General features: G+C 47.5%; 29 protein-coding genes, 2 long non-coding RNA genes, 6 other non-coding genes and 3 pseudogenes across 215 annotated transcripts in view; 18 read left to right on the top strand and 22 right to left on the bottom strand.

Annotated features, from left to right (window-relative positions):
• Positions 1-5800: 5800 nt before the first annotated feature.
• TLR9 (toll like receptor 9) lies at positions 5801-9232 on the bottom strand. Its single transcript, XM_078351071.1, has one exon. It carries the CDS (start codon positions 8978-8980, stop codon positions 5933-5935), a length of 3048 nt encoding a protein of 1015 aa, XP_078207197.1. The 5' UTR covers positions 8981-9232; the 3' UTR covers positions 5801-5932.
• A 4166-nt stretch (positions 9233-13398) lies between these two features.
• Positions 13399-23642, bottom strand: TWF2 (twinfilin actin binding protein 2). The gene is given in 9 exon segments (NM_001433506.1): positions 13399-13990; positions 14450-14571; positions 14706-14856; positions 15639-15764; positions 15897-16001; positions 16217-16312; positions 16721-16899; positions 19183-19260; positions 23416-23642. Coding segments are annotated over 9 exon segments (1050 nt in total). The 5' UTR covers positions 23441-23642; the 3' UTR covers positions 13399-13822.
• A 28-nt stretch (positions 23643-23670) lies between these two features.
• Positions 23671-30688, top strand: LOC144579538 (uncharacterized). The gene is made up of 3 exons (XR_013527349.1): positions 23671-23773; positions 30372-30468; positions 30555-30688. It is a non-coding gene; the product is annotated as an uncharacterized LOC144579538 (long non-coding RNA).
• A 477-nt stretch (positions 30689-31165) lies between these two features.
• On the top strand, positions 31166-35937 carry PPM1M (protein phosphatase, Mg2+/Mn2+ dependent 1M). 14 transcript variants are annotated; one of them, XR_004734607.3, is made up of 11 exons: positions 31166-31426; positions 32071-32188; positions 32350-32604; positions 33034-33146; positions 33522-33606; positions 33704-33822; positions 34009-34072; positions 34324-34431; positions 34543-34691; positions 35004-35218; positions 35317-35937. XR_004734607.3 is itself a non-coding variant. In XM_078351075.1 (11 exons), the coding sequence occupies exons 1-10, from the start codon at positions 31203-31205 to the stop codon at positions 35171-35173; spliced, it is 1359 nt and encodes a 452-aa protein (XP_078207201.1). In that variant the 5' UTR covers positions 31166-31202; the 3' UTR covers positions 35174-35218; positions 35317-35937. The 14 variants fall into 14 exon arrangements, 12 of the variants coding, with proteins under 12 accessions (XP_078207201.1, XP_008980022.1, XP_008980023.1 ...); XR_614125.5 differs by having other exon boundaries at positions 35004-35186; XM_078351075.1 differs by having other exon boundaries at positions 32045-32141; positions 35029-35218.
• A 3813-nt stretch (positions 35938-39750) lies between these two features.
• WDR82 (WD repeat domain 82) lies at positions 39751-71994 on the bottom strand. 2 transcript variants are annotated; one of them, XM_035275724.3, is made up of 9 exons: positions 71779-71994; positions 55812-55909; positions 52151-52217; positions 46904-47003; positions 45262-45378; positions 44561-44716; positions 44044-44113; positions 43290-43432; positions 39751-42601 (listed from the first exon to the last, which is right to left on the bottom strand). In XM_035275724.3, the coding sequence occupies exons 1-9, from the start codon at positions 71928-71930 to the stop codon at positions 42572-42574; spliced, it is 933 nt and encodes a 310-aa protein (XP_035131615.3). In that variant the 5' UTR covers positions 71931-71994; the 3' UTR covers positions 39751-42571. The 2 variants fall into 2 exon arrangements, with proteins under 2 accessions (XP_035131615.3, XP_002758459.1); XM_002758413.7 differs by lacking the exon at positions 71779-71994 and adding an exon at positions 62210-62660.
• Positions 71018-77856, top strand: GLYCTK (glycerate kinase). Of its 4 annotated transcripts, none has more exons than XM_078351072.1 (6): positions 71018-71179; positions 73491-73623; positions 74700-75115; positions 75350-75501; positions 76122-76297; positions 76636-77856. In XM_078351072.1, the coding sequence occupies exons 3-6, from the start codon at positions 74739-74741 to the stop codon at positions 77500-77502; spliced, it is 1572 nt and encodes a 523-aa protein (XP_078207198.1). In that variant the 5' UTR covers positions 71018-71179; positions 73491-73623; positions 74700-74738; the 3' UTR covers positions 77503-77856. The 4 variants fall into 4 exon arrangements, with proteins under 4 accessions (XP_078207198.1, XP_002758460.1, XP_035131614.1 ...); XM_002758414.6 differs by lacking the exon at positions 71018-71179 and adding an exon at positions 71783-71833; XM_035275723.3 differs by lacking the exons at positions 71018-71179; positions 73491-73623 and adding an exon at positions 71783-71833.
• A 24295-nt stretch (positions 77857-102151) lies between these two features.
• DNAH1 (dynein axonemal heavy chain 1) lies at positions 102152-186195 on the top strand. Of its 4 annotated transcripts, none has more exons than XM_054245708.2 (79): positions 102152-102215; positions 105522-105618; positions 106269-106635; positions 107658-107730; positions 109959-110133; positions 110606-110762; positions 111715-111847; positions 114989-115150; positions 116026-116278; positions 131884-132041; positions 132890-133101; positions 133826-134124; positions 135237-135387; positions 136203-136396; positions 136489-136714; positions 137266-137385; positions 137765-137847; positions 138711-138852; positions 139341-139511; positions 139891-140089; positions 140169-140422; positions 141607-141819; positions 143313-143477; positions 144299-144420; positions 144583-144688; positions 145247-145426; positions 145862-146002; positions 146507-146670; positions 146894-147007; positions 147759-147947; positions 148254-148359; positions 148987-149100; positions 149584-149733; positions 151194-151280; positions 151387-151573; positions 152986-153077; positions 153271-153425; positions 155574-155751; positions 157088-157282; positions 157373-157492; positions 157721-157879; positions 157962-158069; positions 159177-159317; positions 159460-159620; positions 160014-160171; positions 160479-160652; positions 161344-161382; positions 164498-164676; positions 165780-166010; positions 167501-167697; positions 168175-168310; positions 169245-169453; positions 169728-169899; positions 170624-170815; positions 171172-171282; positions 171999-172184; positions 172498-172689; positions 174276-174443; positions 174533-174724; positions 174912-175043; positions 175563-175688; positions 176739-176858; positions 176983-177132; positions 177247-177407; positions 178226-178451; positions 178578-178773; positions 179079-179230; positions 180510-180706; positions 180957-181105; positions 181365-181519; positions 181600-181731; positions 182468-182638; positions 182719-182898; positions 182969-183145; positions 183766-183936; positions 184089-184219; positions 184555-184906; positions 185264-185498; positions 186028-186195. In XM_054245708.2, the coding sequence occupies exons 3-79, from the start codon at positions 106303-106305 to the stop codon at positions 186147-186149; spliced, it is 12813 nt and encodes a 4270-aa protein (XP_054101683.2). In that variant the 5' UTR covers positions 102152-102215; positions 105522-105618; positions 106269-106302; the 3' UTR covers positions 186150-186195. The 4 variants fall into 4 exon arrangements, 3 of the variants coding, with proteins under 3 accessions (XP_054101683.2, XP_054101684.2, XP_054101685.2); XM_054245709.2 differs by having other exon boundaries at positions 139341-139496; XM_054245710.2 differs by lacking the exon at positions 175563-175688.
• Positions 186196-186719: 524 nt separating this feature from the next.
• BAP1 (BRCA1 associated deubiquitinase 1) lies at positions 186720-195685 on the bottom strand. Of its 8 annotated transcripts, none has more exons than XM_054245714.2 (17): positions 195634-195685; positions 195356-195385; positions 195193-195247; positions 194124-194256; positions 193603-193722; positions 193046-193107; positions 192821-192963; positions 192476-192554; positions 191907-192030; positions 191420-191567; positions 190791-190975; positions 190140-190273; positions 189103-189581; positions 188871-188986; positions 188466-188558; positions 188289-188361; positions 186720-188118 (listed from the first exon to the last, which is right to left on the bottom strand). In XM_054245714.2, the coding sequence occupies exons 1-17, from the start codon at positions 195674-195676 to the stop codon at positions 187985-187987; spliced, it is 2151 nt and encodes a 716-aa protein (XP_054101689.2). In that variant the 5' UTR covers positions 195677-195685; the 3' UTR covers positions 186720-187984. The 8 variants fall into 8 exon arrangements, with proteins under 8 accessions (XP_054101689.2, XP_054101687.2, XP_054101688.2 ...); XM_054245712.2 differs by having other exon boundaries at positions 188466-188627; XM_054245713.2 differs by having other exon boundaries at positions 188826-188986.
• Positions 195686-196632: 947 nt separating this feature from the next.
• On the top strand, positions 196633-211174 carry PHF7 (PHD finger protein 7). The gene is given in 12 exon segments (XM_078351080.1): positions 196633-196748; positions 198928-199039; positions 200104-200156; positions 200584-200675; positions 206574-206675; positions 207052-207176; positions 207643-207802; positions 209176-209282; positions 209742-209858; positions 210280-210404; positions 210616-210640; positions 210642-211174. Coding segments are annotated over 11 exon segments (1143 nt in total). The 5' UTR covers positions 196633-196748; positions 198928-198998; the 3' UTR covers positions 210838-211174.
• Positions 211175-222508: 11334 nt separating this feature from the next.
• On the bottom strand, positions 222509-233000 carry SEMA3G (semaphorin 3G). Of its 3 annotated transcripts, none has more exons than XM_002758417.6 (16): positions 232810-233000; positions 231086-231246; positions 230898-230960; positions 230525-230644; positions 230162-230252; positions 229919-230035; positions 229614-229759; positions 229283-229397; positions 229103-229172; positions 228714-228858; positions 228220-228451; positions 228035-228126; positions 227306-227347; positions 226085-226313; positions 225629-225768; positions 222509-223630 (listed from the first exon to the last, which is right to left on the bottom strand). In XM_002758417.6, the coding sequence occupies exons 1-16, from the start codon at positions 232922-232924 to the stop codon at positions 223160-223162; spliced, it is 2349 nt and encodes a 782-aa protein (XP_002758463.3). In that variant the 5' UTR covers positions 232925-233000; the 3' UTR covers positions 222509-223159. The 3 variants fall into 3 exon arrangements, with proteins under 3 accessions (XP_002758463.3, XP_078207245.1, XP_035131622.1); XM_078351119.1 differs by having other exon boundaries at positions 231086-231904; XM_035275731.3 differs by lacking the exon at positions 230898-230960.
• Positions 233001-239620: 6620 nt separating this feature from the next.
• Positions 239621-242611, bottom strand: TNNC1 (troponin C1, slow skeletal and cardiac type). Its single transcript, XM_002758418.6, has 6 exons — positions 242562-242611; positions 241012-241042; positions 240619-240765; positions 240263-240377; positions 239910-240046; positions 239621-239827 (listed from the first exon to the last, which is right to left on the bottom strand). Exons 1-6 carry the CDS (start codon positions 242583-242585, stop codon positions 239796-239798), a joined length of 486 nt encoding a protein of 161 aa, XP_002758464.1. The 5' UTR covers positions 242586-242611; the 3' UTR covers positions 239621-239795.
• A 1553-nt stretch (positions 242612-244164) lies between these two features.
• On the top strand, positions 244165-281622 carry NISCH (nischarin). 5 transcript variants are annotated; one of them, XR_614126.5, is made up of 21 exons: positions 244165-244269; positions 246493-246576; positions 247324-247506; positions 260480-260528; positions 261426-261589; positions 261919-262014; positions 263385-263480; positions 265338-265490; positions 266462-266530; positions 266991-267176; positions 267342-267470; positions 268590-268703; positions 269026-269137; positions 273247-273371; positions 274471-274520; positions 275854-277263; positions 277941-278283; positions 278626-278782; positions 279264-279412; positions 279933-280094; positions 280454-281622. XR_614126.5 is itself a non-coding variant. In XM_002758419.7 (21 exons), the coding sequence occupies exons 1-21, from the start codon at positions 244177-244179 to the stop codon at positions 281062-281064; spliced, it is 4515 nt and encodes a 1504-aa protein (XP_002758465.3). In that variant the 5' UTR covers positions 244165-244176; the 3' UTR covers positions 281065-281622. The 5 variants fall into 5 exon arrangements, 3 of the variants coding, with proteins under 3 accessions (XP_002758465.3, XP_008980032.3, XP_035131624.2); XM_002758419.7 differs by having other exon boundaries at positions 279284-279412; XR_013527352.1 differs by lacking the exon at positions 244165-244269 and adding an exon at positions 244541-245988.
• Positions 281623-284182: 2560 nt separating this feature from the next.
• STAB1 (stabilin 1) lies at positions 284183-313774 on the top strand. Of its 21 annotated transcripts, none has more exons than XM_078351088.1 (69): positions 284183-284345; positions 287286-287440; positions 290149-290285; positions 290607-290722; positions 290932-291017; positions 291085-291154; positions 291868-291963; positions 292235-292345; positions 292578-292774; positions 293007-293137; positions 293280-293407; positions 293700-293788; positions 293989-294126; positions 294253-294393; positions 294570-294632; positions 294919-295032; positions 295131-295184; positions 295406-295486; positions 295921-296079; positions 296949-297011; positions 297265-297360; positions 297605-297691; positions 298552-298663; positions 299108-299294; positions 299406-299499; positions 299612-299770; positions 301072-301167; positions 301770-301865; positions 302028-302075; positions 302189-302319; positions 302487-302598; positions 303026-303103; positions 303193-303291; positions 303425-303523; positions 303673-303804; positions 304005-304133; positions 304291-304347; positions 304714-304797; positions 305327-305522; positions 305638-305733; positions 305822-305867; positions 305969-306045; positions 306259-306384; positions 306593-306666; positions 306816-306890; positions 307139-307261; positions 307571-307618; positions 307793-307870; positions 307986-308132; positions 308473-308634; positions 308735-308794; positions 309194-309370; positions 309452-309538; positions 309647-309796; positions 309889-309945; positions 310058-310262; positions 310615-310764; positions 310851-310955; positions 311099-311206; positions 311292-311485; positions 311577-311721; positions 311801-311934; positions 312022-312187; positions 312270-312379; positions 312480-312599; positions 312685-313011; positions 313125-313271; positions 313355-313471; positions 313550-313774. In XM_078351088.1, the coding sequence occupies exons 3-69, from the start codon at positions 290230-290232 to the stop codon at positions 313604-313606; spliced, it is 7653 nt and encodes a 2550-aa protein (XP_078207214.1). In that variant the 5' UTR covers positions 284183-284345; positions 287286-287440; positions 290149-290229; the 3' UTR covers positions 313607-313774. The 21 variants fall into 21 exon arrangements, with proteins under 21 accessions (XP_078207214.1, XP_078207209.1, XP_078207210.1 ...); XM_078351083.1 differs by lacking the exon at positions 287286-287440 and having other exon boundaries at positions 312685-312834; positions 312907-313011; XM_078351084.1 differs by lacking the exon at positions 287286-287440 and having other exon boundaries at positions 308476-308634; positions 312685-312834; positions 312907-313011.
• Positions 313637-322743, bottom strand: NT5DC2 (5'-nucleotidase domain containing 2). Of its 7 annotated transcripts, XM_008981789.5 has the most exons (15): positions 322450-322743; positions 322055-322181; positions 318296-318480; positions 318010-318084; positions 317819-317874; positions 317626-317719; positions 317369-317497; positions 317199-317259; positions 317015-317117; positions 316802-316903; positions 316506-316587; positions 314456-314542; positions 314222-314362; positions 314076-314140; positions 313637-313991 (listed from the first exon to the last, which is right to left on the bottom strand). In XM_008981789.5, the coding sequence occupies exons 5-15, from the start codon at positions 317863-317865 to the stop codon at positions 313730-313732; spliced, it is 1173 nt and encodes a 390-aa protein (XP_008980037.4). In that variant the 5' UTR covers positions 317866-317874; positions 318010-318084; positions 318296-318480; positions 322055-322181; positions 322450-322743; the 3' UTR covers positions 313637-313729. The 7 variants fall into 7 exon arrangements, with proteins under 7 accessions (XP_008980037.4, XP_078207258.1, XP_035131636.1 ...); XM_078351132.1 differs by lacking the exon at positions 322055-322181 and having other exon boundaries at positions 313637-313871; XM_035275745.3 differs by lacking the exon at positions 322055-322181.
• Positions 322744-325228: 2485 nt separating this feature from the next.
• Positions 325229-329497, top strand: UQCC5 (ubiquinol-cytochrome c reductase complex assembly factor 5). The gene is made up of 2 exons (XM_008981790.2): positions 325229-325829; positions 329395-329497. The coding sequence occupies exons 1-2, from the start codon at positions 325244-325246 to the stop codon at positions 329454-329456; spliced, it is 648 nt and encodes a 215-aa protein (XP_008980038.1). The 5' UTR covers positions 325229-325243; the 3' UTR covers positions 329457-329497.
• A 4852-nt stretch (positions 329498-334349) lies between these two features.
• Positions 334350-487945, bottom strand: PBRM1 (polybromo 1). 50 transcript variants are annotated; one of them, XM_035275756.3, is made up of 34 exons: positions 487781-487945; positions 484253-484394; positions 483886-484002; positions 481902-482051; positions 480607-480704; positions 468688-468835; positions 459937-460080; positions 456054-456170; positions 444788-444856; positions 441091-441189; positions 436974-437059; positions 435805-435900; positions 434317-434408; positions 427964-428177; positions 421355-421496; positions 419609-419706; positions 417202-417246; positions 410898-411174; positions 409279-409384; positions 402054-402696; positions 398328-398539; positions 375168-375353; positions 373787-373944; positions 372862-373125; positions 364543-364688; positions 361722-361879; positions 353294-353477; positions 352216-352426; positions 351016-351217; positions 347489-347653; positions 343979-344134; positions 339690-339760; positions 339364-339580; positions 334350-337187 (listed from the first exon to the last, which is right to left on the bottom strand). In XM_035275756.3, exons 3-34 carry the CDS (start codon positions 483922-483924, stop codon positions 337015-337017), a joined length of 5166 nt encoding a protein of 1721 aa, XP_035131647.1. In that variant the 5' UTR covers positions 483925-484002; positions 484253-484394; positions 487781-487945; the 3' UTR covers positions 334350-337014. The 50 variants fall into 50 exon arrangements, with proteins under 50 accessions (XP_035131647.1, XP_035131644.1, XP_035131642.1 ...); XM_035275753.3 differs by having other exon boundaries at positions 481902-482054; XM_035275751.3 differs by having other exon boundaries at positions 483877-484002.
• On the bottom strand, positions 341089-341192 carry LOC118148142 (U6 spliceosomal RNA). Its single transcript, XR_004734931.1, has one exon. It is a non-coding gene; the product is annotated as a U6 spliceosomal RNA (small nuclear RNA).
• Positions 487946-488063: 118 nt separating the features above from the next.
• GNL3 (G protein nucleolar 3) lies at positions 488064-496703 on the top strand. Its single transcript, XM_002758420.6, has 15 exons — positions 488064-488137; positions 488788-488846; positions 489267-489404; positions 489518-489631; positions 490125-490208; positions 491072-491204; positions 492568-492680; positions 492923-493049; positions 493500-493587; positions 494802-494976; positions 495102-495244; positions 495323-495459; positions 495549-495703; positions 495940-496006; positions 496103-496703. The coding sequence occupies exons 1-15, from the start codon at positions 488125-488127 to the stop codon at positions 496183-496185; spliced, it is 1629 nt and encodes a 542-aa protein (XP_002758466.3). The 5' UTR covers positions 488064-488124; the 3' UTR covers positions 496186-496703.
• Positions 491246-491322, top strand: LOC118148190 (small nucleolar RNA SNORD19). The gene has a single exon (XR_004734967.1). It is a non-coding gene; the product is annotated as a small nucleolar RNA SNORD19 (small nucleolar RNA).
• On the top strand, positions 492722-492805 carry LOC118148200 (small nucleolar RNA SNORD19B). Its single transcript, XR_004734976.1, has one exon. It is a non-coding gene; the product is annotated as a small nucleolar RNA SNORD19B (small nucleolar RNA).
• On the top strand, positions 494669-494745 carry LOC118148192 (small nucleolar RNA SNORD69). Its single transcript, XR_004734969.1, has one exon. It is a non-coding gene; the product is annotated as a small nucleolar RNA SNORD69 (small nucleolar RNA).
• On the bottom strand, positions 496693-506557 carry GLT8D1 (glycosyltransferase 8 domain containing 1). Of its 5 annotated transcripts, XM_078351138.1 has the most exons (12): positions 505942-506202; positions 505539-505670; positions 505234-505449; positions 503169-503220; positions 502988-503086; positions 500484-500697; positions 498629-498746; positions 498340-498424; positions 498075-498187; positions 497609-497775; positions 497383-497495; positions 496693-497232 (listed from the first exon to the last, which is right to left on the bottom strand). In XM_078351138.1, exons 4-12 carry the CDS (start codon positions 503182-503184, stop codon positions 497042-497044), a joined length of 1116 nt encoding a protein of 371 aa, XP_078207264.1. In that variant the 5' UTR covers positions 503185-503220; positions 505234-505449; positions 505539-505670; positions 505942-506202; the 3' UTR covers positions 496693-497041. The 5 variants fall into 5 exon arrangements, with proteins under 5 accessions (XP_078207264.1, XP_017820438.1, XP_008980042.1 ...); XM_017964949.4 differs by lacking the exon at positions 505539-505670 and having other exon boundaries at positions 505234-505445; XM_008981794.4 differs by lacking the exon at positions 505539-505670.
• Positions 506335-508924, top strand: SPCS1 (signal peptidase complex subunit 1). The gene is given in 4 exon segments (XM_008981791.5): positions 506335-506774; positions 507132-507191; positions 507283-507369; positions 508444-508924. Coding segments are annotated over 4 exon segments (582 nt in total). The 5' UTR covers positions 506335-506465; the 3' UTR covers positions 508570-508924.
• A 1711-nt stretch (positions 508925-510635) lies between these two features.
• NEK4 (NIMA related kinase 4) lies at positions 510636-581070 on the bottom strand. Of its 27 annotated transcripts, none has more exons than XR_013527358.1 (16): positions 580790-581070; positions 571358-571624; positions 569564-569761; positions 569274-569381; positions 566870-567024; positions 564489-564630; positions 557837-558238; positions 553023-553172; positions 552397-552546; positions 550331-550397; positions 549488-549597; positions 545715-545803; positions 544759-544880; positions 542677-542882; positions 541177-541310; positions 510636-512957 (listed from the first exon to the last, which is right to left on the bottom strand). XR_013527358.1 is itself a non-coding variant. In XM_002807590.6 (15 exons), the coding sequence occupies exons 1-15, from the start codon at positions 580880-580882 to the stop codon at positions 512865-512867; spliced, it is 2364 nt and encodes a 787-aa protein (XP_002807636.2). In that variant the 5' UTR covers positions 580883-581070; the 3' UTR covers positions 510636-512864. The 27 variants fall into 27 exon arrangements, 20 of the variants coding, with proteins under 20 accessions (XP_002807636.2, XP_008980046.1, XP_008980047.1 ...); XR_013527356.1 differs by having other exon boundaries at positions 553002-553172; XR_013527355.1 differs by having other exon boundaries at positions 549461-549597; positions 553002-553172.
• LOC103788245 (nucleophosmin pseudogene) lies at positions 510925-511917 on the bottom strand (annotated as a pseudogene).
• On the top strand, positions 514540-535873 carry LOC144579452 (uncharacterized; annotated as a pseudogene).
• Positions 581071-588394: 7324 nt separating the features above from the next.
• On the top strand, positions 588395-602774 carry ITIH1 (inter-alpha-trypsin inhibitor heavy chain 1). Of its 2 annotated transcripts, XM_035275796.3 has the most exons (22): positions 588395-588528; positions 588794-588814; positions 589143-589309; positions 589746-589850; positions 590235-590397; positions 591052-591165; positions 592766-592891; positions 592977-593093; positions 593791-593959; positions 594047-594172; positions 595092-595273; positions 595821-596006; positions 597036-597175; positions 597671-597825; positions 597913-597927; positions 598317-598337; positions 598751-598816; positions 598977-599090; positions 600373-600574; positions 601468-601640; positions 602225-602336; positions 602489-602774. In XM_035275796.3, exons 1-22 carry the CDS (start codon positions 588412-588414, stop codon positions 602616-602618), a joined length of 2721 nt encoding a protein of 906 aa, XP_035131687.1. In that variant the 5' UTR covers positions 588395-588411; the 3' UTR covers positions 602619-602774. The 2 variants fall into 2 exon arrangements, 1 of the variants encoding a protein (XP_035131687.1); XR_004734620.3 differs by lacking the exon at positions 601468-601640.
• A 1911-nt stretch (positions 602775-604685) lies between these two features.
• ITIH3 (inter-alpha-trypsin inhibitor heavy chain 3) lies at positions 604686-618715 on the top strand. Of its 2 annotated transcripts, XM_035275799.3 has the most exons (21): positions 604686-604786; positions 605451-605471; positions 606326-606492; positions 606584-606688; positions 606944-607106; positions 607633-607746; positions 608766-608891; positions 609170-609286; positions 609565-609733; positions 610622-610747; positions 611048-611229; positions 612342-612527; positions 612675-612814; positions 613852-614006; positions 615739-615771; positions 616023-616058; positions 616213-616326; positions 616822-617026; positions 617650-617822; positions 618025-618136; positions 618470-618715. In XM_035275799.3, the coding sequence occupies exons 1-21, from the start codon at positions 604694-604696 to the stop codon at positions 618597-618599; spliced, it is 2667 nt and encodes an 888-aa protein (XP_035131690.2). In that variant the 5' UTR covers positions 604686-604693; the 3' UTR covers positions 618600-618715. The 2 variants fall into 2 exon arrangements, with proteins under 2 accessions (XP_035131690.2, XP_054101710.1); XM_054245735.2 differs by lacking the exon at positions 605451-605471.
• Positions 618716-623140: 4425 nt separating this feature from the next.
• ITIH4 (inter-alpha-trypsin inhibitor heavy chain 4) lies at positions 623141-640480 on the bottom strand. 6 transcript variants are annotated; one of them, XM_078351141.1, is made up of 23 exons: positions 640361-640480; positions 639004-639161; positions 636998-637102; positions 636694-636856; positions 636445-636555; positions 635790-635918; positions 634759-634875; positions 634328-634496; positions 634122-634247; positions 633764-633945; positions 633499-633684; positions 631168-631307; positions 630816-630970; positions 630424-630450; positions 630067-630126; positions 629514-629639; positions 628605-628667; positions 628426-628452; positions 628221-628337; positions 627094-627268; positions 624072-624226; positions 623840-623936; positions 623141-623348 (listed from the first exon to the last, which is right to left on the bottom strand). In XM_078351141.1, exons 1-23 carry the CDS (start codon positions 640448-640450, stop codon positions 623279-623281), a joined length of 2748 nt encoding a protein of 915 aa, XP_078207267.1. In that variant the 5' UTR covers positions 640451-640480; the 3' UTR covers positions 623141-623278. The 6 variants fall into 6 exon arrangements, with proteins under 6 accessions (XP_078207267.1, XP_035131693.3, XP_035131692.3 ...); XM_035275802.3 differs by having other exon boundaries at positions 640358-640480; XM_035275801.3 differs by having other exon boundaries at positions 630052-630126; positions 640358-640480.
• A 2324-nt stretch (positions 640481-642804) lies between these two features.
• Positions 642805-644670, bottom strand: MUSTN1 (musculoskeletal, embryonic nuclear protein 1). Of its 2 annotated transcripts, none has more exons than XM_035275819.2 (3): positions 644591-644670; positions 643299-643431; positions 642805-643112 (listed from the first exon to the last, which is right to left on the bottom strand). In XM_035275819.2, exons 1-3 carry the CDS (start codon positions 644597-644599, stop codon positions 643006-643008), a joined length of 249 nt encoding a protein of 82 aa, XP_035131710.1. In that variant the 5' UTR covers positions 644600-644670; the 3' UTR covers positions 642805-643005. The 2 variants fall into 2 exon arrangements, with proteins under 2 accessions (XP_035131710.1, XP_078207277.1); XM_078351151.1 differs by having other exon boundaries at positions 644393-644670.
• A 1659-nt stretch (positions 644671-646329) lies between these two features.
• Positions 646330-709486, bottom strand: STIMATE (STIM activating enhancer). 5 transcript variants are annotated; one of them, XR_004734621.3, is made up of 9 exons: positions 709170-709486; positions 665483-665531; positions 662362-662457; positions 659852-659973; positions 654728-654840; positions 653616-653693; positions 652729-652878; positions 652032-652239; positions 646330-650229 (listed from the first exon to the last, which is right to left on the bottom strand). XR_004734621.3 is itself a non-coding variant. In XM_035275817.3 (8 exons), exons 1-8 carry the CDS (start codon positions 709327-709329, stop codon positions 650116-650118), a joined length of 882 nt encoding a protein of 293 aa, XP_035131708.3. In that variant the 5' UTR covers positions 709330-709486; the 3' UTR covers positions 646330-650115. The 5 variants fall into 5 exon arrangements, 2 of the variants coding, with proteins under 2 accessions (XP_035131708.3, XP_035131709.3); XR_008476738.2 differs by having other exon boundaries at positions 652021-652239; XR_013527360.1 differs by lacking the exon at positions 653616-653693.
• A 1331-nt stretch (positions 709487-710817) lies between these two features.
• Positions 710818-860319, bottom strand: SFMBT1 (Scm like with four mbt domains 1). Of its 15 annotated transcripts, XM_035275805.3 has the most exons (25): positions 858713-859077; positions 847294-847361; positions 844562-844880; positions 834446-834477; positions 815241-815402; positions 778619-778769; positions 769247-769341; positions 756294-756534; positions 747256-747344; positions 744544-744790; positions 743145-743239; positions 742537-742638; positions 740739-740889; positions 738690-738772; positions 734382-734508; positions 733435-733548; positions 731106-731148; positions 728819-728883; positions 725647-725786; positions 724699-724808; positions 723471-723646; positions 719337-719515; positions 718843-719088; positions 718005-718133; positions 710818-717186 (listed from the first exon to the last, which is right to left on the bottom strand). In XM_035275805.3, the coding sequence occupies exons 6-25, from the start codon at positions 778644-778646 to the stop codon at positions 717046-717048; spliced, it is 2601 nt and encodes an 866-aa protein (XP_035131696.1). In that variant the 5' UTR covers positions 778647-778769; positions 815241-815402; positions 834446-834477; positions 844562-844880; positions 847294-847361; positions 858713-859077; the 3' UTR covers positions 710818-717045. The 15 variants fall into 15 exon arrangements, with proteins under 15 accessions (XP_035131696.1, XP_078207275.1, XP_078207272.1 ...); XM_078351149.1 differs by lacking the exons at positions 815241-815402; positions 834446-834477; positions 844562-844880; positions 847294-847361; positions 858713-859077 and adding exons at positions 770101-770195; positions 774261-774307; positions 859588-859847; XM_078351146.1 differs by lacking the exons at positions 844562-844880; positions 847294-847361; positions 858713-859077 and adding an exon at positions 859588-859758 and having other exon boundaries at positions 815241-815306.
• A 25689-nt stretch (positions 860320-886008) lies between these two features.
• RFT1 (RFT1 glycolipid translocator homolog) lies at positions 886009-939886 on the bottom strand. 7 transcript variants are annotated; one of them, XM_035275820.3, is made up of 13 exons: positions 939778-939886; positions 935170-935255; positions 933002-933118; positions 931646-931835; positions 930988-931089; positions 928876-929013; positions 921163-921241; positions 916371-916421; positions 915246-915376; positions 913533-913677; positions 908386-908491; positions 901365-901614; positions 886009-888899 (listed from the first exon to the last, which is right to left on the bottom strand). In XM_035275820.3, the coding sequence occupies exons 1-13, from the start codon at positions 939838-939840 to the stop codon at positions 888822-888824; spliced, it is 1536 nt and encodes a 511-aa protein (XP_035131711.1). In that variant the 5' UTR covers positions 939841-939886; the 3' UTR covers positions 886009-888821. The 7 variants fall into 7 exon arrangements, with proteins under 7 accessions (XP_035131711.1, XP_078207279.1, XP_002758288.3 ...); XM_002758242.6 differs by lacking the exon at positions 886009-888899 and adding an exon at positions 900403-901043; XM_078351153.1 differs by lacking the exon at positions 916371-916421.
• LOC128929732 (uncharacterized) lies at positions 898286-900894 on the bottom strand (annotated as a pseudogene). The gene is made up of 2 exons (XR_008476739.2): positions 899153-900894; positions 898286-899020 (listed from the first exon to the last, which is right to left on the bottom strand). The product of XR_008476739.2 is annotated as an uncharacterized LOC128929732 (transcript).
• Positions 939887-946470: 6584 nt separating the features above from the next.
• LOC103788246 (uncharacterized) lies at positions 946471-956112 on the top strand. 3 transcript variants are annotated; one of them, XR_004734413.2, is made up of 4 exons: positions 946471-946617; positions 953673-953862; positions 954196-954261; positions 955411-956112. It is a non-coding gene; the product is annotated as an uncharacterized LOC103788246 (long non-coding RNA). The 3 variants fall into 3 exon arrangements; XR_614129.4 differs by lacking the exon at positions 946471-946617 and adding an exon at positions 949790-949902; XR_004734414.3 differs by lacking the exon at positions 946471-946617 and adding an exon at positions 952206-952534.
• Positions 956113-971491: 15379 nt separating this feature from the next.
• PRKCD (protein kinase C delta) lies at positions 971492-1003004 on the top strand. 5 transcript variants are annotated; one of them, XM_078351156.1, is made up of 19 exons: positions 971492-971611; positions 975578-975689; positions 988898-989031; positions 990086-990285; positions 991677-991737; positions 991914-992076; positions 992168-992199; positions 993563-993648; positions 993892-994021; positions 994943-995043; positions 995669-995765; positions 995993-996093; positions 996229-996402; positions 996653-996744; positions 997382-997444; positions 998755-998893; positions 999085-999273; positions 999901-1000029; positions 1002397-1003004. In XM_078351156.1, the coding sequence occupies exons 3-19, from the start codon at positions 988917-988919 to the stop codon at positions 1002553-1002555; spliced, it is 2031 nt and encodes a 676-aa protein (XP_078207282.1). In that variant the 5' UTR covers positions 971492-971611; positions 975578-975689; positions 988898-988916; the 3' UTR covers positions 1002556-1003004. The 5 variants fall into 5 exon arrangements, with proteins under 5 accessions (XP_078207282.1, XP_008980060.1, XP_002758472.1 ...); XM_008981812.4 differs by lacking the exon at positions 971492-971611 and adding an exon at positions 971787-972007; XM_078351157.1 differs by lacking the exon at positions 971492-971611 and adding an exon at positions 972775-973026.
• Positions 1003005-1028853: 25849 nt separating this feature from the next.
• TKT (transketolase) lies at positions 1028854-1057608 on the bottom strand. Its single transcript, XM_035275823.3, has 14 exons — positions 1057422-1057608; positions 1045711-1045828; positions 1044729-1044842; positions 1043693-1043790; positions 1038299-1038490; positions 1036170-1036288; positions 1034529-1034722; positions 1033620-1033784; positions 1032428-1032584; positions 1032162-1032292; positions 1031433-1031516; positions 1031210-1031303; positions 1029959-1030081; positions 1028854-1029137 (listed from the first exon to the last, which is right to left on the bottom strand). Exons 1-14 carry the CDS (start codon positions 1057526-1057528, stop codon positions 1028962-1028964), a joined length of 1872 nt encoding a protein of 623 aa, XP_035131714.1. The 5' UTR covers positions 1057529-1057608; the 3' UTR covers positions 1028854-1028961.
• Positions 1044455-1044593, bottom strand: LOC118148262 (U4 spliceosomal RNA). The gene has a single exon (XR_004735017.1). It is a non-coding gene; the product is annotated as a U4 spliceosomal RNA (small nuclear RNA).
• A 31285-nt stretch (positions 1057609-1088893) lies between the features above and the next one.
• DCP1A (decapping mRNA 1A) overlaps positions 1088894-1137312 on the bottom strand; it is a 50464-nt gene continuing 2045 nt past the window's right edge. For both annotated transcript variants that reach the window (XM_002758430.7, XM_054245742.2), the window contains exons 2-10: positions 1135898-1135938; positions 1133492-1133619; positions 1115074-1115140; positions 1109113-1109251; positions 1106728-1106841; positions 1097280-1098035; positions 1095597-1095662; positions 1093400-1093618; positions 1088894-1093005 (exon numbers count right to left, since the gene is read on the bottom strand). In XM_002758430.7, the coding sequence (XP_002758476.3) occupies positions 1092925-1093005; positions 1093400-1093618; positions 1095597-1095662; positions 1097280-1098035; positions 1106728-1106841; positions 1109113-1109251; positions 1115074-1115140; positions 1133492-1133619; positions 1135898-1135938 (1611 nt within the window). In that variant the 3' untranslated portion in view covers positions 1088894-1092924. The remainder of the gene's footprint in view (positions 1093006-1093399; positions 1093619-1095596; positions 1095663-1097279; positions 1098036-1106727; positions 1106842-1109112; positions 1109252-1115073; positions 1115141-1133491; positions 1133620-1135897; positions 1135939-1137312) is intronic.
• On the bottom strand, positions 1128479-1128547 carry LOC118148179 (small nucleolar RNA SNORD38). The gene has a single exon (XR_004734956.1). It is a non-coding gene; the product is annotated as a small nucleolar RNA SNORD38 (small nucleolar RNA).

A 1137312-nucleotide genomic window follows, 5' to 3' on the forward strand; every position in this document is an offset into this window, starting at 1 on the left:
TCATCTGGCCAGGCACCCAGACCTCCTAGGTGGAAAGCAACCCTTTCCCTCACATGCACACTACTAGCAAATCCTGTAAGTTCCACCTCTGAAGTGCATGTCAGGCCAGTCATGTCTCATCCCCTCCACTGCCATCATCCTTGTCATGCCACCATATGGCATCTACCCAACTCACCCCAACAGCAGCCTGAAAGATCTTTCCAAAATAAAATCAGATGGCCAGGCGCGGTGGTTCACGCCTATAATCCCAGCACTTTGGGAGGCCAACGCAGGCAGATCACAAGGTCAGGAGTTCAAGACCAGTCTGGCCAATATGGTGAAACCCTGTCTCTATTAAAAATATGAAAATTAGCCAGGCAATCCCAGCTACTCAGCAGGCTGAGGCGGGAATCATTTGAACCTGGGAGGCAGAGGTTGCAGTGAGCTGAGATCGTGCCACTACCCTCCAGCCTGGACAACAGTGAGACTCTGTGTCAAAAATAAATAAATAAAATCAGATTATGTACCTACCCTGAAGAAAACGTTCCTGGGTCTTCCAGTCACACTCAGATTAAATTCTAAATTCAGGCTGGGCATGGTGGCTGATGCCTGTAGTCCTAGCACTTTGGGAGGCTGAGGCAGGAGAATTGTTTGAGCCCAAGAGTTTGGGAGAGCAGCCCGGGCAACAATGGGAAATCCTGTCTCTGCAAACAATTTAAAAATTAGCCAGGTGTGGTGGCATACACCTGTAGTCCCAGCTGCTCAGGAGGCTAACACAGGGGGATCGCTTGAGCCCAGGTAGTTGAGGCTGCAGTGAGCTGAGACTGCACCTCTGCACTCCAGCCTGGGTGACAGAGCGAGACCCTGACCCAAAAACTGTAGGCCAGGCAAGGTGGCTCATGCCTATAATCCCAACACTTTGGGAGGACAAAGCAGGTGGATCACTTGAGGTCAGGAGTTCGAGAACAACCTGGCCAACATGGTGAAACCCTGTCTCTACTAAAAATGTAAAAAAGTAGCCAGGTGTGGTGGCGTGCACCTGTAATCCCAGCTACTTGGGAGGCTGAGGCAGGAGAATTGCTTGAACCTGGGAGGTGGAGGTTGTAGTGAGCCGAGATCACACCACTGCACTCCAGCCTGGGTGACAGAGTGAGACCTTCTCAAAACAAAACAAAACAAAAAAAACTAAATTCCTCACACAGGCTGACAAAGTTAGGATCGAGGTCCCATCCAGTTCTCCAGCCCCATCTTCCTCCTTTGTTCACTGTGGGCCTCAAATACCCAGGTTCTTTGCAAATTCCAGGCCCTGGTGTGAGTCATGCTTTCTCTGCCAGAGTGCTTCTCCCCTGGATCATGATGTGGCTGCTTCTCTTCACTCAGGACAAGGGTCCCCAGGGAGACTGTCGCTAAGCATGCAGCTAAGGCAGACAGTCTTGCGGTCTCACTATGGCTTGGCCTCTGCCACGATGCCCTTCAGAGCTCTGGTCACCACCCACAATGACTTTTCCCCTGCTGACCATTTGCCCTGTTGTAATATCATCTCCCCGAGGACAGGTGCCCTGTCTTCTTACTTCCGTATCCTCAAAGTCCAACAAAGTACCTGATACATAGTGGGTGCTAAACAAATGTGTACTAGATGAATGAAAAAGAAACACAATGGCAACAGGTCAAGTTCACTAGAAAGACTGGGAGAACTGAAGCAAAACCAAGCAGCTGGAGGTGAGCAGAGTCCTTTGACCTTGCTCCCTTCTCGTAGCTCTAGAAACAGCAGCTGAGTTTTCTTCTCTCTGGACAGAGTTGGGCTGGCATCCCTTCCCAGGAAGCTGGCAATGGGCCTGGGGCACATACCCTTAGAGCTCAGCTGAGTCACAGTCCCATCAGATAAAACCATACATCTAGGCAGGCTACAGGGCTTGATGGAAACCACATCACCCCAGCCATGATTTGGTTCCTTCATGCTCAGGAAACGAGCCTCACTCAGCGTTCCCGGCTCTGCTGCCTCACAGGAGCTCTCAGGGCTTTCCACTGTCCTTCACATTCCCACGCCCAGGACCCCCTTTACCTCCTTCAAATGGGATTGTTTTCCTCCAGCTGTGGTAACGTTGCTGCCCAAATGCTTAGGAAGACCCACTCTTCCTTCGTAAGACCCACAACCAGCAGAAGCAAGGTCCTCAGGCGCATGTGCCCCTCCCTGCTTCTTGGTGTTGTGAGAACAAAGAACTGGGTGATCTGTGGGAAGCAGGTGGGATTCGTGAACTGCTTAAAAATGGAAGTTTGAGCTGGGCACCGTGGCTCACACCTGTAATCCCAGCACTTTGGGAGGTCAAGGCAGGTGGATCACTTGAGGTCAGGAGCTCAAGACCAGCCTGGCCAATATGATGAAACCCCGTCTACTAAAAATACAACAAATTAGCCAGGTATGGTGGTGCACGCTTGTAATCCCAGCTACTTGGGAGGCCGAGGCAGGAGAATCGCTTGAACCCAGGAAGCAGAGGTTGCAGTGAGCCAAGATTGCACCACTGCACTCCAGCCTGCGCAACAGAGCAAGACTCTGTCTAAAAAAAAAAAAAAAAGGAAGTTTGGCTTTTATAAGCAACTCTAGTGTGAAATTAAAGTTCTCTAAGGGTATTTAGAAGCCAAGGGCATTAAATAAGGTGTCCTAGAGGGAAAAGGGCAAACTGTATTTGAAATCTTAGTGAACAGACATTCCTCTCCTTGAAGTTTTCCTCCTATCAGGTTGCCTGAGTCTTTGGCCCGCTCCTCTACTTCCGTGTGTTGGGGAGCACTACTGCAGTGGTGTGATCTTGGCTCACTGCAACCTCTGCCTCCCAGGTTCAAGCTATTCTGCCTCAGCCTCCCAAGTAGCTGGGATTACAAGCATGCACCACCACGAGCACTTTCTGCTCCCCAACACAAGGGGGCGACACCAGGTCCATGGACTTTCCCTGGTCCTGCTCCCAGAGAGAGCTGCTGCCCCAGCTTCATGTGCCTCTGATGCAACTGCCTCTAAACCTTGTCAGTGCCCTGGGAGGGGTTCCTGGCCCAGGAGGATCATATTCTGGATGGAGAGAAACACAGAAGCCACATCAGTTGAGGGTCCTGCATGTAAATCCCATCACGTAATAACTGAGGCCCGGCTCTGTGTTTCAGACCTCTACCCTTATTATATGAATCCTCCAACGTTCTGCAGAGTAGCACGGCTCATTCCCATTTATAGAACAAGCAAGCAGAGGTTCTGGAAGGGGAGGTCACCTGCCTGAGACAACCCAAATGGCAGAACTGGCAGGCAGGCCCAGGCAATCTGGCCTAAGTCCTGTCTCTTTCCTGGCCTATTGATGGGCGAGGATGGCTGCCGTGTGGAGGAGAGGGCCTGGAGCCACCCCTAGCATCCTTCCTGACTACAGTGCAGTGGGAGCTGCCTCCCATCCAGCCCCACCCTGGCACCGCTCCAACAACTTCCTGCAAGACCTGAGAGAGTGGAGCTCAGCCTCTCTGATCCCATAGACCACACAGAGCCAAGTGCCACAGACCCCCAGACTCACTTGAGCCGAACCCAACAGCCCTCCACCGTGCTTCCTCTCCAAATACTCTCCTGCTTCTCCAGCCCCAAAAGCATCAGGACTGTGAGCATGGGTGGGGGGTGGGGAGATGGAAGGTCCACTGGGAACTGCCAGGGGGCAGGCCTGGAAATCCCAAGAGAGGCGGATTTACCTCCCACATGCAAAATATGGTTCCCTGGACGGGACTCAGTTTCCAGCTTCCTGTTCCTGCCCCTGATTGTGGCCAGAATAGTCTCAGAGCCACTCAGAAGGGGAATCCCCTAGACTCCAGCCTGCTGGAAAGGACTATTATGTTCTTTTCTCTGCAGGTAGCCAAGAAAGAACAGGTTGGGTCAGAGCACACACAGGGCACAGGGCTTCCGACTGGTAGGTCAGAGACCCTCCTTCTTTCCGATGAGCAGATATCAGGGAACTCCAGCCCACCATAGGAGCCCCCGTACCCAAGTCAGAAAGAGGATGCAGCCTATTCTTCCCTCACAGCTATGCCCTGGGGAGTGAGGCAAAAGCAATCCCCCAAGGGCTGCCCTTGATCAGCTGACCAAGATAGCTATCTGCTGCCAGCTCCTGCCCTCCCCTCCAGAGGCCCTGAGTGGCCGAGCAGATCTCAAGCTGGCCTGGGCAGGCCACACTGGGCCCCAGCCCAGAAATATGCAGGCTCCGACCTGTCAGCCTGCATATTTCTCCCCTACTCCTCAAAGGGTAGGTTTGGCTGTGGTGACATTCTACATTGTCAGTTGCCAGCCTGGGAGAGGGCCCCTCGGGGGCTCCAGGCCTGACACTCCTCATGGCTCCACAGAGTGTGGAGGAGATCCAGCTGTGGACAGACCCTGACCTCTCCACACACTGGTCATCAAGGGCTCGCAGCTCTATCCTGAAATCGACATTATCAAATACAGCGGCCAGGCACGGTGGCTCGCACCTGTAATCCCAGGATTTTGGGAGGCCGAGGCAAGAGGATTGCTTGAGCCCAGGTTTAAGATCAGCCTGGGCAACATGGTGAAATTCTGTCTCTACTAAAAATATAAAAATTAGCTGGGTGTGGTGACACATCCTGTAGACCCAGCTACGTGGGAGGCTGAGGTGAAGCACTTGAGCCTGGAAGGTTGAGCCTGCAGTGAGCTGTGATCCCACCATTAAATTGCACCCCAGCCTGGGCAACAGAGTAAAACCCTAGCAAAAAAAAAAAAAAAAAAAAAAAAAGAGGCCAGGCTTGCTGGCTCACACCTATAATCCCAGCATTTTGTGGGGCTGAGGAGGGAGGATCACTTGCATCCAGGAGTTTGAGATCAGCCTGGGCAACATAGTGAGACCCTGTTTCTACAGAATAAAAATAAAGTTAGCTGTGTATGGTGGTGCACCCCTGTGGTCCTAGCTACTCAGGAGGCTGAGGTGGGAGGATTGCTTGACCCCAGGAGGTCAAGGCTGCAGTGTTCATGCCACTGCGCTCCATCCTGGGTGACAGAGTGAGACCTTGTCTCAGAAAGAAAAAAGACAAAGACAAAGAAAAAGAAAGTAAGAAAGAAAGAAAGAGAGAGAAAGAGGAAAGAAAGAAAAAGAGGGAGGGAGGGAGTGAAGGAGGGAAGGAAGGAAGCAAGTGGCTTGCCTAGGTGTCTCTTTAATATCAGAACAGAGAGACCCAGCATGCACCTGGAAAGAGAAAAGGAGTGGATTCTCCTACAGTCTTCTGTGCGTCCCAGCTCCCTGCTGCAGGGATGCACCCACAGGCCTTCCTCTCCCCAGCCTGAACCAGCCTTCTCCACTTGGCACAGGCATGGCCACTAAAGGGCATAATCACCCCTCCGCCCTCACCGCAATTCATTCTCCCCTTCTGCTTTGAAATAAGCAGTCCCCAGAGCTGCTACCGCTCAAGACTTTGCTGAGGACCAGAAGTGAACTACCTGCAGCTTCTCTGCCTTCAAGGTATTCCAGACCAGTGGGTGAGGGAGACAGACACCTGAGACCCATACACAACAAAGTGGTGCTGGGCCAAGTCCAGCAGGAGCTGCCCGGCTCTGCATCAGAAAGGTAGGGCAGGACACTCTGGGAGGAGCTAAACGGGGCCCTGCTCTCTGGGAAGGACCAAGACTACATCCAGTGACCATCATCAGACTCCCCAGAGAGCTAAGCTTAACAGCTTCCTCCCCTGCAGACCTCTGTCCTGTCTTTACAGCAATTTTCCCTAAGCTGCTTCGTGGAGACCTGGAGAATTCTCCCTTCCCTTCTCCCACCCATGCTTCCAGTAAGTTCAGGGTTAGCCATCTGGCCTTCAGCAGCATTTATTGAGTGTCTGCTCTGTGTCAGCTGTAGGGTGAGGGAGGCAAGCAGAAGAGGAGCAAGGCAGGCAGAGGTGCAGTGAGCATGGAGGCGGTGCCGTGAGGGACTCTGACTCAGGGTTATTCGGTCGTGGGTCCCTGGCAGAAGTTTCGGTTATAGAAGTGGTGGTTGTCCCTGGTCAGGGCTATACCCAGCTGAGCCCAGAAGCTGCGCTGACCGCTGGGCTGGTTGGGCCACAGGAGGACACTCTGGCGGCAGAGGCGCTGGCGCAGCCGCACGTAGCGGGAGCGGTGGGCTTCGGGACTCAGGATCACCAGCACCACAACATCTTTGCGGTCCTCCAGCAGGCGCTGCTGGGCCAACAAGAAGCTGGCGCGCAAGAGGCCACTCACCCGATCTGTGTGGGCCAGCACAAACAGCGTCTTGCGGCTGCCATAGACCGAGGCCCACAGGTTCTCAAAGAGGGTCTTGCCAGGTAGCCAGTCACGCTCTTCCAGGCACAGGCGGAGTGCCCAGCGCCCACGGCGCTCCTCCAGCTGCCTCCGAAGCTCATTGTACACCCAGTCTGCCACGGCGCTCTGCGCCTTGTCAAAGACCACGAAGGCATCGTAGGGCAGGGCATCCTCACCTCGTCCACCTCGCCGCCCCCACCGGGGAAGCCAGGCCAGGCCCAGGTAGAAGCAGTACCAGAGGTCCCAGCCACAGAGTTGATGCAGCAGGGGCACCCCCAGGCCCAGAGCCACAGCCAGCAGCGAGAGGCTGAAACAGTCCCGGGAGAGGGCTTCATCCAGGCAGAGGCGCAGGTCCTGTGCGAAGATGCTTTGGCCCTGGAGCTGGGCGGGACTGCCACACCTCACCCGGCTGGGCAGGCCAGGCACGGCAGCCTGCACCTCCAGCAGGAAGTCCACAAAGGCCGCCCCGCAGGCGCAGTGCAGAGGGTTGGTGCTCACATCTAGTATTTTCAGGGCACCCACCAGGGGCCCAAACCAGGAGGGGTCCACTGTCTTGAGGGCATTGGCGCTGAGGTTGAGCTCTCGAAGCTTCTTGGCATTAGAAAAGAAGCCCGGGGCCACAAAGCTGATGCTGTTGCTGCTGACGTCCAGCTTCCGGAGCCGGGTCATGGCAGGCAGGCTGCCATTGGTCAGGGCCTTCAGCTGGTTTCCTGCCAGGTCGAGGGCTTCCAATTTGCTCAGGAGGGCAAGGCTCTTCCACTTAAAGAAGGCCAGCTTATTGTCACGGAGACGCAGCACCTGCAGGGTCTTGGGGAGGTTGCCCAGGGTACGGGGCAGGAGGGTGTGCAGGCTATTCTGGGACAAGTCCAGCCAGATCAAGCCGCTCAGTCCTTGGAAGAAGTGCAGATAGAGGTCTCCCTCGGCCCACATCCGGCCCAGCGCATTGCCACTGAAGTCCAGGGCCCGCAGCGAGGTGCTGCAGAGCTGCGAGGACACTCGGCTGTGGATGTTGTTGTGGGCCAGGCTGAGGTACCGCAGGGTGCGCAGGTGGGCCACGAAGCTGAAGTTGTGACCCACGCCCTGCATGCCAAAGGGCTGGCTGTTGTAGCTGAGGTCCAAGGCCTCCAATCGCGGTAGCTCTGTGAACGAGTGCTCGTGGTACAGGTCCAGCTTATTGTGGGACAAGTCCAGCACGCGCAGATCAGTCAATGGCAGGAACTGCGAGCCATTGACCGCCTGAGTGATGCAGTTGTGGCTCAGGCGCAGGCACTGCAAGTGCGAGAGCCGGGCAAACATCTCCGGTCGCACGGTCACCAGGTTGTTCCGCGACAGATCCAAGGTGAAGTTGAGGGTGCCGCAGTTGGCCATGAAGTCTTCAGAGCTGGGAGTGTCCACTGGGGCTGGAGCAAGGTCCCCAGGCTGCAGCCAGACCTTCTCCCCACCGTCCGCCTCTCCTGTGGTGGCCGCCAGCTCTGAAGCTCCACTGATGCGGTTGTCCGACAGGTCTACATGGCGCAGGCCGGGGAAGGACCCGAAGATGTCGAGCTGGGCTTGGTTGATGAAGTTCATTTGCAGATGCAGAGTCTGGAGCCTGGACAGGCGGGCCAGCGGCCGGAGCGTGGTCTCATCCAGCGAGCGGAAGAAGATGCCGTGCATGTCCAGCTCCTCCAGTGAGAACAGGCTCCCGAAGGAGGGGGCCAGAGACAGGTGGGCAAAGGACACCCTCTTTTGGTAATTGAAGGACAGGTTGAGCTTGCGCAGCTGTGTCAGGCCCTGGAAGGCCTTGGTTTTGGTGATGCATTCGTAGAGGAAGTTCTCACTCAGGTCCAGCACTCGGAGGTTTCCCAGCCCGTGGAACCAACTGGCATTCAGCCAGGAGAGAGAACTGTCCTTCAACACCAGGCCTTCAAGACGGCTCAGGTGGCTGAAGGTATTGGGGTGTAGCTGGGGGAAGTGACGAGGGCACTCCAGGCAGGGGTTGGGAGCGTGGTCGCAGCGCCGGCAATTCCCACCCACATCGAGACCACGCAGGGCCGTCAGATTGGCCAGGTCCCCAGGCGCCAGTTTGATAATGTGGTTGTAGGACAACAGCAGATACTCCAGGCTGGAAGGCAGGTTGCGGGGCACCACGGTGAGGTTGTTGTACTTGAGTGACAGGTGGGTGAGGTTGCCCAGGCCAAGGAGGGCACCCGGGGCCACTTCCAGTGCCTCCCTGCAGGGGTTCTTGTAGTAACAGTTGCCATCCATGAATAGGAAGCGCAGGGCATGAAGGCCAGCCAGGCTAGCAGAGTCTAGCACCAGGATGTTGGTGCGGCTGAGGGTCAGGGATACGAGGGATTTGGGCAGTGCAGGCACAGCCGTGATGCTATTGTAGCTCAGGTTTAGCTCCTCTAGGGTGGGCACAGCCAAGAAGGTGTTGGGCTCAATGGTCATGTGGCAGGGGAAGTGCATGGGGCTGAGGCCAACTGGCGGGCAGTTCCACTTGAGGTCGAGACGCCGCAGGCTGGGCAGATGGGCAAAGTCAGAATCATGGAGGTGGTGGATGCGGTTGGAGGACAAGGAAAGGCTGGTGACATTGCCCCGGGGTGCTGCCACAGAGAAGTGGGGCACCGACTTCAGGAACAGCCAGTTGCAGTTCACCAGGCCATGGGGCTGAAGCTCACAGGGTAGGAAGGCAGGCAAGGTACCCAGGGCCAGGGTCATGGCCAGCACCATGGCCTGCACCAGGATAGACAGCGGGTGCAGGGTGCTGCGGCAGAAACCCTGTGGGGGTGGGAGGGCTGTGTGAGTGGCTGGTCCCCAGCCCCACCTCCACCCACTTCACTTCATGGGTATCTTCCAGCATCTTCCAGTCCCTCTCTCCAAGCTCTCACTCAGAAGTTCTTCCCTGTTTGCCAAGCCCCCTTCCCATCCTCCATGGCTTGTGGGGAACCTGAACTCAGTCTCAGATCCAGCCATGGACTCAGAATTAGGCCTTGGAACCAGGACTGAGACTTGGAATCCAGACTCATGATCTGGAGCTTTCACTGTAACCAATGCCTAGCTATCCAGCAGGGTCAGGCAAGGTGGCCCACAGCCCCCCTGGACTCTCCCGACTTTCTCTTCCTGCTCTTGAGTAAGGTGGCATCTGGCTCTCTCCCCTCCAGCTGCCCTGAAATCCACTCTCTGCTCTCCACCAGCCTCCCCTCAACCCCTTCCTTTCCCTTTGGCGGAAACCCAGGCATGGATAAGAGTCTCCCACGATGGTCCAGGATCCCAGGGTCCCTGACCAGGGTGGGTACTGCACAGCTCCATTACTCTCTGCCCGCCTCTCCCAGCCCGAGAACCCTTGCCCTATGAGTCAGAACAGATGGGGGGAGGGGTGGCCAGCAAAGCACCAGGCAGAGCCCAGCCCCAAGCTGCAGGCCCAGTGAGACCCAAGCCCAGGCTCCAGCCGCAGCTTTGTCACTGCCTCAGCCTCCCTGTGCCCTCTCCGGGTTTGGGTCTCTGCTCAGAAGAGGGCTTCAGTGGCCGGGCACAGTGGCTCATGCCTGTAATCCCAGAACTCTGGGAGGCCGAGGTAGGCAGATCACCTGAGGTCAGGAGTTTGAGATTAGCCTAGCCAACATAGTGAAAAACCGTCTCTACTAAAAAATACAAAGAATTAGCCAGGCGTGGTGGTGGTGGGTGCCTATAATCCCAGCTAGTCGAGAGGCTGAGGCAGGAGAATTGCATGAATGCAGGGGGCAGAGGTTGAGGTGAGCTGAGATTGTGCCATTGCACTCCAGCCTGGGCAACAAAAGCAAAATTCTGTCGAAGAAGAAGAAAGAAGAAAGAAGAAAGAAGAAGAAGAAGAGGAAGAAGAAGGAGGAGGAGGAGGAGGAAGAAGAAGAAGAAGAGAAGAAGAGGAAGAAGAAGAAGAAGAGGAGGAGGAGGAAGGAGGAGGAGGAGCAGGAGAAGAAGAAGGCTTCAGCTCTGCTGTGTTTGGGGTTCAGTGAGTGTCCCAAGGGCCATGTGGGTGACAACCCGTTACTGTTGCTTGCAGCTGCCAAGCCCACCTCTCTCCCAACACCTCCCCAGGATGTCCCTTCTCCAGGGGACTAAGAGCTGTTGTCCTACCATGCTGGGGATCAGGGACTTCTCCAGGGGGTGGCGGGCAGACTGGACAGCAGCCGCAGGGAAGGATGCTTCACATTCAAGGTCCCTTCCCACAGAGGCAGCAGTGGCTCAGAGAATAGAGGAAGTGAGACTTTTACCCCAGCCAAGTAGCTCCCCCTCCACTCACCCTGCCCGTGGTGAGGAGGACAGGGTCCCATGAGTCAAAGGCCATTTGCATAGTCAAATGGCAGACAGCCCCTTTACCTCTTCCTCTTTCCACTCCCCCCTCAGACAGCCTACATCCCATGAGGGCTGCGCACCTGTCCTCCACCAAGCCCAGGGTGAAGCTAAGGCCCGAGCCCAGGCAGAGAGCAAGGAGAGATGGGAATTCGGGTAGCAGCAGTGGCGGGTACACCTGTGCTGGGCCCTCCCCATTCTCAGAGGACTCTCACCCTCAGGCCTTGGCTCCCACACCACAGCTGGTGCCCTCAGGACAGTGGCTCCCGACTTGTCCTTCCCTGCTCTTGTGGGCGCCACTTCGAGTTTTGCCGAGCCTCATTCGCAGAGGGCTGGGGTGTAGCTTGAGCAGGAGGCTGGGGTGCACCTGCCTTCACCACAGCCTTGCAACCTCTTCCGGAAACAAGACCTCCTCCGCATTCCCAGAGCCCCTGGGGTCCCATCAGAGCACACACCACGTCACTCCAGACGGGGCTCCTAGAGGCCAGGTATGCACTGGCCCAGTGGGGCTCCCAGCTGGTCCTCCCCAGCAGTTCTTCTTATAGTCTTTCTGACCTAGGTGACAGGACTCAGATTCCTCGGGCCCAAAGCCTCAGGTGACCCCAGGCCCCTCAGCAAGTCCTGCTGGCTCCACCATGCTGAAGGATGTGCCCACAGCCCGCCACCCCCATGTCGACCAGCCCCCATCCTCTCTCCCACACCCACGCAGGTGCTACTGCCTTTCTGGCTGTCCTGCCCTGCTCTCCACCCGCAGCTGGTCATCTTCAAACCCTGGAGGGACCTGTTCAAACATAAGTCACACGGGGTCCTTCCTCTGCTCAGACCCCTCCCCGGCCGCCTCAGGCGTCAAAGCCACAGTCCACGGATGGCCGAAAAGGCCCTGTGGGACCTGCATCTGCTGGCACACTGGCCTGCTTTCAGTTGACTGAGTAGCCCCCATGCACTGTCCTGCCTCGGGGCCTTGGGATGTGCTGCCCTCTCTGCCTGGAAGCTCTCCCAAGCCTCACATGGCCCCTCCTTCGCCTCCACTGTGTCTCTGCTTCCATGTCACCCTCTCAACAGGACCATCCAGTCCTCTTACAAATCTCCCACTCCAGGTCTAGCACCCTGAGCTCCTTTGCCCGCTCTGTTTCTCTTGCCCTAACATTTTCTGTTAGCACACCGGATCATTGATCTTTCATAGTTCATTGTATATTGTCTTATTCCCCTGCTGGAATGTCAGCCTCTTGAGGGAAGTGATCTTTTATCTGCATCCCTAGGACCCAGTATGGTGCCCAACACATAGTAGGTGCTTGACATCTGCTGAATTATGAGTACCCAGCACTCAGCTCTGGGCAGCACAGAGAGGGTGTTTCTGAGTGAAGCCTGAATAAACAAATGGGGTTGATGCTGGGATGAGGCAGGGCTGTACATCTGCCAGCCGGCTCCCCCAGGCCCACTCTGGCTGGGTGTCAGGACAGGCAGGCTCCAAGGCAGGGGTGATGGCATCGTCTTCCTGCCCACCTGGGAGCCAGTGTTTAGGCTGGGCAAGGACAGCCCCTCCCCTGGGTCCTAGCTAGGGTCTGGGCTATCCTCTCTACAATTCTAGGGGCTTGAGCAAGGGCTCAGAAAGGTACCGGAGATAGAATGCTGCCCTAAGCTAGGAGGGAGGGCAGTGCCCACTCAGCAGCTGGGCTGCAGGCATCGCCCCACGCTTCCGCCCCTGCCTGCCTGGGGTGGCAGGCGCCTGCATTCATTCCCTCCATCCACCTTTCTGACTGTCCTGCCCTGCAGGCACACACCGAAATTTTGGCTCCTGTGGAACCCCAAGCGTGAGACTTTCCCAGAGTCCCTTGGACCAGGGACCCAGATTCCCATACCCAGCAGTGGTCCTGCCTCCCTTGGAGGGAGAAAACCAGAGAGGCCAGTAGGCTGACAGTGGGGTCTGCACACACACGTACAGACCCATGCACATGGACACACTCAGCCTAGAGACACCGATACCAACGTCCACAGAAACAGCTGTCCTGGCCTCAGCCCAGGGAGGCTGGGACCTTCGGGGAAGAGCCCTTATGCCATGCAGGAGGCTGCAAAAACCCCCTCTCAGAGATCCTTGCCCTAATTCCCCAAACCTGCCAACACATGACCCTAACACCCCACATGGAGTGTGGCCAAAAGGACCTCAACAATGTGATTAAGTTCCCCACCTTGAGGTGGGAAGGTAGTGGGGGTGGGGAGGGTGAATGCAATCACAAAGTCCTTTATGAAATGGAGACAGAGGGAGATTCAACTCCAAAAGGCCATGGGAGCCCAGAGGCCAAGGTCAGCAGAATCACAGATGTCACCTCTGGCTTTGAAGGTGGATGAAGCGGCCCCAAGCCAAGGAATACAGGCAGCTTCTGGAAGCCAGAAAAGGCCAGGAGACAGGTTCTCCCAAGGGGCTCAGACAGAGCCTGCCCTGCTAACACCTCCACTTTGGAAGTGAGATCCATCTCAGTCTTCCAGCTTCCAGAACTGAAAGAGGATACACTTGGGTTTCTTCTAAGCCACTAAGTTGGTGGTAATTTGTTACGGCAGCCACAGCAAATGAACATACCCAGGTCCCCCATGTCACGAGGGAGGCGCGCCTGCCTCTCAAGAGAGCTCCTGTTGACTGGGAGACTGGAGCAAGGCTGCACCCCTCCCCCCACAGACACAGCCTCTCCCATACAGCTGGAGGCAGAGCCGTGCTCCACCTCGAAGGCCGGCAGTCCCCTCTCTCCCGTTGGGAGAGGACAGTTATATGCATAGGGCTGCCCAACTCCCAGGGCCAGAGGCAGTCTCAGGGCCAAGTGCAAGTCTTGATTTAAAAATATTTTATTCTTTAGAAAATACAGCATTCATCCATCCCAAACTGCAGTGACCCCTGCCCAGCCCTGGCTGACCCCACCTTTTATGGCCAAAGGCTTCTGGGCTGTGCTGGGACCCTAGTCTCAGCTCCCTGGGAGGCCAGGTTCATGACAGGCCCCTGATCCAGCCCCCTTGAGCCAGCCAGGCAGAGTTCCCGGACACCCTGGGCACACAGATGAGACGCAGGGACAGCAACAGGGAAGGGTCACAAAACACCAGCCCAGTGGCCCTCAGAAACTGCAAGTGTGTTCAGCTGCCAGCCTTCCTGCCCTCCTGGAAGCACTTTCCTGGGGCCCAGGAAGGAGGATGGTGGCAGGGAGCAGAAGGCGGGCAGCCCCACAGTCCACACGCGGTGGCTGGCCCAGCTCCAGCCCCCTAGCTGTCATCCCCATTCTCCCCGGGGCCTCGAATGAGGCGCTTGTGGCCCCGCTTGCCCCCTGGGCCCTTGGGCTTGGCGAAGGCCTGCTTGAAGGCATGTTGCTTGGGGTGCACCTCGTCGTAGAGGAACTCTGCCGTCAGCTCTGCCCCATCGCCAATCTCAATCTGCATGGGGCAAGGCAGTGGTCACCCCAATGGTAGGGGCTCTGACACATACCACCCCTAGTAGCTCCCACTCCTGGGGTATCCCCTGATCTCACATCGTAGCCCTGGGGTCTCCTGGGGTCTCCCCTTGAAACCCCACCTGGAATGCCACCCTCAGGAACACAACAGCTTAGGGCCTGCTGCCCTGCATGCCTCGGACTCTGCTTGCTGGGGTCACCTCCTCCCTGTCTCCAGGTCCAGGGAAAGGACATGACATAGTAGCCACGACTTGGGCATTTCTGAGCCACCAATCAGCTGGGCAGTCTTGGGCAATACATGTCACCCCTTGGGGCTCAGGTTCCCTGTGATCAACATGGCAGCAACGATTCCTGCTCTGCCATCATCTCAGGACCCCAACGCCCTGCATGGAGATCAGGGTGACAGGGCCCAGGGAGACGAGGCCCTGGGGAAGACGCCTACTTTCTTGGCGATCTCCAGATGGAAGTCCTGCTCCACGGAGTCGAGGAGGCGGCTCTTACAGCTGGAGTAGAGCATGCGCTCCTTGATGCTGCACTTGTACCCCGGCATGGAGTAGATGAACACTGCAGAGGACAGGAGGTGAGCTGGGGAGGCCTGGGAAACCTGCTGACCTTCATGCCCAGAGCAGGCCCGCCCCACCACAGACCAGCCCTGCCCACCCAGCCACAGGCTTGGCGGCCCTGCCATGGCCACTTACCCACAGACTCGAGGGGGTCACCCTCATGGGTGTGCTTGTAGAGGAAGAAGTGGTAGCGGGCAGCATCTCGGGGCACCCGGGAGGGCAGCTGGGCCACATCCGTGGGCTCTGTGTGCACCAGCCCAATGGTCTCCCGCTCCAAGTCCAGCTTCTGACAGGGGCCAAGGGGAGACGGGAGAGCACCAGGTTGGGGTGGGCCCAGGCCCCTTTCCCTAAGAAGTCTCAAATAGGGTTAGCTGGTGGGCAGGAGCCTGACATGACCTCCCTCTCCCAAGACTCCCCTGCAATGGCCATCCCTCTATGGGGGTCCCCTCTGAAGAGGACAGTCCTGGGCCCAGCCCCAACTCTGCCCCTTTGAAGGCTGTACTGGAGAAGGAACTCCCACCAAGGGTAGAAATGGCATGGGACAGAATGGTGTGGAGGGTCTCGACCTCCAGGAGACACTGCCGCTGGGCCAGCCCGTCCTCGAGGCCAGGCCTCTGGAGGAAGCACGTTGGAAGGGAGGAGCTGTTTTGCTTGAAAGGGGCAGCCAGAATGGCCAGAACAGAAGGACCCTGCCTAGGGCTGCTCAGGAGACTGCAGAAGGAATCTGGAACAGAAAGGGGCTTGGGGCTGAGGGGTCAGTGTGACCCCAGGGGTATGTGTGGAAGGCAGAATGGGGCAGTGTGCTCACAGGTATACCTGCGTATGGGCAGGGCCTGGGGGAAAAGGGACCAGAGCACATCTATGTGCACACAGTGGCTACAGCTGGGACGGAATAGGGAGGGATCAGGGAGGGGTGAGGCGGACTGTGTGTTCCCTCAAGCATATGGACGAGCTGAAGGGGACAGGCTGCAGGCTGGTGGGGCAGGGACTCCATGCACATCTGCGCATGTGCATGAGCAGGAGTAGGGGTGGCAGCAGCGTATGCCAGGGTAGGGAGCAGGCACCCACCAGCTGGATGTAGTTGACTGTCTTCTGCTTGAGCTGCTGGAGTGCCCGCTGGGCCTGGGGCTGCAGGGGGAAGGCGAGGCCCTGCAGGGTCTGGTGCTTGCTTTCCACGCTGATCTCTGTCTTCACCTATGGGCAAGGGAATGGTGAGGGAGCCCCTCACCAGCTCAAAGCACGTTGTGGCTCCCAGGCAGCACAGGCTGCCAGTGGGCCTGATATGACCCTGAGGGCTCAAGGCTGGGACCTCTGCTCCCCACCCACCTCGTTGATGCGAATCTGCTGAAGCTCTCTCTCGGCCGAGGTTAGCGGGGCAGGTGCTGCACAGGATGACAGGTGTTTCTGGTACCCAGCAAAAGAGAGGTCATCCTGGGGGGGGTGGGGGTGAATGCTGAGCCATAAATGGGTACCTGCAGGGGGCGGCTGGAGGCAGCCCACCAAGTACGCCAGCTTGCAGCCCTTGGACTCCCCAAGCGCCCCCATCTTCCTCCTAAGGCTGGCATTGTCTTGCTCTCTGACCCTGCACAGTGACCTGTCTCTGTGGGCCCGGGACTGTGTCCCAGTCAGTCCTGACTTAAAGTTACCTTCACGGTCCCAAAGAGCTCATCCTTGATGTGGCCACCTCCAAACTCCTTTTTCACCGTGGCCCGTGTGGCCGCATACAGCATCTTCAGCCGCACCTGAAGGGCAAGGGCCAACTGTGAGAGGCCTCTGGGCAGGGCTGCCTCTCCCGGAACAGGCAGGCACCTCTGGAGGGAGCCGGTAGGCTCACTGAAGCCGCACACCCAGCAGAAAGCCAGGCCGGGGCGAAGGAGCAGCAGGAGGCTCCCACCAGCAGGGGGAGCCCTTGCCCAGGCCAACCACAGCCTCCAGGAGCCAGCCAGGCTGGTGCCCCAAGGGCGTGAGGTTCCCAGGCTTCGGGCACAGGGCCTTGTCCCTCTCTCAGACTCCCTGGGGTAAGGCCTGATGACTCTTCACCCGTCCTCCAGGGGCAGGCCTGGGTCCTCTCCCAGATCCCCCAGGGCAAGGCCTTGCTGTCCCGCTCAGCCCCAGCTCCCCTCCTCATTGCCCGCTGGCCCAGGACTCACGGGGGAGTTATCAGGTGACCACGAGAGGAAGAGCCATTCAAAGCCCTGAGCATTCTGAGAGTCGAGGCGGTAGAGCAGGTAGCAGGGCTGCTGGGCGTCCAGCAGTGGCAGCACAGCCCTGTCATAGTCCTGGTCCCAGCGGCCCACTGGCTCCTGCGAGGCACCCAGCACGAGCTGCTCTGAGGGCAGAGGCCGGGTGAGCAGCCAGCTCCCAGGTCCCACCGAGCCTCCCGCTGCAGACCTCCAGCCTCGCCATGGCTGCCCAGCTGGCTCAGAGACACCAGCCACCCTTCACCTTCCCTGGAGCCCCCAGGTTCCAGACGTGGGAGGCTGTGTGGCTGAATGAGTGAGCAAGGGAGAGCACAAAGCTGCCAGCTGGGGGCCACCCTCCTGCACATCCCCACGGCGTGCACACCTGCACACACACCCTCGCACAAATCACCAACACAAACAGCCACACAAAGACAGGCAGCCATCAGCCCCTCACGGACTCCCTTGAACCCCACTCCCACTGCACAGCTGCTCAGCCCACAGTCCCCATGAAACTGATTCCTGCTCCCCTTTCCCCTGGGGCTCCAGCAGATGAACTGCAGCAGACCCCCCTCAGGACAAATGTGCTGAGGGGCAGGTCACAGCCCCAGGCCACAGGGACCTTCAGGAACAAAAGCCTCTGGGAAGGAGGGGCAGGAGCTCCTACCAGACCCTGCACAAACGGACATCCTGTGGCCAGCTGCCAGCTGCGGTCCCCTCAAAAACATCACAGATCCAAAGCAGCCACCATCAAAGTGCCTAAGCCTGACAGGACAGGCCTGCCAGCTCCGTGGCTGAATGGAGCATCCAGCTGCACTTGCCAGCTGGGATCTCACCTGGAAATCAGATACCAGCCTGGGTGTCCACAGGTCCAGACTGGAGCAAGAACTGAGGCAAAGGGGTGATCAGATGGCTGGGGGTCCTGGCACCAGCCCACTGGGCCCTCCTGATGGGGGCAGGGGCCCCAGTGCCTAGACACCCCAACAGGCCAGGCCCTCTGAGGCCTCAGTTTCCTCACCTGACCACCCAGAACTCAGACAGGATCAGTCACAGTGACTTCGAGTAGTCATGGTCTGTGTCGGTCCCCACAGCACTGGCAACATTTGTTGCTAACATTTTCTTTTTTTTTTTTGCTAACATTTTCAGACTGGGAAATTTTACGTAAGAAGTAGAATTCTCAGCTTCTCTAGAAAAACCAGGCCCTCTGGCCACATTGAGGCCACCTCAGTTGGAGACAGACAGTGGCTGCCCACTGAACGCCTGGACCCTCCTGGGCACTCCTAGGAATCCCAACCATTGTCATGCAGAACTGAGATAAAAGTCAACCCAGCGATTCCTCCTGCTTCAAATCTGCAGGGACATCTTGTCTGGGAGGCGACAGGGAGAGCCAAGGACTGGGGTCAATGAGCGCAACTGCCTCTTTAGGGGTGGGGTGGCTGTGGTCTGCCCACATGATGAGGTGGCCGTCACTCACATCCTTCCACAGTGACCCCTGCCCAGTCTCTGAGGGCAGCTTTTTGAGACCCTGGGCAAAGCACAGCTTGGAATGGCAGACCCTGCTTTGAGCCAACTCAGTGTATGAAAAGTCAGCCAAGCACCAGGCCCATTTGGGCAGCCATCCAACGTGCCCACTGCTGAATGGCTCTGAGAAGAGCTGGGAGGACTTCTGGGGGGCCTGACCCACCCCAGTCCCAAAGTCTGTACCCCTCACCCAAAGGAACAGTCCCTTGGCATGGAGGAAAGGGGAAAAAGTCCTCTGTCCTCTACCTCTGACCTCCCAATCCTCCTCAGTTTAATCCTCTGCCTCCCCAAACCCTCCCCACTTCAGGCCTCAGCTCAAGTCCCAGCACCCTCAACACTGCCCCCTATACAACTCCCAGGTCCTCAGGGGCCAGGCCAAGGCCCAGCCAAGCCTAGAACCCTCCCACCCTGCTCTCAGATGAGCCAGATACTCGTCCCTTCACCCCATCATGGGGGCACTTCTGAGAGAAGGGTGCAGGATCTCCTTAGATGTCTCCACCGCGAGCAGCTGAGCCAAGCCAGGCCACAGACAGATAGGGGCCGGTGGCACCAGCCACATAGAGCAGTGCCTGGATTCACTTATCCCCTGCCCCTCTGCCCAGCCCAGCTCAGCATCCTGATCAGGCCCATCTGAATACCCAGGCAGTCTCTGGGAGGTGGCAGGACCCCAGGACAGGGCTCTGTTTGCTGACCCCAGCTTCAGCTTCCTGCTCTGCATAACGGGTGACAATCACACCCACCTCTGATGCTCCCCTATGAGGCTCTCCTTTGTCAGGATGGCCTAACACCTGTTTCCAGAGGGGAAGATTTAGGCCCCTGGCAGGCCAGGGGCCAACATCCACCATCCCCCACCCATAGAGGCAGCTGAGTCCAGCCCCAAGCCTATTCCCTGGCCTGTGGTGGGCACTCACCGTCCTCAATGACAACCTTGATGAGCCGCACAGAGCCAGCCCGTGCCTTGGCAAAGAATTCCTTCAGCTCTTCCGTGGCTATAAGAACAAGAAACATGGTGGGGGATGAGTGGGCAGAGTGGACAGAGACGAATATGGAGCCTGCTCTGTCCCGCAGGGTCTGGTGGCTGAGCTGGGAACCAGGTTAAATACGGCCCCCCATGTGACTGGGAACCTGAGACAGCCACTGAACGCAAGCTCCCAAATTTAGCCAGCAGAGATGGCAGGCAAGTGGCTGGCCGGCTGGGGTAGGTCTGGTGACAGGGCGGGGTGGGCAAGGAGGGGACAGCCCACCCGAAGACGGGGTAGGCTCTGGCATAAGCCAGGCCAGCCACAGTGAATAGCCTCCATCTGCCCCCTGCCTCCAGGACGGCCGAGCTGTGAGCTGGCCTGGGACACACTCAGCACAGTCATATACACAAAGGAACATACAGACAAATGCCCCCACTGTGCCATGACCACTATGTATACACACACACACACACACACATAGCTCAATCCAGCATGTGCAAATGTAACAGATAACACACATGTGTGACAGAGAAGCAGAAATGCAAACACCAGCCAGACATGTTGGCTCACGCCCCTGTAATCCCAGCACTTTGGGAGGCGGAGGCAGGTGGATCACCTGGTGTCAGGAGTTCGAGACCAGCCTGGCCAACATGGTGAAACCCCATCTCTACTAAAAATACAAAAAATTTGCCAGGTGTGGTGGCACACACCTGTAATTCCAGCTATTTGGGAAGCTGAGGCAGGAGAACTGCTTGAATCCAGGAGGTGGAGGTTGCAGTGAGCAGAGATTGTACCACTGCACTTCAGCCTGGGCAACAGAGCGGGACTCTCTCTCAGAAAAACAAACAAACAAAAAAAGGAATGCAAACGCCCTCATACATTAATACACACTCAGCTGCTCAAACGCAAATGGACACACACGTTTAGATATGCAAACACACACAGAGATACAGTCCCCAGCTTGCTAACACGCACACAGGCAGGCAAGTGCAGAGCTTGGCTGAGATGTGTGTGCAGGCAAGAGGATGTATCAAAGTGTACACAGAAGCACATGGACACAATGACACCTGTGTGCACAGCCCCAGCCCTCCAGCCAGACTGTCTAACCCTGAGGCCCCAGGAGCCCCAGCCAGCCCAGGCACAGCACTGTGGGGGACAACACACCCTTAACCCTCAGGCAGTAGGGACAGATTCCAGGAGGAGAAGTGGCCCTGAAACTTCCTAAGAGACTCCATCTTGGTCCTTGGGCTATAATGAAAGGTGAGAGCCAGTGAGTGACTAAGAACCCCAGGCAAGAGGTGAGGACCATGGTGAGAGCGCAGAGCCATAAGTGGTGGATCTCCTAGTGGATGGGGAAACCACAGTCCACGTGGGGAAGGACCCTGCTTGGGTCCCTGGGTGAGCAGGGCTAGGCCAGCGTGACCTTGAGGCTGCCCAGGGGTCAGGGGAATTCTGTCAGGAACACAGCTGGAGGCCTGAGGTCAGAGAATATTTATAGGGCCAGGACTGGGCAACTCAGGGATGGGGTGGGGGGGCCTTTAGGAAAACAAACTCTGGTCATGTCCTCAGGTGCCCCCCTTTGCAGAGTGACTGTGAATCTGAGACCTCAGGCTACACACCACCCTCCAAGGCCACTGAGTGGGCTGGGGCCCAACTGAGTTCAGCAGACCCTTCTCAGAGAAGCGTGTCATGGAACTGTAGCAGGTGGACACCATCCCACTGGGCCAGGACATAACTTTCCATAGGCAGATCCCAAGCAGGTACCTGAGGCCCCAAGCCTGGCCTCTGGGGCTCCACCTTTCCTTCAGCTGTGTGACCCCTGACCTCTCTGAACTTCAGTGTATAAAACTGAGATAATGGCCTGGTTCCTGCCTGTAATCCCAGCACTGTGGGAGGCCCAGGCAGGTGAATCACAAGGTCAGGAGATTGAGACCATCCTGGCCAACGTGGTGAAACCCCATCTCTACCAAAAATGCAAAAATTATCTGGTGGTGGTGAGCGCCTGTAGTCCCAGCTACTCGGGAGGCTGAGGCAGGAGAATCGCTTGAACCAGGAGGCAGAAGTTGCAGTAAGCCAAGTGCAGTGCCACTGCACTCCAGCCTGGGAGATAGAACAAGACTCCATCTCAAAAACAAGACATAATAGCCCCAAACTTTGCAGGGCTGTGGTGAGGGATAAATGGGAGAAAGGGCTTGATGATGGCAGCCTTTATTAATGACAATTCATCTTTTATTATGATAATAACAGCAAGCATGGCTGTGCTGAGCTGCCCCTTCTACCTGCCCAGACTTTCCCAGAAGAGAGGCCAAGAAGCTCCCCCAAGGGACAGACCAACAGACCCCTTCTAGTATTACCAGGGCAAACTGACACCCCAGCAGAGGAAGGCACATCCCTGCCCACCCCAGCCTCTACACCTGCCCAGCCGCCATCAATAATCCAGAGGCCAGGCCTGGGACACTTAAGCCTCTATTATCAATGATTCATGAACACCCTTCCTCCGGCTCCAGTGAGCCTCAGGTTACAGGCCCCTTCCCTGCCCTGCTCTGAGGTCAGCAGATCCACACCTACGGTCAGGACAGGGTTGGCACTTGGTCCTCCAGGGTGATCTCACCTGCCAACTCCCCTGCCCAGAAATGAGAAGGACTGGGCAGCTCACAGGCGGAAGGAGGGCTGGGGGCAGCCCAGTCCCCAGTGACCCCCTCGGTGGGCCTGTCTTCCTGTGGGAAATGAGGGAGTGCGGCAGCAGGGAGGGGGTGTGGGGTGGTTAACTTCCTGGGATCTCCTCCACTCGGGTTGGAGGCTAGGAGGCAGCAGCTATGACCAGACAAAGGGGAAGGAAGAAGCCGGCCAGGAGGCCTTTCCCTCCTGTGGGGCTGAGTCATGAAGCCCGCCTGCCAGCTCCTCCTGGAGAAAGGCTGGCCCATCTGGGAGGCCTGGCCCTGACCCAGGCCCCTGCCTTCGCCGGCCAGGGAAATCTCAGGGCAGTCCAGCCACCAAGTGGCCACAACCGCACCAGGATTCAGGCGGTCAGGCAGGTCGATGGTGGCAGCCCCAGGCAGGGGATCCTAGTGTGGTGGGAGGGGTGGCTGATGGCCAAACCCGCCAGGCTGTCTGGGCAAACAGCCTGGGCCTTCCCCACAGGCCAGGCAGCCCTCCCAGGCCAGTGACAGATGAGGACACTGAGGCCCAGGTAGAGTTAGAGCACCTGGCTCCTGGCCATTGCTTCTCTCACAACCAGTCCAAGAAGGAAATTGGGACCCCTGGGGGAGGAGGGGTATGATGCTAGGGGATGGTGAAGCTTCCTAGGAGTTGGGCGTGGGTGGGAGCCGGCCTGGATTATTTAGGGCCAGGACTGTCCCCTATAAACCCCATATCTGGACCTCTTCCCTGTCTGCAGCTTGGAGCTGGGATCTTCCAACTGGACTGAAGCATACTCAGAAGGTCACAGTGGAACATGGGAGGGAGGTCAGAGGTCAAGGTCAGATAGGTAACTTTCTCCATCCCACTTAGAAGGCTCTGTCCCTGGTTTTCCCTAGCCTGGGGAGAGTGTGAGTGTCCTGGGAGGAGCAGAGGTCAGGGCCCCCTCCTTACACACATACACAAGCCCATTCAAGTCATACAGACACATCCAGTACATGTATCCTTGGCAACAAATGCACACTGAGCTGCGCTCCAACTGTGCACACACACACCCACACACGTGCACACTGCATGAAACACTGATGTCTAAAGAGGGTCCTATGGGACCTACAGTGTGCATTCAAACAGCCAGTAGTGCCAGTGCATGAGTGACCCTAGATGTGCACAACCAAGTCACATCCAGAGGTGCACACGCAGGACGGTACACAGGAGACGTGTGCACATGCGTGTACACCCACTCCCGGAAAGGAGCAAAAATATACAGATGGGCACACACACGCAGGCACATTCACCCCCAGATAGGCACAGAAATTTCCACCCCAGCTGTGTACGTACATGTACACCCACTCCCAGCTATGCACAGCACGTCCGTACTCCCCCACGATGTGCCCACCCCAGGCGACCCGCGGCTGCAAAAGAGAACAGGAAGCTTCTCCTGGCTGGTGCGGGGTGGAGGGAGGGGCTGAGAGCCGGGGAGGGGGCGCTTCCGAGAGCCGAGACCCAGGCCCCCTGCCCGCCCACCCGCCTGCCATCCGCCCTCACCATGGATGCCCGTCTGGTGCGCCATGGCTCGGCGCTTCGCTCAGTCCACCCCGTCGGCGCCCTCCGCTTGGCCCTGGCTCGGCTCCGCTCGCTTGGACCAGAAGAGGAGAAGGATGTGGTGGAGGCTATAGAACCTCGCGCAGCTTCCCGGGCGGTGCCGCAGGACCCGCCCCCAGCGGCGCCCCGCCCCCGACAGGCGCGGCCTGGAGGCGGGGACTCGGGGCCGCGCATGCGCGCAGCGTGTGCCTCGGTCCGGGTGGTTTCAAGGCTAGTTGATCCGCCGTGCGCACAGCAGCGCGTTCCTCTGAAGCAGGAGATGGGCCTGCGTGTGACCGAGCGTGCGTGGGAGGACGCGCATGTGTGTCAGTGCTCCCTGATCACGGTGGTCTGTGGGTGGGGCGGATGATGCGCGCGCGCGCCCGATCTTTGCGCCCCAAGCCAGGTGGGTTTCCGAATAGGAGGCGGTCCCAGCGTACCCGGGTTTGCACCCAGGAAGGGGTCTGCTTGTGGATGGGTGCGCGCGCGTGCGTGTGCCATGCTTCCCCAGAGCCCGTTTCTTGAGCGCCTCCCCTGAGGCCCTTGGCGCCTCGGGGTAGTCATGGCAGCTAGGCTTTGCCCTCACGGTGAGAGCCCAGATCCGCCTTCTAGCAAGCACCCACTAGATGTGTATGGTGGTGAGATCCCGTCGAGAGAATTTGAGGGGCTGCCAGGAGAAGGCAAAGTTTGGAAACCTAGAGGGAAGAATGGAACAGCCCAGCAGAGTGGAGGGAAAAGTTTCCTTTTTTTTCCTTTTTTTTTTGCGACGGAGTTTTGCTCTTGTTGCCCAGGCTGGAGTGCAATGGCACAATCTCAGCTCACCGCAGCTTCCGCCTCCCAGGTTCAAGCGATTCTCCTGCCTCAGCCTCCGGAGTAACCGGGATTACAGGCGTGTGCCACGATGCTCAGCTAATTTTGTGTTTTTAGTAGAGATCGAGTTTCTCCATGTTGGTCAGTCTGGTCTGGACCTCCCGACCTCAGGTGATCTACCCGACTCAGCCTCCCAAAGTGCTGGGATTACAGGCGTGAGCCACTAGTCCTAGCCAGAAGTTTTCTGAGAAGAGGGCACTGCATGTGCAAGGGCCCAGAGGGTTGAAAGGGGCCAGAGCCTGATGAGTCTGAGAATTTCCCATGTCCTAATGGCCTTCCGTGTCTATATCCAACAGCCTTGCCTTAATGGTACCAGTACCTGCCTGCTGCTACCAACCAGTCAACATATGGCATCTTCCAGGCCACTGTGATGAGTCAAGGATGAGCATCTGACTCTGGTTGGTCCAATCAGCTAGTCCAATCAGTTGGTCCAATCAGCTGGTTGGTGGGAAGACTGGAAAGGAGGCCACCTTTTTGGGCTGGGGTTGCTAGGCCAGGGTTGCTGAGACATGATGATGAAGTATGTGGCCTACCTGGCATCTGGCCCCAGCTTCAGCTCTATTTACTGTTTTGCTACCCACCCTTACTAGCCTGCATTGAGGCCACCTTTGTGCCCTCCCCTGAGTTTCTCATCCCTGGAGAGCCCAGCATACAGAGAATTGAAGGGTTTTCTCATTCATCTTCCTGTGCTCACCCTGAGGACTGGGCCTGTGTCATCTGCTAACCACTGTCCCCCCCCAGCACTCACAATGGAAAATGGAATGCTGTGCAGCCCTGCAGCTTGCCTTCTAGAACAGTTCACAGGCAAGGCCTCCCACGCTGAGCCCTGCCAAAGCCAAACGGTGCCAGCAACACAGAGCTACTGGTTATATCAGCTCAGACTAAGCCACATCCACAGGAGCAGCTGGTGATTCCACAGAACCACGAGAGCCTTGACCTCCTAGAAACAGGAATTAACCAAGAATAATGAAAAATAAGGTCATGTGCCCTGTAGAAATATCCCTCACTGGATGAACTGTGACAAAGCAGGGTACAGCGTGTTCTCCCTGGCTGACCCTCTCCATGGGCCATTCTCTGCTTTTATCCCTACCTGGCACATACCTTTACATATTTGCTTACTGTCTTCCCTCCGCCAGTAGTTAGGTGTCTGCCCTTGCTGTATTCCCCAGTGCCTAAATCAGTACCCAACATTGTCGGGTGGCTAATAATTGCAAAATAAGCAAATGTAGGCTGAGCACAGTGGCTCATGCCTGTAATCCCAGCACTTTGGGAAGCCAAGGTGGGGGATCATTTAAGGTCAGGAGTTCCAAGACCAGCCTGGCCAACGTGACAAAAACCTGTCTTTACTAAAAATACAAAAATTAGCTGGGCGTGGTGGTATGCGCCTGTAATACCAGCTACCCAGGAGGCTGAGGCAGGAGAGGAGAATTGCTGGAACCCAAGAGGCAGAGGCTGCAATGAGCTGAGATTGTAGTACTGCACTCCAGCCTGGGTGACAGAGCAAGACTCCATCTCAAAAAAAAATTAATAAGCAAATGTATGAATGAACCATTAGAGGCTTTGTATTGTATACTTACTACCTACTGGGCACATTTATTTAATCCTCATGACAGCCCCTGGAGTAGGTGTTACTGTTTCCATCTTAGCAATAAAGACTCTGAGGTTTGGAGAGGTGAAGTGATTTGATCAAGGTCACATGATAGTGAGTGTGCCCAAGAATCATAGTTTTCTTTATTTGAGAGTTGGGGGCCAGGTGCAGTGGCTCATGCCTATAATCCCAACACTTTGGGAGGCCAGGGTGGATGGATCTCTTGAGCCTAGAAGTTTGAGACCAGCCTGGGCAACAACATGGTGAGACTCTATCTCTACAAAAAAAAATATTTTTAAATTAGTCAGGCATGGTGATACACACCTGGAGTACCAGCTTCTCGGGAGGCTGAGGCAGGAGGACTGCTTGAGGCCAGGAATGCAGGACCAGCCTAGTCAACAAGGCAAGACCCCATCTCTACATATACATATCTATAGATAGATATGTGTTAGCCAGGCACAGTCACACGTCTGTAGTCCCAGCTACTTGGGACAGTAAGGCAGGAGGATCATCTGAGCCCCAGAGTTCAGGGCTGCAATGAGCCGTGATCAGAGCCGTGATCACACCACTGCATTCCAGTTTGGGTGACAGAGTGAGACCCTCTCTAAAAACAATTTTTTTTTTTTTTGAGATGGAGTTTCGCTCTTGTTACCCAGGCTGGAGTGCAATGGCGCGATCTTGACTCACCGCAAACTCCACCTCTTGGGTTCAGGCAATTCTCCTGCCTCAGCCTCCTGAGTAGCTGGGATTACAGGCACACGCCACCATGTCCAGCTAAATTTTTGTATTTTTAGTAGAGACGGGGTTTCACCATGTTGACCAGGATGGTCTCGATCTCTTGACCTCATGATCCACCGGCCTCAGCCTGCCAAAGTGCTGGGATTACAGGCTTGAGCCACCACGCCTGGCCTAAAAAAATGTAAAAATACTGAAGAAACAAAGGGTGTTGTAGAATCTTGGAGTGGAGGAAACTTCTGTGTCACCAAACACAGAAACCGTAAAAGAAAACCTTTCACTTCCTAAATTAGGCTATAGAAAAGAGAGAAAATCTTAACCCCAATAAGAGATGGAGGCAAGCGCTTCAATCAGTCGAAATTTATTGATCCAGAGGTCGAGCATGCCCAGGAAAGCAACACAAATCACAGAAATGTCTGTGGCCTGTGCTCTCCCAAGAAGTTTTCAGGAGGCTCAATATTTGTACAGGGGAGAAGGCAGTGAGGCAAATGGTTATGTTTTTGTGAGACTGTTAATTAGTGTCCCGTAAATCTAGGGTATATGGAAGATAGGGTGAACACTTGAAGAACAGGGAGTAAAGGAAGAGCCAATTTTGCAGAGGCCTCAGGGTAGATGGAGGAATAACTGTTCTGCACCTGGGCCGATAAACTTATAACTGACATTGTCACTGTGAGATTTAACAGACTTTGGTTTTAGGAGGTAGGGTTAGGTTCCAGACCTAAAGTTCCAATTCACATGTCCTTGTTTTATGGGAGGATATACTTCCTGAAAGGTTTAGGGGCTGGCAAAGGATTTACTGATGAGCAATTTGTGAAGGCAGTCACCTGGAGATGCATGAGGCTTTTTGCATTTTTCTGGGGATCTGGCTAATGCAGAATGTTTTGACACAAGGTTGCAAGGTAACAGGTATCCATTTGGGAAAAGAATGACGGTGTTGGAGACATTAGTTTTACAGCTTAGAATGAGGTGTTGCCAGAATTAAAAAAAAAAAGGCCAGTACGATGGCTCATGGCTCACACCTGTAATCACAGCACTTTGGGAGGCTGAGGTGGGTGGATCACCTGAGGTCAGGAGTTCAAGACCAGCCTGACCAATATGTTGAAATCCCGTGTCTACTAAAAATACAAAAATTAGCCGGGTGTGGTGGCGGGCACCTGTAATCCCAGCTACTTGGGAGGCTGAGGCAGGAGAATCGCTTGAACCCAGGAGGTGCAGGTTGCAGTGAGCAGAGATCAGGCCACTGCATTCCAACCCGGGGAATAGAGCAAGGCTCCATCTTAAAAAAAAAAAAAAAAGGAATGCCAGTGTTGTGTGATTTAGTCTCCAAGTTTAACTCTCCCTTAATTATTATCATTATTATTTATTTTATTTTTGAGACAGTGTCTTGCTCTGTTGCCAGGCTGGAGTGCAGTGGCGCAATCTTGGCTCACTGCAACCTCTGCCTCCCAGGCTCCAGCCATTCACCTGTCTTAGCCTCTTGAGTAATTGGGACTACAGGTGCTGGCTACCACTCCCAGCTAATTTTTTGTATTTTTAGTAGAGACAGGGTTTCACCATATTGGCCAGGATGGTCTCAATCTCTTGACCTCATGATCCACCTGTCTTGGGCTCCTAAAGTGCAGGGATTACCAGCGTGCACCACCACGCCTGGCCAACTCTCCTTTTAGCATAACAAATTTGGGGGTCCTGAAATTTTTGTTTTTCTTTTTTTTTTGAGACGGAGCTTTGCTCTTGTTACCCAGGCTAGAGTGCAATGGCATGATCCTGGCTCACCGCAACCTCTGACTCCTGGGTTCAGGCAATTCTCCTGCCTCAGCCTCCCGAGTAGCTAGGATTACAGGCATGTGCCACCATGCCCCGCTCATTTTTTGTATTTTTTAGTAGAGACGGGGTTTCACCATGTTGACCAGGATGGTCTTGATCTCTTGACCTCGTGATCCACCCGCCTCGGCCTCCCAAAGTGCTGGGATTACAGGCTTGAGCCACCGAGCCCGGCAATTTTTGTTTTTCTTTATAAAAAGATCAATAATCCATTTGCATTAAAAATAAAGTCTGTATGGAAAAAGCCACCATCACAGCCAAAACACAAATAACAAACTGTAACTTGTTACAAACAGCATACCTTGTAACTCACTTCAAAATAAAGAGCTGATTTCTCTAATATATAAAGAGCCCTCATAAGTCAATAAAAAAAAGGCCAATGGTCCAGTAGAAAGTAGGGCAAAGGATACAAATAGACCATTCACAGAAAAAGACAGATAAATTACATCTCTCAGTAAAGTACCGCCCAGTCATCCTTTCTTGGAAAGTTGTTGGAGGATGCACTTTGGCAAAATGAGGGAGTAAACCAAGAGACATAGGCTTAAGATCCAGGCACAACTGAGGTACTCAGGATCCCTGGAAGCCAGAAGAGCCTGGTGACACTGAAGGAACACTCAGACCACCTTGGAACAGAGAGGATGGGATTGCCATGGGGCTCCACATGGCTCTGAAAAAAGAAAATGGCTAAGCTGGGCAACAGACTGCCTATGATATCTGGTTGCCTAGAGCTTCTTTGAAAATACTTTAGGACAAGACTTTCCCTCACCCAGAGGTGGGTTGGGGAATAGAGTGTGTGCGCTTTGTTTCTTCCAATTTTAAAATTTTAAATCCTCCGAGGCATTGACTGGTGAGGGTGAGGAAGTGGCCCCACAGACTGAATTGGGCCTGCCCCACCCTGGCACATTTCTGTTCTGTCCCAGTGACAGTTCTCAGCTCAGAGGTCCTTTGGGAAACTTCTCTAATGTCACCCCATCCCCTTGCCAGCTGGATGAAGCAGCATCCACCAGAACTGCTACCCTCACTGCAGGGGGCTTGGTGGGCATAGGCGTGGCTTGTCTCCATTAACACTGTGCTCCCGTGCCCAGTGTGGGCCCAGCACACACTGTGAGTTCAGTCAGTAAGCCCCCAGGCTGCTCTGGAACTGAGTCATTGGAGGGAGGGGGTGTGGGGCACACCTCCCTACCCTAAGAATCTTCCTTCTTGGGCCGGAGGAACTCCCACTGGGACAGGGCTAGCTGCTGGGAGGAAGTGGGGCCTACTGAGCATCTCCCTGGGCTAGGGAGTGGAGGTGAAGGTGGACTCTCATGTAGCTCATATGGGGGCACTAGGCTGTGGAATGGCTCATGCCTGTAATCAGAGGTTGTAATCAGTTGGCAAGCCCTGGCTTCCTGAAGGAGGAAAGAGGAAGAGAAGTGCCCTGGGGGCTAGGATTGAGTCAGCTGCATTGTCATAATGGAAATAGCACAGCCCTGGGTGTCCAAGACTTCCCCTCTGGGCCTCAGAATCCTCCATGTGAAGTAACACTCTTTTTTTCTTTTGAAACTGAGTCTCGCTGTATTACCCAGGCTGGGGTGCAGTGGGTTGATCTCGGCTCACTGCAACCTCTACCTCCTGGGTTCAAGCAATTCTTGTGCCTCAGCCTCCCAAGTAGCTAGGATTACAGGTGCACACTACTACTCCAGGCTACTTTTTGTATTTTCAGTAGAGATGGGTTTTCACCATGTTGGCCAGACTGGTCTCAAACTCCTGACCTCAGGTGAGCTGCCTGCCTCAGCCTCACAAAGTGCTGGAATTACAGGTGTGAGCCATGGTTCCCAGCCAAAGTAACACTCTTGCACGGGGAGTTGGACTTAAGTGACAGATAGGTGAGGACAAATGGGTGAAGAAACGCTCTGTTAACTCGTAGATGTGAAGGGGACATTGCTGCTGACCCCCGGTGACAGCTAGCCAATGACTGAGAGACCGCAAGATGGTTCTTCGTCTTTCACTTCCCTCCGTCCCAGGTCTGAACTCGGACCAGCTGGAGCTTTTGGGGGACTACGGATTCCCCTTTATACACACACAGATTTCTCTTGTCTGTGACTCACAGTCCAGTGAGGATCCTGCTGTCTATTCCGCGAGGACATCTTGATTGCAGGGACAGCCACTTGGAAGAGTGTCCTCGAGGGTGGTAGCAGCTTCTCAGGATGAGGAAAGCCAGGGTGACCACTAAGCCCGTCTGGGGTGGAGGGTGGCAGGCCGGGGTGGAGAGGGTTGGAGGCGGCCTGAAGACCCTGTGCTCAGAGACAGTTACTCAAGGTGCGCGTCTGACACCTCCCACCACATCCTGTCTCCATCTTCCCCTTCGTCAGGTCCTCGCCCAGCAGAAGGAGGCCCGAGACTGGCCCGCGGGCGGTGGGGGACTTTTCCTCTCAACCGCCGGTGACCCACGCGTGGGTGAACTGTGGGACGCCGGGCAGGCGACTTCGCCTCTCCAGGCCTCGGTTTTCCTGCCTGTCAAATGGGGCTGATGCCGGCGTGGAATTTCTCGAGCGGTCGCGAGGGTTAAGGGCGGACCCCCGGCTGAGCAAGCCAGCCACGCACGCGCTCCTGGGCGGAGGTCGGGGCTGGGGGACGTTGCCTCCCGCCCGCGCGCCCCCAGCCCCGCCCCGGCCCCGCCCCCGGCCCGCTTCCTCCTCCCGCTGGTGGCCCAGCCCTTGCGTCCCGCGCTCCGCGGGCAGCCCCCTGCCACCGCGCCATGTCCGCCGGCTGGTTCCGGCGCCGCTTCCTGCCTGGGGAGCCGCTCCCCGCGCCGCGGCCGCCAGGGCCGCGTGCCAGCCCAGTCCCCTATCAGCGGCCCCGCTTCCTGCGCGGCTCCGGCTCCAGCTCCGGCGCGGCAGACGCTTCGCGCCGCCCAGACTCCCGGCCCGTGCGCAGCCCCGCGCGAGGACGCGCGCTGCCATGGAACGCAGGCTACGCCGAGTGAGTGACCCTCCCGACCCTTGGCCCGGCCCGGTCCGGACCCCGGCCTGAGCCTGCCTCGGGTCCAGTGCCAGCCTAGAAAGTGGGAGGAGCTGAGTGAGTGACAGCCCCACCACCTGTGGACAGCCCCTTCTTATCCTCATCTCTGAACCCTGACCACTTCCCCAACATCCCGACCCAGCGTTTCCCTTGGGATTCCGACCTACCCCTCAGAGATGACAGGAGATCAGGAAGGACCTGCAGCTCAGGGGCTTTCAAGATGAGGCCCGGAGACTCGGTAGAGTTCCAGCATGTGGGGCTTTGGCGATACCTCCACCATCTCACCCTGGGTATGACCTGTACTGCATGGGACAGGGCTTTGGGCTGTGATAGGGCAGGGAACAGGAAGGGCAGCCCACCCTTACCTTCTAGCCCTGGGTCAGCAGTTAGGATCCAGAGTAGTTGGGCTCTGACTTTCACCCTAAATCATGGAGCCACTGAAGTTAGGAAGCTTACATCGTGGTTGTCTAAGTGCGTGTTAGGGACAGCATTGGGGAGCTGTTGCCCCAGAGGGAGGGGTCCTCTCCCCGTGCTGGCTCGGGTCCCTGTGCCCATAGGGACATAGGTGTGTCCCTGGAGGGCCGCTGACGATTTCTCGGCCTCAGGATTATCAATGCAGAGAAATCTGAATTCAATGAGGATCAAGCCGCCTGTGGGAAGCTGTGCATCCGGAGATGTGAGTTTGGGGCTGAAGAAGAGTGGCTGACCCTGTGTCCAGAGGAAGTGAGTGTAGTCTGAGTTCTTGGCCTGAATCCCTCCTACAGTCTGGGGCCAGGACATGCAAGCCGAGGTTCTTGCCCTGCTGCCCCATGTCCTAGTTCTGGTTGGGTCAGGGGACAACTGGGGAAGTTGTCAGAGCCTGACACTGAGCCCTTCCTGTGCAGTTCCTGACGGGCCATTACTGGGCACTGTTTGATGGGCACGGAGGTCCTGCAGCAGCCATCTTGGCTGCCAACACCCTGCACTCCTGCTTGCGCCGGCAGCTGGAGGCTGTTGTAGAGGGCTTGGTAGCCACTCGGCCCCCCATGCACCTCAGTGGCCGCTGCATCTGCCCCAGTGACCCCCAGTTTGTGGAGGAAAAGGGTATCAAGGCAGAAGACTTGGTGATCGGGGCATTGGAGAGTGCCTTTCAGGAATGTGTGAGTGTGTGGCTTTTGGCTGGGGAAGAAGTGGAGATTTTGCTCCTAGGGATCTCAGGGAATGGCATCTCTGTATATCACGGTCATCACAGTATACAGAGATTGGAAGGATGAGATTGGGTTGGTTGGGTTGTTACTAACAGCCATCACTCTCAGCATAACCCCTCTTTTATCCAGCATCTAATATGTGCTGGGTGCTTTTACCTGCATCATCTCATTGAATACCCTGTTGGTCCTTGGTGCAGGGGCTGGTTTCTCTTCCTATTTTGAGTAGCACTTCCCTTGTCTAGATCTTCTGGCTGCAGGGATCATGGCTGGACTTTGGGCTGGGACTGTCAGGCCTCCTGGTAAAAGTGAACTATAGGGTAGGGTGGGGATTGAGAGACAAAGTAGTATGGCAGCAGCTAAGGTGGCCTCGGTTTGCCCCAGGATGAGGTGATCGGGCGGGAGCTGGAGGCCTCAGGCCAGGTGGGCGGCTGCACAGCCCTGGTGGCTGTGTCCCTGCAGGGAAAGCTGTACGTGGCCAATGCTGGGGATAGCAGGTGAGTGAGTCACCCCTTGGAGGGTGGGCAAGGGTGGGGTGGGGAGGGCACAAGCAGCAATGGGGATAATGAATGGTGGCTGGAAGTGGAGGGATAGTAGGAAGGATTGGCTGGCTGAACTGAGTATGTACTTGGCATGTGTGGAGTGTGAGGGTGGACAGTGGCTGCTGGGGAGGGCAGTGACCTCAAGTGCCCCACTAAAGAGCTAAGCTTCTACCCTTGCAGGTTTTAGGCAGTCATGGAGGACTTTAAGGGATCATCATGGGCAGAGCTGGGTCTGGAGGTGTTTGGAGGAGGGACTGGTAGGAGACTGGACATTGGTGAGGGTAGAGGCCCCCTCCTAGACCTCTCCCTTCTCTCTTCAACCCCATCCAGGGCCATCTTGGTGCGGAGAGATGAGATACGGCCACTGAGCTCTGAGTTCACCCCAGAGACCGAGCGGCAGCGGATCCAGCAGCTGGTAGGTGCCCTTGGCAGCACGGAGGCTGTGAAGCCCCAACTACTGGGTCCAGGGCCACTAGAGGGAGTGTGACCTGAGCACAGCCTCCCCACCCCAGGCCTTTGTCTACCCTGAGCTTCTGGCTGGCGAGTTCACCCGACTGGAGTTCCCTCGGCGGCTGAAGGGGGATGACTTGGGACAGAAGGTTTTGTTCAGGGATCACCACATGAGGGGCTGGTGAGTGGGGATGAGGGACAGGTGGGAAGGGAGAGCCCTGGGATCTGGGCCCAGCTGTATGGCCTGGGGCAGCCCTCTCCACCTTGGCAGGGTGGGCACCATGAGGGTATGATAGCTGGGCCCTAAGTTGGGGAAAGATGAGATGGGGCACAGGGCTTGGGTTGATGCTGGCTCTGCTCCTGGTAGGAGCTACAAACGTGTGGACAAATCAGATCTCAAGTACCCACTGATCCACGGACAGGGTAGGCAGGTCAGTGCCTGGCTCCCCCCAAGAATCCCTCTTCATTATCCCCTACAGAGGTGGGAGCTCCTTTGCCTCTTGCTGGTAGCTGTGGCTGGTGCCTGGGGTTTGCTCTGAGACCAGGAATTTTTTCTCTTGGTCCAAGGCTTCCAAAGGTGGCCACAGTCCACCTCTCCCTGTATGCTCTGCAGTGCTAGGACCTGGTACTTGTGCCTTTGCTGGAGCTGTTTGCCGTCACCTCACACCTCACTTTCCCTCAGGCTCGGTTACTAGGAACACTGGCTGTCTCCCGGGGCTTGGGAGACCATCAGCTCAGAGTCCTGGACACAAACATCCAGCTCAAGCCTTTCTTGCTCTCTGTCCCACAGGTGAGGGGGCAATGCTGTCCAACCCAGCTTCCATCTGCCCAGAAAAGGCAGACAGTGAGGCCGGTGGGAGGAGGGAATGGAGCATGCAGCATCCTCAGGCTTAACTTGTAGGTGACTGTGCTGGATGTGGACCAGCTGGAGCTACAGGAGGATGATGTGGTTGTCATGGCAACTGATGGACTCTGGGATGTCCTGTCCAATGAGCAGGTGGCATGGCTGGTGCGGAGCTTCCTCCCTGGGAACCAAGAGGACCCATACAGGTACTGTAACTGCTGGGGACCTGCCTGGGTTGGTGCCAGCAGCAAACCCAAGTAGTTATGGCTGAGAAGACAGCACTGACAATGAGCTGGCAGCTGGCCAGGATCAGGGCTGTCTCAAGCTTCTTGGGGGAGGAGGGGAGACTGTGGGTTCCAAAAATCCCTGAATCTAGACCCCTGTGGTCCAGCCCGTGGCCTGCCCAGGCTTGCTGTTTCCTTGCTTCACAGTCGAACTGCATTGCTTGGGTCCCCAGTGTCCAACCTTATGCAGTGAGTTCTAAGGGCTGGCCTTGCCCCTTTGCCCTGCCCCTGAAGTCTATCTGCAGGATGGTCTTCACAGGTTCTTGAAGCTGGCCCAGATGCTGATACACAGCACACAGGGGAAGGACGACAGTCTCACAGGGGAAGGGCAGGTGTCCTACGATGATGTCTCTGTGTTCGTGATTCCATTGCACAGTCAGGGCCAAGACAGCAGTGGCTGCTGAGGATTCAGACACCGTATCCCAGAACAGTGTCTGGGTATGGTCTGGGTATCCTTCCAGTGTGACCAAGAGCAAATCCTGCCTACCCTATTCCCAGCTACAGCCAAGTGCTCTCGGTGTTCACCTTGACACACATCCATCTCAAGAGGAACATTTATACCAAGGAATCAGAGCTGGAAGGGTGTGGTGAGCCCAGCCCACCAGGTCCTGACTTTGCAGTAATAACCTTTCTGGCAGAATGACTTTACAACTTAACCAGGAAACCCAAGAGCTCCTCAGATAGGCTCTTCAACAGCCCAAAGTATCATTCTCAGATAGGGGCACCCAGGGTAAGGGTATTAGCCAAAGATCCCAGGATGGGCAGCTAGCCCATGTTTAAATACAGGTCTCCAATGCATGGATGTCACGGCATGTGTTCTACAACCCCCAGAGTCCATGCAAGGTGCCTTGTAGAAACCTTTGGTCAGCCTCATTTCTGCTAAAACAGCCATCTTCAAGACAGCCCCTGAAGAGACCAACTCAGGTCCTGCCCTGCTATCCTTTGCTGAAGATGAGGAACAGGCTCTTGGGCTAAGGTTCAGGGTAGAGCACAAGGGACCAGAGAAGCTCCTGGAGTTGGCTGGGTGAGAGGGCTCTCCATTTGCTGCTTGTAGTAGCCTGCCTGCTAACTGGTTTCTTCTCCCTAGTTGCAGCCCTGCCCTGGTCTGATGCCCCAACTCTGCCTTTGTTGTTCCCTCCCACCTCCCTATTAAATGTTGTGTACAGAAGAGCCCTTGTGAATTGTGAATTGTTGTTCAGCTTGGATTAAGGATACCTTTTGCTGTTTCTTGTCATCTTCCAGTGTATTAGTTTTAGCTCCACCTTGCAAGCCTGCATATAATCAGGACTGTTTTCTTTGCAGTTTCTCTAGTTCTCAGCTTGGGTGAACACCAGTGAGAGACTTTTTGCCCAGGAAACAGAAATTCTCTACCACCCTTTTGAGATGGAGTCTCACTCTGTCACCCAGGCTGGAGAGCAGTGGCACGGTCTCGGTTCACTGCAACCTCCACCTCTCGCGTTCAAGCCATTCTCTTGCCTCAGCTTCCCAAGTAGCTGGAATTGCAGGCACCTGCTGTCACGCCCAGCTAATTTTTTAATTTTTAGTAGAGATGGAGTTTCACCGTATTGGCCAGGCTGGTCTTGAATGCCCGACTTCAAGTGATCCACCTGCTTCAGCCTCCTAAAGTGTTGGGGTTACAGGTGTGAGCCACTGCACCAGCTTTTTTTCTTTTTTGAGACAGGGTCTCACTCTGTCATACAGGCTGGATGGAGTGCAGTGGTGTGACCACAGCTCACTGCAGCTTTGACCTCCTGGGCTCAAGTGATCCTCCCACCTCAGCCTTTCAAGTAGCTGAGACCATAGGTATGCACCACCACACCCTGCTAACTTTATTTTTTTTGATACGGAGTCTCGCTCTGTCACCAGGCTGCAGTCTAGCAGTGCAATCTTGGCTCACTGCAACCTCTGACTCCCTGGTTCAAGTGATTCTCCTGCCTCAACCTCCCAAGAAGCTGGGATTACAGGCATGTGCCACCACACCCAGCTAATTTTTGTATTTTTAGTAGAGACAGGGTTTAACTATGTTGGCCAGGATGGTCTCGATCTCTTGACCTTATGATCTGCCCACCTCAGCCTCCCAAAATGCTGGGATTACAGGTGTGAGCCACCGTGCCTAGCTGCTATTTGTTTTTTGTCTATGTTGCCCATAGACTGGCTCAAACTCCTGGATGCAAGTGATGCTCCCACCTCAGCCTCTCTGGGAATACAGGCATGAGCCACTGTGCCCAGCCTCTGCTACTTGTAGGCTCTGGGCTTGAGATACTGGAAGGGTGGTCTTTCACTTAAAAAAAAAATGTAAGGCCAGGCGTGGTAACTCACACCTGTAATGCCAGCACTTTGAGAGGCCAAGGTGGACCGATCATGAGGTCAGGAGTTTGAGACCAGCCTGGCTAATATGATGAAACCCCGTCTCTACTAAAAATACAAAAATTAGCTGGGCATGATGGCATGCACCTGTAGTCCCAGCTACTCAAGACACTGAGGCAGAAGAATTGCTTGAACCCAGGAGGCAGAGGTTGCAGTGAGTTAAGATGTTGACACTGTACTCCAGCCTGGATGACAGAGCAAGACTCAGTCTCTTTTTTTAATTTTTTCTTTCATTTTTCACACTCCAACATAAGTTGTCATGCTAGTAGACTCAGTCTCAAAAAAAAAAAAAAGGTAATGAGACAGGATCTCACTATTTTGCCCAGGCTAGTCTCAAAACTGTTGAGTTCAAGTAGTCCTCCCAGCCTGTAGCTGGAATTACAGATGTGCAATGTGACTTTTTTACTTACTTTTGAATGCAAATTTCTATAAAGCTAGAATTAGCTGGATAAAAGTTAGGGCCCTAGGGCTTACTGTTTAATAAGCAGCTTAGTTTTTCATCTTCTCCAAAAAAAACTGCTATTATCTTTGCCGGGCACAGTGGCTCATGCCTGTAATCCCAGGACTTAGGGAGGCTGAAGCAGGCGGATTGCTTGAGCTCACGTTTGAGACCATCCTGAACATGGTAAAACCCCATCTCTACCAAAAATACAAAAAATTAGCTAGGCATGGTGATATATGCCTGGTCTCAGCTACGTGGGAGGCTGAGGTGAGAGGATCACCTGAACCCAGGAGGTAGAGGTTGCAGTGAGCGAAGATGTGCCACTGCACTCCAGCCTGGGCAACACAGTGAGACTCCATCTCCAAAAAAAAAAGAACTGCGCTGTCAACTAGAACATACCAAGGCTCAGGTGCTCAGGAAGTATCTGTTAAATTATACGGCAAACCACCTTTGTGACCTCAGCTTTACATGAGCCTTCCCTGATTTACTCCTACTTTATAATTGAGGTGAATTACCACCTTACCAGGCAACTGATAGCCCAAAATCGTAGCCAAGAATAACATCTAACAGGTCACAGAGCCAATGGTAAAACCTATATAATTAACTTATCAGAGGCTCTCAGAACCCACCCCCTTGGCCGTTTTTTTTTTTTTTTTTTTTTGAGACGGAGTTTCGCTCTTGTTTCCCAGGCTGGAATGCAGTGGTGCAATCTCAGGTCACTGCAAACTCCACCTCCCAGGTTCAAGCAATTCTTCTGCTTCAGCTTCCTGAATAGCTGGGATTACAGGCACACACCACTATGCCCAGTATTTTTAGTAGAGATGGGGTTTCACCATGCTGATCTCCAACTCCTGACCTCAGGGGATCCACCGCTTCAGCCTTGCAAAGTGCTGGGACTACAGGTGCGAGCCACCACACCTGGCCTCAGAGCCCCTTTCCTACCCATTAACTCACTGTAAATTTCATTTCCTGCACATTCTCCAGGGAAGATTGGAAAAACTGCATCAGACATTTCCCATTGACCAGTAAGCAGAGATCGTGCCACTGCACTCCAGCCTGTCCACAGGTGGGCCCTGACCAACTAATTGACCCTTGAAGCTCTGGTAGTCTTGCCAGGAGCTTGCAAGCTCGTGTGTTGTCCTACCAGCCTGTAGGAGTGCCACTTCCTCTTTCCTCACCCCTACTACCTCACCACCCTGCCTAGGTGCAAAAAAAAAAGTGCGGGCAGCATCCTGTGCCTACTTCTCTTACCCACATCAACTGCTGAGCCAACTTGCCCCCACAGCCTGCTTGCCTGGCTTCCCACCTGGCCTGCTGTTGTTCCTCACATCACAAGGCTGAAGTCTGGGGAGTGGGTGGTCTCTTGGTTGCAAGCAGGCCAGAGACATAAGGGACCGCTGCAAGGGCAGCCATGCTCACCTAACTTGTTGACGTCTCCCAGCAGAGCTGAACACGGCAGCAGTCCTCCCACCAGGCCAGGAGGGGTCTCTTCCTACTTACGTAGTCTGTGTCAGAAGAGCCTATGCATGGCCTTTCACACACAAACTAGGATGTTTCCTCTGCCACTATTGCAGAGTCCTATGAGCAATGTGACAATGCTCACACCTCGGCAAGCCCGAGGTTTTCTTCTCTGGTTCAGAGAGGGCAAGGCAAGAGCAGGAAGCAGGTTCTACAGCTCTGAGGATGCTGAACTAGAGCAGCAGCCTCCAGGCAATGGGTTACCGAAACAATTGCCTTCTGTCAGACTGGGTGCTGGGGTCTCCGAGACTCCAGTATCCTTGACCTCCAGAAGCCAGGGCCTAGCAGGACAAAACTCATTCCAATTAGAGTTTGTCAATCTGGTCAAGGGTTTAGGTAACAGTGGGAAAAGCAAGGCACATACCCGAGGTATGTGCCACGTAGTCTCTGATGAGCCACTCATTTCTGGCCCTATGGCTGTGCATTACAGCCTGGGGTTGAAGGTTGGTTCTAGGGGTTCCTCCCACCAGCCCACAAGTCTTAGTTACCAAGGAGCAGTTAGAGGCAGTCTCGGGGAGCCCAGCAATCGGTTCATCCAGCTTTACAAGTGTGAGCCAGGAGAACTAACAGGAGACAACCCAAGCCTCCCTCGAGCTCTGGGAACCAGGCAAACAATGCTACCGAAACTCAATGGAAGAGGCTGTAACCATAAAATTCTGTTTAAGACTGTAACATGGAAAAAATGTTTATATGTTAAGTACAAAAGGGACATAAAATTGTATATACAGAAGGACGGCTATGTAAACACACCAAAAATCTATGCACAGATATGTCTAGGGGAACATTTAACACCAAAAGATTAACAGTGGTAGCATTTGGGTGGCAAACTGATTCTTTGTAAAATTCCCCAATTTTCCTTAGTAAGCAGTAATTACAATTGCAACAGGAAATAATTTGTTTTAAAAAGTACCCCTCTGGTTGAGCAGTGCAGTGTCGCTGTCAAATAAACACCAGTGGCTTTGGCCCTGACTCCCAAAAAGGTGGCAAACACTGCTGCCCTACTCCCCACCCACCCTCAAGAGAGCTTGAGCACCTCTGGCTCTGCTGAGAGCATCTGTGCAGTCCCAGCCCTCAGCATCTCTTCTCTTATCCTGCCTTATCCCCCCACCCCCCGACATCATCTCCACTCACTTCTAGCTATCTTTTCCCTTTCCTTAACTCAGGAGCTTTGCAACCACAGGGCCCAAAGGTAGAGGCCATGAGATGGCATGTTTTCAAAGAATATGGTGCCTCAGTTTTAGACATGCAGGAACTCAAAATACAATCATTCTCCTGCTGCTGGATAAGTCATGCTTGGTGGCTGCTCTGGTTGCAGATATGTTAAGTTACGTACCTTTCCTGTTAACCCATGGTTCCAAGCACTCTCCTAACAATTATTCCTATCATGAATTTTCTACCCTGAAAAGCCAGGGGTGGGCAATCACAATTAATATCACTTGGTTTCTAAAAGTCCTTCCTCTCTGGGAAAGCAGAGCTATACACAGTAGGTGGCATCCTGCAGATTCTAGTCTACATCTGGGAAAGGTGTATGCCTCTTGCACTTTGTTTGAGAAACAAATCAAAAAGTAATTGCTTAAAAAAAAGTGCTAGCAATTCACAGCCTATTCCTGCCACTGAACAGAAATTGTGATGCCTTATTTACTCCCTAGCAGCTATGTATTCTTGAGCAAGTCATAACCCTATTGTGCCTCAGTTTCTGGATCTGCAAGGAATGTTGCCTGCATAACTGTTTAGGAACTTAGTAAAATGATTTACCACTTTCTCTGCTCTAAGAAGGCCATGAGCCAGCTGCAGCTCATCTCACTCAGCCTGGGCCTGACTAGAGCTCCTTCCTCTTCCAAGAGAAAACAAGGAAAAGCAGCAAGAAAACAGACATATCAGGTAAATAAGAGTGATCTATCATTGGCAATGAGGCCTCAAATAAACTGAAAATGCTTGGGCTTAAGCACGCTATCCCACAAATGCCACAAGCCAGACAGAGAAGCCATGCAAGAGTGACTATCACTCACTCACACACACACACACACACACACACACACACACAGGCACAGACAGAGTACTACCAAGCAAAAAGGGGGCTAATACTGCAAGAGAACCCCAAAGTGCGGCTTGAGGAACACAGGGAGTCATCTCAAGACCCTCATTAGCTGCCATGGAAACAGCAAACACTATAAGCTTTGCTTCACTCAGTCTTCCAAAATGAAAACATTAATAGGGAAGACTCACGAACACTTGTGGCAAACACTATTAGCAAGGATGCAGTGTGTCTCCTGGGCTGCAAGACTCCATCTGCTTCAGCTGAACCCTCAGAAGCTACAGATGAGAGAGATATATGCATACGCGCACACACATATATGCATATCTGTATGCACACAGATGTATTTAAATGAAGGTGCATACACTGTGCTAAAATACAACAGCAACCAAAGGTCATATATAAAAAGGCTAAATATGACATATAACACAGGCCTAGAACCAGCTCTTGGTTGGGAGCTGGGGAAAGGGGTGGTATCATCTGAAGACTATGTACATAATTTGTGGTGGGCAGGGAAGGCATCAGTGGAAACCACCCAGACTCATTTCACAATACTGGCCCACAGGAAAGTGTGATGTATCTCATATACAAAAATAGACTCCCACCTTGCTTTTGTACAAACCAAGCTTGGTAGGTACCCAGGAGGACCGTGGGTTTGTCTTGATGACAGGGCCCTGCACCAGACTGCTGCTAAACCTTCCAGCCCTAGGAACTCACCTGCTACCCTCCCCCTTCCCTCCCTTTCAGGCCCTTGGGGACCACCTTTTCCCACGCAACACCTACTGCCTGAGAGGCCTGCCCGACCACCTAGCCTCACACAACTAACTGCAGTGACTAACTGGATAGCTTCCTGCAAGCAAGGTTCTTCTGTATCTGTCTTTCTCTGACCCCAAGATCTATGAAAACATTTCTGTAAATGTTTGGCACCTAAGAAACATGATGGTTGTGGATAATGCCACAAGTACACAGGGAGACCCAGTAACAAGACATGCAGGGTGAGGGCAAGGGGCACTGAGCTGCCCGAGCATTTCAAAACCAGAACTGTGGCTTCCCATGCAGTTGGGGGGTAGGAGAAGGGATGTGCAGAACTGATGACTTCGCTGGCTCCTCAGCAGCATGTACATTCAAATTGAAGGTGTCTTGAGAGCCCCACTATACCCAAATCGTGAGTCTGGTCACTCCTCTAGCAGAGCCTGGTGCAGTGACAGCTAACAAAGCTGAGTTCCAATTGAGTCTGTTGCACCAACAGTCCTTTTGAAGACGATCAGCAAAGTAATTATTTCCTTTTGAGCAGATGTACAGCACATTGATGGGAAGGCCATGTGAAAGGATGTTCTCCAGCCCAGTCAAATGATCCAATCCCACTACTATCTCAGTCCCCTCTGAGTTTCTTCCTGCTGGCCGCCCTCACTGTACAGAAATAGCCGAGCAGCCTCAGGGTCAGTCATCAATGGTGGGCAACCAGAAGGCCTAGAAGAAGAACATAAATCAACTTTAAAAAAAAGCCAGGCATCTCCTCACTACCAAGGGTTCTTCACATCCCACCCCACAGCAAAAATGTGCCCAATCCCAATGGCTCTGGTGGCCCTCCCTCCTGACCAACAACTCTGATAATGTCTCATCACCGAATGCCCAGGCAGGTTTAGGAGATCACAGGGAAAACTGGAGCTGAGACTCACTGATCCTTTGTTCTGTTAGTTATTATCTAGGAAGATACAAGGGCCTGCAGTTAATTCTAAGTGTGAGTTATGACCAACTATAGAAAGTTCTGGGAATTTGGCGTAAACCAAGAGGAATGGAAAACTCAAAGCACAAAAGGCTGATTCAGAGTATTTTAAGGAGCAAAAAAGTTGCCAAGTGTAGCCCAGGTAGTCTGGACCTAAAATTAGGGTCCAGAGCAAAAATTGGCCTATGATCTCCTTGGAGCTCAAAGGTGATTCCAGATCACCTCTAGGAAGAAGAAAAATGAAAGACAAGACCAGCCCAGCCAGAGATCAAATAATAGGAGGTCAAACAGGGAAACCACCAGTTGAGAAACATGAACTTGGATGGCTGTAACGTACCGACGTAGAACACAGCTTGCTGTGCTCGTTGAGGCACCCACTACCCCAACTGGAAAGAGTCCCTGGATGGCAGACGCCTCTTACTGTTCACATACCATGTTGGAACACGCGCTGGCAAAAGTCATGAACTTGGGGTTGAATTGCAAACAGGTAATTGGGCCTGTGTGTTTACCATCCAACACAGCTACTTTTATACCACTCTCTCCATTCCAGACATGGATCTTGCCATCCTCTGAACCTAAAGAGAATATTGAAGGAAAATGTAACAGTTCAAGGCACAATACAAAGACAACTGGAAATGAGACATGGATTGAGGTCTGAGGACAGGCCAAACTTTAGGACCCATTCCTGAGGCAAAACTGAGAGGGAGGAGAGGCAGTGAAGGGAGGACACTTTGAAAATTGATCTTGACTCTGGCTATTTGTTCACAGGCATGTCACTTCCCCTTTAACTTCAGTTTTCTCATCTAAAAAAGGAGCTGAATACCATTACTCTACCAACAGGCACCCACTAAGATGACTGAATGTAGGGTTGCACCAGGACATTAGTATTACTAATAAGGTAGTGCTAACAGAGTTTAACTCAAATGTTGGTCCAGAGAAGACCAACATCAATGTCTTTTAACTGCCCTGACTTTGGAGTTCTGTACAGAGAACATCTGCCAGTTCTCTGTACAGAACTCCAAAGTCAGGGCAGTTAAAAGACATTATGTCCTTGGCATAATGTGCTATACAGAAATCTGAGAACATCTATCAGAAAATAATAATGTCTCAATTAGTTAATAATTTAAACAAAGAAATGCATATAGTACCAGAGAAATAACCCCCACAGGGGATAAAGGAAACTCACCAATCATAATAAACTGAGAGTCTGGAGTAAATGAAGCCTCCAGTGTGACAGCTTTGCTGTTGGCATAACCCTTAAACAAAACAGAGCAGTTCTTTTGTTGTTACAGGGCCATCAATAAAAACAGCTGCCTACAAATACTGACTCAGCACATGCATCACATTCCTTTCTGTGAAACCCTTTCCTTGTCATGTACTAAGCACCAAGCTTCCAAATGTGGTTGTCATCCTTTACAATCCACTCCCACCCTCAACTCTGTATTCAGGTGTACTCAAGGGGGCAAGAAAACTTTACTGTTAGGAAATTATTTTATATCTAAATACCAAACTTGGGTCCCCTGGTGAGAAATGAACGTCTACAGAATCCAAGGGAAGTAAGTTCATGATCAGGAAGAAAATGCAAGTGCATGCCTCCAACAGTAAGTCAAGAGTAACTACTGGTCTCTACCAACCAGCTAACATAATTCGTAGCACAGGAATATGAGCAAGAAAACAGCCATGCTCGAAGGCTGTCAGCTCACCCCAAACGTGTGCATCACCACTCCTTTGAATGCATCAATGAGACGAATGAAGCTGCCATTGGTAGAAATGAGGATGAGCTTGCCATCATTGCTGAATTTAAGTCCTGTCCACTCACAAGTTCGATCATACTGCATCTTAAAGGTGGCAAATGGCCCCTGCAAAAGATAAAAAATAGTAGCCCCAGGCCCAAGGCATATTAATTATTTCTTCTGCCCAAGCCAACTCCCATCCTATTCCTTTAGATTCCTGTTTGACTAAGGAAAGCAGAGAATGAGCTACTTCTCTGACACTCTCTAACATCTACCATATTTTTTCTTTCATAGAAAAGGCTCTTACAGGGCCAGGTGCGGTGGCTTATGCCTGTAATCCCAGCACTTTGGGAGGCTGAGGTGGGTGGATCACATGAGCTGAGGAGTTAGAGACCAGCCTGACCAACATGGTGAAACCTCATCTCTGCTAAATATAAAAATTAGCCAGGCGTGGTGGCACATGCCTGTAATCCCAGCTACTTGGGAGGCTGGGGCAGGAGAATCACTTGAACCCGGGAGATGGAGGTTGCAGTGAGCTGAGATCACACCACTGCACTCCAGCCTGGGCAACAAGAGCAAAACTCTGCCTAAAAAAGAAAAGGCTCTTACATGTCTACCTCACCCTTAAAACTTCCATAATATTAAGATAGCTCAAAGATTCAAAGATTTACCTTATCAAAAGAACGAAGGTCATAAAGTTTGACCATTTCAGAGTTGACACCTGCAGCGAAAATTAACCCTTCTGGATCAAAAGAACAAACTGGTTTCCCCTGCAGATGCATGAGGCCCTAAGAGAAAAGAAGTAAGAAACACACTAAAACACAGATACCACAACCATACCTAGAACAAATCGAAGACTGCTAATTTAATGGGGGGAAAAAAAGGAATCCAGAACCTTACCACTATATAATTTACTTTTCCCAATGAAAACTAAGAAAGGCATACGAACACATATCAGCCTACCTACAGAATAGAAAAAGCAAACATAGAGCTAAAATGAAACTTTTATAAAACAAGTCTCCAGACAACAATTTCTGAACACCCCTATCTACACAACATTACAGACACAGAGTTCAAATAAAAATAAATCCCTTGAAGCCAAAAGTTCTAGGAACACTTTTGAAAACATTAAGCCAGCTGGGCATGGTACTGGCTCACGCCTGTAACCACAGCACATTGCATGTGTTTGTCGGGGCGGGAGGGGGTGGGGGGGTGAGGCAGGCAGATCACCTGAGGTTGGGAGTTCGAGATCAGTCTGACCAACATGGTGAACCCCGTCACTACTAAAAATACAAAATTAGCTGGGCCTGGTGGCACATGCCTGTAATCCCAGCTACTTGGGAGGGTGAGGCAGGAGAATTGCTTGAACCCGGGAGGCAGAGGTTGCAGTGAGCTGAGATCAAGCCACTGCCAGGCCAAGGAGAGTGAAACTCTGTCTCAAAAAAAAAAACAACAACAACAACAAAAAAAAACAAAATCGGCTGGGCACAGTGGCTCACACCTGGAATCTCACGTTTTGGGAGGCCGAGGTGGACAGATCATAAGGTCAAGAGATCAAGACCATCCTGGCCAACATGGTGAAACCCCATCTCCACTAAAAATACGAAAATTGGCTGGGCGCAGTGGCTCAAGCCTGTAATCCCAGCACTTTGGGAGGGAGGGGCGGGTGGATCATAAGGTCAAGAGATTGAGACCAGCCTGGTCAACATAGTGAAACCCTGTTTCTACTAAAAAAAAAAAAAAAAAAAAAAAAAAAAAAAAAAAAAATTAGCTGGGCATGGTGGCGCGTACCTGTAATCCCAGCTACTCAAGAGGCTGAGGCAGGAGAATTGCCTGAACCCAGAGGCGGAGGTTGCCGTGAGCCGAGATCGCGCCATTGCTCTCCAGCCTGGGTAACAAGAGTGAAACTCCATCTCAAAAAAAAAAAAAAAAAAAATTAGCTGAGCGTGGTGGTGCGCACCAAGTAGTCCCAGCTACTTGGGAGGCTGAGGCAGGAGAATCACTTAAACCCGGAGGTTGCAGTGAACCAAGGCTGCGCCACTGCACTCCAGCCAGGCAACAGATTAAGACTCCGTCTCAAAAAAACAAATAAACAAAAAAGCCCATTAAGCCACAGAGTACAATGCAATCTGCACTACATTAGAATATTTGCTTAGCAGCTACCAACCAGGAAAACAGATTTTCTCCAGAGTTTAAAAAGACCCTGGGATTCCAGAATGAAACCATTGTTTTCTCCCTTTTTTGAGAGGTAGAGTTCATTATAGTGCCTACCACAGAAAATGCTCAAAAAGTATAACGGTGAGGTACCATTACCTGGCAGTTAGGAGACCGGAGATCCCAGAGTCGAATGGTCTTATCAAGAGACCCAGAAATGAAAGTGTCATCCACAGGTGACATGGACAAGGCCACCACCCTGCAATACATTGAGATAAATAGGAGGTGACACAAAATATTAGCAAAAATTGGATGTGAATTCTAAACCACTCTGCCTACCTATATATACATAACCTGGTCTCCCAAAATTGCCATTTTAAGAAACACACTAAAACACACATACCACAACCATATCTGGAATAATCAAAGAAAACTAGTATAATAAAAAAAAAACAACCCAACAATTTAATGCTACAAAATAAAAATATATGATTTCAATGCAAATCAAAACCACAACGAGCTACTACTCCACACCCTCTAGTACAGCTATAATAAGAGAGATAACACGTGTTGGTAAGGATGTAGAGAAATTGGAACCCTCATACATTGCTAATGGAAATGTAAAAATGGTACAGTTGCTCTGGAAAAGTTTTTCCAAAAAAACAGATTTACCATATGACCCAGAAATTCCACTCCTAGGTATTTACCCAAGATAACTGAAAATATATATCCACATAAAAATATACACATATGTTCACAGCTGCATTATTAGTAATAGCCAGAAAGTAGAAATAACCCAAATGTCAACTAATGGATGGACAAATTGTGCTATATCTATACACTGGATTTGGCAATAAAAAGGAATAAAGTACTGCTTCACGTGACAACATGGATGAACCTTGGGAACACCACACTAAATAATTAAAAGAAGCCAAGCACAAGAGATCAGATATTAACTGATCCATTTACATAAAATGTCTAGAATAGGCAAATTTACAGAGACAGAAGTAGATCAGTGGTTGCCAGGGGCTGGGGGAGTGATTACTAACGGGTATAGGATTTCTCTTTGGTGTGATAAAAATGTTCTGAAGTTAGACAATGGCAATAGTTGTCCAACTTTGCAAATACAGTAAAAACCACTAAATTGTACATTTTTAAAGGAACCATTTACAGTATGTAAACTATATCTCACTTAAAAAAACACAAAAGCAAGATTCCTTATCAAATGTTTGAGGACTACACAGACGTTCTCAAACCTGAGGGGCATCAGCATCACCTGAAGGGTGGGTTGAAACAGATTGCTAGGATCTACTCCCAGAGCCTCTACTCCAATAGGTCTGAGTTGGGGTCTGTGAATCTGAGTTTCTAACAAGCCCCCAAGTGATGGGTGAGGCTACTGTTTTAGGTACCTCGCCTAGAGAACCAGAAGCCTATGCTAACAGCAACTGTATTCCTGATATGGTCCCCTTTTGTAGATATACCATCAAGAGGCACTCAACTTAAAAACATTTTCTTCCAATATAACTCAACTAACATCTGTACCAACTCCCCAACTTAAAATTTTAAAAAATATTGTTAAAAGCTAAAATTTCCTGGGAATGCTGAGAAGGTAATAAAACATAACAAGCAGGCCAGGCATGGTGGCTCATGCCTATAATCCCAGCACTTTGGGAGGCTGAGGCAGGTGAATCACCTGAGGTCAGGAGTTTTGAGACCAGCCTGGCCAACATGGTGAAATTCTGTTTCTACTAAAAATACAAAAATTAGCCAGGCCTGGTGGCATGCACCTGTAATTCCAGTTACTCAAGAGGTTGGGGTGGGAGAACTGCTTGAACCCAGGAGGCAGAGGCTGCAGTGAGCCGAGATCACACCACTGCACTCCAACCTGGGCAACAGAGCAAGAAACCACTTCAAAAAAACAAAGACCAGAATGAGCAGAACACATGTGGACATGTAATTTTATGGCATTCAGCCCAAGAGCTCAGAGGAGATACAAGACTCTATGCTAAGAAGCACAAGGAACACATGAACAATGAGCAGAACACACACAAGGATGCTGACTAAAAGGAAGCTTAACTGTCCAGTCCACACAACTCCAAGAGAACCAGAGAAGTCTTCTGGAAGATACAACATCTGAGGTGGAAAGGATTTCAAAGGGAGACAGACACCTTTCTGAATGGTGCCAGACAGGAAGGCATAAGGCCCATGTTCAAGAAGTAGCCCAGAGTTCACCTTAATGGGAATTGTAGGAGAAAATGCTGGGAAAATGGGTCAGAGTCAGAAGGGGCAGAACCTGACTATAAGGGGAAGGAGCAAGGAAAATGTAGAGAACCATGAAAGGATGTTGTGAAGCAATGTAAGAGACAGGATGATTAATCAGGAGCTAACAATAATTTACCTCACAGGGCATGAGCCAGGGCAGAAGCAAAGCAGAGAACACAGAAGAAAGTGATATATGAGGTTAAACCTAGGTAGAACTAAATAGTTTAACAACTCACTGGATATGATGACAAGGAAAGAAAAGTGAACTGACAACAGATGCTTTGAGCCAGAATTGGAAGAGACAGAGATGAAGAAATATGAGGAAGCTGGTCCAAAGAAAATAACGATGACGTACAGAGTATTGGACCTGTAAGGTAGGGGCACAGAAGAGACAGCTACACAGATGTATATAAAACATGTAGGTGGGGCTGAGAGCGGTGGCTCACGCCTGTAATTCCAGCACTTTGGGAGGCCAAGATGGGTAGATCATGAGGTAAGGAGATTGAGACCAGCCTGGTCAACATGGTGAAATCCCGTCTCTACTAAAAAGAACAATACAAAAATAAGCTTGGCACCGTGGCAGGCGCCTGTAATGCCAGCTACTCGGGAGGCTGAGGCAGGAGAATAGCTGAATCAGGGAGTTGGAGGTTGCAGTGAGCAGAGATCGCACCACTACACTCCAGTCTGGTGACAGAGAGAGGCTCTGGTCTCAAAAAACAAAAACAAAAACAAATAAAAACAAACAAACAAACAAACATGTAAGTGGGGCCAGGCACGGTGGCTCACGCCTGAAATCACAGCACTTCGACGGAGCTAAGGCAGGCAAATCACTTAAGGTCAGAAGTTCAACACCAGCTTACAAACATGGTGAAACCCTGTTTCTACAAAAACACAAGAATTCCAGGGCATGATGGTGTGCGCCCGTAATCCCAGCTACTCAGGAGGCTGAGGCAGAAGAATCACTTAAACCCAGAAGGCAGAGGTTATAGTGAGTCAAGATGGCGCCACTGCAAGCCAGCCTGGGTGATAGAGCGAGACTCCATCTCAAACAAACAAACAAACAAACAAACCTGCAGGTGGAAGGTGGTCTGAAATTCAAAACAGACATGAGCTAAAAATACTGATTTGGGAAGCCACCTGAATGGAGGTGAATGAATAAAATCAGAGATGGACATAGAAAATCACAAGAGTGGATAGTCTTTGTTTATTTTAGAGTCAAAATAGAGGCCGAGAATTACAAGAATGGAACTAAAATGGGAAAAGTCACCTGCCACAGGAAAGTAAGTTTACTGAGAGGTTAAGCATCAAGAAAAGCTTAAACAGTGGGTTTTAACTAGAGGCAGCAGGGAACGAAGGAAAAATGTTTGGATAAAGCCTCATAGATGACTCTGGGACTAGTGTAAAAATGATTTCAATAGTGAACATGTGTGAAGAGGTGGAGATGAGAATGTGCAGATTATTCTTTCAAGTTTGGCAGTGAAAAGGAGTGAGTTATAAGGTCAATAAGTAGATTTAAGATAAGAAAGACCAAGTAAATTTTTAGGAGCAAGGAAAAGGCCAATTAAGGAGATGGAAGCAAATAGAAAGAGGAATGTTTGTTTTGTCAAAGAAAGGCCACTGCTTTCTCAAGGAAAGGATTCCAAGGAAGAATGGAATTTAGGTGGAAGGGATAGATGTTTAAAAAGAACTGTTATTTTTGGAGACAGGGTGGATACTGTGGCACAATCATGGCTCACTGCAGCCTTGACCTCCCAGGCTCAAGCGATCCTCTCACCTGAGCCTCCCACTGGCTGCCACCGTATTTCAGCAACACAAATGGCCTGCCTGGTTTTTTTTTTTTTGAGACAGGGTCTCACTCAGTCACTCAGGCTAGAGTGCAGTGGCGCCACCTTGGCTCACTACAGCCTCTGTCATCCAGGTTCAAGCGATTCTTGTGCCTGAGCCTCCCGAGTAACAGAAATTACAGCTGCAAACCACCACTCCCGACTAATTTTTGTATTTTTTCTAGAGACGAAGTTTCACCATGTTGCCCAGGCTGGTTTCCAACTTCTGGTCTCAAGCAGTCTGTCCACCTTGGCCTTCCAAAGAGCTGGGATTACGGGTGTTAGCCACCACACCTGGCCTGGAAGTGCAACTTCTAACAGGAGGCTCTCATACCGTCTCCTGTCAGGGCTCCATACTATTCAAAACCATCCTGGGTTAGCATACATTTGCAAATAGATGCAGGATAAAATCCCCCAAATGATTAAAATATTATTCACGGGAAAATATGTTTAACATTCCAACAAAAGTTGAAAAATTAGAGAAAAAAGTAACGGGCATTGGGGTGAAGAACAGAGAGAAGCAACCTGCATTACAATATAGAAAAAGGAAATAAACTTCTTGATTTTAAAAAAAGGACTTTTCTTTTGCATCCTCATTAAGATCTTCAAATGGAACATTTTTATGTAGGAGCTTGCTGATATGGGCGCCATATATATTGGAAGGCCTCATAAACACAAATAGTCCTTTATTAAGGGATATCTGAGATTTGGTATTCCTAAATGTCAAATCGAATTTTTATTATATAGGTTTTCACTGAATATCTTTAATCCACATTATTTTTTCTAGTTTTATATATATAACTAGAATATGTATATATTTATATAACTAGAATATATATTCTGTTGTCCAGGCTGGAGTGCAGTGGCATGATCTCGGCTCACTACAACTTCCGCTTCCCAGGTTCAAGCAATTCTCTTGCCTCAGCCTGCTGAGTAGCTGGGATTACAGGCACCCGCCACCAGGACCAGCTAATTTTTGTCTTTTTAGTAAAGATGGGGGTTTCGTCATGTTGTCCCAGCTGGTTTCAAACTCCTGACCTCAAGTGATCCACCGGTCTCAGCCTCCCAAAGTGCTGAGATTACAGGTGTGAGCCACCATGCCAGGCCTAGTTATATTTTAACTGAGTCATCTCTGAACACCTAACCATGCACCTCTAAAACCTCAGTAAATCAAGAGCTGACTATTTAGAAGAAGATGAAGAATGCCAAACAGTAGTGAGGAAGTAGCTTCAATTAACTAATAAGATCTCTCTAGCTTTCTATTCTCTGGGTAACCTAAGGGATAAAAGAACTATCTGCTTCTATAATATGTGGGTCTTACCTTTTGCTATGTCCAGGAAAGTATCTGATGTATTTGTTGTCATGCAAGGACAAGTAACGAATAGTATCTGTAAAAAGACAAAAAAGGTATGATGATATTGTACTATTTAAAAGAAATTTACTTTGCATTTTCACTTTGAAAAGACAAGATCAAAGTATCCATTGTATCCTATATCCCAAGCAAGGCATGAATAAATAATGGTGAATAATTCTACTTTGCAGCTGAAGGGTGGGCATGTAGATTTCACCTAACTCAAAAGCAGAGTTCTTAAGTTGACGGCATAGAAAACAATGTCTGAAATCACCTTTTATTACCAATTTGGCTTCTTCATAATTACAATGCAACTTGCCCTGCAAATATACCCTGGCAAAAAAAAGAAAAAAAAAAAACACAAAAAAGCACACACAATAATTTTAGATATTGGTCTAGTGTCCAGAGAATGGCAAACCTTAAAGAAAAAATATGTGGCTGCTGAGTGAACAGGCTCAAAGAGGTGAGCAGCCAAGGCAATTAAACTGAAGATCAGGTTGAACCCTGGCAGCAGTTTTTGTCTAGAGTTCTCCAGCAGTGTGTTGACCCAACCCCAACATATTTGAATTCTTTAACTGGATACACAAATTACAATGAAAATAAACAAAAGAAAGTTAAAGCCGGGCACAGTGGCTGATGCCTGTAACCTAGCACTTTGGGAAACCGAGGTGGGTGGATCACCTGAGGTCAGGAGTTCAAGACCAGCCTGGCCAACATGGTGAAACCCCATCTTTAAAAAGAAAAAAAAAAAAAAAAGAAGAAGAAAGTTAGAGAAGTGATATCGAGGTTTGGGTTAAGATCTTAAGACGTTAAAAAAATCAAGTTCTTATACCAATGAGTAATAACAGTGATATTTTGACAATATTAGTGAAAGGAACAATCAGAGATTTGTGCTTGGGGAAAGTAAGACAAACACTCTTAAAAAACCAAATGATTCTATCTGAAAGAATAACAAACAAAAAAGATGGTGGCGGTAAAGAAATGAAGTGCCATGAAGAACAGAACTGCAAAATAGAAAAGTATTATCCCCTTAAAAAGACTAGGAGTAAGGAAAAATTGCTGAGAAACAGCTAGGAGAAAATGGTGCCAAAATGCAGAAAGAAAAGCATGGAAAGAACATCCTGAAGGCAAATAGAACACAGGAATAAAGGCGTTGAAAGCATCAAGTCATCTCAGGGGTTCGCAGGGGTGCGTTCTAGTAAGAAGGCGTTTAATTTGGGAGGGGGAATGGGGAAAGGGATAGTTGTATGTTCCATAACTTGAACACTACCCAATTTTCCTTGAAAATACCTTCAAACTTCTTGAATGGTAACTACAAAGTATTTCTGGTTATTCTACTGCTAACAATGACTCACCTGCCCTAAGAAGAAAAAGACTTCCTCCCCATTACCTGGTTTCCCAGAGATGAGCAGGGCGACGCCATCCTCTCAGCCCCATTTGGCAGCTGGCGCACTGTTCCTGGCAAGGCAGTGGCCTGTACAGTTATCTCCTGTACCGGGTGGTATCATAGACCCTCAAACTGTACAAACTACTACCTCAGCCTGGAATCAGGCAAAAGGAAACGGAGCGCTGGAGGAACTCTTCAGGATGCACTTGAGACAGGAAAAGGAACATCCTCACAGCAGAGGCCTGGCAGCAAAGCTACAAGTGCCACACATTTGCCTCATCTTGTACCACATTTGGAGAATCCTCATTTAATCACACAGAAAAACAGCCCAACAGAAGAAATAAACCAGTCATTCAGATGATCACATAGACATGTTTCCTCAGGATCCTAAGGTTTTACATTCTTGTCCAAATCATCAACTACACTCTTCCTTAGAAAACCACTTCTGAAACAGAGGCATGAAAAGTAAAAATGATATACTTACTAAAACTCAAGTACAGGCAGAAAAGTCTCATTTAAAAAAAAAAGAGAAAAAGAGAAAAGGACTTCCGCTCATTCTGCTCTGAATAGGCACAGCCAAATAGCAGTGTAAGCTATCCTTGTGGAATGACATTACAAAAATCTCTTTTATTTTTGTTCTTGTTTTTTTGAGACGGAGCCTTGCTCTGTCACCTAGGCTGTAGTGCAGTGGTGTGATCACAGCTCACTATACCCTAGACCTCCAGACCTCAAGCAATCTTCCCATTCTCAGTCTTCCAAGTGGCTGGCACTACAGGCAAGTGCCATCACACCTGGCTAATTTTTGTATTTTTTGTAGAGATGGAGTTTTGCCACATTGCCCAGGCTAATCTCAAACTTCTGGGCTTGACTGATCCATTCTCCTTGGCCTCCCAAAGTGCTGGGATTACAGGCATGAGCCACTATGCCTGGCCTAAAAAAATAAATCTTACTGCAAAATGTGAAATGATCATCAGTAAACCAGTGAGCTAAGTTAAAAAAAAAAATCCTGGCTGGGTGTGGTGGCTCACATTTGTAATCCCAACACTTTGGGAGGCAGAGGCGGGCAGATCATGATGTCAGGACATCAAGACCATCCTGGCTAACACAGTGAAACCCCATCTCTACTAAAAATTCAAACAAGTACCCGGGCGTGGTGGCACATGACTGTAGTCCCAGCTACTCAGGAGGGTGAAGCAGGAGAATCGCTTGAACCCGGGAGGTGGAGGTTGCAGTGAGCCGAGATCGCACCACTGCACTCCAGCCTCGGTGACAGAGCAAGATTCCGTCTCAGAAAAACAAAATAAAAAAATAAACAAAAAATAATAATTAAAAAGAATACTAACATGAAAATAACTGTTACAGTTCAGTTACCAAGATAATCTGTTAAAAAAAAAAAAAAAGAGAAATCCAGGTAAAAAAGAGAGATCCTTTATATTACAAAAGAAACTCACACATTCAATTTCTAAAAATAACTACTCTTTAGATAAAAAAAATGTCCCTGGAATCAGAGATGAGTAAGGTTGGGAAAACACCAGAAACTGTTCTAACTTCCCTTAAACTATCATAGTTCAAGCATTTGTGAAACATTTCTCAAATCTGTATCATTCTGAAAGAAAAAGTCCTGTTACTTATCACTTACTGGTCGTTGCTCCCATACAGAACCACAGAGTCTCACTCTATTGCCCAGGCAGGAGTTCAGTGGTGCAATCTTGGCTCACCACAACCTCCGCCTCCTAGGTTCAAGCGATTCTCCTGCCTCAGCCTCCCGAGTAGCTGGGATTACAGGCGCACACCACTGCACCCGGCTGATTTTTGTATTTTTAGTAGAGACAGGGTTTCATCATATTGGCCAGGTTGGTCTTAAACTCCCGACCTCAAGTGATCCACCCGCCTAAGCCTCCCAAAGCGCTGGGATTACAGGCGCAAGCCAAGCCCAGCTTTAAAAGTGTTCTTTGAAGTTTCAGGAAGTACAAATCATAAATACAATTAGTTGCCTCCTTTTTCCACTCCCCACTCTAAACTATAGACTTTCACACTCAGTCCCAAGTCCTTCAAAAGTGCGAATGGCTTGCTTCCAGCATTCCTTCAGTCAAAACAATGTAATTAGCATTACTAAGATTATATGAAAAGATTTAAACTAAAGTAACTATAGTCAAAGCAGAAGTAATCACAAAGATTACATGAACTATTTATTTTAACTAAGGAAACTATGACCTTAACTTCCTACAAAGAAGGCTTGCTTACCGTCTATTTTGTTAGAGCTGTAAACAACTGTGTTTGCCGCATGAGTATATCTGATGAGGTCCACACCATATTTCTTACTGTACAGGGTTCTCTTTGGTCTGATAAGGAAATAGAGACAGAAAATCATGAAAATTCTCCATCATCAAAATCTGAGATCTCCATATAAAGAGAAGAACTTGAATGATGTGGCAAAGGTGAGGATTTCTGGTAAGTTCTAACACTGGAAAGAAAAAATTTCTTCCACAAGGGAAAAAACAACACTCAAGCAACAGCCATCTGAAGAAGCCTTTTACTTTAGAACACCTAATAGCAAGGTTAGGTATGAAGTACAAGTAAATCTGGGGATTCAATTCAGTCTTTACTACAGTGTTCAAAAGTAAGCTTTGAGAAAAAATACAGTCATGTGCCATGTAATGACATTTTGATCAACAGTCAGCACATGGTATAATGGTCTTCTAAGATTATAATGGAGCTGCCCTATATAACAAATGTAACATTTAAAAAATCTCTTATGCTCTATTTTTACTGTATCTTTTCTATGTTTAGATACACAAACAGTTAACAGTATATTACAAGGCCGGGCACTGTAATCCCAGCACTTTGGGAGGCCAAGCCAGGCAGATCACCTGTAGCAGGAGAATTGCTTGAACCCAGGAGGCAGAGGTTGCAGTGAACTGAGATCACACCACTGCAATACAGCCTCAGTGACAGTCAGACCCTGCCTCAAAAAAAAAAAAAAAAAAAAATCACACATTTCCAAGTTAGAGGTCACCAATCTCCATTTGTTGAAACTCCTTAAATGTTTCCCTCTACAGAACCTGGAAGAGCAAGGCTAAAACTGATCTCAGCAGAACCTGTAACCAAAAACTTTAATGCATACTGCTTAAGTCAGAAAAATTCGAGGCCAGGTACAGTGGCTCACACCTGTAATCCCAGCACTTTGGGAGGCCAAGATGGGTGGATGACCTGAGGTGAGGAGTTCAAGACCAGCCTGGCCATCATGGTGAAACCCCATCTGTACTAAAAATACAAACATTAGCTGGGCGTGGTAGCACGTGCCTGTAGTCTCAGCTACTTGGGAGGTTGAGGCACAAGAAGCACCTGAACCTGGGAGGCGGAGGCTGCAGTGAGCTGAGATCACGCTGCTGCACTCCAGCATGGGTGACAGAACGAGACTCTGCCTCAAAAAAGAAAAAGAAAAATTTGAGACCTAAATATCTATGTAAATCTAGATTCAAATGCTAAAACAACTCTCCAATATGCACCAATTGAGAAAACAGGAAAGCCTTTAACATAATGTCCTATATTTAGGTCTTTAGAAGGATTTCATAAATCCTGTACCAATGTTTACCGAGAGTTCCAATTTATGAAAAGGAAAGTTGACCCTCTCAATGTAAAATCCTCTCAATCTAGATGCTAAACAATCACATGACTCAAGCAGTCGTTAAGTCAACTGTTTGCACTTTCAATTTTTGTTAAAGTGAGGCCAAGGGCTTCCCTATATGAAACCCATTTCCAAAAGATTTCTCACTACAAATGCACTGGATTTTCCACATTCTTACCTTTACTGTTATAATACTTCACTACTAAAAAGATCAGCAAAGGCTACTGTGCCAAGTCCACTCTCTGGGGTTGTGATGTGGGGTTACTTTGTGGTAACTAGTGAGGGAGGCTGAGTGTGTGGCTGTATACTTACTCTCTAGATAGTTGACTTTGCTTCTACCAGTGGAAGAAGTTTATACCAGTTACTTCATCCCATCTACAGTCGTAAAGACAGAACCTGGTCAGGCTCAGTGGCTCACACATGTAATCTCAGCACTTTCGGAGGCTGAGGTGGCTGGATCACCTGAGGTCAGGAGTTTGAGACCAGCCTGGCCGACATGGTGAAATCCCGTCTCTACTAAAAATAAAAAAAATTAGCCAAGTGTGATGGTGGGCACCTGTAATTCCAGTTACTTGGGAAGCCGAGGTAGGAGAATTGCTTGAATCTGGGAGGTGGAGGTTGAAGTGAGCCGAGATAGCACCATTGCACTTCGGACTGGGCAAAATGAGCATCTCAAAGAAAAAAAAAAAAAAGAACATGAAGAGCAAACTCTAACCTGATGAGTTAAAAGGGAATAGTGTAAGGAAAATTTCTGGTTCCAGTTAGATCCGGCCTCTTTGTATCAAATTTATCAAAAATACTAATATGAGATTTTTTTTTTCTAATAACAGAAATCTATTACCTCATTTCATTTCCTAATTTTATTTTTATCTTTTTGACACAGACTCACTCTGTTCCCCTGGCTGGAATGCAGTGGCCCAATCTTGGCTCACTGCAACCTCCGCCTCCTCAGTTCAAGCAATTCTCCTCCTGAATAGCTGCAATTTCAGGTGCCCGCCACCACGCTCAGCTAATTTTTGTAGAGCCAGAGTTTCACCACATTGGTCAAGCTGGTTTTGAACTCCTGACCAAGGTGATCCACCCACCATGGCCTCCCAAACTGCTGGGATTACAGGCGTGAACCACCTCATCCGGCCTCATTTCCTAACTGAAAGCAAGATTATATTGTACTGCATCCATTTGCCGTTCTTACAAAGTACATGCACAACATTTTTCAAATATTTTGGTAAACTTCCTTCCTCAAACTATAGTTCTGGTGATCAAGCATCAACAAGGAAAATAATACTAAGTTTTCACTTTGAGTAATCTGCTTCACCTACCACAAACAACATCCTTTATATTCTTCCAAGCTGAAATATCACTCAATGTGTGAACTCCATTATGAAGAAAATTTAAATGACCAGTAAACTAGAAAATACTAAGAAAACAAAATCTTGCTTTAGCCATTTTCAAACTCCCAAATTCTAACATTAACATCCTCTAATAAAGATACTATGCTGGCCAGGTGGGGTGGCTCACACCTGTAATCCCAGCACTTTGGGAGGCCAAGGAGGGCTGATCACTGAGGTCGGTAGTTCGAAATTAGCCTGACCAACATGGAGAAACCCCGTCTCTACTAAAAATACGAAATTAGCCGGACATAGTGGCGCATGCCTGTAATCCCAGCCACTCAGGAGGCGGAGGCAGGAGAATTGTTTGAACCAGGGAGGTGGAGGTTGCAGTGACCTGAGATCACACCATTGCACCCCAGCCTGGGCAATAAGAGCAAAACTCCGTCTCAAAAAAAAAAAAAGATACAATACTATGCTTTCTAAGGAAATACTTATTTTCTTCTGAGGTTGGTTTGACCTATACTAGTGACAAAATTTTTCATCACATTACTGCCTAGAATGGAAGCTAAAGAGGCTGTCTAATATCCAGAGAAGTGATTTGACCAACATCACATACTTAGTCACAGGCAAAACTAGAACCTACTTCACTCCTGACCACCAGGCCACTCCTTCACCACAGACCATGATGAAACAAGGTCACAATTAACTGACCAGAGAAAACTCTAAAGAGCCTGACCTGTAGTACTGTATCAATACTAAATTTCCTAATTTGGACAATTGTGCTCTGGTTATATAAGAATGTCTTTGTGCTTAGAAAATCCATGTTGAGCTGGGTGCAGTGGCTCATGCCTGTAATCCCAGCACTTTCAGAGGCAGAGGCAGGCGGATCATGAGGTCAGGAGTTCGAGACCAACCTGACCAACATGGTGAAACCCTCTCTCTATACTAAAAACACAAAAATTAGCTGGGTGTGCTATAATCCCAGCTACTCAGGAGGCTGAGGCAGAAGAATTGCTTGAACCTGGGAGGTGGAGGTTGCAGTGAGCCAAGATTGTGCCACTGCACTCCAGCCTGGGTGACAGAGTGAGACTCCGTCTCAGGAAAAAATAAAAAGGAAAGAAAATCCATGTCGAAGTGTTTAGGGATAAAGGGGTTTGATATTTCCAACTCTAAGGGTTGGGGGCCAGGAGCGGTGGCTCACGCCTGTAATCCCAGCACTTTGGGAGGCCGAGGGGGGTGGATCACGAGGTCAAGAGATCGAGACCATCCTGGTCAACATGGTGAAACCCCGTCTCTACTAAAAATACAAAAAATTAGCTGGGCACGGTGGCGCATGCCTGTAATCGCAGCTACTCAGGAGGCAGGAGAATTGCCTGAACCCAGGAGTCGGAGGTTGTGGTGAGCCGAGATTGCGCCATTGCACTCCAACCTGGGTAAAAAGAGCAAACCTCCGTCTCAAAAAAAAAAAAAAAAAAAAAAGGGTTGGGGGGAGGCACACAGTATATATAAATATTTACATGCAGTAATGAAGCAAATGCAGAAAATGTAACCAGTTATTGAATCATATGGCAGTTCTCTGAAACACTTGCAAATTTCTATGTTTGTAATTACATAAAAATGCTACATGAGTGAATAAACTGCCTGATGTCACAAAATTGGCATTTTACTCTTAACAAGACAGGACTTGGCCAGGTACAGTGGCTCATGCCTGTAATCCCAGCACTTTGGAAGGCTGAGGAGGGTGGATCACCTGAGGTCAGGAGTTCAAGACCAGCCTGGCCAATGAGGTGAAACCCATCTCTACTAAAAACACAAAAATTAGCAGGCCATGGTGGCGGACACCTGTAATCCCAGCTATTCAGGAGGCTGAGGCAGGAGAATCGCTTGAATCCAGTAGGCGATAGTTTCAGTAAGCCAAGATCATGCCACTGCACTCCAGCCTGGGCGACAGAGGGAGACTGTCTCAAAAAAAAACCAGACCAGACTCATGTCAAGGTTATACTTCCCAAAGAGAAATTATGCCAAATTTGGGGACAAACTGCAAAGAAATGCTATCACAACCTTCATTTTCTTTAAATGAGGATATATGATCTCCATCCTCATATTCTGGGAAGAGGTCCTAATCTGTGCATAAGCACTAAACGTTTCATGCAAGCCAGCTTCAAATTACTACTCCAGGACTCCACAACTCCAGCTACTACCATACCTTTAAATGTTACTTCCTCTTCTAAACTGATTCAAGTGACCAGACCAGGACAGAAATCTATCTACTAAATGAGTAACACTGACTCAAACTATTTGCCCAGCTAACAATTCCCTCCTCAAGACCACCCTGCCACATACTGCAAGCAGATCCAGAGCCAGTTACATAACACTTTTTCACAGCCCCAGTGGGAAAAAACTGGGGGTGGGGGGGGGATACCACTATAGCTCAGTCCAAACTAGTGTTACCTCAGATAATCAAATTCACAAATGAAAAGACACGTTCCAAAAGACACCAGGGGGGGAAAAAAAAAAAAAGCAAAAGAAACAGCTGGAGAAGGTAGAAAAAAACCCAAGATCTCAAAAAAACAAGATGTGTTACTAAGTAACAAAATCAAGTCTGACAAAACCAGGGGCCACCGATTTAAACCAAACATCAGCAAGCCTTCATGGGGAAGGGGGCTGAGGGTAAAACGAATTTAATCTAAGCTAGTTTTGGCTCCAAGGAGCTGCAAGTCCACAGGCGTGCGGTGAGGGGGCTGCCAGGGACCCCCCAGGGAAAAAGGCAAAGTGCCGTGCTTAGGTTTTGTGAAAAGATGCAGGTGTGGTGGGTCTCCAGATGACTTGCGGCAACATAGAAATGTCATGGTCAGAATTGGAATTCAAAGTGGACCAACATATTTAATAATAATTTTTAAAAAAGGATGAAAGGAAACCCAAAAATGTTCTACGATGCTTGCTTTGTTTTAACGGAAGCTCACATTCAGGTCAGGATGGGACGACCAAGTTTGTTTGTATGTGGCAAAAAGGAAGTTTTAGATGCTGCTGAGAAGTTCACTTAAGAACGTGGGCACCGATTCTGACGGAGTAAGAGAGAGCCTAGGAACAGGAAGAAAATGCAAGGGGGCTCAAAGAGGCACAACAAATAAATCCTGACAGCTAAGAACTGCAACCCACGCGGCCTGACGGCAGAAAGGTCGCAAGAAGCTGAGGGGCAGGGGATGGGCGGAGTGCCAGGGAGGAATCGAGGTCACAGCGGAGAGGGCAGAAGAGAGAGCTGCCGAAGGAGTCAGGAGAGCCGCCCCTGCAGTCCTGCGACGAGGACGGAGACGACCAGCACCTTAGAGAACCTGAGGAGCTGAAAACGCTACCTGCTGGGCCCGGGGTGGGCAGACCGGGCGTTTAAAGGTCAAGGTCAAGGTGGGGCTTGGCAAGCGATGCATAGCGCTTTAAGGAGACCTTAGACATACAAATAATAATGCCATTATTATGACTATCACAATTTTTTTTTTTTTTTTCAGAAGAAAAAATAAAAGGTCTCCTGGACGGCTGCGGGGTGAAGGTGGCCCTGGCAGGAACGCGTGCAAAATAGACCGGGGACTGAAGTCGAGACGGAGGGCGGGCAGAGGGACCAGTGCTGGGCCACCGGAGGGAGGGAGGGAGGGACTGAGACCCGGGCCCAGGGCCTCCGCCTCACTCACTTGCCCTCCTGGCAGTCATAGAGCACGATGGAGTCGTCGTCGCTGCTCGAGATGACCGTCTCGCCGTTGGGGCTGAAATCGAAGCAGTTAATCTTGTCCGAGTTTTCGCGGAACACCTTAGCGACGCGGAAGCTCCGCAGCACGCTGTCGGTCAGCTTCATGGCGGCGGCAGGGGAAGGCAGCGGCGGCGCAGGGCCGGGGCGGGGCCCGGCGGCGAGCGGGCGGGCTGCCGAGGGGCCAACCAGGCGGGGCCGGCGCCGCGCCGGCGGCTAGCGGGAAGTCGGCCGACAGTTGGGCCGCCTCCTCCCCTTCCTCCTGCTTGGACAACAGTCTTCTGCCTGGACTGTGGAGCCTCGCCGATCTTTGGTCCTCACAGCCACCTCAGGGGCAACTAGCGCGTAGCCGGCTCATTGTGTCCGCCATCTTGGGGCGACAGGCAGAAGCGGAGGGCGAGGAGCTTTAGCCGCGGCGCACGTCGGGAAAGGGGGCGGGGCGGGAACAGCCGCGCGAGGCGGGGAGGCGGGGCGGTGACGTCAGCGCTGCCGCTGTCGAGTGTAGTGGCTCGGCGGGCTGCTGGGAGGGAAGGGTCGGGACGTGCAGGGCCTTCCCCAGGGTGTCGGAAGGTGGCGAGTGCCTGGGAGCCGGGGGCCCTTGCGCGGGCTTGCAACATCCCCCTACGAAGGCTCGGGTGTCCCCTACAGGCGCCCCAACCGCAAGCCGCGCGGAAGGGGTGCTTTGGGGTCGGGAACGCGGCTGGAAGCCGGTTTTGGGGGTGAATCAGGTGAACCGCTCGCAGGCGGTCTTGACCGCTACTCCACCGCAGCGCCCGCTTAGACAGCTTCGACCTCTTTACTATTTTATTGGGCTGTGATATACAATAGAGTGCACAATTTTTTTTTTTCAATGAGACGGAGTCTCGCTCTGTCGCCTAGGCTGGAGTGTATTGGTCTTATCTCCGCTCACTGCAACCTCTGCCTCCGGGGTTCAAGCAATTCTCTGACCTCAGCCTCCCGAGTAGCTGGGACTACAGGCGTGTGCCACCATGCCCAGCTAATTTTTTTTTATTTTTAGTAGAGATGGGGTTTCACCATGTCAGTCAGACTGGTCTCGAACTCCTGACCTCAGGTAATCCAACAGCCTCAGCCTCCCAAAGTGCTGGGATTACAGGCATGAACCACTGCTCCCGGCTTCATAACTTTTCTTTTTGAGAAGGAGTCTCACTCTGTCCCCCAGGTGAGTGCAGTGGCAAGATCTCAGTTCACTGCAACCTCCACCTCCCAGGTACAAACGATTCTCCTGCCTCAGCCTCCTGAGTAGCTGGGACTACAGGCTCTCACCACTACACCCAGCTAATTTTTGTATTTTTAGTAGAGATGGGGTTTTGTCATATTGGCCAGGCTGGTCTCGAACTCCCGACCTAAGGTGATCTGCCAGCCTGGGCCTCCCAAAGTGCTGGAATTATAGGCATGAGCCACTGTTCCCAGCCAGAGGATACAGTTTTAAATTCGAATTTCTTCTTCTCTTCATATATATGCATATAAACCTTATAGATGCAACCCTCGCCCCTTTTAGTGTTAAATCTTACACATTTTTCCATGTTAGTAAACCGGATTGTTGTTGGTGTTCTTGTTTTTTGATATGGAGTCTCACTCTTGTCACCCAGACTGGAGTGCCATGGCATGATCTCAGCTCACTGCAACCTCTGTGCTATAGCTGGAACCTGAGCAACACCATTTTAGAAAAGACAAAGCTGTTTTTCAAAAATAAGTTGTAACGGCTGCCCCATTCTCCTCACAATGACTGCTAACCTTGGCTTCTGTAAATAAAACTGCTTACCTTTTCTTTCTTTTTTTTTTTTTTGAGATGGAGTTTCGCTCTTGTTACCCAGGCTGGAGTGCAATGACGCAATCTCGGCTCACTGCAACCTCCGCCTCCTGGGTTCAGGCAATTCTCCTGCCTCAGCCTCCTGAGTAGCTGGTTACAGGCACGCGCCACCATGCCCAGCTAATGTTGACCAGGATGGTCTCCATTACCTGCTTACCTTTTCTTATCACTGACAGCCAGAATTGCTGGCCTTTGCTTACCGGTAATGACCAGAATAAGCAGCCCAAGTTAATTCCATCCTGGCTCCTGTGACTTGTAATAGGTAACTAAGATCTGTGGATTCCACCACTGCCCAGACGATGTGTAAACCCTAGCCCTTGGAATGTCCAGAGACCTGCACCCTCCTCTCTGCCAGGGAGGTGATTTACGGAATCCCCTGGCCTTCAGAATGTCTGAATCCCTTCACCCCCACCCCGCCCCACACGCTCACCCCGGAGGTGGTTTATGGGCATAAAAGGGTCTTGTCACCCTCCTTTTGGGGCCACGGATTGGAGAGATGTGAGTCCTCTGTGGTCGCTGGCAATAAAGACCCTGCAATTTGGCATACTTTTGTCTTGGTGCTAATTTTATACTCAATCCAAATACTTCACCTCCACCACTCTAGGTTCAAGTGAGTCTCCTGCCTCAGCTCCCTGAGTAGCTAGGATTACAGGTGCTTGCCACCACGCCCAGCTTATTTTTGTATTTTTAGTAGAGATGGAGGTTTCACCATGTTGGCCAGGCTGGTCTCTGACTCCTGACCTCAGATGATCCGCCCATTGTTGTTCTTTACTGAGGTAGACTTTTAAGTACAGTTAAAAAAAAAAGCCTGTTTAGGCCAGGCAAGGTGGCTCATGCTGGTAAACCCACCACTTTGGGAGGCCGAGGAGGAATGATCACTTGAGCTCAAGGAGTTTGAGACCAGCCTGGTCAACATGATGAAACTCCATTTCTACTAAAATACAACAAATTAGCTGGGCATGTTGGTGTCGCTGAGGCATGAGAAATCAGAAAGGCAGGCTGGGCATGGTGGCTCCCAGCACTTTGGGAGGCAGAGGGGGGCGGATCACGAGGTCAGGAGATTGAGATCATCCTGGCCAACATAAAACCCTGTCTCTATTAAAAATACAAAAATTAGCCAGGTGTGGTGGCGCGTGCCACTTGAACCCGGGAGGTGGAGGTTGCAATAAGCAGAGATCATGCCACTGTACTCCAGCCTGGGCGACAGAGCTGACTCTGCCTCCAAAAAAAAATCAGCCTTTTTAGTGGCTACTTTTATGTTCTGAAACCCATTTACATTCATGCAGTCATCACCACATTCAAGATATATTAGAGTTGCACTATCCTGTTTGTAGTCAACAGGATTATTTTGAAGGTTCTATCATGGAAGTGATTCTTTGCCTTAAAAGAAAGTTAATCTCCCCGGGCGCAGTGGCTCACTCATGTAATCCCAGTACTTTGGGAGGCCAAGGAGGGCGGATAACCTGAGGTCACGAGTTTGAGACTAGCCTGACCAACATGGTGAAACCCCGTCTCTACTAAAAATAAAAAAATTAGCTGGGCGTGGTGGCACATGCCTGCAATCCCAGCTACTCAGGAGGCTGAGGCAGAATTGCTTAAACCCGGGAGCCAGAGGTTGCAGTGAGCCAAGATCGCACCACTATACTCCAGCCTGGGCGACAGTGAGACTCCATCTCAAAAAGAAAAAAAAAAAGTTGAAAGAGGTCTGGAACCATGCCCACTTCAGATACTACGGAAGTTTAATTACTTCTAATTTCCTAAAATAAGGAATTTTGCCTCTGGATGGCCTGTTGGATGGTCACCAGGTGGTCTTTGCTCCCTTCTAGATTCCTCAGATAAGGGCCAGGCACTGTGGCTCACGCCTATAATCCCAGCATTCTCGGAGGCCAAGGCAGATGAATCACTTGAGGTCCGGAGTTTGAGACCAGCCTGGGCAACATGGTGAAACCCCATCTACACCAGAAAATACACAAATTAGCCAGGCATGGTGGTGTGTGCCTATAGTGCCAGCTACTCGGGAAGCTGAGGCAGGAGAATTGCTTGAACCAGGAGGCAGAGGTTGCAGTAAGCCGAGCTCACGCTCCAGCCTGGGTGACAGAATGAAACTCTGTCTCCAAAATAAATAAATAAAAATAAAAATAAAAAAATAAATATTATAAGGATGAAGTAAGCCATTTTTATTTAGAGAGAATATAAGTTGTTAGGTATGTTGCTCAAGTAAAGAGACCATCAGGGAGGCTTTGTGTGGGCAATGAGGCCATTTTATTTTGTGCTTGGGTGCAAGTGGGACAAGTTCAATAAAGGAGTTAGGCAAAGGGGGTAGGAAAGGGGACTAGTTATACAGGTTGGGGCAAATGGTCAGTTAAAGGTAGTAATCTATTTTAGAGAGAGGGAGGGTGTCACAGGATGCATGGTCACAAGGGTAGGGGTTATCCATTACAAACAGGCATGATCATAAGGGTGGGGGTTATTGGCTGCAAGAAGAGAGGGGGATGCAGTGAATTACATAGTTATGGGGGAGGGGTCTTGAGAAACCCAATGTCCAGGGGGAAATTTTGCAAGGCTGAGAAGGAACAATGGTTGCAGGTTGCAGCGGGAAAGCAATTAGTTGAGGCAGGAACAAGTTGTTTCATTTCTCTTTGTGACCATCTGGTTATTTTAGACTTTCTGGCTCCTGGGGACTATCCAGAGGTATACATGTGGGTCGCCAAGACTATAATGGCCAGACTTGGACTTGGAGGCCTGACATAGTATGCATGGAAAATCTTGTGAGATGCACATGCAATTCCTAGAAATAATAAATTTAGTTACCAATGTATGTCCACTTTTACTGGAATTCCTCAGAGAGGTCCTGAGACTCCAGGACCAGAGGGCCTGGATAAAAGGCAGACATGTTTCCCTGGCAGCAGGACCAACTACCCAATTTGTGGGGCCCCTTGTTAAAAAATTGCTAAGAATCTCAAGATGGCAACAACAGAATATTAAACCAAGTGCAGGGTCCTTCTGACTGCATGGATTGCACACCCATGAATCTGGCTCAACCCAGGACTAGGACATCCACAACACTGAGCCTCTCTACAAGCACTGGAAACATATGACGATGAAGACTCTTCAGAGGCTGAGAGTTCTGAGAGGTCAAGTAACTTTCTCAGGGTCACTTAGCCTGTAAGCAGTAGAGTCTGGATTCATACTCCGCTTCTGCACTGGAAAGCCTGTGTTCTCTTTCCAGGGCTAAGGACAAGCAACCATTCACATCTAACAAAGACCACTGTTAGGAAACAATGCCTGCTTAGTCTGGAAGGAAAGGATGGAAATCTTCCCAGATAAGCCTTGACTGCTCAGAACCAGGAGGAACTGCCTAGAGTCTCAGGGCCAAGGCCCCGGCCTCTAAAACTACAGCACTGTTTCCAAAGGCTTAAAAACCTTCCCAAACAATCCAACATCCACAGCTTTAGTGGCCCCTCATTAGTGACTTGCCTAGTCATAGCTGAACTGCTTCCTGTTGCTTTGTTATACTCTCCCCAACCCCTCCTTCCAAGAAAAATAGCTTTAAGGTATTTTGTTTTTTTTATTGAGACGAAGTTTCACTGTTGCCCAGGCTAGAGTGCAATGGTGAGATCTCAGCTCACTGCAACCTCCAACCCTGGGTTCAAGCAATTCTCCCACCTCAGCCTCCTGAGTAGCTGGGATTACAGGTGCACACCACCATGCCTGGCTAGACTGGCTAATTTTTTTTTTTAGTAAAGAGGTTTCGTCAGGTTGGCCAGGTCAATCTCGAACTCCTGACCTCAAGTGATTTGCCTGCCTCCAGCTCCCACCTTTAAGGTGTTTTAGAGCCCTTACATAGGAAACAACTCCACTCCACCCTGCCTCCAACACAGCTGACCCTCCCTCCCATGAAGCAACCCCGAAAGCCCAGATTGGGCCCAGTGGCTCACGCCTGTAAGTCCCAGCACTTCTGGAGACCAGGGCAGAACTGCTTGAGCCCAGGAGTCTGAGACCAGCTTGGGCAACAAACCAAGACTGTTTCTACAAAAAATTAGCCAGGCATGGTGGTGTGCACCTGTATTCCCAGCTACTGAGGTAGGAGGACTGCTAACACCAAGGAGATTGAGGCTATCGTGAGCTGTAATTACCACTGTCCTCCAGCCTGGGTGACAGTGCAAGACTTTGTCTCTAAAAAAGAAAAATTAAATTAAAATTAAAAGCACTTCTTTTTTCTCTTTTCTTTCATTTTTCTTTTTTAGAGACGGGGTTTCAACATGTTGGTCAGGCTGGTCTTGAACTCCTGACCTCAGGTGATCCACCCACCTCAGCCTCCTGAAGTGCTGGGATTACAGGTGTGAGCCACCACGCCCGGCAAAAGTACCACTTCTTTTTATTTTTATTTTTAGCAGAGATGGGGTTTCACCCTGTTGGCCAGTCTGGTCTTGAACTCCTGACCTTGTGATCCGCCCACCTTGGCCTCCCAAAGTGCTGCGATTACAGGCTAGAGTCCCCTCGCCCGGCCAAAAGTACCACTTTTTACTTCTCCCAGCAGCTACAGCATTGGCCCACACAGAAGGCACTCAGGAAATGTCTTGAATGATGTCTGAGGAAGGAATAAATACATGGATGGGTGAAGACAGCTGACTATAACCAAGGAAAATCCATACAATTTTCAGTAGTTACAACCTCCTCCACATTAAAGAGGGCAGTTCCACCTGGGGATGCCGTTGCTTTGATGATGTGGTGGGAAATCATTTGGGAGAAGGAACACAAAGTCTCATATTTTAAAAGGAAAAATCCAGGGAGGATGGGTGTGGTGGCTCACGCCTGTAATCCCAGTACTTGGGGAGACAGAGGCAGGCAGATAGCTTGAGCTCAGAAGTTTGAGACCAGCCTGGGTAACATGGCAAAACCACATCTCTACAAAAAATACAAAAAATTAGCCAGGCATGGTTGTTCACGCCTGTGGTCCCAGCTACTTTGGAAACTGAGGTGGGAGGATCACTTGAGCCTAGGAGGTGGAGGTTGCAGTGACCTCCAAGATTGCGCCACTACACTCCAACCTGGGTGGCAGAATGATATCCTGTCGAGACAGAGAGAGAGAGAGAGAGACCCTGTCGAGACAGAGACAGAGAGAGAGAGAGAGAGAGAGAGAGAGAGAGAGAGAGAGAGAGAACACCAGTGAGAGAGTTGGAAGTGGGGGCCGGAGGAGGGGAAAAGTTCATGACAAGAGCACGGCATAGTTTAGAGAACTATGGAGAGATGTAGCAACTGCCAAAGGGAGCAGGTAGGGAGTGTGAAAAGAAAAGGAAATTTCAGGACATGCTAAATTAATAATGTGAAGGAGAAAAGTTAAGCCCTGGAAACTGAGCAGGCATAGCCTTTTCTTTCTTTTCTTCTCTGATGCATGACTGTTGCTTCCTGACCTTTGGGTTGAAATGTTATACATTAACCAGACTCCCTATTCTTCATTCAAACTTAGACTAGATGATGTGGGAGATAGAGACCTTTGTGATTGTTACCTCTTTACAATAGAATGTTAAGCAACATCTTTCAAGTATAATCAATAGTAGCCAGTCAAATCTTGTATTTATGTTAGCCTTTTTTGGAAAATGTTGTAATTTCAGCACCTTATTTTTGCCTATATAAACAATCTTCAGCTTTCCCCACACTGGGGAGCACTAATTGTCTGTTTACCCAAATGGCTGCTCTCACACTTTATGCTTTAATAAATTCTTTTAACTGGATCTCAAACCTTTTGATGATTTTTAGGTTGATGATAGAAATGTGTTTTTGGGCCAAGTGCAGTGGCTCATGCCAGCAATCCCAGTACTTTGGGAGGCTGAGGCAGGTGGGATCATTTGAGGTCAGGAGTTTGAGACCAGCCTGACCAACATGGTGAAACCCTGTCTGTACTAAAAATACAAAAATTAGCTGGGCATGGGCTGGCTGCAGTGGCTCACCCCTGTAATCCCAGCACTTTGGGAAACCGAGGAGGGTGGATCACCTGAGGTCAGTAATTTGAGACTAGCCTGGCCAACATGGCGAAACCCCATCTCTACTAAAAATTAGCCAGACATGGTGGCATGTGCCTGTAATCCCAGCTACTAGGGGGGCTGAGGCAGGAGGATCGCTTGAATCTGGGAGGTGGAGGTTGCAGTGAGCCGAGATCACGCCACTGCACTCCAGCCTGGGCAACAGAGCAAGACTCTGTCTCAAAAAAAAAAAATTAGCTGGGCATGGTGGCAGGCACTTTTAGTCCCAGCTATTCTGGAGCCTGAGGCATAAGAATCACTTGAACTTGGGAGGTGGAGGTTGCAGTGAGAGAGAGAGGAGAGAGAGAGAGAGAGAGGGAGAGAGAGACAGAGAGAGAGAGAGAGAGAGAGAGAGAGAGAGAGACAGAGAGAGAGAAAAGAAAGAAAGAAGTGTGTTTTTGTATTGTTGCTTTTTTTTTTTGAGACAGGGGCCCAGGCTGTGGCACAATCAAGGTTCACTGCAGCCTCTACCTCCCAGGCTCAGGTGATCTTCCCACCTCAGCCTCCCTAGTAGATGGGACTACAGGAGCATGCCACCACACCTGGCTAATTTTTTTTTTTTTCGTAGAGATAAGAGTTTCGCCATGTTGCCAGGCTGGTCTCGGACTCCTAGGTTCAAATGATCCACCCACCTTGGCCTCCCAAGTGTTGGGATTATAGACTTGAAACACTGCACCCTGCCGAGAAACGTTTTAATAAAATTGTTAGAAAATCAAGTGTGTGATTTGTGACGCAACTCTCCCTTCTACCTCCCTAAGAAAACATCAGTAAAAAACAGTGAACTGTTCTGTGGTTTTGGAGCCTGATCAGGACTCGTCTAATGAATATGGGAAGGCATCAAGCCAGCTCAGGGTGGGCCCAGGAAGAGAGCAGGGACAGCGAGGAAGGACCAGAGTCATTCGCGTTTACATGCAGCTTTTATGCTTGAGGATCACGGAACAGAACTCTTGCTAAGCCAGAGCTGTATTTGGTGGCCCATGGTGAGAGAGGGAAGAACACTAGTAAGTTGTGGAATTAAAGCCATGAAGAGAAGCGGGAATGACTTAATTTGGCTCCAGAAGCGGTGAGTCGTGGGGAAGTAGTGACTCTCAGTTCGTTTGCTCAGCCCAGTGCCTGACACCTAACAGCAGCTCAGAGTGCATCTGCTGACTGATCACACAGAATAAAGGAAGGGAGAGGCCGGGCGCGGTGGCTCAAATCTATAATCTCAGCACTTTGGGAGGCTGAGGTGGGTAGATCGCTTGAGTTTTGGCGTTCGAGATCAGCCTGGCCAACAAGGCGAAAGCCCGTCTCTACTAAAATACACAAAAATTAGCCGGTCGTAGGGGCGCAGCCTATTCGGGAGGCTGAGGCATGAGAATCGCTTGAACACAGGAGGCGGAGGTTGCAGTAAGCCGAGACCGCGCCACTGCACTCCAGCCTGGGCGACAGTGTGAGATCCCGTCTAAAAAAACACAAACTGCAATCGGTGAGGCGGGGATCATTATGCCTAATGGAGAGATGAAGACAGTGAGGCCTGAAGGTGACTCCTTCCAGGTCTATTGGTGGCCAGAGAGGAGCCAATACCCTAAATGCTCCTTTCCCAGACACCGGCTTCAGCAAGAGCTCGCACCCGCCAGCCCCACTCCACCCACCCACACTTCCGGCTTCCGCTCCGCGTACCCGCGAGTACTTCCGGCTTCCAGCGCCGGGCGCTGCGGCCCGGAGCTGTTGGGTGGTAAGTCTGCGCCGCGAGGGCTCACAGGGCCTTTAGAATCAATCCCGGGGCTGGGCGACGACAGCTCCCGGTGGCAGCAGGCCCTTCTTTCTCGCATCACCAGGCATTACGGGACAGCCAATTCCCTCGCGAAGGCCCGACCTAGGGATGACGTCATTTCCGTCCCTTGCTGGTTGGGTGAACCGGAAATGGCGCCAGCCCCCTTTCGTGATAGGGTGGAGTCAAAGCCGGTAGTATTGTTATTTCCTTGTTTTGCTCTGGAACCGCCTGGAGTTTTGGAGAGACCATGTCTTCGATGGAATTGTAGAACTTTGCAAATGAAAATGCATAGCGGCCAGTTAATTTGTTTTTTAATTTTGAGACAGTTACCCAGGCTGGAGTGCAGTGGCGCAATCTCGGCTCATTGCAACCTCCCTGCATTCTAGTGCTTCAGCCTCCCGAGCAGTTGGAATTACAGGCTCCCACCACCACACCCGGCTAATTTTTGTGTTTTTAGTAGAGACGGGGTTTCACCGTGTTGGTCAGGCTGGTCTCAAACTCTAAATTTGAGTTAAGATAAACGACGAACAATTGTCATTAAGTCCTAAACATTGTGTGCGACATATTTTTTTTTAAATTACTTGTTGGCTGGGCGCGGTGGTTCACGCCTGTAATCCCAGCACTTTGGGAGGCCGAGGCGTGTGGATCACGAGGTCAGGAGTTCAAGACCAACCTGACCAAGATGGTGAAACCCCATATCTTAAAAAAAAAAAAAAATTTATGTCTTTAAAAATAAAAAAAAAATTGTTTACCGGGAGGCAGAGGTTGCAGTGAGCTGAAATCGCACCATCATGCTCCAGCCTGGTCAACAGAGGGAGACTCCCTCTCAAAAAAAATTGTTTATCTGAAATTCAGATTTAACCAGACGTCCTGTATTTTCTCTGGCAGCCTTAGCATTGAGCGTTCCCTGCCTTGTGCTCATATCCAGTGGCAAGGCTGGGATCTTCCAGGCTCTTGTCCATCTGGGAAATAGATACAAAACTATAAGGACCTTAGTTGCTAGGATGCTTTTTTTTTTGAGACGAAGTTTCGCTGTTGTTACCCAGACTGGAGTGCAATGGCACGATCTCGGCTCACTGCAGCCTCTGCCTTCTGGGTTCAAGCAATTCTGCCTCAGCCTCTCGAGTAGCTGGGACTACAGGTGCACACCACCACGCCCAGCTAATTTTTTGTATTTTTAGTAGAGACAGGGTTTCATCATGTTGACCAGGATGGTCTCGATCTCTTGACCTCATGATCCACCCGCCTTGGCCTCCCAAAGTGCTGGGATTACAGGCTTGAGCCACCGCGCCCGGCCCACTAGGATGCTTTTAGCTCCAAGCCTAATGGGCAAGCCCCATGGGTCCCCCTGGCAAAAACTGTACCCATTTTCAGAATCCCCATGACCATGCCCTCTGTGTTCCCTTTCACAACAGAAGTCCGGCACAGCTGTCTTCTCCTGTGGGAGAGCTGAGAACTAGGCAGGCAGAATGGCCAGAGTCTAGAAGTAACCACCTTCTTTGGGTGTGGGGTAAACTGGTGTTTGAGATCGTCTCTGTTACAGTGGACAGTATCAGAGAACCTGAGGGTGTCAAGGGGAAAGCTTAGTGTTAATCTCACCTCATGTCCCATTTTGCAGATGAGACCCAATGAGAGCAATGGAGGTGTCCCAGCCACTCAGCAAACGTGTAGTAGAGCTGAAACCTCAATTCCCAGCATCCTTACCCTGCTCAATCCTTACTTGCTGATGAAGTCAGCTTGCAGCATTTATGGTAGGCATTTATTAAAGTAGGTGCAATAGTACATCTGTGGTAGAGATGGGCTCTTTGGGTCTTTGTTGTCCCTACACCTCTCTGCAGATTCCTGACCTTCAGTCCAAGGCTTCTTTAGCTTTTACTCTGCCCAGTGGGGAAAATGGCTTTTTGGGCTCAGCTTTGGGAGCTTGGCCTTTGCCTACTTCAGCCCCTGGGCTCTCACCACTGTGGGTGGTGTGGCTTAGGACTTGTTTTTGTTGTCTTGGAACCAGAAGGGGTGTTCATGGCAGAGTTGGGTCTGGCCAGCTATGTGGGTAGAAGGGCATCCTTCTCTGTCCTGCAATTGGGCTCATGGCACATGGCCTCACATGGTGCCTGGGCACTTTCCTAAGGTTCCACCATGAGCCAGACTGTTCCAATTCCTGATTTAAACCTAAATTTCTTGCTAAACTGGTCCTGAATACTGGGATTCCTCAGATTGCATGCCCTGAGGATGTTCTGTGGGCTTGATCTGATAAACCTTTAGCCTCCTGTAGCCTCTGACTTCCTAGGCTCCTAATCCCAGTCTCATGAGATAATGAAATAGAATAGGCTGGAGGTCAGTGGGCTCAGGGTCAGTTGGTGGGACAATCAACAGCCTCCTGGCAGCAGAGGTGGTAAAGAGGCAAGGAAGGAGTGCCAGAAAGGGGTGTTGCCCCTGGGTAAGAGCTCGGAAATGCAGGGGGTGGAAAAGGGGTGGGATGGGATCCCACTGGTAGAAATTACTCCCTCTGTCAATGATTAACTCCCAGCCAAAGGGATGGCCTAGGAGGAGGGCCCAGCTAAGAGGAACTTTGGACTTGAGTCAGGGTATCCAGAAAGCCAGCGTGTGGTCTGCAGAAGAGAAGGACGTGGCTGAGTGGCAGGGCTGGTCTCCAAGGACTGGAGTGAGATCCTGCCGCTGTGAGCTTCAAGAAATCTCCTGGGGCTATCAGATGGCTCCTTCTTGTAGCAGCAGCTGTGGGGTCCACTGGCCCTGAGCCCTGAGAGGGGTAGCTGTGGGGGACCTCCTGTCCTTTCCTTGCAAGGGCCTCAGTTGTGCTTTTTCCCTCTAGGCAGCCATGGGTCCCAGGCAGTGCTGAGAGCAGTGGGGCATGGCTGCAGCCCTGCAGGTTCTGCCCCGCTTGGCCCGAGCCCCCTTACATCCATTCCTGTGGGGGGGCCCAGTGGCCCGGCTGGCCAGCAGCATGGCCTTGGCAGAGCAGGCGCAGCAACTATTTGAGAGTGCTGTGGGTGCAGTGCTGCCGGGCCCCATGCTGCACCGGACACTGTCCTTGGACCCTGGTGGCAGACAGCTGAAGGTGCGGGACCGGAGCTTTCAGCTGAAGCAAAACCTCTACCTGGTGGGCTTTGGCAAGGCTGTGCTGGGCATGGCAGCTGCAGCTGAGGAACTACTGGGTCAGCATCTCGTGCAGGGCGTGATCAGCATTCCCAAGGGGATCCGTGCTGCCATGGAGCGAGCTGGCAAGCGGTAAGGAGCTATGGGGGGCTGCCTCCCACTGTCTGTCTGGAGGGAAACCTGGGCCCAGACCCAGGCTGGATCACGGCCTCCCCTCCCCACCCTCTTCCCTTTTCTCCTGGGTCTGGCCTGGCTCCAGGATGAGCCATGCCCCATGCCCCCCAATCTTTATCTGTACAATTGAAAGATCAGGTGGGAGGAAAGAAGCCCACCCCGTCTCTTGCGCTCTGACCTCTCCCTTCCCAGGGAAATGCTACTGAAGCCACATAGCCGTGTCCAAGTATTTGAGGGTGCAGAGGACAACCTCCCGGACCGTGATGCGCTGAGAGCTGCGTTGGCCATCCGGCAGCTGGCCGAGGGACTCACAGCTGATGACCTGCTGCTCGTACTTATCTCAGGTGTGGTACCCAAGACAGTTGGTGGGGAGTGCACCAAATATCAGGTCTTTGAGAGATCAGGTCTGAGCCCCCAGGGTTACAGGGTGAAGTTAGGAGCAAGGGAGGCAGTGAGGAGCCTGGATGGTGACTCCTGGGTTGCCTTGGGCCAGTCATCTGGCCTCCCCTGAGCTGTGGAGTCCTCCCCCTGAGCTGACCTTTTAGGTGACAGTGAGAGGGTGCATGGGGAGCACCTAATTCAGGACCTGGCACATCCGTAGTCCTTGGAAAATGTCACTGCTGTTGCTGCTGTCTGTACTAATGTCACCTGGGGGCTAGGCCCTCAGACCTCATGGAGTCCTCTCCTTGATCTTCCATTGTGTCCCCTCTGCCCTGCCTCCTGTTCCAGTCTCTTCAGGAATAGTTAGTTCTTCCAGTGTCTACTGAGACCTGGGGAACCCCAAGTCAGCGGACAACCTCAGGTGGCCAGGATGTGGTGACTGTGCACATATTGCATGTCCACACGGGGGCACCCTAACCCCATCTTTCCAGCCCCCCTTCCCTAATGTGGGCTTGTCACCACAGCTTGCCTGGTTCCCTGAGTTGGGATAGCCCCTCTGCCTCATCCCTCATTGTCTCTGCAGGTGGGGGGTCAGCCTTGCTGCCTGCCCCCATCCCACCTGTCACACTGGAGGAGAAACAGACACTCACCAAACTTCTGGCGGCCCGTGGAGCCACCATCCAGGAGTTGAACACCATTCGGAAGACCCTGTCCCAGCTCAAGGGGGGGGGGCTGGCTCAAGCCGCCTACCCTGCCCAGGTTTGAATCACTTCTTCCCCGGGTAGCCCTGGGTTGGTAGAGCCAGGTCCACATGTGACAGGGACGTGAAAGCTTAGAACAGCATACAAATTGGTGGGGCCATGGTGTAAAAGACGATGGGGCTGGCTGGGTGACATCATGGGAGGGGTGCCAGAGATGGGGAGGAGGAGCCTACATAACCAGGTATTCTACAAGCTCACGTGAGAGGGGTTAACCATGGGTAAGGAAATGCACTGAGTTGGGGGAGGGTGTGTGGATATCCAAGGGGCAATTTATCCTTATGGGGTCTAGGGATAGGAGGAAATAGGCCTGATCCTTGCCTGGTGGCCCTTCCCCAGGTCGTGAGCCTCATCCTGTCCGATGTGGTGGGGGACCCTGTGGAGGTGATCGCCAGTGGCCCCACTGTGGCTAGTTCCCACAGTGTGCAAGATTGCCTGCATATCCTCAACCGCTATGGCCTCCGTGCAGCCCTGCCACGTTCCGTGAAGACTGTGCTGTCTCGGGCCGACTCTGACCCCCATGGGCCACACACCTGTGGCCATGTCCTGAATGTGATCATTGGCTCTAATGTGCTGGCACTGGCTGAGGCCCAGCAGCAGGCCGAGGCACTGGGCTACCAGGCTGTGGTGCTTAGTGCAGCCATGCAGGGTGATGTGAAAAGTGTGGCCCAGTTCTACGGGCTGCTGGCCCATGTGGCTAGAACCCGCCTCACCCCATTCATGGCTGGGGATTCTGTAGAGGAAGATGCACAGCTCCATGAGTTGGCAGCTGAGCTTCAGATCCCAGACCTGCAGCTGGAGGAGGCTCTGGAGAGCATGGCTCGGGGAAGGGGCCCAGTCTGCCTGCTGGCGGGTGGCGAGCCCACAGTGCAGCTACAGGGCTCAGGCAAGGGTGGCCGGAACCAGGAGCTGGCCCTGCGTGTTGGAGCGGAGTTCAGAAGGTGGCCACTGGGGCCTATAGATGTGCTGTTTCTGAGTGGTGGCACCGATGGGCAGGATGGGCCCACAGAGGCTGCTGGGGCCTGGGTCACACCTGAGCTTGCCAGCGAGGCTGCAGCTGAGGGCCTAGACATGGCCACCTTCCTAGCCCACAATGACTCACATACCTTCTTCTGCCGTCTCCAGGGCGGGGTGCACCTGCTGCACACAGGGATGACAGGTACCAATGTCATGGACACCCACCTCTTGTTCCTGAGGCCTTGGTGATGGCATAGGTCACATTTTGGGAGTTCAGAGGAGGCATCCAAGGGCAAGGTCAGATGGCAGACCAAGGTTGCTCCTCAGGGCCTCACTAGGCTTTAGGGCCCCTCCTTGGCCTTGGCTGCTTGGTTGGCTGTCACCTCTCACTCAGGGCCTCTGCTCTATGTCCATTCCCCTCCAGCCAGAGGCTCCCCTCTACCCCTACTTTCTGGATGGCAGCAGGTACCCCTGAGGATGAGGAGAAGGCCCTCACCCAGTTCACTGTTTCCATGCTTCTCTCTAGGCAGCCTCTCTGTTAAGCCCCTCACCCTGTTTTTTTCTGTGAAGCGAAAATGTCTGAAAATAAATAGGACTATGCCATGGGTTCTCAGTGTGCCTTCCCTCAGAGTGAGGCCTCATGGAGGAGCTGCTGGGAGGGGAGCGTAGTGTGGCTGCAGCCGCAGTCCCAGGGCCTAGCAGAACTCTTACACCCCTCTGCTGGGCTGGGAATATACAGGACTTGCCTCACATCACAGGAGCCTGTGCCTATCTCTCTGGAGCATATGAGGGTTGAGCCTGGCTCCTGACAGCTTTGATGTGTGTGAGCAGAGACCCCGGGGAGGACAGGCCTAAGGACTGCAGTCTGGGGTGACTGGTCACCCACCCAACCATGACTCTGTAGTGGCACCATTACCATGGCCTCTCCGGCCTCAGCCTGGCCTCGTTGGATGGACGTCCCTTCTGTCTTTGGACAGCCCTTAGCTACAGACTTTACTTCTGGTTGAGCCGAAGTTTGTCCCGCCACCCAGTGCTGATTCCTTGTGACAGCCCTTGTCCTAGGCTGAACATCCCCGGTTCCTTCAGCCACTCCTCTGGGGACCAAGTCCAGACTCTGATGTCAGTCAGCCCTTTAGTGGGGGGTCTCAGCGCTGGAATGGTGGGTCCAGGTAGTGACGAGGTCCAGCGGCCCACACCCTTTCCCGTGACCACTGGCGGGTGAAGAGGTGAGTGGGAGTAGAGGAACGGCTGCCTTGGCCTGGCCAGCAGCCTGGGTTGAGAGGCACCCTTGCTTAGTGTCAGAGCCCTCTGCTGGGTGTCCCCGCCGTGCGCCACGGCTCCAATCCCTATATGAGTTAGCAGTAGAATCACATAGGAATAAAAAGCCATAGAGAACAGCGAGGCCTGGGGCTGCTCTTGCAGGCCTTTCTTCCACCCTAGCCCTCCCCTTGTCTCTCAACTCTTTCCCCTGGAAGAGTTTCCCTTCCCCACCTGGGCTCTGGACAGCCTAGCTTGCAGATGGTTCATGACCTGGGGACCTGGCTCACGCAGGGCAGGCTGAGGATTGGGAGGGAGGTGAACATGGTAAGCGGGCTCTGGGGAGCAGGGAGGTTTAGGGAAAAGGGGAGTTTGCACCCTACTGGGATGCATGGGCACTGCTTCCTTTCCTTCTATGCTGGCGTGGAGTTCCTGCTGACCAGGGTCACAGTCTTGGGTTACGGTGATCCTCACGTGATCCTGTAACCTGGTGCTCCTCTGGCAGCCTCTGCACGTAGCCTGTTTCTGCCTCGGTCCTTGCTTTTGGGAGCATGAGTATTGGCACTGCATACAAAGTTCCAGGCAAAAGCAGGATAAGAAAGCTGGGGCAGGGGCTGAGGGCCTGGCGGCCATGTCCCGTGTGTGTGTGTGTGGTGTGTAGCGTGTGTATAGCATGTGTGTGTGGTGTGTGTGTGTGGGGTGTGTGTGCTATGTGGCATGTATGTGTGGCATGTGTGTTGTGTGTGTGTGGTGTGGCATGTGTGTGGTGTATGTCGCATGTGTGTGGTGTGTGGTGTGGCGTGTGTGTGGTGTATGTCGCATGTGTGTGGCGTGTGTGTGGTGTGTGGTGGCATGTGTGGTGTGTGTATGTAGTGTGTGTGTGGTGTGTGTGTGTGGCATGTGGTGTGTGTGTGGCATGTGTGGTGTGTGTGTGGTGTGGGTGTATGTGGTTGTGTGGTATGTGTGGTGTATGTGTATGTGGTGTGTGTGTGTGTGGCATGTGTGTGTGTGGTGTGTGTGTGGTGTGTGTGTGTATGTGTGGTGTGTGTGTATGTGGCGTGTGTGTGTTTATGTGTGGTGTGCGTGTGTGGTGTGTGTATGTGGTGTGTCTGTGGTGTGTGTGTGTGGGTGGGTAGTGGGTATGTGAGCACACAGACGTTGGTGCTGGTGTACCGAGAGTGGGAATGCATCTGTGAGTGTACATATAGATACTTAGTACAGGGCACATGGCTCTCTACATGCCTGCTGAGGGCTTTGGGTATTGATGGACTCTTGCAGGCATTTCACCCTGCTCCACAGTGACCCCTTCCCTCTACTTCTGTTTATAGGGGTGGGAGGCCAGGGCCTTGATTGGACCCAATAGGGCCAAATAGTTTGCGAGCCTAACCGGTTAGATTTGCTCACTGGCTACCCCAGAGATGATAAAAGATGTATTTGGCAACAGTCTAGATGATGAAATGAGATAAACTCTGCACAGTGAGTGTTTCGATAGGACTCATTATTTTCTCCATAGATGTCAATTTTGGATCGTTAAAGTGCCCCTTCCTTGCTCTTGGCTTCTGTCTCTTCTGGCTGCCGCCTCCCTTATACTTACCTCATCTTCATTCTCTAAAGCTTCCCCTGGCCCAGCTGGAGGATTTACCATGGAGGGTGTCTGGCCCTGCTGGCTGCAGCAGCCCTCACAGACCCGTCCATTCTCTGCACTTGGCATGAGCAGAGAGCACTGGGGCAGTGGGCCTGGGCAGCCCTGAAGTGTCAGCTAATCCCAACCGTTTTGACTATAATAATTGGAGATACAGAGAGCAAAGGTGACTTATTTGGGACTGCACGGCAAGTTGGCCACCGAACCAGGATAAGAATCTAATTGAAACCTGCTTGACTATCCTCTGCCACTCTCTGGGGCTCAGAGACCCTGGGGCCAAGCAAGGGCTCAGCCAGAGCCAGGGGATCTACTTCTGCCTCCCCATTACCCCTCAAGGGCTTGAGATGGCGACATACCATGCTTGGCCTCTCTAGGGATCCATATAGCAGATTTGTTAGATTCTTCTTGGCTCAGAGGGACAGCTCCATTGTGTGTGTGATTTGGCAGAAAACCATGTGCAGTTGAGTGGTGGGCTTCTACATAAAGGTGTGTCTGCATCTTTTGCACACTGCGTGTGTGTGCACGTGTGCGCACATGGATACATGTATAGGCATGTGTATGTATAGTGCAGCCCACAACTGTGAGCTGTGCTCTGCCCCATCCCAGGGTGAAGACACACAGGTGTAGTTAGAGTGTAGGGGATACAGGGAGCAAGGTGGGCAAGGAAGCCCAAAAGACTGACAGAGGCTAGTGTGCCTGGTCAAGAGAGTTGACTTCACGTTGATGGCAATGGCAAACCTCATAAAGATTTTGGCAAGGAATAATATCATGAAGCTGTTTTGGGACTTTGATGCTGAGTGCCTCCTTACTACAGAGGGTGAAAGATGAGGGCATGCAAGGAGATGGAAGGGATTGCAGGTAGGAGAGGTGAATTACCAAGCTCTCCTACCTCTGCTGTGCAGCCTCAGCTCCAAAGCCTTTAGCCAGCCCAGGGAACCCTTTAATGCCTGCCTTGGAACCAAGGCTGAAAGCCCTGGCTCAGATACTCCTGGGAGTCACTGAGCCCCTCTGTCTCTGGGAATGCCATCAGGGCCTTGAGGATGGGGGGGGCAGAGGCTGGACAGCTAGTGGACACTTTGGTGGGCATAGGGACCCCACTCATGTAGGATCTCATGAGGGTGGCAGTTAAGTGGCTTGAAAGGAGCACTGGAGTAGGAGTCAGGTGGTAAGTCCTTGTCCTGGCCTTCCCACCTTCCTTTCTCCAGGGCTGTTTTCTCATCAGTTTAATGGGAGCAGCATCCTTGCCCTATTGCCTCTTTAGGGAGGTATCAGTGGCAGGTGGATCTGTGCGGAAAAACTCTGTGCAAGTGGGGACCTCAGGGAGGAGAGAAAGAAGGGAGAGGTATTGGCCTCTTCCAAGGAGAATCTCAGAAGCTCTTGGCTCAGGGAGGCCCTCTTCCTTCATGGCAGGACCAGAGTTAGAGCCAGTAGGAGCTTGGTGCTCACTGGCTGAGGCTGAGTGAGTGACCTGCTGGCCTCTGGCACTAGACAGGCACCAGCAGGGAATGGTATTTGAGTCTTTAATGGCCAGTAGGGTATACAGTGCCCTGGGAGGTCACAGAGCTGATGGATGATTAGCTGGAGTCAGAGTGAGCTGAGCTGCCTGGAAGAGAGCCCCATGTCTCTGGAAAATGGGGAGGGCAACCTGCCTCCCTCTGGGTCCTGGTCATGTACCAGGGACATGATGAGGCCCAGGCTGCAGTGAGGGAGGACTGGTTTGACCCCAGGCCAGAATCCCTAGCTAGGTGGGAGGATTGGGATATACTAGGGGAGGAGGCAGAGGGGGTGTGCAAGGGTGGGGACACACACACCCTGGGTGATGGGGAAGCCAATGACCTAGGCAGGCTGCTGTGTGAGTGATAGGAGCATGGGGCTGTCATGAGCTGTGCCCAGGCTGGGAGGGCTTTCTCTCCAAGGCTGTGGGCCAGACCTCTCCCCAGTAACTACTAGGGCCAGATCTGAGGCTTTGCTCTCCACTTCCCCTGACTCCGGCTGGTTTGCAGTGGCTGGAGGAGGGTGGGCTGGGAGTTGACACTTCACTTGCCACCAGCTCATGTCCACGGCTCTGATTCCACCTCTCTAGACATGTTGCTCCCACCCCGGGGGTTGAGGGGAGCAGGGGTTACAGCAGGTGTAGCTGCTGCCTTGCTCAGATGAGGAGGTTCTGGCCAAGGGAAGAGGGCAAGACAGTTGGGTCCTGGAAACAAGTGCCGCATCTGCCCAGTCGTATGGGGCCACTGCCCTTAGCAGCTCTGTCTCATGGGACAACTACTCATTATGCTGTGGTCCACCACTGCCTCCTTGGGGAGTCAGGGAGCTGTAGGACCTGGCTCTGCCCCATCCAGACAGCCAGAGGCTGGACCCCAAAAATGCATTTCATTGAGAAGGTCTTCCCTGGTCCCCCACACATCTGGCCTGGCCTTTCCTTTCCTTTTCCTCCACTAGCAGCCAGCAGAACTGCTGCCCACCTCCCTGGGAAGGTGTGAGCCATATACCTGTCCTCATCTCCAGCCCTGCCCCTCTATCCCCAGCACCAGCTGAGAAGGGGGCGGGGCCCCTGGCTCTTGGCTTCTGCCCCTTCAGTTCATTCCCACTCACCTGCACAGCTTTAGAGTCTCAAGATCTCCTTGTGGCCCTCACTTGTCTGCAAAAATCACACTTGTAGCCTCACTGGAGCCAGGCCTCTGTCTCCACCTGCTCCCAGCCCCATCTACAGAGCCCCCATTCCTCCCTGTACAGCCCAGTTCCAGGAAGCTGACTACGGGAATATCTAGGCTCTGGCTTGAAACCCTGCTGCTTGCAACTCTGGGCAAAGCTCTTCTGGGGATGCTGTCTGGAAGGAGCTGGTCAAAGACCCCTAGGGGAGGGAGAAGTGCCTGTCCTTGCCATGTGGCTCTGTGGGTCTGGGCATCAGTAGCTTGGAGTAAAACCTGTGAGCCTGTGGCAGGGGGAAGGTCTCTCCTGTTCAGACTCTCCACCTGGGCAGTGGGAGCAGCCCCAGCACATTCCAGCCAGCTGCCAGCACCCCCACTAACACAGGCACTTGTGAGGGTCACAGCCCCCCGGATGGTGCCGCTGCTGCCACCCAGCAACCCCATAGCCGCAGCCCGGTCAGAGGCAGGGTCAGAGCCCTGGACTCCAGGACTGGGCATACACTCAAGCCTTCAGGGGCGGGCTATTCCAGGCAGCCCAGCCCCCGCCCACCCTGTCTGGTCCCCCTGAGGGTCTCTCCCAGCCCAGGGCCACCCACAGAAGCCAGGCAGCTGGGCAGGAACAGAGCCTGCCAGCTCCCGCCCAGCCTTGTCCCTCGCGGCTAACTGGCCACCCCTCTGCCCCCCACTCCTGCTGACCCCCCGGGGCACCTGAGGCTGGCACTTCACTGCTGCTCCTACTGCCCGGGGCAGAGAAGCTTGCTTCCCATTCTCCCCACCTGCCTGCCCCCCAGGGCTCCAGCCCCCTGTGCCTGTGTCCCCAGATCCCCAAGGCTCACCTCAGTGGCGCTGTCTCCTCACCAGAGGCACTGCAGTGTGGGAACTGTCCCGAGGAGCCGGTTCTCAGCTGAAACAAAGAGGTGGGGGAGAAAGGGGGGGCAGCGGGAGAGGGAGAGGGTGAGTGAGCGGGCGAAGGAGTGGAGGCTGGAGGGGGAAGAGAGAAGGGAGAGGATGAGAGAGAAGAGGAGAGGGGAGGGGAGAACAACAAGCCCGCTGCCCGCCCGCCCGCTGAGAGATAAAGCCTGACACCCAGGGACTGAAGGGCCAGCAGAGGAGAGGAGAGGAAATGGGGAGGGGGCGGAGGAGGTGAGGGCCAGACTGAGAGCGAGAGCAGGGAGACTGCTAGTGGGCGGGAGAGCAGGGACTGGGTGAGGAGATGGTGGGCAAGTGAGGGGTGTGGGCAGGAGAGGGAGTAGGATGAGAGGCAGGTTGCAGGGGGCCGGTGGCTGATGGCTGTGCTGGGCGGAAGGGCCCCACAGTCCCATGCCAGGCTCTGGACTCAGGGGAGACCAACAGGACTTGAATGGCAGAAGGCCATGCAGAGAGGGGGAGCTGCCAGCCGTGGGGTAAGGGGCTGGGCTGGTGGGCTGGCTGGGAGGACTGCGACCAGTGGCAAGTCAACAAAGACATGAGAACCACGGTGTCTGAATGGAGGAATCAGCTTCTGCTGACCCCTGGGTGCCCCAACCCTGAGCATCCCAGCCAGAGCCTCCTGGAGTGGGGGTGGGGGGTGCTGATCCACTCTGGGGCAGTCCAGGCTCTCAAGTGTTGGCCTGAGGTGGTGGGGAGAAGAGATGGGCTGTGAGGCCAGGCAGGGGTCCCAGTCATTCCCTGAGAGCTAAGAACACTCAGGACACACACCATGACTGACTGCACATCAGGATGCTGGTGTCACTGTCTTTTGGGGGAGGGGATGGTTAATGGGGCCTATCCCTTGACTGAGAACTGGGTAGGGGAAGCCCCCTCTTAGGGAGAGTGTGTGCCCCACCCCCCCACCCCTGCCCGGGTATTGAAGGGGAGGGGGCAGGATCCTGAGCACAGGGAGGAAGGGGAAGAGGGCTGAAAGAGGTAGGGAAGCCCCGGGAGAGAGAGGGGGTGTGGGAAGGAGGCTGCAAGGGGTGGGCCTGGAGCTGCAGGACCACCGAACCAGAGGCTCCCACTCCACACCCCACAATTCTCAGGCTGCCTAAAGCTGAGCTAATGAAGGATGAAATAATGAGCCACTTCCCTCCTGCTGCCCTCCTGCTGCCAAGCGCTGCTGCTGTGACAAGCAAGGGCACTGCCTGGGGAAGTCAGCTTGGGGAGTCTGTGTGAGTGTTCGCTGGGAGGGAGGGCAGGGTGGCCTTGACCAGGGCTGGCTCATCCTGCTCTTATCCCAGGCACAGCATCCGGGCCGGTTCAGCCTCCTCTCACAATCAAAGGCACAGAAGTTCTGGCCACCCTCCCACACCTTCTGAGCAAGGGAAGTTCCCCTTCTTATCTGAGATTCCTCTTGGAGATTCCAGAGCACATTCTTTGGATAGGAGGAGGAGGAGCGGGAGCAAGGGCTTGCCTAAAGCTGTGACAGGAAGACTCCCAGAGAGTCAGCTCCTCAGTGCCACCCTCCATAGAAGGGTCAGAGATGTGTGTCCCTAACTCTGCCTCACCAAGCCCTATTACCTCCTCAGGGAAGCCCTCCTGGGCCCACCCAGCAGGACTACAGTGACCTGCCTGCCACTGGTCCAGCTGTCTCCTCCTATAGCCTGGAGCTCAGAGAAAGGAAAGGTCCTTCCTTCCTTCTTTCCTTCCTTCTTTCCTTCCTTCTTTCCTTCCTTCCTTCCTTCCTTCCTTCCTTCCTTCCTTCCTTCCTTCCTTCCTTCCTTTCCTTTCCTTTCCTTTCCTTTCTTCCTTCTTTCCTTATTCTTCCTTTATTTACTTTTTATTTATGATTTCAAACTTACAGAAAAGTTGCCAGAATAGGAATAGTACCATAGACACCATGTGCTCTTTAGGGGATAGTTCAGCTACTGTGAATATTGTGCTCCATTTGCTCTGTGTGTGTGTGTGTGTGTGTGTGTGTGTGTGTGTGTGTGTGTGTGTAGACATACATATTTTCTTTTCTTACTCATTTGTGTAAGTTGCAGACATTTGAAAGGATTGCTTCCTATCTGTCTCTGTCTCTGGAGCCAGCCCACGGGAGCCCAGACAACCTTATGTGGAATGAATGAAGGCCTGAGACAGGCAGGAAATGAGCAGATGTCACCTACTGGGAGCTTGAGACCTGGGGACCAGCCAAGGCCACCCTGGGAGTTGGGCCAGTCCAGGGCTTGGGTTGGGGCAGGGGGCTGTGCTGGGCCTGGGGTCCTGGGAAGCAAGTGAGCAAGCGGGGAGGGAGCCATTGCCCACCAAAGTGAGCAGGTGGTGTTTGCCGGGTGTGGAGCTGCAGCATATGTTTGTGGAGATGGCACAGGCAGGCAGGCAGGCAGGGTGGAGCTGGGAGAGCGGGATGGCCGTGCTGCAGCACCTGGCACATTTGGGAGAATGTGCGCTGTTGGGCCCTAAGTGATGTGAGAGGCTCCAGCCCCTGCCTTTGGGACCCTCCCTATAACACTGGGAAGGACAGGGCCAGAATGGAGTTCTCCCTGACCAGCTGGTCTGTGCTGATCATCCGGAAGGGGCATGATGGGGCTCCAGCCTTGCCGGTCCCTGACACAGGGCTGCATTCTTTCTGCACCCCCAGTACTCCCAAGTAGGTTGGAATCCCATCTGGATATCCTCCTTCAGATGGCTATTCTCATTCCTCCCAACTCCCACCCAAAGGTCGTGGTTAAGAAGTTTGGTATTTAGGCCAGGCTTGGTGGCTCATGCCTGTAGTTCTAGCACTTTGGGAGGCTGAGGCCGGTGGATTGCTTGAGCTTAGGCATTCAGGACAAGCCTGGGAAACATGGTGAGTCCCCTGTCTTTACAAAAAATACAAAAAATCGATGGGTATGGTGGTGCACACCTGTAGTCCCAGCTACTCAGGAAGCTGAGGTGGGAGGATCACCAGAGCCCAGGAGAGTGAGAGTGAGGCTGCAGTGAGCTGTGATTGTGCCACTGCATTCCAGCCTGGGCAACAGAGTAAGACTGTCTCAAAAAAAAAGAAAAAAAAGTTTGTATGATTTAGAAATCACATCTTAGAGATGACCTGAGTTCTAGTGCACTGATATTCTCCCTCCCTTGTAAGTGAAGTCCCCCTCCCCCAGAAAGCCCTCCAGACCTCCTCAGAGCATCCCACCTCACATGCCTTCCTGGGAATGCCAGCCCTGTGTGTCATTTTTGCTAGTTTACATGGGTGCCATCCTCAAGAACCGGGGCTTTGCTCAGTTCTCGCCATTCTTTCTCCTGCTGCCCCAGGCCAGGCACATAACTGGCATCCATAGATGACTGAACACTGGGCTCCTCTGGTGCCCCTGTGCCCCGTATGTCTGAAAGGCTATAGGCCCTGGGCTGGCAGAGGGAAAGAACAGCAAGGGGGCCCACATCAAAAGAAGAAAGGGCTTATTCAAGACCACCAGCCTGTCAGGGTCAGGTAAGGCCTTTGACCTAGGTCTCTGACCACTTAATCCAAATCCTTCTGCGTCCTCCCCTGCAGCACTGGCACACCTGTCTAGGGCTATGGTCAGGGGCCCTTGCTGAAGCCCACTGGGCGACCCCAGGGAGGGGTCACCCTACCTTCCTCTGTTACCTTCAGCCCACCCAAGTGAAGCCCAGGGGATACCATGCCCATCCCCCTGAAGAGATTTCAGCCAATTAGCACATACAGTATTTACTTAATTAGGGTAATGACATAATTAGTGTAACTTGGGCTCCATCACATGGCTTCAACATGCAATTAGGAGCTGTCAGCGGGAGGCGACATTGTGAGAGTGCTCATTCAATTTTGGTTCCAGCATGGAGGCCTCGCAGCTGCCTCTGCTCAGAGGGAGGGAGATGGGTGGGTAGTGGCGGCTGCTGTGTGTGTGAGGTGACTGCAGGCAGCCATAGCCTAGGAGGGAAGAGTAAGTGGGGACAGAAAGGCAGTTTCCTGGGCTGATGGAGTCCCTGACTGAGCCTACTCACATCACTGACAGACATTGCCACCCTTGACCCCAGCCCCAGGGCAAGGCAGGGGCAGACAGTGGCTGGGCTGGGGTGGCTTCGACTGGGGGGCTGAGCACTGCAGACTCCTCTGCCCCCAAGTTCTCTGCCTGAAATGCCTTCATTAGCAGGCTGTCTTGTCTCTTTAGGGCTTTGCTGTTCGTAAGAGCCGCCATCTCATGCCAACTAGCCAGTTGACCATTCTCGGTGGCCCCAGGAGGCCCCAGACTGGCAGGACTGGGATGATCCCTGTTGTCCTCATTGGATTAGTGGGGAAAGTGGGGCTCAGGGCACAGAAGATGGTAGAGCTGGTCACTGGCAGTGCCAACCCCAAGAGGGAGCCTGTTATGGCTGGAGACTCCCCAAGCCTGAGTATATACCCCCTGACCCCCAAGGCCTCTTTCCCTAGGAAGGAGTGGGGCTGCCTTTGCAGTCGCTAAGGTGCTCCCCAGGCTCCTGGCTCCCTTAGCCTCCCCTCCACCTTAGTCAAGGCTAGGAGGCAGGGGGCTGACTCTGTCCACAGCCTTCCCCTCTGTGAACCTCAACAGCTTTCTTGGGTTGGGGGAGTTGTGGGGAAGAAGGGAAGAAAGAAAGATGGGAGTCAGTGCCACCATTGTGCAGATAGGGAAACTGAGGCTGCAGGGCCTTCAAGGAGGTTAGAAGCTGATATCAGCCCCCAGTGACCCTACTTCTTGACCAGCAGGATGACCTGGGCTGACCCTCTTCCTCAGGTGTCAGTTTCTTCTTGTCAAAGGAGATAGTTTATGCTCCATAGTCTCAGACATCCTGGGACTGTCCCGAGCCCCCTGGGAGGTGGGACCCAAGGGACTTGGGTCCCATCCCTCTTCCCTCCTTCCAAATTATGTCCTCATAGCCGTCCCTTCCCTTTGTGTCCTTCCCTTTGTGTCCTGCCCTTCTGAACTGGAGAATCTCTGCCTCCCATCTGGAAGGCCTGGGCTCTGGGCGTAATCCCAGACCTTCCCACTCAGTGGCACCCCATCTTACCAACAGTAGTCCCAGCTGGCTGGACCCTGCTTTCATCTGAGCCCCTCCCACCCTGGATCTAGAGCCATGCGGTCAGGGCAGGACAGACTTGTGGACGCTCAGTGTGAGGGGAGTCACTGATCTGCAGGGACCAAAGCCAGGGTTTGGGACTTAGTGCTGTCCTTAACTGGGTCTTGCTGCCTTAGTTTATCCACCTAAGAGGCAGAGACATCACTGTCATTTAGCAGGATGTAGGTGGAGCCCAAGAGATGGAAGCATGAAGCACCTTGTAAACCTAGCATTAGTGACTTCACCTGAATTGCTGTTGAGGTGGGAGCAGGGAGTTGTGGGGTTTTAAACACCAGACTAGCCTCTAAGAAGGCTGTGGTTCCAGTTCCAGCACTGCAGGCTGAGCACGGGGGTCCAAGTGAGATCACAGGGCCCAGGAAATGGGTTCCCTCCTCTGCAACCAGGGACCTTCATCTGCTTCATTTATGCAATGGGGCTAACCCAGAAAGGGCAGGGCACAGGTGGGGTGGGTGTGCAGGAGGCTGCTGGACAGCTCTGGTCACAGGCAATAGTCACAACAAGACTAAAACCCCTTCCCACTGTCCTATTTCTATGAAGGCTGGGGCATAATCTGTGAGCTGGCATGGTAAGGATCCACTGGCAGAAGCCGGGGCTGCCAGGAGGAGAGAGGAGCCCACTCTCACCTCTCAGAGGAGGCGGGGGCTGTGGTCAGAGGGTCACAAGGTCCTGAGCACCCAGACATCTGGCCTGGTGCCCCTGGACTTTTCAGCCTGAGGAAAGAGACCCTTTCAAGCCAAAGAGGTGAGGACCAGCACAGGAGGGGAGGCTGAGGCCAAGGAACAAATGGCATAGCCATAGTCACGTGAAGGGAATGCTTGCTGGCGGGAGGATCCTGAATTGTCTGTGTTAGATCTGGGCCTCCTGGGGCTGGGGAGAGCTGGAGGCAGCCTCTCCTCACTTGGGCTAGCTGCCTAGGCTCATACTCAGGCCCTGGCCACATTCTCAGCACTAAGATGGGACCCACAGCTGGGGGACTCCGTCTACCTACCTACCCTCCTTCCTTCGTCAAGTGTTTGCTAAGTGCTGACTCTAGGCCAGCCACCTTGGGATTGGCTACTGTGGCAGGAATGGGGATCAATGAGCAGACAGAGATGAGGGCCAGCACCTCCACAGGCTCATGTCCTCAGGGTCCAGACAGACAGGCCCAGGAACTTCTCTCCAAAGAGTAGGCAGAGATAAGTGCCAGGAAGAGCCAAGGTTAAGGACCAAGTCGAGCTCACCTGTTCAAACAGGTGGAGGTCCCCACCCACTCCCTCACTGATCAGAAGCCTTGGGGCAGGCCAGAGTTTCCATTGGCAAAGGTTAGGAAACGGGCATTCCAGGTGGTTGGATCTTGTGAGCAGAGGCTGGGGTCCAGGACGTCGGATTCAAGGATACTATGCTCTGGCCTGAGGTATTTGGGTGGGCTCTGGGCAGCTCAAGGAAGGGGCTGGGGACTCCAAAAGTGGAGGCATTCCTTTGACATCCATTTAAGCAGAAAGTCCCTACAGTGTGCCAGGCATACGGTGTTCTAGGCTGGGAATTCATTAGGGGTCAAAACAGACGAAGTTCAAGGGAGATAGAAACAGCATTTTCAGATGCTAACAGGTGCCATGCAGAAGATTCTAGCAGGGCCATCTAGTAGGTGATGTAACAGGGCTAGGGCCTAGGAGGAGACTTTAGAGTATGGGGCTAGAGAAGACCACAGTGACATTTAAGCCAAGATCTGAGAGATCCAAAGGTCAGAAGGAAGAGATTCCAGGCAGAAGGAGCAGCCAGTGTAAAGGCCCTAAGGCCTGGGACGTCCTGAAGGGCGGCCCACATCAGTGGGGTGAGGAGAAGGGAAAGGAGGTGGATGGGACCAGCGAGGCAGGTGGGGCTCTGTAGGTTGGGCTAATAAAGTCCATAGGGACTTTACACTAAGTGTGATGGGAAGTCATTGGATTTTGAACTAGGAAGTGATTTTTTTTTCTTAAGTCACTCTGATAGTTTCATGGAGACCAGGTTGTAGAGGCTCTATGAAGACCAAGGCAGACACTGTCAAGATGGGAAAGGATGGTGGCCAGGTTTGGGTGCTTGCCGGGAGGTGGTGGGAAGTTGGCATGGGGATATTATTTGGAGGCAGGGCCAAGAAGACTCTAGGAAGGGTTGGCTGTGGGGTGTGAGAGAGGGTTTTCCAGGTCAGTTGTTCAATTTCTGGCTTAAGCACATGAGCACATGGCATGGCCATTTTCAGAAGAGGGGGATGCTGGGAAAAGCAGACCAAGGAGAGGGAAATTGAGGGTTCTGTGTTGTCTCTGTTAGGACTGGGACTCCTGGGGCTGGAGGTGCCAAGGAAACAGTTGTCAGATTTAAGCCTGGAATTCCAGAGAGGGGGCTGCCCCTGAGAGAGATTGATCCATCTTTAGCATAGAGATGTATTGCACCTATCCAAGGGACAGGGTACCCCTCCAGTCCCAGGAACCCAGAGATTCAAATGAGCCATTGATCTGGAGGCCCTAGCGGGATCAAGGCAGGGGCCAGTAGGAAAGGACTCTGCTCTTGAAGCCTCCCCCATATCTGTCTAGTGAACCAAGACCACCTCACCCCACCCCAAAGCTAAAGAAGTTAATGATGCAAACTTGGCCTTAGGGATCCAAGGCCCAACTGGGGGTGGAAGGCGCTGCCATAGGGACCCCGGAGGCCAGCTATCCAAGTGCTCCTCTGCCTATCCTAGCCTGGCCTGGTGTGAAAGAGGCTAGACTGCACCCTGACAGGACCCCATCATGGCTTAAAGTGCTCCTTCAGAGGACCTGGGAGCCATTCACATCCATTGCCACCATTTAGCTGTGTGTCCTCAGGCAAGCCCTTCACCTCTCTGTGCCTTCCCATTAGAGGCAGTTGGAGGAGTAATTCTGATCCCCTGTCCTCCCCTGTCAGAGGTCTGTGAAGGCAAAAGCCAGACAGATCATGCCTGTTCCACCCCCAGCTGAGCAAAGTGTGGCTTCAGCCCCAGCTCAGACAGGGCAGTCAGAATGATGGGGCTGGAGCTGGGGGGGTTGCTGTTCTTGCAGCGTGGCCTCTGCCTCACCCCTACTCCTGGGACTCTCAGCTCTTTGGGGCCCACTCCAGGCAGAAAGGCATCACCTCCTGAGTGTCCCTTCTTCAGGGAGAGGAGATGGTTGCCACTGCCACCACCAAAGCCATCCTCTGGGTCTTGTGCTCCTCCATGCCAAGCACATTAGGGGATAATTAAGTAAAAATAGACATTCCGACCAGTGTAGCTCATTAAGGCCTAATTAAGTTAATTAGTTCCAGGTGTGGATGGCGAGGCTCTAGTGAGGCAGCGGCTGTTGTTTGCTGTAATTGCATTTTCGCAGCAGCAGTGATGGTGACAGTAATGGTGTGGCAGAGGCAGTGGCTTTCTCCAAGGCCTGGAAACCCGCCAGGAAGTTCAGGAGGCTGTCGCTGAGCTGGGAGGGGTATGAGGAAGCCAGGGGCCACCCACAGAGAGTGGTGGCTGGAGGTTCAAGGTCTCCCAGCCCCAGAGGTGCCCTGCTCAGTCTCTGCATGGGGGAAGGGATGTGTGTGTGTGTGTGTGTGTGTGTGTGTGTGTGTGTGTGTGTGTGTATACAAAGCCACAAAGAGGCATCTTCCCCCCAGGCTGGCTGAGTAAGGGAAGTGCACTGTGCCTGGTCTTTTGGCCTCAGACCCAATTCCCTCACATCCCATCACAGTCCCCAGGAAAGACTTTAAAGTGGCTTTGGTAAAAGGGAATTTGTGGGCCAGAGGGAGTGGGCGAGACTTCTAGGAATCCACTTTACTCACTCCCTCTATTTGGCTTGAATCCCCAATTTCTGTCCCTTCTGGCAGGTGCATGGATCTTAGAGCTGCCCCCTCTTTGTGATTCAGGGCAGAAGTAGGGCCTCCACAAGTCTGGGCCTCCAAAGAAGACCTATTGGCCGAGTTAGTTTCCTGCCTAGACATCTCCCTCTATCCACTTTCTATCATGGCTTCAGACTCCACTGTTCTCGGTGACCTGCCTGTGTGGGACAGCCCTCCCAGCCTCAGTCACACTCTCATTCATACATTCATGCATGCATGTATTCAGCTGTCCTTCACTGACCATCTCCTCTGTGCCAGGCAGCAGGGCCAGGGGCTGGGGATATAGGCTGGGCAAGACAGGTTGGACTCTGCCCTGTGGCACCTTTGGTCTCTCCACGGAGCCAGACACGTTAATGACTCTGGCCACACAATTTTGCCATGACTGTGGGCACCTAGGGGTGTTTAACCCAGTCCTGGGAGGAGAGATGTCCAAGCTGCAGCAAATGTGATGCAGGTGACGGGGGACAGGGTGTGGCTCAGGAACTGAAAGGGCTTCCCTATGGCTGGAGGACAACATGAGGGCACTGAGTGGGGCCAGATCAGGGAGGACTGTGGGGCCATGGCGGGATCTACACAGGGCTGTTGGGTAGAAAAGGAACTGGCGCTGGTGACTGGGAGGCCAAGGAGGAGGTAGCCAGGGCTGCATCTGTGGATCGAGAGAGGAAGTGGGTAGATTTGAGGGCTATTTAGGAGGAGAGGGAATGGGGCTTGCTGCACTGGTTGGGTGTAAGGGATGGGGTAGGAGGAGGCTGTTAGCCTTGCAGAGAGGGGCTTTGGGAATGGGGTTGGGCTCTGAGACGTCCCCACAGGTTGGGACAAGGATGAGACAAGGGAAGTGCCTGGAGTGAAAAATTGTGGGAATTTGCTACTCCTGGAGATGGGACAATGGGGCATAGTTCTCAGCAGGGTATGCCCCTGGGTCCTTCAACCCCTTCCTGGAAGGTGCTGTCTTCTCTGTGCCTTCCAGTGCTGGGGGTGGGGCCAGGATTGATACCTTACAGTCTCATTTGCTCTGGATAGTTACTCTCTTTCCATTCAGGTGCCCGAATGACAGGTAAGGTGCCCATTCAGCTTCCCCTGGCATGCCTCCCATGACAGGGAGCTCCTGTCTCCAGGCAGCCCAGTCCTTTGGCTGGGACCATTATAAAAATGCTGTATCCTGAGCCCAAATCTGTCTTGAACTGTCTTCTTCCAACAGTTGACTCAGCCCTGCCTCCTGCCCTCCCCTACTACCCAGGCAGGTCTGCCAATCCCCTTCCCCTGCCAGCTCACCTCTCAGAGTCTCAGTGTCCCCACCTGCAAAAGGGGAAACAGTAGTAGCCACTACCTTCTACGATTGGTGTGAGGATTAAATGACAAGATGTGTATAAACCTCATGGCACATGCTAACTTTTCTATTTTATTTTTCAAATACAGGGTCTATGTTGCCCAGGCTGGAGTGTAGTGGTGTGGTCATGGTTCCCTGCAGCCTTGACCTCCTGGACTCAAGCAATCCTCTTACCTCAGCCTCCCAAATAGCTGGAACTACAGGCACATGCATGTCACCATGTCCAGCTAATTTTTTTTTTTTTTTTTTTTTTTGAGACAGAGTCTTGCTCTGTTGCCAGGCTGGAGTGCAGTGGCACAATCCTGACTCACTGCAACTTCTGTTTTGGGGTTTCAAGCAATTCTCCTGCCTCAGCCTCTCGAGTAGCTGGGACTACAGGAATGCACCACCATACCCAGCTAATATTTTTTGTATTTTTAGTAGAGACAGGGTTTCACCATGTTGGCCAGGATGGTCTTGATCTCTTGACCTCGTGATCCACCTGCCTTGGCCTCCCAAGGTGCTGGGATTACAGGTGTGAGCCACTGTGCCTGGCCTAATTTTTAAATTTTTTTGTAGAGATGGGGATCTTGCCATGTTGCCCAGGCTGGCCTCAAACTCCTTGGCTTCCCAAAGTTCTGGATTGCAGGCGTAAGCCACCATACCTGGCCACATGCTAATTTCTAAGTAACTGATTCCTAACCCATAATAAGAATTAATAGCTGCTGAGGAGGACACTGTGCTCCTTCTGGCTGGGGCTGCCCAGTGGTGCAGCCATAGCCCAGGCTCCAGCATCCATCTGTTGGCCTCAGGTAGCTGACCCTGCCACCACCCCACTCACATCCGGTGTAGATGCAGAGCTAACCACAAAGAATGTCCATGGGGAAGAAGTGACATTTTCTTGGGATGGCAAAGCCACAATGACATGCGGGGTATACCCTACTGGTATTGAATCAATTATCTGCTCAGCCCCAGTCCCTCCCCTCTGGTCTCCCTGCTCCTCAAGTCTCTCATTTAGGGGCACCAGTAGATCTGTCATGCCTGTGAAGCAGCCCTAGTGCTGGGAGTCCCCCTGAGCCTGAGGGCCCCACTGAGCCCCAGATCCCTTGGAGGGCAGCAGACCCTTTAGAAACACATCGTTGTCTGGGATGCCCAGACTTTTCCCACAAGGCTGCAGGATGTTGAGCCTGGGGCAAGGGGCTTGCAGGAACCTCTGGCTTCCCTCAAAGATCAGAAGAGCCGCCCAAGAAAGGACAAAGCCATCCCACTGACTCTTCCTGTGCGGTCCCTTCCTGGAGCTTCTGTCTGCAGCAGCGAAACTGGCTTCTGCAGCGCTCTCTGCTTCTGCTTCTGCTTCTGCTTTTGCTTCTGTTTCCCTGTTGAAAATTGGTACTTGTCTCAAGGGGGAGTTCTTTAGATTTAAAGGACAGCAGTGATCATCCTCCCCAAGCCCTGGTGACCGGGGACCACCAGGTTCCTGTCACAGGGTAGAGGGCACCACAGGGGAAGGCAACCACAGGGGCAAAGGAATGCCTAGAGCATGGCAGGGCAGCCATTCGGGCAATGCTGCATCATGTGGGTGGGCAGGGGCAATGGGTGGGAGTGGGGCGTGTGGTGTTTGTGGGATTGGCAGTGAGCTGGCACTGTGCAGAGCAGGCCTTACCTCCTCCTCACCCCAGCTGAGGGAGGGCTGACTATTTCTACACATCCCCTTGTTTTTCACACCCGGGACTTGGAGTCCCGAGGGACTTTCCAAAAGGCACACAGCTGGTGGTGCCTGAGGGAGGATGATGGAGGCGGGGCTGCTCATACCCCTGCTGAGTCCCACTGGCAAGGCTCTCCCTATGGGGGCACCAGGGGAGAAACAACTGTGTGGCTCAACTTGCTATTTGGTTTGGGGGCCTGATACCTTGAGGCCCTGGGCCTCCAGGAGGTCTGGCGCTGCCACTGGCTCACCGTGGATGTGATCGGGACCAGGGCCCAGCATTACTTTGTACCTCACTTTCCTCAGTTGCACAGAGGAGTTAAATTCTGGGTTGGCTCATGCTTTTTTGCCTCCCAGAGCCACAGCACACCCAGGGAGAGGGGTCATCTGCAGTTGCAGTCACAGATGGGAAAATGAGGCCCAGAGATGGGACAGGTCACTCTGGGGCCAGCAGACTCAGTTCTGAACACGTGGCCAGCAGCCAGGAGAGGAGGCTGCAGGGGAAACTCCAGCAAAGCCCAGCCTTTTTGCATCTCCAGTTTTCTGTAACCTGCCCTCCAGCCTCCTTTGCCTGGGTTCATGACTCAACCCCAGCTGAGTGTATCCTGACTGCAAGACTCCCTTCCCTCCACCCACCAATTATGGCTGGTCACAAAAGCTGGATGGTGACCAGACAAAGGGACAGGGATGAAAATGCTGGTTGTTATGGCAACTTGGTGGGGTTGCTGGGACCCAGGGGAGGGGCCTGGCTGTGTGCCTGAGCCCATGCATCAGGGCGACCTCTGAGCATCAGCCAGGGCAGCCTGATGGCCCACAGGGACCCCCTCCTGCTCTGGGCCCATCAAAGCTGGGCATACAATGGCAACCTCAGCCCCTTCATGGGCAGCACCTGCTCCCTGGGCCTCCCCCAGTGGCCCCATTATCCTGCACCTGCTGACCCCCCCACCTGCTTCCCAGTCCAAGCACCCTCCCCAAGTCAGGCCCTGCCCATCCTCAGGCCCAGCTGCCTTCTCTGAGGGCCAGCCAAGAGGGTTGAGGAACCAGGAGGCGTAGCAGGGAGGGCCCTGGGCAGGGACTGAGGGTCCAGCTGCCTGGCCAGCAGCGTGTGTGCCTGCAACAAGGCTCTGCTCCAGGACCTCAGTCTCCTCACCTGAAAACTGGGAGCAGCCAATCCTGCTTTCAGGGCCTTGAGGGACCAGTTTCTCTCTGTTTGGAGGGAGAGCTGAAGCCAGGTTGGGAAGAGAACAGAGAGGGGGGTATCTTGGGTTATATTCTCAGTGCCCCCTCTGTTGGACCAGGTGGAGGAGACCTGAACCCTCCTGCACATGTCAGAGTCACTGCTTAGGGCTGGAGATGACATTTTCCAAAGGCCTCCAAGGGTACCTAGGAAGTGGACAGGGGACCCAGTAGTGCCAGGCTTTTTTTTTTTTTGAGATGCAGTCTCTCTCTGTTACCCAAGCTAGAGTGCAGTGGCACAATTTTGGCTCATTGCAGCCTCTGCCTCCTGGGTTCAGGCAGTTCTCCTGCCTCAGCCTCCCGAGTGGCTGGGACCAGAAGCATGCGCCACCACACCTGGCTAATTTTTGTATTTTTTAGTATAGATAGGGTTTCACCATGTTGCCCAGGCTGGTCTCAAGCTCCAGACTTCAAATGATCCACCCAAAGTGCTGGGATTACAGGCATGAGCCACCACACCCATCCAGTGCCAGGCTCTTGAATGGCCTATCAGACGTACTGGGGAAAGAGAAAGACGGTGGGGTGGGGACTCTCCAGGAGGAGAGTGCTCCAGAGGGGGCAGCATGGAGGATGGCTGGGGGTCCCTGGTGGTGGACAGTCCAGTTCTTCCATAAACAGGGAAACTGAGACCCTAGCAACTATCAGTGTCTGGCCAAAAGCCAGGCCTGCCTGCAGGCTACCTGATGCCTCACCTCAGGATTGTGGAGTGGAGGAGGGAGAAGGGGTGAGAGAAGTGCGAGGCCAGAGCAGATGCCCCCCTCCTCCTGTAAAGGGAAGTGGGATTCCCATGGCAACGGGTCTTTGTCTCGTGGTCTTTTCCTTGCGGCTCCCTACCTCCTGCAGGACAGCCCAAGGTTCCCATCCCACTCTGCTGACTTTGGGTGAGACCCCTCCCTTCTTGCCACCTCAGTTTGCAGACCTAGAGTGTGACAGCAGATTGCCAAGGAAGTTGTCAGCTCTAACTGACACCCCAGCTGTATGAACGTCCCCAGGCCAAAGCAGGCAGGCCACTTGCTAGGGGTGGTGAGGACCTCTTTGGGAGTGAGGGATTCCATCTCTTTGGTACAAACCCTTCCTTACTGAGATGCTGGGAGTTTCTTACACACTCCCTCCTGGAGGTCTGGCAAGGGCAGTGCTTTTGCCAGGAATGGAAGTATTTGGAGCAGGGAAAGTCCTGGTGTCCCTCACACCACTCTGTGCCGATGACCCCAGAGTGACACTGGGCAAGGTTTCTGTTCCTCACTGTGCCGAGGAAAAACAGGCCTAGCAAAGGAAGAGACTTGCCCAGAAGAACCCAGCCCTCCTGCCCCATCCAGAGCCCTTTCTAGGGGTGGGTGAAAGGTCAGGCTGGCAGTCTGGTCCCCAGAGTGGCCAGCCTTGGGGGACGGGTGGATGGGTGGGCCCAGTTAAGCCTCAGCAAACCCAGGCTCCCTGGAAGGTAGGAGTGGGGGCACTTGGTGGGTCACAGGGCCAAGATGATGAAGTCATCCACTCTGCCAAGATATTACTCAGCTGACACTCACCAAGCTCCTTGGGGCCAAGGGAAAATCAGAGGTGCTCAGAGCCTAATTATAATAAGCAGTTTCCTGTGCAGCTCCTGGGCCCTCCTTGGAAATGTCCTGTGGAAGATGGCTCTGTCTCAGAGCCTGCCACCTGGTGCTTTGGTCCAGGAAGGTGAGGGCCAGCAGGCATCCCTCCTGGGGCTGCTGCTTCTGGAGTGCAGAGCCTCAGCATCCTGGACCCTCAGATGGAGGTCAGAGAAAAGTAGGCTGGGGGAGAGGAGGTGAGGATGGGATCATGTGGGGTCAAGTGCAGCTGGGCTGGTGTCAACAGCCACTATTTTTGGGGTGGTAGCCCCAAGTGGGTTGCTGTATCTTCCAGTCATTTCTATGGGTCTTTCCTGGACTGATGCATGGGCAGGCTGCTGAGAAAAGCCATGCCTCTGCCCCAGAACTCCCTGGTCCCACCCATCAAGCCCACCCTCCAGTTGGGAGAAACAGCAGTGACCAGCAGATGGTAGAGAGTGAGTGGTTCTGTGAGCTGGGCTTCCTGAGAGTGGGCCCTTTCAGCTGCAGCCTGTCCATTGGTCCAGGAGCCACAGTCCCTGTGATGTTACCAGCCCATGGCTCAAGCCCACCCTCCCACTGAGGGACTCAGCAGTGACCATTGTAAGGTCATCTGCCCAGTGGTACTGACCATGGTCCTCTAGGGCCCTGAGGAGAGTGTGTGTTTTGTTGCCAATGCACTCAGGGAGAGTTTCCTGAGGAGTAGCCCAAGATAGGATGGAAGATTATAGAGAAACAAAGAGGGAGGAGGCTCCGGCAGGGATGCTGCACAGGAGTAAAGGTGGCCATGGGATTGGGTGGGGGCTGTGAAGGATGAAGACTGTCCGTTCATGGGCCAGTGGTCTCTAATCCTCCAGCCCCCAAGAAACTCTGTTCTACTCCTTCTTCCTTGAGCTTTGGGCTTTCAAGGTCTTGTCTGTCAAGGTGATCATGTGGATCAAAGGAGAATTAATTTGTCTTCATTTTTATTCATCAAAGAAATGATTATGCTGGTCAGAACTGCTGAGGCCAGCTGAGCAATGGGAGGGAGGCTTATGTCAGGGAGGCCTGGGAGGTGGTGAATCCTAGACCTCACCCAGTCCCATCTCTGACCCCCCGCCCCCATGCCTGCAATTCACTTTCTCTTGGCATAGCTCAGGGCCTCAGGCCTAGAAAATCGGAGGAAGATCTTGGGAGCCCAAGAGGCAGGCTGGGGGCAGGTGGGGAGCGGGTAGCTCAGCCACTCAGTCTGGATGCCTGTCACCTTCCTTTCTGGCTGGCCGGCCACATGAAGGGCCCATTCTGCCACCTATTCACAAGGAGCTTTCATCTCTGCAGCCAGTGAAGCATTGCTCCTGTCTCAGCCAGCAAGGAGGCACAAGGTGAGGGTGTGCAGACCTACCATACCCTCAGACCCCATGCTAGAAAGCCATGGCCCTGGGCCAGGGCATTCCAAACAGCCCATCTGCCCAAATCCCCAGCTTTCAGGCCACCAGAGTCCTCAGCAAGGGGGCTCTGAGCAAGAGATGGGCAGTGACTCCCCAACTCTTGTAGAAACCCAGTCCTCCCATTTCAACAACAGTAAGGCTGACCTCTCTTCCAGTTTATTCAGAGCAAAAGACAGCCCTCCCATCACAAGAGGGGCAGGAGCCTAGTGGGTCATGGCTCAGCCCCTTGCCCCTTTCCCAGGGAGCAAGGTAAGTATGATACCCTACAGGACAGGGCAAGAAGACCAAAGCCTGAACCTTGCCCAGCCAGGGAGAAACCAGAGCATTAGAGGGTGACTCCTGAGACACAGGAGAATAGGGACTGACTCATGGTTTCCTGCCAGGGAGGAGGGAGGCAGTCATATCCACAGCCTACCCTTGAAGAGGGGCGAGGTGGAGCTGGCAGGGCTGCTGGTAAAAGCAGAATCCCCTGGCCCCCACCCCTCAAGTCCATGCTCCAGTTGGGAGAAACAGCGGTGACCATCACATGGTAGGCAGTGAGTTAGTTCTATGAGCTGGGCCTCCTGAGAGGGGACCGTTTCAGCTGTGGCCTGTCCATCTGTCCAGCAGCCACAGCCCCTGTGATGTCACTAACCCACGGTGTTGCTTGGCAACTTTCCAGGATTAGCATTCTGCCCCTCTCATCCCTGACGTCCCACCATGGGCTGATGTTGCCGTGGCAACCCGGATGGATGCTGCAGCTTTTTGGACAGCTGTACCCAGTGTGGGAAGTGCCAGGCAAAAGCAGGGAAGCAGGTGCCTCTCTACAGGCCAAGAGGGGTACCCAGCCTGTACCCAGACCCATGGAGCAGCCAGACTACCCTGAACAGGGCTATAGGGTCCCTGTCCATTCTAAGAGCTGTGGACACCTTGCCTCCAGTTCACCTTACACTCCTTCCTTCCTTCTGCAGTGATCACAGTACCTGCTGTGTGAATGCCAACAAGAAAAATAAAACCATGGTTTGGGTTCAAGAAAGGTTGCACCAGCATGAGGTCTTGAAGGATGAGTAGGAGTCCTCCCAGGTGCAGGAGTTGATGGAGAGAGAAGTTCTGGACAGAGGAAGCAGAAGCCTGTACGAGGGCTCAAGCAGCGTCTCCAGGCACAGCTTACACCCTGCCTCTGGGTTCCTCGTGGCCTGGCCTCTCCATCTTTTCCATGCAATACAATTTATAGTGTGGGTGGGGTCCAGTTCAGTTCTGGACACTTAGTGCCCAGCAAAGGCCTAGCACCAAGCCAGCACTACTAAAACGCCAAGTAAAATTTGACAGCAGGGCCTACGACCTCCCCCAACACTAACCGTCTCATCAAGTCTGTTTCCCCATCTATGAAATGGGGGCCAGTTTTGAGAAGGCTCTGGGCAGGGCTTCTCAGGTTCAAGTGGAGTGATCTTTTTCTTTTGGTTTGTAAACCACTTTTCCCTTACAGAAAACTTGGAAGACTAGTAGAGTGGACATCTGCGACCTTCAGATTCCCTCATTATTAGATTGCACCACTTTTGCTTTATCTCCTCTTTCTCTTTATCTAGTTATACTCACCTGTATATACTTTTGCTGAACCATTTGAAAGGAAATTGTAGTGGACATTCTGCCATGTTTTCCTGAAATACTTCAGGCCATATCAACTAAGGACAATCTGATACAACTGCAGTAGCATTATCACATCTAAGAAAATTAACAATTCAGTATTCAGAATAAGACAGGAAAATCAAAACCTGAACCCATGCCAGGTCCTGGGAGCAGATGACGGGCATTAGACCAGTGCCTGAGGCACTGGCCTCAGTGGAATCGCTGGGCAATGGCGCCAAGCCCCAGCAGGACCAGAACCCACTCTTTCCGCAGTGCCCTGACCAGCTGTCCCGCAGCTGTGGCTTAAATGCCAACTTCCAATTCGTAAATTTCCCCAATTATTCCAGCCCCAAATTAATTACATATGTATATATATTTAAATCAGGATTTAATCAAAGTTCTCACACTGCATCTGGCTGTTTCGTCGCTTACTCTGCAAGGGCACAGGAGGGAAGATGGATGGGTAGTGGAGCCTAGAAGAGTGGCACTCCCTGGCCGGCCCTAATCCCGGCGATAGGGGCCTGTGCTGGAACACCCAAGGCCCAGCTTCCTGGGCGGAAGTAACCGAGACCAGGAGGTGGGGGTAGGCATGGGTTCGCGGACGGAAGCTCCCGCCCTGCGGTGCCGATGGCCCCGCCCCTTTAGCAACGGTTCAGCGTCCCTCCCTAGAGACGGGCTGAAGCGTCCCCGTCCCCGCACTGCTCGTGGAGCCGGTAGGTCGGTGAGAGGGAGGGGTCGTGGGGCCTGTGCGGGCAGCGGGACCTCGAAAAGGCGCCGAGGACTAGTGGCCGGGGTGGGGGAATCTCGTAGGAGTCTGGTTGCTGGACCGAACGTTGGCCAGTGGGAAAGAAGTGAGATGCACTTTATTTTATTTATTTGTTATTTTTGAGTGTCGCTCTGTCGCCCAGGCTGGAGTGCAGTGGGGTGATCTCCACTCACTGCAACCTCTGCCTCCCGGGTTCAGGCGATTCTCCTCCCTCAGCCTCCCGAGTAGCTGGGACTAGGCATTCGCCACCATGCCGGCAAATTTTTGTATTTTTGTAGGGACGGGGTTTCACCATATTGGCCAGGCCGGTCTTGAACTCCTAACCTCAAATGATCCGCCTGCCTCGGCCTCCCAGAGTGCTGGGATTACAGGCATGAGCCCGGCCGGGAGGTGCACTTTAAACAGCCTTGCAGTTAAGTCCTGTCCTTACCAGACCAGTTTTTGGGCCCCATCGCCGTGCTGAGCCTGTGAAAGTCCCATCAGCTACCCAGTCCCTCTCCAGATCTCTGCCAGAGTTGTTACAGAGGTCACCTTCATTCCTTCTTCCACTTCGCCCATCCATTAGGTCATTTGTTCACACAATCGTTCAGCAAGTACTTTCTAGGCACCAGCTTTGTGCCAAGCCCATGCTAGTCCCATGCTAGGTGCTAGGTGCCAAGTTCCCAGAGATCAATGTTACTTGAAAATGCCTGCCCAACTGAGAGGAAAGACATGTGCACATATAATACAGGCAGCCGTACACTGGAGGGGACAGATAAAGTCATGGGGGGTGGTTTGCATCAGGTGAATGCTTCAAAATGGTGGAGAGAACCCCAAGCCTGGGGGAGCACTAACCATTCATGGTATTGTTTGCCTGGTAGCCTCAAGGGCAGAGACTTCCAAAATCCCCTGAAGCCACAGATCCATTTGTCTGCTTATGAAGAACGCTGGGGCGTGAAATGGATAAAGGTGCAGGGTCCTGTTGAATCAGGGGTGGGTGGCATAGAAGCCCTCCTGCTTAGGTGCCCCCCTTTGCAAAATCGCAGCACCCAGTTGGAGAACCACTGTGTGGTGCTAGAACATGGACCTTTGGGTCAGCCAGAAGTGGAGACCTCAGTTACCATTCTGGTTCTGCCAGTGTTTGGTTATGTGACCTTTGCAAGTTTCTTTACTTTCCTGGGCCCTAGTTCCCTGTTGTAAATTGGCAATAATAGTAGTACCTGGTTCGAGGATGGAATGCCCCTATTCATCTGTGTCTATTCAGCCAAGTGCTTGGTGACTGATTGAGTCAAGTGGGGTTGAATGACGGTGAATCCAACCAGAAGCTTCCTCTGGCTCAAGCCAATAGGGCTCCCAGGTAATCTGAGTGGGGAGAAAGAACTTGGGTTCACTGTGAGCATTGTTTTCCTGCCTCTGAGAAATGAGAATACTATCAGTTCCCACCTCAGTAGTTTAAATGAGTTGATGCATAAAATAAGTCTAAGCCCCCAGTAACATTCACCATTCCCAACACTGTGCCCACCAGTGCCACCTCTGCAATCTCACTAGCCAGTTACCTTCAACACATAGAAAGAACCTCCCAGAATGACCAGAGGCAGAGGCCTTGCTGGGAACCATGTCCTCTCCCCGCTGCTGGTCACACACGTTTCCAGACAGAGTCTGCTGTCACCCATGGGGCCATGGCAGGAGGCAGACTGGGTCTTTCTGTCTTTCCTAGCTGCTGCATATACTGCTAATGCACCAGTGCCGAGAATGGGGGCAGAGCTGGAAGGGAGCCACTGTGAAGGGCTGGGATGGGGGGAACAGCGTTCTGAGATTGCAGCTCACTCTCACACCCTCCTCGGGACACACCTCGGTGCATTCCCCCTCTGCCAGCTTGTGTGGAGGGAAACAGTTTATTGGGGCAGCAACCAGTCCATTGTGGACTCCTTTTGCCCCCAGCAACCCTGCAGTTTCTTAGATATTTGCACATCTGTTATCTGAAGATCCTTACAACTCCTTGTAATGCACCAGTAAAGCAAATCAAGCATGCTCAGGCCCATCTGAGAGCTGAGGAAATCATGGAATGCAATGCTCTCCTGTGGAGCTGGGGACCCTGTCCTCTCCAAGCCCTGCTTTCTTGGGTGATTTTGTTCAAAGATGAAACATCTATGGGTTTGCAGCCTGATGTGGCTGAGCCCCAAGGGGTCCTCTGTTCTTTAGGGTGCTTCAAGAAGGGCTGGTGACTGTTAGACAGGTGGGCCAGACTCGGCTTTGTCTTCAGCGCCTGCCCTGGGAGGCAGCTGGCCACCAGAGACTGGATTCAGGGAGTGGGGTTCCGCTGGGGGAAGCCTGGCAGGCCCGACTGGCTGGAGGCAGTTCAGCCTTTGGGCTGAGTGTCTGGAGCTTCCTGCCAGAGCCCCATCTGCCCTTCTGCATCCCTCAAGCGGCTTGCCAACTCGCCACCCTTTTCTTAGAAATGGCTCAGCTGCTGCGTGTGCTTCAGCACTGCTGGTAGTTTTGCTCTCGACAGCCCTGGCCATCCACCACACTCCTCAGGTCAGTGCAGGCCAGAGCCCCCTCCCGCAATCCATCAGGAGGCCTACACCAGCACAAAACACCCAGCGAAAAGAGGGCCCTGTTCTTCACGTTCTTTGTCTCAGTATGCTGAAGGGATGGGAAAACGGGATGGGGCCAGGAAAGGGGGGCTTGCTTGCGCTAGGCCTCTATTTCCTTTTGTTAAGATGCTCTTTCTTTTTTCTTTCTTTTTTTTTTTTTTAGATGGAATCTTGCTCTGTTGCCTAGGCTGGAATGCAGTGGCACAGTCTCGGCTCTCTGCAACCTCTGCCTCCTGGGTTCAAGTGATTCTCCTGCCTCAGCCTCTCAAGTAGCTGGTATTACAGGCATATGCCACCACACCCAGCTAATTTTGTATTTTTAGTAGAGTTGGGGTTTCACCATGTTGGTCAGGCTGGTCTCAAACTCCTGACCTCTGGTGATCCACCCCCCTCGGTCTCCCAAAGTGCTGGGATTACAGGCGTGAGCCACCACCTCAGCCTCTTTTTTTTTTTTTTTAAGTGAAATTTTTATTGAGATAATTGTAGACTTCCTTTTTGATTTTTGCACTAGCATTATGTGCAAACCTTTTCTTCACCATCCCCTTGTCCAATTCATTGTCATGTTCTCCTACCCAAGGATTCTTCGTGGTGATAAATTTTGAGGTAGCTAAAGGCAACAGTGCCTTTTCAAGGGCTTGCTCCTCCCACAATAAAAGCTATAAACTCTTGTCCTCCAGGTGGTGGATGTGCATGTGCCCCGGTGGCATCTGCTACTCCCTTTGCAAAGACAGGAGGGTGAACGTTTTCTGAGCTGATCTGATCCCGAGAGCCACGGTGGGCGAATGCGATTTTGTTGCTGGTAGAGGGATCTGTGGGCCAATGGAGGGTCAGGATTGGGGTCCTGCTGGAGAGGCCATTTAGTCTTTTGGCTCCTGGGGTATGGGGGGAGGTAGAGTGGGCACACACAGGGGAGGCAGGGCATGGCCCAGCACTCACAGGTGCTAGGGAGGCTCATGCCCCACACTGGGAAAAGGCAGGGAAGTCTAGCTGGGCTGGGCTGAAGGTGCCGGGGCTGCTCTGGCTGAAAGTCATTTTAGGAAAATTTATTGGGCAAGTAAGCTCAGGGCCTCCCTCTCCATCTCCCCATACTGAGAAGCCAGGCCTTGCTCTATAAGATGGGGGAGAGGGGTGGACAAGTGCAGTCGCATGCATGGGTTGGGAATGTCTGCAGGGCTTCCCCTCACTCAGCCCGGAACCGTGGGTGGGCTCTTTTCTCACATGCAGTGTCCAGGGTAGGCCCCATCATCTCCTGGTGCACCGGGTGCCTGTCCAGATTAGGAGGAGACCACCCCCTCCTCCTTGCTCTTCTGTTACCCATGGGTCATGGGGTGGGACTTGTGGCGGGCAACAGTGTAGGCATCCGTGTGTCTTGGGGCTGAGACAGAGGCTGGCAAAAGCTGACTGACTCTGGGATCTTCTCCTAGGAGCTTTGGCTGGGACATCTCCCTGAGAAGCAGCATGGAGCAGCCTAATGGAAAAAGCTGTAGCCCAGGAAGGACCCCTCTGGGCCCAGAGTGCAGCAGTGCTCCTGTGGTCCAAGCAGGGACTCACAGGGGCCTAGAGTATAACCCAGGGAGGATTCTTCCAGGAACAGAATATGGGTTGGGGAATCCTCCAGACCTTGACCCCAAGCTCCCACCTTTACCCCTGCCCCCGGCCCCACCCACACTCTCAGACTTGGGGCAGCCATGGAAGTCACCCTTGACAGGCACTGATAAGAAGAACCCGCTGATGAAGCAGCGTGGGTTCTACTCCGACATCCTCAGCCCTGGAACCTTGGATCAACTTGGGGTGAGTATGGCAGCTGTCCCCTACCAAGCCTCAACCCTTCCTCTGGGCTTCATTCACCCATCCTTTCATCCTTCTCCCCATCAGTCAGTCCATCTGTTCATTTAGCTGTCTATCAATCTATCCATCAGTCTGTCTATCCATCTACCCCCATTCCTCCCATCCAACCTTCCATCCTTTTTTGTCATCATCCATCTATCCATTCATTTGACAACTCACTACTGAGCTCCTGCTGTGCACCAGGCCCTCTATGGAGCCCCAGAGATGCGGCAGGGATGAGATGCCCATGTCCCTATTGTCATTGTCATGGGCAGTGGCTGTGGTAGGGAAGACCGCCTCCCTTGGCTCTGGTTGGAGAGAGTCCATGGATGAGGTGGCATATTGCTGAGATCTAAGAGACAGATATGTAAAAGCGGAGTCTGGGAGCATGTTCCTGGCAGGGGAGACAACAGGTACAAATAGCTGGAGTCCCTGAGAGAGGGCATGGCTGTGTGAAGAAGGAGGCTAGAATTAGAGGAAAGAGATCGAGGGAGGAGGCTGGGGGCAGGGGAAAGAAGGGAGGGAATGATGAGGAGAGAATTCAGAGTCCTGTAGGTCCCAGGTAGCCTTATGCTTTAGGCCAGGGAAGGGCTAAGAAAGACATGGTGAGGACCCACTGATAAGCATTACCTCTGCAATGCCAGTGGCCTTGGGAGAGGAGGTCCGTACAGAGATACCTGCTGGCCTTGCAGTACCTGCTTCATGGCTCAGCCCTGGGATGCACTGCTGAGTGTTCTAAGAGCAAGGAAGAGAGCTGGGCTGGACCAGAATGGGGAGGAGCCAGGATGTCCTGGGTAGCCACAGCTTGTTGCCCACTCTGGTCTTTGAATGGAGAATTGTGTGTACCGCCTGGTTCTGCCCTCTTCTGTGCTCCTAGAGTGCTCCCTGGTGGGCCTCAAGGGAGGCACCTGGCCTTGGGGTCCCTCCTGGGTCCTGCCTGTCCCTAGGATGTTGACGCACACTCAGGGCTCCATGTTTGTTTTCAGGAGGTGTGCCGTGGCCCCCGAATGGGCCAGAGTCTCCTGCGGCAGGCTGACCTCGACAAGTTCACCCCAAAAGGTCAGTACTCAGGAGGGCTGTGTGAGTGGGTCCCGGTGGGTATTTAGAAGCAGGCCTTTGGCCTCAGGGAGACAGCCTTTTCCTGGCTGAGGGCCCCAGCTTCCTCAACTGTGGAGTGGGGATAGTAAGAAACAGGGTGCTTCACAAGTGCCCACTCACAGTGAGCGCTCAGTCAGCCACAGCTGCCGAGTCATTACTCTCAGTGGAGCCATGACCTTGACACTGTGCCGGGCAGGAATGGGCTGCTAGGGTCAGGGCCACAGCTTGCTTTCCCTGGCTGAGGTCAGAAGGGCATATGTGTGTATTTTCTGCCTCCTCTGGAATGTGGTCCCTGAGGAGGCCCGGACTGTCTGAGTTGCTCCCTGCTGGGGCTGCAGAACCTGGAATAGGGCCTGGCTCAGATGGATGCCCAGGAGATCCCTGCTGCAGGAGGAAAGGGGGCCTCTCCTCTCAGGCTCATGGAGAGTCTCAGAGCACAGCAGGGGTGGCAAGGACTGGGACATCTGCAGGGTGTGGGGCCTTCCCCAGTGGCAGAGGGGAGAACAGGGGCTCTGGGAGAAGCCCTGAGTGGTGGTGAAGCCTCCCACCTGGCTGGGTTTGCCCCCTCCCCTGGCAGACAGGATATCCCCTTGGATCAGGCCCAGATGTCCTGTGGCTCCCCCTGTCCACCCCTCCTCCCCACCCCCAGGGAAGACCTGGTTCCTTGCTGCAACTGTCCAGGCCAGTCCTCTTGGAGCCCACGGCCTTAGAAAACAGCACAAGCATGTGCATTTGTGCACTTATCTGAGCGTGTGCACTATTGTTTACAAGTCTCACAAGTATCTGTGATCCAGAAAATGGTTACCAACTGCAGATCAGCACTGGGGGTATTGGGAATGGTGCTCCTGCCACACTTGGCAGGGTGGCTAGGGGGGTGATCTGCAGATGGCAGCTCTGCCCACATGAGAAAAAGCAGCCCCCAGCAGCACAGAGTAGTGTCAGTCAGGGCCCTCGGCAGCCAGTAGCCTACCCTGGCCCTCAGATGCAGCAGGGTCTGGAGGCCAGGCTTGGGTCTCTTCGCCCTGGCTCCTTCTTGGCCACTGAGTGGGTCCTGGGGGTGGAGTGGTGTCACGCAGCCTCAAGAGCTTGTGATTAGGGCTCTGAAAACTGCCTTCTTGGCAGCCCGGAGATCTGGGTGTTTTTGATGCAAAGAGGGGTGTCCCTTGACTACCTGGCAGCCTGGTGAGAGCAGACTCCAGATGATGGTGGAGGCTCCACTGAGTCTTGGACACCACCCAGGCCCCACCTCTGGAGCCCTCTGTAGGACCCAGATGCCACTCCCAGGGTAGGCCCTCCTGCAGCATGACCACCTGTTGGTCCCAGCGAGGTGGTAAGGCCTAAGGAAGGGGTCACCAGGGTTTCCCAGGGCCCCTGAGACTCTGGACCCTACTTCTACCCAGAAAATAGAGGGGACCTTCAGGAGGCTGCCCAGAGCCCATCCAGGCCCTGGGAAATGTGGCTATCCCCTCCTGAAGCAAATGCCCACACCCCTCTGCCCACCTCTGTGGTTTCGCTTTGCCTGGGACTTTCTTCTCCATTGACCATCTGGTGTTGAGGCAAACTGGGATGAATGGTCACCCTATCAATGGGTCTCTCCCCACCAACTCCCCTTCCCCCAGGTGTGGAATGGAAGCCTCTGTCTACCCTGCTCATCTAAGTAGGGGCAGCCATTTTGTGACATGAGGGTTCTGCAGGGCCAGAGTGGTAGAGCTACCCACTCCCAGAGTATCCAGGATGCCTCAAGCTGGCAATGGCCCCAGGGAATGAATATCAGACTCCAATATGCTGAGGGGGCCTCTGCAGTAGGGGTGGGAGGAGCCCATCCCATTTCTTCTTCCTATCCAATGGTAACCCTCACCCTTGGTGAACCCAGCACCTGGTTTAAGCAATGGCCCCTGGTGCTGGAGTAATGGGTGCTATGGAAAGGAGTGGTCAAGCATGCTTGCTCTCAACAGGGAGAGCAGGGCCAGGACAGACCTTCTGGAAGCTGCTGTCCCTCCAGGCTCATACCCCCAGGGCACCTGGTGCCCTGCCTATCTTCCCCCACCCACTGCCCAGCCACAGACAGGCCCTGAGCTTCCCACACTCCAAAGCATACTGCCTGGATGATGATTTGTTTTATGGGCTGGAGGCCAGTCGTTGGGTGCTGGCCCGAGCCCCGAAGCCCCTGTCTCTGCTTCTGCCTGCAGTTGGAACCTTCCAGGTTCCTGAGGACTTCCAGGAGCGCATAGAGCAGCAGTGCATTGGGTCCACCACCAGGCTGCTGGCCCAGACTGACTTCCCGCCTCAGGCCTATGAGCCCAAGGTGCAGGTGCCTTTCCAGGTGCTGCCAGGCCAGCGTCCCCGCAAGATTGAGATCGAGAGGTACGGCTGGGTGGGCTGTGGGGAGACTGTCCGGGAGGCGGCACCCGCCTGTCTTAGGGGTTGAGGAACTGCAGATCACCAGGTGACATTGCTCATGGCAGAGTCTGTGCACAAGTGCCTAGATTAAAATATTCTAGCCCTTACCTGGAGTTAGTATCAGGAAAAAAAAGAAAAAAGTTATTCTAGCCCTTTGGTCTCTTAATAGGAACAATTTACATATTATGGAATTGGGGAAGGTGGCATTGAGGTCAACGAATGGGACAGCAGGGCAGGACAGAAGGATAGTTGGAGCCCAGGACACCAGCCCTGGCCGCTGCATCACTTCCTGATGAGTCCCAGAGGGGTGGAGGGCTCTAGAAGGGTCTCTCAGCCACACCCCTACCCCCACAAGCCCATGGGCCCTTGTGGATACACGTGGAGCCACCTCACATGAGCCAAGCCCTTCTGAGGTCCCCTCCCTGCCCTTGACCAGGAGGAAACAGCAGTATCTGAGCCTGGACATTGAGCAGTTGCTGTCCAGCCAGGGCATCGACTCCAACAAGCTCATGCCCAGACACCCGGACCTCCAGCACCACCAAACCATCGAGCAGGGCAATGACCCACTCTTCCCCATCTACCTCCCACTGAAGGTGAGCCGGGCTTCCGTAGATGGTTGATGGACAGGGTTGCAGAGGTACAGGACCCCAGCAGAAGCCCCGGAGTCAGATCTGAAAGGGCATTCTCATGCCAGTCACCAGCACTCTCTTGTCAAACAGGGCAGGTCAATAATAGGAACCCATCCCAGCTACTTTGAGCATCCTAGATGGGGCAGGAGGGGCCCCCAGCCCCCCTGGAATGCTGAGTCTTTGCTTCTTCCCTGGGAGCCTGAGCAGCCTGTATACCTGGCCTTAGCTTCCATGCCTCCCATAGGCAACCTAGATGCAGCCCAGCTGGACTGTGGAGTAGTCCTCCCTGACCTGGGCCCACCTTGGGGTAGGGAGCTCCTTCTGGGCTCACTGAAATGGGAAGAGCAGGGATGGAGGTAGAAATTAGTGCCGTCTCCTTTGGGTATAAATGGGGAAACTGAATCCAGGGAGGAGAAAGAGGGAGTGTGGCCTGGCTCTGGCTTTCACCCACCTCCCCTCCCTTCCTCTCTATGGCCCTGAGTGTCTCTTGCCTGGTGATCCCTGTGAGAAGGTAAATCTGACTGTAGCCAAAGGCTGTCTCCTGACAGCCCTGAATCTTATCATTTCCAAGTTGGGGTGGGGTCCCCAGGAAAACCCAAGGGCCACCTCTTCCCTTGGGCCTGAGCTAGGTGGCCCTGGGCAGTGGGAGAAAGAACCCCCCGCCTGTTCTGGGTTCCTGGACACCTCTCTGCCTGAGCCTCAGCTGGCTTGGCTAGACAGGGATCCAGGGTTTCACCCAACCAGATGCTGTGTACCCCTGGGGCAGCAGTGGGGAGGGTCTGCCCCCAGCTCTAGCCTGCAGCTCTCTCACCTGGGGAAGGGGCTACTTAAGCAACCCATCCTTTGGGACACCCAGCCCCACTGGGACCCCACTAGAGGAGCCGCTTCCTCCCACTGTTGGCCTGCTTTCTTCCAGGTATTTGACAATGAGGAGTTTGACTGCCGGACTCCCAGAGAGTGGATCAACATGGGCTTGGAGCCAGGGTCTCTGGACAGGAAACCTGTTCCAGGAAAAGCCCTCCTGCCCACTGATGACTTCCTGGGACATGGTGAGCAGGGCCAGTCTGGAGTGGGGACACCATCTAATTCTAGTAGCAGCTCTGCCACGGACTCCTGGGCTCCCCTGGGACCTGGCAGCCATGGGAGGTGAGGGGTCTTTCAAAACCTCTCCACTGGGAGACGGGCCTAAGAGCTGGCTTCACAGAGCAGGAAATGCAGGGAGAGCTTCGCCGGGAGAGCTGGAAAAGGGACAGCTGGATGGTGTCTAGTGTTTTGAAAAAATCTTGATTTATTGGTAATAAAATATGTACATGCTCATTGGGCATGTTGAAACGTGCACGAAGGGCACAGTTCCACTCTCCATCCCTCCACCCAGAAGCCCCATTATTGCAGCTCTGACTGTGGCCTCTCAGCTTTCATTTCTGTGTGCACAACACACACTTCTCACAAACACACATCCCCATCGTCACACACATTCACAAGCACACTGTCACACATTGTCACACCCCCAACAGCTGCACCCATCTACATATTCTCACCACATGGAAGCACACGTGCCTACTGTCACCCATCCACAAGTACTCTCCCACCTCACCCATGCCCACGTAATGCCACACAGGTTTGCCTTGTCTTGGCCTTGTCTGTATCTGCCCAGGGAGTGCCCCTGGCTGCTTGTTTGGTCTCAGGCTGCCCCAGTGGCCATGGAGGCTCTCCCATTTCCTGCTTTGGGAAGCAGTACCAGGTGGGCATCTACAGCTGCCATGTTGGCCTGCACAGCTGGGTCTCAGTGCAGCATCCCAGAAAGGTCTGGGTCATCATTTGGGAAGTTGGAGGTGGCTGTTCCTCTGCGCAGAGCTGGAGGCTGCTCTGCTCCCCACCTGGTGGGTGGGCCAGATGCTGTGAGTTGGGGGTGGGCCCAGTGGGCCAGCTGCAGGTGGGAGGCAGGATTGTGAGAGCCACGACTGGTTTTAAGACTGTACAGTGAGTCCATTGAGCAGGCTGTAAATTTATGTTTCATTTTAAAAACACCTTAATGCTGGAATCAATTTCTCTGAACTAGACAAGAAGCCCAGAAAGTTCCCTTTACTTTGGACTTAATTACAAAAATAATTTAACTCAATTGTTCCCAGATCTCCAATTCCTGGTGATAAAACCAGAAGGTTTGGGGCTGCATTAACCTTAAATGCACCACGTTCCAGGCCCCCCCAGATGCTCTGCTTGTACCCCCTCCCATGGCCCTGGTCTAGGGTGGTGGCACAGGCAGGAGGAGGGGTGAGCAGGGAGCGGCTCTGCCAGGGACCTCTTGTTTTCTGCGGGGGGCTTCCAGTGACATCTTTTCATCTGAGCTGAGCCGAGACATGGCCAGCATTTTCAGAAAAGGAACCTACTAGGAAAGGAAGGGAAGAGCAAACCAGAGAAGCAAAATAGGTGAGCTGCAGGCCTCCTTTACTTATCCGTTATTCAGCTAGTTGCGTCAACAGGTAGGGAGCATTTCCTGGGAATTCCAGCCCTTCCTTCCTCAACCCAGTCTGTAGAACTCATTTAAAAAAAAAAACAAAAACTTTTTTTTTTTGAGACACAGTCTTGCTCTTTCACCCAGGCTGGAGTGTGCAGTGGCAACCTCGGCTCACTGCAACCTCCACCTCCCAGGTTTAAACAACTCTCATGCCTCAGCCTCCAGAAGAGCTGGGACTGCAGGTGTAAACCACACCACTACTCCCGGCTAATTTTTTTTGTATTTTAGTAGAGATAGAGTTTCACCATGTTGCCCAAGGTGGTCTCGAACTCCTGAGCTCAGGCAATCCACCCATCTCTGCCTCCCAAAGTGCTGGGATTACAGATGTGAGCTACTGCACCTGGCCTCAGTTTGTTTTTAAGCCACTATATATTGTGGCTGCTCTGCTGGGCATCATGTGTGTGCATCTTTCTTCTGCAAAAGTTTATCAAACATCTGCGATGTGCCAGTTTCCATTCTAGGCCCAGGGACACAGCTGTGACCAAGATAGGACAAAGTGGCTTCTGCCCTTAGGGAGCTGACACTAGTGTGAGCAAGTCAGCCACAAACCAGAAGCTGATACGTAAACAGTGTGACTTTCAGCACTGTGAGGGACAGGACGGGTTAACAAGTCAGAGAGTGCCTGGGACAGAGGTGCCATTTTAGGCGCAGAGGCTTCTCCTTGGTGAAGGGAACAACAAGCAGTGAGGCGACCTGAGTGGAGAGTGTTCCAGGCCAAGGGCACAGCCAGGGCAGAGGCTCTGCCGCCGAGAGAGGCCCAAAGTCACAGGAATGGCCGGGCGTGAGGGCTCACGCCTGTAATCCCAGCACTTTGGGAGCCTGAGGTGGGTGGGTCACAAGGTCGGGAGTTCAAGACCAGCCTGGCCAATATGGTGAAACCCTGACTCTACTTAAAATACAAAAATTAGCTGAGTGTGGCATGCGCCTGTAATCCCAGCTACTCTGGAGGCTGAGGCAGGAGAATTGCTTGAACTGGAACCTGGGAGGCAGAGGCTGCAGTGAGCCAAGATCCCGCCATTGCACTCCAGCCTGAGCTACAGAGCGAGACTTCATCTCAAAAAAAGAAAGAAAGAAAGAAAAAAAAAGTCACAAGAATAGCCAGATCTCCAGTGTGGCTGCAGAGATATGCATGAGGGGCAGTGGGGGGTGAGCTGAAATGGGCTTTCAGCCCAGGGAACTGGTGGGAGGCCCATCCTGACCGAAGAGCAGCTCCTGCTCTGCCGTGCCCTGTTGTCAGATGCGGGGTCCAGGGACTGAGCAGCCAGGGGCAGCCTATGGGGAGGGCTTCACCCTGGCCTTGGTCACTTTCAAGGGGTTCCAGCTCATCCATGACCTTTACAGCTGGGTTCTCCCGTTAGCTTGGGGCTTTCGTGCCTCCTCTCCCAGCCTCCCATTGACCTGTGGGTCTCTCTGTCCTGGTGGAGGTTGTGCTGAGCACCAGGGCAGAGAACCCTGGTCTTTCTGGCTCCTCCTGCAGCCTGAGGTTCCTCAGAGGCTAGCTTGGCTGGGAGGAAGCAGGGCCCTGGCTCTGCTGGAGCAGAAGGGGGCATCCCGGCGGGAGAGACACCAGTCTGGTGACCTCCAAGACTCATTCTCAGCACTGCTGCCTGCACTCAGAGGCCCCTACCTGCTCCCATGGCAGGGGGCACTGGTGGGGTTATCCCTCTTGTTTCAGAGGACCCCAAGAATCCGAAGCTAACGTACAAATGGTGCGAGGTAGGCGTCCTGGACTATGACGAGGAGAAAAAGCTATACCTGGTACACAAGACAGACAAGAAAGGCCTGGTGCGAGATGAGATGGGAAGGCCCATCTTGAATGCAGGGGTCACCCCTGAAGGTACGAGCTACTGCCGCTGCCCCAGGCAGACCCCCAGCTCAGTCCTGGCTGGCCCATGACTGAGGCCAACCCTGCCCAGGGCACTGCCAGACCAGGTCTGGATTCTACTTTGCTCTGTTTGCCCAACACCCTGACCAGTAAGGACCAGAGGACTCATCACTCAGAGACCCCAGAAAGGGCAAGTGGCTATTATATGGCATGTAAGCTCTGAGCCCAAGTCCCATGAATTAGCAATGCCTGCCCTGGGTGTGGCATCAAGGGATGGGCCCTTGAACAGCCATGCATGTATAACTCCTTGTTTAAATTCTTCCTCCCCTCCCCCCTCCTTCCTAACCCTCTTCCCCCTCCCATCCCCTCCCCTCCTCTCTTTTCTTTTTGAGGTGAAGTCTCGCTCTGTCACCCAGGCTGGAGTGCAGTGGTACAATCTCAGCTCACTACAACCTCTACCTCCCAGATTCAAGTGATTCTCGTGCCTCAGTCTTCCAAGTAGCTGGATCACAGGCTCCTGCCACCATGCCCAGCTAATTTTTTGCATTTTTAGTAGAGACAGGGTTTTACCATGGTGAACAGGTTGGTCTCAAACTCCTAGCCTCAAATGATCCACCTACCTAGGCCTCCCAAAGTGCTCGGATTACAGGTGTGAGCCACCACGCTTGGCCTTGTCTAAGCACTTTCACATCCACCCATGACACCCTGTGAGATGGGCCAGGCAGGGAATGTCATCATGCCCATTTCACAGATGCAACTGGGAGTCCGAAGAGGGAAACAACTTGTTGAGGGCCACTGGGCATCAGCAGCACAGCCAGCTCGAACCTAGTGCTTCAGCTCAGAAAGCCTGACTGCGAGTCCCCTTCTCCCTCCCACCCGGTCCCCAGGAAGGCCACCCCTTCAGGTCTGTCAGTACTGGGTGCCACGGATCCAGCTTCTCTTCTGCGCTGAGGACCCTTGCGTGTTCACGCAACGTGTGGTCCAGGCCAACGCCCTACGCAAGAACACGGAGGCACTGCTGCTCTACAACCTGTATGTGGACTGCATGCCCTCTGACGGCCGGTGCGTCATCAGTGAGCAGAGCCTGAGCAAGATCAAGCAGTGGGCCCTGAGCACACCCAGGATGCACAAAGGCCCCTCGTGAGTTCCTGCTCAGCCTTTCCCATGCCTGGGCATTTCCTCCTCCAGGGAGCCTTCCATGGGTGGTTGGTGCTCCTTCAGGGTGGAGCTCCCTCAGGGCTCATCTGTCTGAGACTGTCCTGCCTATTGCCCTGTGGATTTTTTGGGGACCCAAACAATTTTTTGTTCATCTCTAGATCCCTCATTATCCATATGAACTTGTGGATTCTTATTTTATTCAAAGGGTTACAACTGAGTACTTTAAAAAATGTTTGATGCTCAATTGTCCCAGATTTGGCCAGTAGGAGACTTTTCAAGCTAATTCCTGTGTCCTTTTACCATGTTCCCATCATTCTTCAAAACCATTGGATGATTTGTTAGCAAGGTGACCTTAAGATAACTTTACTTTCTGGCACAGCAAGAATTTCCAGGCTCATTATGTACTTTCCCAGGTCCAGTCCTGAAACCAGATGTTTCTCCAAGGAAGTTCCTTTTGTTTATTATTTTAGTTTATTTTTTGAGATGGGTTCTCACTCTGTCACCCATGCTGGAGTTCCTGGAGCACAGTGGCACCATCCTGGCTCGCTGTAGCCTCAGTTTCCTGGGCTCAAGCAATCCTCCCACCTCATCCTCCTCATCTGGCTAATTTTGTTTATTTTTTGTAGAGACAGATCTCCCTATGTTGCCCAGTCTAGTCTTGAATGCCTGCACTTAAGTAATTCTCCTACCTTGGCTTCCCAAAGTGTTGGAATTATAGGTGTGAGCCACTATGCCCAGCTGAAAGTTCCTTTTAGTTGAGGAATGATATTTAGAAGCCAAGATCTGGGCATTAGATGTGCTCATTGCTACTGAGATTTCATTGCTTCAAGACTCCCACAGCAGACAGATCTGGGAAATATATATACAGATAATCCCCAATTTATGATGGTTTGACTTACCATTTTTTCTTTCTCTTCTTTTTTTTTTTTTTGAGATGAAATCTTACTCTGTCACCCAAGCTGGAGTGCAGTGGTGTGATCTCAGCTCATTGCAACCTCCACCTCCTGGGTTCAAGTGATTTTCCTACATCAGCCTCCCAAGTAGCTGGGACTATAGGCATGTGTTACCATGCCTGGCTAATTTCTTATATTTTTAGTAGAGACGGGATTTCACCGTGTTATCCAGGATGGTCTCAATCTCCTGACCTCATGACCTGCCCACCTGGGCTTCCAAAGTGCTATGCTGGTCTGAGCCACACATTACAGGTGTGAGCCACCATGCTGGTCTTTTTTTTTTTTTTTTTTTTTTTGAAACAGAGTTTCACTCTTGTCGCCCAGGCTAGAGTACAGTGGCTTGATGGCTCACTGCAACCTCCGCCTCCTGGGTTCAAGAGATTCTCTTGCCTCAGCCGCCTGGGTAGCTAGGATTACAGGTGCCCGCCACCATGCCCAGCCAATTTTTGTATTTTTAGTAGAGATGGGATTTCACCATTTGGCCAAGTTGAGCTCAAACTCCTGATCTCAGGTGATCCTCCCACCTCAGCCTCCCAAAGTGCTGGGATTACAGGCATGAGCCACTGTGCCCGACCGACTTACCATTTTCCAACTTTATGATGGTGCAAAAATGATATGCATTCAGCAGAAAATGTACTTCAAGCACCCATACAGCCAATTTTTTATTCATTTTCAGTACAATATTTAATACATTCCAAGAAATGTTAAACACTTTATTATAAAATAGCTTTGGTTACATAATTTTGCTCATCTGTAGGCTAATGTAAGTGTTCTGAGCACATTTAGGTAGGGTAGGCTAAACCATGGTGTTCAGTAGCTTAGGTGTATCAAGTGCTTTTTAAACTTACGACAGGTTTAGTTGGAATGTAGCCCCACTGTAAGTAGAGAACCATCTGTATATTTATAATCACGCATTGCTTAATGATTCGGACACGTTCTGAGAAATTCATCATCATTAGGTGATTTCATCATTGTGCAAACACCATAGTGTGTACTGACACAGACCTAGATGATATAGCCGGCTGCACAGCCAGGATATATGGTACTGCCTAGTGCTCCCAGGCTATAAACCTATGCAGTGCATGATTACTGAATACTGCAGGCAACTGTAACACAATGGCAAGTATTTGCGTATCTAAACATAGAAAAGGTACAATAAAAATACAGTATACAAGATAAAACATGGTACATCTATGTAGAGCACTCACCGTGAGTGGAGCTCGCAGGGCTGGAAGTTGCTCTGGTTGAGTGAGTGGTGAGTGAATGTGAAGACCTAGGATATTACTGTGTACTTTATAAACACTGTATATACTTAAGCTACACTAAGTTTATTTAAAAATTTTCTTTCTTCAATAATAAGTTAACCCAACATGCCTTAGGGCCAGGCATGATGGCTTATGCCTGTAATCCCAGCACTTTGGGCCACATTCAACACTAGCCTGGCCAATAGCCTGGCTTATGCCTGTAATCCCAGCACTATCGGCCACATTCAACACTAGCCTGGCCAACATGCCTAAACACTGTTTGTACTTAAAAAAATACAAAACTTAGCTGGGCACGGCGGCACACAGCTGTAATATCAGCTACTTGGGAGGCTGAGGCACTAGAATCGCTTGAATCTAGGAGGCAGAGGTTTCAGTGAGCTGAGATTGTGCCACTGCACTCCAGCATGGGTGACAGAGTGAGACTATCTTAAAAAAATGTACATATATAATAAATAAATAAAACTTTAGCTTACTTCAACTTTTCTGTTTTATAAACCTTTTTTTTTTTTTGAGATAGAGTCTCACTCTGTCACCAGGCTGTAGTGCAGTAGCACAATCTGGGCTCACTGCAGCCTCTGCCTCCCAGGTTCAAGCAATTTTCCTGTCTCAGCCTCCCAAGTAGCTGGGACTACAGGTGCACGCCACCACACTCAGCTAATTTTTGTATTTTTAGTAGAGACAGAGTTTCATCATGTTGGCCAGGATGGTCTTGATCTCTTGGCCTCATGATCTGCCCCCCTTGGCCTCCCAAAGTACTGGGATTACAGGTGTGAGCCACCGCGCCTGGCCTTAATTTTTCAAGAAACTTTTTGACTCTTTTATAATAACATAAAATTTTTTTTGTAAAGGTTGGATGCAGTGGCTCATGCCTGTAATCCCAGCACTTTGGGAGGCTTAAGTGGGTGGATAACTTGAGGTCAGGAGTTCAAGACCAGCCTGGCCAACGTAATGAAATCTTGTCTCTACTAAAAATAGAAAACTTAGCCGGGCATGATGGCATGTCTCTGTAATCCCAGCTACCCGGGAGGCTGAGGCAAGAGAATCTTTTGAACTGGGGGAGGTTGCAGTGAGCCAAGATGGTGCCTCTGCACTCCAGCCTGGGTGACAGGTGAGACTCTGTCTCAAAATCTATCTATCTATATATTTTTTTCTTAGATTTTTATTCTATAAGCTTTTTATTAAAAAATTGATTTTTTTTATTTTTAAACATTTTTTGTTAAAAACAAAGACACAAGAACACACATTAGCTTAGGCCTGCACAGGGTCTGGGTCATCAATATCACTGTCTCCCAGCTCTACATCTTGTCCCAATGTCTTCAGAGACAATAACATGCATGGAGCTGTCATCTTCTATGACTATGGGATACTTCCTGAAGGACCTGCTTGAGGCTGTTTCATAGTTAACTTAAAAAAAAAAATAGAAGGAGTACACTCTAAAATAACAATTAAAAAGTATAGTATAGGGTAGTAAATAAGCCAGGAACATAGTCATTTATTACCATTATCACGTATTGTGTTCTGTACATAACCATACGTGCTATGCTTTTATATGACTGGCTGCAGTAGGTTTGTTTACACCAGCATAACCATAAACACATGAGTAATGTGCTGCGTTATATGACATTACGATGGCCATGATGTCACTAAGAAATGGGAATTTTTTGACTCCATTATAATCTTATGGGACCACCATCATATATGCAATCTGTAACCAAAATGTCATTATTTAGCATATGACTGTACGTATACGACTCAAAATAGCTATCACTCAAAAAGCTATACACAGAGATCTGTCACTTTCCACCTCCCCATCCTGTCCACGTTCCCCATCTTTCCCACTGTGTTCCTACCACATGCCCACAGGTAAGCAATATCAATAGTTTCTGATTTATCCTTTCTGTGTTTTTTATTGCACAAATGAGCAGAAACATGTATATTTAAGACATATATATATTTTCTTATACTCTTTCCTTTCTTACGTGAAGGGTAGCATGCTAAGATATTCTTTTGCACATTGAATTGTCTTGGCATCCTTGTTAAAAATCATTTGACTGGCCGGGCGCAGTGGCTCACACCTGTAATTTTAACACTTTGGGAGGCCAAGGGGGTGGATCACCTAAGGTCAGGAGTTCGAGACCAGCCTGGCCAACATCATGTAACCCCATCTCTACCAAAAATACAAAAATTAGCTGGGCATGGTGGCACATGCCTGTAGCCCCAACTACTCAGGAGGCTGAGGCACGAGAATCGTTTGAACCCAGGAGGCAGAGGTTGCAGTGACCCAAGATCGCACCACTCACTCCAGCCTAGGTGACAGAGCGAGATTCCATCTCAAAGAAAGAAAGAAATTGGTCAATTTTAATCTTTCTACTTCTAATGGAGTCATTTTCATATGCACTGTTTCTCTAGAAAATTATCCATCTTATATCTGTTTTGAAATATATTTGCATATAATTCTGTAAAGTTGTTTTTCATTTTCAATTTTATTCTGGTTTAATATTTATTGCTCCTCATTACTCTTATTTTGTAAAGTCATGCTCTTTTCCTGTTTCTTTCTGGTTTTGGTTTATTAAGTTACTTAGTAGCTTGTATGTTTTTTTTTTTTTGTTGTTGTTGTTGTTGTTTTTGAGACAGAGTTTAGCTCTTGTTTCCCAGGCTAGAGTGCAATGGCACAATCTTGGCTCAGTGCAACCTCCGCCTTCTGGGTTCAAATGATTCTCCTGCCTCAGCCTTCTAAGTAGCTGGGATTACAGGCACCACACCTGGCTCATTTTTTATATTTTTAGTAGAGATGGGGTTTCACCACATTGGCCAGGCTGCTCTTGACCTCCTGACTTCAGGTGATCCACCTGCCTTGGCCCCTCAAAGTGCTGAAATTTCAGGTGTGAGCCACTTTGCCCGGCCTGGTGTGTTAATTTAAAAAAGAGGATTTAGGCTTATTAATGTGATAAATCTCCCTTATGAATTTCTACTTTTATCTTTATTTCCTTCCTTGTGCCATCTTTTGGCTTATCTGTTATGTTGTATAGTTTGTGTGTTGGGTGTGTGTGTATGTGCTTGCATGTATTAGGAATTTATTTCATTTTTAGTGACAAATGTGCTTGAGGCTATGAACTTTCTTCTGATAATTGCTTTAAAAGTAGTCCACAGATTCTGATACCTAGTATTTCACTTTCTTTTTCTCTTGAGATGGAGTTTTGCTCTATTGCCCAGGCTGGAGTGCAGTGGTGCAATCTCGACTCACTGCAACCTCCTCCTCCTGTGTTAAGCGATTTCTGCCTCAGCCTCCGGAGTAGCTGGGACTACAGGTGCATGCCACCACACCCGGCTCATTTTTGTATTTTTAGTAGAGACAGGGTTTCACCATGTTAGCCAGGTTGGTTTCAAACTCCTGACCTCAGGTGATTCACCTGCCTTGGCCTCCCAAAGTGCTGAGATTACAGTTGTGAGCCACTGTACCTGGCCCTTTTGCCCATTTCTCAAATGGGATTATTCATTTTTTCCTTGTTCAATTGTTTAAGTTCCTTATAGATTCTGGATATTAGACTTTTGTCAGATGTGTAGTTTCTGAATATTTTCTCCAATTCTGCAGGTTGTCTGTTTTCTCTGTTGATAGTTTCTTTTGCTGTGCAAAAGCTCTTTAATTAGGTCCCACTCTTCAATTTTTGTTTTTGTTGCAATTGCTTTTGAGGACTTAGTCATAAATTCTTTCCCAAGGCCAATGTGCCGAATGCTGATTCCTAGGTTTTCTTCTAGGATTCTTAGAGTTTGAAGTCTGGCATTTAAATCTTTAATCCTGGCCAGACTAGATGGCTGACATCTGCAATCCCAGCACTTTGGGAGGTTGAAGCAGGTGGATGGTTTGAACTCAGGAGTTCAAGATCAGCCTGGGCAACATGGTAAAACCCCATCTTTACAAAAAGTGTATATATATATGGTGCCGCCACACACACACAAACAAAAATTAGCCAGGCATGGTGGGGGTGCACCTGTAGTCCTAGCTGTTTGGGAGGCTGAGGTGGGAGGATCACTTGAACCTAGGAGGCAGTGGTTGCAGTGAGCCAAGTGGTGCCACTGCACTCCAACCCGGGTGACAGAGCAAGACACTGTCTCAGGAAAAAAAAACAAATCTTTAATTCATCTTCAGTTAATTTTTACTTATGGTGAAAGGTACAGGTCAGTTTCAACCTTTTGCATATGGCTAGCGAGCCATCCCAGCACTATTTATTGAATAGGAAGTCCTTTCCCCATTGCGTATTTTTGTCGACTGTGTTGAAGATCAGATGGCTTTATTTCTGGGCTCTCTATTCTGTTACATTGACCTTATGTGTCTGTTTTTGAACCAGTAACATGGTGTTTTGGTCACTATAGCCTTGTAGTATAGTTTGAAGATAAGGTGAAGCCTCCAGCTTTGTTCTTTTTGCTTAGGTTTGCTTTGGCTATTCAGGGTCTTTTTAGGTTTCGCATAAATTTTAGACTAATTTTTTCCTAGTTCTGTGAAAAATGACTTGGTAGTTTGATAGGAATTGTGTTGAATCTGTAGATTGCTTTAGACAGTATGGCCATATTAACAATATTGGTTCTTCTAGTCCATTAGCATGGAGTGTTTTTCCATTTGTTTATGTCATCTCTGAGTTCTTTTAGCAGTGTTTTGTAGTTCTTCTAGAGATCTTTCACCTCCTTGGTTAAATGTATCCCTAGATATTTTTTTGTGGCAATCATAAATGAAATTGTATTCTTAATTTGGCTCTCAGCTTGTATGGAAATGCTCCTGATTCTTGTACATTGATTTTGTTTCCTGAAACTTTACTGAAGTTGTTTATCAGTTCCAGGAGCCTTTTGGTGGAGTTCTAATGCTCTTTGATCTGCATTTTACTTTGCTTGATAAGAACTTTGCAACCTGACATCTTATTGTTTCATTTGTCCAACAAATCCCTCTATTTTGAGCCTTTCTGAACTAATTCGTTTTATATCAGTTTCTTTTTTTTTTTTTTTTTGAGACGGAGTTTCGCTCTTGTTACCCAGGCTGGAGTGCAATGGTGCGATCTCGGCTCACCGCAACCTCCGCCTCCTGGGTTCAGGCAATTCTCCTGCCTCAGCCTCCTGAGTAGCTGGGATTACAGGCATGCGCCACCATGCCCAGCTAATTTTTTGTATTTTTAGTAGAGACGGGGTTTCACCATGTTGACCAGGATGGTCTCGATCTCTTGACCTCGTGATCCACCCGCCTCAGCCTCCCAAAGTGCTGGGATTACAGGTGTGAGCCACCACGCCCAGCCTATATCAGTTTTTTACTTTCAGCATATAGTTTGGGTTTTATTTGTGAGCCAACTTCTTGGCTCACAATAATAGGTGAGTTAAGCCCATTCACATTTATTGGTATGGCTAATAGGTTTGACCTCAACTCACTCATATTACTTCGTGTTATAATCATTATGTGTATTGTAATACAATGCTGTGTTTCTTTCTCTACATGGTATGTTTTCTTAGTTCTTTCATTTTAAAAATTTCTTTTGGCATTTAGGAAGGTTTATACCTTTGTTTTACTGGTTTCTTTTAGAGTCTCCATCATCCCCTGCTTCCCTACTTAACCCTTTAATATCTGGCCTGTTTTATTTTTGTTGTCTGTTTTGTTTTGAGACAGGGTCTTGCTCTATCACCCATGCTAGAGTGCAGTAGCACAATCATAGCTCACTTCAGCCTTGACCTTCTGGGCTCAAGCTATCCTCACACCTCAGCCTCCCAAGTAGCGGAGACCACAGATGTGATTAATATTTGTATTTTTTTTTTTATAGAGACAGGGTCTCCTGCTTTTGCCCAGGCTGGTCTCAAACTCTTGGGCTCAAGCAATCTGCTCACCTCAACCTCCCAAAGTGCTGGGATTATAGGAGTGAGTCACCATGCTCAGCTCTATTTATTTATTTATTTTTTGAGATGAAGTCTTGCTCTGTCACCCAGGCTGGAGTGCAATGGTGGCGATCTCTGCTCACTGCAACCTCTGTTCAAGCAATTCTCCTGCCTCAGCCTCCCAAGTAGCTGGGATTGCAAGCGCCCACCATCACTCCTGGCTAATTTTTTTTTTTTTGCCAAGATAGTCAAATAGAAGCAGCAGCGATCCAAGGCTTCCATCAAAAAAACCCATAATCATGTGAATCCTTCACTGGCAACCAAGGTATCCAGGTTCTCTCATCGATATTAACTAGAAGGCTGGCCTAACCCAAGGAGAAAAGGAAGAACAGTGTGTTGCAGCGGCCCACTTGAGAGCAACATAGGGGAAGGAACTCCCTTCCCCAGCCAAGGGAGGCAGTGAGTGAGCTGAGTGACTGGGCTACCCTACCGGGGAGACTGCTTTTTCCACGGAACTGTGAAATCCTTGGATCAGAAGACCCTACTCACAAACCCATGCCACTGGGGCCTAGTGTTGCAACCCCAGAATGCACAGGGAAAGGAACCCTCTTTCCCCAGCCAAGGGAGTCAGTTACATTTTTTTTTTTTTTTAATTCGAACTTTTTGGAAAGAACCTTCAAACTAGTAAACAGACCTTTGTTTTTTCTATTTGAATGCACCTCCAAGAAATATCACAGTCAGGATATTTTTGGAAACACAGAAAACAGCAACATTTTCCTAAAAATAGCTTCCATAGTCATGTGAGTACTCAACATAGAGTAATAGGCATGGATAGAGCCAGGTTTTGTGGAGCCTGAAGCTCATATAATTTCAGGAGATGCCTTTTTTTTTTAAAGAAAAAGAAAGAAAGAAAGAAAGACAGAAAAGAATGAAGGAGAGGAAGAAAGAGGAAGAGAAAGAGGGAGAGAGAACGGGAGTGTTGCTTTATTGCCCAGGCTAGAATGCAGTCTAAAAATGGGTACTGAAAACCTCTTTTATGCCAATAATTGTGCTTAATAATGGAGACAGGAAAAAATGAGGGAAGAAAATAACAAACAAGTAGTCAACCAATATTTCATTTAAACCTGTGAGTAGGTGTGATGTGGTACTGATAAGAGTGTATAGTTTGTGTATTTAAAGTGAAGAGTTCTATAAATGTTTATTAAGTTTACTTGTTCTGGATCTGAGTTCAAGTCCTGATTATCCTTGTTAATTTTCTGTCTCGTTGATCTATCTAATATTGATGTTGAAGTCTCCCACTATTATTGTGTGGGCGTCTGTCTCTTTATAAGTCTTATGTATCTGGGTGCTTCTGTATTGGGTGAGTATATATTTAGCATCGTTAGCTCTTCTTGTTGCATTGATCCTTTTATTGTTATGTAATGACCTTCTTTGCCTCTTTTTGATCTTTGTTGCTTTAAAATCTATTTTATCAGAGGCGAGAATTGCAACTCCTGCTTTTTATTTATTTATTTATTTTTGCTCTCCATTTGGTTGGTAAATCTTTCTCCATCCCTTTGTTTTGAGTCTTTGTGTATCCTTGCATGTGAAATGGGTCTGGATGCAGCATACCCATGGGTTTTGGCTGTGTCTTTTGATTGTGGGATTTAGTCTATTTAAATTTAGGATTAATAATAATATATGTGAGTTTATTACTGCCATTTGATGTTAGCTGGCTGTTTTGCCCATTAGTTAATGTAAATTCTTCATTATGTTGATGCTCTTTACTTTTTGGTATATTTTTGGAAAGGCTAATACTGGTTGTTCCTTTCTATGTGTAATGCTTCTTTCAGAAGCTCTTGTAAAGCAGGCCTGGTGGTGATGAAATTTCTGAGTACTTGCTTGTTCACAAAAGATTTTATTTTTCCTTCTCTTGTGAAGCTTAGTTTGGCTGGATATGAAATTCTGGGTTGAAAGTTCTTTTCTTTAAGGATGTTGAATATTGGCCCCCACTCTCTTCTGGTTTATAGGGTTTCTGCTGAGAGATCTGCTGTAAGTCTGATAGGCTTCCCTTTGTGGATAACCTGACCTTTCTCTCTGGCTGCCCTTAGTATTTTCTCCTTCATTTCAACCCTGGTGAATCTAACGATTATGTGCCTTGGGGTTGCTCTTCTTGAGGAATATCTCTGTGGTGTTCTCTGCATTACCTGGAGTTGAATATTGTCCTGTGTTGCTAGGTTGGGAAAGTTTTCCTGTATAATATCCTGAAAAGTATTTTCCAGCTTGGATTCATTCTCTTTGTCGCATTTAGGTACACCTATCAAACATAGATTAGGTCTTTTCACATAGTCCCATATTTCTCGGAGACTTTGCTCATTCCTTTTTATCCTTTTTTCTCTAATCTTGTCTTCTCGTTTTATTTCATGAAGTTGGTCTTTGAACTCTGTTATCCTTTCTTCTGCTTGATCAATTTGGCTGTTAAAACTTGTGCATACTTCGTGAAGTTCTTGTGTTTTTCAGCTCCATTAATTCACTTATATTCCTCTCTAAATTGTCTATTCTCATTAGCATTTCATCAAATCTTTTTTCAAAGTTCTTAGTTTCTTTGCATTGGGTTAGAACGAGTTCTTTTAACTCCCAGAAGTTTCTTATTATCCACCTTCTGAAGCCTACTTCTGTTAATGAAACACACTCGTTCTCCATCAGGGCTTGTTCCGTTGCTGATGAGGAACTGTGATCCCCTGTAGAGGGAGAGGCTGGTTTCTTCCCTTTGTTATAAATTTATCCATCTATCATCTTTGTAATTACCAACTTTCTAATTAGGTTTCTGAGTGGATGTCCAATTTGTTGATTCCCAGCACCGGAATCTGAGCAACCCACTGCACCGGCTAAAACAGCGGTGTTAAGAATTGATGGTGCTTTTCTGCCTGGGAATCTCCAGTCTGGCTTCCTTCTTGAGTCTGTCCTTCAATCACCTGAAAAACAGTGGCTTATGTCTGTAATCCTAGTACTTTGGGAGGCCGAGGCAGGCAGATCATGAGGTCAAGAGTTCAAGACCAGCCTGATCAACATGGTGAAACCCCGTCCCTACTAAAAATACAAAAATTAGCCAGTCATGGTCGTGGGCACCTGTAATCCCAGCTACTCAGGAGGCTGAGGCAGGACAATCACTTGAACCTGGGAGGTAGAGGTTGCAGTGAGCCAAGATTGTGCCACTGCACTCCAGACTGAGTGACAGAGGCAGACTCCATCTCAATAAAAAACAGAAATTTCCCTTGAATTATAGTTTTGAATCTTGGTCCTGTTCCATTCCTTTGTTTTTCTTCATCAAGGATTCCATTATATATTTATATCTCCATATTTTTTATATATTGCTGCTTCTTTGCCTATCTTCTAATTCAACCACTTTCTGGCCCTTTTTAGTTATTTCTTTTTAATTTTATTTATTTATTTTATTTATTTTTAGTCAGAATCTGTCTCTGTCACCAGGCTGGAGTGCAGTGGTAGAATCTCATCTCACTGCAACCTCTGCCTCCCGGGTTCAAGCAATTCTCCTGCTTCAGCCTCCTGAGTAGCTGGGATTACAGGTGCGCACTATCATGCCCAGCAAAGTTTTGTATTTTTAGTAGAGACGGGGTTTCACCGTGTTGGTCAGGCTGGTCCCAATCTCTTGACCTTGTGATCTGCCCTCCTCCGCCTCCCAAAGTGCTGGGATTACAGGCGTGAGCCACTGCACCTGGCAATTTTATTTATTTTTTAAAAATTGTGTTTTCTTTCATTTACCTGCTTTATTTTATCTCGTTTTTATTCTCTTGGTTATATCCTGCCTTTCTTCAATTTACTTCATTATGCTTTGATTTGACTATTTTCTCTTGGGCACCTTGTAATTTCACCTTCCTCCCTGGGATAATTTTATTTTCTATTTTTTCCTTGAGCTTGATTAAATCTCTTTTCTTACTGTTATTTGTCTATTTCTGTGTTTTCTTTCTGAATTTCTGATTCAGGGTGGTTTTTCAGATGAGCAAACACTTGTTTTAGGCTATTTAGCTGAAGTGCTATGCTACAGTTCTCTTCTGCTTGGTCCTTGTTTATTTTTTTAGAGCTGATGGGAATTTTATCAGTTAAGATGCCCTCGTCTTCTCAAGCGTCCAAACAAAGCTAAACAATGCTTTCTTTTGCTTATAGAAAAAAAATGTAGTCGGCGTTCACCTATTCATTTCAGGATTTGGAGTGATTTGCAAGCTTTCTAGTTCAAGGGCGCCCTCTTCTGTCTGTATTGCACACTAGTTTTTGTTTTTTAAATTGTGTGTGTGTGTGTGTGTGTGTGTGCGTGCGTGCACGCGCGCATGTGCTGGGGAGAGGGAAGAGGGATGTGGGTCCTCCAAGGTTTTTGTTCTCTTACCTTGCAGAACTTAAGATTTCACTTTTGCTTCTTTTCCCTTCCCCTCCAGTCTGCAACGGACTCCTTTCCTTTTACCTCCTGTCCTTTAAGTCATGCCTTTCAAAGAATACTGCCTTGAATTGCATGCCCTTAAGTCCCTTCCTTGTAGTAAGTGCTCTGATTTGCCAGGACACTTTTTCAGTATTTTTACAGCCAGAGTTACTTTCTCTTTTTTTGAGATGCAGTCTCACTCTTCCATCCAGGCTGGAGTGCCATGGCGCAATCACAGCTAACTATAGCCTCAAACTCTTGGGCTCAAAGAATCCTACCTCAGCCTCCCTGGTAGCTGGGACTACAGGCCTATGCCACACATCCGCTCATTTTTGTATTTTTTGTAGAGATGGGGTCTCATTCTGTTGTCTGGGCTGGTCTCAAACTCCTGGGCTCACATGATCCACGCACATTGGCCTCCCAAAGTGCTAGGATGAAAGGCGTGAGGCACTGCACCTGTCCTGGGTTACTTTCTCTTTCTGGTAGGATTTTATGTATGTATTTATTTATTTATTATGTATATTTTTGAGATGAACTCATGTTCTGTGATCCAGTCTGGAGTGCAGTGGTGTGATCTCGGCTCACTGCAAACTCTGCCCTCTGGGTTCAAATGATTCTCCTGCATCAGTCTCCCGAGTAGCTGGGACTACAGGCACTCACCATCACGCCTGGCTAATTTTTGTACTTTTAGTAGAGACAGGGTTTCACCATGTTGTCCAGGCTGGTCTTGAACTCCTGACCTAAGGTGATCTACCCGCCTTGGCCTCTCAAAGTTTTGAGATTACAGGTGTGAGCCACCCCACCCAGCCTCAGGTAGGATTTTAGATCTGTCTTAGGGCTACCACTATTTCCCTCTTCAGTTTTCCTTAGCCTGCCCTTGTTCTCTGTGAAAACTTGCAACAAGAGTGTGAGAGAGAGCTCACTGGAGATTAATGTTTATTTTTTAATTTAAAGACAATTGAAATTTAGACAGTCTTCTTATTCTAGTTGTGCTAAAGGTGTGGGTTTTGGTAGTGTTAGTTTTTCCTTCCCTCCCTCCCTCCCTTCCTTCCTTTCTTCCTTCCAAGGATATATTGGGAGATTTGAATCAATGTAGCCACCTTACCTTCACTGTCCAGAATTCTGTTTCTTGAATTTTATTCAATTTATAATGTTTCTGGGTTTAAGTATCAAAGATGCTGGTCTCGGGTTGGCTTAGACAGCAGGGAAGTGTGTTACTGTACCTGCAGCAGGAAAAGCACTGCAGCATGTCCCTGGGTTGGTGCCTCAGGGCTCTGCCTCCAGCGTATGCTGGCTTCATCTTCAGGCAAGAGGGCAGCGGCAGTTTCATGAGCACAGTAAGGGTTGTCTTAGGATGGGTTCCCTAGAAGCAGACCCTGATTTGGGGATTCTTGTGCAAGCGATTGACGAAATCCTCTCAGAAGAAATCTATAAGGAAGGAGGATATAATAGAAGAAGCTGCTGGTGAAATATGATTTTAGAAGTCTAGCCTCAGCCTGATCCTGTGGGAAACTCTGGAGCAAGAATGGCACCACCGAATTTGTCCTGGAGGGAGCCAGAATAAGAGGGCTTGACTTTTTTTTTTTTTTTTTTAAGACCAGGTCTTACTCTGTCCGCCAGGCTAGAGTGCAGTGGAACAATCTTAGCTGACTGCAGAGGGCTTGAATTTTGTATCTCTGCATAAGTGGTTGATCATAACTGGGACGTGTTCCCCTTCCTAAACCAACTGCAGTCGGGGCAAGCTCCACATGATTGGCTTGAACTAGCTGAGATGTACCCCTGGAGCTGGGGCTGTGTCATCTTCCCCTGAATCTAGTGAGGAAGTACTGAATTCTGGAACAAAATTGAGGAAGAAGGGAGGGAGTGGATTTCAGGCCAGCAAGCAGCCATGTCTGGAAGTACCCATCTTGTGCCAGGCACTGGGGACATAGCAGTGAACACTTCCAACAAAGAGCCTGGGAACTCAGCCTGGCCAGGAAGACAGACAATGAGAAATCTGGGTGATTCAGCATTCCGATAAGTGCTGGGAAGACCAAGCGAGAGAAGGGAATAGAGATGTCTCAGAAGGGCTTCTTTCTGTTAGGTGGTCAGGGAAAGCCTCCCCGACAGAGGTGATAACATTTGAGCTGAGGTCTAAAACATAAGGGAAGAAGAAGGTTCTGGCAGAGGGAACAGAAGTGCACAGGCTGGGGTAGGGACAAGTTTGCAGTACTTGAGGAGCAGGACAGGGTTACTGTGTCTAGGATGCAGAGAGAGATGTGGGGAGGCTGGACCACATGCAGGCTGGAGCAGAGATGCAGCCATGGGCCGACAGTCTCTGCTCACCATGGGTGGTGCTGAGCAGAGAAGTGGCTTGATCATTTACATGTTTAAAATATATCTTTCCCCCTTGCCAAGTAGAGAATGGGTTGTAAGGGGGCAAGCGTGGAAGTAGGGAGATCAGTGAAGAGACTCATGCCATAATCGGGCCAGAGACCATGATCGTGGCTTGAACCAGAATAGCAGCTGAGCAGCAGGGGAGAAAGAGATAGATTTGAGGCTTCCTCAGAGGTGGAGCCAACGAGACCTGCTAATGGACTAAATGCAAGTTCACACCAGGTCTGGCGATTTCCAATCTCAGAGCCCAGTTCCAGGGTGAAGTGCAGGGGTCCTCCACCCTCGGGTCCAGTCGTGGTGTTGCGCAGCCTGAGCTCTCAGCACCTTCCAGGCACTGCCACGATTGCTCGGTGAAAGCAAAGGAGCTCGATGGCAGGCATCTTCCACTGAGTCATGGGCAGCGGGCGGGGGCGCTGCAGGGGAGGTGCAGGCAGTGAGTGGGCAGCTCTCTGAGGCTTCCAGGCCCAGGACTTCCTGCACCCCATCCCACTGCTCTGGGGCCTGCCTTGGCTCGCAGAGCCTGGCAACAGAAAATGGGGACAAGGGGCATGAAAGAAGCAGGGGAGGAGCACTTGGAGGTTATTGGCTCAGGTCCGAGTGGGGATGTGGCCATGAATCCAGAGGGGAAGCCCTAAGTGCGTGTCCCCAGGTCCATGCCAGAGCAGAGCCTGGTCCCGGCTGGGATTTACAGGGTGTGGAGCCCCTGACGCCCCCGTCTCCTGTCTCCATGGTCAGGGTTCTAGAGCACCTCGGCAGTCTCGCCAGAGAAGTGAGCCTGGACTATGAGCGCAGCATGAACAAGATCAACTTTGACCACATTGTCTCTTCCAAGCCTGAGACCTTCTCCTATGTGACCCTCCCCAAGAAGGAGGAGGAGCAGGTGCCTGAGCAAGGTGAGGGTCACTGGACCAAGACGGGCCCCATAGCCGTCCACCTGGCCAGAGCCCCTTTTCAACCCTCCCCTCCAGGATTGCCTGCTCTGCCACTGTGGGCATCATCAGCCCAACACTCCCTGCACCTCCCCTGTCTCCAGCACTTGTCCCACTTATCCCAGCTGCCTGGAGGGTTCTGGACCAGGGGAAGGGGAAGAAGGCTCTTTTTGAACATATTAGTGGGAATTGCACAGAAGTAGCAAGGTGAACGTGTACTAGGAAACAATGGTTCCACAGTAGATGGAAGGGGCTCTGCTGCTCTGACCTAGAGGACAGTCCTTCTTCCTCCAGCAGCAAGAGGAAACTGAGTCTCAGAGCAGGATCCCGGGGCCTGAGAATGCTCCTTGCTTTGAGCTCCCCTGCCAGCCTTCCTAGACTCAGCTTCCTGTGTGTCATGTACTCAGGATGCAGGCTGGGGTGTGGACAGTGGGCATTCCAAGAGGTCCTGGTACCCACATCTTCCTTCCTCAGTGCTCCAGGGCAGGCTAAGGACAGACCTTGAGCTTGTGTGCAGCACAGGTAGGGGTGGATGAGGAGGGGGTCCACGGTTCTCATCTACTTCTCAGAGGAGTCTATGACTAAGGGGTCCTAGAAGGAATTCCTTTATCCATCTCAGAGTGTGCACCTCACTAAAGAGCTGCAGCGCTACTCTGGCAAACTATGGGAAAAGTGGGGCTCTGAGAACACTAGTCCCTCTTCCGAGGAGAAGGCAGGATTCACGGCCCTCCATCAAGCACCTGTGGATGTGTCCTGTGTCCTGGTGTGGCAAGGCAGGGTCTGATCCTGGCCCTTGGCCACTACCCCTGCAGGGCTGGTGAGTGTCCCCAAGTACCCCTTCCGGGAACAGAAGGAGGACTTCACCTTTGTGTCCCTGCTCACACGGCCAGAGGTCATCACGGCCCTCAGCAAGGTGAGGGCCCAGTGCAACAGTGTGACCACCATGTCCCTGTTCCACTCAAACCTCTCCAAGTACAGCCGCCTGGAGGAGTTTGAGCAGATCCAGTCACAGACCTTCTCCCAGGTTTGTGGGCATCAAGGGCACAGAGGGGCAAATACAGGGTAGACCCTCAGAGCTGGCAGGCACAGGTCAGGGCTGCAGTGAAAGGCCCGGGTCAACAGGCCACATGGTGAGGCTGTGAGCTCCTGCTTTTCTCAAAACCTGTCCTCAGCCTCTTCCTAGACCTTATTGGAGGCTGGGGTGGGGACTAAGGGTGACAGCTCATCTTGGAGACAAAGGGAAAACCAGGCCGGGCTCTGTCTCCAGTCCCTTTCCATCCCAACTCTGTTTGTCTCTGAAGCATACCCCTTGTCTTAGAAGGGGAGCAGGAACCTCAGGCACCCCCGTGTTGACCTGCAAATTGGGGTATGATGGGGGTGAGGCCTCATTCTCAGTGTCTTTCCCTCTCAGTCTGTTTTTGTCTTGTTCTCTGTCTCTCTGCTTCTCTCTCGTCTCATTCTCTGGGTCTCTGTCTCTCATGGCTGGAGGGAAAGTCCTGCTTCGGCTGCCCCATCTTCCCTCTCTCCTTTCTTCCCTCCTTCCCCTGACCCCAGCATCCCTGAGCCCCCACGGTCACGTGAGTGAGGCTGTTGGCTGGCAGGGCTTGGCAGTAGTTGGGGTAGGGGACATCCCTCCACAGTCGGATGAGCCCTGAGCCTCAAGTGCCCTGGTGCTTTGAGTCCCTGAGTTCGGCTATAGGTGGCGGGTCCCCAGGGTGGCCATGTGATGATGCCTGCGGCCACTCCAGGTGCAGATGTTCCTCAAGGACAGCTGGGTCAACTCGCTGAAGGTGGCCATGCGCAGCAGCCTGCGCGACATGAGCAAGGGCTGGTACAACCTCTATGAGACGAACTGGGAGGTGTACCTGATGTCCAAGCTGCGCAAGCTGATGGAGCTGGTGAAGTACATGCTGCAGGACACGCTGCGCTTCCTGGTGCAGGACTCACTCGCCAGCTTCTCACAGTTCATCAGCGATGCCTGCTACAGCGTGCTCAACTGCACCGACGACATGGTCTGGGGTGACGACTTAATTAACAGCCCCTACAGGTGGGGCCCGGCTGGGCAGAGGCACCTGTTGATACTGGAGCTGTTCCTTGCTAGGCCCCAGTGGTTGGGATGGAGCAGGGTGGAGGATGAGGGCCAGGGTGTCCATCCGTGCCAGGTCCCAGGCAGTAGGGAGAGCTGAGCTCCCTGCAGGCTGCTGGGCAGTGTCCCGCCAGCCCTGACTTGCATTGCTTCCGCTGACTTGCATGGCTTCCGGTGACCTTCACTCACTCAGTCATTGAGTTACGCAGTGGAGAAATATTCTTTGAGCACTTGCCATGAACCAGGCACGGTCCTAAGGGAACAAGAGAGGCCCAGTCCCTGGTCTCATAGGGGAGACAGGTAGCAAACAGATAAATAAATACGCATAGTCATTGCCGGTTTGGTCAGGGGCCATGATAGACACTGGGGGTGGGCCTTTGCCAGGGGGTCAGGGAGGAGATGACATCTGTGCCAAGACCTGAGACATAAGAAACCAGTTGTGATGGGATGCGAGGTGGAGGGAGGTACAGGCGGAGAGAGCAGCATGGGCAGAGACACAGGGGAGGACAGGCCTGGCGCTGCTCGCTCGGCTCGAGGTCATCGGGCAGTCGAGGAAGGAAAGGCTGGCCAGTGTGGTTGGAGTCGGGGAGGGCAGGGAGAGCTGCTCGGAATGGAGTGGGAGAGGTTGCAGGGACTAGGCCAGATCTCATGGGGCCCCTGAAGTCTCAGCTGGGGGCTGGATTCATTCTAAGTACAGTCAGAAGCCATCAGAGGGCCCCAGCTGAGCTCCAGTCTTGGCTCTTGTTGCGTAGCAGAGATCGAAAGCCAAGGAAGATGGGCTCCCAGGGAGAGTGTGGGGGACACAACGCCCAGGCCCTAACAACCTCAACACAGGGGTGGGGGGCCTCCCTCTCTTGTGGTGTTTGTGGAACTCGGAGCATGTCAGGAGCTGAGGAGTCTGTTTGGTCGGCCTGGGTCTTCCTCTCTGGCAAGTTGGAGGTGTTTGGGAGGAAGGAGAAGTCAAGGACTATGTATGGAAGATCCGAGAGCCATACCGCTGAGGAAGGGCAGAGGGCCACCCCTGCACAGGCCTCCTAGGCCTCTGCCCACAGTCAGCCTGTCATTGCCTGCAGGCCCCGGAAGAATCCCCTGTTCATCGTGGACCTGGTGCTGGACAGCTCTGGGGTGCACTACAGCACCCCACTGGAGCAGTTCGAGGCATCTCTGCTGAACCTCTTTGACAAGGGCATCCTGGCCACCCACACCGTGCCTCAGCTGGAGAAGGTACACGCTGCAGACTGAGCAGGCCCTAGGCCCTGGCTGCTGATGGCTCCCTGTGCCTCAGGGTGCTGCTGCAGTTCAGCTGTATCACAGGCCTCCTGTCAGGCAGGCAGCACATTCAGCCCTGAAACTCTCAAGTATCTCATTTAATCCTCATCACAGGCTGCACTGTGAACTATTATTAACACCCGCATTCTGTAGGTGAGACTTGGAGAAGTATGATAGCCTAAGACTGCACAGCTGCTAAGTGTCAGAACTGTGATCTGAACCCTGGGCTTGTTGGACCTCTGCTGCCACGGCCAGATCTGAGGCAGACCCCACGTTCTTGATCCCACCCAGCTCCTGCCCTCTCTCTTCATCTCTGGAGGGGGTCACGGGCCAGCTTCCAATACAGAACCTCTGTCCAAAACCCCCACTAGTCACTGTCACTGCACACACACCCAGCTGCACACAGCCCACTTCCAGGCCCAAGAGCCCAGTAGCCCTAGCCCTTCTTGTCTCCCCTGCTGGTCAGTCACTGCCTTCATGACCCAGTTGTCTTTTCTGTGCCTTTCCTTGGCCCTGGGCTGAGTCAGGCCCAGGCAGGGGAAGATGCTGCTCGTTGGTGGGCCTCACAGGGCCTTCTGACCTTGTAAAGAGACAGCACAGCAAAACCCCCTCCCCCTGCACCACAACTCTCTGCGGCCACCGTGCCATCCACAGGCTTCAGGCCACATCCAGCCCCTACTTGCCCTGCTCGGGAGGAATCTCTGTCTCCAGCCCCTCTGCTTCACCACCTGGCTCATCCAGCACTGCCCCTCCCATTTCTTCCCTTGCAGCTGGTGATGGAGGACATCTTCATCAGCGGTGACCCCCTGCTGGAGTCGGTGGGCCTTCATGAGCCACTGGTGGAGGAGCTACGGGCCACCATCGCCAGCGCCATGGCCAAGGCCATGATCCCACTGCAGGTCTATGCTAAAGAGTACCGAAAGTACCTGGAGCTGAGCAACAACGACATTGCCAGTTTCCTCAAGTGCGTACATGTGCCCCTGCACATCGGCGGGTGACTCCCTGCCCACCCTGCTCACTGTCCTCTGCCCCCTCCCATGTGCTTGCTGTCCTCAGAGCCTACCAGACACAGGGCCTGTCGGCCCAGGACGTGCGGGAGGTGGTGCTCACCCACCTGTGGGAGAAGGAGATCCTGGACAGTTCACTGCCCAGCAGCATCATCATCGGGCCTTTCTACATCAACACCGACAGTGTCAAGCAGAGCCTGTCCAAGAAGCGCAAGGCCCTGGCCACTTCCATGCTGGACATCCTTGCCAAGAACCTGCACAAGGAGGTGGACAGCGTAAGTGACCACCCGCCCCACCTCAGTGACCACAGGAGCACACACACGCCCTCACATACACCGCAAGATGTCCCCAGGCAGGGTTTGGGGTGTCTGCAGAGCCCAGGCGCCAAGGGAAGGAGCTGGAAACCCTGTCCCATCCCTGCCTGTCTGCAGGGAGCTGTCCCATATGGGAGGTCCCAGGAAACAGGCGTTTCTACCTCCTTCCCCAGACTTGTAGAGGCCTGGGAAGCCTCACAAAGGACACCCTTGACGGATTTGTTTCATGGAGCTAGGGAGTATGAGCACAGGCCTCAGAAGCCCTGCATGTATTGGTGGGGCCGAAGGAGGCTGGGAGGTTGAGGTGTGCCAGGTCACACCATTGGCCTACTAACAGTCCTCAGCAACCCAGGGAGCCCACCAGGAGCACCCCTCTTGGAAAGCGCCATAGGGTCTTGGGGTGGGGGGGACAGTTCCCTGTCAGGAGATGCTGGAGACCAAAGAGAAGGAGTAGGCTGGGAAAGGCAAGGGAGCAGCACGCCGCCCTCCCCAGCACCTCCTCCTGTTGCCAGATCTGCGAGGAGTTCCGCAGCATCAGCCGCAAGATCTACGAGAAGCCCAACAGCATTGAGGAGCTGGCTGAGCTGCGAGAGTGGATGAAGAGCATCCCGGAAAGGCTGGTGGGCCTGGAGGTGAGATGGGGGCCAGGAGCCACAGAGCCGGTGTTAGAGTCTGAAGGCTGGGGCAGGCAGGGGCTGGGAGGTCAGGACCCAGGAGGCTGAGGGGGAGGTAGCTGGACAGAGCACAGATGGGGTTTGGGGGCTGTGAGCCAGGGCTTCAGAGCTCTGCTGTCTGGGGGTCGGGGACCGGAAGCTGGACATGTGGCTGCCATGGCTCTTGGAGTCCTGAGCCTGATGCTGCCCTTGCACCCTGGGCCTCCCCGCTGGCCCAGGCCTTTCCACTCTGAAGAGAGCAGCCCCTCTCTAGTTCCCGTCTCTTTGGGGAGCCAGGTCCCAATTACCCACCCTGTTCCCTGGCACACATGCAGTTCTCATTACCACCTGTCTGCAGGAGCGGATTGTGAAGGTCATGGATGACTACCAGGTCATGGATGAATTCCTCTACAATCTCAGCTCAGATGACTTCAATGACAAGTGAGTGGGAGCTGGGCCCCCATGCCAGGTGCGGGGTGGAGTGTGAGGGGAGCTGCTGAGCTGCAGAGGCTCCCAAATGCCCCACCTGCCATAGCCTGTGCAGTCTCCCCAGAAATGCCCCACGGAGATTCCAGAGGCCAGGGCTCCACACATGGGCCAGGACCAGGCAGAGCTAGGTGGCCAGTGGAGCGGAAGGAATTTGTTTGGGCCTCTTGGCCTCAGGTGCTTCCCAACCTTGTCTCAGTAGCCAGAGACACCACACCCAGCACTGCCTCACAGATGTTGGGGGTAGTCAGGACCATCAGGGTCCTGCCCAGGAGCCTGGAGACACTGGCAGACAGGGCACCTGGGTGCTCAGGGGAACTCCCCCAGGGTCAGCATCCATAGGTCAGCTTCAGGGGAAAGCCCCACATTCCACAGATCCCCTGTGTCAGCTGGGAAAAGGGAGTAGGTCTGAGATGAAGGCAGCTGTCCTGAGGGCCCTGGCTAGAGACTGGCTTTGCCTCCTCCGTGGAAAGGCCCCTCTGGCCTCTGAGGCTTAAGAGTGGAACTCAACCCCACTCCTCTCACTTCCCCTTGGTCCTGGTTACTGTACTGGACATGTTGAGTCTTCATCTCACTGGATATAGACTGCAGCTCTCAGGGGGCAGGGCAGCCTCCCTGATAGTGGCGGTAGCTGCCTCCCAACTCACCTGCACTTCCCAGCTGTCCGGCCCCAACTGGCCTCCACAGCTGCCTGGATTTCCCCTGTTCCCCCTTCTCTCTGGCTGCCTGGGTGCCTGGTGGGATGCCCCTGCCTGGCCTTGCCACCCCACCACTTCAGCTCCGATACTTCTCCCAATCTCCACCCCCATCCCGGCCAGATGGATTGCCAGCAACTGGCCTTCTAAGATCCTCGGGCAGATAGAGATGGTGCAGCAGCAGCATGTGGAGGATGAGGAGAAGTTCCGCAAAATCCAGATCATGGATCAGAACAACTTCCAGGAGAAGCTGGAAGGGCTACAGGTGGGGCACAGCTGCAGGCTTGGTGCTGGACACACCCTCCATCCCACCACACGCACACACAGTTCTCCAGGGCTTGGTCTCACTTCTTGCATTCAGGAGGTGTTGAGTCAACATGTGATGGGCGAGCAGATGGATGAATGAATAAATGGCTGAAAGAATGAACCTAAAGGCCAAAGAGATGCCTGGGCAGCAAGCTCCAGAAAGATTCAGAGTAGTAAAGACCCCAGCTCTTCTGTTGTGACCATGGTGGCCCAGTGGACAGTGGGCCCAGCATCAGGGCACTGGGTCTCCCTTGGCCCTGCTGTGTTACCACAGGGCAGTCAGCCTCTCTGTGATGGGTTAGGAATCTACTCACTCCAGGAGAACAGCCTCCTTACACTGGGAGGAGTGGATGTCCTGGGACCTTTGGTTCCCTGGGGTTTGCATGAGAAGGTGTGGACACAAATGAGGCTGCAGGGGCACCTGACCCACTGCTCCTTGGCCTGCAGCTGGTGGTAGCTGGCTTCTCCATCCACGTGGAGATTGCACGAGCACATGAGATTGCCAACGAGGTGCGGCGCGTGAAGAAGCAACTGAAGGACTGCCAGCAGCAGGCTGTGCTTTACAACAACCGCGAGCGCATCTTCGGCCTGCCCATCACCAACGTAGGCCTCCCTCAGGTGCCCTGTCCCTAAGCCCCCAGGCTCAAGGAAGCAGCTCGTGTAGATGCAGCTGCCAGGTGGCAGGGCTCTGGCATTTGGGGGCAGGGTAGAGCAAGCTGCAGAGTGGAGACAGCCCAACCCTGGCCCTCAGGTTGAGGAGGCCCCTGGGACCAGGCAGAGGGCCTGAGGGTCAGCCCAGGTCTGGTGCAACAGCTCAGAGCCCAGCTCTCGGGTGGGAAGAGAAGAAGGGAGACCAGCCCCAGGTCTGTGGGGGCAGGGGCAGGGACAGCAGCCAGGAACAAAGGAGAGGGAGAGGACCTGGCCCAGAAGGGGCAGCGTGGAGAGAGACTGGGGAACACCCTAAGTCAGCCCCAATCCTGCCCTCCTGTCCCCGCAGTACGACAAGCTCTCCAGGATGGTGAAGGAGTTCCAACCCTACCTGGACCTCTGGACCACAGCCTCTGACTGGCTGCGCTGGTCAGAGAGCTGGATGAATGACCCTCTGTCCGCCATCGACGCTGAGCAGCTAGAGAAGAACGTGATTGAGGCCTTCAAGACCATTCACAAGTGCGTGAAGCAGTTCAAGGACATGCCAGGTAGGGAGCCACGCCAGTGGGTCCCCTCTTTGCCTGCCTCCACCGGCTGCCTCTCATGCCCTTCTGTCCTACCCTGCAGCCTGCCAGGAAGTGGCCTTGGACATCCGGGCCCGCATCGAGGAGTTCAAACCATACATCCCGCTGATCCAAGGATTGCGTAACCCTGGCATGCGTAACCGGCACTGGGAGGTGCTGTCCAACCAGATCAACATCAACGTCAGGCCCAAGGCCAACCTGACCTTCGCTCGCTGCCTTGAGATGAACCTGCAGGACCATATTGAGAGCATCAGCAAGGTGGCCGAGGTGGCTGGCAAGGAGTACGCCATCGAGCAGGTGGGCAGCCACCAGCAGGCCCACCTACCCCACCCAGGCCCTGCCAGACAGCCTGGCCTCCTGCTCTGACAGCCACAGCCACTTGGGAGGATGACAATAATAAGCCCCATGCCTGGGGTCATGAGGCCCAGGGGTTGAGATGCATTCTATTAAGTGAGTTAATAATACACATAAAGTTATTGACAGTGTCCACCATTGCTATTCTTCAGTTACTCCTTTCAAGAGCCTCAGGAAGGAGCTGATAACATTATCCTCAATTTAACAGATGAGTCAGGCTGGGAGCAGTCACATGCCTGTAATCCCAGTACTTTGGGAGGCTGAGGAGCAAGGATCGCTTGAGCCCAGGAGTTCGAGACAAGCCTGGGCAACATAGGGAGACCCCCGTCTCTACAAAAAATTAAAATATCAGCTAGGCATGGTGGCACATGCCTATAGTCCCAGCTACTTGGGAGGCTGAGGCTGCAGTGAGTGGTGATTATGCCACTGCACTCCAGCCAGGGAGACAGAGTGAGATCCTGTCTCAAAACAAAACAAAACAAAACAAAACAAACAAAAAAAACAGATAATCAATTAAGACTCAGAAAAGTTCAGCAGCTGCCCAGGGTGACACGGTAAATGCCAGAGGTGAGACCAGTGTCCACACTCCTCCTCACCTTAGCTGCCTCCCAACACGGGTACAACCACATGTAGCACATGTGTAAGAGTGAATTGGGCCAGGCGTGGTGGCTCACACCTGTAATCTCGGCACTTTGGGAGGCTGAGGCCAGTGGATCACCTGAGATCAGGAGTTCAAGACCAGCCTGTCTCTACTGAAAATACAAAAAATAGTCGGGCGTGGTGGCATATGCCTGTAGTCCCATTTACTTGGGAGGCTAAGGCAGGAGAATTGCTTGAACCCAAGAGGCAGAGGTTACAGTGAAACAAGATTGCGCTATTGCACTATATCCAGTCTGGGTGATAAAATGAGACTCTATTTCAGAAAAAAAAAAAAAAGAGTGCACTGGCCCTGAATTCAGACAAGGGCTCGCATAGGACTTGTTGACAGGCAAGCTGAGAGCATCTGCCAGAGGGGCCATGTGAAGGTCATGGCCAGGTACTGTCTGCTGCTTCCCTGGCCAGGGCTAGTCAGATAGCAGCAGGACCAGTGCCTCCTGGGACTCAGCCTGGCTTGTCCCCCACCCCAGGCACTGGACAAGATGGAGAAGGAGTGGTCAACCATCCTGTTCAACGTCCTGCCCTACAAGGAGACCGACACCTACATCCTGAAGAGTCCAGATGAGGCCTCGCAGCTGCTGGACGACCACATCGTCATGACCCAGAGCATGTCCTTTTCACCCTACAAGAAGCCCTTTGAGCAGCGCATCAACTCCTGGGAGAACAAACTGAAGCTGACCCAGGTCAGCCCTCCCCCCAGTCCTTCCTTCATCACTCCCCCACCCAGAGAGCCCCGGCCCATGGCTGTCACTGATGGTCTCTGGGTAGGGTTCAAAGCGTCACAGCACCTTGCCCCCATTCACACAGCCCCTGGCTTTCTGGCAGGCCCCTCCTCACTGCATTCAGAGGCAACTAGGATGGGCTCTCCAGACATGAAGTTCAGCTACTGGACCAGGTAGTTAAGGATGTGGAAGGGCAGCATTTGGTCCCAAAATGTGGCCAAGGAAGGGACTGAGAACTGCCAGCTGGTCTCCCTAGGGCTGCCTGAGCTTGGGACAATCAGTACCTCCAGTACTGACACTTTCTGGGCTGGATGCCACAAGGCCCCAAAGCACCTCAGTGCCCTTTCCCAGACTGTCCTGAGCTTCCATTCCCATCTCATTCAGAGCTACCTTGGTTGAAGAGACTGGGCCACACTCAGGGCCTACACTTGTCTCGGGCTCTCAAGGCCAGAGACAAGGGCTGCCCACAGAGCCCTGGAGGGCAGTCTTGGGGCCAGCCTGCAGGTGTGACTGTGTATCCCCTTCCCCGGGCCTCCCTGGGAGCTGTTCAGAGACCTCCAGTGAAGGCCAGAAGCAGGTGAAGGGGACTCATCAGTGTGCCTGGACTACCTAGAGCCCCCTGAGCTGGTCAGCATTGTCCCAGCTCTTCCTCTCTCACGCTGGCCACTCGACCTGGAGTTCTATGCCCACCTTCCATCTCCTCCAAGGTCCAGCACCAAGCAGCCTCACCGATTCTCCCTCACCCTCCTTCAAGGGGTTCCCACTGAGACCATTGGTCAGTGCCTCTTACAGAGTCCACCACACATGCTGGGTCCATGATTCAGGGGCAGAAGTAGCCCCTTAGTGGGATGTGGGCCCCTCAAGGGAAGGGACCAGGCCCCGTTCCCCCATTTCCCCTGGTGCCCACCAGGGCTTGGCATAGTCCTGACACTGCTGTCTGTGGTCCCTATCCCACGAGGAAGAAGTGGATGAGTGTGTGAGTTTGTGCTGACGGGAGAAGACCAGAGATAAATCCTGAATGGGAAATAGGGAGGCAGAAGCAGGAAATGACTTATTCTGAAGATGTCTCACTCTTGGACTGATGTTTCAGAGAGTATTTTGGGACTCTCACACTCAAGACCCATTGAACCTCAGAGAATCCCGGGGTCATGGACCCAGAAGCCCTTCCAGGAAGGAGGCTGGGTTTGCTGGGTTTGTTTCCCAGGCACTGAGTCTTTCCTGTCGCTGCAGGCTTTGCTCTCCCAAAGGGAGAGGGCAGGCATCCCTGTATCCTTTTTGTCCCCTGGGGTATCACAGATGACAGCACCTTCTAGAAATCTCCCTATAGAGACTGGGTTTGGTGTCCAGTGCTCTGCCCAGCATGCTGGTAGGGTGAAATGTCTCAGTCATGGGGACAAACCCCAGCTTGGACCCCAACACTCTGTATCACACCCCGCCGCCCCTCCCCTCCCCAGGAGGTGCTGGAGGAGTGGCTGAACTGCCAGCGGTCCTGGCTCTACCTGGAGCCCATCTTCAGCTCTGAGGACATCAACCGGCAGCTGCCTGTGGAAAGCAAGCGCTACCAGACCATGGAGCGGATCTGGAAGAAGATCATGAAGCATGCCTACGAGAACCGAGAGGTGAGCTCAACGGGGTGAGAGGGGCAGCTGGGGCCCCCAAGGGCCCTGGTCACATTGCTGGTAGCCTCCTAGTCTATCTAGTCTATTCCCTCCCTACACAGAAAAGACTGGTGGACAAGCCTGAGCATTTGGTCTTGACCCACGTCCTCCAGAGTGGGCTCCCCAGCCTCAGAGATACTCCTTAGAGGCACAGTCACTGAGAGTTTTTCTCCTGGAGATCCACAGCCCACATTATCTTTTTTTTTTGAAATGGAGTTTTGCTCTTATTGCCCAGGCTGGAGTGCAGCCAGGCACTCCACTGCAACCTCCACTTCCCAGGTTCAAGCGATTCCCCTGCCTCAGCCTCCCAAGTAGCTGGGATTATGGGAGTGCGCCATCATGCCCAGCAAATTTTTTTTTGTATTTAGTAGAGACAGGGTTTCACCGTGTTGGTCAGGCTGGTCTTGAACTCCTGACCTCAGGTGATCTACTTGCCTTGGCCTTCCAATGTGCTGGGATTACAGGAGTGAGCCACTGCGCCTGGCCCACGTTAGCATTTTAGAGGCCCTGACAAGTCCTGCAGCAAAGCAAACTCCTTAGCTTAAGGAGTTTAACTCTAATTTGTTTGACCATGGAATTTGTTTAACTCTAATTTGTTTGACCATAGAATTTTTTTTCTGTGGGACTGATGGACGCAGCTGCTGGCTCGGGAGAATTTTTCTGCATCTTCCTTCCCAGGCTCGGCTAAGGGGCTCTGGCTGGTGTGGGTGCTCTGGGCTGAGCCTGCCTTGCTGCCTGGTCCATGCTCATCGCCCATTTCTGTGCATGGTCTGGCCCTGCAGGTGATCAATGTGTGTTCAGATGTGAGGATGCTGGACAGCCTGCGGGACTGCAACAAGATACTGGACCTGGTGCAGAAGGGCCTCAGCGAGTACCTGGAGACTAAGCGGAGTGCCTTCCCCAGGTGGGCACCACCTGGCCCATGGCTGCTCTGCCAGTATCTGCCCATGAGGCTGAGGCACCCAGGGCCCTGCTCAGGCTAGGGTGTGGGGATGTCAGTAGTGCTGGGCAGCTGGGGCCCAGGGAGCCTGCGTGACCCGCTTCCTCACCCCTGTTCCCCTGGCAGATTCTACTTCCTATCAGATGATGAACTCCTAGAGATCTTGTCGCAGACAAAGGACCCCACGGCTGTCCAGCCACACCTGCGCAAGTGCTTCGAGAACATCGCCCGGGTGGGTAGCTGGGCCCCGGGCTCAGAGCTGGGAGCATGGGGCATCTTCCCAGGGAGAATGTCTCTCCTTTTGTGACAAGCACTTTTATCAGGAAATTAGGTGGCAAATGACATTCCTAGTCTTTGGAGACACACCCGGGGCCTGTGAGAGGAAGGTCAATTGCAGAATCCCCGCCACAGGGCTGGGGGCCCTGGATTTCCAACTCACCAGGGCTCCCTGTTCCCCCGGCACACTGCGAAACCCATGAGGCCAGAGGCCTGTGACCCACCTTGTCCTCCCTCATCTACGCAGGAGGCTGGAGACATGCAGGGCAATCAGTCTCCTTCCCCAAGGCCTGTGTCTTGCTGGGCCTGGGCTGGAGCCAGGCCACGCTGAGGAGAAGGCAGGCCATGCAGCCTGGGAAGGCCCAGCCAACAGAGACTCTCAGGGGGCAGGAAGGCAGGGCTCTCTTCCTGAGATGGTGGGCCCTGGACAGGCGGGCTCAGTGCTGGGGCTGTGGTGGGCAAGGCATCTGGGACACCAGGGGTGACCCCACTCATGCTCTCCCGCTGCTTGCAGCTGCTGTTCCAGGAGGACCTGGAGATCACGCACATGTACTCGGCGGAGGGAGAGGAGGTGCAGTTGTCTTTCTCCGTCTACCCCTCCAGCAACGTGGAGGACTGGCTGTGGGAGGTGGAGCGCAGCATGAAGGCCAGTGTGCGCAACATCATTGAGAGGGCCATCAAGGCCTACCCCACGGTGAGCCACCCGCAGCCCATGCAGCCTCTGCCCCTGCGCACCCTGTGCCCTCTCAGTGCCCCTCATGCTCCAGCTGGCCTCATCCTCAGGCTGCAGCCATGAGATCCCTGGAGGCTCTCCTATCCTTGGGACGACTGTTCCATTCCCAGCACTCACTGGGTGCCAGGCTCCAGGCTGTGCCCTCTCTTGCAGTTCTTCTCTCAGCCCCATGACCGGCAGGTGGGCTCTAGGTGAAGCCCTGGCCTGCAGAGTTAGTTCAGAGATATCTCTGCCACGCGGAGAAGCCCAGAGTATAAGGATTTCACTGCCCTGGAGGGACTGGTGGCATCAATAACTGGGACCAAGTCTGAAAGGCAGACAGCATTCAAAGGAAGAAGAGAGAATGGGATCAGGGCTGCGGCTGCCCAGGTCAGCCTGCCCATGTTGTCTTCCTAGATGCTCAGGACCCAGTGGGTTCTGAACTGGCCTGGCCAGGTGACCATCGCTGGGTGCCAGACCTACTGGACCATGGAGGTGGCAGAGGCTCTGGAGGCTGGCGACCTCAGAAGCCGGCTGTTCCCCCAGCTCTGCCAGCAGGTTGGAGTCAAGAGGACCCCTGTCTGTCCCCCTTCACCTGCTACATCACACAGGAGGGCCCAGTCCCTCCAGGAGCTTTCTCCTATATTGAGCCTGGAAGAGGCCTGGGGTTGGGTCTAAAGAGGTCAGACACCCCTGAAGTGTCTCACAACCAGCCACCAGCAGGAGGGGTGGGCCTGAGGCGATGTCCTGTCCTTGAGGGTCAGTGAGGGAGCCATGCGCCTGGTCCCTCCTGCACGGTGCTGCAGGCACCCCTTGCTCCGGCTCGTCAGGCTCTCCCACCTGACCTTGAGGGCTCAGGCACCACATGCTGCAGGGAGGCAGATGCCAGGCGTATGCCTCCATTCCATTTCCTTCCCGGTCCCCACTCCCCTCCTATCCTGGACCATCAGAGCCCCCCAAGATAGAGGGACTGTTTGTGGCAAAAGCCCACCCTCTGTGAAAAGGGAGGGTGAGCCTCCTTGTGGCACCCTGATTTTTTGACAGTGTCCCCCACTCCTGCAGCTCAGTGACCTGGTGGCCCTGGTGCGGGGGAAGCTGTCCCGCATACAGCGGGCAGTGTTGTCAGCGCTAATCGTCATTGAGGTCCACGCCAAGGATGTGGTGAGCAAGCTGATCCAGGAGAACGTGGTCAGCGTGAATGACTTTGAGTGGATCTCACAGCTGAGGTGAGGGCATGGGGGGTGCCCCCAGGGCCAGAGCAGCTGCCAGGAGGGGCCAGGGGAAAAGAGGAAAGTCAGCAATAAGCTGGCCCTGTCCTCGAGGCTCTGGGAGAGGCTGGGCATGGGTGCCCTGATGCCCTCATTCCCAAAAAAAACCTTTCCTTGACTATATGCCCTGCCCAGTGGCCCATGGCCCCATGACTAGGCCCCCGACTCCCTGCACCACCAGGTACTACTGGACGAATAATGACTTATACATCCGTGCTGTGAATGCCGAGTTCATCTATGGCTATGAGTACCTGGGCAACAGTGGGAGGCTGGTGATCACGCCCCTCACGGACAGGTGAGGGTCCCCCTCTTGCTCCTTCCCACAATGAGACCCTCCCTCCAGTTCTCTCTGGCCCAGGAGTCCAGGGACCATGGCTACTCTGGGGTGATTTAGTCTATCAGAGCAGTGCAGGGCTGGGACCAAGGACTTTGGGCTTAGACTTCAGTTCTGCCCGTCACTGGTGGAGTGACCCTGAGCAGGTGACTTGATCCCTCTGTGCCTGAATTTCCTCTGAGGCCTCCTCAGGATGGTAATGAGAATTTCATGAGCTGATATACGTAAAGCTCTTAGCATATGTGTGGCACTCAGTAAGCATCTAATGGGTATGTGAGTTCCTGGTTTTATCCGTCAGTTCCTCCTTTAATGTGCCAGAGGAACTGAGCTTGACAGACATCGTGAGTGAGTCCTTTTCTAACAGTCCTCTCTTAGCTCAGTCAGTCGTTTCATCTTGCCGCCCATATCTAGCACCAGCTGGATTTTCAAGCTGTGTTTTGAGTGAGGGAAGTGAAGTGTGGCCACAGGTCGGCCATCCCTGTGTGTCCATGGGCAAAGCTGGGCCTGGCAGTGAAATGGGACAGGGAACGCACTGGATAGTGTCCATAGGCTCCAGTCCTGACCCTGGCACCAGGGCTGGGCGCGCCCAGGGCCCCCGAAATGGGATGGGGCGAGAGGTGCCCGTCCACAGGACCCTAGAGGAGAAGGATCTCCCCAGGTCTGGATGTCCAGGCTGTGTATGGCCCGAGGCCACCTTCTGTGTCTCCTGCAGGTGCTACCTGACGCTGACTGGGGCCCTGCACCTCAAGTTTGGGGGTGCCCCAGCTGGCCCAGCTGGCACAGGCAAAACTGAGACCACCAAAGACCTGGGCAAGGCCTTGGCCATACATACTGTTGTGTTCAACTGCTCTGACCAGCTTGACTTCATGGCCATGGGCAAGTTCTTCAAGGGCCTGGCCAGGTGAGGCTGGGCGTGAGGTTGGCACAGGATGGGGTAGGATGGCCAAGCTCTCCTTGGGGAGGGCTAGGTGAGAGCACTGCTTGAGAGGGGCCTGGTAGGCTGGTGGAGGGGACAGAGTGGGTAATAGGCGTTGGGGCTTGGTCCTGGGGGTATTGGGGTGTGGAGTGGCGGTGGGTGGAAGACTGAGCTGATGGAGATCGCTCCTAAGAGCTTCCTCCCAAGTGGAGTCGGAGCAGGCCCTCGGAGGGAGGTGCCAGGTTGGGCTCTGAGCGCATTGGCCCCACCCAACATTCTGGCCTCACTCAGTGCCGGGGCCTGGGCCTGCTTCGACGAGTTCAATCGCATCGACATTGAGGTGCTGTCTGTGGTGGCGCAGCAGATCACCACCATCCAGAAGGCGCAGCAGCAGCGGGTGAGCCCGGGGCGCCGCCCTACTCCCTTGGACCTGCCACGCTTGCACCACCATACTGCTCCCTGTTGCAGGCTGAGAAGCTAGCCTCTGGGGTCTGCCCTGGGTCCAGCCTCCCTTGTCTAGGAGGCACACACCCCAGTCTGTGGGCAGCTCCCAGACCAAACGGTGGGGGATGAAATTTGGGGCTTTCCTTGAAGGTCACTACATCCTGACCTTCATGGAAAGCCCCAGGCATTGGTCCTCTTTCTAGCTATGTGCAGGGCCGCCAGGGAGCTTGTTCTGGGGACAAGAGCTGAGAGGCTGGCAGTTGCCCCCTAGTCAGGCTGAGCTTGCCTGGGGCTGGGGAGATTCTATGTCAGGAACTGGGGGTGGAGCGAGTGGGAAGCAGGAGATATGTGGAGAACTCCAAGGGCCCAAAGCCAGGAGCTGGGCGGCCATGAGTAGCCACTGGGGCCTGAAGTTTTGGCCAGATCCTGAGAGAGGGTCCAACCCATAATCAGGGGTCCAGGCCTGGCCAACCAGCTATAGCCAGGACAGAGGCATCAACAGGAGGCAAGGGGCCCACACAGAGGAGGGGACAGGGCTGGGCACCCTAGTCCCAGGTGAGTCAGCCCCTCCCCACTGCAGGTGGAACGCTTCATGTTTGAGGGTGTGGAGATCCCACTGGTGCCATCCTGTGCCGTGTTTATCACCATGAACCCAGGCTACGCTGGCCGCACGGAGCTGCCTGACAATCTGAAGGCAAGTGCAGGCTCAGAGTGGCCCAGGAAGCACCGGAACTCTGGCCTGAGTTGGAGATGCCAAGTCACTTATGCAAGGACATAACCTCTTGGACTCCAGGGACTGTGATTCCCTATGGCAGTCCCCTGGCTATGGAGGAGAGGCCTCAGCTTGTGCATGGGAGAAGTCAGGCTGTCAGGCTGCCTACGGATGTGGTGTGGAGGGGGATTCTTATGAGACCTGCTAGGCCTGGGCCTTCAGGAGAAACAGGAAAACAGGAGCCAAGAAGGGAATCTCCTGGGAGTCGTGTGGGGGCAGGTTTGGATCAACACAAAGAATGCACTCTAATGGCAGAGATGCCAGCCTTGGGGGAGTGGAAGCCTCAACCATGGCAGGCCTGGTGCTGTAGGAAGTCCCAGGACACTGGGGAGGAGGGCCAGGTGAAGCAGGGGTACTCTGGGGGCAAGCTCTGTCTGCTGTTCACATATGCACCGTGTGCCCCAGGCACTCTTCAGACCCGTGGCCATGATGGTTCCGGACTACGCCATGATCGCTGAGATCTCCCTCTATTCCTTTGGCTTTAATGAAGCCAATGTGCTGGCGAAGAAGATCACAACCACCTTCAAGCTGTCCTCTGAGCAGCTCAGCTCCCAGGTGTGGTCCTGCCCTGATGGGATTCCAGGGTCTGAGAACGTCTGCCTGCTCCCAGCCTCCAGGGCACCTGCTGAGGGCTGGGCTCTGTCCCCAGTGCTTTACAGGCGTTACCTTGTGGGCTCCTCCCAGCAACCCTTGGAGATAGGAGTTACATGCCATTTGTCAGCTAAGGACACTGAGGTCCTAGGTAGCTAAGGGTCTGGCCAGGCTCACACAGTACACAGCAGAGCTGGAACAGACACCCATGTGGCTAGTTCAGGTGCAAGGACCTTGATCATTAGGGCACCAGGAGCCAAGAACCCTAGGCTGGGGAGCAAGTGCACTTGGGCCTCGTGGGGACCAGAGCAGGACAGCCAGGCCCTCCAGACCTCCTAGTACCACAGTCCTTCCACTCAGCATTCTGAGCCCAGATTCCAAGGGCAGTTGCGGTGGCCCAGGCACCAGTGCTGGTGGACGAGCTTTGCTGTTCAGCTTGGTTCCCAGGCGACCCCCACTTTGCAGCAGCAGAGATGAGTCTCACCTCTGGGCTGACATGCTAGCAACTTAGTTTCTCTTTCATCATGATTTCAGAAAAAAATCCCTGGTGTCATCCTAACGGGCCTTCTCTGGGTCACCTGCTCATCCATGAACACTAATCACTGTGGCCAGGTGTAATCAGTCATACCTTTGGCCAGATTCAGTCCACCAAAATCTATGAGCTGGAAGAGATGCAGTGGGTCACCAGTGAAAGCAGCGGCAGTTCATCACAGTGCACTCCTGGGTGCCAGCACTCCCACACACCCTTCTTTCCAAAATGCTCCCCACCCCCCCATCAGGGCAACTATTCAACATTGTTTTGGAAATGCACTCAGCCCTTCCTAAGTAGAAATGACCCAGAGCCTGTTCGTGCAGCTCCAAGTCCAAGATTTCTGGAACATATGCTAGCCTGTGGATTGGGTCAAGATGGAGCCCTCTTGGTTGAGCACCAGGGGACAGAATGATTAATTTAACTATTTCCAACTCACTTGCTGTGTAACAAAGAGACTGGGGGGGAGAAACTATGGTGGTGTGGCCAAAAAGATGGGTCTGGAGAGAGGTTATGGGAGAATGTTAGGAAGCTCAAGGGCCATTGAGGCCAAGCTGATTGTTGCACAGACGGGAAACTCCTTCATTCACTTTTCCAACACAACTAGAGTGCCTTCCTGCCCTTGGCCATGTGCTGGGACCATGACCAAAGGATGCAGGATGGGAATGGGGTAAAGGAGAGGGCTATCGGGACAGTAAAGCAGAGGGTGCCCCAGGAGCCCAAAAGAGGTGCACTGCCCAGGCTGGGCATGTACGTGGTCCCCAAGAGTCTGTAAGGGAGGTGCTGTGAGCTGGTGATGAGACTTGGCCAGCTGCTAGGTGGGAGGCAGAGTGTTCCAGGCAGCAGCCCCAGAGAGGGACAGTGCTCACCCATGCCTCCTTCCGTACGGCAACAGGATCACTATGACTTTGGGATGAGAGCCGTGAAAACTGTGATCTCGGCTGCTGGGAACCTCAAGCGAGAAAACCCCAGCATGAATGAGGTGAGCTCCACCCAGCAGGGCTCCGGGAGGGCTCCTGGGCAGCTGGAGGGCAGCTGGAGGGCAGCTGGCCCACCTGCCCTGAAGGCTCAGCCGGCATCTGCTGCAGGAGCTGATCTGCATCCGGGCCATCCGTGATGTGAACGTGCCTAAGTTCCTGCAGGAGGACCTCAAGCTCTTCTCTGGGATTGTGTCTGACCTGTTTCCCACCATCAAGGAGGAGGACACGGACTATGGCATCCTGGACAAGGCCATCCGAGAGGCCTGCAGGGAGAGCAGCCTCAAGGATGTGGAGGGTGAGCCACAGGTCCCGGGCGTTTGCAGAGGGGCTGGCCCTGGCCACCTTGGAGTCCAGGTCAGGGAGATAGAGACAGGACAGTCCAGCCCCAGGGCCCTCACACCTGGCCAAGCAGGGTGCAGGCCCAGACTCTCAGCCAAGCAATTCAGGGGCAGGGTGGGTGTCCAGCTGGGTCTCCATCAGAATCCACCTGGTCGTGGGGAACCAGGCAGTCCCCTTCCCGAGCCCTCCTTCCCACATGGGCTGAGAGCCCCGGGCTCTTGTTGGGCCTTGCTTCATCAGGCCCTGGCCCTTGGTGGGGTGTGACTGGAGCTTCAAGGCCATGTTCCTCACACCCCAGCCCACCTCACCACAGCCTCCGCTCCCCTCTTCCAGGGGCCTCTTGGCTCCATCCCACTAGCAGGACTTGCCTGTGTTCCTTGTCAAGTGACAAGGGCCCTTCCTTCACAGACTTGTTGCAAAGGCCACCATGTGCCTGGGAGGGCTGTGGGGGACACTGCCCTCAAATAGACTCCCTCTCACCCCGAACCCTTGCCCCTGGCAGTAGGATGAGGGTCTCAGTTCATTCCCAGCTGGGCCACCCCCTCCAGCTGGTCCTTTGGTGGGGCTGTGGGAGGAGCTCCTCCAGGAAGCCATGCCCCGTCACCCTGGCCACACAGGGCCCTCCTCTGAGCCCTGGGCAGTTGACCTGCTCCTGCTCAGCCCTACAAGGCCTCTTCCTGGCGCCTTGCATTGGGCTTCAATTCCATGTGCGGCTTGAATGCTTCCTTCTCTGGTCACCTCCACACCCCAGGCCCCAGCAGGCTTGTTGAATGAAGCCTCAAACTCTTACCCTCACAGCCTTAGGTCAGCTTCGCCGGCCCTGGCTAACTGGCCCCTGTCCCTTTGGCAGGGACCCCCGGACCTGCAGGGCCATAGCCACCACCACCCTTCTTGGGCCAAAGTGAGGCACTTATCCCCTACCCCTGTGGGCCTGGCCCCTGCCTGCTGGCAGCTGTCTCTATAGCTCCCAACTGACCCTAGGATCTTGTTCCTTGGAGTTTGCCCATAGGAGCCAGCATGCACTTGGGGTGGTGCTCTCAGCAGGCTGGGGCTGAAACTGGGGCCTGTGACAACCGGCACTGAGCAAGCTGGTGGTGGCTGGCCACCTGACCAACGGCTGTGAAGGAATGGTGGTCACAGTGGAGATAATGGCTGGCGTGTACAGAGTTTCTACTCTGTGCCAAGTTCTGTGCTTCGGGCTTCACCTGCCCCTGCCTATGATGTAGGTGCTACCACTGTCCTCATTTTATAGATGAGGAAATTGAGGCTCAGGAAGTGTGGTGACTCACTCAAGGTCACACAAGCTAATGGTGTGACCAAGACTCAAACCCATGCTCTGACCCTTGGGCCCCCTGCCATGTCCCCCAGGCTTCCTGACCAAGTGCATCCAGCTCTATGAGACCACAGTGGTGCGGCACGGCGTCATGCTCGTCGGCCCCACAGGCTCCGGCAAGAGTACTGTAAGCAGAGCCAAGCTCGGCAGCCAGTGCCCAGACAATGGGCCTGTGGGGGGTGTGGCTTCAACAGCGGTTGGACACCATTTGTGCCCCTCAGCCTGTGTAGTACCCCTCCCCCTCCCCGTGGTCCCCAGCCCACTCCAGCCCTACTCTCCAGGAGCGCAAAGGCTCACTCTCAGGCAGTCCATCTCCCCAGTGTTACAGAGTCCTGGCAGCTGCCATGACGTCACTGAAAGGGCAGCCATCCATCAGTGGTGGTGTCTACGAGGCTGTCAATTACTATGTTCTCAACCCCAAGTCCATTACGATGGGTCAGCTGTACGGGGAGTTTGACCTGCTCACCCACGAGTGGTGAGTGACCCCCCAGCCCCACCAGTGATACCCAACTCCCAAAACAGAGGTCTGTGGGCCACAGACACCCCTCCCTTCATTAGCCCAGTGGAAGGCTGGGTTCTGCAGCCCCACGCCTGGGATTCTTTTTTCCATTCTACTTCCTCACTGAGTGATCCTCTTCATCCCCCAGGCCATGGTTCCCTCTCTGCAAAGTGGGAACAATAATGGCACCATGATTATGGCAAGGCGAGAATGACTTAATGTGCTGGGTGTCTGAGAAGTATCTGGTGGTCATCATGACCTGAGAGAAGCTGGTGGGCCCTCTCCGGGCCCCTGCTCCCAGGCCAGGGTGTGCAGTTTAGGGGAAGTGCGCTGAGATGTGAGAAGGGCAGATGGAAGGAGACCGCTGAAACATCAGCGCCTGAGGGGCTTTTCTCTAAGGCTAGTCTGTTTCTCCAGAGAAGAGTCTCCAGTTCTCTGCTAGGGGTCTCTCTGCTTGGCTCCAGTGTTCTGGGAACCCTGTAGGGGATGGTCACTGGGGAGGGACAGCCTCCCACCTTCCACAATGTGGACCTGTACTGCTTCCCCCATTTCTGATGCAGATTCTCCCCCATATCCACTCCAGTCTCTTATGTAGGTAGGTGGGGGGCCTGGGGGTCAGATCAGAAAAATGTCCCCTATTAAAGAAAAATATATATATTCAGTGATTCTTTGTTGGAAATAGATGCTTGGTGCCACAAAGAAAAATCAGCACTGAGACAAAGGATCTTTCAGCAACACAGTTTTTACTTCCTGGGCTGCAGGAAGGGTGTTCTCACTGGCCATCGTGCCACAAGAGTACAATGAACAAAGGAAAACAAAAAAATATATTCCTAACGCATTTGGGGTTACCCTTACTGCTGTGTCTGATCTCCATTGGCTGGAATCAGACCTCACAATCTAAACTAAAACTCGATTGGCTAATAACTGAAAACTTTTTTAAACAGGCAAAAGCAATGGACAGCTGGGACATGCCTGTGAGCACGTCCAGCACAGATATCTTGGTTAAAATACAAGGACATAGAATGTACTATGTGCCTGTAAGCAAGGCATGTCTAACAGCTGCATAGGATAGGGCTTAACAAAGTTATCAGCACACTTATTCTTTAATAAGAAAGGAAACTTTAAAAAGGAACTTTTTTACTTCTCACATTCTTTTTGAAGCATGCCAAGGAAGAACGTATTCAAGAGCATGACAGGCACAGGGACCATTGCACTGGGGCCTTGTAGTTGTGGGGAAAGATTGGTCTCTGAGTACAGCATGGGCAAGTGGGAATCTCTAGCCAAGGGGCAGGGTGAGCGTCAGTAGGTGGAAAACCCAGAGGAAACATCAGGGATGCTGAGGGGGTGGGATTCCAGCTAAACCAGCCTAACAGGATTCCAACTGAAGACAGGCCTCTGGGTAACCAGACAAGTCCCCTGGGGGTTTGCAGGGAGGAGCCTCAAAAGTGATCAGATATCAAGGATTCTGGCCAAACTGACTTCGAAGGGTTCTTTGTGGAAAGTGGATTTTACAAGTAAGTATGCCTGTGGGCCTAGGAGAAGGCTCGGGAGCCTAAGGCTGGGCCCAGCAGAGCATCTTTTTCAGCCCTACTGGCCCCTTACCTGGTGGCATGTGCTACCTCCGAGGTCTGAGGTCTGAGCGCCCCTCCCCCCAGGTCCCCCCCCACCCCTGGTTCTGCTGAGGCAGGATCTGGCCACTTCTCATCATGCTGCCTTCTCTGCCCTACCTACCATTTACCTTCCTCCATTCTGTCCACTGTCTCCCAGAGCTGCGCTGCCTCCATCTCTGCTGTGGCCTCCTCCCCTGCTCCCTTTTTCCTGTTGGGATTTCACCTTTAATGGGTCTTCAGCAGGGATTCAGCAGGGCAGGGACATAAGCACATGTTTTCGTTACACCTTGTGACATCAAACAGTCACATTTTTCCTATTATAATTTTTATTTTTATTATATTTTTTTGGTCTGGTCTCTGAGTACCACTATTACAATTTTTAAAAGAGCAAAGATATTGTAGGGAAATGTAAAACAGAGCTGGCCCACCCGGTGGCCAGGCTTCCCTGGGAGCCAGCTGTGTGGGAAGCACTGCCTCCCTGGTGTCTCCTGCCCTCTCCTCCCTGGCGCTGCAGGACAGATGGGATTTTCTCCTCGCTCATCCGGGCGGGGGCCATCGCCTCCGACACGAACAAGAAGTGGTACATGTTCGATGGGCCAGTGGATGCTGTCTGGATTGAGAACATGAACACAGTGCTGGATGACAACAAGAAGCTGTGCCTCAGCTCCGGGGAGATCATCAAGCTCACAGAGGTGTGCCCACCTGTCCGCCTGCCCACTCTCCTCCAAGGCTGGGTGGGCCTGGAGGCTGGACCACGCTGGCCAGGCTCTGCCTCCTCATCCCTGTCTCTCAGGGCCATGAGTGCGTCTCAGGCTGTCACCATGACTCAGCAGGAGCTTAGGCTCGGCTTCTAGTGCCCCTCCCTGGCCTGAGCTCCCGCACCTCAGGATGTCCCGCACTGTTGCTCAGAGCACCCTTTACACAGATCTTCTTTCTTCTTTCCTTCCTTCCTTCCTTCCTTCCTTCCTTCCTTCCTTCCTTCCTTCCTTCCTTCCTTCCTTCCTTCCTTCCTTCCCCCCCTCTCTCTCTCTCTCTCTCTCTCTCTCCTCTCTCTCTCTTTCTTTCTTTCTTTCCTTCTTTCGACAGAGTCGTGTTTTGGCACCAGGCGCCAGGCTGGAGTGCAGTGGCGCAATCTCTGCTCACTGCAACCTCTGACTCCCGAGTTCAAGCGATTCTCCTGCCTCAGCCTCCTGAGTAGCAAGGACTGCAAGCACACACTACCATGCCCAGCTAATTTTTGTATTTTTAGTAGAGACGGGGTTTCACCATGATGGCCAGGATGGTCTCAATCTCTTGACCTTATGATCCGCATGCCTCAGCCTCCCAAAGTGCTGGGATTATAGGCGTGAGCTACCACCCAGCCCAGAACTTCTTTTTGTTGTGCTCTGAGCCCATGAGGATGACCGCCCCACTGCTCCCTGGCTGACGGTGCCTTTTGCCTCCCAGACCCACTTTCAGCCATGTCACCCCATTGGGTCAGGTGTGCACCTGGCCCTGGTAGTGTGCACCTGGCCCTGGTAGTATGCCCGGGGTCTGGGGGATGGGTGGTATAGACCACCATGGGGACCTGCCTGGTGTGTGAGGGGTAGTTGTCAGAGAAAGAGGGCTGTGCAAGAGCAGCTCACGGGTCTACACTGAGTCCAGCTCTTGAATCCTTCTAAGAGCAAATAACTGGCAGCCAGTGTGGACCTGTGTCCAGGTGCACGGGGTGGGGGTTCTGGAGCAAAATACACAGTTTCCATTAGATGTCCCCAGGCCTCCAGAGACCCCAAAATGCCCTGACCCCAGTCTGGCCAGTGAAGCCCAGGAATCTCCTGACCTGGGGTCTTCCTCAGGGCTCCAGGGAGAGCCACATTATCAGCTGAGGATCCAGCGGTTCCTGCATCCCACCCAGCACTGCCACTGCCCCACAGCCTGCCCACACCTCCCACTTGCAGGACGTGCAGCCCCTCCCCACAGCCCTGCAGCCCTTTCTCCAGGCCTGGGGACTGGCAGCCAGCCCACTCATGCCGTTCATCTTGGCACCAGGCAATGAGCATGATGTTCGAGGTGCAAGACCTGGCAGTGGCCTCGCCAGCCACGGTCTCCCGCTGTGGTATGGTGTACCTGGAGCCCGGCATCCTGGGACTCATGCCCTTCGTCGAGTGCTGGCTGAGAAAGCTGCCCCCCTTGCTGAAGCCCTACGAGGAGCATTTCCAGGTCCTCTTTGTCAGCTTCCTGGAGGTTAGCGAGGCCATGGGTATGCCTGACTCCGGCGGGGCAGCAGAGCACTGTGGCCGCCAGCCATGAGAACTGGGTGCCTGCTCCCTGCAGGAATCCATCTCCTTCGTTCGGTCCTCAGTGAAGGAGGTGATCAAATCGACCGATGGCAACCTGACCATGAGCCTCCTGAAGCTGCTGGACTGCTTCTTCAAGCCCTTGCTGCCTAGAGAGGTATAGCCCTGAGAGTGAGGCTGGATGCACCTGGTCCCTCTACGCCCACCATTCTCCTTGCTCTCCGGGGCCTGGAAGAGAGACTCAGATTGGTGTAACATGGGTCACCAGACCACCTGCCCAATTGGCTGTAGAGAAACAAAGCTGTGTGGCAGAGGTCAAGACATGCCCCAGCCCCACTTCCTCAGGCGTTGATACTGTTCCTGATACTGTTCCCTCTATCCCCAGGGCCTCAAGAAAATACCCTCTGAAAAGCTGACTCGAATCATAGAGTTGATCGAGCCCTGGTTCATCTTCTCCCTGATCTGGAGCGTGGGTGCTACTGGGGACAGCAATGGCCGTGCCAGCTTCAGCCACTGGCTAAGGTTCAAGATGCAGAATGAACAGGTGAGAGCCTGCAGCCCCCCGGGAGTGGTAGCCTCAGTCCTACTGGGTCTCACAGCCTGATTCTCCTCCTCGTTCCCGGCAGCTGACTCTGCTCTTCCCAGAAGAGGGGCTGGTGTTCGATTACAGGCTGGAGGATGCGGGCATCAGCGGCACCAACGACGATGAGGATGAAGAGGAGGAGTTCAAGCAGGTGGCCACAGGCCCATTCCAGAGACTGCACAGGGAGGGACCACTGGGTGGCAGCTGTTCCCGCAATGAATTATGGCCAGAGGGAGCAGTCATGTTGATGGCCACCAGGTGTCAGGCGGGGTTATATGCATCATCTCATGAATTCTCATGGCCTTGCAGAGTGGTTATCACTGTGCTTGTTTTCCAGATGTGGCAGAGCTGTACTTGAACCTGGGCTGAGGGGAGACCTCTTCCCAGCCATACACACTGCCTCTTTCACATTGATGCTGAGCCCAGGGATTGGCCACTCCAGTTCCACTTAAAAGCCCCATTTTCCCAGAGCCTTGGCTCCATAGGGTTGGGGGTCAAGCTCTTGATGCCTGCTTCAGTGTCTTCATCCCCACTATCAGCTAGCAAGTGCTCCAGGAGCCCCCCTTCATCCCAAGGTCAAGACCTCAGCCCAGGAGGACAGAGGTGGAAAGGCATCTGCAGAGACCTGTCCATTACTGTGCAGGATCCTGCTGGCGGGGGGGTCCCAGGGCACATTTGCATCTAATGGTTAGGACTGTGCCCCGTGGGATGTGTTGGTTTGGCCACAGTGGGCCCCCATCCGGGGACGTCTGCAAGCTGGGTCAGGGCTGGCTGTGAATGGAGGGATTTCTGCAGGCAGGGATGGTGTTGTACCCAGCAGCCTCTTGGCTTCCAGCTGACACCAGCACCCATGGTTCTGGCCCCCACGTTTCTTGTGTAGCCTGAAACGAAACAGCAAACACCTTTGCATTCTGGGTTGTTCAATTCCCAGAGCATCTCCTTTCTGCAGAGACTCAGGGCCTGGCAGTCCTTAGGGAGCTCCCAACCTGGGCAGCTGCATTCAGGGAGACCGTTTCTATCCAGCTGTGTTCAGAGTCCCTTATTCTTGGCCTGTGCCCTGCTTTCTGTGTCCCCCTCCTCATGCAGAAAGCAGGGCACAGGACTTTCCATTTCCGCCGGAAGCAGCCCTGCACCTGGACCCTCTTGCCAAAGCCCAGCAGTACAGCTCCTAGCCCTGCCACACTTGGCCATAGGACCGCAGCCAGGAGAGGGGCAGGGAGGGGTTCCAGGCCCACCACTGAGCCACCTATGATTCCAGGTTGCCTGGGTGAAATGGATGGACTCCTCAGAACCATTCACCATGGTACCAGACACCAGCTACTGCAACATCATTGTGCCTACCGTGGACACCGTGCAGATGTCCTACATGCTGGACATGCTGCTCACCAATAAGAAGCCTGTGAGCTCCCCCAGGCCCTGCCTCTGCCCTCCCCAAGGCCCATGTGTGTGGGGTGGCCAGCCTCCCATACTGACTCGGGGGCAGCTCCTCCTGTGCACCCGGCCTACTGCGCGATCCTTCTGTGCCCTCCCCACTCTGCCAGGTACTGTGCATTGGGCCGACAGGCACGGGGAAGACGCTCACCATCTCCAACAAGCTCCTCAAGAACCTGGCGCTGGAGTATGTCAGTCACTTTCTCACCTTCTCAGCCCGCACTTCAGCCAACCAGACCCAGGACCTCATCGACAGCAAGCTGGACAAGAGGCAGGGCACCCCCGCCCTCCTTCTCAGTCCCGCATCCCCTAGCCTTGCCCACCCAGCTGCTGTCTCTCCTCTCTACCAAATTATTTGAGCTGGTCAGCGGGTGGCTGGTCTCCCTGGCTGGGCCCTCGGGCAGGGCCCCGGGTCTATCTGTGAGAAGCCTGTTGTCTGTCTGCCTGGGAGGCAAGATTCACTTTGAGGGAGCTCAGACTCAGGTCAGCCAGTCCCAACTGTCCCAGGACACTCAGAACAAGTCGGAGGGTGAGTCAAGACATCTAGCAATTAGGAGGAGGCTAAAATTTAGCAAGGGCTTCCCAGAGGCAGAGTTGCCACACCATTGCTCCTGGGTTCTCAGAGTGCCTGTGGGTGCTGGGCTCACACAGCCCCTCCCCTCAGGCGGAAGGGTGTGTTTGGGCCACCTCTGGGGTGCAACTTTATCTTCTTCATCGATGACCTGAACATGCCAGCCCTGGAGACATACGGCGCACAGCCACCTATTGAGCTGTTGCGTCAGTGGATGGACCACGGCGGCTGGTACGACCGCAAGGTCATCGGTGAGTGTGGCCGGCCTGGCTCATAGGGCAAGGGCTGGGCGTGCTGTGCAGGGACACAGGACGTATAACGCTGAAGACCTACAGTACTTTAAGGCACCCACAAACATGTTTTAATTTCTCTTAAAATTAAAGGGGAGGAGGATGAACTTTTAGGACAAAGAAAAATTTTCATGTGTAATACTGATGTTTTGTCTTTATTCCAATACTGCTGTAAAGTATAATTTTGAATTTTTATATGGAGAAGGGGCCATGAGGTCATCATGCAGCCCTGGCCAGCGCCCTTCCTGACTTCCTGTCCCTACTCCAGGTGCCTTCAAGAACCTAGTGGACATCAACTTTGTCTGCGCCATGGGCCCCCCAGGTGGAGGGAGGAACAACGTTACCCCTCGGCTGACGCGTCACTTCAACTACCTGTCTTTCACCGAGATGGATGAGGTCAGCAAGAAACGCATCTTCTCCACCATCCTGGGCAACTGGATGGGTGAGTGTTGGTGTGGGTGGCACGGACAAATGCAGAAGCCCAGACCAGGGAGGCCACACCAAGGACAGTTAGTGGCCACCAGAAAGTCAACCTCTGGCAGCTCATGAATCTCTCTGAGCCTGTTTCTTCATCTGTGCCTACCATTCCAAGTCATGAGGTTTAAGTGTGATATTGCATGTAGTGCAGCTAACATGAAGCCTGGCACATGGTGATTGCCGGATGTATGATACACATATATGCACTCATCCACATACGAACATACATATACATTAGTACTTGACCAGATACTCTGGTGGAGGTATGTTGCTTTTAGAAATCAGGAAAAGCCACAAGATAGGATGGACAGAGTGTCTCTGATCCTTTACGGGGCTTGGGGAAAAGCTTATCCCAAGATACTATTTCTCCCACCATCCTGCCTCCCTCCCTATGCACACTGTAACTTTTGAACTCTGCTTGGCACGTGCCAGATGGTGGGTGATGGAGCTCAGGCCTCCCACCCTCTGGCCTGGCCTGCCCTGCCTCCAGGGGCTTAGGCAGGACCTACCTGCATGTCCAGCTTGGAAGTGGGGGCACGCTGCTCTGAGGAGGGGTTGGGGAGTGGCAATTGGTTGCTTTGGGAACTTCCCAGGCCAGGATGAGCAGCAAGAGGTCCGCCTAACCCCAAGCCTGTGTCCCTCCCTCCACCCTCTAGCTGGACTCCTTGGAGAAAAAAGCTACCGGGAGCCTGTGCGTAAGTGTGGGCCTGGGCAGGAAGGGGCATTGGTTCCAGTGTGAGCTCTGGGCTCTAGTTGGGTGTGTTGAGACTGGGACCAGGCGCCATGGTGAAACATCCTCAGGTTCATGCAGGGACCTTGGGCCACTGGGTGGTAGAGTGGAGGCTGACACAGGCACTGGCTGCCCCATAGGCACATTCAGCCATTCTTATAGTCAGCTGGCCCTTCCATGCCTGCGTTAATGTCTAGCTGATGATAGGTGCAAATTAAATGCAAAATGAATGCACGAATAAGGGACTCCAGCAAACTCCCACCCTGTGTGAAGAACAGCACTCGAAGGAGCAGGTGTGCGCAGGAAAGCCAGGAGAGGTTTGTGTGGGGCAGGCATCGTGGTAAATGTGCCCGTTGATGAGGCAGGGCAGCTGACCACTTCAGTTCCTGTCCTTGCCCAGGCTCGCCTCCTCCCCCTGCCCTCACCTGAAAGAGGCCTTCGGGAAACAACTCCCTTTTGAGTCCACACCCACCTGCTTACCTGCATCCAGCCCTTGGGGCCCTGCCTTCCCTCCTGTGGTTCCTCCCTGCCGACACCAGCACTCCCTTCTCCATTTGGCCTTCCACAAACAGGCCCCATTCTCCATCTTAACCACCAAATGCAAAACAGCCTCTCTGGGCCCCCTTCCCACCTGCCCCGGGCCATCGCTCTGCCTCTTTGCTCACCTTGATAGCACACCTCCAAAGTGTTATCTCTTCCCGCTGTACCCGCGCTTACCTCCTACTTTCCTATGAATGCCCCTTCAACCCCTGAGAGTGCTCTTGTCACCAGCAGTCCCGTGTGGCCAGATCAGTGCTCAGCCCTTTTCCTCACCTTCCCGGGCATCCGTCGTGCTGGCCGGCAGGTGACCCCTTCCTGCAGCAGGCTTCTCTCAGGCCTGCCTGGTCCCTGGTCTTCCATTCTCGGATGGACTGGGGCTTGGTCTCCAGCCTCTTCTCCCTCCAACCACACTGTCTTCAGACAGTCCCATCCGCCTCTGATGGGGAAAAACTGTCTTTGTGCTGGCAACTCCCAAGTCCACATCCTGAGCCCAGCCCTGTCCCTGGACGCCTGACTCCACATCCCCCCTGGGCTGTCCACAGGCCGTGTCCACAACACTGATGGAGGTGTTGTGCTATCAAGGTGAGCAGAGAGGCAGAGCGATGGCCTGGGGCAGGTGGGAAGGGGGCCCAGAGACACCTGACTCCACACCCTCCCCGGGCTGTCTACAGGCCGTCATGTCCCCTGGACACCCGACTCCACACATCTTCTGGGCTGTCCACAGGCCGTTGTGTCCCTGGATGCCTGACCCCACACCTCCCCTGGGCTGTCCACAGGCCATCGTGTCCCCTGGACGCCTGACCCCACACCTCCCCTGGGCTGTCCACAGGCCATCGTGTCCCCTGGACGCCTGACCCCACACCTCCCCTGGGCTGTCCACAGGCCATCGGGTCCCCTGGACGCCTGACCCCACACCTCCCCTGGGTTGTCCACAGGCCGTTGTGTCCCTTGGACACCTCAACCCACACCTCCCCTGGGCTGTCCACAGGCCGTCGTGTCCCTTGGACGCCTCAACCCACACCTCCCCTGGGCTGTCCACAGGCCGTCGTGTCCCTTGGACGCCTCAACCCACACCTCCCCTGGACTGTCCACAGGCCGTCTCAGGCTGAGCCTGACCCCACACCTCCCCTGGGCTGTCCACAGGCCATCTCAGGCTGAGCCTGACCAGATCCAGCTCCTGAGTGCCCCGCAGTCCTCATCTCAGGTGCTGGCAGCACCATCCTTCCAGGTGTTCCCAGCAAGACAGAGCCCTGGTGCCATCCTGCGTCCCCCTTCCCTCACCCACAGCTCACTTGTCAGGAGGTCCTGAGAACCCATCCCAATCTGCCACTGCTCACCACCCCATTCTCGCCCACCTGGCCAGTGCTACAGCCCTGCCATGGGCTCCAGGCGGCTGCCTTCACCTGCCTGAGGTCTGTCCTCTGCTTGCAACCGCAGGGACCCATGAAAACATCCCACCAGGCCACAGTCTTCCTCTCTCACCCATCTCATTCAGGCAAGAGCCCGGGTCCTGACAGTGGCAGGCAAAGCCATCATCAGCACCCCCACAGCCCTCTGATCTCACCGCCTCCCGCTCACTGCCTCCTTGCTGGTCCTTAACACGATGGGCCTGCCCCCACCTCTGGGCCTTTGCCCTGCTGTCCCCTCTTCCTGGAACAATTTTTCTCCAGTTATGTACGAGCTTGCATCTGACTTCCCTGCTTGACTGGCCCCTTCCTCCGTGAAGCCTCCCCAAGCATTCCTATAAAATCGCCCCCAAGCCCAACTCTGGCCCTCCCTGGCCCCTGTCCTGCTGCAGAGCTGTCCGTAGCCATTGCCGCCTGTTGGCTGCCTTCATTAATAGCTCATTGTCACCCTTCCCAACAAGAATGTCTGCTTGTTGAGGGTGAGGAGTATGTCTGTTTGGGTCACTTTGTGCTCGGTGGCTGTGTCAGCAAAGCAAGCCCTCTCCTGCCCTTTCTTTCCATTTTTTCCACTTCACCAAGTTTGCACTGACAGAATTTGGGTTCCCAGCGCTGAATTGGATAGTTTTCAAAGAACAGGCCAGTAGATGTGTGAGTGGTGAAAATGCAGGCTGGGGGTAGCCAGCCCCAAAGTGGGTGGTGAGCCCTCAAGGTTGGTAAGCCCTCCAGGCCTCCCCTGCTTAGGCATCCTGAAGCCTGTGTGGACCATGAAACCCTCTCCACATGTGGCTCAGAGGTGGAATGTTCAAGTCTGGGCACAGCCTCCACAGGACAAGGCAGTAATGGCCCCGCCCAGCACTGACCCCACGAGCGCCCCAATTCCATGATGAGTCCCAGTGCTCCAACAGGCCATGTCAGCATAAAGATATAAGGGGGTGCAGATCGGGAGATTCTTCATCTCCCCCAAGCTGGGGGCATCTGAGAGGGGGCCAAAGGGTACATAGAATCCAAGCCTGCAGGCTGGGGTAGGGGCTTGGTGGGGGGCACAGCACAGCAAACGCAAGGAGGTCAGGACCTGCAGAGGCCGCAGAGGGAGCTCCTGGCTGTGTGACCCAGGCCACTCTCCTATTCCCCCAGCCGGGGCCCCCCACATTGCCCACCTCACGGAGCCCCTCGTGGAAGCCACCATCATGGTGTATGCCACCATCACCTCCCAGCTGCTGCCCACTCCAGTCAAGTCCCACTACACCTTCAACCTAAGGGACCTCTCCAAGGTCTTCCAAGGCATGCTCATGGCTGACCCAGCCAAAGTCGAGGTGAGGACCAGGCAGGCACCCTCCCCAGTGCCCACACTGTCTCGCCATCCTCCCCAGCCCCATGGAGTTCAGGCTTTCCTGCCCAAACAGGTCCAGAGTGGGGTCTCCTGGCACATGGGGGTGCCAGGCCTTCCAGAGCTCAGCCTTGGCACAGCTGAGCCCAGTCTTGTGGGTTAAACCCATGTCAGGAGTGCTGAGTGAGATGGGGGTCGCACGCGGGAGCCAAGGCAAGGTGAGGGAGAAGGGAGGCTTCCGGTGGGCCTGTACGTGAGAACATGTGAGGCACAGGGAGCAGGGTGCCCTCTGGGAACCCAAAACACTCAGGTGGAAGGAGGAGGAAGTGTAGCAGGGAGCCAGGTGTCAGGGGCACTGGTAGAGGTGGGACCAGGTGCTAGGCTCAGTGGGCGGATGAGCATGTAGCTTACATTTATCCTGAGGGTATAATGGGGAGCTGTGGAGGTGGGCGGGAGAGACCTGCACTTTGGAATGGGACTGAGCAGCCAGTGTGCGTGGGGCCCAGGGCTGAAGAGATGGGGTAAGCCGGACAGAAGCTGGCCCTCGCCTTATAGCCACCCTTGTAGCCAACCAAGTCTACAGAAAAGACTGGGGGTTTCCACAGGGCAGTCCTACCCCCAGGAAGATACAGGGAAGCCGGGACAGAGGTGGCAGCAGAGATGGAGAGAGGGGCCAGGTTCCGAGGAGGTTTGTGGGTCATGTCAGTGTGGCCTGCTGAGTGGTTAGATTTGAGGTGTTGGGAAGGTGTTAAGAGCATCAAGCATCCCTCCCAGGCTTGGGGTGAGGGGAGCCACAGGGGGCTAAAAGGTGGAAGTGATGACTTTGAGATGCTTGCGACCAGCTAGCAGAGCCAGATGCCCAGAGGGCACTTGGCCAGCTAGACTTGGAGCTGGGAATGAGGAGGCCCAGGTGGCACTGTGCCATCCACCCCATCCTCAGCTGGCCAGCAGTTGCACCTGCCAGCAGCCCCCACACATGGTGGCTGGGCTATGGTGGAGAGCCAGGCCCACCCTCCCATGCCTGCTGCTTTGCGAGATGGCTGAGGGCCCGGGGGCCAAGGACAGGCACTGATGCTGGGGCTACTGCAGGACAAAGTGCAGCTGCTGCGACTGTGGTATCACGAGGACTGCCGCGTGTTCCGCGACAGACTGGTAAATGAGGAGGACCGCAGATGGTTCGACCAGCTCCTCAAGCGCTGCATGGAGCAGTGGGAGGTGACCTTCAACCAGGTCTGCCCCTTCCAGCCCATCCTTTATGGGGACTTCATGTCACCAGGCTCCGATGTCAAGTCCTACGAACTCATCACCAGTGAGAGTAAGGTGAGGGGCCCAGGTAGGCGCCCTACCCCTGGTGAGTTCCTCTTTGATCTGCCCCCTGGAGCCCAGGCCCCTGCATTCACCACTAACACACCACCACGCTACACCTGGAGGGCCAGGACTCGGGGTAAGAAGGCCAGCGCCAGGAGACTCCTGGCATACTCATGCTGTCTCTGGGTACCAGTCTGTGGTCCAGCTGAGACGGGCTCTAGACACAGGGGCAATCATCCCTCCACAGGGGGTGGAGGGAGGGGCCTGGGGCCACGGGTCTCAGTCAGGGCCCCAGGGAGGCAGGGAAGAGGCCTGACTTGGTGGCCTGAGAGCTGCATGGCTGAAGCAGGGCTCCTGACAGTTTCTCTCCACACGCATCCTCTCCTAGTTACAAGAGCTCCCACCAGGGGCCCAGGGCCAGCATAGCAGGTGAGCCCCAAAAGGAGCAGGCAGGGCTCTGACCCAACTCTCAGGCCTCCATGTGTCCCTGGGCCAGGCCTCATGCAGGGGGACCTGGTTTCTTAAGGCCCAGTGTTCCCCCCATGCACAGGAGGAGCAGGGTATGCCATGGCGGGCAAACTCCCCATCAGGGAAGGAGGTACACGACATTCTGATTAGCCGAGCCCAGGGCTGGAGGTGCCCCAAAAGTGGCAGCAAGCAGGTTCCCACAAGGGACTGCCCTAAGCCATGACTAGAGTGGACTGGTTGAGATTCCAAAGAAAGAAGCACTACACGCCAGGGTAATCAGTCCTGAGTGTTATTAGGGGAACTCATACAGGGGAGCGCAGATATGTTCTCATAGCTCAGTATGTCTGTGATGAGGGGGGTCATATGAGTTCTGACGTTCACATGCAGGCTGAAGGAATTTGGGTGGGCTAAGGGCTAGCTTCTACGTGTCATCTAACAACATGATTGATCCCTCAGTGTGTGTGTGTGTGTGTGTGTGTGTGTGTGTGTGTGTATGTATGTATGTGACTGGGTCTTGCTCTGTCACCCAAGCTGGAGGGCAGTGACATGAACTTGACTCACTGCAGCTTTCACCTCATTCGCTCTATCAATCATCCCACCTCAGCCTCCCTAGTAGCTTGGACACCACAGGCACATGCCACCATGCCCAGCTAATTTTTATTTTTATTTTTTTGGTAGAGCCAGAGTTTCGCCATGTAGCCCAGGCTGGTCTTGAACTCTTGTGCTCCAGTGATCCTCATACCTTGGCTTCCCACAGTGCTGGGATTACAGGATTACTCGAAAGAGCCACTGCTCTAGGCCAATCCCTCAGTGTTTTGAGCAACATGCTAAGCAAGTTTATCAGTGTCTGGGAATGTTCAGCTTGGGTTCAAGCCTACAGGGGAAACATGCAGCTGGCTGGGTCACAGAGCAGTCAAGGCACCCTGTGCTTCTCGGTCAGGACAGAAAAGAAAGCGTTAGGGTCAGGGAGGAGGAGCCAGGAGACCCTACAGTAAGAGAGACCTCACCTTCCCCACCCCTGCCTTGGTGCTCAGATGATGCAGGTGATCGAGGAGTACATGGAGGACTACAACCAGATCAACACAGCCAAGCTGAAGCTAGTCCTCTTCATGGATGCCATGAGCCACATCTGCCGCATCAGCCGCACCCTGCGCCAGGCGCTGGGCAATGCACTCCTGTTGGGCGTGGGTGGCAGCGGCCGCAGCTCCCTCACACGCCTCGCCTCGCACATGTGAGGACCTCTGGGGCATGCTGGGCAGTGGGCAGCTGGGGCTGGCTGGTCAATTAGACCCATTCTTTTGCACAGTGGTAGAGGCTAAGGGCAAGCCTGAAGCAGGCCTGGGCAGCCCACAAGCTTCTGGAAAGACTGGTAGCAAGACCTGGGCTCCAAGGAGAGGCAGCAGCAGTGCCCTGAAGTACTGTGGGGAGGGAAGTGTAGTGCAAGCATCTCAGAGGGATTACTAGGGGAAGGGGACAGGGCTGCTCTCAGAACCAGAGGTGGGAGGATGGAAGGTAAGTGTGTTAGGACTGAAGGAAAAGCTTGGGCAAAGGTCTGGAGGCAAAAGAACAGGTTCAGGACCTACAGCGTCTGCAGGTCTGCCCAGGTGGGAGCAGGACTCCAGGTGATTAGGATAGTGTGTCTACCTGCCACCCTTCAGTGCCTGGCCCCAAGCCCCTGGCATGCTTCAACCCAAACTTCTGTCTCTAGGGCCGAATATGAGTGCTTCCAGATTGAACTATCCAAGAACTATGGCATGTCTGAATGGCGAGAGGATGTCAAGAAGGTCCTGCTCAAGGCAGGCCTGCAGAACCTACCCATCACCTTCCTGTTCTCAGACACCCAGGTACCACCACTACAGCAGAGGGCAGGGCTCCAGGGGGACTGGACACAGCCCCATCTGAGCGTAGCACCCCGGAAGGTGGTCAGTCCTTCATGCCCAGCTCACTCTCAGTCAGGGCAGATCTCAGAGGGACCACCAGGATGGGCCACAGATGGGCAGGTTGAGAGCACAAAGCCAAACCCAACCTCTCAGAGCAAAGGTGGAGCGCAGATTGTCACTCATTCCCCAAGGGTAAAGAAAGCCCTGGTAGCATAGCACCCCACTCATTGGCCAATGGTATCCCACCTCAAGGACCACAGGACTTGTCCCCAAAGTGCTGGGGATCCATGGCTTCCCTGCTCCCTCTGGGGCTCCCTAGGCATGAGGCTTCTCCCTAGACCTCTGAGAGATTGTCTGGGGTCACAAGACAGAGCAGGCTTCAACCTAGCTGGTGGTCCAGGCTGAAGCCCCTGAATATGCCCCACTCTGGACCAAAGGCCCCTCTGCTCCCAGCCCTATCCCAACCCCAGAGCTCCCTTCAGGACAGTCACTGTGTGAGGCAGGAAAGGAAGGATGCCCTCTAACACAAGCCAGGCTCAGGCTGGATGAGATGGGCAAGGACCTCTCTCTGCCCATGGCCATGGTTTCCTCCTGTGAGTAAACTGAGGCATGGAGAGGGGTGAAGAGGAAGATGCCAAATCCCCTACTGAGGACCCAGGGCCCTGCCACAGCCCAGTGGTTTTCAGAGCTTCTGCATGGGGGCGAGTACCCACTGGGTGCAAGTCCTAGACTATGGCTACAGGCTAGTCTCTGATGAGGTCACTTGTGCGAGCCCTGATTTCTCTGAGCCATAGTGGCACAGTCTGTCAAATGGAGCTGTTGTGAAGGTCCAGTGAGACTGTGGTCACAGAGTCCAACATGCAGGGGCTTAACTCCCCAACCCTTCACCCCTCCCCAGATCAAGAACGAATCCTTCCTGGAGGACATCAACAACATCCTGAATTCTGGTGACATTCCCAACCTCTATAATGCAGACGAACAGGACCAGATCGTCAGTGCCATGCGGCCCTATATCCAGGAGCAGGGCCTGCAGCCCACCAAGGCCAACCTCATGGCTGCCTACACCGGGCGCGTGCGCAGCAACATCCACATGGTGCTGTGCATGAGGTACAGGCAGCGGTTGCCGAGTTATGCCGGGGCAGCAGAGGCGGGTGTGTGCAGGGGCTGGCCCCAGGGACACTGTATGCCTGCGCACTGGGGCCTGAGATGAGGAGACGCGGCCTGGGCCTGGCCATCATGCCATCGGGACCAGGCTGCTGTGCTGCTGTGCTGCTGTGTCCTGGCTGTCATGTCACAGGGCTGTGTAAAAGGCCCTGGATCCTGGGCTCCTGGGGGCACTAGTCAGTGTCTCTGGACCTCATTTGGATTCCCGGCTTCCCAGCCCTATTGGAGAGGTCTTCCGAGCTCGTCTGAGGCAGTTTCCCTCCCTGGTCAACTGCTGTACCATCGACTGGTTTAACGAGTGGCCGGCAGAGGCCCTGAAGTCTGTGGCCACCATGTTCCTCAATGAGATCCCAGAACTGGAATCCTCCAACGAAGAAATCCAAGGACTGGTGGGTGTCTTGGTGAAGCTCAAGTCCTTGGGGAGAACAGTCTGGTTTGGTGCATGGGCTGAGGGTCACCAAGGTCTGGGTAAGAGTCCCAGGCTCATCACCAAGGGTAAGCTTTTGGTCAGGCAGTGTTGCCTGTCTAAGCCTCAGTTTCCTCATCTGTAAATGGGCAGTGCCATAGGTCATCACAGTGACTAGGGTGCTGGGCACACAGCTACACGGGTACTGTTTCCCTTATTCCCTGGGGGCCTCATGACACTTTCTTCCAAGAACTCCAGAGACCACAAGTGGGAGTGTAGATTTGCCTGCTCCAACCCGAGACAGCGACAGTCCCAACATTTCCCTACCCAGCTGTGCTGAGGCCTTGGGCTCTCTCTCCCCCTAGATCTAGCCTCTGAGGCAGAACCACCTAAGGCCTCTCAGGGAGAGGCAGGGCATGGGGCTGTGACAAGAGCACTGGGCCAGGAGCTGGGAGAGAGCTGGGTCCAAGTTCAAAGCCAGCCCTGAACTTGAACTAATCTCTGGACTTCCCTGGGCCTGGGGTGTTTCACCTGCCCAAAAGATGACCTCGACCTGGAGGTCATGAGGCTCAAAGAATGAGTTTGCGAGACATAGAGGTTCCTGCTGTGGCCCCCTCCTTGGCCCAGGCTGCAGTGGCTGTGGGTACCCAGTCCCTGTCTTTGCTGGGGCCTCCATCAGGCCGGAACCTGTGGTCTCCCTCCCCCAGATCCAGGTCTGTGTGTACATCCACCAGTCGGTGTCCAAGAAGTGCACTGAGTACCTGGCAGAGCTGGCCCGTCACAACTATGTGACCCCCAAAAGCTACTTGGAGCTGCTTCATATTTTCTCCATCCTCATTGGGCAGAAGAAACTGGAGCTGAAAACTGCCAAGAACCGCATGAAGAGTGGCCTCGACAAGGTGGGTCCCAAGCAAGACCCTGTGGACAAGGCCAGCTGCCTGCGGGCTGGCCACTCAGCCCTGATGCCAGGTGACACCGCGCTCAGCCTTTCAAATCGCAGCCCACAATGTTGAAGTGGGTGGCTTCCCCCCTTGTCAAAAGAATAAAAGTTTCCAGTCAAGAGCCAGACTAAAGCAGGGCACCTCACAGATTCTTGGGGGACTGACACCCTTCCTCTGGGGTCGGCTGGGCAACCTGGGGGCCACAGAAGCTGCTGGCTACAGCCTCTCTCTCATGAATGCGGGTGGCCCAGCAGGCCCGGTGCTCTCTCTGTGCCCTGCCACACCTGTTTTCCTCTCTGTGCCCCAATCCCCAGCTGCTGCGTACTTCTGAGGACATAGCCAAGATGCAGGAGGAGCTGGAAATTATGCACCCCCTGCTGGAGGAGGCTGCCAAGGACACCATGCTCACCATGGAGCAGATCAAGGTTGGGGTACTCCCAGGCCCCTCCCAGATGCCTGACTCTGTCTGAGGAAGCTCGGCACCCCCACACAGGCGCAGGCGTGTTAGCTGCCTGGCCACTGCAAGTTGTCTGGCCTCTGCGTGCCCCAGTTTCCTCAGTCAGTAGCCATCTGTTTAGTCATGGAATGTCTGCCCAGGAGCTCTTCTACCCCAGGCACTGCACTGGGCAGGGGGTCAGCGAGAAGCAAGGCAGAGGAATCCAAACGATGCCAATAACCACAGCCCAGATTCTGCCCAGCACAGGGCCCCACATTGAAGGGCCCGATCCCCACGGCAGACTTTGCAGTTTATATATTCCTTGTGACAGCTTTCTGGCAGGAATAGTCAAGTGTCCTGCTTTGCAAAGTCAGTGCACTGCAGAATTTCCCAGCAGATAGAAAGAAGCTGGAGGAAAGGCAGGAGGAGGGTCTTTGTCTTGCATGAAGGTGCCTGTGGGCTTAGGGGGCCCTGCCTGTGGGGCATTTATATTCAAACTTGTAAGTCCCCAAGCCACATGCCAGGCCCATGGTGAGCACTCAGGAAGTGGAAGGGGCTTCTGGTATTCCCAGACCTCTCTGGCCTGTCACAGCTAGGGGGGCCTTTGGAGGACAGGGCACCCAAACACTCATTTCATTCCATCTGGGGAGACTGAGATTCAGAAGAGAAAAGGGAGAAGGACACGTCTGTGTCTCCCATCCCTAGGTGGATACGGCCATCGCCGAGGAGACTCGGAATTCAGTGCAGGCAGAGGAGATCAAAGCCAACGAGAAGGCCAAGAAGGCACAAGCTATTGCTGATGACGCCCAGAAGGACCTGGATGAGGCATTGCCAGCCCTTGATACGGCATTGGCCAGCCTGCGCAACCTCAACAAGAATGATTTGACCGAGGTGAGCAGCAGGGCATCTCCTGGCATTCTCTCCCATATGCCTGTCCTCAGGCCCTCCCTCTGCACATCCTCTGGGACCCAGCTGCCTGCTCCACCCTCCTCGCTCCAGTCCCCAGGGCCTAGGTAGGAGCACAGGTACCTGGGTGGGGGAGCAGGAGGAACTGAGGGCTGAGGCCAACCTCTGTGGATCTCTGAATGTGCCTGCGTTCTGTGATAGTAGGGACTTGGTTGGTAGGATCAACCTTTCTGGCAGGTCCCTGCCAAGGGGTGCCCACTGAGTATGGGTCTTCCCCACATGGTGGCTGGTCCTGCAGGTACGTGCCATGCAGCGGCCACCCCCGGGCGTGAAGCTGGTCATAGAAGCTGTGTGCATCATGAGAGGCATCAAGCCCAAGAAAGTGCCTGGAGAGAAGCTGGGCACCAAGGTGGACGACTACTGGGAGCCCGGCAAGGGGCTGCTGCAGGACCTGGGCCGCTTCCTCGAGAGCCTCTTCAAGTTTGACAAGGTGAGCATGCCACACCCTGGCCAGGCGAGTGAGGACAGAGCCTGCCAGCAGGACAGTGAAGCTGGAGAGGAATCTGCCCCCAACAACAGCATCTGCATGTGCAGTGCTCTCTGTCCCATCTCTCTCTGTCCATCTCCCCACCACCGTCACCACACAGGCCCCAAGGGCCACACAGATGGCTGGAACCAGAGCCTGGCCCCAAGGCATTCTCAGTCTGGTAGGTGACAGATCCACCCACAGAAGGGTATTGAGGAAATTGGGACCTGGACAGGCTCCTGTGCCCCATAGGATGTCATCCATGGTCATTCCAAGGCTCCACAGCCTGGAGATTGTCTTTCATGCCCTCTCATCCCAGCAACCCCCAGGCCTTGGCCAAGACCTTCGCCATCTGCCCAGTCATCCCCTCTCTCCCTCAGCCTCAGCACTTGGGGCTCAGCTATCCAGTCTCTGGGTTTCTCTGTCCATCTGGGGCCATCAGTATTCTTGGGCATGTGCTCTCTCAGGGGCTGTGCCATGGCTAAGTAGCCTGGAGCTCATAGCCCCTTTGGGGCTATGAAATTTGCTAGGGGACAGCTGCCTGTCCCACACAGGCCACCATCCACTGTGTGTCAGTATCAGGCCCTGGGCACATCCCACACCCATTTCAGCAGCATCTGGACCCCTTATGGGCTACCCCATCCCTCCTTCTGTCCCATCAGACAGGAAACTAGAGGCCCCACTGGCCCAATTAAGTCCCTCTGAGAGAAGCGCCCAAGCCACAAGTGCTCAAGCCAGTGCTTAGGCTCCCCTGGGCCCAAGCTCTGACCTTTGGGAACTCATGAGCAATGCAAAATACCTGGGCCTATTATGAACTACAGGGCTGGACTCTCTCTGGGTGGGACAAGAGCCCCAGGACATAGGGTAGGCTCTTGAGGTTGAACATGAGCCTAGTTGGGCATCAGAACCACTTACTCATGTCAATACCTGCTGATGGTCTTGTTTTCAGAAAGTAGCCCCTTGCCTTTAAATGAGCTTTTTTTTTTTTTGACAGTGTCTTGCTCTGTCCCCCAGACTGGAGTACAGTAGTGGGATCTCAGCTCACTGCAACCTCCACTTGCGGGGTTCAGATGATTCTCCTGCCTCAGCCTCTCAAGTAGTTGGGACTACAGGCGCACGCCACCACGCCCAGCTAATTCTTTATATTTTGAGTAGAGACAGGGTTTCACTGTGTTAGCCAGGATGGTCTCCATCTCCTGACCTCGTGATCCACCCACCTTGGCCTCCCAAAGTGCTGGGATTACAGGTGTGAGCCTCAGTGCCCGGCCTCAAATGAGCTTTTAAGTGGAGCCTCTGTATTATGAAATCTTGAGGCTGCCACAGTGTCCCAAGACCTCCCTAATCATATTATCTAAAATCCTAGGGACCAAAGTTTCCTTTTTGGCCAGGCTTTCTGGGCTATGTTGTTCCTTCAGGAGAAAGAATCTATACTGAAGCCAGCACAGGGCATAAAAGCCAGGGTGTCCCTCAGCAGGCCCCACTTCCTGGCAGAGCCCTTCCCCTGTCACCCTTGAGAAGCAGCCTCTTGAGGCCCAGGCTTCCCACCTCAGGACAACATCGGGGATGCGGTGATCAAAGCCATCCAGCCATATATTGATAATGAAGAGTTCCAGCCAGCCGCCATTGCCAAGGTATCCAAAGCCTGCACCTCCATCTGCCAGTGGGTGCGTGCCATGCACAAGTACCACTTTGTGGCCAAAGCCGTGGAACCCAAGCGGGTGAGGACTGAGTGGAGTTAGTGGGGGTGGGGGCGGGCTCCCCTCCCAGGGGTACTCGGCGAGCTAGCCCTGTGTTGTCCATCCTGCAGCAAGCCCTGCGGGAAGCCCAGGAAGACCTGGAGGTGACGCAGCAGATCCTAGATGAGGCGAAGCAGCGCCTTTGTGAGGTGGAGGATGGCATCGCCACAATGCAGGCCAAGTACCGGGAATGCATCGCCAAGAAGGAGGAGTTGGAGCTGAAGTGTGAGCAGTGTGGGCAGCGGCTGGGCCGCGCTGGCAAGGTTCGAACCCTCCTCCCACAAGGGCTTCGGCTGTGTCCGGCCCAGACCGGGGCCAGAAGGGCCCAGGGTGTGTGTGTGGGGGGGGGCCAGGGTGGCTGTCCACACCCCCTCCCTGGCAATGGGCAGGGCCAGCCCCAGGCTCCCAGCCCAGCCTCCCAGAGCCCATCCCACGTGGCTGCCCCTCCAGCTCATAAATGGGCTGTCGGATGAGAAGGTGCGCTGGCAGGAGACAGTGGAGAACCTGCAGTACATGCTCAACAACATCTCCGGTGATGTCCTGGTAGCCGCTGGCTTTGTGGCCTACCTGGGCCCCTTCACGGTAAGGAGTCCCCACCTCTGTCTCTAAACAGCCTCACCTTCCCAAAGAGGCCCTTCCTCCTTGAGGCCTCGCCTCCATGACAGGCAGCCTACGGGAGACTCTTCCCTCACTCAGCCATTCAACAAGCACTTCTCAGGCACCTTCTCTGAGCCAGGCGCTGTAGACCTGGGGATACAGCCGTGTACAAAATAGCCAGAAAATCCACCTAATGGGAACATAGAAGAGCTCACATTTCTGCACTTGCTGCATGCCAGGCACCATTCTAAACACGCCATCTGTGTCCCATTTAATCCTCTTAGCCGCCATTATAGGCGGGCATCGATAGCATTGCCTGTTTCACAGATGAAGGCTGAGGTTTGCAGAGGCCAAGGAAATCACCCAAAGTAGGATTAGAATGCAGGTGTCTGGCTCTGTGTCTGACTCAGATCTCTGCAGCTGCCCAGCGCTGTGGTGTAGTGGGAGTTGGGAGGTCTCTGTGAGTGTCATGGTGGGGTAGTCCTGAGTCTGGCATCTCCCCAGGGCCAGTACCGTACCATGCTCTACGACAGCTGGGTCAAGCAGCTCAAGAGCCACAATGTCCCGCACACCTCCGAGCCCACGCTAATCGGGACGCTGGGAAACCCTGTGAAGATCCGCTCGTGGCAGGTGCCCACCCCAGGGGCAGGAGTGCCCAGGCGGGGTCTATGGCATGGTCCAGGCAGGGCCAAGAGCCTTCTGCTTCCCTCCTACCCTGCTTTCTGGGGCCTGGCTCGGAGCTGCCTCTGCTGAGCCCTGCTGGGCCCAGCAAGCGGGTCGTGGGTAGGAGAGGAAGAGAAAGCTGGGCTGAGTGTGGCACAGATGCTAGCTAAATGTGGGGAGGGGGTTAGGGGTACTTTCAAGAGCGTGGGGTGGAGGTTGAGAAGCCGTGTCCAGAGTGAGGGTTTAGAAGGGTTGTCTGGCCAGCTGCAATAGCTCACGCCTGTAATCCCAGCACTTTGAGAGGCCTTAACGGGTGGATTGCTTGAGCCCAGAAGTTCAGCACTAGCCTGGGCAACTTAGCAAAACCCCATCTCTACTAAAAATTAAAAAATTAGCCAGGCATGGTGGTGCGTGCCTGTAGTCCCAGCTACTTGGGAGGCAGAGGTGGGAGGATCACCTGAACACAGGAAGTAGAGGCTACAGTGAGCCAAAATCGTGCCACTGCCAAAAAAAGAAAAGTAAGGTTTTCTAAAGGAAGAATCTGAGCGAGACTCCAAAGGGCAAGGAGAGTTGATAAAGAGAGAATGAAGAGGCTGTAGGCAGAGGCCAGGTGTGGGCAGAGGCCAGGAGGATCAGTAAGGTGTGGGCTCCATGAAGACGGTCTCACCAAGTGAGCACTCGGTAGGCAAGAGGACAGAAAGGTGAAAGAGGACCTTTCTTTGTTCATCTGGCAACCCCAGGTGTAACAGTGGGCAGGGCCAGCCTCCCATCAGTGTCCTTGCGCATGTGCTATCTCAGGGGCTGTGCCATGGTAAGGTAGCCAGCTCAGAAGCAGGGAGAGGCAGGAGTCCTGGGGGTGAGGCCTTGCCCACATTGTCACCTGCCCCCAGCCTCCAAGGGGATGCAGTAAGGAGAGGAAAATCCACAGCCAAAGCACAAGGCCAGGAGAGGCTGATGCCCCCAGTGACCCTCCTTGCAAGAAAGCCCTGACCCAGTCTAGTACCTGGGTCTCCACAGATTGCTGGCCTCCCCAACGACACACTGTCAGTGGAGAATGGGGTCATCAACCAGTTCTCCCAGCGCTGGACTCACTTCATTGACCCTCAGAGCCAGGCCAACAAATGGATCAAGAACATGGTGAGCCCACCCACCAGGCACCACCACCCCACCCCAGCCAGGCATAGCAAGGGTAGTGGTGAGCAGCAGAGCCTCAGGCTGGCTCTCAGTCCCTACAGTCCTCCCTTTCCCCATTCCCTTGCAGGAGAAGGACAGTGGGCTGGATGTGTTCAAGCTGAGTGACCGCGACTTCCTGCGCAGCATGGAGAACGCCATCCGCTTCGGCAAGCCATGTCTGCTGGAGAACGTGGGCGAGGAGCTGGATCCGGCCCTGGAGCCCGTGCTGCTCAAGCAGGTGGGTCTGCAGTGGTGACGGCAGGGTGGCTGTGGGCCTGGACAGGGCAGTCCCCTTCCCCTGCCCCACTGGTGATGCTCAGGCCACAGCACCCACTGGTCCCACCTGCCACAGACATATAAGCAGCAGGGGAACATGGTGCTGAAGCTGGGGGACACGGTGATCCCCTACCATGAGGACTTCAGAATGTATATCACCACCAAGCTGCCCAACCCACACTACACGCCCGAGATCTCCACCAAACTCACCCTCATCAACTTCACCCTGTCACCCAGGTAAGCCCCCTCCCCTGGGGACCCCCACACATCAGCTCTGTGTCTGCCTGCCAAGCTGCCCCTCTCCCAGCCCCAGGCTGGGACTCAGTGGGGCTTTTTCCCACTCAAAGACTTTGCCAGTTTCCCCCCGAGGCACTCACATTCCAAGTCTTTCTAGCCCCTCTAGCAGCCCCTCCTACCTGCCACTGTTTCAACCTAAGAGCCTTCATCCCACCTCATCCAGATCCCTAGTCAGGGGCCCCAGCCTCCGTGTCTAGTACTAGCCTCACCTCCTCCAGGGACCCCTTCTCTCCTGCTGAGCCCTTGCTGGGCCCTGTGCCCTCATCCTCAGAGCTGCCCCAGAGCCCTGAGGTGGGCACACTCAACCCAAGTGTCCTGCTTCCTATCCTTGCTGTCACAAGTCCAGGCACTGGTTTTCACTGGCCATCCATAAACAGTCCACAGCCCGCGGGCCTGCTTTGTGCTAAGGCCTCCATTTCAGTGGTCGGTGTGAACTTCTCCACAAAGCAGGGGGTGAAAGCACCCTGAAGGCCTGTCTCTGTGTATCACCCACAGCACCCTCCTGCCAAGGAGGTATTGTCAGCCCCTTCTAGGATTCCAGGCTGCCACCCAAGGGCTCACTGAGAACTAGTGTCTTTGAAGGCAGGCTCTGCACTAGCCCTGCAGCCTGAGATGGAGGCTAGGCCTTCTAGGCCAACATGGCAAGGATGCTGGGCTCTTGGAGCCGCAGAAGCACAGGTGGATAGGTGAGCAAGTTCACGGCTGGTCCTCCGGGGTCCAGCGGGTATTACAGACTTGTTGTCCCCTGCCCCCGGCAGTGGCCTAGAGGACCAGCTACTGGGCCAGGTAGTGGCAGAGGAGCGACCCGACCTGGAGGAGGCCAAGAACCAGCTGATTATCAGTAATGCCAAGATGCGCCAGGAGCTGAAGGACATTGAGGACCAGATCCTGTACCGGCTTAGTTCCTCTGAGGGCAACCCTGTAGATGACGTGGAACTCATCAAGGTGCTGGAAGCCTCTAAGATGAAGGCCGCTGAGATCCAGGTCAGCACTGCCTGCCCACCCACCTGCCCTGGGCCTGCCCCAGGCCTGCCCCCACCTCTCCCTGCCTGCCCCCCAAGTCCCATGCCTTCTGCTCTTTGACCCCTCCCCCACCCACGGCACCCACAGGCCAAGGTCAGGATTGCAGAGCAGACGGAGAAGGACATTGACCTGACCCGCATGGAGTACATACCCGTGGCCGTCCGTACCCAGATCCTCTTCTTCTGTGTGTCTGACCTGGCCAACGTGGACCCCATGTACCAGTACTCCCTGGAGTGGTTTCTCAACATCTTCCTCTCAGGCATTGTCAACTCAGAGAGAGCAGGTAGCGCTGGGATGCCAGGCTCCTACCCTGCACAGAGATGACCCATACGGACACAATTCCACTGTGGGGCACACACAAACTCAACTGTGTTCACTGGCATGCCCTCTCCTATTAGACTCACAATACATAAGAATGCACACAGCACTCCCAACCCTCCTCCCAGCCCCTTCACTGGGAACACCAAGTGCCCCAAAGGGAGACCCAGGCTGCCCCTAGGCTGCTTGGGAGACTGGCTAGGCTAGGCTGGACCCCGGGGCTCTTCCTTCCTCTCACCTCTCCGCACGCCATCACTTCTCCACCCACAGACAACCTGAAGAAGCGCATCTCCAATATCAACTGCTACCTGACCTACAGCCTCTACAGCAACGTCTGTCGCAGCCTTTTTGAGAAGCATAAGCTGATGTTTGCCTTCCTGCTGTGTGTTCGCATCATGATGAACGAGGGCAAAATCAACCAGGTGCTGGCAGAGACGCCCAGGACAGACGTCCTGAGGGGTGGCCCTGTGCCGGGCCTGAGAACAGGGCGGAAGGAAAGAGAAGGCCAGGCACGAGGGCACCGCAAGAGCAAAGGGGCAGAGGAAACAATTTCTTGATTAAAAACAGCTAGGGCTGGGCACGGTGGCTCCCACCTGTAATCCCAGCACTTTGGGAGGCTGAGGCGAGCAGATCACGAGGTCAGGAGATCGAGACCATCCTGGCCAACATGGTGAAACCCCATCTCTACTAAAAATACAAAAAAAATTAGTTGGGCATGGTGGCACCAGTGACTGTAGTCCCAGCTACTTGGGAGACTGAGGCAGGAAAATTGCTTAAACCCAGGAGCTGGAGATCGCAGTGAGCCGAGATCGTGCCACTGCGCTACAGCCTGGGCAACAGTGCAAGACTCCATCTCAAAAAAAAAAAAAAAAATCCAGGGCCAGGCACAGTGACTCACACCTGTCATCCCTGCACTTTGGGAGACCAAGGCAGGTGGATCACTTGAGGCCAGGAGTTCAAGACCACCCTGGTCTCTACTAAAAATACAAAAATTAGCTGGGTGTGGTGGTGCATGCCTATAATCCCAGCTACTCAGGAGGCTGAGGCAGGAAAATCACTTGAACCCAGAAGGTGGAGGTTGCAGTGAGTGAGATGGCACCATTGCACTCCAGTCTGAAAGACAGAGCGAGACTCTGTCTCAAAATAAATAAATAAAAACAGGCAGAAGACCCTCAGTTAATTGTGGTCCAACCAATAGCTCGAGGCCCAAGAAGGCCAATGCTGTGAGCACAGACCTTCTCAGTCCTTGAGTGTGCTGGTGAGCATGAAGACTGTCCCCAGGGACAGACTGCCCTGAGCCTCCCATACCTGCTTGGCCAGGAGCTCACACTCTCAGGTAGCCCCACGCAGTTTGTGGTGCAGTGGAAAGCCCTGCTGAGACAGTGAGAGTGACAGCCACCACTGCCAGAGCCCTAGCCAGTGCCTGGCACAGGGCTCTGGCCTGGGAAGCAGTCAGCCTTCTGATTCTTCCTACTCTCAGATGAGGCAGACGCCTAGAGAAGTCAAATCTCTTGCCCTAAGGTCACACAGCCAGGAAAGGCAGGGTGGGAACACTAACCCAGCCCTGTTCAACTACCACCCCCAAGGGAGACTCAGTTTCTCCAGGTGAGGGGAGTAGGAGAGGCACTACTGGGTGGGGGTGCCCAGAGAAGGAGGAGCTGGCCAGGCCCTGGGCACCAGCCTCCTCCTGTCTCCTGGCAGGGTGAGTGGCGCTACCTCCTGTCCGGGGGCTCCATCCAGACTGTGACTGAGAATCCAGCAGCCGACTGGCTGTCAGACCGGGCCTGGCGAGACATCCTAGCACTCTCGAACCTGGCAACCTTTTCCTCCTTCTCTTCTGACTTTGTGAAGCACCTGTCAGAATTCCGAGTCATCTTTGACAGCCTTGAGCCCCACCGGTTAGCTGGGCCCAGAATATGGCAGGATGAGTACATCAAGGGGAAGAGCCCCTAGGAAATGGCTTGTCTGGGAGCCTTCTCTAAGGAGCCACCCAGGGCTTCCCTGTGGCTGTGGACACATCTCCTGTGTGCCCCCAGTGTCACACCCCTGGGATAGCCCACTCTCCCCTGCCCAGCTGGCAGAATCCCTAGGGTCACCAACCTCCTTCCAACAGACTGGCTCTCAGTGAGGTATGGGCTACTGTTGCAGGGAGCCTTTGCCTGGCATCTGGGACCAGTACCTAGATCAGTTCCAGAAGCTCCTAGTCCTCCGCTGCCTGCGCGGGGACAAGGTTACCAACGCCATGCAGGACTTCGTGGCCACCAACCTGGAGCCACGCTTCATTGAGCCCCAGGCAAGTGCTGGCACCCTGGCAGGACTGACACCTTGGGCTCATCCCCGTCCCGGGTCCCAGAGCTCTGGCTGCACCTGGATAGACTATTTTGCAGCCTTGGCCAGGTTAGGACCCCTCCTTGCTCCCTAAAGGCTCTGAGAGGTTCCAGCCCCCACCAGAAAGCCCATCAGGGACCACTCTGAGAACCCCAGATCCCCCTCCCTTGCCCTGATCTCTCTGTAGCCCCAGGTGGTCTCAGCATCTCTCCCTGCTCTTGCAGACAGCCAACCTGTCAGTGGTGTTCAAAGACTCCAACTCCACCACACCCCTCATCTTTGTGCTGTCACCTGGCACAGACCCTGCTGCCGACCTCTACAAGTTTGCTGAAGAAATGAAGTTCTCCAAAAAGCTCTCTGCCATCTCCCTGGGCCAGGGGCAGGTGAGAGCTAGGCAGGGAGGAAGGGAGTGGGCTGGGGGTGGGCCAGCTGGCCCCACTGCTCAGTGCTCCTGCTCCTGCAGGGCCCTAGGGCAGAAGCCATGATGCGCAGCTCCATAGAGAGGGGCAAGTGGGTCTTCTTCCAGAACTGCCACCTGGCACCAAGCTGGATGCCAGCCCTGGAACACCTCATCGAGCACATCAACCCAGATAAGGTGTGCTGCCCTGCCCATCACAGACCCACTGGGGCCTCCTCTGCATCCATCAGGGACTAATGAGCCAGAAATTAAGAGAATCATGCAAACCACTCTGCCCAGCCTCCAGCGTGTAGCAAGTGCTCAGCAACTGACATGTGCCACACATCGACTGGATTAATCCTCTCAATCCACCCCCCACACCCAGTTACTGGTACAAGTGGTTATGCATCTTGCCCAGGGCCACCTAGCACAGACCAGTGACCTGGGACTTGCCAAAGCCCAATTCTTTTTTTTTTTTTTTTTTTTTGAGACAGAGTCTTGCTCAGTTGCCAGGCTAGAGTGCAGTGGTGGATCTCGGCTCACTGCAACCTCTGCCTCCCGGGTTCAAGCAATTCTCCTGCCTCAGCTTCCCCAGAAGCTGGGACTACAGGCACACACCACCACGCCCAGCTGATTTTTGTATTTTTAGTAGCGACAGGGTTTCATCATGTTAACCAAGATAGTCTTGATCTCTTAACCTCATGATTCACCCACCTTGGCCTACCAAAGTTCAGGAATTACAGGCGTGAGCCACTGTGCCTGGCCTGCCAAAGCCCAAGTCTTAACCAGTTGTCTGTGTGCAGCCTCAGCTAGCCCGCCTCAGGGGTGCAGTCAGGCTGAGGGTGGGCCCAGGGTCCCTGGGTAGGAGGGAGCCTGGTGTCATGGTGGCCACCAGGTATGGGTCTCAATGCTCACGGGGAGCCATGGCCACTAGGTGCACAGGGACTTCCGCCTCTGGCTCACCAGCCTGCCCAGCAACAAGTTCCCAGTATCCATACTGCAGAACGGCTCCAAGATGACCATTGAGCCGCCACGTGGTGTCAAGGCCAACCTGCTGAAGTCCTACAGCAGCCTCAGCGATGACTTCCTCAACTCCTGCCACAAGGTGAGGCACACTTGGTGCAGGCCCGCCCTATCTGGCCCCTGGCCCCACCCCTCACCTCCCCTGCCTCCCACCTCCCGCAGGTGACAGAGTTCAAGTCTCTCCTGTTGTCTCTGTGCTTGTTCCATGGGAACGCCCTGGAGCGCCGTAAGTTTGGGCCCCTAGGCTTCAACATCCCCTATGAGTTCACAGATGGAGACCTGCGCATCTGCATCAGCCAGCTCAAGATGTTCCTGGACGAATATGATGACATCCCCTACAAGGTGGGCCTGGGGCAGACTGGGGCCTGGGGACTGGGCACTTAATGGGAGCTCTCACCCACCCACCCCATAGGTCCTCAAGTACACAGCAGGGGAGATCAATTACGGGGGCCGTGTTACTGACGACTGGGACCGACGCTGCATCATGAACATCCTGGAGGACTTCTACAACCCCGACGTGCTCTCCCCTGAGCACAGCTACAGTGCCTCGGGCATCTACCACCAGATCCCGCCCACCAATGACTTCCACGTGAGTCCAGCCCAAAGTGCTGCACAGGAGGGGCCTGCCAGGCTGGGGTTCTGGGTGAGAGAAGACACAGCCCCCATCCTCCATCAGCTTTCTTTTCATTGATCGATCCATCCCACAAAGACAGCCTTGGCAAGGGAGTCGGTCCCTGCCCACTGGGGCTCGCTTCTGTGGGTGAATACCTGATCAGCCACTCCCTAGGTGGAATTACTCAGTGAGGGCTTGGGGCAGCTCCTCCAAGACAGTAACAAGGTCCAGACTGCAGTCAGGGAGGGCTGCCACAGAAATTATGCTTCCCCTAAGATGTGTGGGGAGAAGCCATGAGCTGGGGCTGGGTTGCGTGGGTCATCAGTGTAAAGGGCCTGCACCAGGAGGGAGCCTGATGGGTTTGGGCCACTGAATAGAGGGACAGGGAATGGTTGGTGGTAACAAGGGGGCTGGGAGGGAACACCACACAATGCCTCAGAGGCCTGGAGTCCCAAGAGCAGGGACATGAATAAGGGTTATAAGTAGGGGTGAGAAGTGAGGGATGTGACAAGTGGGGATGTGCTCCATTGGAGGGTGACTCTGAAGGCTGGGGTGGAGCAAGCCAGGGGCTTCCATTTTGGCCTCCTTCCTCCTAGGGCTACCTCTCCTACATCAAGAGCCTGCCACTCAATGATATCCCTGAGATCTTTGGCCTGCACGACAATGCCAACATCACATTTGCCCAGAATGAGACATTTGCCCTGCTGGGTGCCATCATCCAGCTGCAACCCAAATCGTCTTCTGTGGGCAGCCAGGGCCGGGAGGAGGTAGGTGGTGTCAGAGGAAGGGGCCCAAGGGCTGGATGGGCTAGGCTCCACCATCCTGCCCACTCCCCTGTGGGACAAGCTCTGTGCATGTGGAATCCCACAGGGGATAAGGGGGGCCAGCCTTGACCCCCAGTGTTCCTTTGCCCCTGCAGATAGTGGAGGACATCGCCCAAAACATTCTGCTCAAGGTGCCTGAACCTATCAACTTGCAATTGGTGATGGCCAAATACCCAGTGCTGTATGAGGAATCAATGAACACAGTGCTAGTACAAGAGGTCATTAGGTAATCACCCTGCCATGCCCCTGCCCCGAGTCAGCGGCCACTGGACTGTAGAGAAATGACAGCAGGAGTTACTATGGACCAGGTGCCATTTATTATTCCCATTTTATAGATGAGTAAACTGAGGCCCCAAAATGTTCAATAAGCTGTCCAAGTTCAACTTCACATATTTGCTAAGGGTCAGAGCTGGGATTGTACCCAGTCCACCTGACACAGCTCTCTGCTCTTAGCCTTTATGTTCTGCCAATGTTTTTCAGTCTGTGGCCTTGAACTGGGGAGCACAGCCACTGCCACACGACCCCAGCCCATTGCCTGTTCCTTTGCCACTGGCCTCATAGGTACAATCGGCTGCTGCAGGTGATCACACAGACACTGCAAGACCTGCTCAAGGCACTCAAGGGGCTGGTGGTGATGTCCTCACAGCTGGAACTGATGGCTGCCAGCCTGTACAACAATACTGTGCCTGAGCTCTGGAGTGCCAAGGCCTACCCATCACTCAAGCCTCTGTCCTCGTGGGTCATGGATCTGCTGCAACGCCTGGACTTTCTGCAGGCCTGGATCAAAGGTGGCATCCCAGCCATCTTCTGGATCAGTGGCTTCTTCTTCCCCCAGGCTTTCTTGACAGGCACTCTGCAGAATTTTGCCCGCAAATTTGTCATCTCCATCGACACCATCTCCTTTGATTTCAAGGTCTGAGCACAGCCAGGGCCAGGTCAGGTGACCGGCTAGGGTACACCCCAGGCAGAAAAGACTCTGAGGCAATAGTTGGTTGGCAGTTGGGAAATCCCTAAGCCAGGGCCTGGGAAGACCCAGGTCAGAAGAGGCCATAAGTCCCAGGAATGGGTCTGGGCTGGGTCCATCAAAAATCCACAGGTGGAGGGACCAGACCACAGGCCCCAGGCTAAAGTGGTAGGTACATGATGAGCAGGCAGACAGCATTAGGCAACACTCAGCTCTCAGAAGGGAGTTTTGTGTCTCCTGATCAAAATCCTAACCCAGATTCTGGGTATTGGTATGTGTGTGGGGTGTGTCTGTGTCTACCCACAGGTAATGCCTGAGGCCTCAACACAATTAACACAAAGACCCCAAGTAGGGTGCTATATCCATGGACTCTTCCTGGAAGGTGCCCGCTGGGATCCAGAGGCCTTCCAGCTGGCTGAGTCTCAGCCCAAGGAGTTGTACACAGAGATGGCCGTTATCTGGCTCCTGCCAACACCCAACCGCAAGGCCCAAGACCAGGACTTTTACCTGTGCCCCATCTACAAGACACTGACTCGTGCTGGTATGATGCCTGGGGTGGGAGCCTACACTGCAGGTGGGGACCCAGGACTAACCCAACCCAGCCCAGCCCAAGCCAGTCAGACTGACCCAGGTTAGCTGAACAAGGAATGAATACAGAGATTTGGGCCAGGCCAGCAAGCTGCAAGCAGGTTAATGCCCAAAGCCTGCCATCCAGCTGTGGGGAGCACCCTGAGCTCCTATCCTTCAGCAGACCTACCTTGGGTCCTAGAAGCCTACAAGCCCTAGCCTGTCACTGAGGGTTCAAAGGGTAACTGAGGCCCAGAGCAGGAACTTGTCTGGGCTGGGTCCATCAGAGAATGAAAAGTAGCATAAACTTTGCCATCTCTATCTTCAGTCCCCAATACAGTAACCCTGGGTAGGCTTGAACCCTGGCCAGACCAGCTCATCCGGCAGGCTTCCTCTTGGGTCAGGGCTCCCCTCCCTGTCCTCCTCTACCCTGCCCCTACACTATCCCTGCTCTAGTAGTAATGGGGCATGACCTAACCCGTCCCCCTCCTTGCCCATTCCAGGAACACTATCAACCACAGGCCACTCCACCAACTATGTCATTGCTGTGGAGATCCCGACCCATCAGCCCCAGCGACACTGGATAAAGCGTGGTGTGGCCCTCATCTGTGCCCTGGACTACTAGACTCAGACAGAAGGGTTTGAGCCATTAAAGCTGAATTTTCTAAGCAGTCCAGCTGTGCCTCAGCTGCTTGCATGAGGGCCCCTCTGGACTCACTGCGAGTGGGGTGGTGAGGGGCTACAGCAGCCTCAGCAGACAATGCAGTCAGCAGGGGAGAGCAGGACAGAGGTGGCAGCTTTGACCAACTATGCCTGTACAAACACAAGGAAGAGACGCCCAGCGCCCTCCCAGGGAGAACACACCAGGCAAGATTAGAGGCAGTCTTGCCTCTTGACTGGGAGTCCCAGCACATCTCCATGTTGCAAAAGCCACAAATTTGGTAAAAGCCCTCTCCCTAGAAAGCATACCCTGTCCACAGCCCACCTGAAGCCCCTCCTTAGCTCAGGTTCTAAATCCCACGTCTAGGGTCCCAAGGATCTCTGGCCCAAGACAGCTGGACACTCAAGGATCATATACTTCTTGCCTTTCTGGTCCCAGAGCCCTGGGCCCACGAGGTCTAGAAAGTCCCTCCCTCCCACCACACACATGTAGCCCAGCCTCCATTTCTCAGGCCAGCAACCACAGGAGGGTCCATTTCTCAGGAGATTCTTAGGAGGGTTTTATTCATTCATTGATCCAGTATTTACAGGGGCTAGAGGGGTCAGGCTGTGCTCTGCCCAGAGGCAGCTGTCACACCTGCCAGCACCCCCATTCAGTCACTATGTACAGACAAGGGGCCTGCTTGGATCACCTTCAAAACCATCTGGCAGAGGCCATGGGGCTGTGTTGGGGCCTGGGCTCCAGAGGCAGTGCTGGGCCCATTACCCCTTGGCATCAGGCCCTCTGGAACACAGGGCTCCAACTAGTTGTCTTGATCCTGCTGTCCCCAACCCTGAGTGCCTTGCAGAGGCTGAGGAAGCTGGAGTAGCAGGGAGAGCTGAGTGGTGCCAGCTTCCTACAAGCAGCCCTGTCTCTGCTACCCCTAAGAGGAAGGAGACATGGTAATACTGAGGGGCTGGGCAGAGGCTCCTCTGAGCCCCAAGCTCCAGGGACAGAGACCCAGAGCCCAAGTTAGGCCCATACCTAGAGCCACAACACTGAAGGCAAAAAGCCCCAGAACCTTGCTGTGGAGAACAGTCTTGAGCAGCCTAGCTAGAACAAGGAAGACAGTTCACAGGGCACTGAATAGTTCCCACATGCTCTGCTCAGGCCATGGGATCCCAGCAGGCTGCTCGCCCAAACCCCACTGGGACATCCCACTCCCAACCCAGTCCAGTGCTGGGTCCCTGAGTTTTTGGCACTCTCCTAAGAGAAATGAAGAGAATAGGCCTGGCTTCCTTACAACAGGGACAGGCTGGTGGCTGGGGCTAGAGCAGCAGGGTCCAGTGCCCACCCGCCCCCAGCTGGGACCCTATAGTTGTGACTCTGGCATGATATAAGGACCTGGGCCAACCAGGACAGCTGTTAGGAGAGAGAGCACAGTCAGGAAGGAACCTATGTCAACATGGTGGCAAGATGTGTTGGAGCCCAGAAAAATAGATGTCTCTGATAGGTAAAATATATATTCTGCTGCCCAGGCAGAAGGGCCAGGTCCTGCTACTCCACAGCCGGCTGTGGAGGAAGAAGCTACAGTACCTCGTTGTGCCCCAACTCCAGATCCTGCCTCCTGAGCACTAAAGGGCTGATCTGCCCTGTGCCAGGCCTCAGGGCACGATGCAGGGAATATGGTCTATTCCCAGGGCCTGGGCTCTCTGGCTGGGATTATTCAGTAATACTGGGAAAGGGGAAAGTGGGGCAGGAAAGGACCCTAGTGAGGGTCACGCGGCAAGAGTGGGCTGCTGAGTCAGGGCCAGCAGTCCTCACTGGCGCTTGGCCTTGTAGGGGCGAGACCGTTTCCGCCGGTCAGGCTTCCGCTGCTTGTGGAGCCGGCCGATGCTGACCCCTTGGCGCCGCCGCACGGAGATATTCTGCTCCACTAGGTTGGCCAGCATGCCTGCAGAGAAACAGAGACCCTTGAGCAGGTGCTGGCTGCCTCAGTCCAGGAGCTGAGGCTCTAATGGCCCTCCCTGTCTGCTCAAGCCTCAGGAGAGGCCAGGGGAGGGGTGCTGAAGAACATGGCCCTCAGCAGGGCATGCCAGTTAAGACAGCAGTGCATCCCCTCACCTTCCTGAGCCAGCATGGAGATGAAGGTACAGATGAACTCATCGTAGTTGTGGGTCCTTCTCTGGTCATCAATCTGTAGGAGAGAAGAAGGCTGAGAGCACTGGAACCCATCTTGCCAGAGCAGCTACCAGCAGACCTCAGGAGGGGCCAGATCAGGGGACTGGAGAGATCACCCACCTTGAACTTCTTCCTCTTCTCCACCTCTTCCTTGAGGCATGCCTCATAATTTGCAATCTCAGCCTCCACACACTTCAGCAGTGCCAGCAGCTCCTGCCAAAACCCAGCATTGCACCTCTGATGAGGGCTGGCCAGCAACAAAGCCCCATGAGCAGTAGGCAGCTAGAGGCAAGGATGAGCAGCAAGTCCATGCCTACGGAGGCCCCTGCCGCCACCCAACCCAGAAAGTCTTCCTGGCACCTAGCTCCAACCACCAATCTTCACACCAAAGTTCTAATCAAGAACCTGGCACCTGGGCAGCAGGAGCTCAGGCCCTATTCTCCTCCAGGATTAAAGGAGAAAGACACAAAGAAGGCTCACCTTGGGTGAGTACTTCTCCCCACTCAAGGGCTCGCCAGGTCTCACCAGCCCCGTCTTCTCTCTGCTGTCCGTGGCTTCCACGACCTCCTTCTCCACTGGGCTGCTGGACCCCTGGCTGCCTTGGATAGGTCTGATGGAGGGCGAGGAACCCTTCCCACCCTCTGGGAAGAGAATTCACGAGAAATTATCAGAAAGCAGGACATTTTGTGGTCACTTAGCCACTTCCCTCCTTCCTCCTGGGTGCACCAAGTGGCCAGTGAGCCAGTCCAAGGCCCACCTGTCAGAGCCAGGGGACTCAGCACCCCATCCTCAGCCAAGTGCAGCAGGCCTGTGCTGATGACAGGACCCAGATCACGGACAGCACGGTTGTAGCGTATGCAGTCAACACGCAACAGGCTGTCATCCTCTCCAAAAAGCACCTTCGAGATGTGGGAGGTGACAGGGCTAGAGGGCCGCGTCGGGTTGGCTGAGCGGATGGGCGAGCGCAGTGGTGAGTTGAAAGCACTGCCGATCTCGGAGGCCGTATCTGTACTCTCGTTGCTGGGGGTGGGCGAGGGCTGCGAGTGTGTGGGCACTGCCACAGCCGGACTCCCAGCCCCACTGCTAGTCTTGATGGACAGAGGAATTGAGAGGTCCTTCTGGGACTCCTTGAGCTTCTCGGCCAAGACGTTGATGGTGTTGGGCTGCAACACTGACAGCTGCCCATCAGCAGAACTGCTCAATGCCCCTGGCTTCCCTGTTCCCTTCCGCTTATACCTTTGGGGCACAAGAAGATGTGAAGCAAGGGAACAGGCCAGGTGACCATACCCAGGAGTGCCCAAAAAATGGCTTGAATGCATCCTGACCTCCAGAGACTGACCCAAAAACTCCGTATACTTGGTCCAAGCAGCTTGAACCAGCCATGCTAAGCTGGCATCAAGCTCTGTCAGCTGCAGTCAAGTGTCCTCAAAGGACACCTCCTCTATTCCAGCTATCTCACTCCTGGCCTTTTGCCAGTGCCTTTTGTTCCAGCAAAGCTGCCTTCCCACCACCCACATCTCCTCCCCATCCCTGCCCAACCAACCCTTCAAGGCCTGGCTAAAAGGTCACTTCCAATAGCACATGATACATGCTTATGTACTCAGCCTTGTCCCCTAGCCCACCAAAAACTATTTGGGGACCTGCATTAGCCCTATCATGCCAGCGTCCCCCAGGGCCCCATACTCCACAGGTGCTCAACACTATCTGCTACACAGCATTCTGATACAGACTGAGATATTCAGGATGGGATCTGAAGCACCCAGAGCCTGGTAGCCTTAGAAAGCTGGGGCTAACCTAATGGCAGAGCTGGTGTTCTGCACGTCATCCTCCTCATCATCATCATAGTCGTCCTCGTCATCTGAGTACTGCTGGGGTGGGCAGACTGGAACTCGGCTGCGGCCCACACCTGCCGCCAGGTCTTCTTCCTCCTGGGGCAGAGACCAGGGCAGTTACAAACAAGCACTGCTCAACCCAGGCTGAGCCTAGACACAGCCAGAGAGAAAGCCAACATGGTTTTCCAGACAGAGTCAGCTGAACCCCTCTGGGTGTTCCACGGGCTGTCCTTGGCTCGTAGGGAGGCTGCCACCCACTTACACTGCATAGAAGCCCATGGAGGGCTTCTAAGAGAAGCCGAGTGCCCTGAAACACATGCCTTTATTTTGTCAGTAAAACCCAATCCATCAAGTTGTACCAAGGATCGTGCCCCAAACATTTAATCCCACAGCCATGTAACTAAATTCAAAGAAGCTCTCCCTGCCTCCCTAAACCCTGCTGTTGTGGGGGCCTTTTCATATCAGGCAGAGGAAGCTAGCAACCCAGGCCCAGGCAGCTTGACCCAGCCATGCCAAGGGTGAACACCAAGGAACCAGACGGGGAAATTAATTGCCTGTTGCGGCCTCTCAAGAGAATCAAGAAGAGAATCCTGCCAGGGTGTCTCCAGCTTACCTGCATGGGGGACTTGGCATAGTTGTGATTGTCTAGGAAGGCCGGCAGCCGCTGGACAATGGGAGTGGGGTTGGGGGGAGCCCCATTGAGGCTGCTGCCTGGAGGCTTCACCACCAGCTTGGGTTTGCTGGGAGGGCTGTGGGTTGGAGCTTGTGTGCATGAACCAGCCACCTCCTCCGCACCATCTGAGACAGGGTAAGAACACAAGCAGGGCCTCCAGTAGGGTCTCCAAGAAAAGCTCACAGTCTCCCCAGCCCTGTGAAACAGCACTTCCCAGAGAGGAACAGCTAAACCAGCTGGTGGAATGGGAGTCAGCAAGCTCTAAGTCATGATCCCGCAAAGAGACAGGGAAAAGAATGAGATGGGAAAAAAGAGGCAGAAAAAAAAGGCTCTAGAGAAAACAAGAAAGGGAGTATACATTAGAGAGACGGGCCCAGGGGCCTGCGGTAACAGCAGCCCTTTACAGGTACCTTTCTTTAGGGAAGGACTGCTCTCCCTCTACCTTCTGAGTGGGGAAGAACACTGCCCAAGAACCTCCCCAGAAAAACACTTGCCCTGTTTGGGCCTCCCAGGACAAACTATTAGGGGGTAGCTCTGAGGCCCATTAAAGGTCCCAAACCCCCCAGTACCTGTGTGGGTGCCCTCAGAGGCTACAGGGACCCTGTGTGCCTCCAGCACCAGCGGGGACTTGTTGCTGGCTGGCTTGGACTCCTCAGGCAGCTGTGACTCTTGAGACTTGTGGGTCTGAATCAGCTCTGGCTGTGTTACTCTTATCAGCTAACAACAGAATCCAAGGCTCAGAGGAGGAAGGGTAGACCCAGGCGTCTACCTTAAACAGCTAAGGGCTGAGGGCCTGAAGAAATAATGGCCTTGGCTCTACCCATTCACTCACAGGGAAATAAAACAGCCAGACCCAACTTCCTTTTTAGAAGCTATTCTTCCACCCCACTCCAAGTCCCACCTTTCCCACAAGGAGAGCAAAGAAAAGGAATGGTTAGCTGAAGCCCAGACTATAAGAGAGAGAGTTCGGGAATCAGAGACAAATGTTGTGGGGGTAGAAAGGAGGAATGCAGGGAGGGTTGGGCTGGGCAGGGGCCAGGCAGAAGGGGCACCTACCTGCTGCAGAGCCTCTAGTACTGTCTGACGGTTCACTTTCAGCACGTGCAGCCTGGCCTCATACTTGATCCTTCGGTCGGGCACCACTGCCATCAGGTTGAAGCGGATGTCGTGGTAGGGCTCCCTGCAGTCACAGCCGCAGCCGTGAGAGCAGCTCCCGCCCTGGCCCCACCATCAGGTTGAAGCAGATATCCTGGCAGGGTTCCCTGCAGTCACACCTGCAGCTGTAGGTATAGGCCCCACCCCAATAGACGGGCAGCGACTAGCCATGCACGCCAGGCACCTCAGCTGGTACCTTCCAACGAGCTATATGAGGGCCTATCAGGAAGTGAACCAGCAGACCTGGGATACCTAAGGCTCCACTGGGGCCTGCCCCTCCCCCAGCCCACCCAGGAACAGGCCACAGGCAGCCTAGGCAGGAAATGGGACAAGGAGTTGAGAACCCATGATCTAAGCCTCATCTTGCCAGATTTACCACATGGCCCTGCAATTTACAAATCACCTGGACACTCTCTGTCCCTCCCAAAGTAGATACAGAGGGTAGAAGAAAGCAGGCAAAGGGCCCTTACCCTGCAGTGGCGAGGCCAATACGCTCCATGATAACCCGCCGGGCCTTGTCTGTCCATTCCTCATCCTCTCCCCAGGGCCCTAGTGGAGACCAAGACAAGGAATCAGCGAGCAGGAAACCCTGAGTTTGGGCAGGCCAGGAGTGGGAAGGAAGACAGAGAAGAGCAGTTGAGCCAGGGAGTCAGGAGCTGGTCGGGAAATAGGGTAGAGGGTGAAACACTGGCCAGGGCCAGGTGTCAGTATCCACGACCCCTGCCACTGGGTCCTACACACCAGAGGGCCCTGATCCCCAGCTCCCTAGGAGGTAGGCAGACACACCCAACAGGCCTCCAGCTCACAATGCCTACCATGGTCAATGGGGTAGACCTTCAGCCCGTCCAGCTCAAAGAGCCGACCTGTGATAGGCACATAGCTGACAAAGTGGAATGCCTCCATGGTCCGCACTGCACTAAGGCCATTCTGCTTTTCAGGGAGGTGGCGTGGCTCGGGCCTGGAGAAGGACAGAGTCAGGGCCCAAAAAATGATATTCCCCCCACTCCCACCCCACATCAGCTCCCACAGCTCCCACACACCTGGCATGGCTATTATGTGCCTTGGCCAACTCCGGGGCATTGCCAATTGCATATCCTTTGCTCTACGGGGAAGAAAATAAGGCCGTATCAGAATAATTTCTCCTCAGGTAAGACTATGGGTTGAAGACAAAGCTTCAGAGAGCAGGCCTGAAGGCATTCCAGGAATCAGAAGGAACACAGATGAATTTTCTTAAAAGGCTGGTGGTGGAGGAAAAGAACTCTAGAGCCCTAAAGATATGGATTATGCTGGCCTTGCATGGTAATTAGCAGACACTGGAAATCAACATGGTCAGAGAGAAAAAGTCCTGACACAGAAAGTTCTGACGTGGTGTGACTTAAGGAAAGTCTCCTCCCTCCCTAGGCCTATCTCCTGTCCCCACAACTGGGCCTAAAAACAATGACCTTACACAATTAAAGGGTCAAACATAACAACAATCATTTGAAAAAGAAACAGCCTAATAGTAGCCAATATCATGTGGTAGCATTACCAGTGGCCCTCAGGGTCAGATCTGCCCAGTTGGCTATGAGCCAGGATGAACGAACTGTGGCCTACCCACCTCAGGGCTGAAGCCTTTGGTGAAATCCTTCATGCGACTCAGGGTAGGTCCCAGGTCCACGTTGCTGCAGTTCAGGAGCACGCTCAGCAAGGCATGAGTGGCACAAGAGTTGGGTATCAGCTGTGAAAACAAGAGTAGTCACCCATACACAGCACCCCTCACCGCAAGCCCCAAGCCCATATACATCAGGAACAGGAATCCAGAATAGGTCAGTCATATCTAGACAACTCCCCTTCTTAGCTTCCTTCATCTTTGCCTAATGTTTATTCACTTAACAAGCACCTACCAAATACCACCAGGTATCTGAGGACACAGAGAGTGGACTCAGACACCACCCTACTCTAAAGCTGTTCCATTTAATGAATTAGAGCTCAGTTCCTTCTGCCAGAAGGTTTCTGTAGCCACCATCCCTAGAATCTGCCTATCCCCTCCTTCTATCTTCCTCCACTTCTACTTCCCAAGCAAAAAAAAAAAGAATGGCAGCATCCCACCCTCCAAACAAAGCACAGAGCCCAGCAGACCTGGTGGGCAAAGAACATGTTATTCACAATATCGTCATCAATCACAGACGTATCATCCACCAAGGTAGAAACCTTTCGCCGTGACCGGCGCTCTTCGATCCATTTGAACAGGAAGATAAATCCATATACAGGGCTGGGGGAAGTAAGAAGCAGAGCTAAATCAGCCAAAGGGCAGAAGGCAATCAGCATTCCCTTCTTTCTCCCCCTAATCCTTTGCACTGCGTCATCACTCAGGTGTCCTTGCTGTGATCCTACCTCTCCCTAACTTCTTCCCAACACTGTCTGAAGTGGCCCTGTGCCCTCACACACCAAAGGCCTTTCACAGGCAGAGCAAAACATAAGCTTCTGGCCGTGATGCTTCAGGAGTCCACCCAGTCTCCTTATGAAGTCTATGGTTCTGGGTAAGAGAAGAAAAGCTGGAACCAATGGTCAAGAATGGGATAGGGTAGGAACACAAAGTAAGACAAGAACAAAAACTCTGACGAGGAACTGAGGCACTAATTCTCACTTGTGGACCCCAGTGCAGTCAGGAAAGCAAATGAACACCCACATCAGTCTCTTCTGTTACAGAAAATTAAAGCAGACTTCTTGGTTCAGTCACTGTAGCAGTCTCTCTTACACCTCTGTTCTGCAGGACCACCCGGACAAGACCCTAAGTGTGGGCACCCAGGAGGGGCCTTGTCACCCCAACCAATGAATACAGGATGACTTTGTGTCAGGATTAAAGCCAGGCACACAAGGGCACACTGAAATTAATACATTATACAAATGCACAAAAGGCACTGTGTGACCTGGGTCTTCCTGCTGCTAGGCCAGAAAAGCAGCTGAACCAAAGGATGGCGAGGGGTGGGAGGAGGCTGCTACAAAAAGGGAAGCGCTGAGGAAAGACTGGGAGAAAATGAAGTATCAGTTTGATCAGGAGGCAGGCATCCAGAGAACCGGGCTGCTTCTTTATATGAGATTTTATAACGTAGGGTTCTTGGCACTGCCTTCCCTAAGGGGCCCTGTTCTCTGGGACCTTTCCCAGCATTCTGGGTGTAAGGGGTGGCCCTGGCGTACAGCCACTCACCCCTGGCATTTGCTCTGAAGGTCGTAGATCTCCTCCACTTGCACCCCTTTGACACCTGCATCAGGAAAGGAAAGCAGTCGGGAAGGATAGCCCCTGGTCCTCGAGCGAGGGCGCAGGGGTGGGCCCCCACAGCCCCGGTCCGGCAGGCAGAAGAGGCTCTTACCGAAATCTTCCACCAGCAGGGTGAAGAGGCCTGGGTGGGGCGACAAGAGGAGGGGGTGATGGTCAGACAGGCGCGTCCCGGGCCCATCCGGCCTCCCCAGCACCCCCAGCCGCTAACCCTCCCGGCCCCCTCCTCACCCGGGTCGCTCTCCAGCTCCAGCCAGCCCTTATTCATCTTCCCGCGGGGCGGCCCCTCAGCGCCATGTCCAGGCCCTCCCGCCCCACCGCAGCCCCCACCGGGAGCCCCCACCGCCCCCGGGACCCCTCAACCCCACACACAGACAACGGGCCCAGCCGCGTCACCCGCCCGCGCCGGCGGCATAACGTCATCAAGGCGCGACGGCCTTGCTCCGCCTTATGGGCTAGTCTTCCGCTGGTCAGACTGCACAAGAGGGCACAGGTTCGAAGGCAAATGCGCACGCGCGGAGGGGCGGGGCAAGACGGGGGCGGGGAAGGGGCGGGGCAAGGCGGTGCTGAGCGTTGAGGCTCCAGAGGAGGGACGGGGCGGGCGAGGGGAAGGGGCGAGGCCAAGCGGTGCTGGGAGCGCGTGGTGCGAGAGGAGGGGCGGGGCGGGCAAGGGAAAAAGGCGGGGCCGGGCGGTGCTGAGCGGAGGTAGTGGGAGAGGAGGGGCCGGGCGGTGCTGCGCCCAGAGGCGCGAGCGGAGGGGCGGGGCGGGCGAGGGGAAGGGGCGGGGCTGGGTGGTGCTGGGCGCTGAGGTGCTAGAGGAGGGGCGGGCCCGGTGCGCGGCCGTTAGTGAACAGCCGTTAGCAGTCCTGTTCTACCAACGGTCGGCGTCGCCGCCGTTCCCGAGGGTTACGGTCCGCGGGACCCGCCTCGGTTTGCGCGCTCGCCCCCTTCGCCGGCGCAGTCATCGCGCGGGGCGGCCGCCCGGAGGTGGCTACCACGGCCTGTGTCAACGACTAAAGCTCCGGGACAGCGGCGCCCTCAGCAACAGCTGAGAGGGCGACCCCGGCCGGGAGCGGCGGCCGGTGAGCTACCCCGAGGAGGAGCGGCGAGGCGACCTCGGCCCGGCCCCGCACCAGCCGCCCAGCAGGCGCGACATGAGCCTGATCTGGTATCCGCCGGATGGTCCTTGAGCCCCTTTTCTGGCTGTTACCTCCGGGGGAAGGTTGCGGCCACACTGACACGTATTTTCCAGATAAATCATTCTTGCGGCGGCGGGGCCGAACACGTTTCTTTATTTTTTATTTTCTCAACAAGCATTTACCCAGCACCTGTCCAGTGAAAACTTGATAAGCGTTTCGGGGAGCCTCCGCCGAGTTAGGAGGCCACGGCCTGGCAGCTCGTGGAAGCCGCATTTGCAACGCCCCCCTCGGAGGTTCTGAAGATCGTGGCGTCTTGTAACTAGCCGTGTGTGCACAGAATCCTACTCAAGGAACGTCTTGGCCCAGCGATGCAAAGAACTGAAGTTCCAAGGTTTTATTTCTATTGCTGGATGGTCGGGGTAGCCCCAGTAACTGGGGACTGCTCCGCAATCCGCTCACGTGGACCCCTGTGGGAATAGCAAGGTCAGGACACCCCCTTCTCTCTCCTCTTCCAGCCTGCCCAGCTTTCCCTTGAGGAAGAAGCCATCAGATGCCATTGCTTCTGCAACTCATGGGTTAGAGGAGGAGATAGAACAAGCACAAAGAAGGGGAGGGCAGGGTGGCTTTGGTTTTCTGAGCAGTCATTTCCTCAGTCGTCCTTATTCAGGCAGAATAGTTCAAAGCCCCTGAAGAGGGCTGGGTGTGGTGGCTCACGCCTGTAATCTCAACACTTTGGGAGGCCGAGGTGGGTGGATCAAGAGGTCAGGAGTTCGAGACCAGCCTGACCAATACGGTAAAATCCCTTCGCTACTAAAAATACAAAAAATTAGCCAGGCGTGTTGGCAGGTGCCTGTAATCTTAGCTATTTGACAGACTGAGGCAGAAGAATCACTTGAACCTGGGAGGTGGAGGTTGTGGTGAGCCGAGATCATACCACTGCACTCCAGCCTGGGCGACAGAGTGAGACCCCATCTTAAAAAAAAGTCCCTGAAGATATTCCCGATCTCCTGCCATGACCAGAGGCCATGGATACTGGTGTCTCTGGAGTGACCTGATTCACCCAGCACTCCTATGAAATGCTGTCCCTGACTAGACAGTCCTTCCTTCATAGCAGTGGATCTCTTTTCTCTTTCAGGGATCTCCCCCTTTACCAGTGAAAACTGTACATTTGTTTTACAGTTTGTTTACCACTGAAAACAGGTAACAGCCAAAGTTGGCTGACATTGGAAGCAGGAGGCAAAGTATCTTCTGCACTTTTAGGTATTGTACTTGGCTCAGGTGGAGACAAAGGTTGGAGACAGACCAAATCTCAGTGGCCACCTGAGCCTAGGTGAAAAGAATTGGTAAGAGAGGCCAGGCCTGGTGGCTCATGCCTGTAATCCCAGCACTTTGGGAGGCTGAGGCGGGCAGATCGTTGAGCCCAGTAATTGGAGACCAGCCTGGGCAACATGGCAAAACCCTATCTATAGAAAATTAGCTGGATGCAGTGGCATGGCACGTGTGGTCCCAGCTACTTGGGAGGCTGAGTCAGGAGGATCATCTGAGCCTGGGGAAGTGGGCGGAAACTCTAGTGAGCCATGGTCACACCACTGCACTCTGGCCTGGGCAACGCTGTGTGACCCTGTCTCAAAAAAAGAAAAGAAAAGAAAAGAAAGGCTGGGCGCGGTGGCTCACGCCTGTAATCCCAGCACTTTGGGAGACCAAGGTGGGCAGATCAAAAGGTCAGGAGATTGAGAAACCCCTTCTCTACTAAAAATACAAAAAATTAGCCAGGCATGTTGGCAGGTGCCTGTAATCCCAGCTACTTGACAGACTGAGACAGGAAAATAGCTTGAACCTGGGAGGCGGAGGTTGCAGTGAGCTGAGATCATGCCACTGCACTCCAGCCTGGCGACAGAGAGAGACTCTGTTCCATACAAAACAAAACAAAAAGTGATAGAGCCCAGTGGGTGTTTGTCAGTGTTACTTCTTGTCTCTCACTAGAGGGAGTCCTTGCTTTTAGGCAGCCTAAATCTCACACACAGGCTCCTTTGCCTAGGAAAAAGCTACCTTATCTAACTTCTACTGGATAGAATTAAGGCACCCATACTTAGGTACAAAAGAAGACTTTTTTCCTGAGTGCTACTTCATGTATTTCTTTGTAGACACAAAGAAAAAAGAACCATTTAGCTAGTCAAGTAATGGTTCTAAGTTCTTTTGCTGCTGTGTGATAGCAATATAACATGAGAGTTAGTGTTGGCCTCTGGAGCCAGGCTACTTGAGTTCAGATCCCACCTATATCACTAACTCTCACCTTGGGCACTAACTCTCACCTTTCTGTGCCTCAGGGCCTTCATCTTGAAAATGGGGATAATAATGGTACATAATGCATGGTATTTTTATGAGTTAACACATGTCAAGTACCTAGAACAGTCCCTTTTATTCCATCACATGGATTGGGAGGTGAAGTGCACCATTGCCTTGACCCTGGGGGACTTGATAACCAAATATATAATTAAATTTCTTATCAAGCCCCATTTATATTTATAGCTGGAAGAGCCTGTGTTGTCTTCACAATAGTATAGAAGAATTCAAGATAGGAGAGAGAGACAGCAGCGAATGAAGACTGTAAAAGAAAAGAAGGAATGCAAAAGATTGAGGTAGAAACATAGGGAGTTTGGGAGAAATTGTCCAAAGGCCTGTGGTATCTCTATCTCCTGACCTTTTTGCCCCCCTTGTCATAGTCTTGGGGGTTGGGAATGGACCGTGTGGAAGCATACATGAGTGGTCTCCTGGAAGCTGTCATACCTGTCTTCTCAGTGCTGTCCTCAGTAGGAAAATGCTGACTCTAGAACCTTACTACCCAGATTCATATCCTGGCTCTGCCACTTGCCAACAGCTGTGACAGAAGCCACTTCACTTCTTTTGCCTCAGTTTCCTCATCTGGAAAATGTATATAATAATGGCACACATTTTAGAGTATTCTGTAGATTTATTGAGCCAATACATGTAAAGTCCCAAGAATAGTGCCTCACAACAGGAAATGCTTTTATCAATTTTGGTTCATTTTAATATGCTTTGTAAAGGTGGTACCACCTCAGATTCAAAGTAGTTGGCAGAAGAAACAGTAAAAAAGTAAAAGGGGGTTTGCTCTTGCATTCAATCAACATAGGCAGTACAGGCATTGTGGAAGAGAAAGATGCTAACAATCTGGTTCCTGCCCTTAAATAACTCAGTGGGTATGTTTTTTTGCACTTTAAAAAGAAATATGAAGTATGGCTGGGTGCAGTGGTTCATGCCTGCGATTCCAGCACTTTGGGAGGCTAGACGGATGGATCACTTGAGGTCAGGAGATTGAGACAAGCCTGGCCAACATGGTGAAACCCTGTCTCTACTAAAAATACAAAAATTAGCTGGGTGTGGTGGCATGCCTCTGTAATCCCAGCTACTCGGGAGGCTGAGGCAGGAGAATCGCTTGAGCCTGGGAAGCAGAGGTTGCAGTGAGCTGAGATCATGCCACTGCACTCCAGCCTGGGCAACAGAGCAAGACTCCATCTCAAAAATTATATATGTATATATGAAATATGAAAAGAAGCTAACATCATAGGCTTTTGATATTTTGGTCCTTCACTAGACCCATGAATGGCATTTTAAGGGAAATGTTACAAAGGTTATAGACAAGGTCACCAAAGAACACCTTATGCTTCTTGTTTCTCTTGTATAGAAAATCTGCCAAGACTAGGAAGGTAACCCAGAGGAAACCGTCTTCAGGGCCTGGTAAGAAAGACTGGAGCTTGTGTTCAGCCACGGCCTCCAGCCCTCAGCAAAGAAGGCCACCTGTGTGGGGCAGTACACTTGCTTCTCTCATTCTCAGCCCTACTTCCTTCCCAGATTCTCTAAGATCCTGAAGACTTAGGAACCATCATTTTAAATTACCATGTCTGAAGTTCAAGAAACAAGTTATTAAAGTCACTTTAGACCAAAAAAGAAAAAATTAAGTGAGCATTTATGGCCAACTTGTTCAATATAACCAGAATTATGTAAGCCTAATTAATACCAAATAAGACCTCATCCCAACCTTTCTCCTTGCCAAAATTACCCTTTTCCTAGTATTCTGCTCCTTCCTGACTTAGAGTGGTTACATTTTCACCCTTCTATTCTTAATGGTCAACTTGAGCCAAATTCTGAGTGTCCTCTCTTCCAGTTTGCTGGCTATGCCTTCAAGAACCTGGGGATCCCGAAAAATTAGGGGAATTTCTTCAGAAAGACAGTATCAGCGTCCATTATTTCTGTCTTGTGAGTATGAGACCTTTGCTTTGAATATCCTATGGCTTTTGATGTACTGACTGTTCTTTGTTTTTATATCCATCCTCAAATCCACAGCCATTTTTTTTCTTTTTTTCTTTTTTTTTAAGACGGAGTTTCACTCTTGTTACACAGGCTGGAGTACAATGGCTCTATCTCGGCCCACTGCAACCTCTGCCTCCTGGGTTCAAGCAATTCTGCCGCCTCAGCCTCCCAAGTAGCTGGGACTACAGGCTGGGCCACTATGCCCAGCTAATTTTTTTTTTCTTTTTGTATTTTGGTAGAGACGGGGTTTCACCATGTTGACCAGGATGGTCTCTATCTCCTGACCTCATGATCCACCTGCCTCAACCTCCCAAAGTGCTGGGATTATAGTCTTAATAGCTTTTTAAAATCTATTTTTAGGCTGGGTACAGTGTCTCATGCCTGTAATCCCAGCACTTTGTGGGGCTGAGGCAGCAGGAGCTCTTGAACCTCTTCAGGACCAGCCTGGGCAACCTTGTCTCTACAAAAAAAAACTAAAAAAAAAAAAAAAAAAATGCTGGGCATGCTGGCAAATGCCTATAGTCCCAGCAGCTCAGGAGGCTGAGGCAAGAGGATTGCTTGGACCCTGGAGGTGGAGGTTGCAGTGAGCAGTGATCACACCACTGCACTCCAGCCTGGATGATAGACCGAGACCCTGCCTCAACAAAAGAAAAACATATGTGTCTGGTATATAATCCTGACAGTATGAAGTGAATACAGTAAAAAAGTCTCTTCCCTCAATAATATTCCCAATCCTTCTCTCTCTCCCCAGAAACAAATGCTGCCAAAGTATTAACATCCTTCCAATTATTATTTATTTATTTTTTTTAGATGGAGTCTTGCACTGTCGCCAGGCTGGTGTGCAGTGGCATGATCTCTGCTCACTGCAACCTCCAACTCTCTGGTTCAAGCAATTCTCCTGCCTCAGCCTCCCAAGTAACTGGGATTACAGGCCCATGCCACCACGCCCAGCTAATTTTTGTATTTTTTTAGTAGAGACAGGGTTTCGCCATGTTGGCCAGATGGTCTCGAGCTCCTGACCTTGTGATCCACACACCTCAGCCTCCCAAAGTGCTGGGATTATAGGCGTGAGCCACTGCGCCCAGTCCCTATTACTGTTTTTGATTAGTTATAACTTCCATACTGTAAAATTCACTTTTTTTTTTTTTGAGAGCAGAGTTTCACTTTCATCCAGGCTGAATGCAGTGGCATGATCCTAGCTCACTGCAACCTCCGCTTCCCAAGTTCAAGTGATTCTTCTGCCTCAGCCTCCTAAGCAGCTGAGATTAAAGGCAACTGCCACCACGCCAGCTAATTTTGTATTTTTAATAGACAGGTTTCACCATGTTAGCCAGGCTGGTCTTGAACAAAATTCACCAATTTTAAGTACACAGTTTGTTAAGTTTTGATAAATGTATGTCCCCATATAACCACCACCCCAATCAAAATAAGTAACATTTTCATCATCCCAGAAAGTTCCCTCCTGCCTGCTTTTCCAGTCAATCCCACTAGACATAATCACTGTTCTGATCTATGGATTATTTTTGGCTATTCTTTTACTTCATATAAATGAAATCATACAGTTTATCATCTTTTGTATCTGGCTTTTTTCTTTCAACACAGTATTTTGGAGATTCATCCATGTTGTTGCATGCATTTGTAGCTTGTGCCATTTTATTACCTGGTTGTATTCTGTTGCATGGATAAGTTACTATTTGGTTGTCTGTTCACCTGTTGATGAACATCTGAATTGTTTCCATTTGAGGACTACTATGAATAAAGCTATAAGCATTCACGTACAAGTCTTTTTGTGAACATGGGCTTTCACTTCTCTTGTGCAAAAGCCTAGAAGTAGAATTACTAGTGGTATGCTAATTAGATATTTAATTTTATGTGAGGTTTCCTCGTCACTGTCCAAAGTTATTGTACCAGTTTATACTCCTACCAGCAATTTATAAGAATTCCAGTTGGACAGTATTCTTGCCAAAATTTGGTTTTGTCAGTGTTTTTAATTTTAGCCATTCTACAGGGTGTGTTTTGGAATCTCCTTGTGGTTTTAATTTGCATTTTTCTGATGACTAAAGATGTTAGGGCTTCTTTTCATGTGCTTATTGGCCATTCACATACTTTCTTTTGTTAAGTATCTGTACAATATTTTTGCCCGTTTAAAATATTGAGTTGTTTTATTATTGAGTTGTAAGAATTGCTTATATATTCTAGATACAAATTCTTTTTCAAATATATATATTGAGACTGTTTTCTTCCTAGTCTTTGGCTTGCTTTTTCATTTTCTTTTTTTTTTTTATACTAGCTCATTAGTAGTAGATCCAAATTTTTTTTTTAATATCCACTTGACATCTGATGACTTTTCATTTTCTTAATGATGTATTTCAAAGAACAAGTTTGTAATTTTAATGAAGCCCAGTTTATCCATTTTTTCTTTTATGATCAGTGCTTTTTTGTTGTCGCAAGAAATCTTTGCCTACCCATAGAATTACCTTTGTCTAAATCAATTGACCATATAATCTGTGGAATGTGGATGATCTATTTATGTCATTGACCTATGTATCTATTCTTACACTAATCCCTACTGTCATGATTATTGTGGCTTTATAGTGTCTTGAAATTAAGCATTGTTAAGTGCAATATTTTCCAAGATTGTTTTGACTATCAGATCCTTTCTTTATAAAGTTTATATTAAGCTTGTCAATTTTCCTTTAAAAAAAATGTCTGCTGGGATTGTGATTGGTATTGCAGTAAATTTATAGGTCAATTTTTGGAAGAACTGACAAATAATATTGAACCTTCCAATCCATGGACATGGTATATTTCTTCATTTATTTGGGTCTTTTAAAATATATCTCAGCAATGTTTTGTAGTTTCAGTGAAGAAGTCTTGTACATCTTTCGTTAAATGTATTACTAAATATTTTGTGGTTATGCTATTGTAAATAGTATTTTTATTTCATTTTTAAGTTTATTGCTGGTATATTGAAATGCATTTTATTTTTGTATATTGATTTGTATCCTGTAATCTTGTTAAAATCAGTTTGATTAGTTGTTTTTGTTTTTATTTTGTTGTGAATGCCTTGTGTACACAGGATTCCCTATGCACATAACCATGTCATGTGTGAATAAAGACAGTTCTACTTCTTCCTCTCAATCTTTGCTTTTTATTTCTTCTTGCCTTGTTGTATTAGCTAGGACCTTCAACCTAACGTTAATTAGAAGTGGTGTGAGTTGTTATCCTTGTCTTATACCTAACATCAGGGGACAGTATCTACTTTTTCACTATTAAAGTATGTTAGCTGTAGGTTTTTTTCATAGATGTTTTTATCAGGTTGAAGATCTTTTATTCCTATATAGTTTGCCCAGAGTATCATGAATTTCATGATGCTGATTCAGGGTATTGAATTTTATCCTGTATCTGTTGAGATTATTTTGATTTTTCTCTTTAATGTCGTTTGTTACATCAACTAGATTCTCTAATGTTAAACTAATCTTGCATTCTTGGTATAAACCCTACTTGGTCATGATGTATGGTCCTTTTTATACAGTGCTGGATTCAGTTTCCATCTGTTTTGTTTGATTTTTATATCTATGCTCATGAGAAAGATTGGTCTGTGATTTTCCTTTCTCCTAAGTCCTATCAGGTGTCAGGGCTTAGTTATAATTTTGATGTATTTACAAGCATATACATTTTTTACATAAAAAATTATACAGAGTGCTTTGTATCTTGGTTGTTTCCCATCGTATATATTTTGGAGATCTTTCTGTATAGAACATAGAGATTTAGTGTTTTCTTTTTAATAGCTAATCAGTATTTCATGGTATAGGTATGCCAAAAAGTATCAAAACAAGTCCCTATTCAAGGACATTTAGATTGTTTCTGATCCTTCACTATTGATTTTTGTTCATAGAATCAATACATGCCTATTGCAGAAAACATGAATGATACTTAAAAGTATAAAGAAATCAAATCACTTATATTATCCTAAAGCCCTGAGATAATGTTTTAAAATATATTTGTTTCAACTATAATTGGAAGCATACATAATCTAAGTTATCCAATATTGTATAGTCATCTTTTCTTATAATAAGAAAAAATGGCCTAAGCTGTCATTACACATTCTATGTAATTACTGCAGGGAGAATACACCCTCCCTAGTATTTTTTGAAGATTCTTGGAGTATGTGTAGGGTACTGACATTCTCCCAATGTATGTAACAGAACAGTTTAGCTTTTTTTTCTTGATTTCCCATTCTAGATTCTGCTTTGGGAGCTTTCCATAAACAAAAGGCCCTTTAAAGTGTGTTTTAAAAGTGCAATTCCGGCCAGGCGCAGTGGCTCACACCTGTAATCCCAACACTGGGAGGCTGGGGTGGGTGGATCACAGGGTTGGGAGTTCAAGACCAGCCTGACCAAGACAGCAAAACCCCATCTCTACCAAAAATACAAAAAGTAGCCAGGGGCGGTCACAGGTGCCTATAATCCCAGCTACTCGGAGGCTGAGGCAGGAGAATCACTTAAACCTGGGCAGCAGAGGTTCCAGTGAGCCAAGATCACACCACTGCACTCTACCCTGGGCAACAGAGTCTAAGTCCTTCCCCTATAATGCAGAATAACAATAATCAAGAGATATTAAAACCCTGTTTTTCTTCCTGTAGTATTCTGAGAAGAGTATTTATCCTGTACTAAGAGGTGATGCAGCAGGAAGGCTAAGAGTGTGGATTCCATGGGCCTAGGTGTAAATAGCCAGCTTTGCTCCTCCTTGCCCTGTGCCCTGGGCGGGCAGTGTCACTTGCCACACTGCACCTTGGTGGCCTCCTCTGTAAGATGAAGGTCTTAATAGCATCTGCATTACAGAATTTTTTTTTTTTAGATAGTCTCGTTCTGTCACCCAGGCTGGAGTGTAATGGCGCAATCGCTGCTCACTACAACCTCCACCTCCCTGGTTCAAGTGATTCTCCTGCCTCAGCCTCCCGAGTAGCTGGGATTACAGGCACCCGTCACCAGGCCCGGCTAATTTTTGTATTTTTAGTAGAGACAGGGTTTCACCATGTTGGTCAGGCTTTTCTTGAACTCCTGACCTCAGATAGGCCACCCGCCTCAGCCTCCCAAAGTGCTAGGATTACAGGTGTGAGCCACTGTGCCTGGCCAAGGATTTTAAGCATAAAATGAGTAAATACAAAGGCAGTGTTTCCCTCAAAGTGCCAGCACACCAGAGCAGCCCTCAGTAAATCAGAGGCAGCCTTGAGCAAAAGTAAGAGTCCAGGTTCCAGAATTCTGTGTCCTTGAGCAAGTCGCATCATTTCTCCTATAAAATGAGAACAGTAATAGAGTACCTACATCCAAGGGCTGTTGGCGGATTCAGTGAATTAATATTAGAAAGACTCAGAGTACTCAACACATGGTTAGTGCTGTGTAAGCCTTCATTAAATAAATTACCCTGTCAATGCATATATATTCCACCAAGCGCTATTTAGCTCTCTTACCCTGTCCTCCTCCTTTTTTTTTTTGAGACGGAGTTTCGCTCTTGTTACCCAGGCTGGAGTGCAATGGCACAATCTCGGCTCACCGCAATCTCTGCCTCCTGGGTTCAGGCAATTCTCCCGCCTCAGCCTCCTGAGCAGCCGGGATTACAGGCATGCACCACCATGCCCAGCTAATTTTTTGTATCTTTAGTAGAGACAGGGTTTCACCATGTTGACCAGGATGGTCTCGATCTCTTGACCTCGTGATCCACCCGCCTCGGCCTCCCAAAGTGCTGGGATTACAGGCTTGAGCCACTGCGCCCGGCACCCTGTCCTTCTTCTTACTTCACTGCATCCTTTCACTGATTACGGATGTTAACTACTGCCTCCAGATCTTATCTAGCAAGCTGCCTCAGAGGGGCCATTCCAACAGAGGTTTCCATGGATTCCTTCCTGAAGACATCAAAAAGGAGGTAGCCCGGGCATCTAGGAAGGTTAGAATCCCTTGAATTGAGGACCTTGGAGTAGGCCTCTCTTCATACCTCACCCATCATTCCTGTTTCTGTTCTCTTCCCTACTTCCTAGTTTAGAAGTCAAAGGACTCTTAGATTTTCAACTAGTTCTTATCTTAAGTCCCATATTCCTCTGGGGTATGATGTCCTAAGTGAGAAGAGGGAGAAACATCTTGAGAAAACAGGAAAGAACTCAGTGCTGCTTGAAGCTCAGCTTCCGAGTGCCCCAGAGCATTCAGGACCACTGAGGAAAGGGAATGGCTATTTCACATAACTCCCATTTAATAGAAAGATATGCCACACTGTATTTCTTTGCCTTTCTTGGGGTCCTGAGCACTGTCTGGTATCTCATTTGCAGAACTGCTTTGTGTGCAAGAAAAAGGGAGCTGCTATCAACTGCCAGAAGGATCAGTGCATCAGAAACTTCCATCTGCCTTGTGGCCAAGAAAGGGGTTGCCTTTCACAATTTTTTGGAGAGTACAAGTGAGTGGGGAAGGGGGAAAAGTCCGGCTTCCATTTTGCAACTTACTATTCAGCCATTAGTGAAATTAGAGTCCAGTTCTCACAAACAGGCCTGTTTTGATTCACCAGTGAATCTGTCCCTCCATTCAATAATGAGAAACAGTGCCTTGACTTGGAGATTTCACAGGGGTTTCTTCTTGCTTCCTGCCCCCTCCTTAAATTACAAATAGCTGGGGTTCTTAGCTGCTCTGCAATAACTGGGGCTTTCAGGGACTATAGGCTATGGAGACACTCCTGGGAGCTTTGCTCAATAGGAGAGCAGCCCTAAGAAGGCATGTGGCTATTCTTTACCCTGCTTCTCCTCCTCCCCATGAGTGTGGAGGTTCACTGGGCGCCAGCCTGGGTGGCTGACTGCCCCTCCTAGAGCGAGCCATTGGGAAACTGCATCGATGACAACCCCGAAACCAAGTCTGTTTACCTGCCACAGATCATTTTGTGAAAAACATCGCCCAACACAGAACATCCAACAGGGGAATGTAGGGGAGGAAAGCTGCATCTTGTGTTGTGAAGACTTATCCCAACAGAGTATTGAGAACATCCAGAGCCCATGTTGTAGTCAAGCCATCTACCACCGCAAGTGCATACAGGTAGGGCTTTTTCTGCCCTGAGGTCCTTCCATGATTGCCCTTGTTCTCTGCCTGGAACCAGAGCACCCTCAAGCATGCCTCAGCTTTGGTATTCCATGCTGGACGCCTATATGCAAGGCTGGTTTCCGGTAGTTAGAGGAAAGTCAGTCCAGTCTCTGGTCATCCCTGGTCTAGAGGACCTCACTCATAAGACTTAGACTAAGCAAAATACTTGGCATTGCTAGAGCAAATGGGCTCATCCCAGAATGAGCTGAGGAGCTTCCACATCAGCCTCACTTCCTGGGATGAAAGAAAAGGGAAACAGCCAGGCACAGTGGCTCACACCTGTAATCCCAGCACTCTGGGAGGCCAAGGTGGTGGGTGGGCGGTGGGGGGGATCATGAGGTCGAGAGGTTGAGACCATCCTGGCTAGCATGGTGAAACCCAGTCTCTACTAAAAATACAAAAATTAGCTGGGCTTGGTGGCACGCGCCTGTAGTCCCAGCTACTCAGGAGGCTGAAGTAGGAGAATCACTTGAACCCAAGAGGCAGACGTTGCAGTGAGCCAAGATCACGCCACTGCACTCCAGCCTGGTGACAGAGCAAGACTTCTCAAAATAAAGGCTGGGTGGTTCACGCCTGTAATCCCAGCACTTTGGGAGGCCATGACGGGTAGATCACGAGGTCAAGAGATCGAGACCATCCTGGCCAACATGGTGACACCCTGTCTCTACTAAAAATACAAAAATTAGCTGGGCGTGGTGGCTCATGCCTGTAATCCTAGCACTTTGGGAGGCCGAGGTGGGTGGATCACCGGAGTTTAGGAGTTCAAGACCAGCCTGGCCATCATGGTGAAACCCCATCTTTAAAAAAAAGAAAAAAAATACAATTAGCTGGGCATGGTAGCACGTGCCTGTAGTCCCAGCTACTCGGGAGGCTGAGGCAGGAGAATCACTTGAACCTGGGAGGTGGAGGTTGCAGTGATGCAGCAAGCCAAGATCACACCACTGTACTCCAGCTGGTGACAGAGTGAGACTCCGTCTCAATAAAAAGAAAGAAAGAAAGAGAAAGAAAGAGAGAGAGAGAGAAAGAAAGAAAGAAAGAAACAAACAAACAAACATGTATCCAGGTACCTGACCCCTACTTAGTACTGCAGAGCCCCATGGCCAGAGATGACCGCTGAGGCACTCCTGGGAATTCTCTTGAAAGTATTTTTGTCCCAGGTCTGACACCTGGATTTGCAGCCCTCAACCTAGCCCAGCCAAACTCCTTTTCCTGTACCCTCAGTCAAGCTCTCTTAGCAACATCCTCTTTGTGGGGTTGAAGGTGGGAGGGGAAAGAAGGTAGTCAAAGGGTTTTTACAAACACAAAGCTCTTCCCTGTTTCTCTTACAGAAATATGCCCACACATCAGCAAAGCATTTCTTCAAATGTCCACAGTGTAACAATCGAAAAGAGTTTCCTCAAGAAATGCTGAGAATGGGAATTCATATTCCAGACAGGTAGTGGGAACCCCAAAGCAGAAATGGAGCCTGGGAGTGGGTTGCCTAGATTTCTAGAGAGGAGGTGAGAGGATAGTAGAGAATGAGAGCAGCAGAGGCACTGATAGTGAAGAAGGAAGGAGAAGAGGGAGTGCTTTTCAATTATCAAAACAGAAGGGAGGGGAAAAAGTTTGGGCAGGGGTGTGTATTGCTAAAAAGGGCACTTGGAGAATCAGAATTCCCTAGGGGATTGAGTTCTTGAATTCCAGAGTGGAACTGAAGAATCAGCATGCATGTTCCATTCATCCTGCTTCAACCCTCTCCCACTGCCAGGCCACTTGACCAGCCTTGTTGGAAGTGTTCAGGCAGCTTGCTGAACAATTACTGTGCTTAACTTGGGTTCTTCCTAGCTCCTCCCTGATGGACAAAAGTTTTACCAACCTATCATGTTCTTATTCACTGTTTCTTCTCCCACTGCAGAGATGCTGCCTGGGAACTTGAGCCAGGGGCTTTCTCAGAGTTATATCAGCGCTATCAGCACTGTGATGCCCCCATCTGTCTGTATGAACAAGGCAGAGACAGCTTTGAGGATGAAGGGTAAGGGAAGGCTTCTGGCTAGAAAGAACTCTCATCAGTGTTATTTTAGAGTTAGACCTTGACACAGTTATGAGAAGCAAGAAATTCACTCTTGCATGCAGAACTCAGGGTAAACACAATTGCCAAGTCTCATTCTTGGCCAGCCCCTGACTCACTTGTGTGCAACTGAACAAGTCTCCCTTGCAAGGTCTGCTTCACCTTGTGCCCAGTGGAGAAACACTCAGAGCCAATTCCTTTCCTAATCTACCTTTCAAGGGGCTATGACTGATGGCAGGCTCCTAGGATCAGCACTCATCCTCTGTGCCATACATTCATCATGGGTATAATGTGCTGTAAAACATGCCTGGCCCATAGCAAACATCCAAGAATGGCAGTTAGTGTTCTGTATGTCTCCACAACCCTTCCTGGGCTCTTCCTGTAGGAGGTGGTGCCTCATTCTGTGTGCTACATGTGGATCCCACGGAACCCACAGGGACTGCTCCTCTCTTAGATCCAACAGTAAGACATGGGAGTGTGAGGAGTGTTCACCTTCTGCTTCAGCCACAGGTGAGGCTGGAGGGATGAGCTGGCCTCAGAGCAGGGAGGAGGCTGTAGGGACTTGTGGTACCTGGGAAAGGAGGAAGGCATGTCGCCAGAGGGGGATTAATAGTTGGTGACTTTGACTTTGGAAGAGAAGTGGCTAGGGAGGGGCTTAAGGACCTGCGCCTCGGAGAAGCAGAGGCTTGAGTTTTCCTCTCCTGCCTTTCTCTCACCACAGACTACATACCTGAAAACTCAGGGGACATGCTGCAGCAGCACCTTCCACCCTGAGGAACATTTCTGCAGAGACAACAGCCTGGAAGAAAACCCAGGTCTTTCTTGGACTGATTGGCCAGAACCTTCCTTATTAGAAAAGCCAGAGTCTTCTCATGGCAGTAGGAGCCGCTCCTGGAAGTCCAAAGGTGTCAGAATCACTAACAGCTGCAAAAAATCCCAGTAACATGTTCTGAGTAGCTGCTATCCTGCACAATAGGGTATGAAGCTGTGCTCCTCCATCTGGTTTGGGGAGGGAGACTGTGAGACAAGGAAGCCAGGCCAGCAGTGAGACTATGAGCCAAGAAAAGAGAAATCTCAGGGGAGCGTGAGGAGGGAACAGTCCAGATGCCAACAAGGAAACGCGTTATGGCTACAAGAGTGCCTCTGCTCTTCCTCCTGGATTTCCAGAGGGTCCTTTCTCCTCCTCTCCCACCAAAATTCTTCCACCTTAATCTGATTCTCATATGCCTCTTGTTACTTCACCCACGTTTGTTGTTATGCAAATAAAGGTTTTCTCTCCATTGGTGTCTCCTTATAAATTCATTCTGAAATTTGTCTGGGAGGTAAAGATTCTAGAGGGTAGAGTATGAGAATAAGAAAACACCCTCCTAATCCATAAAATTCAGGGAATTAATGTAGAACTTTCAGCTTAGACTATAGACATGTTTCTTTGGAGGGAAAGAAACCTGTTTATACAGAAATTGGCATTAAAGAGGCAGAGAATCTTCATCAATCATTGTGCAAATAATAAGTACACAGATTCTCATTAGGGAAGTGAGCCAGCATAGCAGTCCACACTGAACGGAGAATAGGCCCTTGTTGCAAGGCTTGTGGCCCCTGTCAAGGACTCCCAAATAGGTCAGGGATAGCCATGCTCCTCATATGGGGCATAAGGGATTCCATTCTCTCCAGGCTGGTGTGGGCTTCAGCACACCTCCACAGCATGAGTGAGCCTGGTCAAACTCTCACTCTGGTAGTTCAAGCATTTCTGTCCAGAGTATAAGTATGAATTTTCGTGCTAGGACATTTAAATTAGGCAAGGTAGCCAGGGGTGGTGGCTCACACCTGTAATCCCAGCACTTTGGGAGGCCAATCACTTGAGGTCAGGGCGGATCCCTTGAGGTCAAGAGTTTGAGACGAACATGGTGAAACCCCATCTCTACTGAAAATACAAAAATTATCTGGGCATGGTGGTGGGGTCCTGTTATCCCAGCTACTCGGGAGGCTGAAGCAGGAGAATCGCTTGAATCAGGGAGATGGAGGTTGCAGTGAGCCAAGACCATGCCACTGCACTCCAGCCTGGGTGACAGTGCAAGACTCCATCTCATACAAAAAACAGGCAAGACAACTAGGATGGGAATCTGGCAGAAGGCCTAGGGAGAAATTGAATAAAGCCTATCTTACATTTGTATATTTTTAATGATTTCATGAAATTTGGATTAGTGGGGAGAACTCAGAACCATTGCCAGATAGTAAGTTAACATCTCACCACTGAATCATTGCCACTAATGGTGGAAGACAATATTCTCATTCCAAACATTGCAGACCATGAAGACTTACATCCAAGGTGTATATGCAATGAGTGCCTTCAGATTTGAGCAAATCTGCTTGAAATCAGATGGAGACTATCTGTGTCTTTTTATTATCAAAGTATACAGGCAAAGTAACATAGACTTTTAAAAGTCTAATAGTACTAAAAGGATTATAATGAAAAACAGTTTTGACTTACCCTTCCCTGCTTTCGTTCCTACTCTCTGAAGGCAACTACTTTCCATTTTTTTAAAGCTGTTTCTTAATTTACTAATCTTAGACATTATTGACTTTCTATTATGTTACAAAAAGATTTAGCAACTTTAGAATCTTCCTGTTTTTGGCCAGGCATGGTGGCTCATGCCTGTAATCCCAGCCCTCTGAGGGGCCGAGGCCGGCAGATCACTTAAGGTTAGGAGTTCAAGTCCAGCCTGGCCAACATGGCAAAACCCATCTCTACTAAAAACACAAAAATTAGCCCAGCACGGTGGTGGGCACCTATTATCCCAGCTACTCAGGAGGCTGAGGCAGGAGAATCACTTGAGCCCAGGAGGCAGAGGTTGCAGTAAGCTGAGATGGTGCCACTGCACTCCAGCCTGGTTGACAAAGCAAGACTCTGTCTCAAAAAAATTTAACTTAAAATACAGAATCTTCCCATTTTCAGTCACCTCAGATAATTGCATCACGATTTTTGTTAAATTAACTTTCAATGTTTATATTAATATGATGATAGAAATACTAGTTACCACAGAGCCAGGCAGTACCCTATGATCTTGCTTGGGGAGAGTAGAAATAGATGTTAAATAAAAATTTCCCAAAGCACCTGCTCCTCTTCTTCTAGTCCTTAACTTTACAGGAACAGAAACCTCAGAATTTCATTTGGCTTCCCTCTCTGCTCAGCCAGCCTCTTTCTTATCAGTTTGACTGTTTTTCAAATGTTTGCCTTCTTCTCTTTCCCATTGTCAGTGCTCAGCTCAGACATCTGTGCCTCATAGGACGGCAGCAAAAGCCTTCTATCTGCATGGTTTTCTGTATCCACTTGCTTCTCTGACACATCCACCCTTTTCCCTTCTGCCAATTACCATAACACATCTGCTAACTCTTTGCTCAGGATGGCCCTGCTGAGATTGGCATTCAAGACCTTCTTACAAATAGGGCCTTCCACAGCTGCATCTCCCAGGACACCCCACCCACAGGCATTCTGTCCTGAATACCTCAGAATGCTGGGCATCCATCCTCAGCCTGTTAAACACAACATAAGGGCTACTTCTTCAGCCCTAGGAACTCTTACTGCCTCTGTTTGTACCCCCGTTATAGCCCATGTCATTCTCCGTCTGTCCTACAGTTGTGGGTCTGTCTTTCCTGCTAGGTCGGGAACTCCTTACTAGCAGGGACCTGTCTGTCTTATTAACCTTTCTTCCCCTCATGATATCTGGTCAGGACCCCATGTTCAGAGGCAGTTTAATGTCTACAAAATCGATGGATGCTCCATACCCTGTATTCATAAGCCTGTGTTTTGCTGCCAAACACCAGATGGCACTGTTAGTATGTTGATGAAGATGATTATAAACCCTCAGACGAGGAAGGCTGGGAATGGCTTATAGAAATCACACCTGGAAGGCTGGGAATGGCTTATGGAAATCTTGCTTCTGTTTTGAGATTGCATGAGACTTACTGCTTCTCACTTGTTCTAAACGCATCTATTTGAGTTTATTTACGAAGCATGTTCCTGTTGTGGTTAGACATGAGTTTGAAAGATACTATTGACGCTTCCCCCTCACAGGTCAAATCCTCAGACAATCCTCTCTCCAGACCCAAAGCAGCCCTCTTAACCCCCCAAAAATGTCTCCCAATTACTCAATGAGAGGCACCCAGCTGCCTCACTAATTCCAACCCACTGCTGGCAAAAAATTGCTGGCTCTGCATCTCCCTTTCCTCCTCCTCTTACACTGCTATTCCTGCCCTGCCAGCCGGCTGGGCAACCTCTTCCATCTCCCTCCACCTCTGCACCTCTTTTAACAGTCCCCATCTCTACCCTCCAATAGAGCTTCTCTATTTCTTAGATAAGTTTAGCAAAACTTCCCCAGACATTTCATACCAACAAGCTGCTATACTTCTCAACTATTTACAGCAAGTCTCACCTCATATTAACTCTACTCCGCCCATGTTAGGACCCCTTACGACACAAACAACCATCCCCACTCCTGCTCCTCTATGCATTTACCATCAACAAACCACTGGAATTCCCTTGGGTAATCGTCCACCTTCTAAGTGCTCCTTTAAAAGTGAGGACATGAAGGATAGCTATGCGGTGAAACATGTGGTCTGGTTGACTTGAGAGAAAAGGAATGTTGCACAAGGATTGTGAGTGTGGAAGGGGGAATGGAGGGATGGAAGCAACATTGGAATAAACCCTCATGGATGAAGTCTGGCAAATTGAAAGTATAAATGAATGGGCCATGAGTGTTCAGAGGCAGGAAAGAAAGGTTTAAATACCCCTTACTCTTCATCTCCAAAGCCCTGACACACATGTTAATATGCCTTTAGGAGCATACTCACTTTGCCTCACGGACAACTGGCTGTCACTACTAATAACCTCAAAATAGTAACAGTCATTATTGTCTAGGTCGGCACTTTCCGTGTCTCTCACGCCATCCTTGGCCACCCTCTCCCTGTTCCTCAAACTCTCCTCCTAGCCCTTCTTCATGCTTACTAATACCCAGCCCTACAAATGATAGTGACAGACTATTTGTTGATACTACGAGCTCCCTCATACATTATGAAAATCAAACCGCCCCCATCACACAGTTAACTCATCAGTCTCTCTTTCAAACCCTAACTGCTGCCGTTCTTGCTGGATCTTTAGGAGTTTGAGTATCTGACTCCCCTTTCAAGGATTCCTCCCACCTTTTCATCCTACACTTTCAACTCTGCCTCGCCCCAGGCATCTTCTTTTTATGTGGCTCTTCCACTTATATGTGTCTACCCGCTAACTGGACAGGAACCTGTGCCTTAGTCTTCCTTATTCCTAAAATTCAATCTGCCACATGGTAGTAAACAACTGCCTGTCCCCCTACTCGTCAAAAAAGAGTCATCCAGCTAATTCCATTACTCATGGGAATAGGGCTTGCAGCCTCCACTGTGGGCCTTGGAACTGGCACAGTGGGGGTCACCACCTCTCACAACATTCCACAGTCTGGCTACTGACTTCTCTGCCAGCATTACAGCATAATACTTTGTCTGTCCTTCAGGCTCAGATTGACTCTTTAGCTGCAGTCGTCCTCCAGAACCGTTGTGGCCTCGACTTAGCGCAGAAAAGGGAGGACTCTGCAGATTTCTAAATAAGGAATGCTGTTTTTACTTAAACCAGTCAGGCCTAGTTTATAATAATATCAAAAGGCTCAAAGACAAGGTCCAGAAATTTGCTAATCAGGCAAGTAAGTATGCTGACCCCACCTGGCCATTTTCTAACTGGAAGTCATGGCTCTTTCGAATACTCACTCCCCTAATACCCATCTTCCTTCTTCTTTAATTTGGACCTTGCATTTTCCAATTAGTCTCTCAATTCCTACAAAACCATATCCATAGCCGGGCACAGTGGCTCACACCTGTAACCCCAGCACTTTGGGAGGCTGAGACAGGCAGATCACAAGGTCAAGAGATCAAGACCATCCTGGCCAACACAGTGAAACCCTATCTCTACCAAAAATAAAAAAATTAGCTGGGTATGTTGGCAGATGCCATAGTCCCAGCTACTCGGGAGGTTGAGGCAGGAGAATTGCCTGAACCCGGGAGGCAGAGGTTGCGGTGAGCCGAGATCGCGCCATTGCACTCCAGCCTGGGTAACAAGAGCGAAACTCCATCTCAAAAAAAAAACGGTATCCAGGCCATCACTAATCACTCTATAAGGCAAATGCAACTTTTAACAATCTCACAATATCACCCCCTGGCCCAGGATCTCTCAGCTGCTTAAAGCAAAACGCCTTGCCAACCCTCCCCATTCATTTGCCTGTCTTCTCCCCAGCCCTACATCACAGCCTTCACCAACAACCAGGAACAACCAGTTACACCAACCCATCACTTGTGAGATCCAGGCAGTGCCCGACTACTGTCAAAATAAAACGTAACCTGCACATATCCCTTTCCATCCAAGTCTTCTGGGACCACCCCTTACACTGGACCAAGCCTTCATCACCACCCCCCATCTTAAAGCTATTATGCTTCCAAGGACTTAACCAAACACTAAATTACAAAAATCACAAACTTTTCTTCTTTTTTAGAGTTTGAGTGCAATGGCGCGATCTCGGCTCACAACAACCTCCGCCTCCTGGGTTCAGGCAATTCTCCTACCTCAGCCTACTGAGTAGCTGGGATTACAGGCATGCACCACCATGCCCAGCTAATTTTTTGTATTTTTAGTAGAGACAGGGTTTCACCATGTTGACCAGGATGGTCTCGATATCTTGACCTCGTGATCCGCCCACCTCGGCCTCCCAAAGTGCTGGGATTACAGGCGTGAGCCACCACGCCCAGCCAAAAATCACAAACTTTTCTTTTAGGTGTCTGCACAGCCCCCGTTACATTTTTACAAAAAATGATATGGCAATTTGAAGCCACAAACTGAAGAACTGACTTATTCACAAAACAAAAAACCCTTGCCCTCACTTCTCCCTAGCAAACCTGCCCTAACCCTGGGATCCCTGAGCAATGTGACAGTATGAGGTTCAGATGGACAGGGAAAGGCCAAGGGCCCCTTCTCCTTGTTTTGGTGTAAACTGGCTTCTTGACCCTTCCCTGCACACACTTGATAAACAGGAAGGGACCCACGCTATTAGTGTCCATCCTTTTCAGAGCATCTGAGACCTGTTTGAACCATCAAAGCCATCTCCAGCCCCCAGGAGCATACTGGAGGAGACACCAACCTCACCAAAACAATTCTCCATTGTGTTCCTCCCCTTGGAAATCATGGGTTTGTAAACAGCCCCTTACATTTAGACAGGTCCTGCCCTGGCTTTGTGCTGGTGTGTTGTTTTTTCTACCCTGAACAATGTGCTTTCCAGTAGGGCCAGCGGTTCACACCATTGTCTGAGACCCTTGGACTACAGGAAACAGCACCAGATTCTTATCAGCTGGGGGCAGGAGTGGGGGCGGTACACATGAGATCATGTCCATAGAGCAAACGGCCGGTGTGGCACATCATTCCCTATGCCTTCATCTGTGAGAGCAGAGACCGCCTCACCTTCCATCAATCTGGGCTTCCTGTGTCCCTAGTCCAGTCCCCTCCATTTGGTGGTGGACACCTGGACTCTGTTCCAGACCTTTGTTGAGTCACTTTGGAATCCTATCAGCCCACAACTGTCCCCTTGCCCTGGTCATCCCTCACAGCAGTGAAACAGGCCCTGTTGGATGGATTAGGGGGTACTCTGGTCATTATCCTCTCTGGGGTAAAGAGGTCAAGACTGATCAGCTGAGTCCTCCCATCAGCCGAGTCCCTGCATGCAGGCTATTGGCTAGCTATGGGAGGCCGGGCCCAAGGACAGCCCCACATCCCCTACATGGCCTCCCTGGAGACTTTGCAGCAGCCCTGTCCTCAGTGAAGAGTGATTTTTTAAAAGGCTTCATGAGGAACCAGGAGTTTCCTTAATGGAAATCCAGCAAGGAAAGTGAAAGGCTTCATTAGAATGCAGCCTCTAAGGGAGAGGGCCCAGTAGTGGTACCCAGAGTAAAGGTGGCCAGGGGCTGGGCAGTGGGAATGGGCACAGGGTCATAGCTGCCTCGCCTTGTCTCTTGTGCACCCAAGGGATGGCTGAGTACTGAAGGAGAGCCAAGGTGGGGCCCAACAATTCCCAGGCACCCTTATCAGATTTTTTTTGGAGTTAGTCTTGCTGTGTTGCCCAGGCTGGACTGCAGTGGTGCAATCTTGGCTCACTACAACCTCTGCCTCCTGGGTTCAAGTGATTCTCGTGGCTCAGTCTCCCAAGTAGCTGGGATTACAGGTGTGTGCCACCAGCTAATTTTTGTATTTTTAGTAGATACCGGGTTTCACCATGTTGGCCAGGCTTGTCTCGAACTCCTGACCTCAGGTGATCCACCCACCTCAGCCTCCCAAAGTGTTTGGATTACAGGCGTGAGCCACTGTGCCTTGCAACCTTATCAGATATTGTGTCTGAACCTAGCCCTACCCACTGTCCTTCTCTCCGAGTTTAGAATTTAGAAGACCCTGGGGATTTGTTCTTGATGTGTATTGAACTTTCTTGTAGAACCCTCTGCAATCCAAGACTTAGGTGAGGCTAGGATGGGACCTTAAGTGGGATAGAAACTGGGCTATTTCTGAGCAGCTACTTCCTAGCTCTAAGATGTGATTGGCCAGAGATGCCTCTGTTTGCTGGATTTCCAGAAGCACACGAGCCAATTTTCTGGGGCCCACCTGGCTGGAGCTGCAGCTGGACCCCCTGCCAGCCCACAAAAAGACAGCCTGGCAGGAGGCACACCAGGTTCCTGGAGGCCACTACCTGCCCACTCCTCCAAGCAGGGGATTCTAGGGCTGTCTAGGGCCTGACCCTGAACTTAGCCAATGAAAGAGAAGCCCAAGAGTGATTTGAGAAAGCAGAAACTGCTGTTTTCCTCTCTTATTCCAACTCCTCCCTGCCCCCCACCTTCTTAGAAATGAGTCTGTTGAATGGCAGGACAGCCACAGACCGGGGTGAATGCTAGCCCTCTACAGAGGACCATGCCAGACACAGGAGGGGCCAGAAGTAGGCTGGGCATGGGGGGACAAGAGCCAGAGACAGAGCACAGTCTAGGCCCAAGGGGCAGCAGACTGGCCACTTGGCAGCCCTGTCCCAGGGTGGCAGAGTCTACTCTGGCGAGGGTCACAGGAAAGCAAGATGTGGCTATTCTATAAGGAGGCGGAGGCTTCCAGAGCCTACAGGCTGGGAAGGCAATGAATAATTAATCAGCCTCACATGTTAAGGGAGGGATTAGCCTAATCAGCATTTCCCCAAATGTGTTTTTTTCCCAAAGTGTGTTTTTCAAATGTTAGAAACATGAGATGTTTGCTTCTCCATGGGAAAAAAGAGAACCAAATGTTTTGGAAAAGCACATAGCACATAGTAGGCATACACATTAGCACGAGATCATCACGGGCTTCTCAGGACCTTCACAGGGCAAGCCAGCAGGCAGCATCCCAGCTCTGTCAGGGCCAAAGGTGCAGAACACAGGGACCACAAGATCGTGGAGGGTCCCACGCGATTATAGTTATATCTTGGAACCACTGGGCCGGTCTCATTCTCTGAGCCCCTTTCCAGCTCTAAACCTGTTTGGGAAGTCATGGAACAGAGGCCCAAAGAGCAGAGGAAGCATGAGACATAGAGGAAAGAGCTGTGACGGAAGACAGAGAGAGGGTAAAATCGCTGAGGCAGGAAATAGGGCTTGAGGTGGGAGGGGAGGTGGCGTGGACCAGGGAGAAGTCTGGTCCAGAGAAGTCTTCCAGGCCACCCTGGGGAGAGTAGGGCATGAGAGAAGAGGGGGACTCTGGAGGCCGCCATCACACACCCCTCCCAGCCCAGCACTCTGTGCCAGGTGGGTGCCCTGGTGACGCTTCTCAGTCAGAGACGATGATGCTTCCTGGGGTGGGATGACAGGGTTTCAGGTTCTGTCAGGCCTAAGTGATCACGGAGGGGAAGAAACAAAAGGATAGGTCCAGCACCAGGACTCCAGCTACAAGATGAGACTTATGACTGACCTGTTAAGACCCCCACTCTACAGCCCTGACTGAGGGGCCAATCCAAGCAAGAGGCCCAGGGAAATCTCCTGGGAAGGTGGGGTTATGTCCCTCCTATCTTCCTCCAGCACCAGTAGAGTCTGCTCTTTGGGCTGGGGTCTTGATGTCACTGGGGAGTGGGAGCCATGTTCAGAGGGACCTCCTGCAGTGTGCCCAATGGTCAGATGTTTCGGGCCTCCCCTCCTTTCCAGAAACCATGGCCCCCAGAGCACGCCCCAGTCCCCCAGCCATGAGGACTTAATATCCGCTGGTATGTGGCTTGGATGAAGGAGGAACCATGCCAAGTATCACTGTGACAAATGTCAAGTGTTGCTGTGAAAAAGGAGCAGAGCTGCCTACGTGCCCAGCTGCCCTTTGCCAGTGAATTTTATTTTTCCTTTTGGTTCGAGATCCTCCTGAAGTCCCAAGTTACAAGCCCACAGGCCAGGATGTTTCTCATGAAATGAGCAATCTCAGCTTTGTAGACAAAACCCTCTAATGCCTTCCTTCCCGTGATACCCATCTTCCTCCTTTCTAGAAAGCACCACCCAGTCTCTTTCTCCAAGTCCCTTTCCAGCTCCATAACCTGTTTGGGAACTCATGCAACAAAGGTCACTTGGGGTGACCTTCCTTCTCACGGAATGGATGGGAAGGCTCTTCATTTTCAGCTCACATGTGCGGCATCAGTCCATTTAGTACAGAAATACACAGACACACAGTAATGATACAATTATGTGATGCAAATTTTAACTTCATCCCTTTCCTTATAAATTTAGTTTTTCTCAACCAGAGCTCGGGGTCAGTCATGATAATAAAAATAACAGTAGTAATCACAAGAAATGTGCTCTGAGGACAGAGGAACCGCAAGGCCCATCTCAACATACAAATACAAAAACAGTTCGCACATACAGGCGTTTCCAGGAGTTAGTAGCGTTCAGTACCATAGGTGGGGTGGGTTGGCAGAAGCTGTTCACTTTTTCCAAGTGCAGGTGTTAGCTATTGAGGATCTTGTGCTCCTCTTCCCTTCATTTTCTGGGGTAACTTCTCAGAGAACCCTGCCTGGAGCCTGCCAAGCCGGGGTCCAGCCTAAAGGCCCCGGAGGGCTGGCTGATTCTTTCTGGCCTCCCTAGGGTAGAGGGCAGAGCTGGCTGCAGCTCTGACACCCTTTCCTGGAGCTCCGCGTTCTCTCCTTCCCTCTTTAATCCCCATCTGTCTCCCCTGCCTTCTGTTCTTCAGCCTCTATCATTTCCTCCTCTCCTCCTCTGCCTTAACCAGCTGACCGCCCAGCAGACAGCACCGCAGGCAGGAAGGCTTCTCAGGATGTTAGGTTAATCCCAGTGCTTCTGGTTCACTTACTACCAGTCAAAGGGGAGAAGTGGGGGCTATTTCAGGTTTCACTTCTCTGGAGGTGCCAGGGGTAGGGGGAAGATAAAACCCAAGGCAGTTTGGGTTTGAGTTTCAGTGGCGCAGGAAGCCTGTCTTACTTTTCATCTTTTATTTTTCCGCTCCTTTCTTTGTCTTGGTTGTTTTAATGGAGGGATTCTCAAACCCAGTGTTCTCATCTCCTTCCAGTCAGTTTTGTGCGTCATGAGTGTGTTCCCGTGCAGGCTGGGAACAACTTTTCATTGAGTCCTCCTCCTCCCCTCTGTGCTCCCAGCCCGAGAAACTGCTTATGGCAAAAACACCTCCCCTGCACGCCCAGGCAAAATGCGTCCTTGCCATCCGAGCTCACCCCCAGGAATCAGCAGGACTTAACGCTTCTTTGCTTTTTTCCTCTACCTTCATTCCCCCTTAAAAGAAAAACCGTCTTCCTAAATCCATTTAGCACAAAACAGAGATTCCAGGTCTTCCTGGTTAGCTCGGAGGAGGCATAGACTGCTAGAGCCTCCAGGATCTGGGGTGGTCAGGGCTCACGCCTCACTTTGTAAACCAGGTGGGGGATCTCACAGCCTGACTTCCCTTCCCCAGGCCTTCCCCTGCTGGGATGCCAGCCCCTCTGGAGAGGACCCCCTCCCCACTATCAGGCTGTCTATGCCCATGAGTGGGCATGAATGTCCAGAGAAATGCCGGGTCTTCCTGGTGGCCTCTGAGCTAACTGAGTCCTTGTGGACACCTGTTCCTGCCTGGGTCCCACAGCCCATCCTAAGGGTCTCCTGCCCTTTCCCCATCCCCACAGCCTCTCTCTGTGGTCTGCATCCCTGGCCCTGATTCTGAGGACTGTAGGGCTCACAGAGCCTCCACATTCGCAGGCTCCAGGGCTGGGGGTGCACTTGTATCACCCCGGGAAAAACAGATTACTCCTCCCGCCCACACACTTCCCCAGCTCCCCCGCCCTCCCTCTCGTCCACAGACAGGAGGGACAGCAATCCCCCAGAATCCACCCCTCCCCGATCATGGGCATGGACGGCCTGACAGTGGGGAGGGGGTTCTCACAGGAGGGGCACGCGTCCGGGCAATCCTGGCCTGGGGAAGGGAAGTCAGGCTGTGAGATCCCCCACCTGGTTTACAAAGTGAGGCATGAGCCCTGACCACCCCAGATCCCAGAGGCTCTAGCAGTCTATACCTCTAGATTCTCTATGCCTCTCCATGATTCTCAGACAGAGAAGAGGCGGTGGGCAATGGCAGGGAGCCACCAAGATATCACAGCACCATAGGAGGGGAGGTACATTGCTGCTCTGCCTTCCCAGCACCCCCCTGTTCCCTCCCCAAGTCGGTCAAGTAGGCTCTTCTTAAGGGGTGCTAGTGGCTTAGAGGCCACTTCCACCCTCCTCTGGTTCCCTGAGGGCCCCCTGCTGGGACACCCACTAGACCCACCCACACACCCACTCTGAGGGTCACTCAGAATAGCCATTGTTCTGTAGGCTGGGAAAGAACCACCCAACCTTCTTGACTCTGGGCACACCCAGAAATGTGCTTCGGAAGTCAGGCCATCTCTGAGAACAAATGACAGATCCCTTGGGGTTGCCAGCGGCCAGAGGGTGCCGGCTCCTGCCGGGCCTGAGAGCACAGGGAGGGACAGCAACCCGGCCTCGGCCCCTCCATCAGGCCCTAGTCTTTTCTGTAGGTGACCCAGTAGCACTGTGGGGGCAGAGACACCCATCTCTAAGAGGCAAACAGACGTCCTGACCCCCTCTGCCCTAGCTGGGTGGATGGGAGATCCTGGGGGCTGCTAGGGGCCCCCAGTCCATCCTGACCACCCGTCCTCTGCCCTCTTCTATGTGGCCTCCACCTCCCGGGGCGTTCGATTGTGCTCAGCCTGCACCCGGCTCTTCACCCTCTTGCCCAGCTCCAGCCTTGCCCAGCTCTTGCCCTTGGCCTGCTTGCCCTGGCTCCGGCTCCGGAAGGACCCCGAGCATTCCGCAGTGCCCCTGCACCACACACGCCCACAGTACTCATCCACCTGGGGCAGGCTGGTGAAGCTGGTGAGCTGCAGGATGTCCTTGTACCAGGTCTTGGGTGGGGCGGAGGCCAGGCCTCCACGGGCTGGGAGCTCTTCTGGCCTTGGCTCCGGAGGAAACAGGCTGTCTAGCTGTGAGGCTACAATCACCACCAGAGCCAGGCGGACCACAGTCTGGGAGAAGCCATGCTCCAGACTGGTGCAGGTGTAGATGCCCACATCGAAACGGCTGAGCCTGCGGAACAGCAGCCCCCGCTCCGTGTGCAAGACTCGCTCATCTGTCTTTACCTGCCAGGGGCGGGAGGGCATGAGTGGGGTGTGATGGGAATGTACCATCAGCTCCTCTGCCCCAGCTTTTCTGCCATCCTTCAGACCCAGTGCTTGGGCACTTCTTGCCCTGTTCTCCCCCTTCCCAGGAAGGAACCAGCAGCTTGGCATTCCGGGCCTCCTCTAGACCACAAGGCGGGGCCTCACCTTCCCATAGCCCAGGAAGGGGCCTTCTCAAGGATTTGACTGGCCAGTTTCTCCCCTAGTCAGAGGACACCGTTCTTGGCCTCGGAGGCCCATGGCACACATTCCCAAGGAACAGAGAGCTAAGATGTTTTAGCCCCTTAGCCCTTCTGGAGGTACCTTCTCATCTAGACTTTTCTCAAGGGAAGGGCTGTGCCCCCAGGCCCAGGACTAAGCTTTAGAACCTCCCTATGCTGCACACGCATGCACACACACACACACCACACCACACACACACACCACACACACACCCCACATACACACCCACACCCCCCACATACACACCCACACCCACACACACACCACACCCACACATACACACCACACACCGCACCACACACACACCACACACACCCACTAGACACACACCACACACCCATACCACACATACCACACCACACACCTCCCACACACACCACACACACCACCATACACATGCACCACACACACACCACACACATCACACACCACACACACCCCCACACCACACCACACACCCCCCCACACCACACACATACCACACCACACACACCCCCACACACCACACACACCACCACACACACGCACCACACACACACCACACACATCACACACCACACATCCCCCCACACACCACACACCCCCACACACACCACACACACCACACACAATCACACACACATACCACACCACACACACCACACACACACACCACACACACATACCACACACACCCACCACACTACACACACCACACACACACACCACACACATACCACACACACACCACACAAACCCCCACACACACCACACATACACCACACACACCACACAAACCCCCACACACACCACACACACACACACACACACACACACACACAGCCTTCCTGTCCTGGTCTGTGCTGCTCACTCCCCCAACAGTGTGAGCTGACAGCCCCAGTCCAAGGTGGGCTGAGCACCCATCACAGCATGGGAAGCAGAAGTGCCGCTCTGATCGCAGCCTGCCTCTGGCCTGGACCCTGTGTGGGCTTTAGTCTGCACATCTGTGTGCTGAGGCTGCATTGCTTGGGCCGTCAGCTAGTGTTGTGAAACACCATCTTGCTGCTCCCCTCCTCCCCTAGGGAATCTTCTCCGTGCCCAGCCCAGCAGCTGGCCCAAGGCTGGCCTCCCCCAGTTCCCAGGCTGGAGGTAGAGCCCCTCCTGTAATCAACCCACTCCTGCCCCTCCCCTTCCCTGCCCAGCCAATGCCATCCTCAGGCCCCAGACTTAAACCATCCATGGGGTTGACAGGCCTTTCCAGATGGGGGAGGAGAGGGCCTGAGCAAACAGCTGGACTCCAGGGAGGAAGCCTGGGGCCAGGTTTTAAGAGTGGAGGGCAAGGGCCAGTGGTTAGGGACCCTGAAGGTTCTCTTCTGTTGTGTGTGTGTAGCAAGATTCTGAAGCCTAGTCCTCGGCCCAGGGGCACCGCCCTCTCCCCTGCCTGGAACAGAAGAGAACCAAGAACCCCTGGAGAAGAGAATCCTTCCAACACGAGCCACACATGTAAACATGGAAGACTTACTGGCCAGCTCAGACCCCCTTTCCTCTCTTCCATCACCCACCTCTCAGACTCAAGGAGTTGCAGCCACATCTGGCCTGGGCGTTCCCTTCTAGCACTCTGGGAGCCTAACACACTTTTCTTAGGTTTATATTGACTGGTTCCCCATGGAACACTTCCTAGGGCTCAGGTCTTGGGGTTCAGGATGGGAGGTGACCTCAGGACATGTGGAGGCTGGAAGCAGGGGTCTCTTCACTCACCTGATCAGGCCCCTCCTCCCCCGGCCTCTGCAGGAGCCAGCGCACAGCAGCCTGTGGAAACTTGGGCAAGCACTCCAGCAAGGTGCTGTTGTGCTCCGTGCCGTAGACTGTGGTGGCTGCCGCAAGTCCCACCGTCTCCTCTGGAGAGAGGCAGAGGTTGGCTCAGCTTGGGAACTATGGGATCCAGATCCCCATGCCACCACCTGCCCCCCACAGCTCAGGCCCCCCCCCCCCCCACTATATGACAAGAACTTAGACATCCAGGGAGCCCCCAACCGGTCACTGTGTCCAAAGACCCCGCTTCCTTCCACGCACTAGCAGGAGCTACATGGATAGGGAAACTGAGGCCCATCTGTCATGACAAGACCAGTCTGAGAACACACTTCACAGAAGTGGAACCCGGGCCACAGGGGTGAGTTCCAGCCCAGCCTGTGCCTCCTCGCTGCCGCCAGTCACCTTCCTGGCTCTGGTCCAGGCACTGCAGGGCAGGGTTGCCGTGTCGGATGTCCTGGCGGCGGGATCGGCGCTTGCCAAGGTTGGGGCGGTAGTGGGTACAGGAGGCACCATCCCAGGCACAATATGGGTCCCGGGCCAGGCAGCACTCCACACAGGCAGTGCCGTAAGTCTCACACTGGTGCAGCCGCAGCTGGGCCACACCCAGCCGAGAGACCACATACAGCATTTGCTGGGGAGGGATAGAATCAGAGTGTGAGATGAGGCTGAGCTGAACCGAGATGAGCCCAGGCTTCCCCGACATGTAGCCAGACTCTCAGCCCCTCGGCTTCCTGAGACCCCTGCCACTTGCAGGAAGTCTTCATTCACAAAATAAAATATGTTTATTACCCACCTGCTGCATACCAGATTCTGTGCCAGGACACAGAAAGGACGAAGGCAAATCAAGACCTGAGATGTTTTCCCTAAGGGGCTTCGCCAGCCCTCCCTGCTGCTGACCGTTGCCCTCTATCCCAGGGGTCTTTATCCTGACTTGTCTCTGATCTCAGAGGTCCACCTTGCTTTGAGCAATTCTGACACAAAAGTTAGGATTTCCACAAAGATACACTGGGCAGATCCATTTGGGGAAGGGTGATTTGCCACTTGGCAAATATAGTATGCCTCTGAAAAGTGGCCTTGTTGGACTTAACCTCTGGATTTTGTTTTCTTGACTTTTTTTTTTTTTTGAAACAGAGTCTCACTCTGTGGCCTAGGCTGGAGTGCAGTGGCATGATCTCAGCTCACTGCAACCTCCACCTCCCGGGTTCAAGCCATTCTTCTGCCTCAGCCTTCAGAGTAGCTGGGACTACAGGCATGCACCATCATGCCCAGCTAATCTTCTGTATTTTTAGTAGACAGGGTTTCATCATGTTAGCCAGGATGGTTTCCATCTCCTGACCTCATGATCCGCCCGCCTCGGCCTCCCAAAGTGCTGGGATTACAGGCGTGAGCCAATGTGCCTGGCTGGATTTTGTTTTCAAACACACTTTTGCCTCCCTTAGGAATTGGCCTTTGTGGCTATCCCCTTATCTGGATGTGGCCCCACTTACATGGTGCCTCCAATGCCCGCTGGCCACTGTTACAGCAGCTAATCGAGCCTGCATCAGCACAGCTTTCCCCAGACTACAGGAGGCTGTGGAGCAGGGCAGAAGAGGGGCACAAGGGGAGGGTGGCAGCTGCTCTTACCCTTTTGACAGAGATCTCCATTTCAGTGATGGGTGTTGGCACCTGGGGAAAGAGTAGGGTGTCAGTGTGGGTGGGTGGGCCAAGACCTTCTCCTGCAACCCCACTTTCAGTCTCCTCCAGCCTTGGGGTGGAAACCACCTAGCTCCCAGCCTGGGTCATGCACTCCCTGGCAGCTAAAGCGACACAGTCTTTCCCAGACGGTAGGTTACAAGAAAGGCCCTGGTCCTGGCTGGCCTCCGAGCAGGAGACTTGGCTAAAAGCACAGAGCTAGAGTGTCCCTCCCTCAACCTGTTCCCCAGCAATGAGGCAGTTGTCCTAAATTACCCAGCTCAGGTCCAGGAGGCACAGCAGGCCCCCAAACACAGACGACCCCCTGCCTTAGTCTTTTGAGGGGCCAATAGAACGTTGGGGGGCCTTGCTGGTCTCAACCATCTCCTCCTTGCAACTCGAGCCCAACAGGGTTTTGCAAAAGGTTGCTCCCCTTGACCAGCCCTCCCAGCACCTGGGGCCCTTTCAGCTCACAGGCTGCAGCTCTGGGCCTGGAGTCATTCAGAAGTGGCTACAAGGCCTCTGCCACAGCAGGATTGCGGGGCATCTCTTTCTGCACCCCTCCCTAGCATCCTACCAGCTGCAAATTCAGTAACGACAGGCTTGCTCCTGTATCCCTGTAGCCAGGCTCAGACCCAGAGATGGGGCTTGGAGGGACCCTTCCATCAGCCCCTTGCTCACCTTAAACACCTGGAGCTCCTCCAGAACCACCTCCTCTGGGTTAGCTGAGGCCCCTTCCTGGAGGGCGATGACTTTGAGCACGGAGCCTGAGTCTGGGGCCAGGGTGGAGGGGTCAGCAGGACAGGAGGGGACAGCCAGGGACCCCACACCCCTCCAGTCTGGCCACCCCTGCTCAGCTGTCCTACCAGTCCCCAGGAAGATGACATCATAGGTCCCATCCTCTGCCTCCACACGGTCCACCACAATCTGACGCAGCTTCTGGGCCAGGTGGGTCTTCACGAGAACAGGGCGGCCGAGCCGAGGCCGCACAGGCCGGAACATGACGGGGTGGGCCCGGGTGAACCGCAGTACCTCATCCGGGTAGTCCCTGGTGCTGCCAAAAGACCGTCCTGGCCGCGAGGTCATCTTGCTGGGACACTGTGGGCAGCAGGGAAGGGAGTGCCTGAGACATCCTGAGAGGGCGCACACCCCCCACCGCCAGTCTGTTTCTACCCCAACCAGGGGGCACTCTCTCAATGCAGGAGGCCTCTCCTCTCCCCCCACACCCACCCCACCCCACCCAAGCCCATCCAACATCTGCTGCCATGGGGCTGCCTGGGGATGTGGGGCTGCTCCAAGGGGCCCTTCCCCGCATCTGCTCAGGCCTCGCTTCCCTGGCCTGGCCCCAGCAGTTACTCACCACGCCAGGGCGGGGGAAGGGCACCTTGCCCTCATAGGGCCTCCACTGGTATTGAGGTCCATCTTGGTGGGCAAAGGGCCCGTTGAAGACCTCCCAGATGTCTGCCATGTGGTACACACAGACGGCGAAGCCCTGGAACACGGCACTGCCGGGCACACAGGATAGTCAGGCCAGAGTGGCCATCAAGGACAAGAAGGGGACAGCCTGGCTCCACGGGCAGGACAGAGGGTGACAGTGTGTGCAGCAAGCAGAGACTCTGAAAAGCAGAGGCACCAAGGCAAAGGCAAAGGCCAGAGAGAGTCAGAGAAGTCACAGGTCACCGAGTGAGGGACAGACAGGACCCATAGCAAGGCCGAGGTGGCGGGTGCAGGAAGGCTGGGTGTGCCCACCTGATGGTACTGAACAGCGCGTACACCTCGAGGCTCTTCCCAGGCTTGGGCCACAGGAGGAACACGTCCTCTGGGGTACAGAAGGGAGCACAAGTGTCATGGCCACTGCCAATGCCCTGACTCACCAGCTCTCAGCCCTCCTCACTCCCAAGCCCCCAGCCCGCTTGGCCATGCCCTCACCCAGCTGGTCAAAGTGGGTCTCGGCCCTGCCAGGGCCGGGCACCGAGCACACCAGCCTGGCCTTCAGGAAAGTGCTCCATCTGTTCACCAGCACCCGCTGGCCCCCGACGTCATTCTGCGGGATAGGGGGCCAGAGTCAGCCTTAGGCCCTACAAGGATGGGTTCCACCATCCACTCTGCCACCCTCACCCACTGGGGCAGAGGTATGCATGTCAGCTTTGCATCCTTGCCTCAGTTTCCCTACTGCTGGCCAGGGGTGCGGGGGAGAAAGGTCTGGGAATGGGAGGGTGCAGTGGGGACTTGAACCTCACCACCCCTTCTCAGCTCTCACCATGCAGACACGGCCCACGCGGCTGACAGTGACATGGCTCGAGTCACCATCAAGCGAGGGGACAGTCTCCGTGAAGAAGAAGTACACCTTGTCATTGTCGTGGTCGGAGTTCTCAGGGATCCGGGCAGCCATCACAAACCGGGGATCTGGAAGCGTGACATGGTCACACTGGTGGAGGGGCTGCACAGGGCAGGATGGGAGCAGAACCAAGTGGCGAGGGAAATGGCAGGGGGCCCCCACTGGAGGCTGGTGTCCCAGCGGGAAAGTAGCCTCTTCTCCCCTGCCAGTTCCAGGGAAGGTCTCACCATGCAAGAGGCTCTGGTCAGGGTTGGAACTCAAGGCCGGCCGATGACCTCCACTTCGGAAGATCGTGGGCTCTTGCCCCAGGAAGTCAACGGTGAGACCCGTGTACTGCTCCCTGCCTGGGGTGGAGGTCAGGGAACAGAGCTGGGGACAAGGCCCAGGCCCAGCAGCTGGGCCCCCCCTTCCCAGTGACATAGGCCAGCTCCCACCCTCCCTGTTCCCACCCTGGCCTGGGCATCACTCACCTACGAAGGTGCTGGCGAAGGGATGGTTGGGGTCGTAAGGGCATCGCCCCCGGCCGCTTTCCACACTGCCCGGCTCTAGGTGGAGCACATGCTGTGGGGAGGGAGGGAGGGGCGTCACCTGGGAGAGAAGCACCAGCAGCCCACACACAAGCAGCAGCCCTCATGTGCATGTGGCGGGAGGGCGGGGGCAGGCGGAAGGCGTCCTCATCCAGGGCCCCTCTGATGCGGTCAGCTCCCCAACATAAAGGCGCCTTTCAGGCCCCTGCCCTCTCTGTCCCTGCCCAGGCTCAATAGGAACGTTCAAGCAGCCGGGAGGAAATGTCACTGCCTCCCAGTCCCCTGTGGGGCCCGGCCCAGGCTCACCTCCCCACGGTAACCCACTGAGATGAGGGTGCAGACGGGCCGGAAGGCTCCGGTGCCACAGGCCAGCAGGTGGGTCCGGTTGTGAGGCTGCAGTACCCGCACGAAGTTGGCGCACTCTGTCTGCGGGGAGAAGGAGGGGTGGCTGAGGGGTGAGGGGGGTGCTCAGCATCTCCTTGGGCCCCAAGGCTCAGCCGTGTCTGGCAATCAGCTCTGGGGAAGGGGGTGGGTGTGACATTCTCAGCAGACCTTCAGAGGCCCTCAGGATCTGCTCCAAAAGCCCCCAGAAGAGGCACCTAGGGCTGTGGCCACAGACTGTCCTGGAGGTCGGGTCAGGGCCTCAGGTTGGGGGACCATCCCTCACGATAGCACTCACCAGAGGATCTTTTCCACTGCGAGCACACTCCTCCCTCTGTCCTGGCTGTGGTGGCCACAGGACCTGGAACACAGCCTGGCTCACCTCAGGTCTTCCCCTGACCTCACAGGCTCAGTTTCCCCAGCTGGCCTCCCACTTGGAGGTGCCCAGCTCTCAAACAGACCCTCTTCCCTGCCAGTCCAGCTCACCTCCCGGGGGTCTGGCCACGCCTGGTTCAGCCGCAGAGAGTAGACAGCGTCCAGGCCCCCCAGAAAGAGGCGTTCCCGGTACTCATCTAGGTACATGGCCTGGAGATTCACGGAGCCCCGGGGGCCCAGAAAAACGGCAGAGCGGTTGGTGGAAAGGAGGTCTAGGAGGGAGTACCGGGAGCGGATCAGGGCCACAGCTCAGCTGAGCTCCTCAGCCAAGGAGGGGAGGCAGGGGCCCCGCTGAGCATCCCCCCCCCCACTGCCCCCCACCACATACACTCACATCTCACATCTGGAAAATGTTTCCATCCACGGGTGCTAGAAGGCTCCTGGAGGCAGGTGGGACAGGAGGCTTGGAGCCTCCCACCCAGCCCAGCCTAGGCTGGGGTAGGTCCCCTGCCTTCTTCCCTCCATTCCTTAGCCCTTCATCGTGCAGATAACATCTTCCCACTATCCCATCTGTGCCCTGCCCAGTCCCCAGGGACTCAGGGAAGATGGCGCCAACCAGCAGAAACTAGAGCCAAGTGCTGGAAGAGCCCAGAGGAAGGGCGGGAGTCTGCAGGCCTGACTCAGCTGGAGGGTGGGCCAGCAGGGGAAACTGTTCCCAGCATAGGGGACCCCTGGCAACGGCCTGCGTGCAGGGGAGGGCAGGTATGGCAGGAAGGGCTCCCACCTCCAGTCCAGGGATGTGGCCGAAGAGGAATTTCTCCCCATAGATGCTGGCCATCCCGGCCCGGAGGTGAGAGTAGGAGCTGTCTGGGGACCTTGGTCCCAGTAGTTGAGGATCTTGAGGTAGGTCCTCCAGGCTTGGCTGGGGAGCTAGAGGTAATGGGGGCAGTAGGATGTGGTAGGAAGGGGGCGCTGGTCACCCTCAGGAAGGCCCAAAGTGTCCTATGCCCTTCTGACAGAAGCACCTCTGCCCAACACCCATTCCACCCCCAAAACTCATCAACAGCCTCTTCCAGGAAACTCTCCTTGGTTGACAGTACCTCAGGAACTTTCCCTATTTGGGGCTTCTAGTAATCTGACCTCTCGCCAAACCCACAGCTCCCAGGACAAGACCACATTCCCCTCAGACTCTCCAGGCATCTTCCCTCTCAGATGGGGCTTCCCAGGGGAAGGTGATCACCTCTCTGGTTTCCCCAGGAAGGATCTGCCAAGAGCCTGTCTCAGGGGCCTTCCCCTGAGCCCGTTCTCAGAGGCCTGAGCCAGCTCACACACCTAGGGTGGAACACAGGAGCTCCCAGGCTGAGATGGGCAGAGGGGAGTGAAACTCCCCCTGGGATCTGAGGCATTTCTAGGGTGCAGAAAGGAAAGCCCACTCTGGGAAGTGAGCCGCAAGGGGGGTCCTCCCCTTCTCTGTGGCCCTGGGACCAAGGGATAGGGTGCTGCCCACTCACCGTCCTATTGGCCGCCCTGGGCAAAAAGTGCCAGCTGAGCCCAGACAGATCATGCAGCCCCACCCTGTCCGTCCCTCTCCCCTGCCCCATCCCTCCCTCTGTCCCCTCCCCATCTTTATTGAGCTCTCTCAGGGTATCCATCTGTCCCTTTCTCAGCAGTCCCCCTCAGGTCCCTCCTACCACCACCCCGGTCCTGTCTCTGAGGACCTGCCTCTCTCCCACTCCCTGAAAGCTGCACAGGGAGAGGCTGCCTCCCCTGCAGCTGGCCAGGTGCCAAAGAGCCCAGGGCACACACACACAAACGGGGCGCACAGAGACCAGTACCTTCGTAGGAGAGCCGCAGGCGGGGCATGCTGAGGCCAAGGCTGGGGCCAGAGTTACCCCCATGGGGCAGGAGACCCCCCAGCAGCCAGCAGAAGGCCCAGGCCGAGGGGGCCATGCTGGAGAACTGAGGGCACCGCTGCCGCCTGCCTGCAGAGCCGCCCTCTGGTCCCACTGGCTGCCGGTTGTAGTTTGCTCGGCTGCCACCAGGCCACCACTTATAAGGCACTGGCTCCACCCAGTCCTGGGCGGGAAGAGGGGCGGGGGACAGAAGGAGGTGGGGGGGTGAGTTTGAGGCCTGGTTTATTGCCCAAAGATAATGGACAAAAGTGGGAGGGAGGGTGTCTGGTCCCTGCCCTCTATGTGCTGGGGCCCAGGGCATGACCTCTCTTGCCCACCACCACCCTCCCCATCCCCTCCTCTCCCCCAGCGGCCCTGAGGGCAGACCCCCCTGACACTCATTCTGGAGCCCTGATTTTATCCCAGCAAGGAGCAGTGAGTGTGTGGCCGAGGTGGATGAAGGAGAAGAGGCAGAAGGAGAAGAGAGGAAGCTCAGCCAGGTGGGGGCCGCTTCTCCTTCCATCTCGCTGGCCCGGCGCATGCCTTTTGTCATACTGGCCAGTTCCCCATTGGGAAGGCCTTCCCAGCTGAGGCATGGGCAGTGTGCACAGAGAGATGTCCACACTGCAGGTCCTCCGGCTCCAGCAAAGTGACAAGGTGGGAGAGAGCCTGGAAGGGAGGTTCAGGGATCAGAGGTCAAGGTTGATGGGCTGAGTCAGGGCCTAGCCAGGCTCTGCCTTGTTCTCTGCCCCTCCAATGCCCACAGCAGAGACCCCTCCAAACTGGCCCTGCCCCAATTCCAGGATGTTCTATCCCCCTGAAGCCTCAGCCAGACTCCCCAGCTCCCCTGGCTAGGGGTGGGGGGGTCATTCCCAGCCCAAGGGGCTCCATGTCCTAGGTAGGTGTTTGAGGCCTGGCCACACTTCATAGAGGTGGCAAGAGAGAAGACTGCCCAGCCTCTTCCACCCAGGCCTGCCCCCATCTGGCTTCCAGGCACTCTAGCCTCTCCCCACATCTACAGGCCCCATCTCAGCTCACCAGGCTTGCTTTAGGGTAGGGGACAGGGGCATCAGGGGACCCTACGCCTAGGGAAGCTCCCATTGCCCTGCCTCCCTCAGGCTTTCAGTCCTTCCAGAGACTCAGGGTCCAGAGCTTCACCAGGTCAGTGGTGGGTTCTTCCCAGAGACCCCACGTGTCATTGGCCCTACAGACACCTATGATCTCTCAGAGCTCACTCCCCCTGCCCTGAATGCTGACTAAGGGGCAGGGGGCACAGAAGGCCACAGAGAAGGCCAAAGGGGAAATGAGACTGAGAGCCTGAACATAGAGTGAGTGCTGGGACTCCCCATGCTCCCACCTCACCCCATCTGAAAACCCTACTCTCAGAACCTGAGTTCTGGGCACTAAGGAGATTTCAACCTTGAGCTGGAGTTTGAGTTCCCAAGAAGAGTCCTGCAGGTCGGCCCTCCTGCGTGGAATGACCTGGGCCCTCAATGGTGGTTCAGAAACTTGGAGGGCACCCAGAGAGGGAAGGGCCCGGCTCACACCACAGAGCAGGCTGAGAATAGGTCCAGCTCAGTCCTGCCCTCCTGGGACGCGCCTTTGCTTCTGGAGCTTCTTGAGTGTATGGGAACCCCACACTCCTCCCCTACCTCAATCCTGGAATGGAAACAGGTTGGTTTCTTGGGTCACCATGGCAGCTCCCAGGGACCTACAACTCTGCCTCCCTGTCCCCATCTCCCTTCACTCACGCATGCCTCCTTCAGCAGGTGGGGGACTGGCCTGGAGGTGGGAAGGTACTGCCCAGAGAGTCCAGAGATGGAGCTCAGCCCAGCCCTGCCTCTGACCCTGCTGGAGAGCCTTGGTCAAGGCCCTTCTGTCTCCAGGTCTGCCTCTCCTCCTCCCAGGGCCAGGGACCAGCCACCCTGGGTGTAAGCAGGGTTTATAACCTGACAAGCGGGCTTGCGCAGGGGCTGCTGTCAGGGCAACCATATCCTGGGCTCTGCCTCCAATGCCCACAGCAGAGACCCCTCCAAACAGGCCCTGCCCCAATTCCAGGATGTTCTATCTCCCTGAAGCCTCAGCCAGACTCCCCAGCTCCCCTGGCTAGGGGTGGGAGGTCATTCCCAGCCCAAGGGGCTCCATGTCCTAGGCAGGTGTTTGAGGACCCCATGCTGAGGGAACCTCCCAGGATAAAGTGCTCCTGCCTCTGTTTCCCTGGGGAGGTGTGTCCAGCGCACTGCCCAAGCTAACTGGAGACTGAGCTGGGAGCCCTTCAGCCAGCGTGTGGCCACCAGCGACAAGCCGGAGGCCCAACACTCCTCAGCCTGCCAGCCCACCCTGGGGTCTCAGCTCAGCCAGACACCCAGCAGGGGCTGCAGGGAGGCCTGGGTCTACTGGGGCAGGGTGTGGGGGCAGCCTACTCCATGCTGCGGAAAAAGCCTGTGGCAGGCTGGGACTCCGAACTCTCCTGTTAACGTATGTGGCCTCAGTCAGATCCTCTCCCTCTCTGGACCTCAGTTTTCCAGGCTAGGGGGCAGGGGATAAGAATCGTCTCTAAAGCACCCCCCACCTCCACCTGCCAGCTGCAGGTGGGAATGACACCAAGGGTGCTCTGAATTCGTGGATCAATGGGCCCAGACACGGACTTTGTGTGCCATCTAGTGGACAAAGAGGGAACTGCAGGAGGCCCCGAAACTGCTCGCTTTGTCAGGCCCTGTGTTGGGGTAGCAAGGCCACCCAGCAGAAACCACAGCCTCTTGAGGACGCTAGAGGTAACCACAATATGAAGAAGTAGAAGGTTACCATAACCAGGTAACCACAATATGAAGAAGTAGAAGGAATAGAAGATGATCCAGTGATTGCTTTTGATGGAGGAAATCAAGGGAGGCTTCATGGAGGAAGCACTATCCAAGCAAAGGATGACCCAGCCCAGAAACAGAAAGGACACAGTGAAACAGGCAGAACTAGGTGATGCATGCAGGATGCAAAATGCCATATACTGGTGGGAGATAGTGAGCTGGGCTGACACCTATGTGAGGTACGTGTTCATGCAGCAGGTGCCGCCAGGTGGGTATGAGAAGGATCACAGCCCAGCCTCTCCTAGCCTGAATTCTGGAGTGGGCATGACTGGAAGGAATGGATGCCCCCAGTCCCTTCCCCACCAATTTCATGGATAGAACAGGGATATTAGGACAATACTATGCCCCCTCCACCCCCATGGACCTCCAGCTGCTTGCAGAGGGTGAACCCCCATCCCTGCCACCTCCCATCAGCCATCCCTCACACCTCCTACCTCCCAACCCCAGCCCTCCCACAGTGTCCTCTGGAACTTCCATCTGTAAGCAGGGCCATTCATCTCTACCTGTCCAGGGACCTGTCCCCCTCCCCAACAGCTGATGAAGAGAGAGCCAGGACATGGCAGAGCCCTCCTTCTCCCACTGCCCCTTCCTGACCATCCTCACTCCCTTCAACCCGAGCACACGTGGCCCTTGTCTGAGGTAGCAGCCTCAGAGATGCACCCTCTCTGTAGCTGGCCCAGCTACACTCCTGTTTCCTTCAGAGGGCTTCACTCTCTTCCCCTCCCCAGTCCCATCAGCATCCCACATTCCCTGGGTTCCCCCCAGTCTCCTGGGTCACTGTCCTCCTCATGGTCAGTCATTGTCCCCTCCCCCCACCTCAGCTACCCACCCTCCAGGTCACCACCATTAAGGGTGTGACCCTTTGCCTGTCTACATGGAAAATCCCTACCTCTGAACATCACTATCAGCAGCTCAGCACTGCCACTGCCACATCTTTCACTCACTGAGGACTGTCTGCCTGCCCTTCCGTGCCTTGAGCCCCCTCTTTGTCTTGGCCCAGCTTGTGCCTGCGACCAGCTCTAGAGCCAGGCCCCTGCAGACACTGTCCAGGGGTCCAGGAGCCACCGGCCTGCTGCAGAGCTGCCCTGCATCTCACACGGCCCTGTTCCCGTTTCACTGGGCTGATTCCACCAGCATACAAGCCACTCCCTTATCCCTTCTTTTTTTTTAATAGAGATGGGGTTGTTCAGGCTGGCATTGAACTTCTGACCTCAGGTGATCTGCCCTACTCGGCTCCCAAAGTACTGGGATTACAGGCGTGAGCCACCACACCCGGCGGATTTCTTTTTCCTTAACCCTTCTTAAACAAGCTTCCCTGGACCCCACATCACAATCTCAGCTCCGGCCCCTTTCTCTGTTGCCCACACCCGCCATTACCCCTGTATCTCAGCTCACTCCTGTCTGGCTCCCATCCCTCCCATCCCTGTCTGGCTCCCATCCCTCCGCTCAGGCGGCCAATGCCTCAGGGTCTGCAAGTTCCCAAACCCTGGGGACATCAGCTGTCACCCATGCCTCTTCCTTCCTTCCTGGCTCCCAGGGCCCTCTCCTGGGCTGCCCACGCAGAATGCCACCCATCCACAAACTCTCAACCCAGGGCCCTTGTTTGTGACCAGGGCCAGGAAAAGGCTTCCTACTCTGATGGCATCTACGTTCACAGGGCTCACTCTGTCCTTTCCCTTAGCTCCCGCCTGGCTTTGACCTTACCATCAGCCTGTCTCTGGGGCATCTCAACTTTGACACAGACCAAAAAAAAAAAAAAAGAACCTCCAGCACCCCACTGTATTGGGAGCCACTGGGCTTTCTTGCCCAGAGCCTGCCCCCGTTTCAGGCCAGCTCCTGGCTCCCTCTCTCCCACCCCTTCTGTCCTCTGCAGCCCTCACCCCTCACATAAACTGGGTCCTCAAGAGGCCTGGCACTGCCCATGTCTCCCAAGACTGGTGGGGCTCTGCTTCCAGCCCAACACTGCCTTTCTGCTCCTGAGACCTTCCCAGTCTTTCCCCATGGCTGGTTCCCTGTGGTTCCCCTGGATCTCACAGTGTCAGCTCCTCTAGGGAGCTTTCCCAGACCACTCTAACTCATGGGCCCACCATGCCTCCAGTCTCCACTCTAGCCCGTGCTGGTTTTCCCACTGTACTCATCTCCTTAAAACTCCACCGATTGGCCAGGCACAGTGGCTCATGCCTGTAATCCCAGCACTTTGGGAGGCCGAGGTGGGTGGATCATGAGGTTGGGAGATCGAGACCATCCTGGCCAACATGGTGAAACCCCATCTTAATAAGGCCAGGTGAGGTGGCTCACACCTGTAATCCCAGCACTTTGGGAGGCCAAGGCAGGCGAACCACTTGAGCTCAGGAGTTTAAGACCAGCTTGAGAAACATGGTGAAACCTTGTCTCTACTAAAAATAAAAAATTAGCCGGCTATGGTGCCGGGGGCCTGTAATCCCAGCTACTCAGGTGACTGAGACATAAGAATCACCTGAGCCCAGGAGACAGAGGTTGCAGTGAGCTGAGATCATGCCACTGCACTGCAGTCTGGGTGATAGAGTGAGATTCTGTCTCATATGTCAGAAAAAGAAAGAAAATTTCATCAGATTAGGGACTGGGCCTCACTGTGACAGGCCCCAGCACCCAGCCCTGTGCTGGGCACATGGTAGGTACATGAATGAACCACTGAGTGGCGCACTGGCTGATGGTGCTGCTCAATGTGGCCCTGCCTTCTCTCCTGGGATGCCGTCCTTCTTGGGTCACTCTGGGTGCCTGCAGAGGTCCCCAGTTCTCCAGCTCACAAGGGCAGGCCTGAAGGGACCCTTCTCCTCTCCCCTCAGGTCTCTCCAGGGTCCAGAAAGCTCTTGCTAGCTCTGGCCTCCACTAGAGGCATCTTTAGAATTCCAAGACCATCTCTGGAATGCCAGGCCTGTCTGGGGAATGCCAAAGCTGGGGCACAGGTGCAGAGACAGTGGAGTGGCTGGGTGGGGCAAGGACAGCTGGCAGCATTCTGGCTGCACCCTGCGCACTGCTAGCAGCTGTCCCTCCTGCGAGCGCTGCCGCTGACACCTCCACTTCCTTGCAGCCCCCAATGCCCACAACCCTGAGGCAGCATCACTGCATGGCTGCAGCTCTGGACTGGGCGCTCCCACTAAGCTGAGAGCTGCCAGGCCCTTGGGCCTCCGTCCCTGTCAGGGAGAGAGACTGGGCCACAGGAAGCAAGACTCTGAGCTTCACAGGAACTGGAAATCAGGCCCATTTGGACGTGGCCCATCCAACAGGGCCCTTGGCTGGAAGCCAGGTGGCTCTGCTCTCTCCCACACTCAGTGGATGACCTTGACAGCTCCCTGCACCTCTCTGGGCCACCTGTCAAACAGGTGAGGGGAGGCAGAGCCGAGTCCATGCCCCTCTGTCCCTGGGAGTCAATGCTGCTGGCAGGAAATACAAGTCAGATGGCAGGTGAACTGGCACTGTGGGCCTGCAGGGACCCCACAGGCTCAGCTCCACTCCAGCCATGGCTGAAAGACCGCAGAGGGTTGCTGTGCCACGGAGCATCCAGGGCCTAGCTGTGTATCACAGTGAACACTCTCTCCAAGGAGAGGACCCCTAGGCTGCCACGTGGTTGACCAAAGTGATGACCCCCAGGAACTTGTTAAAATGTAGGTTCTAGACACCCCCAGACTCCAGATGCTGACTCCCAGGAGATAGGGCCTGGGCATGAGGAGTTATAGAGGGCATGCCAGATGGGAGTCTCCAATCTCATGTCACCCGCCACAGAAGGCAGTGTGGAGCCACAGTCCAGTATCAGGCTCTGCAGTCACCACGCCTGGGACAGGGAAGGAAGTGGGTAAGAGTGGGCCCTGGGGAGCAGTCCATGGCCTGGGGACACCAGAGCCAGACAGCAGGCCTCCAGGGAGCAGGCTTTATTTGCATCCCCCAGGACGGGGCTGGGGAGGGAGTCGAGGGATCTGGAGTTGAGGACATGACCAGACTCAGGTCCTGGGACCCCAACCCGCTCCCCAGCCCCAGGACTCGGCTGGAGTTGAAGGCTGGGCATGGGCAGCTCTGGGTGAAGGTCGGCATCTACTCCACACCCTTCATGAACTCCAGGAACTCTGTGGAAAGAGGGGCAGGTGTGGGTCAGGGGTGGGGCTGGCAGGGCACAGTGGCAGGGGATCAGCCCACCCACCCGCTTACCGTCGTAGTCGATGCGGCCGTCGTTGTTCTTGTCTCCATCCTTCATGAGCTCCTCGATGTCGTCCTCCGTGATGGTCTCACCTGTCGCCTGCAGCATCATCTTCAGCTCCTCCAGGTCAATGTAGCCATCAGTGTTTCTGTGGGGAGGGGGCCCAGGGTAGGGCTGCAGGGAGGGCAAGAGGGACCACAACCATGCCCCCTAGGAAGAACAGGGACGCTGGGAGATGGGGCATCCCTCTCCCCCATCAAGCAGAGGCTGCAGGGTCCCTAGGCCTAGAATCTGAGACTGCCCTCCTAACCCCAGCTGGGCTTGAGTGAGGGTCAAGGTCAGGGGTCAAGGGTCACGTGCTCACTTGTCAAACATGCGGAAGAGGTCAGACAGCTCCTCCTCAGATTTCCCTTTGCTGTCGTCCTTCATGCACCGAACCATCATGACCAGGAACTCATCAAAGTCCACTGTGCCACTGCCTGGGAGGCAGTTACAGAGGCCAGGTTGGAAACTGCAGGTGACTCAAGCCCAAAGAGTGGCCACAGAAGCCTGGCATTTGGTGTGAGGATGCAAATGCCAGGCTTCTGTGGCCATTATGCCCATTTTCTAGATGAAGCAACTGAGGATCGGAGGGGCTAAACCACTTCCGGCTAAGCAGAGCCAGCATCCCAGCCCCACGCTGGCTGGGCTTCCTCTAGAGCCTGGGGAGGAGGGGCTCACCATCCTCGTCCACCTCGTCGATCATCTCCTGCAGCTCCTCAGGGGTGGGGTTCTGGCCCAGCATCCTCATCACCTTGCCCAGCTCCTTGGTGCTGATGCAGCCATCCTCAGCGCCCAGCACGAAGATGTCGAAGGCTGCCTTGAATTCTGTGTACAGAGGTTGGGGGGCACAATAGCCAGGGCTCAACAGCCAGGACCTCAGAGGGCCAGACTCCTGGGGCCACCTGCCAACCTGCCCACCTCCCTCAGAGACCTCTCTGAGATCAGAGCAGAGGGACCTAGCCTTTGGTCTCTGGTCTGTGCTCCTCTTCTGGTAAGGGGTCCCCACGTTCCCCAGCCTGGTCTCCCAACCTGGCCCTGGTGGTCTCCCGCACGTGTGATAGGGGTTCTCACCATTTTTCTGCTCTTCTGTCAGCTGCTCTACCTAGAAAGGAAAGGGACTCTCAGGGCTCAGCCTCACACATAGCTGCTGCTGCTGAAACCAACCCATTCCACAGGTGAGAGCTGCAGCTGGGGAAAGCAAGCTATTTCCAGGCCACAGAACAGAGGTCTCAGTCCTCCCTCCCTCCCCACAAAGCCCTGATGTGCCCCAGCTAGCCTCACTAAGACTGGGCTCAGGGCCAGTGTGACAGGTGGGCACCCCCTTCAGGGCCAAGGTGACCCTCAGTAACAATAGTCAGTGACCACTCAATACCCTTTTGGCCCGTGATGAAACTCAAGCTGGGTGGCCCAAGGAACAGCTGTCCCTCAAGTTGGGACAATAAACCAATGTGGGGGTAGACAAGCTACCCACTGTAACCTGACCAGGGTGGCCACTGGGCTATTTTTAACGAGGAACAAAGTTAAACCTGGTGATTGTTCTGGGGACTTTGGCATGCAGGGGGTGGGGCAGTGTTATCTGGCCCCCTGTCCTACTAGTGCCGCCTCAGGAGCCAAAATTAGTCCCCAGCTCCGCCAGGCCTTGTATGGGCACTGGGTGGAGGGCTGCCCCCACCCCAGCTTCATGGACTCCCACAGGATAAGCAGGCATGCCCCCAGAGCTGGCTGTAGCCCTTCCCTGCCCAGAAGTGAGGGAGGCTGAGGGAGGGGTTCCCCTGGGGACAGCTACCCAGGCCAGGATGTCCTTGTTCTGGGGTAGTGGGAGGTCACCAGCATCCAGGAATGGAACAGCATCTCAAGTCCCTCAGTGACCCAGGAGGCTGCAGGGGCTTGGGGTGACCACTCTCTAGCCCTCATTCCCTCATTCTCACCCCCAGCTAAGCCACTGAGCCCTGAGCCTGCCAGGCACGATGGGGGCTGGGGCCTCAGTTCTCTGTCCCTTCTTCCTTGGTTCTCCCTCATGTCCAAAACTTCCCTGCCTCGAACTTCAAAGCCCCATCTCCAGCCCAGGACTCAGGCCCCTCCCCTCACACCCTCCACCCTCCAAAGCATCTTCGACCAACCAAAGGGCTGGAGTGGAGTGGCAGATTGTGAGTGTGTGAGAAGCAGAATGTGAGGGGCAGAAATGGAGGTTGGGGACAGGGAGACAGTAATAGGGACTCAGAGAGACAACTTAGGAGGAAGAGAGATGAAAAAAGAAAGGCAAAAATGTCCAGAGACAAATGCAGAGACATGTGGCTGAGAGACAGTGCCACAGACTACAGACACTTAGAAACAGAGTGAGACATGATGCTGAAAGTGGCGACCTCCTCCACCACCCTTCAGACCTCAACTCCCACCCCTTCTGCATCTCCAAACACCAGCTTCCCTTCAGACCCTGAGCCCCTACCCCTTCTGCATCTTCAAACATCAGAACCACTGTCCCTGTGAGGGCCTGGGTTGAAGGTACAGAGACTCTCTCCTGGGCCCCCACCGCTTCCTTGGGGCTACCAGCCCCCCATTCTGAGATGAGTGAGCCCCCAGTGGGCCTGCCCAACCCAGCCCTACCCAGCCCTGTCCCTCACCGCAGCCTTGTAGATGTCATCCATGCTGGTGGGTCACACGACAGCCTGCTGGGGTTGCCAGCCGGCCCTCGACTTAAATAGCCCTGCCCCCCCCCCCACACTGCATTCCCAGCCAGCCCAGCCCAGCCCACCCCTGCGTGTAGTATCCTCCAGCCCCTCCTCTGGGCCCAGTGATGTCAGGCTGGCCTGAGTCCCTGCGTCCTCTGCCCAAGGCAGGGAGCAGATGAAGTGCTACAAGAACCAGGTTTCTTTCGCTCCTGTCCCCCACACTCCCCAAGGGACTCTGAAAAGGTTTCTGGAATGAATGAAAGCATGAGCCCAGGGCAGGACAGGAGCCACAAAGTAGTGGGCCCCAGGCAAGGCCCCTGCAACACAGCAGCCCAGGCTCCCACCAACCAGGGAGGCCGGTGCTATGACCCCTACCTTCCAGATAAGGAAGCTGAGGCTCTGGAAGAGTGGTGGCTTGCCCAAGATAGCCCCTGCCTTTAACTCAGCCTCTCTGGAATGGGGTGCAACGTGCAAGTGGGGGTTGGGAGTACAGGGCCCTGCCAAGATAAGCCTCAAATCCCAAGCTCAGAGGACGATGCTAACCCACCTTAGGGCAGGGTAGTCAGGAGCCCTTCTGCCAGAGGCGCCTGCCCCAGACCTTCCATCTGCCCAGGGAGAAGTGCCCCCTTCGGGCTTCAGTCAGCTGTTCTGTAATTCAACAGCACCCCCACAGATGCCCCATCTGTGCCAGGCTCTCTCCCTCCTCACCCTCCAGTCAGGTTACCACCTCCCTCTTCTAGGTCTCATCTTCCCCTGGTTTAGGACTCAGTTCCCTATTCTAGCACTGTAGTTCGTGGGTCCAGGTCAACGTGTCTCCCTCCTGTTTTGAACTCTGACAGGCCATCCCGTGAGGTTCCTGTACCCATTGGCAGCACACACCCCTCCCACCTCCGTCTCCGCCCTCCTTCGTACAGAGCCCCGTCTTGATAAACACGTTCCTTGCTTCCAGCACTACTGCATGCCAGGCCCCGCATGAATCAACCCACTCCGTTGTCAAGAAGCCCCACTGACAAGAGCTCTCCGAGTCTCGGAGAGGTTCAGAACCGGCCCAGAATCACTCTCGCCCTACTCCAGCGATAAGCACAGGTTCTATTTCCACCTCCAGCCCGTCTTGCCCTAAAGAGAAAGAGCCCAACAGCCAAGTGAGGCGCCATTATGGCCTCCTTTATCCGGAGGAGTAAACTGAGGCCAGGAGGAGCAGTGACTTGCTTCGTGTTGCCTGGAGGCTCGGGACCTTCTGTCCTCTCTTCCTGAGAGACTAAGGGGCGATTCCCAGAGCGGTCACCACCCGAGAGGTCAGTTTCTAGCAGGCTGCGCAGGGTACCGTTGGTGGCCCCACGCAGGTAGAGATTACGCAAGAAAGCGCTGCGCACGCGCGCCGTGGGCGGTGCCTGTCAATCACGCACGAGGGGCGGGGAGAAGGCTCTGGAAGGCGGCCGGACTAAGATGGTGGCACAGCGCGCGGTGGGGGCGTGGGGCAACGGGGGCTGGGGGGCGGTGGGACGTTGACCCCGCCCCCTGCTGCGGCCTGTCTGCGCCGGGCGGCGGCGGCGGTGGAACCCGGAACATGGCGGCGGCGCGCAGCTTCGGGCCCGAGCGGGAAGCCGAGCCGGCCAAGGAAGCGCGCGTCGTGGGCTCCGAGCTCGTGGACACTTACACGGTGTGTTGGGGGCGCGGGCACTCGAAGCGGGAGTGATGGCTGAAACTGGGAGTCCGACTTGGGGGGCTTGGTGAGGGGTCCGGCATCCGCAGCTTGGAGGAGGGGGAAGAGGGGTCTGCGATTGCGAGGAGGAGGCTGGGCCCCGCAGGTCCGGGAGAAGAGTTGTTGGGGCCCGGGGAGGCGGTTTGGAAAGCGGTACGCGATCCGAAAGGGAGGCTCGGGTTGGGGGCGGCATCTGGGGATAAAAGGAGCCTGGAGAAGGGGAGTGTCTAGATGAGACGGAACCCCTCTAGGACTGGAGGGGACCAGGCCTGGAAGACCGTTACTGGCGTCCTGGAGGAGAACGATGGGGAGAGGGTCTCTTACGGATGGAATCAGGGAAAAGGGGCAGGCTCCGCAGGCCTTGAAGAGAGGAGGAGCCCAGACCCTGGTCTGGAGAGCCTGAGGTCGTGGTTGAGATTTTCTCTGAGAAGTGCCGGAGCGACCTGGGGACCTAACGCCTTGCGGGTCTGGCGGAGACCGGAACGGAGGAGGGGTGGAGCCCGGCTATGGAGAAATGGGGATGGTCCCAGTGCTGAAGCGCAGACCCCCGAAACCTTAGGAATCTTCGTGACTTTGGGCTGTGGGAGCGAGAAGGGGCAACAAGCTGCCCCCACACACTTCTAGGCTATGGGGGGCACAGAGGACAAATGGGGGGTAGTCCCCTTCTCTGATGGGGTTGGATGCCAGGCCTATGAGCCTGGTGGGCTGCCTGGCAAAAAATGGCCCTGGGCTACGCATTGAGCACTTCCCTGCCTCCTGCCCTTTGTTCCTGCTGGGTAGGGAGTGGGTCGGGGCCTTGGCCCTCCCTGCATCCCTAGCCCTCATCCTAACCTCCCCATCTGAGGGCCATTCTACTGGCTATCTTCTTTCCTGAGGGCACGGGGAGGGAATCGGGCCGGATGGGAAGAGGAGAGGGGTGGATCCTGGAGCAACAGGCCAGCCTGGAGAAATGGCTGCTCCTCAGGGCTGAAGGAGGCTTCAGCTCCATGCGGCAGAGAGGCGAGGGAACGGAGACGGGTGAGGTCTCTGAGCTGATGGCTGGCTGGCCACCACCTATGGGCACATTCAGCCAGAGGGCCATCTTCAAAAAGCTCTCCTTATTCTGGGCTGCGCCCCTCCTCTGCATGTATGTCGGGGAGGTGGTGATCTAGGTTGGACCCTACCAGCCTCTGTCTCCGGGTGTGCCGAGTTGGGTATTATTAACACACCTACCTTTTGAATAATTGCCATGGGTCAGGCCCATGTACAAAGCATTTTACATGCATTTCCTCGCTTGATCCTTGATTCTAAGATGGAGGAATTGAGGCTCACAGAGAACTTAGGCTTCAAGTTACTTACATAAGTGACACATAAGCTGCAGGAAATGGCAGAACCAGCTTTTGAACCCAGGCCTGCCTTAACCTCTAGGCCATTTTGCCTTCTGTTAGAGCTTGGTTGCCACCACTCCCTCCCGACGTCAACTGCTTGTGCCTTGATTCCTGGCTCAGTAGCAGAAATCACAGCCATGAACCAGTTGAAAGGGTTGGAAAAGGACTTGCTTCCAGGAGGTAGTCAAGGCACCTGGAAAGAAGTACAACAGAGAAGATGAGGCTAGAACTGGCCCTGCTCTGCCTCCCTTGGATGAAATGGTCTTGCCTGCAGCTCAGGCTGGCTTCTGAGTTACCTAGAAGGCAGGAGGTAAAAAACTAAAGAGGTGACTTGTGGTGATCACCTTTTTCTTTTCTTTTTTTTTTTTTTTTTTGAGAAAAAGTCTCACTTTCGCCCAAGCTGGAGTGCAGTGGCACAATCTTCACTCACTGCAACCTCCGCCTCCCAGGTTCAGGCAATTCTCCTGCCTCAGCCTCCTGAGTAGCTGGGATTACAAGTGTGCGCCACCATGCCCAGCCAGCAGTAATCACATTTTTCATTCCTTACTGATGGATGGAGCCACAGTCTTGTCCCGAGTGCCTCCCAGCCCTAATACCTGGGCCCTGGAGGCTCAGAGGGGACCTGCTGCTCAGCAAGGGTCAGGTGCAGAGGCTGGTGGGCCAGGGCAGCCTGACTTTGGGTCTGAGTTGCAGAGAGCAAGACTGATAAAAGATAATTGGGAAAGATAATTGCAGCTTTTGCTGCAGGAGGAGGGGGAGGAGACTCCTTGTTGCAGGCTCCCTTGTCACAAGGACTGTCGGTTTCCTCTTTTAGGTTTACATCATCCAGGTCACTGATGGCAACCATGAGTGGACAGTAAAGCACCGCTACAGCGACTTCCATGACCTACATGAAAAGGTAACTGTTAAGAGCTGGATACATGTATCTCAGGGGTAGAGGGGCCCTTTAGGCCAAGTTTCCATTGTGCCACACATTAGTTTTAGGGCAAAACAGGCTCCATGTCTATAGTTCACTTCTTTGATAAACTACTTTGTTAATATAACTGTGTTCATTAGTATAGCATATAAATGTTAGCCTTCAGCTCTAGCATAAGCCAGTCTGCTAGGAGCATATTTGAATTTCAGTTTTAATTTTTCTAGTCCTAGCTTGGATACGAGATGCTGAGACAGTTTCCTGGGGAGGGGACAGGTTTGAACTTGTTCAACCAGCTATAGCTATTCCAAAGCCTGTACTTTAATATCTGGCTGTGATTCCATCTTTTTCTTTGCTTTTGGAGATGCTGTCTTTCTCTGGGTCATTAGCAGTGTGGGTGTTTGAAAGACACACCACTGCCCTGATAGGTTTTTTAACTCTGGCTTGGAAAAGATGGCAGTTTTAGGGGCAAAAGGTGTTACTTTTCTGAATGTCTCCAAAGTCTCCAGATGGAGTTCCTTGTCTGGAATTATATTGATATTTCTAAAGCTAATTGGATTTGAGGACGTCAGATCCCAGGTGCACTGGTTTGGTCACTGATCCCGGTACTGCTGCAGAGAGGGGCTGTGCAAGTGCTGAGGAGCGTCTGCCCTCAGGCTTCTTGCCTTGGCCCTCCATAGGCACAGAGCCTCTTAGTCTGTGGTTGATTTGCTTACATTTTTTTTTTTACAGCTCGTTGCAGAGAGAAAGATTGATAAAAATCTGCTTCCGCCCAAAAAGATAATTGGGAAAAACTCCAGAAGCTTGGTGGAGAAGAGGGAAAAGGATCTGGAGGTCTACCTCCAGAAACTCCTGGCAGCCTTCCCTGGCGTGACCCCCAGAGTGCTGGCCCACTTCTTGCATTTTCACTTCTATGTAAGTTCCTCATTGGGTTTTCACCTCTGCTTGCAAACCCACAACAGCCAAGCTTGAGGCAGCAAACCAGGGGAGACCTCAGCTATGAGGAGAGGTGGGCTGGAGTTAGACCCTAGGTTAGAAGATGGAGGAACATCACCCTGGTTAGGGATGCGTTGTGGGCAGAAGCACGTTTGTTGACAGATTTGCCTTAAATTAGACTGAGTGTGGCTACAGAGACACTTTCCTCCACCATAAGGCGTTTTGTTTAGCAAAAATGGCCTGTGGGTGTTTAAGCTAGGTTTCCATCCAGATGGATGAGGCTGGATTAGAAACAGCTGACACCTGGCAGAGACTATTGTTGAGTTGTTGGTTCACGCTCAAAACTAATTAAAGGATTAGTCTGTGATGGTGGAATATCACCATCTCGGGGCATGTCATCAGGGTCCGGGCTGCCAGGGTGCTAAGGTAGACACCTTCCTCTGTTGGGAGAGTGTCGCAGAGCAGCTCTGTGCTCCGTCCTGGCCAAACGAACAACTTTCATGGGTTGCTGGAGACAGAACGAGTTGTTAGATTTTAAGAACGGTGCTTTGGCAGTGTGAAATCATTTTTTTTTTTTTGAGACAGAGTCTTGCTCTGTCACCCAGGCTGGAGTACAGTGGTGTGATCTCGGCTCACTGCAACCTCTGCCTCCCGAGTTCAAGCTATTCTCCTGCCTCAGCTTCCCAAGTAGCTGGGACTACAGGTGTGTACCACTACACCCAGCTAATTTTTGTATTTTAGTAGAGATGGGGTTTTGCCATATTGGCCAGACTGGTCTTGAACTCCTGACCTCAGGTGATCTGCCCACCTCAGCCACCCAAAGTGCTAGGATTACAAACGTGAGCCACGAGGCCTGGCCGAGACTGTAACATTTAATAGCATTTCTGTTATGAGAATTTCTTCTAAGGAAAAACAGGCAGTAGCAAAAAGGATATATGAACAAAGATAGTCATTCTAGGATTGTAATAAGATAGTAAAGACAACCCTAAAGAATAGGAGGAAGAAGTTAAAAAAAAAAATCAGGCCAGGTGCAGTGGCTCATTCCTATAATCCCACCACTTTGCGAGGCCAAGGTGGGCAGATCACTTGAGGTCAGGAGTTTGAAACCAGCCTGGCCAACATGGTGAAACTCCATCTCTATTAAAAATACAAGAATTAGCAGGGTGTGATGGTGGCTGCCTATAATCCCAACGCTGAGGCAGGAGAGTTGCTTGAACCCAGGAGGCAGAGGTTGCATTGAGCTGAGATCATACCTCTGCACTCCAATCTGGGCAACAGAGCAAGACTCCATCTCGAAAAAAAAAAATCAAAGGGTACAGCCAGACTGAGCACAGCAGCTCATGGCTGTAATCCCAGCTGTTTGGGAAAAGAAGAGAAAACAAAAAACAAATCTGCAGCCTCACCATCATTTTCCCAGCAGCAGCACACCAGTCTTCCCAGCAGACACTGTCTGAAAAAAATTCAGCTTTCTTAAGCAGTATCCAGTTAGTTGTATGGCTGTACTCACACACTCTCTCTCTATATGTGTGTGTGTGTGTGTGTGTGTGTGTGTATTTTTTTTTTAAACAGGGTCTCACTCCACTGCTCAGGGTGGAGTGCAGCAGCCTGATCATGGCTCACTGCAACCTCAAACTCCTGGGCTCAAGTGATCTTCCTGCCTCAACCTCCCAAGTAGCTGGAACTACAGGTGCACGTCACCACGCCCAGCTAATTAAAAAAATTTTTTTTGTGAGTTTGAGTCTTGCAGTATTGCTCAGGTTGGCCTCAAACTCCTGGGCTCAAGCAGTTCTCCCACCTCCACTTCTCAAAGTGCTTGGACTGCAGGCATGAGCCACTGCACCCAGCTGACTATGGTCTCATTTTTATAAAAAACAAGTTGATATGGATATACTTGTCTAGGAAAACTCTAGGAGTAAGTTTATGTACACCAGAATGCTAAGAGTAGTTTTCTTCGAGTGATAGATTTTCAGATCATGTATGTTTACTTGTTTTCCCTTTATATGATGAAGATAGAGAAGAATCCACTCCCTTTTCAGGTTCACCTTGAAGTAACCTGTGGCTTATGGTCCTGAAAGCCCAGCTGTATTTAAAATACAACTTTCTTGACTGAGTGCAGTGACTCACGCCTGTAATCCTGGCATTTTGGGAGGCCAAGGCAGGCAGATCCCTTGAGGCCAGGAGTTCGAGACCAGCCTGGCCAACAGTGAAACCCTGTTGCTACTAAAAATACAAAAATTAGCTGCATGTGGTGTAATTAGCTACACACCTGTAGTCGCAGCTACTCAGGAGAGAAGCATGAGAGTTGCTTGAACCTGGGCAGGGGAGGCTGCAGTGAGCCGAGATCATACTACTGCCCTTCAGCCTGGGCCACAGACTGAGACTCAGTCTCAAAAAAAAAAAATATATATATGTATATATATGAAACTTCCTTGAAGTCTTTTCAGAGTAAAACAGCTGAACCTTTCTTGGATCACTGAAGAGCCTAGATATTTGGTGGCAGTGCTAATCTTAGGCCACTGAGCTTGTCAGGGACAGGTGGAAAAGTGGATAGTATTCATAGATGGGATCTGTGTATATGCTTTGGATTTTATTTAGCATAAACCAGCAAGTATAGGGCTAGTAACATACCCTTTTGTAAACATATTTTTAAACTTATGTGAGAAAAAATTTGCATTCCTTATGCGAGTCTTTCAGATAAACTTTACTGGTTAGTATTTTAAGAAATACTGTACTTTAAGAAAGCTTTGGTTAGCCATTTAAGGATGAAAGTTGACATGCAGCCCTTTGACAGTATTAATTCCTTGCTTGAGACCTGTGCCTTTGAGGAGAGGAGGTCTCACTGGCTGCCTCATGTGTGCCTGGCTCTGAGGGTGGAAAGGCCTGGACTGCTCTTTTGAGACTGGTTTGCATGAGATGGGCCTGGGGCCGGCTACATCTGGTTCTGGTTTAAGGCATACTCTGCTGCTTGTAGAAGTTTTGACATATTTGGAATTAGTATTATCAAACAGGTCCCTAGGTTATGTAAATCCCAAGATTAAAAAAGCAGTTGAACCCATCATTGGATTAAACCCAAAGTTGATCAGCCATAGTACTGTCGACATTTTGGACTAGAGAATTTGTTTCTGTAAGGAGCTGTCCTGTGCACTGTTTACCAACACTGGCTTCTACCCATTCGATGCCAGTAGCACTTCCCCACCCGATTATGGCAACTAAGGATGTCTCCAGACATTGCCAAATGTCCCACTGGGGGGCAAAATTGTTCCTACTTGAGAACCATGGGATTAGATCTTCATCTGGGGCCTAAAGATTTGTCAGCCTTTTCTCCAGGCTGGGAGCGCTCTAGGAAATGTTTATCTTAACTTTTATACCATCTGTGTCCTCCCTGAAGTCATTCTACATGTGTTCTGCCTTTTGTGTTGCTGACAGTGGACAGGGTGGACCCAGGGAACCTGATTTGGCTATAGTGTGGATTTTGTTTTTGTTTTTTTTTTTTTTGACATAGCTTCACTCTTGTTGGCCAGGCTGGAGTGCAGTGGCATGATCTTGGCTCACTGCAACCTCTGCCTCCCAGGTTCTAGTGATTCTCCTGCCTCAGCTTCCCAAGTAGCTGGGGCTGGAATCATAGGCATGTGCCACCATACCCTGCTACTTTTGTACTTTAGTAGAGACAGGGTATCTGTATTTTGGTCAGGTTGGTCTTGAACTCCCAACCTGGGATGATCCACCCACCTCAGCCTCCCAAAGTGCTGGAATTACAGTGTGAGCCACTGCCCCCCACCATTTATTTATTTTTATTTTTTATTTTTTTGAGACAGAGTCTTAAACTGTTGCCCAGGCTGAAGTACAGTGGCACAATCTTGGCTCACTGTAACCTCCACCTCCCAGGTTCAAGCAGTTCTCCTGCCTCAGCCTTCCAAGAAGCTGGGGTTACAGGTGCCCACCACCATGCCCAGCTAATTTTTTGTATTTTTAGTAGTGACGGAGTTTCGCTATGTTGGCCAGGCTGGTCTCGAATGCCTGACCTCATGATCCACCCGCCTCGGCTTCCCAAAGTGCTGGGATTACAGGCATGAGCCACCATGCCTGGCCATGGTGTGGTTAAAATTGAGTGACCATCCCCACTGTCTAATTCCAGAACATTTCATCACCCTGAAAGGAACCTGTATCCATTAGCAGGAGCTTCCTTTCCCTCTGTGTCCCTCAGCCCCTAGCAATCACTAATCTACTTTCTGTCCTTAAGGATTTGCCTATTCTGGACATTTCATAGAAATGGAATCATACAGTATGTGACCTTTTGTGACTGGCTTCTTTCATTTAGCATTATGTTTTCAAGGTCCATTCATATCATAGCATGAACCCTTTGGCCCTTTTATGACAGAGCAATAGTGTATTATTTGGATATACCACATTATGTTTGTTTATTAGCAGTCGATGGGTGTTGGGTTTGTTTCCATTTTTGGCCATTGTGAATGATGCTTCTGTGAGCATTTGTATGTTATATTTTGTGTGAACTTATGTTTTCATTTTTGTTTGATATATAGCCAGAAGTGGAAACTGAGTTATATGGTAACTCTACATTTGACTTTTTGAGGAACTACCAAATTGTTTTCCAAAGTTGCTCCACCATTTGATGTTTCTGCCGGCAGTATATAGGTTCTAATTTCCCCACTTTCTTGCTTAACACTTCTTGTCCATTTTTTTTTTTTAATCTTAGTCTGGTGGGTGTGAAGTGGTATCTCATTGTGGTTTTAATTTGCATTTCCCTACTGACTAATGTTATTGAGCTTTTTTTTTTTTTTTTTTTTTTTTTTTTTAGACAGTCTCACTCTGTCAAGCAGGCTAGGGTGTTCAGGGGCACTATCCCAGTTCACTGTAACCTCGGCCTCCTGAGTTCAAGCAATTCTCGTGCCTCAGCCTCCCAAGTAGCTGGGACTACAGGTGCACACCATGCCTGGCTAATTTTTGTATTTTCAGTAGAGACAGGGTTTCACCATGTTGGCCAGGCTGATCTCAAACTCCTGGCCTCAAGTGATCTGCTCGACGTGATTACAGGCATGAGCCACCACACCTGGCCTGAGCCTCTTTTTATATGATACTTGGTCATTTGTGTATCTTCTTTGGAGAAAAGTATTTAATTCTTTGTCCTCTTCAACATCAGATTGGGCCAGGCGCAGTGGCTCATGCAGTCCCAGAACTTTGGGAGGCCAAGGCAGGTGGATCCCTTGAGGCCAGGAATTCGAGACAAGCCTGACCAACATGGAGAAACGCCATCTCTACTAAAAATACAGAAATTAGCCGGGCATGGTAGTGTATGCCTGTAATCTCAGCTGCTCAGGAGGCTAAGGCACAAGAGTGAGTGGCTTGAACCTGAGAGGCAGAAGTTGTGGTGAGCTGAGACTGCACCAGTTTACTCCAGCCTGGGTGACAGAGTAAGACTGTCTTAAAAAAAAAAAAAAAAATCAGATTATCTTTGTTGTTGAGTTGTAAGAGTTCTTTTTATATTCTGGCTACTTGTCTTTTTTTTTTTTTTTGAAGCAGTGTCTTGCTCTGTTGCACAAGCTGGAGTGCAATGGGGTGATCTCGGCTCACTACAACCTCCACCCCCAGGGTTCAAGCGATTCTTGTGCCTCAGCCTCCCAAGTAGCTGGGACTGCAGGCGCATGCCACCATGCCTGGCTAATTTTACTAATTTTGTGTGTGTGTGTGAGACAGTTTTTTTTTTTTTGGTGACACAGTCTTGCTCCATCAACCAGGCTGGAGTGTAGTGGCACAATCTCGCCTCACTGCAACCTCTGCCTCCTGGGCTCAAGCAGTTCTATCTCAGCCTCTCCAGTAGCTGGGGCTACAGACGCCCACCACCATGCCCAGCTAATTTTTGTATTGTTAGTAGAGATGGGGTTTCAGCATATTGTTCAGGCTGGTCTCAAACTCCTGACCTTAGGTGATCCACCCACCTCGGCCTCCCAGAGTGTTGGGATTACAGGCGTGAGCCACCGTGCCCGGCCATCTTTTCATTTTCTTGTTGGTGTCCATTGAAGCACAAAAGATTCAGATTTTGATTAAGTTCAGTTTATCAATTTCTTTTCTTTGGTCACTTGTGTTTTGGTATCATATATGAGAAACCATTGCCCAATCCAAGGTCACAAAGATTTATACTAATATCTTCCAGTATGGATTTTGTTTTTTGAGACAGGGTCTTGCTCTGTTGCCTAGGCTGGAGTACAATGGTGCCACCGGTTCACTGAAGCCTCGACCTTCCAGGCTCAAGTGCTTCTCCCACCTCAACCCCTGAAGTAGCTGGGACTACTACAGGCATGTGCTACCATACTTGGCTACTTTTTGTACTTTTTGTAGAGATGGGGTTTCACCATGTTTCCCAGGCTAGTCTTGAACTCTTGGGCTCAAGCAATCCATCTACCTCAGCCTCCAAAGTGCTGGGATTATAGGTGTGAGCCACCACACCCAGCCTGCAGTGTGGATTTGAATGACACGGAAAAAAAGCACTACTTCTTTTCCAGCCTGCTTTAGGTGGGAGTGCAGGGGGGGTGCCGCCCATGTGAGTGAGAGGCACACTGGGGCACTGGCGTTGCTGTGCTGCTCTCCAGATTGCTGAGTCCTGACCCTCCTGAACACATGGTGACAGGCCTTATCTCAGAACCCCTGGAACAGAGGTTTTCAAACTCAGTGAAATGAATCCCATCTGGAATTCTAGCACACCATGTAGGGCAGGACATCCAACAGTGGTGGATTTGGAGGCAGGCCGAGGTAAATTCCCACCCCAAGTTAGTCATTTAACCTGTCTCTGAGCTGGAGGCTGGTGAGCCGGGTCCCTTGTGAGGCCTGCAAAAGACTGTGCAGTGAAGGTCAATGGCTTAGAAGAGTGTTGGGCCTGAGGTTAGAGCTGACCACGTGCTGGCCATTACTAGGTGGTCTAGGAAAGGAAACGGATTCATTTCTTTCAGAAGGTGTTTACATTGTTGTCTTGTTTTACAGTTAGTTGGCTAGAACAAAGATGCTTTTCAAAATTTGAAATCGGGGCTATGTTGAACTGTTACAGTCTTAACTTTGGCTTTAGCATCCAATTTATTTCCATGATTTGTTTTAGTTGCAAAGTGCTGAGGCTGTGAATTATAACATTTTCTTTTCAACTTAGTCCTTACAACTCTCCTCAGTTAAAGTTGAGGTTTGAATCCATCAGTGGGGAATTTTAGCTTAAAGTTGAATCATACATATTATGCCTGACTCCTGCTAGAATGCCTCATCACCAACATAAAGTGAGATGAGGATTCCAGCCCTTAGCATGTGTGTTTCAGCCATACTTGGGGGATGGCCTCAGTGACATGTAATTCACTCCCTGGTTAGTGCCCCACAGATAAGCACACTGCCGGGGTGTGTGCCAAGCTGAAGCATCTGGGACTGGCCTGGGGTTTACGTCAAGTGCAGGTGTATGTGTTTTGAGGTACACTTGGTTGCAGGGCACGTGCACAGGCACACTCAGTCAGGGACACAGCCCAGCTAGTGTTTACATGAAGCTCAAACCTCTGCCTACGGCTGCACACCAGCACAGAATCCTGGCAGGTGTTGCCGCTGATGTCTTGATCAGTAACACATTGGGAGGATGAGTGTTACAGTTTGTAAACATAGCTGATACTAAGTTTCTAAAAATATTTTTTTTGAGACAGAGTTTCGCTCTTGTTGCCCAGGCTGTAGTCCAGTGGCGATCTGCAACCTCCACCTCCTGGATTCAAGGGATTCCCCTGCCTCAGCCTCCCAAGTAGCTGAGATTCCAGGCTACCACCATGCTCAGCTAATTTTTGTATTTTTAGTAGAGATGGGGTTTTACCACGTTGGCCAGGCTGGTTTGAAATTCCTGACCTCTCATGATCCACCCACCTCAGCCTCCCAAAGTGCTGGGATTATAGGCATGAGCTACTATGCCCAGCCCTAAGTGTTTTTTTTTTTTTTTTAATTGAAAAACTTACATTGAGGTATAAAGAATAGAATGTCCGTCCATCCATCCATCCTTCCTCCCTTTCTTTCTTTCTTTCCTTCTTCCTTTTTCTCCTTCCTTCCTTCTTTATTTTTTTGAAACAAAATCTCACCCTGTCACCTAGGCTGGAGCCCAATAGCACAATCTTGGCTCACTGCAGTCTCCACCTCCAGAGTTCAAGCGATTCTCCTGCCTCAGCCTCTAGAGTAGCTGAGAGTATAGGTGTGTGCCACCATGCCCCACTATTTTTTGTATTTTTAGTAGAGTTGAGGTTTCACCAGGTTGGCTAGGCTGGTCTTAAGCTCCTAAATTCAAGTGATCCGCCTGCCTCAGCCTCCCAAAGGGCTGGGATTACAAGCATGAGCCATCGTGCCCAGCCAAGAATGCCCTTTAAAGAAATACATTTCAATTCAGACATTTATGGCACCCCAAAGCAATTCAAGTCCCTTCAGCACAGAGGGGGTAGGGCATGTGGGCTGTGGCCACTGACACTCCACCTGCCTTCTCCTGACATGGGGAGGACTGACTCCTACCACCTTTACTCATAAGCCCACCATTTGACCAGGGAGCCCTCTGAGGAGGCCCGTGTGCTAAGTTTGGGGGGTGAGGCATTTCTCTGTTCCTCTCTGGTTCAGTCTCCGTCCGGAGATGAAGGGCAGCCTGGAAAACCAAGTAGAAAGTGTTGCAGAGGCCGGGCGCAGTGGCTCAAGCCTGTAATCCCAGCACTTTGGGAGACCGAGGCGGGTGGATCACTAGGTCAAGAGATCGATACCATCCTGGTCAACATGGTGAAACCCCGTCTCTACTAAAAATGCAAAAAAAATTAGCTGGGCGTGGTGGCGCGTGCCTGTAATCCCAGCTACTCGGGAGGCGGAGGCAGGAGAATTGCCTGAACCCAGGAGGCGGAGGTTACGGTGAGCTGAGATCGCGCCATTGCACTCCAGCCTGGGTAATGAGTGAAACTCCGTCTCAAAAAAAAAAAAAAGAAAGTGTTGCAGAGTATGTACTTCCTGTGCCCTAAAGAGCAAAATTGTTACACAAATTGCTTTGAGATTCCTTAGAAGAGAAAGCTTTCTTTTTGCTTCCTGGGAGCTGGTGGCCTTTATACTCTCAATTTTCTGTGTGTTCCACAATTCCAGCCCTATCCCCTTAGAGGGGCTGGCATCCAGGGCGATTTCTTTTTCCTTTTTTGAAAGACAGGGTCTTGCTATGTTACCCAGGCTTGACTCTGAACTTACGGGCTCAAGCGATCCTTTTGCCTCAGCCTCCCCAGTAGTTGGACTACATGCCTAGCCCAGGGTGAGTTTTTTCTCTGTGCTCTTTCTGAACTGACACCAGCTACCTGAAGAAATGTGCCATTGGCCAGCTGCAGTGGCTCACACCTGTAATCCTAGCACTTTGGGAGGCAAAGGCAGGCGGATTGCTTGAGGTCAGGAGTTTGAGACCAGCCTGGCCAACATGGTAAAACCTGTTTCTGCTAAAAATACGACAATTAGCCAGGCATAGTGGCGCGGGGGCCTGTAATCTCAGCTACTCGGGAGGCTAAGGCAGGAGAATCGCTTGAACCCAAGAGGTGAATGTTGCAGTGAGCCAAGATTGCTCCACTGCACTCCACCCTGGGCATGAAGCAAGACTGTCTCCAAAAAAAAAAAAAAAGAAATGTGCTGTTGAAAATGAGGTTGTTTAGTACTGATCATGAGGAACCCTTTCCCCTTAGATAACTGTAAGAGCCGTGTGTCCTGAGAGGCCCTGGAGCAATTCTTGGGGAATTGAGGTGGGCAGAGATTGGCAGCCCCTGGGACCTGCTCAGCTCCAGGCGATCTGACAGCAGTTTGGACTGTGAAGTACAGACCTGTAGACAGGGCGTGGTTCTCCAAACCGTTCATGGAGAAACAAGCCTTTGGATCATTCCAGGCTCGTCCTAATCTTCGCTTCTTCACAGCTGCCAAGGAAAATGTCATTGAGTTTAAGTAATTGCAGAAGAATGAAGTTGAACTTCAGAGCACACCTGCCACCTCTGTCCTCACTTCCAGCTGGAGCCCTGTCCTGCTCTGAGCCTGCTCTGCCCCTCTTGGCCCTTTTCCATTTGGCCCTGCACCTGCAGGTCCCTTAAAGCTGAGGCTCTGTGTGCTCATTTTGCTCCCTTTTTGTCCAGGGGGTACAGGGAGGAGTTATTCTCACTCTGTGTATAAACTGAATTTCAAGCAGATTAAATGAATAAACACATTTTTTAAAGATACTATAAAGGACCAAAATAAAATAAGGGTAATAGTTTTATAATCTTGGAATGAGAGAAGAGGCCCAAGAAGTCATAAAGGAAAAAAAATTAGGGCTGGGCACAGTGGCTCATACCTGTAATCCCAGCACTTTGGGAGGCAATGGTGGGCAGATCATGAGGTCAGGAAATCGAGACCCTACTGGCTAACATGGTGAAGCCCCGTCTCTACTAATAATACAAAAAATTAGGATGTGGTCATGTGCGCCTATAGTCCCAGCTACTCGGAAGGCTGAGGCAGGAGAATGGCTTGAACCTGGGAGGCGGAGGTTGCAATGAGCTGAGATTGCACGGCTACATTCCAGCCTGGGCAACAGAGCAAAACTCCGTCTCAAAAAAAAAAAAAAAAAATTAGAGGTTAAACAATATAAAAATAAAAAATCTCTATCAGAAAAAGCACCATGAACAAAGGTAAAAGGTATACACAGACTGGGAGGAAATATTTACAACATATAAACAACCGTTAAAATGGCCACAATGTATAAAAAATGAAAGAGAGACAACCAGAGAGAAAAACAGGAAAAGGACACCCTGTCTCCTGTGTCTTTAGAATCCCATAAACACATGAATTGCACGTTCTGTGAATCGCTTGTCCTGGCGGAAGCGATGTTCCCAATGTTCCTGTGAGTTATGAGGATTATGCAGCCTCCATCTGGAGCTGTTTACAAAAAGGCCTGTTGGCTGCCATCTGTCGATGAGTTAAAATTCTTACCTATGGGATGTGGAGGTGGGGGCTGAGGGCCTTGAGGGGCCCTGCCAACCCTACAATTACACCACTGAAGTGCTAAGGCAACTGGTTGTATATAGAGAGGCCCAGGCCAAGGGCTTGAGTGTGGCTTTGCTGGGTTTTATCCATGTAAAAATTGAGGTTCTCAGCACTTGTCCACCTCAGTTTGTTCATTTGTGAAACAAGGTTCAAGATAGAAACTTCCAGAGCTTGGCGCAGTAGTTCATACCTGTAATCCCAAAAATTTGTGAGGTCAGGGTGGGAGGATCACTGAGGCCTAGAGTTCGAGACTATCTTGGGCAACATGGTGAGACCCTGTCTCTACAAAATATTTTCTTAAAAATTAGTGGGTTGGGCTGGGCACAGTGACTCATGCCTATAATCCCAGCACTTTGGGAGGCTGAGGTTAGTGGATCACCTGAGGTCGGGAGTTCAAGACCAGCCTGACCAACTTGGAGAAACCTTGTCTCTACTAAAAATACAAAATTAGCTGGCCGTGGTGGTGCATGCCTGTAATCCCAGCTACTCGGGAGGCTGAGGCAGGAGAATTGCTTGAACCCAGGAGGTAAAGGTTACAATTGCACCAGGATTGTGCTATTGCACTCCAACCTGGGCAACGAGCAAAACTCCGTCTCAAAAAAAAAAAAAAAGTGGGTTGGCTGGGCACGGTGGCTCACACCTGTAATCCCAGCACCCTGAGAGGCTGAGGCAGGGGGATTACTTGAGGTCAGGAGTTTGAGGTCAGCCTGGCTAACATAGTGAAACCCCATCTCTGCTAAAAATACAAGAATTAGCCAGGCATGGTGGTACACACCTGTAATCCCAGCTACTTGGGAGGTTGAGGTAGGAGGATCACTTGAGCCCAGGAGTTCCAGGCTGCAGTGAGCTATGGTCATACCATTGCCTGAGTGACAGTGCAAGACCCTGTCTCTATTTAAAAAAAAAAAAAAAAAGTTTTTTTTTTTCTCTTGTAGGACGTTGGGAGGATTCAAGAGCCTTCAGTGGCTTAGGCTACGACCAAGTGTGAATTAGGATCTCAGTGTGTTGTTTGTATGACTGGAGGCTTGGCCTTGTCCTGCCTCCTTCATCACATCAATTTAAAAAGGAAATTCTTCCCACACTTGTGACCCTGGGGCTGAGTGTTACTATTGTGAATCTGGAAGGGATGAGCACAAGAAGAAAACAAATGTTCACTATTCCTGACATATATTTGAAACGTGAGAGAAAGTAGAAACGGTCATTCCCAGGAAGAGTTAGCTCTAGGCAGTGCTTCATCCCACCAGAGTGATAGGAGCCTCTTTTCCAGAAAAAAACTGGACTTCCTCTCTGTCACACCCTCTCCTAGGAATACCCAGAGCCAGTTTTGGGAGCTGCTGGCTTCCCAAAAGCCCTTAACATAATGCAGCTCTGCTGGGCCACAGTGCCCTTGGCCCTATGGACTGGAGTCATAGCATTAGGCTGGTTTCCCTTCTACTTTGGAGGAGATGTTGCAGGTATCCATATAACTAGAATATTTAGTCCCCCCCCCACCTTTTTTTTTTTTTTTTGAGGCAGTCTCACTCTGTCACCCAGGCTGGAGTGCAGGGGCACAATCTTGGCTCACTGCAACCTCCACCTCCCGGGTTCAAGCAATTCTCCTGCCTCAGCCTCCCAAGTAGTTGGGATTACAGGTGCACACCACCATGCCCGGCTAATTTTTGTGATTTTAGTAGAGATGGGGTTTCACCATGTTGGCCAGGCTGGTCTCAATCTCCTGACCTCGTGATCCACCTTCCTCAGCCTCCCAAAGTGCTGGGATTACAGGTGTGAGCCACTGCACCTGACCATGTGCTCTTCTTTCTTTAAACTTTCCAGAGAGCTGGCACTGCTACAACAAAGAGGGTAGATAGCAGGGAATGTGCAAATCCCAGGGACTGGGAGCAGATGGACTTTCTAAGGGCAGGTTTTGTGTTCTCTGCAGGAGATAAATGGCATCACCGCAGCATTGGCCGAAGAGCTCTTTGAGAAAGGTATGTGGCCACAGGTCCTTGAAATACTGGGCATAAGTTGTATAGTTTTATGAGGTGGCCAGATGCACAGGGTAACACAGAAGTCATTCTGGAGCTTTATAGGGACCCACCTTCAGATCCATTGACCTGTTCATAGCCAAATCTGCCCACCTGCCTGCCCTGTAGGCGGCCAGGTCAGAGGAGCTGTGGTGAGTACTCTTGAGTACCTGTGTCAGGGGCTCAGCCTCGACTTGGGCTGTATTCCAGAGCCCTGTGGTGGTTGCTGGAAGGTGGGTAGCACGCGGCTCCCTCACACCTGGTTTGTGCTTGCCTGAAAGGGCTCAGATGGCAGATAGAAGCTGAGCCTAGGCCCCATCCCTGCCAGAGAGCACGGTTACAGTAGCTAATGTGTGATGAATGCTTCCTGTTAGCATCTTACTGCCTTCCCCCAGAAGCCACAGGTATAGGTGAGGACACAGGGTCAGAGGCCCAGTTACCACCCTGAGGGCACTTGGCTGGAGGGAATGGAGCGAGGACCAAGCACCAGTCAGGCTTAGAACCCATCCTGCTCCCAGGCTCTGCGTTGTGCTGGCAGCCTAGGCCTGTACCTGACCTGGATATTTGCATTTTGGAGGTTGTAGCATAGGTCTGTCACCCAGAATGCTCTCTCGGCAGCCTCACTCTGGCTCTCGACAGCCCCACAGCCCTGCCCTCCTCTGTCATCACCTGTCTAGGGTTGCCCCATGCCTAGCGTGCACCCAGAAGGGCAGCAGCTCCTGAACGCTTGGGGTCATGGCTTTGCCCTGACACAGTGTGTGCTTGCCAACTGCTTGTTGACAGAAAAGATGTGGCAGTCCCGTCTGCAGAAGTGCTGGGGCTGGGACTGGAAACTTATCCCTCACGGCATGGCTCTTGCAGGAGAACAGCTCCTGGGGGCCGGCGAGGTCTTTGCCATTGGACCCCTGCAGCTGTATGCCGTCACGGAGCAGCTGCAGCAGGGAAAGCCAACGTGTGCCAGTGGGGATGCCAAGACTGACCTTGGGCACATTCTGGACTTCACCTGTCGCCTTAAGTACCTTAAGGTAAAGCTGCAGCAGCTCAGTCATGGAAAGCCCCTCAGCTGGTGGGGTTGCAGCCTGTGGGGGACTGGCTGGCAGTTTGTGTGAAGGAGACCATGGGAAACTCTTGGTGGAAAGAAGGCTGCCTGGTTATTCTTGACACTGTGCTTGTGGCTGTGGGCACCAGGGGGCAGTCGTGACCCAGTGTCCCCTTACATTAAAACTTGGCCTGAGCCTGCTTTGTTGAAGGCAGAGTGGTCAAAGTTGTCTTTGACATGGCAGCTGCTGCAGCACTACCCCATGGGTGTGCAGCGCTGTTCCCAATTCAAGCTTTATCTTATCTTTGGCCTCAGGTTTCTGGCACAGAAGGACCTTTTGGGACCAGCAACATTCAGGAGCAGCTCCTGCCATTTGACCTATCAATATTCAAGTCCCTGCATCAGGTGGAGGTAAGGCCCGGGGCTGCTGGAGTACAAGGAGGGCTGAGCCCTGCACAGCATCCTCTTGCTCCCAATTCTGTGGCTAGGGAGTGTTTGTGATGTTGGCTGTCCTGATTGAATCATAAGGTGCTGTGCTTTCATGTCTGGCAGTGTGTGACAGGTTCTTCCTAGGTAACCAGGTCCCCTGAAGGCAGAGGAAGAGAGGCTTCTCCTGTCCCTGGCTGGTCTGCACGTCTCTACCCTAGCATGAGCATAGGGGCAGTTAGCCAAGGTGGACCACCAGCACCTGGCTCCTTCTGGGCCTCCTTATAGGGGCAGGGGGCATGTTTACTTCAAGTTAAAGTCCTGGGAAGTCATCCTGAGGGTCAGGCAGAGCCAAATATAAGTCTGTATTTCTCAAGGCCAATTGGCAAAGAGCTTTGAGGTTGCCCTGCCCCCTGGGGCGCCCACACAGGAAATGCTTTGCATTCGTCACTACTGGACTCCTTGGTGTGCAACGCCAATTTTACCTTTTTTTTAAAAAAAAAAGTGAGTCAGTAATGAAAATGAAAACATGTCTTAAAACAAGTTTTTGAGCGTGGCTTTTGTGTTCTCCTCTGTGTCCCCATGTTTCCTTGATTGAATCTTTCCAAAAGCCCTGTGAAGAGGATATTTTTATTCCCATTTTACAGCTGGGGAACCTGAGGCTTGGTCCAGTAAGGAAATTTGGCCAGGGCCACACAGTCAATGAGCAGAAAGCTGGGGTTTGAATTCAGCCGAGTCTGTCTCCAGAGCTCTGCTGTGCACTGGGTTCTTCTACCTGCAGTGGTCTAGGCTCCGCCGAGATCTGGAGGACCACTCCCTTAAGAAGTGCTTTGGCCACTACTGCTGAGTGAGGGCTGGGAGGTGAGGGAGAACCCCAACCCAGCCCTGCAAGCAGGCTGAGGCTCTGGATTTGGGTCTGTGGGTGTGCTTGGGCCTGTGCCTCGCCCCTCCTTACCATAGGATAGCTGAGTTCCGTTGAGTTGGGGCGGGGCAAACGGGGATCCACCCCACTCACTGTGCTGTGGAGGCCCCTTGTTCTCCCGAGCAGTTTCCATGACCCACACTTTATGTTCACCTGCCAAGCCCCAGGCAGCTCTTACAGAGGAAATGGAATTTGTGGTCCATTTTGAGTCTGAGAGGCCAGGCACCTTTCTTAGTAGATACCTGAGAGAATGTTTGGTCAGCACTGATATTGGGAAGAAGAGAGACTTCGGTCTTGAGTGGCCTCCCGTCTCTGAGGATTTGGGTTGCCCATCTTTGTGCTTCTTTTGTATGGGGGTAGGGAACACCTGTGTCTAGGGACTTCTGATGGAGCAAGGATGCTGTTTCTGAGATGTGGCCATTCTTTGTTCCAGATAAGTCACTGTGATGCTAAGCACGTTAGAGGGCTGGTTTCCTCGAAGCCCACCTTAGGCACTCTGAGTGTCCGCTTCTCAGCAACCTCCATGAAGGTAAGCTTCACCTGTATTCTGCCTGGGGCAGTGTCTGCAGGTCAGGGTCCTGGGCTGTGGTCTTCATCCACTGAGAATGGGTGTGGACACAGCTATGTTTGTCAGTATTCAGAGGCTGGACTTTCTGTGGGGTAGCCATATACTCACAGGGGGCCTCCCAGCTCTTGACTCCCCTTGGAACACTTCAGTTCACATCTGCATTAAAGTCTGTGTTGTTAACGAGACATTTTAAGAAACTTGGCTTCTTTCGCCAACAAATAAAAAATGTCATTGGTCAGACTAAATGTCATTTGTCTGTTTGTTTCTGTTTTGAGATAGAGTCTCCCTCTTTGGCCCAGACTGGAGTGCAGTGGTGTGATCTCAGCTCACTGCAACCTCACCTCCCAGGTTCAAGCAATTCTCCTGCCTCAGCCTCCTGAGTAGCTGGAACTATAGGTGCACACCACCACACCTGGCTGATTTTTGTATTTTCAGGAGAGACGGTTTCACCATGTTGGCCAGGCTGGTCTCAAACTCCTGACTTCAGGTGATCTGCCTGCCTCAACCTCCCAAAGTGCTAGGATTACAGGCATGAGCCACTGTGCCCAACCATCATTGGTTTTTTAATGAACAAATTGCTAAACTGTGGCAAGTGGCAGGACCTATTAATTAGATTGATAACTAAGCTTAGATAGATCCTTTAAGCTTTAGCAATCCCTGGCTTCCTACTCATTTCTATCTTTTTTTGATTAGAGAGTGAGGTGGTAGAAGTGCTAAGCTCTGTTTACATGTGAGCAGCAGAGACATTCAAATTGGGAATGTAGGTTTCTGTTTACCTTTTTATGGATTATATCTTGCTAATGTTAAAATCCTTCTCTGGGTATAGAAAAGGCATGTAGCAGCTAATATTGTGACTTAAGGTGACTGATCAAGACTTAGGTTTGGGCCAGGTATAATGGCTCTAGCATTCTGTGAGGCCAAGGCAGGAGGATTCCTTGAGCCCAGGAGTTCAAGACCAACCTGCGCAACATACGGAGACCTTGTCTCTTAAAAAAAAAAAAAAAAAAAAAAAGACTTGGGTTTGGTGAAAAATTTTCCTGTTGAGGCTTGCAGAGAGAGTGTTGGACCATCTGGTCCCTCTCCAAGCATGTCTCACCATCTTGCTGAAGGAACCCAGGGCAACCCATTGTGAGAAGAGAGGTCTCATCAAACGAATAGACCTGCCTTCCTCCATTTTGATGGTCTCTGGTCCCCTTCTCTTAGCACTGTCTGACTTCATCCCTATGAAATAATGGTTTTAAAGGCCTGGTGTCCACAGTGCAGACCACATCATCAGCTTGGAAAGCACAGTTGCCTGGAAACTGAATTCTGACCTTCAGCCTCTGAGAAGCTAGAAAAGATGGCTGGCTAGTAGCAGTGGCTTGACCTATAATCCCAGCACTTTGGGAGGTCAAGGTGGGAGGATCACTTGGGCCCAGAGGTTTGAGACTAGTCTGGGCTATGTAGGGAGCCCTCATTTCTACAGAAAAAAAAAAAAAATTAATTTGCTGGGCAAGGTGTTGTGCATCTGTAGTCCCAGCTACTCAAGAGACTGAGGCAGGAGGATTTGTTTGAGCCTGGGAGTTCGAGGCTGCAGTGAGCCATGATGGCTCCACTCTACTCCAGACTGGGTAACAGAGTGAACATGTGTCTCAAAATTCAGCTTTGAATGATTTTACAATCATTTAAAGACATACAAACCAAAGGTCTGCTTTAATGCAAGTTTACTTCCATGTGCTAAATATGCTCCAACCCTTCCTTAAATTCTGCAACTACTGTGTTCCCAGTGAGTGTTGCGTGAGGGCCCGAATGTGGTGCTCAACAGATGTTTTTCTGCAGGAAGTCCTTGTTCCTGAAGCCTCAGAATTTGATGAGTGGGAGCCTGAAGGCACGGCCCTAGAAGGCCCTGTGACAGCCGTCATCCCCACTTGGCAGGCATTGACCACGCTTGACCTGAGCCACAACAGCATCTCCGAGATTGACGAGTCTGTGGTATGCTCTCAGCAGCAGGTGCCAGGGGTTTCCCTGGCCCCACCGAACCCTGAGTTTGAGTACTTAACTTAGCTTTTTCAGGAAGGATCACAGAAAACCTATATCTGGTGCTCTGCGCAGTACCTGCAATTTTAAGTTAATTTCAAAATGGGGGCCGGGTGTGGTGGCTCACACCTGTAATTCCAGCACTTTGGGAGGCCAAGGTGGGAGGATCACCCGAGGTTAGGAGTTCGAGACTAGCCTGACCAACGTGGTGAAACTCCATCTCTACTAAAAGTACAGAACTAGCTGGGTATTGTGGCACACACTGTCATCCCAGCTACTCAGGAGGTTGAGGCAGGAGAATCCCTTGGGAGGCAGAGGTTGCAGTAAGCTGAGATCACGCCACTGCATTCTAACCTGGGCGACTCCGTCTCAAAAGAAAAAACAAATGGAATCATTTAAAATCGGTGAGATAGTGCTTAGAACCAAATAAAAACATTAATTTCATGTAAATTTAATAAACTATAGCCGCACTAAGTGATGACATTTACTCCAAAGAGTGGAGTAGAACAATCACTCCATAGATGACAGATGTGCCCGTGTAAGAATGACATCCAGCGGACATTTAGGCAGTAAGAGTGTCATTCCTGTGTGTGCGCTGCTCAGGGAGTATGGGCAGGAGTTGCAGGACAGATTCCTTTCTCTGTCTGGGACCTCGCCGTGTGTCATTTTCACAAGGCAAGTGTTCCATGAAAACAATGGGTAATGCCCAGCATGGGGGGCCCTGTGTGTGCCTTTGGATGTGCTACTGGCTGGGCAGCGGGAGGTGTCCCACCAGTGGTCCTGCAGGGACGGCACATGGAGTCCATGGTGGGGAGGAAGTGTCCTGGGGTGCCCCTCTACCATGTGGGGGGCTATGTTTGGGGTCCAGCCTCCTACAGTAACATTGGATGTTCTTTCCCCCCCACCCCCCCCACCGCCGCAACAAGAAACTGATCCCAAAGATTGAGTTCCTGGACCTGAGTCACAATGGATTGCTGGTTGTGGACAATCTGCAGGTAGTCCCTTTGGAGACCAGTGCTGCCTGCCCACACTCCCAGGGTCCCATTCTGAGAGTTCAGGAGGCTGACGCAGCCATGGGAATTTGGCCATACCCAGGGGTTGAAGGGCAGGGGCTGCTGCCTTTCCTTTAGGATCCCAGCAATGCACTGAGTGACTGTTGCTCTAGTTCCAAAGAATTAGGAAACATGAGTAAATAAAAACCAGGCGTGATGACACATCTCTGTCCTGAAGGTGGACAGCCATGTTTGCAACTGCCACCCCAACTGTCTGTAGGGGTGCGACTGTGCCATGGCATGTGCAGCAGAGAAGAGGGACTTCCCTTCCTAAAATAGCTGTCAGAGTGACTTGCAGAAGTGGGTAGTTTGGGTTGGAAGGCCCATCTTGCCATTAATGTTAGGCCCCTATCTTTGGAGACTTGACTTGAGCCACTTTATACTGTTCTCCACGCCGCTGCAGCACCTGTATAATCTTGTGCATCTGGACCTGTCCTACAACAAGCTCTCCTCCATGGAAGGGCTTCACACCAAGCTGGGGAACATCAAAACATTGAACTTGGCAGGCAACCTCCTGGAGAGTCTGAGTGGTCTGCACAAGCTCTACTCACTGGTCACCCTGGATCTCCGGGACAACAGGGTCGAACAGGTGAGCCCAAGGACCTCACGGTTCTGGGATTTCTGTGCCTGGTGTCTATCATGTTAAAGAAGAATGTTAAGATTCCTTTCATTTAAAAGAGGCCATGAAACGTGTTGGCATGTTGCCGAAGTGTTAAGAGAAGGGACCAAAGGGGATGAAACTCATACCTTGCAGATGGAGGAGGTCCGGAGCATAGGTAGCCTCCCGTGTCTGGAGCACGTGTTTCTGCTGAACAACCCTCTGAGCATCATCCCTGACTACCGGACCAAGGTGCTGGCTCAGTTCGGAGAGAGGGCCTCAGAGGTGAGCCCCAGTGCAGCCTAAGGAGCCCAGGGAGACCCCTGGGATATAGTCAAGTCTGCATGGGCAGTAGGGATATATGTCCATTGTTCTACCCTCGCCTGCTTCAGAAGGACGTCCTGTTTCTTGAGGGCTTTTCGGTTCTGGGAAGTCTACTATCTCCCCAGGAAAAGGCTCCCTTGCGTCTCCTGCCCCTCCTGTCTGGGATAACATTGTTTATTCTAGGAAAGGGTCAGAAATAAGATCTTTAAAATATTCCTATCTCCTGGACAATTTGTGGCCATAGTGCCTGATTGTAAACCCAAAGGATTTACCTTTGCCAATATAGCCCAGCCTGGTATCTGCTGTCCCTGGCTGTGTTTGTGCCAACCAGACACTCCTTAACCAAGTTCACCCATTGCCTGGGCCTCGAGCAGGCCCCCTGAATCTCTCATTGATCGTTAGACCTTCTGTTCTCCCGAAATCCCAGGCCAGAAAATACTTAGGAGTCTATTTGTGTCCACTTCCCTCTTTTTGGCCCCAAGTGCCTCTTCCTCCACATAATCACAAGACCATGAGATGTCATCTCCTCCCCTCCTGGGCTCCAGACCTTGGGAAGCTCCCAGTTCACAGAGTATCTGTCCCTGTCTATGCCCTTGGGACCTTCCCTCATTCAACCACCCTACCCAACCCCCACTACCTGCCAGCCACCACTCCCTCCTGCATTTGCAGGTGGGAGCCCTGACCTCTCCCACTGCTGGTTCCCCTACCCATTACTCTTTAGTCTGGCTCCTGCCTCTAACTGGAGGCTTAGTTCAAGTTTCCCTAGTCCCAGCTGCCCAAGAGCTTCCTTAGTCACCTTTCCCTAGTCCCAGCTGCCCAAGAGCTTGCTGCCTCCTGTTTTTGGTGAGGCATTCCAGAGACAGATGTGGGACCTTCCTGGGGTCCTCCAAGGCACTCCCAGGTCACTTCTGTGAGTGGTGAAGAGCCACCTCCAAGCAAACTGAGCCTCCCTCAGCCTGTGGTGTCCTCACAGGGCCTCTCCCACAGTAGGTGCCCACGCCCCATCCTCAGCAGGACCCCACCATCCTCCTGCCATATTTGCCAGTCCCAATGCTGATAGCCACTTTTTGGATGCTCTAGGTCTGTCTAGATGACACAGTGACCACAGAGAAGGAGCTGGACACTGTGGAAGTGCTGAAAGCAATTCAGAAAGCCAAGGAGGTCAAGTCCAAGCTGAGCAACCCAGAGAAGAAGGTGGGTGGGTATGGCAGGTGGGAGGGAGGTGGTGCAGAGCCAGCCAGGAGAGGAGCCAGTTCAGGGGGCCTGGGCTTTGGGATTGCTCAGAGCTGCTGAGTCCCAGCTGCATCTCCCTGGCTGCATGACCTTGGGCAAGTCACAGCCTCTGTGTTCTCCTCTGTGGGTTGGGGACAGTAATAGTTCCCGCTGTAAGGGTCGGGTGAGACCTTCTGCAGCACCCAGTTTGTGAGAACTGTTGTGCTCCCTCCTCACTGCCTTGGCCTTGAGGAGCTCTGTGCTTCCTCTTCTCTCCAGGGCTGACTCAAGCACTTGTCCTTAGGGTGGCGAGGACTCTCGGCTCTCAGCTGTCCCCTGCGTCAGACCCAGCAGCTCCCCTCCCACCGTGGTTCCCACATCTGCCTCCCTGCCCCAGCCCATCCTCTCCAACCAAGGTAATAGTGTGTGTATCTTGCTCTTAGTGGAGCCACACAGCCCTGCCTGGGCCCCCTGGCTGGGCTGGGGTTGGGGGAGAGTTGCCACCACCTGCTTCCAACAGGGTCAGAACGAGGGAGGGCGGTGCCTTCTGCAGGCTGGTCCTCGTGGGGGAACACATGGCAGGGGTGCCCGGCCTGATGCCAGCTGTTGCTTGCTTGGTGAGGACTCCCGATTGCTCTGACGCCCACATCCAGCTCCTCTAGGAGACCGCAGGGTGTCTGATGGGCCCTGAGGCTGCCCTCTGAACAGGCTTGGGGCTGTTGGCTCCTGATTACAGGAAGCTGGGCTTGTGACTTTCCTGAGTCTGGAGCCCGAATCCCTGCACGGGGGAAACCTTGCTTTTATCATTGCCTCATCTCTGTGGTGTGACCCAGCCCCAGAATACTGTGTTTGTGGGGCCAGGATGGGCCATCTGTGTCCCTGTGGACCCATGGAAGACAAGGCCCATTCGTCTGCCCACTGTCTTAGCGTTTTCAAAGGGCTTTCACCTCTGAACCCAGGCATCCTCGGAGATGAGTGAGTGAAGCAGGTCCCATGAGCGTGTCTGCTGGCCTGGCCCCCACGGAAGAGGGGAGGGTATGCCGTCCCGAGTGGAGCCGAGGCTCGGGACACGCAGGAAAGGACGCCGCCTGCCCGGGCTCCTGGAGACGCAGAACTTGGTGTGAGGTCTTGGGAAAACAGTTCAACCCGATGTTTTAAGAGCCAGAAAAACATTCCCACCCCTTGACCTGGTAACCCCACTGGTGGGGATTTTCTCTTAGAGGGATAAAATACCGGGAAGGGGAGGTGAAATGCTCATCACTGCCAAAACACGGGCTGCAACTGCAACGTCGGCAGATGAGAGAGTCAGCTGTGTGTGCCCTCCCAGCAGGGACAGGAAGACTGGGCAGGAAGAGGGGAGAAGCACTCATTAAGGCAAAAGGCCCGACGCAGAGCAGCCCAGAGGTCACACCCGTGAGATGTAGAAGAGAATTCCTGAGCACGGAGCGATAGGGTTAGGTGCCAGGGTGATTGCCCATTTTGCTTCTGTCAGACTTTTGACTGAGGATTTCTGGTTGCATTTTCTTATATAAAAGCCGTGGAGGTTCTATCACGGTGAGGAAGCTTCCCTGACGCCACCTCCTGCAGGGGGGCCAAGCAAGCCTGTGGAGGCATCATATGACTGTAGGCTTCTGGGGACAGGGAGCTGCATCTGCTTCTCAGGGCCAGGGACATAGCTGTTTCTGCCAGCATCTGTTGATCAGTGAGTGAGTGAGTGGGCAGGTAGAGCAGGAGCCGGTGAGGAGCAGGCCCTGGGTGGGCAGGGATGCACTGTCCCCCCAGGCTGCAGCTGCAGGCAGCCCCCCACATTGTTAGTGAAGCCTCTGCACCAGCTCAGCCCCCTCCTCACTCCCCTCATGCCCTGGGGACACTGCAGAGGGGCACTCTGCAGTCTGTCTCTCCCTGCCGTCACTGGACTTCTGGATGTTGCCTCCAGATTTGCACCTCGTAAATAAAACTGCAGTGGATGTCTTTGTGTGCACCTCTCTTTCCTTTTGGTGAGAAATGGCAAAGGTCGGACCCCCATCTAAGGACTCTCCTAATATTCCTGTTCTATCCACTGAGTGCCCTTTCTGACCACTTGGTACAGGCCATGGTCCAGGATGGGAGCAGATAGACTGTCCCTGTTCACATTTCCTCGTGTCCAGACAGCTTGAGGGTGGTAGTAGCAAAAAGTGTTGGTCTTTTTCTCACTGATGCGGAGGCCTCCTATGTGTTTGTTCAGCCGTGTGTTCCTGGGTCTTGCCTGGATGGGCAGGGTTTTTTAGTGTAGGGGAGCAGCTTTGCTGACCCATGCCTGTTGCTCCCAGCCTGGTTCCCCAGAGGGAGCCTAGTTGCTAATGAACTGGGTAATCAGAGGCCTGACTGAAGGAGGCGCTGTCCAGACAACACCCAGCTTCCCGTGGTTGCGGGTGCTGTCGGAGCCATGGATGATTGTGACTGATAGGGGTGGTCTCCTGAGGTGCCAGAGTTGATTGTCCAGCCAGGCCTGGGAGCTGAGATAAGGCTGTGTGGAGAGGTGGTCAGGACCCAGGGCTCTGTCAGCTGAGTTTGTGTCCCAGCTTCCTAGCTGTGGGACCTTCTCAACTGTGAAGTGGCGCATCCTACTTCATTCATTCTAAGAGGCACGCATTACCACCTTGTGACTTCTCTGAAATTGAGGTGCGTCTTTCAGTCAGTGGCATCTCATAGTCGCTGTCAGCCAGCTGGTATTCGAGATGGAGTCATGAAAAATCCGTGGACACCTTCCGCTAGAACCAAGATGGCGCCACCTGCTGCATCTTAGATTTGATGAAATGTGGTAAATAACGAGAGGCATGCATGAGCAAATGCTGGGGAGGTGCTTGGCACTGCTCAGAGCTCTACGGGGGTGGTCCATGAAGGCTGCCCTTTCCCACATCCTTAGTGGGGGGTTCAAGATGACCCAGACGGTACCCCTGGGGAGCTTGGAGCCATGAGGGAGAATGAGCCATGTGCCAGAGGAGAACAAGGCAGGATGGTGTGGGGCTTCTATAGACTCTAGAGCAGAGGTCTGCATTGGATTTGGTGTCTGAGGTGAATCTCGAAGGATGGGTAGAAGTTGAACATTAAGCAGGCAGAGGGTGGATTGCAGGAGAGCAGCAGCCTGGGCAGGTGCCCAGGGTGGCCCATCATGGCGCTTCATGCATGGCTGTCTGCTTGCCATTCTTCCTGCCTGCCTAGCCCCTGCTGCTTCACTTTGTGGGGGCATCTGAGCTTGGGCCCACCTGCCTGCCTCACTTGTGGGCAGAGGACCCAGGCTGTGTGAGTTGTCCTGTCCTGGGGAGCAGCTGAGCTGGAAGGGGTCTTGACCTGTGGGGCTCAGAGGGCTTGGGGTCATTTCACTGGGCCATGACTACAATGGGCTGTGAAGGCAGCTGGGGCTCCTGTAGGCCTTCATGAGACTGGTGGCCGATGCCGTGTTCACCCTGCTGGCTGCAGTCAGGAAAGTGTTCACAAAGGCTTTCCCTTCAAGCAGTCTAGAGGTGATCTGGAGTGGAGTCACAGGTCCAGATAGGCTCTGTTCATAAAACAGCTTAGCAGGGTTTAGGAACACTGCATTTACAGGGCACATGGGTCAGAGTGCTGCTGTCAGTGGGAGGTGGCCGCAGGGCAGGTCAGTGGGCGCATCCTGCAGTAAGTGGGACTGTGGACGCGGGCTCAGGCTGGACTCACCAGCCCTGCTGGATACCAAGGCCTGCAAGGGCTGGCCCTCTGGTGAATCGTCCCATGCTCTGTGTATCTGTGAGTCCTGCAGAGATGGCAGATCGATCAGGGGACAGAGTGATGTCCAGTCATCAGGTGCTCCAGGAGTGAACACATGCGGGCTCTTGATGGATGTACCTCCAAACTGTTCTCTGGATGGGTGGGCCAGCTCGCATGCCTGTGCCGGCCTCTGCCCAGTGAGGTCAGGGCAGGCCACACAGTCAGTCTGAGTTTTGCCAAAGTTGAGAGGCAGTACTGGTCTCTTGTTTCAGCTTGCCTTTCTTTGTGTACTACTGAGAGTGAGCATTCTTTTCATGTTCTATCTTCTGGCCATTCTGCAAATGTCTGTTCCTGTCCTTGTAGTCTGTGTATGGGGTTTCCAACCTTCCCCCGTTTTTATAATCTGTAAGAACTTTTCACAGACTAGCGATCTAAATATTTGTCAGATACTGCAAACACTTTTTTCTCATTTCATCTGGTTTTAATTTATCTTTTTTTTTTTAAAAAAAAATGTCTATGGAAGATTAATTTTTATGTAGTCACACATCAGTTTTTTCCATTGCATTTATTCTCAGAATACCTCTCCGTGCTCTGAGATTGGATAAGCAGTCATTTGTTTTTTTCTTGAGTTATTTTGAAATTTCAGTTTTAACATGTTCTGTAATTCATATGGCTGGGTTTTGGGGTCTGGCTAGCCCCCGGCCATGCCGGTAGCCTGAGGGGCCCAGCCCCACTTGTTGAATGGCCACTCTCCCTGCCCCGCCCACCCTGCCTGCCTGCCCACCCACCCTGGTCTCTCCAGGAATCATGTTCGTTCAGGAGGAGGCCCTGGCCAGCAGCGTCTCATCCACCGACAGTCTGACTCCTGAGGACCGGCCCATTGCCCAGGGATGTTCTGATTCCTTGGAGTCCATTCCTGCGGGACAGGTAATGCCCTCCTCCTGCTTCTGGGGACCATATGGCCGTGGGTGGACTCTTCTGCCTGGGGTTGTGTGCAGTAGGAAGTAGCCTGACTGGAGCTGAGGCAGATGTTTCCAGGGTTTGTCGTCCTCTGCTTTGCCCCACGGTCTTTCTCTCGGACCTGTCTCTAGTTGAGTCTGTCTTCCTGACAAACCCAGTGGTTAAGGGTTTATTTTTGGCCTCACTCCTTCCCTTCCCCACCCCCTTGGTTGATGGGAACAGGCCATTCTCTGTCACTGGGCCCAGGGCACGAGGGGGCAGGTGGAAAGGGTGGCCCTTGACCCTGTGAGCAGGCTCCCCTGGGAAGACATTTCAAAAGGCCCTTGTGCAGGGCTTGTTTGGGTTTCTCCTCTGTTTCCTGGCCCCTGGAGCCACTTGGCCCCTTCCCGCATGTCACACTGGTGGTCTGGGAATCAGTGTAACTTCAGCCCCTCCTCTTTGGTTGTTACTGAGAGTTTCGGAGCCCCTTCCTGTGTCCTGAGAAGAGAGGAGGAAAGCAAGGGTGCTTGCTGAGTGCTTGGGGAATGTGCTTGGTGCCTGGGTCTCCCTCCACCCCATCTCTGCAGCAGTACAAGGTTATGGCCTTGTGACACTGGGGCAATTTACAGAGTCCTTGTCTGTCCTCAGCACTCCACAGTACTCTCCCATCACCCTTCCCAGGGTCACACAGCAAGAGATTCCCAAGCCATAGGTCTTCCCCAGTGCACAGAGACCATTGGGAGGGACCACTGGCCAGTTAGGGTCGGACCGAATTTGTAGACTATTTACCTGGACCTTTGGGTGGCATAAGGAGCAGTCAGATGCCGAATCCCTGGAGAGTGGCAAGAGGCTCTGGCCCTGGGTTGGGAGTGTGGGAAACCCAGCCCTGCTGAGTGCTGGTGGGATAACCCAGTGGGTCTCTGCTCTCCTGGGTCCCAGAGTGAGGCCCAGGGTAGAGCGTGGGATGGGGAGGAGCCTCCTCAGGGCAGTGATGGAGGGCAAAATGCCCAGCTCAGGGTCTGGCACCCAGAAAATGCTAGGGCTGGCTGCACCAGGTGGGCACTGACTGCGTTTCTTTCTCCATCAGGCAGCTTCTGATGATTTAAGGGATGTGCCAGGAGCTGTTGGTGGTACAAGGTAAGGAAGAGGTTGGAAAGGGACCTGGGCCTGGCTGCATAGCCTTCTGCACACACTCCGCTGTGGGCCAGGGGTCGCCAGTCAGTTTCTTTTAAAAATCTGCTCACAGAAGTTCTACAGAACTATTTCTTCCTCTAAAGAGACACAAATGAGATGGACTCTTCGATCTGTTTCCAAATTCTAATACCTAAATTCTGCCCAGCACATTACCCTACACCAGGGATTGGCACATCAAGGCCTGTGTGTGGCTCACAGCCTGGGAGCTAAGAATGATAGTTATATTCTTTGTTTGTTGTTTGTTTACCCAGGCTGGAGTGCAGTGGCGCGTTCTTGGCTCACTGCAACCCCCGCCTCCCAGATTAATGCAATTCTCCTGTCTCAGCCTCAGCCTCCTGAGTAGCCCAGACCACAGGCACACACCACCAGGCCTAGCTAATTTTTTGGTATTTCTAGTAGAGACAGAATTTCACCATGTTGTTCAGGCTGGTCTCAAAACTCCTGATCTCCAGTGATCCTCCCACTCAGCCTCCCAAAGTTCTGGAATTAACAGGCATGAGCCACCTCACCCGGTCAGAATGACAGTTTACTTTTTTTTTTTTGAGATGGCATCTCGCACTGTTGCCCAGGCTGGAGTGCAACGGCACGTCTCAGCTCACTGCAACCTCCGCCTCCCGGGTTCAAGCGATTCTCCCCCCTCAGCCTCCCAAGTAGCTGGGATTACAGGCACCCACCACCACACCTGGCTAATTTTTAGTAGAGACAGGGTTTCACCATGTTGGACAGTTACATTCTTAAAGGGGTATTAGAGATCGTATGGACAGGGTAGCCCATAAATCCCGAAATGTGTACTCTGACCCTTTACAGAAGTTGACCAACTCCCATTCTACATGCGAGGGCAGCTGGCCAAGAAGAGCTGGAATTTAAGTATGAAGTTCCTAAGACCTGCCCTGGCCCGTTTCCCTGCCCCGGAGGCCACCAGGGGCCACAAATAGATTCATTCCCTCCAGGGCTTATAGCAGCAGCTGAATGACTTACAAGTCCATGGGAGTGCTTCTGTTGTGGGAACCTGTATGGTCTGGGTATAGCTGTGCTGGACACCTATGGTCCAAGCTCCTGGAAGCAGAAACTCTGACCAAACTGGCGACCCAGCCTTCCAGCAGGCAGCACTGGCTCCCACCAGGGCCCTCATCCTGGGAGCTGACTCAGCTGTGTGGGAGGCTTGGGAGACCCATGGTTTGGTTTCTCAGGGTCAGGGTGCAGCAGCAGGCTCCAGATGTGGGAGGTGGGAGGGGCCCCTCCCAGCATGCCGCTGACATGGCCTCTCCCTGCACAGCCCAGAACATGCCGAGCCAGAGGTCCAGGTGGTGCCTGGATCTGGCCAGATCATCTTTCTGCCCTTCACCTGCATTGGCTACACGGCCACCAACCAAGACTTCATCCAGCGCCTGAGTACGCTGATTCGACAGGCCATTGAGCGGCAGCTGCCTGCCTGGATCGAGGCTGCCAACCAGCGGGAGGAGGGCCGGGGCGCGCAGGGTGAGGAGGAGGACGAGGAGGAGGAGGAAGAGGAGGATGTTGCTGAGAATCGATACTTTGAAATGGGGCCCCCGGACATGGAGGAGGGGGAGGAAGGAGGCCAGGGGGAGGAAGAGGAGGAAGAAGAGGAGGATGAAGAGGCTGAGGAGGAGCGCCTGGCTCTGGAGTGGGCCCTGGGCGCGGATGAGGACTTTCTGCTGGAGCACATCCGCATCCTCAAGGTGCTGTGGTGCTTCCTGATCCACGTGCAGGGCAGCATCCGCCAGTTCGCCGCTTGCCTTGTGCTCACTGACTTCGGCATTGCTGTCTTCGAGATCCCGCACCAGGAATCTCGGGGCAGCAGCCAGCACATCCTCTCGTCCCTGCGCTTTGTCTTCTGCTTCCCGCATGGCGATCTCACAGAGTTCGGCTTCCTCATGCCGGAGCTGTGTCTGGTGCTGAAGGTACGGCACAGCGAGAACACACTCTTCATCATCTCGGATGCCGCCAACCTGCACGAGTTCCATGCAGACCTGCGCTCATGCTTCGCGCCACAGCACATGGCCATGCTGTGTAGTCCCATCCTCTACGGCAGTCACACCAGCCTGCAGGAGTTCCTGCGCCAGCTGCTCACCTTCTACAAGGTGGCTGGCGGCTGCCAGGAGCGTAGCCAGGGCTGTTTCCCCGTCTACCTGGTCTACAGCGACAAGCGCATGGTGCAGACGGCCGCCGGGGACTACTCAGGCAACATCGAGTGGGCCAGTTGCACACTCTGTTCCGCTGTGCGGCGCTCCTGCTGTGCACCCTCTGAGGCTGTCAAGTCTGCTGCCATCCCCTACTGGCTGCTGCTCACGCCCCAGCATCTCAATGTCATCAAGGCCGACTTCAACCCCATGCCCAACCGGGGCACCCACAACTGTCGTAACCGCAACAGCTTCAAGCTCAGCCGCGTGCCGCTCTCCACCGTGCTGCTAGACCCCACACGAAGCTGCACCCAGCCTCGGGGTGCCTTTGCTGATGGCCATGTGCTGGAGCTGCTGGTGGGGTACCGCTTCGTCACCGCCATATTCGTGCTGCCCCATGAGAAGTTCCACTTCCTGCGCATCTACAACCAGCTGCGGGCCTCACTGCAGGACCTGAAGACTGTGGTCATCGCCAAGACCCCTGCGACGAGGGCCAGCCCTCAGGGCCCCTTTGCAGATGCCCAGCCTGCCGAGCGCAGGGCCAGGTGAGACCCAGCACAGCTCTCAGGAGCCAGGGGGCCATGGGTCTGGCATGGGTGCTGGATCTCAGCATCTGCGGCTCATGTGTGGGCCAGGGGGTTGGCCCAGCTCTCTCAGGGCCCCCTCCTGCCCCTTGTCCTCCTAGCCTTCCTCTATATCACCAGCCCAGGAAAGCAGTCCTCTCACAAAACGGGTTGCCCCAGGCTCCTGCCACTCATTCAGGGCCGGCCATGGGGGCTTGCCTGCCCAGTGAGAGAGTCACAGGCTGCAGCATACCAAGGCCGGGAGAGCTGTTGCCCTGGCTGCTGTGCTCCGCTGGGCCCAAGTATGGCCTCTGGGCACTGCCCCCACCAGGGTCATGGTCCCATGAATGGCTCTGTGGGCTAGGATATACTTTAGGCTTCATCCACCTCAACATCTTGCTGTGTTGTTCAGGCTGGTCTCGAACTTTGGGCTCCAACAATTCTCATGCCTCGGCCTCCCAAAGTGCTGGGATTACAAGCGTGAACCACTGTGCCCAGCCATGCCATTTTGTTCTTCCTTAGAGAAGCTGGCGATGAAGCCCCCAGGTGACCCATGGATGGTGTGTGATGCACACAGTCTCCTCATGCTGAAGCTGCATGTGCGATGTGAATCTTCATTTGGGGTCCGCTGTTAACATGGTGTTTCTTGGGGGTTACAGCAATAACCAGTGTCCCCAGGAGGCCCCAGCAGAGGCTCTGGCCCCAGCCCCAGTGGAAGTTCCAGCTTCATCCCCTGCAGCAGCCTCAGCCTCAGGCTCAGAGAAGACTCCAGCTCCAGCAGAGGCCTCAGCTTCAGCTTTGGTCCCAGAGGAGACCACAGTGGAAGCTCCAGCCCCACCCACAGCCGAGGCCCCTGCCCAGTACCCGAGCGAGCACCTCATCCAGGCCACCTCGGAGGAGAATCAGATCCCCTCGCACTTGCCTGCCTGCCCGTCGCTCCGGCACATCGCCAGCCTGCAGGGCAGCGCCATCATCGAGCTCTTCCACAGCAGCATTGCTGAGGTAGTGTGGGTGCACAGCCAGTCCTGAGGGCAAGGCCAGGCTTGGGTTTGGGTCAGCCTCAGGTCCCTGGACTTCTCGGATGCCGGGGAGTCCTCAGCTGAGCTGCTCACGGTCCTGAGTTGCCCTCCTTTGGCCATTTTTGATCTGTCACTACCTCCTGTGCCACTTCCAGCACCAGGTAGACCCCCCACAGCCATCTCCCACCCCTCACGTCCTCTCTGCCTCTGAGTGTACAGATGCACTGGTGAGCGGAGAGGAGCTTCACATGTCTCCTTGTGGGAGCGGTGGGCATGTCCCTGGGATGGGCAGGTGGAGCTGACAGGAGGCCCCCCCCATCTCCAGGTTGAAAACGAGGAGCTTAGGCACCTCATGTGGTCCTCGGTGGTGTTCTACCAGACCCCGGGGCTGGAGGTGACCGCCTGTGTGCTGCTCTCCACCAAGGCTGTGTACTTTGTGCTCCATGATGGCCTCCGCCGCTACTTCTCGGAGCCACTGCAGGGTAGGCACAGGGCCTGCTGGGGCTCAGAAGCTTAGAGTGTGTGCTTGGGATGGGCTGGGGGCCCTCTCTGGAGCCAGCTGTGTGGCTTCAGGCAGCAGTCAGTGACTTGACTGCAGTGGGCTGGGAGTTCTTGTCTGAGGAAGGGGAGCTACCGTGAGGGAGGGGTCCATGGCTACATGCGAACGCAGAATACCCTGAGCCAGGGCCCAGTGACTGCTTGGGAACAGCCTGTGATGAGAAGGGGTTGGGCAGCCTCTGCCACTGGGGCCACACAGGGAGCCTTAGCCAGTGACCTGGTGTGACTCCGTGAGTGGGGAGAGACTCAGACTCCAGTCCACATTGCCCATGGGCCTTGCATAGGTGGAAGTGGGAATGGCTCCTTGCCAGGCCTCACCAGGCCAGGCCAGCCAAGAGGACCTGTTCCTGGTGGACATGCTTCACACCTAGGACCTTTGTCCTTGCCTGCCCCCGCCTCCCTCAGTCCCTGTCTCCATCACACAGATTTCTGGCATCAGAAAAACACTGACTACAACAACAGTCCCTTCCACATCTCCCAGTGCTTCGTGCTAAAGCTCAGTGACCTGCAGTCCGTCAACGTTGGGCTTTTCGACCAGCATTTCCGGCTGACGGGTGAGTGACCTTCTGTGCTTTGTCCTATTTCGGGTGAAGGCCAGCATCACCAGTGGGCTTCCACCTTCCTTACGTGGACGTGTTATCATAGGCAGTTATCTCAGTCCTCAAGAGCCACTTCTTACCCAGGGTGGGAGGAAACAGCTTCAGGAACTGCTGAGAAAGCAGAACTCAGTCTCTAGTACTCGGACAGGAGGCAGCACGTGCAGCCAGCGCTGGCCCAGACAGAGGCAGAGTGGGCCCTGGTCTCGGGCAGGATGTTTCTGACTCATACTTCCTGAAGAGAGAAAGCTGAGCTCTTTGCCTCTGTCTCCCCTTCCAGAAAAATCCCTCAGCTCTTCCGGCCTGAGGAATGGCCTCCTCCCACACCCCATGATGCTTTCCTTTGTGGCCTTCCTGGTCCTGGCCTCTGGGCTGAGGCTTGCTGGGGACTTAAGTTGGCTCTAAGGAGCAGGGACAGGGGTAGGGGAGCAGTGGCCTTTGACTCTGACCAGCCCCCACCACGCCACGCCTCGTGCAGGTTCCAACCCGGTACAGGTGGTCACATGCTTGACGCGAGACAGCTACCTGACACACTGCTTCCTTCAGCACCTCATGGTCGTGCTGTCTTCTCTGGAGCGCACGCCCTCACCAGAGCCTGTTGACAAGGACTTCTACTCCGAGTTTGGGAACAAGACCACAGGTACCCCTGTCCACCTCTGGCTGCAGACAGGCTATCTGGACAGACATCACAGGCCCCAGGGCAGCTCTCTGCGCCCCAGAACCCTCTCTGCCTCTCCCTTTGCTCTCTTCTCACTTAGCTGGCCAGGGTTTTATGTGGGACTTTCAGATGGCAGAGTCTCTACCCTGGCAGTCCCTCAACCATCTGGCAGACACAGCCCCGGTACCTGTTCTGGGCTACTGGCCTGTGGGCCCCGTACCTGGAGTATCCTCTCCTGCCTCTCTCATGCTGGGGTCTCTCTGTTGACTTGGGGCCCTTGGTGCTCCCAGCCCCACCATGGGCCAGTTCCAGGCTACAGCCCTGGTGGCATCTCTCTGCAGGGAAGATGGAGAACTACGAGCTGATCCACTCAAGTCGTGTCAAGTTCACCTACCCCAGTGAGGAGGAGGTTGGGGACCTGACGTTCATTGTGGCCCAGAAGATGATCGAGCCAGAGAAGGCCCCAGCCCTCAGCATCCTGCTGTACGTGCAGGCCTTCCAGGTGGGCATACCACCCCCTGGGTGCTGCAGGGGCCCCCTGCGCCCCAAGACACTCCTGCTCACCAGTTCCAAGATCTTCCTCCTGGATGAGGACTGTATCCACTACCCACTGCCTGAGTTTGCCAAAGAGCCACCGCAGAGAGACAGGTACCGGCTGGATGATGGCCGCCGCGTCCGGGACCTGGACCGAGTGCTCATGGGCTACCAGCCCTACCCACAGGCCCTCACCCTTGTCTTCGATGATGTGCAGGGCCATGACCTCATGGGCAGTGTCACCCTGGACCACTTTGGGGAGGTGCCAGGTAGCCCAGCTAGAGCCGGCCAGGGCCATGAAGTCCAGTGGCAGGTGTTTGTCCCCAGTGCTGAGAGCCGAGAGAAGCTCATTTCATTGTTGGCTCGCCAGTGGGAGGCCCTGTGTGGCCGTGAGCTGCCTGTTGAGCTCACTGGCTAGCCCCAGGCCACAGCCAGCCCTTGCCACCTGCTGTGTCCAGCCTGATGCCTACTGAGGCCGGGCAGCAGGCTTTTGTGTTCTCTTAAAATGTTTTCTCCTCCCTTTTGGTACCTTAATTTGACTGTCCTCACAGAGAATGTGACCATGCGTGTGTGTTGTGTTAATTCTTTCTCATGTTGGGAGTGAGAATGCCAGGCCCTTCCAGGGCTGTCCATGTGCCATCAGCCAACCAAGGGTGGCTCGGCCGTGCACACCAGTGTTGTGTCTGTTGTTGTGGGATCGTTTTAATGCGTGGCGCTGTGGATCTTTCTCTTCTACATGTCCTCTCCTGAAGTGTCAAGTCCAGTCCTTTGTTGCTGTTGCTGTCGTTGTGGGCATCTTGCTGCTAATCATGAGGCTGGTAGCAGAATGCACATTGGAAGCTCCCACCCCAGATTGTGGAGTCTCCCCGGTCCAGACAAGTGGGAGAGCCCGTGGGAGCAGGGGCCAGGAGCTGCCAGCACCAAGCGCTGTTCTTGCTGCCTGCATTCTCTATTCCAATAAAGCAGCTTGACACCATCTGCATCTTCTAAATCACGGGTCACTGGGGTCCCAGCAGGGCTTCCATCCAGGGCATGGTTGATAGGGGAGAGGGTGCCCTGAAGACACAGAAGGGTGAGGGCTGGGGGAAAGGAGGGAGCAGCCTCCAGGAGCCAGGTACTTCTTGGAACATGGCAGGCATGACAGGGCCATGGCCTCTCTGGACAGGGCCATGCTGGACTATGGCTAAATCACGAGCCCAGGGCAAACAGGAAGTCTGTGAAACTCCTCAGGGAAGCCCTGATGCAGCAGCCGCCACCCTCTGCCTGGTGCAGGGCATGCACCCACTTCAGACTATCCTGCAGGTCTGTGTCAGTCACCCCTGCACCCAACCCCACCTGTCTCACAATAGCTGTGAGGAGCGGAGGAGGGATCAGGGGGAACAGAGAGCCCAGAGTCTGGATGGCTGGTGGGGGAGCCAGGGCATCTCACCAAGGTGGCCCTTGAATGGCAGTAGGGGATGCCCGTGGGGAGGTGGACCCAGGTAGTGGACAGTGGAGGGAGGGCACATGTCTGTCTGCACATCCCTGAAGCATGAGGCTCGTGGGCCACTCCCTGAGGGTTGCTTCAGGGAACCTGCTAGGGTTGGACCTGGGACTTTTTTGGGAGTCAGCCCCATGCCCCACTATTCCCCAGCCCCATTCCTGCTGCCAGAGCAGGGCCCATGAGCCTCACATAACTCATCCTGACACAGCCAGGAGCCTCAGTTCCCAGGACCTTGGGACCACCAGGCCAAGCAGGGCTGTGGAGAGGTGGGTGGAGTGGCCAGCCTGGCTCCCAGTTTCTTCGGTGCCAGAAGAGTAGGGGTCCTTCCTGGAGGACCCTTCACCCTCAGGAAGGCTGTGGGTATGGGGAATGGGAGGAGGGTCTCCACTTGCAACCCCCATCCCAGCCAGATTTCAGAGGCCTGCCCAAAGGCCCCTCCAACCTGATGGGAGTGGAGGCGTGCCGGGGAGGAGGAAGTCCCCCTATCTGGCCTTTCCCAAAGCATTTACAGATGGCCACTGGGCTCTGGCCCATTCCTCTCTCCCCAACTGTTACACCATCTGCAGGTGGGGGTAGCGATAAATGGAGGCAAGGCCCACCACGCACAGCCCTGGCACACAGAGGCCCTTAGCCTGGGTCCACTGCACCTCCTGGGAGCTGGCTATGTAGGCAGTGGTGGCTTTGCAGGCAGGATCCCTGGGATGGATTTAAAACACTGATTACCTGGCCAGGTGCGGTGGCTCACGCCTATAATCCTAGCACTTTGGGAGGCCAAGGCAGGTGGATCACAAGGTCAAGAGATCGAGACCATCCTGGTCAACAAGGTGAAACCCCGTCTCTACTAAAAATACAAAAATTAGCTGGGCATGGTGGTACGCGCCTGTAGTCCCAGCTACTCAGGAGGCTGAGGCAGGAGAATTGCTTGAACCCAGAAGGCAGAGGTTGTGGTGAGCCGAGATTGTGCCATCTCACTCCAGTCTGGGTAACAACAGCGAAACTCTGTCTCAAAAAAAAAAACTGATTACCTTGGACAAGCTCCCCAACCCCTCTGAGCCTTGGTTTCCCCACCAGTAACAGAGGGATAGTAAAAGGAGCCACCTCCATTCATTTATTTTTTCTGCACATCTGAATTGAGCATCCACTGTATGTACCAACCAGATAGTGTCCCTGCTCTCCCTTAGCTGATGTTTCAGGGGGAGACAAAGGACACTAAACCCAATCTTAGCTGGTAACCAGTGCCGCCAGGAGGTGAGCCAGGTTCAGGGCCACCTGCAGGCTGAGACCAGGGAGGCACTCTGAGGTGGTGGCCCTTGACTTGAGACTGGGCCTGTGAGAAGGAGCCAGTATGTGACAATCTGGGGTAACAGCACATGCCAGGGGAGCTCACTTTGAAGGAGCAGACAGGCCTGTGTGGCTGGAGCAGACCTAGTTGGGGAGAGTCACGAGAGACCAGCTGGCTGGAGAGGGGCTTGGAGGTGCTGCCAGAAGCTGGCTGAGTGTAGGCTGAGTTGTGGGCAGATAGGGAAGAAGGGAAGGTGGATGTGGGTTGGCGGGCAGGACCAGCTGTTCAGGAGTGGTGGGGGCTGGTGGGTTAGCAAGGTGCCGGCAGTGAGTCAGAGCTCCATGTGTACCCTGGAGTTGGAAAGGTGGAGGCAGGAACAGACCCATCCAGGGACTACTACCCTGCCTTCCGCCAACCAGAACCCCCGGAGTCTCTGGATGAAACACACTGGGCTCCCAGGCAGGGGGCGGTGGGGTTGGGGGGCGGGGCGGTTATTCACATGTGCCTTTGGATTTGCTTCAGAACCTCTGATGAGAGCCCAGGTCCCGGGGGCTTATGGTGGCCTGGGCTTCCAGGTTGTGATGCTAGGAGGGTCCTGGGCCGGGAAGCCCTGAGCAGGGCCCAGGCCATCCATGGGGGGGTCAGTGGCCAGCACCTTCCCTTCCGCCTGCAGGCTGCTGATACGCAGAAGGAAATCCTGGCGGGTTCCTGTGGGGGTGAGCTGGCGGGGCCTCCTGGCTGCTTTTAAGGCCACTGCCCGCCCCGTCCCGCCTGCCTGCACTGTGCCTGCCTCCTAGAGCTCATTCCCTACGCCACTGGCTGCCTGACTCTGTCCTGGACAGGGTGCCCGCCAGCCATGGCAGGACCCCGGGGCCTCCTCCCACTCTGCCTCCTGGCCTTCTACCTGGCAGGCTTCAACTTCATCAGGGGACAGGTGAGTGTGAGCCAGTCCCAGGGGCACACAGCATCTGGGCCCTGCTGGCCGGTGGTGGGAACAGGGAGGAGCTGGACGTGGAGGGGCATGGGCATGGGCCTGGGGAGACACCACAGCTGGTGCCTGTCTGACCTCTGAGCAGGCCCGGGGGGTGGCTGTTGTGCCCACCTCCCCAGGCTGAGGTCTGCATCTGGCCACCCGGGGTGCAGGGGTATGTCGGCCACCTTTCTCTGACTATGCTGGGCCAGGGCTCCCCAGCCTGCAGCTGAAGGATACAGAGGCAGGCCCTTCCTGTCTCTACTGTCCTTCCAGCCCAGACGGAGGCCCAGGTCTTGTGTGGCCCTCACCTGGGGGTTGGTGATGTGATCACCTCCAACCCCTGAAGACAACAAACATTGATGTAGGGCATGTGTGTGCACGTGTGTGTGCCTGTGTCCAGCCCCAAGAGTGCTGGGAGGCAGAATGAGTCACTCACCCCAATGCCCAGGGTTATGAGCAACTAACAAGGACATGCTCCAGCCTCAGAGCTGCCACGGAGCAGCCGCAGCCTGGCAGGTCCCCTTGAAGCCTCAGGGCCACTCCTCCTGTCCTCCTCGTGAGGAAGCCAAAGCCCTAGGATGACAGGGCCAGGCCACTCCCACTCTGAAGTGATGCTCCAAACTCCTGCCTATGATTCCGATCCGTGCGTGCTGGCCAGGCAGGGTGCTGGGATGTAGCCACAGCCAGCCCCTCGGTCAGGTCCCCGTGAGAGGCTTCTGACTGCAGGTCTGCCCAGACCTCATGGTAGGGGCAGTGTTCCTCCTGGAGCTTCTGGTAGAGTCTCCCACTCTGATGATGGAGGTAGTCTCTCTCCTGTGAGGCTAAGTGCATCTGCCTCTTGGGGCAGCTACCACCATCCCCATGGCACAGATGGGCAGAGAAAGGTCCAGAGAGGGAAAGACCTGCCCAGGATCCCACAGGCAGTCCAGCCAAGGGCCCAGGCCTCCTGCCACCATCAGGCGCTTTCTCTTGGACGCCTGCGGTCCCTCAGAGAGGCAGCAGGGAGAGGGGCCTCACAAGCTTCAGGACCAGGCCAAGGCTGGGGTCAGGGAGATATGAGGCTGAGTGATGGGGGAAGAGCCAAGGGTTCCAGGGCTGTGCTGAGAGCCCTGCAGGTGAGCTCCTACCCTCCCCTTAACTCAGTTTCCCCACATACCATGCAAGGGAATGTCAAAGGCCTCTGCCACCTCCTCATGCTCTGGGCAGTGAGGACAGAGGTCAGTGAGGGGCCTCAGATTAGAGGTTTTTCCTTGTCAGAGACCTGTGGCTCTGGCCACTCCTTGTGGATGGGGCTGCAGCAGTGCTGGCCCATCTAACACAGCCAGGTGGCCTCTGTTCCGGCACCCTGAGTAGCTAAGAGCCACTGTAAATGCAGTTGGCCGTCTGTATCTGTGCACTCTGTGCGTGGGTTCAACCAGCCCTGGATTGAAAATATTAAGGGAAGGCCAGGTACAGTGGCTCACACCTGTAATCCTAGCACTTTGGGAGGCTGAGATAGGCAGATCACGAGGTCAGGAGTTCAAGACCAGGCTGACCAACATGGAGAAACCCTGTCTCTACTAAAAATACAAAAAATTAGCTGGGCATGGTGGTGCATGCCTGTAATCCCAGCTACTTAGGAGACTGAGGCAGGAAATCACTTGAACCTGGGAGGCGAAGGTTGCAGTGAGCCGAGATTGTGCCATTGCACTCCAGCCTGGGCAGCAAGAGCAAAACTCGGTCTCAAAAAAAAAAAAAAAAAAGAAAAGAAAAGAAAAAGAAAATATTCAGGGAAAGAATGCCGAACATGTTCAGACTTTTTTTTTTTTTTTTTTTTTTTTGAGATGGAGTCTCGCTCTGTTGTCCAGGCTGGAGTGCAGTGGCACAATCTCAGCTCACTGCAACTGCCGTCTCCTGGGTTCAAGTGATTCTCCTCTCTCAGCCTCCTGAGTAGCTGGTATTACAGTCACATGCCACCACACCCAGCTAAGTTTTGTATTTTTAGTAGAGACGGGGTTTTGCCATTTTGGGCAGGCTGGTCTCTAACTTCTGACCTCAGGTAATCCACCTGCCTTAGCCTCCCAAAGTGCTGGGATTACAGTCATGAGCCACCATGCCCAGCTCCATGTTCAGACTTTTCTATGTATATAGCATTCGCATTGTATTCAGTATTATAAGTCGTCTAGGGATGACTTAAGGTATATGGGAGGATGTGCATAGGTTATATGTGAATTCGATGCCATTTTTTCGTTTTTGAGATGGTGTCTTGCTCAGTTGCCCAGGCTGGAGTACAGTGGCATGATCTCAGCTCACTGCAACCTCTCCCTCCTGGATTCAAGGGATTCTTTTGCCTCAGCCTCCCAAGTAGCTGGGACTACAAGCAAATGCCACCACACTCAGCTAAGTTTTACATTTTTAGTAGAGGTGGGGTTTTGCCATATTAGCCAGGCTAATCTCGAACTCCTGACTTCAGGTGATCCACCTGCCTTAGCCTCCCAAAGTGTTAGGATTACAGGCGTGAGCCACCACACCCAACCTCCATGCCATTTTATATCAGGGACGTGAGCATCCGTGGATTTTGGTATCTGAGGAAGATCCTGGAACCAATCCCCGACAGACACCAAGGGGCAACTGTGTGTTAGGAATGGCAGCTCTGAGGGGAAGCGAGATCCCAGGTCACATGTTCATAAGGGGGAGCAGCAGAACGAGAGTGCAGATGGATCTAGGCAACAAGGCAGGAAGGCTTCCCAGGAAGGGCCTTAGCACTTGCCCGTTCAGCAGCTTTTCAGCGAGGGCACATGGCTAGACATGTGCAGTGGAACCTGTAGCGGGAGGGGAGCGCAGTCCATAACCCAGCCCTGCGCCCTCCCTGATCTGACCGAAGGTAGGGGAAGCAGTTTGTGGTTCCTTCCTCTCTGACAGGGTTTGGATTCTGGAGTCTCAGCCTTAAAAAGTCTCCATGAGCCAGGTCCCAGCTTGGGAGAATTTCATCCACCTTCTCAGCAAAGGCTTCACATTCATGTCTCTTCAACTTCCCCCAGCAGCAGCTGTGTGGCAAGCCGACGTTGCATAATCAGGTCTGCAGGGGTGCGGTGGGGGAGAGACAGCACCCGCTCTGGCTGAGTCCCAAGGTGCCCCCAGGAAGGAGGGAATCTGACTCAGCACTCAGACTGTGATCCAGCCTCACTCCACCCAGCCAAGACTACCAGCAAGATGCGGGCTCAGACTGCAGATGCTCCTTCCAGGCCACAGGGCGGAGGCAGAGCCCCTTGGTGTGGTCCCGGAGAAGCACAGATGCGGCAGCCGGCTTACCATTCATCAGCATTTCACACATGTTCACAAACACCCAGGTCCTGTGAGCGGACATCCACACCAGGCTCTAAAGCTCTTGCTTCCTTCTGGGCCCTGACTGTCCTAGAGTGCAGACAGTACAGTCTTACTCAGCCGGGGCCCTTAATCCAGAGCTGACCACTGTTCCTCCAAAAGCTGGTCCACATCCAGAATGGTTTTGCCCAGCTGGCCAGGTGGCTTTGAGGGGAGCTTGCCTCCTGCCAAGCCTCTGCCCTGAACCAGCAGCTGTTCAGCCTGAGAGTTACCCAATTTCCTAGTCACTCCCTGGCTCAGCAAAGGCGAGCCTCAGGATAGGAAACAAGCCCACAACATCCCAGCTCTGCCGCTCCACACAGACTGCTCCCAGCAACTTCCCTGTTTGCAGACCGCAGAGGCATGATCGGAAAAGGCCAAATCACAGTAGCACAGAAGCCCTGGGCCCTAGTGTTTGCCAGAAGAAAGCGTTGAGGGCACCATTTCTCCTTTTCTCTTGTTTTGAGAAAGCACACATCTGTAAATTATTCTAGGAAAGGGATGTTCTGGGGTCACTCCCTTTGGACCACACTGTGGTCAGCATTTTTCAAGATGAGAACATCTCCGATTCTCCAACCTGTGCCCTAAGCCTCCCAAACACCCCCCACCATGCCCGTTCCTCCCACTATAACCAGGAGCTTACTTCCACTCCTCCTGGGTTCAGTGCTGAAGGTTACTGGGACTTCATTACCGTAGAAGGCAGCCCTGCTGGTGGACTTCCAGGAGCTGTGGCAGGCCAGTGAATGGGACTCCAGGGCTGGGGCTTTCATCAGCATCCCAGTGCCCATGCCATGGTGGCAGGCTGGACTCCTCACATTTTCCATAGCCCCACCCAGTTGCTGAGACCCTGTCCCCATTCATCTTACCACCTCAAGCCCTCTCAAATCTCTCCCAATCCATTTCCACTGTCCCTGCTTTGGCTGGCCCAGGCCACCTTCAAGTGATGGTCTCTTTCCCACCTACACCTGCCCCCTCAACTCTGTTCTCCATGCAGCAGCTAGAGGGCCAATTTAGAACAAACTGGCCAGGCACAGTGGCACATGCCCGCAGTCCCAGCTACTCGGGAGGCTGAGGCGGGAGGATCGCCCGATCCCAGGATCACACCACGGCACTGCAGCCGGGGCGACAGAGTGAGACCGTGTCTCAAAGACAAACAAAAACGACAAACTGAGTCACGGGGCTGCCCTGGACTCTGCCTCACCCAGGTTTACAGAGCTCCTGCACCCAGGCCGCCAGATCTTCTCCAGTCCCCACTGGGCCACTACCTGCCTTGTCACACATTTGTTTACTTCTTTCCGCTCCCAGCCTTGGCTTCTGCTGTGCCCTCAGCCAGGAGCGCTGTCCTTGGCCAATTCCAATACATCCTTCAGGTCCCAAGTCAATGATCACCCCCAGCCAGGAAGCCACCTAGGGCCCCAGCCAGGGTTCCCTGGGTTTCCTCAGAGGCCAGCATGGCCCATTGTCGCCTGTGACTGACTAGCCTAATCACGTGCGGACCAGAGACCTGCACATAGCTGCTCACGTGAACTCAGCCTCTCAGGGCTGGGCCCTTAGTCTCTGCCCCCTGGGCAGCAAAGCCCTTGAGCTCAGTTAGAGAGGGTCATTTGGTAGCAATGTGGGAAAATGCTCAGAGCAGATGGTGGCTGGGGGCCCAGCCCCACAGTACATGGCTGGAGCTGGTATCGTGCCTGTGCCCATGAGTTGAGGATGGCGTCACCGTGTCCTTCCAAGACAGCATCAGCTCTGTCATATATTATTATTTTTTTTTTTTTTGAGACAGAGTCTGGCTCTGTTGCCAAGCACCAGGCTGGAGTGCAATGGCACAATCTCGGTTCACTGCAACTTCTGCCTCCTGGGTTCAAGCAATTTTCCTGCCTCAGCCTCCCAAGTAGCTAGGACTACAGGTGCATGTCACCATGCCTAGCTGATTTTTCTATTTTCTAGTAGAGACAGGGTTTCACCATGTTGGCCACTATGGTCTCCTTCTCCTGACCTTGTGATCCACCTGCCTCGGCCTCCCAAAGTTCTGGGATTACAGGATTGAGCCACTGCGCCCGGCCCATGTATTATTTCTTTATCTTTAAACAAAGGGCCAAAGTGAGCACTAGGCTGGAAGTCTGGGTTCTAGTCCCTGGTTCACACCCTGTTCCTTACCTGAAATGGGCTGAGGGGGAAATTCGGCTAGATTCTCTAGTGTCAGAGGGTAAGCAGTCAGAGCCTTCTGAGCAGGCACATAAGGACTTGCTATGACATTAACAACTTGTGACAGACAGGGTTCTCAGGGCCTTCCCCACCACACTGCACTCCCACTGAGCACATGGGAAGCGGCAGCTAGAGGGGTATGAGGCCTGGCCGCAATAAGGACAGAGTTGGGACTGGGTGCGGAGTCCAGGTCACTGACCACATCCCAACTGTGGCCCAGGGGCCGTCCAAACGCTGTGATGTGAAAACCACGCTTGCCACTCACGTACCCTGCACCTCTTGCGCGGCCGTCAAGAAGCAGATGTGTCCCCCAGGCTGGCTTCGGGAGCTCCCGGATCAGATAGACCAGGACTGCCGGTGCGGGCCACCCCCCACTTGCGTGTGTTCAGGAGTGTCCTGTGGGGTGGCAGAGGCTGGGGGAGCCTGACAGACCCACAACATGAGGACAGGCACTCACTTATCTATGCCCCTGTGGCCCCTCCTGGGTGGCAGAGACAGGTGGGGAGGAAGGGGTAAAGGTAGGGGGCAGGAGGGCTTTATGTGCTATGTGCTAGGCCCTGTGCTCAGCTCTGGGCCAGGAAGAGCAGCTGTGGGGGAGCCCAGAAGCCAATGTGGGGAGGCTTGGGGGGGCTGTAGATGGGAGCCTTTCCCCTCACCCCACCCACCCTCTGCTTCCAGCTATGAAGTACAGCTGGGGGGCTCTATGGTGTCCATGAGTGGCTGCAGACGGAAGTGCTGGAAGTACATGGTGGAGAAGGCCTGCTGCCCTGGCTACTGGGGTTCCCAGTGCTATGGTATGGCTAAAAGGGGGACCCTGCCGTGCTCCTCACACCCACCCCCAGCTCTGGGCAAGCCCTGCAGGAGCTACCTGCATTCCCCTTCAACTGGTTGTCTCATGAACACTCACGGAGCACCTCAGCCCCCTCACTCTTGCTGCCCTGGAGGAGGGGCCGTGTCTGGGCTTGGGTTCTGGTCACAGAGCTGAGTTCTGCCGGGTCCACAGAATGCCCTGGCGGTGCCGAGACCCCATGCAATGGCCACGGGACCTGCTTGGATGGCATAGACAGGAATGGGACCTGTGTGTGCCAGGTAAGGGCTGGGCAGGGTAGGGTGGAGGCTCGGAGGGGCCACGCTGACTTGCTGCATCCACTACCAGGAGAACTTCCGTGGCTCAGCCTGCCAGGAGTGCCAAGACCCCAACAAGTTCGGGCCTGACTGCCAATCGGGTGAGTGCTTGCAAGGCAGGAGGGGAGGGCAGCATCCACCTGGGGACCCATGGGGATGCAGTCCCTACAACCGGCTTCCACCTGTCCCTTCAGCCTCTATCCCAGGTCCTCAGCCTTGCACGTCCTTTCAGGACCACGCGCTTTGCTTTGTCACACCTCCAGCCCTTTGCACATGCTGCTGCCCTGAGAGGCCTTCCCCAGGAAGCCCCAGGTTGGGCTCCCACCACCCCTGTGGTCCTGCATCACAGCCCTGTACTCATTTTTTTTTTTTTGAGACAGAGTCTCGCTCTGTCGCCAGGCTAGAGTGCAGTGGCACAATCTCGGCTCACTGCAACCTCCGCCTTCCGGTTCAAGCGATTCTCCTGCCTCAGCCTCCAGAGTAGCTGGGACTACAGGCATGTGCCACCACACCCAGCTGACTTTTGTATTTTTTTTTAGTAGAGAAACGGTTTCACCAGGTTGGCCAGGATGGTCTAGATCTCTTGACCTCGTGACCCGCCTGCCTGCCTTGGCCTCCCAAAACGCTGGGATTACAGGCGTGAGCCACCACGCCCGGCCCACAGCTCTGTACTCTTAAGTATAGCACTATACTCTGTACTCAGCTCTGTACCTGCCTGAGCTGAGTTCTAAAAATACAGAGAGCAGGGACCCAACATTCTGATGTGTGCCTGGGTGAGGCTGGGGTCCCATCTGTCTCTGTGTGTCCCTCCCAGTGTGCAGCTGTGTGCACGGCGTGTGCAACCACGGGCCACATGGAGATGGAAGCTGCCGGTGCTTTGCTGGATACACTGGCCCCCACTGTGATCAAGGTGAGCAGTGCCACTGCGACAGCCTGGGGCAGCAGGTCCCCCATGGCCCGAGCAAAAGAGGCCAACTGGTTGAGGATGGGGCCCAAGCCTCAGCAGGACCTCTGCCTGCAGCCTAGTTGGGGAAGGGGTGTCATCTGAGACGTCTGCTGTCCAGAGGCCCAACAAGGGCAGGGCCTGCTCCGAGTCACACAGAACAGGCAGGGCCCCTTTGCCCCTGTGTTCCTCCCCAGTCTGGGCTTGGGCCCATCAGTGCTCTCTCCTCTCTGCTCAGAGCTGCCCGTCTGCCAGAAGCTGCGCTGTCCCCAGAACACCCAGTGCTCTGCAGAGGCCCCCAGCTGTAGGTGCCTGCCCGGCTACACGCAACAGGGCAGTGAATGCCAAGGTGAGCCTGGACTCAGAAGCCAGGGACTTTAGCTCAGGGTGGGCAGGGGCTGGGAGAGCATCCTTTAACCCAGCAGGTACAATGTAATTCACAGGGAGGGAGAGCCATCCCTAAGGGAAGCCTATCCTCAAGGTCTGGGTCAGCCTGCCAGCCCTGGCCCTCGGAGGAAGCTGTGGTGGAGACAGGGCCCCTGGGTGTTTGGCTCACTTGGGTTCTCTCTCTGCCCTGGCAGCCCCCAATCCCTGCTGGCCATCACCCTGCTCACCGCTGGCCCAGTGCTCAGTAAGCCCCACGGGGCAGGCTCAGTGTCATTGTCCTGAGAACTACCATGGCGACGGGATGCTGTGTCTGCCCAAGGACCCATGCACTGACGACCTTGCTGGCTGCCCCAGCAACTCTACCTTGTGTGTGTACCAGAAGCCGGGCCAGGTGAGCCAGGGTCCCAGGCTGGAACTGCCCCCACAGTGTACCCACTCACACTGGCTGAGGGGCCCTGGGCAAGTCACGAGCCTTCTGGGAGCCTCCGTTTCTCCATTTGTAAAATGGGGAGAGGATGATGGTTCTCTTTGGGGAGGGACTGAGCAGGGCTCTGTGGGTAGGGCAGACACTCGTTGTTCTCGGGGTTGGACGTGGTATTCCCCTCCCTCCATGTTGGGGCCAGGCTTCCTGCGTCTGCCGGTCAGGCCTGGTCAGCATTAACAGCAACGTGTCTGGGGGCTGCCAAGCCTTCTGCTCCCCCTACTCATGCGACCGGTCGGCCACCTGCCAGGTGACCGCTGATGGGAAGACCAGGTGAGCATGGGGGTGTGGGGGGTAGGGGGAGCCTCAGAGCAGAGACAGTGGGTTGGACACGTGTGCCCCCTCTGGGGAGGTGTGGAGGGAAGGGGCTGGAGGGCACAGCCTCTGCCCTGACTGGCTCTCCCTGGTCTCCCAGCTGTGTGTGCAAGCAGGGCGAGGTGGGGGATGGGCGTGCCTGCTATGGACACCTGCTCCACGAGGTACAGAAGGCCATGCAGACAGGCCGGGTGTTCCTGCAGCTGAGGGTCGCCATGGCCATGATGGGTGCGTGACCCCACTGCCTGCCCATGACCTGCCCCTCAGTCCCAGCACAGCTGGCAGGGAGGGAGGGGCTGTCTCTGCAGATTCCCCCAGAGCTGTAGGAACAAACAGTGGGCTGTGGGGGTGCACACAGCAGGTGGGAGTTGCCCTCCAACCCTGAGGCCCCCATCTACCCTAAATCTAGGCTGAATACCCCACCCCAACTCCCCCACACCTCGGACTGATGCCCAAGGGTCTTCTGAGACCCCCAGGGTCTCCCCAGCTCCCTTCTGATGCTCCCTTGCCCTGCCCCCAGACCAGGGCTGCCGGGAGATCCTCACCACAGCAGGTCCGTTCACTGTGCTGGTGCCGTCCATACCCTCCTCCTCCTCCAGGACCATGAACGTGAGCCCCTCCCCCTGGCGGACCTGGCCCCCGGCCCTCACCTCCTCCCCTGGATACAGCGCAGTCTTCAAGGCCTGAGAACCTGGGAGGCCATCAGGCAGTGGGAGGCATCCTGTCCCCTCCATTGCTTGAGTAGGGGTGACGTGAAGAGGACTGGCCCCCCACCCTGGCTCACTTGGCTCCCCGCCTTACGTCTGCAGGCATCCCTCGCCCAGCAGCTCTGCCGACAGCACATCATCGCAGGGCAGCACATCCTGGAGGACACGAAGACCCAACAAACACGAAGGTGGTGGACTCTGGCTGGGCAGGAGATCACTGTTGCCTTCAACCAATTCACGGTGAGGGAGGAGGCTCAGCCTGGGGACAAGAGGAGTCACAGCCTGGCAAGGGTGTCCAGGTGGGAGGGAGCCTCGGGACAGGGGGCTGGCCTATGAGATCTGGCCAGACCTCCTGTGTCTCCCCAGAAATACTCCTACAAGTACAAAGACCAGCCCCAGCAGACATTCAACATCTACAAGCCCAACAACGTAGCAGCCAATGGCATCTTCCACGTGGTCACTGCCCTGCGGTGGCAGCCCCCCTCTGGGATCTCAGGGGATCCCAAGGTGAGCCAGCATCCTTCCCTTCCCTCCCCTGTGCTGCTGGGTGACCTCAGACCTCTACGGAGAGCAGGGAGTGGGCAGGAGCCATTCTGCTCAGGGCTGGAGCACAGCTTCTTCCCCCTGGGCTGAAGCAGCCTCAGCCCCTTCCCTGGGGACCTCACACTCATCCCTCCTTACAGAGAACTATCAGTCAGATCCTCGCCTCTACCGAGGCCTTCAGCCGCTTTGAAACCATCCTGGAGGTGAGCTGGGGGGACGGGCCCTAGCCCATCTGGGCTTCTGGGCTTCTGGGCCAGAACTCATTATCCCAGAATCTGCCCCACAGTGACCTGGCGTTCTGAAGTAGCATGGCCTCTGCCCATGTCCCATCCTCAAGTCTGAGGTTCTGCAGTAACATGGACCCATTATCCATGTCTCCCACTTTACTCAGTGGGAGTTTCCTGCAGGCCAAAGGTGGCGGGGCCCGGGCAGGACTCAGAGGTGGAGGCTGGCAATGCAGCCCCCTGAGCCTCCCTTGCACCTCCACAGAACTGTGGGCTGCCCTCCATCCTGGACGGACCTGGGCCCTTCACAGTCTTTGCCCCAAGCAATGAGGCTGTGGACAGCTTGCGTGACGGCCGCCTGATCTACCTCTTTACAACAGTAAGCTCGGTGGAGAAGGGGCTACGGGTATGGGGGCACCAGGGCCTCCATACCCCTCCACAGGGCCTCTGGGAGCCAAACCCTCTCTCCCCTGCCAGGGTCTCTCCAAACTGCAGGAGTTGGTGCGGTACCATGTCTACAACCACGGCCAGGTGCAAGGCCTGTCTGGGGGGCGCCCAGCTTGCACCCAGTGGGGCTGCCTGCATCTCTTCTCTCCTCCTCTCCCCTCCCCTCCCCTTCCTGTCTGTTCTGCTGTAGCACAGAGCAGAGCCTGGGGACCAAGGGGGTGGCTGTGAGCTTCCTGGGCAGGACCGGGTATGGCCCCAAGGTGTGGCCAGAGGCCAGCCTAATGCCACACTCTCCCTCACCCCAGCTGACCATTGAGAAGCTCATCTCCAAGGGCCGGATCCTCACCATGGCCAACCAGGTCCTGGCCGTGAACATCTCTGAGGAGGTGAGGCTCACGGACACCTGGATGGATGGTGGAGCTGGTGGTGACCAGCTGCCCACTTGGCCTTTCAGCCCTGTGTGCTCCGAGCCCCGTGGTAGGCAGGACAGTGCTAGGCCCTGGTGGGGTCATGGGGAAGGAAGGAGGCAGAGATCAAATTCCTCTGCTGCGGCCCAATGGGGGTTAAGGGGGAGGACTCCAAAGAGGAGCATGGGACACACGGTAAGGCCCCCTGTGGCAGAAGCCATGTAGGTAAGGGTCTCGAGGCTGGAGGAGTCGTTGGCCAGAGCTGAGCCAGAGCTGTGGCTGGCACAGCAGGCGGGGCCTTCAGCATCTCACTGAGCTGCCTGGTCTAACTGGGCTGCAGGGGTGGAGGTGGGCAGCCCCACCCGGCTGAGGGCAGGTGGGCTGGGGGTTGGCACCATGGGTCTCTGCCACAGGGGCGCATCCTGCTGGGACCTGAGGGGGTCCCGCTGCAGAGGGTGGACCTGCTGGCCTCCAATGGTGTGATCCACATGCTAGACGGCATCCTGCTGCCCCCAACCATCCTGCCCATCCTGCCCAAGCACTGCAGCGAGGAGCAGCACAAGATTGTGGTGGTGAGCCTCACCTGCACAGCCAGGACCCTGCTCCCTAACCCCTCCCACCCTGCCCAGCGCTGCAGCAACTGATCCTCTTCTGAGGGAGAGGCTCCAAGTCAGGGCTGGGCTAACGCCGGTTCTGAGACACTGCCGGCAGACTCCCAGGGGCCCACCTGTGCTTCCCACACACTCACACTCACCCACACCGGGACTATGATTCCACATTTGAGATAATTTTCTTTTTTTGAGGCAGGGTCTTGCTCTGTTGCCCAGGCTGGAGTGCAGTAGCAAGATCCCAACTCACTTTGATCTCAGAATCCTGGGTTCAAGTGATTCTCCTGCCTCAGCCTCCTGAGTAGCTGGGACTACAGCATCTACCACCACACCTGGCTAATTTTTGTATTTTTAATAGAGACGCGGTTTCACCATGTTGGCAGGCTGGTCTCAAACTCTTGACCTCAGGTGATCTGCCTACCTTGGCCTCCCAAAGTGCTGGGATTACAGGCGTGAGCCATGGTGCCCAGCCTGAGATAACTCTTGCATCTTCCACCGCTCCGTTCCCTTTCACTCGCTCTGTGCCTGCCTCTGGTCTCTCTGTTGTTTTCCAGAGACTCTAGCTCTCCCCAGCTCAGGGCCCTGACCCTGCTCTCCCCTGCCCCTGCTCTCCCCGGCTCTCCCCTGCTCTCCCCCGCTCTCCCCTGCCCCTGCTCTCCCCCGCTCTCCCCTGCTCTCCCCTGCCCCTGCTCTCCCTTGCCTGAAACACCAGCCCTAGGATTCCTGTGGTTTACTCTTCTCATCCCCTAATTCCCATTCAATGTTCCTTTCTCTGGGTTTGCCAAATAAATAATGACTAACCCCTCTCCCCATCCTGCCCCTGCCCTGCCCAGGGCTCCTGTGTGGACTGCCAAGCCCTGAACACCAGCACATGCCCCCTCAACAGTGTGAAGCTGGTGAGCACCCCTTGGCCCAGCCTTCAGGGCCTCCTGACTGCCTGTCGAGGGTTCTGCCCTGGGTCAAGGGGGTGGGTCAGAGAAGCAGAGGCTGGGGGACGAGACCAGATCTGGAGGCTCAGTACTGCCCAGTCCCACTGGACTACATGGGAGTTCTGGACCCAGGGAGCAGAGGACCCTTGACCAGGGCTGCCTAGCAAAGGGGCTGGCCCAGGACCCACAGCTGCTGACTGGCTTTGCACGGCCCACCCAGGACATCTTACCCAAGGAGTGTGTCTACATCCATGACCCAACTGGGCTCAATGTGCTAAAGAAGGGCTGTGCCAGCTACTGCAACCAAACCGTCATGGTGAGCCTGGGCCCGGGTACCCACTCCATGGGCACCTTGGCACCTGCTGCTCCTCAGGGGCCCCCAAGCTGGGGCTGGATGGGTGGCTTCCTCAGAGGATGCACTGCAGCCTAACAGTGGAAAAGGGGGGCCCAGAGAAACCTCATCCACTCCCTCGCTCCGGAGATGGGGCCAGGGAGCAGAGGCAGCCTGGGCAGGGAGGGCATGGCCCCAGATGGCCTCTTGGACCTGCTGTCTCTTCCAGAAACAAGGCTGCTGCAAAGGTTTCTTCGGGCCTGACTGCACACAGTGTCCTGGGGGCTTCTCCAGCCCCTGCTACGGCAAGGGCAATGTGAGTCCCATCCTCTCCTGGGGTGAGGAATGGGGAAGGCAGGGACTCCTTCACAAGTTGGGCAGTGACTGGCTGTGTGTCTGGGTCAAGCCTGCCATGCTCTGGCCTTGGGGTCCTCACATCTAGGCAATGGAAAGTTGAATCAAATTATTTCTATTTCAATTAAAAATAATTAAAGAGGCTCCTCTGAAACATGGGCAGAAAAGAAAAACTAAAATAATAATAATAATAATAATAATTAGAGAGGCTCACCCTTGTAATCTCAGAACTTTGAGAGGCCAAGGTGGGTGGATCACTTGAGGTCAGGAGTTCAAGACCAGCCCGGCCAACATGGCAAAACCCTATCTCTACTAACATAGCCTGGTGTCATGACACAGCTACTTGGGAGGCTGATGCAGGAGACTCACTTGAAGCCAGGAGGTGGAGGTTGCAGTGAGCTGAGATTACCCCACTATACTCCATCCTGGGCGACAGAGTGAGATTCCATCTCAAGTAATAATAACAATAATAATAATTAGATAATTTTTTGGCATTTATTTCCAAAAAGCTACTTGGCAGTAGTTTTCTTTTGTGTTCTGTTTTTACTGCTTTGAAATATCAGGGTTACTTTAGCACCTGGCTGTAGAAGAACACAGGAGTTATGTGTTTCTGGATTGAGCAAATGTCACTCATAAAGCCTCCAGGGCCAGGTGCCTTTTAGGGGCTGGGTCTTTGGCGGCATCAGTGATTTTGAAGAGCCCTTCCAGGATGAGTTCTCATGGGGAGCGTCAGAGCCAGCTCATGAAACGAGGGAGTGTTGGGAGAGGGGATGTGGAGAGTCCCTTCCCCATGACTAATCCTGCCTCCTGCTCATTCTCTAGTGCAGTGATGGGATCCAGGGCAACGGGGCCTGCCTCTGCTTCCAAGACTATAAGGGCATTGCCTGCCACATCTGCTCCAACCCAAACAAGCATGGAGATCGGTGCCAGGAAGGTGGGTTGTCCTAGCCCAGGCCACCTCCTAGGGAGAAAAAACGTCTGCTTGAAAATGGGGCTCTCAAGAAGGGAAAAGAGGCCCCAGGAGGAGGAATGAAGGCCAGAGGGAATAGAGAAAGATTTGAGAACAGGAGATACTCTCCCCTTCACCCATTCCAGGAAGGGAACTGTGGCTTGATTTAAAGCATGTGGGACTTAGGTCAGACACACCGAAGAACCTCCTGATGGTGGTGCTGGGACCCAGGCAACTAGAATGGGGTGACTGAAAACTCAGAATGCCCCCCTCACATTTCATCTGCCTATTGAGTCTGAGAAAACCTCTGATTTTTTGACCCTGAAGTCCAATCTGTATTGGCTGCCCTACTCCCTGTATCCCCAAAGCCCATCCAGCCAGCGCTGCCTCTTGCTCCTCAGCTTCCCTGCTCCCATCTCCTACCTACAGACTGCGGCTGTGTCCATGGTCTCTGCGACAACCGTCCAGGCAGTGGGGGGGTGTGCCAGCAGGGCACATGTGCCCCTGGCTTCAGTGGCCACTTCTGCAATGAGACTGCGAGTTTCTGTGGGCCCATAGAGATGGCCGTACACTGCCACCTGCATGCCCACTGTGTCACCCAGGGGGGCTTTGCCAGGTGAGGACTCACACCTTCTCTCTGCCCCACCTGTGACCTTTCACATCTGTCTGTGCAGCCTCTAGCCTCCTCCTGAGGCTCACTGGAGGCCCCTCCTTCGTCCACCCCCAGATGTCGCTGTCTTGATGGCTTTGAGGGCAATGGCTTCTCCTGCACACCCAGCAACCCCTGCTCCCACCCGGACCGTGGCGGCTGCTCAGAGAATGTCAGTCCCCTTGCTCCTTCCCTGAAGTTCTGACCCAGAGGCAGGAGGTGGGACGCCCTGGCCCTCTGGCTACAACCCTTGTCTCTGAGTTATTTATCCTTGGCTCTCATAGGCTGAGTGTGTCCCTGGGGCCCGGGGCACCCACAACTGCACATGCCACAAAGGCTGGAGTGGGGATGGCCACGTCTGTGTGGCTATCAACGAGTGCGAGCTGGACACGAGAGGTGGCTGCCACGCTGACGCCCTCTGCAGCTATGTGGGCCCTGGGCAGGTGAGGTGCAGCAGAGAAGGGGTGGGGGCCTTGGTTCTGGGGGAAGTCTCTCCCTGCCCCATCTGACTCCTGGAACGCAGAATCAGGTGCTCAGGGTCTGGAACTTCAGGTGCAGATGAGAACCCAGTGCTGACATGCTGAGTAGTACAGCTGGGATTTGCTTCTTCCTCCACCCACTCATTGCTTTCCCAGGTGTTATCAGGCAAGTGGCCCGTTCTAGCCCCTATTCTAGATGCAGGGAATGCAATACTGAGCAAAGCAGGAAAAGCTCCCTGCCCATGGGAGTGACCTCCCTGAAACCTTAGCCTCATGAAAATCCAGCCCTGGAGCTTTGCAGTGTCTGAGTCTAGTTACAGGAACTCAGAACCTGGAGCCTTCCATGCAGAGCATTTCAGGACTGGTGAGTCTGCATTTGAACAGGCATTGAAGACTGTCTAATGAGTCAGTTGGGAGGCCAGGCCTGGCTGGTCAGGGTCAGCCTCCGCATTTGACCCAGGCCTGGCTGGTCAGGGTCAGCCTCCGCATTTGACCCAGGCCTGGCAGGTCAGGGTCAGCCTCCGCATTTGACCCAGGCCTGGCAGGTCAGGGTCAGCCTCCGCATTTGACCCAGGCCTGGCAGGTCAGGGTCAGCCTTAGCATGGCCAGGCCTATGGGCCTCCCTGTCCTCCCAACTCCAAGATGGCCTCTAGGTGCCAGCACATGGAGCCTTAGCAGTAAGTACTGACAGATGTAAGAGCTGAAGCTCCAAACCCCATAAGGGCCTTACGATTCAGAATGGAGGTACTGAATGCGCCAGTGAGATGCCCCCAATGTGCAAACTAGGGCACCTGAGAGCTGAGGGGTCTCTCTGGTCACTCACCTGCAGTGTATGCAGGCCCAGGGGCACTGGCATTTGGTGGGAGGGACAAGAGCAGCTGAACAGGGTGGCAGGGGTGGAGGTAGGATCTGAGCCACTCTCCTGGACTGGCCTTGACAGATACCTGCCCACTTGCCACAAGTTAGCTGCTGGCCTCAATGACTCTAACAGAGCCGCAAGCTCAAAGTATAGGGGCAACAAGTTGCCATGGATGCTTCTCTGCCAATGCTCTCACCTCTGCGGACTCATCCTGAGAGCCAGTCTCCCCTTAGGGCCTCTGTCTCCCCATCTAGAGCACAGATCTCCGAGAGTAGGGCTGGGAGAAGTTCCTCGGGGGTCTGGGCAGGCCTCCCCAGGGGCAGTGCCCAGCGAGAGCCAAGTAATGGAGGAAGGAAGAGTCGAATGCTCATCATGAGACCAGGCTGTCTGTTCCCAACCTCTCTAGAGCCGATGCACCTGCAAGCCAGACTTTGCGGGGGATGGCTACCAGTGCAGTCCCATCGACCCCTGCCGGGCAGGCAATGGCGGCTGCCACGGCCTGGTAAGGGGGTGCAAGGCTCAGAGCCCTGGGGAGGCTTTCTGGGTGGGCCTGGGCTACGGCTTTCCCTCCCTGCCCATCTTTGGGTGTGTCTATCCTGTCAGGAGGAAGAGCTTTCTAAACTTCAACCATGTCACTCCTCTTCCCCTTCACCCTCCTTACTAAGGCCCCGCCCCTGCCCAGCCTTCCCTCTCTGTTCCACTCCTGCGCCTGTTCCACAGTCCTTGGCTGTGCTGAACTCCTCGCTGTCCCCTGTCCTTGCTCCACCCCACCACACCCCTGCCTCTGCAAGCCGAGCCACACCTGGGCCTGGCTAGCTCCTCCTGCTCTCAGCTTCAGCTCCTGAGAGTGCAGAGCCTCTTGGGTGCCCCCACAGCCCTGGGCTCCCCAGCACTCACCTGGTATGGGTAATGCTCATGTCAGATGCCCAGTGATCCTGGGTGGGAGGGCTAGGCACACCGAAGGAGCGCCACCAACACAGACCAAGTGGCTGCAGAGCAAGGGCTGGGGCTGGGGCTGGGGCTGGGTGGCTGGACAGCTGGGGGAGGGAGGGACCCAGCTGCCGTCTGGGTCTGAATGGAGGCCCTTTTTCACTCCCACCATAGGCCACCTGCCGGGCAGTGGGGGGAGGTCAGCGGGTCTGCACGTGCCCCCCTGGCTTTGGGGGTGATGGCCTCAGCTGTTACGGAGACATCTTCCAGGTAAGAGGTGCTCAGGCTCATTTTCTGTCTTCCCTGTGCTTGGCTGGGGAGGAGCCCTCTCCAGCACCTCAGGTGGGAAAGCGGCGCTAATCAGGACCCATGGTAGGGAAGGGGCTTGAATTTGCCTTTGGTCTGTGACCTCAGCCTTTTCCCTTCCCTTAGGAGTTGGAGGCAAATGCCCATTTCTCTGTCTTCTATGAGTGGTTCAAGGTAGGACAGGGCAGAATTCTGGGGCTGGGGGCTCAAATCCAGGAGCCTAGAGCAGTAATCTGAAGATGGCAGCTGCCTTCATCACTCCCGCCCTGCTCCCTGTGTGCGTGCAGAGCACCGGCATCACGCTTCCTGCTGACCACCAAGTCACAGCCCTGGTGCCCTCTGAGGCTGCCATCCGTCGGCTGAGCCCCGAGGACCAAGCTTTCTGGCTGCAGCCACGGATGCTGCCGAATCTAGTCAGGTGAGACCACCATTGCCAAGCTGCAGGAGGGGCTTCCTGCAGGACCCCGCCCCGCCCCAGCAAGTCCTCAGCCTGGCAGGCGCTTACCCATTGGGGTTGGCCCAGTACCAAAGGTCTCCATAACTTACACTAACTGATTCCATGACCCTCCCAAACTGCCCCATCAGGGCCCATTTTCTCCAGGGTGCCTTCTTCGAGAAGGAGCTAGCCCAGCTGCATGGGCAGGAAGTGGCCACCCTGGACCCCAGCACACACTGGGAGATTCACAACATTAGTGGGGTATGTGGTGAACTCTGGGCCACGAAGGGGACCAGGTGGTGCATGGGAGGGAGCCCCAGTGGCTGCAGGCTCTCCCACATCAGATATGAGATTGGGGTCCCCTCGCCCTTCCCAGAGCTGGGCTCAGAGGACGTGCTAAGGACACATTGCTGATGGACGTGGAGTCTCTGGGCCGAGAGTGACCGGCTGCTGGGGGCCATCTGTCCATCTGAGCTGCCCATGCATGCCCTGTGGAGTCTGTGTGCTTAGCTGACTAGGGATCAGAGTCGGTTCCTGGGAGGAGCTTCTGTGCAGGACCCAGCCCCTGGGCCACCGTGGGGACCACCTGTGGGTGCCTGTGTGCCTGGCAGGCTTTCTGTTGGGGCTGCCCCACCTTTAAGGGTCTATCTGTGCCCACCTGTGGCTGAGCTCTGCTGCTGCCTTCCAGAGGGTCTGGGTGCAGAATGCCAGCGTGGACGTGGCTGACCTCCTTGCCACCAATGGTGTCCTACACATCATCAGCCAGGTATGGCTGGAGGAGGGTGTGCACAGGGAACCTTGCAGGCAGGCCGTGAAGCAGTGGCATGCTGACCAGGCCCCTGTGCTCCGTACCAGATCTTACTGCCCCCTCGAGGGGATGTGCCTGGTGTGCAGGGCTTGCTGCAGCAGCTGGGCTTGGTGCCTGCCTTCAGCCTCTTCCGGGACTTGTTGCAGGTAAGGAAGGCTGGCAAGGGGGGACATGCCTGCTCACAGGGCACTGTGCCCCAGGTCCAGAGGGAGCTGGCTGGCTCCCAGTGTCAAGACTGACAACTAATATGCCCATCTCTGACCTCTACCCCATCCCTAGCATCATAGGTTGGTTCCTCAGATTGAGGCTGCCACTGCCTACACCATCTTTGTGCCCACCAACCACTCCTTGGAGGCCCAGGGCAACAGCAGCCGCCTGGTGAGGCCATGGAGATGGGGCAATGGCAGGGGGCAAAGGCACAGAGGGCAAGCCTCCCATCCCACCACGAAGGGACACAGTGGGTGTGGTGGTCTGTCCAGGGCACTTGGTTATCCTGGAGTCCCCTGAGCTTTCTCTTTCCCTCCCAGGATGCAGACACAGTGCGGCACCACGTGATCCTGGGGGAGGCCCTCTCCATGGAAGCCCTGGGGAAGGGTGGACACCGCAACTCCCTCCTGGGCCCTGCCCATTGGATTGTCTTCTACAACCACAGTGGCCAGGTTTGTGGGGCAGGGAGCAGGGAGACCCTAGCCTGGGCTCCTACTCCTGAAGATCTCTTCCTTCCCTTTGGAGTTTCCTCGGCTGGGAGCCTCTAATCTCTGCTCCGGGGAGCCACCCCGCCCTGGAGAACCGCCTGACCTTAAGCCCTGCCTGGTGAGGGTGGTGGGAGGGTGGATTCAGCTTCCATCTCTCTCCCCAGCCTGAGGTAAACCATGTACCGCTGGAAGGCCCCATGCTGGAGGCCCCTGGCCGCTCACTGATTGGCCTGTCTGGGGTCCTGACAGTGGGCTCAAGCCGCTGCCTGCATAGCCACGCTGAGGCCCTGCGGGTGAGAGGCTGGGTGGGGCCAGGGGAGGGCTGGCAGGGGAGTTCAGAGCGGGGAGCTGCTGGCTGGCCTGACTGGAGGAGCACATGGTCAGGGTGTCCTGGAGGAAGGGCAGGGGTCCAGCCCAGGACTGCCTGATGCCCAACCCATTTTTGCCTAGGAGAAATGCGTAAACTGCACCAGGAAATTCCGCTGCACTCAGGGCTACCAGCTGCAGGTGAGGCTGGCTTAGTGCAGCTCTGTCCCTGTGCTGCCTGCCCTCACTTCTGCCAGGGTGCCCAATCCCCTTACCTTCCAGCCCAGCTCTGCTTGGCCCAGGCATCCAGACACAGGGAACTGGGTGGCAGATGTCCCCATAGAGGCCCGGAGGGCTGGTCTGCTCTTCTTAGAAGACTCCCTCAGACTTGCAGCTTGGATTCTGTCTGCCCTCTCCCATCAGACAGTCTGTCTTGGTCCCTCCCTGACACTTCTGCTGTTCTGCTCATCTGCCTGATACCTGCAGTTCCTCTGTCTGTCTCCCTGTTCACTGCCCTGCCCCTGCCCAAGCCGCTGGCTGACCCCTCCTGACTGTCACCATTTCCAGGACACACCCAGGAAAAGCTGTGTCTACCGATCTGGCTTCTCTTTTGCCCGGGGCTGCTCTTACACATGTGCCAAGAAGATCCAGGTTTGTCCTGAAGCCCCCACCCCAAGCCTGTCCAGAGAGAGGGAGGTGGGAGTCAGGGAGGATCAGGGAGGAGCCCAGTTGGGATCTTAAGGGCAGAGGCTGGCCTGGGACTAGGTTGAGGCCAGAACCCAGACAAAGGAGAGGGGAGAGAGGTTTGAAGACAGAGGGCAAGTGTTTGTCCCTGTATCTGCTCCCCCAGGGAGCGGAGACAGTGAGAGGAAGAAAAGGCAGTCTGGAGCTGGCTCCATCAGCCAAAGCCCAGGGGCAGCAACTGGGCCTGCTCAGCCCCTCACTGTGGGATCTGGGTGCAGCCCTTCCCTACTTGAGCCTCAGTTTTCCCACCTTGCCAGAGGGCGGGTTTTAGGAGGCATCTCTGTGTCTTTCTTGGCTCTGACCTGCTCATCTCTGGGTCTGGGGTTCCAAGGGGCTTTGCTCCATGGCTCTGTGGCCCTGAGATGCCCCCGTTCCCCTTCCCCCTGACATCCATACTCGGCCTCTCTCACCCTCTCTCCCATACCCCCTCCAACAGGTGCCAGACTGCTGTCCTGGCTTCTTTGGCATGCTGTGTGAGCCATGCCCAGGGGGCCTGGGGGGTGTGTGCTCAGGCCACGGGCAGTGCCAGGACAGGTTCCTGGGCAGTGGGGAGTGCCGCTGCCACGAGGGCTTCCACGGAACAGCCTGTGAGATGTGTGAGCTGGGCCGCTATGGACCCAACTGCACCGGAGGTGAGGACAGGGAAGAGCGGGGGTGGGTTCCTGGCAGCAGAGAACAGCCCAGAGACCCAAGCCAGGACAAGATAGAGGCACTGGGTAACTCCTGTCCTCCTCCATCCCATTGCAGTGTGTGACTGTGCCCATGGGCTGTGCCAGGAGGGGCTGCAAGGGGATGGAAGCTGTGTCTGTAATGTGGGCTGGCAGGGCCTCCGCTGTGACCAGAGTGAGTGGGTCCCCATGGGGAGGGGGCAGGTGGCTACTGAGGAGGCAGTTCCTGGGTCCGAATGACCAGTCATCTTCCTGCCCCCCAGAAATCACCGGCCCTCAGTGCCCTAGGAAGTGCGACCCCAATGCCAAGTGAGTGGGCCCAGTCTGGGGCAGGTGGGCGAGTGGCGGGGGCCCTGGGGGTCAAGGCACGGCTGGACAGGCATGGGCTGAGCTGCTGCCACCCCTCCCAGCTGCGTGCAGGACTCAGCCGGAGCCCCCATCTGTGCCTGCGCCGCAGGATACTCTGGCAGTGGCATCTTCTGCTCAGGTCCAGCCACATGGATACCCGGGGCCCTTCCTGAAGTTTTGGGGTGGCTGTCCCCACAGAGCCCCTTCACTCCCTCTAGGCCCAGTTGTTCTTGCTGTCCCATCTCGGGCCTCACCCTTCTCTCTGACTTTTTCCTTTCTCTCACGCCCTCCTCTCCTGTCCCCCCATGGCCCGTGCCTGCTCCTTACGACTCTCTGGGACCATCTCCTCTAGAGGTGGACCCCTGTGCCCATGGCCATGGGGGCTGCTCCCCCCATGCCAACTGTACCAAGGTGGCACCTGGGCAGCGGACATGCACCTGCCAGGATGGCTACGCGGGTGATGGGGAGCTGTGCCAGGGTGAGACTGGACCCCCAACCTGGGTTGTATGTGGGGCTAGGGGTCTGGTTTCAGTGATCTCAGTCAGACTAGGAAGGGCTGAGGAGCATGGGGACATTTGGGGACTGGGGGTGCTGAGAGAGGAGGGGTGGGACCTGAAGGTACAGAGGACAGATGAAGGGGGGGCTGCTACTAAGGGCCACCCCCATCCCAGTGTCTCTTCCCTCAGAAATTAACAGCTGTCTCATCCACCACGGGGGCTGCCACATTCACGCGGAGTGCATCCCCACGGGCCCCCAGCAGGTCAGCATGGCAAGGGTGGATATGAGGGCCATGCCATACCCTCACAGGGTGGGGCCTCCCTTCAGGGCAGGCCTGGGGGTGACCCTTTTACCCGGGGTGCTGGACAGCTGTTGGCTCCCAGCAGCCCGACTGATTGAAACTGGGGACAGGTCTCCTGCAGCTGCCTTGAGGGCTACAGTGGGGATGGCATCCAGACCTGCGACCTCCTGGACCCCTGCTCTAAGGTTGGGCCCCTAGTCCTGTCCTCCTTCACAGGGAGAGAGGACTGAGGCAGGAACCAGCCTGCCTTACTTCCAGCAGGGTCCTAAGAGCTTCTGCAGGGTGGGCCATCCTCCCCTCAAGCTTGAGTTTGATCAGTGGGAAAGAGGATGTGGGGGGCTGCGAAGGGGTCTTCCTGCCTCTTTCACAGGGCTGGGTGGGATAGAGAAGTCCTGGAAGCCACTGATACCTTCCTCTCCTGTCCCTGCCTCAGAACAATGGAGGCTGCAGCCCTTATGCCACGTGCAAAAGCACAGGGGATGGCCAGAGGACCTGTACCTGTGACACAACTCACACCGTTGGGGATGGCCTCACCTGCCGTACCCGAGTTGGCCTGGTAATGATGCCCAAGTCAGACCCCGATCTGGTCTTGGCTCTGCCCCATGGGCCTGACCCATGGTCTTGGCAAAGACCTGATCCTGATCCTGATCCTGACCCTGACCATGACCCTGAGCCTGACCCCTGACTCTACCTGGGCCTGACCCCAGCTATGACCCATGAAACTAGCCCTGACCCCAATTCAGACCCCCCGGCTTTCCTTTCCTCATATCTGCCTTGGCTAGACCTTGGGCCGCAGGTGCTGGGACAGGCACCAGGCCCTGAATGGGGGCCGCCCCAAATCTGAGCTGACCCTCGCCCCCTCCAGGAGCTCCAGAAGGATAAGCATGCCTCTTTCTTCAGCCTCCACCTCCTGGTGAGTGGCCAGCCTGGGCCTCTGTGACCTACAAGTCCCACCCCTCTTTGGGCTTCTGTTCCCATCTTGTCAGGGGGTTGGCCGGTTTGCTCTCTGAGTTCAAGTCCTCCCCAGGAGATCCATGGAGGCCTCAGGCTGCTCCCCTTCCATTCATGCCATTATCCCCTCCCGCAGGAATACAAGGAGCTCAAGGGCGATGGGCCTTTCACCATCTTCGTGCCGCACGCCTATCTAATGAGCAATCTGTCGCAGGTACGCAGCCCCCAGAGCCAGGCTGGGCAGGGCTGGGCGCTCCAGTGGCAGCCCTGCATAGGCGGCGGAGGGGGGCAGTCAAGGACTGCCCACTCCCCTCGCGACTCTGCTCCAGGATGAGCTGGCCCGGATTCGCGTGCATCGCCAGCTGGTGTTTCGCTACCACGTGATTGGCTGCCGGCGGCTGCGGAGCGAGGACCTCCTGGAGCAGGGGTATGCCACGACGCTCTCGGGGCACCCACTGCGCTTCAGCGAGAGGGAGGTGAGCCCCCGCCCCGCCCCGCTCTACCCGCCCCCACCCAAGGTCCAGACCCTCACCTCCCCCAGCTAGGGGGCACCTCCGGGAAAGGGAGCTGAGTTCAGGCTGGGACCCCACGCACGATCTGTGCCTCACCCACTGCCGTGGGCCTGTCCAGCCCAGAGCCCTCGGGTGCTTCTGAGGACAGAGCCCCACCCCCTGCCCTGACTCCGCCCTGGATCCCGCCCACCTGCAGTCCTGGTCTCGAACCCGGGACTGCCTGCACCCTAAGACTCGCCCAACCCAGGCTCCGCCCCACCTCAGGCCCCTGGCAGCTTTTGAGCACCCCACCCATTGGCTTCAGCAGCCCCGTGCCGGTCCCCAGGGCAGCATATACCTCAATGACTTCGCGCGCGTGGTGAGCAGTGACCATGAGGCGGTGAACGGCATCCTGCACTTCATTGACCGTGTCCTGCTGCCCCCTGAGGCCCTGCACTGGGAGTCGGGTGATACCCCAGTCCTGAGGGTATGACAGGCACAGGCCTAGGAGCTGGAAGGCAGGCAGCTGGGGGCCTAGGATCCTCCCTTCCTGCCTGGCCTAGCTGTTTATCAGTGCCTTTCCCCAGAGAAACGTCACTGCCGCTGCCCAGAGCTTTGGTTACAAGATCGTCAGTAGCCTCCTGAAGGTACTGGTGGGCCTGTCGTCGTGAGCATATGTGCACATGTGCCCTTGTACGTGTGTGTGCTGTGCTCCAAAGCCCGGCCAGGGGCAGCCACTGCAGTTGCTTCACACTGCCTGTGGCCAGACTGTCCTGTGTGAGCCTGTATCAACTCATGTGTGTACAGGCCACATCTGTGTGCATGAGCCCCCCAGGGTGAGCACAGGGGTGTGCCAAGTGTGTGACTGCATTTCTGATAGCAGTGTGCACGGCTGAGATGTGTGCATGCTCATGCCTGCCTGGGACGGCTGCAGATGAGTGTGGGTGCCTCTGGAGCCCCTTCCTGCTCTGTGGCACAGCCCGCTGCCTTGGCTCACTAGTCTCTGACTGGGCTGCAACTGCCGCATCTTTGCTGCATCCCACCAGATGGCTGGCCTCCTGCCCCTGCTTCGAGACCCATCCCATAGGCCCTTCACAATGCTGTGGCCCACAGATGCCGCCTTGCAAGCCCTGCCTCTGGAACGCCAGGCCTGGCTGTACCATGAGGACCACCGTGACAAGCTAGCAGCCATCCTTCGGGGCCATATAATCCGCAGTGTCGAGGTGGGTGCAGCCCCCAGCCTTGGTCTCGCTGTCTGTAGCTCAGCCTGTCTCTCCGCCTCCAACCATGACTCCACCTGCTAGGCCTTGGCATCTGACCTGCCCAATATGGGCCCACTTCGAACTATGCATGGGACCCCCATCTCTTTCTCCTGCAGCCGAATGCGGCCCGTGAGTCTGGGGAAAGGGCTTGGATGAGGGTAGTAGGAGGCAGTGGCCCTGGCAGTGGGGGCTGGAGTGATCTGTGACCCTCGAGTACCTCACATTCTCCCCATGCAGGGTGAGCTCACAGTGGGGGAGGATGGTGCCCGCATCGTGCAGCGGCACTTGCCCTTTGAGGGAGGCCTAGCCTACGGCATCGACCAGCTGCTGGAGCCACCTGGCCTTGGTGCTCGCTGTGACCGCTTTGAGACCTGGGCCCTGAAAGTGGTGAGGGAGGCCAGGAGCAGACGGGTGGGAGGCCACCCTGCCTGTGGTGTCCATCCACCTGACTTTGCTGTCTTGGCCTCCCTCCCTTCCAGAACACTTGCAGCATCTGCGGGCTGGAGCCACCCTGTCCTCAGGGGTCACAGGAACAGGTAGAGAGATGGGAGCTGAGGGAACTGGGTGAGGGAGGGACTGGGGGTGGGCAGAACCCAAGGACCACCAAACTCAGAACCACCAAACTGCGGCCTCAACCCTTCGGCCCAGGGCAGACCTGAGGCCTGCTGGCACTTATCCTCGAAGTTCTGGATGCTCCATTCGCTGCACCCTTTGGGACTACGCCGCAGCATCTGGCTCCACCACAAGCTTTGGGATCAGCCCCACAGCCTGGACAGGGGCTGCCGCCGCAATTGTGTCACCACCATCTGGAAACCCAGCTGCTGCCCTGGTCACTATGGCAGTGAGTGCCAAGGTGAGCCCTGAGACACTGTTGACCTGCACCTCTATTCCCCAAGAGAGCCAAAGCACAGCTCTGGCCATTGTCCCTGAGACAGCAATGGGGTATGCAGGGCTGAGGAGTTCTGGGTGGTTAGATTTTATTAGTGGGAGTGCTGGGAGAGGGCAGGGCTGGAGAGTGGACAGTGCAGAACCTGGGGAGCAGTGCTGGGGGATCTGGATGTTCTCCAGGACACACACCTGGAGGGATCTTAGCAGTGTGGGGACATGGGTCAGGGACAGATGGCAGGGCTAGGCTGGAGGTACATGTGCAGGGGTCCTGGTGAGAGCCCCTGGCCCCACCTCACTTCTCCCACCCTATCCCCCAGCTTGCCCTGGCGGCCCCAGCAGCCCTTGTAGTGACCATGGCGTGTGCATGGACGGCATGAGTGGCAGTGGCCAGTGTCTGTGCCGTTCAGGTTTTGTGGGGACAGCCTGTGAACTCTGTGCTCCTGGTGCCTTTGGGCCCCATTGTCAAGGTGGGCCATCCCCCGCTCCACCCCACACCCTGATTCTTTTGGCCCCTGCGGGCTAATCTTTATCTTCCTGCTGTCCCTGTCCTCAGCCTGCCGCTGCACTGTGCATGGCCGCTGTGATGAGGGCCTTGGAGGCTCTGGCTCCTGCTTCTGTGATGAAGGCTGGACTGGGCCACGCTGTGAGGTACAACTGGGTGAGTAGCCCCATGCTCCTGCTCACCCTGCACACTTGTGTACATGTGCACACATCAGTAAAGACACTAAGGGTGGGGGAAACAGGCGGAGGCCAAGAAGGCAACTACTAACCTGATTCTGGGGGCTGGGCCCTGGGGGGCAGAGCTGCAGCCTGTGTGCACCCCACCCTGTGCACCTGAGGCCGTGTGCCGTGCAGGGAACAGCTGTGAGTGCAGTCTGGGCTACGAAGGGGATGGCCGAGTGTGTACAGGTAGGCAGGTGGGCAGGGACATGGAGGTGGGAGGCCCCCACTCTCCTGCAGCCACTGGGTCCAACCACTCCCTCCCCACCCTCAGTGGCAGACCTGTGCCAGGATGGGCATGGTGGTTGCAGTGAGCATGCCAACTGCAGCCAGGTGGGAACAGTGGTCACTTGTACCTGCCTGCCCGACTACGAGGGAGATGGCTGGAGCTGCCACGCCCGCAACCCCTGCGCAGATGGCCACCGTGGGGGCTGCAGCGAGCATGCAGACTGCCTGAGCACTGGCCTGGTGAGCAGGTGGGGGAGCTGAGCAGCCAGGGTGGGGAGGCCCAGCAGACCTTTTGGCCTCTGAAGGGCACCCACTGCTCTCCCCAACCCAGAACACACGGCGCTGTGAGTGCCACGCAGGCTACGTGGGTGATGGACTGCAGTGTCTGGAGGAGTCGGAACCACCTGTGGACCGCTGCCTGGGCCAGCCACCGCCCTGCCACTCAGATGCTGTGTGCACTGACCTGCACTTCCAGGGTGTGTCCCCTGCCAATTCCCAATACCCCTGTTTCATCCTTCAGAGCTGGTCAGCTGACTGCATACCTCCATTCTGCAGAGAAACGGGCTGGCGTCTTCCACCTCCAGGCCACCAGCGGCCCTTATGGTCTGAACTTTTCAGAGGCTGAGGCGGCATGTGAAGCCCAGGGAGCTGTCCTTGCTTCATTCCCTCAGCTCTCTGCTGCCCAGAAGGTGTGTGGGGCCCAGAATTTGGGGCCAAGCCTTTGGGGGAGGCCTTAACTGGGTCTTGGGTCTCAGCATCCCCTCTTGTTCCTACAGCTGGGCTTCCACCTGTGCCTCATGGGCTGGCTGGCCAACGGCTCTGCTGCCCACCCTGTGGTTTTCCCTACGGCAGACTGTGGCAGCAGTCGGGTGGGCATAGTCAGCCTGGGTGCTCGAAAGAACCTCTCGGAGCGCTGGGATGCCTACTGCTTCCGCGTGCAAGGTGCGTCCACCCGACCAAACCCTACTTCCCCAGCTCTGCCCCTTCCCCAATCCACTGAGCCACTGACCTGCCTTTCCTGCAGATGTGGCCTGCCAATGCCAAGATGGCTTCGTGGGTGACGGGATCAGCTCTTGCAACGGGAAGCTGCTGGATGTGCTGGCTGCCACTGCCAACTTCTCCACTTTCTATGGGGTACACATGTGGGGCCCAGCCTTGGGGGTGGGGGGGTGCAGAGCAGCAGGTGTCCCTGAGGAGGGAGCCTGCTCACAGCTCTGCCTCTCCTCTGAGCCAGATGCTGCTGGACTATGCCAATGCCACCCAGCGTGGTCTCGACTTCCTGGACTTCCTGGAGGACGAGCTCACATATAAGACACTATTCGTCCCTGTCAATGAAGGCTTTGTGGACAACATGGTAACCAGCAGGGGTGTGGGGAGACCAGAGTCCAAGTCAGCTATCTCCAGCTGGTCCAGGCCAACAGGCCTTGCTCTGCCCACAGACGCTGAGTGGCCCAGACCTGGAGCTGCATGCCTCCAACACTACCTTCCTAAGTGCCAACGCCAGCCAGGGGAAGTTGCTTCTGGCCCACTCAGGCCTCAGCCTCATCATCAGTGACGTGGGCCCTGACAATAGTTCCTGGGCCCCTGTGGTAAGTGTGGCCACCGTCCCACCCTGCGGGCGCTGGCCCTCACCATGGGGCCTGACTCTGGTCTCCCTGCAGGCCCCAGGGACAGTTGTGGTTAGTCATGTCATCATATGGGACATCATGGCCTTCAATGGCATCATCCATGCTCTGGCCAGCCCTCTCCTGGCACCTCCACAGCCTGTGAGTTGGGGAAGGGGGAGGCAGAGCCTTTTCTGCCCACCCCCCACAACCTGTGAATCTGGGGAACGGGGTGGGACAGCTCCCACCAGGTCCTCAACACATTCCGTTTGTAGTGGGCAGTGCTGGCACCTGAAGCCCCACCTGTGGCAGCGGGTGTGGGGGCTGTGCTTGCTGCTGGAGCCCTGTTCTGCCTGGTGGCCGGAGCCCTCTACCTCCGTACCCGAGGCAAGCCCACTGGCTTTGGCTTCTCTGCCTTCCAGGTAGGGCTGGGTTCGGGCTTGCAATGGCAGGTACTTGGATCTCACTCAAGGAGCCTCACCACTCACCCCTCTGCTGCTCCCAGGTGGAAGATGATGCTGACGACAACTTCTCACCATGGCAAGAAGAGACGAACCCCACCCTGGTCTCTGTCCCCAACCCTATCTTTGGCAGCCATGACGCCTTTTGTGAACCCTTTGATGTGAGCATGGAAGTGTGGTGGATGCGGGATGGGTCCAGGCCCTGGTCATACCCACCACCAACAGCCCTGCTCTCCTAGGACTCACTCTTAGAGGAAGATTTCCCTGACACCCAGAGGATCCTCACAGTCAAGTGACGAGGATGGGGCCGAAAGCAGAGGCACACGCAGGGAGACCATTTTTATTGCTTGTCTGGGTGGATGCCTTGGGTAGATGGGGCAGGAGGGGCAGGGAGCCTGTCCGGGACAATAAAGGTGCCCTCAGCGGATGTGAGCCATGTCGCTGAGGAAGGGAGTCTTCATGCAGCCGGTGCAGAGCTGGTCCATCCAGAGTGGGGCCTCATGCTGCAGGGGTGTGCGGCGTGGGTAGAAGGTGAAGTCCACACGGTAGTTGAGCAGGCAGCTGAGGGAGGCCATGTAGAGGTCAGAGAAGCGCACAAGGCGCCTCGAGAAGTAGGTGGGGTTGTGGAAGGTGCGGAAGATGCTGCCGAACTGTGCGTTGAACAGGGCCTTGGTGATGCACCTGGTGAGGGAGACAGGGTGCACTCGAGGGGTAGGCCGGGGTGGTGGCTTGGCTGGGATGCCTACCCTGGCCCCACATACTCACCTCAGCTCCTGACGCTCTTTCATCCAGGCAGCCAGCACCTGCCTTGATTCCGCGTCCTGATAGGTCTGGGGACACCGGGTGTGCTTTGGGCGTGTGTACCCAGGAGGCTATAGTCCTGGCCCTCCCACAGCCACCCCGGCCTGCACCTGCATGCGCTCCAGCAGCCCTGTGAGCGCCTGCTGCCACGTCAGCGAGTGCATGTACTGCTCTGTGTTGATGATGCGGATCTCGCGCTCCAGCTCGGGGATGATGGCACCGGTGCGCCAGCCATGCCGCAGCATGAGATCCTGGTGGGTGGGACAGCGGAACTGGGCTGAGCACCAGTTGGTGGGGGGTGTCCCTGGTCCTCCCCGCCTGCAGCCCAGCCCTGCTTCCCTCACCGCCAGGTCACTATAGAGGTGGTCCCCGAAGTAGAGCACGCGGGGGCCACGCCATTCCGTCAAGCGTAGGAAGTCAAACAGGTTTCCCTGAGGAGAGGAGGGGAACGCTGCTGAGCCAAGCGCCTTGTCCTCCACCAGTCCTCCCTCTGGAATCCCAGATCCAGCCGGATGTGGGCTGCCCTTTCCCGTGGCCTTGCTACTCCCTCCCTGGGCCCTTTCCCCTCCTACTTGGGAAGGGGAATCTGCCTGCCACAGGAAGGTGCCCTGTAGGCCTGATGTGGTACCCATGCCTTGAGGGGTCCTCCCTGTGGTCTCATACATATGCCAGGCTAGGGATTAAGACCCTACTTATAAGAAAATAACTGTAGGGAAGGCTTCACAGCCCTGAACTCCTTGCTGGCTTCCCCTGCCTCAGCACAGAGGGACCCAGCAGAATAATGGCAGACCTCACCAGGGCCACCAGTGTCTTGGAGCCGTAGAAATTTGGAGACACTCAGCCAGGCCCACACGTAACTGGGGACGCTCACAGGGCAGCAGAAACTGAGGGGCCCAGAGCAGGAATCACCAGACCAGTGCTCAGGCTGCAGCCACCAGGGCAGGAGTCCACACCCCAAAAGCGAGAGGAATTTATACCCAGGAAGCACAGTTCAGAGCAGTCTGTGCATCCAAAGCCTTAGAAGTGGACGTGCTGGGGGAAACAGGTGCTGTGCGAGAAGTGAGTTGCTAAAATAAGTTCAAGTGGAGTGGCAGAGGCCCAGGCAGTCCCTGAACCAAGAGGAAGAATCTCAAGCGGCAGGAGTCTGAGAGACTCTTAGTGACAGGCAAAATCCAACACACACAGTAAGGCAGCTTCAGAATATTGGGCATAAAGAACTGCCTGAAAGCTGCCAGGGAAGAAAGTCATGCAATTCCCACAAAGATGCATCACTCTCTTCAGCTGGGGCCAGATGCCAAGGCCGGGGAGAGCAGTGCCCTCAGAGCTAAGGGGACACACCTGAGCCTGAGGGCTGTGGAGAGTTTGGGTACAGCAGGGTGGGAGGTGGAGCATTTCCTGCAAGCCAGGCCTGGGTATTGGCCACCCCCACACTGCTCCCCTGGCTAGCTGCTGGCTTCTCCCTCCCTCACCCCCAAGGCCTTTAGAACCCCTAGCCTGAAGAAGCCCAGCTCAGCCAGGATTTCTGCATTTCAGCCAGGGATAAACCTTAATCACTACCTGCTCATCGACGTTCAATCCAATCCCCCCAGCACCAATCCTTCTCATTTTCCTAGCCAGGTAGGGAGGAGTAGTTTCCCTAGAGCACCCAATGAGCTGCTCCCAACCAGACTTGTTCTGGCTGCAGCAGAGTGCTCAGCCCCAACAAATGACACCACTCATCAGGCATTTCACGATCTCTGACCATTCTTGTCCTTTGAAGACAAGGTCTTGCATTGTTGCCCAAGCTAGGGTGCAGCAGTGTGCTCAAAGCTCACTGCAGCCTTGAACTCCTGGGCTCAAGTGTACCTCCCACCTCAGCCTCTGAAATAGCTGGGGCCACAGGTGCATGCTACCATGCCCCCGCTAACTTTTTATATTTTTAGTAGAGATGGAGTTTCGCCATGTTAGCCAGGCTAGTCTCAAACTCCTGAGCTCAAGAAACTCACCTGCCACTTCAGCCTCCCAAACTGCTGGGATTAAAGGCTTTAGCCTCTGTGCCTGGCCCACTGGCCATCCTGAGGGCTCTATACTACAGCTTCAGTAGAGTATTACACCTCTTTTGCAGACAAGGGAAGCAAGGCACAGAGGTCAGGCAACCAGCCCAGGCTCCCTGTGCTGAATAGTGGAGTTGGAATTCAGAACCAGGCAGCTTGACCCAGAGGTCAAGCTCTCGCTGCCACCCAGACCTGCTCCCTGCCAGCTATTCCCTGGAAGTTCCTGGCTCCAGCTCCATGGTATGAGGCTGCTTAGGGCTGAGGAGCTGTGCTGCTTCCTCAGAGGCTGCCTCTGCACAACCTGGGGGCCTGGTTAAGCCCTGTGCCCCATCACATGCTGTTCTCCCCAGACGGCCCTCACCTGCCGATAGATCTTGCCCTTTTCCAGGCGGGTGATCCGGTCCCACTGAAGTGAGCCCTTCTCGTCGAGTTTTCTGAAAGGCCTGGGGTGCAGGTTAAGGGCCTGACTTCCAGTCTGTGGCAGGGCCACAGGCTGGGCAACCCTCATCCCTCCTCTGTAAAGGCCCACCTACTCAAGTGGACCGATGCCAGCAACGGGGTGTCCTCACCCCAAGCATACTGGGCAGTGGGGAAGGGCCATGTTGGCCTCCTGCTTTATTCCCCTGCCTGGCCCTGCAACACCCCCCAGGCCCATACTTGCGCCGGTCAGTGAAGAAGCTGGGCTTGTCCGCCTGGACGATGACCACATCAAAGAGCTGGCGCCAATCGGGACCCACCATGTGCCGCATCCCCTTGTCTCTGTGCGGAGGAGGTTCAGGTAGCAAGTGGTCTGAGGGCGGCTCTGTGCCTACCCTTCCCACCCAGGGCCCTGGCCCTGCTGTCCCTCTGTCCACAGGGGGCTGGACTCACACAAAGCTGAAAGGACTGTTGGTGATGAGGAACAGCTGTTTCCCATGGGCTACCAGGCGGCTCAGGACGGCAAACGTCTCATCCCCTCTCAGGATGTACTTTTCTAATGGGGCAGATGGGACTGTGAGGGCCAGCCCTGCCACCTGCTCAGGCTGGCCACGGCGGGGCTTCTGCCCACCCTTACCCATGTCTTGCTCAATCCACTGGTACATGAGGCCCTTCACATGCACGTCTCGGATGGCGTCCTGGGGGCAGTGGAGAATAGTGAAGATGCAGCAGGGCCCAGGCAGACCTGTCCCGCTGTGGCTGGACTGAGCCGTCCCTGCCATCTGAGGGCAGGCCTGGCATCCTCACCGTCACATCCTTGTATAGGTGCGCTTGGTCAAACTCCAGGCTGTGGCCCAGGAAGTAGTCCACCACACAGGACAGCAGAGCCATCTCTGGCAGCGAGAAGATGTCCATGAACTGCTTAATGGAGGGACCCTGGGGTGGGGGGGGTGGGAGGAACATGGTCTCAGCCCCTTCAGTGCTGGAGATGAAGGCCCCAAATCTGCCCTGGGGCATGGGTATGGCCCATGGGGCGGGCTGGCTGCTGCTGGGGTATGGAGTACCTTGCCATAGAAGCCGCTCGTCTGGTACAGTGGTATGTGCTGGGTGCCCCCATATAGCTCGATCACCTCCTCATCTGGCACAGGCTGGAGGCCCCTGAGCAGACCCACAGACACCATCAGTCCAAGGCAGTCCTGAGCCTAGGCAGCAGCGTTAGGGTGGGGCAGGGCTGGGGGCAGGGCAGAGCCAACTGACCTGTAGGCTGTCCCCAGCTGCACGTAGTGATAGGCGTCAATCTTCATCAGGAGGCTCTGGGGGCGCCAGGGATTCAGTTTTAGCCAGCCCCTTTCAGCCAATGTCAGAACCCCAGTTGGATGGTGCTGAGGGGTAATGACCATACCAAGAGGAGGCCAAGGAGGGAGCCCTATACAGGTCCTGCCACTCACCTTTGGAATGTCATAGTGGAGGCCACGGATGGCAAAGCTGGGGTTGTAGTCATATTTCCGAATCCCCTCTGGGTACTGTCGGGGGAAAAGGGCCAGGCCTAAGCCAATAGCACTGCCAGACCTGCTGGGTGGGTGGTCACCCCAGGGGGTCATCCGGCCACTTGTCCAGGGCAGCTGCCCAGCCAGAGGGCCAGGGGAGCCCCATGACTCAGCCCTGAGCTTAGGCCAAGGTGGGTCCTGCCAGCCTCCAGGCCCTGGGTGTGTTGGTGGCAAGGACCCCTCTCACCTTGTAGTGCTCAATCAGGATGTCGCGGGCGGCGCTGAAGATCTCGGGGTGCAATGCGTCTGCATACTGGGCCAGGGTGTAGTCATAGTCAAAGCCATAGACCTCAACATCACGTAGGCTGATCTCGTTGTTGGCATAAATGGCTGCTGGGTTTAGGAGACTGCAGACCTCAGGGGGCAGGAGGTCTAGTGGAAGGAGATGCAGGGAGGCAGCAATGGGGATAATGAGCACCACAGCAGCTACGGCTCCTGGGGTGCTGTGGGGGCCCAGCCCTTTGAGCCTCAGAAACACCCCGCAATGGCAGCTCTTATTCCAGTGCTGCAGATGGTCAAACAGGCCTAGGGTCACAAGGTTAGGGTAAGGTGGAGTTGGCAGTAGGCAGGGCCCATGGCTGGCACTCCTCCCCATGGTTACACCTGCCTGCATTACACTATCCCCTGCAGCCCACCAGGTGCACTGAGCCCATGACTACTCCAGGCTCTCACCACCTAGCCGCATAAGACACAGGGCCGTGCTAGAACCCTGGTAGCAGTCACTCAACTTCTCACTGCCTAGCTCCAGAACAGCTGCTTTTGGGATGCTCTATAGTGCAAATCCTCCCACCTGCTCAACACCCACACAGGAGCACCACTGTTTGGCCCCCTACAACCCAATGGCTCTTCTGCTCCTCTCAGCTGCCCTCAGCTCCTCTGCGCTGCCCTGCCCTCTGGCCTCATCTCTCAGCCTCCCTGGAGTTTTTATGTGTGAGGATAGCCTGTAGGCACGGAGGACTCTAACCCAGAATGGCTGGCTCTGTATGGCCAGATTAGGGGGCTGAGGCCATGGATGTTGACTTTCTACCCTGCCCAGAGCTGAGACTGGAGCTCAGGAATATTGGTAGGATGGGGAGCCCCTCTGCTGTCAGGCTGCCAGTTCTGGGCAACTCCCACAGCCCGGGGAGAGTGAGGCCCCTCTAATCAGATTTCAGCTGCCCAACAGCCCATATAATGACATTTGCTGGCTCTAGTCAGGGAACATTGGTAATTACAACATGCAGGACATGATGTCAGGTTCTGGGCCATTATCCAGGCTGCTGCTTCTGGGGATGTGGTCGTGACCACCCCAAGTCCCTTGCTGCTCCCAGGAGGCTGCAGTGGCTTTGAGGCCCACAGCAGGGAGCTGAGCAGGTCAGTGTGCAGCATGGGCTCTGGGTCCCAAAGAAGCAGATGAGGCTGAGGGGCCCCATGTTACCTGCCTGGTTTCCCTATCTGCACAATGGGGAAAGTGGAAGGGAAAGAAGATGCGCTGGGAAGGCCGTGTGCAATGAAGTCAGCCAGGAAGACCAGGCCCTCCCTCTCACGGCTATGACTTCAGAAACAACACCTCACCTCTTGGCATTCAGTTTCCTTTTTTCTAAAAGGGTAGGAAAAAATTGTATGAAGTGGGGCATGGTGGCGCACGCCTATAGTCAGGAGGTTGAGGTGAGAGGACTGCTTGAAGCCCAGTAGTTCAAGACCAGCCTAGGCTATATAGTGATACCCTGTCTCGGCAAACATTAAAAAAAAAAAAATTGTACCAACATACAGAATTACTAAGAGGATCATAAGGAAGGTGCTGCTCTGTGCAGCAATCCCACTCTGCACCTGCACATATACAGGACTAAATGGGTGATATGCTCCCTGGGCTCTTGAGCATCTTGTCCCCAATTTCCCAGTGTCCCTCCAGGAGCAGGGACTTCAGGGAGAAGGGAGCAGGCAGGACTGGGTACACAGGGCACTGCCTTGCAGGGGCCCCAGCTCTAAGCCTCCAGGGGATCCCTGTCTCAGCCACAACCCTAGTCCCAATCACAAAGCAGAAGCTGACAGGCCAGAGGAGTCCCACAGTGTGCCTGGCAGCAGCTGTACTCAAGTCAGATACCTCACTGATGTGCTTCATGCACCCTGGGAACACAGGGCTCCATCCCCACCCCTTTCCTTTGGAGCCAAGTTCAGGGGATCAGGTGTGGCTGGTTTCCCAGGCCAGCACAGAGCTGCTGCTCCACAGATCCACGGGTGAAGACAGGAGTCTTCACGTGGATGCAAGTAAGACTGTCAGCTGCAGCTCTCTAGGGAACTTTGCTTCTGAGCTGCCCTTCAAGGCCCAGGGTCCTGGTGTCACAAGGACCCTAGGCCTTGCCCTCCCCATGGCCCTCATTTCGTGGGTACCAACTGTGGTTGTGACTCTTGGTGATCTTCCCAGTACAGCCCCTTGCTGACACAGAGTCCTGGCTAGGTCCAGGCCTTTACCTCTGCCCTTAAGGATATTCCCAGGGGCCAAGGGGCAGACAGTCCTCCCAAGAACAAAGCAGGATGGGTAAACAGCCACAGGGCCTGGCCACCTGGCCTGATTTCTGGACTAGGAAAACCTTAGCTCCAGGGCAAGTGACCCGCTCCCCTCCACAAGTGGGGGTGGTGTGGGGGCCAGCTGAGGGTGTGCCCCACCCAGCATGTCCAGCCCCTTGCCCTCCTTTCTCCTCAGCCCCAGCTCCCAAACCTGCCCGTGGCTCCAGGTTCCAGGGCCAACAGCTCTCTAGCAACCACGACACTTGTGGATGCCTCAGAGGGTTGTCTTGTTCAATCCTCACTCCAATCCTGTGAAGCAGTCCCACTCATTCCCCCCATCATCCAGAGGAAGAAACAGGGGCTCAGGGAGATGAAGTCACTTGCTCCAAACCACCCAGTAACAGGCACCGGGGCTGATCACCATTCAAGTTACCCCACCTGCGTTAATCGCTCTGCTCCTCAGCCTAACTGCCCAAAGTCGGCACACTGAGACCAGGTGGGTGGGGGTTGGGGGACCTGCTGCTCTCCTCTCAGCCCATGGGCATTAGCCCAAAGCGAACCTTGGCGCCCAGAAGTGTGAAGCTGGCTCTGGCTGGTGGCCACCATGGGATCTCAGCGGAAATGACTTTGCTCCTTGCATGATGAGGAGCTTAGAGGGCTGTGAAGCTCCAAAGGTGCAGGCAGGCCCAGGAGGCCAGTGTCCAGTAGATCCCCTTGCTTTTCCCTGAAACCTCCAAGGCAGGCTTCTCAGGCCACCCAGAGGGTGTCCTCCAGGCCCAGAGCAAAGACTTCTTAAATACCGCTGGGCCGCCGTCCACAGACACAAACTCAACCCAGAACTTCGAGGGTGGACTGATGTCCTAGGCTTCCAAATGACCATTCCTCAGTGGCCTTTACCATCCTGCCTTCACTTGTCAAGAAGTGAGTCTCCGCCACCCTACAAAGCCGGAGTGAAAGCCCCCGTCTAGCCAGTTGGAATCTTCCAGACAGGGCCACTTTGTCTTTTCAGGCAATGAAAGCCATGTCACCCCTGGGGGTTCCTCCGGAAGCTCCCCTGCCCCCACTTGGCCTGGTTCCAGTCGTCACCCAACCCTGGGACAGAGAGGCCCCCGTTTCATGTTTGAAATAAGACTGCGTTTCATTTTTGAGAGAGGGTGAGGCTTGCAGGGGGCCACCCAGCTGGTCAGTGATAGGGTCACGACCCACATCGGCCTGCTCCAGAAGCAGGGCCCCACTAGACCCACGGAGACAAGCGGGCCAATGTCCAGCACTCTCAGCTCTGGGGCCTCACTAGTGCGTCCCGGGCCCGCCCTCTCCGAAAAGGGGACTTGGCCTCCCCAAGCCGTTTCTCAGAGGGAGAGAGGTTAAGTGCCCCGTGCGGCCCTGGTCTGAGCTCCAGCGGACGGGGGTGACTTGGTTCCTCCCAGCCTCCGCTTCCCAGGCTGAGAGGGATCCGGACCTCTTGGGCGACATTGAAGTATGTCTGGGAAGTCCAGCCGGTTGTCCCCTTTGGTCCGGCAGTCACTAGGAGCCAGTTCCGCCCAGCGCCGCTCGCTGGCTTTGTCCACAGCACTCTCCTGCCCCAACTAAGAGCCCGAGGAGAACAAGAGGTTGGGGGAGTTTCCGCCGCAGCCTAACGGCGGGCGGGACCCCGAAGGAAGACAGCGGGGGCCCAGCACTTCGACAGCCGCTCTAGGAGCCCCAACCTCCCGCCCGCCCCCGGGCGTCGAGGCGCCCCAGAGGCCCCCGGGATGACCGGCAGAAGCCACTCGCGAAAAGCCGCCCGGCCCTGGGGCTCCGTCCATCCGTCCACTCGAAGACACCCCGGCGCACGTCCCGCCCCGGCTCACCCACCGTGCACGAGTCTCCGCATGTCCTGGTAACGAGCCCATAGGTGCGCGTTGAGGTCGGCGCCGCCGGCGAGTACAGGGCCGCTCGGGCAGGGGGCGCTGGGACCTGGGGGGCCGCAGCCAGGGCAGGAAGGCGAGGACGAGGCGGCTCGCGGCCCGCCGTGGCCTCCGCACAGTAGCCAGCGTCGAGCGGCCGCCCGCAGCCCCGCACCCGCCATGCCCACCGCACGCCGCCCGCAGCCCGCGCTGCCCTCAGCCCTCCAGCCGCCCGCCGCCCGCCGCCCGCCGCCCTCCGACTGCGCGCCCGCCACGGTGGCCTCGTGCTCCTCACGGCGGCCGGCCAATGGGTGCGGCGCGCGGAGCCCGGCCTGCCAATGGGCGCGCCCCTCGGGCCGGGGGGCGGGGCGGGACGGGCTCCCCAGCCCCCTCCCCCAGTCTCCCACGCAGCCCTGGAGGACTTTGCGCCCCCCTTCGGCCGTCACGCCGGCGATGGCGGCACCTTTCCCCGACCCCATCCCTGGAAGTCAGAGGGCCTAAGAGCGGCCGTCCCTGAGAGGCTCCGGACGGCCGAGGCGCCGAGAGGAGACAGTCGGAGAGCGGCAGATCTCCCCCGACCCCCTGGTCCTCTGCCTTCCTCTCCGCTCCCAGGTCAGCCCGCTTCCCTGCGCCTCTGGATGCTTCTGACCCCAGATCCTCCGCCCCTCCCCCTAGTCCTTGTGCCCTCCTTTCCCGGGGTCCTGGTCCCCCGAGTCCGGGCTTGGACTGACTGCCCACTGACCAGAGCCCGGGCCAGATCACTCACTAATCTAACAAATAAAGAGCTCTTCCCGCGCTCCCCGGTGCCAGGCCCACGCTGGGGGAGACCGAGGGGCCCGCAGGGCAGCCGATGTCCATTAAGGCAGACTCTTCTCCCGCTAGGGTGACCCCTTCTAACTCAACCAGGTGACTGGGCCGTGCGCTGCAGGGCAATGGGCCGCGGTCACTATGCCCACTTGGTTCTGACCGCGGTAACTGGCTGCACCAACCTGCCAACTCCCCGTTTCCCAGTGCAGGACCCTCGTGAGATGCTGTGGTATTTTCTAGTCATGTTGCCAGGCTTTCCAATGAAATTCCTCTTTCCTACTCAGAACCCCTCTCCACTCGCATTTCTTTTGCTCAGATTCGTATTCTGAGCCCGCACGCATACCAGGTTGTGCCGGGCCCAGAGGAGGCGGATCCAGCACCCGTGGCCCAGGTCGGAAGGGAGCCAGCCAGCTGGGCGCCCGTTGTTTCCTGAGGTGGCCTCGCTGGCTTTCAGGGTGTGTGTATATTCGAAACTACACTGAACCTTGACTGAAGACCTACAGTGTGGCAGTCCATGGCCCGGGAACTGGTAAAGAATGAGGCCATAGGATGCACTCGAGGGTGGTGGTGCCCCCAGGGCCCCAGTGAGCTAGTGGGTGTGCTGGGAATCTGGCCCCACGTGAACCTCCTCCAGGAGACTGGATGCCTGCATTCCCCCGTCAAAACCACCTGGAGAAATGGGAGCGAGCATCAAGCCTGTGTGTGTGTGCCTGCTTGGATGGAGTCGACCTGGAGGAGAAAGAGGCTTCCTGGCTGGCTCTCCAAAGCCGGTTGTATGGGCGGCAGCTCAGGCTGCTCACTGCGGGCCCTATGACCCTTTCTGGGGCCCTGCTTGCTCTCTCCTCCAATCTGCTTTTGTATATTTTGTGTCCATATCGCCAAATCGTCTCATTGGTTCTAAGTTTTCATTTACCTTCCTTAGATTGTCTAATAGTTGTCTCTCTTCTCAAAGCTGTTCCTGCAGTTGTTATCTTATCTCTAGGTAATGGGATGACTGCCCCTTTCAGTTATCTTCACCAAGCACAGCAGCACGAGAGGACGCAATGACAAGTGAAGTTTCTTAAGCCAGAGCCCTGCTTCTACCTGGCATAGTCTCTCAAATTTTCAGTTAAGAGAATACATGTAAAGAATACACGTTCAGACTGAACGCGGTGGCTCACGCCTGTAATCACAGCACTTTGGGAGGTCAAGGCAGGAGGATCTCTTAAGCTCAGGAGTTTGAGACCAGCCTGGGCAATCCCCCGTCTTTACAAAACGTTGAAAAATTAGGTGGATGTAGTGGTGTGCGCCTGTAGTCCCAGCTACTAGGGAGGCTGAGGTGGGAGGATGTCTTGAGGCTGGGAGGAGGAGGTTGCAGTGAGCCGAGATCGCACCACTGCACTCTAGCCTGGATAAGAGAGTGAGATCCTGTCTCAAAAAACAAACAAAAACCATGTTCGGGAATACATGTGGAGAGCAAGGGCGCTGCCAATCATTACCATCATCATAATGAATATTATAACTAATGTTAATCAGTTACTATGCTCCAGGACTGTGCATCATTTATATTACCACACTAAATCCTCACAGCATCAGAGCAAGGAAGGCCTCCATTTTACGGCTTAGAGAATTGAGGCACACATGGGTTAAGGGAGCACTTGTAGAGCAGGGATGTGATTTGACAACAGAGCTTGTGCCTCTTTAATTATCGTACTCTTCTGCAATTATTGTGACTAAAGCACCTACAGGTGCCTGTGGAACGGTACGTGCCCCATACAAGGTAGCTTTTGTTAATTTTGGGGATCTCAAGCGGCGCTTACTTAGGTTTTTGCTGTGATAATTGATAAAGTTCAGCGTTCAACACTCTGTATCAAATTCTGTTACTTTAGAAGCCTAGGCACCAATCACGTCTCCGAAATAAACGCAAGTCAGTGAATAACAGCATTTTGGAATATGGTGCTGTACATACTTAGACCATGAGAGAGGATCATCACTTCTATCAGGATGTTAGGAATAAAAATGGCGGTGGCAGAGTAGGGGGTAGTCTCTTAAAACTCTCTCCCGCACTGGGATGGCTAGGAGGTGGGGCCGGGCCGACGCCACGTGGGCTGCCCCTCCCTTTTGGGCCGCCCCACCTCCAGAGCTCAGGCGCCTGCGCCAGCTGCTTCAGGCTCTGCTCGGCCTCACGGAGCACGCGCGCCCTGCAGTACTCTGATTGGCGGCTCCGCCTAGCTCTCGAAGGTCGCCGCCCAGCTCCGGCACTCGCGCGCGTACCAGACAGTGGGGGAGGGCGGCGCTCGCTTGTCGCCCAGGCCGCCGTACACGGCGAGAACGCGCGGAGCGGCCTCGGCTGCCTCTGGGCAATCCAGTGCTTGTTTCCGCCATACCCCTCTCCACGACCTCGTTCGAGCATGTTCCCCAAGGCCCAGGTGAGACGGATTCTGCAGCGGGTGCCCGGGAAGCGGCGATTCGGCATCTACCGGTTCCTGCCCTTCTTTTTTGTCCTGGGAGGGACGATGGAGTGGATCATGATTAACGTACGCGTGGGCCAGGAGACTTTCTGTAAGTGAGGGGGTAGCAGTCTCTTTCAGGAAGGCACGAGGCGGCAGGGATCCGTTTTTCTGGGGAGAATTCTCAGATTGCAGACCACGCATTGCACTCAACAGCGCTTCTCAAGTGCAGTCCCATTCGCTTGGCAGTCAGGGCGGCCCGGCTCTCCTATAGGCCAGGCACATTACCGTCCAGCCTTGCGACCTTCCCTGCACTTAGTAGAGAGGTCATGTGGCTCTAGTCCTGCCCTTCACCCCTGCCGGTGACATCGTTTGGTCCTAAGGAACAGATTTGCTCACGACAGTGGTCAAAGGGGGTGGATCTGAAGGTTCAGGGAAACTCCTAACTGGCTAGTTCTCTTTGGATTCTTCTGTCCAAACTCTGGAGGAAGCTGTTCTGCCTGGCTTTGCTAATTACCATTGTCTTTACAGGGCAGTATTGTCTCTACATTGGCATCAGGTCTTTGGTGTGGGTCCAGATGATCAGCACTGTAAAGACAGTGATAATGCGCCGGGCGCAGTGGCTCACGCCTGTAATCCCAACACTTTGAGAGGCCAAGGCGGGCGGATCATGAGGTCAAGAGTTTGAGACCAGCCTCGTCAACATAGAGAAACCCTGTCTCTGTTAAAAATACAAAAAATTAGCTGGGCATGGTGGTGGGCACCTATTATCCCAGCTACTCGGGAGGCTGAGGCAGGATCACTTGAACCCAGGGGGCAGATGTTGCAGTGAGCTGACATTGCATCATTGCACTCCAGCCTAAGTGAGAGTGAAACTCCATCTCAAAAAAAAAAAAAAAGAAAAAAGTGGTAATGCATTACTGACCATTAACTTTGGACAGGCCAGTTCCTTTCAGGAGGACTTCCCCATCCCCTCGGCCCTTTCTGCTTTGCCCCTCTCCTGAAACAGTATCACTTGTGAATTGCCAACCCCCATTTTAAAGAAATATTACATTAGTGATTCCTAAAGCTCCTTAGTCCATTCATTGATACTTAATGAGCATTCTTGAGGGGCCACAATGAACAAGGCAGAGGTGTCCCTCACTCCAGAAGAGCTCTAATGGGAAAGAAGATGATAAAGACACTTACCACACAGAGTGATCAGTGCTGAGAGGAAGAAGTGGGAGGAACACAGGAGTCTCTGGTGGGAGCATCAACTGGACTACATGGTGCAGGAAGGCTTCCAGGAGCAGCTACCAAGTAAAGTAGGACCTCAGGACTGAGTAGGTGTCAGCCAGATGAAGGGAAGGTGTGTGGAACTGAAAGGCTCTCCATGGCAGTGGTAGGAGCACTTGTGGAGAGTATGCTGTGTGTTTGAGGGACTGAAGCAGATGAACAGAGTGGGAATGGCTAGAAGGTGCCTGGGCAGGGTGGCAAAGGGACTGGAGAACCAAGAGTGGATCCCAAAGATTGAGTAGTTATAAGGAGAGGATTTAACATGTAGAGATTGGCTCCTTGTGGAAGATTGGCAGGAACAGTTATGCTGTATGGCTGTCCAGAGTTGAGATGGTGGCCTGGTCTAGGTTGGGGCAGAAGGGATGCCAGGAAGGGCTGCAAGTAAGAGATTGCTCAGAGGTAGTACTGACGGCATGGTAAGTGGGTGGACGCGGGAGTTGAGGAGTGGAGGCTTCTGGTGGGACAGCTGGGGCAGGGGTGATACATTTCTGAAGGTGCAGAACACAGGCAGGGCCATCCTGGGCACCATTTGGGATGGTTATACAGAGCTGAAGCTTAGGAGGCAATCTGGGCCAGAAATTGGGATTTGTGACCATTCACAAGCAAATTGTGCTAGAAGTCAAACCCCAACATTTTAAGGGTAACTGAAAATGGCCAGAGAGGCAAGGAGGGAAACCAGGACGATTTGTTATCACAGAAGACAGAAGGGTAAAGAAGTCTGGCTCTGTGAAGGTACCCCCCTTCCTCTAGGAGAGACTGCAGGATATGCAAATAATGATCTAGAAGGACAGGCTGGAGAGAGACTGGAGATATTAGACCCTGGAGAGGGTGGGACCAGAGTTGGGTGGCAGGAATAAGCCCTTGGAAGTTAACTGGAAGAGTTCTTTATAATGACTTTCCTCTGTGAAGGAATAGTTCATGGCCATTTGGAGGTGGGTAAAGAAGAGTCAGGATCATGGCTGAGGAAACAGGATTGTCAAACAGCTCAGTGGACCCACTTAGAGGCATCAGTTGGCCCCTCAGTGCACAGCTAGCAGGGTGAAGCATGGGGAAGGGAGGAAGTTGGATTAGTCAGTGGTTGGGGTTTTGAGAGTGTGTCAGGAAGTTAAAATATTGACAAGAGTGTGAAGGAATTTTCGCTGACTTGCCAGGAGAAAGAACAAGAGGCGGCTGATGGGGGAAGACGGGCCAAGGGCCTGGGGAAGAAATGTGAGGTCCAAGGACAGGAGGGCTGGAAAGGTAATGGAGGTTGCAGTCTAAACAGAAATCCTTCAGAGGAGCTCTGCAAGTGACTGGAAGATGTTGAAGGTGAAGGAGGCTGAAGCTTTATCCTCATGGGTAATAGTGGTATCTGGGGAAGGCACAGGACAGGTGCAAGGAACCTGAGCTAAAGGCCAGCACTTTCAGTGATGAAGGGGCATGAGGGAGAGCAGGTGCCAAAGAAAGATGGTGGCAGATAAATGGCATGAGCCATGAAGGAAGTTTTTTTTTTTAGACAGAGGCTTGGTCTGTTGCCCAAGCTGGAGTGCAGTGGTGCAATCTTGGGTCACTGCAACCTCCACCTCCCGGGTTTAAGTGATTCTGCTGCCTCAGCCTCCCGAGTAGCTGGGACTACAGGTGCAGGCCACTATGCCTGGCAGTTTTTTTTTTTTTTTTTTTTTAGAGACAGGTTTTCACCATGTTAGCCAGGATGGTCTCGATCTCCTGACCTTGTGATTTGCCCACCTTGGCCTCCCAAAGTGCTGGGATTACAGGCATAAACCACTGTGCCCGGCCCAAAATTTTTGTATTTTTAATAGAGATGGGGTTTCACCACATTGGCCAAGCTGGTCTCAAACTCCTGACCTTGTGATCTGCCCACCTCAGCCTCCCAAAGTGCTGGGATTACAGGGGTGAGCCACTGTGCCCGGCCAGGAAGAAGATTGTTTACACAAAGGTTGAGAATCAAAGGTCTGGCAAAGCAGCAGCTGGAACAAGGAAACTGATCTACCCTCCCCACCTGAAAGTTTCTGGATGTGGGAGAGGGAGCCAGCAGAGAGCCAAGAGGCAAGAAGTGCCTTTGAGGACAAGAAGTGGCAGGTTTTAGTTAAGAAGGATGACTTCAGAGCATAGAATTGAAATTATGGGGAGAAGGAAGTAAGGGAAATCTTAAAACACTAAGAGATGTGCTAAGACATGATTCTTTCAAGACACCCACTTTTACCCTATTTAGGTCTAGAACTCCATTAACGTAGTCCTCATCTAACTCAAGTTTTGCTTTAAATTTATTTTGGCATTGAGTTAAACATTAATGCCGAGATTCAGAAGTAAGTGGCAGACCTAGACTATTGGTTAAATTACTCAGATTGTTTTAATTTTAAACAGGTTTTTTAAAAATCTAAGCAATTTTTTGTTTGATACAGATGATGTCTACCGTAGAAAAGCCTCAGAAAGACAGTATCAGAGAAGGCTGGAAGATGAATGAGACTGAACTTCAGCAGTCAATAAAGTCAATATGAATTTTTACTAGTGGTTTCAGCGCCTTTTCAGATCTCTTGTTCTGACACAGCTTGTCATTTAGCAGCTGCACAATATTACAGTAACTGTCCTTGCAAAGAATTTTTATAGTTCTGTCTCTGCTTGAGTACTTCCCAAGTCACTGCTGGACAGCACTTGTGGGAAAATTATATCCTCCTAAAACACTTACTCAATGAATCAAGTCCATGAAATAGTTCTTAAACAATTCAAGGATCAATCAGGATGCTTTTCAGTGCAGCCCAAATTGTTTTAGGCAACTTTGTTTTTAGGCAACTAATGATAACCTTATTTACCCTATTTACTGTTTTGCAGAATTCAAATTAAATTATGGACACATTCTCCAATGCAAGGTCATTTAAACCAGGATTATTATGTGGTTACATTTCTGCCACCTACTAGATTATAAACTTTTTGCTAGGGTGGTGGAAATTGCTGACTATACATTTCTCATGCTATATTCTTGTGAACAGAAATAAGCCCCTCCCTTGCTTGGATCCACTAAACTACAAGGGCTGGACCTTCATGAGGACCATGGGCAACAGGTTTCACACCACTTTGTGATGAAGATGCTGCTCTTCCATTCAGCTGCTAGAAACAGTTGCTCCTTTTCTGAGAAAGTGAACCTACACAGTGTAAAGCAATCCCAGACTTGACCTAAATCTGAGGTTCAGTCTACTGAGTGATTTGGCAATTTGACCCAGTGTAAGTTTGGATCAGCCTGGTAGAAAAAGCAGACAGTGGCTGGGCATGGTAGCTCACACCTGTAATCCCAGCACTTTGGGAGGCCGAGGCAGGTGGATCACAAGGTCAGGAGTTCGAAACCATCCTGGCCAACATGGTGAAATCCTGTCTCTACTAAAAATCCAAAAATTAGCTGGGCATGGTGGCACATGCCTGTAGTCTCGGCTACTCGAAGGCTAAGGCAGGAGAATTGCTTGAACCCAGGAGGTGGTAAGGTTGCAGTGAGCTGAGATCACACCACTGCACTCCTAGGCTGGCGACAGGGTGAGACTGTCTCAAAAAAAAAAAAGAAAAAGCAGACACCTTTCCATGCTTGGATAACCACATCCAACATCGTTTCAAGCAAGAAAATATGTACATACTAAAAACTGAGTTTCAGAATAGTTTCTAACTATTGCATGAGAATAAGTTGATGCTTAAGGTCATAGGGTATCCTCAAGTTAATGATCTCTGCCACAAACATGTCTCCTCTAACTTTCTTTAGAGATTTTTTTTTTTTTTGAGACGGAGTTTCACTCTTGTTACCCAGGCTGGAGTGCAATGGCGCGATCTCGGCTCACCGCAACCTCCGCCTCCTGGGTTCAGGTAATTCTCCTGCCTCAGCCTCCTGAGTAGCTGGGATTACAGGCACGCGCCACCGTGCCCAGCTAATTTTTTGTATTTTTAGTAGAGACGGGGTTTCACCATGTTGACCAGGATGGTCTTGATCTCTTGACCTTGTGATCCACCCGCCTCGGCCTCCCAAAGTGCTGGGATTACAGGTGTGAGCCACCGCGCCCAGCCCGAGATTTTTCTTTTAATTTTAGTCCACTTACATTAGAACCAATTCAGGAAAGAACCATTAACTACTCAGATCTCACTAAAGCACTACCCACACTACAGTACAGCAAGCCCTGAGTCACGGCTGCAAGATGGCTTGAATGTGAAAGGCCAGTAATGACCTATACCACCACCAGGGAGGGGACGGTGGTTCATCGTATTCTCATGCCCAGTTGTTTCATCTAGGATTCCTGGTAAACCTGATGAAGAGTTTTTAGTGACTAGACTGCTGTATAAAATACATCATTCTCTCAGTTACATGGCCATATTCTGTATGTTTGCCCTCACCCACCTTGTTTTAGGAGTTTAATAGTTAATACATGTAGAGAATATGTCATACCTTTTACAAAGAATAATAGTAAACACTAATAAAACCACTGGCTAACTTCTGTGCCTGCTGTGGGTTCGTTCCCTGGCCCATCCCCCTGCTTCCACCCCACAGAGAGCCATCGGACTGAATTTCATGTTGGTTTTCCCTAGGGCTTTCCTCTCCATTTCTTTTTCTTCTTTCCATTAGAATGTTAATTTATTGAAGGATAACAGACTTTGAAAATGATGATCAGGCATGGTGGCTCACACCTGTAAGCCAAGCACTTTGGGAGGCTCAGGTAGGAGGACTGCTTGAGGCATGGAGTTCAAGGCCAGTCTGGGCAACACAGACTCCATCTCTATTAAAAGAAAAAAGAAAGACTGGACAACTTCTGACTTTAGGCAGGCAGACTACCAAAGCAATGACTGTATTCAATGGAAGACAGTTTTCAGAGCACATTAGTTTGGATGCTGTGAGTGAGAACTCATTTGTTAACCAAGATGTAAGCTGTTTTTTTTTGAGATAGGGTTTCACTATCACCCAGGCTGGAGTTCAGTGGCCTGATTATAGTTCATTGCAGCCTTGAACTCCTGAGCTCAAGTGATCCTCCTTCCTAACCTTCTCCTGTAGCTGGGACTAGCCAGCTACCATGCCTGGCTAATTTTTAAAGTTTTTGTAGACACAGGGACTTGCTATGTTGACCAGGCTGGTATCAAAATCTTGGGCTCAAGTAGTCCTCCCACCTTGGCCTACCAAAGTGTTGGGATTACAGGCGTGAGCCACTGTGCCCAGCTAAGGTAAAGAATTTTCACTCAAAAATATTTTTAACTCTCCTACTAGGAATATGACTCTAAGACTTATGGGAACTTGAAAGCCAGGAGTGGTGGCTCATGTCTATAATCCCAGCACTTTGGGAGGCTGAGGTGGGAGGACTGCTTGAGCCCAGAAGTTCAAGACCAGCCTGGGAAACATGGTGAAACCCAGTATCTACAAAAAATTAGCCAGGCATGGTGGTGTGCACCTGTAGTCACAGCTATTTGAGAGTCTGAGGTGGGAGAATCACCTAAGCTGGGAGGTTGAGACTGCACTCTAGCCTGGGCAATGGAGTGAGACCCTGCCCACACCGCCCCCCCCCCCAAAAAGAACTGCAGTGCCACCAACTATAAACTACAGAGCATAAAATTTTAATAAATTTCAAAAACTACAGTACTTATTTCAGAATGCTGAAAACCTAATTAGCATTTATTGCTACAACTCCACCTCCATGGTGTTGGGGAAAGAACATGGGCTTTGGAGTGTTACTTTATCATCTGAATTGATACAGAAAGTACCTAAAAATGGTACAAGAGTATTACAACAAAAAACGAAAACCACCTAATAAATGAGTTATTTTTGTTTAGCAGTTCTATTTTGGCAGTCTTACCTAAATACTTGATGTGATACTTAATCTCCCTTTTTTGCATGTGTTTAAATTTTTCATACTGAATTAACTCTTTAAAAAAATATATACTCTTGGGCCTGGTGCAGTGGCTCACGCCTGTAATCCCAGCACTTTGGGAGACCAAGGTGGGTGGATCACAAGGTGAAGAGATCAAGACCATCCTGGCCAACATGGTAAAACCCTGTCTCTACTAAAACAAAAATTAGCTGGGCATGGTGGTGTGTGCCTGTAGTCCCAGCTACTCAGGAACCTGAGACAGGATAATCCTTTGAACCCAGGAGGCGGAGGTTGCAGAGAGCTGAGCTCGCACCACTGCACGCCAGCCTGGCGACAGAGTAAGACTCCATCTAAAAAAAAAAAAAAAAAGCTCTTGGACCTTGTGTTTTCCAAAGTAACTTATCTCCCTAGTAAAGCATATCAGTGCTTCATCTTCATGCGTGTATTAAATCTGGAGTTTGTCTCATTTATGTACAATATGCAAGACATAAATACCATGAAATAGCTAAAACAGGGAAAAAAGACAGTCCATTAATTTAATTCTGAACTTTCATTCAGCTGACCTAGCATACTTCCAGGCTAAAAAGGAACAGAGTAGGCCAGGTGTGGTGGCTCACACCTATAATTCTAGCACTTTGGATTGAGGCAGTGGATCACTTGAGGCCAGGAGTTCTAAACCAGCCTGGTCAATATATAGAAACTCTGTCTCTACTAAAATACAAAAATGAGTCAGGTATGATGGCACATGCCTGTAGTCCCAGCTACTCAGGTGGCTGTGACATGAGAACTGCTTGAACGTGGGAGGTGGAGGTTGCAGTGAGCCGAGATCGCACCACTGCATTCCAACCTGGGCGACAGAGTGACATTCTGCCTAAAAGGAAGACAGAAGAAAGAAGGAAGAAAAAAGGAACAGAGTAATAGCAGTATTTGCTCGGTGTTCAGATGGGATGTCTAGCTATACAGCAACTGATTATTCAAAATATGCTCAGGGCACAGATGCCAGTACTATCCTAAATTCAGGAGAACAGAACCACAGGGATTTGCAAAGTGATATTAGAGGAAAACGGCAGATTTTACCAACACTTTCTACTAAAAGCGTGATCATGTTTTAAGAGCTTATAAAGATGTTAAAGATACGTGGGCCACCTGTTTCTTCTGGCCACAGAAAAGCTATTTGCAGTGGGCTACACTGCTTTATGATACTTTCTGCCCTCAGTAACTCTCCAATTTTAACTTCAACCTGCATTTCTGCCCATGCTGGGACATGTTAGGAATTCCTTGACTGCCAGCCTGAGGTGTGGTATGGGGCACTTCAGGCTGCAGTCTGAGTACATCTGGCTGTGTTAATGTGGCCTGAGCCCTAAACCAGGGGTCTGGACACTGCCTTTCTTCTCCACCTGTGGAGCTTTATTCTCTTAAATTGGCAGCCACATCTGTGTCAGCATGACATCAGGGCTTGCAGGAGTTAAATTTGCTTGAAACTAACATCTGACACAACTTTTAACAGAACAACCAAACCTGGTTAATCCAAATCACTTTGCAAACTCCACATTTATTTGGATTAAAAAGCTTTAGATGAACAACAAAAAATGATACATACATGTTATAAGACTAGTTACCACGTAAACCTCAGATGATATGATACAGAAATTAGAATAAACCAAGTTTTAATCAGGTCTGAAAACATTCAAGCTCGAAAGTCATCACCAATTTGGGGATTTTACAGAAATAAGTGCCCCCCTCAGTTCTTCCTCATAGGAAGGGAAGAGTGCATTTAAAAAAAAAAAAAACAGTTAAAGGCCTTTTAAATCAGTTGGCTGACAAACATACTATTTAAAACCTATAGTTTCCCCTCTGTCCCCCCACCTGCAATATAAACAATTCTCCACAGGAACTTACATTTTGAAAACATTTAGTCCATTATACCTTCTAAGCCACATTACTAGTTCCTAAAACTTATGAAAAAAAGATGTATAGTTTACTTGTATTTTCTTAAGTCAGAATTTTTTTTTTTGGTTTTTCTTTTTTGAAGATGGCTGACCTCAAATCGTATATCCTAAATATTAATGGATATCCTCCACGTTAATATACAGAAAGACATGATTCTAAAATAAATACATAGGCTTTTTTTTTTAAACTTAATTAGGGCCTGTCCAGTGATGCCCTGGGCCAGCGCTGCACTGCCTTAATTAGGGAAGCCCCTGGCTGGATCTCTGTTTCCTACAGCACCTCTAGGCACTGAGAAGGGAGGCTTCTAATGACCCACGTGGCCCCCAGTGAAGTTTTTTTAGAGGCTCCCCAAAGAAGTCTCATCCAGACCTTAAAGGGAAATAAAATGAATGCATGAAATAAATAAATAATTTAACCACAACTAAATTTCATGTTCTTTGGTGTAATTCAAGGATGTCTAGAAACAAAATAATCTGATTGCATTATACAGTCCATGATGATTCAACTGCCCAAATAGCCAGGAACTGAAGATTTATCTGACTCAGTTTAACAGTAAGGTACCGACACACTACTGCAATACATTTTTTAAAATTCAAAATTATTTAAAATACTTGATGCAAATTGAAATCCAGTGGTTGACTAAAGGCAATTAAGTTAAAGGGCCTCCTGTATTTAAAGTATCTAGATACAAGAGACTTTTTTCCATTCTAAACTCTTTTGCCCTCATGATTTAGTAAGTACAGTAATTAAACATCTGGGTATTGATTCATAGCAGATTAAAAGGAAAAAAGCATCCTCTGAGAGTGACTATCAGCTTATAAACAGAAGTGGAAGCTCTGCCACAATGGCAACCACCCTGTTACAATAAAGCAGGTTTCAAAAACATGCCACCAAGTGAAACAGTGTTCCTACTGTCTGCCATCCTATGCTGCCTTCAAATGTTTATTCTAGGATCATATAAGAAAGAGGGTCACCAAACCCAAGTGTCTGGGATCTGTAATGGTCCTTCTAATGAGCATTTTATTAAATTATGATTCCCTTCTGCAATTCAAAAGCACAAGCTAAATTTTAAAAATATTTTAGAAAGTATTAAATTTCTGGTTGAGAATTACAACAATGTTGAAACTTAGAAAAAACACATCTGATAATGAGGAAATAAAGAATACTAAAACATACTTGTATATGAAAGCAATCTACCCATTCACAATTATGCTTCTTACACAGCTCATATCTAGTTACACATTCACTTCCCCAAGTTAGGTTAGGTGTTATGTTTAAAAATAAATCACCTCCATGCATACCTTAATGCTTTCTTCAAGATGAACTTCAATGTTGTTCAATGTAACAGGTTTAAAATTTTAAATCATCTGATATTTATAGGCATACATTGTGAATTCATTATAAATACATCAAAATACCCTTAAACGTACCTGCCCAGACTAAATCTACCTCAGGGTTGTGCACATGTTCTGCAAAAATCACTGACACCATCGTCTACCTCATAGGTGCCTAATTCGGCACAAGAAAAGGTGCTTTTTCCCCTCCTGGTGTGCAGGAGGCACATTATCTGCAGAGAGTTGCACAGCACTGATTTCAGATTTCTGTAGTGAGCCTCTGAGTTAACAGACCAAATGTGCCATGTCTATCAAACATCTAAAACCTAAATAACCACCTTTCAAAGAATGCACTTCAACTGTAAGAAACAGCTTTTGCAGAAAGTGGCTTAAGATATTCAGGCACATGAAACAAACACAAGTACACTCCCCTCTCTAAGATGTAAACTAGGACAAACTTCACATTTCATTATCAATTTAAACTATTCTGTAAACTCGTGTGTGTGTGTGTGTACTTTTTTTTTCATTTTGTTCTTTTATATATATAAAAAAACCCAAAACCAAAAAAACAAAAACCCCAAGCCAAGACAAAACCTCTAATGGTTTCAGTTCCATGGCAACAAGTAAAAAGATAAAACTCCAAGTCTACATATACAGCCAATTATGAAACTGGTTTTAAACGAAGGAAACATATGCAAAAAAATCTTTGTGTATTTGATAAAGTCAACTTAATATAACAAAAACAAATTGAAATAGCTTATTAAAAGTGTCCTTATATAAAAATGGCCTTGTGATGTACAGTAAAATGCAATAAAAATTATCCTTTGTTCCTTTCCCCCCACCCCCAGTAACTAAAATGGCTACTGTTCCACAACTCTTTATGCTTCTATAAAAAAGAAACGTAATTATGTGATTAAACGTTTTCTAGGTTGTATGCTTGGCGAATGTTGAGGGTGTCCCGGAGCATCAAATCTCGAAGGCGCCAGAGGGCATCTGCCATGGTGGTGTGGGCCCCTTTGCTTTTCAGCCAGTGAGAGGGTAGGCGGCTCTCCTGTTCTTTTGACAAATGGACATCCCGTCTTCGAGCTGAAAATTAAAGTACAGAGAGACAGAAAATGGAATTTTAAGTTGACAAAATTTCCCTCAGTTCTAAGATCTGACAGACTTATTGAAACACAAAATATTTAATATTTATTAAATAATACAAATTTTAACTGCAGAGTATTTCCAGGCACATTTCTTGTATCATTTTACTAGGCACTAAAAGATCTGATCACACACACACACACACACACACACACATATGTATGTGTGTATATATACATATGAGATGGAGTCTCGCTCAGCTCCCCAGGCTGGAGTACAGTGGCAAGATCTTGCTCACAGCAACCTCTACCTCCTGGGTTCAAGTGATTCTCCTGTCTCAGCCTCCCCCAAGTAGCTGGGATTACAGGTGCCCACCACCACGCCCGGCTTATTTTTGTATTTTTAGTAGTGACAGGGTTTCACCATGTTGGCCAGGCTGGAATTTCTGACCTCAGGTGATTTGCCCACCTTGGCCTCCCAAAGTGGTGGAATTATAGGAGTGAGCCACCGCTCCTGGCATGATCATTAGTATTTTTTTGTAGGCATCCTTAATATTTAATAATTACTTCAATGTTAACAAAAATTCCTAAAAAGGTAAACATGTGAAGAAAGGGAAAAGAAATGAAATTACCAAAGTTGGTTTAGAAATCAAGAACAAGTAGAAACTTGTAAACTTCTCTCCATAAACTACACAAGTACTTCAGTACTTAACTGAAAATACATTAAATGTGTTGAACTAAATGAAGAGCCTAATAGGTTTCTAATATTTTTTTCCTTTTGTTAAATTGAGGTAAAATCGCTTTTTTTTGAGACAGAGTCTCATTCTGTTGCCCAGGCTGGAGTGCAGTGGTGCAATCTTGGCTCACTGCAACCTCCACCTCCTGGATTTAAGGGATTCTCATGCCTCAGACTCCCAAGTAGCTGGGATTACAGGCACCTGCCACCATGCCTGGCTAATTTTTATATTTTAGTAGAGATGAGATTTCACCATGTTAGCCAGGCTGGTCTTGATCTCCTGACCTCAAGTGATCTGCCTGCCTCAAACTCCCAAAGTGCTGGGATTACAGGTGTGAACCACTGCTCCCAGCCCTCATCTGTCAAAGTTTTAAATTTTTTTTTGTAGAGACAGGGTTTTGCCATGTTGCCCAAGGCTGGTCTCAAACTTCTGAGCTCAAGTGATCTGTCCACTTAAGCCTCCCAAAGTGGGAGCCACTGTGCCTGGCCAATAATTTTTATTTACCCAAATGCATCTATACTAATGTCAAAATACCTGGAAAAAAATAAGAATATACTTAAAAAGATGGCAGGGATGTTTATGAGAAAACTAGGCTTTGACATTTGGCAAAAAAGAAAAAATTTTTTTTTTTAGGCCGGATGTGGTGGCTCATGCTTATAATCCAAGCACTTTGGGAGGCTGAGGTGAGTGGATCACCTGGGGTCAGGAGTTCGAGGCCAGCCTGGCCAAAATGGCTAAACCCTGTCTTCACCAAAAATACAAAAATTAGTCGGGTGTGCTCAGGAGGCTGAGGCACAAGAATTGCTTGATCTTCTTACGCTGTTTGATTAAAAAAAAAAAAATTGCTTGAACCCGGGGGTCAGAGGTTGCAGTGAGCCAAGACTGCACCGCTGCACTCCAGCCTGGGCGATACAGTGAGACTGTCTCAAAAAACAATTTTAAAAAACCCAAAAAGCATTTTCAGGCTGGGCACAAGTGGCTCACCCCTGTAATCCCAGCACTTTGGGAGGCGGGCAGATCACTTGAGGTCAAGAGTTTTAGACTAGCCTGGCTGATACGGTGAAACCCCATCTCTATTAAAAAATGTAAAAATTAGCCGGGCAGGGTGATGTATGCCTGTAATCCCCGCTACTCGGGAGGCTGAGGCAGGAGAATCATTTGAACCCAGGAGGCAGAGGTTGTAGTGAGTTGAGATTGCACCACTGCACTCCAGCCTGGGTGACAAGAGTGAGACTTCATCTAAAAAACAAACAAAAAACAAACCATTTTCTGCATGTGATGTCAACATGCAAAGAAACTCCAAATCATTCTATGAAATATACAATTTAACTATGTAAGAAAAAGGGATGTTTATTGTATGAAATAATATACTAATAGCAGTGAGACAGCTTTAAGGAAGCATATGTTTCACAAAGGCTTATTTAGAAGGAATCTTCTTACCTGCCAGTGTCTGATCCCACTTGCTAATGCTGTTAGACTCAGCACTGAGTCCTTCAATGTATTTCAGGTAGGCCTCTGAGTGAAGAAGCCGCTGGGTCTTTGGTGGGGGAGCTACAAATATGGGTGTTGTTGGTTGCTGTATGACGGGGGGTCCGGCTGGATGTGGGCCGGGATATGGAGGTGGTGCCTGCTGCCCAGGAGGCCCCAAAACTCCCACCTGAAAGAGCACAGGGCCACATGGTGAGGCAAAACGATACTCTGCACATGTTCTGAGGAGGATAACTGGAATTCTGTCAAGTCCTAGAAAATCAAACTGGGAGGCTCACCTGTTGTCCATATGGACTTCCACCTGGTGCTGGAGTCCCTACCATAGGGGCCACTCCTTGGTTCATCACACCTATAATTCAGAATGCAATGGCACAGTTAGAGGCTCTGGGTTAAAATGACTAAAAAACTACTGTCTGATAAGAAATGATGCCATTCATAATTCAAACCTATGTACCTCTGCCCTTGAATGTTTGTGGCTAGGAATCCTGAGCACCCCAACAGGATGTTAATAGAAAGTTCTTTTGTTTCTAGGTACTTAAAAGTATAATACTAGAACAATCTGCAGATGTACATCAATTATGGCTTAGAAATGATTTGAACCCTGCATAAAATTCTAGTATTTTTCTAGGTAAGCTATTGTCAGAATATTCCTCTACATTGAAGGTGTTTTTCTTCTGATAACACATTCTCCTGCAATTGAAGCCTGTATTTAATTTCAGCAGGAATGACACTGGAATCAGGCTCAGCAGTAAGCAATGTGCTAGGATAGTAGGGACACAAGGGAAGAGGCTGTGGAAGTACATAAATAAGCTTTGTGAAGGCTGAAGGCACAGCCTTGCTATCCCCTTCCAGACCACCAGCAGCTAGTTCTAACTGGAGTCACTAGTGTTGGCAGAGAGAGAACACCTCAGTCTGATGGAGTATCACTCTGAAAAGGAATCATCTGAAGGGCTGGGTGCAGTGGCCCACACCTGTAATCCCAGCACTTTGGGAGGCTGAGGTGGGCAGACCATGAGATCAGGAGTTCAAGACCAGCCTGGCCAATATGGTGTAACCCCGTCTCTACTAAAAATACAAAAATTAGCTGGGCGTGGTAGTGCACCTGTAATCCCAGCTACTTAGGAGGCTGAGGCAGAAGAATCGCTTGAACCTGGGAGGTGGAGGTTGCAGTGAGCCGAGATCTTGCCACTGCACTCCAACCTGCGCGATAGAGTAAGACTCCATCTCGAAAAAAAAAAAAAAGGAAAGAAAAGGAATGATCTGAAGTGAAGTAACCTTGTTGCTATGATTTTATATGCAAAATGACAAAGGAAAGAGACTTCATGGCCCTACTATATTTGTTCTATGTCTCTGATGATAATTTTGTAAGCTTCCCTCAGTGAATGCTCATGAGCAATTGTTGTCTCACAGGCACTAGTTGATAATAACGAGATGTCCTAAATTTAGTGTCTGAGGCTTATTTCAGGGCACATATTTGCTATTCTGATAAAATACAGAAATAGGCAAGGAACCCAGTTAATTAAAAAGAAACCTATAATGGTGGTGAACTGTTCTTGAAAATGCAAACAAATCCTGCTGGCTGTGTAGAAGGATCGAGAGGAGGTAACTTCATAGTGTATAGTCCCTCTGGATTAAAAATCATGATATTCCGTCCAGGCAGAAGCAGGTCATCATTCTTAAGTTCAGAAATGTTTCATGAATTTGCATGTCATCTTTGTGCAGGAGCCATGCTAATCTCTGAATTGTTCCAGTTTTAGTGTATATGCTACTGAAGCAAGCACTAAGGTTCAGAAATATTAAATGCCACTTCCAGGAAGCATAAGAGAGCCTCTTATTTGTTAGAAAATAACAAGTAAGAAAGCGTCTGTTTAAAAAGCAGGAAGTTTTATATTCCAAGTACCCTGAAGTGCACCTGGATCACGAAAGAAGAATCCTGATGATTATTCATGAATGAAGAGCTTCATGAAGAGGTTGTGGTGGGTAAGCTGCTGCTCCAGCAATATATTATTAATGTCTGTGCCTACCACCTCCCTGCACCCTGGGACACTCACCCACCTTAGACTCTACAACATGGTGTGGCTCCCTAAAATGCCTAAATCATTGCTTTGCAGGGCAGCAAAAACAAATCAGTAAACTCTTCTGCTTCCTCTCTTTACGAATGGCATGCTGGGGCAAGGGGTGAGAATGTGAGCTGAGTCGACGGAAGAGCTCACTGAATTCCCCACTCCTCTAAGCCTGCTCAGATGTGCATTTGTAGGCACTAACAGCGGGTCTTCCCTGTCTCCTCAATTCTTTCTTTTTAAAAATTAAATAAAAACAGACGTGGGGTTTCATCATGTTGCCCACTGGTCTTGAACTCCTGGGCTCAAGCAATCCTCCCACCTTGGCTTCCCAAAGTGCTGGAATTACAGGAGTTGAATCACCACGCCTGACCCTGTCTCTTCAATTCTAAGCAGGTGTGTTAGGCTTCTCTCAAATTCAGTTTAGAATTTCAGGAAGGAGGAAAGGAAGACAGCTATGCCCCAACATCCACCAAAAGACATCTGCAACCTAGAGGGTACTGGCCTTAGACGTGGCTCTAAGTCGTGGTTAGACTAAGTGCACCTAGAAGGTGTCGACTCCAGCCTGGTCTTACTGACTCAGTGATACCCTGTGTCAAGGTGAGAGGGCAAAGAATTAAGGCCAAGTCTACCTGCCACATGGGAACATTCATCTTATGACTGACTCCTACTGCAATAGCAATTCACACACAGTTCACTGTTTTCATATGAAGCACCTAACTCTACAAACAATTCCTCCTCTGGGAACACCTGGAGCAAATGCTTCTGTGGAAATATGGCCATATTCTAAGCAATACTCACAAAGAGTGTGGCTGGAGGCTCCAGGCCAGGCCACAAAGTTTGCTCACCCTGCACACTGCTGGATGCACCCTCCAAAGCATCATTTGGTACCCTCCAAAACCCTATCGCTGGTAGGTCCGACACAGGTATAAGCAAGTTTAACAAGTTTCCACCCACATTTTACCATCTGGTTTGGGTCCTTAGCTGATATTTTAGGTAAGGGACCAAATGCTTCCCAAGTCTTCCAAAGGTCACATTCCCTCCATCCAGATTATAGCTAAGAGTTCTTTTGCATATGATGGCAATTAATATGAGAACATGTGGTTTTCTTTTCATTTTTCTTCAAAATGATTTTCAACTTGCTAATTCATTATAAAGTGAAAATGAATGTAGCTATTTCTGGACTCCATTTATATATTTCTTTTTTTTTTTGAGACGAAGTCTCACTCTGCCACTAGGCTGGAGTGCAGTGGTACAATCTGGGCTCTCTGCAACTTCCGCCTCTTGGTTCAAGTGATTCTTCCACCTCAGCCTCCCAAGTAGCTGGGACTATAAGCACGCACCACCCCACCTGGCTAATTTTTTTGTATTTTTAGTAGAGATAGGGTTTCACCATGTTGGCCAGGATGGTCTCGATCTCTTGACCTCGTGATAAGCCTGCCTGGGCCTCCCAAAGTGCCGGGATTACAGGCGTGAGCCGCTATGCCCGGCCTCCATTTATGTATTTCTATATGAAAGAACTTCTAAGTTTCTGTTGACAGACAAACCAATAACTACAGCTAGGAGTGTAGACTAAGCTGCTCTTTAATGTCAGGCTTTTTTTTTTTTTTTTTGAGACAGGGTCTTACTCTGTGGTTCAGGCTGGAGTGCAACGCTGCAATCACCACTCACTGTAGCCTCTGTCTCCCTGGGCTCAGGTAGTTCTCCCACCTCGGCCTCCTGAGTAGCTGGGGCTATAGGTACATGTCACCACCCCTGGCTAATTTTTATAGAGACGGGGTTTCACCACGTTGTCCAGGCTGGTCTTGAACTCCTGGGCTCAAGTGATTCATCTGCCTCGTTCTCTCAAAGTGCTGGAATTACAGGCATAAGCCACTGCACCTGATATGTCATGCCTCTTAGGGAACTCACATACAGAAAACTAATTCAGTAAAAATTCATTCTCTCCCTCCTTTTTGTTTCTAAGACAGACAGAGTGAAAGATTTCTGAAGAGTTCTAAATTAGCAGCTCTGCAATCTCCTTAGAAAGGCTGCTTGAGAGAAGTAGGAGATGGAATAGGTACTCTATACCCTGTGAGATAAGAATTGCACCAGAGGGAAAAATGCAACTCAAAAGCAAAAAGTGCTTTTATATGTTACTCTGAACCAGCAATCTGAGAAAATGCATTCACTGTTAAGAGGGCACAGCCTTCTAGGCTGTCTGGCTTTTTGAGGATATGCCAAATTAGTTGAGTGGTGATACAGTAGCCTCTTGTCCTTTGGTTTGCTGAGTCTGACCTCTGCCATGTGTCTTATGCTGCTGCCAGGCAGCCAGGTACACAAAGGCACAAGTGCTGGGCCACCTGCTCAATGCACAGGACATGCCCCACTGCTGACAACCTTGGGATTCTCAGGGAGGGAAGGCCTGGCCACAACAAGCCACGGGTGCCTCCTGGAACAATTGGTTGAAAGAGGAAAAAGAGAATATGAAGATGAGATTAATGAGTGAATGAGGATGAAGTTCTTACCCGGTGGTGGGATGCCTGGGAGGCCAGGCACACCTGGCGGAAGATGGTGGGGTGGAGGCCCCCCAGGGTGAAGTGGCTGCATGCTGCCCATGCTAACAAGGCCATCAACTGGGCCCTGCAAAGGTGGAAGGCCTGGAGGATAGCCACCCATCATGCCTTGAAGGACACAACAAATTTCAGACATGCATCATTAACATGCAACATGAGCTAAGTAATAACAACCAACCCCCACATGCACTACCAGTGAATAAAGCACCCTTAGTACTGCATGATATAACAGCAATTAGTGCAATTATTTTGTTGCAATCATGAACAAAATAAAGTTACAAATATGAGACCCAACACTTTGAGATAAATTAGTACTTAGTACACTATTATTTGTAGTTATTTTCCCTGGGGTAAATAAGCTGTATGTTTTCAGTTAAATAACAGTAAAAAGTGCTAGTAACAGCCTTCCCAAAGTCATAATTATTGCAAGCTGTTCAAATAGAATGACCAATTCTGCCGACTGCAGTTCTAACTGAATAGTATAAACCCCATCATTCCACTCTGCCCACACTCATATGCCTATCATGGGTACACATGAGGGGAAACAGGAATGGAGGGGAATGAGGTGCACAGTCCTGATCACAAAGCATGGTTCTCCAGCTTGGGGGCAAGAATTTTTCAAGACTTTTACATCTCCTCCTCCTCCTTTCTAGCCTTATTACTACTGCTAAGAATGGATCGTGTTTGGCCTTGAGCCGGGGAACAGATTCGAAGAACCATCACAGTGAATGGTATTTCATTCTTTAGATCTAAAAATGTAATAAAGATAAAACCTAAACCCTCCCAAACTAACCAAACCCAGGTCACTCAAGAGCCTACACACACACCTTACGGAGGAATGGCTGGAGAATCAGGCTCTGCTGACATGAGAAAATGCCAAATGTCATCAGTCTCCAAGCTCAAATGTCCTCATATAAACCTTAACAGGGAGCATTTTAACTTGAGGTACACAATTTCTGTGAACAGAGAGGCTTTTCTTCCTTTATTTTCAAAGTGTACCTATACATGACAAAATATTTTCTACTGGCTAGAAAAAAGTTTCAGCAAACAAGTATTTTTGGCAGAAGAAATGAACGTAAGAAAAAAAATTCAAACTGTCAAGGACCTATCAAAAGACCTTTAAAACCACATGGCATTTTTTTTTTAAACAAGGAAAACAATTTGACTTTTCTGGGATTTGTAATGATCATTATGAACAAGAACACAAAGCTCCCCCAAAATGCAGTCACCTTTGGTCACAGCTTCTTGCAAAGGGAGGGTTGAGGGACTGGTGCCAAACCTCATTTTTATAAAATACTCTATGTAAAGGGACTCTGTCAAACAGTGGAAAACTTCAGATTCTGAGAATTTTACTCTTTGACTTTCCCTGAAGATTTCAAAGATATTTATTTATAGAAGTTTAGTCTTTTAAGGTTATGAAATTACTAAAAATTCTGAGATCGATTCACTGTGCTTCATTATTCATACCTAAGCTGACTGACAAACTTACAATTACATGTTTTAAACCAAATGACAAAAATTTGAATAGTAATCTCTCTATACATATAATAGAATTATGAGTTTTACTATTTTTTTTTTAAATGAGAGTTCAGAGAGTAAAAACTACTTTTGAACAGACACCATCATCTTAAACATGAGATCCAATGCTACCAATCTGCCTTTTAACCACACCACCAGTTATAGCTTTTAGGGATAAGTAGGTGGGAAATTTAAGGATGTTAAGAGGCTTTGCTTTCAATTACAAAAGCCCATCTGAACGCAGCCTTCACGGGCTGTGGTTGAATAAATTATTAAGAACTGAAAGACATGACACTTGTCTTCATTAAACTGTACTTTGGCATTTATTATCCCAGTCACATGTGTTCAAATGAGCTTCAATGCTTGTAAGCAAAGCTGGTCTCAAGATAGCAACCAGGCTAATAAGTAAGACTCAGGCCCTAAGAAACCTGTAAGACCATGAAAAATCATCCTCTTAGCTGCAGAATTCCCCCTGAGGACCAAAGAGTGGTTACTGTAGAGCATGCTTGCTTTTCACTCCCAGGGCCCAGAAGTCTAGCCAGCACACCCTAAATAATGGAGCAGGGGCTTTCTGGAGGGCCCAACTTCCTCATCCATAGAGTTCTATAATGTTATTCCCCAACAGGGAGCTAAAATGCTGCAGCTGCTGTTTTTTAAAAAAAACGTTTTTAGCTGTTTGTATTCATTTTGTTAATGTGTCCCTGGGTTTTGAAGTCAAGGGCACAGTGCCACAATGTCACACATCAAATAGAACAAAACAGGATGTCAATGAGGGAATTCTAACTTTCAAACTCCCCATGTTTAAGGCCTGATTTCTAAAAACCTCTGGAACCCCATTAACCAAAATGGGCCATGGAATAGAGCAGGCGATTATGAGATTTGTTAGATCAACATCAGTTACACTGAAAGTACCGAAAGCCATGATTCAGATGTGCTTTGGCGAGTGCAACTGCTGAGTTCAGCGACAGTGCATTTGAGAACTTGCCATCACAAAAGTTAGGAGCAACAATGGAAAAGTTATCCTATGCTACTCTTCCTTAAAAAGCAAAAACAAAAACAGCATCCCAACAAGCCTGCCTTGAACAACACTATCTTGGACTCCCTGTGAAAAGGTCAGACTTAAGAAGAAACACAGGTCGCTGGTACAGACCTCACCAGGCTTGGAGAGATCTCAAAGAAGGGGCCTGAGAAGTGGTCTGCAGGCTTCTCATTGGAGACATGTCAGACAAAGATATTCAATTCAAGAAGAGTCAGATTTGCTATGACTACCAGAACCAGAGACAACACACACAGGCAAACCACATTCATCATTTTCTTTTTTTTTTTCCTTAAATATGTGACTGGGATACTAACAGAAAATGCAGTTTAATGTAATTAAAGAGAAAAGCATTACAGAGTGGGCACAATGAATTGAATAAGGACTTTGTATTCTATTTAGCAGTCATGCACATTGGTGACCAAGAAAGGATTTACAATTCATTGTCAAAAAAATCCTTTTAAATGGTCAGTCTTTTAAGGATGGCTGCAGCAGAACAAGGCAAACTGAATACTGGAATGAGACGGGAAAATCAACACCACCTAAAGATTGGTTTTGTGTTTTCTCTTGGGAGTCCCTCTAGAACAGAATTAAGGCTCTACTTTCATATTTTCTGCTATAGCGCTCTATCAAGAGCAGTCTGGGGTAGAGACCATCACCAGACCATGTCCATAGCCAGGGAAGAGCTGCTCCCTACCAATTCCCAGGGTTGGGCCCAGGGCCCATTTCTGGGGCAGAAGGGAGGCATTGCCTGTATGGGAAAGGCAATATAGGACAACATGGATGACTTCAAACTTTGAATCTGTCATGAGAAAAGGTAATAGACCGTGGCCTACTCCTTATTGGAGAAAAAAAAAATGAAGGAATTTCTTAAAGTGGAAAAAAATGGTCTTAGCTCCTGTTTTTACCTGCAACAGGTGTCAACTGCTGATTGAGCATCCCCATTGGTGTTGGTGGTGGCACCACCCCCATGAGAGCCCCCACAGGGGTGGCTGCTCGGGGAGAAGCACTCGGCTGCTGTTGCTGTGCTGCTCGCTCTCTCTCCTGCTGCTCAGCAACTTTAGCTGCCCGCTCTGTAAAGGCATTTCAGATTTTCAATTCTGTTTTTAACCCAGGAATTCAAAATACCATCCATTGCATTCAACAGGACTAGTAAAAACACAGGCAACAGTTCTGTCTCAATGGAAGGAACAGTAGATGACTAGTCTCAACACAGGAGGAGTCGGGCCGATTTCACTTGGTAACCTAGAGTCCAGCTTTCCTATCCCATCTTGAGAACTGGTCTGCAAAGATTTCAAGAATGTTAAGACTGCAACACACATTCAGAAAGCACAGGTTTTATGTAAACACGTCACCAGCATAACCACCATGGTTAATCTCACGAGGCACCCTGAAGATGAGAAGCGCTACCATTATTCTAGTATTAATAGCATTACAGATTATTTATAATTTCAACATGAAGCAATTCCATGGCCCATTATATTTTTTGGTACAATTGTTACTTACTATATGTATTTCCTGATTCTTTGTACCCAATTTTACTAAGATTTGAGGACTCATCATGAGTGTCATGGGGTTTAGCAGCTGAAGAAAATTAACTCTGTAAGGGAAAAGTAGCTGACTGCCTCCTCCAGAAGGTTTTAGGGTAACAACTAATTTCTACATTCTAATGAAGCAAAGAAGTCATGTTTAATAAACCCCAAGGGAAAAAATGCATTATATTTCCGGCTACAATCAACGGAAGCAGAGAATTACATATATATACATGTATGTAGCAATGGACAATGTACTGAAAGAACCAGGTTTCCTGAAGCTGAGCAGTCCGATACTGACCATAAACCACCCTAAATCAGTGAAAATTCTAGAATTCCTCTTATTTCATTCAAAATGCAAAAAGAGCATTTGCTGTGGCCATTCTGGGCTGTGGAATACATCCTGCTACCTTCCCCCTTCCATGCCCTGAGCAACTCTGTTTGCATCTCCAGAGCCAGCAGCTCCAATGATCATGTTTCCAGTGTTTTTAGGAGCTAGTGGACTGGACCCCTACTGAAGAACTCCTGAAATGTTGTATTTCTAAAGCTTTCACCATATAGAGTTTCTTGTCTCACCATTAATAAATAGAAAATCCCCCCACTCATCACATAGGCAAATGGAGGCTGGGAGACAGGCAGTCACTTGTCCAAGGATACAGAGAGAACCAGCAACCTATGGCCCTAACTCCTGATATCACACTCCAACTACCACACATAAACCCTCCAACATGGAACTCAACACCACTGATTTGAGGAGGGGGAAAATAGCTCAAGGTCATATGACTTTACAGAGAATCAAGAAGCTACAGCTCCAGTCCTCTTTTAAAGTAAGAATATGAAAGTCAAGCAATCAAAGGCCTCTTCCCTGTGACAGAGTTGCCTGCATAACCTTATCATTACTAAGACTGTCCTAGTTTACAAACTCTTTGTTTGATGAGTATGAGTATGAGAGAGACGAGGGCCATTTGAACAAACTATTTACTTGAGCTAGCAGTAAAAAAAAAAAAAAAAAAAAAAATCAATATAAAATCCCACTTCAAATTCTAGTATTTTCATTATACATATGATACAGTAAAGTGGGAAAGCAAAAATAAATAAATAAATAGATAGGAAAAAAGCAAAAAAAAAAAAAAAAAAAAAAAAAATAAGGCCTCCAGATTGAGTATTGGTCTGGCTACCCAAACTCCAAACTTTGGGTTTTGAATTCAATAGGAAAGAACATGAAAAGTTCAGATTTTATGTCTCAGGTAGATGCTGCTGAATCATATAACTTCACCTCATTAGGTTCTCACTCATTTTCAGACTCCCCTTTGAATTTGGAACAATGTTCCAGATGCCATCACCTCTCCTTCTCTTCCTGATCCAGTGTTTTTACCTTCATAGTATCTTCAGGTATCTCTCTCCTGCCCACACTCTAAATAACCAGCCACCCAGCACTGGCTTCATTTGCCTTGCTGCTGCTGCTGTGCTACTTTCTCAGCAACATCCAGGTGAGCTTAACTTCCAACGCTCCTCCAGCTGAGTGGTACAGTAGGTCTTAACTTTCACTAAGGTCAGAAATATCAAAGTTCCACAAAGTTCTAGGTTCTTAAGGAACTGACTAGGGTTTTTGAAAGAATACTCTTCAAAATATTAGTTCTTCAGGATATTCATAGGTACTACATAAATACCTGGTCAAATTTCAGAAAATGCCAGATAATAAGAAACAGGTTATTTACTGTTGGTCTTAAAGTCTTTAATGTGGGAATAGGCACCATAAGTTTCCAAGAGAGTGAGTTTGGAATGCTTCTCAAACTGGTTTTGCCACAAAATGTTTTTTGACTAAACATTGCAGGATTAGAATTCTCTGCAGAAGATCCTTGGGGAAGCCTGTCAGATAATTTCATAATAATCAATCAATTATAATAAATGAAAGGAGTAAAACTTTTTTTTTAAGCTTTTTTTGGAGACTTCATAAATTTTAATAAAGGGGGCAGCCTAAATAATTAGTTTATGTTTGCCAGAAAATAACAGAACTGTACCCACCTACGAAGAGTAGTGGTTGACCATTGTAGAGAGAATAGCTCTAAACTGGCAAAATGAATCAATATATAAAATTCCAGATGGAAAAGATACAGCTCAAAGGATAATAGTCCTGCCTAATCTAATGTTTACTACTAATTTCTTTATTAAATCCATGTCTGATATTAAAACAAAAACAAAAACCCAACAACAAAAAACAAAAAAATCTCAAGTATTTGTCCCTAATGGCTAAGAACCACCAAATTCTTGAATGAAAGCTCATTGCCCAAAGTGACCTAATTAGAATAAAAGGAAAATAAAGGCAATTGAGCTTTATCAAAAAGACCCAAATATCTTAAAAGTAGCTATAAATACAGATACAGTATAGCCAGGACTGACCCAGAAAACCAAGCACTTTAGTAAAGACTCAGCTTGGAGTTTAAATACATGGCTTACCAAGAGCCGTAACAGAAGATTACTGATTTTAAGAGGCCCTTTTCAGATGAATTTTAATTAAAATTATATTTAACATCATTGTACAATCATTCCCTGGCTCAACATGTGTGCTTACAGGGCTTAATGAAAGAAAAAAATCATGCAATTTTTAATAGCAAAATATTTTGGAGATTACAAAACCATAAGATCTTGAAAAAATATATATTTTGGAGAAATCTGCAGGGGAAAATACAACACCAGGATCAGAGGCCAAGTCAGGGGCAGTGCTCTGCTCAGTCAGGACAAGGCTGGCATCTAAATTACTGGTTGGGTGCCATTTGGAACAGTCCCCAACATAAAGTTCATGTGCAAGTGGTAAGAACAATAGAGTAAAACCTTTCTATGCACGTGCATTGCTGAAAACACCCCCCTGCTTAGAAAGACAGTTGTGCCCAGGCTCTATTTACCTTCATATTCCGCTTTCTTGGCTGTCTCAAGGTTTCTCCATTCTGTCCCCACCAGGCGGCTGAGCTCCCCGAAAGAGTAGTCTGGGTGTTGGGCCTTAATCACAGCCCTCATCTCACTGCTAAACAGGATGTAGCCACTCATGTTGATTTTCCGTTTGGAGCCTTCCTTCTTTGCACTGCCTTTGGCAGACTTTGGGGTAGACTGTAAGACAGAAAGCTTTTATGGTGCATCAGAACATTACCTTCGGTTAACTGCTCAAAATTTCAGAAGCCAGGAACATGTGATTCAATAGTTACTGCTTTATAGACACATTTGGTTTATATCTGGCTATTTTCTTGGTCAAAACACACCCATTCTTTGCCTATTACCATGTAAGAAATAAATGAAAGTTTTACTGAATTCCACGGCTGCAATCTGTAATGGTGACCTCACAATTAAGTCTTGAGAAAATTCTTTTTTTTTGACACAGGGTCTTGCTCTGTTACCAGGCTAGAGTACAGTGGTGCAATCATAGCTCACTGCACCTTGATCTCCCAGGCTCAAGTGATTCTCCTGCTTCAGCCTGCTGAGTAGCTGGGTCTACAGGTGTGCACCACCATGCCTGGCTAATTTTTAAAATTTTTAGTAGAGATGAGATCTCACTATGTTGCCCAGTCTGGTCTTGAACTCCTGAGCTCAAGTGATCCTCCTGCCTTGGCCTCTCAAAGTGCTGGGATTACAGATGTGAGCTGCTGTGCCTGGCCAATTCTTTAAAAAATTCTGAACGAGAAAAAAATACCAACAGAGATCACCTCAACCAAAAGATGAGGTCCTACAGAAGAAGAGATTAAAAAGACATGGGTAATAAAAGCTAAAGACAAACAGGGTGACGTTGCTCCTTATTGCTTTTCTTCAGTACAAGGAAGAGTCTTCTAACTAAGCCTGCCATTATGAAATTTTTAAGAGATATTAATTCTAAATTATTAATAGCATTAATATGATAGCTAAATTATTAATGGCACAGTTACATGATATAATTGTTGTCAATTAAAAATAAATGAATAAATCATAGCATTGACAAATTAAAATCTATTCCTTCCTGTAGAATTCTAAGTTAGAGCTCACATATGGGGGAGCTGGATGTCTTTTTACTTTGGTTTTGAGTCTGCTGCAAACCAAAGGTGGGAATAAGACAAGTAACAGGAACTTGTCACCTTCACCTGTGGGGGTGTGTAGGGCATGAGGTCCAGCTCACTGGCCAGGGGGGTCTGAAGCTGAGGTAGAGAAGGAGGTTCAATGACCTCACTATCTTCTTCTCCCATCTCTTCAATGTCATCATCTCCACCTTCTAACTCGGCAAATTTAGCTTCTAACAATTGGATCTTCTTTTCCAACAAAGGTGATGGCTCCTTCTGAGGAACAATTGGTTTTCTGAAAAAAGTGACATAAAAAAACCTAAAATCAGCTAACGCTCCCCCAGAATGATTCAGAAAGCAGTGTTCCACCTTAACGACTAGCAGTGACTTCTGGCAATCTGCAATGCACACTCTAAAGGCAGCATGGAAAGAGTTTAAATGTGTATTTATGAAATTACTTCTACTTAGAGATGTTTTGTTTTTAAATAATTCTGCTGAATACCTATAAAAGCACTGTGTTCAAGGTTGGGATCTAGTTGCCTATATACAGCAAAAAGAGTTTTTGGCCGGGTACAGTGGCTCATGCTTGTAATCCCAGCACTTTGGGAGGCCAAGGCAGGCAGATCACAAGGTCACGATTTTGAGACCAGCCTTACCAACATAGTAAAACCCCGTCTCTACTAAAAATACAAAAATTAGCCGGGTTTGGTGGCACATGCCTGTAATTCCAGCTACTCGGGAGGCTGAGGCAGAAGAGTCGTTTGAACCCGGGAAGCAGAGGTTGCTATGAGCTGAGATTACGCCACTGCACTCCAGCCTGGGTGACAGAGTGAGACTCTGTCTCAAAAAAAAAAAAAAAAAAAGTTTTCATAGTCTGTAAAACTGAGAAATCTCCTAACAGACAGGATATGAACCAGAACCAAGCGTTTCTACCTCATTCCACAGTTACTGAAGTCTAAGCCAAGGGCACTGCTAGAGTAGCTACCAGGACCCAGCAGATTATGAAGCTTTTCCTTTAATCTTTAACTGAATTAATAAATATTTTCTATTTGAATTATTTACTATTCTAGTTTAAAAGCTAATGAAAAATTAAAAACATGACTACACTACGTTGATGTAAGTTAATGGAAGTGCTCCTTTTCCTTAGTTTTCCAAGCTTTACCTGAAGTAGTAAATTTCATCATCTACCACTTTAGCAGAGAGTGAAAATCTCTTCAGTCCTTTGAATTTCTTCATCTGCTTGTCGCTCTCATTGTAGCGGCTCTCACAAAGCAGAATGTCATTTTCTGGTATTTCAGTTGGCCTGCAGGAGAGGAAGTCCTTGAATGACAATACAGCACACTTTCCTGAAAGAGAAAATTAGAAAGAAATTAAAGGAGTAAACTATGGTGGTAGTTAATAATTGTTTTAACATTTTATTATTATTATTATTTATTATTTTTTTGAGTTGGGTTTCGCTCTTGTTGGCCAGATTCGAATGCAATGGTGTGATCTGCTCACCACAACCTCCACTTCTTGGATTCAAGCAATTCTCCTGCCTCAGTCTCCTGAGTAGCTGGATTACAGGCATGTGCTACCACACCTGGCTAATTTTGTATTTTTAGTAGAGATGGGGTTTTCTCCATGTTGGTCAGGCTGGTCTCGAACTCCCAACCTCAGGTGATCTGTCTGCCCCAGGCTCCCAAAGTGCTGGGACTACAGGCGTGAGCCACTGCGTCCAGCCAACATATTATTTTTGGATGAATACATTCATATAATTAAAAATTAAAAAGAAATAAAAGAGGCTGGTTGTGGTGGCTCACACCTGCAATCCCAGCACTTTGAGAAGCTGAGGTGGGCAGATCTCTTGAGCTCAGGAATTCAAGACCAGCCTGGGAAACAAAGTGAGACCCCCAACTTCTACAAAAAACACAAAAAATTAGGGAGGCATATGGTACATGCCTATAGTCCCAGCTACTCAGGAGGCTGAAGTGGGAATCATCTGAATCTGGGAAGTTGAGGCTATAGTGAGCTGTGACTGCACCATTGCACTGCAGCCTGGGTGACAGAGTGAGACCCTGTCTCAAAAAAACAAACAAACAAACAAACAAAAAAACCCGATATAAAAGGATACGTATTGGCATAAGGATAGAATATATAGGTAAATGGAATAGAATTGAAAGTGTAGAAATAAACCCATATAATAGGGCTTTTACGGGCAATTGGTTTTGGATAAGAGTTTCAAGACAATTCAATGGGGGAAAGAATATTCTTTTCAAAAGACAGCATGGTACCAGGACAACTAAATTTCCATTTCTGCACATGAATGCAGTTGAACTCCTACCTACTATCACATATAAAAATTAATTCAAAATGGGCTGGGTATGATAGCTCAAGCCTGTAACCCCAGCGCTTTGAGAGGCCAAGGCAGGAGGATCACATGAGGTCAGGAGTTCTTACAGCCTGGCCAACATGGTGAAACCCTGTCTCTACTAAAACTACCAAAATTAGCCAGGCATGGTGGTGGGCACCTGTAATCCCAGCTACTCGGGAGCTGAGGCAGGAGAATTGCTTGAACCCGGGAGGTGGAGGTTGCAGTGAGCGGAGATTGAGCCATTGCACTCCAGCCTGGGTGACAAGAGCAAGATTCTGCACCCCCTCCCCAACCACCCCCCTCAAAAAAAGCACAAGCAACCAAAGGAAATAGGCTGCATTGGATGCAGTGACTCAAGCCTATAATCCTCGGCACTTTGGGAGGCTGAGGTGGGTGGATCACCTGAGGTCAGGAGTTCAAGACTAGCCTAGCCAACATGGTAAAACCCCATCTCTAATAAAAATACAAAAACAATTAGGTGGGCGTGATGGCACTCCCCTGTAATCCCAGTGACTCGGGAGGCTGAGGCAGGAGAATCGCCTGAAACTGGGAGGTGGAGGTTGCAGTGAGCCAAGAGCACCCCACTATACTCCAGCCTGGACAATAGAGCAATACTCATTGTGCTCCAAAGGATACTATCAAGAAAGTGAAAAGATAAGCCATACAAGAAAATATTTGCAAATCATATATCTAGTAAGAGTCTAGTATCCAGAATATATATTCCTATAACTCAACAATGGGACAAATACATAACCCAATTAAAAAATGTGCAAAAGATCTAAAGTGACATTTCTCTAAAGCATACAAGTGTCCAATAGGCACATGAAACAATGCTTAACATCACTCATCATTAGGGAAATGCCAATCAAAACCGCAATAAAATACTACTTCACACCCCATTAGGATGGCTATATTAAAAAAAAAAATAAAAAATCCAAAATGGAAAATAACAAGTGTTGGCAAGGATGTGAAGAAAATGAAACCCTTGTATCTTGTTGATGGGACTATAAAATGGCGCAGTTGCTGTGGAAAACAGTTAGGCAGTTTCTCCAAAAATTAAACAGAGTTATCATATGACCTAGCAATTCTACTTCTAAGTATATATCCAAAAGAAACCGAGGATCAAATCGATACTTACACAACACTGATAAGAGCAGTTTTATTCACAATAGGTAAAATGTGAAAACAACTTACAACTCCATTAACAGATGCAGGATACATATAATGAACATATAGTCTTAGGAATAAAATTCTGATATATGGTACAACATGGATGAACCCTGAAAACATTATGCTAAGTAAAATAAGCCCGACAAATGTTACATGATTCCACTTATATGCAATATCTAGAAAAGATAAAATTTATGAACAGAAAGTAGAATAGAGATTACTAGGGCTGGGGGAAGGGGAAAATAAAGAGTTGTTTAATGGATACAAAGTTTCTATTTGGGATGATGAAAAAGTTCTAGAAATGAACAGTGGTGATGGCTGTACAATATTGTTAAAGGACTTAAAGCCACTGAACTGTACACTTTAAAATGGTTAAAGCTGGGTGCGGTGGCTCATGCCAATAATCCTAGCACTTTGGGAGGCCGAGGCAGATCACCTGAGGTCAGGAGTTTGAGACCAGCCCGGCTGACATGAAAAAACCCTGTCTCTACTAAAAATACAAAAATTAGCCAGGCATGCCCCTGTAATTCCAGCTACTCAGAAGGCTGAGGCAGGAGAATCGCTTGAACCCAGGAGGCAGAGGTTGCAGTGAGCTGAGACTGTGCCACCGACGCCAGCCTGGGTGACAGAAAAAGACTCCATCTCAGGGGAAAAAAAAAAAAGGTAAAGATGATGAATCTTATCGACTCCAGCCTGGGTGACAGAAAAAGACTCCATCTCAGGGGAAAAAAAAAAAAAGGTAAAGATGATGAATCTTATGTCATATATATAAAACAATAAACTCCCATAAATGGCAGCATATCACTTGAAACTGTTTTGTATCAAATTTTGTCACAAAATAATGTCTTGGAGATCATGGCTTTTATTATTCAACTAGTTCCCTATAGATAAATAGCTAGGTTGTTTCCCAATTTTTGTTCTTCTACTGATGCTAAACAATGCTGAAATAAATCATTTAAGGCATATCGATTTGCACATAGGTGAATACATCTGAAGTATAAATTTCTGGAAGTATAAAAGCTGGGTCAGGGCCAGTCACGGTGGCTCATGCCTATAATCGTAGCACTTTAGGAGGCTGAGGCAGGTGGATCACCCGAGGCGGGTGGATTGTGCCATTGCACTGCTGCAACCTGGGCAACAAGAGCAAAACTCCACCTCAAAAAAAAAAAAAAAAAAAAAAAAAAAAAAGCCGGGTCAAAGGATATGTATATTTTAAAATTTGTTAAGACACAGTTTCACTCTTGTTGTCCAGGATGGAGTGCAGTGACGTGATCTTGGCTCACCACAACCTCCACCTCCTGGGATTAAGCAATTCTCCTGCCTCAGCCTCCCCAGTAGCTGGGATTACAAGCATGTACCACCACGCCCAGCTAATTTTGTATATTTAGTAGAGACAGCATTTCTCCATGTTGATCAGGCTGGTCTCGAACTCCCGACCTCAGGTGATTCACCCGTCTCCCAAAGTGCTGGGATTACAGGTGTGAGCCACCGCGCCCAGCTAAATTTTTACAGGTATTATAAAATTACTTTCCATAAAGGGAGTCCTAACTTGCAGACTACCACAAAGTAGGTAAATACCATTTCCTTATGTTCTTGTCAACTAGTGAGAAATGTCTTCTGGATCTTTGACAATTTGACAGGTAATCTCAAAAAAGAAAAATCATCTGGGTAGTTTAACTAGCATTCTCTTGCCTCAGCCTCCCAAGTAGCTGGGAATACAGGCGTCCGCTACCACGCCTGGCTAATTTTTTGTATTTTTAGTAAAGATGGGGTTTCATTATGTTGACCAGGTTAGTCTTGAACTCTTGACCTCGTGATTCACCCACCTCAGCCTCTCAAAGTGCTGGGATTACAGGCGTGAGCCACCACACCTGGCCATTCTTTCTTACAGGGTCATGTTGAGAATTTAATGAGACCCTAGATATAAAACTGGTATACAAACTGTAAAATGTAACACATTCTCTTTTTTTCTTTCTTTTTGCTCTGTCACCCTGGCTGCAGTGCAGTGGCTTGATCTTGGCTCACTACAACTTCTGCCTCTCGGGTTCAAATGATTCTCCTGCCTCAGCCTCCCTAGTAGCTGAGACTACAGGTACATGCCACCATGCCTGGCTAATTTTTGTATTTTTAGTAGAGATGGGGTTTCACTACATTGAACAGGCTGGCCTAAAACTCCTGATCTTAGGTGATCCGCCTGCCTCGACCTCCCAAAGTGCTAGGATTATAGGCATGAGCCACTGTGTCAGGCCAGAATGCAACATGTTCTAACAGGAATCTTTAGAAAGAAATTACGTCAGTTTCTGTTGGTGAAAATGGAGGAGCAGTGAGCTCTAGGGCCATTCGTTCAGAGAAACAGTGAAAAAGCAGAATAAACTTTATTGAAACTCTGGAAGATAGTCAAAGGTTTACAGCAACCAAGCAAATGCTTAAGTAAGAAAAAAAAGTGACTGAAACTTGGCAGGAGACCCCTGTGGCATTTTAACTTATCCTCACTCCATCCTTACTTTCTGTCCTAGTGGCAGTCTTGAAAATGGCAGCCTCCATTCCTGTTGTGAGATTCTGGTGATAGAGGAAGCAATGCAGCCCTATGCTCAAAGAACTGTGATCATCTGTTTTGACCTGTCAGGAAGCTTTCTAAACACTAATGCAAAGTGCTTGCCTTTATTTTGCTTAACTTGGAATTCTCTCAGGGTGGAGAAGTGGCTAAGCTTCTTTTGTCAAAAACATTATGTCTTAGACTGTTTGTGCTCATACAACAAAATACCACAGATTGGGTAATTTATAAAGAACAGTTGTCAGGGGCCAGGCACGATGGCTCACGCCTGTAATCCCAGCACTTTGGGAGGCCGAGGCGGGTGGATCACGAGGTCAAAGAGAGATCGAGACCATCCTGTCAACATGGTGAAACCCCGTCTCTACTAAAAATACAAAAAAAATTAGCTGGGCGTGGTGGCACGTGCCTGTAATCCCAGCTACTCGGGAGGCTGAGGCAGGAGAACTGCCTGAACCCAGGAGGCGGAGGTTGCCGTGAGCTGAGATCGTGCCATTGCACTCCAGCCTGGATAACAAGAGCGAAACTCTGTCTCAAAGAAAAAAAAAAAAAGAACAGTTATCTCACAGTTCTGGAAGCTGGAAAATCCAAGATCCATTCATAAGACAGGGCAAACCCATTTACATGAGCACCCACCCCTCCTTTTTGTTGTGAGGCTGGCGTGTGGTAGCACGATCTTGGCTCACTGCAACCTCCACCTCCTGGGTTCAAGCAGTTCTCCTTCCTCAGCCTCCTAAGTAGCTGGGACTACCGGTGCATGCCACTGTGCCCAACTAATTTTTTTTTTTTTTGTATTTTTAGTAGAAACGAGGTTTCATCATGTTGGCCAGGATGGTCTCCATCTCTTAACCTCATGATCTGCCCGCCTTGGCCTCCCAAGGATTACAGGTGGGAGCCACTGCCCAGGCCTACATGAGCCCCTTCTATGACAGCAATATTGTATTCACAAGGACAAGCCCTCATGACCTAAACATCTCCTAAAAGGCCCCACTTACCAACACCGTTGCACTAGGGATTACATTTTAACTCATGAATTTTGAAGGGGACACAGACATTCAAAGCACATTTAAAGTCAAATGAACCAGCTGTTGCCAGCTGGGACAAAGGGTATCAGTTGGAGCCAACAGTAGATATGACAAAAGGCCTCAGAGGAAATGGTGGGGAGTGAGATGCTTAGGGGAATAAGGGTTCTGAAAAGTTTCCATATATTGCTGGGAGCTTAGAAGGCCATACACATGCCAACAATTGCGTACATGCTCAGAAAGGACCACTCTGTGAACGAATGGCTCTTAGAGCTTGCTGCTCCTCCATTTCACATGCCAACAATAGTGTACGTGCTCAGAAAAGACCTAAGAAAGCCCTAAGATCTCATTTCTGGCTGACTTTCAAGTTCTATACAAGCAGGAATTAAAGGCAAAGCAGAGTTGTAATCTGCATGGCTGAGTGTTGAAGGTGTGCTCCAACATACACAGAGAAATCAGCTGTGAAGATGGGGAGTTCTGTGGTTTTATTGGCGCCAGGCATTTATGAAAACCTCTGTAAAATCACTGGCTGATCACTAAGCTTATCAAACAGAGAATATAGTGACCACATACAGCAACAACAAAAAATCTTTTTTTTTTGAGACAGGGTCTCACTCTGTTGCCGAGGCTGGAGTACAGTGGAATGATCATGTCTCACTGTAGCCTTGACCTCCCTAGGCTCAGGTGATCCTACCATCTCAGCCTCCCGAGTAGCTGGGAACATGGGTACAAGTTACCACACCTGGATAATTTTTGTATTTTTTGTAGAGAAAGGGTTTCGCCATGTTGCCCAAGCTGGTCTCGAACTCCTGGGCTCAAGTGATCTGCCCACCTCAGCCTCCCAAAGTATTGGGATTAAAGGTGTGAGCCACTGTGCCCAGCCAAGAATACAAAAAAAAAAAGAAGAGTCACTGAACAAACAACCATAACCTATAACAAGTAGTAAGAACAAAGCCTGAAGATAAGGAGAATTGGATTTCCAGAGTTATCACATTGTAATACCCAAAATGTCCAGTTTTCAACAAAAAATTATGAGGCATGCAAAGAAACAAGAAAGTACAGTCCATTCATAGGAAAGAACAAAACGAATAGAAATTGTTCCTGAGGAAGTCCAGACACTGGACTTACTACATAAATATTTTAAATCAACTGTCTCTTTTTTGAGACAAAGTCTCATTCTGTCATCCAGGCTAGAGTGCAGTGGCATGATCTTGGCTCACTGCAACCTCCACCTCCCACGTTCAAGCAATTCTCGTTTCTCAGCCTCCTGAGTAACTGAGAGTACAGACCTACAGACATGTGCTACCATGCCCAGCTAAATTTTTTGAATTTTTGTTGCTGCCACTGTTTAGCAGAGAAGAGGTTTCACCATATTGGGCAGGCTGTTCTCAAACTACCGACCTCAGGTAATCTGCCCACCTTGGCCTTCCAAACTGTTGAAATTACAGGTGTGAACCACCATGCCTGACCTTAGAGCAACTGTCTTAAATATACTCAAAGATCTAAAGGAAACCAGTAAAATGTCTTAGGAAATAGTGAATACAAATGAGACAAATTATAAAAACTAAAGAGAAATTCTAGGGCTAAAAAGTACAATAACTGAAATAAAAAATTTATTAGAAAGGTTCTACAGAAGATCTGAGCAGGCAGAGAATGAGTGCACCTGAAGAGACCGGTCATTTGAAGTTATCCAGTCTGAGTAGCAGAAAGGAAAAAAAAAGGTAAAGAAAAATGAAGAGTCTGAGAGACTTGTGAGGCACCATTAAATATACCAATAAGTATAATGAGAGTTCCAGAAGGAAGCAGATAAAGGAGCAGAAGGAATATTTGAAGAAATAAGGGCCCCAAACCCCCCAAATCTGATGAAAGACATGAACAAGGCCAGGCATGGTGGCTCACACCTGTAATCCCAACACTTTGGAAAGCCAAGGCAGGTGGATCATGAGGTCAAGAGGTCAAGACCATCCTGGCCAACATGGTGAAACCCTGTCTCTACTAAAAATACAAAAATTGGCCAGGCATGGTGGTGCGTGCCTGTAGTCCCAGCAACTTGGGAGGCTGAGGCAGGAGAACAGCATGAACCTGGGAGGTGGAGGTTACAGTGAGCCAAGATGGCGCCCCTGCACTCCAGCCTGGTGACAGAGAGACTCTGTTTCAATTAAAAAAAAAAAAAAAAAGACATGGACAAAAAAAGACTATCAATGGAGAATTCTATACCTAGAAAAACTATCCTTCAGAAATTAGCTGGGTGTGGTGGCATGCCTTTGGAAGGGTAAAGTGAGAGGTTTGCTTGTACCCTAATTATCAGATATTCTATATATTTATTTTTAAAATTTATTTACTGACTCCCCAACCTCTGCCCAACATAAAAGAGAACAGAGATTTAGATTTAGGCACTGCTATATACCTAATATCCTGAACAGCACCTAGCACAGAAGTAGTAATCAATATTGATGGAATAAACATGATTAAATAAAAAAGCACAAATACCTACCAAGAATACATGTCATGGGGCAGGTTTCTTCCAGATTACTCAGAAATACTTCTTTTTTGTAGAACATTTTTGTGGGCTCATGCTCCGTCTCTTCTGGGTGAATGAAGATGGGGCCATAAAAATATGCAGCTCCATCTCGAACCCACACCTTTTCAATTCTTGGGGAGAAAAATAGAAATTACATTAAAATAGCTTCCTTCTTGAAAGAGTAACAAAAATTACATTAACCAAAACTTAGTAATGTGTACAAATGAGACAAATTATAAAAACGAAATAGAAATTTAGAGAGGTTTCTTTGGCTGTTTTGATAAGACATTATTAATTTTCCCCCATTAAACACATGAAAAGATACTCAGAAAAAGAGAGAGAAACATTTGGCTCTAAGTCCAAGGGAAAAAAATTTTTAACCTAATATCAAGGCACAAAACAATAATTTTATGTAACAACCAGGTTTTCTTTCTGAGATGTTCATGATGAAAACAGAACTAAGCATCTGTCATTGGACTTATAAACCAAAGACACAAACCATCAATATTATGGGTCAGATCACATGAATGGCAGACATTTCTTTAAGACATTTCTTTTTGAAGGTCAACATCTAATACCCCTGGCTGGGCGTAGTGGCTCACACCTGTAATCCCAGCACTTTGGGAAGTCAAGGTGGGCAAATCCTGTGAGCTCAGGAGTTCAAGACCAGCCTAGACAACATGGTGAAATGTGAAATCCCATCTCCACTAAAAATACAAAAATTAGCCAGGCATGGTAGTGTACACCTATAGTCCCAGCTACTTGGGAGGCTGAGAAGATGGCTTCAGGCCAGGAGATAGAGGTTGTAGTGAGCTGAGATCACGCCACTGCACTCTAGAGCCTAAGTAACAGAGCCAGACACTGTCTCAAAAATAAATAAATAAATAAATAAATAAATAAATAAATAAGAGCTCTAGTACCCCTTCATCCCTTGAGAATTTGATGAAAGCCAGTATTCTTGACAACCAACCTAAAAAGTTGACATTATTATTGTCCCATATTCTCGTAATTCCTGATATGAAGTATTGTGCTTATCTCAGTTAATAATAACCGTACCCTTTCAGATCCTCAGGCTTACATACAGAAGTCACCCCTGACTTACCTTTCTCAGACCCTACATCCCATTTTTCAATAATACTATTAATTTGACCTTCAAAATACTATCTTGTGCAATGACCCTGGTCTCAAGCACCATCATTCTTGCCTGGATTATTGCAACCACCTCCTAGGTGGTGGATCTCCTTACTTCTACTTTGACTTTTTTTTTTTTGAGACAGAGTCTCACTCTGTCACCCAGGCTGGAGGGCAGTGGTGTGGTCTTGGCTCACTGCAACCTCTACCTCCTAGGTTCAGGTGATTCTCCTGCCTCAGCCTCCTGAGTAGCTGGGACTATAGGCATGTGCCACCATGCCTGGCTAATCTTTTTGTATTTTTAGGAGAGACGGGGTTTCACCATCTTGCCCAGGCTAGTCTCAAACTCTTGACCTCATAATCCATCCACCTCAGCCTCCCAAAGTGCTGGGATTACAGATGTGAGTCACTGCACCTGGCCTACCTTGACTCTTTATAGTCTATTCTCAACACCAAATAGGCAGAGCAATCCTACTAAGATCTAAATCAAATGTCACTTCTGGTGCTTGAAACAATCAGAAGGCACTCCATGAAACTCAGTAAAAGCTCAAGTCCCTATAATGGTCTCTGAGGCCCTATCTGATGTGGACCCTACCTCTGGCACTTATCTCTTACTAACTCATGAATGGCTCACTCTCCTAGTAACAAACAGGCCTGGCATACTTCTCTCTCAGCTGTTTATACTGGCTTTTCCCACTACCTGGAATCTTTTCTCCCTGGATATTCACATTACTCATCAGTTCCTTTAAGTGTTGGCTCAGTTGCTGACTTCTCTGTGAGGCCTATATAAACTATTCTCCCTGCTCTAACCACGGACCCTCTTCTCCCCCTGTCCTGCTCTAGTTTTTCTACAGCATGTATTATAATCTAACATACTATAAACTTTACTTATTCAAGATGTTTATTGTCTTCATACTAGAAAAAAGCTCCACAAGATATTTATTCACTAATGTATCCTCAGAGCCTGGTAAACGGTAGGTATAATAAATGCTTACTGAATGATGAACAGATAAGAAAAGGAAACTGAAGCCCGGAGGGGTAAATCATTCACTTAAGGACCTAAAACTAGCAGAGCTGAGACTCAGGGAACCAACTACTGTTCTTAACTAGTATCCTCTCCTGCCCAACCCTATACAACTCTGCTGTGTTTGCCATCCAACCATACTGTCATTCTTTTGTCATTTACTTGTTCATCAAATATCTGAGCCCCTACTATGTTTCATGCACTATGATTTGAGCAGGGGATACAAGGGTGAAACCTGACAATAACATAATGAACACCAATACGTGATACGTATGCTAAGGAGAAAGAAATATGTGGTGCTCTGAGAGTGTGCAATAGGGAGACTTTGAACCCAGTCTGCAGGGGACAGGAAAGACTTCCTTTTAAGGAAGTGCCATTTCAAATTTATGCTAAAGGAGTTTACTATATGAAGTAGGCAGGGAGATTTCTGAGCTGAGAGTTCTGTAAGTAGTGGAAGAAAACAAAAGAGCCCATGGGAGTAATTTAAAGAAGAATGTGTGGTTGTGAGGGAATGCTGTGTGAGAAGCTGGAGAAATTGCCAGAGGAAGGACTTGTGTCATCGTTGGAAGGGTGATTAATTTCTACTGGGTCCAAATTTCTTGGATTCAACCTCATCTTCCCTATTTGAATGATACTCACCTGCCCACGCGAGGACGCACAAGGCCATGGGACTTGATGAAGACACAGTCGCCAACCTTCAGCCACATGTCATTGTAATGGAGCTGCTCAAAGTAGTGGCAACCTGGTTCACCATTGGACATTTCCACAGGGACATCTTCTTTTTCCTGTTGTAAAGAAAACTGGCTGAAGAAAGGTAGCTGATAATCAAGAAATAGAGAAGGCAGGAAAGGAAAGCAGACATTCTTTCACATTAACTAAAAAGAAAAAACAACCATTGGTTAGGTGCAATGGCTTACATCTATAATCTCAGCATTTTGGAAGGTCAAGGCAAGAGAACTGCTCAAGCCCAAGTGTTTGAGACCAGTTTGGGCAACACAGTGAGACCTTGTCTCAACTAAAAAGAGAAATTAAAATAAAAAATTAGTCGGGCATGGTAGCGCACACCTGTAGTCCCAGCTACTCAGGAGACTGAGGTGGGTAGATCACTTGAGCTTGGGAGGTCGAGGCTGCAGTGAGCTAGCATAACGCCACTGTATTCCAGCCTGGGTGACAGAACAAGACTCTGTCACACACACAAAAAAAGTAAATTAAAACAAAAAAACCACATAAATAGAAACTTTGAAGGAGGCTAGGAAACAGAAAAATTAGGTTGTTGAAATAAACTAACTCTTATCAAGTATCTATTTTACATTTCTAGTTAATTTTCCTAAAATGTTATCCTAAGATGCTTTTATCCTGTCTTTCTCCTGTCTTCAAATCCCACAGCCCTTAGGAAAAAAAAAAAAAACTGGAGAGGATTTATCAGTATTTAAAAGCAGGCTCATTCATGCATTACTAGAGTATAAGGTGCAAATTCTACACATGCTTCCTCTCTATCACATTTACTGAGTTCTCTTAATGTCTTAACATTAACAATTGATAGACTTAGGCTAGGCACAGTGGCTCATGTCATAACCCCCACACTTTGGGAGGCCAAGGTGGGAGGATTGCTTGAGCCCAAGGAGTTCAAGACTAGCCTGGGCAATATAGTGATACCTCATTTCCAAAAATTTTAAAAATTAGCTGCGCTTGGTGACATGCAACTGTATTCGCAGCTACTTGGGAGGCTGAGGTAGAAAGACTGCTTTGACCTAGGAATTAAGAGTTTGCAGGGAACCAGATTGTGCCACCGAACTCCAGCTTGGGAAACAGAATAAGACCCTGTCTCAAAAAAAACAAAACCACAAAAAACAACTGATAGATTTTAAATGTTTACTATTTTGATTTGTTCCAACATGGAAAGGAATAGCATAGCCTCTGTGACATAAACACACTTGAATGTTTTTTAATAAATTACAGCATCTGTTACCTACTGACTGCTATAACCTTGGGCAAATTACCTGACCTCTTGTGCCTTAGTTTCCTCATTTGTAAAATGAAGACAATGATAGTGTGGACACCAGATAGGGTTGTTAGGAAGCTTAAGTGACATAATCCATGCTCAAGTACATATAAAAATGCTTGACTCATAAAAACCACTTAACAGACTTCATTATTTTTGTTGTTTTATAGTCCTGACTAAAAAAGAAAAAGCAAAAGGAAGATATTTTTAACTAATGTAAATATGGTAAAGAAGAACCATCATTTACTGAGAACCTAACAGACAATGGGCACAGGGCTAGATGTTATAAATATATTAACTCCAAAACACATATAGCTGAGGGAGCTCCAGTGACTCCAAGTTTCTATAGCATCTTCTGGTGAATATTTCAACTTCACACTTAAAAAAACTCTCCAATGTCCCTACAATGTCCAAGTAATTTAACATTCTGATCTTTATGACTTCAAATGTGATACTGAAGTGGTATTCTTGGAAAATCATTAAGAAAGAGGGAAGGCTGGGCACGGTGGCTCATGCCTGTAATCCCAGCACTTTGGAAGGCCAAGACAGGCAGACCACTTGAGGCCAGGAGTTTGAGACCAGACTGGCCAACATGGTAAAACTCCATCTCTACTAAAGATACAACAATTAGCCAGGCATGGTGGTGTGTGTCTGTAGTCCCAGGAACTCGTGAAACTGAGGCATAAGAATTGCTTGAACCCAGGAAGCAGAGGTTGCAGTGAGCCGAGATTGTGCCACTGTATTTCAGCCTGGGCAGACTTTATCTCGAAAAAAAAAAAAAAAAAATCAGAGAGCTTCCATATATATGATGGGAAAGGGACATATGAGAGTGGAAGCTGTGAATAAAACAACCCATGAGATTAATAATACCTTTTCCTTTATGGAATGGGTTCTACTCTAAAGTTATTATTGAAAAAAGTTCCAGCTGGGTGCAGTGGCTCTCACCTGTAATCCTAGCACTCTGGGAGGCCAAGGCAGGTGGATCACCTGAAGTCAGAAGTTCAAGATCAGCTTGATCAATACGGTGGAAACCCATCTCTACCAAAAATACAAAAATTAGCCAGGCATGGTGGCATGTGCCTGTAGTACCAGCTACTCGGGAGACTAAGACAGGAGAATCACTTAAACCTGGGATGGGGAGGTTGCAATGAGTCGAAATCCCACCACTGCACTCCAGCCTGGGTGACAGACTGAGACTCCGTCTCAAAAAAAGAAAAGAGTTCCTGAATGACCTGTCTTGGTCATGTAATATTACAATAAAGATATAAGACCACAAAGACCAAGTAACTCATATACAAAGAGTTCCTAGGGACTTCCAAATATCAGATTAAGAAATCTAAGTTAATTATCATGCTGGCTTCCACTGATAATTTTTTTTTTTTTTTTTCTTTTGAGACAGAGCCTTTTTCTGTTGCCCAGGCTGGAGTGCAGTGGTGTGATTTCAGCTCACTGCAACTTCTGTCTCCCTGGTTCAAGTGTTTCTCCTGCCTCTCCCTCCCAAGCAGCTGGGATTAAAGGCACCTGCCACCATGTTGCCCGCCTCAGCCTCCCAAAGTGCTGGGATTAACGTGTGAGCCACAAGCCTGACCGGATAATTCTTATTTTAAAAGAAATTGTTTTATGATTCCCACACAATCCCATACTGGTAAAATATAAAATATATTACATTCTTTCCCATGCTCCCTTTCTAACACGACACTGTTAGGACATTAAAATGGATGTTTTCTCTACGACATTAAGAATTCCATATTTTTCCAGTTTTCACATGAGCAATTTTAAAACTCCATCTTTCTTGACTTTATACATTTTGCTTGAAATAATTAAAATATTAGAGCATGCAAAACTTAAAATATAAGTCTTCCCTGACCCAACCTCAGAAACAATCGCCTGGTTTAGTATATAGTATATAGTTTTTTATGTTGTTTTCACATTCGTATATGTAAATTACTTTTTTTTCCCCTTAAACCTGTAGCACCTGGTACAAGTACAATCACATCCAAGTATTAACTAGGCTTAACTTTGTTTAGTTTCCAGGATCACATAAGACTGGGTACATTTATGGTGGTATGGCTGCAGCCATCACTTTATTCCTTTCACTGGCTGCAGAGTATTGCATTATATGATTGTATGACAACTCATTAAATTCTTTTTTTTTTTTTTTTTTCTGAGATGGAGTTTTGCTCTATCACCCAGGCTGGAGTGCGCTGGTGCAATATGGGCTCACTGAAACCTCTTCTGCCTGGGTTCAAGTGATTTTCCTGCCTCAGCCTCCTAAGTAGCTGGGATTACAGGCCTGTGCCACTATGCCCAGCTAATTTTTGTATTTTTAGTAGATACAGGTCTTAACCTGACCTCAGATAATCCACCCACCTCGGCCTCCCAAGCAGCTGGTATTACAAGGGTGAGCCACTGTGTCCAGTCAGGGTTTATGCTTTTATAAATAAGTGATGTCGCCTCTTATTGAGAATCCTTTGGAGCACCTGTTTGAGTACTATCATTGGAGCACATTCTTTGCCATAAAACTGCTGGGTCAAAGACACCAATAGGGCTGGGTGCAGTGGCTCATGCCACTAATCCCAGCACTTTGGGAGGCCGAGGCAGGCGGTTCACCGGAGGTCAGGGATTTGTGACAAGCCTGGCCAACATGGTGAAACCCTGTCTCTACTAAAAAGACAAAAATAAACTGGGCGTGGTGGTGCATGCCTGTAATCCCAGCTACTTAGGAAACTGAGGTGGCAGAATCACTTGAGCCCAGGAGGCAGAGGTTGCAGTGAGCCGAGATCACGCCACTGTACTCCAGCTTGGGCAACAGTGAGACTCTATCTCAAAAAAAAAAAAAAGACACCAATAGGATAAAAGTGTGTATGTTCTTATCCTGTACCAGGCTACACGTATTATCAGTCTTTTCTTTTTTTCTTTTTTTTGAGATGGAGTCTTGCTCTGTTGCCAGGCTGGAGTGCAGTGGCACAATCCCAGCTTCGGCTTCCCAAGTAGCTGGGAATATAGGTGCACGCCACCATGCCCAGCTAATTTTCGTTTTTTAGTAGAGACAGGTTTCGCCATGTTGTCCACAATGGTCTTGATCTCTTGATCTTGTGATCTGCCCACCTCCGCATCCCAAAGTACTGAGATTACAGGCGTGAGCCACCTCAACCAGCCTATCAGCCTTTTCAACTCTTGCCATCCTGTCAGGCATTGTACAAACTATTATACATGTTTTTGGCTGCCTCCCTTCTGTAATTTATCTATTTAGGCCTCTGCTCATTTTGTAGTGCTACTTTCCCTACCAGACTCCAAAGAATTCTTTGCATATTAGAAACAGTAGTTCCTAGACTGTTTGATTAACCTTATATTTTCAATCATAAATCAATAAAACAATCAATGGTTTTATATAATGCACAGAAATCCTTGTCTATTCCAAGTTATTGAAAAAAATTATAGGTAAATAACTTTTCTAAATCAAATAAAATTGCTAAACTTTTCTGTAGAGACAAGGTCTTGCTATGTTGCCCAGGGTGATCTGAAACTCCTGGCTGCAAATGATCCACCTGCCTTGGCCTCCCAAAATGCTGGGATTACAGGCATGCCACACTGTACCAGGCTTCAATTTTGTTTCTTAACTGTAGTTTTATAAAATTGAATAAATCTGGCAGGGTAAAGCTCTCTAATTTTTAAATTAAAAAAAAAATACCTCAGTTCACTGTCAAAGGGCAAAGCTCTCTTTCTTGCCCTTTCCCCCTCTTCTTTTCTGGTGACTGTCACATATTTATTCTAATAAGAATGCTAATTTTGTCAAGTTTCAAAAACAATTTATGCACGTCTTTTATGTTGTTTAGTAAATTTTTTTCCTAGAGGTTCTATATATTCCTTGTTAAGGCTATTTCTTAATGTATTTTGTTGTTAGTGTGAATTGGATATTTTCTTCCGTAAGATTTTTCTAACATTTGCTGAAGTATATTCAACACTTTACTTTCAAAAGTCTTATTAGTTCATATAAGAAGACTGTTCATTTATATACAGATTTTGAAATTTCTACTTGCTAAATTTTCTGTTTCCAAACCTTTCCAGTTCATTTCCTCCAATTATCTGCAAAAAAGTAATCCTGCTTTTATTTTGAGACAGTCTCACTCTGTCGCCCAGGCCAGAGTACAGTGGTATTATTTCACCTCCTGGGCTCATAAAATACCCCCACCTCAGCCCTCCAAGTAGTTGGGTGTACAAGTGTGTGCTACCATGCCTGGCTAATTTTCACTTTTTTTTTTTTGGAGACAGAGTCTCACTCTGTTGCCAGGAGCCAAGCTGGAGTGCAGTGGCACAATCTCGGCTCACTGCAACCTCCACCTCCCGGGTTGAAGCAATTCTCCTACCTCAGCCTCCCAAGTAGCTGGGACTACAGGTGCACACCTGTAATTTTTGTATTTTTAGCAGAGACGGGGTTTCACCATGTTGGCCAGGATGGTCTCGATCTCTTGACCTGGTGATCCGCCCGCCTAAGTTTCACATTTTTTATAGAGACTATCCTAGGCTAGTCTCAAAATCCTGGACTCAAGTGATCCACCTGCCTTGGCCTCCCAAAGTGCTAGGATTTGGGGCTATCTATTTGGCCCTCTGCTCATTTTTATAGAGCTGAGTGTGCACTACACACTTTTTGTAGTGTACAGGTGTGAACCACCACACCTGTCCTCTTGCTTCTTTATTGTCAGTATTTTTACTGCTTTTGTTTATCTAACTACATTGGCTAACTTCAGAAAAATATTAAGTAACAGTATGACAGCAAGCCCCTTTGTCCAGTGTGTAACTTTAAAAAGGAATTTGTTTTATGGGTTTTAGGCTTGAGGCACAAATATGAGTTTTTTAAAAATCACACTTGAGGAAATACCTATTGAAAGACTTTTAAAAAATCAAGATGGGTTCTTCACCAAATAATTTTTCCTTTGATCTAATGAAATAATAAATGAAATTCAAAGATTTTCCTAACTTTGAACAGTTCTTCAATCCTTAGAATAAACTCCCACTTCTTGATCATGTTGTTCTCAAAGAAGTCATTTCATTTCACTTACTTTTATTCCCCCAAGTAATTCTGGCATCAATATATATGAATAAGACTGAGTTGCAGTGTTTTGTTTTCATTTGACATGTTGTGGAATCAAGATTATTCTGGCTTTGCAAAACAAACTGGAAATTTCTTGTTCTCCATGCTGTGAAACAGTTTAAACAGTATAATAATCACAGGAACCTTAAAAAAAAAAGTCACCTACCTGTAATCCCGGCACTTTGGGAGGCTGAGGCAGGCGGATCACGAGGTCAAGAGACCGAGACCATCCTGGCCAACATGATGAAACCCCTTCTCTACTAAAAATACAAAAATTAGCTGAGTGTGGTGGCATGGGTCTGTAGTCCCAGCTACTTGGGAGGCTGAGGCAGGAGAATCGCCTGAACCCAGGAGGTGGAGGTTGCAGTGAGCTGAGATCACACCACTGTATTCCAGCTTGGCAAAAGGGTGAGATTCCATCTCAAAAAAGAAAAAAACAAAAAGTCACCAATGGAACTGTCTGACCTCAGTACTCTCTGGAGTCAGTTCTATGATACTTTAAAAAAATTTCTTCATGATGTTATACATTTCTGCATTATATCTCTTCTTGATTCCATTTTGGTAATTTGTAATATCCTAGACAATTAGCCATTTATTGAGGTTTCCAAACATACTAGCAGAAATGTACAGTCTTTATATTTCTTTCACATCGATTGACTGACTGAGATGGAGTTTGACTCTTGTTGCCCAAGCTGGAGTGCAATGGTGCAATCTTGGTTCACTGCTCCACTTCCCGGGTTCAAGCGATTCTCCTGCCTCAGCCTCCCAAGTAGCTGGGATTACAGCTGCCTGCCACCACACCCAGCTAATTTTTTGTATTTTTAGTAGAGATGTAATTTCACCATGTTTGCCAGGCTGGTCTCGAATTCCTGACCTCAGGTGATCCACCCACCTTGGCCTCCCAAAGTGCTAGGATTACAGGTGTGAGCCACCTTCCCTGGCCTTCTTCCACATTTTATGTCTGAGCTGAACCCTATTTTTTTCTCATTATTAGAGAGGTGGCAGTTTATCTCATTGGACTTGGCAAATAGCTTTTAGATTTACCTTTAAAGTATTATTTTATTGCCCAGGCTGGAGTGTAATGGCGCAATCTCGGCTCACTGTAACTTTCACGTCCCGGATTCAAACAATTCTTCTGCTTCAGCCTCTGGAGTAGCTGGGATTATAGGCATGCGCCACCATGCCGGGTTAGTGTTTGTAGTTTTTTAAGTAGAGACGGGGTTTCACCATGTTGGCCAGGCTGGTCTCGATCTCCTGACCCAGTGATCTACCCACCTCAACCTCTTAAAGTGCTGGGATTACAGGCATGAGTCACCATGCCTGGCTTCTTTTTTTTTTGAGATGGAGTCTCACTCTGTTGCCCAGGCTGGAGTGTAGTGGCATGGTCTCGGCTCACTGCAACTTCCACCTCCCAGGTTCAAGTGATTCTCCTGCCTCAGCCTCCTAAGTAGCTAAGATTACAGACATGCGCCACCATGCCCAGCTAATTTTTATATTTTTAGTAGAGACGGGGTTTCACCATGTCAGCCAGGCTGGTCTCAAACTCCTGACCTCAGGTGATCTGCCTGTCTCAGCCTCCCAAAGTGAGAGGATTAGAGGCATGAGCCAATGCAACGCAGCCTGATCTACTTTTAAATTCTAATGTACTATTTTCAAAGTGTAAATTTCTTTCTGTTATGGTTTCCTTCTTTTTGTTTGGCTAAGATTTTGTGTTGTTACTCTTTCTAATTCTGAGTTTGAATACTTTATTGATTTATTTTCTGGAATAGATATTTTGAGATGTAAAATTTTTTTCTGTGTGGCTGTTTTCTGTATACCTTTTCCAATTTTAGTAAATGTGCTGCCAAAGTGAGCACCTGCATACCTTTTCCAAGTTAAAATTGTCTTCTGCTCGACTGTCCTCTGAGTTGTCTGTATTCTTCTCATCATCACCTTTATCTGCATTTGCAAATACAGAGGCCACACGAACCACAGGCAGAGGCACATCCCGAGGGACAAACCTAACTGAGCTGATGGGCATGGTCCACAGTTTAATTTTCTTAAAAGATTTGGTTTTGGCAGAATACCGTGATTCACAGACAAAAACATCTTCATCTCGGAAGTTTTCTGGGCATAATTTAAAGTATTCCTGGGGGGTAGGGGAGACATAAGAATAAAACTAGTTAGGTGGATTTTCTGAAAACCAATCAGAGAAAAAAAAAGAAAAAAGCAAATAACCAACCACACAAACAAAAGCTAAACTGATCAGACTTTCTGGCAGTTAACAAAAAAAAAATAACAGATGACTAGAGATTTAGAAGTATTTCCTTGGCTACAGAATGGACTTATTAGATACAAATTCTTTAAATTATAAAAACAAATAATTCCATTTAGCTTACAATTGCTTTTTGAAAACGTATGAACATCTCATATAGCTATAATGTTCCTTAAAGTTTTTAAGAGGGATCATGTGTTTGTATCAGACATATACACAAAAAGCACACATTATTAGCTACAAACCAAACTGAAAATTTGTCATGATTATCTTTCAAAAAACATCATACTTAAAAATTAGCCTGGCAATATTAAAAACTTAACCTAATTGCATTATAGCCAAATAGTGTAAGCAGCAAGTCATCTTTCATAACCATGTTCAGGTTAATTTCTTCCCAAATCTTTACATATAGCTATACACAGCTTAAAAAATAGTTTAAAACAGAATTCCTAATTTTGTAAATATCAGTATTTTCTGTTTTAAAATTTTATTCCTAGGGAATGAGTGATACTTTTGGGTTTAATGAGTTTCTTACCTTGACAAACATGACCACACACTTGCCTAGAATTTTACTAACGGGAACTTTGTTGTAATAGTCACTCTTGAAAACTTCTTTTTCCAGAAATTTTCGTGTAGCCAGGTGGAATGTTTCATTTGGTCGGTAAAACCAACAGCCATACAACCATTTTTCACCTCAAAAATGGGGAGTGAAGGAGTGGGAAGAGAAAGAGAATCATTGTTAACAGAAATCATTTTTTTTTTTTTTTAAAGAGACAGGGTCTCACTATGTTGCCCAAGCTGAACTTGAATTCCTGGGCCAAAGTGGTCCTCCAACCTCAGCCTCCTGAGTAGCTGGGACTACAAGTATATATCACTGTGCCAGCTCAGAAATCACATATTCTTTGCAAAATTAGGAAATACACCATCAATCCATTCTGCCATGATCTGAATCTAGCACTGTGCTTCTTATGCTACAGTTTCTTATCCATAGAAGAAATAATACTCTAAAATAATAAAGTGTAATGAGACCTAAAAAATGCATGCTACTTTCCTCCTCTCTCTTATATATATTATGCATCCTTAACCTCTTGGGCTCAGGTGATCTTCCTGCCTCAGCCTCTCAAGTTGCTGGGACCACAAGCAAATGCCACCATGCCCTGCTAGTTTTCTTAATTTTTGTAGAGAAGGGGTCTTGCCATATTGCCTAGGTTCTTCTTCATAGTAAAAGTCACATAAAATATATAATGAGGAGGCCAAGTGATGAGACCTGCTCCACTCAGCTCTGGTTAGTACATACCTAGAGTTGTGCACTTTAGTAAGGATATAGATATACTACTGAAGGACATATTTAGCTCTCTGGTGAAGGAATACGAAACTATTTCATGTAATAGGCAGCTCAAAGAACTGGACTGCCTGGATCACATTTCCACCAGCTTTTGGCTTCATTAACTTCTATTTATACTCCAGTTTTCAATTTACAGACAACTGTTCTGGAAAGCCTTTTTGAAAACAAATTCTAAGCCAAGGCACATCATCCTATAATAATTTCTTTTTTATTCATAATCTTCCTTACTGGAGTAGTTTTGCAGGGGAAAAAACATGAGCTTTTTGTTCTTCTGAATCTCTGTCATTCTACCTAAAGTTTGGCTCAAAATATGTTTTCAGTAAGTATCAATTGAATGAATGAATCTCAACCAGACTTTAAGAAGCTGTATTTCTTTGACTCAATAGTGACACTTGCCCAATAGGTCCTATGTTTTTCATATGATGGGTGCTTACTTACATTTATTGATATATTGAACAATTACTATGGAAAGGCATAAAATGTCTGAGTTAAAATTTTCTTCCCTGAGGAGCAAGGAGGAGTCAAATACTCATATCTTACTAAATTGTCCTTTGATTTAAAACAACCTTACCAGCTGAATCCTCCCAGAGTCTTTCAATACAGACTATATGTGGCTGTAGGTTGGCCTCTGCAGGTTCCACATAGACATAATCTCCAACATGGTACATGCTGTTCTTAAAGCTACAGTCCTGGCTGTATGTGCGATGTAAGCCTGAGAGGCCTGCAGCACCAGAGGAATCTTCACTCTTTTCAGCTTCTTAGGTAAATAAATAAGTAAATAAGTAAGTAAGTAAGTAAGTAAGTAAATAAATAAATAAATAAATAAATAAATGAAAAAGGTACTCCATAAAGGGATGCTGGAGTCAGATGTAGGATTCAAACAACACATGCTAATAATACATTTAATTCCATTTGCAACATTCAAGGCAGCAATCAGCAATAGTATGATCTTCACATTCCAGATAGCCCCTACCCAAAATTGTATTTTTGAATTACAGCCACCATTAATTCAACTGAATATATAAGTATAAAAAGGATGCACAGAATAAAAACATCACCTTACTAATATATGATCATGTGGTCATTTTGGAAAACATTAAAGGCACAAGGAAGTATGTATGTCATTTGAAGTCAAGAAATTCTAGAGATAATCTCGATATACTTCATCTCCACTTTAATGCTTCTGAATGTGTTTCATTTCACTAAGTTATTATATGAATGACACATTTAATGTAGTCTTAGAATTGAAGAAATATAGAATACACATATTCTACAATATACTATAAACTACATGTATTTAATATATCATGAACACTTGCCCTGAGAGAAAATGCTTTTCAAAGTATCTTTTATTTTTGCTAAGTAAAACTTATTAATAGTTCCAGTACAAGCTATCATTTGCAAATATCATAGGGTTTTTATTGAGGATAAAGCTTTGCCCAAATCTTTGATTACTTCCTTAGATTAACTTCCCATAAATGGAAGAGCTAAGAATAAGCATTTTAAATGTTATTTATTTATTCTTCCTGAAACAACATTAAATGCCTTTTTTCTTTTTGTAGATGAAGTCTAACTCTGTCACCCAGCCTGGAGTGCAGTGGTGCCATCTCAGCTCATTGCAACCTCCCATGTTCAAGGGATTCTCCTGGCTCAGCCTCCCAAGTATAACCGCGACTACAGGCCCACGCCACTAGGCCTAGCTCATTTTTTATATTTAGAAGAGACAGGGACATGGCCAGGCTGGTCTTGAACTCCTGATCTCAAGTGATCTGCCCGCCTCAGCCTCCTAAAGCACTGGGATTACAGGAGTGAGCCACTGGGCCTGGCTATCTAAATTTTAAAATAGTTTTTCTAGTATTGTAAAGAATGTTACTGGTAATTTGATAGGATTAGCACTGAACCTGTAAATTGCTTTGGGCAGGATGGCCATTTTAAGGATATTGATTCTTTATATCCAAGAACATGGAATGTTTTTTCATTTGTTTTTGTCATTTCTGATTTCTTTGAGCAGTGAGTAATTCTCGTTGTAGGGATCTTTTGCCTCCTTGGTTAGCTGTATTTCTAGGTATTTTATTCTTTTTGTGGCAATTGTGAATGAGATTGCGTTCCTGATTTGGCTCTTGGCTTGGCTGCTGTTGGTGTATAAGAATGCTAGTGACTTTTGTACACTGTTTGTGTATTCTGACACTTTGCTGAAGTTGTTTATCAGCTGAAGGAGCTTTCGGGCTGAGACTATGGGGTTTTTTAGATACAGAATTATGTCATTTGCAAACATGGATTGTTTGACTTCTCTTCCTATTTGAATGCCCTTTATTTCTCTCTCTTACCTAACTGCCCTGGCGTGGACTTCCAATACTGTGTTGAATAGGAGTGGTGGAAGAGAGCATTCTCGTCTTGTGTCAGTTTTCAAAGGAAATATTTCCAGCTTTTGGTCATTTCAGTATGATGTTGGAGATGGCTATGTAATAGATGGCTCTTATTATTTTGAAGTATGTTCCTTTAATACCTAGTTGAGAGTTTTTAACATGTCAAAAGCCTTTCTACCTATTGAAATAATGTCGATTTTGTGTTTAGTTCTGTTTGTTTTGTTTTAGATAGTCTTGCTCTGATGCCCAGGCTGGAGTGTAGTGGTACCATCTCAGCTCACTGCAAACTCTACCTCCCAGGTTCAAGCAATTCTCCTGCCTCAGCCTCCCAAACAGCTGGGATTACAGGCACCCACCACAATGCCTGGCTAATTTTTGTATTTTTAGTAGAGACCATCACGGCCAGGCTGATCTTGAACCCCTGACCTCATGATCCACCTGCCTCGGCCTCACAAGGTACTGGGATTACAGGTGTGGCTTTTTTTTTTTTTGAGACAGAGTTTCATTTTGTCGCCTAGGCTGGAGTGCAGTGGTGCGATCTTGGCTCACCATAGTCTCTGCCTGCCGGGTTCAAGTGATTCTCCTGCTTTAGCCTCCTGAATAGCTGGGACTACAGGTGCACACCACCACCCACATCTGGCTAATTTTTGTATTTTTAGTAGAGATGGGGTTTCATCATTGGCCAGGTTGGACTTGAATTCCTGACCTCAGGTGATCTGCCCTCTGTGGCCTCCCAAAGTGCTGGGATTATAGGCATGAGCCACCACACCCGGCCATCTTTATTTCTTTTTATGTGATGAATCACATTTATTGATTTGCATATGCTAAACCAACCTTGCATCGCAGGGATAAAGCTTACTTGGCCATGGTAGATTAGCTACTTGATGTGGTGCTGGATTTGGTTTGCTAGTTATTTTCTTGAGGATTTTTACTTTAATGATCATCAAGGCTATTGGCCTAAAGTCTTTTCTGTTGTCTCTGCCAGGTTTTGGTATCAAGATAATGCTGGCCTCAAAGAATGAGATGGGAGGAGTCCCTCTTCCTCAGTTTTTGGGAATAGTTTCAGTAGAAATGGTACCAGCTCTCTTCTTTGTGTATCTGCTAGAATTTGGCTGTGAATTCGCCTGGCCATGGGCCTTTTTTGCTTGGTAGGCTATACATTATTAATTCAATCTCAGAGCTTGTTGCTGGTCTGTTCAGGGATTCAATTTCCTCCTGCTTTCAGTTTTGGAAAGGTGTATGTGTACAGGAATTTATCCATTTTCTTCTAGATTTTCTAGTTTGTGGGCACAAAGGTGTTGACAGTAGTCTCAATGGTTAACTGTATTTCTGAGGGGTCAGTGGCAACATCTGCTTTGTTGTTTCTAATTGTGTTTACTTGGATCTTCTCTCTTTTCTTACTAGTCTAGCTAGTGTGTCTATCTTACTTTTTCAAAAACCAACTCCTAGATTTGTTCATCTTTTGAATGGTTTTTCCTGTCTCAGTCTCCTTCAGTTCAGCTCTGATTTTGATTACTTCTTTTTTTTCTTCTAGCTTTGGGATTAGTTTGCTCTTGCTTTTCTAGTTTTTTCTGTTAAGAAGTTAGGTTAATGTGAGATCTTTCTAGCTTTTTTTTTTTTAAACAGAGTCTTGCTCATTCACCCAAGCTGCAGCACAGTGGCACGATCTCAGCTCACTGCTACCTTTGTCTCCTGGGTTCAGGTGATTCCTGTGCTTCAGCCTCCAGAATAGCCGGGACTACAAGCATACACTGCCATAACCGGCTAAATTTTGTACTTTTAGTAGAGAAGAGATTTTGCCATCTTGGCCAGGGTGGTCTCAAACTCCTAGCCTCAAGCAATCCACTCTCTTTGGCCTCCCAAAGTGCTTGGATTATTGGTGTGAGCCACTGTGCCTGGCCACTGACCTTTCTACCTTTTTGATATGGGTGTTTAATGTGATAAATTTCCCTCAACACTGCCTTAGCTGTGTCACAGAGATTTTGGCATGCTGTGTCTTTGTTTTCATTCGTTTCAAAGAACTTCCTGTTTTCTACCTTAATTTCATTATTTACCCAAAAGTCTTCAAGGAGTAGGTTGGTTAATTCCCACATAATTGTACAGTTTTGAGTAATTTTCTTAGTCTTGCTTTCTATTTTTATTGTGTTGCGGTCAAAGAGAGTGGTTGGTATTTTGCTTCTTCTGCATTTTTTAAGGATTGTTTTATGTTCAATTGTGTGATTGATTTTAGAGTATGTGCCATGTGGTAATAAGAAGAATGTATATTCTGTTGATTTTGGGTGGAGAGTTCTGTAGATGTCTATCAGGTCCATTTGGTTCAGTGTTGTGTTCAGGTCCGGAACATCATTGTAAATTTTCTGCTCCAATGGTCTAACTGTCAGTGGGGTATTAAAGTCTCCCAGTATTGTGTGGGAGTTTTTTTTTTAAGAGATGAGGTCCTGCTGTGTTACCAAGGATGGTTTTGAAGGCCTATGCTCAAGCAATCCTCCTGCCCTGGCCTCCCACAGTGTTGGAGTTACAGGCGTGATTCACTGTACCCAGGCCTTTTTCTTTTTTATTGTGTGGGAATGTAAGTCTCTCTGAAGGTGTCTAAGAACCTTCTTTACAAGTCTGGGTACTTCGGTGCTGTGTGCATGTATCATTTAGGACAAGTCTTGTTGAACTGAACCCTTTACCATTAAGTGATGCCCTTCTTTGTCTTTTTTGGTCTTTGTTGGTTTAAAGTTTGTTTTGTCTGAAATTAGATTGCAACCCTTGCTTTTTTCTGTTTTCCATTTGCTTGGCGGATTTTTCTCTCTCTCTTTATTTTGAGCCTATGGGTGTCATATGGGTCTCATGGGATGAGAGATGGGTCTCTTGAAGACAGAATCCCATTGGAGCTTGCTTATTTATCCAGTTTCCCACTCTGTGTCTTTTAATTGGGGCATTTAGCCCATTTACATTCAAGGTCAGTATTGATGTGTGGATCTGATCTTGTCAATGTGTTGCTAGCTGGAAGCAATCTTGTTTGTATAGTTGCTTTATAGTGTCATTGTTCTATGTACTTGTGTGTTTTTGTAGTGTCTGATAACAGTCTTTCCATATTTAGTGCTTCTTTTGGGAGCTATTGTAAGGTAAGTACAGTGGTAACAAATTTCCTCAGCATCTGCTTGAGGGAAAAGGATCTTATTTCTCCTCTGCTTATGAAGCTTGCTTTGGCCGGAAATTATTGGTTGGAATTTCTTTTCCTTAAAAATGTTGAATATAGGTCCCCAATCTCTTCTTGGCTTGCAGGGTTTGTGCTGACAGGTCCACTGTTAGCCTTTCAGACTTCCTTTGAAGGTGACCTATTAGTTTTTCTTTCATTTTGACCTTGAAGAATCTGATGATTGTGTGTCTTGGAGATGATCTTGTGAATTATTCTGTGGGGATTCTCTGAATTTCCTTAATTGTGATGTTGGAGGAAAGAAGGCACTCTGGCTTTTTGAGTTGCCGGAGTTCTTGTGCTGGTTCCTTCTCATCTTTGTGGGCTAATGTTTCTTCAATCTTTAAAGCTGCTGTTTTCTGTTTTTCTTTTTCATTCTTTTACCCTATTTTATGACCTTGGATGTTTGAACATGGGTTCAGCTGATGGGCTTCATTTCTAGAAGATTTTAGGGGGCCAAGGCTCAGCTCAGGACTCCTGGATTATGTGCTCTAACTCTGGGGAACTGGTTTCAGGACCTGGCTTTTGGATAAAGCCATTTTAACTGGGGTGAGATGATATCTCATTGTCTTTTTTTGATGATCAATGATGTTGAGTACCTTTTCATATATCCATTTGCCATTTGTATGTCTTCTTTTAAGAAATGTATATTCAGATCTTTTGCCCACTTTTTAATTGAATTATTAGATTTTCTTAAGGTGTTGCTTGAGTTTCTTATATATTCTGGTTACTAATCCATTGTGAGATGAATAGTTTGCAGATATTTTTCTCCCATTCTGTGGGTTTCTTTCCTGCAGGTTTTCCTTCACTTTGTTTCCTTTGCTGTGCAGAGGCTTTTTAACTTGATGTAATCCCATTTACTTACTTTTGCTTTGGTTGCCTGTGCCTGTGGGGTATCAGTCAAGAAATTTTGCCCAGTCTAGTTTTCTTTCAGTAGTTCATAGTTTGAGGTGTCAGATTTAAATCTTTAATCCATTTTTATTTTTGTATATGGCAAGAGACAGGGGGCTAGTTTCATTGTTTTGTATATGGATATCCAGTTTTCCCAGCACTGTTTATTGAAAAGACTGCCCTTTGCCCAATGTATGTTCTCGGCACCTTTGTCAAAAATGAGTTCATTGTAATCTGTGGATTTCTTTCTGGGTTCTCCACTCTCTTCCATTGGTCTATATGTCTGTTTTTATGCCAGTACCATGCTGTTTAAGATACTATAGCTCTGTAATATAAATTGAAGTCAGGTGATGTGATTCCTCCAGTTTTGTTCTTTTGGCTCAAAATAGCTTTAGCTATTTTCAGTCTTTTACGGTTCCATACAAATTGCAGGATTTTGGCCGGGTGTGGTGGCTCACGCCTGCAATCCCAGCATTTTGGGAGGCCGAGGTAGGCAGATCATGAGGTCCAGACACCATCCTGGCCAATATGGTGAAAGCCTGTCTCTACTAAAAATATAAAAATTAGTTTGGGCGTGGTGGTACATGCCTGTAGTTCTAGCTACTCAGGAGGTGAGGCAGGAGAATCCCTTGAACCCAGGAGGCAGAGGTTGCAGTGAGCTGAGATTGTGCCACTGCACTCCAGTCTGGTGACAAAGCAAGACTCCATCTCAAAAACAAAAAAATAAAAAATAAATTGTAGAATTGTTTTGTCTATTTCTATGAAGAATGTCATCGGTATTTTAATAGAAACCGGATTCAACATGTAGACTGCTTTGGGTAGTATGGACATTTAAAAAATATCAGTTCTTCCAATCCATGAACGTAGAGTATCTTTTCATTTTTTTTCTGTCCTCTTCAATTTATTTCATCAATGTTTTTATAGTTTTCATTATATCTGCTGTTACTGCCCTTGTTCACTCAAGGCCCTAAGGCTATACAATTAGCAGGTGGCAAAGCTGGCCAGGCTGTGTACTTTCCTTCAGGGTGGCAAGTTCCCCTTGGCCCCAAGTAGGTCCAGAGATACCTTCCAGGAGCCAAGTCCTAGATTCAGAAACCTTAGAAATCTACCCGGTATTTTATTCTACTGCAGTTGAGCTTACACTCAAGTCATAAGACAAAGTTCTTCTCACTCTTCCCTCCCCTTTCCAAAAGCTGAAGAGTCTCCCTCCATGGCCCCCAGTGTCACAGGCCCACAGGAAACACTGCCAGGTTACTGTTGATGTACACTCAAGGCCCAAAGGCTCTTCAGTCAGCTTGTGATGAATACTGCCAAGGCTGGGACTCACCATTCAGGAGAGTGGGCTCCCCTCTGACTAAGGAGAGATCAAGAAATGCCATCCAAGATCCAAAGCCTGGAATCAGGGATCACCCCCAAGAGTCCTCTCTGTGCTCTACCCCACTGTGGCCAAGGGAGTAACTATGCGGCAAGACTAAGTCCCCTTTACTCTCCCCTCTGCTTTTCTCAAGTGGAAGAAGGAGTCTCTCCCCATAGCCACGATAGCTGGGAATGTGCTGGGGTAAAGAAGCCAGCATGTCTCAGAGTCTCACCTAAGGCCCACAGTGTGTACTAGGCCCACAGTGTGTACTACCTGGCTACTATCACTGATTATTCAAGGCCCAAGGGCTCCTTAGTCAGCTGGTGATGAATTCTACCAGGACTGAGTTCCTCTCTTCAAGGCAGTGTGTTCCCTTCCAGCCCAGGAGATGTCTAGAAATGTTGCCTGGGAGCTAGGGCCTGGAATGGGTGCCTCAGGACTCTGGCAGTGTCTTATCCTGCTGTGGCTGAGTTGGTACCTAAGTTGCAAGACAAACACCTCTTTACTCTTCCCTCTCCTCTCAAGTGAAAGGAAGAAATCTTTTTCTGAGCTGCCCAGGGTTGGGGAGGGGTGGTACAAGTATTCCCCTAGCTACCCTGCTGGTATCTCACCATGACATATGCCCCCTAAGTCCACTGGTTCTGAGCCTAGCACAGCACTAGGACTTGCCTAATAGTTGTAGTCCTTGTGGCCTATACTTCCCTTCAAGTTTCTTTAGAACCCCAGAGCCCTTTAGCACACAGTGGCAAGGCTTGCTGGAACTCAAGTTCTGACCACTGGATTGGACAATTCCCCTCTGGTGAGGGCTGGCCTGAATGTTCCCTCTGTGGCCATCGGCTGAGATCTGCCTGGTGTTGCTTAGTTCCAATACAAATCCCATAATCACTGTGTTTTAATTCCCACAAGCACAAGGATTCTCTCTGCCACATGGTTGCTGCTGGGGTTATGTAAGAAGGGTGGTGCTAGCAATTCAAGAGTCTGTCTTTTCGGCTAGGCACGGTGGATCATGCCTGTAATACTAGCACTTTGGGAGGCCGAGGAGGGCAGATCACGAGGTCAAGAGATCGAGACCATCCTGGTCAACATGGTGAAACCCTGTCTCTACTAAAGATACAAAAAATTTGCTGGTCATGGTGGCGCGTGCCTGTAATCCCAGCTACTCAGGAGGCTGAGGCAGGAGAATTGCCTGAACCCAGGAGGCGGAGGTTGCGGTGAGCCGAGATCGCGCCATTGCACTCAAGCCTGGGTAACAAGAGTGAAACTCTGTCTCAAAAAAAAAATTAAAAAAAAATAAAATAAAAACCTAGCCAGGCATGGTGGCGGGCACCTGTAGTCCCAGCTACTTAGGAGAGTGAGGCAGGAGAATTGCTTGAACCTGGGAGATGGAGGTTGCAGTGAGCCAAGATTGCGCCACTGCACTCCAGCCTGGGTGACAGAGCTAGACTCTGTCTCAAAAAGAAAAAAAACAAAAAACAAAAAGACTGTCTTTTCTACCCTCTTTTAGTGATATGAAGTTAAAACTAGAAACTGTGAGTGTTTACTTGATTTTTGGTTCTTATGAAGGTGCTTTTTGTGTGTGTACATTGTTAAATTTGGTGTTCCTGCGGGGAGGACAATTGGTGGAGGCTTCTACTCGGCCATTTTGCTCTATCTCCTACTTCTTGGCATTAGATATATTTTTTAAAAGTTCTGCCAATTTTGATGAAACTTGCTATCTAGCAATTGATTAATCAAGTGAATACACAGCAGATCTATAAGGTTCTTGAGAATTTTATACCAGCAGTAACACTGTCAGTTGTACTGAAAGGGAAAGAGAGATTAGAACTTTTTTTTGTTTTTTACAGACAGAGTTCACCCAGATTTCGGGGCAGTGGCACGATCATAGCTTACAGCAATCCCAAACTCCAGGGCTCAAGTGATCCAGCGATCCTCCCACCTTAGCCTCTCAAATAGCTGAAACTAACTACAGGCATGTGCCACTACACCTAGCTAATTATTATTATTTTCTGTAGACAAGTTCTTGCTTTATTGCCTAGGCTGGTCTTGAACTTCTGGACTCAAGTGATCCTTCTGCCTTGGCCTCCCAAAGTGCTGGGATTACAGGTGGTTTCAGCTGGCCTACGAGAGCACAGAATACAAGAAGGCTGTCCAAGCCCCCAAATGCTAGAAATAGCAAACAAGTTGATAAAACTACTTAGTTGTAAACATGTACTATCTTTCATGAAAAAGAAAGATTCACAGAGTGCTGAGCTATAGAGGAATATTATTAGGCCTAGAAACCCAGTGGATTCTGCCCATCTGGATTTCTTTTTTTTTTTTTGAGATGGAGTTTCACTCGTTACCCAGGCTGGAGTGCAATGGCGCGATCTCAGCTCATCGCAACCTCCACCTCCTGGGTTCAGGCAATTCTCCTGCCTCAGCCTCCAGAGTAGCTGGGATTACAGGCACGCGCCACCATGCCCAGCTAATTTTTTGTATTTTTAGTAGAGACGGGGTTTCACCATGTTGACCAGGATGGTCTCAATCTGTTCACTTCATGATCCACCCGCCTCGGCCTCCCAAAGTGCTGGGATTACAGGCGTAAGCCACCACGCCCAGCTGGATTTCAAAATTGCTTGTAATCAGTGATATTTTCTACCATTTTTCCTTTTTGAACAGAAATGTCCTGAACTTAGCTCACGTATCTCTCATCATTATATTTTAGGAACAGAGAGAACTTGTTTTCTTAATTTTTCAGTTCCTCACAGAAAGGAATTGTGTCCTAGAATAGATCATACCCAGATCCTGACTCATATACCTAGTTTAGACAATTTAGATGATGAAATTTGGAACTTTTGAGCTGATAATATTTAGATTAGATTTTGGTACCTATTACAGGGATGCTGTGGTAACAAATACCTAAAAAATATGGAAGTCACTTTGGAATTAGACAGTGAGCAGAGACTGGAAGAATGTTGAGAAGCATGACAAAAAAGCCTAGACTGCCTCAACTAGACTGTTAGTAGAAAACTGGACATTAAAGATTTGTCAATTTGAAGGCTCGGAAGGGCTGACAAAGATGTTATTGAAAAGTGAAAGGAAGGGAAACATTATTATACAATGGCAGACAACTTGGTAGAATTACGTCCTACAGTTATTTGAATTCTGGGCTGATCTTTTAGTTATCTTTTTCTTCCTTTATTTCTGTTGCTGTTGTTCTACTTTTGGGAGACTTCTTCAACTTTGTATTCTAATATTTCTCTGAATGGAAAACAGCTTCATAGAGATATAATTCACACACCACATAATTTACCTATTTAAAGTTCAATGGTTTTTGGTATATTACATTATTAGTTTTTAATAATTGTAGTAAAACATATAATACAAAACAGTTATCAATTAACCACTTTTAAGTATACCATTCAGTGGCAATAATTATACTTAGTGTTTCGCAACCATAACCACAAACTATTTCCAAAACTTTTTCATTACCCCCAGCAGAAACTCTAATCACTAAACAACCCTTTCTCCACTCTGCAACCTGGCCCCTAGCGCCGTCTATTCTTCTTTCTGTCCCTATGAATTTGCCAGTTCTATATACTTCAAAAAAGTGTAATCATACAGTATTTGCCCTTTTCACTTTGGCTTATTTCATTTAGCATAAGGTTTTCAATGTCCATTTAGATAGCATAAATGTCATTCCTTTTTATGGTAGAATATTCCATTGTATGAACATACCACTTTTTGGGCTTTTGCTTTTTTTCACTGACACATAATAATCATGTGGCTCATGTCTGCAATCCCAGCACTTTGGGAATCTGAGAAGGGAGGATCCCTTGAGCCCAGGAGCTTGAGACCAGCCTGGGCAACACAGCAAGACTTTGTCTCTACAAATAATTTTAAAAATTAGGCCAGGTGCAGTGGCTCACACCTGTAATCCCAGCACTTTGGGAGGCCGAGGTGGGCTAATCACCTGAGGTCAGGAGTTCCAGATCAGCCTGGCCAATATGGTGAAACCCCATCTCTACTAAAAAAAACAAAAATGAACTGGGTGTGGTGGTGCATGCCTGTAATCCCAGCTACTCAGGAGGATGAGGCAAGAGAATTGCTGGAATCTGGGATGTGAAAACTGCAGTGAGTCGAGATTGTACCACTGCACTCCAGCCTGGGCAGCAGAGTGAGACTCCATCTCTAAAATAAAATAAAATAAAAAAATAAAATAAAATAAAATAACATAAAATAAAATAACATAACATAACATAAAATAACATAACATAACATAACATAACATAACATAAAATAAAATAAAATAAATAAAATAAAATAAAATAAAATAAATAAAATAAATAAAATAAAATAAAATAAAATAAATAAAATAAATTAGCCCAGTGTGGCACATGCCTCTAGTCAACTATTCAGGAGACTGAGGCAGGAGACTTGCTTGAGCCAAGGAGGTCGTGCGTGTAGTGAGCCATGATCGTGCCACTTCAATCTAGCCTGGGTTACAGAATGAGATCCCATCAAACACACAAATATACACACCAAAAAAAAAAAAAAATTACACATTTTTACGGGATACAGTGTGATATTTCAATACATGCACACAATGTATAACAATCAAATCAGGGTTGGGATGGGCACAGTGGCTCACGCCTGTAATCCCAGCACTTTGGGAGGCTGAGGATGGATCACCTGAGGTCGGGAGTTCAAGACCAGCCTGACCAACATGGAGAAACCTTGTCTCTTAAAAAAAACCAAAAGCCAAACAATCAAATCAGGGTAATTACCATATTTATAACCTCAAGCATTTATCATATCTTTATGTTGAGAAGACTCAAAATCTACTCTTCTAGCTATTTGAAAATATACAATAAATTGTTAATTATAGTCAGCCTATAGTAGTATTCAACACTAGTAACTTGTTCTTCCTATCTAGCTATAAACATATAGAAGGTCAACAGGTATATGATAAAATGCATATCAAATTTAAAAAAATTTTACTGTCAATATCACTTGTATATGATAAAAATATTTTTTATAAAAACTAACATTCCATGGATGTATTATTTTTAAACACATTTTTAAACTGTGATAAAAAATAAATAACAAGGCCGAGCGTGGTGGCTCACGCCTACAATCCCAGCACTTTGGGAGGCTGAGGCAGGTGGATCATGAGGTCAAGAGATCGAGACCATCCTGGTCAACACGGTCAAACCCCGTCTCTACTAAAAATACAAAAATTAGCTGGGCATGGTGGCATGCACCTGTAGTCCCAGCTACTCGGGAGGCTGAGGCAGGAGAAATGGTTGAACCCAGGAGGCAGAGGTTGCGGTGAGTCGAGATTGCACCATTGCACTCCAGCCTAGGTGGGTAACAAGAGCGAAACTCTGACTAAAAAAAAAAATAATAATAATAATAATAACAAAATCTGCCATTTAAACCCATGTGAAGTATGCATTTCAGTGATATTAATTACAATCACAATTTTTGTTTTTTCATTGATATATAATACAAATACAGGAGACGTGACATTTTGTTGCATGAATGTGTAATGATCAAGTTAGGGTATTTGGGGTAACTATCACCTTGAGTATCCTTTCTATGTGTCAGGAAGATTTCACTTCTCTCTTCTAGCTACTTTGAAACATTCAATACATTGTTGCTAACTATAGTCATCCTATTCTGCTGTCAAACATTAAAACTTGTTTTTAAACATTAAAACCTTCTATCTAACTCCATGTTTGTTGCTCTTTTCATCTGTACCCCACCCATCTTTCTCAGTCTTTGGTATCAATCATTCTACTAACTTCATGAGATCAACGTTTTTAGTTTCCACATGTAAGTGAGAACATGCAAAATTTGTCTTTCTGTGTCTGGCATATTTAAGGTAATGATCTGCAGTTCCATCCATGTTGTTGCAAATAACGTGATTTCATTCTTGCTATGGACAAAGAACATTCCACTGTGTATACATACCACATTTTCTTTATGCTTTCGCACTTAGGATGATTTCGTATCTTTGTTATTGCGAATAGTGCTGCAATAAACGGGTGAATGCAGGTATCCCTTTGATATACTGATTTCTTTTCCTTTGGATAAACACCTAGTAGTAGGCTTGCTGGATCATATAGTTTTATTTTTAGTATTTTGAGAAATCGCCATACTGTTTCACATAGTAACTGTAGTAATTTATATTCCTACCAATAGTGTATAACAGTTCTCTTTTCTCTGCATCCTAGCCAACATCTACCACTTACTGTCTTCTTATTGATAGCCATTCTATCTGGGTAATAAGATGATAATACAATAGTTTTGATTTGCATTTCCCTGATGATTAATCATATCTAACATTTTATTATATATGCATTAACCATTTATATGCCTTCATTTTAGAAATGTCTATTCATGTTCTTTACCCATTTTTAATGGAATTATTATTATAGTTTTTTTTTTACTGTTCAGACGTTTGAATTCCTGGTATATTCAGATATTAGTCCCTTATCAGATGAATAGTTTGCAAATATTTTCTCCCACTGGGCAGGCTGTCTCTTCACTCTCTTGTTTCTTTTGCTGTGCAGATTTTTAATTTAATATAATCCCACTTGTCGATTTGTGTTGTCCGTGCTTTTGAGGCCTTGGCCATAAAATCTTTGCCTAGATCAATGTCCTGAAGTGTTTTCTTCTAGTTGCTTTATAGTTTTGGGTCTTATGTTTAAGTCTTTACTCCATCTTGAGTTGATTTTTTGTATATAGTAAGAGATAGGAGCCTCATTTCATTTTCTACATCTGGATATTAAATTTTTCCAGTCCCATTTATTGAAGAGGGTGTCCTTCTGCAATGCATGTTCTTGATGTTCTTGTTGAAAACCACTTGGTTATAAATATTTGGATTCTCTTCTAAATTCTCTATTCAGTTCCACTGGTCTATGTGTCTGTTTTTATACCAATACTGTGCTGTTTGGTTACCCTAGCCTTCTAAGAGATTTTGAAGTCAGACAGGGTGATGCCGCCAGCTTTGTTCTTTGTGCTCAGGATTGCTTTGGCTATTCTTTTTTTTTGTTCTATCCAAATTTTAGGATTAAAAAAATTTTTTTAATTTGATTTATGTTATTTTGAGACAGAGTCTTGCTCTGTTGCCCAGGATAAAGTGCAGTGGTGTGATCTTGGCTCACTGAAACCTCTGCCACCCAATTTCAAGGGATTCTCGTAGCTAGGATTACAGGCATGCACCACCATGCCCAACTAATTTTTGTATTTACCTTTTTTTTTTTTTTTTTTTGAGATGGAGTTTTGCTCTTGGTGCCCAGGCTGGAGCACAATGGCGTGATCTCAGCTCAGCACAACCTGCCCCCCTGGTTGAAGTGATTCTCCTGCCTGAGTAGCTGGGCTAATTTTGTATTTTTAGTAGAGACAGGGTTTCTCCATGTTGGTCAGGCTGGTCTCGAACTCCCGACCTCAGGTGATTTGCCCGCCTCGGCTTCCCAAAGTGCTACGGTTACAGGCATGAGATACTATGACCAGCCTAATTTGTCTATTTTTAGTAGAGATGGGGTTTCACCATGTTGGCCAAGCTGGTCTCAAACTCCAGACCTCGAGTGATCCACCCGCCTTGGTCTTTCAAAGCGCTGAGATTACAGGTGTGAATCACCATGCCCAGCCCCAATTTTTTTTTTTTCCTATTTCTGTGAAAATGACATTGGTATTTTGATAGAAATTGGAGACTGTCTCTGTAGATTGCTTTGGGTAGTATGCTCATTTGAATACTAATTCTTCAGATCCATGAGCATGGGATGTCTGCATTTGTTTGTGCCCTCTTCAGTTTCTTACATCAGTGTTTTATAGTTTTCCTTGTAGAGATCTTTTACCTCCTTAAATTTCTTTGTAGATTTTTTTCTTTTTTGGTAGATGTTATAAATAGGATTGCCTTCTTGATTTCTTTTCTTTTTAAGACAAATTTTGCTGTCGCTGCCCAGGCTGGAGTGCAATGGCATAATCTTGGCTCACTGCTACCTCTGCCTCCCAGGTTCAAGGGATCCTTCTGCCTCAGCCTCCCACGTAGCTGGGATTATAGGTGTACACCACCACACTTAGCTAATTTTTGTATTTTTGATAGAGACAAGGTTTCACCATGTTAACCAGGCTGTTCTCAAACTCCTGATGTCAAGTGATCCACCCACCTCAGCCTCCCAAAGTGCCCTTCTTGATTCTTTCTCAGCTAGCTCATTACTAGTGTATAGAAACACTACTGATTTCTATATGCTGATTTAGTATCCTGCAAGTCACTGAATTTACATTTCAAACTTGAGTTTTTTTGATGAAGTCTTGAGGTTTTTCTAGATATAAGATCATATCACTGGCAAAGAGGGACAATTTGACTTCTCCAATTTATTTCATTCTCTTGCCTGATTCTCTTAAAGTACTATGTTGAATTGGAGTGGTGAAAGTGGGGATATTTATCCTGTTCCAGTTCTTAGAAAAAAGGCTTTCAGCTTTTCCTCATTATGCATGATGTTAGCTCTGTCATATATGGCCTTTATCGTGTGTGTGTGTGTGTGTGTGCGCGCGCGCGTGCGCTTTCTCTAGACTGCTCAGCAGGAATATATAGCCTTTATTGTGTTTTAAAAATTATTTATTTTTACAGACAGAGTCTTACTGTAAACTCGAACTCTTTCTGCCTCAGCTTCCAGAGTCACCAGCTGGGATTATAGGCATATGCCACACTGCCGAGTTTTTTGTTTTGTAAAGTCAGATCTCACTATATTGCCCAGGCTGGTCTTTTTTTTTTTGAGACGGAGTTTCGCTCTTGTTACCCAGGCTGGAGTGCAATGGCGCAATCTCGGCTCACCGCAACCTCCGCCCCCTGGGTTCAGGCAATTCTCCTGCCTCAGCCTCCTGAGTAGCTGGGATTACAGGCATGCGCCACCGTGCCCAGCTAATTTTTTGTAATTTTTAGTAGAGACGGGGTTTCACCATGTTGACCAGGATGGTCTCGATCTGTTGACCTCGTGATCCACCCGCCTCGGCCTCCCAAAGTGCTGGGATTACAGGCTTGAGCCACCGCGCCTGGCCCAGGCTGGTCTTAAACTCTTTGTCTCAGGTGATCCTCCCACTGCAGCCTCCCAAGGTACTGGGATTACAGGTGTGAGCCACTGTGCTCAGTCCCTTTGTTAAGTTGAGATGTGTTCCCTCTACACCTAATTTATTGAGTTTTTGTCATGAATGCTTTTTCTACATGTATTGAGATGATCATAATGTTTCTGTCCTTCATTCTGTTAAGGTGACACATCATGTTATTGACTTGGATATTTTAAACTATCGTCGCATTGCTGGGATAAATCCCACATGATCGTGGTGGATTTTTAAAAAAAATATATGCTGTTGGATTCATATTGCAAGCACTTTGGTGGGAATTTCTGCATCTATGTTTATCAGAGATACTGGCCTGCAGTTTTTTTTGTTGTTGCATTCTTTTCTGGTTCTGGTCAGGGTAACGCTGGCCTTTTCCTTAATGATTAGTTAAGGAAAACTAGTCAATTTTATGGAACAGTTTGAGGATAACTGGTATTAGTTCTCTGAAAGTCTTGTAGAAATTTCTTTGAAAGTTTGACAATGAAGTCATTCAGTCCTGGACTATTCTTTCTTGGGAGACTTTTTATTAGTGATTGGATCTCCTGACTCTTATTGGTCTGCTCAGGTTTTGCACTTCTTCCTGGTTCAATCTTGGTAGGTTGTATGTATTCAGGAATTTATCCATTTCTTCTAGGCTTTCCGGTCTGTTAGTGTACAGTTGTTCATAATAGTCTTTAATGGTCTTTTGTATTTCTGTAGTATGAGTTTAGTATCTCCTTTTTTATTTCTGATTTTATTTGGGTCTTCTTTTTACTGGCTAGTCTAGCAAGCGAGTTACTAGTTTTGTTTTCTTTTCAAAAAACCAATGTCTTATTTCGTGATCCTCTGTATTTTTTTAGGCATATTTCATTCAATTTGTTCTTCATTATTTCTTTTCTCCTATTATCTTTAAGTTTAGTTTGTTCTTGCTTTTCTAATTCCTTGAAGTGAATCATTAGACTGTTTATTTGAAATCTTTCTACATTTTTGAGGTAGGCATTTATTGGTATAAAGTTCCCTACTGTAAAAAGCACTGCTTTTGCTGTATCCTACACGTTTTATTAGGTTATGTTTCAATACGTTTTTGTCTTACTAAATTTCTTCCTTGACACATGGTCATTTAGGAACATGTTTAATATCCATGTATTCGTACAGTTTCCAAAGTTCCTCTTCTCATTGATTTCTAGTTTTCTTCTATTGTGGTCTGAGAATATAGTTAATATAATTTCAATTTTTAAAAAATTATTTATTTTGATAGAGATGAGGTCTTGCTATGTGTCCCAAGCTGGTCTTGAACTCCTGAGCTACCTGGCTTGGCCTTCCAAAGTATAAGTAATCTGCCTGGCTTGGCCTTCCAAAGTATTAGGATTACAGAGGTGAGCCACTGCACCCAGCCTGATTCCAATTTTTAAAAATTTGTTGAGACTTGTTTTGCGTCCTCACATATATGGTCTATCCTGAAGAATGTTTTGTGTGCTCATGGGAAAAATGTACATTCTGTAGCTATTAGAAAAAATGTTCTGTAGATGTCTGGTAGATCCATTTGTCCTAAAGTGCAGCTTAAACCCAATGTTTCTTTGTTAATTTTCTGTCCAGAGTATCTGTCTAATGCTTACGGTGGATTGCTGAAGTCCACAACCACAATAGTAGTTGTCCACTACTATTGTGAACAACTACTATTATGGTTGTGAACTTCAACCGAAGTCTATCTTGCCCTTTAGATAAAACAATACTTGCTTTATATATCTGGGTGCTTTGGTGTTGGGTGTGTACATACTCAGAACTGTTAGATCCCCTTGCTGAATTGATCCCTTTATCGTTATGTAATGACTTTTTTTGGTCTCCTTTTACGGTTTTGACTGTTTTATCTGATAAAAGTATAGCTACTCCTGCACACTTTTGGTCTCTATTTCCGTGAAATATCTTTTTACAATCCTTTATTTTCAGTCTATGCATTTTCACATGTGAGATGAGTTTCTTGTAGACAGAATATAGTTGGGCCATATTTTTAAAATATATTCAGCCAGTCTATGAGAGACGGAGATCTTGCTCTGTTGCCCAGGCTAGAGTACAAGGGCACGATCTCAGCTCACTGCAATCTCTGCCTCCGGGGTTCAAGTGATTCTCCTGCCTCAGCTTCCCAAGTAGCTGGGACTACAGAAGCATGTCACTACATCCAGATGATTTTTGTATTTTTTAGTAGAGATGGGTTTCACTATATGTTGGCCAGGCTGGTCTTGAACTCCTGACCTCAAGTGATCTATCCACCGTCGCCTCCCAAAATGCCTGGATTATAGGCATGAGCCACCGTGCCTGGCCCAGCCTATGTCTCTTAAGTGGTAAGTTTAATCCATTTACATTCAACATTATTATTAATATGTAAAAGCTTATTCCTGTCGTTTTATTACTTGATTTCTGGTTAGTCTGTATATCATTTTTTCCTTCTTTCTCTCTTATTTATCACTGTGGTTTGGTAGCATTCTGTAGTGAGTAACATTTGAATTTTTTTTTCTTCCTTTTTGGTATGTGTCCTCTATCAATGTGTTTTAATGATGGTAGTTACTGTCTTACACTTCCAGATATAGAAATCCCTTAAGCATTTCTTATAAGACCAAGCTATTGGTAATGAATTCCCTCAGCTTTTGCTTGTCTGGAGCTTTATTTCTCCTTCGTTTGCCTAAGATAGTTTTCCTGAATATAGTATCTTTTGGCACTTTGAATATATCATCTCATTCTCTCTGGCCTGTAAGGTTTCTACTGAGAAATCCACTGTTAATCTGATGGGGACTCCTTGATAGATGACTAGATACTTTACTGTTGCTGTTTTTAGAATTTTCTCCTTACCTTTGACTTCTGACAATAATGTACCATGGGGAAGACCTTTATCAGTTTTACCTATTTGGGGATCTTTGAGTCTTCTGTAACTGGATGTCTAAATTTCTTGATACGCTTGGAAAGTTTTCGTCCATTATTTCACTAAATAGGTTTTTCAACCTTTAAAATTTCCTATTCACCTTCAAGAATATTGAAAATTTGAATATTTGGTCACTTTATGGTATCCCTTATGTTACCAAGCTTTGCTCATTCTTTTTTATTTTTATTTGACTGGGTTATTAGTGGGGGTGTGTGTGTGTGCGTACACATTCTTTTTTTTTTTTTCAGACACAGTCTTGCTCTGTTACCAGGCTGGAATGCAGTGGTGCAATCTCAGCTCACTGTGACCTCCACCTCCTGGGTTCAAGTGATTCTCCTACCTCAGCCTCCCAAGTAGCTGGGACTACAGGCATGTGCCACCACACCTGGCTAATTTTTTGTATTTTAGTAGAGACAGGGTTTCACCATGTTGGCCAGGATGGTCTCAATCTCTAGACCTTGTGATCCACCTGCCTCGGCCTCCCAAAGTGTTTGGATTTTAGGTGTGAGCCACAGGTGCCCAGCTCCTGAAATTATTTTTTCTGCTTGTTACAGTCTGTTCTTAAAGCTTTCAGATATCTTTTGCATTTTATTCAATAAATTCTTCAGTTACAGATTTTTTTTTTTTTTTGAGATGGAGTTTTGCTCTTGTTGCCCAGGCTAAAGTGCAACGGCACAATCTCGGTTCATTGCAACCTCTGCCTCCTGGGTTCAAGCAATTCTCCTGCCTCAGCCTCCTGAGTAGCTGGGATTACAGGCATGTGCCACTATGCCCAGCTAATTTTGTATTTTTAGTAGAGACAGGGTTTCTCCATGTTAGTCAGGCTGGTCTTGAACTCCTGGCCTCAGGTGACCCCCTGCCTTGGCCTCTCAAAGTGCTGGGATTACAAGCATGAGCTGCCATGCCTGGCCGAGTTCCAGAATTTTTTAGTTCTTTTTCATAATATCTATTTGATAAAATTCTCATTCATATTCTAAATTTTCTGATTTCTTTGTATTGTTTCTGAGAATTGTCTTGATAAAATTCTCATTCATATTCTAAATTTTCTGATTTCTTTGTATTATTTCTGAGAATTGTCTTATATTTCACCACTGAGCTTCTTTGATATCAAACTTTGAATTATTTTCCTGGAAATTACTTTGTTTTTGAGATGGCATCTTGCTCTGTCCCAGGATGGAACGCAATGGTGAGATCTCTGCTCACTGCCGCCTCTACCTCCCAGGTTCAAGCTATTCTCCTGCCTCAGCCTTCCAAGTAGCTGGGATTACTGGTGCATGCCACCACGCCTGGCTAATTTTTGTATTTTTAGTAATGACAGAGTTTCACCATGTTGGCCAGGCTGGTCTTCAATTCCTGACTTTGTGATCCCCCAGCCTCAGCCTCCCAAAGTGCTGGGATTACAGTTGCAAGCCACTGTGTGCAGCTGATAAACTACTTTTTGATTAGAATCTATTGCTAGAGAATTACTGGGTTTCTTTGGCGTTACCATATTTTCTTGATTTCTGTGTCCTTACATTGATATATGTGTATTTGGTATAACAGTCACTTCTTCCAGTGTTTTGAATTTACTTTCACAGAAGAGTACTTTTTCCTGAAGATGTACCTATGGTGTTGGTTGTGCAGGGTACTTTGGTTTTGATTCTAGGTGTGTACAGTAGTATAATCTCTGTTTGATTCCTTCTTCTGTAAACAGAATCAGTGGCATCCATGACTTCCTCAGTGGTTTAGGGCAGCCCCCAACCTTTTTGGCACCAGGGACAAGTTTCATGAAGACAATTTTTCCATGAATGGTGGTGGTTTGTGGGGGTAGGAAATGAGGGTTGGTTGGGGTGGTTTCAGAATAAGATTGTTACACCTCAGATCTTCAGGCATTAGAGTCTCATAAGGAGTACATAACCTAGGTCCCTCACATACACAGTCCACAATATGGTGAATCTATTGCCACCACTGCTCTGACAGGAAGCAGAGCTCAGGCGGTAATAATGTTCGCTTGCCTGTCACTCACTGCCTCCTGTGGAGCCCAGTTCCTAATGGGCTGTGGGGGTCTGGGGACCCCTGGATTCGGGTGCAGTTGATAGTGGAGGCTATGGTAAAGTATTGCTGGGGACTGGGCTGTCAAGTGGATCTAGGCAGGCCAATTCTTGAGACTCTGGCTGGCTTGCTGGAGTGCCAGGAATGGCAGCAGTGGATCAAGGGTGGGTCCCTGAGCCCCTGGAAAGTGGACATGGCAAGGGTGAAGGCAGTAGCAGTGCTGGGACAACGCTCTGGGACCCAAGTGTTGTACAACGGTGCTGGCAATGGCTATGATGGGTGGGCTAGTACCTAGATCGACAGGTAGCACATGATGATGGGTGCCAGTTGTGGTGGTAGTGGCAGGTTGAGTGGCTCTGACCCCAGATGCTAGGAAAAGTGCTCAGCTCTCACCGGTTGTCAGTTGGGCTGGACAATCCCCAGGCCCCTGGATGGGATGTGCAGATAATGTAGGTGATGAATCAGTTGCTGCTTTCAAGATTGTCAACAGTTTGATTATGATGTATCTAAATAGGATTCTCTTTGTGTTTCTCTTACATGGAGCTGTAGATTAATGTTTTTCATCAAATTTGAGAGGTTTTCAGCTATTATGTCTTCAAATCTTTTCTCTCCCTTTCTCTTGCCTCCTCTGGAGCTCCCATTATAGGTCTACTAAGCAACTTGACACTAGAGGTTGCTACTCTCTCTCTCTCCAGCCAATGACTTAGGTGAAGGCTGTACTTAACTACCTCAAGCTCATAAGCATGTACCATCTGCTGATAGATCTGTGCATAGCTGGGGGATGAACTCAAAGTTGCACCTAATATTCAAGTACCCCTTGGATTTTTGCTTTTCACTAGGTTCTTTTGCATCTTCCCCCACAGCACGTATAGTTTTCCAGTTGGCTGGGAATGTGTGGAGAGTTTATCTCAGTCCTTTTATAGACGTCTAATTTTGAGAATATTCTTTAACTTGGATTATCACCTTGGGCCATCAAAGTTGCAGCTTTACTCCATGCATTTCTGCATCAACCACTTTTAGCTGGCAAAGTCAGATTCCTCCCTCTCCTAAACCCCACATATATATACTCACTATCTTCCTGAATGAGTGTATCTCCTCTGGTGGCAAAGCTGTTGGTTTTGCAATTAGTTATATGCTGGCAAAATTACTATTCTCACCAACCATGTTTCTTTCACTTCTTTTTTGAGTATGCCATTACTTACAAGAATTTGAGTATGCCATTACTTACAAGAATTTGCTTCAAATCAATCTATTTTTTTTTCTTGACAAAGGGAAAAAAATCTATGGAGGAGATTTGATGCCAAAGACTAACATAACTTAAAAGTCACATATTCTAGAAATCCATGTGCACTTGAACTTCATCAGAAATAATCCAATTTGTAATAAGGTTATCAAAATATTTCTAAATTATGGCAAGTGACCCAAAGTAACATTTTATAGTTTGATACAATTAAAATAAAACTTTTCTCCAGGTATGTGATTCAACCAAAACGTCATCTACTTGTCTGGCCCAGAGTATCTATGAGGAAAGCAGTGCTACTATATGATATGGCAAAAACTTGATGGACTCACTGTTGAAAATGGTTTCTAGTTCCAGCTGGCCTCATTAGGTTTTGATCTACCAATAATATAAAGAGGCATTAAGTCCCCACACTTGTGAATCAACTGATTCTTTTCCTGTAATACTAGGATAATGGCTGTGTCCCAGGTAACAATCTTTCCTAGGTCTCATGACCAAACTGACAACTATAAAAACATTTCCACCTCATCGTGTCCACTCAAAAATAGTCAATACCCTGAGTTTTCATTCATACATACAGGACTCTTTTCCACAGCTAATTACGAGAACAGCTAGAAGACAGTATATTTCTTCATATTCAATAAAATGAAAAGAAACCAACCTCTTTTTTCTTCTTCTCTTTTTAGTTTATCTTCTTCTATTTCTTTTGGCAATTTTTCCTTTTTCTCTTTCTCCACATCATTATGCAAATGTTTTGTGGTATAGCTGAGTGCTGGTGAAAGAAGAATCTCTCCATTTTTGCAGAGTTCATCACGAATTTTAATAAAAAACTGTTGAAGTTCTACTGCATCTTCATATATTTCTGAATCTGTCCTATAATGGTATCAAGAGTATCCATTGACACAAAAGCTGTTTCTTTTAAACACCTCAATTATACGTTAAATTCTATTAAATGCTTCTTTAATTGATACAATGGTATTTCTGTACAGGTCTATAAAGGGTATCTTTCTGAAGTTTGTTAGAACAAAATCCAAAGTGTCATTTTACCATGGTAAGTTTCATACCCACCATTTTCCTTTACTTCAGGGCTCACTTCATGTACTGCTCATGTAAAAGGAAAGGCCTCACACATTTTCCCTTGGAGATACATGGCACAGGCATCAACTGATTCTGGCAGGGGAAGGTGGCTGCCAGAACCAAGAATTGTACCAACACTCCACAATATGTTCAACACTTACTTTTATCTACTCTTCGGATTTTTACTTTCTCTTAATAGCAGACAAGCATATTATTACATAATAGGCTTTATCTATTTTCTTCCTTTTGGTCCTACATCATGGTTGCCTAGGCTAGTGAGAGCCTAGATGCATGAATATGTGAACCTAAAGCAAAGCCATGAAGGCATTCTATAATGGTTACAGGCCTCAGATTTAGTGTTCATTTTAATTTCCCAGAAATAACTGTAATTCTGGAGAACAGGCAAAGGCAACATAATGAAAGATGGAAAAAAGATTATCTATGTCATATCTAGAACATTTGAGTCTCTTTCCTCATTTATGAAATAAGGGGGCCAGACATGGTGACTCATACCTATAATCCCAATGCTTTGGGAGGCCAGGAGTTTGAGACCAGCCTAAGGAACACAGCAAGACACTGTCTCAACAAAAAATTAACCAGGCATGCAGGTACACACCTGTAGTCCTAGCTATCTGGGAGGCTGAGGTGGGAGGGTTGCTTGAGCCCAGGAGTTTGAGGGTGCACTAAGTTATGATGGCACCACTGCATTCCACCCTGGGCAACAGAGCAAGACCTTGTCTCTCAAAAAAAAAAAAATCAATAAATAGGTCAGGTATGGTGGCTCATGCCTGTAATCCCAGCACTTTCGGAGGCCAAGGCAGGTGGATCACTTGATGTCAGGAGTTCAAGACCAGTCTGACAAAAAATGGTAAAACCTCATCTCTATTAAAAATACAAAAATTAGCCAGGCATGGTGGTGCACCCATGTAACTGCACCTACTCAGGAGGCTGAGGCAGGAGAATCGCTTGAACTCAGGAGGCAGAGGTTGCAGTGAAGCAAGATCATGCCGCTGGACTCTAGCCTGGGCAACAGAATGAGACTCTTGTCTCAAAAAAACCACCCAGACTGGAGTGCAGTGGCGTAATCACAGCTCACCATAGCTTCAACTTCTTGGGCTCAAGCTGGCTAATTTTTAATTTTTTTGTAGAGACAGGTCCCTCCCTATGTTGCCCAGGCTGGTCTTGAGCTCCTGGCCTCGAGTGATCTTCCCACTTCAGCCTTCCAAAGTGCTTAAATTACAGGTATGAATACCAGAATCTAAAAACATATTCACAAAACTAACCACAAAGGTCTTAGCAGTAGAGATACTCTGGTCAGAGGAGTGTGGCCAAGTTAGTTGCCTGTCTAGAGCATCAAACTTCAGAGAGGTCTCCAGGATGCCACTCCCCATCAGCAAAGGTGAACTGGCAAACAATTAAAAGACAATATCGATAACCTAAATGGTATTTCTGGAAAGGGTTTTCTTTTTTTTTTTAAGATGGAGTCTTGCTTCTGTTGCCAGGCTAGAGTATAGTGGCATGATCTTGGCTCACTGCAACCTCCACCTCCTGGGTTCAAGCGATTCTCCTGCCTCAGCCTTCTGAGTGGCTGGGACTACAGGTGCACAACACCATGCCTGGCTAATTTTTAGTAGAGAGGGGTTTTCACCATGTTGACCAGGATGGTCTCAGTCTCTTGGCCTCGTGATCTGCCAGCCTTGGCCTCCCAAAGTGCTGGGATTACAGGCGTGAGCCACTGTGCTCGGTCTTTTCTTTTTTTTGAGACGAGTTTCGCTCTTGTTGCACACGTTGGTATACAGTGGTGTAATCTTAGCTCACTGCAACCTCTGCCTCCCAGGTTCAAATGATTCTTCTGCCTTAGCATCCCAAGTAGCTGGGATTACAGGCACCCACCACCACACCTGGCTAATTTTTATACTTTTAGTAGAAATGGGGCTTCATCACATTGGCCAAGCTGGTCTCAAACTCCTGACGTCAAGTGATCTGCCTGCTGTGGCCTTTCAAAGTGCTGTGATTATAGGTGCGAGCCACTGTGCCCAGCCTTAGAAAGGTTTTAAATCTATTTTGGGGTCATAGAAATGTTAGTACTTGTAGGAAAGCAATAAAAATAAAACTCACCAAGGCAAGACACCCATGAAATACTTTTTTTTTTCTTCTTGAGACAGGGTCTCACTCTATTGCCCAGGCTGGAGTACAGTGGCACAATCATGGCTCACTGCAGCCTCAATCTCCTGGCTCAAGCAATCCTCCCACTTTAGCCTTTCAAGTAGCTGGGACTACAGGCACATGCCACCAAGCTTGACTGATTTTCAAAATTTTATTTTAAGTAGAGATAAGGAAGGTCTTGCTATGGTTGCCCAGACTCATCTGGCACTCCTGCATGCAAGCCATCCTCTCACCTTGGGCTCCCAAAGTGCTGAGATTATAGGTATGAGGCACTGTAGATCAAAATTAGAAGGAAATTTAAGTTTAATGTAAATCTAAATTTGACTGCTTCTTTTAGAACATTTAATGTCTTCAGCAAGCTTTTAAAGTGAGAAATCTGAGATTAAAAAAAAAAGCCAGGGTGGGCGTGGTGGCTCACGTCTGTAATCCCAGCACTTTAGGAGACCAAGGTGGGTGGATCACGAGCTCAGGAGTTCAGGACCAGTTTGACCAACATGGTGAAACTACGTCTCTAGCAAAAATACAAAAATTAGCCAGGCGTGGTGGCACGTGCCTGTAATCCCAGCTACTTAAGAGGCTGAGGCAGGAGAATCGCTTGAACTTGAGAGGTGCAGGTTGTAGTGAGCCGAGATCGTGCCACTGCCCTCCAGCCTGGGTGACAAGAGTGAGACTCTGTCTCAAAAAAAAAAACGCCCCATGAAGTACTTAAAATGGTGATCAAATTTCTATCAGTCTAACCTCAGATCAATGCCTTAGAGCTATTTTATTTAAAGGATTCGTGAATTGAAGCCAAACCCTGTAAGGAAAATGCTAAAATGCTGTTACTATTTCCAACTAGAAACATTTATCTTTTTAAAAAACACATTCTGTGACAGGCTGTATTTTAAATTTATGCTTTTTAAGAGATCTTCAACTTTCTCTTCCTCCTCATTGGCCATAATCTAGATGACTTAGTAGCGTGTCTTCTCTTCCCCATAGAATATACTCACTCTTAAGAAGTTCTGGCTAATCAGAATTCAGAATAGCATGCTACCAACTATAATCATGTACATAAGTGGACATAATACATCAAAGCAATATTCTTTCATCTGTTTTGTATTAAATAGCACACATCTTCAAAATGAAAATGGCTTTGAAAACATACCGATTCATCCTTCTTGCCCTTTCCAATACTTCAAACATATGTTCTTGAAATAAATCAAGCCGTCGGTAGCGATTATTTTCAACATTCTTCCTAATAATGTCAAACGTAAGGGGTGGTTTGTTAGGAAAGTTGGGATCCACAGCAGGAATTTCTGCTAAAGAATCACTGTAGCATCTTCCCTCATCATCCTGATGACTCATGACTGACACAAAAAGATTGTGGATAAGCTCTTGAATCAGCAAAGTCACATTTGGGACATGAGAATCCTCATCTCCCTCCAGGTCTCTGCGTGTTTCAAGCAGGACTTTGTGTAGGACAAGAGCATCTTTGTAGATCAAAGACTCAGGCTCATTGTATGTACAGGCATTATTAAACATCATGACAAAGTCCTCAACCATAGAGTCGATATCTTGGTACTTGTTTGCCATCATGTGACTTCGAATTTTTTCCATGTCCATGGGCTTTTTAATAGTCAGATAGTAGTCAGGCAACTCAGATCTGGAGGGAAGCCTCAGAAATATGGCACTGAGGCGGCGACCCCTTTTATCAGTATAGTTCTTTACAGCTTCATAGACCTCATTGAGTTTCTGCTGCATTGGAGTCATGTATTTTGATTTTTTAGGAGAAATGCCACTCTTCCTACCTAAAGAGAGAGATTTAATGTTAAATGAATAAATTAAATGAACCTAAATTTGCATACAGATGGTAGCATAACCACAAGAGACTATTCCAAGTAATTTGTAAAACCCAGCAATTAGCATGTCTATAGTGAAATATAATCTGTAGACAAAAAATAACAAAAAAAATTTTTTAACTGTTTTCAGTAATCATATTTTTCATGGGAGACTAAGTACTATAAGGTTGAGAAAGCTGTGAATAAGGAATAATAAAGCAAATGAGTAGCTATGTGACATTTTATCACCTCTAATATCCCTGAGAATTGAGATTTTGAACATGAGATAAGAGTTAACAGATGTTAAAACATAAGACATTACTAATTACCTTGAGGCCTTTAATCTCTATTGAAAGTAACACTATGAACTTATGATATCTTTTATCTTTATATATAAACAAACACACGCACACAAATCTCGTAGCTCTGTCCACTGAAAATCCTAGAAACTGTAACTACCTCAGTAGCTGTATAGCCTACACTAGAGTTTTAAATACTAATTCCAAATACTAATATTGAGAAGTCCTCACCTTTTAGCAGAAATATGTAAAAGGTAGGGCTTCTTGGCAAATGGCTGATTCCTAGTCTTCAAACGCTAGATAGTAAAGAATCTCAATGACTTCTTACCGTGACTTCATGTCAAAAGAATATAGGAACTGGCTGGGTGTGGTGGCTCACACCTGTAATCCCACCACTTTGGGAGGCTGAGGTGGGTGGATCATCCCAGGTCAGGAGTTCAACCAGCCTGGCCAACATGGCAAAACCCCACCTCTATTAAAAGTACAAAAAATTAGCTGGGCATGGTGGTGGGCACACGTAATCCCAGCTTTCTGGGAGGCTGAGACAGGAGAATTGCTGGAACCCAGGCAGTGGAGGTTGCAGTGAACTGACATCACGTCATTACACTCCAGCCTGAGCGACAGAGCAAGACCCTGTCTCAGAAAAGAAAAAAAAAGAAAGAATATAGGAACCAGCCTGAGTATCTGTAAGGACAATAACTTCAATTACAATTCATTCATAGTTTAAGTCTGGTAGTGCTTAATAAACATAAAAACAAACAACAAAGTGGGTAAATATTGAAGGATGTTAGTAAACCAATGCATTATTTTGAAAACTTGTAAATAAAGGAGAAAACAAAACAAAACAAAGCTTTTAGCCTTTCAAAAAGCCAGACACACAGACAACACTGTACCACTGGGTAATCAAATATGAGATAAGGCAAAGTTCCTCTATATAGAAGTATTCCAGCTAATAAGTAAGGAATAAAACTAAAAACTATCACAATTTTATACCCTTTTCATGAATTAATAATTAATGAAGTACACAACAGCACCTGTTAACAGAAAAACATAAATAGATTTCACATGTACCTGATAGAAGACCATATATTACCTATGAAGTCACTTTTTCTGCCAAAGGGAGAAGACAGGGGATCAGACCTAAATCTGATCAAGCCTCTGGCTCCAACTACCAATTTATACGAGATACAAAGGACAGAGGTACACATTATAAAGCACAACATAGTGGGCCGGGCACGGTGGCTCACGCCTGTAATACCAGCACTGTGGGAGGCCAAGGTGGGTGGATCGCTTGACCCCAGTCTGGCAACATGGCAAAACCGTCTTTACTAAATATACGAAAAAATGAGCTGGACGAGGTGGCGTGTATCTGTAGTCCCAGCTACTCGGAAGGCTAAAGTGGGGGATTGCCTCAGTTGGGAGGTGGAGGTGGCAATGAACTGAGATTGTGCCACTATAATCCAGCCTGAGTGACAGAGAGAGACCCTGTCTGTGTCTCCAGAACACACACACACACACACACACACACACACACACACACACACACAAACATGTGAATGCAATTAGCAAAACCCAGACTACAGGGAACTACAACACAAACCTAATTGAGGGGAGTTAGTATTGGGCCGGGCACAGTGGCTCATGCCTGTAATCCAAGCACTTTGGGAGGTTGAGGTGGGCGAATCACAAGGTCAGGAGTTAGAGACCAGCCTGGCCAATATGATGAAACCCTGTCTCCACTAAAAATACAAAAAAATTAGCCAGGCATGGTGGCGCGTGCCTGTAGTCCCAGCTACTCAGGAGGCTGAGGCAGGAGAATCGCTTGAACCCGGGAGATGGAGGTTGTAGTGAGCCGGGATCGTGCCACTGACTCCAGCCTGGGTGACAGAGCAAGACTTTGTCTCAAAAAAAAAAAAAGAAAAGGAGTATCAATCAGTTGTAATATGTGGACTTTATTTAGATTCTACTTAAACCAGACATTGCCTCAAGACATGATACAACATAATGGCAGTGAACCCCTTATGAAGTATCATACGCACCACCAAGCTGAAACTTAATCTAATCACACCTTCGAAGTTAACTTGCATTTATAAGAAATAAATGAAACAAAGAACAAAGTTACAGACATCACAAGGAAGCAAGCCTGTCTAAGTCAGAACTTGGGACGCTGTACAGAAAAGTAACGTGATTTCTTCAATGAGTTTGGCATGTGGAAAGAAAAGGAAGGAGACTGCTCTAGATCATGGGGTTAAGCATCGCCAGGCCCAGGGGCTCACGCCTGTAATCCTAGCACTTTGGGAGGCTGAAGCGGGCAGATCACTTGAGGTCAGGAGTTTGAGAACAGCCTGCGCAACATGGTGAAACCCCAGGTCTACTAAAAATACAAAAAAAATTAGCCATGTGTGGTGGCATGTGCCTGTAGTCCCAGCTACCTAGGAGGATGAGCAGGGAAGAATAGCTGGAACCTGGGAGGGGGAGTCTGCAGTGAGTTGAGGTCACACGATGGCACTCCAGCCTGGACAACAGAGTGAGACTCCATCTCAAAAAAAAAAAAAAAAAAAAAAGGATAATAACCGACTGGGCACAGTGGTTCACACCTGTAATCCCAGCACTTTGGGAGGCCAAGGCGGGCGTATCAAATTTGAGGTTAGGAGTTCGAGACTAGTCTGGCCAACATGGTAAAACCCTGTCTCTACCAAAAATACAAAAACTAGCAGGGCATGGTAGCAGGCACCTGTATAGTCCCAGATACTTAGGAGGCTGAGGCAAGATAATCACTTGAACCCAGGAGGTGGAGGTTGCAGTGAGCCAAGATTGCACTGCTGCACTCCAGCCTGGGCAACAGAGTGAGACTCTGTCTCAAAAAGAAAAAAAAGTATAATAATCAAATGTATTAAGTAGAACTTAATGAGAGCCTGTTTTGAAGTAATCAATTAATCCACTATAAAAATATATTTGAGAGACAATCAGTAGAACTTGACAATTTATCATGTATCAGATGAAACCAAGAAACTACTGTTAATTTTGTTAGGTGGTGACAATTACTTCCATGTTATTTATGAAAAGTCTGCATATTTTATTTTATTTTTATTTGTTTTATCCTCAAAGACAAAGTGGCAGATGTCTGCATATATTAGAGATGCATATTGAACTATGTAGAAGTAAAATGACATGGTTGGATTTGTTTCAAAATAATTTAGGAAAGAAAGAAGAAAAAGGGGATAGGAAATAAGTGTGCCACGATTTTGACAAATAATCAGTAGTAAGTATATACAGGGGTTCATTGTACTATTCTTTTATTTTTGGAGGAAGGGTCTAGCTCTGTTGCCCATGCTGAAGTACAGTGGCATGATCAGGGTTCACTGCAGCCTGGACTCCCAGGCTCAAGCAATCCTCCCACTTCAGCCTCCCAAGTAGCTAGGACCATAGGCACATACATGTGCCATCATGCCTGGCTAACTTTTTATACTTTTTTGTAGAGACAGTGTCTCCCTATGTTGCCCAGGCTGGTCTCAAACTCCTGGGCTGAAGTGATCCTTCTGCCTTGGCCTTCCAAAATGCTGGAATTACAGAAGTGAGCCACTGCCCCTGGTCACTGTACTTTACACTTACATATGTTTGAACTTTTTCATTAAAAAACATAGAGAAATAAAAAGGAGGCCAGGCATGATGGCTCACACCTGTAATCCTAACACTTTAGGAGGCACAGGCAGGAGGATCACTTGAGCCCAGGAGTTTAAGAACAGTCTGGTCAATATGGGAGACCCTGACTCTATTAATTTAAAACAAACAGAAAAAATAAAAAAGGAAATTAACATTCCACGTTAAAAAGCCCTTTGGGCCAGGCATGGTGGCTCAGGCCTGTAATATTAGCACTTTGGGAGGCCAAGGTGGGTGGATCACAAGGACAGGAGTTCAAGATCAGCCTGATCAAGATGGTAAAACCCTGTTTCTACTAAAAATACAAAAAAATTAGCTGGGCGTGGTGTACGCGCCTATAGTCCCAGCTACTCCGGAGGCTGAGGCAGAAGAATTGCCTGAACCTAGGAGGTGGAGATTGCAGTGAGCTGAGATCTTGCCACTGCACTCCAGCCTAGGTGACAGAGTGAGACTCCATCTCAAAAACACTAAAAAAGAGAAAAACTAAAAAGCTCTTTTATCCTGCACTTTGAAAAATGCATATGTGAATTTATTTATTTAAATGTGTATTTATATAGTCATTGTTAAACTGTTATTAGTCTCTTATGAAATCAATTCTAGTTAAAAGGTATTGTGTTCCTATAAAGTGGAATGAAAGTTTTACATTTCTGCAAACCTTCTGTATGCTTTTACAATTCCATGGAAAGATAAATGCCTTAACAAAAAGGATTTGGCCAGGTGTGGTGTCTCACACCTGTAATCCCAGCACTTTAGGAGGCCAAGGCTGGTGGATCATGGGGTCAGGAGATTGAGACCATCCTGGCCAACATGGTGAAACTCTCTGTCTACTAAAATACAAAAAATTAGCTGGGCAGGATGGCATGTGCCTGTAGTCCCAGCTACTTGAGAGGCTGTGGCGGGGGAATCGCTTGAACCGAGAGGCAGAGGTTGCAGTGGGCCGACGTCACACCACTGCACTCCAGCCTGGTGATAGAGCAAGACTCCATTTGGAAAAAAAAGAAGGATTCATCACTTAGCAGTAAATCATACCCAAATCTAACTCTAATATCAAATTTAACTTATAGTCATTTCACTTAAAAAAAAAAAAAAAGCTCCCAGCACTTTGGGAGGCCGAGGCGGGTGGATCACGAGGTCAACAGATCGAGACCATCTTGGTCAACATGGTGAAACCCCGTCTCTACTAAAATTACAAAAAAATTAGCTGCGCACGGTGGTGCGTGCCTGTAATCCCAGCTGCTCGGGAGGCTGAGGCAGGAGAATTGCCTGAACCCAGGAGGCGGAGATTGCGGTGAGCCGAGATCGCGCCATTGCACTCCAGCCTGGGTAACAAGAGCGAAACTCCGTCTCAAAAAAAAAAAAAAAAAAAGCTCGTCTGGGCCAGGCGGGGTGGCTCATGCCTGTACTCCCAACACTTTGGGAGGCTGAGGCAGGCAGATCACTTGCGGTCAGGAATTTTGAGATTAGCCGGGCCAACATGGTGAAACTCCATTTCTACTAAAAATACAAAAAAATTAGCTGGGCATGCTAGCATACACCTGTAGTCCCAGTTACTTGGGAGGCTGAGGGAAAGGATCACTTGAACCCGGGAGGCAGAGGTGGCAGTGAGTAAAGATCATGCCATTGCACTCTAGCTTGGGTGACAAAACACAAACCAAAAGCTAATGTGTTTGTTATCCCCCTTTTCAGCAAAATTGCTCTAATGAATATCATTATGCAAATTGCTTGGTATCTATTTTATTTACATATTTTAAAGAAGGCAGTAACCATTATCTAATGGTATTAATGACTTTTGCTGTCTTTTCTTCCAATCTTTTCCTTTTTTCTTTCCTTTTTTTTTTTTCTTGAGACACAGTCACCCATGCTGGAGTGCAGTGGTGTGATCTTGGTTCACTGCAACCTCTGCCTCCTGGGTTCAAGCAATTCTCCTGCCTCAGCCTCCCGAGTAGCTGGGATTACAGTTGTGTGCCACCATGCCCAGCTTATTTTTGTATTTTTAGTAGAGATGGGGATTTACCATGTTGGCCAGGCTTGTCTTGAACTCCTGACCTCAAGTGATCTGCCTACCTCAGGCTCTCAAAGTGCTGGGATTACAGGCATGAGTTACTGTCCGTGGCCTTCCCTTACAACTTTTAATAAACCAACCAACAGACTACACTGAAATGACAGCTGAGTACAGTGCAGCAGCTAGATGTCTCTAAGTCCTCAAATTCTATCCAGTTGGAACTGCTGGGATTCATTTTTAATTCTGGTAATTGTCAGACACTCATACTAAGAAAAGAAAATCTGCTACTATACTCTTAAAGCATTATATGTAGGGAAAAAATCTACTCTTACTATCTAAAATTTACAAAATGTCCACCGCATTTAAGAAAGTAAGCAAAACCTGTAACATTATATTTTACTCCCCACACGCTTGTCACAGCTTAGCTACTTAAAATACAGTAAACAAGAGTGCTTGACAAGAAGAAAGAGACTCCATTCTGGAGTACAGTGAGTTCAAATATATTAATCATTTAATTAAATATTATTTCACAAAAATCAGCGTCTCTCCTTGATAGACTGAACTAAATAAAAAAGTGTGAGGCTGCCTTACTCAGCTTGAGTTTGGGAGAAGCCATGTCATCGTCATCTGGTAGTGGGCCCAGCTCTTTCCTTTTCTCCTTGAGTAACTTCTCCAGGATATGTGCATCGTTGTATACCTACATTCCAAACATATATTTAAATTATTTTCTAAAAACTTTGTATTAAGATATAAAATGCATCCATAAAGAAGTTTTAAAAAGACAATTTAGGATAGTTGGGAGCTTAAAGAGAACGAAAAACAGGCTCACAACAGAGCAATAAAATCACTGTACCTGTGGGAAAGCCTAGGCCTTAACTGGTTTATTTTTAAGCTTCCTGGGTGATTCTAATGCACAGACATGCATGTTAATGTTTGAGAACCACTGTAGTAGAATCACTGCAGGTTTTAATAGAAGTCCTGAAACACATTTACATGTGTTGTTTTCTTCAAAAACCTTTATTATCCACTGGACACTCAAGGTAGCAGACTTAGCCCAATGGAAATTAGAGACTAAAAATATCTGATAGTTGGAGAGCAATATCTCAATATCTTAAATCCCAAATCTGAGTTCACAGTCTGAAGCTTAATCTATTAAAAAAAAAAAATTATCCTTGCTTAAGGATCTCTTCCTGAGGACTGAGCCAAGAGTGGTAATATGTAATCAAGAACAAGGTTACTCACCTTATGACCTTTTAGTAGGGACTGGATCATAAGCTCCCTCCTCTTACCTCCCCAGCAGAGGCTATGTCCTCCCTTGGCCACCCACCAAAGCAGAGGAGCTGAGGGAATAAGTGACCTCTCTTGTTTGGCCACCTCTCCTAAAGGTGGCTTTTTCTTCTACCAGTGATAGACAAGTGATACACTGGCCAATGACACTGAGGACTGTGTAAACCCCTAAGATAGAACCTTTTTTTTGGATCTATAAGCGTCCTCAATGCATACTTTATTTTATAATCAAATGTAACTGCAGAGGGAAACAAATGACTTGAAAATTTTATGTTATTTCTTCGAGATGTAAAGTGGATTAAAAGATATCAAATAGAAAATGTTTCAAAGAAGGGAGACTGTAGCTTAGTTATGCTGATAAAGAACTAAACAAGATGCTTCATAGTAAAATCAATTATTTAGAGGTGCATTTATGAGACCATTATGCTGCTTTTTATATAATTATACCATTTTCTATATAGGTTGTCTTTGGAGAAGTATGGTTGTTGAGGGTAGAAATAATGATGATGATGAAAGACTTTAATGCTATTGGTTTTCCTTTGAGTGCTTATTCAGTACCAGGCACTCTGCTAAATGCTCAGTATACATTATCTCTTTTAAAGCCTACAACACCCCTAATGCAAGTACTATTATTAATCCTAATTTATAGATGAAGAAACTGAGGCTCAGGAAGCATAAATTACTTACACAGAGATTGGCAGAATGAAATTCAAATCTAGGACGTCAGATTACAAAGTAGGAACTTTTAACCTTTATAATGTACTGCCTCTGATTTTAAACAACGAAGAAAAATCAAAGTATTAACCTAGTCACCAAAAAGAATAATCTACGTTAAGCTTCTAGACCTGGTCTCTCAAAATGCATTATTTTACAAGCACCCCCCTCCCCCAAAATGTGCCTACTTCAGGACCCCTGCCCCTGACCTGGGAGCCCTCCTCATTGTAGTGCCTGGCATTCCGGAACATCAGCTTCATGTCTTCTATCATTCCCTCTTCACCTGCATATTTGTCATTGCGGATGTTATGCTCAATTATTTTCAAGTCCATTGGCTCCAAGATGATTTTATAATAATCAGGATAGTCCTTTTTGGATGGTTTAACCATAAATAGGTCACAAAGTCTTCTGCCTGAACCTGGCTCTCGAGCTTCAAGAACAACATTGAATAAGATTTTCATTCGCTGCTTTCTTATGTTCTTTTTACTGTTGAGGGGGAAGGTAGAAAAAGGGAAAAATGAGAATAGGTTCAGTTTTCTTAATATAAGGATGACCATAAAATGAAACAAATTATTTGTGGACAGGTGCTTTATAATGATTACAATTTATTTATTACATATGCTACAAACACACTAAACATGCTGGAAGCTATAAGCAAATATTAGAAAAATTTCAAAAATAGTTAAAATATAGTGATCCTGGCAGGAGCAGCAAATAAATACCAAAAAAACTTTATAGATATATTTCATGAAATGCAATGCTGGAAACAGAGATCCTCTCTGATAACAAAAGAAAATGAAATTATATAACCAACTGAAATATATCTTTTGTTTAAAGAAGAGTAGAGCCAAAGTACAATAAAACTAGCAATTCCCTATTGTTAGTAATATCCTCATGTTTGAGCACAAAAACAAAACAAAATAAAAAACCTACAAAAAGAAGTGTTTCATCTCTTAAGACAAGTTCTCCAGAACACTTGTATATTTTGGTTGTTTGAAAACAAAAGGAGACTGTCTGCCAGACTAGTGTTTTTACAGTGGGTATGAGCCTTTCTGTCAGGATTGTTCTTGCTCTCTCCACCAGCATTATTACACAATTCCAACCTACTTTAAAGAGTAAGTGGTAAGGTTCATCTGAGTTTTCTAGAGTAAAATTTTTATCCTTGAGCATGAATCCCTGTCTTGTTCTCCAAATTCCTTCAGTGAGTTGTGATGCTAAGAAACTGATCTGAGCAGTGTGGAACAAAGCATAAGGGACTATAGATTAGATCCAGAGTTCAAAAGGGCTCCAAGAGAGCAGACAGTCTTATCTCTTAATTGTTGAAAAAACTGGCTCTGAGAGGGTAAATGACTTGCCCAAGGTGAGCTTCCTAGTAAATTATTAGAAGAGATGCTCTTCCGATATGACTTCTGGTTAACTGTTCTTATATACTCAGGACACAGATAAAGAAATTCTAGTCAGACTAACCAGCAGTCTCCAAGTGAACAGTCAAGTAAGCAATAGCAAGAAATGACTTATGACTTAATTTCTATTAAAAAAAACCCATTTACTAAGATCCTACAATATAGTACAGTCATCCCTTGGTATTCATGGGGAATTGGTTTCAGGATCTCTCTTGGATACCAAAATACATAGATGCTCAAGTCCCTGATATAAAATGGTGTAGTATTTGCAAACAACATTTGCACCCCCTCTTATATACTTTAAATCATCTCTAGATTACTTATAATACCTAATACATTATAAATGCTATATGGTTGTTTTGTTATAATGTACTGCTTAGGACATGATAAGAAAAGAAAGTCTGTATATGTACAGTAAAGATGCAATTTAAAAATTTTTTTCTATCTGTAGTTGGTTGAACCCCTGGATGTGGAAGCCATGAATATAGAGGGCCAACTGTACTTAAAGGTAAATATTTTTTATCTGTTTCCTATCCTGTAGGTAGAAGAAATTTCATTCTTCAAGCAAACTATGTGGCTGTATAGTTCTTCTGGTCCAGTCTGCTGACTAATTGCACTACTGCTGGGTCATGAAGAAGCCAAAGGCCAGATATTTTCTCTCCAAGGTTCAGAATACACTTGTTTAAAACACAGAAAGAAAAATAAAGAATTAACAGTTGAGAAAATAAATATCTCTTCTTAAGATTTTTTTTTAGGCAGAGTCTAGCTCTGTCACTCAGGCTGGAGTATAGTGGCACGATTTTAACTCACTGCAACTTCCACCTCCCTGGTTCAAGGGATTCTCCTGCTTCAGCCTCCCAAGCAGTTGGGACTACAGGCACCTGCCACCACGCCAGGCTAATTTTTTGTATTTTTAGTCAAGACAGGGTTTCACCATGTTGGCCAGTCTGGTGACCTCCTGACCTCATGTGATCCACCCCCTTGGCCTCCCAAAGTTCTGGGATTATAGGCATGAGCCACCACGCCTGGCCTATCCTTAAGATTTTTAAGCTTCTCAGAAATGCCTATCTTCGTAGCTTCATGGAACCTAAGGCAAACAGTGTTTAATTAGGAAAGAAACAGACAAAAGCCTGTTTCCTACTAGAACTGGGATCATCCTCATAACTTGTGTCTTCACTCTGACTGCTTATTTCCTGCTCATTGTAGACCCTGGACCATTTCTGCCATTTTCTCCCCTCACTACTTTTTTTATGTTAAATAAATTTGTTAGATAATGGCAATCTGGACGTTTTATCTAGCGGAAACTCCTTCTCCAAGGAGACATCCTGGGACAATGATGTGACAGGAAGAGTTCTCTCATTCTAAGTCTTTGGCAAGTGGATAATACAAGGGAAGTTGGGACAAAACTCCAATACCACAGAGCTCCACATCTGGGCAGAGATTAGAACACAGATGACTTTAACCTTCAGGGGTCTCTAAAGAAAAATTTCAGAACCTGACTTTGAAGTCAGATTGGCTTTGATTAGGTCTTGCATGTGGGGTGGACTTTAAAAGACAGACAGAGAAATTCAATGTTGAAGCTCTAAGCTTACAAGATTTCTTTAATAAACAGGACAGAATAAAATCAGTTCTCATTCCAGCAATTTCAAGAGGCTTAACAGTCAGTCAGTCAAGGCCCTGACCTAGACCAGAGGCGCTCACCCCATTCCCATCTGGGTTTCAGCACACCAAGCCCAATTATCATCAGGATTTTCTGTATGAAGCTGCAAATATTCTCAGATGGGAGTAAATCTAGGGCAGATTTTTATAAGATTTTTAAAGGGGAGAGTTTTTAACTAAATTTTGCCAGTGAAGTAAAAAAAAAACGGCAAGTGGTCCATTTTCCTAATGCCAGTAATTCTGATACTTGGCAGCTTTGAGTGAGACATACCCAGAATGTGGAAATCTAGTTATATATAAGAAGCTGCTCTAATTTAGTAACTAAAACTTACTGTTTTTGTTTGTTTGTTTTTTTGAGACGGAGTCTGAGGCGGAAGGACTACTTGAGCCCAGGAGTTTGAGACCAGCCTAGGCAACATAGTGAAATGCCATCTCTTAAAAAGGAATAGCCAGGCATGGTGGCACATGCCTGTGATCCTAGCTATACATGAGGCTGAGATGGGAGGATTGTTTGAACTCAGGAGGTCATGGCTACAGCAAGCCATGATGGTGCCACTGCACTCCAGCCTGGGCAACAGAGTGAGACTGCCTCAAAAAAGACAAAAAGGCCAGGCATAGTGACTCAAACCTGTAATCCCAGCACTGTGGAAGGCTAGGGTGGGCGGATCACCAGCCCAGGACTTCAAGGCCAGCTTGGCCAACATGGCAAAACCCTGTCTCTATTAAAATACAAAAATTATCTGGGTGTGGTGGCATGTGCCTGTAATTCCAGCTACTCAGGAGGCTGAGGTAGGGGCGTCACCTGAACCTGGGAGGCAGAGGTTGCAGCGAGCTGAGATTGTGCCACTGTACTCCAGCCTGGGAGACAGAGCAAGACTCCAACTCAAAAAAAAAAAGGACATATAAATACTTAAGAGGACAACAATTCAGATCATAGATACTACTGTAATAAGTACACTAAAATTTTTTAATTTCATAGAAGATGGGACATAAATGGTCCTGTGCTATCAAAATAAGTATATTGTAACAGTTTCCTAGTTCGTGCAAGCCAAGTCTTGAGAAATGGCTGCTTATTCTAACTTACACAAAGTTTATGCACTAGCAGAGACTATGCTGAATCCCTGATGTGAGATGGCAAATTGATTTTCCAGGATCACCATCAACACTATCCTCTAGAACTCAATCCAACCTGAAACACCTAAATCAGTCACTTTTTGCTTCCCTAGGCTGATCAGCAAGTTCTAGAGGACTTCCACAGCCCTTCTACATCTTGTTTTCTTTTAAATGTTTCATGCCACAATGTTAGAACTTGGCCCTCATACTTTGTAGCTGACCGCTTTCTCAAATGCCCTTATCAATATCTTCCTCTAATTAGAGCTACTATTTATTATTATATATACTAATATTTACAAATACATATATACCAAAGTCCTGTTGACAGTTATAAACTATAGCTACTAATACTTCTACCAAATGCTAAACACTGTGCACTCTCATTTAATCATTAAATTCAGAATCAAGTACAATTATTACCCCAACTATGCAGATATAAAAACTGAGACTTAGAGACAGCAAATGGATACCTAAGGTCATAAAGTAAATAACCAAAATACACGTTTCAATCAGCTGATAATCACCATGCTGGTTTTATGTCCCTTCCTTTACAAAAGGTGGCGCAGCCCGGCACAGTGGCACATATGCCTGTAGTCCCAGCTACTCAGGAGGCTGAGGTGGGAGGATCACTTGAGGCCAGGAGTTTGAGGCTGCAATGTGCTATGATCACACCTGTGAATAGCCACTGCACTCCAGCCTGGGCAACAGAGCGAGACCCTGTTTCCTAAAAAAAAAAAAAAAAAATGTGGCGCTTACCAATGGCCTCTCTAATCAAAGTCAACCCTGTTCACAGGCTTTAAGGTCTCCCAGCATTTAGCTCCCCTGCCTTAAGAGCTTCAGTTGTACTTACTAGCAAGTAAACCCGAAGGTTCTTGCTTTTACAAGCCTTGCTATATTTAACCTAAAGTCTTCAAGAAATAAAGCCTTTTCATTCATCTTTTCCAAGGAATCTTCCCAGACGGGTAACATCTGACTAAAAACAAAACCAAAATCTACCAAGCCCTGATGTCCATTGATGCTACTTCAGGAGAATAATCACAGCTACATTTACTGAGTACTCACTGCATCCAGACCCAGTTCTAAGAGCTTTAAACATATTAACTAATTGGGTTCTCACAGCAATCCTATGAAGGTAATAAGCTTCATAGGAGCCAGGTAATTCGGTAATTACTTCAAATATTATCTATAAGAACAACCAGGATTGGAACTTAGGCAGCCAGGCTCTAGAGCTCAGGGTTATACCACTACCCCATGATGCCCCCTCCATTTCTATTTCTACTACCACCTAGTTTTAGTGCCATACATTATGAATGATATGAAAGAATACAATCCATGGTCTTTTTCTTAATTTTACTATTTAATTAAGAAGATTTTTCTTTAGGAAACTATTAGGAAGATGACAGTGATAACACAGCAATTTTATTGAGTGGAATACATATGGTAGTAACACGTAGGTAACCTCAGGACACTTAACTTTCAAGGGAAAGTATGATGGGGAAATAATCTTTCCTAAAGCTATCTGGGCAATCATAAAACAATCCTATACAACTACTTAATGGTGTACCTTATGCAATTACTTTACTACGTTGCTTCCAAATGATTTCGTTTGTTTTCAACCTGCCTCTTTCCTTGGCCTATATGTTCCTGGCAGGTAAAAGAGGTGACTAAACGTTCTCCTTTACAAACTGTTTAAGAGCAGAGTTTAGTGTGTAAGCAACTGATTCTCTGTGAACATCAGAAGGCAAATGTGAAAACAAAAGCACTACACAATTATTACAAGTACTATGACATGGCAACTCATAGGTTGTTTTGAAATCATAATTAACATGCAAAAGAATAAATGCTTTTTATAAAAGACATGAACAAGATCAGAGACTGAGGAAATGTATTCATGCTCAAGAAGCACTGACCCACGCACAGTGTCCACATGCACTGATGTCACTTGGACTGTGAAACTGATTTTGGTCCCTCCACCACCCTCAATCTGTAAAAGGCATCCCTGCAAGGGAATCAGCACCTGCCAGTCCTGGTCACCAGCACTGCCACCTTTGACCTTTTGCTACAGAAACACAGCCACAATGATTGGTGAGGGGGCTTTCTGTCTCTGGCAAAGCTAGCAACAAATTAAGGCTATTCCTGAACTACACTAATTCTGAATTTATTTTACTAATAAGATTTTTAAAACTGTACTACTTTGTTTATTCATTAAATAAACTGGCACCCCCAATAAAGACTTTTTTTACATGCTTAAGGCTTCACTTTTCACCTAATCAGTACTGATCATGCCACAGAAGATACACTTTAAAAGAATGTTTATGCATAAAAAAGGACTGCACACCTGGATAGCCTCCTGAGACCCAACATCTCACTGTCATGAGTGTTCCTGGGAAAGCAGAAACAAACATTACATGTAAAGAGAAACAAAACAAGCAACATTGGAGGGTCATGTATAAACCATGCGTGGTTGAGGAAAAAGAAAATTATTCAGTCAAAAGTATCAAAGATAATATTTGAAACATTTCAACAAGGAAGACAGAAGGTGGTGGAAAGAATGCACCCCAAGAATGAAGAGAATTCAATTTTTCTCAAATTATTTGGTATAAAAAAAAATGGCAAAGGCAGAATCATACACAGCACTTAGAAGTCAAGTTAAATGTTAATTGGAAAACTTAGCCATGCCTTCTGCAGCCAAGATTAGCTTAATCTTCTAGGCTGCCATCTGCCTGACCGCTGAAGAAATCTCTTATTACCAAAACCTCTCAACATAACCCTCATGTTATTTCCTTTTTCACAGTCCAAAGTATAAGAGTTAATTCTTTTAATCTTTTAACGTCCACTCATGTCTACATTTCAAACCCAGCTTCTTTTATTATTTTAGTGGATGCTTTATACTGTTAATTTGTGTTTTTCACTTCATTTGTATAAAACACTTCCTAAGAAACCTGTTCATAAAGAGACTCTTCGTCCGAAGTGAGATTTTTTCATTTTAAGAATATAAAGCTTAATGGTTTTTTATAGGTTTTAGGGGAATTTTTTTTTTCTTTTTTTTGAGATGGAGTTTTACTCTTGTCACCCAGGCTGGTGTGGAATGGTGCAATCTTGTCTCACTGCAACCTCTGCTTCCCAGATAAGCGATTCTCCCGCCTCAGCCTCCCAAGTAACTGGGATTATAGGTGCATGCCACCATATCTGGCTATTTTTTTTTGCATTTTTAGTAGAGATGGGGTTTCACCACATTGTCCAGGCTGGTCTTGAACTCCTGACCTTAGGTGATCCAACTGCCTCGGCCTCCCAAAGTGTTGGGATTATAGGCGTGTGCCACCACGCTGGGCCAAAAACTTTCTTTTTATCTATTTGGGTGTCCCACAAACTACTAGCCACAGAGATATATAATTTTGAGGATCTGACCTGGGCTAATGCTTAATTGGAACTGTTTTCTTAATACTCAACTAATTTAAGATCTCTCTGTTTATCCAGTGTTGGCACTAATTGTACCATCACTTTTGCCTCCATTACCTTCTTTTGCCTGAGAAGTTTTTATCTTTGATAGGTGACTGATCTGGAAAACACAGGTGATGCTGTAGTAGTTACATAATTACACTCAAAGTTGTTCTTGATTTGATGTCTTTGATCTGGTTTCACACCTTTCCTCCGTTGTCCCTGGTATAACAAGGAATTAAGAACTTGGAAGGATGAAATTCATAGGCCAGTAATGGAGGAGACTCACATCTCAGGGTACACCAATCAATTTAACATGGCAAAGCTTAAAAAATTCTCCAAAATGCTATCTATAAGAAGGAAAGACAGGACAGCTTCTCTTTTTTTAAACTACTTCTTAATCTTCTGATCTTAGTGGATCTTTTAATGCATGTACAGACTGTGCCAACAGTTACCAAAGACTTCATTCAACTTTGAATCTTCATTCAACTAAGCCAAGCCTGGTTATTAGTGATTAGCTTATTCCTTATTTAAGGTATCTTCCTTGGACTGACTGTTGCTGCAAAGATGGTGAGGCAGTCATGATTAAAGGACAATACAGTGTTCCACAATTATCAGGCAAGAGAAACTCTGTGTGGGAGGTGTAGACAGAATAGATAATCTTGCACAATTCCTTATAGGATCCCATGTTCAGAATCTCACAGTAAGATTCCCTTCCACAAAACCCATGAGAAGGAGAAAAGTTAGGGAAGTTGAGAGAAAGGTTAGATAGGGAGAAAAAAGAAACCCAAAAATCTAGCTCAGTTTTTTATGAGCTATAAAAAGTTATGATTTCTTATCTTACAATATGGCATTCTTAAAATGGCAAATAACAATGAGGTAAACATGGATAAATAAAGGGATAGGAGCAATGGCTTACCTCACTGCAGTGGTAGTATCAAATTTCTCCTTACCTTTACTAATTCAAACTGCATCTTTGTAATTTGCCATGTAGAAATTACCCAAGTTAGATTTAAGTGGCATTCTTAAAATGCCTCATTAAAAATAATAACCTGGATAGCAAAAAGAATAACACATTTTGCCAAGCTACATATGTAGTAGGCATTTTTATCTGAGTCATCTAAAAGTAACATGGCACTTGAACCAAAAAAAGGTAATCATCCAATTGCAAATGATTTTTAAAAGATAACATGTTACAATACATTAAAGCTTACAACTTGATAGCTTAAAAAAAACTATTTTCTTCATTTATCTAAAACAAAATAAACAGGAACTGAGATGTCTCCAGTTATAAGAAGAGTATATACCTTTTTCTTTTGGCACTACCAGTATCAGAGGTGGCTGAAGAGATCATGCTGTCTCCATCTTCAATATCATCTCTCCTGGCAAGCTCTTTCTTCTTTGCCTAAAACAGAGCAGATCTCAGGAGTCAAGCTCACTCTGCCAAACACTCCTCTGAATATATGAATTTAAAGAGCTAGACATACCAGATTCACTCAGAAAAATACAATCACATGCAGGATGTACAAAATGAGTCATTAAACATTTTCAATAACCACTTTTAACAAAAGCCTGCACGACAAAAGAGTAGGTTAAAAAACGCATCTACAGAGTTGAGGAGTCAATGCCAGCCAGAGCACTTAAGACTATAATGGTTAAAAACACTGAGGCAAGCTATAGGAGCATCCTGCTCTGGTTGCCCTATTTAAGCAAAACCAACTCGAAGAGGGCCTTTGGTACTCCTGACTTCTAAGGGGCAGTGTGGCTAAGAATACAGTTTAATGCAAGAAGTGAAAGATCTACTTTTCAACACACACATTTTAAAAGACCTTCTGCCAGAGCTGAAAGTCCAAGCACAGCAGGCTTAGGGAATGTACAGAGTACTAAAAAGGTAATACCTGAAAGTCTTAGCACTAAGGTTCAGTGTTAATCACATAAAATGAAGATTCTACAGGTAATCTAAAATTGCCTTTGTTACTTCCTTGTTCAGAGATTTGCCTTTCCAGAAAGATTCTACCAAAAACTGTCGGATAGACCCAATTTGTGTTTCCTATCTACCTTTTCATCTTAAAACCCCTAGATGAACAATGACCTGAGATGTCCTTTCAAGGGGTTCTCAGAGAGAATCTGATAAATTCATAAACAATATACAAAGATTAATAATTAGCTTTCAGTTGTCCTTTCTCATAAAACCAGCCCTACTTTAACAGGGACAAAACCTGGAACCAAAGGAATAAAATCCAAATGATGGAATATCATTCATGATTGGAGGGTGACTTCATGAGAATCCAAAAATGACTGTACAGGGACCAGTCCCTGCTTCCTCCAATCACAAAGCTAACCCCATCTAAACTATTATTTCTACTCTATATGGCCATGACAACTCAAAAAAATATTTAGGCCAGGCATGGTGGCTCACCTCTTTAATCCCAGCACTTTGGGAAGCTGAGGCAGGCAGATCACAAAGTCAGGAGTTCAAGACCAGCCTGACCAACATGGTGAAACCCCGTCTCTACTAAAAATACAAAAAATTAGCTGGGCGTGGTGGCATGCGCCTGTAATCCCAGTTACTCGGGAGGCTGAGGCAGGAGACGTGCTTGAACCAGGGAGGAGGTTATAAAATACATATATATGTGTATATATATATTTTTAAGGCAGGGTCTCACTCAGTTGTCCAAGCTGGAGCACAATGGCACAAACTCAGCTCACTGCAACCTCCACCTCCCAGGCTTAAGAAATCCTTCTACCATAGTCTCCTGAGTAGCTGGGACTACAGGCATGTGCCACCAGAACTGGTTACTTTTTGCAGTTTTTGTAGAGATGTGAGTCTTGCTATGTTGCCCAAGTTGGTCTTGAACTCCTGAGCTCAAGTGATTCTCCAGCCTTGGCCGCCTAAAGTGCAGGGATTACAGGTGTGAGCCACTGTACCCGGCTAAACGATGTGATATTGCTGATGGTGGGGGGAATCACACATCTTACTAGAACACACTCAAAACATGCAAAATTATTTTAATCATATATACAACAAACTCAGCAAAAACAATAAGTCACACCTGCATAACTTGCTGCAATTTTAGAACTCGCTTGTAGATGGCTGAATTGGGCACATTATAGCGTCTGGCATTTTCAAACATTAAATTCAGATCACACTCCAAATGATCTAAAGTTTCATATTCTTGATTCTTCAGCTTTGTTCTGTGAAAGACAAAGAAATTGCTAGAATTGTCCTTCATAAAAATTATGAAACATTCTTCCTGAAAGTCAATGCAAAATCTTGACAAGCACTAGATGGTATCTTTACTAGTAATACTGTTTAGGAACTTAAAAATGACTTTTGGGATATAAAGTAAGGAGGCAAAAGCACCATTACATTAAGGCAGTATAACAGTTTACTTGAAAATCCAAAAGAATAAACTAAAACACTGTAAGAAATAATAAGAGGACCTAGTAAAGTGGTCAATTACAAAGAAAATATTCTACTTGGAAAAACCCTAATGGAAAAATCCTGATAACAGTTAATAAGCGAACCTTAGGAAGGGATGAAAATTAGGGAAGTTTTAAGTGACCTGAAAGAAGAATCATGGTGATCTAAACACTTCTGAAAACAGAAGACCATTCTAGTTCATAAGGGTTAAAGAGACAGTACTGACAGTGCAAAGAAACATTTATAAGCAGTAAAGAGTGGTCTTATGATGGTAAAAGAGAGATAAATATGTAAGACTCCATTCACTTCTATTTTTCCAATAAAAACACATAACAAATATGACAGTTTAAAGCTGGGATTTTTACTTAAGTCTTAAGAATTCAAGTATCTCCCTTAGACACTATTATTATTATGTCAATGATCATAAAGCCCTTATATACTTTGTACAAAGTAGAGTCACTATTTGCTCTAACACTATATGGATTTAGACAGGATAGACTTTAAATCTTTTCATCATACCATTTGCATGTTAACCATCAAAATCACAGAGATAGCAACAATATGTATAAACAGCTTCAGAGAATAAATGAATTTTCTCTTAGAATGGCATCTGCATGTAAAGTTTTATCCAAAATTTACCAAAATCATATTCAGATTCTGTGTTGTGCTCCAACAGATGAATCTTAGAGAATATCTCTGTGAAGAAGCAAACAACAACTAAGCACAAATTCAGCTCTCAGTACCAGGCTGTGTAGCTAGTACCTAGTTTAAATTACAGCCTCAGACATTCCTGCCAACTCAAAGAGTAGAGTGCTAGATGTTCTCAATACCCTCAAATAGACAAAAAACCCAAACTTGCAAATGATGACCAATAGTAAACCTGCAGATATTTATGAGATGACTATTAATCAAGGGTAGCAGGGGGAGGAAAAAGAAAAAAAAAAACATAGTGGGTCAAATCTCAGTACAGCAGAAGGCAGCATATGGAGCCCACAATATCTAGTTCTGCTTACTCTTCCATTTTTGTTGCTTTTGGGGAAACTCAACTATCTTCCTTCGGCCAATAGATCTTCCCAGGAGCACACTGTACAATATTGCAGCTTCTAGCCATGTGTGGCTATTTAAATTAAAATTGGCCGGGCGCGTGGCTCAAATCTGTAATCCCAGCACTTTGGGAGGCCGAGGCGGATGGATCACGAGGTCAAGAGATTGAGACCATCCTGGTCAACATGGTGAAACCCCGTCTCTACTAAAAATACAAAAAATTAGCTGGGCATGGTGGTGCGTGCCTGTAATCCCAGCTACTCAGGAGGCTGAGGCAGGAGAATTGCCTGAACCCAGGAGACAGAGGTTGCGGTGAGCCGAGATTGTGCCATTGCACTCAAGCCTGGGTAACGAGAGCGAAACTCCATCTCAAAAAAAAAATTTAATTTAATTTAATTTAAAATCTAATTCCTTAGTTGCACTAGCCACATTTCAAGTACTCAATAGCTACATGTAACTAGTGTCTATCACATTGGAATATTGGTAATAAAACATTTTCATCATTGCGGAAAGTTCTGTTGAATAGCACTGACCCTAGATTTCCCTGTTGCTCTGTAGAGCACAATGGAAGGGATCCTAGGCACAGCAAGTCTCCTGTCAGGCCCCACTGGCTCACAGTCCTTAGAAGGCAGCAATATTAGACATAATAGTTGACCCTTCAGAACTTTAGTGTGCTAGGCTTCAATAACTTCCCTATTCCTTACTCTCCCCTGTGTGCCACACACTCGCCATTATAAATCAGAAAGCTGAGGGGAGATATTACTGACTTAAAGCAAAGTTTGTATTAGAAAATTTCAATTTGGAAGGCTGTGTTGGCAGGGGACTGAGCTGGCTAAGAATTTGTCTTCTTTTGAACTAAGCTATATAATTAGACTATTTAAATAACTAAAAAAAAAAAAATGATGGAGAAAGGAAACCAAGAACAAAAATTGTTCAAAATTTTGGACAGAAATTTCTCAACATCTGCAAGACTATCACGATCTTTTTCCAAGGCAAGGAATATAAAAGATGTATTTCTAGGCTATTTTCCTAATGAATGTCAGGCATAATTTCTGTGTTATTTAGTAAGACCAAATAAACTATTTTTCTGTATTCCACTTATATACAAGATCTCCAAAATCTGGATTAAATAAAAGCACCATAAATCCTACTGATCAAGACTGTGTGTGATGACTCATGCGTGTAATCCCAGCACTTTGGGAGGTCAAGGTGGGCTGATCACTTGATCTCAGGAATTCGACACCTGCCTGGGCAACATGGCAGAACCCCGTCTCTATTTTAAAAAAAAATAATTCTTACTGATCAAATGGTGAAAACAAAAGTTACAAACGCAAAAGCATGAAACATACTTTGTTAGCCAGCCTTATTTCCTAGAATCCAGCAAGCACAAGAATTTTAACACCTACCATTTGGAAGCTTAATTATCTCCCATGAAGCCAACATACTGTTACTTAGTTAAGGTAGTTTTATCTGCTTCTTGACTCTATCTGGGTATTTTGCTATAAAGTATCACAGTTTATAATACTACTTGTTCCTTTTTGCTTTTGAGATGGGGTCTTACTCTGTTACCCAGAGGCATCATCTTGGCTCACTGCAACCTCCATCTCCCAGGTTCAAGCGATTCTCCCGCCTCAGCCTCCCAAAGTGCTCAGATTATAGGTGTAAGTCACCTCGCCTGGCCAACTTCTTTTTTTAGTTTATTTCTAATTTAAATCAACAAAAAGGCACAGCAGAACCAAATAAACTATGCTTTTCTGTTCTTTATACTAAAAAGTCTCAGAATTTTTATGCTCTCCTGAAAAAAATAAATATTTTTGAAAATGTATAACATAAAAAAAGAGCTTGGAATATTTAGGTAGTATCAAGATTCACAAAGAATGGGCCGGGAGCAGTGGCTCACGCCTGTAATCCCAGCACTTTGCAAGGTCGAGTTGGGCGGATCACGAGGTCAAGAGATCAAGACCATCTTGTAAAAATGGTGAAACACCATTCAAAAATACAAAAATTAGCTAGACATGGTAGTGGGTGCCTGTAATCCCAGCTACTCAGGAGGCTAAGGCAGGAGAATTGCTTGAATCCAGGAGACAGAGGTTGCAGTGAGCCAAGATCGCACCACTGCATTCCAGCTTGGAAACAAAGCTGGACTCCATCTCAGAAAAAAAAAAAAAAACCAAAGATTCACAAAGAATGATTAAAGGATAGAATGCAAACCAAGTGATTTTGAACACATTCATTTGATTCCAACCTAAGACTGCTGGTTAACTTTTTTTGAAGATATTTATTGTTTTGAACTTTTTTTTTTCTTTTTTTTTTGAGACGGAGTTTCGCTCGTTACCCGGGCTGGAGTGCAATGGCGCGATCTCAGCTCACCGCAACCTCTGCTTCCTGGGTTCAGGCAATTCTCCTGCCTCAGCCTCCTGAGTAGCTAGGATTACAGGCACGCGCCACTGTGCCCAGCTAATTTTTTGTATTTTTAGTAGAGACGGGATTTCACCATGTTGACCAGGATGGTCTCGATCTCTTGACCTCGTGATCCACCCGCTTCGGCCTCCCAAAGTGCTGGGATTACAGGTATTGTTTTGAATTTTTGTAATTTTTAAGATTAGGTCAGGATCTATTTTAAAATAAATTAAAAGTGGATGGGCATGTTGGCTCACGCCTGTAATCCTAGCACTTTGGGAGGCCAAAGTAGGCAGATCAAGAGATCAGGAGTTCAAGATCAGCCTGACCAATATGGTGAAACCCTGTCTGTTCTAAAATACAAAAATTAGCCAGGCAGGTGGTGCACGTCTGTAGTCCCAGCTACTCAAGAAGCTAGATAGAAGAATTGCTTGAACCCAGCAAGTGGAGGTTGCAGTGAGCTGAGACTGCACCACTGCACTCAGAGCTACAGAGAGAGATCTGTCTCAAAAGAAAGTAAGTGAATAAAATAAAATAAATTAAAAGCTCATGAATTTTGTGTCTGTCTGGAAAACAGGGTTTGACTTTCACAGATAGAGTCCAACACGCATCATATAGAGTCCAAAAATGTACTCCATAAGATTATGAATTTTTGTTTTTTAGCTTTCACAGAAGAGATTTTAAAAGGCAAGGTGTGGTGACTCATACCTGTAATCCCAATATTTTGGGAGGCTAAGGTGAGAGGATTATTTGAGGCCAGAAATTCAAGACCTGGGCACCAAGCATGACTCAGTCTCTACAAAAACGTTTTTAAAAATTAGCCAGGCATGGTGGCATGTTTCTGTGGTCCCAGCTACTTGGAAGGCTGAGGTGGAAGGATCCCTTGAGCCTAGAGGTTTGAGTTGAATATGCCAGCTTGCACAACAGAGCAGAGACCGTCTCTTTAAAAGAAAAAAACAAATTTGATATTAGGAGGTCTGGATAGAAAATGGGCAATAAAAAAAAGGTTACTTTTCCCCTCCAATGTGAAAAATTTTGGTATAATACACAGAACACAAAATTTACCACCCTGACCTTTTTTTTTTTAAGAGATTAAAATCTCACTCTGTCACCCAGGGTGGAGTGCAGTGGCATGATCCAGGCTCACTGCAACCTCTGGCTCCCGGGTTCAAGTAATTCTCCTACCTCAGCCTTCCAAGTAGCTGTAATTACAGGCTCCCCCTACCACATCCGGCTAATTTTTGTATTTTTGGTAGAGTTGGGGTTTTACAATGTTGGTCAGACTAATCTCAAATTCCTGACCTCAAGTGATGCGCCCACCTTGGCCACCCAAAGTACTGGGATTATAGGTGTGAGCTACTGTACCCAGCCTACCTTGACCTTTTTAAGTGTACAGTTCAGTAGTATAAAATACATCCATAAAGCTGTGTAATTAACATGACCACCCATCTCTAGAACTCTTTACATTTTGTAAGACTGATACTCTATAGCCATTAAACAGTAACTTCCTGTTTCCTTATTCCCCTAGTCCCTGGCAATTACCATTCTACTTTGTCTCTGATTTTTTTTTTTTTAATGTTCTAGATCAGTGTCTATGTCTCCATGACTCTGACTATACCTACACTCAGATCAATAGAATCATACAGTATTTGTCTTTTGTGACTCAGTTACTTCACTTAGCATAATGTCCTCAACCTTCATCCATGCTATAGCATATCAAAATTTCTTTTAAAGGCTGAATAATATTCCACTGTATGTACATGCTATTTTGCTTATCCATTCGTCTCTTGATGGATACTTCAATTACTTCCACGTTTTAGCTATTGTGAATGCTGCTGCTGTGAACACACGTTTACAGATGCCTCTCTGAGACCTTGCTTTCATTTCTTTGGAGTATATATGCAAGATGGAATTTCTTAATCACATGGTAATTTGTACTTAATTTTTTGAGGAACTGCCACACTGTTTGCCACAGTGACTCTACCACTTTACATTCCCACTATCTGCATAGAGGTTCCAATTTCTCCATATACTCACTAATAATTATTTATTTTTTAAAGTAACCTTCCTAACGAGTGTGAAGCAGTATCACACAATAGTTTTGAACTGCATTTCCCTCATAACTAGTGATGCTGAGCATCTTTTCATGTGCTTATTAGCCAGCTGTATATTTTTCTTTGTGAAAGGTCCATTCAAGTCCTTTGCCCATTTCTGAATTGGGTTGTTTTTTGTGGCTGAGACTTCCTACTATTTTTAATGATACTGCTGTGATTTAAGGGCTCTGTCTGGTAGAATTCCCAATGATCACTTAAACATTTTCTAAATAGAAAAAGAAAAGATGAATCATCTTTCTGGTATGGTTTTAGTTAATGAATTCTCCAGAAACTATCGTTGTTATGGGATTTCAACTATAGCTATAGAACTTAAATACAGATTAATTGTCATAATTAAAATAATAGTAAGAGGTGTAAGCTGAAAGATGTTTGTAGTTTGCTCAGTTATAAGATAACATAACAATCAAGGCCAGGCTCAGGGGCTCACTCCTGTAATCCCAGCACTTTGGGAGGTCAAGGCATGTGGATCACGAGGTCAAGGGACTGAGACATCCAGCCTGGTGACAGATTCTCGCTCTGTCTCAAAAAAAAAAAAAAAGATAATGAACGGTCAAAATTTGAGGTTTAAAAAAAACCACTTTTACCTTTATTATCCTTATCCATTTTAGGAAGAAATACATATGTGCAGGCTCAACCGTAAGAAAATAAAATTATAGTGAAAAATGTAGAAGACATCTTACCGGATCTGTTGTAGTGATATGGGCATTTTAATTTGCTGGTAATAATCAGGGTATTTTTTCTTTGAGGGCAAATGGAAAAAAGGTTCAGCTATTAGCTGCCCTTGGTTATTCCGACAACTCCTAACTGTGTCATAAAGCTGATAAAAAGGATTTGAAACATCCATAAAGGAAGTGATGCTTTCTGCTTCTGACTCTCCCTCTTCATAACGTGCAGCTGGAAAGACAAAAAAAGTATTTACAAGGGGAAGAATGAGATGAACAAAGAACCATACTTCAAAGTTCATTTAACAACCTTCTAGACTGAACTATATATACTTCAGACTTATTATTATCATTTTTGAGACAAGGTCTGGCTCTGTCACCCAGGCTGGAATGCAACGGCGCAATCTTGGCTCACTGCAACCTCTGCCTCCAGGGCTCAATTTTCCCGCTTCAGTCTCCCGAGTAGCTGAGACCACAGACACACTACCACGCCTGGCTAATTTTTTGATTTTTTAGTAAAGATGGGGTTTCATCATGATGCCCAGGCTGGTCTCAAGCTCCTGAGCTCAGGTGATCCACCACCCTCAGCCTCCTGAAGTGCTGGGATTACAGGTGTTAGTCACCACGCCAGGTTCTTTTTAAAAAAATTATAAGATAAATAGAAATAATTACTTTAAAGAAACAGTCTCTAAGGCTGGGCCTGGTGGCTAACGCCTGTAATCCCAGTACTTGTGGGAGGCCGAGGCAGGTGGATCACAAGGTCAGGAGGCAGGGACCAGCCTGGCCAACATGGTAAAAACCCCTCTCTACTAAAAATACAAAACTTAGCTGGGTGTGGTGGCGTGCACCTATAATTCCAGCTACTCAGGAGGTTGAGGCACTCCTCTTTGTCATATGAGAAAACTGGGCAGGTGAGGTTAATTACTTACACAAGTTCAGCCACCACATAAAGCAGTTAAAGGGGGCTGGGAACCAGAGTCATGGAACTAGAAGCAGGTAAGAATTTGAAACTAGTCTTTTCTGACTCTACTACCTCTGATCTCTCCTCTAAAGAGCTTGGAGTCGGATTTACACCTAAATATATATTTTTGTTGCTACTGCAAGCTGCATCTTTTAAAAAAAATTATCAACTGTAATCCTTACACAGCTTTTCTGATCCTTACACCTTCACTGTTGTCATTGTAGGCTGGCTAGTACTATGACTAACAAAGCTAACAGTATTACCTGTTTCTATTGATAAGGAAAATGCTGTTACCTTTTCTCGGTTAATAATGGAGACACCTTTGGTGGGCACAGTGGCTCACATCTGTAATCCCGACAATTTGAGAGGTGGAGGTGGGTAGATTGCCTGAGCTCAGGGGTTTGAGACCAGCATGGGCAACATGATGGAACCCTGTCTCTACCACAAATACAAAAAATTTGCTGGGTGTGTTGGGACATGCCTGTGGTGCCAACTATGCTGGAGGTTGATGTAGAAAGACTGCTTAAGCCTGGGAGGTGAAGGCGGCAGTGAGCTGAGACTGGGCCACTGCACTCCAGCCTGGGCGACACAGTGAGACCCAGTCTCAAGAAAAAATAAAGGCTGGGAGCAGTGGCTCACACTTGTAATCCCAGCTACTTGGGAGGCTGAGGCAGGAGAATCACTTGAACAGAAGGGGGAGGTTGCAGCGAGCAGAGGTTACAGCAAGCACATATTGTGTCACTGCACTCCAGCCTAGATGACAAGAGCAAAACACTGTCTCCAAAAAAAAAAAAAAAAAAAAAAAAAGATAGTCTGCATCAACCCCCCTTCTCTTACTAGTTATCAGTTAATTTTTATCTTGAATGAGAACTGAAATAGTTACCAAATGCATTTGCTGAGTAAATCATATGATTTTAATCTTTCGTTACTGTGGTGAATTTATTTTTTTTTTAATTTTAATTTTTTATTTTATTATTATTTTTTGAGGCAGAGTTTTGCTCTTGTTACCCAGGCTGGAGTACAATGGCGTGATCTTGGCTCACCGCAACCTCCGCCTCCTGGGTTCAGGCAATTCTCCTGCCTCAGCCTTCTGAGTAGCTGGGATTACAGGCACGCGCCACCATGCCCAGCTAATTTTTTGTATTTTTAGTAGAGACGGGGTTTCACCATGTTGACCAGGATGGTCTCGATCTCTTGACCTCGTGATCCACCCTCCTCGGCCTCCCAAAGTGCTAGGATTACAGGCGTGAGCCACTGCGCCCGGCCTTATTTTTTATTTTTAATGAAGCACTGTGGTTTGCATGAATTTACTTTTTTATCTTTTCTAATGCTAACCCAACTGTGTCATTATATACTATCTTTTAAATACACTGCTAGACAGTGTGCTTATATTTTGTTTGGCTTTGATGTCTAGGTTACATTAGATTCACAGGTTATATTAGATTCATAGGATGAACTCGAGAGCTCTTTTTCTATTCTCTGCCTTGAGTTTATACAAAATTCTGTTCCTTAAATGTTTGGCCTGGCGTTTAAAAGACAGAGTCTCACTCTGTTGCCAAGGCTGGAGTGCAGTGGTAGAATCATAGTTTAAGGTAAACTCAAACTCCTGGGCTCAAGCAGTCCTCCTGCCTCAGCCTACCAAGTAGGTAGGACTACAGACATGCAACACACCATGCCCAGCTAATTTTTCTTTTTCTTTTTGTAGAGATGAGGTCTCACTATATTGCCCAGGCTGGTCTTGAACTCCTGGTTTCAAGTGATCCTCCTGCCTCTGCCTCCCAAAGTGTTGGGATTACAGGCGTGAGCCAGCCTTTTTATTCAGGAATCCATTTTAGGCACTTGTCATTTTCTAGAAATCTGTTCATCTAAATTTTAAAATTTATTTTCATAAAGTTATTCACACTTTTTCTTCGGGGGAGGGGTGAGGGACGAAGTCTCACCCTTGTTGCCCAGGTTGGAGTGCAATGGCACAATCTTGGCTCACAGAAACCTCCACTTCCCAGGTTCAAGCGATTCTCCTGTCTCAGCCTCCCGAGTAGCTGGAATTACAGGTATGCGCCATCTTGCCTGGCTAACTTTGTATTTTTTTTTTCTTTTTGAGACAGAGTCTCGCCCTGTCACCCAGGCTGTAGTGCAATAGCATGATCTTGGCTCACTGCAACCTCCGCCTCCTGGGTTCAAGTTATTCTCCTGCCTCAGTCTCCTGAGTAGCTGGGATTACAGGTGTCCACCACCACACTCAGCTAATTTTTTATATCTTTAGTAGAGATGGGGTTTCATCATGTTGGCCAGGCTGGTCTCGAACTCCTGACCTCATGAATTCGCCTGCCTCGGCCTCCCAAAGTGCTGGCATTACAGGCGTGAGCCACCATGTCCAGCCCCCTAATTTTGTATTTTTAGTAGAGACAGGGTTTCTCCATGTTGGTCAGGCTGGTCTCGAACTCCCAAGCTCAGATCCACCTGCCTCAGCCTCCCAAAATGCTGGGATTCCAGAATGAGCCACTGGGCCTGGCCTTATTCACACATTCTTTTTAAAAATTCTGTATGCTCTCCTTCCCACCAATATTGTTTACTTATGCCTTCTTGATAATCTCACCTCAGATTTGTTTATTAAGGGTTTTGACAGAATAACTTTTGACTATTGGTCTTTTCTGTTAAAGGTTTCCTTTCTTTTCTTTTTCTTTTTTTGAGACAGGGCTAGAGTGTAGTGGTACGATTCTGACTCAATGCAGCCTCAACCCTCCAGGCTCAAGTGATCCTCCCATCTCAGCCTCTGGAGTAGCTGAGGCTACACATGGCTAATTTTAAAATTTTTCTTGTAGAATTAGCTGGGTATGGTGGCAATGTAACTGTGGTCCCAGCTACTTGGGAGGCTGAGGCGGAAGGATTGCTGGATCCCAGGGGTGGAGGTTGCAGGGAGCCCAGATCACAGCACTGCACTCCAACCTGGGTGAGAGAGCGCAACCCTGTCTCAAAAAAAAATTTTTTTTTTTTTTGGTAGAGGCAGGGTCTTTCTATGTTGAGCAGGCTGGTTTCAAACTTCTGGACTCAAGTGATGCTCCTGCCTCATCCTCTAAAACTGCTGGGATAACAGTAATGAGCCAGTGCACCAGCCTGCATTGTTTTAAGCCACTAAATTTGTGGTACTGTGTCAGCAGCAATAGGAAACAAATGCATACATGAAGAAGTGTCTTCAAACCTCTATTTTCTTTGGTTTTCTGTTTAGCTAGAAGGAAGAGGGCTCTTAGACTAAGGGCAGTGTTTTAAATTTCTCTGTAAAGTTTAATCTGCTTGTTTTACATATTTTGAGCTCTTTCACAATTTATCTTGCTGAAGAAATTAACCTTCTACCATTATCAGGTAATCCTTTTTATTTGTGTAATGATCTTTGTTTGCATGTCCATCTTATCAAAAGTCAATGTAGCTACTCCGGTTATTATTTGCCTAGTTTATCTTTTGGCCATCCTTTTTTTCTTTTCTCTAAGACAAAAACCCAAATTTATTATTTTTATTTAACTACACATGGCTAATTTAAAAAATTTTTTTAATTTATTTTTTGAGAAGGGTCTCACTCTGTTGCACAGGCTGGAGTGGAGTGGTGTAATCACACATCACCGCAGCCTCGACCTCCCTGGGTTTAGGTTTCTCCCACCTCATCTTCCCAAGTAGCTAGGACTACAGGCATGCATCAACACACCTGAAAAAAATTTTTATTTTTTGTAGATACAGCATTTGGCCATGTTGCCCAGGCTGGTCTTGAACTTTTGGGCTCAAGCGATCCTCCTACCCAGGCTGCCCAAAGTGCTGGGACTATGGGTATGAGTCACTGCACCTGGCCTTATCCATCCTTTTAGTTTCAACTTTCTTATATTTTACATTTAAGATGTGTCTCTTGTAACCAGCCATATAACCTCTTTTTTTTTTTTTTTTTGAGATAGAGTCTGGCTCTGCTGCCCAGGCTAGAGTACAGTGGCGTGATCTCAGCTCACTGCAACCTCTGCTTCCTGGGATCAAAAGACTCTCCTGACTAAGCCGACCAAGTAGCTGAGACTACAGACATGCACCATCATGCCTGGCCAATTTTTGTATTTTCAGTAGAGACAGGGTTTCACCATGTTGGCCAGGCTGGTCTTGAATTCCTGACCTCAAGTGATCCACCTGCCTCAGTCTCCCAAAGTGCTGGGATCACAGGTGTGAGCCTATGTGCCCAGCCATGTGTCACTTTTATAATCAGTAAAAAAGAAGGCTAGCAACAAGATAATATTTTTTTTCAATTTCTGATAAGACCAGGCCCAATTTAAATTAAAAAATACTTAATTCTGTAGATCAATGTGTCAAAAAGGTAAATGTATAAATAATGGTATATAGTGATTATGAAATTTCTATAGAAGGTTTAGTTAAAAACAAGATACGACTGGAGAAATCTGTTGTATAACATTCAGTTGTAACATTGACAGATATACCAGAATAATTTAGTGAAACAAATTTTATCTTTACACATAAAAAAAAATCTATGGTAAAAGGGAAAATATTATATAAAACTTAAGAGAAAGACCATTACATCAAATATACCTCTATTACTGTCCTTTAGGGTGTTATTTATTAACACATGGTATTCTTTTTTTTTTTTTTTTTTTTGAGGCGGAGTTTCGCTCGTTACCCAGGCTGGAGTGCAATGGTGCAATCTCGGCTCACCGCAACCTCCACCTCCTGAGTTCCAGCAATTCTCCTGCCTCAGCCTCCTGAGTAGCTGGGATTACAGGCACACTCCACCATGCCCAGCTAATTTTTTGTATTTTTAGTAGAGACGGGGTTTCAGCATGTTGACCAGGATGGTCTCGATCTCTTGACCTCGTGATCCACCCGCCTCGGCCTCCCAAAGTGCTGGGATTACAGGCGTGAGCCACCGCGCCCAGCCAACACATGGTATTCTTTAACATTGACTTCTAATGCCTAATAATGCCCTTTCTTGGACTTGTTTAAATGACAATTTACCACACTGCTTTCTGATTATAACTTATAACTACCTTTAAATCATAAGTTCTAGCCAAGAAGAAATTAGAACCTACTGAAAATGTAAGCTAAAGGCCTGAAAATCTAACATGAATGTGGATTTCTGAGATTTTCTGATGCTTTTACTAGTTCTCACTATCATTGTAGGTTTTAAATCAGGATCTCCTAGATTATCAATTATTTTTGCAGAAGTATAATTTACCCAAATATGAGTTTTACAACAAGATAAAGCATTAAGCGTTTGATAAGTCTGACAACCAGGGTACTATCAAATGCAACAAAATAGCATGTACTTCCCAAACCAGCAAACACTAGGCTAGAAGAAAATCACTACAATTTCCCTTAGCCAGAAGGATCCACTGAGAAGGCATTTGACTACTGAAAACCTAATGCCTACCAGCTAAAGCAGCATCTTCTTCACTTTCTGAGCCATACTGAAGTGCCATCGTAATTGCTGATAAACGACCTCCTTGTACTGCTCTTTTATTACTACAAAGAAAAAAAAGGCCATCAGAAGACAGGGAAGGATGTTATAGTAATTAGGTCACTTTATAGGGAATAGGAACTGTTAACAATGTGTTAGAATAATTTCTATTCAACTGCCTCCTTAGTTTCTCTCTGTACTTAATGGTCCTCATAATCAACCTTTAGCCAAGGAAACTTTTTTCCTCTCAGAAAAGAGGGAGTGGAAAATAAGGATTCAGTCACAGTTGCTGATAATTCTCTTAGAAGACATTCATATTTTACAACACGAATTCAATTGTAACGCTAGACATGGTGGCTCATGCCTGTAATCTCAACACTTTTGGAGGACGAGGCGGGTGGATCACCTGAGGTCAGGAGTTTAAGACTAGCCTGGCCAACACGTTGAAACCCCATCTCTTTAAAAAAACAAACAAACAAACAAACAAGAAATTAGCTGGTGTGGTAGCAGGCACCTGTAATCCCAGCTATTTACGGGGCTGAGGCAGAAGAATCGCTTGAACCTGCGAGGTAGAGGTTGCAGAGATCGTGTCACTGCACTCCAGCCTGGGCAAAGATAGCAAAACTTAATCTCAAAAAACAAACAAAAAACACCCAAAACAAATTCTTTTCTGAATTTAAAAAACCTAGGCCAGGCACGGTGACTCATGCCTATAGGCGGAAGCAGGTGGATCACGAGGTCAAGAGATCGAGACCATCCAGGTCAACAGAGTGAAACCCCGTCTCTACTAAAAATACAAAAATTAGCTGGGCATGGTGGTGCACACCTGTAGTCCCACCTACTCGGGAGGCTGAGTCAGGAGAATTGCTTGAACCCAGGAGGCAGAGGTGAGGCGAGATTGCGCCATTGCACTCCAGCCTGGGTAACAATAGCAAAACTCTCTCTCAAAAAAAACCTATTAGTATTTAACGTCACATTTTATTGGTAACTAACATTAAACACTGCCTCACAAATGATGCTTAAGCATTGTCTGAGAGGCAATGTAAGGCTTACTTTAGTAACTCAAACTTTATCTTGAGGCAGAGTTTCCCTCTGTTGCCCTGGCTGGAGTGCAGTGATATATCTCAGCTCACTGCAACCTCCGCCTCCCGGGTTTACAGCTGGGATTACAGGTGTCGACTACCACTCCCATGGGGTTTCAACATGTTGGCCAGGCTGGTCTTGAACTCCTGACCTCAGGTGATCCCCCACCTCAGCCTCCCAACATTGTTGGGATTACATGTGTGAGCCACTAAGCCCAGCCTAGTAACTCAACCTTTTAAATAAACCATTTGACAACAAATTTTCATAACCACCCAACTATACCCAAAATATTCCTTCAAGATAGCCACTGGGAAAATACTAGTATGCTTATCTTCATAAGCACAGGTCAGCTCTCAGACTAAACACTCTTTTTCTCACCGATAATACTTGCTAGTGGGATTTCTCTCTTCACCGAGGCTGCCTTTACTGTGTGAAGGACCTGTCAGTCTAGCTGCAGCCAAGTTTGATGGAGTCCTATCCAGAGATAAGATAAAAAAGCTTAGAAACCTGGTAGCTACGTGTGGGGGTACACACACACACACACACACACACCCATTTTCTTCTCATCTAAATAGAAATGCTAAAATACTTGTGAACTTCTACTATGCAGCATATTCTGCTTGAGGCTCTGGTGACTCTGCAGGGAAAAACAGATCAGGGCTGGTTCTAGAGAGCTTCTGGTCACTGCAGTGACCAAAACACCTGGTATCGAAACAATGTTAAGGCTAGAGGAAAGCTTTGAAAGGTCACCAAACCTTCTCATTTCAGGTAGGAGGAAATACAATCCTAAAACTAAGACTACTTCAAGATCACAGTTCTAGTATAAGGAAAAGCCAGGATGAGACTGTGGATTTCCTGATAACTGGCTAAATAGCCTTACTGAAAAAATGAATATATACTAATATTATATATAAATACTGTACTCTTAAATACATATTTATTCTGTGTAATATTAATGTAATATATATTACATATATGTATATATATTCATACCGTACAAAGCAATAAAAGTATATAGTGATATTAAGTTTTTTAAATGTTTATTTTTAAATAAAGCCCTTCAGCAGTAATGAAGGGGCTGGCTAAGAGTTACTACCATCTTTGGAATCATATTATCAACTGTAAGTATCATCTTGAAATGCAACACACATCATGTTTATGTTTATTGATTTAACTACCTAGAAAATTCAGCAAATATAAAGGCAGAGGGGTTTTAGACATTTTCTTTTTTTCTGTTTTTTTTTTTTTTGACAGAGTCTTGCTCTGTCACCAGGCTGGAGTACAGTGGTGCAATTTTGGCTCACAGTAACCTCTGCCTCCTGGGTTCAATCGATTCTCCTGCCTCAGCCTCCTAAGGAGCTGGGACTACAGGCACGCACCACCATGCCCCGCTAATTTTTGTATTTTTAGTAGAGATGGGGTTTCACCATGTTAGCCAGGTTGGTCTCAATCTCTTGACCTCGTGACCCACCTGCTTCAGCCTCCCAAAGTGCTGGGATTACAGGTGTGAGCCACCATGCCTGGCCTAGACATTTTCTTAAACTTACCTCATTCGAAGACTTGATTTAGCCATTTCATGATGTTCAATTTCAGCCTTTTTCATATAAAATATTTTTTTAATTGAATTTGCATCCTGTCAAGATGAAATTACTTGGTTTAAAAAGGAACAGATAAAAGGACAGCTAAAACCCCCAACTCATGCTCTGGGCACCTTCTATGGCACTCTTTTCACTTGGAGCAAACTTCCATTCAATACCCACAAATCTGCATCCTCTAACCTTTCTGCAAGCTTCCAAAATATCTATCTTCATAAAGTTGTCACTAACTAAATGTAAGTTAAAATGCGCCCTAGTTCTTTCATGATTAGTCAAGTAATATTAAGACAAAGATCTAATGGTATAATACACTAATGCCCCATTGTCCATGGAAGATATAACAACACCCCCAGCAGATGCCTGAAACCTTGGACAGTATCAAACCTGGAACACATTTCAATCTATGACTTCCAGCCACAAATTTAATACCTTTTCCATCTTAACTAAGCACTTTTCATGCACTGTGGCTATAACATTTTGCAGTCTAAAGTGCAACAATAAAACTAGCATACTTCGGCCAGGCGCAGTGGCTCATGCCTGTAATCCCAGCACTTTGTGAGGCAGAAGCAGGTGGATCACGAGGTCAGGAGTTCGAGACCAGCCTGGCCAACATGATGAAACCCCATCTCTACTAAAAATACAAAAATTAGCTAGGCGTGGTGGCATGTGCATGTAATCCCAGCTACCTGGGAGCCTGAGAAAGGAGAATCACTTGAACCAGGGAGTCAGCGGTTGTGGTGAGTGGAGATTACACTCCAGCCTGGCAACAGAGCAACAGTCTGCTGTCTGAAGAAAAAAAAAAAAACTAGCAAACTTCTTTTTCCTTCTTTACAGTTTCATGAATAGCAGATTCATCTTTTTTTTTTTTTTTGGTGGAAACAGTCTTGCTATGTAGACCAGGCTGGTCTCAAACTCCTAGCCTCAAGTGAGCCTCCTGCCTTGGCCTCTCAAAGTGCTGGGATTACAGGCCTAAACACCGTGCCCAGCCAGGAGATACGTTCTTACCATAGATCTTAGAAATCTCTGCATACTGTTTTTTTCCTTTCTTAAGTCAAGAACTTTCACCTTTTCACTAAATCACTTTAAAGCTTACTGAATTGCCAGCATCACAAGTCTTGTCCTTTGGGGCCATTATTAAGTACAATAAGGTTACTTGAACACAAGCACTGTGATACCACAACAATCGACCTGATAACCAAGATGGCTACTTAGTGACTAACGGCAGGTGGCATATACAGTGTGAATAGGCTGAACAAAGGAATGATTCATGTCCCAGGTGAGACAGGATAGGACAGAGGTGGATGGCATGAGATTTCATCACGATACTCAGAATGGTGTGCAATTTACTTATGAACTGCTTATTTCTGGAATTTTCCATTTAATACATTTAATATTTTCTGACCTTAGAATCACAGAAAGCAAAACTGCAGATAAGGTGATGAACTATGGACAATGAACTCTACTTGTGTACACTGACCTAAAAATCAAAATAAAGATGCACTTTTAAGATTAAAGATTATATACATAAGTTTAGAATGAATCTACTTGCTTAAGTTTCTCTTTAAAACTTATGTTAGAAAATACAGTTAGACCCAAAAGTAAAATTCTCAAACAACTAGCACTGTACACTATCAAAATGTCCTATCCTGATATTCACTCAGAATTTCTTTTTTTCTTTTTGAGACAGAGTCTCACTCTGTCGCCTAGGCTGGAGTGCAGTGGTGTGATCTCGGCTCACTGCTGCCTCTGCCTCGGGTGCAAATGATTCTCCTGCCTCAGCCTCCCTAAGCAGTATGGTGCATGTCATCATGCCCAGCTAATTTTTTGTATTTTTGGTGGAGACGGGGTTTCACCATGTTGGTCAGGATGGTCTCAGTCTCTTGACCTCGTGATCTGCCTGCCCTCGGCCTCCCCAAGTGCTGGGATTACAGGCGTGAGCCACCACACCCTGCCCAGAATTTCTTAAAATATGAAAAATAAAAGTTATCATTAACTACCAATAGCAATTTTGAGTATTTGAGTCAGCATTCAGAAAATCTAAATGATTTCATTCCCAAAAGATTTTCTGAGCATCCTTTGGCAAATCCACAATGATATAAGATTAATTCAATAAATTTCTACAAGCAATTATTCATTACAGAACTATAAAACTTCCAAGAGGAAATTTGCAAGGCAATGAAACAGTCATTTTACATTGTGTATTTTTATATGTACAGACTGCTTTTTATATTTATGAAGTTTATATGCAGGGAGTAAGTCAGTATTTAACTGAAAAATGGGTTCAAAACTAACCAGGTCTGGCATAAGGACAGAAATTCAGGTGAGTGGAACAGAACCAAGAATCTAGAAATAAACCCATACATCTGTGGTCAACTGATTTCTAACAAAGTTGCCAAGACAATTCAAGGGAAAAAGAATAATCTTTTCAATATATGGTGCTGGGATAACATCTCATATCAAAGAATGGATTTGGATTCCTACCTTACATATACCTCACACATACAAAAATTAGTTCAAACTGGATCAAAGATCTAAACATGTTAAGAGCTAACCTATAAAATGCTCATAAGAAAACACAGGTGTAAGTATTTGTGATTTTGCATTAGGCAATGGTTTATTTGATATGACACCTAAGCATCAGCAACTAAGGAAAAAACAGATAAAGTGGACTTCATCAAAATTAAAAACTGCTGTGTCAACAGACACAATCACAAAAGTGAAACAAGAGAATAAGAGAAAATATTTGCAGACCATTTGTATGATAAGGGTATAATATCCAGAACATATAAAGAACTCTTACAGCTCAACAACAAAAAGAGAGGTAACACAATTAAAAAATGAGCAAATGATCTGAACAGACATTTCTCCAAAAACGTATGAATGACCTAAAAATCAAAATAAAGAATGAAATGAAAAGATGCTGAGCATCATTAATCATTAGAGAAATGTAAGTTAAAACCACAATGCCATACCACTTCACACCCACTGAGATAGCTACAATAAGAACAAAAACAAAAATGGAAAAGAAGTGTTGGTGAGGATATGGAGAAATGGCAACACCCAGATATTGCTGGTGGGAGTGTAAAATGGTATACTGTGAAAACAGTCTGGCGGTTCTTCAGAAAGTTAAATATACAGTTACCAGATGACCCCGCAATTTCATTCCTAGGTAGGAATCCAAGAAAAAAAAAAAATGTATAATATATGTATTTATACGTCCACATAAAAATTTCTATGTGAACATTTACGACCGCATTATTTATAACAGCCAATAAGTAGAAACTATCTAAATATCTATCAACTAATGAATGAGTAAATAAAATACAGTATATCCATATAGTACAACATTATTCATCAATAAAAAGAACATAGCACTGACAGATGCTACAACATGGATGAACCCTGAAAACATGCTAAAGTGAAGGAATCTAGTCACAAAAAAATCCATACCCCATATTTTATGATTTCATATGTATAATACGGCAATAGGCAAACATATAGAGACTGAAAACAGATTTGAGGTTGCTTAGGGCTGGAGACGTTGGGGGAACATAAAAAGCAACTGTTGGCCAGGCACGGTGGCTTGTACCTGTAATCCCAGCACTTTGGGAGTCCGAGGTGGGCAGATCACGAGGTCAGGAGATTGAGACCATCCTGCCCAACATGGTGAAACCCCGACTCTATTAGAAATACAAAAAAAAATTAGCCAGGCATGGTGGCACACGCCTGTGGTCCCAGCTACTCAGGAGGATGAGGCGGAAGAATCTCTTGAATCCAGGAGGTGGAGGTTGCAGTGAGCCGAGATTGCGCCCCTGCACTCCAGCCTGGTGACAGAGCAAGACTCCGTCTCAAAAAAAAAAAAAAGGCAACTGTCAATTGCCTGGAGTAATGGCTGCACAGCCCAACTCTATGAATATACTAAAAACTATTAAATTAAATACTTTAAATGGATAAAGTGCATGGTATGTGAATTGTATCTCAATAAATCTGTTATATAAAAATTACTGACTTTAAATTAAACTATCTACTATTACCAATGAAAACAACAACAACAACAACAAAAACTAACCTTGAATACTTGAGAACCAGGCTCATTATAAGTTTTGGCATTTTTTGCTAGGAGATCTATATCTTTGGCCATTGCATGAATACTTTTGTAGCTTCCATTCTACAGCAAACAACAAAATACAGCAGTTCCTTTTAATGAGTCAGTACAACCTTAAAAAAAAACCTCCACATATTTCTAAATTGTCACCATATTCTAGGACTTTATTAGAAAGTACACGGATTGGGCCGGGCGCAGTGGCTCACGCCTGTAATCCCAGCACTTTGGGAGGCCGAGGCGGGTGGATCACGAGGTCAAGAGATCGAGACCATCCTGGTCAACATGGTGAAACCCCGTCTCTACTAAAAATACAAAAATTAGCTGGGCATGGTGGCGCACGCCTGTAGTCCCAGCTACTCAGGAGGCTGAGGCAGGAGAATTGCCTGAACCCAGGAGGCGGAGGTTGTGGTGAGCCGAGATCACGCCATTGCACTCCAGCCTGGATGACAAGAGCGAAACTCCGTCTCCAAAAAAAAAAAGAAAGTACACAGATTAACAACATATAAGGTCATATTCTTTTTTATAAATTATTACTGTACCCATTTATAAGTAAGTTTTTGAGATAGGTAAAACCAGAGTTGCATTATTCTCATAAAAATAAATTACAATGTTTAAAAAGTCAGGTAAGGTAAAAGTTTCATTTCACAAACACATAGTGCTTACTATGTGCCAAGAACAGTTTTAAGTGCTTCATGAATACTAATTCTTTCAAATGGATTCAGTAGTGTGAAGCAAATCTCCCTCTAGTTATATGGACTACTTGGGGTAAAATATGAAATCAGTCTAGCACAGAGGCTAACATTTTGTGAGTACCTACTGTGTGCTAGAGCTATCACATCCTAAGCTCACTCAATCCAAAATGACCCAGGAATACTCATATAGTTGCCTAAATTTACAAAGGAAATGAAAGAGAAACACATTTTTAGGTAAGAGGCACACATGACTAATGATAAGTACACAGAAATGAAAAAGACATGGTTAAGAGAGAGTGAGAAAACCAAACCGAGTGAAGTGGAAGGTGGAGAAGGGTAGAACCATAAGCACAGGTAGGGTAAAAACAAGAGGCACAATCCAGGCAAAGGAGTGGTTATTCATCATGTAGGATTACCCAACAACTATGCATCCTTCCTATACCGAGGGAATCCCAGCACAGGTGTAGGGAGGGCTCTACCTCCCACAACGAGGATAGGAGTGGGCAGATGGTCTCTTTGTTAGCAGCCTGGCAGCCAAGGCAAGGGGAAATAACCACAGGTCAGCTAATTCATGCTTAGGTCTAGAGGGACTAATGCAATGGCCAGGATTCATTCCTGACTCCTGCAGGAATGGCAGGAATTCATTCCTGACTCTTGAAGGGGAGGAGAGTCTATCAGTGGAACAGCAAATATCCAGGGACCACAGTGGCAAATGACAGTAGTAACAGCAATGGCACCACAGAGGCTGTGCATGATCTCAGCTGTGCCATAATGTTCCTGAGTCCTGCCTAGTATTCAAAGTCTAGTTCTTCAGCCTTCCTTCCCAATAATTCTATGAGCTATCCAATAGGCTTTTCAAAAATTTCTTTTCTGCTTAAGTTAGTCAGAGTTGGTTTTGTTCAACTGGTACAAGGAGTTGTGACATGCTTTAGCAGACATTAGAAAACAAGTGAATTAAGTCTCTGAGCAGGGGACTGGCAGGAAGAAAACCAAGGTCAGGAGGCAAGATACAGAAAGGACTAGAAAGCTTTTCATCAGAGAGGTAGGACAGATTATTCCAGTGATTTGGACATAAGAGGACAAGGACCTTGAATCGGGTGACTTTAAAAAAGCGACTCTGAGACTTTTGGAAAGAAGAAAAGACAAGATAAGGTGAGAAGTCAAAGAGAGAAGACTGGGGTTGAGGTACAGATGATTAAAGATCTGATTCAATTTCTAGGATTATGAAAACATAATCCCCCTACGCAGATGTTAGAAATTCCAGGGATTTAGGAGACTTGAGTCATTCTCAGTAGCAGTTACTGGGATGATTTAAAAACCATATGAGGCTGGGCATAGTGGCTCACGCTTGTAATTCCAACACTTTGGGAGGCTAAGGCAGGTGGATCACTTGAGGTCAGGAGTTTGAAATCAGCCTGGCCAACATGGTGAAAACCAGTCTTTACTAAAAATACAAAAATTAGCCAGTCATGTTGGTAGGCACCTGTTATCCCAGCTACTAGGGAGGCTGAGGCAGGAGAATTACTTGAGTCCAGGAGGTAGAGGCTGCAGTGAGCTGAGATCACACAACTGCATTCCAGCCTGAGTGACCGGGCAAGACTCAGTCTCAAAACAAAACAAAAAAAAAACACCATTAAAAAAACAGATGATACATTCAGGAATCTGCATTTTATCATTCTGTGAAAATTTATCTGTGGTACCAGTAATTATACACTGTTACTCTTTACTAATCTCTTAGAATTTAAAGCCAAGGAAGTTTCTCCTTCCTGGCAAACCACAGTTGCTATCAGTCTCATTTCTCAATGAGAATATGTAACACATTGTTTTCCTTTTTGCCTTACTTCCTGGGAGCAGCAAACCCTCCTTATCCTGGGAAGATCAGTGACTCATATTTACAGGGGCCTCATGCTGTACATTCTATGTGAGATGATTTATCTATATTATCACTAACCTCTATGACTCTGCAAAGTGGCAATGCTACACGCAACATACAGCAGAGAAACAGGCAAATCACTTGACCAAAGTGACATAGCTGGTAAGTAGTAGAGCTAGAAAAAGAACCACATCAGTTCTACTCTAAATACTAAATTTCTGGTACAATTTAACTCTTTCTCCCTATATTTTCCCTTACTTCTAATCATCAAATTTTAAATCCTAGTCAGTCACACAATTAATATTTATTAAGCACCTACTCTGTGGAGAAACAGTAAGTGTAAGGGTTGAAAACACAGATTGGAGTCAGACTAGATTCAAATCCCAGTTCTCCTTACTTTAGGTGGTCATTTGGGAAAGTTACTTAACATCTCTGGGCTTCAGTTTTCTACCTGTAAAATGAGAATACTAACAGTACTACCCTGCGGAGTTTTAAGAATTAACTAGCTAATTCACATAAAGCACTTAAAACAGTACTAGTTACATAGCAAGTCTATGTGAGTGATTAGTTGCCACTATTTACTGTTAGAGATACAGTGAAGGGGAGGGTAGAGAGAGCAAAAGAGAAAAATGTATCATCTAATTCCACTGACCTTACACTCTAACATCCATTGTGGGTACCTTTTATTCTAATGTATCCTAAAGCTATTTTGAAGCAGATAAAAATAGACCACAAGTTACCCCAGCTAGCATGATGTGATTATTACACATTGTATGCCTGTTATCAAAATTTCATGTACCCCATAAATATATACACCTGCTATGCACCCACAAAAATTAAAAAAATTTTAAAATGAAACAAAGCTTTTACTGCCTATGTATATTTTATAATCAGAAATGTCAGTAACCAATGCTTTTTTTGTCCTAAGATGCAATCCAAATCTACATACAATCAGTAACACTATTTTAGTTTGTTTACATGATTTGCTAACCCCTTACAGAGACATCTAGCTTCTCTGTTTGCTAAAAGCTCCTAGGAAAGATCATAGGCCAATCTGCTCAAAACTACACACATTTACATATGGTCACCTTCATACCTGTATCCTCTGAGCAATGGTCTTGAGATCTATAGGCTCTTTAATTATTGCATAATAATCTGGATATTGCTGGAAGACAAAAAGCCAGGCATGCTCAATAAGTTAAAGTATTCAGCTAATCAGAAGAGAAGAAAGTACACTGACAATCTGTTGTTCAACCAGTTAAGCAGCTTTGTGAGATTCAAGGCTAAAGAGACAGCTATACAGCATGTTTATTGTATCTGAAGCAAAAAGAATTTGATTTTAAGAAGCTTCATGACCTATCTAACAGCATGACATAAAAGTTAACACTTGGTATTGAGAGTTATTATGCAACTAGCACACTATAATTTAATGTTTCAAAAAAATTCTAGACCAGGCGACATGGCTCATGCCTGTAATCCCAGCACTTTGGGAGGCCAAAGCAGGCAGATCACGAGATGAGGAGATTGAGACCATGTGGCTAACAAGGCAAAACCCTGTCTCTACTAAAAATACAAAAAAATTTAGCCGGGCATGGTGGCACACACCTGTAGTCCCAGCTATTTAGGAGGCTGAGGCAGGAGAATCACTTGAACCTGAGAGGCGGAGGTTGCCATGAGCCAAGACTGCGTTAGTGCACTCCAGCCTGGGCAACAGAGCAAGACTCCGTCTCAAAAAAAAAAAAAAAAAAAAAATTCTAAATTCACAGAATCCTACAATTTTTTCATGAAAGGTGCAGAAAAAATGCTTTTCAGGAGTTTGTTACAAGCTGTTTTAATTTTATAATCTAACATAATTCTATAATATTCACATAAACTTTGATAGGATTTATAAGAAGTCAGATTGCAAAATTTGTTAGCTTCATGTTTAACTTGATGCTTCTGCTTATTTCAGTCAAAGTAAGTTTTTTCAAAACAAAATATCTTTTGAATGAAACTTTGTTATATGCTACTATTACTAAATTAAAAACAGAAAAAAGAATGAAACTTTGTTAAAGAAATGAAGCAGGCTGGGCACAGTGGCTCACACCTGTAATCCTAGCACTTTGGGAGGCTGAGGTGGGTGGGTTACCTGAGGTCAGGAATTCGAGACCAGCCTAGCCAACATGATGAAACCCTGTCTCTACTTAAAATACAAAATTAGCCGGGTGCGTTAGTACATGCCTACAATCCCAGCTACTTGGGTATCTGAGACAGGAGAATTGCTTGAACCTGGGAGGTGGAGGTTACAGTGAGCTGAGATCATGCCATTGCACTCCAGCCTGGGCAATGAGAGCGAAACTCCATCTCATGAATGAATAAATGAATGAAGCAAAATTATTAGCAACTTCTGATTTATCAGATATTAGCTCATCCCAAAAAGTTGAGTATGTTAAGGAATATCACTGAAGTTTTCACAACAACCTAGAATTACTCACTGCCCTCAGGCTTTCCTACAGATTTTCTTCCTTGGGGGAAATAAGTACAGTTACCCAAATACCCAAAGTTGGTCTTCTCAGGTAGGTGAGGTTCAGAGGAAGTCAGACTGTGCTCTCCCAGCTCTTCCAACATGTTCACACCCTACTGAAGCCCAAATAACAAGAAAAGCAGCCTTCACTCAGTTACTAGGTTGAACGATGATCTCAGCGTTGCTTTATCTCATCTGTCCCCTAAGCTTACCATGACTTTCTTAACCCTACTCCTTCCTTTACTTGGATCAATCTCTATTTCTGCACCTTCTCTTCACCAGTTCTACTTCTGAGAGAAAGTTCAGAGGACAAAATATGGCAAAGCCACCCTCCACGGTGTACAAAGTAATCAGAAGTCGGCTGGGTGCAGTGGCTCACGCCTATAATCCCAGCACTTTGGGAGGCTGAGGTGGGTGGATCACAAGGTCAAGAGATCAAGACCATCCTGGTCAACGAGGTGAAACCCTGTCTCTACTAAAAATACAAAAATTAGCTGGGCATGGTGGTGCACGCCTGTAGTCCCAGCTACTCGGGAAGCTGAGGTAGAAGAATTGCTTGAACCCAGAAGGTGGAGGTTGCGGTGAGCCAAGATAGTGCCATTGCACTCCAGTCTGGGAAACAACAGCGAAACTCCGTCTCAAAAAAAAAAAAAAAGGAATCAGAAGTCATCCAATCCCACATATTCCCAATCTACCTCTCTCCCTGACAGACAGCCTGCTTGGGATGAACTTACTAAGGAAAAGTGAAAACTGCCCTGCCCCTTCAGATCTCAATCCTTGTTGTCTTTCAAACTGTCACACCCAGGGGAACCAATAGAAACCTGCTTTTCCAAACCAGCTCCTTCAAGGTGACCTTGAAGGTAAAAATGGGGAACTAATTATTGATGTTTCATAGTCCCAAATCACTGTTGTTGCCTATCAATTATTATCTTCTGCATAGTAAGAATAAATCTTGAGCAAAGACTGTACTTCTATTGTGTGCATCTATGAATGAGAGTGAGAGCAAGTGAAACAGAAAACGAGACAGAGTCTCTTTCTGTTGCCAAGGTTGGAGTACAGTGGCATGATCATCGCTCACTGAAACCTTGAACTCTTAGGCTGAAGTGATTCTCCCAAATCAGCCCCCCAAACAGGTGTGACTACAGGTGCACATCACCATGCCCAGCTAATTAAAAAAATTTTGTTTTGTAGAGGCAATCTCAGATATGTTGGCCTCTGAAAGCACTAGGATTACAGTTATGAGTCACTGCACCTATCTTGTACTTCTTTCATAATTCTTTTTACTGCAGTAAAATAAATTTCAAGTAGTAACATGAAATTTACCATTTTAGCCATTTTTAAGTGTACAGTTCTGTGGCATTAGGTACACTCACGCTGCTGTGCAATTATCATAAACATTTACCTCCAGAACTTTTTAATCTTGCAAAATGGAAACTCTGTACATATTAAACATGTCTCTTAAGATTTTGAGTATTCTAGGTACGTCATATGAGAAATTATACGGTACTTGTCCTTTTGTGACTGGCTCATTTAGCTTAACATAGTATCTTTAAGGTTCATCCATGTAGAAAGTTTCAGAATTTCCTTCCTTTTTAATGTCAGATAATACTCCACTCTATGTATATGTCACATATTGTTTACCCATTCATTCACCAATGAACACCTGAGTTGCTTCCATTTTTAGCTATTTTGAATACTGCTATGAATATGGGTATACAAATACCTCTTCAATACTGTGCTTTCACTTTCTTTGGAGTATATACCCAAAGTGAAACTGCTGGATTATATGGTAAGTCCATGTTTAATTCTTTAGAGAATCATCATACTGTTTTTTTCTTTGCTTAAAATTTTAAGTCATATGACCTATATACTAATTAGATCTTTCTAATAAGATTCACATATAGGACAGCAGTGGTCATGAAGAGGGAGACTCAGGCATCTTCCTGAGATCAACTTCCCCCTTTCATTCCTAAGACTGTAAACCAAAGCCCTTTTCATATGTAATTCCTGAGACTGTAAACCAAAACCCTTTTCTTATGTTAAGCTATAAACCTAAGATTCTTCCACATGTAACATCTAAAGTATAAGCCTATATAAAGATGGAACTTTCCTTTGTTAGGCGAGCTTGGCTGTTAGGCAACTATGCCACCTTGCTCCCGGCTGAATAAACTCCTTCCTCCTGTATTTGGTGTCTGGGAGATCCATTTCCCATGGCAGCTCCTGCTACATTTTGATGCCTTGGCTGGGAAGCAAGTCTCGGATAGTAGAGAGTGGCGAAAAATCTCTTAGGTGGTTTCCTAGCCCTGTGGAGCATCCTTGCCTAGCCCTGTGGACTTCTGCTCGCTGGGGTGATGCATCCTGAGAGTGCTCCCAGGCAGGTATTTGCCCAGTGTAAAAGCCTTGCCAGAGTGGAGCAGGGAGGCCCTGAAGTGTGGATCCACCCAGTGGCTAAACACTGAGGAGGAACTAGCATTTGGGGAAGTCCGGCTCACTGAATATGGTAAGATTGAATCTGGGAAATTCCACCCCATTTTGGGTGGAAGCGTGGCCTGATCACCCACGGGTGCCAGATCGGCATGTTGGAAGTTAGCTCTCTGTAACCTTGGAAGCTTTTGCTTATGGTTTTGAATTGGAAGGAGAGCAATCGGATGTGTGTCTGTCTGTGTGGATGTGTCTCTGTGTTGTCGAGCAGACTGAACCCGGGAAAGTAGCCCACCCTGTTTTGGGTGGAAGCGTGACCTGATAACCCATGGGTGCCAGATCGGTACATTGGAAGGTAGCTCTCTCTGTAACCTTGGAAGCTTTTGCTTATGGTTTTGAATTGGAAGGAGAGCAATTGGATGTGTGTCTGTGTGTAGATGTGTCCAGCCGGACTCATCAGTCGTAAAAGGTATTGGGCCCATTAGGAAGGGCCTCATGCATTGAGCAATTTGTAAGAATTAGAGACAGCCACAGAAGGCTGAGTGAAGAAGCCTCTGGGTATTGTAAAAGGATTGAAGTGAATGTAAATTGGAGAGTGTTCTGTGCTGTGTCTTGCTAGGCGGGAACTGCTGTGAGTGAACTAACACTTTCTTAACTGTGGGAATTGTTTCTTTGAAGTGTTAATATGGCTCACCCCCATAACAAGCTCACCCCTTTACAAACCATGCTGAAAATTTTCAAGAAGGGATTTAGTGGGAATTATAAAGTAACTATGACACCAGAGAAATTAAGGGTTTTATGTAGGGAAGATTGGCCAGCATTTAGGGTAGGTTGGCCCCCAGAGGGGACCCTAGACAGGCCCCACTTGTCTCCAAAGTAAGGCATGAGGTTATATACAGCGAGCTAGAACACCTTGATCAGTTTCCCTACATAGACTCGTGGTTGCAGTTAGTGTTAACCCCTCTGAAGTGGCTAAGAGAACAGGCAGCAACTGTTTTAGTAGCCAAGGGATAGACTGATAGAAACCACCATCCCCCTTGCCACTGAGAAACGCGACTCCCATGTCCAGGCAAATTCGGTGGCAGAAACAGGCAGGATTTGCATGCATGAATATTTCAGTAATTGGAAGTAGCTAACCAGGTGTTTGTAAACCAAGAGGTGGTAAGCCAGAGGGAAGATCATAGGGAAAGGGAACGTCAGGCTCAACAGAAGGTTGACTTGATAGCTGCTATGAGAGGAACACCCCCAAGAGCATGGAAAAAGGGGGGTTCCTGGAAAGCCTCACAGTCTGCCCACCTGCTCCTGCAATGCGATCAGTGTGCATTTTGTCAAGAAATAGGACACTGGAAAAAAAAATGCCCACAGTTAATGGGAGAACAGGGCGATCCTAAGCACAAGGATCCAGATAAAAAGTGAAGGGGTCTGTTCAATCTGATGGAAAGGCCACTGGACTAAAAGAGACCAGGGCAGACTCATATGCCCCCAAAGAGCCCACAGTCTGGACGACAGCCCTCTAACCCCCCATGGAAAAAAACAGAACCAATATTGTTAGCTATTAAGGTGTTAAGAGAACAGACTTTCTTGTACTTAATGGACTGCCCCTGCCCCCCTTCTCCGGCAAAACCTGTTGTGCAAATGGAGGGCCACTATCCCATTCAAAAAGAGACTCCCTGCAGCTAAAAATGCCTCAGGCAGCGGTCATCCAGGCTCTTATTGTCACTTGGAAAGTGACAATAAACCTTCCTAGCCAGAAGCAGAAGACTGATATTATCACCCAGGCCTGTGCAGGGCTTGCATTGCTTTGCACATAACTCATACACAAAGTTGGGATTATTGCCAGCAGATGATAGTTGGTTCACTTAATTGAACTTAAAGAATACCTCCTTAGCATTGGACTGGCCTCGGAGGGTCAAAAACTATTTGCATTTCAATGGCAGAAACCCAGAAGCAGGTGTAACCACTCAATACACCTGGACCCAGCTTGCCAGGGGCTCAAAAACTCTCTCATCATCCTTGGGGAGGCTTCAGCCTGTAACTGCCCCCCGGAAGCTTCTTGCTTGCACGCTACCCCCGTATGCTGATAACCTTCTATTGGGACACAGCATGGCAGTCGGGTGCACAAACCAAGGCCTTACTTTGGCACCTGGAGGACTGTGGGTATAAAGTGTCTAAAAGAAAAGCCCAGATTTGCCAAAAAGCAAATGCAATATCTGAGGTTCACCATCTGGAAGGGGGAACGCAGCCTAGAAGCAGAGAGGAAGCAAACCACTTGCAAAGTGACAGAACCTGAGATTAAAAGGCAGGTGAGAGAGCTCCTGGGAGCAGTGGGTTTTGTAAACTGTGGATTTCCAAACTTCACAGTACTAGCCAAACCCCTCTATGATGTGACAAAGTGGGGAGACAAGGAGCCCTTTGAATGGGGATCCCAGCAGCATCAGGCCTATCAGAAACTGAAAACAACTAATGTCAGCTCCAGCTTTGGGGCTGCCTGAATTAACAAAGCCAGTCACATTATATGTGGCAGAAAGAGAAAAAGTGGCAGTTGGGGTCTTAGTACAAACAGTAGGACCTTTGCCCAGGCCTGTAGCTTACCTCTCTAAGCAGCTGGATGGAGTTTCCAAAGGATGGCCCCCATGCTTAAGGGCCCCTGCTAGCACAAGAAGCAGATAAGCTAACTCTGGGACGGAACCTAAATATCAAGGCACCTCATGCAGTAGTGACTCTAATGAATACCAGAGGGCACCACTGGTTATCAAATGTTAGGCTGACCAAATACCAGGGCCTGCTATGTGAAAATCCCCGCATCGCCACTGAAGTCTGCAACACCTTAAACCCCACCATTTTGCTCCCAATGTCAGAGAGTCCGGTGGAACACAACTGTGTTGAAGTCCTGGACACAGTCTATTCCTGCAGGCCTGATCTTCGGGATCAGCAGTAGTAGACTGGGAGTTGTACGTGGATGGGAGCAGCTTTGTCAGTCCACCAGGGGAAAGATGTGCAGGCTACGCCGTGGTAACTCTGGACACTATAATCAAGGCCAGATTCCTGCCTCAGGGCACCTCAGTTCAGAAGGCTGAACTCATCGCTTTATCTCAAGCCTCAGAGCTGAGTAAAGATAAGGTTGTAAACATTTACACTGACTCTCGATATGCCTTCTGGACTCTCCAAGTACATTGAGCACTGTACAAAGAGAGAGGCCTGTTAACTTCCGGGGAAAAGAAATAAAGTATCAGCATGAAATTTTGCAGCTGCTAGAAACAGTCTGGAAGCCCCAGAGGGTGGTGGTCATGCATTGCCGAGGACATCAGTGGGCCCACACTGCCATGGCCCTGGGAAATTCCTGAGCGGATTCAGCAGCTCGTAAGGCAGCATCTGCCCCCTACCAAATAGCAGTTACAGCCCCGCTGATTCCCCAGATCCCTGATCTAATACCTACTTACTCCGAGGAAGAAAGAGACTTTCTCCAGACAGAAGGGGGCAACTGAATAAAGAAGGATGGATCCAATGGCCAGATGGAAGAATAGCAGTACCACAGCTGCTGGGGGCCACAGTTGTACAAGCTGTATATGAAACCACTCATTTAGGTCAAGAGTCTCTTGAAAAGATGTTGGGCTGGTACTTTTACATCTCACACTTAGCAGCCTTGATCAAAACTGTGGCACAGCAATGCATTATATGTCGGCAACACAACGCGAGGCAGGGTCCAACTATTCCCCCCGGAATTCAAGCTTATGGAGCAGCTCCGTTTGAAGATCTCCAGGTAGACTTTATTAAAATGTCCAAGTGTGGAGGACATAGTATTTGTTGGTCCTGGCATGCAGATACTCTGGATGGGACTAAAAGAGCCCATGAAGTAACCTGTGTGCTGCTTCGAGATCTTATCCATAGGTCTGGACTGCCACTGACCATCGGAGCAGACAGTGGACCAGCATTTGTGGCAGATTTAGTCCGGAAAACAGCAACGGCCTTGGGTATCACCTGGCAACTGCACACTGCCTACTGACCTGAGTTCTGGAATAGTGAACCAGACCAAAAAAAAAAAAAGCTTAGGGAAAGTGTGTCAGGAAACAAGATTAGAGTGCGTGCAGGCACTTCCCTTGGGGTTATTTAAAATTAGAGGCACCCTTTTTAGGAAAAACAGGATATTCCCCTATGTAGTCTTATACCATAGGCCCCCTCCCCTACTCTGGGCACTCCTAGGAACTCCTCGGGAGTGGGGAGAGATTAAGTTAGGATGCTAGTTACCAGCTCTAAGGAGAATCACTTAGGATACTTCAACCTAAGTAAATAACAAATGTCCTGTAAGCCTTTTTCTCCAGTTCACTCTTTCTCACTAGGTAATCACGAGTGGATAAAGGACGGGAGTACAGTCCCTTTAAAGCCACAATGGAAAGGACCTCAGACCTGATCCTGCCCAATCCCACAGCTGTGAAGGTAGAGGGAGTCCCAGCCTGAATCCACTATAGCTGCATAAAAACCAGCAACAGCTGAGACTTAGACCAAGGCAAGGACTGCAGAATCACCTTAAAAAGAACAAGCCTTGTTCCAGCCACACCCCGGAGGCTGGCTGGTCCACGCACGGCTGAAGCATGAGGAGATTCATCGTGGGACTTGTTCTTCTTAATATCTGGACTTGCAAAGTAGGAACATTAACTAATTTTGAAGAATGCCCTCAGTATGTATAACAGGTAGGATGTAGTTACTACCATTCTTTTGTCCTGCAGTTCTTATAAATATATGGGGACACAGAAGGGAACCTGTTTATATAATGGTACTCAATATAAGGTGTGTAATCCATAAGATCGACAGGTAGCTGTGTCGTAGACATCATTAAGCCCTCTTTCTTCCTATTATCTGTTAAGACAGGTGAGCTGTTAGGGTATCCAGTCTACTCTGCTAGGGAGAAGAGAGACCTAAAAATAGGGGATTGAGCAGATGATGAGTGGCCACTTGAGAGAATTATTGAGTACTATGGGCCGGCCACATGGGCTGAAGATGGCTCATGGGGATACCAGACCCCTATTTACAGGCTCAACTGAAGAGGGAGACCTAGGCATCTCAGATCAACTTCCCCTTTTTCCTAAGACTGTAAACTTCCCCTTTTCATTCCTAAGACTGTAAACCAAAGCCCTTTTCATATGTAATTCCTAAGACTGTAAACCGAAATCCTCTTCATATGTAATTCCTGAGACTGTAAACCCAGACCCTTTTCATATGTTAAGCTATAAACCTAAGATTCTTCCACGTGTAACATCTAAAGTATAAGCCTATATAAAGATGGAACCTTCCTTTTTTAGGCGAGCTTGGCTGTTAGGCAACTATGCCACCTTGCTCCCGGCCGAATAAACTCCCTCCTGTATTCGGTGTCCGAGAGATCCATTTCCCATGGCAGCTCCTGCTACAGTCAGATGCTTTATTTCTAATGTTGTAACTATCCTAAAGCTAGTTAAGGATAATCAGTCTTTCCAATGACTGATGAGGAAATGCTACTCATTAGTCAACAAGAATCTTGCATACCTATGACCTACTAGGTTCCAGTTACAGACAAGAACACAAAGGTAAATACAGCATGGTCACTGTCCTCAAGAAACTCGGGGAGAAAAGAAGGTAGACACAAAAGTTAATGATCACAATAGGGCTAAGTGCTACCACAGAGTACTTCTGAAAGTAAATCCTTACCTAGAAATACAAGAATGCTAAGGCCATGAACATATTTGCAGTTTCATAGGCCAATGTGAGTCAAATCTATATGTTAATTATCTTTTGGGTGTGAAGGCATAAGGAGCTCTGATACTTTTTAAAGGTCTCATTTGTCTAGAAAGCCCTTTCCTTTTTCAGGTAGAAGAATACTCAATTCATTTTTCTCTTTTTAGAATCACCAAGAGATCAAAGAGAAGTAAAAGGAAGAAAAACTCATTTATCTTCCTCTTACTCTATCTCCTGTACAAAGAGAAAGTTTCCACTTTTACAAATGCAAGGTTTAGGCTGGGCATGGTAGCTTATGCCTGTAATCCCAGCACTTTGGGAGGCTGAGCCAGGTGAATCACTTGAGGTCAGGAGTTCAAAATCATCCTGGCCAAGATGGTGAAACCTTGTCTCTACTAAAAAATACAAAAATTAGCTGGGTGTGGTGGTGCATGCCTGTAATCCAAGCTATGTGAGAGGCTGAGGCAGGACAATCACTTGAACTCGGGAGGCGGAGGTTGCAGTGAGCCAAGATCAAGACACAGCACTCCAGCCTGGGCAACAGAGCAGGACTCCATCTCAAAAAAAAAAAAAAAAAGAAGGCTTAGTTAAGTGTTTATTTTATCACTGAAGAATTGCCAATCTTGGAAACAACCCAATATCCACTGACTGATGAATGAGTAAACAAAATGTAGTAAGGCATGGTGGCACAAGCCTGTATACCCAGCTACTTGGGAGGCTGAGGTAGGAGGATCACTTGAGTCCAGAAGTTTGAGGCCAGCCTAGGCAACACAGTGAAACCCTATCTCTAAACAAAACAAAACACCCCAAAAAACTTATAAACAAAATGTATTATATGTAAATAACAAAATTGCTATTCAGTTCAAAAAGGAATGTAATTCTGATTCAGACTACAATATAGATGAATCCTGAACATATGCTAAGTGAAATAAACCAGTCACAGAAGAACAAATATTGTGTGATTCTTCTTCTATGATGTACCTAGAATAGTCAAATTCATATACAACAGAATTGTGGTTGCCAGAAGCTGGGAGAAGAGGGGAGTGGACTTAAGTGTTTAATGGGTATGGAGTTTTGGTTTCGTAAGACTAAAAAGTTCCATAGAGTGGTGATGGTTGCATAAAAATGTGAATGTACTTAATGCCACAGAACTATACTTGAAAATGGCTAAAATGATTAATTTTATGAGATGCATCTTTTACCACAAGAAACAAACAAAAAGAATTATTAATCAAAAAACTAAAAAAAAAAAAATCACAATTTTCTGATCATGTAAAACGATAGACCTTTTGTACTGCTGTGAACAGGATCTCATGGCTGCCTCAAATATCTTCCTTTTATTTATTTTTTGAGATGTAGTCTCACTCTGTCACCCAGGCTGGAGTGCAGTGGCATGATCTCAGCTCACTGTAACTTCCACCTCCCAGGTTCAAGCAATTCTCCTACCTCAGCCTCCTGAGTAGCTGGGATTATAGGCACCCGCCACCACGCATGGCTAACTTTTATACTTTTAGTAGAGATGAGGTTTCACCATGTTGGCCAGGCTGGTCTCTCCTGACCTCAAGTGATCTGCCCGCCTCAGCCTCCCAAAGTGCTGGGACTACAGGCATGAGCCACTGTACCTGGCCCAACATCTTCCTTCTAAATTTACTTTATTTTAGTAACTAATAAAATTCTTGAAGTACTAAAAACAAAATACTGTAACTTACCTGTTTTTAACTGCATCACTTACCACTTTAGAAGGCAGTTTCTGAAAAAGTTCGCTAATGAGATGTCCTGATGGATTTGTAGCTACAACTATGGCTTCAAGAAGCTGCTCCAGGATCTCCTTCAAGTAAGTTGGAGAAGACTGATAATGAGGAGAAAAAAAGTACTTGGTAAGAGAATAAAATGTTGAATATTACATAGCTTCTAAAATTGTAAAGCTAATTCAAAAGAGCAACTTTTGGTTTTTTTTTAAGATGGAGAAGCTGGAGTGCAGTGGCGTGATCTCAGCTCACTGCAACTTCTGCTTCCTGAGTTCCAGCAATTCTCCTGCCTCAGCCTCCCAAGTAGCTGGGATTACAGGCAGGCACCACCATACCCAGCTAATTTTTGTATTTTTAGTAGAGACAGGGTTTCACCAAGTTGGCCAGGCTGGTCTCAAACCCCTGACCTTGTGGTCCTCCCACCTTGGCCTCCCAAAGTGCTGGGATTATAGGCATGAGCCACCATGCCTGGCCAAAAAGAGCAACTTCTAAGCAGTGCTTATTTTAAGTCCAAATTTCAAGAATATCCCATAATGTTCTGATGCTGGACACAGGCACTGTATCCCTAGAAAAACCTATATGAAACCAATGAGGATCCTTATATTATTTTTGCAATGAAATCTCTTGTACTAGGTCCTTTTACTGAAACTTTTTCTACAGTAAATATTGTAATGGCAAAGTTTAAGTGCCACAAATGTGAAATGAGCAACTCAGCAGGAGAAAACATGTCCCATAATAGTTGGTCATTTCTATATCTGCTGTCCACATCTACTGAAGTCTTCATATTCTTATAGGACAATGATTACTTACATACTTTTAACCACGGGGTACTCTACCAGATCTAACAACTGAATTCAACATGAAATAGCGATTAAGTAAATCAATGTACACCATTTCTGCTCTTCAGATTCACTGGTTTATACCCAGCTTAGTCACTACTTCAACAAAGTATATGCCTCAAAGAGTATTTGACCAGGGAGGGTCCAAGTTTGAAGCAAGTTTCTAGAATAAGCAATGGGATGTCTCAGTCAAGGATTAAATGATGCTTCTAGTCCAAATCATTATTTGTGCATATAAAATAAATAGTAATGGTTATTTCTGGTTTAAATAATCAGAGCACTGGCATTTTGTCCCAATCCAACAGAAGCTCTTTTTATTTAGTATAGTCTCAATTTTAAGGTCCAACACTTTTTTTTCACTGCTCTGTCATCCAGGTTGGAGTGAAGTGGTGTGACCATGGCTCGCTGCAGCCTCCACCTCCCGGGCTCTAGCAATCCTCCCACCTCAGCTTTTCAAGTAGCTGGGACCATAGATATGTACCACCATGCGTGGCTATTTTTTTTTTTTTTTTTTTTACTTTTTGTAGACATGGGCATATCACTAAATTGCCCAGGCTGGTTTCAAATGCTTGGGTTCAAGCGATCCTCCAGTCTCAGCCTCTGAAAGTATTGGGATTACAAGTGTGAGCCACCGCACCAGTCCCAAGAAAATCATCCTTAATTTAAAAATTAGAAGCCTGAAAATTTCTTCTTCCTCCATGAGAATCGTAGAGCTGGAGTCTTGGGGTCTGGCTCACACCTGTAATCTCAGCATTTTGGGAAGCGGAAGTGGGCAGATCACCTGAGGTCATGAGTTGGAGACCAGCCTGGCCGACATGGTGAAACTTCGTCTATATTAAAAATCCAAAAATTAGCTGGCATGGTGGTGGGCATCTGCAATCCCAGCTACTTGGGAGGCTGAAGCAGGAGAATCATTTGAACCCAGGAGGTAGAGGCTGCAGTGAGCCATGATTGCACCACTGTACTCCAGCCTGGGTGAAAGAGCAAGACACCGTCTAAAAAAAAAAAATCTGAAAGAGGCTTGGGAGGTATAAATGTGAATGTACAAGATCCTCCCAATTTCTCATCAATTATGTATTACAAAAAGAAATATAAGCAAGTCTTAAATATAGGGATTTTAATTTTTTTGACTACAGCCCTGCAGGCCTATACTAAGGGTGGGGCCTCCGTTAGCAGTGTTCTTCCCAAAAATGCATGGGCTGCTTCTCCTATATTCATAATCAGAGAGTAAATTTCCAGGGAATTCCTATTTTTAGCATTCTGTCTAGTTCTAATCACTTAATTACTTAAAGAAATTGACAAGGTGCTAAAGAATTATCTATCTATATATACACACACATATATATATACGCACACACATATATATATGATATAAAATATATATATATAGGAACTGTGTATGTGTGTATACATGTTTCTTTTCTTTTGTTTTTTTTCTGAGACAGTCTCTCATTCTATCACCCAGGCTGGAGTACAGTGGCATGATCTCGGCTCACTGCAACCTCTGTCTCTCAGGTTCAAGCAATTCTCCTGCCTCAGCCTCCTGAGTAGTTGGGACTACCAGTGCCCACCACCATGCCTAACTAATTTTTGTATTTTTACTAGAATCGGGGTTTCACCATGTTGGCTAGGCTGGTCTCAAACTCCTGATCTCAGGTGATCTGCCTACCTTGGCCTCCCAAAGTGCTGGGATTACAGGGGTGAACCACAGCACCTGACTAGGAACTATATTTTGAGACTCTAAAAAGTAATTATATTTTTGAGAAATTCACCCATCGCTGCTTCTCTGTGTTGCAGCAAAAGGCCTACGTAGATAAGTTACAGAAGAAAGGACAATATTCTGCATTTTGCTTCTTACAACTTAGCAGTAGAAAAGACTGTGATCCCCTACACTATTCTTTTCTTTCTTTTCAAACATTTCTTTTTTGTGTTTTGTTTTGAGACAAAGTCTCACTCTGTGGCCCAGATTGAAGTGCAGTGGCGCCATCTCAGCTTACTGCAACCTCCACCTCCCAGGTTCAAGTGATTATCCTGTGCCTCAGCCTTATGAGTAGCTGGGATTACAGGTGTGTGCAACCACACCCAGCTAATTTTTGTATTTTTGGTAGAGATGGGGTTTCACCATGTTGGCCAGGCTTTCTTGAACTCCCAACCTCAAGTGATCCTCCCGCCATGGCCTCCCAAAGTGCTGGGATTACAAGTGTGAGCCACCATGCCTGGCCACCAAACATGTGTCTTCATTTAGTAAATATTTATCAGTACCTACATGTCACGCATAGTGTAGATATCAGGAATAAATGAGCAAGAAGATACCTCCTGAGGAGCTATCATTCTACTTAGGGGAAGAGAGAAAAACATGTAAACTAGTATGTTATTTCATATACAGCAACATTATAAAAACTGAAGACGACCCTGTGATGACAGGGTGGGGTAGGGGTTGAAAAGGAGGAAGGCAGAGCAAACAATTTAGATAGGGTGGTCAGGAAAGTCCTGTCTCAGTTGACACCATTTTAGATGGTGTCAGAATAATAAAAAAGAGCCAGTCATGGATAATGCCAAAGGAAGCATTTCTACGACGAAGAACAACTGCAAAATTCCAGAGGCAGAAACACACTGGTATGTTCTAGGAACAGTAACCATTATTACCCACAGAAATATTCCTCACTAAGATGATTACATTCCAACTTCTAATCACAACACTGCCTTCCCTTATATGATGCCTCAATGTAGTAATACTGGACTAGTCCTTGATAATATCAAGATTATCTTTAAAACTGAGCGGGAAATATGCATTAAGTTAAGTACAATTCATGAAAATCACCACACATGGCACACATTGTCCAGGATATCCTAGGAGCCCTTAAAAATGGAGTAGTGCTCTCTGGCTGAATGTCCTTTTACCCTCCCATTTACCAATACAATTGCACAGGAATTCCTGTTGCCCACAACAGCCCAGAGGGAATCATAAGCAGGGGCTATCTCTGCCTTCCAAAACCCCATCCATCACAAGTTACAGCTGCATACGTACTCCTTCAGTCATTGTGCCTTGATTGTCTTGCCCATCTTCATCATCATCTTCATCATCTGCTTCTCCTTTCTGAACAAACTCATTTCTTGTTCGAAGATACAAATCCCAGAGTTTGCAAGCAGCTTTATATTCAGGAGAATCTGGCTATATGTTAACCCCCGCAAAAAAAAAAAAAAAATCATTTTAGTAATGCATTGGAAATCACTTGCTACTTTTAAAGCACTCTGTTTCAGCAAAGACTAGTATTTTAAGACATGATTTTTAAAATTCTACTACAAATGTTAATATCCTCATGATTAATACTTCTATTTTGAAATTCTTTAATACGTTGTTTGAAGATGTCTGTTCCTGAAGTATAGTGAGCATGACAAACTCTTGACTGAAACCTTCTAGTAAAAATCATGTCAAATACAATGTTTAAAAAATAAAATAAAACTTTAAAAATGCATCCATGGGATGCCAATAGAAAGCAAAGATGTTCATAGAAGTAAGAAGTAAAAGCAGGAACCCAAATGAAAACCCAGAACACTGAAGTCAAATGTTCACCTTGAGGGCATTTATTTATGATAAAACCAAGCTTTGGTTTCCAACGCTTCTCTGGGCAGCAAGAAGATGAGACAAAAGTCAAGTTCTACCAGAAGCTGGGAATCCAAAGTCCACAGCTGCTCTGCTAGTGGGAACTCAAATCGGTGTCTGTACTGCCAGGGAACAAGGAGGACTGCCCATCTCAATCTCTACCTATCTAAACTCATGCCTATCTCAAACCATGGCACTGAGAGGAAAGGAGAGGCATGAAATGAATGTCCTCTGAGAACTCTTCATCATAAGTTAGCCTTAACAAAGATAGTCCAGTCACTGTGGACAAGCAGCATATCATCTCTGGATGAAATCAACTTCAATTTAATGCTTCATTGATCTCTAAAGATAAAGTTCCAAGAAATAGGAGCCCATAGCCAAAGGCATGAGCCACATAAGAATCAAAGAATCACAAGAGAAAGCTAGCAAAAATGACAGTGAAACTAAATAAATATATATATTATATATTAGAATTCAAATATTAGATTATCAGAATAATCTGCCATAGAATAAAAAACAGGTGTGTTAAAAACGTTTAAAAATTGGGCATGGTGGCACACACCTTTCAGCTACTTGGGAAGGTGAGGCAGGAGGATCACTGGAGCCCAAAAGTTTAAGGCTGCAGTGAGCTACAACTGAGCCTGTGAATAGCTAGTGCACTCCAGCCTGGGTGACAGATCAAGACTTTATCTCTTAAAAAAAAAAAAAAAAAAGTTTAAAGAAACAATGAGTTTGAAAATATGAGTGAAGTTCTAGAGACTTTCAAAAATAAGCTACTTCCTATGTATAGTAAAAATAAAATTAAAATGCAAATACTAATTTTATATTTAACTGATTTAAGAGATTTCACCAAGAAAACTGAAAGAACTAAAAAAATTATCTAAAAAAGCAACACAGACACAAAAGCAGAAAATATGAAAAGTTAAGAGAAATGGAGACCTGTGGGAAGTCTAATATAACATCCAGTCAGAGTTTCTACAAGAACAGAGAACAGGGAAAAAGCAAAATGCTAAAACATGGCTAAAAACTTTCCAAAGATGAGCCAGGCACGGTGGCTCACGCCTGTAATCCCAGCACTTTGGGAGGCCAAGGTGGGCGGATCATGAGGTCAAGAGATCAAGACCATCCTGGCCAATATAATGAAACCCTGTCTCTACTAAAAATATAAAAATTAGCTGGGCGTGGTGGCATACGCCGGTCGTCCCACCTACTCGAGAGGCTGAGGCAGGAGAATTGCTTGAACCTGGGAGATGGAAGTTGTAGTGAGCCGAGATCCCACCACTGTACTCCAGCCTGGCGCCTGGCTACAGAGCAAGACTCTGTCTCAAAAAAAAAAAAAAAAACAAGAAAAAAAAACTTCCCAAACATGATGAGAAACACCAATCTAAGATTTATGAGGCACTACTCGCAAATTCTATAAATAAAAGGATATCTAAATATATCACAATAAAACTATAGAATATAAAAGAGAAAAAGATACTAAAGATCACCAGAAAAGAAACAACAGATAATCTTTAAAGAACTACGATTATATGATGAATGACTTCTCAATAGCAAAAAGGAATGAAGAATAAAGAAAGTAGTAATAATGCTACTGACTCCACAAATCAATAGTATCATTATTAATGTTTTTAAAGACAGGATCTCACTGTTGCCCAGGCTGGAGTGCAGTAGCATGATCACGGCACACTGCAGCCTTGAACTCTTGGGCTCAAATGATCCTTCCACCTGGGCCTCTCAAGTAACTGGGACTGGTGGTGTACTCCACCACACTCGGCCAATTAAAACCTTTCTTTTTCCCCCGTAGAGATGGGGTCTTCGTACATTGCCTACGCTGGTTAAAGCAATCCTCCTGCCTCAACCTCCCAAAGCGCTGAGATTATAGGCATGAGCCATCAGGCCTGGCTCAATTATTTTATGGCAGGGGTCCCCAATCCCCAGGCCACAAACAGCTACCAGTCTATGGTCTGTTAGAAACTGGGCTGCACAGCAGGAGGTGAGCTCAGGCAAGACAACATTACTACCTGAGCTCCACCTCCGGTCACATGAGCAGTGGCATTAGATTCTCATAAGAGTGTGAACCCTATCGTGAACTGTGCATGCAAGAGATCTAAGTTGTGTGCTCCTCATAAGAATCTAATGCCCAATGATCTGGAAGGCAAGAGTTTCATTCTGACCCTGCCCCCTACATCCACCGCTGTCCATGGAAAATTGTCTTCCACAAAACCGGTCCCTTGTGCCAAAAAGCTTGAGGACCACTGTTATATGAGATTCAAAAATTGCCATAAAAGAACTAAAGTACACAGCACCAGCATTATAAATAAGAAAAAGAGTGATCAGAGTTGAATTATTCTAAAGTAATTATACTGTTTGGAGAATTAAGATCCAGACTAGCTTCTGGCTTTGATGAGTTAATTATGCATAATAAAACTTCTTAGGTAAGAACTAAAAAGGTTGTCCATAGGTGTTACAGTTTCCAAATTTTAGAGATAATAAGAGAAAAAAGAATTTTTGAATAAACAAAATCAAAAGAAGGCATAAAGAAAAAAATAACAGGGCCGGGCGTGGTGGCTCACGCCTGTAATCCCAGCACTTTGGGAGGCTGAGGCAGGTGGATCACGAGGTCAAGAGATCGAGACCATCCTGGTCAACATGGTGAAACCCCATCTCTACTAAAAACACAAAAAATTAGCTGGGCACGGTGGCGCGTGCCTGTAATCCCAGCTACTCAGGAGGCTGAGGCAGGAGAATTGCCTGATCCCAGGAGGTGGAGGTTGCAGTGAGCCGAGATCACGCCATTGCACTCCAGCCTGGGTAACAAGAGCAAACCTCCAACTCAAAAAAAAGAAAAGAAAAAAATAACAAAATGCATTGAAGAGTAAGATAAAGAAACTGAGCAAGGTGGTGGGCACTTACAGTCCTAGCTACCTGGAGGCTGAGGTGGGAAGACTGCTTGAGTCCAGGAGTCTGAGGCCAGCCTGGGCAACTTAGTGAGACTTCATCTCTTAAAAGGATTTAAGGCCAGGCACGGTGGCTAATGCCTATAATCCTTGCACTTTGGGAGGCTGAGGTGGGTGGATCATCTGAGGTCAGTCAGGAGTTTAAGACCAGTCTGGCCAACATGGTGAAGCTCCATCTCTACTAAAATACAAAAATTAGCCAGGCACGATGGCAGGTGCCTGTCATCCTAGCTACTTGTGAGGCTGAGAGGGGAGAATTGCTTGAACTCGGGAGATGGTGGTTGCAGTGAGCTAAGATCATGCCACTGAACTCCAGCCTGGGCAGCTGAGCAAGACTACATCTCAAAAAATATATAAAATAAAATAAAATAAATAAATAAAAAGATGAGATGAATAGAAAGTAGAAATTTAGATTTCAGAAATATATCCAAACATAATGATAATTACTAAAACTGTAAAGAGTTGAAATGCCCTAGTTAAGAAGCAAAGATTATAAACTGGTGTAACAGAAGTTCAGATATATGTTGTTTACAAGACATACCTAAGCACTGAAAGAATATGAATGTATGAAAAGTATAAAAATGAAAAAACCAAACTAGGTAAACACCAAAACAAAACTAGCATAACTACATTAATGTCAGACAAAATAGACCAAATAAAATACTAGTAATAAAAAGGGCTATCACATAATGCCACAAAGTTCAATTAACTAGGACAATAATTTTAAACTTTTATTTTCCTATTTGCATACTTTTAAAACATATAAGCAAATATTAACAGAATTATAAGGAGAAATAGACACATCCATAATGAGAGTAAGAGATTTTAAAACACTGAATTCAGTAAGTGGATAGATAGTTCATGCAGGCAAATCAGTAAGGATATAAAAGATTTGGCTGGGCGTGGTGGCTCATGCCTGTAATCCAAGTGCTTTGGAGGCCAAGGCGGGTGGATCACCTGGGGTCGGGAGTTCAAGACCAGCCTGACCAATATGGTGAAATCCTGTCTTTAAAAATAAATAATAAAAGATTTTAAAAGGGCCAGGCACAGTGGCTCATACCCGTAATCTCACCTTTTGGGAGGCCAGGGCAGGTGGATGACCTGAGGTCAGGAGTTTAAGATCAAGATCAGCCTAGTCAACAGGGTGAAACCCCATTTCTACTAAAAAATACAAAAATTAGCCAAGTGTGGAAGCACACACCTGTAGTTCTGGCTACTGCAGAGGCTGAGGCAGGAGAATCACTTGAACCTGGGTGCTGGAGGTTGCAGTGAACCGAGATCGTGCCACTGCATTCCAGCTTGGGTGACAGAGTAAGACTCTGTCTCCAAAAAAAAAAAAAAGAAAAAAGGTTGTTCATAAGATTTCCACAATTAAAAAAAAAAAAAGATTGTAGCAACATAATTAAAAAGCAGAGCATGTGATCCAATGAACACAAGCAGAGCACTGTGCTATATAAATGGTACTCTGGTTATGTTCACGTAATTCATAGCAGCATAACCCAAAATAGCTAAAAGCAGAAACCAAATTTCCATCAACTAGGGAATGAATAAACAAAATGTGGTATATTCATACACTGGAATATGAATCAGCCATAAAATAGAACGAAGTACTGATACATGGTGCAACATGGATGATACCTGAAGACATTATATTCACTGAAAAAAGCCCATTACAAAAGGCCATACACTGTATGACTATTTATATGCTTTGACTGAACAAGCAAATCCATACAGTAGGAAAGTAAATTAGTGGTTGCCAAAGGCTGTCACAGGGAAAAGGGAAGTGCCTGCTAATGCGTATGGCTTTCTTTTATCTTCTAGAATTATATAGTAGTGATAGTTGCAAAATTTTGTAAATAACTAAAAACCCCTTGATTCTACATTTTAAGATGGTATATAAATTATATTATCTCAATTTAAAAATACATATATATGCTGGGTGTGGTAGCTCACGCCTGTAATCCCAGCATTTTGGGAGGCCAAAGCAGGTGGATTACCTGAGCTCAGGAGTTCAAGACCAGCCTGGGACACAGAGTGAAACCCCATCTCTATACTAAAACATAAAAAATCAACCAGGCATGGTGGTGTGCACCTGTAGTCCCAGCTACTCAGGAAGCTAAGGGAGAATTGCTTGAATCCAGGAGACGGAGGTGCACCTGTAGTCCCAGCTACTCAGGAAGCCAAGGTAGAATTGCTTGAACCCAGGAGACGCAGTGAACCAAGATTATGTCACTGCACTCCAGCTCGGGTGACAGAGCAAGACTCGTCTCAAAAGAACAAGAACAAAAACAGGCCAGGTGTGGTGGTTCATGCCTGTAATCCCAGCACTTCGGGAGGTTAAGGCCAGTAGGTCATGAGGTCAGGAGATCGAGACCATCCTGGCCAACATGGTGAAACCCTGTCTCTACTAAAAATAGAAAAATTAGCAGAGCATGGTGGCACGTGCCTGTAATCCCCGGGAGGCCGAGGCAGGAGAATCACTGGAACCAGGGAATTGGAGGTTGCAGTGAACCGAGATCATGCCTCTGCACTCTAGCCTGGCGACAGAGCAAGACTCTGTCTCAAAACAAAACAAAAACATTTATAATTTCAAGTATAAACTTAACGTATTTGTAGAATCTTTATGAAGTAACATTTAAAGCTTTACTAAGACACTTTTAAAAAGATGTAAATAAATGAAGACATACCAAATTCACAGACCGAAACAGTCAAAATTATGTCAGTTTTCACTAATATGACCTATAATCGAAACAATCACAATAAAAATTCCAAAAAAATTTTTTGTGTGCTTGTTGACTTAATACACTAATGTAAAATGTGTAAGAAATGGCAAAAGGTCAAGTATAGTTAACCTACTTTCTTACTCGATAAAGAATTAGAAAGCAAGTTGGGCATGGTGGCTCATGCCTGTAATCCCAGCACTTTGGGAGGCTGAGAGAGGTGTATTGCTTGAGCCCAGGAAGTTCAAGACCAGCCTAGGCAACATGGCAAAAATCCCATCTCTACCAAAAATACAAAAAGTCAGCCAGGTGTGATGTTTGCACGCTAACTGGGAGGCTAAGGTAGGAGGATTGTTTGAGCCTAGGAGACGGGAGCTGTAGTGAGCCAAGATCATACCACTACACTCCAGTCTGGGCAACAAAGGAGATTGTTGGAATTAGGCCGGGCACCGTGGCTCATGCCTGTAATACCAACATTTTGGGAGACCGAGACAGGCAAATCACGAGGTCAGGAGATCGAGACCATCCTGGCCAACATGGTGAAACCCTGTCTCTACTAAAATGCACCAAAAAAAATGAGCTTGGTGTGGTGGCACATGCCTGTAGTCCCAGCTACTCAGGAGACTGAGGCAGGGGAATCACTTGAACCCAAAGGCGGAGGTTGCAGTGAGCTGAGATCGTACCACTGCATTCCAGCCTGATAACAGAGTGAGACTCCGGCAAAAAAAGAGAAAAAAAGAATTATAAAGCTAAAGTAATTAAGATAGAAATAGAATGGCCTAATAACAGATAAACTGGCCTTCAGAACACAATAAAAGGAGAGAAACAGATCCATGAATACATGGAAATGATGACAACAGTGACTGTGAACAAATGCAGAGAGAATACTGTTGGCTATACCTGTGGGGAAAAAACAGAGTCCTATCTTATAAAAGACAAAAATCAATCCCAGCTGCATTAAAGGCTTATATGAAAGACAAAAGTATAAAACTTTAAGAAGAGTATACAAGAGAAGAAAGAATATAATCTTTGGGCAAGAGGAATCTCTGAAACAAGATACGAAGAATAAACCAAACTTAAAGATTAATAAATTTGATTATATTAAAATAAAACACGGCCGAGCACAGTGGCTCATGCCTGAAATCCCAGCACTTTGGGAGGCCGAGGTGGGTGGGTCACAAGGTCAAGAGATAGAGACCATCCTGGCCAACATGGTGAAACCCCATCTTTTTAAATACATACATACATACATACATACATTCATTTCTGTTCATCAAAAAACACCATGCATGGTGAAACCCCACCTTTAAAAATAAATAAATAAATAAATAAATAAATACATTTCTGTTCAGCAAAAAACACCATAAAGGGTGAAAAGATACGCACACAGTGGGAGAAGATATCTGAAACATACAAAATCAAAAAATAAAAAATAACACATATAATCAAAAAGGATTAGTATCTACAATAATTTAAAAATTTCTGTGGCTGGGCATGGTGGCTCACACCTGTCATCCGAGCACTTTGGGAAGCCAAGGTGGGTGGGTCACTTGAGGTCAGGAGTCAGAGACCAGCCTGACCAACACAATAAAACCCCATTTCTACTAAAAATACAAAGAATTAGCCAGGTGTGGTAGCAGGCACCTGTAATCCCAGCTACTCGGGAGGCTGAGGCAGGAGAATCGCCTGAACTCAGGAAGCAGAGGTTCCAGTAAGCCGAGATTGTGCCACTGCACTCCAGCCTGGAGAACAAACAGAGTGGGACTTTGTCTCAAAAAAAAAAAAAAAAAAAAAATTTCTAAAGCCAGGAGTGCTGGCTCATATCTGTAGTACCAGCTACACAGGCTGAGGCAGGAGGATTACTTGAGGCCAGGAGTTTGAGACCAGCCTGGGATAGTGAGACTCTGTTTCTAAAAGAAAAAAAAAATTCCAGAAATATGAAAATGACTAATAAACCAAGAGAAAAACAGGCAAAAGATTTGAGCAGACAGAGGAGAAGTAAGAATGGCTTATAATCATATGAATATGGGCTGGGCACAGTGGCTCATGCCCGTAAACCCAGCAAGTCAGGAAGCCAAGGCAGGTAGATCACTTGAGCCCAGGAGTACCAGCTTGGGCAACATGGTGAAACCCCCATCACTAAAAAACATACAAAAATTAGCTGGGCATGGGGGCACACACCTCTAGTGCCAGCTACTCAGGAAGCTGAGGTGGGAGGACTGCTTGAACCTGGAAGGTGGAGGTTGCTGTGAACCGAGATCTCACCACTATACTCCAGCCCCTATAACAGAGCAAGACCCTGTCTCAAAAAGCAATAAATTAAAATACGTAAATATATAAGAAATAAAAATCATTTGAATGTTCAATCTCTTTACAAATAAGACAAATATGAACTCAAGCCACAAAAAAAACCACTACTCACCTGCCAGATTTATAAGTGTTAGAAAGCCAGACAATAATCAAATTGGGATTTTCCAAATTTCATAATTTCTTACCTTATAATAGGCCTTTGCATTGTTAAAAAGTAGCTGGAAGTCAGCAGTCAGCAAATTAACATCATCATATTCTTCCATTTTTAGTTTCTGCTGGATTTTCATCAAATCAATGGGCTGAGAAACCACTTCATAATAGTCTGGTTGATTTCTGTTACAATTTAGATTTTTTTAAAGAGATATTAATCTGAAGCTTAGGAGAAGTTGTATTTCAAAACTATTATGATAATGTTCAACATTCCAAGTCACAGAGCTTATTAGAATCTTTCATGGACTTTGGAGCTTACTTTAAAAAAAAAAGTCTGCCATCAAACTCACATTATTGGAACTAAAAGAGAGCAACAAAAGCAAGATGCATATGCATTCCCTTTTCAAAACGTATGTTAATGACATAAAAACCCATCTGTGGTTGTCTTTTATGTGCTAAATATTTAATGTTTATGGCACCAATGCTAAACCTATGTTGATGGTATCTTTCATAAATGAAGATGACTCACCTTTCATAGTGCTGAAAAGTGTGAAAATAGAGACATGTTTCAACTCTCTTTATAAACTTACAAAATGGATTCTTTCTTCAGTAAGTGAGGGACCACATACATTTTTTTCTACCAAGTTCTATCAAATGCCTATTACACATGCTGCTTTAATAGCAATTACTATAATTACAAAGGAGGAAGATGATCCCTTGGCTTAAGCAGCTTACCAAAGATGAAGAGATTTAAGAGACATCTAAATACAATCAAACTCTTGGGAAAAAAAACATGGGACTAAGAAACACAAAATTTAGCTTCGCAGTTATACCTTGCAGGAAGGAATATTAAGGAACACACAAGAAACTTTGAAGGTAATTATAATGACACAATTTCCTAAAATAATTTTTTCCTTAAATTTCTTAAGTAATTTTAGTGACAATTTCTTAAGTTCCCAAAATAACTTCTTGGGTTTAGGGTTCATGGATACTTATTATTTTTTCTGTCTTTTTTCAAATGAAGTTACAGGAGATAAGTAAGCCTTCTAAAAATCGATGTGAGTGACTGTTTTCTCAATTCTCCCACAGCGGTAGGTATTCAGCCCCATTCTAGATGTGTTAAGAAATAAGTTATTACAAATAATATCATGGTGATTAAGGCTTAAATCTCTCTTGGAACCTTAGCTGACAGGTTATAATCATTCTTTTATTATATATAAATTATTTTTTACTTTTTATTCTGACATAAAAGTTGTAAAAATAGTACCTTTTTTCTGAACCATCTGAATAAGCTCTGACATGATGCCCCATCATTCTTGATCATTTAATGTTTGTTTCCTACAAACAAGGACCACAACTCAACCATCAAAATCAGGAAATAAATGTTAATACAGTACCATCGACCACTGAACTGTGCAGGTCCACTTATACGCGAACTTTTTTCAACCAAAAAAATTCAGAGAGAATCTTGAGAAATCAGAGAAAAAGCAGAAAGAATACTGATGTTGTCAGTGGTATCAAGGGACTTTCTCGGTTTTGGTTTTGTTTTTTTTTTTTTTGAGACAGGGTTTCACCATGTTGCCCAGGCTGGTCTCAAACTCCTGAGCCAAGTACAGCTATCAGCCTTGCCTCAGCCTCCCAAAGTGCTAGGATTACAGGAGCGAGCCACTGTGCCCAGCCGCAGGGGACTTTCTCACAGCAAACATTAGGGCTTTGATAACGTAATATCCAAAATGGTCCTCTTCATGTGGGCCTACTGGACCACAGTCCAGTGCTCCTTGCTGAAGCAGGACCTCAGCAGTCTCTCAAGTTTAGGCGATTATCTATAGACATCTGAGAACTCAATGAGGACATGTGCCTAGAAAGAACACTATACCCCAGAATCACTGCTACTAGATTACTCACATTTTTTAAATTACCACAAATACAAAAGAAATATCAGGATCCCAACCACTCAGTCTATATCATAAGGTCAAAACAGGGTACTCTCATTTTAAAATGAAAGAGTTTTACTAATTTTTTCCACTGAAATCAAACATATAGAAAACCATCAAAAGTAAAAATCATTCTTATAATCCATAGACATTCTTCCAGACTTCTCTCTAGGCATATGTACACACAAGCCAAATTTAACATAAACAGGATTATATTGTATGTTCTTTCAAAACAACTTTTCTCTTTGAACAACAGGTGAGGGCAGTCTGGCATACGGCTGCAAAACAGCCAAAACGTCGTCTTCATCAGAATAGTGAGAAACACTAGCCCTGGTGTGCAGAAAGCCTGCTGGCTACTCCCTACCCCATTCTCCTTTTTTCCCAGGATGACAGCATTCTACGATGCTGCATGGCTACTACAGACCATATTCTCGGCCGGGCACAGTGGCTCACACCTGTAATCCCAGCACTTTGGGAGGCCGAAGCAGATGAATCATGAAGTCAAAAGATTGAGACCACCCTGGCCAACAGGATGAAATCCTGTATCTACTAAAAATACAAAAATTAGCTGGGCGTGGTGGCACTTGCCTGTAGTCCCAGCTAATCAAAGAGGCTGAGGCAGAAGAATTGCTTGAACCCTGGAGGCAGAGGTTGTAGTGAGCCAAGACTGCACCATTGCACTCCAGCCTGGGCAACAGAGCAAGACTCTGTCTCTCAAAAAAAAAAAAAAAAAACAAGAAAGAAAAAAAAAAAAAAGACCATATTCTCAGCCAGCATAGTGTTGCATACCCATAGTCCCAGCTACTTGGGAGGCTGAGGGAGCACTGCTTGAGCCCAGGAGGTCAAGGCTGTAGTGTGCAATGATGATGCCTGTGAGCAGCCTGCATTCCAGCCTGTGTGACATGGTGAAGCCTCATCTCCAAGGAAAAAACAACAACAAAAACCCTTAAAGACCATATTCTCCAGCGTAACTGAAGCTAGCCAACACGAGAGCTGAAGTATGTCATATCCAAGTCATGTCCTTAACACTCCTTCTTTTTCCATACTGGCTGGAAGGTAGTCGTGGTAGTGAGTCATCTCAGACCATGCAGACAAAAGTTATATCACAAAGATAGCAGAATAGAGTTAACTAATACTTGGACCTTGACAACTTCACAGAACAGGACTTTTACACGAGAAAGAAATTTCTCTTTTGGTTCGGCCATTGTTGATTTTGATGTCCTACGACAAAGTAGCCAAATACAATAACTAAAATGAAGTATCAATAAGGGATTCACAAATTGTGTAGCTCTGAGCACTACTACTTCTTTTTTTTTTTTTTTGAGACAGAGTTTCGCTCATTACCCAGGCTGGGGAGCAATGGCGCAATCTCGGCTCACTGCAACCTCCGCTTCCTGGGTTCAGGCAATTCTCCTGCCTCAGCCTCCCGAGTAGCTGGGATTATAGGCACGCACCACCATGCCCTGCTAATTTTTTGTATTTTTAGTAGAGACGGCGTTTCACCATGTTGACCAGGATGGTCTCAATCTCTTGACCTCGTGACCCACCTGCCTCGGCCTCCCAAAGAGCTGGGATTACAGGCTTGAGCCACCGCACCCGGCATACTTCTTAAAAATACTTGAGAAAAAATATACACTACACATTGGAGTGTCAGAGAAAGGCACCATTATCTTTGAGGTTGTAATATGACAGTGGTCCAGCATGCGAGGTCTGTATCCTCTGCCACTCAGCACTAACCTGCCAGTGAAAAGGAGGCAGCAGAGGGATGGTATCTTCTATAAAAGGTTTTGTATACTTCAGTATGATGCTGTTACTCTATACCACATAATGGTTAAGAGCACAGGCTTTGGAGTCAGAATGACTTTAGTCTAAACACCAGCTATCTTAGTAGTTACAAGAACTTGTGCAAGTTCTCACCTATAAACTGTGATAGCTCAGAATTTTAAATAACATATAATCTAAAAAATGCTTGGTATTGTGTATAGAATGTGGCAAACAATAAATACATGCTCTTACTACTTTACGCTAATTAAATAACAACTTTGAGAAGACCATTATTGATAAACCAACTCAAATATGGAGACAGATACCTCGAAAAGAAAGAAACAACTCTTTCTTTTCGACCATGGCTAATTTACAGGGCTCTACTAATTCAGGATGGTGACACTGCACTCTCAGTGGCTCTGCTCGTTGAGGTGAGAAATTTGCCTTCAATTCAACTTAGAGCTTGGCTATCCACTGTACTATCGACAATCATGAATGAATCTAAATCTTTAGTTAACTCACTGTATTTCCATTCTAGAGCTGCTGTAACAAATTAATACAAATTTAGGGGCTTAAAACAAAACACATTTTTTATATTCGTTCTAGAGGTCAGAAGTCCAGAATGGGTCTCACTGGTCTAAAATCAAGGTTTTAGCAGGGCTGCATGCCCCCTGGATGTTCTAGTAGAGAGAATCTAGTGAAAAAGATTTCCTTGCCTTTTTCAGCTTCTAGAGCTCACCTGCATTCCTTGGCTTGTAGTCTCCTTCCTCCATCTTCAAAGCCAGCAGTATAGCATTTTCAAATCTCTCTCTGACTGAACTTATCTCCCTCTTCCCCATTTAAGGACCCACATGGATAACCCAGGATAACCTCTCCAATTCAAGATCAGTGATTAGCAAATTTAATTCCCCTCTGCCATGTCATACAACATATTCACAGTTCCAGGGATTAGAATGTGGAAGTATTTGGGGACCAGTTTTCTGCCTAACACACTCATGTATGTTTTCAGAACAAATAACTTCAATTGCCAGAGTTGTTTTTTTTTTTTCCTGAGACAGTTTCACTCTTGTCGTAGAGGCTGGAGTGCAATGGCGCAATCTTGGCTCACCACAACTTCTGCCTCTTGGGTTCAAATGATTCTCCTACCTCAGCCTTCCAAGTAGCTGGGATTGCAGGTGCACGCCACCATGCCCAGCTAATTTTGTATTTTTAATAGAGATGGAATTTCTCCATGTTAGTCAGGCTGGTCTTGAAATCCTGACCTCAGTTGATTCATCTGCCTTGGCCTCCCAAAGTGCTAGGATTACAGGCATGAGCCACTGCACCCAGCCAATTGCCAGAGTTTTGAACAGAACAGTGATAATATTTTGACAGCGAGAGAGGAAGGATGTTCCAGTTAGTGGTGCAAGATATGAAAGGTATGTGCAAGATGCCTCTCAGTGTAATTTGAAAAAACGGATCCCTTTTAACTATCACTATGAAAACTTCAATATTGTCTTAAAAGCTATTAATTTTTATTTATTTATTTATTTTGAGATGGAATTTTACTCCTGTTGGCTAGGCTGGAGCACAATGGTGTGATCTCAGCTCATTGCAACCTCCGCCTTCCAGGCTCAAGCGATTGTCCTGCCTCAGCCTCCCAAGTAACTGGGATTACAGGCGCCCACCACCATACCCAGCTAATTTTTGTATTTTTAGTAGAGACGAGGTTTCCCCACGTTGGCCAGGCTGGTCTCTAACTCCTGACTTCAAGTGATTCGCCAGCCTCGGCCTCCCAAAATGCTGGGATTACAAGGGTGAGCCATGGTCCACAGCCATAAGAACTATTAATTTTTATGCTGCCTATGTGAATCAAGTGTTAAAAAACAAAATGAAACAAAAAAATTAAATAATTTAAAAAATATGCTTCACTGTCAGCCAGGCACGGTTGGTTAGGTCTGTAATCCCAGCACTTTGAGAGGCCAAGGCGGGTGGATTACCTGAGGTCAGGAGTTCAAGATCAGCCCAGCCAACATGACAAAACCCCATCTCTACTAAAAGAACAAAAAAAATTAGCTGGGCATGGTGGTGTGTGTCTGTAATCCAAGCTACTCAGGAGGCTGAGGCAGGAGAATCGCTTGAACCCAGGAGGTGAGGTTTACAGTGAGCCGAGATTGTGCCACTGCACTCCAGCCTAGGCAACAGAGTGGGACTCTGTCTCAAAAAAATAAAAAAGCACTCTCAACAAATTAGAGAAAGAACAAACTAAACTCAAAGCTAGCAGTAGATAATAAATAGAATGGAGGCCCATGTGGCTCACGCCTGTAATCCCAGCACTTTGGGAGGTTAAGGCGGACAGATAGATCACTTGAGGCCAAGAATTTGAGTCCAGTCTGGGCAACAAAGTGAAACCCTGTCTCTACTAAAACACAAAAAGTAGCCAGGCATGGTGGTGCATGCCTGTAACCTCAGCTACCTGGGAAGCTGAAGCATTAGAATCACTTGAACCTAGAAGGCTGAGGTTGCACTAAGTTGTGATTGCACCATTGCACTCCAGCCTGGGCAACACAGCGAGACACTGTCTCAGATAGATAGATAGATTAGATAGATAGATAGATAGATAGATAGATAGATAGAAAGAATGCGGATAAATGAAATTAGAGAACAGAAAAATAATTTTAAAAATTAAACAAAGATCAACAAAATTGGTAAAACCTTAGCTAGATTAAGAAAGAAAGAGAGGCTGGGTGTGGTGACTCACGCCTATAATCCTAGCACTTTGGGAGGCCAAGGTAGGTAGATCACTTGAGCCCAGGAGTTTGAGACCAGGCTGGACAACATAGGGAGACCCTGTCTCTACAAAAAAAAAAAAAAATACACATACATACACACACACACACACACACACACACACACACATATAAAAATATCTCCTTGCCTAATATTATATACATTTAAAAAAATAAATGTACGCAGTGTTAGGTAAGGATCCAACATACATATTTTCATATGTATAAACAAAAAATATATATGCAACATATTTTTTATGTGTTTTATATATATATAGGCCAGGTGTGTGGCATGCAGGTGACAGGACTGCTTGAGTCCCGGAGGTTGAGGCTGCATTGAGCTGTGATTGCCACTGCACTCCAGCCTGGGTACAAAATCCTGTCTCAAAAAAAGAAAGAGGAGGGAGGGAGGGAAGAAGGAAAGGAGAAAAGAGATGCAAGTAACTAAAATCATAAAGAGGAGACATTACAACCAATGCCACAGAAATAAAAAGGATTATGAGAGTGCTCTAGGAAAATATGTATGCCAACAAATTAGATAAATTAGAAGAAATGGATAATTTCCTAGAAACACACAACATACTAAAGAAATACAAAGCCTGGGCTGGGTGCAGTAGCTCACACCTATAATCACGGTACTTTGGAAGGCCGAGGCAGGTGGATCACGAGGTCAGGAATTCAAGACCAGCCTGGCCAAGATGGTGAAACTCCATCTCTATTAAAAGTACAGAAATTAGCTGGGCGTGGTGGTGGGAGCCTATAATCCCAGCTACTTGGGAGGCTGAGGCAGGAGAATTGCTTGAACCCAGGAGGCAGAGGTTGCAGTGAGCTGAGATCACGCTACTGCACTCCAGCCTGAGTGACAGAGCAAGACTCAGTCTCAGGAAAAAAAAAAACAACAACAAAGCCTGAGTAAACCTATAACTAGTAAGAAAACTGAATCAGTTATATATAAAAAAAAAACTCCCACAAAGAAATGCCCTAGACTGATAGCTTCACTGATGAATTCTACTAGACATTTCAAGAACTAACACCAATACTTAGGAAACGTTTCCAAAAAATTGAAGAATAGAGATCATGTCCTAACTTATTCTATGAAGCTAGCATTACCCCAATACCAAAGGCAGACAAAGACACAACGACAAAACTACAGATCAGTATCCCTTATTGAGACGTGGGTTACCTTTGCAGAAGTTTGACCTGCAGACTCTGACTTAACCAATTAATGAATGCACTCCTACACTATTACAGTGTTTTAAGTGGACAGGGATGGCCACTGGCTGCTTTTAGAGGGCGAAATGCAAACAACTGACCTAGATTCCCTGTTTATCTACATATTTATTCCCCAGACATTAGAAAAGAGGTTCTAAGTTAACACACTTGTGGATAATTAACATAGTTAAAAGAGTGGTTATACAACTTGGTAAAAGCTTAGGTTCTCAGGCCCAGAGTAAATGGTATTAACAGGTAATTTCCCTTTGATCCCCACCCCCCCCCCCAACAAAGCACAAAATTAACATGAGTAAACAGAGTGGAGACAAATGGGTGTGGGGTAAACAGACTTAACTGGGAAGACCTTTGATTATTTTTATCTCTTCCTAACTTAGTGGACTGGCCTTTGGCCTGCCCCAGTAAAACCTTTAGGCCTTCCAAAAGGTTTGAGACTATAATCTGCAACTTTCCCTAAATATTTTCCATAATATTTCGCCAAGTGAATAGCAACACCTTCTGAACACTGATGCAAAATTTCTCAATAAAATATTAGCAAACTGAATTCAGCAGCATATTAAAAGAATTATATACCATAACAAAGTGGGATTTATTCCACAGTGAACATGGTGTTGAAAAGAAGTGGTAAAAGTGGGCATCACTGTCTTATTTGTGATCTTAAGAGGAAAAGCTTTAAGTCTTCTGTCACTGAATATGTTGTTTGCAGTAATCAAAATAGTGTGCTACTAGTATAAACAGAGAGACGAATGGAATACAATGGAGCCTAGAAATAACCCTCACATACATGGTCAAATGAATTTTGACAAAGGTGCCAAAACCATTCAATGAGCAAAGCACAGTGTTTTCAACAAATGATGCTGGGAAAACTGGATATACATACATAAAAAATAAAGCTGGATCCTTATCTAAACACTACATATAAAAATTAATTCAAAATGGATCAAAGGCCTAAATGTAAGAGCTAAAACTATAAAACTCTTAGAGAACAATTGTAGTCTGGCTGTGTCCCCATCCAAATTTCGACTTGAACTGTATCTCCCAGAATTCCCACATGTTGTGGGAAAGACCCAGGAGGAGGTAATTGAATCATGGGGGCTGGTCTTTCCCCTGCTATTCATGTAACAGTGATTAAGTTTCACAAGATCTGATGGGTTTATCAGAGGTTTCCACTTTTGCTTCTTGCTCATTTTTCTCTTGCCACTGTTCTAAGAAGTGCCTTTTGCCTCCCACCATGATTCTGAGGCCTCCCCAGGCATGTGGAAGCTCAATTAAACCTCTTTATCTTCCCCGTTTCAGGTATGTCTTTATTAGCAGCATAAAAACAAATAATACAGTATCTGGTACCACTAGAGTGGGGTGCTGCTGAAAAGATACTTGAAAATGTGGAAGCGACTTTGGAACTGGACAACAGTTAGAGGATAAAATGGTTTGGAGGGCTCAGAAAAAGACAGGAAAATGTGGGACCATTTGGAACCTCCTAGAGACTTGACTGGCTTTGACCAAAAGCCTGACAGCAATATGGACAATAAGGTCCAGGCTGAGGTGGTCTCAGAGGTAGATGACGAAGTTGTTGGGAACTGGAGTAGAGGTGACTCTTGTTATGTTTTAGCAAAGAGACTAGGGGCATTTTGCCCTTGCCCTACACATCTGTGGAACTTTGAGCTAGAGAAAGATGATTTAGGGTATCTGGAAGAAGATATTTCTAAGCAGCAAAGCATTCAAGAGGTGACTTGTGTACTGTTAAAAATATTCAGTATTATAAGGGAAGCAGAGCAGAAAAGTTTGGAAAATTTGCAGCCTAGTTCTGTCCCTCTAAGGTAACCCTGACTAATAGAAAAACATAGGGAAAGCTTCGAGATATTGGATTTGGCATTAATTTCTTAGATATGACACCAAAGGCACAGGCAACAAAAGAAAAAGAAAAAGTAAACTTCATGAAAATTAAAATCTTTTGTGGATCTAAGGACAACATACAGAATGAAAAAGCAACCTACAGAATGACAGAAAATATTTACAAATCCTCTATCAATAAGAAATAACCAGAATGTACAGAGAACTCCTGAAACTCAACAAAGAAAAACACCCCAATTCAAAAATGGGCGAAAGATGTGAATGGACATTTCTCCAAAGAAGATGTGCAAATGGTGCCAGGTACAGTGGTTCACTCCTGTAATCCGAGCACTTTGGGAGGCCAAGGCGGGCAGATCACCTGAGGTCAGCAGTTCGAGACCAGCCTGGCCAACATGGTGAAACCCCGTCTCTACTAAAAATAAAAAATTAGGCTGGGCATGGTGGTTCACACTTGTAATCCCAGCACTTTGAGAGCCAAGGCAGGTGGACCATGAGGTCAGGCATTCGAGACCAGCCTGACCAACATAGTGAAACCCCATCTCCACTGAAAACACAAAAAAATTAGCCAGGTGTGGTATTGTGTGCCTGTCGTCCCAGCTACTTGGGAGGCTGAGGCAGGAGAATCACTTGAACCTGGGAGGCAGAGGTTGCAGTGAGCCAAAATCACACCACTGCACTCCAGCCTGGGCAACAGAGTGAGACTCTGTCTCTAAAAAAAAAAAAATGTGCAAACGGCTCATAAGTGCACGAAAAAATGCTCAATATCACTGATCATTAGGAAAATGCAAATCAAAACCAATGATCCACCAACTCCTATTAAGATGACTAGTGTTAAAAAAAATGTAGAGAAAGTGGAACCTTTGTGCACTGTCAGTGGGAATATAAAATGGTACAGTTGCTATTGAACACGATATGGCAGTTCCTCAAAAAAATTACAAATAGGCCTACAGTGGTGATTTACATATGTAATCCCCAGCACTTTGGGAAGCTGAGGTGGGCAGATCACCTGAGGTCAGCAGTTCAAGACCAGCATGGCCAACATGGCAAAACCCTGTCTCCACTAAAAATACAAAACTTAGCCAGGTATGGTGGCATGTGTCTGTAATCCCAGCTACTGTGGAGGCTGGAACATGAGAACTGCTTGAACCTGGGAGGCAGAGGTTGCAGTGAGCCAGGATCATGCCATTGCACTCCAACCTGGGCAACAGAGTGAGACTCTATCTCAAAAAAAAAAAAAAAACCTACAAATATAACTACCATAATTATCTAGCAATCTCACTTTTGAGTATACATCCAAAAGAATTGAAAGCAGGATCTCAAAGATATATCTGCACACCTATGCTCATTGTAGCATTATTCACACATTGGCCAGGCTGCTCATGAATTCCTGGCCTCAGGTGATCTGCCCACCTAGGCCTCCCAAAGTGCTAGGATTACAGCATGAGCCACCATGTCAGGTCAGTACTCTTTTTTAATATTTATTTTTAGACAAGGTCTTGCTCAATCACCCAGTGATTGAGTACACTGACACCATGGAGTACAGTGACACTCAGGGCTCAGTGCAGCCTCAAATTCCCGGGCTCAAACAATCCTCCCATCCCAGCCTCCCTAGTAGCTGGGACTACAGGTAAGCACCACCACACGTGGCTAATTTAAAAAAATTTTTTTTGTAGAGACGGATCTCACTATGTTGCCCAGGCTGGTCTCAAATTCTTGGCCCCAAGAGATCTTTCTGCATAGGTCATTTTTTTTTGAGACAGAGGCTCACTCTGTCACCCAGGCTAGAGTGCTGTAGCACAATCTCAGCTCACTTCAACCTCCGCCTCCCAGGTTTAAGCAATTCTCTGCCTCAGCCTCCCAGGTAGCTGGGATTACAGGCATATGCTACCACAACCAGCTAATTTTTGTTTTTTGGTTTTTTTTTTAGAAGAGACAAGGATTCACCATTTTGGCCAGGGTGGTCTTGAACTCCTGACTTTGTGATCCACCCACCTCGGCCTCCCAAAGAGCTAGTATTACAGGTGTGAGCCACCACGCCTGGCCTTGTTTTTATTTTTAAGAGACAGGGTCTCATTAGGTTGCCCAAGCTGGTCTCAAACTCCTTGGCTCAAGCAATTCTCTTGCCTCAGTCTCCCAAATAGCTGAGATTGTGCATGCTCCTGTGCCTGGCTCAAAAAATCAAGTAGCTGGGATTACAGGTGCATGATACTGTGCCTGGCCCAAACACATCTTTAGTTTTAAAAAAAAAAAAAAGCTTCACTACAGCTTGATTACTAAAGACTAAAATTGGACCCCAGTATCATTTAAGCCATTCCTCCCAATAAAAAAAAAAAATCAATTTCCAAACACTTTAAACATGGACTTTGGACCAAATCCCCCGCATTCTACTGATGGGCTTCCAACTCACCTTCGCTTTGGTGCCCTAATGAAGAGCTCACAGAGAAGTCTGCCCTGTTCATCCTTATAGTCTCGGATGGTGTTATAAAGTTCATGGCACACGGCAATCTACACATTAGCAAAGGAGAAAAATCACCAAAAGTGAACAGAAAGCCAGTGTAGGCATAAAAATTATTTTCTAGGCAAGTAGATAAGAAAAATGATGACTCTCAATATTACCAAACAGGCTCAAATATGCTGACAGTATGTCTCCTTTTTTTTTTTTTTTGAGATGGAGTCTCACTCTGTCACCCAGGCTGGAGTGCAGTGGCGCCATCTTGACTCACTGCAACCCCACCTCCCAAGTTCAAGTGATTCTCCTGCCTCAGCCTCCTGAGAAGCTGGGATTACAGGCACACGCCACCATACTCGGCTAATTTTTGTGTTTTTAGGAAATGGGGTTTCATTATGTTGGTCAGGCTGGTCTCGAACTCCTGACCCCGTGATCCACCCGCCTCTGCCTCCCAATGTTCTGGGATTACAGGTGTGAGCCACCACGCCTGGCAAGTATGTCTCCTTTCAAACAATCAAGCTGACTAACTTTTTGGTATCTTCCATCACATTTATGCTCCTGGTGATTTTGTCTTTTAAACTAAATCAGTTTATCACTCTCTTGCTTAAAGCCATCCAACAGAAGAGTTTCTCAGTACATATAGAATAAAACTCGATACTCCTAACACTGCTTGTGTGGGCCCTACATATTCTGAATGAGTGGAACTTGTCAATTTCCTTCTCCTTCCTGACCATCTACTATTCTGTAACCAAGACACACTAAACCCATCCCTGACCCAGCCCCTCAGCACTGGTTCTCTCTGTCTGGAACTCTCTTCCAGGGGATTCAGACCAAAACAGCCCAAATCACCCAAAATTTTCTTCTTAGCACTTATTACTAGCTGAGGGTACATTATTCTTCATTTGTTTACTTGTTTACACTCTACTTCCCCTACTAGAATCTAAGTTCCATGTGAAAAATGGGCTTGTTTCCCACATGGCTAAATCCCAACCATGAGAACAGTACTTTCATAAGATAGGCACATAGTTATTTGCTAAATGAATACATGATGTAACATACTGAAATTATTCATAAGACTGTACTATTACTCTAAGACTTAGCTGAATACATACTGTTCATAAAAGAAGACTATCAATCCAGAGAATCTTAAAAAAAAGTAGAGATGCCTTGCAGTGTAACCATTTTACCATTAAAGGGAAAATAGGGTAATCGTGGGAAAAGCAGGCAGAAACCAAGTGAACCAAGTTACTTACAGGATCTACAGTTGGAAGATTGGAAAGTCTCCTCCTTTTCCTGCTTGGGCCTGGTGTGGACACAGAATGGTGCCCATCATCAAAGTCCCCGCTGACACTGCTGGAAGGGGAGGTAGCTCTTCTTCTCTTGGAACCCATGGAATCCAACTTCTTCTAAAAGAAATAATTAGCCATGTTCTTACATTTAAATAGACTCTATCACCAAGCCCTCAGCTGGTCACCTGCCATCAAACTCCTGGCTCGCTTAGGAGGACATTTTAACATGTTATAGTTTAGCTATAAGGATTTTGTCTTTTTTTTTTAAGTCCTGGACTTCCTTGTTGCAGTGTTTTACTTACCAGAGTGCTATACGTTCCATTTTGATGGGACAAATTCAACAAACATATATTCATTTGTATATCACCAATCTGAGTGACTCAACAACTTCTGGTTCCAAATTTGCCCTAGACTGGAGTTTCCCAACCTACATGTAATAGTACATTAGTGTGCTGAAGGTATTAATCCTTCAGCCCCTAGACGGTCAGGCAGGCCTGAGGTATAGAGGCCCCAATATATCTACCTCTGGAGCCTGCACCCATCTGCTTTGCCACGTGCCTTACAATTATGATCATTTGCTAGGAGGGCCACCATGTGGAAAAGAGTAGGGAGCAGAGTCTAGGACAAATGAGTAATGCAAAAAGGTAAGGGGACAGAGGACAATTAACCTTCTAGTATTTTAGATGTACTCGAAAATTAATACCCTGAACTGAATGTCCTCCATTCATTAAAGCAGGATCCACAAAACATATCCCTGGAAAACACTTAACGTGACTTGTTATACGTAGACAGAAGTACAGAAAAACTGTCCTTTGAAAGTCTTCTGTTAATCCAACCTAATCTCCTTTTCAGTGATATGACGTACTCTATTGCCCATAAATTTTGAAATAATAGCTTTAAATCTTAGTAGATCCTTTCAAGAGCACCTCATACATGAACTTTTAGGTCAAACATAAATATCTGCTCTCAGTTTGGGGCTGGCTAAGAAACTAATCTTAAGACAACTTTACAAATACATGCATTTAACTGTAACAGAAGAAATGCGACCACTGAAATTGTCTGCTACAGATGGACAGTACATATCCAAGAAAGTCCTGCAATGCTTATATTGTAACACACAATCTTAACAATAATATCAAACAGTATATTGTGATTTCAAAGGCCTTTTTCTAAAGCTAAAAGATCCCAGTTTCACTCACTGACATTGAAGGTATCGATCCTTCAGTCCCTGAGGTAGTAAGGCAGATCTGGGGTTCAGAGGCTCCAAGGTATATCACTTCTGGAGTCAGTACATCATCTGTTTTTTCATGTGCCTTACAATTATGAGGTACCTCATACTACTAGAGTACCTCATAATTGTAAGGCACAGGGAAACACTGAATTTCAGGACACTATGATAACAGGAGATTAGAATGATTAGAACAGGAGAGCACTAGCTGCCAGTGGTATGGAGAGAAAAGCTGGGGATTTCCATAAAACATAAAGAAGGAGCAAAACAAACACATTTGAAAATCCTGGTAAGCAATTAAGAAAAAAGAGAAGTCTCATCTCTTTCTTCAAACTAAAGACCACATAGTGTTTGAAACAAAATCTACCATGATGATGTCCCATATTCTAGGCTTCGGTTTGTTATACAGTATTATTAGTTTGAAGTGACTAAAAGTGGTTAAAAGTATCAAAATGCTTAGCCAAAACTTAGCCAAGTTTTGCTGATTTTTGTTCTTTTTATATAAAAGGCTGATAAACCAGGCTCAGTTCATTAAGATAAAGAAATTAAAGACCAATCCCTTTTAAACAAGCTATGACAAAGACACAAGTGAATTTGATGAACCTAAGGAGGGAATCTTTACGGAAGGGGTAACAAAAATTTAAGAAAGGTGGAAGGAAAAAGGCAAGGAAGGACAGATAAGGGAAAGGGTGTAGATAATCAGTAATTTACCAGCTTTACCAGAGCACAACCAGCGCCTCGAAAAGCCAGTCTCCTCATTATGTCTGAAGGCCAAGTGAAGCCAATGGGAGAAGGAAGGGCTTTAGAAGTACTGATTCAGTGTTAGTATATTCAAAACTGAAAAAGAGAACAAAACAGAGAAGGGGGAAATAGAAAAGGGTCAGAAGGAGTAAAAACAAGTACGAATAGACAGAAAACATTCAAATAGAACTGTTAAAGGAAGATAGAGAATGGAGAAAACAGGCATATCAGTTCTCTTGTAACTTGCAAAGGCTCAGGCATTAACAGTACCTGACAGTTCTTCCATTTTAAAACCAAATGCTTTCATATGTTTAAAGATGTTTCATTGAGGTTCCTCTTTACTCACATTAGGAATGACTGTCAATTCCAGGAATGAAGCATGCCTGCCCAACTGCCCCCTAGTCAATAAGAGCAGAGTTCAATCACAGAGCTGGAATGGAGAGTGAATACATGTGGGAGGCTCACATGTGACACCAAGTGTTGGCAAGCTGGAACAAACCAAGAATGGCTCATGTGAGCAAAAGGTCTAGAAAACACCCACCCCTACAAAAAAAATTCAGAGAAAGAACATTTATTTCCAAAGTCCTAGCTGCACTGGAGATACCATATAAAAATTTGACAAGGTTTAAAAAAAAAAAGCCAACCATTTTGTCAGGAGTTCAAAATTACTTTTATAAATAATTCACTGAAAATCAAATGACAAAAGAAAACATAAATTACCACCATATGTATGTAGTTTAGATGATACAATATCCCAAAATCCGTGATTCATAAAGAAATTAAGGTAATCCCAGATACTTGAGAAAAATATTCAACTTAAGGATAATTTTTAAGTATTTTTTTAACCAAGGAATATTTTAAAATGTGTTTTGGAAGTCTGGCAAGAAGGGCAATGTTATGAAGTAGGAGAAACCACAGGACCTTTGCTCATATGACCAGAATAGGAGTCCCAAGTCTTTCACCTCTGATTATCAGCTTGATGTTGCCTGAGTGACAGCCTTTCAGATCTGTTTCTTCATCTCTAAAATGAGAACTTAATGCCAGGCATGGTGGCTCATACCTGTAATCCCAGCACTTTGGGAGGCCAAGGTCAGTGTATCACTTTGAGGCCAAGAGTTTGAGATCAGTCTAGCCAATGTGGTAAAACCCTATCTCTATTAAAAAAAAAAAAAATTAGCTGGGTAAATCCCAGCACTTTGGGAAGCTGAGACAGGTGGATTACCTGAGGTCAGGGGTTGAAGACCAGCCTGGCCAACATGGTGAAACCCTGTCTCTACAAAAAAAAAAAAAAAAAAAAATTAGCTGGGTGTGGTGGTACATGCCTGTAAACACAGCTACTCAGGAGGCTAAGGCACAAGAATCGCTTGAACCCAGGAGGCGGAGGTTGCAGTGAGCCGAGATCATACCACTGCAGTCCAGTCTGAGTGACAGAGCGAGAGACGGATTCAAACAAAAAGAATATCAAGTGTTCCTGTATCTCTCAGATCGTTGGAACAGTGAAATGATGTCCATGAAATCACTTCTGCATGTTCCCCAGGCACAGGAGCAGCATCTTGTTCATTTTTATAGCCCTGTCTTATAGAATAGTATTTAGTATAGATTAGGTGCTCAATTTATCTTTTAATTAATGTGTTAAAAGTGCACTTAGGACCAGGCACAGTGGCTCACGCCTGTAATCCCAGCAACTTAGGCCGAGGCCGGCAGATTACCTGAGGTCAGGAGTTCAAGACCAGCCTGACCAACACCGTGAGACCCCCGTCTCTACTAAAAATACAAAAAATTAGCCAGGCGAGGTAGTGCATGCCCATTAATCCCAGATACTTGAGAGCGTGAGGTGCAAGAATTGCTTGAACCCAGGAGGCAGAGGTTGCAGTGAGCAAGGATCACACCACTGCACTCCAGCCTGGGGGACAGAGTGAGACTCTGTCTCAAAAAAAAAAAAGGTGCACTTAAGTGGGACCTTTAAAAAAAGAAGTTTGTTTGTATAGTTTAAAAGGCCTGAGTCAGGCACAGGGGCTCATATCTGTAATCCCAGCACTTGGGGAGGCTGAAGCAGAAGGATCACTTAAGGCAGAGTTCAAGACCAGATTGGACAATACAGATTGACCTTGTTTCTACAAAAATAAAAATTAGCTGGGTGTGGTGCTGCACATCTGTAATCCTAGCTACTTGGGATGCCATCGTGGGAGGACTGCTTGAGTCTAGGAGTATATAAGGCTTCTGTGAGCCATGATCACTTTACTTGCATTCTAGCCTGGGCAACAAAGTGAGATCCTACCTCCAAAAAAAAAAAAAGTACTATAAGTATCGCTTTAGCAAATTTGTCTGTTTTTCCATGAAGAGGAAAGACAGATTTCAGAGTTCAATTCCAAGTTTTAAAACAGCCTTGATTATAGTCACAAGTTCAAAAATCTGACAATCAATAACTGATAGTGGACAGTTAAGAATACTTAATAATGTGCAACTGGGAGACTACTGACATTATAGACAAATGGTGTATTTTGACAGTTTATGAACTTTTAGCCCTTTCCTGTATTTCTAGAAATATTTAGCACTACAATACATGCTTAAAACAAAATCTTGGAAAACAGGACTCAAAGAAAAAAAAAAACAACTATAAACCTGTTTCAGAGAAAAAAAAACCATTCTTAATGTTGTCATTCACAATTTTTGGTATTTATCTATGCCTTAGTTACCTGTTATTATTTTACCGAAATGCTAACAAACCAAATGTATTATTCTACAGCCTGTGTTTTAACTTAATGAAGATTCTTCCAAGTCAACATTCTTCCTAATGATGTTTGATAGCTTGATACTAATCTATTATATAGCTATACCACAATGTACTTATCTTGGGAATTTTGGTAGGATATTAACATTTGAGGTATTTTGTACATTCCCAAAGCCAAAGAAAGCGGTCAAGCCCCTTCCATTCATCCACACACAAGCTCTTTATTGTTTTAATCTGAAACAACTCTTCAAAACATATTTTTCCAATCTTCCATTTTGAAGCTCAAAATTAAATATGGGCAACCTGTAAGTAATAAAGCAAAAATTACGCTACTCTTTCACGTGCACGAGTCCTATTTGCACTTTTTGAGGAAAAGCACATAGCCAAATGGGAGGAAAAAAAAAACCCTGAAATTATTTGTCGAGCGTCCTAGTGTGTCGGAAATTAAGTTAAAATGTTTTGCTCCAACACACGCTTCTATAATTGTAAGAATTTCTATATCCATTATACCGTGTACTTATTTTTCCAGATTTTTTTTCTCTGTTTTTGCAACTCTTTCTGCCCCTTTAAATTAAAACTTCTCCCTTATTATAACAAAACTGTGCTTCCCCAAACCAAGAAATACAGTTCCCAAAATCCCGGATTCTTTGCAGTGTTGAGATGAGAAGCTGAAATATCTGGCCTCTACTTATAAATACAAGTCCCATTGATCAAAATACCCGGAAAAAATAAAGAAAGAAAATCACTAAGAGTTTGTGTCGAACCGTCAAGAAACAATAACAAAAAAGCAGGCCCTGAGCAACCGAGGAAATGAAGGACTTTCCCGACCTGTCACTGGTATTGGGGACTGAGGGAAACGTTGACAGCTTTGAAGCTGCCCCGCGACGAGCGGGAAAGAGTGGCGCGGGGAGTTTCCGGGCCGTAGTACGCCTTTGTCCCTGCCGGCAGGTGCGACAGGGCTACCGTGCCCGTCCCGAGGTCCGCCGCCACGCCCCGCCCAACCCCGCGCGCCCGGCCCGACCGGCGCGTCTCCCCACGGCCGGGGCGGGGCCTCCGCCGCGGCTCCCGCCCGCCCGGGCCCACACAAAGGCCCGGCAGCTGGGCGAGGGGGAGCGGCCCCACCCGCCCAGGGCCCGGCCTTACCCAGCCGCTCCGCCGCCTGCAGCCCCGGCCGCGGTCACTGACCGCCGCGCCCCGCCCCGTGGCCGCCACGGCTGCTGCTATAGCTCCTCCGGCCGTGGCCGCTGCCGTCGCTCCGGCACCCGCCGCCCTCACCTCCCTTACCCCTCCCGGTGCCGCCGCAAAATCAGCCCCGCCGCCGCCAAGTGATCCCTGCTCCGCGCGACACTGCGTGCGCGCGCACGCAGAGAGGCGGTGACGCACTTTACGGCGGGAACGTACGTACGTGACCCTCGTCGGTGGCCTCAGTTCACACGTGGCGCCAGCGGAGGCAAGTTGTTGTCCTTGCGCCACTTTCTACAACCAACATGAAGCGGCCTAGTAAGTGGGATCAAAAGGCGGGCGTGGAGGGACCCATGTCTGGTAGTTGCTGCAGCCACTACGACACTCTTTTACGGCTTGGTCTCTGCGGGCATGGAGGTGGGAGCCTGCGCGTAGGCCTTGGCCCTGTTTTCTCGTAGAACCGATTTGGAAGGCCCTACGCCGATCCTAGGCGTGGGCTCATTCTGCAGAAGGAAGCCTGGCGGAGGGTGGGCAAGACTAGGCTAGATTTTCGGAAGGAAGCAGCGTTTAAGCTAGGTTTCAGGCCCAATATTTTTCCTTCCCTGGTCACGTGCATACCGGGCCAGGTGCACACATCGCCTCCCAGACTCTCTGTTCCTCTCTTGAATTCGTGCTGTTTTACACGAAGTGGCTGTCATTTTGGATCTCATACGCTGCTGTGTATGATCCCATTCTAATATTGTAACAGTAAGTGCAGAGAACTTGGACTCCATTCTGGATCTACTGAATCAGATTCTCTAGGATTTGAGAGTGGGCATGTATGTCTGTATTAGGCATTTCGCATTAGTCTTAACGTTAGCTTTGGCAGCCAATAACATTAAAAAAGGGTATAACTCCATAGTGCGTTCACCCAGAACTAATCATTTGCATTAACACATTTGTGATGTGATTATTTATTTTTTTTGTAGAGTTAAAGAAAGCCAGTAAACGCATGACCTGCCATAAGCGGTATAAAATCCAAAAAAAGGTAAGTGTAGTAGTTGGGAGAGCTATACCAAACACATTGCTAAACTGATTCATTTGCCCTATTCATTTGCAAAGGGAAAGTCTGGGTTAATATGATTTGGTTTCAGGAAATGGCATTGGATAGACTGATCATGGCAGCTCTTGGGCATCAGAAGTGTGGCTGTGAGAAAGAGCAGTGATTTGGTGATGAGTCTGTAAACTTGTTCAGCATGTTAATTTCCACATAGAGAGCCTTCTAATGATATTTTCTTGCTGTTTTATACTTAGGAATGCATTACTCTGTAAGATTCCAATTAAAGCCCCATTTTCCTAGGCTGTTTTATAGGCATAACTAAATTCCAGCTAGATTGGTTTCTCACTTGAATTCTGCTTAAGTATAAAGATATTTTTATAAGCAAACAAAATCTCTTTATTATTATAGGTTCGAGAACATCATCGAAAATTAAGGAAGGAGGCTAAAAAGCGGGGTCACAAGAAGCCTAGGAAAGACCCAGGAGTTCCAAACAGTGCTCCCTTTAAGGAGGCTCTTCTTAGGGAAGCTGAGCTAAGGAAACAGCAGGTAAGTTATGTTAGCCAGAACTTTCAGTGTAGTGTGTTATGTGTGATGTGTTTCAGAGTAAGGTAACAACACTAGTCACCGATTCACCTATGTCTCTTATGACTCCAACACAGCTTGAAGAACTACAACAGCAGCAGAAACTTGACAGGCAGAAAGAACTAGAAAAGAGAAGAAAACTTGAAACGAATCCTGATGTTAAGCCATCAAATGTGGAACCTATGGAAAAGGTATACTGATTAGATTTTTATGAATGAGAGATGAGGGGTTTTGATTTTGTTTTTGTTGCTTGGGCCTGACTGTAGTCACACAATGACAGCCCACTGCAACCTTGACCACCCACGCTCAAGCAGTCTTACCACCTCAGTCTCTGAGTAGCTGAGACTACAGGAGCACACAATCTAATTTTTTTTAGTAGACACAGGCTTTTGCCGTATTGGTATCAAACTCTTGAGCTCAGGTTATCCACACATCTCAGCCTCCCAAAGGCTCTGATATTACAGGTGTGGGCTGTTGGGCTTGGCCAAGATATGAGTTCTGATGAAGAAATAAAAGCGCATCAACAGGTTGCTGAACTTCTTGGGAGGAAGACAACTGAGTTCAGACTTTGTCTTACATATTTAACAACTGCAAGTGCTGCTTCTCAGCTGTAGAAAAATGGAGATACAGGTTACAACTGCTATACTTCTAATTTTGTGTCCTTTCCCCCCCTTTATCCCCTAGGAGTTGGGGCTTTGCAAAACTGAGAACAAAGCCAAGTCGGGCAAACGAAATTCAAAGAAGTTGTATTGTCAAGAACTTAAAAAGGTATCTTAGCCTAGGTCAGTGTCTGACAGTGGTAATAAGGTTAAAAAGACTGAAGTCATTTTATTTTTAACCTTTTAAGATCAAGGGTACGTGTGCAGGCAGGTTTGTTATATGGATAAATGTGTCATGGGGGTTGTACAGATTACTTCACCACCCAGGTATTAAGCCTAGTACCCATTAGTTACCTTTCCTGATCGTCTCCCTCCTCCCACAAATCATTTCATGACTCCACTCTAGCTAGTACTTTTTAATGCCTTTCCTGCTATGTTTAGCTGACAGAAATAGTTTCTAAATGTTTGCACAAAAACGGTTCTGCTCGTGAGCATGATTTACAAAAGTGGTACTTTGTGTTTTTTAAAAAAAATGTTGGCATAGTATTGAGATTGAGAAAAGTACATTGGAATAAGAGGTGTCAGGTTAAGGGTCTCTAAAGTACTCTATTGAAACTTAAGTGAAAGAAGGCAAGAAGGTGGTGTCTCCTTGTTGTAGTTGCTCTCCAGCACTCCCATTCCCAACATCATTTTCCCAAGCTCACTCCCCTGTGGATAGAACCTGACTGCTACTCAGCAGCTATTGGCAAGGCCAGAAGGACCTATCAAACTACATAATTCACTATGGGAGGATTTGGACAGTTAGAGATATTTTCATTTTTGAAATCCATCTTGATCAGAGGCTGCTGAGTAAGCCTCTGTTTTACTTTCCTGTGTGAGAAATGATGAGGGTCAACATTCTTCATACCAAAGTGAAGGCATGAGATCCAACTCTGAGCTCACCCTGTTGTCAAATGGATAATGCCAATACACTCTTGTTGAAGGTATTACCAGAGCAAGGGATGTAGTTCTAGTCATTTTTTTCCTTGATAGGTGATTGAAGCCTCAGATGTTGTCCTAGAGGTGTTGGATGCCAGAGATCCTCTTGGTTGCAGATGTCCTCAGGTAGAAGAGGCCATTGTCCAGAGTGGACAGAAAAAACTTGTACTTATATTAAATAAATCAGGTGAGTAAAGAGCATACCCTTTGTCTTCCACATACATTGGTGAGGTATGAGGAAAACATCTGAACAGTCTGATTGTCACTGAAGACTGATTAGATCCAACTCTGACCTCAGCAGAGCCAGAGTACGTGCACTTTGTTTGCCAGAGACAGTGCTGGGCAGTGGGGAGGAAGTGATTTTTACAACTGACTCAACTGGTTTCTACTGTTCTTTTGCCATTCAGTATTTACCATCTTTTAAAATAAGAGTGTATGCTTCTCTACCCAGCTTATTGTGTAGTATATTTCATCTAGGAAGTGATGACAGTATGCCAAATTCCCCACACCTACACAATGTCGAGTAGTTCAGGAGTGAGATAAATTGGAATGTATGTGACAAAATATTTAAATGCAATGCATAATTATGCATCTGAGTTTGAGAAGCAGGAACAAGAAAACCCAAAACAGAATTACAAAGCAGAAAATGGGAATGAGATCTAAAATTATTGTTGGGGTAAGAACAGTTGGCTGCTTGGGAGGCCAAAGCGGGTGGATCACTTGGGCCAGGTCAAGAAAACCTGGCCAACATGGCGAAATCCCATCTCTACTAAAATAAAGAAATAAGGCTGGGTGGGGTGGCTCACGCCTATAATCCCAGCACTTGGGGAGGCCGAGATGGGTGGATCACGAGCGAGACCATCCTGGTCAACAAGGTGAAACCCCGTCTCTACTAAAAATACAAAAATTAGCTGGGCATGGTGGCGCACGCCTGTAGTCCCAGCTACTCAGGAGGCTGAGGCAGGAGAATTGCTTGAACCCAGGAGACGGAGGTTGCAGTGAGATCGGGCCATTGCACTCCAGCCTGGTTAACAAGAGCAAAACTCTGTCTCAAAAAAAAAAAAAAAAATAAGGCGGGCATGGTGGCACACGCCTGTAGTCCCAGCTACTGGGGAGGCTGAGGCAGGAAAATTGCTCAACCAAGGAGGCGGAGGTTGCAGTGAGCTGAGATTGCGCCACTGCACTCCAGCCTGGGCAACAGAGTGAGACTCCATCTCAAATAATAAATGAATAAAAGAAACAGTTGACTGCTAGCTAAAGGTAAATTCTGGAAACATAGCTCTAGGGTTATTAGGGTTGTAATCCAGATGTTGAGTCTGTCCTGAAAGAGTGAGGAATTAAAAAGAATTGAAATAGGGAAGGATGCTGAGTTCTGTAAAGATACAGGCAGCATGGCAGGGGAGCTTTACCCTCCCTGATTTTCTAGTTAAATCCTTTTGAAAGATGGGAAAATGTAAACCAGAGTAAAATCTTTAGTTCCCAGATTTTGCAAATGCATCTCAACAAAATAGCCAAATTGGAGCACATGTCTGATTTCTACTTCCTATCAGATCTGGTGCCAAAGGAGAATTTGGAGAGCTGGCTAAATTATTTGAAGAAAGAATTGCCAACAGTAGTGTTCAGAGCCTCAACAAAACTGAAGGATAAAGGGAAGATAACCAAGGTACCTTTTATTAGTAGTAAGAAATATAGTTCTTTTAGACTGAGTGGTTGAAAAATGATGAGTATACAAAATCTTGATTTAAATAAGTGAAAAATTACAAGATCCAACTCTGATTTCAGCCAGAGATCATCTGAAAGGCAATGTAGTTACTTCAAGAGCTGGGCTCTGGAGCCTTGGGGTGTGTTGAAATAATTTACCAGGTAAGTTGTCAGAATAATTAAACTAATTATTTGGAATTTTAGCGTGTGAAGACAAAGAAGAATGCTGCTCCATTCAGAAGTGAAGTCTGCTTTGGGAAAGAGGGCCTTTGGAAACTTCTTGGAGGTTTTCAGGAGACTTGTGGCAAACCCATTCACGTTGGAGTAATTGGTGAGTTTCAGTTCACCACTTTTTGATTTCTAAGTGTTGAGATACTTAAGAATTTTTCCCCATTAAAGCAGCAGTGTATGGAGTTGTTGTCAAGTAAAAGGCTCACTCAGATACTAGCTTCTTTCTTACACCTTACTGAAAACACATAACCACACACAATTTAAAGAAAAAAACTTAACTGCTGCCAGATTCAGGTTTTTTATTGGGACTGATCACTTTAGGAAGTTAGTTTCTAAATGCTCTGGGTTTATTTGAATTGATAGTATTTTCCTGCCTTTTCATTACTTGTGCAAGAAATGAAGAAACTAAAATTGGTTTTAGTATTGAAGATGCTGAGATCCAACTCTGATCTCGCCCTAAACATCAGGGAATTGGAAAATTGAGCGGTGAAAATTTCATAAATGCCAACATATAATGCTTTTTATATCTGGATTTTCCATTTATTTGTAGGTTTCCCAAATGTGGGGAAAAGCAGCATTATCAATAGCTTAAAAGAAGAACAGACATGTAATGTTGGCGTATCCATGGGGCTTACAAGGTAAACTGAGCTGTCCATAATTGTAATATTTTATTATAATGACATACTATTTTATTTTGGTTATGTCAAGGAAGGTAATGTGTTTCAAGCTGGAGTCTCGCTGTGTCACCCATGCTGGAGGGCAGTGGCACAATGGCTCATTGCAACCTCTACCTCCCAAGTAGCTGGGATTACAGGCATGTGCCACCACATCTGGCTAATTTTTTTCTATTTTTAGTAGAGATGGGGTTTCACTATATTGGCCAGGCTGGTCTCGAACTCCTGACCTTGTGATCTGTCTGCCTTGGCCTTCCAGAGTACTGGGGTAACAGGCATGAGCCACTGTTCCTGGCGTTTTTTTTCTTTTTTAAAGCTTTTGGTGAAAGAAGAGATTTAAGCCAGTGCTAGGCTTGGGGGAAAATTGGAGTGGGACAGCTGCCCACAATTTAGTTTGAAAGACAAATGAAGCAGATAGACTGGGAGAGAGGAAAGCTGCCTCAGAGTAAGTGATGTTTGAACGTGGCCTTTAGAAATTTGCCAGATAGAAGGCTGCCACCACACCTTCACTATGTTGGCCAGGCTAGTCTCAAACTCCTGGCCATTAGTGATCCTCCTGCCTAGGCCTCCCAAAGTGTTGGGATCACACTTGTGTTGGGTAGCATAAGCCACTGTGCCCGGCCAACTTTTAGATTTTTTTTTTTCTGAGATGGGGTCTCTCTCTGTTGCCCAGGCTGGAGTGTAGCGGTGCTATCTTGGCTCACTATAACCTCTGCCTCCCAGGTTCAAGCAACTCTATCCCAGCCTTCCAAGTAGCTGGATTATAGGCACCTGCCACCATGCCCAGCTAATTTTTGTATTTTTAGTAGAGACAGGGTTTCACCGTCTTAGCCAGGTGGGTCTTCAACTCCTGACCTCGTGATCCACCCACTTCGGCCTCCCATAGTGCTGGGATTATAGGCGTGAGCCACTGCACCCGGCCAGAAGGTGTCATATTTATAACAAAGAAAAGGGCATGTGTTGAGGTTGATGTAAATATATAAGCTATTATAACATGCAGTGTTTCTCTTTAGAACAGTCAGGTATGCTGTTACAATTTTACATAAATGTGAAGCAAATGATGATAAAGTGGATCTGACTGACTGTGCTGAGTCTGTTCAATCCAACCCTGAGCTTCATGTTCTGTCTCTTGCCCTCCAAATAAACCAGTGCTCCCATCAATTCCATCTCTCTTTCAGGAGCATGCAGGTTGTCCCCTTGGACAAACAGATCACAATCATAGATAGTCCAAGCTTCATCGTATCCCCACTTAACTCCTCCTCTGCACTCGCTCTGCGAAGTCCAGCAAGTATTGAAGTAGTAAAACCAATGGAGGCTGCCAGTGCCATCCTTTCCCAGGCTGATGCTCGACAGGTAAATGGATCCCTTCTCATGAGCTCCTTGGAGCCATTTTCTTCCATCATAAGCATTTTGAGTAGAAAAACCTGGAAGTTTTTTAAAGTACTGGCATTATGTCAGATGGACTTTTTTTTTTTAAGGTAGTATTGAAATATACCATCCCAGGCTACAGAAATTCCCTGGAATTTTTTACTATGCTTGCTCAGAGAAGAGGTATGCACCAAAAAGGTGGAATCCCAAACATTGAAGGGGCTGCCAAGCTGCTGTGGTCTGAGTGGACAGGGTAAGCTTTCTTTTCTGTTGTAATTTTGGTGACCACTAGAATAAACCTCCTTTTGACACATCTTATTTTTAATATCAGTGCCTCATTAGCTTACTATTGCCATCCTCCTACATCTTGGACTCCTCCTCCATATTTTAATGACAGTATCGTGGTAGACATGAAAAGGGGCTTCAATCTGGAAGAACTGGAAAAGAACAATGCACAGAGCATAAAAGGTGAGAATTGTGTCACTGATGTCTTCATCAGCTGACAGGCCAATAAACAAAGGTCTTAACTGTTTACATGGATTTTGTTTCTTTCCCAGCCATCAAGGGCCCTCATTTGGCCAATAGCATCCTTTTCCAGTCTTCCGGTCTGACAAATGGAGTAATAGAAGGAAAGGACATACATGAAGAATTGCCAAAATGGAAAGAGAAGGAGGATGACAAAGACCGTGACCAGGAAATTGTAGAAGTTGATGTAAGTCTATCCTCCATGAGTTTTTTAAAACTGAAGTTAGCTTTGTAGCATTATAATACATAATGTGAAGGAGCTGAAAGTAGGAAATATTTGAGGCTTGTGATCTGTTAGCCTTTATTTTGCACATCCTGTCACAGGTACCTCCAGTGACTTAATTTTTTTCAGGTACATAATTATTTAGATTAAATGAGCAAACAAGGGCTACTAATCCAGCACCATTTTTCTTTGTCACACAGGAAAAGAGTTCAGACACATTCGCTGCAGAAGAGACAGGGGAGGTACTGCCTGAGGAGTCTACAGCAGGTAAGGCAAGCAGAGGAGTTCTTCTAACAAAGCAACATGGTGTAGAATCCCTTTTACTTTTTGAAAATGAAATCTTTTAATTTTCCTGCAATATAGGTGGACAATCTACAAGGCCTTTTATCTTGGATAAAATGATTGAAGAGGATGATGCTTATGACTTCAGTACAGATTATGTGTAACAGAACCATGTCTTTTTTTTTTTTTTTTTGATCGAGTTTCACTTTGGAGTGCAATGGCACAATCTTGGCTCACTGTAACCTCCGCCTCCCAGGTTCAAGCAGTTCTCCTGCCACAGCCTCCTGAGTAGCTGGGATTACAGATCTGCCACCACAAGAGGCTAATTTTCAATTTTTAATAGGGATGGGATTTCTCCATGTTGGTCAGGCTGGTCTTAAACTCCCAACCTCAGGTAATCCACCTGCCTCAGCCTCCCAAAGTGTTGGGATTACAAGTGTGAGCCACCACACCTGACCCAGAACCATTTCTTTTTATAAGAAGCTTTGTTTTTTTTTTTTAACATTCCAAGCATACTGCTAACCTGTTCTATGCATAATGTGTTATGGCATATATTAGCTGTGTAAATTTTGTGAGTATGTATTATATTAAATTGGAACCCCTAAATTTTGTAAAAAGACAATTCTTATTGTGAGTGGAAGTAGTTATCCAGAAATAAAAAAATACGATACTTACTGAAAAATATGAGTTTTATTTGCATATCAGGCCACAGGTTACACAATTGAAACCAACAGCAGTTTTGAATTCTCTGTACCAGCTAGCTGAACTAGCCATATCAGGTTTTTTTTTTCCAGTCATTCAGCATTATAGTAAGAAAACACTTGGTAAGGCAGATGGAGACATATTTATAGTCTATCTGGGAAGCTGACTGCCAGACAGGGGAATTTGTCATCTTTACCCAGCTGAAACATCTTTTTCCATGGGTTGCTACAGATTGGCATTGAAGCCTAGCAACTGTTACTTCCCACACATGCCATCTTCCAGGATTTCCTGAGAAATGCTTATAGTTTAAATTCTGTTTCACTTTATGTTTGAGATCTCAGTATATCTTCGGATTAGGTTGAATTTGCCTGTTGGGTCTGGAATATACCATTTTTCCCAAACATCAGTGTATGAAGCAGTCCTTCCCCATGGCTTAAAATGTCCATTCCAATGGAGTAACTTGGCAGCCTTTACAAACTGAGGTGAATATCGTTTTCCAGCACTGGAACCTTACATTTGAGACAAAAAACACCAAAACGTTGTATCATGTGAAATTGTACAGAAAAGTTAAGGGAAACAATTAATATATCCCATCCCTCCGGATAGTTCTTTAGATACCAATTATTTACTAGCTTATGCCACTGGTTAATTCTGCTTACCAAGGTGGCGGACATTCCACATAGGATCGATGGTTGAGTGCTGTTGATAAAATACAATAAGCAGAGGAGGTGTTGTGATACTGCCAGCCAGGGTTCTGCTGTACAATCCCTCTCTTGGTGGGACAGAAAACAAATGTTAGTGAAGAGTTCTGACTATTCCTGTTAGTCAAGACTCCCAGAATTGAAATACAACGGTTTTTCACAGCGAGGCCAATTACATACTTACTCTACATTGAGTTTCATCCATTTTTCCAGTTGGTTAGTTATATTCTGTCGTTTCCATTCTGTCAGGTTTGCAACAAAAACTCCAGGATTAAATGAGCAGGTGCTGGCTTTCATGGAAAGCTTACGAATTCTTTCCTTTTTATAGTCAAGATAGCCAATGTAATTGTACTAAAAACAAATAGAGTATATGTATTTACTGCTTCAGAGAGAAGAGCTGTTAATGACTTCTCAGATTAGAAAATATATGAAATTCTAAGTTAGAACAGGAACCTAGATGTTGACATACTAAACCAGATGCAAGAACAACTAGGCTGTCAAGTCCATGAACAAGTCTACAGAAAAGCAGCCTTGAGTTTTGGGATGAAATGATTAGGGAATGTAAACTGCAGCAAAGGAGTTCGCTGAATTCGCAACCTCTTCCCATTAAATCATACTGTGGAAGAGTGAGTGTCTGGTAAGCAGTTTACCTGGTTTCCTGCTCCACGGATGATAACTTTAGTAGAGGCTGAATCACAATCTTCTGAAAATGCAGCTGCATGTCCTGGCTTCAGTGGTGTATTGTAAAGGGCAAGAATATCACCTGAAATAGACAAGACGTTATGGTTTACATTTCAATTGCCTTGAGAGTTCCCTGTTACTCCCTATGTGACCTTTTATAGAAGACTGTAAATAAAACAACCAACTGTAGTCAATCCGAATGGAGAACAGCACTCATGGTGACATTTTTGATACCTTGCACAATTACATCATCATCCATGTATATGGCCTTCTTTGCGCTGGGAACCAGAATTGGCAAGTAGAATCTTGCAAATGTTAACTGAAAAAGGAAAGAATAATTGGTATAGGATACTGCAGTGGCTGTGCTTTTATTTACATAGAAACTCCTAGGATGCTTTCAGTACCCATTCAGAAGAAAGGACTCAACAACCACTGAAGATTGGTCCCCAGGAAAACTACTTGCACTATACCCCCAGTTATTTCCTACTACTACTAAGTACAAAGAAGGAGACATGGAACTCACTGGTTTCATGGATTCTCCCTCATCAGGATCCTCTTTTAGTTTCCCTTCCAAAAGTTTAGGGTCAAAATTCACAATTTTGTATCTGATGCTTTTCAGGGAATCACTGTTGAGCCAGGATCTGATGAAGATAAAGCATTAAATTTCAGTTTTTAAATAATGTCTCCAAACCAATGAATGTAATGCAAGAGAAACCCTACAGACCAAATAGATGTTTCCAAGTTCCTTTTATCTCTGAGCTTTGGTTTTCTCATCTGAACTGAGGGTAATTCCCACCAAAGTCCCTCACTGAACCAAGTGTATATGGTAATTCTAACTCTAAAACTACTCTAGAAAAACAATATAGATTTAGGAACATCTCAGCCGGGCGTGGTGGCTCACACCTGTAATACCAGCACTTTGGGAGGCTGAGGTGAGCATAACATGAGGTCAGGAGTTAGAGAACAGCCTGACCAACATGGTGAAACCCCGACTCTACTAAAAATACAAAAAATTAGCTGAGTGGTGACGCACACCTGTAATCCCAGCTACTCAGGAGGCTGAGGCAAGAGAATTGCTTGAACCCTTGAGGTGGAAGTTGGAGTGAACCGAGATTGTCCCACTGCACTCCAGTCTAGGCAACAGAGTGAGACTCTGTCTCAAAAAAAAAAATTACCACCTAGACCATTCAACTCTTAACCCTCTAAATATACTGGTGAAGAAAGGAGTCAAAGTGACAGCAGTGAAAGCTAATTACCCACAGAGTAATTGCTTATCTACAGATGGACTACTACTATTTTTTTTTTTTTGAGACAGTCTCACTCTGTCGCTAGGTGCCAGGCTGGAGTGCAGTGGCGCAATCTCGGCTCACTGCAGCCCCTGCCTCCCGGGTTCAAGCAATTCTCCTGCCTCAGCCTCCCGAGTAGCTGGGACTACAGGTGCACGTCACCATGCTCAGCTAATTTTTGTATTTTTAGTAGAGACAGGGTTTCACCATGTTGGTCAGGATGGTCTCAATCTCGACCTCGTGATCCGCCTGCCTCGGCCTCCCAAAGTGCTGGGATTACAGGCCTGAGCCACCGCGCCCAGCCCAGACTGACTTCTTAATTCACCATGGTGACCCTGAGTAATTCCACCATTCAAGTCTAAGGCACTACACCATTCAAGTCTAAGGCACTACCTGTAAGAAAAAACTGCTAAAGGTATACTGCACGTTTTTTCTAGGTTAGTTTCAAATCAGCATTTTGTGGATACTTGGTGTTATTTCTGTAGTCTATTTTAGTACAGTTTTTGTTTGTGTCAGATTTAACTAAAAACTATGAACCATGGAGAAAGCCACAAGGACCAACATATTTTAGAAATTTGATAACTGGTTAATCTATTAGACAAAATAAGTCTTGTTTTAGTTCACTTTCAAAATGGATTGGACTGTCCAAGTTTTCCCAGATCACTCTGGGCCAGGATTTGGATCAGGATCTGTGATCAGCTTCACAACACTGCCTTGCCATTGTTGCTAAGTCCCTTCCCACTCTAGACCAGAACTCCTCAGAGCATGTCCATAAAGTAAGGAACTTGTGACTTGTAAATCAACATTTACTGCTTCCTTCAGTGAGAAAGTATTACTATGAAAACAACATCAGGTTGAGTTAACATTGCAGACTGACAGCTGACTTCCTGGCACGAGCTCCTTGTATCACTTCTGCTATTATGTGGATATGCTCATGATACAATTCTTAAAAATGTCATTTGTACAGTTTATCGGCAGTACAATCTCAATTGTATAAAACAACATACAAAACACAGAACAACTGTTCATAGATTGCCAGCTGGCCAGCTTTAGAGCATCCTCTAAAAGCAGTATCAGGTAAGCAGAGCTCACCGGAGATGGTCTGCTGTATTGTTGAGAGTAACAAGGTAGAAAATCACATTAGAGCGAGTATTGTGCTGAATGCTATTTATGGCTGCAATGGCCCCCCCAAGCCTGTCTTCAGAGGCAGCGATGACCACAGGAATCTCCTCTTCTCTCCCATCTATTGCATGCCGGAGAGCATTTGGGACAAAGTCTATAGGTTGAAGCCCCACGATTCCTGAATCTGAAAAGAACACAAGGAAGGCAGTGTAATACAATCTCATTGGTTGTACAGAGTCCAACACATGGAAAAAGGGAAGGTAAGGATTATCATAACGATTTACTTCATTCTCCCCCATTAAACTGTGAAGCATATAGCCCTGAAACTTTCCCTATATGTAAACAAGCTTTTGGAAAAGTGGAGGAAGCATTTTTTAAAATAGGCTGACAGCACTTTGATACCTACTGGTAGGAAAATAACAGGACCTGTTAGAATGTATTGTGGCAGTTTGTATGAAGAGTTTCCTAAGAACAAAATCTGAACTATAATGGAAAGAATTTTACTTAAATTGTGAAAACTTAGCAGCAAACTAAATCAGTGTTTCTTAAGTCACAAATCATAAGTAAGCATGAAGCCAATTGAGTCACAACCAATATATCCAGAAAAAGTTTCTGGATTGCAATAAAAAACTGAAGTAGAGGCCAGGGGCGGTGGCTCACGCCTGTAACCTAAACATTTCAGGAGGCTGAGGTGGGTGGATCACTTGAGGTTAAAAGTTCAAGACCAGCCTGACCAACATGGTAAAACCCCATCTCTACTAAAAATACACAATTAGCCAGGTGTGGTGGTGAACACCTGTAAACCCAGCTACTTTGGAGGCTGAGGCAGAAGAATTGCTTGAACCCATGAGGTGGAGGTTGCAGTGAGCCAAGATCATACCATTGCACCCCAGCCTGGGCAACAAGAGTGAAACTCTGTCTCAAAAAAAAAAAAAAAAAAGAATTAGAATACCAAAGAAAATACACAAGGGAACTGCAAGTACTGTCCTGTAAATATCCTGCAAGTATTGTCCTGTAAATATTCTTGTCTTTCATATATTTTTTATTCCTCAGTGAACCCTGGTATCTACTATATGCCAGGCAATATTTAGGCACTGGGATTATAGTCATAAATAAGACATCCCTAACTTTCTGAGGATAGACAGCCAATAAGCAAATATACATGTATGTATATATGTATGTATGTATGTATGCTGCATGTAATGTGTTTCCCATTGTAGGGCTGCCATGAAAAAGTCTGAAAGTTGTTGCACCAAAAGATGTTATCCTGTGGAAACAAACTACTAGACATTAAAAATATGTATGAAAACTTTCTACCATCACAGCGATATGCTTATGATATACAGAAAAACATGTCATGTACAGTTTATATATAGTACAATCTCAACTGTACAGAAAAAAAGATGTGTAGGAAAAAACTGGAAGGTACTAAGCCAATATTGTAATACATTACCTCTAGACAATGAAATCATTCATTCAACCACTATTTATTGAACAGCCAGTATTGGCCACTATCCTTAGGCACAGGAGATAAAACAGTAAACAGATTGCCCTCATGGAGCTTGAATGCTGTTTTCTCTTTTTTTTTTTGAGATGGAGTCTCGCTCTGTCACCAGGCTGGAGTGCAGTGATGTGACCTTAGCTCACTGCAACCTCTGCCTCCCAGTTCAAGCGATTCTTCTGCCTCCACCTCCCAAGTAGCTGGGACTACTGGTGCAGGCCAGCACGCCCAGCTAATTTTTGTATTTTTAGTAGAGACAGGGTTTCACCATATTGGCCTCGATCTCCTAATCTCGTGATCTGCCTGCCTCAGCCTCCCAAAGTGCTGGGATTACAGGCGTGAGCCACCACACTCAGCTGCCGTCCCCGTTTTTTACACTTTCCAACCAGGAATGTGCATTACTTTATCATACATATATACACATGATAAAACATGCTATCAGGGCAGGGCACTCCATGAAAGTCAGGGGAAAGCTATTATAATCTCTCACTCTGGTAAACTATGGTGGGTGGCAATCCAAAAATGATTTTTGACAAACAGGCCTCAAACATCCCTCAATACCAAGGGAGAACAGTATGAACAACTAATTCAGTTTACTGTGCAATGTATTATACAACAGTGATTTTCAAAAATCACTTGACAAACTTTTTTTACTACAGTCCCACTGATGAGCTGCACGAGTTGAAGGACAACAACTAGACTGACATTCTAGTGACTAGAGCAGGCATCAAACACCAAGGACACTTGCCTGCCCTCACTTTCTGAAGCCCTGTCCTGCTGAAATGTAAACAGATGGCAGCGTTCAGAGGCTCTTCTAAGGCCTCTGATTTGGTGAAAAGGAATATTCTGTCAGATCAAACCCTTAACAAACAACTGCTAGTACTATTAAAAGAAGAAGAACTTGGGATGTATGACACAGAGAGTACCAGGTCCTCAACAGATTCTAAGGCATTACTAGTAAGGGTTCCCATACCTGTAATCTCATTTCTTAACAAACTGCTCAAGCCAAGCAAGTTATGGTGCAAAACCAGTAAGAAGAGAGCAACAGCCAGGACCAAGATGATGATGTTTACTGAAATAGATAGGGAAAACCTATGTTACACCTCTTTTATCTTTGACCAGACATAAAAACTTAACTTGTAGAAAGAGCATACCTCTACGGAATGACATCTTTTTCTTCTGTTGTATAAATATTTGTTATTAACCCTACAAAACAAAAACAAGCCCCCAAAGTCATTAAGTACATGAGAATAGACATCAAAATGCCCTAACACTTTTTTTTAATTCAGGATCTGAAATTTTTATGGTAGTCATAATAAAACACTTAAAAATAATTTGGAGAAATACATAGCCTTAGCCTTGTACATTATACATCACAAAATGAAAAGCAAAAGAAACATTTAAGAATTACGTTTCTACTTAAAATTCCTAAATTAGACATGGATTCAGGTTGTCTATGACCAAGTAACCTGAGGTCTTAGCCTCATCAGTAAAAACATCCCTGTTCAGAGTTGTATCCCATTCACCTTTTAACATGAGTGTCCTCAAAGAAAAGAGCATTATCCAAATTCACTTGACAAACCCACAGCACAAAAAAAGTTACAAAAATTCACAAAATCCAATTGCTATCAAAAGTTTAGAGTGCATTTTAGGCCACTGTAACTAGCAAAAAAAAAGTTTATTACCAGGCACAGTGGCTCATGTCTGTAATCCCAGCACTTTGGGAGGCCAAGGCAGGCAGATCACCTGAGGTTGGGAGTTCAAGACTAGCCTGACCAACATGAAGAAACCCCATCTGTACTTAAAATACAAAATTAGCCAGGCATGGTGGTGCATGCCTGTAATCCCAGCTACTCGGGAGGCTGAAGCAGGAGAGTCACTTGAACCTGGGAGGCGGAGGTTGCAGTGAGCTGAGACCACGCCATTGCACCCTAGCCTGGGCAAGAAGAGCAAAACTCTGTCTCAAAAAAAAAAAAAAGTTTATTTTATTATTTTACTTTCTATTCTGTCACCCAGGCTGGAGTGCAGTAGTGTAATCTTGGCTCACTGCAACCTCTGCCTCCTGGGTTCAAGCAATTCCTGTGCTTCAGCCTCCTGAGTAGCTGAGATCACAGATGTGTGCCACCATGCCTGGCTAATTTTAGTATTTTTAGTAGAGACAGAGTTTTGCCATGATGGCCAGGCTGGTCTTGAACTCCTGACCTCTGGTGATCCGCTCGCCTCGGCCTCCCAAAGTCCTGGGATTACAAGCATGAGCCACTGCGCCGGCCGCCTTTACATCTCAAATACCATAAAGACTCTATAGCAACTGCTGTCACATGAAGTGCATTTTAAGACAGTGGACCACATGTGGTGGTTCACACCTGTAATCTCAGCACTTTGGGAGGATGAGGCAGGTGGATCACGAGGTCAGGCGTTTGGGACCACCCTGGCCAACATGGTGAAACCCCATCTCTACTAAAAACACAAAAAATTAGCCGGGCGTGGTGGTGGGTGCCTGTAATCCCAGCTACTTGGGAGGCTGAGACAGGAGAGAATCACTTCAAGCTGGGAGGTGGAGGTTTCAGTGAGCCGAGATTATGCCACTGCACTCCAGCCCAGGTGACAGTGCAATACTCCATCTCAAAAAAAAAAAAAGACCACAGTGGTTGGGTGCGGTGGATGATGCCTGTAATCCCAGCACTTTGGGAGGCCAAGGTGGATGGATCACTTGAGGTCAGGCATTTGAGACTAGTCTGGCCAACACAGTGAAACTCCATCTCTACTGAAAATACAAAAATTAGCCTGGTGTAGTGGTGCATGCCTGTAATCCCAGCTACTCAGGAGGCTGAAGCAGGAAAATAGCTTGAAGCCAGGAGGCAGAGGTTGCAGTGAGCTGCGATTGCACCACTGCACGCCAGCCTGAGCGACAGAACAAGAGTCAGTCTCAAAAAACACACACACACACACACACACACAGACATGTTTATTTATATACACAACAGAAAGTCTGTTCAAACACACTAAGAAACACAGAGCATGAGAAGGAAACAGGAATAAACTCTTGCTCATCCCTCTTGCTGCCTTCTACATGTCCTGGATCCTTCTGAGGTCAAAAAGTGTCAAAGGTGTCTGCATTTTAGCCTTTATAGGAATATGGATTTTTTTGTTTGTTTACTGCTTGGCCTCTGCCAAGTAAAAGGATGAAAGGCACTGAGATATATAAACACTTTCTCCTACCCTTTCATCTGGCTAGCTCCCTCTTGGCTTTCAGAAGTCAAGGTAACCTCCTTCAAACCCCAGGTAGAGCTGCACCTCCCCTGAGTTCCCACATCTGGGCCTCCCTCTTCCAGGGCTAATCCAGCTGTCATGTGTTTCTGGCGTGATGTGGCTGTCTTCCTTGACAGGCTCTTGGCTCTTCTAAGGCAACAGTCTGGTCTTGTTAACAACTGCTGTCTGGCACAAACAAGGTGCTGTGAATATTTGCTGGTTACATGAATGAGGCCAGCAGTCCCACCCTGTCCCGGGAGTGCCTAGAATCTTACTGTCTGTGGCTAACCCTGAATACATAGCATGGAGGCGGGAGAGCCAGCTGGGACCCAGAGGCCCGGGCTCCTCAGATCGGTTTCTCTCCAAAACGTGGTCATCCCACCTGGCTCACGGTAACGGTGGAGGCTCTACGATTTGGAGATACACCAGCCTTGAAAGAGGCTGAGTGAACCTTTGGCTGGCCTCTATCGGGAGGGCGCAGCCTGGGTCTGTGAGGGTCAGTAAAGCCGGCCAGAGTGTGAAAGGGCCGAGGGTGGGAGCCCCCGAATGAGGGACCCTCCACGCGGATGAGAGTGAGAGCAGAGGACCGGGGTCCCCTCTCCAAGGAAATTCTCTCTCTAGTGGATGCCGCCTAGGGTAGCCCCCCTAAATTCCAAGGGTCAGGAGGGGCCCCCTTACACTTAGAAGTGATCGGAAAGTGATGTGACGCTCCGGGGATCCCGCCAGGCTCAGAGGTACCCTGGGTTAGGGCTCCGACCAGTCGTTCCCCTCAGATGCTCGCCGCGGGAGCTCTCACGGCAGGCGGAGGAGGAGATGCGGATGCAGCCCGCTCCCCGGCCCGCCCTGCCAGCTCAGCGCCCGCGCCGCAGGCCGTGGGGCGCAGCCCGTTGTCTGGCCGCCCGTGGCCCCTACACACTGGGCCGAGCCCACGTGCCCTCTAGTTCCGTGGCAGCCGCGCAGCCCTACAACGCCCAACCAGCAAGTTGCTGTGACCGATACACAGTCGCGCCAAGCAGGCGCCGCGGGGCAGCCCCGCCGCCGGGGGTCCTCACAGAGAAAAGCCGTCGCCATGGAGACGCAGCGCGCGCCGGCAGCCGTTGGGCTGCTTAGGCACTGTCGAGGACAGTTTTCGGTACTGGGGCCTCGGCTCCAGGCACCCAACGGCACTTACATCGTACCCTTCACGGGCGCTCAATGCCTCGATGCGGCCGCTGCTGCCACCTCAGCTTTCCTCCCGGGCAGCACGCTGCGGCAAAACCTCACGTCGCCTAGCGATGGCGCGGAGCGGGGACACGGATTGTGCCGGCCTGTCGGAGACTTCCGCTTCCGGGGCCACGGCCATCGCTCTCCCGGGCTTCGAGGGCTAGCCTGGCGACGTGCAGTGTCACACCTTGGTCCTCAGGGCCCCTAAATCTCGGTCTCCCTCGCTTCGCAGCCTGCCACCTTCGCTTGGCTGTCCGCCTCCTCAGCCAGCCATGCTGGAGCATTTGAGCTCGCTGCCCACGCAGATGGTGAGGGCTCAGCCCGGGGACCTCCGCACGCCGCTCTTGTACCTGGCAGCTTCGAAGCCCATGTCCGAGCACCGACCCGATGCTGCGCTGTTCTGGGCCCAGATGGGTACCGTCCACCCTCTTTCCCGACTTGCTTCCTGGGTCCCCTTCTCCTCCGCGAGGATCTCCCTGTCCATTCTCCGTGAGGCTATTTCAGTTCCTCCCGGGAAACCCAGAATTTAGTTCCTTGCCCAGGTCCTTAGGAGAGCGGGAGCCCCTGACGTTGGAGTTACCCCGGGCCAAAGTTGTGAGGTCAGGGCAGAAATTGTATCTCCTCGGCGGTGGAACCAAATCTTTTTTTCCTCTGCTTCTCCCCAGGATTACAAGGGCCAGAAGCTAGCTGAACAGATGTTTCAGGGAATTATTCTTTTTTCTGCAGTAAGTATTGGTTTCACATTTAACCTCCGCCCCCGCCTACCCCCCTCAACCTTCAGTTTGAGTGTGTTTAATATACTTCATTTACCTCTAGATAGTTGGATTTATCTACGGGTACGTGGCTGAACAGTTCGGGTGGACTGTCTATATAGTTATGGCCGGATTTGCTTTTTCATGTTTGGTAAGAAATTTGTGGGTGTGTGGGCGTTAGTGGCAGTTGGGTTTTGTGAGTCGGGTTGGTTTGGTTACACCTCAGTAGTGCGACCCAAACCCAATGTTTCCCTCTGCTGTCATTGGAAAAATAGAATGCCAAAATAGTGTCAGATGGTATAAACTATATAAAAGAGCACATCTGATTTCCTTTGGCAGCTACTCTGGGTAATAATCTTACGGTAAAAGCTAACTGGAGTTTTTCTTGGTGCTTACATTTCCCCCTCACCTTTCTTTCTTTTTTCTTTTTTCTTTTTTTTTTTTTAGACGGAGTCTTGCTCCGTCCCCAGGCTGGAGTGCAGTGGCGCAATCTCGGCTCACTGCAACCTCCGCCTCCTGGGTTCAAGCGATTCTTCCGCCTCAACCTCCCGAGTAGTAGGGACCACAGGTGCGTGCCACCACACCCGGCTAATTTTTGTGTTTTTAGTAGAGACGGGGTTTCACCATGTTGGCCAGGATGGTCTGTTTCTTGACCTCGTGATCCGCCCACCTCGGCCTCCCAAAGTGTTGGGATTACAGGCCTAAGCCACTGGGCCCGGCCTCTTTCTTTCTTTAAAATTTTTTGAGACGGGGTTTAACTCTGCCGCTCACGCTGTAGTGCACTGGGGCGATCTTGGCTCACTGCATCCTCTGCCTCCTGGGTTTAAGCGATTCTCCTGCCTCAGCCTCCCAAGTAGCTGGGACTGCAAGCACACACCACCATACCCAGCTAATTTTTGTATTTTTAGTAGAGACAGGGTTTCATGTTGGCCAGGTTGGTCTCAAGCGATCCATCCACCTTGGCCTCCCAAAGTGTTGAGATTACATGCCCGACCCCTTACCTTTCTCTTTTAGGTCTTAAAGCCATTTGTGTACGCAGTGAGCCTGTTCCCATCATCTTATAGTATCTTGCATGAGTGGTGGCACAGAGCCTTTATAGGAATATGGATTTTTGTTGTTGTTGTTCTCTCAGCGTAGGAGTAGTTTGGGAACCAGGCATTAGACATAATGATTTTTTAAAACTTTTAATAGCTGTAATTGATGCATTTTCTCTTTTCTGGCCCAGCTGACACTTCCTCCATGGCCCATCTATCGCCGACATCCTCTCAAGTGGTTACCTGTTCAAGACTCCAGCACAGAAGACAAGAAACCAGGCGAAAGAAAAATTAAGAGGCATGCTAAAAATAATTGAGGTTTTCATTATTCAGCACCTGGTTTTTGTTTCCTGTGAGATGAGCTAAATTGCTTTCATACCCCAAATATGAGCTAAAACCACCTAATAATGCTCTTATGGCACAGCTGTGTATAGATTTAGTTCTCTTTATATTTCATTTCTAGCCCAGTTGGGTTTTGATTTATGTAAGTAGTTTAGATCTTCTCTTCATAATCTTGCTCTGAAATGAGGAAGAGAACCCAAGTCTGCAGTTTCAGGTATAAATAATGAAGAATAAATGCCTCATAAATGATAGTACAATGTATCAAAGTTTTATAATTCATTAGGAGTTGTTAAACCATGTTAATGTTTCCAATTAAAACTCATAGTGCAAGTTCTTTGTCTAAAGGGTCTTTTGTTCATTATTCTGCAAGGAAGATAATTAGTAAAAGCTGAAGTTAGAAGTTTATGGTTCTGGCCAGGTGCAGTGTAATCCCAGTACTTTAGGAGGCTAAAGCAGGAAAATGACTTGAGCCCAGGAGTTTGAGATAGTTCATGGTATATAATTAATAGTGCTGCAGGCATGCACTTTGGGAGGCCAAGGTGGGTTGATCACCAGTCAGGAGTTTGAGACCAGCCTGGCCAACATGGTGAAACTCCGTCTTTACTAAAAATACAAAAATTAGCCAGGCTTAGTGGTGCATGGTTATAATCCCAGCTACTCGGGAGGCTGAGGGAGGAAAACTGCTTGAACCTGGGTGGCAGAGGCTGCAGTGAGCCAAGATCGCACCACTACACTCCAGCCTGGGCAACGAGACTCTGTCTCAAAAAAAAGAATTACTGACATTTTAGAACTAATGCCAAAAGGATACCACATCAGAGTCTCTGAACTGTGGCCAAAGGTATATTCAGAAGAAAATTCATAGTCTTAAGGATGTATTTTAAAATTAATTTAGGGAGATAAATTAAGCATTCAAGTAAAAACCACAAAACAAAAGTGAGAAAACAAAATCAGTGTTTAAACAAAAATATACAGCATGGAAATAAAAGTATGGAAGAAGTCAGATATGGTAGTTCACACCTATAATCCCAGCACTTTGGGAGGCCGAGGTGGGAGGATTGTTGAACCCAGTTTGAGACCAGCCTGGGCAACCCAGTGAGACTTCCTCTCCACACACAAAAATTTTTTAATTAGCCAGGTGTGGTGGTACATGCCTGTGGTCCTAGCTATATGAGGGCTGAGGTGGGAGGATCACTTCAGCCCAGGAGGTCAAGGCTGCAGTGAGCTATGATCACCCCACTGCACTCCAGGCTGGGTGACAAAGCAAGACCCCGTCTCAAAAAAAAAAAAAAAAAATTGGTGAGATTCCTTTAATTCTAAAAAAGTATCTATTTTATACCAACATATTAGAAAAAATAAATAAAACTGATGACTGTCCAGAAAGAAGTGGATTTCCAAAACATGCAAGGGAAGGCGAATAGCCCAAGGATACCAAGTTTGCCAAAGATTTGCTCCCAACTGGACACTGGGACTTGATGGTTCTGCAAGTTGAGTTCTAGCAGACCCTTCAAAGTGAAAAGAGTTCTCAGAAACCAGGCTGTGAGCACTGTGAAAGGGCAGTAAGTATTGTTTTATTCCCCACTATATTCCCAGCTCCTGGCAGATAACCTGGGACAGAGGAAACTCGAAATGAAAATGTGTTAGTGACTTTAAAGGGAACATTTTATTAGAGTATTTGTGTGTGTGTGTGTGTGTATAATTTTCAAAGAAAGATACATTTTTAGTTACGGAAACTGAAAACAGAGCTGGACACAGTGGCTCATGCCTATAATCCCAGCACTGTGGGAGGCCGAGGTGAGTGGATCGCATGAGCCCAGGAGTTTGAGACCAACCTCGGCAACATGGTGAAACCCTGTCTACAAAAAATACAAAAATTAGCCAGGTGTCATGGCACATGCCTGTGGTTCCAGTTACTAGGAAGGCTGAGGCGGGAGTATCATTTGAGCCCAGGAGGCGGAGGTTGCAGTGAGTCAAGATCAAGCATGCCAGCCTGAGTGACAGAGTAAAACTCTCAAAAAAAAAAAGAAAAAAAAATCTAAAAACATTTCTGGAGCAATATTTATTTATTTTTTACTTTATTAAAATACTGAGTTTTATTTCACATGTATATTTTTGTCTCCCCACCATTTCCATGTCTGACCACCACTACTACTATGTCCTATCATAACATTCCATACATACTTAAAACCAAGCAAAGGGTGGAGTTCCATCTTTAAAAACTACAGGCATTTTGGACAACACATTCTTGGCAATGGAATCTGGACAACATTTATCAAACACGGTAGGGAAAATTCTCACTCTGCATTATAAAAAGGACAGCCAGATATCAACTGTTATAGAAATGAAATAAGATGGAAAATTTTTAATAAATTGTTTAAACTGTTTTCTTAAAGAGACTTTCTCCACTGCCAGAGATCTTGAACAGCCTCCTGGTCAGCCATCCGGAAGCAATTCTTCACATAATTGATGAACTTGGCTTCCACTCTGGGAAGAGAACCACCTTTTTCTATACTTGCTTGCATTTTTGCTTTAATGTCTTCTACAGAACTAGGTCCTTTTGGTGTTTTAGGAGTTTTTTCCTGTTTTTTGAAGGATTCTTGTCCTTTTGATCTTGGTATTGATGGTTTTGAGTCTTTACCATTCTGATTTGACTTTTGCGAATTTTGGCTGGAGTATCGCATATAGATTTTTTCACTGGCACTTTTCAGTTTCCTCATCATCGAAATCATCATCATCATCATCTTCATCAGCAGCAGCAGCAAGTTTTACTTTTTTCTGTGGAACCTTGCTACCACCTCCGGGGCAGACCGCTTTCCAGACATACTTAAGAGTTTCATGTCCTCCTCCTCCTCATCTGCTGACTCTGCATCTTCCTCCACAGCTACTAAGTGCTATCCACTGATATGCACTGGCCCTGAACCACACTTCAATCGTTAAAACCACTGGTGGTGCTATTTCAAAGCCCCCAAGGGAAACCGTTGGCCGTACACACATTTTCAAAGTTGCCAGTGTTACTTTAATTGGACTGCCTTTGTAATTCCTTGCCTCTGCTTCAACAATGTGCAACTCATCCTTTGCATCAGCTCCTAAACTGACCGTTCTTAAAGATAACTGATGCTCATTTTCATCATTATCCACCTTAAAGTGATAATCTTTGTCAGCCTTTAGTTTACAACGAAAAAGATAGTTCTGGGGCCTCAGGGGGCTCATGTCCATGTCCATCGAATCTTCCATTGGGTGGCGACACGCACTTAGGTGGAAGAGAAGGCGGACGGAGATAAACGACCATTGCTCAAAAGAACAGCCGCTCAAGACGGACTCACACCAAGGACAATATTTATTTTTAGTATCCCTTGAATGTACTATTCAAGACTTGTATTTAACTTTATAAAATTCCTTTCCTAGATGGGTATTACCTCTTATTAAACAACGAATATGTGATATATAATCATACATTTAAAACATGGAAAGACATTATCTTAAAGAAGACGAAGACAAACTTCAGAGACAAGCATTAAATATATCCAAAAACTAAGTGGACCTGGACTTTGCTTACAAATTGCTTAAATGTAAATGAAATTTGTATTTAAGAAATGTTTTTTCACTGATGGAAAAATAAATCTAACAAAACCATTATGTAAAAACATACTGATTTACAAAGCCATTTGTCTCAGTTTTAATTTGTATATACTCTAAATGAGGTTTACACTGAATGAAAATAAAATATTCAAAGTCCATCAATGTGTAGAAAAGAAATTCAGTTGCCCAGGTACTAGTTAGAACTTCATATTCTTTAAATCTATTTCCAGAACCGTGATTTGACTTTTAAAAATTTTATAATTTATCAACTACTCACTAAGGTTATTGACAATAGCAGGTATAATGACATAAGTAATTTGTTTCTCCTATCGCTTTTATCTCTATATTACAATATAAAATTTTCAATCTAGTACTTTATAGCCCTGCATTTAAGCTAATTAGTACCTTAGAAAAATAAAATTCTAGCTATAAACTTGGTGGTTTAAGGCTCAGTAAACAGTAATCAAACAAACAATAGATGCATCCTCATAAATAGAATATGAAAGCCAAAGGTGTTTTTTCTTTTGTGATCCTGCTTCATAGTACTCTGTTCTGTCCAATTTCTTTTCTGTAAGAAAACCCCAAAGAGATATAAAACAGTGGTGAATGGCCTCCAAATAAGTTTGCCCTTGTTTTTTAAGTCAAAAACCTCTGAAATAGGTCTTTAATTCTGGCAGCAGATTAGGACAAATGCTCAAAAATTCATGTTTTCTTCAAAAAATTTCAACTGGCGAGCTTTCACACTGTAAGTTGTATACTTTTCACCCATGTGCTGCTGCAAACGTACCTATTTGAGAAACAAATAAAACGAAAATCACTATGTAGTAGGAAAAGATGTTTCTGTAATCTTAAGAAGGGCTTTTCTAAGCATGACATCAAAGGTGGAACCCATACAGGAAAATACTAATAGTTCAGTTTACATACAAATTTTAAACTTAAAGATTTTTTAAAAAGTCATAAGAAATTAAAGAGCAAACAAACTAGGGAAACCATTTGCAACATTCATGCCAAAAGAGTAATAGCATTCATATATAGAGTTATTTGAATCAACAAAACCCAACGATGTTAGAATAGATAAAATATAATCAGTTTCACAGATAATTCAGCAAATTCATATATATGTATATAAATGTAAATCCCATATATTTACAAAATAGTCATATAAATAACCACTTAGTGAAATGGGAAAAGTTCCCTTGTACCCCTTGAAGGGTGTGCAATGTGGGTGTGGCTTGCTTCTTTAGTGCCCCACTGCTCAAACCTCTGGGGAGCAGACAGGCAGGTTGTGGGGCTCCAACCCCACAGCAGTGCCTAGGGGTGAATGTTTATAGCTGAAGCCCCAGTGGAATGTGTTACAGGGTGCTTTTTTAGTTTAGCCATCTGTAGCTGGCCTGTGTTAGCTCAGTTAGACCCTTGCCTTATCGCAAGGAAAAGGTTTTCTGTACCCGGGGTTTTTGCCTTAGTGTATCGGAAGAATTGGGTTACACCTGGGCTTGGGATATGAGTGCAAGGTTTTATTGAGTGGAAGTAGCTCTCAGCAGATGGGGGAGCCGGAAGGGAGATGGTTTTCCCCTGGAATCCGGCCACTCAGCGGGGGGTTCTCCTTCAACTGCTCTGGCCAAACTCCTGCCAGTCGAAGGCTTGTTGGCATGCTGGCATCTGTCAGTATGCTCTTCCACTGGCATGCTCCCTTTAACATCCTCTGTATGTCCAGCTGCTGTGTCTTCTTCTGCTGATGTATTCCTCTCGACGTCCAGCCTCTTGTGTGTGTGTTCCTGCTAGGGTCTCTGGGATCTTATAGGCACAGAATGGGAGCGTGGCAGGCCAGGGTGGTCTCGGGAAATGCAACATTTGGGTGTAAAGGCAGGAGTGCCTGTTCTCACCGAGGTCTGTGGGCACAGGCCTGAGGGTGGAGCCAGAGGCCATGCCCTCCTCTACCTAGCACTTCCCTGACCCCTTTCCAAACCATTAGCATACATAAAATTCAATCTAGCTAGTAATAAAAAAAAGTACTATGTGACAATCAATGTGTGCTTGTTGAAAGAACTGTTCAAAATTAAAATAACAGCTAGCATGTTAAACAGATACTATGAACCTCCTGATACAATGCACTGACCACGGTACTTGGCCAAATAGTTTTTAAAGTAATTTTCACCAGTTTCACTGAAAGTAGTGGGAGGTTTACAGAGCTCCTCGGAGCAGTGAGCCATTATCATGCCACTGCACTACAGCCTGGGCTACAGAGCAACACTTCAACTCAAAAAAACAAACTAAAGTCTCTGGAAATGGTGCTAAGAGAATATGGCATATTAATTTTAAAATAAAAATTATAGGAGCCCACTGTTTTGGACTAAACTCCTACACTAGTGATGGCAGCCACAAGCCATCAGGAACAGCCGCTACCATCACACTGGCAGCAGCAGGGAGGTGTGAACAGTGATGGCAGGAGCAGCTGCAGGAACAGCAGTGGCACTAATGGAACCCTGCGCCCTGTGTCCCCAAAGCAGGTAACCAGGCCATGCCCACCTTCGTGCAGACAGGACCCACCCCCAGGCCGAGATCCTCCACTACTCCGGACACCTGCCCCAGCTGTGGGGAGGGCTAGGGGAGGAAGCAGACAGTCCCCGAAGCCGGCCCCTGGGAGTCCCCCCCAGAGCCCACTGCCCTGGAGGTTGCTGGGATGGAGCCTGGCTGAGTCACCTGCCAGTTGGGAAGCAGCATGGTCAGGCACAAAGGGGCAGGCAGAGAGGTGCCCCAAGGTGGAGCCAAGCCTGAGCGGCCCCCACTGCTCCGCAGGCTCTGGGGAGTCTGCTCCCACTGCCTGGCCTCTACCCACTACCCCCACTGCCAGCTCCAATCTGAGAGTAGGGTTGGGCCGAGTCCAGGCACCGTCAAAGCCTGGCCAGGTGTGTGCATGTTTGGGGTAGCTATGACACGCCAGCCTCCTCCGGCTTTGTCCTTCTTCAGACTTTGGGCTCAAACAAGCACAGGATGGTGGAGGCAAGGTGAGGGGGTGCGGAGGGCAGCTTGGCATTAGCCTGCATATGCCCTTTGGCATCAGCAGCCGGGGCCCCAAGCAGGAGGCAGACAGGCTCTGGGCAGAAGGGGGTGGGTCCCTGGTAAGGCCCCACCTTCGGGCCAGGGAGGGCCTGAAGGCTGGGATGGGGCTGCTAGTCCCACAGACCAGAGTGGGAACTTGTGATGCCTTTTCTGGGTTTGCCCATGGACCAATTGGTGGGTAATTCCTCCTGTCTAAGGCCCCTAAAATCCCTGGGCTCCACCAGAGCAGAACAGACAATGGGATGACCACCTGCAGAGAGAAGCTACCCTTCTGCTGAGAGCTCAACACTCATCAAGATGACCAGCTGCATACGAGACACCCTGGCTATGGAAAGAAGCTGCCCCCTACGGGTCTCCTCTGAGCTGCTCTCTCAATAGTTTCTCTTGGTCTTCTTTACCCTTCATTTGTTTTCATACCTCTTCCTGGTCACAGGACAAGAACTCGGGACCCACTGAATGGTGAGGCTAAAAGAACTGTAATGTAAACATGTTAGGAGTTGAAACATGCCACTTTCTCACCATGCTGCATGTGAAGAGGAGAGAAGGGCTGTGGCCCTTCAAGGAGCCCAGACCTGGGAGCTCCCCAAGCCAAGTGATACTCCAAAGATCCCATAACACTAACCCTCTTTGGGGCCCTGTGGTTCCTGGCATCTCCAAGCTTCACCAGTGTTCCCCAGTGCCAGCAGTGGAAGCTGCTTGAGGTGTACCTGGTCTGGCTGTAGCCTCACAGAGGGCCAGTGCCCATGCCGGCATCTGGAGATGCCCACCCCGCTGCAGCAGCTGGAGTGTCTTGACTGTGCAGTGGCTGGACACCATGCTCACTCTCACACTCCGCTGCTCCACGCCCTATTCTCCCTTGGCAGGCGTGGGATACAGGCTGGTAATATGAGCCGAATGCAATGCCAGGCCATGGGCAGAACAAGCCCAGTGGGCCTGAGCAAAACTCAGGCAAAGGCACCATCAGCCACAGATGTTTCTGGCCAGAAAAGTGACACCCCAAAGATCCCATAACACTAGGCCCAACAGTCCAGACTAAAAATCATAAAGGAGTCACTCATGCTCACCAAACCGAAACTGAGCTGTCATCTGGCCTTTCAAGTAATTGAGAGACTGAAAGAGCTAACAGCCTAATTTTCCAAACAGGCCAGTTTCAACTGACATCATGTGAAGTTTCATCTGGAGTAACCTGATGTCAACCAATCAATTATTTTTCTATTATTGTGTCTCCTTGTCCCCACCCTAAAATGACCAATCCACTTTTTTTCGGGAGCTACCCTATCAACTGAGACAAATCCACTTTTTGCTCTTTTTTTCTGCTTTATCCAACCCCTTTTCTATCTATAAAGCCAATCTCCTCTGCTTCACTCATTAAACATTTATTCTATTTTATAGAATGAAGTGTTCCCCAATGCCAGAATCACTAAGAGATCTTTAAACAAAATGTGTTGTAATTTTGTCTTTTGACAGAAGAAACATCTATTTGAGAAAATCTAAACTTTAGTATAAGAACAGTAAGACTCAGTGGTATGCAAATCAAGAGCAACTGCTACCTTTCTCCACCCCACCTAAGTGAGACAAAAATTCCACTCCGGGCCAGTGAAGCCAAGAACATAGGCCTTTGTTTCCCTGCAGCTTCCAGTTGAACAGATCTTCTTGGGAGGGCAGGACATCGGCAGATCTCATCCTGCTGCCTGTCGTTGAGGCTACATTTCAGGAGAGTGCAGGCAAGAAGTGGGAGCTCCCTTCTTCCACCTAGCCCAGGGTACTACTAGGATGTAGGCTCTACTTTGGGTACAGGACTGCTAAAAATTATGGGGCCTAGGCCAAGCGCCCTGGCTCGTACCTGTAATCCCAGCACGTTGGTATGCTGAGGTGGGTAGATCACTTAAAGTCAGGAGTTCAAGAGCAGCCTGGCCAACATGGTAAAACCTCCATTTTAATTAAATGGTACAGTGACACAATCTCAGCTCACTGCAACCTCTGCCCCCGGGTTCAAGCAATTTTCATGCCTCAGTCTCCCAAGTAGCTGGTATTACAGGCACCCACCACCATGCCAAGCTAATTTTTGTATTTTTAGTAGAGATGGGGTTTCATCATGTTGGCCAGGCTGGTCTCAAACTCTTGACCTCAAGTTATCCGCCCACCTTGGCCTCCCCAGGTGCTGGGATTACAGCACTGCACCTGACCTCAATTATTTAATTCAATTATTTATTTTTAAATTCTTTGTTTTCCCACTCTTCTTTTCCTCCTTCTCCCACTTCCTAGTTAGCTCTTTAGAAATAAAACTATAGGTCAGGCATGGTGTCAAGACTACGAGTACTTCAGGTCAAGAGCACGAGTACAGCTTGGCCAACATGGTGAAATCCCATCTCTATTAAAAATACAAAAATTAGCCAGGCGTGGTGGTATGTGCCTGTAGTGCCAGCTACTTGGGAGGCTGAAGCAGATGAGTAGCTAGGACTCCAGATGCACACCACCATGCCAAGAACCCAGGAGATGGAAGTTGCCGTGAGCCAAGATTGCACCACTGCACTCCAGCCTGGGTGACAGAGCAAGACTCGGTCTCAAAGAAAGAAAAAAAAAAGGAGCAGCAAAAAAAATTTTAGGAAATAATGCCTGAATACTTTACAATTTATTGAAAAACACTGATCTACACATCCAAGAAGCTAAATGAACTTCGAAGTAGAATAAACTCAAAGAGATCCACAGACAGACACATCAAGGTTAAAGTGCTTAAAGTCAAAAACAGAAAATCTCAAAAGCAGCAAGATGAAAATAACATTATTAGAAGGCAACACCAATAACATTCACAGTTAATGTCTCCTCATAAACAATGGAGACTAGAAGGCAGAAGGATAACATTCAAAGTGCTCCAAAAAACTGTCAACAAAGAATCCCATATCCAGAAAATCTATCATTCAAAAATAAAAGTGAAATGAAAAATTCCCAGATAAACAAATACAGAGAATCTGTGGCTAGCAGACCAACATTACAGGACACACTAAGGGAAGTCCATCAAGGCTAAAAGGATGAGACCCTACACAGTAACTCAAAGCAATGTGAAAACACAAAAGGGTACTTACTGGTAAAGGTAACTATGAAACACAGTACAAACACATAATGCCTCTCTTAACTAATTTGAAAAGCTATTGTATGAAACAGTAGTGTAGAAGATGAAGAGTAAGAAGCATAAGGAATCCATCTCCTCACTCAGGCAAAAATTGTACTGACAGAATCTCTTTTATGTAACTGTTTTAAAACTATGGATTCTACTGAAGGCCGGAAACATCTGGGGAAAGTCTTAGAAGTTAAATTGTGGTTAATTTCATCCCTAAGCACCCTGCACCCAGTGGCAGACCGTCATAGTGTCTGTTCCTGAAGCAGCTTGCATGATGCTTGCAAGAACCAGGGTAGGCAGTAAGAAACCAGTCCTCCAAACATCAGGGATCTGTGTACTGACAGCTGCTTCTGATCACTGAGGTATAGACACAGAAGCAGAAAACCAATGTTGCAACCATCACTGACACTGTTGCAAACCTCTCTCCCTCTAGCTTAAGTGACTTCCTGGCTATTTAAAAGGCTGGTGGCTTTATTTCTCCCCCTTCATTTTTCTCTTTTTCCCCTTTTGGGGGCCACACATGGAAGGAGCAGTATATTCCAAAGCCACTGGGTACGGTGGCTTATGCCTAGAATCCCAGATCTTTGGGAGGCCAAGGCAGGAGAATCGCTTGAGCCCAGGAGTTCAAGACACACCTGGGCAACACAGGGACACCCTGTCTCTACCAAAAAAAAAAAAAATTTTATTAGCTAGGTGTGGTGGGGCACACCTGTTGTTCAAGCTACTAGGGAGGCTGAGACAGGAGAATTGCTTAAGTCTGGGAGGTTGAAGCTGCAGTGAGCTGTGAATATGCCATTGTACTCCAGCCTGGATGACAGAGCAAGACCCTGTCTGGGATCACTGGCATGTACCATCATGCCTAATTTTTGTATTTTTAGTGTATGGGGTTTCACCATGTTAATCAGGCTGGTTGAACTCCTGACCTCAAGTGATCCGCCTGTGCCAGGCTCCCAAAGTGCTGGGAATACAGGCGTGAGCCACTGCAACCAGTCTGAAAAAAAAGAAATTCTAAGCTGAAAAGTACAATAACTGCAATGAAAAAGCAAATCTGAGGAAGCAGAAGAAAGAAATAGTGAACCTGAAGATAGAATAATTAAAAGTATCAAGTCTGAAGAACAGAAGTAAAAAGACCACAGAAAGTGATGAGAGCCTAAAGGACCTATAGGACACCATTAAGCAGCCCAATGTATGCAATGTGGTAGTCCCAGAGAAAGAGGAGAGAGAGGATCAGATAAATGATCTGAAGAAATAATAACTGAAAAATTCTCAAGTTTGATGAAAGACAAATATTTAAAGACAAAATAAATATAAACATCCAAGAAGCTCAACAAACTCCAAGTAGGATGAACTTGATTCCATACTGAGACACATTATAATCAAACTGTCAAAAGACACAGCCAGGCTCAGTGATTCACACCTATTATCCCAGCACTTTGGGAGGCTATGGCAGGCAGATCACTTGAGGTCAAAAGTTCAAGACCAACCTGGCTGACGAGGTGAAACCCTGACTCTACTAAAAATACGAAAATTAGCCCAGCATGGTAGCACGTGCCAGTGATCCCAGCTATGCAGGAGGCTGAGTCACAAGAATCTCAAGAACCCGGGAGGTGGAGGTTGCCACTACACTCTACCCTGGGTGACAGAGTGAGACTTTGTCTTAAAACACACACCCACAAACACATATACACACACTGTCAAAAGGCAATCCTGAAAACAGCATCAGAGAAGCAACTTGTCACATACAAAGGATCCCCAATAAGATATTTACAGATAAAAGCAGACAGAATTCATTAACACTATAGATTTTCCCTATAAGGAATATTCAAGGGAATTCTGCAGGTTGAAATGAAATGACACTAAGTAACTTGAAGCTTTATGAAGAAAGAAAACTGTCTTAAAAACAATCAAATTAATCAAATTGATAGGAACAGAGAGGAGAATGGTGTTTACCAGAGGCTGGAGGGTAGGGAGAATGGGCAAGTGGTGATCAAGGGTACAAGGTTCAGTTATACAGAGGAAGTAAGTATTTTAAGATACACTGCACAACATGGTGAATACATTTAATAAAAATGTATTACATATTTCAAAATTGCTAAGAGAATTTCAAATGTTTTCATTGCAACAAAATGATAAATACTTGAGGTGACAGACATGTTGATTAGCTTGATTTAATCAAACCACATTGTATACTTATATCAGAACATATTGTACTCTATAAATATGTACAATTATGATGTGTTGATTAACAATAAAAAATGTATGTATGTATGTATTTATTTATTTATTTTTTGAGACGGAGTTTCACTCGTTACCCAGGCTGGAGTGCAATGGCACGATCTCGGCTCAATGCAATCTCCGCCTCCTGAGTTCAGGCAATTCTCCTGCCTCAGCCTCCTGAGTAGCTGGGATTACAGGCACAAGCCACCATGCCCAGCTAATTTTTTGTATTTTTAGTAGAGACGGGGTTTCACCATGTTGACCAGGATGGTCTCGATCTCTTGACCTCATGATCCACCCACCTCAGCCTCCCAAAGTGCTGGGATTACAGGCGTGAGCCACCGCGCCCGGCCCTAAAAAATATATTTATAAAAGAAATCCCTTTGGTAAAGGTAAACAGATGGGAAACTACAAAAGCTAGTATTGTTTTTTTGTTGTTTGTTTTTCAGATGAAGTCTTGCTGTCGCCAGGCTGGAGTGCTGTGGCATGATCTCGGTTCACTGCAACCTCCACCTCCGGAGCTCAAGTGATTCTCCTGCCTCAGCCTCCCGAGTAGCTGGGAATACAGGCCCACACCACCATGCCCAGCTCATTTTTGTATTTTTTAGTAGAGACAGGGTTTCACTATGTTGGCCAAATGGTCTCGATCTCCTGATCTTGTGATCTGCCTGCCTCGACCATCCAAAGCACTGGGATTACAGGCGTGAGCCACCCCACCTGGCAAAAGCTAGTATTATTGTAACAACTGTTTATAATTTCTTTTTTTTCCTACAAGATTTAAGAGGCTAATACATTACAAAACAATTAGTCTAAAAGCTAATATTACTGTAACTTTTGTTTGCAATGACATATTTTGTTTTCCATAAAATTTAAGAGATTAATGATTTTAAAAACCAATTTTTAGCTTCTGTTTTTAAACATAAAATGCACAAAGATATACTTTTGTGACATCAATAACTAGAAGGAGTTGGGGCAAAGCTGTTAAAAGGGCAGAGTTTTTATATGTTATTGAAGTTAAGCTGGTATAAATTCAAACTAGAGTATTGTAATTTTAGGATGTCAAATAAAATCTCCACTGTAACCACAGAAAAACAGTTACAAGATATGTCTCTCCTTATCAATAATTACTTTAAATGTAAATGGATTAAACTCTCCAATCAAAAGACAGAAATTGTCAGGATGGATTAAAAAAACTCATAATCTACCTATAAGCTATCTATAAGAGACTCTAGATCTAAAGACACAAAAAGATTGAAAGTAAAAATTTTGAAAAAAATATTCCACACAAATTGTAACCAAAGAAGATTAGGGATGGCTTTACAAATATCAGACAAAATAGTATTTAAATTAAAAAAAGTTATAAGAGACAAAAAAAGAAGACGTAAACAAGAAGATTAGAACAATTATTAACATTTATACACCTAAGTGTACAAATGAAGATACTGATGGCTTGTTTTTGGGTGTAAAAAACAAACCATAAATAATTGGAGACTTCAATACCCCACTCTTAATAATGGATAGAACAACCTGGCAGAAGATAATTAAGAAAATAGAGGACTTGGCTGAGTGGCTCACTCCTGTAATCCTAGCACTTTGGGAGGCTGACGGGGGCGGACTGCCTGAGGTCAGGAGTTAGAGACCAGTCTGGCCAACATCGTGAAACCTCATCTCTACTAAAAATACAAAAAAAATTTTGGCCAGGCATGGTGGCATGTGCCTGTAATCCCAGCTACTCGGGAGGCTGAGGCAGGGGAACTGCTTGAACTAGGGAGGTGGAGGTTGCAGTGAGCCATTGCACCACTGTACTCCAGCCTAAGTACAAGACTCCGTCTCAAAAAATAAAAGAAAGAAAGAAAGAAAAGAAAATAGAGGACTTGAACAATGCAGTAAACCAACTAGATCTAACAGACATCTAAAACTTTTTTTTTTTTTTTTTGAGATAGTCTTTCACTTTTGTTGCCCAGGCTGGAGTACAACGGCTCAATCTTAGTTCACTACAACCTCTGTTTCCTGGGTTCAAGCAATTCTTCTGCCTCAGACTCCCAGGTAGCTGGGATTACAGACATGTACCACCACGCCCAAGCTAATTTTGTATTTTTAGTAAAGACGGGGTTTTACCATGTTGTCAGGCTGGTCTTGAACTCCTGACCTTGGGCAATCCACCAGCCTCGGCCTCCCAAAGTCCTGGGATTACAGGCATGAGCCACTGAGCCTGGCCTACATCTAATACTCTTTACCCAACAACAGAATACTCATTCTTCTCAAATGCACATGGGTCATTCTCCCTGACAGAGCATATTGTAGACCACAAATTAAGTCTCCATAGATTTTAAAGGAAAGATATCACACAGAGTATCTTCTCCAACCACAGTGGGATGAAATTAGAAATCAGTAACAAGGAAAAATAAAATACACAAATTTGTGGGAACTAAATAACACTTTTGTTTTTTGAGATGGAGTTGCCCAGGCTGGAGTGTTGTAGTGTGATCTCGGCTCACTCCAACCTCCACCTCCCAGGTTCAAGCAATTCTCCTGCCTCAATCTCCCGAGTAGCTGGGATTACAGGTGCCCAACACCACAACCAGCTAATATTTGTATTTTTAGTAGAGACAGGTTTCAGATATCTACCAGGCTGGCCTCAAACTCCTGACTCAAGTGATCCACCTGCTTCAGCTCCCATAATGCTGAGATGACAGGCATGAGCCACTGTGCCTAGCCTAAATAACACACTCTTAAATCACCAATGGATCAAAGAAGAATCAAAAGGAAAATGAGAAAAGAGACAAATGAAAATTAAAAACTATATAATCAAACTTTCAGAATTCAACAAAAACAGTGCTATGGGGGGAACTTATAGCTATAAACACTTACATTAAAAAAGAAAGATATTGGTCTGAGCACAGTGGCTCATGCCTGTAATCCCAGCACTTTAGGAGATCTAGGTAGGAGGATTGCATGAGGGCAGGAGTTCAAGGTCAGCCTGGGCAACACAGACAGACCTTGTTTCTACAAATAATTTAAAAAATTAGCCAGGCGTGTTGGCTCATGCCTGTAATCCCAGCTTTGGGAGGCCAAAGCAGGTGGATTACAAGGTCAGGAAATCGAGACCATCCTGGTTTACATGGTGAAACCCCATCTCTACTAAAAATACAAAAAATTAGCTGGGTGTGGTGGCACTCGCCTGTAGTCTGAGCTACTTGAAAGGCTGAGGCAGGAGAATAGCTTGAACCTGAGAGGTGGAGGCTGCAGTGAGCTGAGATCGTGCCACTGCACTCGAACCTGGCGACAAAGCATGACTCAAAAAAGAAAAAAAAGAATTAAGGGGCCAGGCATGGTAGCTCACACTTGTAACCCTAACACTTTAGGAGGCTGACACAGGTGAATCAGTTGAGCCTAACAGTTCAAGACCAGCCTGGGCAACACAGTAAAAGCCTGTCTCCACAAAAAGTACAAAAATAATTAGCTGGGTATGGTGGCCCACACCTGTAGTCCGAGCTATTCTAGAGGCTGAGGTGGGAGAATCACTTGAGCCTGAGAGGTAGAGGTTGTAGCAAGCCAAAGTCCAGCCTGGGGGAAGGAGCGAGATCCTATTTCAAATATTTTAAATTTTAAAAAAAGTCACAGTGGCTCACAGCTGTAATCCTAGCACTCTGGGAGGCCGAGGCAGGTGGATCACCTGAAGTCAGGAGTTCAAGACCAGCCTGACCAACGTGGGGAAACCCCATCTTTACTAAAATACAAAAATTAGCCAGGCATGATGGTGAGGCTGAGACAGGAAAATCACTTGAACCGGGGAGACGGTAGGTGCAGTGGGCCAAGATTGCACTACTGCACTCCAGCCTGGGGCGGCTGAGCGAGACTGCATCTTAAAAAAAAAAAGATTGCTTCACTTGACTTGTCTTAAAAAACAGACATGACTCAAATTTACTAAAATAATTAAAAAATTAAAATGAACAGATTACTACCAACTCTACAGAAATAAAAAGAATTATAAGAGAATGAACAATTTTATGCTAACAAGTTGCATAAACCTAGATGAAATGGACACATTCCTAGAAACATAAAACCTACTGAGACTGAGTCACAAAAAAATAGAAAATCTGAATAGACCCATAACTAGAATAAGGAGAATGAATCAATCATCAACAAACTCCCAAAAAGGAAAGGTCCTAGACCTGATCGCTTTGCTGGTGATTCTACTAAACATTTGGAGAGGAACTGTTGCCAATCCTTCTCAAATTTTCCAGAGAGTTGAGGAGGAAGGGGCAATTCCTGGTTCATTCTATGAGGCTGACAATGCCTCCGGTGCTAGGGCCAGACAGGGACACCACAGAAAAAGAAAAATGCCTATGAATATCCCTTATGAACAGCATTTTGAAAATCTGTAACAAATCCAGATGATTAAAGGTTTTTCATCTCTGTTCATGAGAGATATTGATCTGATATATTTTTCATATCAGATTTTTCATATCCTTATTGAGTTTTAATGTCAGAGTTGTGCTGGTTTTTGTGGATAAGGTGGAAGTATCCCCTCTTAAAGTATTCCGGAAGACTTTGTGTATGATTGGTGTTCTTTCTTAGATGGTTGGAAAAACTCACCAGTAAAACATCTGGGCATGGAGCTTTCTTTGTGGGTAAGGTTTACTTTTATGTTTAGGCTTTGTATAAATGATTAGAATAGTCAAATTCATAGAGGCAGATGGTAGAAGGGTGGTTGCCAGAGGCTGGTGAGGGCAGGAAATGGGGAACTATTGTTAAATGGGCGTAGAGTTTCAGTTCTGCATCGTGAAAAATGTTCTGATGATAGATGGTGGTGATAGTTGTACAACATGAACATACTTAATACCACTAAACCACAGGCTTAAATGACGAAAATGATATATTTTAAGTTATGCCCATTTTACCACAATTTTTTAAAATGTATATATTGTTGAGCCTATAACATATAGAAATGTAATATATTTGCCAATAACAAAACAAAGGAGCTAAGTGGGAGCAAAGCTGTATTAGACTACAGAAATGACTCCACATGGAAAGTTGAAGCCAAAGAAACAAAGAGATGTAGAAATCACAGAGTTACAATAAGAAAATCTACAAATACACTTTCCTTTCTTCTCTCAACTTCAAGACACATAAAATCATATAAAGTAATTATAGCTATGTAATGTTGAGTATGTAATATTTATAGGTATGTTACAGATAACAATAGTATCACAATAAGAGTAAAGAGAGGCCAGGTGCAGTGGTTCATGCCTGTAATCCCAGCAGTTTGGGAGGGTGAGGCAGGCAAACTGCCTGAGCTCAGGAGTTTGAGGCCAGAGTGGGCAAACTCCAAAAAATACAAAAATCAACCAGGAATGACAGTGCATGCCTGTAGCCCCAGCTACTTGTGGGGCTGAGGCAGGAGAACTGCTTAAGTCTGGAAGGTGAAGGCTGCAGTAAGTCAAGATGGTGCCACTGCACTCTATCTCACTAGAATTAAGTTAGTACAAGTCTGAAGCTGATTCCAATAAGATGTATATAGGAAGCCTTAGGGCAACCACTAAGGACACACCTCAAAAGTACACAGTTAAAAAAAATAATAATTAAGGAAATTAAAATGCTACCTTGAATCAGATGTATCTGTATGCAATTGCAAATGAATATAAGAAAATTCCAATAATAAAAGACCAAAAAAAAAAAAAAAGAGGGACAGAGAGAAAAAAAATTCCAATTATAATGGCATCACAAAGAATACTGAGGAAGTCTGGGTGCAGTGGCTCACATGTGTAATCCCAGCACTTTGGGAGGTTGAGGTGGGAAGATTACTTGAGGCCAGAAGTTCAAGACCAGCTTGGCCAACATGGTGAAACCCCGTCTCTACTAAAAATACTAAAATTATCCAGGCGTGATGGCAGACTCCTGTAATCTGAGCTACTAGGGAGGCTGAGGCAGGAGAAACGCTTGAACCCAGGAGGGGGAGGTTGCAGTGAGTCAAGATCACACCACTACACTCCAGCCTCTGTGACAGAGTGAGACTCTATCTCAAAAACTAACAAACAAACAAGAAAACAAAAAAAGAATACCTATGAAGAAATTTAACAAAAGAAGTACAAAATTTATACTCTAGAAAACATTGTTAAGAAATTAAAAATCAGAACAACCCAGGATTGGAGCTCGCGTTGAATCCGCAAACGGTGAGTCAGAGCTGCATTTCCAGACTGATCTTTGTTGCCCACAGAACGGGGAAACTCCCAAGTATAAAAAGACACAGGACGCCAGGCAGTAGGTCTGCCTGGCGAAGCCGGCAGCCGGGGCGGCGGCGGCCGGCCCTACCCAGCAATCCCCACAGGGCGCGCTTGTCCGGGGGCCTTGTTGAACCGGCAACCTGAGATTTGAGAGGGCTGGACTTGAGACTGAACGAGACTTGGACAGTAGCCCAGCCCAGGGGATTGCAGGGACAGATCGTTTGGGATACCCAGTGGGACGAACAAAACCGCGATTTCAAACTATCCCGAGCAGACGGTCCCAGACGCTCTGTGGGGGAGGGGCGTCCACCACTCCTGAGGCAACCCGCCCCAACTGAGATACACGCCCAATGCTGACGCAGCCAGCCGTTGCCGAGGCAACCCGCCCCAACTGAGATACACGCCCACTGTTGAGGCAGCCAGCCGTTGCTGAGGCAACCCGTCCCTACTGAGATACACGCCCACTGCTGACGCAGCCTGCCGTTGCTGAGGCAACACGCTACAACGAAGAGACTCCGCCGCAGGGCGTGGCGGAGACCACAGCAGAGCCTGCAGGAACAGGGCGAATCACACAACAGCAGGGCGGAGCCTCGGCAACCAAACAGTGGCTAGTCTGCCTTCTAGCTGGGCAGGACACCTCATCGAACATCCAAAAATAAAGCCCAAACCCCTCAACACAGAGCATTTGGGAAAAAAAAAAAAAAAAAAAAGGGTTTTTTAATGAGCTCTGTTGCAGCAGAATCAAACATAGCAGCCTAACAGCCCTGAAGGAACAACAGAGCGCACAGCTCAGCAATTAAACCCCTATAAAGTACAAACTGTCTCCTCAAGCAGCTCCCTGACCCCTCTATATCCAAAAGACTGACATTAGGCAGGCATCATCCTGGGACAAAGATAGCAGAAAAAGAAACTGGTAGCATCCCTTGCTGTGCCACAGCTGCTAGAGGTGCACCCCAGACAAGCAGGGTCTGGAGCGGACCTCAGCAGTTGTACAGCGAAGGGGCTAGACTGGTAGAAGGAAAACCAAGCAACAGAAATACTTCATCATCAACATTCTGGGTGTCCACTCAGAGACCCAATCGAAAAGTCAGCAACTACGCAGACGACCAGCGGACAAATCCACAAAGATGGGAAGAAACCAGCGCAAAAAGGAGGAAAACACCCGAAACCAGAACACCTCGCCTCCTAGAAAGGACCAAAACTCCTCACAAGCAAGGGACAAAGCTGGACGGAGAATGACTGTGACGAAATGATGGAATTAGACTTCAGAAGATGGATAATGAGAAACTTTTGTGAGCTAAAAGATCATGTATTAAATCAATGCAAAGAAACTAAGAACCTTGAAAAAAGATTTGAAAAAAGATTCGAGGAAATGATAACAAGAATGGATAACTTAGAGAGGAATATGAATGAATTAAAGGAGCTGAAAAACACAATATGAGAACTTCGCGAAGCAAACACAAGTTTCAATAGCCGAATTGACCAAGCAGAAGAAAGAATATCTGAAGTCGAAGACCAACTCAATGAAATAAAACGAGAAACCAAGATCAGAGAAAAAAGCGCAAAAAGGAATGAACAAAGTCTCCAAGAAATGTGGGACTATGTGAAAAGACCTAACCTACGTTTGATAGGTGTACCAGAAGGGGATGAAGAGAATGAATCCAAGCTGGAAAATACTCTTCAGGACATCATCCAGGAAAATTTCCCCCACCTAGCAAGACAGGCCAACACTCAATTGCAGGAAATACAGAGAACACCACAAAGATATTCTGCAAGAAGAGCAACCCCAAGGCACATAATCGTCAGATTCAACAGGGTTGAAATAAAAGGAGAGAATACTAAGGGCAGCCAGGGAGAAAGGACGGGTCACCCACAAAGGGAAGCCCATCAGACTCACAGCAGATCTCTCAGCAGAAACACTACAAGCCAGAAGAGAGTGGGGGCCAATATTCAACATTCTTAAAGAAAAGAACTTTCAACCCAGAATTTCATATCCAGCCAAACTGAGCTTCAGAAGTGAAGGAAAAATAAAATCCTTTGCGAACAAGCAAGTACTCAGAGATTTTGTCACCACCAGGCCTGCTTTACAAGAGCTCCTAAAAGAGGCACTACACATAGAAAGGATCAACCAGTACCAGCCATTCCAAAATCACACTGAATGCTAAAGAGCTTCAACATAATGAAGAATCTACAACAACTAACAGGCAAAACAGCCACTTAGCATCAAAATGGCAGTATCAAATTCACACATAACAATATTAACCCTAAATGTAAATGGACTAAATGCACCAATCAAAAGACACAGACTGGCAAATTGGATAAAAATCCAAAACCCATCAGTGTGCTGTATCCAGGAAACCCATCTCACCTGCAAGGATACACAAAGGCTCAAAATAAAGGGATGGAGGAAGATTTACCAAGCTAATGGAAAGCAAAAAAAAGCAGGAGTTGCAATTCTCATCTCTGATAAAATAGACTTTAAAGCAACAAAGATCAAAAGAGACAAAGAAGGCCATTACATAATGGTAAAAGGATCAATACAACAAGAAGAGCTAATGATCCTAAACATATATGGACCCAATGCAGGAGCACCCAGATACATAAGGCAAGTTCTTAATGACTTACAAAAGGACTTAGACTCCCACACAATAATAGTGGGAGACTTTAACACTCCACTGTCAATACTAGACAGATCAACCAGACAGAAAATCAACAAGGATATCCAGGGCTTGAACTCAGACCTGGAGCAAGCAAACCTGATAGACATTTACAGAACTCTCCACCCCAAATCCACAGAATACACATTCTTCTCAGCACCACATCACACCTACTCTAAAATTGACCACATAATTGGAAGTAAAGCACTGCTCAACAAATGCAAAATAACTGAAATCATAACAAACAGCCTTTCAGACCGTAGTGCAATCAAGTTAGAACTCAGAATTCAGAAACCAACCCAGAACCGCACAGCTTCATGGAAACTGAACAACTGGCTCTTGAATGTTGACTGGGTAAACAACAAAATGAAGGCAGAAATAAAGAAGTTCTTCGAAACCAATGAGAACAAAGACACAACGTGCCAGAACCTCTGGGACACATTTAAAGCAGTCTCTAGAGGAAAGTATATAGCAATAAGTGCCCATATGAGGAGAATGGAGAGATCCAAAATTGGCACCCTATCGTCAAAATTTTGAAAGAGCTAGAGGAGCAAGATCAAAAAAACTCAAAACCCAGCAGAAGACAAGAAATAACTAAGATCAGAGGTGAGCTGAAGGAGATTGAGACACGAAAAACCCTTCAAAAAATCAATAAATCCAAGAGCTGGTTTTTTGAAAAGATCAACAAAATAGACAGACCACTAGCCAGATTGATTAAAAATAAAAGAGAGAACAACCAAATAGATGCAATAAAAAATGATAAAGGGGAAACCACCACAGATTCCACAGAAATTCAAACCATCATCAGAGAATATTACAAACAACTCTATGCGCATAAACTAGTAAACCTGGAAGAAATGGATAAATTCCTGGACTCCTGTGTCCTCCCAAGCCTAAACCAGGAGGAAGCTGAAACTATGAATAGACCAATAACAAGGTCTGAAGTTGAGGCAGCAATTAAGAGCCTACCACACAAAAAAAGCCCAGGTCCAGACGGGTTCACAGCCGAATTCTACCAGACACACAAGGAGGAGCTGGTACCATTCCTTCTAAAACTATTTCAAACAATCCAAAAAGAGGGAATTCTTCCCAAATAATTTTATGAGACCAACATCATCCTGATACCAAAACCCGGCAGAGACCCAACGAGAAAAGAAAACTTCAGGCCAATATCCATGATGAACATAGATGCAAAAATCTTCAATAAAATATTGGCAAGCCGATTGCAACAGCAAATCAAAAAACTTATTCATCATGATCAAGTAGGATTCATCCCAGGGATGCAAGGCTGGTTCAACATACGCAAGTCTATCAACGTAATTCACCACATAAACAGAACCAAAAACAAAAACCACATGATTATCTCAATTGACGCAGAGAAGGCATTCGACAAAATTCAACAGCCCTTTATGCTAAAAACCCTCAATAAACTCGGTATCGATGGAACGTATCTCAAAGTAATAAAAGCTATTTATGACAAACCAACAGCCAATATCATACTGAATGGGCAAAAACTGGAAGCATTCCCTTTAAAATCTGGCACTAGACAAGGATACCCTCTCTCACCACTCCTATTCAATATAGTACTGGAAGTTCTAGCCAGAGCAATCAGGCAAGAAAAAGAAATAAAGGGTATTCAAATAGGAAAGGTGGAAGCCAAATTGTTTCTATTTGCAGACGACATGATAGTATACCTAGAAGACCCCATCGCCTCAGCCCAAAAACTCCTGAAACTGATAAGCAACTTCAGCAAAGTCTCAGGATATAAAATCAATGTGCAAAAATCACAAGCATTCGTCTACACCAACAACAGACTTAAAGAAAGCCAAATCAAGAGTGAACTGCCATTCGCAATTGCTACAAAAAGAATAAAATACCTTGGAATACAACTCACAAGGAACGTAAGAGACCTCTTCAAGGAGAACTACAAATCACTGCTCAACGAAATAAGAGAGGACACAAACAGATGGAGAAACATTCCATGTTCATGGTTAGGAAGAATTAATATCGTGAAAATGGCTATACTGCCCAAAGTAATTTACAGAATCAACGCTATCCCCATCAAGCTACCATTAACTTTCTTCACAGAACTGGAAAAAACCACCATGAACTTCATATGGAACCAAAAGAGAGCCCGCATAGCCAAGTCAATTCTAAGCAAAAAGAACACAGCGGGGGGCATCACACTACCGGATTTCAAACTATACTACAAGGCTACAGTAATCAAAACAGCATGGTACTGGTACCAAAACAGAGATATAGACCAATGGAACAAAACAGAGGCACCGGAGGCAACACAACATACATACAATCTTTGATAAACCTGACAAAAACAAGCAATGGGGAAAGGATTCCATGTTTAACAAATGGTGTTGGGAAAACTGGCTAGCCATGTGCAGAAAGCAGAAACTGGACCCCTTCCTGACACCTTACACTAAAATTAACTCCAGATGGATTAAAGACTTAAACATAAGACCTGGCACCATAAAAACCCTAGAAGGAAATCTAGGCAAAACTATCCAGGACATAGGAGTAGGCAAGGACTTTATGAACAAAACACCAAAAGCATTGGCAACAAAAGCCAAAATAGACAAATGGGACCTAATCAAACTCCACAGCTTCTGCACAGCAAAAGAAACAGTCACTAGAGTGGATCGGCAACCAACAGAATGGGAAAAAATTTTCGCAGTCTACCCAACTGACAAAGGGCTGATATCCAGAATTTACAAAGAACTCAAACAGATTTACAGGAAAAAAACAAACAAGCCCATTCAAAAGTTGGCAAAGGATATGAACAGATACTTTACGAAAGAAGACATATATGAGGCCAACAATCATATGAAAAAATGCTCATCGTCACTGGTCATCAGAGAGATGCAAATCAAAACCACATTGAGATACCATCTCACGCCAGTTAGAATGGCGATCATTAAAAAATCTGGAGACAACAGATGCTGGAGAGGATGTGGAGAAAAAGGAACACTTCTACACTGTTGGTGGGAGTGTAAATTAGTTCAACCATTGTGGAAGACAGTGTGGCGATTCCTCAAGGCCTTAGAAATAGAAATTCCATTTGACCCAGCAATCCCATTACTGGGTATATATCCAAAAGACTATAAATCGTTCTACTATAAGGACACATGTACACGAATGTTCATTGCAGCACTGTTTACAATAGCAAAGACCTGGAATCAACCAAAATGCCCATTGATAATAGACTGGATTGGAAAAATGTGGCACATATACACCATGGAATATTATGCAGCAATCAGAAATGATGAGTTTGTGTCGTTTGTAGGGACATGGATGAATCTGGAGAACATCATCCTCAGCAAACTGACACAAGAACAGAAAATGAAACAGCGCATATTCTCACTCATAGGTGGGTGATGAAAAATGAGAACACATGGACACAGAAAGGGGAGTAATAAACACTGGGGTTTATTGGGGGGAAAAGGGGAGGGCCAGTGGGAGGGGGAGGTGGGGAGGGATAGCCTGGGGAGAAATGCCAAATGTGGGTGAAGGGGAGAAGAAAAGCAAAGCACACTGCCATGTGTGTACCTACGCAACTGTCTTGCATGCTCTGCTCATGTACCCCAAAACCTAAAATCCAATAAAAAATTAAAAAAAAAAAGAAATTAAAAATCTAAATAAAATCATCTTCTGTTTATGGATCCCAAGATCCAATATTGGCTAAGATGGCACTATTCTTCAAATTGATCTACAGATTCAACAAAATCCGTAACAGAATCCCAGCTTGCTTCTTTGTGGAAATTGACAAGCAGATTCTAAAATTCATATGAAATTGCAAGGGACCCAGAATAACCAAAACAATCTTAAAAAAGAATAACAGTGGAGGACTCACCCTTCCTGATTTCAAACCTTACTCCAAAGCAACAGTAAACAAAGTGTGATAGTGGCATAAGGATAGATGTGTATATCAATGGAATGGAACTGAGAGTCCAGAAATAAACCAAAGTGTCTATAGGCAACTGATTTTTAACAAGGTGAAAAAATAATCTTTGCAACAAATGGTGATGGGACAACAGGACACCCACATACATAATCAAGTTGGAGTTTTACTTGGTGCCATATACAAGAATTAACTCAAAATGTGTCCAATGAGACCTGGAAATGGATTGCATGGAGTGAAGGTCACGCGCAGGGTACACAGAAGTCTCGCCATGTTACCCAGGCTGGTCTCAAACTTCTGAGTTCAAGCAATCTGCCCACCTCGTCCTCCAAAAGCACTGTTTGGCTGTGTCCCTACCCAAATATCACCTTGAATTGTAGCTCCCATAATCCCCACATGTCCTGTGAGGGAGCTGGTGGGAGGTAACTGAATCATGGGGGCGGGTTTTTCCCATGCAGTTCTTGTGATAGTGACTAAGTCTCACGAGATCTGATGGTTTTATAAAAGGCAGTCTGCCGGCACACACTCTCTTGCCTGCTGCCACATAAGATATGTCTTGCTTCCCCTTAACCATCTGCTATGATTGTGAGGCCTCCCCAGCCATGTGGAACTGTGAGTCAATTAAACCTCTTTCCTTTAAAAATTACCCAGTTTCGGGTACGTCTTTATTAGCAGTGTGAGAACAGACTAATACATGCTGGGATTACAGGTGTGAGCCACCATGCCCAGCCAAGTATTCAGTATTTATAAAATCTACAGTAGTATACAGTTATGAACTAGGCCGTCACATGCTCTCACCACACACTAACTGACTTGCCCAGAGCAATTATCAGTCCTGCAAGCTCCACTCATGGACTGATTTCTAAAGAGTCATGCTATGTCGTGAAGCCCAGAAGAGAAAGAGGAAAGAAAAGGAATCAGGAATAGCTGTTACTCAGGGTCACTTGACACTCACGGATAGGGCCATAGAATTCTCTCAGGAGGAGTGGAAATACCTGGACCCTGCACAGAGGGCTTTATATAGGGAAATGATGTAGGAGAATTATAGGAACCTGGTCTTCCTGGGAATCTGTCTTTCTGACCTGAGTATTATCTCCATGTTGGAGAGAAGGTGAAAGCTCTGGATTCTGCAGGGTGAAGACAGCAAACAATCCAGATGGCAGGGAAGGCATCAAGGGTGTGAACCCAGAGAGGAACTATATATTGGGAAGCAATGCAGAAAACAAGCCTATTAAAAATCAACTTGGATTAACCCTTCAGTCACATCTGCCTGAACTGCAGCTATCTTAAGCTGGAAGAAAAATTTATGATCGGCATGGTGGCTCACGCCTGTAATCCCAGCACTTTGGGAGGCCAGGGCGTGTGGATCACAAATTCAGGAGTTTGAGACCAGCCTGGCCAACACGGTGAAACCCCGCCTCTATTAAAAATATAAAAATTAGCTGGGCGTGGTGGCAGGTTCGTGTAGTCCCAACTACCTGGGAGGCTAAGGAAGGAGAATTGCTTGAACTCAGGAGGCGGAGGTTGTAGTGAGCCGAGATTGCACCACTGCACTCCAGCCTAGGCACAGAGCAAAACTCCACCTCAAAAAAAAAAAAAAAAAAAAAAAAAATTATGGAAGTAATCAAGTGAAAAGTTTACAAACCGTAGTTCCTCAGTTCTACCACTTCAAAAAATTTCCTCTAGTGTCAAAACACACATTTTAAATAAATAAATGATTTTATTGATTTCCCATTACTCCCACAAGAAAAGAGAGCACATATTAGAGGAAAACCTTATGAACTCAGCGAAGACACCAAAGTTTTTAGAGTGTCTGCAAGCCTTACTTACCATCAAGTAATCCAAACCTTACAAATGCAGTGAATGTGGCAAGGTCTTTAGTTGCAATCCACACCTGGTAGAACACTGGAGAATTCATACTGGACAGAAGCCTTACAAATGTAGTGAGTGTGACAAGGTGTTTAATAGCAATTTAAACCTTGCACAACATCAAAGAATTCATACTGAGAGAGGCCTCACAAATGTAACAAATGTGGCAAAGCATTTAAAGAGTGTTCAGGACTCACTGCCCATCTTGTAATCCATACTGGAGAGAAACCTTACAAATGTAATAAGAGTGCAAGAACTTCAGGCACAAATTTTCCCTAACCAATCAAAAGAGAAGTAATGCAGAAAAACCTTACAAATGTAATGAATGTGGCAAGGTCTTTGGTCAACTTTCATACCTTGCACAGCATCAAATAATTCATAGTACAGAGAAGCCTTACAAATGTAACAAATGTTGAAAAGCATTTAGCAAATGTTCAGGATTTATGGCCAACCTTCTAATCCCTACCAGAGAGAAACTTTACAAATACAGTGAATATGGCAAGGTCCTCAGGTGCAACTTACACCTAACCATCTGGAGAGAGACCTTACAAGTGTAATGCATGTGGCAAAATTTTCAATCAAAATCTACACCTTGCATGACATTGGAAAATTCATATTGGAGAGAACTCACTGCCCACCTAACTGATGCAATAAATGTGGCAAAGTCTTCAGTTGCACTTCATAGCTAACACAACATTAGAGGACTCACACAGGTGACAAACCTTACAAATATAATAAATGTGGCGAAGAATTTAGTTTGCATTCAGTACTCATCTACTGATCCACACTGAAAGGTAACCTTACAAATGTAAATATAACATATATAAAAATAATATATAAAGAGAGAACAGTTGGCCAGGTGCGGTGGCTCACACCTGTAATCCCAGCACTTTGGGAAGCCCAGGCAGACAGATCACAAGGTCAGGAGTTCGAGACCAGCCCAGCCAATATGGTGAAACCCCATCTCTACTAAAAATACAAAAATTAGCCAGGTGTGATGGCAGAAACCTATCTATAGTCCCAGTTACTTGGGAGGCTGAGGCAGAAGAATTGCTTGAAATAGGGAGGTGGAGGTTGCAGTGAGCTGAGATTATGCCACTGCACTCCAGCCTGGGTGACAGAGCGAGACTCCATCTCAAAAAATAAAAAAGAACAGTTAGAGTAGAGAGTATTTTTTTTTTTTTGAGACAGAGTTTCGCTCTTGTTACCCAGACTGGAGTGCAATGGCGCGATCTCGGCTCACTGCAACCTCCACCTCCTGGGTTCAGGCAATTCTCCTGCCTCAGCCTCCTGAGTAGCTGGGACTACAGGCACGCGCCACCATGCCCAGCTAATTTTTTGTATTTTTAGTAGAGACGGGGTTTCACCAGGATGGTCTCGATCTCTTGACCTCGTGATCCACCCGCCTCGGCTCCCAAAGTGCTGGGATTACAGGCTTGAGCCACCGTGCCCAACCCCTTAGAGTAGAGAGTTTAATCAAAACAGTACAATTTATCCCACCAGTGGCCAAGTCTACAACATTGAATTTAACCCTCCCACAACTGTGGGCATTGATGATTGACTGGGTAGCCTCTCATTCAGCATGAGGATGATAAACCAGAGATGGTTATCAAGAAACTAAAGGCTTACGAAGCCCAAACAAAGCCAGTCTTGGAATATTACCAGAAAAAAGGGGTATTGGAAACATTCTCCAGAATGGAAACCAAGAAGATTTGGCCCTTTGTATATGCTTTCCTACTAAAGTTGCACAAACAAGCCAGAGAGCTCTTCAGTTACTCCATGAGGAGAAACACCTATAACAAGTAAGATGAGTAAACCTCCTAGTCCTTGCATTTAGAAGCTGCTTTTCCTAAGACTTCCAGTATGTATGAATTATTTGAAAATTATATTACTTTTATTTCTATTAATTTATTCTGGATACTAAGGAAGTGTCATATGAGACAGATACTAAGACCCATCTTTTGAAATCATCTAGTGTGTTTTATCCAGTTATTTTCAAAAACATCAGACATGTTTAAACTTTTAAAACATGTATTAGAGCAAAACTAAAAGAGAAACTAGTAGTAATTTAACTTTTTGATTAGTAAGAAAAAATAGTTGATAAAATTCCCAGAAAAAAAAAAATTACATGCCATTTGAGGAAAATATCTCATCAGAAATTTTTGCAAGGGCCAAGCAGGGTGACTCATGCCTATAATCTCAGCACTTTGGGAGGCCAAGGTGGGTGGACTGCTTGAGGTCAGGAGTTCAAGACCACCCTGGTCAACATAGCAAAACCCCATCTCTACTAAAAATACAAAAATTAGCTGGGCATGGTGGCATGCGCCTGTAATCCCAGCTACTCAGAAGGCTGAGGCAGGAGAATCGCTTGAACCCAGGAGGCAGAGGTTGTAGTAGGCCGAGACTGCGTCACTGCACTCTAGAGGCTGGGTGACAGAGTGAAGCACTATCTCAAAAAAAGAAAAAGAAAAAAAAGAAAGAAAGAAATTTTGGCACAGATTGATGCCAAAAAAGTCATTTTTAGTATTGTGGAACATGGTGAGACACTATATAAAATTCCAGAAAAAAAGCAATTGGGGCCAGGTGCAGTGGTTCATGCCTGTAATCCCAGCACTTTGGGAGGCCGAGGCAGGCAGATCACAAGGTCAGGAGATTGAGACCACCCTGGCCAACATGGTGAAACCCCATCTCTACAAAAAAATACAAAAAAATTAGCTGAGTGTGGTGGCGCACACCTGTAGTCCCAGCTACTTGGGAGGCTGAGACAGGAGAATTGCTTGAACCCAGGAGGTGGAGACTGCAGCGAGCTGAGATTGCACCACTGTACTCCAGCCTGGGTGACAGTGCCAGACACTGTCTCAAAAAAAAAAAAAAAAAAATTGGATTTACAGATTTGTTGTAAGATACAAATTCATTTCTGCCTTTATACTAAGAAATGTATAAGCTAACCATATACACTTTATTTTGGTGTTAAACATACTTTCAGTTTACTCAGAATTTTCAATTTGCTATAAAAATGTACCAATTAGCATAGATAAAAATATTACTTTAAGATCACTTGTTTTCTTTTGAAAATACATATGTACTGAGGGTTATGAGTTATATCAGAAATTGATGTTATAAGTTCTTGGGTAAGCACAAAGGTGAATGAATTTTCAACAAAATGTAATTAACATCTGTGTTTTCAGATGTTACTTAGGTTAAGAAATGTGTTTTAGGATCTACTTACCAGTTTCTCTTTTTGATGCAAATGTATGATCTGCCCTGATAAATAACAAGGTATACTACTCCCTTCCCAAAAAATAAAAGAAAAAGAGAAATCCATGGCATGATGTAAAGTAAGCACACTTTGTCATTAGTAAATAGATCAGATGTGTCTGGAGAATATTCTTTTGCCATAAATAGCAATCAATCATAATTAGTATACAGGTGTGCCGATAAAAAGAATTTATATGATAAGTCAACAAAGATAGGAAAGTAAGTGAATTTCCTGAAGGAGCTGTTTGTTCCTAATCAAAGAAATTGATACCTTGTTAGCATTCACTGACACCTTATCTTAAAGGGAAAGAACTTTACTGGTGTCATCTGACCAGGCATTTAAAAATTGGAATCTGGTGGTGCCTGGAAGTACAACACCACTTCCACTGTCACAGTAAAGTCCACCATCAGAAGACTGAAGGAACTGAAAGACCAGTAGATGCTCCTCTACTCTTTGAGACATCAATGGCCTATAATAATAAATGGGCTAATATATGTAACAACAAAAGTAACAAAAAAAATTGGAATCTAAAGTGATTCCTTAGTGGAGCAACAAGGATGGTAGCTGATGTACTGCGGTCTGTAGAAGTGGGGCAATATGAGAGGTGGAGGAAAAACCTGACTATGTCTTCTATGGCATGTTTACTCTTAATTTACTTGGTACTAAATCAAATGAAACAAGCCCTTGTACCAGCTGTTATTAATTGCCTTTAAAAATCTGTCCTATTTTTCTCCAGGTACTTAAAATACAAGTGCCAGTAAGTGGTTCTTATGTATTTTGGCGGGGGGGGGGGGGGGGGGGGGGGGGGGGGGATTTATTTTCCTTTTCTTCGGATATTTTAAAAATTCATTGATATGGCCAGGCACTTTGAGTGGATTTTCTGTTTTCCTTTTATTTTTGGGGGGGGTACCATGCCTTGTTACTTATCAGGGCAGATCATACATTTGCATCAAAAAGAAAAACTGGTAAGTAGATCCTAAAACACATTTCTTAACCTAAGTAACATCTGAAAACACAGATGTTAATTACATTTTGTTGAAAATTCATTCAACTTTCATGCTTATCCAAGAACTTATGGCCCAGTGTTTTGGGAGGCCAAGGAGGGCGGATCACGAGGAGATTGCCACCATCCTGGACAACATGTTAAAACCTTGTCTCTACTAAAAATGCAAAAATTAGCCAGGTATGGTGGCACATGCCTGTAATCCCAGCTACTCAGGAGGCTGAGGCACAAGAATCACTTGAATCCAGGAGGCAGAGGTTGCAGTGAGCTGAAACTGCACCACTGTACTCCAGGCTGGCAACCGAGTGAGACTCTATCTCAAAAAAAAAAAAAAAAAAAAAAAAAATCATCGATTTTTCAAGATGAACCAAGCAAGGTTTTAAAAAATAATTATAGTAAACACTTCATTCTATTTTTTTTAATTCCATCCCATCCCTGCCCAACCAGCCCTTCCTTCTTTAAAAAACTTTCTATAATGCTTTATTTGCATGTTAATATTATATGCTTTCTAAAAATGTTGTGAACTACCAAACTTATAAATTATCACTAGGTTATCAGGCATACATTAGTCTTTATCAGAATAAAATAAATTTCATTTTAAAAAAAACACTACCAGTATAGAAATTCTTGACTATGATTCACATTTACTGCTGATACTGTAATTTGTAACTCTTTTAGAATGTATATAGTTCTCATGTTTTAGGTAATAGGTAATACAATTTATTTTATTTTATTTTACTCTGTTTTATTTTGAGATGGAGTCTCGCTGTGTCACCCAGGCTAGAGTGTAGTAGCATGATCTCAGCTCACTGCAACCTTCGCCTCCCGGGTTCAAGCAATTGTCTTGCCTCTGCTTCTAGAGTAGCTGGGATTACAGGTGCACACTACCATGCCCAGCTATTTTTTTTTTTTTTTTTTTTGAGACGGAGTTTCGCTCTTGATACCCAGGCTGGAGTACAATGGCGCAATCTCGGCTCACTGCAACCTCCGCCTCCTGGGTTCAGGCAATTCTCCTGCCTCAGCCTCCTGAGTAGCTGGGATTACAGGCATGCGCCACCATGCCCAGCTAATTTTTTGTATTTTTAGTAGAGACGGGGTCTCACCATGTTGACCAAGATGGTCTCAAGCTCTTGACCTCATGATCCACCCGCCTCGGCCTCCTAAAGTGCTGGGATTACAGGCTTGAGCCACCGCGCCCGGCTTCAATTTTTATTATTTTTAGTAGAGATGGGCTTTCACCATGTTGGCCAGGCTGGTCTCGAACTCCTGACCTCAGGTGATTCACCCACCTCAGCCTCCTAAAAGTGCTGTGATTACAGGTGTGAGCCACCAAGCCCAACCTAAAGTTTAAATTTTCCTTAAAAAAATAAGTGTCCAAAGACCTAAATGTAAGGGCTGAAACGAAAAAGCTCTTAGAAGAAAATATACAAATAAATCTTCATGACTTCAGATTTGGCAATGGGGACCATGGGAGTGACTGCTAACAGGTACAGGGTTTCTTGGGGGGTAATGAAAATGTTCTAATATCGATTGTAGTGATGATTGTACAGCGTTGAAAACACAATAAAAACCACTGAATTGTACACTTTAGATGAGTGAATTGTATGTAGGATTTATATTTCAAAAGGTTATTTTAAAAATTCTATATCATAAGCAGCTTGATATAGCTAATAAGACACTCACCTCTCTCTCAAATTCATCCTCCTCTTCCAAAAGATCATACACCTGCTCTAAAAGCTGAACTCCCAGGCCCCGAATTACATCAGCTCTCAAGACTTCAACTAGTCTCCTGATCTTTTCAGAACCTGGCATGATAGCTAAAAGGAACAAAGACAAAGGGAAAAATAAACACTTTTACCACTACAGAAAGAACACCACAATTATTTTTAATTTTGTATTTTATTTTTTTCTAAGTGACAAGGTCTTACACTTTCATGGGGATGTCGTGCACTGTGACCATAGTTCACTATAGTCTCTAACTCCTGGGCTCAAGCAATCATCCTGCCTCAACCTCCCAAGTAGCCAGAACTACAGGAATGCACCACAACAACAAATTAATTCTTAAATTTTTTGTAGTGATGGGGTCTATGCTGTCCAGGTTGGTCTTGAACTCCTGGCCTCAAGCAATCCTCCCACCTCAGCCTCCAAAGCACTGAGATTACAGGCATGATTATACCACACCAGGTCTTTTCATTTTTGTATTTTATTATTTTATTTTTATTTCATTTCATTTGATTTTTTGAGGCAGGGTGTTACTCTGTCGCTCAGGCTGGAGTGCAGTGGTGTGCTCATGGCTCACTACAGTTTCGACCTCCTGGGCTCTATAAATCCTCCCAACTCAGCCTCCTGAGTAGCTGGGACTATAAGCATGAGCCACTTATCCCTGGCTAATTTTTGTAGACACAAGTTTTCATCATGTTGCCCAGGTCTCAAACTCCTGGGCTCAAGCAGTCTGCCCTCCTCGGCCTTCCAAAGTACAGGCATGAGCCACTGCACCCAGCAGGCCTGTTTTTTTAAAAAAATCTTGTTATACTGACAATCGTTTTCCCCTATGACAAGTTATTAATGACTTAAAATTTACATATGAGCTTAAGGTTTACTATCATCTCTTAAACCTAAAAATACCACAACTGTCTAACTTGAAGAAAAGTCACATGAAAAACCACAAACATTTATCTATTTACCTTTACGTTTAAAAATCAATTTTCATGCAACTTTTCAGGAATACCTCTGTTGCATAACAGAGGATATACATTTTATGGAGATATGCAAATAATTTTAAAAACATAAAAAGTTTACAGGCATTAGTTCTTTGTTTTGACACATTTCTCCAATAAACACATGCTCTCCAGTTTTCTGTAGAATAAACTGGGCTAGGCACGGTGGCTCACACCTGTAATCCCAGCACTTTGGGAGGCCGAGGTGGGAGGATCACCTGAAGTCAGGAATTTGGGACCAGCCTGGCCAATATGGTGAAACCCTGTCTCTACCAAAAATACAAAAATTAGCTGAGACTGGCGGTGCATGCCTGTAGTCCCAGCTACTCAGGAGGCTAAAGCAGGAGAATCACTTGAACCTGGGAGGTGGAAGTTACAGTGAGCAAAGATCACGCTACTACACTCCAGCCTGGGTGACAAAGTGAGACTCTGTCTCAAAAAAAAAAAAAAAGAATACACTGATCACCTGAAGGTAGCTCTTTAAAATGGAGTTCCTCTGCCTCTTCTGCAACTTTCCCATGAAGCATCAGTGTGTCCCGAAATTTCCGATGAAGTCTGAATTCTGACACTGGATTAGCTACTAGGAGATCTTCACAGCTCTCTTTAGAATCCAGTTTCAGGGTCTGAGTCATCAATTGTACCAAGGCATTAATTTCATTTGTCTGATCTTTCCTGGGGGAAAAATATCCCCTCGTTATTTAATTGGCTTCATGAGAATTTTTCATTAAAAAATTACATGCAAAATGACCTACAGGAGTTTTGCTTTCAAATATCCAAGTAAGCTCCTACAGACTGACCTTTCCACAAATAACAACTACAAACTCTGGATAAAATACAAAACTCAAAAAACTAAAAGCAATGCAGAATAAACAAAACCTGCAGGCAGATCTTGGAGAAGAGTCAACATCTTTTAGCCTAAGTATAGGCCATAAACAGATCAAAGTGCAACAATACTCACAATTTTTCTACAGAAAGGACAGAGTTCAGAACAACCACTGTCATTAGAAAGTGAGAGAGGAATCTTGGAGAGAGTCTGAAAGAAATGGCCTCAGCTTTTCTGTACAAATTCTGCCCAACCATTTCCAAGTAACTTGACTATACTCAAGTACAAAGCTCAAGAATATTTAAAGAAACACAAAATACCAGCTTCCAGTGAGGTAAAATTCAGTGTTTAGCATCTCATCAAAAATAACCAGATGTGCAAAGAAGCAGGAAAATGCCATACATTCGTGAAGAAAAAATCAGTTAATATAAACATATCCAAAAGTGACACAACTGATAGAATTAGTAAATGAGGACATGAAAATGGGTACTATAAATATATTCCATATGGCCAAGGTAGAAGAAAACATGAACATGTTAAGGAAACACACAAAGATATAAGAAAAAGTCCCAAATCAAATTTCTAGAGACTAAAGATACAATATATTAAATAATGGGATAGGATTAATAGATTAGACACTGCAGAAGAAAAGATTAATGAACCCAAAGGCATAGCAATAGAATCTATGAAATATGAAACAGAAAAAAAGTAAAAATAGGTCAGGTGCAGTGGCTCATGACTGTAATCCCAGCACTTTGGGAGGCCAAGGCGGGCAGATCACCTGAGGTCAGGAGTTTGACACCAGCCTGGCCAACGTAGTGAAACCCGGTCTCTACTAAAAATACAAAAAAGTAGCCAGGCATGGTGGCACGTGAAATCCCAGCTACTCAGGGGGACTGAGACAGGAGAAATGCTTGAACCCAGGAGGCAGAGCATGCAGTGAACCAAGATCGTGCCACTGCACTCCAGCCTGGGCAACAGAGTGAGACTCCGTCCCAAAAAATAAATTAATTTAATTTTAAAAAAAAGTAAAACTAAACAGAGCATCAGTGAGCTGTGGCACAAATTTAAGGAGTCTAATATCCATGTAATTGGAATCCCTAAGAGGGCAGGAAGACATCCAAAGAAAAGAATGAAGAAATAATAGCCAAAGGTTTTCTTCTTTCTTTTCTTTTTTTTTTTTTTTCTTTTGAGACACAGTTTCGCTCTGTTGTGGAGGAGGCTGGAGTGCAGTGGCGTGATCTTGGCTTACTGCAACCTCCGCTTCCTGGGTTCAAGTGATTCTCTGGCCTCAGCCTTCTGAGTAGCTGGGATTACAAGAATGTGCCACCAGGCACAGCTAACTTTTTAGAATTTTTAGTAGAGACAGGGTTTAACAATGTTGGCCAGGGTGGTCTCAAATTCCTGGCCTCAAGTGATCCACCTGCCACGGCCTCCCAAAGTGCTAGAATTAAGGTATCAGCCACCATACCAGGCCAGCCAAACTTTTCCTAAATCTGATGAAAACTATATATCTATAGGTCTAAGAAGACATTCTTGAAGACTTCTAAATAAAAATCAGATGTGCAGCCGGGCAAAGTGGCTCATGCCTGTAATCCCAGCACTTTGGAAGGCTGAGGCAGGCAGATCATGAGGTCAGGAGATCAAGACTATCCTGGCTAACATGGTGAAACCCCATCTCCACTAAAAATACAAAAAATTAGCCAGGTGTGGTGTGGTATGCACCTGTAGTCCCAGCTACTTGGCAGACTGAGGCAGGAGAATTGCTTGAACCCAGGAGGCGGAGGTTGCAGTGAGCCAAGATTTCGCCTCTGTACTATAGCATAGGTGACAGGGTGAGAGCTGGTCTTAAAAAAAAAAAGAAAAAAGAAAATCAGACGTGTGCATAGAAATGACATTTTTTTACCTTTTTGGCCGGGCGCGGTGGTCACACCTGTAATCTCAGCACTTTGGGAAGCCGAGGTGGGCAGATCACCTGAGGCCAGGAGTTTGAGACTAGCCTGACCAACATGGAAAAACCTCATGTCTACTAAAAATATAAAATTAGCTGGGCATGGTGGCACATGCCTGTAATCCCAGCTATTTGAAAGGCTGAGGCAGGAGAATCTATCTTTTTTTTTTTTTTCTTTGAGATGGAGTCTTGCTCTGTCACCAAGCTGGAGTGCAGTTGCACGATCTCAGCTCAATGTAACTTCTGCTGCCCAGGTTCAAGCAATCCCCCTGCTTCAGCCTCCCAAGTAGCTAGAACTACAGGCACGCGCCACCATGCCCAGCTAATGTTTTGTATTTTAGTAGAGACGGCTTTTCACCATGTTGGCTAGGATGGTCTCAATCTCCTGACCTCGTGATCTGCCTACCTCAGCCTCCCAAAGTGCAGGGATTACAGGTGTGAGCCACCATGCCCGGCTGACAGGAGCATCTCTTGAACACAGGAGGCAGAGATTGCAATGAGCCGAGATCACACCACTGCACTTCCACCTGGGCAACAAAAGAGAAACTCCATCTCAAAAAAAAAAAGAGACATTTTTATCTCCAGCATGTGCCACAAACCATTTATAATTTTATCAGTGGGAATACTAGAGATCTGAATACTTTTAGTATTCATTAAAACAGAAATGTACATTTAGTATGCATTAAAACAGAAATAGTTTATAAAGGGAGACAGAAAAATAAGAACTTACCCTTCCTTAGAATCCCCATCTGACTTATCAGTTGAACTTGTAGAAGAACTTAACTCATCTTCAGAGAGACAATGAATCAGTTTCCTTTCCTATTAATGTTTGGAAGAAATAAAATTCTACATGACAACAGTACCAGAATGTGATAGCTGAAAAGTCTTAGATGCAACAACCAGACACAATACATTCCCAGGTGCAATGTAACAGGAGAAACTAACAAATACAAAAATTGTTCCCATATGATTGGTGGCAAAAAGAAAAAAAAAATTAAAGTGATTTTACCCGTATGATATCCCAGTTCACCCATAAAGTTCATAAGAAAGACTGAAGAACATCAAGGTGAAGTTTTACAAGGGTCCTGAAGAGTCTCAGCTGTGAAGAAATTTGAGGGGAATGGATGGCTAGTTCTGGTGTATCAACTTCTAAGCAGAGGGCTTGTTTCATAGGAATATTGGCATTTTAAATTACCTAGGCAACTTCAGCTTGCTTTTTTTTGTTCTTGTTTTTGTTTTTTTTTTTAGATACAGGGGTCTCACTATGTTTCCCAGGCTGACCACAAACTCCTGGGCTCAAACAATCCTCCTTCCTTGGCCTCCCAAGTAGCTGAGACAACAGGCACAAGCCACCATGACCAGCTTCAGCTTGCTCTTAATGTGAGACTATTACAGTGCTTTACAGGATTACCTAATAATACACATAAACCTTGCAATTCTAGGATATGGAGGGTAGCCTCTATTAGTGAACTAACTAAATGATACGGTTAAAGAAATAATACATCCTTCAAAGAGCAAGAAGACTTCCCAGAGTATTACACAGAAAAGTAAACATGGATTCGAAACCTAGCAATTACCCATTTAGCCACCAGATGGTAGCTCTATATCATCTACTGGCAAGAAAGTAAACTACACTGACACAAGAAACTGAGGAATGATTAGCAAGTGAGACTCAAATCTGGCGACACAGATGGGTATATTGGTATCACAGCAGAATGAGCGAACTGTTGCCTAGTGCAAGCCCTTAGAAAGTTCTGATTTATTTATTTGTTTATTTATTCATTTATATTTTTGAGACAGGGTCTTGTTTTTTGTTTGTTTTTACTTTTTTGTAAAACTATGACTCTACAAGTGTTCATTGTTTTCTTTTTTTTTTTTAAGAAAGAAAGAAAAAAAAGGATTGAAGGAGAGGAAGAGGAAGAAAAAGAGGGAGAGAGAACGGGAATGTAGCTTTATTCTAAAAATGGGTATTAATAATGGCCGATCAATATTTTGTGTATTTAAGGTGGAGAATGTATATTTTGTGTATTTAAAATGGAGAGCTCTATAAATATTTATCGAGTTTACTTGTTCCGGATCTGAGTTCAGATCCTGAATATCCTTATTAATTTTCTGTCTCGTTGAGTCTAAATCTCTTTATGAGTCTTATGTATCTGGGTGTTAGGATTGTTAGCTCTTATTGTTGCATTGATCCTTTTACCACTATATCTTTGTTGCTTTGAAATCTATTTTATCAGATGCGAGAATTGCAACTCCTGCTTTTTATTTATTTTTGCTCTCCATTTGGTTGGTAAATCTTTCTCCATCCCATTTATTTTAAGTCTTTGTGTATCTTTGGATGTGAAATGGGTCTGGATGTAGCATACCGTTGGGTTTTGGCTGTATCTTTTGATTGGGGGATTTAGTCAATTTAAATTTAGGGTTACTGCCATTTGATTTTAACTGGCTATTTTATCCATTCGTTGATGTAAATTCTTCTTTATGTTGATGCTCTTTACTTTTTGGTATATTTTTAGAAAGGCTAATACTTTCCTTTCTATGTATAATGCTTCTTTCAGAAGCTCTTGTAAAGCTGGCCTGGTGGTAATAAAATCTCTGAGTACTTGCTTATTCATAAAAGATTTTATTTTTCTTTCAATTGTGAAGCTTAGTTTGGCAGGATATGAAATTCTGGGCTGAAAGTTCTGTTCTTTAAGGATGTTGAATATCGACCCCCACTCTCTTCTGGCTTGTAGGGTTTCTGCTGAGAGATCTGCTGAAAAATAGGCTTCCCTTTGTGGGTAACCTGGCCTTTCTCTCTGGCTGCCCTTAGTATTTCCTCCTTTGTTTCAACCCTGGTGAATCTAACGATTATGTGCCTTGGGGTTGCTCTTCTTGAGGAATATCTTTGTGGTGTTCTCTCTATTACCTGGGGTTGAATATTGTCCTGCTTTGCTAGATTCACAAAGTTTTCCTGAATAATATCCTGAAGAGTATTTTCCAGCTTGGATTCATTCTCTTCGTATTCAGGTACACCTATCAAACGTAAATTAGGTATTTTCACATAGTGCCATATTTCTTGGAGACTTTGCTCATTCCTTTTTATCCTTTTTTCTCTATTCTTGTCTTCTCGTTTTATTTCATTAAGTAGGTCTTTGACCTCTGATATCCTTTCTTCTGCTTGATCAATTCGGCTATTCAAACTTGTGCATATTTCGCTAAGTTTTTGTGTTGTGTTTTTCAACTCCGTTAGTTCATTTATATTCCTCTCTATACTGTCTATTCTTGTTAGCATTTCATCAAACCTTTTTTCAAAGTTCTTAGTTTCTTTACATTGGGTTAGAACAAGTTCTTTTAACTCCCAGAAGTTTCTTATCATCCACCTTCTGAAGCCTACTTCTATTAATGGCACACAGTCCTTTTCCATCAGGGCTTGTTCCGTTGCTGATGAGGAACTGTAATCCCCTGTAGCGGGAAAGGGGTTCTGATTTTGGGTATTTTCAGCCTTTTTAGGCTGGTTTCTTCCCTTTGTTATAAATTTATCCATCTGTCATCTTTACAATTACCGCCTTTCTAGTTGGGTTTCTGAGTGGACGCCCAGTTTATTGATTCCCAGCACTGGAATCCGAGCAACCCACTGCGCTGGCCAAAACAGCAGCGATAAGACTGATGGTGCTCTTCTGCCCGGGAATCTCCTCCCATTTACTCTGCATGAAGAGCTGCCGCACCGAGGTGCCAGCAAAACCACGGCGCCAGCAAAATCGCTGCGCTGGCCACAAGAGTCGTGCTGGCAACCCGTGGGGCCCCTCCACTGGGAATCTTCTGGTCTGTGAGTGACGAAAATTCGTCTGAAAGTGTGGCGTCCTCTCGTTCTCTGCGCTTTCACTGGGAGCTACAATCCCGAACTGTTAGCAATCAGCCATCGTGGATGATTCGACAAGACAGGGTCTTGTTCTGTCATATATTTATTTTTATTTTAGAGACAGGGTCTTGCTCTGTCACCCAGGCTAAAGTGCAGTGGTGTGAACACAACTCACTGTAGCCTCGACCTCTTGGGCTCAAGCGATCCTCCCACTTCGGTCTCTTGAGGCTGGAACTACAGGTGTGCACCACCTTTCCAGGTAATTTTCTTTTCTTAGAGACAGGGTCCAACTATATTGCCCAGGTTGATCTCAAATTCCTGGGCTAAACCAATCTTCTCACCTTGACCTCCCAAAGTGCTAGTATTATAAGCGTGAGCCACTGCATAAGGCCAGGAAGTCCTGTTTTAAAGACCTACCTAAGAAATATTTTTAATTAGGCTGCCAGTTGTTTACAAGAGTACCTGAAAAATGTATTCCCTTAATGGGTCAAACATAATCCTTTTGACTATTATTTACCAGTTCCTTTTTTTATCAAGAGCGAAAAGATGTAACAAGCTGGCCCTGCCCCAAAAATAAATGGAGCTGACATTTATAAGGTTTACTACATTAGGCTTGCCAGATGTCGACTGTTCACCTTCTCTTCTGGGAGTACGTAATGCACCTGAGTGACGCTGCAGTCAGAAGAGAGCCGTTGGGCAGGCATGGGCTGGTCTTCCTCCTGGGGATTCCCTGGCCCTGCTATACTTGGAGAAGCTTTCCTCAATGAAGGGCCTGAAAAAGCAAACATCCCCAGTAGTTGTTTGTGGTGGGCTACCCCAATTGAAGAGGGCTTTGTATTGGGTATGGAATATATCCCAGCAAGAGCTGGCCCAGAAGTAACTCAAACAGCATATTTATCATTACTCTGGTGTCTGATATCTCAGTTGAAATCTTAGCTCTGGGTCCACCAGCTCTGTGACCTTGGGCAAGTTACTTAACTCTTCAGAGCCTCTGTTTCCTCAGCTGCAAAATGGGGATAATGCTGCATATTTTTGAAGTTACTGTACATATGAAATGGGATAATGCCCTTAAGATGTTTACCATAATGCCTGAGACATGGTCAGCATTCAATAAACGGAAACTGCTAATACTATCTTTAAAAAATAAAAGAAGAAATGAGCATAGCCCTCAGCCTAGGGCAGCACCACTCCCCCAGCAACCTCCCTCTGTTCCTGAGATGAGAGCAATTCTCTGATAAGAGCAAACCTCCCAGGAGTTACTGCCACTGAAAGCCCTCTTGCTCTTTTTTAAATATCTTCCTCCTCTGATATTTGTTCCAGATTCAACAGCCTATAATGATTTCTTAAAAGGCTGGACTAAGAAATTTCAAAATCTCTTCCAAATCGATTTCCTACATAGATTACTGCTGCTGGAAGGTTTCTACTTCTCACAGTCAGGACCATTGCTTCTGTCCATGAGCCATACCCTCAACTGCCAATTAGATGAAGAAAGAAATCAACTTTACCTGAAGGGAACATTTCTTCCTGTGACTGCTTTAGTCGCCTCCTCTCTCTGGCTGATAATGGTCGATCCTTTAAAAGAAAGTCACAGAGTCACTTCCACTCTTACTCACTATTCATGTAACACCTACAATGCATGATATATCATCCAACATTAAGAAAAAGGTCTTGGCCAGGTGCAGTGGTCCAGGCCTGTAATCCCAGCACTCTGGGAAGCCAAGGCAGTCAGATCACGAGGTCAGAAGTTTGAGGCCAGTCTGGCCAACATGGTGAAATCCTGTCTCTACTAAAAATACAAAAATTAGCTGAGCATGGTGGCACACACCTGTTATCCCAGTTACTTGGGAGGCTGAGGCAGAACTGCTTGAATCTGGGAGGCAGACGTTGCAGTGAGCCAAGATCGTGCCATTGCACTCTAGCCTGGGTGACACAGCAAGGTTCTGTCTCAAAAAAAAAAAAATGGCCAGGCGCAGTGGCTCATGCCTGTAATCCCAGCACTATGGGAGGCTGAGATGGACGGATCATGAGGTCAGGAGATCAAGACCATCCTGGCCAACATGGTGAAACCCCATATCTACTAAAATACAAAAAATTAGCCGGGCGTGCTGGTGTGTGCCTATAATTCCAGCTACTCGGGAGGTTGAGGCAGGGGAATTGCTTGAACTAGGGTCTCCCTAGTGCCACTGGACTCTAGCCAGGTGACAGAGCAAGACTCCGTCTCAAAAAAAAAAGGAAAAGGTTGTATTCCAGCATGGGTGACACAGCAACACCAAAAAAAAAAAAAAAAAGGTCTTGCACTGGACCTAGAGGAGTGTCCATTGGAAATCAGCCCACAGCAGGGTTATAGCTACCAGTGAGAAATGATCACAGCCTTCGTTTCTGGGAAGTACTCATTTTTGGAAAGGCAAATAAGGACTTTCACATTTACCATATTCAGAATCTACTTGGTTTCCTTAATTCACTAGAAGCGACCATCTCTGAAACCACAGAATCTGTCCGTTTTAATCAAAGATTCTGCTGAGGCTGGGCGTGGTGGCTCACACCTGTAATCCTAGCACTTTGGGAGGCCAAGGCAGGTAGATCACCTGAGGTCAGGAGTTTGGGACAAGCCTGACCAACATGGCAAAACCCTGTCTCTACTAAAAATACAAAAATTAGCCAAGCATGGTGGCTGGCACCTGTAGTTTCAGCTATTTGGGAGGCCAAGGCAGGAGAATTGCTTGAACCCAGGCGGTAGAGGTTGCAGTGAGCGAAGATCATGCCACCGCACTCCAGCCTGGGTGAAAGAGCGAGATTTCATCTAAAAAAAAATTGAAAAAATAAAATAAAATTCTGCTGAGATCACATTGTCCCATCTGTCCCTTCCCATGTTTGGCAAGAAGCAGCGGTAAGGTGTTTTAACACAAAACTTCACAATATACACAGGATTTTGTAACCGAAAAGCTTTAAAAGAAGGTTTTGGGGGTTTTTGTTTTTGAGACAGGTTCTCACTCTGTCACCCAGGCTGATCTCAGCTCTCCTCAACCTTCCCCTGTTGGGTTCAAACCACCCTCCCACCTCGGCTTCATGAGTAGTGGCATTATAGGCATGTGCCACCACATTTGGCTAATTTTTAATATTTTTGTAGAGACAAGGTCTCACTATATATTGCCCATTGCCCATGCAAGTCTTGTACTCCTGGGCTCAACTGATCCTCTTGCTTCAGCCTCCCAAAGTGCTGTAAGTTTTTTTGTGTTTTTTTTTTTGTGAGACATAGTCTCACTCTGTCACCAGGCTGAAGTGCAGTGGCTCGATCTCAGCTCACTGCAATCTCCACCTCCGGGGCTGAAGTGATTCACCTGCCTCAGCCTCCTGAGTAGCTAGGGCGATGGGTGCATGCCACCAAGCCCTGCTAGTTTTTGTATTATTTTTAGAAGAGACAGGGTTTCATCATGTTGGCCAGGATGGTATGGATCTCTTGACCTCGTGATCCACCCACGTTGGCCTCCCAATGTGCTGGGATTACAGGCATGAGCCACTGCACCCAGCTGGCTATAAGGTTATTAAAAATCCAACATATAGTCCCACAAACCTTTGATGATAACATCTCACTGCTCCTTGAACTGCTCGCAGGCCCAGTGACCACTCTACATTGGTTTGTAGCATCTTTTTGTGTTGATGTGATATTCACTTTTCCAACAATGGGATGAGAGGGCAAAATTTGAGGAGGCGACTCTTGGAACTTAAATAATTAAAAAAGATTATAGGTTTCATATATAGCCCCTTCCAGTGTTCCCCTATCAGCAGGTTCTCTATGTATTTGTCAATGGTTTCTGTATTTGTCAGAGGATATCTGTGGAAGTTACTTCAAGAAATGATATGTCAACATAATTCTGTGGAGAAGCTGAAGAAAGAACTGTTCATCAGTACAATATAGATGGAGTCAAAGGTGTACTCTCATTAGCCTATTCCTTTAACTTTCAAAATGATCTGTCCATCTTTGCTAGAGAAGATAAAATCCTTACTCTGCTTCCAACTCACTAATATTTGAAAACTAGCATTTAGCATCTTGCCACTGCCACCCTTCTCTATATGTTCCTTGCATTTCCTACATGCCTTTTTGGCAATTGTTAATTACTCTAAACAGAAATTGAGCTTTCCAATGTCCACCTCCCAAACAAAAGCAAAATGACATACAGCAAAGAGATCTCTGCCAACCTGTCTCTTTTCCCCTCTGTGCTCAGTCTGTTCTCTCTTCCTCTGCCGCCACTGTCGAGACAGGGAAGGTTCAGATCCAGAGTTGTGTGGCTGTAAATCTGGGTGGATTCTGCCCTGTTTTTCTATAATACATTCACCAGCAACTTGATCCTTAAAAATAATAAAATGGCATTTTAAAGTATAGCAGCAACCCGGTACATTATAATCCAAAGTAAGGTGCCCATAAAAAGTGGCTTTTGGCCGGGCACGGTGGCTCACACCTGTAACCCTTTCACTTTGGGAGGCGAAGTGGGAGCAGATCACCTGAGGTTGAAGACCAGCCTGACCAACAGGGACCACCCTGACTCTATTAAAAATACAAAATAAGCTGGGCATGGCAGCACATGCCTATGATCCCAGCTACTTGGGAGGCTGAGGCAGGAGAATTGCTTGAACCTGGGAGGCGAAGGCTGCAGTGAGCTGAGATTGCACCACTGCACTTCAGCCTGGGCAACAAGAGCGAAATTCCATCTCCAAAAAAAAAAAAGTGGCTTTTGTCTTTAGCATGAAGACTTTCCACAGTTTTAAAAATTGTTTCCATATTGCAATTTAAAGTATTACATGGAAGTTCTAAAATGACCCATCATGATGTAAAGTTCACAGTATGGTTCAAATTTAACAATGCAGAATTAAATATAGAGGCATATATAACCTTCCTCTTAGAAAACAAAAACAGTTGCAATTTCAAATTTTTATGCAATGAGATTAAATCATAATACAACAGTTAAAAAATAATAATAAAATGAAGCAAACACATACAAAAACACAAAATAATGAAAAGTCTTTTGAACATCCAAATGGCCAAACTCTCCATGCCTACTTTTAAAATTATAAATGAAAATGAGAAGAAGCTGAGTATGGTAGCTCACACCTGTAATCCCAACGCTCTGGGAGGCCAAGTCAGGAGGACGACTTGAGGCCAGGAGTTCAAGACCAGCCTGAGCAACATAGTGAGACCTCCATCTTCATTAAAAAAAAAAAGTCAGATGTGGTGATATGCCAGGTAGTCACAGCTACCCAGGAGGCTGAAGTGAGAGGATCGCATGAGCCCAGGAGGTCGAGGCTACCATAAGTTGTGATCATGCCACTGTACTCTAGCATGGGTGACACAGCAAGAGTGTCTCAAAATAAATTTTTTAAAATAAATTAAAAAGAAAATAAATAATTAATTAATTAAAAAGAAAATGAGGAGTTATCTTTCTTAAAATGAATGTTTATTTGCAATGTGGACAGGTAAAGACAAAATGTCAACATCAGTTATCCCAATGTTCTTTTTTCTCTTCCTCCAAATAAAAATAATTGTTGGTTTTTTTTTTGAGACAGAGTCTTGCTCTGTCGCCAGGCTGGAGTGCAGTGGCGCAATCTCAGCTCACTGCAACCTTCACCTCCTGGGTTCAAGCGATTCTTCTGTCTCAGCCTCCCGAGTAGCTGGGACCACAGGTGCGTGCCACCACACCCTGCTAATTTTTGTGTTTTTAGTAGAGACAGAGTTTCACAATGTTGGCCAGGATGGTCTCGATCTCTTGACTTCGTGATCCACCCACCTCAGCCTCCGAAAGTGCTGGTATTACAGGCCTGAGCCACTGCGCCCAGCCAATAATTGTTTTAATTAAATCACTTAAATTGTTGCTAATCTTAAACTACTGATATTTGATCCAGTTATTTAAAAAAAAACTCTTCATTAACTTTTCATAGGTTTTCTATTTTGAAGATGAACAAATGTTTTAAATGAATTCCAATTTAATGCAAATTTATTTCCAAGGTAAATATCAGTTATTTGGATATACCCTAAAAAGCACCCTCCTGCCATCCAGGTGGATGCAGGTGGATCATGAGGTCAGGAGTTCGAGACCAGTCTGGGCAATATGGTGAAACCCCACCTTTACTAAAAATACAAAAATTAGCTGAGTATGGTGGTACACACCTGTAGTCTCAGCTACTTGGGAGGCTGAGGCAGAAGAATTGCTTGAACCTAGGATACGGAGGCTGCAGTGAGCAGAGATAGTGCCTCAGAAACCTCCACCTTCTGGTTCAAGTGATTCTCCTGCCTCAGCTTCATGAGTAGCTGGAATTACAGGGTGTGCCACCACACCTGGCTAAGTTTTGTATTTTTAGTAGAAACTGGGTTTCACTATGTTGGCCAGGCTGGTCTTGAACTCCTGACCTCAAATGATCTGCTCTCCTCAGACTCCCAAAGTGCTGGGATTACAGGCGTGAGCTCCTGGTCAGGAGACAATATTTTCAAATGCTGTATCTAATTAGGAACTGGTATCTAGAATAAAGAACTCTTAGAATTCAATAATAAAATGATAAATAAACCAATTTTAAAATTGGCAAAGGATTAGAATAGATTATTTCTCCAAAGGAAGTATACCAATGGCCAAAAAGTAATAAAAAGATGTTCAAGGCTGGGTGCAGTGGTTCACACCTGTAATCCCAATACTTTAGGAGGCAGAGCCAGGCTGATCATTTGAGATGAGAAGTTTCCAGCCTGGCTCTGCCTCCTGGAAGGGGTTAAACCCCATCTCTACTTAAAAAAACTATAAAAATTAGCTGGTCCTGGTGGCACACGCCTGTAATCCTAGCTACTCAGGAGGCTGAGGCAGGAGAATCGCTTGAACTCAGGAGGCAGAGGTTGCAATGAAGCGAGATCATGCTACTGCACTCTAGCTTGGGTGACAGGGCAAGACCGTTTTTTTTAAAAAAAAAAAGATGTGTAACATCATTGGTCATTAGGGAGATGCAAATCACAACCGCTTCACACCTACAAGGATGATTATGTTCAAAACAATAAACAATTAACAAGTGCTGGCATGGATGCAGATAAACTGGAACCCTCATATATTGCTGGCAGAAATAAAATTATACAGCTGCTTTGGAAAACAATTTTGTAGTTCCTCAAAAAGTTCAATACATAGAGTTACCATATGACCCAGCAATTCTACTCCAAGGCACATACTCAACAGAACTGAAAATATATGTCCACACAAAAACTTGTATACAGGTGTTCATAGCAGCATTATCCACATATAACCTTCCTCTTAGAAAACAAAAGTAGCTAAAAAGGGGAAACAACCCAAATGTTCATCAAGTGACGAATGTATGAACAAAATATATACAGGCTGGGCATGCTGGTTCACAACTGTAATCCCAGCACTTTGGGAGGCTGAAGCGGGTGAATCACTTGAGATCAGGAGTTTGAGACCAGTCTGGCCGAGATGTGAAACCCCATCTCTACTAAAAATATTAAAATTAGCTGGGCGTGGTGGTGCACACCTGCTGTCTCAGCTACTCAGGAGGCTGAGGCATGAGAATGACTTGAACCCACGAGGCAGAGGTTACAGTGAGCTGAGATTGCACCACTGTACTCCAGCCTGGGTGACAGAATGAAGATTCCATCTCAAACATATATATATATCTACACACACACACACACACAAATACAGTATATTATTCGGCAATAAGGAATAAGGCAGAGTGCAGTGGCTCATGCCTGTAATTCCAGCACATTGGGAGGCCAAGTTGGGAGGACTGCTTGAGCACAGGAGTTGAGAAACCAGCCTGGGCAACATGGCCATGGCAAGACCCTATCTCTCTACAAGAAACAGAAATTAAAAAATTAGCTAGGCATGTTTGCGGTCCCAGCTACAGGCAGGAGGATCACTTAAGCCCAGGAGGTCAAGGCTGCAGTGAGCTGTGTTTGACTACTGCACTCTAGCCTGAGCAGCAGAGTGAGACCCCATCTCAAATAACTTTAAAAATTAATTTTTTTTTTTTTTTTGAGATGGAGTTTCGCTCTTGTTACCCAGGCTGGAGTGCAATGGCGCAATCTCGGCTCACCGCAACCTCCACCCTCTGGGTTCAGGCAATTTTCCTGCCTCAGCCTCCTGAGTAGCTGGGATTACAGGCACACGCCACCGTGCCCAGCTAATTTTTTGTAATTTTTAATAGAGACGGGGTTTCACCATGTTGACCAGGATGGTCTCGATCTGCCGACCTCGTGATCCATCCGCCTCGGCCTCCCAAAGTGCTGGGATTACAGGCTTGAGCCACTGCGCCCGGCCTAATTTTTTTTTTTTGAGACAGAGTTTTGCTCTTATTGCCCAGGCTGGAGTGAGATGGTGTGATCTCGGCTCACCACAACCTCCGTCTCCCAGGTTCAAGAGATTCTCCTGCCTTAGCCTCCCGAGGAGCTGGGATTACAGGCATGCACCACCACGCTCAGCTAATTTTTGAATTTTTAGTAGAGACGGCATTTCTCCATGTTGGTCAGGCTGGTCTTGAACTCATGATCTCAGGTGATCTGTCCACCTCAGCCTCCCAAAGTGCTGGGATTACAGGCGTGAGCCACTGCACCCGGCCTAAAAATTAAATTTTTTAAAAGGAGTAAAATGTTGGTACATTTTATATAAAATAAATGAACAGGAATAAAGGAATAAAATGTTGCTATATCATAGATAAACCTTGAAAATAGCACGTTAAGTAAAAGAAGCCAAATACACAAAGCCATACATTCTGATTCCATTTACATGAAATGCTCAGAATAGGCAAATCCATAGGGACAAATGTTGCCAGGGGTTGTGGGCAAGAGGAAATGGTGAGTGACTGTTACAGGGTACTAGGTTTCTTTTTAGGTTGATGCAGATATTCTTCTATGTTTAAACTAATACACAGAATAAATGACTTTCCTAAAATGAAAAAAGAACCCACATATTTACATCTGCACTTTCAGTCCTCTCTCTGAAACCAATACCTCACATGTGCATATTACTCACCTGGTCCTTTGGCTTTTGTTCTTTGATTAGGGGCTGCAGAGGCTTCAATAGTTCATTCTTTTCCCCAGTGAAGTCAGAGGACCACATGGGAATCAGGTTTTCAGGCTGAGCACTGGATTTAGTGTTGTCCCGCGGCATCTCCTCTTCCACTTGAGAAATACTGCATTTACCTCCTAACTCAGTAGAGGCATCCAAGTGTGCTGGCTGATTCTCCTGAACAAAGCCGTCGCTCACTGAGTCCCTCCCTTTTGCAGGTAAGATGTCAATATTTACCCTACTGATTGTGGCTAGTTCTGTGGTATTGCTTAAGTCCTGTTTGCAGGTATGAGCTTTCAGGCTGGCAGGTGACTTCAAGGGATCAGAGACCCTGGGTTTCTCCTCGGACAAACATTTGCCTTCAACCTGAATGAAAACATGTCTGGAAATTATTATAGTACACCTCACATCACATACAAAAATCAACTCAAAATGCAACAACACATTCCTCAAAAAGTTAAACATGGAATTACCATATGACCCAGCAATTCCACTAAGTATGTACTCCAAGGAACTGAAAGCAGGGACTCAAGAAATTGTACAGCAATGTTTATAGCAGCTTTATTCAAAATAGCTAAAAGGCGGAAACAACCCAAAAGTCCATCAGCAGATAAAGGGATAAACAAAATGTAGCAAATACTGCTGGGCATGGTGGCTCACACCTGTAATTCCAGCACTTTGGGAGGCTGAGGCAAGTGAATCACTTGAGGACAGGAGCTGGAGACCCAGCAGCTTGAGATCAGCCTGGGCAACCTAGTGAAACCCCATCTCTACTAAAAATAGAAAAATTGGCTGGGCATGGTGGTGCACATCTGTAGTCCCACTTATTTGGGAGGCTGATACAAGAGGATTGCTTAAGCCTGGGAGGTGGAGGGTGTAGTGAACTGAGAGACCACCACTGCATTCCAGCCTGGGTGACAGGAGTGAAATCTTGTTTCAAAAAATATATATATGGCAAATACATACAATGGAATATTACTAACCAATAAAAAGGAATTAAGTTCTGATACATACTAAAACATGAATGAACCCTGAAAACATGCTAAGTAAAATAAACCAGGCCGAGTGCAGTGGCTCACACCTATTATCCCAGAACTTTGGTAGGCAGAGGCAAGAGGATAGCTTGAGGCCTGGAGTTTGAGACAAGCCTAGGCAATATGGCAAAACTGCATTTCTATTAAAAAAATACACAAAAAATTTAGCTGGGCATGGTGGCAAGTACCTGTAGTCCCAGCTACTTGGAAGGCTGAGGTGGGAGGATTGCTTGAGCCAGGAGGTCAAAGCTGCAGTGAGCCGTGATTGCACCACTGCACTCCAGCCTGGTTGACACAGTGAGATCCTGTCTCAGAAAAGAAAAGAAATAAGCCAGGGCAGGGACCAAGCAGAGGCAGGACTGGCACTGTGGCCAGAGATGCTGCTAGGCCACAACAGCAATGAGCAGCTGGGAACTCTACATTGAAGGCACAGAGGTAAGGTACAATGACCGGAAGGCTGGAAAATTGAATGCTGAGAAGAGAAGAGTCTGATGACAGACTACTGAATTTCTTTGGAGTACAAATTATGAACATTTTCTGGATCAGGAACAAGGCAAGAATGCCTGTTTTCACCTCTTCTAGTCAATATAGTACTAGCAGTTCTAGCCAATGCAATTAAGCAACGGAAAAAAAAGCATCAAAACTAGAAAAGAAGAAGTAAGATTATCTCCTTTTGTAGATATGATCCTGCATGTAGAAAACCCTAGATTCCACACACAAAAACTGTTGGAACTAATAAATGAATTGAGCAAGGTAGCAAGAGGGAAGGAAAGTCAATACATAAAAATCGGTTCCATTTCTATACACTAACAATAGACAATCTGAGAAGCAAATTACAAGAACAAACCAATTTACAACAGTATCAAAAAGAGTAAAATAATTAGGAATTAACCAAAAGGTGGAAGAAAGACTTACATAGTGAAATCTACAAAATAGTGCTGAAAGAAATTTAAAGAGGACATAAACAGAAACACATCCCATATTCACGGGTTAGAAGACTTAACATTGTTCTTTCTTTCTCTTTTTACAATTAGGCATCTCCTTGAGGAGAGCTTAATGTTGTTAATATATTAATACTACCCACAGCAATCTATAGACTCAATCAAATCCCTGTAAAAATCCCAATGACATTCTTTGCAAGAACAGAAATATCCATCCTAAAATTCACATGGAATCTCAAGGGATCTCAAATAGTCAAAGCAATGTTGAAAAGGAAGAATAGAGATGTAGGACTCATGTCCCATGATTTTAAAACATACTACAAAACTAGATAAGCAAAACATTGTAATATTGGTATAAAAACAGACATTAGACATAGAAACCAATGGAAGGAAATAGGGAACCCAGAAATAAACCTTCACATATATGGTTAAATTATTTTTGACAAAGGTGCCAAGATCATTTGATGAGGAAAAGACAGCTTTTTCAACAAATAATGCTGAAAAAACGAGATATCCACACACAGAAGAATGTAGTCAGACCTCTACCTAACACCATATATAAAAATTAACAGCCAGGCACTGTGGGTCACGCCTGTAATCCCAGTACTTTGGGAGGCCAAGGCAAGTGGATCACCTGAGGTCAGGAGTTCAAGAATAGCCTGACCAACATGAAGAAACCCCATCTCTACTAAAAATACAAAAAAAATAGCCGGGCATAGTGGCACATGCCTGTAATCCCAGCTACTCAGAAGGCTGAGGCAGGAGAATTGCTTGAAACCAGGAAGTGGAGGTTGCAGTGAGCCGAAATCGCACCATTGCACTCCAGCCTGGGCAACAAGGGTGAAACTCTGTCTCAAAAAAAAAAAAAAAATTAACTCAAAATGAACAAAAAACCTAAATGTAAGACCTAAAACTATAAAACTCTCAGAAGCAGACATAAGGCCAAGACTTCACAACTTTGGATTTGGCAATTATTTTCTGGATAGGACATCAAAGACAAAAGCAACACAAGAAAAGGACAAATTGGATTTCATAAAAATTAAAACTTTTGTGCATCAAAAGATACTATCAACAGAGTAAAAAGGCAACCCACAAAATGAGAAAAAATATTTACAAATTATATATGTGATTAGGAACTGACATCTTGAATAGGAGAATCCAGAAAAAGCAAAAAATGAATGACCCAACTCAAAAATGGGCAAAGAACTTGAATAGCCATTTCTCCCAAAAAGATATGCAAACAGCCAATAAGCACATGAAAAATGCTCAACATAACTAATCACTAAGGAAATGCAAATCAAAACTGCAATGAGATACCACCTCATGCCCATTAGGATAGCTATAATTAAAAGATCCTAGAAAATAACAAGTATTGGTGAGAATGTAGAGAAACTGGAACCTTCATGCACTACTGATAAGAATGTAAAATGATACAGAAGTTGTAGAAAACAGTTCTGCAGGTCCTTGAAAAGTTAAAAGCACAATTACCATGTGATCACCTTCTGGTTATATACCCAAAAAAGTAGAAATCAGGGTCTTGGCTCATGCCTGTAATCCCAGCACTTTGGGGGGCCGAGGCGGGTGGATGACCTGACGTCAGGAGTTTGAGACCAGCCTGGCCAACATGGTGAAACCCCGTGTCTACTAAAAATACAAAAATTAGCTGGGTGTGGTGACAAATGCCTGTAATCCCAACCACATGGGAGGCTAAGGCAGGAGAATCACTTGAATCCAGGAGGCAGAGGTTACAGTGAGCTGAGATGGCGCCACTGCACTCCACCCTGGGTGACAGAGCGACACTCCATCTCAAAAATAAAAAGAAAACAAAAGAAAAGAAATCAGGGTCTCAAAGAGATATGTGTAGACCCATATTCATAACAGCATTATCCATAGTAGTCAAAAGGTGAAAACAACACAAATGTATATCTGCAGATGAACTGGATAACAAAATGCGGGATTTACGTACAACTGAATATTCAGCATTAAAAAGGAAGGAAATTCTGACATATGTCCCAACATGGATGAACCTTGAAGACATTATATGAAATGAAATAAGGCAGACATGAAAGACAAATACTGCATGATCACTTATCTGAGGTACTTAAAAACCACGGAGACATAAAGTAGAATGGTTGCTGCCAGGGACTGGGGTAGTAAGGAATGGGGAGATACCGTTTAATTTGAACAGTTTCAGTTTTACAATATCAAAGAGTTATGAAGATGAGTGGTAATGGCTGCACAACATTGTAGATGTATTTATCACCACTGAATTGTACACTTACAAATGTTTAAGATAGTAAATTTTACATTATGTGTATTTTATCATAATGAAAAAAATTAAAACTAAGAATTGAATCCACAACCTAAACATAAAAGCGAAAACTATAACTATGTTTTAGAAGAAACTATGGCATAAACCTTCCAGATGTTGAAGTTGGCAAGGGATTCTTAGCTATGAAAACAAAAGAAAAAAATAGATACGTTGGACTTCATCAAAATTAGAAGCTTTTGTGAAAAGGACATTATCAAAAGAGTGAAAAAAAACAAAAAAAATTTGTTTTAATTATAAAAGGAAAGCAAAGACAACTTAGACAATGGAGAAAATATCTGCAAGTCGTCTGATAAGGACTAGTAACTGGAACACGGATTGAGAACTCTTATAACTCAACAACAAAAAGACAAAAAACACCCATTTAAAACTGGGTAGGAGCTGGGTGATGTGTGGTTCATACTTGTAATCTTAGCACTCTGGGAAGAAAAGGAAGAATTGCTTGAGCCCAGGAGTTCAAGACCAGCCTAGGCAACAGAGTGAGACCCACCTCTACAAAAATAATAAGCCAGGCACAGTGGTGCGCAGTTGTACACCCAGCTAACGAGAAGGCTGAGGTAGGAGGATCCCTTGAGTCTAGGAGTTCAAAGGTTGCAGTGAGCTAGGATGATGCCACTGTACTCCAGCCTGGGTGACACAGCAAGATCCTCTCTGTTAAAAAAAAAAAAAAAAAAGGCTGGGCACAGTGGCTCATGCCTGTAATCCCAGCACGTTGGGAAGCCAAGGTGGGAGGATCACCTGAGCCCAGGAGTTTGAGATCAGCCTGGGCAATATAGTAAGACTTTGTCTCTATAAAAAAAAAAAATTAGCCAGGTGTGATGGCATGCTGTGGTCCTAGCTACTCAGGAGGCTGAGGTGAGAGGATCACTTGATCCCAAGAGACAGAGGCTACAGTTAGCTGTGATCACACCATTGCACTCCAGCCTGGGCAACAGAGTGAGACCCTGTCTCAAAAAAAAAAAAGGCAAAAGCTTTAGCAGATATTTCTCCAAAGAGGACATACAAATGGCCAAAGAGCATGTGAAAAGATGCTGTATGTCATTAATCATTAGGGAAATACAAATCAAAAATATAATGAAATACCACTTTACACCCACTAAGATGGCTAGAATCAAAATTTAGAAAATAACAAGTGTTGGCAAAGATGAAGAGAAACTGGAACCCTTGTGCACTGCTGATGGGAATGTCAAATGGTACAGCCACTGCAGAAAACAGTGCCAAAAGTTCCTCAGAAAATCAAACCAAAATTACCATTTGACTCAGCAATTCCACTGCTAGGTATATATCCAAAAGAATGGAAAACAGGTTCTCAACTACTTGCACACAAATGTTCATAGTAACAGCCAAAAGGTGAAAAAAACCCAAATGTCCATTAATGGATGAATGGATAAACAAACTGTGGTATATCCATACAATGGTAGCCAGATCTAAAAAGAAATGAAGTATTCATACATGCTACATGAATGAACCTTGAAAATATAGTGGAAGACACCAGAAACAAAAGGTCACATATTTAATGATTCTATTTATATGAACTATCCAGGACAGGTAACTTCACAGAGAAAGAAAACACACTGGTAGTTCCCAGGGGCCAGGTGAAGCACTGTTTAATGAGGAAGGGATTTCCTCTGAGGTGATAAAAATGTTTTACCACTACATAGAAGTGATGGTTGTACAACATTGTGAATGTACTGGCTGCACTTAATTCACCACTTTATTTAATTATTTATTTTATTTTATTTTATTCTTACTTTTGAGACAGAGTCTCATTCTGTCACCCAGGCTGGAGTGCAGTGGTGTGATCTTGGCTCATTGCAACTTCCAACTCCCAGGTTCAAGCAGTTCTCCTGCCTCAGCCACCTGAGTAGCTGGGATTACAGGCACCCGCCACCACGACCAGTTAATTTTTGTATTTTCAGTAGAGACGAGGTTTCACCATGTTGGCCAGGCTGGTCTGGAACTCTTGACCTCAAGTAATCTGCCAGCCTCAGCTTCCCAAAATGTTGGGATTACAGGCATGAGCCACTGTGCCCACCCTTAATTGTTCACTTTAAAATGGTTAGTTTCGTTACAGAAATTTCACCTAAAAAATTCTTAGTTATTACAGCACTGACTTCATGAACAATTTGACAGCCCAGTTTGGATAAACCTAAATCAATCACCTTAACCAGTATTCTTTCCTTACAATAAGGAATTAATTGTATAACAGAATCTTCAGTAAAGCTAATCATTTCACATATAATAATTTACTTAGATGGCCTATTTTTTTAAGTGCAGTTTCTAAAACACATACCCCTTAAAAAGAAACGTACCATTATACATGTCTGGGAACCCTCAGAAGACTGTGGTTGGGGGTGGATTACTTCATGATCTGATTCTGCCTTTCTGGAAACCACTGTAGCAACAGGCTTGGATTTAGAGTCACCATTTTTAATGTTATTTTTGGAGGTTTTTCTTTATGAAGGAAAAAAGAAAATTATCAAGACATTGAAGATTAAGGTATTTTAATGTATATGTGGGAGTATGTGTATATACAATGAGTTCCTTTATAGAATTGGACCATTTATAGAGAATAGTTTTCTAAAAATCTAAGGGGCATCCTACAAAACACCTGACCAGTAGTCTTTGAAAAATTCAAGGTCATAAAAAATAAAGTGAGAAACAATCATGGACCCCTGATTAGATGTAATATATCCTGGATTGGACCCTGGAACAGAAAAGAGACATTAGAGAAAAAAAACTGGTGAAAGCCAAAGTAAGTCTGGAATTTAGTCAACAGTAGTATTTCTTTCTTTTTTTAAAAATTGAGACAGTCTCACTCTGTCACCCAGGCTAGAGTGCAGTGGCGCGCTCTCAGCTCACTGTAACCTCCACTGCCTGGGTTTAAGTGATTCTTGAGTCTCAGCCTCCCAAGAAACTGGGACTACAGGTGCGTGCCACCACGCCTGGCTAATTTTTTTTTTTTTTTAGTAGTAGAGACAAGGTTTTGTCTCTTCTAAATGTTGGCAAGGCTGGTCTCGAACTCCTGACCTCAGGTGATCTGCCAGCCTCAGCCTCCCAAAGTGCTAGATTTACAGGCATGAGCCACTGCTCCCAACCAAGTCAATAGTAGCATTTCAATGTTGGTTTCTCAGTTTTGACAAATAAATGCATTAGGGCATACAATCACAGAAGAAACTAGATGAGGAGTATACAGGAACTCTCCCCACTAACTTTCCAACTTTTCTGTTTATACAAAATTACTCCAAAATACAAATTCTATGGGAGATTGCCTCACATACGGAAGTACCAGGATAATTTTTGTTTTCAAATTTTAGATGTTTATAATAATACCACAACTACTTAGCTAACTTTGAGAGTAAAAATTATTGGTATACTTAGTCCTGACTCATAGAATAAATGTATACAGGAATAATATCCCCAACTATTTTAGTGTGTCATTTCGAAAACTGAGCTACACCTCTGGAGAATTCAAGAGGAGCATGAAGATCAGTACATTGGAAGGCCAAAGGTCTAGTTGGTGGGAAATTATATAGACAATTTGCACAAAAAGATGGTTCTTTTTTATTCCCTGAGGTGTCTCTAGCACTGCTTCCTCTCTTTCCAAATTTAACATGCTACAAGGCAAGAAGGGAAGCCAAACAGATTGTGATAGTTTTGTCCAGCCCTAAGTCTTAGATCCTGGAATACCTGTTGAGTAAAGGTAGAATCTGCAAGTCAAAGTAAAGAATTCTTCTCTTGGGAAGTTATATGAATGAAGAGAGAACTTTATAAGAACTCTCAGAAATGCGAGCACTACTTTTTAAATATTAGTATCTTACATAGTGAGATGATAGGTTTCTCAGATACTCTCTAATTATAATTTCTGAAACATATGCCCTTTTTAAAAAAATTATTTGGCTGCTCCTTGCAAACAGGGCTAACCCATAGGCAGTGTACCCAGAGTAGTACATATTTCCTTTTTAAAAAAGACTTACACTATATTTCTTAGAACCCTCTGAGGAATGTGACAGTGGTTCTCCAAATTTCTGATTTTAGCAATTAAGCAAATATCAACATGTATTTGAAGACTGGGAGAATATGCCATGCCAAAATATGCTACTTTGGCATAAAGACTATTTTGGGCTAAGGCGCTTTAAAAACTAAGTGCAATAAGGGCACTCTGACCTTCCCTTTTTCTTCTAGAAAGCAGAAGATAAAACTCCCATATGAAACATGTCCTCCCTGTACCAGAAAGAAAGTAAAATTCTTGTCATCAAGAATGGAAAGCTGAAACTGAGAGAATTCTATAAATAGACCTTATTAAAATAATTCTTATCTTTCTTTAGCCTCTCCACATAGTTTAGTTTTCCACAATTGCCTCTCTTTGTTGAATCAAGCACAAAAGCATTTAGGTTTTGCCACTTCTTTGGGTCTTCACTTCCTTATGAGGGCTCCTGTGTCACATAAAACTTATTCAGGTATTAAATAAATCTATATGCTTTTCTCCTGTTAAATTATAAGTTTAATTTTCAAGCTCAGCCAAAAAACCCTAAGAGGGTAGAATTTTCCCTCCTCTATATATGTAATCATGCCATTTTATTTCTTGTTTTTTAAAAAAAGTCACCATCAATTTTTACATATGAATATTATAAAAGCCACCTTCTTTTACACCATCTATTTAGCCCAGCTATTTACAAGGGAAGTATCTTACATCTTTGTGGCCTCCAAAAAGGAGGAGATTTGGCGCTTGATATAAGGTTGCCTCAGGATGCTCCTCACAGACGGCCTTTCTTCAGGCCTTTTGCTCAGCATTGTTCTTATCAGTTCTGCCAGCTCTGGGCTATAATCTCTTGGCATTGGTGGCAGCTACAAAGAAAAACAGTACTGTAAATATGACTAATAGTCTTGTGAAACAAAGTAAAAGCTGGTAGAGGTTTTCCGATATTTACTTAGAGTCATATATCCACATAAACAGAAAACAATCAGTATATTAGTCTACAGGAAGTGTACTGGTATCCCAGTTGTAAGATAACAAGTTGTAAAATTGTAAAAGTATATCCTTCAATCCAGCAGTCCCATATGATGACTCTCTCATTGAGGAATAAGAGCATGAGTTTCCTAAAGGCTTATGGACCAGGATGTTTAATGCAGTACTGTTCTTGCAGTAGTAAACAACTGGAAACAACATGTGTTCATCCATAGGGGATTTGTGGAATAAATTATCATACATTCTTCTTATAGAAACTAGGGTCAGGTGCGGTGGCTCATGCCTGTAATCCCTGCACTTTGGGAGGCAGAGGCAGGCAGATTGCCTGAGGTCAGTAGTTCAAGACCAGTCTGTCCAACATGGTGAAACCCCATCTCCACTAAAAATACAAGAAAACTGGCCGGGTGTAGTGGCTCACACCTGTAATCCCAGCACTTTGAGAGGCCAAGGAGGGCAGATCATGAGGTCAGCAGTTGGAGACCAGCCTGGCCAATATGGTGAAACCCCATCTTTACTAAAAATACAAAAGTTAGCAGGGCGTGGTGGTGCACCTGCAGTCCCAGCTACTCAGGAGGCTAAGGCAGAGAATCACTTGAACCTGGGAGGTGGAGGTTGCAGTGAGCCAAGATTGTGCCATTGCACTCCAGCCTGGGCAACAGTGAGACTCTGTCTCAAAAAAAAAAAAAAAAATTAGCTGGACATGGTGGCATGCACCTGTAATCCCAGCTACTCAGGAGGCTGAGGCAGAGGAATTGCTTGAACCAGGGAGGTGGAGGTTGATGTGAGTCAAGATCATACCACTGCACTCTCGGCTGGGCAACATTTCAAAAAAAAAAAAAAAAAAGAAAGAACGAAACTAGGCAGCAGGTTAAAAAAATACAAGACTTACAGGTACTGACTTGGAAAGATGTCCCTCATATATACAGTCCAAAAAACAAGTTATGTACCATATTAACAGCCTGATTCCATTTCAGTTTCTTTCAAAAATCTGTGGGTGTACGTATGTGCATGCGCGCACACATACACACACACACACACACACACACACACACACACACACACAGTTATGTCTGTATAAAGTCAGGAAAAAGCCAGAAAGGCAATATGCCAAATTGCTAGCATTGGTCATCTTCCAGGGAATGGGCATAGAAAGAGAAAAGAATTTCACTCCCTTCTTGTTTGATTCTTAAGTAGTGGCATTATAAGAAAATTTTACTTCTGTGTCTGTTTTTCAATATGTTTCAAATTGAAAAATTAAATGAGTTGTGAGATACTAAAATTAGTAGGTGATTCATGGCCTTTAAAACTTAATGGTACATTAGCTGGGGGCAATGGCTCACGCCTGCAATCCCAGCATTTTAGGAGGCCAAGGCAGGCAGATCACCTGAGGTCAGGAGTTCGAGACAAGCCTGGCCAACATTGTGAAACCCTGTCTGTACTAAAAATACATAAATTAGCCAGGTGTGGTGGCACGTGCATGTAATCTCAGCTACGTAAGCTGAAGCATGAGAACTGCTTGAACCTGGGAGATGGAGGTTGCAGTGAGCTGAGATCATGCCATTGCACTCCAGCCTGGGAGACAAGAGAGAAACTCCATCTTAAAAAAAACAAAAACAAATCTTAACGGTACATGGATGCCTGACATTATAAAGGGCAATTAGCCTCATGGAACTAACACATAAAGCCAGTCACTTTGGAGTCCATATCAGACACAATGCTTTCTGTGGTTCTTAATTAGTTACTGATTATTGTGATGATTATCAAAGGAACATCAAGTTTGAACAGAGTAAACTCATTTTAAATGTAGCTCATTGAATCATAGGTTGCTTAGAAGAAGATATAAATAGCCTCTCAAAGCATCTGCACATCCTATGATTATAGGCATATGTTTTCAAAAAGCCAATTATTTTGAGCCATTAAGCCATCTTATAGATTAATATTAAGAAATGATTCATCAATCCCTTTTCCTCTAGTCTGAACTTCCCCACAGAAGGGACCCACCATTCCTATCAACCCAGTATCAGTTATTACTCCATGACTCAACAATATCATCAATGATTTTGCTAGTAGCTATTTATAAGGTGGCACTATAGAAACACTACTCAATTAGTTCTAGGTTATTCTTTACCTTTCCTTCAATAATCCGATAAACTAAAGAATTCATATCTTTTGCATTGAAAGCATGCTTCAGGGTAGCCATTTCATAGACACAGCATCCTAGAGCCCAAACATCAGACTAAAAAATAAAAACAGTAAATGATTAAATGTCAGAATCATTTATTTACATTTTTTTCCTTTAAAAAAAGAAAACATTTTCCTTAAACAGATTCACAAATAATTCTCTGATGTAACTAATTTCTGAAATTATGAGTACTCTCCCAGAGACAAGGTGAGCCAGTATACAGAGCCCAGTCCTACCTTATAGTTGTAGGGTTTGTTTGAGAACAATTCAGGGCTCATGTAGTAGGGTGTGCCAATGAGGGTGCTAGCCATGTCACAGTGGTTCTCTAACACTCTGGCAATTCCTAGGTCCCCCACTTTGATGATGTTTGTTCTTGTTAGGAAGACATTTTGAGTTTTCAGATCTCGATGAAGGATGTGTTTTTCATGTAAATACTGAGGAAAGAAATAACATTTTATTACATATAAATAGACTTAATTACACATTTATTCCTGGCTTATTACATACCATCAGCAATAGCATGAGTTAGAGTCTTTGGCAATAAAGAGTAATTGACCATACATAGGCTGGGTACACTGGCTCACAGCTGTAATCCCAGCACTTTGGGAGGCTGAGGCGGGCAGATAACCTGAGGTCAGGAGTTTAAGACCAGCCTGATCAACATGGAGAAACTCCATCTTTACTAAAAATACAAAATTAGCCGGGCATGGTAGTGCATACCTGTAATCCCAGCTAAGGCAGAGGTTGCAGTGAGCCAAGATCACACCATTGCACTTCAGCCTGGGCAACAAAAGCAAAATTCGTCTCAAAAAAAAAAGAGTAAGCGACCATAAAGAGTAACCAACCATACAATTCTTTTATTCAACCAACACCTATCAAACATTATTGCTTTATAATCTCTAAATAAAAGGTCTAATTTATAATTTTTGAAATAAGAAAATTAAGTTCCCTAAATAAGAAAATTGACTTGCCCAGTGCCCCTCAAAACTGCTCCCTGGTAGCTTGACAACTATACCATTTTAGCATTACATAAATCGGGTTTAAAAATATGCTTATAGGCCAGGCACAGTGGCAGCCAGCACTGTGGGAGGCCAAGGTGGGTGGATCATTTGAGGCAGGCGTTCAAGACCAGCCTAGGCAACATGGCAAAACCACATCTCTACTAAATAAATACAAAAATTAGCTAGGTATGGTTGCATAGACCTACAATCCCAGCTACTCGGGAGGCTGAGGCACGAGAATCACTTGAACCTTGGAGGCAGAGGTTGCAATGAGCCATGATCGTGCCACTGCACTCCAGCCTGGGTTTCAGAGTGAGACTCCGTCTCGAAAAAAAAAAAAAAAAAAGCTTACAAACTCCCACTGAAGGTAGGACAACTTATACGGTCAGATGCAGTCCTCTCAGACCCATGAAATCCTCAGCTTAATAATATTTTCAAATATAGCAAGAGCATTTTTATTTAGAGAAAGTATCTTAGAATTTAAACAGGGTCAATTAATTCTGGACAAGTCTGCCCAGTTCCAAAATAGTATTTCATAAATAAGTCTCACTTTTGAGTTATATGTATATTAAAACACAAACTTGTAGGAATGCTTATTCCAGCTTATGGAATGACGTGTTGCCCAATTCTAAAAAATAAAAAAAAAGAAAACTTGTTTTGCATTTCCATCTGCTCTACCACAGCAGAGTGACAGATGAAATCACTGGGCATATTAATTAACCTAGCCGCATTTCAGCATGACATAGCTGACCAACAGATAACAAACAGAGTCACTCTTTGCTCTTGGTTGCCTCAGGGTCCTTCAAACTGACTTTGCTACTGATATTAAATGAGTGGGCTTCCCCTGCAATTAGACATGAAATCTATTTTAATATAGGTATCACTTGCTAGAAAAGTTCCAGTGCTACAGCAAAAGTGATTGGGTACATTTCTACACATAAGTATTTGAAGAAAACATTTTCCCAAAGTACACCTGCCATCTCCTTGCTATCTGGGAGCAAGCTGGGATGCCATTAGTCTACACAGTACCTGTAAAGCCATGGCGATCTGTACAAACCACTCTACCACCTGATTCTCAGGCAGAAGCTGCCCTTTCTGTTCCCTGAGCTTTCGGTACAGATCACCTCCTTCACAGAAGCCCATGACAATGTAGAGTAGACCGTCTCCTCCCTCCCATGACTCCTTGTAGGTGACAATGTTGGGATGCTTCAGCTGAGACAAGAGCTGGGCTTCCTGTTCAGCAGCTTGCCGCTCTCGGCTAGAGGCATTTCTGAGGTTCAGTTTTTTGATGACATACTAAAAAGAAAACACATATTTTACAATATACAAATAAACATAAGATTTGTGGCCTCAGAGTTACCTAAAGGCTCTCAAGAATATCCTCAAAACCTTATAAGCTTTATCAGGTTCTTATTAAAAAAAAAAAAAAAGAATATCCTCGAAACCAACCTTGTGGAGCCCATCAGATAACCTATTCATTTTGTTTTTCACCAAGCACAAAATCAGGCAAAATATTTGCTATTGTTCATTGTAGAAAGTAAAAAGTTCCTCCTCAAAGTTTCCCTTCTTGTTAAAGAATAATAGTAATAATAAATGTTAGAAGTAGTAGTTTCTTTTAAAGCCTTCTTGCTTTTTGCTAGTAACTCTTTGTTAAGCCCTATCCTATGTAGCTGTTAGATATAAGGGAATACATACATTTTATGTCCTCGTACTTTAACTAAGATATTTGTGCTGGACATGCTCACAGGCATGTCCCAGCTCACAGTCTATGCCCCTTCCTTATTTGGAAATGTTATTACTTTTCTAAGTCCTTTCGTAAGCAACTTTCTCTTTTTCTTCATTCTCCATTGTCTTTACCTATTTAAAAAATTTTAGGAGACAGATCCAAGATCGCCAATTAGGGGCAGCTCAGGATTGCAGCTCCCAGCGAAAGCACGGAGGGTGAGTAGACACCACATTTCCAGGTGGATTTTTATTGCCCAGAGACCAGGAGATTCCCAGGCAGAGGAGCCCCATGGGTTGCCAGCTTGGTTGTTTTGGCCAGCGCCGTGGCCCAGTGGTTCTCCATACAAAATACACAGGTCCAGGCACCGTTTTAGCTGGCAATTGGAGCTCCTGGGAGACAGAGTCACCCATTCAACTGATAAAAAAGGGGACTGAAACAGGGAGCCAGGCCAGGAGCTACCAGGGCAAAAAAAGTGCCATGAATCTCAGCGCGGCTGTTTCAGCTGGTGCAGTGGGTCGCCGCACGGGAAATCACACAGATCCCGGCGCCTTTTCAACAGGCGACTGGAACACCTGGGAGACAGAGTTGACCGTTCAACTTCAAAAAAAAAAAAGGGCTCTGAGGCAGGGAGCCAGGTGATCAAGCTCGGCTGCTCCCACCCCCACAAAAAAACAGCAATTGGAAACACTCTGGATTGAGAGTTTCATAGTAAGCACAGCTGAACCCGGGATGGTCCAGCTCTGTGGGGGAGGGGCGTCCACCATTATCGAGGCAGTCCACCACTATGGAGGTAGTCTGCCATTGCCGAGGCAGCCTGCCATTAAGAGAGAGTCCGCCACTATACAGGTGGACCGCCATTGTCAAGGCAGTTCTAACTATACCTGTATAAACAGGACTGCAGGAAGTTCACACGGCAGCTGGGCGGAGCCCAGAGCAGCTTACCAAAGCCTCTGCAGGCAGAGAGTGACTAGGCTGCCGCCTCACTGGGCAGGGAAGCCCTGAAAAAAGGCAGCAGCACAACAGAAACTCATAATTAAAACCCTAACTTCCCAGGACAAAGCACCTGGGGAAAAAAAAGGGGGGGTTTATGGGTTCTGCTGCAGCAGACTTAAACGTACCTGCCCAGCAGCTCTGAATGAACAATGGAGCTCACAGCTCAGCACTTGAGCTCCTATAAAGGACAACCTGTCTCCTCAAGCAGTTCCCTGACCCCCATATATCCAAAGAGTCACCTCATAAAGGAGAGCTCAGACTGACATCTGGCAGGTATCCTTCTGGGACAAAGATAGCAGAAGAAGAAACTGGCAGCAACCCTTACTGTTCTGCAACCGCTGCAGGTGATTCCCCAGGCAAGCAAGGCCTGGAGTGGACCTTGGCAGTCCTATAGCAGAGGGGCCTCACTGTTAGAAGGAAAACTAAGAATCAGAAAGAAATAACTTCATTATCAACAAGCTGGATGTCCACTCAGAGACCCAATCTGAAAGTCTACAACTATAAAGGCGACAGGTGGATAAATACACAAAGATGGGAAGAAACCAGTGCAAAAAGGATGAAAACACCTGAAATCAGAATGCCTCTCCTCCTACAAGGGATCACAACTCCTCACCAGCAAGGGAACAAGGCTGGATGGAGAATGAGTGTGATGAATTGACAGAATCGGGCTTCAGAAGGTAGGTAATAAGAAACTTCTGTGAGCTAAAAGAACATGTTCTAACCCAATGTAAAGAAACTAAAAACCTTGAAAAAATATTTGATGAAATGCTAACGAGAATAAACAGCTTAGAGAGGAAGATAAGTGAATTGACGGAGCTGAAAAACACATGAGAACTTCACAAAGCATGCACAAGTTTCAACAGCTGAATTGACCAAGCAGAAGAAAGGATATCAGAGGTTGAAGATCAACTCAATGAAATAAAACGAGAAGACAAGATTAGAGAAAAAAGGATGAAAAGGAATGAACAAAGTCTCCAAGAAATATGGGACTATGTGAAAAGACCTAATCTACGTTTGATAGGTGTACCTGAATGTGACGGAGAGAATGAATCCAAGTTGGAAAATACTCTTCAGGATATGATCCAGGAAAACTTCCCCAACCTAGCAAGGCAGGCCAATATTCAAGTCCAAGAAATACAGAGAACACCACAAAGATATTCCTCAAGAAGAGCAACCCCAAGGCACATAATCGTCAGACTCACCAGGGTTGAAATGAAGGAGAAAATGCTATGGGCAGCCAGAGAGAAAGGTCGGGTCACCCACAAAGGGAAGCCCATCAGACTCACAGCAGATCTCTCAGCAGAAACCCTACAAGCCAGAAGAGAGTGGGGGCCAATATTCAACATCCTTAAAGAAAAGAACTTTCAACCCAGAATTTCATATCCAGCCAAACTAAGCTTCATAAGTGAAGGAAAAATAAAATCCTTTGCAAACAAGCAAGTACTCAGAGATTTCATCACCACCAGGCCTGCTTTACAAGACTCCTGAAAGAGGCACTAAACATAGAAAGAAACAACCAGTAGCAGCCACACCAAAAACATACCAAATGGTAAAGAGCATCAACACAATGAAGAAACTGCATCAACTAACAGGCAAAACAGCCAGCTAGCATCAAAATGGCAGGATCAAATTCACACATAACAATATTAACCCTAAATGTAAATGGGCTAAATGCCCCAGTCAAAAGACACAGACTGGCAAACTGGACAAAAAGCCAAAACCCATTGGTGTGCTGTATCCAGGAAACCCATCTCACGTGCAAGGATACACAAAGGCTCAAAATAAAGGGATGAAGAAAGATTCACCAAGCAAATGGAGAGCAAAAAAAAGCAGGAGTTGCAATTCTCATCTCTGATGAAATAGACTTTAAACCAGCAGAAATCAAGAGACAAAGAAGGACATTACATAATGGTGAAAGGATCAACACAACAAGAAGAGCTAACGATCCTAAATATATACGCACCCAATACAGGAGCACCCAGATACATAAAGCAAGTTCTTAATGACTTACAAAGAGACTTAGACTCTCACACAATAATAGTGGGAGACTTTAACACCTCATTGTCAATATTAGACACATCAACGAGACAGAAAATTAACAAGGATATCCAGGACTTCAACTCAGACATGGACCAAGCAAACCTAATAGACATTTACAGAACTCTCCACCCAAAATCCACAGAATATACATTCTTCTCAGCACCACATCACACCTACTCTAAAATTGACCGCATAATTGGACGTAAATCACTCCTCAGCAAATGCAAAAGAACGGAACTCATAACAAACAGTCTCTCAGACCACAGTGCAATCAAGTTAAAACTCAGAATTGAACTAACTCAGAACTGCACAGCTTCATGGACACTGAACAACTGGCTCTTGAATGCTGACTGGATAAACAATGAAATGAAGGCAGAAATAAAGATGTTCTTCGAAACCAACGAGAACGAAGACACAACATACCAGAATCTCTGGAACACATTTAAAGCAGTGTCTAGAGGAAAATAAATGCCCACATGAGAAGCAAAGAAAGATCTAAAATTGACACCCTATCGTCAAAATTGAAAGATCTAGAGGAGCAAGATAAAAAAAAAACTCAAAACCTAGCAGAGGACAAGAAATAACTAAGAACAGAGCAGGACTGAAGGAGATAGAGACACAAAAAGTCATTCAAAAAAATCAATAAATCCAAGAGCTGGTTTTTCAAAAAGACAAAATAGACCACTAACCAGATTAATAAAAAAGAAAAGAGAGAATAATCAAATAGATGCAATAAAAAATGATAAAGGGGATATCACCACAGATTCCACAGAAATACAAACCATCATCAGAGATTATTACAAACAACTCTATGCACATAAACTAGTAAACCTGGAAGAAATGGATAAATTCCTGGACACTTGCATCCTCCCAGGCCTAAACCAGGAAGAAGTCAAAACCCTGAATAGACCAATAACAAGGTCTGAAGTTGAGGCAGCAATTTAGAGCCTACCACCCAAAAGAAAGCCCAGGTCCAGATGGGTTCACAGCCAAATTCTACCAGACATACAAAGAGGAGCTGGTACCATTCCTTCTGAAACTATTCCAAACAATCCAAAAAGAGGGAATCCTTCCCAAATCATTTTATGAGACCAACATCATCCTGACACCAAAACCTGGCAGAGTATCAGCAAGAAAAGAAAACTTCAGGCCAATATCCATGATGAATATAGTTGCAAAAATCTTCAATAAAATACTGGCAAACTGATTGCAACAGCACATCAAAAAGCTTATCCACCATGATCAAGTAGGCTTCATCCTGGGGATGCAAGGCTGGTTCAACATACGCAAGTCTATAAACGTAATTCACCACATAAACAGAACCAAAGACAAAAACCACGTGATTATCTCAATTGATGCAGAGAAGGCCTTTGACAAAATTCAACAGCCCTTTATGCTAAAAACCCTCAATAAACTAGGTATTGACGGAACATATCTCAAAATAATAAAAGCTATTTCTGACAAACCAACAGCCAATATCATACTGAATGGGCAAAACTGGAAGCATTCCCTTTGAAATCTGGCACTAGACAAGAATGCCCTCTCTCACCACTCCTATTCAATATAGTATTGGAAGTTCTAGCCAGAGCAATCAGGCAAGAAAAAGAAATAAAGGATATTCAAATAGGAAAGGAGGAAATCAAATTGTCTCTGTTTGTAGACGACATGACTGTATATCTACAAGACCCCCTTCATCTCAGCCCAAAATCTCCTGAAACCGATAAGCAACTTCAGCAAAGTCTCAGGATACAAAATCAATCTGCAAAAATCACAAGCATTCCATACACCAATAACAGAGAGAGCCAAATCAAGAATGAACTGCCATTCACAACTGCTACAAAGAGAATAAAATACCTAGGAATACAACTAACAAGGAAGGTAAAGGACCTCTTCAAGGAGAACTACAAACCACTGCTCAATGAATTAAGAGAGGACACAGACAGATGGAAAAAACATTCCATGTTCATGGAATCAATATTGTGAAAATGGCCATACTGCCCAAAGTAATTTACAGATTCAATGCTGTCCCCATCAAGCTACCAATGACCTTCTTCACAGAACTGGAAAAAACCACCTTAAACTTCATATGGAACCAAAAGAGAGCCTGCATAACCAAGTCAATTCTAAGCAAAAAGAACAAAGTGGGAGGCATCACACTACCAGACTTCAAACTATAGTACAAGGCTACAGTAATCAAAACAGCATGGTACTGGTAACAAAACAGAGATATAGACCAATGGAACAGAACAGAGGTCTTGGAGGCAACACCACACATCTACAACCATCCAATCTTTGACAAACCCAACAAAAACAAGCAATGGGGAAAGGAGTCCCTGTTTAATAAATGGTGTTGGAAGAACTGGCTAGCCATGTGCAGAAAGCAGAAACTGGACCCCTTCCTGACACCTTACACTAAAATTAACTCCAGATGGATTAAAGACTTAAACATAAGACCTAACACCATAAAAACCCTAGAAGAAAACCTAGGCAAAACCATTCAGGACATAGGTGTAAGCAAGGACTTCATGACCAAAACACCAAAAGCATTGGCAACAAAAGCCAAAATCAAACTCCACAACTTCTGCACAGCAAAAGAAACAGTCATTAGAGTGAATCAGCAACCAACAGAATGGGAAAAAATTTTTGCAATCTACCCATCTAACAAAGAGCTGATATCCGGAATCTACAAAGAACTAAAACAGATTTACAAGAAAAAAACAAACAAGCCCATTCAAAAGTGGGCAAAGGATATGAACAGACACTTTACAAAAGAAGACATACATGAGGCCAACAAACATATGATAAAATGCTCATCATCACTGCTCATTAGAGAAATGTAAATCAAAACTACATTGAGATACCATCTCATGCCAGTTAGAATGGCGATCATTAAAAATTCTGGAGACAACAGATGCTGGAGAGGATGTGGAGAAATAGGAACACTTTTACACTGTTGATGGGAGTGTAAATTAGTTCAACCATTGTGGAAGACAGTGTGGTGATTCCTCAAGGACCTAGAAATAGAAATCCCATTACTGGGTATATAACCAAAGGACTATAAATCGTTCTACTATAAGGACACATGGACACGAATGTTCACTGCAGCACTGTTTACAATAGCAAAGACCTGGAACCAACCCAAATGCCCATCGATGATAGACTGGACAGGGAAAATGTGGCACATATACACCATGGAATATTATGCAGCCATCAAAAACGATGAGTTTGTGTCCTTTGTAGGGACATGGGTGAACCTGGAAACCATCATTCTCAGCAAACTGACACAAGAACAGAAAATCAAACACCACATGTTCTCACTCATAGGTGGGTGTTGAACAATGAGAACACATGGACACAGGGAGGGGAGCATCACACACTGGGGTCTGTTGGGGGGAAATAGGGGAGGGACAGCAAGGGGTGGAGAGTTGGGGAGAGATAGTATAGGGAGAAATGCCAGATATAGGTGATAGGGAGGAAGGCAGCAAATCACACTGCCATGTGTGTACCTATGCAACAATCTTGCATGTTCTTCACATGTACCCCAAAACCTAAAATGCAATTTAAAAAAAAGGAATAAACATAAGGTGAAGGCATGAAAACAAAAAAAATAAAATAAAAATTTAAGTTGTTAGCCAATTGGGTTTAGCTTAGACTGTGAGGTCCAGCTCCAACTAATGGAGATAAGACAGAGCAGTAAGGACCCAATACAGTAAGAAATTAATATTCCTTTGTTCATTGTGCTCTTGTAGCAGGATTGCTGATGCGTAGTACCTTTTCTGCAGAAAGTAAAATTGCCTTGCTGAGAGATCCTTTGTCTCAGTGCTGATTTTTCTTTGTGCCACCAAGCACCTCTTTCCAACATTCATACTTCTTAGGAGTTAGATTTACAGCAGTCTAAGGCCACAAAAAATTACCTTTTCCATCTGCATTTCACAATTTCATTAATAACTAAAAAAGGGAGTTCAAAATAACATGCCATTGGATCAATCATAAAACCTGTGTTAGAAATTCCTTAATACCTGGCTGGATGTGGTAGCTCACACCTGTAATCCCAGCACTTTGGGAGGGTGAGGCAGGTGGATCACCTGAGGTCAAGAGTTCAAGACCAGACTGGCCAACATGGTGAAACCCTGTCTCTACTAAAAATACAAAAACACTTGGTGTGGTGGTCTGCACTTGTTGTCCCAGCTACTTAGGAGGCTGATGCAGGAGAATCACTTGAACCCAGGAGGCAGAAGTTGCAGCACTGAGTCGACATCACGCCACTGCACTCCAGCCTGGGAAACAGAGCAAGACTCTATCTCAAAAAAAAAAAAAAGAAAGAAAAAAGAAATTCCTTACTATCTCAGCTCCCCCAAAAAGGTGCATAAAATATGGCATGAATATATATTTGCAGACAGAATGGTCTATGAATTACATTAGATACTAAAAGGACCCATGGCCCACTAAGTTTAATAGTCACTGATCCTCAACATACAAAATTATTCACACTTAAAAGAAATCAACAGTCTCTAACACCTAATACATTGCCCTCAATCAAGTCAAAGACCATAAAATTCATTTCTTCAACAAACACATACATAGATGTGCTTTGTGAAGTGTAAACTAAAGCTCAGATAACTAGCTATCTGCTAGTTCCCTATTATCAGCCCCAAAATCCCATGATCCCCCAATGCCTGCTGAATAAATCTCTTATGCATGAGCTTGTGTTCCAGACAGAGCAATCAGAACCAGAGACAAGGAAGAACAGACAATTGGGCCCTATATTTAGGGGAGACATCTCTCAGCTTGCCTGGAGCCTTTCAGTTTCAAAATTGTCCCAGTTTGTACAATACATTACATTGTCACCCTATTAATAAACCACATCGAAGAATTGATTCATTATCCTGAGGGTAATGGGATAAAGTGTTTTAAACAAAGGAGGAGTAACAACATCAGATTTAAATTTTAGAAAGATCACTGAGGCTGCAATGAAAGTGATGGATTGGAGAAAAGCAAGTCAAGCGGCCGCAACCAGTTGGGAAACCGTGGCCATAACTTAGCTACAGAAAACAGGGTGTGCTGGATTGGGGCGGTACCAGCAGAGATGAGAGTAAGCCTATTGTCTTAGTGATAGATGGATATAATCAGTGTTGGGGTGCGTGGGGAGGCTTAAAAATGATTCCCAGGAGTCCGGCTGGGGAACTGGTGGGTTGCTGGCGCTCTTCACTAAAATGGAAGACCTAAGAGAAGGTTTGACGGAAGTTTTAAGTGAGTCCAGCAGTCTACAGTAGAGATGTTTGGGGCCCTTCATTCACGAAATCATGCTTGCTAGGCGCTGTATTAAGTCCTGGGAATGCATGGTCCCTGTCTGTTCTCATGAGATTATCGGAGGTGGGAGAAAGATGTGTAGATCAAGCATGCCAGTTAATACAACAAAGAGGTAGATAAGCAGACACTGAAAATGTTTACATAAAACCAAGAATCGTAATAAAAGAAAATGAAAATTAAAAGGAAAAAATTTTAATACAACAAAGAAGTAGAAGAAGTTTGGGGCGCATATTACAGGGAGGCCTGGCCTGGTGTTGGTCTGGGACCATTTCCCTGAGGAAACGCCATCCGAGATGAGCCCCTTGCGACCACCCCTGACCTAATCTACCGGAGGGCGCCCTCGGCGCCCCTCTGCCCGCCCCCGCCCCTTACTGGGCCGCACCGCTGCAGACCTGCTTGCCGTCCCGCCGGTGCTTCACAAGTGTCACCTCTCCGTAGCTTCCCTTGCCCACGACCCGCAGGTAGCAGTAGGAAGCCAGAGGCATGTTCCCAGCGGGGACCCAGAGTCGGGATGCAGGGGCAACGGCGGGTATGGCAGCGGGAGGCAGCAGAAGGCGCGGTTCATGCCCGAGAGGCGGCAGGAGGGGCAGCTATTGAGGCAGCTGCGCCTGGGCAGGAGCGCGGTGGCCGGGCCCAAGAAGACGCCGCTACCATAGCGATCGCGGCCGGGAGCAGTCCTGCGCATGCTCCTGCGTCCCTGAAGCACCGCCATAGAGCGGACGTCACGAGCGGCCAGAGTGGTTCCACCGCCCCGGGAGGACCCGCCATAGAACTCAGGCTCCAGGAAGCCAGAGCGACTCCGCCAGGCCCCGCGCACTTTCTGTGCGTCTGTTCCACCGTGGGTACCCGCCGCAGCAGAGTTGGGGAAGCTTCCTCTTTTTGTGCACTTGTTTGCCCTAAGCCCGTTAAAGTATTGTTCGTTCATTCTACAAATATTTTTTGACCGCCTATGTGCCAGGGCCGACAAAGTCGCTGCCCTCCTCGAGTTCATGTTTTAGTCATTGGGTGACAGACTTTTTTTTTAAAGAGACGGCGTTTCACTATGTTGGCCAGGATGGTCTCGAACGCCTGACTTCGTGATCCTCCCGCCTCGGCCTCCCAAAGTGCTGAGATTGCAGGCGTGAGCCACCGCTCCCGGATGGGTGACAAACTCTCTACCAGTAACATTTGCTGTGTCCGCATTATCACGTGCCGTCCATGAATCCAGCAGGCCATCCTCCTTTTTTATACAAAGTAAATTGGAGATATTAGTACCTTTCATACATGAAAACTTTCCCCTGCTAATTGAGAACTGCAGAGAACCCTCAGCATTTAACGACTGCCCGAACCACTGCACTAAGAGACTTGACTAAACTCTAGCATGGATTCATGCTCAGTTAACAGCCTAAGACCTGATCTCTAGGGGGACCTAGGCCCCTTTAAAATGCCTGCAAGAGAAAGCTCAGGGGTGCCAAAAGAATTCACCACTCGTTTCAGCCAATGCCTCCCTTTCCTAGAGCGCTTACTCTCTCTCTTTTTTTTTTTTTTTTTTTTGACAGGGTCTCACCCTGTCACCCAGACTGGAGTGCGGTGGTGCAATGGTGCTCACTGCTGTCTAGACCTGCTGAGCTCAAGCCATCCTCCCAACTACAGGCACACCCCTCCATGCATGGCTAGTTCTATTTTATTTTTTTAGAGTCAGGTCTCACTATGTTGCCCAGACAGGTCTTAAACTCCTGGGCTCAGGCAATCCATCCACGTTGGCCTCCCCAAATGCTGATATAACAGGCGTGGCCATCGTGCCTGGCCTCCTTCCTTTTTATAGCCAAGTAGTATTCCATTATATGTATATACCACAATTAGTTTATCCATTCATGCAGTCATGAACACGGATAGCTTCCACCTTTTGGCTATTATGAATAATTCTGCTGTGAACATGGGTGTATAAATATCTGTTGGAGTTCCTGCTCTCTTTTTAATTCATTTGGGTATACACTCAGAAGTGAAATTGCTGGATCATATGGTAATTCTAGTTTAATGTATTGAGAAATCACCATACCATTTTTCACAGCAAGCTGAACCATTTGACATTCCCATTAGCAATCCACAAGAGTTCAAATTTCTCCTCATCCTTAATCTACATCTTGATAGGAGTTTTGAGTGTATGAATTTGTATCTAATGGTACGTTTAATATTTGCACATTTTACTCAAAGAATTTCATCTTCACTAGAAAACCAAACAAAGATGACCATAAGTAAAGATTGAACTCAAGTTAATGATATTATTAAAGATAAACAAAGCCAAGCATTAAAGTGGTGAAAATAGATTTTATTCAGTAACTACTGACAGTAGGGAAAGAGCTGAACGCCATTCCATTTGTGCAGTGGTGATTGGGTGTTCCAAAGGAAGAATAAGGGAGTAGAAGGGGCAGTGAGCAAGGGCTCACTTAGAGTCTGGGAAATGAGAAATTCAAAGTATTGGTTAGCATAAATGTCATTAGGCCAACTTGTCTGCTAGCTGGCAGTTAGGGAAGTCAGGATTCTATCTTCCCACATAGACTGGGAGACATGAGCCCTACCTTTCTAATGATTACATTTCAGAGGAATGGATTTCAGGTCATTGAGAAAGACATTCCTAGGTTGTAGAAAATACGGAGGTATATAGCTCACAGGGACCGAGGAAGGATTTATAATTGTAAAATTGTAAGTTGTTTTTTTTTTTTTTTTTTTTTTTGAGGCGGAGTTTTGCTCTTGTTGCCCAGGCTAGAGTGCAATGGCATGATCTCGGCTCACTGCAACCTCTGCCTCCCGGGTTCAAGCGATTCTCCCGTCTCAGCCTCCTGAGTAGCTGGGATTACAGGCATACACCACCATGGCTAGCTAATTTTGTATTTTTAGTAAAGATGGGGGATTTCTCCCTGTTGGTCAGGCTGGTCTCGAACTCCTGATCTCAGGTGATCCACCCACTTCAGCCTCCCAAAGTACTGGGATTACAGGCGTGAGCCACTGCCCCTGGCCAGTTGTAAGTTTTTTAAAGTGCATGCTACATCATGGATGATCCTTGAATATATTATGCTAAACAAAATAAGGCAGTCACAAGAGGACGAAAGTATGATTTCACTTATGTAAGGTACATGTAGTAGTCAAAATCGTAGATTCAGAAAGTAGAATGGTGGCTGCCAGTGGCTGGGGGAGGAAGGAGTTGGAGATTGGTGTTTAATGAGTGCAGAGTTTTAATTGGGAACAATGAAAAAGTCCTGGAGATGGATAGTGGTGATGGCTACACAACACGAATGTACTTACGCCACTGAACTGTATTCTTAAAAATGGTTAACTAAAATGTTTCATGTTTTGTATATTATGCCACAAAAAATTGTAGCACACTGCTCTTGTAATCCCAGCTACTTAGGAGGCTGAGGCATGAGAATCATGTGAACCCAGGAAGTGGAGATTGCATTGAGCTGAGATCGTGCCACTACACGCCAGCCTGGGCGATAGAGTGATACTCTTTTTTAATAAATAAATAAATAAATAAATGTATCATTCCTTCTACAGACATTTAGCAAGGGTCTACTAGCCTGGCCCTGGAGGACAAATGTGAGCAAGATAAACAAGGTCCTGCCCCTGTGGGGCTTACAGTCGAAGCGGGAGATGGCCATTAGTCAACAAAGCATAGTTATAAGTTACCCTTGCCAATGGAGGTCAGTACTGTGCAGAAAAGCCGCCAGGCCCAGCCTGGCCATCCAAGGGAGGTTGCCCCAAACAAGCACCACATGAGTGGAAGTTTAAAGAAAAACTTTTTCAGGCAAAGGAGCAACATATGTTAAGACCCAATGGACTCATTTTGGATCTTTACCTCCACACCTCAGTGTAAACTCCCGAGGACTGGGCCAAGCCTGTCTGCTTCAATACCCTAAGCCAGCAGGTGTACATGAAGGAACTGGGGGTGGCTGAATAGATGAGTGGAAAAGCACCTGCCTACCTGGATCTAGAAGTCTCTGTAGTTGAAGCTGAGAGATTCAGAGAGGCCAAGGGCTAGGTGACATAGAGGGGTCAGCAGGGGTCATACCACTCAGGAAAGGGTGTGTGAGACACGGAAAGGCCTGCAGCAGACTGTCCTTTCTAAATGGCGACTCTGGCTGCTGCCTGGAGCAGAGCGGAAGGAGGGGATCAGCCATCTAAGTGAGGGATGAGGGCGGCTGGAACTAGGTGGTGACTGGGAACAGGGAGAGAAGTGAATGGACTGGAGGGATATTCAGAGGGTAGAAGATGGGGTAGGTGATCAAGGAGAGAGAGGAACCCAGGATGCCACCCAGCCTTCTGGCTTAGATGGCTGGATGGATGGCAGTGGCCTTCACTGGAGTGGACAACAGGGGGAAGACTTGGCTTAGTAGTGGGGTGTGGGGAGGGGAAGACCAAAGGCCAGGAGTTCAGTTTGGACACACCAGATGGAGAGGCTCTGGGCACTCAAGCAGACAGCTGGCTGTGTGTGGGTGGAGCTCAGAACAGCTCTGGGTCCATGTGCTGTCCCGCCAGCACCAGCAGCACAGCTATCCTCCCCATTCTCCATCCTCAGCAACCATACCTACTTTCTGTCCACCCTGGCCCCTACCTCCCACATGCATAGGGTGGGCCAATTTCTTCTCTTCCTCTGTACCATGAGGATAATATGAATAATATCTGTCTCTTGGGGGAAGTTGTGAGCAGTAAATGAATTCAGACACAAACGATGCCGGGAAGCATGACAGGTGCCGGTCATAGTTAACTCTCCCCATCTCCTGTCCACCCTCCCCTGTGCAAACATGCTTCCAGCACTTCACATGGACGGGGCCTGCTGCTAGCCACCTCTCAACAGCCCAGCCTTGAACTCATCACGCCCTTGCTCAAAAGATCTTTAGTATCTCCCACCCAAAAGGCTAATCACTTTCAGATCCCTGTGCCAGCTGGTCCCAAACCCCTTCCCAGCCACCTACACCCTCTTCATCATTTCCTGTTCCCATCACCCAGACACCTCCACCTTCCCCAAGCACACACCCCACTTGCCCATCTGCTTTTCTCTCCTCCCTTCACACTGTCCCCTTGCCAAGCACTGCTCTTCTTTCCAGGCACCTCATCCAGGAACCTTTTCCTAATCCCTGTGGGAGATGAGCTCCGCCCCTCCAAATTTCTACCTCTCCAGTTTCTCACCACTCCTTGGGATTCAGTGGGCTCCCTTTGACTTGTCTGATTCCCTTTTCCCCTGACGTCAGCTCATTGAACACAGCAGGGCACCAAGTTTCTGCATGGTGGCGAGTCCCAATGCCTGGCATTGTGCCCAACAGCTCATTGAACACAGCAGGCACCAAGTTTCTGCATGATAGCGAGTCCCAGTGCCTGGCATTGTGCCCAACGCACTGCAGGGCTCGGTCAATACTGGCGCAGGAAATAAGCAGAACTTCAAATGTACAGTGTCATGTCGATCCCGCTCCTCTTCCGCAAAGGCTAGAAAACAGGCCAGAAAGTGACCCTGGTCTAAGGACAATAAACCCTTCCCAGAAGCTGCTCTGTGAGACAAAGTCCAGGACAAGCCAACAGAGATCAGTGAGGCTCCCGGGCCCCTCCTCTTTTCAGGGCCACAGCAGCCAGTACATCCCACCTGAATCACAGACTAGACTGGCCAGGGCCCTGTCTGCCCTGTATGCTCTGGCTCGTGGGGAACAGGGTGGGGTTGGGCATAAAAATTAAGAAACTGCAGGTGCAAGATGTGTCTCTGGGAATTCCTATCTCTGGGGTCTGCAAGCCCGCTTCTCTGTCACTGCATGATAGGCTTGGGCTTTGGAGCCTGAGAGACCTGGTTTGAATCCCCGTTCTGTCAGTTGGTGTGGGGCAAGGACAAAAATTAGAATGTTTTCCAGGAATGTTGCAAGGATAAAAATTAGACAATAAAGGGTTTAGAAGAATGCATGACACAAATGAGTCCTCAATTATGAAAACATGTCATTCATCTTCAGCTCCCCTTTATCTGCCAGGCATCCCTGCCCAGGTGCAAGAACGAGGAAGCTCACTTCTTTCTAGATCTGGGTAAGACCTCCAGAGAGATGAAGCAACTGACCTAAAGTGTGGGTCACCCATTACACCTCACCCCAACCATTCAGACTGCCTCTGATAGAGCTACTACCAGGTTAGCACTGTGAGACTCACCAGCATGGTTAGACATCACACACTTTCTAAATGTCTGCCTCCCTGCCTCCCACCGTGTCTGCCTACCTGGCCAAAGCATGACTGAAAAGTTTGTTGATGCTTAAAGAATTTTGAAACAGTCTGGGCAACATAGTGAGACCCTGTCTTTCTCTCTTTCTTTCTTTCTTTCTTTCTTTCTTTCTTTCTTTCTTTCTTTCTTTCTTTCTTCTTTCTTTCTTTCCTTCCTTTTCTTTTTCTTTCTCTTTCTTATTTCTTTCTTTCTTCTTTCTTTCTTTCTTCTCTCTTTTCTTTCTCTCTCTCTTTCTCTTTCTTCTCTCCCTCTCTCTTTCTTTCCTTCCTTCCTTCCTTTTCTTTCTTCCTCTCTCCTTCCTTCCTTGCTTTTTTTTTTTGGCAGTCTCATTCTGTCCCCAGGCTGGAGTGCAATGGCACAGTCTCACCTCACTGCAACCTTCACCTCCTGAGCTCAAACCATTCTCCTGTCTCAGCCTCCTAAGTAGCTGGGACCACAGACACGTGCCACCATGCCCAGCTAACACGTGCCACCATGCCCAGCTAATTTTTGTATTTTTGGTAGAAACGAGGCTTCATCATGTTGCCCAGGCTGGTCTGGAACTCCTGGCCTCAAGTTATCTACCCGCCTTAGCCTCTCAAAGTGCTGAGATTACAGGTGTGAACCACCTCGCCTGACTGAAACCCTGTTTCTACAAAAAATAAAAATAATCATCTGGGTGTGGTGCCACATTTCTGTGGTTCCAGCTACTCAGAGGGCTGAGGTGGGAAGATAAGTTGAGCCCAGGAGGTCAAGGCTGCAGTGAGCCAAGATTGCACCATTGCACGCCAGCCTGGGCGATTGAAGAAAACCCTGTCTTTAAAAAAAAAATAAAAGAATTTTGAAATCAAACCCTGGCCAGGTACCATGGGTCGCACTTATAATCCCAGAACTTTGGGAGACAGAAGCAGGCAGATCACCTGAGGTCAGGAGTTTGAGACCAGCCTGGCCAATGTGGTGAAACCCCATCTCTACTAAAAATACAAAAATTAGTCAGGCGTGCTGGTGGGTGCCTGTAATCTCAGCTACTTGGGAGGCCGAGGCAGGAGAATTGCCTGAACCCAGGAGGCGGAGGTTGCAGTGAGCCAAGATCATGCCATTGCACTCCAGCCTGGGCAACAAGACCAAAACTCGGTCTCAAAAAACAAAAGCCTGACGGGCCTGGTGGCTCATGCCTGCAATCCCAGCACTTTGGGAGGCCGAGGCAGGTGGATCACAAGGTCAAAAGATCGAGACCATCCTGGCCAACATAGTGAAACTCTGTCTCTACTAAAATACAAAAATTAGCTGGGTGTGGTGGTGGGCACCTGTAGTCCCAGCTACTCAGGAGGCTGAGGCAGGAGAATTGCTTGAACCCAGGAGGTAGAGTTTGCAGTGAGCCGAGATCTTACAGCAAGAGTGTCTAAAAAAAAAAGGAAAGCCTAATGAAGTTTAGAAATCCGTTTTAAACTGTTGCTTCTTGCCACATGTCACTGTGTCACTGGTGCTGCCCTGTGCCAGCCCTAGGATGAGATGAGCCATCTGGGGGTCTCCCAGTTCACACAGGCTCAGTGCAGTCCTACACAGAAGGGCAGTGTCTGGAGCCTCATCAGGAATTGACGCTGCCCAGAGCTGGGAACCTCCCGGGCAAAAAGCTTCCACTGCCAAATTTTGATTCCTCAAATTGTGTTAGGTTGGTGCAAAAGTCATTGCTGTTTTTGCCATTAATATTTGCCTGCACCTTGTCTAATGTTTAATCCTTGTTTATCCAGCGCTGTATTGATTACTGGTCTGAGTGAGGTGACAGGGCAGCAGAAGCCTTGGAACATGGTCGATGCCATGGGGCTTCGGGGCCTGCCGCTGTGCGTGTACCTGGTATCTCTCCTCACCCTGCAGGCCATGCCTGCCCTTGCCTTGGCTACGGGCAGGTCCAAGAACAGCGAGGTACGTGGCTAAGCCCACAGGGCAGAAATAGGCAGCCGAACCTGGATGGGGCCTGGGCAGGACACAAGACCCCCACTCCAGGGGCAAGGGCCACCCCCACCACTTCCACCACCGTTGCTGAGTGGAGAGCTGATCTCCCAGCAGCACTGAGGAGGTGAGGGTAAGGGGCAGAGGACACAGGCTGCATTCCACTCTTACCCCTGAACTGACAGGCTGGCGGTTCCTGAGTTTCCCTCTCACATTTGATGCTGATTTTGTTTTGCAGAAACGACAGGCTGTGGACACCGTGAGTAAGAGTCCTGGCAAAGGGACCTGTGATGGAGCCCTTATGACAGGCTTGCTTTCCCGCAGCCCTCAGGGCCAAACCCTCTGTCAGGGCCATAGGCGGCTGGGATTCTCCTGGGTCCTGGAAATCGAGGCCTGTTCCCACCTCACTTCATTCCCCATAGTATAGTCTCCGCCAGAGAGCAGGAGTCTTCCTGGGAGGTCTGGCCTGTTCTTCCAGCATTGGGTGCCATGCACAGGAGCTGAGTGCCAAGCCCCAACGCCTCAAGGAAGCCCCTCCCTGACAAAGGCCCTGTCCCAGGCCACAGCTCCTTCATGTCTCACTTTAGGCTGTTGATGGCGTGTTCATCCGGAGTTTGAAAGTCAACTGCAAAGTCACCAGTCGCTTCGCCCACTATGTTGTCACCAGTCAGGTGGTCAACACTGCCAGTGAAGCCAGGGAAGTGGCCTTCGATGTGGAAATCCCCAAGACGGCCTTCATCAGTGACTTTGCCATGTGCGTGCCTGCCCGACTCCCATGCCCTCGCCCAGGGTGTCTGCTCACTAGTCCCAGCCTCAGAACGAGGCTCAGAGTGGCCGGACGGTGCAGAGCATCTCCTCTTTCCAGAAGGGCCACAGACCAGCCCTGGCTCCGAGGGGAGGAAGAAGCCCTTTAGGTCTGTGCTTGGCTCCCATCTTGGAGGCAAACAAGGGCCCATGATAGCATGTTTCAGCCTGGAACCTAAGGAGCCAAGGCCAGCATCTGAGGGTTCTTGCTGGCCTCCAACCTGGGCTATTCACCTCACTGTGTCCGTGGACCCCCGAGTTCCTCCTCAGGCAGTGGAAGGCTGGTCAGGAGACGCCTTTATCCAAGGGTTCACATGGACGGGCCCTCTCAGGACCTGTGTGGTCAGGAGGCTCATCTTTACTGGGGGTGTCCTTCCCTCTTGTAGCACTGCAGATGGAAGCGCATTTATTGGGGACATAAAGGACAAAGTGACAGCATGGAAGCAGTACCGGAAAGCAGCCATCTCAGGAGAGAATGCCGGCCTTGTCAGGTAAGTTCTGGGCCCTGCTGGTCTCATCCCTATGGCTACCCTCCCCAGCCAGGACAGATCTGAGGGCTGCAAGGTGGCTTTGGTGGCGAACAGCCAGGACGATGGAAGGGAGAGCGAACTGCCCAAATCCAGATTCCAGCACAGTGCACTGAACAGGCTGCTGCGCAGTTGCCCTTTCCCAGGTCTGCCCCTGGGAGACGTGGGTCCTCCCATCCTTGGGCCCTGACCCTGACCAGGCAGCTGACATATTTGTGAGCTCCAGGGAAACCTGGGTGTGGCACTCATCTAAGAGAAATAAATCCTGAGGGCCACCCATTAGGTGACAAGGACCCACATGTCATTTACCCTCTGTCTATCTATTGTTGCCTCTGGTGGCACATCCAGGGCTTCGGGAAGAACTATGGAGAAATTCACCATCCACCTCAACGTCAACCCCCACAGCAAGGTCACGTTTCAGCTGACCTATGAGGAAGTGCTGAAGCGAAGCCTCATGCAGTATGAAATTGTCATCAAAGTCAAGCCCAAGCAGCTGGTGCATCATTTTGAGGTAGATCACAGGTCCCAGGGCAGGGCTTCTGCCCTCTCCGTCACCATGGCTCCCAACACTGGTTGAGCACCCACCATGTGTCACCCAGGCCTGAGAATACAGGGATGGAGACTAGCTCCTCAGGGTGAGCTCTGATGCACTCTTCTTGGGCAGGGAGCTTCCTGAACTCTTTAACTTCCTCTTTATCTCTGAGCCTTGGTTTGCTCATCTGCTAAATGGGGGATTCCTGTGGGTCCCAGCACCGCCACAGGGATCACAAGAAGTACTGAATGTCCAGGTTTGTAAACCAGAAAGTCCTGCGGCCTGAGGACCTGGAATTATTGTTGGCACCTAAGTGGTGGCTGAGTTAAGGGGTGCAGGCATGCACACCTTCACTGGGTCAGGATTTTTGGAGTGCCTACTGAGTACCAGGCCCTGTGCTCAGGGCTGGGTGGGTGCTGCACACAGGCGGTCAGGACACATGTTGGATCCTGGCTGAGACTTGGTGAGTGGGAGCTGTGGTACACAATTTGCTTCAATGTGATGTGAGCCCATAATCCTAGCTATGTGGGAGGCTGAGGCAGGAGGATGGCTTGAGCCCAGGAGTTTGAGGCCAGCCTGGGCAACACAGCAAGATCCCATCTTTTTAAAAACGAATTTGCTTCAATGATGCAGATCGATGTGGACATCTTCGAGCCCCAGGGAATCAGCAAGCTAGATGCTCAGGCCCCCTTCCTGCCCAAGGAACTGGCAGCCCAAACTATCAAGAAGTCCTTCTCAGGGAAAAAGGTACATGGGACGGCAAACGGTGGTGGTGGACCCTTTGGTGACTTCTCACCCTGCCCACCCTTTATGGAATGTCCAGCCTTAGCCCAGAAACCAGGCAGGGGCTGTGGGCTGCCCTCCGATGAGAGAGGCTGGTGTCATGTGATTGGTGCCTAGGAGAACACAGCAATCCCGTGGGGTTTTTTTGTTTGTTTGTTTGTTTGAGACGGAGTCTCACACTGTCACCTAGGCTGGAGTGCAATGATTCGATCTCGGCTCACTGCAACCTCTACCTCCCGGGTTCACATGATTCTCCTGCCTCAGCTTCCCAAGTAGCTGGGATTACAGGCACATGCCACCACACCCAGCTAATTTTTTTTTTTTTTTTTTTTTGTATTTTTACTAGAGGCGGGGTTTCATTATGTTGGCCAGATTGGTCTTGGACTCCTGACCTCGTGAGCCACCCGTCTTGGCCTCCCAAAGTGCTGGGATTACAGGCATGAGCCACCACGCCTGGCTGCAATCCTGGTTCTTAGGACAATTTGGCAAACACTTGCATGCTGACGTGGAGAAGGAGCCAGCTCCAGCTCCACCACATGCTGGCTGTGTGGTCCACGGTGAGTCGCTGGCTTGCCTGAGCCCCAGTGCCCTCTTTGCCTGCCTCTCGCCCATGGGAGAGCATTCAGGGAAATATCCAGCACATAAGCAAACCTCAGATACTGCTGTGATTAGGACTCCAGGCTTCAGGTTTCTTGGAAACATAATTAAGTTTGGAAAGACCTTTGTACTGCAATTCATTTAAAAGAAGTGCTTCTTACAGTTTAAAGGGGTTTCCTTTTAAACAAAATATGACACCTCAGAGTGTTAGCAAACATGCCTACTTTCTGTGGGGGAACAAAGGGATGGGTCCTTGTCTTCCTAAGAATTTTTCAAGGTTCTATTTTCTCTTCCTTCTTTTCTTTCCTCTTTCTCCTCCTCCGCTGCTGCTTCTCTTCTTCTTCCTTCTGCATCTGCTTCTTTTTGATGAGCTATCTTACAAACAAAAAGTTCTTTATAGAAAAATGTACAAAGTCTAGAAATACAGAAAGTATTCAATAAAAATCATCACTAGCTTCCCCAAGCACACCAAGAACTCCAGCCCGACCTCAGCTCCCATTCAGGACCCTTCCTTCCACTCTCGGTTCTTTGTCACCCAGGCAGTTTTATTTCCCGGTGCTTCCTGTGGTGTTGCTTCTTCACTCAGCAGTTTGAGTTGCCTGATGTCTCCCATGCTAGCACATTGCTATCACTTTGTTCTCATTTATATACCCAAAGTGATCATGTTCACTGTAGAAAATCCCAATGATTCAGAAGAGAATAAGCAGGGGAATGGGTTGTCTCTCCCACCACCTACAGGTGTGTGCTCCCAGCAGCTAGAATGGCCCACCAAATTCATTTCTGTGCCCATGCACGCACACACACACACACTCTCTCTGTCACATACACACACACGCTCACACACACACTCACACTCATACACTCACACACACACTCACACTCACACACGTCTTCTTACATTGTGTTTGCAAACACCCTGTTTGTGGTTGCACAAACCAGTAATGGCTCACACTCTCAATGGTTCCAGGGTCACGTGCTGTTCCGTCCCACCGTGGGCCAGCAGCAGTCCTGCCCCACATGCTCTACGTCCTTACTGAATGGGGATTTCAAGGTGACCTATGATGTCAGCCGAGAGGAGATCTGCGACCTCCTGGTGAGCCCTGAGCTTCTGGCTCAGCACCCAGAGGGCGGGCAAGGGGGGCTGTGAGAACGGCCTCACTCGTTCTTTTCTATTTCAGGTGGCCAATAACCACTTTGCCCACTTCTTTGCCCCCCAAAACCTGACAAACATGAACAAGAACGTAGTGTTTGTGATTGACATCAGTGGCTCCATGAAAGGCCAGAAAGTGAAGCAGGTAGGCCGCAGCTTGAAACAGCTCACCCAGCAGAAGCTCCCGCAGCCCCATCACTCGCTGCATGCCAGTTTTGCTACCAGAGTCTGGCTTGGGATATATGGTCCTGGTCAGAGGCAGGGGGATTTAACAGAATATCCCAGTGCTTAGCATCTCCAGAATCAGCATCACTTCCTCACTGTACCATTATGAGGAAGTGTATTCACCGATCCTCAATGGCAAAAAAAAATGGAAATGACAATGGTGTCTGCAGGGTCATAGAGTTACCTCCTGGGGAAGTGCTTAGAAGAGAAAAAAGTGCCAGGGATAATAATGATGGTGGTCCGTGGGGAGGAGTCATACAGCAGGGAATAACTGTCCACCCACAGGGCTTGGAGTGCCCTGTCCACGGTGCAGTATATACACAGCTGGATAAGCAGTGTTCTAGAAGCACAGGTCCTGGGATACTTTCTCTTAACCCTGCCCCTCCTGAACTCCTGATTGTTCCTTCTCCCCATGCCGGGTTCCTCTGCCTTTTCCGCCCCCTCATCCACCCCAAGGCCAGGCAGGACGCTTCTGACTCGGGGCCACCTGGTTGTCCTGTCTCCTCCTGCTTTGTCCACCCTGTGGACTCTGAAATGGGTATCTGGAGTTGATGGAAAGTGCTGTCCTGGGGCCACCCTGAGGCCCTGTCCCTATACTGACTGTTCTGTCCTTGCAGACCAAGGAGGCACTCCTTCAAATTCTGGGGGACATGCGGCCAGGGGACTACTTTGACCTGGTCCTTTTTGGGTCTCGAGTGCAATCGTGGAGGGGCTCGCTGGTGCAGGCATCTCAGGCCAACCTACAAGCGGCTCGAGACTTTGTGCGGGGCTTCTCCCTGGACGAGGGTAAGGGTGGGGGGGTCTCAGGCCACCTTGATGTCACCTCTGTCCCCTCAGAATGAGGGCATACACTGGTCTTTCTCTCCTTTGCAGCCACAAACCTGAATGGAGGTTTGCTCCGGGGAATTGAGACCTTGAACAAAGTTCGGGAAAGCCTCCCAGAACTCAGCAACCATGCCTCGATTCTCATCATGTTGACAGATGGCGATCCCACAGAGGGTAAGCACCTTGGGGGCTGCCTTGGGAGGCAGTGATCTCCTTGTCACTGGAGACATTCAAGCCGAAGTTGGAAACCCAACCATTGGAGATGCCGTCGGGGGCAGAAAGGCTCAGGGCAAAGTCAAGCACTGGTCTAAAAACACAGTTCAGACCACAGAGTCTGCGGGAGCTCCAGGGTTACCTCTGTCTTGTGAGTTGAGAAATTGGAGATGTTTCTAAATGACACAGGTCTGTACAAGTCCCTGGAGGATGGGCAGGATTCCATGCTTCTGCTTACAGTTTAATGAACTATTTATTTATCATCTACTGTGTGCTGAGCACAGGGCTAGGGACTGAAATGCCAAGGGAACAAGGCACGTCTCTGCCCTCAGAAAGCCCAGGGCCTACTGGGGGAGGCAGATCCAGAAGTAGACACTGCTGAGAACCCTGAAAGAACAGGATGCCTGAGGCTGTGGAACCATAGACAGACACCTGACCCGGGGGGATGTCCAGGAAGGCTTCCTGAAGGAGGTGACTCCTGAGCTCAGTCTGGAAAGAGGAGAGAGGCAGAAGGGGCAGCTTAAGTCATAAAAAGGGTGTGTGTGCTGGCAGGCCCTGCCCGGGAACTGTGGGCATGTGCAGAATGGGGTGAAACAAGGGTGGGAAGGTCAGCAGGGATGTGCAGGCCACGGCAAAGGAGTCATGGCAGGTTTCCAGCAGAATCAGACCTGCTTGTGATGGACCCAAGTAGATGGGCGGGGTCTGTGAGGAGCTGTTGGTAGCTGCTGCAGTCTCCCAGGAGAGCCAGGAGGAGGTGATGCCTCAGGACCCCCATGGAGACTGGAGATGCTCTGAAATGGAAGGTTGAGCCCCAGGAGCCCCTCATGCCCCACATGCCTGTGGGGGAGCATCCCGTTACTGCCCAGGTGTGTGGCTGCAGGGGTGACGGACCGTTCCCAAATCCTCAAGAACGTCCGCAGCGCCATCCGGGGCAGGTTCCCGCTCTACAACCTGGGCTTCGGCCACAATGTGGACTTTAACTTTCTGGAGGTCATGTCCATGGAGAACAACGGACGGGCCCAGAGAATCTATGAGGATCGTGACGCCGCCCAGCAGCTGCAGGTCTCCCCTCACAACCCCACGTCCCTCCAATGGCATGCCACAGGGAACTCAGCTTTGGTGGCCCATCAGCCTAGAGGAGCAAATAGAGCTCTAGTGCAGAGTTCAAATCAGCTGCATAGGATGGGTGTGATGGCTCATGCCTATAATCCCAGTACTCTGGGAGGCTAAGGCGGGTGGGTCACTTAAGGTCGGGAGTTTGAGACCAGCCTGGCCAACATAGTGAAACCCTGTCTCTACTGAAAATACAGCAATTAGCCGGTCATGGTGGTGGGTGCCTGTAATCTCAGCTACTTGGGAAGCTAAACTCAGGAGGTGGAGGTTGCAAAGAACTGAGATTGCGCCACTGCACCTCCAGCTTGGGTGACACAGTGAGAATCTGTCTCAAAAAAAAAAAGCAGCTGCATGACCTTGAGCCAGCTATTTGACCTCTCTGACCCTCAGATTCCTTCTCTAACTTGAGGATTCCCCAACATTCCACTCTGTGGACAGGCTTCCCATCAGGGGCCCAGGGTACTCAGCTCTAAGGCTGCAACCTCTCTCCCTGCAGGGTTTCTACAGCCAGGTAGCCAAACCCCTGCTGGTGGATGTGGAATTGCAGTACCCCCAGGATGCTGTCTTGGCCCTGACCCAGCACCGCCATAAACAGTACTATGAAGGCTCAGAGATTGTGGTGGCCGGGCGCATTGCTGACAAGAAACAGGGCAGCTTCAAGGCTGATGTGAAGGCCCATGGGGTAAATGGTGGGCCATGGAGGGCGGAGAGGCCAGGCAGCACCCTAGAGGCCCCAAACCCACACTGTTCCCTGTTCCTGCCAACCCCCAGGGGCCTCTCTTTCCCAAGAATGGTGCCCTTGCCCCCACCCTGCCACATACACCCAGGCCTGAACATCCCTCCATGCAGGCATCCTGGGGGCTGAATCGACTGGAATGGGGCCACTATGGCTTTGATCAGTTGCAGTCTCTTGGCCCCCAGTGACCAACTGTTACTTCTCACATCATTTACCCCAAGGCGCAAGAGAGCCAGAGACCAACCGCTTCCTTCTCATTTGACAACCATTTCCTAAACACCTACGCTGTGCCAGGCTTTGTGGCATGGCACAGTGCATGCATGTATGTGCACCTATGTGGTGGTGGGGACAGGCATGTGAGACCTGGACCCTGCCCTCCAGGACACAGAAAATGCCCTACAGTGTGGTGAAAGGTTCAGGACTCAGGCTTTGAGTAAGGAGAGTTGAGCTGGACCCTGGTTCCACCCTGACCAGCTGGGCACCCTTGGGCAAGTGGATCCAGTTCTCTAGGCCTCAGTTTCCTTTTTTGTTTCATACTGCACTAGAGCATTGTGTGGAGTAAATGGAATAATCCATATAATACCCGAAGGCAGCAGCTGGTGCGTAGGACGCCCCTGGGAAGTGGTGCCCCGGTTAACATAGCTGGATGGAGGAGGCACGTTTGTGTGCTGTGGCAAGTTGCAGCAGGTCATAGTGGAAACAGCCGGGTGCTTATTGGCCTCCACCAGAGAAACTCCACAAGGCAGGGCCTGGTTCTCCCATCCCATGGGATACCCAGGGCCCAGGCCAAGCCTGGCTCACAGAGGGTGCTTGGCAAGAATGGATGAATAGGATGAGGCGAACAGGCTCAGGGAAGCAGATGATGCTGAGAATGAAGGTGCAGAGACCAGATGAAAATGGGCCCTTGGAGCCCCAAGCACCAGCCAGGGCCTGCTCAGCAAGGCGCAATGCCTCTCTCTGCACCTCAACTCTCAGGAGGGACAAGAATTCAGGACCACCTGCCTGGTGGATGAGGAGGAGATGAAGAAACTGCTCCGAGAGCGCGGCCACATGCTGGAGAACCACGTCGAGCGCCTCTGGGCCTACCTCACCATCCAAGAGCTGCTGGCCAAGCGGTAAGGCCCCTGCAGCTGCCCCAGGTGGGCAGCCCACCCGATTCCCCTCACCTCTTGGAGGTGAGCAGCGGAAGGGTGATTCTGGGGCAAGTAGGTCAGATTTACTTTCCTCTTCTGCTTTGCTCACTGACTTAATATCGACCAGTCAGTCAACAGTCGGGGCGGGCCCACCAGGGCACACAGCAGGCCGCTGTTTGCCTGCACTCAGCACACTGAGGCTCAGTGAGGTTAGGCCTCTTGACCCGGATCTCACAGCTGGTAACTTCTCTGCCTATCTCTGTGCATGCACCTCAACTCCACCAAATCTCCAAGCGATCCCTGTAGGAGGTCATTAAACCTGGAGGCCCCCGAAGACACAGCCACTGCACAGGATACCTTGGGGGCTTAAGACATATGTGATGAATGAATGAATGAATGATTGAATTGGTGAGAGGATGAGGGCTGTGCAAGTCCACCACCACCCACGCTGTGGGGCTTGGATTGTCTCGAATGCAGGATGAAGGTAGATGGGGAGGAGAGGGCCAACCTGTCATCCCAGGCCTTGAAGATGTCGCTGGCTTATCAGTTTGTGACCCCGCTGACCTCCATGAGCATCAGGGGCATGGTAGACCAGGACGGCCTGAAGCCCACCATCGACAAGCCCTCAGAGGGTATAGGCCACAGGGGTCTGCAGCAGGGTAGGCCGTGGGCCAAAAATCTCCAGGACTTTAATTCTTTTCTCTTGTCCTCCATTCCAGATTCTCTGCCCATGGGTGAGTTTCAAATTGCATTGGTTTCAGCTTTGGGCTTCAGCACGTGGCAGGTGCTCTGGACCCAAGCACGAAACTCCCCATCCCTCCTCTTCTCCGACTCCACTCCTTTGTGTTCTTCTGTCCCCTGAGCCGCCCTTCTCCACATCACCATGAACTCCTGGCCGCATCCTTTGCACTTTGTGAGCTTTGGTGCAGCCTGAACCCTCAGCAGCCTCCACCGGGCCCCTCTTGATGTGAGCGTGTATCTGTGAGGAGGCAGGACCCCAGGGGAGGGCTCAGACCCCCAGGGGGAGGGCTGGGCCAGGCCTCTTGTAGACAGAGCTGCATGCCTCTTGTGTGGGGCACTGTGGGTGATGCTGTCTTCTATAATATGTCCTTGTCTTCCACAGAGATGCTCGGACCCAGAAGGAGTAAGTGGCAGCTATCCTGGCTATTCACATCTCTACCCCTCCTTGATTATCACCCCATTGGCTTTCTCCCTCCGTTCCAGCTGTCTTCACTGCCCATTTCTAGGATTCCTTAGAACAGACCCCTGAACAGCCTGGCTTCCCCAAGCCAAGGTCCCTGTAGGAGGAGACAGAGCAGGGGCCAGCCAAACATGCCAGGCCAGGCTTCTGTCCCCAGATCCTGAGAGAGCCAATCAAGGGCACGTGGTGTTGAGTGGCCATCCCAGCTTGGCCTCAGTCTAGCTCCCCAGCTCTGCCTCTCCTGCTTCCCAACTTCCCCCCCAACCCCGCCGATGAGGGAAGAGTCATCAGAGGGATCAGCAGCTCCAGGGAAGGCCTGGCTGTCCTGCTTCTGAATGTCACTCCCCTCCCATCAGCATTCGTGCTATCAGCCTCACAGCCTTCTCCTACTCATTCCAGCATTCCAGACCAAGTGACCGGTGGTGAGTCCTTGAGAGGGTCTGAGGGACACCCCTGATTGGGACCCACCCTGCCTGGGCATCTCTCTCTTTCTCTCTCTCTGGGACCTGCCTAGCTGAACCCCAGCCCCTGACCAGCCCCATCTGCCAATGACAATCTAACGGATTCTGTGCTGTGCCCCAGTGGACACGGACCCCCACTTCATCATCCACGTGCCGCAGAAAGAGGACAACCTGTGCTTCAACATCAACGAGGAGCCTGGTGTGATCCTTAGCCTGGTACAGGACCCCAACACAGGTATGGTGGGCATCACGCCTCTGCCAGACAGGGCCAGGGCTCCTCTGCCCTTGACATTCAGCCACGAACAGGACTATGGCCAGGGGCTCCACTGCCCTCTGCCTGGGCACTATCCACCTGGTTGGGCTCTGCCCACTGCCTTCCCACTCCATCCTCCTGGCTGCACCTACACAGGGCTGGCTTCACGGGCATGTGACTGAGGCAGGCACAAAGGGACTCTGTACTAAGTTACCAGGTTTAATCACTTTTTTTTGGAGATGGAGTCTTGCTCTGTCACCCAGGCTGGAGTACAGTGGCATTATCTCTGCCTCCCAGGTTCAAGCGATTCTCCTGCCTCAGCCTCCCAAGTAGCTGGGACTACAGACACGTGCCGCCATGCTCCGCTAATTTTTGTACTTTTAATAGAGACGAGGTTTCACCACATTGGCCAGGCTGGTCTCGAACTCCTGACCTCAGGTGATCCACCCACCTTGGCCTCCCAGAGTGCTGGGATGACAGGCATGAGCCACCGCACCTGGCTGGTTTAATGCTCTTTTGTTGCCACCTTGAAACGCTTAACCCTTTTTAAACAAGGGGCCCTTCATTTTATTTTATACTAGGTCTGCCCCACCCCCTTCACAGGATGGCTGAGCAGAGCCTCAAAGGGCCTCTCTCCCAGCAGTGCCTGGGTGATGGGGACTGGCTCCCTCTCCATCTCTCAGTCTCACTCCCTGCTGTCTCCCTCCCTCCTCATCCAGTCAGTCCATCCACAAGTGCTTGTGCACCAGCCAGGGGCTGGGAATGCAGTGGGAGCAAAGACAGTCCCTGCTTTCATAGTTTAGGGAAGGGGAAGACAAACAGCTGAACACATTCTGAGATGATCATTTCAGTGTGAGATGGGCTGCGCTGGCAGTGAGGGTGGTAGGTGGCTTTGTGGCTGCCCAGGTCAGCAAAGACCTCTGTGAAGAGGTCCCACAATGCATTTCCAGCACGATGGGAGCCTGTCCCTGTGTGAGGGGCTGGGGCCACAGAGAAGGAGCAGGCGGGGTCCTGTCCTCAGGGAGGTGAAACCTCCATCAGGCCCAGAAGTGAGGGCTGAGTATGGGCTATCTGGCATGGCAGGAGGGGTGGAGAGGCAAGGGAGGTGGCACTGTATGCAGGACAAAACCTGGAGACCCCAAGGCAGGAGACCCTCAAAGATGGAGTGGCACAGAGAGCAGCGGTCTCTGAGGAAGGAGGTGTGGCCCTGAGCTAAGGCACGCAGGCCCCTTCCCGACCCAGATGCCTTCTTGCTCCACTGCAGGCTTCTCGGTGAATGGGCAGCTCATTGGCAACAAGGCCAGGAACCCTGGGCAGCATGAGGGCACGTACTTCGGGCGGCTGGGAATCTCGAACCCTGCCACGGACTTTCAGCTGGAAGTGACTCCGAAGAACATCACACTGAACCCCGGCTCTGGGGGGCCTGTGTTTTCCTGGAGGGACCAGGCTGTGCTGCGACAGGACGGGTAACCTGCCAGGGCCTGGGCTAGAAGCAGGGGAAAGCATGGCCTGGGCCAAGGACTCTGCTGTCTGAGTCTGCAGGGCCCTTGTCCCCAAGCCATGTCTGTGGGTGACACCCATGTGGGCTGTGCAGACATGTCAGACTCCATAGGCCACTCAGCCCTCCATTTCCCTTGGTTCCTGGACATGAGCTGTGGGCCCAGGTGTGTGGCGCCTGTGCTCCCACTGCACCCTCGCCCCGAATGCCACCCCCATCTCCACCAAACAAAGCCAGCTCATCCTCCCAGGCCCAGCAAATTAGGCCACCTCTTCCCTGCAGCCCTCCTGCTTTTTTCCTCTGCTGAACTCCAGATTTCTCTGGGCTTCCCATTTGGCCTCTGTCTTAGTATGCATTGTCTCATGATTTTTCCTTCCTTGACTCATTCATTCATTCAACAAACGCTGCTGAGCACCAGAGCAATGCTGGGCAGCAGAGCTATAGGAAGAGGTGGGGAGAGTCTGCTGTGGAAGTCACAGGTGATGAGTGGGAGTCAGAGAACATGGACTTTGATATGAGACAGTCTTAAGTCCGAGTTCTGGTTCCACTGCTTATCAGCTATGCCACTTTGGGCAAGTTACTTGACCTCTCTGAGTCTCAGACTTCATAGGCTCAGAGTGAGAATTGAATGATGCCACTTGCATAGAGGGCTTATTAGCACAGGACCTGCCACTTGTAAGGACCTCATGCACAATAGCAGCATGTGGGAAGGGGTGTGAAACAGGCAACAGCTGGCCATCTGGGGATGAAGGCCATGGGCAGGTGTGGTCATAAGGGTGACAAGGGCAGATGACAAGGGCAGCCGAATGGAGAGGGAGGCAGGGCGGCCGCACTTACCCTCATGGCCACCTGGCTCTGCAGAGCAGTGGTGACCATCAACAAGAAGAGGAACCTGGTGGTGTCTGTGGAAGACGGCGCCACCTTTGAGGTTGTCTTGCACCGAGTGTGGAAGGGGAGTTCGATCCCCCAGGACTTCCTGGGCTTCTACGTGCTGGACAGTCACCGGATGTCGGCACGGACGCATGGGCTGCTGGGTACGGGTGGCCAGGCTGGCAGGGCTGTGGGGAAGGGGGTTGAAGCCAGAGGACATGTGGGACCTGGGGCCATGGGTCAGTTCTATAGCTGGGCACCAGGACAGACCCACCTCCAGTGTGGCCTCCAGGGCGCAGAGCTGTCTGAGGGGCTGTCTTGGTGAGGCTGTGATCAAACACACAGTGAAACAAACACTTCAGTGAGCCTGGGAGCAAGGGAGGGGCAGAGGTCTGAGAGCAGAAAGGCCCCGAGGGTTCCCAGGGACCTTGTGAGTAGGGTGGGCCACCAAACACACTGCTCCTGTGTGGCCTTTCCACAGACACTGAGCTCTATGCACACCTGCCCCCTCAAACCTCTCTCCCCACCCAGAGCCTGTTTTAAAAGACAGGAGGTAGGACTACCTAGAAATGTATCTACTTCTCTACAGCAAGTGAACCAAAGGTAGCTTTTTGTGCTGGGACTTTTAGCAGAAACAATCAAGCCGTGGAAAAAAGCATTGCCCTAACCTGGCAGTGAGCACCTGCTGAGTGCAGGGCAGGAGCGAGTCCCCAGGAGGGTAATTGCTGTCTCCAATGTGCCTTTCTAGGGCAATTTTTCCACCCCTTTGGTTTTGAAGTGTCTGACATCCGCCCAGGCTCCGACCCCAAAAAGCCAGATGCCACGATGGTGGTGAAGAACCACCGGCTCACGGTCACCAGGTGGGGGGCTGCTCGCCCAGCACTTCTGCTCTTAGCCACTTGGCAGTTCTTCCGGGTCTTCCTCCAAGTGTCACATGGGTGGGGTGAGCTTCCTGGGGCGGCGCTGCCCTGCTGATCTGAAGCGAGACCCCAGCTGACTTGTCTCTGCACAGGGGTTTGCAGAAAGACTATAGCAAGGACCCCCGGCATGGGGCCGAGGTGTCCTGCTGGTTCATCCACAACAATGGGGCTGGACTCATTGACGGCACCCACACCGACTATATCGTCTCCGACATCTTCTGAGCCCTCTGGCCAGCACGCCTGTCCTCCCTGGGGCCAAGGCAGAGGAGAAGGACGACATTCTGACCTGCCGCCCTGGCTGCCCCTGCTTAACGAAGTTGGTTCCTTGTGTCAAAGCATCTCATAACTTCCATTAAAAAGAGACCACGTCCACCCCAAGCTGGCTGATTTTTGGGGAGGGAGGATGGCAGAGAGGCAGCCCAAGATGCTGCCCCTCAGATGGGCTTAGGGGTTACAGCAGACCCAGGGACAGGAGAAGCAGGTAGAGGATGGGAAGAAAGCTCACGCCAACTCTGCCCCCACCCACTCCACCCTGTTCTCAGCAGCTGCCTGGCCCCATGCCCTCTGTGTGCCCTGAGTGCCTGCTGCACTGCAGACAGGTCCAGGGACCAGTGTACACTGCCATCATCAACAGTCACAGTGCTTCCGGTAGCCAAGCCCTGTTCGAAGTACCTTATTTGGATTCACTAAATCTGTGTTCCCAGCAGCCCTAGGGGACAGTTTTATCTCGCCCATTTACAGCCAAGGAAACTGAGGTGAGGTAATTTCTCCAAAATCACTCAGCTTCTAAGTGGCAGAGTTGGAATTTGTACCTGTGCTGTCTGATGTCAGCATCTGTGTACTTAACCACCCCTGTGTGAATACTCCCTTCCAGGCAGTCAGGAGGACGATGGCCAAAGCTTGTTGGGATTTGGTTCTGGATATTCCAAAGTATCACTTTTATTGAACAAATGAAGGATCTGTTTATAGATGGAGTTGGGTCCTGACAATGTCCTGCCGGGAGCGGGAGGCTGCAGCCCCATTTCCCTGCTGAGGGTTTGTAACCTCTGACAGCCAGACTGGTATTTTCCAAAGGCAGAGATGTTCCCTGCCCAGAAGCTGTGATTTCAGGGGGCCAGGAGTGGCATCCTACCATCTCCTCATGTGAATGCCTGGAATTCCCCCATCAAGGCCCCCTCCCTTGGCTTGGCCCTGGGACCTAGTCAAAATGCAACATGACAGGTGCAGGGGGTGAACCACACTTCAGAGAGCTGTGTGTGTGAATGTGAACAGGCCTCTACCCACTGCTTTCCAAAGGGTTTCTGCTTTTTCTCTGCTAGTTTCTGTCCAGTTCCCACTACAAATGAGGCTTACAGGGGGCCAGACAGAACAAGGACTGGTTTTGAGGGCCTGGATAAATCACACAAATGCTGAGCTCTAAGACTGCCCCAGGCCCTGAACCCAGAGCCCCTGGCCGGCTCTAGAAACACAGAGGGAAATATGACATGGCCCAGCCCCCGGGAGCTCTGTGCCCAGAGGGGGCAGGCAGACCTGAGCACACCGACTTCAACATAAGGTAAATAAAGCAGGCCCTCAGAGGGCTTGGGGCTTGGAGCAGGGATGTCCCATAGTCCTCTAGGGAGCAGCTGGGGAAGGCTCCACGGGGAGAGGCACTGGGGCTGGCAGGGAGTTGAAAGATGTAACATGTGCAGAAGGGGAGGCTGTGCTGGTGCAAGACAGTAAGCTCAGCAAAGCAAGCTGCGGCCAGATCACAGGGAGAGCTGGGCTGCAGGGACTGTCGTGTGTCCTTTCCCTGGGGCCCTGGGGAATATAGAAGGGTAGTGAGGGGCACCACTGTGGAAGTCCGAGCCTGCGGGTGACTCTAGTTCCATGCCCTGGCTGCCTTGAGAAGGGAGGGGCTGCAATCCAGGAGGACAGACAGAGGCTGTGCCAGTGGTGCGGACAAGAGGCAACAATGCTGAGGTGCCCTTTGCTCCAAATGCAACTCCACACCCCATCTCCATCATCCACACCAGGGAGTCCCACGGCCCATTTGTTGGCACACAGCTTCTGCTTTTCTAGGGAACTCCTCCAAGTCCCCTGGTCCCTCAAGAATGAAGCCCCGACACTGTTGGCCAGACCCACTGGGCCCTCTTCAGAGAGACACATCGAGGGACCCGTCTTTCCACCCATGCCCAGCTTCACGGAGGCCCTTCCCGCCTCCACTCCTCCTACCCCCGCTGCGGGTCATTGACCCTGTTTGGAAAACACCAGACTTGCTCATATAAGGAGCGTGAGCCAGGCCTGGGTGCTCAGCGATGGCATCTGTGTGGTGGCCCTGTCTCGTCTTGGCTCTGCTCTCTGCCTTGGCGGCCTCTGGTTTTCCGAGAAGCCCCTTCCGGCTGCTTGGGGTGAGTCTGCCCTCTCTTTGCCATCTGGGGCTTGGTGTGGAATGGGCAGAAGGCAAAGGCACCATGCTGGGTAAGCCTCTGAGTGGGGTAAAGAGGAGGGAGAGGGCTGGACGCTGAGCTGCTGGGAGCAGTGTGGATGCTGGGAATACTGGGTTCCAGCTGAGGCCTATGCTAACCTGCTCTCTACCCCTGGGAAGAGAGCATCTGTCAAAAGAGCAATGCACCATGAACTACTCGCTTCACTGAGGGGCAATGAAGGTCCACTCAGATGAGTGTGGCCTCTACAAAATGCTGTGTTGAGCTCTGTTGGGTGTGGCGGGGCAAGGGTGCTTTGGAAGGAGGCCTAAAGGGCCCTGGGGCCAGAATGGGAGACAGGATGAGGTGGGGTATGTGGGATGTGAAGAGAGCCCTGGGGTGAGTTCCTCCTGCCCTGCTCTCCTGGGTAACCTGGAGACCTGCCCCTCTCTGGACCTCAGTTTCCCCATCTATTCAGAGTTCTTCCTACTCTGATAGGTGGCTCTGGGAGGGTCCTATGTCTGGGGGCACTCAGGTGTGTGTGGAGCAGGGCGCCACTGAACCCCTGGTCTCAGCCCAGAGCCTCCCAAGCCCTGTGGCCTTGGCATTGGCCTTGGCCTGATTCCTCTGTTTGTTTTTGTTTTTGCAGAAACGAAGCCTCCCGGAAGGGGTGAGAACTTTCACCGAGGGTGGGGCCGAGTGGGGTAGGGCAGGATGGAGCTGGTTGCCCAACTTCTGAAGGCGTGGGACATAATAGCAGACTCCTCACAGCTAGCAAACAGTTTATGGCCCACTGCCCTGGCAACCCTCGACAGCGCAGGACTCCTGGGAAAGAGCGCCACAGAACCACGACCCCTCTAACCTCACAGGATGTAGCCCAAGAGGGCCCCCCAAAGGCATCCCTCCCTTCCACAGACACTTCCTGAGCACTTGCTGGTACCTGCCTCTGTGAAGCCGCTCTGCCACACCTTCCTGAAGCATCTATATATCCCTAGCAGGAGGGGCCGGGACACCTCCCTAGAGCCTCTCGAAGTCCATCACCCCTATTGGAAAGAGGGGTTCTGGAGACTTCCCTTGGCACAGGAAATCAGTTCCTCTATTGGGAGACAGAATCGGGCAATTACCTAAGGACCCAGGAGGCGGGCTGGGCTGAGCCTGAGGGCTTGTGAGGTGTGGAGGATGAGCAGGAAGAGCCAGGGGGCAGGTACTTCAGGGCCAGTGTCCGTGTGTGGCTGGAGCGCAAGACAACTGGATGCGGGAGGGCAAGCTCTCACTGGCTGCAGAGTGTAAACAGATCACCCAGCTGAGGAGGCAGGACAAGCATCTGAATAATGGTGGCCGCCAGCACGTGGGGACTGGGGACACCACCAAGGCTTCCAAAATGGGAGACTGCGGGAGGATGAGGGTTGTGTGCCAGGCAGGGGCCTCAGAGCCTGCAAAGGAATTTGCAAGAGAGGTGGCTGGGCTGCAGACCTGGTTCTCCAGGGTCCGCGTCTGGCTGATTCCCCACCCACCTCCCCAAAGGTGACTGATGGCGTCGAGGTCTACAGTACCATAATCAACTCCAAGGTCACCTCCCGTTTTGCTCACAATGTTGTCACCACGAGAGCTGTCAACCGTGCAGACAAGGCCAAGGAGGTCTCCTTTGATGTGGAGCTGCCCAAGACGGCCTTCATCACCAACTTCACCTTGTGGGTACCACCATGGCGCTGGCTCGGGGCTTGGGAGGGGGGAGTCTGACCCAGTGTGATTCCCCCCACCTCCAACTCTCTTTCCCTGCAGGACCATCGACGGCGTTACCTACCCTGGGAATGTCAAGGAGAAGGAAGCTGCCAAGAAGCAGTACGAAAAGGCCGTGTCCCAGGGCAAGACTGCCGGCTTGGTCAAGTGAGTAAGGCCCGGGCCTCGGGGAGAGCGTCTGGGATTCCAGGGCCTTCGGGGCTATAAACAACAATAGCTATTATTACTGTTATAGCAAAATGTGCCCATAATTTTGCCATTATCCCATGTCATGGCTGAGGCGAGTGAGGCTCTGGATGGCTAGGGACCTCCCTCGACAAAGGACTGGGCCCAGGGCCGAGGGTGGAGGAAGCGTGAGCTTCCGCAGTCTTTGAGGGAGTCACCATCTTGCACCCTGTTCAGGGCCTCTGGGAGGAAGCTGGAGAAGTTCACAGTTTCAGTCAACGTGGCTGCAGGCAGCAAAGTCACCTTTGAGCTGACCTACGAGGAGCTGCTGAAGAGACACAAGGGCAAGTATGAGATGTACCTCAAGATCCAGCCCAAGCAACTGGTCAAACACTTCGAGGTAATCCAGCGCCCCTGCAGCCCTGGAGGGACAGCAGTGGGGTGCAGGGACTGGCCCATGGGGCAGACTCAGATGGGGGTCAAAGATGCAAAAGCTCTACCCCACTGCATCCCCCACCCCAGTAGTTCTGGCCACAGCATCTGGGGCCGAGGGGAAGAGGCTGGGATGGACTTGGCAGAGGCAGATTCAGTGCTGGGCCCTCGAGGGCAACACCAGCAAGTGCCTCTGTAAGGCTTGTAACTGGGCACAGGGGTATTTTTCCAACCTCAAAGCTGAAGGCCAAAGGAAAAGCGTCAGCGGTGGGATTTCAGGCACACACGACAGGCGGCGGTAATGCCTCGGCATCAGCATGCTCTCCTCCAAGCCCTTGTGGTCACTTTCCCAGTGGGAGATGCCAGGCTTGGCCCTCGGCACTGTCCTAGAGGGTCCCTGCATCCCCACAGACCCATCTGGCTCCCACTGGCCTTGTTCTGGGAGCTGGCCTGTGCAGGTGCTGAGTGACATCTCCTAACTTTGCCCATTTCAGATCGAGGCAGACATCTTTGAGCCTCAGGGAATCAGCATGCTGGACGCAGAGGCCTCATTCATCACCAACGACTTCCTGGGAAGCGCCCTCACCAAGTCCTTCTCGGGGAAAAAGGTGGTGTTGATGCCTCTCAGACCTGGTGGGGCAGGGGACAGGAACACTGACCCCAGCAGGATAAGCCTGCAGCCCAGGACTTAGCTGCTGCAAGCAGACATGCGTTGGAGTAGGGGGGATCAATCTACAACCATCCCCTTCCTCCTTGCCCACTGGGGTTGGGAGTGTGGATGCTGAGGGCAGGGACCACTGACAACGACCTGCCAGAGTCCCCTTTGCCTTTGGGAAATGGATAGGGCAGAGCTTATCCTCCCTGTTTTATAGGTCAGGAGGCTTGAGGCCCAACAGAGTCATTTAGATCTACTGACTCCACAATGAGGAGTGAAAGATTAAAGAGAACTCCATTCTTCGTGCTGGGTGGTTGCCTCCAGTCCCCAAGGCCCCCAGCTATTCCAGGGGCCTTGCTGGCGGTGGACAGTGACAGTGGGTGAATAAATGTTAATACAAACAACAAACCAGTCATCCAGGACTTCTGGAGCGAGGCCTGAAGGCCATACCCTCAGAGGACTGCTGGCTTCTGCAGGGCCACGTGCTGTCCAGGGCCCCTCTTCCTCCCCATTCTCCTCCTTTCTCCCTCCCCTCCTCTTGCCACCCACACACCAACATTCTGAACCATCCATAAGAAATTCCTTTTAATGTGCAAAACTCCCTTCCCTAAAGTAGCTTCTCAGTGCTGAGCTCTAAGATAGGCTGGGCTGAGGGGTGTGTGAGGCTAAGAAAAACGGAGCTGGAAGCTGAATCAGACAAGGCCCCTGCCTCACCAGGAGCCCTGATCTCCAAGGGGAAGAGCAGTGCTTGGAAGGGCCGGAGTGTGGTAAACGGTGCCCTCCAGTGGGTCAGTCCTGGGAGCTGCAGAGCACACCAGGCGGGCAGGGCTGCCTGGGCCTCCAGCTCTTGCTAGCCTCCGCCCTGCTAAGGGCTCCTCCCTGTGAGGCTGCCCCTCTGCTCCCCGGGGCTGAGGTCTGCAGGTGGGCAGGCCCTGGCCGAGCTGAGCAAGGTCTTTCATCTCCGTCCCTCAGGGCCATGTGTCCTTCAAGCCCAGCTTAGACCAACAGCGTTCATGCCCAACCTGTACAGACTCCCTCCTCAATGGAGATTTCACCATCACCTACGACGTGAACAGAGAATCTCCGGGCAACGTGCAGGTACCTGGGCTGGCCGGTTCATCATCATGGTGGGGTGAGGGCTGGCGGGGGAGGGGCTGCAGCTGCATCTAGTGCCATTGCCCTGGGCTCTCAGCCCAAGGCTGTTTTCCTACAGGACATGGGACAGCTGATGGCCCAGAGCCTGGTGCAGCAGCCGTAGAGGGTGGGATAGAAATGTCTTTTTCTTGGGCTGCTAAAATGACTGGCTTTTACCTGTAAGAATAGTCACTGTGGTTGCTGAAAGGACCCCGGCCTCAGTCCCTCTCTCCCCTCTCCAGATAGTCAATGGCTACTTCGTGCACTTCTTTGCACCTCAAGGCCTTCCAGTGGTGCCTAAGAGCGTGGCCTTCGTGATTGACGTCAGTGGCTCCATGGCTGGTCGGAAATTAGAGCAGGTACTCAGCGCCAGTGGCACAGCCAGGACTCGGGGGAGTGAGGGGTAGAAGAGACTATTTTTTTTTATGTGGAAAAAGCTGATACTTGTGGTGAATGAGGAGAAAGGGGACAGGATAAGAGAAGGCTCACGGCCTCTGCCCTCTTCTGTGGCAAGCCTCAGGCGGGGCTCGTTGGTGCAGATGGCAGGGCTGTACCACCTGCTGAACTGAGAAGGGCTGTCCATCTCTGCTGTGGCTTCTCCCAGCTCTTTCTCTCTCTCTCTCTCTCTCTCCTCCAGACAAAGGAAGCCCTTCTCAGAATCCTGGAAGATATGAAAGAGGAAGACTATCTGAATTTCATCCTGTTCAGTGGAGATGTGTCCACATGGAAAGAGCACTTAGTCCAAGCCACACCCGAGAACCTCCAGGAGGCCAAGATGTTTGTGAAGAGCATTGATGACCGAGGAAGTAAGAGCAGAGGCGGAGCCCACGTGCCTCCTGGAGGCTCCTCCCTCTGTCCTTGAGCAGCCTGCATCCCCCCTCTCTGCTGGTCTCAGGCCCTGCAGATCTGAGCTAGGGTAGAGATGGGAGTGGATGGTCCTCAGGCTTGGAGATAGGGTATCAGCTGTCCTCTCTGTGGTCCAGGGGAACTCATTCTTTCTGTTTCTAATCCATGATCCTGGTATCCCACAAGTCCAGCAAGATAAGGCCACAGAGAACCCGTCTTCTTGGCCCTGTTTTATATGGAAAATGACGCAATGTCTACACTGCTCCCCTCATCCCAGCAAGAGGGGCTGGGAGTCCATCCAACTCTTTGCCAAAGGGCTTTTACAATCACCATGTGCTTTTAGTCTTCTGGCAACATTTTCATCCCCATTTGAAAGTGTAAGTTTTTGTTTTTTTTTAGACGGAGTCTCACTCTGTAGCCCAGGCTGGAGTGCAGTGGCCCAATCTCAGCTAACTGCAACCTCTGCCTCCCGGGTTCAAGCAATTCTTCCGCCTCAGCCTCCCAAGTAGCTGGGACTACAGGTGCTCACCACCATGCTCAGCTCATTTTTGTATTTTTTAGTATAGACGGGGTTTCACCATGTTGGCCAGGATGGTCTTGAACTCCAGACCTTGTGATCCACCCGCCTCAGCCTCTAAAGTGCTGGGATTACAGACATGAGCCACTGCGCCCAGCCAAGTTGTTTGTTCATGTGATGGTTCATTCATTATTTGCTGAGTACCACCGTGGGTTGCCAGATAGAGTCCTTGGGCACATGAGTGGGGCTGGCTGTCCCAGCTCCTCTGCTCCAGCCTCTCTGCACATGAACACCCTGAGGACACCCTCCCACGGTGCTGTCTGTGTCCCAGTGACCAACATCAACGACGGGCTGCTGAGGGGCATCAGTATGCTGAACAAGGCCCGAGAGGAGCACAGGGTCCCGGAGAGGAGCACCTCCATTGTCATCATGCTGACTGACGGGGATGCCAATGTTGGTGAGGAGTGCAAGTGTGGCTCTGGGCCAGGGCTGGAGTGTCTGGCTGCTGCTCCTGGCTCTGTAGCTGGCTCATTGAAAACCTGGGGCAGCCCTTCCCAGGGTTCCCTCTGGTCTGGGAGCCCCTTGAGGGCAGGGTCCTGCCTCTCTCTGCTAGGGTTCTCCACCATCTGCCCCACAAGGGCTCATGGTTGTGATTCTACCAGCTCTGCACATGCAGGAGTCAGGTCTCCCCAGATAGAGCTGGTTTAGACTGGCCCCGAGGCTGGGGCTGGAATGTGAATACCCCCTTCTCCAACAGGTGAGAGCAGACCCGAAAAAATCCAAGAGAATGTGCGGAACGCCATCAGGGGCAAGTTCCCCTTGTATAACCTGGGTTTTGGCAACAATCTGAATTACAACTTCCTGGAGAACATGGCCCTGGAGAACCAAGGGTTTGCCCGGCGCATTTATGAGGACTCCGATGCCGATCTGCAGCTGCAGGTATCCATACTTCTGACATAAGGCGCTCACTACCTCCTCAGACAGCTGCTGCATAGGGTGACCATTTTAGTTATGAGGAAGAGCTTCCTCTTGGGTCAAAATCCTCCTCCATCTCTTACCCATCAATAAAGACTCTGATCTTGTCCTTGGGGCTACACAGCAGGCCTGCTTCTTCAGTAGGATTATCAGAGCAAACACAGGATATGTGGTTAAATATGAGTTTCTGATAAAGATTGCATTTTTGTAGCGAAAGTATGCCTCGAATATTGCAGAGGACATTGCACTGGTGTCCTGCGGCTGCCGTAACAAGTACGTCCCAGATGCATGTGGCAGCGGGTTGGTTCCTTCTAAGTGCTATGAGAGAAGACCTGTTCTGGGCCTCTTTCCTTTTCTCCGTGGTTTGTCAGTGGCTGTCTTCTCCCTGTGTCTGCACACGTCTTACCTCTGTAGGTCTGTGTCCAATTCCCCTTTTTACAAGGACATCAGTCCTATTGGATTAGGGCCAACACTAATAACCTTATTTTGGAGTCCCTATCTTCAAATAAGGCTGAACTTTAGGATCACAGTATCCAACCCATCACACACATACATGTACTAAAGAAGGGTTCATTGTTTACCTGACCCTCAATGTAGCTGCATATCCTGTCTCTGTGTTTGCTGAATCTGGCAATTCTTTTCCTTCTCCAGGCAGGTAACGGCATCTCCACCTCTGCAGAGCAACCACCCCATCCCTTCCCTCTGTCTCTGGATCTCTGCACTCCTGTCCCTGTCACCTTCTCATCTGCCTCTCCTTTCTTCCTTCTCTCCTTCCTGCTTTCATTCCAACAGACATTCCTTAAATACTTCTTTTGTGCCAAGAACTCTGTCCTTTAATATTTCTTTTTTTAAATAGGCAAATACTTCTGAAACTGCCCTTTCTTTCTAGTCTTCCTCGTGTCTACCTGGAAGCAGGGGGTGGGTGAGGCCCCCACAGACTGAAGGATGCAGTCAGGGACAGGCAGAAGTGACCATGAGAAGCCAGGATGAGCCCAGCTCTGGGACACAGATGGCCAGCTGCAGCATTGTGGGAGCCTGCCCGGGGGCCTGGGATGACTGGCCCGTCCGAACTTCAGGGCTTCTATGAGGAGGTGGCCAACCCATTGCTGACGGGTGTGGAGGTGGAGTACCCTGAGAACGCCATCCTGGACCTCACGCAGAACACTTACCAGCACTTCTACGATGGCTCTGAGATCGTGGTGGCCGGGCGCCTGGTGGATGAAGACATGAACAGCTTTAAGGCAGATGTAAAGGGCCATGGGGTGAGTGGGGCCGGGGACTGGAAGTATCCTGGGGATGGGGTATCAACAGTGGCAGAGCTCTGGCCTCCTGAAGGTCCAGGGGTGGCGGCCCCTGAACCTGGCCCACCCAGGCCTCTAGCCCCTTGCTTCCTTCCACCCCCACCCCAGGCCACCAACGACCTGACCTTCACAGAGGAGGTGGACATGAAAGAGATGGAGAAGGCCCTGCAGGAGCGGGACTACATCTTCGGGGATTACATTGAGCGTCTCTGGGCCTACCTCACCATCGAGCAGCTGCTGGAGAAGCGGTGAGCAGGGCCCAGCCCCTACCCGTGCCCACCTCAGCTGTGCTCCGATGGAGCCCAGTAGGAAGACCCGGCTGCACACAGGAAAGGGCACCCCTGCATGCAGGCCCAGCGGTCCTGCCCTCTTCTTGGCCCAGCCAAGGAACTGTTTGCAGAGCCGTCTGTAAGGAACCCAGGCCGCCACTCCTCATCCTGTTGCCCCCAAGGCTCAAGCAGGCAAGCCCCATGGCCAGCAGCAGGAGTGCCCCGGGGTGGGGGGGCCTCAGCATCCTGCTCCCAACACCGGGCTTGGCCCAGGGCTGGTGAAGCTCAGTGGGACTGAAGGCTGGGGTCCCAGCCCTCAGTGCCCAGAGGGCAGAGCTGAGCCCACTGAGAGGGTCAGTGTTCATGTGGGTGGGATTAGCCTGTGAAGCCTCTAGTATACAATCTGGCACAGGCTGAGCTCCTCACACCATTGTGAGTGGCTGCTGTAGCCCCTAATTTACTTATTTATTTTTGAGAGGGGGTTTCCCCCTGTCGCCCAGGCTGGAGTGCAATGGTGCGATCTTGGCTCACTGCAACCTCTGCCTCCTGGGTTCAAGGAATTCTCCTGCCTCAGCCTCCTGAGTAGCTGGGATTACAGGCACCTGCCACCACGTCCAGCTAACTTTTGTTTTTAGTAGAGACGGGGTTTCACTATGTTGGCCAGGCTGGTCTTGATCTCCTGACCTCAGGTGATTCACCCCCCCCACCCCGCCCAGCCTCCTAAAGTGCTGGGATTACAGGCGTGAGCCACCACGCCTAGCCAGCTGCTATGTTTTATAGGTGGGGAAGCCAAGGCCCAGCAAGGAAACAGGGCTTGTCCACATGCTCCAGGGAGCTGTGAGCCAGTCTTCTCTGAGCCGGACTGGGCTCTACCCTGGGGGACCCACAATGGGGAAAGTGGAGTGGAGATCCCCAGCTGTGTCCAGCACTCCTGGCCTGGTTCTGGAGCCAGCGCAGGGGGAGGAGAGCAGGGCGTTGCTCTCTGTGTTGCCCTCCTGAATGGCCCCTCCTCACAGCAAGAAGGCCCATGGCGAGGAGAAGGAGAACCTCACAGCCCAGGCCTTGGACCTGTCCCTCAAGTATCACTTTGTGACTCCACTGACCTCCATGGTGGTGACCAAGCCTGAGGACAATGAGGATGAGCGGGCCATCGCCGACAAGCCTGGGGAAGGTGGGGATAGGGATGGTGACTGCAACTTGGAGGCCTCCCTCTAGGACGCTGCACTGCACACCCTCCCTTGGTGTCCAGTGGAGGAGTGGGCTGGGCTGGAGAGACCCTGGGGAAAGCGGGGTGGAGCATGAACAGTCAGCATGGACAGTGAGGTGGGGGTGAATAGGAGCCTCTGTACCTCTAAAGGGATGTGAGAAAAGGGGGCACACTGCCCAGGGGACATTTCAAGGAAAAGGGCTGAGGCTGCAGCATGGAAGGGCTTAGTTAGACAAGAAGAAGCACTTCCAACATGCAAGTCAGGCCTGGAGCATGCTACCAGGCACCTGGAGATTGTTAGGGGAAGAGTCCCTGAGAGCTGGAGGCTGGGACCCCTCAACCAGACTCCAGACTGCCCTACTCAATAGGGGGTCCTGAATGCCCACTGCCACTGGGCACAGGGTCTGTGTGTGGTGGGGGAGGGATGGCACTGGGAGACATGGGAGGCAAATTGCTGGGCCCAGCCAGGCCAGGCCTCTGGCTTCCAGGAACTCCTAGTTCCAGGGGACACCCAATGGGGGAACAGGTGGCTGCTGGGAGGCCCAAGACCTGGGGCTGCTTGGCCAAGCAGCCAGCTCTGGTCCCTGCTCACCAGTGCTCTTTGGCTTCTAATGCATTTCTCCTCTTCCTCCCTCGCTGCACCTGCAGATGCAGAAGGTAAGCTTTAGCCAGCCACCAGGTGGGGATTATGGAAAGGAGACGAGAGAATTGAGGAGGCCTTTCCAAGCAAGATAGGATCCCCAGACACAGGGGCACAGTTGGGACACCTGGACTGAGGCCCAGCCCTATTTCCAAATCATGACTCTGCCCCTCTCTGAGCCTGAGGATCCCTTTAAGTTAATCGGGGTGGCTTTCCCTGTCCAAGGAGAGACAATCAGTATGACAGTATCTGTGACCTGCAAAAATGAGCCAGTTAGCATGTCAGCCACTTACACTCTATTGATCCCATAGCAATCCTCCAAGAGGGTCCTTCTGTGATCTCCATTTTACAATGAGGAAATTGAGGCACAGGGGGTTAATTTGCTCAGTCTATTTGCTCACAGACTCAGCAGACGGCCAAGCTGGCACTTAGGCCAAGGCAGTTTGGCCCCAATGCCCATGCCGGGGATTGCTGGGGATCACAGTCCTCTGCGCCTCTCTCACCACAAAATTGGAACCTCACAGACTCCCTGCCTCTAGGCAGGGCCCCCCAACCCCTACTGGCCTGGCCTGCCCCACTTCCATCTATAAGCGGGGCATGTTTGGACATGTACCAGTGCATGTGCATACACATATGTATGTGCATCCTCTGTGTGTGTGTGTATGTGAGTGCGCGCGCAAGTGTGGGAAGTAACAGACAGCGGTGAGCCTCACTCATCCCAACTAGGGGGTGGGGAGCCCAGGGGTGGGACAGGTGTATGCTGTGAGCATTACTCAAAAAAGAGAAGCTGATGACTTAATGGCTTGTATTTCAGCCACATCAAAATGCCCTGCCCCAGCATGGGAACCACACTCCCCTTGCCACTAGTCCCATAAAGGACTTCCCTGGATGTGCCCCATTTCTAAAGCCTAAGCTTTGGGGTCACATCTCCACCTCTATTTGCCAGTGTTGGGATCCCTCTGGGATGTGGCAGCACTAAGACAGGTAGAAGGCACGTGGCTGGGGGAGAGGGAACCCCTACATCCTGCTCATGGCTGCCCTTTGGCTTCTTTTCAGCCACACCGGTGAGCCCCGCCATGACCTACCTGAGTGAGTACACTCTGACCGCTGCCCCTCCATCCACTGCCCAGAGCCTGCCCCTGCTATGTGCCCCTCTGAGGTGGCTACTCACTCAGCTCTCCAGGACAGGCAGATGGACAATGTGTCCTGAGGAGACTGAGGGGTGGGAGGGCAATGGCATTAGGGAGAGGGAAGGGGAGGGGCATGAGCTGAACTCCGGTGGGGGTTGGGCACCTCCCTGAGCATGCTTAGCTCAGCTCCTTCTCCCTTTGCATCCGCAGCCAGCTACCAGCCTCCTCAAAACCCCTACTACTATGGTGAGTCCCTGGCTGCTCCCAGGGAAGGCTCAGGAGCCTGGGCATGTGCTCCTGCCTCTCTTGGAGTCTAGCCCACAGAGGCCAGGAGGCTGGGGGAGGCTCCAGGTATGGTGAGAGGCCCTGGGAGCCAGCCCCTTCTCTAATGTGTCACCAGTGGATGGGGACCCCCACTTCATCATCCAAGTTCCGGAGAAAGACGATGCCCTCTGCTTCAACATCGACGAAGACCCAGGCACAGTGCTGCGCCTTATTCAGGACCCAGTCACAGGTGAGGCTTGTGGGCTAGGGCCGGGGCCCGGGGGCTCTTCCTGGAAGGGCTTGGGTCTCCCCAGGTGGGCACATGGATCAGGTTCTCACTCTGCCCAGTAAGGAATCGTCTTCACATGCAGAGAAACCCCTGGGGGAGGCAAGTGCTGAGGTCCACAGGCTTGCTCAGCCCCCACACGCCAGTGCTCTTCGGAGGTGATTAGAGTGAATGGGCCTCTTGGGTCAGGGGTAGGACCCAGCCTATGTCTGGGGAATAGTTTTTCCCTGAAGAACACTCCCTGGCTCAGGCAAGGGGCAAAGCCACAGTGTTCCAGCGTGACCCAAACCTAGTGTGTCTAGGAAGGAACAGGCTTGGTCTCTGAAGTCCTGGTCTCTCTCATTGCCCCCACTCTGCTGCCCCTCACTCGGCCTAGTTGAAGGGGAAGGTACATCCCTAAAGGCAATCTGGACTCAGAAGTTCTCGCTGGTCTCTCTCCCTGCCCCATCCCTCTGGCAGGCCTCACAGTTAATGGGCAGATCATTGGCGACAAGAGAGGCAGCCCTGACTCCAAGCCCAGAAAGACTTACTTTGGAAAACTGGGCATTGCCAATGCTCAAATGGACGTCCAGGTGGAGGTGACGACGGAGAAGATCACCCTATGGAACAGGGCCATGCCGAGCACTTTCAGCTGGCTGGACACACTCACAGTCACACAGGATGGGTAAGGTTCCCACAAGGTCTCCAAGGTGGCCTACAGGCTGAGGGTCTAAGGAGGCTCTTGAGGGATTTGAACAAATCCCAGGACAGGAGCTCCATGGGGCTCACGGGAAAGATCAGAGGCCCCAGAATCTAGTCTCCTGCCACAGGGGAGGGTGACCACGGTGGCCACCAACCAAGCCCAGGCGCCCATCAGAGCCAGAATTGGTAGTTGGGCAGTTGGGCTGGTTGGGTGAAGGCGTCAGGTGATAATGGCCCCCATTTGCCTCTTCTGTGGCTGCTCTTGTCTTCCTAGCTCTCCTGTCTTCAGATCCCCCAGAGCCTCCCACTGAGGCTCAGGAAAGGTGTAGAGCCTGCCCAATGTCATGGAGGAAGTCAGTGGCTGAGCCAGCTGGACCACAGGCCTCCAGACTCATAGGCCAGACCTCTCTTTCCCACTTATTGCTACTCACGGGAGGGAGACAGTGTTCATAAGTCATCCTCTTTCCAATGCCCCGAGATAGTTTCTGGAGTCTGTGGGCCCTCAGATGCCATGTACAGGGGAGGCCCCACCAAGATGCCCTTGAGTCTGATGCCCAGTGTCACAGCTCCTGGGCCCCACAGCCCCTTTCTGGCCTCCTCTCGTAGGCTGTCCATGATGATCAACAAGAAGAAGAACATGGTAGTCTCCTTTGGAGATGGGGTTACCTTTGTGGTCGTCCTACACCAGGTGTGGAAGAAACATCCAGTCCACCGTGACTTTCTAGGCTTCTACGTGGTGGACAGTCACCGGATGTCAGCACAGACGCATGGGCTGCTGGGTATGAAATGTTCAGACTGCAGGCTGTTCAGACCTGAGAGAAGCATGGGAAAGACATACACAAGGCCTTCCTAGCTACCCTGTACCCAGCTCACGATGGGTTGATGAGCTGGGTTGATGCCCCATTCAGCCTTTGCATCAACCCTGAAAGGCCAGTGGCCACATGACCTGTGGTGCTGACAGTGTGAATATTTTTGTTCCAGGGCAATTCTTCCAACCCTTTGACTTTAAAGTGTCTGACATCCGCCCAGGCTCTGACCCCACAAAGTCAGATGCCACACTGGTGGTGAAGAACCATCAGCTGACTGTCACCAGGTGAGGAGACATCTCCAACACCCTCGCCTGCTCAGCAACGAGAGGAGGAAGGAGTCCTCTCTGCCCAGGCACATTAGCCTGGTGGGCTTTTGTCTTTTGTGGGGTACCCTTGTTTTCCTTTGAGGTCTTGGCCCCCACCACCAGACTCTTCCTAATGAAGAAAAAGCCCAAACTTGACTTCCTAGAAAGAGAAATCATGTGACTTGATTCTTGACCAAACAATTCTGGGCTGTTAGAATTGCCAACTTCCCACCCTTTTTCGACCTCAGGTCCACAAGCCTAGCAGCCGTCTTACCCACCCCGTGTATTGTAGCATCTCTCTTCTTTCTCCAGGGGCTCCCAGAAAGACTACAGGAAGGATGCCAGCGTTGGCACGAAGGTTGTCTGCTGGTTCGTCCATAACAACGGGCAAGGGCTGATTGATGGTGTCCACACCGACTATGTCATCCCCAGCCTGTTTTGAGTAGACACGCCAGCTCCTGTTGGGATGGCTGGCCCAGCTTTTGTGGCATCTGGAACATGGGCACAGAGAGGGGCCTGTGGGAGGGGCTGGGAAAATAAAGCCCAAGGTGGAAACCAGACAGTTGCCAGCCTCTACATGCCTCCATGAGCCTCTTCTCCAGGGAACAGGCAGTTGGGACCCACAGCAGCTCAAAAGAGGGGATGGCTAGCAGGAAGGCAACTTTCTTGGGCCTCTCAACTGACACAACTGAGAGACAGAGTTGGTTGGACTGGAACTTTAGGGAGTCAAATGTATGACAGCTTGGGGGAAAAATAAAGAACTAACTGAAGGAAAGGGGCTCTAAGTCAGGAAGGGTTGAATGCATTTCAGTATCCAGGAAAGGCATAAGATAAATAAATGGTCCTGGCTCAGGAGCTCCAATCAGGATCTTTAGAAGCAGATAATACTCCAAAGCAGACACAGCCCACATCTAAATGGGGATGTCAGCCACCCTTCCATCTATCCATCCGTCTACCACCATTCATCCACCCATCCATCCATTCACCTACCCATTCACCATTCGACCATCTGCTCACCCACACATCCACTCATCCGTCTATCCCTCCACCATGCATGCATCCACCCATCAACCTCTCCATCCATCCCTCCTACCATCTGTCCATTCATCCATTCATCCCTCAGCTACCTATTCATTATCCAACTGTGCATCCTTCTACCCATCCATCCTACTACCATCTGTCCATCTCTCCATTTGTCCATCCATCCATCCGTCAGTTCACCCACCCATCTACCCACGTACCCATCCATCAATTCAGCAGATAAACACAATACCCTGGGCCAGGATCTCGGGGTACAATTGAGTAATCCAGTTCCTATTTTCATGAGTGCTCAAGTTTGTCTTCAGCTGAGCCAGGCGCCTTTGGGACCCTCTGATTATACCTCAGGATGACTACTTGATGTATCCTCCCAATGAGTCTGGGGTGGGGTAGAGGGTCAGAGAGAGGTTCCTGGAGAAAGGGCTCTGAGAGATCTCCAGTCTGAACAACCCTCTCCCACCTGGACAACTGCAACTGCCCCTTCCTGAGTCTGCCTGCCTCCCCTACTGCTTCCTATAGAGAGCTTTTCACAGAGCAGATGTGATCACCACTCGCTGCCTAAATCCCTACAAATGATATATTCCATCCTTTGCTCTTGGAACCATGACAAAAGTCCTTCCTATGGCCTCTCCAGCTTCCCCTCATACACCAGGTGCTTCCCTTTCCTTCTGGGCTCCAGACACACACGCTGCTCTTGGCTGTGCAAACATAACCTCTCCTGCCCACATCCTTTGCTTCTGCTGTTCTCTCTGCCTGGGGGCAGGGAGGGGGTAAGGGCATGCTGAGCAGAGAGCACCTTGTTGGAGGACACAGTGAGTGACTTTGCCTGATGTCAGCAGGGGGCACATTAAGGTTGGAGGAGGTTGGAATCAGACTGGGAAGAGCCACAAATGTTAGCGGGGCATGGCATGTGGCTTTGGGTTATCCTGCCTCCCAGCGCTGGGGCTCCTGGAGAGAGGACTGGAGGCCATGAAGGGTGGTCCAGGGGGAAGTATGTGTCATCAGAGGAGCCCCCAGGTGGCTATAGGATGCTAATGGCAGATTGGTGCCTGTTGCTGCTCTAGGGAGGGGGCCACATAGACATGGCTCCCATCTTCCCAGGGCCTCCTCATAGTCCTCCTCATAGTCCCAGGGTGAATGTGGCAGAGGGCCAGGCTGGACTGGCTAAAAGGGCCCAGGCCTGAGAAGGGACCCCTCCATAGTGGGCAAGTCCCACCATCCTGTTCAAGCCTGGGCTGATCGAGGAGCCATACAGCTATTATTTTTTTCTTGAGATAGGGTTTCACTCCCATCGCCAGGCTGCAGTGGTGCAGTGGTATGATCACAGCTCACCACAGCCTCGACTTCTTGGGCTCAGGAGATCCTCCCCCTTCAGCCTCTGGAGTAGCTGGGACTACAGGCATGTGTAATCACACCCGGCTAATTTTTGTACTTTTTGCAGAGACAAGGTTTTGCTATGTTGTTCAGGCTGGTCTTGAACTCCTGGGCTCAAGTGATCTGCCGGCCTCAGCCTCTCAAGGTGCTGGGATTATAGGTGTGAGCCACTGCCCCCGGCCCACATAACTTTAAGACAGTCATCTTGAGGTCAGTTTCCACATCTATGAAATGGGGAGAAGAATCCTGCCAGGCAACAGATGTGAAAAGGTGTCCTCATTATGGTTTCTGGTCCTTCTGAAGTGCCTCCAGGACAAGAGCTCCAGGTAGCAGCCACGTGCCTGGAGGCACCTCCCCTCAACCCATAGGCAGGGAGGCCACCCTTGCAGGCAAAAGCGAGGTGGACTCTGCCTTCTCCCCATTCCACATCACCCCGGTCCCACCTGTCCCTGCCTGGGCCTCCCTCCCCTTTCAGGGTAGAAGCCGTGCTCCGTGATGAGGTGTACACCACCTGTGCTGGCCTGGCGCCCCTCCCCTTCCACCTCATCCAACAGCATCTCCTCCCATCATCTTCCCTGAACTTGGCACACAGTGTCCTGGCTCTCGGCCTGGATGCATGCTGTTCCCACCACCTGGTGTCCTTGCCCTCCTTTTCCACTTGGCTAACTTCTCTCCATTTTTCAAATCTCATCCCCCACAACATTACCTCCAGGAAGCCTTCCCTGCTACCCCCAGGCTTCCCAGTCATCTTTATGCCTCCCTCTGGGCTCCCGCAGCACCTGGTTATTTTCTGGGTGGCAGTTATCACCACAGGCCTTGTGTCTGCCATGGTGTCCAATGTGCCCGTAGCATTCGACCCAGGGCCTTCCCCAAGCTGGAAAGCACCTGCTGGATGACAGTGAAGAGCATGGGCCTATTTTCAACTGTTCACAGAGAACACTTGCCCTGCAGGTGCTGGCAGGGCCAGAAAATCAACTGTGATGCCCCTGCTGTGGCACAAATTCAGCAGCCAGTCCAGGAGGTCATGTCCCAGAGGGGTGAGTTTGGGGTGGGCGCTCCCCTCTCATCCCTGTATGTCAGGGCTAGCCCCACAGCAAACCCCCCTGAGCTGCTGTCCTCTCACATGGCCCTGGCCTGAGCCCCCCAAAAAAGCCTTTACAAAGTGACTCTGCCTGAGACCCCTATCTGCCAAAGGAGGCTCGATGGGGAGGCAGCAATGCAGGAGGAGCGTTTTTGTATGTTGGGCAAGCCTGCTGCTGGCGACACCTCCCACCAGCCTGTACTTTGACCCTTCTAGAAAGACCCATCCAGCAAATACCCTCTTCTAGCTCAAGAGCTGGAAAAGGACATTTCCCTGATGATCTGGTGTTTCCTTTTAGCAAGCAAATGAACTCAGTTTCTGCTTTACCTTGGTTTCCAGGAAGCTCACAGCAAAGCCTTGCACTCAGGCACTGCTGCAGCTTCGCTGATACTGATGTCCCTGAGCTCAGTCACCTTTGGTTTGGCTTTTATCCTTATACTCACAGATTTTGATTTTATTCTCTTTATGCTTTGTAAGCGACAGACTCATATCCTTTTTTCAGAAGTACGTGGGGTAATAGTAATTTTTTTTATTTCTCCGAGACAGGGTCTTGCTCTGTTGTCCAGGCTGGAATGGAGGGGCACGATCATGGCTCACTGCAGCCACAACCTCCCATGCTCAAAACAATTCTCCAACCTCAGTCACCCGAGTAGTGACTCTACAGGCGTGCGCCACCATGCCAGCTAATTTTTGTATTTTTTGTAGAGATGGGTTTTTGTCATGTTGCCCAGGCTGGTCTCAAACTCCTGGACTTAATTGATCCCCCTGCCTTGGCCTCCCAAAGTGCTGGGATTACGAGTGTGAGCCACTGCACCCGGCTGTAAAGTGTTTAAAGTATACGTTGCCTGTACAGGAATTGGTGGAATCTTTGGGTTTCTTGGCCCTGGGGCAGGAACAGGACAGGAGACCCTCTCCAGCACAGGATTTAGAGTTGGGACCCAGATCAGCTCCATCAGACTAGAGGTTCCTGGGAATAGGCCCTGTGTCCCTGCTGCACCTGGGGCCTCACCTGTGTCTCCTTCGAAGACCCAACACTCCCTTACAAGACAATGAGCAGACAGGCCTGCCCCTCAGCACAGGTGTGAAAGTCAAATTGTGTAAAGTAAATCCCATTGCAGAGTGGTCTAAAAGCTCACTGAGAAAGTCTAGGAACTGGACTAGAAAGAATTCCAACCTAGTTCACTCTTCTTTTTAGTCAAAACTGGTCTTCACAGTCCAAGCAACCATGAAGCAGACTGAACCTCTGCTTCTGGAGAATGCTCCCAGCCCTGGGCCCCTAGCTGGGGGCTGGAGTGACATCTTAAATGGGTGGTTTGAGCTCAGTTTCCTTGTTTGTAAAACGAGGGGGCTGGACTGAAAGCTCAGCATGGGCCTTCCCGGCCACCGGCCCTTGAGAGCTGACAGTGGAACTTCTATGTTCCATGATGCTAAGGTTCAGGGTGCAAGGCTGAGGCCCTGGGATTTGGCCACATGGAACCAGAGACACCCACTTCCTGGGCTCACACCACCTGTCTTTATTTGTAATGAATGAGACTCTTTCTCCCTATGGTGGTCCAGGCCCCAGAGGCGGCCCTCTAGTTGCAGGGGCAGCCAAATGTACAGAGTGAACACAGTTTCTTCCATCAGAATTACAGCTCCACAGACCAGCAGGAAATCTCCACTCCCGGGGGCCCCTCCTGGTAATCCAGCTTGCGCTTTCTGAAATGGAAAGACAGACAGACAGACAGATACACAGGTGGTCAGCAAATCGCAGGTGTGATGGGAAAAGAGGGAGACAGCTGGGGACAGAAACAGAGGGTAGGGAGTCCTGGGTCCCTCTAAAATTCCCTCTAGCACAGGCCAAGGCCCAGTCACCTGGAATGTTACCCTAGAGAAGCCAGTATGTGAGGTCTCCAGGGTCTAGGGCTCTGGGAGTTCAGGGTGTGGACAGGGAGAGGTTCCCAGTGTCCCCAACCAACCCCAGGGATCTCAGGGCCCATGTGTTTTCTGTGGCTCTGAGATGGCCATTCATCTTCTGTGGTGACACTGAAAGCTGGCTTAGACATGCCTAAAGGATCAACCTTCACTGGACTGTGTCTAGTTCCTGGACAAGGACAGAAAGAGGGGCTCTGTAGCGCCAGCCTCCCGGCCCGCCCCCCAGTCCCCACCCCACGCCAGCCAGGCTCAGCGGCCTGGTTGTGCCAGATCACCTGGTGGCAGAGTGGTCAGTGCCCTGAACCCTCAGCATGCGTCTGCTGTCATCCGATGGTGCTGGAGATCCCCAGAGCACCTCCTGGTAAAACTGGCCTGAGATACAAAGGGTGGGTCAGTAAGGGATAGACAGAGGGAGCCTGGGAGACATGCGCAGGGGAGGGGTGCCGCCTGTTCCCAGGCACAGCTGGTTTTTGAGGAAGGCCTGGGCCCCGGCAATGGGCACAGTACCAAGGGTCCCGCCAACGTGGCTGGAGAAGCGGTCAGTGTCACGCAGAAAAATCCGGAGCCCCTCTCCAGGGCCATCCCAGGCCAACAGGCCAATGGTCACTTTGTCTGGGTCGCTGAGCAGCAGGAGACCTGTCTTGTCCATGGTCATCTTCAGGCTGTGGGAAGACCCAGCATCTTGAGCAGGAAGGCAGAGACATGTGCATGGAACCCCAGCAGTCGGGGTGGGGAGTGGGCTAGGGTTCCCCTCTTGTCCAGGAAGTCATGGAGTGGCCTTAGGTGGGAAGGCCCTTAAATCTTCTGGGTTTCAGTCTCCTCACTGGTAAAATAGGACCAAAGCTGACTTAATGATGTCTGGTTTCCTGGCACTTTGTTCTCCCCTTTTTGGGGGGACAGAGTCTCTGTTGCCCAGGTTGCAGTGCAGTGGTGTGATCACTGCAGCCTCTGCCTCCTTGGCTGAGGTGATCTTTCTACCTCTACCTCCCAAGTAGCTGGGACTGCAGGTACATGCCACCATCCCCAGCTAAATTTTTTATTTTTAAGAGAGAGAGGTTTCATCATGTTGCCCAGGCTGGTCTCAAACTCCTGAGCTCAAGCAATCTGCCCACCTCAGCCTCCCAAGGTGATGGAATTACAGGTGCCAGCCACCACGCCTGCCTGGTTTTCTTAAATCTGGTTTCTCATAAATTAGTTTTATATGATTGAAGGAGTTTCTCTGATGCATCCACTCTGTCCCTTTTGTTCTGTGGCTGGTCCATTCTCTTTGGATGACTCGTGTTTAATGTCTAAAGAGTAGGCCTCTTCTCATTCTGTCTCCTCATAATACAAATATTAGCTGGGCATGGTGGCAGGCGCCTGTAATCCCAGCTACTGGGAGGCTGAGGCAGGAGAATCCCTTGAACCCGGGAGGTGGAGGTCACAGTGAGCCGAGATTGTGCCACGGCACTTCAGCCCTGGCAACAGAGTGAGATTCCATTTCAAAAAAAAAACCGATGTGGCCTATTTTTCTTTCTTTTTGAGAGTCTCACTCTGTTGCCAGGCTAGAGTACAATGACATGATCTCGGTTCACTGCAACCTCCGCCTCCCAGGTTCAAGCGATTCTCCTGCCTTAGCCTGTAGCTGGGACTACAGGCGCATGTCACCACATCAAGCTAATTTTTGTGATTTTACCATGTTGGCCAGGATGGTAACAATCTTTGACGACATGATCCCAAAGTGTTGGGATTATAGGTGTGAGCCACTGTGTTGGTCCTAATTTTTGTATTTTTAATAGAGACAATGGTTTCACCATGTGGGCCAGGCTAGTCTCAAAACTCCTGACTTTAGGTGATCTGCCCACCTCAGCCTCCCAAAGTGCTGGGATTACAGGCATGAGCCGCTGTGCCGGACCTATTTTTCCTTATTTATGTCTTATGTAGCTCATGAAAGTATGTGGACTTTCTCTCCCTACAATTAATAGGAATTTACTTCTATTTCATTTTCTAGGCATAAAAATGCTATTGATTTTGGTGAATCTACCAGATAATAAGAAATTTTAGATTTTCTTTCTTTCTTTTTTTTTTTTTTTGAGACAGGGTCTCACTCTGTTGCCCAGGTTGGAGTGCAGTGGCATTATCTCAGCTCACTGCAACCTTAGTCTCCCAGGTTCAAGTGATTCTCAGCATCCTGAGTAGGATTACAGGTGCCCGCCACCACACCTGGCTAGTTTTTGTATTTTTAGTAGAGACAAGAGTTTCACTATGTTGGCTAGGCTAGTCTCAAACTCCTGGCCTCAAATGATCCACCTGCCTCAGCCTCCCAGAGTGTTGGGATTACTCTTGTGTTGAATGGTATGATGGCATGAGTCACTGTGTCTGGCCAACTTTTAGATCTTTTTTGGTTTTTTAAGACAGAGTCTTGCTCTGTCGCCCAGGCTGGAGTGCAGTGGCGCAATCTCAGCTGACAGCAAGCTCCGCCTACCAGGTATAAACAGTTCTCCTGTCGGCCTCCCAAGTAGCTGGGATTACAGAAGCATGTCCCCATGCCTGGCTAATTTTTTGTATTCTAGTTCCAGATTCTGGTCTCGAACTCCTGAACTCAGGCAAGCCGCCTGCTTCTGCCTCCTAAAGTGCTAGGATTACAAGTGTGAGCCACCGCACCCAGCCTAGATCTTTTATGAAATGGGAAGGTTTGTGGGGGAGCCCTTGGATTAGCCAGGTGTGAACCATCTGTCAAGTGCAAGGGAGTCCCCACGGAGGGCTTGGTGAGGCGGGGCTGGACAAGGTTCCCTATACTTGGAGGAGGGTGAGCCATAGCTCACCCTTTCCAAGGCAGGGGTTCAGAGGGCACTGCCCACACAAGATCAGGGCCTCAGCCCTTCCCTGAGGCCCCTCGTGATCTGCAAAGCTGGAGGACGGTCCCTTGAAGTCCACTGTGAAGCAGCAAGCTGTGCCACCAGAAGAGGTGGGCTTCTGCCTTAATTATTCACCAGCTGTTCAGTATTTGAGGCCACTGACTTGTATCTCCTTAGCAGAGCTCTAAGGATATGCTAAGAGAATGCTGGTAACCTCCCCTGTCAACCGTCCTCTCCAGCTTCTCATTATTGTCATCAGAACATCACAGTCACTACAGAGACAGCGCTGTCCTGTGGGGTGCCTGGGGTACCTCATCATCTGGTGGCAAAGTGCTCCCAACCACACTCTCTCATTGTGTTTTCCCCCAGCCTCTGACTCTGGGCCAGGATGATTAGTCCTGGTTATCAGTGAGGGAACTGAGGCTCAGAGGGACTAAGCTGCCTGTCCAGGGTCACAAAGGATTCGCAGCAGAGCTAGCTCCAAACCATACCATCTCCTGCATGGGACAGAGACCTGGATTGTGCCCTCCGGAGCTGCAGGGGTATACAGCAGGGCTCTCTGCTCTTTGCCTCTCCTGTGAGTGTAGCCACTCCATTCACAGGTGCATGGCCTCAGGCCACCTGCTAGTACCATCATCAGCCACTGTAGCCTGAAAGGTCACCCCTTGCCCTCACCCCAGCCTGGGCCTTACCCAGGCATCACTGAGAACAGCGTCTCCTTCCACTTGTATGCAGAACTTCTTCGGTTCCGAGTCACCACCACTTGTTCAGGGGCTGCGTGAACCCGTACTGGGGGGTTCTTGAAGGTCACTTCAATCCATGAGAACCCAGCCTTCTCCATCTGGGACTGGCCAGTCACCTCAACCCCTGGGAGGACCAGACCAGAGAGGTCAAAGCTGGGCCCCAGCCAGGGCTGACACCCACCTGCCCAGGGAGTCCTCCCTGATCACACCCCCTGGAGTTCTGCAGCAGCTCCTCAGGAGGGGTGCCCATCCTCAGCATTCTTCCACATGGGGGGCTGGCTCCCACAATTTCGTCTCTCATCCTGTGGTGTCTATGGCTTTGGAGGGGCCCCTAAATCCTCGGTGATGACCACCCTCAGATAAGGCCTTTGAGAATTGACTTGTCTCCAGTCAATAAGCCTTCAGCACACCCTGCAGAGTACCTGGCCCTGAGCTAGATGCCTCTGCCAAGGGTGACATGGAGAATCAGTGTTCCCTGCCCTCAGGACAGACACTCTTGGGCCTGACTGAGGAAGTGGGAAGCCACATGCTTCTGAAGGAATGAGAAAGCAGTGGATGTTGCTCGGTTTTGAGTGGGGCAAGGTGGTGCATCCCCATGTCTGGTCCAGGATTGAAGGGGCGGGGCCCAGCCAGCAGCCCTATCTCTTGCTGCCATTCCCCTCATCCACACCTTCTAGGGTCCCATCTTTCAGGGCTCTGTATTCTGCGGGTACTAACTCCTCCATATGGAGCATCCTCATGCTGGTCTCTGTGCACTGCCAGGGCCCTGCCATCCCTGTGCGACCGTAGACAGCTCCCCTGACCCTTGCCTCACCCTGGCTCCTCCTCTAGGCTCACCTCCATGGTTGCCACATTTATCTGTGTCCAGGCCACTCATACCTGCACACAGTGTACCCAGGGGAAGGTCGCTGGGGTGGCTGTGTGAGTGTGTACCTGTGCCAGGGCTTGGAGGCAGGACCGTGCTATAATCTGGGGGGCCTGCGTGAGGCCAGGCCTGCGCATGCTGTGTGTCTCAGTGGGCAGGTGGTGGGTGTGTGCCAGTGGTGTCTGAGTCTCTCTGGCTGTGCCCCTCTCACCTTGCTCAGGGTCTGAGAGCAGGTTCACTGGCCCGTGGCGGTATCTGGGGTCCATACAGAGCCACTCCACGCTCTGCCCAGGCAGTGGCAGGATGGCAGAAGGAGCCTGTATGAAGGCTGGGACAGCCGGGGCACGGCTCCTGGAGCAGGGAGGGCAGGCTGGGGGCAAGGATGGGGAAGGGGGCCGAGGAGGCTGGAAACTTACCTGGGGTTTGGGATGTCATAGATGTTTCTAAAAGAAGAGAAAGGCTGGGTGTAGGCAGCCCTTCCTGGGGAGTGGGAGGCTGAGGGAGGGAGCAGGGACTAGGTGTGGCCAGGTTCCCAATGAGAAACTCCCCTCCCAGGAGCTCCCTACTAGGACAGGGCCTCTGGCCCTGGGGGCACCTTTGGTTTCGATATTCATGACACCAGACACAGCTGAATCAGGATTTGAGGGGGCTGGTGGAGCTGAAGCGGTATCAGTGCAGGAACGTCCGGAAACAGAAAGGGGGAAGGAAGGCAGTCAGGAGGCCAGAAACCAGCAGCACTGCTACCCACTGTGTCACCAAGCTCCAGCACCCCCAGCTTGCCACACATACACTCCACCTAGAACAGTCTTTGCCGTGGGAGATTTTCAAACAGAAGAGCATGCTGTCAGGGATAGGTCCAGCCTGGCTCTGCGGCTGCGTTCAAGTGCAGATTTGGGGATCAGAAACAGTTCAAGGGACCCCTGTTGGCTTTGTGGACAGAGAAAGTCCTGCCTTCCTAGAAGATTTCCTCATGAGTCAGCCTCTAATCTAGTGGATCATACTCAGTCAACTTAAAGGACAGTGAAGTCCTGCCTTGGGGAGGGGAGGCACTGGGGAGAAGGGCCTTTGGAGGGAGGGAGCTGGCAAGGACTGCTCCAAAGAGTGTTGTGACGTGCACTCTTGGCCAGCCCCTGGCCCTCTTGGGGCCTAGGGTCCCCTCTGAACAAGGAGTGTGGGAGAGGCTGCTCCATCACCGCCCACCCGTGGTCTGACAGCAGAAGGAGCCTGTTGTGCTCACACCTGCGGCGATGAGATGCTGAGGACAGGGCAGGGATGGCTGTAGAGAGCTGGGAAGGTGAGGACAGCCTCCTTAGGAAATGCATCACACCCCAGCCCCAGGACACGATCCCAGGCTGAACTGACGCACAGTGACTTCACATGGTGCCCTCAGCAGCCATCCCTGGCCTGGCCTGTGGTTCGTGCTTTCCCTCACCCCCCTCTATGGGCAGGCTCAAGTACCACCGTGGGGAAACCGAGGCCCTCACAGGGCTGGAAGGTGGCTTACACAAGGCCAGAAGGCGGAAGGGGTGGAAAGCTGCAGGGTCAGAAGCAACAGGAGGCCCTGGCAGTCCAAGTTTCCTGAAGCCAACACCTCCAGTTCCGAAATTTGTCCGGAATCCAGAAACTCCAGCTTTGGAGAAGTTGACAGATGCAGTCTTGTCTCAGGTGGTGTGTGGGTCCTCATAGTCAGGGCTTGAGATCCACCCAGGAGTGGTGTGGAGAGGGCAGCTAGGTCCCCCCTCCCCACACCCGGCCAACTCGGGAGCCTCTCCCCTGACCGAGGGAGAAAATCAATGCTGGAACAATAACAGCCCCCCTCGAACTCCTCCCCGGGGATGTCATGCCTCACCCTGGCAGCACCCCTCAAACTACCTTGTCCACTCGATCCTCTTGCTGAAGAATGGAAATACCCCATGTGGCCCCATACTAATCAGATACAACTGAGCTGAAGCCCCAGGGCAGTCACCAGCCAGAGGAGCTGGGCAAGGCACTCCCCCTCCACAGCCAGAACCCAGCCAATCTGTCAATCTCCCCTCCCCTACCTCCTTCTTTGTAACCTGTTTTTGGTATTTTTGCCCTCGGGGCTCCCTGGACATGATGTCTGAAGAAAGCGTAACCTGGAAAACAGTGGGACCTGGGTTTGCTTCTTGCACCCACCTTCCTGTGGCCCCGCTTGAATAGGGACTGTGTTCCTAGTGCTGGGGCCGGGGCCTGAGGGGCAGCCAGTATTCCAATGCACAGGTGACTAAATGCACCAGTGTGCTGGGTCACACTATGCTGCCTCCTGGAAGCAGGGCTGGGCTGGAGAGGCCTGGGCGGACCTGGCCCTGGCCAGCAACCTCACAGGGCTGGTGCCTGAACCCTGTGTTAGCTGACCACCACCCAGCACAGCCATGAGGATGTTAGCTGCTTACCTGGGTGGACATTCCTGTATCTACTATCTGGATGGGAGACAGAGAGAGCGAGAATATTACTGTTTCTAGTTTCTGGATAAGACAGAGAACAAGAGAGAGTCAGCTAGCAAGAAGAAAGAGGGAGGGGGAGAGGAGAGGAGGGGAGGGGAGGGGGAGGGGCAGTCACAGTGGGTTTTCATCAATCTAAAGCACTTATGTTTAATCTTGCTACCCAATCCCAGGAGATAGGAGACATGGCCTCACTTTCCTCATCAGTGAACAGGCTGAATCTCCCAGGGGGAGTCTGTGGGGGGCACAGTTGGGGTCTTGGTCAGGATGCAAGGAAAGGCCAGAGAAAATGCTGGGTTTGATCTCTGCCACCTGGGAAGCTGAGATCTCAACCCCACACCCACCGCCTTCCACTGGCTTCTCAGCAACTTGAGACTGTTCTTGGTCTTCAGGTTTGGTGACTACCATAGATGTGAGAGGCGTGACAAAGCTGTAGGCAAGTGACAAGTTCAGCGCTCGGGTCCGCAGGACCTGCTGTTCAGCATCGGACGCAGAGACACTGCAGGTTGAGGACATCAGAGCTCAGGAGGTCCATGAATTCAGGAACAGATTTTCCATCCAGCCCCTTCTGGGGAGATCCCTCTGGGAGAATCTGGAACTATACCAAGACCCCGCTCTCTCCATGCTTAGGCACAGTCCCATGCCACCTGTGCCTGCCTCCTACTGACAGGCTTAGGGAGATGCTGATGCACTCACGTTCCCTCCAGCAGCTGCTGGATAGTCAGATATGCCCACAGCCTCTCCATGAAGTTGTGAAAGATATATTTGGGGCTCTGGAACTCCGCCTCCTGCTCTGCCACACTGGACTCCGTTTGGAAAGTGAGGTTCTGCATAGTCTGGAAAGAGGGGCCCAGCCAGGGCAGGAGCAGTGAGGGCCTGACATCTGCACCTGGCCTGGCACTTCTGAGCTCTTCCTGGTTGGAGCTGGGGCAGGTCCCATGCACCAACTGCAAGGACTGCATTTCCTTTGAGTAGAGTGGGGGTAAAGAGGGGGCTTAGGGGTGCGAGGGGCTCAGTCACAGAGCATACAGGGATGAGAAGGAGGTAAGGTAGCCCAGGTGCAACGAGGCAGGCACAGAGCCAGGACTCAGATCAGTTAAACCTCTGGGAGAAAGGATGGGAAGCCCAGGCCAGTGTAGAAACAGCAGCAGGAAGGATTTGCAAGTGCAGTGTAGAGCAGGAAGGGTCCCTAGCTACAGCCGGCCCTTACCCCAAAGGTGGGGGAAAGGAACAAAGAGGGAAGGACCTTCCCAGGGGTCAGAGGCAGAATTGAGAATGGAACTCAGAAGTCATGACTCTGGGTCTGGGGCCCCATCCACTCCAATGGCGGTCCCTGCCCAAGCTGGCCCCTCTGCTGGGGCTGGCCACTGTGGGATGGTGACAGGGAAGTGTGCACCCAAGCTCTGTGTGAACCTGCTCCTCCTCCCCCAGGGAGGGGCCTGTGGTCTCAGGCCTACCCAGCTCGCTGCCTGGAAGATGGGCTCCTAGGGCAGAGGAATCCAAGGCCTCGCCCACCAGAACTCCCAGAGTGGCCAAGAGACCTTTTCATAATGTGGATCAGACCCCATGTGGATCAGATAGGCCTAGAGCCTCTACTCCCACTGGAAGCAGCCCATCTCTCACCCAGGGCCTGGCTGGCTTCCCAAAGCTCTGGCACACATAGGCTACCTGCACGAATTTTGCCCCATCCATACATACAGCTCCAATTTAATTGATATTTTTCCTTAAATGAACTTTAAATAGGCTAACAATTTTTACTTGGCTTTATCCCAAGCAATAACATCCATAAAATTTTAGGTCTGAGGTTCAGGTCATATTTTTAAGAATACACATTAAAATAACGAAATAATTACTGAAACAAAGCTATGTCTGTCTATGAACTCCCCTGAGTCACCTTTGGGGAGCCCTGGCCTCCAAGCTCAATCAGCTGCTTACATGTATGGAGTGCTTATACTAGACCAGACAGCAATCCCACAGTGACTTTAGGAGGGGAGCATGTGATGTATTCCCATGTTTACACAGGAGGAAACTGAGGCACATGGATGTTAAGTGACTTCCCCATATCTCCCATCTGGGAGGTGACAGAGCTGGGTTGGAAGCCAGGTAGGTTGGCCACGTGGCCTGTACCAACAGTCATGATACTTGGCTACTTGTCCTGAGACAAGGCCATGGGCCCCCATCGCCCACTGCTATTCTCTTCACATACACTGCCCTCATGCCACAGGGGCCTAATGTGTTCCTCCATTGCCCCATCTGGATTCTGCCCACTTTTCCTACCTATCCCTTAGTCTCTGCTAGGCCTCCTCCAGGAAGCCCTCCCTGATCCCCAGGCCAGGCTGGGGCTCCTAGAGCTGCTCTCCTGAGTCCAGAGTTAGATCCCAGCCTGTAGCTCCTTGTTTGTGTGATGATATGTCTTTGGGCTGTCTCTTCCATGAGGGCACAGAGGGGTTAGCCTCATTCACCACTGCACCCCCAGGGCCTGAAGAAGGCCCCGCCACAGAGCTGTGCTCAGTTTCTCTTTGTGGAATGACAGGGGGGTCCCTGAAAGGAAACAGGAAAGGCTGGGCAAGGACAGGGCACCACATGGCAAGCTGGGCTCTTGGACCAGTTGCAGCAGGGCCCAGGGCAAGTTACCTGCCCTGCCTGGAGCTCAGTATGCTCATCTGTGAAATGGGAGAGACCCTCCCTGCCTGACTGCAACCTGAGAGGGTTGGTACAAGGACAGGAGGGGATGACAACTAGGAAGGAATCCCTGTCCTCACCTGTGCTTGCAGATAACACAGACCAGCTGCCGAGTGCCTGTATGTGCTGAGCAAAGCACAGGTGGTCTCATGAGAATCACTCCATTGCCTCATTGAATCCCTGGCATGCCCCTGTGCCATCCACAGGCAGCAGAGGGGGAAGCTGCAGGCTGGGGGCCCCTTGAGGCAAGCTGGAGCTGGGCAGGTCTGGGATTTGAACACAGTTCTTCCAGCTGCAAAGGTGGAGGCTGCCCTTCCCCTCCAGGGTGGCTTTGGCCACACTCACCAGGTGCCCACTGACTTTGGCTGTGAGCACATCAGGCCCCTGGTCCCGGAGCTTCCCAGCCACCACCATCTCCGAGCCCTTGAAGAGGAACCGGAAGTTGTCCTGAGTGACCTCCTCCACGGCGTTGTTCGGGTACTTGAAGGTCACCGCTGTCAGCAGTGGGTTGGCCACTTCCTGGTAGAAGTCCTGCAGGGTTGGGAGTGTCACAAAGGCAGAGCTGGGTCTGCCCACTTCTCTGTGAAGCCCATCTGGGGCATGCTGGCACCTGGAGCTGCAGGGCAGAGTCCGAGTCCTCATAGATGCGCCGGGCCAGGCCACCGGTGTCCAGCGCCAGCTTCTCCAGGAAGGCGTAGCTGACATCGAAGCCGAAGCCCAGGCAGAAGAGGCTGTACTGGCCACTTACAGCTTCTCGCACGTTCTTCTGGATGTTCCTGGGGTTAGTCTCCCCTGGACCCAGGGGTTTGGGATGAGGGTGAGAGAACAGTGATTTGCTCAATGAATATTTCTGGAACCTCAGAGTTGGAGGGCCTCAACTTCCTGCCCAGATCCCACAGCAAGCCCAGGTGCAGCCCCAGCTGCCTCCCCTGTGCAGCGTGTCTTGGAGTTGCTGGCAGGGCCCTCACCCACGGTGGGGTCGCCGTCCGTGAGCAGGATGATGAGCGAGACGCTCCGGGTGGGCAGCCGCTCCTCGCGGTTGCTGCGGTCCAGCAGCTGCACAGCCATCAGCACCGCATCATTGATGTTGGTACCTGAGGAGAACACAGTCTCAAGGTGGCCCCCAGACAGGAGCCCTGAAGCCCCCACCCTGCCGGGCCCCAGAGGCACTCACCTCCCAGGGCGTGGATGGCGGCAGCGAAGCTCCTGGCCTTGTTCACATTCTCTGCTGAGGCTGGCACCAGCGATGGGCTCCACTGGGTTGCTTCTGAACTGAAGGTGATGAGGTTGAACTGGTCTCTGGGGCTGAGGTCATCCAGGATCTTGATTAGGGCTTCCCGGGTCTGGTTAGGCAGAGGAGACATGTGGGTGGTGCAGAAGGGCTCCCTGAGGGCTCGCATCCCTGGACTCCTGTCTCAGGGGTGGGGTCATGGTATCTGCTCTGGGGAACAGCGGCTGCCTTAGGCTCTGGCCAACCTTGGCTCCTGAGAGCCACCCACCCCATGCCACCAAAAGATGGAGGAAAGGGGCTGCCTGCCAGACCACAGCTGATGGCATGAGGAGTCTGGGAGCTTTCAGGGCCCTGCCCTGGCCCACAGGACCTACCTGCTGGATTTTCCTGCCACTCATGGAGCCGCTCTTGTCAATGACAAAGACCACATTCTTGGGCATTGTGGTTAGGCCCTCGGGGGCAAAGTAGTGTACAAAGTAGCCATTCTCGATCTGTGGTCAGAGGGAGACCCACCCAGGCCATCAGAGCTACAGTTGTGCCCTATCCCCATGCAGCCCCCTTATCCCAAATTCTTGGGTTTCTGTGCTCTATTCCATCCGACTGCTAACCTCCCCAAGACTTTGCCCTCTTTCAGGGTTCAGATTAACCCCTTTCTTGCAGAAGCCTTCCCTGCTCATGTGCAGCCCACTAGAACTCTCCCTACAACTTTTCCTCCATTTTAGTATTTCAGATGGCCTATACTAAAAAGTTCAGATATCATAAACCACATAACCATCAAGAGGGAGGGAAAGCTTCAAAAACATGGTGTAAAAGGGAAGGAAAATATAATGGCAGAAATGGCCAGCTGTGGTGGATCACGCCTGTAATTCCATCACTTTGGGAGGCTGAGGTGGGATGATCACTTGAGCCCAGGAATTCAAGACCAGTCTGGGCAACCTTGCCTCTACTTAAAAAAAAAACAAAACTAGCTAGGTGTGGTGGTGTATGCTTGTAATCCCAGCTAGTAGAGAGGCTGAGAGGCAGGAGGATCCTTTGAACCCAGGAGTTTAAAGGTGCAATGAGCCATGATCATACCAAAAAAATAATAATAATGATGATAATGCCAGAAAGTAGTGTGAAAGAAACGACTGAAAATGTGCGTAAAACTGAGTTGTGAGCCTCCTAGCAGCAGCGGCAAAGAGGGAAACCCCACAGGGCAGCTCTTCTCAGAGACAAACCTTTTCTGCAAGGGAAAGGGAATAGTTTCAAGGACAATACAACTAAACCACGTCTTCTGTCTGTGCCGGTCCCTGGTGCACACTGCTAAGTAAGGGTGCTTCTTTTCCTCTTCTAAAATACCCAAGTTCAGGCCCTTGCGGGTGGACAGACTTCTAGGCTGCTTTGCTTTTGCCTGGAGTCCACCCACCTGAATGGAGCCCCCAGAGTCGGCTCGGTCCACATCATAGCGGATAATGAGGTCGCCGTCCAGGACTGTTTCTTGCTGCTCTGGCGACTTTTGCTGCTGGGAGAGCGTTGGCTTGAACCGGATGTGAGCCTGGAGGAATAATCCGGGCTGAAGTTGGGAGGAACAGCAAATCCAGGCCAACAACACCCTCTACCCTTCTCTGTATAATGGGAAATCAGAATTCCAGGAAGCAGCCTTGGGTCCATATTCCAGGGCACTTTCTCTCAGGCTGAGTTATTGATGGGCCACTTTCACACAGTGGGGCAGTAGAGCGGGGTGTGATGAGCACCCTGTTCCTGGAGCTGCACAAGCAGAGGCTGTTCCAGGATGTGTGCAATCTGGCCATCTCCTCCTCTCCACCTGGCCCCAGGACCCTCACATCAGTCTATTCTCCAGTCCCTTCCCAGAAAGGTCTCAGGGCTCATATGAGGACTCCACAGTCCTTCTCTAGGCTTTGCCCTCCCCATCTGCCAAATGACAGTAAGGACGCAGAGATCTCAGGAGCCTCTCCAGCTCACAGCATCTGCCTATGCTGCTCTCCAGAAATCCAGGTTCATAGGACTGGTCTGAAGGCAGGGCCCTTGGTACCCTCACCTGCTGCCCACGACAGGCCCACCTTGGTCTTATTCTGCGAGGTGATGAGGGCATCTACCAGCTCGTTGGTCATGAAGGTGCTCTCTGTCTCCAGGAAGCTGATGCCCTGGGGCTCGAAGATGTGAATGTCCATCTGGAAGTAAGATGTGGGTCCCTGGATCAGCCAGGAGCCTGGGCTGAGGCTCACAGGAGGCCCAGGGGCAAATAGGGGCTGCCCTCAGCAGGGCAGGGGTCACCGAGGACACCTCCCTGAAGAGGCAACGGCAGGTACCTGCAGGTGCTTGACCAGCTGCTGGGGCCGCACTTTCAGCAGCAGCTCGTACACCCCCAGACGCCGTTTGAGCAGCTCCTCATAGACCAGCTCGAAGGTGATCTTGGCATTTGGAGCCACACTGACCGACACCTGGAACTGCTCCATGTTTCTACCGGCGGCCCTGGGGGAGGAGGGTGTCAGGCCTGCCCCTCCAGGACAGATGGGGTCAGGCTGGTGGAGGTGGGAGCAAGACTAAGGGGACAAAGGCAGGGTGGCCTCCATCTAGACCCTCCCCGCTGAAGCAGCCCCCTTGCCAGCTCACTTGATGAGGCCAGCACTCCTTCCCCTGGCCACTGCTGTGCTGTACTGCGCCTGGGCTTCGTCCTTCTCCTTGATGATCCCTGGGTAGGTCACGCTGTCGATGATCCTGGGGGCAGAAGGGTGGGAGTTGTTAAGAGCCTTGTGGGAGGGACCCACTCTACTCTTACCTCCTCCAGAGAGCTTTTCTAGACTCAGTGTACCTCTTGACACAGTGACTCCCATCTGCCTGAGCCCAGTGGCATTTATTATGCACCTGTTGGATATAAGACTCTGCAGGGCACTCTGCAAAGTGCACCAGGCCTCTAGCTCCCTGAGGTGTGCACAGTAACAAGCATTCATTTTATAGAAGAGATGAAGGGGAGGCTGCAGAGGGTCAGGCCCCAGCTAAATCCTGCCTTCTCTCTACCTGTCCAGTCTGGCCCAAGCTGGACCGCATTCCAACCTGCCCCTTCTATTTCACAGGCCGTTCCAGGGGAACCAGTTCATCACCAGTAACAGCTGTCTGAGTCGCACTTGTTCCCAGCCCTATGTGCAGTTGTGTAGGGCCAGAACTGAGGAGGAAGGAGAGGCAGGGCTGGAGGCTCTGAGCTGTTTCCCCCTGCAGTGGCCTTCCTCCTCCCTCCCAACAGGGAGGCTGGTATATCTGGAAGGAGGTTTTGGACAACTGGTAGACAGGACTCCTGGGTGTGTGGACATACTCCTAGCAGCTTTCTTTTGGGTGCTGAGAAAGAATGGCCCAGGCCATTTCTCAGGGAGAAAAATGACTTCTCCAGAGCCTCCTATGGGGTGAGCAGGGATATGCCTGGTCAACTTCGCCTGCTCCATCTGGGGGTGGTATGAAAGTGCGAGAGTGTGTGGCAGTGGGCAGGAGGGGGAGCAGCCAGGATGTCAGGACCACCTGCCCTTCCTGGTTAAAATTTAACTCTGGCCCCAGGTGGGGCTGGTGAGTGGGCAATGGGGCTCCTCCTCCTGGGTGGGCAGTGCTTGATTTCTCCAGATGCCCAGCTGGGGCTCCTGGCCAGGTCAGGGAGCAGGAAACCCTGCTCTCTGCTCCCATGACTCATGCAGCAACAGGATCTGGGTCCAGAGAAGGCAAGTGACCATCTTGGGCTCTCAGCAGATGCCACGGGCCTAGACCTGGCAACTGCTGGCCCTGGCACCCATGTTGAAGGCTGGCACAGCCTGTGGGGCTTGTGCTGCAAGCTGGGCAGCATAGGCCTGGGCTCTGGGTTAGGAAAAGTAGGAGCTGCTATGGAATAGGGGATGTGTAGGGCCCAAGGGAGAAGACCATCCCCCACTGCAGTTTTCCAGAGGCCCCAGTGTGGGACCGCGCATGAGAGACACTCCTTCTCTGCCCTGCCACTGCCCTCTCTGTTTCTGGGAAGAGCCTTATCCACACTTTTCCAGTGCCAAGGGATAGCCAGTGTCCTGGTGCATTTAGCAAATATTGCAAAACTGAGTTGGGAAGGGTAGGTGAGGGCAGCAGAGGACAAAGTGAGGACCATCACAGGTTCACAGAGTTCAGAGAAACCCCAGGCATTTCTCACACAGTCTGAGCAAAAATGCCCTCTGCAGGATCCCAGCTTGGGGCATAACCAGGAAAATCCTCCTCAAGCCACTCTCTGCTGTGGGGAAGCCATGGGGTTGGGAGGTTTTCTGTACTTTGAGCCGGAATCTGCATTTTGGTGACTCCCACTTGCCTGGTCTAGCCTCAGGAGGCCTCAAGTCTGTGCTCCTCAAAGGTGAAGTCACAAAGACGCTGTGGTTCTCTGCCTGCCACCTGGGCAGCACTTAGGGATGATGAATGGCGGGATGGAAGGATGGGGGCATCTCAAAGAATAAGTCCCTTGGCAAGCCCACGCTCCCTGTGTGGCCCCCAGGTACAGTGTGTACTCCTGAAGATGTACACCCTCGCATGCCTCCCTTCAGGAAGAGGGCCTGCCGGCACAGAGCTGATGGAGCGATAGCAGTGGGGGGCGTGTAGGGGAGGAGGGGAAAGGCACCTACATGGAGAAGTTGGTGATGAAGGCTTTCTTGGGTAGCTCCATCTGGAAGGTAGCCTCCTGCACAGTATTGGCCCTGTTGACCACTTGGCTGGTGACGACTGTGTGGGCAAACCGGGAAGACACCCTGGAGTCCACAGTAAGGCTGTAGATGTCAATATCCTTTTGGACCAGCAAAGGAGAAGGGGGTTGCAGGGTTTCAATGCCACCTCAGCTCAGGGTGACACTCTTCAAGAGTTGGCCCCAACTCTGGCTTCAGACCAAACCCTGGCTCCCAACCTGACTGAGCCACTGACCATGCCTCAGGCTGAATCCAGTGAGGCATCTCATATGTGAACATTTGTCTCAGATAAGAGGTAGCGGTGTGCTTCATTCCCTACCCTATGGCACCACAGGGCAGGGGCCATGTCCTTCTTGATCTATGGGGGCCCAGAGCACTCCTTGGAGAACAAGCACAAGGGGGTGGGGCTGGTGAAGCAGGAGCCCATGTCTAGGAGGGGTATCACACTTAGCCTTTGGGCAGGGGTGAGGGCCCTGGCGGGGTCAGGAGGCTTTGCATGCTGACTTAGCTTTGCCCAGAGAAAGGGCAGTGACCAGGTCCTTTGATTTCTGAAGACTTTGGCCTCTTGGCAATAGGGAAGCTCCCACCAGTCTCCTACCAGGAAGCCCTGGGAGCTGGGAGAATTCAGAGGTAGACTAGAGTTGAGTCTGTAAGAGTTGGGAATCTTCCTCCTTGCCCTGCAGTAGACCCTCCCCAACTAACCCCCTTCCGCAGGGCACTCCCCTGGCATGTGCCATTTGCTCAAGGCCTGTGTCCCCCGAGGAAGGACACACAGGCATCTCTTAACCTGCTTGTGTGTGCCACGCTCATGTACACCGACTGCTTGGCTGCATACAGCTGCCTGAACACAATTTGGCACAGAGGTGCTAAGTGGTTTATGTGCTTGGGTATTTGCTCTGGGACAGGCACTGTCCTAAGCACTTTACAGATACAATGGGTTTGGTTTTTACAATGGCCACCCTCTGAATAGTTTCTACTATTACCCTATTTTACAGATGAGGAAATAGACGTAGATAGCATAAATCACTCCCTGAAGGTTACTTACTAGAAAGCAGTAGAGCCAGGCTTGTAAAACTGTATTTCCTCATTTGGAAATGATTGGATCATGCCTTCTATTAGGTAGGAGAATACCCGTAAGACCCCTAAGATAGTGCCTGGTGGGAGCTCTGCCCCATTTTCTTGCAAACACACTGATGCACACGCACTTGTGCTGACACGCTCGCACATGCAGAGGCTCTCCCCCACTTCCCAGGCATGCTCTCATCCCCCAGCTCATGCCACACCCGTGGACACTGGCTACCTGTTGGGCAGTTGTGGTCTGGTGGATGGCCAGCAGTGAAAGCAGGACCAGCATTTTGCTGCAGGTATAGACAGGTCCTGGGGGCTTCATCGTGGCTCCAGTGTCTGCCAGGTAGCTTCTGAACTTGAGAGCAAGTGGGGAATAGATTAGTAACTTGTTTGCAACCCCACCCACATGGGGGCAGGTTCTGGGAAATTGGGATCTACAAGCCAAAAAACCACAGTGACCTCAGATAAGCAAACGACGAATGTCCTATGGACCTTGGCTGGGGGCAGGAATGTATACCAAAAAAAGGTAGGCTCAGGTTGGAGTGAGGGTACTATGCCCCTTCTGCAATATACAAAACTCTTCCAGGCACTAGGACCCTTCACACCCAGCATTCCAACAAGCTCCATAGGGTGGGGCAGGGCGGGGGGGGGGGGAATCGACAGTGAAGATGCCAGTCTGCTCTCCATAAGTCCAGCCTGGAGGGAGGGAAACGGGGATGGTAGGAAAGACTAGGGCTACAGGGCTACCATAGTGGCTTCCTGGAGGAAGGGGGCCTTGGCCACCAGGTGAGTCTGACTGGCTGACGGAAGGGCCCTAAGGCATTGGGTAACTCTGGGAGGTATCTACGTGGGGCAAGATCTAGAGTCAGGATAGATATGCCTTATTTCTGAAGTGAGAGGTGCTGGGCACAGGGCACCTCCTTCTCTCTCCTGGGGTCCCAGGCTGCTATTTGAGTGCCATGAACCTAGCCAGGGCTTTAGGCTCAACCCAAGCAAGGCCCCCCAAAACAATGGCAATTAGGCAATACAACAGTCATAAAGCTGCCACATCCTGTGGCACAGAGGTCTCCACGCGGGAAGTTTATTGACAGGAGAGCATGGAACACAGGATAGAGCTGACAATATTAGTAGCTCCTGAGGGGTGACTGGGGTGGTGGCTGGTGGAGCAGAGGGAGCCCAGGAATTGCCAGTTGAGAGAGGGCAGAATGCTGTTTTCATGAGACAGTGCTGCAGCCAGACCCACGGGGGCACTTTGCAAGGGCCTGGGTTGGGTCCTGGGCTTATTAAAGTTGAAGCACTCTGCTCGTTGTGAAGTGTGATTGAGTGAGTACATGTTACGCGCTCTGGGTGCTGCTGGGGCTCATGTTCCCTGGTGGCTCTGGGGAGTCTGTGGACAGATGGGTAAACATGAGTCACAAATGTGGCCAGGTGCCAAGTCCTGGATAAGGGAAGGAGGACAGCTCCATGACACCAGCCCTGAGGGGCCAGCTGCCTTAGGGACCTATGGGGGGCCTTGGGGCAGCCAGAGGCTGGGGAGGGTTTTCTCCACCAGTCCTGTCTCCATTAGACGCAGCAGCAGGCCTGGAACAAGGGTGTCAGAGACTGGAGCTATTTCTACAGCTGTAAAGAAGACGCTCCCCTTCCTTAGCATGACTGGCCAGAAGCCTCTCTGCGCACGTCTCCACTGCTCACCCTTTCGGCTCTGGATATGTTTGGGACAGGGGAACACACCCCTTTCAGTGTCTCGGGGAAGAGCCTACCCCAGCAAGTAGGAACCAGGCCCTTCCTCCCAGCAGGTCTGCTCCCTTGGGGCACAGAGGATGGGGCTAGCCTAGACCCAGAGCTATATAAGGAGGCCAGGCTGGCCGTTACTGTGGGGAAGGCGCTGGGCAGCTGGCTCCCCTGGTGGTGGGACAGGAGGGAATCCCAAGCAGGCTGCAGCCCTGAGCCAGACACCACAAGCCCAGGCGCTGCCAGTCTATCTCCAAAAGGAGCCGCTGTCAGCCTGTCCATGGTCTTGCCATCACAATGGGACAGGCCTCTATGTGTCTTTTAAATCTGGTGGTTCCAGGTACACGGGGGACAGACGACTGGAGAGGGAAGGGTCTTGCAGGCTGAGGATCTGGTGTTCCCATGCCGCAGGTAGCCTGGTTGGAGCAGAACATGGGAGGCTTACCCTGCTGTTTAGAAGAGACAATGGCTCAGGAAACTGACTGCCAGAGAGGAATCTTGATCTGGCTTTGTCTTAGAGGGGAGAAAAGCTGGCAAGGAGGCAGTGTGAACAAAAGTGCAAGGAGAGGGGTTTTGAGGTCCCTAGGAGCCGCAGAGCCTGGGGGTCCTTGGAGGCTTCTCAGCAGCTTCTGTGGAAGGCAGAGGGAGAAGTGGTCCCTGAGCCCCTACCCACTTCACTCTGAGCAGTGTCACAATGGCCTGCTTTATGGAACAGGCTCCAGCTCAACTCTCCTGTGGTATAAAAGCGGAAATTGAGGCTCAGAAGAATCTGGTCTGAAGTCACAGGTCAGCAGCAGGTCTCCATGTCCAAGGCAGCATGTGCAGTGGCCACAACAGCACCTGTGCTATCCCCTGGGAGCCTCCCAAATGGACATGTTCCATGATCCCACCCTGTCCTCCCCCTCAATAGCAGCCACAGCCAGGGATCAACCAACACCTTCCAACTGCTGGGGCCACTTGTGCATCCTCTTTATTGGGGCTTCAAGGTGCTGGTGCAAAGCCCTTGGCTGAAGGGCCAGGTCTGAAGGGGAGGTGGCAGCCCCAGAGACGGCAGGGGACAGGAGGCGTTCTGGCATAAAAAAAGAGTTCCTGGGAAAGGCTGCAGTTTCTGAGCATTTGGGCAGCAAGGGGAGTGGTGTGCACTTCTCAGCCGAAGACATTCTTGGCGGGTCCGGCTTTGGGCTTCTCAAAGACAGTCTCCGTGCCTGTGCGGGTGCGGCTGAACACCGATGGGGCGGCCGAGCCAGCTTGCTCTGTGGGAAGGAGGTACAGTCAGGGGCCAGCCTGGCTTCCTAATTGGGAAGGTCCCTTATGATGGGAGCACCCTTTCCTGAGCCCAGGAATGCTGAATTCTCAGAAAAGGATCCTTGACCACCTCCCCCAACCGACACACACACATGTACCCCCAGCCCAGCCCCAGCCAGTTTGAGGACACTCACCACACTCCCGCATGACCTGGTAGGTCTTGGACTTGATTTCCTGGTTCTTGGTCAGGTTTCCTCGGGCCCCCTTCAGGTCCTCCTCCTTCACAGGGGGGCGCTTCTTCTTGATGGGGGCTTCCTGAGCACCAGCCTTGGAGATCCAAAAGCCTCATCTTACTACCTGAGGCCTCAAGGTGGGGACCCCTACCTCTGTACCTTGGCCAAGACCCCTCTTCTCTGCTCACTAAACCCAAGCCTATTCAAGGCTCCACTCCTCTTCCAGAGAAAGCTTTCCCAACTATACTCCACCTGCCATGAGTCTCCCAGCTGTCTTGGTCTGACTTGCCCCTGTGCCCTTCCCCCATAGCCCAGGAGCTCCTGGGAGCAGTGGCTGCTGCAGCCTCACACTGGTGTGTCTATCTGCTTGGCCAAGCTCAGGGCTGGGCACAGTGGGGAATGGAGAAGAGGACTAGCTCTGAGGGTGAGCAATACACAATACAGCGAATTTGGTTAGTTCCAAAACCTGCTGAGTAGCAAGGTGTCCCTCAAGGATTGCCCCTCTCCCAGAAAAGCACCAGTATTTACTTTGTGTCTTTGGGAGTGAAAATGGGGTAGAAGGACTAGATACCCACAGTTACAGTCCAAAGTGGGCACCCACCCGCAGGCAACAGGAACAACCCCTCTCTCTTGGCAGACTGGTGTGTTCCTCCAGGGTGGAGGACACCCAGGCTCGGTGTTTACCCTACCCCTCAACCCCAGGAGCCTATGAATCTGAGACCTTCCTTCCTATGCCTGGGTGCAGGTGCAGGGATTCCCTCCCTCAGCCTGGGCCGGGCTGCTCAGAGCAACATGCTGTACCCCTGTACAGGATGCACCCAGCTGTGTCCCTATAGCCTCCTGTGCACACACAAACAGCTTCCTGCATATACCATACACATACAGAGACAAACCTATATGTGTAGCTACAGAGTGCATAGCTGCAGGGGCCGTAGCTACAAAGGCACAAAGCTATACACACTTAGCTACATCAGCACACACATGCACACACACACACATGAAGAGCTCTAAGCCCCCACATTTCTCTTCACTCTTCCTAACAAACCACGGAATACCACCAAAGCCACATAGAAAAGTGGTTCCCCAGGGGGGTCCACCCTGAGCTCCCGTCTCCCAGGGCTGCAGAGCCTCCAGTTCATGCTTGGGGCTCTCATGCTGTGTCTCAGCTCATGACACAGCTGCCAGAGCTCAGTGTCCAGGACTCCACCTCCACTCCCTCTGGCATCAACACAGCCTGTGCTGGGCCCTCCTACCTGGGACATGGTGGGTGTTTTATAAGTGCTGGGTCTCCGAAGGCACCTCTCTGGTAAACAGCAGCTGCTGGAAAAGATCTGAGCGGAGCCCAGCCTTCTGGAACTTATATAGCCTGCTTGCTTGTCCGGGAGTCACTGCCCCTCCTCTGACAGGCTCCCTGATGATTCAGGTCGGCAGGGTTGCTGGCTTCAGAGTTTATTCTCGGAGATGAGAGGGACTCCGAGTACTGCTGTCTGGGGGTTGCAGCCCTGGGGAAAACAAATGGCTGCAGAGACCCTATGCCCGCTGGGACAGCTGCTTGATTTGCTGGGGGAGGTGCTGGCACTGGCGGACTTGCTGTGTGTTTACGGATGTGGGTCCTGGAATGTGTGACATCTGAGTTGTTCCTCTGCAAGCGCTCATCCCAGTGTGTGGTGGGTGTGGGGTGCCCCTGAGGAAACAGAAGGCCCTAGCCAGGTTGGACTGCTCTGAGCTTGTTTTTCTTTCTCTTCCGTCTCTCCTCCTGGATTCCAGTGGAAAGAGATTTTCCATGCCTGCATGGTGGCAGAGCAGGAGCTTTCCGTGTCAGCTGCATTTGCTCATGGTGAGCTCACTGGGCCCTCACAGCAAACTCAGAGAGAGGGGCTACCACAGGTTAGCAGGTGGAGAAGCTGAGGCCAAGGGGAGCCTGGGGAGTTGCTCGTGCTTTTGCTGATGTCTTTGTCCTCTGTCTTATCCCAAGTGCAAGTTCAGTTAAGTGGGGAGTAAGGGGTCTGAAAAGGACAAGGGAGGAAACCACGCTCGATGGTCAGAGCACTGATGAGACAGAGGCAGGAAACAGGCTCAGGCTTAGGCCTCTGACTAGGTGAGGCCACCGCAGCGGGGCTGGCCTGCAGGACAGTTTCAGTTGCTCAAAGAGGGTGAAGGAGAGTGCAGCCCACTCCAGGTATTGAGCTGCAGAGACAAGAACAGGCCCAAAGGCTCCCCCTGAAGGTCACTTAGCTCTCCTCTGCTAGAAGCTCTCATGCATCTCTTTGCAAGGGGAAGATACCCCAGGGCACAGGACACAATCCTAAGCCTGGGGTGGGTGTGGGGAACAGATGTGTGTAGGTGGTCAGGGCCCTCCCAGTGAGATCAGACCTATCCAAGTCCTTTTCAGTCTATGATAGAGACTATTTTCATCCTTGAAAGATCCAGGCAGATGGAACCCAATCAGGAACTGACATTTCGTTATCCCAAATGCCACTCCACAGCTGTCATACTTTGAACCCCACCCCAATCCCCATCCTGCCATCCTGGCTCCAGGAGGCCAACATGAGGACTGCCAGGCTTGATCTGAGACAAGTGCTGACATGAGGAATGCCCAGGATATGGAACATGAGCCAAGAGGCAGCCGGGGGCAGACCAGGCCTCATGGGGGCCTTCCACCGGCTCTGGGGGTGCATGGCACCTAATGCTGCGGCTCTGCCCAGGTACCCACCTTCCAGCCCTGAAGCCTCAGGGATGAGGATGTGGACTGCTCACTGCTTCTCAGACGACTTGCTTTAATTCTCACTAGCGAGGAAGTGGAAATGGCAAGAGCATGTTTGTTTTTTTCCTGGGCGGATGCTGGCTTCCACTTCTGCCATGAGGCTTTGTAAGGTTCCTTCTCACTCTGGTCCCTGGGGAGAACCTTCTAATTCACAGGGGAATCGTTTGTGACCCTGCAACACTGTTTCAACTCCAGAGAACACACAACCAACAACCACAAATGTGATGGTTTCTTTTTTAAAAAACTGTAATAAGATGCCAAACTTTATTGTAAACCATTTTACAATGTAAGTACTTCATCTTCCCTTTCATTTCAAAAACATGTTTCTACGAATCCTAACACCACTGATTAAATACCCCCACTGGATGGCAGCTAAAGTGGGCCATGGTTTTGCTCGCATAAGCCTGACTTCTAACAAACTTCAGGAAAAGAAAAATCAAATTTAAAACAACCCAACCAACCAACCATCCACCTGGGAGCTCAAGGTGCTTGTGGCAAATTAGACCATAAGTCCGTTACCAAAGCCAAGCCCCTCAGAGCTGCCAGTTTTACAAAGTGAAACAGACAGCTCTGTACTCTTAGCTACAAGCGTGTGAAACTTCTAAAAGCCAGCCTCACACTCTACAAGGCAGCTGCTCTGGCTGGCGGGAAGTTCCGAGCACTGCCTATCTTAGCCTGGCTGTGAAAAGGCCAGTGAACTGAAGTCTGGAGGGCAGAGTGGGCTGCCGGCTGGGTGCTGCTCCCTCCAGGGCTCTGAGGCAGCCTTTGAACATCAACTTGGGGCTACAACCTCCAGGCTTACACTGCCTAGAGGAAGCCACAGCTTGGATTTGAACCTTTTAATATTTTCCCTGAAGAAACAGGCATGACAGGTAACATTAACCCATGACTCCCTGTTGCCAGGGAGGGCACAAGCTAAAGCTTGAGAGGCCACAGAGCCTCCTTTTGCATGTGTTAAAGCCAAGTGGACCAAGAAGCCACCATCACCTGGGCTCACCAATATCCCCTCTCTTGCCATTGTCAACATCCCTCTGACAGCAAAAGGAAATCACAGTACCAACCACCTCTTCCCTTCAGATATGGCAGTTCTACCTCATTAGTTTATTTCCTCTTTGTTCATGACCTTGGCTTGCATGGTTCCATCACAGCTGGCTTGGCTGAGGTCCAGATTTGGACACATTGGATTGATAGTACACAACATCCAGCCAACGTCTCATCATTTCTCAAGCACGGTGATGGATGCCATGTGGCCAGGTGAAGAGCTGCACCTCGTAAGGCACCTTGGAGCAGGTGGTGAGGAAGCTCATCCCAGGGAGGGAGGGCAGCTCGGGAGGAAGTCCTGACCACGGCCCTCTGATCTGCTCTCATGGGATGGTGCACCACGGAAGAGCCCCCAATGATGGCAGGAGGCACTCCTGGGAATACAGACTTATATGTATGTACATGTGTGTACACACACACACACACACACACACGAGGAGGGGAAGACCAAACATGAGATGCCACACTGTCCAGGCCACATACCAAGAGGTGCCCTTTGGTCAGACACCCTATTAGACCCCTGTCCCCTGGTCAGCCATCTACACTGGCTGCAGCTCAGAGACTAAAGCCCTTTCTGAAAATCAGGATACAGGGGAAAACCATCACTCACCAGCTACCTCTTTATTCCCCAAACCCACTGCTCACTGGGAAGTGGGCCGAGCCTTCAGATGAGATGATCTGAGGTCTACATAACCCAGAGTTTGTTTTACAGCTTTCACAGATTATGGCTCTCCTATTCCCTGCCCTGTTTGAAAACATTAGGAGCTCAAGACTGAAAATGAAGCTCTGATTCTGAGCTCCAGGAAGGCAGAAGAAACAGCTGCAGGCACAGGTTGTTCAAACCAAAATGAAACAGGAGGGGAGGGATTAGAACTGAGTCAGTGATGCCTTGAGGGAATGACTGTCCTGCCAGGAACATGAGTCCTGGTCTCCCCAAATTCGACTCAGAATGGCCTGGTTCCAGCCACTCTTTCCCACTAGAGAGCGGGTAGGGAAATACCGGCTACCATAGCTGTGGGATGGGAGGGAGCACAGAGTCATTTTGAACAGAAACGACACAAGACCCCAGGCGGACTCCAATTTCAGGCACTGCCAGGCCTACTGGCCAAGAGGCCCACACTGGCAAAGTTGCCTCCTACTGCAGTTACAGTCCCCTGCAGTCTCAGCACCCTGGCTCTGCACTCCTGGTGGAAGATGGGCTGAGAAGGCCTTCCTAATGCTAGCCTCCAAGTCCAGGACAGGCAGGACTCTGAGAGGCAGAGGGTAGTCCCCGGGTACCTGGTTTAACAGCTGGGCTCACTCTCCACAATTCAAATCCAATGTGCTTAAGTGGAACACATATTCATGCAGGTCTAAAGGGAAGGTTCTAAGTAAAGTAGCCTCCTCTGCACTTGTCTCACTTAAATTCCAGGCTGTCTCCCTTCTAGCTCACACCTTAGCACTGTGGCTTCCTGTTCCTAACCATCCATGGCTGCCTCTGAGCTTGACAAACTATGAGGAGCACCCCTACCTTGCTGCTTGCACAGCAGGGAAATTGCTGGGGTCAGCCCATTTCACAATAATCAGCAAACTCCCAAAGCCACAGGGGCCTGTGGCCATGCTGAGGAGCAGGGGCCATGCTACAGGGAGGGGACATGGCCTAGAAGCACCTTGCCCTGCCTGTGGTTTAGAGAGTGAGCTCTCTCACCCCTACCTGCCTTAGCCACCTCAGCTTTGGAGGGTGTGGAAAATAGGATCACTTTGTGAGGCAGATGTTCTCCAGAACACTATACAAAACAGATGACACTTGGAATGACAGGTACCAGGGTAGCATAAGAGGAGGTTCCTGGCGCTGCGTCCAGAGGCTGGCTCTGAAGGCTGCAGCAACAGGGGCTGAGAGGCCAAGACCATTTTAAACCATGATGGGAGGCTCTGCAGAGACTCCTCTTCTGCACAGGAGTCTGCTAGTCTTGAGTCCTCTGGACACAAAGATCTCTTAGCTAAGCTCCTTTCTTGGTCAAGTTTAACCAAGACCTTCTAATCTGCCAGCAGAACACTAGAGCTCATTGGCCCTGGGCAGCGCCCTTCCTGTTTCACACACTCTGCAGCTCCTGGATCTGCATCGAGACCAGCAGCGCCAAGCTTGGGTCTGACCTTCACAGAAGCACTGGGTTTGTGATTCCCGAGAAGGGCCATCCTCCTTCCCTCCCCAATCATCTGTCTCATCTTATCGCAGGGCATCACCAAACTATATTTCAAATAAAAAACTCCCAACCTTTCCCTCCTGCCAGCCCACACCCCGTGAAAGGCAAACAAACCCATTTCTTTGGGAATTAAGAAGTTTTTAAATACAATAGTATGAAAATATAACTTAAAAATATAAAAGTCAAACAGCATATGGAAGACTTAAAAATCTCTGTTTTGCCCATTAGTCCCATAAGTACTTTGTAGGAAATAAACATACCCCCAACCCAGTAACACTGTCACAGCTCGTAAAACCAGCTTCAGAAATCAATAGTTACAAAAGCCATTCCAAGTAAGAAAGCATTCCAGTTCCAACTTGGTCAATGAGTCACTTTTAGCCTGAAGGCGTTCCGAGTTGCACTGCCCCAGCCGCGGTGAGGGGACCCATCCACGGCCTGTGTGCCTGTGCTTCCTTCTAGCTTGCCACCTGGTTGGACACAGGGCAGGGCCTCGGGTAGCTCCCAACACTGTCTGGGACAACAAACACAACTCCTTCCTTGCATATTTGGTCAGTGTTTGTAGTGCAACTGAATGGGGACCTCCAGCCACCCGTGGCCCCCTCGGGCACTGGCTCCTCTTCCCTCTTTTTAAGTCACAGTAGTAGTCTGGGGCAGGCGAGAGCGGGCAGAGACAGCAAGAGGAGCAGAGGTAGAAAGGAAGGGCAGAGGGGGGAAGGAACGACGCTGCAGGATGACCTCTGCACACTGGCAGCTGGCAGGGCCCTCCTGTCACCCTCAGCATGGGAATGTGTCATACAGGCAGCCCGAAACGGTGCTTCTTTTTCTTCACAGGCTTGAGGGGGGTCAGTCTGCGGAGGTCCTCCTCGTCGGACTCCTCCATCTCGTCATCCGCTGAGATCAGGATCTGAGGCAGTGCAGAGGCAGGGCCTGAGTAACCACCAGCAGGGCCTTCTTCATTTCCCCTCCCTGGACCCTGGGCCCTTCAAGTCTCACGTTTTTCTTTTCTTTTCTTTTTGACAGAGTATCACTCTGTCGCCCAGGCTGGAGTGCAATGGCACGATCTCATCTCACTGCAACCTCCGCCTCCCGGGTTCAAGTGATTCTCCTGCCTCAGCCTCCTGCCTCAGCCTCCTGAGTAGCTGGGATTAAAGGGGTGTGCCACCATGCCCAGTTAATTTTTTCTTTTGTACTTTTAGTAGACACAGGGTTTCACCATGTTGGCCAGGCTGGTCTCGAACTGCTGACCTGAAGTGATCCACCTGCTTCGGCCTCCCAAAGCGCTGGGATCACAGGCATGAGCCACTGTGCCTGGCCAAGTCTCACATTTCTAAGACAGTGAGGGGAAGCTCCCTGTATTCAATGAGATATGCTAGCATCCACAGGCCATGTTCACTCCAGGGACACTCATGGGCTACTGAAGCCAGCACAGAGTCGACAGACCCCTCCTCTGCTAATACTCCCCACTTCTCTGTCGATCTCCAGGGGAACTGACCCCCACCAGGGCAAACTCAGCAGGGATCTGCAGCCTAAGGTCACCCTGGCTAAAAAAGCTCAACCATGACACATGGAGTCCTTGAAGTTGCCTTAAATACTGCAGAGGCAGACTGAAAAACTTTTTTTTTTTTTTTTGAGACAGAGTTTCGCTCTTGTTACCCAAGCTGGAGTGCAATGGTGCGATCCTGGCTCACCGCAACCTCCGCCTCCTGGGTTCAGGCAATTCTCCTGCCTCAGCCTCCTGAGTAGCTGGGATTACAGGCACACGCCACCATGCCCAGCTAATTTCTTGTATTTTTAGTAGAGACGGGGTTTCACCAAGTTGACCAGGATGGTCTCGATCTCGACCTCATGATCCACCCACCTCGGCCTCCCAAAGAGCTGGGATTACAGGCGTGAGCCACCGCGCCCAGCAAAAAGCTTCTTTCAAAAGGAAGAGAAAACATCTGTGGGCTGGGGGAGTCCAGTGTGGCTGCTCTGAACCAGCTCTGTAACTGCTGAAAACAAATAGCGGCACTTTGCTGTCCTAAGCCCCTGGAATGACTCAGCCACGAAGCTGAGGCAAACACACTCACCCCCCACCCACCCACCTGGCTCCTCAGATCTCTGAATACCAGGGAAAGGTTGGAACAGCTTATGTCACGATCAGGAGGTTCAAAGACCACCTGTGAAGGGAAACACCAACTCCTTCTATTCTAGGGCAGGGTAGGCAGTCTCACCCCCTCTTCCCTGCACTGCTCCTCTGCGGGGCTTCCTGCCTCGTCTCGGTCCCAGCCCCCACACTCCCACTGCTCCCACCGCCTGTATGAGCACATCCTATGCCACAGCCTGGATCACACAGCATCGCCCATCTAGCTCAGCCTGTATCTCACTTCTTGCCTATGCTCCAGAATACACGCCACAGTGCATTTCACATTACAGCCCAGACAGCAAACCATGTGACTGTGAATGCTTGTCAGCTGCTGCTTCTCCCTTTAACACTGTCTGCCACTCACCTAATGTTCACCAAGCTCTTGAATGACAGGTGCTGGCCAGATTCTAGGGACAAACACCTAGAGAAGACATGGCTTCCCCTCTGTCCTACTCATCTATTCATCTTCTGAAACTCCCTCCAGGCTGGCCCAGGGCACTCGCTGGGTTCTGTCTATGCCCCAACCTCAGAACACATTACAGTGTCATGACAAGCTACTTATGCATCCACCTGCACCTCACCAGCACATCTTTAGGCCTCTCGGGGAAAATGTTCATCTCAGCTTTTCTGCAGCTTCCACCTGCACAGTGCTCTCTGCCTCAGGAGCTTCCCAGGCCTTCCATGAGCTGGCCCTGCATGCAGATGTGGGGTGAGCACCGCAGGGCCGCCAGAACACATATCCTGGCCTCGGTGCCGCTAAGGACCACTGTTCTTCCCTGATGTCCAAACCTTTGAATTCAGAAGACCAGAAAATAAGGGGAAATGAGGTTCCTTCTACAAGAGCTGGCTACCCCTGTATTTTAGATGTTTCCAGCTATTTTATCCAGCACTTCCCTTGCTCTTTGGTGGTGGGCAGAGATTAAAATACCCTACTACTTGAAGGTCAACCGTTAGGCCCATGATGGTCCTCGTCAGCTCACCAAATGAGGCAGCACCTCCCTCTCCTGTCTGCTCCACTGATGGAGGGACTGTCACAGGCAAGTCACCCCCATCTGTTCTGCCCTCCTGCTCTAGGCAGGCCCAAGGGACAGCAGGAATGGATCCTGGCTGGACAGAGCCGTCTATTCCTTGCTCATCTCCGGCTTTGCCTCTTCTCCTGCCCTCTGGTGGCACTGTGACTCAGCACTCAAGGGAAGACCAAACGTAAACACGAGACCAGAGACCCCCTTGAGCCAGTGGTGCACCGGTTTGGCCCTCGGAGAGTTGGGAAGGCCCTACCTCAGACTCAGACTCCTCATGGGATGCGGCCCTCCGGTAGCGGACCTTGCTCCCATTCCTCGAGTCCTGGTTGGCTCCCCTTTCTTCTAGCTTAGCTTTCGTCTTCCCCTTTCTCATGAGGAAATTGTCGACTACCCAAAACATCAAGGCCTGCGGGAAGGAAAAGTGCAGGTTACTTTGGGATAAACCATTTCAAAGCAGAGCTGAGCAGCCCCTATCCACCCACTCCCATTCCAGGTTATAAGAGCCAGAACTATGGAAAGAAAACCCCAATCCAATTGCCCTGCTATCTCCCAAAGCTTAGAAAGAGATTCCCAGTCTCCACTTTCTCCAGTTGAGTTTTCTGATGAGTGTGTGCAAGGAATGTGCCCTGAGGGGTTTCTGTTGTGGTAAATGGGGGGACAGCCTGTTTGGGGCCTGGAAGCAAGGCCTCTGGACACCTGTTCTGGGCCCCTCCCACAGACTGCGTGTGCGTGGCCGGCACACTTTGCCATAATCTGTTTGTCCCAGCTTCCCTCACCACTTCTGCTTCCTAACTTCTAGCCATTGTGCTCAGGAGCTTCTCAAGATCTGTGGTCAGGAATGAATGATGGGCACGTTTGAAATGATCCCGACATAGAGGCTGGTGCTATACAAGGGCTTCTTGATGGGAGGCGCTGTGGCAGGGAGGGCAAGACAACTTCTAGGCTCCTCCATCTTGGACGGGGGCCCTGCCTTTTAACAGAGTAATCCCGCCATTTCCAGGTCTGGGGGTGGGAGAGGTGGCAAATGGTCACACAGAAAGACCTGAGGGCTACAAGGTGAGCTTTCTGTCAAACTCAGAACTTTGGACAGGAACTCTGGCAGGCAGGGAGCAAACTGGGGTGAAAATGCAACATGGCACTGACGTTGACAAAGAAGGGGACAATCAGCATGACGATGGCCAGCTTCAAGTCTGGGTTTTCAATGGGATTCAACAGGGCCACCTGTAAAGAGAAGCAGACTCAGTGAGGTACGGAGAGGCCACTGAGAATGTGCCTGGGGTGGGTGGGTGGTATCCACAGGCCCTGAGGGAGCCTTAGCTTAGACGCTTCCCCCACAGCCCAATGGGAGCAGCACTTCATGCCCAGGGCTGCAGAGTTCCCAGATGAGACTGTCCACAAGGAACCCCTGGAGTTCACATTGAGCAGCTGGTGCTTTGGCAGCTTTCCTTCAGTGTGGACTTGCAAAGAGCATTGGGCATACAGCCTTGGAGCCAGAGCAAAGCAGTGTCCACCGGGAGAGTGGAGTGTGGGCTTCAGGAGGCTGGAGGGGTGAACACAGTGGATGCTCATTACAGACACTAGCAATGAGGCCCCAGACCACTTTCTAACAGAAATCCTGCACCCTAACCACCCCAAAAACACAACAGCTCTGAAAAGCCTTGGCTTATTTTCTTAAATAAAATTCAGCCACAAATAAAACCCAAAGGAGGCCAAGCTCTGAGCCACTTGTTCTCAAAGGCTTCCAGCTGGTCTCATATGGGCATGTGGAGATGAGGAGTGGGGGGTTTAATCTACACAGAACTGGGGTCAAAGGGCAGAGGCCAGGGTCGGGGAGCCCATGGGTTGGCCAGGAGATCACCACCTTGATGGTCACAGACTGTGGAAGCTGCCCATGGCACCAAATGGCTTAAACTACCAGCCAAGAGAGGTGTGTGACAGGACATTTGCCAATGTAGAAACATGTATGGTTGCAAGGCCTAAAAACCAACATTAGACGGTAGGCAACCCGAGGGCAGGGACTGTAATTCATTAGTTTTATACATCCCAAGGCTTCATCTAGAACAGACATTTGAAGTGGACTGATGCTAAGAATGACAAGCCCTTTGGAGTAGCTGCCACATCAGACCAAACCCAGGACACATTCACAGAGGTAAAACAGAAGTTTGGTTTTCTTAGAGTTGGTGTGTGTGGGTGATGGGAGGAAGTGCTGCTTGCTCAGTGTGGCAAGGAGCTGCTAACACAGGGACGAAGCAAACCTTTTTCCACTGTAGTATTAGGAGGACGATGAAGACGACAGATTTTTCAAAAACCATGATCACGATGTAAAGAGCGCACTGCCCGACCCAGGCTCCACACTGCAGAGGGTCTCCTGCAGGGACAGGCGGGTGCTTAGTCACATGGGGCCCAGGCATCCGAGTGAGACATTGCCGCCACCCTACTCTCCCAGACGCACCCCAGAACCCTGGCTCTAAGGGTACTTTATGAGCCCCCAAAGCCCAAAAGATTAGCTCATCCTTAACAGACAAATGCAGTGTTTTAAATAAAATCAGAGAATCCCTTATTTGAAGATACTAAAATGGCCTTTAAGAGATTCTAAGACAGAATTAAAAAAGCACTAAAGTTAGGAAGTACTCATTGCTGAAGTTTAGAAAAGCTGTTCTTTCTGCTTGCTGGCAGCAGAAGCTGTATGAAGCAAGACTGCTATTCTTATCCATTGTTGATTTTTCCAGTGACGTTGGGGCTGCCCCTCCCTTTTCTGTCCATGAGCGGACTGATGTTTGTGGATGATGAAGCAGGACCCAGCCACTTTGTCTCCCATCTCCCCACCTCCCATCCCTTATCCCACTCCCTGGGCTGTCCCTGATGCCTCAGCCTTAAGAGAAGGAACGTGACTCTGGAAGAATTCAGACTCTGACTGTCCAGCATGGGTCACCCCAAACACCTTGGCCAGGGAAAAGGAAGAGAGAAACTCTTGAGCCAAGGAGGTGGGAGGGATGGGCCAGGGCCCAGGGCTGTGACAAAGGTCCACCTGGGACCCCTTCAGTCACCATGCTTGAGTAACCAAGGGACCTAATAGTGGAAGATGGGGGACGTGCAGGCCCTGGAGTAACTCCAGGACGTTTTGAAAAGGACTTGACAAAGAGAAGACCAGCCTCTTCAGGGAATGATCCTGTGACACGAACTCCAGGGTAGCCCCTGGGAGCCACACAGGCCTCCCCAAAGTGGGAGACCAAGGGAAGAGCAGAGTGTGGGAAAGCTGCATGGGGCTCACCTAGGAAGCTCTGCCAGAGTGCCTGACCACAGCTGGCCAGTAGAGGGGGTTCAGGGTAGCATTTCGGGGGGCACAGGGTGGGTGGGCAAAAGCCCTAATCCAGGCTATGAGAAGAGAATTTGGTCCAAAGAGAAATCTCCAGCTTCTCATTTGGCTTTACTGTTTCCGTAGCAATCCCTGTTTGGGCACCCGTGCTGGAGGCCCACACCCTGCCTGGGCCTGTCAGCTGTACACAAGGGAATGCTTTTATGCAGCTGTAATGGACAAAACACCAGGCCATTCCCTTTTCTGGAAAACTCTGGGAGAAGTGTGGCAGAAAGCAGGCAGAAACATCAGTCGCCTCTTCTAAGGTCTTCCTTTCTACTTTCACTTAAGGGATAGGAGACTTTTCAGCCAAAAAACCCATTTCAGAAGTACAATCCCTCCTTGCTAGGTTGTTAATGGGTTTTGCAATCCTTCTCCTTTTGGTAAGTCACCTAACCTTATTGAGAACAGTTCTCAAAACAACAAATAAACTTATTTGTGAGAAACCATTAAGTAATTTTAAGGATGGTCGGACAGAGAAAGTGCCGCTAGGAAATCTCTCTGCTGAGTGTTCAGGAGCCAGCAGAGCGCATGGCACCAATTATTTACTATCGAAGGACGTCCGCTTGCTCAGCCTGCTCACTCCATCTGCTCTTCAGTTTTCAGTGACTGACAAGGAGGAAAATGCTTTTCCTCCCATCTGCCTCACATTGCCCCAGTGTTCTAAGTTTCTGCTGTGCAACTTAGCTGCAGCTACCTCTTTAATTTAGATGCTAAAATAAGAAAGTTCAGAAACATGTGAAGAAAGAGAAAAAGCACCTGTAACCCCCTCTGGCACACCATTTCCTCTGGGCACCCAGATCTCACACAGCCATGGTTGGGAGAAGTGCATGTGGCTGCTGTGTCTCCTGAATCCTGTTTCACTTGTGAGTCTTTCAAACGTCCCATCTCCTCTTTAAAGGACAGACATGCCAGGCAGTGTTGTGTGTCTTGCTTTGTCGTTGCTGTTATTGTTTTCTTAGAGATGGGGTCTCACTCTGTCATTCAGACTGGAGTGCAGTGGCATGAACACTGCTCACTGCATCCTCTAACTCCTAGGCTCAAGTGATCCTTCCACCTCAGCCTCCCAAGTAGCTGGGACTAAGGATGAGTGCCATCATGACTGGATAATTATTTAAAATTTTTCTGTAGAGACAGGGTCCTGCTTTGTTGCCAAGGCTGGTCTTGAGCTCCTGGGCTCAAGAGACCCTCCCCTCGTAGCCTCCTAAAGTACTGGGAATAAGAGGTGTGAGCCACTGCACCAGGCCTTTGTGTGTCTTGCTTTTTACCACAATGAACAACCTCAGGCACGTGGGTGTTTTGTTTGGGTTAAATTATTCCCTCAGTATAAGTCACAGGAATAGGGGCCAAAAGGAGAGAACACATCCATGGTGAGAGGCTTCCAAAAGGGAGTGTTTGGCCGGGGATGGGCAGCAAGGCCCATGAAGCACTGTGACCTGGCTGTCAGGGGTTCTGCATGGGAAAGAGTGGCCTGGTAATCAGAGTGCAGATACCATGCGTCACTTGGATCTGGTCTCAACCACCGGGACTGTGTGGCTTATTTCCCTGAGTCCCACATTCTTAACAGCAAGCTCATGGCCTTCTCTTCTAGGAACAAAAGACACATCCTAGAAAATAAGCCCCTCTTCTTCTTCACTTGCACGAGAAGAGAGCTGTGGGGCCTCTTGGAATTACTGCCTCAAATGGACAGGCAGGATAACAGGTATGGGAAGCAGAATAATGACCCCATCCAAATCTCTTGAACCTGTGAGTGTGTAGCGTCACAGAGCAAAGGGGAATTGAGGCTGTGAATGGAATTAAGGTTGCTAGTCAACTGACTTTAAGAGAAGGAGCATATCCGGAGTGTCCAGGTGGGCCAATGTAATCATAGGGACACTTGAAAGTGGAAGGCCACAGGAGGTCAGAGCAACTCAATGTAGGACAAACCCAGTGACCATTGTTGGCTTTGAAGATGGAGAGAGGGGCCACGAGCCAAGGCTTATAGGCAAACTCTAGAAGCTGGAAAGGGAGAGAAAACAATCTTCCCAGAGGCTCTAGAAGCCAGCCCCAATGACACTGGGACTTTAGCCCAGTAAGACCCATGGCAGACTTTGGAACGAAAAAGGAGAATCCACCTGTGTTGTTTCAATTGTGCCATGAAGTTTGTGGAAATCTGTTATGGTAGCAATAGAAAACAACAGGTAACTGAGCAGACAAGCTATCCTTCCTTATCCTGGGGAGGACTCAGGATGGTTCCTGCAGCTTGATTTGGAGACATTTTGGCTTGAAGTCTCTGACTTCAAAGGCAGTGGTGGGATGACCCAGGGGCAGGGGGGCAGGCCAAGAGGTTGAGAAGGAGGCTGAGAAACAACCACTGCCTTCTTCCTTTCCATCCATCCTTGGGGATGCAGACAAAATGTGAGGGAACAATAATTCTTAGTGTAACCAAATCAGACCTGATCTTCACTCCCAAGTGACAGAGTGACACCTGACTTTCTGTGGCGGATCCACCTTAGCACTGGTCAGCTATAATAGAGATAGGAGCCCCGCCTCCTAGAAGGTATCTCAACTGGAAAGGAGTAGTTGTGAGCATTGTCCATGGAGGTGGTGGGAGGGTTTAGGTATTATGATGCAGCAGGCCCAGGCTACCACAGCCACACACTGGCTGGGTAAGCTTCCTGCATACTTAATACTCTGGGTGCCCATCTATAAATGAAGAGGATGCTGTGCTGGTCCCCCTGCTGTGGTCCATTTTGTTCTGCAGCTGAAGACTCAATGACTTACAGCTTTTCAGAAGCCTTCTCTGGTGGGTCAAGCATGGGTCACAGGAGGCACAGGCTGTGTGCTGGACACTATCTTAAGTCACTGACTCATCAGGCATCAAATAACAGGCTAAGAAAAGCCCTCCCCTGAGCTCATCTCCCCTCAACAGAGACAAACAATTACTTAAGATTTCTAGAAATACCCAAGGTACTCATAGCCAGCTCCATGAATTGGTTCCCCTTTTAAACTGTCTGTGCCTTGTGAATCTTCAGCCATCTAGGAGTCAGTGGCCCTTGAGCCCAGAGCCATGAGCTCTTTGGGAGGCATGACCAGGAGAAGAGAATGGGCATCCCAAATTCCCTCTGCTTTTCCTCCCTCTTGTCCTGCATGACCCTCTCGAGGCAAAGGCGCTACTGATGCTGCTCCACCTGCTAAGAGGAGCTCCTGCCTGCAGACAGCCAGAGACAGCTGTGGGGGTGGGGAGAGCTGACACTACTCCTAACTGTCCTGAAATCTCAGAGGGCAGTGAGGGCTTGAGGAAGGTACCTCTCACTGACAGCCCCCACTGAGGCCACATCCAACTGTTTCTCATGCTCAGAGCCAGCACCAAGGGAGCTTCCTACCAAAGCTGTATCCCATGGGATCTGAGATGGGAGTGGTTCATGGCTGGGCCAGCATTCATAGGTAGTTGTTTTAAGCCATGTCTTTTAAGTGACAGGTACATGCCAGATGTTGGGTGAGGTGGGCCTGGAGTCAGGAGACAGCAAGGCAGTTTGGTCCCAGAGGGAAGTCACCCTCCAGTACTAGCCATGTGGAATGGCCTAATGACAGGACAAGCACAGATATGCAGCAGAAAAAGGGACAGGGCTTGCCACCTCACTAATGAACACAAAACGAGAGCTGCCCCATCTCTCAAACCCAGTAGGTAGGTGGTATGAGCTCTGCAGGAAGCTTGGCAGAATGAAGAGGTCCTTCGGCCCTGTGTGTGGGACTGCTGGTGTCTTCTAGTAGAAGGGACAGACATCCAGCTCTCTCCCTGCATCTAGTGTCTCCTGCCTCCCGCCACCTTCTCTGCCATAAGGTGATGCCTTTGGCAGTGAAGCAGGCACCCGCACCCACAGGAGGGTATGCTTATACCCAGAGCAGCCCCCTCAACCACACAGAGGAGACAATGGCAGCTCCCCAGATATTTCTGCATCTGTTTGCCTGGTGGGCTGCATGGGACAAGGAGCAGAGACCACCAGCAGTCCCCTGACGCCCTGTCCGGCATCCACAGTGTTACCATATTCGCCGAAGCGCAAGGATTCCCACTGCTGCCACTCCACGAGGACACTGACGGCACGCACCCCCACGTAGATGAGCAGCATGCCCACGGTGGCGTCCAGGAGGAAGTTGATGAGGTACCTGTGAGGACAGGGCACATGCACAGTCAGGGAAGAAGCTATGAGGCCAGAGGTCATGGCTGACGCAGGGGTGGCCTAAGGGAAGTGGACGGACTCAGCATTTGTCTGGCCTCATTCTGGGGGCTGGCAGTGCTCATGTGCCAGTGCAGCTCTCACTTCTAGATGCCCCGCAACCATGTGCCAAAGCTCATCAAGAGCAGAACAAACTGAGGGAGGTGGGTGAGGGACAAAGAAACTTTAAAACTGCCAGTGCTCCTGCCAGGTGAAGGTTCAACGGAAGACCTGGAAGCAACCAGGGAAATCAATAGGAAAACAGAACTTAACTGATGACAGAAACACCTGTGCAGTGATTCTGCTCACGCCCTGACAGTCCAGCCCATGAGGCCTCGAACAGTGCTGCTACACCTGAGAAGTTCAGGAAAACAGCCTCTGGGGGTTTCGTAGACAATGAGGGCAGCGCCACATGGCTTTCGCCCTTCCCCATCTGCAGTCAAGCACAGATAATACTTTTACACTTTTTTTTGAGATGGTGTCTTGCTCTATTGCCCAGGCTGGAGTACAGTGGTACAATCTCAGCTCACTGCAGCCTCTACTTCCTGGGTTCAAGTGATTCTCCTGCCTCAGCCTCCCAAGTAGCTGGGATTACAGGTGCCTGCCACCATACCCAGCTAATTTTGTATTTTTAGTAGAGACAGGGTTTCATCATGTTGGCTGGTCTCGAACTCCCAGCCTCAAGTGATCCACCCGCCTTGGCCTCCCAAAGTGCTTGGATTACAGGCCTGAGCCACCACGCCTGGCCTACACTTTAAAGAGGGACCTTTACTCCCCGTGGGAAAAGGCAAAATAACTGGGGAAGACAGGAGTAAGCTATGAAGGACATGCCACATGGACTGTGTTCTTGTAAGGTCTGTTTTCATCTGACACAAAATCTTTTCCCTCACCAAAGAAAGGCCCTTTGCCACTCATCCTCTCTTGAGGGCCTTGTACCTGATCCAGCTGAGCCCTGCTGACCATAAGCCCCAGCTCTCTATGGCAGACAGAGAGGAAGACAAGGGCACTGGGTCCAGTACTGACCCTCTGTGATACCATGTGGCTCTGAAATCCTTGCAGATAAGCTCCAGGACACCACATGACCCACCTGTGGTGAGCTTTTCAGTTACTGAGGCTTGAGACATTTTGCGCAGCCTCACAGCCTCCTATGCTGGGCTGGGGCTTTGGTGGCGTGCACAGCACTCTGATGTCAGAGGGTGCACCCTATGCTAGGGTGGGTCAGCGGGAAAACCAGTGCAAGGGAGACATTTCTCCTGCCTGCCCTTCCTCTGTAAAATCACAAGGGGTCACTCTCAGACCAGAGATGGCAGGAGCAGCAATTGCTTCCAAGGAAATTTGTCTCTGGCCTGAGGCTATGCTGCTCTCAGACACTTAAGTCTAATTTGTGTCCAGAGCATCTCATGCCTTCCAGGAGAACAAGGACATGTGATATACATACAGGCCTTACTTTCATTCATTCACTCAGCAAACATTTACGAGCCTACTGTGTGCCATGCCTTGGGAATAAAGAAAGTTCTATGTTCCATACTCAACACAGGTGATTCTGGCAGAGAGCAAAGCATCATGATGGTCAAGGAGCCAGATTGGCTGGGCTCTGTGACTCCTGAAAGGTGTGAACTTACAGTATATAGAACCTCTCTGCCTCAGTTCCCCAACTATAAAATGGAGATAATCAAAGTCTCTATTAATATATGGCAGGCTGCTATGAGGACCAAGGTAGGAGGAAGACAGGGTCAGGATGAGGTAGGCAAGCCTCCTCTGCCACTCCACCTGCTAAGAGAGGCACCATTTAGGTGCCATCAGTAAGGAGGACAGAATATAATGGGCGGATTGAGGTCACAGATGGATTTCTCTGGGGGCTGCATGGAAGGCACATCAGTGATAAGGTGGAACAATCTATGGTCTGTAGGTTAAAGAGGTCAATGATGGTCAACAACAGTTTTGACCCTGAATGGCTGACACCACAGAGAAGCCCTGGTGAGTCCTGGTTCCAGTGTAGAGACACTCCTGTAGGGCATTATCCTTCCTTGCCAGGGGCTGCTTGGAAACTGGGAGACATAAGGACACTAGAAAATCAAAGGACAGAACTTGGATTGATGAGCAGAAAGCCAGTGCTTGGGGAAAAGTGTCACCATGCAAAGCCCTATGAGCCAGCTGACAGCTGTGCATGTGAGCTCCAGGACAGCATACACAGGACGGTCTCTCAGAGGAGCACAGAGGAAAAGGGGAGCACTCTTTCCCAATCCAGAGGGAATGGGACCAGCAGCAGAAAGCAAGGCCAGCCTGTGTTTTCAATGGAGGGGCAGCTGTTGTTTGCACTCAAATAGGGGCCACTTACAGTGAACAAGGGTCCTCTTCAGTGAGATCTGCTAGGTATACATTTGCAAAGTGGATGAACAGCATTCCTATGGCTTGTTTGGAAGTATCTAAAAACCTGTACAAAATAAAACCAGCACTGGTTATCAGCCTGACAGAAGGGCCATACCTAATTTGAGGAAAATGAGAAGTCTGAAATAGGAAAAAAGCCACCCCAACCTTCCAATCACTGGTCATCTCTTCCTGGGGTCTTCAGTACTAACTCAGGCTTGGCATCTCAGCCACCTTTCAAAGCCTTCAATAACACTGCCTTTGAAATCCCTAAAAGGTATCAAGGATTTAGATATCAAGGATTGATATCTAAAATACATTTTTTAAAATTTTCATTTTCATTTTATTTTGAGCATTTTCTTGCTTCAAAATAAAATGCTCAATCACCGCTTTGTGATGAAGCCCAAGGTGCCTCTGTTTTAAAGAGTTCCCATTCAATTTCACTCACAATGAGCTAAATTACCTGCAAAATTAACAACACTTGCACAAATCCAGTACTGCAGCTGGATCCCTAAAGAAATTTCAGCTGCTGCAGTTTAAACAATGGGCTGGATCAGGGTAGGAAAATGTTTTCTGTAAAGGACCAAAGAATAAATATTTGAGGTTTTGTGTACCGTAAGATCTCTGTCTCAACTCCTCAGCCCTGCTGCTGGGGAATGACAGCAGACACAGACACAGCTATTCCAACCATACACACAGGGCCTGTGGGCTGCAGTGTGCCAGTCCCTGGACTAGATGACAAGCATTTCAAAAAAGAAAAAACAAGGGCATTAATATCTGGGAGGAGCTATCCCTCCACCTATGTAGCAGGATAGTGGAGATAGCGTATGCCTTCAGTATGTCCTCTGTCACCAGCACCAGGCAGCCACTCTCCTCTGTGGTCGAGGATCCTCTTGGACATGGCTGCCTCTCACAGCCTCCCAGCTGGGCAGGGTCTCAGGACTGCAGAGATTATCCAGACTGACCAGTGACAGTGTCTGAAAAATCATTCCCTACACTCATTGGAAAGAGGAGTCACCAAAAGACAATGTATGTAAGACACAGAAATCCCAAAATCTAGGTCTTTACCAGATCCTGCCCCAGCCCTGAGGTGGGAGTCACATATTCTAAAGTTAATGGGGTTTGAGAAAAATCAATGGAAAATAAAAGAATTATCAACATTCGGCAGCAACACATTTAAGAACAAGTACATGTTTTAAAATTTTATCAGAGTGATTATTGATGTTTCCTCTGAAGGAGAAAATGATTATTTTGTTAGGAAAGGTGAAAGCCCAAGGCAGCAGTCTAAAACAGGCAGCTTCTTGTGGACATGGTGCTGTCCTGAAAAGCTGCTTCTTTTAAGTGATGTATTAGTTTGGAGTTTTGTCTTTAGAATCTACTTCTGAAGCTTTACCACTATTTTCCAAAGGAAAAACTGAGACCGCAGGATCATCCTCTGTGAAATAAATACGTGTTTGATATGTATCAAAGTCTATATAAGAAATATGTATGTTTGGTCTCTGTCCTGGTTTCCGACACAGAGCTCCTAAAACACTTGTAATCTCCTGAGTTACAGAGGTGCTAAGAGGAGTTTTTGTTCTAGTATTTGGTCTCTGGCCTTGGTCCTGATATGAGCACCTAAACCCCATGGAATTTCCTGGAAGACTGGAGCCTTTTACTCTAATGAATCAAGTCTTAGTGGGTTCCTGGATAGCTTCAGGATGGGCTAGTCACCAAAAAGACCAAGTCAAGTTTAGAAACTTTGAACTTTCGGGCCAGGCGCGGTTGCTCACGCCTGTAATCCCAGCACTTTGGGAGGCCGAGGCGGGTGGATCACGAGGTCAAGAGATTGAGACCATCCTGGTCAACATGGTGAAACCCTGTCTCTACTAAAAACACAAAAAATTAGCTGGGCATGGTGGCGTGTGCCTGTAATCCCAGCTACTCAGGAGGCTGAGGCAGGAGAATTGCCTGAACCCAGGAGGCGGAGGTTGTGGTGAGCCGAGATCGCGCCATTGCACTCCAACCTGGGTAACAAGAGTGAAACTCCGTCTCAAAAAAAACAAAAAAGGAAACTTTGAACTTTCAGCCCTAATTGCTCATCCTCCAGGGAGAATGGAGGGGCTGGAGACTGAGTTAATAATCAATCATGCCTCCATGATGAACCCTCCATAAAAATCCCTAAACAATGGGATTTGGAGTGCTTCCAGGCTGGTGAACACGTCTGCATTCCGGGAGGGGCATACCTTAATTTCTGTGCTCAGGATCCTTCTGGATCTAGTCCTGTGCACCTCTTCATTTAGCTGTTCACCTGTATCCTTTATAATAAACCAGTAAATGTAAGTAAATGTTTCCCTGAGTTTTATGAGTCATTCTAGCAAATCAATGAACCTTAGCAGGGAAGTGGGGGTCATGGGAACCCCTGACTTTATAGCCAAATTAGACAGAAATGTGGATGGTCTGAGGACCCGACTACTTGCAACTGGCATCTGAAGAAGGGGGTAGTTTGTGGGACTGAGCCCTTAACCTGTGGATTCTGTTTTAACTCCAGGGAGTTAAGTGTCAGAAGTGAATTAAATTATGGGACAACCAAGCGGTATTTGCAGAGTTGGAAAACTGGTGGATGTTGGGGAAAGAGAACCATCATATATTTGGTGTTAGAAGTATTTTTAGTAGAGAAATAGTTTTCCTTTATGCTAAGACCAAGAAAGACTTCTTTTGGAGAGAGGAGCATTTATATGCTATGTTTGACTGATCTCCAAATCTAGGTTAGTTTTTGCTTGCACATATACACTACGGAATCTAGGAATTTAAACCAAATCTAACAACAAGTAGACACAGATGAAGGAGGCAGCATCAGGGACTGATGTATTTGTGTATCTTCCGTCTTTCAGAAGTGGAAGCAGAGTGATTCTAAAATAAAGGTAGGATCAAAAGTTACCTGGAGAAACAGAAATCCTTTCATAATATACATAGTTCCTGATGGATTTAACTCAGGGATTCCAGATACATTACATATCATTGCTCACGTTCCATGCCATTCCCACCCCCACCCCCAAGACCCCCAACATAGTCAAAAGCACTCCAGAATGAGTTAATACCTAAACACATACCATATCCTCCACGGACGTCTTTCATGCTTTGGTTCTCTGAAGCGTTTGACTGAAAGAAAAGACAGTCATCAGTAGCTTTCCAAATTAACATAAAGCAAGATGCACACAACGAGCTGGGTTATCAGTCTATTCACTGTGTACATAACCAAGGTAAGGTACTTTCTCTTTCAACACATGACAATATACAGTAAGCCCAGCGAAGGTCACTGAGGTCCTGTGCTGCTGATGATTGGTATGGACTCTACGGCTTAGTGAGAAGGACTCCTCGTGACCTGTGTTAAACTGTATTTTCTCCTTTGTGACACACAAGGCTCACTCGGATAAGGATTGGTAATAACAAAATGCAACACAGCTGCTTCTAACTTCGGGATGTGCTTATCCAAGGACAAATCCATCATCCACTCAGACATTTACTAAGCACCTACTCCAACCCAGGCACTGAAGATACAAAGGTAAAACCAGTTGTCTTGCAAACCAGGGGGCTAGACACATACATATAACATGGTGTGATACGTGCTAGAGAAGAGGGAAGTCTGTGGCAGAATGACGGATGGAGCAAGGGAAGGATGGCCAACCCTGCCGAAGGGATGGCTAAGGACCAAAGTGTCTGTATGTCTTCTATCTTCCAGTGACGAAGAGACTTCACTGATGGGGTCAAGCCAAGCCATGAAGACTGGCTAAGAGTTTGGCAAATAGATCAGGGAGGAGAGAGAAGATACGTTCTGGGAAATATCACAAGCCAATAGGTACAGGAACAAAGCATGGCAGAGTGTGTTTGGCCTAATTTAATTTGACTTCAATACAGCAGGTAACAAGGAAACCTCCTGGGGGAAAAGCAGGTAACAGGGTGACAAACTGAGTAGGGGCCAAATGAGGGAGGGTCTTCAATGCCAAGCCAAGGAAACGGCAATGAATCCTGCAGGAAAGGAAAAGCCACGAAGAGTTCTGAGCAGAGTCAAAGATGTGTTGGGACTAAGTTTTAGAAAGGTAGCTCTATGGCCGGATGTGATGGCTCATGCCTGTAACTTAGCATTTTGTGAAGCTGAGGGATAGGATTGCTTGAGCCTGGGAGTTCAAGACCAGCCTGGGTAACAGAGTAAGACCACATCTGAACGAAAAAAATTTTTTTAAGGATCTGCAGGTGGTGGCATGCACCTCTGGTTCTAGTTACTTGGGAAGTTGAGGTGGGAGGATCACCTGAGCCCTGGAGGTTAAGGCTGCAGTGAGCCAAGACTACACCACTGCACTCCAGTCTGGGCAACAGAGAAAAAAAAAAAAAAAAAAAAGAAGAAGAAAAAAAAAGAAAAGCAACTCTGTTAATTGAGTAACAGTGGATGTCTGGGCACTCATTCAGCAACATCCTGATTGGCCTTGGACGGCAAAGAACTCCCCCAATTTACGTGTGAACCTTGGGTCTGCAGACCTGACGGCCTGAACAAGAGGAAATGAAAAGTTTTGAAACTACACATCCTCCAGTGAAGCACTAGGCAACTACTTCCACAATGATTCTATCTACTAAAACAAACACCGAAAGTGCTGCCTGTGTGATGTTTTCCCACAGAAAAGGAAGAAACAGATGTTGACACAAGCCTGAAGAAGATGCCTCATTACTCCTGGTGGCAGGCAAAAATCAACTTCTGGCCAGCAAGGGTGCAGGAGAAGGGAGACAGGGAGAGAGAAAATGGTAGCCAAGACAGTAACCCCTACTCTCTGAATAAACACAGGCAGTCTGCGTTTGCCAGGCAAGGACTGTAGGCAATACAAAGAATTACAGTCACAAGTCTGCTGTTTAGAGAGACATGTTGATATAGAGAGACCAAAGAACAGGTGAAGTTGTGAGGTCTGCCATCTCGTTGATACATCACAGATCCCAAACCTCAACACCAGAGAATCTGGAGTCGAGGCCAAGAGGTTCTGCTTGCCTGAACAGCTCTTGGAAGCAGGAGGCCCCTTTCCTTAAGCATGCCAGGTCTCACTCAGGGGCTGGAACTCAGGAAAGAGACGGGAGAAAACTAGGCCAGGACAAAACCATCTGGAGAGAAGGCCCCCAGTCAGGGCCAGAGCCACTGCATGCTCATTTCTCCTTCTGCTTCAGGGGAATCTGTCCCCAGCACTATAAAATAAAGGATATCAAATATATCCTGAGGAGCATGTCCTTGTTCCTAGGAGATGCATGCCGAAGTAACAGAGTGGCTGCAATTTACTTCTGAGTGGTTTGGAGGAATGTTACATATTATACATTATAATTATATATAAGAAATGTATTACATTATAAATGGTTTTATAATGATAAATAATACAAATTATATAAATCTGTTATAATTATACCATATTAACATTATATATATATATATATGCACACACACACACACACATATATATATATATATACACACACACATATATATATAAAGGGAAAGAGAAGCAAATGTGGGCTGGGCACGGTAGCTCAAGCCTGTAATCCCAGCACTTTGGGAGGCCGAGGCGGGTGGATCAGGAGGTCGAGACGGAGACCATCCTGGTCAACGTGGTGAAACCCCGTCTCTACTAAAAATACAAAAAAAATTAGCTGGGCACGGTGGCGTGTGCCTGTAATCCTGCTACTCAGGAGGCCGAGGCAGGAGAACTGCCTGAACCCAGGAGGCGGAGGTTGCGGTGAGCCGAGATCGTGCCATTGCACTCCAGCCTGGGTAACAAGAGCGAAACTCTGTCTCAAAAAAAAAAAAAAGAGAAGCAAATGTGGTATTATAGGCTGAATTGTGCCCCCTCCTTCCATCCTCCAAAGTCATATGTTGAAGTCCTCACCCGCAGCCCCTCAGAGCATGACTATTTGGAGACAGGGCCTCTGAAGGGGTAATTAAGGTTTAATGAGAACATGTGAGGAGGCTCTAATCCAGTATGACGGATATCCTTGTAAGAGGAGGAGATTAGGACACAGATGTGTGAGTGCACCAAGAAAAGACCATGCGAGAACACTCAGAGGGCAGCCATCTGCAAACCAAGGAGAGAGGCCCCAGAGGAAACCCAACCTGCTGACTGACACCTTCATCGTGGACTTCCAGATTCCAGAACCATGAGAAAATACATGTTTACTGTTCAAGCAACCCAGTCTGTGATATTTGGTTACAGCAGCCTGAGCAAACGAAAACACGTAGCGTCGAAATACTGGCAAACCTAGGTGAAAGGTATTTGGCTATTCATTATACTATTACTTAGATTTTTCTGAAGTTTAGTATTTTTCCAAAAAAAAAGTTTGGGGAAAAACATCACAGAAGAATGAACTAGTGTAACCATTCAAAGGTCAACATGGGCTGGACAACGGCTCACACCTGTAATCTAAACTCAGGGAGGCCAAGGCCTGTGAATTGCTTGAGCCCAGGAGTTTGAGATCAGCCTGGGCAACACTGTGAGACTCTGTCTCTACAAAGAAAAAAACAAAATTAGCTAGGTGTCTTGACACATGCCTGTGGTCCTAGCTACTTGGGAGGCTGAGGTGGGAGGATTGCTTGAGCCCAGGAGGTTGAGGCTGCAGTGAGCTGAGATCGCATCACCGCACTCTAGCCTAGGATAGATTCTGTCTCAAAAAAACAAAAAAATAAAGAAACAAAAAAACAAAGATCAACTTGGCAATATCTATCAAAATTTTAAATGCCCATGCTCCTTTAATCTATAATGCATGCCAGATATATACTATACAAGCATTACTGCAGATATGCCAGGATGTATAGGAATATTCATTGCAGTACTGTCATAACTAAAACTGATGCCTGTCAGTATGGGGTTAGGTCTATATGACACAGTACATATGTTCAATATGTACTGTGTAGCCCGGGCAACATGGTGAAATCCTGTCTCTACAAAAAATTTAAAAATTAGCCAAGCATTGTGGTGTGTACCTGTAGCCCCAGCTACTAAGGAGGCTGAGGTGGGAAGATCATTTGAGCCCAGGAGTTCAAGGTGCAGTGAGCTATGATCACATCACTACACTCCAGCCTGGCCAACAAAGCTAGACTCTCTTGGTAAAAAATAAGGTAGGCCAGGCGCAGTGGCTCATGCCTATAATCCCAGCACTTTGGGAGGCTGAGGTGGGCAGACCACCTGAGAGGTCAGGAGTTCAAGACCAGCCGGGTCAACATGGCAAAACGCCATCTTTATTAAAAATACAAAAAAACTTAGCTGGGCTTGGTGGCACGTGTGTGTAATCCCAGCTACTCAGGAGGCTGAGGCAGGAGAATCACTTGAACCTGGGAGGTGGAGGTTGCAGTGAGCAAAAGATCTCGCCTTTGCACTCCAGCCTGGGTGACAAGAGTAAGACTCCGTCTCAAAAAATAAAAAGCAACAAAGTAGATCTATATGAACTAATACAGAAGATTTTCAAATTATATTAATAAATTCTAGAATAATATGCCTCCTATGATTCTGTTCATGGCCATTTTGAATGGATATACATTTATGCTGCTATTACATATTTTTCCTAGAAGAATACATAAATGACTATGAACAAAGGCTATGTTGGGTGTGGTGGCTCACACCTGTAATCTCAGCACTTTGGGAGGCCAAGAGTTGGAAACCAGCCTGAATAACAAAGTGAGACCCATCGCTTCAAAAAAAAAAAAAATTTTTTTTTTTTCTGGGCATAATGGTATGCACCTGTAGTCAGTCCCAGCAACCTGGGAGGCTGAGGTGCGAAGGGATTGCTTAAATGCAAGAGATTAAGCTCAAGAGTGCCACTGCACTGTACCCTGGGGAACACAGTAAGACCCTGACTCAAAAAAAAAAGAAAGAAAAGGAAAAAAATCCAAGGGCTACTTTTGATAAAAGAAATTATGGATCAAGGAATTCACATTGCTTTTATTTCAGAATTTACAAAAGAAAAGACAAACCTATCTCAGAGATTTGAGCTAGTGTAGCAAAGTGGGATGTGAGAGAATCAGCGTGACCTACAGCTGGACTTCAGACAAGGAATGAAGGAGAATGGTGTGCCTGTGCCCATGGGTGCCATGGGACAGTCACATACAGGAGCACCTTTGATTGAGTTCAGAATGGAGTCAGAGTCTTCTGAATCAGAGCAGAAGTGTGTCTCCTGCCTCCTTCCTCTCCACCTCCTATCCCTTTCCTTAGAACAGTCCAGAGTCAATTTTTTAAATTAAAGGAAGACAAAATACTAAGCTTCTTCAAATCAAATTTGGTAAAGGGGGAACAAAACCCAGAAAAATTCATTCATACACTGTCATGTGTTATTGAGAGGCCTGCTGTATGACAAGCCCCATTCAGCAGGAAATGAAATGCACAAAACCCTTGCCTTCATCACATCCTAGCTGGGAGAGGAGTAACATATGGAGCATGGCAGATGGTGCCAAGTGTGGAGGGAAACACAGAGGCAAGTGAGGAGAGAAGAGGGCTGGCACGTGGGGTCTGAACTGTCAGTGAGGAGGTAGGAGGGAGAGCCCAGGTCCAGGAAGGTGCAGGGTGAGTCACGAAGGTCTTGGGAAGAGCCGTCTAGGCAAAGGGCTGGAGGCAAGCAGGGAGAGCAGCAGGGCGTGCAGGAGATGCAGCTGGACCTCTGCCCAAAGCCCAGGCTAAGGACTCCACCTGGGCCTGTGCGTGGTGGTCAGGCAGCCACAGCCACAGCCTAACAGGCTCCCTCTGGCTGCTGTGCCAAGAGCAGCCCACAAGGACAGTGTGGCAGCAGGGAGCCCGCTAGAGACAACCACCACCCCTCCCTGCCCTGTTCCCCCACAGAAACAAGGACCACGTGCTGGCACTGACTGGGGCAACAGGAGAGGGGAGAAGAGGTCAGATTCCAGTTGCGCCTCATGTTGAGCTGAAGGCTCTGCTGCCGGTGGTCGTGGGTGTGGGAGAAAGGATGGCTGGTGCTGACTCAGGAGGTGGGAGTTTACACTGTTCCATGTGGTGGCGGGGGGACTTATCTCCAGGTAACAAACAAGGAGGGGTCTCTGTGTGCCTTACAGACAGGGAGCCAGGCACCCACTCCCATGGAAATGGTTGCGCCTGGCAGCTGCTCCTGCAAAAGCCTTGTCATGCGCAGAGTGGCTCAGGCAGGGTCCTGGGACCACAGACCTCTCTTAATTAGTGGTGTTTTCCAGAATGAAGAGGACTTTATCGATGGAGCCAGAACCAGGAAAGCATAAATCACTCTTTCTAACACATCTCCATCCCCACGCACCCTAGGCGGAGGCTAGTGGAGGGGAGCACCCACACCTCAAGTAAAGGTCAAGCTCCTGATTCCAGAGCTGGAAGCCAAGGCTGATGGAGTGGTGCCTGAAAGAGTGAGCAAAGAAAGGGGAGAAGGGGGAGGTGGAGACCGAGGCCTGCAGCACTCAGTGGCACTGCCTCCACACACAGGTCCCATTCCATTGCTTTTGTGATACAGTGCACCAACTGTCCTCAAGCCACAGCGGGCTCCTAAGCAGACTTGTGGCCTTTTGTGTACAGGTGTCCTGAAGACAGGCACAGGTCTCATCAGCCCTGAAAAGGAGGAGTGGTCAACAGCCTGGGCACAGTCAGCCAGGCGTGGCTTGAAATCCTGCCTCTGCTACTATCTGCTATGTGACTTTTGTATACCACAAGAAGGGGGAAGTGGGGGCTGCTATGACCTGCCAGGCAGGTTGTCTCCAAGATTAAATGAGAAGACAGATGGAAAGGCCAGCAATGAATATGTGCTCAGGAGAGCAAGCCTCACTGTGGCGTTCCCCACTCTGAACCCTGTGTCTTCCCTCTCTTCTGTGTCCGTCTTCCCCACTCTCGGGGCTGAGCCACTCCTGTCCTGGTTTCTGTGAAGCGTGAGACCTTGAGTCTGCCAGCTACAACCTGATTCCTCCATACCAGCCCCTCGTTTGGCCCTCCAGGCAGCAAAGGGGCCCAATTCTAGGAAGATCCTATGATTCCCCAATCCTGCTCACCTCCCTGCCATTCTCCCAATGCTCTGAGAGCTCTCTTCTATCTTCTGTGGTTCTGTCCTCCCTCCACAGCCTCCCCTTCTTCCTCTTGACTCCTGGGAAGAAGGTCCCCTCTCAGGGCTTCTACGCCGAGGGCCTGCCAGCTTCCACCCCCTGCCCTAGCCTCCCAGTGATATTACAACTGCAGGCTGGCCCAGTCTGCTGGCCCCTCATAGCCGAGCTGTCTCCTGCCCACCCTGCTAGTCCTGCCCACCCTGCTAGTCCTCCCCAGCTCTGCCATTTCTTCACAGCATGGAAGTGTCCTCACCCTGGGGCTCCTTACTCTCCTCCCTTCCTCCCACTCAGCTGTCAATCTCCCCTGCTAAGTTGCAACTGAAGAGTCTTCTGAATATGCCTCTTTCCCCATTTCTACCAGCAAGCTAGTCCAGGCCCTCAGGACTGCTTTCCTGTGCTGATGAGAATGCCTCCTAACAGGTTTCTCTGCCCTGATCTCTTTGACTGCCTTTCCTATCCACCCACCCATCCACTCCATCAGCATGGAGCAACTACTCTATGCTGGGGATACAGTAATGAACGGTACAGACATGGTCCCTGCCCTCAAGGAGCTTTCAGTCTAGTTATGTTGCATATCATCTAACTTGCCTAAAAACTTGCCTCATCTTAGCATTCAAATACATCTTTTGGAAAAGGTGACTATATGGAGAGTATATAAAATCCAGAGAGTATACTCTTTCAGTAGTATTGCATCGTTTTTTTTTTCAATCTCTCTTCCTTCAATTTTATATTTAAGTGTAAGAAGCATATAGGTGAGTTTTCCCCTCAAAATCTAGTTGGCAATAATAGCGGCTGAATGGTGGTATCCGACATGGTATGTCCCATAACCCCCAATACCCGCAAATGCAATCTTATTTGGAAAAAAAGTCTTTGCAGATGTAATTAAAGATCATGAGATGAGATCATCCTGGACCAGCGGGTGGGCTCTAAATCCAATTACAAGTATCCTTATGAGAGATGGAGGAGTAAAGACAGGAGGAAGAGAACAATGATATGTGAAGACGGAAGCAGAGACTTGAGTTTTGCAGCCACACATCAAGGAATCCTGGAGCCACCAGAAGCCAGAAGAGGCAAAAAAGGGTCCTCTCCTAGAGCTTTTAGAGGGACCATGGCCAACTCACACCTTGATTCTGGACTTTCGGCCTCCGAAGAGTGAGAGAATACATTCCTGTTTTTAGGCCAAGAAGTTTATGACTATTTGTTATGCCATCTCAAGTAAACTAATAAAGATTCTTTTCTCTTTTTCTTTTTTTTAATTGCATTTTAGGTTTTGGGGTACATGTGCAGAACATGCAAGTTACATGTGGCAGTGTGCTTTGCTGCCTTCCTCCCCTTCACCCACATCTGGCATTTCTCCCCAGGCTATCCCTCCCCAGCTCCCCGCCCCCTGTTGTCCCTCCCCTATTCCCCCCAATAGACCCCAGTGTGTAGTGTTCCCCTCCCTGTGTCCATGTGTTCTCATTGTTCATCACCTGTCTATGAATGAGAACATATGGTATCTCATTTTCTGTTCTTGTGTCAGTTTGCTGAGAATGATGTTCTCCAGATTCATCCATGTCCCTACAAAGGACACGAACTCATAGTTTTTGATTGCTGCATAATATTCCATGGTGTATATGTGCCACATTTTCCCAGTCCAGTCTATCATCAATGGGCATTTGGGTTGGTTCCAGGTCTTTGCTATTGTAAACAGTGCTGCAATGAACATTCGTGTGTATGTGTCCTTATAGTAGAACAATTTATAGTCCTTTGGATATATACCCAGTAATGGGATTGCTGGGTCAAATGGAATTTCTGTTTCTAGGTCCTTGAGGAATCGCCACACTGTCTTCCACAATGGTTGAACTAATTAATTTACACTCCCACCAACAGTGTAGAAGTGTTCCTATTTCTCCACATCCTCTCCAGCATCTGTTGTCTCCAGATTTTTTTAATGATCACCATTCTAACTGGCGTGAGATGGTATCTCAATGTGGTTTTGATTTGCATCTCTCTAATGACCAGTGATGATGAGCATTTTTTCATATGTTTGTTGGCCTCATGTATGTCTTCTTTTGTAAAGTGTCTATTCATATCCTTTGCCCATTTTTTAATGAGCTCATTTGTTTTTTTCTTGTAAATCTGTTTGAGTTCTTTGTAAATTTTGGATATCAGCCCTTTGTCAGATGGGTAAACTGCAAAATTTTTTTCCCATTCTGTTGGTTGCCTGTTCACTCTAGTGACTGTTTCTTCTGCCATGCAGAAGCTGTGGAGTTTGATTAGGTCCCATTTGTCTACTTTGGCTTTTGTTGCCAATGCTTTTGGTGTTTTGGTCATGAAGTCCTTGCCTACTCCTATGTCCTGAATGGTTTTGCCTAGATTTTCTTCTAGGGTTTTTATGGTGCCAGGTCTTACGTTTAAGTCTTTAATCCATCTGGAGTTAATTTCAGTGTAAGGTGTCAGGAAGGGGTCCAGTTTCTGCTTTCTGCACATGGCAAGCCAGTTTTCACAACACCATTTATTAAACAGGGAATCCTTTCCCCATTGCTTGTTTTTGTCAGGTTTATCAAAGATTGTATGGTTGTAGATACGTTGTGTTGCCTCTGATGCCTCTGTTCTGTTCCATTGGTCTATATCTCTGTTTTGGTACCAGTACCATGCTGTTTTGATTACCGTAGCCTTGTACTATAGTTTGAAGTCCGGTAGTGTGATGCCTACTGCTGTGTTCTTTTTGCTTAGAATTGACTTGGCTATGCGGGCTCTCTTTTGGTTCCATACGAAGTCCAAGGTGGTTTTTTCCAGTTCTGTGAAGAAAGTCAACAGTAGTTTGATGGGGATAGCGTTGAGTCTGTAAATTACTTTGGGCAGTATAGCCATTTTCACGATATTGATTCTTCCTAACCATGAACATGGAATGTTTCTCCATCTGTTTTTGTCCTCTCTTATATTGTTGAGCAGTGGTTTGTAGTTTTCCTTGAAGAGGTCCCTTACATTCCTTGTGAGTTGTATTCCAAGGTATTTTATTCTTTTTGTAGCAATTGTGAATGGCAGTTTGTTCTTGATTTGGCTCTCTTTCAGTCTGTTATTGGTGTATAGGAATGCTTGTGATTTTTGCACATTGATTTTATATCCTGAGACTTTGCTAAAGTTGCTTATCAGTTTCAGGAGTTTTTGGGCTGAGATGATGGGGTCTTCTAGATATACTATCATGTTGTCTGCAAATAAACAATTTGGCTTCCTCCTTTCCTATTTGAATACCTCTTTTCTCTTTTTCTTTAAAAGAAATTCAAAAAGTACATGTATTAGCCCACCGCTGATAAAGACATACCTGAGAGATTGGGAAGAAAAAGAGGTTTAATTGGACTTACAGTTCCACGTGGCTGGGGAGGCCTCAGAATCACGGTGGTGGCAAGAGAGCATGAGGAAGATGAAAAAGTGGAAACCTCTGATCAAACCATCAGCTCTCATGAGACTTACTACCACAGGGAGCAAAACTGCCCCCATGATTCAAATTCTCTCTCATTGGGTTCCTCCCACAACATGCGGGAATTACGGGAATACAATTCAAGATGAGATTCGGGTGGGGACACAAAACCAAAACATATCACTCTGTCGCCGGCACTGTTAAATCTCATGTCCTCACATTTCAAAACTAATCATGCCTTCCCAACAGTCCCCCCAAACTTGTAACTCATTTCAGCATTAACCTAAAAGTCTACAGTCCAAAGTCTCATCTGAGACAAGGCAAGTCCCTTCCACCATGAGCCTGTAAAATCACGAGCAAGTTAGTTACTTCCTAGATACAATGGGGGTACAGGTATTGAGTAAATACACTCGTTCCAAATGGGAGAAATTGGTCCAAACAAAGTAGTTACAAGGCCCATGCAAGTTCAAAATCCAGTTGGGCAGTCAAATTTTAAAGCTCCAAAATGATCTCTTTGATTCCAGGTCTCACATCTAGATCACACTGATTCAAGAGATGGGATCCCACAGTCATGGGCAGCTCCACCCCTGTGGCTTTGCAGGGTACGGACTCCCTCCTGGCTGCTTTCATAGACTGGCATTGAGTGTCTGCAGGTTTTTCAGGCTAATGGTGCAAGCTGTCGGTAGATCTACTATTCTGGGGTCTAGAGGACAATGGCCCTCTTCTCAAGCTCCAGTAGGCAGTGTCCCAGTGGGGACTCTGTGTGGGGGCTCCAACCTTACATTTTCCTTCCATACTGCCCTAGCAGAGGTTCTCCATGAGGGCCCTGCCCCTGCAGCAAACTGCCTGGGCATCCAGAGATTTCCATACATGTTCTGAAATCTTGGAAGAGGTTCCCAAACCTCAATTCTTGACTTCTGTGCATTTGCAGGCTCAACGCCATGCAGAAGCTACCAAAGTTTGGGGCTTGCACCCTCTGAAGCCACAGTCTGAGCTCTACATTGTCCCCTTTCAGCCAAGGCTGGAGCAGCTGGGACACAGTGCACCAAGTTCCTAGGCTGCACACAGCATAAGGACCCAGCCTATGAAACCATTTCCAACTAGGCCTGTGATGTGAGGGGCTACTGTGAAGACCTCTAACATGCCCTGGAGACATTTTCCCCACGGTCTTGGGGATTAATATTTGGCTCCTTGTTACTCATCCAAATTTATGCAGCCAGCTTTATGGTCTCCTCAGAAAATGGTTTTTTCTTGTCTATCACATTGTCAGGCTGCACACTTTCTAAACTTTTATGTTTTGCTTCACTTATAAAGCTGAATGCCTTTAACAGCACCCAAGTTATTTCTTGAATGCTTTGCTGCTTAGAAATTTATTCCCCCAGGTACCATAAATCATCTCTCTCAAGTTCAAAGTTCCACAAATCTCTAGGGGAGGGGCAAAGTGCCACCAGTCTTTTTGCCAAAACATTACAAGAGTCACCTTCGCTCCAGTTTCCAACAAGTTCTTCATTTCCAGCTGAGACCACCAGCATTTTGGGCAAAGCCATTCAACAAGTCTCCAGGGAGTTCCAAACTTTCCCACATTTTCCTGTCTTCTTTTGCATGCTCCAAACTGTTCCAACCTCTGCCTGATACCCAGTTCCAAAGTTGCTTCCACATTTTTGGGTATTTTTTCAGCCATGCCCCACTCTACTGGTACCAATTTACTGTATTAGTCTGCTGCTGATAAAGACATATCCAAGACTGGGAAGAAAAAGAGGTTTAAGTGGACTTACAGTTCCACATGACTGGGAAGGCCTCGGAATCATGGCGGGAGGCAAAAGGCACTTCTTATATGGTGACAGCAAGAAAACATGAGGAAGATGCAAAAGCAGAAACACCTGATAAACCCATCATATCTAGTGAGACTTATTCACTACCACAAGAACAATATGGGGAAAACTGCCCCTGTGATTCAAATTATCTCCCACCAGGTCCCCCCACAACACGTGGGAATTATGGGAGTATAAGTCAAGGTGAGATCTGGGTGGGGACACACAGCCAAACCATATCAGTACAAAATATGTTCAGTGAAAAGTCTCCCTTCTGGCTGACATCCCCAGTACCTCTGTTTCCCTTCTCAGGACCAACTACTGTCCCCAGACCTTAAATACCCTTTCCAAGACATGCTAGACAACCACACAGATGCACAGATCTGGATGAGGAGGGTACAAGCCACCACATGCTTTACACCTGTCTCACCTGTGCTGCTTGCTCTCACCTACTGTACACGTGGCTCCATGTCTTTCATTAGAAGCTGCATGGCATCCCATGGTGTGGCCGTGCCATCTCATTTACTCTATGAACTGCTGCCGCCAATGTCCCTGCCATGTGCTGTCTCTGCCTGTGCAGGCCCATATCTGAGGGACAGATTCCTAGAGGCACACTTGCTACATCTAAAGCTATGTGCAACTTATTCTAGGGCTCCGCTCTTCACAGAGGCTGTGCCAACTCACACTCCCACTAATAGCACATGGGTGCCCATTCATTCCCACATTTTTGCCAGCATGGTGTATAGCAAACCTTCTCGCTCTGACAATTTGATCACTGAAAAGGCTGTCTCAGCATGGCTGCAGCGTGCACTCATCAGGCCACTTGGGTGCCAGGGCACCTGCGGGGCTTGCCACCATCTACTGCCTTGAGTGGCTTGGCAGGGCTCCCAGTCCCACCCTATCTCACCTGCTCTCTCTTCTCGGACATGGGCTCACAGACCCTCCTATTCCCCATGCTCACGCCCTCGCCTGCGGATAGCAGGGTGTGGTGTTCACTCTCCCAGAAGTTTGGTCAGTGCTACTGGTGCCACACAATAGGATGGCAATTATGGATGACTCAATTCTACCTGCCTACTTCACACAGCACCCAGGTCACTGACTGCTCACCTAACGCTGTGTTGTTTGGTTTTCCACACACCACTCTCACTCAGCATGTGGAGGGCGGGGACCAGGCACCCAGCTCCACTGTCCTCCTCAGAGCCCAGTTTGGCTGGGGTTCCACATGGACCTACTGACTGGCAGAAGGAAACTGGAATTTTACACTTTATGTCACAGAGTGGTGGGGTAACAAGTCAAAAAGCATGGGCGTTGGAAGGGATATAATTTCCAGGTAGCAGCTGCAGCCTTGTTTACAAACTGACTCATAAAAAGTACAACCATCTTGAGATTAAACACACAATTTAAGGGAACTGTCTAGTCAACACCAGGCGCAGCCCAACAGATGCAGGGAGGAATGAGGTGGGCTCCTGCCAGGTGCAGGGAAAGAACGGCATGTGGCTGCATAAAGACAGGGAAGCCAGGGTCTCCTGGCTGCAGCCCTGGCCACCAGATGGTACAGTCCCTTGCACCCCTCTTATCAGACAGCATTTTTCAGACCAGTAAGACATGGGTGGAAAATCACCCCCTCTGCTGAGGATATAGAACAGGAAGAGGCTCATGAACCTGGTAGGGCTCTTGGCAGAAAGCTGCCCTTTGCCATGAAAATCCACTAAGGCAATTCAGTTAAATAACTGTATTGTTAAATCTATAGTGTAACCTTAAAGAAGGAGGGTGATCACAGGCCTCCCAGTGGCCACTTTAGCTTCTGACTTTCTAAAAGCAGAAAAACAGAAGATGCTTTGGATCACTCTGCCTCACAGACAGCAGGAAGTCAGTCACAGGCTCTGCTGGGACATGAAACTGCTGGTCCTTGTATGAGACGCTGGACCTCGTGTGTGAACAGGTTGCCCAACTCTCAGAAAGGGGGTGCTCTGGAGGCCATGAGCTCACATGCCATAAGCCTGTATGCTTTCTTGTTCATCCCTGGGGAGAAATACTCTTCAGACGACCCTGAGACAGAAACACAGCCATAGTTTGGAGCCCTCTGCCCGGTGGCATGTTGCTGAACAGGACCACTCCCTGAAGGCCTTGTTTCTCAAGCGGTCTCACAGGCCAGTGCACCCTACAGCACAGACGAATGCTGAGGCAGCAGACTCTTTCTTCCCCTGGGCAAGTGGCAAGAAGTGCCACCTCCAGATGAGTATTAGCTCATAAACTAGGCAGTGTGGCTCCCATTCAGAGCCAGAAGGGTCACTGAGTGTCCAATCCCCTCCAGTGTAGGTTGTAGAAAACAGCGGGGGAAGAAGTGACTTGTCCAGAACCACACCAGCAGTTAGCAGAGGAACCACGAAGAAAGCCAAGTCACCCGAGCCAAACCTTTCTCTAACCAGCAATGTTCAGGCCAGTGACCTCAAGCCATGCCTGGTTGGTCCTATGGAACCCAGGCGCCCTCTATACAATTCTTGACCAGGTCTCCAATGCACCGAAGGGCAGAAACTGTCCTGGGAGGTGAGCAAATCTATCTGCTGGAGGGAACCAGCAGTCAAGGAAAAACCTAGAAGTGTTTCTGTACCTTCCCTAAATTATAAACGAACATCCCAACAACCAAGCCCCATCTCAAACCTCCTCAATGTCCTGTAGTAGGGCTAAAAACCTGGAAGTGCCCAAGGAAAAAGTCCCCAGAAGTCACTGAGGTGGACTGCTGGTTACTTCCCCAAATCCATTCTCTCCTTCTTCCTTGCTAAGAGAACTCCCTGGATCAGGCAACTTAAAGACTACATTTCCCAGCCTTCCCTGCTGCTGGTGTGGCTATGTGACTCAGTTCTAGCCTAGAGAACTCTAAACCCAGGTTGGGCCACTTTTTAAGGAGACATGGAGGTCCAGGTGATTCTTATGGCAGGGAACTAAAGGCAGTTAAGTTTGGAATAGCTTGAAATCTAGTTCCAGTTTTATCCAAAATTTTATGAGTTTAAGTCAGTCACTTAAATTTTCAGTGTCTGTTTCTTCAGTTGACAACTTTGTGGGGTCAATGTGGGGAGAAGAGCAGCTGCTACTCTGGCTATCACACTGTCACCACTTATTGAGCACTCACCTCAGGAACTTTATAATTTTATAATTTTGTTTTTTGAGACAGAGTTTCGCTCTTGTTGCCCAGGCTAGAGGGCAGTGGTGTGATCTCGGCTAACTGAAACCTCTGCCACCCGGGTTCAAGTGATTCTCCTGCCTCAGCCTCCCAAGCAGCTGGTTCTATAGGTGTGCAACTCCATACCTAGATAATTCTGTATTTTTACCAGAGACGGGGTTTCACCATGTTGGCCAGGATGGTCTCAGACTCCTGACCTCAAGTGATCCGCTTGCCTTGGCCTCCCAAAGTGCTGAGATTACAGGTGTGAGCCAATGGGCCTGGCCACACCTCAGGAACTTTATATCATTGCTTCTAATCTTTATGACAACCTGGAAAAGTATCATCTCTATTTTACAGATAAGGTCACGTGGTTTGCCATTGCCAAAATGGCACCACCAAGAGTTGCATCCAAGTCTACCTGAACCCAAAGCCCACATTTCCCCTGCCAACTTGAGGGGAATACAAAACTGACTGCAATCAACCAGCGAGAAATCATCCAACTCACCCCTCAAGCTGGCAGAAAGGGCGCTGGTCTGGTGCTCAAAAAACTCCCAGAATCAAGGCCATCCCTTTGCCTTAGCAGGTCCTCCTGAGTCCAGTCCTCTCCCCTGAATCCACCCTGACACTGGACCAGAGTGAACTGAGCATGCTGCTTCTGGCCTAAAACCCTCCAGTGCCCACCCCATCTCCCCTTTATAAGAGAACATAATACAGGCTTAAGTTGGTAAAAACGGCCCCCCATAGCCTGGCATCACCCGCCTTAGTGCTGTCATTCATACTGTCCCCTTGGCGTGGGAAGGGCCCTCCATTTCTTCTCTTGGATAGTTCTCAGGCATTCTTCCAGATAGTACCCATCGCTCTAAGACATCTTGCTTAGCTCCCTGCAATGGAACCAAGTTCCCTCCCTTCTCCTGGCTTCCCAAAGTCTCTTATGCACATCGTTGGACAACACTTCATATGCAATACTAAGTATGTGCCTGTCTCCCACTAGACAATTAGTTATGGAGGGACATAGAGACCTGGTCTTATTCCTCTTTATACCCTTGGCACCCAGTCCAGTACCTGGAATGAAGCAGGCACTTAATTACTAAATGAACAAACAGAACAGAACATACTGGTGCCGCATCGTAAGTCAAAAATGGCAGAGCCTAGTGTCTGCAAGTATCAGCTCTGGCTTCAAAATCTTGCTTTAGTATCTACCATGGGACCAGGGAGAGTTGCTTAACTTCTTCGGGCTTCAACTGGACTCTATAAAATGGAAGAAATTATAGTCCACAGTTCACAGGAGTATTATTAAAACAATATACTTAAGAGTATTAGAGCCAGGCCATTGTACTTGGCAAGCACCATGCACGTGTCACCAAGCAGCAGCAGCTAGAAGAACAGCTAGATGAAGAGGAAATCTCTAAGCTCACAGTCCAGCTGCAGGAAACAAGAAAGCACACATGTGGTTAGCAACTGTGGCTCCAGGGCCTCCCTAAATATCGTTTTATCTTTGAGATGGAGTCTCGCTCTGTGCGATTCCCTGCCTCAGCTTCCCGAGTAGCTGGGATTACAGGCACCAGGCATCATGCCTGGTTAATTTTGTATTTTTGTAGAGATGGTGTTTCACTGTATTGCCCAGGCAGGTCTTGAACTCCTGACCTCAGGCGATCCACCCGCCTCAGCCTCCCAAGGTGCTGTGATTACAGGTGTGAGCCACTGTACCTGGCTCCTTTCTTTTAAATTATACCTCATTGCGTTAAGTTTGGAAACCAGGGGAAAAGTTATCTAAAATGTCACCATCTGAAAACAACCAAGATCACTGGTTGTTATACCTCTGCAGTTGTGGTTCCAAGTCTGGCCTGTACTTCCCACATGGGAATGAACCCAAGAGACATCAAGTTACTCCAGGCCAGTAGGCCTCTGTTAGCCCAAAGGCTGGGCACTGGAAGAACTCTGAATACGGGTGCTGGGAGGTGAGCACACGAGAGTGGCAACAGGAACAACCTGGGCCCACATGACAGAAACACAAAGATATCAAGACTCTCAAGTTCTAGGCCTGACACCCTCTGCCCAGGGTGAGGGCACTACTGACCCCATGCGACATAGATACACGGCACCCCACTGTGCATCCAGGATGGCCCCACCGGAGGAAGAGTGGCAGGCACTCCCCACGCTGGGCAGGTGCATCCTCTCCTCCAGCCTCACCAGCTGCAGGGCAGGGGCCTGGGAGGTGCCCAGGAAACACTGCAGGACTGACAGGGAGAAGGGCTCAGGACAAGGACATCTCATGCTCTTAGCTGACAGCAGGAGACTACCTCAGCAGAGTGCTGAGGTCAGGGGTCACTAAGGTGCTCTGAGTGACTGTGTCTCCTCTCACCAGAAGGATTGGAGGAAGGTAGGGCGGTGCCTGAGGAGCCTCTAGCACCTTCTCAATACTCCCATGACCACTCCCACAGCTTCCCACTCAGGACTTGAGTGCCCACCCCACATCCTGCTCCCTTCACCATTACGTTAGGAGGCAATTCAATCAACTACCGCCGCCTCCCGTTACATAGAATAGTGACTCATGATAGCTTCACAAGCTCAAAACCAACACATTTTTGTGCTGGAGTTTTAGGTACCAAAGGCTGATGGAAAAGCTATCTCTGAAGAGAAACCTTTTAAACAACCCTCAAGAATCACCCCATATGGACAAACATCCACAGGCTTGTCCTGTCGAGAAGGCCACAGGACTCACACCCTGGACAGAGAGGACGCTGGGGGCTGGGTCCAGTGGAGGAACGGAACCCAGGCCCGACTGCTCAGGACAGTCAGCAAGCACCTCATCTGTGTGGGAGCACCTACGGGGGACTGCAGCTTAGTCCCCCAGCTTAGTGGGAGCCAGACAGTACATAACCCTGGATTCCGAACCCACTCCTCCTGCCCCACCTTTTACCTTCTCCCTCTAGCAAGGACAGCTTCAAATGCCACCTTCTGTCACTCTTTTCCACAAGAGGTTCAGAGCAGAAACCTCGGAGCTTCACTATGTTTTATCAAATAAGATGGGACTATTTTATTAAATAAGATGGGATCACTCACTCACTCATCCATCCATCCATCCACCACCCATCCATCCATCCTCCACACAGCTGTCAGTGGGGTCTTTGTAAAGTATAAAAAAATTATGTCACCCTCCACTCAAAACTTCCATGACACAAATCTGTCAAAAGTCAAAACTCACACTTAAGATCTATGCAATTTACTTCATGTAAACGATACTTCCATAAAATTGACACACACACAATCTCCCCATGCCTTTCCATGGCAGGTAGAAGAAATGGCAGGCTCCTTCTCTGGCCAACATCCCACACAACTTAGGCTCTGCCTACTCCTGTAACCATATTCCCTCACTCACTCCAGCCACACGGGGCTTCTCTGGATACAGCACCCACAAGCCCCATATGGCCCCAGCCCCTATGGCTCATGCTGCACCTTCTGTCTGGAACACTATTCTCCTGGGTCATCAAGGGGCTGGCTTCTTTTCATTCTGTCTCAGCTATCAGGAAACTGACCCATCCACAGGTGCGCTTGTCCCACCTTGTCCCATCCCTCAGTCTCATTTCCCTGTTTGGTTTTCTTCAGAGCAATCTCAGAAATTCCTACACGTTTTCTTTGCTACTGTCTTCTCCCCACTAGAAAGTAACCTCTGTAAGGCCAGGGCCATCTGCTCTTCTTACCTCTGTCTTCCTAGCACCTAGAGGAAGCCTGGCTCCAAACAGGTAGCTGAACAGTCTTTGTTGAACAAAGGAATTCATTCAGTCTGTCACTTTTAAGCCATATTTATTGGGTCCTGTCCAGGTATTTACTGTCAATTCAACAAGTTCCATGAATTTTCATGATGGGTTCTCCCAGAAGCAGAGTTTGCAAGTTATTAGTCCTACAACAGGAATGAGTAAATTGCTTTGGTTATGGATGATACAAGCTGTATGCAAGACTGTGAGAGGCCAACTACCCTAAATCTTTCTTCCTCATAGCTGGAAGGCAGGGTTATCTGACCTTATTCTAAAAAGTTTTTTTTTTTTTGAGATGGAGTCTTACTTTGTCACCCAGGCTGGAGTACAATGGCACCATCTTGGCTCACTGCAACCTCTGCCTCCCAGGTTCAAGTGATTCTCCTGCCTCAGCCCCCTGAGTAGCTGGTATTTCAGGTGTGCACCACCATGTTTGGCTAATTTTTGCATTTTTAGTAGAGACAGGGGTTTCACCATGTTGGCCAGGCTGTTCTTGAACTCCTGACCTCCAGTGATCCACCCGCCTCGAACTCCCAAAGTGCTGGGATTACAGGCGTGAGCCACCGCACCCGGCAACTATATCTGACCTTAAAAACAAGAAGCAGATAATCCGGGTTTGTAACCAGTCTAAGTGCTCATGAACATTTTTTGGCAAGGATTTAACTTTTTCTGAACCAGATGAAGTCCAGGTTCTAAGTTTGTCAGCTTTAATCCTGCTCCATGGAGGTTTGGCCAAAGGCTGAGAAAGAAATAACAAAAACAAAAAGCAACCCCCCCCCGCACCAAAAAAAATTGTCTAGCAAATAAATATGCTAAATTCTTCGACCACAGCCCTCCTTGAAACCACTGCTTTCCCCAGGAGCAGGGCTGTGGTGCCATCTGCTAAAATAATGATGGCAGTAGGAGCAAGGGAGCATTATCACTGTATGTGTGTGCAACAGGGGATTCTGTTTGATGGAAAGAAATACAAATGGCTGATAAACACACAAGAAGATATGCAGCCTTAATAATAGCAATTTTGAAAATGTAAATTAGTAATGATTTTTGCCCAGATTAGCAAAGATTAAAACATTTGGTGAGGATATTAGGAAACAGGTACTCTTAAACTACTGGTAGAAAAGTGAGTTGTACAACCGCTTGGTAAGCGTGGGGAAGCAGATTTGTAATCCTGGTTCCCAGAACCACCCAGGTCATTAAACTAGTGCCAAGGGTAGCCTCAGTGAACTGAGCCTTCTGGAAACCAGAGACATGAGAGGCGGAGATGTCAGAGTTGCTGTTCCAAGAGCCCTGGGGGTAGGGTGGGAGGTGGAGGGATAAGGCTTCCAGGAGGTAGAGTTTGACCTAAGAGCCATGAGGTGCTAGGGACCTGTAAGTACTTGCTAATGAGGGCTTGTTAGTGTTAAGTTCTTCTTGAATGCTGATGGAAGCCCCAAGTATAATCGGGCTGTCCTGGCAGGACTCTACCCTGTGAGCCAGTGTCCTAGGCAGCTGGGGAACTCACAGAGAAATGCTGCATCTGCTACTGCTTTGTGTCACCACTACACTACTAACCCCAATTCCCCGGACAAATCAATTCAGGAATTTTATTTAATCTTATAGCAGTAAAAATGTGTGTGTGTTTTCCATCACTCCACAAAGCACATGAAAAGTTGCATCAGGTATTTTGGCAATATCTATTATGATTTTAAATGTTTAGAAACCATGACCCAGAAACTCCACCTCTAAGGCCTTTCCTCTATAATTATGCCTCCACAAATGCCCACAAGTCTGTGTTGAAGAGCATTCACCGCAGCATCCTAGTTAAGAGTGGAAGATTTAGAAACAAGCTAAATGTCCATTGATGGGGAAGTGGTTGATTATATGTGATTATGCAATGGAAGTCAACTGTGAAGTATACTTACAACGTGTGAATTTTATGGTACATAAATTATACCTCAATAAAACTATTTAAAAAGGGAGGTAGATCTATCCGCATTAAAATGGAAAAAATGCTCACGGCTAAATGGGGGGAAAAAGCAAATCATCAAAACAGTCAGTGTGTACTGTGGACTTATTTTTATACATCAACAAAAGACATACATACACAGAAATTTAGAGGCATATACAAATAACTGTTAACCATGGTTAGCTCTCTAGAGGATAGAATTACAGTGAACTTTCACTCTTTATGCTATGTCTCTTCACAATGTTTTAGTTGCTTATGGGGAACATGCATTACTTTTGTAATAACAAAAAAAAAAAAACAGGCCAGGTGTGGTAGCTCATGCCTGTAATCTCAGCACTTTGGGAGGCTAAGGCAGATGGATCACTTGCGGTCAGGAGTTTGAGACAGCCTGGACAACATAGTGCAGCGCCATCTCTACTAAAAATACAAAAAATTAGCCAGGCATGGTGGCACATGCCTATAATCCTAGCTACTCAGGAGGCTGAGACATGAGAATTTCTTGAACCTGGGAGGTGGAGGTTGCAGTAAGCCAAGATTGCGCCACTGCACTCCAGCCTGGAGGACAGGGAGATTCTGTCTCAAAAATAATAAAGAAATAAAATGAAATAAAGGTCTCTGCTCTTAAAAACAATAATTTTAAAATGACTAAATTATAATTTTACACATTAGGCAATTAAAAACCTTCCTGAAATTCAACTCTTTTAGAAAATCTCCTTCTAAGAGAAAAGCATTCAGCAGGCAGAACTCAGGAGAGATGGAAAAAGTGCCACTTCGGTCTGCACTGAATCCACATCAAGGAGGGTCTAGGATCACTGCTGCGTGTTATCTCTAGCAGGTGGGAGGCCCCTGTGCCCCTGTCTGCTAACAGGCATAAGCTGGAATAAAATGTTCATTGTATATATTTCTATTTTTTTGTATTCCTCAGTTTCACTACCTCTTAATAATTAACTAACAACTAGTTCTAATTTGTGTTGGATAAGAGGACCTTGACTATAAAGTTTCATTTACCCAAAGAACCAACCTTCACTGAAACCTAGTGGTTAGTCAAATTCTTAGAAGCCATGGCCCTGGAGTCTGCATTTCTCAGATGTAACACAGGAAGCCCCTGGGCCAGCCCCACCACAGAGGCTCATCCTCAGCTCAGGCAGCACAGACACTCATCTCTCTGCCTTCTGCCGTCAGAGGAGACACCTGCTGGCCCTATCACACAGCAAATCGCAGGTTAGATTTTGGTCCCTGTAACCCAAGGCTCCCACACCATTCTAGCTGCTTAGAGTAGTCCCAATGTGGCAGAGAACAGAGTGAATAACAGGTATGGACAGGGTTACTTGGTATGTTGTTTTCACTCTTTGAATCTGAAAGGGAAGGGTGAGAGTCTTGGGGTCCACCTGCCAAGAATTAACTCCAGAAGCCAAAGGACATCAAAATTGCCAACTCACTTAACTAGGTCACTCAACTCACTAGAAGAAATCCCCAATGCAGTGTGTTTCATTCAAAAAGACGACTCCACCTGCCCTCTTGCCATCTGTAGGTCAAATACTTTAAATGCCATTCCCCAGCAGGGGTGGAGGGGCCACTCAGCCAGGCTCCTCCCTCCTCAAGAAGCCCTTGTGAGCACTGAGAGGTGTCCACGAACAGCCAGACCACCTGGAGAAGCAGTGTGAAGGTGACTAGTGAGGACAGGCTCACCTGACAAGGTCCCCAATAGCACCCTGTTCTACCTTCAAAGACAGCCTCCTCTACTCCCTAAACCCAGTATGCATTCAACTGAATTCCCATGAGGCGATCTGAGAAAGTCTCATCACATAAGGTATTATCAAACATCAGCAATACTGATGGCCCGGGCACTGAAGCTAAATTAATTCAATCATTCCTCACTCAACCTTAGGAGGCAGATAGAATCATCCTAATTTTCAGATGACAACACTGATGCTCAGAGCAGTTAAGGACATGCTGAAGGCCAACAGGCAGCAAGCACTAGGGTCAGGACCAGAACCCAGGCCACTGCTGACCCTCACCCACCACTCAACAGTGAGGCACCAGCATCAGGACTGATGGAGCCTGGTCCCTTGATACAAAACGCAAAGCTTGTGAAACCTGGGCCTTTATGTGCAACCTGGAGAGCATTATCAAAAATCAAGAATGGCTTCTAAAAGAGAATTAGTTTAGAAGAACACGAGTTTGAACTGCATGGGTCCACTTATATGTGGATTTTTCCCATTTCTGCCACCCGACACAGCAAGACCAACCCCATTTCCTCCTCCTCCTCAGGCTTCAACTCAAAGATGAGGAGGAAGAAAACCCTTATGAACACAAGTTTTCAGGATAATCCACTTTCATTTAATGAAAAGCAAATACATTTTCTCTTCCTTATGATTTTCTTAGTAACATTTCTTAATAACATTTTCTTTTCTCTAGCTTACTTTATTGTAAGAATATAGTATATAATACATGAAACATATAAAATATATTAATGGCTATACATGTAACATACAAAATATGTTAACAGTGTTAAATGGCTGTTTTGTTATTGGGTCAGGCTTCTGGTCCACACTAGGCTATTAGTAGTTAAGTTTTTGGGGAGTCAAAAGTTATATGTGGGTTTTCAAGTGTGTGAGGTGTTGGCTGCCCTGACCTCCACACTGTTCAAGGATCAACTGTGGGTGAAAAAACAATTCAAGAATGTTATTCTACACTGAGGGTGGCTAATGTCTACATTTATAATATATACACAGTCCAAAATTTCAAGGCTTGTGATAAGCAGCCAGCCTAGGTCTTAGTGCAGGTTAAAACTGAGAATGGCCATTGAAGTTCACTGGCACAGGCCACACTGGCTGATTCGTAGCAGGTGTCCTCTGACACAGCCTGCCTGTGGCTGCTTCTGCCACTCCCCTTTAACACAGCTCATGCTTTTGGGCAACCCAGTGCCTGCCTCTGCCAGACCAGCCTGAAGCTGGGCGTGGGAAGGAAGAAAGCCCGTTTCCCAAGAGTATGCAACATCCCTCCACCTTCACCACATGCCCCAGCCACCTGCCACCGGCTGCTGCTTCAGGCTGTGTTCTTGGGTTGTCATGGCCCAGTGGCACAAAGTCAGGAAGGTCAGTTCGCAGGTGGGAAGACTTCTCTTTCTCATGCCATAGTCTATAACAAACTCCCTGGACAAACCAACGAGCATATGCAAATGTGTGCCGTGGCAGAGGGCACAGAGACGGCAGCAAGACCAGGTGCTGAAGGGGAAAGGGCAGAGGTCTAGGACAGAGGACATCTGGGTTCTAGTCCTTGCTCAGCCTCTGACCTGCTGGAAAGTCTAGGTGAGCCATTCAATCCCTCCAGTTCTACCTGTACATGAAGTCTTGGTTTAAGCTATCTGTATTTTCTCAATTCTAATAACTGATGACATGGCATGAACTGTCCTACCTCCCGAGTGTTGTGTGCCATGGAGGCCAGTCAGCCAAGGTGGGTCTCAGGGAGCTAACACTCACTCAGCACCCACCCTGCTCTTGGCTGTGCCAAGTGCCATATCTTGCTTAATTCTCACAACCTAGAAGACAGGTAATCACCTCCCCTATCTTGAAAACAAGAAACAATCTCAGACAGATAAAGTCAGGCAGTACTGGAAAAAACTACCATAATGTAGCCTGGTGGTCATGAGAGGTGAGGGCCCAAATTTAGGCAGTTTGATGCTAGACACCATGCATGTGACCACCAGGCTGTACCACCTCTGTTTCCTGGTCTAGGACCCCTATGGTCCTGGATGTATCACTTTGTTTCCTTGTACAGAAATCCTACAGTCCTGACTATACTGTCTCTGTTCCCTGGTCCTTTTGGAAGACAAAGACTTGTCTCCCTGATCGTCTCGTGAGCCCACCTAAATGCATTTTTGTTCTGACAGCACTGTACAGAAACATCTCCACTGGTTTTCCAAGAGCACACACCTATAACCAAGAGAAACTGGCTGGTTATGAAGTTACATAAAGAAGTCAAGGATAAGTCCAAGTTCAGAGGACCAGCTCCCCAGAGTTCCAGAAAGCCATATCTAACCTTCTCAACAGACAAGAGCTGACAGAACACTGCCTTCAGAAGGAGAGAGTGGGACTGCCAATAGCTTGGTGGGCAAGCAGTCCATCAAGAGGCTCCCAGGGCAGTGCAAGTGCAGGGATGTTGCCATAGCATCCACTGGCTTTGCAAGGGTGCTACACCCTTACCCAAGCAGAAAAACTCTTCCTCTGGGAACACTGGGCTTTACCTTAGAATTTTATTGGTGGAAGTGAATTAATAAGCACCGTTGGCAGAACAATTAATGGAAGATCAGCTCTTCTCATGACACCAGAATTATTAAATTACACATAAGACCTTTGCCCTAGCTCAGCCCAGTGAAGCTGGCACTCAGAGTCTTTTCTTTTCAAACCATACAAGTTGTATAACCAGGAAGAATCTGAGAAGAGAAACAACAGAGCTCATGTCCTCAGTCACCAGGCCTGGGAGTCAGGTGGCCAGAGGCAGGGAAGCAGAGAGCAGCCAAGGCAGCCTCCATTTTACAATAATCACCTGATCGCTGGGAGGCTTGGGACCTTAAGAAATCATCACCCACTATAGCTAAAATATCTGTAGCCCTCCTTGGCAGGCAGAGGGAATCCGTTCCAGAGTGGTCTGATGTACCTCAGGAGCCTTGGGGTTCTTGTCACAGCTATTGACACCTCTTCTCCTTAGGAAGAACAGGAGGACCAGGAGGGAAGGACAAGTGACACAGAGGAAGCATGTACACCAGCACAGTGGGATATACAACGTAAATAAATCACGACCCTGAGAACTGGTAACACAGGCTGTGGAAAGGCAGGGTCTCAGTCCGAGTAGGATTCCTCAACTTCCAGTGCTCACTTTGTTCATCTCTCTACTTGGATCTCAAAATTTCCTTCCACAAAGGTGCTGGAAAAACCAGTATCACATAGCATGGAAGTCATAAAAGGCACTATCAAATCAAGTTTTTCCACCCCTCTTGTCCTATCACGCAGAGTACATGGTGAGCATGCCAAGGCCTGAGGCTGGCAGACAGCTTCCTTAAAGAACACGGGGAAAAGGAACTCTGCCTCCTAGCCAGCCTCCTTCCCTGCAGGCTCTGAACCCTAGATACATGAAGTGAAGAAAGGAAGCCACCTGAGCCTCTGAGATTTTGGAGCGGGGCTTGCTGGGTGATGTTTTTGGGGATGTGTCACAATGGTGTCTTCCTTTGATTCCTGCCTTCCTAAAAGTCTAGAAAGAACATAAATCAACCCCAGAGAATCAGCATGTTCTGGCCCTGCTATTTCTCATTTGAAACAGGCTGGCCTACGCTACCTCCCACTCAGAAAGGCCAAGCACAATCCATGAGATCCCAGGAAAAAAGGAGGCGTAGTGCCTAGGTGGGGCCCTCCAACCTGTCCTTAGACTTTCCAATCAGGCAACGGTGCCAGGGGTGTGCATCAACCAGGTGAGAGCCCGAATCAGCACGCATCCTTCTGACGTGCTCTTTGCCAAGCCACCTGTGGGAGACTTAGCTTCACACAACTGATACTATACAAGAGGGGCCAGATGTGGGTGGGTAAGCACAGAACCAGAGAAAGCAGAGTTAAAACACTGTCAAGACTGGACCAAACAACACATATATATATATACAACTATTACATATCCATTATAAGTATAAAGAAAAAAAGACCAAACCATCTGCTACAAGAATCCGGAGAGTGGTGACTGCGTCGCAGCACATTCTACAAGAATCCAGAGAGTAGTGACTGCGTCACAGCACATTCTAGGGACAGGAGAAGAACAGGTGGCTGGGGAGAAATCCACTGGGAGTGCTCACAGCAGAGAACAAAGACTCAGCCAAGCTCCATTCGCAATTCTGTTCCCATAGCATTGGAGACAGAGCTGCTGGGCTGCTGGTACCGTCAAAAGAGCTCGGAGGAAAAGGAAGATCCATCAACTGCCTGCTTCCAAAGATGGTACTGAAACAAAGTCAAACAACTGAGAAGATTGAAAATGTGTAGAAAGTCACCACACATGGAATGGGCTGGCTCTTTCAGTATTAGCCCGTTTGACTCCCACATTCAACTCGAAGGCTCATTATATAACAAAGAGAGTCTGAAATTTATCTTTGTTCAACAATCCAGTGTGGACTGTAGAAATTCAGATTTCCTACCAGTTAAAATGTAAGCAGTGAGACTGGGGGCGGTGGCTCCCGCCTGTAATCCCAGCACTTTGGAGGCTGAGGTGAGTAGATCACTTGAGGTCAGGAGTTCAAGACCAACCTGACCAACATGGTGAAATCGCGTCTCTACTAAAAATACAAAATTAGCCGGATGCGGTGGTGCATGTCTGTCATCCCAGCTACTTGGGAGAATGAGGCAGGAGAATCTCTTGAATCTGGTAGGTGGAGGTTATAGTGAGCTGAGACTGCACCACTGCACTTCAGGCTGGGCAAGAAGAGTGAAACTGTCTCCAAAAAAAAAAAATGTAAGCAGTGAGAATCAGGTAGGCTTACTAATGGTAAGGCACATATAAGAATATGACAAACTGCCTCTCTGAAATCCTTAAGACTGAAAAAGTAGCTGACTCCTACTCTGGATGAGAGGTTTGCTAGTATCTCTGAGCCTGTTTAAATACCTTCAAGAACTCGAGAGGCACGGCAATGCTACAACTCACTCTGGGATTCTGACAGCACTGCTTGCTAAGATGAAATCCAACTGATAAGTCCAACAGGTAAATATATATGAATCAGCCTTTGCCCACTTAGCATACAAGCCTAGAATAGTTAGTTACTTGTTCCAGTGATCTGCCTTCTTAAGCAGGCTGTGGACTCTTAGAGAACACTGATCAAGTCTCTTAACTTCTCTCAAAGCTTTGCTATGTTAGTTTTGTACCACTGTGTCACGAATTACTATAAAACTTAATGGTCTAAAGCAGTGAATATTTACTATTGACTGCATAGTTCTGGCTCATGTTCTCTCATAAGGCTGCAGCCAATCTGTCAGCCAGGGCTACATCACTAGCAGCCTTGACTGAGGCTGGAGGATGCGCTTCTGAAAAGGCTCACACAGGGCAGGGGGCTGGGGTCCTTAGCTCCTCACCATGTGGGTCTCTTCACAGGACTGCTGGATATCCTTGAGACATGGTGGCTGTCTTTCCCCAGAGCAAGGGACCCAGTAGAGAGCAAGCAAGCAAGCAAGCAAGCAAGCAAGCAAGCAAGCACCCCCAAGATGGAAGCTGTAGTCCTCATAATAACCTGATCTTGGAAGCCACAGGCCTTCAGTTGTGGCACCTTCTGCTGGTCTCATAAATAAACCTTAACACAATGTGGACAGGGACTATACAGGGGTGTGAATATCATGGGTGGGGATGATTGGGTCCATCATGGAGGAGACCTGCCACATTTGTCATTCTAAATTCTCAGGACATTTTTACTGGATGTGGCATGGATGCATCTTTCAAGGGGGGAACTTGAAGCTGCTGTTTTGCTTTCAAATTCAGTCCTGGCTGATGCGCTCATGCTCTCTGCTGACCTACTTGGCTAACAGCTCTTCAAGGCAGGAAAAAAGAACAAAGCACTAGAAGTAGTCACCAGTGTTTCCGTCCACCCCTAAAGCAGATTTCCTTTCCCCTATTCTACTTCAACAACCAAAAAAGTTATTTTAAACTAAATTTGGTTTCTCATTCCCCCAAACAAGGGGCATCCTATCAGTGCAATGAAGAGTCTGCTAACAAGGGCAGTTTGGACAAAATTGATGCCATGGCGGGGTATGAAGAAGGGCTTAGGACCTGGCCCTCAGAGTCAGCCACAGCAGTGCACGGAAGGAGGGAGAAAGGGATCATAAACAGGAGACGCTGAGAGCACATGATTTCCCAGCATGGCTTCTAGGAGCCTAAAACCACATCCCTGTACTGCTTCTCAGTATTGTGGTGGCAAGCAGTTTTTAACTAAAGAAAGCAACTCAATTTCTGTCTGTAACTTGTTACTATCACATTTAACTCTTGAGATGGTAACTAAAGATGTCAAAACTTATAAAGGGGCCAAGGAGCTGAGTTGGAATGGTCATTACCAGGTTTGAAGACACTTGCTTTGGCTGAGGAAGTATCAAAGTGTTTTCATCCAATTTTTAAATCTGCCTTCGTTTATAAAAGATATTTCTCATTGGCTACAGAATGCTAGATTGACAGGTTTTTACTTTCAGGACTTTAAAGATGTTGTTCCATTGTCTTCAGGCTTGAATACCTTGACAAAAGGTCCATATTAGTTCTTACGTTTATTTCTCTGTATATAATGTCTTCTTTTCCTCTGGTTGCTTTTACAGTTTTCTTTTTATCATCTGTTTTTCAACAGTTTGATTATGATATGGCTTAGCGTGATTTTCGTTGTGTTTATCTTGCCTGAGGTTCATTAAGTTTCTGAGATCTGTGAGTTTATAATTTTCATCAACTTTGGAAAATGTTCAGTCATTATTTCTTCAAATATTTTTCTGCCTTTTCCTCCCCTGCCTCTTTAGGAAATCCAATTACATTTTAGACCTTTGATATTTTACCATGAGTCACTAAGGCTCTGTTCCTTTTTTGTTCTTTTTAGACTTTCTTCCCTCTGTGCTTTAATTTATAAAGCTTCTGTTGCTATGTTTTCAAGTACGCTATTCTTTCATAGTCTAATTTTCTGTTTATATGTCCATGAATTTTTCAGAAATTGTATTTTTAGTTCTAGAAGTCCCATTTGCTTTGCTTTTCTATCTTCCATTGTGCTCATTGTAACCCAATTTTTCTTTAAACTTAGCATGTTTATAACTATTTTTCAATCCTTTCTTAGTGATTCTAAAATCTCTGTAATTTCTTGGTCTATTTATATTGGCTGATTTTTCTCCTGATTATAGATGACAATTTCCTGCTTCTTTCTCTAACCTGTCTAGAAATTGTTGACTGGGGCTATACAGCATGGTTGTTAGTTACATTGTCAAGTGTTTAGATTTTGTCTGCCTTTAGTGAGCACCGAAGTTTGTTTGGCCAAGCAGTGAACTCTGTAGAGCAGCTTGATGATTTCAAGGCTTTTTTCCCCCTTCTCTTCTTAAACAATCCTGAGGTGAAATTTACATAACAAAAATGTGCTTACATTATGCATACAGTTCAGTGAGTTTTGAGAAATGTGCATACTGATGTAACGCTACTACAATCAAGATATAGTAATTTACATCACCCAAAAAGTGTTTGTTTGTGGTTGTTTTTTTGAAATGTAGTCTTTGCTTTGTCTCCAAGCTGGAGTGCAGTGGCACAATCTCAGCTCACTGCAACCTCCATCTCCCTGGTACAAGTGATTCTCCTGCCTCAGCCTCCCTCCTGAGTAGCTGGGACTACAGGCATGTGCCACCATGCCTGGCTAATTTTTACATATTTAATAGAGACAGTGTTTCACCATGTTGGCCAGGCTGGTCTCAAACTCCTGACCTCAAGTGATCCACCTGCCTCCTAAAGTGATGGGATTACAGGCATAAGCCACAATGCCAGGCCCCCAAAGAGTTCCTTTGAGTCTCTTTGCAGTCAGTCCCATTCCTACCACCCCAAGGCAACCACTAATCTGCTTTCTGTCACTATAGACTAGAATTCCCCTTTCTAGAATTTCATATAAATGGAGTCATTCAGTATGTATTCTTTTTATCTGGCTTCTTTTGTTCAGCATACTCAACCATGAGATTCAATCATGTTGTTGGACATATCAATAGTCTGTTCCTTTTTGCTGCTATTTATTTCACTATATGAATATATCACGACTTGTTTATCCATTCATGTATCGTTGAACATTTGAATTGTTTCTAGTTTGGGGCAATTACAAATGAAATTGCTATAAATATTCATGCCCATGTCCTTTTATGGCCATATGTTTTCTCTTCTCTTGGGCAAATCTCTAGGGATGAAACTGCTGAGTTGTATGGTACATTTAATTTTCTAAGAAACTTTCAAACAATTTTCCAAAGTGGTTGTACCATTTTGCATTTTTACCAGCAAATCATAGGAGTTCCAAAGTTCATATAATATTCTAATAATGGTATTGCTGGTCAATTTTAATTTTAGCCATTCTTGTCTTACGGGTATATATTGGTATCTCATCATTATTTTAATTTGCATGTTCCTGATGAGTAATGATATTGAGCACCTTTTCATATGCTTATCGGCCATCTGTGTATCTTTTCTGGAGAAATGTCTTCAGATCCCTTGCCCATTTTTAAATTGCATTTTTTTTCTGAGTTCTAAGAATTCTTTACATATTCTGGTTATAAGCACCTGGTCAGAGAGTCATATTTGCAAGTATTTTCTCCCAGTTTGTGACCTACTTCTAGTCAATTTTTGTATATGGCTTCAACGCTTGTTTTTAAACATTGTACTCTTCTCTAGAGCTAGACGAAAGCTAATATGAAGGCATGATGACTCTTTCGGGGGTCTACAGGACATCTCCGGTGTTCAACAATGTCTCTCTTCTCTATCTGGAAAGAACTCAAAGGCCTCTCAGTCCTGGAAGCAGTTCTACTTATTTCTCCAACAGTGATTCTTTAATTTGCTGCCTGAGTTTTGCCTCACGCAACAGATATGTTTATAAAAAGTCTCAAGAAGACCCCTAAGCTAAGGTAGAGAGCTTTTCTTCTGCATAGCTCTTTTTTCTCCATACTGTCCCCTGCAAATTCCAATTGCATTGGCCTCCTCAGATCTGTCTTCTCAATGCAGGGAGACTGCTGGGCTTCACATGGGTTCCTCCTAACTGCTCTGAGATCTGGAAACTGCCTCCAGCAGAATGTTGGTGGGAAGACCATAGGGCTCACCTCATTATTCTTTAGGCTCACTGTTCTGATGCCTGCTGTCCAATGTTTGCAAAGTTGCTTCATATATTTTGGCCTGTTTTCTGGTTGCTTACAGAAGATGGGCAAGTTCTATATCTGTTACTCCTTCATGGGCAAAAGCCTCCTCAGCCTTTAGCATAGGCTCAAATGTTAAATTTATCCACATAGGAAGGATTACTCTGGCTTCCAGGACAAGGCCCATGGACTCCAATCTCAAAATGAAAAGGCTTTGGTTGCTTCCCAGTCTGTCTACCATGCCTAGAAAAAAGATTTCAGTGAGGCGCTCAGTCAAAAAACCGAGCAGGTCAGGGACAGTGGGGACTACATGGTGTTGAAGACCTCCACAGGTAGAGGAGAGGAGCCCACAGAGGTCGGGAAGCAGTGTCGTGTGTCCAGCAGCACACGTGTATGCCGTCCATGGCAGCAGGCAAGCAGAACGGCAGGGGGTGCAAGGCCCCAGCGTGGCATTGAGGCCCACCAGGTTTGAATTCTAGTTCTGCCACTCAGAGGTTGTCACAGCCTTAGACAACAGCCTTAACCTCTCTGTGCCTGTTTTCCCAGGTATAAAATAAGATGGTATGAGTGCTCATCTCATAGGGAGAATACGAAAAGCAAATGAGTCGACATAGTGAAGCATTTAAAAGACCTGGCATGTAATGAGTACTCTACAAATGTGACTCAGTATTGTCACCAGATAGTTACCAGATAAAAAACTGGCCAGAGGACCTTCATTCTATATCTGCCGCTCCCTCCCAACTGGGGGAGGCTTTCCAAGGAAGACTGAAAACAGATCCTATTATTACACTGTCTCAAAATATCTCCCTGTAAATCAGTTATTAATTACAAAGGAGAAAACTGTAACTTCACAGTGGAGAGAGCTGGAGGAGCAACCCTACCCAAGTTATCAAAGAAACCTTCATCAACGCTGGAATCAACTGACACACTGAGTAGGCTACGGCATCACATATGCAGGCAGCAGCCCTGCCAAAAACATGTAACCTAAATGCAATCATGAGAAAATATCAGACAAACCCAATCTGGGACCAGAATCACTGATCTGTACTTCTTGAAAGTGTCAAGGCTAGGAAAGACAAAGAAAGGCTAAGGAACAATCCTAAAGAAGACTACAGCAATGTGGCAGCTAAATGCCAAGTGTGCCCCTGGACCAGGAAAAAAAAGCAATGACAGTATTTGTGCAATTGATGAAATGTGAATATGGACTGTGGATTGTTAATAACATATTAATGTTAAATTTCCTGAGTTTTGATCACTATACTGTGGTTACATAAAATAACACCTGTGTCCTTAGAAAATGCATTCTGAGATACTTAGTGGTTAGAAAAGAAGATAATCCCAGTCTCCTTCCACCTCCCAACATCTCACTGCTCAGGAGCAAACTTGGACTGGAGGAGCACTTTGCCAGAGCACTATCAGGTGGCACCATGTTTCAGCACAGCCTGGCTGCTGCCTGGACCCAAACACAAGCAGAGACTTACCCTGTATGTACCACATAGACTGGATGTCCTACAGACTTCAAAGAAGAGCAATGTGGGCTAAGATCATTAGGAAACGTTTCTTGTAAGATGAATAGGATGTAGTTAGGTGGGGAGGAAGGAGAAAAGGAATGAGGAATATTGGTAAGTGGAGGAGGCAGGAACGGGTTTGACAGGTACAGGGCTAGGAGAAGAGCAGCCCTGTGGCATTCTGCTGGATCCCAGAATCTGATAAAGTGGTTGCTCTCCTGGATTGACCCAGGCTGTAAAACAGACCATGGTGGTGCAATGTTTGCAGCACAGGAAAAGCTGGAAGAGGAGGATGGGAGCAGTAGGCTCAGAAGCCAGGCTTCTGCAAGACACAAGGATGCTGCCTTAGACCTAGGTTAAGAGGGACCACAGGTAGCACTGCAGCAGCTACAGCCAGTGGGAACAAGCACCAAGCAGCTTCCCCCACCCTCTCCAGTGCTGGTCCTTTCTACGTGAACCTTCACCATCACCAGTGCCCTCCCCAGGTTGAGAGCCCTCAGCCTTGTGCTCAGTGGTTCCCATGAAACAGAACGTGGGCTAGCAAATGCTATGATACAGTGCCTCTCCTATCCACCACTCGCCTCTACGCCCTTATGCCTCACATCACCCCAGTCCAAACTTTATCCGTCACCATGTCCACACTGGCCTGTCCCAAGGACCTCCATGACTGGGAGAATAAGATCTCACTATAAAATGGCTGTGCCCAGGATACACTCCCGGCCACAGCAGTGACATTCCAACCCAGCTCCACGGTGAGACTATGGCACGTGTGCTGGACGTTTCCCTGAAGGTTTTCACCTATTTAGGATACTAGTAAATGGTTTATTTAAACACATTGGGAAAAATCAATATGTAATCTGCTAAATGGATTAATAGGCAATTTAGTATCCCTGTTTGCTTTAACGTCATATAACAGAATCAGATTTTTCTTTTTTGCCAGTAATTGATGAGATTTCTCACAGAAATCTGAGGTTAGAATAAAGCCAGGGCTCTTGACAGAAAAAAAAACACTTGAATCTCCCTATGCTATGTCTTCAGGACTGTAACACACATCCCTCATCTCCAGCCTCTCATTTGCTCCAGGGCTTGGACTGAGGGTCAGGGCACAATGGATGGCAGACTTATAAAGCACAATGGGCTACCTCAGACACCCCCATGGCCAAACCCTGTCAAGTGAGGGTAGTCACATCAGTAACATACTTGCTTAAATGCACTCTGAGCAAGTCTCCCCGACACACTCCACTCCTCCCGTGAGAAGACTGGATGCAAACCAACTGCGTGCAGAGAGCCCTGCTTGATGTAACCACTCGTAGATATTTCTGCCCCAAACTCCCCAGCCAAATAGAAAGCTGCTCTAATGATCCAATGGTGCACACAGCACAGGGCTCTGGGCAAAAGGACACAGCATGCACCGTGTGGCTGTGTTTGAACTATGCCTATAGGACAGTGTCTTATGCTTAAGTTATTTAAATGCATCATTACTACCTCATCCCTCGACATCATTTCATAAGTGAAGATGTCTTCTAACAAAATGGAAAAGCCCACGAAGAACACAGATGAGCTGAAGAGGTCTGGAAAAGCCCATGGGCTAGGCAAAAGCTTGGCGGAAGAAGCATTTCAAGTAAGATGAATGTATGAAAAAGCAGAGTTGGCCCCATATGTGTCTCGACCTACTCTGTATACAAGAAATAAAGAAAAAGCATGAAAGCTGTTGATGCCCATCAATGGTTGGTGATAGAAAAAAAAAACCATGATTACACAACACCACATCTTTAAAAGAAGTTTTAAAGCCAAGAAAAACATTAGTTGGGTATCCCCAGCCTCTCCCTCCTTCCTCGTGCCACCCCACCCCATGTCCCCACCATGAAACCTGACCTCAGTGTACTGAGCTCACCAGCCTCTGCCTCCTCCTCCCCAAAATGGCTTGAGTGGAACCTGCTTATGGCACAACATGCCCCTTAGAATGAAGAGGGCACAATAAACCAGAAGATGTGCAGGGAGGGCATGTGATATTAGACGGGGCTGTGTGAAGTCAAGGGAGAGGGCTTCTCATAGGCACTAAGGCGATTTCGGAGCATGACGATCCTGCTGTGGTAGGCACAGAATTTTCAGAATGAACCAACAACTGGACTTCTGTCAGAGGTGTTCTGCAGCAAAGCCCAACTCCTCCAAAGCCTGAGACCACGCTCAGTGGGCGACAGTGGTTCCCAGGGCTTGCCTAGCCCAGCATGACACGGTGCCCACACCTCGAGAGCCGCACACAATCCAGGCTGGAAGTATGTCTACTTTCTCCACACTTGTGTGGACTGTGGCAAACAATCCATAAAAGTTAACATAAGGAACTGCTTTTTTACCATCAGAATGGAAGGTCTGCACAGCCACACTGCCTAGCTCTACCACTTACTGGCTGTGCGACTTTGGGCAGGTTACTTAACCTCTCTGCGACTCAATCTCCTCATCTGTAAGATGGAGACAGCATCAGTCCCTACATCTCAGGCTGTGTGGGGACTAAATGCCCGGCCCTGGTGAGCACGGCATGTCTGTCCACATCACCATCATCTATCTCAGAAGGCACTGCCAAGAGGACAGGGGCTAGGAGGTTACGGGGTACCCTGTTTCTTCTTCTGCGGCCCCAAAGATAAACAGTGTATGTTCCTCAGGGACTGCCACATAAGACATAAAACTGCTTTAAAAGCAAGTTTTCTCAGAGAAATAATCCAAACGGAGCATGCGGTAAATGCAAACCCTGACTTGACACCCAGTAATTTAATTCATCCTCTTTAAATTTAAGCACCTGTAAAAGAGGCCTGAAATGGAATAAGGAAACCTCTTTGGAAAGTCTCCGAGTACACTGCCTTTTTTTTCTGAGACCCTCTGCCTCCACCCTCTCCAGCGCAGGTCCCTTCTACATGAACCTTCACCAACACCAGTGCCCTCCCCAGGTTGAGAGCCCTCAGACTTGTGCTCAGGTGGAGCTGCCTCATGGACACTTCCTCAAGTCCCCAGGCGGAACCCCTCATTCCCCCTCTCCAGTGTGTTCACACTTCTACAACCCTCTTCACGCTGTACTGGAATTGCCTGCCTGCCTGCAGCCTGTTCCAGCTGTGAGCCCCTCAAGGACTGGGGATCAGTCTCAGCTTTTCACCAAGGAAACATCCAGTACTGGGCTTGGCACTAAAGTATTTAGAAGATCCTAATAATCCACTGTTCTTATACTTTGGAAACAACACACTGACCTTCTAATCTGTTCTTCTAGAGCAAATATGAGTTTGCTGAGTAACTCACAAACTGAACTGATGCAGTGGTTCTTAAACAGAGGCGATTTAGCCCCCCAGGGGACAGCCGGCAATGTCAAGAGACATTTTTTGTTGTTACAATGAGAGGTGCTACTGGCATTTAGTGGGTAGAGGCAGGCTGGGGATGCTGCTAAACGCCTTGCAATGCACAGGACAGCCTTGCACAAGAAAGGATTATCTCATCCAAAATGCCAGCAGTGCCAGGCTGAAAAACTCTGGATTCAATGAACAGCTTTCTTTCCCAGCAGCGGAGTAATCCAAAAGAGACTCAACAACTGCTTCTCTGCATACATACATGCATATATGCATATGAGGAAAAGGCTAACTCTCCGGGGTAAACCTCAAGATTATTAACGACTTTCCTTATGGAGGAGTCATATGGCAAGCAACAGGGAAATAAACTCTGTGAAAATCAGCAGGTAACCTGAAGCCACCCAGAGCCCTGGAGACCCCTCCTCACCAGTGAGAAAAGGGACTCCGTGCAAAGGGACTCTGTTCTGGGCTTCTGCTGCTCTGGGGTAGGGTGGAGGTGCCTCCACCTCAGATGCTAGACCTCAGCCTTGGGGTAGGATCACCACCCTCTGCCCAGCCAAGGAAAACCTTCACAAAGGCCCAAAAAGGCAGACCTAAGGTGTGACTCATATACGCATGAAATGATTGATGAGTCATTTCAAATTTATACTTGTAATGTTATCAAGTCATAAAACAATAATGCTTTAAATAAAATTACTTAAATAAAAATAATTATCACGAAAGAAAATCAAAATTGTTGAGATAGAAAAAAATGAGGTGAAGCAGCTATAAATACAGAGTAATCAGAAAGTGCACCTGTGTGGAAAGAGGGGTGGAAAAAGCAGGCAGGCACAGAGGAAGTGGCTCAGTGTCTGGGGTCCCAGGGACTTGGCTGACATTTCAGGTCTACTCTTACTCACCAGGAGCCCTTGTACAAGACACTTCACCCGCTTACTGACTGTTTCTTGTACAGGGTTCCTGTGAGTGTGCCAGCATGCTGGGGACTCAGTGAAGAGCAAGTTGCAGGAAAGAGGCTGGCTCCAGTGGCCAGCGATCCTCTACTAACTACCATGGGCCCCAGGCAGAGAAAAGCCAGCGACTTGAAGCAGGTTGATCACCTGGAAGTGGGGCAGCATCAGATACCCACTGCCCTCTCTCTCAGAGCCCACATGCGGCCCTTAGGGTGAAAACACAAGAAAGGTTAGGTCAAGGAAGATTATTATGGCCACTAAAACTACGCAGTTTTGGCACATGCTAATCTGGATTCACACTCACTGTGCTGGCTGGGCTAACGTTGTTTTCTTTTTTTTTTTTTTTTCCCACTACTATGCACTCTATGAAGAGGGCTAAAGGTAAAGACACTGTACAAACAAGAAAGAAATGTAAATGTTTGCCTGGCCAACATGGTGAAACCCTGTCTTTAAAAAAAAATTTTTTTTAAAAGAAAGGGAAATGTTTAATCTAATTCAGAAAATAAGTTACTTAAGCATTTGTGAAACATTCTTCAACCCAGCTCATGAATACAAACAATGTAGTAACAAAGATGAAGACACACCACCACAGAGGGCCTAACATGTGCCTGACACCAACCCAGCTTCATCACAGACATTCTTTCCATCTCCACAGCCCCAGAAAAGACAGATTATTGTCCATATGTTACTGGGGAGGAAACCGAAGCTTTGGGAAATGCTGAAGTTGCTCAGGGGCACTACATGGCAGAGTGAGGCAGACATGGACGCCAGGTTAGGCTGGATCCAGAGCCAGGGAGCCCATTACTTTTAACCACTTGTAAATCCCCTTCAACAAATCTTCATCTTTGTGCAGATATACTAACTGCGAAGGACTTTAAACAGATATTAAAGCAGCGGAAGCGTGATAGGCCCCAATAGGGGTAACATGTGGCCAACAGAGAGGTGTTTAAAAGTTTAAAAAAATGCATTTGATGAGTTACTGTACAACTCAGATTGTCCCCTAACTCAGACAACTTCCTCTTGTCCTGATTTTATTCCAAATTAATGAAGTTACATGATAAAGCAATAGATCACCATTATGGACAAATGCTGCCAAATAAACAAACATTTAGAAAACCTGAAAACTTTCTAAAAATAAAAGCTCTGAACCAGCCAGCATGCTAACATTGGCCACACACCAGCCTGAAATGGAAAAAGGGCTCTTCTTCCTTTGGCTGTGCTGGCACTCCAGAGGGAGGAAAGGACAGTGACACTGATTGAGTCTGTGCTGGGTGCCAGACCCACAGATAGGTGCCTTCACTCATTAGATCCAGCTCCAATTCAGCTGTCACTGTATTTTGTTATTTTACCAGGAGGAGGTGATCACCGGGTGAAAGGCTATTGGGCAACAGAGTATTCACATCATATCAAAGTATTATCACTGCAGAGATCCTATATTAACTGCCAAGGGGAAGATGTACCTTTACAAAGGAGAGGCTGAGAGGTCTTCCATCCACCACCACCACCAAGTCATCAACCTTATTAACACTAATACTGGGGCAGCCTGATGTCACACGCCTCCGGGTGGAATGTAACATGAAATATACAGTGCCGCTTATTGCATATTCTTGGCACAAAACAGGGTATCTGAATCTAATAACTGGTCCAGTTTGGAGCAGTTATTAGAAAACAGGGGTCAATGAAACAATTCAAACACCACAAGGAAATAACCAGACAGCTCCAGAATGTGGGGCCCTCCGCACAACAAGCAGCCAGGACTCTTCAAAAAGTCAGAAACATTAAAAAAAAAAAAAAAAAAAAAAAGGGTATGTGTATGTACAGGAGGAGATTCTTCTAGAAATAAAAGTGACTGAAAACACAACCAAACACAATGTGTGGACCTTGATTGGATCTTAGTGTTTAAAAACTCCAGCTATAAAATGCTTGTGACATTTGGGGAAATGTGACTATGGACTGGATATGAGGTGGTATCATGGAGTTATTATTAATTCTCAAGTGTGATGATGAAATTGTGGTTACGTGGGAGACTGTCTTTATGTTGGGGAGACTTAGCTGAAGTATTCAGCAGTAAAGCATGATGCTTGTTGCAACTTACCTTCAAATGGCTCACCCCCAAAAAAAGAAGCATAAAGAGATAAAGCAAATGTGACAAAATGTGAACAACTGCTAAATCTAGGTAGCCAGCAGACAGATATTCAGTGTATTATTTTTCATCTTTTCTACGTTTGACATTTTTAGAGATAAAAGCCAGAATGGGGTGGGGGAAGGGGATCGTAGGGAAGGTTGTGCCAACACGAGTCTGTTCACACAGAGCACACAGGAAGGCCAGTTTACCTGTAGAAAACCCTAGAAACTCTCATTTAAGATATCAAAGCTGGGTGGACTGGTTTGTGATTTTACTTTGGATCGAAGGAAAAAAAGCTATCACCTCTCTCAATGTCAGCAGTATTTTTGTAAAAAACGGACACATTTCTCCCAGTTGGCTAGCCCCCATTGTCTATAATTAAAATAGGCAGGCAGATTTATCCAAGCTCTCAAAATGCTTGTTTTATTAAAAACCAATTCTGTCTACACTTCAGCCCAGAACCCTGACTGTGCATGGTGAGGGAGGCTTGAGTTTGCTTCACATTCACATGTCCTGAGAGTAAATACCCCCAAATGCCAACACGCACACTGGCCAACAACACGATCTTTGGCTGACAGCTGGGTGGCTACCCTGCACTGGAACAGTTTGCTGAGCTCTAGGACTGCTCAGCTCTGTTCTGCTGAGACCCTAGCTGAACAACTTTGTCAAGTCACAGACTATACACAAAGCCACCAAAATGAGGAATTGCTTGGCAGGCAGACTATGACAAAGCCCCCTTGTTTAAAGCATTTCTTTCTATGCAGATACCTAATAGACACTTCAGAAAATTCTAGGTGGAAAGTATCTTCATAAGCTTGACTCTGAATATGTTTGCCTTTCCTTGCGTACACAGGCTACCTTAGCTGGAGCCTCCAGAAAGCCCACCAACTCAACAAAGCAGTGCTGACACTGGGACATGTGTGTGGGTGGTGGCCTGTAACAGTCTGTGTGTTTATGCAGCATGAGGAACGGGCTACCATGCATGACCTGGCATATACGTTCTCAACCGCCTGGACAGAGAGGGTCTATAAACCCTACACAGAAAGGCAAGAAGTCTATCAAAGCATCAGAATGAGAAATCCTTGCAGAACCAGAATCTCCCCAGAGACATTAACATATATAAGTAATCTTCCTTCAGGACAACAGCCCTCACAAGGCGAAAAAAAACCACAGCAATGTGTAAGTGGAGAAAAAGTAATTTTTCTGGATAGAAAAAGGAACATAGAGACAGTGGTCTGAGGAGTCACTGAAATCAGGGAGGTGAAGTAAGGAAAATGACCTCACAGCTTGTCTGCAGGCAAGTGGGTTCATTCTACAGTCAGAGCTGGTCCAACAGGAAACAGTATTTGCTGTCAGGACTGGGGAAGCATTCCAGAAGAGAGGCACGGAGCCCACTGCCTCGAGGGCCACAGGTACTCAGAAGGAGAAAAGACTGTGACCTCAAAAACAGCCCTGAAAGGATAGGGGTGTTTAAACTGCTCAGAACAGACTGGCTGGTATTTTAAATGTTTGAAGATGATAACAGAACTGAGGATGGAGGGAGTGGCCTCACCTTAACATACTGACTTCCCTTTCTCAAGGGCTGCAAGGGTGATCCTCGTCAGGGGAACCTGACCTTTACCACATGCCCCTCCTGGCAGCTCTGCCAGACTGAGAAGGCAGACTCTGACGGGGAGGACAAGAAGCACAGGACAAAGCCAAATGGCTCACAGATGTACTTCGTTACAGCTAATTCCATCCCTTTCCTCTTCCACCTTAGAGATTGCTTCCTCTTTCCAGCAGTTCTATTTCAACAGGACCAAGAAATCTGAGAGATAAGAAGGGCTCCACTCTGACTGCATCCCAGTCAGTGGGCTTCTCCTTGTCCAGCTTCTAGAATGTGATTGCCTTGGCCTGCTCTGTCTGCTTCTAGGCAGGGGGAGGAGGCTCTTGCTCTCACCTCCATGTACGTGTCAGGGCAGACATGGCTCTAGCCTTTCCAACTGTTCCCCCCATCACTCCTACCCCACATCACCCCAGGACCCACCAGCCATTTCCATGAGCTCTGTCCATGTCAAGCCTCACACTGAGCAAGAGACTGCTTTCTAGCCCAATCTCTGCACACAGAAAGTACCAACCACAGTGGGATTTGCACATGTGCTCACACTGAAGATTAAGTAAAGGAGTATGTCCCTGAAGACTCCACTCTGAACACATTCAACTCAGCACACTTCTCAGCTGCGAACAACTCTGCCCTGTCATAATCACATTTCCTTCTCTGAATCGAAAGTGTCAAACCCTAGGGGATAAGCTGGGCCATCAGCATCAATCAAACCCATGGAAACAGCCAGAGCTAGGCTAAGAAACCTCAGGTTAGGGAGCAAAATAAAAATGTAGCCTACAGTTCCTTCAGAGAGAAAGGAAGGGTGTCTGGAGTATAGAGAAGTAGGAGGGGTGTGAAGACCCACTCACCATGTCTTGAAAACACACACACACAGTACATGTGCTCAAGTCGGCAGCAGATTTTGGCTAAGTTGTCACAAATTATTACTGCGGGAACAAGGGAGTATTTGTTTAGTAGAGAAAGAGCAAGGCAAGTTGGGACTAAAAAGGAAAGAAAAAGCGGCAAACATAGACAGATGGGCACTTGTAAGACTTATCAAGGAAAAAAGGCCACCGGAAAAAAAGCGGTATCCATCATCAGAGCCTCTTTAGGATTACCTAAAGCCTGAGAGCATTCAGTCAAAGAAACCCCAAGTTACAAACAAGCAAGGTGGCCACTCCAGCAACTGAACCCTAAAAGACATAGGGACACAGCTGCAGGATCCCTCCTGAGTACCCCAAAGCACACTTTCCGCAGGAACTCTACACGCTGCCCACACAAGCACAGAGGGGAAGTTTTGAGAACAAGTCAATTTTGGAATTAATGGCTGCCCAATTATAACCTTTCCTTCCCTTTAAAACCCAATCACATGGACACTCCTAGGCTTACATGCCGAACAAAACTTCTTGTTACTTTAAGAAGTGAAGGATGTACACGAAGAAAAACAGAAACCCCTACCTCACAGCTCACATGACAACAGGGTGAGGGCTTCCTTCTCCATTCAGCCACTAGGTTGCCCAAGTTTCATGGAAAAGGAAACTTAAAATATAAAGAAGAAAAGTGGGTTGGGAAAGGAAACAACAGCCAGGGGAAGCTATAGATGCAGATTAGCAAAGCTTGGGACAGAGATGGAACAGGTGGGCCTGTTCTGGAAGAAAAAAGAGGAAGGCGATCTTGGGAAGAAGGCAGTCCAGGAAGTCCTGCCCTGAAAAGGGGGAAAATAAAGCTAAGGGAGAAGGGCCACGGAGAGGGAGGCGGGGACTGGGAAACGGAAGGCAGGGTCCTAACACTCGGGTGTTGAGAGGGATGCAGAGTAGCAGGATTTAAACGTGAACGGGTGAATCCTTGAAGAGCGAAGGAGCAGAAAAGAGCTCAGCATTCCACTGGGGATTGAGGGATGGCGGTTCTAAGCATGAAGAGCCCCTGAGACGGGGCGGACAGGGGGATGTCACCCTTGGGGGTCATGACTCCAGGCTGGGAATTGAGGCAACAATTCGAAATAGCAAAGTGGGAGGTGGGCGAGTTTTAGGCTGGCGTCTCAGAAGACAGACGTTTAAGGTGGAAAGGGGAAGGGTCTCTTCCGGCTGGAGGCTACAGCGAGTAGGCGAGGGGCTCAGAGCCCGCGGCCCGGGCCACCCCCTAGTGTGGGAATGCCCAGCCTGGGTTTGCGGGGGAGGAAGGATTCGGGTCCCCAGGCCGGAACTCTCCGCGCAAGAGGGGCCCCGGGGGGGTCTGGGCGGCGGCTGCCGCGCAGGGCCTCCGGAGGGGAGGGGGTCCCAGACTCACGCATTAACGTGCTGAAGGCCACGACGCCAAGCAGCCCCTGCAGGAAGATGCCGAAGCTGTGCATCAGCGCGCCGCTCTCGCAGCGGCCCGCCCCGGACGCGACTGTGGAGGGCGGCCCGCCCGGCAGTCCGCGGCTCGCGTTCCCGGCGGGGCCCTGCATGGCAGGCCTGGCGGGAGGGGCGCGGGGGCCCAGAGCCCGCCTGGCCTCGCTGCCTGCCGAGGCCGCGCCGCCAAACCTGCAGCCGAGAGCTCGAGCCCGAGCCACAGCCGGAGCCGGTACCTCCGCCCGGCGGCCGACTCCGCGCCGCGCGTAACCCGACGTCTGAGATCGCGGCGCCTAATTGGCGCAGCCCTGGTTGGGGGCGGGCCTCGGCTTCGACTCCTCCCCCCTGAGGGGCGGGGCTCCGACCGGCCCAGGGGGCGGGGTCGCGGGTCCCATTCCCGCCTCCAGCCGCGCCAAGACCGCAGGTAGACAGGCCAGGTGGGCCGCCAGCGCAGACCGGAATGAGAGCCGGGAATCACGGGTCCAGAGGTAGTAGCTGGGACGGCCTGTGGCCAAATTATTTTTCCCTCTAAGGCAAATCCCTTATATCCCGGAGAATTTATTAACATTCCTGGATTCCACCCTCAGAGATCCCGATTCAGTAGTTGCGGGATGGGGCCAAATAGTTTGCAGCCTGGATTATTCTGAAGCAGGTGAATAAAGAAAACAATCTAAGACTGAGCACAGGAGTCTTCCTTCCAACCCAGACATTAGAGTCTTTTTCCTACTTCCCTAGCTCAAGGCTTATCAAGAGTCTATTTTCTTTTTTTCATAGACATAATTTAAATGATCACCAGAATCCAATCACTTTCATTTTTAAATATACCAGGTTTCACACCGAAAACCTGACATGCACATATCCCACCATATTCACTTAGGGAGCACAACTACCTTTTGAGCATAGAAGACAAATGGTTGGTATTTGCCAGGCTCCAACTCCCCCTGCATACACGGACTCCCATTTAACCCTTTCCAACTCCTCAGAACCTGCACTCTGCCTTTTCCAAGAGCCCAGTCCCCATTCTCTCATCCAACCCTCCGGTCCCATCTAGGATCTCTCTGGACACATCTTGTTGGTGCTCTAGAGCCTCTGACCTTCCTGCTGCAGAATGTCAGTGAACACACGGTGTGAATCCAGTTGATGCTGAGCTACATGTGTTTTCAACAGTAAATATCATCTCTAGGAAAGAGTTTCCCTATTAAATAGCCAGCCACCCCCCCCCCAATTCCAATTACCTAAAGGGTTAAATGCTATCTAAAAGCTCTCTTGGTGAACAGGAATATTAACCTGATTAAAGAATAAAAATGCAATTATCCAGCCTTCTCTTACATTTTCACACCTCTATGCCTTTGCTGCATGGATGCCATTCCCTTTTCCCTGCCCCATGAACTGCTCCTCATGTGTCAAGGCCTATCTGACCTCTTTCCCTCTTGCTCCCACAGTACTGTTCCACCAAAACTTCTCAGACTGCTAAGTTTGACAGCTGTACAAATGTCTCTCTCCTACAGCTAAGTGTGAGCCTCCTGAGGGCAGGAATGGTTTTTATTCACCCTTCAATTCAAATTCAACATAGTGCCTGGCACAGAGAACATGAGACAAAATGCTTAATTTAAATGGAATTTAATTTATAAAATTTTAAGCTCTCCACAAGTACTGGCCGTGGGCAAATACAGAAAATCAGATTAAGAAAACAAATGGATAAGGGAAAATTAAAATTCCATGACTGTCTTTATTCTAAGAGGGATCTTATGAGGATGCTCAACAGTTAACAGTTCACGTTTAGAGAGAATCAAACAAGAGGCTACATCTTAAAGCAGAAGAGACTGTGGTTGGGCATAAGGAGATTATTGATTGAAGACAGACAGCTCAAGGAAAACTGCACACAGAGCTGAAATGTGATGTTTTTGACAAAGAATTGTTCTGCACATCCAGCTGTGGCGGAATCCTTAAGGCTCACAGAGGAACAAACAAGCAGTCTTCAGAGATCAGAGGCAGAATCCCCAATGCCAGGAGCAAGGTTGCTGTGGAGAAATTCTGCTCTTCCTATCTTTCCGGAACTGGAATTAAAAAGCACCTAAATCCAGAAGGTAAAGGTTCAGACAGCAAGAGAGGGGAAAGAATTCTGGAATTTTATTAAAGTAGGAAGGACTTTCTCATTCATTTGGAAATGATTCTCTGAGGTCCCCACTGGAAAGAGTTTTGAAAAATTTACTCTGGCCAAAATGCCTTCCTTGTTGTCAAATCAGAACAAAGTTAAGGTTAAACACAGCTTAAGACCTGTTTTCCTTAGTTTCCTCACAACCACTTAAAACTGTCATATGTACCACAAGTTTATATACAATCATATTTACAAAAAAACACGCAAAATATTAATCCAAAATAGTTTTTTTAATCCTTTGAAGTTATACCATCAAACTTGATGGGAGTTATTTTAATAGGTATTCTTGTGCATACTTAAGTGTACTTTTATCTTCAATGCATAACTTTTGAAATTAAGAGGAAAAACAGCAAGGAGGAAGGACACAATGCAATAAGCATTTGATTTTGTTCTAAATGAGCAGCTTAAAAAAAAAAGGCAAAATACATTAAACAAAGTGCATCAGTTCCAAGTTAGTATTAAAAAGAGGCCTAAGGACAGTGCTGGAACCAGCCAGGAGTCCCTCCCTGGCAGGCCTCTGATTGTCTTTTGAGAATATTCAATGAAAAAAAAAAAAAGAAGAAAGGAAGGGAGGGGGAAAGGAAAAAGAAATGAGCACTCAAAATCTCAAGAGAAACATTCAGACTACCTTCTCCAGAGATTCTTGCAAAAGGAGCTAAGGGACTGCCCAACTTTAATTTTGCCTAAGCTTTGTAACCTCCCTCAATCATCTGCTTTATGACTTGATTTGCCCTAAAAGCCTACCCTCATCCTTTCGGCACTTTTGTCCACCTCCATTCTGCCAAGCTAGGTATGCAGTTAGATTGAATAAACCATGTAGAAACCCTTAGGCCTGAGTTTCCACACATCCTGAGAACAGGCACCCCCATTAGCAATGGTGGCACCATTTCACTAGAAGGCACCATTTGCCTCCAGAAATAATGGGAGAGGCTCTTGCCTCCCACAGATCAGGGTCCATGCTTTTCTGCTGGTGTTGGAGACTTGTCCAGCAAGGCTGTGGCTTCTCTCTTAAATCAGTCCTTTGTGATAGGCCATAGCACCAGGACAGACCCAATGGTGTATTAAGTCAAAAAAGACGTAAGAGGGAAGTTTTAGGCCTACTTCTCTGTCTCCCCAACTCTCCACTCCCGGTTCTGCTGGTTCTTGTGAAAATCTCAGGCTTCTTAGACACCATGCCCAAGAAAATGACTGCAGTGCATTTGCCACCAACCACCATCTACACCTCCCCATAAAGCTGCCCTCAGAAACAACGCTACCTGTGTGGTCTGGGACAAGCACTGAAAAAACATCTTGGTGTGGGCCTGGAACCAGATTCATTTGGCCTGAGCATTCAATTTAAAACTTATGCCCAAACTCCAAGTCATAGGTAGCTTGTTTGGATAAATTCAAGTTTCCAAAGTATGCAACATTCTCACCTAAGGGGTGGGAGTCATCAAAACTCACTAGTAAAACATCTAAAGTGAACAAAGTCAAAGAATTATAGTCGCAAAAAAGTAACATTTCTTTTTGGTTTTGCAGGAGGCTCTGTGTCCTATGGTTTCTGAGTCAGCACCATGACAAACATATGGTTGTTTACAGTGGACCCAGGGACAAGGAAATCCAAGCTTGAAAGGGGGCATCTGGTCCCCACCAAGATTTATACTTCATTTTTTTCTAGTGATGCCTTCTTCTCATTCAGCTTCATAAGGCCAACAGATTTCCTACTGATAATGCTGAACACTTTTGAACCGGTGTGTGCACACACATGGCACATCTTCAATACATGGGATCAGAGTTCAAATCCAAGGCGTGTTCTACTGTTTAGGCTAAACTAACAACTCTCTCAGAGCTTCTGTGGGAATCAACTAAACCAGTAAATGGTGTCTCAAATAGAACAATCTTTGGTGACACAGGTGCCAAGAAAATATAATTGCCTGTGACAGTTTTCCCAATATTCCCAACTAGATGACCTGATGTTCTGTGTCCCTCAGAAACACTTTTTGGCTTGAGAGAGGGAAATGATTCTGAGTCCTACCCTTCCTAAGGCTTGCTAAAGCTTTTAAAATGTACTCAGGTACCACATTAGTGACTGAATTGGTACTAAAGAGTGAATAAAATGTATCTAGGTTCTCTGGACGCTAAAGTCCAATGTCTTCTCTCTCAGTGAAAATAATTTTACTTCCAGGAGAAAAGGCATATTAAGGCTAAGTTCTGAACTAGTTTTCTATGTTTGCTTCTATTATAAGTCAATAAATATTCACCAAGAAGTTCATCTTTTCCAGAGGTTGGTGTAAGTACCCTTCCCTGACCTCACATATCTATAACATAAATGCTAGGAGCCACCTGCATTGCTGAAGAAAGGCAGATGGGGTGCAAGCTTCCATTAATGCATTCCCTGCGTTAGCCACTTCAACTCTGCTTCAAATGAGGATAAAGATGGTTTACAAAGGAAAGCAGCACAGTCCCCAGAAGCCCACAAAATAGAGTCAAAAAGCATAGAAAATCTTCATGGGCAGCAAAAGGGTTTTCCCTAGTACACTAACATAGCAGTACTAGTCTAATATTGGTCAGCCAGCTTTTCAAGGTCCAGGAGGATGAACTAGTCCATCAACCTGTCTTCTAAACTTGTCAATTCAGGGTAAAAAAAATGAGTCATGAGAAATTTTTTGACCTCCGACAGGCTGAGGGCCCAACTGCAGGTGAAATCCAGACAAATACAGTTCCCTCACAATGTAACTGTTATAAATTTAAGAAGCTGGTCTCTCTAAAAAACAAAGTTCATGCACCTACGAGCAACATACCAACATTTTACCCCAACATGGTGAGCTATTATCTGCCTTGAACTGTTTCAGCATCACAGTAGCCAGATCATCATCGTTATCCAGCCCAGTCCCAACACTTTTATGAGGTAAATGAAATCCAAATTTTAAGTTAAAAAAATGCCCTGTGCTAAATTCCCAAACAATTATCTTTGCTTACATAATATATGGGAGTCAGGGCTGGTGGATATAATTCTCTATGCAATTGCCTAATAAACTCTATCTTAGAAGGAGAATGCAAGAAATATTAAGGGAAACCCAACTTACTTGACCATTTAGAGTCAGCCTTTCTATAGGAGAAAAGCTGGGCTCTGACTCTGCGCAGGTCAAAGACTACTTAGGGCTGTATGTTCCACCCTTTGGGGGCTTCATCCCTTCACCTGTGAAGGGAGGTGATTCTAACATTCCATGGTTCCTGGAGAAGTCAGAAGAGAGACAAAATAATGCAATCAGTGTTCTTGTGTTTGGTGTATTCCCTCTTATATTATCTTATTTAGGAAAATATATTGCATTTTCCTAAATAAGATAATAACAAGAGGCCCTAAACATGAATTCCAGAAATTTTGTTCCACTGTTCTTCCTCAAGGGGCCCTCTTTGCCTTAGTGCCTTGATTGAACTCTCAGGAAATTTCAATAAGCAAGATCACCACCACCACCACTACCCACCAAAAGCTTAATGTTTAATGCTAATTATTCCTTAGCATTCCCTATATATCCTTCTCTTCCACAGACACAAAATCAATCTAATTTTTAAAAACTGGATCTCAGCCGGGCACGGTGACTCACCCCTATGATCCCAGCACTTTGGGAGGCCGAGGCGGGTGGATCACGAGGTCAAGAGATAGAGACCATCCTGGTCAACAAGGTGAAACCCCGTCTCTACTAAAAATACAAAAATTAGCTGGGCATGGTGGCGTGCGCCTGTAGTCCCAGCTACTCGGGAGGCTGAGGCAGGAGAACTGCTTGAACCCAGGAGGCGGAGGTTGCGGTGAGCCGAGATCGTGCCACTGCACTCCAGTCTGGGTAACAACAGCGAAACTCTGTATCAAAAATAAATAAATAAATAAAAATAAAAATAAAAATAAAAACTGGATCTCTCTGTTTCAAACATATTAATTTTTACTTAAATGAAGCTTCTTCCCAGATTTATCTGGTAGGCACCTAAGCAAAGAGTTAATGCTTTAGTGTATGATTTAGTTGCAGGGCTTGAGTTAAGCTGGCCCATGAATTATCCAATGAAGAGAGGCTCCAGACTATTTGCCAGTGTCCACAAAAATAGCTTGGCATGGTGGGGAATGGAAAAAAAATTTCAATCAATTAAAATTTGCTATATTTCCTTATATTTGTAGAGCTGTTTAGACCTTACCCAGTTTTCAGGCTTAAAACATTTTCAAATCCTGAAGAAGAATGATTGGGTTATAAATTTGTAGGTGATTAAGGTAAAAAAAAAAAATTCAGCAAAGCAAACCATTTAAGGGAGGCAACCTATATGTGTTTTTCCTCACTCCTCATGACTAGACTAGTACAGCAAATGCTATTATTCTATAATAGCTAGCAATGGAATCATTAAGTGAAAATTAAGCTGGAGTTTCACGTTATCTTGAGCTGGGTTAAAAGATAAAAGAATACTGAGTTATTTAAATGGGAATCCTCAGACTAAAGATTATATTCAATTTAAAAGATTAGCTGAAAAGAGTCTAAGTGTGGCTAGGCAAAGAGGTTTCCAGAATCCTTAACCACGTCTCAACATTTATCCAGCCACTGAGGACACTGCTACAGAAACTCTATGCTCTGCGTTACCCTCCAAAACATGTTTTCTGTGCTGTGCTTCTAAACTGGAGACACCTGGAAAGGACAAATGGGCTTCGCTGTGAGTTCATGGAACACCTACTGATTTTTACCCAAGGTAAAGACCCTAGAAATGAAATAGAGGTAGACAAACAACTCTAGAGAAAAGTAAACACAAAATAAAAGTCACGGAAGTCCCTCTGAGAATGAAAAGGGAGAGAGGAATTAAATGGAAATACAAACAGTCTTTGTGATGTTACTTAACACAGGCAGCCCAGGCTGGGTCAAGATAGGTAACAGTGACTGTAGAGTTCTTAGATGGGGTCAGTTAAGGAACTGGTGTAAGTGCCCACATAATATTTTTAAGAAGGCAAACAGATTCCCTCCCTCCAAATTCTGTCATAATTTTAGTGTTCATGTAGCTTAAAAATGGCATCATACAAAACACCTCATACATGGCTGTAAGCTCAATTATCAACAGAGGTAGTAAACAAAGGAACTCCTAAGAATAGATTTTAAAATGGATCAAAGTGTGACTATACATTCAAAACCCTAGAGCCACATAATCACCCCCAAATGAACTGTTTTAATTTTAAAAAGCTTAAAAACACAATGACAAAGAAGCACTGATATGCCTTAGGCACAGTCCCAAATCAGTGCTGACTTAAAGCTATGTCCTCTCTTCCCAAGAAAAAGAAAACAGAGAACAAAGTTCAATCTACAATGGGAAGGAACAGAATGAAAACAACCAAAAGGGTGCTTTCCAGCAGCCTCGGTTATTCTTTGTTTTCAGGCCACACCACTGGAAATGCTTTTCTTCTTATATAAGTCTTTTCTTCAAAACCTTTATTTTTTTAAAACTGCCATCTGCTGAACAAGAGATGTCCACATTTCCACTGGCAGGCGATCCACTTCTATGCACAGTTTTTGCTTCCTCACTGTGAGTCTTCCTTCCCTGAAAGTGCAGAGAGCAAGCTGACACCTGCAGGGCCCAGAGCCCCGGGACTATTACAGCTCCACTTATAAAGCAGGGTGAAGGATTTGCTGCATTTGTGCTTCAAAGATCCAGCTCACTTTGCTTGTCCTTCTCAGTTGGCAAACTGCTCATAAAAAGCAAACTTGATCCTTTCTATGTGATGGCAAAGTTTGATGGCAGGGCCCAATTTTAAGTCCATGCACTCTTGAACAGTGGGTAGGGTAAGGAGCAATAGGGCCTGCCCATCAATTTCCTGTTAAAGCACAAAAGACAAATTATGATGTGCACATGAAAGGCAGCTTAATCATGACAGCCTCCCCTCACTTTAGCTTTGTCAACACTAGAGTCCCTGTGCTTTTCTTTCCTTACTTTTTTGTCTGCTTTTTAAGTGACTCCATAGTCCGCCATACTAATGAAGCTTCAGAATTATAAAGTTTTACTGAGCACAATAAAGTTTTACTAAGGATAAGAATCCATTCCACAGAGTCTATGCCCCATAGAAATTTAGTAAACGAACTAGCCCTGTAACTAACAACTAATTGTGCCATCTTTTTAGAGGGCTCCTTCTAAATCTGAAACAAAGTATTAACTATAAACTTCAATGTTTTCTTACTCTGTAACATTCATAAAAACCTGATAAGCTCTTGAGCCTTCCTAATTATCTAAACAAAACTTATTTCAATGTTTAAGGCCACTGAATATTTGTGTTTCAGCAAGCTTGCCTTAAAACTGACCACCACTCTAGAGCCTAACATTACAGATGCTAATTTTTTTTAAACAAGCAAATCATTATTTTTGAAAAGATGAGGCAATTAAGCATAGTATACTTGATATTGGAGGGATGGAATAAAATTCCTAGGAAAAACTGGAATGCAGTGATAATCTGTTTCAATTATGGAGGAAATCTGATAAATAACTTTTTATCTTTTGACCTCTAAAAATGGAATTAAGACATTCTTTTCTTTTGGATCAAAACATTTTTCCTAAAACTTGTAAATAAATTGTTGACTATCACATCCATAATTCTTTGCTAAAGAGACATTACGAAAGACTATAGGGATCTGTGATTACCTGGTCTAGGAATATTCTTGCTAATGGAGCACAGTCAGTGGATCTGATGAACCGCACAACGTCTGCCACACTCCACTTCAAGGGGTTACTGTCCAGATGAAGCCTTTCAGCAACTTCAATCCTTATTTCCTTCATTCCCCACAACACAATCAAACCAAAAGATGTAAGGCTATTTTATTCTAAAAATGTCTACATAAATTCATAATCTTTCAAGACATGATTTAAAGTAGTCTCAGGACATGATTTCTCCCAGCAAAGACGGCAAAGACCCACATGCATTAGGTGCTCAGGGAATGTTTGTCTTTTATAATATGAAATATCAATGGGAATTTATTTCCAAGTTTCAGCATAGATAATTCGGACAATTTAACAAAGAAAAATAGAACACTAACTTAATTCCTGTACCTTAGTGTTATATATATGTTATATAATGTTCATAGGTATATAGTAAATATACTAAACCAAATGGCTTAACCAGAATCGAAAGGATAATTCTTTTTCTACAAATCATATATATTATGAAAAATATTAAAAAGACAGTTTTTCCAAAACTAAATGACAAGCTAAAAATAAGCTAGCCATGGAGCATTTTTTTGTTTGCTTTAGTTAAAACAAGCAGCTACTCTAGCGCACTCTTCCCCCCTATAAGTAGGTGATCTCAACTAATCCCTGAAACACATGTAAATCAATGCATTTGGGATCACTTTACAAGAGATGCTGGAAATTCTACGTAAGTCTGTACTGAAAGAAGTAGAATGCCAATATCATTAATAACCATATTCCAGAGAGAAAATCTAGAGAGAAAGAAATAAAAAAGAAACTATTTTTTAAATGGTACCTTTGGTGAAGGAGGTTTATTTTCATCATCAGAAAATGAAAAGGTGCGAAGCTCCCTTTTTCTCCTTTGTCTATCTGGAGGCAGCGATGTGGACATCTCACTTTGGGTGGGAGAGGAGGAGCATGACTTTTTTTCTGACATTTCTGATTCTTCCTGTAACTCATCCTGCTGCTCAGATGTACTGCCTTCACTTAGGGAATCATCATCCCCTTCATCTGGGTCATCCTCATCTTCACCCCCACTTCCCTGCAGGAAAAGGAGAGAAGTCTCATTGAAATTCAGGACTTCAATCTCAGGTTTCATATAATTAAAAAAAAAAAAAGGAAAGAAAGAAAGAAAAGAAATTCAGGACAAACCAGTTCCTGGGCCACAAAAACCTTCTTCTGTTGGCCAGAGATCTGAGTTAGAAAGACCTGCAGGTATTCTGTGTCCATACTATAAAGCAGTGGTCACTTGGCTTCGAGACATTACAGGCACATCACAGATGTCATTACCTGGGGAGAGCCCACTGGGGTATTATCAACAGATGCAGAGGAGCGTTTCTTCTTATGAACAAAAACATTTTTCCGCCTCTTTCTCCTCTTACTGGCTTTTTTCAGGGCACAAGCTAAGTTACTATGCCCACCAGGTGGCCTCCCAATTCTTTTATTTTTCTTCTTTCCATAATAGTGTGCTAAATGTGGATGACAAAGAAAAATGAAGTAGCTTCATTATTTCTGTGTACTTCAAAACCACAAGTGATTTTACTAGCATAGCAAAAACCAGGCACATTGTATTTGAGGTTTAATTCCATACAGTGGAACAAACAGATCTGAAGTGCACAGTTTGACTAGTACTGATAGATGCATAAACCTGAATGATCCCCCCATATCAAATTATACAAAACAACCCAGAAAGTTCCCATGGTCTCTTCCCAATCACTGTCCGTTACTAGAAGCAACCAACCACTATTCTACACATTATCACTATAGATTAGCTTTGCCTCTATGGAACTGCCCAGTAAGCACCTTTTTGTGTGTTCCTTATTTTACTAGGCATAATGTTTTTGAGTCATGTGTGTAAGTAGTTCATTCTTTTATCTTGAATAGTAACCCACTGTATGAATGTACCAGTTTACTCATTCTCCTGCTGATGGGCACTCAGGCTGTTTCCAGGTTTTGATGATCATTAATTAAGTTGCAATGAACATTCCTATACAAGGCTTTTAATGGGCATGTTTTCATTTCCTCAAATAAATAACTAGGAATGAAATTGCTGCATCATAGGGTATGATTAACTTTTAAACAAACTACCAAACAGGTTTCCAAAATGGATGTATAATTTTACACTCCCACCAACAATGCATGAGAGATCTAGTTGCTCTACACCTTTACCAACAGGTGGTACTGTCAGTCTGTCATTTTAGCCAAACTAGTGGGTATGTAGTAATTTCTCACTGTAGCTTGGACTTGCGTTTATTTTCCCTGATGACTAATAACATTGTGTACTTTTTCATGAGCTTATCAACCATTTGTATATCTGCTTTCATAAAGTGTATGTTCGAGCCTTTCATTCATTTTTAAAAATTGTTTAAAACGTTTTAAATATAATTCACATAACATAAATTAATCATTTTAAAGTATACAATTCAGAGGTATTTAGAATACTCACAATGTCATGCAACTACTAGTTTCAAAACTTCTCTTTCTATTATTGAGTTGTGGGAATTCTTAATATATTCTGGAGAGAACTTTTTTGTTGGATATCTGTATTAAGAATATTTCTCCAAGATTGTGGCTTGTCTTCCTTTTTTTAAAAGAATGGCATTATTCAAAGAACAAAAGTTTTTAATTTTGGTGATGTCTTATTTTTTAACTTTTTCCTTTATGTTAGTGTATTTCTCGGTCTTCTCTAAGAAATCTTTCACTATCCCAAGATCTTGAGGATATTTTCCTTTTCTTCTAGAAGTCTTATAGTTTTAGCTATTACATTAAGTCTATAATACATCTTGAATTAATTTGTGTGTACGCTATGAGGCAGGATCCAAAGAGTTATGTTTTATTATATGGTTTTTTCCCCTATTTGGATATATGGTTGTACCAGTGGTATCTATTAGAAAGAATTTCCTTTCTCTATTAAATTTCCTTGTCTCTCTTGTTGGAAATCATTTAACTATGTTAAGTTTGGCTCTATTTCTGGACTCTGTGGTCTGTCTCATTGTTCTATTTGACAATTTTTTAATGCCACAGTTTTGATTATTATAACTTTATGGTTAAAAAAGGAGAGACTAAGTCTTCCAACATTATTCTTTTTTCCAAATTGTTTCAGCTATTCTAGATCCTCTACATTTTCACAGAAATTTTAGAATATACATTCCAGAAATGAAACATACATATTCTAGCTCTGAGTTATATATAAAAGTAACACTAATATATTAAAGTAATATCAAAATATAATTTTATTAAAAAATTGGAATTTTCTAAAAAATATGAATCCATTTGACATCATTCAAATTACTAATTTGAAATTAGTAATTTGACAAAAAGCAAATAAAAGCTACATACCTTCCTTCCACATATTTCTTTCACAGTAGTGTACTTATACATGTACTTATATGAACAGTATTTTTAACTCAGCTCCTAATAATTGCAGTTTCCTAAACTAAGTGCTGAATCTGATACAAAGAGGCCAAGATAATTCCTACCCTAAGGAGTTTACAATCCAATAAATACAAATAGAAACCAGAAGGTTAGACTTACAAGATTTTATAATTCAAATACTGATTAGAAAGCTCCTTGTGCTAAGTATGGACCTTGGATTAGCAGCATCAGTGGCATCTGGGAGCTTGTTGGAAATGCAGACATACTCAGGACCCAGATACCCACAGACCTGATACATCAGAATCTCCATTTAAACAAGATCCTTTAGTGATCTGCATGGGCTATTGTTTCAGAGGCACAGATCCGTAAAAGATCTTTCAATTTTAATAAGGTAAAGATCCTCCTCTGTACTGATTCTCCCAAGTGACATCAGGGCTTGTAGGGTTTAAGGAAAGGTAGGATCAGAATTCTGTGTTTGGGTGGCAATGCCCTGACAAGTCTTCAAATTGTAAATTTCATCCTATATGACTCTTGCCCCAGTTTCACAAAGATAAGCAGGGACAGGGAACAGGTGCTATGACAGTTCAAGGTGAGACTGCAACTACCTCCTCTCCTATTTCCACCTCCCCAACTACTGTGGCTTCTTTGCTGCTCTCCACAGACACTAAGCAAGCTCCTGCCTCAAGCCTGTGCCCTTGATGCCCCCTCCCCAGAAGACTCCCACCCAGCTGTCTGTACTGCTGGCTCCTGTTTCCTTCAAGGTGTTACCTGTCGAAAGACTTCCCTGACCCCTTGCATAAACAGCACCCCACCTCCCATCCTTCCTCACTCTCCTACTTTGATTCCCCACCTTGCTTCACTGTTCCCCACAATACTTCTCTCTCTAAATTTCTTCCCTTGTTCATTAGCTATCTCCCACATTAAAGGTAAACTCACTGAGGATAGGAATTTGTTTTCTTTATTGTATCCCAGTGCTAGAACAGCAGAAAGACACAATAAGCACAAAATATACACTTACAGATTGTATTAATGAATTAGTATCCTGTTAGATACAATAACTAATTTAGATACATGCTATATATGAAAGTTCCTGTTAGATACAGTAACCGATTTAGATACATGCTATGTATGAGAGTTGGCACACTAAGGCCCATGGGCCAAGTCTGGCCTGGGGCCTGTTTTGGTATAGCCCCCAAGCCAAAAATGATCCTTACATTTTTATTTTTTTCCTGAGACACAGTCTCGTTCTGTCACCCAGGCTGGAGTGCAGTGACACTATCTCCGCTCACTGCAACGTCTGTCCCCTGGGTTCAAGTGATTCTCCTGCCTCAGCCTCCCAGGTAGCTGGAACTACAGGCATGCACCCCAACGCCTGGCTAATTTTTGTATTTTTTAGTAGAGATGGGATTTCACCATATTGGCCAGGCTGGTTTCAAACTACTGACCTCGTGATCCGCCCGCCTGGGATTCCCAAAGTGCTGGGATTACAGGCGTGAGCCACTGTGTTTGGCTGACCCCTACATTTTTAAAAGGGTTCTTTTTTGTTGTTGTTGAGACAGAGTCTCGCTCTGTCACCCAGGCTGGAGTGCAGTGGTGTGATCTTGGCTCACTGCAACCTTGATCTCCCGGGTTCAAGTGATTGAACAGCGTTCGCCTCCGGAATAGCTGGAATTACAGGCATGGGCCACCATACCCAGCTAATTTTTGTATTTTCAGTAGAGATGAGGTTTCGTCATGTTAGCCAGACTGGTCTCAAACTCCTAACCTCAAGTGATCCACCCACCTTGGCCTCCCACACTGCTGTGATTACAGGCATGAGTCACCAAGCCCAGCCAAAAGGGTTCTTAAAAAAATGAAAAAACAACACAACAAAAAAGAATATGTTACAGAAAGCATACGACCCACAGCATGAAATACTTCTCATCTGACCCTTTACAGAAGAATTTTGTGTGCCTCTGCTATATATGAGTATCTGTAAAGTAAAAAACTTTCCAAGATATAAGGTATGGTCAGCTGCTATAGTTAACACATTGGAAAAACATGACTCACTGTATTTGGTCTTTGTAAGTACAGAACAGTTCTCAGAACACTTATCCAGAACCATCCGTGGACCGAAGAGGTTAGGACAGCACTCCAGTTTGATACAGGTTTGCCGGCAGAATTCAGTCACCCGATCTGCTGTTTTCACTATCTCAACAGTAGCCCGATAACTCTTTCCTTTATATCTGCCATTAGAAGACATCAGATGCCAAATGTATTGGGCTAATGATTACTCAGAGAAAAATCAAACATATCAATATACCTAAAAAATATTTTTGCTTCTTGGAATATTCTGTGTCCTTTACAGTCTGAAGACCCTGCAAACAACAAGGAAGATCTGCATATTGAACTTAAATCAAATTAAATCTGGTAAGCTACGACAACTAAATGCTGAGTTATTTAAATTAGCAAAATTAAGTTCCAAGTTCCTAAGTTAAGGTTTTCAAATTTCAAACTCCTGCCGCCCAGGCTGGAGTGCAATGGCATGATCTTGGCTCACTGTAACCTCCACCTCCTAGGTTTAAGCAATTCTCCTACCTCAGCCTCCCAAGTAGCTGGGATTATAGGCATCTTCCACCATGCCTGGCTAATTTTTGTATTTTCAGTAGAGACGAGGTTTCACCATGTTGCCTAGGCTGGTCTTGAACTCCTGACCTCAGGTGATCCACCCACCTCAGCCTCCCAGAGTACTAGAATTACAGGTGTGAGCCACTACACCCAGCCTTAAATTTTGTATTTCTTGTAATTCACTGTATCATATTTTACAAATGTATTGATTCATGAAAGAATGGAAATATAAAAAAGAAAAACAAGTCTGGCCTTTCACTACAAATAGCTGAAAAAGCCCTGCCTAAAGGAACTAAGGCTTCTGATAATTATTCACAGAACTGATTCTGTGAATTTATTTATTTATTTATTTTGAGACAGAGTCTCTCATCGTCACCCAGGCTGGAGTGCAGTGGCGTGATCTCTGCTCTCTGCAACTTTTGCCTCTCGGGTTCAAGTGATTCTCCAGCCTCAGCCTCCCAAGTAACTGGGATTACAGGCATGTGCCACCGTGCCTGGCTAATTTTTGTATTTTTAGTAGAGACAGGGTTTCACCATGTTGGCCAGGCTGGTCTCGAATTCCTGAGCTTGTGATTAGCCCGCCTCAGCCTCCCAAAGTGGTGGGATTACAGGTGTGAGCCACCATGCCTGGCCGGTTCTGTAAATTTGTAAAGACAAGTAGTCTACTTACTTGGCTTTTAGGACTTCCCCACATCCATGCCACACAGAGTCTTTGTCCAGCTGGAGCTCCCGAAGGACACGGCTGGGTTTGTAGGCTGCATTGATAAGTAAAGTGAGGACCTGAGCTCAGTTTTAAAGCAGAAGCACAGATTGGGAAGGAGAAAAGCAGACCATTAGAATCTTGTCATCTCTCTCTTAAAATGTTAAGGTCACTTAGGAGGTTAATTCTAGTCACATGAATTAACAAATGTTTTATTTATTTATTTATAGCTCATTAGCTATCATGAACTAACAAATGTTAACAAAATAATAATATCAGAGATATGACAGTCACCCAAAGATGCAAATAAGAGGGTAACCAGATCCTCTTCAACATTTTCAAAATGTTACAGTTAAAAAAAAAAAACAAAAACGAAAAAACAAGCACCATGATTTTCAAATTGCTCCAGAATATGCTTTCCCAGCCATGGCACACACAGAAAATTATATTTGTTTGGACCGCTGTGCAGACAGCTGAGCCTTCTTGTGGCTAAAGGAGTCTGGTCCAGAGGCTCTGGCTTCCCCAGACCCTGATGGCTGAAAGGTCTCTTATCTGTTACTTGCAGTATATCACACTGGCTACACAGTATATCACACTGGCCGCTAGGTTAATGCCACACAGCCTCTCAGTCATAGAGTAACCTCACAGTTCACTTTTGTACAGTTCTCTTGGGTCTCTGAGAGAAGACCTTTCTACCCTGACCGAGGTGAACCTGCTTTGTGAAGAACTGTTTACATGAATGTTTCCTAGGGAGTAAAAATAATTACATGCCCTCTTCGCTGTCCAAAACATGAGGAAAGTTAGTCACTTGATAAAACCTAGTACTGTCAAATCTATGGCATGTGGCTCCCTGCAGAAATGACCCTAGCAGAATGCTGTGAAATTTCCAAGTTATTCTGTCCTAGGCCAGAACCTTACCTCTCTAAGGACTAGAACACAGTTCCCAGGTCCTACACATTGAGGCAGCTCAGCAATTCTTCCTTTGTTAAGATATGGCCCTGAGAAGCAACGGTGGTTGAAGTATATCTTTGGACAGCAATATTTTCCATTAATCATAACTGGGAAATGAAGAGAAACAAAATATTCAAAACAGTCATTCTCCACCCCATGCTTCCAAAGCTGAACTGCCAAGGAGGAAAAAACAAGCATATGTATCATTATATTAACAGGAAGTTTGGAATTACTTATTTTGACGCTTAACATGGTGTCTGAGAATGCTCTTAAAATAACTTACAGAGCTTATCACTCTGCTGAACTCAAACAGGCTCCTGAATTACATGCTGATCAGTTCCTAGGTTACTGCAAAATTGATAGAACCATGTCTTCTATCAATAAAGAAAGTGCAGGGTATATTTTAAGAACCCATGAAGATTCTAGATGATCAATGATTTCTTTTCCAGGTCTTCAAAAACCAACTATTCAATAATCTATTCTGGAATATTTATAGAAATTGTTGATTATTATTTAGAATTACAGTTTGTCTCCTAAAAAACCACCAAACTAGTATGTTGGCAGCCTTTGATGTTGTGAGAGCTCTCCCATCTCTGAGATTTCTCAGGGGGCTAAAAGTATGCTGTGACCACATCTCTAAAATTCAAAGACACTAAAACACTGCTATAAAACACAGAGAAGCTCTTCTAAGAGATATGCCTGTCAATCCAATGTCAAGGAAAGATATGTGCACACTGCCCATTGTTGATAGGATCCTGCAGTTCATAATATTCTTTGTTTTGTTTTTGAGACGGAGTTTCACTTTGTCGCCAGGCTAGAGTGCAATGGCGCAATCTTGGCTCACTGCAAACTCTGACTCCCAGGTTCAAGAAATTCTCCTGTTTCGGCCTCCCAAGTAGCTGGAATTACAGGCATGCGCCACCACACCCAGTTAATTTTTTTATTTTTAGTAGATACGGGGTTTTACCATGTTGGCCAGGTTGGTCTTAATCTCCTGACCTCATGATCCACTCACCTCAGACTCCCAAAGTGCTGGGATTACAGGTGTGAGCCACCACATCCGGCCCAACATTCTCTCTTAATTAAGAATGTTCATGGCCAGGTGTGGTGGCTCATGCCCATAATCCCAGCAATTTGGGAGGCTGAAGTGGGAGTGGATCAACTGAGTCCAGGAGTTTGAGACCAGCCCGGGTAACATAGTGAATCCCCATCTCTACAAAAAAAAAATACCAAAAAAAAAAAAAAAATCAGCTGCACATGGTGGCATGTGCCTGTAGTCCCAGCTACTTGGGAGGCTGAGGTAGGAGGATGGCTTGAGCCCAGGAGGATATGGAGGTTGCAGTGAGCTGATATCACACCACTGCACTCCAGCCTGGATGACAGTGACACAGCACAACCCTGTCTTAAAAAAAAAAAGGAGGATGGTCTATCACAGTGGCCAGTATGCTGGTACCCACATTTTCAGTTGAATCCTGCAACCCAGATCCCTCTCTTCAGGATTAAAGCACTCATGCCCCTGCTGCTGGGCATGCTGGCAGCTTACAGCTCTCAGTTTTAAGTCTATTCTGGAATCACCCGGAGCTGGGTACTTCTCTCAGCAGGAGAGGGCCATCTTGTCCCTTGTGAGGTGTGGAGAGAACAGTGGCTTACTTCCAATAACTGGTCAGTAAAGTGTGGCCACCACACCTGGATTAGGATCAGTTCTGAGTGGTTAGATGAGCTTCAGGCCTCCCAGTGGAACTAGAAGAAACCATGAAGCAACTGCATCATGGTTCAACTTATCTCTCTGCCCCAATCTTACTTCCTTTACTCCTTGTGCAAGGAGCTGTTCCGAAAAATCCTGCCCAGTGAAACCCCTGCATGCATATGTCAGAGTCTCAGACTCAGGTTTCCCAGGGAACCTGACCTATGATGAAACCCAAACCAAAAGGCCTTGGCTAAGGTTGCGTATAAGATATTAATGTCTTAAATTATCTGATTTCAGTAGGCATTTGAATGCCCAGCAATGCATCAAAAGCAAGGACTTACACAGCCCTAACCCTCTATGTACAAATGATGTAATGAAAAGGCAGTGAGTAGAAGACATGGAAGTATGGGTTTCAAATTCGTGAAAGACTTCAGTTTCGTTTCTGACCTTTCTACTCATAAGCTGTGTGATCTCCCTGAGCTTTGATTTCTCTTCTAGGCACTTACTAAATATCATGTGAATCCCCAATCTGTGTTAGAATACACACAGCCAACATGCTAAACATTGTATAACCAGCACAGGGAAGTTAAGAATAGTTAAAGAGGACAGGCGTGGCAGTTCACGCCTGTAATCCCAGCACTTGGGAGGCCGAGGTGGGCAGATCACAAGGTCAGGAGTCCGAGACCAGCCTGACCAACATGGTGAAACCCCATCTTCACTAAAAATACAAAAATAAGCCGGGCGTGGTGACACCTGCCTGTAATTCCAGCTACTCAGGAGGCTGAGGCAGGAGAATCACTTGAACCTAGGCAGAGGTTTGCAAATCTAGGCAGTGGTTGCAGTGAGCCTAGAGTATGCCACTGCACTCCAGCCTGGACAACAGAGCGAGACTCTGTCTCAAAAAAAAAAAAGAACAGTTCAAGAGAGAACCCTGAACCTCCAGCAAGGATCTTTCAGCAAAGGCTTGAACCCTCAGCAAGGATCTTTCTCTCATTTATCAGGCATTGCCTCTGGGACAATCTCTTTTACTGGTGCAATATTTATTTTTTTTAACATAAATTGTGAAATTTATATTCAAAGTATACATATCATAAAAAAGGTTTTAAAAAGAATAAACCTCTACCTCTCAACCACCTAGCTTAAGAAAGAACACTGTCTGGAAAACTTCAGGTTCTTTAGCTAAAGTCAAGGATGGTAACATCGACCTTCTGAGCCTTTGGCACACAATGAGTGATCAGTGAAGAACAGCTACAATTATTAGAAATGATGGAAACATCAGCTTAGAGATGATTATTAAACACACCCTAGACCATTATAACTCTAAAGTCACAATTAAGAGACACCTCTATGAAGTCACATCCTATAAATCAAATGTACTGTTTTAAGTTATTTTTGGATATAGTCTATTAAAAGAAACTAAGTCTTCTTTTCTGTAAGACAACGTGCTTATACCTGACTCTGTGGAGTTCAGCTCCTGATTCCTCAGGCCCTCGTGGACAGTCCTCGAGGACGGTACTCTGGGTCAAGAAAACACAATAAAATAGTGAGATAATCCTTAAGATCAGTAAAGTATAAGGGTTAGTTTCCTTGAAATCTAAGAAGAAAGCAAATGTGGCATGCTGTAAAATCTGTAACAGAAGGTAATCCTATGACAATACTTTTTTTTTTAAAAAAAGAGCTATTGCTTTTAAAACTGTATGTAAGACATAATGAGCCAATGGACAGTCTGTATTTAATAGCATTGTGATACTACATCTTCAAATTTTCTCTTCATTAATTGGGCAAGAAATTACAAAATTTCTTGTGAGATACTTAAACCACAAACAAACTACTCATTTTTCAAGTCAAAGAACAGATACTTTATATAGGGTCTGTTTTCTTTATCCATTGGTTTTCAAATTAAAGATAAATTATGTTATTTAATAAAAACCCAAAGACTTATTCTGTATATAGCAATCAGTGAAAAAGGCTAATTTGTCTTTTTTTCTTTTCTTTTTTTTTTTTTTGAGACAGAGTCTCACTCTGTCACCCAGGCTAGAGTGCAATGGTGGTCTCCGCTCACTGCAACCTCTGCCTCCCGGGTTCAAGTGATTCTCCTGCCTCAGCCTCCTGAAAAGCTGGGATTACAGGCATGTGCCAACATACCCAGCTAATTTCTGTATTTTTAGTAGAGATGGGGCTTCGCTATGATGACCAGGCTGATCTTGAACTCCTGACCTCGTGATCCACCCACCTCGGCCTCCCAAAGTGCTGGGATTACAGGTGTGAGCCACTGCACCGGGCCCTAATTTATCTTTTAGAATGCATCCTAACTAAAGCTTTGGATCAGTTTTGGCAACTAAGTCAAGGAAAATCCAAGGCCAGTCTTTTTTTCATTGTTATCTCACTTCTCTACCTGGGATAAATGTCTATGGCCTTTCTCTCTACTTCTGTTGTTAGTTTTATTACCCACATAGTTACAAAGGTTAAAGAATTTGCTATATACAGAATTGTTTCCCCCTACTCAGATTCGTATGTTGAAGCCCTAGTGCTCAGTGTAACTGTATTTGAAGATAGGGCCTTGGAGGAAGTCATTAAGATTAAATGAGGTCATAAGGGTAGGCTGTAAGCCAATAGCATGGATAGCCTTATAAGAGAGGCGTGTCGGGTACCAGGGGAGAAAGATCTTTCCACCATGGAAGGACACAGCCAGAAGACAGCCATCTGCCATCCAGGGAGAATGCCCTCACCAGGAACCAAATCCATTAGCACTTTGATCTCGAATGTCCCAGCCTCCAGAATGTGAGAAAATAGATTTCTGTGGCTTAAAGCATGGGTCCCCAATCCCCAGGCCATGAACCAGTACCCATCCATGGCCTGTTAGGAATGAGGCCACATAGCAGGCAAGGGAGCATTACGGCCTGAGCTCCGCCTCCTGTCAAATCAGCAGCAGCATTAGATTCTCCTAGGAGTGTGAACCCCATTGTGAACTGGGCATGTGAGGGATCTAGGTTGCATGCTCCTTGTGAGAATCTAATGCCTGATGTTCTGAGGTGGAACAGTTTCATCCTAAAACCATTTGCCACCCTGGTCTGTGGAAAAACTGTCTTCCATGGAACTGGTCCCTGGTACCAAAAACGCTGGGGACCACTGGTTTAAAGCTGCCCAGTCTGTGGTATTCTGTATGGCAGCCCCAGCAGAGTAATAGAGAATTCAACACCCAATGTTCTAAAATACACATATGTACACAGAAACCTTTGTACTTTTAAGGTTTGAAGACACTACTCATTAACTATTTCTCAAAAGCTGTGTGTGCAGGTATGTTACGAAGAATTCCTTGATGGGCACAAAGCCACTCCTTTTGAGTGTGTCTTTTCTTTTAGAGTTGTCTTCTATCCCAAGCTTATTTTTTTTCCACTGTGACAATTTATATCCTAATTTACAATTTTTGCTCTCCCTTAATGAATACCAGCATGAGGACTCTTATTTTCTTTCTTTTATTCAACTACCTTAAGGCTCTAAAAACGAAAGAAAACTCAATTTAGAGAACATCTTGAGAATGTATTTTACCCTTTTGTATATAATGCCATTTTAGAAAATGCATATACTGCAAGAAGTATACAAATGATCAAATGTTAAATTAAAAAATTATGCTCTGTCTGTGAAAATGAGGAAATATACCTCTGAAATAGTTATTTCTTTTTCTAGATATTCTAACTTACAAATGTCAACTGTTCAGACATGTTATTACATTACTTACTGTTTTTCTGGCTGCACCACTGCAATTTTCCTCTGTTTATGTACTGTTGAAAGAAAAAAATATCTAAGTGTCAAGAAAAAGAGAAAGAGAAAGGAAAATATAGACGTGTATCAAGGTTACATTACCATATTAAAATCTGGTTGTGTGTGTGTAGTACTATAAATTAATGCTATGTCTGAATATCTAGACTGAGGTACATTTTCTTGGTAGGAGTCTTTATACAAAGAGCAAAAATAATATTTTCAAGGCTCCCTGGATCAGTAAGTGTTGGGAAAGCTGAATATCCACATGAATGAAGTTGGATCCTTACCTTGTATCAGCGGTCCCCAACCTCTTTGGCAACAGGGGCTTGCTTCATGGAAGATAATTTTTCCATGGACCAGGGGCTTGGGGGTGGTTTCAGGATTAAACCATTCCACCTCATGCAACCTAGATCCCTTGCATGCACAGTTCACAATAAGGTACGGGCTCCTATGAGAATCTAATGCCCACTCCCCGATCTGACAGGAGGTGGAACTCAGGCACTAATGCTCGTTTGCCTGCCACTCACCTCCTGCTGTGTGGCCCAGTTCCTAACAGGCCATAGGACCGTAGTGGTCCATGGCCCAGGAGTTGGGGACCTCTGCCTCATATCATGTATAAAACTTAACCCAAAGGGGATCAAAGATCTAAATGGAAATGTAAGGGTTAAAACTATAAAACTCACAGAGAAAAGCACAGGAGAAAACTATAAAACTTATTCTTAATAGTCAAAAAGTGAAAACAATTCAAATATCCAAATAGATAAACAAAATGTGTTATATTTATAGCATGGAATATTCTTCAGCTATATAAAGGAATAAAGAATGGATACACACAACAACATGGATAAATTCTGAGAGTAGTATGCTAAGGGAAAGAAACCAGTCACACAAGACCATGCATTATATGATCCCATTTATATGAAATGTCTAGAACAGGCAAATCTATGGAGACAGAAAGTGGATTTGTGGATGCTGGGGGTGGGGATTGATTGCTAATGGGTATAGGGTTTCTTTCTGAAATGATAAAAATGTCCTCAATCTGACCGTGGTGATAGTTGGTATATCAATTATATCTCAATAAAGCTGTTTACAAAGGGGGAAAATGGGTTGCTGCTTTTGAGATTAGGTTGCAGAAAGACTCTGGCTTCCATCTTCCTCAATCTCTCTTGCTCTCTTGCTTCCTCACTGTGATAGAAGCCAGGTGCTCATGCTGTGAGCTGCCTTATGAAGAGGCCCATGTGGCAAGGAACTAAAGGAAGGCTCCAGCCAACACCCAGCAAGGAGCTCAGACCCTCAGTCCAACAGCCCACAAGAAGATGCATTTTTGCTGCTATGGTCTGAATGTCTGTACTCTCCAAAATTCATATTGAAACTTATCCACCAATGTGCTGGTATGAGAAGATGGGGCCTCTGGAAGGTGAAGAAGGGAAGGTCAGGCTGGGCGCAGTGGCTCAAGCCTGTAATCCCTGCACTTTGGGAGGCCAAGGCAGGCGGATCACAAGGTCATGAGATCGAGACCATCCTAGCCAACATGGTGAAACCCTGTCTCTACTACAAATACAAAAAAAATTAGCTGGGCGTGATGGAGTATGCCTATAGTCCCAGCTACCCGGGAGGCTGAGGCAGGAGAATTGCTTGAACGTGGGATGCAGAGGTTGCAGTGAGCCGAGATTGTGCCCCTGAACTCCAGCCTGGCACCTGGCGACAGAGCAAGACTGTCTCCAAAGAAAAAAAAAACAGGGAAGGTCAGAAGGGCAGAGCCCTCATGATTTGGATTAGTGCTCTCATAAAAGAGACCCACAGAGCTAGTAATCCCTTCTACCATATGAGGACACAACAAGAACCAGGAAATGCGCCCTCACCAGACACTGAATCTGCCAACACCTGGATCTTGGGCTTCCTGGTCTCTAGAACTGTGAGTAATTTCTGTTATTTATAAACTTCCCAGTGTATAGTATTTTGTTACAGCAGCTAGAATGCACTAAGACACTTGCCAATAATCACCTGTGTATAAAGCGGGGAGCAGATCCTCCCACATTGAGCATTGAGATGACTTGAGCCTTGATGCCTTGAGCCCAGCCCATGAGAGACTCAGATCCAGAGGACCCACCTAAGTTGCACCCAAATTTCTGACCCACAGAAACTGTAAGGTATTAAATATTTGTTACAATAAATAATTTCCTGTATAGGAACAGATAACCAGAATGTCATTTTGTTTTTCTCTGAAATGTCCAGATTAGTGTTAATTGGTAACAGCCACACAAAAGATTATTTAACAATCAATCCTCTAACCCAGAAATAGATACCTCGTGCTCGGCGAGGAGTGCTGAGGGGGTGGCCGTTGGTTTCACACCAGCCCAAAGGAAATATATCCATGGATTCCACACTCACAATACATTCAGGTATAGGCTTCTTAGAACCTGTTTAGATTAAAAAAAAAATACACACATACTTTTCTTTAGACCATTAAATAACCTTCTTCATAAATTATTTCGTAGATAATATTCTACGCAGACACAATCTCTTGACACAGAAGTCATACATTTTAATGTATGATAAACAACATAAAAAAAAGTAAACTGTCCCCCATGTAAAACTGTAATGGGACAAAAATGGGTAGTGAACATACAGGGTAACACTTAAGCTAGGGAGGGATTAGGAAATAAGAAACTGGAACTACCACTGGTGTCATTCAGATGGTTAATAAATATCACAGTCATTTCAGACAAATATGGAAACCAAGTGGCAAAGGTGACAATTGTACTCAATGAGAACATTAGTTCTGGTACTTCAGGAATAAACCAGAAAAGAAAAACAGTGAATTCAAATCAGGAAGTGATTTGGTAAGTTGATGAAACAGGATTGAATAAAAGCCTACATTCAATATTATCCTTGACATCTGCATTAAATGCCAATTCTACAAATCAGAAACAGTAGGTACCTTCTCAAAGTCTATTTGGCAGCAAGATAAAAAAAAGCAGGTCCTTGATCAGATCAAAATATATGATATTTGACTTATATTTTCCCCTTCCAGAAAATAGGGAACTCTGTAGTAAAAGATTTTTATTCATATTCATTTCCTAAAATTTGTAATTTGAAAGCCAAGGACAGGAAAATAAATGTTTCACTTAGAGTCTTGCATTTTACAAGTCTCTGGAGATCCCTATTTAACTAATCCATTAAGTTTAACAGACCACATTATGGGAGTAAACAGAAAGCTCAAAGGAGAGTGGCTTCTGAAGCTGGTACTCACCCTCCAACTGGAGCCACAGGTAGGAGCCTCTCACTGCAGTGATGGTAGCAACACATACTTCCTCAGGGAGAAGAGGGTTCACTGCCTCAAGTTTCATGTTCTCCTTAAATTCGTGCTCAGAAATTAACTAGAAAATGAATGAATCAAATCCATTTACTGGATTAACACAGTATTAACTCATGTGCTCAGCTAGAAAACCTTTTCCAAGTAGTATTTAATCCCTAAGTTTAATTCAAAGATATAAATTTATTTTGCACTGTTTTACTTTTTAATGAAGCAAAAGGAAAATGTCTGCCTTTCTTGGTGTTATAGGAAGCATGCTCTTTGAGGTCAGATATTCCTGCATTACTGCTACCTGTAGGACCTTGCTCAAGCTGTATAAATCTCTTTTTGCCTCAGTTTCTTCACCTGTCAGATAAGGTTGAGAATTCCTATCTGGCTGTACTATTACAAGGTATCAATGAAATAAAGTCTCTAAGGCTCTATGTCCTGAACCAAGTGGCTATCAACACTGTTGACTCACCTTCCCTCATAAATCACCCTATCATACCACAGACTGTCTGGTTCATACTTGTATGTGTATCATAAAAAGCATTCAGGATAAAGAATGCTTATCAACAGTGGCAAAGGGTCATTTAAAACAGAAAAATATCCAGCAACTGAGTCAAAATGGACAACTGAACATTTACATTTGAGTGTTTTCTGACATCTAACTTAAAAACAAAAGTTGTTTTTTGTTTGCTTCTGTTTTGAAGACAAAAACTTAACATCTACCTTATGATGGATATAACAGGAGAGAAAACAACATTTTATAAGCTAAAATTTAGAATAGGGTCTAGAAACTAAGTTAAAGAAAGGTGAATCTAAGCTGGCAGTAAAGAAAGCTAAGAACTGGAAGAACCAGGGTCTAGGCAACTGGAGGTAGAAAAGAAATAGTCAAAACAAGGAGAATCTGTTGAAAACATTTAAGAAACATTTAGGACATGCCATTGGCTCGACTCCATGCATCAGTGAAAGCGTCCCTTCCTCTCCCCTACAGAAGATGAGGTTTATCTTCTGGACAGGGTAAAACAGAAGATACCTAGGCAAGGGGACACAAGGAGCTGCTGAGGGCATGCATGTCATGACAAAAATAGTTGTTAGCCTATAGACTGCTGAGAGGCCCAGCCCTCAGCCTCTACCCACCAGACAGGGGACTAGAAGACACTTCTTATGGTGATGGGATAACCCCAAGAAGGAACACATAATGATATGGATTCAGGTTTCTCCAACAAAGGGCCAACCAGATTCCACCCTATAGGAAAATTCAAGGTTGACAAGTTCCATCTACCTGCTCAGAGCTTCCAAGCAGTTTTTCCTTTTAGTCACCCATTCTTAAATATAGCAACAATCGACAATTACCAGATACCTAAGAAGATGAAAGTTAGAGACCAAAACAGACAAGCAACTTGGAAAGAGCAGTGGTTATACAAGAAGAAAACTTCCCAAAAGGTAGGAGGGTGGGATGGATTAGGGGTGTTAATTAACATCCTTTGAGAGATAAGAAAAACTATCGCATCCTTAGAGCAAGAATCGTATGATATTAAAAATAAAGAACTACTCAGAGATCCAGAAAATAAAAAAATGGTGTCAAAAATTAAAAACTCAAAAGGCAGGCTGAAAGACAAAGTTTAGGACACCTTTCAGAAAAGCAAAAAGACTAAGAAACATAAAACAGGAGATAAAAAGGTAAGAAAAGCAGAGGTTTTGATCCAGAGGGCCAACAGCCAAATAAAAGAACTTCAAGAAAGAGAAAAGAGACAAAACGGAAAGAAGAAAATCAAAGAAGTGATTCAAAAAAATTTCCCAACACAGAAAGGCATGAAGGTCCAGAAAGTGCCCACTGAGAACCCAGCACAGCAATAAAAACAGGCTCACATCAAGGTTCATCACCATGAAAAGTGGTTCTACAAACCTTCCGGGGGTGGGGGGGGAAAGCAGGTCATCTACAAAAGATCAAAATTAAGAAGAGCTTTATAGCTTTTAACTTCTTGACAGTAACACTAGAAATCAGAAAACAACTGAGCAATGTTTTCAGAATTCTCAAGTAAAATAACTTCCACATTGAGCCAAACTGTGAATCAAGTTAGTAGAGTGAAGACATTTTCAAATACAGTGTCAACAAAAATTTACCTCCCTTGCACCCTGTTACAAGAAGCTACTGAGAGATGGGGATCCATTAAAACAAGGAAGCAAACCAAGAAAGCAGAAGCCATGAGAGCTCTACCAAACAGGGGACTCCAAATCATACAAAAGGGGACTGGGCAATTCCCTGGGTGACAAGGGCATTTCCATGATTAAAACTACATGGTAAGGTCGGGCACAGCAGCTCATACTTGTAATCCCAGCACTTTGGGAGGCTGAGGCGGGTGGATTACTTGAGGTCAGGAGTTTGAGATCAGACTGGGCAACATGGTGAAACCCCATCTCTACTAAAAATACAAAAATTAGCCAGGCATGGTGGGGGGGCGCCTATAATTCTAGCTACTCAGGAGGGTGAGGCAGGAGAATTGATTGAACCTGGAAGGTGGAGGTTGCAGTGGGCCGAGATTGCACCACTATACTCCAACCTGGGTGACAAGAGCAAAACTCTGTCTCAAACAAAAACAAAAACAAAAAACCCTACATGGCAAGCCTAAAGAGCAACCCATCCAGAGAGACAGAGAGTGGAGGGCGCTAAGAGGGATGTCTCTTTAACAAAAGTGTTAGGATTGACAAATTTCCTGATGTGAGACTACTGGGAGGTGTGAAAGAAACAGCAGCAGATAAAAGAAAATTAAGTAAATTAAAAACAAGGCGATCACTATTGAGGATAATTTTTTTTTTTTTTTTTTTGAGACAGAGTTTCGCTCTTGTTACCCAGGCTGGAGTGCAACGGCGCAATCTCAGCTCACTGCAACCTCTGCCTCCTGGGTTCAGGCAATTCTCCTGCCTCAGCCTTCTGAGTAGCTGGGATTACAGGCATGCGCCACCATGCCCAGCTAATTTATTGTATTTTTAGTAGAGACAGGGTTTCACCATGTTGACCAGGATGGTCTCAATCTCTTGACCTCGTGATCCACCCGCCTCGGCCTCCCAAAGTGCTGGGATTACAGGCTTGAGCCACCGCGCCCGGCCGAGGATAATTTTTTTAAAAAAAGAAACAAGCATAAAATACTGCAGTGCAAGGTGTGGTGGTTCACACCTGTAATCCCAGCACTTTGGGAGGCTAAGGCGGGTGAATCACTTGAGGTCAGGAGTTCCAGATCAGCCTGGCCAACATGGTGAAACCTCATCTCTACTATAAAAACGAAAATTAGGCGGATGTGGTGGTGGGCATCTGTAATTCCAGCTACTTGGGAGGCAGAGGCCAGGAGAATCACTTGAACCCAGGAGGTAGAGGTTGTAGTGAGCTGAGATCATGCCACTGCACTCCAGCCTGATTGAGAGAGCAAGACTCCATCTGAAAACAAAACAAAACACTGCAGTACTTAGCCGTGAGTAATATTTGAATGCATATTATAATGTAAAAATTCATTTTATATTTAACCAAAAATTGTAATATAACTCTAAAGGAAGAACTGGGTAAGACAGAGAGGAAAGGTAATAAAAAACAGCTAAATTCTCATTTATCATAATATACAACCAATAGACTCGGCACCATAAGACAGGGCAAATTTAATTTGTTTTAATAAAGTCAAAGGTTTTAAGTTAAAACCAACAGACATGCTTAAAATAAATGACTGAAAAGATAGAGGCATTTTATTTTGAAAATGAAGAAATACAAATACCAGAATTACAGTGAGAACAGGAAGTAGTTACTTCTGGGAAGGAAGAGTGTGAAAAGGGATAGGGTGGGGACTGTTTTATCTTCTAAGCCTATTACTGCTACATGGCTTTTTAAACCATATGCATGTATTATTTGGAGAGAAGAAATATATATTTTTTGAGAATATTTTTAAATAAGCTTAACGATTTTTCTCCACTTAATATTTCAACAGTTTCTCCTATTACTGAATCATGAAAAATAATCATACATTTTCAAATTCACATGATTTTAGCTACAAAAAAAACCGATAAACTTGTAAAACTAACTTAATTAGCAAACTAACTGATTCACGCCTGCAGTAATTGTATTTTCCTTTGGACCATGTGATTACAATCACCACTGTGCTCATCTGCATTGAGCGAGATGATTATCTTCAGAGGAGTAACCATGGAAGAAAGCAAGGGAAGCACAGCAGTCCCTGCAGCCCCGAATAGTGGCCATGAGGGCATGGGGGTCCTCACCGGAGGGAAGCACCTCTGGGGAGCAGCTTCAGCACCACACTGTTTGAGGTAGTCAGCCCAGTCAAAGTCCTGGCTCAGGTAGCCTAGGTGGGGACAAAGGAACAATGATTTACATCACCACACTGCATGCTTGCCTGGCTTCACCACTCTCCAAAGGTCCACTCAACTTCCAATGCTGCTAGTTTGACAACTTCGATCATTTTAAATTTTCAAATGTCAAACTAGGCATTTATTTTGAACACTATTTTATATGATTAGTTGCTGGTAATTTACCAAAATAATTTAAGACAGTTATGACTGGATTTGATTTGTATACATAAATCCACTTACTGTCAATTCTAAAGGGACTTAGGCTCTTAAGAAAAATGACAGCAAACAGTACTGGTTAGTCTGCAAATACAAAGACTTTTTTCTTTATAAAGCTATTTCCTGAAATGTGTTTCAGATATCACTGATACAAATGCTCTTGTCATTTCAGATCCATATACTACAGAATATCAATGCTTATATAATCTGAATCATGTGTTTATTTCAGAAAAAACAAGCTTAGCGCCCCACTTAAGTCTACCAAGGTTCTTGATGGAAGCATCTCCAAGCTGCTGCTGACTCAGCACCATCTGCATGCAAAGAGCTCAGTGAGGCCCAACTGCCTACTGTGCCTGAGTTGCTCTCAGCCTCCAGAGAGCCTAATGTCTCACAGGCAAAAAAAAAAAAAAAAATAAGCTAATCAAGTCTATGTCCTCTGACAGCCTAATAGTCCCTGCCGACCTGAGACTGGCACCAAGTTCTCCCTTTGCCCCCACCTCAATTCCTGACAGTACATTTTCTGCCATGTTCAGTTATGTAATCTATTACCTTCTCTCTGTTTACAAAGACACGGTTGGCTTGTCTATAATAACACTGAAAGCTTCAGTATTTTTAACAATTGTTTCTTCTTTTTCACATAGAGGAGGCAAGCAGAGTAAAGAACTTAGGATATCCAGAGCTGTCCTGCAAAGCAAAAACTTCCTTCTGTGGCTGTTCCACACCACACCCTTCAACCAGGCACTCATCTGCTGTGTTCACTGATGGAGGAGAATCTAGGAAGTTCTATTAATATTTCCCCTATTTGTTCCTTAAAGGGACTGGGCTGTATTCACGAAACTTGTCACTCTCCCCAGGGACAAGGTCAATGCCTGGGTTATAGAAAACATTACATAAATGTTTGTTGGATGAATAAAGGCTGAATGAAAGACAAAAGGTTCTGAGTTTATGAACCGTGTTAACAAGAAAGACCACCTCTACCCCATTGTTGCAGCATTCACCATTTAGAAAGTGATGCTAGGCTTTACTGAAAACCTACTAATAACATATACATAGACTGCCAATCAAATAATCTGATTTGCTAATATTAAAAAATCAACATCTAACACTTTTAGATTTTCTAAGTTTAAAAATATTAAATATTTCAGTGAAGCTCAATTAACCCGTTAATTAAGAGCCTGAATTAAAGGATCAAAGACTATATTTTGCAAAGTTGCGAATATCAGGAAAATGAGCTTTTATTTTCCTACCTACTGCTCAAATCCTACTCTTTATCATAAATGTCTCTCTAAAAAGTCCCATCCATGATAAGACCCAGACACCTAAAGATAATCAGTAATCTACCTTCTACCTCTGGGTCTACGGCCTCTTCTCAAAAACCAGCCCCCTAATCCTCACTGTGAATCCAAGCCCACTCCTTTGCCACCCCTAACAGACACAAAGGGACTAAGGAGCCTGCACAGAACCCAGGTTGGAACCTGGCCTTCTAGAGGGTTATGAGGACATAGATATCAAAGTCAGAGGATAGATAGAACACACTCTCTTTAACAGTTCTTTAGCTCAATGTATAACTTTCAAATATGTAAATATATGGAATCTAGACCTTTCCTTATACTTGTCTCAGACCCTAAAAACATTGGAACAAACTGGGACATGAGGAGAGGACCTAAAGATTTAGGGAATGCCATCTGACATGTCTTATTTCAAGGAAAAGCTCTCAAGTAACAACTCAGAGCGAATGTGCACCTGGAGGGGGGCTGATGTTTAGGCCATTCTTCAGACTCCACTGCACAGGGAAGATGCCAGGACTGTCGGCATGGCACACAAAGGATCGCCGGGCGTGGTTCTCAGGTCGCAAGTCATCCATTTCCACCAGAAAGTACTTCTCATCAAAAACCTATACATGCAATTAATAGATGAAATAGACAAAAGCACACATACATATGTGCTTTTTCCTTGGCACAGCCAAACACATTATAAAAGCTCATAGTTATGCTGGGTATTAATACTAAACATTTCATAAATGTTAGCTCTGTGTTACAGAATACATAAACATATAATTACTGCTTTAATTAAATGCTTTTCACGTATCAATTCAGTTTTAATCTTAATCTAATGAGGTATCGTTATATACATATACATACATATATATATAAACATACATACATACACACACACACACATACATATATACACACATACACACACATATAAAATTCTTTTTTTAAAACTGAATCTTGCTCTGTTACCCAGGCTGGAGTGCAGTGGCATGAACGTGTCTCACTGAAGCACTGCAGTCCTGACTTCTGGGCTCAGCTGATCCACCCACTTCAACCCCCCTCCCCCCACCATGAGTAGCTGGGACAACAGGCATGCACCACCACACCCAGCTAATTTTTAATTTTTGTAGAGACAGGGGTCTTGCTATATTGCCCAGGCCAGTCTCAAACTCCTGGCCTCAAGAGATCCTCCTGCCTCAGCCTCCCCAAGTGCTGAATTACAGGCATGAGCCACCACACCTGGCCCAAGTACCATTATCAACTCCATTTCACAGATAAGGAGAGTAAGTTCAAACAGAGGTTAAATAACTTGCCCTACATTATAAAATGAGAAGAAGCAAAACCTGGATCCAAACCCATGTAGGTGGGCTCCAAACAGAATATAGTTTAAGCTTAGTGAGAAGCTTAGTTTAAGCTTATGCTACTATGTATTAGTTTTTCAAATCCTAGCCCATTTTCAAATGCCAAAGAGAGAACTTTATGAACCTCCTCTGGTTTCTTCCCAACCCTCCCTTCAGACTCTAGATAGGGCCCTCTGACCCCACTTGCAGGCTCAGAATCCCTCCTTGCTTTGAGAATAATCTTCTTCTAAGACAGGGAAAACTTAAATTTCAATAGGTCAGATGATTTAGCATCCAAGCAACTATTCCTCTAGTCACATTCAACTTGGCTTCTATTTTCAATAAATGTGCTTTTTGCTCTAGTTGGAGACTGAAATTCTCTCACCAATGCCTCTGTTGAAGTGATTGAGCAGGGCCCTGATAACCTGCTCAGTTCTTGTGGTTACTTCCGGTCAGTATTCCAAAAGATTAAATCTGAATCTGGAATACATGGCTACAGCCAGTCCAGTGCCAGAGCTTCTAACACTGATTGCGTGATCCCCACTCATCTCCTCATTCCAACGAGCTCTGATCTGGTTAGATGCTGGTGACACTGCCTGCCTCCAACTTTATAGATACCCTGGCCTCCTAAAGGAGTTAAATCTCCTTTACTTATATAGAGCTAGGCCTGTCCCAAAGAATGCACCTCCCCACTAGCCTAGTGCACAGGCCCAAGTCTGCTTTGGCTAGGGCTACCAAACTCTGAAGAAGGAATGGGCCAAACAAACTGAACAAATACAAAATGTGCACAGAAGTAATTCTAGCTGCACAGTTTAGAAGAAAAAATGGGTTGGATTAATACAGCTTAAAGATCAAAACACTACCAATTTCCTAAACCAGTCACCTTGACAGGGATTTTTACCAACAGAGTTATCCCCATTTTACCTTAACGACTGTAGCGGGAGAGATTGCAAAAGGAGACCAGGGGTCCACAGCTTCCAATTTCATGTTTACAGAGAATGTATGAATGCCAATAACTTGTTTGTCCTGAAATGCAGACACCAAAAGGGGATGAAAATATAGAATCTGTATAAATTTTACACTCACATGTAGCTGAATCCTACTGTGATTAATAGAACTGTCCAGCTTCTGGTAAATCCTATAGTTTTCTTATAATGTGTAAAACCAGCCAATATAATTTTGTTCTCTGGAAAAAACTATCCAGGAAAAAACAAAAACACAGAAAGTGCTTCTACTCTCTACATTCAAAGACAAGAAATAACTGGAGGAAAAAACAAATTTATTTTATAAGTTAGGGCTATGTAGTTAAGGATAGAAAAGATTCAAACTATTTTAGGAGAACTTGGGGAGAAAATCTAGAAAACTGTTGGAAGAAAACAAGGATGATTATCGGTCTAGCCTTAACCCTTCCTCCTTCAGATGCCACAGCATTCTTACTGATTGCAGGGGCTACTTTATGCTTTCACCTCCCTGAGCTGTTTTACTCTTCTGTAAAGGGAGCAATACCGATCCATCACATGTTTGGTTTTTACCTTAAATAAATAAGATGGTAATGGTTCTTCCTCTTCCTCTTTCACTTTAGCCAAAATCTCTTGCCACTCAGCTTCATTTTTAAGATGTCTGATGGCTTTAATAAAACAAGTTAACATGCATTAGATGATGAGAAAACTTATACCTTTTACTTGTCGTGAAAGCATTCATATAAATAAAAAAAGTCACTTTCCACTGGAACTAGAAAATGGTTCAAGCCCACTTATAGCCCTCTACACTCAAGCAACTTGCACCTTAACTTCAGCACTTTGCTTTATACAGAGCCTGGATAGCTTGGTTTTATGAAAATACCTACAGTAATATCATAAGGATTGCTGGAATCCATAAAATTGTAATGTAACATCCAAATTGGGGCATATAATAATAAATGCAAATTGATGTAAACAGCAACTTCTGAAACACCAATATTATTAGTATTTCTTTTAATCAACAATTTGCTGTGACCCAATTTTCTATATACCTAGCTAAATGCTCCCTTAACAATTTTTTCTTTATTTTATCTTAGTAAAGGGTCACTATGGGTTGGGACAGAAGTCTCTGAGGTATAACAATATGTGTGGAAAATTATAAAAGCAATAGGCCTGGCGTGGTGGCTCATGCCTGTAATCCCAGCACTTTGGGAGGCCGAGGTGGGTGGATCACGAGGTCAAGAGATCGAGACCATCCTGGTCAACATGGTGAAACCCCGTCTCTACTAAAAATACAAAAAATTAGCTGGGCATGGTGGTGCGTGCCTGTAATCCCAGCTACTCAGGAGCTGAGGCAGGAGAATTGCCTGAACCCAGGAGGCAGAGGTTGCGGTGAGCCGAGATCACGCCGTTGCACTCCAGCCTGGGTAACAACAGCGAAACTCCGTCTTTAAAAAAAAAAAAAAATTAGGCACTTGTCTAGGTGCAGTGGCTCATGTCTGCAATCCCAGTACTTTTGGAGGCCAAGGTGGATGGATCACTTGAGGTCAAGCGTTCTAGAATAGCCTGTCCAACATGGTGAAATTCTGTCCCTCCTAAAAATACAAAAATTAGCCAGGCATGGTGATGGGCGCCTGTAATCCTAGTTACTGGGGAAGCTGAGACACAAGAATTGCTTGAACCCAGGGGGTGGAGGTTGCAGTGAGCCAAGATCACAACATTGCACTCCAGTCTGGGCAACAGAGCAAGACTCTGTCTCAAACAAACAAACCCCAGAAAAACAAAACAAAACAAAAAAAAAGAAAAATAGGCATTTATTTACCCACTCCATATAAACTACTTTCTAAGAGCTAGCTCTATTATGAGAACAAAGGTTTTCATAATATGCAGAATAATATTTTTTTTAGCCTCACAGGTATTAGTAACATAGCATGTTAATGTCACGGAAGAAAAATGTTCTAGTACTCTTCACCTGAAGGGGGTTGAAGCTCATATCCCTGTTGAGCAGCCCAACCAACATGATGAAGAAATGGATCCAAGTAATACAACCAATGTTCATAACTGTCAGAACTTTCAAGTCCTTCATAACGTAGCTTCAGCCTTCCCCCGATGTTTTCTACTACAGTAACAATCCAAGTGCTTAAAGAGTCCTGGAAAGCCTGACATTCTAATCTGGATCCTGGAGCAATGAGATCTAAAGGATTCCTCCCATTACGGAGCTGTAGGATTGAAAAGTGAAACAATTCAGTAGGGGAAATTAACATAATATTTCTGAAAAGCCAACTTCTAAATGATCTCAAACCAGTCTTGGTATTTTTTACCCATTCAAAAGCCACTGACATTAAATTGTCTACCATCATGCAAGCCTTTCTAGGTGATATGAAAATGTTTTTCTTAAAGAAAATCTATCTATAATGTAGTAAAATTACTCTAACACATCTCTATCTCCAGGACTATGTTATGTAGTTTCATTTAGTAAGAAGTTTAAAAATATCATCATTACTTGTCTATTATAAAACAAATATGGGCCAGACATGGTGGCTCACACTTATACTCCCAGCACTTTGTGCAGCTGAGGTGGGCAGATCACTTGAGGTCAGGAGTTCAAACCAGCCTGGCCAACATGGTGAAAGCTCGTCTCTACTAAAAAAACAAAAAATTAACTGGGCATGGTGGTGGGCACCTGTAGTCCCAGCTACTCAGGAGGCTGAGGCAGGAGAATCACTTGAACCCAGTGGCCAAGATCATGTCACTGCACTCCAGCCTAGGCAACAGAGTGAGACTCCATCATAAGAAACAACAACAACAACAACAAACACACCAATATCAAAATATCATCATTAAAGAAAAAAAAAATCAAACATGACAAAAGTCAAAGTCCCCTATAATCCCACCTCAAAAAAAGAACCATAATAATACTTTGGCATACACTCTTTTTCTACATACAAGTCAATATCCACCTCTGCCAGTCTGTCTGTTCCTATTTTTCAGAAATGAAAGCACTGCATACTGTTTTTTGATTTGTTTTTCACTTAGTACATGATAGGCATCTTTCTACAATAGCATATATAAATCTTCCATGTTTTATATTTATGATATTTTGCACTGCAAATGGGCAATTATTTATCCAGTTACCTCCAGATGGTATTTCAGTTGTTTCTGGTTTTATTCATTTCATAACAATGTTCAAATGAACACAGTAAAAGCTTTTGATTACAGTGATGGAAAGGAAAAGTTTAACTCTCATTATCTAGAAGTATATTAAAAACTACAGTAAAGAAAAGAAATTCACTATGAAGTTAACACTTAACCATTTTTAATACACAACCTTATTGTTTTTTCCTAGTAAAAACTGCTCTATGACACTTACATATCCAGATATGTAATAGAACATATGAACAAATGAGGAAGAGATTCAGAGTAAAAGTCAGCATGGCAGAGTCATGGTCAATGCAGAGCAGAATAGTTTATCCATTCATTCATTCAAATGTTACTGAGTGTTTAGTATGTGTCAGGCTTTGGCTAAGCATAGATAAATGAGTCAGAGTGTAAAAAACAAAAACTAGTTTGAAATAGAGCATTCATCAATAAATTTAAAAGGGAATGTGAATGGATTACAGAAGTAAATGTAAGGCCTAAAACCATAAAACTCTTAGAAAATAGAGGAGTAAATCTTCTTGACCTTGGGTTAAGCAAAGCCTTCTTAGATATGATAACAAAAAAGCACAAGCAACAAAAGAAAAAAATAGGTAAATTGGATTACATCAAAATAAAAAATGTTTATGCTGCTAACAATAAAAAGACAAGCCACAGAATGGGAAAAATATTTTCAAACTATGTATCTAATCTGTACTTGTATCCAGAATGTATAATAATATATTCAACTCAATGATAAAAAGACAACCCAATTTAAAAACGGGCAAAGAAGTGTCTCCAAAAAAGGATACAGAAATGGCCCATAAGTACAAAAAACCACACTCAACATCAACAGCCATTAGGGAAATGTAAATCAAAATGAGACATCATTTCATACCAAGTCAGGTATAACAAAAAAGGTAACAAGTGTTGGCAAGGATGTAGAGGGACAGGAACCCTCATACATTGCATTTCACATATGCAACAAAGAATTTTACCAGTATGACAGAAAGTGGCAAGATACAACTCAGAAATGTTATAACCAATAAATTCATTTCACAAAATCAAGATCCCTATATTCACTGACAAGCTCAAATGCTACACTGACTTAAAAGGACTGCTGAAAGCAGGTGGAAGGCAGGAGTACAATAGGTCCAATGTCTTCTGAGCAAAAAAAAAAAAAAGGTGGGCAGGGGAGGTCTCCAGTCACCTGGTGTGGGAGTTACAAATGTCTACCCTGAAGCAGAATTAAACCCTGCTCAGTTTCAGAGTAAAAGCCCTCGGAAGGTCCCATTTTTCAACTGTGTAAAAGCACCTGGGAAATTAGATTTTCTATGTGTTAGCAATTAATTCAGAAAATATTTAGGCACTAAGCAAGCCACCAGTTTGCAACCTCTCAGGGTAAGCTTAAACTTCCCAATACCTATGCCTATGTGTCTCTAATAATAATGTTTATTTGCTTCAGACTGGTAAATAAGCAACCAATTTTAAGATTCTTTGAAAGATCAGATGGGTTTTCCATGCCAGTGTGGCATGTGGTAATACTCACGCCCTCTAGCAGTGGAACAGGAGGACTACATGCTCCTATCAAGGTCTGCCGCAGAAACGTGTCCCAGTCAGATACTTTATCTCTGATGCCTAGATGAGGGAATAAATGATTGATTACTCAAAATGCCAGCCAACAGAACGCAAGGAAACTGAACCAGTGGAGATGGTTTAGAAGTATTTCTCATTTTAAGATCTAAGAGTCCAACATACTGCTTCTTTGAGAGCTTGAAAAGATAAAACAAAATGAAACCAAAAATGCTTCTCTAGATAGAGCTACTTTCTGATTAGTTTATTGAGTTGTATACAAAACAAAGAGAATAGGCCCAACTACCTGTTCCTATATCTTCATCCAAAAGGTACTTACTTTTTTTTTATGATGGTAGTTTTCAAACATACAAAAAGAAAAAAGGTCTAATGAATCCTATGTGCCCTGGCATCAACAACTGTCACCTCACAGCCATTCTGTTTCAACGAAACCAGGAGTCACAAACTACAACCCGTGGGCTTAATCTAGCCTGCTGTCTATTTTTGTAAATAAAGTTATACTGGAGCATGGCCATACCCATTTGTTTACATATTGTCTATGGCTGCTTTCACACTACAAAGGTAGGGTTTTAGTAGCTTTGACAGAGACTGTATGACTAGTAAAGCCTAAAGTATTTCCTCTCTGGCCCTTTACAGATAATTTGCCAATTCCTGGTTTAAACCCTCACACTCCACCCATGCCCAACCAAAGATCAGTTAGAAGTCAATTCCAGATAGCATATAATTTCATCCATATATATATTTCAGTACATATTTCTAAAAGAAAAAAATATATATATATATATTTTTTTTGAGATGGAGTCTCCCACTGTCGCTCTGGCTGGAGTGCAATAGTGTGATCTCAGCTCACTGCAAACTCAGCCTCCTGGGTTCAAGCTATTCTCCTGCCTCAGCCTCCCAAGTAGCTGCAATTACAGGCGCCCACCGCCATGCCCAGCTAATTTTTTGTATTTTTAATAGAGATGGGGTGTCACTATTTTGGCCAGGCTGGTCTTGAACACCTGACTTCATGATCTGCCTGCCTCTGCCTCTCAAAGTGCTGGGATTACAGGCATGAGCCACTGCACCCAGCTAGAAAATATTTTCTTAAAATACCACAATAACAATATCATCACACCTTTTAAAAATTAACAATTCCTTAATATCAAATATCTAGTCTGTGTTCAGATTTCCCCAGTTGTCTCATAAATGGTTTTGTCAATTTGTTTGATTACGTCAGGACCCAAATGAGATGCACACATTGCAAATGTCTCCTCCTTCTCCTTCTTCCCCTCCCTTGCCCTACTCGCTCTTTTTTTTTACTGCACATTTGTTGAGACTTGGCCTTTGTCCTCTGTGGGATATTTTTTAGTCTGATTTCCTTGGTTGCATCCCTGTGGTGACCAGTTGTTCTACTGTTCCCTGTATTTGCCATAAATCAGTATTTAGAGTCGAGGCTTGATCAAATTCAGGTTAGATTTTGGGGCGGGGGTGGTGAGGGCCAAAGAATACTTCACAAGTGGAATAAGTGATACCCTTCCATTAAGAACATGAAGAGGCACATACAGTCTGGCTGTCTCTCCCTTTGTGACACCAGCAGCTTTTAATGGTCACTACATAGATGCACTCGTTCATTAGGGTCTCAAAATGGTGATATTCTAATTCTATTATTCCTTATTAATTTACTAACCAAAGAACTTCTATAAAGAAAAACTTTTATTCATCAACTATCTGATTACACTGAGGTAGAGTTCACAGGAAGAAGGCCGAACATATACTTGATTGTCTTTACTCCTTCCCTGTATTTAACACCCTTTAAAATAAAACTGTTGGTCCACAGGCATCTTCCAAGAGTGACTAACGAGGGTTTTGTTTCAAAATTTCACTATGAAGTCATACATTAAAACAAATACATTTCAAGCCATTATAGCTGTTGTCCTTACTGGCACTCTTAAACCAGAGGCAGTCTCTTCAGGTTGGCTCTAAGTCCTTTTGGCATGACACTAGTAAACAGCCATGGATAACTTTTTTGCTTTTTGATAGGACAAGATGTTCCAGGCTCATCTAGGAAATTGCCTCCCCCGGTGCAGGACTCAGACTCAGCTACTTCTGCAAGAAGCCCCAGTTTATTTCCATGGAAATGTGTTTAGAGACCCGGAGTGCTCATTTTCACTGGGTTGTTTCTTTGCCTTTTCAGTGTCTAGAATTAATGCATTTCTTCTTTTCAGGATAAATTCCATCACGATACTTCCAAAACAAATTCAGAAAGATAGTGCTTTTATTTAACTCATCCCTCTAAGCTCTATTTCCTTTCTATTATGCTGAAAATCCTAGCTCTCAATTACATGTTTCACCATTTATTTGCTTTGCCTACAATATATAAACAACTATTTCAGAGTAACATCAAATCTACCACCAACCATAGGATCACTAAAAATAGGTTAAGAGTTTTTCTTTGCATTTTTTTGTTATTGTTATCCTTAGAGTACATCTCTCTAACTGGGGATGTACTTTCACATTTTACTATATTTTAAAGTCACTGAAATAATTCCTCTTCGTGTGGTTATCCCAAAAACTACATATACAGTTAGGTTTCATTGATTTTGTTTTTGTTTTTAAGAAACTGCTTTCTAAACATTTAATTTTGCTTTCTAGTTACACATTTACATGGTTCAAAAGTCAAATCTACAAAATAAGGTACTTTCATAAAATTTAGCTTCTATCCCTATCTCCTTCATTTTACTCCCTTCTTTTCCCATAACTTTTCTAAATGATTCTTTTATTCACATACACACACATTCGTATCATCATACCCTTCTGCTCTCTTCCTCCTCAAGTCTGTACACATTTTTCATACAATAACACATCCTGTAGCCCACTCCTTGGTTGTGTGTAAGCACGCCTCCTTTCTGTTTATTGCTGCCTATAGCTGCTTTTCTTACAAAGTACCTTTGTCAGCTATCTTTTCTATTGGCAGTTATGTGTGTGGAAAACTTTGTCTACCTTTATTTTTACCCTTTCGGAGTCTCTCTGCTTAGGTATGTCTCCTGTACAGAGGACAAGAATGGATTTTGCTTTATAAGGCAATCTGAATTTATTTGTTTAGTTCTAATAGAAGAGTAAGTCCATTAACACTTATTGATATTATTAGTATGCATGGCCTCAATTTCATCATATTGTTAAATGTTACACAATTTGTGTGTATGTAGTTTTTTTTTACTATGTGATGTACCCTGTAGTAGAAACATACAGTTTCTCTCTCTCTCTCTCTCTCTCTCTCTCTCTCTCTCTCTCTCTCTCTCTCTCTCTCTTTTTGAGATGGAGTCCCGCTCTGTTGCCCAGGCTTGAGTCCAGTGCAACCTCCCCCTCCCAGATTCAAGTGATTCTCCTGCCTCAGCCTCCAGAGCAGCTAGGACTACAGGCGCATGCCACCACACTTGGCTAATTTTTTTTATATTTTTAGTAGAGACAGGGTTTCCCCATGTTGACCAGGATGGTCTCAATCTCCTGACCTTGTGATCAGCCTGCCTCAGCCTCCCAAAGTGCTGAGATTATAGGTGTGAGCCACTGCGCCCGGCCTATAGTTTCTCTTTCTAAGTCTCTTTTGGTACATAGAAAGGTTCATATTTTTGTGCTACTGATTACCTCTAATAACACTTTTAGTCCTCTCTATTTTTGGTCTACTTTCTATTTTGTTGTTGTTGCTGCTTCTATAAACAATACTGAAGTCAGCTATAAGCCCTTTGTTTCCTCTCCTGGAGCATCTCATTTCAGGTAATATCTTTTTACTCCCGGTTAATACTTAAAAGTTAAATAGTAAAATTACATGGCAATAAAGCTGTTTTTTTTTTTAAAGACAATGAGTGGGCTTATACTATTATTCACATTTTCCTCATTCTTGTCCCATATTTTTTATAGTAATACTGTAACTACATTTTCAGAGCATGTATGTAGCATATAAATATTATATACCATAGCGCCTCCCTTTCAACCATCATTTAGTTTAAGTTCTATAGTTATACATATATTTGATACGTGTATTTGATATTTCACTACCATTTCACACACTAATATTACCTCATAATTTGGTTGTCTGAAGCTCATTCCCTAGTGGACTCCTTAGGAAGGGCTCACAAAAACAATATTCCTTGACTCCTTACCTGTTCAAAACAGTTTGCATACAGCTGTTATATCTAAAGTTCAGCTTGGCTAGATATGAAATCCTTGTCTCATATTTTCTTTCATTGAATTTCTTAAATGTATTACATTCCATTGTCTTTTGGCATAAACCATTATTAATAACTCTGATTAAAATCTTATTTTCCTTCCTTTATAAGAGACTTGGTCTTTTTTTCCTAAAGAGCCAAGCTATTAATTTTTGCTTTAAAGTTCATTACTTTCATTAGAACACATTTTGATGTAGCTGCCCTCATTTGACTTTCCTACACTCCTAGTAATCCCTCTCAGTATGTATTATAAGTCCTCCTTTAGTTTTGCAAGGTTTACCTGAATTATGGTCCAGCATGGCGGCTGGATTACACTTGTAATCCCAGCACTTTGGGAGGCTCAGGCAGGCATATCACTTGAGGTCAGGAGTTTAAGACCAGCCTGGCCAACATGATGAAACCCCCTCTCTACTAAAAAAATACAAAAATTAGCTGGGCGTGGTAGCGTGTGCCTGTAGTCCCAGTTACTCGGGAGGCTAAGGGAGAACTGCTTAAACCCGGGTGGCAGAGGTTGCAATAAACCAAGATCAAACCACAGCACTCTGTCTCAACAAACAAAGTTTGCCAAAATTACAGTTTATATTATTTTATTGTTTCATTGCTTCCGTTTTCTTCTTCAAGGACTTCTACTTCAGATATGTTAAAGCATTTTTACCTAGCTGTATAAGGTGTTTCTCAAGTCCTTTTTCGTTCTGTTTGCTTTTTATTTTAAAAATTCTTTCCTTTTTTTTAAATCTTTTCTCTTCCAACAGTATCCATGGTTCTGATTCATTCTTGTGTTCATTTTAACTTAGTCTTCGTTTCCAATATTCTTTTATTTCCAGTTCTTGCCTAAGTTCTACTTTTTCTCTTTTCACATCTTCCCTTTTCCAATCCTTTCATTTCTGAATGTTTATAAATTTACAGTTTTTTCACTGTTTCTATTATTACTACTTTTCTGTTAGCTTATTTTGAAATGTTTCTATCTGACACAATGTTCACCTCTTCTGTGGTTGTTTCTATTCTTTTCTCACTATCATAATCTTGTATGAGATTCAACTGAAACCCTTTTCTGTTGTTTACACTTAAATGACATGCATTTTGCTACATACTTAGGATGAGATGATAGGCCAGGTGGCTTTAGGTCTCTAGAGCTCCCTCTTCTATTGTTTCTCACAAAGTAAAAAACTTTCACAAAGGAGAAGCCCACAGACATCCCAGAACCCTAACACTCAGATCTTCATTTCTTTTTTTTTTTTTTTTTTTGAGACGGAGTTTCGCTCTTGTTACCCAGGCTGGAGTGCAATGGCGCAATCTCGGCTCACCGCAACCTCCGCCTCCTGGGTTCAGGCAATTCTCTTACCTCAGCCTCCCGAGTAGCTGGGATTACAGGCACGCACCACCGTGCCCAGCTAATTTTTTGTATTTTTAGTAGAGACGGGGTTTCACCATGTTGACCAGGATGGTCCCGATCTGCTGACCTCATGATCCACCCGCCTCGGCCTCCCAAAGTGCTGGGATTACAGGCTTGAGCCACCGCGCCCGGCCAGATCTTCATTTCTAAATACCTTTCTTCACTAAAAGAAAAGACTTCTTGGGGAAATGGCTGATTTCAGGGATGTGACAGGAAAATGCTTCTTGAGCCAAAAAAAATAAGAAACTGCTCAAAGAATAATAAGGACTTATTAAAAGAACACAGTAGCCAGCTTGAAGGAGTACGCACTCACCAAATCTAGGACAGTTTTAGCATGAAAAGAAATAATGACAGTAAAGGATTATAACCCATTAAATAAAATCAGAATCATGAGTGTACACTGGTATACACAGATAAATATACACATACATATATAAATGGTGGAAAGGGGGAAGCTCTTTCTATAGTAGAAAGCCAATTAAGAAATGTAGAAGAAATTTTTAAAAACACCACTTGGTAATTACTGGAATAATTGTTTCAGATAAAATTTATGAATGGATACTAAAAACAGTGGGTGAAAGTATGAAGAATAATAGGATAGTTTCATACTCTCCAAGTATCTTCCAACAAGACACTTACTAAAAAGCATAAAATAATACCTTTACAATGAAAAAACCTGGTATATATGAACCTAATCAAAGTTAATTTTACCAGTAATAAGAAAAATCATTAGCATGTATCTTCTGATATCATGCACTGGAATGGCACAGCTTTTGCATATTTCCTACCAAAAGTGAACAACCTGAATGTAAGGAAGCATCAGCCCAAATTGTGGGAAATTTGACAGAATGACTGGGCTGTACTCTTCAAAATGTCAAGTTCAAAAAAGATAAAGAAAGGTTCAGAAAACTAGAGAGACACTACAACTAAATGCAATGTGATTCTAGATAGGAATCTTGGACCAGGAAAAGAAACAGACCATAGTGAACATTACTGGGACCAGGATAGAATGAACATTGGGAAAACCTGCCTGTACCTTTCGGAATATCGAAGTCATAAAAGACAAAAGCCTGAGTAACTGTTCCATATTATAGGAAACTTATGAGACATGACAACTGAATGTAACGCATGATCTGGGATTTTTCTTTAGTTAAAAAAATGTTATTAACCAGGTGCAGTGGTTCACGCCTGTAATCCCAGTACTTTGGGAGGCAGAGGCAGGCAGATCACCTGAGATCAGGAGTTTGAGAACAGCCTGGCCAACATGGCAAAACCCTGTCTCTAGTAAAAATGCAAAAACTTGGCTGGGCAGGGTGGTGGGTGCCTATAATCCCAGCTACTTGGGAGGCTGAGACAGGAGAATTGCTTGAACCTGGGAGACAGAGGTTGCAGTGAGCTGAGATTGTGCCACTGCACTCCGGCCTGGGTGACAGAGCAAGACTCTGTCTCAAAAAAAAAAAAAAAAGTTATTGGGACAAGTGCGGTGGTTCATGCCTGTAATCCCAACACTTTGGAAAGAGGAATACTTAAGGCCAGGAGTTCAAGACTGGCCTGGGCAAAATACAGTGAAACTCTGTCTCTACAAAAAAAAAAGTTTAAAAATTAGCTGGTTGTGCTGAAACACAGCTGTAGACCCAGCCACTGGGTGGGACTGAGGTGGGAGAATCGCTTGAGCCCAGGAGTTCAAGGCCACAGTGAGCTAGGATCATGCCACTGCACTCCAGCCTGGGTGACAGAGAGAGACCCTGTCTCAAAAAAATAAAGTAGAACAGAATTATTTTAAATGTTATTGGAACAGCTGGTAAAAACTGAGTAAGGGCCAGGCATGATGGTTCACGCTGTGGTGCCAGGTATTCGGGAGGCTGAGGCAGGATAATCACTTAAGCCCAAGAACTGGAGACCAGCCTGGGTGATGTAGCAAGACCCTGCCTGAAAAAAATAAAAATAAAAATACTAGAAAGTGATATAATGATAAGATTATGTTTATTAAACAATGTTCCCTTTTTAAAAACCAAATATAATCTGTAGATTAACTGAATACTATCTGTAGATTAAACTCAATACTATCTGTAGCAAAGTTAATTTCCTGATTTTCATATTTTACTGTAACATGAATACCTTGTTTTTAGAAATATATACAGTATTTTTGAATAAAAAGTCATATCTAAAACTGACTCTCACATGGTTAATTAAAAGAACATACGTAAGCAGTGGAGACAAGATAAAGTAAACGTAATATATGTCAACATCAACATTTGGAGAAACTTGGCAGAAAGTCTCCAATAATTTTCCATATGATTTTCATAACTTTTTGATAAATCTGAAATTATATCAAAGTAAGAAATTAAAAGAAAAATACAAAAAGTCAAGGATTTTTTTTTTTTTTTTTGAGACAGTCTCGCTCTGTGCCCCAGACTGGAGTACAGTGGTGTGATCTCGGTTCACTGTAAACCTCTGCCTCCCAGGTTCAAGCGATTCTCCTACCTCAGCCTCCCAAGTAGCTGGGACTACAGGCGCACACCACCACACCAGGGTAATTTTTATATTCTTAGCAGAGATAGGGTTTCACCATGTTGGCCAGGCTGGTGCTGGTCTCGATCCCTTGAGCTCGTGATCTGCCTGCCTCAGCCTCTAAAAGTGCTAGGATTACAGGCGTGGGCCACCACGCCCAGCTAAAATTTTTTTGTATTTTTAGTAGAGATGGGGTTTTGCCATGTTGGCCAGGTTGGTCTTGAACTCCTGACCTCAGGTGATCCACCGGCCTCAGCCTCCTAAAGTTCTGGGATTACAGACGTGAGCCATCTCGCCCAGCCAACTCAGGTATTTTCTTAAACGTGCAGCCCTCTTATCTTTCTCCACATTTATCTTACCCGTCTCTTTCTTTTGCCTTTGTCTCTCTTCTGCTTAATTTGGGTTATACACCTCCTGAAATGGTGCTTGAGTTGGTTCATTTTAAGAGTTCCTAGTTACCATATTGCTTGAGGGTATGAGGAGAGAGGACAATAAAAACAGAAAAGAAAATCAACAGCATATCAGTCTGGCCCAATGGGCTTAAAAACAACCAGACCTACAAATCTCAAACTCAGAGAACCTCATAGTCTGAAAGGATGATAAGCAGCGGTGTTCCCGATGAGCATCATAAAAACCTGAGCCTTTATGGAGTAAATAAAATAATTTCAAAAGACAAGGAAATGTGTATTATTCCTTATAAATATTTTCACTCAAAATGCTAACCTAGAAAAGCTGCGTAAACCTATATGCTCAAGAGACTGAAAGCATCAAGACTGGACAATCCAAATTTTCTTACAGTAAATCATGTCACATCTTTTTTTGTTGTTGTTATTTTCTTGTTTTCTATTCTTTCATGTCACATCTTGATAGGAAGTATTTTATTACCTTCTGGGGCTTCGAGGGTCTTCTTATTCTGCTCACACCACCCAATGGGGTAGAGATCAGCTTTCCTGATGTCACACCAGAAATCTGCTCTCCGATCTTCCCCATAGCCATCATAGCGGAGAAGGAGCAACTGCTCACAGGTAGTAATGATGGTAGCAACCCAGTAGGTTTCAGGATCTGTTCTCACAGCCACCTCCAGCTTCATCCCAGGAGCAAATCCATTTTGCAAACGTGTGTCCACCTTAACAGGGAAATGTTATTAAGCACCAGACAAGTAGCTTAAATGAGTATTTCTTTAACTAATGTTCTTTTTTAAGACTTAGAATTCTGAAGCACTAAATGCAATACAATCTCAAGGGAAACCTCAGAAATTCCAATTCTAACTCACAGAAGTAACCCAGACAAAACAAATGAATAGCAATGCTGCTCTGTTCTGTCTGACAATAAAGGAACTCTGTATTTTCACCAAAGCAGTCTATTATGATTACAGAAAATGCTTCCTATTAAGGATATAAATTGCTAGTCACCATATTAATAGCTTTCAACACATTGTTTTCAAGGATAATTTCTGCATCACTCAATAGGAAATTTATAAAGCTAGATAAGCGAAAAGATGAAAATAAACTGTAATGATAATAAATTAGTACAATATGTACCATATACAGGGAGCCATATTTCCCAGTTTCCCTAAAAGTCTATGTTTCTACCAATTATTCTTGAATAATTATAACATGCTCCCTTTCTCGCTCAAAACTGTTCTAATTTAGATGAAATATCATATGGTCACAAAGGTCTGGGTTAGCAAATGTAGAACTATTAATATTTTATGTGTATACTAATGTTAAATAAATATACTGTGAATAATAAGAGCCAAGTTTCTCACTATAGGAGAAAGAAGTGACAAATAAGCAAAGGGAACCTGTGGTGTTGGACTGGAATCAGATATATCTGAATACACATGATTTATTGGTAGATAAGTAGAGAGAGATAGACATGGATGGATGGATGGATGGATGGATGGATGGATGGATGGATGGAGAAATGAATAAATAACAAGAGATGGAGACAACCATACACATGTATTCCCAACTCTTCGAACTGAGATTGAGGAATCCAGATTGAGGAATATTCCACAAATAATTGACATGTAATATAGGCTCTTCAAAAGTGTCAAGTCCAAGAAAGACAAAGAAAGAACGAGGAACTGTCATACACCAGAGGAGACTATGAAGACATGACAAATAAATGCAATATGGCAACCACAACCATTGGAAAATGTGAGGGGAATCCTGGAGAGAGCCAGTAAGGGAAAGTCCCACGTTCTGTGTAAAAAGTCTTCCCCGGCTAGTCACCACCTGTTCCATCCTAAGAGGTAACCACTATCCTGAACACTATGGCTCAATATCGACTATGTTTCCACAATATCTTAATCGAAATTACGAAATGTGAATATTTCTTGAGTGGTGCTTCTCTTGTCGAACATTATTTATGAGATTTATTCATGCTGTTGCATGTAACAGTAATTTATTTTTCACTACTGTGTAGTATTCCACTATATAAATATGTCACAATTTATTCATTCCACTTCTACTAGTTACTAGGTATTTGGCCAGTTCACAGTTTTGGAAAGCTACAAATAATGATGCCATAAACATCATTTGTATGTATCTCTTGGTACATATATACATGAATTTCTATAATAGACAACAACCAAACTGTTTTCCAAAGTAGTTGTACAAATTTAGTTTCCCAATAGCATATAGAAATCCTTTTGCTCAATTTTTTTTTTTTTTTGAGTCTCGCTGTCACCCAGGCTGAAGTGCAAACTCCATCTTTTGGGTTCAAGCGATTCTCATGCCTCAGCCTCCCAAGTAGCTGAGAGCACAGGCATGTGCCACCACCCGATTGATTTTTGCATTTTTAGTAGCGACAAGGTTTCACCATATTGGCCAGAATGGTCTCAAACTCCTGGCCTCAAGCGATTCACCTGCCTCGGACTCCCAAAGTGCAGGGATTACAGGCATGAGACACCACGCCTGGCTGCTTTTTCTATATTTTTAAACAAATCTTTTCCTGTTCTTAAAGGTCATAAGGATGATAAACTATATTATTATCTAGAAGCCTATCATATTTAGAACTAACATCCACCTGAAATTAATCTCTATGTATGAAAGTTAAATATGGGTCTGCATTTATCTGTTTCAACACGTGTATACAATTAAATCAGCACCTTTCCCAACCACTATACGTCACCACCTTTGTTATAAATCAAGTGTCCCTACAAAAGTAGATCTATTTCTGATTTACATTTCCTTAGAGCAGCACTATACTATCTTAATTAAACTTGATATCTAGTACAGCAAGTCTTCTCATTTTGTCTTATTCTTTAGGTGTGTCTGACTATCCTTGATCCATTATATATCCATATAAAAACCAGAATCAACCTGTAAATGTTTTTTTATATATAATTTAATTTGTTTACAGTAAATCTACAGACCTAGTTAGGGAAAAGCGGTATCTTCTTCACAATAGTGACCCTCTCATTACATGAATAAGGGGTATCCCTTCATGTATAAAGGTCTTTACCTTACACCAATGATGAATTGGTGTTTCCCCACAAGTTTTTTTTCTTTTTTTGAGACAGGGTCTCTTTCTGCCACCCAGGCTGAAGTACAGCAGCACAATCTCAGGTCACTGCAACCTCTGCCTCCTGGGCTCAAGGGATCCCCCTGCTTCAGTCTCCCATGTAGCTGGGATTACAGGTGTGTGCTGCCATGCCTGGCTAATTTTTTAATTTTTTTTTGTTGTTTGTAGAAAACGTCTCACTGTATTGCCCAGGCTGGTCTCAAACTCCCACTGTATTGCCCAGGCTGGACTCAAGCAATTCTCCCACTTTGGCTTCCCAAAGTGTTGGGAGATTACAGTGTGAGCCACTGCACCCAACCTCCTTGCAGTTTTTTGTTTTTTTTTTTTTTTTTTGCATTTAAACCTAGACATTTTATGTTTTTGATGTTACTCTATTTTCATTTGGTTCCAAATATTTCTAAGTTTTCCCTGAGATTTCTTCCTTTATCTATGTGTTACTTACAAGTGTGTTGTTTAATCTCTAAGTAACTAGGGACTTTCCAACTATCTTTCTGTTATTGATTTCTAGTTTAATTTCACTGTGGTCTGACAGCAGACACTGCATGATTTCTATTATTTTAAATTTGTTAAGATGTGCTTTCCAGGCCACAGTGTGGTCTATCTTTCTGAATATGCCATGTGAGCTTGAGAAGAATGTGTCTTCTGCTGTTGCTGAAGCAGTCCATAGATGTCCATTATACACAGCTGACTGATGGCGTTACAGAGCTCAACAGTGTCCTTACTGATTTTCTGCCTGCCAGATCTGTCCATTTTTGATAGGAGCGTGTTAAATTTTCCAACTAACAATATTGAACCCGTTTGTTTCTCCTTGCAGTTCTACCAGTTTTTGACTCATGTATTTTTACATTCTGTTGTTGGATACAAACATTTTAAGGACTGTTATGTCTTCTGGAAGAATGGACTCCTTTATTATTACATAATGTCCTTCTTTATCCCTGATAACTTTCCTTGCTTTGAAGTCAGCTCTGTCTGACATTAATATAGCTACCCACTCTTTTTTGTTGTTAGTGTTAACATGGTATATCTTTCTCTATCCATTTACTTTCAACCTATATGTCTCTTTATATTTAAAGTGCTTTAATTACAGACAACATAGAGTTGGGTCATATTTTTTGGTACACTCTGATAATCTCTGTCTTTTTTTTTTTCCCCGAGTGGCCCTGGGAGACTTCAGGAATGATCCCACCAGGAGCCAACGCCCCTCTCCAGGGCTGTGTATTTATTTTATTTTTTTTTAAAGGAGAGAAGGAAAGAAAGAAAAAAAAAGGAGTGAAGGAAAGGAAGAAAGAGGAAGAAAAAGCGGGAGAAAGAACGGGAATATTGCTTTATTCTAAAAAATGGGTATTAATAATGGCCGATCAATATTTTGTGTATTTAAAGTGGAGAATGTATATTTTGTGTATTTAAAGTGGAGAGCTCTATAAATATTTATTAAGTTTACTTGTTCCAGATCTGAGTTCAAGTCCTGGATATCCTTATTAATATTCTGTCTCGTTGAGTCTAAATCTCTTTATGGGTGTTAGGATCGCTAGCTCTTATTGTTGCATTGATCCTTTTACCACTGTATCTTTGTTGCTTTGAAATCTATTTTATCAGATGCGAGAATTGCAACTCCTGCTTTTTATTTATTTATTTATTTTTGCTCTCCATTTGGTTGGTAAATCTTTCTCCATCCCTTTGTTTTGAGTCTTTGTGTATCTTTGGGTGTGAAATGGGTCTGGATGTAGCATATCGTTAGGTTTTGGCTGTATCTTTTGATTGGGGGATTTAGTCGATTTAAATTTAGGTTACTGCCATTTGATGTTAACTGGCTATTTTATCCATTCGTTGATGTAAATTCTTCTTTATGTTGATGCTCTTTACTTTTTGGCATATTTTTAGAAAGGCTAATACTGGTTGTTCCTTTCTATGTATAATGCTTCTTTCAGAAGCTCTTATAAAGCAGGCCTGGTGATAATAAAATCTCTGAGTACTTGCTTGTTCATAAAAGATTTTATTTTTCTTTCAATTGTGAAGCTTAGTTTGGCAGGATATGAAATTCTGTGCTGAAAGTTCTGTTCTTTAAGGATGTTGAATATCGGCCCCCACTCTCTTCTGGCTTGTAGAGTTTCTGCTGAGAGATCTGCTGTAAGTCTAATAGGCTTCCCTTTGTGGGTAACCTGACCTTTCTCTCTGGCTGCCATTAGTATTTTCTCCTTCGTTTCAACCCTGGTGAATCTAACGATTATGTGCCTTGGGGTTGCTCTTCTTGAGGAATATCTTTGCAGTGTTCTCTGTATTACCTGGGGTTGAATATTGTCCTGCTTTGCTAGATTGGGAAAGTTTTCCTCAATAATATCCTGAAGAGTATTTTCCAACTTGGATTCATTCTCTCTGTCACATTCAGATACACCTATCAAACGTAAATTAGGTCTTTTCACATAGTCCCAAATTTCTTGGAGACTTTGCTCATCCCTTTTTATCCTTTTTTCTCTATTCTTGTCTTCTTGTTTTATTTCATTAAGTTGGTCTTCGACTTCAGATATCCTTTCTTCTGCTTGATCAATTCGGCTATTCAAACTTGTGCATATTTCGTGAAGTTCTTGTGTTTTTCAACTCTGTTCGTTCATTTATATTCCTGTCTTTTAAACAGTACATTTAGACCACTGACATTCAAAGTGGTTACTGATATAGGTGGATTAATATCTACCATAGTGTTAGTGTTTTTTATTTGTTCCTTTGTTCTTTATTTCTATTTTGTCTTCCATTCTTTATCTGCCTTCTGTGGTTTTAAACAGGCATTTTATATTATTCCATTTTGCCTTCTTGGCATTTCTTTTTTTTTTAACTGTTTTTAGTAGTTGTCCTAGAGTTTACAATATAGATTTAAATTAATCCAAATCTACTTTATGATAAAAAAAAAAACCCTTATAATAACAATTCTAATTCCACCCTCTCTTCCCCTGTATCACTGCTATCATCTATGTACATAAGCATGCCTTAGCAGATATTTGTACATAAACATACATAATCAAATACATTGTTGCTGTTTTTACTTTTTTTTTTTTTTTTGAGATGAGTCTCACTCTGTTGCCCAGGCTGGAGCACAATAGCATGATCCTGGCTCACTGTAACCTCTGCCTCCTGGGTTCAAGCAATTCTCCCGCCTAAGCCTCCCAAGTAGTTGGGATTAGAAGCACCCAGCATCATGCCTGGCTAATTTTTGTATTTTTGCAGAGACAGGGTTTCACTATGTTGGCCAGGGTGGTCTTGAACTCCTGACTTCAGGTGATCCGCCTGCCATGGCCTCCCAAAGTGCTGGGATTATAGGCGTGAGCCACTGCACCTGGCCACTGGCATTATTTTGAATAAATTGTATGTTCCCTCAATAAAGAATAAGAAACATTAGGCCAGGCATGGTGGGTCATGCCATAATCCCAGCATTTTCGGAGGCCAAGGCAGGAGGTTCACTTGAGGCAAGAAGTTTGAAACCAGCCTGGGCAACACAGCAAGACCCATCTCTACCAAAATATATACGTTATATAACATATACATTTAGTCAAGCATGGTGGTGGGTGCCTGTAGTCTCAGTTACTCTGGAGACTGAGGCAGGAGAACTGCTTGATCCTAAGGCTGCAGTAAGCTAGGATCATACCATTGGACTCCAGTCTAGGGAAGAGAGCAAGACTCTATCTCCAAAAAAAAAAAAAAAAAAAAAAAAAAAAAAAAAAAGAAAGAAAGAAAGAAAAAGAAGAAGAAAGTTAAAGGTTTTCTTTTGCATTAAAAAAAAAATCCTTCTCTAACACTCTTTTTTTCCCCTTCCTCAGAAACCATGCAAGTAAGAACAGAGAGGAGTGAAATATTAAAGGCCTTTAAAGCAAACAGTCAATAATTTAGAACTGTGTGTAGCAAAATTACCATTAAAAAGTACTAAAGATATTCTCAGGCAAACAAAAATTAAGGGATTCTCGCCTTGCAAGAAATATTAAAATTTTTTTTTTTGAGATGGAATTTCACTCTTGTTGCCCAGGCTGGAGTGCAACGGCACGATCTCGGCTCACTGCAACCTCTGCCTTCCGAGTTCAAACAATTGTCCTACTTCAGTCTTCCCGAGTAGCTGGGATTACAGATGCATGCCACCACACCTGGCTAATTTTGTATTTTTTAGTAGAGATGGGTTTTCTCCATGTTGGTCAGGCTGGTCTCAAACTCCTGACCTCAGGCAATCCCCTCGGCCTTCAAAAGTGCTGGGATTACAAATGTGGGCCACTGTGCCAGGTCAATTTTTGTATTTTTAGTAAAGAAGGGGTTTCACCATACTGGCCAGGCTGGTCTCAAACTTCTGACCTCAAGTGATCCACCCACCATGGCCTCCCAAAGTGCTGGGATTACAGGCAGGAGCCACTATGCCCAGCCCAAGAAGTTCTTTACAAAGAAGGAAAACGATATCAGTCAGAAACTCAGATCTACATAAAGAAAGGAAGTGCATTCGAAAAGAAATAAAAGAAGGTAAAATGAAATCTTTAATTTTTCTTCTTCTTTTTTTTTTTCTTTTGAGACAGAATCTACTGTCGCCCAGGATGGAGTACAGTGGCACAATCATAGCTCACTGCAACCTCAGCCTCTGGGAGTCAAGTGATCCTCCTACCTCAGCCTCTTGAGTAGCTGGGACTACAAGTACATACCACCACGCCCAGCTAATTTTTAAATTTTTTTGTAGCGACAGGATCTCACTATGCTAATCAGGCTGGTCTCGAACTCCTGGGCTCAAGTGATCTCACCTTGGCCTCCCAAAGTTCTGGGATTACAGGCACAAGCCACTGTACTCAGTCTAATTTTTCTTATCCTAATTGAACTATCAGATAACAGCTTGTTCAAAATAATAATAGCAACAAAGTATTTGGTAATTATAGCTTATGAACATTAAAGCTTCTAAACTTATGAATGACAGGAATTTATAAGGGACATGAGGGAGGAATTCGTATAAGCTATTTGCACTACCTGTGAAGTGGTATAGTGTTACCTGAAAGAGCACTTGGAGTAGCTGTAAATTTATACTGCAAACTCAAGGGTAACCACTAAAAAGAAAACTGAAAGCAAGTTATGTTAAGAGCACTGTGTTAGGTTAAATAAGATAGACAAAAAGGGACAAATATTACAGAATTCTTATGTGAGGTACACAGAAAGAATAGAGGTTACCAGGGCGTCAGGGGAGGACAGAATAGAAGTCAGTATTTAGTGTACTAAATATTTAGTATTCTATTTGAGATGATGGAAAATGTTCTGCTGATGGATATACAACATTGTAAATGTACTTAATGGCACTGAACTGTGCACTTAAAAATTATTAAATGAGTGCTCACACTTGTAATTGTAGCACATTGGGAGGTCCATGCAGGAGGACTGCTTGAGCCCAAGAGTTCGAGACCAGCCTGAGCAGCACAGTGAGACCCTATCTCTATAAAATATACAAAAATTAGCCAGGCAAAGACCACCATGCCTTGTAGCCCTATCTGCTCAGGATACTAGGGTGGGAGAATTGCTTGAGCCTAGGAGTTCAAGGTTACAGTGAGCTATGATTGCACCACTACATTCCAGTCTGGGTAGGGTCTTATTTTTATAAGACCCTGCCTATAAAAATAAATGATTAATATTAAAAAATTGTTAAAATGGCAAATTTTATGTATATTTTACCATAATTTTTTTCAATTTAATGGCTGCCAAAAGGTTTTTAGTATGCATCTTTAATTGCAGTCTACTTACAAAGACATTTTACCACATCACATGTTGTGTAAAGATCTTAGAATTAGATACTCCCAATCCTCTGTCCCATCATTTGTTACTATAGTTACATATGCTATAAACACACAGCAAATTTCTACTAGTTTTGCTTCAAAGTTATCTTTTAGAGATAGTCAAATTTTAAAAAATGAACTTTGTATCTACCTGTATTTATACCACTCCCATAATTCTTTGTGTAGATTCAAGTTTCTATCTTATATCAAATTCCTTCTGTCTTAAGAAGTTTCTTTACTGTTTTTTGTAGTGCAGGTCTCCTGGTAATGAATCCCCTTACTTTCTGTTTTCCTTTAAAAAGTCTTTATTTCTCCTTCACTTTTGGATGAAATTCTTGCTAGATATAGAATTCCGGGTTACGTTTTTGCCTTTCAACATCTTAAAAATCTTATTCCACGATCTAGGTTGCATAGTATCTGAAAAGAATTTTCCTCTTTCTTGTTGGTGCTCAGTATGATGTATCTGGGTGGGTTTTATTTGTTTAGCAATTATTCTGTTTGCATTCTCTGAGTTTCTTGGATCTGTGGTATACCATCTTTCTTTCTTTTGAAAATTGTCTATCTTATCAAATATATTTTCCTCACTCTCCTTTTTCCTTCTGAGATTCCAATTATTTTTACATATATATATATATACTTTTTGATATTATCTCACACTGTTGGTTGCTCTGGTCTTTTTTAAATTCCCACTCTTTTTTCTCTTTGTGCTTCAACCTGGACAATCTTCTATTGATCTGTCTTCAAGTTCACAGATCCTTTCCTCAGCTGTGTCAAATCTACTGGTAAGCCTGCCAAAGGTATTCAACTTTGTTATCACATCTTTCATTTTTACTATTTGTATTTCATTTTTTCTAATACTATCATCTCTGCTATAATTTCTTTTCTGTTCATGCATGTGCTCCACCTATTCTGCTAGAGCCTTTAACATATTAATCACCATTGTTTAAAATTCTGACATCTGGGTCATATGAGTCTGGTTCTATTGATTGCTTTGTCTTTTGACAGTTTACTATTTGTCTCTTGCTTCTTATGTGCCCCATAATATTTGGTTGGAAGCCAGACATTATGTTTAGAATAGTCAAGACTGAGGCAAATAGTGTTTATGCCTAAACATGGGCATGTTTCTTCTTTTCTTAGACCTTTAGTTTGAGAGAGAAAGTTAAGTCAATCTGGTCAGGCATGAAGCTGGATTTGGATTTTATTGTTGCTATGGTAAATTCACAAGTGCACCATAGACTTCAAACTCCTCTAGTATCATCTGGTATTTCGGATATAGGCTCATTTGCCAGAGGGTTTTTCTTTTATCTCAATGTCTGCTGTTCCACCCTCAGATTCAGGTCTTTTTTTTTTTTTTTTTGCTGACTGCACCTCAGAGACCATCTTTCTCCATGCTTGTGCCTCTCCCATAAAACAGACTGCCATTTTCCAACACTAACTTGGTGGTAGGGGACAAGCAGGGGGCAGCGCTCTCTGAGATTCAGCCACAATCTTGGAGGCTCTGGGTCCCTGGGTCTAGAGGGTGGGAACTTCTCAGTGATTGTACCTGTCTCTCAACTGTAGAGAAACCATGATGCTCCAATATGTATTCCTATCCCTCTTCCAGGGACAGAGGGCTTATTTTCCCTTCTATTCTATTTCCCAGGGCATAATGGGTTTGTACCTTTGTCACAGGATTAGTAAGAGTTTGTAATACTTCCCTAACAGTTTAAAGCTTTTGTCCTATAATATCTAGGTAACCCTTAGTGCCTTTCCCACAGTGGGTGCCGTTCCTTCCACCAGAATGCACATGAGGCAAGGCTTTTTCACTCTTTGAGACCCTTTCTCCCTGGAAATCTGATTAACCTCTAATTCATCCTTCCTATGTTCCAAATTGGATCCTGTTAAATTCTGGCCATTGGGCTGCACATCCATCTCCTTTGATTTGGAGATCTGTGTTCTAACAGCTTTGCCTATGATCTGCTAGCCCGAAGCATCCCATCTCTGAATCTTCCCACACCCATGCTTGATTTTCACTATATTTGGCAGCCCTTCACCATACATTATGATTCAGATTTGCAAATATTTCCTACATTTGCCAATAAAGAAGTATGCATTTGTTTTTCACTCTCCTGGTTGCTTTGCCATTCAAAGAGGAAGAGATGAAATCTGTTTCTTTAACATGACATTTTTAGAACCAGAATCTTTCTAAGAAAATTTGTTCTCCATTTGATTAGTACAAATAAATAAGCTTGGGTAAGTACATATCAGAATAACATCAAAAACAAGAATTCAAAGGTATTATATAACCACTAAACAGACTTTCCATGTTATTAAAGAATACTGAAAACAACTACAAAAGATTAACCAATGTAATACGAAATAAAATCCTTATCTGAAATATATAATTCTCACCACTTTAAGAGAGATATAAATTAACTAAGAATGATCAAAAAGGGCAGCTAACATGACTGAGTTTTCACATGAGGACAAACTAAAAATAGTGGAACCTGCTGGGCCTGGTGGCTCATGCCTGTAACACAGCACTTTGGGAGGCCAAGGCAGGTAGATCACCTGAGGTCAGGAGTTTGAGACAAGCCTGACCAACACAGTAAAACCACATCTGTACTAAACACAAAAAATTATGTGGGTGTGGTAATGTACTCTTGTAATTCCAGCTATTTGGGAGGCTGAGGCAAGAGAATCACTTGAACTTGGGAGGCGGAGGTGGCAGTGATCCAAGATTGCGCCACTGCACTCCAGCCTGGGTAACAAGTGCGAAACTCCCTCTCAAAAAATAAAAATAAAAATAAAAATAGTGAGACTCTTAATGCCAAAGAAAACAGCTAAAAGAATATGGTCAAACCTCACAAAGTCACAAACAACAGTGAGTGTGCTGTGTCATTATTTATGTAAAGATGCAACATCAGTGTCTCTACAAATACTAGAACAAAAAAACTATGCCCTATTGAACACTGCTAAGGGCTGAACTGTTCACCCCAAAATTTGTATGTTCAAACCCTAACCTCCAGTCTGACTCTGTTTGGAGACAGGTCCTTTATGAAGATTGTCTCAGTCCATTTGAGTTGCTACACCAAAATATCTTAGACTGGACAATGCATAATAGACTTTACTGTTCACAATTCTGGAGGCTGGCAAGTACAAGATCAAGGCCCCAGCAGATTCAGGATCTGTGAGGGCTCACTTTCTGTTTCAAAGTTGGTGCCTTCTTGCTGTCTTTACATGGTGGAAGGAGCAAACAAGCTCTCTCAGGCCTCCTTTATAAAAGTGTTAATCCCATTCAGGAGAAAGAACCTTTATGGCCTAATCACCTCCCCAAAACCCCACCTCTTCATATCACCACAATGGGGATTAGGTTTCAACATATAAATTTTGGGAGGACACAAACATTAGAGGGCGTAAGGATGAAGCCCTGATCTAACAGAATTAGTGTCCTTTAAGAAGAGATACCAGAGAGCTCTCTCTTTCTACCATGTGAGGACACAGCAAGGTGGCAATTATCTGCAAGCCAGAAAGAGAGCCCTCACCAGAAAGCAGCTACATACCCTAATCCTGGGCTTTCAGTCTTCAGAACTGTGAGAAGATAAATGCCAGTTGTTTAAGCCACCTAATCTATGATATTTTGTTATGGCAGCCCAAGCAGGCTCTGACAAATATGAAATAAGTAGTTTTGAAATCAATTATTCTGTGTGTTTTAAGAGGGAGTTAGGGTAAAAACTAGGTCTATGACGGGCCCAGTGGCTCACACCTGTAATCCCAGCACTTTGGGAGGCCAAGGTGGATGGATTGCTTGAGCCCAGAAGTTTGAGACCAGCTTGGGCAACATGGTGAAATACCATATCTACTAAAAATTATCTAGGTGTGGTAGTGTACACCTGTAGTCCCAACTACTTAAGAGGCTCAGGTGGGAGGATCACCCGAGCCCAGGGGGTTAAGGCTGCAGTGAGCTGTGATGGGCAACAAAGTGAGAACCTGACCTGCCCCGCCAAAAAAAACCTAGGTCTAGATATCAATTATGAACAAAATTTGGGGTACTTTCTTACATTCTAAAGTCATTACACAGGGCAAATATGTTGTCATTGACAAAGCATTAAACTGGGTTGTTGGGGAATAAAACTGGCCTGCATAGGCCACTAATATGACATATAAGTATGTATGTCATACTTACGAACTGCTCAGTAAGAGTGACAGCAAATAATGCTATTGAAATTACTTTCAATGAATGCAACAAAATAAATGCAATAAAGTGCAATAAATAATTTTCTTCAATTTATGACAAGATTTTTTGACAAAAATTAAGGAATATTCATGAACAGTCAAAAAGATAAATCATGCATTGAGTGGCGGAAAATATACAAAACTAAAACGATTTTAGAATATGGCAAGGGTTCTTACTAAGGGTGGCAGGAGGAAAGAAAAAGCTCTTAAATTCTTTCAAGTACCACAAATTAAAATAGCTTTAAATTCTCTAATGATGATACAGAGATTTGAAATAAAGGAATATAACACCAGTAAGGCAATATAGTTATTGCTTACATGTTTAAAACACCCATAGGGAACTGCTGTGGACCCTGTTTCTTCTAGATAATCTTCCCAGCTTAATTCTACCTCTTCCATACCAGAGCCGGCATCTAGAATGAAAAAATGAAACAAAAACATGTGAATTCCAATTAAAGAAAAGTCAAGGTATAAAAGCATAAACTTAATAAACCTAACTTTACAGAATTTACTTCTTAACTGATTTTGCACAAAACAATTAAGTAGGGTTTTTGTTGTTTAAATGATAGGTGCCTTTAGTGCACTGATTGTCAATGAACCTTCAAAGAACAGTAGTTTGGCATGCTGTCTCTTGCTGAAGAGGCACCCAAATCCAGAGTTCACCCAAATGGATCATATGAAGCTGGTGGGAATATAAACCACTACTATTACGTTGGACTGAAATTTAGTATTCTAACGTCAAACACTGAAGATACTTAACAGGCATTTTGAACTTAAATATTCAGCTTGATTCTTTCTTAGTACTCTCTGAGTGAAAGATGCTCCTAGTAAGTATTTTCCCTCAATCAAAAACAAAGTGTCATTATCCTTTTTCTCTATACCTTACATCCAATCTGTAAAATAATTCTGCAGGTACTATCTTTAAAACATATCCCAAGTGTTAAGAGAAAAATTTATAGCACTAAATTTCCCACATCAAAAAACAAGAAAGATTGCCCAACATTGCAACTAAATGAACTAGAGAACCAAGAGCAAAGAGACCTCAAAGCTACCAGAAGGTAAGAAATAATTGAGATCAGAGAGGAACTGAAGGAGACAGAGACATGAAAAACCCTTCAAAAATAAAATCAACAAATACAAGAGCTGTTTTTTTAAAAGAATTAATGAAATACCTGTAATCCCAGCACTTTGGGAGGCCGATGTGGTCAGATCACTTGAGGTCAGGAGTTGATACCAGCCTGGCCAACATGGTGAAACCTTGTCTCTACTGAAAACACAAAAATTAGCCAGGCATGGTGGCACATGCCTATAATCCCAGCTTCCCAGAAGGCTGAGGCAGGAGACTCTTCAACCCAGGAGGTGGAGGTTGCAGTGAGCCAATATCATGCCACTGCATTCCAGCCTGAGTGATGATGAAGTGAGACTCTGTCTTAAAATAAATAAATAAATAATAAAATAGAGAGACCGCTAACTAGACTAATAAAGAAGAAAGAAGAATCAAATGGATACAATAAAAAATGATAAAGGCATATCACCACTGACCCCACTGAAATACAAACAACCATCAGAGAATACTATAAATAACCTCCATGCAAATAAACTAGAAAATTTAGAAGAAATGGATAGATTCCTGGACACATAGACCCTCCCAAGACTGAATCAGGAAGAAGTTCAATCACTGAACAGACCAATAATGAGTTCTGAAATTGAGGCAGTAATAAATAGCTTACCAACCAAAAAATGCCCAGGACCAGATGGATTCACAGCTGATTTCTACCAGAGGTACAAACAAGAACTGGTACCATTTCTTCTGAAACTACTGCAAAAAGCTGAAAACAAGGGACTCCTCCCTAACTCATTTTGTGAAGCCAGCATCATCCTGATACCAAAACGTGTCAGAGAAACAACAAAAAAAGAAAACTTCAGGCCAATATCCCTAATGAACATCGATGTAAAAATCCTCAGTAAAATACTGGAAAACATAATCTAGCAGCACATCAGAAAGCTCATCTACCACAAGTAGGCTTCATCCTGAAATGCAAGGCTGGTTCAACATACCCAAATCAATATGCGTAATTCATCATATAAACAGAACTAAAGACAAAAATCACATGATTATCTCAATAACACAGAAAAGCCTTCAATAAAATTCAACATCCCTTCACGTTTAAAACTCTCAATAAACTAGGTATTGATGGAACATATCCCAAAATAATAAGAACCATTTATGACAAACCCACAGCCAATATCATACTGAATAGGCAAAAGCTGGAGGCATTTCCCTTGAAAATTGGCACAAGACAAGGATGTCCTCCCTCACCATTCCTATTCAGTGTAGTACTGGAAGTTCTGGCCAGGACAATAAGGCAAGAGGAAGTGACAAAGTGTATTCAAATAAGAAGAGAGGAAGTCAAACTGTCTCTGCTTGCAGATGATATGATCCTATATCTAGAAAATCCCATCATTCCAACCCAAAACCTTCTTAAGCTGAGAAGCAACTTTCACGAAATCTCACGATACAAAATCAATATGCGAGAATCACAAGCATTCCTATACACCAAAAACAGACAAGCAGAAAGCCAAATCATGAATCAACTCCCATTCACAACTGCTACAGAGAATAAAATACCTAAGAATATAGTTAATAAGGAAAGTGAAAGACCTCTTTAAGGAGAACTACAAACCACTGCTCAAGGAAATCAGAGAGGACACAAACGGAAAAACATTCCATGCTCACGAACAGGAAGAATCAATATCGTGAAAATGGTCATACTGCCCAAAGTAATTTATAGATTCAATGCTATTCCCATTAAACTACCATTGACATTCTTCATGGAATTAGAAAAAAAAACTTTAAAATTTCATATGAAACCAAAAAAGGGCTTGTATGGCTAAGACAATCAAAGAACAAAGGTGGAATCATAACCCTATCTGACTTTATACTACAAGTCTACACTAATCCAAACAGCATGGTACTGGTATGAAAACAGACACCTAGGCCAATGGAACAAACAGAGAACTCAGAACTGCACATCTACAACCATCTGATCTTTGACAAACCTGACAAAAACAAGCACTAAGGAAAGGATTCCCTACTTAATAAATGGTGCTAGAAGAACTGACTAGCCCTATGCAGAAAATTGCAACTGGACCCCTTCCTTACACCTTATACAAAAATTAACTCAAGATGCATTACAGACTTAAATGTAAAACCCTAAACTACAAAAATCCTAGAAGAAAATCTAGGCAATGCCATTCAGGGCATAGGCACAGACAAAGATTTCGTGACGAAAACAACAAAAGCAAAACAAATTGACAAATGGGATCTAATTAAACTAAAGAGCTTCTGCATAGCAAAAGAAACCATCATCAGAGCAAACAGACAACCAATGGAAAACCTTTTTGTAATCTATACATCTGACAAAGGTTTAATATCCAGAATCTACAAGGAACTTAAACAAATTTACAAGAAAAACCCAAACAACCCCATTAAAAAGTGGGCAAAGGACATGAACACTTTTCAAAAGAAGACATTTATGCAGCCAACAAACATAAAAAAGCTCAACATTACTGAACATTAAAGAAATGCAAATCAAAACCACAATGAGATACCATCTCATGCCAGTCAGAATGGTGATTATTAAAAAACTCAAGAAACAGGCTGGGCATGGTCCACTGTAGAAAATCGTAGAGCAAAGTATTTTTAATTATCATATTATCTATCTATCTATCCATCTCTGTCTGTCTGTGTATGTACCCAAAAAGAATTAAAAACAGGGACTCAAACATGTATTTGTACATAAATGTTCACAGCAGCAATATTCACAATAACCAAAAGGTGGAAGCAACCCAAGTGTCCTTCACCAGATGAATGAATAACAAAATGAATGTGGTATATACATACAATGGAATATTATTTAGCCTTTTATAAAAAGGAAATTCTGGCCAGGTACAGTGGTTCATGCCTATAATCCCAAAACTTTGGAAAGCCAAGGTGGGAGGACAGCTTAAGCCCAGGAGTTTGAGACCAGCCTGAGAAACAGAAGGAAATCTCATGTGTACAAAAATATTTTTAAAAGTTAGCTGAGCATGGTGATGAGTGTCCATAGTCCCAGCTACTTGAGAGGCTGAGGTGGGAAGATCACTTGGGAGACTGGGGCCACAATGAGCAGTAATCACCTCACTGCACTCCAGCCTGGTCAACAGAGTGAGACCACATCCCCCCTAAAATAAAGTTCTGACACATAGTATAACATTGATAAACACTGAAGACATTATGCTAAGAGGAATAAGCTAGTCACAAGACAAATACTATAAGATTTCACTTAAATGAGATACCTACAGTAGTTGAATTCACAGAAACAGAAAAGTAAATGGTGGGTGCCAGGGGCTAGGGAAACTGGGTCATGGGGAGTTACTGCTGAATGGGTATACAGTTCCCATTTGTAAATTTAAGGAGAGGGATGGCAGTCATGATTGCACAACAATGTGAATGTACTTAATGCCAATAAACTATACAATTAAAGATTGTTAAAATGGCCTGCAGTCCCAGCTACTCAGGAGGCTGAACCAGGAGAACCTTGACCCCAGGAGTTCAAGACTGTAGTGTACTATAATTGTGCCTGTAAACAGCCACGGCACTCCAGCCTTTAAAATGTTGCAAGACCCCATCTCATTTAAAAAAAAAAAAAAAAGAGGTGAAAATGGTAAATTTTACATTGTGGACATTTTACCACAATAAAAAAGTAAAAAGAAATATTGAACATTAACATTTATTAAATATTTATGCTAGGTACATGGCTGTTTTGTTACAGTCTTTTCCATAGTTTTAGTGTATTTGAAATGTTTTCATTAGAAATACAAGCCAATAAAGACTGCTTTGAGAATATCTTGAAAGCACAGGCCAGTAGAAATTCAATTTGCATTACTAAAACATATCAAGTCTGGGCATTCGTGGTCCTTAGCAAGGACTCTAGGCCCTTAAAAAGCATGTTAATTTAAAAATAAAAAGTAAATAACAATTAAAATGATGAATCACTCAACTAAAATCTCTCACACAAAGCCGAGAAGAAACAAGACTAATGAAGCAATGAGATAATAAGCAAGATACATAAGAGTTTATTTAAAAAATGAATAATCCTTAAATATATGAAAAATGTACAAATTTTATTTTAAGAGAAATACAAATTAAAATGACAGAGACATCAGATTGAAAAGAATTCCAAAGTGTGACAATATACTCTATGGTGAGGCTGTAAACAGGTAAAGCATAATGACACAACCTCTTGGAAGAAAACTTGGCAATATCTAACAAAATTATGTATTTATTTACCTTTTGATCCAGCAATCCCACTTCTAGGAATCTATCCCAAAGATATGCTGGCAAAAATACAAAAAGACATATGTACAAAGCCATTCATTGCAGCACTATTTGTAATACCAAGACTGAAAATAACCCTAATGTCCATCAATAAGGAAATGGTTGAATAAATATGGTATATATATTCAGTACTGGTTGCTGTAAAAAGCAATGAGAACAATCTCTATATACTGATGTGGAATAATCTCCAAAATATACTGTTAAGAGAAACCACACTACATAACATTAGTTTTTTTTTTTAATCCCCACTTTTTGTATAAGATGGGAAAGAGGACAGGCGCACTGGCTCACACCTATAATCCTAGCACTTTGGGAGGCCAAGGTGGGTGGATCACATGAGGCCAGGAGTTCCAGATCAGCCTGCCCAACATGGTGAAACCTCATTTCTACTAAAAATACAAAAATTACCCTGGTGCCTGGTGGTGTATGTCTGTAATCCCAGCTAATCAGGAGGCTGAGGCATGAGAATCACTTGAACCCGAAGGCAGAGGTTGCAGTGAGCCAAGACTGTGCCACTGCACTCCAGCCTGGATGACAGTGAGACTCCCTTTCTCAAAAAAAAAAAAAAGGTATGTATTTCCATGGCAGGGCATGGTGGCTCACACCTGTAAATTCTAGCATTTTTGGAGGCTGAGGCAGGAAAATTACTTGAGGCCAGGAGTTTGAGACCAGCCTGGGCAACATAGCAAGACCTCATTGCTACAAAAATAAAAAACTGCTGGGCATGTGCCTGTAGTCCCAGCCACTTGGGAGGTTGAGGTGCGAAGATCACTTAAACACAGGAGTTTGAGGCTACAGTAAGCTCTGATCATGCCACTGCACTCCAGCCTGGGTGACAGAGCAAAATTTTGTCTCTAAAACATAAAAAATAAATTTAAATATGTATTTTCTGGCTATGTCTAGAAGTAAGGCCTAGAATAAATGACAACCTGGTATCAAATTAGCATTCCAGCACCCAGATTGTGGTCTCTAAATACCATACCTACTTTAAAGAAAAAAAAGCTCCTCAGAGAAATAGTAGATTGCAAGTTTGGGGCAGGTTATGTTCAGGAGGTACTTGGGAATCTTACTGGTCCAGAAGTCAAGGACTAACTGTATCAAAGATACATCACTTCAGAAGAGCACAGAAACCAGTCTGACAGAACTCTAGCTGCTCTAGAATTTGATCATCAAATGAATGATTACAGCAATGAATTCAAACTCATCAAATGTATATATATACATATATGTACTTGAATACATGAGTTAATAATATTTAAAACAAAAGAAAAATCAACCCACTCTCCCATAAAAGAACCAAAAGATTGGCTAACCAATGAAAATCAATCATTTCAAAGTTCTAAAATTAACCAAAGGCACGGAACAAACAAAAAGCATCTATTCAAGATAAGCCACTAAACCTCAGTTAGAAGAGCAAAATTTAACATTTTAAGATGGGGCCATATCCCTCTTCCTTCCCCAGCTCAAAAAGAAAATTTTCGAACTGAAAATAATCCAATTAAAAAAAAAAAACTCTATGGGTAAGTTAACAGCAAAATGAAGCAGACAAGAAAGAATGAGTAAAACTGAAGACAAAACAACAGAAAACACGCAATCTAAACAACAGAGAAAACATTTTTTAAAAATGAAGGGGGTCTGAGGGACCTGTGGGACAATAAGAGAAGCTCCAATGTTAGTTTTATCAAAGTTCCAGAAAAAGAAGAAATGACAACTGAAAAAATATTTGAAGAAATAATGGCTAAAAATTTTCTAAACCTGTCAAAAGATATTAAGTCTATAAACTCAAGAAGCTAAGTAAACTCCAAATAAGATAAACCCCAGGAAATCCATAAAAAGATACACTAGGCTCAAACTTCTGAAAACTAAAAAGAAAAAAAAATTAAAATTAACAAAAGAGAAACCTCTCTTAAAGCAGAGAGTTGGTGGTGGGGAGTGTCCAATGACAGCAGATTTCTCATCAGAAACTATGAAGTCCAGAAAGAAGAAGCACAATATTTTTGGAGAGCTGAGAGAAATGAACTTTCAACGCAGGATTCTATATCCAGCAAAAATATCCCTCAAGAACAAATGGGGAAATCAACACATTCTCAGATGAAAGGAAACAAAAACAATCTGTTACTAGTAGACCTCCTTTAAAAAAAATGACTAAAGAAAATTCTCTAAATAGAAATGAAATGACAAAAGAAACTTGGAAAATCAGGAAAGAATAAATGACAACAGAAAGAGTAAAAATATTGAAAAATATAATTTTCCTTCTCTTAAGTGTTCTAAATTATACATTTGACAGTTTAAGCAAAAATGTTAAGCATGTCTGATGTGGTTCCCAAATATGTAGAGAAAATATTTAAAGCAATTATAAATAAAAAAGGGTAAAGAGATGTAAAAGTACATAAGGTTTCTATACTTCACTCAAAGGAATAAATGACGATTGTGATGTTATATATATGTGTGTGTGTGTGTGTGTATGTAATGTAATACCTAAAGTAATCACTAATATGTGCTACAAAATGATATACTCAAAAACACTACAAATCAAGATTCTAAAAAAAAAAAAAGTTCAAGTAACCCACAGCAAAGCACAGGGGAAAAAAAGAACACAGGAACCAGTCTGAAAGAATGCCCACTGCTCTAGAGAAACAAACAAAAACAGAAAAAATAAAGCAAAAAAGGCAGACTTGAATCAAAACATATCAATAATTACATTAAGTATAAATGGTATACACACATCTTCTAAGGCCAGAATTTTTTTAAATGACTATATGCTGTTTCAAGAACCTTATTTCAAATATAATGACACAGGCATGTTGAAAAGGATGAAAAAGATACACCATGTAAACGTTAATAAAAGAAAGCATGAACAGGTAAATCCATAGAGACAGAAAGTAGATTATGAATGCCAGAGTCTGGGTGGAACAGGAAACAACAGCTAATGGTATGTTGTTGGGGGTGATGGAATGTTCTGGAATTAGATAGCAGTGATGGTTGGACAACTTTGTGAACAGACTAAAAACCTCTGAATTATGTATTCTAAAAGGGTTGATTTTATGGTATGTGTATTGCATCTCAAAAAAAAATCATGCTTTGATAAAGCTTTTTGCAAAACAAAACAAAAATCCAAAAAACCCAAAATCCTTATTAATTAAAAATAAACCAATTAAGAATAAGCCAAAGACATGAAGAGATATTTCATTGAAGAGGATATAGAGATGCCAAATAGGAACATGTAAAGATGTTCAATATCACTGGCAGCCATCAGGGAGGTACAAATTAACACCATGATGAGCTGTCAATACCCACCTATCAGAATGGCTTAAATAAAAGTAATGACAACACCAGATAATAGTGAGGATGTGGAGAAACTAGATCTCTCATATACTGCTGGAGAGAATGTAAAATGGCACAGCCACTCTGGAGCATAATTCTGCAGTTTTCTTTACTAAATATGATCAAGTGATTGTGCTGCTGGGTATGTACCCCAGAAAAATAAAGTATTATACACATAATTGCTGATAGCAATCACTTGTTTTACAGCCAAAAACTGGAAACAACCAAAATGTACTACAACAGATGAATGGTTAACCAAACCGTAGTACATTCGTGAATACCACTCCACAATAAAAAGGAACAAACTGTCAACGTATGCAGAGCCTGGATGGATCTCAACGGCATTATTTTGAAAGAAAAAAGCCCATTTCAAAAAGCCATGTACTATGTTATTCTATTTATGTAACATTCTTTAAGTGACCACATTAGAGAGATGGAGAACAGATTTACAGTTGCCTGGGTTTAGGGAAAGTAGGGGGAAGGAGGATAGGTGCGGGAGCTCTTTGCGGTGATGGAATAGTTCTGTATCTTGACTGAGCGGATGGTTCCAGGAATCTACATATGTGATAAAAATGACACAGAATTACACATTCTTTATACGAATATCAATTTCCTCAGTTTTATATCATATTATAGTAACTAACAAGAGAAACTAGGTGAAAGGAACATGAAATCTGTAAGTGCTATCTTTGCAAACTCCTGTGAATGCTTAATTGCTTCAAAATAACTAGAAAGTAATCATCAAAATTTTAATGCTATTTCAAAAAAGGAGTCTGTTCATAACCGTTTCTTATTTTTTCATCAAACATTATTAGTAGCCCCTAGTGCCAGGTTCTCTGACAGGTACAGAAGATGGCAAAGAAAAACAACCTACAACTTCAAAGAACTTCCAGTTTAGTGGTAGAGAGATAAGTCAGACAATGTAACACAGGCAAGTAACATAATTGTGCATCCTAGAGAATAAATTCTGAGAATAAAACCAATACCTGCATCAAGCTGCTGCTCCCCGTTCATTTCCACAGCATATAGGCTATATCCTCCCAACACAAAGGAAAGGCCTATGGTTCTGCTAAGATCTGAAGATTACTTGCAGGTTTCAATCTGTTCAATGGTTATCCAAGGGTCCAAATGAAAGTGCTGAAAAATGAAAAATAACACATAAACAGCCTGAAACCCAAGTGTGTTTACTTGCTCATAAAACATGGCACTCCACTAGTTGAGAGATAAGACAAAAACACTAGCAGAATAGATGGGATTGGAAGAAAAAATTGACACCTTTCCTAATTTTGAAGAGTCTATATGTGTATTTGTGGGCGCATGTATATCTGTGTATGTGTAGAAAGTATACACTATCGAGATCTTGATAACAAATCTAAAACTCACAATAACCTAAGACATACATGAATCATTACCCTTTAAATTTACATTACCATACTTAGTACCATGATTCCTACCCACAAAACTCCAATTCCTAACTGTTTCCTAAGGGGATGAGGGAGTTGGCCTTCAATGCTGCCTTACCCAACAAATATGATTCAGGATACCATATATTACTTCATCTAATTTTTTATTTCATTTATCTAGATTATGCAGAACCATAAATATGAACCGTATTATCCTACAATTATAAAGATAATTCCTCCAGAATAAGCTTTGAACCTATTTATTCTTTTTGAAAAAAAGTTCTAGGGCTGGATGCAGTGGCTCATACCTGCAATCCCAGCACTCCGGAAGGCTGAGGTGGGAAGACTGCTTTGAGTCCAGGAGTTTAAGACGAGCCTGGGCAACATGGTAAAACCTCATCTGTACTAAAAATACAAAAACTAGAGGGGCATGGTGGCACACGCCTGTAGTTTCAGCTACTTGGGAAGCTGAGGTGGGAAGATGGCTTGAGTCCAGGGGGCGGAGGTTGCAGTGAGCCAAGATCACACCGCTGTACTCCAGCCTGGGTGACAGAGCCAGACACTGTCTCAAAAAAAGATTTTAAAAAAAACACCATACTTGATTGAGATATAATTTGCATATGAAAATTTCCCATTTTAAGTGTACAAATTAATAATTTCTAGTGAATGTACAAAGTGTAACCATCATCACAACTGAATTTGAGAATATTTCTACTATCCTGAAAAGAAGCCACATGCCCACTTGCAGTTCCTTCCCATTCCAACCCTAAGCTCAAGCAACCACTCATCTGCTTTCTGTCTCTACAGATTTTGCATTTCCTGAACATTTCATATAAATGAAACCCATTGATATGTGGTCTTTCATATTTGGCTTTCTTTCTCTTATCATGTTTTTGAGGTTCATCCCTGTTGCAGTATGGATGAATCTATTTATTCTTGCTTTATATACATGTAAAATAATCTAAGATATTATCTTAATATGTGCCTAATACATTAGAAAAAGTAAATGAAAGGGAGAAAATAGCTGGTACAAGCATGGCATGAACTAACTGCAAGAGCGACAATACAGAAAACTACAGAATTGTGACGCGTACTTAACATCACAGCTTCGGGGGTGATATCCTGCAGGATCAAGCAATTCTCTACCTCTCAAAAGTTTTGAGTATGTATTAGAGCCCCTAGTAAATGATTCTCATAAGCAACTTTAATCACAAAGAAAAAGCTTGAATTTTATTTTTAATTAATTAATTAATTTGTTTTGTTTTTGAGATGAAGTCTTGCTCTTGGTCCCCCAAGCTGGAGTGCAATGGCACAATCTTGGCTCACTGCAACTTCCGCCTCCCGGGTTCAAGTGATTCTCCTGCCTCAGCCTCCTGAGTAGCTGGGATTATAGGCACCTGTCACCATACCCAGCTAATTTTTGTATTTTTAGTAGAGACGGGATTTCATCATGTTGGCCCGGCTGGTCCTCAGGTGATCCGTCTGCCTCAGCCTCCCAAAGTGCTGGGAATACAGGTGTGAACCATCATGCCCAGCCAAGACCTTAGATTTTAATACATCCTTTTATCACTCTTATATACCTGAAGAGGTGTCAGCTACCTAAAGGACAATACCTTAAAATGGGTAGGGATGGCAAGGCACATGGCTCATACCAGTAACCCTAGCACTTTGGAAAACCAAGGCGGGCAGATCACTTGAGCCCAGGAGTTCAAGACCAGCTTGGGCAACACAGCAAAACCCTGTCTCAAAAATATATATATATATAAATTAGCTGGGTGTGATAGTGCAGGCCTGTAGTCCCAGCTACTTGGGTGGCTGAGGCAGGAGAACACTTGAGTCCAGGAGGCTGAGGCTGCAGTGAGCCAAAATTACGCCACTGCACTCCAGCCTGGGCAATGGGAGTGAAACCCTGTCTCAAAAAAAAAAAGGTGGGGGGGGGGGTAAGGAAACCTAGGTTATAGAGCCCCCTCTACTGATAAGTAGCTAAGCAATCATGATACATTACCATATTACATCAATTTTTTATCTGTAAAATGAATAAAGATCTTTTTCAGATTTAAAATTTTTGTTTCATAATGAGGATAGAAAAAGTTTTTAGTAACTATTAAAATTGTGGATATCCCACTTGAGATAAATGCCAGTTATCCCAAATCATATCACAGTATATAAGCACTGAAACCCACACTTTCAAAGATGGGAACAATCAAATCGAAATTTGAGAATGCTATTAAAGGCTTCTAAATGTGCTCTCTTCCCTCAGTTTACGTTTCTACCCCAAGCCCAAAACATTCAAACTGTATCACTCCACCTACTAATGTATTCATTCCCCACGTACTTATCAAACACCAGCTCCTTACCAACCGCTATTCTCGGGATGGGGTAAAGCAATCAAGAGAGACATGGTTCCTGCTTTCATGGAGCTTATTTCCAACTGGAGGGAGACAAATTCAGCCAACAATAAAAAAAATCATTTAAATCGCTATGAAGCAAAAGTACTGGGTGATAAGACAGAATATAAAACCTAACATGGTAGGTCACTGACTGTGTCCCTGAGAAAATGATACAGCAGCTAGGCAAAACAGGGAGAAAGGGAGGACTATTTCAAGCACCAAGAACAGCATATACCAAGGCTCTACAGTGGGAAGGACCTGAAGGCTGCTGTGGCTGGAGCATTCGAACCAACAGAGTAAGTGGCAAACGATCGAACAGGAAGAGAAGGGATAACAGCAATTAATATTTACTGAGGACTGCCTATGTGCTGGGGCACTGTTTTAAGCAGATTGTTGACAAGTTCAAGTTCCTATGGCTCTAATTTTGTGGATAATCTCCATATATAAAGTCTTGACACTTCAACATGGTTTTGACAGTACAAGTCAGTCCTAAATAAATATCGGTTGGGTCACTAGGCTTTGAAGATGTCATCTACTGTTTATGTTCATAAACTCTTGGAGCATGTTATTTTGTGCAGAGAGCCACAAAGTACAAAAAACGATAATTACTGAAGCTTCAAAAGCCAAAAGCCATGAAGTAAGAGAGAAGCAAATCTCATGTAGCCGAAAGCTAAGGCTGTGACATTTTTTCAATCTTACATCATCATTTAGATTTTAGCCAATGAGCAGTCAGTTCATCATCTTAACAGGATCATAAGAAATAGACTGTGAATTCTTCTGCTGTGGAGCATCTGTTAATACTCTCTCTTTATTGTTAGCCTATGCTGTCTTTTTACACAGTAAAGAAAAAATGGTAAAATATCCAGGAGCTTGTATATAAAATTTTAATTTAATTTTCCTTTATTTACTGTTCATATTATTTTACTGTCATCATTTATTTTATCACTTATTTTGGTATTATCACCCCTCCTGTGGTGAACAGAACACACTAAGAGTTACTCATTTAAGGCCTGGTGCAATGGCTCATACCTGTAATCCCAACACTTTGAGAGGCTGATGCAGGCGGACTGCTTGAGGTCAGGAGTTTGAGACCAACCTGGCCAACATGGTAAAACCCCATCTCTACTAAAAACACACACACACACACAAATTAGCCAGGTGTGGTGGCGGGCACCTGTAATCCCAACTACTTCGGAGATTGAGAAGAGAATTGCTTGAGCCCAGGAGGCTAAGGCTACAGTGAGCCAAGATTGTGCCACTGCAGTCCAGCCTGGGCAGCACAGTGAGACTCTGTCTCAAAAAAAAAAAAAGTGACTCATTTAAATTAAATGCTTATAAGGCTGGGCCCAATGGCTCACCCCTGTAATCTCAGTGCTTTGGAAGCCTGAGGTGGAAGGATCTCTTGAGCCCAGGAGTCTAAGGTTACCGTGAGCAAAGATCACGCCACTGCATTTTAGCCTGGATAAGAGAGGGAGATCCTGTCTCAAAAATAAATAAATAAAAATTAAGACATTCTCATGAATGAACTGATCTGGATCTTACTCATCTAATTTAATACTTTAGTGAACTAAATAGGTGCCTAGATATTTGGAGGAGTTTCTAAGAAAATATACTGAAGCTTGGAGAAATTTTAAACATTTCCAAGAAACAGAAATAAAAATTGAAAAGGCAAAGCTAACTAGAAAAAATAAGCTCTCAAGACAAATACTTAAAAGAAACAACAGCTAAACCTGGGCATAAAAATCAAAATGAATAGCTATTTTATTTTTTTTATTGTACTTTAGGTTCTGGGGTACATGCGCAGATCATGCAGGAATTGTTTCATAGGTACACACATGGCAATGTGGTTTGCTGCCTCAACTATTTCATTTTTAAGTGGTTCATCAATATAATATAAAACGACCATGGAATTTTAACAGATTTTTTAAAAAGACCTAAAAGTCATCTGAACAACAAATATGTTATACAAAAATTTCCCCTTCCATCTTGGTGGGTTTTTTTTAGACAGTCTCGCTCTATTGCCCAGGCTGGAGTATAGTGGTACAATCTCGGCTCACTGAAACCTCTGCCTCCCAGGTTCAAGCAATTCTCCTGCCTCAGCCTCCCAAGTAGCTGGGATTACAGGTGTGAGCTACCAGGCCTGGCTAATTTTTGTATTTTTAGTAAAGACAGGATTTAACCATGTGGCCAGGTTGGTCTTGAACCCCTGACCTCAAGTGATCCACCTGCCTCAGCCTTCCCATCTTGTTTTAGATTACACATATAGTCCACACTCAAAGCCCAGTAGTAGTAACCTCACTTCATGTTAATGCCCTTGTTTTCAAGGCAATGATAAGCATTGAATAAGACGAATGATTCCACAGGGAAGTTGCAATAATGCAAGAGAGATTTCTGTGGGAAGTATCCTCAGCCAAATGATTTAACATGTCTGACATAAGTAACCTTTAAAGGGCTTAGGAAGGACAGGACCTCAGTGTGGTTCTAAAGATCACTGATATGTACGGTGGTTGTAAAAAAATACTTTAGTTCAATAAATACCAGGCAGTTAGCAAGAAAATTCCTACTGAAATATTTGAATTTGTACACTTATCCCTCAACTCAACAGGTTTAAGTCCAGCAATAATTTCAAGTATGCTGTTAAATATAATAATTGCAACAATTCAGCAAATCAGATGCTCCATTTTCAGCAGAGCTGCAAAGTTAACTCTGACCTTGACAGTGCAAGTTAGTGGTGGAGTCAACTTATATTTTCTGTTCCCGTTCCCCAAAAGGTGTAGCTTTCTGTCGGCCTTTCACTGTTCATTATAGTCAAATGTCACTACACATTTTACTTGACTATATAAATTAAACATTGTCTTTCCATCTGTCAAATGTCAGTGTAACTTAGGGGCAGAAATCTTCCATTGTTTCATTAAGTTGTTTGTTGTATCATTTTTATTGTTTTAACCCACTGCTACATGTCTGACTAGAGAGAGATTAAAAAATAAAATATGATAAAGTCAAGGTTTCAGTTCAATTCTGAGAGAAAATCATAACCACTCATATATTATAAATTAAATCTGAGGCCAGCCACAATGGCTCATGCCTGTAATCCCAACACTTGGGGAGGCCAAGGTGGTGAATCACTGGAGCTCAGGAGTTCAAGACAAGCTTGAGCAATATGGCAAGACCCTGTCAATACAAAAAGTAAAAAATAAAATAAAAATAATTGAGCGTGGAGGCGCATGCTTGTAATCCCAGCTACTCAGGAGGCTGAAGTGGGAAAATTGCTCAAACCCATGGCAGAGGTTGAGGTGAGCCAAGATAGTGCCACTGCACTACAGCCTGGGTGACAGAGCAAGACTGTGTATCCAAAAAAAAAAAAAAAAAATTCTGAGGGCCAGGTGGCTCACGCCTGTAACCCCAGCACTTTGGGAGGCCGAGGCGGATGGATCACGAGGTCAAGAGATCGAGACCATCTGGCCAACATAGTGAAACCCCATCTCTACTAAAATACAAAAATTAGCTGGGCGTGGTGGCATGTGTCTGTAGTCCCAGCTACTCGGGAGTCTGAGGCAGGAGAATTGTTTGAACCTGGGAGGCGGAGGTTGCAGTGAGCCAAGATCACACCACTGCACTCCAGCCTGGCACCTGGCAACAGAATGAGACTCTGTCTCAAAAACAAAAAAAATTCTGACCCAAACCTTTTCATGATTCTATAAAACCCAACACAGGACAAATCCATCTCAGTTGAATAAATTGGTACTAATAAATTTATAAAACCACTGAAAATTCTAAACAAAACCCAAATTCAAGAATAACCTAAACTGGAAAAAAAAAATAAAGCCAAATTGTAGAGCTGATATTTTTAAATAATTCTGGACAACAATGAGAAATTGTTAAGTAAAATATAGCACAAGCATACAATGTACCATACATGGCCATTGAAAATTCTGTTAGAGAAATAGTTTTCTCCCCAAAATCCTAATAGGGCATTTTTTTCCTTCTGATTCTCTGGTTGAACCAATAGGCCATTTTATTTGCCCTGATAAGCTAATATAAAAATACATCTAAGCTGGGCATAGTGGCTCATACCTGCACTCCCAGCACTGTGGGAAGTCAAGGTGGGAGGATAGCTTGAGCCCAGGAGTTGCAGACCAGCCTGGGCAATAGAGTAAGACCTCATCTCTACAAAAAATTTAAAGAAACAAAACTAGCTAAATGTGGTGGCACACGCCAGTAATCCTGGCTACTCAGGAAGCAAAAATTTTTTTGTTTTTTTTTTTGAGACGGAGTTTCGCTCTTGTTACCCAGGCTGGAGTGCAATGGCGCAATCTCGGCTCATTGCAACCTCCATCTCTAGGCTTAAGCAATTCTCATGCCTCAGCCTCCCAAGAAGCTGGGATTGCAGGTGTGTGCTACCACATCCAGCTAATTTTTGTATTTTTGGTAGAGACAGGGTTTCACTATGTTGGCCAGGCTGGTCTTGAATTCCCACCCTCAGGTGATCAATCTACTTGCCTCAGATTCCCAAAGTGCTGGGATTACAGGCACGAGCCACCACAAGCCTAGCCAAGAAGTTGAGAATTACTTGGGCCTGAGAGGCAGAGGCTGTAATGAGCCAAGATCATGCCACTGCAATCCAGCCTGGGTGACAGAGCAAGACTCTGTCTCAAAAAACAAAAATGAAATGCATCTAAAAGAAAAAATGTACAGTCCAGTTACATTTTTGTAAAAGATGACATAAGGCAAGTTCCTTCTATCAAAATATTAGGCCAGACACAGTGGCTAATGCCTGCAATCCCAGCACGTTGGGAGGCCAAGACAGGAGGATCACTTGAGGCTGGGAGTTTGAGACCAACCTCGTGAGACCCCATCTCTACAGAAATAAAATTCTTAAATCAAAATAGTGTAATATTAGCACAAGAAAAGACAAACATCAATAAAGTAAAATAAAGTTGAACAACAGATCAGTTTTTATGAGAGTGCAGTTTGTGATAAAGAGGGCATTCCCTATCAATCATGAAAGGATGCAAATAAAGTGTTAAGGAATTGGCTATCCATTTTGGGAGGAAAAAAATTAGAACCTTACTTTATGCTGTCACACAAATAAATTACAGGTGAATTAAAAGAGAAAAACATGAAAAAGAAGACTCCGAAGAAATTAAACATTATTATTTTGGTTATAACCTTGGACTAGCATAGATTTCCTTAAGCGAGGACACCATAAAATGAATATATTTGACTAAATAAACACTTAAAACTTTCAACTGGCAAAAAGAATCATAAACAAATTTAAAAGACAAGCTACAGAAGAAACTACCTCCAGCATATATTGCAGACAAAATGTTAATAGCCACAATAACAGCACCTATAAATAAATAAGAAAGACCAAACCTAATAACATGGACATTTTTTTAAAAGGTCAGGTATGAATAATAATCCTAGGGAATGACCAATTATCATATGAAAATATATTCAATCTTAACAGCTAAAATTTTATTTTTCACCCAGATTGGCAAAAACAAAAAATTAGTAACATGGAATATGGTTGAAGACATGGAGAAATGGAAGCCATCATTATCAGTTCAAGAGCACAAATGGATATGGCCCTTTTAGAGAGAAATTGTATTCCATCAAAACTTTAACTTGCATTGTCTCTATAACCCACCAATTCCACTTTCAATGTGTTTCAGAAAAATATCCACAAACAATAAGGAAATAAGTAGCACAACAATGTCAAAGAGTTAAATTGTCCTCATTCGAGAGTATATACAGAGAAATGTCCCCATGTGTACAAAGCAGCAAGAACCTAAATGTTTTCTTGAGCAATGCTTGTATTAAGAAAAAACTGGAAGTCAGGCATGGTAGCTCATGCCTGTAATCCCAATACTTTGGGGACCGAGGCAGGCAGATCATGAGGTTAGGAGTTGGAGACCAGCCTGGCCAAAATGGTGAAACCCCATCTCTACTAAGAATACAAAAAACTAGTCAGGCGTGGTGGCACACACCTGTAATCCTAGCTTCTCAAGAAGCTGAGGCAGGAGAATCACCTGAACCTGAGAGGCGGAGGTTGCAGTGAGCCGAGATCATGCCACTGCTCTCCAGCCCAGGCGACAGTGTGAGACTCCATCCCCACCACCCCCCCCAAAAAAGAAAAGAAGAAAAAAACAGAAACCTCAGAATCAATCAGTACATTATGGCACACCCACAAGGTGAAAGTAAAAAGAATAAGACAGCTTAATGAGCATAAAGTTTATGCTGGGATGATGAAATAAGTTTTGGATTTGGATAGTGGTTTTATATAGACATATACATATAACCTATATCTATATAAAACCAAACAAAAACAAAACTATGCATTTCTATAGGTACCCATGTATACGTGCAGATACCTTTAACAAGGTCAGGAAGAACACATTCAAACATTAACAGGAAAGTAAGATTCAAGGGTAGGGCAAAAAGGAATGTTAGTTTTATCTGTAGTAGGTAAACCTTTAAAGATAAAAATGTAGTCATTTTAAAGTCTTAAATGTCTAATTAAAATGTCTAATTCAATGATTTAAAATTTTAAGACAAAAATGCATTTATTGACATGGAAGCTATTCATTCTTTCAATAAATATTTACTGGAAACTTACTATGTGTCAGGCACAACAAAAAAAATTAGAGCTATTATCAGTGAAGAAAACCAAAATCTCTGCCCTCATGAAGCTTCTATTTTAGTGTAAGGAAGAAAGTATAATACTCTTTCTAAACGTCGTAAGTGATAGAGCTGGGGGGTGGGGGGGAAGACAGTGTGGGGTGGTTAAATCGGGTAAAGAGAGGGGAGGCTCCACTGAGAAGGTAACATATGGACAAAGACTTGAGGGAGCTATAGAAGGAAAGAGCATGCCAGGCAGAGGGAAAAGCCAGCACAAAGGGCCTAAAAGTGAGAGCATGTGAGTGTGAGCTGTGTTCTAGGAATAGCAGGGAGGCCAGGGTAGTTGGTGCCAAGTAAGCAAGCAAGAATAAGTAGAAGGAGAAGAAGCAGGAGAGAGGTCAACCTCACACTGCCTGCCACCCCCAGGTCCCTCTGTGAGCACCCCCCACCTACAGCACTTAAGGAACTACACTTACCAGGTAACCCTACTCCTCTGGTGGTAACAAAATGTAAGGGCAATGTTGGTGGGAATGTAAAATGATGCAGCCACCTGGGAAACCAGTCTGGCAGTTCTTCAATCTTAAACATAGAGTTACCATATGGCCCAGTATTTCATTCCTCAATATATACCCAAGACACATGAAAACACAAACACAAACCTGTTCGTTAATGTTCGTAGTAATACTATTTTTAATAGTCAAAAACTAGAAACAACCCAAATATATCAACCAATTAATGGGTAAATATAATGGAATATTACTCAGCCATAAAAAGAAATGAAGTACTGATACATACTACAACATGGGTAACTGAAAATATTGTACGTGAGAAGACAGACACTAAAGACCACATATATACTTCCATTTATACAAAATGACCAGAATAGGCAAATTCACAGAGACAAAGGGTAGATTGTGGTTGCAAAGGGCTGGCAGAGAAAAGGTAATGAATAACAACTACTAATATGTACAGGGTTGCTTTGGGGGGTATTAAAATACTCTAAAATTAGACTGTGGTGAGAGTTGTACCATTCTGTGAATATAATAAAAATCTACCTAAATGTAAACTTAAGTAAGTAAATTTATGGCATGTTAAATATGTATCAATAAAACTACAAAAATGGTACTTATATTCAAAGACATAACTGTGCTTTTAAATAACATTTCAAATATAGAAGTCAATGACAAAAAAAGAGACAAGATATCTGGGTTATACTTAGGATATACAACAGAAGGAGAAAGAAAATAATTTGCCTATTATTGGTTCGTATCAGTCAAGGTAATGCTATGGTTTAACACATAAATTTCAATTTTTAATTGCTTAATCCAACAGATAAGTATTTCCCCACTCAGATGAAGTCCAAACGGGTGTTTCTAATCAGTAGGCAACTCTCCACTGTGGGATTATTCATGAAGCCAAAGCCTGCCACCACATAGCTCTAGCGTTTTCAACAAAGTCTTCACAAATCATTCACAGTAGGGGATCACACATGGAGGTTTTCAAGGGCCAGACCAAAAAGTGGTACATTCCTTCCACCCACATTCCACTAATTATAATCCAGTCACAGGACCCCATCCAACTACAAAGAAAGCTGCAAACTCTAGTGTGGCACTTCCCACCATCAGTAAGAGTGCTTAAATTAGTACTGCCATTCACCACAACTTACATTAACAGCTAATAGCAGTTACTTTATTTAAAGGAGGCTCCATGTATCAATAGTAGTGACACTATGAACTGTAACAGAATTCTTTCTGTCAATAAATATTTACTGAGACATATTATCATCATACCACATTTGTTCTAGGTGAACAAATATTTTAAAATCTGCCCTCACGAATCTCATAATCTAAAGTGTGTAGATAGCCAACAATAAAATAAATACAGTTAAGCCTTGAACAATACAGGTGTGAACTACATGGGTCCACTTACAGATTTATTAAAATAACTATGTTGCAAACAATTTTGGAAATGTATGACAATTTGAAAAACTTGCAGACAAACCATGTAGCTTAAAAAATATCAAAAAATTAAGAAAAAGGTGTGTCATGAATGCATAAAATACATGTAGATATTAGCCTACTGTATCATTTACCACTTTAAAATATATACAAATCTATTACTAAAAGTTAAAAAAAATCAAATTTAATATAAACACAGACTGTACATGGTGTCATTATCAGTCCTGAGAAATATAAACAAACCTAAAGATGTACTTTGACATAATTGCACAAAATGAAGTGTAGTACATACTGTACTACTGCAATCATTTTGTAGCTATTTCCTGTTGCTACTGCCTTGAGCTCAAGTATTGCGACTATCTGCTTAGAATGCTGTGTGACACTAATCATCTCCACATGGGCAGTTCATCACTCCAGTAAAATGCGTTATCAGAATAAAAAGTGATCTCCCATGGTTCTTGAACATTTTTCATGATGCTTAGTGCAGTACTGTATTTAATAACACCCTAAGACCCATTCAAGTACTGCTAGAGATGCTAGACATGCTCTCAAGAAGCAGAGATAAGTCATGACATTGTATGAAAAAACTGAATTACTTGATATGTACAATAGATTGAAGTCTATAGCTACAGCTGCCTCCATTTCACGATAAGTAAATCCAGCATAAGGACCATTGTTTAAAAAAAAAAAAAAGCAAAGAAAATTTGTGAAGCTATCACTGCAGCTATGCCAGCAAATGCGAAAACCCTGCATTTTGTGTGAATTATGTTTTTACCTCACGTTGAAAATGCAGTTGTTATTTGGATGCATGATTGCTGTAAGAAAGGCATGACTATAAACTTACATACAATTTAAGAAAAAGCAGTCATTATATGACAAATTAAAGCAAAAGAAAGGTGAAGGATCTAAAGCTGGAGAATTTAATGTCAGCAAAGGATGGTTTGATAATTTTACAAAGTGGTTTGGCTTTAAAACTTTAATAGGAGAAGCAGCTTCTGCTGACCAAGAGGCAGCAAATGAGTTCCCCGATGCCATTAAGAAAATCATAGAGGAGAAAGGATTTTTGCCTGAATAGGTTTCTGTGGAGTTTTTTTTTTTTTTTTTTCTCTCTTTTTTGAGACAGGATCTTATTCTGTCAGCCAAGCTGGAGTGCAGTGGCATAAGCTCAGATCACTGCAACCTCCACTTCCCAGGCTCAAGCAATCCTCCCACCTCAACCTCCCTAGTATCTAAGACTACAGGCACCATGCTCAGTTAATTTTCTTTTCTTTTCTTTTCTTTTTTTTTTTTAACTTTTCTGTAGAGATGAAATCTCACTATATTGAGTATACTAGTCTGGAATTCCTGGGCTCAAGCAATCTTCCCACCTTGGCCTCCCAAAGTGCTGGGATTTCAGGCATGAGCCACTGCACCCAACCTGAACAGGTTTTTAATGCTGATGAAAGTGCTCTATTTTGGGGGGAAATGTGCAAAAAGAACACTTATTAGTAAGGAAGAGAAGAAAGCACCAGGATTTAAGGGAGAATGGGATAGGCTAACTTGACTATTTTGAGCAAGTGCAGTTGGGTTTATAATCAGGACAGCCTGCTAACCCCCCGGCCTTAAAAGGAAACGATAAAAGCCAGCTGCCAGTCTTTTGGTTGCACAGTAAGGCCTGAACAACAAGAACCCTTTTTCTGAATTGGTTCCATCAATGATTTGTCCCTGAAGTCAGGAAGTACTCTGCTAGTAAGAGTCTGCTTTTTAAAGTTCTTTTGATATTTGATAATGCCCCCAGCTACCCAGAACTCGATGAGTTCAAAAGTGGTGAAGGAAGTCTACTTGTCCCCAAACACAATGTCTCTAATTCAGTCTCTAGATCAGGAGCTTATAAGGACCTTTAAGGCTCATTACACACATTCCTTTATAGAAAGGATGGTGAATACTATGCAAGAGAACTCTGATAGAACATCAGGAAAGCCTGGAAGGATTATACTATTGAAGATTTCATTGTTGTTATAGAAAAAGTCCTGAAAGCCATCAAGCCTGAAACAATAGACTCCTGCTAGAGAAAACTGTTCAGATGTCCTACACAACTTCATAGGAATGACAACAGAGCCAATCAAGAAAATCATGAAAGAGGTTGTAGATATGCCAAAAAGATGGGAGGTGAAGGGTTAAAATACAGATCATGGGCCAGGCAAGGTGGCTCACGCCTGTAATGCCAGCACTTTGGGAGGCCAAGGTGGGCGAATCACTAAAGGTCAGGAGTTCAAGACCTGCCTGGTCAACATGGTGAATGAAACCTTGTCTCTACCAAAAATGCAAAAATTAGCTGGCGTAGTAGCATGCGCCTGTAATCCCAGCTACTTGGGAGGCTGAGGCAGGAGAATCGCTAAATCTCTGTAGTGGCATGAGATTGTGCCACTATACTCTAGAGCCTGGGCAACAGAGCAAGACTCCGTCTCCAAAAAAAAAAAAAAAAAAAAAAGATACAGATTGTGGAGAAATTCAAGAGCTAATAGACACCACACCAGAGGAATTAACAGAAGACAACTTGATGGAGATGAATAATTCCAAACCAGTGCCAATGAGGAAGAAGATGTAGAAGAAGCAGTGCCAGAAAATAAATCAATATTAGACAATCTGGCAGAAGGGTTCTGATTTTTCTGGACTGCTTTTATGACAGGGATCCCTCTATGATATAGCACTAAAACTAAAGCAAAGAGTAGAAGAGGAGTTGGTACCATATAGAAACAGTTTTAGCAAAAGGAAAAAGCAAACATTCAGACAGAAATTACAATGCATTTTTGCAAAGTCACACCAAGTGTACCTGCCTCTCTTGCCTTCCTTTCTACCTCCCCCGCTTCCACCTCTGCCACCCTGAGACAGCAACACCAACCTCTCCTCTTACTCCTCCTCAGCCTACTCAACGTGAAGATGACAAGGATGGAGACCTTTATGATGATCCACTTTCACTCAATGAAGAGCCAATATTAATATATCTTCTCTTCCTTATGATTTTCTTTGTAACGTTTTTTTCTCCAGCTTACTCTATTGTAAAGAAAACAGTATATAATATGTATAACATATAAAATATGTGTTGATCAACTGCTTATGTTATTGGTAAGGCTTCTGGTCAATAGCAGGCTATTAGTAGTTAAGTTTTTGAGAAGTCAAAAGTTATATGCAGATCTTCAACTGTGTCTGGAGTCAACACCCCTGTGTTGTTCAAGGGTCAACTATAGTATGCATGTTGAAAGTTAGGAGAAAAAAACTGAACCTGGTAGGAGGACAGGGAGTCCTAGAGTGATGAAGTGATTAGTCTTGAGGTAACTGGAGGGAAATGAGGAAGTGAGCCATGTGGGTACCTGCAGAAGAAGATTCAAGGCAGAAAAACAGAAAGTGCAAAGTCTCTAAAGTGGGAGCTTGTGTGACATATTTGAAGCCACAGAGGTTGGAACAAAATGATCACGGGATAGATGCTGGGAGACGATCTCAGGAAGCTATCAGGGAGCCATATTTTACATGAACTTGCAGGCTGCTATGAAGATTTTGGCTTTGGGGAAGCCACTGAAAGATTGTGAGCAGAGGAGGAAGATAATTCCATTCATCTTTTAAAAGAATCACTCTGCAGCTATGTTGAAAACAAAGCAAGAGCAGAAGCAGGAAGACCAATTAAAAAGATCACAGAGGTTGTGCACGGTGGCTCAAGACTGTAATCCCAGCACTTTGGGAAGCAAGGCGGGTGGATCACGAGGTCAAGAGATCGAGACCATCCTGGTCAACATGGTAAAACCCCGTCTCTACTAAAAACACAAAAAATTAGCTGGGCATGGTGGCGCGTACCTGTAATCCCAGCTACTCGGGAGGCTGAGGCAGGAGAATTGCCTGAACCCAGGAGGCGGAGGTTGCGGTGAGCTGAGATCACACCATTGCACTCCAGCCTGGGTAACTCCGCCTCAAAAAAAAAAAAGATCATAGAATAATCCAAGTGAAAGGTGTTGGTGACTAGGCCCAGGACAGGAGAAGTGAAGATGTAAGAGGGATTTGGAGTGTGAGAGAAAGAGCAGTATCTGGGTTGACTGAAGTTTCTGGCCTAAGCAACTGGAAGGATAGAACTGCCACTTACGGAGAAAGGGAAGTTTGAAGGAGGAGTGGTTTGAGGAAGAAAAATTATAATGAGCTTCAGTGAAAAATAGGGTAATATGATTACTTTCCTCACCATTAAAGGTTTGCTCTTGAAGTTTTCAGGAAAATGTTTTCAATGAACAAAAAGTATAATTATTATACCCCTTATTTGTGTAGTGTCTCCAATTTATAAGCTTTTTTTTCATCCACAATGCTTCATCTGAACACAATAAAAAACTCTTAAAAGGCAAGAATGGGGCCAACTCTTTTTTTACCCCCTGGGAACCTCCTTGTCAGCTTCAATCCTATCTTATATTTCACCCTCTCTAGGTTTACCAATCAGCCTTGAAGGCATTTCCCCATAGCAATTCAGCAATTTATGCTGCCTTATTTTTTTTAATTCCAATTTCAATACCCACGTACTTTCCAATACAGGCACTTCAGTGAAAATTTTTCTAATATTTCTTCAATGTATGTTTTTCAATAATCTCAGGGATAAATAATCTTTAAAAATTCATACTATAGTGAATATTATACTGAATATATAATATATAATGTGCAACGAATATTATACTAAATACTATGAATATATATACTCGTACTATAGTGATGTGTACTATAATGAGTCTGGAAATCTCAGGCTGACCACCCTATAAATCCCTGGTCCACAGTTGCTAAGTATGACTCCTCAGCAATTACTGATTAGTACCAGGATACCGAGCACCTCCTCTATTCCAGATACCAAATAAACCACGGTTCTGAAATTATCCTTCACTGTGCCAAAATATGACAAAGGCATTTAAAAATCATTTCTTTATCCTTATATTATCTTATAGGCCAGATGGTAGCTCTTCCAGAGTTCAAATATGATCACATTTTTCACCAATTAAATGATTTATTTATGGGAGCCAGTAACATAAGCACATGTTGAAACAGTATGTCTTTGTTCTGATTAAATCAGGAGCTATTTGATTCACCAACATAAGCTGTCGAAATGTACCAATTCCAGTAGTAGTATAAAAAGATTATCGGAAAAGGCTACATTCAGTTATGAAAAGACTTGAAACTATTCTGAAATTTCATGGTCGCTGTTTCTCAGCTTTCTTGTGTCAAGTCAGAGATCAGAAACTTCATTTCAAAAGAACAAATGCTTGTTAACCATTTATCAAGAAAAAAGACTACTTGAGTACCTACTCTATGTGCTTGGCACTTTTACAGGCTTAATAAGTAGGCATGCAGAACACTGTTCAACACATGGTAAGCTTCATATTTTTCTGTTGTTGTTCAGCCCATTTCTAAGCCAGGTAAGCTTCATATTAAAGGGTTTGTTATTTTTTAAATCACCTCTTATTTAATCCTAGCTGTTCTGCTTAACTCATACAATGATAATTCCATTTTACAGATAAGGAAAAGTTAATAAGTCAGTTCATATACAGTCATGCATTGCTTAACAATGAGACTGTGTTCTGAGAAATTCGTTGTTTGGCAATGTTGTCATTATTTGAACATCACAGGGTGTACTTACACAAACCTAGATGGTATGGCCTACTATACACCTAGGCTATATGGTAAATAGCCTATTACCCTTAGGCTACAGACCTGTAGGCAACTGTAACATGATGGTATTTGTGTATCTAAACATATTTAAAATAAGTCATAAAAGATAAAAAATGAGGCCAGGTGCCATGGCTCACGCCTGCAATACCAGCATTTTGGGAGGCCAAGGAGTTTGAAACCAACCTGGCCAACATGGTAAAACCCCGTCTACTAAAAATACAAAAAATTAGCTGCATGTGGTGGTGTGCACCTGTAATCCCAGCTACTTGGGAGGATGAGGCAGGAGAACTGCTGAACCTGGGAGGTGGAGGGTGCAGTGAGCCGAGATCGTGCCACTGCACTCCAGCCTGGATGACAAAGTGAGATGAAGTCTCAAAAAAAAAACAAAAAACAAACAAAAAAAATAAATGATAAAATACGGAACACTTATATAGGGCACTTATCATGAATGGAGCTTGCAGAACTGGGAAGTTGTTCTGGGTGAGTCAGCGAGTAGTAAGTGAAAGTGAAGGCATAGGATATTACTGTATACTACCATAGACTTTCTAAACACTGTACATATAGGCTACACTAAATTGGTTTTAAGAATACTTTTCTTCCTTCAATAAATTAACCTTAGCTTACTATAATGTTATAAACTTTTTTAGTTTTTAAAAATTTTTGACTTTTTTTGCAATAACACATTGCTTAAAAATACAAACACTGTATAGTTATACAAAAACATTTTTTCGGTTGGGCACGGTGGCTCATGCCTATAATCCAACACTTTGGGAGGCAAGGTGGGCGGATGACCTGAGATCAGGAGTTCCAGACCAGCCTGGCCAACATGACAAAACTCCATCTCTACTAAAAATACAAAAAAATTTAGCCGGGCATGGTGGGTGTGGGCCTGTAATCCCAGCTACTTGGGAGGTGGAGGCAGGAGAATTGCTTGAAACTGGGGAGGTGGAGGCTGCAGTGAGCTGAGATTGTGCCACTGCACTCCAGCATGGGCGACAGTGAGACTCCATCTCAAAATATCAATATATATGTGTGTATATATATTTTTTCTTTATATCCTTATTCTATAAGGTTTTTCCTAATAACTGTTTATTTTAAAAACTTTTTTGTTAAAAACTAACACAATAGTCTAGGCCTACGCGGGGCCAGGATAATCAATATCGTTGTCTTTCACCTCCACATCCCGTCCCACTGAAGATCTTCGGGAGCAGTAACATGCATGGAGCTGCCATCTCCTTGATAACAACGCCTCCTTCTGGAATATCTCCTGAAGGACCTGTCTGAGGCCGGCTTAGCTAATTTTTTAAAAATAAGTTAAAGACATACACTCTAAAATAATGATAAAAGTACAGTAAATACATAAACTATAACTATACAGTCATTATCATAATCAAGTATTATGTACTAGACATAACATAAAATATAAAAGCATATATGCTTTTATATGACTGCCAGTGCAGTAGGTTTATTTACACCAGCACAACAAACACATGAGTAATGTATCTCACTGTGATTTTACCAAAACATCACTAGGCCATAGGAATTTTCCAGCTCGATTATAATTGTACAAGACCACTGCCATATACAGTCCATCATTGCCTGAAACACCATTATGCTGTGCATGAATGTAGATAGGAAGCAGCAGGGGCAGCATGTGAACCGCCATCTGATTCCAGAGCCTGAGCTTCTCTAGTCTTTCTGGGTTATGGGGCTTTTCTTGGAGCTCAGAGAATAAAAGGATAATTATGAGGTATGTCTTATACCATAGAGTAATAGCCCTAGATGATCTACACTCAAGTTGTTTTGTTCATTCATTCATTTATTTAACTTCTAAGTTCCATACTGTTCTACTTATAATGGTGAGTAACCAAGAGTCTGGATGGCACCTAGACAGATGCTGCATTCGATAAACTTCTAAAATCTTATCCTAATAGGGTCCTAAAATAGATTAATTCATATGAAAGGATAAAACCAAAACCAAACCTCTAAATTAATGAATGCCTTACTCTTATATACACTTAGAAACTACTTTCTTCACAGCAATGTAAAGTTAAGCCCAGTCCAGATTCAATTCTCTCCAATTCTGTTCTGCAGTGGTTACTACTAGTAGCCTAATAAGCCGTTCCCGCTACCTCTTTCTCTTTGCCATCAAATTCCTCATTTGTTTGGGTGGCAAACTGGATTGTGCCCAGTCAATCTCATGCTTCTTTGTCAGATAATCGAGTTCTAAGTCTTCCTTGTGGCCTTGTGACCCAGTCCTGGCTAAAGAGAAGACAACATTTATAACAAATACATGTTCATTCCTAAGTGAGGCAAGATGGTTTCAAAAATGTCTTGAGTCTGCTTAGTATCACCAATGTTCATCTGACAGTAGTAATTCTCACCACTCAGGTCAGCAAACACATCACGTTAAAATGCAGCCTATAAATTCTACTTCTCTCAGAACCCATGGCTATTATGTGCCAGGTCCTGTTCTAGGCACCAGGGTAGAATAAAGAACAAATCAGACTAAAATCTCTGCTCTTGAAACATAGTTGGTACTCAATAAATACTTGTTTAAATAATTAATTGTAAATTCAAATGATTAATAAACTAAAACTTTGATAGAATAAACCATTTATTAGTTGTAAAATAGTTAAGTTTAACTTAAACTCACATTCAGGTAATTTTGTACGCTGAACCTCCAAGACCAAATGATTTTTGCTATACAGCTAAAAATGTATCTTTTTGACACCAGAAAATATTGAATGTAAAAGTTATTGGCAGGCAATCGTACTTACTACAAGCAAGCTGAATAATTTCTGATTTTCCAACAAAAAATATACGTATTCAAATTGAAAGGGAAAGTGCCCCTTTAGTATTAATTGTGCTATACCTCTAAGGAGTATGTCTGAAGAGTACACTAAATACAGAGAAGTAGTCAATGAAGATTTAAATCAAATTTCAGAATGTGATTTCTGGCAAAACAAACAAAAAACTTGTGAAAGAAAAAAGGGTAAGTGAAGCTGGGAAACAAAATAATGAACATTTTGAATTATTCATGGATTTTGATGTCTTTCCCCTAATCTCTTTCCAATTACCATGCTCAAGAACAGGGCATGTGACTGATTTTGACATTTGGTAGGGTAGCCTAAAGCTCTCTGGCACTTCATCAAATTTACATTAAGCAACAAGTAGTCTGGCAATGGGGCAGTTTAATCCTTAAAGAGATAGCTGGAAGAGACCAATCAGGGACACTAACAGTTTAACTGAAAGAGCTCAGCTACCCACAGAACAAAGCAGAAACCAAAATAAAGGCCTCCAAATGTTTTTGAGGTTCTTAGTTAGCTCTAGGTTAAGGAACTGACCACAAATCAAAGAGACCTGATTGTAACCAGGCCTAGAAGGATACTTAATTGTCTTTATCCCACAAATAGTTTCCTCTGTGCTCATCTCAGTATAGCCAGCCCCCTCAAAAAGGAAGACAACTGGGAGAGGAAAAGAGGAAGAGGAAAGATGTGAAAGCTCCCTGATGACCGCAATTAAAGATCAGAAAGGTCAATTAAAGAAGATACCAAGTGCACATACACATGCCCGGAAAAATGACAGCTTCAGACAGGACCAAAACAAACCTCCATTTGACAGTCTTCACTTTTTTTCACCCACTAAATTCCTTGTTGACTCAGATGTGATATTATGTCTACAAATTCCCTGGCGAACCAACTGTTGAGAAACAACTGGAAGCAACATAAAAGCCAACTACATTTCATTAAAAGTAGACTACTTTCCTGAGGAGTCTGAAAAATCAGCTGCAGCTGAATACTGAGAATAACTAAACTTGTCCTACCCAAAGCTTAGCATAGTTAGTATCTCGGAAGAGATCACTTACCAGTAGAGGTGCTTAAGATGAGAACACGTTTTCTGACTTTGCACTTCTGTCTTCATCAGTTGGGCAAAATATTTCTCCAAAAAGTGAGCAACAACAAAACTCAACATGCTGGGGAATGGCCACTAGTGAAATAACAGACTAGACTAACCATAAAAATGAGACCCAGCTTAAGTTGCACAGTCTACCACTTATCAGTGGTAGACTCAGTTTCCTTATCTGTTATGTAGGGAATATGGTGAAGGGTTGTGGTGAAGACTAAAATGATTTATGTAAAATATAGTACCATACAAACAGCAAGTATCTAATAATATTTATTAGAATATTAGAAGCATGTCTAAAACCCCTCATATTCCCATACAACTGTGTCTCCCAGCTAAGGGAGTTAGGGGTCATAAATTTTAGAGGCTACTGAACCTAAGCTACTACTTTCCAACATAAACAATGTTTAAGTGGTTTACTTAAGACCTCAAAACAGGAGAAAATCAAGATATATGAATGATAACAACATATCAAAAGTAAGAGGGCAGTCCTGGCAAAGAAGCATGTGGTCTTGGCAGCCTGACGGCTGGGTGTGAGTCCTGAGTACCCCGCCTGCTTGCTGTGTGGCCATGGCCCAGTGAAGTAATCAGTTCATGCTTCAGTGTCTTCATCTGTAAAATCCAAATGTTAACAACAGCACCTATCTCATAAAGTTACCTTGATTATTCAATTAATGTACAAAGTTTATAGCATAGTAAGTCCTCAACTATTACTGCTGGAACAAGTCTCTTACTAGAATGAATGTTTACTGTTTCAAAGATGATTCTCAACCCATAAGGAAGTGAGATGCCTTCTTTTTTTTTCCTCACCAAATACCCTTCTAACTTCTCCTAGCAAAGTTATACAGTACACGTTTTTAAATTAAAACATATTTCCTTATTCTTTAATGGAATGGAGTAACACTGAATTGAGAGAGCAGCCAAAAGTCTTAAAAAAAAATCAGTGTAATAAACAGCCATCATCAAAAATGTCAGAATCATCAGGAAAGTAAAAAAAAAAAAAAAAAAGAAAAAACAAAGGCTTTTCCCCAAGGGAGTAAGAGGCTCTGCCTCAACCCAGAAGAGAGCTGAGGGGAAGTTATAGTGATTGACTTAGAGAGACTCATGGGAGGTCCAATCACTCACCAAGCTTTAACTCATGATTCTAAGGCAGGATGCTCTGGAGATTTTGCTGCTTTGTATTGTTACATTAAACATACAAGCATTTTTTAAAGCTCTATGTTAGAATTGAAAGATTCCTAGACTATAGACACATACACTGTACAATTAATTCGCTTGAATTTTTTTTTTAAGTTTAAGTCTCTAAAAGAGCTAGATTATCAGTTATAAATTCTGAGAACTTTTGGATAGGCTACCAGCCCTCAAGATCATAATAGGCAACCATACAGGTCAGTCCCTCAAGAATGCCTCAAAGAATCAGTCCCTTAAGAACCAGCCCCTCAAGAATGCCTCCCAACTCCAGGGTAATTCTGCTGCAAGGACATCCTTGGGGAAACATGATGGTGACTGCTGCAAAACACTGAGCCAACTGGTAATGGTCTGCAAACCTAAAAGGTATGCTGAACATTTAACAACAATGATACAAGAAACAAGTATTAGTTATTTACAAAACTATAAATTATTTAGAACATGAAACAACTCTTTAGTAGCTTTTAAAATAGGTGCTTCCAAAAAAGGATTAAATCTCTGGTTACTACTAGAGATGTACTACAAAACACATTAAATCTATAAAATAATTTGGTGCAAAAAGTTAAATAGACATGAGAAAAAAGAAACAGCCTAAATTATGATAATTAATTAGGAATCTAATCAGACTCATATGCAAGACGTAAAACCAAAACCCTAACTGGCAGAATAGCAGTCTACTGACTTACCTGTTATTTCCAAAGCGCAGCAGGACACCTGGCAGCCTTCCGTTTGGTTAGTATTAGACCCTACTGGCACCTTAATATTTGTTTTTATAGATTGCAGTACCCACATCTTTCAATCTAACATATGTAAACGTTCTCTGAAAACCAAAAGTATCTATGTTAAATATACAGAAATTTTTGGTTGACTCTCTATACCTGTTAAACAGAAAGACTCCTCTTCCTGTTTTCTATTCTTTTTTTCCACTTTTCTATTCTTTCCCTAAAAATAATTTGGCTTCTTTCCCACCACTAAATTGTTATTTTAGTGAACTTAAATACAATATTACAAAGGTGGCCAGTTTTCTAAGATTAGCACTTACCAATTCCACTTTACAGTCCTTAGTACAAAATTATTGATATAATTTTCAATCCTTAATAATACTATGCTACTAATGGTCATGTTTTCATACTTTATAAGAAAGATGCCTTCCATAAAACTATTCCTACTAATGTTCACGTTTTATAGGAAAAAATAATTTTTTCATACTCTATAACTTCTTCCACTCTTGAACAAAATTATCACTGAATCAGACAGGTACCGGAGTCATGCAAACAGGCCTACAAGAATTTAAAACTTCATTATTTGCAAGTTAACAACACGAAAGGTAGGCTTGAGGCAGAAAACTGGTTTTTAATGTCTCTTCAAAGGCAAAAAAACTCCAGCACCATCTATCAAAACTGTTCAGATATATTCCAAAGTCCAGCTGTTTTTTTAGGATTTTTCTTGGGAGGGGTTGTTATTTTAATTGTTCAAAAAATAAATGGGCTTAGTAGGTCAAAACACAACCACTCGCTCAGGAAAAACATCACTCAGGAAAAAAAAAAATTACTCAAAGCATACACCTGAAGTCATTAACAGGTTTTTCCTCAGTTTTCTCTTATAATATATGAGATAAATGCAGTATTATTGTCTATTAAAGTGTAAAAGACAACTCGACTCAGTTGTTTAACTCACATTAAATTTCTCCAAAATGGTATTTTGAAGATTATCAAAGGCTCAGCCACATCAAGTTTGGAATTTTGTGACATAGAGTCAGATGACAGACAGGACACTCAGTCCTTCCAGGCTTGGAAACCAAATGCTTGAAGAGGCTTAATGTAAAATCTAACTATCCAAAGTCTTAAGCTTACTTCAAATTCATCTCAAAGCAATCTTTAAAGAAAAAAAAAATCAATAAGCCATTCAAACACCAGAATACTACTTTTCTCAGAATCTTTAACAAAATGTCAAACAAATTGAGATTGTTGGACAGTTAAACTTCAAAGAGCCTCCTTAATATCTGAAAATGTCAAGGAAGAGCAAGAAAGAGAGGAAAGGGAGGGAGAGAAGAACAAAAGAATAGATGGAAAGAAGAAAAAGTTTTCTCAACTTTAACAAATACTATTATGAGAACTAAGGAGTTTTGGCCTTAGGAATTCAGACATTATGCATAAAGCAAGGAAATAAACCTAATGAACAAACATTACTACTATGGGGTGATGTCAACCTTGCAATTTTGGAAGGATGATAATGAAGTGAGGTGAAGTACAAAGAGAATAATTTTTTCACTTCAAATGATGAGTAATGAAGTTCAACATATAAACTTTTTTGTTTGCTCATTTTTCCCCAAATAACTACTTTACACCCACATTACTGTCTTATTTGCAAACATTTGCATAGTGTCTTCAGCAACTGTACCAAACACTGTACTTTTACATACATTAAGCCAGCTGCCTGGATGTTTTCTTTAAACCACTCTTTGTTTCCACTGAATAACTGAGGCTAGTCACTCTAAAAGTTAGAAAAAACTTTAGTAACACCCAGTCCAACAGTCCTCAACAGTTCTGTGTTACACACCATTCCCACACGCCAACATTTCCACAAATAACAATAGCTTCCCATTACCCTACAGTGCTTCTCTAGAGAATTCTTCCCTATCTGCTGTAGTTTGAATGTTGAGTCCCACCCGAAATTCACACGTTGAAACTTTTTTTTTTTTTTGAGAAAGAGTTTCACTCTTGTCTTGCAAGCTGGAGTGCAGTGGTGCAATCTCAGCTCACTGCAACCTCTGCTTCCTGTTCTGCCTCTTGGGTTCAAGCTATTCTTGTGCCTCAGCCTCCTGAGTAGCTGGGACAACAGGTGCATGCCAACATGCCCAGCTAATTTTTGCATTTTTAATAGTGATGGGGTTACACCATGTTGGCCAGGCTGTTCTCGAACTCCTGACCTCAGGTGACCCACCGCCTTGGCTTCCCAAAGTGCTATGATCACAGGTGTGAACCACCTCACCGGACTCACACATTGAAACTTAATCCTTAATATTTCAGTATTAAGATGTGGGGCCTTTCAGAAAGTGATTGGATCAATGCCATTATAAGCTGAGAGCTGCTGACACCTTCTTGCTCTCACATTCCCTTCTGCCTTCCACCACATGAGGATGCAGTAACAAGGTACCATCAATGAGGAATGGCACCTCCCCAGAACTAAATCTGCCAGCACTTAATTTTGGACTTCTCAGCCTCCAGAACAGTGAGAAAATAAATTTATATTATTCACAAGTTACTGAGTCTCAGGTGTTCTGCCATAGCAGCACAAAGGACTAAAACATCACCCATCCCTAAAGAGGAGGTTGTCTATTTCCGTGTTCCAACACCATCAATGCCACAATGATGAAAAACTCCCAAGACTACCTTCTGGGATAATCTATTCCAGTTCTAAGCAGCTCCACCACAAAGTCTGTCCTTAACCTCCTGCCAAGTCCCTATGGCTTCTGCCCATTGCTGTTGCCTACTTAGAACCCAGTCTGTGCTCATTCACTCACACAGAGCCCTTCACATAGCAGAGAGAACTAACATTCATCAACTGTTCTTCCTAAATAGGTCACAAGTTGCCTCACCTTCCTAGTCCCTCCTCTAAAATACATTCCAGTTTATCTGTAGTCCAAAACAGAATATAAAAGAATAAAGTAGGCCGGGTGCAGTGGCTCACACCTGTAATCCCAGCACTTTGGGAGGCCGAGGCAGGCAGATCACGAGGTCAAGAGATAGAGACCATCCCGACCAACATGGTGAAACCCCATCTCTACTAAAAATACAGAAATTAGCTGGGCTCGGTGGCGCGTGCCTATAGCCCCAGCTACTTGGGAGGCTGAGGCAGGAGAATCACTTGAACCTAGGAGGCAGAGGTCACAGTGAGCCAAGATTGCACCACTGTACTCCAGCCTGGTGACAGAGCAAGACTCCATCTCAAAAAAATAAAATAAAACATTTTTATAACACAAAGGATAAATGCTTTGAGGATGGATACCTCTATTTTACATTATGTGATTATTACACATTATATGCCAGTATCAAAACATCTCACCTGCACCATAAACATATACACCTCCATGTAGCCATGAAAATTAAAATTTAAACAATTTTTTAAAGAGTAACTTAAAATCTTAAAGTAATTTTGATTTCTGCTCTATATTGTGTATATCTGACTAGGCAAAACAGGTCATGGGTAAATTTGCTCAGTTAATTAAACTTTGATACTGAGATCCTGGTAATCAGTCTTAATGGAACAAAAACTACCCCTTCCTCGGTATGTTTCCTTAAACGAACCGATCATTTTATAAAAGCAGATCATCTTGCAGAATGAAAAACTAAGGGAAGTCATAGGTGGGTTAACACATTCCACAATGTAAAAGAAACAATAAATATACATTCCCATGCAGAATTCAATTCTCCCTCTTCAAAACTACCGCAGCATTTTGTGGGACCCCCCCTAGAAGAGCATTTCACCTAGAGTGATCCAGGCCCACCTGCTCCTCAGGTCTGGGCCCCACCTTCATCTTTCTCTATGATTTTACACAGTGCCTACAGTGGCAAGCTTGCAATTTCTGTCTGAAACTGATCAAGGGTAGTTCTGATATCCATTTAAATAGAATTGTAGTCTCAATACTCATTATTTATCATAATCATCCTTTAGTTTAAAAGGGGGCCAAGAAAATAAAATTATTTAAATATTTCCCAATTTCTGAAAATATAATATCAGTTTTTTTTAAAAAAGTTCAAAAAATAGCATATAAATGGAGTAAAGGGTAGGAACTTTTTTTCTATGCAGAGACTTAAACATTTATAAATTTCAACCAAAAACCCATAAAAAACATGTAGTTTTGCACTGTGTAGTCCATATGCTAAATTGACATGTTTAGTTACGTGTTTCTTGAGTAGTACTTTTTATTTGTAGCAAATCTATTTCATCTTACATATTTACATATAAAAGTCCATTTTAAACCAAATTACTTCAAAATTTGAACTATTTTACATCTGGCACAGACTAGCTGTTCTGCTATACTGTTTAAATGTCTGCTATATTCACAGCAGTTACTTTTTAAAACACATCATCTTTATGTGCTGGCACCAAATTTCAATACCTTAAAGGGATAATTCTAGGCTAATCCATTCGTGTACCAACCTTCCCTAACCCCGACCCCATTCATTCACTTAGTCCTGACCATTCTAAGCATGTTACATATAACTCCTAGCAGGAGGTACAACTATGTAGGAAATACTACAAAGTTACTGTGACATTATAGTTAAAACAGATGCACTGACAATCAAAAAAAGGGGGGAAATCCCATTCAAAAATTCTGAAAACAGACTTAACAAGATAGAAAATAAATGTAACAGCAAAATAGCAAAAGCTCAATATAATTTATGTCAATTTTGTAACTTTTCTTATTTATACTTAAGATCAAGGAAAGAACAGAAAATACTTTTATAACAATAAAACAGTATACGAGACTGAAGTATCGTAAGTCAAAGCTAAAAAAAAAAGTAACCACTATTATATACTCATTACAAAATACTATACTAGGAAAAGGTCAAAATTGTAATTGGCTCTTATAAAGCAATATTTTAGGATATGTACAGTCTAGGTCTGTAAAGCACATCTTTATAATCTAAGAACACTTTCATACAGTTTCCAACAGAAGGGTTTATTCATAAGCCTTTACTACAGAGGAAAACAACAACAAACAAATCCTCAACCTCCTAATGAGTAAAAAACTGTTTGTCAATTCAACTGGGAAATAGTGTGTTAGAAAAAATACCTACTTGTTTAACAAAGTCATTGCATTTGTAACTAAAGAGATCACACACCAACTGTGCCACCTGGTCACAAAACAGAAACCAAGGGTAAGTTTCTTTTTATAAAAGTATTTCAACTAATGATGAAGGAATGACAGAATCTTTTTTTTTTTTTTTTTTTTGAGACGGAGTTTCGCTCTTGTTACCCAGGCTGGAGTGCAATGGCGCGATCTCGGCTCACCGCAACCTCTGCCTCCTGGGTTCAGGCCTCCTGCCTCAGCCTCCTGAGTAGCTGGGACTACAGGCACGTGCCACCGTGCCCAGCTAATTTTTTGTATTTTTAGTAGAGACGGGGTTTCACCATGTTGACCAGGATGGTCTCAATCTCTTAACCTCGTGATCCACCCGCCTCGGCCTCCCAAAGTGCTGGGATTACAGGCGTGAGCCACCGTGCCCGGCCAGAATCTCTATTAAATTACTGGATCTCAGTGTTGACCATCAATAACAGAGACACTTATATCAATCACAAGAGACAACCTGAACCATTATGTGCCTCCTAATGGAAGGACACAACTCCAACTATTAAACTATCTTTCAAAAAAAAAATCAAACTTGAATCTGATTGAGCTTCTAGATATCATAAAGAAGTTAGAGGAATATGTTTATCTTATTTTATTTTTCTGAGACAGATTCTCACTCTGTGGGCCCATGCTGAAGTGCAGTGGGGCGATCTCGGCTCACCACAATCTCTGCCTCCAAATTCAAGCAATTCTCCTGCCTCAGCCTCCTGAGTAACTGGGATTACAGGCATGTGCCACCATACTCAGCTAATTTTTGTATTTTTAGTAGAAATGGGGTCTCACCATGTTGGCCAGGCTGGTCTCGAATTCCCGACCTCAGGTGATCTGCCCCACCTTGGCCACTCAAAGTGCTGGGATTACAGGCGTAAGCCACCACACCTGGCCTAGAGGAACATGTTAAACACCACAATGGCAAGGCAATTAGCAAAATCAAACTCTGGAAAACACTGTTAAGACAAGCTACCTTGTTTTATCAAACAAATTGAGGGGAAAATGCAAGAAATTAAGGACACTATGAATGGGATTTAAGATGAAATTTTAAAAACAATTTGAAAATCTATTGAGGGAGGGAAGGGGAGGGCAGGGGAGGGGAGGGGAAAGGTGGAGTCTTGCTCTGTGGCCCAGGCTGGAGTGCAGTGGGGCTATCTTGGCTCACAGAGCAGTGGGGTCATCTCGGCTCACTGTAGTCTCCACCTTGTGGTAGAGGGGAGGGAAGGGAAGGGAAGGGAAAGGGAAGAGAAAGGGAAGGGGAAGGGGAAGAGAAAGGTAAGGGGAAGGGGAAGAGGAAGGTAAGGGGAAGGGGAAGAGAAGGGGCAGGGGAAAAGGGGTAAGGGGAGGGGGGTAGAGGAAACAGGTGGGGAGGGGAGGGAAGGGAAGGGAAGGTCTAAACATTGAAAATGGAAAATATGGAAATAGAAAATCAGCTTGGATTGGCAAAGATTTTTTATTTTTATTTTGAGATAGGGTCTTGCTCTGTTGCCAAGGTTGGAATGCAATGGCATGATCAATGCTCAGTGTAGCCTTGACTTCCTGGGCTCAAGCAATCCTCCCACCTCAGCGTCCTAAGTAGCTAGAAGTACAGGCATATGCCACCATGCCTGGTTAACGTTATGTTTTGTAGAGAAGTGGTCTCACTATGCTGTCCAGGTTGATCTCAAACTCCTGAACTCAAGTGATCCTTCTGCCTCAGTCTCTCAAAGTGCTGGGATTACAAGTGTGAGCCTGGCAAATAACTTTAAAATATGACACCAGAAAAAGCACAAACAACAAATTGGGACTGTATCAAAGTTTAAAACTTTTGCTCTTCAGGCACTTTGGGAGGCCAAAGTGGGTGGATCACCTCAGGTCAGGAATTCAAGACCAGCCTGGCCAACATGGTGAAATCCTGTCTCTACTAAAAATACAAAATTACTACACCTCCTGGAACCTGGGAGGCGGGGGTTCTGGAGAGTACAACTGCACTCCAGCCCTGGCTAGAGAGTAAGACTCAGTCTCAAAAAAAAAATACCTGGCTGGGTGCAGTGGCTCACCCCTAGAAGCCCAACACTTTGGGAAGCTGAGGCAGATGGATCATGAGATCAAGAGATTGAGACCACCCTGGCCAACATGGTGAAACCCCGTCTTACTAAAAATACAAAAAATTAGCTGGGCATGGTGGTACACGCCTGTAGTCCCAGCTACTATGGAGGCTGAGACAGAAGAAGTGCTTGAACCTGGGAAGTGGAGGTTGCAGTGAGCCGAGATAACACCACTGCACTCCAGTCTCAAAAAATAAAAACAAACAAAATAAAACCTTTGCTCTTCAAAGACACAATGAAGACAAGCCAAAGACTTAAAAAGAATTTTTTTTGCAAAACAGGTACCTAATCAGGATTTATATCGATAAGCTCTTAAAACTCAATAAACAATTGAATTTTTTTTTTTTCCGGAGACAGGATCTTGCTCTCATCACTGCGCTGGAGTGCAGTGGCGCCATCTTAGCTCACGGCAGCCTCAACCTCATGGATTCAAACGATTCTCCTGCCTCAGACCTGCCAAGTAGCTGGACCATAGGTGCATGCCACCACACCCAGCTCATTTTTCTTTCTTTCTTTCTTTTTTTTTTTTTTTTAGTAGAGATAGAGTTTCGTCATGTTACTTAGGCTGGTCTAGAATGCCTAAGCTCAAGCGATCTGCCCGCCTGAGCCTCCCAAAGTGCTAGGATTACAGGCATGAGTCACCACACCAGGACGACAATCTATTTTTAAATGAGCAAAAGATTTAAATAGGTACTTCAGCAAAGAAAATATATGAATGGCAAATAAGCACATGAAAAGATACTCAATTAGTCACTAGGGAAATACAAATTAAAACCACAATGAAGTATCATTACATACCAACTAAAATGGCTAAAATATAAGATGAACAATACCAAGTTTAATAAGGATGGAAATTCAAGTCCTCATACAACACTGGTGCAAATGTAAAAATGGCACAGCCACTTTGAAAACGGTTTGGCAAAAAAAAAGAAAACGGTTTGGCAATTTCTTAAAAAGCTCGACATATACTTACACAACCCAGCAATTCCACTCTTGGGGATCACCAAAAAGAAATGAAAACAGCCACACAAAGACTTTAACACAATTGTTCACTGCTAACAACTAGAAATAATCCAAAAGTCCATCAACTAGTGAATGGATAAACAAAATAGGTTTTACCTATAATAACAAGGATGAATCTCAAAAACTTCACACTACATGAAAACTGCCGGACACAAAAGACTACATACTGGATGATTCTATTTATGTAAAATTTCTAGAAAAAGCAAAATTGTACAGAAAATACATCAGAGATTTCCCAGAATCAAGATGCATTGCCTGTAAATGACCACATTTCGGGGGGGATAAAATGTTCTAAAACTGAATAGTGGTGATGGTTGCATAACACTATACAATTACTAAAACTCATCAAGCAGGTCATTTATAATATAAAATATGCTTCAATAAAACGTTTTTTACAAAGAGAGATATCAACACAATATGTTGGTCATGTGGATCCTATAAACAATATTTTTTAAATTTACTTTCGTTATTGTAAAATGCACATAAAAGTTACCATTCTAATCACCTTAAATGTACAATTCTGTGGCATTAAGTACATTCACAACGTTGTACAGGAAAAAATTTTAAATTATAGCATGTCTAACAATGAGAACTGAGCTCTGCATAGATTTTAGTGTTCATAAGAGAAAAATGTAGATCAATAATAGTATTTTGCTGATGCCTTGGAGAGAAAGTAAAGACTGGGTGCAGCTTCAAGCTGAGCGCCATTCACCATGCCCCCATCGTGGCGGTTCCCAGGGGCTGAAGGGCCCAGCCAATCGCTCTCGCTCTTGAAGGGTCCCTCCAGGGTCTCTGCAGTTTCCTACCCCCAGGGTCGCTGCTGTTTCCTACCTAGGGGTGGGGCAGCCATAGCTAAAAAAGCGCCAGCACCCACCAACCTGGGCCGAGGGATTGGTTCTGTTCGTGCTACACTATTTCCGCTCTTCGCCATCTTGGCGCTTCAGAAAGAACCCCAAGGAACTCGTGATCTCCTGGGTCCTGCAGGCATTATGACCGGGGGGCCAGCCCTGTCCCTCAAACCTGGGGAGCTGGTGCTGCAGGGCAACCTGACTGGTCCACAACGACTTCAACTACCACTGCAAGGGCCCGCAGGGCGACGGCTGCGCAGCGCTGCTCGCCTGGCTGTTGATGGCCTGGCGCCGGCGCTGGGAGTCCTCCCTACACCTAGAGGCTGCGGCGCTGCCCTGGCGGCCCCACACCACCACGGAGGGAGAATCCAGCTGGCGTGCAAGCTGGGTACTAGACTGGCTCTATCGCGAGCCGCCCTCGGCCCCGCCATCTCTTCTTACCCCTCGTCCTCCACGCGTGAGCCGGGGCCGCCCAAGGACGTGCTCTTCACCCAGGTCCTGCGGCGGCGCCTCTTGATGGAGGACCTCCAGCACAGAGGCCGTCATGGAAATCCAGGCCTTCGCTGACAGCGGCCTGCTCTGGTGCCAGAGAAAAGCCGGGCCGCGCAAGGACCTCACCGCTGGCTGCTGGGCCAGGGAGTTCGTGAGGTAAAGCAGCTCACCAAAGGCTCCTGGAGCTCCATGCGAAGGAGGCCAAGCGCAGGCCTGCAGGCTGGGAGAGGAACCGCCACCCACCCTCTCTTCTGACCAGGCCTGCGGGGAGGAGCCACCCACGCACCACAGCTAGTCCTGGCCTGGCCCTGCATTCCTGGGTGGGGCAGGAAGGCTGGATTCTGGGAGAGCTGCTTCCGGGTTGAGCTGAGGGAGTCAAGGAGCTCAGGAAATCACAGGGGAGGCAAAAAAGCCTTGGCCGGTGACCTCTTGATGCTATGTTCAAGGGCCCAAGAAGACAGGAGTTCGTGTCCTTGCCCCCAACCACTGCTGTGGATGGCACTGGCCAAAGGTCGTGAGGGGAGTGGGCCACACTGAGTGGCCACTTAACATGACTCCCTGAGAGTGAGCCCCCAGGCAGCCTGTGCCATGTTACATTTCCGCCCAGGCAGCAGGGTAGGAGGCACAGTGAGTGGCTGCTCCTCTACATCATGGACCCCCCCCAAGCTCTAAACGCCAAGGGAGACCCTATGGCCCATGACATTCAAGCATCTTGAGGTTTTTAATTTTTTTCGGAGTTTTTTGCTTGCTGCTTTAAGCATACATGACACTTTGGTCTCATTCCTCCCTTTGTAATGTTTTTTTCTCTTAAGCCACTTTTTTTTTTTTTTGGCAATGCCTTTCTCTTTGAAAGCGTTAAAAAAAATAGTATTTTGCTTATGTTTTAACAAAGAATCCTTAATGTTTGGCATACTAAAATATTTACCAATAAAACCACCTGATATTTGGAATTTTTTTTTAAGTTTTAAAAGTATGATCACTGTATTGTGATCACACAATTACGTTAGGAATATGTTTTATTCTTAGAGATGTACACTAAAGTATTAGTACTAGGTCATAATGTCTGCAGTAAATTCTCAAATATTTGAAAAGGAACTATATACATACATACATGCCTATATATACATATATTACATATATGCACATATATAAAAGAAAAAGAAAGTAACAGTGATTCAAGGTGAAAGACTAAAAGTGAGAGAATTCAGCAAACACGTAAATTAGTACAGGTTTGTTGGAAAGCAATGTGATGACATCTCAAAAATGGAAGAAATTTACAAAAATGAAAACATGCATAATGCAAGCTCTTTCACCCAACATCCCTCCTAGGAATTTACCTTTAAGAAACTCATACAAGACCACAAAGAAAGAAAGAGTATTAATTACAACATTTAAAAAAATGGTTTAATATTCAAATATTCACCAATAAGTGGTTGGGTAAATAAGTTCCTGCAAATGCTTAAAAAGAAAAAAATAATATGAAAGGAAGAAATGAGATGAAACAGCATTGGTTGTGAGTTTATTACAGAAACAATCTTTGAATAATGAATATTTGGATGTTCATCTCACTGTTTAGTCTACTTTTATATATGCTTGACATTCTCCCTAACAAGTCAAAAACAGAAAAGAACCACACAAAATTCCAAGGACAAAATTCTTTACAAGTGATCATAGACCCCCTTTCTTTCCCAAATTAATACCATCAACATGGGAGGTAAGGTTCTATACTACATTAACAAGTACATATAAATATTAAGGTTATTTCAGCCTAGGAAACATAGTGAGACCCTGTCTTAAAAAATGATTTTTAGTTAGCTAGGTGTGGTGGTATACACCTGTAGTCCTAGCTACTAGAGAAGCTGACACAGAAGGGCTGCTTGAGTCCAGGAACTCAAGGTTGCAGTGAGCCATCATCATGTGTAACTTTAGCATGTGCAACAGAGTGAGACTCCAACTCTTCAAAAAAAGAAAAGGTTCTATCATTCTTCATTTTTCTTAAATCCTCAGGTCATCCCCAAACAGAAGAGTTTTGTTTTCAAGCATCTTGAATCCAGCAGTAAGTAGATGTCAGCTCACACTTACTGTGCCCTCACAGCAAGCAGCTCTTCATTTCTAAAAGAGGAACCACACTGCTCTAGCAAAGGAAAGAAACAAGTATAGAAAAAGCCAGGCACAGTGGCCACGCCTATAATTCCAGCACTTCAGAAGGCCAAAGCAGGATGACCACTCGGGCCCGTAAGTTTGAGACCAGCCTGGGCAACCTAGGAGATCCCATCTCTTAAAAAAAAAAAAAATTGTAAAAAATTTGCCAGGCGTGGTAGCTCATGATTGTGGTCCCAGCTACTTGGAGAGCCAGAGGCTGGAGGATCACGTAAGCCCAGGAGGTCAAGGCTGAAGTGAGCACTAATCCTGCCACCAGGGTGCTAACCTCATAGTCCAAGGCCACAGACTACCATCCAAAACCCTAGAGTCACTGGGCTCAAGAGCTCACAAACTCAACACCTGCTCAGCACCAGCCTGCTTAAACTCGAAGCAGAAATTTTCAAAACAGTCTCCTCTTTCTTTCAACAAGTGATACGATATTCATTACATTTCAAAGCAATGAGAGAATATAATGTAACTTAAAATTAACCAAGACTGATATTATATGAAGATTTCTAGTTATTGTTTTTCACCCCTCTCTGGTCTTGGCCAAAGCCATTGGATAACTTGAGGTCAGGAGTTTGAGACCCGCCTGGCCAACGTGGTGAAACGCCGATACTGCTAAAAATACAAAAATTAGACAGGTATGGTGGCACATGCTTGTAATCCCAGCTACTTGGGAAGCTAAGGTGGGAGGATCCCTTGAACGCAGGAGGCAGAGGTTGCAGTGAGCTGAGATAGTGTCACTGCACTCCAGCCTGAGTGACAGAGTAGGACTCTGTCTCAAAAAAAAAAAAAAAAAAATTATAAAAAATTATAGTGTTTAAATTTTTCATTCCAGAAACAGGGTTATTCTTTCTATACTTCAATTTCAAAAGTATACGTTATGAATCACAACCAATACCACAATTAAAACACATTCTTCACATGATAGAGAATTTAAAATAATGATGATACAACTAGATATTTACTATTAAGGAATTATTCATTTTAAATGTCATCAAGGTATTATGGCTTAAAAAGTCATCATTTTAGAGATACTGAATTTATGAAGTGATATAATACTTGAGATTTTCTATAAAACAATGCAATGAGGGAGGCAAAATTGTGAATGTACACGACAGCAAAGTGTAGATAAAACAAGTGGGCTATGTGTTGACAATTGTGGGAACCAAATAACAGGATGTTCTGCTTTTCCATATGTCTAAATACCTCCATAATAAAAAGTAAGCCATAAAATTACAGTAACAAATCAGCATTCTCAGAGCGCATGCCACAGAAGCAGTAGCATCATCATTAATTGTTGTAAACACAGAAATTAAAGAGCACATGGTAACTGACAGCGTTATATTCATGGATGCTACTACTCTGCTGAAGAAACTGCTGCATTTCAGTGAGTACCATAGGAAAGTTTAAAAAAAGAAAGAAAAGAAACTGCTGCATTTCAGCAGTGTGAGAGGCAATTCTCATGACTAATGTCCAAAAATTACATGACACTACATCTGAAATACGTTTTGTATCTTAGAAATCTTTGAGAAATCAACAATACTTAACAAGTACGGAATGACTATAAGATCATCACCATTAGCTGGATATTTCCAATTCCTAACAATTCTTTTCCTTAACAACCTACTCCTTCAACAATGAGTGCTGAAGCTAGAATGGTAAGGGAGAAAAACATGGTCACTGGAAATTCATCTTTTAAACTTATAGATATGAGGTTTTAACTCAAAAAGGAATTTCATCAATTATTAGATCATATTCAGTTACCGAAACAAATTCATATTTCCTCATTTCATGTTCTCATGGCACAAAATACTTTACCTTCATGGTACTCAGGAACATTTCTTTCTTTCTTCTTTAAAGAATTGCATTTAATGACCTAGGTGGCTTTATTCTGATTTTCACTTTTAATTACGGTAGCTAACCAAATGGTAGATTTCTGAAATTTTGAGACACAACTTCTTGTGTACAAAGAGAAATGTAAAGTTCTCCATCTTAAGCCCCCGATTCCTTCAGGAGCATGATCATTCACCTGTAACATGGGGCCTCCATGCTGATGCCAGCCAACACACACATCTGTTGAGTGAAGCAGCCATCCCTGGAACCAGAAAGGATGACAAGGGAACACGACTGTCTCAAGTTAGAGGTTTCCTTCTTGACAATACTACATTCACAATACGAAGGTGTTTATCTTCTGCTTAGAGGAGAAACAAGTCAGATAAGCTGCAACTTTTCACGAAATGCACAACTGGTATAAAGTTTAATAATGCTTTTCTTCCAGTGTAAATTCAGTTTATTTATTACTTTGTAGTTTTGGAAAATCAGGAGTTCTTTTTAAATTCTTGGGAGTTGGTCTGAATGCAGTCAGGTCACTTTTCTTATCAACCAGCAAAAACTTATTCAAGACTACATAAAAATGGGAAATATAAACACGTTACAAACAGTCCCTACACTTTGAGAGTATTCATGCCAGTTGGAAAAACCTAACAGCAACTTAAGATGACAAATGACTACCAAATGCTCTGAATAGACTGTACGCACGATGTGAGTAAAGTGAAGGGGGGTTTAAGCCATGTGGCTTTTTTGTTTAAGAGACAGGGTATCACGCTGTCACCCAGGCCAAAGTGCAGTAGTACAATCATAGCTCACAACAGCCTTAAACTCCTGGGCCCGAATGATCCTCCTACCTTATCCTCCCAAATAGCTAGGACTACAGATGAATGCCAGCACACTCCGCTAATTGTTTTTGTAGAAACAGGGTTGGATCTTACTATGTTGCCCAGGCTGGTCTCAAACTCCTGGCCTCAAATGATCCTCCCACCTTGGCCTTCCAAAGTGTTGTGATTACAGAAAGGAGCCATGGCCCCCAGCTGCGATTTAAATTTGAAACAGAGTGGGGGAAGAGAATTCCAGGCAGGAGGATAAAAGTAAAAGCATACAGATGAGAACACACAATAGGTGTTTCAGGCACAGTGACTAGACGAATTTGGCTGGGGTATTTTTTTCTCCTTTGTGTCATCTTTATTTTTCTACCTGGGATGTAAACAATGTGAACCTGGGTCAGAAAAATCAGCTGCACAGAATCACTTCAGTCAATTGTAAGACAAAGGGAGGGAGGACATGCATGAAGCAGGAGAGAGTAGCAATTCCAGACCAGCCTTCCGAAAGAGCGTGTGGTCCAAGCCTGCAACCAGAAGGCGCTCTCAGCAGGGCAGGCAGGACTGTACAGTGCAGACCCTCTGGAGGAGGGACGAGAAGGAGAAGTCACAGCAGATGTTGGCTAAGCTCCAACAAGTTTATTGGACTCTGCCTTCATGCTGCTGCCTGAAGAAGTTGATTAGCCCACTGGCAGAAGCATAGTGAGAGATCACTTCAAGGCAAGTAACAATAGAAGATTGAAAAGCTAGATTGGGGTTAGCCTGGAGGCCTTATATATCAAGAGTTTGAACTTTAAACTCAAGGCTTCTGAATGGGATGAAAATGACAGCAGTGCACATATAGAAATCAGAGAGTGATGTGCAGGATGGAGTGGGGTGGAAGAGCCTGGAGGTTAGTTCTCAGGGCTTGTTTACCTTAGCAATCGTAAAAAGAGTCCAGACACCACAAGATGGAGTGATGTGAAAAATATACAGTAGGTCCTCCACATCCACAGGTTCAACCAACAGTGGATCAAAAATATTTAGGGAAAAAAAACAACAATACATATGCATCTATTTGCCAGACCTGAAGCAGTTATTATCCAATCTGTTGCTAAGGTTTCCACTATAGATTCAAGAAAAACATGTCTTTGTGCTTTCTGTCTCATTGTGGCAACTGAAACTGAATAGAGGAATACAGGGAAAAACAAAAACAAAACAAGAACAACAACAATATGTTAAATAAAAAATAGTGTAGCAACTATTTACACAGTATTTACATTATATTCAGTACTGCAAGTAATGCAAAGATGATTTAAAGTATACAGGAGGATGTGTGTAGGTTATATCCAAATATTACATCATTTTATATAAGGGACTTGAGCATCTATGAATTTTGGATATGGAGGAGTCCTGGAACCAATCCCCTGCAAACACCAAGAGAAGAAAGTACTTCATTTATGTAACCTTCTACAGTTTACAAAGGACTTTTGCTTATATAATCTCATTTTACCCTCAGAACAATTTGTAAAGTAGTACATTTGCTATATTTCACAAGCGAGGAATTGCTGCTCAGAGCAGTTCCCTTTATGACCATCATTCCATGTTTCATTTTATGGCTTTTTCTCTTAAACTAGTGGACCGTAAGCTCCATGAGGGTATGCAGGGACCACACTGAATTTTGTTTGCCTTTATAGCCCTGGCTGCCTCATGAAGAGCCACAGTCCCTGACCCCAGTAGACACATGCTCACTAAATATGTGAAAGATGGGTGAGGAGCATATCCCCGCTCCCACTCTTGTTTCAATGATACTGAAATGCTTTTTCAATCAAAAGTGTTTGGGGGCTTTTTGTGTCTGTTTTCAGTGATTGTTCTAACAAAGAAAAGGTTTTGACAATTTTAATACTTCTACTTAGCACTTCCTAGGCAAGACTCATTTCCCCCACTAGGCAGGAAAAAGGAAAAATACACAAAAAGGAATATCAGGCTGCCTGCCACCTTCATAGTTCTATCAAAGTCATTCTAAGTGATATATTAGACTAAGGACCAAAAGGGGTCAGTATTTGATAATTATTTTTTCAAACATGTTCTATTTCTTTGCAGAATGGAATGTATGTTGAGACAAATAACCACACATATGAGTACCTACAGTCCCAGAGTTGAGAAATTATTCTGGCCTAGACCACTTGTGCCAGAAAACAAGAAAATGCTCCAAGAATGGAGACATGTCAAAAGGAGAAAGAAGGAGCTGGAAGGGGCTCCCACTGGCCAAATCTGAGACAATTTAAGCAGCAATATAAATAATAAAAGACTGTATAGCTCCTTGATTAAAATAAAAAACATTAGTTCATATTAATATAAATTAATAAATCAATAAATTGAAAATGTGATGAAGAATGAGATAGTTACATAGTTTGGAATACTTATCCATAAAATACCAATTAACTACAAATGGAAGAATAATTTAGCAGTGGAAAAATGCAAACAATTCAAATTATACGTCACCTATTAGGAGGCAGTAAGACATAGCATTATTTCTGTGATATTCCTGCCAAAGACATGCAACCTGAGTTTAATCACGAGAAAACATCAGACAAACCCAAACTGAGGGACAGGCTGCAAAATAACTGGCTTAAAATTTCCAGTCCATCAAGACCATGAAAGTCAAAAGAAAGCCGAGAAAGACTCCACAACTAAATGCAAAGCACATAAATCTGAACTGAATCCTTTTGCTTGTCCAAAAAAAGAAAGAAAGAAAGAAAAAAAAAAAAAGCAGTGGGAAAAGGGGCTGGGAGGACTTTATTGGGACTATTGGTCAAACTTGAATGAGGTCTGAGTAGTATTTGATGGTAATATAATGGGTCAATGTCAATTTTCTGCTTTTGATGATTATGTTGTACTCATATAGAAGAATGTCCTTGCCATTGGAAATACACGCACTAGGGTAATCCCAGAGTGATGGGGCATCAGGTGGACAACTTATTGCCAAAGGTTCTAGAGAAGAAAATAGAAGTTTTCTCTACTGCACTTCTAACTTTTCTGTTTTTCACTGTTTCAAAAGCTTTCAAAAAATATTTTTAATGGTTAGTATCTCTCCATAATGAAAGCAATGAATACAATCTTAATACAAATACATACACTCTTTCCAACAAGAATATCCTCTTTTTTTTTTTTTTTTTTGAGACGGAGTTTTGCTCTTGTTACCCAGGCTGGAGTGCAATGGCGCTATCTCGGCTCACCGCAACCTCCGCCTCCTGGGTTCAGGCAATTCTCCTGCCTCAGCCTCCCGAGTAGCTGGGATTACAGGCGTGCGCCACCATGCCCAGCTAATTTTTTGTATTTTTTTTAGTAGAGACGGGGTTTCACCATGGTGACCAGGATGGTCCCGATCTCTTGACCTCGTGATCCACCCGTCTCGGCCTCCCAAAGTGCTGGGATTACAGGCTTGAGCCACCGCGCCCGGCCAAGAATATCCTCTTTATAAAAGTACTAAATAAGTCTTCCATTTGGTCACTGGGAAAGCAGTATAAAATAGTGCTGCATAACAAAAAAGAAAATCCAGGCTTTCCATATAGTAACATTGACTTCAAACTCTAGTTCATCACATACGAATTTCATGACCCTAGGAAGATTTTTTTTTTAACCCTATTGGGTCTTAATATCCTACTCTGTAAAGTGAGAATATCAACTGGGCATGGTGGCTCATGCCTGTAATTCCAACTACTTGGGAGGCTTGAGGTGGGAGGATTATTTGAGCCCAGGAATTTGAGATCAACCTGGGCAACATAGCAAGACCCTGTCTCTATAAAAAGGAAGAAAATTTAAAAAGAAAAAACAGGAAGCAAGAATACTACTTTTTGTCCAGGCATGGTAGCTCACGCCTGTAATCCCAGAACTTTGGGAGGCGGAGGTGGGCAGATCACTTGAGGTCAGGAGCTCGAGACCAGCCTGGCCAACATGGTGAAACCCCTTCTCTACTAAAAATACAAAAATTAGCCAGGTGGGTGGTGGCACATGCCTGTAATCCTAGCTACTCAGGAGGCTGAGGCAGGAGAATCGCTTGAACCCAGGAGGCGGAGGTTGCAGTGAGATGAGATCATACCACTGCACTCCAGAGACTCTATCTCAAAAAAAAAAGAAAAGAAAAGAAAAAAAGAAAGAATTCCTCATTTTCAACCACCAAAATAGTTAATCTGCTGAGAATATAGGAGAATACAAGGGCAGGAAGAAATCTGGTGCTAGATAATATAATCCCCTACTTTCAGTAAGTTTGGGTTTTAAACATGTGAATCACTTATTCATTCAACAAATATATACAAGTGACCCTTGAACAACACAGGTATTAGAATTACCAACTGCCCTCCCTGGAAGAAATCTGCATATAACTTTTGACTCCCCAAAACTTAATTACTAATAGCCTACAGCTGACCAGAAGCCTTACTAATAATATAAACATGGATTAACACATTTTGTATATGTATTACACACTGTATTCTTACAATAAAATAAGCTAGAGAAAAGAAAATATTAGGAGAATTATACGGAAGAGAAAATATATTTACTATTTACTAAGTGGAATGGATTACCATAAAGGTTTTCATCCTCATGGCCTTCACACTGAGTAGGCTGAGAAGGAAGAAGATGGGTTGGTCTTGCTGTCTCAGGGGTGGCAGAGACACATAAAGTGGACCTGTGTGATTTGACCTGTGTTGTTCAAGGTCAACTATACTTGGTTTCTATACTCCACTATGTAGCAGCTACAGAGACTTAAAACATGATCCCTTTGCCTCAAGCCAATAGGAAAGGAGCTAAAGGCAAGCAACCATAATGAAAAGGAAGAATGTTTTAAGTAGTAAAGGAGAAAGAAAAAAGAAACTCAAATGGAGTCTCTCATTCTCAACAAACAAGCAAGTGAAACATCGTTGGGCAAAGGGAGACCAACCAGAAAGCTATTCCAGCTCTTCATTGCTCCTACTACAAGAAGTGCAAGGGGATGCAGTGCTGGAAGCCTGAGCTACCTATCCCAGGGGAGGACAAAGGGAGACAAAGGCATCAAGAGGGAATAGCTGGGCAGTGACCGAACATGACTGCCAGGCCAGGGGAAAGTAGCTCATGGGTCCTAACTGAACCCTCTGTGGGGTTGGTAAGCCCTTTCTAGTCCAGGGATGATTTTGGGAGGGGAAAGTGAATGGCAGAAAGAATATTATACCAGCCGGACGCAGTGGCTCACGCCTGTAATTCCAGCACTTTGGGAGGCTGAGGTGGGTGGATCACGAGGTCAACAGATCAAGACCATCCTGACCATGGTGAAACCCTGTCTCTACTAAAAATACAAAAATTAGCTGGGCATGGTGGCACGCGCCTGTAGTCCCAGCTACTCGGGAGGCTAAGGCAGGAGAATTCCTTGAACCCAGGAGGTGAAGGTTTCAGTGAGCTGAAATTGCGCCACTGCACTCTGGCCTGGTGCCTGGCAATGGAGCAAGACTCTGTCTCAAAAAAAAAAAAAAAATTATACAAGAAATGTTCTTAACATTCTTTACACAATATAGATGGGGAAAATGCATAAAGGGGTAAGTGTGAAGCCATGTTTCAAAGTAAGATGACATTCACAGTGTGTCTGTAATGACATGTAATTTATAGCACAGTATTTGTTTTACAGTAGCTGACTGAGAAAGTGACAAACATCTCTGTATATATAGAACGTATAAAACATGTTTAAATACAGTAATTTGCCCAAAGCTTCTCCACTGAATTTTAATTCCACAATTATTTGTTATACTATATCAACAAAATGACACCAAATAAAAGACCATCCCAGGGAAAGGCCACTAAGCTTATAAACATCTATTTGATATCTGTATCTTCAGAACTGTCTTCCATTCGGTATTTACCAACAAGGTTTAAAAACCAGCATGTTTACAATGCTTCTTTACCAGCCTGGAGCAGCTTGCCTCCATCTACTACTAAGTACCTCCTTTGTTCTTGGCACTACCCAGGGGGATGACTGAGGAGCCCAATACAAAGCTCAGTCTTGCCCTAAAGGATTTTACAGTTACAGATAGAATCACTAGGGAAATTTCTGAAATGCACAGCTTTTCAAAATTAGCTACACAAAAGGGAGAGTTCACCGTGGGTCAAAACAGCTGCAAACAGCTTTACCAAAAGAAAGGCATAAATTTCATCTTCAAGGACAGACAGAACCTTGGAAAGGTAGAGGAAAGGGTGGAAAGCATTTCCCGCAGGCCAAGTAGCACGCAAAAGGTACCAAGGCAGGCATGAGGCTGGCACCAGCTCAGCAAGGGGCAGGATGGAAAGCATGCTCATGTGTAAGGTGGCAGGAGGGATCAGTCTGCTGGTACAGATAACAAGGCTACACAGAAGAGGGCATATAATACATAAACGTTCTATAGTAAACAAACAGCACCAAACAGTAAGACTTCAGGAGTGCTACATATTATACTCAATTAAAGGGCAGTTAGGACCAGAGGCAGATCAGCAGGAGCGTGTCAGAGTAGCCCAGGGATCAAAGGCTGTGAGCTTAGAGCAGAGAAGCCACCATCAGAATGGTGTTGAAGGACTGAGCCTAAGAGACATTTCAAAGTAGGAAATGAGAGAAAAAATAAAAAATGACTCCAAATTCTAGCATGTGAAAAGGAAAATAAATACTGGTGCCACTGATAATACTGGGATAGTAGTTAAGAAGAACTGAGGTTTGGGAGTGGGGAAGTGTAAAAGACTGGTGCATTCATCATGACTAGTGAACTCTGGGATGATTAGAGTAGGCCACCCTGGAATCAGCTGCAAACCAGGCTGCTGTCAGATGACAGTGTAAGAAAGGTTGAATTGTAGGTTTACAAGTCAACCAGCATGCTGCAGGTAGTTACTAATCAGAAAAACTCACGGAGAAATGAACAGAGAATGAAGGAGAGACCACAAAAAAAGAAAGCAACTAACACTTTTTTTTTTTTTTCCGAGGCGGAGTTTCACTCTTGTTACCCAGGCTGGAGTGCAATGGCACGATCTTGGCTCACCGCAACCTCCGCCTCCTGGGTTCAGGCAATACTCCTGCCTCAGCCTCCCAAGTAGCTGGGATTACAGGCACGCACTACCATGCCCAGCTAATTTTTTGTATTTTTAGTAGAGACGGGGTTTCACCATGTTGACCAGGATGGTCTCGATCTCTCGACCTCGTGATCCACCCGTCTCGGCCTCCCAAAGTGCCGGGATTACAGGCTTGAGCCACCACGCCCGGCCGCAACTAACACTTTTTAAGCATCTCTGTGCCAGCCACTACATGAGCCACTTTGTATAAATTAAATAGAGAAAAAAATTGAGAGGTAGGAAACCTAGAAAGCTTCCTCTCACAAAGAGGAGTACACCAATGACAAAGCCAAACATGAAAGGAAATTCAAGAGAATAAAGACTGGGAAAAGAAAGGACACTGGACTTGCCACTGCAAAGGTCACTGGCACCCTCTGGGAGAGATTTCCAGTTGTGTGGTGGAAGTCAAGGCTATGATGTGGGTGGTTGAGTAAAGAAAGGATAGATACAAACTGAAGGCAGTGAATGAGAAGTAGGCAGTTAGGTAGCTGGGCAGCAAAGGTTCAGTGGCTGCTAAAAAGGATAGAAGTGCCTTGCAGTAGTGAGTCCTCCTAATCCTTTGCTTATTTTAGCAACAGAAAAACACTGAGCAACAAACCCAAAAGTCAAAGGTTAGGGCCTACATATCATATGATTCAAGGTAATGCAATTATGGAAAAATGGAAGACATACTTTAGCTTTTGCAGGCTCAATTTCCATCACCAGCAAATCTAGTTCAGCTATAAATATAACAAATTAACATATACTGATTGGAGCATATTCCACCTGCTTTGTAGGTGAAAAGCTAACATCTCTCAAAACTGAATGCTAAAGAGACTAATAACAAAAATACAAAAAAAACATAAAAATTATAAATATTTCATACTACCCTTCCCAAATTGTAAACCATATTTTGAAAAATATAGTATCTAAAAGACAATCACAATCATCTGAAAATCTGCTATAGGAATTGTGGAGCTACTGGATTTGATTACACTGTTGGCAAAAACACTTGCTGCTTCAATGGAAAATATTTTCATCAATATTTCCAGTGCTGAGCCCTAAGTGGAAATAATACAATTCATCCACGAAACTTGCTAAGTTACAATTTATGCACTAGTTTATACTCAAAATGGTAAGGGTAATCATTCTTCAATCCTTCACCTAAAGAGTAAACTCTTCTAAAGGGACAGAAAAGAACAGGTAAACCTAGAATTGGCAAAAGAATGTGACATTTTTTTTTTAATTTTTTTTTTTTAAGATGGGGTTTCACCATGTTGGCCAGGCTGGTCTTGACCTCAGGTGATCCACCCACCTCGGTCTCCCAAAGTGCTAGGATTACAGGCATGAGCCACTGTGCCCAGCTAAGAATATGACATCTTGAGTATAGCTCTTAGTGGTATTGTATCGCTAAGTTGTTCAAAATAGACCAGAGGTAGTTTTCTGCTAAATTCACTTTTCTATCCACTACTAGCTGGAATCAATTTTTTTCACATTCTAGGAAATTATTATATTACTATGTTTGCTCTGGCCAAAATGCTGTCATCATTTTGTTACTATTAGATAATAATCCATTAATAGTAACTTTAATGACTTCAAGAAAGAACATAGTTTATATATAAAGAATCTTTTTTTTTTTTTTTGAGACAAAGTCTCACTCTGTCACCCAGGCTGGAGTGCAATGGCACAATATCGGCTCACTACAACCTCTGCCTCCTGGGTTCAAGCGATTCTCCTGTCTCAGCCTCCCAAGTAGCTGGGATTATGGGTACCTGCCACCACAACCAGCTAATTTTTGTATTTTTAGTAGAGACAGGGTTTCACCATGTTGGTCAGGCTGGTCTCATACTCCTGACCCCAGGTGATCCGCCACCTCAGCCTCCACAAATGCTGGGATTACAAGCATGAGACACCGCTCCTGGCCAAGAATCATTTTCTTTCAATTAACTGCCTCACAATCAGGGAGGAAGAGAGCTGACACTCAGGTGCTCACTACAGTAGGCACAATGTGATATGATACCTCTTTCATCCCACCAGCATTTAAAATATTCCCATTTTAAAGGTCAGGAAATGGGAGACTCAAAGAAGTTACTTAACTTGTCCAATATCACACAACTAGTAAATGACAGCCAAATCCATAACCTAAATTCTTTTACCAAGATACCGAGCTGCCTGCCATTCAAAAATAAAATCTTTACATGTAACACTTTTCCCAAAATGGATTTCCTCATCTTCTGTCATTTCTTCTTAGACAGTTCACTGAATGTCCTAAAACCTCAATTCAGGAAAGAACTGAGACCACTTCTTAGAAAGTTTTTAGGCCAGACACAGTGGCTCACGCCTCTAATGCCAGCACTTGGGAGGCTGAGGCAGAGGCAGGAGAATTGCTTGAGGCCAGGAGGTCAACTTTGCAGTGAGCCGTGATCACACCACTGTCCCCCAGCCTGGGTGACAGAGTAAGACCCTGTATTTAAAAAAAAAATTATTTTTTAGAACCACCACGTAGTGAATCAACTGACAATAAGAAACATATCTGATAGCTGTTACTGATAACAGATCTTTGTAAAAAGCTCTGGGGACCAACAGTAGTACATTTAGAGTACCTTATAAGCTATTTTTACAATATTCTTTATTTTTGCAACACAAAATCAGATGTCACAGTCCCTGACAGGGGTGAGTCCTAAGCTCTCTTGGGACTAGACTCTAAAGGACAGGCCCTCAGTGTATGATGGAGTCAGTGAATGAATACAGACACAGTCAGCATAAATGTTAATACAGCTAAGATAAATTATGAAACTGGAGGACCCGCAAAATGAAAGCATAAAGCAACCCCCCTTCAACAAATGTCATTTAAAAAACCAGAATCATGTTTGAGTTATATAAAAAGTAATAGGGCTGGGAGCAGTGGTTCACGCCTGTAATCCCAGCACTTTGGGAGGTTGAGGCAGGCAGATGGTTTGGGCCTAGGAGTGGCAGACCAGCCTGGACAAAACGGTGAAATCTCGTCTGTGCAAAACATTAGCTAGGCATGATGGCATATACCTGTAGTCCCAGCTACTCAGGAGTCTGAGTGGAAGGATCACTTGAACCCAGGACACAGAGGTTGCAGTGAGCCAAGATCATACCACTGCACTCCAGCCTGGGCGACAGGTGAAAGAGATCGTGTCCAAAGGAAAAAAAAAGAAAAACAAAAACAAAAAATACCTCACTGTATTTTAATTTGCAACAGCCCAGTTAAAACTATAAAAACGGTTATCATAAGAAAAAATAGAGAATAACAAGTGCTGTCAAGAATGTGGAGAAACCACAATGGAAAATGGTACAGGCAATTTGAAAAACAGTTTGGCAGTTCTTCAAAAAGTTAAACACAGAGTTACCATAAGACCCAGCAGTTCCACTCCTAGGTATAGACCCAAGGGAAATGAAAACAAATGTCCACACAAAAACTTGTATAGAAATGTTCACAGCAGCATTCCTGACAACAGCCAAAATGTAGAAATAACCCAAATGTTCATCAACTGATGAGTAGATAAATAAAATGTGATACAGCCATAAAGTAGACTATTATCTGGTAATAAAAAGAAATGAAATACTGATACTGGATGAACTTCGAAAACTTTATGCTAAATTAATGCCAGGCCCAAAAGACCACATATTATATCATTTACACAAAATATCCAGCATAGGCAAATCTAGAGAGACAGAAAGTAAATTAGTGGTTGCCTTAGGCTGAAGAAGCAGGGAAAGGGCATAACTGCTATGGGTACAAGGCTTTTTTTCTGGAATAATGAAAATGTTCTAAAATTAGATTATCGTGATGGTTCCACTACCCTATAAATACACTGAAAACCAATAAATTGTATACTTTAGGTGAGGTTTTTTTCCTTTTATTTTTTAAATGAAACGATTATAAAAATAAGAAAATGCTTATAATTGTTTGCTTCTCATTTTTCTTCTTCAGACAGCAAGACATACAGTAGGGAAGACTTATTTCATCAAGAACAATATACTATAGTTGTTTTTCTTTGATTTAGAATACTGACTTTCTAGCACCCTACTTTTAGCAGTAAAAGAAAATAAAGTTGGGAATTTCTAACATTTAAAACACAGTCATTAATAAAGGACAAAGTAAAAAAAAAAAAATTAGAACTTTAAGCCCACACCTCTAACACCAAAGCAGAAGGAATTTGCTTATTCCAGCTTGGCGCACCAGACACTACTATACCCTCTGACCTCTAGTAACACTTGCCATCATAGTCTTGATCACGGATTGCAGTGCAAACCTTCAGGAATTGCTACAAGCCAAAGACATGTCAATCTAGCTGAGGTCAGGGTGAACATTATATATCCAACTTTCAAAGCATACAATTAATGTCCAACCTTCTCAAGGTGGTTATATCAACACACATCCCACAAGCATGGCTCTAAGTACTCAGTGACAGTGGGTTTTTAAATTCCTGCAACTCTAGTGTGTAATGACATACCCCTGTGTTTTAATTTATATCTCCCAATTAAAGTGAGGCTGAATGCCTTTTCTTATGTTTACTGACCCCTGGGTTCCTTCTTTGAGAAGTGCCTTCTCAAGTCATTTTCCTACTGGGTTGTCTTCCTTATGTATTGATTTGAAGGAACTCTTCACATATTCTGACAGTTCTGTGTGATTATTCTCCCACTCCGTGGCTCATCTTTTTACTCTTTATGGTGTCTGTTGTTAATTAATTTTAATGTAGTCATATTTATCAACCCTTTCCTTATAGTGCTTTTTGCCTCTTGTTTTAAGAAATCCTTCCCCATTCTGAAGTCACAAACATCTTCTCTTAACAGTTTTGCCTTTCACATTGGAAATTTCTGTTTTGATTCATATTGGAAAGATCCAATTTCTTTTTATTTTTCCCATCTGTAAAACTGATTATTGTTAACTAGATTTGTCTCCAGTGTCTAGACTTATAACCACTAAGGAAAACAGGAATAAATGAGATCCTCCTTTGGTTGAAGACATACTATGCTACTATGCTGAGTACTTTATATACCGTATACAAATACACAGTAATTCTGCAAAGTACATTATTACTAATCCAATCTTTCAGAAAATGAAACTAAGGCTAAGAAACACGTCCAAGCTTTTAGAAGATAAAGATGGGATCCATGCCTGTCTAATCTAGTGCCCATAATATTTCTACACACCACACTATTTTAGGTAAGAATGTGATCTCTGGATAAAAAAGAAAATATTTTCATTGTGAGGATGTTGCAGTCACCTTACTCTCCAGGTCCACTCATATAGTGACACTTACTTTTATTTTACAGTTCTTTTATTAATTTACTCAACAGATATTTCTTGGGTTCCTATTACCTGTCAGGTACTGTTTCAGGCTCTGAGGATGAAGTAGTGAGCAAAACAAATTCCCTACCCTCTTGGGGGTTTATAGTCTAACCAGACCAGAAGTACTCTCCCATATCTATTCTACATGAAGAATCACACAGTTAGTAAAGGAAATCTTCCTCCAACAGCAGAGTGACAGGACTGCAACATGGAACGAGGAATTTAAAGAACAAGAAGGAACTTAAAGAGCAACTTTATTTCCTGGGGTTCTTTCATATGAATACTGGTATTCATATGAAATAAAGCATCCCATGCCTCTTCCCTTCTCCTGCAGCTTATACCTTCACTCTTCAAAAAAACCAGTAACTACCTTAACAAAATGAGCATGACTTCTCGCAAACATCTATATATACCTTGTGCTGTTTCTAAACTCTTTTCCTTCTCTACTTAAAAAAGATTATTTTCAGTAAGTGGCAAGTAATAATAAACTGCTTTTTCATTTCTTTAATACAAATTTGAAGTCTATGCATACTTAGAAAATTGAAGAATAGTCCAGGCCTGGTGGCTGAAGCCTGTAATCCCAGCACTTTGGGAGGCCAAGGCGGGCAGATCACAAGGTCAGGAGATTGAGACCAGCCCGACCAACATGGTGAAACCCTGTCTCTACTAAAAATACAAAAACTTAGCCAGGCGTGGTAGCATATGCCTGTAGTCCCACCTACTTGGGAGGCTGAGGCAGGAGAATCTCTTGAACCTGGGAGGTGGAGGTTGCAGTGAGCTGAGATTGAGCTACTGCACTCCACCTGGGCAACAGAGTGAGACTTTATTTTAAAAAACAGGAAAGAAAGAAAAGAAAAGAATTAAAAAAAAGAAAGAGAGAGAGAAGGAAGGAAGGGAGGAAGGGAGGGAAAGAAAGGAAAGAAAGGGAAGAAAGGAAGAAAGAAAGGGAAAGGGAAAGGAAGAAAATTGAAGAATGCAAGAACCAGGCAAGAAAGTTAGTTCTGCAGAACAACGTGAAGGTCAAAAACTTCCTTTATTTTCCCACCACCTGCTTGAATCTGCTTTCGTCCTTCAGAAAAGGAAACTCCCTTCCCTGAAGCTCTAGACACTACTCTATTCCCCTACTTACTCTGTAACCTAGAACCTTCAGTTAAACCTCATGTTCTACACCCCTAACTATCACAACAGTCCCATAAGATCAGCACACAAACAGGCTCTCACGTTGATGTCTCAACAGTAAAAGAAAACCCCTTCAAGCACTTCTCCATTTCCCTGCTTCCTCCTCACAGCAAGCTGTCTCATCTCAGAGGCTTGCCTACATAGGGCATTTCCTCATTTGCTCCCCGTGTGGCTACAGCCTCACCTAACTCACTGGTACTGCTCTTGTCCAGGTCACCAATGACCTTCCTTTGCTAAATCCAGTGGTGTGCTCTCTTATCTTAGCAGACCCTCCATTCTACACAGTAAAATGCCGCTCCTTACAGGATTTTCTTCTCTCAGGTACTGTGACACTACTCTCCTGGTTTTCCTTCTTCCTCTCTAGCCAATCCTCAGTCTCCTTTGCCGCCTCCTCCAAAATCACAAGCTCTAAAGCTTGGAATTCCTTGGGGTTTGGTGCTGAGTCTTCTTTTTTTCCCATCCACACTGGAATTCTCTTCCTCGGTGATGTCATGCAAACTCATGGCTATAAATATTATCAATACTCATAGCTATAATCCTACCACTTTGGGAGGCTGAGATGGAAGGATTGCGTGAGAACAGGAGCTTGAGACCAGCCTGGACAACATAGTAAGACTTTGTTTCCATAACAAAAAATTTTTTTCTAATTAACTGGATGTCGTGACCTGTATCTGTAGACCCAGCTACTAGGGAGGTGGAAAGATCATGTGAGTCTAGGAGGTCAAGAGGGCTGCAGTGAGCTATGCTTGTACCACTGCACTCCAGCCTAGACAACAGAGCAAGACCTTGTTTTAAAAACAAGCAAAAAAAGCGTATGTGTGTGTTTGTGTACGCGCAAGAGTGTATGTGTAAAATCAATGATTAATAGGACTCACTCACTGAGCTCCAGACTCACATATCCAACTACTCATTTGGAATTTCCATTTTAAAAAGTTACATGGGCAACCAAAACTGAACTCCAATTTTGTTTCCCAACCCAACTCTACCCAGGTTTCCCCATCCTAATAGTACAGGACAAACCTGGTCAAAAACTTAGAAACCACTGTTGATGGCTTCCTCAGTCTCAACCTGTCCATGAGCAAGTGCTACTGAGTCTAGACACCATATTATTTTGAAATCAAACACTTCTATTTTTCACTGTCATTATCCTAGTTCATGTCACCTAGACTACTGCAGCAACCTCCAAACTGTCTCCCTTTCCACATTTGGAAGTCTGTTCTCCATACAGTATACAGGCATTTCTTAAAAGACAAGCAGGATGGGCACGGTGGCTCACGCCTGTAATCCTAGTACTTTGGGAGGCCAAGGCAGGCGTATCATGAGGTCAGGAGATTTAGAACATCCGGGCCAACATGGTGAAACCCCGTCCCTACTAAAAACCCAAATATTAGCCAGGTATGGTGGCGCACACCTCTAGTACCAATTGCTCAAGAGGCTGAGGCAGGAGAATTGCTTGAACCTAGGAGGTGGAGGCTCCACGAGCCGAGACTGCGAAACTGCACTCCAGCCTGGGTGACAGAGCAAGACTCTTGTCTAAAAAAAACAAAAAAGACAAAAGTAAATCATGACACAATCCTACTTAAAGCCTTTCAGTAACTGCCTAAACAGTAAAATCAAAACTCCTTACTGGGATATACGAGGCCCTACAAGATCTGGTGTCCCCACTTACCACTTCGACTTCTTTCTATTCACACTCCCTCTGCTGGTTTCTAGTTCACCACAAACTCCACTCTCAGGGCCTCTGCAGGTGCTCTCCCCCTCACCCAGACTTCTCTACACATGACTGCTTCTTGCCTTCCACAGCTTAGTCTAAAACCAGTATATCAAGATTTTTTTTCCTGCTATAGCCAGTGAGTACCAAGAAAAAGTAGGCCAGGCATGATTGCTCACGCCTATAATGCACTTTGGGATGCCAAGACAGGTAGATTACCTAAGGTCATGAGTTTGAGACCAGTATGGCCAACATGGTAAAACCCCATCTCTACTAAAAATACAAAAATTGGGCCGAGCATGGTGGCTCACGACTATAATTCCAGCACTTTGGGAGGCCAAGGCAGGCGAATCGTCAAGAGATCAAGACTGTCCTGGCCAACATTGTGAAACCCTGTCTCTACTAAAACTACAAAAACTAGCCGGGCGTAGTGGCGTGCACCTGTAATCCCAGCTACTCGGGAGGCTGAGGCAGGACAACTGCTTGAACTTTGGAGGTGGAGGTTGCAGTGAGCCAAGACCATGCCCCTGCACTCCAGCCTGGCAACAGAGTGAGACTCCATCTCAAAAACAAAGAAAAACAAACAAACAAAATAACAAAAATTGGCCAGGCATGGTGGTACATGCCTGTAATCCCAGCTACTCAGGAGACCGAGGCAGAAGAATCACTTGAACCTGGGAGGTGGAGGTTGCAGTGAGCCAAGATCGTGCCACTGAACTCTCACCTAGGAGACAGAATGAGACTCCGTCTCAAAACAAACGAACAAACAAAAAAAAAGAAAAAAAAGAAAGAAAGAAAGATTTTTTTCTAATGACTCTATTGAACACATCCCCATCTTACTTTCTAACATATCAGATTTCCTGCCTAGCATTTATCACAATTACTAGATTTTATTTATTTCCTTACTGGTTTATTATCTCCCTACCTTCCTGCAATATAAGCTTCTGCCTTTTCTGGGTAGTTTACTAAAGCCAATACATGTTTGTAGAATAAATGGCAGAAAGAACAAGTCAAGGATGGAAGAAGGAGAGAGAAGGGGAAACCAAGAACAGAGAACATATTTCCAATCTATACCCAGGCATCCACCCACAGTAATACAAGTTTTTCCATCCTAAGTAAAAGTAGAGGCCAGACATGGTAGCTCACACCTGTAATCCCAAAACTTTGGGAGACCAAGGCAGGCAGATCACCTGAGGTCAAGAGTTTGAGACCAGCCTAGCCAACATGGCAAAACCCCCTCTCTACTAAAAATGAAAAAAAATAGCCAGGCGTGGTGGCACGCACCTGTAATCCCAGCTACTCGGGAGGCTGAGGCAGGAAAATCACTTGAACTGGGGAGGTGGAGGTTGCAGTGAACCGAGATGGTGACACTGCACTCCAGCGTGGGCAACAAAAGCAAGACTCTATAACAAAAAAAAAAAAAAAAGAAAGTAGAGGTCCCCTATTGACTCAGTTGAACCTAACAGTAATCCATAATAATATATAGTAAGCTTAATCTATTCATAAAGGACATCTCTAACAATAATCTTTTTTACACTCAGTACATTTCTAATGAAAGATCAAATTCAGTTATCACTTTACAACTAGTCTTGGGAGTAACTAGTATGTACCTAAATTTGCTGAAGTAAATTTGGAGACAATTTTGCTTAAAATCTAAGGTCAAGAAGAGGAAATAATAATATAATCAAGTGCTTTATGCTTATGCTCATTAGAAAATGTCTCTAGGGCCAGGTGCAGTGGCTCACACCTGTAATCTCAGTACTTTGGGAGGCTGAGGAGGGCAAATCACGAGGTCTAGAGATCGAGACAATCCTGGCCAACATGGTGAAACCCCGTCTCTACTAAAAATACAAAAATTAGCCGGGCGTGGTGGCACGTGCCTGTAGTCCCAGCTACTTGGGAGGCTGAGGCAGGAGAACTGCTTGAACCCGAGAGGCAGAGGATGCAGTGAGCCAAGATCGTGCCACTGCACTCCAGCCTGGCGCCTGGCGACAGAGCAAGACTCTGTCTCAAGAAAGAAAAAATGTCTCTAGGAAAGTATAATGTTAAAGCTGGGTGATGTGTAAATTGGGGGTATATTACATTTTCTCTACTTTTGTGTTATGTTTAAATTTTTCCATAATAAAAAGTTAAATAAATAAAAGTAAATGCCTCTATGAAGTCAAAAGACAGCAAGTATCTGTGGGTCACAGACATACTTCTGGCTCAAGTGCAGTCTGTTGCCATTTGGAGATTTAATTTAAGTAATTTGATGGTTGCTAAGTGTCTTCCCAAGTCTTACGATGTCAGGTCTTCATCAGGGCCTTTTTGGGAAAATTGGAGGATACAAGAAAGCAGGACTGCCCTTTCACCTGCTCTGTGTCACAGCCTTCCAGCCCCAGCACCACCAGCCCAGCCCCTTTCTATGGGAGTTTCCAATAAACCCAGATCAAAAACAGCAATCTCGGGGCAAAATAAAATCACTTACAAGAGGAAAAGAGAAAAAGCACACAGAAGGGGAAAATATTAATACATTATTTTTGTTAAATTCAAACCAACCATTTTCCCCTAGAATTTTGATGAGGTAATATTTCTTCTAGAGTAGCACTTCAAATTTAGGAAGGGATTCGTAGAAGACTAACTGCAAAAACAGCAGAGACCAGCAACCCCACCCAATAAAGTTCCTTCTCTCAAAGATTCCTTACCTCACTCCAGATTCTTCTATTGCATTTTTAAAAAGTGGTTAAGAGATGAAAAGTAAGACCTCACTAGGTAAAACAAAGAACATAAGAATCTAAGCTACTCTGGCAGGTGTTTGTTTTCTACGGTAGAAATAGCCTAGTTGGACTGGGTATGGTGGCTCACGCCTGTAATCCCAGTGCTTTGGGAGGCCAAGGTGGGCAGATCCCTTGAGCCCAGGAGCTGGAGACCAAACTGGGCAACATGGTGAAACCCCATCTCTAGTAAAAATACAAAAATTAGCTAGGCATGGTACCATGTGACTTTAGTTTCAGCTACTAGGAGGCTGAGGTAGGAGAAATCATTGGGCCCAGGAGGTAGATGCGGCAGTCAGCCATGATCACGCCTGGGCGACAGGGTGAAATGCTGTCTCAAAAAAAAAAAGCAAACATGATAAGACCCTGTCTCTATAAAAAAAAAAAAAAAACCGAATGAAGAAGCAAAATACACTACAGACATACAGTGGAATACTATTCAGTCTCTAAAATGAAGGAGATTCTGACACGTGCTACAATGTGGATGAACCTTGATGATATTATGCTAAGTGAAATAAGCCAGTCACCAAAAGACAAATACATGACTCCACTTACCTGAGGTACCTAAAGTAGTCAATTTCATAGACCTGAAAAACAGAATGGTGGTTACCAGGGGCAGGGTGGAGGGGGGAATGGGAAGTTATTATTTAGTGGGTATAGAGTTTTACTTTTACAAGATGAAAAAGAGTGATGGAGACGGATGGTGGTAATGGTTGCACAACATTATATACACAGTCATACCACTGAACTGTACACTTAGAAGTAGTTAAGATGGTAAATTTAATGAATACATTTAACATCACTAAACTATACATTTAAAAATGGTTACGACACTAAATTTTATTTTGCCCCAATAAAAAAATTTTTTTAATGTTGCCGTGCCTAACAAATAGCTTAATAGCTTCATGCCATAAATCATGTAGTTACCAACCAAGTATGTTTAGATTTGGGTGTCCGTGTTCATAAAGAGAGAATAAAAAAAAAAAAAAAAGGAGCAACATGACCTTTAAATGACAGCAGGAGTAACAAATGACTCTAATCAGATCAGGAGAGGTCAATGTGATCCTTTAGGTGACAGAGATCTAATCTGGGACACGGTTGGGCCTAAACACAGATTTACTGAACTCAAGGAAATGAACACTTAATCACACTAAGAGATCACGGCCACAGTGAAGATATGTTTCCTGTCTTGTTCCATTTCTAGAGGCTAAGTTCAGTTTTGTGGTTCAACACATGGATATGACTAGGCTAAACTGCGATTTAATTCTTAGCTTTCTTATATTTCAGTCATGGTCTAAGATCTTACTCTGTGTTATTATTTGGTGGCACAACCCAAACTACTCAGTTTAATTTGTTCTACATCTAAATTTATCTCCATACATAAATTAAATAAATGCCATCTATGCTGGATAGTGTATACCGGTACTTAGTCCCATATCTACCCTTCTGGACTCTCCCTGCATCAGGCCTGAAATCTACATTTCCAAACCCCCCCGTCAGCTGTGCTCCCATTAGGCTCTGGCAGCAGCACTGGCAGGAGTGCAGGTTTCTGCTTGGCTGCAGCCAACTCCAGCAGCATCAGTGAGAAATGGGGGTTTGTGTTTAAAGGTTTAAACTTTTGTTCCTTCAGCCCTTCATTTTGTTGGTTTTTTTTTTTTTTCAGCCCTTCATTTTGTAAACAATTCCTAGAATTACATCGCTCTTTTTTTTTGAGACGGAGTTTCGCTCTTGTTACCCAGGCTGGAGTGCAATGGCGCTATCTCGGCTCACCGCAACCTCCGCCTCCTGGGTTCAGGCAATTCTCCTGCCTCAGCCTCCTGAGTAGCTGGGATAACAGGCACGCGCCACCGTGCCCAGCTAATTTTTTTTGTATTTTTAGTAGAGACGGGGTTTCACCATGTTTACCAGGATGGTCTCAATCTCTTGACCTCGTGATCCACCCGCCTCGGCCTCCCAAAGTGCTGGGATTACAGGCGTGAGCCACCGCACCCAGCCTATTACATCCCTCTTGAATGAAACACCTGGAGTAGTTTCCTGAGTAGACACTCACTAACAGCCCACCAAATTCAAAATTTACATAAGTCATGGGCCAGGGTGGGAAGCTATTCTATGAAATACTCATTCATCTATTCATTCAACAGATTTTTAGTGAGCACCTACTATGGACCAGATGCTGTTCTAGGAACTAGAGATATAGCAGGAAACAACACAGACAAAAATCCTTGTCCTGAAGAAGCTTACATTCTAGTGAAGGAGAGGCAATACTCAGGACAAGTAGATAAAACACATAGCGTGTAACACAAGTGCTAAGGAGAAAAAAATTAAGCACGGGCAAGGATATAAAATGTTGAAGAAGGGTTGAAATTTTAGATATGCAAGTCACCAAGGTGATTTTTGGGGGAAAACCCCAAAGAGGTAAGGGAGCTAGTAGTTACTCACATAATTGTAGGAAGAGCATTCCAGGTGAGGGAAGATATGTGAAAGGGTCCCAAGGAGGAAATCTCCTTGGTATATTCCTACGTGAACTAGAACAGACAAAGGGGAGAATATGTGAGAGATGGGGAGGGTCGGCCATGAGAGCCTTGTTGGCTATGATAAAGGCTTTAGCCACTGCAGTAATTCTGAGCAGAGTAATATCATCTGACTTACCTGTGAACAGGGTCACTGTGTCAATAATAGACTGCAAGGGGCAAAAGTAGAAGTAACAGGGGAAACAGCTAAGAAGGTCCTGCAATAATCCAAGTGAAATTGAATGATCGCTGGGACCAAAGAGTTAGCACTATTCGGAGGATGCGAAGCAAATTCTGAATATATTTTGAATTCCTATCTGGTCCTTAAAAAGTCAGGGTCTGGGCTGGGCGCAGTGACTCACGCCTGTAATCCCAGCACTTTGGGAGGCCAAGGCAGTCAGATCACGAGGCCAGCAGTTCAAGACCAGCTTGGCCAACACTGTGAAACCCTGTCTCTACTAAAAATACAAAAATTAGCTAGGCATGGTGGTACATGCCTCTAACCCCAACTACTCAGGAGGCTGAGGCAGGAGAATTGCTTGAACCAGGACCCGGGAAGTGGAGGTTGCAGTGAGCCGAGATCACACCACTGCACTCCCAGCCTAGGCTGCAGAGCAAGACTCCATCTCAAAACATAAAACAAAAAAAAAAAAGTTGGGCTGGTCCCAGAATCTCACTGGAAATCATACAACAGAAACTTTGATGGGACTCCTACCAGGTGTAAGAATATAATGAATATTATAGAATTATTTAATTATCTTTGTCTAAAGCCATTACATTGTTTATATTTTTATATTTAGCCAAATATAAGAATATAAAGGCTTTAGCCATTACATATATAAGAATATAAATAATATAATGACTTTAGCCAAAGATAATTATATAATTGCAAATTAACATTCTCCAGTAGTTATTATAGGGGAAAACTAATGTATAACATGCCAGTTATAAAATTTTTAATACTTTTATATAAATATTATAGAAACAGTATAGAAATATATAAGTACCTATAAATCCAGTTTTTATTAAACTAATCGAGTTAGAGAAAAAATATTACCTTCTTAACTGTATTTCCAAGAGGATAATTATAAAAATGTAAATTTTCTAGAGAGCCAATGAAGAAATTTAGAACTAGAAAAAATCTGCGAGTCCCCTTCCCTTCATTTTTGGACTAAGGTAATATAGCCCAAACATAAATGAAGCCTGGTCATTTATGAAGCATACATTCTGAAGCACCAAAACGTATTTCAGGTTATGTGCAATGGCTCATGCCTGTATCCTAACACTTTGGGAGACTGAGGTGGGGGATCACTTGAATTCTGGAGTTTGAGACCAGTCTGGGGAAAGTTGGGAGACCTGGCCTGTCCAAAAATTAGCCAGGCATGGTGGTGCACATTTATGGTCCCAGCTACTTGGGAGGCTGAGGTGGGAGGTCACCTGGGTCTGGGAGGTAGATGCTTCAGTGAGCCATGATCACGCCACTGCACTCCTGCCTGAGTGACAGAGTGAATACTGTCTCAAAAAAAAAAAAAAAATTCAATACTGTGATAGAAATATTTCTAGAATATATTTTTATTTCCCTATCTTCTTAAAACAGAGACTTCTGAACACATTTCTTCTTTGCCTTGGTAACTGTGGTCTCTCTAAAGAGCAACTCTATCCAGCCCAGGTGTGATGTTGGATTTTGCTAACTGCTGCCTCCACTAGGCAGCCCTAACAATCTCTACTCATCTTGCTCCCAGCTGATGGTGTCTGCTCTACATGATAGGCTGGAAAACAGTTAAGAACCATACAACAGCTTTGGTGCAGGAGCTTTATAACAATTCATGTCAGCACTTGAAAACCGATTTTGCTTGCTCTCAGTGTTGGGCTGTGTTTTGAAGAGCTAATATTGCCTCCAAATGGATGGGTAAGTGATGTAAGCACATTACTTAAGAAAAAGTTCTACCCTCAAATGTAACTGATCACTTTACAGAAAGTATAGGTTTAAATTATTAAAAGCAAAATTAATTATCTGCAAAAATATAAACACCATAAACATCACTACATGAAAATGCAAACTGCCACAGTAATGTTTATGTCTCAAGTAACAGCTTACAAGTATAAACAGTAAAGTAATACGCTGTAATAAAAAGACACTTGATCTCTTCAAAACCGGCTATCCCACCAAAATTCTCCAGTAAGTTAACATGAACTAAATTTCTGGTCCCTTTACTAGCATTCTACCAAAATCAGTTTAATTTTTAAAGTTAATAATAAAAACATTTTATTGTATTGGAAAGATTCTAAAAACACATAAAACCATAAGTCAAGATAGCAAATGACTCATATATAAGCACTCAGTCAGGATAGTAAGTCTCCCTTAGCAATTAAAGAGCAAATAGAGGAACTCAACAGAGAATACAAAGTAAAAAGGTTGGGGCCCTTTAAGGAGATGCTGGAATTCCTGCCAAGCTGCATGTTCATGGCCACAAGTTAACAGAGTTTGCCCTCCCTCCCTGTGTCCCCACAGCTGCTCACTGCAATTACAGGTGGGTCCCTGTGGGGTTGCCTACAGTCCTAGTTTTAACAGCCCAGAGATCTGTGTGGTTGATTCTTAGCTGCTTCTACTACTCTCAAAAAGAAAGAGTTGGCAAGAACCTCACCAAAATTAAACAATAGCTTTAGAAGGACGCAGCACTAAAGATAAAGGCTTCAGAAGGGATTTTTTTCTTCCTTTAAAGACAAGGTCTTGCTCTGTCCCTGAAGAGGCTGGAGTACAATGGTGCAATCACCACTTACTGCAGCCTCAACCTCCTAGGCTCAAGCAATCCTCCCACTCTCAGCCTCCCAAGTAGCTAGGACTACGCAATCGTGCCACCACACCTGCCTAATTTTTTTAAATTTTTTGTAGAGGTGGGGTCTTACTAGGTTACCCAGGTTGGTCTCAAACTCCTGGCCTCAAGTGATCCTCCCACCTTGGCCTCCCAAAGTGCCAGGATTATAGGCATGACCCACGATGCCTAATAGGGAAAGGATTTTTAAAAAAATTTCAGGGTTACTTTCTTATTTTACACTAGATGTTTCCTCTATTAAAACCTGAAATATTTAGCTTATTACAAATGCATGTACTATTAATATACGAATAAGTATTCACAAATCACTAACTCCCTGCCCTTTACTCCCACAAAAATCCTTTCTCAAAACAAAATCCTACCAATGTTAGCCCATTCCCACACCTCTGTCAAAGCACCTTCCAAAGTAGAAGCTTTACATTTTTTTGACAACACTTAAACACAAGTTGTATATCATTTCCTATCCTGGTACTATAAGCTTCTCTAGGCCAAGGAACTTACTGAATTTTGCATTCTCTAAACCCCTGGCACCACCGCTTCATATTACAGCTACTTAGTGTCTGCTAAATGAACTACTATGGTGGCAGATCATGGCACCTCCAATTCACTAATGAGAAAATTCAACTTTTTAACACAGCAATAACATTTCTGCCTCCAGGAATACTGTTATTTTCACAAGAGAAGGAAATTCAGTGATTCAGCACCTGCCATCTGCCCCAGAAGTCAGCTATTTCTGACAAGTCCTAGTGTGCACATGAGCCAATCAGGCTGCAGCTGTCTTTTTTAACAGGCATGGATGGAAGAATGAGAAAGGTCACTAAAGAGAGTCCTTGCGTAACTCGTTAGGCATCATCCATAGGAAATTTGCTTCCTCTTCAGTCTTCTTAAAATCCTGTGAAGCTAAAACATGCTTTCAAGCCACTGTTTCTTCCTCCTGTTCTTTAACCCATTTATGCTGGAGGTTGCAAACTGTTTTGTGTGAAAAATCAGACTTTGGTGATGACCTTGAGCACTAGCATATAAATAACTCCCACAAACCTAGCGTTCCAGTAATGGAACACTAGGCATAACTGGGTTAAACTTTGGATAGTCCAACGTGCCAGTTACCTGGTTGTTTACAAAGCCTTTTGCAGTACAAAAACTCGATTAACCCTAATTGCCTGCTGACGTCTACGGTTATTTCCTTTTCTCAGACCACTTACTTTGAGACAAGGTCTTGCTCTGTTATCCAGACTGGAGTACAGTGGCTCAAACATAGTTCACTTGTAGTCAGATTCAAGTAATTTTCCCGTCTCAAACACCTGAGTAGCTGAGACTACAGGTACATGCCACCACACTCAACTAATTTTTGTACTTTTCATAGAGACAGGGTTTTGTCATGTTGCCCAGGCTGGTCTCTAACTCCTAGGCTCAAGCAATCCACCTGCCTTGGCCTCCTAAAGTGCTGGGATTACAGGTAGGAGCCACCATGCCTGGCTCTCAGACTACTTCTTGAAGACACCTTAGAGTTCCATAAAACTTGTGTTTTGGCCGGGTGTGGTGGCTCACGCCTATAATCCCAGCACTTTGGGAGGCCGAGGCAGGTGGATCACGAGGTCAAGAGATCGAGACCAACCTGGTCAACAAGGTGAAACCCCGTCTCCACTAAAAATACAAAAATTAGCTGGGCATGGTGGTGCGCACCTGTAGTCCCAGCTACTTGGGAGGCTGAGGCAGAAGAATTGCTTGAACCCAGGTGGTGGAGGTTGCGGTGAGCCGAGATCATGCCACTGCACTCCAGTCTGGGTAACAACGGCAAAACTCCGTCTCAAAAAAAAAAAAACTTGTGTTTTGACATTCAGTGTGATACTGTTTCTTTGTCACAAATTCAATTCTACAAGTCACATCTCTTTGTCTGCCTTCATGAGTCAAAACTACTTACTAGCTGAGCATGGTGGTACATGCCTGTACCACTAGTCCCAGCTACTTGGGAAGCTAAGATGGGAAGATAGCTTGAGCCCAGGAATGAAGGCTATAATGTGTTATGATCATCATATCTGTGAATGGCCACTGCATTCCAGTCTGGGGGACATTGAAAGACTCATCTTAAAAAAAAAATTACCTGCTAGAACACAAACTAAATCGTAGAAAGAACAGCATAGCAGAACAAACATACGACTCAGAAATGCCCAGTCTAGCATTCAGTGGCTGGGAACCCTTGCAGAGAAGTGCACGAGTACTCTCAGAGGGGACCTGCCTGCCTGTCACTGGCTCAGTGTGCACACCCTCTAAGCACGTCATAAGAGTCATGGGCTAGAAATGTACTACCATGAGGGCAGAAAATAGGCTACCATGAACTGTCACACTTTTTGGGAAAGCATTTTACAGAATATGGCAGTATGCAGAACATTATTGGAGGGAAATAAATATAGGCTCTGAGGGGTATTCTGAAATTCTTTCAATGAAGGATAATAACTAAGAGCCTGGACTGCAAAGGCATATATAACACTGTAAGATTCAACTACTGAGTGCCTCAAGATTCCAAATTCAGTTTCTTTAGAAATTTGTTAGGCATCATCCATGGGAAATTTGTCATTTTAGAAAGTCTACACCAGAACAGAAGCATCATCTTTAAAATTCCTTACCAAGTAGCCCACGTAAAAATCAACTTTTAAAAACTTAGCTGTATTTCTGCCAATGTACAAAAGAATACCTCCCAAATCCAGAAATAGATACAGTTTGTTAATCAATTCTTGCTGCTGCAATTTTCTCAAAACAAAAATACAAAAGCAAACTATCTGAATTCATAACGAGCAGTACACATTCAGGCCTGAGGCTTTAAGAGCACAGTCAACACCTCAGTAGTCTAAAGACATCTCCAGATGCTTTAGTCTCCCAAGACACAGCTGGAGATTCTAACTATGCCACCCCTTCTGCAACATGGGGGTGGGTGAAGGGCAGGGAGAATGGGGGTGGTAGAGACCTCTCCATGCCTCTCTACCTCCAACTCCCCTTACTTCACTGCCCCAGTTCCTCTACCTTCTGTATCTTGGAGGCAGGGAGGATGGAGAACAGTTTACTCCCACAAATATACTAACTCAGAAAAAGAAACCACTTTAAGTATTAGAAAACTTTTCTTAATCCAAGCAAATTCAATTATCATTAGTCTATGATACTGTTTATAGCAGCAAAAAATAATAATAAATAACCCAAAATGTACACAAATATGGAAACAACTAAATAAATTATGGTGCATCCATGCAATAAACTAGTAGGCAACCATTAAAAGAATGCAGCAGACCAGGCGCGGTGGCTCACGCCTATAATCCCAGCACTTTGGGAGGCCGAGGCGGGTGGACCAAGACCATCCTGGTCAACATAATGAAACCCCGTCTCTACTAAAAATACAGAAATTAGCTATAATTCCAGCGCTTTGGGAAGCCGAGGCGGGTGGATCAAGACCATCCTGGTCAACACGGTGAAACCCCGTCTCTACTAAAAATACAAAAATTAGCTGGGCATGGTGGTGCGCGCCTGGAGTCCCAGCTACTCGGGAGGCTGAGGCAGGAGAATTGCTTGAACCCAGAAGGCGGAGGTTGCGGTGAGCCGAGATCGTGCCATTGCACTCCAGTCTGGGTAACAACAGCAAAACCCCGTCTCAAAAAAAAAAAAAAAGAATGCAGCAGATCTATGTGTACTTGGATATATCCAAAATATTTTCAGTGAAAAGAGCAAAGTGCAAAACAATGTCTAAAATATACCACCATTTGAGTTTTTTTAATGTGGATGGGGAAATATATGCTTCACACACATAGAATGTTTCTGTAAAAATATAAAAGAAACTGGGGGCCGGGCGCAGTGGCTCACGCCTATAACCCCAGCACTTTGGGAGGCCGAGGCAGGTGGATCATGAGGTCAAGAGATCGAGACCATCCTGATCAACAAGGTGAAACCCATCTCTACTAAAAATGCAAAAATTAGCTGGGCATGGCGGTGTGCACCTGTAGTCCCAGCTACTCGGGAGGCTGAGGCAGGAGAATTGCTTGAACCCAGGAGGCAGAGGTTGCCATGAGCCGAGATCGCGTCATTGCACTCCAGTCTGGGTAACAAGAGCGAAACTCTGTCTCAAAAAAAAAAAGAAAGAAAGAAACTGGGAATAATAGTGGCCTACAGAAGAGACTGAGGAACTAGGGTTTCCATAAAAAGAAATATACTCGTTTTTAATAGTCAAAAAATTTTTTTTACTATGTACATGTATCCCTGTTGAAAATATTTTAGGCCGGGTGCAGTGGCTCACGCCTGTCCTTCCAGCACTTTGAGAGGCTGAGGCGGGTGGATAACCTGAGATCAGGAGTTCAAGACCAGTCTGACCAACATGTTGAAACCTCACCTCTACTAAAAACACAAAAATTAGCCAGGCATGGTAGTGCATGCCTGTAATCCCAGCTACTTAGGAGACTGAGGCAGGAGAATCGCTTGAACCCAGGAGGCAGAGGTTGCGGTGAGCCAACATCATGCCATTGCACTCCAGCCTAAACAACAGCAAAAGTTTGTCTCAAAACTAAATAAAATGTTTTAGCGTACTTAAGTCTGTGATTATGATTTAAAAAAAATAAAGCAACAGAAGAAAAAGTAATACCTATTAAAAGCAATCCTGCCGGGCACGGTGGCTCATGCCTGTAATCCCAGCACTTTGGGAGGCCGAGGCGGGTGGGTCACGAGGTCAAAAGATTCAGACCATCCTGGTCAACATGGTGAAACCCCGTCTCTACTAAAAATACAAAAAATTAGCTGGGCATGGTGGCGCATGCCTGTAGTCCCAGCTACTTAGGAGGCTAAGGCAGGAGAATTGCCTGAACCCAGGAGGCGGAGGTTGTGGTGAGCCAAGATCACGTCATTGCACTCCAGCCTGGGTAACAAGAGCGAAACTCCATCTCAAAAAATAAATAAATAAAATAAAAATAAAAAAATAAAAGCAATCTCATTTTTCTTAACTATTTCTCAAGTCTTTGTGGCACAATTTGAATTCAGTAAAACAGGAGAGAGTGGAGGGATTGGGATTTTGGAGAGGTCCCTTCCACCCTCCTCCTTTAAAATTACAGTAACCATAATGCTAAAAAAATCCACTTGCTTCTCCAACAAAAATGCAAAATCCCTTAAATGTTTGGCTCTACTGTAACCAACACTTAAAAGATACAAATATATTAGCAAGTCTGTGACTAAAGTTCAATTACATTTTATATGCTAATATGAAATGCTTATCATATTTTATGAATCAACGGTTTTATATGATTATTTTGTTTCTAAACTAACAAAGAACTTCAGAATTACTAAAGCATTCAAATTACCTAAACTCACTCCAGTCAAGCATCAGTTCAGTAAAAAAATAAAGGGTTTCTCCCTTCATAACTTCCAAATTCCCAATCGTTCTCCATTTCCAAGCACGATGGGGGGCAGGGGCAAGGGAGATGGCAGGCAAAGCCTAAGCCTGTCCAACCCTCTTCAAACTCTGTAGATGCCTCCTCCTGGTTTTGGGGATCTCAGGTTTTTATATGGATATAGCCATCATCAGCACTGCCGAATTAAGTGCACTGATTGCATTAACAACGGTGGGAGGCAAGTGGCTCCACTGGCTTGATTCTGAAGCTCAACCTGTGGCTCATGGACCTGCAAACAACAACAGGCTCTCATCAGTCACACAGGGCAAAGGAAGTGGAGCTGCCCCACCCCACACCCACACAAAACCAGACTGCTGACAGCCTCTTTGTAAGGACTGTCACAAAAAGTAAAGCAAATGCCCTGCAACTGGATTTTTACTAATGGAAACGCATTTGTCGAGGATCCAAAGATGCTCAGCTATCTTGGAAAAAAAGTTGTAAGTTAACATGATCTTCAAAAATGAAGATGAGGAAAGGAATTTTGCCAACTTAAAACAATCATCAAAATAGATACCTGAAGCAGCAAAATATGACAAAATACCAGTTTCTTGTTTTTGAAAATCCTGAACATTCAGAACTAAAACTATAACACTGTAAAAAAAAAAGTGTCCAGGGATAGGAAAAAGATATTTCTCAATCATTTATAAATTGGTTATTTATTCATACCTTCATTTACACACACATATTTGCCAGGTTCTCAGTACCAGGGATATCATGGTGATTAAAAGACAGCCACAGTCCCTGCCGTCAGAGTTTACAATAGTAAATGAACACAAGCCATAATGCAGTGCTGTATAGTTTCTCTCTCCCACAAGGAACAATTGGTTCATAGGTTTTAACAAAGTGGCTTTAAAGCATTTTATGATAAAATTAAAATATTAAAATGAGCTAAAAATAAAATATTTCATATAGTGAAAAGTGTCACTAAGAAAAATCAAACAATAGTGAGAAAAAAAGTGCCTCTGGAATGGAGGTAAGGACGTTTAGGGAAGGCTTCACTGAGCAGAACCCTCCATGATTAAAAGGAACTAAGTGTAACAAGCTTGATGTCCGGCCAGCTGGGCACAATGGCTCACGCCTGTAATCCCAGCACTTTCAGAGGCCGAAGCGGCTGGAATGTTTGAGCTCAGGAGTTTGGGACCAGCCTAGACAACATGGCGAAACTCCATCTCTACTAAAATACAAAAAAAATAGCTGAGCGTGGTGGTGCATGCCTATGGTCCCAGCTACTTGGGAGGCTGACATGGGAGGATCTCTTGAGCCCAGGAGGCAGAGGTTGTAGTGATCACACCACTGTACTACATGTACTCCAGCCTGGGTGAAGAGCAAGATCCTGTCACAAAAAAAAAAAAAAAAAAAAAACCTTGATATCCTTGGAACGGAAAGAAGACCTTGGTGAGAAAGTAAGTGGAAAAGTGGTAGAGGTGGGCAGGGAACAAGAAACAAAGAGTACCATAGACCACACAGGGAGTTTGGATTTTATTCTAATTACTATGGAAAGCCACTGGCAGGCTCTAGGCCTGGAAATGACGAGATGAGATGAGATCTCATTAAACATAATCATTTCTTGTTTAGAACATAATACATTTTCAAATAGAAATAATATTATAAGTGGATATGTTACAATATTACTTCCGTGCCTTCATTCAGCTATAATTTATTTAGTGTCTACTCTGTGCTAGGTTGTGTGCAAGGTACTAACTAGGAATAAAACAGTGTCTCTGACCTTCAGCTCATAGTCTAGTAGAGATGAGAAACACTGAACAAATAATTACAATTGTAATATTTATAAGCGTGAAATATGTAAAATGCTGTGAGTGCCCAGAGCCAAGGATGGTTAATCCAATCTGAGTCCAGGAGGAAAGTCTTCAGAGAAGCCCTGGGCCTTATAGTACAAGCAGAGATTTCTTTAGGAGAGCATTCCCCCAACACCCAAGCCCCTGAGAGAATACAAGAAAATCTGGGGCCTACCAGAGACTCTGCCTTTTAAAGTATTTATAGGCCAGGTGCAATGGCCCATACCTGTAATCCCAGTGCTTTGGGAAACTGAGGTAGGAGGATCACTTGAGGCCAGGAGTTCGAAACCAGCCTGGGCAACAGAGCAAGACTCTAAGAAAAAATTTTTAATAAAATTTTTGTTTTTGTTTTTGAGATGGAGTCTCCCTCTGTTGCCCAGGCTGGACTGCAGTGGCACAATCTTGGCTCACTGCAGCCTCTGCCTCCCAGATTCCAAGAATTCTCCTGCCTCAGCCTCTTGCGTAGCTGGGATTACAGGCACATGCCACCATGCCCAGCTAAATTTTGTACTTTTATTAGAGACAGGGTTTCACCATGTTGGCCAGGCTGGTCTCAAACTCCTGACCTCAGGTGATTCACCCACCTTAGCCTCCCAAAGTGCTGGGATTACAGGTGTGAGCCACTGTGCCCAGCCCAAAATTTTTTAATACCAACTTTTTTTGCAGCCATTTTAATCCCCCTCAACTACAAGCTTTAATCAAAATTTTAAAAAGATTCCAAATACTCTCCACTTAGATTCAAAAATTTCAAATTTCCAGATTTTCTTTTCTATATACACAAAGATTTATATACACATACACAAGTTTTATGAGCCATTTGAAAATGCTGAGCACATCATACCTCACCTTCAGCTTGCATCTCCCAAGAATAAGCACATTCTCCTTTATATATAACTACAATACCAGTATCACACCTAAAAAACAAAACCAACAATTCCTTAATATCATCTATTATCAGGTAACTTCTTTTTGTAATTTTAAGTACAAAGGACTTTGCTGAGAATTTTATTGAAGGAATGTGTTTTAATAAACTGGTTAGATTTATTATTACTTGATTGCATTTTTACATTTTTAAAATGCAGTAATACTTTATAAAACTTAATCCCAGTACTGTGGGAGGCCAAGGCAGGCAGATAATTTGAGTTCAGGAGTTCGAGACCAGCCTGACCAACATGATGAAATCCCATCTCTCCAAAAAATATAAAAATTAGCCGGGTGTGGTGGTGCATGCCTGTCTGTAATCCCAGCTACTCGGGAGACTGAGGTAGGAGAATCCCTTGAACTGCAAGGTGGAGGTTTAAGTGAGCCAAAGTCATACCACTGTATGTAGGCCTGGGTGACAGAGTAAGACTCTGTCTCAAAAATAAATTAATTAATTAAAAATAAATTTAAAAAATAAAAATTTAAAATATATTAAATGAATAATTGTGGGCCAAACATAGTGGCTCATGCCTATAAATGCAGTACTTTGGGAGGCTGAGGTAGGTGGATCACTTGAGATCATGAGTTCAAGACCACTCTGGCCAACATGGAGAAACCCCCATCGCTACTAAAAATACAAAAAATTAGCCAGGCATGGTGGTACATGCCTGTAGTCCCAAACACTTGGGAGGATGAGACCAGAGAATCACTAGAACCCAGGAGGCAGAGGCTCCAGTGAGCCAAGATCAAGCCACAGGACTACAGTCTGAGCAACAGAGTGAGTTAGTCTCAAAATAATAATAATAATTTTGGTAATCAAATACAGCAAAAAGTGTGGCAGTGGTCCATGCAAGACTGACACTTCGAAAGCACTGCCTTAGCAGAACACCCTAAGCAGAGGGATTTACAGGAGAGTGGGTGGGTAAGGCTGTGGAGGCCATGGGAGGGGGGATAAGCTGCACAAAGGGACTGGGCATGAGCTCTTCAAGGATTCTGCATGTCTTCCTGAGGAGTTTGGACTTTACTCAGCAAGTTGTGGGATTTTATGTGACTAAAATCAAGTTTGTTTAAAAAGTCCTACTTCACCACAGTGTAGCTGGATGGATGGGAGAGGTGGGGAAAATAGAGGGATTATTTGGAAGCAACGGAAAGAAATTTGTATTTTTCACTGTAAATATGTAAAGATTTTAGTTTTATGGGTTGAATAAGGAATAAGCCTACTATATTAATAAATGAACAAAACAAAAACAGTAAAAATAAAGTTTATCTTGAAAGTGCTCATGTTGGTAGAAATGCAGATTTCAAGAAAGACAGTCAAGCAGAGACTTAAGTAAATTTTTTTTTAAACAGTCTCTCTGTCACCCAGGCTGGAGTGCAGTGGCGCCATCTCATCTCGCTGAAACCCCTGCCTCCCAGGTTCAAGTGATTCTCCTGCCCCAGCCTCCCAAGTAGCTGGGATCACCACCATGCCTGGATCATTTTTTATTAAAATTGATGGAATTTCGCTGTGTTGGCCAGGTTGGTCTCAAACTCCTGGCCTCAAGTGATTTGCCCACCTCAGCCTCCCAAAATACTGGGATTACAGGCGTGAGCTACCACTCCCGGCCAGAGATATAAGTAAATTTTGAAAGAAGCCCTTCAGCATTTTCGATGTCTCAGCATTTGACAAAGCCGACTCTTTAATACCTAGCTTCGGCTGGGCTCGGTGGCTCATGCCTGCAATCCCAGCACTTTGAAAGGCTGAGGCGGGCAGATCACGAGGTCAAGAGTCAAGACCATCCTGGCCAACATGATGAAAACCAGTCTCTACTAAATATACAAAAATTAGCTGGGTGTGGTGGCATGTGCCTGTAGTCCTAGCTACTCGGGAGGCTGAGGCAGGAGAATTGCTGGCACCCGGGAGGCGGAAGTTGTAGTGAGCTGAGATCTCACCACTGCACTCCGGCCTGGTGCCTGGCTACAGAGCAAGACTGTCTCAAAAAAAAAAAAACAACCTAGCTTCGGTTTCCAAGGTGTCTTTGATTTTCCTTGGCAAGATTCATCACTGGCACTAATTTTACGTTTATCAGTTACAACTAAAATTTAAATTTCCAAAGGAAAGAAGTGGGGTACAGAACAGATAAAATGGTTTAAAAATTAAGCATAACCTCAAAGCAGTGCTGATAGCAACTCTAGGGCACTCCATTTATGCAGAATCCACAGGGAAGGCTGCCCCAAGAGCCAGCTGCGAGCCCTGCCTGGGAGGAGAGGGAAGCAGAGAACGTCCAACTACTTGGCTGTGGACAGGATGCTGGCCCTTCACACCCCGCCCACCGCCTCCCTCCCTGACCACTAGGAGGACTCTCATTTTATTTATTTTACTTATTGGGCTTTTTAGAAAGATTTCATTTGAACAGAAGGTTCCACAACTTTAAAATCGTTTGAAAACCAAGGAGTCACAACGGTATACTCTAAGTCTGAGGTTGGTAATTCAAGAATAAGACCTCAAGTACCATAGGAAACACCATTGCTGAAGAACAATGTAAAGAAAGAGACCCAGAAAAACAGGCCTACTAGAAGACTGGAGTCATTGGGGTAGAAAAAGAAATTCTTTATTTTTATTTTTTCCTTTTTTCATGATGCTAATAAAAGAAAGAGAAATTCTATTTTGGACCTGTGGATTCTGAGGTGCCAGTGTGGCATCCAACTTGGAAGCCCAATGGGCAGGATTGTAGGGATCTTAGGGAGCACAGGGGCTAGACAAACTCTAAATGTGGGCAACTTCACTGAGAAAGATGCAAAAGGAAAGAAGGGAGGGTCTTAAAAGGTCATAGAAGAAGGCAACGAGAGAAAGGTCTGCCTCAAGACAGGGCTGTCCAGAGAACCTGAATTCTCCTCCAAGGGAATCTATACCCAGGAGCAGAGAGAGGCACTGGCTGGAAGGCTGCAGCAACTTACGGGGCTACAGAAGGGAAAGAACAAAGTGGATTGGTTAGGGAACAACTGAAGGATTAAACAGTGGGTCCAGGACTGATGGGGCTGGAACTCTGGGAGAAAATGAAGGCCACAATGAGGTAAAAGACAAGGCTCAGGGAGAACAGGGAAGCCTCTCAAGGAGGCTGTAGGGAAAGAATACCATTACCAGAACCCAACATCTCACCAGCAGACTATTCCGGAAAGCACTCAGCCAAAAACACAAAGTCGACAGGTAAAAACAGGAGTAAAAGTCAATGGCTAGGGGAGGAGCTGAGGTGGGCGCAGTTGTGCCTTACCACCCTGAGTCTTGATGCAGGAATCACGCAGCCCTCCTCAAGTACTTGCTGCAGAAACAGGAGACTCTCCCTAGAAGGGGAGGCCAGAAGAGCCCACCCAGCCCTCTGCGTCCCTTGTCATAGCTATTCCTGAGAATGGAGCCTGGCAACAAAGAAAGTCATGTGAAACTCTTCTCTGTTGATTGAGGAGCCCAACTGAATACTTACAGGAAAACTGGATACATAAGGCCTCGGAGAAGATCTAAGCCCATTTCCCAATTTGCATATGGGTTATTCGTATCAGTGATAATGAAAACTATGTATGTTTTAAGTGCAACTGTAACTTGATTGAGAACTGGAAAGCCAACATTAAAAGAGAAATAAAATTAAAATAATAAATACTAATTATATTAAGAGGTCAAGGGGTTCAGATGTTTTAATACCATCATAAATGCCTATAACAACAATAATATACCCAAAGTTTCTCAAATTTCTATCTTTAGCTAGACTACCCAACCCGCTCATTTTGTTGAATGATAAAAAATGAAGGCCAGGCTGGGCACAGTGGCTCATGCCTGCATTCCCAGCACTTTGGGAAGCTGAGGCTAGAGAATCACTTGAGGCCAAGAGTTTGAGACCAGCTTGGGCAACACTGAGAGACCCCCACCTCTACAAAAAATGTCTTAGAGACCTGGCACAGTGGCTCATGCCTGTAATCCCAGCACTTTGGGAGGCCAAGGAGGGGTGGATCACCTGAGGTTAGGAGTTCAAGACCAGCCTAGCCAACATGATGAAACCCTATCTCTACCAAAAATACAAAAAATTAGCCAGGCATGTGGCAGGTGCCTGTAATCTCAGCTACTCAGGAGGCTGAGGCAGAAGAATCGCTTGAACCTGGGAGGTGGGGGTGGCCGAGATCATACCATTGCACTCCACCCTGGGCAATAAGAACAAAACTTCATCTCAAAAAAAAAAAAAAAAGTTTTAAAAAATTAGCCAGATGCTATGGCATGCACCTGTATTCCTAGCTACACGGGAGGCTGAGGCAGGAGAACTGCTTGAGCCCAGGGAATCCAGCTTAGACAAATGTCCCCTACCCTAACCACTGACTTTTACTACTGTAGCTCTATGCCCTATTAAACAACATCATGCCAAAGAAACTGATATTTTCAGAAAAGCCCTACTAACTCTAGGAAACAACTAACCATTCTTAAGAATTGAATAGTAACATAAGGCACAAATCAGGCCTCACGACATTCACTCAATTCTTCAGCGATTTCCAGAAAGTCAAAAACATCCTTGCCACCAAGAGAGGGGAATAATTAAGAGGTATCCTCCCCCTGGTAACAAACAGTAAGTATTAGGAAACTCATCCCACATTTACTACATTAATACGGCCATTAAAAATAATAATAATAGAACACAATAATAAAAGGAAAATACACCTCTTTAACCATTCTGAAAGTATGTAACTGCTCAACTCTCTATAATCCTTAACTGTCAACCCTGCTTCCTCTCCAACCATGGACATCTATATTTCACGAATACAGAATTAAAGTGACATAGTAAATCTAAAATATAAAGCATTATCCTCAGACTATGTATGGCAGATTAAAAAAAATACAAAACATTAATTATGTGGTATCATTATTATATAAGTCATTAAGTCTTATTAAACATCTACTAGTTTTCTATCAATAAGGAAACAAGAGTGAAATGTGGCAAAACCTCAACTAACCGGAACAGCTAGGGATGGAGTCTTTGAATAACCATGCCTTTCAGAGAGGCGAAGGCTTATTTACAACTCTGAGCCCACAGACTTTTTTGGTTAACTGCTGGATGACATGCTTTGACTCAGGTCAACATGATGAATGTCAGTGATCACACAGTAAGATGACATCCTGAGACCCATGAGGCTCTGTCCTTACCCAGTGAGACCTCAGACTCCAGCAACCTTTGCTTTAATACTGCCCTTGTCTTCCCTCCTGCTGTCACGTTCTGCTCTGTCTCTTTTGTTCTAATAAGCAAGTGTGCCCAAACTGTATCTAAGGATAAGGTACCTGGTTCTCTCAGTTCTGCTGGGCACACACGAAGTTCTTCCAAGGGAGGTAAACAAATCCTATAAGACAGGATTCTGAGACCTGACTTCCACTTTACCTGCTGTGGAAGTCTTTCAAATAATTTACTTCCTCGAAAAAAAAAAAAAAAATTCTGACACATGCTACAACATGGATGAACCTTAAAGACATTATATTAAATGAAATAAGGCAATCACAAAAGGATAAATACTGTATGGTTCCACTTCGATAAGGTACCTAGAATAGTCAAAATCACAAAGACAGAAAGTAGAACAGTGGCTGCCTAGGGTGGGAGGAGGGCAGATGGGGAATTACTGTTTCACGGGTACAGAGTTCCAGTATGGGAAGATAAAAAAGTTCTAGAGATGGATGGTGGTTGATGCTTACACAGTAATGTGAATGTACTTAATGCTACTGAACTGTACACATAAAAATGGTTAAAATGGTAAAGTTCACACTATATGTATATATCTTATCACAACCATAAATTTGTTGTTTCTTTTTGTACTTTTTTTTTTTTCGAGACAGACTCTCGCTCTGTCACCCAGGCTGGAGTGCAGTGGCGTGATCTCATCTCACTGCAACCTCCACCTCCTGGGTACAATCAATTCTCCTGCCTCAGCCTCCCAAGTAGCTGGGACTACAGGCATCTGCCACCATGCCTGGCTAATTTTTGATAAAAAAATTTTTAATTTGATTTCATTTTAAGTTCCAGGATACATGTGCAGGATACGCAAGTTTGTTACATATAAAATTTTTTATAATAAAAATTTATATCCTCATTATATATCACTATGTTCTAGACAGGCGATATGCTAAGTGCATTGGTGTGATCACAATCTAACCACTCCAAGAGGGTTATTTTATGATGCGAGTCAAAAATGAGCCCAAAAGGTATCTTAAAATTACAATTCCAAATTACCATATACTATTTTTAACACAGAAAAAGCATGTTTTAGAGGGACTGATCCATAAGAAAGAACACTAGAAAAAACTCAGAGAACAGGAAAGCACTCTAGTCTGGGGAGCAAATTGTGAAAAGAAATGAACAACCAGTGCCAACTCACAGGTGGCCTTACCGCTGAGCAAGTATTCCATAGGAGCCACCTCAAATGCTTTTTTAAAAACTCTTCAGGATACAAAAAATAATTTGGAATTCAAATCTGAGTACTTGTTGGTTAACACTTTAAATTGAATATCAGCAAGAAAAACTCCTGAGGCATTTTAGTAATTGCTAAATTTCTCATCCCAGCTCATGTTGTCATTCCAAATGTGTGATTGTCCCACACTTTCAACTGCCAACAAACCACCTTCCATCTCTCATCTAAGATCCTCTCCAAATACCATCTCAGACAGAACCCAACTTTCCCAGATAAACAGATACTGATCTTAACAACCCTATCTGCCCCACATCAGTTTACTAATTAACCTTTCTCTAGACTAAACAAAAACATCAAAAAAGAACCAATGTACCAGACCAGTATGCCAGTCTAAAAAAAAAAAAAAGACGCAATGGCAATGCACACAGCACTGTGCATCATGTTAGAAATGTCACCTAATAGCCTCTCTCTGCACAATGACATGCTGGGCTCACGGAAGTTATTCAACTACTCAAACCACAGAGTTCAACAGGGACTTAAATCATCATTTAATACACATATACAGACTATTTTTTTGTGTTTTTATTTATTTTTTTTGAGATAGGGCCTCACTACGTCACCCAGGCTAAAGGGTGATCACAACTCAATGCGACCTCCATCCCCAGGCTCCAGTAATCTATCTGCCTCAGCCTCCTGAGGAGCTAGGACTACAGGTGCACACCACAACACCTGGCTAATTTTTTTTTTTTTTTGTAGAGACAGGGCTTCCCTATGTTGCCCAGACTGGTCTCGAACTTCTGAACTCAAGAGAACTGCCTGCCTTGATCTCCCAAAGTGGTGAGATTACAGGTATAAGTCACTTTGCCCAGCTTATTTTTTGTTTTTAAATAAATTCCTTGAGTGATTGCCTAAAGAAAAAAGAGAGCTAAACAAGGTTACAAACATCCTCTTGAATAAAAGAAAGAATAATTACATACAAGTTTTCAGGTGTCTCTAAGTTACAGGAAAAGGTTTACAATCAAACCATTAAAACTTACACAGTGAAGTCATATAATTTTTCTATTAATAACGTGTCGTTCTTATCCTTCCTCCCCCTTTTGAAAAGTTTAAACGTGAATCTGCAGCAACGTGACCACATTCTTTCTATTTTAAACCATTTTCCAATGAGATTAGTATCCTCTGAAGAATGGGAGACTCCTATCAAAATCCCACTCCCCAAAGTTTAAGGGTTCAAAATTCCCAGGTAACCAAAATCCCCAGACACTTTTATCCCATTTAATAACTATGTATATGCAGAAATATTGTTTTCAAATGCAAAATACCCGTTAGGTAACAAATGCTATATACTAAAAGAAAAATACTTTGCCATAAGGAAGTTGTATAATTTACTCATTACAAATTGTTTTATTCTCATGTAATTATTCTGAAATATTGGTTATCAGCCAAATAATCCCAGAAAGCAAAATTTTGGAAAATTATGAGAAAAAAATGTAACATTAAAAATACTAAAGAATGTAAAATATCTGTCTAAATAATGGCCTTCTGCTTTTTTGAACAGTATTCACTAACTTAATGTGAACATAACATGAAGTCATAATAAAAAGCTAATGAAATGTGTATAGTTCATCTTTCCTACATACTTTAGAGCTAAATGATACCTGCTGCTACACCACCATTCCACAGCTAAACCCAGTCTAGTTATCACTGTAAAAGCAAAAGTATCTTAAAGAAGCAGTAAGATTATGGATAGGCAAATCATGTTGGGTTGGTCAGTTTGTTTTTTGAGACAGTCTCACTCCGTCACCCAGGCTGGAGTGCAGCAGTGCAATCATAGCTCACTGCAACTTCGAACTCCTGGACTCAAGGGATCCTCCCATCTCAGCCTCCTGAGGAGCTGGGACTACAGGTGCCTACCACCGCACCTGGCTAATTTTTTTATTTTTTGTAGAGTCAGGGTCTCCCTTTTCTTTTTTGTCCAGGCTTGTCTCAAACTCCTGGTCTCAAGCAAGCCTCTTGCCTGGCCTCCCAAAATGCTGGGATTATAGGTGTGAGCCACCATGCCTAGCCAGCAAATCATTTTTAAAGGGAAAAATCTGAGTTTACAACGAAACATATCAAAAAAAGGAAATTCCCTTTCATTGTATATTTTGCTTCTTATTGTGTATCTCTTTAGTTGCATCTCTTAAAGATTCAACAGATTTTAAATTAAACAGTCTGATCACATAAAAGAAATCTTAAGGCTGGGCGCGGTGGCTCAAGCCTGTAATCCCAGCACTTTGGGAGGCCGAGGCGGGTGGATCATGAGGTCAAGAGATCGAGACCATCCTTGTCAACATGGTGAAACCCCGTCTCTACTAAAAATACAAAAAAATTAGCTGGGCATGGTGGCGTGTGCCTGTAATCCCAGCTACTCTGGAGGCTGAGGCAGGAGAATTGCCTGAACCCAGGAGGCAGAGGTTGCAGTGAGCCGAGATCACGCCATTGCACTCCAGCCTGGGTAACAAGAGCGAAACTCCGTCTCAAAAATAAAAAATAAAAATTAAAAAAAATAAAAAATAAAAATCTTAAAAGAGCCAGACAAAGAAACAACGGATCAGTAATAGCTAAGTCATCAATTACTCTCCTGGCTAATGAGGCTGTGAATCGGGTGGAGTGAGCAAATCCAGCATAGTTGCTGGTCAGTCAGTTAGCTGGCTAACTTAAAACACAGAAAGAATTACTCAGCGAAATCATTTCACAAAAGAAAACCTTTGAACTTTGTGGACTATTCCCCGTAGATCCCTACCACAGGCCTTAGAATGTTCTCAACTTTTATCACACAGATATCTTTGCAGTAAAAAACATAAGTCTTTGTTAGGACCTAACAAAATAAGAATTTACTTAAAACATCTAACCCATCTCCTTTACAGTAGAAACAAGAAAAGGCACAAGAAGACATTAGTGAAGGAAATGCAAATTGTTGCATCATTTGCCTCAGTGGGGAATACTTAAAAATCCACCTTCCTAGACAGAGGTCTAATACAAAAAGGTATCTTAGTCACGCCGAGATTTTTTTTTAAATTGCACCTGACATAATTTTTAGTTAACCTTTTGTTTTGCTTTCATTGTTGGACTTTTAATGATTTGACTCTCCTGTATATATAAATCAAGTTAACTGCTGTCATTTAAAAGGTTGTTAAAGCTTTATACACACATCCTTAACTTACTTAACTTTAAAAAAACAATTTTCATTCAATTTTCCCAGCAAATTCTAGGCATTAAGAAACTGATTCATCTACAAACAACTTCCTGGGAAAATTCATGATTCATTCTTCTAATCTATTGTCTACAAATATATAATACCTATATTCCAAAAATGGGAAGTAATAGATTAATACCAAGTCTGTGAACATAAAGACTCCCAAGAACTGCAAATCCAAACCAGCAAAGTAATGCCCCTGCTGAAAAGTGACCTTCTAAGAAGTCTCTCAGGACAGAATTTTAAGTTATTCTGGATTATAACCCTAAAAATCATTATATAAGCAAAAGGTCATGGCTAAAACAGCCATATAAGTTTACATACAAGCTATCCTTAGTTTGTTAGTATTGACCCTTTAACTCTCAGAAGGGTCCTGTTTTGAGGCAAAACTCATCCGCGGTGACAGAAGTCAAAATCGTGGTTGCCTTGGGCAGGGGGAATGTGTTTACTGAATTGAAAGGATCCAGGGTCTAAAAATGTTCAGTATCTTGATCTGAGTCTGGTTATCAGGGCATATACATATATAAAAAGTCACTGATGCAACAAGATGCAGATCCATTCATCCTTCACGCTGAGAAATGGCTCTGAACCCAGGGAGCTCCCTGGATAGGAAGACTGAGGTCTGGGGCATCTTGGTTACTCTGTCAGTGATGCTGGTGAGGATGCAGCAAGGGGACCCCCTGAGGAGTGCTGGTCCTCGGGGATGAGTCTGCTGTGAGTCCAGGGTGCTCTTTGGTTATTTTTTTTTTAAAAATAAATAAAAAATTAAAAAGTCACTGAATTGTACCTTAAGATCTTTCTGTAGGTTATACCTCAATAAAAAATACACATATTTTTTAAGCACATTGACATACATTGTTAAAAATCTGTTCAAATAAATTATATAAAACCATTCTGAATCTAGGTATCGAGATGTTTTTTCCAAATGAATTTTAATGAAGACACATGTTGCAAGGACCTTCCAAAATATACACTGTGATTTCTAAGAATCTTTCAGTTAAAAAAGCCGCCGAATTTTCCAACTGAAAGGATCCCCCAAAAAATGATCCGTTTATCTTAATGTTGCAAATAAGGAAAATCAAAGCTACAATGGATAAGAAAACTACCCAATATGAGACATTTAGTCAATGACAATGGTAATAACAGAACTGTTTCCAGATCTCTGGCCACGCCCGTTCACACCAGGCCGTTACTTTTCTGACATCGCAAAAAAACCTGAACTCTGAATCTACCTATGGCCTACGATTCAACAAATGCCTCAAAACGCTAGTCAACGGCCTCAAAGTGTACGCATGAGGACACACTCATCTTCCTTCATCCTCTCAAGCCAGTTGACAAATTAATGATTACATATTCAGGCATTTTACCTAGATGCAATAGAATTAAGTATGACATCTTAGAAAATGTGGTTCAAGAGAAGACATACTCGGGGATTGACAAAATCCATCTTACTTCCTTTCAAATCTCTTTGAGGTTCACTTGGTTCTCAAACACAGATCACTGCTAACAGGACTCAAAAACATCACTTGGGACCATCAACCAGTGCTGCTTCGGACGACCCGCTGGGAACACCCCCACCTGACCCGAGCGTCCACCACTCCTTGAGCACAAGCTCTGGGGGTGACCTGTGCCTGCCGGTTTAGTTTTAGACCCAACAGCAACAGCTGACATCTTGTGAAAAACTTAGCATTAACGTACATCCTTTCCGCGGGAATTTATTTCTGTTCGCACAAGGCGTTTCTGCTCCGCACACAGCAGGCCTTGCTTCCCAGGACGCCGCTCGCCCTTCCACAGCCTCCTTCACAGCGTGCAAAATCCGACTTTAGGAACAGAAATCGAAACGGCCACGGACCTCCCGGCGGCACGTCGGGCGCTGCCCGGGTCGGCGCGGGGTCGGGCGGCGGTGCCCGGCGGGCCACGGCGCGGGGGAGGCCCGCTCACTTCACAACGGCGGCCGGGAGCCACCGGTTGCGGCAGCCGCTAGACGCTCCTCCACCGCGCGGCGGCCGCCCGGGCCCTCCGAAGTTCCGACCGGCCGCGCGCCCGGCCCCAGCTGCGGGTTCGCGCCCCGCCCGGAGCGAGCCCGGGGGGCGGGTCCGCGGGGGCTCGGCGGGCGGAGCGCGGCGCGCGCGGGGAGGGGCGCGCGGCGGGCCCGGCGCGCCGGGGAACTTGGGCGCCAGCCACTGCCGCCGCCCGGCCACTTTCCTTTCACGCCTCCCGCGGGCTGACGCGCGCTGCGCTGCCCGCCAAGGGCTGACGGCCGCCGCCGCTCTCTGCCGCGGCGAGGCGCCCAGGCGCGTCCCTGCAGCCGGCCGGCCGGCGCGCGGGACCGCGGGACCGCGCGCGGGCGCCGCGCTCCACCCCCCCCGCCCCGCCCCCGCCCCCAACGTGCCGCCGCCGCCGCCGCCCGTTGGCGCCTCAGCCCGCGCGCCCGCCGTCGTCCGGCGGTTTTCCGTTGGCAAAGTTGCGCGGCCGCTTCGAAGGGGACGCGGTGCGGTCCCCCACCCCGGCGCCTCCGCCGCCCCTCCAGGCCGCCGCGCGGGAAGGCCCAGCCGGCGGCCCCGCTTTTTTACCTGCCGGGAGTTTTCGCGCGCGCGCTCGCTCGATCGCTCGCTTGTCCCCCTCTCGCGCTCGTTTTCTTGCTTTCTTTCTTTTCGCTCCCCCGCGCGGGCGCTTTTTCTTCTCGCGCTACCCGCGCTCGCCCTCTCACACCCTCCTTCCTGCTGGGCTCGGCGGAGCGGGGCGGCCGGCAGCTCTCCCCGCCCCCCTCCACCCGCGCTCCGGCGGAGGCGGCGGCGGCGGCGGCGCTCCGCGCTCCGACTCATTCCAATATGGCACGGACGCAGGGCGCATGCGCCCGCGCCCCCCCACCCCCAGTTCCGCGGTCCTCCCGGCAGCCCGCGCCCCTCGCACCGCACCCGTGGAACCCCCGGGCCCGGCCGCCCCGCTCCCTCCCGGCTGGGGCCGCGCAGGAGGCGAGGACTCCCCGGGCTGGTGTTTCGGGGGTCCGGCGCCGCTGGCCACCCACACCCCCAGCCAGCAACTCGGCGCGGACGGCCCCGAGGCTGTGGCGCAGGACACGCGGCGGCGCCTCGGGCCCCCGACGGCGCGGTGGCCCCGAGCGGAACGGCCCGGAACAGGAGACGCACCCCCGGGAACCCAGTGCCTGCCCTGGCCCGGCCCCGACCCGGGAGGGAAGGAACCCCGCGCCTCACCTCGGGTTGTGGACGCTGTGGCGGGGAGCCCGGAGGGGTCCGCAGGTCGGACCTGGCGTACCTGCCGGGCAAAGCGCGCCGCTGTCACCCGCACGTGACCGGCTTGGGCAAGATGGCATGAGTGGAGGAGCGGCCGGATCCCAGATGCGCGGGTGCCGCCGCTGCCGCAGAGGCTGCGCCCGTTTGCCTGCCCCACGTCGGGGATCGGGCGCGCCCTCTGAGACCTGGAAAGATACCCAAGTGCCCCCTGTCTGCGAAGTCCGGCTCCGGCCTTTCGGCGCCCCCGATGTCCCTAGTCTTCCGCAGGAGGCGCCCTGTAAATCTTGTCTTCCTGCAGCGAGGGGGCACAGGACAGCTACGAATTGGGACGAAAGAGCCCGGAGCCCCGGGAAGGATCAGAACCCCGAAGACCGCTGCAAGTCTGCCCGGTAGCCCGAGGTGACCGACGGCGGTTACGTTGCCCGAGCTCCCCCCCTCCTCTCAAGGGCAGGTGCCCGTGGGACACACACCCTCCCACCTGCTCCAGAAAGTTCCCTCCCAGAGGGAGTTCCTGCGCCGCCGAGACCCGGGAGCTCCCGATCAGACTCCCAGGCCCTGAAAGGAGTTCTCGGACAAGGCTCTGATAACTCCTGCCTTTCAGGGAAGAAGAGGCGCCCCCACTGCAAGAAGAAAGTATGGGGTACCCACCATGTGCCAGGCGCAAGCTCAGGCCACCTCCCTCAACCGCTCTGGGAAATACCCCACTTCAAAAGCTTGCTCAAAGTCAAACGCTGCTGGCTGGATTTGAATCCAGAGTTGTTTTTTTAAATCGCCATTGAAAAGACAATAAATATGACAACCAGAGAGAGAGAAAAATCTAAAAAGAATACAGTATCCATATTACAATGAAATGCAAATTTTCACGACACAAAACATGTACATATATACATATCTTTATATAGTTGAAACCACTTTTTTGTTGCTACTTTACCATTTTTTCTTAGGTTCACATGATCCATTTTTAAGGTGTGCAGGTGTCCTTAACTATTCACTCAGCCCCTAATATTTTTGGTTATTTACAGTTGTTTGCTAACATATCCTTGAATTCTGCACTTGGGACAAATACCTGGAAGTGGAAAGGAATGGCCAAGTGGTCTTGCCCTACAGCGAGCGTCATATTTACCCAAAGAACTGAGCTGCCCCAATTATTCTTCCACCTCCAAGGAACAAGTGTAAGGAGTTTAACACACGTAAATATTGAGTGCCATTTCCCCCCTACTTTAATAGTCTGTTGCTAGTTCACGGTTACTTAGCATTTGTTAGGTGATGAAACATTCAAAAATTAATGTTTTTCCAGACATTTACTCTCTGCATTCCTTCTGTGAATTATAATTATTAAATATACTAATAGATATTACTCCTTTGTAATCATTGATGCAAATATTTTCTAGCCTATTGTTCTTTCTTGTTTTATTCTAATGTTCAATCTGTCATTCTAGTGCATCCTTTGTGGTTTTTTTTAATTGCTTCAGTGCTGACAAAGAGCTTTCCACTGCCCATCTATAGTCTTTTTTCTGCTAGTTTTGTATAATTTCATTTCATATTTCATTCTCTGGTGATTATCTGTCCCAATTTTATTTTGCTTTATTTATTTGGAGTAAAATATGGACTTAACATACTGCCACTGTCATCAGTTGTTATTAATTCTGTTATTTAATGTTTAATTAAATAACATTTATTATTTATTAAATAAATTAACATTTATTAAATAATTATTGACCAGGCACAGTGGCTTACACCTGTAGTCCTAGCACTTTGGGAGGTGAAGGCAGGAGGATTGCTTGAGGCCGGGAGTTTTAGGCTGCAGTGAGCCATGATTGTGCCACTGGACTCCAACCTTGGTGACAGAGCAAGACTCTGTATCAAAAAACAAACAAACGGCCGGGTGCAGTGGCTCACGCCTGTAATCTCAGCACTTTGGGGAGGCGGAGGTGGGTGGATCACCTAAGGTCAGGAGTTCAAGACCAGCCTGGCCAACATGGTGAAATCCCATCTTAAAAAAAAAAAAAGAAAAGAAAAGACAAAAAACAAAAAACTTTTCTTACTCTTTGTTTAATAAAACCTACTTTTATGCTAGACTTTTGATTTTGATTTGTATGTTTCTGCATTCTCCATTTCCTTCTGTAGACCTAGGTTTCAGCAAATACCACATGAATGTAAATATTGGTTCTTTGGAATAGGTTATAACATATGAAAAAGATTGATTCCCCCTCATGCCCTCATGAGTCCTTTTTTTCAGGGTATCAGTTGATATCCACACTGGTTTATGTGTCTCTACACATTCTAGGATAATCATGTAAGGGTTAGGAGGACTGGCTTTGAGGATAGACCATCCAGGTTCAACACTTAACAGCCCCGTGACCTTGCCAAGTTATCTTTCCCCTCTGGGCCTTCAGGTCTTGGTCTATAAAACTGGGATAAGAATAACACCTGCCTTAACAACTCAATGCCTAGGACATAGTAAATGTTTTGTAAATGTTAGCTCTTGTTAATAATTTTTTTTTATTGTTTTGAAACACGATCTCATTCTGTTGCCCAGGCTGCAGTGCAGTGGTGCAATCATGGCTCTCTGCAGCCTCTACCTCACAGGATTAAGCAATCCTCCCACCTCAGCCCCCGGAGTAGCTGGGACTACAGGTGTGTACCACTATGCCAAGCTAGTTTTTGTATCTTTTTAGAGACAGGGTTTCACCATGTTGCCCAGGCTGGTCTTGAACTCCTAGGCTCAAGTGATCCACCTGCCTTGGCCTCCCAAAGTGCTGGCCACCACGTCCGGTCCTATTTTTCAATTTATTCAAATATTGTAAAACTTGGCCAAGTGTGGTGGCTCACACCTGTAATCCCAGAACTTTGGGAGTCCAAGGAGGGGCACATCACCTAAGGTCTAGAGTTCAAGACCATCCTGACCAACATGGAGAAATCCTGTCTCTACTAAAAATACAAAAATTGGCCAGGTGTGGTGGTGCATGCCTGTAATCCCAGCTACTCGGGACGCTGAGGCAGGAGAATCGCTTGAACCTGGGAGGCAGAGGTTGTAGTGAGCCGAGATCAAGCCATTGCACTCCAGCCTGGACAACAAGAGTGAGACTCCATCTCAAAAAAAAAAGAATATTGTAAAACTCTTCAGCCTTTCTCCAGTGCTCACCTTCATGACCCCTAAGGAACATGAAGAACAAAGAACCACAAGGAACAGTTAAAAATTGTCTGCACATCTGACTTGTGTCGGACACTGTAGATGTGGGTGTGAGAATGCACATGTGCAGTTGGACATGTTCTCCTTTAACTCTTGCAACATCCTTCAGGACAAGCCGTAACATTCCCTATGACAAAGCAAACTGGGAGCATCCAGGTCATCCTTAAGAGAAGCAGAGCTCAGACACAAACCAGGCATGCCAGCTTCACAGCCACACTACTGGGAAATTCAAGTTGGGGGTTGTAGACAAAAGAGGCAGCCCCAGAAGAGCACTGAACGAGGGGTAACTTACGGAAAACTGACTTCTAGTCATGACTCACTCCAGCTGAAAAGCCTCTCAAGGTTCCCTACTGTACTTTGCACAAGTCCAAAAGCCTCACTTTGGCCTATAAGACTGGCCCAGGTCAGGATTGGTGGCTCATGCCTGTAATCCCACCAGGGGAGGCCAAGGCAGGTTGATCACCTGAGGTCAGGAGTTCCAGACCAGCCTGGCCAATATGGCGAAACCCTATCTCTACTAAAAATACAAAAATTAGCTGGACGCAGTGGTGCACTCCTATGATCCCAGCTACTCGGAAGGCTGAGGCAGGAGAATTGCTTGAACCTGGGGCAGACATTGCAGTGAGCCAAGATCATGCCAGCCTGGGTGACAAGAAAAAAACTCCAAAAAAAAAAAAAAGGTAGCGTGGCCACCTGCCTTCACCTGTCCCATTCACCTGTCCCCACTCACCTGCCTTGCTTGCTGTGTTTTAGCTGCACCTGTCTCCTTTCCATTTCATGGGTATGTCACTGTCCTTCCCACTGCGAGACCCTGGCACACTCCCCATCCCACTTCCTGCACCCACTTTTACATAGGTGACACCTTATTGTTCCAGTATCTGCTTAACAAGATGGTCTCCTCAGAGAGGCTTTCCCTGTACACCCCATCTAAACAGGTTATCTCTCTCCCCAGTGGTGATATATCTAATTTATACCTGCATTTGTTATTAGCTGGGTTCTGTCCCCTTCTCTAATCCCACAGATAGACATCAGTCCCCTTGAGCGCAAAGACATTTCTGTCTCCATAACTTTGAGGCTAGAACTTTCCCTAAGAGGCCATGGGAGGACAAGAGGGTGGCTAGTCAATGGGCAGCATCCAAGACCAGAGGCTGGCACACCCAGCGGGCATCCTGGTCATTTCCAGCTTAGTCTCCACTTCCTGCTGGCTTCATGGGGTAGGGGTGGTAACCCCCCGCATCATTGACCAAGGGGTTAGTGTTCAACCGTTTTTTGGTTTTTTTTTTGAGATGGAGTTTCGCTCTTGTTACCCAGGCTGGAGTGCAATGGCGCGATCTCAGCTCCCCGCAACCTCCGCCTCCTGGGTTCAAGCAATTCTCCTGCCTTAGCCTCCCGAGTAGCTGGGATTACAGGCACACACCACCATGCCCAGCTAATTTTTGTATTTTTAGTAGAGACGGGGTTTCACCATGTTGACCAGGATGGTCTCGATCTCTTGACCTTGTGATCCACCCACCTCAGCCTCCCAAAGTGCTGGGATTATAGGATTGAGCCACCGCACCCGCCCTCAACAGTTCTATATGAGTCCCCTGTGCCCTGAAACCTTGTCTGCTACCACGAAGCAGGTCTGTTCTCTAGGGGTGGACATCAACCTGGGGCTTTGTACTGGATGAACATGAGTGCCTGGACCTTGGAGACTAGCAGAACCCTCAGCCAGGACATCATGCTGTTTTCAACCCATGAAGAACTGAATGAAATTCTGCAGGCCAGCCAGGCCTGCTACCAGCGATCAGCGGCCTTCCATTGCCACTGACCAGCCAGCTTCCTTCAGTCAGTCCAAATGAGGCCAGCCACATAATGACTCTCTGGGGCTAATTCCCCAAGCAATCAGGTGATCCCCACTGAAGAGTCACTGCTCACCCCATGCCACTCTTCACTGAGGCCCAGTGGACTATGCTGGCCCTACTGCCCTGGGAGCACAGGCTATGACTACACATCCTCCAGAACACCAGCCCTGCTTCCCTTTATGTATTGGCTCCTGCAAACCCTGGCCTACCACATGTCCTCTCAGCTACACCGTATTGTCAGGGAAAAAGCAACGGGATTGGAGGCAGACAGCAGGAGCCAAGTTCAGAGTTAGTCACTGCTTCTCTATGAGACCTTCTGGGGGACTCTTCACCTCTCTGGGCTCAGTTTCCTCATCTTTGTAAAATGGGGGTGAAACCACCTGCTTTGTTGGGTCCTAGGAATCCAAGAACAAAATGTGTATAAACATTCTTTGCAAACTGTATAGTACAACAGAATTATGAGAAATAATTGTCCTGACTTCAAAGCCATCTCCTCCCAAGATTGCTCCCCTTCTTTCTCTGTCTTCCTAAGGCACTTAGCTTGCTTTTCTTCCATTGCTTACACTGGAACAGGCCCAGGCCCTTTTGACCCCATTTTCTATCCTTGAGTGCCACAAGCCCAGAACTCTGCCCCATTCATCCCTAAAGAGCACTTCTTTGCCTCCACAGCCCTCCTTTCCCAATTCACAGGGAGAAAATCTATTAACAGGCATAGTGTTCCAATTTTATGTTATTGAAGCATGCATTTTTCTTAAATTATTTTGTACCTTCAACTTCTTATCTACTAAGAAGAGGTCACAGGTTGGGCCAGGTGCAGTGGCTCACACCTATAATCCCAACACTTTTGGAGGCTGAGGTGGGCGAATCACAAGGTCAGGAGATCGAGACCATCCTGGCCAACATGGTGAAACCCTGTCTCTACTAAAAAAAATACAAAAATTAGCCAGGTATGTGGTGGTGTGCACCTATAGTCTTAGCTACTGGGAAGGCTGAGGCAGAAGAATCTCTTGAACCCAAGAGGCAGAGTTTACAGTGAGCCGAGATTGCACCTCTGCACTGCAGCCTGGTGACACACAAAAAAAGAGGTCACAAGCACCAAATAAGTGACTAAGGACACTCAGCAATACATGAAAAAATAGGGAGCAGTTCTTTGGGCTGGGGTCTCTTTTTAAGGTGATGAAAATGTTCTGAAATTAGCGGTAATGATTGCACAACTCTGTGAATATACCAAAAACCACAGAATTGTACACCTCAAAAACGTGAATTGTATGGTATGGCACATGACTAATATCTCAATTAAATTGTATGAAGTACTGGGCTTCGTGGCTCCAGCTTGTAATTCCAATGCTTTGGGAGGCCAAGGCAGGTGGATCACTTGAGTTCATATGTTTGAAACCAGCCAGGGCAACATGGTGAAATGTCATCTCTACAAAGAATACAAAAATTAGTCAGGCTTGGTGGTGCACACCTGTAGTCCCAGCTACTCGGGAGGCTGAGGTGGGAGAATGGCCTGAGCCCAGGAGGTGGAGGTTGCAGTGAGCTGAGATAATGCCACTGCACACCAGCCTGGGTGATGGTCAGATCTTGTCTAAGACGAAAAAAACAAATTGTAAGAGGAATGTATACAGTGACTAGGACAGAGGACACAAACTGGTAGGCCCTGTGACAAATGTGGCCCAGATGGTACATTGCTTGACCAACACAGTGAGGTGCTTTTTGTTGTTGTTTTGTTGCTGTGTGTGTGTGTTTGTGTGTGTGTGTGTGCGTGAGAGAGAGAGAGAGAGAGAGAGAGAAAGAGAGACAGACAGGCTCTTGCTCTGTCACCCAGGCTGGAGTGCAGTGGCGCAATCATGGCCCACTGCAGCCTTGATCTCCCAGGCTCAAGTGATCCCCCGACTTCAGCCTCCCAAGTAGCTGAGACTATAGGTCAGTCTCAAAGTCCTAAGCTCAAGTGATGTGCCCTTCATTGACCTCCCAAAGTGCTAGGATTACAGGCAAGTGTGTGGCTGATAATTTTTTTTACAATACTTTTTTTTTAGGCATAATTTGCATACAATAAAATATAACCATTTTGGTCTGGGCGCAGTGGCTTACACATGTAATCCCAGCACTTTGAGAGGCCGAGGTGGGTGGATCACCTGAGGTTGGGAGTTTGAGACCAGCCTGGCCAACATGGTGAAACCCCAACTCTACTAAAAATACAAAAATTAGTCAGGCATGGTGCAGGCACCTGTAGTCCCAGCTACTCTGCTCTGGAGGCTGAGGCAGGAGAACTGCTTGAACCCGGGAAGTGAAGGTTGCAGTGAGCAGAGATTGAGCCACTGCACTCCAGCCTGGGCAGCAGAGCAAGACTCTGTCTAAAATATATAGATAGATATATACACGCACACACACACGCACACACGCACACACATTTTATAAATGTACAATTCTCTGAGTGCTGACAACAGAGGTGCAATCCATGTAACCACCACCACCATGAAGACACAGAACCTTCTTTTTTTTTGAAATGGAGCCTTGCTCTGTCACCCAGATTGGAGTGCAGTGTTGTGATCTTGGCTTACTGCAACTTCCACCTCCCAGGTTTCAAGCAATTCTTGTGCCTCCGCCTCCTGGGTAGCTGGGATTACAGGCAGATGCCACCACACCCAGCTAATTTTTGTATTTTCAGTAGATGGGGTTACACCAGGTTGGCCAGGCTGATCTCGAACTTCAGACCTTGGGTGATCTGCCCACCTTGGCTTCCCCAAAGTGCTAGGATAACAGGCATGAGCCACAGTGCCTGGCTGATACAGAGCCTTCTAATGACTCCCCTCACTCATTGGCAAACACTGATCCAATTTCTAGTTTCAAGATTAGTTTTGCCTGTTTTTAAAAACTTCATCATAGACTGGGCACAGTGGCTCATGCCTTAATCTCAGCACTTTAGGAGGCTGAGGCGGGAGGATTGATTGAGACCAGGAGTTTGAGACTAGCCTGGGCAACATAGCAAAACCCCATCTCTACAGAAATGTTAAAAATTAGCCAGGTGTGGTGGCTCAAGCCTGTAGTCCTAGCTACTCAGGAGGCTAAGGTGGGAGGATCACTTGACCCTGGAAGTCAAGACTGCAGTGAACTGTGATTGTGCCACAGTACTGTAGCCTGGGTGGCAGAGTGAGACTTTGCCTCAAAAAAAAAAAAAAAGAAAGAAAAAAGAAAAAAAAATTCATCACAGAGCAATACTCTCTATGTCTGTTTTTTTAAACTTTTCTTTTTTTTTTAGACGGAGTTTCGCTGTTGTTACCCAGACTGGAGTGCAATGGCACGATCTCGGCTCATCGAAACCTCTGCCTCCTGGGTTCAAGCAATTCTCCTGCCTCAGCCTCCCTCCCGAGTAGCTGGGACTACAGGCGCACACCACCATGCCCAACTAATTTTTGTATTTTTAGTAGAGACGGGGTTTCACCATGTTGACCGGGATGGTCTTGATCTCTTGACCTCATGATCCACCCGCCTTGGCCTCCCAAAGTGCTGGGATTACAGGCGTGAGCCACCACGCCCGGCCTTGGTTTTTTAAACTTTTTTTCAGCTCCTTCAAGTAGCAGTCCTGTCTGGTTGCTTTTTTCTTTTTTGTTTTGTTTTGTTTTTTCGAGACAGTGGCTCATTCTGTCCCTTAGACTGCAGTGCAGTGGCTCCATCTCGGCTCATTGCAACCTCTGTCTTCCCAGTTCAAGCAATTCTCCTGCCTCAGCCTCCCAAGTAGCTTCTATTACAGGTGTGAGCCTCCATGCTAGGCTAATGTTTTTTTTTTCAGTAGAGATGAGGTTTCACCATGTTGGCCAGGCTGGTCTTGACCTACTGACCTCAAGTGATCTGCTCACCTCAGCCTCTCAAAGTGCTAGCATTACAGGTCTGAGCCACCCAGCCCTGTCTGGTTTTCTGTTTTGAGACAGGGTGTCACTTCATAGGTGCAATAATTGCTCACTGCAGCCTCTAACTCTTGGCTTCAAGTGATCCTCCTGCCTTAGCCTCTTTAGTAGCTGGGACTACAGGCATGTGCCACCACATATTTTCTTATTGTTTGTAGAAATGAGATCTCACCATGTGGCCCAGGCTGGTCTTGAACTCTAGTCTCAAGTGAGTCTCCCACCTCAACCTCCCAAGTGCTGAGTTTACAAGTGTGGCCTGCTGTGTCCAGCTTCCTATTTGTTTTTGAGATTCATGCACATTTCTACATATATCAGATTATCAGATTATTTCCTTTTTTTTCTTTGAAATGAAGTCTTGTTCTGTCTAGCCCAGGCTGGAGTGCAATGGCGAGATCTTGGCTCACTGTAACATCCACCTCTTGGGTTTAAGCGAGTCTCCTGCCTCAGGCTTCCAAGTTACTAGGATTACAGGCATGTGCCTGTAATTACCACACCTGGCGAATTTTTATATTTTTAGTAGAGACGGTGTTTCACCATGTTGGCCAGGCTGGTCTTGAACTCCTGACCTCAGGTGATGTGCCCACTTCAGCCACCCAAAGTACTGGGATTACAGTTGTGAGCTACCACACCCGGCCTCTTCGTTTCTTTAATGTTAAACCACTCCTTTATTGCAAGGTAAATCACATTATTTCGATCATATAGAATGCCCAGGGGATGGAGATTTAAGATTTCCCTTTTGTACTGACCTTCAAAATATTGTACCCATATAAGTGTATGCCTTCCAAAATATTTAAATCATTTTATTTAATATATATATACTAGTCTAATAAAACATTACATATATTGTAAAACACAACATATAGAAATGTTAAAAGGAAGAGGTAAAAAGGAGATAAATACTATTTTAAAATAAGTTTTATTTTGTTTGCCCAAGAAGTATAATTATTTTGTCCCTCATAAAATATTATATTAAATTATATTATTATATTAAAGGATAGTAAAGACAATTATGATATTAAAAATACTAATAGTATTTTAATGAAATGAATATGATTGAAAAATGTTTCTGTTTTTCTATACTACTGACATATATTTGAAATACAAAAAGACACATATATGTAAAGTGATAGCCCCTAAGCCCTACCTGATCCCCAGACCTTGGAAGTGACCTCTCTAGGGTGAAACCTGGATGATGCGTATTTTCAACATGGTATCCAGTATAGACAAGTGCATTCTCCATGCCCCTCGTTTCCCTTTTAGAGAGACCAGGACAGGAGGGTTGTGAAAAAGGCTGTTCATCTGGCCCTTAGAGGGGACTTGGCAAGGCAGGCCCGACCAGGAGAAGAGAGAATAAAGGGAGATACGACCATGGACCTTCCCAAAACAAACAAAAAAACACTCTCTCTCCTTAGCCACCTGCTGGGCTTAGTCAAGCACTGCCGGAATCCCTCTGCTGCCCAGAGTCCTTCACACCCGCACCTGTTCACCATGAGTGGAGACCACAGGTGGCCTGTCCCATGCCCTCTGTCCCGTTCCCTCTCTCTCCCTACTCTGTCATTCTTTCTTTCATATTAAGGTATAGCTCACATATTTAGGTTTGGTGCAAAAGCAATTGCGGTTTTTGCTATTACTTTTTTAATGGCAAAACCTGCAATTACTTTTGCACTAATGTAATACAGTAACTGTCAAGATATTGGTGTGAAGCTACAAGATAATCACAAGGACATTTCATGTGTTTGATGCCTGTTACACCTACAGAGCAGGGTTTTTAAAAATTCTTATTTATTTATTTTTGAGACAGTCTCCCTCTGTCAAGCTGGAATGCAGTGGCACGATCTTGGCTTACTGTAACTTCCACCTCCTGGGTTCAAGTGATTCTCCTGGTTCAGCCTCCTGAGGAGATGCTGGGACTACAGGTGCCCGCCACTATGCCCAGATAATTTTTTTGCATTTTTAGTAGAGATGGTTTCACCCTATTGGCCAGGCTGGTTTCGAACTCCTGACCTTGTGATCCTCCGGCCTCTGCCTCCCATAGTATTGGGATTACAGGCATGAGCCACCACGCCCAGCCTGGGGCGGTTTAATCTCCCTGGTTGATAAGAGTCTGACAGTTGTGGCCTGGTGCAGTGACCCATGCCTGTAATCCCAGCACTTTGGGAGGCTGAAGCAAGCAGATCGCCTAAGGTCAGGAGTTCAAGATCAGCCTGGCCAACATGGTAAAACATCATCAGCAGGACATGAAGATGGGTGCCTGTAATCCCAGCTACTGGGGAGGCTGAAGCAGGAGAATCGCTTGAACCCGGGAGGCGGAGGTTTCAGTGAACTGAGATTGTGCCACAGCACTCCAGCCTGGCCAACTGAGCAAGACTCCGTTTCCAAATAAATAAATAGTCTCACAGTTTCCTGCCTGGGCTTACCAGCCAAACTGATTTGGTTCTAGGCCCCTACCTGGTTCCTGCATGTCAGCACTAGATGGATTTGAGAAGAAAGAAATTTCTGCATAGTACAGACAAAATCAGGGAAAATGCTGATAGATCTTGCTTTACCCAGCAGCTTTGTACAAAGTGAAGTGTGGCCAATTGAATCCTAATTTTCTCATTACTTATTTTATAATTCCTGGAATATATAATCTTCATTCCTGATGGAGCTTGCTTGTAAGGCCACTGTTTTTCAACTTCTACTGGCTTTATCTAGTCATTCTGTCAGGTCTGGAGTTAAAAACCTGAAGTAGTCACTTTACTGCCTGATATCAACTATGTGCTCCTTAAAATGCAGCTAGTACGTGTGAGCTGCTGAAAGCAGCTGCTGCATTCAGAGACGTCTGGAGGTTCTCCCAGCTGTAAGATTTGGGCTTGAGCTGTGAACAAACTTGTGAATATTTCAGAGGAGTTTTTTTTTTTTTAAGTTACCACCAAGTATTTTTTTTATATACTTTCTTGCACAGACAAGTCTTAGGAAGATTAATGTCACATAAGCGCACTAGGAACTGCCACATACTCCCAAACGGGCATCAAAAGGAACAGACATTACTGATTTAAAACACTAAGTACATACATAATACCTCAAAAATAGAATTTGGTAAATCATTTTCTTTTTTTTCTTTTCTTTTTTTTTTGAGACGGAGTTTCGCTCTTGTTACCCGGGCTGGAGTGCAATGACGCAATCTCGGCTCACCGCAACCTCCGCCTCCTGGGTTCAGGCAATTCTCCTCCCTCAGCCTCCTGAGTAGCTGGGATTACAGGCACGCGCCACCATGCCCAGCTAATTTTTTGTATTTTCAGTAGAGACGGGGTTTCACCATATTGACCAGGATGGTCTTGATCTCTTGACCTTGTGATCCACCCGCCTTGGCCTCCCAAAGTGCTGGGATTACAGGCTTGAGCCACCGCACCCGGCCTGGTAAATCATTTTCTAACTTGTGCGGGTAATATTTTCTCTTCCATTTAGAAGGGAACAATTGACTACCAGCTTAATACAGAAGTAATCAATAGCACGAAAGCTAAATTCTGTCCAAATGGGCATTCTAAGCTCTAAAAAAAAAAAAAAAAAAAAAATACAGTCTCCATGAACCATTAATTTCTGCCTCAGCTCAACCTATGGAGTTTACTTACCTATATAAAATGTTCGTAATTCTCATCTCATGGAAAAACCTCTTTGCACAACACAAAGTGATGTGAAAAGTGTCACTAAATGTGAAATACTCAACTGTACTCATGGAATTTTTCTTACAGATTTATACTCCCTTTAACAGCTTTCAGAATATATTTTAAGTTGCAGGCTACATATTTAAATATTTTTAAAAAGACATGTTTCACTAAGAAGTTATGATATCTTGCTCTTATTCTGATGATAGAGGTGTAAAGTTTGCTTTAAAATTACTTCTCATTCACAACTCCCTATTGGGTAGATCACTTAATTTGTACCTAGAGCTAAACTTTTATTTTGAAAGAATTTTTATGCTGGGCTCAGTAGCTCATACCTATAATCCCAGTGCTTTGGGAGGCCAAGGCGGGTGGATCACTTGAGGCCAGGTGTTTAAGACCAGCCTGGTCAACATAGCGAAATTCCATCTCTACTAAAAACATAAAAAATTAGCTGGGCATGGCAGTACATACTTGTAATCCCAGCTACTTGGGAGGCGGAGCCAGAATTGCTTAAACCCAGGAGGTGGGGGTTGCAGTGACCCGAGATCAAGCCACTGCACTCCAGCCTGGGTGACAGAGGGAGACTGTTTCAAAAAAACAAAACAAAAAACCTTCTTGTAACCTGGTAGTGATAGTTTAGATCAGGGATCAGCAAACATTTCTGTGAAGGGTGGTATCTTATGCCAGGCTGCCTGTACTTTTGTGGGTTTGTTTGTTTTTGTTTTGAGACAGAATCTTGCTCTGTCATCAGGCTGGAGTGTAGTGGCACAATCATGCCTAACTGCAACCTCTGCCTCCCGGGTTCAAAAGATTCTCCTGCCTCAGCCTCCTGAGTAGCTGGGATTACAGGCATGCACCACCATGCTCAGCTAATTTTTGTATTTTTTAGTACAGACAGTGTTTCACCATGTTGGCCAGGCTGGTCTCGATCTATTGACCTTGTGATCCACCCAACTCCACCTCCCAAAGTGCTGGGATTACAAGTATGTACTGCCATGGCATGAGCCACTTCGTCCAGCCTAGTCCTTCTTTCTTGAATGCCACGGGTGGCTGCATCTCCTCTTTCCTGTCACTCACCAAGGCTGGGGAGCAGCAGGTTCTTACAGTCTTTTTGGGACACCTTGTGCAGCTGTTTGCCTGCCAGTTGGAGTTGGTCTGGGCCACTGCCTGAGCTGAGATCTTGGTGCCAGGGCCCCCAACACCACCCCTGCCAGCTTCTTTTTTCTTGTTCTCTGCTGCCTTCAGCATCTCAGAGGGGTTCGATTCATCGTCAAGAGTGACTGCTTCAGCTCTTCCCACAAGATGGCCAGGCCTCAGAGGAGTTTTCTAACGTTTTTCCAAGCAGCAGAGCCAGGCTAAATCGCTGACTTATCCATTATTTATTTCTTCCTCTTTTTCTTTTTTTTTTTTTGAGATGGAGTCTCTTTCTATTGCCCAGGCTGGAGTGCAATGGCATGATCTCAGCTCAATGCAACTTCTGCCTCCCAGGTTCAAGCGATTCTCCTGCCTCAGCCTCCTGAATAGCTGGGATTACAGGTGCACCTCACCATTCCGGGCTAATTTTTATATTTTTAGTAGAGACGGGGTTTTGCCATGGTGACCAGGCTGGTCTTGAACTCCTGACCTCAAGTGACCTACCTGCCCCCCATTAGCCTCCTGAAGTGCTGGGATTACAAACATGAGCCACTGCTCCTGGCCTCTTCCTTCCTTTCACTGCTGCCTGCTGTGTGCCTGCACTGGCTGGGCTAGGTACTACCACTAGGCAGGACGGTGACATGCACCCCCTAGCAGTGCTCACAGCCAAGTAAAGCCTTCCCTACGGTTGGTTTGATGAGACAGGAGCATAGAAAAGACCTCTCTCCAAGAGAGGAGGCCTGATTTTCTCTCCTGAGCTGGGAACAGAAAAGTGGATTTGTTTTCCAGCTCTGCTTATGACCGTGGGCCAAAATCTCTTCTCTCCCTGGGCCTTGCTCTGTGCAACGGGATGATGGAGAGAAGCTCTACAGCCCTTCTCAGTGCCTTTGTGCTGGGTCATGTGATAGATCTAATATGATGGACATGGAGGGGCTGCTGGGCATGGGCAGCCTTGGCAGGTGGAGGCAGGGAAGTCTACAGGCACTGTTTTGTCTGCCATTGCTGGCAAGACTCCAGCACCTAGAGGATTAAATAGGGCATATAAATAATAGCCTTAGTGTGGTGCCTGACTCATAACTGGTGCTTACCAAATGGAGTTCTCTTCTCACATGCTGACTCCCTGAGGGTGTAACTGGCCCCTGCCCACATCAGCTAGATCTCTCCCTTGCAGCAAGATCTTGGGTCCCTGGAAGATGCCTGCCATCCCCCACAGCCAGGCCCACCTCCAGATGAGATGATGGGTGAGCTCTTTGAGGCAACTGGGGTCTGGGGCAGAGAAACCTCAAAAGAAGAGGAGCAACTGGAATGCTTATCCATTGCCATTGCAGTTTCTTATGACATCACACACCCTTACCTTCTGAGGCAGCTACTCCACTTTGAAGATTTACCCAAGAGAAATAAAAACATGTTCACACACAGATGTGCACAGGACTATTCATAGAAGCTTTATTCATAGTAGCCCCAAACTGGAAACAACCCAAATATCCATCAATAGGAGAATAAATAAACCAGTGTGGCCTGTCCATCCATAAAATGGATACAACTACTCAATGGTAAAAAAGAAAGAATGAACAACTGTTACACAGGGCAGCCTGGAGGAATCTGGAAAACACCATATTGGCTGGGCAAGGTGGCTCATGCCTGTAATCCCAGCAGTTTGGGAGGCCAAGGCGGGCAGATCACCTGAGGTTGGGAGTTTGAGACCAACCTGGCGAACATGGAGAAACCCTGTCTCTTAAATTAAAAAATATATAGAAAGTATTAGCTGGGCATGGTGGAGCATCCTATAGTCCCAGCTACAACCCAGGAGGCTGAGGTGGGAGGACCACTTGAGCCTGGGAGTTGGAGGCTGCAGTGAGCCATGATGGCACCACTGCACTATGGAAGGGGGCCAGAGCAAGACTCTGTCTCAAAAAATTATATAAAAATAAAAAACATTATATTGATGAAAGGAGGCTACACACAGAAGAAAACACACGTATGATGACATTCAGGTGAAATTCTAGGACAGCAAAAGTGATCTCTGATGATGGAGGTCAGAACACTGCTTACTTCTGGGCTTGGCTGGGAGGGGCACAAGGGATTCTCCTAGAGTGAGGAAGCTTGCTCAGGGTCATGGCTACGTGGGTGTCATCTATGTAAAAGTCATTGAGCTGTGTTTTACTTTCATGGTTAGTATAGTGCACCAAATGTAAGTTACTCCTCAGTAAGAAAATAAGCCTCCAGGGTATGCTCCCATAGGAGGAGTCTCTTGGGAGGGGGCAGCTGCAAGGACAAGCTGGCAGTGGCCCTGGGCCTGCACATTAGGCTCCCTTTGTTCAACACACCCCCCAAGTCCCTGGCTGCGAATTGGGCCTCCTAGTCAGTGACAATGGGAATATCTAACCCACTGGCTGGGGAATAAGGTCATAAACATGTAAATGGCAGTTTACAGCAGGGTGATTTTGGAGGCTTTTATCACCAGTATGTCAGTGCCTTTTATGGCAACTCATAAATACACCTCCTATTAGTTTCAGCAGATCACAGCCAAGACCAAGTCATGCCCTCAAGTGGGCCAGACCACATGTCACCCCCAAAGGACTTTTCTGAGACCCCAGGACTGCCTGGCAGCAATGGGACAAGAGGGTCAGTTGTAGCCAACCTAACACTTTGCTGTGGGGATCCTGATGCGAGAGGGGATAGAGCTTCCTTAGTAGACCTTTGCAACTGCACCCAATATGAGCCAGCCCTGCGGTGTCTTCTCCCTAAGCTCAGCCCATCTACTTCTCCCTCCCTCCAAGCATCAGCCCTACCTCAGACTGCCCCGCACCCACACTAAACTTCTGAGTACTGGTTCTGCAGGACAGACCCCCCACAAAGGACCCACACACACTCACTGGGCAGATCCACAGCAACAGTCATGGACTTACAGATATCCACAGGTGGCCGTGGTCACAGGCACAGAGACCACCGTTCAGCAGGTACCTACTCAACACGGTGTGCCTCCTGCCCAGCAGTTGCTTCCAGTCCACATCAGCTGTGTGCAGCACTCATCAGATGACCTGCCCATGGGTAGGTTCCTTTAATCCTCACCACAACTCTGAGTGCTAGGCAGTATTCTGCCCACTTTACAGGTGACAGAACAGAGGCTTTCAGAAAAGTCACCTGGCCATGGTCTCTCCATCTAGCCAGGTTATGTCTCTCCAACATAACCTCCAAGAACTGCAGCCAGGCAGAAAGGCCAGTCCCGGTCCTGTCCCCTGCACTCCCTCTAGAGTCGACTTCTCCAGGGGGGGCAAAGGGAAGCGAGAAAATACAACAAAGGATTTAAATACAGAATATACAGATGGTCCCCGACTTGCATGACTCAATTTAGGATTTTTTTTTTTTTGAGACAGAATCTTGCTCTGCCGCTAGGCACCACACTGGAGTGTAGTGGTACGATCTCAGCTCACTGCAACATCCACTTCCCGGGTTCAAGCAATTCTCCTGCCTCAGCCTCCCGAGTAGCTGGGATTACAGGTGTGCCACCACGCCCAGCTAATTGTTGTATTTTTTAGTAGAGATGAGGTTTCACCATGTAGGCCAGGATGGTCTCAATCTCTTGACCTCATGATTCTACCGCCTCAGCCTCCTGAAGTGCTGGGATTAGAGGTGTGAGCCACCTCATCTGGTCAATTTAGGATTTTTTTACTTTACAATGGTGCAAAAGTCATATACATTCAGTAGAAATAATACTTCAAGTATCCATACAACCATTCTGGTTTTCACTTTGAGTACAATATTGGATAATTACATGAGATATTCAACACCTTATTATAAAACAGGCTTTGTGTTAGGTGACTTTGTTTTTTTTTTGTTTTGTTTGTTTTTGTATTTGAGATGGAGTTTTGCTCTGCTGCCCAGGCTGGAGTGCAGTGGTGTGAGCTCAGCTCATTGCTGCCTCCTCCTCCCAGGTTCGTGCGATTCTCCTGTCTCAGCCTCCTGAGTAGCTGTGACTACAGGTGTGTGCCACCAAGCCTGGCTAATTTTTGTATTTTTAGTAGAGATGTCACCACGTTGGCCAGGCTGGTCTCGAACTCTTAACCTCAAATGATCTGCGTGCCTCAGCCGCCCAAAGTGCTGAGATTACAAGTGTGAGCCACCGTGCCCAGCTGTGTTAGGTGACTTTGACCAACTGTAAGGTAACGTCAGTGTTGTGGGTGTGTTTAAGTAGGTCAGGCATATTAAATACATTTTCATTTTACAGTGTTTATAACTGGTAAAGGGTTTACTGTGTTGGAACTCCATAGCAGGTTGAAGAGCATCTGTATTAAGATCTACAAATCAATAAGGAAAAGATGAAAGACACAGTGGAAAAATGGGGAAAGGATATAAACAGAAGGCCTTCTTCACAGAAGAAGGAAGTAGAATTCAGAAAGGTGAGGGGGAAAGAAAAAAGAGGAAACAAAAACAATCACTCAGTAAGAAAAGATAAGCACAAGTAATGAGAGAAATTCCCATTAAAGAGAGAGGTTTTAGCAAAGTGTTAGTACAAGTGCCCTATGCTGGTAGTGGGCACAGGCTTTTTGGAGGGTGACTTAGCCCCTGCCCCTCAGATCAGCAAATCTACTTCCCAGCACCTCCACAGAGAGCCTGGCAGAGACCCGCACTATGGCTGCCACTGCAGTGGGCTGTAACAGCCTGTATGTCCAGCAATAGGGGACGAGGTAAACCCTGTGGGTTTCTTATATACACACAGGTTAGTGGCAATTACAAGGACTGAAGAGGAAAGAGGAAATGTTTGGCTTTGGGAGGCTGTGTGTCCATGGAGAGAGAGTCTCCTTCTCACTGTCCCCTGCAGCAGAGCAGGCTCTCTGGGAAGCACCCTAACTGTAGATTCGGGAAGATGGGGCTGGCTAGATGTTTCCTGCCCCGCTTGGAGGTGGGCTTTCCCCATCTCCCACCTGCTGCCATCCAAACCCAAACCTAACTGCAGTGGTTGGGGATAAAGGAGAAAGTAAGTCTGGGTGTGGTAGTTCTTGTCCATAAATCTAACACTTTGGGAAGCAGAAGTGAGAGGATAGCTTGAGCCCGGGAGTTCAAAACCAGTGTGGGCAACATAGTGAGACTTTGTCTCTTGAAAAAAAATCAAAACGGGCTGGATACAGTGTCTGACGCCTATAATCCCAGCACTTGGGAGGCCAAGGTGGGAGGACTGGCTGAGCCCAGAACTGTGCTGGGATTACAAGTGTGAGCCACTGGGCCCAGCTCTGTATTATGTTTTTAAAGTAAAAATATATTTATAGATTTCTTTTTTGAGATGGATCTCGCTCTGCAGTCCAGGCTGGAGTGCAGTGTCATGATCTCTGCTCATTGCAACCTCTGCCTCCTGAATCCCAGTTCAAACAGTTCTCCTACCTCAGCCTCCCAAGTAGCTGGGATTACAGGCATGAGCCACCATGCCCAGTTAATTTTTGTATTTTTTAGTAGAGATGGGGTTTCACCACGTTGGCCAGTCTGGTCTTGAACTCCTGACCTTGTGATCTGCCCACCTCGGCCTCCCAAAGTGCTAGGATTACAGGCATGAGCCACCTTCACCTTGCTCGGCCTATATATTTCTTATATAATAAACAACTAAATAATTAAAGGTTTTTTTTTTTCCTGGGTGTAGTGGCTCATGCCTATAATCCCAGCACTTTGGGAGGCCGAGGTGGGTAGATCACATAAGGCTGTGATAAGGCTGTGTGGGAGCCTGCATGCAGGCTCGGCATCATACTGCCTGGGCAAGAATCCTGGTCCAACCTTGCGGTGGGACTTCAGCCAAATGACAGCCTCTCTGACCCTCACTTTCCTCATCTGCAAAAGTAGTACCCAATACATGCACTGATGTCACAGGGCTGCTGTGCATGCCTAGCTATGGTTCCCTCTCAGGAAATATCCATCCCCACCTACCTCACAGATGCGGTCAGGTGAGTTCTTCTCTGCCTCTGTTTCCTCATTGCACCTGGAAGAAGCTGGAGGACCTGCTCTCCTAATTGTTCCTCTACCACTAATGTTCCAAGAAGGGGACACTGGGTTGGGTGCAGTGGCTCACACCTGTAATCCCAGCACTTCGAGAGGCTGAGGTGGGTGGATCATGAAGTCAGGAGTTCAAGACCAGCCTGGCCAAGATGATGAAACCCCATCTCTACTAAAAATACAAAAATTAGCCAGATGTGGTGGGGGCGCCTGTAATCCCAGCTACTTGGGAGGCTGAGGCAGAGAACTGCTTGAACTTGGGAACTGGAGGTTGTGGTGAGCCCAGATTGCGCCAGTGCACTCCAGCACTCCAACCTGGGTGGCAGAGAGAGACTCCGTCTCAAAAAAATAAAAAAAAAAAAAAAAGAAGGGGACACTGATTTATTATCTGCCAATTTAAGAGCCAGGTGCTGTCCCTGTGTCCCTGTTGGCTCAGGGCTGGGCTCCCAGGAAGTAAAAGCCTAAGGCTCAGGGAGGTGATTTAAGGTCTAAGGTCCAGTGGACTTTTGCACGCATCGCAGCCTCCGCTGAGCCCTGCTAGCAGCGTTGAGGTCACTGCACTCTCGGGTGCCGCTCTGTTGTCTCGTCCATCCTGCTCATCTGCTCACCAACCCTTTGTAAGAAACACACAGGAGGGTTCTGCCCTCTAGCGGCTGCCGGCGGCCAGGCCTCTCCTTGCAGGGCTCCGGAATCTCAGAGGAGCCCATGGTCCACTCTGCCTCCTCTAGTGTCTGCTGCACAGCAACAAGCACGCATTTCCCAGGGGCTGAAGCTGAGGCTGGCCCCATGAGCTGGCGCCCAGCAATCTTCATCTCTGAGCATCTTTGAATCCTGGGGGCCCTGCTTCCAGATATGAGCCCCCAGCCCATGGGTCTGGGTGGTCCTAGGCTGTGTCACAGGGTTTCAGTCCACTGCGAAGGAGGCCTGACAGTGCCCAGGTTGAGGGCAGCTGTGGGCGATGACTGACATAACACTGCAGAGAGAGAGCCAGGTAGGGCACGGGCCTCTGCCCAGGCTAGAGTCAGGGGCCTTCCCTCATGTGCCCACACCCCATACTTCCCCTATTATAGCCTCTGCCATCATACTGCCACCAGTGTCTGTGGATGGGGAGAGCATGACAGGAGTTGAGAACCTTGGTTGGGGCTTGACACAAAAGGGGCTTTGCTTCTGGACACTCCCACCTGCGCCCATAGTGGAGGGGCAGGGGACATGGGAGGAGGGAAACTAAGGGGAAGCCCCGCCTCTCCAGAGGGCCTCTGCACCCTTTGTCTCCCAAGGGAAGCACAAGCATGTGGCCAGTCAGATAAATCAGGCCTTTCCTCGCCTTTGTGGAGCCACAGGCTGAGGTTGGGACCAAGGGTGAGGGGTTCAGGAGGCCTCTGTGCACCTCTCTCTGAGGCCCTGAGCCCATCATCCCTTCGTTCTTAGAGTGGAAACTGTGAAGAGCGGCAGCTCTGTGCCAGGCGAGGATTTGGCAGTGAAAAGGGTGAGCCTGCCCTGTCTTGGGGGCAACTGGCACCTGGGGTGAGAGGTGGCTGGTGACAGCCTGAGCCCTCTGGAAAGCAGAGGCCCAATTGTGCACAGAGCCAGTATAACAGATGCTCGGGGAGCCCCCAACAACCCCACCCAGCCCTGAGAGAGCCCCCAAAGCTCTAGGGTAGAGCCTGTCCCAGGAAGCCCAAGGCCAGGCCCACCCCACACTTCCTGCTTCCAATTAGCACTAATTGAACAACTGGGAAAACCCACAGAGCATGAAGCGAAAGCAGTTAAGTCTTCAGGGCCCCAGCGAGGCAGGCCCTGTAGGAGCCCAGGTGAGCCAGACTCTGGGGGATGGGCCCTGGGGTTTCTGTCTCTCTGAAAGGGGATCAGGTGATAGGGCCACATCTGGCAGGGTCCCTAGTGGCCCCTCTGGAAGATGGGAGTTGTCCCAGGGCCAGGGCAGAAGCTGGGTGTGGGGGAGCCTGATAAACACCCCCTCTCAGCCTGCATTTAAGGCTCCCCAAAACCTGGCTCTACAAGCATCCCCCTCCCAACCTGGTCTCTTTCATTTCTTCTGTTCCTAGTCCTCACTGCCCAAGTCACCCATTCATTAATCCTTTCACTCCCTCATTTATTCATGTATTAGGTGTCCAGGAGCCCTCCTATGTTCAGATCCTGGGACCACAGATATGGATACGCCAGGCTTGGCTGGTCAGGAGGGCCTTGGGGCCAGGACGTTTTTCAGAGGCCCCAGAACACTGGATGGTCAGAATCGAAACAGGGCTAAGGCAAGTCCGGGGCAGGGGAGGGTCCCGATGCTCAACTCCTTCCTACTGGAGCAGCCCTCTCTCCTACCATCTACCTAGCCAGGCCTGGGCCCAGATTGGCAGATACTGCATTGCAGAGCAACCCGTTACTGGCTCCACTTCATTCTTGGTGGGGAGGAAGAGGCCAGGCTGAGCACTGCGTGCTTATGAATAGAAGTATCAGCTTTGCTTGGCACTCTCTGGGTGGGCCTGTGGGTCTGTTGATCCTCAGACTCCACTCAGGGTATGTGCCAGGCTGTGTCCACATCCATGGCCAAGTTCAAGACAGAAGTTCTGCCAGGAACAGCTAGGACTGGGGGGCGGAAAGAGAAGCAGGCACCAAATCTGAGCTGCTCTAGGGTGGGCCTAGCCTTTGGGGAGAAGGGGGAACTGGCCCTTAGCAAGAGGCTGGCTCTGGAATTTGCATGCTTGAACAGTCTGGGCCCTAGCCCCAGAGTGAGGGCCCCAAGTCCACCCTTTATATAACACCACATGGCTCAGGCCCTCAGCCCTGAGCAGCAGTAGTGGGAGCAATGACCTTTGCCCCACACGTGTGTGTCCGGCCTGACCCCTTGCCCCTGTTCTCCAGAACATCCCTACCATAGAGACAGAGGCTGGGCTCCACTCCCTATCCTTCCTCAGCTTAGAGACCAACCTGGTCCTGGGCAATTTGGTGTTGCCATGACAACCACATACTTTCTTCTTCCCTACTTAGCAGATTGAATGTGAGTTGCAGATGAAATCCTGGTGAGTTGTCTGTTTTGAAAACATGCGGCCATTTGGAGAGCTCTATGCATCTTTCATCTCCCAGGGGCCTCTAACACTCACCCACCCCTTGTATCTTGATGGCTGAAGGAGAGGATATGCACCCTTAACCCTCTCCCTACACACCTAGGGTAGTCCTGGCCCAATGGCACAGCCCCCTTGAGCTATGACCTCTGGTGTGCAAGAACACATGGATAACATCCTCATGGGTATCCTCTGTGGTGAGCGGGCCCTGTGGGCTGGACTGCAATCACCAGGAGCCTCAGACAGTGCATACACCTCTCTGTTGTGAGGCATATGGTGTTTGGGCAAAAGCTCTTGACTCAGGAGGCTCTCTCTGTCCCCTTCAGGAATGTGTACTGCCCTTAAGGACTTGGGCCACCAAGACTGGGAGTTGTTGGCCAGGGACCCCCAGCGTCATCTTAACCGTCATGCATTCCCCAGGGCTGACCTTAGCCTCCTAGGACCAGTGATGAAGAGTCACGTGCAGTGCAGAGCTCGCTGGGAGCAGGCTCAGAGCTCAGCCCCTAGATGGAGGAGATGAGACCTAGGGAAGTAGTCAAAGTGGCCCCATCTGTGATGAGCAGGGTGCTGGTGGCCCTGGGAGGTGATCTCAGCCTGTGAGTTGGGTAGGGCTGGCTTAGCAAGTTAAGGGGAAGTACATATGGAGTGGTCAGAGAATAGTGGGGCTGGGTCTTTCTCTGATCTGCCTGGGTGGAGGATGGAAATCAGCATGGGACATCTTACCAGGAATGGTCACTCAGGATGGACAGGGAGACCTGCCTCTGCCTTCTACACTCAGTGCCAGAGGTCCCTGCCCCACCTTGCAGACGTTAAACCCACCACATGGTCCCATTTGTGTGGCTGCCGACTCACTGGGCTGCAGCATCCTGGGCAGGGGGTTGGCCCTTGAGCATAACTGGACCTCCTTATCTAGGCCTGCATTTCCACCCAGATCTTACTACCTCTCTGAGCCTCAGTGTCTTCACTCTGGGGAAGGCAGAGAGGGGCCAACAGATAGGTTGGTAAGAGTAGAACAAATTGTGAGGGGTTCCCGGAGCAATGTCTCCAAGGAAAGCACACCTGCTGGGTGTATCTGGTCAGATTTTTACGATTTTATAGAGAAAAACATAAAGTAGAAATTTAAAAGTAAATAAAAAAGAGAGAGAATTATAGCTTGAGGAAAAACAAATAATTGTTGCAGAAAGGAAACAGAAAACTACTTGGTTTAGCAGAAAACAATGTTTACATGGTGTTAAACACATGAACACTGAATATCAACTTACCCCAAATCATAGCATTGGAAGGATAGGGAGGAAATGTATGAAGAGGTGGCTATCAGCTCATTTTTCATAGTGGGAAGTCAACATTCTAAAGGTGAAAGTGGCTGGGTGCGATGGCTCATGCCTGGAATCCCAACAATTTGGGCCAAGGCATGAGAATCGCTTGAGGCCAGTTCAAGACCAGCCTGGGCAACATAGTGCGACCCTGTCTCTACAAACTATTTTAACATTAGGCGGGCATGGTAGCAAAGACCTGTAGTACCAGCTACTCAGGAGGCTGAAGTGGGAGGATTGCTTGACCCCAGGCTGCAGTGAGCTGTGATTGTGCCAGTGCACTCCAGCTCAGTCTGGACAACAGAGGGAGACCTCATCTCAAAAAAAAAAAAAAAAAAAAAAAAAAAGAAGAGTGAAAGAGCTAAAAGAACAGAAAGCAATGGGTCAAGAAGGGGGGACTTAGTATTTCCAGTCTTGCAGTATTGTTCAACTTTTAAAACTATGTACCATACATGGATCAAAAGAGAGATTAAATATAAAAGCAGATAGGATTAACATAAAATCTCTCAAACACTGAGGCTTGAGAGGTTTAGTAAATTGCCCAAGGTCATAGAGTAAAGGACACAGCAGAGCTGGAACCCACACCAGGGTCTGTCTGTGCCAGAGCACACAGCAGGCATGAGCGTGGAGTGACCTTGTCAAAACCTTGGACTCTACTCTTGGACCAGGCAGCTCAAAGACCTTCCCCAAGCACCCATGCGGGCTACAAAGATGAGCCTCCAGCGTAAGAGTCTGCACCCCATGCCTGTGGCAAGGGAGACGAGGCCCCCTGAGCAAAGACCTTCCAAAGCCACTAGCCCACAGAGGCCCTGTCACCCAAGGAAGGCGCCAGAGCAGTCGGAAGAGCCCCTGCCTCAGCTGTGCTGCTTCTATTTACTCAGTGGCTTTTGTTCCCTAGCTCCCCATCCAGCTGGGTTGGTTAATCAGATTCTCTGAGGGGAGGGCTGGGGCATCAGTGACTTTACTGACACCCAGAGGAATTGCTTCTTGGGAAGCAATTACTTGTGACAGGCACACATTCCCAGTGGCTGAGCTTGGGGCACCCATCTGTCTGTGGCTGAGGATGCGGTGGAGCCTGGGGGGTCCAGGTCCTCGTTGCTGGCTTGTGCTCAGCAGGGACACCAAGGTCTACTGTTCCTCCAGGGCTTTCTTGGCCTCTGCAGGGGGAAAGACTGTCAGCTGAATGACCAAGTGACAGGTTGCCACAATGTCACAATTAATACAGACCCTCGACTGGGTAGCTGGCATTGTGCAAACCCCTTTTCAGATCTGAACAGTCTGGCCCACTCACCAACAGGTCTGAGTCTCGGGCTCCAGGCCAGGTGGTCATCAACCCACTGGGACCTAGGCAGGCTCCCTTCCTCTCTTAAGGGTGAGGCTAGGGCTGAGAGGCAGTGAAGTTCACTCTCAGGGTTTATCAGCAGGCAAAATGGAGGAGACCAGGCTCTTGGAGGTCTCTGTGTCAGGACATTCACTGTAACAGTTTACAGCATAGAAAGTGCTGGGAACAACCTGCGATGGCATTTCATAAAGGACGTTGTGCAGGACAGTGTGAGCAGGGCAGAGGTGTGTACCATGTGTAGTCAGGACTGGCCTCGGGCAGGACATGGGCCCTGTGTTTCTTTGACTATCTGCAGGGCACTCATTGTCCTTGGGATAATTTGTAATTTAATAGCAAGAAGTACATAAAATACATAGTATCAGGAGATAAAATCACTTAACAGGAAAATTAATACATGGTATAGATATTTTAAACTTGGCCAGGCACAGTGGCTCACGCCTGTAATCTCAGCACTTTAGGTGGTCGAGGTGGGAGCGTCAAGAGTGTGAGACTAGCCTGGGCAATATAGTGAGACCCCATCTCTACTAATAATTAAGAAAAAAATTAGGCAGGTATGGTGGCTCCTGCCTGCTGTCCCAGCTATTCCAGAGGCTGAGGCTATAGGATCACTTGAGCCCTGGAGACTGAGGCTGCTATGAGCTATGATTGCATCACTGCACACCAGCCCAGGCAGCAGATCAAGATCCTGTCTCAAAAAAAAAAAAAAGAATATTTTAACCTCCACTGTGACCTCTGTGCTGGTCTAGCTCCCCTGCAGGACCCAGGCTCCAGCCTTGCCATGCACAGGCCTACTGGCTCCCCAACTCTCCATTCCACCTCAAAGAACTGCTGAACCCCGACTTTTCCTTGGTCCCTACAATGGCCCTGGAGCAACAGTGGGCTGGGATTAGAACCTTCTGCAGATGGAGAAAAGGCAAAGCCACCTGCTAGGATCTCACAGGAGACAAAGGCAGGGCTGGGATTAGAATGCAATTCCGGGCTCTCCAGCTCAGTTGTCTGATCAATAGTAGGTCCTCTGGCCCGGTAGGCAGTGGGGATGTGGTAAAACATCATCTCCAAGCTGCAAAGGCAACCAGGGCCCCTGCAGAGTTAAGGGGAATGTCCCACAGAGGCTGATACAAGTGAGGGAGGCCTACAGCAGTGGGGTGTCAAATCAGAACCAGCTATGCTCAGGTCATGGCTCTCTGACAAGGAGAAGCAGGAAGAGGAAGGCCCGATGGACCCCCACTACTCAGATATGACCCACACACCAAATGTCCATGGCCTTACATCTTCCCTAGGATCAGCGCTGGGCCAAGACATGTGTGGTGTCTCCCTGATGTCCACAAGTCTGTAGGCAGAACTCACTTCCCTTCCTGGAAAAACTCCATCTTATTAGTAGTTCAGGACAGCACCCTAGGCCGGTTGAGGTAACTCATACCTGTAATCCCAGCACTGTGGGAGGCTGAGGCAAGTGGATCACCTGAGGTCAGGAGTTTGAGGCCAGCGTGGCCAACAGGGCAAAAACCCATCTCTAGTAAAAATACAGAAATTAGCTAGGTGTGGGGGTGGACACCTATAATCCCAGTTACTTGAGAGGCTGAGGCAGGAGAATCACAGAGGTTGCAGTGAGCTGAGATTACACTACTGCACACCAGCCTGGGCGACAGAGCAAGACTCTGTCAAAAAAAAAAAAAAAGCATCCTTTGGGCATCCTAAGTTCAAAGCTGCTTCTGCCAGGAGAAACCAGTCAATTTTAACCCGGCATCCTTCATCCCAGTGCGGTGAAAGAAACAAACAAAAGCAGTGTTTGCAACAAAACAAAACTCAGCAAGTTTCTGGAACAGCCTGTGATGAGCGGGTTCAAGGTGAGACACTGGCAATTGGTGGGTAAGGCCATGTGGGGGTGCAGGGGTGTCCTCATGGGCCACCGTGGCCCAGGCCTGGGAAAGCCTAAGGGCCAGGAGAGCTCATGCCTGTGGCTGCCCCAACATGGGGCAGGACCCACTCATCCCTTTCCACTTTCTTCAGAAACTGCCCACAGCAGCTGGTCCTCCCTGGACAAAGTCACCTTCTCTCCTGACGCCAGGACCCCTTTTGCTTTCTGCCTTAATCTAAGGCTGCAGGGAAATCCAAACAACTAGCTGTCTGAAATTGCTGGAAGTCATTTAACCAGCTTCTGGAGCATCCCTGCTTGTCCCGGGGAGGTGTGCAGAATGTGCGTCTGAACAAGCATTTGCTGGCAGCTAAGGTGTTGCTTCCCCAGGCCTGGTTGCTTGGGGTTTCCTGTGGGTCAAGATGGCCAGGGAGAGACCTATGTTAATTCTAGCTAAATAAGCCTGCTTGGCCCAGAGTACACTGAAGTTTATACACTGAATTAAACTATACTATTGGTGCAGTTAATTAGAAATCAAGCGGCAACAGGAGGCCTAAGGTAAAGACCATCCAAGGGTGCAGTAACACTGGGAACACCTCGGGTGGTTGTGGAGCAGGGAATACTGGTCTGGTCCCATGAATGCCGTCTCAACATGGAGACTGCATGAGGGCCTCGTAAAGAGGGCTTATGCAAAGATCTCTGAGATGGGAGGCGACCTCTGCTCACAAGATCTGGGAGGGTCTTTGCAGATGGGAGCTGGCCAGGAGGAGAAAAGCCTGGCAGAGCAGAGATCACAGAACGCCTCAGGCTCTGCCTAGGTTCTCGGAATATGGAGTGGTTGTAATTGCTCTATGTCCTCAATGCTGGGGAGATAAAAGCCCCTGGATGCATTGGGTGTGGTCAGACACCATGCCAATCCGCTATACTTCTCTCAGAGTACTAGTTCAGCATGTCTTAGAAGGATCTCAAGTGCTCTCCACCCTGCTACCCCTTCACCCTCCCCTTCCACTCCCATAAGCTCAATGAGATTATGCACATAATAAAAGTGTTTGGAGCCCAGAGCTAGGGGCCAACGTGGTTCCCAGGCTTGGTCCCCTGGACCCATGCTGTAAATTCTACTCTTGTGTCTCTATTTCCTTTTCTCAATCCCTCGTCACTGCTGAGACTCAGGGCACTCATGTGCGGGGTTGGGGCTGGTACCCAACAGTTTCCTAGGCTAATCCACATCCAGGCACCTGGCTCTGCACAGTCTCCCTTCCCAGCACCCTCACCCTCCAAATCTCTTGCAGGGCCAACTGGGCCTAAAAGGAGTTTTCATTTCTTCTTCACCTGCAGCTTCTTCTTTCTGGAAAAGGAAAAGGAATGTTTCCACTAGAGTTTAAAAAGATGCTCTACCACCATATGCACTTCTGTGGACTGGGGTTAGATGGGAGGAGGAAGCAGCAGTAGGGAAACAAACGTTCCTAGGAACCACAGTCCTTCTGTAGCCTTGTATCGGCAGATTTTAAATTCCACTCACTGAAGTCCACTAGGCTAGAGCTAGACACCCCTGCCTGGGGCTTTACTTACATCCTCTCACTTACTCCTTGCTACACCCTATGAGGCAAGTGCTATTGTGTCCATCTTTAGATGAGTAAACTGAGGCACGGGGGATCAAGCACTTTGCTCAAAGATTCACAGCTTGAAGAGGGTAGGGCAGCATAGCTGAGCTGGGTCCATTGACCAGGCCTGGGGAAGCAAAGCCACAGCTACCTCAAACCCCTCTCTGGACATGTCCCACACCACCCCACCCCTGGCCTCACCACACACACCTGCCTAATTCTCAAGGGAGAAAGAAAATAGGGCTGTTGGAAGATAGGAGGAGGAGCCTGATGGTGACAGAGAAGCCTGGGAGGTCACAAGAACAGGGCTACTGGGCCTGATACAGGTGAGGGCCTCCCTGGCTGGGGCATGGGGAGAGGTGTGAGGATAAGGCTGGGCAGCACTGGCTCCAGGACTCCCAAGGGCATCATAAGAACCAGCCCAAATGAAGCCAAGGGAAAGAAACAGGGACCTGGGTTCATCAATGCCATGCGTTCTGGGCCAGGTGCCTTCTGTTGGTAATGAGGCTGAAGGATAAGCCATTAAATCGAGTATTTGTAATGCCCTCACCCTCCCTCCTCTGCTGGCTCAGCCACAGCAGGCCTTTGAGCTGGATCAATAGGGTTGAGGGTGGAAGGGAGCAGCACCTGGCATAGCTGTAGAGGTGAGGTGCAGGGTGTCGGGAGAGAACTACCTCTGCACGGGGACTGGAAGAAAGAAGGGCGGATGTGTGTCAAGTGGACACCTAGGAAGCCTTGCTAAGGCTTGGGGTTTCCAGGGCTTTTGGAGCTGAACTTGCCTCCCATCTCTGTTCTCCTTTCATCTTTCCTGGACCGAGTCAGGTGGGTGACAGATGAGGAAACCGAGGCACAAAGAGGCAAGATCTCCTGCCCATGGTTCCAAAGTGAGGAATTAGACTCAAGAGGCCAAAAGTGAGGTGCCTTCCCACACCTTGGTGGTGCTACCAAGGTCAGGGGCCCCAAAAGACAGGACCCTGGGGTATGCAAAACCTTTTCTTTGTAATGGACCATAATTTTTTTTTCTGGCCAGATTTCTCTCAGTATGTATGTATGTATGTATTTATTTATTTATTTTGAGATGGAGTTTCGCTTTTGTTACCCAGGCTAGAGTGCAATGGCACAATCTCGGCTCACTGCAACCTCCGCCTCCTGGGTTCAGGCAATTCTCCTGCCTCAGCCTCCTGAGTAGCTGGGACTACAGGCACGTGCCACCATGCCCAGCTAATTTTTTTTATTTTTAGTAGAGACGGGGTTTCACCATGTTGACCAGGATGGTCTCGATCTCTTGACCTCGTGATCCACCGGCCTCAGCCTCCCAAAGTGCTGGGATTACAGGCTTGAGCCACCACGCCCGGCTGTCTCTCAGTATTTATGCCAATGTTTGTGCAAGACAATTGCCTTAAATTCCTTAAGGTGGGATGAAGACTGAGGCAGGGGAGGAACTGTAGAGAAACAAGCCATGGAACATCAGGGACGGATTTAAAACAATCAAATCCTGTGTGTTCCAAACTTGCTGGTTTTTTGCTTTTGTTTTTGAAACAGTCTCGCTCTGTCACCCAGCCTGGAGTGCAGTGGTGTGTCATGGCTCACTGTGGCCTCAACTTACTGGGCTCCAGTGATCTTCCCGCCTCAGCCTCCCGAGTAGCTGGAACCACCGGCACATGCTACCATGCCTGGCAAATTACTTTACCGTTTGTAGAAAAAGAGTCTCCCTATGTTGCCCAGGCTGGTCTCAAACTCCTGGGCTCAGGTGATCCTTCTATCTCAGCCTCCCAAAGGGCTGGGTCATAGGTGTGAGCCACCCCATATGATGTCAAATATGTATTTTACATAATAAGAACACATCCTTCTTTCAAGAAAACTCTTAAACAAACCCCCACATTCCAAACAAATACAAATGGAGGGGCTCTGGTTGCGGGAGGGGCTCTGGTTGCGGCATGAGCAGGATAGTCCTGCAGTCCTCTCAGGGTCCCTGTCAACACCACAGAACAGATCAGCCCCCTCGTCTAATAGAGGGAGGAACTTGGCCAACTTTGGTGGCTCACACCTGTCATTCCAGCACTTTGGCAGGCTGAGGTGGCTGGATTGCTTGAGGCCAGGAATTCAAGACCAGCCTGACCAACATGGTGAAACCCCATCTCTATTAAACATGCAAAAATTAGCTGGGTGTGGTGGCGTGTGCCTGTAATCCCAGCTACTCGGGAGGCTGAGGAGAATTGCTTGAATCTGGGAGGTAGAGGTTGCAGAGAGCTGAGGTCACGCCACTGCACTCCAGCTGAGGTGATGGAGCAAGACTGCCTCAAACAAAACAAAACAAAACAAAACAAAACAAAAATAACAGAGGAAAGAAATTAGCTCAGAACTAAAGAGGGATCTGGAATCAGACAGTCCAGGGGCCGGCCCCAGCTGTGCTGTGTTCTTCCTAGCTATGTGGCTCAGAGAAAATCAAGTCACTTCTCTGTGCCTAAGTTGTGAAGATCTCACAGCTGACACCTGTAAAACGTGTTGCCACACAAACCTGGCACATGCTCAGAGCTTCGTAACTGCTGGTGTGAGGGAGACTTGTTCAAGGTCCCCCACGAATTTGAGAAGGGCAGTTGGGGTGGGGGTGTATAACGGAAGGCAGGGATGCAACATGCTGTGCCATTTAGAAAACGAAATACACATGAAGCAAAACCCTGTTCATGTACTTCAAACAACAGACACAGGGCTGGGCATGGTGACTCACACCTGTAATCCCAGCACTTTGGGAGGCCAAGGTGGGAGTATCACTTGAGGTCAGGAGTTTGAGACCAGCCTGGCCAAAATGATGAAACCCCGTCTCTAATATACACACGAAAAGAAAGTTAGCCAGGCGTGGTGGTGGGCACCTGTAATCCCAGCTATTCAGGAGGCTGAGGCAGGAGAGTCACTTGAGCCCGGAAGGCAGAGGTTGCAGTGAACTGAAATTGCGTCACTGCACTCCAGCCTGGGTGACAAAGTGAGACTCTGTCTCAAAAAAAACCAAGAATGGGCCGGGAGCAGTGGCACATGCCTGTAATCTTTGGGAGGCCAAGGTGGGAGGATTACTTGAGCTCAGGAGTTTGAGAACAGTCTGGGCAACATAGTAAGACTCTGTCTCTACTAAAAATTAAAAAAAAAAAAAAATTAGCCAGGCAGGTACTCAAGAAGTTGAGGTGGGAGGACTGCTTGAGTCCAGATTAGGGCTACAGTGAGCCATGAGCATGCTACTGCACTCCAGCCTGGGCAACAGAGCAAGACCCTATCTTAAAAAAAAAAAAAAAGGAAATAAATAAAAGACATGGGCACAGGTGGATTTCTCCAGTGATGGTGTAGATAGAAGAAGTGCTGAAGACAGGACACTCCTGGAGTCCTTCCACCCAGAGCCTGGCTCTTGGCCCTTTGCCTGCAGATGTGCGGCAGGCAGAGCTGAGAGCGGGCAAAGACAAGTTGCCACTGTGCTTGGGCATCCTGCCCACCGGCCCCACCAGGCAGCCAGAGATCCACATGGTTTCCATCACGGTTACAAAAGAAACAAATGCAAGTAGCTCTGTCCCTTCTGTGGCCCCCCACAGCCCGACATCTGCACACCTGCAAAGAACATTCTCTCGTCATTAGAGAGATGCCATTTGGGGATCTCAGAAGCCATGCAGGGGAGACAGAAACCTTCAGCTCTAGTTCAGGAACATTAAACGCGCTATGCTAACCTGGTTTGCTCATAAAATTCTTGTGTTAATGTCCTAGGGGAAACAAAAAGGATAGCTATTTTAGCAGCATTCTCTAGTTTGGTTGGGCTGCCCTGTTTTCCTTCTGGCTGCAATGTCCTGATTCTCTGGGTCTCTGTGGTTCTCCCGTGGCCCTAACGGGCCTCTGTGAGGGAAGACAAGAGTGTGCTCTGAGGCTGGCGATGCTGGACTTTTCTTCTGTACCTGGGGAAAGGACCGGCTTCTATGTCACCAGCTCCTCTCTGAATATCCTCCTAATTCCCCTGGGAACAGTGGTGGACAACAAAAGGCTTCTGAAAGCGGTCCTCGGGCACCCCTGATGCCATTCCCCTGGTGTCACCTTTTGTGATTTTCAACTGAAAGGGCAAAGAAGTCAGGAGTAGGTGAGCTGGGAACTAAACTGGCGCTGCCCACAGAAAGTCATGCTTTCATTGCAGGCTCCCCCTGCTCTCCCACCCCACATGGCCACGTGGAAGCCACGCACTATTAGTTCCACATAATTGGAAAGTGTGTCAGGATCTCCCAGACACGAATCAGAAACATGCTGCTCAGTTGTCACCTCCAATGTGACTAATGGAGCTGTGTCTTAATTAGTCACTGCTCACTGACTGCGATGACAGCGCCTGAGCCTGTTCCAAGGTCCCAACCTGTGATGGGGCGCTGCAGAGGAGATTAAAGGTGAGAGGCCGCTGGGAAGGATAATTTTTCAGGTGTCTTTCCCACTGAGCACTGTGAACCCAGGTGGCATCTGCCAAACCCCTTGGTCAACATCGTGACAAGACAGTCAATAGGGTCATAACACTGGGACACATTTACTGGAGGCAGAGAGGAGGAAATGTGACGGGGAAATGGTAGTCTAGAAGATTCCTTCACAAGTCAGCTGTTCTGTCACGGGTCCTTGTGCGGCTCCCCTGGGAAGGGGCCATGAAGGATGAACTGAGCCACTCTGGCTGGCCTTCACCAGGCAAATGCTGCTCAGGCCATGGGGCCCACCTGCCCCCAGGGCAGCCCAGCGACTGGCTAATGTATGACCTGTGATCTACAGTAGCTGTCTTGTAAAGATGACCTGAGACAGTTCCATTTCTCCTGCAGGGGTTTGCACTCAGAAGCAAAGAGGAGGGAGGAGGGTAGGGGCTGAAAGTAAAAGGTAAGAGACTCCCACCTCTAGTGGAAGCACCTAGGCCTCTACCCTATGGGCAGCACTCATGTCTGGGCCCTCCTCCTCTCACTGCCCACCAGCATGAGGGCTGGTCTGCTGTCTGGGCCCCAGGAAAAATGAGAATCACCCCAGTGTGAAGCCAGGAGGAGCAGAGAGGGCCGGAAGCTGCTCCAGAGCTTGGCCCCTGCCAGTCTCATAGCAAGGTAGCCTCCAGGCACCACCTCACTGCTTCCAGCATCCCCTTCCCTCCCTCCTAAGCGCCCAGGGCCCAGTGTTCACTGGGCCTCACAGATGCAGCATCCAGGCTCTTTAACTCTCAGGCCCCTCAGAAATGACTGAGATGAAAACAAAATTTACTAGCTCCAAAATATAACATTACAAAATTGCCTTTTCAAATGCTTTCCAGTTGCTACAGAACATACACCATATCAGTTAGGCAGCCACCACTCTTGTGTCATCCTCACAAATGCTTGTGTTTCAAAGTGGGACATGATGTACTGCAAAAGGTTCCACAAACTGGGGCTGGGGTCTCCAAACTTGAGTGTGTGGAGCCTGCAGAGGTGGGAACAGAGTTCTAGGCACACTTACTTTGCAGAGGATCTATGACATGCAAGGAAAGAGCTAATTCTCCACATCTCACCTCCAGCACTTTCCTTTCAAGCCCCAATGCCCAAGAAGGATGGACAAGTGAACTGGTGAAGAATTGACTGCATTTTGGAACAGGGGCTAAGAGCAACTCCTGCTAATTCAGCTGAAGGATAATTAAGAAGTATTTATAAGTCTGCCTTCATTAGGCCCCTAAAGGAGGCTGAACTACATTAAGAGCCCATTTTCCCAACTGTGCTCTGATACACTCAGACAGTTCTGGTTAAAAATGAGTAACACAAATTATGGGACTGATCATGCCAAGGTAATTGGGGACTGACTGATAATGCAAATCAATGAGTCTTCCCTCTCCTCAAATTCTTCAAGTCAAGCATCTTTTCTGCTACCTTGAAACTTCGTTAGCAAATGAAATATTTACAACATTAAGGGCCAATTCACTCAGGTAAGCAAATAACAGTAAAGCAACTAATTTTTCATCTGCATCTGATTGGCTCAGAAGTCTCATTTCCAAATACACAAGTCTCAGTTACTTCCTGGACACGCGTAGAATATTCAGTAAATAATTTTAGAGTAGTGATCTTGTTCAATTGCTTTTTCTTTATTCTTTTTTTCCTTATTTATTTTTTGAGACAGGGTATCGCTCTGTTGCCCAGGCTGGAGTGCAATGGCACGATCTCATTTCACTGCAACCTTCGCCTCCTGGGTTCAAGTGACTCTCCTGCCTCATCCTCCTGAGTAGCTGGAATTACAGGCACCTTGTTCCATGCCCGGCTAATTTTTGTATTTATAGTAGAGATGGGGTTTCACTATGTTGTCCAGATTGGTCTCAAACTCCTGACCTCAGGTGATCTACCCGTCTTGGCCTTCCAAAGTGCTGGGATTACAGGCGTGAGCCACCACACCCAGTCTTCAGTCGCTTTTTCTAGTTCTCTGTGTTTCGTCTTTGAGAAATTTCTAGGGGAACACTGACACTTGGGCCTTAGCTCACCTTCTTTCCAAATCTGGTCCTTTCTGACAGGCTCCACAGGCCTCTCAGCTTCCAGTGCGCCTTCCAAAACTCTTCCTTAGGGCCACTGAGAACCTTGTGCAAGCAGCTTCGTAAGTCCATGGGTCAGCTCCAAAGTTGCTTAGGACTGAGCTGCTGGTGGGAGCTCTTACTAGCAAGCCCCCTGCATGCCCATCTCATTTGCCATTGGTGCCTGGCCCCCAAAAAGAGCAGGGGTGTGTAAATATGTGAGGAAGGCCATGCAAGGTGACTCACACCTGTAATCCCAGCATTTTGGGAGGTGGAAGTGGGCAGATCACTTGAGGTCAGGAGTTCCAGACCATCCTGGCCAACATGGTAAAGCCTCGTTCCTACTAAAAATACAAAAATTAGCCAGGCATGATGGTAGATGCCTGTAGTTCCAGCTACTGGGAGGCTGAGACACAAGAATTGCTTGAACCTGGGAGGCGGAGGTTGCAGTGAGCCAAGAACATGCCACTGTACTCCAGTCTGGATGACAGAGCAAGTCACTGTCTCAAATAAATAAATAAGCAAATTGTCCCCACCCCCTTTTCAGCCATGGCTCTTCCAAGACTAGGCCAGGGATCATGCTGCCCCTGACTTCCTGCTGGGAACTGAACTCCATCTATCCCAGAGGCCACACAGCAGCACTCACAGCACCTACCTTCTAGGCCTGCCCAGCCTCTCACCTGAGTCCCTCCTCATCCAGGTTCTAGATGCTCCCACTCCTGCCTACCTCTTCCTCAACATCAAAAGCTGCTCAGGAAATAATTTTTTTTTTTAGAGACAGGGTCTTGCTCTGTTGCCCAGGTTGGAGAGCAGTGGTGTGAACATGCTCACTGCAGCCTCAAAATCCTAGGCTTAAGCAATCCTTTGCACCTCAGCCTCCCATGTGGGAACTGCAAGTGTCTGCCACCATGACCAGCTAATTTTAACATTTTTTGTAGAGATGGGGTCTCCCTGTGTCGCCTAGGTTGGTCTTAAAATCCTGGGCTCAAGCGATCCTCCCACTTCAGCCTCCCAAAGTGTCAAGATGATAGGCGTGAGCCACCGCGCCTGGCCTGGGATGTAATTCTTTTTTTGTTTTTTTCCTCCCACCAGAGAACAAAAGGGAAATAAATCTTGATGGGGTTATTTTACATCTTAGTGTGATTGAGTTATTGAGTCCACTCTGGGATTGGAATTTCCAGTATCCTCACTAATTCTGGAATAACAGCCTTTGAACCAGGTGAAAGGAAATTCTATCACCTGATTGAGGACAATATTAGAGCGAAGGGGCTGTCCTAGACCCCTGAAATCACACACTTGCCCTACTCTGCACTGAAACTAGTCCTGACTTCTCAAGGAATGGCTGTTTAACAAAACACAAAAACAAAAACGAATAAAACAGGCCGGGTGCAGTGGCTCACGCCTGTAATCCCAGCACTCTGGGAAGCTGAGGCGGGTGGATCACAAGGTCAGGAGATCGAGACCATCCTGACCAACATGGTGAAACCCCGTCTCTATTAAAAATACAAAACATTAGCTGGGTGTGCTGGTCCGTACCTGTAGTCTCAGCTTCTCAGGAGGCTGAGGCAGGGGAATTGCTTGAAGCTGGGAGGCAGAGATTGCAGTGAGCCGATATCGCACCACAGCACTCTAGCCTGGTGACAGAGCAAGACTCCATCTCAAAAAATAAATAAATAAATTAAAACAAAACAAAATGAACAAAACAAAGATCAGGCCAGACAGAGAAGATAGGAGAGAAAAATCCCACAAACTGAGAAACACAGCAGGACAGGGAGAGGAGCAAAGGAGACACCAGGCCTTTTAGTTCTAGACATAGGAGGCTCATTGGCACAGGCCAGGACACTGCCCCTCTTCCAAAGTCAAGAATCCCAGTCCCAGCTATGGCGTCAATGGAGGGAGAAACATTCTAGCTGAGGAATACCAGAAGTTCACATCCTCAAGTGACTTACCCACCCTCCTTATGAAATTGAAGAATATTTGTCCCTTTTGGAGGGAGAAGGGGTATGCAAGAAGAAAGGTCTTTACAAAAATATGAAGAAAACATTGTATTTCTTTTCAAACCAGGGGACTGATATGAAACTAGCAACAGGAACGCATGATTAAAGAAAAAAAATGGCTGTTCTGGAATCACAGCACTTCGGGAGGCTGAGGCAGGAGGATCACTTGAGCTCAGGAGTTCAAGGTAACATAGTGAGATACAGTCTTTACAAAAAAATTAGAAAGTAGCTGGGTGAGGCAGCACACACCTGTGGTCCCAGCTACTCAGGAGACTGAGGTGGGAGGATCACTTGAGCCCAGGATTTTGAGGCTACAGTGAACTATGATGATACCCACTGCCCTCTAGCCTGGGTGAGAGGAGAGACTGAGACCTTGTCTCTGGAATGAATAAATAAAGACAGGAGGAAGGAGGGGCCCTGCTTGAATCAGGTTGGGAAGTGGCTGGGAACAGGGCAGCATAGCGCCTCCAGGAGTTGCAGTCAGGTCAGCATTAAACAGCACAGCAGCAGCTTCTCACTGAGAGACCCCAAGCCAAATCTGAAGTGCTCAACATTCACGCGTGGCCAGAGGAGCACAGCAAGTCAGCGATATTCCTTCCTTTCATAAAGGTTGTGCCTCAGAGACTTGTTTCCATGGATAAGTAGCCTCACTATATTTTAAGTAGTATTTAAAGACAAAAGTGTGATTTCTGCTCCTCAAATCCAAAGTGAAGCAGGCTGGTCCACAGGTACGCAAACTCCCTGAGGCAACAGTTGTGGCTCTAGAGGGTCTAGCAGGGGAAATGCCAGAGGTCTGGCCAGCTGAGCTTCAGGAGGCGCCAGAGGCACAGAACGGCAGAGGCCCAGCCGTCAAAGTACAGACAGCCCAGGTGGCAGGTGCCAGTCCTGGGAGAACACGCAGCCATGAGCATGACTCTCCCTACACACAGGGAAGCAGGACATAGGAAGAAGCCCTGGGCTGCCTTCCCAGCTGGCTGTCTTTCAAGAGGAGCTGGCCCTGACAGTAGTACTAGGCAAACAGCAGTGGAGAGATGAAACAGTGAACGCTTCCTTCAGACACAGAGCCTCTCTCAACCTGAGAGCATAATCCTAGGGGTCCTGCTCCCAGAGGCTACGGAAGTCACAGGGCTGCTTGTGAAACAGCAGCTGTGTTCCTGGAGCAGAGAACAGGCACGGTGGACATGAGCACGACTGGTCCTGGGCTTGTCACTAAGGAAGACAATGGGGCATGCCAACCTTGCTGGCATCACAGCCATGTGGGCTTGCCGGAAAAGCCAATCTCAGAGCCCTCCTCCCGGGAGACACAGACCTTGAAGGCCTGGAGTGGGTCCTGGAAAGCCACATTCTCACTTGCAACCCACTTCTCAGTCTGTGCCTCCCTCCTTTGGGACCAGCCAGGGAAGGCAGCTATGGTTCCAGCTTCTAAGTCAGATAAAAGGCATGACAGCCATACCGCAGGTCCATTCTTTCCCCACTGGCAACATTCTCTTGTCACATCTATCAAAATTCTGAGGCAGGTAGAATGAGGATGATGCTTGAGTCTGGGATCAAGTGGGCACGGGGTAGGTACAGGGTCCTGGGAGGGTGATCAGCAGCTGCAGAGTAGAGTAACCGTTCATGAGGACTGAAGGGCCCTTTCTGTGCACTCCAGGGACAGCAAAAGAACATGGGAGGGAGGGAGAGAGGACTGCCTTCTATGTGTGCTCCACCTGACTTCATGGGACCATCCATTTTTCTGAGCTGGCCTGACCTTGCCCTATGAAGGCATGACTGAGGCCACGCTTTTGGAGGTCCTCTAATTTAGCTGCTTTTCTCCCAATTAGTGCAAAGCGTTCTCTCTCTGAGTAGATAAAACCCTGCCAGGGTGACTAGGCCGGGGTCTTGGTGTACTGACAGGTCTTGATCCTTGGCCCCTGGGTACTGGCTCGGGGCAAGCAGATTTAAGTACATGCATATTAATGCATGATAGGAGTTGCCCTTACTGGCCCTCTCTCTAGGTGTAGACACAGGAAGTTCAGGGCACTGAATGAGAGGATTATTAACATCCTAGTTACAGTTTGCGCATGAAGTTCTGAAGGATGATCATATCTAAAAGGAATTAATACAGTAATGAAAAAGAAATACATTATACCCCAGAACACTGCTCATGATCTCACCAGCAGGGTGCAGGCTGCAGAATGCCTGGGCTCATGGTGTAGCCTGGAGCACCAGACCCCCATGCCACCACCCTCGCCCTGGGGCTGGAATTCATTTTTCTTGATCAGTGCTGGAAATAATGGGTCAGCGGGAGGGGCCTGACTCAGTAATACTTGTCATATAGAATTCACCCTGACTGTCTTATTCTGAAGATAAAGAAAGTACATCTGTTACACCTTATCTGCCACCAGTACAATTCCCATGTGAGAAGTTACAGAAAGCTGCAAAGCAGCATTCCCTTCAGGGACAAAGTGGCTCAACTGGATCACAGTTTTCTTCAAAGTCCGCCTCTTGCAGGTGACCGGGTCAGGAGTCCCCAGCTAGCTTTCACCCACCTGAGAGCCCACCCTGGGTCAAGTATGCGCTGACCTGGGGCAGTGGGGAACAGTGTGATCACGACAGGCAAGATTCCTCTAACTTACTCTGGGAAATGTTATCTGAAAACCTTCCTGGTTTCATTTCTTGAATTTCTCACTGGGTAGCATTTGTCCTTCTCTAAAAACCCAGACCACAGTGTTGACACAGAGAAAGCCACAACTCCAGGGCCACACCGTTTCCATCTGGTGCATAACATCATCTCTCTTTCTCTCTTTTACCACAGAAGTTCCATATTCCTGTGAAGGGTAAAATGGCTGCATTTCTTTTTCTGGGCCAGATGATTATTAACAATTAACAAATAAGACTTAGTTTGTGGGAGCATGCAACTCCAAAGGCCAATCACACTCAAAGGGAACGAGTATATTAGTGAAAGAGAAAATGCTGATCACTATAAAATGATGAAAAAACTATATTATTTTTAAAGGGGTTTTTGGCCTTCACTTAAAAATGAAACTCCTCCTCCCCATTTCAGATTCTGAATGAACACAAGTGTCTCAGGCAGTGGCTCCCTCTGGCCTCACCTCTGGGGCTGCTGTCACTCCGCTGCAGAGCCCTCAGTGGGGCTCTTACATAGGATATGTGTTCCGCCCCTGGAACTGCCCATAGCTGGTCCAGGTGCCTCAGGTGTCCACGTTCCCCTGGAGTCAGGTTGTTTTGTCAGTGCGTCTGGGAACACCTAACTGAGTCCTGAGGAAATGGACCAGCTTGGTCTCTGTGAGGAATGCTGTCCCAAGCGTTGCTCCCAGACAGAAGGCCCCCAGGGCAATGTGTCCCAGTCTGGCTGGCCAACCCTGCTCACAGCAGAGGAACACCTGGGTAGAGAAACCACTGTTGGTGCCCATTCCTCAGTCTGTGCTTCCCTCCTCTGGGACCAGCCAGGGAAGGCAGCTCTGGTTCCAGCTTCTAAGTCAGATAAAAAGCATGACAGCCATACTGCAGGTCCATTCTCTCCCCACTGGCAACATTATTTTGTCACATCTATCAAAAGATGCTACCCTAGAGGCCTGGGAAGGGGATGGGGGATCCAAACACCTGTCCAGTTGGGTTCAGGCAGGGCAGGAAGGGGAGGCCTAGTGGAAGGGACAGCGGGGCAGTTGCAGAAGCATGCAGCGTGGTGGCTCAGGGAGTCTCACCTCTGAAACAGCAGTGACCCCACCGCTGAGGGCAAATGCCCCAAGCAGGACTGGTGACAGGCACAAGCCAGCCAGGGGCCTGTGGGGGCTCCTTCGGTAGTAGTGGTGGATGAAGCAAAGGCTCTGTGTGATCCGGATGCCCATGTTAAAGCAGTTGGCCAAGATGAAGCCCACGCTGCCACACCAACGGGTCAGGAGATAGGATAACACCAGGAATGAGGAGGACAGGGCCAGCATCACAAAATTGTACCTGGGAGAAGGAGACAGCAAAGCAGGGCAGTGGTAACCTCACCCCGGACAAGGCTGCTACCAAAACAGCAGCCACAAACATCAGCTCACAGAAAGAACCTGAGTTCCCAGAATCCAGGGTTTTATAACATTGAATGCTACACGGAGACCATGGAAATGTCCCAGTCCCCTTACCCTGAACAGAAGGGTAAGAAACAACTCAAGAGTTATATGTGTTTTGAAGATAATAATTGGTTAGTTAAGTGACACTTTGGGATCAAAACACATGAAAACTCTGTTCAGCCCAAGTCCTCAATGTGATATACAAGAATGTGACCAGATAATAATTATGTATTGGAAGCTAACTGTGTGACAGGCTCTGTGAGGAGTGCTGGGGACACACTAGTGAATGAACACACATGGCCCTTGGGAAATGCAGCACCCAGCAACCTTGGGCAGGAGACCCCATTCAAAGCAAATGACTGGCCTCCAAAACGAAATGGGAACTGAAACCAAAGCCTGGATCACCTCTGCTGTTTCCAGACTCTTACAGAGCCTCACGCCCACTCTTTGTTTCTCTAGAGCTCTGCAGACCCTGGTGCTGAATGGATTATACTACTCCTTGCATTTCTCTGATTTCAAAGCGGAACATCACTTAGCTATCTTCAATTCCCCACAAAGAAAACAGATTCTCAGCAAACACAAAATAGCTACCATAGTCCTCCAAAATGCTTGTACAATCAAGAACAGAATCCTCCAGCCTCTGGTTTCTGCCTCGTATCAAGCAGGAACTCTAAGTATACAGCCACTGAGGGAACAAAACTTTTGATGTCCTCAAGCCATGTCTGCTGGGTTAGGAAACCTCAGAGGCCACCACCCATGTTCTGCACATGAAGGGTGGTAAGAAAGACACTGTGCGCCTGTAATCCAAGTGCTTTGGGAGGCTGAGGTGGTGGGAGGATTGCCTGAGGCCCAGGAGTTCGAGATCAGCCTGGACAACATAGCTGGTGGACCCCCGTCTCTACAAAAACGATTAAAAATTATCCAGGGATGGTGGCACACACCTGCAGCTACTCGGGAGGCTGAAGTGGAAGGATCACTTGAGCCTAAGAGTTTCAGATCAGCCTGGGCAACATTATGAGACCCTGTCTCTACAAAAAATTAAAAAATTAGCCATGATGCATACCTGTCATCCCAGCTACTTGGGAGGCTGAGAGAAGAGGATGGCTTGATCCCAGGAGTTCAAGGCTACAGTGAGCTATGATCATGCCACTGTACCCTAGCCTGGGCAACAGAGCAACACCCTGTCTCGAAAAACAGTAATGACTTAAAACTGCATATGGCGGCCGGGCACAGTGGCTCATGCCTGTAACCCCAGCACTTTGGGAGGCCAAGGCAGGTGGATCACGAGGTCAGGAGATTGAGACCAGCTTGGCTAACATGGTGAAACCCTGTCTCTACTAAAAATACAAAAAATTAGCTGGGGATGGTGGCATACGCCTGTAGTCCCAGGCACTCGGGAGGCTGAGGCAGTAGAATCACTTGAACCCGGGAGGTGGCAGTTGCAGTGAGTTGAAATCGCACCACTGCACTCCAGTCTGGGTGACAGAGCAAGACTCCATCTCAAAAAAAAAAAAAAAGCAAAAGCATATGGCTGGCCTCACTGCCAGAGTTCCTGATTCTGCAGGTGTGGGAAGAGGTCCTAGAACTTGGCCAGTACCCTAGAACTATGCTTGTAATCCCAGGGCACTGAAGGCTGAGGCAGGAGAATTGCTTGAGGCCAATGGTTTGAGAGCAGCCCGTACAACACAGTGAGATCATGTTTCTGCCAAAAAGAAAAAGAAGGCAAGCCACCCAGGTATAGGTCTTTGCTGATGAAGACCAAGGTGCTTTGGAGATACGCTTGGTAAAAATACCACACACACACACACACACACACACACACGCACGCAACACGTGCACACACACACACGGTACTCCAACAGGAGAGAGTTCCAGAGAGGGAGTTTATTTGCTTCTCAGTCCAGAGAGTCTCTTTTAATGAAGTACAAGAGCCTGTACCTCACAGGGGAAGTTTTCTCACTACTAAAGAGTGATCAGAATGGTCAACTTCAGAACAAGCCACTCAAATGGGATCCGTCATAGACCAGTACTTTGGCCTCTTTTCCACAAAGCAGCAGAGATATGTAACCTATTTTTCAGAAACTATCTCAGAAAGGTCTACTATACCAATCCTTGGAGTTTAAGTCACAGATTCATAAACTTTCAGCCATTCTTCCCCAACTCCAAGTAAAATAACAATAGTGAATAAAACCAATAGTTAATTCAGGCCAATTCAAGCAGAGACGCATTCAACAGCACAGCCTCTTTTGTATGGCCATCTGAGAGTAGCTGAGGATGGGGTCCATTGTCTGTCACTAGAAAAGGACTCTGCAGCTGCTGAGCTTTCCAGAATTCACAAATCTGTAGCCTTAAAGGCATAATTCACTTCAGAAAAAAATGAGAATTAAAAAAATGCAATTAAAATATCACTTTAAATCAAAGCAAAAGTATTAATAAGTGACAAAATGACTATCATATAAGATTTGGTTAACATAAACAGTAAATTATTTATGAATACTCATTTCTCCATGGTCCCAAGAAGATCCTGGACTTACCATCAGGCTTTTTAAAAGATGGATTGGCCGGGCACAGTGTCTCATGTCTGTAATCCTAGCATTTGGGAGGCTAAGGTGGGTGCATTGCTTGAGCCCAGGAGTTGGAGACCAGCCTGGGCAACATGGTGCCCAGAGACTCCATCTCTACAAAAAACTACAAAAATTAGCTGGGCATGGAAGTACACACTTGTACTCCCAGCTGCTCAGGAGGCTGAGGTGGAAGGATCGATTGAGCCTAAGAGGTCAGGGCTGTAGTGAGCTATGATTGTACCACTGTACTTCAGCCTGGGAGACAGAGTGAGATCCTGTCTCAAAAAAAGAAAAAAAAAAAGGATGGATGGTCAAGGATATCAACTGTAGCACCACCTGAAGCAGCCCCCAGCAGGTGCTAGTTGAATACATCAAGGCACAGCCATACAATGGAGCCTTCACAGCCAAGAAAAGGATGGCACTGATGTCTTATGTGCCAAAGTGAGATGATTGTACCCATCCTTCATTTGACAGTTATGGAGCCTGCTTTGGCACTCAAAGCCCAACAAATCAGGCAAACGAGCTGTTAATCTTGGGCCTTTATACAACTGATCCCTCTGCCTCGAAGGCTCTGCCCCCATCTTAGACCATCTTCTTGGTCATCCTAAATGCTGCTGTGCTATAGGGGCCTGCCCAGCATACGCAATCTAAAGGGCCCCTACCACTCACTATATACCACTATATACATGTCTGAGAATCTAAAAACAGACAATTCCAGCACATCATTCTCAGCACATCAGATTTTCTTATTAATTTACTTGTTTGCTATCCATCTCCTATCGTCAGCTCTAGGAGAGCAGGGATCCCATCTATCTTGTTCATTGGTGTATTCCTAGAGCTTAAAACAATGCCTATTAGAAAGCGGATGCTCAAAAGTAATTGTGAAATCAAAGAAAGAAAATTAGACAGCCTTAACAACAAAAATTCTTCAACAAGGTACAATGAAAAATCCATCAATCAGATTCTATATATACTACGAGGTTATTTAAAAAAGCAACCAGGCTGGGCATGGTGGCTCACACCTATGACCAGTACCTTAGAACTACGCTTGTAATCCCAGGGCATTGGAGATGCACCTACTTTGGGAGGTTGAGACAGGCAGATCACCTGAGGTCAGAAGTTTGAGACCAGCCTGGCCAACATGGTGATACTCTGTCTGTACTAAAAATACCAAAAAAAAAAAAAAAAAAAAAAAAAGCTGGGTATGGTGGTACACCTATAATCCCAGCTACTTGGGAGGCTGAGTCAAAAGAATCGCTTGAACCCAGGAGGCGGAGGTTGCAGGGAGGCGGAGGTTGCAGGGAGCCGAGATCGTGTCATTGCACTCTAGCCTGGGTCGCAGAGAGAGACTGTCTCAAAAAAACAAACAAACAAAAAGGAAATGGTAATTCAAAGGATGTTTTAATAATTCATATCCAACCAAACGCTCTTTTTTTTTTGAGACAGTCTTCTGTTGCTCAGGCTGGAGTGCAATGGCGTGATCTTCGCTCAGCGCAACCTCTACCTCCTAGATTCAAGTGACTCTTCTGCCTCAGCCTCCTGAGTAGCTGGGATTACAGGCGTGTACCTCTACATCCTGCTAATTTTTCTCTTTTAGTAGAGACGGTGTTTCACCATTTGGCCAGGCTGGTCTCAAACTTCTGATTTCAGGTGATCTGCCCGCCTTGGTCTCCCAAAGTGCTGGGATTATAGGTGAGCCACCACGCCTGGTCTAAATGCTCTATTTCTATTCAGAAAAACACTGCTTAACCTGAAGTGGATTAAGTAAAAAGCCTGCTTTTTTCTATTCAGAATCTGAAATGTCCAGTGTAAAGTCATTATAATTGATTCTAACAGTTAACTAAGCTATCCGATTCCATAAAAATCATTGCTAGAGTTTTATGTCTGCTAAAATTCACAGGGTTAAAAAAAAATGCTAATGTCTGTGATGAGCCGAGGTGCTCCATGTGCTCAGATCAGGGCCACAGGTACTGGGGCCAGGGGCCCAGAGAGAAATGGAGCTGTTGTGTTTCATACATGTCTGAAAACTGCACTTAATGTCACATTTTACTCTTTGGGAAGGTGAATTTCCTCACATGGGAACTGTACTAGAAGGTACTCTGGGCTCTGTTTTGACTACTGTACTAGAAGGTACTCTGGGCTCTGTTTTGACTAATACCATGAAAATAATTTTCCAGATATTTATATACTCTCAAAATTCCATTACAACTAACTTAAACAGTTGTTTCTTTTGGTTCAATACAATATAAGAGAAAAGAAAGCAACCAGCCACTATCCATATTCCTTCACACAATTTGGTTGCAATTTATAAACACATTTTAAATGGGTGTGGTGTTGATTTACCCCTTCAACACTAACACTTAAGTTGCCATAACAAAATTCCCTTCAAGGACATATACTCCTAGTTCCGCTCTTTCCATTCTGACACAGTGCCTCATTTTGCATGTTTCAAATTATATTTTTGTTATTCAATGTTAGAAGCAGGTTTCAAATACAAACATTATATTTTCAAAGCTAAATTGAAATAGACTTTTGCATCCATGGGGAAAGAAGAGGACAGATTCAAAGCAGCTCTACTCCACAGCTATAAATTTAACTATCTGAGGCCAAAACCATGTCTAGACCACTATTTTAAAACTATGGGTTGTGACCTACTAGCAGTCTGGGAAATCAATTTAGAGGGTAATGGCTTGGCAGTTTTGAAAAACAAAATAGAAGAGAGACCAGAAAGCATCAGTGTATCATGTGCATTCCTGCTTTGTAAACTCATGTCTCAGTCACACACACCTAAGTGCGACCTGGGTCACAGTGCTCACAGTCATTTTTACTGTGACAGCTGGTCTGGGGCAAGTTTCCAAAGCCCTAGAATCAGAATTGCCTAGATCTGTGTAATAAACAGATTCCCTGGCTCAAGCCTTCTAAGATTCTAATTCAGCTGGGCTGCAGGGGGACCAGAAATTCCTAGGAGAATCTCATCAGTCTGGACTGAACCTGCTGGTCTGGACTCTAGTTCTCAGCCACTTGTGTAGCAAACAAAGTCCCCAAGCTTTTACGTGAGCCAGCCCAGGAAGAGACACACACAGAGGAAGGGGAAGAATCCCCAGCTGAGACACTCCGTCCCCATCCCACCCCACGGCCAGGCCTCTGAGGACCCTCACCAGCACTCAAGATTAGAGAGGCAGCATGAAAACCCCATGGGATCCTGGCTTCAAGAGGCAGTGGGAAAATGAGGGCCAGTCCCCGCATCATCTACGCCTGCCCTTTCTATGATTTCTCTCTCTTCTCCTCAGTGTCATCCTCTAGTGTTGCCTTAAGACGCTGCCTTACTTTTTTTTGGCGTTTGGTACACAAGAGGTGGATGATCCTGGGTGTAGGCCAAATGCACTTAACCGGGAAGGGTTCACAGCAGAATCACTGAGGAGCATTCAAAAAACGCACATATGTCTAGGAGCCTGCTGAGACCATGGTGTGGTGGGAAAGAAAGGGGTAGAAGGAGAGTGGCCAAGAATCTGCATTTCTAACAAGCTCCAGGGGGGATTTTAACTCACAATCAGTATTAAGAACCACTGGCAGGGATTCTAGGATAGGAGTCCTGATCTGGAGTCAGCAGTTGAGAAAAATCAATCATGGTAAGATGTATATGTGCATTTGAGCTTTTCTCAGGAGAGGTGTCATAGAATCCCTGAGATTCTCAAAGACCCACCAATCAGATTATCAGGGGTAGAAATCTGCATCTTGAAGAAGTTCCTCAGTAACTTACTGGAGGACCACTCTTCCGGGGTAAGCAAGGAGGTGGAGGAATGGAAATCTAGCTTGTCTGCTGCCTGACTCTACAAACCTGGACTAAAATAACCTTTCAGGGCTGATGTTTCTCCCTCCACAAAGGGAGGCAAAGAGTAGTTGCTGCCTCCCAGCCCTACGGTGGGGAGGACTTACTGAACCTGCCAGTGCTAGAGATCCCAGGGAAGCAACACGCTGGTGGACTAAGTGTTGCCTCTAAAACAGCCATCTGTAAATGCATGTTCAGAATGAAAAGCAAAAAATTGACAAGTTCCTTCATTTTGGCTAAAGGCCATGATTAAAGGTGTACCTGCTAGGTTACCCACCTGTCGACCTCCTCTTTGCTCATGGCAGCAAATGTGAAACACTCTGTCACTCCGTTGATGGCAAGCAGGAGAACATAGAGACAGTAGGAACGCAGTAAAACAGGACCTACAAAGGAAAACAACTAATTGAGACTCCAGAGCCCAATCGAAAGGCCCACGTGTAACCTCAGCTCTGCTGAGTGCCCAGAGAATACCAGAACCAGGCCATGAGACCTGCTGGTATCTGCAATCGGCAGACTGCATGCTGGAGCCCAGGGTCTTAATTATCAAGAAGGATTCCCAACATTCTATGGCATTGACTAAATAATCAACAAAAAACAAAAGGATAGGCCAGGGATGGTGGCTCATGCCTGTAATCCTAGCACTTTGGGAGGTCAAGGCAGGCAGACCGCTAGAGCCCAGAAGTTCGAGATCAGCCTGGGCAACATGGTGAAACCCCACCTCTACCAAAAATACTAAAATTAGCTGTGTGTGATGGTGCATGCCTGTAGTCCCAGCTACTCGGGAGGCTGAGGAGGGAGGATCACCTGAGTCTGGAGAGGTCAGAGCTGCAGTGAGCCATGATAGTGCCACTGCACTACAGCCTGAGTGACAAAAGAAGACCCTATCTCAAAAAAAATTGTGAATAAATGTACAGATCTCTTACTGGACAGCTAAAACCTTAGCTGGCTAGTAAGCAAGTCTGTTCACTTTTTTTCATCAGCATGAATAGGCCTGCTAGTTTGAACTCAAAGTCACTAGTGACCCTGCATGGTAACGGAATCTCAGTTGAGCAGGTCCTCAAGAAAACACCTTTAAGAAAGGCCCGGGGCCCAGGACAAGCAGAAAATTACACAAATCCAAAGTGAGAACTATTTGCTTTTAAAACAAAGTAATGCAGCGGCCAGGCGCAGTGGCTCAAGCCTGTAATCCCAGCACTTTGGGAGGCCGAGGCGGGTATATCACGAGGTCAAGAGATCGAGACCATCCTGGTCAACATGGTGAAACCCCGTCTCTACTAAAAATACAAAAAATTAGCTAGGCATGGTGGCGGGTGCCTGTAATCCCAGCTACTCAGGAGGCTGAGGCAGGAGAATTGCCTGAACCCAGGAGGCGGAGGTTGCAGTGAGCCGAGATCGCGCCATTGCACTCCAGCCTGGGTAAAGAGCGAAACTCCGCCTCAAAACAAAACAAAACAAACAAACAAACAAAAAAAAAAAACCAAAGTAATGCAATTCTATTGCTAACAAGCTTTGGAAAAATCTGCCAATTGGAGAACAGGAGGCTTACAAATGGGACTGATTCACCTCTTTTAAGGGGCCACAATCAAGCACCTAATAAATATACACCTAACCTACGACCCAGCAATTGCACCCCTAGGTATACATCCAACAGAAATGAACACACATTCACAAAAACACTTGTACAAAACATCTGTAGCAGTTTTATTTATAACAGCCAAAACTGACCATCAACAGAAGAAAGAATAAGCAAACTGTGGGCCATCCATACAAAAGAATACTTAGCAAGAAAAGATAATAAAATTCCTTATCTATGCAAAACCATGGAAGAATCTCAAAAACTTTATATTGAAGGAAATATGCCAAATGCAAGAGCGTCCATGCTGCATTTCATTGATATGAAATTCTTTTTAAAAGAAATACCAATCCATGGTGATAGAAATCAGATTTCTTCAGATTTCTCTTCACCTCTGAGGTGGAGTGAGGCGGTTGACTGGAAAGGGTCCCAAAATAACTTTCTGGGGTCATAGAAATATTCTATATGTGAATCTGGTTGGTAATTACATGGGTTTCTTTGTACACATTTGTCAAAACTTATCAAACTGTACTTTTAAGAGAACAGCATTGGCCAGGCGCGGTGGCTCAAGCCTGTAATCCCAGCACTTTGGGAGGCTGAGACGGGTGGATCACGAGGTCAACAGATCAAGACCATCAGAAAACCCCGTCTCTACTAAAAATACAAAAAGTTAGCTGGGCATGGTGGTGCGTGCCTGTAATCCCAGCTACTCAGGAGGCTGAGGCGGGAGGCAGGAGAATTGCTTGAACCCAGGAGGCGGAGGTTGCGGTGAGCCAAGATATTACCATTGCACTCCAGCCTGGGTAACAAGAACGAAACTCCATCTCAAAAAAAAAGGAACAGCATTTTACTTTATGTAAATTATACCTCAACAAAGAAAAAAGAACTTAACCACTAAAAGAAAAGGAGGGGGGAGTGAAGTTCTGGAGTCTGAGAATCTGGAACTCATTCAGGGTTTATGAAAGCTGTTTCATATAAAAGATCTCCAGGCAGTGGGGACCCTAAATAGTTTTATGGCAGTTATAAAATTATAAAAGGAACACTAACAGGGCAGCCCTGATGCCCAACAAAAAACCATTTTCCAAGGCCCTGTCTCAGATTCCACATTTATCACATCACATTGCATTTGGCCTGTCAAGCCGCTGCAGGAAGCAGCCTGGCCCCCACCCCAGCTAATGGTGACTCCAGGAAGGGAGGCAGGGACCATGGTCTGCACCCGGGAGGCTCAAGTCTAGGCTCAAGTGTGCCTCCTGCTTCTCCCCATCCTCCTCTCCCTGGGAGAAGCAGAGGAGTGGGGAGCCTCATCACTGAACACTAACGGCACAGGTGGGCCCCTCTGTAGGTGAACAGTGAGCTGCTGTGAGGCACAGAGAACAACACAAACTACGGCACGATGCAGTGACTCAAGTAAAGGGTTTTGCGTCCATTTGGGGAATTCAAGAACGGAACCAACCTTTGATTGTAGACTGAATTGAGGGGTGTTTTAGGTTGAATTGTCCCCCCAAAATAGATATGTTGATGTCCTGACCAGTGCTGCCTTGGAATCTGACCTTATTTGGAAACAGGGTCTTCATGAAGAAAACTGAGTTAAAATGCGGTCATTAGGGCGGGCACTGATCCAATATGACAGGTGTCCTTATAAAAAGGTGAAACTTGGCCGGGTTCAGTGGCTCACGCCTGTAATCCCAGCACTTTGGGACGCCCAAGGGGGACAGATCACCTGAGGTCAGGAGTTTGAGACCAGCCTGGCCAACATGGCGGAACCCTGTCTCTACTAAATATACAAAAAATTAGCCGGGTATGGTGGCAGGCGCCTGTAATCCCAGCTACATGTGAAGTGGGAGTTTCCTGAACACGGAAGGCGGAGATTGCAGTGAGCCAAAATTGTGTCGCCATACTCCAGCCTGGGCAACAGTGAGACTCCGTCTCAAAAAAAAAAAAAGTTAGGGGAAACTTGCACACGGAGGCAGACATGCGCAGGGGGATGACGACGTGAAGACAGAGAGAACACAGCTGTGTGACCACAGTGCTGCAGCTGCATGTCAAGGAACGCCAGGATGCCAGCAACCACTAGAAACTAGAAGAGGCAGGGAGGGGCCTCTCATCGAACCTTCAGAGAGAACACGGCCCTGGCCATCGCTTGATTGTACACTTCTGGCCCCCAGAATTGACCGACAATATGCTCTGCTGTTTAAAGACACCCAGTCCATGGTACTCTGTCATGGCAAAGTACCTACTTAACTAAGCCCTAACATGTTAACATGTCTTCGTTGAGTCAAGCAGATAGATAACTAAGACAAGGGGATAGAGAAGGAGAAAGTAAAAAGCAGAGGGGCAAGAGAGAAGCACCAAAGAGAGAAATGTGAGAAATCTTGGGGAAATTCTGTGAACATCTGGGATTTGCTTAAGGACAGAAAAGCTAGGTTTTGTTCTGTGAGTTATCAAGAAAAAAGAAAAGAAAAAGCAAAGCTAGGTGTGAGAAGGATTTCTAAGAAAAGCCTCCAGAACACTTAGAAAGCCCCTAATGAAATACACTGCTAATCCCAAACACTAGAAGAGAAGCCACACCCCTAGACAAAGGCCTGTCTGCTGTGTCTGAGTCGCTCATTTGGAGATGGCCAGTACAGCTCACAGGTAAGTCCACTTCCAGGGTGAAGACAGAAAAGTACATAACTGGGGACAACTGGGATGGCAGTGTTGCAAGTTCCACTTTCAAAAGTAAGATGATGGGGCTGAGTCATGATGAAGATGGGACAGCCCCCTCTTTGTAGCAATGCCTGTGACTGTGTGACATTAAAGGCGGCTCCTCCATGTTGTTTTCTAAGGGTGCAGAGCTGCTATAGGATAGTTGAGTTCCCAATCTCTACCCATAAACTTACTAATGCCTTCCTAATGAGGCCTCCTTGCAGCTGCCTGATGGAAATGTTCTTCTCACAGCACAAGCCCCAGGGAGCTGCAAACCCCTTCACTCGTTTCACAGCAGGTGTTTCTCCAAACTTAATGACCTTTGCTCTGGTATGTAAACTTGGCCCTTCTTCCCCTAACACCAAAAGTTTGGGCCCCATTACAGTGGAGACTAAAACAACCTAGTGAACTTGTAAAATGGCATTTGACAAGCCCTTTATATTGAGATGGGGCAGCAGAAAGAAGTCCTCGGAGTTCCTGTCCAGTGACCTGAGAAATTAAAAACATCTTTGCTAAACCCAACATGAAACACTACAGAGGGACTGCCAGCTTACAGCCCAGCGCATTTTAAAACTGGTGAAGTCCCCAAGGCCTAGCAAGTGCTGTGAGATGCTCAGCGGCCTGGTGTTTCAAAATTAGACACATTCAATACTTTTCTTCTTCAAAAACCGAGAGTCTGGATTAAATATACCATTTTATTTGCAGAGATCAATTTTATTCGCTGCAAATGGCTCTGGGTTATCCTTCAGAGGCTTTTATGCACCAGGCTGGGAGATTTATGTGGCATTTACTATCTTCAAATGTGTTTAGTATCAAGCGGAGACTCATTACCGTCTGCCCTCTGCCTTCCTCCCTCACCCCAGAGAGAGCACAGGAAGCGCTTGGCAAAACATATTCTAGGCCCAAGAGGAAAGCCAACGGCAAGGAGGAGTCATAATAACTTCTCCAAGCGAGGCTGGGGAAGCTGTTCGCCCCAGCATCAACGCCCCTGCCTACACCTTGAGTGTGTGTCTGAACTTGAATGAGGGGAACAGTCCCACAGCCCCTGCCACCAGTTTTCCCTAAATTGACAGTTTTCAACTGTGTGCACCCAAGTTCTTGAATTTCATGACTCTTCTATTTCTGTTGGGAAATTAGAACAAATTCAGAAAAACTCTTGTGTGTACCTGATCCTGAGCTAAGCATGGTCCCTCCATAGATATCCAGAGCCAGTTGAGAATAGGCAAAGCCAAAAACAGTGATGGTCAGGCCGGACAGCAGGGCCAGCTTTAGCAGGGACTCCAAGACTGCAGCAGCCACAGCAACATCCTCCTGGGGCCAGGGGGAGAGGGAAGGAAGTTGGATGAGTCATGAGCTGAAGAAAACCTTCACCCTTCATCTCTGGCCTTCTTCCTTCACTGTTTTACAGTTCACTCTTCCAAAACGGTGATGGATTTCACTGCTTTTTTTGTAGCATGTTTGTTTTCATGTAAATTAGCAAATGAAGGAAAGAAAAAGTATGTGTCTCCTTAGCTGGTAAGGGAGAGGGTTAGTTTTCAATTCACTTGGGATAAATTGTTCCAAATATTGCTTAGGAAACACTGACTTTCCCCTCTGATATTTATTATTTTTTAAAAAAACAGAAATAGAGGAGGGTGTCTCACTATGTTGACCAGGCTGATCTCAAACTCCTGGCCTCAAGCAATCTTCCAGCCTTGGTCTCCCAAAGCATGAGGATGACAGGAGTGAGCCACTGCACCAGGCCACTAATATTTATTCTTAAATGGGCAGCAAGTTTCCCTATATGCTAGCCAGCTCTGTGCTTCTCCTGCTAAACATCCCAAAATTCTGACGTTACTGTCAATGTACTTTTAGGAAAATATTCCTAAATCAGACTGAGTACCAGATTAGCTCATTTTGAGATATTGTGCATAAACTGTATTTTACTAAATATCTTCTAAGACATGCAAGAAGCTGAACTAGCTTTTTATTCTAAGAAAACTCAGACATTTTCAGTGGTTTTGGAAAAAGTGAAGCTCCTAGATCAAATACTCCTAGATTAAAATCTCCTCTTCTGTATCTACCAGCCCGAGTATATAGAACCTCAGTCAGAATGTAGCTGAGCATGTCCCAGTAGTAAGAAGTTAAAACAACAGGTGTGGTGAGTGAAACCCAACAACGATATCCTCTCCTCCCTATGCCCTCAATTAGCCTGGCTTCAACTTCTGCATCCTTTGGCTCTTGAGACTCTGAGGATAGGAGAGGCAACCTCATTCTTATGTCTGAGACTAGCCCATGGCTGGGTGTCTGCAGGGCTCTGGGGACAGCTTTAGAGAGTCCTGAGAGGGCTGGATCAAGAGTAAGGTCACATGGCTGGGCATGGCGGCTCACGACTGTAATCCTAGCACTTTTGGAGGCTGAGGTGGGCAGACTGCCTGAGGTTAGGAGTTTGAGATCAGCTTGCCCAACATGGCAAAACCCCTTCTCTACAAAAAATTAGCTGGGTATGGTGGCACATGCCTACAGTTCCAGCTACTCGGGAGGGTGAGCCAGTAGAATCATTTGAACCCAGGAGGCAGAGGTTACAGTGAGCCGAGATGGCGCCACTAAACTCCAGCCTCAGCAACAGAGTAAAACTCCATCTCAAAAAAAAAAAAAGGAAGGTCACAAAGAATAACAAAGGGGTGAGAAGAAGGGAAAGCCAAGAGCAAAGGGAGAAGGCCACAAATGAAGAGGTGAGCCCTGGGTCCCATTATCATACAGAATGTCAGAAAAGAATGAAATCTGTAAGAAAATTCCTGATCAAACAGAAGAGAAACAGACTGCTTCACATTCCTGTCTGCTTGTCTTGCAATTAAAGGCAGAATTAACTTGAGAGATGACACGAGAACCAACATTACCTGCTTCTGCAGTGTGGCATCCTTTTCCCTCTCCAGCACCTTAGCAAAAAATACATAAAAACTTTCCTCTATTGGCTGGAAAAGTAATCTGGCCACAAGGGAGCCAAGGTTATTCACTATATCATACACACCTACAAAACGAAAAGGAAGAAACAACAATCATGTTGTTTTTTCCTACTTTAATTTTCACAGCACTATTAAAATTACTTATTTAATATTTTCATTACAGTTTATTTATCTTGAAATAATTATAGATTCATACAGATTTACAAGAAGTAATAGTGGCTGGGCATGCCTATAATCCCAGCACTTTAGGAAGCCAGGGTGGGCAGACTACTTGAGCCCAGCAGTTTGAGATGAGCCTGGGCAACATACAGAAAGCCTGTCTCTACAAAAACAGAAAAAATTAGCCAGGCATGCTGGTGTGCATTTGTAATCCCAGTTATTCAGGAGGCTGAGGTAGGAGGATCACCTGAGGTTGAGGCTACAGTGAGTTGTAATGGTATCACTGCACTCTAGCCTGGGCAAGAGAGTGAGACACTGTCTCAAAAATAAACAAGGGAAGAAAGAAAGAAAAATAATGGAAGTAACAGAGGGATCCCACATACCCTTTACCCAGTGGTAATACTGTGTAAAACTGTAGTACAGTATCACAACCAGGATACCAACATTGATACAGTCAAGACACAGAATGCTTCTAGCAACAGTATTTTCTTACACAGGTCATTAATGCAAAGTTGATGTTTTTCTATTTTATTTCCATTACTTTGGGATTATATTAAAAGATAAATCTAAAAATACTGAAAGACTATCTAGCTACATAAACATGGGACAGATTGAGGCTGTGAGACAGAGCTCCCTTTTCTCCTCTCTTGTCACCTCCCACCCCCAAAATGACCACCAGAGCTCTCAGGAGGCGAACTAAAGGGCCAGGGTTTCACCAGAACACCTGCCACCAAAGTCACATTGGAGGGTATAGTCAGTATGAAGAACAACGATTTCCAGTCTTTAGATGTTCTTTAATCTTCAGGTTCATCTTTCATTAAATATATCACAGAAAAATATTAGGAAGCACCTATTAATAGTATTCACCTTTAATTAAAACACTACAGAATTTCATCTTACCCTGATCACCAAAACTTAGTACGTTAAAAAATGTCATCACATATCGCTCTCCTATAAACAAAAAAGCAAAATAATTAGCATGTCAAATGCACATTAATGTATTGTTCTCTTTCTCTTATCAGCTATCAACTTTTCCAGCTGACAAATGAAGGAAAAATGTTAGATAACAGTTAAAGACATGTCCTTGTCCTAATGTTGATTTCAAATAATCTCAAAGTAACAATTCGGAAAGTGCTGAGGACCTTATTGACAGCAAATCTCCAAGCCAGTTAAATAAAAAATAGTAAAAAAACAAGCCTAACAATATGTTTTTTCAAAAGTATGTGGAGACAATTAAATTTTAATAATGAAAATGATGGTCCCAAGTTTTAAGGGGAGGTCAGATAACCTGAGCATAAATTATCTGTAAAGTGTCCATGATTATATGCACAAGCTTATCCAAAGGTTCCTCAGGGGTGCAAAGAGCTCCCTGGGGCTGGCAAGGCATCAGACTATCTTAGATTTGAATCATGAACTCAGGCTTGATTCAAATCTAAGAGAGTCTAATGCCTTCAAGGTGAAGACACCAGCCAGGGCTTCCATCCCCCTGGCTCATCATAGAAGTTTCTCATCTATGAGGAAAAAATGTTGACCACTGTGGAAAAGGAGCACTAAACAGTGCCCACGCCCTGAAGGGCAAAGTGTCACCTCCTAGTAACTTGCTCAAAAGGAAAGCAGCAAGAGGCTGGAAGCAGTGAGGATCTTCTCTCAAGACTCTCTCCCACCCTGCCTCTCTCTCCAAGCCTCTGCCACTGTTTATGGTGGGACCTCTGCAGGTCCTCACAGGCTTATGTCTCTGTGCTGCTCGGATCCACCATCACTGATAACAGCTCCAGCTTCTGCAAATACGGTTTTCTTTCTTTCTTTCTTTTTTTTTTTGAGACAGAGTCTCACTCTGTCGTCCAGGCTGGAGTGCAGTGACGTGATCTCGGTTCACTGCAACCTCTGCCTCCTGGGCTTAAGAGATTCTCCAGCCTCAGCCTCCTGAGTAGCTGGGATTAAAGGTGCCCACCACCACGCCTAGCTAATTTTTTGTGTGTGTGTGTATTTTCAGTAGAGATGGGGTTTCACCATGTTGGCCAGGCTGGTTTTGAACTCCTGACCTCAAGTGATTTGCCTGCCTTGGCCTCCCAAAGTACCATGATTACAGGTATGAGCCACCATGTCCAGCCTCAAATACAGCTCTTAAATCAGTTTCTGCTTTCATATCTTTTTTTTTGAGAGTCAGTCTTGCTCTGTCGCCCAGACTAGAGTGTGCAGTGGCACGATCTTGGCTCACTACAACCTCCACCTGCCAGACTTAGATTCTCTTGCCTCTGCCTCCTGACCTCATGGGATTCGCCTGCCTTGGCCTCCCAAAGTTCTGGGATTATAGGTGTGAGCCACCACGCTGAGCTTGAAATACAGCTCTTAAATCAATCTCTGCTTTCATATCTTTTTTTTTTTGAGACAGAGCCTGTTGCCCAGGCTGGAGTGCAGTGGCACGATGTCATTCACTACAACTTCTGCTTCCTGAGTTCAAGTGATTGTCCTGCCTCAGCCTTCTGAGTAGCTGAGATTACAGGCACTCATCACCATGCCCAGCTAATTAAAAACATTTTTTAGTGGAGATGGGGTTTCACCTGACCTCAAGTGATCCACTTGCCTTGGCCTCCCAAAGTGCTGGGATTACAGGTGTGAGCCACCACACCCGGCCTGCTTTCATAATGGATCTTTTCTTACTTTTTTATTTTTTTGAGACATAGTTTCGCTAGTCAGCCAAGCTGGAATGCAACGGTGCAATCTTGGCTCCGTCTTCCAGGTTCAAATGATTCTCCCACCTCAGGCTCCCGTGTAGCTGGGATTACAAGTGCCTGCCACCATGCCATAATTTTTGTATTTTTAGTAGAGATGGGGTTTCGCCATATTAGCCAGGCTGGTGTCCAACTCCTGACCTCAGGTGATCCACCCACCTCAGCCTCCCAAAGTGCTGGGATACAGGTATGAGCCACAATGGCTCTTAGGGTTTGCAAAAAGTCCAGGCTCCTTAATTCTTTTATACACTAACCCCAAGCTATCATTTTGAGGGCTTTTATACACTGACCCCAAGCTATCATTTTGGCCTCCCTTCATCAACCTCACCCTCATCACCCTGTCATCTTCTGCTGCACACTACCTCCCAGGTTTTAGCCCTCCAGCTGCTTTAAGTCAGGCTGGGCCCTCCTTGGCTCTTGGCATTCTCACCATCTAGTCTCTTTTCCGCAGGGCCCTCCCTGTCTTTTGGAGAATAGACCTCCCCTTCCTACACTGTGTAAACTCCCTGAGGGTAGGAGCCCCTCTCAGTCATCTCTATGCTCCTGCTTTCCTAGCAAAGTCTAGGAAATGAGTTTCCAAGTACTACACCCCTCACAGCCCAGTAACAGTTAACCACACAAAGGTGTCTTTGGTGAGAGAATGAAACACTTGAGGCCACGGCATGTTACTTATTCATCTCCGGATTCTCAGCACCTGGCATAGTGTTCAGGAAATGTGGGGGCAGAAGTAACAGCATATACATTTTTGCTACTACAAAAAGTGAGCTCAGTGGCTCATGCCTATAATCCCAGAACTTTGAGAGGCCAAGGCAGGAGGATTGCTTGAGTCCAGGAGTTCAAGACCAGCCTGGGCAACATTATAAGACCCTGCCTCTACAAAAAAATCAAAATATCAGCTAGGCGTGATGGCCGGTGCCTTGCCTGTAGTACCAGCTACTTGGGAGGCTGAGGTGGGAGGATCACTTGAGCCCAAGAGGTCAAGGCTGCAGTGAGCTGTGTCTGTACCACTGCATTCCATCCTGGGTGACAGAGTGAGACCCTGTCTACAAAAACAACAAAACAAACAAAAAAACCCAGGGAATTTCCACTTTTTTAGAGCTGTAGTTTTAAAAATATAAAGAATCTTAGAATCTCAGTCAGGCAACTTCCTTATTTCACAGCCATGGAGACGGAGGCCCTGAGAAGTTCCTAATGGCCCTCTGCCAGTCAGAGGGAGCCAGGCTACGGGGTCCAACCATGGAGCAGGCTCCTGGCACCGCATTCAGGTAGAGTTCTGGAAGCTTTAGTTTGCAGTAAACTTAAACCTGCTGCTGCAAAGACGTATCTAGAGATGTGCTGTCTGCAATCCAGAAAACCAATTTAGGCCATCAACCATTTTGGACTGGATCCATTCCCTCAAACTCATCAAAACTGCTCTTAAAACCCTGGAAGGAAAAAAAGTGCATATGAGCAACTGTCCTTTCCAAAACTCTCTCCGCTGATTGTCCTGTTCTTACAACAACCCGAACTGTCATCATACACCATTTCACAACGGTTACCTTGTGGCTTGTCTTACTTCATTCACAAATACATGCTGAATAGCCCTCCTATGCCAGGTCACAGTGGGGCAGTGGTGAACGGCACACTCCGTGCTCCTCAGGAACTAAGCGCTCAGGCCCTACACTCAGCTCTCCTGAGACGTCTGACCCTCCCTTCCCTGAGAAGTCCTCAGAACAGTTTCATTTTTGTAATAGCAAAGTTATAAGCTTACGCTAGAAACGTGTGTGTACTTTCAAAGATCAGAGAGCCCTCAGACACTGCCTGATCCTATCCCTTGTTCACAGATGGGGAAAGAGAGGTGTAGGGGGAGTTGCTTTCCTTTGGAGACATAATGAACAAAGATACAGATAAGAGGCTGGGCGCTGTCTGTAATCCTAGCACTTTGGGAGGCTGAGGCGGGTGGATCACCTGAGGTTAGGAGTTTGAGACCAGCCTGACCAACAAGGTAAAACCCCGTCTATACTAAAAATACAAAAATTAGCCAGGCATTGTGGCGCATGCCTGTAGTCCCAGCTACACAGGAGGCTGAGACAGGAGAATTGCTTGAATCCAGGAGGTGAAGGTTGCAGTGAGCTAAGATAATAACAGTTGTATTAAAATGCCAGTATTATTTTTTCTGTTTTCTTATTTTTTCTAATGTGACTATATTTGATAATTAAAAGATAATTTTGAAAAGATTAAAAAATACATTTAGTAATAGGCATATGAATATGAAATGTGTATGCACAGAGAAACTACTAACTTCAGCAACTTACAGCTGCCTTAAAATCTCATTTTTTAAATTAAAGCTAGGTACAAATAAACCAACACATATATACACAAAAACTAAATGTGCTTCCAGCCCCTTGCTGGCCCTCCACATTGAGAGCTCTGTCACTGGCAAACTAGAATGACCGAAGTCTGACCATGCTCTCAAACAGGTGCATTTTGTTGTTTAAGAAAATAAATCCAACATTAGAGAATTGACATAATTTTAAAAAAGAAGAAAATAAAATGATATAAGTGGGTGATATAAAATGATAAAATGCTTTAATGCAACGGATATAATACTCTTATAATACATTCATAAGGATCATATAACATGGGGTTTGGAGTTAGACCTGGATCCCAGTTAAGCTTTTCCTTGTTACTGTAAAACCCTGAAGAAGTTCTGCAACCTCACTGACCCTCAGTTTCCTCATCCATGATGAAGGGGAACAACATCTTTCTTACAAGGCTATGGAGAGATTTAAATTAGACAACCTAAGTAAAGCATAAAACTACATAGAGGTTGGTTTCTCTCTCTGTGTTAAGCCCTGTCCTCCCATTTCTGAAGTTCTTTTGCCCCAGAGGCTCTGTGGTCTGGACCCAGGTAATCGGCAGTCCTGTGAAATCCCCTTCTACTACAGTCTCCTGACCATTCAGAGTGTCCTTGTACTTACCTTCTGTCAAAATCTGTTTCAAGAAAGACTGTTTGAAAAAACTCCAAGTCAGTTTAGCCTCTTTCCAGTTTATAATAGCCTAGAACAGAAAACAAAACAAAACAAAAATATCACAGGCATTGCAAGTGTAAGAACACAATGCTACATGAGAGGCAAAGGCATTCTGGTCCCTAAATCCCAACCTGGAGAGTCTCCACTGAACCCTCATTCAATGCTAAGCACACAGAAGGCATCCTACAAACACTGGGGAAGAATTTACATCACTAAACACAAAGCCAAATTCTGTAAGGGCCTGCCCAAGACTCATATACTGACACCCCTAAAGAACTGCTGCTATCCCACAGTTAACACATACAGCTCACAGTCTGTTCTTTCCTTAAAAAGTGTCTAAAGCATGCTGAGCTGCAGAACAAATTCTGCTCCATCTACTGCACATCATAATGCTATGTTCAGCCATTCAGCCATCCGGGGCCCTTTTCCACAAGGGAAAAGGAGCTGCCCTTCCATATTTAAAAAAAAATTAACTTTCCCAGGTCAGGTAAACCACTCAGAATGGATATGACAGAGGAATGGAGAAAATAAAATTTTTGATATGACTCTTCTAAAACTCCAGGCTGGGCACGGTGGCTCATGCCTATGATCCCAATACTTTGGGAGGCCGAGGTGGGTGGATCGCTTGAGCCAGGAGCTTGAGACCAGCCTGGCCAACATGGGAAAAACCCCATCTCTACTAAAAATACAAAAATTAGCTGGGTGTGGTGGTATGTGCCTGTAATCCCAGCTACTTGGGAGGCTGAGGCACAAGAATCACTTGAACCTGGAAGGTGGAGGTTGCAGTGAGCTGAGATGGCACCACTGTACTCAGCCTGGCGACAGATCGAGAATTTGGCTCAAAGAGAGAGAGAGAGAGAGAGAGAGAAAGATAGATCTATCTTCCAGTGGGCACCAAATGGCCACTTTCTGAGAACAAGGAAACATTTAGGTAGGGCAGAGATCAACCTGTAAGAGACAGGTGGCCTCAGAGCCAGGGAGCTGAACACAAAATAGGAGAGCAAGGCAGCCAGGGGGCTCAGTATCCTCTGACTCCTATTTTTCTACCTTCCACAGTTCCCTCTGGGGCCCCCTCCTCTATCTTGTAGGCACCCTGGGATCCCAGAATATTTAGACTGAGTGTTAAGTTTTTTGTTTGTTTGTTTTAGAAACAGGGTCTCGCTCTATCACCCAGGCTGGAATGCAGTGGTGTGATCATAGCTCACAATAACCTGGACTCAAGCCATCTTCCTGCCTCAGCCTCCAGAATAGCTGGGACTATAGGTGTGTGCCACCATGCCCAGCTCATTTTAAAAATTGTAGAGATAAGTGTCTTGCTGCATTGCCCAGGCTTGTCTCAAACTCCTGGCCTCAAGTGATCCTCCCACCTTGGCTCCCAAAGTACTGGGATTACGGGCGTGAGCCATCCCATGTTGATGTTAGGTTCTTAATCGTAGGGTACTTGCATTTTGAAAAGTTGTGATTATCTAAAGTGAAGACTTTTGAATGGGAGGATTTCAGAGGGCTTTTTGGGAGGGGAGGGCTGAATCACAAAGGCCAAGTGCACTCTACCTCTGCCAAAGGTCAGCCACAGCTCTGGAAGTCGGCCCAAGGGCAGGCCTAAAGCCTGCCTCGGTCATGTGGGCCCGTTCTGGGCACAAAGCCCAACTGTGAAGAGCAATGCTATTCAGTAGGAATGTAATGTGAAATTTTCTAGCAGCCACAGTTCACAGGAAGAAAAAAAAAACAGGTGAAATTAATTTTAATATATTTTATTTAACTAAAATATTATCATTTCAACAAGTAATCCATATAAGAAATATTTTCTTCATATTGAGACTTTGAAATCCAGTATGTATTTTACATTTACGGCTCATCTCAATTCAGACTATCCAGATTCCAGAATGCTCTATAGCCACACGTGGCTAGTGGCTAACATTTAGGACTGGGCAAGTCTAGAGCACCTCTGAAAGCAAGGGTCACGTCTAGTCCCCATTCTCCTTACCCCTTGGTTTCTGAACCTTTTATCCAGACACAGGGATCACAAATCTGAATCCTCCCAAACTATGCTGCCCTCAGGGAATCAGAGACTCAGAGCAGATGCCAGGATATCTCTTTAGCCTGGGAGTAAATCTTCCCTGATGAGAAGGAAATTGGGCTGCAAGATGTTTAAAACCAGGCCGTCTCCTTTCCCTGGAACAAAGAGCAGCAGACAATTTCCCACCACTAGGGGGCACAGGGGACCATGTCACCTTCAGACTTGGATTCTGACCACTGCTGGCTTCAGCACCTTCTCTCACTCACACTGTTCCCCACCCCTTGCCATGCCGCGGTGGTCCTCCCAGGGGTCAGCAAAGCAGAACCTGTCCTCTTTTAAAAGGAAACAAAGGCTGTTGCTCGTCATGAGGCTCCCTTGACACCTGCTTGCCTGCAGGTTGTGAATGGATTTGGGAAGATGATTGAGCTCTTAAAACACAAAGTGCTTTGGGAGAGTGAAATCATGATGGTGTACCTAATCTGAAGATATCATACTTGATTTTCTTAATGCCTTTGGTTTAAACGGGCCTGTGGTTCAGAAGGAATGGCCACACCACTTACTAAAGTGCTCATAAGGACACAGAGGCAGGAAATCCAATCTGAGATGTGGCTTCTCCAGGCAGGGGCTGAGTGGCGGAAGAGAGGAAGCATGTGGTAGAGTTTTACCATCCTACTCAGAATGGAGGTTAATAATGGAGGTTCATTTGGGGCGATCAAAAGAGGCCTATTTTACAATAGCTGGGTTGGTACTGATGAGCTGATCTACATAGCTGGGAATTTCCCTGGAATGCCCTGACCAATAAGCCATTCCACTGCCTTACTGTACTGATGGAGAAACAGAAGGCTGGGGTGGTAAAGGTGATGGACGGTAACTTGGGGGAAGATCTGGAATCAGAACTTAGAGGCTCATCACACTTCCACCTGAGTCACTCATCAACTTTCCAAACTCTTCTGACTCAGGACGATCTGATCAGCCACATCCTTACCACAATGACAAGAGTCACTGGGGAGTGTGAGGCTACCTACCATCCTGTCCCCTGCCCTCCATCACTTCCTCCACCCTACACAGCACTCCTTCCTCTCCCTCTTGCTCCACCTATCCTAGTCACTCTGGGGCTGTGGCTGCTGCCCCAGCTTTGTCCATCTGCCCACTTTCATCCATCCTTCCTCTGTCCTCACTCCTCACCTGGATAATTGCACAGGCTCCCAATGAGTTTTTTGCCTCCTACCCTTTCTCTAGCCTATCCTTCTCATTGAAAATTCAAACTTTGGAGTCAAGCTTGGAGACTGGGGCTCAACCTGCAGCTCCTTGACTTATTACGGTAAATGCTGTGGACAAGATACTTAACTTTGCTAAGCCTTGGTTTTCTCATCTGCAAAATGGGATAAGAAGTCCTATCTCGTGGAGCCAGTGTGAGGATTGAATGAAAACAAAAAAATGAGACACTGTAACTCTATAAGAGATGGCAAACTCCTCAATATAGGAAGTTCGATCATAGCACTGTTCAAAAACCTTTCATGGGTGGGGGGGTGATCAGAGAAAAAAAAAAACCCTTTCATTTGGCTCCACTGCCCCTGAATTAAGCCCAGGCTCCATAGCATGAGGCCACTACCACCTGACCCTAGCCTGGCAGTCAGGTTTACCTCCCTTTATAACTTTCTGCCACCTTTGCTTTCCTTTTCCCAATTGTCCATCCAACCTAAGTACCCCAGTTATCCAACACAATCATGGCCAGATAACAAGCACTGAGCAACTTTTCTTTCTTTCTCTGGTCACGAATGCCCATCTCTACCACACATATCCATTTAACCTCTGCCCATCCATGTGTCAAAGTCCACACAAAAGAAGCTTCCTCCATGAAGCCTTCCTTGATGTTCCTTGATGGAATTCAGCAGTCCTTCCTCTGTGCTTCTATTTTGATAACGCTAGACACGCACTGTCCTGTAGCATAGTTAGTTGAGCAAGCATCCTATCTGTCCATCACCATGCAAGTTCTGAGGGTAGGGGCCTCACTCAGGGCACCCGGGACAGTGCTTAACATATAATAATGCTTCATACATGCTTGCTGAGCCAAATTCCTCAGCTTTACTTAAATATTAGCATATCTCTCATATTAAATCCCTCAGAAATGTCAATGATTATAAACGGAAGCCATTATTTGAAGTATCACATTAATTTGTTATAAGGTTAAATAAAGAAGATGGAAATCTACAAGAACGGGAAGGGAAATTTCACAATTAGGTCAAATTGATAGTAAATACAATTATTTGACCAGTTTCCACTAAGGGAGTCCCCAGTGTAGAAAGCTGTTCCGGGGAGCCAAGTCAGGCATTCTGCCCATGGTAAAGTCATACGCTGCATTCATGCATTCAGAATCATCTCATTTCTTTTACTTTTTTTCATTTTTCATTTTTTTCTTCTTTGAGACAGGGTTTTGCTCTGTTGCCCAGACTAAAGGGCAGTAGCATGAACAGCTTACTGCAGCCTCCAGGGCTCAACCGATCCCTCCTGCCCCAGCCTGAGTAGCAAGGATCACAGGCATGTGCCACTGTGCCCAGCTAATTTTTACATTTTTTTGTAGAGAGGGGTTCTTACCATGTTTCCCAGGCTGGTCTCAAACACCTGGGCTCAAGCAATCCTCCCACTTCAGTCTCCCAAAGTGCTGAGATTACAGGCTTGCGCCACCATACCCGGCCTCTTTTTTCTTTTTAAAATAATAAGCCTGAATTATGAATTGTTCCACCTGGAACTTCCTAATCTTTATGTAAACAGTAACTACTATGGGCAATAAGCCAATTTCTTTTGGAAGACTACATAACATCAGGGTAAACCACAGCCTAAAGCTAGTCCGCAGCAAAAGGTGGAGAGAAGTGGGTCCAAAACCAGCTATGTGATTTTCGGTTAGTCACTTAACTCCTCTGAACCTCAGTGTTCTTTTCTGCAAGATGGAGATAACAGTATTCATCACCTACGTAACTATGAGAATGAAAGACGAAATCCATGTAAAGTGCTTGGCATAGTGCATGGCACAAAACATGCAGTCAATAGCAGTTATTGTAAATGGCTCTCTGTCAACGTTCAAATATTTCATGGAACTCCTGAAGTCTTCAGAGAGGCCTCACAGGTCACGTAGGCCAACAATCTCACTTTAAAAATGAAGACCCTGAGGTCTGGGGAGAGTCCCACAGGCTTCAGAGCTATACCTGCTGCCTCTCAAGTCCACAGGAAGCTCCCTGAGGCCCAGGAATCACCTCTCCTACATGTCTGTATCCCTGATGGCATCAAGCACGGCACCACTTTCTTACTGTATGTCAGTGGTAATAGGATCACTATATATGACAGGTACACACAGCCTTCTCATGATCAGGGCTTGGGTCCTTGCAATCTGGGCATGGTTACTTTCAGGGCATATTACCAGACTGAACCGCTGAGCTCCCATACCAATGCCATCAGCGCTGCCTGGCTAGGGTGCCCCTGGGGAGGCGGCTCTGCTCGCAAAGCATCAGTGTGATGGAGGTGGTATCTGCTGTCACTTAAGGATACCCATTTGTGCCAGGCCACATTGTTAAGACTACATGTCCCAACTCATCGGGCCCTCGAAACAACCTTAGGAGGGAGGTACTATTATTATCCCCATTTGACAGATAAGGAAACTAACCTTAGAGTTCTGAGCTCATCACAGGTTTTTATTTATTTATTTATTTATTTGAGACAGGGTCTCACTCTGCTGCCCAGGCTGAAGTGCAGTGGCACAATCATGACTCGCTGAAGCCTTAACCTGGGCTCAAGCACCCTCCCACCTCAGCCTCCTGAGTAGCTGGGACTACAAGTGCACACCACCACACCCGGCTAATTAAAAAAATGTTTTTTGTAGAGACAGTCTTGCCATGTTGCTCAGGTTGGCCACCACGGGGCTTAACAGACATTTGGCAGACTCTTTACCTTGTCTCTTTGCTTATGCTAATGGTTCAAATGCTCCTTCCCAAAATACTGCTGGGGCACAGGGACAGGCCCAGTATGAAATGCTGCCAGGCTTGGTACAGGTGGACACCAGGGGGCACTCAGAAGAAGAACTCTTCTGTACTCTTGAACCTGCTCTGGGGGAAGGTGGCAGAAACTCTAGGCAAGAGAAGCGATCCTGAGTCCTAACCATCTAAGCCTGTAGGTGAGGCACAGTGGTATCCGAAACTGTCCTGTTGGTTTAGGTTACAGGTGAAATTTAGCTGAGTAGAATGGAGAATCCTTTTCTCACAAATGAGAACATATCTGGCATTGATACATAGTATCTAGTTTTTCTTGAAAAGTTGTACAACAGGATTCCATAAAGTCTGAGACTTATGTCTCACATATTTCACTACTTTTTCAAGTATCACAAGAGAAATAAGGAGAAACCCAGCATATGCCTTACCACAGCCAAGTACACTGCATCTGGCAAGCAAACACGCAAGGAAAGAGGGGAAGTGCCCAGAATAGAGGAGCTCATGAAGCATCTTGGTAGAGGCAATGGGGTAATATCACGAGTATTACCAGTGGCATGGGCAGCAGCGCTGACCCCAGAGGAGCCAGAAAATCAAAGTCCAATGGCCTGAGAGTGAAGGAATTGAGTAGAAAAGATGATGCTTTACTCCACATGTCAGCTGTAGAATCCACAGTGGTCTAGGTGGAAAAGTATATCACCTGAAAGACTAGGCTGACACTGAGATCAAGAGACCATGTGGAGCCGGGTGGGGTGGCTCATGATCCCAGCACTTTGGGAGGCTGAAGTGGGAGGATTACTTGAACTCAGGAGTTCAACACTAGCCTGGACAACATAGTGAGACCCTCTCTCTCAAAAAAAAAATTTTTTTTAATTAGCTGAGCATGGTGGCTAGTACCTGTAGTCCTAGCTACTTGGGAGATTGAGGCAGGAGGATCACTTGACACCAGGGGGTCAAGGCTGTAGTGAGCTATGATCATGCCACTCTGGACAGTAAAATGAGACACTGTCTCAATGCAAAAAAAAAAGGGACCATGTTGGGTTCATCCTACTTTCTCAGAACTCTCAACTATCTGTGCTAGAAGTCAACTGAGGAGAGAAACCAAAACCACAGCAGACTAGAAAGAGTGGAGCACAGTGGTACAGCCTGCACCCTGCTGGCATGTGAGCCTTTCCAGGCTCCTGTCCTTATCCTGACCCTCACCTGGGACAGGTATTTTATTCACTAAGCTTTAGTTTCTCAACCCTAAAACAGAAACAGTGTCAGCCTTTCAGAGTTGGTATAAGCATTAAATAAGGCAGGTAAAGCATTCAGCATAGGGTCTAGCACAATGGATCTCAACTGGGGGCAATGTTGTCCCCCAGGGGACATTTGGCAATGTCTGCAGACATTTTGGGGTGCTCCACTGAGGGGGGGTTGCTACTGGCATCTATCCACTAGGCTGCTGCTAAACATCCTACAATGCACAGGACAGCCCCTTCGACAAAGAATTGAGAGCCCAAAATGTCCACAGTGCTAAGATTTAGAAACCCTGGCCTGGCATACAGCAAGCACTCCATAAATATGAGCTATAAAATTATATTTATGATTATAACAATAAACCAGTGGCAGTTTCTTTCTCTCGAGGATAAGCAGCACCTATGATAAGAGATAAAATGTCTTACTTACTCCATTTCTTGTAATATTGGGTAACAGATCTGTTATTCTGGAGACAGGAAGAGTTTGAAGCTTGGTTGATTCTGGGGAACCCAGCAACTTTGTGAAATAAATAACATAGCAGAGCACCAGAACTGTGGTATAGAAAAGCTGATTAAAAAAAAAAAAACTGTTTAAATAAAGGCATAATTAAGATATGGCTATAAATTTGATCTCAAAGGCCAATCAAGTAATACAACTCTCTGATTAACAGCATTTTCTTTATTTTATTTTTGAGACAGAGTCTCTCTCTGTCACCCAGGCTGGAGTGCAGTGGCTTAATCTCAGCTCACTGCAACCTCTGCCTCCTGGGTTCAAGCAATTCTCTTGCCTCAGCCTCCTGAGTAGCTGGGACTACAAGGTACACACCACCAAGCCCAGCTAATTCTTTGTATTTTTTTAAGTAGAGACAGGGTTTCACTATGTTGCTCAGGCTGGTCAAAAACTCCTGAACTCAGGCAATCCGCCTGCCTCGGCCTCCCAAAGTGCTGGGATTACAGGTATGAGCCACCTCGCCCAGCCAATTCACTGCACTTTCTATTCAGCAATGCCTCACCCTCTGGGAAACAGCACTATTCACTTACCTCCACTGCAGCATCTGCCTGCAAAGTGCTCCCAAGACTTCACTTAAATGGGGGAACATAATCCGTCTGGGCAGGCAGAATGTAATTTCCATAACAGATATCCACTAGCTCAATTACCAGAGCAATGTCCAATACATTCAAAAAAGATGTGTATTTGGCCAAATGAACGGCTCTCCCACCTAGTCAGCATACTGCAAAGATCCACGTATCCTGACTGTGCTAATACCCAAGGACTTGCCATCATCCAGGACTGTGGGTTTTCCATAAACCCCGGAAACCTGTGCCATTAATGATTACAAGGCACAATTGAGCTGCTGGCTCTCTCCTCTTCCCCAGTGCAAGAGCTACAACAGATGGGGAGGAAAGGGTGGGGTGATAAGAGGGCCCACCCCTCCCTCCACCCACCCAGGACAAAAGAATGGCTTCCGGCCAGGAGCAGCCAAATGGGTTTTGTTTGCAGATTGAGGAGGAAAATTCAAAAGAGCCCCTTTTCACAAGCTCCCTTCAGCCCTCTTTCCCTCCTCACAGCAGTGCACACTGGTTCAAGAAAGACTGGGACCTCCAGCTTGCTTTCAACCTGGCAATACCAAGGCTGCTTCTGTAGTAAAGGCACCGGGCAAGGAGAAAGAAGAGTCTCAGTTTAGCAGGTGTGGGCTCCTCTGCTCTCCACTCCCCACCAAGCCTGAGACGGAGCCCATGATCCACCAGCCTTCTTTCTTTATGCTCCAAGCCCTTCAAACTCCAGCAGCACTGCTGGGAGCCACACTGCTTGGTGCCAGTGTCCTCTGTGAGAAGTACCCTTTATTTAAAACACTACTAAGAATCTTAATTTATCTTTAACTTTAGCCTAGCCTACCTGACAAATTTCAAGTGGCTGAACTTAACTGATTATGTTACCTTTTTCTAAACACATTTTTAGGGGCAAGTCTGGAAAAATCATTAATGAAAACTACAACTGCTTTGCACTGTAAGATGTCTAGTAACTATCTGATCTTAATTTTAAAAATAGCAGTTGTACTCTAGTTATATTTTTATTAGAACTAGAAATATGAATGAGAACTAGGAAATAATGAGATGGAAATGAAGCCTAAATTGCTAAAACAGAAAATATACCTACTCTGACTTGATTCACGAACTCTGAATTATGGGAGATTTCAATCTAAGTTTAAAACAGGCTTGGCAGAGTTTCCACCTATTCTGCAAAAAACTGATGGAAATCCAGAGAAAATAATACACATGCTATGTGATCCCCACCCCACCCCCCACTGCTTTTTTTCCCCTTCACAGGACTATCAGACGACCAAAGATCAGTTTGATACAGACTTGCCCACTGAATGGACCTGGCAGCCAGAGAAGCAGTGTCAAGGCCACCCTTCCAGCGCTTCCACCCCCTGCACAGGCATGGGTCCTGCAAATGCAAACGACACAGCGGCGGGAACAAGAAGAAAAACCAGTTGGAGAGACAAAGATTATATAAAAAGATAAAATCCATGATTCTTACCTGGGCCAAAGAGAAAATGTATAATCCCCAGTGAGGCAACCACAGCACGAGAAAAACCGTCAGAACACTCTTAAGAACTACCGACAGGCTCTCAGCAATCACCTGCAAACACGGTCAAGGTGCAATTACAAACACTACCAAAAAGTCAAGATGTAATGGAATGACACACAGAAAATCCAGGGCAGTGGTTACCCTGGCTAGGGGGGCGAGGCACACAGCTGGAAATAAGTATCGGTAATGTTTCACTTTTTGGGTAGGGTGGTGGGTTCACGGATCTTTCAGTATACTCTGCTTTAAGATTTATATTATATATATATTCTTTTGTAATCTGTTATAAAAGATGAAGAGAGAAAAATTAGTATTAGTATAAAATCACTAGAAAAATATGAAAAGCCTTTAAGGTCTTTCTAAATTCTGACTTCAACTAATAATTTATTAGCAAACCTGTTTTTTATTTAGGGTAAAACAGGGGTGAACTTTAGCCTAGCCTACCTGACAAATTTCAAGTGGCTGAGCTTAACTGATTATGCTATATTTTTCTAAAAACATTTTTAGGTGCAAGCCTGGAAAAATCATTCTGTCCTATAAAAGCATTTTTTTAAAACAACACTCCTTTTTATTCTTCCCATTTCCCATTTACAGCACACGGCGCACTGACCTTGAGCTTCACAAACATATGTGCTTGTGCCAAAAACCAAAAGGGCTCTCCCAGAAGCTCCACCACTGCCGAGAGACCAAACAGCACCACTCCGGCTGCATAGTGAGGGGCGACATTAGGATCAGGCACTTCCAGCAGCTGCAACCAGACCAAGCCCAGGAATAAGGACCAAAGCACACCCAGGGGAGCTCTGGAAGAGCAGAAAAAAATAATTCACTAAATTTTAAAACAAATATAAATATACATTAAAATAGTAACACTGAACAGAAAAAAAATAGTTAGCATACAAACAGCTACCATTTATTTATTAAGATACTAACTACATCACAGGCACTATGATTCATGCCCCTTATCTTACTGACACCTCACAATGATCCTCTGTCATCAACCCCATTAAAAAGATGAGGAAACAGTGGCTGACAGGCACTAGGCAATTTGGTCAAGGTCATGAACAGCAATCAAGAGCAGAAGCAAGACATAATCCTGCCGTAACTCCAAAGCCTACACTTGTAGCCACTGGGTTACACATATTGACTTCATAAGCAAAATTCCCAGAAAGAAAATGCCTGTTGTCAAAATGATTGACGGACTGTATACAGCTGTTCCTTGCATCCCAAATAACCAATAGAGCAGTGCTCAGTATCCTTTCACATATTTCACATGTGTACCACAGGGCACTTAAATATGACTGAGTGGTTACCAGTTGTTCCTCTAATAAAATGAACACCTACCAGCCCTCATAACAGTCATTTCTGTGAGGCAATAAGGAGTGATGCAAGGGCAGCATTGGGAAACAACCTCAATCCCCAGCCCTCCGTGCAGGGACCTAGCTGGAGAAAAGCTAATGTAATTTTAAGCTAATGTACTTGATCTTTGAGAATATCCTAAAAGACTCAGAACTGAAGTAACATAACAAAATTGAAGGAAAAATGTAATGAAACCCATAAAAGGCTTTCAAGAAATACTAAACCTAAGTGGTTGCTAAAAGCTCAAAAGATACTACAGAGCAAAAAGATTAGGAATAAAAAAGATGGCACAGGCCAAGTGGAACCCAAGAGTGGTGATCAGAAACAGCAAGAAACAACCTCCAAAGAGGATGGAACCAGGGCTAGAAACCTGGCCCAGAAACCGCAACCCAGAACCTCTTCCCGGCTCCTGGACATCAGAAAGAAAATGAGCCAAGAAGCTTCTTTGACACAAACACTCTCCCCTTCCTGTTTTATGCCTGTCCCTGAGAAAGCTACTGAGAAACTGAATCTGTTGGCAACTCAGCTTTAGGCACGTGTTAATGTTTCATTTCCAATGCTCACTACACCTGCCTTCCTGAAATGTGTCTCTTGTCAAAGCACAACTCACGTTAGCCATAGCAGGTTGAGGGTCTGGCTCCAGTCTCGCTGTGTGCTCCCACTGAGACATGCTCTGCGGAAGGCCTCTCTGGCCAGGAAGAGGGTGGTTGAATAAAGCAGCGTTAGTCTGTAAATGAAAGGCAGAAACCAGTAAGGTCTCAAATTTTTTCATAGAGAGAACTTCTGGGATTGTTCCAGCAACAGGGAGGAGATAAAGTATTGGTTATAAACCACCGTGGTGATGTGGAGGGCAGTGGGCTCTTAAAGGACCCCCATATGGGTCTCATCCATGAGAACTACTGAGTTAGGAACCAAATGAAAGACATGTGAGTGTGTGTGCCTACAGTTACATGAAGGATAGAAACTGCTGCAGTAGTCTCAAAAGCCTGTACCCTTTGTGGCTATAGGCAGAGGTGTGGCCATGACCACAAGGAGGAGAAGAGGAGAAGATTATAACCCCACCCTTCTGGGTCATGCTGACACGAAGGACTGATAGCCCCTGTGAGAAAAGCTGAGTCTTTACCGAGTGGAGGCTCTGGCAAAAAGAATGTTAAGACAGGCAATCAGGCTGACAACCATTACAGGGGCTGCTGCAACCCAGGTCAGCAAGGCTTGCCTGGGTACCTCCCAGGCGGGCAGCACCTGGGTGAGCCTTCCTGCACCTTAGTGAGGAGGAGCTGAGATGTCCGCTCCTCATGAGGCAGCAGTCTTGGTGAAGCCAGAGTGGGGACAGCCCAGGGTTAAGGTCTCTGAGGTTGTCCAAGGATTATCCTGTTACCCAGTGCCTCTGTGGAACACTGCAAATAAGGAGATGGAATCAAACCTTAAGCAGAGGGCTAGGGCAGGCCAGACAAGGGCTGTCGAAACAGGGACCTGTCAATCTTAGGAAGGCTGCCTGGGGAGAAAAATCTGAGCCCTTAAGAGGATTTGGCTCTTCCTTCCTGCTTTTAAAACAGTATTTCTTAGCACCAGTTGCCTGTATTCCTCAGGTTCATGCCTATAATACCAGCACTTTGGGAGGCTACCGTGGGAGGATCGCTTGAGCCCAGGAGTTCAAGACCAGCCTGGGAAACACAGTAAGACATCATCTTTACAAAAAAATCAAAAAACTATTCAGGTGGGGTGATGCACACCTGTAGTCCCAGCTGCTCAGGGGGCTGACATGGGAACATTGCTTGAGCCTAAGAGGTCAAGGCTACAGTGAACCATGATGGCATCAATGCACTCCAGCCTGGATGACAGAGCAAAAACCTGTCTCAAAGAAGAGGGTGAAGAAGAGAAAAAGAAAACAGCATTTCTCGAAGAACAGTCCCTGCTTCAAAATCACTTAAGGAGCTTGTAAAAATGCAGATTTCTGGGCCCTTCTTCAGCACTACGTAGTGCAAAACTCCATAGATGACTCCTTTGCTCAAAGCTTGAGTCCTGCCACTAAGCTCTGAGACCCTCGCCAAGAGCCTGTTTGGTAGGTATCAGACATGAAATGCTTTCTAGAACATACATACTGTCTTATTTATTAGGACATAAAGACATACCTGAGAAGCTGAGCTATTCTGAGCACTCACATCATTTTATGTACTTTGTGTCATTTGTGAAGACAAAATATGTGTGGGTGTCCTTGAACAGAAAGGAGGCGAGTGGAAGAAATGAGCTGAGTCTAAAAGACAAAGAAGTCGTCTTTCCAAGAGCCTCCAAAAAACGAATGACAAAGACTCAAGCTCGATCCCAGCTGCCGTAACCCAATTATAAAATCACTGAGGAAGGGAAGGAAGGTGGCTGCTCCAGCCCTGCAATTATGAAGTGTATCCTCACCAACGGCAGAATTTCTGCTTCCTTTGCTGTCAGCAGGACAAGAACACAGGATTATACCTGAGGGGGAGTTTTTAATGAATTACTCCCACTCTTCTTCTTCCTGAGATCCAAGAGCAGGAAAACCAGAGCAGCCGGCAGAGAAATGTGCATTTGGAGGCTGCTAATGGAAAACACTCAATGGGTCCATGAAAAGCAATGTTGTCTGTGCATCCCTCCTCCCTGGCACGCTTCTCCTTAGCCCACTGCTAAAACATTCTGCTTCTGGTAAAGGTCCATGCTTCTAACATGGATGACATACAGGTACAGAGTTTGAAGAAAGGCTGGCTAGGAATGTGAACTGTGACAGTGCCAGGGTGCCTCTCCTCCTACCTTACATTTACTACGCCAACGATCTCCTTTGACAGGAAGCGAAGAATAAATGCATTCAAGACAAAGGTGATCAACCGAAACAACACCTAGAGAAACAGAAGAAAAATACATAAGAATAAATGACGTTAGGAGTGTTTACTTTGCTGAAATGAGAACAATATGGCTGGTCTTCCTAACGTGATGTAATGACACATAGCAGCTTTGTGAGAGACTCTCCTCTAAGACGCTCAACCTGTATGCGTTTCTCCTGAATTTCCATTCCTTCGGATCTCTCAGCACTCCTGTGCAGTGCTCAGAGAACCTAGGAAGGCACTTGGAAGGCTTCCTAATTTATTAATAACAAGAAAGAGAGACTCACTGAGTTTCTACAGGTTCAAAGTCAAGCCCTTGAGGAAGCAGAAAGAGAATTCTAGTCAGTGCCAGCCCCCTAGTCAACTCCCAACCACCAGCCCTGTTTAGAAAAAGCACACACTTAGCAAGTGGGAGCCTTAAAAACGAAAGAAAAGAAAAAAAAGCAAGTGGGAGCCTCAAGGGTATAGCAGACTCACCACAAATCATAGGGCCTAATTTCTCTTTTCTTCTCTGCCTCGTAATATCTAGGATTTTCAATAAGGACATTTAATCATTCTGAACTTCAGTTTTCTCAGTTAGAAAACAGAAAATGTATTTTATTGAATTCTTGTCTCTTTCCAGCGAGAAGCTGAAATACCTTTTAAATGATGCTGCAAAAATAAGATAGCATAACACAGGGGGGAAGAGAGACAGAGTCCAGTTATTGTCGCTTGAAAGGGACATATCCTGAGACTTTCCAACCTGTCAATTCAAGAAAACCACCTAAGCAAAGAACTTTCCCCATGAAACACAGAGAACAAGAAGACTGTAATTAAACAGGGCTGCTAAATGGGGATGCTGGGAAGAGTCAAACCTCATTCACTAAATGACTCCCTCCTGCATCCCAGCAGCAAATGAAAATCACTTCTGTGTTAAACACCCTCAGAGTTATCTGTGAAGAGCTGCAATTTGGAAGATTTGATCTAGGCATATCAATGGACTACTGTGGACTGGAAATCTCTGGGGACAGGTATGACTAAATAGGGAGAGTGTATAACACTGTATCTAAAGTGTCACAGAGCAGCAAGGTCTCCAAAGCCAAGAAATCACCATCTTAACCTTTATGGAGTCAAAGGTGATCTTTTGAGTCTGATGACAGCTCTGTAGCTGCTCCTTAGAAACATGCAGATATAGCTGGGCATGGTGGCTTACGCCTGTAATCCCAGAACTTTGGGAGGCCAAGGGCGGTAGATTGCCTGAGGTCAGGAGTTTGAGACCAGCCAGACTAACATAGTGAAACCCCACCTCTACTAAAAATACTATTCACCATTTAGCTCTTCGATCTGTTATTTTCTCATTTTTATAAGCCTCAATGTCCTCTGTCAGATGAGATGACCTATTTTTCTAATTGTTATAAGCCTCAACGTCCTCTGTCAGATGAGATGACCTATCACATAGGATTGATTATAAGGATCAGAAGAGACTGTAGGGCCAGGTACAGTGGCTCATGCCTATAATCTCAACACTTTGGGAGGCTGAAAGGTAGGAGGGTCACTTGAAGCCAGGAATTTGAGACTGGCCTGGGCAAAACAACAAGACCTCATCTCTACAAAAAATATTTTTAAAAGAAATGAGACTGCAGAAGTGAAAGCATTTTTTAAAATACATACAAATGAAAGGCATTAATACTTTTGGCATGACTGGCTCAGAATTAAGATAGAATAAGTTCTCTGTACTACCTTGAGCTTTGTTTCAAAAAAGAAAAAAGAAAAAAAAAGATAGAATAAGCTCTCAAATTCTTGAAGAATAAAATGTAACTGCAAAGCTACCTGGTGTCTACAATTTGAGAAAGCATACAAAAATGAAAACACTCAAGAAACCATATAAAAATATGGTTATTAAAAAAAAAAAGTCCAGGAATGGTAGCTCGCACCTATAATGCCAGTACTTTGAGAGGCTGAGGCAGGCAGATCACCTGAGGTCAGGAGTTCGAGGCCAGCCTGGCCAACATGGTAAGACCCCATCTCTAATAAAAATGCAAAAATTAGCCAGGTGTGGTGGCAGGTGCCTATAATCCCAGCTACTTGGGAGGCTGAGGCAGGAGAATTGCTTGAGCCCAGGAGGCAGAGGCTGCAGTGAGCTGAGATTGTGCTACTACACTCCAGCCTGGGCAACAGAGTGTGAGACTCCATCTCAAAACCAAAAAGCAAAAATAAGAAACCATGTGTACACACTTATGTTCACCTCAAAGTTATCATTGTCTAAGAAGCTTAATGTTTCCTCTTTCCTAATTAGTAATCCATATTTCCTAATTGGTTTGAATAAAGGTTGGCACGAATAAAGCTGAGGTTGCTCGTGCCACCCAGCATTTGCCACACACTCTAGCCCTTATTAGCAACACAGTCTTCATTTACTTCTGCAAAGGACTTGACAGCTTTTGTTTTGAGACAGGGTCTCACTCGACTGTCCAGGCTGGAGTGCAGTGGCATTATCACGGCTCGCTCTGGTCTCAACCTCCCAGGCTCAAGATCCTCCCACCTCAGTCTCCTGAGTTGCTGGGACTACAAATGCGCACCACTATGCCTGCCTAATTTTTGTATTTTTTGGAGAGACAAGGTTTCATTATGTTGCCCAGGCTGGTCTTTAACTCCTGAGCTCATGCAATCCTCCTGCCTTGGCCTCCCAAAGTGCTGGGATGAGAGGCACAAGCCACTGTGTCCAGCCAACTTTACAATTTTAAAAAGGTTCTCTCACATCTATTAAATTATTTGACACTTAAAAACAATCAGGTAAATGCACAGGAAGCAAGACTGGAGGTTAAGTGGTTTCCTTAATGTCACACGGCAAGCAAATGACCCAGCTTGATCTTACAGGTAAGGCCACCTGACTCACAGTCCAGTGTTTTCCACTATAACTTGTTTTTGTTTAATGAAGCCTATCTGGGTAGTAAGATATTATCAAAGTCTGAAAAAAAATCAACATTGTGGATAAAGCACTAAATTCATTTATGTTGTGAAACAGAAAAAAAAAACCTAGGTAAACTTAGAACGGCTAACATTTACTAAGCACGTATCACGTGCAAGGCACTCTTCAACATGCTTTCTATAGGTTATCTCATTTTATTCCTACATTGACTATTTTAAAAATCCTTGTACCGGCTGGGCGCAGTGGCTCACACGTGTAATCCCAGCACTCTGGAAGGCTGAGGCAGGTGGATCACCTGAGGTCAGGAGTTCCAGACCATCCTAACATGGAGAAACCCCATCTCTACTACAAATACAAAATTAGCCAGGCGTGTTGGTATATACCTGTAATCCCAGCAGGCATGGCTGAGGCAGGAGAATTGCTTAAACCAGCAGGCATGGCTGAGGCAGAATTGCTTAAACCTGGGAGATAAAGGTTGCAGTGAGCCGAGATTGTGCCACTGCACTCCAGCCTGGGCAACAATCCATCTCAAAAAGAAAAAAAAATCCTTATTACCCTAATAAAAATAACTACATTTATTATGTACTTGCAATGTGCCAAGTATTTACGTATTTAAAAGGCATGATTTCATCTCATCTTCCTAATGAGACTGTGAGGTTGCACTACTGTTCTCATTTAAGATGAAGAAACTGATATTCACAGAAGTCATGGGATTTTTCCCAAAGACAGGCATCTAGCAAGTGACAACACCCAAATTCTGGTTGGTTCTTTCTTCTGCCCTCAATGTGCCTCTCTAAGATGAAGGAGAGGGCAGATTCAGGATTTATGTGAAGTAGGGGTGACTGGCTCAAGAGTGAGACAGAGACATACTGTGCCACTTGACTTACAAGGATCAGCTCCTGGAGTTGAAAGAATCTTTAGATACCATTTGGACTAACTAGCATATATTGTATCTGACAGATGACAAAAATTAGGGCCAAGAAAGGAGTGACTTGTCCAAGATCACACAAGCAGAAGACGCAGCCAAATGTATTAAATGCGTACTAAGAGCTGGGCACTGTGTTAAGTACGTTTATTTGAATGATCCCAATCAATCCTTGCATACGAGTTAGGCACTTCATATTACCCCCATTTTATCAGTGAAGAAGAGCTTAGGCTCCACAAGTGAACTCGCTCGTCCTGGGTCAAGAAGCAATCCAAGCCTATCTAACCCGATTCCTGTTCTTAGCTATGCCATATGATCTCTCGGAACTCAGTGGGACTCAGTGTTTGAGGAAGGTGTTTAATGAAGGAAATGAACCCCTTGCCTGAAAAATATCACATTCTCGAGCACGAAATCCCAGTCCCTCACCCCCGCCACCTGATGTAATTCACTCCTACTGCCAATATGGTTAATACAATTCTCAGAAGGAAAGCGGCTTGTCCGCAGTCACACAGCCTAGACTCTAAAACGCAGGCTCCGGGCCAGGGGCTCCCTTCACCGCCGCCACCGTCTCCGACCGACCCCCCACCCTATTGCGGGATCCACCTCGGGACTGGATTTGCCCTGGGGTAGGCTCTCAAGGGTCCGAGGGCTGCCATCCCGCGAATCCCGGCTGCGGTACAAGTTGGAGCCTGACTGGCAGAGAGTACCTGCAGGAGGAGACCCGAGGAGGCCAGCCGAGCCGCCTGGCCCAGCACCTCCTGGCTGCCCATAGCCTCGTCGCCAGGCTCCGACTCCGGAAAACGCCGCCGCCACTCTGCTTAGTCGCGATAAGATGGCGTCACGGAGCGGCTCGCTCTCTGATTGGTGGTATTGAGACGGGGGCGGGGCAGAGACATTCTGGCCCTTTAAGTGGGCCGGGCTCGGGCCGTCTGTTAGGGTGCCTGGCTTTTCCTATTTCTGTAGGTTGTGTGCTGTCTGTCCGTCTCTTCCCCATATCCCCATATAAACTAAATACTGTGGCGAGTACTAAGAGATACTGTTAAAGTAGCCAAAGTTCCTTCTCTGAGGCTTTCAGCCACCAACCAAGAAGCCCTAACTTCCCTGGCCTCATCTGCCAAAAGGCGAACAAACTTCTCACTGGCCTGTTAAAAAGATTCTTACCATTGACCTTTGCTTACAAAATCACAGCCACAGCCCCGGTGAATAAGCCTGGACAGGAATTTTCCTCGTTTAACAGAGAAGGAACTGAGAACCAGAAGTTAAATCCAGCACTATCACGTGTATGGTTTTGTGAAATCCTGAAGCTCTGAGAATTGGTCCCTGCTGTTAGAGATGAGTGAAGTCTCGGAGATGGGAAGTGACTTGTTCGAATCTATGCAACTTGTTTCCTGACTGAGTGGATGCCAGGCTCCTGATCCTAAACTTATCACTCTTGCCTGTGTGCTAGAAATTGTGAGGGCAGAGTGAAAGGAGTACTGGAAGTGCTTTGTAAAATGTAAAGCACCCAACATACACAATCAGCTGCTGTTCTGTCAGTGTTCTTATTATGTACCACGCAGGCTGTAGGAAACCCAGTCTTTCCCATCACTTTTACGCCTGACATGATTTGGCCGCTGCCTGTCTTCTACTGCTTTTCACACGATCCCTGCCCTTCCCTATACTCTCTCGGCTATAGCCATTCTGAGCCCTTAACAGTCCTCAAACAGGCGGTGACTCACTGGCCTTTGCTCCTCCACCCTCTCTGTCCAAAGTATCTTCTTCCCTGACAGCACCCCTTGCCCTCCCAGACCACACTATCCTGACTTTCCTGGCCAACCACAGCTGGTACCTGCTGTGGGCTAAACGTTTGGGTCCCCTCAAAATTCATATGTTGAAGCTTAATCCATCCCCAGTATGATAGTATTAGGAGGTGGGGCCTTTGAAAAGTAATTAGGTCATGAAGGTGGAGCCCTCATAATGGGATTAGTGTCCTTATAAAAAGAGATGTCAGAAAAATGATCTCTGTGTCTACCACTTGAGGATACAGCAAGCAGGGAGCTGTCTGCAACTAGGAAGAAGGCTTTGTAAATTGTCAAGGGCTTGACATACGCTTAACGAACACCAAATTGGCTAGCACCTTGATCTTGGGCTTCCAGCTTCCAGAACTGTGAGAGAGAAATTTCTATTTTTTAACTTGCCCAGTCTATGGTATTTTGTTAAAACAGCTCAAGCAAATTAAGACAGCACCCCTAAAGTACTTTGTACCCCTTTTTAGCTCCTAGTGCAACCTGCATTATAGCAGAAAGACTAGAATATGTGTCTCTATATAATCAGCCCATGAGCTCCAAGAGGGCAGGACTGCAGCCTGCCTGGTTTTGCCTCCTGAAGTAGTGGTACAGAACATTCCTAGGGCTCCCATCAATGCCTCCTGACACATGACTGCTGCTATTGCTACTGCAAGCAGACTGTGGAACTCAAAGCCTCAAGACAGAGCTCATTTTGCCCATTTTGCCAGGTGAAATGAACTCTTAGTGTGGAAGCCCAGAATGTGAGCTCTTATTTTTTTTGAGACAGGGTCTCACTCTGTCACCCAGGCTAGAGTGCAGTGGTATGGTCTTGGCTCACTGCAACTTCTACCTCAAGGCTCCTGTACTGAGGCACAGTGATCCTCCCACCTCAGCCTGCTGATTAGCTGGGACTACAGGTGCACACCACCACAACTGGCTAATTTTTTGTGATTTTTGTAGAAATGGGTTTTCCCCATGTTGCCCAAGTTGGTCTCCAACTCCTGGACTCAAGTGACCTGCCCACCTCAGCCTCTCAAAGTGCTAGAATTACAGGCATGAACCACCATGCCTGGCCCAAGAACGTGAGCTTTTGACTGTCAGAGAGAACTGGCCTTGAATCCTCATTCTGGCACTCAGTGACAGGGTGATCTCAGTATGCTCAGCTGTTAAATAGGGATATTACATGTCCTGTAAAAGAAAAGTCATAAGGATTATATCAGACAAGTCTGGCCCTCAAGAAGCTTAAATTCTAGTGAAAGGGAAACTGACAAAAACTCTAATAAACAAATAAAATTTCACATAGGGCTAAGTGCTGTGAAAGAATGAAACCAGATAAGATCATAGAGGCTTTGGAAGAGAGAGAAGGGTGCTGTTTTAGAAGGAGTGAGTTGGGCAGCCACCTGGGGAGGAGTGTACTTGGAGAATAGAGAAAGTGCTGGAGGGCCCAGGTATTTGGCATAATGACTGTGATGCTAAAGACCTTGACCCGGGCAACCTTCCCATCCCCAGGACTGTGGGCCAGAAGGTGAGGTGGGCTCCCACTTCCTTTATTCCCAGCCCGTCTCCTCCTCTACAGCCCATTCCCAGAGAGAACTAGCCACGAGTTCACCATGTGCTCACACTCCCAATCTTGGCATCCAGATAGGCTGGTTTGGGAGGGAAGAAATGATGATTTTTCTAGAGGCAAGGAAGCCAAAGGGGAAATGCTCCAAGCTAAGTCTAAAGGGCAAAACATTCTAGGACCCCAAGGTAAGGACTCTTTAGGGCTCCGGGTGAGGAATCAGGGGGCTTTTTCTCTTATTCTGGAAGTTAACTCTTGGCAAGGAGGGACTGAGCAGAGCCCAGGGCCATGCTGGTTTCTGGGGTGGGTGGGGAAAAAGAAACTGTGAGGAGATCCACAAACACTGACCAGTGACTTCGTGTCAGGCACCTGTCTGAGCACTGTACATGCGTGTACTCTGTCCTCACAATAACGTATGAGAGAGGAACTACAGATGAGGAAACTGAGGCACAGGGATGTTTACTAACTCATCCAAGGCCATTCAGTAAAGGGGTGGTCAAGGAGTTATTTGGACTCAGGTCCCTACTGATTCCAAATGCTTGGATAGAAATGTTCTTGCCCTCAAAAAACCTTCTGATTGTAAAGGAGACCTAGGAGTCCCTATATGTAAGCCATGGAGAACATGTGTGGCATTGAGAGAGCGGAGTCTGGGAGGGCCGCAGTGGTTGAGCTGTGGTAGGCTTGGAGGCGCCCCCTCCTCCCCAGTGAGGCTCTCCAGAAGTCTTGACCCTGTTAGAAGTACTGGCCTGCACACTTCACTGGGCGTAGCACACTCCACGGTCTTGCCCATGGAGGACTCAGCTCAGGGCTGGCAAGCAATGGCCCACTGGATGTTGCCTTTTGTATGGCCTACAAGCAAAGAATAGATTTTACATTTATAAATGGTTGGAAAAAAATTAAAAGAATATTTTCATGACACATGAAAATGGCATAAAATTCAAATTTCAGTGTCCACAGGTATGATGGCTCATGCCTGTAAAACCAGCACTTTGGGAGACCAAGGTGAGTGGATCACCTGAGGTTAGGAGCTTGAGACCAGCCTGGCAACATGGTGAAACCCTGTCTCTACAAAATAAATAAATAAATAAATAAATTATCCAGGCTTGGTGGTACATGCCTGTAGACCCAGCTACTGAGGAGGCTGAGGTGGGAGGATCATTTGAGTTTGGAGACATAAAGACTGCAGTGAGCTATGATCATGCCACTGCACCCCAGCCTGCGCAACAGGGTAAGACCTTTGTCTCAAACAAATTTTTTTTCAGTGTCCACAAGTACAGTTTTATTGGAACATAGGCACACCTACCCATTTGTTTACATATTATCAATAGCTACTTGCTTTCTTCAGCAGCAGAATAAGTTGATTCACAAAGCTGAAAGGATTTGTTAGCTGGCCCTTTACAGAAAAATTTTGCCAATTCCTGGTGATCACCATTGAGCACCTGGCATATAGTAAACATTCAATATTGAATGAATGAATGCATTTGTAAGTGCATTAGAATTAATGAATAATGAAGGACTAGGAAAGGAAGAAAGACAAGTACATAGGGTTCTTTCCTGGGGGTCACCTAGTTTGGAGAGCAAGTGGCTCCTTGAGAATACCAGGTTGTAATTGGTGGTCATCGAAGGAGCTGTTTTCCCCAGCCTTCCTCCCTGCCTCCTGCATCTGTGCCATGTAGCCTCCCTGCCAGGGAAATCTGACCCAAGCCACCCATTTTATCACAAAGCTGGAGGGAAGTGCCAGAGCTGGTGCCAAGCCAATTAGGCTCCCAGGGCAGAGGGGCAGGAAGGGAGGCTGCCAGTGTCGCCCAGGACACAAGGTGGAAGCTCTGGCCAGCTGGGCCATGGATCTCAGCTGGGTGGAGGCAGGAGGGCTGGGCATGGTGCCACACACCAGCCACTAGGTGGCAGATGGTCCTGGGTGAGGGCGCTGCCGGGCTAAGGCTTCTGCTTCCCAGAGCCCCCCCACCCCATCCCCAATCAGGGACCCTTCCAGAAGCAGGACCTCAAGGCTCTGCCTCTCTCAAAAGTCCCAGGGCATGAGAATGCAGGTGTGATACTAGTCATCCACATCTGTCCACGTAAGCACTGTGCTGGACACTTCACTTTCATTGTTTCATTTCCTTTCATTCCCATAGCAGCCCTACAATGTAGGAACCATTATTATCCCCATTTTACAGGCCAAGAAACTGAGGCTTAGCAAAGTTAAGGGACAGGCCTAAGTACTAGTGAATGGTAGTGCCAAAATTTGCACTGGGCAGCATGGTTTTCAGTCCCTTAACCAGACCTAACCCAGAGTGTTTATAGTTTATGCTGATTCCTGGGCTCCACCTCTGCAAAGCTCTGGGGCGGCTTCTTCTTCTTTCTTTCTTTCTTCTTCTTCCTCTTCCCCTTCCCCTTCCCCTTCTCCTTCCCCTTCCCCTTCTCCTTCTTCTTCCTCTTCCTCTTCTTCTCTTTCTCCTTCTCCTTCTCCTTCTCCTTCTTCTATTTTTGAGACAGAGTTTTGCTCTGTTGCCCAGGCTGGAGTGCAATGATGTGATCTCAGCTCACTGAAACCTCTACTTCCTGGGTTCAAGCTATTATCCTGCCTCAGCCTCCCACGTAGCTGGGATTACAGGCATGTTCCACCACACCTGGCTAATTTTGTAATTTTGGTAGAGACAGGGTTTCACCATATTGGGCAGGCTGGTCTTGAACTCCTGACCTCAAGTGATCCACCTGCCTCAGCATCCCAAAGTGCTGGGATTACAGGCATGAGCCACTGTATGCAGCCAGCCACCAAGCCAGTCCTCTGGAGGCTTCTGATACAATGGCCTAGGCTCTGAGAAGCACTGCCTGAGGGCGGATCTTCAGGTACCTTGGAAAAGCTGCCTCCTTCAGTGGGCTAGAAAAGTCTGTCTGCCTCAAAAAGCAAAGCAAGTTCTGAAATCTGCCCCCAGGCTGGACAAGCCTCAGGGTTGGGCCCAGGGCCAGTGGTCAGAGCAGTAGGGGCTGGAGGCAGTGCTTACCTGAGTACACAGGGCAGCCCCTGGGACCTGGGATCTGCCCATGGGTTGCAATGAGCAGCCATGGGGCCCTGGCTTTGCCTGCTCCCCTGGGCGTTGATCTGGGGACAGAGAGTAACCTGCAAAGCTCACACAATCAGTATGTTTCATTCCATTCAGCGCTCTGTGCTGGCCATTGGAAGGGGGCACACGGGTGAATGAGCCAGTCACTGCTCTCTCAGGCAGCAGTGCTTTCTCCTTCTGAGGGGAACACAAGAGTGACACCAGGCACGCTGAGGTGGTAAAAACCCACAAGGGGAATACAGGGATCAGGGGGCAGATCTTTTTGGCTGGAGAATCAGGGAAGCTTTCCTGTAGGGGATGTTTTTGAAATGAATCTTGAGGGGTGAAAGGGCTTAGTCAAATAGAGGGACGTGCCAGGCAGAGAGGCCAGTAACAGTGAAGATTCAGTCAGGAACTTGCCGAGCCTATTGGAGGACCCAGGAGTTGGCTGAGGCTGCTCCGGAGTGCAGAGGTTCTTCCACTCACCGGTCAGTGGCCAGTGCTGAGCTGGTGGTCCTGAGAAGAGCAGGCTCATGTTTGTGGACGTGTGTATGCGGATGAATACAAATTCAGATGCATATGTTCAGGCTCATGGGGGAAAGTGAGTGCGCATTTGCATGTGTATGCAGGCCCGTTTGCCAAAGTCGGCTTTCAGATGGATAGTGTTCATGTGTGGGTGGATGTCTCCCTGCATGTGAATGGACATGCTTGTGAGTTTACACGTTGAGTGTGGATGCGAAAGCGGGAATGCAAGGTCACATGCAGCGCATGTAGTGTGGGGGTGGGTATGAAGGTGTGCTTGGCTGCAAGTGTGCTGAAATACGTGTGCTGGTCTAGAGCCTTCAGGCTCTCTAATGCTGGGTCCGTGGGCCCCGTAACTGTGATTGTGGTTGATACTGCAGAGTCTTTCCCCTGAGTCAGGCCTCGTTTTTCCATGCATCACTCCAATTAATCTCGTCAATCTTAGGAGGTGAGATTGCAATAATATATAATGATCTTATGAGCTATTGTCCCTATTTTACAGATGGAGAAACTGAGATGAAGATGAGTGAAGTGACTTGCTCAGGTTACCCAGCCAGGAGGTAGCAGAACCAGGGTGGAGCCCAAGCTGTCGGTCCTCAGAGGCCCACTTTACCATTTCTACAAGCTGCTCATCAGCAATGCCAAAACCTCCTGGTGAGAAAGTGCCCTTGGCACATTCAGGGCTGGCCTGGATCAGGGGTTCTCTTGTGCTAGATGGGAAGGGACTGTCCCTAAGCTTTGGAACTTGGGACCTAGAGCTACACACATAGAAAGGTCACAGAGAAGTGAAACGAGGTAGCTCGTATTTATCCAAACACCCGAAGAGTTTGGGCCAGAGCCAGGTGAGGCCCCGTCATGAGCACTTGTTATGTTTCCTGCCCCTGAAAACAACAGCCCAGCATGGACATTTGTTCCAGACTCTCCTGGGCCAGTTTCTCAAAAGCTACTCACAAGCACCTGCTCCTGAAGGGGGCTGGGGTTCCAGCTTGGAGACCTGCATGTTGCCGGGAACCAGCAGGTCCCTCCCTGAGCCCTGAGCACCTGTCAGATGCAGAACCACCAACTTGCATTCCTGCCTTTCCTCTTGCATTGAGGATTCGGGTTGCCGTGTAAAATACCCAACAAAACACAAAAAAAACCACGGCTGGCACGGTGGCTCATGCCTGTAATCCCAACACTGGGAGGCCCAGGTGGGCAGATCCCTTGAGCTCAGGAGCTTGAGACCAGCCTGGGCAACATGGGGAAACCCCATCTCTACAAAAACTACAAAAATTAGCTGGGCATGGTGGTGTGCACCTGTAGTGCCAGCTACACAGAGGGCTGGGGAGGGAGGATGGCTTGAGCCCAGGAGGCAGAGGTTGCAGTGAGCCCAGATGGCACCATTGCATTCCAGCCCAGGTGACAGAGCCAGACCTTGTCTCAAAACGACCACCACCACCGGGTCCCTCAGAACCATTTTCCCCACCATTTGGAGATGGACTTATCTTGGGATTAGTAAGCTCGAGTGCCTCTTGGGCAAGTCACTTCACCTCTCTGAGCTTCCACTTCCTCATCTGTAAAAATAAGGACAACAATACTCGCCACGTGGGTTGTGGTGAGAAATAAATGAGATAATGAAGGTGGAGGCATCCACACCATCAGGCAAATAGGATGAGTGTGCTTAACAAATAGAATCTGTTAGTGCCATTTTTATAGCATTTGCATCAACAGGCTGACATCATTTCTCCGTGTGACCGTGGAAAAGCAGTTAATATTTCTGGACCTCCATCTCCATCCCCACAGAGACTCTTTGGAGCTTCAATACTTCTTTCCTTTCTCCTTTCCTTTCCCCCTTCTTTCTTTCCTCCCTCTTTCTTGCTTGCTTTTTCTTTCCTTTCTTTCTCTCTCCCTCTCTCCTTTCTTTCCCTTCTTTCTCTCTCTCTCCCTCCTCCCCCTCCCTCTCTCCCTCTCTCTCTTTCTTTCCTTTCCTCTCTTTTTTTCACTTTTTAAAAGTGGACAATTCAGTGAGTTTTAGTATATTTACAGAGTTATATATTTACAACTATTACCACCATCTAATTCCAAAAGAAACCTCATACTCATTAGTAGTCACTCCCCAAACTCCTTTCTTTCCAACTTCTGGCAACCACTAATCTACTGTGTGTCTCTTTGGATTTGCCTGTTCTGGACATTTATGTAAAAGGCACCATCCAGAATGGGGTTGTCGCCATGTGGATTCTTTCACTTGGCGCGGTTTTGAAGGTTGTCTATGTGGACGCGTGCATCAGTACTTCACTCCTTTCCTAAGGCTGTGTAATATTCCACTGTACGGATAGACTATGTTTTTCATTCATCAGTTGATGAACATTTGGGTGACTATTAGGAATAACGCTGCTGCGGACATTTGTACACAGGGTTTCATGTGGACATGTGTTTTTAATTCTCTAGGAGTGGGATTGCTGGATCCTGTGGTAACTCTGTGTTAAACAGGCTGTTTTCCACAGTGGCTGTACCACTTTACATTCCCACTAACAGGGTATAAGGGCTCCAATGTCCCCACGTCCCCACCAATACTTATTATTGCCCATCTTTTTGGTTATAGCCATCTTACTGGGTATGGAGTGGTATCTCATTGTGGTTTTGATTTGCATTTCCCTAATGTCTAGTGATGTTAAACATCTTTTCATGAGTTTATTGGACATTTCCATATCTTCTTTGGAGACATGCCTGTTTAAATCCTTAGCCCACTGTTTTATCCTTTTGATTTTAGCCGACATGTACTGAGCACCTCCTGTGTGCCAACATACACGGGGACAGGAAAGGGCACACAAAACCAGGGGCTCTGCCTGGGGCACGAAGGCCTACCCTACCCTGCTGTGCTTCCCAGGGCTGCCACATGGGAGCACGTGTGTAAAGGAAGGAACACTGGTTCTAAAGGAAAGAAGGTACGGCCTGGACAAAGGCCTCGGGTTTCGGAGTCTCTGTGCAATCCACCCTCCCAGAGGCCTGCCCTGCCATACCCAACACCAGTGTCATTGATATCTGACAGCTAGAAGCTACCCACACATGGCAGCCACCAAGGCCACCAACAGAGAAGGCACCCCCTGGATATGCACCCTTGGGAGTCCCAGTTTAAACCCACCACCCAGCCAAGGCCAGCCTTTTAGTCCCCGGTCATCTGCAGGCAACTCTGCAGGATGAGTGCTAGAGACAGTACAGGAAGACAGAAGGACCCTGTTCTGCCCCACTGCTGTGTGCCTTATATGTGTCCCTTGACCTCTCTGAGCCTGTTTTCTTATTCATGAAATGAATAGCACAATCTCTTGAGGCAGTTATGAGGCTGCAATGACTCTTGCATGCAGAGAGCATTGCACAGGTTGGGGCAGAGGAAATGTTCACTGAAGAGAATGCATTATTTCTTTTGTCACGTAAAAACTGAGAGGGACAAGATGATCTATAAAGGCTCTACTCCTTCATAAAAAAGAGCAACATTAAGGAGCCAGGCGCACCCTCAGGTCAGATGGAAGAAGGAAAGAGGGAGGTCAGACTCCCTGAGACACAGCCACGTTTATGGGGAGCAGCTGCCCTGAACTCCAGGGTTACCCAAAAAGGATTTCAGATGCAGTGGCCCTGGCTCAGGCTACCAGACCATCTTGGGAAGCCCTGCCACCTCTGTGGCTTTCTGGCCTCCATCCTGGCTTGGCCTCAGCCCTCCCAGCCCACACCACAGCAGCCAGGAGTCTTCTCACTGATCCGCCGAGCTCATGACTGAGAGGAAATATGTTTCCAGATAAGATGAAAATAGATCCTTCTCCAAATATGCTCATCATAGCTAAGAAAAATAAATAGAACCAAGAGGGAAAAGAGAACAGGGAGCAACCATCAGAGGAGGCCTGGCCTGGGGAGCTGGGAGGGGTGATCTGCCCAAGGATCGGGGTGGAGCTTGTGCTGCAGAATAGGGTACGTAAGTGTGTGTGTGTGCGTGTGTGTGACCAATTGAGTTTGCATGACTACGTGAGCGTGCAGGTGGGACAGTAAATGTAAGTGTGTAGATGAGTGTGAGTGTGTGAGTGGGTATGTGTGCATTGTGTGAGGGTGTGTGCCTGTAGGAGGGTGTATATGCTGGTTGAGCATGTGAGCATGAGTGTGAGTGTGTTAATGCACATGTGAGTCAGCCGAATGTGTGTGAGCCTGTGCCAGCGCTAGTGATTGTGTAAGCATTGTGTGGGTGTGAGTGATGCAAGTTAGCGCATATATGGCAGTGTGCAAAGGAGTGTGTGAGTACAAATGTATGTGACTGTGTGCCTGTGTTCATAAGGGTGTGAGTGTGCACATGTGTAAGAACGTGTATGAGTGAGGATGTATAGGAGTACATGTGTGTGTGTTCACCTGTGTTGTGTGGTGTGCTTGTGTGACCATATATGGGCAACTATATGTGGAGGGTGTGCATGCAGGTATAACTCTGTGTGTGTGTATGTGTGTGTACGTGTGTGTAAGAGAGTATGTGAATGTGTGTGCATGGACTGAGCATGTGTGTGCATGTGTTCCTGTGAGTGCTGTGGTACTATGTGTATGTGTGCCCTGAGTCATGTGCTTGGGGAGGTGGCCCCATGGGAAGGGAGGAGGGAGAATTCTCTAGGCTTACTCACTCATGGCCCAGGCACAGCCAATCAGAAAATATTTCAAAATAGACCTGCTTGCATTTGTCGCAGCAACTTTCTGCTGCCCAGCAGCCGGAAGGCTTCCTAGAGTCGCAGCTTGGCAGGGACCTCTCAGAGGCACATAATGTTGGAACTCAAAGGGGTCTTGAAGCTCATCTCCCCAAAGACCTCATGCCACAGGTTGGGAGACTGAGGCCCAGGGTCACACAGCTGTTGAGGGCAGAGCTAGGCTTAGAACTCAGGCCTTCTGTCTAGTGTTCTTGTGCCTCCTGCCAACATACCCCTTCTGCCTTACTGGCTGTCATTCATTCATTCATTCATTCATTCATTCATTCATTCATTCAGCAAATGTTTACCAGTCTCTATTAAGTGCTGGGCTCCAAGGTACAGACCCTGCCTCAAGGAGCTTTGCTCCCAGTGTGGGAAGGTGGGCCGAGTATTCTAAATCCTGATAAGTACTCTGAAAGCAGGAAGACAAGGTGATGTGATCTCAAGGCCTGCTTCAGCTGGGGTCAGGGAGGGCCTCTGCAGAGTGACGCTGCACCTGAAGCCAGGTGGATGTAGCCAGCACCTCACAACCAGGCATCCAGACCCATGTCCTAATCAGCCCTGTAGGAGCTGATGGAGCAGTCAGAAGTGCCCCAGGTCAGGAGGCCTCCGTCACTCCCCTAATGCAATTCTGAGGAGAATTGATGGAGAAAAGTCTCTTCTTTGTGGGTGCTAAAGGAATCCTCCTCAGAGAAAGCCAAAGTTGGGAAGCAAGTGGGTCCCGAGGCTGCCGTGGCCCAGGAATCACCACTGGGGATGTGGGGAAAGTGTCACCTTCAACTCGTGCCCTGAAGCTCTGGTCCAACCCTCATGAAAATCATAGTCACCACTGATGTTAAATAATTGTAACTGCTAGGCCAAGCGTGGTGACTCATGCCTATAATCCCAGCACTTTGGGAGACCGAGGTGGGTGGACCATGAGATCAGGAGTTCGAGACCAGCCTGGGCAACATGGTAAAACCCCATTTCTACTAAAGATACAAAAAATTCGCTGGGCATGGTGGTGCATGCCTGCAATCCCAGCTGCTCAGGAGGCTGAGGCAGGAGAATCTCTTGAAACTAGGAGGCAGAGGTTGCAGTGAGCTGAGATCGTGCCATTGCACTCCAACCTGGGTGACAGGGTGAGACTCTGACTCAAAAAAAAAAAAACAAAAAAAACCTGTAACTGCTGACATTAGTGAAGCCTGTAGCCTGTGTCAGAAATGGGTTAGGGGCTTCAGAAGCATTATTATTATTATTATTATTTCGAGACAGAGTCTCACTCTGTCACCAGGATGGAGTGCAATGACATGATCTTGGCTCACTGCAACCTTCACCTTCTGGGTTCAAGCAATTCTCCTGCCTCAGCCTCTGGAGCAGCTGGGACTATAGGCACTCGCTACCATGCCCAGCTAATTTTTGTATTTTTAGTAGAGACAAAATAAAAATAATTTTTGCATTTTTGTACTTTAGTGGAGAAAAATTTTGTATTTTTCACCATGTTGGCCAGGATGGTCTTGATCTCTTGACCTTGTGATCCGCACACCCAAAGGCCAGAGCCTCTGAGTACATACCCAGCCCCACCTGCCTGTGTGACTTCATATCTCACTGATGTGGGTGCTCCTGGTTACCCTGGCCCTGGCAAATCACCCTGCCTGCGCTTGGAGCTCCTAATGACTCAGCCTCAGGACCTGCCACAAATTGTAAATTATGCCCCCCTTTGCAAGGCACGATCAACGACAGAGTCCTAAGAGCACCTACTGAGCCCCAGGAGCACTGGAGCCTTTACATGCATGATCTCAGTCTTCACGAGAACCCTCCAAGGTCAGGCTTATGTGTCTCATCTTACAGGCAGGAAGGTAAAGGAACTGGCTGAAGGTCATGCAACCGTAGGAGAGGATCAGGTAATCTGACCCCACAGGCAGAGAGTCCCCCGTGCCTTCCCCTGGGGGTGCTGGTCAAGAGCTCAGCCTGCTTCACCTCATTTAAGCCCCCACATCAGTCCCTTCCTCCCGCCACCAGCCTTGATCTATGCAGGGCTCAAATTCATGCCTTGGCCATGCTACAAATGACAGAAAATCCCCGACCTTTGAGGTCACTCGCGAACACTTGTAACCCCAAATATTGAAATGGTAAATGCCAAAGGTTGTCCACGTCTGCACTTCAGGGCAGTGAGAGATTCAATGCAAAATAGCACAGCCTCATCTTAGAGTAAGGACCCTGGAAAAGTGGCTTGACCCTGCAGAGCCTGTTTCCCCATCTATAACGGGGCTATACAACAATGCCCACCTCATAGGCTTGGAGTCAGGTAAAACCAGCATAACATAATGGTGTCTGGCACACAGCAGATACTCAGTAAGGGCCTATCGGTTTGTTTAAAATTGGCATCACGTCCCTGAGGAGTTGGTGCTGTTTGAAGTCTGGATGATGGGATGGAGATTTCAACTTCCTGGTTTCTGGAGCATTGCTTGGAGGAACTCTGTCCTCAGCTGTCTTCCCAATCCCCTGGCGATTGGGCTTAGCAGGCACTGGGCTCTCCCTCTGGACACTGTAGAGGCAGAGGGGCAGCAGCACAAGCCCCAACTTCTCCAGCTTGCAGACAAGCCGGGCGGGGGAAGCAGCAGCTTTTCTAGCCAGCTGTGCCCCCGGGCCTGCAGTCAGGGAGGGAAGTAGGTGCCCAATGGGGAAGTTTCTGCCACAAACACCCGGTTGAGAAACACGGTTGGGAAAATCCAGCAGGCTGCTGATCTCTGGTGTGGCTCGTGCATACTACTGCCTCCTCCCTTTGTCCCTCCGGCCTGGGGGTGGTGGTAGCTTCTTGCTGGTGCTACTTTCTGGGTTGCCTTTCCATTCCCTTTATAGCTTCTCCACTCTTTCATCACTTGTACAATGGAGTCCCTACATTCAGTTCCTTCTATTTGAAATACCTAGAATGGCTTCTCTTTCCCTATTGGGCCTTGAAGTCCGGAGAAGTGAAGTCGGTCCCCGTTCCTTTGCAGAGCTGCCTTCCTTACCCTGGCTCTGTGCTAATCTTTTTGCCAGCTGCCTCCTCCTTCGTGGAGTCCTGTCTAAGATTGCAGTGGATTTAAGGAACCTCATCAACTGATTGTTACTAAAGTACTACTGACTGATAACTTGTGTCATGTGGGAGAAGCCAGAACATCACGGGGCCTGTCCAGGGGAGTCTGAGGCCACAGAGGAGATGCAGTCACAGCTGGAAATACTGCCTAAGGTATCTCTCTTCTCACCTCCCTCCATTTTCCCCTACAGGCCAAACTAGGCCACGTGGCATGGGAATGCAGCCTGAAGAGGCTGGGCTCCTCTGCCATGGGCAAAGATCAGAGCAGGGGAAGGATGAAGAAGGATTTGAGGCAAACAGGCCCAGGACGGGCACATTCCCCTTCTGTGTACTGTGGCAGGGGATTGGACCAAATGGTCTTTGAGGACTCCGGTTCTCTGATAGTCTACAGATCTAGGACTCTTAGGGCAAGGACACAATTTCCCTGGGTTCTGTCCCAATTCTGATCTCATGTGGCCTTCTGATATCTCCTCTCTCTGGCCTTAGTGTGCCTGTCTGTTCAGTGGAGGAGTTGACCAGCCTGGTCCAACATGGCCATGGACGAAGACCCAGGTATGTAAACTGATTGCTTATCCAAGGTCCTCCCAGGAATCTGCTGCCCTCACCATCCCTGACCAGTGATGCCTTCTCCATTCTGCTGTCCCAGACTGGTGCTGTAGTACTATGCCTACTTCTTTTTATTTTTCTTTTTAATTAATTATTTTATTTATTTATTTATTTATTTATTTATTTATTTATTTATTTATGAGATGGAGTTTCGCTCTTGTTACCCAGGCTGGAGTGCAATGGCGCGATCTCGGCTCACCGCAACCTTCGCCTCCTGGGTTCAGGCAATTCTCCTGCCTCAGACTCCCGAGTAGCTGGGACTACAGGCACGCGCCACCATGGCCAGCTAATTTTTTGTATTTTTAGTAGAGACGGGGTTTCACCATGCTGACCAGGATGGTCTCAATCTCTTGACCTCGTGATCCACCCGCCTCGGCTTCCCAAAGTGCTGGGATTACAGGCGTGAGCCACCGCGTCCGGCCCCAATTATTTATTTATTTTTAAGATGGGGTTTCACCATGTTGATCAGGCTGGTCTTGAACTCCCGACCTCAGGTGATCCACCTGCCTTGGCCTCCAAAGTGCTTGGATCACAGGCATGAGCCACCATGCCCAGCCTCTTTTTATTTTTTTTTGAGATGGAGTCTCACTCTTGCTTAGGCTGGAGTGCACTGGTGCGATCCCAGCTCACTCCAACCTTCACCTCTTGGGTTCCTGCGATTCTCCCACCTCAGTCTCCTGAGTAGCCAGGATTACAGGCATGCGCCACCACAACTGGCTGACTTTTGTATATTTAGTAGAGATGGGGTTTCGCTGTGTTGGCCAGACTGGTGACCAAGTCCCCAGTCGCTGTGTTGTCTCCTGACCTCAAGTGATCTGCTCACCTGGGCCTCCCAAAGTGCTGGGATTACCGACATGAACGACCATACCCTGCCATGTGCCCACTTCTCCCCATAGCTGTGAGCCCATCAGCTATGGGCCCAGACCTGCCATCCTGTGAGGCCAGGAGCAACTCCAGCTGTCCAGGGTCCACCTTTTGCCTGGGGATAAAGAGCCCTTTCCCCTCAGAGGACTAGGAGGCACCTCCCGGCCTTGGGCAGGGGTCCCCTTGAGCCCTGCCCTATCTGTCCAGGACTCCTCTTTTCTTCCTCTCCAGGAAAGAAGAATGGACCAGTTTCTAGAAAAGTTTCTAGAAAGACTCCAAAAGAGGTACAGACCGTAAGAGACTGCTGGTCTCCCTCCACGGGAGCTGAGGCCACACCCTCCCAAAGCTTCTGCAGACTCTCAGCTCTCAACCCAAGTAGGTTAAAATGCACCTACTTCCTGCATTATAACACTTTGGAATCACTTTATATGAGTTAAGATGTGCTACAGTTGACAGGTTGTCCTAATATTACATTTTGCAGATGTTTAATTAAACATGCAGGAATTTCAAGCCTCCCGTGACTGAACTCAGCTCAGGCCTTGTTCTGTGTGATCTCAATCTATTCTTCAAAATCGTATTATTATTAACCCCATTTTACCAGGGATAAAACAGGACGCAAGATCTCCAACACCTAGTTGAAGGCCACACAGCCAGGGGCCTGGTGGGATAGCACTGGCTGCTCTGCCTCTGCCCTGGTCAGCCTCTCTAGTGCCTCCCTGCCAACCCTCCAGTTCCTGGCTCTTCCCTGGGCTGCCTAGGCCAGGGGCTTGAGGCCTGTGAGGCTCAAGTCTCTCTAGGAGAGTGAATAGTCTGACCTGATGGACCAGAGCCGTCCTCCTGGCCCAGTTAGGAGCATGGTGCCAGCACCCCAGCACCCCTCCCAGGGGTGAGCTGCAGGGCACATAGTTTACCTGCCAGGAGCCCGGAGTAGGAAAGCAAACACCATAAATCATCAGGATGCCTGTGTAAATATTTTATAGCTGGGACAGTAAATAATGCAGCTCCCTGGACACGCCCTGCCCAGTTCATCTGTCTCACATCCAGCACCCAGGACAGTCTGTCTGGTCCTCTCTCTTACCTTGTGTTTTTAAAACAAATGCTGTGGCCCAGTGCTGAGCGCTTTCACACGCGCATCTTCACTGACTAGCCTTTGCTCAGGCCTGGAACAACTTTCTCCCTCCTCCTTCAGGAGTCACCTCCTCCTGGAAGCTTTCTTTGATTTACTGAGTGGAGTCAAGGGTTCCTCTGGCTCTCAGTCCCTAGGCTTCCCCATCTGGGCTCTGCTCACTCTGCACGGTCATTTCTTGGCTCCTGTTATGATTCCTGGTGACTAGTGTGCCCTCACTCTGACTGTCAGCTCCAAGAGAGCAATCATATCCCTAGAGCTGAGGGCAGAGGTTGGTGTATGCAGGTGCTCAACAAATAATGTTGAAGGATGGAATAAATTACCTTGCTTAATCCTTAAATAAGTCTGTGGTATAGGCATTATTATGTTTATTATTTCTATTATCCTTATTTTACGGGCAAGAAAACAGGTCCAAGTGGCAGTACTGGGATTGATCTCGGTCTGCCTGGCCCTGAGTCTAATGCTTCCTCAATAATCCATCTGGGAAATTGCCTCTCCCCTGATTCTGCCTAGGGAAGCCCTCCACCCCTCCCACAGGCCCTGGTACCCAGTGGGTGCTAATCCACATGTTTGAATGGCTGGAAAGGGCAAGAGAGAAGTCAGGCTTTTGTCCTTGACCTGGGAAGGAATGCACAGTGGGCACCAGGGGAGCAGGAGGCTGGGTAAGGGGACCAGTGATTCCAAGGCCCCAAAGCAGCTCTGAGAAGACATGTGTCTGGGGAGGGTTTCAGGTCCTGGATGGAGGCAACTGTGGAAGGTGCTCTGATGCAGCAGCCCAGACGCCTTCCCTCCAAAGGCACTGTGCTGCTCTGGGGCCGCGTCCCTAACCAGGCTATTGCAGCCTTGCAGGAACCTGAGACAGAAGACAGATGATCCTGTCTGCCTTCTCCCCATCCTGTGTCAGGCGTTGAGAACGAGGACAAAGAAATCAGGGCACAGGCTGTGCAAGGGGGGACCGGACAAGGACAGCTTTGCGCAAGAAGTCCTGGCCTGACCTTGGCCTCAATGCTTGGCAGGAGGTAGGGTGCAAAAGGAGGGCCGATGGGTTTCAACTGATGTATCAATTCCAGCTGGTCACCATTGGCTCCCTGGAGCTATGTTGAGAAGGATTCTGAGCTGTATCCCTCCAGGCTCAGCAGGAAGCGCTGTGATCACTTAGCAATATCTGCCTCAAGCACAGAGGTGGGTACAATAGCTCACCTAGGAATTTGCCACCCCTTCCTTCTACCTTTCCTCAGCTCTCAGCAGAATAGGGATTCAATAAAGGTTTGTGGATTCATTGTTGGCTAATGAGGTCAGTGCAGAAGTCATTTGGAGTTACCATTCTCTGCATAGCTGAGAAATATGAACACATGGCCTATTTACTGTTGTCCCTGAAAGAACCAGAAAGGGAAGCAGGGAGAATAGAAATTGACAGACCCCAGCTGGGCATGGTGGCTCGAGCCTGTAATCCCAGCACTTTGGGAGGCCGAGGCGGGTAGATCACAAGGTCAAGAGATCAAGACCATCCTGGTTAACATGGTGAAATCCCGTCTCTACTAAAAATACAAAAAATTAGCTGGGCATGGTGGCGCCTGCCTGTAATCCCAGCTACTCAGCTGGCTGAGGCAGGAAAATTGCTTGAACCCAGGAGGCGGAGGTTGTGGTGAGCGGAGATCGTGCCATTGCACTCCAGCCTGGGTAACAAGAGCGAAACTCCGTCTCAAAAAAAAAAAAAAAAGAAATTGACAGACCCCAAATGAGAAGTCAGTGAGATGCCCATAAGAACTTCCTAGCAGTATGGCAGTATGGACTGACCTTAGCCCAGGGACAAGGGAAGTCGCAGCTCAGCCATCACCAGTCAGCAGAGACGGGGAGTTTTTTAAGGCAAATTCCAGACAGCAAACTTGGCTAGGGCCCAGACAGTTTGTCTGTGTTGCAGGAGATGGAGCCCAGTAGACTCAGGGATCCCCACTGGGCCCAGGACAGTGTGGGTGGCACAAAGAGGTCCTGGGTGGAGCCCCTGCCTCACCCTCACACCAATTCCCACGCTGTGGGGTGGGGGGTGGGGAAATCTTGCATGGGCCACAGCAGGCAGCGACACACAGGTTCCCTCTGGGCTGAGAAGATCTTTTCAGGCTCCAGGGGAGGTGGCACGGCCAAGAGTGGCGGCTGTGAGGGAGCCAGACTGTGTGCCTACCCTTGCTTTCTGCAGTCTCTCGTTTCCCCCCACACATCCACCCATGAGGCCACACAGGCCAATTGCACAGGCTTCACAATTGGTGAATGAGCTTTCAGAAGGGAAACTGTCCTTCCCTGCCAGCTGCTGATGCCTCCATGCCAGTCACTTGTCTCACTCCACCCAGGCCAGTCACCAACCGTCTCACTCTTGCCTCGGTGGCTTTAGGGACAAGCTGGCCTAGTGGTTGGGAAGTCTGGCCCAGAATCCAGGGTACTGTGGGTGACCATGGGCATATCATTTAGACTCCCCGGGCTTCAGTATTCCCTCCTATAAAATGGGACTAATGATGGTACCCACATAGGGGCTTTGTGGGAGGCTTGTGAGTTAAGGAACATCAAGTGTTAGTTCAGGGCCTGGTAGGTAGTGAATGCTTGATATGTGGGGGCTGGAATTACTGTTCTTACTATGATTTGAAGCTGAGACTATACTCTCTTCACACCCTCTGCAGAGTCTGGAATCCACCCAGACCCCCAGGGACCACTACCAAGATCCGGAGGCCTGTAGGCTGATGGAAGGCCCTGGACCTGGGACTTGGAACACTCTCCACTAGGCCTGGTGCAGAACAAGACGGGCAGAGGCAGGGCTCCCTGCAGCCTGCAGCCATGGGTGTGCTGAGCTTGGGGCCATAGGCAGAGCTGGCCATCTCAGGCCACCTATAATTACCTTTTGGCAGTATGGGGCAGGGGCAGCAATTTTCAGGTTTTATTTTGATGCCCAGACAGTGCCTTTGGGTAGCCTAGTACCAGCTGGCTGCTGCCAGGCAGGACAAAGATAGAATTCTTCAGGGAGGAAGCCCTTCTAAGGAGGCTGACATCTGAGTGCAGGGTCCAGAGTTCAAGATCCCATGGTCTCTGCCAGGCGCAGTGGCTCACGGTAATCCCAGAACTTTGAAATTCTATCTCCATTTAAAAAATACAAAAATTAGCTGGGCATGGTGGTACATGCTTGTGGTTCCAGCTACTCAGGAGGCTGAGGTAGGAGAATCCCTTGAACCCAGGAGGCAGAGGTTGCAGTGAGCTGGGATCATGCCACTGCACTACAGCCTGGGCAACAGAGCAAGATGCCATCTCAAAAAAAAAAAAAAAAAAATCCCATGGTCTCCACAGACCTCCTCACTTTGCTTTTTTTTTTTTTTTGAGACAGAGTCTCACCAGGCTGGAGTGCAGTGGCATGATCTCTGCTCACTGCAACCTCCGCCTCCCAGGTTCAAGCATTTGTCGTGCCTCAGCCTGCTGAGTAGCTGGGATTACAGGCACACACTATCATGCCCAGCCAATTTTTTATATTTTTAGTAGAGACGGGGTTTTACCATGTTGACCATGCTGGTCTCAAACTCCTGACCTCAAGTGATCTGCCACTCTCAGCCTCCCATAGTGCTGGGATTACAGGTGTGAGCCACTGTGCTTACCCCACAGACCCCCTTTTTCCCAGTCCCTGGGGGCAGGGCTGCTCTGGGGAGCCTGGGTAACTGGGAGAGTCAATGGGAAGCAATGCAGGCCCTCTGGGACATGGCGTAGAGCACTCAGGAGGATCCAGGGGAGGCACAGTGTACTCTGTTCCTCGTCCTCCTCTGCTCTGTCCCCCTTGCCTCCTCCCCTTAGGAGGGAAGGCCTTCATCTTATGTGGAAAGAGGCTGGCAAAACTTCCACTGGGGTGGGGTGGAGTGTCTCGGGGGCCTATCCTGAGCCTGAGCCATCTCTGGAGGCCACACACTCTTTCTGGCTTGCACCTGGCACCTCCCACCCTGCTGACATGCCACGCCTCTTAGGCATAAGAATGCATGCACATATGTGTTTTTGCACACTCACCCAGCAGCAACCAGGGTGATGATAAAGGAAGACATGGTAGCTTTCCACCCAAAACTCCCTCATCTTGAAGCAGGGAGAGAAGGAAGTCCAGCTCCAGGTAGGAGAAACAACCACCTGTGTGCCTGAGTACTTATGGACTCCCGGCCATTAGCATGGGAGGCCTGCACCACGCTGCTTAATCACGCACCGCTGCTCCCTCTTCTCTTGGGCACATACCTGCCTGCTGCGTCTGATCCCCATGGCAGAGCCCAAATGTCTCTGGATCCCATAGAGACTTCCAGGGCAGGGCCTGCCAGTGCCCCTGGGTGCAGGGAGCCCCAGAAGTCCAGGCCAACCTCATGCAGCTTGACTTTCAGCCCTTGCCGTATGGAGGCCAAGGGGCAGGGAAGCCAACAAAATGCGGTCACCAAGGTTGCTGAGTGCTGTCTCTGGGCACAGTGATGCCAACCCAGGAAAGCTGGTCTCCACTGAGTACCTACTGTGTACCCAGCCCTCACAGGGCAGGAGTCAGGTGTGTGGTGGCCGTGGGGAGTGATCAGGAGGAGAGGACATGGCACTCAAGGGGTGACCTTGCAGCTAGGGGAGGAACAAAAACAAATAGGATCTAAGGCTCAACTGCTAAAAAGGATGGCTGCTGGGAGCCGGACACCTACACGCACAGGTCCTAGAACTGACAGTGAAGAAAAGGAAGGGTCTTCAAGGTGGCCAGGAACACCCTGTACTCACCCCTGAGTCTGCTGGCTAGAGTCCCAGCAGCCCATGATTAAGAGCTGAGCCAGCCAGGCTTGCAGAGCAAAGGTCAGAAGGGGAAAGATTTATGGAAAAGTCTCCTTGCACTCATACCCATGAGTGCCCTTTCATATGGGCACAGTTTGTGCTCCTGGAGCAGACTGTAGTTGGCCTTGCCTTGGGTATTTCTGTGGGACAGGGCAGCTAGGCATGTGGGCCAGTGGAGGTCTTGGGCTCTGAGTTTCCACTGTGCATCGGGTTGGGCATTGCCAGCACTCTGGTTCCTGCCTGATTGGCGCCAGAGACCTAGAAAGCATTCATATGAATCATATAGGTCATGGCTTCATTTTCTCACTCATATAAAGGTGCCTGGTGCACTCACACCTGCCTCCAGCCTTTGCTCTTACTGTTTCCTCTGCCTTGAGTGACCTTCCTCCAGATCTTCTCCCCGCCAGTTTCTGCCTGGAAAGCCCCCTTTCCTAGCTTCATTTCCCATGATCTTCACCACAAGCCCAAGCTTTTGTATGGTACCCAAGGCCCTTGTGAGTGTGAATCTTCAACTGGCCCCTGGGGCACCTGCCAGCAGTAACTGTCTCCTGTGAATCACATGCTGCAGCCCCTCAGCCTTCCCTAGAGTCAGCCTTGGATGCAGCGGCTCATTACCTTCAAGCCTTTGCTCAGGCTCTTCCTTCTGCCTGGAGCGGCTGCCTTGCCTTCCCTGCTTTCCCTGCCTTCCTACCACTGCCCACTAAGGAATTCCTTTTTGCTCTTCCTGGCCCAGCACCAAGAGCACGTTTTTGGTAAAGCCTTCCCTACTTTGTTGGCCCTCACACAGAAATTTTTTTTTTTTTAGACAGAATCTGTCATCCAGGCTGGAATGCAGTGGCGTCACATTGGCTCACTGCAACCTCCGCCTCCCGGGCTCTAGCCATTCTTGTGCCTCAGCCTCCTGACCAGCTGGGACTACAGGCATCAGCCCCCACGCCTGGCTAATTTTTGGTATTTAGTAGAGACGGGGTTTTACCATGTTGGCCAGGCTGGTCTCAGACTCCTGACCTCAAGTGATTTGCCGGCCTCTGCCTCCCAAAATGCTGGGAAAACAGGCATGACCCACTGTGCGCAGCCATGCCTTAGGTTTTATACAGAGGGCTTGAGGCCATGCAAGCCTGTCCTACCCTAAAACATACCCTGAGAATAACAAATTAAAACATAATAACAGAGCTGGCAGTAATCCACTGAGTACTCACTCTGATCCAGGCACGCTGCTAGGTCCTCCTCTTGTCTACTCTCCATGAGCCTCTGCTAGCGGGAAGTGGGAGCCAGAGAGGGAAGGTGATGGGCCCACATAGCTAAGCAGCTGAGGTCCCTGACAGAAGACCAGCCCCCAGTAGCTCCAGGTGACTCCTGACCTTGGCCACCACTTTCAACACCTCTGGTAAGAATAGGCCCTTTCGCTCATGCCTTCTGACTCCCTCAGCAGACTCAGGCTCAGAGGCTTGGGCTGCCCCTCGGACTTGAGAAAATGAAGAGGAGGCCCTGGAAGGCAGTCACGCAGGCATGCCACAGCGGGGAGGCTCTAGGCTAGAATCTCTGTGGCAGAGGAAAGCAGGTGCTTGTGGGACTCCATCCCTTCCTCTGGTGAGCCATGGGCTGGAGTCCAGGCCGCTGTCTGGTCCCTGCCAAGCAGGTCTTGCAGTGTCCACCCCGTTCCAGTTTCTTGAGAAGTTGTCCTGGCCATGTCCCTGTCAGAACTGACTACCAGGCAGCAGAGCTGGCCCCAGAGCAGCATCCGTCTTCGTCTAGGGAAGGGGCTGAGACCATCTCTATGAACTCACCGCGTCCTGGACTCCTGCCTCAGCACCCTGCAACAGCCTGTGTGGCCTTGGGCTGGGCTTGACCCGAGCTTGTTTCCTCCTCTCTGGGATGAATAGGAATCGCTGCTTTACTCCAAGTGTAGGCAATTAGACAATAATGAGGTGGCTGCCCACTCCTGTCCATCCTCCCATCAGACCCTGTGCACACCTGGGAAGGAAGGCTGGCATCCTCTTCCTCCTCTCCCTTGCTCCATCAGTTGGTCCTCGTGACCACTGACAGCTGGGTCTTTCAACATCCCCCATTGTTTCAGAGAAGCTGAGCCACCTGCCTGAGGTCACAGCTAGAGCGGGCTGAGCCAGGAGGAGAAGCCTGCAGCCTGGGCACGCCTGCCTCTGAAGCTACCAGGTTTTCATCCTGACCTTCGTCCAGCCTTGCACAGTCGAGGGGTCTGGCCCTGCCACCTGGCCTTGGGTTCCCCTCTCTGAGCCTTGGTTTCCTCACCTGTAATCTGGGGTTGCTCTTACTCTGCAGGTTGCCCTGAGACTCAGTTTTTAATTGCTCAGCCTCTCCCTGGTAGCGGGGGTAAATTAATATCTATTGCTCCCATCACCTTTTCTGTGTAGCTGGAGCCGCAGAGACCGAGGTGGGCAGAGCCCTGCCACGATCCTGCAGCCAGTTAGAGGCAGGACTGAGCAGGCCCCCCTCCGCGGGTCCAGAATCTCCTCAAGCTCACTCACATTGTGCGTGTCCACTGGGGTCCCGTGGAAGCCTCAGTGCTGCCACAACTCACTACCTGGACACAGACTCTCACTAATGTTTGCCCAGGCCTACTCCAGCCTGGGAGGCACTTCAGTGCTTAGCCTTCTTCCAGAAGCTTCACCCTACACCCACCTGGGCCCCCCTTCAGATAAGACCCTGGAAGCTGGCCTGCCCCTCAGCTTTTAGGGTTTCCTCAGAGCTGGAGGTAGCCAGGGGACCTGGACCAGTGGTGGTGTGGAGTCCAGGCAATCCAGGGGAGGCAGATTTGGGGGACAGTTGGTGGTGCCAGCTCCCACGTGAAGGACAGGGCTGTAGGAGGCATCTTGATGCCCCCTGGTCACCCTGTTCTTTCTTCATCAGTGATTTGGGAGCTGAAATGGAGCATCAGATTGTGGCTTGGCAGCCAGACACGGATGGGTGGGGAGGCAGAGGGAGAAAGGAGGTCTTGGGTTGCATTGTGGGATGAAAGGCACATTTTACCCTCATGCCTGAGCACTCCCTATTCTAGCTTAAGGTTAGCCAGGGAGGCTTCCTAAAGGAGGTAGTAACCAAGCTAGAACCTACCAGAAGACTGAGAGGAGTTAGCTACGAATGGTGTGCTAAGCAGAGGGAAGAGCATGGGCAAAGGCCCAGAGGTGAGAAGTTGAAGGATGTTGTCTGGTAGGAACTGGAAGACCTTCCTTTTCCTGGAGCTCTGGGGCTGACGGGGACAGGAGGCAGAGGCTAGGTCACACTGGGCCAGATGGCCACAGCAAGACTTCGATCTTTATTCAGAGAGATCCGTGGTCAGCCTCAGGGCTGGAGAGTGAGTAGTCCTTGCCACTTTTGGAGGATCGTGTGGCTGCTGTGAAGGAAAAGAATTGTTGGGGGTGGGGAGGTGGTGTTCTGAATAGAGGAGAGCACCACAGACGGCCAGACAAGAGACACTGGGAGCCCAGGCCAGAACAAACAAATGAATTCAGAAGTCAGAATGGGGAACCTGAGACACCAAGGGGAGAGAGACCCGTGCAAGCTTCTGCGGTGAACTGGGGCCTGGCTGGGGTGAGACCATCGTGTGTGCAGGAGGTTGCACTTGGGGCCAGGGCAGAAGGCTGTCGCATGCAGGCCCACTGGGATCCTGCCTGGGGGCTGGGAGTCCTTTTCCCTCTCACCCTCCTTCTTGGAGAAAGGCTTCGGCCCAAGGTAAGAAAATTCATTCTTTTCTTCCTTTGCACCATGGCTGTGCCATGCACACCGACACAGCACATCCACAGAGGCTGTGGTTCCACTGCTGCCTGCCTTCTTCAGAGTCTGGGGAGCAGTGGAAGCTTCCTTGGGGCCTTCTCCTCTGGATTCCAGTGGCTTGGTATGGGTGGGATGGGAGGAGGGTTCATAAGGAACAGGAGGGAAGATTTGGCATTCCCACTACCCTCTTCCCTCCAAGCATCCCCACCACTACTGACACACACACACACATCAGCTGGCACCTAGCAGCACATACCTGAGCCCAAAGTCAGATTCCACAGAGCACTCCCGCCACAGCCCCTGCAGCCCAGCACCCAAACCCACTGACACTCCCCCACTTCGGCCCCGTCTCCACAAACAACCTTCCAGCCCTGCCTCCAGACAGGTACCTTAGGGTCGGAGCAGCCCACACACCAGGGAGCCACATTCCCCCTCCAGAAGACAGACCAGCATGTCTGACCTAGCAGCATAAGGGTCTCAGACTTCCTCCACACTTGGAGACCTCTGTGATCCTGGGCATGGTACCTGAAGCTGAGGCCTCAATTCCAGTGCCCACCCTGGCACAACTGTTAATAGATGTCAGAAGCTGGCTGGAACTGCCATTCCACTGGCCTGGAGTGGAGGTGTAAGAGGCCCCACATGGGCATACCTGAGGGCTTAGATTTAGTACCCCAGCCCTTGACCCAAATTCCACCCCTTATTCAGAAATCCCAGCCTTCTCCCTTCCCTCTACTGCCCTGGGATGACTGCCCAGTACCCATGGGCGCTGAGGGGCTGGCCTGGGAACTAACTGTGTTTCTGGCCCCAAGGTTCACCATTAGTACTGCCCAGGCCTGCCTAGTGGCCTGGCCATCTGCCACTGTGGCCAAGATGGTCACAGCCTGTGCCCGCAGAAGCCTGCAGGCAGAGGCAGGGCCCAGGCATGTGAAGGTGGTGGGGTGGGCAGAGCCTGAGGGTGAGACTCGTCACCCTGGGGAGGCTCCTCCCTGCCAATCTCTGCCTCTGCCCACTGCAGGCTGCTGGGCATTGAGGGAGGAGGCGTGTCTCTGCCAGGGGAGCTCATGGTCTGGGGGAGATGCAGCGCATGAAGAGCCCAGCTGCCTGTTCCTAGTGCTGAGCACAGAAATGGGCACTCTGCTTCCAACACTTTAATTTATCTTCAGAGCAGCCCCAAGGGCTGGAGATTTTACAGGTGAAGAAATTGAGGCCGAGAGAGGGCTGGCATTGCTTCAGGTCACACAGCCAGTCAGCATGGGAGCTGCATGCTAGTTCTTCCCACTCTGAAACCTCCGCAATAGACAGAGTGGAGAGGGGGGAACGCTCATAGAAAGCAGAGGATGCCTCCCTGGAGGAGGACAGTTTGCAGGAGGACCATTTGCATGGGACCTCGTTAAATGGCTAGAGCTTAATGGAAAGGCGGGCATTCCAGGGCAAAGCACAACCTGAGCAGAGGCTTGGCGGGGAGGCTTTGATGGGTAGCGGTGGGGAGTGTGAGGGGGTGGCAGAAGTGCCCTCGTGCTCAGGGCCTCTCATATCGCTGAGGACCTGGGGTGGAGGGTGCTGGTTGTTCAGGCTCTGCTGGTCTAACTGACCCAACCACTTATCTCTGGCACTGCCCACTGTCCCTGCTCACAGCCCTGCCAAGAGTTGTTGGCAAACCCTGGGTGAAGTCTGGGTCAGGGGCCTAGGATTCCCCCAATCCCTGTCCCGGGGCAAGGATTAGGGAGTCCTGAGCCCCAGGCTGCTCTGCTCAGTCTCCGAAGAGACACAGCACTCCCCTTCACAAAGCCTGCCTCAACTGTGTCCTCAACAGACAATTTGTAGTATGAAGCCACAATGCAGAGGGCAGGTGTGCCGGGGCAGATGAAATGACCTGTGCGATTATGGGAGATTCCTACTTCCCTCGGTAAATTTGCCTCTGTCTTCCTTGCCCTAATAGAAATGTATTAAACGTATTGCTTTTTATTATTATTATTATTTTAAATCAGAGCAGCCAATGTGTGTGGCTATTCTAGGTTTCGGTGACTCTCCGTCTTCGCCTCTCACCCCATATCCAGCCCCAGGCCTCAGAGTCTTCTCAGAGGTTGCCACTAGGGACGACCCTCACACCTAGGACCTCAGTTGCACCATCCAAGAAATGGGCGAGCTCAAATCTCCCTGATTTTCCTGGACGGAGAACAAGGGGGCGTGGAGGGCGGCCGGTAAGGGCATGGAGGCAAAGGCGCCGCGCGGCGCCAGGAGCCAGGTGACCGCGCCGGTCCAGCCGCCAGGTGGCCTCCGGACCCGGGAATAGAGCCTGGTCTTTTATAGCCGGGCTTGCGTCACGCGGCTGGGCGGGCGCCTCCGCCCTGGTCTCGGAAAGGCTTCCCTGGGGCGGGGCGGGCACGGGGAGGGTGGGGCCCCGGGGCCTCTCCGTGCCGGTGCACGGCAGTGGCGCCGCCCGACCGGAGTGTCCGCTGGGGTGCGGTGGGTACTGGGATGTATGCTTGGCGCCGGGGACGCTGGTGTGCCTGCAGTCAGTCCCTTTCAGCCTGCCTACCTCCAGCAGCGGCCTTTCAGCTCAGGGCCAACCCCCACCCTGTTTCCCGTGGGCCAGGCTGAGTTTCGTGAGCTGTCCTCTGAGGAGGTGGAGGATGGGGGGTGAGGAGTGTGGGCGGGGAGCTGAGGCACCCGCAAGCCCCCTGGGAGCGAAAGGAAAGGCGGGTGAGCCTCCTAGCCCTCCCTGCCCTACCTTCCCACCGTGAGTGATTACGCCTCTGGGCCTCCCAGTAGGTACCCGGTAGATCAGAGCTGAGGGAGTGCGTTCCGGGGTTAGGGGTGGTGGAGGAGAGCTGGGAGGTCCCCTGGTCTCTGCAAAGGAATAGCTGTTGATGATGACTGTCCCAGCACCAGTGCCCATTCTTCCCACCTACACACACATTGGGGGGGCAGGGGCAGAGGAACCAGGAAAGGGGACTCAGGCTGGCAGGGGCTCTGCCATGGTCAGTGCAGAGAAGGGACAGTCCAGGGTACATACCCCTGGGACAGCCACAGGAAGGCCCTGTGCCCTGCACTCCCAGGTCTCACCTTCCCTTTGTTTACCCCCAAGTATGTCTCAGGTTTCACCCATACACAAATGTGTTGAGAAAGGAACATGAAGGAATATTGGCCCAACCTCACTAACTCTCTGCCTGGCAGGTAACACCAACAGGGGATGAACTTGAACTTCCATCCTGTCAGCCTCAGGAGGTGGATCTTACCAACTCCACTCCACAGATGAGGAAGCTGAGGCACATTTAGGTTGCAGGGCAGGGCAGAGTCAGGATGTGAACCCCGCCCCTTCAGCCCCTGGCCTGGCACTTCCCTGCTGTGCAGCACTACCCACAAGGCCACTGTCCTCTCAGCTTGTCCTTCACCTAGTGCCTGAGGCTGACACTCCTGTTGATGACAGTCTTGGTGGCCTGAGGCATGGCCATGTTCCAAATGTCCTTCCTACTACACTGTCCCCAGTGGGGCCCTCCTAGGCTCTGCTGTTTCCAGCAATTGCCCAGGTGCATTGTCCCTGTTGACTGTGTCTCCCGCTCCAGAAACATGAGCCCACTCTCTCTTGGCCAGGCCAGTGCTCTGGGTGTGATGGAGATGGCACTGTCAACCAAAGCTTCAGGGACAAGGACGATGACATAGAGGACAGAAATAGAGAGAAGGTGCAGAAGGCAGAGAGGCCAGGACAAGGACCAACTCTTGGCAGGGATCAAGTGAGGGGACCCCATCTGCCTTCAGCTGTGTGGGCCTCAGGGACAGAGGGAGGCCTTTTCCAGGTTGCTTGGCTAAGTCTTAGACTTCAGGAGTGGAGGAGTCTGGGGTCCCCCAGAGTTCATGGCCTTTGGAGGGGGCAGGGGCAGCAGGGGTCAAGCTGCTTCTCCTCTGGATAAATCCTACAGGTAGCCCTGAGGAACAGCCCTGGGTGGATGCCATGGGTGGGAGTCTGGATGCCTCCTGGCACCACTCTAGCCCATCTCCTTGGTTGCAAACCTGGAGGAGGAGGAAAGTATCACCTCTAGGCAGCTGCTACAAGTCTAGCCCTTCTCAGGGATTTATACCCCATGTCATGAGAGGCCATTGAAGGCTCTTTCAAGGCTCACAGCCTGTGACTTGGCACATGACTATGCCTGTAACCCTGGGCAATGTGTCTAGCCTGGCCAAGGCTCTGTACATATCATCTCATTTAACCCTTATAATCTCATTCAACCGCCGACATGACTCTGTCATCAACCCTTTTCATGGGTGAGAACTCTGAGGCTGGGAGAGGTGTGCTTACCTACTCAGGGTCATATAGTTAGCATGTGACATAGTCAAGGTTTGCTCTCAAGCTTCAGCAGGCCCTTCTTGTTAATGCCGGGCAGATTACGGGGACATAGACATCAGCTCATCTGGACCTTGCCTTGGCCCACCAGTGTGGCACCCAAAGGCAGCTCCAAGATGCAGGGTGGTTCTAGTCAAGCTTGGCCTGGACTCTGGACCTCATGCAAATCTGTTCTTCCTGGGGCCCTTGGACCTAAGGCCTGGAAGGAAGCCCACCTTCATTCCTTCTCTGCCCTTGCCACAACACAGCTAGCACAGCCTTAGCCCCTCTGCCCCTCTCTGAGTATATCACACTCTCCCTTGGAATCTCCAGAGGAGAAAGACTGGCTGAAGCCAGTGTATGCTTGCAGTCCCTAAGCTCACAAGTCTGCACATCCTGAGGATCAGGAAAGTGCTTCCTGTTGTCTAATGTAAATCTTGTCCCTGTAACACCACTATATGTCAAACAGGGATTCTCAACAAGGGGTAATTTTGCCCTGCAGGGGACATTTGGCAATGTTTGGAGACGTTTTTGTCTGTCACAAGCTAAAGCAGGGAGGTACTACTGTCATCCAGTGGGCAGAGGCCAGGGATGCTGCTAAACATCCCTATAGTGCCCAGGGCAGCCCCCACAGCAAAGAATCATCTGGCGCAAAGGTCAGTGGTATTGAGACTGAGATCCCTGATGTACACTGTGGGCTTTGGAGCCAGAGAGACCTGGGTCTGAATCTGTCGCTGCCCCTGACTAGCTGTGTACTCTGGGGCAAATTGCTTCTCCTTTCTCTGAGCCTGAGTTTGCACATCATCAAAACTGGCACTAACAGCAGCCCTCACCTCTTGAGAACTGTTCAGACTGCACACATCCAGCACCCAGCACAGAGCCTGGTGCTGGGTAGTCTTCATCAGTGATAGCCGTGATTATTTCCTTCTTCCAAGGTGAACCACAGGGAGTGGGAACCAAGGTCTGGTGGCTAGACCTGGAGCTCCTCAAGGGACAGTCCTCCCTCTGGCCGTAGTCCCTGGCACAGGGTGGGCCTATTGTTTATGTTGAGGGAGAGGCTGGGTTGGCTTACTGTGGACCTGAAGGAGGAGCCAAAAGGAAACCCAATCCCAGTGGACAAAGGTCACTTGAGGCTCAACTTGTGCGCTCTTTCCTCCAGTCCAACCCTGGGGAAGCCATGGGGCAGGGTGGGTGAGGTGGGATGGGATCAGGACACAGAGCATGCTAATGAATATGGGTCCTCTGCTCAGTAAAGTGCCGTGCATTACAACTGGGCATCAGGGAGGAGGGGCATTTGAATGGACACAACCAAGGCAGGTGGAGGTGTGGGGGTGGGTGGGAAATGGCACTCAGGCCCAGAGAACAGCATGCTCAAGCCCTGGGTGTGAAGAGAAAGATGTCTTTCACGAAGGATAGTCCTGGAACCCACCTGGCCTGGCCTTTTCTCTCCATCTATCTTCCCCAATCTCAACCTAGGTTCCTCCCACCTGAACATCATGGCAGCCCTTCTGTTCCCCATCCAGCCTCTCCTCTGCCTTGCTGTCCCTCTGCCCCATCTATCTCGCAGGAGCCCTCTTGAGCCTGTCTCTCTGCCTGGTTCTAACAGCCATCACCACCTTCTCATTGCTCCCTGTGAAGACAGAGAACTGGGTATGGGCTATCTCTGTCACAATCCCCTTTCTCAGCTCGGGCCACCTCAGGGATTGTCCCCCACTTCCATCCCTTGTATCTCAGCTGGGAAGAGCTGTCTAAATTTTCCCTATCCCTTCTAGGTTGTTCCCCAGAACCTGGAACCCTTTCTTTTGTCTCCTGGAAAGTGACATTTCTTTAGATGGGTATAAGACTAATGTCTTTGCTTTCTGAGCTTGGGGGCCTGGGGAATGGACTCCCTAGAACCCCAACTGGTCCCTAGACTTTGAGCCTAGGGGATTCGGTGAATAGATGAGTGAATGAATGAATGAGTTATGGCTGGCAACCAAGTTCCATGTCTGGAAAGGAGGCTTAGGCGCCTGCCTGCCAGGGGCGATAGAGAGGTCTCCAAGGTGGGGGCAGGAGAGCAGAAGACTGCCAGTCGGGGTAGGGGCCGCTCCCAGAACTGCCTGAGGAGCAGTGCAGCGGCCGACCAGGGATAACCTCAGGTCCTGGAGTCTATCTAGCTCCGTCTATGGGGCAGGGCGGTGACGGCGGGCCTGGCGGCGGGCACCGAGCCCGGCCGCGTCGGAGCTCCAGCCAACAGGAAGAGCAGGAGTGGGGCCAGGCGAGGCGGGCCAGCTGGCCAGTGGGGAGTCCCGGGCGTGGGCGTGGGGAGTGGGGGAACCCCGGCACCTCCCAGGCCCCAGCAGGCGGGGTCGCCTCCCCGCCCGGCCACAGAGTCCTCCTCTGTAAAATGGGCCCCTTCTGAGGGCTGACTGCGCGCTAATGGCTGGAGGGTGCGTAGCGGTCCGGGGTGGGCAGCTGGGCCGGGAGAACCAGCGTCCCGCACAGACAGAGGCGGAGGGAAGGCGTCCCCACTCGCAGCTGGCGGGGCGGGTCCTGGCGGGGGCGGGTCCTGGCGGGGGCGGGTCCTGGCGGCACCTGGGTGAGGTCGCGCGGCACCGCCCCCTCGCACTTCCGTGTGCCGCTGAGCCCGAGCTCAAGGCGGCTGCAGATCGGATCCCCCGAGCTACCCCCGGCGCGCGCCCGCCCGCCGCGCCGAGGCCCGGGCCACACCTCGCTGGCCACTGGGCCTGTCCCGGTCAGCCCCGCGCTGACTCCCGTCCGCTCGCGGCGGGGAGCCGCGCCACCGCCGCCTCCGCGACCCTTGGCGCCTGCCCCTGAGCCTGGAGGTGAGTGAGGGCCGGGCCCGGGGGCGGGATCGGAGCTATCCCGAGGAGCGGCCCCCTTCCGTCCCCCTTCCCGTCCGGATTTCGAAACTGAGAAGCCGAGCGGTGGTCAGAGAAAGTCCCGCCGCGCGCCAAGACCTGCCGGAGACTCCGTCCCCACGTCCGTCTGTCTGTCCCTCCGCTGGACTGTGGGGGCGGAGGTCCTTCTGTCCGCCTGTTCCCAGCCCCTCCACCCGCCTGTGTGTCTCCCGCTCCTCCAAGGGGCCCGGCCGTCTCTCCCGACTCTCTCCCGGGCCCTGCGTCCGTCCGTCTGTCGCCACCCACTGTGTTCTTCCCCTGCCCGTCTCTCCCAGACCCGGTTCGTCTGTCTCTGGCCCTCCGCGTGCTCCATCGCCCCACCCCCACCCCTACCCACAGCCCCCTTGATCCGATCCTCCCGGAGCCGCGCCCCCGGCCCCCGGTCGCCGCCCCCTGCCGGTCCAGCCGCCCCTCCGCTCTACGGCGGGGCCCAGGCCAGGCCCCCCGCCGGGCCTCGCCTCCCGTCCCTGGGTCTCTGGAGGCCCGACCCGCGCGGCGCCTCCTCCTCGCTGTCTCTCCTTTCAGTCTCTGAGTCTTTCTCGGTCCCTTCCTCAGTCTCTGGGCTAGGCGTGGCTCCAGTCTCCACCATCCCCCTTCCTTCCCGCCCCACCCTCCGCCCCTTTGAGACCCCTCCCTTGGGGGGCCCCTGCCGGGTGCGGTCTTTACCCGCCCCCAGCCCAGATGCCGTCTCCGACTTAGGAGCTCCGTCAGGTGAAGGGAGGAGGTGGGGGGGCCCTCCTGGCTGTTCGTGGAGAGGCAAGAGGCGAGCACCATCGGAACTGCTCCCACTTCCCCAACTCCCTTACTCTTGGGGCCGGGAGAGCCTCGCCGAACCCCGACTTAAACCTGGTCAGAAGGATTTGCTGTGAGTGGGGGTTCCCCTTCTCTGACGCCTGCCTGTATGCGTGGACACTGTCTCCTTGTGCCAAGTCACTGGTATCTAGGTGTGTGGGTATGTTGTGTGTCTGTGTCAGCTTCTGTGCTCTCTGTCACTGTGGGACTTGCCTGTGCATGTGTGTCCTTTTTCACGCGTGACTTGCTGTGTGTATGTTTGTATGTCTGTTTGTGTGTCCTGAGGCTCCGTGTGTGTCTTTTGCAACTGTATGTACCATTCTTGGTATGTTTGTCACCAGACTCGTGTGTGTGTGTGTGTGTGTGTCTGCCTGCCAGTGTGTAGGTCCCTGAGTGTCTGGAAGTTTCAGTGTTGCACACTGGGTATGTCATGGTGACCAACTGGCTATGAGTAGGTTAAATCTGTTAATTGTGGAAGCCCTTGGTGTTGGGTGCCAGCCCCCCAGGCTCATGTGTGAGTATATGTATGAGTGTGTGTATGTGCATGTACTCGCGTGTGGCTCTCCCTCTTGAGCTTCTGGGGTTTCCTCGTTCCTGCTGTGGAGCGAGCTGGGGCGTGGTGGGCAGGCCAGCAGAGGGAGGCTGTATGGCGTGGGCGTGTGTGTGTGTGTGTGTGTGTGTGTGTGTGTGAGAGAGAGAGAGAGGGAGAGAGAGAGAGAGGTGTGGAGGTGTCAGGGCAGCTGTACCTGGCTGAGGGGTGGTGTGAGGGCAGTGTGATGGGACAGTGCTGGGGTGAGGCTGTCAGTGTGTGGCCACGGTGGGAGTGTGTGACTGGTGGGACAGTCTATGAAACTGCCGGTGTATGCTTGGGGAGTGGCTGCGATTGTGGGGAACTGAGAGTGCCTGGGCGTGGGTGTTAGTGGTAGAAGGGAGTGTAACAAGGTGTATGATGACAGTGCTGGGAGGGAAGGTGAGAGTCCAGTGTGTGTGTCTGTGTGTGTATGTGTGTGGGAGACCAGGAGGCTGTGGGTGTGCGCATGGAGAGGGCTACAGGGCATGTCTTGGGATTTCTAGTGATGTAACCAAGATCTTGGGCACTGGGCACTGGGCCCAAGAAAGACCTGGTCTCAATTCTTGCTGTGCCTGTTAAGAGGAAGAGACCCAAGCTAGGCCTCTCAAGGCTGAGTGTCCTTATCTGCAGAATGGAGAAAGTTACGAGGACAAAAGGTCCTATGTTAAAGGTCCTTCAGCGCAAACTTGGCCCATAGTGAGAACACAGCACATTCGAAGTCTTATGTGGTCACCACCCCCAGCTGTATGGTTCCCATTCTCCTTGGAGCTGGGGGCTAAAGAAAGCCCAGACAGTCCTCAACACAATTTTCTGCCTGTCTGTTGCCCCTTTCCCATCTCCTTGATCAGGCTGCTTAAAGGTGGGAAGATGCCCATCAGAGCCCCCAGTACCCAGCCCTGTTCAGCCTGTATGACAGCCCCTTCCTCACCAGCCCTTAGTCTCAGTACCAGTGATGGGAGAGAGGGGTGGAGGGTGATTCAGAGCTGTGACTGCAGGGCACTGACACCATTTAGCTGGCACGGTTTAGATTAAAATTAGAAATAATTTAAAGTACAGACAAAAAGATAAAGCCAATCATGCCCCCAGGGGATGGTGATGGGGGTCTCCAGCTGGGGGAGGGGCTTACATCTGGGGAGCAGAATCTTTTGTGGAGGCTTGAGCCGGCCTTCAGAGAAAATGCTTAGGCCTTTTAGCCAGGAGACATGGGGTACCTCGCTACCTTTGCCATTCCTTCCTTCCAGGATGTCTCCCAGCCTCAGTTTTTTTCAGCTGTGTAACGGGCACAATAGTAATGTGAGAATCACCTGAACTATAAGGCACAAAAACAAGAGATTAAAACATGTCACTCTTCAGGCTGGGCGTGGTGGCTCACACCTGTAATCCCAGCACTTTGGGAGGCCAAGGTGGGCGGATCACTTGGTCAGGAGATTGAGACCAGCCTGGCCAACATGGTGAAACCCTGCCTCTACCAAAAATACAAAAATTAGCTGGGCATGGTGGCACACACCTGTAATCCCAGCTGCTTGGGAGGCTGAGGCACGAGAATTGCTTGAGACCAGGAGGTGGAGGTTATAGTAAGCTAAGATTGTGCCACTGCACTCCAGCCTGGATGATAGAGCAAGACTCTGCCACCTTAAAAAAAAAAGGCACTATTCATTTGGCATTCTCAATGTGAATCCAGCACTGGAGCTGACAGGCCACATCATTGGAACCTCAGAACTACCTAGGGAGAGGGTACTAGTATTTTCCTCATTTGAAAAACTGAGGCTCAGGGGAATTGCCCCAGGCCATAAAGTGGTGGTACTTGCACCTGTAGGACTCCTAAGTCTGCAGAACAACCTCCCGCAGACAGAGGGTTGGGAACAGGCTTTTGCTGTGTTACTAGCTTCCTCATCAGGCTGGAAATGTGCTGAGGGCAGGGACACAGTGTTCCAGCCCCTAACATGGAGTGGACATGTTATGTAGCAGTGCCCAGCACCCCATTTCATGGAAGAGAGCCACGTCCCGAGAGACCCGAGGTTTTAGGGCCAGGGAAGACTGAACTGGGCCTGTCAGCCATGCCGGGACTGGCTAATGGGGAGAGCCTGTTTGGCAGTGCCTCCCAGCTCAGCTGTTTCCTCCTGTTTCTACAGGTCTGCAGGGAACTGGCCAGGCAAGGGGGCAGGCCTGTTTCTCCTGGTGGTTGGTGCTTTGCAGCCTCAGCGGGAGCCAGGACTAAGGACAAGCAGGAGCTGGAATCCCCAGGTAGGACTGAGTTCTCTTAGGCAGATGGGCGGTGTACAGGTGTGGCCTTCCTCTCTGGCCTCCTTGTCTTCTGCTGTGGCACTGAATAGGGGTTGGGCAGTCCTTGATGTGGCTGTGGGCCTTGTGTGCCCTGTCTATGAGGGGCTCTCTGCCCATGAGGAACTTCCTGCCTGGAACCTGGCTCTGGCCCAGGAGTGCTCTGGCCTTGGAGCTCAGCGGCCTGGGGCCTACTGTTAGTTTGGGGCAAGAAGTAGTAACAATATTTTGGTCAGTTAGAGAAAGGGTGGCTTGTGGGCTGAGGATTGAGCGTGGATGTATCAGCTTTTCCATGACCTGTATCTGCCTCAAACTGTCCTCATCATCACACAAGAACACTGAGATTTCCCTGGGGGCCCCACGGTGGGTTGGACACTACACTGGGGATGGAATGGGGTCTCCAGCTCCAGGTACAGCTGCATTCTCTTCCACACCCCAGGCCCCTCCATTTCCCCAGCTTCTCTGGAGCCCGAGTAGGGCTCAGTCCCTCTCTCCAGTTTCCAGATTCAAGGGGAGCTAGGCAGAGTCTGGAACAATGCTGGGAAGGCTGCGGTCTCTCTGAAGCCCCTCAGAAAGCTACAAATTCCTCGTTTTGGGGCAGTCCTTGCCTCCTTCAGCCCTATTACCATGAAAACATTGCTGTGGGTGACTCCACACTCACTCCAGGCTGGTGACTGAGTGTCTGGGCCCCAGTGGGCAGGGTTCTGGCAGTGGGTATGGGTGCTAATGAAGCTGGAGCCTGGGAGTGCCAGTGGGGGGATAGCAAAGATGGTCTTTCCTCCAGAAGTTCTTCCTGATCAGACCCCTGCAGCCAACCCACCTGGCTGTCATGCACCTATAGGTCTTTGAGTAGAGCCATAGGGACTTATCCTTAAACCTGGTGTGGAGGAAGTGAAGTGCACTTGGCTGTGTGGGGGCCTCTGCCACCTGAGTTCTGAAGAGCCAGCTCTTTGCTGTCACTCAGCCTTGTTTTCTAAGGAGTTTGATTAGTCTTGGAGCCAGCCCACTGTAAACCCTCAGACGTTGCCTGCTAGCTGCACAGATGTATGCATGCTCACACAGGGATATGGTAAGCCAGGCTGCAGTGGGCACGCACACCCACAGACTCATGAGTTCCTATACATGCATCACACATGTGGGCATGCAGGTACACAGGTGCTCACGTGCAGCCACCCATGCATGACACACACACACACACACACACACACACACACACAGATGCTCTCCCAGTTACTGTCGGCATCCATGCACTCAAACGCCTGCCCACACACACCACACTGTGCCCATTCTGAGGTCAGGAAGGAGGGCCCTGGTCAGAGTCACAGCCCAGCCAGGTCACCTGCATCTGGCACCAGATAGGGAAGTTCCAGGTATGGCTGTGATCTCAGGGGGTTGAGTGGGGCTGGGCCCACCCTGGTAGGTGAGCTCTGCCCAGGCATTCAACAGCCACCCTGCCCACCTGGCCCCGGGCCCCAGGCTGACCAGGGGTTGGCATCGGAGATGGGAGGCATCAGTGCGGGAGAGAGGCCATGTCAGCTCTGCCAGCACCATGTGCCTGCTGCCACAGCAGAGGAAATAGGCTGTCTGGCCAGGTTCACATGGATTGGGGTCCTATCAATTACTCTGTCCCCCACAGCATCCATGCCTGGAGGGAGTGGAGTTGCTGGGCTCTGAGGACTGGGAGGTAGGCAGGGGCGGTCTGTTCACGTCCCAAAGCCTGGGCCCAGGGGAGAGGCCCGTCTGTCCAAGGCGTTTCCGGAGGCTTACTTCCTCTGGGCTGCCCAGGAAGCGGTTTCGGAGTGGGACTGACCAGCCCTCTGTCCGCGGTTCTATGCCTTGCTCCGCCCCTGCCTTGCCCGCCCAGCGGAGCAGTGTCTGGCCACGGGGTTAGGCCGACTGATCAGGCTTTTCACTGCCCAGGCCTTTTGGGGGGCTCTAGGAGAAGGGCAGGGGGCAAGCCACGAAGTCCCCACAACCATGGCTCCTTTCTTGCTCTGAGCCTGTAAGCTGAGGCTCGAGAGCATCAGCTCTGGTAGGCACAGCCCCCTTGAGAGTGGCGATGGCTGGGCTGCATCTCCAGGCATTAGTCTTGGAGCCATCTCAGTGACTAGGCAGCTCCCAGCAGCTCTGTGAATGAGCCTGGGCAAGTGTCTTTGCTGCTCAGTGCCTCAGTTTCCCCTCTGAGAAATGAGATAATGATGGTATCTACCTTGATGAGGTTGTGTGGAAATGACAGATAACATATGCAAAGTAGCTAGCTTTGTGCTTAGCACATTGTCAGCGTTTAAGGAGTAGAAACTGTAGTTATGTAAAGCATTTAGTGCCCAGTTCATGGTAACTATTCAAAAAATAGCAAGTGGGACTGATGAGGGAGCATAATTATCTGACGGGCTGGGCACTGGGCCAGGGTTACATGGCCAGGTGGCTATGGAGCCTGGCTGAGGAGCCAGGTCTCTGACTCCCTCATCCCCCTCAATTCTGCCTCCAGTGGCAGTGCCCTGCTGGTTCAATAGGTTCCAGGTCCTCCAAGGAGGGGAGAGGAGGGGAGCTCCTGGTGGAGCAGCTCCACCCACTCAGCAGTCCATTCCCTGCCTGCTCTTCTCTCCCCCACTCCCTTTCAAAGGGAGAAAAATAGATCTCATGACAAATGGATGCAGGGAGGGGAAAGGCAGTCTGCAGCTGCCTGCTGCCCCCTCAGGGCTCCCCTTGGCCCTCCCCGGCTCTGGCCTCCTGCAGGACACTCGGCTGGGAGAATTGGCTGGGAATGAGGGGGTGGATGTAAGCCCTCCTGCCAGCCTGCTTACCCTTCAGACCCCCAGAGTCAGCCTTTGGGCTGGGGCAGGGAGTGGACATCTGGGGCTGATGGAGTCCGGTAGAGTCGGGGGAGCTAGAAAACCCCCTACACACGTGGCAGCTGGGGTTGGGCTGAGCATTGGCCTTCACTGTGTGGGGCCCAGAGGCTGGGGGTGAGGATTGTTGAGGAGTGGTAAGGACAGGGGCCTGAGGGCTGGAGAGCGAAAGCTGGATGGGCCTGGGTGGGGAGGGCGAGTGGGACATCCTGAAGGCTTAGGAGCAGGACCTCTGCGGGCATTGGTCAGACCCCAGTTGAATCCTTGCTCAATATTTACTGGCTGTGCACTTGCCTCATCTGTGAAATGGGCAGATCAGGGGTGTCCTGTGAGACTTGAATGATGGGAAGGAGCCACTGTGTGGGGAGGGGCGGGGTGGGGCGGGGCAAGAAGATGGAACAGCAAGCCCAGAGGCTCCTAAGCAGGAAGGAACTGGCTGTTCTGGGAACTGAAAGGGGTCAGTGTGGCTGGGACAGCGGAGCAGGAGGTCAGGGAGGTAATGGGGGAGTGCCAGGCTGCATGGAGCAGGCTGAGGGGAGGAGTCTGGGCTTGTTAGAGGGGCAATGGGAGGTGCTGGGAGATTGGGCAGGGGGGTGACAAAAATCTGTCTGAAAACCCCCGTCTCGTGGCTAGGGCAGGGGGACCATAAAGGCTAGGACAGAGGCCAGAGAGCAGTCAGAAGGAAGGTGCAGAGCTTGGGGACAGTGGTGGTGGGAGAAGAGAGGGCTGGAGACTTGAGGACAGGCTGAAGACGCAGGTGCATGGCTTTATTGTGTAGGGAGCAGGGGAGCGCTAGGAGGGGAACTCAGGGCCTGGTGTGGGCAGGCTTGAGCTCTTCTGGAATCACTCATGTGGTGAAGCCAGGGAGGCAGGTGGGGCCATGAGTCTGAAGTTCAGGAGGGTCTGGACCCAAAGTAGAGACAGGGAGCCTAAAGCCAGGATTTGGGAGGAGTGGGCTCTCTCCCAGCTTTCTGTCTTCTGGGGGGTGGGAGAACATTTGAGAGGCCCCAGGGATAGGACTGGGATGGCTGTCCCTCAGAGGTCCCTGCCCAGGCACCCAGGAGGCAGGCTTGTGGTGGCTGAGCCACTGTTTTCACAACAGCTCCGGAAGCTTTGGATCATGTCTTTGGCCGTGTGGGTAAACAGGCTGAGGGGAGCGGGCAGTCGCTAAGGCCTGAGGCTGGATCAGATATCTTCGTGGTGTAGCTGTGGGCTGGGGTTGTTCCAGGAGGATCTCAGGGTCCTCCAGTGTCAGGGTTGGAGAAAGCTTAGAGGTCTCCATGGTTGAGACAGGGAGGCTGGAGCCCCAGGAGGGGCAGTAGCTGGCCAGCCTCTGCCAGTGGCTATTCATGCTGCCCACCTCAGTCTGGTTCTGCCCAGAACCCCAGGCCAGAACACGGCACCCTGAGGCTGGGGGGCTTAACAGAACCTCTTTTGCCACTGATCCAAGGAGATCTGGAAGACACCAGGGCAGTCAGGCCAAGTCCGAGCAGCATCCGAGCAGCAGATCTGAGCTAGACCTGTCTAGGCCCAAGTGCTCTGGTTCCTCTGTCTGCTGCCTGCTGTGGGATGGGACAGCATGTGGAATGGTCCTGCCTCTCTCCCAGCTTTCTCGAGATCCCCAAAGTAGGGAGGCATCATGTGGGCCCTGCCCAGATCCTGGGGATGGCTGGCAGAAGGCTTAGGTGGCCATCTTACCTTATCCCAAACACAAAATGATTGTTTCCAATGGTAAACAGTTGGGAAAATCATGGGGACTCTGTGGGAGAGAGAAGGGCTAAGGAGCAGGACTCTTGTACTGGGGGCTGATGGAGGAGCTTTTTCACCTCCAAACATACCCTCTCACCCTGCTGAAGGCCAGATGGGCAGTTCTAGGACTAGAGATGGAGGCTTTCTCCCCACTTCCCCCTGGGTCTGCCCCATTGGCTTTGTGGCTTTGGTTGAATTGCTCAACCTCTTTCAGTTTCTGCACAGTGAGCCTGGAGCTCATGGAGCTTACGCTTGGGGTGCCTGGCCTGCTGCCCCCACCAGCACAGGTTCTAGCCCTCCCCTCACCCTGTGCACCAGGCCTATGACTGCCACCTGTGACCCTCGACCTCCACCACAGCCTCAGGGCACTGCAGGCAGGTGGGCGGAGGCCTGCCCAGTGATGTGCCCAGCCAGCCCACTCCTTCCCTTACATACTTTAGACTTTGCTCCGGACCAAGAGGGACTTTCTTCGTCTCCCTGGGTGGAAAGGCCCAGCCTAGCCTAACACCAGCTGCCCTTCTTCTCCTCCATTCATTCCCCAGCCATTGTGCCTGGGGGCTGCGGTGGAAAAAGCTGCATTTGGACTTTCTTGGTGCCAGACTCTAGTCAGGCACGTGGGGTCCTTCCAGGCCTGTGTGTTTATTGCTGTGTCTGCCTGGAGAGTCTGTGTGCCAGTGTATACATTACAGCTTGTGGCACCCCACGCGCATGTGGATCCTGTGTGGTTGGGTGTGGTCTGTGTAGGCCTGGGTGTCTATTGACTTGTGAGAGCTGGTGAGTGGGGGTGTGTTTCTGTGTGTGTTTGTGCCCCTGAGTCATCATAGCAGTGTGTGTGTGTGCCTGCATGTGTGTTTCTAATGTTGAGTGGGCTTCCTATGTGCTGTTTGGGTTGGTGGGTGTGCCCATGTGTGCACACATGTGTGGTTATTTGTGGAGAGGCCCAGCTGCATCCCCCACTCTGGCTCCTCACAGAGGCCCCTTGTCCTCACAGGATCTGGCTCTCTGGCTCCTGCCATGAAGGGGCCTTTGTCCCTCTCTCAGGAGTACCTGGGGCACCCCCTCTGACTGAGCTCAGGGCTCCTCATGTCCTAGGGCTGCCTGGTGACTCAAGGCCTGTGCCAGGTGGCTTCCTTTCAAGGAGGCCCTACCCTACACAAGCTGGCAGGGGTGGTTGTGAGCCCATGACAGCCAGGCTCCCAAGTCCTGCCCCTCTGACGTTTCCAGACCCTCTGGCAGGGCAGGCCATTATGCCCCTGCTGACCCCTCAGATCGGAGGCCCCCAGCCAGTAGGCCCCTGCAGCCTCTATTCTGCTCCAGCCCCCCTCGCTCCCTACTACTCACTGCCTGTGTGGCACATCCTACAGCAGTCTTCCCCTCCTTTGTAATCACATGTGTATGTGACTGTTCCCCACCAGGCTGTGAGTTCCATGGGCCTGGTGTGGCAGAGGTTAGCAGTGGGAAAGCAGCTAGCTTCCTGGGAGGTGGGAAGGGTCCCCCAGGGCCAGCCTTTTGAGCTGCCTGGAAGGATCTGTGGGAACTCAGAAGGCCATTCCAGCTGAGGGAATAGCATCTGCAGACACATGGGGCTGGGAAGTGAGATCCATGCTCACAGAGCGGCAGAGTGGGCACTGAGGTAGAGAGCAGGGCAGGGCCAGGGTGTGGGGGGCCTTGAAGGCCTGGAGAGGTCTGGGCTTTCTCCAGCAGCAGCGAGAGCCTAGGAGGTTCTGAGCTGTGGAAAGAATGGGTAGGGGAGGGACCAGAGGTGGTGACAACTGGGAGGGAGCTGGGGAAGGCCGGGGGGCGGGGGAGAGGCCACAGGCAGTGGTTGGTCTGTGTGGGGTGAGGGAGAGGTCCAGGAGGAGCCCTGGCTTGGGGTGAGGTACCTGTCCTGGGAGGAGCAGGTATAGGGAACACCTCTTGCTATGGGACTTGGCTGTGACCTGAGTCCATAGATCTGGTTCTTATCTCAGCACAGGGCTGGGCTTGTGGAAGCTGGGGGATGAGCCCTGGTGGAGGAGCCTTAAAGGATCTTGCTAGCCCTTCCCCTCCCACCTCCTGTTTTTCTTGCTGAGCCCACTTCTTGGCTTGTGAAACCCACATGGCCTCTTTGCCTTGTTTCCACTGGGAAGACCATCAAGGCAGCCAGCCTCCCAGCCCAGCTCCCCACCCACCTGCCTACCTGACCTGGCAGCTCCACCATGCCCGGCCCCCTTGCCCTGCCATGACTGCCGGGACCAGTCCTGCTCCCTCCTGCTGATCACACTTCCTCTCACTGTCCTTTCTGCCCCTGCCTGGGCCTTGGTCTCCTCGGCTCTCCTTTATTCATCCGTGAGGATGTGGCATTCTGCACTGTGGACTCCCTAGGCAGAGTCTGCATCCTTAGGAGGGCCCCCGCTTTATGTCACCTGCTATGCAGTAGTGACTTCCATGGCAGGTGGCAAGTGTGTGTGGGAGAGGGCTGCAGTAGGCAGCATGGGGAATATCCCCCACTTCCTGGGGGTCTGTTCAAGGGAGCCAGACCCTTCCATACCCACAAGGGGCTACAGCTGGTCTTTCATTGCCCTTGCTTTGACTGACCTTGGCCTGCCACCTCATTTCTCCCATAGATGTTTCTGAGGCCTCCCTCTGCTCTCACACACCTTCCTGCCAGCAGCCTGACCAAGGCCTCTTTCCTCAAGCCCAGCTTACTTCTCTGACCAATGGGCATCACTCTGTGGCCTGTGAGGCAGAATCAAACACCAGGGAAGTGATGGGGTGGAGGGGACCAGGCCAGATCTGGGAGCCAGGGGACTCTTACTGCAGAACCTTGGCCTCAGTTTCCTCCTCTGTTCAGTGAGCAGATGGGCATGTCAGTCTCTGAAGACCTATCTTTTGGAGAGATACTGGCTTGTTGGGGTTTTCCACCTTTGACAAAACCATTGTCCAACAAGTTACATGTGATGTAGAAAAGTTAGCAAATGCATTTCTGTTCCTGCTAGTGCCCCTCAGGCCATGTCCCTCACCCCCGCCTCCTTTGCTGCTATTTACCAGCACCCGTGTGGATGTGCAACACGCATACTTGTCTGCTGGAGACAACCAGGAGTTCTGTGCGCCAGGAGCTCCAACCTCAAGGTCACGCTGATCACCTTGAGGCTGGCCTTGCCCACTGCCGGGTACTGGATAGGAACAGGTTTCCATTTGTCCCAGAGGAGGTGACCTACCTGCTCTGGCCCAACTTAGCTACTGCCTTTCCTTACCTCGGGGCTGCTGGGATTACATTCCCTGGGGCTGGGATCCAGTGTGGCCAAGCCTTCCCCAGGTTTTGTTTTGTTTGGCTTTTTGGAGACGGAGTGTCACTCCATCGCCCAGGCTGAAATGCAATGGCTTGGTCTCAGCTCACTGCAACCTCACGTCCCGGGTTCAAGCTATTCTCCTGCCTCAGCCTCCCAAGTAGCTGGGATTATAGGTGTGTGCCACCACAGCTTGCTAATTTTTATATTTTAGTAGAGACGGGTTTCACTTGTTGGCCAGGCTGGTCTCAAACTCCTGACCTCAGGTAATCTGCCTGCCTCAGCCTCCCAAAGTGCTGAGATTACAAGCATGAGCCATTGTGCCTGGCCCTTCTCCAGGTTTGGAGATGGAGGCTGGTTCAAGCGGCGAGATCAGGAGGGAAGACCACTGGTCAGGCATGGGGGACCTGTCTCCTGCAACCCTTACCTCCCTGTTTTCTCTGTCTTCATGTGTGTTTGTCTGTGCTGTTCCTGGAACTTTTATCCATCTCCACCTCTACCCTCCTCTCCCTTTTTCTCTCCTTCCCAACGTGGCGTACTGGAAAGGACCTGGGCTGCAACATCAGGCAGGCCTGGATTTATCTTCCCACCACTTACTGGCTGTGTGGCCTTGAACAGTCACTTAGCTTCTCTGAGCTTTGGTTTCTTCGTCAGTAAAATGCCCAGCTTCTGGGTCCACACAGGGATAAAGTGAGCGAATGTAATTACAGAGGTAATCTGCTACATTGTTGGCCTCAGAAAAGGACTGTCCTTGTAAGTGGAGGAGCTGAGATTCATACCTGGACACTGACCCTTAGTCCAGTGCTCTCTGCTTTATAAAGCTGCCTCTGCTCTAGTCTGGAGAAGCAGGAGAATAGAGGCTAGGAGCCCTTAGGCAGCTAGGAAAGGCCAGGCTCCAAGGAGCTTGTCCCCATAGAGGCTGTGTGGTGTTCAGCCCCCGGCACCCTCTGGCCCTGCAGAGTCCCATTAGTCTGGGGCTGAGCCAGCGGCCTTCCTTTGGGGCCTGTGGCCCAGGGCCTATTTGCTTGGGGGCTATAAATAGTCAGCACACCTTGCTTTTGTGCTGCTGCTTCACCCCCTTCTCCCTGCCATACATTCTGAAAGGTAGAGGCAGACTGCCTCTGCTGTGCAGAGTAGGGACGTGTGGCTGAGAGAGGCCCAGGACCTCTCTCAGGGTCACACAGAGATGGAAGAAGATACGGGGCTCTGGGTAGTACAGTTAGGGGCAGAGGAGGTGGCAGGACCTGGCCAGAGCTCATGCCCTGGATTTAGTCCCAGGTCGGGTCTGACCCTCTGGTTATTGCTGGGTAGCCTCGGGGCAGCCCATGGAGACCATGGCTCCCTCGTTCTCATAGCACTGCAGCTTGGCAGTGCAGGTTCAGGGCTGGGGCCTGTGGTTTTCCCTCCAGTGGCTTCTAACTGTGAGCAGCAGCTGCTCTGAGTGTGGCCTGAGAGAGCTGGAGGGCCGCCCTCGGGTGGGTGGGTCCTGGGCTCTGTCTCAGCCTCCTGGGGCTTCTCTGACCCACTGTCTCCTCCACCATCCATGCCGTCCTGGGGTAGTCCTCCTGTATAGCTCCTGCTGGGCAGGCTGGGGGCAGGGGAAGCCGTGGAGCCTGTGGGATATTAGGGCTGGGCCCCAAGTGTCGGTGTCTAGGAGGAGGAGCTGGCTGGCTGGTATTGGAGCATCTGGTGCTCCTGAGTGAGTTGTATGTTCATGGAGACCTGGTGTCCCTATCTGAGCAATGGAGTCTGTAACCAGGACTGTCTTCCCAGGCTGCAGGGCTTGAGAAGTGCATGTGGTGGGGGATGTGAGTGTACTTTGTAAACTGTGAAGGGAGGTGTGGGATGGATGCTGCAAGTGAGAGGGGGTGATAGTGATGAGAGGACCCCCCTCCCCAAGGCCTGTTGGGTTGATTGTGGCCCTCATCCTACATGAGTTCTCATTATCACTACTACCCTGAGCTCAATTCCTCATCAGGCAATTGAGGTGGGGTTGCTGAGGCTCAGAAAGGCCAAGTGACCTGCACAGAGACCATAGCCAAGGCAATGTTGGTGTCAGGGTATAGCACCCAGGCGGCCTGACCATCGTTTTGCCACATGTGCTGCCCTGAATCTCTCTCCCCTAGAAGCCCAGGCCCCTGCAACATACTTGCCCCTCCTTGATCTCTGCACCCCTGCTCCCTCAACCCTCATCATCCTTCGAGGCACTCAGAAGTTGCTTACTGTCCCAGCTGGTTCTCCAGCTTTTCCTAACAGCAGAGCTACATCTGCTGGGATCAGGCCCTGGATGTGTGGACACAGACCTGCCAATCATTCCAGACCCAGGGAGCACTCACCTGAGTGCTGGATCTCTCGGACTCTCAGGGCTAAGCCAGACAGGAAGAGGGGCAAAATGTCCGTCTTGCTTACGGCTTTGGATGCTCACCCAGACTCCTACACACACTCGACGCCAAGCCCATGCAGCTTGCTTTTCACTCCAGCATTGAGTGGCCGTGTGCCACCCACTCCCATGGCTGCATACAATCACATTCCTGTAGACCCGTGCAGCCTCACATGCACCAGTTCATGCATGCTTCGGCCTGGGGAGCAGCCAGAGCAACCCCCCACCAAGAGGTCATGGGCAGCTGGCCTGGCACACAGCACCCACTGCCCACTTGCTGGTGTTAGGCTGAAGGCTTTGGGACTTGGGCTCAGTTGTGAGCTTACACACCCACTCTCACATCCACTGAGTAGGAGCCAGGCCTGGGCAGGGAATGTGGTGGGGTCTGCCCCACCTGGGTCCTGCTTTTTGCTCTGGCGGCTGCTGGCCTCAGAGGGCTGCCTGGGCCCACTGGGCTGGGCTGCAGGCTGCGGTCAGCATTTGCTGTGAGCTCATGTGAGCTGCGAGCTCCAACAGAGCTGGCTACTGCTCTGGCCACCTTGTGCAGGAGCTGGAGGATGTCATCTGGGACTGGGCAGCTGTTGTGTGTGCATGCACATGTGTGTGTCTGAGTGTGCCCCTGTGTGCTGACTTATGTTCAGGATGGAGTGAATACGCGTGCATGTGCACAAAATTGAGTGAGCACTCCCTCAACCAAGGCTATGGAGTGGCCTCGTGGGGCCTGGGCAGGAGCCAGTGTGCGCATGGATGCTTGCACACCTGAGTGTCCTTCACAAGTGGCAACCTGAGGAGGCCCTCAGGGTCACTTACTGTAGTGAACATTAACTTAGAGAATGGTAAGAAACTCAGGAGTGTGGGAGCCTCCGTGTAGGAATCTGCAAGCACATTCAGCGTTACGGTTTGGGTTTTTTGTTTTTGTTTTAGAAAAGAGACAGGATCTCACTCTGCCACCCAGGCTGGAGTGCAGTGGCATGATCATGGCACAACGTTGCCTTGAATTCTTGGCTTAAAGCGATCCTCTCACCTTGGCCCCCTGAAGTGCCAAGATTATGAGAGTGAGCCAACATGCCCATCTGTTTTATATTTGGGGAAATAATTAGTTTGAAGGTGCAGGCAACCTTCCAGGCAGGCGAGAGGCACTTGGCCCCAAGGGGTCAAGTTCAGAAAGGTCAGGCACACTGAGGTAGGCAGAGCCTCTCACTGCCCTGGTCCCTGAACAAAGTGGGTGCCAAGTTAGTGGAATGTCAGCTTTTGGTTCTGATTCTGCCTCAGGGTTTCAGTTTCCCCAGCTGAAAAGTGTGGGTGTTTGTCCCTGCTTGTCTACCTGGGTAGTTATGAAGAAAAAACCCTAAACTTAGAAAATCATGAAGGGTTGCATGGGACAGGATGGAAGAAAGAGGTAGCACTATCCTGTCCCTTTGCCAGGTGACAGTAGCACATACCAGGTGCCTGGCATGGAGTAGGTGCCCAGCAGTAGGGTACTTAGGGAGGTGCTGAGTGACTTCCCAAATGAATATCTTGGGGTGACAGATGCAGATGCCACCAGGGCCCAGGTGGGTTTTGAGGAGGGGTGAAGAGAGTGCCCCTGGCCTGGGGTAAGTTGATAGAGGAGCAGCCATCCCAGTGCTAGCTGCCCAGGGGGCCCAACATCACATTTTCCAGTTTTACCAGAGGCGTCACAAATCCAGACTTACGTAAAACCTCTCAATTTTTTTTTTTTGGAGACGGAGTTTCACTTTTGTTGCCCAGGCTGGAGTGCAGTGGTGTGATCTCCACTCACTGCAACCTCCACCTCCCGGGTTTAAGTGATTCTCCTGCCTCAGCCTCCTAAGTAGCTGGGATTACAGGCATGCACCACTACTCCCATCTAATTTTGTATTTTTAGTAGAGACAGGGTTTCACCATGTAGGTCAGGCTGGTCTTGAACTCCTGACCGCAGGCAATCCATCTGCCTTAGCCTCTCAAAGTGCTGGGATTACAGGTGTGAGCCACCGTGCCCAGCAAACCTCTCAAATTTTTTTTTGTTGTTATTTAGTTTTTATTTAATAATCATAAACTTAATTCTGCAATCCAGATAGGCATGGAAGGGAACAAGGAAAACATGGGACCCAAAGGGAACTGCAGTGAGAGCACAAAGATTCTAGGATACTGTGAGCAAGTGGGGTGGAGGCTGCTCTCCTGAGCTGCAGGAGGAATGGTCTGGTGGTTAAGATAAACCACCATAAGGCACCACACAAGTCAGTCAGGTGTGGTGGCTCACGCCTGTAATCCCAGCACTTTGGGAGGTGGCGGCAGGTGGATCACGAGGTCAGATTAAGACCATCTGGGCCATCATGGTGAAACCCCATCTCTACTAAAAGTACAAAAAATTAGCTAGGCATGATGGTGCACGCCTGTAGTCCGGCTACTTGGGAGGCTAAGGCAGGAGAATTGCTTGAACCCAGAAGGCGAAGATTGCAGTGAGCCGAGATCACACCACTGCACTCCAGCCTGGGTGACACTGCAAGACTCTGTCTCAAAAAACAAAAAAAACAAAAAACACACACACAAGTCAAACTTACTAGCGTTGTCCACAGTCAGCAATGGCGATCTTCTTCCTAGTCTTGTCATTCCTGGACCCAAAGCGCTCCGTGGCCTCCACAATATTCATGCCCTCTTTCACCTTACCAGAGACCACAGCATGCCATCCAACCATTCAGTCTTGGCAGATGAAAAACTGGGAACCGTTTGTGTTGGGTCCAGCATTTGCCATGGACAAGATGCTGGGACCTATATGCTTTAAAACCTCTCAATTTTTAACACTGGCAACTGGGACTATCATGGGTGTATATCATGTGGGCCAAACGCAACCTGGGGAGTGGGTCCCTGAGTGCTGCTCCCACTGGTCCTGCGTGGCCACCCAGCCTCACCCCTGTGTGTGCACAGCCCCACTGCAGGCCCCGTCATGCCGCCATTCCTGCGCATCTCCTTCAACTCCTACGAGCTGGGCTCCCTGCAGGCCGAGGATGAGGCGAACCAGCCCTTCTGTGCCGTGAAGATGAAGGAGGCACTCAGCACAGGTAGACCTGGAGGCTGGACCCTGGAGAGGGGCTGGGAATATGGGCCCAGCTGGAGGGACTTGAGGAGGCCTGGCCTTGTTCCCTGGAACCTCTGAAGGATTCTTCTCTTCCTCATCTTTGACTCCCTGCCCCACCCAGCTATGAAGGCAGAGGCCACTGAGTCTCTGTAGGGCCACGAACATGACCAAATTGAGCCCTCTTTGGGGCTGGAGTTTCTGGCTCCTCCATCACTGGTTGTTTTACCCAACAATTTCTACATCTCCACCTGTGCCAGGCCCTTTGCTGGGCACTGAGGATACTGTCATCCTCCAGGACTGACCTTGCCTTGCCCTGGGAGGCTCACAGTCAGGTGGGGAAACCAGACACATCACAAAGCAGTGAGTCCTGCAACAGGGAAGCCCAGAGAAGGCACCCTCCGAGCCTGCGGTCAGGAGGACTTCCTGGAGGAAGCACATACCTCACACCATTCCCTCTTGCTTTTTCCCTGGCCTGGCAAACCCCTAGTTGTCCCTTAGGTATTGGCTGAACTGTCCCTTCCTCCAGGAAATCTCCCCTGACCCTTAGGCTTGACCCTGTGACCACTTGACCATAGGCAGGTCTAGCACTACCAGCCTTGCCCTCTTCAGTCTCATGACAGCTGTGGCTTAACGGTTACTTGAGGGAGTTGGTGCATTCTCCACCCGGACTGGGGATCCAGGAAGGATAGGCCCCGGATATAGCTTTTCTTTCGGCTGTGTTCCGTACCTCAAATACTATGGCTGGTGTGCAACAGCTCTCAGCCCATGTTCCCTGAGTGAATGCGTAAGGCAGGCGACATTTAAATGAAGCTGGAGCAAGAGGGTCACAGCAAGAGGGAACAGCAGGAGCAAAGGCCTGATGGGAGGACGTAGCAGGGCACCTGGGACAGTTCTGTGCTCTAGAGGGCACTGGGGGAGCACAGCAGGCCCCCAGGGCAGGAGAGTCAGGCAGGTTCTGCCAGGGGAAAGTTGTGGAGCTCCAGGAGGGAGGGACAGAGGGGCCCTGGCCTAACCTTCCCTGCCTGGCCCCGTTGCAGAGCGTGGGAAAACACTGGTGCAGAAGAAGCCGACCATGTATCCTGAGTGGAAGTCAACATTTGACGCCCACATTTACGAGGGCCGCGTCATCCAGATTGTGCTAATGCGGGCAGCCGAGGAGCCTGTGTCTGAGGTGACCGTGGGTGTGTCGGTGCTGGCCGAGCGCTGCAAGAAGAACAACGGGAAGGCCGAGTTCTGGGTGAGGGACGCACGAGCCATAAGGCATGCGTGTGCATGTGTGTGTGTGCGCGCGCGCGCGTGCCTGTGTGCGTGGGTCAGTCAGTGGGCACAGCTGAAGGTCACTGAGCCCTGTGCTGGCCACTAGTCCAGCTCTGTGGCCAGTGTGGCCTGGGTGTGAATCCCAGCTTTGCAGTTCATCAGATCCCCAGCCTCCCTGAGCTTCTGCTTCCGCATCTGTTAAGGGAGGGCGCTGCTAAATGTGCCTACCTCAGGGTCAGTTGTTCAAATGAAAGGAGCAGCTGGATGTACAGGGCTTACTGCAGAACCTGACACATAACAGGTGCTAAACACGCCCAACTTCCTTATTGTGACTACCTCTTCCTTTTTAATTTTGGAAAGGCAGGATATGCACATAGTAAAACATTTTGAACCACATGAAAGGATGTGTCTCTGCCCCAACACCAGGCCTCGCCAGGCCTGCTTTCCAGAGGCATCCATTGTTCCAGTTCTTTTTGGAATCTTCGTGTATATTCTAGGCCTCGGCAGGCACTGAGGGGGCAACATAATGATCTTTAACAGCAAGGAAGTGGGAGAAGGGGAGGCTGATGGCCTCATCTACTCACCTGCTGAAATGGAGACTGCACGTGTATGCAACCACCTGTGTGTTCTGGGTGGCCACAGGATGCCAGCGCTAGCAGAACTCCCCTGGGGTTACATGTGGAATGTAACCAAGATGTCTCCACCAGGAAAGGCCCTGGGACCATTGGAGGCTCCAGTCAGCCTCCTGCGAGGGGTGAGGGGGCTGGGATGGGTGAGAGGTTGACATGGGGCTTTACTGACCCTTGGCTAGTCGGGCAGGACACAGAGGGGTCTCTGGCTGTGCTGTCTCCACTCCCCTAAGGGAGGATGTCAGTCACCAGGTCTGGGTCTTGGGGGAGATGAAGCGATAAAGGCTCAGATCCCACCCTCGAGACTATCCAGTCTACATGAGGAGCCCTTGACACAGAGGGAGGAGCAGCGTGGGTGCATGAGGATGAATGTATCTGTCTCTCTCTGCATGTGTGTGTGGGTAGGGGCCTCCATTCTAAGATCTTTGCTAAGGGGGCTGCAGCTGGTAGAGGTGGGGAATTTCCCTTCCCACTCTGTTCCCCAGCTATGTGTCTGGGCTGGGTGTGGGCTGGACCCTTTCACTTCCCCAAATGTAATAATACCCCTGGGTACAAGGTGGGGGTGGGACTCAGGGGTGGGGCTTGGGCAGGGCCCTGCTCACACTGGGCAGACAGGTGTCTGGCTAGGCCTTAGTGGGGCTGCCTTGGCCTTGGGGTACCAGCCATGGAGGCGAGTTCTGTTTGGCCTCGCCCAGGCCGCCCTCACTGACCTTGTTCTCCCCCGGCCACTGGCCCCCAACAGCTGGACCTGCAGCCCCAGGCCAAGGTGTTGATGTCTGTGCAGTATTTCCTGGAGGACGTGGGTAAGAACTCCCTTGGAATGGAGGGTTCCCTTGCTGGGTTCAGAGGCAGAGCCAGCACTGAGGTGTAGGGAAGCAACTCCCTTCGGCAGAGATGTCCAGGGCCACCCTTGGAGGGACTGCAGGAGTGCCACGCCTCCCAGACACCAGGGCTGACTTCCCCACTCTGTGGTCCCCAGATTGCAAACAGTCTATGCGTAGTGAGGACGAGGCCAAGTTCCCAACGATGAACCGCCGTGGAGCCATCAAACAGGCCAAAATCCACTACATCAAGAACCATGAGTTTATCGCCACCTTCTTTGGGCAACCCACCTTCTGTTCTGTGTGCAAAGACTTTGTCTGGTGAGAGATGGCCGTGCCCGCTGCTGGTTCAGGGTAGTAGGGCCGATCCCGGGCTCCCCCGTACTCACTTTGCCTGGACTTTGCCTTTCAGGGGCCTCAACAAGCAAGGCTACAAATGCAGGCGTAAGTGTCTCCACAGCCCAGATTGTATGTACGTACCGTGTGTGCTCACGTGCCAGTGCCTGTGTGCGCTCAGTATGTGCACACGAATTTTCCCAGTGTAGATACAGCAGCTGAGTTCAGTGGGTGCTTGGGCTGGCTCGCTGCTGCTCTGGAAAGCCAGTTCTGCACGTCTCTTCCCAGCTCTACGTTCAGTGACCGGGAGTTGGTGGCTGGCAATTGGCCATAGTAGAGTATTCACACAGAAAGTAGCCTAAGCCACACTCCAGGCCTCTTTTATGAGACCTTTACTGGCACACAATGGCTGCATGTGCTTCTGTGTAGAGGTGGGTGTCTGTGTACACAGGTGCGAGCACACTCTCTCCCTGAGGGTGCGTGCACGAGGCACCGTGGACTGGAGCCAGACTGCCTGGGTTGAATCCCAGCTCTACCACTTCCTAGCTATAGGGCCTTAGGCAAAGTTACTTAACTTCTCTGTGCCTCAGTTTCCTCATCTATATATATTTTTTGAGACTGAGTCTCGTTCTGTTGCTCAGGTTGGAGTACAGTGGTGTGATCTTGGCTCACTACAACCTCCTTCTCCAAGGTTCAAATGATTCTCTTGCCTCATCATCCCAAGTAGTTGGGATTACAGGCATGCACCACCATGCTGGCTAATTTTTGTATTTTCAGTAGAGATGGGGGTTTTGCCATGTTGGCCAGGCTGGTCTCGAACTCCTGACCTCAGGTGATCTACCCACCTTGGCCTCCCAAATTGCTGGGATTACAGGCTTGAGCCATCATGCCTGTCCCTCATCTATAAATTAGATATAACTATAATCTATAATTATATCTAATTATAATTATAGATAGAAGAGTCATTGTGAAGATCAAATGGTATAAGATATGTAAAGCTGTATTTTAAGTGCTTCCACTGGAAGGGGTTCTGTGCAAGAAGTCCGTTATCATTATTACACATGCTTTGTGTGTATGTACACATGTCTGTTTTGAGGCGTCTCACACATGTGCATGTGTGAGAGAAGGCACTTAGGAGCTGTTTGCTTCCCAGGCCTTGGAAGAGGGAAATAACTGCCCCCACCTCCCTTATTGCAATGCCCCGTGCCCACCTCCCTGCCGGCTAGGACTCCCTCGTTTCTGAGCCCCTGCAGATTGGCCTGTCCTCTCTGTCCCGTCCTCTTCAGGCTCCTCCTTTGAGGGCTGGCGGGAGGAAGACTCAAGCGCTGGGCCCCTTCAGGGTGAGGGTGTGGGTGGTCAGGAGAACGGTGGCTTTGTGTAGAGGGCTGGGCTGGGCCGAGAGGCACCAGCTCATAGACTCTGCCCCTCCCGGTGCCTTCCCTTCCCCCTCCTGGGCCTGTGCCTCTTCAAGAATGTAACGCTGCCATCCACAAGAAATGCATCGACAAGATCATCGGCAGATGCACTGGCACTGCGGCCAACAGCCGGGACACCATAGTGAGCCTGGGTCCGGGCAGGGCTGGGGGTCTGGAGGGCTTGGCCAGATGGGAGGGTGTTTTGCTGTCTCCCCTGCTTCCCTGGGGAGCTCACCCTCCCTCTCCATTTTTCTTAGTCTTTCCTTGCCTCTCACAGTGGCGCTGTCTTGGGATCTCGTTGTGCATGGGGTTGGGGGTAGCTAGGGGTTGAAGAAGGGGCTGGAGCTGGCACGTGCCCCTCAGCCTGTGACACCCCCACCCCCAGTTCCAGAAAGAACGCTTCAACATCGACATGCCTCACCGCTTCAAGGTTTACAACTACATGAGCCCCACCTTCTGCGACCACTGTGGCAGCCTGCTCTGGGGATTGGTGAAGCAGGGATTAAAGTGTGAAGGTGTGTGCCACCCCGCCCCTGGGCTACAGGAGGGTCACTCCCAGCTGGTGCTGCCATGAACTCCAGCCACCCCATGCCAACATCACCCCCTCACCTAGAGAAGGGCACCTTATTCAGGGGCTTGATTAGGGCTAGGCCTTGGTGAACCTGGCCACTTACCTGCTGTATGACCACAGACTCTTCACCTCTCTGAGCTGTTTGGAGGGGAAGAGCAGGACCTAGAGAGTCCCTGTGAGGGGTCAGGGGGCAGAGGGTGCTGAAGCCAGGCCTGGTGCACACTGGCAGGTGCCCCACACAGGCCTCCCCTGCCCTCTGCTTCACTTAGAGATGAGACAGGAGACCCTGGAGGGAATGTGCTTAAGTTGACCCAGATGTTCTTTGAAGGGTTTCAAATTAGGTCCAATGTCTTCTGCTTTTTCCTTTTTCTTTAAATCATGAAAGATTGAAGTGCTTGGCTGGGCGCAGTGGCTCACACATATAATCCCAGCACTTTGGGAGGCTGAGGCAGGAGGATCACCTGAGGTCAGGAGTTCAGGACCAGCCTGACCAACATAGAGAAACCTGTCTCTACTAAAAATACAAAATTAGCCAGTGTTGTGGCGCATGCCTGTAATCCCACCTACTCAGGAGGCTGAAGCAGGAGAATTGCTTGAACCCAGGAGGCGGAGATTGCAGTGAGCCAAGTTCATGCCGTTGCTCTCCAGCCTGGAGAGCAACAATAAGAACAAAACCCCGTCTCATAAAAAAAAAAGAAGATTGAAGTGTTTATGATAGCTTCAGATCAATGTTTTCCTAAAAACAGGAACCCAGCAGACCCCCTAAATCCCTCCTTCCTCTTGCTCTCCTGCCCCTCTCCTCCACCACCCCCTGCCCCTGGCTGAGCTCTGAGACTGACAGCCCCACTTCTCTCTCACACCCCAGACTGCGGCATGAATGTGCACCATAAGTGCCGGGAGAAGGTGGCCAACCTCTGCGGCATCAACCAGAAGCTCTTGGCCGAGGCCTTGAACCAAGTCTCCCAGGTGGGCAGGTGCCAGGGCACTCTGGACACAGGGCAATGGGGTCAGGGAGAGTCAAGGCTCACAGCCACTGCTGGGGAGCCACAGGCAGCCAGGGTGTATTTAGAGCCAGGATTCTACTTTGGGAAGATCCAACTTAAGAATTTAGGCAGCAGAGGGTGGGGTGCTTTTTCTCATGAGAAATTCATTATTCAAGCAGTTCTTTACTTGAAAGTAAACCTGGAGGACCACAAGATCGGATGTTGGAACACTTCGAACTAAGACTTTGGGTGTGGACATCTGTATGTGGGTGGGGCTTGAGGGATGCCACAAAACCTCAAGGTAAAATTTTAGAATCAGTCAGAAATGAAGTAAAATAGTCAAATAAAATCTGTCGAGTGAGTGGTTGGAAGGTAGGATTCAGTTTACAAAACTTCTGTTTGTAATCAGAGCCTTTCAGACCACCGAGGCTTCTCTGGGCTGCTGGAAGTGTGTGCGTCCATGCAGCCTGCTTAGGGGGCCGGGGCTGTGCCCCTGTTGTCTCCTCTTGGCATTGAGGGTAGAGTTACAGCTGGGGAGTCTTCCCTCTGTGCTGGGAGTTCTGATAATGGTCTGACTGTCTGATCCTCCACCTCTGCTCCCTCCCCAGAGAGCCTCCCGGAGATCAGACTCAGCCTCCTCAGAGCCTGTTGGGATATACCAGGGTTTCGAGAAGAAGACTGGAGTCTCTGGGGAGGACTCACTAGGTAAAGCCGGCTCCACTACCCCTATTACAGTTTTTATTCCTCATGAGGCCACAGAAAGAGGACTGTCCTCCCTTCCATTGTCAAGGGAGACATGGGAGGAACCACTGGCCCTGGGGGGTGAGCCCCTTCCTCTCTGTGGCCCCTCCCCCCAGCCTACCCCGGACCCCAGGGGAGGGGAGCTGTGTACACTGAGACTCTGATCTGAGGAGGTGCCATCTCTTGGGCAGACAACAGTGGGACCTACGGCAAGATCTGGGAGGGCAGCAGCAAGTGCAACATCAACAACTTCATCTTCCACAAGGTCCTGGGCAAAGGCAGCTTCGGGAAGGTGAGGGCTGTGACCAGGCACCTGCTTCCCACCCACGCTGGCTTCTTCCACTTAGGTGGCCAAGTTGGGAGTCTGTGGGTCGGGCTGTGGCCCCTGCCCCATCCTCTGCTGCTCAGAACCCCTGCCTCCCATCAGGTGCTGCTTGGAGAGCTGAAGGGCAGGGGAGAGTACTTTGCCATCAAGGCCCTCAAGAAGGATGTGGTGCTGATCGATGACGATGTGGAATGCACCATGGTAGAGAAGCGGGTGCTGACGCTCGCCGCGGAGAACCCCTTTCTCACGCACCTCATCTGTACCTTCCAGACCAAGGTGCCCGTGCCTCCCGCCGCCACTGCCCTATGCCATGTGCTGCAGCCCCTCAGCCCCCCTAAGTCAGGGCTGTGTCTCCCCCTCACCTAAGGCAGGGCCATGTTTTCCTCTCACATCTCCCAGGGCAGAGTTGTCCCCCTCAGCCAGGGCCTGTCCCTGCTCTTTCCTATTGGCACATGACCCCAGAGGCGCTCAGTGAGGGCACCTCCCACCTATTCCTCACCCCTGCTCACCACCCTTCCCACCCCAGGACCACCTGTTCTTTGTGATGGAGTTCCTCAATGGGGGGGACCTGATGTACCACATCCAGGACAAAGGCCGCTTTGAACTCTACCGTGCCACGTACGTGAGGGCCATGGGGGGCGGGGCCCAGTGTGGAGGAAGAGCTACTGGCTCAGAGCCCACTGCCAGTCTGCCCTCCATGCCTTCCTCTCTCTCCCTAGAAAAGCCAGCCTGAGCTTGAGTGGCAGCTGGGGAGATATGGGGGTAGCCTGGGTCCACACCACACAGGAAACCATGGGTGGCAAGTAGGCTGTGGCTGTGGGCGCAAGCACTCTGGGCCTGGCCCCTCCATGGGCGGCAGCCAGGGCAGCCTTGCAGACAGTGGTCCTGTACGACACGGGACCCTGGTGTGTAATCCCCAGACCTGCATTGTAATGTTTTTCCTCATTCACACGCCCCTCCCTCAAACTCTGTGTATGTGTGTTTGCACGTGCATGCACGCAAACACATATGTACATGCATATAAATGCATACACTCTCATAGAACTGGCTCACTGAGAGCTTTCCCTTCAGAACTTTCTGCCTGGGCTGCCAGCCCCTGCTTGCCTGATATAAGATATGTTTGATCAGGCTCAGGTTGTCCATGGAGTTCTTTGCAGCATTTCTTGCCCCTGGAGGTGGGGATGAGGGCCTGAGGGGAAGCAGAGGCTGCTTGGCAGAGATCCTGGAACGCTTTGTCTCTCTCTCTCTTGCCCAGGTTTTATGCAGCGGAGATCATCTGTGGACTGCAGTTTCTACACAGCAAGGGCATCATTTATAGGTGCAGGGGTTAGGGTGGTGGGGGGCTCTTGGGAGGGGAGGCTCCAGCCCCCTCATGTCTTCTGAAATGCTCCAAGCAGGATCCTGCCCAGCTCTAGTTCCTTCTTTGCTGGGAATCTGTCTTTAGCTGGGTATTTGCCTAAACCTCCTGCCCTGGTGCTAGCATTCCTGTGGTCCCCCATTTGAGGCTGGCTCAGCTCCAGGAACTAGGAACTCACTGCCCATATTTGACACCATTGGTGGGGAGGGCGGCGCTGAACTTTACAGTGTCTCTCATCCTTGGAGCTATTAGTTTTGCTCTGAAGCCCCATCGAGTCATCTAAGCTTCCGCCAGAAGGGATGGTTCCATAAAGTCTCATCTAATAAGTTATGATTCCATCCCGTGGTGGGAACCGTTCACCCACCGAAAAGGCTGAGGCCAGGCTCTGTGCACGGATGTGGGATAAGGCCAAGATATGCTAAGTGGAAACCAACCTATGAGAGAGTAGGTGTCAAATGTTAGCATTCAGGCTTTAAAAGGTGGGAGCCAGGCTGGGTGTGGTGGCTCCCGCCTGTAATCCCAGCACCTTGGGAGGCTGAGATGGGTGGATCACATGAGGTCAGGAGTTTGAGACCAGCCTGGCTAACATGGTGAAACCCTGTCTCTGCTAAAAAATTCAAAAATTAGCCAGGCATGGTGGTGCATGCCTGTAATCTCAGCTACTCAGGAGGCTGAGGCAGGAGAATTGCTTGAACCTGGGAGGGGGAGGTTGCAGTGAGCCAAGATCATGCCACTGCATTCCAACCTGGGTGACAGGTCTCAAAAAAAATGGTGCGAGTGAGCTGCATGCTGCCATAGACTTGTCTACGCCTAGAATTGCTCTAAGGAGAGCCTGGTGATTGAGCCCAGTGGAAGGAAGACTTTGTACTGTTTGCCATTTCTAGTTCCTGTATGCATAAAGTATCTAATCAAATGACTAATTACATAAATATAGCCATGGTCCCTGCCTTTGGGGAGTAGACAAACCTGAACCAGGGGGTCACTTTTGCTGCTGACTGCTGTGGAACCCAGGGCAAGTGACATGAGCTGTTTGAGCCTCATTTGGGCTTCAGGAAGTAGGGCGGTGTGGGCCTAGCGTCTAGCACACAATACGGGACTTGCAGGAAGCCCTGTTTTTAGGATCTGTTTCTTCTGTTTCCTTTTCTCTTTCTCATTCCCTTGTACCTTTGGGGACAGTCCTGGATTGATATGGCTGAAAATTAGGATGTGGGGAGCAGGGTTGGGAAGGAGAATTGGCCCCTGATGATTCTCTTTCCTGTCCCCTGTCCTAGGGACCTCAAACTGGACAATGTGCTGCTGGACCGGGATGGCCACATCAAGATTGCTGACTTTGGGATGTGCAAAGAGAACATATTCGGGGAGAACCGGGCCAGCACCTTCTGTGGCACCCCTGACTACATTGCCCCTGAGGTGAGCCGATACTCTGCCAGCCCCTGCTCACTCGGGTACCTTGCCTCCCCATGGTGGTCCGTGGCAGGCTTCCCACGGGCAGCGATGTCTGAGCCGAAGCCCAGAGGCTGAGGAGGCCTGGCTGGGGCTCGTGCCCGGGGGCCTCTCAGGCCCAGCACCTCAGCTCCTGCCAACCTGCTGTTGCCCCCCAGATCCTACAGGGCCTGAAGTACACATTCTCTGTGGACTGGTGGTCTTTTGGGGTCCTTCTCTACGAGATGCTCATTGGCCAGTCCCCCTTCCATGGTGACGATGAGGATGAACTCTTTGAGTCCATCCGTGTGGACACGCCGCATTATCCCCGCTGGATCACCAAGGAGTCCAAGGACATCCTGGAGAAGGTGGAGGCCCTGGGCTGGGCTGGGTTGGGCTGGGGCAGGAGGCTGGCGGACCCTGGGCTTCGGGTGAGGAGCTTCCTGTCTCTGGAATCGCACCCTCAGTGGTGCTCCAGTCCTAACATACGGAGTTTTGCTCTCTCACCATGTTCCCTGGAACTCCTGTCTGAGTCCTGAGCATGGAATTAGTCTGACATGGCGTCTAGGGCCCAGCGTCAGGAGATAGACAGACCCGAAGCCAAATGTTGGCTCTGCCTAGGACTAGCTGGTCACTTAACCTCTCAGAGTTTATCTCCTTATCTGCAAAATGGGGCTGTGAGCAGACTTGCCTCACAGTGTTGCTGGGAAGGAAACAGAAACATATGATCCTCAGCTGTGGGCCAGGCAGATAGTACATACTCAATAAAAAGTCCCACCAGCAGAGTCGTGGATGTCCAGCCCCAAGCCTATCATCCCCGGGGATACTGGGAGCACTGCAGGCCAGAGTGGCCTCCTGCAGCCCCACCGTTCCCCAGGCTGACTGCTGGACTGGAGCAAGCCTGGCTGTGCATTCCTGGGCCTGCTGGGGATTTGCTGAATCTCCAGTTTCCTCATGGCTCTCGGGTGCTAAACAGGGTCCCTGCTGGGTTGCAGCTCTTTGAAAGGGACCCACCCAAGAGGCTCGGAGTGACCGGAAATATCAAAATCCATCCCTTCTTCAAGACCATAAACTGGACTCTGCTGGAAAAGCGGAGGTTGGAGCCGCCCTTCAGGCCCAAAGTGGTATGTGATCGCTGCCCCACGCTGCCTTCCAGCTGGGCTTCCCCTCCCCTGCCCTCCCTCTCTCCTGCATCATTCATGTGCTCCCCACTGCTCCCCTCTTCCAGCAGGCCTGCTCCCCAGTCTCCACAGCATGTTCAGTTACAGCCGCTGCCTTGCGTTCTCCTCCTCTCCCTCCTGACTCAGTCATTCAGCACACACTGGGAACTGTGGGTCCCACTGTATGCAGAGGACTCTGTTTTGGGAACTAGAGCTGAGGCCTCACTTTATCACTCCATCCAATCCATTTTCCAGCACATATGGGAAATCCCGAGTCCCTGCTGAATGCAGAGCACAGTGCTATGCTACAGAGCAAAGTGAAAGATACAGTCCACAACTGGAGGAGCCCTCAGCTAGTTGCAGAGATAAGAAACTTGCACACCGATGACCATTTGTGATAAGAGACCACAGTACAAGAGATGCCCCAGGACACATGATCAGTTGCTCTTGAGTGGGTCTGTCAGGAGGAGCCCAGGAGGCAGAGAAGAGGGTGGGTCTGAGAGGCCCCTTTGGCGGGGCTAGGGGGTGAGGCTAGGCAGGGGACAGCTGGGTAAGGGGATGGTTTGCTCACAGGCCCAGAATCTACGGGGCCACCAAGGAACCAGCCTGAGAGCAGAGGCAGGTGGGGCCACTAAGAAAGTTGGGGCTGTGTGGCCCCTCTCTGACCACAGTCTTTCCTTCCCACTCTCTTTCCCTCCCTTGATTCCCCTCCTACACCAGGCACACAGTTCCCACTGGGCAGCCTGTGTAATGTGCCCCACATTTGTGCTTTGAGGCTACAGAGCACTTCCCCTACACCAGGGACCTCAATCTCTGACGTGTCCTGGCTGAGCATGTAACTGACAGGCTAAGCCAGCTGCAGGAAAATCACACAGCCTGCTTTCAGTCTCTCACCTTTGACAGAGAGATTTCCTTCTCCACACTAAGAAACACAAAGCAGGTGTGACGTGCCCCATGTCAATGGGGCAGGGGGTGTCCAGGGGCTCTCAGTACCAAGAGTGGGCATGCCAGGAAGTGGGCCCAGGGCTGCTTTCATCTGCCAGTTTTCAAAAGAAGCCAGAAATCTGGATTTTTATATTGCATTGCTCAATTTTAAAATACAGATTCAGGCTGGGCTCGGTGGCTCACAACAGCACTTTGGGAGGCTGAGTCAGGCAGATCACCTGAGGCCAGGACTTCAAGACCAGCCTGGCCAACATGGTGAAACCCTGTCTCTATTTAAAAAAAAAAAAAAAAAAATGAGCCAGGCGTGGTGGCTAGCATCTGTAATCCCAGCTACTCAGGAGGCTGAGGCAGGATAATCACTTGAACATGGGAGGTGGAGGTTGCAGTGAGCCGAGATCGTGTCACTGCACTCCAGCCTGGGCAACAGAGTGGGCAAAAAAATAAATAAAAATAGGCCAGGCATGGTGGCTCACACCTGTAATCCCAGCACTTTGGGAGGCAGAGGCAGGTTGGATCACCTGAGGTCAGGAGTTTGAGACCAGCCTGGACAACATGGAGAAACCCCATCTCTACTAAAAAAAAAATACAAAATTACCCAGGCATGGTGGCACATGCTACTTGGGAGGCTGAGGCATGAGACTCGCTTGAACCTGGAAGGTGGAGGTTGCGGTGAGCCAAGATTGCGCCATTGCACTCCTCCAGCCTGGGCAAGAAAAGTGAAACTCTGTCTTAATAAATACATAAATAATCAAATTCCATTAAAACCCAGTGCAGGCCGAAATGATTGTGCTTGCCCCTTCAGTTTGGCTTGTGGCCTCTCTGTATTACCATCCCATCGTATCCTTATGAGCAGAGAGTCAGCCAACTTCGGTTAACAGCCTGATAGTATATATTTTGGGCTTTTCAGGCTTGATGGTCTCAAAGCAACCATAGACAATATGTTAAGAAATGGGCGTGGTTATATACTAAAAAAACCTTTATTTATGGAAATTTCACCTAATTTTCATGTCATGAAATATTATTTTGCTTTTGATTTTTTTTCCAATCATTAAAAAGTGTGAAAGCCATTCTTAGCTTGTGGGCCCCAAAAAAACAGGTGGTGAGTGAGATTTGGACCCCGTGGGCTGTGATTTGCTGGTCCCTAATCAGGAGGCCACCACTTCTCCTCACCCAGGCCCAGAGTACCCAGGTCACTTTCCTCATCCTCTTGGGGAATTGGCAGCCTCCTTCCTGTAGGGCTCCTTTCAGGCTGCTGGGGGAGGCTCCCTCTCATGTTCTGGGTGAAGACAGCTCTGGCCTGGCCCCGCCCTGCAGGGACTCCAGCTCGGGGTGTCTGGAGGGCCACTCCCTAGGTCCTGCTCACTCACTCCTGCCCTCTGCTTGCAGAAGTCCCCCAGAGACTACAGCAACTTCGACCAAGAGTTCCTGAACGAGAAGGCACGCCTCTCCTACAGCGACAAGAACCTCATTGACTCCATGGACCAGTCGGCCTTTGCCGGCTTCTCCTTTGTGAACCCCAAATTTGAGCACCTCCTGGAAGATTGAGGTTCCTGGTCAGAGCAGGCTAGACCCACCCTCCACCCACACCTGCCCGCTCTCCACGATAAGCACCAGTGGGATTGTGGTGACTTCTGCTGCTGGCCCCTGCCCTGCCCCCAGAGCGGCCTCGGTGCCTGTCTGGCCAAGCTCTCATGGTACTTGCTCTGTGAACTGTGTGTGAATCTGCTTTTCCTCTGCCCTCGGAGGGAAATTGTAAATCCTGTGTTTCATTACTTGAATGTAGTTATCTATTGAAAATATATATTATATATATAGGCACACATATATATAATAGGCTGTATATATTGCTCAGTAGAGAAAAACTGTGGAGGACTAGTGATCTGTTGATGTTTTTCAAAAAAAATATACATACAAAAAAAAAAGCACAAGCTGTTTGAACCACTAGCACCAGGTTCTTTTATTTGTGTGTCTAAATAAACACCAAATGGTACCAACCTGGTTGTGGGGACATGTTTGTCCCAGGAAGCTGGTGGCGGCCACTCCCACTTTTGGCAGCACTGGCCCAGAAGCTGACTGCTGGGCCTTCATGCAAATGTGTTTGTATTTATGGATTTCCTCTGGCCCCAGGACCCTGGGTCTAAGGCAGAAGGCTTTTCTGGGTGGCTGCAGTGAGCCCCAGATGTCTCTAGGGTGATGGGACCAGCTGCAGCTGTCTCTGGAGAGTGAGGGGACCATTTGGAAGGGCAGAGAGGTAGAAGACATGAGCAGAGGTTTTGAGGCTGGCCCCAGATGAGGGAGGAAGACAAGGGAGAGGAAGGAAATGCAGCTCAGGTTTCAGGCATATCTGGATTTAAATCGCAGAGTAGCCAAAGGATGTGTGCATGTCGCTTAATCATTTTAAGCCTTAGTATTGGGTGGGCGTGGTGGCTCACACCTGTAATCCTAGCAATTTGGGAGGCTGAGGTGGGAGGATTGCCTGAGCCCAGGAGTTTGAGACCAACCTGGACAATATAGCAAGACCCTGTCTCGAAAAAAGAAAGAAAGAAAGAAAAAGTCTCAGTTTCCTCTAAAATGGGGACAAGACAAGGAGACCATGGCTGTAACTCTGCATCTCATTACCATTTATCCCTGCCTTTGCTGCAGAGGAGTCTGTGTGTAAGTTCTAGACTCTGTATCAGAGCAGCTCTGCCTACCTGGGGAAGGGGAGGTAGGCAGGGTGGGAAAGGTGGGAAAACGCTGAGTGACTGGGCTGAGGTTGACAGGCGTGCCCCAGTGTGCCTGTTGTGCAGGTGAGGAACAAGCTCCAGGAGACCTAGAGGCGCCGGCGCCCCCCTGAGTGTGCACAGCTGGAGACGGTGTGTCTGCTCTGTCCTCCTCCCTAACGTCTTCATGTCTCCCCGCTCCCGGCTTTTCATTGCTCCCCGTCCGCCTCGCCCTACCTCTCCTTCTTTCTGTTCCTGCCCTGCTGTCTGGGGCACCGGTCTCAGGCAGGGCCTGCCCTTCAGCCCCTCTGGTCCAGCCCTGGCCCTCTGTCCCTGGAGCAGGGTGAGGCTCCTAGCAGCAGATTGGCTGGCCCTGGGCAGCCAAGCAGCTGACTTCCAGCAAGCTCATTTTTCTGGGCTGAGGTACAAGTTTCCACAGCTGGAGAGGGCGGGATGGTATGGGGCTGGTGCTGGCCCAGGGAAGGGGCTGCAGGGATGGGGGCCAAACTTCCCAAAGAGACCAAGTGTCCCCTTCTCCTCCCCACTCCCATCTTCTCAGGAAGCTTTGCTCTTGAACCCTGCTCTGCCTTAGGCCAGCCTGGGTGCCCAGGAGAGCAGGGAAAACTTCAGAAGTGCTTGTCCCCTGGGCTCACAGTCAGGTGGGGGAACTGGCAGCATGGCAGGGCTCTGTTCTGGGACACTGGGGTTGTAGGAGGCCAGGGGAGGTGCCTGGGGGCCCTCTGTTCCCTGCCTCTGCTATAACACACACATGCCCCCAAATTCCCCATGGGACCATTCAGATGGAGGTTAAAACAAAAACATGGTTGGTGTCTGAATTCAGAGCCTCCCAACGTGCTCCTGAAGCTCCAGAGTGAAGCCTTGCACCTCGAGCCCAGTTTCCTCCGTGTGGAATGGAGGAACAGGTCATTTATCAAGCAGAGGGTGGTGGGAAGAACATGGTGCCTGGAATCAGAAGCCTGCAGTTTGAATCCCGCTCTTCCACCTACATGCCATGCACTGGAAGAGTTCCTTCATGGGCCTCTGTTTCCTCATCTGTAAAACCAGACCATGAATCCCTGCTGCCTCATGGAACTGACTGGAGGGCCCCTGTGGGACTGTTGCTGATACTCAGTGGTGCCAGGCAGATCCCAGAAAAGGATGGGCTGAGCCCATGAGGTCCACCTCAAGCAGCCCGGGACAGGAAGCAGCTGCTGGGGACACTGCCAAACCGCCTGGGAGGCTACACCATTCCAGGTCTGTTCCCAGTCATTGGGTGGGCACCAGGTCTGACCCAGTAGCCTCAGGAAATGCCTCTTGTGGTCAGCCTCTGAGCCACTTTCACTGGGACCTGGGGACCCTGGAGCAGGCAGACTGCCCCCTGCCTCCCACCTGCCAAGTAGGTATTTGAGCAGCATCCAGCCTGGCCCCCCTGCAAGGGCCAAACAGCTGGGTATTCCATCAGTGCTGGGTGAAGTGATGTGGGTGCAGGCCTCCAGGCTGGGCTACCAGACAGCGCTGGATTCGAACTTCATGTTCCTAGTTGTGTGACCTCTGTAAGTGACTTAACTCCCAGTGGCCCAACTTCTTCTACTGTAAAATGGGAATTACAGTGATGGCTGCCATGGACTGTGATGTCTCTAAGTGCAGGTCATGAGCTCAGCACACACTAGGTGCATAGGAAACAGCAGCCACTGTGACCCCATGCCTCAGTGGGATGAAACATGCTCAGGACAGCAAGCCTGTCCACTGCACTTGGCACTTCCCAAGCAGTGGACTCCAGGCGGGGAATTAAATGCACCCACCCCATGACCCAGTGGTGCCTTTCAGGCAGAGCTACCTGAGAACCTCACTCAAGGGCCCCAGGCTGCTGGCCAGGAAGCCCACCACTGCATGGATTAATTGGGGAAAACTGGAAGCAGGCAGAAGGCCCAGCAGTCCAGGAGCTGGTTAAATACTTTCCTGGTGTGGAAGGTGGTGCAGGGCCAAGTGATCCACAAAAAAAGCCATTGAGAAAATCAAAGATGCAGCCAGATTCCACCTTGTGGTTCCACGGGCCAGCCTGTAAGGGCACCCAAGGTCTCAGGCACACAGAAGAGCCGCAGATATAAAGGATGTATGGATAGATGGATGGACAGACAAATGGATGAATGAATGAATGAATGAGTGAATCAATGAATGGACTCCCTAGACCCTGAATCCCTTTAAGGCAATGGCTCTCAAATTCATCGTGTACCAGGTCTGCATCAAGTTTTTTGTTTGTTGAGTTTCGCTGTTGTTACCCAGACTGGAGTGCAATGACATGATCTCGGTTCACCAAAACCTCCGCCTCCTGGGTTCAAGCAATTCTCCTGCCTCAGCCTCCCCAGTGGCTGGGACTACAGGCGCCCACCAACATGCCCAGCTAATTTTTGTATTTTTAGTAGAGACGGGGTTTCACCTTGTTGACCAGGATGGTCTCGATCTCTTGACCTCGTGATCCGCCCACCTCGGCCTCCCAAAGTGCTGGGATTATAGGCGTGAGCCACCGCGCCCGGCTGTTTTGTTTTTAAATAAACACTCCGCAGCCTTTGTATGAGTCTGCATCAAGTTCTAACCAATGGGTCTCAGCCCTGGCTGTCACTGGAAGCCGATGCCAGGCTGCCCTGGTCTACTTAGGCGGTGATCTGTGGAGGGCCCGGGCATCACTACGTTGAAAGCTGTCCCTGCGGTGCCACATGCACCAAGATCCAGAGCCGGTTGGGGAATCTGCATTTTGTCCAGTCGTCCTGCATTCCGCCCAGAGCCAGAGAATGCTGCTCTGAACAGGCCACACACTGGAAGGCGAAGTTACCCGCTAGTATGGCCCAGCCGTGGGCCGGGTAGGCCGAGCACCCGCTTTGCTACCCTCCTCCCCGTCTGCGCGCGGACCACAGGCGGAGGATTGAGGGGCAGGGCGGAACGGTGCGGGGAGCCAGCGATTCAGGCTGGGCTACAGCGCCCTCTGGCTGCCTACAGGCTCGCGGGCGCTGCGGAGGCCTCAGACCCCCGCAAGGGAGGACCCCTGTGGGAGGGAGCGCCGGCTTTCCCACCTCATGTCACTAGTCCCTGGAGAAATATTCCTACAAAGAGATACTGGGGACCGTTTTGCGGAGGTTCAGAGACGTGGAGGTTACAGCTAGACAGCTCCCTGGTATTTTTTAGAATCTCTGGACTGTCCTAAAGTCAACCATTCCACCGTCACAGCCATATTCCCCCATTTATTATTTAGTAATTTGAGATGGAGTCTTGACTTGTCACTCAGGCTGGAGTGCAGTGGTGCCATCACAGCTCACTGCGACCTCGATCTCCTGGGCTCAAGAAATCCTCCCACCTCAGCCTCCTGAGTAGCTAGGACCACAGGCATGTGCCACCCTGCCTGGCTAATTTTTGTATTTTTGGTAGAAACCGGGTTTCACCATGTTACCCAGGCTGGTCTCAAATTCCTGAGGTCAAGCAATCCTCCCACCTCAGCCTCCCAAAATGCTGAGATTACAGGTGTGAGCCACCATGCCCATGAGCTCACCATACACCTGCCTCTTCCTCGCCCCCCTCCAAGCAGGGTGGGACCTTCAGCTCCCTCCTGCACCCTGACTGTGCCCAGCAGGTGATCCCGGATGACCACCCTGTGTGAAGCTAGAGGCTGAGGAGTTGGTTGTAGTTTCCTGAGTCCTGACCATCCTTCCAGGCACTTTGTCTCCTTAGGGTAGGGCGGGGGAGGGGGGGATACATGCAGCTGAAAACATGAGTCCGGCAGCCAAGAAGGAGAATGGGGACAAAGAGAGGCTCTCAAAGGTGAGAGCCAGGCCTGAGTCAGCACGGGCCAGATCAAGGCAAACGTGTTAGGTTTGAGGCACTCCTTGGGTCTGGTGGTCAGATTAAGCCGGCTCTTCACATAGTCTCAGTGAAATAAGTCTTCAGACTTCAATGCCAGATCTTAAATCAGGCTTTTTAAGTGGCCCTTAGAAGACTGATAGGGTTTGGCTGTGTCCTCACCCAAATCTCATCTTGAACTGTAGTTCCCATAATCCCCAGGTATTGTGGGAGGGACCCAGTGGGAAGTAATTGAATCATGGGGTGTTTACCTCCATGCTGTCCTCCTGATAGTCAGTGAGGTCTCACAGGATTGGATGGTTTTATAAGGGGCTTTTCACCCCATTTCACTCTGCACTGTTTGCTGCTGCCACATGAAGGATATGTTTGCTTCCCCTTCTGCCATGATTGTAAGTTTCCTGAGGCCTCCCCAGCCATGCAGAACTGTGAGTCGACTAAACCTCTTTTCTTTATAAATTATCCAGTCTCAGGTATGTCTTTATTGTATTTTATTATCTTTTGAGACAGAGTCTCATTCTGTTGCCCAGCCTGGAGTGCGGTAGTGCAATCTCGGCTCACTGCAACCTCTGTCTCCCAGGTTCAAGTGATTCTCCTGCCTCAGCCTCCCAAGTAGCTGGTATTACAGGCACCTGCCAGCACACCCTGCTAATATTTGTATTTTTAGTAGATACAGGGTTTCACTATGTTGGCCAGGCTGGTCTCAAACTCCTGATCTCAGGGGATCCACATGTCTCAGCTTCCCAGAGTGCTGGGATTGCAGGCGGGAGCCACTGCACTAGGCCAGTATGTCTTTATTAGCAGTGTGAGAATAGACTAATACAAAGACCCCTAATTTATTCTCTGTCCCTGTCCTGAAATACACACTCTGAAGGCTCTGACATTTGCTGATCAGCCCACATTAAGTACGGGACAAAGCCCAGGGCTTTGGAGAAGGTACTTTTCGTTTTCTTCTTAGAAGAGGGGAATTCAGTTTCCTACCCATTTCACCTGGGATGGTGGACACAGGAGATGAGTGGGGTGGGCAGTGCTGTGCTGTTCCCACATTTGTACATTCCTTCATGGAACAGGTGCTGCTGTACACAGGATCTTGATGAGTATCACTCAAAAGGCACGACTGTGCCTGGCACTCACGGTGTGTGGCCTGAGAGCCTGTGACAGTAACACTCTGGGCCAAGCACTGTGCCTGATGCTTTTCCTGCATGGTGGCCTGCAGTTCACCCTCACAACAGCCCTGTAAGGAAACGGCTGTGACTCTCCCCATCTTACCAATGAGCATACCCAGGCTCTGACGGGTTGAAGGATTTGGCTTATGGCTCTGGACTAGGGGCTCCTTTAGCGAGTTGGTTCCTTTGTCATGTTTCCTGTATAGACAACAGGACATTCTCCCATCTTTCCTGGGCTTGCTCAGGAACTGTCAGAGAGAGAACACGAGGGCTCCCTGCCCTGGTTTGCAGAGGGTCCAATAAGAAAGAAGTGAGCTGGTGGCAGGCAGGGACAGTGGAGGGCAGCAACAATGGGCACAGGCAAGCTAACCTGGAGCTGGAAGGACCCTTGGAGATGATGGATCTCTCAGGGGATCTCCGTGAATTCACAGTGGGAAAACAGGCCAGAGAGGAGAAGGGACCAGCCCAGGGTCCCACAGGAAGGTAATGGCAGGGATACAGGGAGGTCCTCAAAGGGAACAGCCAGCTGTGTCCCCAACACACCACCTCCTAGAGGGTAGAATCCTGGCTCGGTGTCCTTTCTGCCCACAGCAAGCCTACAGTGAGCCCAGCACGTGGTGCGTGGCCAGTCGGTGTGGAGGAATGAGCACCGGTGTGTGTCCACGGAGCACTTGCTACACCCAGCACAGCTCTGCCTCTCACTCTCTGCTCCCCTCCGCTGCTCTGGTACAGGGAGGGACAAGGATAAGAAGTAGGTAAACTTAGGAGTGGCCTCTAGTCTTGCCTGTGACATTCACGGTGGCGGCCAGAATCCAGGCCTTAGAGTTCTTGTCCTCCAGCAGGTGGGTGGTAGAGGCCGGCCACTCCAGCCAAGGGCAGGGACCTGGCTCAAGAGCAGGGCAAGCCGGGCGCGGTGGCTCACACCTGTAATCCCAGCTCTTTGGGAGGCTGAGGCGGGTGGATCACCTGAGGTCAGGAGTTCAAAACCAGCCTGACCAATACAGTGAAACCCTGTCTTTAAAAAAAAAAAAGAGCAGGGCAATCACAGCAGGCCTCAGCCCATTAGGCGGCCTATTGCCATCAGTAGCATTGGCAAGGCCTCGCCAAGCCACTTTCTGCGTTTTAAATCATGAGTTGAGAAACAGTTAAGCCAATTAGACATGCTTTACATGAATAATGTTAAAAGTAATATGCTTCACAAAATATTTGCATTGAATCAAAAATGGATTTTGTTAGCTTAATTGTTCCTGAATACCCTGTCTGGAAAAAAGATATGTTTTGGAAAAAAAAATCTGTTTTCTTTTCTTTTTTTATTTGCCCTGTGCCTGGAGGAATGAAAAAAACATCTTTAAGTCCTGGCTCAGGTTTGTAGATTGCTTAATATCAGATGCCCCTGTTTATAATGGACTCATATGCATACTCTGCCTGGCATGTGCCAGGAGGCGGCAGCCCTGACGAGGGCTCAGAGTCAGATCTGGGTCCACACCTGCCTGCCCTGTCCCAGTTGTGTGGCCCTGAGCAGGCTGTCCAGCCTCTCTCAGCCTCCGTTTTTTCCTCTGTGGCGTGTGTGTAATAGTACCTGCTTTATATGGCTGGTAGGAGGTCAATGCATGGAGAACTCTTACTGCAGCCCAGCACCCAGAAATATAAGAATGTGATTCTTAACTCCATGAACATGTCTCATGTCGTCACGCATGATCTCTTCATAATAATGCTGCAAGTGTAAAAAAATTCTGTAGGAAGGGGACACTCTTTTCCTAGCATGGAAGTGGGGTACAGAGCCCTGAGTCATGAGTCAGCAGTGGGCTGCAGTCCCTGAAACAGGGGCCTTCACTCCTCCTCTCACCATGGGCTTTGGGCCAGCAGCCAGCTCCACAGCAGAAAATGTGTCTAAGATTGATAGGGGTAGCAAGTGGGCCTCATGTGAGTTTAAATTGTGAGAAAGAAAATTTGAATGTCAAATACCCCAGTTCTTGGCACAAATTAAAATCAAACCCTAGGAAAGGCAGTAATTGCCACTGTCACAAAATTCCATGGAAAGCTGCTGCAGCAGTTGAAAGAGCAGCTGACACCTGCGGCATGGCCCCTTTTCTGCCTGTTTGGTCTTCCAGCCCATACTGAGCTCCCTCATGACCTTCCCAAGCCTGTTCCAGAGGCTCAGCTGCAGAGCAACCTGGAGACCCCCAAATGTACCTCCTGCTGGTAGAAGCTGGGGCATGAATATGCAGGTTGAGCTGATGTTTCCTGAGCAGCTACTAAGGGCTGGAGAATTTAGTGCATCAGTGGTCTTGACCTGAAATGAAGGCGAGTGGACTCATTAATTCACTCCATGATCGCATGCTGGGGGCTTTGCAGGATAGTGGGAAGCTGGTGCAATCAAGGAACAGAGCTCATGGCCTCTGCAGGGAGGTAGGTGTGTAAAGACGATCACAGTATGGGGTGGGGTGGGGATGAGGGGTGCCCATCCAGGCTGTAGCTATACAGAGGAGGTGCTGGCTCTTCCTGGGTGGGCAGTGGTGGCCAGGGAAGGTCTCCTGGAAGTGGGTGAGGTAGGAGGTGGGACTTGACTCTGGAGGTGGGGCTTGGACACTGGACCAAATTGAGGACTAGCTAAAACAGGGAAGGGGTGAACAGTTTTCTGTAAGATGCAACCACTGCTGCGCCATGTCAGTTTATTGTTGCCATAGCAACACCCAGTTGTTACCACCCTTTTCCATGGCAACGACCCAACCACCTGGAAGTTACCACTCTTTTCCTAAAAATTTTTGCATAATCCACCCCTTGATTTACATGTAATTAAAAGTGGGTATAAATGTGACTGCAGAACTGCCTCTGAGTGGTTACTCAGGGCCTACTGTCCGTGGTGCTGCTGCACACTGCTGCCTCCATAAAAACAACTGTCCGTCAGGCACGGTGGCTCACACCTGTAATCCCAGCACTTTGGGAGGCAGAGGTGGGAGGATCACCTGAGGTCAGGAGTTCAAGACCAGTCTGGCCAACATGGTGAAACCCCATCTCTACAAAAAATACAAAACTATAAAAATTAGCCAGGCATGGTGGTGGGCACCTGTAACCCTAGCTACTTGGGAGGCTGATGCAGGAGAATCACCTGAACCCAGGAGGCAAAGGTTGCAGTGAGCCAAGGTCATGCCACTACACTCCAACCTGGGCAACAAAGGGACACCCTGTCTCAAAAAAAGAAATTGCTGTCTAACACCACCTCTTGCTCTTAGATTCTTTACTGGATAAAGCCAAGAACCCTCCCAGGCTAAGCCCCAATTTTGAGGCTCATCTGCCCTGCATCAGGGGGAACATCTAATCCTGAGACCCAAAGAATGAATAGGTCCCACAGTCAGACTGGCAAAACTTTTCAAGTCTGATAATACCCAGTGCTGGTGGTAGGTGTAGGCATCTGGCAGAGGGTGGGGGAGCTATTTGCAGCAGTGGGAATGTAAGTTGGCCCCGTTCCCCTGGAAAGCCATTTGGCACTCTGTGAGCACTGAAGACCAGCAATGCCTCTGCTAGAGACAACCTTGGTGGTGGCCTCAAGAGCCATACAGACAAGGATGCTCATTGCCATGTTGTAACAATTGGAAACAAGCTGACTGCCCCTGACAGAAGCCTTGCTGAAGAACAGGAGGTGAATTTCTATAGTAGAATACTGGTTCATTCACTCCAACTGTCCAAGAGAGCTCCCTGCTTCAACACAGAGAAAATCTCCAGCCCACATTGGGGGAAAAACACCAGGTAGAAGGACGAGGGTTATAATGCCCTCCCTAAGGCTTGACACAGTGCAGAGCCAGCTGTGTGGAGATCGGGACATGGGCTGCTCTGTGAGGTGCACATACACTCAGGGCTGAGAGTAGCCGGCCAGGACTCAGGTTCCTCTGCAGGGGAGGGAGAGGCCTGGGAACGAGAGGGTGCACAAAGTTTGGCTTCCATTCTGTAATGTTCTACTTTAAAAAAAAATCTGGAGCATGGAAGGGAAACCATTGCAGTTTCACAGAGCTGGGCGGAGGGCTCATAGGTGCCTATTTTAGTCTCTGTGCTTGTCTCTGTGTTCCAAATGATCCATAATTTTTAAAAATGTCTTTTAAAGAACATGTAGGTGTTCTGACTCTTGACCTGATGGCTGGTTACCCGGGTGTCCTTTTATAATAATGTGCTACACTGTTCTTTTGTTCTGTGTGCTTTTCTTTATGGATATGACATTTCACAGTTTTTAAAAGTTAAAAAGAATGAGTAGGCGAGACACTGGGGTCAGGCAGTCCCAGGCAGAGGAGCCAGCCCGAGCAAAGGCCAGGGAGCTGAGCAAAGGCTGGGTGTGCATGGCCCTGAGAGTCACCCTGGCCTGAGGATGTGCGTCCCCTGAGGAACAGCATCTCTTCTCCTGGCCGGCCATCGGTGCCCCACCTGCACTGCTGAGGCCATGGCTAATGTAGTCCTACTTCAGCCTGTGTGAGGCTGGATGAAAAGTGAGCTCTCAGGGAGGGGGAGCCAGTGGAAGTGAGATGATGGATTTAATTAAGTAGTTTAACCACCGACATTTGGTGTGCCGAGGCGGTCGCTGTGGCCAGCAGGTGGAGGTTATAATGAGCCTGGCATTTCTTGCTGGAGGCGGCAGGCAGGGGCTGTGCTGATGGGAGAACTCGTGGCAGCCGCAGCTTGACCACCTGTCTGGGGGGAGAGGGTGGAGCAGCAGCCACTGGGAGGCACAGGGCAGCTGTGCCCACAGGGGTACCACTGACAGCTCCCCAACCAGCTCCACAGGCTTTTCCGGGGGCTTTTAGAAGTTGGAGGAGATGAAGCACAGGCAGGAGTGGCAGGAAAGTTGAGGTTTTTTGGTGGAAGCAAAAGACAAACTTCAAGAGAAGAGGAAAAAGTTGTTTGTTAAACTCTCTAGTGTTTTTTCTGCATTGGCAATGGTAAGGCAAACCAAAGCCCTGGGCTAGAGGCCTCAGCAGGCGCTGCACCTACAGGGGGTGGAAGGGCGCCTGGCATGAGGGAAAACGAGCAATTTATCTAACAAGTTGTCTTATTAGGAAAACGTGGCGGCTAACTCCTCTAATCCTAGCTCTTTGTGAGTTGTGATATAATTTCGAGGCAGGAGGATTCACTTGAGCCCAGGAGTTCGAGATCAGTCTGGGCAACATAGTGAGATCCTATCTCTTAAAAAATTAGCCAGGCATAGTGGTGCACCTGTAGTCCCAGAGGCTTGGGAAGCTGGGGCGGGAGGATTGCTTGAGCCTGGGAGGTCAAGGCTGCAGTGAGCTGTGATCGCGCCACTGCACTGCAGCCTGGGTAATAGAGTGAGACCCTGTCAAACACAAAAACAAGACATTCAGAGATTAAAACATGTACAGTGATTCTGCTCCAGACAAAGACAAAGTAGAGAGAGAATTGCAGCCCCTAGGCTGGGTGTGGCGGCTCACACCCTTCAACCCAGCACTTCGGGAGGTCAAGGTGGGTGGATTGCCGGAGGTCAGGAGTTTGAGGCCAGCGTGACCAACGTGGTGAAACCCTGTCTCTACTAAAAATACAAAAATTAGCCGGGTGTGGTGGCGCGCACCTGTAATCCCAGCTTACTTGGGAGGCTGAGGCAGGAGAATCGCTTGAACCCGGGAGGCGGAGGTTGCAGTGAGCCGAGATTGCGCCACTGCACTCCAGCCTGGGTGACAGAGCAAGACTCTCTCAAAAAGTAAGGGTGTGTTCACCCCCTTCTGAACACACATACACACACCCTTCATGTCCTCTGTGTTTCCCCAGAGGGAACCAGCACCTGCTTTTAGCGTGTGGAATATTTCTCTGTACCACAGGCAAAGGCGTCCCTGAATATAATCTACAGAATTGTTTCACGTTTTTCAGCTTCATTCAGCTGCCACTTGACTTACCCCGTCACATGCTTTTGAAATTGATCTTTGCCAAGCCCTGGAGCTGAAGTACATTTCTTTCCTTTCCTTTTTTTTTGGGGGGAGGGATGGGGAACAGTTTTATTTATTTATAATTCATACACCATACAATTAACTCATGTAAAGTGTACAACTCAATGGCCTTTAGTATGTTCATAGAGTTGTGCGACCATCACCACAATCAATTTTAGAACATTTTAATTGTTTTATCAGAGACCCTCTGCCCTTTAGCCATCTGCCATAATTCCCCTGTACTTCCAGCCCTAGGCAACCGTTAATCTTTCTTTCTCTGTAGATTTGCCTATTTGGGACATTTCAAATAAGCAGAATCTGTTAGGCGTGGTGGTTCACACATGTAATTCCAGCACTTTGGGAGGCTGAGGCGGGGGGGGATCACTTGAGGTCAGGATATTGAAAACAGCCTGGCCAACATGGTTAAACCTCATCTCTGCTAAAAATACAAAAAATCAGCTGGGTGTGGTGGCGTGTGCTTGTAATTCTAGCTGCTCAGGAGGCCAAGGCAGGAATATTGCTTGAACCAGGGAGGCAGAGGTTGCAGTGAGTTGAGATAGTGTGGCACTGCTCTCCAGCCTGCATGACAGAGCAAAACTCTGTCTCAAAAAAAATTTTTAAAGAAAAGAAAAAAATTAGCTGGGTATGGTGGTGGGTGGGGCGCCTGTAGTCCCAGCTACCTGGGAGGCTAAGGCAGAATTGCTTGAGCCTGGTAGGTGGAGGTTTCAGTGAGCCGAGATTGCACCACTGCATTCCAGCCTGTGCAACAGGGCAAGACTGCATCTCAAAACAACAACAACAACAACAACAACAAATAAATGGAATCATATAATATGTGGTCTTTTGTGGACTAGTCAGTGCATTTCTTTTTATGACTGAATGGCATTCCATCATATAAACTTACCACAATTTATCCAAATAAATTATGTGGAATTTTGCTTTCAGTCAAGATGGAGTAAAGGGGACTGTATTTTCCTTCCTGCCTGAAAAACTAAAACTCCAGACAAAATGGATGAAACAGCAGTTCTTAAGATGCTGGACATCAGGGCAAAGGACAGTGATCTCGGAGAGGTGGGGAAATGAGGGAGCTGAGCCCTGACTGCCCCAGCTCTGCTGCCTGCAGAGGGTCTTCAGACTGTGGCATAGGGAGGGGAATCCAGGGGGAGCCCAGTAGACTTCCAAGTTGAGGATTTGAGGCTGGCAGTCTAGGCAAGCTGAGAGAAAGAGAGAGAGAGAGATAGAAAGCCTGGAACCTGCAGACATGCCTCCTCAAGTCTTCGCTGAGTCTGATCATCGCATGCATCTGAGGAAATTCCCAAGGCTGGGGAGAAAGCCCTCTGAATGAATTAAAGAGAACTATCCTCAGAACTCACACAGGGTTAGGAACAATGCCAGACTGGAAACTGCAGAATTAAGGTATCACTGTGCGGAGCACCCAGAGAGGTTTTGCCTCAGTAGCAGATAAAAATTAACCCCCAGCCTAGGCAGCACATAGCAAGACCCTGCCTCTACAAAAAATACAAAAATTAGCTGGGTGTTGTAGTGCATACCTGTAGTCCTGGCTACTCAGGAGGCTGAGGCAGGAGGATCACTTGATCCCAGAAGTCCAAGGCTGCAGTGAGCTCTGATTGCTACTGTATTCTAGCCTGGGAAACAGGGCAAGCCCCTATCTCAAAAATGAAAAATAAAATAAAATTAACCCTAGACTAAACACTTTTCTGGTCTTGCCTAACAAAGCTTAGAAGCAAGACCCAAAAGTATCAAACTATTTCCAAGAAATTTAACCACATTCTAGAACAAAGCCTAAGAATATTTATGAAAATACAAAAAATACCAGCATCCAATATGGCAAAATTCACAATGTCTGGCACCCAATCAAAAATTGCCAGACATTGGCTAGGCACAGTGGCTCATGCCTATAATCCCAGTACTTTGGGAGGACGTGAGGTCAGGAGTTAAAGACCAGCCTGGCCAAATGATGAAACCCCGACTCTAAATTAGCCAGGTGTGGTGGCTCATGACTGTAGTCCTGGTTACTCAGGAGGCTGAGGCAGGAGAATCACTTGAAGCTGGGAGGCAGAGGTTGCAGTGAGCCGAGGTCGCACCACTGTACTACAGCCTGGGTGACAGAGTGAGACTCCATCTCAATAAAAAATTAATAAATGAAAAATTAACAGGCATTAAAAGAAATAGCAATCGATTAAAACTGACCTAGCAACACAAATAATAGAATTAACAGACAAAGGCATTAAAACAGTTATAACTATATTCCATATGTTCAAAAAGTTAAGTAGAGACATGGGGGATATAAAAAAGACCCAGATCACACTTGTAGAGATAAGGTCTGTAATATCGGAAATGAAAAATATGTCAATAGCACATTAGACATTACAAATGAAAAGATGAGTCACCTTGAACATGCCGTAATAAATACTATCTGAAATGAAATCTAAGAAAAAAATTTTTTTACATGAACAGAGCACCAGTGAGTAGTGTTACAATTTCGAGCAATCAAATATATTTGTAATTCCAAAGCCGGAAGAAATGGTAGAGAAAAAAATTTTGAAGAAATAATGGCAATTTTCCTAATTTGATTAAAACTGTAAATCCACAAATTCAAGAAGCTCAATGAGTCCCAAGCACAATAAGCACAAGAAAAACTGCAACAAAGCACATCAAAATTAAATTTCTATTATAAAGACAAAATCTAGAGGCCAGGTGCAGTGGCTCATCCCTTTTATCCCAGCACTTCGGGAGGCTGAGGCAGGAGGATCACTTGAGGCCAGAAATTCAAGACCAAACTGAACAACATAGGAAAATCCTATTTCACCAAACAATTTAAAAATTAGCTAACCCAGTGGCATATGCCTGTAGTTCTAGCTACTCAGGAGGCTAAGGCAGGATGATTACTTGAGCCTGGGGAGTTGAGGCTGCAGTGAGTTATGGTTGCACCACTGCACTCCAGCCTGGGTGACAGAAAAAAAAAAAAAAAGGAAATCTTAAAAGCAGCCAGCAGTCAGTTAAAAAAAACCTTGCCACCTAAAGAACAAAAATAAAGATTAAGCAGGTTTCTCTTTGGAAACAATGCACGTTGAAGGCAATGGAGTAACATCTTTAAAGTACTAAAACAAAAACAAAACACCTGTCAACCCAGAATTCTATAGCTAACAAAAGTAGCTTTCAGAAGGAAGGATCTCATAAAGGGTTTTTCACCCAAAGCTGAAATCATTCATCTCCAGCATCAGTAAAAAAATGTTAAAGGAAGTCCTCGGGCAGAGGAAAAGTTATTCCCGATGGAAATAAGAATCCACACAAAGGAACAAAGAAGACCAGTGGTCACTACGCACATGACTGGTATATTAATGAGGTAACGAAGCTTCAGCAGAGTCCTACCTGAAATTGCAAAGGCAGGCAAATTCATTCCAGAGGTCACAAGACTTAACATTCCATTATAAAAGTCAATGCCATTACTGTTATAAGAGTATACACAAGGCAGTGAAACTGTTTTTATACAAATAATGAAATGCAGGAAACCTTCAGCAGTGCATCTGTGCCTGAAACTTTCTCAACCACAATGATGAAGTTGCCTCCGGTTAATGTATTATCATTTGCAACACTTCTCTCCAGTTACCCACTTTATTGAGCAGCCATTCGTGTGGCAGCTGCCCTGTACAAAACACTGTGCCTGCCTATGGGAAGAAAATAAAGATGAGGCTGTATTCCTAGCAATTTGGGAGGCTGAGGCAGGTGGATCACCTGAAGTCAGGAGTTCAAGACCAGCCTGGCCAACATGGTGAAGCCCTGTCTCTACTGAAAATACAAAAAGAATTTAGCCAGGTGTGTGGCACATGCCTGTAATCCCAGCTAGTCAGGAGGCTGAGGCAGGAGAATTGCTTGAACCCAGGAGACAGGTTGCAGTGAGCCAAGATCATGCCGTTGAAGTCCAGCCTGGGTGACAGAGCAAGACTCTGTCTCAAAAAAAAAAAAAAAACCAAAGAAAGAAAAAAGACAGATGAACCAGAAAAATACCCAGGCTTTAAGGATTTCACAGTCTACAACAAATTGCCATAATGGGAGGGAATAAACACAGAGGAGGGATGAAGATATTTCTCCCAACCAGAAATGTAAGAAACACCATTACCTAGGTAACCCCCTGAAGCCTGAGAATTTAGAAATATTTAGTTAAGAAAGGCTGCATCTTATTTGTTGTTTTTTTGCAACATCTTATTTGTTGTTTTTTTGCAACTTCTGATTAAAATAGTAAATTTCTGGTTAAAATATTAAAATGTCTCCTTCTGCTTCATCTCCCTGCCTTCTGTCACTCTACTGTCCTTGAATCTGGAGAGAGAGAGAGAGAGAGAGAGAGAGAGAGAGAAAGAACAAGAGAGAGAAGCAGCAGCGTGGAGGAAGGTAGTTTTCACCTGTCAACCCAGAATTCCATAGCTAACAAAAGTATTTTTCAGAAGGAAGGATCTCATAAAGGATTGTATACTCTTATAACAGTAATGACATTGAAAGGCCGAGGTAGGCTGGCAGATATATTCCTCAGTTTGCTCCATTCTGCCCGTAGACACCATGGAAGAAGCATTGTTAGAGTCTCTCTTCTCCCTGCGATCATGTCTAAGTCAGAGTCTCCTAAAGAGCCGGAACAGCCGAGGAACCTCTTCACTGGAGGGCTGAGCTTTGAAACAACCCATGAGAGCCTGAGGAGCCATTGTGAGCAATGGGGAACGCTCACAGACTGTGGTAATGAGAGGTCCAAACACCAAGCGCTCCAGGGGCTTTGGGTTCGTCACGTATGCAACTATGGAGGAGGTGGATGCAGCCATGAATGCAAGGCCACACAAAGTGGATGGAAGAGTTGTGGAACCAAAGAGAGCTGTCTCAAGAGAAGATTCTCAAAGACGAAGTGCCCACTTAACTCTGAAAAAAATATTCGTTGGTGGCATTAAAGAATACACTGAAGAACATCACCTAAGAGATTATGTTGAACAGTATGGAAAAATTAAAGTGATTGAAATCATGACTGACAGAGGCAGTGGCAAGAAAAGGGGCTTTGCCTTTGTAACCTTTGACGACCGTGACTCCGTGGATAAGACTGTCATTCAGAAATCCCATACTGTGAATGGCCACAGCTGTGAAGTTAGGAAAGCCCCGTCAGAGCAAGAGATGGCTAGTGCTTCATCCGGCCAGAGGTCAAAGTGGTTCTGGGAACTATGGTGGTGGTCGTGGTTTCGGTGGGAATGACAACTTTGGTCATGAAGGAAACTTCAGTGGTTGTGGTGGCTTTGGTGGCAGCCGTGGTGGTGGTAGATACGGTGGCAGTGGGGATGGCTATAATGGATTTGGTAATGATGGAAGCAATTTTGGAGGTGGTGGAAGCTACAATGATTTTGGCAATTACAACAGTCAGTCTTCAAACGTTGGACCCATGAAGGGAGAGAAAACTTTGAAGGCAGAAGCTCTGGCCCCTATGGTGGTGGCAGCCAATACTTTGCCAAACCACAAAACCAAGGTGGCTATGGCAGTTCCAGCAGCAGCAGCAGCAGTAGCTATGGCAGTGGCAGAAGACTTTAAATTAGGAAACAAAGCTTAGCAGGAGAGGAGAGCCAGAGAAGTGACAGGGAAGCTACAGGTTACAACAGATTTGTGAACCCAGCGAAGCACAGTGGTGGCAGGGCCTAGCTGCTACAAAGAAGACATGATTTAGACAAATACTCATGTGTATGGGCAAAAAGCTCGAGGACTGTATTTGGGACTAATTGTATAACAGGTTATTTCAGTATCTGTTCTGTGGAAAGTGTAAAGCATTCCAACAAGGGTTTTAATGTAGATTTTTTTCTTTTGCACCCATGCTGTTGATTGCTAAATGTAATAGTCTGATTGTGACACTGAATAAATGTCTTTAAAAAAAACAGTAATGACATTTACTTTTATAATGGAATGTTAAGTCTTGTGACCTCTGGAACGAATTTGCCTGCCTTTGCAATTTCAGATAAGACTCTGCTGAAGCTTCATTACTTCATTACCAATATCTAGATTAGCTTGGTGATAAGATGTGTTGTAACCACCCAATAGGTTTATTTTGCCCACTGTTCAGATAAAGTCAATTTATCAAGACAGGGGAATTGCAATAGAGAAGAGTTTAACCCCACCTCTACTAAAAATACAAAAATTAGCCAGGTGTGGTGGTGGGCACCTGTAGTCCCAGCTACTTGGGAGGCTGAGGCAGAGAATTGCTTGAACCTGGAAGGCAGAGGTTGCAGTGAGCTGAGATGGCAACACTGCCCTGCAGCCTGAGCGACAAAGTGAGACTACATCTCAAAAAAACAAACAACAACAAAAAAACCCATCAGCCCTCTAACAACTCCCACCTGGTTCTTCCTCTGACACATGGGGATCACAACTTGAAATGAGATTTGTATCAGCCCATATTCATTAAAGGAATTGAATTTGAAGTTAAAAACCTTCCCACAAAACTCCAGACCTAGATGGCTTCACTGGAGAATTCTATTGAATATTTAAGGAAGGAATGACACCAAATCTACAACTAAGTAATGCAAAATATTATTTTTATAGTAAAACTGCATGTTATAGGGCAGAGGGCAAAATCTGTAGGAATTATAAATTTACCCTTAAAATCCTTGGAGGATTCCTTGGAGATATCTTGAGCTTGGGACAGGCAGCTTTGGGTTCTTACCAGATACCTGGGGACTCTGTTTCTTCTCTCTCTTGGGGACACCAGGACAAAAGAGGGCAGGACATGCTTGGGATCTCTCAGTGGTTGGTGAGGGAACTTGGACTGGCCCCGGGGTGGGGGGCTAACTAGGCACCCCTGGCTCAAGTCTCTGCCTGTCCATCACCCTCACCCCAAATGTGTGTTTAGTACCTTGAGATCTGGCCTGAGTATTATTTGAGATATAAGGTATGCAATCTTCTGTAAGGTAGGACAATATCCTGTCTTTTTTTTTTTTGAGACAGGATCACATTCTGTTGCCCAGGTTGGAGTGCAGTGGCTTAATCACAGCTCATTACAGCCCTGACCTCCCAACCTTAATCTCTCCTCCTGAATAGCTGGTAACATAGGTGTGCATCACCATGTCCAGCTAATTTTTGTATTTTCTGTAGAAACAGGGTCTCCCTATGTCACCCAAGCCAATTTTGAACTCCTGGGTTCAAGTGATCCTCCTACCTAAGCCTCTCAAAGTATTGGTATTGCAGGCATGAGCCACAGTGCCTGGCCAACAATATCCCGTCTTATCAATGAGGAAGCAGAGGCTCTTCTGATGGGTGAGGGATTTGCCTGAGGCCACACAGGATTGGAATCTGATTACCTATGATCGACCAGGTTCTAGTCCCCTATCATTCAAGGCTCCATCTCCCGCAGTCATTTCACTGTCCGATACACTTGCCTTCTAGTCAAACTAGATGTTTGCTGTTATCCAAATAGAACTCTTCCCGGAATGGGCACCCCGACTCCATCCCCAGCCCTCCACAGCTCACTCTCAGTCAGATTCCCAGTCTACATCTGAAGCCTTGGCTTGGATGCCCTCTCCTCCCAGGAGGTGTTCCTGACCTGCCTTCCTCCCACACCGTCCAGCCCTCTCCTGCCCCTCTTGGGTTACCATTCTTCCTATTGCCAAACCAACTTTTGTTTTCCTCAGTACTAAGTGTTCAGGTGCCAACCTAGACTGGGGGCAGTGGGTAGGCAGAAGAGGAAGTGAGAGAGACCATTGAGGAACTAAGTAGTTGGGCCGGGGCTGGGGCCTGGGAATTGAGGGAGAGAAGATTTGAGACGAGGCTGGAAAGAGCCGGAGAAGGCTTCATCCACTGGAAGCCATGTGTGAATGGGGGTGTGTGAGCAGAAGAGCCATTGTGTCAGGTTCTAGAAGGTTCCCTTGGGCTGCTGTGTAGAGAATGAGCAGGGGGAGCAGGGAGATCAAGAGGCAACTGGGAGGCCATTGACTGCTCCCTCTCGGGAGAGATAATGGAGGTCTGGACCAGGATGAAGGCAGAAGGTGGCATGTTTGGGATAATTTAGGAATTAAAATCACCAAACGTTGGTTAACAGACACAAAAGTACAGTAAGATTGAAGGAATAAGTCCTAGTGTTACATAGCACCCCAGACTGACCGTAATTAACAACTTATTGTTATTGAATTATATATATTTTGAAATGGCTAGAAGAGTGGATTTTCAATCTTCCTGACACACAGAAATGATTAGTGTTCGAGGTAATGGATATGTTAATTATGCTGATTTGATCACTGCACATTATATACTATGTATCAAAATATCACACTGTAACCCATAAATATATACAGTTGTTATGTATCAATAAAAAATGAAAGCACACTGGGTGTGGTGGCACATGTCTGTAGTTTCAGCTACTGGAAAGGCTGAGGTGGGAGGATGGCTTGAGCCCAGGAGTTCAAGGCTGCAGTGAGCTATGATTACCCCACTGTGTTCCAGCCTGAGTGACAAAGCAAGCCCCTGTCTCTAAAAATAGAATCAAATAAAAGCAGACAATTTAAAAATAAACTAATAAGCCAGGCGTGGTGGCACATGTCTGTACTCCTAGGTACTCGGGGGGCTGAGGTGAGAGGATTACTTGAGCCCAGGAGTTCGAGTCCAGCCTTTTAAAAAGTAAAATTTAACTAGCCTGGGCAACATGGTGAAACTCCATTTCTACAAAAAATACAAAAATTAGCCAGGTTTGGTGGCATGTGCCTATAGTTCCAGCTTCCCAGGAAGCTGAGATGGGAGAATCAGCTGAGTCCAGGAGATGGAGGCTGCAGTGAGATCACACGACTGCACTCCAGCCTGGGCAATAGAGTGAGACCCTATCTTAAAAAATAAATAAAACTTAGAAAAAGTAAAGTTAGGAAAAAAGAAAAGGTAAAATCAACGGGCTCTGGTGTTATTGGAAGAAAGCCCTGCCTAGTCTCACTGGGAGCGAATGACTGCCTGACATCTTTGTCCCAGCATGCACCTTGCAGTTTCAATTCTGTGTGACCACGACCAAGAGGCACTGCTGCAGCCAGGATCTCTGGTCCATGAGTCCATCCCTCCCCAGCCCTACAGGTGGCGCTGCAGGCTCCTCTTCCACGCAGGCCGCTAACACTTGCAAAGCAATGCAATGTGGGCCTCTGAGGATGAATGAACAGGCAATTGCTGAGATCTGTGTTGCAGAGATCAGCTCAAATGAAATTCCTGGTGGAGTCCGAATGTCAAAGCCTTTTAATCCCCAACCCTGGTGAACCTGGGCACAGGCATGTACGGAGGTCTCTGCTTGTCTCCAATTAAACTCTTTAAGGGATAACGTGCCTCATCTAGTTCTGAATTGGGTGGGGATTTCTCAGTCTTTTGGGCATACAGGATTAGAGCTGGAAAATTCCAGAATTTAAAGTGTGGTGTATGGATAGGAAGTTTCCGCCGAATGCAGCAGCTCACACCTGTAGTCCCAGCACTTTGGGAGGCCAAGGCTGGTGGGCTGCTTGAGCCCACGAATTTGAGACCAGCCTAGGCAACAGAGGGAGACCCCGTGTATACAGAGAATACAAAACTTAGCTGGGTGTGGTGGTGCACACCTGTAGTCCCAGCTTACTCGGGGACACTGAGGTGGGAGGTTCACTTGAGCTCAGGAATCAAGGCTGTGGTGAGCCAAGATCACACCACAGCACTCCAGCCTGAGCCAGAGTTAGACCCTGTCTCAAACAAACAAAAACCCAAAAATACTTTGGTCTGTTGTCCCTGCTTCCTGTGAAAACCTGCTAAAAACATATGTAAAGAACGTTCAGATCCGAAATCACTAAAAACATACCATGTACAACTTGCTGTACTAATTAACACTACCTGAGGTACTTTGATGAAGACTTGAGGCAGAAACCCAAGTCTTTTTGGGGGAAAACATTTGCCAATGTTGGAAACTTTGTTGTTCTTGGGAGGTGAGACCGAGATCAAGGAGGGGGGTTTTCTCCTGCCCTGGACCTGGACATGTGTGGAGGGGTGCTCAATGGCCTGCTAATAGGGTTCTGCTTTATTTATTTATTCATTTATTTTGAGACAGAGTCTCACTCTGTCACCAGGTGCCAGGCTGGGGTGCAGTGGCACAATCTTGGCTTACTGCAACCTCTGCCTTCTGGGTTCAAGCAATTCTCTGGCCTCAGCCTCCCAACTGGCTGGGACTATAGGTGCACGCCACCATGCCCAGCTAATTTTTGTATTTTTAGTAGAGATGGGGTTTCACCCTGTTGGCCAGGATGGTCTCGATCTCTTGACCTCGTGATCTGCCCACCTCGGCCTCCCAAAGTGCTGGGATTACAGGCATGAGCCGCTGCTCCCAGGCCCCTCTTCTTATTTAAATCTCAGATAGTTTCATTTTTCTCTTATACTTAATGTTCCAACACCCAGAATAGCATGGCCCTGGAAGAGAAGTGAACTGTTAACTTGGCAGATTTGAGGGCTGCTGTGGACAGAGCTGTGTCCCCCAACTGGAGCCAAATTTATAATTGGAAGCTCTAACCCCTAATGTGACTGTATTTGGAGAGAGGTTCTGTCAAAAGGTAACTAAGGTTAAACGAGGTCCTAAGGGTGGGGCCCCGATCTGATGGGATTAGTGTCCTCACACTGTAAGAGGCACCAGAGAGGGCTCGCTCCCCCCGCCCCCAGCACACACAGAGGCAAGGCCACCTGCAAGCCCCGAAGAGAGCCTTGCTGGAAACTGAAGGGGCAACATCTTGATTTTGGACTTCCCATCCTCCAGCACAGTGGGAGGCACACTTCTGTTATTTGAGCCACCTAGCCTATGGAACTGTCTCATGGCAGCTTGAGCCGACTGGGGCTTTGGCAGCTTTCAGGCCCAGGCTGTAGGCCAGCGGCAGGACCCCCGCCCCTAGGGCAGCCCTTTTCTGTCTTGCCAGCTAGACCAGGACCAAAGGGCTTATTCTTCCCATGGTTGTGGCTAACCTAGATTAAACCAGCACCAAAACCAGCGTGAATATGGGACCTGAGTGTCCAACTTGGGTTGCCAGCAGCCCCTGGGCCCAACTCAAAGTGAGAAATTTTCTTTCTCTTGCCCTTAGGGCCATGTTTGGGTGACCCCCTTCTCTGGAGTGAAGAGTGGGGCAGGAGACCTCGTTTTGGGGTCCTCACTGAGCAGGGAAAGGAGCCTATAGACAGCACGGTTCTGTTGTCCCTTTCCCAGCTTTTGTGTGTAGATGTTTTCATGATTCATATTGCAGATCCATGTGTCGGTAACCCACATCCCCAAGGATCGGTGATTTCTGGAATCCCACCCAGTGTACCCACCCAACAGCCCTCACCCTCCCCTCCCCTCTTCCTCCTCCCAAAGAGAACCAGAGAGGACACATGGGGCCCCAGGTCCTGCTAGCAGAGCCTTGCCCTGGAGGTGGGGAAGCAGGACAAGCTATTTATTTTTTTTCCTTCATGGCAGGGCCCAGATCGCGCCCTACACACACACCCATCGTTGGGAGGGGATCTCTGGTGGGAGCAGGGGACAGCTGTGACCCCAGCTCTGTAGCAAGAGGTGTCTGTGTGGCCCTCAGCAGAGGGGATGGCCTATAGAGGGTTCCTTTCGGGGATTATGGAAATATTTCGGAATTGATTGTGGCACTGTTAGACAACTTGGTGAATATATTAAAACCCACTGAATAATACACTTCCAACAGGTGAATTGTGTGGTATGTGAATTATATCACAATGAAGCTGATAAAAACCCAGCAGGTCAGCGCTGTGTCAAGGACAGTTACAATCAAGCTGAACAGCTGTGTGCTGGGCCATCGCCCCTGAGAGCCAGGCCCTGACTGCCCGTCACCAGCCTGGGCTGCTATAGGCAGAAGCCTGTGCTTTCTAAGTGTCTGCAGTCACACAATGCAGTGACCAAGGCCCTCCCCTCCAGGTGCCTCTGCCTGTGAACTGTTAGGAATTCCAACGTCTTCCGAGCCTGCATCTGCCTAGCAGTGTTCTGAAGGCATTAACACTCCCTTCATTTTATTCTCACAACAGCCTTGTGAGGCTGTCATGATTCCCAATGAACAGATGAGGAAACTGAGGCCTGGAGAGGACTGCCCCACATACTGAGCAGAGGGCGGTGGAGGTGGTTTTGGTCTGCGGAGTTTTCGAGGAGCCTCAAGCCCCCCAACCCCCAGTAAGGCTCAGCTGCTGCAGCCTTTGCCTGAGCGGGAGCAGGTAGGGGTGTGAGGGGTCACCAGCACGCCCTCCTCCTTGCAGCTGCATTCGGCTTATGGCTGTGTGGATTGTAGCCTCGGCCTCCCCTTTACCAGTGGGGCTGGGAGGGGCTTTCACTGGTACCAGGAAAGTTTGTCCTAGGCTGCTGTGGGGCCATGCTGCCCTCCTGCTCAGCTGCCTCTGCCATTAGGCCCCGCCAGTCCTTGCTGGCTGACAGGTCAGGCCACACCAGCCACCAGGCAGGCCAAGGAGACACGATGCTTCAGGCACTGTTGTGACTTCCTGTACTTCCTGAGCAGGGCCTGAGGGAGAAATGACAAGTTCATCAGGCTCCCATAAGGGCCCAGTGACAGCTTCCAGCACACTCCGCACCAAGCATGCCCTACACGAGCACGTTATACACTAAGTCCTCTCATCAAAAAGGAGTCATGGTTTCTAGAGCTCACTGTAGCCTGGGATCTCTGAATGTCCCCACTTCCTGTGGCCTTGATGTCCCAGGACTGGGTCTCAGTGACTGTGTCAGAGTCTTGCATCTCCTCCCTCATCCTGCATAGGCTCTCCTCCTGCACAAGCTGTGTGGGCCAGGGAAAAGCCAGGCAGGCTCAGGTGAGGGCAGCTGCCCTTCCTGTCCCTCTGCTTTGGGTCAGCCAGGGCCTCCCGGGTCTTTGGGGCATAGCTAGCCAGTGTAGATGGGCTCACCAGGCTGCAGGCTGGGCCTGTACCTATGGCTCAGGGGCCCTTGTCCAAGTATTTGCCTCTAGATTCTCCGTAGGGGCCTGTGGGCTCTGGAGACACATAGTACCCGAGCCCCGGGCTGTCCCCATTGTCCTGTGGGATCAGGGCCCTTCCAGGGAGCCGACTACATGATTCTTCTTCTGAGGCCCCCAGGGGAAGTAGGGGCAGAAGCTCGCTAGAGTCACAGGGACCCAGGTTCCAAACCCAGGTCTGCCCTCCACACACTAGTGAACAGCCATCAGTCCAGGGCACCTCTCTGGGACCCAACCATGTCACCCCATGCCTGCTCCCTCTGGAACTGGGGTTGAGACAAACAGCACAGCCCCCAGCACTGCCAGACTTGGCCAAGTAGCTAAGTGGGCAGCGGTTGCCTGACCTTGGCTTTGACAGGTTTCTTCTCTCCAGATTGCCAGATGGACATGTCCACAAATATGTCTCATCCTCCCAACAGCTCTGAGGCTTTCCTGGGGACCCCACCAGTGGCCGGGGCACCCAACCCTCCCTCTGCAGCACGAGTTTGTTCCTGACCAGTAAAAGGTTCTGCACATTGGCCTTATAAGCAGGGCTGACTCCAGCTGAGCCTGAGCATCGGGGGCAGAAATCTGCTGTGGTCAGCAGTGTGAGAGCAGTCCCCTAAGAGCAGCAGAGCAGGACGGGGCTGGAGCTGGGGCCTGCAGAATTCTGTGTGTGACATCAGAAGCTTCTGGGCCAGTTGTCACATGGAGTCCCAGGCCCTAGTGGCAAGACTGAGAAATCTGCATTTTAACAAGTTAAGGGAGACAGTTCCACACTTGGGATTGAAGATGTGTGATGCCATCCTGAGGGTCCCTTTTCCCCCAGGATGAAGGCTACCCTGTCTCTGCTTCTCTGAGATGCCTGGCTAAGAGGGTATGACAAGGATGAGGGCCAATGAGCACGTGAACCTCCCCACCCCAGGGGAGGTGGGGCAGCCCTGAGAGCACCTGGTCAGCTTCCAGACCCAGGCAATTCCCCAGCCCCTTAGGGCCAGGCTGCCTGAGGCCAAGGTGAGGGATGTGGGGCCTCAGCCGCTCAGCCAGATGGCAGGTCACAGTCAAATGTCACCCTGGAAGGGCAGTGGCAGCTCTGAAGGTTGAGGGCATTTGCAGGTGATTCCAAGGGGACTTGGGACACTAGGTCCTGACCCAGAGCCAAGGACACCAGCCTCCCTAGTGTGCCCTCCACCCTTCTTCCCCAGAACCAACAGTGGCTGCAAACACATCAAAGAAAACGTTTCCAGGCCAATTCATTTTTCTCAAAACATATATTTACCCCTCCTCTCAGTACATCTTTGAGCACCTTTCCCAGAATCTCAGGAATGTGTAGACCCCCACCCCACACCTCACTCCTGCCCTAGGCCTTGGCAACGAGGCCCCTCACAGCTTGCGCAATGGCGTCCTTGTCGATACCGAACATCTTCAGCAGCTCAGCCGGCTTCCCACTTCTTGGTACCCGGTGAACGGCCAGGCGGGTGACAGTGATGCCAGGCTCGCCCACTACTGCAGTGGACACAGCCTCACCAATGCCACCTAGAAATGAAAGGATGGGAGTGGGAAGGTGAGGCCTCAGGTTGAACAGTGATGGGCCTCGCCCTCCTTCAGCCTTACCAGGGATGGCAGAGGCTGCACGCCACCGCCTTTCTCCACCCGCCGCACAGCAGCCACGAGCCCATCCCACAACCCATCGTTTTTATTATTTTAAAGAGATGGGTTTCGCCTTGTTGTTCAGGCTGGTCTCCAACTCCTGAACTCAAGAAATCTGGCATCCTTGGCCTCCCAAAGTGCTGGGATTACAGGCATGAGCCACCAACCCCGGCCCAGAACTGGTTATTGTTATAAGCCCAAATGTGGCCACTAAATATGTTTTTGTTTCAAACACCATCCTCTGGGCAGCCACCATCCATAGTCCGATATCTACATTTGACCCGAGTCAAGCCCCATCTCTCCCATGGGGCCTCCTCTTTGGAGGGGCTAGTGTGTACTTACGGAGCCCGCTGTGTGAAAGACTCACAAATACCAGATATTCCACATTGCTTTCCAAGCTCCGCTACAGCTTCAACCCTACACTAACTCAGGGACACCACCATCCACCATTTAGCAGCGAGGCTGGAATCCTCTCCAGCTTCCTGGGCAGCAGGGTCTCCGCAGAGCCCATCAGCAGCCGTGAGTTAGCTGGGTCCTCAGGCTAAGCCTGAGGTCTGTTAAGAGGCGATGTCCCAGCAGCTCGAGGGACAGCTCTGGGTGTTCTGGGCCACAGCTGCCCTCCTAGGGCTCAGACAGAAGAGGTACGTCTGGCCCTTGGGCTCTCTGGCCCTGACCCTTGCCCAGCCCACCTGCCCCGGGCCTCTTACCTTCGTAATAGTGGTCCTCCACGGTGAGGATCCTGCCCTTGGTGGCACGAGCGCTGTCAAGAATGAGTTTTCTGTCCAGGGGCTTGATGGTGAAGGGGTCCAGCACTCGGATGTTGATCTTTTCTGTGAGGCAGAGCACACAGCGTGGCTGAGGAGAGGGCTGGGCACCACCATCTGCCCTGGCGGTGCACGCTGCATGTAGCTAACAGCTCAGCCTGTGGACCTGTCCCAGTGACAACCACTTGCCACCTCATTCCCATGGCTGAGCTCATGCCTGCCAACCTCTTGCACTGGGGCATCTGGGCCAGCTGTGTTGCCCACACTCTCCAAGAACCCCAAGTGGAGCGTGCAGGCCCTGAGCGCCTTCCTTCATGCTCCCACGCCCTTGAAGACCAAGGGAATGCAAGAGGAAACATTCCAGGTGTCTGACCTGAGAGAAGGTGAGGGTTGATGTGGTGGCGTGGGGGAGCTGCACCCAGCAGTCAGGCCAGGTGTGGCCCCAGAAGCAGAACCACCTTTTCAGAAGGACAAATCCAAGCCTGCCAGGCCCTGCTTAAAGCTCGCTCCCACTGGGTCTCCCCTGGCTCCTGCCTAGCCCGGCTCTGGCCTCCCTTCACTCTCCTCTCTGCTAATCAATTCCCACTCACTCTCAGGCCATTTGTCTGGAAGATACCACACCTGCCTTCTCTTTTGTGCTAAAACATGGTATCTGTTGTGTGATTCTATTGCAGGAGAAGCCAGTGCCTGTCTCCCCTACAATACCACTAGCTAACACTGTGAGCTCACAGTATTAACGGTAGAACACCAAGTCAGATGCAGGTAACCTCAGGACAGCCCTGCAGGGAAGGGGCCGTATCTCCATTTTACAGATGGGAAAACAGGCGTGGTGAGGGGGAATAACTTGCTTCCTTATCTAGGGCCTGGCTGAGTGAGTCCAGCCCTGATGGCAGGCTCCAGGACACTGACCATCATGCTGGGGGTCTCAACTTCAGAGTCATGGGGGAGGAGGGTGGGCACTGCAGCCCCAGGATTTAGCATTGTGCCAGAAAGAATAAATGCTCCAAGGGTGGCTTTAATTGCCATCAATATTTAATTAGATGAAATTCTTTCTCTTTAGCTGTGAGCTCTTCAAAAAGAAAGAAAGAAAGAAAAAAAGAAAGGAAGAAAGAAAGAAAAGAGGCAAGAAAGAACCCCAAGATGTAGCATGCAGTGGGCACTCAACTGATGCCTTCGGAGGCCCCTTCTCCTTACCTTTCTTCAGCAGCTCAGCAGCGGCCAAGGACTCATGCAGGGTCACCCCAGCCCCGATCACGGTCACCTGGTCATCCTTGCTCTTCAGGACCACCTGGGGGCGAGACAGAGGGCGAGTAAGGCTTAGGGCCTTGGGGCGGCAGGGTGGGCCCCGACTGCTGGGAGTCAGAGCAGGGAGGGTCCGGGCAGCTCTGTGGGCTCCTGGGGTGTGCGAGACACTGACCTTGGCTTGTCCGACCTGGAAGTCCTCATTGTTGTTATAGATGATGGCGTTTTCCGGGCGGCTGGTTCGGATGAAGCAGATACCCTGGGACCAAAACAGAAGCTAAGGATCCAGGAGGTAGCATACCCAACCTTGGAGACAAGGTCTTTCCAGAGAGGCCATCCCTTCTCACAAGTGTTCGTCACCACGTCCTGGCTACTCCAGCAGGGAAAAGGGCCTTGCTTGCCCTCTGCCACTCGCAGTCCCCTGAACATTCTGAGAACTGCCCGCCACCTTGCAGCCCAGACTGAAGGCAACTTTCCACCAGGTAGACTGGCTGCAGGTGGGCCACTCCCAGAGTGCACCAGACAGAGGGGCAGGAAGCACCGTGCACTGGGTCTGTGGAGTGCAGCTCCGGGCCTGGACCACATGGCTCAGCTCATCCTTGCCTGTGTTGGAGAACCTGACTCAGGAGGGTGGACAGGTGTCAACTGTGGGACTGGCCAGGGCTGCAGGATTCTCAGCGGAAATGGACTGTGGCAATCGGTTGGCAATGTCTGCCATGTGGCAGTAAGTGGGGTGTGCGTTTTGTTTTTTCTTGTCTAACTTCCGCAAGCTACACAAACACCAGGGGCAAGGTCAGGAAACACCCCCTGGGGCAGCGAGTGACCGGCTCTGGCCTCCTCTTCTGTCTGCCTCTGGAATTGACAGCTGCCAGTGGGAGAAAGAACAGCCAGCCATGAGACCTACCTTTGTGTTGGCGGCTAGTTCCACCGCCTTCTCTGTAGCAACACCATCACTTGGGTAAAAGACAGTTGACATGGGGACTGACCGAAACATGGCTAGATCTTCCAGGGCCATCTGGGAGGGCCCATCTTCCCCTGGGGTGTGGGGAAGGATATGCAGAAATAAGAACCCCCCTGTCCATGGGCTGGAATCCTGGCCCATCTCCCTCCCATACCTCCAGATGCAAAAGTCAAGGGATTTCCAGGTGTAAATACCCTGGCTAAACTCACCGATAGAAACGCCGCAGTGGGAGCCGCAGAGGTTGATGTTGCTCTCGGAGATGGCGGCCATGCGAATCTGGTCAAAGGCTCGCGTGAAGAAGGCTGCAAAGGTGCTGCAGAAGGGTACCGTCCTGCTGCGGGTGGCACAGCCTACTGCGATGCTCACCTGGGGGCAGGTGGGGCAGGGTCAGCCCAAAGGGGCAGGCAGACTGTGGTTGGGGAGCCGGGGACCCCTTTCTTGGAGAAGGCCAGTTTGTGTATAGGTTGTCCATCCTTTCTGGGGTTCTGAATATGTCCACCACCTTCTCCTGCAGAGACAGGTCCTCCCAACTCCTCCCTGGGGTCTGAGGGCAGTAGCCTCATGCCTGCTGAGGCTTCAGGCCCCAAATTCCTCATCCTGAAGTAGCACTGAGTGCAGTCATCAGTTCCAAACAGCCGCCCACAAGGCTCCAAAATCTGCCAGCCAACACAAGGCCTCTTTCCCCAGCACCTGAGGCCTCCCCAGTCCCACATCCTGCAGAGCAGTCTCTGGAAACCATAGAAATAATTTCAGGTCCAGTTGGAAGACCTCTGAAGATGTGAGTGCCCTCCAGAGAGAGGAAGCTCCCTGTCCCTAGGGGCCTGCAAGCCAAGCTGGGCTCCTAGACTACCAGGAGGGGATATTTTGAAAAAAAAAAAAAAAAAAAAAAAAAAGGACAAAACATTGTTCCTTACTTCACAACCTCAGTTCCTGACAAGGGGCTGCTTTCCCAGCTGGGCACATGTCAGGGGCCCAGAGTTCCCTCATCTCTGCATCCCTCAGGGTGGCAGGACCCAGAGCCATATGTATTACAGGTGCTCTGCAGACTCTGGCTGCTAAACCCATCACAACCCTGCCTACTGGCCAGGCCTGCCCTCTACCTGGAAGAGACCCCATTCACCACCAGGCCTGGCCTGCACATGCTCCTCCTGAGAGCACCTGCAGTCCCATTCAGCTCCCCCATGTGCATACCAGTCCAGGACATTTGCACCTGGGCAGAACCTCCCAAACTGTGGCTACTCAAGGTCAGGGGTTAATGCTGGGTCCTGGCTTTTCTTATGGCTTCCCTGGTCTGGCCCACAGCAGGCACCTGGCTCTGGCAACGTGGCTGTCCCATACCCCTCAGACCACAGCCATCAGCCTTGGCTGGACCTGCCCCTGCCAGCCCACCCCAGCACCCACCATGTTCTGCTCGGCAATGTAGCACTCAATGAAGCGGTCCGGGTGCTCCTTTTTGAAGAGCTCCGAGAAGGTGGAATTTTTGGTGTCCCCATCCAGGGCGATGATGCGGTCGCTGGCATGGCCCAGCTTGGCCAATGCCTGCCCGTAGGCCTTGCGGGTGGCGATCTGCAGGGAAGAGTGGGAAGGCTCTGGACCCCTCTCAGGATGTGTACACAGCTGCAGCCTGGAGCCCTGCCTGCCTCCGGAGCCACAGCTTTTAGAGAAGGATTAAAACAGGGCCTAAAATGGGAGCCCAAGAGCACAAGGTCCTGTGGAGACTTGTAACTGCCGTAAGGTTGCCAACGACTAGTCAATGTCTTGGGAGCCCCTGGAGTCCCCTACCCCTAGCCCAGCTGTGGAAGGTATAAGCTGCAGAAGACACCCACCAGCCCCAACATCCCCGCCGGCTGTGCCAGGTCTATGACCCTATCCCACGTTGCATGGGAACACAGAGGCTTGAGTCAACGCCAGGAGCAGGCTGCATAAATGGGTTCCCTTGGGACAGGGACCCGGAGCAGAACAGCCCTGCCCAGCCTTTCCCAGGCCATGTGGGGGTCCTGAGCTGAGGCCAAGGGTCCCTTGTGGACCAAGATGCAAGGACTTGGGAGCGAGTCCTCGGCTTTGATCCCAGCTCTTTCAGTAGATTGCTAAGTGACCGTGGGCAAGTCCCTTGCCCTCTCTGAGCCTCTGCAGGTCAACTCCAGAGCTGCCTGTCCCGCTGAGGGAAGCGACAGGAACAACACCTTAGGGATCACTCCTCACCCTAAACGAATCGTTCTCCTCCCTTTCCTAGCCCTCCGGAGGGCGTATCTGGGCCACAGCCTTGGGGAACCTGAGAACTACGGGTCCGGAGGAGGCCCCACTTTGTACCTTGTCCCCAACTTTGTAGCTGGGCGGGCTGGGCATGTGGATGTTAGCAATGTCCACCGAGGGGGCGTCCTCCTGCGGGGGCGTTGCCAGAATCTTCTTTTTGCTCTGGATCTGGCTGTAGATCTCCTGGATGATCTGATCAGCCATGTTTTTGGGGAGGGGCTTCCCATGCCAAGACTCCTTATCTTCTACCCCTGCAGGCCCAACATGAGAGGACAGAGGAAAGGGTAAGACAGAAGTTCCTAGAGGGCTGGAGGCTGCCCTAGGAGCCTGGTCCCACCTGCTGAGGGCAAGGGAGGAATGGCATCGTCCTAGACAGGCGGAGCCCAGCGGTCACGGGGGCCAGGAAAGGAGGGTCACAGTGAACAAGATGGAGTCCTGTGTGCCCAGCACTCACTGTCTACTGCCTGGTCCTCCAGGAGCTCACGGCCAAGTGGGAAAGGAGGAACCATGTGTGAGCAGGCGTGTTTCTGGGCCCACTGCCCCATCCCTTCACCAATGTGTCCCTTCGCTTCCTTCCCACACCCCACCCATCAGAAGGGGAAACCAAGGCCCAGAACAGGGTGTGTTCTGCCAGGGTCACTTGATGCATCTGTGAGCAGCAAAGGGGTCTATAAGCACCTAGGCGTGCCGAGCCCTTGCTGTGTGGGGTCAGCAAGGCTGAATATGCCCCTCCCTGGAGGTCACCACAGTAGTCACTGAAGTCTGGCCAGAGCCAAGAACTTACTGACCGTCCCAGGCAGCACCTATGATTATAGCAGGAGCTCCCTGGAAGCTGCAGGTGCTCCAGATCCTGCTCAGTATTATGAACACCTGAGGGCAGTGCCAGGCAGTAGCACCAAAGCCATGACAATACCCCAGAGCCCTTTCCTCAATATCCATCCCCTCCCAGACACCTCACAGCACTGCCAAATCCCCTGAGAATGTCCTTATATACCTGAGCCTACATGGACAGGACGAGCCACAAGCCCTAGGGGCAGGCAGGTGGGCAGCCAGGGGCATTTGGCAGGGAAGCCGACCCAGGCCCTGGAATCAGCCCCACCTCATGCCATAGACTTCCTCTATCCTCGGGCAAGAGGACACTTGCGGCCTAATTTTCCCATCTTTAAAATGGGCGAGGGCCATCCCAGGCCTAGGGATCTGGAGACCACACCTGGGTGCCAGGGAGTAGCTTACACCTGCCTCATTCTCCAGAAGCCCAAAGCTCTCGGCCCACACAGTCCTTGCTAAGTACCAGCCATTGCTTGAGGAGTGCCCCACTCACCTCCTAGAGGGAGCAGGTCACTCCAGGCCCTGCCCAGCTGTTTTGGCTCTTCAGCTGGGGGAGATGGCCGGAGCTGGCAGAGCACCCAGAGCTGCAGCTCTGAAAGGTGCCAACGAGGTGCCTTCCTCTCACTCACAGACTCTCCAAGTCCCTCCTCTCTTCCTGCCTGTACATGCCCCCCCAGCCTGGCAGAGTTCAAATCCTGGCTCAGCCATGGGGTCACCGAGTCATAGCGTCTCCCACTCCCCTTCCCCGGAGCCTAGTGTACTCAGTGAGCAGCAAGGGCTGGTGTTTCTCTGCACCTGAGGGTCAGAGCTATGTAGCCACAGGGCCCAGGCCAGGGGTGAAGGTGGGGAGGGTGGCTCATGCATACTGACCTGAGATCCCTCGGCCCTTGAAGGTCTTAGCAATGATGGCTGTTGGCTGGTGCTTGGCCTGGCCGAAGGCCTTGCATAGCTCCTCCACGCTGTGCCCATCCACGATGATGGCATGCCAACTGGGGACAAGGGGCAGAGAGCAAGGGGCAATGCCCAGGGGCCACAGCACCAAGGAACCTCCCAGGGAAGGGTGTGCCTTGTCATCTGGGGGTCTGCCCAGGCTCCACCCCACAGCTGCAGCCTGAGCTGGAGTCGTAGAAAGCGTGCAACATTCCTATTTCCAGTTCGGGTTTTTTTTATCCTTTTCTTTTTCACATTATTTTACTTCCTTTTGTTTGCCTCTGAACAGGTTTTCCTCCTCTTCCTAAGTAATCCAGAGCTCAGTTCCTTTATTGTTTCTTTCACTCCTGATCCGCTCATTTCCTACTGAAAGCTGTTCTGGGGTCAGCGCACTGGGTTTGGAATCTGTCTGTTATTAGATTCTTGAAGAATTTTTTGGCCCAATTTTTGTTCAGGGAACACATCTGATCACTCCACAGATGCTGGATATGGTGCTGGAAACTTTTATGAAATGAACCATGTTGTCAAATATACAGGAAGGAGCTGGGCAGAGCAGCCTTTCTCTTGAAAAGGAGTCCTTTTGGGGACTCTTTCTGGCATAATAAAAATAGCACCGCGCAAACTGAATGTTCCCTCTGCAGGTGCCATGCCAAGCACTACCCATATTAGCCCGTTGAAGCCTCATCATGCTGTGCCTGGTTGCTGAGTTGCCCCCCATTTTACAGACAAATCAACTGAGACACCGAAGGTGGAGTAAGTAACATGCCCCACACCACGAAGCAAGTTAGTGGTGGAGCCAGGACTTCAGGAATCTGGCTTGAGCCATGAAGTTATGGACACAGGTCCTGGGGGTGCTGCTGGGGTTTTACTCTGAGTCCCCAGATCAATGTGGCCTTGAGGATGCCTGTGGGGTGAGAACCTTGTGGCTCAGTCTCCTCGTCTGCCCAACAGAGATGATTTCCCCCCTTCCTCCTGTCCCTTTCTGAGGTCAGTCATCAGGGAACACAGGCTACTGCAAGGTAACCCCAAGCATCTTGTCATTTAGTGTAGTCACAGGCATGGGCTCATCTACAAAAGGCAGCCCTGGAGGCCTGACTTGAGGCCCCAAAGCCCTGCATAGCCCCTGCCCTGCTCCCTCCCCTCCAGCCGCCTCAGCCAATGCTGGGTCCCTCTGCAGAGCAGCTTGTTTGGGGCCACAGTGGAGGCTTTGAGGTGGGCCCGTCTGGCTGACACCCATGCAGACCCACCTCCCTACTTTGTGCCCCCTGACCCTGAATTCGTAATCAGTCAAGGCCCAAGGCGGGCATCTGGAAACCCTCTCTCCTATTTCACCAGGGGCCTGGCTCCTCTTCCCCAGGCTGGCTGGGGCTGGTCACAGGAGGCAGCCCCCAAACTGAAGTTCAAATGTCTCCATAGGTATATGTCCTTGAGCTTTACTGAGCAAGCCCCCATCCCTTAAGAACCTTCCTCCATCGGCCACATGGTGGCTCATGCCTATAATCCCAGCACTTTAGGAGGCCAGGTCAGGCAGATCACTTGAGGTCAGGAGTTTGAGACCAGCCTGGCCAACATGGTGAAACACCATCTCTACTAAAAATACAAAAATTACCTGGGTGTGGTGGTGCACACCTGTAATCCCAGCTACTCAGGAGGCTGAAGCAGTAGAATTGCTTGAACCTTAAAGGCAGAGGTTGCAGTCAGCCAAGATCATGCCACTGCACTTCAGCCTGAGTGACGGAGCGAGACTCCATCTCCAAAAAAAAAAACCTCCTCCCTCAAGAATAAAGTGAGCCTATGTAAGATGATGTGTGGAAACTCTGAGAACCACCACGCCACAACCACAAAAACAAGGAAACTCACTTAAAACTGGGCCTGGCCCACAAATCCATGGTGGTGGCCTGAGCCGCTAGGTCCAAATGCCTAGAGTTTGAAATTGTGAGTCAAATGCTAAAGAAAGGGACCTGTAAATGGGGCTTAAGGTCCCAGTTTCAGCTCCTGCACCTGCAGAGCTGCGATCACAGACCACTCTCCACACTGTGACCATGCTTAGGCCACAGCCTCATACGTACCCAAAGGCCTCGCATCGCTTCTGGTAGATATCCATCTGGTGCTGCAGCGGGGCCGGGTCGCTCTGGCCCAGGCGATTGATGTCAAGAATGGCCACGAGGTTGTCCAGTTTGTAGATGCTGGCGAAAGCCATGGCCTCCCACACAGAGCCCTCTGACAGCTCCCCATCTCCCAGCAAGCAATAGACTCGGTAGCTGCGAACAGACAGTGAGTCAGCCTGGTCCCTCTCACCTGGACCCAACTGGCTCCTGGCACCACCCCTTCAAGGAGCCTGCAGATGGATTATAGCATCTTCATAAAAACAGAACATCGCATGATCCTTAAACCAGCTCTCAGTCCGGGACCCAGCCCCCACCCCTCCAAGGAGCCTGTACTCTGGGTAAAGGAGCAGCCGTGTGTGGCTATGTAGAACAGACGGTATTTACACTCAAAGCACAACAGTGTCACCAGGTCCCTGCAGCCCACCCAGCCACACCCCAAGAGAAAATGGCCATCAAGAAAGCCGTCAGGAGCTCAGAAAGAAGTACTGATTGTTAAGAAACAGAAGTCGAGGACAACAGGGATCTGGCTGATAAGATCTAGAAAAATGGGGGTTGCTGGAGCAAGAGGAAAGTGAGCAAGAATGGGTGGGTGGGCTTGAGACACCTGCTGCAGGGGACGGGCCCCACTGTGAACCAGAGGTTGGAGGAGGCCCTGGGACAGCTGGGTGGTCCAATGGGAAAAAGGGAACCTTGGGAACCAAGCTCTGCTTCTGCTTGGAGGAGAGAGCTGGACCAGGGAGGGCTGAGGCACTCCAGGCAACACCACGGAGCAAGAGGGCTCAGGCGGAGGATGGAGCATGGCGGGCCCTTGACCCCAAGATTGAGGCTGGACCTGGCCCTTTTTCTACCCTAGGGGCCTTCTCCCCTCAACACAGGCAACTGTGATCTTTTCAAGACAGTGAGACATGTTAAAAAGAGCACAGGCTGGATGTGGTTGCTCACACCTGTACTCCCAGTATGTTGGGGGCTGAAGCAGGCAGATCACTTGAGGTCAAGAGTTTGAGATCAGCTTGGCCAACATGGTAAAACCTCGTCTCTACTAAAAATACAAAAAAATTCAGCCAGGCATGGTGGCAGGTGCCTGTAATCCCAGCTACTCGGGAGGCTGAGGCAGGATAATCACTTGAACCCAGGAGGCAGAGGTTGCAGTGAGCTGAGATCGTGCCACTGCACTCCAGTCTGGGTGACAGAACAAGATCCTGTCTCAAAAAAAAAAAAAAGCATTGAACTTGGGATAAATTACCAGCAAACAGAACCACAGAACATTCCCTAGCCCCAGGGGAGGGATGGGCGAGGGGGTGAGGCTAGAGGAAGGGAGACCAGTTCAGGGACTCTGAGCCCAGCCTGGGAGACGTGAGGGGATGGGGGTGGTAGAGGGATGACATCAACAGACACAGGACTTGTCTGAAGGTCGCGCTGTCAGGAAGTTGCTGAGCCAGGATGCAAACGCAGGCCCGACTGCAGCCAGAATGTCTGCTCCTTTCAGCGTAGGCATGCACATAGGGTGAGGAGTGGCGGGACCTGGGCACCTCCCCTTACCCTGCCCAGTGTCTAGCTGTGTGGCCCCAGGAAATGAGGCTGGTGCCTGGTTGGGCTCAGAGGGGACACAGCTGCCCTCCTGCTCCTGCAGTAAAAGGCCCTCAACCTGGCTGCAGGCTCAGCAGTTCAAGCCTCCAGGCCTGTCTGCTGCTGCAGGGCCAAGGCAGGGCCAGCCAGCCCCCGGAGCAGTCAGCATGACTCAGCACTTCCACATGCCAGCAGGTTGGGAGCGCTCCCTGCAGCCTCCCCTGCCTCAAGCTACTCTTCTGTGGCCTCCACCAGGCCAGGCCAGGCCTCTGCTTCCATGGCCAAAAGGACAAAGCCTCAGGCCCACACCTCAGAGGCCCCATTCTGTCCCAGCCTCGCCTCCTCTTTCCCTTATGGGTTTTGAGGGGGCCAAGACCCTGGAGGGGCTCCAGTCTGGCACAGCAGCTCCAGAAAGGGGCCACATGATGGGGCTGAACCGGAGAGGCCTATAGGGAACTTGACTTCCCAGAAAGGGATTCCAGGGAAGCCAAACTGAGGTTAGCATGGGAGGCCCAGCACAGCTTTGGGCTTTGAGACTAGGCACAAGGCTAAGCCCTACAGGGCCAACAGACTCAGGTCAGAGGAGGCTCTGAGGTCCCGAGGAAAATCCAAGGAAGGGGTTGTGGACAGGAAAGGGGGCCTACAGGAGCCTAGGCTAACCCTGAGGCTTGGTATTGCCTGAGCTGTTAGAGTTAGGGGTAGGGGGCTGCAAACATCAGACATGAACTAACATGAAGAGAAGGAACCCTAAGCAGAAGGTCAACATTTGTTGCAGAAGGATTTGGAAACTACCTTACATGTCCAACAGCAGGGCTGGCTAGATGGATTATAGCATCTCCATAAAACAGAACTTTACATGATCATTAAACCAGCTCTCAGTCTGGGTGCAGTGGCTCACGCCTGTAATCACAGCACTGTGGGAGGCTGAGGCAGATGGATCACCTGATGTCAGGAGTTTGAGACCAGCCTGGCCATCATGGTGAAACCCCGTCTACTAAATATATAAAAATTAGCCAGGTGTGGTGGTGCATGCCTGTAATCCCAGCTACTCAGGAGGCTGAGGCAGGAGAATTGCTTGAACCCAGGAGGTGGAGGATGCGGTGAGCCGAGATTGCATCACTGCACTCCAGCCTGGGCAACAGAGCAAGACTGCATCTCAAAAAAAAAGAAAGAAAAGAAAAAAAAACCAAAAATCAGCTCTCCACAGTTAATGTCATGAGAAAATGCTCATGATAGAAGGCTTTTGGTTTAAAGTGTAAAATTTGCTTTTATATATATATATATTACACGCGCGCACACACACACACACACACACTAGGATTACAAATTTGTAAGCTTTTTTCATGATAACATGGACAAAACACATCATTAGATTTAAATCGGAGGTGGGAGGCAGTGTGTTAAGAATACGGAAAATGTTCATTTCTTAATACCATTCTGTATTTTTTAAACAGGAGGGCAGGAAGTAACAGTGAGCGGAGGCCAATCTGCTCTATCAAGACGCTACCTCTGGGTGCCTGGCCTGGCATGATAATCCTGGGATGCCCTGGCTCCTCCCCCAGGTACAGTCGGAGGGCCAAGGCTCCAGCCAACCCTGGCCCTGAGCCACCCGGGCTTCTGGGAACCCAGCTAAACTCCTTCTCCCTACACTGACTTGTTCCATTATGTAAGGGTCAGGAAATGCCCCTTCACAGGGAATTATTTCCAGCAACTGTAGGAAATAATTAACTCACTTCTCTGGTTCTCTGCCAAGTACAGTGCTCTTAAACATGCATCCCATTCTTTGTCTCTCTCCCTCTTTACTTCATGGTGAATCACTTCTGGGTATAGCTGAGCCTGCCCCAAGGCTCAGCCAGGGACTGAAAGCAAACTCTTGTCGGTGACACTGGCCAGGGGGGGCCTGGAAGGGACTGTGAGGCTTCCTTGGAGAGCCAGTCCTGGGGAAGGGCCTGCACACAGAAACTGCTCCCTGCAGACTCCTGTCTTCAAGGACCCATAGTCATCCTGAACCCCACCTGCCTGCCAGCCCCACAACAGCCCCGGCATGGCGCTTCTACTGCAGGGTAGATGGCAGGGCAGTGGAGATGGCACCAGCTGCAGAGCTGGGCCCTTCTCCCACCCTGCGGGCCGGCCCCACTGGCCTTCCTCCTCCAGTAGGCTTCCCGCCCACAGGGCTCCCCCAGCTCCTGTGCAGCCCTCAGCCTCTCCCAGAGCAGCCTGGGAATGCTGAATACGGACGCTAGGTACCTCCATCACCGACTGGATGGCCTAGGCCAGCATCTTGCCTCAGTTTCCTCACCTGTAAGACAAATTACGGTTCTCACACCACTACCAACTCATGGGGCTTTTCAAGGTGGAACCCGAAACAGCACATGCACACTGAGCACAGGGCCTACCCCACAAAGGGCAAAGGAATCCTTCTGATGAGTGACTGACGTGGTTTGGCTCTGGGTCCCCACCCAAATCTCATCTTGTAGCTCCCATAATTCCCACAGGTTGTGGAAGGGGCCCAGTGGGCGATAACTGAATCATGGGGATGGTTCTTTCCCATGCTGTTCTCATGATGGTAAGTCTCACGAGATCTGATGGTTTTAAAAACTGGAATTTCCCTGCACAAGCTCTCTTTGCCTGCTGCCATCCATGTAAGATGTGACTTGCTCCTCCTTGCCTTATGCCATAACCATGAGGCCTCCCCAGCAACGTAGAATTTAACTCCATTAAACCTCTTTTTCTTCCCAGACTTAGGTATGCCTTTATCAGCAGTGTGAAAACAGACTAATATGATGATTATTCTTTTAAAAAAATTGTTTGTTTTTTAGAGGCAGAGTCTTGTTCTGTAGTCCAGGCTGGAGTAGTGGTTCTATCATGGATTACTATAACCTTGAACCCCTAGGCTCAAGTGATCCTCCCACCTCAGCCTCCCATGTAGCTGGGACTGCAGGTGTGCACCCCCATGCCTGGCTAAGTTTTGTATTTTTTGTAGAGAGTCTTGCTCTGTGGCCCAGGCTATGCTCAAATTCCTGGCCTCAAGCAATCCTTCCCTCAGACGGCCATTAATCTTAACAGTTTACAACCTCATCCCTGCAGGCCAAATCTGACCACAGCAGACCAACTTCTGGTTAGAACCTGCCTGCGGGGCCGCGAGGGGCTGTGAGGGGCTGCGAGGGGCTGCTCCTGCAAACCACCTGCTCCGTGCTGGAGCAGCACACCCTTCTGGTTAGGCCACCCTCCGAAGGCTCAATATCTCAAATGTTTGTTTCTTCCCTGCTGATAGGAGGTGGCCTACAGGTATCCCAGGACCCCCCAGAGCCTACAACCCTCCCCTTTATCTTGCCCCAAGATAAAGGCAAGTGGCTCAGGCCTGGGCTCCTGTTGCCTAGTCAGACAGGGGCCTGGAGGTGGGTCTTTCTGAGATTTCTGGGGTCTGGCCACAGGGCTGGGGGCAACACAGGAAGTCTTCAGCCTAAGCACTCTGGCAGAAGAGCACGTGACTGGGAGCATTCACTCTGTGCAAACCTGGCCCAGCAGTCACTGCTGAGGGACCCTGGGGCAGGTTCCTTAACTCCTGAATATCTCCTCATTTGAGAAGGGCAGGTCATGGCACCAGCCATAGCGGGTGTTCAAAGAGCAAAAGAGACCATGTGTGTGTATTACTCTGCCCTAGCCAGGAAAGAGGAAGTACCTAGGGGGTGGCAGTGAAGGGTGGGTCCCTGAGGACCACTCCCCAAAACTATCAAGGGTGGGGGTGGGGAGTAGGCGGGTGGGGAGTGGGCGAAGTAGGTGTGTTACCTGGCCTTGTCGAAGTATTTGCCAGTGTAGGCCATCCCACATGCGGCCCCAAGGCCCTGGCCTAGGGAGCCAGTGGCCACATCGGTGAAAGCTTGTTTCTGTCATAACAGAAGGCCATAGTTAATCAGAGAGAAGAAGGGATTCTGGCCTCACCCGCCTGGGTAGCCACACTCCCACCCAGACCCAGAGAGCCCCTCCCCTGCAGAAGGTCAGGCCCCAGGGTGGTCTCTACCTAATGAACTAATTATAGCTGCAGGTTCAAATCCCAGCCCTGCCCACTAGCCAGCTATGTGGCCTCAGGCCTCGGGCTAGGGACTGAACTCTGAGCCTCAGTTCCCACATCACCCACTTCACAAAGGGCTGGAAGAAAAAAATCATGAAAACTTTGACACAGAACATTTGGCCTTTGTAGGGACCCAGACCACAGTGACAGTTTTTGTGGTAATCCATGAAGTCTAAACATTAGCAGGGATACCAGCTGGCACCCCAAGGAACAAACCAGGTCCCTTCCCCAGGGTGGCGCCAAATCCTGCATCCAGCCTCTTATTGAGTCCTCTCACTTCCCCAGCTGTAGCTACGTAGCCAGGGAGACCCAGCATACAAGGGAAGCTTGGGGAGAGGCCCTCTCTGAAGTCATCCCGGAGCACCCCTGGCTGAGACCTCAGAAGGCCTTCCCCTTTAGCACCAGTGTGGGGTGAATACATGCCCCTAAAACACCTGCTACTTTCCTTCCTGGTCTTTTTTTTTTTATTTAAAAATCAGTCTCCATAGAGATTGTCGAAAATTGCCAGTACCGACTGTATTGCAAGTCATTACTGTGGGGTATTGGGAAGTTTTCAATTAGCAATAATGGTGCCTCGGATAAACCTCATTGGCTACGATAATGCCACTGTGCAAAGCTTCCTTCCTGGTCTTAACGCCCTCTTCCACCTTTCAATACCTCTGGCTTCTCAGTGGGCACCCCTTCCCCCATCCTGCATGCCTGGGAAACAAGAAGTAAAGGCAGAGGCTGGCAGGCTCTGGCGGGAGCACTTACCGGGACAGGGTGCCCGTCCAAGTCGGAGCTGATCTTCCTCAGGTTCAGCAGCTCCGCCTCGGGCAGGAAGCCAGCTTCAGCCCAGACCGCATAGAGGATGGGAGCTGCATGGCCCTGCCGGGATATGGACAGTGGGGTGGGGTCAGGTGGGGAGTGGATCCGCTTGGGGCTGTGCCTACTGCACACTGAGCCCTGGGGCCTGGCCAAGCTGGCCAGCTGCAGCATCCATTTCAGGGGAGGAAGCAAGTGAAGGCTACTTCTCCCCTTTCAGTCCTCTTCAGCCTTTTGGTTTTCAGCCCAAAGTTCCCACAGCCAAGGCCAGGCGACACTAAGACAGGTGCAGGGGGCACAACTGTGAGGCTGGATGCAGCCAAAACCCCAGCAGGCAGCCGGCCGCCCTAATCCCTGGCTTCTGGCATGGGAACAACTTGGACAGACTTCTAAGCTCTAAAGCCTGCCCCAAGAGACCAGATGCCATGGAGGCTGGCCTGGGCACAGGTGGATTTTAGGGGTTTGTGGCTGTGATTCCACCCAGCAGGGGTAGCTCAGGGGGGTCCCCATCCAAAACCCTGGTACAACACACCACCACCCCGACGGGGGCAAACCATGGCTTGGGGAGTGCTTGGGCAACAGAAAGAGCAGGCAGGGAACCCAGACCTAGATGCCAGTCCTACCTGTCAACACCCAGACTGGGCAGAACACACAGCAGATGTTTCCGTGGTCCCTACTCCATTTCTCTGGGTTAAAGCGTGGATAATGTACCCGGGCTCCATGGAAGAGCAACCCATTCAGTCCTGTATTCCTTAGCTAGCTGGGTCAGCACAGAGCAGGACACTGAGGGAAGGGCCAGGACGAGCAGGGAGAAGGAACCTGGGAGAGGTGGGCTTAGCCAGGCCTCCTCAGAGATCACTCACCATTCCAGGGCCCATGTGACCCCAGTCCCAGGCAACGTGTGGCTGGCAGTAAGTAGCTGGGCTCTTACCTTGGAGAGCACAAAGCGGTCGTTGTGCGGGTTCCGGGGGTCCTGGGACTTGTAGCGCATGGTGTGGAAAAAGAGGACAGCCATGATCTCTGCAGCGCTGCAGCATGACGTAGGGTGGCTGTGACCCAGGAGAGAAGACAGACACATGCATCATGGCCCTGAACCCCCAAGCTGTCCTGCTCAGCTGTACAGTGACCTGGGGGTACATGTCCCGAGCAGTCACACAGGCCAGGCTTATCAGACAGCCACGTGCTCTTGGTCCCTGGGAGGGCGACACAGGGTCTCAAGAAGGCCACGCTGGCAGCTTGGGGCCTCGGCCAGCTAGTGGCGGGACTGTCACACCTTCCCAGGGGCACCAGATCCTCAGAATCATGGTATCTGAAAGTATCTGGGGTTGGACTTGAGTGAGAAGGAAGGAGGGACCCAGGAGAGATCTAGCAAAAAGACGCAGCCCAAGGCCGGCACTGTGGCTGGGGCGGCTACTGTTGGGTAGAGCCCAGTTCCCACCTGGTGGCCCCCAGGAGTCGAGGGACTCAGCAGCCAAGGGGCACCCGCCCTCCTACGACTGACCCCACATCCTGAAGGGACTGCCCAGACCCTGCCCGCTTGTGAAGGGCACCCTGACCTCTCAGTACCCAGGGGTGTTGGGCCTCTGAGCCCATGGGGCAGGGAGGAACTGAGGCTCATGGAGTTAGCACAAACCTCCCAGCAGCCTCCACGCACGGGGTGTGGTAGCCTGAAAAACTGGGCTTTGGGCTTTCCAGCTGCATCACGGGGCTACTGGAAAGTTTGAGGGCTGGTGGAGCTACCGGGAACCAGGCTTTTGTGCAGAATTTTCAAAGCAAGCCACAATCTCATCGTCTACAAGTCTACGATCACGTATTAATAAAAACCCCTTCTGCCTATGGACAGGGGCTGAGGTGGGGCCGACAAAGCAAGAATCTGCCCTCCAGCCTGGGAGTGGTAGGGCCACAGAGACCCCTTGACTTTCTCGACTCTTGTTTTAATCACAGAGCCACTACTCAGCAATAGAAAATGCAAATGTCACATCTTAGGGATGGGACTCATTCAGGTCTCTTAGGCCGACGACGTGAGGAATCCATAACCCAGCCCCTGCCAGGGAGACCGGCTAGAGGCTGGGCTTCCTGCTGGGAAGTGCTGCAGGTCCTGGTCAGCCCTGAAGCCCCTGGTCCCAGGGTTTTGTTAAAAGGTCAGCCACAGGGCACAGGCCCAGGAGGGCCCTTACACATGCAGCTCAGCTCAGCCCTCTCGCTGCTCCCTGAGGTCCTTCACACGAAGACATGCCCCATGCCAAGCCCAAGGGCACATGCACCATCTGGAGCTCACGCCACCGACCTCCCGCCCCCTCCAGTCAGCACTCCCACTGGGTTAGGGGTGAGTCGCACTCAGTGCAGACAAGTTAGTAGTAGAGAAATCTGGGAAACTGTCCATGCTGGTTTAGTACCAACATTCTGCACACGATCATCTTATACTTAACTATTTCTATGAACTCCCGGTCATGGGAAAAGGCATTACACCTGAAAGAGGGAGGTGAGGACATGGTAAACGAGAAACCCTTTTCTGCCTGGCAGGAACCCTAATCCTATGTTCCCATTGCCGGCTTCAGCTGGAGGTTTCCCCAGTCAGGCCAACCTCTCATTCTTCCCACCTCCAAGGGCAGCCCAGCCCTGAGGGGCCATTTCTCAATCCACGGTCCCATTAGGAGGAAGCCTTGGTGGGAGAAGGATGTGGGTGGACACTGGGCCAAGCGTTCCGGGAAGGAAGAAGGATGGCAAATGCAAGGCTCCACCTACGCTGTCCACCTTGATACCCCAGAGTGACAGTCCCATTGGCCACCAAGGAGTTCCAGGGAGAAATGGTATAGGACAGGCTCTTTCTGCATGTGGCAGGGGCATGCCCAGGCCCAGAGAGAGTAGACGTAGAGAGGGGAAGGTCAGCCACGAGGTGACACCAAGGGCGAGAAGTAGAAGCTGCAGCTGATCCTAAGCCTTCCTTGCTAGGCCTGCAGCCTTTCATCTCCTCCAAAGGCTGCATCCAGCCTCCTGGGGGCACACTGTTCACTTCTACCAGGTAAACACAAAAGAAGGAATGCTTAGGAGCCAAGTATCCCCCAACTCCTCCCCAGGCTTTTGGGGCTCTCCCTCAGCAGAGCACCCTGGGTTGGGAGTGTGAGCTGTGCCACTTGGGCTTGGTGACTTGAGCAAGTGCTTCATCAACCCAGGGCTCAGCTTCTTCACTTGGGAGAGTGTCTGGGAGATGCAGTGAGATAAGGCACGCACAGTACCCAGGTCTCTGGCAGCTGCCACCACCCACCAGGGGATCAACTCTCTCAGCTCCTCCAGCTCTTTATCTACAGGCTGGGATGGTGACATCCCCCACCCCTGCTGGCCACACACAGGCAAGAGGGAAGAAATAAACCAAAGACTGAGGCCAAGCTGTGCACACTGTGAAGCTCCGAGCACATAGAAGAGTTACTTTCAGGCTCAACTTACTAGAGGGCCTTTGGGGCCAAAGTCATACATTTAAGCCTGTGGTCTCCTCAGGGCTGGAGTTTTTCCTGCCATTCATTCCAGACTGCCTGCACAACTGCAGGTGGACGCCCCATTCCGTGGCGCTGTGTATGACACCTCTGGGTGAACACTGGCGGGAGATGAGATGAGGAACGTGGTGGAGAGGCTGCAGAGCACTTACTGTATACCCCGGCTCTGGGATAAACCAGGCTTACAAGCACACTTGATGGTTTGTTAAAACAAACAAACCCTGCCTTGGCCAGACAGTCCACTTACAACCTCAATGAGTCCAACCTACGAAGGTAGTGTGGACAGCTTAGATCCAGACTTAGAAATGTTCTTAATGCCTCCCCCACCACCACTCCCCTCCAGGACAGCATATATACTTTTAGACGTCCCCTGGCTAGGAGGTCCTCTCATCGCTTCAGTGCGCACTCCACCTGCTCACAGGTTTCCATGCAGGAAAAGGCCAGAGCAGCTCCCTCACCCTCTAGCCGGGCTCCTTCAAGAGATAATAGATGTCAGGCCAGGCGAGGTGGCCCACGCCTGTAATTCCAGCACTTCAGGAGGCTGAGGTGGGCAGATCACCTGAAGTCAGGGGTTTAAGACCAGCTTTGCCAACAGAGTGAAACCTGTCTCTACTAAAAATACAAAAATTAGCCTGGCATGATGGTGGGTGCCTGTAATCCCAGCTATGTGGGTGGCTGAAGCAGGAGAATCTCTCAAACCTGGGAGGTGGAAGTTGCAGTGAGCCAAAATTACACCACTGCACTCTGGCCTGGGCAACAGACTTCATCTTAAAAAAAAACACCCAAATATACTCAGGAAAGAATCCTGGGATGTCAGGGTAAACATCTTCCTATGCCTTGAACTACCTGAGCTGGCTTCTGCCTGGAAAGAACCTCTGGCTCCAGACCCCAGATTGGATTGTATCTTCAGATCTCTGCCCCGTGTCACCTCCTCCAAAAAGTCCTCCCTGACCACACTATCTGAAATAGCTCTTCTTCCCCTCACTCATGCTTGCCATCTGACATTATGTGGTTATTGCCTGTCTACACTACTGGAATACAAGCTCCCTGAGGATAGAGCTTTGGGCCTTACACTGGCCCAAATGACTTGAGCCCAGGAATTTGAGACCAGGCTTAGCAATGTTCCCTGTCTCTACAAATAATTTTAAAAATTAGCTGGTATGGTGGTGAGTGCCTCCCAGCTACTCAGGAGGCTGAGGTGAAAGAATTGCTTGATCCTGGGAGGTCGAGGCTGCAGTGTGCCATGACTGTACCATTGTACTCCAGCTTGGGGGACACAGTGGAGACCCTGCTCCCCACTCCCCCAAAAAAGGAATGAAGTACTGATTCATGTTACAACACGGATGACCCTCTAAAAATTACGGTAAGTTAAAGAGGCCAGACCCAAAAGAATTCATTCTGTATAATTGCATTTATATAAAATGTCTAGAAGAGTTAAATTTAGAGACAGAAAATTAGATTAGTGGTTGCCCAGGACACTGGGGGTGGAAATGAGGAGTGACAGCAAATATCCAGAAGAGATCTTTTAGGGAATATGGTCAATTTTTGTAGTAAATCTCTGCAAACTCATTAAAATCACTTACAACGTTATGAAACACAAATTATACCTTAAGCTGCTAAAAATTTGTCTTTATTTTTTATTTATTTTTATTTTTTGAGATAGAGTCTCACTCTGTCACCCAAGCTGGAGTGCAGTAATGGCACGATCTCAGCTCACCACAACCTCTGCCTTCTAGGTTCCAGTGATTCTCCTGCCTCAGCCTCCCGAGTAGCTGGGATTACAGGCACCCACCACCACACCCAGCTAATTTTTGTATTTTAGTAGAGACAGGGTTTCACCATGTTGTCACACTGGTCTTGAACTCCTGACCTCAAATGATCCACCCACCTTGGCCTCCCAAAGTGCTGGGATTACAGGCGTGAACCATCACACCTGGTCTAAAAATTGTTGTTGTTGTTTTAAAAAAAGGGCTGAGCATGGTGGCTCTCACGCCTATAATCCCAACACTTTGGGGAGGCTGAGGCAGGTGGGCGGATCACCTGAGGTCAGGAAATCGAGACCAGTCTGGCCAACATGGTAAAACCCCATCTCTACTAAAAATATAAAAATTAGCTGGGTGTGGTGACATGCACTGTAATCCCAGCTACTCCAGAGACTGAGGCAGAATTGCTTGAACCTGGGAAGTAGAGGTCGCAGTGAGCCAAGATCAGGCCACTGCACTCTAGCCTGGGCGACAGAGCGAGACTCTGTCAAGTAAATAAATAAATAAATGGAAGAAAAAGGTGCTAGGAGAGCTCAGTAGAGGAAGTTCTTGGGCGTCCACACTTCCCTTCCAGCTGTGCAGTCCTCAGAGATTCCATGCAGTGCACAAATGCAACTGACTTCTGAGCAACACCCAACTACACATGGGCTCACCCAGCTCCCAGCACATCCACTCCCTCCCCGCTTCCTTGCCCTGTCATTCAGGGCAGGAGCAGAGCCTGCCTGAGGACCCAGCTCTGCGCAGGTCCCTGACCTCCAGGAGTGTTCCCAGCCCCCAGGATGAATAACTGGTCTGTGGAAAGAAGGGAGTTCCTGATTTTGTGGGGCGAGGCTACAGTGACAACAAGCCTGCCTCAAGAGGCAATGCTGAGGGGTCAGAGCCACGACAGGGGCTGGAGATTAGTCAGAAGCCACAAGAAAGTCTCAGCCAGTGGCTAACCAGGTCCTGTACTTCACTTCCTGTTTCTTACAACACTGATCTCCAACCCTGCAGAGGAGAGGTCAGTCTCATTGGCAGAGAGCCAAGCCACCCACCCCAGGGTGGCCAGTGTCTTCACACTGGGTGGGGAAATGCTGCTGCCGGGGCAATCTCAACTGCCAAACTCTTGCCTCAGTCGGGGCCAGGCTGGGTCCTGAGGCAGCCCCAAAAGAAAAGCAGGCCCAGAGAGGCAGGGCCATGTGGGGCCAGAGACCCCAGGAGGTCCTCAAGCCTTCAGCTAAAGCAGCCCGGTATCAGAGCTGGCTAACTGGGATACAATCCCAGCCATTTTAAGGGCACAGAGAGCACCAGGATGTAAAACCAGCAACAGCAGGTGGTGGTACCCCAGAGCCCACTCACTCCACCCCCCAGCCCCACTCCTGAGGGACCTGATTTGAAACCATCTATCCATGAACATCTCCTTTCAAGATGGAGAAAATGGCCTATAATCCCAGTACTTTGGGAGGCCGAGGCAGGTGGATCGCTTAAGCCCAGGAGTTTGAGACCAGCCTGGGTAAAATGGCAAAACCCCAACTCTACAAGAAATATAAAAATTAGCCAAGGCATGGTGGCTCATGCTTGTGGTCCCAGCTACTCCAGAGGCTGAGTTGAGAGGATCGTTTGAGCCCAGGAGGTAGAATAGAGGCTGCAGTGAGCAGAGATCGTGCCACGGCATTCCAGCCTGGGCAACCAAGACCCTGAGATAGAAAGGTTTGTTTTGTTTAAAAGGCAGAGTTTTGCTGTTGCTCAGGCTATGGTGCAGAGCCATGATCACAGCTCACTGTAGCTTTGAACTCCTGGGCTCAAGTGATCCTCACACCTCAGCCTCCCAAATAGCTGGGACTACAGCATGCGCATCACCATGCACAGCTTTTTTGTTTTTTGGTACAGATGAGGTCTCACTATGTTCTCAGGCTGGTCTTGAACTCCCGGGCTCAAGCAATCCTCCCATCTTGGCCTCCCGAAGTGCTATGATTACAGGTATTAGCTGCCGCACCTGGCCAGAAGGGCCTTTCTAACAAAGACATAGCCGCTAGGAACAGAGCCAGGTTAGACTCATCTCCTTGGGTCCACCAGCCAGGCCTGGCCAGACATTACCCTCACCAAGGCTGTGGGTCAGAAATCCTGGGGGACTTGTTGAAAGCACAGACCACCTTCCCTTTTGAATCAGGCCTGATCATGATAGATCCTCAGATGACACTTGTACTGTTTGGATGATGCCTGGTAAGTGAGAACTGAGAAATCTTTGCCACCAGCCTCAGCGTCCAGGCCACTTCTGACAAGGCCATTGGGTTTTGTTTTTCTAAAGCCAGGATGAGCTGGACCCTTGCCACAATTCCTTTGGCCCATGGAAGGAGATGACCCCAGAGAAGCTCTGGGCATTGTGGATGCAGCCTCAACAAAGTGCCTTCTGTGAGGGCTGCCCCTTCACCTCCAGGCCCAACTCCTGACAGAGGCCAGTGTCCTTGCTTCCCAGACCTGGGGTCAGTGATGTCACAGGAATAGGAAAGCTATCAAGAAACCAGCCTGGGTCCTCACTGACAGAAAATATGGATCCTGTCTCAGTGGGTGGCCAGCAAAAGACTGGACCAAAAAGCTGGACATGGTGGCATATGCCTCTAGTTCCAGCTACTCAGGAGGCTGAAGCCGGAGGATCGCTATAGCCCATGAGTTCAAGGCTGCAGGGAGCCATGACTGAGCCTCTGTAAACCTGGTGGGTAACAGAGCAAGACCCGTTTTTTGTTTTGTTTTTGAGATGGAGTCATGCTCTGTCACTCAGGCTGGAGTAGAGTGGTGTGCTCTTGGCTCACTGTAACCTTCACCTGCTGGGTTCAGTCAATTTCCCTGCCTCAGCCTCCTGAGTAGCTGGGACTGCAGGCGCACACTGCCACGTCCAGCTAATTTTTTGTATTTTAGTAGAGATGGGGTTTCACCATGTTGCCCAGGCTGGTCTTGAACTCCTGAGCTCAGGCAATCCACCCACCTCAGCTTCCCAAAGTGCTGAGATTACAGGTGTGAGACCCCGTTTGAAAAAAAAAAAAAAAAAAAAGTGCCTGGCCAAGACCTTGTCAAAAAAGAAAGAAAGAAGAGAGAGAGAGAGAAAGAAAGAAAGAAAGAAAGAAAGAAAGGAAGGAAGGAAGGAAGGAAGGAAGGAAGGAAGGAAGGAAGGAAGGAAGGAAGGAAGGAAGAAAGAAAGAAAAGAGAGAGGACTGGAATGGATCAAAGTCCTGTGAGCTCCCCTAGAAAAGGGGACATCCTGACAAATTGTCACTTTGGCTGTGACTACAGCCCAGATTGGGCCAGGGCTTCCGGACTGAGCCTTCACTCTATGCCTCACTGCAGTGAGGAGACAGTGGTCCTCAAGATAAACATCTGGGGACCAGAAACAGAACACTGCCTGTGTCTCAAGTCTGCCTTGATTAGCTTGTATGCACACACACAAACACACTCCTGGCACACACCTTTCAAATTATGGTTTCAGAGCAGTGTTACTTCCTTCTGAAAAATAAGTTTTTCCTACTTTTTTGCATATTTTAAACATATACATACACACAGCCACTGTATTTTACACAACTCCTTTTTCTTTTGCAAATGGATACCTTTTGAGTTCAGTGAGCTTCCCCCTCCAAGGCATTACAATGTAAATATGGTGTAACTCTCAGTCACCACAGTATCTTTCCGGAAGTGGAGTAAAGGCTAAAGCAGTGAGGAAATCAAACTTTGCCCAACAAAGAACCAGGAGACCCACTTGACACTCCACTCTTTCAGAGCACCCTACACTTGCATATCTTATTTCTCTCCAAGTGCCTTTCAAATTGACTAATAGCCACCATGGTTGTACCTGGTCTTCCCCTTCACCTTTTTCACCATTCTCCAGCTTGGCACAGACCACTTGCCCAAGAGGCATTCTTTTTTTTCTTTTGAGATGAAGTTTTGCTCTTGTTGCCCAGGCTGGAGTGCAACGGTGCAATCCTGGCTCACTGCAACCTCTGCCTCCCGAGTTCAAGTGATTTTCCTGCCTCAGCCTCCCGAGTAACTGGGATTACAGGCACCTACCACCATACCTGGCTAATTTTTTGTATTTTTAGTAGGGATGGGGTTTTGCCATGCTGTCCAGGCTGGTCTTGATCTCCTGACCTTTGATGATCCACTCACCTATGCCTCCAAAAGTGCTGGGATTACAGACATGAGGCACTGCACCTGGTCAAGGCATTCCTATTTACTTTAGGAGACAGGGTCTTGCTATGTTACCCAGGCTGGTCTTGAACTCCTGGCCTCAAGTGATCCTCCGGTCTTGGACTCCTAAAGTGCTGGCATTACAGGCATGCAACACCATGCTCAACTACTTTTCATTTCTTTCTTTTTCTTTTTTTTTTTGAGACAGGGTCTTGCTCTGTCGCCCAGGCTGGAGTGTGGTGGCATGTTCAAGGCTCACTGCAGCCTCAACCTCTTGGGCTCAAGTGATCCTCTGCCTCAGCCTCCCAAGTAGCTGGTACTATAGGTACACATCACCACACCTAGACAATTAAAAAAATTTTTTTAGCTGGGTGCGGTGGGCAATCCCAGCACTTTGGGAAGACAAGTTGGGTGGATCACCTGAGGTCAGGAGTTCAAGATCAGCCTGGCCAACATGGTGAAACACTGTCTCCGCTAAAAATACAAAAATTACCTGGGTGTGGTGGCAGTTGCTTGTTATTCCAGCTACTAGGGAGGCTGAGGGAAGAGAATCACTTGAACCCGGGAGGCAGAGATTGCAGTGAGCCAAGATAGTGCCACTGCACTCTAACCTAGCTGATAGAGCAAGACGCCATCTTGAAAAAATTTTTTTTTAAGCTATGAGGTCTCACTGTATTGCCCAGATTGGTCTGGAACTCCTGGGCTCAAGCAGTCCTCCCACCTTGGCCTCCCAAAGTGCTGTGATTACAAGTACGCCCTGCCAAGAAGCATTCCTGACAGCATGAGCCCCACCAGACAGTACGGAATGGCCACCAATTACCAGCTTGGGCAAGTAACTTAACACACTAGCCTCAATGTCCCCATCTATAACATGTGAATACAACACAATGTATCTCACAGGGTTATTTTCAGGATGCAATGAATGATGATGCTGTGTCATACCACAGATACCTGTGTGGCAGCTCGGGAACCCTGTAAATAGCTGCATGTTTGTCCTCACTACTGCCTTACTTAGGCATCCTATTATTCCCATTTTACAGACAAGGAAACTGAAGCACAGAACATTTAACAGTATGCTCAAAGTCACAAAGTTAGACATTAATCTCTGCCTTATAGGGCTTCTCAAAGGGATTACATACTATTTACCTCATTTTTACAGTTGGGAAAACTACCATTTAGAGAAGAAAAGGGACTTACCAAGATGTAGTCAGCAGGGCTAGGGCTAACCCCGGGGTCTGTCTCCCCTCAAAGTGAATGCGCACCCTCTAAGGTACTCTGCTGTCTCCTGAATACTTTAGTTTCAGGTGTCAATACGAGTATGAACGGATACGGAAGTGCAGGTTCTATGAAAATAAAATCCTTTTGAAATTCAAAATGTATTTCTGGTCTTCATTTTATTTTAAATTTAATTCACTCTATTTTTTTTGAAGACAGAGTCTCAACTCACTGTTGCTTCCACCTCCCAGGTTCAAGGGATGTTCCCACCTCAGCCTCCTGAGGGGGGAAAAAAAAATCTGCATGCTTTAGCCCTGTAAGATGCTCAGATGTGCAATACTACTTAGCTGGCTAATTGCTGTCTCTCTCCAGCTAGACCTCAGACTCCCTGAAATGGCCAAAGGTAGCAGGTTCAATAGTACCAAACAAGCCACACAAGGTGTGCAGAGCTACCGTGTGCCAGGCTGCCAAAGGGGGAGCTGAGTAAGCCAGGGCCCTGCCTAAGCAGGAGATACCCCACACACATGGTAAGACTGATACAAACCTAGGAGAGCTAACAGGTCCAAAGTGTGCAAGGAAGTGGGTGGGTGTGGGGGAAGGGCTTTCGAGAAAGACATCTAATCCCTTCTGAGAACAGGTTGTCTTAAAGGCACAAAGGGTGAATGTGTATCCACCCAGAAAGGTGAAAAAGATTTACTTCATAATAATATATCCTGTATGAAATTGGCCAGAAGCCAGACTCTTGACTCTCTGAAATACAGAGCTTGTTTGGGAATGTCCCTGGAAATCATCCACCACGCAACCCTCACAACCCTGTCATGAGCCCGGCACACTGCTGGCACTGTGGCCTCATAGCAGCCTCCAAGCAGAGCACTGGAATCCTTGAAATCATCCAGCGTGGTAAGTGCCATTACTGTCTCCACTTTACAGAGCTGGAAGCAGGCTCTGAAGTACTTCACTGGCTGACCACCTCAACCACCTTACTGGATACATCCAGCTGCATGAACGGTGGCCCTCGTTGATTATCCCCGTCCCCGCTACAGAGGAGGCTCCTTGGGATCACCAACTGCCTTTGTCTACCTCCTGGGCCAGAAGGGCTGGCCGGGGAAGGATCTTGGGGGATGGGCGCGCCAGGCCCTGCCAGGAGAAAGAGCTCCTGGTGGCTGGCCCTGGCCCCAGGACTTCATTCCCGGCGCTAGGGCCCTGGAACTCCGTCCTTGCGGCGCTCAGCCTTCTCAGTCTCCTTCCCCTCCGCCTCCTCCCGCCCAGGTCAAATCATAGACCTCCCCTTTACAATGGATGCCATGGTTCTGCATCCACGTGCCACCATCCTCCTCCCTCTTCCCCGATCAGCCTGCCGCTGCCTGGGGTCTAAGCAGCCCCCTACTCCAAACTCGACCCAACCTGGGAGTGGCAGGAGACGGGAGACGCGGCAGGGGGAGCGTAGTTAGGTTGGGAGAAGGCCAGGCGCCGGAGTCTCCTGCAACGTGAGTTAAAACAGGCTCCCTGGAGTTGGACTGCTGGGGCTCAAATCCCAGATCTCCCTGTGTGTAACTTTAGGCAGCTGACTCACTCGGAGCCTCCGTTTCCCCATCTGGAGGGGGGAACCCTCCCGGCAGCGCCCACACAGCCGGGTGGTGCAGAGGGTTAAGCGGGCTGCGTTCTCGGGAACAGCAGTAATGGTGGCCTTCCCGGCATCGCCCTAAAGGGGACTTGGTGAGTCGTGAGCCCATCCCCCGCGCCACTGTGCAGCGGCGCGGCCTGAGTCCCGCGGGGGACAGAGCCGGCCTGGGGCGCACGGGACACCGGGGCCCACGCGGCCGAGCCCGGGCAGCGGGTTGAGTGCGCGGCGCAGCGGAAGGGCGCCTGCGGCCCGGGGCCCTGCGAGGCGCGCGTCTCCGCCCTCCGATGGCGCCCGGGGCCCCTTCCTCGTCGTGGCACCGTGCAGCGCGACCCCCAGCCCGCGGCGACCCCGGCCGCTACAGACGCCCCCCGCCCCGCCCGCGCCGCGCACTCACCCGGAGCCCGCCGCCGTGGTGGCCTGGATGGAGCTGATGCGCAGGCGGTTGGCCGTGTCCTTCAGGGCCTGCAGCTTCTGCTGGTCAGGCTTGTGGTAGCCCTCCATGGTGCGGCGGGCGGGGACCGGACGCACACGCAGACACGCAGAGGTATCGGCGGCTCCTGCGGCGACAACCGGTATCCGAGGCCGGGCGGCGGGCGGGGACGCGTTAAGACTCCGGGAGGGGCGGGGCGGGGGGAGGCGGGGCTCAGATCACCCCAGGCCTCCGGCTCCGCCCCGTCCGGGGCCGCCGCCTGCCCGCTCCCCGCCGCTGCCTGGCTCAGAGCGGGGCGGCTGCGGACTGCTGGGTTCGCAGTGAACCACACACACCAATAATGATAGCACAACTAACAACTCAAGGTTCGAGCCTTGGCTCCTGCCTCGAAGGCCTCTCTGTCTCCCTCCTCCACATAGTCCTCTGTGGAATTGTCACGGGGAATCCCATTTTAGAGATGAGCAAACTGAGGCGTGGCAAGGACAATCAAGGTCGCTAGGCTGCTGGGTGTCAGCGGACCAACCGCAGCCCCAAGGGAGTGGCGGACTTTACTATCAGTAGTAGCAGAATTTTCAGACGGAGTTTCACTGTTGTCGCCCAGGCTGGAGTGCCATGGAGAGTTCTCGGTTCGCTGCAACCTTCGCCCCCCAGGTTCAAGCGATTCTCCGGTCTCAACCTCCCCAGAGGCTGGGATTACAGGCGTGCGCCACCACGCCCGGCTAATTCTTGTATATTTAGTACAGCCGGGTTTTCATCATAGTGGTCTAGCTGGTCTCAAACTCCTGACCTCAGGTAATCCTCACGCCTCAGCCTCCCAAAGTGCTGGGATTACAGGTGTGAGCCACCTCCATCCGCCAACTATTATTATTTTTTAATAATTAAAAAAAAAATGTTGGCCAGGTGTGGTGGCTCACGCCTGTAATCCAAGCACTTTGGAGGCCAAAGCGGGCGAATCACCTGAGTTCGGGAGTTCAAGACCAGCCTGACCAACATGGTGAAACCCCATCTTTAAAAATAAATAAATAAATAAATAATTGTTTTTTCCCGCTGGGCACGGTGGGTCATGCCTGTAATCCCAACACTTTGAGAGGCCAAGGCGGGCAGATAATGAGCTCAAGAGATCGAGACCATCCTGGCCAACATGGTGAAATACCATCTCTACTAAAAATACAAAAATTAGCTGGGTGTGGTGTCATGTGTAGTCTCAGCTACTCAGGAGGCTGGGGCGGGAGAATCACTTGAACCCGGGAGGTGAAGGTTGCATTGAGCTGAGATGGTGCCACTGCACCCAGCCTGGAGACAGAGGGAGACTCAGTCTCAAAAAACAAAAAACAAACAAAAAAAACCCACCTGTTTTTTCTTTGAGATGGCATCAGTCACCCACTGTCACCCAGGCTAGAGTGCAGTGGAGTGATTATGGCCCCCTGCAGTGTCAGCCTCCTGGGCTCAAGTGATCCCTCTGCCTCAGCCTCAAAAGTAGCTGGGACTATTGGTGCATACTACCACACCACCTAATTGTTGTCTATTTTGTAGAGATGGGATCTCACCATGTTACTCAGGCAGGTCTGGAACTCCTAAGCTCAAGCCGTCCACCCACCTCTGCCTCCCAAAGTGTCTGGATTACACCCATGAGCCCTGGTGCCTAGCCACTCTGGGCTTTAGAGACCTGCACAGGGGATGGGGATTATTGAAAATGAGAATAAGATAGTGGTAACAATGACAATGCCAGGTGGTGATAACTGAGAAATTACTAGGGAAGACCCTTTACAAATTATTAGGGTCTAGAAACACTGCTGACTCTTAGGGAGATGATTGGGTTTGCTTCCACGTCTGCAGGGACAGGGGCACCCACCACTACTGTTACCACACCGCATGGTCCTCAGACGGATGAGGCTCCCCAGAGTGGGAGTACAGAGGGGACTTTCATCACAGACACTGTCTCATTCAATCCACCCACCACACTTGGCCAGTAAGGTCCATACTGCCTGCAATGCTTGTTTTACAGAGAAAGAAGCTCCATTTGACAGAGGAGAGATAAAGGCAAGATCCTTGAATGGGTGGCTGGACAGGAAGCTAAAATCCTGAGAGGGCCAAGAGGCACCAGTGGCCATCCTGTGTCCTCTGTGTCCTCCCTGCATTGCCCATACTCAGAGAGCTCTGGGTCATGAGCCAATGGCCTGAATATGAGTGAGTCCCAGCTCGCCTCCAGGTGCTCCTCTGCTGGCCTGACCCCCAGATGCCCAATCAGATCCTAAGTATGGTATCCCATAGTGCCTGGCTCCTGCTGGCCCAGCCTGCAGAGACTGTCCTATGGTGTCTGGCTGGTGAGGACTCTGGGCTACGACTGGAATGAGAGGGGCCCAAGGGTGTGCCACCCTCAGAGGCCTGGCAAGTGCCACTTCTGCCCTCAGTCTTCTCACTGGTAAAAGGGCAAACCCTTGAAACCTTTTGAAAGCTCTGTGCCTTCCAATGCTGTGGCCGTTAGGCTAGTGGCTCCCTAAGGGAGTGGCCTCAATTTCCCCACCTGCCTAACAGGACTCATCCTTATCACTCTGCGCCCCCTCTGGTCTCTGACAATGGCACAGGGCTCACCATGGCTCTGGGCACCTAGAAGTAATGGAAAGAAAATTGTCCCCTCCCCACCACTTGGGGTTCCAGGTACCTCAGAGCAGCTTCCTCTCCTCTTGGGGTTCTGCATGAATGGGGCCTGTAACATTATGATATACATACATAAGTTACTGGCTTAGAAGTTCCCCCAGCCCTTGTTATCCCATTGGGGTGCTTTAGGTGTCAGGAGCAGACCTCAGAAACAGTCTCTCAAGCCTTCTCCTACCCTCATTTCACCTGTTCCTTTCCCCATGGTAGGATCTCCTCCTGGTGGTCTGTCTTGGAGCTGACCATAAATAAGTTCTCTCACCTACCTGGTGTAATTGTTGGTCATTAGATCCCCATGAGAAGGGGTTCTGTCCCATACCCATGAGGAGGGAAGACCAGAGTGGGTGCAGAGTGATGAGTCCCGTTAGGCAGGTGAGGACATTGAGGCCACTCCCTTAGGGAGCCACTGCTGTAAGGGCCACAGAGTTGGAAGGCACAGAGCTTTCAAAGGGTTTCAAGGGTTTGCCCTTTTACCAGAGAGTGAGCTTCCCAGAGAGGCCAAGAAGAGTCAGGACACAGAGGTCTTGCTGGGCTTCCCCATTCAGTTGATTAGTATTAGATCATATACTTTTGGTCTAATCACATTTCCACAAGATTATCAATCATCTCTATCCAGGACAGGATTCAGGAGCTTCTGGACAGCAGAACACATGGAGGCTCACAGGAAGGTGAACAAGAACTCATCCATGTGCTGGGAGGGTGCAAGTTCCAGCTCCGTGGAAACAATGGCTCCTTCACCAGGGAACTTCCCTATGTATCTCTTTGCCTAGCTGTTTTTTTCTATCCTTTAAGATATCCTTTGTAACTAACCCATAAATGTATCTCTGCCTATGTGTCTCTTTGCCTAGCTGTTTATATGTATCTCTTTGCCTAGCTGTTTATTTGTATCCTTTAAGATATCCTTTGTAACTAACCAATAAATGTGCTTTCCTGGGTTTTGAGAGCTGCTCTAGAAAATTAATTGAACACAGAGGGAGCAGTGGGAACCCTAACTTGAAACTGGTCAGTCCCAATCTTATGACTCATGCGAAGGAGGAGGTGGTCTTGGGGGACTGAACCCTCAAACCTGTGGCTTCTGAGACTATCTTCAGGTAATTTGCATCAGAATGGAATGGAGTTGGAGGGTACCCCAGCTGGTGTCGCTGCAGAATTGATTGCTTGCTGGGTGCGTGGGGAGAAACCCCCACACATTTGATCACAGAAACCTTTTGTGTTGATTGTTGTGGTGTGAGCACAGAGGAAAAACAGTTTGAGTGTTTTCCCTTTCACAGGGCCCAAGGGTTCAGCTTTATTTTAAGAACTCTTGGTCTTCCCGAAGGTCAGCTTCAGATCCAGAATCCTGGGCTAGCTGGGGGTGTTACCAGCACCCATTTCAATCAGGGTGGTTCCCTTGTCCCCATGTCCCAGGGTCTTTATTCAAACACACATACCTCAGAAGTCATATGGCACTTGGGAGAAAGCCCTGGGATCCTGTCTGGCTTCCAGCTAATATCTGGCTCCCTGCTGCCCTCACACCCCATCTTCTCCCAGCCTCCTATTCACCCTCCCCATGGCTGCCAGAGAACTGTTTCTCCCCGGCTTAACTCCCTTTGAATAAAATTCAGGTTCCCCAGCCCCACTCATCTCAGCCACACTGACCTTGCATTCCTTAAAAAACTCCAAGACCACTCCCTCCAAGAGGTATTGCACAGGCTGCCCCCTGAGCCAGCAGAGCCCTTCCTGAGGCTCCTCACATGGCCTGGATGTAGAGCCATGCTTCCTGTCACACTGCCTGTCTTGGTCTCTGCAAGGCTATCTGCCTATCTACATGATCTAGCAGCTCCAGGAGAGCCAGGATGCAGTCTCTTGTCCCTGGCTCTATCCCCAGGGACTGCAATTGGGTCTCATACAATAGGTACTCAATGAATGCCTGCAGAATGAAAGCATGAATGTCAAGTGGTGTGCCTGAGGACACACAGCCAGCAAGTGCTAGTGCCCTTCATTCTGGCCTTTCCAGAAACCGAGACACAAAGGTGCTCTGTTGGAGGGTAGGAAGTGGCACAAATGTCTCGCTGCTGGCATCAGGTGCCAGCAGAGGCCACGGTGACCTGAGAGCAGAGCCACATGCTGGAATCTGAGCTGTCCCCCAGGACCTGTACAGCACTAGGGAGAAGGGCACCCTCAGAGGATCCAGGATAGTGTAAGTCCCCACGAAGAGTTACCCATAGCCACTCCCCAGGGATCTCCAGGATCACTAAAAGGGACCTGAGGGGGGTCGGGGGCCTGAGGGGTGCCATGCCACCCAGTATTGTTACTGCATGATGGCTCTGATCACTGAGACTGTGCTGATGGATTGTAGTGGCTGCCTAGAATGGAATGTGGAGCAGAGAGTTCTGAATTGCCTTTCAGCCTGAAATGCCCTGGCATGGGAGACTGGCAATGTCAGGAAGTCATATCCCACCTCTTCATGTCCCCTGTGCTTTGGGAACCCAGAGGGGGCTGCACTTAAGTCAGGCATGAGGAACCCCAGGTTGCAGGAACTGTTTGACACTCACACTCACACTCACAGATGATGCTCACACACCCCTCAAATGTTTGTTGTTGAGAGACCCACCAATGGGTTGACTTTTATAATCGGGAAAGTAGCAAAGTAGGCTGCGTGTGGGCTCACGAGTGCAGTCCCAGCACTTTGGGAGGCCAAGGCAGGCGGATCCATGAGGTCAGAAGTTCCAGCTCAGCCTGGCCAACATGGTGAAACCCTGTCTCTACTAAAAATACAAAAATTAGCTGGGTGTTTTGGTGGGGGCCTATAATCCCAGCTACTTGGGAGGCTGAGGCAGGAGAATCACTTGAACCTGGGAGGCAGAGGTTGCAGTGAGCCAAAATCACTCCACTGTGTGCCAACCTGGGAGACAAAGCTAGACTCCATCTCAAACAAACAAACAAAACAAATAAAAAAAGAAAAATAAATTTCCATCTTGAAAAAGTAGCTAGTGAAGTTGGGGCCAAGTTGCATTTTTCTGAACACACATTTTCTCTTCATTTCCTATGATTATGTAAAGCTGCTCCTGTGTTTCATAAGCTAGGCTGCTGCCCTGGATGTTTTTGGGTTGGGAGCAAAGCCCCAGGCAGTGGGAGCTTGATGGGGCCTCTTCTGTCCTTGCTTTGCTATCCACATAAAACTCAGGGCAAAGCCATCCTGATGTGCTCCTGCATGCTTACCAAGTGGGCACTGATGAGGCATGAATGGGCTCTGGGCAGCTGCGTTCCTGAGTGACAGCACTGGGCATTGCTTTGGCAGGGCTGGGCCCACAAGTGTGCTCCTAGGGCATGCCTGGGCCAGCCTCTGGAAGCCCCAAGCCAGTACAGGGCTCACAGTGGAGCCAACATCCAGTTCTGGGTCCTCAGGACACTGTCTTTGATTCATATCCAGGGTTGGCCGCCTGCAGGGGAGGAGTCATCGTGGGGTGAGTGTCAAGCTTGTGCCCTCCTGTGCTGAGTAGACAGCCTTGCTCCTGAGTACCCAAAAGGGGCATGTAGGTTGACTGAGTTTTAATACATCTAGCTCTCCTCTCAATGCCTGAAATTTTTTTCTGGTTCTTTTGATAATGTTGCTCCCAGGAAGATGAGAACACAAATGGTTCAGTTCATTCACAGAATGTCTGATTTCTCTTGCACTCAATTTATTTTTGCTTTTTAAAAATACTTAATTCCCCCTCCTCCTCCTCCTCCTCCTCCTCCTCCTCCTCCTCCTCCTCCTCCTCCTCCTCCTCCTCCTTCCTATTCTTCTTTTTTGAGACAGTAGTTTAGCTCTGTCCTCCAGGCTACAGTTTAGTGGCTCCATCTCAGCTCACTATAATCTCCACCTCCCAAGTTCAAGTGATTTTCGTGCTTCAGCCTCCCAAGCAGCTGGAACTACAGGCATGTGCCACTGGGCCCAGCTAATTTCTGTATTTTTTTTCCTTGTTTGAGACAGTCTCACTCTGTCCCCCAGGCTGGAGGGCAGTGGCAGGATCTCAGCTCACTGCAACCTCCGCCTCTCAGTTCAAATGATTCTCCTGCCTCAGCCTCCCGAGTAGCTGGGATTACAGGCACACATGACTGCACCCAGCCAATTTTTGTATTTTTAGTAGAGATGGGGTTTTGCCATGTTGGCCAGGCTGTTCTCCAACTCCTGACCTCAGGTGATCCACCCACCTTGGTCTCCCAAAGTGCTGGGATTATACCTGTGAGCCACCATGTCCAGCCTAAAAACATTTCTGATTATTGAAATTGGAAAAACCTGAAAGTACGATTTTTTTTTTTTTTCAGACTGGGTCTTGCTCTTTCCTCTAGGTTGGAGTGCAGTGGCACAATCTCAGCTCACTGCAATCTATCTCTCCTGGGCTCAGAGGGATTCTCCCACCTCAGCCTCCTGAGTATCTGGGACTACAGGCACACACCACCATGCCCGGCTCATTTTTTTGTATTTTGGTAGAGATGGTGTTTTGCCATGTTGCCCAGGCTGGTCTCTAACTCCTGGGCTCAAGCAATCCACCCGCCTCAGTCTCCCAAAGTGCTGATATTATAGGCATAAACCACCATGCTTGGCCCAAAAATTTCAAAATGAACCAAAATCATACACTATTCCACTCAAAGGGGACTACTGTTAAAATTGCTTGCTCATGGTCAGGCATGGTGGCTCATGCCTGTAATCCCAGCACTTTGGGAGGCCAAGGTGGGTGGATCACAAGGTCAGGAGTTCAAGACCAGCCTGACCAACATGGTGAAACCCCATCTCTACCAAAAATACAAAAATTAGCTGGTGTGTTGGTGCATGCTTGTAATCCCAGCTACTCAGGAAGCTGAGGCAGAAGAATCGCTTCAACCTGGGAGGCAGAGGTTACAATGAGCTGAGAGTGCACCACTGCAGTCCAGCCTGGGTGACAAGAGCAAGACTGTGTCTCAAAAAAAAAAAAATTGCTTGCTCATTTGACAAATATTGATTTATTATATTTATTATGAAGAAAATAGTCTGGGCATGGTGATTCATACACACCTGTAATCTCAGCACTTTGGGAGGCTAAGGCAGAAAGATTGCTTGAGGCCAGGAGCGTGAGAGCAGCCTGGACAACATGGTGAGACCCTGTCTCTACAAATTAAAAATTAAAACATTAGGCCAGGCGTGGTGGCTCACGCCTGTAATCCCAGCACTTTGGGAGGCTGAGGCGGGTGGATCACCTGAGGTCAGGATTTCCAGACCAGCCTAGTTAACATGGCGAAACCTTGTCTCTACTAAAATACAAAAATTAGCCGGGTATGATTGTACACGCCTGTAGTTCCAGCTACTCAGGAGGCTGAGGCAGGAGAATTGCTTGAACCCAGGAGGCAGAGGTTGCAGTGAGCTGAGATCCTGCCACTGCATTGCAGCCTGGGCAACAGAACAAGACTCCAACTAAAAAAAAAAAAAAAAAAAAAAAAAAAATTAAAAATTAGCCGGGCATGGTGGCATGTGCCTGTGGTCCCAGCTACATGGGAGGCTGAGGTGGGAGGCTTGCTTGAGCCCAGGAGTTTGAGGCTGCAGTGACCCATGATTGTGCCAGTGCATTCTTGCCTTGGTGACAGAGCCAGATCTCGTCTCAAAAATAAATAAATAAATAAAACAGGGTCAAGGGTCAGGGGCTGGAGATGGGCTGCAAAGCAGGGGATGGATATGTACCTTAGGTTATCAGACAAGGCTGAAGACAGTCATTGCTCAGTATGTTTGCTATTGTGAATTCGTTTTTTAAAAAAAATGCATTGTTGGCCGGGCGAGGTGGCTCATGCCTGTAATCCTAGCACATTGGGAGGCTGAGGCTAATGAATAATTGAGGTCAGGAGTTTGAGACCAGCCTGGCCAATATGGAAACCCCACCTCTATTAAAAATACAACAGTTAGCCAGGTGTGGTGGTGGGCACCTGTAATCTCAGCTACTTGAGAAGGTGAGGCAGGAGAATTGCTTGAACCTGGGGGCAAAGGTTGCAGTGAGCTGAGATCTCACTGATTCACTCCAGCCTGAAAGAAAGAGCAAAACTCTATCTCAAAAAAAAAAAGCATTGTCAGGATTATGTAAAACCATTTTCCTCCTATACTTTCTCATTAGCATTTCAAAATTCTTCCAAGACATCCTTTTTACTAGCTGTGCATTGTCCCATCATAGGGCTGTGTCCTCACGTACTAACCATTCCTTAGGGCTGAGCATTCAGACCCTTTCGTCAGTTCATCATTGGGTATTGCCCCGCCGTTAACATTTTGGTGCCTAAATCCTTTTCCTCCTGGTGAGTTATCTCCTGAACTAGAGTCCTTAGTAGGCCTTGAGGAGTGTGGCAACTTTGCCAGAGCTCTGGATACATATTTGGCAGAGAGCTGGCCAGGAAGTCTGGTTCTGCCACTCATCACCTTTGCTTCCAACTGGCAAGGTCCTATTGTGGAATTGACAGTGGGAGGAGAGACGAGCCCAGAACCTGCACGGCCTTCAGTGGAGCCCTTCCTCTGGGCCTGTTTCCTCACATCTATAAAATAGGCTTATTCTTGCTATACACAGAGGTTGAATTCTCTCCTTGTGCTGGGCCCTGTGTGCAAAGCTAGAGTACCTTGGGGCCATTCTCTGCCTGGGAAAATAAATCCAACAAGGTTTAGTAGGGCTGGAAGACTGCTGATAGTTTTCAGGTCATAGACCCATAAACTTCTCTGGGCAATTGTGTGTAGGGGGTGGGAAGGTATTGGACCCCTCTGGCCAGTAGCAAAGGGAAGTGCAATGAGAGGAGAGAATGCTGAAATGAGTTTTGCAAATCACTTTCTCCAGGATGTCTGCAAACTCCAGAGTTCTGGGACTGGGCAAGAGCCCCATGAAAGGGAGACAAAGGTGGGGAAAGGGAGCCTGGAGATGGGAGAAAAATGCACCCGCTCCTTGACTCTGCTGGGAGCCAGCCCACCCAAGCACACGTGACTTTCCCCTCTCTTTTCTTTCACATATATTGCCTCCTTTTTTTTTGAGACAGGGTCTCACTCTATTACCCGGGCTGGAGTGCAGTGACTTGATTTCAGCTCACTGGAACCTCCACCTCCTGGGTTCAAGTGATCCTCCCACCTCAGCCTCCTGAGTAGCTGGGACCACAGATGTGTGCCATTATGCCTACTAATTTTTTTATAGACGGGGTTTTGCTGTGTTGCCCAGGCTGGTCTCAAACTCCTGGGCTCAAGCAATCCACCCACCTCGGACTCCCAAAGTGCTGGGATTACAGGTATGAGCTCTTTTGTAAAAAAAAAAAAAAAAAAAAAAAAAATCAGTTTTTATCTCATTTTGAAATAAAATGAACATGCTCTGAAATCTATCCTCCCTTAAAATTGTATAATTCAATGATTTTTGGTATTGAGTGATAGAGAAAAAAAAAATCAAAGGTTTTTTTTTTTTTTTTAATTCTCATATAGTCATTGCAACACAGAACGCTTCTGTGACCCCTGGTCAACTAATATGTGAGGATTTCTCCCCACCAAGCAATCCTGCAATGGACACCAGCTGTGTGTCCTCTAATTCAACTCAATTCTGACACTGCCTATCTGGAGATAGTGTTAGATTCCACAGACTGAGAGCTCAGTCTCTTAAGACTGTCTCCTACTTCAGATACCAATCACAAGTCTTGGCCTCCACAACTTCCGAGGAACTTACTATAAATTGAGATTCCCGAGATCCCTTCCCCAGGTTCAATTAACATGGTAGAGTGGCTCACAGAACTCAGGGAAACATTTTGTTTATATTGACCAGCTCATTATAAAGGATATTGCAAAGGAATCAGAGAAATAGCCAGATGAAGAGATGGATAGGGTTAGGTATGTGGGGAGAGGGCGCTGAACATTCCAGACCTCTAATCCTCTAATTACTTGGTCTTTCCGGGGACTGCCCCATCATGAGCCTATGTAGGGGCCCCACCTACCCAGGAGCTGAGGTGGGAGAATTGCTTGAGCCCAGTAGTTTGAGGCTGCAGTGAGCTGTGACTGTACCACTGCACTCCAGCTTGCATAACAGACAGATCAAGTCACTGTTAGCACAAACTCAGGTGTGATCAAAGAGTGGCTGTGAGTAGCAAAAACTACCCTTTTGCTAAGGAAATTCCAAGGGTTTTTAGCTCTGTAACAGGAACTAGGGGTAAAGACCAAATATATTTCATCAAGATATGGAAGCAGGCTGGGTGTGGTGGCTCATGCCTGTAATCCCAGCACTTTAGGAGGCAGAGCCAGGCAGATCACTTGAGGTCAGGAGTTCAAGACCGGCCCGGCCAACAGGGCAAAATCTCATCTCTAGGAAAAATATAAAAATCAGCTGGGTGTGGTGATGCGTGCCTGTAATCCTAGCTACTTGGGGGGCTGAGGCACAAGAATCCCTTGAGCCTGGGAGGCCGAGGTTGCAATGAGCCAAGATCATGCCATTACACTCCAGCCTGGGTGACAGAGCAAGATCCTCTCTCAAAAAAAAAAGAAAAGAAAAAAAAAGATATGGAACTAACCTAAGCATTCTTCAATGAATGCAAGGATAAAAAAAATTTGATACATAACACAAACGGAGTACTATTCAGACGTAAAAAAGAATGAGAGCCTGTCATTTGCAGCAACATGGATGAAACTGGAGATCATTATGTTAAGTAAAATAAGCCAGGCACAGAAGGACAAATACCAAATGTTCTCGCTGATATGGGAGAGCTAAAAAGTGGATCTCATGGAGGTAGAGAGTAGAATGGTAATTACCAGAAGCTGGGAAGGGTAGTGGGGATGTGGTGGATAAAGAGGGGTTGGTTAATGGTTACAAAACACAGTTAGAATAAGGCCCAGTGTTCAGTAACACAATAGGGCAAATACAGTTAGCAATAATTTACTGTATATTTCAAAATAATTAGAAGAGTGGAATTTACTTTATTTTTTTGAGACAGGATCTTACTCTGTCACTCAGGCTGGAGCCTGGTGGCATGATCACAGCTCACTGTTGCCTTGACCTCCTGGGCTCAAGTGATCCTCCCATCTCAGCCTTCTGAGTAGCTGGGACCGCAGGCGTGGGCCACCGCACCGGGCTAATTTTAATATTTTTTGTAGATAAGGGTTTGGCCATGTTGCCCAGGCTGGTCCCAAACTCCTGAGCTCAAGCAATCTGCCTGGTTCAGCCTCCCAAAGTGCTGCGATTACAGGTGTGAGCCACTGCGCCTGCCTGGAAGAGTGGAACTGGAAGGTTCCTAACACAAAGAAATGATAGATGTTTAAGGTGATGGATATCCCAGTTGCCCCATTTTGATCATTGTCTACACCTTGTATACATGTATCAAAGTATCACATGTATCCAATAAATATATACAACTATTATGCAGCTATAAAATTTTTAAAAATTAGCCAAGTGTCTACCCCAGGGGCTGAGGTGGGAGAATTGCTTGAGCCCAGTAGTTTGAGGCTGCAGTGCGCTACGACTGTGCCACTGCACTCTAGCTTGGGTGACAGATCAAAATTCTGTCTCTTAAAAAATACAAATTTTTAAAAATCTTAAAAAATTAAACAAATCTAAAAAGACCAAATATAATTTATATTATACCACAGGTATATTCATAGAATTGTGCAGCTTGTGCACTTCTGACCACTACCTTTTTTTTTTTTTTTTTTTGAGACAGAGTTTTGCTCTTGTTGCCCAGGCTGGAGTGCAGTGGCTCAATCTTGGCTCACTACAACTTCTGCCTCCTGGGTTCAAGTGATTCTCCTGCCTCAGTCTCCCAAGTAGCTTGGATTACAGGCATGTGCCACCATGCCGGGCTAATTTTGTATTTTTAGTAGAGACGGGGTTTCTCCATGTTGGTCAGGCTGGTCTCGCATTCCTGATCTCAGGTGATCCACCCGCCTGGACTCCCACAGTGCTGGGATTACAGGTGTGAGGCATCGCACCTGGCCACCACTACCTAATTTTAGAACTTCTTTTTTTTTTTTTTTTTGAGACGAGGTCTCTCTCTGTTGCCCAGGCTGGAGTACAGTGGCTCACTGTAGACGTCTCCCAGGCTTAAACCATCCTCCCACCTCAGCCTCTGGAGTTGCTGACACCAAAGGTGTAAGCCACCATGCCCAGCTAATTTTTTAATTTAATTTAATGTTTTACTTTAATTTTTAAAATTATTTGTAGAGACAAATAATAAAAAAAGTAGAACAGTAATTACCAGAAGCTGGGAAGGGTAGTGGGGATGTGGGGAATATGTTGCCTAGACTGGTCTTGAACTCCTGGACACAAGTGATTCTTCCACCTCAGCCTCTCAAAATGCTGGGATTACAGGTATAATCCACCACACCTGGCCCAGTTTTAGAACATTTTTACCACCTGAGACAAGAGGCCTGTACGCCTTGGTAGTTCCCTATTTTTCCCTCTTCCTCATTCCAGGCAACCCGGAATCTACCTGTGGTCTCTATGGATTTGCCTATTCTGGGTATTTCATATACATGGCACCATTGCAATCTGCAGTCTTTGTGTCTGATTTTTCACTTGATATGTTTTCAAGGTTCATCCCTGTTGTCGCTTTTAGTGGTACTTTATTCCTTTTGTTGACAAATAATCTTCCATCCTATGGCTACGCCACAACATTCCTGTCCATTCATTAGTTCATGGACATTTGGGTTGTTTCCATGTCTCTGCTATTACGAATAATGCTGCTTTGAATGGTGCTGTAAGCTTTTTTTGTGGACATACATTTTCAGTTACCTTGGGTGTATGCACAGGAATGGAATTGCTGGGTCTTATGGCAATTCTACATCTCACCATTTGAGGAGCTGCTAAACTATTTTCCAAAGTGGCGCCACCATTTTACACTTTTACCAGTGATGAATGAGGGTTCCAGTTTCTCTGTGACTTTGTCTACAGTTGTTGTGTCTTTTTTACCTGAAGCATCCTAGTGGGTGCAAAGTGTTATCTCACCATGGTGGTTTTGTCATTTATTGCTTTTAAAAGAATATTACATAAGTAACACATATTCCTCGTAGAAAATTTGGAAGTTTAACAAAAATACTGTGATGGTCAGTTTTATGTGTCAATTTGGCTAGGCTATAGTACCCAGTTATTCAATCAAACACTAACCCAGGTGTTTCTTTTATTTATTTATTTATTTATTTGAGATGGAGTTTCACTCTTGTCACCCAGGCTGGAGTGCAATGGCCTGATCTTGGCACACTGCAACCTCCACCTGCTGGGCTCAAGCGATTCTCCTGCCTTGGCCTCTCAAGTAGCTGGGATTACAGTTGTGCACCACCATGCCCTGCTAATTTTTTGTATTTTTAGTAGAGACAGGGTTTTGCCATATTGGTCAGGCTGATCTTGAACCCCTAACCTCAGGTGATCCACCCGCCTCAGCCTCCCAAAGTGTTAGGATTACAGGTGTGAGCCACTGTGTGCAGCCTAACCTAGGTGTTTCTATGATAGTATTTTATATAGTGTTTTTTCTTGAGATGGAGTTTCACTGTTGTAACCCAGACTGGAGTGCAATGGCACCATCTTGGCTCATCGAAACCTCCACCTTCTGGGTTCAAGCAATTCTCCTGCCTCAGCCTCCTGAGTAGCTGGAACTACAGGCGTGCACCGCCATGCCCAACTAATTTTTGTATTTTTAGTAGAGACGGGGTTTCACATTGTTGACCAGGATGGTCTCAATCTCTTGACCTCGTGATCCACCCACCTCGGCCTCCCAAAGTGCTGGGATTATAGGCGTGAGCCACCGTGCCCGGCCAGAGTGTTTTTTGGTTGGTTGATTGAGATGGAGTCTCACTCTGTCATCCAGGCTGGAGTGCAGTGGTATGATCCTGGCTTACTACAGCCTCAAACTCCTGGGCTCAAGCCATCCTCCCGTCTCAGCCTCCTGAGTAGCTGGGACTACAGGCGTGTCTTGCCACACCCAGGTACTTAATTTTTTTTCTTTTTTTGTAGAGACAGGGGTCTCACTGTATCACCCAGGCCAGTCTTGAGCTCCTGGCCTTAAGTGATCCTCCCATTTCAGCCTCCCAAAAATGCTGGGATTAAAGGTGTGAGCCACTGCACCCAGCACAAGATATGATAAAAGTTCATAATCACTTGATTTTAGATAAAGGAGATTATTTCAGATAATCTGGGTGAATTTGATCCACTTGGTTGAAAGGCCAAAAAGAAAGAAATTTCTTTGTGGACAGCAGCTTCCCCCATGCCTGAGAGTCCAGATGGTCTTACAGGTTTCCTACTTGACTTTTTCCTTTTCTTTTTTTTTGATATGGAGTCTAGCTCTGTTTGCCCAGGCTGGAGTGCAATGGCACAATCTCTGCTCTCTGCAACCTACATCTCCCAGGTTCAAGTCATTCTCCTGCCTCAGCCTCCTGAGTAGCTTGGATTACAGGCATGCACTGCCACGCCCAACTAGTTTTTGTATTTTAGTAGAGGCAGGGTTTTGCCATGTTGACCAGGCTGGTCTCCAACTCCTGACCTCAGGCGATCCACCCACCTTGGCTTCCCAGAGTGCTGGGATTATAGGTGTGAGCCACCGGGCCCAGCCATGCCTTTTTTTTTTTAAGAGGTGGGACTCAGTACACTGCCCAGGCTGGACTGCAGTGGATATTCACAGACATAATCATAGTGCATTACATCCTGGAACTCCTGGGCTCAAGCAGTCCTCCTGCCTCAGCCTCCCAAGTAGCCACTTTCACATCTAGCTTTTCAAATCTCTTAACATATATCTCATACTGGGTCTGCTTTTCTGTTGGAATCCTGACTGATATACACACACAAAGAAAACCTATCATCCTGCCATGCCATCCAGAGATCAATGTTGACAACAACATTTTGATTATTTCTTTAAAGTCTTTTTTTTTTTGAGACAGCATCTCATCCTATTGCCTAGGCTGGAGTGCAGTGGAGTGATCATGGCTCACTACAACTTCCACTGCCCAGGTTTAAGTGATCCTCCCACCTCAGCCTCCTGAGTAGCTGGGACTACAGGTAGGTGCCACTATGCTTGGCTAATTTTTTGTATTTTTGGTAGAGACGGGGTTCTTGCCATGTTGCCCAGGCTGGTCTCAAACTCTTGAGCTCAAGTGATCCACCTGCCTTGACCTCCCAAGGTGCTGGGAGATTACAGGCCTGAGCCACCGCCCCCGGCCCATCAATATTTCATTTTATTTTGGAGATGGAGTCTCACTCTGTTGCCTAGCTTGGAATGCGGTGACACGATCTTAGCTCACTGCAACCTCCACCTCCCAGGTTCAAGTGATTCTACTGCCTCAGCCTCCCAAGTAGGTGGGATTACAGGTGACTGCCACCACACCCAGCTAATTTTTGTATTTTTAGTAGAGAAGGGGTTTTTGCCATGTTGGCCAGCTGGTCTGAACTCCTGGCCTCAGGCAATCCACCAGTCTCCATCAATATTTTAAATACAGATATTAATGCTTCACAGGCTGTGCATCTCACCCCACGTGAGTCCACATTCTTTCCTACCCTGGGATTACCACTGGCCTGGAGGAAGGTAAACCACTGTCCGCCTTTGGTTGGATGTTTGCAATGCTTTCTGCTTTTATGCTGCAACAAACACTACCTGTGCTTTCCCTCTGTCCAGCGCTGTCCCTCCAGGAGAGAGAGCTTTTTTTCTGGTCGCCCCTGCAGACATGACCCTGCCTGTCCTTGGCCAATCCCAGGGCCAGACTGGATCGTTGGCCCTCTGACTCACCCTAGAAGGCCAGGGACTGGAGAGGCCTGGAACTCCTCAGAGGTAAGTGCCAGTGTGAAGCCAGCAAGCCCTGCCAGGCCTGCTTTCCTCATGCATAAAGAAAAGATGCCGAGTCATTGTAACTTGCACTTTCTGAGTAGGGCAGTCAGGCCCTGCGTGGCTTTGCCGCAGGCCTTGGTACCTCCCAGTGTGAGGAGCAGGGAGCTGCTTTCCAGCAACACCCTACAGCTCCTGTCAACTCCTGCCCAGGGGCGCTGGACAGGCAGGGCTAGGCAGGGGCAGTGCAGGTGACAGACAGGATGCCCTTAGGGACCCTTCCTGCTCAGTCTTAAGGATGAAGTTGGGAGAGATCTTCATCCTTGTCCCCTTTTCTTCTTCTTCCTCTTTTTTTTTTGAGATGGAGTCTCACTCTGTCGTCAGGCTGGAGTGTAGTGGCGCAATATCGGCTCACTGCAACCCCTGCCTCCCAGGTTCAAGTGATTCTCCTGCCTCAGCCTCCTGAGTAGCTGAGACTACAGGCATGCACCACCACATCCAGCGAATTTTTGTATTTTTAGTAAAGACGGGGGTTTCACCATGTTGGCCAGGATAGTCTCGATCTCTTGACCTCGTGATCCACCCGCCTTGGCCTCCCAAAAGTGCTGGGATTACAGGTGTGAGCCACCATGCCCAGCCCCTTGTCCCCTTTCTGGTACTTCCTGGGTTTCCCTGAGCAAGGCTGGGGCGGTGGAGGGAGCTATTTTGTTCTGGTGGGTATCAAAGATTAAAGCTTTTATTTTGTGTCGTGAGGAGATTAAGCAGATTTTCTCCTGGGCTGGTTGTTGAATAGCTGAGAGTGAAACTGGCTTCTTAGAGTAGGATTAAAAAGCTCCGAAGAGCAGTTTACAGAGGGGTTGCTTAACCACTGTAAACCACGGCTCCTCCTGGAAAACTCGAAACCATCAAGGGTGCCTCCCTTCTAAGGTTGCCTGACAAGGTGACTGAGGAGATATGTGAAGTCCCAAGCCACAGTTCCTTGGCCCCCAAACACATGACTTTATGCACTCTCTTCCCATCCTTGCCTCCAGAATTAGCAAGGGCACCCAGTCAGACACCCTGTTCTAGTGACTTGGACAGGCATTGAAAAAGCATTCACTCTGTGCTACTGTGCAAAAGAGAAAAGTGGAGCTGCTGCTGGCCGCCTGAGCAGGGCAGGGAAGTGTTTTGCCATCACTGATCCTCTGACACTCAATGCATCTTCCAGGGCGTGTGTGCCAGGCACAGTGCCGGATGCTCCAGCAGCAAGCATTTATGCCACACTGTCCTGTGATCTGTACAAAGAATTGCCTGCTGAGTTTGTAGATCAGGGAAGGCTCCAAGGTAGGGTGACCATGGACAGCCAGTTTTGAAATAATGGAATTTCTGGCCGGGCACAGTGGCTCACACCTGTAATCCCAGCACTCTGGGAGGCCGAGGTGGGTGGATCACCTGAGGTCAGGAGTTCAAGACCAGCCCGGCCAACATGGTGAAATCCCATCTCAACTAAAACAAAAAAATTTAGCTGGGCATGGTGGCGGGTGCCTACAATCCCAGCTACTTCAGGAGGCTGAGGCAGGAGAATGGCTTGAATCTGGGAGGCAGAGATTGCATTGAGCCAAGACCAGACCATTGCACTGCAGCTTGGGTGACAGAGCGAAACTCTGTCTCAAAAACAAACAAACTAAAAAGGTAATCCCAGTACTTTGGGAGGCAGAGGCGGGCGGAACACGAGATCAGGAGTTGGAAACCAGCCTGGCCACCATGGTGAAATCCCTTCTCTACTAAAAATACAAAAAATTATCAGGGCATGGTGGCACACGCCTATAATCCCATCTATTTGGGAGACTGAGGCAGGAGAATTGCTTGAACCCAAGAGGTGGATGTTGCAGTGAGCCAAGATTGCACCACTGCACTCCAGCCTGGGTGACAGAGTGAGACTCTATCTCAAAAAAAAAAAAAAAAAAAAAAAGGCTGGATTCATGCCTGTAATGAAATGCCCAGCATTTTGGGAGGCTGAGGCAGGCAAATCACGAGGTCAGAAGTTTGAGACCAGCCTGACCAACATGGTAAAACCCTGACTCTACTAAAAATATAAAAAATTAGCTGAGCAGAGTGGCAGGTGCCTGTAATCCCAGCTACTTAGGAGGCTGAGACAGGAGAATTGCTTGAACCCAGGAGGCGGAGGTTGTAGGGAGCCAAGATCGCTCCATTGCACTCCAGCCTGAGCAACAAGAGCGAGACTCCGTCTCAAAAAAAAAAAAAAAAAGTATTTCCCACAACAAAACTGTGCCTGTGTCAAGCAGTGACCTAGGCAATACATTCATTTTAATATGTATTATTATTATTATTATTTTTTTTTTGTGCTGGGATTACAGGCTTGAGTCACCGCGCCGGGCCCAATATGTATTATTTTTATGTTAATTTAATTTAATTGTATTTCTGTAGAGATGAGGTTTTGCCATGTTGGCCAGGCTGGTCTCAAACTCCTGGCCTCAAGTGATCCATCCACCTCGGCCTCCCAAAGTGCTGGTATTATAGGCATGAGCCACTGTGTCCGGCTGGTAATACATTCAATTCAAACGTGAAATCACTGAATTGCAAAAGAGCAGTGGTTGTGGAGGGGAAAGGAGGTCTGGGTGGGTCTACACCTGTCTCCTGTCCTGGGCCTCAGTTTCCCCTCTTGGCCTGTGTCTTGGCAGGATGCCTCTGAGCCTCCCTTGCCCTCCTCTGGCCTTGTGGGAAGAGCCCTCCAGAGCCACGCCTGTGAGGGGTAACTGGGCCCAGCAGGTGAAGTAGTCCCTTGAGCCCAACAATTGCCCCAGTCAAGGGAGAGCAATGCCACCATCACTTCAAAATACTCTTCAGAATTCTCCAGGGAGCAAGAGATTTTTTCCATGTTCTGCATACCCAGAGGGAGACGGTGTAGACAAGTCCAGTTAAACTCTTTTTTTCTTTTTTTTCGAGATGGAGTTTTGCTCTTGCCACTCAGGCTGGAGTGCAATGCTACCATATCGGCTCATTGCAACCTCTGCCTCTGGTGTTAAAGCGATTCTCCTGCATCAGCCTCCCAAGTAGCTGGGATTACAGGCGCCCACTACCAAGCCCAGCTAATTTTTGTATTTTTAGTAGAGATGGGGTTTTACCATGTTGGCCAGGCTGGTCTCCAACTCCTGACCTCAAGTGATTCACCCACCTTGGCCTCCCCAAAGTGCTGGGATTACAGATGTGAGCCATCACGACTGGCCAACTCTTTTTTTTTTGACCCAAACTGGAGTGTGTGAACACGGATCACTGCACTCTTGACTTCCTGGGCTAAAGTGATCCTCCTGGCTCAGCCATCCGAGTGGCTGGGACTACAAGTGCACGCATCACATCTGGCTTTGTGTGTATGTGTGTGTGCGTGTGTGTGTGTGTGTTTGGTAGAGATGGGTTTTGCCATGTTGCCCAGGGCTGTCTTGAACTCCTGAGCTCAAGTGTTCCACCCACCTTGGCCTCCCACAGTGCTGGGATTACAGGCATGAGCCCCTCAGCCTTGCTCAACTCTTGCATGGGCTGCTCTCTAGCTGGGCAAACCTGGGCTGATTAAGGCAAATTACTCAACTGTGGCTTCCTTGTCTGAAAAATGAGGTAACAACATGTCTCCCCGGTGGTCATGAGGGTGGATTCATTCTATTCCACAAACAATGACATGAGCCTCTGCTATGCCTCACATTTGATTGCAAAGCAGGGCCAGGTTCCGTGGCCTCCCTCGAGTGCATGGTCCGTGAGTGGTGTCAAGCACAGCACCTGCACAGGCAGCTGCTACTCCCAGCCACAGGGTCAGACGAGGGACTAACAAATAGCCTCTGCGTGTGTCTCTCTCCTCCCACCTCTCCACCCGCCTTTCTCTCGCCCTCTCCCTGAGACACTGCCTCCGAGGATGCTGGGTGATCAAAGCTGCTGAGCCAAGCATCCCAAGCCCGGCTGGCATTAATTAATAACCTCGCTCTCTCGGGCTAGAGTGCAAAACAGCTCTTTAGTCTCATTTTGAGCAGGAACCCAGGTAAGCCAGGGCAGTGAGTGCTGGGACCCTGGGCTGGGGGTGACTGTGGGGTGTGGGGAAGCTGACTCCCAGGTGGGCTGGGCCCTGTGAAGTTTTTTTTTTTTTTGAGACCGAGTTTCACTCTTGTTGCCCAGGCTAGAGTGTAATGGTACGATCTCGGCTCACTGCAACCTCTGCCTCCCGGGTTCAAGCAATTTTCCTGCCTCAGCCTCCCAAGTAGCTGGGATTATAGGCATGTGCCACCACGCATGGCTAATTTTGTATTTTTAGTAGAGATGGGGTTTCAGTATGTTGGTCAGGCTGGCCTCGAACTCCTGACCTATCCTCCCACCTTAGCCTCCTAAAGTGCTGGGATTACAAGTGTGAGCCACCATGCCTGGCCAATTTTATTTTATTTTATGTTGAGATAGGTCTCACTCTGTGATCAAGGCTAGAGTGCAGTGGTGTTATCACAGCTCATGGCAGCCTCAACCTTCCCTGGGCTCAGGTAACCCTCTAAACTCAGCTTCCTAAGTAGCTGGGACTAAAGGCACACACCACCATGTCTGGCTAATTTTTTGTATTTTTAGTAGAGACAGGGTTTCACTATGTTGGTCAGGCTGGTCTTGAACTCCTGACCTCAAGTGATCCACCTGCTTCAGCCTCCCAAAGTGCTGGGATTACTCATTCCAAAGTGAGCCACCACGCCTGGCCTATTTTTACTCTGCTCTGTTGCCCAGGCTGGAGTGCAGTGGGCTCATGTGATCCTCCCGTCTCAGCCTCCACAGTACTGGGATTACAGCCTCGAGCCACCTCGCTTGACTGTTTTGTTTCTTAAAGAAAAATAAAATGGCCAGGTGCGGTGGCTCACGCCTGTAATCTCAGCAATTTGGGAGGCCGAGGCGGGTGGATCACGAAGTCAAGAGATTGAGACCATCCTGGTCAACATGGTGAAACCCTGTCTCTACTAAAAACACAAAAAATTAGCTGGGCATGGTGGTGTGCGCCTGTAGTCCCAGCTACTCGGGAGGCTGAGGCAGGAGAATTGCCTGAACCCAGGAGGCGGAGGTTGCAGTGAGCCGAGATCGCGCCATTGCACTCCAGCCTGGGTAACAAGAGCGAAACTCCGTCTCAAAAAAAAAGAAAAGAAAAGAAAAAGAAAATGAAAGAAAAAAAATTAGAAGCTCCTTCTTACAAAAGATCCCTCTTACAAAAAACAAAATTGCGTGTATAGCCATAAGTGATATTCTCTATGAATTCCAGGTCAAGATAGAAAGAAGGATTTATAAACTATTTTTTAAAAAGCGTGGAGGTGCCCAGTGGGGTTGAGGCCTCTGGTGCAGAACCCACTTTTTTTTTTTTTTGAGACGGAGTTTTGCTCTTGTTACCCAGGCTGGAGTGCAATGGCACGATCTTGGCTCACTGCAACGTCCGCCTCCTGGGTTCAGGCAATTCTCCTGCCTCAGCCTCCTGAGTAGCTGGGATTACAGGCACGCGCCACCATGCCCAGCTAATTTTTTGTATTTTTAGTCCGGCCCAGAACCCACTTTAAATGGGATCGATGGTCTGCACACCATGGCTAGGGTCCCCCTCCCAGTGTCTGACAGAAGTTAGGGAAGCCTCTCAGTGCCAGTGACATGGGGAGAGCATGCTAGAAAGCTCGATTTGGCGAAGGACCCCTGGCCTGGAAGGGCAAACTCAGAGGGGAAGGGACCCTTCAGAGAAACAGCAAAATGGGGCTTGTGGAGCAAAACTGTGTAGGGGTCCAGACTTTGCCCCTACTTCAGAAGCTAGAGCTCTGCTGCTGACTCAGAGACACCGCAGAAGATGGGGAGCAGCCTGCTGAGGGTGCCTCCTAGAGCTTCCCTGGGGCTCATGCTGGGCCAGAGCCACCATTCTGGGGTGACTGGGACCTGCTAGGAAAACAGCTGCCCCTGTGGATCATGGCCACCTTCCGGACTCCACATTCTGGGCCTAGGGCCATCTGGGTCCCCTTTAGACTAAAGGACTGACATCAGTCCTGCCACAGCCAATGCCCTTGTCCTTTCCTGGAGTGAAAGAAGTCGGTGTTGTGTGTGTGGGGGGGGTGGGTGGTGTGGTGCATGGGCATGTGCACTATAGCCCTTTCTGGAGGCTACACTTGGAATAAGCTCTGCTTCTCACTGGAATGGGGAGCCGTCAATGAGAATGTCCTGTGTTGCTATAAAGAAACACCTGAGGCTGGGGAATTTATACAGAAGAGGGGTTTGTTTGACTCACAGTTCTGCATGCTGTGCAAGAAGCATGGAGCCTGCTTCTGCTTCTGGTGAGAACCTCAGGAAGCTTCTACTCATGGTGGAAGGAGAAGGGGAGCTGGTGGCCCGTGCAGATAACAGGGTGATGGGAAAGCAAGAGAGAGGAGAGGAGGTGCCCAGCTCCTTTAAACAATCAATTCTCAGCCAGGTGCAGTGGCTCACACCCGTAATCCCAGCACTTCAGGAGGCCAAGGCTGGCGGATGGCTTGAGGCCAGAAGTTCAAAACCAGTGTGGCCAACCTCAACTTGGGAGGCAGAGGTTGCAGTGAGCTGAGATTGTGCCATTGCACTCCAGCCTGGGTGACAGACCGAGACTCAATTAAAAAAAAAAAAAAAAAAGGCCAAAAAAAAAAAAATCCCCAAAACAAAATAATAAAACCAAATCAAAAGCCAATCACTTCTCCTGGGAAGGAACAGTGAGGAAGGAACAGTGAGGACTCACTCACCGCCATGGGAAAGGCAGGAAGCCATTCATGAGGGGTCCACTCCCACAGTCCAAGCACCTCCATCTGGCACCCACCTCCGGCATCAGGATCACATTTGAACATGAGATTTGGAGGGGACAAACATGACAAATGTCCCTTATGATTCCTTGTGGAATTGCACTTGAAAGTTACTCAAACTCTTCGGAAATAAATGTTGGTTGAACATGTTGTGACTGTCACATTGACTTTGCCTCACCTCTCCCCAAGCCATTCCATTTCTGCTGGTTATAAGAAATCTCTTATTAGCAGTCATTTAATTTATTTACTTTATCTTATTTTATTTTTTAGAGATAGAGGCTTGCTCTGTTGCCCAGGCTGGAGTACAGTGGCATGATCACAGCTCACTGGAACCTTGAACTCCTAGGCTCAAGTGATCCTCCCACCTAGGTGTCTATAGTAGGTGAGACCACGACACATACCACCTGCACCCAGCTAATTTTTTATTTTTTGTGAAGAGCAGGATATTGTAATATTTCCCAGGCCGATCTTGAACCCCTGGGCTCAAATGATCCTCTCACCTTGGCCTCCCAAAGAGCTAGGATTACAGATGTGAGCCGCCTGTGTCCAGCCTAGCTGTCTTGACTTTTGGCTAATGTACCCTGGTGAACTGAAGAGACATGCAAGGTGCATAAGGCTCTCGTGGGTTGGGAGCCTCATGGCATAGGCTCACCATGGGTTCCCTATACCTCTGTGTGACTGTGGCAGCTTCTTCTTACCTAAAACTCCATTCAGCAAACTCTAAGAGGTTTAGAATCTTGAATTGATCTAAGCCCTTTAGAAAGCTCTTAGGACTCTTCATGTTACATGTAATAGGTAGCCCGTTCATACTGTGTCAAACATGGAAGTGGAGGGTGAGCTTCAAGGTTGGTTTCATTCTGTGACTGGGTATTTCTTTTCTTTTCTTTTTTTTTTTTTTGAGACAGAGTCCTGCACCGTTGACCAGGCTGGAGTGCAATCTTGGCTCAATGCAACATCAGCTTCCTGGGCTCAAGCAATTCTCCTGCCTCAGACTCCCAAGTAGCTGTAATTATAGGCACGTACCACTGAGCCCAGCTAATTTTTGTATTTTTAGTAGAGACAGAGTTTCACCATGTTGGCCAGGCTGGTTGCAAACTCCTGACCTCAGGTGATTCACCCGCGTTGGCCTCCCAAGGTTCTGGGATTGCAGGTGTGAGCCACCACAATGGATATTTCTTGCTGTTGCTCCTTTCTGCCTTTATCTGATGGTGGGCTTCCTGCATGTCGACAGCCTGGCTGCACAGCTGCCTGCTTCTCCTCCAGTGGGAGAGACCGGTTCCTACAACTGAGACAAACATTGCTTTTCAGAAGCCTCAACAAGCTGTTATTCATATGCTTCTTGTTCAAAGATCAGATTTTAGCAATACCTAATCTATGAACCAGGACCCATAAACAGTGAGGGAAAATGTCTTTAGAGACAACCAAGAAATCCCAAACCCATCTGTTTCATTTACAGAGGAAACTCTACAGCTCTTATTCACTGCTTGTTGACTTTAGCAGTTCACAAAATTCCAATGAAATTGCTCACCTGGCTTCCTAGGACTTGACAGTGAAAAGCTTTTAATAAATAGCAGTAACATGAAGGACCTCGACACTATGAAAAGCCTCAAGGATAATTTATCATTTAGGCAATGGAGTCAAAAAGGAATTCTGGCTGGGCACGGTGGCTCACACCTGGAATCCCAGTACTTTGGGAGGCCGAGGCGGGTGGATTACCTGAGATCAGGAGTTTGAGACCAGTCTTGTCCACATGATGAAACCCTGTCTCTACTTAAAAAAAAAAAAAAAGAAAGAAAAAAAAAAGGAAAAAGCTGGGCGTGGTGGCACGTGCTTGTAATCCCAGCTACTTGAGAGGCTGAGGCAGGAGAACTGCTTAAACCCAGAGGTTGCAATGAGCCAAGATCATGCCACTGCACTCCAGCGTAGGTGACAGAGCGAGACTCCCTCTAGAAAAAAAAACAAAAAACAAAAAGAACCCAGAAAGGAATTCTACAGCACCTCTCCAGGCTGCTTGGTTCCGGTTCTTCACCCACCTCTGCTTAATATGCAGCCTTTTGCACATCCTCAATCACTCTCAGCTTCAACGTCCTACACCCAACATGGGTTATTATGAGGATCAGGAAAATAATCTACAGCAATTCTTTAAAAAAAATTTTTTTTCCCCTTGCTTCTTGGGAGGCTGAGGCACGAGAATCACTTGGGCCCGAGAGGTGAAGCAGTGAGCAGAAACCGTGCCACTGCACTCCAGTCTGCCACAGACCTAAAAAAAAAAAATGTGGCCACAGAGCCACAGGGTCTGGCTCTGTCTGTCACCCAGCCTGGAGTGCAGTGGCAAGATCTCGGCTCACTGCAACCTCTGGCTCTCAGGTTCAAGCAGTCCTCCCACCTCAGCACCGCAAGTAGCTGGGATCACAGGCAACCGTCATCATACCCAGCTAATTTTTTGTAGACTGGGTTTTGCCATGTTGCCCAGACTGATCTCGAACTCCTGGGCCCAAGCGATCCACCCACCTCAGCCTCCCAAAGTACTGGGATTACAAGCATGAGCCACTGGAGTGGAATGCTGAGATTGCTCCACTGCACTCCAGCCTGGGTGACAGAGGGAGACTCAAAAAAAAAAAAAGGAAGTCTACCCATATGAGTGGTAATGTGTGGCTACTTGGAAGGAGGTATTCAATAGGCACCAGGACTCAGAAGCTTCAGACCTATGAATCCATATGGCCTGTGATCCAGCTGCCTGGGAATAGGCTATGATGGTTAATCATATGTCAACCTGACTGAGCCACAGGATGCCTACATAGGTGGTTCAATAGGGTTTATGGGTATGCCTGCAAGGGTGTTTCTGGGAGACACTAGCCTTTGAATGGGTGGACTGAGCAAAGCAGACCTGCCCTCAGCAGTGTGGCTGGGTACCTTACAATCTGTTGAAGGCCTGACTGTTGTGTGAACTTTGGAAATTTGAGACAGGTCTCAGTTAATTTGTAAAGTTTGTTTTGCCAAGGTTGAGGAACATGTGGCTATGACACAGTCTCAGGAAGTCCTGGACATGTGCCCAAGGTGGTCGGGACATAGCTTGGTTTTACACATTTTCACGAGACATTAATCAATATATGTAAGAAGTACAGTGCGTTTGGCTGGGTGTGGTGGCTCACACCTGTAATCCCAGCACTTTGGGAGGCTGAGGAGGGCGGATCACAAGGTCAGAAGTTCGAGACCAGCCTGGCCAATATGGTAAAACCCAATCTGTAATAAAAATGCAAAAATTAGCTGGGCGGGGTGATGGACAGCTGTAGTCCCAGCTACTTAGGAGGCTGAGGCAGGAGAATTGCAGTGAGCCGAGATCTCACCATTGCATTCCAGCCTGGGTGACAAAGCGAGACCCCATCTCAAAAAAAAAAAAAAAAAAAAAAAAAGTAATACATTGGTTCAGTCCAGAAAGTGAGGGACAACTCGAAGCAGGGAATGGTCTTCCAGGTCACAGGTAAGTGAGAGACAAATGGTTGCATTCTTTTTTTATTATTATTTTTTATTTTTTGGTGGTTGCATTCTTTGAGTTTCTGATTAGCCTCTCCAAAGGAGGCAGTCAGAATATGCATCTGTCTCAGTGAGCAGGATGACTTGGAATAGAATGGGAGGCAGGTTTGACCTGAGCAGTTCCCAGCTGGACTTTTCCCTTAGTTTAGTCATTCTGGGGCCCCACCTTTTCTTTCTTGTGTTTTCTTGCTTTTTTTCTTTTTTTGAGACTCAGTCTCACTCTGTCTCCAGGCTGGAGTGCAGTGGCACAATCTCAGCTCACTGCAACCTCTGCCTCCTGGGATTACAGGCATGAGCCACCACGCCCGGCCGCCCAGCTAATTTTTTTGTATTTTTAGTAGAAATGGGGTTTCACCATGTTGGCTAGGATGGTCTCGATCTCTTGACCTCATGATCCACCTGCCTCAGCCTCCCAAAGAGCTGGGATTACAGGCGTGAACCATTGCACCTTGCCTTGCCCCTATTTTTCTTTTCACGTTAGACAGAGGAGGAAGAAAATTGAATTAACTGTATCTGAGTCAGCAAGGTGGTGTGTGCTTGTAGACCCAACTACTAAGGAGACAGAGGTGGGAGGATCCCTGGTTCCTCCAGCCTAGGCAACATAGTGCGACCCCATCCCTAATAAATAAATAAGAATGAATTAACTCTGCCTGACTGCCTGAGCTGAGACATCCATCTTCTGCCTTCAGTGCTTCTGGTTCTCAGGCCTTTAGACCTGGTCTGGAATCTAGACCACTGGATTTCCTGGTGTCCAGCTTGTAGACACCTGACAATGTGATTCTCAGCCACTATCACCATGTGAGCCAGTATCTTTTTTTTTTTGAGATGGAGTTTTGCTGTTGCCCAGGCTGGAGTGCAATGGCATGACTTTGGTTCACTGCAACCTCTGCCTCCCAGGTTCAAGAGATTCTCCTGCCTCAACCTCCCACATAGCTGGGATTACAGGCACCCACCACCCTGCCTGGCTAATATTTTTTTGGTATATTTAGTAGAGACAGTGTTTCACCATGTTGGCTAGGCTGGTTTCAAACTCCTAACCTCAGGTGATCCATCCACCTCAGCCTCACAAAGTGTTGGGATTATAGGCATGAGCCCCTGCACCCAGCCGAGCCAATATTTTGCAATAAATATCTTCCTCTATATATTACTCCACGCTTATCTGCCAGGGGACTTGTTCCAAGACCCCCAGTAGATGCCTGAAATCTTCAGCAGTACCAAACCCTACATATGCTATGTTTTTTCCTACACATACATACCTATGATACAGTTTAATTTATAAATTAGGCACAGGAAGAGATTAACAATAAGTAATAAAATAGAACAATTATGACAATATACTGTAATAAGTTATGTAAATGTGGTTTTTCTCTCTTAAAGTATCTTATTGTAGGCCAGGCATGGTGGCTCACACCTGTAATCTCAGCACTTTGGGAGGCTGAGGTGGGCAGATCACCTGAGGTCAGGAGTTTGAGACCAGTCTGGCCAGCATGGTGCAACCCTGTCTCTACTAAAAAATACAAAAATTTGCCTGGCGTGGTGGTGCATGCCTGTAGTCCCAGTTACTCGGGAGACTGAGGCATGAGAATCACTGGAACCTGGGAACAGGAGGAGGTTATAGTGAGCTGAGATCGCACCACTGCACTCCAGCCTGGGTGACAGAGACTCGGTCTTAAAAAAAAAAAAAAAAACCAAAAAACCCAACAAAAACAAAACAAAAAGCTATCCATCTATCTATCATCTATTTATCCATCTATCATCTATCTATCTATCTATCTATCTATCTATCTATCTATCTATCTATCTATCTATCTATCATCTATCTATATCTATCTATCATCTATCTATCTCTATCTATCTATCATCTATCTATCTATCTATATCTATCTATCTGTCTATCTATCATCTATCACCTATCTAATTGCATTGTACTCACCCTTCTTCTATGATTATGTGAGATGGTGTGACGCCTACGTGATGAGAAGTGAGGTGATGACACAGGCATTGTGATACAGCATTAGGCTGCTGTTGACCTTCTGTATTCCTGAAATCTGTGTAACCATCCCTTTCTTGTGGTACATGGCTTGGTGTCCCATTTCAGGGGATCTTTTGTTTAAGTCTCTGTGGAGGCTCAATGCTTTCTGGTGCAACATATTGCTGTCAATCAGAACAGGTTTCCTATTCATGTCTTCCACCAAATTTAATGCTTTTTCCGTCTTTTGTTTTGAGACAGGGTCTTTAGCACCCAGGCTGGAGTGCAGTGGCACAATCATGTCTCACTGCAGCCTCCATCTCCTGGGCCCAAGTGATCCTCCCACTTCAGCCTCCTGAGTAGTTGGGACTATAGGCACAAGTCACCGTGCCCAGCTAATTTTTTTTTTTTTTGAGATGGAGTTTTGCTCTTGTTACCCAGGCTGGAGTGCAATGGTGCAATCTTGGCTCACCGCAACCTCTGCCTGCTGGGTTCAGGCAATTCTCCTGCCTCAGCCTCCTGAGTAGCTGGGATTACAGACACGTGCCACCATGCCCAGCTAATTTTTTGTATTTTTAGTAGAGACAGTTCACCATGTTGACCAGGATGGTCTTGACCTCTTGACTTCGTGATCCACCCGCCTCGTCCTTCCAAAGTGCTGGGATTACAGGCATGAGCCACCGCACCCGGCCCCAATTTTTAATTTTTTTGTAGAGATAGTGTCTTGCTCTGTTTCCCAGGCCAGTCTTGAACTCCTGGGCTTAAGTGATCCTCCCTCCTTCGCCTCCTAAAGTGCTGGAAGTACAGGTGTGAGCCACTGCACCCAGCCACCTTTTCCATCTTATCATATACCATGGCTATAACTTACAGTTTAAATTGCAACAGCAGGCCAGGTGTGATGGTTCATGCCTGAAATCCCAGCACTTTGGGAGGCTGAGGTAGGCAGATCACTTTAGGTCAGGAGTTTGAGACCAGCCTGGCCAACATGGCGAAACTCTGTCTCTACAAAAAATACAAAAAATTAGCCGGGTGTGCAGAGCACACCCACAGTCCCAGTGACTTGGGACTCAATTGTTTCAACCCAGGAGGCAGAGGTTGCAGTGAGCTGAGATCACGCCATTGCACTCGAGCCTGGGCAACAGAGACTGTCTCAAAAAAAAAAAAAAAAAAAAAATGCCACAGCAAAACTGGAGCAGAGATTTTCTTCATAATTTCGTGGATGGAAAGTTCATTTTTATGTTGATCTCAGCAACCTCAGATGCAAATTTTCTTTTCTTTTTCTTTTTTGAGATGGAGTTTCACTCTTGTTGCCCAGGCTGGGGTGCAATGGCATGATCTCTGCTCACCGCAACCTCTGCCTCCTGGGTTCAAGTGATTCTCCTGCCTCAGCCTTCCAAGCTGGGATTACAGGCATGTGCCACCAAGCCTCGGCTAATTTTGTATGTTTAGTAGAGGCAAGGTTTCTCCATGTTGGTGAGGCTGGTCTTGAACTCCCAGCCTCAGGTGATCTGCTTGCCTTGGCCTTCCAAAATGCTGGGATTACAAGTGTGAGCCACTACACCCAGCCGGATGTGACTTTTCTTTCCTCAAAAGGTTGAGAACTTTCACTTTTGACTTAAAAGCAGCACTTTATGGCCTCTCTTCAGGCATACCCGACTTGCCACATCACTACTCTTGTGCTTTGGGGCCATTATTAAACGAGGGTTTCTTGAACACACGCACTGCAACACCCCCAACAGTTGGTCTGATACCTGAGGTGGCTACTAAGTGATTAACTGGTGGGTGGCATATATAGCGTGGATTCGCCGGGCAAAGGATGATTCACAGCCCAGGTGGGATGGCGAATGATTTCATCATGCCCAGAACAGCATCGAGCTTAAAATGGTTTATTTCTGGAATTTTGTATTTAATATTTTCAGACCTAGGTTGGCTGTGGGTAACTGAAACCTAGATGGCATAGCCTACTACACACCTAATCTACATGCATGGTACAGCCTACTGCTCCTAGGCTGCAAACTTGTACAACATGTCACTGTACTGAATAGTGTAGGCAACTGTAACACAAGGATATGTGTATCTAAACATAGAAAAGATAGGGTAACTATAGGGTGGTAACTCTATGGGGCCACTGATGTTATGCGTGGCCCGTTGTTGACTGAAATATGCGGACATAACTCTATCTTCTCTGGAGGACCCTGACTATACAGGCTGGAAACAGGCAGATAACAGTTTTCTTCTTTTTTGAGACAGAGTTTTGTTCTTGTTGCCCAGGCTGGAGTGCGGTGGCGCGATCTCAGCTCACTGCAACCTCCGCCTCCTGGGTTCAAGTGATTCTCCTGCCTCAGCCTCCCAAGTAGCTGGAATTACAGGCATGTGCCACCACGCCCGACTAATTTTGTATTTTTAGTAGAGATGGGGTTTCTCCACGTTAGTCAGACTGGTCTTGAACTCCTGACCTCAGGTGACCCACCCACCTCAGCCTCCTAAGATAACAGTTTTGTTTTTTGTGTGTCACACAGGCAATGTCCTGACATTCTAACATTTCAGGATGCCACATCTCGTGTGTGTGTATGTGTGTATGTGTGAACACCTAATGGTCATGCTTATGATTTACAAAAGATCTGTTAATGGTTTTGTCAATTTTGTTTTTTTGCCTCATCCCATCTCACCAGTATGGCACTCTGCCAATGTGTAGCAGCAATTCATTCAAAAGTCCCTATTTTTACAAATTAAATAAAAACACAATTAAATTTTAGTAGGTGCTAAAACTCGGTTTTGAAGTTTTATTAAAAAAATATATTTGCAAACATATAAAATTTAGGATGAAAAACGCTCATTTTAAAACATGTAATAACTTAATATTTGCAAACATACACAGATGGTTAAAAATCCATACCATTAAAAATGTTAATGATACAGTATTGCGCTCATGAAACAAAAACCTTGCTGTAATTCCGGAGCTGCTCATCCCCACGTTTCAGGGAGCTGAGAATCCGGTACAATGAAAGTCATGAGAGCCACATGGCCAAAGCAGTAATACAGAATAAAAAACCATTTAGAACACATAGACTTTGAAGTGAATGACATTGCATCTTAGCATTCTAAATGAAGATGTCAAATACAAAACCGAGGGAAAACATCGCACGCATCTGCTGAACTTGCTGAAAAACAGGCTCCTCGAGGCCCTGGTCCACTGGGAAATGTTCTCAAGCACAACTGTAAAAAAGCCTGGTGGAAGCTGCTTGACTTTGCTCAGATCTTAACATTTCAGACACTTGAAAACACAGGGCACTATGGTTCCAGAAGGTACACTGAACACCAACTGAAGAAAACCGAAGTGAGGCAAGAAAGAAACACGTGCTCCGCAGCAAATGTGCAGCCAGGATGCAGGACGCGCGCCCTGTGATACCTCAGTTCTCCTCACTCACACGGGCCGAGCCCACTCGTGCCTGTGCCACCTCTCAATCCTCTCAGTTACAGTATGATGGCTGATTTTGTTTTCTGAGCAGTTAGGCACCTTCATTTTCATGTTGCATTATTAGTAATACAATGGCAGTTAGGGCCTCTACTACCGAAGTGAGAAAATTTCAAACTACATTCTTTGGGGGAGGAGAGTAATAAAGCTGCGTGGTTTAAAAATTTACCTAGTAGTGGATTTGATAGGGTTTATATAATTTCTACAAGAAAAAATAGGCCAGGAAAAGAATAAATGCTTGACATGCAAATTCTGGTCAGACATATTCTAAACTAAGCCTGTGTATCCCCCTGTAGAGAGGGGCTCAGCTTGACTTGGGTTTTTTTTTTTTTTTTTGATATGGCGTCTTGCTCTGTTGCCCAGGCTGGAGTGCCGTGGTGCAATCTCAGCTCATTGCAACCTCTGCTTCCTGGGTTCAAGCAATTCTCCTGCCTCGACTTCCTAAATAGCTGGGATTACAGGCGTGCGCCACCATGCCCAGCTAATTTTGGTATTTTTAGTAGAGAAGGTGTTTTACCAAGTTGGTCAGGCAGGGACTTGGGTTCTTAATAAAATACCATTCTTTGTGATGGCTACACCTAAGCCTTCGAAGGTGAGCTCTGGACATACTACAGGTGGACAGCATGAAATGCTTCTCCCAACACTTGAGAGTCACTTGAAAAACTTGAGTTCAAAGTCAAGTAGGCCAAATCTCACAACTCATGAATCCCAGGAGGTACACAAAGAAGAGGAGCTTCTGCCTTAAGGGAACAAGGCTGTCTGGGAGGTGTGAGTCCGTTCAAAGACATCACATTAACTACAACAAAACGAAGAGCAGCACCACCCCCCAGTGGCGCCCCAGACACACCTTTCCTCCAAGCTCCAGGCTGCTCTTCTTGGAGCCTACACTTAGACCCTGGGGGTGGGGGTGGGCACACAAATGGACAGTGGTCTAAATGCAGGTCTCCTGGGGTTCTTCAAAATCTAGCCAGAAGCATCTCCATCTCGGTGTCCATTTCGATTCAACTAAGTTTCCAGTAAAGACACTGCAGCAATGTAAACATGCAACCTAAGCTAGCATGAGGTTCTAGATAGTAAGCCTGAACTAGGAATAAGGCAACTGAACTGTGACTTTCCGGCCACGGTCATCCAACTGCAATTATCCAGGCCTGGCCTGGCTTCTCTAGGGATTCATTCTGGCCTGAACTTCCTGGTAATCATGCCATGAACTTCCGGCTTCTGAATTTTAAGTAAATGTTTTGAATATATACATTTGGGAGGTGAAACAGGTTTACCCTTTTCAAGTCTCCATGACTTGGGCACTTAAGTTTACTTTCACACTAAGGAAGCCTTATCATAGATTCTCTTTACTGTCTATCATATCCATTCCTAGCATTAAAGGTGAAAATTAATATGGTTACAGATTCTCTTCAGGATATTCTCTCTTAACTCTCTCATATTACATACTTAAAAGCATAATTTCAATTCAAGAATCCCTTGATTCGTCTGTTCACCAAAGCCCGCTGAGATCACACCTCTTGGTGCGTCCACTTTATGGAAGTCACGTGGCTCCCTAGACACGATCTCCTGGTGTCAGCAACACTGTATCCTACTACAACTTTCTCGTTCCCAGATGATGCATAAGCAATTCATTTTTGGTTGCTTAATTTACACACTATCTGTGAAAACAAACTATTCATAATGGAGCATGAAAACTTATAAGAGGCTTCCCTGAATTCTGCACAATTCACACATAATTAGGTAGACAATGACAGAAGACACTAAAATGAGAAGCAGAAACCCTGTCCAGGAAGCATGTTTAGATAAACAAAAGCCAATCATTCTTTGTGCTAAAAACTAAGACCAAACTAAAACAAGTATGTAATTCACACGTAATTTTCTAAAATTTCATCTAGAAAAAAATAATCTATGGACTTATGATTGAGTTACCATTAAAGCTTAAATGATTGTTCCCAAGGAACCATCACATCTGTCAGCATTATTCACAGCTAATCCTTATGCTAGCTGGTTGAGCCAATTGGGTTTTTACCCCATCATTAAATAGTGCTCAGAAAAGTAAGCAGTGCATCTTAATTGGTTAAATACTACAAAATGACCTGTATCATAGAAATGAAGACACTTTCATTCAAAGAATATCTTAAAATTACTATTGCTGAAATAAATCAAAATCTACATTAAAATCTTACTAAACACCATTACATGCCATAAAAGAATAAATAGAAATCATGGCAGATCAATAGCAGCATAACAAAGCATCTTTACATATTTTCACACTTTGGGCTGGGAAAGTACTCACAGCCTAGGAATACACTGGTAGAGTTTGGAATCACATTTTCTTTTAACTCCATAATTCTACAACAAAATAAGGGCAGTGTGAATAACAGCTCCCTTTTCTGCATAGCTTTAAAACTATTCTCAGTACACTCAAGGAAAGGAACCAGAATGGCGTCATCAGATTGGTCCACTGGTCCTTTTGTCAAAGTGTTAAGGAAAACAACTAACAGTGACAGAAAAGGAAAATAAGGCTGTGTTTCACACACAAACTTAACGTTTTCACAACCACTGGAGAGCTTAACTTAAAATGAAGATTTGATAGGATGGGGGCACTCATCCCCAGCCTTTCCTTCAAAGGTGTGACATGGCTGCGTCCACACCACGAGAGCCTGACAGTGCCCTATTCAAATAGTAATGCAGCACTGGGAGCCTGCTGCGTGGCAGGACTGGGGCAGTTAAAAACAAAATGCTATTAAGAAATTTCACAACTTTTAAGGCCCAAATGGGGCATTCATATAAAATATACTTCACTTGAACAAATAATTCCTAATATGCCAACTTAAATTCTGGTTCTAAAAACTTGAAGCTACTTTGCAGAGCTGCCTTCTACTCTGTTCAGAACTTGACTGTCAGCCCGATGCCAGTTTCTGTGGGATAGGTTGGGGGAAGGGGTGCTGGCCGGGCTGAACCTCTGCTATGAGGCTGGTGACTACTCCTCTGTAAGTCCTTGAAAGTAAAAGTGAGAATCAGACTCCTTATTCCACAGCCTTGCTCCTAACTGATGAAAACACCCACATAACTTAACACAATGATTTCTTTTTTGTCAAAACAAAGGTCTGCTGGTGATGCTTCACAGTGAAACCTCCATTATCACTGAGAATGTCACTTGGAAAACATTCTTAAGAAATGAGTCTCTTTCTCATAGGCTCAATTTCAGGATTCTCAAACTCAATGTTCTGCTCAGAAGTTTCCATGATGAAGCCTATTTGTCTCTGAGGTTGGTGCTCTGCCTTTAGACTCATTCTGCTCCAGTCATAGGTTGTGGTTGTCTTTGTTCTTGGTCAGCACCTGCAAGTAGACTTCATGAAGTGTACTGAGGAAGCTGGAATCATTCTAGAAGAGATGGTAAAGAATACGAATGTCACTTCTAGCTCATCAGATTTTACTTCCTTGATAACAGCTTAGGAAAAAAATTGTATAAATGATTTGTATAACTGATAATCCCACCAACCCAGAGAAAATCATGATCAGTATTTTGAGTTCACTGAGGTATTTCTCCACCAGGACTATATGCTCAAAAAAAGAGAAACATGACTCCCAGCTATCTTTGTTTTATTTTGGCCCACCTCGGCCTCCCAAAGTGCTGGGATTACAGGCGTGAGCCACTTTGCCCGACCTCCAGCTAGTCTTTTGAATTTACTTTATGAGCTGATTCTGTAGCAGGAATTTATAAAATTTCTTTCATTAAATAATGAAGAATCAAAGATAAAACTGGTATCCTACATACCTTTATTAGATGTATTAACGTATCCTGGAGCTGAGACTTGCTGAGAATAATGGAAGGCTTTCTCTGATTTTCTGGCGTTCCAACAGTTAGAGGAGAAGGGGAGCTTGCTTTCCTCTCCAGGTCTGAAGACCTTGTAGCTGTCTGCTGGAAAACACTTGGGGCTAGCAGGACTGAAGACACTGCAGTGGTCGTTGCAGTAACCAGTGGGGCGCCTGCAACCTGGAGAAGAACAATGGTCATTTTGTGCCAAAGTGCAGGAGCCAATCGTCAGGCCCAGAATAGGGACCATGTGGAAACATGCATAAGCAGCAGAATGCTGGAGCACAGAGACAGACTATTTTGGGTTCAGGTAAACATTCAGTAGGAGCATTTGACCATTTGACATCTGGTTATAAACTTCCATTAGCTAAAGGATGATGAGCCCATTTATGTAAGGAAGTCCCAGAATCATTATGGGAAGCCATGTCCAACCACAGAAATCTGCATTTTTTTTTTTTTTTTTTGGCAGGTTCTCATTCTGTCACCCATGTGGGAGTGCAGTAGTGTGGTCACCACTCACTGCAGCTTCAACTTCTTGGGCTCAAGCAATCCTCCTGCCTCTTTTTTTTTTTAAATAGTGACAAGGTCTCACTACATTACCCAGGCTGATCTCGAACTCCTGGGCTTAAGTGATCCTCCCACCGTGGCCTCCCAAAGTGCTGGGATTACAGGTATGAGTCACCACAGCTGGCCTCTAAAAATCTCTATTTTAGTGTATGTAAATCATACAATAAAAAAGAATTAAAAATCCAGTTATGGCAGGGAACAGTGGCTCACACCTCTAATCCTAGCACTTTGGGAGGCCAGGGTGGGTGGATCACGAGGTCAGGAATTCGAGTGAGATTAGCTTGGCCAACATGGTGAAACCCCTTCTCTACTAAAAAGACAAAAACTTAGCTGAGCGTGGTGATGGGTGCCTGTAATTCCAGCTACTTGGGAGGCTGAGGCAGGAGAATCACTTGAACCCAGGAAGTGGAGGTTGCGGTGAGCTGAGACAGCACCACTGCACTCCAGCCTGGGCAATAGAGCAAGACTCCATTTCAAAAAAAACAAAAAACAAAATCTAGTTATGTTTAATCTATTTTTTATACCATTATAGATATCAATGAGAAAATTTCTTAAAGATAAAGCTAACATCTACCTCTCTCCTCCATTTAGATGTGCTTCTAGGGTAATTCCAGCTAATTATCTGAATAATTATTAAACCAGTAATAATCAGTATTTTCAGTAATTCTCAGATTTGATATAATCAACAGAGATCTAAATTTCTTTCTCTTTCTTATACACCATCTCCTCATTTACAGAGCACAGAGCTGGCCACAGTTTCAAGGGTGTGGTTTTTGGCGTCTGAGCTATTGACCTTGTATTTATTTATTTTTGGTGCAAAACCAGGCTGAGAGCTCCTGCAGACAGATCACCATGCAGAAGGACAGGACACCCAGGAAAGAGTCGTGTTTATAAGACCAGTCAGAAGCTGGCATGATTTTAAATTCCAAGGCTCAAGGAGAGGTGCAAAGGCTTCAAAGGAAAACAAGAATGACTTTAAGGAACTAAAAAAAACCTGTGTGCAAGGCAAGGTTAGTGGGTGATAGACAATAAGGACAACAAACAATGAAGAAGGGAGGACAAACGAGACAGAAGACACAGGCCCAGGAGGCTGCATTCTCAGAGCGTTGGGAAATGAGAGGACTGTACCAGGAGAGTGGCTCTGCCACCTGGGACATCACAGCTCTTCCAGGAAATCCTATTTAGAGAAGCCAGGCTACCACACTCTTAGCAGTCACCCATTCACAAATACTGAGTAAGGGCCCACTCTGCCCTCTATACACACAGTCAGGGAAGACATCCATGCAGATACCTTGAGATCCAGAGGCCACAGCAATGGACTCCACCAGGACGGGGGTGGGAGAGGGCCTGGCCTAGGAGAGGCATCTAAGATGGGCTGGGTTCCACAGCTAACTGTTTTCACTAAGCTGACAACCTTTTACTTCACATCCAGCAGAAGAACTTAAAAATATATAATGTGTTCTTCAGAAAAAAGGAGTCTTGATTGTTCACAGTCAGTTACACCTCAAACTCCTTGTTCTACTCTTTCTACTTCTCACTATGGCACCTGACTAGTCTTAAAAAAAAAAAAAAAGAAAAATTGAGTCCTTACCGGGATGGCACTGGATAACACCTTAGGCTGGACAAATACTTCAGGATCCTGGTTCTGCTGCATAGACTGAAATGTTTAAGAAAAGATAGATGGATATAAGTAAGTTTGTTTCGTATTTTTATTTTTTGTGATGAAGTCCTGCTCTTGTTGCTCCAGCTGAAGTGCAATGGTGCAATCTCAGCTCACTGCAAACTCTGCCTCCTGGTTGAAGCGATTCTCTTGCCTCAGCCTCCTGAGTAGCTGGGATTACAGGCATGCGCCACCATGCCCAGCCAATTTTTGTATTTTTAGTAGAGATGGGGTTTCTCCATGTTGGTCAGGTTGGTCTTGAACTCTTGACCTCAGGTGATCCACAGTGCTGGGATTACAGGCCTAAGAAGTTTCAATTAAGAAGACTTCCTGGTCTTAATTAAAGACTTTTCTAGTGGAAAATCTAGGTTAGTAACAGAAAATGGTTCAGATGTTAACTAGTTCCAAGATTCCCAAGGGAAGAGGCTGACAGTAACTTGTAAAATGCAGCCAACAAAACTGCATGAGAGCTCTGGGGCAGCCTCTCTCTTCTTTAGCTCCTGAGGGAAGGAGTGTGCAGAGCCTTTCAGGCATCTTTAAAGAAAAACCTGAGCCGGGAGCCGTGGCTCACACCTGTAATCCCAGCTACTGAGGAGGCTGAGGCAGGAGAATCACTTGAACCCCGGAGGCAGAGGTTGCAGTGAGCCAAGATTGCATCACCACACTCCAGCCTGGGTGACAGAGTGAGATTCTGTCTCAAAAAAGTAAAAGTAAAACCTAAAACCTGAATCTCTTATAAGAGCCAGGGACAGCCCAGTAATATACATAATTTTTAGTTTTTGTGGGTATATAGGTGTATATACTCATGAAGTATATGAAATGTTTTGATATAGGCATGCAATGCATAATTAATCATGGAAAATGGGGTATCCATCCCCTCATGCATTTTTTGTGTTACAATCTAATTATACTCTTTTCATTATTTTAAAATGTACAATTAAATTATTATTGACATAGCCACCCTGTGGTGTTACTAAATACTAGGTCTTATTCTTTTTTTTTTTTTGTATGCATTAACCATCCCCACCCCCTCCCACCTTCCCACCACCCTTCCCAGCCTCTGGTAACCATCCTTCTACTCTCTATTTCCATGAGTTCAAATAAAGTGAGAACATGTGATGTTTCTTCTTCAGCCTGGGCATATTTTTGCTGTTGAGTCTGTTGAGATGAGAGATCCAGGCAGTATGACACTTCTTGATAACGTGATGTGAAAAAAGTAGCTTTATTTGAACTCATACCTCCAAGTCTAGGATGCTCTTATGGGACCTCTAGGTTACTCGGCACAAGGTAGGCACTCCAGGAAAGTACAGTGGGAGCTGGGAAGGGAGCTAAGTTTTGGGATAATTTGGTCGTGAGTCAAATGAGGACTCCTGGAACTGTTGCACAAAAGCAAAACAAATAACCCCAGCTAAAATGCATATCCAGATACGAAAATACGTTAATTGGTTGTTCATGATAGGGCTTCTTATCTCACCTGTCTCCTAGCCACTGACATACTTTAAAGAGACAACTCTTTAAAACTGTCAGTGTTATGACAGTTCAAACAAGGTCTTTTTAGTTTCATCCCATCCAATTAGTTACCCACCCTACCCACCGCCACCTTCCTGCCATTACCTGAAAGGGAGCAAGCACCATGTTGCTCAGAGAGGCTGGGGCTGCTGCTCTCACTGCTGCTGCCTTAGAGGGAGGCTCTATGAAGCTCTCAGGTGTGGCCAACTGGCCAGTTACTGGAGAAAAGCTTGCTACCATTGCACCTTTCCCAAGTGGTTGTGTCTGTATTTGGTCATGCTGTGGGGTCAACCTGAGTTTCTGGAGAAGATCAACGCTTGGGAGGGATGTGCCAGCTGTGTTTGTCACATTCAATGGGGCCCTGAAGGGGCTCTGGTTGGCAATCAGACTGGCATGGCTTAGCTCAGGGACTGGCTGGTTCAGGAGTGGAGACCTCTGTCTAGGCGTGGTCTTCACTGCCTGCATCATGGTGCTGTTTCGAGGTAAGCTGGGGGGAACCTGTGTAGTAGGAGCTTCAGCTGGCAGAGTGGGACTGAGAACCGGGCTCAAAGGGATTGTGTAGCTTGGGGCATGCTTTTCATTGGACAGTGTGATGGAGGCTGGAGTGATTAGCACTGGGGTGGTGATTTCAGGCTGGACTGAGTGGTGGGCAGAAGGGACACCCAGGGTTTCTGATTGAGGGGTTCCTCCTGACTGCTCAAAGGGAAACGGTAGAAAGGAACTGGGATCTTTCTGGGAGGAATCTCCTGGCAACCTCTCCACTTCTTCTGAATCCAGACCCACAATTGCTGGCTGTTCCTTTGGCAAAGAGGTTCCAAATAACTCTTCTACTGTCAGATGCTTGTGTCCAGATAGAGCAGACTGAAAAACAAATCAAACCACCCAGTGAAAAGAGGTCTCTCCATATATCAGCATAACCAAACTTCTTTTCCAGAAACCAAAAGATTTTGCAGAATCAAGGATGGAGTATAAAAATAAGGAATGGTAAAAAAAAAAAAATGAAGATGTACTTAGGATTAAGGCCCAGGTTCATCTAGTGTTCCCAGAGTGGCGGATGGAAATTTGCATCAGTAATATAATTCAAATTTTTAAGGTCTCTGGGTAGCAGCATCATAATTCACCATTCCTTTTCTTGGCAAAGCTAATTGTGCCCAATTGCTTCATGTCAGCAACACACGAAGGGAAATGACACTAGAGGAGACACAGGGACCAAATGCTGATGAGGCGAGTCTATGTTTACTTTCACTGTTCTTGATGAAAAGCTAGGCACTGGACCTCAGAGACTGGGTCCCAAATATCAGAAAATAAATCTAACCATTTAATAGTGGGCCATTTCCCCCTCCTTATTCCCTAGTCACAGAATTCTTAAGAAAAAGCAAAGCATTTAAGCCTGACAATTTAAAGTTTATATTTATTTTAGTAAGTTGGTTTACTGACACCATTAAAACCATTCAAAGAAAAAATATTCATGCTTTCCTGTACCTTTAAGCAGTACTGCCATAGTCAGTAACCTTTATTTCCTGAGAACTAATGGGGTGTCAGGTCCTGCTCTAACCCAGGCCCACAGGATGCAGCAAGGGAGTAACAACAGTTCTCACAAAGCTTACATTTTAGTGGGAGACATACCAAAGCACTTTGAAAACACAGGCGGCCTCAAATTTTTATTCCTAAAATGAGTGAATTATTTAGTTGTTTAGATCTGTTTATAGTGGAAAAATTAACTCACTGAAACACAGGATTTTCAAGGCCTCAGAAAGTCTGGAAGGCCGCAAATTCCACCACAAATTAGTATAATATTGATAGGACTATGGTATAATCACATTTACAGGAAAACAAACCCAGTGTTGTCTAGGCAAATGTTTGTCTCATCCATTTGATAAAAATTCTTGAATTTATCAGGTGCCAGGCATTGTGCTATGACTGTGATGTGAAAAAAGAAGCCAGGATAACTGGTGATAAGACCCCCGCAGGGCAGAGCTGCAGGGCCCAGCAGGACCGAAGGCGCTGGGAAAAAGGCTGAGCGGGGAGGGATAAGGCCAGCTGGCTGGGAACACAGTCACTGAGACAGCTACACGTCCTTCAGCACAGCTGGGTCAGAGGCTGGGTAGGAGGGTGACAGGGAAAGAGAGAAGCAGTGGGCAGACTGCAGAGTGTCCAAGACACTTTAGAGGATCTGGACTTTATCCATAGGGCAATGGGGACATGATCAGAGAATGAGCCATCAAGCTTTACATTTTAGGATGTGCACCTGGTCGGCCACATAAAGGACAAATTGGAGGGGCGAGACTGAGGAGAGTCTAAGATACTGGCAGAGAAGAGGATGAGAACTAGAGTTGGAATAAAAGGAGTTGGTGGCTGGCCAGGTAAGAGCATGGAGCTGAGAGGACACCTTGCTATCTGGGTATTGGGTGGTGGTGCCACTGCGTGGGCAGGCAGCCCTGGAAAAGCCCCTAGGTTGAGGGAGAAGGGGACGCTCAAGTTAGTTGTGAACATGTCTGGAGGTCTCTGTGGGACATCTAGAACATGGAGGTACTGACTCAGAACACAAAATGGTAATGTTATTTTGTGTTCTTAAAACACAAAAATGGTAATACAAGTCAAGGGAGCAAAGGCATCCCCCTAGGACGCTACAGTGACAGAGCTGAGATGTCCTATTAAATGCCCAGATTCAGGGCCTAGAGCCCACTGCTGCTGCCTGGCTCTGCTCCTTTCCAGCTGTGTGGACTGAGGAGTGCTGTCCACTCTGAGTCTCAGGCCTCTATAAAGTAGGGAGGGCTAGTGGGAGGCTGAAATGTATGGGAGCCAGCACATAGGAAGTGCGTGTTTAATGTCAGCACTCCTAACAACAACATGGAAAGCAAGTTTGCCAAGGCAGGGGCTCTCTTTCTCATGTATTCCCCAATCCTTATCTTTCTTGCTCCTGGACTTGCCTACCTGAGCAATGGCACCGCCACCCAGGACCACAGATCTAATCAGTACATAGCAGACACTCCACAGTGCTCTCTTCCAAAGTTCTTTCGGGGAGTAGGGGGAGATTAGCATAAGGAGAGATGGAGCTTAAGGGGCAGGTGCAAGAGATCTTGTGTCAGGAGGAGATCATGTCAGACAACAAGAAAAAAGAGGGCCAGCAGCAATGAGCATACAGGCAAGTCTGCATGTGAAGGACAAAAGTTAAGGGTGCCATTCTGTCTTCTCTCCTTGGTATGAGGACAGCATCACCTGCTAGGTAAGAGGGACAAGGCAGGTCTGAAAAAACTCAGTCAGTAAAAAGTAACTCTTGTGGAGGAAGAGGCAAGAATCTCCCACAGAGGTTGTAAAAAGTTGTAGCTTCATATCAAACCATTTTGCCTTAGAAAATATTAAATAAAGAGATTCCACTAATGTTAGAATCTCACTTCAAATATGAGGCAGTATGAATATCTGTGGATACAAAAAAATGCTAAAGATCTTATATGGTTCAATTTCTTCATATTTTTACTTCTGAAAAAAAACTATAGAGTTTAGGGTCTGAAATCAAAAATACCTCAGCTGTTAATTGGGAAAACTACATAACCTTTCTTTTTCTTTGTTTTTCTGAGACAGGGTCTCACTCTGTCAGTAAGACTGGAGTGTAGTAGTGTGATCAGAGCTCACTGCAGCCTGGAACTCCCGGACTCAAGCAATCCTTTCACGTAGCTGGGACCACAGGTGCATGCCACTGTACTTGGTTTATTTTTAAATTTTTTTGTAGTGAGCCATTGAGTCCAGCATAATCTTTCTAATCTAGTTCCTTATCTGAAAACTGTGGACACTGTGGCAATGATCTTAGAACACTGTTGTGGAAATTAAATTCTCTGTATCATGTCTGGTGCCCAAAAAGCATTCAATAAATTGAAGTTGGCTTAAACTATAATCACATAAACACCATGTGATCTTTTTGTTTGTTTGTTTTTTTTGAGATGGAGTCTTGCCCTATCGCCCAGGCTGAAATGCAGTGGCACGATCTCAGCTCACTGCAACCTCTGCCTCCCAGGTTCAAGTGATTCTCATGCCTTAGCCTCTCAAGTAGCTGGGATTACAGGTGTGCGCCATTATGGTCAGCTAATTTTTATATTTTTAGTAGAGACGGGGTTTCACCATATTGCCCAGGCTGGTCTCAAACTTCTGACCTCAGGTAATCTGCACATTTTGGCCTCCCAACATACTGGTATTACAGGAGTGAGCCACCGCATCTGGCCCACTATGTGGTCTTAATAGCAAGCATGGAGTACCAAACAAAAGTTCATCAAATGCTTCTGGAATATCATATCCCCATAATGCAAGACAACAACAATATACCTGGTAAGATAACCAAGGCTAGGCTACTATAAAGCTCCTAGTCACTCCCGATGCAAAGAATTATGAAGGACACAGCTGTTTGTTTAAAAATCCTTGGCAACATTCAAACCCACGCAATGAAAGTCAAAATAGACAACAAATTCTGTAATACTCAGCACAATGATGTGCTGTACAGGTCCACAGCCTAGGAGCCATGGGCTATGCCATCGAGCCTAGGTGTTAGTAGGCAATGTCATCTAGGTTTGTGAAAGTACAAGTACACCCTGTAATGTTTGGAGAATGAAATTCCGTAACAACACATTTCTCAGAATGTATTCCCATTGTTAAGTAACATACAACTGTACCTAACTGGTTGAATTTGTCATAGGAGCCTGGGTGAGCAGAACATTCCTCGTCACACAAATCCCCAGAAGCTTCACTGTCTCTGCATTCTTTTCTGTTTCTTTCTTTCTTTCTTTTTTTTTTAAAGATGAGGTTTCACCATGTTGGTCAGTCTGGTCTGGAACTCCTGACTTCGGGTGATCCACCTGCCTCGGCCTCCCAAAGTGCTGGGATTACAGGCGTGAGCCACCAAGCCCGGCTTCTTTTCTATTTCTGATAAGAAAAATTGGTTGCCCTTCTCTAGTAGCTGTGTTTATTTATTCATGAACTAACCGTCTAGCATCCACAGAAAAGGTAAAATGTTATTCTCTCCTCATGCTTGAATATGCTTAAAGTCTGGATTCTGAGCCAGATATAGTGGTTCATGCCTGTAATCCCAGCAGTTTGGGAGGCCGAGGTGAGTGGACCACCTGAAGTCAGGAGTTCGAGACCACCATGATCAACATGGAGAAACCCATCTCTACTAAAAATACAAAATTAGCCAGGCAAGCATGCCTGTAATCCTAGCTACTTGGGAGGCTGACATGGGAGAATCGCTTGAACCTGGGAGGTGGTGGTTGTGGTGAGCCAGAAAACAAAGAAAAAGTCTGGATTCTGAGTTTTTTAATACTTTACATAGTTCACATAGATCAAGTGTTAGTACGACCATTTTAGCTTGGAAAATGGGATTCAGTGAGCAACAGCATGTATGGCGTAGGATAAAATTCTTCTTTTTTTTTTTTAAATTTGAGACGGAGTTTCGCTGTTGTTACCCAGACTGGAGTGCAGTGGCACGATCTCGGCTCACTGCAACCTCTGCCTTCTGGGTTCAAGCAAGTCTCCTGCCTCAACCTCCTGAGTAGCTGGGACTACAGGCACGCACCACCATACCCAGCTAATTTTTGTATTTTTAGTAGAGACGGGGTTTCACCTCGTTGATCAGGATGGTCTCGATCTCTTGACCTCGTGATCCACCGCCTCGGCCTCCCAAAGTGCTGGGATTATAGGCGTGAGCCACCGCGCCAGGCCAGGATAAAATTCTTATATACAGCATCGGGTTCATTCCTCATCCCACAGAAAATTGATGTTAGAGAATTTCACATTTCTGTTTGGAGCTAGTGGTCACTGCAGTGGGCACACTATAAGGCAAACATTATTCTTGAATACAGGAAGCAAACAAAATCAAAACACACTAGAGAAATAGTCCCAAGGAAAGTTTAATAAGTGAATTATGCAACTGAAATGGAATGTAATACTATTAAGGAATGAAAGGAGTACTTGCTCCTCAGCACTAGATGGCAGTGTTACTAAACAAATGTAGTTATGTGTGTGTGTGGGCTGATTATAAATTTAAGCTAATTTTAGTCAATCACATAGCTTCTGACAATATCCAGATCTCAGTATTTCATAAAATTTTGTCACTATAACCTAACAAGTGGAGACTCCACACCCCCCTGAGATGGAGTCTTGCTCTGTCACCCAGGCTGGAGTACAGTAGCACAATCTTGGCTCACTGCAACCTCTGCCTCCTGGGTTCAAGCAATTCTCTTGCCTCAGCCTCCTCAGTAGCTGTGATTACAGGCACGTGCCACCACACTCAGTTAATTTTTGTATTTTTAGTAGAGACAGGGTTTCACCATGTTGGCCAGGTTGGTCTCAAATTTCTGGCCTCAAGCAATCCACCTGCCTCTACTTCTCAAAGTCCCATGTTTACAAGTGTGAGTCACTGTGCCTGACCTTACAATTCTTAAGACATTTTTTTCTGGTCCATTTCTTTCTGAGGATCTTAACAATAACTCGGGGTTAGGTGGTAAAAGATTCCTTAACCTCATGATTCACAAAAGGAAGGCGAAGTGACTCATGATTTATACAGGGGAAGCAGAAAGCCCATGGTACACTCCTGATGATAATCCTAAATCTAGATACAGTAAAAATGGGGCACAGGAAGGTAGAATACAAAATTTGGTTCAAATTAATTATCATCAAAATATTTAAAAACATTATGGATACATTGCTGACGTGAATGTAAAATTGTACAGACTTCTTAGAAAATAGTTTGGTGGGCTTGTTTTTTGAGATGCAGTTTTACTTGTTGCTCAGGATACAGTGAAATGGCATGATCTCGGCTCACTGCAATCTTTGCCTCCTGGGTTGAAGTGCTTCTCATGCCTCAGTCTACTTAGTAGCTGGGATAACAGGTGCTACCACTACCATGCCCCTCTAATTTTTGTATTTTTAGTAGAGATCGGGTTTCACCATGTTGGTCAGCCTGGTCTGGAACTCCTGACCTCAGGTGATCCACCTGCCTCAGCCTCCCAAGGCAGTTTCTTGTTAAACTAAACACATAATATCAAATGACCTGACATTTACATTCCTGGGCATTTACACCAGAGAAATGAAAATTTATGTTCACACAAAAACCTGTACATAAATGTTTATAGGAGCTTTATTTGTAATAACCCCAAACTGAAAACAATCTAAATATTCTTCAACAGGTGAGTGGTCAAAACAGTTAAACAAATTTTGGCACTTCTGTATCAGTAATAAAAGGGAACAAACTTGATACGTATAACTTCAGTGAAATGTTCAGGAATTACACTGAGTGAAGAAAGACAATCTCAAGAGGTTATATATAAGATTCCATTTATATCATATTCTTTAAAAAAAAAAATTTTTTTTTTTTTTTTAAATAAAGATGAGGTTTCACCATGACGGTCAGGCTGGTCTTGAACTCCTGACCTCAGGTGATCCACCCACCTTGGCCTTCCAAAGTGCTAGGATTACAGGCGTGAGCCACCGTGCCCGGTCATTTATATCATATTCTTAAAATGACATTATAGAACTGGAAAATAGACTAATAGTTGCCAGGGCTAAACGATGGCAGAGTCAGGGAGGCAGACGCAGAAGAGGGTATGACAGGGATGTCAGTGTGTTTATGAAAGGGCCACATAAAACATCCTTGTGGTGATGAAAATATTTAGCATCTTGACTGCGGTAGTGGATATACAAAGCTATACATGAGATAAAATTGCACAGAACTGAATATACACACAAATAACAAAGGAAATCTGAACGAGATGTGTGGATTGTGTCAATATCCTGGTTGTGATAGCATACCATATTGTGCAAAATGTTATCAATGGGAAAATGGGTAATGCGTACATAGGATCTCTCTGCATTATTTCTTACAACTGCATATAAATTTGTAATTATCTCAAAACAAAAAGTCTACTTAAAAAACTATGGATTTTACTTGATATCTGTTCTTTTATAAGACTATCAGTTACAAGTATTTATAGTGCTACATGCTAAGGATACAGCAATGAACAAGGCTCATAAAACTGTCCTTCTTTTCTGTAAGAGATAGCTTAAAACCAAAACAAAATAAAAAACCAAAACTACTTTACATGGAGCTTATATTTTGGTGGGCAGGAGACAGACAAAGAAGAAAAATAGAAACCATGTTAGCTGGTTAGAAACCTTACTGAGAAAATAAGTACAAGATGAAGGTGAGGGAGGGTTGTTTTGTTTTGTTTGTTTGTTTATTTATTTATTTATTTATTTGTTTGTTTGTTTGTTTGTTTATGAGCCAGGAGTCTGGCTCTGTCACCCAGGCTGGAGTGCAATGGTGCAATCACAGCTCACTGCAACTTCCACCTCCTGGGTTCAGGTGTGTCTCCTGCCTCAGTCTCCCAAATAGTTGGGATTACTGGTGCCTACCACTACGCCCAGCTAATTTTGCATTTTTTAGTAGAGACAGCGTTTCGCCATGTTGGCCAGGCTGGTCTTGAACTCCTGACCTCAGGTGATCCGCCTGCCTTAGCCTCCAGAAGTGCTGGGATTACAGGCATGAGAAGTACTGTGCCCAGCTTTTTTATTTTTAAATTAAATTAAATTAACTTTTTGAGATAGGGCCTTGCTTTGTTACCCAGGCTGGAGTGCAGTGGTGTGATCATGGTTCACTGCAATCTCAAACCTGGGCTCAAGCAAGACTCCTACCTCAGCCTCCCAATTAACTGGGACCACAGGTGCATGACACCATGTCTGGCCAAGGGTTGTTACTTTTTTTTTCTTCCTTGAGATAGAGTTTTGCTCTGTCTCCTGGAGTGCACTGGTGCAATCTCGGCTCACTGTAACCTCTGCCTCCTGGGTTCAAGCCATTCTGGTGCCTCAGCCTCCTGAGTCACTGCGATTACAGGCATGGGCCACCACACCCAGCTAATTTTTGTATTTTTCCAAAGTGCTGGCATTATAGGTGTGAGCCACTGTGCCTGGCCAAGGGTTATTTTAAATAAGGTAGAGTCAGAGAAGGCCTGACTTATGGAGGACATATGACACTTGAAGGAGGAAAGGGAGCAAAGTATTACAGGCCAAGGGAACAAGTGTAAAGGCCTGTCCCGAGGCAAGAACATATCTGGCATATTTGGGGAAAGACAAGACAGCCAATGGGCCTGGGGCCAGGTGAGCAATGCAGAGTGACACATGAGGCCTTGGGTAGAGGGGCCAGATAAGGTAGGGCCTCATGGGCCAATGTCATGATCCTGGATATTATTTGAGTGAGCTGGAACACTGCTGGAGAGTTTTAAGCAGAGGAATGTCATGATCTAATTTATGTTTTGCAAGGATTACTCTAGCTGTTGGGTTAAGAATAGGTAAGAAGCAACCAGGGGGCAAAAGATGGGAAACTAGATAGGAGGCTACTGCAAAATCCAGATGAAAGAGTTACTCGGATCCTAATGCCCAGGAGGATGTCATTATGCTGCTGCACATATGAACCTTGACACAGGTGACAAGTCAAACTTGCACTGCATTAGAAGCCTTACTGAATGTTACTCTTTGTTACTTAAGACAAAGCTAGAGCTTTAGCTGTACAAACCTTATCCTGTGACCCGGAGGGCGTCTCTTCTAGAGTCTCGGTGCTTCCCAGATTGGAGAGCTGAGAGCTTGGCTGTAACCCAGGGCTGGAGATATTTGAGTCGCCCATCTGATTCTTTAAAAAGTTAAAAAAAAAAAAAAATCATGTGAAAAAAATTTTCTATTATTTGGCTCACAAAACAGCATTTAAGGTCATCAGAAATGCTATTGAAAAAAAAAAGCAAAACAACAACAAAACAAACCCCAATCTCAAAATGTTTGCTCTGTACTCCAATGCAAATAACATACAATAAAATTTCTAGAACACTGAACACCTAATTTTAGACAAACGTTGTTGGCCACAACTGCTACTTTAATCACCTTTTTAAGAAAAAGATAATGGTATTACTTTATCATACATTCTTGTAATCTTATTTATTTATTTATTTTTCCGAGATGAAGTCTTGCTCTGTCACCAAGGCTGGAGTGCTGTGGTGTGATCTTGGCTCACTGCAACCTCTGCCTCCTGGGTTCAAGAAATTCTCCTGCCTCAGCCTCCCGAGTAGCTGGGATTACAGGCGAGAACCACCACGCCTGGCTTTTTTTTTCTTTTCTTTTTTAGTAGAGATGGGCTTTCACCATGTTGGCCAGGCTGGTCTGGAACTCCTGACCTCATGATCCATCCGCCTTGGCCTCCCAAAGTGCTGAGATTACAGGCATGAGCCATTGCACCCAGCTGGGAGCATTCATTCTTACGACATTATGTTCAATGCAGCCTCAAAATGCTGGGCTCAAGGGATACTCCCAGCTCAGCCTCGGGAGTAGCTGGGCCTACAGGTGTGTCACCATGCCTGGCTAATTAAAAAAATATTTTTTTGTTTTGAGGTAGGGACAGGGTCTTGCTATGTTGCCCAGGGTGGTCTCAAACTCCTGGATTCAAGCAATCTTCCTGCCTCGGCCTCCCAAAGTACTGGATTTACAGGCATGAGTCACTGTGTATGGTCTCTATTTTTTAAGAACAAAAATACCCTGGGCTTTAAAATACTTTTTTGCAATTAAACTAAAACTAAACAAACAACCACCCGTACCCCCCGACCAAAATCCAGGATTACATCCTATGGCTAGAAGCAACTCAGAATGGGCCAAGTGTGGTTTCAAGTATCTTTCTTTACATGGAAAAAAAATAAGAAAGTTGATTAAAAGATATTATAGAAGTGCAATATCTTTCTTGTGAAGAAAATGCTTATTATACAGGAATAGTCATACTAACAACAGTGCCTTAACTCGTTTTGTCAATTTGAAGCTTTTTTCAGGATCATCGATTAATATCTTAGTAGCTAGTATTACAGCAGAAATGTATGGGAAACAGGGTCTTTTGGACAGTGCTTTTTCACATTTTGCTCCTTGAAGTTCTGGTGAGGCAAGGATGAAACAGGCAAGAAAGGAAAGCACTTACTCAATATTTAACGAAGAGTAAGGGGACAGAATAATTCTGCTAAAACAAAGTTCAGCAGTAGAGAGCTTGTCTCACTCCAATGAAGCATGGGGGCTTTGAGGTGCCACATAAAAATTCAGGACAGTTTCACAACCATGAATGCCCACTGCTTGCACATAGCAGACGGTTCATAAGCATGTATTGAATAAATTAACTAATGTACCACAATTGCCACTTTATTCAACTTTTGGGAGAAAATTTTATCAGCTAACTTATAAACTAAAATGCAAAACAGAAGAGAAAGAAAACAGAAGAGAAAGAAAATCCCAAATGAAGCCTAATGAAGGCTGTGCATCCACCACCAATTACAGACCATGAGTGTACTTTTTACTACTATGTGGTACAAGCTTTCAGAATACTTTTCAAGGCTATGCAAATTCCTAAGACCACTAAGCATGCTAACAGAGCCTGCAGCGGTAAAAAAAAGAGGCACAAAGCTTTTCTAGAACTAGCTGCTGCGGGCTAACTTCTGCACTCCAAGACAATCTTCTCCCATAGTAATCTTATAGGAATAGAAAAAAGCACTGTAAGTTTTCCTGCCAAAAACAAGTACTCTGGGGTAAGCAGAGTTCTTTCTTTACGTTTTAGGTTTAAAATTGTAAGACATACCTGTTTGAAAAAATAAATAAATAAATAAAAAATAAAGAGACAGGGTCTCACTGTTGCCCAGACTGGAGTGCACTGGCACAATCATAGGTCACTGTAGCCTCCAACTCCTGGGCTTAAGTGATATTCCTGCCTCAGGCTCCCAAGTAGCTGGGACTGACTACAGCATGCTAACATGCTCTCTTTTTGAACTTATATTTCTGCTGGCCCCGGAGGCCAGCTTCCCTAGTAAAAGAGTCTCCTGCACACCTCCTCCTCCCCTTCTGGTCTTCCCTGGCCAGCACCCAAGCACCCAGAGAGCCTCACCCTCTCATACTCATCCTTGGCCCTGCTCAGCATCTCCAGGATGTCGATGGGTCTGTGGTCGCTGCAGCCATTGGCCTGGCTGGGACTCTGTTTATCCCGAGCAGCTTGCTGTGATCGCCGTGTCTCCTCTTCTACCACACTAGAGGAGAAGAGCTAGGTTTTAGAAAGGCCTCTTGAAACAAAATCTGACCCAAGATTTCTTTTGGTGTTCATCTTCCAAGGATACATACACTAAAAGTGTCACATGATGACATTGTTCTTGCAATATATAACACAGAACCTCAGTTATCTCATTCCAGGAATACATGACTTACCATTTCACTGTCTCATTAACATCAGTGCCAATATTTACTCTTCAGAAGGACAAAAATACAGAATTCCTTCCTAGAGTTGGTGGAGGTACATTAAAAACTTCACTAAGTATCTCCCTTTTTCCCTAGAAGTATTTCAAAATCAGTCAAACTAATTGGTAAAGTAAATTTGAAAATGGACAATGCCACCAAGATACAGGAAGGCTGCAGAGTTGAGCAAATCCTCTGTGGAAAGTCTGGATTGACACTGGGCTAGTAAGAACAAAGTCATTTCTTAAAAGTAGAGGTCTTGGTGAAACCTTAAAACTTAATAACACTACAAGCAAATAAAACGTTTCCCTTATTCTCCCTTTTACAAACCACTAACTGAGCCTGGGCAACTTGACAAAACCCTGCCTCTACAAAAAACACAAAAATTAGCTGGGTTTAGTGTTATGTGCCTGTAGTTCCAGCTATTTGGGAGGCTAAGGTGGGAGGATCATTTGAGTCTAGGAGGTAGAGGCTGCAATGAGCTGAGATCATGCCACTGCGCTCCAGCCTGCACAACAGAGTGAGACCTTGACTCAAAAAAAAGAAAAAAAACAACAAAAAAAAACTAAGTGGGCTTCTGGTTTTTAAGAACACCCCCTTTTCTCTTGTATAGAAGGATCTCAAGCAATTACAGTAAAATGGCAAAATGTTAGGAACTGAGAGCTAGGTGTTAAGCACATGCATATTTGATCATTTCCTATATTTTTCTTCAAGCCTTCAAGCTTGAACAATAAATTTTAATAAGGCAACTATTTATTTATTTATTTTTAAAGATTATTTCAGGCCAGGCACAGTGCTTATGCCTATGATCCTAGCACTCTACAAGGCTGAGGCAGAAGATCACTTGAATCCAGGAGTCTGAGACCATCCTGGGCAATATAGTGAAATTCTGTTTTAAAAAACAAAAAACCCAGCCTGCACAGGAGCTCTCATTAGAGTGTAGTGAAGAGGTGAAGAGAGATTGCTTTTTTATTTAAAAATACTGGGTTAAACAATATTAAACAGACCTAAGAAAAAAGAAAAAACAGAATCCTTGAGTTCTACTATTGTTTTTGTAGAGATGGGATTTGATATATTGCCCAGGCTGGTCTCAAAACTCCTAGCCTCAAGTGATCTTCCTGCCTTAGCCTCCCAAAATACTGGGGTTAGAGATATGAACCACTGCAATCCATCCATTGAACTTTGTTTGTTTCACTTATTTTTTTTTTATTGTACAGACAAGGTCCACCATGTTGCTCAGGTTAATCTCAAACTCCTGGCCTCAAGCAATCATCCCACCTCATCCTCCAAAAGTTCCAGGATTATAGACATGAGCTACCACACCTGGCCAGTTGAGTTTTTAAGAATGCTAAAATTTACTGTGATTCTCCAAGAAGGGCAGGACTACAGATTTTCTCAAATTTTATTTGACTACAGAATTTTACTCTGAGGCAGAATTCCTGTTTGGGAAATGTGGCTTTAAGTTTATATGTAGTTTCTCTATCTAGATTCTTATAGCACTTAATAAGACTATTAGTTCTAAAACAAATGTAGAATCATGAGCTTCATGGTAGACTGAAAGACTGGTATGGGATATGAGAATCAAACCAAATATAAATTCTTTATTTAATGTTCAGATATAGGCCACATCAGCCTGAATCCATCTTCATAAAGGATTCTGTCACACAGCCTGTTTTCTACCTACCTCCTGACATGTTGCCTGACTCGGCCATGCTGGTATTTAACTCTTCCCTGACCCAGACTAGTGATTCTGTGATTATTTTGGTTTAAGAGAATAATATTTCTTTTCTTTTCTTTCTTTTTTTTGAGACAGAGCCTCATTCTGTTACCCAGGCTAGAGTGCAGTGGTGCTATCTTGGCTCACTGCAACCTCCACCTCCTGGGTTTGGGATTCTTGTGCCTCAGCCTCCCTAGTAGCTGAGATTCCAGGTGTGCATCACCATGCCTGGCTAATTTTTGTATTTTTGGTAGAGACAGGGTTTCCCCATGTTGACCAGGCTGATCTTGAGCTCCTGATCTCAAGTGATCAAACTACCTTGGCCTCCCTAAGTGCTGGGGTTGCAGGCATGAACCACTGTGCCGAGCCACAACAGGTAATTTTATAAAGCTCACCACTGCTGAAAGCAGAAGCTGTCAGGGCTGGTATGGAAGGGACTATCACATGAATGAGCTTAGACTCCAAGTCTCTTCAAATCCAAACTTATGAATAGCACCCATGCCATTCTCCTTTCCTTTCAAAAACCAAAACATGCCCCTAAGATGTCTGTAAGATCAGGAATAAAGCTTACTTCCGTGAGTTCTCCAAAATTTACACAGTCTATGTGGCCAAACATTCAAACAACTTTTTATTGTCAAATAGAGTTTCCAGTGGCTAGATTTCCTCTTTAGGAGAGTCAACATCTTCCAAGTTTAGTGGGTTTTCAACTCTGCCACCACTGACCAGAGAATATTCAAATTTAGATAATATAGGTCTAGACGCTCACTTATTTTCCTATATAGCTTCTAGTTTTTATAAACATTGTTTGGAGTAAATCAGTTTTTTACTTGGAGAATCTTTATTATATTGTGGCTGTCAAATAGTGATGGGAAGAATTGTATTTAAAAGAATGGGCACTGATAGACACATTTATTTGAATGCACAATATGCTAACAAGAATTGTATTAATATTTTTGGTTAGTAGAGGTGGTATTCTCAAACATGTAGCAAATAAACAAACAAACAAACAAAAAATATGTAGCAAACAGGTATATGCAGGCAGATTTAGAACAAAGACAGAGTCTTTTTTAGTTCTGGTGACCTGAAAGGCATTTATCACAAAGTTAATGGTAACATACAGTATTCTCTTCAGCCATAAATAGGCCAGACACTTAAAACTCACTATCTCCAGGACTTCTAATACTATGTTGATAGAAAAAACAAAACTTACTATCAACAGTTTCACCAGGGTATTCTCCAATCTTTTTTTTTTTTTTTTTTTGAGATGGGATCTCACTATGTTGCCCAGGTTGATCTTGAACTCCTCCGGGGCCCATGTGATCTGCCCACCTGAGCCTCACAAATATTATAGCTGGGATTACAGGTACACACCACTGTGCCTGGCCTCTCTAATCACTTTCTTTTCTTCTTCTTCTTCTTTTTTTTTTTCCTTAAACAGAGGTGGTTCTTGCTATGTCAGGCCAAGCTGGTCTTGGAACTCCTGGCCTCAAGCAATCCTCCCAGCCTTAGCTTCCCAAAGTGCTGAGATTACAGGCATCAGCCACTGTGCCCAGGCTCTAATCAGTTTTAATACCATACCTGCTTCTAGTCAAACAAGCTGAAAATTTAAGCAACTGTCCCTCTTTTGGGCATTTCTGGTGAAAGAAGACCCAGTGCTCTTCTTTTCCCTTTCAGCTTCCCATTTCTATTCCTCATCCTTTTTGGTTCAATAAAATATTTTTAGATAGGCCTTCGGTCTTCAGCTTTAGTTACCATTTGAAGTCTTGCATTAGGGGTAACACTTGCCCTGACAGATAAATGGTTTTCTTTCAATAGTAGTTAGAGCTAAGAGAGCCAGATCGTGTTTCACTCAGGATCCGAATGCCCTCATCTGCAGGAGAAAGTGTTTATATGTTAATACATTCCAAAGTTTAGAAAAAATTCTGGATTTCTGGATAACCATGAATCAGCAACCCTGTGTCTTCTAAGTAACCAGAAGTAAGCTGCCTTTGCTGTCACTTTCAAAGCTAAAACAAGTGATCATCAAATAAATGGCTTTGTTGAAAAATAGTTTTAGCTGGGTAATGGTGCTTGTGCCTATAGTCCCAATTACTTGGGAGGCTGAAGCAGAAGGATCCCTTAAGCCCAGGAGTTTGAGACTAGCCTTGGCAATATGGCGACATCCCATCTCAATAAATAAATAAATTTTAAAAAGAAAAGTAGTTTTATCTTTTTCAAGAGAAAAGGAGTTCTATAAACAAAGTGTGGTTCTAGGGAGTCAATATTTTTTCAAGTACGGTAACTACAAGTTCATAGAGAACCATGTCCTCAGGGTGCACACAAGTAATAAAGATGAGCATGCCCTGTAAGCTCACAGCCAGAACAGACAACAAAGCAGGGGCTGATAATTTCCCATCAGGACATGTTAGTAGTCCTGGATGGTAACTTGCCTTAGCCACATCTGCCTTCTTTTACAATGTAAATATACCCTGAACTGAGATTTGGGTTAATTACTTATTTATACTTTCATGAGTTTAAAATCAGGCTGTTGGCGTGGCACAGTGGCTCACACCTATAATCCCAGCACTTTGGGAGGCCAAGGTGGAAGACTCGCTTGAGCCTAGGACTTCAAGACCAGTTTAGGCAACATAGTGAGACCCTGTCTCTACCCAACTCCCTAAAAAATTAGCTGATGGTGGTGCATGCCTGTAGTCCCAGCTACTTGGGAGTCTGAGATGGGACAATCACTTGAGCCCAATAATTTGAGGCTGCACTGAGCTGTGACTGTCCCACTGAACTCCAGCCTGGGTGACAGAGCGAGACTCTGTCTTAAAAAAAAAAAAAAAAAAAAAAAAAGTAAAAGAAAATAAGATTAGACTGTTAAAAAATTTAAGATTATTTTCTTTTAAACATGTAGATTAAAAACTGCGAGAGGAATGGGAATTCCGATTTGACAGATGGGGATGACGGAGTGGGGAGAGGGGTCCACATTTCTAACAAGAGTCAGGCAAAAACTGAAAAAAAGCAGAAGTGCACCAGAACACACCATCTACCTATTATAGCATTTGGCCAAGAGTTCTGTAGTCCCTCAGGCCCCCTGCAGCCCCATGTCATGGGCTTCCAGAATCCAGAGTGGCAGTCCAGAAATATAGATAGGTCACATAAGGGTTGGCTTCTACAGACTAGCCTGAGAGAAGACAATGAACTGCCCTTTAGAACATTAATTCAAAGAAGATAATTTTCCAAATTTCAAGGTTCTGAGTCACAAAAAATTCTTCTGGAACACAAACCATGAGTGGATTGGGGCCTGCTAAGCTTAGAGTCTGTGTCAAAAATAAGTTCACTTAAAAGAATTAAATACAGATGTGTGTGTGAGTTCTCTATCAGGCTATCACATATAGTACCACTTGTTACAATGGAAATTTGGACAGAACCTAAATCAGAGCCACTGTATGTGGTCAGGCTGTACACCTGATATAGATATCCTCTGGAGCCGGGCAGTCTGGCAGCCCTAACCTACAGGTCCAACAGCAAGGTTCTGGTTAAATCATGATCTGTCTATAGAGCTGGATACAAGGCAGCTGTCATAAATATTACAGAGAAAAATTTAATGCCCTGGAAAAATGTTGTTGACATGAAAAGCAGTATATACAGTATGATCCTATTTTTGTAAAAAACAATCACACATATCTACTTAATATACACATAAAGAAAAAGAGAAGAAGGAAACTGAAATGTACACTGGGAGTAGTAAGATAATAATTAGATATATTTTAAAGCTTTTCTGCCTTTTCCAAGTTTTTGGCGTAAAAAGAAATTGGAGAAATACATGAGTTAGTAGACTTTAGTAATAAAAAGACCTGGGAGGGATTATTTTTCATTTCTTACATACCATCAGTTAAATTTATGGAGTAATATACTTACTTAGCCATGAGTTTTGCTATGCGGTGACAGTCATTCTTGTCATAAAACCAGATACTGTATATTGACACTTGAAAAACAAAAGGAAAAAAAGATAAGAGGTTTCAACATTTGGGTGTATGTTACTAATATATCATCACCATAGAATGTCACTAAATATACCATCAGACCCTCAAATTGTTAATAGTCTAGCTAAAAGTAACAAATATCTCCTCCCCAAATTCTGTTTAATAAAATCAGAACAGGTAAAACATTCAGATAAAAGCTGCACAAAGTAGTTTTAGACGTTATCACCAGATCTCAGTGAACCTAAGATGTTACTAAGTGTAAGATGCAATCATTATTTATGTGCCATCAAGCTTTCAAGAAAAAGCCTGCCAATTAAACTAAGACTCAATTATATTGATTGTAAGATGCATTCTAAATTGGTATTAAAATTGTTGCTAGGTGTGGTGGCTCACACCTGTAATCCCAGCACTTTGGAAGGTGAGGCGGGAGGATCACTTGAGGTCAAGAGTTCAAGACCAGCCTGGCCAACATGGTAAAACCCCGTCTCCACTAAAAATGCAAAAATTAGCCAGGTGTGTTAGTGTGTCTGTAATCCCAGCTACTCAGGAGGCTGAGGCAGAAGAACTGCTTGAGCCTGGGAGGCAGAGATTGTAGTGAGCTGAGATCACGCCACTGAACTCCAGCCTGAGCAACAGAGTGAAACTCTATCTTTAAAAAATATATACATACAAATATATATATTATATATAATTTATATATAAATTTTTTACAATACAAAGCTTTCAATGCCAGCTCTATATCCATTCTATGACTGACATGTTTACATGTGAAACAGACTGAGATCAGTCTATTGCACTTCTTATCCCATTCTTTTTATTCCCAATATGGTGATCAGTTCAAAGAAAGCCCTAAAAAAATTTGCTGCAAGATAAATAAACTTTATTCAAGATGGCAATATATAAAAGCTACTATAAATGCTTTTTGGATAAGGTAGAATAGAAAGAAATACTAAACACACAAGCTGAAACAGACACATGGATAGATAAGACCAATTGCTACCATATGTACCCATATGATGACACTCACAGCTTGGCATAGCTTGTACCTCCTTAAATGCTTACAATGAGTCTGGGCGTGGTGGCTCATGCCTGTAATCCCAGCACTTTGGGAAGTGGGCGGATCACCTGATGTCAGGAGTTCGAGACCAGCCTGGCCAATACGGTGAAACCTTGTATCTACTAAAAATACAAAAATAAGCCAGGTGCAGTGGTGGGCACCTGTAATCCCAGCTACTCAGGAGGCTGAGGCAGGAGAATTGCTTGAATCCAGGAGGCGGAGGTTGCAGTGAGCCAAGAGCATACCACTGCACTCCAGCCCAGGCAACAGAGTGAGACTGTCTCCAAACAAACAAACAAAAAAACCTACAATGATCCCCTGGCACCGAAATGGCAGGTACCATTACCATTATGCTGTTTTAAAAGAAACCATTAAAAGCTTTTATTTTGAAATAATTGTACCTTCACATGCAATTGTAAAGAACAGAAAGATCTTGGTGCCCTATAAATTGTTTCCGCCAATGGTAAGATTTTACAAAATTATGGTATACTATCACAGCCAGGATACTGACATCAGTCAAGATACAGAAATTTCCATGGCCACTAGGATCCCTGGTGCCCATTTACAGTCCACATTCGTACTGCTCTGGCCCCTCCCCTGTCCTTTACTCTTGGCAAATAAGAACCTGTTCCCTATTTCTACAATGTTTTAATTTCAAGAATATTAGATTATAGAAGTGAAACCACAGAAGTCATAGAAGACTGCTATCCATTCCAAGCTGGCTGTAATGAGATCTTCTTTGCTATTTCTGTTCCACTGCCTTCATGAAAGGGAGACACAGAAGTCCCCTGGTGGTCAATTATTATTAGCAGGGCTTCCAATCCTTGCCAGTTTTGCTGGGCCGGCCTAGTATTGCTGGCAGGACTCTCGTTCAGCTTAGGAGAGGAATGAGCCTACCCGGGCCACCTTCTGTTGCTGCTAGGTTGAAGGTCAAGAAACTCCAGGCCCAGGCCCCCTTCTTATGCAGAGTGGGGGTTTATAAGACACTTTGCTGCTGCTGTTCTGACAGTTCTGGGTTCCTGACCAGATCTTCCTCTTTTTACCTTTTAGAGTTCTCCAGATTGTCTCTTATGTCATTTCCAGTTTTTATAGTTGTAAGTAGCAGGGAGAGACAAGTCTATGCTACTTGGTTTAATTGGGAGTCTCATTTTGCATTTTTATGGATGGGAATAGGGGTTAACAGAGAGACTAAGTAACTTACTAACAAATGAGAGAAAAAAAATCAGTCTTAGAATTATAAGTAAAATTTGGGTCAGGCCGGGCATGGTGGCTCACGCCTGAAATCCTAGCATTTTAAGAGGCCGAGGTAGCTACACTACCTGAAGGAAGTCCAGGCTCACCAGTCTCTGAGGTCAGGAGTTTGAGACCAGCCTGGCCAACATGGTGAAACCCCATCTCTACTAAAAATAGAAAATTAGCTGGGCATGGTGGTGCATGCCTTTAGTCCCAGCTGCTCAAGAAGCTGAGACAGAAGAATTGCTTGAATCTGGGAGGCAGAGGTTGCAGTGAGCTGAGATCACACCACTGCACTCCAGCCTGGACAACGAGCAAAATTCCATCTCAAAATAAACAAGCAAACAAAAAACAAACAAACCAAAAAAAAAAAAAAAAAAAAAAAAACCACAGAAAACAAACTTGGGTCTTCTCACTCCTAGACCAGTTATCTTGTTACTATATTTTCATTGCTGAAATCTCATTGCATTGAGGCCGGGTGTGGTGGCTCACACCTGTAATCTCAGCACTTTGGGAAGCCAAGGTGGGCAGATCACAAGGTCGAGAGTTCCAGACCAGCCTGGCCAACATGGTGAAACCCCATCTCTATTAAAAAAAAAAAAACCCTCAAATCTCATTGCATTGAAATAACATTGCAGTCTTTTATAGAAACAAAAAGTTAGTGAGCTTCAGTTATGCTCAATGATTAAAGTGACACATAAAAGAAAGTCTATACATAATTAAGTTCAAATGCACACTAAGAGGGTGCCATAGAATATAGGAAATAGAAGTGCTAGCACAAGAGACTTTAAATAAATCAAAAAATCATTTTAAAAACTATTATTTGAATTCTATAAAGATATTATCAGTATATACCAATTTAGAAAACCACTGCTATTAAAAATTATTTTAATGGTAAATTATTTGTTTCACCCTGAATTAAGGCCAGTATTCCACAAAAGACTTCATGCCAAATCATAATTTTAAAAGTTCCTTTCTCAACAGAAATATAATTTTGAGTCTATTACTATTGTATAGTTAATTAAAACATTATTGATACACAGAGCAAGTGAGTGTCTTCATTTTAATGAAGATCAATGGACAAGATTTTTTTTTCCTACCCTGTATACAATGGGCTTCTCTGGCAGGGAGAAACCTCTGATTATACTAAAATTGCCCCAAATCTTTGGAACCAGTGTCTGGCCACGTGTCCAGCAGGTGGCTGCACTACCTGAAGAAGTTCAGGCTCGCCAGTCTCTGAGCCTTCAACCAGCTAGGAAGAGTTTTCCACGTTTGGAATCCATTTTCACAGTGCCTCTTTTGTTCACAGAATTTCAAAGCACTCTGAGTGCTCCAAACAGAATCAAACTCCAATAAATATCAAGTAATTTTGGAATGTTTTACATGACGGTAAGACAAATTCACTCAGCTTTAATATCTCAATGGAAGGAGCACAGAAGCAGCCTTGTTACAGAGATAATTATTAAGCATTATCTACTGCAGGGTCTTGGTTATGCTCTTCGCAGCTAAGGCTTGCTCTAACTACAGTAAATCAGACCAGGGCTTTAAAAAGACTCCATATATGGCAATTACACATGACCACCTTTCTTGAAATATGCATCTTCCAAGCTTGGCTAATGAACACCCCAAACACCAAAGTCTAAATACAAAAATTTGTTTTCCTCTAATAAGCTATATAAATCTGGACACATCAAAACAATTCACAGTGATAAGAAAGTTTATGATATGTGGCTGGGCACGGTGGCTCATGCCTATAATCCCAGCACTTTGGGAGGCTGAGGCAAGTGGATCACCTGAGGTCAGGAGTTCGAGACCAGCTTGGCCAACATGGTGAAACCCTGGCTCTACCAAAAATATAGAAATTAGCTGGGTGTGGTGATGCACATCTGTAATCCTAGCTACTCGGGAGGCTGAGGCAAGAGAATAGCTTGAATCTAGAAGGTAGAGGTTGCAGTGAGCCAAGATTGCACCACTGCACTCTAGCCTGGGTGACAGAATGAGACTCAATTTCAAAAGAAAAGAAAAGTTTATGATATACAATACATCAGGCTCAGGGAGGCACACACTATTTTTTCTGTGCTAAACAGAGGTAATTAAGTGTGTTTTCACAGGGGCTTCTAAATCGAACTCTTAGAAAAGAACTCCTTATCAATAATCAAATTAAGTCCATCAAAGCTGTCAACTTATTTTGAAAAACCTTCATTTAAGATGCCCCCTGTCCTTTGAAGAAGTACAATATAATTTAGAAATAAGACACATGCCTCTGCTTTTGTGTATTATCAAATAAACTGCCTAAAAAGAGCCAAACACTTTCAAAGGCATGTTTGCAAAAGAAATAAAGATAAGGAAGCCATATTGATAGCTTAATGGGTAAGGGATAAGAGTCACACTCGATTCTGCCAAAAGCAGACCTGTAGAGGTTCAGACACGCATCCAAGAATCAGCTCTGTCTGCCAACATATCAAACGGTAAGTGCGTGCAACTGGCAAGAAAGCCCAGGGAGCTGCCACGGAGCCTGTCACTGTCACTCATGAGGAAAGACAGACAAGTTCACCAGATAGCTAAAACTGCGGAGGACCTCCTCTGTAAACCGAAGCTAAGCATTCTTCCCTGAAAAGAATCTATACTCTAAGGCCCAATACATTCTGCCAACAATTCACTTGCTGAAATAAATTTCCCTAACTATGCCACAGATAATTTAGGCTTTTGGCAAAACAGTATTGCTTTGCTATGGCAAATGATGGCACACTGTTTTACAAATCGCCCTTCTCAAGACGAAAGAAACTATTTAGTTAACAGATACTTTCTACACTTTGTGACCGCTAACAACTATCTATCCTAAGTCAGTCATGTTGTATAGGTTGGCTGGGTATGCCGGCTCTTATCTCTAATTCTAACATTTTGGGAGGCTGAGGCGGGAGGTTAACTTGAGCCCAGGAGTTCAAGACCAGCCTGGGCAACACAGTGGGACCTCGTTTATTTAAAAAAAAAAAAATTCTTTTTTTAGATGGAGTTTTTCACTCTTGTTGTCTAGGCTGGAGTGCAATGATGCAATCTTGGCTCACTGCAACCTCCGTCTGTCTCCTGGGTTTAAGTGATTCTCCTGCCTCAGTCTCCCAAATAGCCTGGATTACAGGCATATGCCACCAGATTGGGCAATTTTTTGTATTTAGTAGAGACGGGGTTTCACCATGTTGGTCAGGCTGGTCTTCAACTCCTGACTTCAGGTGATCCACCCGCCTTGGCCTCCCAAAGTGCTGGGATTACAGGTGTGAGCCAACACACCCAGCCAAAAAAATTTTTTTAATTAAAAAAAAAGAAAAAAGGAGGTATGATAGGACATTTCATTGCCTTTAGGTTGTAGTTTCACAAAGAGTATTGAGATGCAAGTAAGAATATCAAAAATTAAATGTTTCACTTGCTTTTCAAATAAAGGCCCCTTTCTTTTGAAAATGTGAAAAAATAAAATTAATTACCAAAATAAAAGGTATCAAGCCGGGTGTGGTGGCTCACGCCTATAATCCCAGCACTTTGGGAGGCTGAGGCGGGTGGATCATGAGGTCAAGAGATCGAGACCATCCTGGTCAACAAGGTGAAACCCCGTCTCTACTAAAAATACAAAAATTAGCTGGGCATGGTGGTGCGTGCCTGTAGTCCCAGCTACTCGGGAGGCTGAGGCAGGAGAATTGCTTGAACTCAGGAGGCAGAGGTTGCGGTGAGCTGAGATCGTGCCATTGCACTCCAGCCTGGGTAACAACAGTGAAACTCTGCCTCAAAAAAAAAAAAAAAGGTATTTGAACTATTTTGTATGGAGAAATTTTGAAAAGAAGAGTTTTGAGTAAGAGTTTTCTATTTCCTTAGACACGTTTAAAAATCCGGCAACCTTATGATTTAATGTAATACTTCGCAGTTCTTGTCTAGAGAGAGGTACATGGCTCACACAAGATCAAGAAAAGCCAAATTAATTTGGCGTCTTCGTAAAATCCCTTGAGTCTTCTAGAGATGCTGTGAAATGTCACAAAAACAGAGCTCGGAATCACTCTCCTACATATGTTGTCTTTGTGATTCTTTTATTATTTAGGTCTGACCTACTTTCTAACAGTATCTGAGGAAGCTAGAGATTTTCTCAGTATGGTGCCAAGGAGAAAAGGGGGTTTGATAAAAATCTTTTTGGTGATGATGTTACAAGTTATAAAATTTCTTTTTCCTGAAACTTTGTGCTTGAGAAAATAGAGAAAAAAAAGTTATACAATTTCTAAAGATGATTCTGACAAAGATCTCCTATACCAGGAAACAAAAACAAGAAAATGGGCTTTGGGTATAGACAAATGCATTTTTTATATATAAAAATGGAATAGGTATATAAACATAAGTCAGCCCTGGCAAGTAAAAAAGCTAATACCTCTTGCCTTGGCAGTTCATTTCTTTTAAGACAAGAATAAGCCTGGAGGTGCTCCAGGAACATCAAAAGGTTAGGAGTGAGAAGAGGAGAAAGGCTCTAGGGTAGAGGGGCAGAAAACACACACACAGGGAAAAGAATATGGAGTCTAAGACTGACTGACGTGGGATCATAACAGAATCTGACATGCTACAAACACTTAGGTGGGTGAGGTGCTGTGTATCTGCAAGTAATGCTGGAAAATGTGATTTAATTATCTTTGCAGCTTAACCCTTTTGGCCAAAAAAGCCACTCATTTCAGACCACCACAGAACATTAATATGGTAGAGAAGGAGTCCAATTTCTAAAATTTAAACTGTAATAATATCTACTTATTGAATATTGAATACTGATTAAAATACTTAGGCCAGGTAATTTAAAAATGCTACTCTTCAAGGTGTTCAGTTTATCATTTAAAACTTTGGTGCCTCTGTCTAAATTAAATCAAATCTGAATATATTAACCAGAAATACTTCTTCCACAATCCCATTAACAGTATAATCTCAGTACAGAATTCGGACACATGAAATGACCAGTGAACTTCTTTAGGGATTAGGGAAATAAATCCAACAATATCACAACTGATTAAGTTTTACTCTTAAACAATAGGCAACCCCAAATAAAATAGTGAATCGCATTAGGGTTTTGCCTTTGCTGTCAGGATTTATATCTGCTATTGCCACACAGTACACACGACTCCTTAAAGTACAGCTTCCAAAGTGGGTGGTATAAATCAGAGGCCCCCAGCCTCAGGACCATGGATTGGTACTGGTCCGTGGCCTGTTAGGAACCAGGCCTGAACCAGGCATAGCACGAAGTAGGTGGCAGACAGTAGAGCATTACCGACTGAGCTCTGCCTCCTGTCAGATCAGCTTAGGCATTAGATTCTCATAGGAGCTCCAGCCCTACTGTGAATAGAGCACTGAGCATGTGATCTAGGTTGTGGCTCCTTATGAGAATCTAATGCTTGATGATCTGTCATTGTCTTCCATCACCCCCAGATGAGACCATTTAGTTGCAGGAAAACAAGCTCAGGGCTCCCACTGATTCTACATGATGGTGAGCTACATAACTATTTCATCATATATTATAATGTAATACTAATATAATGTAATAGAAATAAAGTACACAATAAATGTCATGTGCCTGAATCATCCTGAAACGATCCCCCAATCCCTGTCCATTGAAAACCAGTCTTCCACAAAACCGGTCCCTGGTGCCAAAAAGGTTGGGGAATGCTAGTGTAAATAATTATGGTTCTGCCAAATGTTAGACATGTCTGATGCCCCCCCCCCCCCCGCCCACTGGTAGTCTAGTCACTTTAGCACCCCACACAAATATTTTTATCTATCATAAGGGAGAGACAAAGGCAGGAGGAAGCATGGCCCTTGACCTCCATGGAGTTGAATTCCTATTTCCTAGGTGTTCAAAAATCTAGTTAGGGATCTGGGAAATAGGTCAGATGGGGTGTTAAGTAAGGAAAAAAGAGGGAGGAACTTCTTTTCTCTCCTTTCCCTAACTTCTGCTGTCCTACACATTTTTCTACCAATTTGCTAATCGATCATCCACAGCAGGGTTGTAAGCACAAATGCTCATGGAGTATAAGAGATCTCAGGGTGTGGCAGGATCAGTGATGAATGTGTCTTACCACAATTCTGGCTGACTGTAGTACTCGCAGAAATCCAAGTGCTGTGTGGCCACGTAAGTCATTTTGTCACAAGAAAAATCAGAAATCCAGATATAGATGTATAAAATATGCTAATAGATTTTAAATGTTGGTAGCAAATGCTTAGCCTGTGCTTTCCTTTTGTTAAAAAGAAAAAGCTGCTGGGTGCCATGGCTCACGCTTGTAATCCCAGCACTTTGGGAGGCTGAGGCAGGTGGATCACTTGAGGCCAGGAGTTCAAGACCAGCCAGGCCAACGTAGTGAAACCCCATCCCTATTAAAAATACAAAAATTAGTCAGGCATGGTGGCGTGTGCCCGTAATCCCAGCTACTGGGGAGGCTGAGGCAAAAGAATCACTTGAACCTGGGAGGCAGAGGTTACAGTGAGTCGAGACAGTACCAGTGCACTCCAGCCTGGGCAATAGAGCAAGACTCCACCTCAAAAAGAGGAGGGGAAGGGCAGGGAGAGAAAAAACTGAGCATGCCTGGAAGCAGTGATTTTGTAAGTAACTCAGACCTGCTTGAATACTGCAGGGCACTGAATCCAAAGGGCCCAGTCTGGAGGTTTATTCTGCACACTCCAGAGGAGCTTCGATCTTCTTAGACTAGTGGCTACTCTGTGTTTCAATTTTGACATACACAGATAACTTCACCGTGTAACACAAGGTGAAAACCTACATATTACACATTAACATCATTTTGTCACTTAGGTATAAATAATGATTTCCCTTATGAGTTCTCAAAAGAAAAAAAACATGAAAAGTATTGAATCTTAACATGGTAATTATCTAAAAGGGATAAATGGTTAACTTTACGAATCTTTACTATTAAGAACACAATAAAAAAGAGATAGAAAGTGCTTTTATCTGACAACACTACCTGAGGGGGGAAAAGCCAGTAATTAGTGAATCATAATGAACATAATATGCTTTGGAAATTCTGAAATGTACATGGATTTGCAAAGTTAAGAAGGCACTTGGTAGAGGCTCTACCAGAATACTAAGCAGCGCCTACAATGAGACAGAAAGCAATATATGTATTTTTAAAATTTGAACTGAGTCAGACTCAGTCAGTGTCTTAGGTACCCCTGTTTTTGCGGTGTTTTTACCTCTTCAATCTACAAATGTGGCAACAGCAAGGCTCCTTCCTTATCTTGGTCCAGAAGGCCAGACTAATGCAGTTGCCACAGACTCTTTCTCCTTCACTGATTACAGAATCATACCAACTACAGCAGTGCGCAGCTGATGGTGGAAGACTGCCTGTGTTTCTTCAGGCTAAGAAAGAAGTACTGCACTGAATTCAAAGATCTCAAAGAATGAACCACGGAAATTTTCCTGTTGTTTACGAATTCCTCTTTCAGTTTGGAGGTAAAACTTACATCTTTTGACCAGACAAATTATAAACTTATCTTCTAAGGAAGTTTCTTGTGCTGTGCTTTAAAAGTCTGAAGATTTGCTCTACATGCCAACAGCCACCTACCATCTCTACTGTTCTGAGTCTTGCCCTTGAACTGAGAAAGGACGAGCAGAGAGACAAAAAAAGCACACACTACAGCATTTCTTCTACTAAAACTTTCCATTTGGCAGCGGCATTTTCAACACTATGGAAATGAATCTCCCTACTTTTTCTAGTGATCTAATTTTAATTAAAAACACTCTGTATCAAGAGATTGATGGCCGATATAAAGGAAAAGTGATAAGTGAAACAGAAACGAAGGGGTACTTCTCTCTGGCTTTTGAAGGTAAGTTCTTAAAAATATTAAAGAGCAGTAACATTTAACATTTTAAATTATACTTACTAGGTAATTGTCTTTTTTGGTTAAGCAGGCTAAAGAGCAACATACTAGACTAGTAGCTATACGACATTAACGCTTTTTTAGGGAAATTTCAGATTAGCTTTTACTCACATAGGATCACTTTGAAAGTGTTTCATACAAACCACAAACTTGTAATTGTTTAAACCTGTCAAGGTAAAATAAAATGCAGGATATATCTGTGTTCTTTTGAAAAACTGAAAAGAGCTTTGTTCATTTTCCCAAAACTGCTTTCGGATTTACAGAAAACATTAAAAAATACAAAAAGTGGCATTAAGAGGGAGATACATGCCTTAGGGTGTTGTGTGAAGAAAACATGAAAACTTGTTCCTAAATGATTACCTTCCAGTTAAAAAATGCCATATTTAACATGCACATAAAGTGAAATGATAACTATTTTTGGTTAAAACTACCATTATACACTGGTCTATGGAGAGAATGAGGTTAGGTCTGGGAAGAGAAAATCAGGACTATATACTCTTTCCAAACAATGGATGAGTATTGCTGCTGAAAATGACTAACAAAAAAAATGTACATACCCTTGCTGTCTCTCTGGTAGATCTCAGATTCTCACTATTACTAGCCCAGTCATTCAAATTTACAACCAATAACTCTCAAATCACAGACCTTAAATGGTTAATTTTTATCATTAATCCACAGGGGGTTGTTTTCAGAATAAATGTGCATAGCTGTGGGCTTAATGTAGTAGCATATTTCATTAAGAATCCTGATCCGGCTGGGTGCAGTAGATAATGTAATCCTAGCACTTTGGGAGGCTGAGGCAGAAGATCACTTGAGGCCAGGAGTTGGAGACCAGGTTGGTCAATATAGCAAGACCCTATCACCACAAAAAATTTGTAGAGACGCTATCTCTATTTAAAAGAAAAAAATTTACCTGGCGTGGTACTTTACACCTACAGTCCTAGCTACTCAGGGCAGGGGCTGAGAAGGGAGGATCATTTGAGCACTATATATAGCCTAGGCAACAGAGTGAGGCCATGTCTCAGGAAAAAAAAAAGGATCTTGACCCTTACCAAGTAGGCAGAGATCTGACTCAGGAAGCTCTAATGCACTTTAGTAACTTCAACTTATCATTTTCTAAGAAAATACAATAGAACATAAGGACTAAAAAAATAAACAAAATTCTTTAGAAGTGCACAATAGTTTTAATCTATCTGGTATAGCAGCTGGTAAACTGCCTGACAAATGACAAATTCAATAAATGTCACTGAATTAAGGTAGGTATTTGAGTTAAATAATCACCTTGGTTAAAAACAAGTAAAATGAAATATTGAAATAGTTTTTGCTAAAGAAAATCATTAAATGCCAGAATTAATTTTATAGAGCTTGATGGTACCACAAACCTATATTATTAATACTTTCAATTAACCAGGTTATACTGTAGACTGTCTAGCTGTAAGAAAGAAAAATCAGTTCTGTTTTCTTTTACAAGTCATGCGCCACAAATGATGCTTCAGTCAGTGACAGACTGCATACATAACAGTGGTCCCTTAAGATTCTAATACCACATTTTCACTGTACATTTTCTCTTAAGATATATTTAGATGTACAAATTTTTATCAACGTGTTACAACTGCCTATCATATTCAGTACAGTAACATGCCATATAGGTTTGTAGCCTTAAAGCAATACCATATATTCTAGGTGTGTAAGTTATGTCATTTAGGTTGAAATCACAGTGAAATTTATGTCATTGAGGTTGAAATCACAGTAAAAATCAAAAGACCTTTGACACTGGTCTTGGGGAAAAATATTTCTAGTAGAAGTATTACTCAGTGAGGTGTACTGCTTGGAGCAGGTATGTATTGAGTTGGTGCAAAATATTTGTGGTTCTTGACATTCACTGCAAAAACCACAATTACTTTTGCACCAACCTAACAGTGAGGTTGTCAATAGTTATGCCAAATAGTTATTACACTGTGTAAGTACACTCTGATATTCACACAAGAAAATCGCCTAATGACGTATCTCTCAGGACATATCCCCGTTGTTAAGTAACTCATGACTGTACTTCATTATTGATTCACATGCCAGGTTTAGATTCTTAAAAAATTGCTCAGAACACATTTACAGAATATTCTTGGGGCATTTTGCAATCAATTGATCAATAAGCATGTAGATATTTTCAAAAGGTTCCCATTACTACTTTTACTTTTAAGAGGTGCCCACAGTGAAAATCAAAAGACCTTTGATACTGGTCTTGGGGAAGAATGTCTTCTAAGAGAAGTATTACTCAGTGAGGTATGCTGCTTGGAGCAGGTATATATTGGGTTGGTGCAAAATATTTGTGGTTCTTGCCATTACTTTAACTGCAAAAACCACAATTACTTTTGCACCAACCTAATAGTGAGGTATGTTGCTTGTAGCAGGTATGTATAATAGGGAGGTATGTTGCTCACCGCCATGCTGAGGGAGTAGTGAATCACAGAAGCATGATTTCTTCATCACAGAAGAGTGGAGACAAGTTTCCCTTGAAGATTAGACCAGAAGGGTATGAACCGTATAGCTGCCTTTTCAGAGGCTGGTCTCCATATGGAGAACTAACTGTTCTAGTACCATTTACTGAATCATTTACTGAATAGAATACTCCTCTCAGCATTTTCTTTAGATGTGATGGGAGAGATTTTTAGTTTGTTGGCCCAATTATTTTATTTATGAGTCCATTTGAATCTATGTATTCCTAAGTAATTTTTATTAAACTGTGTTTTTCTAGGAAACTGTCTTTATCATCCAAGTTTTAAATTTATAGGCAAGAATTCTTCACAGTGGCTTTTTTTTAAAAACGCTCCATTCTCTGGCTTTAGTTGCAACACATTTGTATTTTTATTCCTAATACTGCATATTGTGCCTCCCCTTGTTCTTCTTATGGTTGTTCCTGGATCACGTTATAGAGAAGTTTTTGTTTTGTTGATCTGCTCTACTCTATTGAAATTTCTACTTTCCGAAATTAATTTCTACTCTTCTATTTTCCTTCAACTTTACTCAGATTTCCCTATTTTCCTCCCTAACTTCTTTGGCTGAATAGCCTATATGTGGTAATTTTTATAAACTTCTAATATATACTTGAAAAAATGCAAATTCTCTAATCACTAGAAGTAGTTTTTTTCTTTTTTCTCCTAAGACATACTTTATCATCGCTTAATGTCAGTAGCAGAACTGGACAAAATTTTCATCACTGAGAGTAGCAGATTTTTTTTTGAGATGGAATCTCGCTCTGTCGCCCAGGCTGGAGTGCAGTGGTGAGATCTTGGCTCACTGCAACCTCCACCTCCAGGGTTCAAGCAATTCTCTGCTGGGATTACAGGTGCCCATCACCATGTCAGGCTAATTTTTGTTGTTGTTGTATTTTTAGTAGAGATGGGGTTTCACCATGTTGACCAGACTGGTCTCAAACTCCTGACCTCAGTTGATCCACCTGCCTCAGTCTTCCAAAGTGTTGGAATTAGTGAGTCACCATGCTCAGACTTTATTCTTTTCTTACATTTACTGTTCTTTCTTTTTATTTTATTTTGTAATCTGTATCTGGTAGTTACATCCATTAGAGTCTCTAGCTTCCATTAACTAAAGTCTTTGGGAAGGGCTACATAATCCTGCTGTTTGTTGTATGCTACCTTTCATTCACTGCAAAGTATTTCCTTGTATATTTATTAATTTTAGACCAAGAGACATAGCTGATATTATTAGGCAACCTGGGCTAAGGAGGTATCTTGCCAGAAGGGTTCTGCATTTGCTTCTCCCAGATGTCCTAGACTAATAACCAGCTGATAATTTCTTGACCTGGGTAAGAAATGATACCAAATGAATGGTACAGCTTGAACCTTAAATTTTTATGAGGGAAGGTCCATGGTTATTTTTCAGAAAGACATCTTCCTTCTAACCCAAAGCCCAATTTTATTTTATTTATTTTTAAAATTGAGATGGAATCTCACTCTGTCTCCCAGGCTGGAGTGCACTGGCACGATCTCGGCTCACTGCAACCTCAGCTGCCCAGGTTCAAGCAATTCTCCTACCTCAGCCCATGTAGCTGGAACTACTGGCACGTACCACCATGCCTGGTTAATTTTTTTGTATTTTTAGCAGAGACAGGGTTTCACCACATTGGACAGGTTGGTCTTGAACTCCTGACCTCAGGTGATCCACCTGCTTCAGCCTCCCAAAGCACTGGGATGATAGGCGTGAGCCACCACACCTGGCCAAGACTTCCCATTTTTAATATATATATTTTTTCCAATGTATACCTCAGGCTTTCTAGTAATGGCCTTACAACATTTGAAAATAATACTTGTTAAGAGAAACAAAGAGTCTGCAGCTTGTGCATGGTGCTATCAGAAGGGATAGGAAGAAGCATACCACAGGCCTGCATTATAAGAGAACCTGGATAACACTGCCGTCCCTAGGACTTGTTCACTAATGAGATCATTTGTTGAGTGTAGGATGAAGACACAGTCTACGATATTTTGTCTTTGTAAATGCCTAACGAAATACCTTACTTTCATGATGGCCTTTTAAGATAAATAGGTCAAATCAGTGGTTTAAATGATTTAGCCAAGGTTGTAGTCAGTAAAATGGCAAAGCCCAGAATAGAATTCTTATCTGCAAACTAAATTCCATGCCAAAAGAGTGTTACCATGGCAAAGCCACCCTCAGGGATATGTTCTGCAGCTTTTGTATCTGGAAATCATTTGTAAGTTTCAAAACGGCATGACTAAATAGGAGGCATAAAAATCTAATCCAAAGCTTCCCAAGTAGTTGTTTGATTCAGGTATGGCACAACAAAGAGTATGTGAGCACATGAAGTCACGCTTTAGACTTCCACTGTTCAGAATACAGCTGCCAGCACAGATAGCCATGTAAATTCAAACTGATAAAATTAAATAAACTAAAAAGAAGTGTTCCGCATTTGCACTAGCCTCATTTCAGGCTACTATATTGGACAGTGCTTACACAGAACTGTCATTTTACCTGATTGCAAAGTTCTAGTGGATAGCACTGCTCTAGAATATGGACTGATGAAGTAATTTTATTGTTACAGTAGAGTGGAAAGAACATTGGCCTTGAAGCCCAGAAGACCTACTTTTGAATTCTGCATCTGTCACTTACTACCTTTGCGAATCTTGAGCAGGTGCCTAAACTGAGCCTCTTGTTTTCTCAATCTGTAAGCTGAGGATCAGAAATAAAGTGCTAGATATATCACTACCACTCAATAACTCCAGAATTTATAAACTCCCCATTCCTCACTGCAGTCCCACTGAGGTCTTGTGGCTGCCAAAAGGCCCTTGCACAGAATAAAAATACAGTTTCTAAAAGATTCGAGAGGTTGGACATGGTGGCTCATGCCAGCACTTTGGGAGGCCAAGGAGGCAGGATTGCTTGAGCCTAGAAATTCAAGAACAGCCTGGGCATAGTGAGACCTTGTCTTCCACCACCACCACTCCCCCAATCCCGCAAAAAGATTTAAGAGAATCACCAAACCTAAGCCCTTAGTCAGTGTATGCATTTTCTTCGTTAAGATTTTATCTTTAGAAATAAAAAAAATAAAAAAAAGATTTTATCTTTTTCTTGAGGGGTAGGGTGGGTGTAGGTAGACGTGTTGTATAAAGAAAAACTTTTAAAAACAAATAACATAGAACTGAAAATAAGTTATAGTTCACTGTTCTAGCACATTAACTCCAAAAATTAATTTGAATGAAAGAAGTTGGATATGAAGGTGTAACTTGAATTAAATGGGTCAGGTGTCTTGGTGGTATTTCCCATAAGAGAATGGCAGAAGAGCAGCTACAGGATCAGGTATAATTACCTGTATGCATAATCAGATACTAACTAACTTTTTATTTAAAGAACAAATCCCTACACAACTTAATAGCTTGCTGACCTGACTAGACTATTTTCTACTTTTAAGACTAGGTAGACAAAACACACACTCAACAGAGGCCTTAACACTCACAAGATTATTTTCTGCTGTCTTATCACTCACTTCTCAATACAGCTATTTCTTTACATACTTTCCCTAATGAAATGACCTTAAGTGAGTTCAACTAAGAAAACTTTTGTTTCAATCAGTTGAAAATTTTCTAACGTAAAATGCATTAGTTCACTTTCTCCTCAAGAACATTCTAATTAACATAATAAATACTCTTGATGATTTTAGGTCTCATTATAACAATTTCACCTATGATACTACAGTAGGGTTAAAGTTATAAAATATTGACATGTTAATGGTGACCCCAGGTTACTCTCTGGATATCTGCTTGACTTTTAGAAAATAAAACCTAGTATTAGCTTGTTTTCTTATAATTTGCCCACATTTCTTCTACACATGAACTATAAAAATATTTTCAGACAACTGAAGTTCTGATTAGTTAGCTTCTGGTTACTCATAGTTCAATTATATTTGTGTTATGTCACACTTTCAATTTCACAGGACTTTTGCCTTGTGAAAGAAATAAAATACAATTTACCTCAGGTTTATGCTAAGTGGTAAGTGAGTTCAGGTAATTTTCTCTACTAATAATCAAACCACTTAGGAGTGATGGCTAGATTAAGTTTCCAGGTAGTAAAGAACAGAATTAAGCCTATTTTACTTAAAAAAACAAAAACAAAAACAAAAACTGGATCTGTATTCCTTTGCAGAATTTCTCCCACCCTCTTTTCATTTTTTGAGACAGAGTCTTGCTATCTTGCCTAGGCTGGAGTGTAGTGGCACAATCATGGCTCACTGCAGCCTCGACCTCCTGGGTTCAAGTGATCCTTCCACCTCAGCCTCCTGGGTAGCTGGGACTACAAGTGTGTGCCATCACGCTCAGCTAATTTTTCTATTTTTGTGGAGACGGGGTTTCCACATGTTGCCCAGGCTGGTCTTGAACTCCTGGGCTCAAGCAATCCACTTGCCTTGGCCTCCCAAAGTGCTGGGATTACAGGGGTGAGCCACCATGCCCAGCCGAGTTTTCCCTTTAATGGAATATTCAGTACAAAGAAAAGAGCAATCCGAAATAATTACATTATTAATATTAGTTTAAATAAATCCATCTGAACTTACAGCTATTACAAAGCATGTCTACGTCCACAGAATTTAAAATCTGAGAGGTAATTACCTGGAAAAATAGTTTACTGAAAAGTCTAAAGATAGATCCTGTTTCACTTATACTTAAAAATGAGCTATGGAAAAGAACTTGGGGATTTCTAGCTTTAAAATAGACCTTGTTACTTCTCATTCAGGGAATTAAGAGGTGTACAATTTCTAGTAAAGTTTTCTATTTTATACTGAAGACATCCCCCACCAAGACCAATTACCTCCTGGCTGAGTGAAATTCAAACACATTAACTTTTACTTTTTAAGTTAGAAGCAACATTTCTCCAACAATATCCTTAAGATGATAATTAGAGCACAATCATTGTTACCACAACTAATTTTGATCTCTATAGTCAATGACAAACAATTTGTCCTCAAACACCCATACTTTCAATATCCATACTAAAATACTGGAAACAAATATATTTTTTAGTACTGTACTTTCTTGGGAAGGCCAGTCTAGCTTTGCTGAATGCATCCAATCATTACTAGAGACTGTAAAAATGCCTGAAAGAACCCTGGACTAGAAAGCAGAAGAGTTGTAATCCTAACTCTTCAACAGAATATCTGTTATGCATCTCTGAATCTCTTTATTTTTTAATTTTTTTTTTTGAGACGGAGTCTTGCTCCGTCACCTAGGCTGGAGTGTAAAGGCAAGATCTCAGCTCACTGCAACCTCTGCCTCGAGGGTTCAAGCCATTGTCTTGCCTCAGCCTCCCAAGTAGCTAGGACTACAGGCGTGCACCACCAGACCCAGCTAATTTTTGTATTTTTTAGTAAAGATGGGGTTTTACTACATTGACCAGGCTGGTCTTGAACTTCTGACCTCAGGTGATCTGCCCTCCTCAGCCTCCCAAAGTGCTAGGATTACAGGTGTGAGCCACTACACCTGGCCTCAGAGCCCAGTTTAAAAGATTTGATCTTCCTAACAGACTCATTTATAAAGTACAGACCATATTTTGTTTTGTAATTTGAAACTTCCTAAATAATGGATTGATAGAAACTAAGGTCACTCAATTTTAAATGTAATAATCATATTGAAACAGATATACTTACAGCTTGCATTTCTATACAGAAGAAATGGTTCATGGAGCTGAAATTCCAAATCTTTATTCACTGGTTCAACTAGATTGTGCATATTTAGTCGATTCACAATGGTAAAACCATGATAAGGGGAAGCTGACCTTAGATTTAACAGAAGAAAAAAAAATACTTAGTTACCATTTAATCTGTAGAAATGTTATCTACTATGTACTTTATTTTCATTTCAAAAAAGAATAAATAAGTTAGAACACTATACAATATTATCCGCACTTAAACCTGGAAACAAAACAATTAAGTCAGATCATACTCCTCTTCTGATGAGAAGTCTCTAAAGACAGTTCCTTAGAGTAAAGGCCAAAGTCTTTATTGAGGCCACCAAGGCTTTACTTGAGGTACTCCCCCTTCGACTTGGTTTCCTATTGCTCTTCCCCAGCAACTCTTCTCCAGCCACACTGGGCTCCTTGCCACTCTCTCTACATGTGTGCTTCTACCTAAAGACCTCTGCCTGGATCACTGCCCCAGAATCTGCAATAGGTATCTCATCTGCAAGCTTTTGTTCAGATGTCACTTCTTAATAACTACCCTTTTTAATGTTCCCAAGCTCAATGTCTCTAATCTTCCTCTTTTATCCATACCACTTATTTTTAATATTTATTGTCCTCCCCCCACTAGGATGTAAGCCCCATGCAAATGAAGCTTTTGTCTTAAGTTTTTCACACATATTTCCTAAGATAGACACACCACTGCTGAATGAAATATCAATTCAATTGGATTGGCTATAATGACTGCCCATCATTATAATAATGGCTTTTCTTGCACCAAATTGATCTTTACATAGCGCTCCTGAGTTAGATGAAAAATGCCTTGAATCTACAATAGGAAGCATCCTCGGTTCCCATATTAGAGGGATTCAGTACATGACCCCTTAGATACTCTTCACTTGTACCTAACACTTCATAGATTTTTATTTGTTTATCTAGGATACACATAGAGAGATTAGGAGACAAGTTTTGAATGATTAAGGCCTGTGCCTGAGGTCATACAAATAATGTAACTAGGATTCAGTTTCAGGTTTTTGACTCCAAATCCAGGCTTCTTCTATACGAAGTAATCTCTGCAAAGTGATATTCTGACATCCAGGTATACCTTTATCCAAGGTACGCAAAATAGTCTCACATTTTCCAAACAAAGTTTCTTCGGTTTCCTTTAATTAGAATCAGTACCAGTAAGCCTCCGCGAATTGTATTAAATCCATACACTCACTACACTAAATCTCCCACTTTCTACAATCAGTGCTTCTGTACTATAACAATAAAGCCAGTAAAGTTATTTTTCCAAATGTCATAGAAACCAAGATTCTAATAACAGAGTTTCTAGAGATTTATATTACGAATGAAGAGAGTGAGGGTAAAGATCCCTGCCTATTTAAAAGGAGAAAGATGAATAGCAGGGAACAAAGCGTCTAAGAAAGAAGAGCTTGGTGTACAAATATCAAAGAATTACACTTAAAAGAAGGAAAAAATGAGTGCGTTTAGACAAGATCTCAAAGCTTTGTATCAAAATTTAGAAGACTATTTGACAAATTCTTTTAAATTAGCATCAATGAAGAAAGGCAATCCTTAAAAGGTAACTCCATACAAAAAAAAAAAGAAAGAAAGAAAAGGAAAAGACCAGATGTCAGTAGTAACTCCTACTGACTCACTAAGCTTTAGAAAACAAGGGAAGGAACCTGTTCCTGTCACAGTAAGACCTTAGAGGAATATCCAGGAAAGCCAAGGACCCTGTGACTATAATATAGTGTCAGTTGTCTTTAGGCCCCAAAAGCTACATAACAAAAAAGTTGCAATGTGCAAACCAATCACATTTAAGATGTGATTATCTTAAAGACAATCTTAAAGTTAATCAGTTTTCGAAGAAGTTGAAAATAAAAAATTCATGCTATCGTGAATAATCCAAGCTTTCTAAAGAACTCTCAAACAAGATACTACACATAATCTAGAACTTCTGGGGGTTGGGAAAGAGGACAGAACCAGGCACAGAAGAAAAGAACAGAGGGATCGACCTCTCAATTACATTATTTTATAGAGCTAGTCTATGTATTGCCTTTTCCCCAAATATATGCCTTTTTTTTTTCTTTCTAATATGGGGGCAAGGGGAGAGAGGCAGGCATCTGTTTTAGACTCAATCATTTGAAATTGCTTTGCTAGGCTGCTAATATAAATTCTAGTTCCGTTTTTTCTGAATCACAGAAAGGCTCAGAGAAAAGAACTTGGTTAAGATTTCACAGCTAGAGAAGAATAAAAACTTGAAGGGGAGTAGCAGGAAGGTTCCAAAGACAAATGTACAACAGAATTGAACTGTTTGACACTGTTCACCATTAGACTGTTAAAAACAAATATACATATTTTAAAAACTTACCTTCGATATACAAATAAGGTCCCTTCTATATCAGTCTTCTCCTATGATAGACAATGAGTCAATTAGTTTTTTTTCCCCATAATCCAACCCCAAATAGTCCCAATGGAGAAGTAATGCGTCATGTTTAAGATCTACTTGTTTCATTTCATTTATTATAAAATTAACCACTTTTGAGGTAAAGTCTCCCTCTCATTCCATAAATTGTGGTTACTATGTCTAATGTATCCTTTCAGTGCTACTGATACATACATAAGCATATGGATTGTTTTTAATCCAGCAACATGTCTGTATCTGCAGCATTTTTTTTTTAATTAGTAAAGGAGAAAAATCATAGAATAAACCTTCACTTTTTAAAGCTAAAATGTTTTAGTCAGATTTCTTTAAAGCTAAGTTCCTGTATACTGCAATATCTTCTCCTTTAAAGTTTATACAAGTTAATTTTAAAAAAAGAAAGAAAGGGGCCAGGTGCAGTGGCTCACACCTGTAATCCCACCACTTTGGGAGGCAGAGGCAGGCAGATCATGTGGTCAGGAGATTGAAACCATCCTGGTCAACATGGTGAAACCCCGTCAATACTAAAAACACAAAAATTGGCTGGGCGTGGTGGCGCATGCCTGTAATCCCAGCTACTCGGCAGGCTGGGGCAGGAGCTTGAATCAGGGAGCTGGAGGTTGCAGTCAGCCAAAATGGCGCCATTGCACTCCAGCCTGGCGACAGAGACTCCATCTCAAAAAAACAAAAACAAACAAACAAAAAAACCCCACAAAAAATTAGGCAGGCGTGGTGGCACATGCCTGTAGTCCCAGCTACCTAGGAGGCTGAGGCAGAAGAATCGCTTGAACCTGGAAGGCAGAGGTTGCAGTGAGCTGGGATCATGCCCGTTGCACTCCAGCCTGGCAACAGAGCAAGACTCTGTCACCAAAAAAAAAAAAGAAAGAAAGAAAGAAAGAAAGATTTTCTTATAGGCTTTGTCTCATCACTGGGGAGTTTTGGCACATTTTTGCAACTAATAAATTTTGTGGTTAAGAATTACTACCAAACAGAATCAGCCTGTTATTTTTAGAACTTATTGAAAAATCATGAATATTGAAAGTATACCCTGCCTCAGCATAATTATTGGAGGCCTTTACCATAGTTCATTTGCTGTGACAAGAGTGTATTTAGGTTTTAACCACAGTTCAATGTTTTTTTAAAAAATAAATAGTCTGCAATTTATAGCCTACAATGGACATAAATATTTTACTGTAATCAACATACTACTAAAGTTTTAAATGTTAGTCATATCATATTGAATTTGTTGGGATTAAAAAATTTAGAAAATTGATCATCTTGATTTCTTACAGAAGTACTACCCTAGTGTAAATATCATTATTTTCCTTCCTAAGGATTCAGAGGCTTTTTCTTACCTTTAAAAT

The sequence above is a fragment of the Callithrix jacchus genome, chromosome 15 (genome assembly GCF_049354715.1).
Source record: "Callithrix jacchus isolate 240 chromosome 15, calJac240_pri, whole genome shotgun sequence".
In the NCBI taxonomy this organism is placed as follows: Eukaryota; Metazoa; Chordata; class Mammalia; order Primates; family Cebidae; genus Callithrix; species Callithrix jacchus.

Excerpts from the sequence above, each read along its gene's own strand:
- TLR9 (XM_078351071.1), bottom strand. The coding sequence starts at position 8,980 with ATGGTGCTGGCCATGACCCTGGCCCTGGGTACCTTGCCTGCCTTCCTA.
- PPM1M (XM_008981774.5), top strand. The coding sequence starts at position 31,203 with ATGTCCGCCGGCTGGTTCCGGCGCCGCTTCCTGCCTGGGGAGCCGCTC. Across the intron at positions 31,427-32,070 it reads TGGAACGCAGGCTACGCCGA|GATTATCAATGCAGAGAAAT; the intron begins GTGAGTGACCCT and ends TCTCGGCCTCAG. Across the intron at positions 34,432-34,542 it reads TCTTGCTCTCTGTCCCACAG|GTGACTGTGCTGGATGTGGA; the intron begins GTGAGGGGGCAA and ends CTTAACTTGTAG.
- WDR82 (XM_002758413.7), bottom strand. The coding sequence starts at position 62,370 with ATGAAGCTGACCGACAGCGTGCTGCGGAGCTTCCGCGTCGCTAAGGTG. Across the intron at positions 45,379-46,903 it reads TCCGGTCTCCTAACTGCCAG|GGCCTCATGCATCTGCAGGG; the intron begins GTAATGGTACCT and ends CTTTTCTCTTAG. Across the intron at positions 43,433-44,043 it reads CTCTCAGTTTATTATGATTG|GTTCAGAGGATGGCAAGATC; the intron begins GTGAGTTTCCTT and ends TATTCTCTTTAG.
- GLYCTK (XM_078351072.1), top strand. The coding sequence starts at position 74,739 with ATGGCTGCAGCCCTGCAGGTTCTGCCCCGCTTGGCCCGAGCCCCCTTA. Across the intron at positions 75,116-75,349 it reads ATGGAGCGAGCTGGCAAGCG|GGAAATGCTACTGAAGCCAC; the intron begins GTAAGGAGCTAT and ends CTCCCTTCCCAG. Across the intron at positions 75,502-76,121 it reads GCTGCTCGTACTTATCTCAG|GTGGGGGGTCAGCCTTGCTG; the intron begins GTGTGGTACCCA and ends TTGTCTCTGCAG.
- DNAH1 (XM_054245708.2), top strand. The coding sequence starts at position 106,303 with ATGGAGCAGCCTAATGGAAAAAGCTGTAGCCCAGGAAGGACCCCTCTG. Across the intron at positions 137,848-138,710 it reads TCAGATGACTTCAATGACAA|ATGGATTGCCAGCAACTGGC; the intron begins GTGAGTGGGAGC and ends CATCCCGGCCAG. Across the intron at positions 145,427-145,861 it reads CCATCAAGGCCTACCCCACG|ATGCTCAGGACCCAGTGGGT; the intron begins GTGAGCCACCCG and ends TTGTCTTCCTAG.
- BAP1 (XM_054245711.2), bottom strand. The coding sequence starts at position 195,676 with ATGCCGCCGGCGCGGGCGGGTGACGCGGCTGGGCCCGTTGTCT. Across the intron at positions 195,386-195,633 it reads CGCGGCTGGGCCCGTTGTCT|GCCTCTTCACCCTGCTGGTG; the intron begins GTGTGTGGGGTT and ends CGCCCCACCCAG. Across the intron at positions 192,031-192,475 it reads ATTGGCCTCGCCACTGCAGG|GGAGCCCTACCACGACATCC; the intron begins GTAAGGGCCCTT and ends CTGTGACTGCAG.
- SEMA3G (XM_002758417.6), bottom strand. The coding sequence starts at position 232,924 with ATGGCCCCCTCGGCCTGGGCCTTCTGCTGGCTGCTGGGGGGTCTCCTG. Across the intron at positions 230,645-230,897 it reads GCAGTGGAAAAGATCCTCTG|ACAGAGTGCGCCAACTTCGT; the intron begins GTGAGTGCTATC and ends TTCTCCCCGCAG. Across the intron at positions 228,859-229,102 it reads GCGCTGTTCAGTACCATCAG|TGCCGTGTTCCAGGGCTTCG; the intron begins GTGGGCACACCC and ends TGTGCCCGGCAG.
- TNNC1 (XM_002758418.6), bottom strand. The coding sequence starts at position 242,585 with ATGGATGACATCTACAAGGCTGCG. Across the intron at positions 240,047-240,262 it reads CTCTTCCGCATGTTTGACAA|AAACACTGATGGCTACATTG; the intron begins GTGAGCACGTGA and ends CCCTCCCCACAG. Across the intron at positions 239,828-239,909 it reads CGGCCGCATCGACTACGACG|AGTTCCTGGAGTTCATGAAG; the intron begins GTAAGCGGGTGG and ends CTCTTTCCACAG.
- NISCH (XM_002758419.7), top strand. The coding sequence starts at position 244,177 with ATGGCGGCGGCGCGCAGCTTCGGGCCCGAGCGGGAAGCCGAGCCGGCC. Across the intron at positions 266,531-266,990 it reads TGGTTGTGGACAATCTGCAG|CACCTGTATAATCTTGTGCA; the intron begins GTAGTCCCTTTG and ends ACGCCGCTGCAG. Across the intron at positions 273,372-274,470 it reads AGTCCATTCCTGCGGGACAG|GCAGCTTCTGATGATTTAAG; the intron begins GTAATGCCCTCC and ends TTTCTCCATCAG.
- STAB1 (XM_035275742.3), top strand. The coding sequence starts at position 284,268 with ATGGCAGGACCCCGGGGCCTCCTCCCACTCTGCCTCCTGGCCTTCTAC. Across the intron at positions 302,599-303,025 it reads AGATTCACAACATTAGTGGG|AGGGTCTGGGTGCAGAATGC; the intron begins GTATGTGGTGAA and ends GCTGCCTTCCAG. Across the intron at positions 305,734-305,821 it reads GGGCCTCCGCTGTGACCAGA|AAATCACCGGCCCTCAGTGC; the intron begins GTGAGTGGGTCC and ends CCTGCCCCCCAG.
- NT5DC2 (XM_078351136.1), bottom strand. The coding sequence starts at position 318,721 with ATGCAGGCAGGTGTAACCATGGGGAGGAGTGCCAGCCATGGGCCCTGC. Across the intron at positions 316,904-317,014 it reads AACAGTCCTTTCAGCTTTGT|AGACAAGGGGATGCGGCACA; the intron begins GTGAGTCCAGCC and ends TCCTCCGCACAG. Across the intron at positions 314,363-314,455 it reads ACCTCTATAGTGACCTGGCG|GATCTCATGCTGCGGCATGG; the intron begins GTGAGGGAAGCA and ends CCCACCCACCAG.
- UQCC5 (XM_008981790.2), top strand. The coding sequence starts at position 325,244 with ATGAGAGAGGATCATCACTTCTATCAGGATGTTAGGAATAAAAATGGC. Across the intron at positions 325,830-329,394 it reads CGTGGGCCAGGAGACTTTCT|ATGATGTCTACCGTAGAAAA; the intron begins GTAAGTGAGGGG and ends TGTTTGATACAG.
- PBRM1 (XM_035275750.3), bottom strand. The coding sequence starts at position 483,924 with ATGAGGAGACTGGCTTTTCGAGGCGCTGGTTGTGCTCTGGTAAAGCTG. Across the intron at positions 460,081-468,687 it reads ATGCAAAGGCCTATTATAAG|CCAGATTCTCCTGAATATAA; the intron begins GTAAGAAATTAT and ends GTTAACATATAG. Across the intron at positions 353,478-361,721 it reads CCCCATGACATGTATTCTTG|GAAAGTGTGCTGTATTGTCA; the intron begins GTAGGTATTTGT and ends TTTCTCTTTCAG.
- GNL3 (XM_002758420.6), top strand. Across the intron at positions 493,050-493,499 it reads CATTCACGTTGGAGTAATTG|GTTTCCCAAATGTGGGGAAA; the intron begins GTGAGTTTCAGT and ends ATTTATTTGTAG. Across the intron at positions 494,977-495,101 it reads CCCAGGCTGATGCTCGACAG|GTAGTATTGAAATATACCAT; the intron begins GTAAATGGATCC and ends TTTTTTTTTAAG.
- GLT8D1 (XM_002758421.6), bottom strand. Across the intron at positions 498,425-498,628 it reads AGGGAGAATCCATGAAACCA|TTAACATTTGCAAGATTCTA; the intron begins GTGAGTTCCATG and ends TTCCTTTTTCAG. Across the intron at positions 497,496-497,608 it reads TGGATGAAACTCAATGTAGA|AGAGGGATTGTACAGCAGAA; the intron begins GTAAGTATGTAA and ends TGTCCCACCAAG.
- NEK4 (XM_008981797.4), bottom strand. The coding sequence starts at position 580,882 with ATGCCTCTGGCTTCCTACTGCTACCTGCGGGTCGTGGGCAAGGGAAGC. Across the intron at positions 549,598-550,330 it reads GGAAGAAATGTTCCCTTCAG|GCCCTTCATTGAGGAAAGCT; the intron begins GTAAAGTTGATT and ends TTGCTTTTTCAG. Across the intron at positions 541,311-542,676 it reads TTTTAAAGAGCTACCTTCAG|CTATCATGCCAGGTTCTGAA; the intron begins GTGATCAGTGTA and ends TGTTCCTTTTAG.
- ITIH1 (XM_035275796.3), top strand. The coding sequence starts at position 588,412 with ATGGTCGATGCCATGGGGCTTCGGGGCCTGCCGCTGTGCGTGTACCTG. Across the intron at positions 589,310-589,745 it reads TTCATCAGTGACTTTGCCAT|CACTGCAGATGGAAGCGCAT; the intron begins GTGCGTGCCTGC and ends TCCCTCTTGTAG. Across the intron at positions 590,398-591,051 it reads AGCTGGTGCATCATTTTGAG|ATCGATGTGGACATCTTCGA; the intron begins GTAGATCACAGG and ends TCAATGATGCAG.
- ITIH3 (XM_035275799.3), top strand. The coding sequence starts at position 604,694 with ATGGCATCTGTGTGGTGGCCCTGTCTCGTCTTGGCTCTGCTCTCTGCC. Across the intron at positions 606,493-606,583 it reads TTCATCACCAACTTCACCTT|GACCATCGACGGCGTTACCT; the intron begins GTGGGTACCACC and ends CTTTCCCTGCAG. Across the intron at positions 612,815-613,851 it reads GAGCAGCTGCTGGAGAAGCG|CAAGAAGGCCCATGGCGAGG; the intron begins GTGAGCAGGGCC and ends CCCTCCTCACAG.
- ITIH4 (XM_035275801.3), bottom strand. The coding sequence starts at position 640,450 with ATGAAGCCCCCAGGACCTGTCTATACCTGCAGCAAAATGCTGGTCCTG. Across the intron at positions 634,248-634,327 it reads CGCCATCCACGCCCTGGGAG|GTACCAACATCAATGATGCG; the intron begins GTGAGTGCCTCT and ends TGTTCTCCTCAG. Across the intron at positions 623,349-623,839 it reads ACTGACCACTCTGCCACCAG|AAAGCGCAAGCTGGATTACC; the intron begins GTGATCTGGCAC and ends TTTCCATTTCAG.
- MUSTN1 (XM_078351151.1), bottom strand. The coding sequence starts at position 644,599 with ATGTCCCAGGTAGGAGGGCCCAGCACAGGCTGTGTTGATGCCAGAGGG. Across the intron at positions 643,432-644,392 it reads TTTTCTATGTGGCTTTGGTG|GCTGGTGCTCAGGAAGCCCC; the intron begins GTATTCCGTGGT and ends TGGATCTCCAAG. Across the intron at positions 643,113-643,298 it reads CCAGGTCATGCGGGAGTGTG|AGCAAGCTGGCTCGGCCGCC; the intron begins GTGAGTGTCCTC and ends TCCTTCCCACAG.
- STIMATE (XM_035275817.3), bottom strand. The coding sequence starts at position 709,329 with ATGCAGGGCCCCGCCGGGAACGCGAGCCGCGGACTGCCGGGCGGGCCG. Across the intron at positions 654,841-659,851 it reads CTTGCGCTTCGGCGAATATG|GAGACCCTCTGCAGTGTGGA; the intron begins GTAACACTGTGG and ends CTGTCCCTGCAG. Across the intron at positions 653,694-654,727 it reads TAATACTACAGTGGAAAAAG|GTGGCCCTGTTGAATCCCAT; the intron begins GTTTGCTTCGTC and ends TTCTCTTTACAG.
- SFMBT1 (XM_035275815.3), bottom strand. The coding sequence starts at position 778,646 with ATGAACGGGGAGCAGCAGCTTGATGCAG. Across the intron at positions 738,773-740,738 it reads AAACATCAGCCCCCCTCCAG|GCTACCTGAGCCAGGACTTT; the intron begins GTGCACATTCGC and ends GTCCCCACCTAG. Across the intron at positions 718,134-718,842 it reads ATAAACCTCCTTCACCAAAG|GAAATAAGGATTGAAGTTGC; the intron begins GTACCATTTAAA and ends TGGGGAATGAAG.
- RFT1 (XM_002758242.6), bottom strand. The coding sequence starts at position 939,840 with ATGGGCAGCCAGGAGGTGCTGGGCCAGGCGGCTCGGCTGGCCTCCTCG. Across the intron at positions 921,242-928,875 it reads CCAATATTACAAGAAATGGA|GCTATTATAAACTGGAAAGA; the intron begins GTAAGTAAGACA and ends TTTCTGTTCTAG. Across the intron at positions 908,492-913,532 it reads CATGCTTAGCTCAGGATCAG|GTCCTGTTTTACTGCGTTCC; the intron begins GTACACACAAGA and ends TTTCCTTTGTAG.
- PRKCD (XM_078351156.1), top strand. The coding sequence starts at position 988,917 with ATGCCGCCATTCCTGCGCATCTCCTTCAACTCCTACGAGCTGGGCTCC. Across the intron at positions 996,094-996,228 it reads GCAAAGGCAGCTTCGGGAAG|GTGCTGCTTGGAGAGCTGAA; the intron begins GTGAGGGCTGTG and ends GCCTCCCATCAG. Across the intron at positions 996,745-997,381 it reads TTTGAACTCTACCGTGCCAC|GTTTTATGCAGCGGAGATCA; the intron begins GTACGTGAGGGC and ends TCTCTTGCCCAG.
- TKT (XM_035275823.3), bottom strand. The coding sequence starts at position 1,057,528 with ATGGAGGGCTACCACAAGCCTGACCAGCAGAAGCTGCAGGCCCTGAAG. Across the intron at positions 1,038,491-1,043,692 it reads AAATACTTCGACAAGGCCAG|CTACCGAGTCTATTGCTTGC; the intron begins GTAACACACCTA and ends GTCTGTTCGCAG. Across the intron at positions 1,032,585-1,033,619 it reads ACATTGCCGAGCAGAACATG|GTGAGCATCGCAGTAGGCTG; the intron begins GTGGGTGCTGGG and ends ACCTGCCCCCAG.